The 1,153,433-nt window shown below is 48.1% G+C and overlaps 5 protein-coding genes and 1 non-coding gene across 6 annotated transcripts; 4 read left to right on the top strand and 2 right to left on the bottom strand.

Moving 5' to 3' along the window:
- Positions 1-109,839: 109,839 nt before the first annotated feature.
- On the top strand, positions 109,840-111,134 carry LOC125946106 (uncharacterized). Its single transcript, XM_049668595.1, has one exon. The coding sequence runs from the start codon at positions 110,107-110,109 to the stop codon at positions 111,025-111,027; it is 921 nt and encodes a 306-aa protein (XP_049524552.1). The 5' UTR covers positions 109,840-110,106; the 3' UTR covers positions 111,028-111,134.
- Positions 111,135-128,411: 17,277 nt separating this feature from the next.
- On the bottom strand, positions 128,412-132,930 carry LOC119456569 (uncharacterized). The gene is made up of 2 exons (XM_037718399.1): positions 132,865-132,930; positions 128,412-129,647 (listed from the first exon to the last, which is right to left on the bottom strand). Exons 1-2 carry the CDS (start codon positions 132,928-132,930, stop codon positions 128,412-128,414), a joined length of 1,302 nt encoding a protein of 433 aa, XP_037574327.1.
- Positions 132,931-213,846: 80,916 nt separating this feature from the next.
- On the top strand, positions 213,847-214,557 carry LOC125946274 (putative protein TPRXL). The gene has a single exon (XM_049668969.1). The coding sequence runs from the start codon at positions 213,847-213,849 to the stop codon at positions 214,555-214,557; it is 711 nt and encodes a 236-aa protein (XP_049524926.1).
- A 36,778-nt stretch (positions 214,558-251,335) lies between these two features.
- Positions 251,336-945,428, bottom strand: LOC119455318 (collagen alpha-1(I) chain). The gene is made up of 44 exons (XM_037716715.2): positions 945,299-945,428; positions 881,173-881,355; positions 844,733-844,782; positions 840,777-840,854; positions 826,819-826,863; positions 778,851-778,919; positions 778,630-778,728; positions 774,918-774,962; positions 766,134-766,187; positions 756,929-756,982; positions 750,368-750,421; positions 717,585-717,638; positions 709,674-709,727; positions 693,048-693,092; positions 644,705-644,758; positions 632,166-632,210; positions 631,414-631,467; positions 568,212-568,310; positions 532,355-532,399; positions 522,445-522,543; positions 520,770-520,877; positions 484,799-484,852; positions 471,774-471,881; positions 465,206-465,250; positions 451,957-452,010; positions 449,956-450,054; positions 432,459-432,620; positions 418,731-418,928; positions 408,258-408,311; positions 401,628-401,789; positions 395,864-395,971; positions 390,147-390,254; positions 376,370-376,423; positions 369,744-369,851; positions 360,724-360,939; positions 324,916-325,023; positions 322,818-322,925; positions 320,021-320,236; positions 319,272-319,325; positions 301,867-302,066; positions 298,416-298,737; positions 290,674-290,745; positions 269,810-270,046; positions 251,336-251,668 (listed from the first exon to the last, which is right to left on the bottom strand). The coding sequence occupies exons 1-44, from the start codon at positions 945,426-945,428 to the stop codon at positions 251,522-251,524; spliced, it is 4,512 nt and encodes a 1,503-aa protein (XP_037572643.2). The 3' UTR covers positions 251,336-251,521.
- Trnas-gga (transfer RNA serine (anticodon GGA)) lies at positions 688,029-688,103 on the top strand. The gene has a single exon. It is a non-coding gene; the product is annotated as a tRNA-Ser (tRNA).
- On the top strand, positions 734,917-736,807 carry LOC125946202 (uncharacterized). Its single transcript, XM_049668701.1, is given in 2 exon segments — positions 734,917-736,099; positions 736,101-736,807. Coding segments are annotated over 2 exon segments (1,323 nt in total). The 5' UTR covers positions 734,917-735,059; the 3' UTR covers positions 736,384-736,807.
- Positions 945,429-1,153,433: the final 208,005 nt, after the last annotated feature.

The following is a 1,153,433-nucleotide window of genomic DNA, read 5'->3' as shown; positions in this document are numbered from 1 at the left end:
GTTTTTTACGCAGCTTTTTGGATTCTGCTATGGATTGCTCTGCGGCGACGCTACCTTATCGCCGACACTGCCTCTTGCCGCGACACGTTGATGCTGTTGATGGTACGCCTATGGACTGCCCTGTCACAGCGGTTGGTGACAGCCCTGGCATGCTGCGTGGCTTTCCAGATGGCCTCCCACGTGCTGCACTTGTAACTGACGACATCCTAGCACGGAAAATCATCGAGAACCTGTGGTCCGCAACGTCAAAAGCGGACCCTATAAAGGTCTTCGCAACGGCTCCCTACATCAGTGGGCAGAACAGCGCCACTACCGAAATGTTGCTAAATCGGTGCCTCTTTTTACGCAGCTTTTTGGATTTTGCTATAGATTGCTCTGCGGCGACGTTGCCTTATCGTCCACACTGCCTCTTCCGCGACATGTGGATGCTGTCGATGGTGCGCCTATGGACTGCCCTGTCACAGCGGTTGGTGATAGCCCTGGCATGCTGCGTGGCTTTCCGGATGGCCTCCCACGTGCTGCACTTGTAACTGACGACATTCTGGCACGGCCAATCATCGATAACCTGTGGTCCGCAACGTCAAAAGCGGACCCTATAAAGGTCTTCGCAAAGGCTCCCTACATCAGTGGGCAGAACAGCGGCAACACCGAAATGTTGCTAAATCGGTGCCTCTTTTTACGCAGCTTTTTGGATTTTGCTATAGATTGCTCTGCGGCGACGTTGCCTTATCGTCCACACTGCCTCTTCCGCGACATGTGGATGCTGTCGATGGTGCGCCTATGGACTGCCCTGTCACAGCGGTTGGTGATAGCCCTGGCATGCTGCGTGGCTTTCCGGATGGCCTCCCACGTGCTGCACTTGTAACTGACGACATTCTGGCACGGCCAATCATCGATAACCTGTGGTCCGCAACGTCAAAAGCGGACCCTATAAAGGTCTTCGCAAAGGCTCCCTACATCAGTGGGCAGAACAGCGCCACTACCGAAATGTTGCTAAATCGGTGCCTCTTTTTACGCAGCTTTTTGGATTTTGCTATGGATTGCTCTGCGGCGACGTTGCCTTATCGTCCACACTGCCTCTTCCGCGACATGTGGATGCTGTCGATGGTGCGCCTATGGACTGCCCTGTCACAGCGGTTGGTGACAGCCCTGGCATGCTGCGTGGCTTTCCGGATGGCCTCCCACGTGCTGCACTTGTAACTGACGACATTCTGGCACGGCCAATCATCGATAACCTGTGGTCCGCAACGTCAAAAGCGGACCCTATAAAGGTCTTCGCAAAGGCTCCCTACATCAGTGGGCAGAACAGCGGAAACACCGAAATGTTGCTAAATCAGCTGCCCGTTTTTTACGCAGCTTTTTCGATTCTGCTATGGATTGCTCTGCGGTGACGCTGCCTTATCGTCGACACTGCCTTTTGCGCGAAACGTGGATGCTGTCGATGGTGCGCCTATGGACTGCCCTGTCACAGTGGTTGGTGATAGCCCTGGCATGCTGCGTGGCTTTCCCGATGGCCTCCCACGTGTTGCACTTGTAACTGACGACATCCTCGCGCGGCCAATCACCGAGAACCTGTGGTCCGCAACGTCAACAGCGGACGCTATAAAGGTCTTCGCAACGGCTCCCTACATGAATGGCCAGAAGAGCGGCAACACCGAAATGTTGCTAAATCGCTGCCTGTTTTTACGCAGCTTTTTGGATTCTGCTATGGATTGCTCTGCGGCTGACGCTACTTTATCGCCGACACTGCCTCTTGCTCGACACGTTGATGCTGTTGATGGTACGCCTATGGACTGCCCTGTCACAGCGGTTGGTGACAGCCCTGGCATGCTGCGTGGCTTTCCCGATGGCCTCCCACGTGTTGCACTTGTAACTGACGACATCCTTGCGCGGCCAATCATCGAGAACCTGTGGTCCGCAACGTCAAAAGCGGACCCTATAAAGGTCTTCGCAACGGCTCCCTACATCAGTGGGCAGAACAGCGGAAACACCGAAATGTTGCTAAATCGGTGCCTCTTTTTACGCAGCTTTTTGGATTCTGCTATGGATTGCTCTGCGGCGAGGCTACCTTATCGCCGACACTGCCTCTTGCGCGACACGTTGATGCTGTTGATGGTACGCCTATGGACTGCCCTGTCACAGCTGTTGGTCACAGCCCTGGCATGCTGCGTTGCTTTCCACATGGCATCCCACGTGTTGCACTTGTAACTGACGACATCCTAGCACGGAAAATCATCGAGAACCTGTGGTCCGCAACGTCAAAAGCGGACCCTATAAAGGTCTTCGCAACGGCTCCCTACATCAGTGGGCAGAACAGCGGAAACACCGAAATGTTGCTAAATCGGTGCCTCTTTTTATGCAGCTTTTTGGATTTTGCTATAGATTGCTCTGCGGCGACGTTGCCTTATCGTCCACACTGCCTCTTCCGCGACATGTGGATGCTGTCGGTGGTGCGCCTATGGACTGCCCTGTCACACCGGTTGGTGATAGCCCTGGCATGCTGCGTGGCTTTCCGGATGGTCTCCCACGTGCTGCACTTGTAACTGACGACATTCTGGCACGGCCAATCATCGATAACCTGTGGTCTGCAACGTCAAAATCGGAACGTATAAAGGTCTTCGCAAAGGCTCCCTACATCAGTGGGCAGAACAGCGCCACTGCCGAAATGTTGCTAAATCGGTGCCTCTTTTTACGCAGCTTTTTGGATTCTGCTATGGATTGCTCTGCGGCGACGCTACCTTATCGCCGACACTGCCTCTTGCGCGACACGTTGATGCTGTTGATGGTACGCCTATGGACTGCCCTGTCACAGCGGTTGGTGACAGCCCTGGCATGCTGCGTTGCTTTCCACATGGCATCCCACGTGTTGCACTTGTAACTGACGACACCCTAACGCGGATAATCATCGAGAACCTGTGGTCCGCAACGTCAAAAGCGGACACTATAAAGGTCTTCGCAAAGGCTCCCTACATCAGTGGGCAGAAAAGCGGCACCACCGAAATGTTGCTAAATCGGTGCCTCTTTTTACGCAGCTTTTTGGATTTTGCTATGGAGTGCTCTGCGGCGACGCTACCTTATCGCCGACACTGCCTCTTAAGCGACACGTTGATGCTGTTGATGGTACGCTTATGGACTGCCCTGTCACAGCGGTTGGTGACAGCCCTGGCATGCTGCGTGGCTTTCCGGATGGCCTCCCACGTGCTGCACTTGTAGTTGACGACATTCTGGCACGGCCAATCATCGATAACCTGTGGTCCGCAACGTGAAAAGCGGACCCTATAAAGGTCTTCGCAAAGGCTCCCTACATCAGTGGGCAGAACAGCGGAAACACCGAAATGTTGCTAAATCACTGGTTGTTTTTTACGCAGCTTTTTCGATTCTGCTATGGATTGCTCTGCGGCGACGCTACCTTATCGCCGACACTGCCTCTTGCACGACACGTTGATGCTGTTTATGGTACGCCTATGGACTGCCCTGTCAAAGCGGTTGGTGACAGCCCTGGCATGCTGCGTGGCTTTCCCGATGGCCTCCCACGTGTTGCACTTTTAACTGACGACATCCTCGCGCGGCCAATCACCGAGAACCTGTGGTCCGCAACGTCAACAGCGAACGCTATAAAGGTCTTCGCAACGGCTCCCTACATGAATGGCCAGAAGAGCGGCCACACCAAAATGTTGCTAAATCGCTGCCTTTTTTTACGCAGCTTTTTGGATTCTGCTATGGATTGCTCTGCGGCGACGCTACTTTATCGCCTACACTCCCTCTTGCTCGACACGTTGATGCTGTTGATGGTACGCCTATGGACTGCCCTGTCACAGCGGTTGGTGACAGCCCTGGCATGCTGCGTTGCTTTCCAGATGGCATCCCACGTGTTGCACTTGTAACTGACGACATCCTAGCACGGAAAATCATCGAGAACCTGTGGTCCGCAACGTCAAAAGCGGACCCTATAAAGTCTTCGCAACGGCTCCCTTCATCAGTGGGCAGAACAGCGGAAACACCGAAATGTTGCTAAATCGGTGCCTCTTTTTACGCAGCATTTTGGATTTTGCTATAGATTGCTCTGCGGCGACGTTGCCTTGTCGTCCACACTGCCTCTTCCGCGACATGTGGATGCTGTCGATGGTGCGCCTATGGACTGCCCTGTCACAGCGGTTGGTGATAGCCCTGGCATGCTGCGTGGCTTTCCGGATGGCCTCCCACGTGCTGCACTTGTAACTGACGACATTCTGGCACGGCCAATCATCGATAACCTGTGGTCCGCAACGTCAAAAGCGCTGTTCACATTGTCATTGCAATTCAGGGGGCGGCTTGAGGTACAATTTTCCTGATTAACAAGCGAGATTGAGCAAGCGTCGACCGCACGGTGCATCAGCAGCCTTGTATCAGCGGGACGGCGACAGTAGGCGTGGGTGCGCAAGGCGATTTCCATTTCGAATGAACTATGCAGCGCTGTTAACTTGGGTGACCCTCGCCGCAAGAAGGTCGCTGACATGCCGGGCGGTCGACCCTAGCGCGATATTGTGAAAATTGCGAGGGTGTACATAGAAGAAAAGCATCGCCGGAATCGCACTTTGCCTTCACGTGAATAACCAGCCCCGACACATTCAAGCTTGAGCACGGTTCAGAGACCCGTTCAAAACTCGGAGTTTCTTTCTGGACATGTTGAGAGAAAATCAACAACAGAGAACCGGACTGTGTTCACAATGTGCAAATGTTGTTTGCTTCAATTTGCTGCAATGTATGATCGCCACTTTGTGTTCACCAGGCAAACCATCAGAGAGCCCTCATCATCCAGATTATGTGCCAACCTTGTTCGCGCACAAAAAGGACGAGAAGAATCTGGTTGCTGCTCGACTCCAGCGCGCAGCATCCCGATCTCTTGCTAGTGTTCATGGGTTTATTGAAGCGGAACCAATGGACAGTTGTGAGTTATTTACAGGCTTGTACTTTATCACCCTGAATGTTTTCTTTAATTATTGGCTACTGAGCTCTAGCCACATGTTAATAGGTAATGTCATCTTTCTCCCCAGCATCACAATCAGAAGTGTCGGACCATGATTACAGCGACGTCAATGACATTTCCCAAATCAGTGACAATCATGCTGGTAAGGTGCTTGATGCTTGGCCAAGGTGCTCAGTGTCGGTCATAGTGGCATGCCTGTTTTCTTTTTTCTATATTCATTATTTCAGATTCCCTGACACCGCCACTGCAACTACCATTCGGAGATCCTCATGCTAACCCTGAAGGTAAAACAAATTACTACGCGCTCCATTTCGTTTAACCATCAACTTTCTGTGCAGGCTTGCAAGATACACAAGCACTGGGGTGGGACGCAGATGTGCCAGCTAATGTTGCACCATGTCAGGATGGTGGACCATTAGTAACAGTGCCTTGCTACATTTGCAGTAAGTATGCATAGCTGCACATATGTGCTGCACTTTTTTTTTTGCAAGTGATAACTATGTTTTACAAATTCTTGTTTTAGAGTCGAGGTATCAAGAACTTGAGAAGAGAGTTGGTGCTCTGGAGAAGCAAAATGAAAAGTTGATGCGAGACAACAAGATCATGAGGGAAAGCCTGCGCGACTGTGAAGAACGAGCTGAAACAGCAGTGCAAAATGCCAACAAGGGGCGCTTCTCGGCACAATGCATCACTGAACAGTGTGTGAGCATCTACACGGGGCTCAAAACCATTGCGCTGTTTTCATTCTTTGTTTCATTGTTCCATAATTTACCTATGTACATTCCTAACACGTGCACTTAACACGATGTTGTATTGATTGTACTAATGAAACTCAGGCTTTCTCTTCTGAACATTGACTTGTGTCACAGGTTCGGCCTGTCAGAAGGTGCGCTAGGTAGTATAATGACCAAGAACATACCTCTGATCGCTTCCGAGTCAAGACGTTTTATTATCTGGCCCTCCCGAGAAGATGCATACAGAACAATGCCAATGACTGTACGCAGGAAGTACCCAAACTGCATCGCCATTAATGACTGCACAGAGATACGAATTCAAAGACCATTTGGCTTTTCATCAAGGTCTAAGACTTACTCTCACTACAAAAGCTCGAACACAATTAAGTTTTTAATTGGCATTACTCCATGTGGAGCAGTCAGCTTCATAAGTAAATGCTGGGGTGGGCGTGCGTCTGATAAAGAAATCATTTTAGAGTCAGGTTTTCTTCAGAAACTGCAACATGGTGACATAGTTTTGGCTGACCGAGGCTTTTTAATCAAGGAGGAAGTTGCTCGTCGAGGAGCCAAACTTGTAGTGCCAGCACTAACAAGAGGCAAAGAGCAACTGTCGGCCAAAGAGGTGGAAGACGCACGTCACATCTCAGAAGTCCGAATTCACGTAGAGCGCGCTATTGGCCGCATGAAAACATTTCACATCCTCCGCGATCGAATTCCCATTAATATGCTGCCGTATGCCACGGACATCACTGTGATTTGTGCTGCACTCACCAACATGAAACCTCGACTCACCTAAACTTAGCTGCCCACGCCAAACTTGGTTAAGCAGGCTACACTAGCTCTTCATTAGAGATACCAAACATTCTGAAAAAGTCTTTCAGTAAAAGTTCATTTGGGCCTAGTTGGTACATAATTCTGAACTTAAACTTACAGCGCGAACACCTAAGATGAACCCCAAAAGGAAGAGACGATACACACTGGGGCCGACTAAAAAACTTATTTCTTCATTCCAGAATGATGCTGGACTTTCATAGGGTGATTTTTTAGTCTATTGGAATATTAACTTCAAGTTACTTATTGTTTTTAATGACGAACCGTATTTACAACGGAATGGTATTTGCACTGGGTCATGTGTTGCTCCCGTTCTTGTGGCTATTTTTCTGTCTGGTGTGGTTTATGCAATTCCAATCTCATGTGGTAAGACGTATGTTGGCCAGACAGGGCGTTGCGTCAATGAGCAACTCTCGGAACATGAGCAAAACGTAAAAAATGCAGAGGAGCGCACCTTGTTGCGCATATCAACTCTCGCATCAATTGTGAGATGCGACTCGATGGGACGTCGATTCCTGGCAAAAACAAGAATGAGCATGCACGGCTTGCCTTATAAGCCTACCACATAAAAAGACAAGGCGATAATTACATCAGTGATACATCTTTGTCCCTGCACTCATCTGAATTTGACTTTTTACGTTTGCATATGTGATAATTTGGCAGATAACTGTAACGTTGTTAGCGCCAGTGTGTGTCATATATTCCTTTTGTAGTTCGTCTTAGGTGTTTGCGCTGTAAGTTTAAGTTCTTAAAAAGTGTTGCCATTGTGTTGTTTTTTGCTGCATTAGTAAATGTGTTGAGCTATCGTGATGAAAACTGCTCTGAATTTCTGTTCAGACGAGCCTTGTGAATGCCTGTCTGCCACTCAATGTGTAAATAAATAACTTCACCCATTGTATACGTGTTTTCGGTTAATCAGGTTTTCATCGAATCAGAAACATGATTCGATGAAAAGCTATGCATCTAGACTTGTGCCTATGAAGTACCCCATTCATAAAGCGTGTTAGTGCAAATTCACTGTTCCGTTCATAATGTTGTAGAAATCAAACTATTGGTAAAAAAATTCAAATAAATTGTGGGGTTTTACATGCCAAAACCACAATATGATTCAGAGTTTATTGGGAGGCTCGGGGTTAATTTTGACCACCCGGGGCTTACATTACAGAGTAGTACAGATAGAGTGTAGTAGCGTAGAATCGAATAGTGATGACATCCAATTGAATATTCATTTGCAATACAGCCCTAGAATTCCACACTTTATTTGAAACACATATTCACAAAGTTCACAAAGGATCATTACTATCACTTTCAAGCGGCAAGAAAATACAATTGGGCAAACAAGTCTTGCATACAGCAGCGACTAGAGCCTTCTATCTATTTTGTAACTGTAGGTTCAAATGCAGCAGTGACTACAGTATTGAAGGTGGTATTTTATCACCAGCTTTTAAATAAAAGACATAAAAATTAAACAATGTTGAACAGTACACACAGAGTTAAATATGCAATGAAACTGATAAACCAGTGATCACAGCATGGGCCATAGCAGCAAAAGCAGGCAAACATCAGTGTTGAATACTGTAACCGAAAGAAAATTTACACAACACTTGCATCTGTTATTCATGTACAAGTACGTGTACAAAAATTGCACTTCTGTAGCTGCCGTAGTCCCCATCTTCAGTTACGACAAGATGAAGATAGCAACTGACTGCTGCAGTGCAGCATAGTAAAAACATTACACAATGAAGCCTAACACAGTAAGAGAAACAGGTAAAATTGCAAATAAAAACACACAAGTGCCTATTGTCAATGAAACTGCAACGCAAAATAAATTTAAGTATACCACCTACATAATGATGACTAGTACCTCGTAATTCTTTACAATACAATGGTTAGAACAAGAAAAATGACCCCTCGCTGTTCCAACGTGTCTTTCCTAAGGGGTTGTCTTGTCGGTGCTGATTATGAAGAAATATTTGGTATTTCGAATATGCACCATTCGATTTGAGTACTGAATTGACTGGAACGCTTGACTAGAACACTTGTTATTCGAAGTTTTCGCATAGTCGCAACACTTGCATCTGTTATTCATGTAAACGTGTACACAAATAGCACTTCTGAAGCTGCCGTAGTCCCCACCTTCAGTTATGACAAGATAAAGATAGCAACTGACTGCTGCAGTGGAGCATTGTAAAAACATTACACAATGAAGCCTAACACAGTAAGAGAAACAGGTAAAATTGCAAATAAAAACACACAAGTGCCTATTGTCAATGAAACTGCAACGCAAAATAAATTTAAGTATACCACCTACATAATGATGACTAGTATCTCGTAATTATTTACAATACAATGGTTAAAACAAGAAAAATGACCCCTCGCTGTTCCAACGTGTCTTTCCTAAGGGGTTGTCTTGTCGGTGCTGATTATGAAAAAATATTTGGTATTTCGAATATGCACCATTCGATTCGAGTACTGAATTGACTAGAACGCTTGACTAGAACACTTGTTATTCGAAGTTTTCGCATAGTCGCAACACTTGCATCTGTTATTCATGTAAACGTGTACACAAATAGCACTTCTGAAGCTGCCGTAGTCCCCACCTTCAGTTATGACAAGATAAAGATAGCAACTGACTGCTGCAGTGGAGCATTGTAAAAACATTACACAATGAAGCCTAACACAGTAAGAGAAACAGGTAAAATTGCAAATAAAAACACACAAGTGCCTATTGTCAATGAAACTGCAACGCAAAATAAATTTAAGTATACCACCTACATAATGATGACTAGTATCTCGTAATTCTTTACAATACAATGGTTAAAACAAGAAAAATGACCCCTCGCTGTTCCAACGTGTCTTTCCTAAGGGGTTATCTTGTCGGTGCTGAATATGAAAAAATATTTGGTATTTCGAATATGCACCATTCGATTCGAGTACTGAATTGACTAGAACGCTTGTTATTCGAAGTTTTCGCATAGTCGCAACACTTGCATCTGTTATTCATGTAAACGTGTACAAAAATAGCACTTCTAAAGCTGCCATAGTCCCTACCTTCAGTTATGACAAGATGAAGATAGCAACTGACTGCTGCAGTGCATCATAGTAAAAACATTACACAATGAAGCCTAACACAGTAAGAGAAACAGGTAAAATTGCAAATAAAAACACACAAGTGTCTATTGTCAATGAAACTGCAACGCAAAATAAATTTAAGTATACCACCTACATAATGATGACTAGTATCTCGTAATTCTTTACAATACAATGGTTAAAACAAGAATAATGACCCCTCGCTGTTCCAACGTGTCTTTCCTAAGGGGTTATCTTGTCGGTGCTGATTATGAAAAAATATTCGGTATTTCGAACATGCACCATTCGATTCGAGTACCGAATTGACTAGAACGCTTGACTAGAACACTTGTTATTCGAAGTTTTCACATAGTCACAAACCCCTGGAGTGCCATGAGTACAAAGTACTAAAAGTGAGAAAAAAAGCTCTAAAAAATGAAGAAATGATATAGTCATTCTCCAAAAATTCGTGGCACCAAACTCTTCAAAATAGAGCAGGAAGTACATGCTCAACCCATATTATACGTGCCTTCTCCAAAAGAGGTTTGAAAAATCTGGGGTTGTAACTGACATTAATTAGTGCAAACTGGTGGGGCAGCCAAACAACAAAATGGTAAGTCTGTTTTCTACAGACATGCAGTTGAGTCTGAATTTGAGTGTAATATGGGTGCTGCTCTGAGAGATTCCCTGCAGCAGTCAAATATGAGGCCTCCATGACTTTGTGGTGAGGCTCCTTGAGGGACCATGGACACTTTACTTCTAAGAGGCCCACACCATGGCAGCTGCAATGCCACAACCCATCAGGGGTTGCACCAAGGAAGGGAGCCTGAAAAAAATAAGGGGTAATAGCAATTATGGAGCACTACTACTTTCAGCACTAAAAAGAAAAAAAACATGTACAGAGCCTTGTACAATACCAAGCAATAGTACTCCAGAGACCATGGCATCAGCGAAGAATTAGTTTCACCTAGCACAGCGGCAACCTGGAATTGCCTGAATAGAGTGCATTAGTCAGATAAGTGCACGCAATCTGTGGCACCTGATGCCAGCCTGCATGCCTATGTTGCGACAAAAGCATTTCTTTGGCATCTGTTGTCCTCTCCTGTGCTTGCAAATACGCTTGTTTCATGCTGTCTGTTTTTACATGCTAATTAATTACTAGAAAATATATAATATGTCAACCAGCTTCAATGCATACATTATTTTTAGAGTACACATTGCAGTGTTTTGATTGGAAAGTCAGGCTCATGGGGTTTGCATAACAACCGATACCTTGGTGAGTTGGTCATTGCACAATTCGTTCCTGAAGAAAACTTGGTTGTGAGTCGGCGCTCATTTGTAAAATACATATGTCCTTTGCTCGCACAGCAATCTGACGATGAATTATGGGGTTTGCTTTCCTCACAAAGTGACACCAGCAACACCACTTACCCAAAATGTTGGCAATATTCAACATTAATTACTAAATCGTAGGGTTTTGTAACCTATTGTATGGTCATTGTGTGAGCGATGTCACAGAATTATACCTGCATGTTTGAAGTGAATGCAAGGCTGAACCTGAATAAATTGTAACACCCATGTTTAGCTTACCACAATGAATTATTTGTAGGTGTGCAAATAGTTAATCATGCGATCAAATCAAATACACACCAATTGGTCCCAGAAGTACACTAATTAGTTTTTGAATTATGAACATGTTTTGTCACCATAAGAAGTATTTTCGCATCCTACTAAGCATTCACAACATCTGCACATTTTTGTTGTTACACTGCTTTTTATGAAGCATGCTTTGTTAAAAGCAGTAAACAGAGACTGGATGTCGTCTGCGGTGATGGTACAGTTAAAAAAGAAGCACTGTTGGTATGGTCGCTGTAGATTGTGCAAATAGTGCATCAAATAAAACATTACCAAGTAATATTCACTGCTCAATGACATGTTCTCACAGAAATTTGACTGTAAATTATTAATGTGCAGCCTGAAGAGTCTGGTTCTGCGAACAACGTGGCGTACTCTACCTGATTATTTCTGCTATGAATAGGACAAAAGTTATCACATTCTTGCTTCAGTTCTATATTTGAGAGTATGTAGTTGAGAGTGTGCAGTATTACGAAAAATATTCAGTTTGCAAAAAGTGATTACTCAAATTTAGGACAGAATTAAATAGACAATATTTGATTCATTGTTCGACAGCTCGGAACATTCGCATAAACCTACAAAAAATGTATGAAAATGGAATGAAAATCATACGTCGGGGTCTATCACAAAGCCAATGTCGTGGAGCTCAAAGTTGCGGTGTTGTGACTTCATGTAGTCAAAGTAATGCCCTTTAGCCGTTCGTTCATTATCCTGACCCCACTTGATGGATTCAACATTTAGAAGGGGTCGGCGCTCAAGAATGCTGTCCAGGAACCTTTGAACATTTGTAGATGCCTTGAATGTTCGGATCTGCATTAAGATAAGCCATTTCATTTCCATCAGTTATGTACATACAAAAACAGGTTGGAACATTTGTCAAACTGACTTGCCCTGTGCATTGTAGTTCCAGTCAGCCTTCCATATCTGGCTTCATACCACAAGGGAGATTTCGTTGATACCCTTGTACCCTTCTCGATTCTTTCAATCTCTGTGAGGGGAATAAACATATCTTCCAGATATCTCTCCTTCGTGCTTCGGGATTTTTTAGCATTCCTGGGTGAGTTGATCAAAAACGATGTAGTGCATCATGTACAGACATACTCAAAACAATGCATAATTATTTTTTTATACAAGACATGCTTCGTCTGTCAGCTTTTAATATATAGCAGCTAGTTATAACTTCCTTTGCTCAGTCACTAAGAGGTGAACATGCCATTATGTAGTGATTACTTGTATCTAATTATTGGTATGCACTACTCAGACTTAAGTACACTTTCTGCCCAGTGCACAATCTGGGGCTGTGTCATGACTGGTGGTTTCACCAAGGTTGGCTGTCTTTAGAGTAGCAGTGATAAATGAATGTCGAGTGATATGTGTGGATAACACATTGTTACGTGTAAATGAAATAAGAGTTTAACCTTAGCACAGTTAAAAAAACACAATGAAACAAGCCAAAGCTTGTTTTCTGAACATAACCCATGCTACTAACCCATGCTATTCAGAGTGCTCAGGCAGTAATAAATATAAACACACGTAGAAACAGGAATTTCCTTACCTTAAAAATGTATACATTTCCTCGTCCTCTGAGGCAGAGTCCGTGTCCTCTGGATCAAGTTTAGGAATGCTTCGGAGGACTACGGCACTGGAACTTGCTTTCTGCAGTCTTTCAAACATCTCCTTGTCACTGGAGTTGAAGGATTCGCATGTGTACTTTGGTTCAGCAGCAAGATTGCCAGGCTGTTTACCTGGTCTGCTTAAATTAAGTTCATCCAAAGGAACCATGGTGCCCTGCAGTTGCAACAAACAAATGCTTACAGAAAAGTTTGAGGACTACATTTAGGTGCATGAGAAAACCAAGATATATCAATATAAACGCACATAAAGAAAGAACAAGTGCACATTACCTTCTTGGAGGTGGCCGCTTTCCAAGCACATGGCTGCGATGTACACGACATGTCCATCTGTTCACGAGCTGTTGATTAGAGGGCAAAAAGTGTAGCAGCAACGTGACTGCACACCTCACCCAGCCTGCAAGGCAGCGGCATAGTGCTCACCAGTTGTTTTTCACACAAGCACTGCTTACGGCAATCAGGTTACATACCCTGCTTTGCATTGGCAGTGGCCAGCCAGCACTTGTCCCGTCAGTTTGTCAATACATAACCACACATCGTGGCCTTTCACTGACGCAGTTTGCGACGGCATCACTTCCGCACGTGTAAAAGAAATCTTGCCACCTTGTGGCCTCCACATGCGGCATTTTCGGACAAGTCCTGCAGACAACCAGTACGCAACTTTTATACTTCCAAACAAGACAAAGATTCACAACAAGATGGAGGCTGAAGTGATCAATCATCGAACACTGTTTGTCAACAGACATAGGTATCAACCAGGGTTCATCTCTTAAGATTTGGGCTTCTTAGCAAAGCATCTGAAGCAGTGCAAGCTCAGGTGGCAAATGATGCACATTGCATACTGTGCTGTGTGCATCCTGTCATCTTTTTCCTGGGCTTATGTTTGTTAATTCTTAACCAACATTAAGGAACATCAGCAAAGCAACTGGGTTGCTTTCAAGAACTGAAACATGACTTCGTAGTGGTTGCACACCACTTTGATGAAAAGCCAGACAAACCAACCATAGACAAACTAACCATTCTCTACCGAGTGTTACCAACACTTCCACCTACGACAGAAAGTACAAAATTTGCGACTTGTTTCATAGAGGGTCATTTGCGGGCGAGTGGAATTACTCAAGCTGAGATGTTGCTAATAACTTAAAAAGACGTGTTCAAGTAAATGGTAACACCTCAGTCTAAAGGCACTTTCGTTCGCGAATGGCTCACTTCCGTAGATTGCGCAAGACGACCAATCGATATTAATACATTCAGTCCCGATAGCACTCGATCACGACTGAAGATCCGTCGTGCGACTGGGGTTTTAGCTTAGGTTAAAGAGATCGAAACATGCTCAAGATGAGCAGATACATCTAAACGAGACAAGGTGAAAATCACATTAAATATGACTTTCTTGGACGATTAAGCGTGACGCTGCCGCCTAGCTCCTTTGAAATGCACCCATAGACGACATCGATACCGCGCCACATACCTTAACACAGAGGTTCAAAGTACGCGAAGCTTGCTCTGATAGCGGACGAGGTTATGGAAATCTGAATGACGCATTTTGCATCACAACAAACGCGCGAACATCTTGCATAGCACAAATGCCACCCTGTCATTTGTACGTGCAGTCGAGAAGGACGCATTTTTCATTTGATAACCAGCGTTGGTATCGGGCTGCAGTCGCATCGCACGCGTCTTGCACATCACGCTATCGTAAAAAAAGGGAACACCACCAAAATGCTGCTCGGTCTGTTCCGCATGCAGACAAGCGCACGTTTTTACTTCACACGCGTGCGCGCACTAACACTCGATCACCCCCACATCAGTCAGTCACATCGAACACTCACCTGACTCAAAGTAGTTGTAGGCTTCCAAAGATTTGTAGTTCTCAATGCTTTCGGGCGTGAACTGGCTCGGTGAAAAGAGCAGATAAATGACCACGTTTGTCATCTTCACCGGTGGGCACAGTCGCTTTGCATCGGCATCTTTGATCCAATCGCTCTCTGGTATGCCGTAAGGATCAGGGCATTGGACACCGTAAACAAATAACTTCTCGCTGTATCGCTTCTGATCGGAGGCACTAAGGCTCCTGAGGTATTCGCTCGAGGGAAACATGAACAGCGCTTGCGAGTCGAGCCTTACGACGCCGTCCTGACTAGGCGTAGTACACAACTGCCGCATCGCGCGATCGCGCCGAGTCCCGTCCCATCAGCCAACGCGCCGCGACGTCGCAATAAGGCCCAAAATATTTTGACGGTGCCTACCACTGTTTACAAACATGGCGTAGGTCTATAGTATTTATGCCGAACGTTAGCTGCCGCGAGAATCGAAAAAAAGAAAGTGAAATTAAGTTAACAGACATTGATTTATTTTTTAAACTCTTTGCCGCGAAAACTAAAACGTTTTGCGTAGAAATGAACTTAAACCTTGCGACTCATTTTTCCTGCCTTACCTAGCGACAGGCCAATGACGCGCCAGATGCATGCGTCATCCGCCAGACACTCCCCGAAGCCAGCGAGGACGGCTGCGCGGGCGTTTGAGCGCTCAAGCGCGGCGACCCGTCTGTCTCCCCCCTTTTCTTTTTTTTAATGTAACCTGGTTTATTGGGCTCTCGATGTATTCTTGCGTTCCTTCTGCGCTGGGGCAAGACAACACTCCACTATTGGATTACGGCACGGGACCGATACTTAAGACGTAGTTAGCGAAAAACAGCTCGGCCATCCTGGCGCAGTTCATTTGAGTTAATGAATCGTGCTGGGACATGTTTCCTACGCTTCCTTGTGGATTATTGTAACTTATTTCGGTTTTTTAGGCACACTGGCCGCACAGGGCCCCGTGTCGCGATTAGCGAGAACTCGGCCGTGTTGCGTAGTCAAGTGCATCTTGCTAGGAGAAGTTCGTGCCGCTTTTTCTGACGCCAGACATTACTGAAAAGTAATTTCGTTACTTTCTGGGGTACTTTTGAGGCATGCTTGCCGCACAGCGCGCTGTGACGCAGTTAGCGATAAGCAGCTCGGTCGTGGTGATAAAGTTAGTTTGGCGTGTAATGAATCTTAGAGGGACAAGTCTGTGACGTTTTTTGTGGCTCCGCAACAACATATACCTTCTTTCGGTACTCGTGCCTGTCGTAAACGTGCACTGGGCGATTGCCAAGAGTGATAACATGGGAGTGTGTTGTTGGCGCCTGCAGAAAGCGCGAAAGATAACGCCGAGGAACATATCAGCAACTTGTAATTTGAAAATTCCGTCTTCTAACGGACTGAAAACATGCTTTGCACCCACGCATTTGCCTTGAGTGCCTGTTGCGTCCGTCTCTGTGTATGTAGCCTACCGTCGCGTCGCCCGAGGCCAAGTTTTGGAAACGCGAAATCGCCCGTATATTTGTGCAGCTAAAGTGCAGGAAATAATGCCCGGAAATGGGGGACTGCTTGGAAATGAGATGTTTTCTTATTTTATGGTATTGTTTGGGATGAGTCGTGTATTTTCTACGCCATGTATGTAAAAGCGAAATGCTTTTCTTTGTAATGCCGCCCATTCACCGCTTTCGCACGTTTCACCTCTACACGCAGTATTCCTATATCTAAATTACAAATGACACATGCTTGTAACATGCTGTTTCATGCTTGTAAATGTAACATGCTTGTAATTTTCTTTTTTTCAGCTGATGCCGTCCGGTAGAGCTTCATACCGCAACCACTGCTTACCTGGGGTCACAACGTTGGACGAACGCACAAAAAGCGCGGAACGAGCTTTTATATAGAGCAAAATAAATATTTCCTCATTCCACAAGGAGTCTTGCGTCTACTTTGTGAAATTTCACGTGGCACAGATTCGATGGGACTTGACAAGATCGTTCGCAATCATTTTTAACAAATAAGCGATTCCGCACGAAGACCGTGCGCGGTCGGGCAAAACAAAACAAAAAAAAAAAGAAGCGCAGCCAGCTTGCTAGCTAGCGTTCAAAATGCGCGCGCCCAACACCGAAACCGGACCGCTTATCTATGCCGACCGCTTGACGCGCTGCTGTCAATAGGTGACTAAAGTCCCTATATGAGAAAAGTACCGCCATCTACTCTTTCCTCCGTCGTCTCCTCTCCTAAAGCGCGCGCTTTTTTCATTATCTTTTAGCTTGCGAAAGCAAGTCGACGGTGGCGGCCATAGAAAGTCCACGTTGAAACTTTCAGGCCGGGCGCGAGCCGCCGCCGCCGCCTGCAACTGCGGCTGCGCAGAGGACTTTCAACTAGGCTCTGAGGCGGAAAAAAAAAAACAAAATATAAAGAAGTCAAAGCGTGCGCTATCATCGTCCAATCGGAGATACAGGAGAGAGCGAAGCGGCGTTGATCAAAGGATGGCGGTACTGTTCTTATGGAAAGCGCTGTGTCGACGCGCGTGGCACCAGCGAAGTCTAAGTGGAGTGCGCTGCTGCCACGCAATGACGTCACTTAAAAGAATGCAGTTTAATAGAAGACATGAAATGCTAATATTATCGTTTTGTTGTCAAATACACTACGTCTACATATATAGAGTATTTGATTTAATGCCGCGTTTTAAAATCGAAAATGACTGTCGGCGCCTACACATGCGTGCACTCAGCGGGGGGGGGATCGCCCCAGACGGACTTTTGATCGCTGTGGTTACTTGTGGCCGTGTGTTGTGTACTCTGCAGTATCAGTGAGTGCGAATAACGTTTCCCTTACGAAGTTAGTAGTGACGCTTCGAAGGAACTGCACTGCATCCACAAAACGGCACCACATGTCGCCTGCTATGGATTGGCGGTTTCGAAGAGTCGTGGTGACACTGCGCCGCGGACTTCATGGTGCCGACAGAGATAATTCGTGTGTTGCAGCATGTGTCGTAGAATGTTGCTAGTTTTAGTTGTGACTGCGTCTTCTGATAAAGCCGGATGCCTGTTCGGCCTTAAGTCGACACCACGTTACGGTGGCTAGATGGGTAACCACGTCGAGACACTGCTCACGAGCTCGAAAACGCAGAATTGATGCGCGCCGCCGTTGACGATCGATGTAGGGTGCATAGACATTTCCAATTATCACTTTGCAATATAAGGGCGCCTTTTGTCGATAAACAAATTGCATTCGCGCATTTCGCATCTCTTTGCGCATGCAGAAGCCTAGTAAGTCTGGCTAGTCATGTCTAATGACGCGAAAGTCTGAACGTGAAACGTGAATCTAACAGAAAGGCATGTCCCCGCCTGAACGCAGTCAGCAAGTTTCTGTGACGAGTTTTAATAGACTTACACGTGGCTGGGCATTGAACAGTGTGTGTGATGCCTCTGCTTCTGTCTGGCTAGTGCCCATCCCGCTTTCATGAACCAATTGAAAGGTCCAATGTATTGGTTGCTGTAGTGAGACAGCAATTCCATAATAGCAGTCAAAATTACCTGTGGAAGTAATAGTAATGCGATGGGGTTTTGTGGTGATTGTCATTATGTAGCGTATGCGTGGGAATGCAATCATTTCCACCCTGTGCATGCGTGTAGATAAATGGTTTATCTTCCGACATTATGGGACAGCACTTAGCTGGTGTTGTAATTATCTTCAGTTGATCTCTTACTGCGCAGGCTATACCAAAACCTCTCTACCTTTATGTGCTTTTTTTGCAATTGTCTTCGCTCTGCAAGGAAAGCCAAGCTTCTCAAACTAAGGTATAGAAGGCTTGTGCGACTTCTGCTGAACTTGAAGCAATCAGCAAGAGTCAAACACATGTGTTAGAGTTGGTGCATGTACCCTTAGTGGTCCATGCACCCTTAGGGGCTCGTTTCTTATTGAAAACACTACCATAGCATTTTTTCTTTCTTTCTGTTTTTAACATTGTATGCCTTAATACCATTGTTATAATATAGATGTACGTCTGCAAATTTAAGAAATGTTGTTCAATGAAGGCACATCTAAGAAATGTGGGGTCCCTGAAATAATTCCTAATGCATTTTCGTACATTATTCCCAGTGGGCTCCTGAGTATCGCTATTATTTTTCAGCGTTCTCTCAAAACAGGAAGTCCTCCCCCTTTTTTAATCTGGTAAAAATGTGCTTTTGAAACTATATAAAGTGACTTATCTTCTTTACACCTTAGTCTAGTAAAATGTTAGAATACATAGTTTATAAGCATACTGTTGAATTGGTTGAATCACATAATGCCTATCTAAGTTTTAACAAGGCATTTTCCATGGCTTTAGTACCATCTTGCCATTTATGGAATTCACTCATGGCCTCACTCATGCTTTTGACATCAGAATCCAGTTGAACACTGAACAGTTCCAGTTGAACTACTGTGGAACTACTGAACAAGCTGAGCATTTTTCTTAATACTCTATATTACTTGACTGCATTTCTGACTTTCTCATGAATTGTTTGCAGTTTGTTAGTTTCAACTCGTTTGGTTCTGCCACACTAGGCGCCATCAGGTGTTTTTTAGGCGTCTGTGCTTGCCAACTATCATTTTTACATTACATAAGTGACCTTCCCAGTAACACAGACAGTAGCGTTTGATTGTATGCTGGCGATTGTTTTCGATATCACGAAATTAATTTTGCTTTTGACTGTTAATGGCTGAATTATTCATTTTCCCAATTTTGTACCTTGTGTGAGGTTTGCAGGCAGTGAATGATTTCAACAAGCTTGTGATATAGTCCTTCATAAAACATACATCACCGATTATTTCTATCTATTCAAATAGCAGACTAACTTTAGACAGGGTTTTTCAATACGAGTGCTTAGGCTTCATCTTGTCTTATCATTTATCCTTGTCCAAGCATGTTGATAATATTATTTGTGCTAAAGCTTTTTAAGAACTTCTACAGCTGCAGCGAACGCTAAAATCATCTACCAATAATGTTAAATTTCTCATATAAATTGGGCTAATATGACCTTTTCTAGAATAGGGTGGAGTTGTATGCACGAACTACCAACATTACCAAACTGGAAGCCGTCCAGAAGAATGACATTTGCCTTGTTTACAGACAGCTCAATCGTTACTTTCTACACCCAGTCACATTTTCTTTGAATTATCAATGTCTGTTAAACTTGCACTATCGGGGTTTGAAAGCCAGTATTGTTTGTTATGCTTCAGTAGCTTTGAAAGGTTAAATGAAAGCTATGTTTAGACCACCACTACAAGAAAAGAGATAAACGTTGAGGCTATGTTTGTCAGCTTTTATTTGTTTGCTTTGCATGAAATATAAATAATTGCATTGCAAGGCCAACTAGTTTGAAAGTGAGTGCTCATTAAACATGCCATGCTGCGAAGAAAGATATAAAAAAATTATAGTGCCATTCCACTGAGAACTTGTGCTGTCAAATTGAGAAACACAAAAGAAAGTTTTATGTGTAAAGCTGTCTTTCGCAACATAATAAAAAATTGAATTCAATTAATTTCCTTGGTGCAGGCACAACGTGACACCCGAAACAAATGCCGAGGTGCAGACACGATGCAGGCATTTTGTTTTGACCGCCTGAAGAGTGCCGTTCATGTCATTTTGAGAGGTCGTAAACTGCAGGTATGGTCGGCTACTGAGGCATAAGCACACCTCGCGTTACTTAGGTACAGCAGACATGTGTAAGCATGGTTTCAGTGATGCTTACGTCCATGTGCTTCATTGTCTGCTGCATTGCACCAGCACGCTTGCACCATGTTTCGCCACCATCTCTAGGGAACGTGCAGAAAAATTGTGAACCAGCCCTGCACCTTTTGTGATTCTTTTGAAATTAATGGCATGGTTCATAGGGCACCATTACTGAACCTCGTGAACTGGTTCCGATGGTGCGAATCGAACAGACCTAGTGTCATGGCTACTCGGGACAGTGCATGCACATTGGATACAAAGTTTGGGTTATTGCACAGCAGCAAACATGGATTGTGTCCTGTGATAACATTATGTAACACATTTTAATTATACTTCAAGAATATATAATCACTATTAAAGTACAAAAAGAAAAGTATAAGGTACACATGGCCCTTCTAGTCATCTTAAATGGCCACTCAATATGTTCGATATTCAGCATTGTTTACCAGCGACCACAAGTGCAAATGCAAATACACAGTGCAAATGCAGCATTGTGTTTATAGCAGATTAAGTGAGCATCAAGACGTTGCTTAGTGAAAACGTCCTTTTACACTTCTTACCTGCAATGTGGTCAGTGTGGGTGCAGGCCTATGTTCGAAAAAACAAAAAGTCTGCGCTGCAGTAAGCGTGTAGGCATGCCTGGCTCTCCATTGAAGCGTACCTTATAAAATATAATGCAGACATGAGGATCAGTAGAATGTCAGTCATGATTAATAGCCTTCACTTCATTTGCTTGATTGTTTTTCACATTGCTTCATGCGTGTGTATTGTTCTTGTATATATACTTGAATAAAAAATTCAGTTGCAAGTCAGTGCTCATGTTGTGTTTTCACTGACCTTCATACGTTGTGCACTGTTTCTAGGCTTTCAAAAATGCACCAACTCGCCCCGCTCTCAATTCTCCTGGCCTCAGTATGGAAGTTTAAAGTCACGCAATACAGAAAAAACACAATGTAGCGTATCATTGGATACAGGGCCATTGCGGTATCTACGGAAATGACTGTACAGATAAGGCCGCCCGATCTGCTCATGATGGTCTCCACTGTGCTGCTATACCTCTATCCAGAACTCACGCAGCTGCAAGGCTTAGTTCACATGCACGTGAATTTGCACTTGCACAGTGGAATTCGACGGAATTTACCAACGCTCGCCTCCACAGCTTGTATCAGAATCTACTGCTCCATCTTCCGTCAGGAATATCGATCTGGAGCTGAGGAGACGCTTCTGTGCCACTTGTGGCTTGGCAGGGCCTTCACGAATGCTTACTCATTTCGGATCGGAATGGCCAACAGCACTACATGCAATAACTGTAGCTGCGAGGAAGCTATTGCCCACCTTCCCGGTGAGTGTCCTCGCTTCAGTGCGCCCAGGAAAGAACTTTCAAGAGCGTTAGATAGACCTGGCAAACGCCCTTTGTCGGAGGAAAGGATCCCAGACACTGTACCCGAGACCGTCCTCAGCACAGAAGGCTTTGAAAGCATTGTTGTGCTTCTTACGGTCCTGGAGACAGACTTTAAGCAGTGCCATATTCTTTGTTTGTGCTTTCCCCCTTTCTTTGTAACACCTCTTTTCTATTATCTTTTATTTTCCTTACCCCCTTTCCCCAGGACAGGGTAGCCAGCCGGTCAGAACTGGCCAACCTACCTGTCTTTCCACCTATTCTTCGTTCCTTCCTTCCTTTTTATTGCGATAGCAATTATATGGACACTTCAACCGGATTTCTGCCGTCGCCGTCGCCGTGAGGTTCCGTATAGATTCCAAGGGCGATAAAATCGTCGCCGCGCGCCGTATGCGCGAGCGAAAGCGCGCGGGGGACGCGCGCTATCACGGAGGGCGAACGCACGACGGAAAGCAAACGCGACCGTCCCGCGAAAGGCCCGTTGGGGTATGGGAGGGAGGGAGGCGGGGCGGCGCTGTGCTCCGGCGCCAAAGGCGTATCTTACCTCTCAATCTCCCACGCGAAAGCAAGAAACGGGAAGATGGGGGGAGAGGGGGCAGCTTATCCTCTGCCAACAACTCCTCTGCCCGGCGGTCGCCCGCACCGTCTCTTATCTCCACACGGCTCTGACCTTTGTTTGGGCTGTGCATTTGCCGCTCAGTTTCCGTTGAAGCGATAGACCGCGCGAACTTGCGCTTGCTGCCAGCGTTTTGACAGTCGTTGGCTGCGGTCATTCAGTGAGATCTATTCATGTTTGCTTGTGCGCGCTGACACCACGATTGTTAATTCAGTTAGTAAGCCAATCTGTCCAAGTTTATGCAGCCGATAAAACTACTATCCCTACTCCGAATAGCGCTCTACTAATTTGCTATCGCAATCGATGCTTCGCCTTTCGGGCGAAACTGTGACATTTTTTAAAGTCATTTGGTAAAATGACAATCCAATAAACATGAAAAGTGTTTGTATTACAATAACAACGCTTTTACATATTGAAGCATGTAGTTTACACCTGTTGCCACAAGAAGGTTTGAAAGAGATGCACAGAGTGTTACAGTGTACAGTGCAAGGTTGAATGGTCCTGTCTCAGCCATGAAAACTGCAATATCATCATAGGCATGCAGGTGTCTTGCACTGCAAATCAGACACACCTTCTCGAGGGCTTTCATATTCCAATATCTCTCAGCCTCTTGCATTCATAACATGGTTATAAATTCCTTACCTGATTTCCCATCTAAGTTCCTGCATTTCATTCTGCCGTGTATACCAAATTTTTTAAAGCTCCTTTATTGGAATGAAAAGAGTTACATTCATTTTGTCTCAAGGTGTTTTCTAATGTGCCAAGATTAAAGATTCTGCCTTGTTTTCAAAACTTATCCAATGGCAAAAACATTCTCAGCCATAAAGGGTGCTCATTCAGACATGAGGCACCATGTCCCACGAAACATCAACCAGTTTTATTTTTAGATAAAAGCTCATCAGTTCTTGCTTGCCAAGCTACATCCCTACACCACTAAGCGCCACATGGTCTTCCAGAAAAGAAGGTTCCACAACTATTTAAATACACACATTAAACATTTTTTTCTCAAGACCTATGTTTCTTTTTTTTCAGTTGCAAAATGTAAAGTAGGTAGCGTGCAGCTTTAGTGCATCTGCTGTTGACAGAGCTGAGCTGACATGAAGGTGAAAAGACATACCTACACATATCAACACAATGTAAAGATATGACTTTTTAAATACATTTTGCACTGGAAAGGTGAGTTAAAGGCCGGCAGGATTCTCTGGTAATGTGGCACACACAATACAGCTAGGATACAATGCAGATTACTTTGCATTTACTCATATGCTTTTTTGGTTTTTCGTGGAATAAAAGAAAGCTGCAGCATAAGTCTGCATGCCCTAGTGTTATTTGTAAAATATATCATAAAAACTGATGTAACTACAATTCAGTGCTCCACCAAAGGAACCATCAGCCAGCTAAGTCATTTTTGTGAGATAAAGCTTCTCGGCTTGGTCTGTACATATGTTAGCTTTGAAAATGTCCTTCCACACAAACTTGTTACAGGAACTGTGGTCAAGAAGGCAACAGAAATTTTTGGAAACAGATTTGTCCAGCCCAGTCAGTATTTTTTTATGGTGCTGGCTTTCTTGATGCTAGTTTGAGAATTAAAAAGTTACATCTCAGCATGTAAGCTGTCAAATTACGTGTATTTCAAAAGAGCTAGACATAAAAAGCCATTTCATTATTCCCCACATAAAGGTCCAAAATGCTCTACATGAAAACTATGAGATGAAATTGTGTAAATCCCATGCAGCGTGGGAATTGATGTTATGCAAGGTACTTTGCAGGCTATGCAGGCTACTCTGCAGGCTATCCAAAGGTGGAGCATTGCTGTCGGGTGTTTCCAAATCAACACTCGTGTTAAACTTGCTTTTGAATCACTGTTCATACGGAGGCGACCAACAACCGGTGGGTGTGCTGCTGTTGGGACACCCGGATCTTTTCATGTGAACCACCTGGTTTTAGCGCTGATAGTGTGAGATTTGGAATGACAATGCAACGACCACGATGGCATCACGAACACAACCACATGTCTAGTGGCATAAGCAAGGTAATATACAACGTGGGCCAGTGGTTTGGCATACAAACATGACAAGAGTAAACACCCGCATTATTCAAATCTTTCAATACTATGACAAAAACTTTATGTTTTGTTGCACGTAAACATAAAAAATCACGTACTAACATAAGCATGCAAATATACACAATAAAAGCTCATCGCAGCATAAGCAAAATTGTATTACTTATATGCGATCATATTTTATTGCGGAAGCCATGAAAGCAGAAATGGCTGATAACACTTCGTTAAGGCTGAAGCAGATGTCTCGTTTTGTCCATTTCCTTCTTGGTGGAGTTTAATTTGCTGGTCATTGACGCCTGTACATATTGACATATAATTCCTTCCAGTCACGGCAAAAGCTTATGTCATTATGATTATGGCATACAATTTTTCAGTTCCAAGTCTTGCTGCTCTTTTTTTCGCATAGCTTCCTTCTGTTGCTGCAATAATATAAAGTTAATATGTGCTGGGCCAATGTGTAGACATTTCTGAACTCTTGCACGTCATCTATATGTTTAGTTCTCCCATTTCTGCCCAGAATGATACAGTTGATTTGATTTCCAAGGTTGCTTTTACATTGCTTGAAATTAAGCTTGGAAGGCACCATTCTTCGCTCTTTTTCTGTCCTTCCTTGATTAGGCAACAAGTGAGAATACTGCTTCAGATGGCACAATGGTTGCTTTATTTTGTTCTCCAAAATAATATCAGTTGCTGGTGCTACGAACTCAGCAACAACCTGGTCCAGATGCCAGCAGTTCTTTCTTCACCCTTTCTTCACCTCTTCTTCACCTTGGTCACAGATGTTTGACAAAGCAAATAATTGGCAGAGAATTTGCAGCTCATGCACTTCCGCTTGCTCATGCACCAGCTTCAATGCATGCAGTTTTACAATGCTTGCAGCAGTTTGCCCAGGTAACGTATTCCAGTGTCAACAAAACTTGTGTTTCCTTATCAGCATCACTCCGTTCTCTGGCGTTTGGTCGGATGAAGTTCTGAAAGGGAATAATCTGCCTAATCATTGCTCGGATAGAAGACAGAGGGTGTCTATAAGTGTCTTTTCAGATTCATTTGTTTTAGAGTCGTTAGAGCATGTATAGCTTTCTTGGTTGATATGGCCAAGCACCCAGGATCTTAGCCTCTGTAAAAGGTCAACTTCTGGTACACTCCAGAAGGGCTGACACTGGACGTCAGAGTGGGTGCACTGCCAGAGGAGCTGCTGGTTGGTCTTTTCGCGGTTACCGTGGTCACATTTAATAAAGAAGGACTGTGAATTTGTGAAGGCTACACCGAGTCGTAGGTGGCAGTGTATTGTAGCATCAGGAGAGGTTTGACATCGTAATCGCAGCAGCAGGGATAGATCAAGCCTGCACAAATTATGGTTGAATACTCTGGAGTCTTCCGAAGAGCCAGCATGATGTCATTAGCAATTCATTAAAGTTCTCTGACTGTGTCCAGTCTAGATAGCGGGATCGTGTGGGATGATATGCACTGAAGAGGTTTTTATTTACAAGTTTTTGTGCAGCATGCCATATATGTATCCCCCTGTTGTATTGACCAGGACAAAGACCATTTATTTGTATTTGCAGGTGCTTTGTAATAGGGAGGCCCGTCCTTGGAAATTTAGTAGCCACACGACACATGACTTGTGTTGCAATTAAAAAAGACGTGTTCTCGGACCAAATACCTGAGCTGGGCGCACCCCACGAAGGAATGAGAAAATAACTTTTGTGGTAGTGTATTTCGCACGCGTGTATGTGTATGTTTGTGTGCTGTTTCTTTTTTTCTCACTTCCTTGCCATGTCACATTGACCAGCAAATTTGTGAAGGCCTGCGAAGCCGTACGGAGAGCTCACGACATCAGGAAAGCCTTTGGCCTACCGGTACCTACGTGGGCGGAGCCACCGACTTAGCCTAGGGGCTTTTGCCCCCGGGTCCTAGTTTCTCTGGACCAAAATAAAATTCTTGCTGTGCCATGCCATGTGGCAGCTGGGACTTCTCCATATGCAATTAAATTGCCTCTCTCGAGAGAGCGGGACTGGAGCTAAATGTCAAATATGTCACAGCCACGGACAATCCACTGTAGTCATAGCTCATATACATCCACACGTGGGCAAGGGTCTTGTACGCGTTTCATAATGGTTGACAAATTTTCTTTAATTAGTTTCACCGCAATACAGACTTGTTATGCGGTGAAACATATTTGTCGTGCAGTGAAGTATATCGATTGAGATTGAAAGGGCGCACTGTTCAACTGTCACGGGGCCTATAGTAAGAGTTCCTTCATTACACACGCGCGTACACGTCGTCTCCGGTCATAGAACGAGCACTGAGCCATCTAATAAGTGTACCGGCAGCCATTGAGAGGTGTTTCTTGCGTGGTTGTGGTGTTTTAAGCCTTACATTGTTTCGGCCTCATGATTCCTCTGTGTTCGCGCCCTCTTTACACACCCAGGCCTTTTTACACACCAACTTGCGGACAACAATAAAACTGACTAATAAACCCAGGTATTTGCTGTAATGCATAATTGTTGTCTGCAAATTGGCTTTACTGTGTTCAAAATGCACGATAAACATGCATTTTGAATGTGGCTTCGGTTATATGTGAAAAAGGCAGGAACTGCTTTCTGGTGATGTTCTTGGTCGGAGCGAAGGCTGCATAAATATAGCCGATTTTGTAATAGCTTCACGATATCTCTGTGCCGAAGTTATTTGATAGCGCAGTACCGAACATACAAAATGAACTATATAGGAACATCTTTTGCGCACTCAACATCTACCATTTTGACGGGGCGTTTACACCCGCGAATTTGAGCTGGGAGTTGTGTTTTGTGGCTGCCCTATTTACATGTCCGACACTTAAGGGATGTTCGCTAGTATAGGAAATAAAGGTGGCAGTCAAGAACTACTCTGCTTTCTTTCTCCGCGATCATATGTCAGTGTTCTGGTGGTCTATGTTTTAGGTATACTCAGAGTTGTCAGTTTATAGTTCTTTGAAGAGAGAGAGAGTGAAATTAGTCAAGAGGAAACAGGCCAACCTAGAGGCAGTAAGGGTAAAAGCAGACCAATTCAGGCTGGTGCTCGCAAACAAATATGCAGCTTTAGAACAGGAAGATGAAGATAACATAGAGATAATGAACGAAACCGTAACTAGGCTGATCTCAGAAGCAGCAATTGAAGTGGGAGGTAAGGCACCAAAGAAACCTGTAGGGAAGCTCTCCCAAGAAACAAAGGACCTAATAAAAAAACGACAAAACATGAAAGTGTCCAACTCAAGAGATCAGATAGAATTCGCTGAACTGTCAAAACTGATCAACAAGAAGAAAGTAAGGGATATTCGAAATTATAACGTGGAAAAAATTGAGGAAGCCGTAAAATATGGACGCAGCATGAAATCAGTAAGAAGAAAACTAGGCATAGGACAAGGCAAGATGTATGCACTGAAAGATAAGCATGGTAATATCATCAGCAATTTCGATGACATAGTAAAAGCAGCAGAAGAATTCTATACTGACCTGTACAGTAGCCAAAACAGCCAAGCTTCTTCCATTCGAAATAGTGATGAACCGGATACAGAAGCTCTTTCTATAACTAGCGATGAAGTTAGAAGGGCCTTGAAAGACATGACCAGGGGAAAAGCGCCTGGAGAAGATGGAATAACAGTAGATTTAATCAAAGATGGAGGAGATATCATGCTTGAAAAGCTTGCGGCCCTTTATACGAAATGTCTCACAACTTCAACTGTACCAGAGAGCTGGAAGAACGCCAACATTATACTTATCCATAAGAAGGGAGACGTTAAAGAATTGAAGAATTACAGACCCATTAGCTTGCTTTCAGTATTGTATAAAATATTCACCAAGATAATTTCCAATAGAATCAGGACAACACTTGACTTCAGTCAACCAAGAGAACAGGCTGGCTTCAGGAAGGGATATTCTACGATGGACCATATCCATGCCATCAATCAGGTAATCGAGAAATCTGCGGAGTACAATCAACCTCTCTATATGGCTTTCATAGATTATGAAAAGGCATTCGATTCAGTAGAGATATCAGCAGTCATAGAGGCATTGCGTAATCAAGGAGTGGAGGAGGCATACGTGAATATCTTGGCAAATATCTACAAGGATTCCACAGCTACCTTGGTTCTCCACAAGAAAAGTAGAAAGATACCTATCAAGAAAGGGGTCAGGCAAGGAGACACAATCTCTCCAATGCTATTCACTGCATGCTTAGAAGAAGTATTCAAGCTCTTAGACTGGGAAGAATTAGGAGTGAGGATCGATGGCGAATATCTCAGCAACCTTCGGTTTGCAGATGACATTGTCCTATTGAGCAACAATGGAGAGGAATTACAACAAATGATTGAGGACCTTCATCGAGAAAGTGCAAGAATTGGGTTGAAGATGAATATGCAGAAGACAAAGATAATGCTCAATAGCCTGGCAAGCGAACAAGAATTCAGGATCGCCAGTCAGCCTCTAGAATCTGTAAAGGAATATGTTTATCTAGGTCAATTACTCACAGGGGACCCTGATCATGACAAAGAAATTTACAGAAGAATAAAATTAGGTTGGAGTGCATACGGCAGGCATTGCCAAATCCTGACTGGGAGCTTACCACTGTCGTTGAAAAGAAAAGTGTACAATCATTGCATTCTACCGGTGCTAACATACGGGGCAGAAACTTGGAGGTTAACAAAGAAGCTCGAGAACAAGTTAAGGACCGCACAAAGAGCAATGGAACGAAAAATCTTAGGAGTAACGTTAAGAGACAGGAAGAGAGCGGTGTGGATCAGAGAACAAACGGGGGTAGACGATATTCTAGTTGACATTAAGCGGAAGAAATGGAGCTGGGCAGGCCATGTAATGCGTAGGATGGATAACCGGTGGACCATTAGGGTTACAGAATGGATACCAAGAGAAGGGAAGCGCAGTCGAGGACGGCAGAAAGTCAGGTGGGATGATGAGGTTAGGAAATTCGCAGGCGCAAGTTGGAATACGCTAGCGCAAGACAGGGGTAATTGGAGATCGCAGGGAGAGGCCTTCGTCCTGCAGTGGACATAAATATAGGCTGATGATGATGATGATGATGATGATAGTTCTTTGCCTAGCTGTCATCGAAAGCTTCATAGTTCGCCTTTGTGGAATATGAAATCGACGATAGATTTAATTGCAGCGTGAAACAATGACTCAATACAAACGAGTGATTCATGCATATGGAACGAAAAATGTTAGGCCTAACGTTGAGACAGGAAGAGAGCGGTGTGGATCAGAGAACCAACGGGAATAGCCGATATTCTAGTTGTCATTAGGCGGAAAAAATGGAGCTGGGCAGGCCATGTAAAGCGTAGGATGGATAACCGGTGCACCATTATAGTTACAGATTGGATACCAAGTGAAGGGAGGCGCAGTCGAAGACGCCAGAAAACTAGGCGGGGTGATAAAGTTAGGAAAATTGCAGGCGTAAGTTGGAATCAGCTAGCGCAAGACAGGGTTAATTGGAATTCACATGGAGAGGCCTTCATCTTGCAGTGGACATAAATATAGACTGATGATGATGATTCATGCATGTCCACTTTTCCAACCCAGCGAGCCCACAAAGGCAACCCTGTCGGATTAGCTTATTCTTAGTTGAGATTTAACCATTGTAATTGGTGAAATGTTTTCTTTCATACTCATTTTAACGACTCTGAGATTCCCCTTCTACTTATGGCTTAACCAATGATATAGCTATTCGGTCAGCGCAATTGGTCAGCACGATTGGTCAGGCCATATATAACGTATTACCACTTAGCCAGAAATCAATTGTTGTTTTAAATTACACCTTACTGTACCAGATTTTGTGTAGAGCAAGTTATTACAAACATAGAAAGACTTCTAAATGCATCCCTTTAACAATTTTGTAATTTTTAAAATCAATACAATACTTTAACGAAATACAACACCGCACAATTAAGTGATCGACAGTGACTGAACAAGAGAAGCCTTTGCCTGGAGTCAACGTTTGGGCGAAGGGACTTGCCTTCATTACGCCAACAACTGATTTCCACATAGCTCATCACTCCCAAGGGTCGAGGAGGATAAGCTGGTACGTAAGAGTAAAATGAAGGATATAGGTAGAGGAATGAGAAGTGTTGGAAGGCAAGGATTAGCTTGGGATAGTAAAAGTGGTTTGGTAAAGGTTCTCCCAAGTAGAGCCACAAAAAAAAATAACAGAACTGGAAAGCAACCATTGCATGCAAGTAGGCATCAACCAATTGCGGCAGCCCTTTAGGAAAACCTTCTAAGGTAAGGCTTGCCCTGTCGCCTCTGTGGATAGCTGAAAGTATGTCAGAATTGTTGCCCGTAATGTCCTGGCATTGGCGCACCGACGGGGGAGATTTCGGGGGTTGTAACCCCCCCCCCCCTCCTTGAGGACGAGTTAACCCCCCCTTTTGTTTAACCCCTCTTCTTCCCTTGCGCCTTTGAGTACTACAACTAAGATGTAAGACGCACAATCGTCTGCACACTCGCAAAAAGAGAATTTTTTGACAATTTCCTGTGAGGAAATTGAAATTAGTGCTGTTTAGATGGTATTGACAAACTAAGGCAAACTGTCAACCCCCCCTGGCAGAGATCTTGGGAGCGCTACTGTGTCCTGGCCATGAACAAATATAACCTGGAGGTTCCACTGTTCCACTTGCCTTTTGTATTTACTATGATATAATGTTACCTGAAAACACATCTGCCTTGATGGACAGCTAGCTTTTACAATCACAAAGCCTTTGCTCACCTTTTATGAGCTTTTTGTCTATGAGTAACTGTTATAAGATTTGCTATGTGCAAAATTCACTTATCTTTTGATGGTGTTTACTTGTGCAACATCTCCCGATATTACACAGCGTCTAATAGTTAAAACAATAGCAGTTATAGTGGACCAAGTATGACTATAGCAAGATAAATTGTGGCAAGATAAATGTATCAACGACCATCATCTTGCACTCATTTCTCTCCTTCCAAGTTTAAAAAGGCAAAAAACGAAAGACCCATGCTCACTAATAAAAATGTGTTGCTTTTAGTGTATATTTATAACTAAACCCGTCTTCTAAACATACTAATATGACTATAGACATTACATCATGGAGCCCTTCTGGTTGCCTGAAATTTCCGAGAACCATATCAATACGAGTGCCCTTTCCTCGAAGTAGCACTTTGTGAACAGAATTGTGGAAATTAATAGGCCAGTGCTGATGCTAGTAAGCTAATAAATTTATCAAGAAGACATTGCTACCTGATTTATGTGAAGCCAGTCTGCAACTTCTTTTTATAAATTCAGATGTATAAAAAGGGGTAACATTATGAACCTGATGATAAAGGAATCATTCTAGAGAGAACCTGGTTAATATTTGTTTTATGGTCCGAACAGGAGGCAGAAATTTCAACGATGTCACTTGCCATTGTTAATGATGTGTGGGCATGTCCTACATACATTATTCTTAATCTGCAACTGGCACCAATAAGTCTTTCTTCAAACATTAAATATAAAACATGCAGGTGGCTGTGTTAAGAGTTGTTCATTATTGCCTTTCATTGAAAGCTATGACCTAAACTCTTACAGTATTTTGTATAAGCATGTGAGTTTGCGTCGAGTTGAATTATTAGATGAACTATTCTACCAAACGCTTTTTATTATATTCAACTAAATTATTCATTGTTTCTTTGCAAAAGTTACCCAAGATTTTCACTGCATGCCTTGCATTCTTAGACTTTTGTCCTTGCTGTCTAGTTTTGGAATTGCTGGCATGCATTATTTCAGGGGTGCTTTCTAGCATGATTCGTAGACTTGGTTTTCCTTCAATTGGACAAACAATACTTACCAGACGTGCAGCTTGTGTTTTCCTACTTAATTCTGAAATGAAATCCTTGTACACTTTGTGTGGGGTGTTTAACCCTTTCCATGCCTTCAACGAGCTGAGTTCATCCATGTCTTTTTGGTAAAAATGGCCAAGGTCGAGCTCAGCTTACAAGCAGTACTTTAGAAGCGTTTGATGGGGGGCTAGTTGGTAAGACATTTAGGAAAATTATAACTGCGCTAAAACGAGACACCAGAACGAAGTGGATAGGACGATCGCAGACTAACAACTGGTTTATTGGAAAAGTACACCACCCTTTTTGATACAAACTAAGCGCATGCGCAATGACAAACATCACAAGTTCCAAGACTTCTATCTACTAAAAATGAAATCGTGCTCTTTGCTGGAAAGATACACGGATGAGTCGCTGACGCACTTATCAGGCCCGTGTCTAGCTATCCAAGATGCCTCCAAGATCTCTCTTGCTCTTTGGCTCTTGGCTCGCCCTAACACCTTGGCACTGCTGAAGATGGGCTTGCATCCCTGCACGCATGCGCCACAATGAACTGGTAGATGCCTCCCACTCCCGTCTCCTAATGAATTAGCATGCTCCATCAAACGCATGTTAATACACCTTCCAGTCTGCCCCACTCAAACCATTCCACAGGTCAGGGGGAACTCGTAGACCACTCCCGTTGTACAGGGTACATACGCACGTCTGTGCTTAACATCAGATCTTCCATTGTTTACTTTGCTCGCGTTGGACATGGCGCACAAACGCGATAACTTGCAAGGCGCTGAAAAAACCAAATCGACCCCGTATCTTCCCGCCATTAAAAATGCCATGCGATACCTTGTGTAGGTACGGCATCACTTCAACCTTCCGCCTTTCACTCTTCTCCGATTCTTTTCCCTCAATTGCCCTTGCGTTATCGTCAGCGGCCGTGGTACGATGGCATACGACCCTCAAAAGTGATTCTGCTACAGCCTGAAGCAGCGTCTGCGGGAAACCTGCATTTCGGAGACGACTCACTTGTGAACAAAAACTACCTTTGATTTTGTGGTGACATGACTTGTTCAAAGGTGACCTTAAGCATGACACTGCTATTCCCCTCTTCACAAGCTTCGAGTGAGAGGAATCAAAAGGCAATAGGGCCCTGTTCGTGCGTGGTGAGTACGACCAGCACAGGTGTTTGCTGTCATTGAAAACCAACTTTAAATCTAAAAACTGCAGTGAAGCATTGTCAGGCATTTCAAATGTAAAATTCAACTTTGTTGCTGTGGCATTAAAGTACTGAAGAATACGCCTCGCTATCTCTTCGAGGTCATCGTTAGAGTCAGTTTTTACAAGTATTTAAATGTCATCTACGTATCTACAGACACGAACAATTTAATCGTCGGTAAGCACCCGAGACAACGAACAATCTACATCAGCTAAATATATCTCGGCGAGCACTGGCGCCACACAAGAGCCTATGTATATGCCTCGTTTTTGTACATAAAAGTTCTCCCCCGCAGGGGCGTCTGCGTCAGCAGGCGTTTGGTGTGTTGCGACACCACGGACCCGAGCACACGAGGGTTGGACCCTCCCACGTTTAACCGTGCGTGGCTTAGCCGTGTCCGGGGAAAAATGGATCCTGGGGGTTGAGCCGATGCTGAGTGCTTGGACCTTTATGGCCCCTCGGCGGAGGCAACACACCCCTTTGGCCTCGGCTTCACGTAGACGGCACTCCCGGACTGACCCATCCGGGAGAAATCGGTAGTTGCCTTTTCCTATCCTCCTCTCGAACCTTCGTCTTTCTCTCTTACTTTTAATCTTTCCTATCTTCTCCTCTCTTCTATATTCCTTCCGATCTTCTTGGCAGCGAGGGTTAACCCTGTGTGAGTAGCCTGCCTAGGTTATTTCATATTCGGTTATAGTGGTGACGTAGAGCTGGCGTCTGCAGTGCCTATGTTTACAGGCACTGCAGCGCCCCCTAGTAGGACTCCATGGTGGGTGGCTGGCGTTTCTGGCGAAACATGAATATTTTATGGCTAATTCTTTTCCCACGCTTTCTGATCGCCCCCAAAAGAGGGGGCGCACCGAAGAAGTTTTTAAATTTTTTGGCCGACAAGTTGAAAACTTTCCACGCTACCACGTGGTACACAGTGAGAAAACTGAAAAGACCGTGAGAGTGATCTCACCCTTTATCGTTGCAAAGACTGTGACAGAGACTATAGGACCAGGTTACAAGGCGAGGAGGATGGCCAGCGGTGACCTCCTCCTGGAACTCCGCGATAAGAAACAGCATGATAAACTACAGAATCTAGTGTCGTTTGGAGACTTTCCTGTGACTGTGACCCCGCACCGCACAATGAACACCACCCGCGGTGTTATTTCTGATGACGACCTGTTGGAGCTCACCGAAGATGAACTTTTGGAAGGATTCAAAGAGCAAAATGTTTTGACTGTAAAACGAATCAAGATGAGGCGCGATGGCAAGGAGCTAAAGACAAAACATATAATCCTTACTTTTGGTTCTAGTGTTCTACCCGAGACCATTGAAGCCGGATACATTAAATTACGTGTCAGGCCATACGTGCCAAACCCTCTTCGATGCTTCAAATGCCAAAGATTCGGCCACAGTTCGCAGAACTGCCGAGGCCGTCAGACTTGTGCGAAATGCAGTGCAACTGAGCATCTCTCTGAATCATGCGAAAACTCTCTCCACTGTGTGAACTGTGATGGGGAGCACGCCGCATACTCGCGGTCGTGCCCATCCTGGAAAAAAGAAAAAGAAATTGTAACAATTAAAGTAAAGGAAAATCTAACGTTCAAGGAGGCACGCAGGCGGGTATCCTACCTGCCAAAGAAAACCTTTGCCGAAGTGGCGCGTCAGGGGGCAGCGTCGCAACGGCTTCCGGCGGCTGTCCGGCCCACACACAGTGAGCCGGCAGTGACGCCATCCGCCCCCCCCCCCCCCCCCTCCGGCGGCTGCAGCTCGCGCTGCTCCGCCAACTCACAAGAAGGGGCCATCGACCTCCGGGCTGGTGGCCTCAAGGGCCTCGAAACGAGGCCATCCCGTCAAAACAACCGCTCGCAAGAGCGCGTGTCCAGCGCCTCGCAAGAGGCGATGGACACAACAACCTGCCAGACAGCGCCGCAAGCGCCAAAGGAGCCGCGAGAATCTCGCGATCGCTCCAAAAAAGAAAAAGCCCGCATCACAGGGCCCGACAAGGGCTCTGTAAGTTAAATTAGTCTCTTTTTTAAACACACAGCACAAAAAAACACTCCCAACATGAATACACAAATAATACTCTGGAACGTCAGAGGACTCCTACACAACCTCGATGACGTCAAAGAAATCCTACACAGGTTTAATCCTAAGGTGCTGTGTGTTCAAGAGACACACCTTAAATCTACACAATAAAACTTTCTCCGGCAATACGCCATTTTTCGTAAAGACCGCGATGACACAGCCGCGTCTTCCGGTGGTGTGGCTATTGTAGTCGATAAAGGTATTGCCTGCCGGGAATTAAAACTTCGTACGCCCCTAGAGGCAGTTGCTGTCCGAGGGGTGTTGTTTGACAAGCTGATCACTATCAGCTCTATATACATCCCTCCTAATTATCAACTACATAAAACTGAATTTCAAAACTACATAAATGAACTTCCGGAGCCATACATAGTTCTCGGAGATTTCAACGCACATAACACCTTGTGGGGAGACTCGTGTTGTGATGGAAGAGGTCGCCTAATTGAAAACTTTGTTTTTTCTTCAGGAGCATGTTTACTTAATAAGAAAGAGCCAACGTACTACAGCGTGGCGCATAATTCACAAATTTGTGCGGGTTTCGCAGCAAGTATTGTGGAATAACAGAGCCAAAGCCTAAAGTAGTGACCATGGACCTCGTGATTTTGACGAGAGCTAGCTTGTTGCGGTTGTGTGAAGAGCTCGACGTAGAGGCCATAGATTTGAGTATCGTGTCGAGTACACTCATTCTGTACCTGCAGTGGTCCGTTCTGCAGAACCCCTTTGGGAGCGACCACTTTCCAATTATACTAAGCTTAACAAAACAAGATGGTTGCTCGCCACATGTTCCCCGATGGAAGGTTAACTCTGCTAACTGGCAACTTTTTAAAGAAATAACATATTTAGGCCGGGATGACATTGCCTCTCTTAACATAGACGATGCTGTGGCGTATATAACAGGTTTTATCACTGACACTGCAGAAAGGTGCATACAACAAACTAATGGACTAGCTAATAAGCGTCGCCTGCCTTGGTGGAACGAGGAATGCCAAAAAGCACGTAAAAAGCAAAACAAGGCCTGGGGATTGTTTCGCAACTCCCCAACAGCCGAAAACTTGATTAATTTTAAACAAGCAAAATCGCAGGGCAGGAGAACGCGCAGACGTGCTAAAAGAGAGAGCTGGGAAAAGTGCATCTCCAGCATAAACTCGTATACCGATGAAACGAAAGTCTGGAATAGGGTAAATAAATTAATAGGTCGGGAGTCACATCCCCTACCCTTAGTAAATAGCCAAGGTGATAGCCTGGAAGACCAGGTGGATAGTCTAGGCAAACACTTCGAATATGTATCGAGTGAATCGCACTATACACAATCTTTCCTGAAGTTCAAAGAACGCGAAGAGCGGCAGCCCCTTAATTGCAAAGGTTCATCAAATGAGGCTTACAACCAACCATTCAGCTTAGCCGAACTTAAAGCATCTCTCGCTTGTTGCAACAACTCGGCTCCAGGTGGCGACCGTATCATCTACGAAATGATTAGGTACTTACACCCCGAAACACTGACAACACTCCTATCTCTCTTTAATGCCATAACAAGCTGCCTGTGCAAGTTGTATGAAAAAATGATAAACCGGCGCCTAATCTGTTTCCTAGAAAATGACAAAATACTAGACCCCTTCCAGTGTGGCTTCCGAGAAGGTAGGTCAACAATAGACCACCTTGTTCGCATCGAGGCAAACATCAGAGATGCGTTTATACATAAACAGTTTTTACTTTCGGTCTTTCTAGATCTAGAGAAAGCGTACGACACGACATGGCGCTTCGAGATTCTACGAGATCTTTCCGCGATGGGGGTTCGTGGAAATATGTTAAACACAGTCGAAAGCTACTTGTCTAACCGGACGTTTCGCGTAAGAGTGGGCAATGTTTTATCTACAACATTCACCCAGGAGGCTGGCGTGCCACAAGGGGGTGTGCTTAGTTGCACACTCTTTACTGTAAAAATGAACTCCCTGTATACAGTTATTCCACGCAGCATGTGTTATTCTGTGTATGTCGATGATGTACAGATAGGTTTCAAATCATGCAACATTGCTATCTGCGAACGACAGGTACAGCTTGGATTAAACAAACTGTCTAAATGGGCTGATGTAAATGGATTTAAAATAAATGCAAAGAAAAGTACGTGCATACTTTTCTCAAACAAAAGAGGCATGACATCAGTGCCAAATCTCACGATTAATAAAGAGGAACTATCCGTGAGCAGTGAACATAAATTCCTGGGAATAATTCTAGACTCGAAGCTTACCTTTATCCCCCATCTTAAATATTTGAAGGCAAGGTGTCTGAAGACGATGAACCTTTTAAAAATTTTGTCGCGCGCAACATGGGGTAGTGACCGAAAATGCCTACTGAACTTGTACAACAGTCTTGTCCGCTCACGCCTTGATTACGGAGCTATAATTTATAATTCCGCAACGCCAAGTGCATTAAAAATTCTAGACCCCGTTCACCATCTGGGCATCCGCATCGCGACCGGTGCTTTCCGAACAAGTCCGATCCACAGCCTCTACGTAGAGCCGAATCAGTGGTCACTTGATCTGCAGCGTTGATATAATTGTTTTACATATAAGGATATTTATTGGACGACACTTGAAACAGCGCAAGGGCGACAGTCCAAAAAGCGCAGCACGGACTCTCTTCACGAGCGGCGCTCGAGAGCCAAAGTAAACGACCCACTAGAAGGTACTGGAGAAGGAGACCCACTTCAAGGCGCTGGAGCAGACGACCCACTTCAGGGTTCCAATGCTTCGCTACAATTACCCCGGGTGTGAAAAGGGAGCCGCCCGGCGACTCAACAGGTTGTCACCATGAGTGGGTCATGGTATACCTTGAGGCGCTCCACATTGACGATGTCGCGCCCTCGACGGCGCATGTCCGCAGATGGTTCCACGGGTTCGATGAGGTAATTTACTGGGGACGTGCGTTCGACGACACGATAGGGGCCTTTCGTATTTGGGCATTAGTTTCGAAGAGAGTCCAGTTGCGGTGTTAGGGACTGAGAGCCACACGAGCGCCCCAGGGAAAAACGTGGTCGCAGAAGTGGTGGTGTCACCCCGAATGCTCTTCTGCCGCTCTTGTTCATTAATGGTAAAGGTCCGGGCAAGGTCGCGACACTATTGAGCATTTCTGGATGTGGCAGATATAGGTGTATACTCAGACGTGTCTGGCTTGTATAGAAGGATCGTGTCGATCGTGTGCGACGGGTGGCGGCCGTTCAATAAGAACGGTGAGACGCCAGTAGTACTCTGAGGGGCGGTATTGTAGGCGTAGGTGACGAAGGGCAGAATGGCATCCCAATTTGTGTGGTCGGCGGCGATGTACATTGAGAGCATGTCGCCGAGCGTACGGTTAAATCGCTCTGTGAGACCGTTTGTCTGTGGGTGCTAAGCAGTAGTTTTTCGGTGAAAGACGTGACACTCTTTGAGAATGGCTTCGACGACTTCCGACAAGAAGACACGGCCTCGATTACGGAGTAGCTCCTGGGGTGGACCGTGACGCAGTATGAATCGGTGGAGCGGGAAGGAGGCAACATATCGTGCTGTAGCCGCTGGAAGGGCAGCGGTTTCGGCGTATCGCGTGAGATGGTGAACAGCGACGTTGGCCCAGCGGTTACTAGCCGACGTCAGAGGAAGAGGTCCGTATAAATCGATGCCAACGCGCCTAAACGGCCGGTTAGGACAAGGTAAAGGTTGTAGACCTGCTGGCGAGAGGTTCGGCGAAGATTTCCGGCGCTGACAATCGATGCAGGAGCGAACAAATTTCTGCACGTACCGGTACATTCCCCGCCAAAAGTACCGTTGTCGAATTCGGTGGTAAGTTTTGTATACCCCAGAGTGTGCACACTGCGGATCAGAGTGGAACGATTCGCATATTTTAGAACGGAGACTGCGTGTAACCAGTAACCACCAGTAACCACTGGCGGCCGTCGGCGCTGTAATTGCGTCGGTGAAGTAGCTCGTCGCGAATGGCGAAATGGTGCGCTTGACGACGCAATGCGCGAGTGGGTGGTGTTGCCGACGGATCAGTGAGCAAGTCTATCAGCGAGACAATCCATTGGTCCTTGCGCTGTTCTGTAGCGATGGTGTGAAGGTCAATGGAAGAAACGTCCAGCTGAGTTCCTGAGCAGCGGGCGTTGTCGTCGGGTAAGGGGGAGCGTGAGAGGGCGTCTGCGTCGGCATGTTGGCGACCGTTGCGGTAGAGCACGCGGATGTCGTAGTCCTGCAGACGAAGTGAACAACGGGCGAGACGGCCTGAGGGATCTTTCAATGACGACAGCCAGCATAGTGCATGGTGGTCGGTAACGACATCGAACGGGCGGCCATACAAATAAGGGCGAAACTTCGTAAGGGCCCAGATGATCGCCAGGCATTCTTTTTCGGAGACGGTGTAGTTGGCCTCGGCTTTAGTAAGCGTACGACTTGCATACGCCACGACATATTCAGGGAACCCTGGCTTGCGCTGCGCAAGGAGCCAAGGCCAACACCGCTGGCGTCCGTGTGTACCTCTGTAGGCGCCGTAGGGTCGTAGTGGCGTAGTATGGGCAGAGACGTCAACAAACGACGGAGCTTTGCGAACGCGTCCTCGCACACTGACGACCATGAGTCGAGGGGCCCCTTAGTGCTAAGGAGTTTCGTCAGTGGCGATATAATAGTGGCGAAGTTTCGGATGAAACGTCGAAAGTAGGAACACAGTCCTACGAAACTGCGCAGTTCTGTGACAGACGTAGGTCTAGGGAACTCGGCTACGGCCCGAAGCTTGGCTGGATCTGGGAGAATTCCATCCTTGGACACGACGTAGCCCAGTATTGTCAGCTGCCATGCTGCAAATCGGCACTTCTTTAGGTTCAACTGTAGGCCGGCGTTGCTCAAACGCGTCAAAACATGCCGGAGGCGTTGAAGATGCGTGGAGAAGTCCGGAGCGAAAACGACGACGTCGTCGAGGTAGCACAAGCACGTGTGCCATTTCAGGTTGCGCAAGACGGTATCCATCATGCGCTCGAAGGTCGCGGGCGCATTACACAGTCCGAACGGCATGACGTTGAATTCGTACAAGCCGTCGGGCGTGACGAAGGCTGTCTTCGGTCGAGCGTCCTCAGCGATAGGAACTTGCCAGTACCCTGAGCGCAAGTCGAGCGATGAAAAGAATTCAGCTCCTTGGAGGCTGTCAATCGCGTCGTCTATTCGTGGCAGCGGATAGACGTCCTTGCGGGTTATCTTGTTGAGCCGTCGGTAGTCCACACAGAACCGTACGGAACCGTCCTTCTTTGCAACTAGAACGACCGGAGACGCCCAGGGACTGTTTCATGGTCGAATAACATCCCGTCGAAGCATGTCGTCGACTTGCTCGTTAATTACACGACGCTCGGCAGGACATACGCGATATGGACGTTGCCGTAGTGGCGGTTGGGAGCCAGTGTCGATGCCATGCGTGACAGTGGACGTGCGGCCCAGGGAAGTTTGCGCGACATCGAAAGATGGGCGAAATTCTTCCAACAGGCACAGAAGCTGTGAACGCTGGACCGGCGTAAGGTTTTCATCGATGGAGGAGCCAAATACATCTTCGGGCGACTAATCAGACTGCGAAACAGCACTAAGTGTGAAGGAGCTGGGCCAGTGCGTGCCATCGGGTGCGTCCACAACTTGTGTGTCTTCGATGGGTTCCACTCTGCCGAGACATTCCCCTCGCAGCAACGTGACAGTATATGGGGATGGATTGCTAACAAAAATAGCGCTGTCACCGTGAGTGATTTGCACTGTCCCAAAGGGCACCAACAATCCTTTCTTAGTGCGGACGCGGTCAGATGGCGAAAGGAGTGCAATTGTGTCGCAGAGACCATCGCAGTACGCCGACACAGCCACTGACGCGTTCAGAGGCACTTGGGTATCGTCTGTGACGAGTATCTTATTCGAAAGCGATGGTCTGTCTGCCGGCGTCATCTCTGAGAACGGCGAGAGTTCTATTTCGGCGGGTGTGCAATGAATGGCGGCGTTGTGGCGGGAAAGAAAATCCCATCACAGGATGATGTCGTGCGAGCATGCAGGAATGATGATGAATTCGACAGCATACATGACGTCCCGAATGACGACGCGAGCTGTGCATACTGCTGTTGGGTGAATACTTTGGGCGCTAGCCGTACGAAGGGCTAGCCCCGAAAGTTGCGTCGTCACTTTTCGTAGTACACGGCTAAGTTTGGCGTCCATAACGGATACGGCGGCTCCAGTGTCTATAAGGGCAGATGCGCGAACACCGTCTACAAACACGTCTATTATGTTCGATGGTCTCTGCTGAGGGCTTTCACAGTTCGATAGCGTCGCAGCCCTTGCCTCGTGGACTGCGACGACTAGTTTTCCCGATCTCGTGCGACCTGACGTGGCCGCATCGGCGCCAATGAGCGACGTCGTGGAGACGGTGAACGGTGGGTAGGTGGAGCTGGGCGTAACGTCGGTGACACAGGCGGCAGTGGTTCGTAATTAGGGCGGCTGGACTGGCCCATGACGGGTGATGCGACTCGAGGCCGCTGCACGCGATTGCAAAAACGTGCAACGTGGCCGGCGTAACCGCACGCAAAGCATATGGGACGGTTGTCGAAAGTGCGCCAACGGTTTGCCGGAGAGGGTCCCACCCATGGCTCAGGATGCGATGGACGTAGCGGCTGCTGATATGCCTGCATGGGGGGCTGCAGGGTTCCAACGCTTCGCTACATACATATTTTCTTAGAGTACACGCGAACATTGAACATCCCTCTTATTCAACCATAAACGACATGACCACTGCCACACTCTTCCAAAATCGACCGGCATCGAGAAAACCGTTCTCTTTGCGTGTGCGGAATCTCAGTGAGGAAATGGGTGTTCCGTTGCTTGAACACTGTCTTATGGCTCCAGCGAAACTGTTACCGCCGTGGCAGTGGCAGCTCATAGAGTGTGACACATCATTCGTGGAGGTCACTAAGCACGCACCAGAGGCACATATCAAAATGCATTTCCTTGAACTCCAGTCCAAGTACACATGCACAGAGTTTTATACAGACGCTTCTAAGTCACGTGACGGGGTGTCGTATGCAGCTGTCGGCCCATCCTTCTCGGAATCCGGTGTACTCCATCCGGAAGCAAGTATCATTACGGCTGAGGCCTATGCACTATTGTCAGCTGTGAGGCATATAAGGAAATCTAAACTTCAAAAATCAATCATATTTACAGACTCCCTAAGTGTCGTAAACGCTTTAAAGTCACCTTGTAAACAGAAAAATCCTGTGCTCATTGAGCTCTATTCCGTACTGTGTAGAGCGTATGTATCTAACCAGCATATCATTATATGCTGGGTGCCTGGCCATAGAAGCATTGAGGGTAATGTGCTAGCTGACCGAATGGCTACGTCAATAACATCGCACGCTACTAATCCTACAGCTGCTGTTTCTGCAACAGATTTGAAACATTTCTTCCGTAAGAAATTGCGAAGCCATTGGCAACGTCTGTGGGATGCACAAACAAATAATAAGCTTCACTTGATTAAGCCACAGTTAGGTTTCTGGCCCTCCGCAACGAGAACACGGTGAACTGATGTCATGTTCTGTCGTCTCAGAATAGGTCATACATTTGGCACCCATAGTTTTTTGTTGACCGGGGATGAACCACCAACCTGTGGTAGATGTGGTGAGAGGCTAACCGTCCTCCACGTTCTCCTGGAGTGTCGGGATGCCGAAGCAGATAGAAAAAAACATTTCCCTTTAGCTTACCGCTATAATATCCCTCTGCATCCCAGTATGTTTCTTGGTGAGGAACCGCTGTTTAGCACTAAAGCAGTCCTCGCTCTCTTGAATGACGTGGTACTGCATGTTATAAGCCCAATAAATTCATAGCGCATCCTCCCTCCAGAGGATGCTGCTGTGATAGTAGTTTTGTATAAGCACATGCCTCCAGGCCCTTGTGGTTCAAGGGCTCTTTTTAGGCAGTAGTGCTTCTTTCCAACTACTACACCTTACATATTTTAAATATCGTGTCATTACTTCTCAGTGCATTCTTCATTTAATAGTACACCTCATTAGTCATTGCCATGATTTTAGTGCATGTATATTTTACGCATTTTACAGCGATTATTTTTAGGCCCCTTTACAGCCACACTTCATCTACTTCTCAGAATTCATCGCTCCACTGCGCACTCACAAACACTGGCATGACGCTCTTTGGCCATAACTGGCCCTTGCGCCATAAAACACCACACATCATCATCATACATAAAAGTTCTCCTGGAAACTCACAATCGTAGAAGTGAGGTAGGTCTCCAGCAGTTCCAGGAATCCCCCTACCGAGACACCACTCGAGTATTGGAACGCCACCGCACCAGCACATTCAATACAATTACGAACTGCCCTGAAAAGGTCCTCATGGGGAATCGAGTAGAAAAGCTCCTCAATGTCAATCGAGAAGCCGGAATTCGCTCCTGGTGCACTATCTTGGAGCAGTCCCACCAGTCGGTCTGAACTCGCGATCTTGTATGGGTCCTCCGGGGTCAGCCCCGAAAGCTGCCCCTGCAGGTACCGGCTGACAGTAGCCTGCCATGTTCCACGCTCCATGACAACGGCTCGGAAAGGACAATCCACCTTATGGCTTTTTGCACTGAAGAATACGGTGAGCGCATGAACTTTGTTGTTCTTCACCTCCCTCTTTATCCGGTCGAGTTTTAAATCTTCCAGCAACGCCACTGCTTTCTTTTTTGCTCCTTGCGGTTTTTCATCCGAAATCCGGAAATTCTTCCTAACTTCCAAGGGCCTTGTCACCAAAGAGCCCCTGGGGCATGACTACGAAGCTTCCAACCTTGTCCGCCAACATGAGTGCATGGCCTGAGTCCTTCATATATCCTGCTATTCTTCGCATCATGCGGGTGCCGTCCTTCTTCTCGTAGCCGCTCCGCACGGCCTCTACGCATTCCTGACGACACCGCTCCCTATCTTCAGTATGCACTTTGTCCGCGATGCTGTGGGCAGTTGCCAGAAGTTCGTGCTTGGTAATTGGTGCTTCGACGCTGTACTTCGGTCCCCTGCTCAGCATTTTTTCAACTTCGGGAGGCAGCACCGTTTCACTCAGACGGATTACCGGCACCTCACCAACCTTTCTCTTGGGCGTTCCTTGCAAGCCCTGTCTTCCTTTGCAGAAGAGGAACTCGCTTGTTGAACCTGCCAGACCTTGGTATTCCTTTAGTGCTCTGTACCCCGAAGTACCACAGCCTTTCCAGCTGAAGCATAGGAAGCGCAGCCACTCCTTCAGCAAACGGACATGTCTCCAGTACTCGCTCCTGAGAATCTTTGCCAATCTTTTCCAGTGTCCATCCGAACACCCCATAAAGCCAAAAAACCACATCACACATGGCGGTCGTACACCTTTTCTAAGGCAAAATCCAAGAAGTCTTGCATCACACATCTTCGCGGCAATGAGGCTTACGCACACGCTACATTGCTTTTCCAAGGGAAGGGAACATATAGCAGGGCCCCATGTAGGAGAAATGAACTCGAGAAGCGTTTGATGGGGGGCTAGTTGGTAAGACATTTAGGAAAATTATAACTGCGCTAAAACGAACAGGGCCCTATTGCCTTTTGATTCCTCTCACTCGAAGCTTGTGAAGAGGGGCATAGCAGTGCCATGCTTAAGGTCATCTTTGAACAAGTCATGTCACCACAAAATCAAAGGTAGTTTTTGTTCACAAGTGAGTCGTCTCCGAAATGCAGGTTTCCCGCAGACGCTGCTTCAGGCTGTAGCAGAATCACTTTTGAGGGTCGTATGCCATCGTACCACGGCCGCTGACGATAACGCAAGGGCAATTGAGGGAAAAGAATCGGAGAAGAGTGAAAGGCGGAAGGTTGAATTGATGCCGTACCTACACAAGGTATCGCATGGCATTAAAAAGGTGTCGGGAAGATACGGGGTCGATTTGGTTTTTTCAGCGCCTTGCAAGTTATCGCGTTTGTGCGCCATGTCCAACGCGAGCAAACTAAACAATGGAAAATGTGATGTTAAGCACAGACGCGCGTATGTACCCTGTACAACGGGAGTGGTCTACGAGTTCCCCCTGACCTGTGGAATGGTTTGTGTGGGGCAGACTGGAAGGTGTATTAACATGCGTTTGATGGAGCATGCTAATTCATTAGGAGACGGGAGTGGGAGGCATCTACCAGTTCATTGTGGCGCATGCGTGCAGGGATGCAAGGCCATCTTCAGCAGTGCCAAGGTGTTAGGACGAGCCAAGAGCCAAAGAGCAAGAGAGATCTTGGAGGCATCTTGGATAGCTAGACACGGGCCTGATAAGTGCGTCAGCGACTCATCCGTGTATCTTTCCAGCAAAGAGCGCGATTTCATTTTTAGTAGATAGAAGTCTTGGAACTTGTGATGTTTGTCATTGCGCATGCGCTTAGTTTGTATCAAAAAGGGTGGTGTACTTTTCCAATAAACCAGTTGTTAGTCTGCGATCGTCCTGTCCACTTCGTTCTCGTGTCTCGTTTTAGCGCCGTTATAATTTTCCTAAAAGCAGTACTTTGCAGTTTCTAGTGATCCCATGGATAAGCCAAGATTTGTCTCAGTGCTTAATCAGGCTTTTGATTGATGGCAACGCATAATCCATGGGACAGCGGAAGCAGAAGCAAATTCTTTCCGAGAAGGTAAAAGATGTTCGCAACTGGGGTTCTAAAAATACTTTGGTCACCCTTTTGGTCAGAATCAAAAAAACATTCTGGGGTTTCACGTGCCGAAACCAGGTTATAGTTATGAGGCACACCAAAGTACGGTACTCCGGGTTAATTTTGACCATCTTCAATGTGCACCAAATGCGCAGTACACTGGCGTTCTTCCATTTCACCCCCATCGAAGGTCAGAGCTTGGGGTAATAGCGTGGCATGGAAGGGGTTAAAAAGGCGCTAGGTAGCACATACGGCACGAGTGTGCTGAACTGGGCTACTTAGTGCATGTTTAAAACGGAATCTAACAACGCTGAAGATGGGTGGAGAGAAGACAGACAGCACTGTGTTTACTGCTTTGACTTTACTCCATCTTTAAAGGGGCAAAGCCTTAGAACGCCATAAATAATGTAATATAATAGCTTTTCTAGAGCCAGTTTCGTCTTCCAGGAGGATACTATCTCCTGATGTCACGACACTGTATATGGTCACGTGGGAGCAGCATATTGCGATGTTACAACACTCACTCCAGCTCATTCGGTCACCCGCTATACTGTTACATTGGCCTTCACGAGTAGCAGCACACGAGTCGACCGAGCTAGTTGGAGGCCCCGAGAGCATGTCAAAACATTGAAATGTCCGGCTCCCATGTGACCACATACTGTGTTAAGACATGACGACACAGTGTCCTTCTAGAAAACAAAACCGAAACCGGCTCCAGAAAAGCTATTATATTAAATTACTTACGGCACTCCGAGGCTTGTCATTTATTCTAGAGCTTTCACAAAAAAAAGAATAATTCAAAAAATCATGCCTGTACCTCGTTAATAGGAACTTTGCAGAAGATGTCCTACCTAAAATGTATTGGGTGCTTTGAATATGCATGTATAGTCTGAGGAAGTGTTGTAAATGCCAAAGAAAAGTGGAAGAGAGATGGATAGCCCCGGGACACAGTTTTGTTGGTACAGTACTTTATTTGAAAAATCTGAGGGAGCTAAACAACATTTTCTCGGTGCAAATATTAGCTTACCTAGCTGTAAATGGCAGAGGAGTTGTTGAAGCTTGAAGCAGCATCGACTCTGTCATGGGCACTCAAACAGTTGGCCTTCCTTCTCTGGACCTAGAGAATTTTACCTAGAGGGGTAAATATTGTCGCTTCCAGCATGAACGAAAGGACATACTATACATTATGCACAACATATGGCACCTGTAAACAATAAATTTGCACACCATCATGACATATAGGAATGCCTGCTGGTGCATAGACATACATGGCTGCCTTATATGATACTGTAACGAATGATACAAGGACTTCTGAGATAACTATTTATTGGGGGCGAACTTGTGCCCGGCAAGTAAATAAATTAAATAGCTGCAGCGTTCCAAGCAGGAGATCAAGAAGCCTTCTTTTCCTCGAGCGACGCTTCACTTCCTCTTCTTTTTGGCGACGGTCACATATATCCCCGTGCGTGCGGCGAATGCACGTGCCATTACGTCTTCGTCTTTGTTCTTCTACTACGCCGCTGTCCTCTTCGAGGGCGCACGAACCTGCGCGCGTTATTTAAAGACGGTTTTTGTCTTGTGTCATTATTCCCCCTCCAAGAACGCATCGTCCCGATGCGTAAAGTGGCGAAACTGTTGACAAGCTGTTGTCCACACTAAAGTGGTACATGGCACTGAGTAGAGGTGTTTGGTAGAACATTCACTGCCTGTCATAATATGGCTTCATTTTGACCACATGCACAGTTTCTGTGCGACGTCGGCATCGTGATGAGGTCACTTGTCCTTCCGGCGTAACTTCGTAGTTTAATGGACTAATGCGGCGAAGTACTCGGTAAGGGCCGAAATAACGGCGCAGAAGCTTTTCGGACAGGCCGCGCGTCCGTACGGGAGTCCACACCCATACTCTGTCACCTGGTGCATACTCGACTTTTCTTCGCCGCAAGTTGTACCGGTCGGCGTCAATGCGCTGTCTTTGTTGAATGCGGTGTCGCGCCAGCTGACTGCTTCTTCGGCCCTCTGTATAAATTCGCTGATTTCAGGGTTTTGTTCTGCACTGTCGTTTACTGGGAGCATTGCATCTAAGGGTGTGGTAACTGTTCGGCCAAAAACAAGCTGAAATGGCGTCACTTGAGTGGTCTCTTGCAATGCGGTATTGTAAGCGAATGTTGCATATGGTAGTATCTTGTCCCATGTACGGTGCTCTAAGTCTACGTAAATTGACAACATATCGGTCAGCGTCCTGTTCAGTCGCTCGGTCAACCCATTTGTTTGAGGGTGATAGGCAGTTGTTTTCCTGTGGCTGGTATGAGTTAGTTGCATAATGCACTGCGTCAAATCCGCTGTGAACGCAGTTCCTCGGTCCGTGATAATAACTGCAGGGGCACCATGTCGTAGTACCACGTTGGTGACAAAGAATTCAGCCACTTCAATGGCTGTCGCACTGATTAGAGAGGCTGTCTCGGCATATCGGGTTAGGTAATCAGTCGCTACTACAATCCATCGTTTCCCTGATGACGATGTAGGAAATGGACCAAGCAAGTCCATTCCTACTTGTTCGAACGGGGCTTCTGGGGGTTCTATTGGTTGAAGGAGGCCTGCGGGTTTTAATGGAGGCGTTTTGCGTCTTTGGCAATCCCGACACGTTCTCACATAATGCTGCACCGAACTCAATAGCTTTGGCCAGTAGTACTTAGCATGAATTCGAGCGTATGTTCTACTCACTCCTAGGTGTCCTGCGGATGGGTCATCGTGACAGGCTTCCAAGATTTCGGATTGCAAGGATGAAGGAACGACGAGTAAGAATTTCTCTGTGCTGTGCTCAAAATTTCTTTTGTAGAGGACGTTATTTCTCATCACATACGATGATAATCCCCGTTTGAAACCTCGCGGAACATGGACGGGGTGTCCTTCCAGGTGCCTGATGAGTAGAAGCATCTCGGCGTCAGACTGTTGATGTTTGGCCATCTCAGACGTGGTTACGGCTCCAAGAAACGGAAAGTTGTGTCCATCTTCCACAGGAGCAGACTCGACCGGAGCACGTGACAAGCAATCAGTATCACTGTGATTGCGACCAGATCTATACACGACCGTTATGTCGTATTCCTGCAGCCTCAGACTCCATCTAGCAAGTCGCCCAGAAGGATCCTTCAGGTTTGCAAGCCAGCACAACGAATGATGGTCGCTGATTGCTCGGAACGGCCTACCGTATAAGTATGGTCGGAATTTTCCTATGGCCCATATTACTGCGAGACATTCCTTTTCCGTTGCAGAGTAGCTAGTTTCAGCCTTCGAAAGAGTGCGGCTAGCGTATGCAATCACTCTCTCCTCTCCATTTTGCCACTGAACGAGGACGGCACCAAGCCCGAAATTGCTTGCGTCCGTGTGGATGTCTGTTTCCGCTTCTTCATTAAAGTGCGCAAGAACCGGGTGGTCTTGAAGTCGGCGTCGTAGCTCATTGAATGCATCTTGTTGTTCACTTAGCCAAATGAAAGGTACATCTTCTTTAGTCAATCGCGTTAACGGCTCGGCAATCTTCGAAAAATTTTTGACGAAAAGTCTATAATAGGCACAAAGTCCTAAAAATCGCCTGACGGCCTTTTTATCCGTTGGTCTAGGAAACTTTTCTACTGCTGCGGTCTTCTCAGGGTCAGGACGGATGCCTTCAGAACTAATCACATGGCCGAGGAAAAGGCGCTCATGGAAGCCGAAGTGACATTTTTGTGGCTTTATCGTCAGCCCTGCTGAACTAATAGCGTTGAGCACAGTCCGCAGTCGTTCCACATGCTGATCAAAGGTGGTAGAAAAAATCACGACATCATCAAGATAAACAAGACAGGACTGCCACTTTAACCCGGATAGCACAGTGTCCATCATCCGCTGAAATGTGGCAGGTGCGGAACAGAGGCCGAACGGAAGTACCTTGAATTCGTATAACTCGTCTGGTGTGACGAACGCTGTCTTCTCACGATCTCTTTCGTCCACTTCTATCTGCCAGTATCCACTTTTGAGGTCGAGAGAGGAAAAGAATTTCGCATCCCGTAGTCTATCAAGGGTGTCGTCGATCCGCGGAAGTGGACAAACATCCCGCTTTGTGACGACGTTCAACTTCCGGTAATCCACGCAGAAACGCAAGGTCTGATCCTTTTTCTTTACTAGCACCACGGGCGAAGCCCACGGGCTTGTCGACGGTTGAATTATGTCGTCTCTCAGCATTTCTTCAACTTGGTTTCTGATGACCTCTCTCTCTTTCGGTGCCACTCGGTAGGGATGCTGGCAAATAGGCCTGACAGCTTCGTCGACAATGATACGGTGTTTGGCGATGGATGTTCTCTGGACTTTGGATGACGTTGAGAAACACGTGGCGAATTCTCGTACAAGGCTTTCTATTTGCTGCTTCTGGATCGGTGATAGTGCTGCTTCGATCTTGATGGATGCGAGTATGGAGTCTACGTTGTCAGACTTGAGTGGTGCAGCCTCAGAAGGGTTCAAATCCATAATCTGGACATAATCATTAAGGCGGGCAATGACAGTTCCCTTCGCAATATGCTGGACTTCATTTCCAAAGTTAGTGACAAAGACATTAGAACACCCACCACGCAGCCGAACAAGACCTCTGGCCATACAGATCTCTTTTTCGAGTAAGAGGCCAATGTTACTGTCTGCTATTCCTTCATAGTCGGTGAACACGTTGCTTCTTACGGCGACAGCTATGCTGGATCTTGGGGGTATCGTGACGTCGTCGTCTATAATCTGGAGCGCATCGAATTGTTCTTCACACTCGAACGTAGCGATGGCGTGCTTCGTTGAGAACGACACACAAGATTCCTGCAAGTTGATTACTGCACCGTTCGCCTGCAAAAAGTCCATTCCAATAATTAAATCCCTCGAGCATTCTGACAGGACAATGAAAGTAGCGACGTATGTGAAGCCACGTATTCCAATTCTAGAAGTGCACCTGCCCATCGGGTCGATAAGGTGTCTCCGGCTGTTCGAATTTGCGGTCCTCTCCAAGGAGTCAGCACTTTCTTCAGTCTTCTGGCAAGTTCTTTACTCATAACTGAATGGTCTGCGCCTGTGTCTATTAAAACAGTAATTTCGTAGCCGTCTACCACCACACACAAATCGGAAGTAACGTCGCTGTTCCCGCAACTGCTCTCGAGTCTGTCGTTACATTTCGTAGTCAGCGCTGGTGGACAGGCGTGAGCTCGTTGGGTCCGAGTTGGCGTGGCTCGGGGCTGCTTTCTTCAACTCGAATGGGGCTGGAAATCATACCCCGCACCTCCACCAGAATTGTAACGAATGATACAAGGACTTCTGAGATAACTATTTATTGGGGGCGAACTTGTGCCCGGCAAGTAAATAAATTAAATAGCTGCAGCGTTCCAAGCAGGAGATCAAGAAGCCTTCTTTTCCTCGAGCGACGCTTCACTTCTTCTTTTTGGCGACGGTCACATATATCCCCGTGCGTGCGGCGAATGCACGTGCCATTACGCCTTCGTCTTTGTTCTTCTAATACGCCGCTGTCCTCTTCGAGGGCGCACGAACCTGCGCGCGTTATTTAAAGACGGTTTTTGTCTTGTGTCAATACTTATCACATAAGCGCATGGAACCACCTGAAAATACACTCTGCAGCCATCTGGCCTTGCTAAGGTATGCACTATTGCAACAGCAATGCACATGTTGGCAAACTGTATGACATAATCTAAGCAAATAAAAGCTGAGCTGGCTATTGCTTTCTGTCAAAATAACCTGACTCGGTGCGACGCCAGTGGAAGTTATATCTTTGTGTTTCAACCCAAAATACACCCCGTTTACACACTGCACTTCAGCCCACATTAAATATCACACTACTGCAGTAAAATTTTTTCCCCATTGTTGGGTCAGCGCTATGGAAGTTTAACTAATTAACAACCTTTTTGCAAAGGCAAAACTGCACACGTTCAGCTTATCCAAGCCACGCATCCCGATTTGCTCACAAGGAACAAATTTTGTTCCACTTATTTCAGGCTTAAAGGTCGAGATTGCACAATTATGCAATTTTGGAGCTGTTTATAATGGTTTGAGTGATGTGCGGTTAGGCAGTTTTATTTTAACCGTGTGTTAAAAAGAAATCCTTCTTTTTTGGCACAAAATGTCATTTTCACTCTTGGATTCAGGGGTGGGTGGGTGGGTAAACTTTATTGATTCACGAGAGAATCATGTGAGGGAGGGCGGGGGGGAGGGGAGAAAAGGAAGCAGGACGACGATGGGCCCTCGGGCCGCTCTAGATGGCCGGGCACATTTGTGCTTCGGCGACCCCTCTGGCCCAGCCCAGTGTCCGAAGCTGTAACTCCGGTTGCCAGCTGCGCAGAGCAGGCTCCCATCGCTCCTGGTGTTCTGACCCTCGCCACGGGGGCTTTGGCTTGTTCGGGCAATTTAGAAAGATGTGGTCAAAGTCGGCTCTGGTGCTAGGACACAAGTGGCAGTGAGGAGAGGTTTCACCCATTGGTAATAATGGACAGAAGAAAAGGAATCGTAACTGTGGCCGTTTGAAGTCTGCGCCGTAAAGCCTGGTCACTTCTAGGAAGGGATTTATGTGGTGGGGGTAGATTAGGTGGGACTTTCTGTAAAACAGGGTGAGGTCATGGTAGCTGAGGAGTCGATCTCTGGCACTGCGAGACGAAGGCGGGTCGCTCTCAGCCCGGTTGACGAGTGCTCGGGCCTGGGTGTGAGCGGCCATGTTGCCTGGGTGTTTGTTGTGTGCAGGGACCCCAAGGAGGGTAATTCAGATTTGTCGCTGGATTTCGGTGCTTTTGGAGCTAGGACTGTTGCTTCTGCCATGCATTTGTTAGCTGTGACAAGATCACTACTCAAGTAAGAATTTCTTGCAGCGTTTTTTAGACTGAGTTTCTTAGCTTCGTCATTATCAATGGGCATCCACTCATCATGTGAATAAACCCAGCTCAGTGACTTACTTATTAAAGTCCCTGTTGGCATAGCACATATATACAATGGCTTCTTGTCTAATTTGGCCAATCGAACCTCAAGCTTCGCTTAAGCGCAGCAGATGTCCAATTCAAGGTATTCACAAGCCGCTACGTCACTCTAGTTGATCCAGATAAAGTGTTATGAATCTGGTGGTCTAGTTTGTTCAACTCCTGTCGCATCAATTCCATATGTAAGCAAATTCCGTTAAACTTACCAATAATTAGTGACATAGATGAAAGTTCTCTATCACTTTTCTTCGTGATTTCTTTGATGTCAACGTGCAAGAACTTTCGCATAACTCTCAGCTGCTCAATGGCCTGCATTTCAGTCTTTTCTGTCACTAGGGCACTCGTGAGTCCACAGCCAAGGATGCTACATAATTCATTTGTAAAAATCAGTAATCGTCATGGTTCCTCTATCTTTAATACTGCTGCTTTAATACACTGGCTGCTCGAAGGGCAAAGCTTCTGAAATTCAGATGGGAACACCTCAGCGCAGCGTTCCAGCCTTACAAACCTTGGAGGGGCCGTCAGGCTGAAGGCCTAGAATATCGGCAGGCACACAGATGGTGATTTCAAGAGCTAGGCCTACACGATCGGATGAGACTCACTATCCCTGCCTTGCGAGCTATGGAGCAGTCATCATTGTGATGCCAAGATATGTCTGCATTATATGTGCTGTTCACTTTGAGGGCTAGGCCAACAGGATGAATTTCAATGAAGGAATTCATCGCCCAAGACTTGCAAGCTTCGAAGTTGTCATTGCAGTTGTCCTTCACATCAATAGGCAGGCCATCAGCTCCTCTGAGGGCTGGGCCGACAGGTTCTGTCATTCATCTGCGGGGGTATCCCAGCCTTGCGAGCTCGTCATGCTGAAGGCCAAGGTCAGAGAGGAGCTGAAGCAAGCAGAAGGTGCTCCCGCCTCACAAACCTGAAGATAACGCCTGCAGCTGCAGTAGGAGTCCTGGGTATTACGGCACCAAATGTAAGGAACCGAGACAGATGCTATGGCTATCCCCAATCTTTCTCCATTAATGGAACTCTAATGAGAACCATGATGATAGGCGAGATGTTACCTTCTTTTGCAACAGGCACCAAGGCAAGAAAACGGGAAAATTAAGGAACCTAGCTATTATGTACCTTTTAAGTAAGGGACCTATCTCTGTGGACCATTGACCTCAGAAGAGACTGATTGCTGGGGACCACGAAGTCCCGGAAAAGATTAGGGAATAGTTGGAACATGGAGGAAAGCCACGTAGGAAGGAGGTCGCCCAGCGACATGTGCTGAAGACATTTCATCAGTTTTTGGAACAAAGCTGCCGAGACTTCACTGGACCATGGCAACCAGTCAAGGCCTGGCCAACACATAGCTACAAGAGTACGCTTTGAAACTTCACCAGGCCACAGAGTTCTAACACAATGCCTGTAAGCACCTGTTTCTGTGGCCAGAACACAAGCTAGCTTAGGGTCTGAACTTACAGACAGCTGCCGGGCCAGGACACCTCCTCCGGGTGTTCCTGTTTAATGTTTAAATACCTCTCCAGAAACCTCGAAACGCTTGTCTCGTGCAAAGAAATAACTTAGTTTACGAGAAAATTGGATCTGAAGGGTCCAAATACCTTTATTGCAATTTAAATCACCTGCCACGCCAACCGAGGAGTGGTGACGTTGCATACGCCATTACTGCCCTTTGCTGGCGTTGGTGAGTGAAACGACGCCTGACAGATGGCGGTACGGTGCGCCGCTGCAGCTGATTTTGGTAAAGCGGCGTAGACCGTTCGGGCATTCCGCGACGTCGCATGGAAGTGGAATTCTCTGCTACTTGGAGTTAGTGCGAGGTTTGCGAGTCGGAAAAACAAGTGCAACACTACACGATAACCGAAAAACTGAAACGCGAAAGTGCGGGCGGCGCAGAGTAAAGCGAACACGAAACCTTTTGACCACCCGCGTCGTTGTCAACGTTGTAATGTCAGTTAGTTCTTTTTTGTAAAAGTGTAATAGAACTGGTGAAGTAGTATTTTCTTTCTTCTTATGGGTTCCAGATATGGCCCCCGTTTCTTTGGCCAAGTGTGGACATTACATTTGTGATGTCTTGGACCCTTCGGTCAAGCCTGTAGCTGCTGGGTTGAGCACATCGCCGCTTTCCTCATCTCACCTTGCCAGTCATGCAACGGCGAACTACTTTCTTTGGCTGAACCATGTTTTTCTAATTTGCTTTGTCTTGTACTACTACTTTATTTGTTGTAGTCTGCTGTTAATTTACTTCAGTGTTCAGACCTTTACAGCCCCTCGGTGGAGGCAACACACCTCTTTGGCCTCTGATTCACGTAGGCGGCACACCCGGACTGGCCCACCCGGGGGAAATCGGTGGTCGCCTTTTCCTGTCCCCCTCTCCAAGCTTTTGCTTTCCCATCTCCTTCCTTTTGCTCTCCTATCATCTGTTCTCTTCCGTCACTTCCTAATTTTCACAGGCGGCTTGGGTTAACCTTGTGTATGTGCCCTCTCTTGGGTATCTTATCTTGGGTTATAGCAGCAATGCACGGATGGCGCCTGCAGCCTTCCACGTTAAGGGCTGCAGCGTCCCCTAGTTGGGCTCCGTGGTGGGTGGCCGCCATTGCCGCCGAAATATACCAAACAATTATGGGAACACCTGCATTTCCCCGTTTACTTGATCGTCACTCTCACCAGAGGGGACGCCCCGATGAACTACTTAACCTCTTCAAACCAAAAGAAATCTTCCCCCGATTCCAAGTAGTGCACAGTGAAAAAACTGGAAAACCAGCTAGAACTGTATCCCCTTTTCTTGTTGCGAAAGGCTTGACTGACGCCCTTGGCCCAGGTTATAAAGTCACCAAAATGGCGAGCGGGGACCTTCTGCTTGAGATCCGCAATAAAGAGCAGCAAAATAAACTCAACAAGCTTGTGGCATTTGGAGACATTCCTGTCACTGTTTCACCTCATCGTTCTATGAATACAGCACGCGGTGTAGTATCTGATGCAGATCTCATCAACTTGTCTGAAACTGAACTATTGGAAGGCTGGAAAGAGCAAAACGTAACCAATGTACAGCGTATCATTATCAGACGAGACAATTTATTTATTTTATTTATTTTATTTATCAATACTGCAATCCCCAGTGGGGATTTTAGCAGGGTGGGAAACAATACATATGTAAAGAACACTATAGCATAGGCAACGAACACAATACAAATCAGGTCAACAGAGCTTGAAACATAGCAGTAACACAGCAAGATAACAAATTTTTACTCAATACTTGAAACAAATGCCGAAAGTGATGATTTTAAAACTTGGTCATTGGTTAGGTTGGTTAGAAATTCCTACAAAACACCTAATTCGGACCTTTGCCACTTGCGATCTGCCACGAACCATAGAAACTGCATATACAAAGATAGCTGTGAGGCCATACATACCTATTCCCAGAAGATGTTTCCAATGTCAACGATTTGGCCACGGCTCGCAAAGCTGCCGTGGTAGACTCACATGTGCGAAATGTGGAACCCAAGGACATTCCTCAGACAACTGTGAAGCGACACCTCACTGTGTAAACTGTGACGGTGAGCATCCAGCTTACTCCCGATCTTGTCCCAACTGGAAAAAAGAAAAGGAAATTATCACTCTAAAAGTGCGTGAGAATATATCTTTCAAGGAAGCACGTCAAAGGTGCTCACCATTCCACAGCACAACCTATGCCGAGGCGACGCGTCAGTGGGCAGCGTCGCACCGGCCTCCCCCACCTGCCCGGCCCGCCCATAGCGGGCTGTGGCGGGCTGTGGCGCCCTCCGCCCCTGTGGTGGCTGCAGTCAAGTCTGCTCCACCCACCCAGACAGAGAGACCGGCTATCTCAGGGACGTCGGGTCTCAAGACCACGCCCCACTAGGCGAGCTCTGAAAGACGAACTAGCAGCCCGCACGTACGGGCATCCAGTGCCTCCCAGGGGGCAATGGACACAACACCGGCACCCTTGGTGCCCAAAAGCCGGCGTGGCTCTCTTGAGCGCGCTAAAATAAACAAAAAACCGATAACAGGGCCAAACGACGGTCCTGTTACTTAAGACACTACACAACTGAACACAGAACACTCCTCTCTTCAACAAGATGGCGGTACAAATGATTCACTGGAATGCCCGTGGATTCTAAACAACTTAGACGACATTACTGAAATAATACAAGAATTTAATCCTAGGCTGTTCTGTGTTCAGGAAACACACTTAAAAACATCTAATACAAATTTCCTGACACACTATACATTATTTCGCAAAGATCGCGATGATGGCCACACCGCGTCTGGCGGCGTGGCCATTATAGCTCTGAGGTCTGTTGCTTGCCAACACCTCCACCTTCAAACAAATCTAGAGGCAGTAGCAGTTAGGGCAATACTGTTTGACAGGTTGGTGACAGTCTGTTCACTGTGCGTACCACCCGAACATCGTTTGGCGCTTACGGAACTTCAAGCGCTTGTCAATCAGCTCCCTGAGCCATTCATTTTAACAGGTGACCTGAACGCCCATAATACGCTGTGGGGCGACTCGCGCTGCGATGCAAGAGGGCGCACTGTAGAAGACTTACTTTTATGTTCTGGTGCGGTTCTGCCGAATAAAAAAGAACCCACCTTCTATAGCGCCACACATAAGTCATATTCATCAATCGACCTAACCATAGCCTCTCCAACTCTGATGTCATACCTCGATTGGAACGTCATTAAAAATCCTTACGGAAGTGACCACTTCCCTATTGTTTTAAATATAACAAAACAAGCTAGCTGCCCTCCACAGGTTCCCCGATGGAAAACCGACTCGTCGAACTGGGAACTGTTTAAAAAGGTTACGTACTTGCAGTGGGATAGTTTAGTTTCTTTTAATATAGACGATGCTGAGGCATATTTGACAAGTTTTATAATTGACGCCGCTGAAAAATGCATCAAACAAACTAACGAACTTGCTAATAAGCGTCGTATACCTTGGTGGAACGACGAATGTAGAGAGGCAAGAAAAAAACTAAATAAGGCTTGGGGCCTGCTTCGCGACTCTCCAACTGCGGAGAATCTCGTTAATTTGAAGCAGACAAAATCACAGGGTAGGAGAACACGCCGACGTGCTAAGCGAGACATTTGGGGAAAATACATATGTAGCAAATTTCTTGCAGCAAGGAAATTTGCAGAAGAATAAAATTGGGATGGAGTGCATACGGCAGGCATTGCCAAATCCTGACTAGGAGCTTAACAATGTCGTTGAAAAGAAAAGTGTACAATCATTGCATTCTACCGGTGCTAACATATGGGACAGAAACTTGGAGGTTAACAAAGACGCTCGAGAACAAATTAAGGACCGCACAAACAGCGATGGAACGAAAAATCTTAGGAGTAACGTGAAGAGACTGGAAGAGAGCGGTGTGGATGAGAGAACAAACGGGGATAGCCGATATTCTAGTTGACATTAAGCGGAAGAAATGGAGCTGGGCCGGCCATGTAATGCGTAGGATGGATAACCGGTGGACCATTAGGGTTACAGAATGGATACCAAGAGAAGGGAAGCGCAGTCGAGGACGGCAGAAAACCAGGTGGGATGATGAAGTTTGAAAATTTGCAGGTGCAAGTTGGAATACGCTAGCGCAAGACAGGGGTAATTGGAGATCGCAGGGAGAGGCCTTCGTCCTGCAGTGGACTTAAATATAGGCTGATGATGATGATGATGACATATGTAGGATCAACTCTTACAAGGATGAGAACATGCAAGGTTTGGAACAGGGTGAACAAATTAAATGGCCAGTAAACACAACCACTTCCCTTAGTAAACACTCAAGGCGACAGCATGAGAGATCAAGGCGATTTCCTGGGCGAACATTTTCAAAGTATTTCTAGTACATCACACTATGGGCCAACTTTTCTAAAGTTCAAGGAACGCGCATAGCGGGAATGCCTCGAACGAAAAAGCACAACAGATGAACCTTACAACAGTCCGTTTAGTCTCGCTGAACTCAAGGCCTCTCTCAGTTCTTGCACCAACTCCGCACCAGGTGGTGACCGCATAATATATGAAATGATCAAGAAGCTGCACTCAAAAACACTAAACACGCTTCTGTCTCTTTACAATACCAAGTGGGTATCCTCATGGAAAGAAGCCATTATCATCCCCATTTATAAACAAGGCAAGGACCCCGCATCAGCCAGCAGCTATAGGCCAATAGCACTAACAAGCTGTATGTGCAAGTTATATGAAAAAATAGTGAACCGGCGTCTAATATATTTCCTGGAAAGCAACCATCTACTTGACCCCTTGCAATGTGGTTTCAGGAAAGGTAGGTCAACAATAGACCACCTCATTCGCATTGAGGCAAACATCAGAGACGCTTATATACACAAACAATTCTTTCTCTCTGTATTTCTCGACTTGGAGAAAGCCTATGACACAACATGGAGATTCTGAATCCTCCAAGACCTATCTGCAATGGGTGTACGCGGCAACATGATAGAAAACTACTTGTCTAACCGCACGTTCCGCGTAAGAGTGGGCAATGCCCTGTCCAGAAGTTTCACTCAAGAGACTGGTGTGCCACAAGGGGGAGTGCTTAGTTGCACCCTCTTCATCGTGAAAATGAATTCCCTTCATAAAGTCATTCCATCCTCTATGTTTTATTCAATGTATGTCGATGATGTGCAGATAGGATTTAAGTCTTGTAACCTTGCAATATGCGAGCGTCAGGTTCAGCTCGGACTGAAAAAAGAGTCAAATTGGGCAAATGAAAATGGTTTTAAGCTAAACCCTATCAAAAGCTCCTGTGTACTTTTCTCTAGAAAGAGAGGCCTAATACAAGATCCAGATATTATGCTGCAAGGACAACACATACCAATCAACACTGAACAGAAATTTTTAAGCATTATACTCGACACAAAGCTAACCTTCATTCCTCATATCAAGTACCTCAAAGCTAAGTGCCTGAAAACAATGAACATCCTGAAAATACTGTCACACACAACATGGGGTAGCGACAGGAAATGCCTCATGAACCTGTACAGGAGCCTTGTACGATCGCGGCTAGACTATGGCGCAGTACTGTATAACTCTGCTACCCCCAGTTCTCTCAGGATGCTGGACCCTGTGCATCATCTTGGTATCCGCCTCGCCACCGGTGCCTTCAGGACAAGCCCTATTCAAAGCCTCTATGTTGAATCGAACGAATGGTCCCTTGATCTAGCACGATCATATTCTACTTTTAATTACTTTCTGAAAGTACACACTGATAAAGACCATCCTTGTTATCCTATACATCAACAATATGACCTCTGCAACACTTTTTCATAACAAGCCTGCAGCCAGAGAGCCATTCTCGCTCCGTGTGAGGAGGATGAGCGAATATATGGACGTTCTGTTTCTTGAAAACCGCCTAATGGCTCCTGCTAAGCCGTTACCGCCGTGGTTGTGGCACATCATTGACTGCGACATGTCATTTGTGGATGTAACGAAGCACGCTCCAGCGGCTCACATTCATGTGCCTTTTCTAGAATTACAATTTAAATACTCGTGTCCAGAATATTACACAGATACGTCTAAATCGCATGCCGGCATATCTTATGCAGCCGTCGGCCCAACCTATTCGGAGACCGATGTTCTCCACCCTCACACAAGCATCTTTACAGCAGAGGCGCATGCACTATGGTCCGCTGCGAAACACATCAAGCAGTTAAAACTACATAAGGCGGTCATATACACAGACTCATTAAGCGTCGTTAAAACATTGACGCCATGCTGCAAGCACAAAAATACAGTAATTGCAGAACGTTTCTCTCTCCTGTGTACTATTTATGCTTCTTGCCAACATGTAACGGTATTCTGGGTGCCTGGACACAGAGGTATCGAAGGTAACGTGCTAGCAGACCGAATGGCACTTCCTTAGATACAAAATCTTGCAACATCTCCATAGCTGTTCCATTTGTTGACCTAAAGCCATATTTACGGAACAAACTCAGAACCTACTGGCAACATAAGTGGGACGCTGAAGTCCTTAATAAGTTCCACGTGGTTAAGCCATATTTAGGGTATTGGCCATCACTGACCAACTCAAGACGAAGTGATGTCCTATTCTGTCATCTCAGAATAGGGCACACTTATGATACACACAGTTTTTTGCTGACTGGCGGTGACCCTCCAATGTGTAGTAGATGTGGGGACACCCTCAGTATTCAGCATGTCTTCCTGGAATGTCGCGAAGCACAAGCCGAGAGGAAAAGACACTTCCCTTTAGCATATAGGCAGTGTATACCACATCACCTGGCACTGTTTCTAGGCAGAAAACCGCTATTCGACATGAAATCCGTCTTAGCGTTCTTAAATTACGTCCATACGCTGAACGTATTCTGCCCAAGAAATTCGTAGCACGGCCTCCTGCGTGAGGCCGCTGTTGCGATGTCAACCTTTGTTTATAGCACATGCCTCGGCCCCCTTGTACTCAAGGTACCTGGTGAGGCTGTTGTGCTACTCGTTGTCAACCATCACTTTTTCATTTTTAAATACATGTTAAGTTATCACAACCTTCTTCCACCTTTCAACTCATAGCATACGCCACTTCAGTCACCATCATTATTTTAGTACCTATATGCTTTACGCCATTTACAGCGACAGTTTTTAGGCCCCTTTACAGCCATGTCACATCTACCATGAGAAACTCATTCCTTGCGGCATAACTGCTCATCGATTACATTACGACTTGTCATGGCGCTCTTTGGCCATACCTGGCCATTGCGCCGTAAAAAACCCCACATCATCATCAATTTACTCTAGGCTTCTTGTGTCTATACTATTTACTTTCCCTTCTATGTGTGCATTAAATGTTTTGTTGCACGTATGCAAATGGCTTTATGTTGTTTTGGGTGCTCTGAGGTTTTGCTTAAGTAACCCATTCCAAATATAAAGAACCTGCATCACAGCTACTGATTATGGGTAGCCATGTGAAAAGCAGTGAACATGTGTTTGGTTAAAAAATCACTCCACATGGTCAGATGATCTGCTGAGATATTCAGGCCTGCCAACCTTTAAATTAGGAAAACAGAACAGTGGAAGCTAAAAAATACTTACATTCAGTGAAAATACTATACATCATTCGATTACTCGATATGCTCACTGTTTATTAAGTAAGACTTGCACATTTTCTTCTGTAATGGTGCTGTGAACAGCCATGCAGCCCAATATTGTCGCAGCAGCAATGGGCCTGTGCCGTAGACAGGCAGAAATGTTGAAGTTTATTAATAAAATATTCACGTAACATTCGTCAAGGACTCAGTTGTCATATACATTGGTTCTATCAGTGGATGTCGCAGCAGTGCGGGAAGGTCCGCATAATCAATGGGTTAAAAAAGTGGGTTATAAAAAATCGCTGAGCGATTCTTGTACTCTTGTCTTTTTTAAAATTGATTTTGTCCAAAGTACACACGAATGAAAAATCATCAAATATTTCGGCCAATATGACAAGCATAAATGAAAGGCAAAGTGACAAGACGAGGAGGAGATAACAAAGCAAGAAAGTGATTGCACTTGGTTCAAAACCTGACAACAGCTTCAAAGCATAGTCAGAAGGTTGGCCCAGTATGCTAGACAGTAGATGTATGTTGGAAAGGGTTTGAGGGCATTGTGGTCAGCTCCATGCTTGATGTATAATACTATCTGCAATGTGTGTGCCAACAATTGACCTGTGAAAAGCTGTTTCCTGTGTAAGCATGGTTGTATATGTAAAGATCAAGAACCAAAGTTTTAGTAACTGCTTCTGTGACTGACTTGACAGATGAGCACGCTTACATATTCGTACAAGTAAATCAGGATGTGTCGATAGTGTACTGAGTAGGTGTATGTTAACAGGCTAGGATTTTCTTTGTTTTCAGTTATTATTCAATTCTTTATTTTACTTGTTGCACCATGTAGACCAATAAAAGGACAAGCCCAAAAGGTGAGAACAGGAAAACAGTTCTGTAGGGGAGTCAAGACGGCGATACTTATTAAAAATAAAACTAATCGCTTTTCTTTGTACGCTCTCCAATTTTGCTATGTACTGTTTACGGAAGGGTTCGGGTTCCACACAAGAGTTTAAATGTGGTTTGTAATGAGAGCCAATCCTGAATGCTGATAATCATAACAATGCTATCACATTACAGGCACTCAATGTGGATCTAGCTTTACTTCTTCCTCTGAGTTTAGCGTCGGTGTCTCATCACGCAGACACAGCGGGGACTCTCCTATACAGCTGTACAACGGACAGGGAAAACATGTGAATTTACAGGACAAAGGACTCCTGCCAGATAGACTTGGCGGAAGGTCTCTGCACTTGCGTGATGGGAGTATTTAATAGCTCATGCAATTCAGAGATGTTCAAGCATTAAACACGTTTAATACTTCTTTGTACACACGCCTCTGCTCATAATGCTTCCGTCACAAGTCACAAAACATTGCATTAGCCTGCAAGTCATTATTTCATTCACGTAATTTACCATGAAGCCTTGTGAATGTGCATACAATCAGAAAGGTTAAATAATTATACAAGTTGGAAATCAAAATGAAGCAGCTCCCATGCATTGTGGGAATCAATGTTATGGGAAACATTTTGCGTGGCTACCCAGCAATGTTATGGTTAACGTGAAGCGATACCAGGCAGACCAACATGTTTGTGTACAATGAACAACAATGTGTGTAACGAAAGCAACAAGACGGCAGTGACCACTATCGTGTGACACTGATGGCATGATTCGACGTGAGCTTACGACATGCTGATGGTTTGATTCTACACATGTACTGGACGACCATACGCAAGAGAAGCATGAATTGTGAAGTCCTCAGTGACTGTGTGTTACACAATCGTACGTAGCTATGGCTTCATGGGTTTCTCAGCTGAAAGCAGTTCTTTAAAAACCCACATGGGTTTCTCGGAAAGAAAGCTTAGTAGTAGAAAAAAATTTCTCCTGGTCTGGGGATCGAACCTGGGACATAGTGCTAAATCAGGTTGATGACAATATTCCTTTTGTGAACGCTCCTTCACCTAGCGGGCTTCCACAGAAATGATTTGCCAATACCTGAGCTTAGGAGCAGGCAAATGGTAGACGGCCCTGTCTTTGACAGCCTCGATGCAGTGCGATAGCGTACAAGAGTTTATTAAAATAGACGGAAGCCTTATATTGCCACGCGCTTGTGCCACTTGCTCCCAGAAGAAGACGAGGACAGTCTTGTGCACGAGCTAGCGCCTTGGTCTTTTGTCGGTGCTGCGCTGCCCCTTTGGCGACTCGGACTTACCTTAACGGCCTCCTTTAGAAGTCGCCTCTTTATTAAACGTGACATTTTTCTGGTGGAGGTGCTGGGTATTCTTGACCCATGCAACAGACCCCTCCTAGCAGCAGGAACGCTAGATCGCTACCGGTGCTCACGCCAGTACATCGCGCCAGCCGGAGAATCCAGGGATTGGCCCCCGAGTTTGAGCCGCTACCTGAGAGGACAACGACAACGTCGGCAGGTATGGATGCTACATCCGCTACTACGTCGACAAACCCTGCGACGGCTACTCCGGTACCTCCTCATTACACGCTGCAAAAACCGCGTGGGCCAAGTCCCTTCCATGGCGACCTTCAAGAAGACGTGGAAGACTGGCTGGCGGACTTCGAGCGCGTAGCAGAGTTCAACGGATGGGCCGACGAGGCGAAGCTCAAAAACGTTTATTTCTGTCTTTTGGATGGTGCTCGCACGTGGTTCCAGAACCGCGAAGGCATTCTGACATCATGGCGTGAGTTCTGTCGCAGGCTCTTGGACACCTATGCCAGCTCCGATCGTCGAGAGCGAGCAGAATGGGCCCTCCAGACTCGCATTCAGAAACCCAACGAGAGTGTGGCTATGTACGTGGAAGACATGGTGGGTCTCTTTAGGCGAGCTGACCCTACCATGTCGGAAGACAAGAAGCTGCGTCACTTGATGCGCGGAGTGAAAGAGCAGCTTTTTGGTGGACTCGTTCGTAGTCAGCCCAAAACGGTTGCGGAGTTTCTCACTGACGCCGTCGCCATGGAGAAGGCCCTGCACCAGCGCTCGCACCAATACGATCGGCAAGTGAATCTCTCCTCTGCTACCAGTGGCCTAGGAGCTCTCACGACCGACGTCGAGTCGCTTCGCGAGATTATCCGAGCGGTAGTCCGCGACGAGCTGCGACAGCTGCATCAGACGCAACAGCCTTCAGCCAACTTCACCGCTAGCGTCGTGCGTGACGAAGTGCAGCATGCGCTCGGCGCACCACGTTACGAAGCAGCACTTCAAGCCGCTCCACCAGTTGAGGCCTTCACAACATCAAGTGAACCTCGACGGGCAACATACGCTGACGTTTTAAGATGCACCGCCCCGTCGCCGGTGACGCCTCCTACCATGAGCGACTACCAGCGTGCGGCTTATGCCGACGCATTCAGGCCCCCTATCCCTGCACCAGCGCCCCTACCTGCCGTCACCCCATATGCGACGCTTTAGTCAGCGCAGGCGGTTCCTTATTTTGGAGAGGCTCGGCCATCCGTGCGTAAATCGGACATTTGGCGCATGCCTGACCGTCGACCGCTCTGTTACCACTGTGGTGAGGCGGGACATTTATACCGAGAGTGCCAGTACCGCCGCCTTGGACTCCAGGGGTTACCTGTCAATTCACCCCGACCCCGTTTCGGACAACGGCCACCCGAGATTGAAGATTTTCTCGCCCGACAGCGTGCGCCACCGTCATCAAGGCGCCAGTCGCGATCGCCGTCACCACGGCCATCCTATTCGGGAGGTGCAAGGCGGATGTCGCAAGGACGATCTCCGAGCCCTCGCCTGGAAAACTAACGTCAGCGACCTTTCGAGGCGAGGCCGCTGATACTGGACGTGCCGAAGACCTCCAATCGAAGCGACCTCAGACCGACGGAGACTTGACGACGCCAGTATCTCAGACTGGAGACTTCTCCATGAACATACCTGTGCTGATCGACGGTCGAAATGTTACTGCCTTAATCGACACTGGCGCTGACTATTCGATTATCAGCGGAAAACTGTCAAGCCATTTAAAGAAAGTCATTACGCCGTGGACAGGGACGCACGTACGGACAGCTGGCGGACATGTCGTCAAACCGCTTGGTGTGTGCACTTCTCGGGTGCAAATTCAATATTCTACATTTCCGATCAGCTCCCTTGTTCTCCGAGAATGCTTCCGTGAATCGACATAGACTTTCCGTGAACTCGGCATAGACTTTATTCGAGAGTATGGCACCATCATCGACTTCCGCCGACGCTGTATCTCTTTCTCTACAAAGAAAGCGACGACACGAGATGCCAGCCGCCGCACAGCCGCTCTTGGAATTTCTGACGACAGCGTCACGATGCCACCTCGTGCTAGTGTAATGATTGCGGCAACGTCCGAGGGCATACGTGAAGGCGAAGTCCTCGCAGAGTGTAACGTCTCCCTTCTACTTACGCTCGCAATTAGCGTGGCTCGAGGAATCATTGACGTTAGGGATGGCCAAGCTGACGTCTTGATCACCAATTTCACAAATGAGCACCGACACCTCTTCCGGGGCACTGCCGTCGCTTACGCTGAAGCCTGGGAGGACGTCATTGAGTGTTTCGCGTGTGGAGAAAGCGACAGCGATGAATAATGCCTCCCAGATATCGACATCAATAACGAGCTGTCGGAGGAAAATAAGGCGGCACTGCGGGAACTCTTGCGTGAATTCAAGGAATGCTTTGCTCGATCGTCGAAAGTCAGTCAGACACCCATCACGCAGCATAGGATAATTACTTACGAGGATGCACGTCCTATTCACCAGCAGCCATATCGTGTTTCGCAGTAAGAACGAGAAGCAATTCAACGACAAGTCAAGGAAATGATTGACGATGGCGTCATCCAGCCTTCAAACAGTCCGTGGTCGTAACCGGTTGTCCTGGTAAAGAAGAAGGACGGCACTCTCCGCTTCTGTGTTGATTACAGAAAACTCAACAACGTCACAAAGAAGGACGTTTATCCGTTGCCGCGCATAGATGACTCTCTTGACCGGCTACGGCGAGCCAAGTATTTTTCCTCCCTTGACTTGAAAAGTGGGTACTGGCAAATAGAGGTAGACGAGCGTGACCGGGAGAAAACAGCCTTTGTCACTCCGGATGGACTTTACGAGTTCCGAGTACTTCCGTTCGGGTTGTGCTCTGCTCCGGCAGCCTTCCAACGGTTGATGGACACGGTGCTCGCTGACCTAAAATGGCAAACCTGTCTCGTCTAACTGGATGATCTGGTCGAATTTTCAGGCAGCTTCTCCGGACATCTTAAGCGACTGCGGCAAGTGCTCGAGGCAATCCGATCGGCTAACCTCACGTTAAAGCCTCAGAAATGTCACTTCGGTTATGAAGAATTGAAGTTTCTTGATCATGTCGTGAGCGCGGAAGGCGTCCGTCCCGACCCCGAGAAAACTGCCGCTGTAGCTGCTTTTGCGACTCCTACAGACAAGAAAAGCGTTCGACGCTTCCTGGGATTGTGCGCATACTACCGGCGCTTTATACGCAATTTCTCTAAAATTGCTGCACCACTTACTCGTATCACTAGAGACGACACGCCGTTCATCTGGAGCTCTGAACAAGAAGCAGCTTTCGCCGAGCTTCGACATCGCCTGGCATCACCCCCGGTTCTTGGACATTTCGACGAGGACGCCAAAACAGAAATTCATACCGACGCCAGTAACGTCGGTCTGGGTGCGGTGCTCGTACAGCGGCAGGAGAACGACGAAAGGGTCATAGCTTACGCCAGTCGCACCCTATCACGACCCGAGTCCAATTACACTATCCACGGAGAAAGAGTGTCTTGCCGTCGTATGGGCACTTGCCAAGTTTAGACCTTACCTCTATGGCCGCCCATTCAAGGTCGTGACGGATCATCACTCCTTATGCTGGCTGGCAAACCTAAGAGACCCTTCTGGACGACTGGCACAGTGGAGCCTGCGCCTGCAGGAATACGACGTGACCATCGTGTACAAGTGCGGCCGCACACACGACGATGCCGACACATTGTCGCGCGCACCTGTTGAATCTGCCGATCAACACATCGAAGACGACAGCGCTTTTCTTGGCGCCATAAGCGGGACAGACGTATCGACACGGCAGCGAGCAGACTGTGAATTGCGCGCCATAATTGAACATCTAGAAGGCCGCAACGTCACTCTGCCCCCGCAAATTGCTCGCGGTTTGTCGTCGTTTTGTTTACGGCAGGGCATCCTATGCAAGAAGAATTCTGCTGCCAGCAACAACACCTATCTTTTGGTCGTACTCGCAGAGCTTCGGATTGAAATCCTGTTTGCATGCCACGACGAGCCTGCTTCTGGCCACTTGGGTTTCACTCGAACCCTTGCCAGGGTACGAAAATCATACTACTGGCCGAAACTCGCCACTTGTGTTAAACGATACGTCCAAGCCTGCCGTGAATGCCAACGCCGAAAGTCGCCGAATGTGAAGCCTGCGGTATTGCTGAATCCTATCGAACCGCCTCGAGGGCCCTTCGATCAAGTCGGCATGGACCTCCTGGGCCCGTTTCCGTTGTCTACTTCCGGAAACAAGTGGATAATTATCGCCACGGACTATTTAACCCGCTATGCTGAAACAAAGGCTCTTCCTAAAGGCACAGCTTCTGAGGTTGCACAGTTTTTCGTACAGAACATCGTACTACGTCATGGCGCCCCATCCTGTGTCATCACGGATCGAGGAGCGGCGTTTACGGCAAGGCTGCTTGAAGAAGTTTTTCAGCTGAGTTACACCACGCACCGAAAGACGACTGCCTATCACCCTCAAGCAAATGGCTTGACTGAAAGGCTTAACAAAACAATGACCGACATGCTGTCGATGTACATAGACGTGCAGCATAAGACGTGGGACGAAGTGCTACCATACGTCACGTTTGCGTACAACACCGCTACGCAAGAGACCACACGCTTCACGCCTTTTGCTCTTGTTTACGGTCGTGAAGTGCAGGCGATGTTAGAGCCATGTTACCATGTGACACTTCTGACAATCTTGATGAAGACACTGAGCGTTTCGTGCAACGTGCCGAGGAAGCACGCCAACTGGCTCGCGTGAACATCAGGAAACAACAGTGTATTGACGCGCGACACTACAACCTTCGCCACCGACAAGTTGAGTACCAACCGGGTGACCAAGTGCTAGTTTGGACCCCCGTCCGCCGTAAAGGCTTTTCGGAAATACTTCTCAGTCGGTACTTCGGCCCTTACAAAGTGCTTCGGCGAGTGAGTGACCTCAATTACGAAGTCCTTCCTGACGGCACCCAGCCAGCACGACGCCGACAACCGCGGCCCGAGATTGTGCACGTAGTGCGGTTAAAACCATATCGCACACCACAATAGTCGTGGTTTCCGGACCATTACGTTTCTCCTGGGACAAGTCTTTCTGCCCGTCCATGTTTTGTTTAGCATCGAGTCGATGCTCTTCTGGGAGGAGGGGTAATGCCACGCGCTTGTGCCACTTGCTCCCAGAAGAAGACGAGGACAGTCTTGTGCACGAGCTAGCGCCTTGGTCTTTTGCCGGTGCTGCGCTGCCCCTTTGGCGACTCGGGCTTACCTTAACGGCCTCTTTTAGAAGTCGCCTCTTCATTAAACGTGACAATATGTCTTATGTTTCAAGGCAGTTTCAAGGCAGTTTCAAAACCACGTCGTCGACACCAAATGGTCCTCTTAGGATAAGAGGCGATAATGCGTACAAAACCGCGATTAAGGCTAGAAGAATGATTAAGCAAGTGAACTGAAGTGATATGGGTACACAGAGGGGTGAATTAAAGGGGTTTAGTTGGATTATAGGATTCAAAGGAAAGGTGATGATGAGATAGAGTGGGCTAAGATAATGAAGAGTAAATTCAGAGTAGTGAATTCAGAGTGAATGAAGTTGACTCAAGTGGTGATAGGGTGAATCAAGAGTGATGAAAATTGGAAATTTGGAGTAATAGAGCAAACCAAGTGTGATGGAAGTAAAACTGAGATGGGGGGACAGAATGGATGAAAGTGAAGCAAGAAGTGATAGGGTGAATCAAAAGAATGAATCAAGCGTGAGTTAAGAGTGAATCAAGGGGTTATGAAGTGGGGGAGTGACTTGCAAAAAATATATGTGAGATTTTAGGGTGCAAGTGAGAGTGACTCAGCAAGAGAAGTGCTGAGTCGCGGTTCGAGTTTGGTGAATCATAATAAGGGTTACTTGCAAAAAACATGATGACTTGCATGAATGATGGTAAATTGTGGTTTCAGGTGATGATATATCAGGAAAAAAAGTGCTCAGTCACGGTCCGAGTTTGCTGAATAAAGGATGACTTCCAAAAATGACTGCAAAATATAGGTTCAGAGTGACGATGACTCGGCCAAAAAAAAGAAGTGACGAGTCACAGTTTTAGTTTGGTGAAATAAGGACTTCAGTTAGCGGCGCAAGGGCTTTTGCCTTCAAGTCGTCTTAGTTGTAGCAGAAGGGACCCCTAGTAATTTGGGGCAACTTGACTGCTTTAAGGCCACATGCTATTAAAATGAAAGAAATTCTGGGTTTTACATGCCAAAACCGCAATCGGATTATGGGGCACGCCGTAGAGCATTTTTACATTTAACCCCCATCAAAACGCGGCTGGGATTATCCCTGCAGTTCAAAGGATGCTTCACATTTGCCAACATGGCTGTAAGCAGTCCTGGTTAACAGTCTCAGGGCTAATCTTGCACACATTTGTAAATATTGACACGTATAAATGTTTATCTTTCACCGGTGGCCGCTTTCCACCGGCTAACAAATGTTAAACGTTATCGCTCGGCGCAGGACGCGCCTGTGTCGGAGATTTCTAGAACGTTATCGATGCTTCTTTCCGTTGCCTGTTTTCACCGACGCTTATGTTATCTGATTGTGTGACCGACGCGAATTGTCTAGAACTTCCTGGAAGACACGCGGGCATCAGGGATTAATCTAGAACCTTCGATGACTCAGGTATAAAAGCCGACGCGTTTCGCCGCTGATCAGATTTTCGACGATCGCCGACTGTGTTCGCCGCTATCGTTGTGCTTTGAGTGTAGCTTGCTTTTGTAGGCACAGGTTCGCCCAATAAACAACCAGTTTCGTCATAGACAGTTTTACGACCGTTTACTTCAGCGTCATTACTGCCTGACAATATACAACCTGACGGGACGGTTGCTAAGGCAGCTTAACGGTAAAGCACATGCACGCACAATGTTGAAGATGTGGGTCCGACTCCAAGCTGTGGCACTTCAATTTCACTTATTATTTATACTTTAAAATTAAACACAAATACTTTCTCTTATGCTCTCTGGCTTCACGGTCCATTTGCTTTTCATGCGGTTGTAACTAATAAAGAATTGAGCTCGATAGATCCCCTTATTGTTCTTGCTTCTTTTGACTAGCAGGGAAAGGGGCACCGTACCCTACTGCTCACAATATCAGAAATGTTGCACATTGTTTTGGGGCACAAACACAAACATACGAAGGAAGTACACATACAAAGTGTCAACTACCAACTTATTTGTCGATTCAAAGGATGGAACATAGGGAGCAAATTTTGTGCACATGCAAGATACTGATATTGTGACAGTGCTGGTTTATTTACTAATGCTACAAGTTGGCCTCAAACAAGTGCACCTCTGTGAAATATAAGGTAATTAAAGTATTACTAAAACATGTATCTTTCTGATAAAATATGCCTCCATGAGCTCACGCACTGCCCAAGATCATAACACACAAGAAGCACGGCCTGCTAATGCCGGCCTTGCAAAGTGTGCTAGGACCCGCACCATCAAACTAATTTGATTTGTTTCAGGGCTCCCCTAATATCGCCTTTCAAACACTAGTTCCTCTGACACACATAGGACTTGCCACAGCTGAAAGGTATCACGTAGGTAACCCCCACAGCACAACACACAAAGTGCTTGGCGTGGTTCTTCATGCATCCTTGTCTCTCAGTACTTGTGGTACAAAGACACAATGAGGCTAATCTGTTGGGTGTGGGAGAAACGACTGGAGCGCCATATCTAGCAGCCAAGTTCTTCAATTTGTGACTAATTCTGTGCACACATGGCACAAACTCAGGTCTAGAGATGTATGTTCCTTTTACGTCTGATTGGCGAGTCCCAGTCAAGCTGTTCTTCACCTTTCAAAGAACAAATTTGGTCGCAGCATGCATGAAAAATTGAGTGAAGCTGACTTGTAAATGCCTGTTCATTTGATGAAATCACATCATTACCCACAACAAGGCAATTGACCAATAAACCATTGTATGCTATTGACACGTATACATGTTTATCTTTCACCGGTGGCCGTTTCCACCGGCTAACAAATGTTAAACGTTATCGCTCGGCGCAGGACGCGCCTGTATCAGAAGTTTCTAGAACGTTATCGATGCTTCTTTCCGTTGCCTGTTTTCACCGACGCTTATGTTATCTGATTGTATGACCGACGCGAATTGTCTAGAACTTTCTGGAAGACCCGCGGGCATCAGGGATTAATCTAGAACCTTCAATGACTCAGGTATAAAAGCCAACGCGTTTCGCAGCTGATCAGATTTTCGACGATCGCCGACTGTGTTCGCCGCTATCGTTGTGCTTTGAGTGTAGCTTGCTTTCGTGGGCACAGGTTCGCCCAATAAACAACCAGTTTCGTCATACACAGTTTTATGACTCTTTTCTTTACCGTCACTACTACGTGACATCTGTTGGAGGTGCTAGTGCGTTCATGCAGCGAACGGCCCCGCAAAACCGCGATCCAAGCCCGAAACCGGAGGACAACGCCAGCGTCGCCAAGGACCATCGAGGAAGCCGTAGGCAGCAAGGACTTCTCCCGGAGTACGGACGTCTTCCCGAGAAGACCACGGCAATCAAGGCCAAGTCAACGACCCCAATGGCGGCCCCAGCGTCCCCAATCCTGCTCCAACAACCTCGAGAGCCACCGACCTTCCGTGGACCATCGGCTGTAGACCCTGAAACCTGGCTGGAGACATACGAGTGGACCGCGACGTTCAACAAATGGATTGACGACGACAAGCTGGGCCATGTCTATTTTTCGTTGGATGACGCTGCTCAGACCTGGTTTGAGAACAGAGGTAATGGTAACGTGGGACCTTTTTCGTGAGAACTTCGTGAGGACTTCGTGAGGACCTTCACGAGCATCGTACGAAATGAAAGGGCAGAGGTTCTCTTAGAAACCAGAGTGCAATTGCCGAACGAGAGCATCGCGATCTTCACGGAGGAGATGACTCGCCTCTTCCGCCACGCCGACCCCGACATGTCTGAAGATAAGAAAGTTCGGTTCTTGATGCGGCGTTTTAAAGAGCAAATATTCGCCGGATTGATGCGCAACCCGCCCAAAACTATTGCCGAATTTCTTTCCGAGGCCACAACAATCGAGAAGAAGCTTTAAATGCGCGCCAGGCAATACAACTGCCGTGCCCTGACCAACTACGCCGATGCTCAAGCACTAGGCGCCGACGACCTGCGCGAGACCATGAGAGCAGTCGTTCGCGAGGAGCTGCAGAAGCTCTTTCCCGGGTCGCAGCCTCAAGTGGAATCTATCGCCGACGTCGTCAAAGAAGTTCAGCGCTCACTTGGAGTTCCCGATGTGCAGCCGCAATCGCCGCAACCCCAGCCGGAAGCGCTGACCTACGCCGCCGTTGCCCGTCGTCAAGGCACCCCTTCACGCTCGCGCCATGGCCCCGTAACGCCGCAGTTCCGTCGTCCACCGCCGCCGCCGCCGCCAGCACGCCTGCCCGTCGCCCAGCGTAGCTACCGAAGAACGACGGACATTTGACGACGCCTTGGATCGACTCTACAACGCAAAGTATTTTTCGTCGATGGACCTCAAAACCGGCTACTGGCAAACCGAAGTCGACGAGAGGGACCGGGAGAAGATGGCCTTTATAACACCAGACGGACTGTTCGAGTTCAAGGTCATGCCGTTTGGTCTTTGCTCGGCACCTGCGACTTTACAACGCGTCATGGATACAGTACTGGCCGGCTTGAAGTGGCAGACTTGCCTCGTCTATTTGGACGACGTCGTTGTGTTTGCCTCAAGCTTCGAAGAACACCTGCGGCGCCTTGAAACAGTTCTTCAAGCAATCAAAACGTCAGGACTCACGTTAAAGCCAGAAAAGTGCCGCTTCGCATATGAGGAGCTCTTCTTTTGGGCCACGTCATCAACAAGTCTGGAGTGCGCCCCGACCCTCAGAAAACTGCGGCCATCTCCAACTTTCCTCCGCCCGCTGACAAGAAGGCAGTGCGTAGATTTCTTGGACTGTGCGCCTATTACAAGCGCTTCGTGAAGAATTTTTCACGGATCGCTGAGCCACTGACGTACCTCACGAAGGCCGACGTCGAGTTCAAGTGGAAGACGCCGCAAGTCGAAGCATTTGAAGAACTGAAGCGACGCCTGCAATCGCCGCCAATACTTGCGCATTTCGACGAAAACGCCGATACCGAAGTCCACACCGACGCAAGCAGCGTAGGACTCGGCGCCGCGCTTGTGCAGAGGACTGACGGACTAGAAAGGGTTGTAAGTTACGCTAGCCGGTCGCTATCGAAGGCGGAAGCAAATTATTCCACAACAGAAAAGGAGTGCCTCGCCGTCATCTGGGCTACATCAAAGTTTCGCCTCTACCTCTATGGCAGGCCCTTTAAAGTTGTCAGCGACCGCCACGCCTTGGGTTGGCTAGCTAACTTGAAGAATCCTTCAGGTCGCCTCGCACGATGGAGTGTGAGACTTGAAGCATTCGACATCACCGTCGTTTAGAAGCCCGGGCGAAAGCACTCAGACGCCGACTGCTTGTCTCACGCCCCCGTCGAACCACCGCCACAGGACGACCAGGACGACGACACTTTCTTAGGACCCATCAGTGCCGATGAATTCGCCGAACAACAGCGAGCCGACCCGGAACTAAGGAGCCTTGTAGACTACCTGGAAGGCAAGACCGTCATTGTGGCGAAGGTGTTCAGGCGAGGATTGGCGCCGTTTTTCTTGCAAAACGACATTCTCCTAAGGAAGAACTTCTCGCCTTTCCGAGCCAACTACCTCCTCGTGGTACCCTCAGCATTGCGTCCAGAGGTTCTGCAAGCTCTCCACGACGACCGAACGGCTGGACACCTCGGTTTTTCCCGCACGCTCGCGAGGATACAAGAAAAATACTACTGGCCTCGCCTCTCTGCCGACGTCGCCCATTACGTAAGGACATGCCGAGACTGTCAGCGACGCAAAACACCGCCGACAAGGCCAGCTGGACTTCTACAGCCGATCGAACCACCTCGCCGACCATTCCAGCAGATCGGGATGGACTTACTGGGGCCTTTTCCGACGTCGACGTCCGGGAATAAATGGATCGTCGTAGCTACGGACTACCTCACCCCCTACGCCGAAACAAAAGCCTTGCCCAAAGGTAGTGATGCCGAGGTAGCCCGATTCTTCGTTGAGAACATCCTCCTGCGTCACGGTGCTCCAGAAGTCCTTATCACCGACAGAGGTACGGCCTTCACGGCTGAACTAACTCCAGCCATCCTGCGCTACAGCCAGACAAGCCATCGCCGGACCACCGCCTACCACCCGCAGACGAATGGCCTCACCGAGCACCTAAATAAGACCATCGCCGACATGTTGGCAATGTACGTCGACGTTGAACACAAGACGTGGGATGCCATCCTTCCGTACGTGACCTTCGCAAACAACACGGCCGTGCAAGACACGACGCACATGTCGCCGTTCAACCTGGTCTACGGAAGGAACCCGGCAACGACGCTTGACGCCATGCTACCTGATGTCTCCGACGAAGAAAATCTCGACGTTGCCACCTATTTGCAGCGTGCCGAAGAAAGTCGACAGATCGCCCGCCTGCGCATAAAGAACCAGCAGAGACCCGACAGCCGACACTACAATCTTCGACGACGCTACGTCGAGTACCAGCCTGGAGACCGTGTTTGGGTCTGGACTCGGATACGCCGACGAGGACTTAGCGAGAAACTCTTACGTCGCTATTTCGGACCACATAAGATCATCCGACGTATTGGCGCATTGGAGTATGAGGTCGTGCCAGACGGTATTTCGCAATCACAGCGGCGCCGCGCACGACCTGAAGTCATCCACGTGGTGCGTCTTAAGCCTTTCTACGCCCGCTGACGTACTTAGATCCTTTGTTGCTTTGTTATTTTTGTCCCTTTCTGTACGCGTGGTTTTGTTTTCGCTTTCTTGTTTGTAGCATCGGGACGATTGTTTTTAAAGGGAGGGTATTGACACGTATACATGTTTATCTTTCACCGGTGGCCGCTTTCCACCGGCTAACAAATGTATGGCATCAGGAGGTAATTGTTCAGTGACATCAAACTCTTCAAGGCCTTGCAATGGCGATACATTTGTAATGCCGTACAAGGGCCCATTTATAGCTGGGTGAATGCTTTAAGTGTGAATGCTTTAAGGTGGCTCTTGTGTGCTGCACTTGTCCTCTCGATACAGTCATCCAAATTATGCCGCATCTGCAATTGTCTGTGCTGAGCTAAGCAGTAATGGCAGACTGTGCCGCTGCTAAAGCAGCACTGGAGACCTGCCAATCGGTGCATTGAGAGGTTATCTCCCGAGAATACCACAGTAACAACATTAAAGTGCAGACTGCCAGTGCCCCCTCCATTCTTTTGTATTAAATTTAGGTTCTGCACGAGTGGCAGTAGCACTTAGGCCAGGCCATGTCGTAGCATGACACGGTACTCCACAACTAGAAGCAAGTGAATGGCACTGAGTTTTGACCGATGCCGAGGATGTAGATTCAAAATAGAAAAGTTAACTGGTAAAATTTTGTGCCGTCCAGCAGCACCACCAAGAGGGTTTACAAGCTCCAGCTCATCAGTGTACAAAAGCAGAAATATAGTGCCATGACTGGCATCCTGTGCAAGCTGACGGTACTGACTGAATGCATTGCCATCAGCAAAGTCATAGAGCACATCTTGCGATTTTGACACGGACTGTGAAATGCATTCTAGCAAGTCCTCACATTTCAGGAAATTTGTTAACAGTTTAGAGATAGAAATATACCATGTAAAGTCTAACTGCCAGTCTGCAGTGGCATCTGAGTAGCTTCAGTGTAAATAAAGTGCTCCGAAATGTATTTTTTTCTCATGTGAGTACTTGTCAAGTCGGAAAATATATTGACAACAATATCCGCAGCATTCAGTTGGCATGCCAGGTTTTCTATTGTGTACGGTGCCACATTTTTTCCTCTAGGAGCTTTGCAGTTTTTTTGAACATCCCTTCTATGACATCATAAATGAGGGCTTTCACAACGGTGAAATTTTCATCTGTGGTACTCAACGGTAGCTTGAAATTTTCCATGATTCTGATGTAGAACATCGCTATCTGCTTCCCTGATTGTCGCAATGAAGTCAAATTTCGAAGCAGTGTCATCACTGTTTGTATCTGATGAAGTTGAGGCATCAGTTACCGATGCATTTTCTCCAGTTGCTTCACCACAGCTGAAGTCAGGTGTACGCTCATCGGCGCTAACGCTTGCGGTCTTTGTGTGAAAGCGATACACGTGCTTCTTGTAGGCGAAGTAATGGCGAAATGATGCCGCGCAATTCTCTATTCCACATAATACGCAGAAATACGGCTAACAACTGGGGACGTCTTCTGAAACATTCCACTTCAGTGATATTTCGCTTCTCGCCTTCAGGCGGAAAGTAAAAACGCTCGTATAGTGAATTGGATGCACGTTTAAGAACCTCGAAAATACATTATAGAATTTCTTTCTATGCTAAACTATAATGTACGATACAGATTGTTCAATGGTTCTTTTTGTCTCACAACATCTATACGCATGTATGCTGGGACAGTGTCTCCTATATTTTTAGAAAAATATAGGAGGCGCTGGCTGGGAGTGACATTGTCGACGCAGAACCGGCAACTAGGAGAGCGCTTTTCAACCGGGTCGTACCATTTGCAAGGTAAGTAATCGTGCTTGCTAACTACGCTCGCATTGTGCGTGCTCCTCTTGTGTGCACAGTGTGTGAACGTAGGAAATGGTACTCCCACGACAACAGTAATACCTGTGCTGATGCTTGCTGAGTGCCGGTTGGCTGAATTTAGTTATGCAAGTTTGTTGCCTCAATGCAAAATTGAAAATCTTGATAAGCGTCTTCTTCCGATGAGAAATATTACGTTCGGAAATAATCGTGATCATGTGCGCCTGTGTGTGAGATCCCCCTTTTCTGCTGAAGTTGCATAATAGCGACCCATGTGCTTCTTCACCATTTCTTACTGCAATCCTGTTTCCTCGCTTATAAATGCTTCGACGTCGTAAATAATCTCTGCTTATGAGGTTTTCGGTTTACGAGCAGTTTATGAGAAAAAAATCACAGCTTGCTACTAGTACAGCTTACTTTTTAAGACAAGGCGTGTTGACATAACTTATACGCAACTAAACATGACGGGAAAGCTGCTTATGAAAGAAAAAAATGAATTGTTATGTAAAGAAACATTTGTTTGTGATGTGCTGCTCCTGCGTGTCTTGAAAATTTTACTGAGATGAAGGGGCCCTATTATCATGTGCACTGTTGCCACCCTGCACTAGTGCAAACATTGTTTTCGTGACTATTTTTAGGTGCTGCTCGCATGTGTTCACCATGTGACAGCTTTAATGGGCTACTGCTATAAGTCAACACATAACGGAGGGGACTCCTTGGCTATGGCCGCCATGGTGCAACGTATAATCTGGATGGTCGAGTCAGGTATGTATGAAGTGTACGTGTTCCAAATAGTAGGATCTCAGTATCATTCGTCGACGTATTACTCAACACAGTTTACTAAATTGACTAAATATTTATGCAACTTGCTGCTTATTTGTGTTCATAGCTGTTTTGCACACATTATCACGTTCTATAAGAAAACTAGACCCAACATGTTGTAATGAGTATTTTTTCTTTCAACAATCGCTTGGCTGCGATTAACATTTCATTTTTGCTAAGTACACGGTGTGTTCATTACTTTTCATTTTGGTTTCATTGTTTTGAAACTGGTTTTCATGCTGTAACTTTAATTTCCGATTTTCATCTGTTTATGTTACACGCTCGTGCAGTATCTGCGTATGTAAGAATTCAAAGTGTAGTGGGCCAAATTTGCCACAGGTCTAATCGCACTGCATGCTTAGCATTGTTTAACATATTTACAATTATTTGTCTTGTTCCCAGAATAAATACCACTGGCAAATGCACATTTGACGAGCTTGGAGCTTCTTGAAATGATACATGAAGGCCAGTATTCACTGTGATGCAGCTGCTAGACCAGTGAGGTGTTTTCTAGTAAGCTTGCTATTTCATTTTATATTCATGGCAAGCTATTCCAATGCATGCAAGTAGGCATTGTAGCAGTTGCGAGTCTGTCCAGTTACATTGTTTTTCACTTTACGTCAATACAGCATAGACCACAGAGTTAGCTGGTAGATAGTTCAGTGTGTTGATACTGTCTCATTAAAGAAGCACACTACTTCACACATAGTGGTTAAATGTCTGCTTGCTCTTATGGCATTTGCTGGTTATTGCAATATTGCTCATCAAATGCATTTCATGTCAACATGACCACACAGAACATTCTGATTGACACTAGTGTAATTTTAATAGTGATAATCAACCAGCCAAGGCTTAATTCTACAGCTCTCAAGAATGATTTCTAATACTTCGGGTTCCTTTCCATGTGTTCTGTTTCATCCTGTGTTTCATCAGCACAGTGGGCAGTCCTTTAAAATTATTCATTCGACTTGGCGCTGTTCAGGTAGAAAATGATAACCAGCAAGTCCAAATTATAATGCTATCGGTAAGACTTCTATTACTGGGCAGATGAATACAAAGTGCTATATGTAATTGTAAAAGTATTTTTGACAAAAATACCGGTGTCTAGAACAAGCACCATATGAACTGCAACTCTTATAGTGTTAAGTTGGGTAGGCAAGTATCTATGCTAAGTATACTTGCGCATATACTTTCTACATATTAGCTAGTATTTTAGCTGCATGAAAGAGCGTATGTTGTGACTGCTGAAGTCAAATTTATAATTGATGTGCCTGCCTGTTTTTGTTGTGCACTTACACTTACTGCTGTGGTGTCTTAAGCATTGTAGCCATGTGACAACTGAAGTATTGCAACAATGTGTAAGCTATCTTGCACCTACTATTGCTACATTATGCCAACAGATACCTATCACCATATTTGTGCATTTTCTGACAACCAGCTGTGTTGGCTATGTGCAATTTGTAGTATCCTTATGAGTTTGCCGGTCAGTTCACGTAACTTTTGATGACAGAATTTACAGAGAGGGAAGGGAAACTGTACAACATGAATGCTGTTAAAAAGGGACTTTTTATTTTGATGGAAGGATTCAAAATAACAATAAAACTGGATGTGTGCTTATATCTTGCGCAAGTCCTATCGGAGGGAAGGCAGAAGTTGTAATACAAAGGCATAAAATCACGATAAACAGTATTTTCATTAAAAAAGGTGGATATGCACAGACTAATTTTGTTGGCTTGTCATCAAGAACCCTTTCTTGATGCTTTTTCATGCATTGATAACGGGGCAGGCTTACACGTATCGTTTATGCGGCATGCCTCACTGATTTCTCTTGGCACTTTTTCCCCGTTTGTGAAAACCGATGAACAATCTTAATCCGACCTGAAGCCCTATCATGACAATGCACGGCCATGTTGAGCGAGCATACTGGCCTTTCGAGTGAAATGTGATTATTTATTTGGCACGTATTAAGATAACAGCCAGTCTGTCCTGTATACATTTGACCACCTGTGAAAGGAATACAGCACACTGCCACGCACACTAGACAAATTTGGTGGTATCATTAACCAAGCAAACCTCGCTTGCCTGCTCCCCTTTCTCAATTCACTTGTGGACTGTTGTGCATAGCAGCCCACAGGCGAAGTGAGCAAGGCACCCAGGCAAGGGAGGCTTGCTTAGTTAGAGATACCACCAAATTTGTCTTGTGTCCGTCAGGGCTAGTGTGGTCTATTCCTTTGATCATCTGTATATTCGGTCAAATGTACGTGGGGAAGACTGGACGGCTGGTGCCTCAACATGCATCCAGGAGAACACGTTAATGCAATGCATTGTCATGATAGGGCTTTAGGCCGGATTAAGATTGTTAATCTGTTTTCACAAATGGGGAAAGAGTGCCAAGAGAAATCAGTGAGGCATACCACACAAACGAGATGTGTGAGCCAGCCCTGTTATCAATGCATGAAAAAGCACCCTTTCTTGATGACAAGGGAACGAAATTAGTCTGTGCTTATCCACGTTTTTAATGAAAATACTGTTTATCGTGATTTTATGCCTTTGTATTCCAACTTCTGCCTTCCCTCTGATAGGACTTGCGCAAGATATAAGCACACATCCAGTTTTATTGTTGTTTTGAATCCTTCCATCAAAATAAAAAGTCCCTTTTTAACAGCATTCATGTCGTACAGTTTCCCTTCCCTCTGTAAATTCTGTCATCAAAAGTTACGTGAACTGACCGGCAAACTCATAAGGACACTACAAATTGCACCTAGCCAACACAGCTGGTTCTCAGAAAATGCACAAGTATGGTGATAGGTATCTGTTGGCATAGTGTAGCAATAGTAGGTGCAAGCTAGCTTACACATTGTTGCAATACTTCAGTTGTCACATGGCTACAATGCTTAAGACACCACAGCAGTAAGTGTAAGTGCACAACGAAAACAGGCAGGCACATCAATCATAAATTTGACTTCAGCAGTCACAACATACGCTGTTTTATGTAGCTAAAATACTAGCTAATATGTAGAAAGCATATACGCAAGTATACTTAGCATTCGTGACTTCCTTTAGCGCAACTCATTTGGTTCCTTGCGGGTTCCTTGCCATACATTGCAAATCTTGCGGCTGCAAACCACTACTTGACAGATGCATCATTATAGGACGTAGCCACAATCAAGTGACGCGTGAGATTATTGAGGCTGATGCCATTTTGAAATGTGAAAAGCTGTGCGTAAGCACACCCTCTTTAGCTTTATCAAGCAAGGAACGTGAATTTCTAAGATTATCAACACTGGTTCAATGAACTGCAATCGCATGCTTATATTTATTTTTATTTTTTATTTTTATTTTTATTTTTGTTTGCTATGTCACGAGTGCTTTGAGCGGGCTATATAATGTGCAATAGGGTCATGAAATAAAACCAGTTGGAAGTTCGCGCTCACCCTGTCACCTGTCCCTTTTTCCCTTCATACTCAAACTGAGTTGCGCTAAAGGAAGTCACGAATACGATGCACCAACTTGCCCAATCCGCAGTACTTCTGATACTTAGCATAGATACTTGCCTACCCAACTTAACACTATAAGAGTTGCAGTGCATATGGTGCTTGTTCTAGATACCGGTATTTTTGTCAAAAATACTTTTACAATTACATATAGCACTTTGTATTCATCTGCCCAGTAATAGAAGTCTTACCGATAGCATTATAATTTGGACTTGCTGGTTAACATTTCCTACCTGAACAGCGCCAAGTAGAATGAATAATTTTAAAGGACTGCCCACTGTGCTGATGAAACACAGGATGAAACAGAACACATGGAAAGGAACCCAAAGTATTAGAAATAATTCTTGAGAGCTGTAGAATTAAGCCTTGGCTGGTTGATTATCACTATTAAAATTACACTAGTGTCAATCAGAATGTTCTGTGTGGTCATGTTGAAATCAAATGCATTTGATGAGCCACATTGCAATAATCTGCAAATGCCATAAGAGCAAGCAAACATTTAGGCACTATGTGTGACGTAGTGTGCTTCTTTAATGAGACAGTATCACTACACTGAACTATCTACCAGCTAACTCTGTGGTCTATGCTGTATTGACGTAAAGTGAAAAACAATGTAACTGGATAGACTCGCAACTGCTACAATGCCTACTTGCATGCATTGGAATAGCTTGCCATGAATATAAAATGAAATAGCAAGCTTACTAGAAAACACCTCACTGGTCTAGCAGCTGCATCACAGTGTATACTGGCCTTCATGCATCATTTCAAGAAGTTCCAAGCTCGTCGAATGTACATTTGCCACTGGCATTTATTCTGGGAACAAGACAAGTAATTGTAAATATGTTAAACAATGCTAAGCATGCAGTGCACTTAGACCTGTGACAAATTTGGCCCACTACACTTTGAATTCTTACATACGCAGATACTGCACGAGCGTGTAGCATAAACAGATGATAATCGGAAATTAAAGTTACAGCATGAAAAACAATTTCAAAACAATGAAACCAAAATAAAAAGTAATGAACACACCGTGTACTTAGCAAAAATGAAATGTTAATCGCAGCCATGTGATTGTTGAAAAAAAAATTACTCATCACAACATGTTGGGTCTAGTTTTCTTATATAACATGATAACGTGTGCAAAACAGCTATGAACACAAATAAGCAGCAAGTTGCATAAATATTTAGTCAATTTAGTAAGCTGTGTTGAGCAATACGTCGACTAACTTATCGACGATTGATACCGAGATCCTACTATTTGGAACACGTACACTTCATGCATACCTGACTCGACCATCCAGATTACACGTTGCACCACGGCAGCCATAGCCAAGGAGTCCCCTTCGTAATGTGGTCACGGCCTCGCCACTACAAAATAAGTTATGTGTTGACTTATAGCAGTAGCCCATTAAAGCTGTCACATGGTGAACACATGCGAGGAGCACCTAAAAATAGTCACGAAAACAATGTTTGCACTAGTGCAGGGTGGCAACAGTGCACATGATAATAAGGCCCCTTCATCTCAGTAAAATTTTCAACACACGCAGGAGCAGCACATCACAAACAAATGTTTATTTACATTACAATTCATTTCTTTTTTCTTTCATAAGCAACTTTCCCATCATGTTTAGTTGCGTATAAGTTAAGTCAACACACCTTGTCTTAAAAAGTAAGCTGTACTAGTAGCAAGCTGTGATTTCTTTCTCATAAACTGCTCGTAAACCGAAAACCTCATAAGCAGAGATTATTTACGACGTCGAAGCATTTATAGGCGAGGTAACGGGATTGCAGTAAGAATCGGTGAAGAAGCACATGGGTCGCTTTATGCAACTTCAGCAGAAAAGGGGGAGCTCACGCACAGGCGCACATGATGATCATGATTATTTCCGAACGTAATATTTCTGATCGGAAGAAGACGCTTATCAAGATTTTCAATTTCGCATTGAGGCAATAAACTCGCATAACGAAATTCTGCCAACCGGCGCTCAGCAAGAATCAGCACAGGTCGTGGTTGTCGTGGGAGTACCATTTCCTACGTTCACGCATTCTGTGCACACATGGGGAGCACGCACAATATGCGTGTAGTTAGCAAGCACGATTACTTACCTTTCAAACGGTACGACGCGGTCGAAAAGCGCTCTCCAAGTTGCCGGTACTGCATCGACGATGTTAGTCCCAGCCAGCGCCTCCTCTATTTTTCTAAAAATAAAGGAGGCGCTGTCGCAGCATACATGCTTCACTCTTCACTCTTCGGCTTCACTGTCTCGAGTGAAGCCGAACAGGACGGTCGTGGCCGAGTGGAGCTCAGCGCAGCAGGAGCAGTGAATAAGTTCAATCTTTGTTTATTCTTATTTGGTGGATAGAAGTTTTAGGGTACCCGAGCTATCTATATATATTGTTTTTCATGCTTTTTTAGTTTCTTGGTTAGTTTGGTAGGACGTTAGTAGGTAGCGAATAGTTCAATTTTTAAAATTTTTTTGGAGAAGCGGGTTGTGGCGCACGTGTTGCATGGTGAAAGCAGTGTAAAGCGGCAGTTTTAAACAGCGTTAGGGAAGCTAGCGGAGGTAGCCGGATAGCGAGTTTGCCGTACGGCTTACCGTGGGGCTTTGTTCAGGTATTTTATTGGGCTTTCTCGTTAGGTGGACGGGTGGACAATGGTGCGGCAGGCTAGGAAGGACAGGGGTGATGACGAGCTGGTGCAGTGCGAGGAGTGCAAACGTTGGTGTTATTTGGACGAGACGCACTTCGCCAGTTTAGCCGACGCTGAGGAGGCTAGCTTCGCGTGCAGGTCGTGTGAAGGATTTAAGGGAGCTGTGCGGTGGATGGAAGGGGAATGGGCAGCCAGTGTCGAAGAGCTCAAAGGGGAGCTGAAGGTGCAGCGAGAGCGGCGAATTGAGCTCGAAACTCGGATCGGCGAGTTGCTTCACAGGGAGGGGGCGGAGGCCGTCCTGGTAAAGCGAATAGCTGGCGAGCTACAAGAAGACGGGGAAAAGCGGGCCGTGCTGGAAGAGCGGGTGGAGGCGCTAATGGTACAGGCGGCGCGTAATCCCGGGTCAGCTCAGGCGGGCGGCGGGGACAGCGCGGAGACTCAGGCAGAGGCATGCCATGAGAGCAGGGAGGGACGCCTAGGGGCCGTTGAACAGCAGGCGAGAGCCGGCGGCAACACGGCGGTTCCACAACTCTACAGCGAGGTAGTGCGGCAGTCTTCGGGTGGGAAGGGACGAACGGCAGGGAGCACATCGTCACGTGTCAGTGGCGCACGGCGGGTGGAGAAGCAGCTAGCGCGAACTGGAGGACGATAATCGCAGGCGGGAGGCAAACGTGTAGAGCGAAGGGTCCTAGTGGTGGGGGACTCCAACGTAGCTAGGGTTAAGGAGGGTGTCCTTACAAAAGTGAAGGCAGACGGGCGGGTGAGGGTGGAGGCCCAGTCAGGGAAGTGCATGGTTGACGCAATGGCAAAAGCTCAGAAGGTGGTATCGGACAACCTCGAGCATGAACATCGGGTCGTTATCCATGCTGGTCTCAACGATGTGCTGAAGGGAAGGAGCCAGAACCTAAACGGACAGTTAGAGGTTGGGTTGCGTAAACTCAGAGAAACCTCTGCGAATGTGCATGTGACCATATGCACAATCCCACATGTCCGGGGCCAAGCTAGTTGGATGGAATGGAGGGTGCTTGAGGCTAACCGGGTCATTAGGGGTCTGAGCAGACCACTTGGGTACGGCATAATGGAGGTAAACCGGGAAGTGTACGAGTCTGGCTCCCACCCTTTTGCACAGGATGGCATTCATTACAGTGGTGCCACGGGCGGGAGCGTAGGTAGTAGGATAGGGCGCCAAGCTACGGCTTTTTTGGGGGGACCCAGAGCCCTAAGACCACCAGTGTAGACGAAGACGGACCCAGAGAGGCTCCAAGATTCAAGAAACGTAGAATCGGTAGAAGAAATAGATGTAAGCACCAGGGGCAAGGTCATTCTGACATAGGGTACATTAACATGCAAGGTAGCAGGAATAGGCTGAAGTGGGCGGAGATAGACGAGCAACTAAGGCAAGAAAAGCTGATGGTATACGGGTTGGTGGAGACACATCTTAGGGACATGGAGCAACCTCCCTGTAATCCTGACTATGCATGGGAATATTGCAATAGAACAGAGGGCAGCAGAAAAGGGGGTGGAATTGGTGCATTCATTCATAAAAGTATGAACTGGCAAAGGGTCAAACAGGAATGTAAGGAGAGCATTTATGGCTAAAAGGGAAAGTTGCAGGAGAGCAGACACTCCTTGGCTTTGTATACCTGTGGACAGGAGCAAATGCCAAAGAGGAAAACAAAATAATGCTGGAATGCATATCAAGTGACATTAATGAGCTAGGAGAAGGGTGCGAGATTATTATACTAGGAGATATGAACGTACACATAGAAGACATGGACAGGTACACAGACTCAACAGGCAACATGATGCCGGATATGTGTGAAATGCATGACTTAGTTGTATGCAACAGTACTGAGAAGTGTGAAGGGCACATAACATGGGAGGTAGGGAGCCTGCAGTCGACGATAGATTATGCACTAATGTCACATAGGATGCACAATAGGCTAAATGTAATGAGCATAGATGAATATGGCTCCAGAAGTCTAGGTAGTGATCACAAACGTATTAAGGTGAGTTTTAGAAGGGAAATGAAAGTAGGTAGGAGGCAAGATGAACAACCAGGTGGGATATTTTACTCGGAAAAGCAGCTTCAAATAGCAACCCAGCAAATTGAGGAAGTAATTTCAGAGGATACAAAAACAGAATGGACATATGCAAATTTAACAGGACTATTTGAGCTAGAGCTTACTAAGGTACGAGTCAGGACAAAAGGGAACAGAAGAGGTAAACCCAAGAGCTGGTGGGATGAGGAGGTTAAGAATGCCATAGAGAAACGTCAGGAAGCATCCAGGAAACACCGATATTCAAAGCAGAGGGGTGAACCAGAAGCTGATGTAGGCCGAAAATGGAATAACTGCTTAAACTGTAGAAGGGAAGCATCCAATTTGATCAATGAGAAGATCAGAAGAAAGGGGAGCCAATGGTTGTCAGAAGTAAACAAAAAGGATAGAAAAGCAGCGAAGAAATTTTGGAAACATCTCAACTCCTTGAGTAATAAGACTAGCCTAGAGCAGAGGTTTATAGTTACAGCTCAAGGTGTTCGACTAGAGGGAGATGAGGCAATGGAACATATAAGAACAATGATGACAGAAAAATTTAAAGAACGAAACATAGCATGTGCTCAATCAAGTGAGGATGGACTAGTCAGTGCAGTGGCTCCACTGGCACAAAGCGAGTGGGAAAGGGCAGAGAAGAGGGTTCCTAGTAGTACGTCGACAGGTCCTGATGGCATCCCAATTATGTTGATAAAGACATTGGGCCCAAAATCTAAGAAAGCATTAAGAGAGGCAGTCAGCAAAATGATAATGGACGGTAAAGCCCCCGACGGGTGGAGACTGAGCAGGATGAGCATGATATATAAGGGAAAGGGGGACAAAGCCAACATAAAAAACTACCGCCCATAACAGTGACGTCAGTGGTTTACAGGGTGGTGATGCAGATTATAAAGGACAGACTGCAGGCATGGGTGGAGAGCGAGGAGGTGCTGGGGGAACTACAAAATGGGTTCCGAAAACAAAGAAGATTAGAAAATCTGTTCTCATTGACACAGTGTATTGAAATAGCAGAAAAGGAACACAGGCCCCTATGGCTTGCCTTTCTGGATATCAAGGGAGCCTATGACAGTGTAATCCAAAAGGATTTGTGGGACATACTGGGCACTCTAGAGGTGGAAGATGGAGTAAGAAATCTTTTAAAGATATCTATAAAAGTAACAAGGTGCTTATAAAATGGGAAAACAAGGTATCTGGGCCTATAGAGATACAGCAGGGGCTTAGGCAGGGGTGCCCTCTGTCACCTCTGTTGTTCATGCTGTATTTACAAGGATTAGAGAAAAAATTAGAGAGGAGCGGACTTCGCTTCAACCTTTCCTATTTCAAGCAAGGAGAATGGATTAAACAGTCATTACCAGGACTGATGTATGCGGATGACATTGTACTTATGGCTGACAGCAAGGAAGACTTGCAGAGATTAATGGACATCTGTGGTAAAGAGGGAGATAGCTTAGGTTTGAAGTTTAGTAAAGAAAAATCGGCAGTCATGACTTTTAATGATAATCAGGGCAGCGAGCATAGGATACAAGAGGTTACGCTGGAGGTGGTGAATGAGTACAAATATCTTGGAGTGTGGATAAACAATGGGGCTGAGTACCTAACGGAACATGAAAAATATGTGACGGCTAAAGGTAGCAGAAATGCAGCTGTTATGAAAAATAGGGCACTGTGGAATTACAATAGGTACGAAGTGGTGAGAGGGATTTGGAAAGGGGTGATGGTCCCTAGTTTGACTTTCGGCAATGCGGTCCTGTGCATGAGATCAGAGGTTCGAGCAAGGTTGGAAGTTAAGCAGCGAGGGGTAGGTAGACTGGCTCTGGGAGCACACGGAAATACAACAAATCAGGGGGTACAGGGTGACATGGGATTGACGTCATTCGAGGGCAGGGAAGCCAGCAGCAAGATAGAATTTGAGGAGCGATTGAGAGAAATGGCAGAAAAGCGGTGGGCAGGGAGAGTTTTCAGTTATTTGTACATGAGGAATGTTGATACAAAATGGAGGAAGCTGACCAGAAAACTGTCAATCAAATATTTGGACTGCAGGAGGGGTGCAAACCAGGAAACAGTGGTTAAGAAAAAGGTTAAGGAAACAGAGAGGGGTCTGTGGAAAACAGGGATGCAGACGAAATCAGCACTGGGAACATACCGAACCTTCAAGCAAGAAATTGCCAAAGAAAATATCTACGATAGTTCTAGGGGAAGCTCTTTGTTGTTTGAAGCCAGGACGGGAGTATTGCGGACTAAGATGTACCGAGTCAAGTACCAAGGTATAGACACGTTGTGCTGTGCGTGTGGAGAAGAAGAGGAAACGGCTGAACACCTCATACTTTTCTGTAAAGGGCTTAACCCTACAGTGCAAGACAACGGGGCTGATTTTTCAAAGCATTGGGGTTTAGGGACAGTGAAGGCAAAATAGACTTTAAGCGGGTAGAAATAACCAAACAGAGGTTATCTGATTGGTGGATAAAATCAAGGCAGGGGTGAAATTTCACCCACCACAAAAGGAGGCCAATAGGGCCCTAACCCAATCACCTCTCTGCAACTAGTTCAATAAATGTTTTTCACCACCACCACCCAACTTTCCACAACCAGGCACAAAGGCAACGCACTACCCGGCACGAAAATCGTTGGTCCACATTTGCCTGGCGCGCCACGCATAAGGCGAGTTTGCAGCAAGACACAAGCTATCTTCTCGCACTATTATTGAAGCTAACTACGTCACATTTCATTACCGCAAACACAAAAACACACGATCAAACGCATCGTAGAAGCAGCGAAGCAGCTCGCACATCCAACAAGCACGTTGTAGACGGAGGAATGACAACGGCGCCACCTGCACACTAGTGAGGCTTTGGTGGCCTCCGTGATACATGAATATTAACTAGCCGTGTTGCGCCCAACTATGTTGCGAGACAAAAAGGTTTAGCGTAGAAATAAATTCTGTAATGTATTTTCGAGGTTCTTAAACGTGCATCCAATGCACTATACGAGCGTTTTTACTTTCTGCCTAAAGGCGGCCGTCACGTCCTCGAGCCCAGCGGCGCCCAGCGGTAGGGTGGCTAGCGTCGCAACGCCGTAGCCACGGGACCACGTTAAAACACTGTAAATAAACCGTTCAAAATTATGCATGTTTATATTAAAAGGTCTGTGTGCATTGCCTGTACCTGTCATACCACTTAATACGTTTAGGTTTGTCTTTACCAGCAAATGTTTAACTTGACAGAAAACTGATTTGCATTGCGGCACAATTGGGGGGTCGCATTTCGTGCCTATATAAGATCGTACGCAATTCACACAGGATGTAAAAAAAAAAGGCGAACCGTGTCGTCATATGCGAACGTGTGCGTGTTGGTTCTGCCAGTGCTCTATGAATTGTTGTGGCATTGAATTTGTTCATAATTACGTCTGTGTGCAAAATGTCTTAGTATGCTTGTTAATGTGATAATGTGTATTATATAAACCGAACAGTGTGACTATGTGCGTGTGTTGTTCATGCTCAAGGGCTCTATGAATTCAATGCGTATGTGTACAGTGAATACTGCTCTAAGTGTATGTGACCATTGTGTGAGCTCTATTAATTAAGTGATATATTATAATCTCTGAGAAATAATAGAATGTTATATAAAAATGTGTGTTATAATAATACGTTCACACATGTTTCGCTTGTGGGAAAAATCTTTTTGTACATACAATTTTTTTTTAATCTTTTATTGCCTGTAGCCTCCGAGACCATTGCTCAGTGCGTGCGAATCTCGAAGCCTTGTATTGGCGCCCCTAGTAGCTTCAATCCTAGTTGTTAAGCCCATAGTAGTGTTGCTGGCTTCACTTGCCTGGAGTCGGCCATGTTGGTTTTGGAAAGGGAGTAACAGTTGCTCCCAGCCATGAGGGAGGAAAGTTCCTCCCATTTAAAGACGAACATAGGGGACATCGCCGTTCCTCCTTTAAAGGAGCAAGGTTCAGTCCTTTTTTTTTTAGAGTGTACTTCACATGTGAATAACTCATAAGAGATTGTGAAAGACATGCGAATGTGTCCGACCTTTGAATTTACAGCACTGTATTTGAAATTTCACTGGCATTATTAACACTAAAGCCCATCCCTAATTAATCTGAATATAAGGAGTGCTTACACAGTATAAACAAAGTAATCAAGCCATGACAATAGGCACAAGCACATCTGGCAAGCAACTAAAGAGAGAAACATACATTCAGTTGCATTCTTCACGTCATGTACAAACACATTTCCCGTATACTTGGCCTCTCCGAAATAAACTCAATGTGCTTGGGCTTATTATTTATTTCACAGTCATATTTCCTCACACTTGCAGGTAATTATTAATTGGTCCACATTGTCAGCTGGCCCTCAGGGGCACTCGTATATGTCCCTTACACTTACTGGCATTCAGTTGTACTTGCATTTACACTGGCCTAAACTCAGTGACTTCCCATTGTTCTGAAATCAGCAGAAATTAGTGAGAGGCTCTCGAATTTGTGTCTATCTCTAGTGATATTACAGCTCGTGTAAGTGCTTCAATGTTTTCCGCATGCGAGCAATATTGTAAACAGTTGTATCTTTCTGAGCCCCACACCACTTTTGAGCTGGCAAAATATTGACACGTATACATGTTTATCCTTCACCGGTGGCTTCTTTCCACCAGCTAACAAATGTTAAACGTTATCGCTCGGCGCAGGACGCGCCTGTGTCGGAAGTTTCTAGAACGTTATCGATGCTTCTTTCCGTTGCCTGTTTTCACCGACGCTTATGTTATCTGATTGTGTGACTGACGCGAATTGTCTAGAACTTTCTGGAAGACACGCGGGCATCAGGGATTAATCTAGAACCTTCGATGACTCAGGTATAAAAGCCGACGCGTTTCGCCGCTGATCAGATTTTCGACGACCGCCGACTCTGTTCGCCGCTTTCGTTGTGCTTTGAGTGTAGCTTGCTTTTGTGGGCACAGGTTCGCCCAATAAAGAATCAGTTTCGTCATACACAGTTTTACGACTGTTTACTTCAGCGTCACTACTACGTGACATCTGGTGGAGGTGCTTTTGTGCCCATGCAGCGGACGCCCCCGAGAAGCCGTGATCCAAGCCCGAACCCCGAAGGGAGTACCAACGTTGTCCCCGAGCAGCGAGCTAGCCTCAGGCTACAAAACCAACCTCCGGAGTACGGACTTCTTCCCGAGAAGACCAAGAGGACAAAAGTCACGACCTCGGCAGCAGCTACCATGACAGCCCCTGCGCCAACATCTGCAATCGTAATGCAACAACCCAAGGAGCCGCCGACTTTCCGCGGTTCGCCATGTGAAGACCCCGAAAGCTGGCTGGAGGCATACGACCGGGTCGCTACGTTCAACAAGTGGGACTGCGACGACAAGCTGCGCCATGTTTACTTCTCGCTTGAAGACGGCGCCAGGACCTGGTTCGAGAATAGGGAGCGTGCACTAACAACCTGGGACCTCTTCCGAGCCGCATTCCTGGACACCTTCACTAGCGTCGTCCGTAAAGAAAGAGCTGCAGCCTTGCTGGAAAACCATGTACAGCTTCCGAATGAGAGCATCGGTATGTACACTGAAGAACTGACTCGATTATTCCGGCACGCCGACCCCGCTATGCCAGAAGACAAGAAAGTTCGCATGCTCATGCGGGGAGTTAAGCAGGAGCTATTCGCCGGACTTGTGCGGAATCCACCAACGACAGCCCAAGACTTTCTCTCCGAGGCTACGACGATCGAGAAAGCACTGGACATGCGCAACCGGCAATACAATCGCCGTTCGACGCCACAGTACGCCGAAGTCCAAGGACTCTCTCACGACCTACGAGACACCATCAGGGCGATAGTACGCGAAGAGCTGCAGAAGTTGCTACCATCGTCGCAGCCTCAAGTTGCTTCCATCGCCGATATCGTGCGGGAGGAAATCCAGCAATCGCTAGGACTTCCCGAATCACCGCAACCCCAGCCGGAATCGATGACCTACGCCGCCGTCGCCCGTCGTCAAGGCCCCCCTCCGCGCTCACGCCAGGGCCCCGTAACGCCGCAGTTCCGTCGTCCACCGCCGCCGCCGCCAGCACGCCCGCCCGTCGCCCAGCGCAGCTACCAAAGGAAGACAGACATTTGGCGCGCCCCCGACCACCGCCCGCTCTGCTATCACTGCGGGGAAGCCGGCCATGTCTACCGCCGATGCCCATACCAATAGATGGGCCTACGAGGGTTCGCCGTCAACGCGCCCCGTCCACAGCTTGGCGAGCGACCACGCGACATCGCTGACTACCTCGCCGGAGCCCAGTGGCAACCACGACGACCCTCACGCTCGCCGTCACCAGGACGTTACCTGTCGCTGCAGCGCCGACCATACACTGGCCCAGCCCAGGGCCGGTCCATAAGCCCCTATCCGGGAAACTAAAGACAGCAACCGATGGAGGTGCGGTTGCTGTACGACGCAATTCCGAAGATCCTCCGCCGCCGACGAAGAAGATTCGCGAATCTTCACGACGAATTATTAGCACGCCGCCTGGTAAGAGCCTAGACGACAACACTTCGCCGCCGAAAGAAGACCTGCCGACGCGACGTAGCAGCAGCGGAGCAAGCCGACGCAGCCGTGATCCGACGCCACGGTTTAACCGCAACGCCAGACGACGGTCTACCGAATTAGACGTGCTAATCGATGGTCATAACGTCACCGCTCTCGTCGACACTGGAGCCGACTATTCCGTCTTCAGTGGCTTGTTCGCCGCCAAGTTGAAGAAGGTGAAAACAGCCTGGCAAGGAGCCGATATCCGGACAGCTGGAGGCCACCTAATAACGCCGACTGGAATCTGCACAGCGCGAGTCACGGTAAACAACCGCACTTACCCGGCGAGCTTCGTAATCCTGCAGCACTGCTCCAGGGATGTCATCCTAGGCATGGACTTTCTAAATCAACACGGTGCAGTCATCGACTTAAGGTCCAAGTCGATAACGCTTTCAACGAACAACGCGATACCACCGGATACAAGCATAAGTTACCATGCCTTGAATGTGCTTGAAGAACAAGTCACCGTTCCGCCACGCTCCAGCGTGATGATATCCGTCGGTACCGAAGTGCCTGCAGACATGGAAGGCGCCATCGAGGGCGATCATCACTTACTGCTCAACCGTGAAATTTGCGTCGCTAGAGGCTTAGCTGAGCTACGTGCAGGGAAAGCAAGGGTGATGCTCACCAACTTCAGCCCCGAATATAAGCACGTTAACAAAGGCACCACAGTCACCTACATCGACGAAATAGCACAAGCCAGCAGTGTTTTCGCCTTCACGGATTCCAGTGCACCTGCAACGACGACTATTGTACCTGAACCAACTTTCGACGTCAATCAGAACCTTCCCAGGCATAAGAAAGAACAACTAAAAGCTCTGCTCCTCCAATACAAGGACTGCTTCTCGTCGTCGTCAAAAGTTCGACAAACCCCTGTTGCCAAGCACCGCATCATAACCGACGAAAATGTCCGCCCACACCGTCAGAGCCCGTACCGAGTTTCGGCGTGTGAACGCGAGGCCATAAGGCAACAAGTCGACGAAATGCTACGCGACGACATCATCCAGCCGTCCAAGAGTCCGTGGGCGTCCCCCGTGGTGTTAGTGAAGAAGAAGGATGGAACCCTACGTTTCTGCGTCGATTATCGTCGCCTCAACAAGATCACGAAGAAGGACGTATACCCCCTCCCACGGATTGACGACGCCTTGGATCGACTCTACAACGCAAAGTATTTTTCGTCGATGGACCTCAAAACCGGCTACTGGCAAATCGAAGTCGACGAGAGGGACCGGGAAAAGACTGCCTTTATAACACCAGACGGACTGTTCGAGTTCAAGGTCATGCCGTTCGAGTTCAAGGTCAAGCCGACGCGTTTCGCCGCTGATCAGATTTTCGACGACCGCCGACTCTGTTCGCCGCTTTCGTTGTGCTTTGAGTGGAGCTTGCTTTTGTGGGCACAGGTTCGCCCAATAAAGAATCAGTTTCGTCATACACAGTTTTACGACTGTTTATTTCAGCGTCACTGCTACGTGACAATATGAGCTTTTTCTTCGTGTGCTTCATCATAAGCATATATTTCCGCACTGCAATGAACAGCCATTTTTGGCTTGATTTTCACTTACCGGTGCGGTGGTCCACTCTAACGTACCAATGTAGAGCCCGGAGTTGTGCTTTCTTTGGTGGCGTCCTTATTAGTGTTTAATTCCCACTTTAAGCCTGTATAGAAAAAAATTCAGTTAAGCGAGAATAAAAAGAAAATGCAGAAATTTGATAACTTGAGAAGCGTAAGCTCGTAAGAAAGGTCTTATAAAGACCTATTTTGGGGCTAGCTTCATAGTCGCAAATCAACACAACATAGCAATCACCACACAAAAGCAAAATGTCCAACTTGTAATGTTCTTTTGCTTCTTTCAGAGTTTTTTTAGCTATGCATGCAGCGCTTTTGTCTCACAACATTATGGAACGACGCAAGTACTGAAAACCAGAGGTTTTCTATAAAACTTCGCGGTCTTCTATAAAACTTCGCGGTCTGCTATAAAACTTGAAATTGCTACAATCGACGTGACATGTCGCGTTGTTGAAATTTTGCCAGTTGCGTAGAACTTCGCCCCTTCTACAAGTGACGAGTGTACGGCTTATCTCCATGAGATAATGTGGCAAATCCTGCGGCTAGTGCAAACCGTCACTTCGGAGCTCCTGCGTCGTCGGAGTTAATTGATTATGGTCGCGTCACGCAAGCTTCGAGCTAAATCAGCCTTTGAATTTTAGTGAACTCGATGCGCATTGAACAGGAAAGCCAGAAATCTACGCAAATCGACACGCTACACAGAGGAAAGTGCGTAACACAGCAGAAATTTTTTTTTAAAACATAACCGTCGTTTGACAAACTGGAACTACGAAACGCAATGAATTAATCACGCAAAGCCCACGAAAGGAATTTAAAAAAAGGCACATTTCATGGTTAGAACGCTACACGCGATTGTCAGCGCCGCTATAAAACGCAAGCCCTAACGAAAATTCGCCCATGAAGTTTCAACAAATGGACACCTGACGACGCAAGAAAAAAAATCGCCTGCAATCATACAATTGGGGGAAACCTAAACGGAGCTACGCCTGCAGTTATAACTACTTCACACACCAAAACTTCCAATGCGCGTGTTCGCATTTAGTACTACACGTTCAGATATTTAAATCACCGGCATTCGTTATCTGCTGGCTCATAATAATGCAATGGTAGTAATTAAGCATTTAGTAAGCGTAGCGTATAGGAAGTAAAAATCGACCTACCAAATAGGCACAGGTTCGCAGCTCTACAGCACGCACTCCTGGGCCCGTCGATCCAGCGCACATGGCGGCCCGCCGCCGCTGATCGCCGGTGTGGCCGTTGTACTCGCACGAGTTGTCGAAGTTGCACTGCTTTTTTTGCAATTTCCGGTAACAACGGTGGATTTGAACATCACTGACATCACCGAGAGCATTCACCGAGGTGGCCAGATCACTTCACAACACGGCGCATAACGTCGCCGGTACAAAGATACGACGATAATTACCGCTGAAAACAATCGCCTCGTATACGCCGGAATACGCCATGTTCTCGCTCCTTCCCGGTCCGGTCGGCACAGCCTTTCCTCCTCCTGCGCCACGAAAGCAACGTGGAGGCGTCGACTTGTTTCTCTTCGTTCTCTCCTTTTGCCTTTCGCTTTACTTTCTCCCTCAAAGCATTACCCTCACTGCTCCTTACAGCTTTTGCTTTGTAACGCTCTCTCAAACGCTTCGGCGCGCTTTTTGCGCGCCAAATTTGCAAGGCTGCATATAAGCGTTGCGTCCGCTCGGGGCCGCATATAGCGGGCCTAGCCTGCCGCCGCAGCCATTGTCACGCATAATATTGCTTGAAAGTCCCTTTATATGCAGTACTTTACGCTGGAACGAAAATATACCGCATATGTGCCGGATATTATACGGTACTTGACTAAGAGTGTATATATACCAAGTGAACGAGCCTCGAGAGTTACGCGGTTTGTATTTATTTTTGGTACCGCGGCATCGGCCAACAGACACACTCCGCTTCCCGAGAGCCCAGTTAAGGATTTCGCCTTAATAAAGAAACAGCAGAGCGCGGAATGCAGTTTTGTAAAGCAAATCGAATGCATGAAATAAAAGAAAGGAAACGATAGTAAGCGTTAGCATGAGCTAGCCATATCTGCTACGTTCTCTTGGTAATTATCGCGGTCTCCAGCTTATTTTCTTCTGCAGCACGTTCACGTTGCTCATTCTACGCATAACTAAATGAAGCAAGCGCGCGGAATGCGTCACTCAAACAGCTGCGTAAGCGCGGCCCAAGCGAGCTAGAAGGAAATAGACAAAATACCCGTATTCACAGCCGGCAAACGCGTTCTCTGTGCGGGGAGTCACTGCGGTATTACCTTGCGGTGACGTGGTACTTAATATATCCCAAATTATGGCGATGGTGGCTAATAGCAACCAAAATATCAGGCTCGTAGCAGACGCCCGCCGCCTTGGCGCGGCTTCCGCAGCGGAGAAAGCCCATGGGTCCGGTACAGCAGCGGCGCGGCGCGGGAGTTCACACAAAAAGGTCCTCTCTCCTTCAATGCATTCGCGCGGCGCTTTGGACACTCTCCCATATTCTTGGTCACTCTACCTTGAGCGCAGATAAGGGCGCCGCTTAATCTATTTAAAGAAAGCACTCTAGAAATAAACTGTTCTTTTCTTACTGGCTTATATGCTGTCCGGGCGTCAGTTATTACACTTATCGAGGAGCGGTGGAAGACCTATTAGAGCGATATTGAAAAGGAGAGGGAATAACACTGCGCCCTGTGGTGTGCCGCGCCCACCCATTAGAAAGGGGCTTGTGGCTTGGTCCCCGACCTTTAGGATGGTTTTTCTATCTGCGAGGAAATCTCTGATATAGTAATACGTCCTGCTCCCACAGCCCAGCGCGTTTAGCCTCTGTAAGATTGCTGTATGCTTGACGTTATCGAACGCCACTTTAAAACCTAAGGTGAGGAGAGCAGTGGGGGAGTTGCGTGACGCTGGTACAATCACCTCCTCTTTCAGCTGAAGTAGGATGTCTTGAGTTGAGAGGTGGAGACGCAATCCTATCATCGTTCTTGGAAGTTTCCCCGAGTCCTCCAGGAATGGTTGTAGCCGGTTGAGAACGATGTGCGCTAGGAGATTTCCTACACACGTAGTGAGGGAGCTCGGTCGTAGGTTCTCAGTGGCTGGTGGCTTGCCTGGCATCGGTATCAGAAGAACATCGGCCATTTTCCAGTCTTCGGGAAGGTTTCCTTCCCTCCATACTTTGTTAAGATGAGCGGTAAGCTCTAGTAGCGAGGGGTTGTCAAGATTGACAAGCGCCTTATTGGTGATTTGGTCCATTTCCGGGGCTGTGTGGCGTCTCCAGCCCGTTATCGCCACTGTTACTTCATGTAGATGACTGTCCTCATCTAGGAGCTCGTTAGGGGTCCTGGTGAAGGGTGGCGGAGGCTCCGATGGCTGTGTGGGGAAGTACCGGGCTTTGAGAGTCAAAAGGAGGTCCGCCTCGTTTCCTGGAAATTGGTGGATTACTCTGGACATATTGTGGTGGGATTCCGTTTTGCTGCGGGCCGGGTTGGTTAGGTACCTCAATAACTTCCACGCCTTGGAAGTACTCAGTCTTCTTATCAAGCTGTCGCAGAGGGATAGTTAATTTTCTCGACATAACGTCGTAGCGTATTCTGCAGCCTCTTGCGAGGTTGCGGGTTCGGCTCTCGCCGGGGACAAGATCTTTTCGTCCACTTTCATTTCCCTTTTTTCATTATTTTCTACATTCCTATTTCAACTACACTTAATTTCCCCGATGCTTTCCTTGGCTTCGTTGTCTGTTGGCTTTGTGTGATTATGACTAATAAAATCAAGCCCCTCGGTTCCCATTATTCTTTCGTATTGCATTACGAGGGTGTCGAATCTGGCAGCCATGATGTCATTAGGTAGCATACGAGGGTTTATTAGCCACGTGTCTGCTCTCCCAAGATCGCGTGTATCGTGACGCCATCGGGCTAAAAAGGATGTTCCACATCCGCCCACCATGGTTCTGAGTGGCGCTGGCTAACACTCCTAGGGCTAGATCTAGGAAACATAAATACCCAAGTTATTGGACGAATTGATGGCCGTTGCCGTAGCACAATTGGTAATGCAACGCACCCGTAATGCGGAGGTTGCGGGTTCGGCTCCCGCCGGCGACAAGTTATCTTTTCGTCCACTTTCATTTCCCTTTTCTTCATTATTTTCTACATTCCAATTTCAACTACACTTAATTTCCCCGATGCTTTCCTTGTCTGTTGGCTTTATGTGGTTATGACTAATAAAATCAAGCCCCTCGGTTCCCATTCTTCTTGCGTGAGTAGTGCGATTCGGCTCTTGAGCTTGCGATTTAATCTTTGTATTTTCCAACGCTTCAGCGGGCTACGCCGGGCTTCCCACATGTGGAGCAAGCGAGCGTCGATGCATGGAGTGGTGGTGGATGCTTCAAGCGTTTTGGTGTGCGCCTTCACATCCTGGTGAAGATGAGTGACCCAGTCCTTAACTCACTGAAGCTGTTGGCTCTGGCCAACAGCTTTGACATTGGCAGGAGGTGGCTGGTTTGGTGTACCTCGTAGATCATGCTCGTGGCTTATTACTGCGTAGTCCACAAAATGATGGTTGCCGAATCTCGAGTCTGAGCATTCTCTGGTTTTACATCGCAGTTGCTTGATTCCTACCATAACCGACAGATTTAATTTTCAAGCAATTTAATTTTGAAGAATCGCAAGCGGCAATGGTGCTAACCACGCCGACGAGCAAACTCGAGACATCGAACGCAAGCGATAACGGCGGACTGCGGGCATACCGCCAGTGACGTCGTTGTCTCCGTCGCAGCAGAACGTGTGTGTAATTTCATAATTGACAAATATTTTAAGGAACCCTCGGGATTAACCGAGTGATAAACACAGGGGCCGGACGTTTCAGCGTCGCTGGTTAACCATCTCTACGGAGTAAAAGGCCCAACGCATTTTTTTTTTTTTGGTCAGGCCAAGCACGGCAAGTGTCCAGCTCATTTTCTCTTTGCCCTCAAGCAGTGGAGTTGGGCGTGAGGTAGCCGGTGATGCACTTCGGGCGGAAAGCTGGTTCTTAGAAACGGTATTTAGGCACAAAGCAAGACAGAATAAGAAAAGTCGTGAGTGTAGAGCGCGAACGTTAAACTTGGACAAGTCAAGTGAAAATGACAAGCGCTTGTCCTTTTACGTGTCTTGTCCACGTTAACCTTCGCGCTGCACAGACAGACAGACAAAGAACTTTATTAAGGCCCTGAGGAGCCAGCCATTGGAGCCCCAGAGAGGCCCCTGGCTAGCTGTTGGCTAATCCCATGTTGGAGCAGGGAGGCCATGCCTCTCTGCTCTCTCACAGGCCCTCGATCTGGACAGCCTTTTACTGGTCTTCCTGTTTAGTGCTCGTGATGGCCTTCTCCCAGTCCTCGCTGTTGTGGAAGTCGTTTAACACAGGGCATTGCCAGAGCATGTGGGCAAAAGTACAGAATTTTTCGCCGCAATCCGGACAATGAGGATCTATCTCTGTGTGGTCTACTCAGGAAGCCTCTCATCGTGCACACACACAATTATTAAGCAGTATCTTGTCCAGTTAGCCATCCTTCTAAGAATATCTGCATGGTCTAGAGAGCAAGGGCCAGTTTGTCTCGGTAAAGCTAAAATCAATGAAAAAGAATGGGAGCTTCAGGATCCTTGTTTTTCATGTTGGTTAGGACATGCATGAGTGACGTACAGCAGGACCAGGAAGTGTCAGGTGGACGATAAGAAAGGCCGAACATTAAGCGCAACGTTGTGCAAGAGAACGCAACATGGATGACAGCATGTTTTTTTATAGCGATGAGGACGCCACCTACTCTACGATCCCGACCAAATACATTGAAGTTCAAGTTAGACGGAAAAAAGGTTATTATTAGTGATGCCATTATGTAGCCACGTTTTATTTAGAACTACAATGTCGGCAGTTGTCGTAGATACGGCTGCCGACATACTTTGGAATCAAAGATCGGATATTATTAAGCAGGATGTTAAACTGCCAAAGTGAGAGTGCTCACCGTTGGGCCAGAAGAAGAGAGAAAAAAATTGTCAGCCCTTCCACTGGGGTGGAGATGGAAGACCAGCGAAGCTGTACTATGGAGGGAATTATTTATTTCCAATTATGACTATTAAGATGTCATGGTGTAATTGGTTATTTGAAACATTAAATAATGAGAAATATGTGTTATTCGGTGGTTTTCATTTATTTAGTGACCACAGGGACCATGGCCTTATGGTCGCTACGGTACACCGCCATAGGGTGTACGGCAAAGTTTGCACGTTCTTCATAAACACGTCACCAACGCCGCGTGCGTTCGGTGCGAACGCGGGCAAAACGCCGCCGCCGTCGACAACAGTTGTGCGCGTTGTTTGTGTGACCCCACACAACGGCTGTTAAAACCACGGCCGCTGGATAAAAAAGGCACCTTTTTTTATGCAGCGGCCGTGTCAAAATGCTGGCTACGTGACGAACGGCTAAACACTGTTGTCGACACTTTTTGGGGAGACGCGGGCGAGAGCCCAAAGAGAGTCGGCGCCAGAGGAGAGCCTAAATGCAACGTCTGCTGTGACCATCTTTTAAAACAGCGTTGCATGTAGGCTCCCTTGGCAGGGCGTGTGCGTGCCCGCTCTCCCCCTACTCACATGGGAGCGTTATCATTTATGCGCAACCCAATATATAACAAATAACCGAAGCCACAGCAAATATCTTTCTGTGGACCTACTATCAATCCAAAAGTAAACACTGCTACATTCCGGTGTTCCCTGTCTCTGAAGTCGAACATATTGAATTTGAACTCCCAAAACAGATGGTCAACGTATAGCCTTAGGACCGTGTTTAAGCCGTCACAGCCCGCGCTTTCATCTCCTTATGTACGTGACTCGACATACACATAAGCCACGAGGGGATATCCGAATTCATTTGTAAACTTAGTGTATCATCCTTTTCTGGCTGCGAGAAGATTATTAGTAAGTTACACAAAAACACTACCCCAATCTGAAGTCAAATTCTCAGTCTAATATTCACTCAATATTTCTGGACAGGTCAGGTACCAGTCTAGAAAAAAAAAAGATTGTGCGCCAATCCACGCTGTGAAGATGGTTGGCCCGCGAAGCTGTGCCTGATCTTCACAGCGTGAAAGTACCTGATCGGATACACCAATGTGACGTAGCGTTGAACGATTCAGCAATGCACTACATGAAATTATTGACAGCAAGACAAGTAAATGTATTCGCGCGGCTCTTCGCGCGTCCTAACTGTGCGTGGCTTGCTTGGGTAGGAGCTGCTGCGTCCTACCTTGCCTGAGCACGACGCCTTTGTGCATATTGACGCTGCTGTTCCCGTCGGCGCTCATCGTGTTCAGGCTTCGGGAGACTACCTTCCCACAGTGCTATCACAACATAAAAGAAATTAGTTGCTTGGCGGGTTCCTCTTTTGCATATGAAACTGTAGTGACGTCCCTTTCGGCTTCGTATGCTACAGTTTAAGCTTATGCAACCGTAATCTTTACCGGGAAACACATTGTTCGAACGCGCCTTATGATCTATCGTGTGATTCTGACACTTGTTTTGTGGGTTTCCTAATTGAAACGAATACTGGGGTGTATATTGCATGCGCTATTTCAATGGAGATAGGCACTTTTCGCTTCAATTCGCGGATTAGTTTTCTGTCGTCTGTGCTGTAGACGGAGCCGAAGTTATCACGAGGTCCGAGGTTAATCAAGGTTTACCTCAGCTCTACAGGTTCTCTGTGGAATAAGATGAACCTCGTTTCTAATTCAGTCAGTCGCACATCCCCGACTAATTATTATCCAATTTCTCTTACCTTCATCCCGTCTAAGATAGAGCAAATAATAGCCTCCAATTCCATGGATCCCTTAGACAAAACATTACGGCATAACTTATCGCGATGACTATCGATGGGAATGCGAATCGCATGCGAGAGAGAGAGAGAACGGAGGAAGGGAAGGTATGGACGTTAACCACACTTCGTCCAGTTTGCTGCCCTGCACTTGGGGAGGCAGATGGGGGAGTGAAAGAGAGAGAGAAGACACGAGTCTTAAGCGCACTTTCACATGCACTAAGGCAGGTGCAGCCCATCTAAAGTCGGGCACTCAAGTCTGTCGCCTTCAGATACTGCAGAAGAGCTCGAATGGCTTTCTGGGCTGATGAGCTGTGAGGCCAGGCTCACAAGACTTGCTTCTGTGAATGGCCTCTCGTGCAGTCTATTCGAGGCACACTAGATAGTTTTGCGTTGTTTCTAGAAGCGAGAACAGTGGCACAGAAGATGTTCGATGGACTCCTCGATGTTCGATGGTCTCCTCACAGTTGCACATGGGTGAGTCCACCATTTCAGTACGATAGCTGCAGGAGTTAGTGAAGGCTACTCCTACCCACAGCAGACACAGCAGTATTTTGTCAAGTCGTGAAAGGGTCGCTGGTATAACCCTTTTCAGTGATGCGTCGAATCTGTACAATCGATGGTTAGAGTTCTGCGGAGTATGCCAGTAAGTCAATGTGATGATATGCTCGAGGTTCCGAAGCTCTCTTGCCGCGTCTACTCTCGATAAAGGTATACGCAATGTCGGTGCGCCAGCCTGGGCGCGTGGGGCAGCGTCATCGGGAGGTGACTACCAACGATGCCGCAATGTCCCGACAGCCATTGAAAGATAATGTTAGGTCTGTAGCCAAGCCAGCAGTTGGGCGAAGAACGAGTTTATTGCAGTTGGGCAAGTCACATATATACAAAAGCAAACGTGACGTAACAGATCACGAGGTTACGGGTCTTCGGTGACGACTGCAGATTCAGCCGTGCTACTTCTCCCTTTTACTGGGATACAAATTAATTACGTCTTTCAGATTGCGGGTATCGACAGGGCTTGTGGCGAGTCATCATGCTTCGGCGTGGTCTTCTCTGGAGCCTTCTTCGGGAGCCTTTGCTGGACTATCCTCGTGATGGGTCGTTAAGTCCCGCAGGTGTTCTCTTGTGCGTCTGATTTCTCGACCATCTTCCGTTCTCAGGATCGATGAACGGGGCGTGTTGGCTGGCCTCAAAAGAATAGCAGGCCACCAGGTTCGCTGGAGGGTGTCGTATGTAGTGACTGGCTGACCTGGAGAGAATGGTGGTAGGTGCCTTGTTCCGCGGTTATAGTAGACCTACTGGAGTTGATGGAGTCTGCTGCGAACGGCTTTGCTTGATACTGCTTCTTGTGGGTGGTGGGCACAAGCAGCAAGGTTTGCCGTCCCATGAGCACAGGTGTCTTTAGAATATCACCTCTGGGGGTGTTGCGCCATTTGAGCAACGCAATATGAAAGTCAACTAGGTTATGTAAACATTTCTTTAGAAGCTTTTTTAGCCTCTTGTACTGCTCTTTCCATCACACTATTAGAGCGGGGATTATACGGACTTGACGTAACATGAGCAACGACGAGCTGCTGCAGGAAGTCTCTGAAAAGCTGGCTGCTGAACGGTGGGTCGTTATGAATGCAGAGCTCAAGCGGTAAGCCATGTGTGGAGAACAGTTCGGCGCACCATGACGTCAGAGCCCTAGCAGTGCTCTGACGGAGTTTGCGGATCTCAAAAAAGAAAGAATAAAAGTTCACAATTTGTGGGGATGCGCGACTCTCACGCGTCCCCTGATGTTGTTTTCCCCGCATGTCTCCTGTAGTCCGGCTTCTCCGCGTGGCTAGGCCCGGCAGCGGTCGTGGTGGTTGCGGCGCATTGCGGGAGATGGCGCGAGTGTCACGATGCTAACGCCACCGAACGGCAGGGTGACTTGGGAGAAAAAGGTCGAAGGCTTGGGATCGGCGGCCAACACGCACGAACGCTTCGCGCGTGCGCCGGCCCGCTTCGCGCGACTGTCGCGCGAGGCTAAGAGCAGGACACCGGTATGGACGAACAGGGATCGTTCGAGCGCGCCACCGTTCGCGTGACCGTACACGTGAATGACTAGGCGATGGTGTCATAGCATGAGGCGAACGTATTCGCTCGCTATCGGGTCGCGGTAAGTCGGACTTCCTTGATTTGTCGCGCGCCCGTGTGAATGTTCTATTGGTTGTAATTCGGCTAGTGTGCATTAGTGTATGAAAGGTGCAATAAAAGCCCTTTTGATTGTTTGGACTACTGTGTTGTCATTCCTTTGTCCCAAGAGCAGGTGTGAGACCCCTCAAATTATGGCAAATTCACGAGCCTCATGGAAGAACAGGTCCATGCCAACGAATTCCCAGGGCAGCTTTGGGATGCCATGACAGTAAAGGGGCATTTTCTCGTTTCGCGACTGGTATTTCTGGCAGACAGCGCAATTTTTGCAAAACTGCTCTATCCCATGTGACATATTTGGCCAATAGGTACATGACGTCTCTTGCGCGTGCCTTCATCTTTTCCGCTCCCGGGTGCGCACCGCGAAGCAGCAGCATAATTTCTCGTTTTTTTAAGATGGTACGAGAACCTTGTTGCTGTGAAAAACAAGACCGTCCTGCGTGTGCAGCTCTTCTTTGTAGGAGCAGTATGGACCCACATTTTCGGGTACCTCGCTTTTTTTGGCCAGCTTGTTTCGGCGTAATCTCGAAGCTTGACGAGAGCAGGATCTTCATTGGTGGCCGCAAGAAGATTCCTCAGGCGCTTTTGCGAAGCTGAAATGTATTCAAGCACATTTACTTGAAATTGCTCAGTTTCTTCTTGCGTGAGTTGCTTGTTAGGGAACCTAGATAAGGCGTCAGCCGAAAAATTATCTTTCCCTGGCTTGTAGATCAGGTTAATAGGATATCGCTGCACCCGCCGTGGTGGCTCAGTGGCTATGGTGTTGGGCTGCTGAGCACGAGGTCGCGGGATCGAATCCCGGCCACGGCGGCCGCATTTCGATGGGGGCGAAATGCGAAAACACCCGTGTACTTAGGTTTAGGTGCACGTTAAAGTGACTGGTGTTGTCATCCAGGTGGTCCAAATTTCCGGAGTCCCCCACTACGGCGTGCCTCATAATCAGATCGTGGTGTTGGCACGTAAAACCCCATAATGAGGATATCGCTGCAAAGTCAAACGCATCCGCTGCAGGCGAAGTGGACACTGATATAGTGGTTTGCTGAATATCGGCACCAAGGGGCGGTGATCAGTTTCGACAGTTACACTTTCCTGGCCGAAGATGTAATCGTGAAACTTTATGCAGCCATGCACAATTCCAATGTTTCTTTCTCAATTTGTGCGTAGCGTTGTTGCGCCTCTGTTAGTGAGCGTGACGAGAAGGCGGTGGGGCGGCCGTCTTGAATAAGCACTGCACCAATTCCCATTTGGCTCGCATCGACCGAAAGGGTAACCGGCTTAGTTGCATCGAAGAAAGAAAGGATTCGTAAGCTGCGCGCCGAATAGCGTTTGCGGGAACGAGCTCAGCAAGTAGGTCAATCCTTCACAAGTTACATCGAAGACATCCTGGACTTATGCAAGAAAGTCAACGCGACCATGTCGGAGTCTGATAAGATCAGGAATGTTATGAAAGCCATAGAAGCAGATGCCTTCAACATGCTGCTTGCCAGAAATCCTCGCACTGTGGCAGAGATAATTACACTGTGCCAAAGTTATGAGGAGCTACGCAGGCAGCGGTCGTTTACCCTTCACTCTACATCGCGCGACGAACACCTCGCTGGCTTGACGGCCCTTTCTGATCAGTCAGCGTTCATGGCGGAAATGACGGCTTTCGTGCGCGAGGAAATTGCAGGCCAGCTCTCCTTGATGGCCTTTGCACAACCGCCACCGGTACAAGAGCCAACGTCAAGTTTTCAGCCCCCAATACGCCGCGCCATCGCGCACGAACTCAACGAGATTTTGCCTGAGTGCCATCAACATGTTCGTGCGGCCGCACCGCTCCGCTACGCTGAAGTCGTCGCCAGGCGCCAACAGATCCCTCCGGCTGCACCACTCAGCTACGCGGAAGTCGTCGCCAGGCCCCACCCTTCCCTCAAGCTGGGCCTCTCACTTACGCCGACGTCTTGACTGTGACTCGACCACAGTCCGCCATGCAACCATATCACCAGCCGCCCCTTACAACGCGTCCTCCTACATGGACGGGGCCCTCCACAGAGAATCGGTGGCGTACATCTCACAACCGGCCTATCTGTTTTGCGTGCGGCCACGCGGGTCACGTTGCAGGCTACTGTAATCGCGTGCAGTCACCTAGCGCTACAACATATGCGCCAAGTCGTATGGTTGATTCTCCCCGCCCATATTACGACGACCCTTCGGCATCATCACCGACGTTCCGCCCGACCCCCAATACCCGCCGCTCACCTTCTCCACGCCGACGCTCGCTATCACCGATGCGGCCCCGTCCCGCAGCTTGGGAAGAGGAAAACTAATCGTCGCAGTCCAAGAGGCAAGGGCTGCGACGCCGGCGAAACGCTAAAGTCCTCAGGGTAGCCTGCCGAATGTGATTGACGTGTTTGTTGATGGTGTTCACACATCTGCACTCGTAGACACCGGAGCCGCCGTGTCAGTTATGGACGCAAAACTTAGTCGCTTGATTCGGAAAGTCACGATGCCCGTTACTGGACTGTCCCTCCGCACAGCCGGCGCACAGCGTATTCACCTGTTAGCGGCGTGCACAGCTCGTGTTGTCATTGAGGAAGTTGTGTACGCTATTGAATTTATTGTAATTTCGTCGTGCTCCCATGACGTTATCCTCGGCTGGGATTTTCTCTCCCGCCACAATGCCGTCATTCATTGCGCACGGGCCGAACTATAATTGTCGCCGCTCTCAGATTTGACGATCGCCGACAATGCTTCTCTTCCGAACAAACTGCTCGTCAGACACGACACCACCGTTCCTCCCAACTCGTCAGTGGTTGTCTCTATGTGCTGCAGCAGCCTCTCCGACGCTGTCGCACTACTTTCTCCATCTGGCCGCTTTTCCACTCGAAAAGGTCTACTGCTACCTTTTCCGACGGTGAACATCACACAGGGCTCGAGTGCTATATTTATTTGTAACCCGTTCCCGTACCTTGTGCTGCTACTCAGAGGACAATGTCTGGGCAGGGTCGAAGCTATCGAAGACGTACAAATTACGGCCGTTCCCGAAGACACATACCGTGCCCGTTACAGTACGCTCGGCTCGATTTCTACGGCTGACCGTATAATATATATATATATATATATATATATATATTGAAATGAGGTTTATGGTAACAGGCGTAGATGTTTATGGTGTAGGCGTAGATGGTAACACGTCGGGCAGCGCTCTGAACCGTAACTTCGGCGTCGTCTTTTGTGTAGCGATCGCGATGTTGCTGCTGTTGGTGGTGTGCATCATCGTCAGAGCATGGTGTACGTCTTATTCATCACAGTCATCCCCGGGACAAAAAGCAGCCATCCTGGTGACCCACGGTAGACTTTAAAGCGATCAACGTGAACAATTTCACGTCCACGATGACGGAGCTCAGAGGGGGGTGCCAGTGGTTCGATTAAGTAATTCACCGTAGACGTGCGCTGGACAATACCATAAGGTCCATCGATGCGGGGAAGAAGTTTTGAAGAGAGGCCAGGAACATTCGAAGGTACTGACAGCCAGACGAGGTCGCCGGGAGGGAAGACAGGTTGCACACAGTGAGCGTCATGGAGCCTTTTCTGGCGCTGTTGCTGAGCGGTGGTGAAGTGGCGTGCTAACTTGCGACACTCCTCGGCATGACGTGCTGCAGTCGAAACGGGCACACACTCAGAAGCATCGGGCTGGTAGGGTAGCAGTTCGTCCACGGTGTGGGATGGGTAAATTGGAGGACGCTTACGCTTCGCCTTTAAGAGTAGAACGCGAAAGCGTTATCGGGACCCGTTGGCATCGCAACGCGCGCATGTAGGTCTGGTAGACATGCTGGAAAATGGGTTGGTGTTTGAGTTTCCTCGTAGCAGAATTAGATTTTCTCGTACATTCAAATTACAATCCGACGCCTATTGGTAAACAGTCCGACGGCGAATCCGAATCCGAATTGTAAAGTCGTACTTAACCATTTTCCTGACGGGTTTCACTGTGAGAAATTGAATTTTTGGTCACCAAAACCTTGCACCACGTGGAGGGCCTGCGCGGTCAGAGTGGTTGGGGATGATTATCTCCGCCACCCACATCGCACGCCGGTTGCCGACGCAGGATTTTCTGCGACACGGGGCCCTAACGCTGTCGCATTAAGATTGGAGGACGCATAAGCTTCGTTTTTAAGAGTGGAACGCCATATCATTCAAAGATCCCTGACTGCTTCTCACGCTTCCTGACAACTGCAGCTTAATTAAGCAACCGTAACGGTTACCGGGAAACACTGGCAGCGAACGCTATGCACGAAGGCGAGCTTTCTGGTAGAAACGCGGCCTCTTGCGTAGGAAATCCCGGAGATATTGCACAGCCGCGCCAAAAAATTGCATAATTTTCAGGTTTCCGTTTTAGATGCGAGAGAATCTTATGCTCGGGGTAGTGTGCGTTCTGCGGCGTCCGCACCCATACTGTGCATGCGCAACTCTCCCTCATTATCCTCTCCTACGCAGGTGTGCGCACTCCTCCTCCCCTCTCCCCCTCTCCGCCACAGGTGCGGCGCAGCAAATCATTGCATATAACTCTCTCTCTCACTCACACCCTCTCTCTCTAAGGGTACGCCGGTAGGCGGCGCAAGTGTCGCGGCGCAGTATAAAGCGCGCGTCCGCTGTGCTTCCGTCATTATCTCTCTGTGCAACGATGGGCGAAACGCCATGAACAACGTCAACGTCGGCGCTAGTTGCAGCGGCAGCGCCACCGCCGCGGAGCAGAGGAAGGCTCGGGAAGCCGAACGTAAACGTCAGCGTCGGCAAGCGGACCCCGAACTTCGGGCCAGGGAAGCCGAACGTAAACGTCAACGTCGGCAGGAAACTCGGCACGCCGAAGTGAAACGTCAGCGTTATCAAGCCAACCCCGAACGCCGGCAGCGTCGAGCGGCAGCTCCCGATCCCGAAGCTACGAGGCAATGCGAGTCTGCGGCCAGAGCAGCAACACGTTCGAGGCCATTACAACGCCCGGGCTTAGACGGTGCTGACGCGCGGTTCAAGCGCGACTTCCTCGATCGGAGCTTCGGGCACAGCGGCAACGTGTGCGACCGGCTTTGGTTCGACAACAACCTGAGCAAGGCCGGGAGCGTCCAGAACGAACGTCAGCGTAACGCGGCCGTCGGCGTGCTTCGACGCCAGTTCAGCAACAACACCGGCGACTTCCTGCAGTTCGCGGTGTGCTCCGCGTGCAAGGAGGCTCTAACGTCGGGAAAGGTTCCGGTGATGAGCGTGAGCAACGGCTACCGATACCCACCGAAACCCGAGCCCTTCCCCGCGCTGAACCCGGTCGAAGAACGGATCATCGCACCGCGACTCCCGTTCATGAGCATTTATCGACTAACGCACGGCAACGGACAGTACGGAATCAAGGGGCAAGTCGTGAACGTTCCGATCGAAGGGCAGGAACTCGTGCAATGCCTACCCAGGAACGTTCCCGACGACGCGGTGATCGACGTACACATCAAACGAAGATTCGTAAGCAAGGCTTCGTATAGGCGCGGTCTCGTCAAGAAGAGCAGCGTGCACGCGTGGCTGCGACACTTAGAGCAAAGTCCTCTCTGCCGGCACCTTAACATCCAGATCGACTAAATCAACTCTGCAGCAAGACCCATTGACGCTACACTTCACCGACCACAAAGCACCGTCTTCAAGATACCGCGCGCACCGAGGCTACGAATCACGTACGATCTCTAAATAAAGGCGCAACAACCCCGTACAAACGTCTCCTGTCTTCTCAATAAATTCTCTCACTCTAACTTTCATTGGGTTTTGCCAAATGAAACGAAACGGAATATCGATGCCCACCCCCCGCGATGCTTTCGCATCCCACCATGGTTGCCCGTAGGGTGAGATGATGTGATTTTTTTTTCGTAGTTTTAATATTTCTGTCTGAGAAGATTTAACATAAAAGGCATACTTACATCACTTTCGTGATCTGATGTTAAGCTCACACAAACTTCATTTTCTGCTACAGTGCTGTCTGGAGTAGCTACAGCGTAAGTGGCAGCCTGTAAACAAAGCATACCAGCAATCATCATTGAAGCGTCACACAGGCAGTAGACATAATCATGTGTAGAGGAGCATGCCTGCACTCTCACATCTGGTTCCTTATCGGTTCCTTATGTCTGTTCCATCGGTATGTTCACAATGATACGTCACACTTTCTGCCACTTCACACACCTGAACGCACGTCAAGCCGCCTTCATAACAAATTTAGCTTCAAGCGCGTTTTTGGCAAAACTAAAACGTTTAAATCATCTGTTTTTCCACGTGCCATCACCCTGTGGAATAGCCTTCCCGATGATATCGCTATGTTATCTAACCGGGATGCGTTTCGTCAAAAATTACACGCTCTGTATGACTAATTACTGTATAATGATGTGTCACTGTTGCACTGTTAGTGTTTCTGTTATTCTCGCACTGTAGGACCTCTTTTCAAGTGTCTTGGCAGGATTTCATTTTAGTTCTACTTGTATTCGTTTGTTCATTGCTTTCACACCTGATATGTACTTAGGTTATTTGTTTTACTGCTTTTTCCTTTCATTGTATTTTCTGATTGTAACCCCCCTTACTCAATGTCCTTTAATGGACCTGTAAGGTACGAGAAATAAATAAATAAATGAATAAATAGAATGTACGTGTGACTAGTGCAGTTCCAATGTAAAGGGAAACCTGCAGAAGAAAGTGACAGCTAAGTTGCACTTGAAGCAACAAATGAAAAAGCCTAGGTTTCCCTGACCACTCACATGTGGTTCATAAACTGTGCCTGAGTTGTCAAATATGTCTTCACTGCAGTAAGCCTATGCAAGGTGAAACCATATGAATGGGTGTACTTCTAAAACAGGCACCACGTTCAGAAGCCTAGACTGACTGTGTGAGCACTTACATCTTCATTCCCCAGAGCAGTGCTGACCGATGTAGTTTCGCTGCTTGCTGCAACCTGTTGAAGTTAAGTTACCCTTAAATATGACAATACAAGTAGGCGAGGAGGCAACGCCGGAGGCAAATCAACCATCGGAAATCGTCCCCATTGGGACAGCGTCCCCATTGGCCGAATATGACGGCACTTGCACGGGCCAATACCAAGGGATGAAAATGACGACACTTGAGCTGCCTCGTTGATTGGCCGAAAATGACGGGACCCCGAGGGACCTCAATGGACTTTGAGGAATTTCGAGAGACTCCGAGAGACCTAAAGGGTTAAAAGAGCGACAAATCGAGGAGAGGGACATATTCCTCTTCTTGCCACGGGCCGCAGTGTCCGATTTGCTGCCGGCCGTCGATTACTGTATGACTGTTCATTACTTTGTATATTTTCACTGTAAATAATGTAAATAAACCCTCCAGTTTCTCCCAAGTCCGCCTCAACATCCGTCAACTCCCGCAACCAACGCCTGCCAGACTGAATACCCTGTTAAGACGTATAAGTAACAGGCCGCGCTCACATTTTTATGCAGCACTGAACACACTTCGCGTCTTAGGATTGCGCTGCTCGAGACAGAGGGAAAAGATAGAACCGCCCTGGACATTCGAGGACATCACATGCGACTTAAGTATACCACGATTGCAGTCAAAGAGCTGCATTCCATCTGCAGAAGCCAAGTCACTAGTCCTGGAACATTTGCACACGACTTACCCGAACCACCTACAAGTATACACAGATCGCTGTGTCAAAGTAGACGAAGACCGCTGTCCAGCTGCATTCTGTATTCCCTCTCTGAGATATACATTGTCTGGCCGTCTGGACTGTATGGCCTCGTCGACAGTTGTGGAAGACGTAGAAATAGCTTCTGCTCTGCGTAAACTAAAGGCTCTGCCTTCGCAGAATGTGGTTGTCCTTACGGACTCAAAGGCAGCGTTACAACAACTATACCGCGGTCTGCCATCCATAAAGATCCCCCGCTATTCACTAGCCCTTACGAAAGAACTCAAGAACAAAGGCTTAACGGTAAAGTTTCAGTGGATTCCCTTCCACATTGGTATTACTGGCAACGAAAAAGCGGATGCGCTTGCATACGCAGCGCTCTATCATTTTCCCAAACTCAAGGCTCCAAAGAGTAATCAAGTGAAAAAATCGGACATTCTAAATCACTTTGCGTCGCTTTGGGTTCCACCACATATGCCCTGCGTAACCAAGAGATTTCATCGACAGGAAATCTCACTTTTATATCGAATCAGGACAGTATCTGCTAGTACACCGGCCTGGTTATTTAAGACGGGACGAATCAATACTCCCAACTGTACGGTATGTGACGAGACAGGAGATATTGAACACTTTCTGTGGTCGTGCCCGCAATTCCAAGTTGAAAGGGACGCTTTCCTGGATAAACTACAAAAAAAAGGACGTTCCGCATGCGTGCCTGCAACACTTTGTATTTCCCGAGGAGTCAGTTATAGCCCGCACAGAAACTTCACATCTCCTTATGGAATGCTTAAGAGAGAGTGGTTTGATGGACATATGGTGAAACCATTCAGCGATATTGTAAGAGACGCTCAGGCGGAGCAATTCCCGGCCTTCATCGCCAGGCTAAACCCGCCTGCTGCTACAATCCACCACCACCACATCGAGAGAGATGTGTTCGTGTGTGATTGTGCGCGCACGACAGCGTGCAGGTTAATTTAGTTAGTAAGCGAATGTTTAGAGCAGTTTATGCAGCTGATAAAACGACTAACCTTAGTTTGCACAGCTGTCTAATAAATTTCTGTCGCAATCAGTTATTCGCCTGTCTGGCGAAATTGACCATATTGTTAATGTTATTATTACTTATTACGCTTCCTCCAGGCGCAATGCACATACAAGTTTCGAATACAGGCGCAGTTCTGTCTTATTGCGACTGAGTGCCGATAATTTTTTTCGAGCAAATGCGGCACAGCGTGTCGTTTACAAAAAGCAGCTTGGTGTCGGCCACTGCGGATACTGTGGCATAGACATGTTGTAAATCCGGTTTTCTATTGGATGGCGCAGATCAGCATGCAGAAAGAGAATTTCGGGTGGTGGGTCGATTCCTTGTTCGAAAAATGGATATATTCTCTCGCGCAAAAGTGTATCCAAAGTACAAGTGCCCAAAAATGGTGATATTAGGTAGTGTGTGCTCTTTCCCGTCTCTTGTTTTTTTCTTCCTGTTTATTTTGGGCAGCGTCTCAATACATTAACATAACATCACTGTCTCGTTCGACGGAAGCACCTAAGCATTATTGCAGTAGGTAGAGTCATCTGCGTTCAGCGTTCTTGGAAGTAGTCCCCTTCCGAGGTGATCAAAAAGCACAGTGCTACTTCATCTTTCTTTTCCTTTTATTAAACGTGCGACATTTAACGGTAGTGCGCGAAGGCGAGTACAAGCTTTTGCGCTGTAGTCGTTTTTTGTTGAAAGTTCCACACGTGGCTCCAATCTCGGGCGGCCGAGACATGGACTGTCAGGGTATGGTCATTTATCGGACAACGCCAGGGCTAATACTTTGTTTTCTCGCCAAAAAACCGTCCCACCCCCCCAGTACGTCAAATAACAGTCACAACCTTACCACAAACAAGAAAAATTGGCTTTGTGCTTTTGAAAGCGGATAGTGACAGTCTATCAACTCTCTGTCTTTGTATCTTAGCACTTGCTTTCTTTCTAGCCCATGCTGCGCCAGAAAAAAGTCGGCAGAAAAATTTTTTTCTGGTTACAATAAGCATTCTCAATATGAAGCTGTTAAAATTTTCGATAGTATTCGTCTTTTCCCGCAATGCAACGTGTGTGGCGGCGTTGTGTAGAGCTTCGGGGAAAAAACCGTCAAATACGATATTCAGGAACTGATTGATGCACTCTCGTTAAATGCTAAAATCTTTTTGAGTGCCATGACACCATTTACACACCCTTACGTTGTCATTTCGTTGGCACATAAAAATTTGTGCTCTCCAAATCAATGTTCAAGGATGAGAACTTCAGGATCTGAGAACTTCAACTACAAAGGAAGCTTTAGCAAAATTTTGATGGCTGTGTGTGATTCTGCATACAAATTCCTCTATGTGGAAGTTGGTGGCTCTGGTGGAGAAAGTGACGGGGGCGTCTTCGGAAGGAGTACGCTTTGCAAAGCCCTTGAGACGGGAAAGCTGGGTATTCCTCAACCCACTGCAATTCCAGGAGGACATGTTGCCCCTTATGTGATTCTTGGGGATGAAGCATTTCCCTTGAAAGAATACCTCATGCGACCTTATCCAAAGCGTTACATAAAAACAGACAGTGAGAGAATTTATAATTACCGTCATGCTCGGGCAAGGCGTGTAATTGAGAATGCGTTCGGCATACTAACTAGTCGCTGGCGCATATTCAGAAGGCAGTTTAAGGCCACTGACGAGAATGTCAACAGATACGTACTTGCATGTGTGGCACTGCATAAATTCCTGCTAACTGAAAAAGAGGACAAAGACAAATACTGTCCTTCCAGGCTAGTGGACACAGAATCTTGGACTGGGGAGGTAATTGACGGCGAGTGGCGACAGGATGGTAAAACAGTGCCAGTGTTTAGACAAGCGTCAAAGTTAGGCTCAAACAGACCTTCCCGCACAGCGCAAAAAGTTCGTCAGACATTTAAGAACTATTTCATGGGACCGGGACAAGTGGAGTGGCAGTTGGATTATATACACAGGAATGCTCCAAGGCAATGAGCACATGCTGAAGAGTGGTAGCATGCCCTACTGTATGTAAATAAACATTCACTCGCATTTAAACTTCTTTAATTTCAAGCAACGCCATGTGACAAGCGTGCATGAGCCTATCTTGCTGGACAGGCGTCAATTCCTTGGCTGATTCCGCCATAAAATAAAAAAAGAGTTGCATCTATGCACGGGTTGTTTCTGTGCTGTGGCGCTGACAGGCTCCCGTCACCTGCTTCATGTCCTCCTCATTAGCATCCTTTGTCTTGTGCCTGCAATAAAGATTTCATTTCACATTCTTGGACGTTTCTAGTCACTGTCTCATGATTTGCGTGTAGTAATTGCGAACAAAATCCATGCCAAAGGTTTCGTTTAAGTGCCCGTCTGGATCAGCTTCACTGTCAGAGGCTATTGAAGGTTGTTTTGAGACTTCAATCTAAATGAAACAGTATCATCGAATAGCCTCCATCATACTTTTTTGATTTATGGTGCGCAGACGTCCTCTTCGAAGCAGATGTTGAGGGTGGTGGTTCAGCTTGCCCTACACTTTCGGGCGGCGTTCCCACATGGGTATGGGCAGCACTGTTGCTACTTGTGGGAGGAACTGAAAGATTGCTGAAGAGGACATACATTTTTCAGTCGTACTCCCAAAGAAAGGAGTGGCACATCAATGTTGTCACATTATTCATTTTCTTGCTGTAGCTGTATAGCTCGTAATGATGTAATAATAAACACTGCAGGCTATTGGAGGCAGTCACTGTTATTAAAAGCCTCATACTATTTACAGTAGCGACAAAACTGAATCTAAAGTTTTTAGTCCATGATTACTTTGTCAAACCCACTATCAAATATGCCAAAGTCCATCCAATGACTACTCTGTAGTCTATAAATTTGCTTCCAGTGGGGTAGACTTGGGTGAAAATTACAGATACCTTTCTAATAGTGACCGATGTGTACTAAAATGAAGCACCGAAGAATACACATTAACATATAGTTTTCATGGGTTAACATCAAAACTGTTAATGCAATGCCAAGACAGCAGCAACATTTTTTTAGAAACCATGAAATACATTAACACATATTGAAGGAAGGCCAGCAACAGTGAAACATGGGAATGAATTGTTGATGTTCGTACCTTTCCCAGTCATCACCAAAATCTTGGTCTGATTCCCTTCAGATAAAAAAAACGGTTTATTATACCGGTACAGTTCAATGAAAAGACAAAAAAAAACGAACACACAATGCCAATATCTTTGGTAACTAGTCTAGCCTTGCATCAGCTGAATAATTATGTTGAATGCAATCTATTTACCTGTGCAGGAAAAACATGTTTTAGCACCATTCTCGATTTTATGCATTGCCACCACTGCACTTGCTATTGCTTTTGGCTACCATTTTGCAGGCAATTAAAAGTGAAAATACTGAAACAAATTCATGAATTGGACAGAAAAGTAATGCTAACACAATGCTTACCAAAGCATAGAGCACCAGTGACGCATTTTAACACAAAAGAAAGCTCAGTTAGTCTGTATAGCTTTGTCAAAAAAGAAAAGAGGATCTAAGGCATGCAGACACGGACATGGCGTCTGTGTGGTGTTCTCTAGTGCCATTGTTTGCATGCCTTGCCTTGTTTTATGATGCATATTTCATATTTCGTTTCTCATATTTCAATCTTTCCCCCAATGCAAAAGCAATCAATGAACAATAATAAACAATACCTGGCAGTGCATTCAGCAATTGCAGTGTCATTGACTCATGATGGAACACTCCTGAAATTGCGAGTACATTTCTGTTAGCTGTTTAGCATTCTTTTGCAAGCAAACAGAATGAAACATCAGAACATATAATTTACAGCATAACGTAACCATTACTTACATGTCAGCACTATCTGCTCAAGGTCCAAATTTTAAATGACCCTGCAAAAATAACAGCGCCAGTAACTTTGTTATCGCACAACCACAAACTTAGAGTTGCATTTATACTAAAAGCATGCCTGTCGAGAACTGTAAAGCGTAAGTTGGCTATACGCGAGCTACAGACAGGTCGTTGGAATGCACGATTTACTGACGTCCCGAGGCGCTCCTTGGCCATGAGGCTGTCCATGACAGCAAAAAAGCGCCAAGTAACCTTGGGGATGTCCGATGCCCCTGCTCCTGACTTTTTGGCGCCATCGTAAATCTTTTTTAATCTTCTCCACCGATCTTTCAGGTGCTGGAATTTTTTGGCAGCAAGTTCTCCTAAATGAAACAGTACAAATAATAAGCATTGTGGTGGCTTGAGCCAAAACAATTCAGTAAATCACCGCTGACGAAGACACCAAACTTGTTCCATGTGTGATAATAACAAAACTTGGAAGCACATGGATGACAGATCGTTATGCAACAATCGATGCAACATGAGCTCCACAGCGCGATAAAATCAAACAATAATTCGTAATTTCTTAACTTGTTAGCGGTTTATTCCGAACTGGTAGCTTAATGAATCACTCACCTGAAATGCCGAGTTCTTTCCCAATCAAGGCCCACCTATTTTCTTTCATCTGCACATCTTTGAAGCAGGCTTCCCTGTTATCGTACAGGAACCTGTGAGGTCTCACGAGTTCGATTAGCAGTTCAGCATTAAAACGTCCCTCGCGGTTCTCGTTGTCCGACATAGTGGCACCGCACAAGCTCGCTCAACAACACGGCGTGCCAGACGTGTCAAACGCGGCTGGTGAACACAGTTGTGGATTCGGATAAGACAGGGACTTTTGCGCAGCCAATTTTTGGGCAGCACCCCTGTTGCCAGCTTTTGCTTTGTAAAATCGCCATATTTAGAGGCCGGCTTCCCAATTTGTGATTGGTCCGTTTTCTAGGGGCGGGGCTACGTCCCCGTGCCGGCGACGGAAACGTAAAGCACTACTCTGCGTCGCCGTCAACCCGTTTTGGAGGAGAAAACGACTCGGAAACCCTCTCCCCTGACGAAAAACGGTGCCGTGACGGTGACGCGATGGAGCGTTTGACGGCTGTGTGAACGAGCCCTAAGAGTGTACCAAAGTATAGTGTGGAAAGGCACAAATGTGTGACTAAGATGACTGATGGGTCATGGCATTAGTAACTTGACATACTTGCACTCAAGTCACGATTAACGACAACAATATGACGTGTGGTCATATGACGACGGCCAGAAATCCCTCTGAGGCTGTGGGTGTGACGATAAAAACGTGTTGAATGCAAATCTTGATCTCAACATGTCGAACTTACCCATATATTATGAAGAACTGAGAGCACAGGTAATGATAAGAGAGCATAGTAATGATGAGAGCATAGTAATAATAACTTCTGGGGTTTTGCACCTAAAAATCACAATATGGCTATGAGAGACGCCGCTGTGGAGGGCTCCGTTAATTTCGACGACCTGTGGTTCTTGAACGTGCACCTAAATCTATGTACACGGGTGTTTTATGCATTTCGCCTCCATCTAAATGTAAGCCGCTGTGGCCGGGAATCGAAACCGCGTCCTCGAGCTTAGCAGTACAACCTAACAAAGATACTAAACTATAGCACGGCGTGTATAGGTAAAGGGTACGCGAGAAATATACACGGCAAAAAACAAGACAAGCCAAAATAAATGAAACGCTAACAGTGCAACATTGTATACGTATGCCTCATGTCATAATTACGAGCAAGCGTCAGAAAACGAGCATGATGAATTGCGTATGTGCAACTCGTATTTCGCCTTCTTGTGTTTGCAAGAGCGCAAACACTAAGCGAATTTTAACATGAAAGTAGCTTTAGGAATATTTATTGCGTATGCTCGTTGGTTCGTACACAGCAAATATACTTACTGATCAATAACTACGTACTTTTAGTTGTGTAATGAAAGAGGCAACGAATCACCAGAACATAAATTTTTATTTTTTTGGCTGTTATTGAAGGTAACTATTTTAGGGATATGTAGAATCAATAGCGATATTTGTAGTGCATCAAAGACAGTAATTTTCAAGACAATTTTCCACTCAATATAATGCAAGCACAAACATCGTCACGCGCCATGAATGCTTGTTAGTTTACGTAAAAAATCGCACGTTACGCAAATAACTATGGTGTAATGAGAAGTTACATGTTGGTAATTTCAGAGAGGATTCACGGATTATTAAAACAAGGCTATTACAGTAATAACGTTTGCATAACAAATTAGTAAATGGCTAAGCCAGTAGTAGCTATCAATTCATTTCAATGTAGAAAAAATATATATATTTGTTTAGCTATACTGGGCGGATAGAATAGCTTTTCGTTCGATTGTCTGAATTTTAAAAAGCTTCGCTCACGGTGAACCTTAAGTTACATCATGCGCGAAGTTTTTATTGAAGAGATAGCGTACAGCAAGAATTGTTCGTGTAATTGTACGCAATCTTTGAAGCGAAATAAGCCAACAATAATGCGGCGTTAGGGCCGTCTTTGCTTTTTCTCTTGCTTCCCTTACACCTGCTCACTATTTTCTGCTCATAATAAAATATTGTCGTGGCTAAAAAATATTCGAAGAAATACATATGCATAAAGCTGTAAACCACTACTGACCGTGAGCGAAAAGCGCGTAATGGTGAGCGAAGCGGTCACTGCACGCACGAAAGTATTTCACTTGACTGCGCGAGTAATTTTCCTTTTTCGTTACTCTTATTCTTGCAAGCATGGTGCTATTGCCCGCGTACCCATGCGAATAGCGTTTCTTTTTTTACGTTCTTTCCTTGCGCGGGCTCATTTAGCGCGTTTCTACGCACCCACAGTTACCATAATACCGTTCCCGAACTCTAGCACCGGAGCTAGGCTGCGCTGATGAGTTTGATACGCTAGTTTCTGCATTATCTTGCTGCCCAAGCACAAAGAAACGCTCAAAGATGGGTAAGCTCTATGCAGCACCACACTGTTAAAGTTAAATAGAGTTTAAGTGCTTTGCGTGAAAAACGAACGCAAAAAACTACAGCGCGTAGCAGACGACCCTCGCTTCCCGCGCGCTTCGCGAGCGCGAAAAGCCCACGGGTCCGGAGCAGCAGCGGGCGGCAGTTCAGAGAAAAAGGCCCTCGCCGGAGCCGGTAGGGAACCTACATGCAACGCTCTTTTAAAACAGCGCTTGCATGTAGGCTCCCTAGATAAAGCTAGGGAGCCTACATGCAAGCGCCGTTTTAGGGTGGTGACAACACCAAAATTTCGACTGCTATTTACCGCCAAATTTGGTGGGAAGCCATTTTTTCCCCAGTCTTTCTGCCTTTTAGGGGCGAAGCTCCTTAGGGTGTGAGTCTGTCCCTCCTCTGTAGTATGCAGTAGTAGTAGTCGTCATCGTCGTAGTAGGTAGCCACGTCTCCTTTTATGAAAGAAAGAAAATTCCGAAAGATGTGTCCATAGCGCGGAATCGAACCAGGGACCCCTCGCTTCCGAACGCGCGGCGCTAACCACTACGCCACGAAGCGCACATGGACACACGCACCACGATGACAATAAATAACCAACATTAACAAAAGACTGCGCGTTTCTAACGCGTTTGTGCTAGCGCGTTACGGCCCGTGTAAGAAGCTGGTGTAAGACGCTGTGGCCTCTCCGCCTTACCCCCGTATTCATAAACGCTCCTCGACTGGAACTTGACTTGCCACCGCCTTGGGCAGCGCGTTCGAAACGCGTTGAAGGCGGTGGCAAGTCAAGTCGAGGAGCGTTTATGAATACGGGGGTTATACTCTCTCAGCAGTCATGTGATGGCGTCGGCAAACGCGGTGCACGTTCCGGCATGTGTAAACGGCTGCGTAAGACGCTCTGGCCTCTCCCCCTTACCAGAGAGTATACTCTGCACGTTTCTAACGCGTTTGTGCTAGCGTCCCCTTAAGCGGGAGATGGTGCAATTATAATGAAGGGCGCTGTTATAAAATAGGAATGACGTTACATATGGCGCGTGTCATTGGTGGAAGTCAATCGTTCGATTTAGTGCGGCGAGACTGGGCGAATTACACGAAAGATTCACGGTTTACCGATGATTCCCTCCGGAGCTTCGCCCACTCATTATCATTCACCCCGTGGATATGCGGTGTTTTTTTTTTTTTTGTCACGCTCTGATGTACTCATGTTGGCACGTGATCTTTTAAATTTCTTTAATTTAGTTTTTCGCCAGTGCGCACAAGAAACCTGCATACATCTTTCATATACTAGTTGCCTTTTCCTTTTATTTGAATACATCAAACTTACTTTTCTATTGCATGTCGTGTGACACATATAAAGCAAGAAGTTATAAGGCACGATGGCGTGCTAGTGGTAGGATTATCTCACGCCAAGAATGTGAACTGCATTAATCATTGTCGTTGCCTTCCAGTTGTACATAATATATAAAGGGTACTTTTCGAAGTGTGCTGTAATAAATACTGCCCTTACTAATCCGTTTAACTAAAACGTAAACGTGCCATGTACGGCGCTCAGACGCGCCGTTTGTCTCTGGCTGCTGAGGCCAAAGTTTATTAAAACAAGTTAATTAATCTCACGTCACCAAGGGTTGCGGGAAGTGTGGTCTGTCGGCTGATCTTTCGCCATTTTTATCCCCACAGTTAACCCGCCAATTTAGCTGGCGGCGGCAAGTACCCTTATAAAGGCTGTCACCACCCTAAAACGGCGTTGCATGTAGGCTCCCTAGATAAGGCTGGGGTGCCTACATGCAACGCCGTTTTAGGGTGGTGACAACACTAAAATTTTGACTGCTATTTACCGCCAAATTTGGTGGGAAGCCATTTTTGTCCCCAGTCTTTCTGCCTTTTTTTGTCACGCTCTGATGTACTCATGTTGGCACGTGATCTATTAAATTCCTTTAATTTAGTTTTCCGTCAGTGTGCACAAGAAACCTGCATACATCTTTAACATACTAGTTGCCTTTTCCTTTTGTATTGTTACGCGAACGAAGAATTAAGTACAGGAGACTATTTACAAGTATATTTACAAAAGATAGCTGCAGCGCTGGCCAGATCAGCCGATAGCTCGAGAGCCCAGAGCAGTTCGTCTTCTTCGTCTAGGCGCCCGCGCGCATCGTCCAGACCAAACACGTAATATGCATGTAGCAATATGAACACAGCAAACTTACTTTTCTATTGCATGTCGTGTGACACATATAAAGCAAGAAGTTCGTGCTCGTGGTAGTATTATCTCACGCCAAGAATGTGAACTGCATTAAGCATTGTCGTTGCCTTCCAGTTGTACATAATATATAAAAGGTGCTTTTCGAAGTGTGCTGTAACAATGTCTCCTAAAAAAAACTATGCCTGGGACGTCACTTGCTTTGGCATTGGAGGTACGCTGCCGCGCGTTGCGAGCGGGCGCCGAGGGTTGGCGCTAGCAACTGTACTGCCGGAGTGACGCTGTCGGCAACGCTGTGTCGGCGCAGCTGGCTATAGCTACGCGTTGTGCAGGCGGGTGCTTGCACGCTCGTGGCGTGCATTGGAGGTATGGCGTAGAGCGCGCACCTGCTGCGTGACAAAATTTTTCTTCGAAGGAAGACCAGCTCTGGGCCGTCCGGCAGAAGATGCCGGCCGAGTCCAAGTCCTAGCTTTTTTTATAAGCGTTCGGCCGTCTTTCGACAATGCCGTGTAACGAGTTTTGAAGTTTTGAGCATGACAGTCACTTGGCGGATTTTCGAAGAAGAGTTAAAATTTTGTCATGATTAGTTCGTGGTAAAAAAAAAAAATGCGTGGCGAAGAGAGCTACGCTCAAAATTTAACTCGTCTTTAACTCGTGTACAGCGTCGCGTGGCTAGCGCGTTGGAGATGCGTTTGAAGAACGCTGGCATTCTTTCTGCCGATGGTCAACCGCGCATGCTGTGTTTGCGGCTGCCGAATAGTTTCGCCAGAAGCTCGCTTATGGGCACAAGTTCGTCCAAATAAAGCTACTGCTTTACCAAGTCACCTTCTCTCTTTACCTACTGACAAAGACCGTCACTTCAACGCGACAATGTGTAGCATGAATGTCGTCTGGTGAAGCAAAGGTCACGGTAGGCAAGGGCGGGCGTGCGTCGTCTGCTCGCGTTACCATGGCACGGCGACGCGCCGCCGCCGCCGCCGCAGGTGTGTTGCAAGCGTTCGCCGCGAGAGGCTCTAGGGGTTCTACTATGGGGAGAGGAGGAAAACGGAAAGGGTTGGGCGCCGCGTCTCCGGCTCACGTCCCAGGCATAGTTTTTAGGGGCGAAGCTCCTTAGGGTGTGGGTCTGTCCCTCCTCTGCAGTATGTAGTAGTAGTAGTTAGCCACGTCTACATTTATGAAAAAAAAAATTCAGAAAGTTGTGTCCGTACCGCGGAATCGAACCAGGGACCCCTCGCTTCCGAACGCGCGGCGCTAACCACTACGCCACGAAAATTTTTTTAAACTATCTATTGCCATTTCACAAACACAAACAAATATTATCAGATACACCCCCATGTACATATTCTAAATACACCAGCTACAACTCGGTCGGTGTATGTGGCTTAAAAATGTTTCACAGAAGCCAATTGATCCAATACAGGTAGCCATTCTGGGGGTTCACATTGGGCTCTGAACAAGTCTCGGGCACGGAGGAAGATTATTTAGGAGTAGAAACTCCCGTCAGCGCGGGCGCTCGCGTGCGACCAGATAACGTCACATTATTATGCGCCGACGGGGGCGCATGCAGTGGCGGCGCCTTGCGGCACGTCATGCAAGCAGCAGCCCTGCGGATCGGTGGTGCCGCTCGGGCGCGTTCTCTTCGGCGGCGCCCGTGTCTCCCGCGCTCAAAGTAGACGACACAGGCGTTCGGCGTTCGCTTCAGCGTGCACGCCGTAGCGTTGTTTTTGTGGGCCTTTAAGTCAAACAGTAACTGTTCTTGTCGATGTCTGTTCGAGGGCCGTAATACTAATAGCGCTGATACGTGCAGTGTACCCTTGTTCGGAAATTGCTAGCCTAAGATGGCATGCAGGTGGGATGCGTGAGTGCCCTCAGTAGAAGTTGTGAGGCGCGCGGCCGAACGGGAGCAACGCGCGCGGCCGCGAACGAGAGAAACACACGTGACCGGTTGCCTTGGCAACCAAGACGGCGGTAATTTCTTTCTCGGCCGCCAGGTGCCGCCAGCATGATAGTGGCTCCGCGGGCTTGTGACATTATCTGGTCGCCGCAACTGGCGGAGTTTCCACTCCTAAAGGTTTCTTGCTCCGTGGTCTCGGGTGTAGATAACACTCTCAACAAAATAGTGTCTTGCTGAGTGAATTTGTATATGAGCATGCCTAACATCCATCCTACGCTATGCATACAAAGCAACATTAGCATATCACTCGGCACTTCCCCTGTATCCGCACATGGAAGAAACCGGAGTCCAAAAGAGCTTAATGACAATTCTTTTTTAAGAGTTCTTTGCAAGACATCCCACAGGAATACGGCATCATCGCAGTCTAGAAAAATATGTTCTATTGTTTCCGGTTTCCTGCAGATTAAACAATTTACTGACCAAGGTACAAACAGACCTTTACTTTGTAACCATGGCTTGACAGGGAGAGTGTCGGTATGTATTTGAAAAAAGAATGTTTTAACTGAGTGCCTGATCGGCATTTTTTAACACGCTTTAACACATCGCGTTCAGGACCTAGCTTGTAGACAGCTCGATAGACAGGTGTTGGTAAGAATACATCAAGAATATCACAATACAAACGCTTTTTCGTAACGTCAGACAAGTATTCATATGAAAACCTTGCCTTGAGCAAGCGTATAGACATCAGTACAAAACACAGCTATGGCGTCCGCACACGCTAGCACCCTAATTTCACTGCTCAAAAATGTATAGCCTCGAATACGCGGTGTTGCAAGTAAACCTAAACAAAAGGGTTCCAGGTAAATCGCAAAAAGAAGGGGAGAGAAAGGACATCCTTGTTTCACGCTTGACCGCACAGGAATTGAATCACTTAATTCTTTGTTAATCACTAATTTGGCTGTACAATCATGATAGACCATTTTCACACCTTCAGTAATCACAGATCCAACATTTACATGCTCCAGCAGTAAAAACAAAACTTCATGTACAATTTTATCGAACGCTTTATGTAAGTCTAACTGAATCATGGTCACGCGGTCATGCATTGCGTCACAACATTCCAGAATACTTCTAGCTATGTGTATGTTTGTAAAAATTGTTCTACCTTTAATACCACACGTTTGATGCGGGCCAACAAGGGGCTGAATAACACTTTGGAGCCGTCTAGCTAACACCTTCATGTATATTTTGTAATCTGTATTGATCAAACTGATGGGACGGTAAGACTCAACTGAAAGTAACTTTGCAGGGTCATCAGTTTTGGGGATGAGTACTACATGCGCTGTCCTAAAAGAGAGGGGTGCTTGCTTTTTTTCATAACATTCAGTGATCACTCGATGTAAAGCCATTGCCATTTCTGTCTTAAGAAACTTGTATATGGCTGCACCCAATCCATCCGGCCCGGGTGACTTGCCGTTACTTAATTCATCTATGGCCGCTTCAATTTCTCCCACGGTAATTTCAGATTCCAATGACTCTCTAACCGTGTCTTGTAATCTTGGCATAAGGGACAGAAAGTCAACTCGGAAGCGCTTGGGCTCATCAATTTTTTGGCCAAGAAGCTCTGTGTAAAATTCAACGAATGCAAGTGTTATCTCTTTGCTTTCTTGGGTAATTTTGTTACGATATCGAATTTCATTTATCGTTTATTTTCTGCATGCTTCATTTCTTCACTAAGCACACGCTTAGTGGGCGTTTCGCCCAGCCACAATAGAGACGTTTAGCTTGTCCGGTAATCGGGTAAACGCGGGCGGTCCGGGCGTTGGGGCGTGTTAGCGGAACCGTAAACGTGAGCGGCCTGTATGGTGCTGCCTCCTGGTGGCGCAGAGCTCAAACAGACAAAAACAGCTAATATTGCAGTAACCAAGTGGTTTCTACTACGCTGCTGGTGTAAATTTTCTGCAGCAACACGATTACGTCACTGCCGAAAATTTACACTAGCAGCGAAGTAGAATACACTTGGTTACTGCAATATTAGCTGTTTTTTGTCTGTTTGATTTTTCCACCACCAGGTGGTAGCACCATACAGGCCGCTCACGTTTACGGTTCCGGCAAAACGCCCCAACGCCCGGACCGCCCGCGTTTAAGCGATTACCGGACAAGCTAATACTCTCTAATCTTTCAGTACGCGCCCTTATCATTGCGCCGCGGTACTTTTCATCGATAAACTCGAGCTTTGCTTTCACCTCTTTTATTTCTTTTTTAAACGCTCCAGGCACTTCATTTTCTACGCCTAACATATACTCCAGCTCACTGCGTAACTGTTTCTCTTGTTGCCTTTCCTTGTGACGTAATACACACGCTCTATCAAATGCAGCAATTTTAATATCACATTTAACCTGTTCCCACACTGCTATGAAGCTGTTAGTTTCAGTAGGCAGGGCATTTGAAATACATGCTTTGGCTCTTGTGACAAAGACTTCATCTTGTAGCAGTTTCTCATTAAACTTCCATAGGAACTAGTTAAACTTCACAACCTTTCGTTTTTCGCCAATGGTAACCGTGACCAAACAATGGTCACTAAAACTAAGGTGTTGTGTTTCATAAGAGGAGCATAGTGGTACAAACTTCGCCGGTATGTATATTCTATCTAGCCTCGCATGGGAGTCACCTTGAAAATGTGTATATCGTGCTTGGCCATCTCGTCTCATGACATAACCAATGTCCTCAAGCTCTCTCTCAATCACTATTGCACTCAAAAGCTCAGCGCTTCTATCGCGCACATTGAGACCCGTTGTTTTGCCCTCAGCTCTACAGACGCAATTAAAGTCCCCTAGAACCACAATATTTCGTTCTGTTTTCAAAAACCCTTCAGCATACCTGAAAAAAATTTCACGTCAATGCATTTTGTTTGGTGCGTAAATGCACACAGCACGCCACTGTATTCCAGAAAAAACAAAATCACATGCAACCAGTCTCCCACTATCGCAGGCGGACACTTTTTCAACAACTGCGATGCTATTGCGAATAAAAATGACGCAGCCTCCTGACCGTCCAACAGCATGGCAAACACATATATTGTATCTAGAGCGAAAAATTTGAACCATTTGTTCTGTTTGCTCCTCACTTTCAATTTTTGTTTCTTGTACAGCCAGAAGGTCAACGTCATTTTCCAAAAGAGTGCGACTAATCTGACATTGCCTCCGGCGCGAACACAGTCCTCTCACATTCAATGTCGCAACGCGAAGGCTAGATTTAAAGTTAGTCGCCATTTCATGGAGGTTCCTTGGCCAGGCGTCCTACTCACATCGCAACAGGGGGTTTCTTGGGGTCCTCGTTGAAGGCCTCTGGAACGTCACCTCCGCTAGTGCGGAGGCGTTGTAGGGTTCACCCTACGGTCAGGCGGCAACTTTGGCTTCGGTTGAACCGAAGACCGCCGCCCAGTCGACGCCTTCGTTGGAGGCTCGCCGGTGCCTGACGCACTCGCTTTCCCTGTGTTGTCGGAGTCTTTGTAAGGCCGCTTTGCAGCGACGCTTCCGGTCGTGAGCATCTCGGCGTCCGTTACCTCCTGGTCGGCGTCTTGCGCTACTGACAATGACGTGTTTGCGGCCTTCGTTTCTGCGTCATCTGTTGTAGTCTCTGGCATCGTTTCCGATGCTGCAGCCGAGGGCTCTGCCCCACCATTCGCTTCCTGAACAACTCCTGAAGAAGCTTCAGGGGGCGTTGCAGCAGTCTTCGCGCCGTCGTTGTATTCCCTGCTAGCTTCTTCAGCGTCTGCGGCGTCCATCAGGTGTTCTGACACAACGTCGCTACGGAGTGGGCCTGTAACGCTGGCATAAGAACGCACGCACTGGGAGTCATCGTGGCCGAAGCGCCGACAGATCCCACATCGTGGAACGCGGCACTCTCGTCGGATGTGTCCGGTGCCACGGCAACGGAGGCAGAGCGGCGCTCTGCCAGGAACGAAGACGAGCGCCATGTCTTCGGCAACACGCAGCTGGTGAGGAAGGTCATCCACTGTAACGCCCACCTTTAATTTCAGCGTCACCGAGCGGGTTGTTGATCCTTTGTCGATGCATCCCCTGACCTTCCACTTGTCTCTGCTGATTTCCGTAACTTTTCCAAACGGCGCCAAAGCCACTCGCACGTCATCGTCTGGTACGCCATGAAGCAGCCAGTAAAGCTTCAGTCGGACACCTTGATCGCGTGGGTCGATGACCATGCAGCGGTGATCTTTAACGTTGAACGCATCTGCCGCTAATATCTTCTTCTTGCCTTCCTCATCCTTAAACGTCACTGCCCACAGGTGATTCATTTGGTATGCCCCGAGGGCAACCACTTCCGGCAGCAGTGAGAGACGCGCAAGGCTGTCTCGGACATGCTCGACTCGATATGGCGTGGCTTTTACATCACCATGCAAAAACACCGTGTTTAAAACAGACGCACCTGTGGGCAGATGAGGCAGAACAACCTGGTAATCTTCAGCCGGCTTTTCAGTACACCTGATACCGCGGCCCACACGGGCCGCTGAAACCTCCCCTACAAGGGAGCAGATGATGACACGTCCGAACGCTGCGAACGCCGAACGCCACTGGACACACTGGAAGCGCACATGGACACACGCACCACGATGACAATAAATACCCAACATTAACGAAAGACTGCGCGTTTCTAACGCGTTTGTGCTAGCGCGTTACGGCCCGTGTAAGAAGCTGGTGTAAGACGCTGTGGCCTCTCCGCCTTACCCCCGTATTCATAAACGCTCCTCGACTTGAACTTGACTTGCCACCGCCTTGGGCAGCGCGTTCGAAACGCGTTGAAGGCGGTGGCAAGTCAAGTCGAGGAGCGTTTATGAATACGGGGGTTATACTCTCTCAGCAGTCATGTGATGGCGTCGGCAAACGCGGTGCACGTTCCGGCATGTGTAAACGGCTGCGTAAGACGCTCTGGCCTCTCCCCCTTACCAGAGAGTATACTCTGCACGTTTCTAACGCGTTTGTGCTAGCGTCCCCTTAAGCGGGAGATGGTGCAATTATAATGAAGGGCGCTGTTATAAAATAGGAATGACGTTACATATGGCGCGTGTCATTGGTGGAAGTCAATCGTTCGATTTAGTGCGGCGAGACTGGGCGAATTACACGAAAGATTCGCGGTTTACCGATGATTCCCTCCGGATCTTCGCCCACTCATCATCATTCACCCCGTGGATATGCGGTGATATTTTTTAGGAGGCATTGGCTGTTATAAAGACTGTCCTTACTAATCTGTGTAACTAAAACGTAGACGTGCGTGTACGGCGCTCAGACGCACCGTTTGTCTCTGGCTGCTGAGGCGAAAGTTTATTAAAAGAAGTTAATTAATTTCACATCACCAAGGGTTGCGGGAAGTGTGGTCTGTCGGCTGATCTTTCGCCATTTTTGTCCCCACAATTACCCCGCCAATTTAGCTGGCGGCGGCAAGTACCCTTACAAAGGCTGTCACCACCCTAAAACGGCGTTGCATGTAGGCACCCTAGACAAGGTGCGTGCCTAGCGCCATCTAGATTATATAAACACAACTGCTGAATACCACAATTTTCATGACTAGTGGGGAGGAATGTGACATCGCATTAGTGATGTCGAGCGATGACGTGCCAGCGAAGCAGTGAAGCATGCGCCGTTATCGTATCGGCCACCTTGAGTAGAGTGACCTAGAATATGGGAGAGTGTCCAAAGCGCCGGCTCCTAGGGAGCCTACATGCAACGCCGTTTTAGGGTGGTGACAGCCTTAGTAAGGGCACATGCCGCCGCCAGCTAATTTGGGGGGTTAAATCTGGGGCACAAAATGGCGAAAGACCAGCCGACAGACCACATTTCCCGGAACCCTTGGTGACGTGAAATTAATTAACTTCTTTTAATAAACTTTGGCCTCAGCAGCCACAAACAGATGGCGAGTCTGAGTGCCGTCCACGGCACGTCGACGCTTTAGTTAAACAGACTAGTAAGGACAGTCTTTATTACCGCGCACTTCGAAAAGCACTCTTTTTATATCATGTACAACTGGAAGGCGACGACAATGCTTAATGCAGTTCACATTAATGGCGTGAGATAATGCTACCACGAGCACGCCATCGTGCCTTATAACTTGTTGCTTTACATGTGTCGCACGAGATGCAATAGAAAAGTAAGTGTGATGTGTTAAAATAAAAGGAAAATGCAACTAGTATAATAAAGATGTATGCAGGTTTCTTGAGCGCATTGGCGCGAAATTAAAAAAAGAAATTGAATAGATCCCGTGTCAACATGAGTACACCAGAGCGTGACAAAAAACGGCAGAAAGACTGGGGACCAAGATGGCTACCCACCCAAATTTGGCGGCAAATAGCGGTCAAAAACTTTGTGTTGTCACCACCCTAAAACAGCGTTGCATGTAGGCTCCCTAGTAAGGACAGTATTTATTACAGGGCACTTCGAAAAGCACTTTTTATATATCATGTACAACTAGAAGGCGACGACAATGCTTAATGCAGTTCACATTCATGGCGTGAGATAATGCTACCACGAGCACGCCATCGCGCCTTATAACTTGTTGCTTTACATGTGTCGCACGAGATGCAATGGAAAAGTAAGTGTGATGTCTTCAAATAAAACGAAAATGCAACTAGTATATTAAAGATGCATGCAAGTTTCTTGTGCGCATTGGCGCGAAACCAAATTAATGAAATTTAATAGATCGCATGCCAACACGAGTACATCAGAGCGCGACAAAAAAGGCAGAAAGACGGGGGACCAAAATGGCTACCCACCCAAATTTGGCGGCAAATAGCGGTCAAAAACTTTGTGTTGTCACCACCCTAAAACAGCGTTGCATGTGGGCTCCCTAGTAAGGATAGTACTTATTACAGGGCACTTCGAAAAGCACTCTTTATATATCATGTACAACTAGAAGGCGACGACAATGCTTAATGCAGTTCACATTCATGGCGTGAGATAATGCTACCACGAGCACGCCATCGTGCCTTATAACTTGTTGCTTTACATGTGTCGCACGAGATGCAATAGAAAAGTAAGTGTGATGTCTTCAAATAAAACGAAAATGCAACTAGTATATTAAAGATGCATGCAGGTTTCTTGTGCGCATTGGCGCGAAACCAAATTAATGAAATTTAATAGATCGCATGCCAACACGAGTACATCAGAGCGTGACGAAAAAGGCAGAAAGACTGGGGACCAAAATGGCTACCCACCAAATTTGGCGGTAAATAGCGGTTAAAATTTTGGTGTTGTCACCACCCTAAAACGGCGTTGCATGTCAGCTCCCTAGCCTTATCATGTCAGCTGGCGCATGCACATGTATATATGGTCATCACGGACTAATAAATCAGAGAGTTGTTCGAGGTACAGGCTAGTGCGGTTCACTTCGGCGTTTCTCCGACGCCCGCGGCATAGTCGGGCAGGGCACGACGGCGGATACAACAGTTGGCGACGAGGATGAATCATCCCGGACCTGCTACGCATGGTAGGGAGCTACAAGAATGCTTTTAAGCTTTGCCGATGAGCCGTTGTGCAGCCGCGGACACCGGATCCTGCCCGGACGCAATTAGAGTTGCAACTGTGCCACGTCCGGCTGTGCAGTGCATTTCGTCAACGAGGGCTGAAGTGACCGAAAGCGGAAGCAATGAGCTTACATCACCTACAGTGCCTAGAGTATATTCTAGGCACTGTACATCAACTGCCCGAGTTCCTGCCGACGCCCGGGAAGCCCGCCATTCCTTGGACGCAGCGGCACCGCCTGTTTAAAGAATTATCTCCTGGCGTCTGCGAGCGACGCTCACCCACCTGCGCGTCGTAAAGCTTTGCTACTGCTCTGTTTGGGTACTGAAGGCCAACACTTGTACTACGCATTGCCGGAGAAGAAACCGTCGACACCGCATGCAAACGAAAAGGATAAAGACGGCACAAGTGAATAGTACGATGCAACAGTGGCTACGTTGGACGCTTACATCACTTCTAAAACGAACATCGTTGTTGAGCGGCATAGGTTCGGACAGCGCGTCTAACTGCCTGGGGAGACCGCAGCAGCGCTCGTCACGGCGTTGCGCGTGCTGGCATTGAGTTGTGACTTCAGTGAGCAAGTTGACGATTTCATTCGTGACCAACCTGCAGCGAAAACGAGAAACCATGTTCTTCGGGAACGCCTACTTCTCTTAAACGCCTACTCTTGAACGTGCGCTGGCTATTGCGAACAATATCGAGGAAGCTACGAAATACTTGCTTGAGCTGCAGTCATCGGCTGCGAGAATTCAAAAGGTGGAAAAACGTCAGATTCCATGCCGTGCAAAATCCCTATTACCGCTACCGCAGCAGCACAAGTCTTGTTTTCGTTGCGGTTCTTCGCAGCATCTTGCAAATTACAAGAATTGCAAGGCGAAGAATAACATGTGCAGCAAATGCGGAAAACGAGGACATTTTCAGCGTGTCTCTAAGAGCGGCATGCCAGGCGAGCGGGCCCTCGTGGTCCGAGAAGTCGAGTACATTCGACGACCTCAACATCTTGCTTCTCGTGCAGCCGAGCCAAGCAGGAATACACATCCAAGTCCTCGTGCAAGCTGTACCCATACGTTTACTCGTGGATACGGGCTTTGCTGTCTCGATTCTGTCTACCGTCACGTATTCAAGGTTGAAATGCTTTTCCATGAGGCCGACATCAGCGGCACTTCGCGATTTTTCTAGGCGCAGGATAAGCAAATAGGGGTGTTTGATAGCGCCAGTCGTCTTCCAGGGTCGACTTGCCGATATACTTTTCTACGTCGTCAACGACGCCACTGACATCCTCGGCATCGACGCCATCGAAGCACTGCGGCTGCACATCAACGGTAGGTCATGGCAAGGTAACCACATTACGCAAGCACCACAAGACCTTGATCCGGAAATGTTCCAGAAGGATTACAGGAATATTGTTGCTGATGCTCTTTCAAGAATGCCCCTCCCAGGTCATGTGGACGAAGAAGAGAGAGAGGAGAGTGTTTGTGCTATCTCAACTTGTGTTACTGATGCGGAGTTTGTCGTTCAAACAATGCAGGACCCTCGGCTTCAACAGGTCATAAAGTGGGCAACGTCGGGACGGCCTGCAGTGAATATGTTGCCTTCCGAGGCAGTTCCGTTATACCGGGTGCGGAGTGCGCTCTCAGTCATTGGAGACCTCCTGCTTCGTGGAGACAAATTCGTCGTACCTTCATCCCTCGTAGCACGGCTCCTTGACGCACTCCACGAGTCCCATCCGGAGATAACAAGGACAAAGCAGCGACTACGTGAGCAATACTGGTGGCCTGCTATGTGCAAGCAGGTAGAATGATTGATTGCATCTTGCGGGGTATGCCAATCAGTTGGCAAGTCTGCGAAACCGGTGACACCACCCCTGCAGCCAGTTCAATTTCCATCGGCACCATGGCAGAAGCTAAGAATCGATATCGTGGGCCCTTTTTGCAATGTGCCGGCGGATTGCCGTTTTGCCATTACGGCCATTGATTATTTCATCAAGTGGCCAGAGGTTTGTTTCTCTGCGAAAGTGACTACCGCAACAGTCATTTCCTTTCTGCGAAGCATCTTCAGCAGGGAGGGATATCCTGACGAGATTCTGAGTGACCACGGTCCTCAATTTACACCCTGTGAGTTTGACAGTTTTCTTAAGGAACGCAGCATCGCCCATGTCTATTCGGAAGTCTACCATCCGCAAGCCAACGGTCAAATAGAAAGGTTTAATTGGGTGCTAAAAGAGTACGTTCAAGTCTGCACACGAGAACTTCGGCCTTTGAAGGAAGCTACCACCGACTACCCCGGAGTCTACCGCTTCACCCCGTATGCCACCACAGGAGTGAACCCTTCCGTCCTTCTTCACGGCCGTCATCCAAGAACAAAACTTGATATTGTAGGAGGGCCCGTTAAACAGCTTTTACAAGACCAGCACGCAGCGATGAAAGCCGTCCGCAGCAGTGTAGCACAAAAGCAACAAGCAAGTATGTCCTACACTGACCATCGATGAGCTGCGAAGTTTTCTCCGTTAACAACGGGTCAATCTGTTCGAATCAGGTTGCCAGGTCATGTGCCTAGGGCGCTTTGAGCTAGTCAAGCCCATTCACCATTGTTGACAAATGTGGCCAAGACACCCACGAGCTTAATGATGGGCGCACTTGGAATCGGGATGGGCTGGTACCCTGTCCTCGACCAATCACACCACCTACAGTTGCAATAAGCTGTTGACCTGAAGCATTAACAAAACGTTTGGCGAGCCACAGGAGGAAAACCATGATCCACCTCAACAGCCATCTGTTCGGACGCCTGATGAAGGGGAAGTTCCGGAACTGAGGCGTTCGACAAGGCAAAGACGACCGCCAACGTGGTTTAAGGACTATCCAAAACATTGAGTGCTTATAGTATATCCAGTTGTTAATTTGTTAAGTAACTCTTTTGTGGGTGGGGTGGGGGGGAATGTGCTATTCAGCAGTTGTGTTTATATAACCTAGATGGCGCTAGGCACGCGCCCTATCACGTCAGCTGACGCATGTACCAGTATATCACGGACTAATAAATCAGAGAGTTGTTCGAGGTACGGGCTCGTGTGGTTCACTTCGGTGTTTCTCCGACGCCCATGGCGTAGTCGGGTAGGGCACGACCGCGGATACAACAGAAACCATAACGGTGCACTGGTCGTCGCTGACGGTAGAGCGTCTCGAAACCAGTGGTTCAGCTGGGGAAGGCGTAGGCACTAAATTTGAGGGTTCGGGTAGAGCAAACGAGGCACTCGCACCACCTGGTGATTTCGCGGGTGTTGGGTCACAATCCTTTCGTACGTGGTCCCAATGGCGTCGATGTGTGTTTCCGTCTGACGTCTGGACCTCGTACATAACGTGACCCCGGCGCCGCAGCACACGATCCGCCAACTAATTTGGACCTGGGCGAAAATTCCTTATATAAACAGAGCCACTACACTGAAAACTTTGTGGTGGTAACTGCCGCATGCATTCCGCATGCACCGTGTCGGAGTGCAGTCTTGCCAGGCTTAACCTCAAGTTCCTTCCAAACCTGAGCTCTGCAGCCTGTCTCCGAGTGGGGTGTGGAATGTTTGAACAAAAACCAAGAGACTACACGCTAGCGTTCCCCGGCTCTGCTTCTTAAGTGCACATTTCAACTCGCGAACCATGCGTCCTGCTCTGGAATTACTAGATGGGTGGTAAGGGGCAGTATACATGTATTGAATGCCATTTAGCTTGAGGAACAGCTGCTTTCTTGGCTTGTAAGTACTGCACCGTTGTCGGACACAATATAGTGCGGCAGCGCGTAAGTTGCCAACATCTTACGTAGTCGTTCGATCACGACAGACGAGCGCGCCGACGTCATTATTTCCACCTCCGCCTAGTTTGAGAGGGCGTCAACAACCACCAAAAACATGACACCATCAATGGGCCCTGCCAAGACGAGATGGATTCTGCTCCTCGGCCGCTCCGGTTTTGTCCAAAAGTGGGTAGGCGCCCTGGGGTGCCATTTTGTAGAAATGACTTTCTATGTCACAATGCCTTTTTGCGCGACGTCACCGCTTTTGGAAATGGTGTGTACGTTTGCACGACGTTTTTTTGAATAGTCCAATCAAGGCTCCCTCCGTTGGGCGGATGTTTCTTTCGTGTTCTCTTTTTCCAGGGCTTTATAGCAAATTTCTTTTGTGAAAAAATATTTTAAAATATAGAAGACCAGCGAAACTATACTATGGTGGGAATTATGCATTTCCAATTATGAATATAATTCCCACTGGACAGAACACGTTTTCTAGCCGTCTTGGACCAGCCAAAATGAACTAGAACCTCTACAACTATTCAAGACGGCTACAAAACGTCTTTCTATGTAGGTCTTGAGGACGTCTTGCGAAAGACGCCTGGAAGGCGTCTTGTTAAGCTGTTCTAGGCTATCACCTTGCTAAGACGACTAGAAAACGTTTTGTAGAAATGTCTCGAAGATATCTGTGCGGATCCTTATCCAGATATAGGTAAAAAATATGCATTTAGGTTCTTTCCGCTGCTTTATACGGCTGTTGGATATCTAGCACCCATACTGGCCACACAGCTTGCACTTAAAAAACATGTACATGCCCTGCATTTCCTTTGGTCTGTCATTTTCCATCCTGTAAGGATGGAAAATGTCATTTCCATTAGCTGCACATGTGCTGTTGCGCTGTATGTCCAGTCGTAGCGTCTATACGTATTTCACGAAGAAAAAAAAACATGAAGCAAACGTAAAAAATTGTGCGACATTGAAGTAAGCATACAAACAAGACCTAAGGCCTTTAAGCACGTTAATTGAGAAAACAGAAAAAGTCAAAAATAAATCCAAGAGTTGTGCGTGCCTAAACTATGAAGCAGACCGTAGGTGGAGACTCCGGCTGAATTTTGACCACCTGGGATCTTTAAGATACTCATCATTCTAAGTACACGATCGTTGTTGGGTTTCGCTCCTATCGTACCCGCGATCTCGAGCTCAGCAGCGCGATGCTATAGTCACTTATCTACCGTGGCGGGTAACAGCAAAATGTCTGCCTACGCTAAGTAGCGGCGCAAATTTAGTGTGAGCGTTAGTTTAAGATAGATGAATAGGTGATTCCAATCATATATTTTTGTGGCAGAAGATCGCGCGCAGTAACTCGGGTTTCTACCGGTTTTCTTCAGGCTGTCACAATCGGTGTTTTTCGCACGGTGCTAGTTCAAGCTCCACGCCAACGCGGTATTTGGCAGTTTTTCGCTCCTACCGAAATCTGCACCACAATTCCGCTGTCAGCTGTTCAATCAAGTAGTAAAAAACTATAGTACCGCAAGTGCATCAATTCCTTATAACGCTTTTCACCGTCCTGTACTCCTAAGTTGTGAAGCTGACTCGATCACTTCATCGCTCTTTCAAATTAAGTACCTATATACGCTCAAAAGCTATAGCTAGAATTGGCGCTATAAATAATGATGTGCACATTATGGGAAGAGCCGCATATCATGTATTTCATCTAGACGTGTTCGGTTTGCCCAATTGTTTGCAACCAGAGCGATTTTAGAAGTGAACCACATATTATAGTAAGCGTTTACAAAAATTTTAATATTGCAACGTGTATTTGCGACGTATTTGATATGTTTTCGATGACCTTCATTTGTATATTTATTGGAATATTTTTCACAATAGAAGCGCGAACTTAACAAACTTGTAAGACTGCACGAAGACCGATATTGCAGTTACCAGTACTGAGCACGGTTGGTCAGCAGCTCAGTACAGCCATATACAGCCGATGGATGGTGGGGGGGGGGGGGATATTATGCAAATGTATACCTAGACTGGAGCGCTTAAAGCGGGCAAAGTTGCTTTAGACATAAGTTTGCAGTCCACGTGCACTTACCACAACGTTTACAAGAGCTTTGCAAAAAAAAAAAACAATCACATTCAATAATTAGCGGTATCTTTCAGAGACGCGTATACTGAATCTATTTTGTCTGCTTTGGATGTGTTATTAGGCGTAGTTTACAAAATTGCGATGACGTTTAGTATTGCTATGTCGCAGAGTTGTTAACTTGATACTTCGCATTTTTCGAGACTCTTTCGAAAGACTGCGCCGACATTAAATCAGCATCTGCGTCCAGCATATATTGATTTAAATTTTTTTATTTTAAATGTAAAAAAACGTCATCGAAATCGGTGTATCGATTGCCCAGAATGTCGATTTCACCATTCCTATGTATCCGCAGCTAACGCTGCAAGCATCGCGCATTTCAGTGCGCGCGCTCTGCTCGAGCGCGTTTCCGGAGTTTCTCCGTGTTAACGAAAGGCTAACGGCGCCGCGACTGGCAGACATGGAAGGAGGATGAGATTGGAATTTTCTACCTTCCGCCATGCCAGGCGGCCCTGGCGGCATAGTGCCTGTTCAACTCTCTCTCGACGCCTCCAACTATCACGTGACCGAAAGCCATGCGAGAGGTCGTTCGTTGGTTGCGTGAGCTCAACCTCGCTTTGTCGTTATCTCTCCCGACCTGCCCTTCCAATCTTTCCCCCTTTCACATCTTTCACGGCGGGAAGCGGCGCCGGTTGCTTGGGTAAGGCGGTTCGGGCCTTTGTTTTCGATTTAGAACACTCGCAGAGCGTGCTCTCCATTTTGTGTTTTCGATGCGTTAACCAAGGACCCTTGTTGACCCTCGGAGTACGCGGCGTCGCTTCTTTGACTCGAAAACCGGATCCTGCCTCATCGATACCGACAAAAAAATTGAGCACGGCACGAAAGTGCCTTATTTCTGAGAATTCTTACCCCAAAATGCCCTTTGTATGGGCATGTCACGTTTGCGCGACGCGCCCGAAAGGTATACTGTGCTTCCCGCGGTGTTAAATTAAACGTTTATGCATGTTTATCACAGATAAAATAATGCTTGCTTTTTCCAGATTCAGAATAACTATTTCATGACGCGTTGTCGTGTTTTTCTCGATGATCCTGATAACGTGCATGGTATAGTGCTACACTGAAAAATTTAATTCCTAATTATGTTGCAGTCATCCATGGTCCGTGGAATGCGTTCGGGGCAGTTAGTGTTCCTGTGTAGGCGAAATGCTAAAACACCCGTGTACTTAGATTTAGGTGCACGCTAAGGAATTCCAGGTGGTCCAAATTATTCCGGAATCCCCAGCTTTGGCGTGCCTCATAATCAAATCGTGGTTTAAGCGTGTAAAACCCTACAATTTAATTTTTAAACGTTAAGGAGAGTTAATTACTCATGACAGGCTTATCACAGCTGCTGTACGCATGCCGAAACTGTAGGGCTTCAACTAGTGTCGCTCGTTTTGCGATATAGAACTACGCTTCTTGCAGTTCCAGTGGCCCACCATCCCTGCATTGTTGGCGATCACGAACGCGATCAGGCAAACTTGCGTAGCCGACATAATTTGTTTGGCATGTTTATTGTTACTCAATTCCTGGGTGGCGCGGTAGCGCCGTTCAAAAAATATTCCCACCTCGAATCTTGGTCCCCATCGTTCTCACGTAAAATCGCGCGCTTGCTGTAACATGTTACTGCGCTTGCTTGCAACGTGTTACATTTCAACTCGTATTGTACTGGTTGCGTGTGACCCACCTGTTTAATTCTTTTCATTTGCATGTAGTGACGGTGATGTAACGGTGTACTGCGGATTCGGTCGAGCTACAGTCACTCACGCTTGGTACTGATTGCGGGCTGGCACTCCTAAAATATTGCGGTCTTTGTGGGCGCCTGCTCATGGATGCAGACTCGGGAACACGCCGCTTTGCTCATAATTTTCTTTCGCGCTATCCATTTGACTTAGAAGTTGTGGATGGCTTAAGTTAATTCACATCGGCGTTCGTACCGCAATCATGGATCTGAATATGCTAAATCTCGCGGGCTGAAAACGAAACTTTAGGTGAACTCGTAATTAATATTAATGAAAATGTGGGGCTTTACGTGCCAGAAGCGCGATATGATTATGAGGTATGCCTTAGTAGGGGACTTCGGATGAATTTTGACCACCTGTGGCTCTCTAACGTGCACCCAATGCGCAGCACACGGGAACTTTTGTATTTCGCCCCCATTCTAATGCGGCCGCCGCAGACGGGATTTTCGCAGCTACAGCACGCCCCATATCTTGTGTCCTTGTTGGTTTCTCTGGTTAAAGAAATATCGCCAGGCCATCTACGCAGTTCCACGTACGCTGTTGTGTTTTTCTTCTTTCGGGGGTTTTACGTGCCAAAACCACTTCTGATTATGAGGCACGCCGTAGCGAACGGCTCCCGATTAATCTTGACCACCTGGAGTTCTTTAACGTGCACTACAACGCAAGCACAGCGGCGTTTTTGCATTTTCGCCTCCATCGAGATGCGGCCGCCGCGGCCGGGATTCGATCCCGTGATCTCGTGCTCAGCAGCGCAACGTCAAAACGTCCAGCAGTACGTTTTGTAGCCGTTTTCAAAACGTTCCCAAGATGTGTTGCAAGACGTCTTCTAGCCTTCTCTAAGACGTCTACAAGACGTCTTGTAAGACGCCTGATATCCCTAGTTTGGCGGTGCATTAGACGGCCTTAGAGAACCCGCCGTGGTTGCTCAGTGGCTATGGTGTTGGGCTGCTGAGCACGAGGTCGCGGGATCGAATCCCGGCCACGGCGGCCGCATTTCGATGGGGGCGAAATGCGAAAACACCCGTGTACTTAGATTTAGGTGCACGTTAAAGAACCCCAGGTGGTCCAAATTTCCGGAGTCCCCCACTACGGCGTGCCTCATAATCAGAACTGGTTTTGGCACGTAAAACCCCATAATTTAATTTTTTTAGACGGCTACAAGACGTTTTAAGACGTCCGACAAAATCTTGGTAAGGTGTCTTGAAGAAGTTTGTAATATCTTCCCAATACGTCTCCAAGACGTCTTGTAAACGTTTAAAATGGCTTTCAGGATTTCTTGCTCATCTTGTCAAGACGTCTTGAAGACGGCTTATAGACCAATGTGTGTACTGTGGGTAAGATGTGATGTTGTAATTGGTTATTTGAACTATTAAAGAATGAGAAATATATATGATCCAGTGGTTTGCATTTATTTAGTGACCACAGGACCATGGCCTTGTGGTCGCTACGGTACGCCGCCATAGGGTGTACGGCAAAGGCTGGCACGTTCTTCATAAACACGTCGCCAACGCCGTGCGCGTTCGGTGCGAATGCGGGCAAAACGCCGCCGCAGTCGACAACAGTTGTGTGCGTTGTTTGCGTGACCGCACACAACCTCTGTCAAAACGCTGGCTACGTGACGAACGGCTAAACATCGTTGTCGACACTCTTTGGGGAGAGGCGGGCGAGAGCCCAGAGAGGCCGCAGCAGGGCTAGAGAGGCCACATGCAACGCTGTTTTAAAACATCGTTGCATTACAGTGCATAGAATATGCATAAGCATATTCTAGGCACTGTAGTTGCATGTAGGCTACCTAGGCAGGGCTGCGCGCATGCGTCGCAGTCACGGAGCAAGAAACCTTTAGGAGTGGAAACTCCGCCAGTTGCTGCGACCAGAAAATGTCACAAGCCCGCGGATCTACTATCATGCTGGCGGCCGAGAAATAAATTATCGCTGTCTTGGTTGCGAAGACAACCGGTCACGTGTGTTGCTCCCGTTCGGCCGCGCGCCTCACAAGTTCTACTGAGGGCACTCACGCGTCCCACCTGCGTCCCATCTTAGGCTAGCAAATTCCAAATAAGGCTACACTGCACGTATCAGCGCTGTTAGTATTACGGCCCCTGAACAGACACCGACAAGAACAGTTGCTGTTTGACTTGAAGGCCGACATAAACAACGTTACGGCGTGCACGCTGAAGCGAACGCCGAACGCCCGTGTCGTCTGCATGGCATCTGCGTTGAGCGGGAGACGCGGGTATAAATATATATATATATATATATATATATATATATATATATATATATATATATAGTGAACAACACGGGTGCCGCCGAAGAGAACGCGCGCGAGCTGCCCGCCGGGCTTTTTTTTTTCGCTGTTGCTTGCATGACGTGCCGCCAGGCGCCGCCACTTCATGCGCCCCCGTCGGCGCATACTAATGTGACGTTCTCTGGTCGCACGCGCTCGCCCGTGCTGACGGGAGTGTCTACTCCTAAAATATTTTCCTCCGTGACCGCAGTGGGAGAGCGGGCAGTAGTAGTAGTGGTGGTGATTTTATTGAAGAAGAAAATGACGCTTATTTCTGCTGCCCAATAGAGAGCACGGCGCAGCGTCAGGAAAAGGGGAAAAGGGAGATAAAGATGTTGAAAGGAAGAGAAGAGAAGAAGAAGCAGCAAGAGTCTCATCCGATCATGGAGGAGGCTGGTGATGGAGGCGGTGGCCTGCTGGGGGCGAGCGCTTAGCGATGGGCGGCGATCCCGTTCAATTCTACAAACTCCAAAAGGCTATGGAGAGCTCAGAGGTGGGGAGGCCACGGGAACAGGAGGTCGCTGGTTGTCGCAGCAGGTAGACCTTGTTGCGTGTAGGCAGTGGTGACCCTTGAGTGGTCCTGTGCCAGCGCTGGGCAAGCACAGAGAAGGTGCTCGAGGGTCTCGGGGTCGCCGCAACGTTCGCAGGCCGGTGAGGTGGAGCGCCCCTTGGCGTGCACCCGCGCCGCCGTCCAGACATAGCCCGTGGGCAGTCGAAGCAACGTTGCGCGTTCCCTCCTGGTCTGGGACCGTTGCCGTTTGCCACTCTGGCATCCGAGTGGACGGTTGTGAGCAGGTTTTTTTTCAGGCGCCGCCTTGAAAAATCCGAGGAAGCGACTGCTCGTGTGAGCGGCACTTCAGGATGGTGGGCGGTTTTGGCGAGGGTGTCCGCTGCCTCATTACCGGCTATTCCCACATGGGAAGGCAGCCAGTGAAATGAGATGGATGACCCCCGCGCAACCAATGCCGAGAACTTCGAGTTGAGCAGGGCCCCCGTAAGCCCTGATCGGCGGTGGTTGATTAGGCTCTGGAGCGCTGGCTTCGAGTCGCACAGCACAGCCACTGGTTGCCCAGGAGGGTCCTCGGCCAGGACATTGGCGGCTAGGTGGAGCCCCGCTAGTTCTGCCACGGTGGAGCTCGCGGCGAAGGGGATCCAACATTGTCTGTTGACCGCCCTAGCCGTGATGGTGCAGGCTACAGCGGCCGATCCGTTGGCCAGGACTGATTCATCTGTGTAGACCAGCAGACTTCCTTCTAGATCCTCGCGGAGTTTGCAGGCTGCAGCCTGTTGCAGTGCTGCAGCTGGTGTCTGTCGTTTATTCGTTCCATTGAGAGAGAGGTGGACGTCCGCTGGTCGATGGTGTGGTGGAGGCAGCGCGATTGTCACAGGGGGGGGGGGGGGGGTCCGTGATCACCTCTCGTACAGCAGGCAGAGACCTGCCATCCGTGAGTACGGCTGGCTGCGGAGTCTAGCCAGCAGGTCTCCGCCATCTGGAGCACGATGAAGGCAGTCAATGTGCCCCAGGGCGCATTCGAGCATCCTCAGCGAGAGTGGCCATTCACCAGCCTCTGCCAGTGTTGCAGCGACCGGTGACTGCTTTTCGAGCCCTAGGATGCTCCTAATAGCACCTCTGTGCAGACCCTCCAGCTGCTCTTTCCTGGCCGGTGTGAGGTTGACCGATGGCAGGGCATACAAGAGCACGGACGTTGCTGCGGCCTGGTTCCGCCGCAGCGCCCACTTTGTGTTGCAGCCACGGCCATGTTGCTGCAGCTTGCTGACAGCTCCCTGCACGCGGCGCACCTTGGTAGTGGCGGCTTTGGCTGCAGGAATCCACGTGAGCCGGTGGTCAATGGCGAGCCACAGGTAAGTGAACATTTGCTTCCAAGGTAGGGCAAGGCCAGCAATCCTGAGCTGCTTTGTCAGAGCTCGAGATGAGGCCAGTGGATGAATCAGCATGGCCTCGGTCTTGGCTGTGGAGACGGTGAGGCCTATACTACCAAGGAATCGGGCACGCACACGCAGTCTAGGGTGCCTCGATGCCCTCCTCGCCCACCACTCCCCTTCCACTGGGAACTCGCGTTTGCTTTCCGCCGTGCGTTCGCTCCCCGTGAAAGCGCGCGTCCCTCGCCCTCGCATGCTTTCACTCGCACATAAGTCGCGTTTTATTGCGATAGCAATTATATGGACACTCCAAAGCAGATTTCTGCCGTCGGCGTCGCCGTCGCCGTTGCCGTCGCCGTCGCCGTGAGGTTCCGTATGACGTCAATGGAGATGAAATCGTCGCCGCGCGCCGCCGAACGCTGTATGTGCGAGTGAAAGGGCGCGAGGGACGCGCGCTTTCACGGGGAGTGAACGCACGGCGGAGAACAAACGCGCGTTCTGTGCCGTGCTCCCTTAAGGGCTGCAGAAGTAGGCGTCTCTTTCCTCCTTTACAATCACCATATATGTAGAGCAAACGCGCCTTCTTCTGACGCACGAAAGGCCGCGGGGGGGGGGGCAGGGAAGGGAGGCGACGTTTAGCTGCGGCACCAAGTGCCTATTTATATCAGAGGCTCCGGCAGCAGTCACCAACGCTGCACGCATATTGTGCGAACGCGGGCAAAACGCCGACGGCGTCGACAACAGTGCTGTGTGTTGCCGGTGCTGCTGCATGTCCAAGTTTGTACAGCGGATAAAACTACTATCCTTACTCCGTATAGCTCTCTACTAAGTTGCTATCGCAATTGATGCTTCGCCTTTCGGGTGAAACTGCGACAACTTTTGTTCTCCGCCGTGCCTTCGATCACCGTGAAAGCGAGCGTCCTTCGCCCTCGCACGCTTTCACTCGCACATACAGCATACTGCCAATGAATTTTTTTTTTCTATTGCCGGACGCGACGATCGAAAGGTGAGCCCTTAACAGGTTCGCCGTAATAAAAGCGCACGTCCATTCTTCGTAAAGCAAATTTGCTTTATAACGTTACAACGTGAGAGCGACCTTTGCATAAAGAAAATCAAACGCAAGTACTCCTATTTTTGAAGCCGTAGCCACATATTTGTCGAATCTACATCCAATCCATGCCGTTAGCAGCTGACTCCAATCCATGCCGTCAGTAGCTGACTGTCACATCACCGAGCGTTTACGCTGGTCCGTAATGTTCCGCAAGTGATTGCGATCCACGACGGTGTACTTTCGTCTCAGAAGAATTTCAGACGCTGCTAGCGGGAGACGTGAGATACAAGAGTGAGGTGAGTAACTATTGCTTGTGTAGTGCTTGCATTGTTGTGTGGTTTTCGCTGCATGTATTGAATGACCTTTGATTCAGGTTCAAGTTTAATGCTTCATTAGTGGTACATATATGCAGTAGAAGTTATACAGAAAGAGGTCCCACAGTTAGAAACTGCAGCGGGACCTCTTGTTCATAGATACGTAATATTATATAAACGAATGAATGAATAAAGCCTTTATTTTAAGGAAGGGGACGGCTCTAGATCGCTCTTGGGGAAAGAAATGTGGGAAAGAAATGTAAATAAAAATGCGTCAATTGCGGTTATGAACAAATAACGGTTTACACAATTACTACAGTGTTAAAGCAATAAAACCTATGGCAATACATCACAACATAAAAATGTACATAATAAGCAACCTAAAAATACACCAAAGAAGAGATGCAGTTTAATATAAGCTCTCAGTGAACATAGGTAGGACAATAATATAGGTAAGGGTATCACGTGAGCAGGTAAGTTATTCCACATTTTCACACTAGCAAAACCAACAGTTAGTTGGCCATAATTGCTGCGTGATTTTGGAAGTAAAAGGTTATTTTGTAAAGAGAGCCTGGTAGTGTTAGGATTAGCAAGACTATTCCTGCCAATGATATAGTGTAATTGTGGGTCCTTAAGTAGGCGGTAAATCACGATGCTGTGGTTGTACCAGATAATTTTATTTATTGTGAGGAGACTTAACTCAGGTAAATCGTTTTTTAGGAAGAGTGAACAAGAATTATTCACAGGAATGTGGAACATAGTGGATGGAGAACTGTCAAGGCACCGCCACGACTGAACAATAGCTTCGTCAAAGTGATCGCAGCGACGGCAACCCTTCCTCGGTCAGGCGCCCTTGCACTGACGGTTCCACTCCGAGAAAGTAAAGTTCCTAGGTTTTCTGCAAGCGAAAAAGTATCTAGGGATTTTGCGAAAAAAGAATCTGCTACAACGGTAAGTGGGAGTAGCGACTTGAACTGTTTTTATGTTAACGGTATAAAGAAATAAAACATAAAGTAATGAAATCGAAGTGAGCATTTTATGCGGGTGCTAAGCTTAGACAAAATGTTTGCCTCTAACTTTCTTATTGTGTTGCGGCCAGGCTGAAGTTCCCCAAATTTAGAAAGCAACAAAAATGTCGGCGAAAGGCCCGCGGGTGTCAACTGAGCAGACTGCTATCTTGCTGCAGTTCATCGAGCAGCATCCATACCTCGCAAGAGCTTTCACAGAGCTCTCGGCACGCATGACTGCTGCTCGAAAAAACGAGCTTTGGCAGGAGTTAGCGGCACTCTTAAATGAACAGGGGCCAGCAATGAAAACCCCTAGTCGCCGGCGCAACCCGTGGACCAAGCTGGACCACAAGGCGAAAAAAGAGACTGCCAGGGCGGCGAGCGAGAAGAGGTGAGCTCCCTAATAATCCTGACAGTAACGTCGTTTCACGTTGTTGTTGTCGTGTTAGCAGGGCTACGGGAGGTGGTAAAGCGGGCGGAATTCACGGCCGCGTCCTCGACGTCCTCGGCAGCACGGGCGCCGTTCTTGTCTCCGCCCCCCAGTTCTTCGCGATAGCGAGGTGCGTACAGTTGGATGTAAAAAGTATTGTTTGTGTTAGCTCACAAATTATCCGCATAACAGATAACAGAAAGCAAAATGTTGTCATCCATTTTTAAAATTTTTTGTGCGAGCAATAGTATAGTTTATGTACTGTGAGCAGTAACTTGTGTAAATGATGTGCATTGCACACAGTGCTCACAATGTGTAAACACTATTCTGACAGCAGGGCAACAAATTTGTTGGGTCCCAAAAGTGTGTACTTTCTAATTGTATAGTTTACTTATGTTAAATAAACTTTCAAAACTATTTCAAACTAACGCCGTTGGCTCAGAGGAAGCAGCAGGGACCAGCGCTTCCCTCACGGAGACGCCAGCAACCAGCGTCTTCGTGATGTCGAGCCCTGCTGCTGTTGCTGGGCCGAGTGGCCTTGCACGTAAGGCAGTTAACTAGCTTTCGTAATAGCATTTTTTGTAGTTGCTTTATGGTTTTGTTATGAAGCATTCCACTGAGCATGTGTTGTCACGTTCGTGTCTAGAATAAGTTATTGCACTTACTTATGGAGGAGAAATGCAAGCCAGGAAATGGCAAGATCTAGTTGCCAGTATCGTTCAGCGTAAGTCATAGATACTGGCTGTAAGGTATTCTGCTACGAGAGATTCCTTGTGCTTCTTATAGATTACTGTTACCAGCAACTTTCTGTGGCATCTTTTTGCTCTAAGGACGCGGCTGTTTTGTGTATCGTTGTAGCTATGTAGCTACAATGATGACTTATTTAAGTATCCGGCTAGTTTTGTGGGTTGGATAACAGTAAGTGAGCAATCTTTGCCTTTGTCTTGCGTGAAGACCCACCGGCTACGCAGGTGCGCTCCCCTCCCCCATCCCCCAGCAGCCCTGGCTACCATGGACTGCCAGCTTCGCAGGCGCCCCGCAGACAGGCGACGCAGCAGGAGCTGGAGGACGCCGTCTGCAGGGCGACTTCAGAGTATGTCCGGCAGGGGCAGTCAGCCGAGGCGAGGGAAATAGATCAGGCAAGCTACCACCAGCAGCCGCTCCAGCAAAACCAGCAAGTATGTGTAAGGGCACATACTCGTATGTATTTTACTGCTCATTGTATTCAAGTGCATATGACCTCTGTATTATTTGTATCGATCAGTAAACAAACATACAATTTACATGTAGTGATGTAATGACCATTTCTTGTACACATTCACATCATGTAATAGCTGGCAATATGCAGGCCCTTATGTGTATAAAAGAAAGAAATCGCGTCAAATTCAAGGAAGCAGGTACAGCCATGCAAGACATGTTATTGAAATGGGACGGCACAATTTTATTGGTCCAGAATATATTTTTGGTGTCTCAATATAGAGCGCCAATAGCATTATTACAGTAACTACAAAGCCTGCGAATGCGGACAAATACAACAACATAGCAAATGCTTGTTATAAGTTTCTGTAGTAAAATAATTTTACTTTTTTTGCAAACAGCACCATGGCCAGCACAGCACCATGGCAAATGGCCAGCCTGCGGCAGCTCAGAGAACAGATGGTTGAAGAGGTGCGCAGTTTACGCGAAGTACAGCAGCAGCGTCTCGAGCAGGAGCGCCGCTCACACGAGACTACCCAATGCCTTCTTCAACAGCTGCTGGCTGCACTTGCTTATGGCGCCAGCCAAGCCCCTCGCCCCTCTCCGCACCCTCATTAAAAGTAAAGCATAGGCAAGGAATTTTCCATCACATTTTTCTATTCGCTTTAGATAATTTGCTGACATTGTAAGGATGATATGAAGCCCAAATAGTTTGCTACAAATAATCGCTTATGTCACCCTTCAATGCAACCACGAATAGCATAGCAGAACAAGAGCGTGACTTTGTGCTTGAAGTGATACTGCAGCATAGGAATGTCCGCTCCATCAGGCGCACCTGCACAAGTGCCAGTAAGCCTGGTGGTGTGGGCGTTCCGACTGTGGCACTGAATTTTAAGGCGAAAGCCTTTAATGGCTCGGCAATAGCTGCTGACACGCGCGTGGCACCAGCGAAGTCCAAGTGGAGAGCGCTGTTGCCACGCACGGAAGTGACGTCAGATTTGTGGCCACGTGATCGTGACGTTGTTTAAACAAGTATGGCGCGTTCCGGTTTATAATTTTGCGCGCGATGCAGTGCATGTTGCTGGAGCTGCTTCAATTTTATGGTTTCTTAGTGTAATGTGTGCTAGAATATTCTTCTATCTAGTTGCGTTGGAAGAGCTGGATCGTGTCCGAGCTTGCGATCACGAGTGACACAAGGGCGCAACCCTGGAGCAGCTCGTTTCTTTACGCCTTGCAGTGCGTTTATGGTTGGTATCGCGTGGTCTTGTGCATTCCGTTTTTCAGTACTGTTGCTCTTGTTTGTTGAATTTGCTCTTGTGAATTAGGCGCATGTGTGCTCCCAGCTAGGCAGCACTTTTTTGTCTGATGGTGTAAAGGTTTAAACTCGTTTTAAACGCTTGTTGCTGCCGTTGCCGCTTAGGTTGGCATCGATCGGGAAACAATTTCGTTTCCTTCTTCGTGAGACTTACTTGTACGTTGCAGACAATGCGCGAGTAAGTGAGCTGTTGCATACTTCTTTATGGCACTCGATGTAGCGTTTACCTCTACTGTTGCTTGCCTTGCATGTTCTGTTTCCCTGTTTATCTCGGATTTTGGTTGCTAGCGAATCACGACTTGCTTGAGCAAGTCCCGCCACAGTTCAAAAAGCACATGTTGAGTAGCCCGAATGTAAGCGATAAAGACAAATGTTGGGGAACGTGGCCCAGCCGCTGATAGTTCTACTCGGGCCCAATTTTGCTGTAAAGTTTAGCTGCCTTGAAGACCAAGAAATTTTCTTAGATTTATTCCAGCTAGCTTGTTAAGCTGCTATCTAGCATTACTTCTTTTGGTGCTATGCGAGGTACTATGCTTGTAGAAATATACCTCGCATCTTGTATGCAAACACGACGTAGGTTTATTGCAGGAACCTGCACTATGTTGTAGATGTAATATGCATGCAAATATGACCGGTGTAGGTTTGCAGGCCCATGTCACTCTCAAGCAAATGGCAAGCTTCCATTGTATGAATCTTCCTGCACTTTGCTGCACTTCACAGGGCTTGTTTGGTTATTCCCTTGATCTGTACAATAAAATGCTGATAAGTCTTGAGCCTTACCCTGATCCTCTTGTCTAACAAAAACGTTTTAGGCATTGCATTAGGACATCTATCTGAGTGACAATGTGACAATTTTTGCCTCTATAACCTTTCTTTTCTCCCATCTTTATCAGTAAAGTTGTCAACCACTCGTAACTTTGTTCAGAGTGCCGTGCAGTGACAGAATTTCTCTCGGAAAAGGAAAGCCCGTGAAGAAAAATTTTGAGACTCGATAGGACTTCCTCTTGGGCAAGTTGGTGAAGTCTGCTAAACAATGTTCTTGTGTGCAAAAATATATTTACATAGGAAGAACGCATGCACACGAAAGTGCAAACTACCAACTGATTTAATGATTCAAAGGATGGAACATACGGTGCAAATTTTGTGCACACACAAGACATGAATGTTGTGACAGTGCTAGTTTGTCTTCTAATGCTACAAATCGGCCTTAAACAAGTGCATCTCTGGGGAATATAAGGTAATTGAAGTGGTTACTAACATGTGCAGGATCTTTCTGATAACGTATGCCTTCATGAGCTCATGTGCTGGTTTGGTGCTGCTTGTGCCCAGGATCATAATGTGCGAAAGCACGGCTCACGTGAGCAGGCCTTGAAACGTACGTGGCACCACCCAGTTTATTTCAAATAAATTGTTTGAATGAATGCTCCCTCAGATAGTCATTTAAGCATTGGCCCGTTTAGCCCACATAGAACTTGCCACAGCTGAGAGGTATCTCATAGACCACAGCACAGTGCACGAAATGGTTGGCATGATTTTTCATACACCCTTGTATCATGGTACGAGAACACATTTGGGCTAATTTGACGGGCATAAAAAAACAACTGGGACATTGTACCTAGCAGGCACGATCTGAAATATGTGGCTAAATTTGTGCACATATTGTCACGTGCCTTGTGAGAGAACGGGCGACGTGACGTTTATTGAGGGTAGCGGCTCCTGGAAAACACGGTGCTGGGAGCTGGCTATCGAGCGGGCGGAGAAGCACGCGCACTTCTTCTTGTCCGTGCCTGCCTTTTAGCACTGTATCCACTACTGCTGGTGGCAATATGGCAACCTCAGGTCTTGTGGCGTCTGTTCCTGTTACATCTGATTGGCAAGTCCTTGTCAAGCTGCTCTTCAGCTTTCAAAGAATGGATCCGGCCATGGAATGCATGATCTATAGGGTAAACCTGCTTTTAAAAGGCTGTCCATCTGATGATCTGCCTCATTTTGTTCATCAGTGATAAATTGACAGCTGTTACTGTAGCACCCACTTACTACAGATAGTTCAAGGTGATCCCTTTTTGGTCACTTTACCTGCAGAAATTTGGATTTGCATTTTCTTAGGCCGAGGGAACAAATGTCTTCACTTTTCTTAGTTTTGAGATTGCACAAAAATAAGCGTGTGTCAATTCATTAAGAGTAGCCCACAAAAATAATTTGCCTTCATAATAGCATATACGTTCCTGACACTGCCAGGGCAGCGCGTCGGAGCAAGAACTATCAGTGCCTCGCGTAGCAAGTTGAGTCAACACTGGCATGGACGAACTGTTCTGCCAGCATTGTGCTAGCACTGAACCTGCATGCGCGCTCCTGCTTATAGGAACAGAAATGGAGCGAAAAGCCAATAGCAAAATTATTCGCTTTCACGTATGACAAATGTTGTATGCCGCTGCACACATTCTCGGCATGAAAGAAGAAGTCTCTCTTTTTTTCTTTTTTTGCTGAACAATGCCACATTCGAAGCAATGGAAACACTCAAAAAGTGTTTTTTTAGGATGTTGCCACACCGCACATGAAGTTATGCTTTGACATAGCAATTCAATAGTCTGCTAGCATGACTCAGCTTGGTGTTCGAGTAGCTCGCTCATTCGTGGCACTGCTTTGACGCTTTAGCGAGCCTTCAATTTTCGCTAACATTCGCACTCTCAAAGTGATTAGCCGCTTCTCGAGCTAATGCACACAGGTGATGATGAAGCTGGATCTGCTATTGCGGCCACAGTTTGAAAAAAGCGAAATGGAGAACTAAGATTTAGGGGCGCGTTAGGGTAGACATAAATCCAGATTTTTGTGATAGGGCCGCCTCACGGTGGACTTCTGGCGCATTAGTATTATGCATTGCAGCACTATCGCAAGTTCATGACAGGAATCACGCTATCCAAACGTAATTGAAAAATACAAATGGAATTAACTCGTCTCGAGTTCCAAATCAGAGTGAATGAGTCTAATTATCCAGACACCGTCGAGGCGCATACCTTCACCGGATGCTGAAATAACAGGAGCCTGCCCTGGCCACCAGTGTGATAGCGGAGAGGCAATGAAGCCTATGAAGCATCGGCAGGGGAATCGAGTGAGGCATCAGATCGGACGGAGCAACTATCTAAAGAAGACATGTATTTCATGTTAATCTTAATTTATTACACATTTTTTTCGCCCTAGCATGACGAAGAGGACATCTTAACCAAGCCTCTATATGGACAGGCAGAATAATGACACTGTTGGTTGCTAGCGCGGGCGAAGAGCAATGAGACCGTGAGCGATGAGTTCCAAAGAAAGACTAAACTTTTTTATTCTCTCACGAGACACTGGGAGGCGCGTGCACCAACAGACTTGCCTTTCAGGTGCACAACATGGTGTTCAAGAGTGGTGCTATAAACTAGCCATTTAAACGCGCGCCAATTATAGCGGCGCGGCAGATGGAGTTCACTACATCACTTCCTCCCCAGTGAGCTGCTGAACGTTACAGGTCCAGTACAACGGGAACAGTGGCTCGCGTCCCACTGCGTTTGTGCTGCACTGTTGTTCGGGAGGAAGTTGCAGTTGGTTCTTTCGTTGCTCTGACAAGAGTCGCGACAGCCGCGGGACCTTCAGAGTTCTTCATATGAGCCGGTTTCACGCGGTCAGTAGAGACTACCTCACGTCGACCACGAATGTCCACAGTAAATTGCTTGTTTGTACGATGGAGGAATTTGAAAGGGCCGTCGTACGGTGGTTGAAGAGGTCGCTGCACTGCGTCATGCTGCACAAACACATGGGAGCAGGATAACAGCTCTGGGTGCATGTGGAAGGGTCGCGGCGCTGGCTGACGCTGTGGTGTGGCGCGAAGCTTGCCCATGATGTCGCGCAGCCAGCTGGCGTAGTCGCCAGTAGCTACAGGGCTTTCATCTCCACAGCATGTAAAAAATTCGCCAGGCAATCGCAGTGCTGTTCCATACACCAGCTCGGCGCCAATGAAAGCCAATGTTGGCTTTCAGCGTTGTGCAGATACTAAGAAGGACGAGCGGCAGTGCTTCGGTCCAACTGTGCACTTCCGTCGCCATGAGAGCCGCTTTCAACTGGTGGTGGAAGCACTCTACCATACCGTTGCTCTGAGGATGGCAGGCAGTAGTTCTGATGCAAGAGGTGCCGATCAGTAGTGTTATGCTGGCGAAAAGAGCCGACTCGAACTGCCTGCCACGGTCAGTCGTAACTGTGGACGGCGCGCCGAAGTGAGCCACCCAGTGGTACAAAAAAAGCATGGGCAGTTGTGTCAGCGGTGATGTCTGCAATAGGCACAGCTTCAACCCAACGTGTAAATCTGTCCACGCAAGTGAGTAATAAAAGTGGCAGCGTTACGACAATGTCCCAGTGTACATGCTCAAATCGTTCATCTGGCGCTGGGAACCTCGCCAATGGCGTCATGGTGTGGCACTGGACATTGGAGCGCTGGCAGGCGATGCACTATCGTGTCCACTGCCGGACGTCTCGATTTATATATGGCCAGACGTACCTTGCCGTCACTAGTTTTTGTGTCGCCGGAACACCCGGATGCGCCAGCTTGTGCAGCGACTGGAAGACGGTACGACGAAGGCCAGAAGGAACAAAAGGACAAGGGTTGTCCCTTGATAAGTCACAGCACACTCGGTCTTTTGAGCTGGACACATGTAGCCATTTCAACTTCAGCGTGGTTGTTGTTGTCAGCAACTGACCGAGTTCTTGATCTGCTTGCTGAGCTGCCACCAGCTGAGTCAAATCAGTTCCCTTGGAAAGGCTAAGGGCGTTGACATGACTTCGTGACAGGGCATCTGCGACCACATTGTTGACGCCGCTTACGTACCTGGTCTGTAGTGAACTCGGATATGTAAGACATCTGACGTAGCTCACGGGCTGTGTGCGTTCCTCTGTCCGATGTCGGGAGACTTGGGGCGTACGTCATAGGCTTGTGGTCTGTAAGCACAAAGAAATCCACGCCTTCCAGATAGTGACAAAAATGCCGGATTGCGGCATAGATGGCAAGCAGCTCTCAGCCGAAAGTGCTGTAGTGCTCTTCTGCAGGGGTCAGCTTTCTCGAGAAGAAAGATGTCGGGCGCCAGATTCCGTTGCTCAGCTGCTGTAGTAGTGCGCTGATGGCTGTGTCTGAGGCATCGACCATGATGCACTGCGGTATGCCTGGTTGCGGATACACGAGCAAATCAGCATTTGCCAAAGCCTCCTTGACTTGATGAAAAGCGTTGCATGCTTCGTCAGTCCAAGTGAGGGTTCCCGCTGTGCTCGCCGCAGTTGCTAGTAGTCTGTAGAGGGTGCAAGATAGCCGCGCACTGAGGTACAAAATAGCGATAGAAGTTCACCAGTCCTAGAAACTCGCGGAGCTGCCGCTTAGTGTTAGGCTTCGGGAATTCTCGCATAGATTTTACCTTTTTCGGGTGGGGCGAATTCCGGCACTCGATAAGGTATGGCCCAGGAAGGTGAACTCCGGCACGCCAAGCTGGCATTTTGCTGCAATGACAACGATGCCATGTGCAGAGAGACGTCAAAAAATGGTTCGCAGGTGTTCCTCGTGTTCAGATGGAGTGGCGCTAGCGATAAGCAGATCGTATGGAGACGTATGGATAACGCTCACCTCTGCGCCTGTGTCCACAAGGAAACAGACACCACAACTACGTTCGGTGATGAACACTGAGGGGCGACTTTCCTTCGATATTGTCGCATTGGTCGCTCTCAATGCTGGCCTCTGACATTTCCCGGATAGTCACAGGGCGCAACACATTTGCGTGCAGCATCGCTATGCTTCCTCTGGTACCAGCACCAACGGAGTCGCAGCTGCTGTGGCAGTGCACTGCGCTGCTCCAAAGGGCGCGAGGTGCGTGCCTGCAAAGCCGCCAATGTTTCGGTGAGGCGCACGATCTCTTCGCGAAGCTCGAGGAATTAGTTGGAAGAGGGGGCGGAAGCACTGGCCACTTGCACGTTAGCGACGGAGGCGGAGGGGTTTGCTGCTGCCATGATGGTGTCAGCGATGGTGGCCATCTTGCCGAGATCCTTTTCAGCCGCCGTAGCAAGCACCACGCGCACGTTGCCGGGGAGACTCTGAAGAAATATCTCGCACAGCGACGTGCTGTTAAGATCTATAACGCTTCCCACAAGACGCTGCATGTGGCGCAGTAGTTGAGATGGTGTGCGGTCGCCAAGGATCATGTCGTTCAGGAGCTGCCGTAAATGTTCGGGTTCGGATAGTGTGAGGCGTCGAATGAGTGTCGCCTTCGAAGTTTGGTAGGTGTTCTCCGCAGGTGGGGCGAGAAGCAAATCACGGACCTCGCTGGCTGTAGTTGGTGGCAAGCTACTCATGATGTGATGGTAGCGCATGAGGTCGGCTGTGATGCGCCGGGCGGCGAATTGCGCCTCGACTTGAATAAACCAGCGCTCGGGGTCAGTGGCCAAAAGGGGGCAGCTTCAATTCGACTGCAGACACGGTAGGCGCGTCTGTGTCGCTGTGCGTTTTCATGTTGGGTCACCACTGTTGATTGCTAGTGCGGGTGAAGAGCAATGAGACCGTCAGCGATGAGTTCCAAACAAAGACTAAACTTTTTTGTTCTCTCACGAGACAACAGACTTGCCTTTCAGGTGCATAACATGGTGTTCAAGAGTGGCGCTTTAAACTAGCCGTTTAAGCGTGTGCCAGTTATAGCGTCGCGTGGATGTCACGAATGACTACCACCAGCGATGTCATTAGGAATGCGAACATGCTATCACCGAAAACATACTCGCCGTTGAATTGAGGACCGACTACTTAACAAGAACCACAACGCAGAATGGGAAGCATAAGCGTCAGCGCCCATCTTTCAAAAAGATTCATTCTTTTATTGAACACGCCAATACCATGCTGTGCCCCGACTGTTTTCAAAGCCATGAACTGCGCTGTCCGACAGGGTGCCTATTTGCCATCTGTCCCATAGTTGCGCTTCTGCTGCGACATGTCAGGAATGTATACTTGCAATTATTTTCAGCAATTGGGGCACACTTAGCTATAACGTTCATGTTTAGTGCACTAGTGAGTATTTACCCTAGGTACATTTACAGCAAATCAGGTGTCTGTGCTATGCATTTAGCTGAAAAGTTTCTATTTTTTTAAACTGATTCTGAACAGTATGCACAATTGTCCAGCAGGTCACTTCCTTCGGCCTCCTCAGCCATTCTTATCTTCCAAACTGAAGTAGCCTGTATCAAGCTGAGCCATCATTCTTTTGACCAGATGATTAAAACGGACAATTAACTCGGAGAAAGCATAGGGTAAATTAATTGTGATTATTTGGAATTTATAAATAATACGAAAAAGGGAAATGAAAGTGGACGAAAACACAACTTCCTGTAGGTGGGAGCTGAATCCACATCTTTAGGCATGGGGTGCTTTACCAATTCAGCTACTGTGGCTCTCGCTTTAAGTATTTGTGTGTAGAATAGCAGCCCTGGGAGTTAGCCAGTACCACTCACAGCCATGGCAGTAGACGTAGAAGATTCTTTTAACTGCAGGTGTCATGTAAAACATGAGCAGGCAACTGCTCGAGGGCCCCAACTTCAGCTGCCTTGATGCCCTAAAATAGCATACAATGGTTTATTGGCCATTTTCCTTGTTGGGGGTAATGATGTGATTTCATCAAATGATTAGGCATTTAAAAGTCAGCTTCACTCAATTTTTCATGCATGCTGTGACCAAATCCGTTCTTTGAAAGGTGAAGAGCAGCTTGACTTGGATTCGCCATTCAGACGTAAAAGGAACATACATCACTAGACCTGAGTTTGTGCCATGTGTGCACAGAATTAGCCACAAATTGAAGAACTTCGCTGCTAGATATGGCGCTCCAGTCATTTCTCCCACACCCAACAGATTAGCCTCATTGTGTCTTAGTACCACAAGTACTGAGAGACAAGGATGCACGAAGAACCATGCCAAGCACTTTGTGTGTTGTGCTGTGGAGGTTACCTATGTGATACCTTTCAGCTGTGGCAAGTCCTATGTGTGTCAGAAGGACTAGTGTTTGAAAGGCCATATTAGGGGAGCCCTCAAACAAATCAAATTAATTTGATGGTGTAGGTCTTAGCACACTTTGCAAGGCCTGCTAATGTGAACCGTGCTTCTTGTGTGTTATGATCTTGGGCAGTGCGTGAGCTCACGGAGGCATATTTTATCAGAAAGATACTACACGTGTTAGTAATACTTTACTTACCTTATATTTCACAGAGGCTCACTTGTTTAAGGCCAATTTGTAGCATTACGAGACAAACTAGCACTGTCACAATATCAGTGTCTTGCATGTGCACAAAATTTACTCCCTATGTTCCATCCTTTGAATCAACAAATCAGTTGGTAGTTGACATTTTGTATGTGTCCTTCATTTGTATGTTTGTGTTTGTGCCCCAAAACAATGTGTAACATTTCTGATATTGTGAGCAGTAGGGTACTGTGGCCCTTTCCATGCTAGTCAAAAGAAGCGAGAACAATAAGGGGATCCATCGAGCTCAATTCTTTATTAGTTACAACCGCATGAAAAGAAAATGGACAATGAAGCCAGAGAGCATAGGAGAAAGTAGTTGTGTTTAATTTTAATGTATAAATAATAAGTAAAATTGAAGTGCCACAGCTTGGAGTCGGACCCACATCTTCCACATTGTGCGTGCATGTGCTTTACCATTAAGCTACCTTAGCAACCGTCCTGTCAACTTTCTTGTATATTTGCATATGTGTACAAGATTAGCCCTGGGAGTGTTAACCAGGACTGCTTACAGCCATGTTGGCAAATGTGGAACAACCTTTTAACTGCAGGGATAATCCCAGCCGCATTTCGATGGGGGTGAAATGTAAAAATGCTCTACTGCGTGCCCCATAATCCGATTGTGGTTTTGGCATGTAAAACCCAGATTTTATTTCATTTTAATAGCATCTGGCCTTAGAAGCAGTCAAGTTGCCCAAAATTAAAAGGGGTCCCTTCTGCTACAACTAAGACGACTTGAAGGCAAAAGCCCTTGCACCGCTAACTGAAGTGCTTATTTCACCAAACTAAAACTGTGACTCGGCGCTTCTTTTTTTGTGCCGAGTCATCGTCACTCTGAACCTATATTTTGCATTCATTTTTGCAAGTCATCCTTTATTCAGCAAACTCGGACCGTGACTCAGTACTTTTTTCGCTGAGATATCTTCACTCTGAAACCACAATTTACCATCATTCATGCAAGTAATTTTTTTTGCAAGTCACCCTTCCTATGATTCACCAAACTCGAACCGCGACTCGGCACTTTTCTTGCTGAGTCACTCTCACTTGCACCCTAAAATCTCACATATATTTTTTGCAAGTCACTCCCGCACTTCATAACCCCTTGATTCACTCTTAACTCACGCTTGATTCATTCTTTTGATGCACCCTATCACTGCTTGGTTCACTTTCATTCATTCTGTCCCCCCATCTCGGTTTTACTTCCATAACACTTGGTTTGCTCTATTACTCCAAATTTCCAATTTTCATCACCCTTGATTCACGATATCACCACTTGAGTCACCTTCATTCACTTTGAATTCACTCTCATTTACTCTTCATTATCTTAGCCCCCTTTATCTCATCATTACCTTTCCTTTGACTCCTATCACCCGACTAAACCCCTTTAATTCACCCCTCTGTATACCCATTATCACTTCACTTCAATTGCTTAATAATTCTTCTAGCCTTAATCGCGGTTTTGTGCGCATTATCGCCTCTTATCCTACGAGGACCATTTTGTGTCGATGACATGGTTTTGAAACTGCCTTGAAACGGAGACCTCATCATGAGACATATAAAGCTTTCGTCTTAATAAACTCCTGTACGCCATCCCACTGCATCGAGGCTGTCAAAGTCAGGGCTGTCTACCATTTGCCTGCTCCTAAGCTCACGTATTGGCAAATCATTTCTGTGGAAGCCCGCAAGGTGAAGGAGCGTTCACAAAAGGAATATTGTCATCAACCTGACTTTAGCACAATGTCCCAGGTTCGATCCCCAGACCAGGAGATATTTTTTTCTACTACGAAGCTTTCTTTCCGAGAAACCCATATGGGTTTCTGAAGAACTGCTCTTAGCTGAGAAACCCATGAAGCCATAGGTACGTACGATTGTGTAACACAGTCACTGAGGACTTCACAATCCAGGCTTCTCTTGCGTATGCTCGTCCAGTACATGTGTAGAACCAAACCATGAGCATGTCGTAAGCTCACGTCGAATCATGCCATCAGTGTCACACGATAGTGGTCACTGCTGTCTTGTCGCTGTCGTTACACACATTGTTGTTCATTGTACACAGACATGTTGGTCCGCCTGGTAACGCTTCACGTTAACCATAACAATGCATGGGAGCTGCTTCATTTTGATTTCCAACTTGTATAATTGTTTAACCTTTCTGTTTAAATGCACATTCACAAGGCTTCATGGTAAATTACGTGACTGCAATAATGACTTGCGGGCTAATGCAATGTTTTGTGACGGAAGCATTATGAGCAGATGCGTATGTACAAAGAAGTATTAAACGTGTTTAATGCTTGAACATCTCTGAATTGCATGAGCTATTAAATGCCCCCATCACGCAAGTGCAGAGACCTTCCGCTAAGTCTATCTGGCAGGAGTCCTCTGTCCTGTAAATGCTCATGTTTTCCCTGTCCGTCGCACAGCTGCATGAGAGAACCCCCGCTGCGTCTACTTGATGAGACACCGACGCTAAACTCAGAGGAAGAAGTAAAGCTAGATCCACATTGAGTGCCTGTAATGTGATAGCATTGTTATGGTTATCAGCATTCAGGATTGGCTCTCATTACAAACCACATTTAAACTCTTGCGCGGAACCCGAACCCTTCAGTAAACAGTACATAGCAAAATTGGAGAGTGTACAAAGAAAAGCGATTAGATTTATTTTTAATAAGTATCGCTGTCTTGACTCCCCTACAGAACTAATAAGGCAAGCTGAACTTCCCGCTATACAAAATCGAGCCCGACTACTTCGTCTTAAGTTTCTTTTCCTTCTTCTTAATGGCAGTATGAAAATCAATGGGAGTGACTTCTTACTACAGACAGATACACGTAGTTCTCGAACAAAACACACCAAGCACTTAACAGAATACAGATTTCACAACGACATATTCAGGTAGTCATTTTTTCCACATGCAATCCTTGCATGGAACATGTTGCCTGATGACGTCACCTGCACATCATTCGAAACTTTTATCGCCAAGTTATCAAACAATGCTTTGTAGCGACGATCTGCATGTAGTTGCGCTGTGTCGTACAATGGCATTCTGAGTCAATTCGCAGTGTCTTGTTTTCTGCCCTGATATATATATATATATATATATATATATATATATATATATATATATATATATTGCTGCTTATGACTTTCCCAGTTCCTGCTGATTCTTGTCTCTTGCTCAATGAACATCCAATATATTTACATTTTCTTTCTTTTAAAATGGGGAATGTTGGTCTTCAAGCAGGCCTCGATGTGGCGTTACAGAAGGCTATCCGAAAGGCAGGTCTGGTTACCGGCGAGCGCGAGCTAGAGCGTCAACAACAACCACACTCATCGTCGTCTTCTTTCCCCAGACATCGAAGCGCGGTCAATCGCCTTCAGTACACTTTGTTCTTCTTTTGTGTGCGAAACCTTCCAACATGGCGTTTACTACTTTCCGCCCTCCTTTTATAGCATTTGTATAAGGAATATACAGTGCATATGTACTGCCTTGTTCACCTAAACTTATCTATGTCCGCGCCTACTTGAACTGTGTTCTCTTAAATATGTATCCTGCCCCTTTCCTGCAACAGCCTCAAATGTGAGGCTAGCAGTATGTTCAAATAAAAAAGACAAAGCACATACTTTCTGATTAGCTTATCCTGTCCATTTCTCATTCTATAAAGCTTCGTCAATATTTTTTCTTGTAGGTTTTATCTTCAACATTAGGTACACCGGGTTTTTCAACTCGTGGTCAAAATATATTTACACAAGAAGTAAAGTTCGTGCTAGTTAGTGCTGACTAGGCCAAATTTCAGTTTTTAATGTTGTATGTTTTCTTGCTTTTTATTGCGATAGCAATTATATGGACACTCAAAAGCAGATTTCTGCCGTCGGCGTCGCCGTCGCCGTTGCCGTCGCCGTCGCCGTCGCCGTGAGGTTCCGTATGACGTCAATGGAGATGAAATCGTCGCCGCACGCCGCCGAACGCTGTATGTGCGAGTGAAAGGGCGCGAGGGACGCGCTCTTTCACGGGGAGTGAACGCACGGCGGAGAACAAACGCGCGTTCTGCGCCGTGCTTCCTTAAGGGCTGCAGAAGTAGGCGTCTCTTTCCTCCTTTACAATCACCATATATGTAGAGCAAACGCGCCTTCTTCCCACGCGCGAGAGGCCGTGGGGAAGGGGAAGGGGGGAGGGGGAGGGAAGGGAGGCGACGTTTAGCTGCGGCACCAAGTGCCTATTCATATCAGAGGCTCCGGCAACAGTCACAAACGCCGCAGGCATTTTGAGCGAACGCGGGCAAAACGCCGACGGCGTCGACAACAGTTCTGCGCGTTGCCGGTGCTGCTGCATGTCCAAGTTTATACAGCTGATAAAGCTAATATCATTACTCCGTGTAGCTCTCTACAAATTTGCTATCGTAATTGATGCTTCGCCTTTCAGGTGAAACTGCGACAACTTTTTTTGTTCTACTTAGCACTTACGATACCCCGGTGGACATTTACACACAAATCCATACAACTATGTGTATTACAGATTTTCAACCTTAAAATGCAATAAAATACTACTGTTGAAGACAGAAAACACTAAAATTTGGTAAGAAATACTGAAAATTGTTTTTTGCGCAAGACTTGCATTGTTTATTTAAAAACAATTGGTTGGCTTTGGGCAAGGCTCTAAGAAGTATTGCATAGTTATGTTCACTAAAGTCAGTTTCCCCATGCTACAGTCGTGTTACGCGGTGAAGCATATGAAAAGTGAAAAGGGGCCTTTGTCACAGGACGTGTGTGTTCCTTACACGCGCGCACCGGCCATCTCCTGTCGCATTACGAATACCGAGACATGTAATAACTGTACTGGCAGCCATTCAAAGCTGTCTTTGTGGCGATTTAAGTTCCATGTTCTGGGGGTGAAAAGTGCGGCCCTAGCTATAAGAAAGTAATATTTTGTTTATCAAGCTGAAGTTCTTGCTGTTCATGTTTTTTGATGTGTTAATTATTTCTAGAATATTAGCTACATCCTTGCAAGGTGGTCGAAACAAATGCTCAAATCGCCACAGCCACGTCCGAAGTAGCTCAGAAGGCCTGCTACTACACTTAATAGATGTCTTGGTGCTTTTACTGGCAGGTGACGGGGGGTGTGCGCGTGTATAATTAAGGAACACCTATTATACGTCGTGTGACAGTGGCCCCTTTCCACTCTTAATATGCTTCACAGTTTAACACAACTGTATTGCAGTGAAGCTGACTTTAGGAAACCGAATTATGCAATGCTTTTTGGACGCTTACCTGAATTCAGTCTAGAGGCACTATGAAAAGGCATGCTGCTCTATGTTTGCAGCAAACATAAGCTGTGTCACAGAAAAACAAACGTTTGTGGTATTTATTCGCAAAATATTCATGTAACGTCAGCCAAAATTTCCCCAGCGGTTGCACTGCTGCCAGTAAGTCCAAATAACTGAGCAGGTCAGGATAGTCCAGCTCTAAAAATTGCCCAATGACTATATTTGCATTCTATTGAGATCAGTTTTGCCCTTAATAGGATTCAAAGAAAAAATCCTAAAATTATTGGTGTCAATACAACAGTCGTAAGCAACCGCTATAAATCTTACATTTTGTAATAAAATTGCAAAATTTGGCAGGTATGTATTGCCACGGGGATAAGAGTAGCAAAAAGGGATAGGGAAATTATATTTACAAGATATATACTGAGAGAGACGGCTGCAGGCAAGATGGCAGAACAACATGAGCACTGCCGAGATCGTCGTCTTAACCGTCTTTCTGACGCATTCTTTGATGCTCGGCACAGCGCGTAACAGTATTATGACATCAAAGCAGAAAACATTAATTTTGTAATGAAAAACAGTCATGTATGCATTTACGTTTTCACCATTTGTACTTGTCCTTTTATTGGTCTACATTGTGCAACAAGTAAAATAAAGAATTGAATAATAACTGAAAACAAAGAAAATCCTAGCCTGTTAACATACACCTACTTAGTACACTATCGACACATCCTAATTTACTTGTACGAATACATAAGCGTGCTCATCTGTCAAGTCAGGCACAGAAGCGGTTAACTAAAACTTCAGTTCTTGAGCTGCAACATATACAACCATGCTTACACAGGAAACGGCTTTCAGGAGGCCAATTGTTGGCACACACATTGCAGATAGTATTATACATCAAGCATGGAGCTGACCACAATGCCCTCAAACTCTTTCCAACATACATCTACTGTCTAGCTTCCTGGGCCAACCTTCTGGTTATGCTTTGAAGCTGCTGTCAGGTTTTGAACCAAGCGCAATCGCTTTTTTGCTTTGTTATCTCCTCATCGTCTAGTCACTTTGCCTTTCATTTGTTTGTCATATTGACAGAAATATTTGATGATTTTTCATTCGTGTGTTGTTCGGACAAAATCAATTTTAAAGAAGACAAGAGCACAAGAGTCGCTAAGTGATTTTTTATAACCCAATTTTTTAACCCATTGATTATGCGGACCTTCCCGCACTGCTGCGACATCAGCTGATAGAACCAATGTATATGGCAACTGAGTCCTTGACGAATGTTACACGAATATTTCATTAATAAACTTCAACATTTCTCCCTGTCTACGGCAGAGAACCATTGCTGCTGTGACAATATTGGGCTGCATGGCTGTTCACAGCACCATTACAGAACAAAATCTGCAAGTCTTACTTAATAAACAGTGAGCATATTGAGTAATCGAATAATGTATAGTATTTTCACTAAATTTAAGTATTTTTTAGCTTCCACTGTCGTGTTTTCTTAATTTAAAGGTTGGCAGGCCTAAAAATCTCAACAGACCATCTAACCATGTGGAGGGATTTTTTAACCAAGCACATGTTCACTGCTTTTATCTGCTTTTCACATGGCTACTCATAATCAGTAGCTGAAGTTTATGCACATGGCTACCAATAAGCAGTAGCTGTGATGCAGGTTCTTTATATTTGGAATGGGCTACTTATGCAAAACCTCAGAGCACCCAAAACAACATAAAGCCATTTGCATACGCGGAACAAAATATTTAATGCACACATAGAAGGGAAAGTACATAGTATAGACTTAAGCAGCTTAGAGTAAGATGGCATCTTGACTTGACGTAAATTAACAGCAGACTACAACAAATAAAGTGGTAGTACAAGACAAAGCAAATTAGAAAAACATAGTTCAGCCAAAGAAAGTAGTTCACCGTTGCATGACTGGCAAGGTGAGATGAGGAAAGCAGCGATGTGCTCAACCCAGCAGCTACAGGCTTGACCGAAGGGTCCAAGACATCACAAATGTAATGTCCACACTTGGCCAAAGAAACGGGGGCCATATCTGGAACCTTAAACAGGAACACCCGGAGGAGGTGTCCTGGCCCGGCAGCTGTCTGTAAGTTCAGACCCTAAGCTAGCTTGTGTTCTGGCCACAGAAACAGGTGCTTACAGGCATTGTGTTAGAACTCTGTGGCCTGGTGAAGTTTCAAAGCGTACTCTTGTAGCTATGTGTTGGCCAGGCCTTGACTGGTTGCCATGGTCCAGTGAAGTCTCGGCAGCTTTGTTCCAAAAACTGATGAAATGTCTTCAGCACATGTCGCTGGGCGACCTCCTTCCTACGTGGCTTTCCTCCATGTTCCAACTGTCCCCTTAATCTTTTCCGGGACTTCGTGGTCCCCAGCGATCAGTCTCTTCTGAGGTCAATGGTCCACAGTGATAGGTCCCTTACTTAAAAGGTACATAATAGCTAGGTTCCTTAATTTTCCCGTTTTCTTGCCTTGGTGCCTGTTGCAAAAGAAGGTAACATCTCTCGCCTATCATCATGGTTCCCATTAGAGTTCCATTAAAGGAGGAAGATTGGGATAGCCATAGCATCTGTCTTGATTCCTTACATTTGGTGCCGTAATACCCAGGACTCCTACTACAGCGGCAGGCGTCATCCTCAGGTTGGAGGAGGCGGGAGCACATTCTGCTTGCTTCAGCTACTGTCTGACCTTGCCCTTCAGCATGACGAGCTCGCAAGGCTGGGATGCCCCCGGAGATGAATGGCACAACCTGTCGGCCCAGCCCTGATGGCCTGCCTATCGATGTGAAGGACAACCGCAATGACCACTTCGAAGCTTGCAAGGCTTGGACAATGAATTCCTTCTTTGACATCCATCCTGTTGGCCTAGCCCTCAAAGTGAACAGCACATATAATGCAGACTTATCTTGTCATCACAATGATGACTGCTCCATAACTTGCAAGGCAGGGATAGTGAGTCTCGTCCGAAGCCTGATCGTGTAGGCCTAGCCCTTGAAATCACCGTTTGTGTGCCTGCCGATATTCTAGTCCTTCAGCCTGACGGCCACTCCAAGGTTTGCGATGCTGGAACGCTGCGCTGAGGTGTTCCCATTTGAATTTCGGAAGCTTTGCCCTTTGAGCAGCCAGTGCTGTCACAGCAGTATTACACATGAGAGGAACCATGACGATTACTGATTTTTGCAAATGAACTATGTAGCATCCTTGGCTGTGGAATCACGGGTGCCCTAGGGACAGAAAAGACTGAAATGCAGGACATTGAGCAGCTGAGAGTTATGTGAATGTTCTTGCATGCTGACATCAAAGAAGTCACGAAGAAAAGTGATAAATAACATTCATCTATGTCGCTAATTGTTGGTAAGTTTAAATGAGTTGGCTTACATATGGAATTAATGCGACAGGAGTTGAACGAACTAGACCACCAGATTCATAACACTATTTATTTAGTCAACTAGAGTGACGTAGAGGCTTGTGAATACCTTGAATTGGACATTTGCTGCGCTTAAGCGAAGCTTGAGGTTTGATTGGCCAAATTAGACAAGAAACCACTGTATATATGTGCTATGCCAACAGGGACTTTAATAAGTAAGTCACTGAGCTGGGTTTATTCACATGATGAGTGGATGCCCATTGATAATGACGAAGCTAAGAAACTCAGTCTAAAAAACGCTGCAAGAAATTCTTACTTGAGTAGTGATATTGTCACAGCAAACAGATGCATGGCAGAGGCAACAGTCCTAGCTCCAAAAGCCCTGAAATCCAGAGACAAATCTCAATAATTGTGCTACAAGAGCCCTTTTACAACGTGGAATTTTGTTCTCTGTCAGTTGGTCTGCTGTGCTGTGTCGATCAGTGGGTACTGTCTCTGCCCTGAAGACACCCACAGCTGTCCTTTAACTGGGACTGATAATCCATCTATCGGACACCACTGCTAAAGAGGTGTTACACATGTGTCACGAAGACAAAAAAGCGAAATGAAGGTGGAAAAAATGAAGTTCACGGAAAAACGAGACAAGGATTGTTCGAGATAAGGTGCAGCATTCAGGATTAGCCACCAGAAGCAGAATGATAAAGTCAAAGGAGAGTTTGCATTTTAGTGTGCGATCAAACGGACAGACATCATACCGAATGCGTCAAGAAGGGCACAAGGATGAAGCAAAGTCACCTGGCAGCTTGGAAAGGCAGAATCATGCACTCGAATGCAGAAATATTGCGGGAAATAACTCAAACCCCATGAATGCAACTCGAATCAACTCCCCCTCCTAATCGCCTTATCACCCTCCTTGGGGTCCCTGCACACAGCGAACACCCAGGCAACATGGCCGCTCACACCCAGGCCCGAGCACTCGTCAACCGGGCTGAGAGCGACCCGCCTTCGTCTCGCAGTGCCAGAGATCGACTCCTCAGCTACCATGACCTCACCCTGTTTTACAGAAAGTCCCACCTAATCTACCCCCACCACATAAATCCCTTCCTAGAAGTGACCAGGCTTTACGGCGCAGACTTCAAACGGCCACAGTTACTACCCCTTTTCTTCTGTCCATTATTACCCACGGTGAAACCTCTCCTCACTGCCACTTGTGTCCTAGCACTTTGACCACATCTTTCTAAATTGCCCGAACAAGCCCAAGCCCCTGTGGCGAGGGTCAGAACACCAGGAGCAATAGGAGCCTGCTCTGCGCTGCTCGCAACCGGAGTTACAGCTTCGGACACTGGGCTGGGCCAGAGGGGTCGCCAAAGCAGAAATGTGCCCGGCCATCTAAAGTGGCCCGAGGGCCCATCGTCGTCCTGCTTCCTTTTCTCCCCTCCCCCCCTCACATGATTCTCTCATGAATCAGTAAAGTTTACCCATCCACCCACCCCTCAATGCAAGAAAAGAGTGAAATTTATATTTTGTGCCAAAAAAAAGAAGGATTTCTTTTTAACCCTTTAAGGCCCAGTGATTCCAAATGGAATCATCAATTTTGTAGCTCAGTGGGCAACCCCGGGTTAAAAGAAAAAGGTTGTTCTTACGCTAGAACTCGTATTTAGCCCTTGCTCGACATATGCTGGCAAGGTGGTAGACTCAAAGAAGTTCAGTCACCTCTGAACGAAAAAAATAAAAGAATCGCTTGCACTGTTCCTGCCATTAGCTGAGATCCCCTCTTCTTTTCACCATGCAGAGGTACGACAATTATTTTATTTTTGTCTCGAACATTTCGATTTGAACTATTAGGTGCTATGCGATCCCTTCGCAGTAAATTTATTCGGCAAAGAGTATTTGCGGGTACCGGAGATCTTTGCGAATCTTGACGATTCCAAATGGAATCATTGGGACGTAGCGGCCCCGATTACTCACGCGATACATTTTCGATTAACGTTACTCACTGACTAAATCGCGTGTTTGTTTGCGCGCAAACGGCGTTTCCATGCCGTACTTGGCCATGTTTTGGGCGCGTGTTACCTGATGGATCATTATCGCGTCAGGAGCCTGTATTATTGGTGGAGCCTTGCTCAGCTTTATGTGACTTTATGCTGTTGATATGAGCTTATGCCGTGTAGATAAACTTTTTGGGGGGCAATTTCTTTCGGAAGAGATGGCGACAATCAGCGCATGCGAGTTTTATTCGAAAAAGAAAAGTCGCGAAGCTTTTGCTGATCCCTCGAGGTGACATTGATTCGTCCGATGAAAAAGAAGTCATTGCGCAAACTATAAAAAATAAAGAATGTGCTCTTACTCCCACATTCGGTGCAAGAAGTGTGGCACACACCTCTGCCTCAACAATAAAAAGAATTGCTTCAAAGAATTTCATCTAAAATAGACTTTTCACGTATTGCTTGAAACGACGCATTTCAAGTCCACCAAGTCCCACTGATTCCAATTGGAATCATTTAATAAGTTTTGATTGAAAAGTGTGACCACAATTTTTTTAATTTTTTTAACTACCCCGATCATGCACATCTCAAATTCCAAAGACCAATTTTTTACAATGAACAGAATTAATTTGGGCCTGAAAGGGTTAACACAAGGTTAAAATAAAACTGCCTAACCGCACATTACTCAAACCATTATAAACAGCTCCAAAATTGCATAACTGTGCAATCTCGACCTTAAAGCCTGAAATAAGTGGAACAAAATTTGTTCCTCGTGAGCAAATCGAGATGTGTGGCTTGGATAAGCTGAACGTGTGCAGTTTTGGCTTTGCAAAAAGGTTGTTAATTAGTTAAACTTCTATAGCGGTGACCCAACAATGGGGGGGGGGGAATGTTTAGTGCAGTAGTGTGATAGTTAATGTGGGCAAAAGTGCAGTGTGTAAACGGGGTGTATTTTGGGTTGAAACACCAAGATATAAATTCCACTGGCGTTGCACCGAGTCAGGTTATTTTGACAGAAAGCAATAGCCTCCCCTTTTATTTGCTTAGATTTTGTCATACAGTTTGTCATCATGTGCATTGCTGTTGCAATAGTGCATTCCTCAGCAAGGCCAGATGGCTGCAGAGTGTATTTTCAGGTGGTCCCATGCGTTTATGTGATAAGTATCATATATATAAGGCAGCCATGTATGTATATGCACCAGCAGGCATTCCTCTATGTCATGATGGTGTGCAAATTTATTGTTTACAGGTACCATGTGTTGTGCATAATGTATAGTATGTCCTTTCGTTCATGCTGGACAGCGACAATATTTACCCCATCTAGGTCTTTGTCCAGGGAAGGAAGGCCTACTGCTTGAGTGCCCATGACAGAGTCGATGCTGCTTCAAGCTTCAACAACTCCTCTGCCAATTAAAGCTATGTAAGCTAATATTTGCACCGAGAAAATGTTACTTAGCTCCCTCAGATTTTTCAAATAAAGTACTTTACCAACAAAACTGTGTCCCGGGGCTATCCATCTCTCTTCCACTTTTCTTTGGCATTTACAACACTTCCTCAGACTATACATGCATATTCAAAGCACCCAATACATTTTAGGTAGGACATCTTCTGCAAAGTTCCTATTAACGAGGTACAGGCATGATTTTTTGAATTATTCTTTTTTTGTGAAAGCTCTAGAATAAATGACAAGCCTCGGAGTGCCGTAAGTAATTTAATATAATAGCGTTTCTGGAGCCGGTTTCGGTTTTGTTTTCTAGAAGGACACTGTGTCGTGATGTCATGACACAGTATGTGGTCACATGGGAGCCGGACATTCCAATGTTTTGACATGCTCTCGGGGCCTCCAACTAGCTCGGTCGACTCGTGTGCTGCTACTCGTGAAGGCCAATGTAACAGTATAGCGGGTGACCGAATGAGCTGGAGTGAGTGTTGTAACATCGCAATATGCTGCTCCCACGTGACCATATACAGTGTCGTGACATCAGGAGATAGTATCCTCCTGGAAGACGAAACTGGCTCTAGAAAAGCTATTATATTACATTATTTATGGCGTTCTAAGGCTTTGCCCCTTTAAAGATGGAGTAAAGTCAAAGCAGTAAACACAGTGCTGTCTGTCTTCTCTCCACCCATCTTCAGCGTTGTTAGATTCCGTTTTAAACATGCACTAAGTAGCCCAGTTCAGCACACTCGTGCCGTATGTGCTACCTAGCACCTTTTTAACCCCTTCCATGCCACGCTATTACCCCAAATTCTGACATTCGATGGGGGTGAAATGCAAAAACACCTGTGTACTGCGCATTTGGTGCACACTGAAGAAACCCAGATGGTCAAAATTAACCCAGAGTACCCTACTTTGGTGGGCCTCATAATTGTAACCTGGTTTTGGCACGTAAAACCCCAGAATTTTTTTTTTGATTCTGACCAAAAGGGTGACCAAAGTATTTTTAGAACCCCAGTTGCCAACATGTTTTACCTCCTCGGAAAGAATTTCCTTCTGCTTCCGCTGTCCCATGGATTATGCGTTGCCATCAATCAAAAGCCTGATTAAGCACTGAGGCAAATCTTGGCTTATCCATGGCATTGCTAGAAAATGCAAAGTACTGCTTATAAGCTGAGCTCGTCTTGGGCTATTTTTACCAAAAAGCCATGGATGAACTCAGCTCGTTGAAGGCACGGAAAGGGTTAAACACCCCACACAAAGTGTACAAGGATTTCATTTCAGCATTAAGTAGGAGAACACAAGTTGCACGTCTGGTAAGTATTGTTTGTACAATTGAGGGAAAACCAAGTCTACTAATCTTGCTAGAAAGCACTCCTGAAATAATGTATGCCAGCAATTCCAAAACTAGACAGCAAGGACAAAAGTCTAAGAATGCAAGGCATGCAGTGAAAAATCTTGGGTAGCTTTTGCAAAGAAACAATGAATAATTTAGTAGAATATAATAAAAAAGCCTTTGGTAGACTATTTCATTTAATAATTCAACTCAACGCAAAGTCACATGCTTAGACAAAATACTGTTGAGAGTTTAGGTCATAGCTTTCAATGAAAGGCAATAATGAACAAGTCTTAACACAGCCACGTACCTGCATGTTTTATCTTTAATGTTTGGAGATAGATGGTGCCAGTTGCAGATTAAGATAATGTATGTAGGACATGCCCACACATCAGGACATGCCCAGACATCATTAAAAATTGGCAAGTGACATCGTTGAAATTTCTGGCTCCTGTTCGGACCATCAAACAAATATGAATCAGGTTCTCTCTAGAATGACACCTTTATCATCAGGTTCATAATGTTACCCTTTTTTATACATCTAAATTTATAAAAAGGAGTTGCAGACTGGCTTCACACAAATCAGGTAACAATGTCTTCTTGATAAATTTATTAGCTTACTAGCATCAACACTGGCCTAATAATTTCCAAAATTCTGTTCATTAAGTACTACTTCGAACATATACAAAGGAAAGGGCACTCATATTGATATAGTTCTCGAAAATTTCAGGCAACCAGAAGGGCTCCATGATGTAATGTCTTTAGTCATATTAGTATGTTTAGAAGATGTATTTAGTTATAAATATACACTAAAAGCAACACATTTTTATTAGTGAGCATGGTTCTTTCTTTTTTTGTCTTTTTCAACTTGGAAGGAGAGAAATGAGTGCAAGAATGATGGTCGTTGATACACTTATCTTGCCACAACATACTGATTATTAAAAATAGAGTTGCCATGAAACCTTGAAACGGAATAACTTTTTAAAGTGAACATTAGCAAAGCTGCACAACCATAAGTTTTTAAGTCTGTTCAAATGCATATATTTAAAAAACCACAAGCTTAAAATATCAAAACGCACCACAACTAATTTAGCCGTCATATATATATCACTCGTAGGTGCTAGCGTGGCAGAGTTAAGTCATCAGAAATGATCTTACAAAAGAACCTTTGTTGTAGAAAAAGAAAGGAAGGGTTTGAGTTCATGACTTCGTTTATGAGCCAGGTGTTCCATCTACTATACTGCAGCAGTTTCATTCTTTTCTTTCCAATGCAGGCACAATCCAATAATAAGTGTAACCCAGTGTATTTGACCATATTTTAATGTTTCATCAATTGAAATGTTGAACTCTCTCGTTGAGCACTTAAATTTGAAATGAAAGTATGAATGGAAAAAGTGAAATATCTTCATGTGGCTAGTTTCGTCAGTTGCTACAGTCATCCTTAGTCCACTATAACTGCTATTGTCTTAAATATTAGATGCTGTGTAATATCGGGAGATGTTGCACAAGTAAACACGATCAAGAGATAAGTGAATTTTGCACATAACAAATCTTAGAACAGTTACTCATCGACAAAAAGCTCATAAAATTGACATAGTGGTTAAAAAGCCTGAGGATGTTAAGGTGAGCAAAGGCTTTGTGAGTGTAAAAGCTGTCTATCAAGGCAGATGTGTTTTCAGGTAACATTATATCATAGTAAATACAAAAGGCAAGTGGAACAGTAGAACCTCGAGATTATATTTGTTTATGGCCAGGACATTACGGGCAACAGTTATGACATACTTTCAGCTATTCACGGAGATGACAGGGCAAGCCTTAATTTTACCTTAGAAGGTTTTCCTAAAGGGCTGCCACAATAGGTTGATGCCTACTTGCATGCAATGGTTCATTTCCAGTTCTGTTCTTTTTTTTGGCTCTACTTGGGAGAACCTTTAGCACACCTCTTTTGCTATCCCAAGCTAATCCTTGCCTTCAAGCACTTCATATTCCTCTACCTGTATCCTTCACTTTACTCTTACATACCAGCTTATCCTCCTCGACCCTTGGGAGTGATGAGCTATGTGGAAATGAGTTGTTAGCCTAATGAATGCAAGTCCCTTTCCCAAACATTGACTCCAGGCAAAGGCTTCTCTTGTTCAGTCACTGTCGATCACTTAATTGTGCGGTGTTGTATTTCGTTAAAGTATTGTACTGATTTTAAAAAATTACAAAATTGTTAAAGGGATGCATTTACAAGTCTTTCTAGGTTTGTAATCACTTGCTCTACACAAAATCTTGTACAGTAAGGTGTAATTTAAAACCACAATTGATTTCTGGCTACGTGGTAATACGTTATAAATGGCCTGACCAATTGTGCTGACCGAATAGCTATATCACTGGTTAAGCCATAAGTAGAAGGGGCATCTCAGAGTAGTTAAAATGAGTATGAAAGAAAACATTTGACCAATTACATTGGTTCATTATCCACTAAGAATAAGTTATTCCGACAGGGCTGCCTTTGTGGGCTCGCTGGGTTGGAAAAGTGGAGATGCATGAATCATCATCATCAGCCTATATTTATGTCCCCTGCAAGATGAAGGCCTCTCCATGTGAACTCCAATTAACCCTATCTTGCGCTAGCTGACTTCAACTTGCGCCTGCTAATTTCATAACTTCATCACCCCACCTAGTTTTCTGCCGTCCTCGACTGCGCTTCCCTTCTCTTGGTATCCATTCTGTGACTCTAATGGTCCACCGGTTATCCATCCTACGCATTACATGGCCTACCCAGCTCCTTTTTCCCGCCTAAATGACAACTAGAATATCGGCTGTTCCCGTTTGATCTCTGATTCGCACCGCTCTCTTCCTGTCTCAACGTTAGGCCTAACATTTTTCGTTCCATATGCATGAATCGCTCGTTTGTATTCAGTCATTGTTTCACGCTGCAATTAAATAAATCGTCGATTTCATATTCCACAAAGGCGAACTATGAAGCTTTCGGTGATAGCTAGGCAAAGAACTATAAACTGACAACTCTGAGTATACCTAAAACATAGCTAGACCATCAGAACACTGACATGATCGCGGAAAAAGAAAGGAGAATAGTTCTTGACTGCCACCTTTATTTCCTATACTATCGAACATGCCTTAATTGTGTCGACATGTAAAATAAGCAGCCACAAAACACAACTCGCAGCTGAATTTCGCGGGTGTAAACACCCCGTCAAAATGGTAGATGTTGAGTGCATTTTGTATGTTTGGTACTGCGCTATCAAAAACCTGCGGCACAGAGATATCGTGAAGCTATTACAAAATCGGCTATATTTATGCAGCCTTCGCTCCGACCAAGAACATAACCAGAAAGCAGTTCCTGCCTTTTTCACATATAACCGTCCCCGCAGGGGCGTCTGCGTCAGCAGGCGTTTGGTGTGTTGCGACACCACGGACCCGAGCACATGAGGGTTGGACCCTCCCGCGTGTAGCCTTGCGCGGCTGAGCCGTGTCTGGGGAAAGGGGGATCCTGGGGGTTGAGCCGATGCCGGGTGTTCGGACCTTTATGGCGCCCCGGCAGAGGCAACACACCCCTTTGTCCTCGGCTTCACATAGACGGCACCCCCGGACTGACCCACCCGGGGGAAATCGGTAGTTGCCTTTTCCTATCCTCCTCTTCAATCTTCGTCTTTTTCTCTCACTTTCAATCTTTCCTGTCTCCTTCTTACTTCTTATATTATGATTTTCCAGGCAGCTAGGGTTAACCTTGTGTGAGATAGCCAACCTTGGTTATATCATATTTGGTTATAGTGGTTGTGTACAGCTGGCGTTGGCAGGTCTTGTTCATAACAACCCTGTCGCGTCCCCTTGTTGGTCTCCGCGGTGGGCGGCTGGCACCGCTGCCGAAGTCACTTTAATTTGTATGGCTTCCTCATACCCCAAACTCCCTGATCGCCCTCTCATAAAAAGAGGGCGCACCGATGAATCCTTCAACTTCTTCGCAAAGGCCACCGAAATTTTTCCACGTTTCCACGTGATTCACTGTGAAAACACCGACAAAAAAGCGACAAACATTTCACCCTTCTTAGTGTCAAAATGTCTCACAGAGGTCATTGGAAGTGGCTACAAAGCCACCAAGATGGCAAGTGGTGACCTTCTGATTGAGGTAAAAGACAAAATGCAGTATGAGAAACTCACAAACCTGGTTGCATTTGGCGATAAAACCATATCTGTCAGCGCACACCGAACAATGAACACCGTCAAAGGTGTGGTTTCAGACAACGACCTCATGGATTTGACTGACGAAGAACTCCTCAATGGATGGAAAGAAGAAAACGTTATAAATGTACAACGCATAAAAATCAGGCGCGACAACAAAGAACTACCAACCAAACACATAGTACTTACTTTTGGCTCTAGCACACTCCCAGATGCAATAGAAACAGGCTACCTTAAACCGCGTGTAAGACCTTACATTCCAAATCCACGACGTTGCTACAAGTGTCAGAGGTTTGGCCATGCTTCTCAACGCTGCCGAAGACAACTAACTTGTGCGAAATGCGCTGCAAAAGATCACTCTGCTGATGAATGTACTGCTGAGGCCCATTGCGCAAACTGCGATGGCAGCCACCCTGCATATTCCAGATCTTGCGCAGCCTGGAAGAAAGAAAAAGAGATAATTACGGTCAAAGTCAAAGAGAATATCACTTTCCGGGAAGCACGACAGCGTCTTTCGCCTTCATTTTCAACGAAAACTTCTTTTGCCGAAGTGGTGCAACAGGGGGCAGCATCACGACGGACCCCGGCGGTCGCCCAAGGTACGCGCAGCGTACTGAGGCGACTGCCACCCGCCCCCATGGTGGGAGCAGCTAAGGCTGCCCAGCCCCTCTCGAAATCGGCCACACCAGAGGCTTCCACTAGCGCTGGCAGCAGCCATCGCAGCTCAGAGGCTAAGGAGGACCCATCGGCCTCCGGGCTGGTGAGGCCACAGCCTTCGTCCCTCGAGGCGAAGGCTACACGACGTACACATCGCTCGTTAGAGCGAGTGTCCAGCGCTTCGGAAGAGGCTTTGGACACTACTCCAAACAAGGTGGTGCAGTCAGCACCTAAAGAGCGGCCAAATTCTTTGGACCGCTCTAGAAAAGACAGAACCAAAATTACAGGGCCGCAAACGGCTCTGTAGGCTAAAACACGTTCTTCTTCGTACACACAGCACCAATTTACCTTCACTATGGACACGCAAATTATGCAGTGGAACGTCAGAGGCCTTCTTAGGAACCTCGACAATATCCAAGAACTCCTTTACCAACACAATCCAAAAGTGCTGTGTGTACAGGAAACACACTTAAAATCAAAACATACAAACTTTCTCCGACAGTATGTCACGTTTCGTAAAGATCGCGATGATGCTCTCGCATCATCAGGCGGTGTTGCCATCATAATACACAAAAGCATAGCATGCTAACGTTTGCAGCTACAAACGCCCCTTGAAGCAGTGGCAGTTCGACTTGTTCTTCTAAACAAACTCATCACCATTTGCTCGCTTTGCATACCCCCACATTACCACTTACACAAACATGAATTTCAGTCCTTTATAGACGAATTGCCAGAACCTTATCTTGTTCTTGGCGATTTCAATGCGCACAGCAGTCTGTGGGGCGACTCTCGTATCGATGCACGAGGTCGTCTTGTTGAACAATTTCTTTTCTCGTCTGGTGCGTGCCTCCTGAATAAAAAGGAACCTACATTTTACTGTATTGCAAACTTAAATAAATTTTCTGAACTTAAATGGGAAGTTACCAAAAATCCTTACGGGAGCGATCACTTCCCAATACTACTGAGAACAACCAAAGAAAATGAGTCCTCACCACAAGCCCCTCGATGGAAGGTTGATACAGCCGATTGGGAGAAATTTCGAACTCTTACTAGTAGTACCTCCTGGGCTGACATGTCTTCGTTAGGAATTGATGCTGCTGAGGAGTATTTCACTACCTTTATAATTGATGCCGCTTCTAAATGCATATCCCAAATGAGTAGTGTGGCATGCAAACGCCGTGTCCCATGGTGGAACGACGAATGTAGGAGCGCTCGTAGGAAACAGAACAAAGCGTGGGGACTGCTACGTGAGTATCCTACTGCGGAGAATCTTGTCAATTTTAAGAAGGTAAAGTCCCAAGGCAGGAGAACGCGCCGACAGGTCAGAAGAGAGAGATGGCAGAAGTTTTTATCAGGTATAAACTCGTATACAGATGAATCCAAAGTCTGGAACAGGGTAAATAAGGTAAGAGGACGACAAACATATTCACTCCCTTTGGTAAGCACACAGGGCGACAGCTTATAAGACCAAGCGAACTTCCTGGGCGCACATTTTGAACATGTGTCCAGCTCATCGCACTACTCGGAAACATTTAAACGATACAAAGCCAGAATAGAAGGACAGAAGCTGGAACGAAAATGCAAAAAAACACGAGGCATATAATCAACCATTAAGATTAGCTGAGCTACAGGCATCACTAAACTGCTGCAATAATTCTGCACCAGGTGCTGACCGTGTCATATATGAAATGCTGAAGCACCTTCCCCATGAAACACAGAAAACCCTCCTTTCCCTCTACAACGCTGTATGGTCTTCCGGCGAGATACCGTCTGCCTGGAAAGGGGCCATTATAATTCCTATCCTGAAACAGGGCAAGGATCCATCGTCTGTTTCGAGTTACCGGCCTATAGCACTAACTAGCTGTCTCTGCAAAGTCTTCGAAAAAAATGATAAACCGCCGTCTACTACATTTCCTAGAATCAAACAAACTGCTTGACCCATACCAGTGCGGTTTTCGCGAGGGTCGATCCACCACTGACCATTTGATACGTATTGAGGCGCAGATACGCGAAGCTTTTATTCACAAACAGTTCTTTCTGTCTGTATTTCTAGACATGGAAAAGGCCTATGACACCACATGGCGGTTTGGAATATTGAGAGACCTCTCCCACTTTGGTATACGTGGTAATATGTTAAATGTGATTGAGAGTTATCTGCTGAATCGCACATTCCGTGTTCGAGTTGGCGATGCTTTATCGCGACCTTTTGTGCAGGAAACCGGAGTGCCGCAGGGTGGCGTGCTCAGTTGCACTCTCTTTATTATAAAAATGAATTCCTTGCGTCTATGCATCCCATGCAACATGTTTTATTCAACGTACGTCGATGATGTACAGATTGGATTTAAATCGTGCAACCTTGCCATCTGTGAGCGGCAGGTTCAGCTTGGTCTGAACAAGGTGGCTAAATGGGCAGACGAGAATGGGTTCTGCCTAAATCCACAAAAGAGCACCTGCGTCCTTTTTTCTCGTAAGAGAGGACTGTACCCCGACCTGCAAGGACAGAGTGTACCTGTAAAAACGGAACATAAATTCTTAGGCATAATTCTTGACACAAAGCTGACATTCATACCACACCTAAAATATCTAAAAAACAAGTGCATGAAAACAATGAATATTTTAAAAGTGTTGTCACACACTACATGGGGTAGCGACAAAAAATGTCTGTTAAACTTGTATAAAAGCCTCATACGAACACGCCTAGACTACGGGGCCATAATTTATCAGTCAGCCACCCCAACCGCGTTGAAGATGCTGGACCCCATCCACCATCTAGGTATTCGCTTGTCTACAGGTGCCTTCAGGACAAGCCCTGTAGAAAGCCTTTACGTGGAATCCAATGAGTGGTCCCTCCACTTGCAGAGGACCTACACAGCTTTCATGTATTTCCTTAGAGTGAACGCAAACCGTGAACATACCTCTTATTCCACCGTAAATGATTTGTCCAGCTCCCACCTCTTTCATAACCGCCCTGCAGTAAGAGAGCCCTTCTCGTTGCGTGTGAGAAGTCTGGCTGAGGAAATGGATGTCCAACTTTTCGAACATCGTCTAATGACACCCACTATACAGGTCGCACCGTGGCAGTGGCAGATTGTAGAGTGTGATTTGTCCTTTTTACATGTTACGAAGCACGCCCCCGTTGCACACATTCGAATGCACTTCCTTGAACTGCAGCATAAATACTCCTGTCCGAAATTTTACACCGATGCATCAAAGTCTCATGCTGGCGTCTCTTATGCAGCGGTTGGCCCATCATTTTCAGATGCCGACGCCCTGCACCCACAAACGAGCATTTTTACAGCAGAGGCTTATGCAATACTGTCGGCTCTTAAACACATCAAGGACTCGAAAATACCCAAAGCAATCATCTACACAGACTCGCTGAGCGTAGTAAAAGCTTTAAAATCTCTAAAAAGGCACAAAAATCCAGTAATAGTATCGCTTTATTCATTCATATGTAGTAATTGTGCGTCTGGGCAGCATGTTGTGGTGTGCTGGGTGCCAGGACACCGAGACATCGAGGGAAATGTACTGGCAGACCAGCTCGCCACATCCATCGAGGCAAAAGCTGGCAACACATCTATGCCCGTCCCTGTTCCCGATATGAAGCCATATCTACGCAAGAGACTTCGAGTCCACTGGCAACGTTTGTGGGACGGCCCGACTCATAACAAGCTCCATTTAATTAAGCCCCATTTAGGAAACTGGCCATTGACCAAGAAATCTAGAAGAAATGATGTCCTATTCTTTAGGCTCAGAATAGGACACACTTACAGCACGCATAATTACCTGTTGTCTGGAGGCGAACCCCCAACCTGTACTAGATGCGGGGAAGCACTTACTGTACTTCACATCCTAGTACAGTGTCGACAAATAGAACCTGAAAGAAAAAAGCACTTTGTTCAAGCCTATAAAGAGAATATACCCCTTCACCCAGCGATGTTTTTACATAATGACCCGATATTTCCGCACGATTCAGTTTTAGCCTTTTTAAACGACCTCGACATTTTGCAAGTTTTTCACCCGAGAGATTCGTAGTGGCATCCTCTTTCAGAGGACGCCGCTGCGACAGCATATTTGAAATGCGCTCTCCTCCAGGCCCTTGCTTCTAAGGGTCCCTGTGAGGCAGTAGTGCCTTGTATCTCTTGCAACTTTTTATACTATATTTTATTCATTGCGCCCCTATCACGTCATTGTCATGATCTTAGTATTTTTGTATTTTACGCACCTTTAGTGCGCAGGATTTTAGGCCCCTTTACAGCCACCCTACACCTATCCACTGTCATTGATCATACCATTGCTCACTCAGTACACCACGTCTTGGCGCTCTTTGGCCATAGCTGGCCCTTGCGCCACAAAACAACATATATCATCATCACATATAACCGAAGCCACATTCAAAATGCATGTTTATATCGTGCATTTTGAACACAGTAAAGCCAATTTGCAGACAACATTTATGCATTTCAGCAAATAGCTGGGTTTATTAGTCAGTTTTATTGTTGTCCGCGCGTGGGTGTGTTAAAAAGAAGGCCTGGGTGTGTAAAGATCGAGGGCGCGAACACAAGAGGATTCATGAGGCGCCGAAACAATGTAAGGCTTGAAACACCACAACCACGCAAGAAACACCTCTGAATGGCTGCCGGTACACTTATTAGATGGCTCAGTGCGCGTACTATGACCGGAGACAACGTGTACACGCGTGTGTAATGAAGGAACTCTTACTATAGGCCCCGTGACAATTGAACAGTGCGCCCTTTCAATCTCAATCGGTATGCTTCACTGCACGGCAAATATGTCTCACCGCATAACAGGTCTGTATTGCGGTGAAGCTAATTAAAGAAAATTTGTCGACCATTATGAAACGCGTACAAGACCCTTGCCCACGTGTGGATGTATATGAGCTATGACTACAGTGGATTGTCCGTGGCTGTGACATATTTCACATTTAGCTCCACTCCCTCTCTCGAGAGAGAGGAAGCTTAATTGCATCTGGAGAAGTCCCAGCCACAGGCTTCGCAAATTTGCTGCTCAGTGTGAGATGGCAAGGAAGTGAAAAAACGAAGAAACAGCACACAAACGTACACATACATGCGTGCGAAATGCACTACCACAAAAGTTATTTTCTCATTCCTTCGTGGGGTGCGCACAGCTCAGGTATTTGGTCCGAGAACACGTCTTTTTTAATTGCAACACAAGTCATGTGTGGTGTGGCTACTAAATTTCCAAGGACAGGCCTCCCTATTACAAAGCATCTGCAAATGCAAATAAATGGTCTTTGTCCTTGTCAATACAACAGGGGGATACATATATGACATGCTGGACAAAAAATTCTAAATAAAACGCTCTTGAGCACATGGCCATTAACGAGACATTTAGCATTTTTAAAAGTGTGTTTTACTGCAATATCAATGTGGTTTTGCTTTCAGTGAAATCACAAGAATTGAAACACCATAGAGAAAAAAGAGAAAAAAAGGGAAAGGAAAGACACGGAGGTTAACCAGACATTATCTCCGGTTGGCTACCCTGTATCGGGGGAGGGGAAACACCATATATATGTACGTGCACGGAGGCAGCTGCAAGCAAAGCTTTAACTCTGAACTGGTTAATGTGGCGATATAGCCAGGTCGAGGTAGCCTTTTCTTGAATCTACTGTGTGTGGAATGCAATCACAATTGTTGACAGATAAATCGTCACAATTGCCATCTTCAGAGAGACCTAATCGCGACCTACGTAGCTATGTATGCTAAAGTGCTTAGAGGAAATATTTGACATTCTACTATCTCGCTTGTCCACCATCTCATTTGCTTGCAAGTGAAGAGCTCTCAGGCTACATTTTCAAGAACCATTGTTACTCCCCAGCCGTCCCTTCAAAAAGATGTTTGCACCTGCTGCAAGATCACCATCTCCCTTCCGTGGTGTATGCAAAAGCCTCAGATGTCATCAGGCCCAGCTGTCATCAACAGTTTTAATGGAGCTTACTCTACCCCTTTTACACAAAGTGTATGTAAAGCTCTCATTCACATTTACATAGATGGTTTGGTCGCGTCCACTGATTTAACGGTCACTGTCATTGTTGTGGCTCGATCAAAGCTAAATTCCAAATGTTGCATATGACCACGTCTACAAGGTGGGAACATCCCGCCCTTCATGCCACTATTGCATATATTGAACGGAAACCCCCCATGTAAATGGACAGAGTTCCGTAATTCTAAAACGGCTGTTGAAAGCCTGCAAGGTGACACTGCACCATGGGAATTATGAACAGTTTATCTCAAACAAACCAGAAATCTAGGATCACAATAATTGGAAAAGGATGTGATGTTATTATCCAGTGGATGCCTGGTCATTGCAGCGTTTTTGGCAAGCATCTTACTGATGAAGCTGCCATATCATCCCACACGATCCCGCTTTCTAGAATGGACACACTCAGAGAACTTCAATGAATTTCTAATGACATCATGCTGGCTCTTTGGAATACTCCAGAGTATTCAACCATCATTTGTGCAGGCTTGATCTATCACTGCAGCTGCGATTACGATGTCAAACCTCTCCTGGTGTTACAATACACTGCTGTGCCACCTACGACTCGGTGTAGCCTTCACAAATTCACTGTCCTTCTTTATTAAATGTGACCACTGTAAACGCGAAAAGACCATCCAGCAGCTCCTCTGGCAGTGCACCCACTCTGACGTCCAGTGTCAGCCCTTCTGGAGTGTACCAGACGTTGACCTTTTACAGAGGCTAAGATCCTGGGTGCTTGGCCATATCAACCAAGAAAGCTCTACGTGCTCTAACGACTCTAAAATAAATCAATCTGAAAAGACACTTATAGACACCCTCTGTCTTCTATCCGAGCAATGATTAGGCAGATTATTCTCTTGCAGAACTATATCCGACCAAACGCCAGAGAAAGGAGTGATGCTGATATGGACACACAAGTTTTGTTGGCACTGGAATACGTTACTTGGGCAAACTGCTGCAAGCATTGTAAAACTGCATGCATTGAAGCTGGTGCATGAGCAAGCGGAAGTGCATGAGCTGCAAATTCTCTGCCAATTATTTGCTTTGTCAAACATCTGTGACCAAGGTGAAGAAAGGGCGAAGAAAGGACTGCTGGCATCTGGACAAGGTTCTTGCTAAGTTCGTAGCACCAGCAACTGCTATTACTTTGGAGAACAAAATAAAGCAAACATTGCGCCACCTGAAGCAGTATTCTCACTTGTTGCCTAATCAGGGAAGGACAGAAAAAGAGCAAAGAATGCTGCCTTCCAAGCTTAATTCCAAGCAATGTAAAAGCAACCTTGGAAATGAAATCGACTGCATCATTCTGGGCAGAAAGGGGAGAACTAAACATATAGATGACGTGCAAGAGTTCAGAAATGTCTACACATTGGCCCAGCACGTATTAACTTTATATTATTCCTGCAACTGAAGGAAGCTATGCCAAAAAAAAGAGCAACAAGACTTGGAGCTGAAAAACTGCATGCAATAATTATAATGACATCAGCTTTTGCCATGACTGGCAGGAATTATATGTGAATATGTACAAGCGTCAATGACCAGCAAATTAAACTCCACCAAGAAGGAAATGGATTAAACGAGACATCTGCTTCAGCTTTAACAAAGTGTTATCAGGCATTTCTGCTTTCATGGCTTCCGCAATAAAATATGATCGCATAAGTAATACAATTTTGCTTATGCTGCGATGTGCTTTTTATTGTGTATATTTGCATGCTTATGTTAGTACGTGATTTTTTACGTCGTTTTATAGGTGCAACAAAGCATTAAATTTTTTGTTATAGTTAGTATTAAAAGATTTGAATAATGCGGGTTGTTACTCTTGTCATGTTTTTATTCCAAACCAGTGGCCCAAGTTTTATATTACCTAGCTTATGCCACTAGACATGTGGTTGTGTTGGTGATGCCATCGTGGTCGTTGCATTGTCATCCAAATCTCACACTATCTGCGCTAAAACCAGGTGGTTCACATGAAAAGATCCGGGTGTCCCAACAGCAGCACACCCAGCGGTTGTTGGTCGCCTCCGTATGAACAGCAATTCAAAAGCAAGTTTCACACGAGTGTTGATTTCGAAACACCCGACAGCAATGCTCCACCTTTGCATAGCCTGCAAAGTAGCCTGCAAAGTAGCCTGCATAGCCTGCAAAGTACCTTGCATAACATCAATTCCCACACTGCATGGGATTTACACAATTTTATCTCATAGTTTTCATGTAGAGCCTTTTGGACCTTTATGTGGGGAATAATGAAATGGCTGTTTCTGTCTAGCTCCTCTGAAATACATGTTATTTTACAGCTTGCACGCTGAGATGTAACTTCTTAAGTCTCAAACTAGCATCAAGAAAGCCAGCACCATAAAAAAATACTGGGGTGGACAAATCAGTTTCCAAAAATTTCTGTTGCCTTCTTGACCACAGTTCCTGTAACAAGTTTGTGTGAAAGGACATTTCCAAAGCTAACATATGCACAGACCAAGCCGAGAAGCCTTATCTCACAAGAATGGCTTAGCTGGCTGATGGTGCCTTTGGTGGAACACTGAATTGTAATTAAATAAGTTTTGATGATATTGTTACGGGGAGTATTTAATTAACCGTGAACGGCTAGCGCTTGCCTAGTCAAGACTGCACAGAGCGCACAGGTTCCAGCAGGTTTTCAGTCCGACAAGAGAGAGCCTCTGACCCAGCCCCACTACAATGCCTTTGTCTTTGCCATTGCTCGTGACATTATCCCCGGCCGATGAAGCACCGTCCCGGTGCTTGTTGTGATCAAAATGGATTATCACAGTTGTAAAGTTTGAGGCGGGAAACATGTACGATGTCACTTCGCGGTGCGGCAGTCGATGAGGTGGATGCCATGGGAGATATCTAATAGGTGACAGGAGTCACCTGGCGCAGCACGCGATAGGGTCCGACGTACCGCGACATTAACTTTTCACACAGGCCGACGCGACGAGATGGGAGCCAGAGAAGGATGAGAGAGCCCGCTGGAAAATCAGTATCCCGGTGTCGACGATCGTAGATGGCCTTTTGTGCGGTCTGCGATGACGTGAGCCGAGCGCGGGCTACTGTGCGCGCGACGAGCGCACGCGTGATGACATCTTGCGCATAGGAAGTCGTGGACGTGGAGGCCGGATCAGAGGGGAGCAAGGTGTCAAAGGGTAGTAAGGGATGGCGTCCAAAGAGAAGATAGAAGGGTGAGTAGCCGGCAGTTTCATGACGCGATGAGTTGTATGCAAATGTGACGAACGGGAGCGCAACGTCCCAATCATGGTGGTCATCGGAAACGTACATGGAAAGCATGTCGGTCAGTGTACGGTTTAAGCGTTCGGTGAGTCCATTAGTTTGAGGGTGATATGAGGTCGTGAAGTTGTGATGAGTAGCACATGATCGAAGTAGATCGTCAACCACGCGAGACAGGAAGCAGCGACTGCGATCTGTGAGTAGGTGACGTGGAGCACCATGTTGGAGGATGACGTCGTACAGTAGGAAGTCGGCTACGTCTGTGGCGCAGCTGGTTGGCAACGCTCGAGTAATTGCAAATCGAGTGGTATAATCCATAGCGACTGCAATCCATTTGTTGCCTTTCGTGGAAATTGGAAAGGGACCCAGCAAGTCCAGACCCACTCGATGAAATGGCTCGGCTGGAACGTCAATTGGCTGAAGGAGACCAGCGGGTAGAGTCGCAGGTTTCTTCCGACGCTGACACAGGTCACAAGATGTTACGTAGCGGCGAACGGACCGATAAAGGCCCTTCCAGAAAAAGCGTCGTCGTATGCGATCATAAGTTCTGGAGACGCCTAAGTGCCCGGAAGTGGGGGCGTCATGAAACTGGATGAGGACATCCCTGCGCAGACGATGCGGGACAACGAGCAGGAGTTCTGCGCCGTCGGGGTGCATGTTGCGGCGGTAAAGAACGTTATCCTGAAGCAAGAACATGTTGAGGGAAGGGTCGAGGGTGCCGGATTGCAGACGGTCAATAAGAGAGAGCAAAGATGGATCTCGACGCTGTTCGGCGGCCACATGGGTGAAGTCTGTTATCGCCAAGACATAGGTGTCGGGGTCCGTTTCAGTGGAGTCGGATGGTTCAACGGGATGGCGGGAGAGGCAATCGGCGTCATTGTGTAACTTGCCAGATTTGTACACTACCGAGAACGTGTACTCCTGTAATCGTAATGCCCAACGGCCGAGCCTCCCTGTGGGGTCTTTGAGTGTTGAAAGCCAGCAGAGCGCATGGTGATCTGTTATGACCACGAACGGCCGTCCATATAGGTACGGACGGAATTTCGCGACAGCCCAGACGAGAGCTAAGCACTCCCGCTCAGTGATTGTGTAATTCTTCTCCGACTGTGACAGAAGACGACTAGCATACGCTATCACACGGTTGGCTCCGTTCTGTGTTTGGGCGAGGATAGCACCAATGCCATGGCCGCTTGCGTCAGTGCGAAGTTCTGCTCTAGCAGCCGGGTCAAAATGAGCTAGCACAGGTGGTGTAGTGAGGGCAGAAATCAACGACGCAAAGGAAGACGCTTGGTCCGCGCCCCAAGAAAAGGCCGCATCCTTCTTGAGTAGGTCCATGAGCGGTCGAGCAATGTCCGCGAAGTTCAGAACAAAGCGGCGAAAGTAGGAGCAGAGCCCAAGAAAGCTGCGTACTTCTTGAGTGGACCGTGGAACTGGGAACTCGCGGACGGCACGGACCTTGTCAGGGTCTGGTTGGACACCAGTAGCGTCGACTAAGTGTCCAAGTAATTTGATCTGGCGACGCCCAAAGGTACACTTAGACGAGTTGAGCTGGAGGCCAGCCCGGCGAAAGATGTCGAGAATGGCCGACAGACGAGGGAGGTGGCTGTCAAAGCTGGGCGAGAAAACGATGACGTCGTCCAGATAACAAAGACAGGTCGACCATTTCAGACCGCGTAGAAGAGTGTCCATCATGCGTTCAAAAGTTGCAGGAGCATTACACAACCCAAAAGGCATAACCTTAAATTGGTAGAGGCCGTCGGGTGTGATGAATGCGGTCTTCTCGCGGTCGCGGTCATCGACGGCAATTTGCCAATATCCCGAGCGGAGATCTAGCGACGAGAAATATTTGGCACCATGGAGGCAGTCGAGCGCATCATCAATTCGTGGGAGAGGATACACATCCTTCGTCGTTACCCGATTGAGATGGCGATAATCGACGCAGAACCGCCAGCTGTTGTCCTTCTTTTTCACAAGCACTACAGGGGATGCCCAAGGGCTAGAGGAAGGCTCTATAACATCTTGATCAAGCATTTTCTCTACCTCCTTTTGGATGACTTCGCGCTCAGAGTGAAATACTCGGTAAGGGTGCTTGTGAAGGGGGCTGGCGTCTCCAGTGTCGATGCGGTGGGCCACTACATGTGTACGTCCTAGTGGACTGTTCGCAACATCAAATACGTCCAGGTACGAAAATAGGACACCACGGAGTGCTGCACTTTGGGAAGGTAGGAGGTCGGGGGATATCATTTTGTCCAGAAGTGCCTGGGTTGGCGCCGGTATGACAGGTTGCGTCGTGGTCTCAGCGTCAGCAGCGAATGCAGAAACAATACATTCTTCCACAGGTGACAGTTCGGCTAGTGAAATTCCTTGAGGAAGAACATGGGTCGAATTAGAAAAGTTGAGGACTGGAAGCACCGTTTTGTTGTTGGCAATAAGCACTACGGTATGGGGAAGTGCGATGTTGCGCGAAAGGATCAGATCTGTGAGGGGAGCGACCACATATTCACCATCAGGGACTGGGGGAAACGGTGACATAAGGACGTAGGTAGCAGCCTGCGCGGGTAGTCGTAGAAACTCCAGGGAACGTAGGCGAGCGTTACTTGATGCGGTGTCATCAGGACACAATGGCAGTTCGAGCCGCAAAATGCCAGAAGAACAATCGATGAGGGCAGAGTGGGCGCTCAAGAAGTCAATGCCAAGAATGACATCATTTGGGCAAGCGTCGAGAACAGCGAAGAGAACTGAAGTGTGGTGGCCGGCAACAGTAACGCGGGCAGTGCACATGCCAAGAACAGGTGTTCGGGTGCCGTCAGCTACTCGCACAGTAGGAGAGACGGCAGGTGTCAGCACTTTGCGTAGGCGGCGTCGGAGCGTAGAACTCATAACAGATATGTGGGCGCCAGTATCGATGAGAGCAGTAACGGGCACGCCGTCGACGAGAACACTGAGCAAATTGCGTCTTGAAGTAGGGGTCGATAGAGGTTTTGCGGTCCTTGTCGTCAATGCAGCCTCACCTCCCGGAGCTGCACTGGCTAGTTCCCCGGGTGGTGTCCAGAGGAAGCCGGAGAAGGAGAGCGACGGCGTTGAGGGGAGCGCGACTGGCGACTCTGAGGTGACGGCGATCGGCTGGACCAGTGTCCTTGTGCGGCAATATCGGCGTAGGTCGATTCTGAGCGCGAAGAAAGACGGTGAGGATCACGGGCCGGGAGTTGGTCGTCAAGAAAAGATGTGCTGTAGTACGGGCCACGATCTTGGCGGCGGTCACCGGGGAAACTTGGTCGGTAATTCCGACGATTGCGGCAGTGGCGTGAAATGTGGCCGACGCGAGAGCAAGAAAAACAGATTGGTCGATCGTCAGGCGTCCTCCACTCAGAAGGGTTGCGGTAGCGGGGTGTGAACCGGGGAGCGGAAGCGGCAGCAGCAACAATTGGGGCGTTGTGGTGTTCAGTGGGAGGACCGGAAGCGCACATGGGTGGAGGGGCGTAACTGGGGCTTGTGGAAATACGACACCCATATTGGCAACCTCCTGACGTATGACGGCCTGAATGAGAGAGATTGTCGCCAAATGGTCGTGAGCAGGTGCCTGATAAGCGGCTGGAGCCATGGCTTCGAGCTCCTGGCGAACAATCCTGGCCAAGTTGTTAGGCGGCGAGAACGGACGGGGCGTCACGGGATCATCGCACGAGGATGTCGCAGCTGTATTCGGGAGTCTGTTAAAGCGCTGAGTAATCCGCCTGCTTTTGGCTTGTTCAAACCGCCGGCATTCAGTGATAATGGAGTCAACCGTGGTGCAGTTCTTACACATGAGGATGTTGAAGGCATCGTCAGCTATGCCTTTCAACACATGGCCAACCTTGTCCGTCTCTGGCATGTCTTTGTCAATGGTACGGCACAAGGCTAGTACGTCTTGAATGTATGCGACGTACGACTCCGTGGACGTCTGAGCTCTGGCCGCCAGCTCGTGCCGGGCTGTCATTTGGCGCGCGGCCGATCGGCCAAACAGTGCACGCATCTTCTCCTTGCATAGATCCCAACTTGTAAGTTCTTCTTCGTGCGTGTTAAACCACACCCGAGCCGTGCCCCGTAGGTAGAAAATGACGTTGGCAAGCATTAGAGTCTCATCCCACCTGTGGTGCTTGCTGACGCGCTCGTACAATAGGAGCCAATCGTCGACGTCTTTGTTGTCCGTGCCGCAAAACGTGCCGGGGTCGAGGGGCTGCGAAAGGACCACGGTCGGCGGCGCCGCAGGCGCGGGCTGCGATGACTGCGTACTGTCTTCGGCCATGGAGGCGGGAGAAACGTGGCGTCCGCTCCGAAGATCCAGGGCCGGGAGGAATAGAGCCCGCAACCTCCACCAAAAAGATGTTACGGGGAGTATTTAATTAACCGTGAACGGCTAGCGCTTGCCTAGTCAAAAGTGCACAGAGCGCACAGGTTCCAGCAGGTTTTCAGTCCGACAAGAGAGAGCCTCTGACCCAGCCCCACTACAATGCCTTTGTCTTTGCCATTGCTCGTGACAATATTATACAAATCACACTAGGGCATGCAGACTTATGCTGCAGCTTTCTTTTATGCCACGAAACACCAAAAAAGCATACGAGTAAATGCAAAGTAATCTGCATTGTATCCTAGCTGTATTGTGTGTGCCACATTACCAGAGAATCCTGCCGACCTTTAATTCACCTTTCCAGTGCAACATGTCTTTCAAAAGCCATATGTTTACATTGTGTTGATATGTGTAGGTATGTCTTTTCACCTTCATGTCAGCTCAGCTCTGTCAACAGCAGATGCACTAAAGCTGCACGTTACCTATTGCATTTTGCAACTGAAAAAAAAGAAACATAGGTCTTGAGAAAAAAATGTTTAATGTGTGTATTTAAATAGTTGTGGAACCTTCTTTTCTGGAAAACCATGTCGTGCTTAGTGGTGTAAAGATGTAGCTTGGCAAGCAAGAACTGATGAGCTTTTATTTAAAAATAAAACTGATTGATGTTTCGTGGGACATGGTGCCTCATGTCTCAATGAGCACCCTTTATGGCTGAGAATATTTTTGCCATTGGATCAGCTTTGATAAGGCAGAATCTTTAATCTTGGCACATTAGAAAAGACCTTGAGACAAAATGAATGTAACACTTTTCATTCAAAGAAAGGAGGTTAAAAATTCGGTATAAACAGCAGAATGAAATGCAGGAACTTAGATGGGAAATCAGGTAAGAAATTTACAAACATGTTATGAATGCAAGAGGCTGACAGTTAATAGAATAAGAAAGCCCTGGAGAAGGTGTCTCCGACTTGCAGTGCAAGACCCCTGCATGCCTATGATGATATTGCAGTATTCATGGCTGAGACAGGACTGTTCAACGTACTGTAACACTCTGACTCTAACACTCTAACGGACTGTAACACTCTGTGCATCTCTTTCAAATCTTCCTGTGCCAACAGGTGTAAACTGCATGCTTCAAACAGTAAAAGCTTTGTTATTGTAATACAGACAGTTTTCATGTTTATTGGATTCTCATTTTAACAAATGACTTTAAAAAAGCAAGGAAGAAAGAATAGATGGAAAGACAGGTAGGTTAGCCAGTTCTGACCGGGTGGCTACCCTGTGCTGGGGAAAGGGGGTAAGAAGAATAAAAGATAATAGAAAAGAGATGTTACAAATAAGGGGGGGGGGGGGAAGAAAAGCAAAAAAAATCAAGGAATATGGCACTGCTTAAAGTCTGTCTCTAAGGCCGTAAGAAGCAAAACAATGCTTTCAAAGCCTTCTGTGCTGAGGACGGTCTCGGCCAGTGTCTCAGGATCCTCTCCTCCGACAAAGGGCGTTTGTCAGGTCTAACGCTCTTGAAAGTTCTTTCCTGGCCGCACTGAAGCGAGGACACTCACAGGGAAGGTGGGCAATAGCTTCCTCGCAGCTACAGTTATCGCATGTAGTGCTGTTGGCCATTCCGATCCGAAATGAGTAAGCATTCGTGAAGGCCCTGCCAAGCCACAAGTGGCACAGAAGCGTCTCCTCTGCTCCAGATATTCCTGATAGAAGATGGAGCAGTAGATTCTGATCCAAACTGTGGAGGCGAGCGTTGGTAAATTCCGTCGAATTCCACTGTGCAAGTGCAAGTTCACGTGCGTGTGAACGAAGCCTTGCAGCTCGATCAGTTCTGGATAGAGGTATAATAGACTTCAGACTCTGCCCAGGTGGCGCTGCAGAAAAACCCGCCACCAGCGCCCCCATCGCACCCTTGGCGCAAACTGAGTAGTGCAAAGAGAGCTGTCCGCAAGCGAAGCTGCATAGGCCACAATGGTGGAGGCCCCTCTTTCGGTTGTGTTGAGGCATGGTTTCTTAAATATCAAGGACCTGGAAAGCTTCTTCCGCCCATCCACGCTTCGGAAAGGGAGCAGAGCGAAGTACGTGTACAATGTAAAAGAACTTTCAGGTGTTATTTCGGCGTGCTGCAACTCGAAAGTACAGCGAGCATCGTACGACGTCGACGTCAAGCACTCCGACGTCCGTTCTCTAGCACCTAAATGTGTTAAATTTGGGTACGTACATAATGTGAAAGCGATGAAGTACATATATGATTAAGTCAGTTAGCTATGTAGCTTAATTACGGTCAGTGGAACAAAGCTCGCTTTATCAGGGGCGAATGGCCCTGGCGACCTTCGCCTTTTCAGTTGCGTTCTCGCTTCAGCTCTCGCTTCCTGGGAGTTCGAGCGTGTTATCGCGCATCTTCGAATGTTTTCTTCTCGGTTGTCTTCCGTTTGTATTTACTGCAAATGGAGATACGTGCATGTCCGCTTTCGCGGGATACAAACGAAGGCAAAACAAACCAGCAGACGCTTAAAACAACACACGCGCAGAAATTAATGTAAAGAAACACGACATTGTTTTTTTCTAAACACGTGCGTTACTTCGCAATTACTCGTCCAGTGCTCCCACAGCAACTTTGTTGCTCAGATTACAAAAAAAAAAAGAAAAACGCTGTCAAGAGGGCTCAGTGCATTGCGAAACGTGCTCGTTGTATCGAAAAAGCCGAAACTAGAAATAAACTCGCGATACCACAATGCCCTAGAACATGATTTTGAATTCATAAAGGAACCAAAATGTTTGGTTAAACTGACCTGCCAAATCGCTCCGTTCCACTTGCTGAGTAAAGTGGAGGCGGACGTGTGTAAACAGGTAGAAACATCGATGGCACATACGCAGGACGGTTCACAACTTTGTTTATTCTGTTGCCAACGAAGAGGCGGCTGCAGATTCCTCAGTTTTCGCTTGGTTGGCATAGTCCCCCGTCAGGGCTACGCAACACAATTACAGCAGAACAACATTATCACACTTTCTCATGTGAGCGGCTGTGTTGTGGAGAATGCGAGTAATTCGCTTACCCAACACGCCAACGGCCCGTATCTAGCGCTCTCTCCTTTCTCCTTCATACGACCGCGATGGAAATCGGTAAAACTGAACGTTGTTATTCAGTCCTTCACGTTCATGGCAATTTACAACGCAACAGGAACGTCGATTGCGGCGTTTCTTCGTAGCGCGCGGAGCTGTCGCGGTTGCTGTCGTGCTCGCCATCGCCATAGAAGGAGTGAGCCAACAAGAACTTTACGGCAGTTCGGCGGCACGTCCGACTAGCGGAGAAATTCATAGCTCTCATTCTGGCTGTTAAATGCGCAAAACATTCGCAATATGAACCAAAATTAAGTTAAATTGTTGTTTCGCACTCGCTAGCTGCTTAGGCAACTTAGCAAGGGAGTCGGACTTTGCACTACTCAATTATTACCTCTTCGCACCGACAGGTGGCGCTACGCGTCTTGCAAAACTCCCGAGTCTGACGTCTATAGCAGAGTGGAGACCATCATGAGCAGATCGGGCGGCCGTATCTGCACAGTCATTTCCGTAGATAGCGCAATGGCCCTGTATCCAATGATACGCTACATTGTGTTTTTTCTCTATTGCATGACTTTAAACTTCCATACTGAGGCTAGGAGAATTGAGATCGGGGCGAGTTGTTGCATTATTGAAAGACTAGAAACAGTGCACAAAGTATGAAGGTCAGTGAAAACACAACATGAGCACTGACTTGCAACTGAATTTTTTATTCAATTATATATACAAGAACAATATGCACACATCAAGCAATGTGAAAAAAAATCAAGCAAATGAAGTGAAGGCTATTAATCATGATTGACATTCTACTGATCCTCATGTCTGCATTATTTTTTATAAGGTACGCTTCAATGGAGTGCTTTGCATGCCTACACGCTTACTCCAGTGCAGACTCTGTTTTTTCGAAGATAGGCCTGCACCCACACTGACCACATTGCAGGCAAGAAGTGTAAAGGGACGTTTTCACTAAGCAACGTCTTAATGCTCACTTATTCTGGTATAAACACAATGCTGCATTTGCACTGTGTATTTGCATTTGCACTTGTGGTTGCTGGTAAACAATGCTGAACATGGAACAAATTGAGTGGCCATTTAAGGTATCTAGAAGGGCCATGTGTATCTTATGCATTTCTTTTTGTACTTTAATAGTGATTACATATTCTTGAAGTATAATTAAAATGTGTTACATAATGGTGTCACAGGTCACAATCCATGTTTGCTGCTGTGCAAAAGCCCAAACTTTGTATCCAATGTGCATGCATTGTCCCAAGTAGCCATGACACTAGGTCTGCTCGATTCGCACCATCTGAACCAGTTCACGAGTTACAGTAAGGGTGCCCTATGAACCATGCCATTAATTTCAAAAGAATCACAAAAGGTGCAGGGCTGGTTCACAATTTTTCTGCACGTTCCCTACAGACGGTGGCAAAACATAGTGCAGGCGTGCTGGTGCAAAGCAGCAGACAATGAAGCACACGAACGTAAGCACCACTGAAACCATGCTTACACATGTCTGCTGTACCTAAGCAACGCGAGGTGTGCTTACGCCTCAGTAGCCGACCATACTGCAGTCTAGGACCTCTCAGAATGACGTAAATGGCACTCTTCAGGCGGGCAAACATAATGCCTGCATTGTGTCTACACCTCGGCATTTGTTTAGAGCGTCGCGTTGTGCCTGTACCGATGAAATTAATTGAGCTGCACAATTTTTATAACTTCTTGTGCCCCGCTGTGAACTGGTTCATAGTGGTGCAGGTGAATCAAACGGACCAATTGTGATGGCTTACGTCACAACAGTAAATATGTGCAGGAAGGTCTGCAATGAAGACTTGCTTGCATACAATAATTATGATGCAATTAATTTGCAATCTGAATTCAATTTTTAATTATGTTGAGAAAGACAGTTTTACACATAGAACTCTCTTTTGTCTTTCGCGATTTGACAGCACAAATTCTCAGTCAAATGGCACTATAATTTTTTTTAAATCTTTCTTCGCAGCCCCCCATGGCATCTTTAATGAGCGCTCACTTTCAAACTAGTTGGCCTTGCAATGCAATTATAAATATTTCATGCAAAGCAAACAAATAAAAGCTGACAAACATAGCCTCAACATTTATCTCTTTTCTTGTATTGGTCTAAACGTAGCTTTCATTTAACCTTTGAAAGCTAGTGAAGCCCATAACAAACAAGACCGGCATTCAAACCCCGATAGTGCAAGTTTAACAGACATTGATAATTCAAGAAAAATGTGACTGGATGGGGAAAGTAACGGTCGAGCTGTCTGTAAACAAGGCAAATGGCATTCTTCTGGACGGCTTCCAGTTTGTTAATGTTGGTAGCTTGTGCACATTCCATGTACAACTCCACCATATTCTCGAAAAGGTCATATTAGCCCAATTTATATGAGAAGTTTAACATTGTTGGTAGATGATTTTAGCATTCGCTGCAGCAATAGTAGTTCATGAAAAGCTTTAACACAAATAATATCAACATGCTTTGACAAGGATAAATGATAAGGCAAGATGAAGCCTAAGCACTTCTATTGAAAAACCCTGTCTAAATTTAGCCTGTTATTTGAATATATAGAAATAATTGGTGATGTATGTTTTACGAAGGACTATATCACAATTTTGTTGAAATCATTCACTGCCTGCCAAGCCTCACACAAGGCACAAAATTGGGAAAATGAATAATTCTGGCATTGACAGTCATAAGCAGAATTAATTTCGGGATATAGAAAACAATCGCCAGCATACAATCAAATGCTACTTTCTGTGTTACTGGGAAGGTCACTTATGTAAAGTAAAAATTGTAAGTGGCAAGCACAGACGCCTAAAGAACACCTGATGGCGCCTAGTATGGCAGAATCAAACGAGTTGAAACTAACAAACTGCAAACAATTTAAGAGAAAGTTAGAAATGCAGTTAAGTAATATAGAGTTTTAAGGATAATGCTCAGCTTGTTCAGCAGTTAGAACAAATAACGGGAAAAAATAACAAAAATGGCATCTAACTGGATTCTAATGTCAAAAGCACAAGTGAGGCCGTGAGTGAATTCCATAAACGGCAAGATGGTACTAAATCCATGCAAAATGCCATGTTAGGTCTGTTCGATTCGCCTGCACCACTGTGAACCAGTTCACAGCGGTTCACGCAAAGTTAAGAAATTGTGGTGCAGGCACAGTGCGACACTCGAAACAAATGCCAAGGTGCAGAGGCGGTGCAGGCGTTATGTCCGAATAACGTGCACAGAGTGCGTAAGTTTGAGAGGTCCTGAACTGCAGATATGATCGAATACTTGGGCACAAATACACACACCACACTTGCATAGATCCCGCAGGGGCGTCTGCGTAAGCAGGCGTTTGGTGTGTTGCGACACCACGGACCCGAGCACACGAGGTTTGGACCCTCCCACGTGTAGCCGTGCGCGGCTTAGCCGTGTCTGGGGAAAGGGGGATCCTGGGGGTTGAGCCGATGCCGAGTGTTCGGACCTTTACGGCCCCCGGCGGAGGCAACACACCTCTTTGGCCTCTGCTTCACATAGACGGCGCCTCCAGACTGACCCACCTGGAGGAAATCGGCAGTCGCCTTTTCCTGTCCTCCTCTCCAATCTTCGTCTTTATCTCTCACCTTTTCAGCTTTCCTGTCCTCTTTTCACTTCTTCTTACTTCCGAATTTCCAGGCGGCAAGGGTTAACCGTGTGTAACATATCCACTCTTGGCAGTGGCGTAGCCAGAAATTTTGTTCGGGGGGGGGGGGGGGGCTCAGGTTGCAGCGCGGCCTCCTCCTTATAGAATTTGTCGGGGGATCAAATGCATGAATAATAACTGCATTGCCAATTTCATTGTATATTAGATGCTGCAAACGAATTATTGAACGCTATGCACTGTCCATTAAAATATGTATGTTTTCATAACAGAATATATTCGTATGCCCCAAAAATTGTGGCATAAATAACTGATATCAATGCTTCCGTGTTTTTTTTGTCTAATTAATAAGTAAAGAAAACATCTCATGAACTTTACAACTATTGACCGTTTTCGCGGAGCAGTTTGTTTTAGAGAAACGAGATGGCGCTCACAGCGGCGCGCCATACCTCTCCTCAGCGACCGCGCACGAATACGAAACCATTACCGATTCTACCTTGCTTCTGTGCGATCAGCTGTAGGAAATGCAACTGAGTTTTCGCTAACACACTGTGCTCCAATTATGCTAGATTGAATTATGTGGATTGAAGACGCGTGCAGTAGTTGGCTGCAAAAATAGTGACTGTTATGTTAAGGAATAGAATGAATCTGTGTGGCGAAGTTCGCGGACCGCTGCTGCAACTGTCCCAACGTGTTACCGGCACTTCGTGATGTACAGGTTTCCTTGAGGATACAGAAATTTGCTCATCCACCAGCCTTGTATCGCTAACCTTTAAAGAAAGGGTTTCACCCCCAGAACGTCGGCAACAGTGAGTACCACTCGTTAAACAATGACAAAGGGAGTAGCGCCGCTTCCTGTCATAGTAAGTTTCGCGCACGTTATCTATACACATCTGTCGAAATGGCAGGAAAACTTACGCCCACTCTATCGCCGACGTATCAAGAATAAGTGAATGGACGCACACTTGAATATATGCGCACTGTATACACACAATAAATGACGGACTACACCTATGGCGCACCAATGGTCGAAGCTGAATGTTTCGTGACGGTCCACAAGAGTAAGCAAGTTACTAGCTGTAATATATATTTGCTACAAGGTATTACAATGTACAAAATTGCTACGTTTCAAGCCTTGTGCGCAGCAAGAACAAATCTATCGGATTCGGAACTGAGCACACCCGCGAGCGATTAGGCAGAAAATAATCAGATAGTGGCCGCACCAAGGAACTTCACTGAGTCAGAAACTGACAAGCCACTTCTTCAAAATATTTGCCGAATAAAGAACAAAGAGCAAAACACACTAATCCTGACTGAATTCATAATCGCAAAGCTTGGAATGCATATTTAGCCCCGCTTTTAGAAGAAGCACCATATACGCTGCTTATGCCATTGGGACATAGCTTAATCAGCTCCGAAAGAGCTTATGCATGTTCTCTCAAGCTGTGATCAAAGCTTTGTGTCGTCCACCTAGTCACCGCCTACGATATCTCCGAAAACAGAGGTTTTCTAAGCCGCGTCGGCGTCATACACTTCCATTGTAAACAAGGAGGCAACTGAGGTAGTTGAGGAAGGCAATGGACGCGTCATCACGTGATCAAATATGGCAGCGCCCACGGGATCGCCGCGAAAAGGGTCAATATCAGTTCGAAACCAGCCAAGCAGTGCGTGCAGCTTATATGAAAAACGTAAAGGCCATGAAATGAATAAGTTGAGGACAAATATTTCGATGAATCTTTGTCATTCAAGAACCTTGTTTACATTTTTCTACATATGCAACGGCCAGGAAGAAACCTCAATGACGCTATCCCTCGTTGCAATCGATTGCGCAGGAGCAGCTGTAATTCGCCGTGTATTGTAATTACACCGAGATAATACTCGCAGCAGTGAGTACAAATAAAAAGTGGGAGTTCTGCAAAGTATATTTTAGAAATGCGAAGATAGAATGGAATATACAAATGCGAAGATACAACTCGCTAAAGGGCAAAAAAAGAGTCACTGGAAACAAACTTCACTGCTTGTATACACAAAACCTCGCAGAAAGATATTTAAAAATACGTATGAGTCTCCAATAAATCTACGTATTTAAGCAAACGTTAGTGTATATAATGCGTCAAATACGACAAATAAACATGTTGCTCAGTCACAGATAGTAAACTTTGAGCACAAAAAGACAGATGATCCTGGCAAAAACATAACTATGATCGCAGAAATCGTGATATGTATTTGGGCCATGCAGCGGTCGCGACAGTGCCATGTGGGTAGAGTAATAGAGGAATAATGCATAAATCAGTACGAAAATGTGTAATTTAACTGCGTGCACAACGCCAACAATTATTCTGCACCCAAAATTAAAGGAGGGTATTCCTTCGTTTCAAAAAAGAAATAAAAGCAGGTAGCTGAAAAGGAAAGAAAAGGACAAACGAAGGCCACAGATGATGCGGTAAGTTGAACTACCCAATATCCGAGTGTTTTTGGCGAACGCCGCGTGGGCCGGGCTTTCAAAGAGCAAGGTCGGTCAAAATTGGTTATTGGTATCCTCGTAATTTTTGTATCCGCGTGATAATTGTGATCATGATGTCAATCGCTAGAATAAACGGCGAAAATTTCTGAGGTTTTAAACGTTATAATTAAGAACTTATGGACCTGAAGGAACAGTGCTTTTTACTTGCATTGATTTTTGCTTCTTCGCTATCTAAACGACAAACTCCTCGCGGCGGGAAAGTTGAGCGAAACGGTCACGTTGATGCCGACGTCTCTGTGGGTGTATAGAAGCGCGAGCCTAACCATGCGTTCCACAGACATTGTTGAGCGCAAGTAGTTTTTTAGTAAACTCTTGTTAAAAAATATTCTCTCTGCGCTGGCAGTGGTCACTGGAAGGGTGACTAGAAGGTGCAGCAGTATTTACACATTTACATAGAACCTGCTGTCGCAGTGAGAGATGGGCATCTATTCCGGTGCTAAAACCTAAAACACTCCCTTGATGTCGTTGGCATACTTGTTTAGGTACCTTGCAGAAACAGTAGGCTGTTCGATTCCAGCGTCGATGTCCGTCGTTTCGTCAGGAAGTATGGAGAAGCAGCCTGCTTTTGAATCTAAGCTTTCTTTGATAATGTCACCACAAATTTCTATAATTTGGTTTTGAGCGTCTGGACTTAAATACGAGGCAATACTGGGGCAACTTTCCAAATGGTTCTTCAGATATGTATCTCCACAATCAGCTCGCATGCGAAGAAGCACTCTGAAAATGCCTGTATTTTCAGCAGGGGCATTGCTTAAATCCATAGGGCCCCTGTCCCTGTGGCCCCGGACAGCCAGACCTTGTCGCCCGCAAAAAAAAAAAAAAAACCCTCAATAATAGGCCGTTCACTTTTTTCTGTTTTCTCATATTTTACTTTGCCTGCCCTGGTCCAGCTGATCAATCACATTGGGCACGCTTCCTGAAAATGTTTGGAGAAAATTATCAGCTGCTAGCTGACAGTCACGGTGATATTTAGTATTTTCGTGTGTGGGGGAGATTGCGAGCGCGCGCTTCCATTTATGGAACGGCTTGGACACGAGCGTTCCAGTGCGCGCATGTTGGCCCAAGTTTATAAGAACATTAACCCCATGAAGTTTTAGAATTGAAAATCTTTTAAAGCATGCCTTTGGAAATGTCAGCGCACCTTTCGCGTCAAAAGTTTATGAGAACTTTATACCCATAAAGTTTCGTAATTGAAACCCATGCGCTCCGTATATTCCGCGGCCGCTGCGAGATGCCGCAACGCGCCCGCTCGCTATCGAAAAGCCGTTGAAAGTTTGTGCTCGGATGGGGCTCCTTGCGTTACGTGACTCCAGGTGCAAGGGCGTTGTCACGAAATCCAGCCCGAGTTCGCAATGTTCGCGCCGAAATGTCTTTTCGAGCGTGAAAAGGACATTGTAGACAAAATCCAGAATGATTGCCGGCGTCGGTGGTAGTTTTTGTCGGTGGTGCATGCCAGCACGAAAAAATTTCGGGCGGGGGGGGGGGGGGGAGGCTGAAGCCCCATCAGCCCCCCCCCCCCCCCCCCTGGCTACGCGCCTGACTCTTGGGTATATACATTAGGTTATAGTGGCTGTGTACTGCTGGCGCTGGCAGGCCATGTATATGCAGAATCTTGCCGCGTCCCCTTGTTGGGCTCCGTGGTGGGCGGCTGGCACAGCTGCCGAAATTTATATAATTTTATGGCTTTAAGCTCCTTCCCAAAACTCCCTGATCGCCCTCTTTTGAAGAGAGGGCGCACCGATGAATCTTTCACCTTTTTTTTTGCCAAGAGCAAGGAAATCTTTCCACGGTTCCATGTGATCCATACTGAAATTCCCCAAAAGACTGTAAGAACGCTATCACCCTTTATTGTCGCAAAGTGCCTCACCGACACTCTGGGCCCCGGATACAAAATCACAAAAATGGCCAGTGGCGACCTTCTCCTTGAAATTCGTGACAAAGTATAATATGAGAAGCTGACAAATTTCGTTTCATTTGGTGACATCCAAATTTCGGTAACTCCACATCGTTCCCTCAACAGCACACGAGGTGTAGTTTCGGAACAAGACCTCTTAGAATTGACTGAGACAGAGCTCCTAGAGGGCTGGAAGGAACAACATGTCCCGAATGTGCAGCGAATTAAGATCCGACGCGACGACAAAGAAATTCCTACGAAACACCTCATTCTCACTTTCTGCACCACCACACTCCCCGAACAGATCGAAACAGGCTACATGAAAATGTCAGACCATACATACCAAACCCACGACGCTGTTTTAAGTGCCAAAGATTCGGTCACGGCTCTCAGAGCTGTCGAGGCCGTACTACCTGTGCAAAGTGCGCGTCGCATGACCACCCCGCGGACAACGGCAACGACCCACTCCACTGTGCAAACTGCGACGGTGAGCACCCTGCTTATTCTCGCTCCTGTCCTTCATGGAAGAAGGAAAAAGAAATAATCACTCTAAAAGTAAAAGAAAACATTTCGTTCAAAGAAGCGCGCAAACGCCTCTCTATTGTACAGGGACCGACATTCTCCGAAGTGGCACGGCAGGGGGCGGCGCCACAACGGTTCTCGGCGACCGTCAGGGCCACGCAGAGTGGGCCGGCGGTAGTGCCACCCGCCCCCACTGGGGGATCAGCTAGTGCTGTTCCACCACCCAGCAAGAACAGCCAGCAGCCCTCCGGGCCTGCGGCATCTAGGACTTCTAGGGCCTCTGCTCGTGCAGAGAAGCCCGAATCCCCCGCGAGCGTACGCCGCGAGCGGGCATCCAGCGCCTCGGCGGAGGCAATGGATACATCACCAAGTGCTATCGGCGTCTCAGACGCCGAAGGACCGGCGCAGCTCTCAGGAGCGCGCCAAGAAAGACAAACCCCTCATCACGGGGTCCGGAAAGGGCCCTGTGGGCTAACATAACTTTCCTCTCTTAAACACACAGCACAAAACACATTCATCATGGATACACAACTACTACAATGGAATGTGAGAGGACTTCTTCATAACCTCGACGATATTAGAGAACTCCTACATAAACATAATCCAAAGTTGCTGTGTGTTCAAGAGACACATCTGAAACCCACAAATACAAACTTTCTTCGTCACTACACCATCTACCGTAAAGACCGTGACGTGGCGAACGCCTCGTCTGGGGGTGTAGAAATAGTTGCCAACAAGTTTCTAGCTTGTCAATATGTCGCCCTTCAGACGCCCCTTGAGGCATTGTCAGTTCGGGCACTCCTTTTCAGTAAGTTGGTAACGGTATGCTCCATTTATATACCCCCGAATCATCATCTCGAGAAAAAAGACTTCCATAACCTCATTGATCAGCTTCCCGAACCCTACATATTCGTGGGAGATTTTAACGCTCATAACACGATGTGGCGAGACTCACGATGCGATGCGAGAGGTAGATTCATAGAAAACTTCCTCGTGAACTCCGGTGCATGCCTCTTCAATAAAAAGGAGCCAACCTATTATAACCTCCATCACAATTCATACTCATCAATAGACATGGCGATTGTTTCTGCTTCCCTTTTTTCCACTTAGAATGGAGTGTAATTAAAAACCCATTCGGAAGTGATCACTTTCCAGTCACACTAAACTCAGTTACCCAACATAACCCCCCCCCCCCCACCCCCGCATGTCCCTAGGTGGAGACTAGCGTCCGCCGATTGGAAATTTTATAAGGAATCGACATTTAAATCACGCGATTTTATCAATGAATTTAGCATAGACGACGCAGTAGCGTATTTTACCGCTTTTATTATTGACGCAGCAGAGAAATGCATTCCACAAACAAGCGGCAGCTCGTTCGAAAGACGAGTGCCTTGGTGGAATGAAGACTGCAAGCAGGCACGCAAAAAACAAAATAAAGCATGGGGCATGCTCCGTCGATCGCCAACAGCTGAAAACCTCATAGAGTTTAAACACATTAAATCAGAGGGAAGGCGAACGCGACGGCAAGCCAAGAGGGTAAGCTGGGAAAGGTTCCTTTCAGGCATTAATTCCTATACCCAAGAGGCAAAAGTATGGAACGGGATACGAAGTCTTAAGGGGCAACAAAGCCATCCATTACCCCTGGTAAATGACGAAGGGAACAGCCTAGAAGACCAAGCTGATGCGCTTGGGGAATACTTCGAACGGGTGTCTAGCTCTGTGCATTATTCCCAATCATTCATCAGTTACAAAGAAATAGAAGAACATAAGGCACTTGACCGCAGATGCAAACAAAACGAACCATACAACAGTCCCTTCGACATCGCAGAACTGAAAGCTGCTTTGAACGCATGCAAAAGCTCCGCACCGGGAGCTGACAGGATCATGTACGACATGCTCAAGTACTTACACACTGACACACAAATTACGCTCCTCGCACTTTTCAACACAATTTGGGCCACCGGATACCTTCCAGCTAGGTGGAAGGAAGCTATCGTTGTCCCAATTTTGAAGCAGAAGAAAGACCCATCCTTGGTATCAAGTTACCGCCCAATAGCACTGACCAGCTGCCTATGTAAGCTGTTCGAAAAGATGATCAATCGCCGTCTGTTGCACTTTCTTGAATCCAAAAAGTTGCTCGACCCACATCAGTGTGGTTTCAGGGAAGGGCGGTCGACAACAGACCACCTCGTACGCGTCGAGGCTAACATTCGTGACGCATTTGCGCACCAACAGTACTTTTTGTCGGTGTTCCTCGACATGGAAAAAGCATACGACACCACTTGGCGCTACGGAATTCTGCGGGATCTGTCAGGAATGGGTATCCGTGGGAACATGTTAAACGTCATTGAAAGTTACTTAACAAATCGGACATTCCGTGTTCGAATTGGTAATGCTTTGTCCAGGTTATTTATCCAGGAAACCGGGGTGCCGCAGGGTGGTGTAATCAGTTGTACCCTCTTTATTATAAAAATGAACTCCTTGCGCTCATCTATTCCGCAAAGTATTTTTTATTCTGCTTATGTCGATGATGTGCAAATCGGATTTAAATTGTGTAACCTCGCCGTCTGCGAACGACATGTTCAGCTTTGCCTAAACAAAGTGTCCAAATGGGCTAACGAAAATGTGTTTAAGTTAAATCCCCAGAAAAGCTCCTGTGTGCTCTTTACAAGAAAGAGGGGCCTCGTGCCTGAGCCCACTATCGAACTCCTTGGCCAACGCCTACCTCTAAACGCAGAGCACAAGTTTTTAGGTGTGATACTGGACACTAAACTATCCTTCCTTCCCCACATTAGGTACCGCAAAGTTAAATGCCTAAACACAATGAACATTCTCAAAATACTGTCACACACAACATGGGGCAGCGACAGAAAGTGCTTGTTGAACCTATACAAGAGCCTAGTACGTTCACGCTTAGATTATGGTGCCGTGGTGTATCACTCTGCTGCGCCAACCGCATTAAGAATGCTGGATCCGATTCATCATTTAGGCATCCGATTGGCCACGGGCGCCTTCAGGACAAGTCCTGTACAAAGTCTCTACGTGGAATCGAACGAATGGTCTCTTAATTTACAGAGGTCATACTCTAGTTTCACTTATTTTCTGAAAGTGCATTCGAACCCTGAACACCTATGTTACACGACCATAAACAATACCACATCTGCCACACTGTTTCGCAATCGACTTACAGCAAGAGAGCCCTTTTCGCTGCGTGTCAGAAAGCTAAGTAGTGAAATGGGCGTCCCATTGCTTGAACATCGCCTAATGCCACCAGCAAAGCTGCTACCTCCGTGGCAGTGGCGGGTGGTAGAATGTGACACATCTTTTATCGAGGTTACAAAACATGCTCCACAGACACATTCACATGCACTTTTTAGAACTTCAGTCAAAGTACTGTTGCCCTGAATTTTACACGGATGCGGCAAAGTCACATGCCGGCGTATCCTACGCAGCTTTGGGTCCTTCCTTCTCTGAGTCCGGCATTCTGCACCCTCAGACAAGTATTTTTACAGCAGAAGCCTATGCAGTACTGACTGCAGTAAAACACATCAAGGAATCCGAACTACAAAATACAATAATATTCACAGACTCCTTAAGTGTTGTAAAAGCTTTACTGTCTTTAAAAAAGCACAAGAATCCTGTTTTTATTGAGCTTTATTCATTATTGTGCACTCTTTATTCATCCAATAAACATGTGATAGTACGCTGGGTTCCTGGGCATAGGGAAATAGAAGGTAATATGCTTGCCGACAAAATGGCTACATCAGTTGCATCGGATGCTGTTAATTGTACCATGACTGTCTCAGCTGGAGATCTTAAACCTTTTGTACGCAAGAAGCTAAAAAACCATTGGCAACGTTTGTGGGAAGCTGAAACTAATAATAAGCTCTTCGTAATAAAACCACAGTTAGGCGTGTGTACATCCACAACGAAAACACGGCACATCGATGTCCTGTTCTGTCGACTCAGAATAGGGCACACGTATGGTACCCAAAATTATCTGCTGACTGGTGATGAGCCTCCAACCTGTGGCAAATGTGGCGAGAGGCTCACCGTCCTTCATGTTTTGCTTGAATGCCAGGAAGCAGAACTTCTACGTAGAAAGTATTTTTCTTCAGCTTCCAGAGAGCATATTCCTCGCCATCCGGCAATGTTCCTTGGACCAGAGCCGTTTTTCGATAGCAAATCAGTTTTAAACTTTTTAAATGATTTTGCTCTATTGAAAGTGATAGGCACGAGACATTCGTAGCGCATCCTTTTTCAAGAGGCTGCTGCTGCGATAGGACCGCTTTGTAACGCCCATGCTTCCATGCCCTTGCGTTTCAAGGGCCTTGGAAATGCAGTAGTGCTACAAACGACATATTGTAGTTCATTTTATCCCCCCTTGTCAATGTATTTATTGTTTTAAAGTACATTCATTGGTCATTTCCATAATTTTATTACATGTGTTTACGGACTTTACTGCCACTGTTTTAGGCCCCTCTACAGCCATGTCACAACCAACTACATAATTAATTACTTCATTGTTAATTCATTAACTGTGGCCTGGCGCTCTTTGGCCATACTTGGCCCTTGCGCCACAAAACACCAAATTCATCATCATCATCATCACTTGCATAAATACATCAGATGTGCATAAGCGGGGTTTTAATGGCGCTCATGCCCGTGTGCTGTGTGGTTTGCTGCGCTGCTGCCGCGCGCCTGTACGCCTGCACCAAGGCGGCACCGACAATGGAGTGGGTGCAGCAAAATCGTGAACCAGCCCTGCACCTTTTGAAACGAACGGCGTGGTTCAGCGGTCGCCATTGCTTCACCGCTGAAACGAATGGCAGCGTGCAGCACCTCGTGCACTGGTTCAGATGGTGCAGGCGAATCGAATGTACCTGTTAAAACTTAGATAGGCATTATGTGATTCAACGAATTCAACAATATGCTTATAAACTATGTATTCTAACATTTCACTAGACTAAGGTGTAAAGAAGATCAATCTATATATACTTACAAAAGCACGCTCTTACCTTTAAAAAGGGGGAGGACTTTCGTTTGTTTTCAAGATGAAGGAACAATACCTGTTGTGAGAGAACACTGAAAAATAATAGCAATGCTGAGGAGCCCACTGGGAATAATGTACGAAAATGCATTAGGAATTACGTCAGGGACCCCACATTTCTTAGATGTGCCTTCATTGAACAACATTTCCTAAATTTGCAGAAGTACTTCAATATTCTAACCATGTTATTAAGGCATACAACATTAAAAACAGAAAGAAAAAAATGCTATGGTAGTGTTTTCAATAAGAAATGAGCCCCTAAGGGTGCATGCACCAGTAAAACTCTACACATGTGCTTGAATCCTGCTGATTGCTTCAAGTTCAGCTGAAGTCGCACAAGCCTTCTACACCTTAGTTAGAGAAGCTTGGCTTTCCTTGCAGAGCGAAGACAATTGCAAAAAGAAGGCACATAAAAGTAGAGAGGTTTTGTTATAGCCTGTACAGTAAGAGATCCACTGAAGATAATTACAACACCAGCTAGCTGCTGTCCCATAATCTCGGGAGATAAGCCATTTATCTACACACATGCACAGGGTGGAAATGATTGCATTCCCATGCATACGCTACATAATGACAGTCACCACAAAACCCCATCGCATTACTATTACTTCCACAGGTAATTTTCACTGCTGCTATGGAATTGCTGTCTCACTACAGCAACCAATACATTGGACATTTCAATTGGTTCATGAAAGCGGGATGGGCACTTGCCAGACTGAAGCAGAGGCATTACACACACTGTTCAATGCCCAGCCTCGTGTAAGTCACTTAAAACTCGTCACAGACACTTGCTGACTGCCTTCAGGCGGGGACATGCCTTTCTGTTAGATTCACGTTTCACGTTCAGACTTTCGCGTCATTAGACATGACTATAGCCAGACTGACTAGGCTTCTGCGTGCGCAAAGGGATGCGAAATGCGTGAATGCGATTTGTTTATCGACAAAAGGCACTCCTATCTTGCAAAGTGATAATTGGAAATATCTATGCACCCTACATCGATCGTCCAACGGCGGCGCGCATCAATTCTGCGTTTTCGAGCTCGTGAGCGGTGTCTCGACGTGGTTAGCCATCTAGCCACCGTAACGTGGTGTCGAAGGTTAAACAGGCATCCGGCTATATTGGAAAACGAAGTCACAACTAAAACTAGCAACAGTCTACGACACATGCTACAACACACGAATTATCTCTGTCGGCACCATGCAGTCGGCGGCGCAGTGTCACCACACGACTCTTCGAAACCGCCAATCCATAGCAGGCGACATGTGGTGCCGTTTTGTGGATGCAATGCAGTTCCTTCGAAGCTTCACTATTATCTTCGTAAGGGAAACGTTATTCGCACTCACTGATACTACACACTACACACCACACGGCCACAAGTAGACACAGCGCCGAAAAGACCGTCTCGTGCGCTCCCCTCCCCCGCTGCGTGCACGCATGTGTGGGCGCCCACAGTCATTTTCGATTTTAAAACGCGGCATTAAATCAAATGCTCTATATATTTAGACGAAGTATATTTAACAACAAAACGATAATACTAGCATATCATGTCTTCTGTTAAACTGCTTTCTTTTTGGTGACGTCATTGCGTGGCAGCAGCGCTCTCCACTTGGACTTCGCTGGTGCCACGCGCGTGTCACCAGCGCCGGCCTTAATGCCTCATGCTCGCGGTCGCGTCCGTCCGTGCGCTGGAATCGTGCCAAATGTGGCCTCTCCTCCGCGCAGCGGCGCAACCTCCTCCCGTCCTTAGCAACCGGCGCGCGGTTAGGGGGCGCAGCTGTGCATAGCAACCGTGACGTCACACAGTAGTGGTAGAACGAGCACGCGCGCGTCGGCGGTGGCAACTGCACCGCCGCTCCTTCGCCAGACGTCTCGTTGCAGTCGAGTGAGTAAGAAGCATGGCTCCGAAGCGGCCCAGTGATTCCGCGCCAAGCGGTTCGGGGAAGCGGCAGCGGACGCCGGATTCCCCCAACACCAAACGCCAGAAGAACAAGGAGCGAAGGCGCATGCGACGACTGAACATGTCACCAGATGCGAAAGCAAGGGAGCCGATCAATGGGCCAATCGACCACGGCGAAACTGCACGAAAACAACGAAAACATCGGCTGCAGGTTAGCTGCACGGCTACCGCCGGGAGACGACGGGCTCGGCTGTGCTCGCATCGCAGCTGACGGCGCCGCTATTATCAGCGTATGTTTCTTCTTTGTGTATAATTATTTCGAAGGGTGATAACAACAATAAGAAAATATTGCGGCTTGTGATTTCATTTCGAAGCGCCGTCCGTTTTAGCTTTGAAGGGAACCAGAAAAGGCCTAGCGACGATATCGGCGCCGTCGAGCGATCAGCGGCGGTGAAGCTGCCGCACAAATGAGTGCCGGTCTCATCCTCTCTACGTACGGCAAGGAAATCTCGCCGTTCGCGAGCAAAAACCGCTGTCGAACGGCGACCCACGAATGGCAAGCGGCGTGCGACGAGTTACCGTGCCGGTAACGTGGACTCGGCGCTTCTCGGCTACCCGCTGTTGCTGCGGTGCCAGCCCGTGTGTTGCGCGCACGTCTGGAAAGGCCAACACTATCGCACTCTGTTCGCGCAGCTAATCAGACCGCTAAGCTCGACTGTGTTGGAACGCGAGAGATTTGGCACTTGCGTTGCGGGCTGTAATTACCGATTCGCAAGGGCGCACAAACGAGCAACACGACGAGGAAGAGAGCAGAAAGCGCATGTACCTGCTAGCAGACGAACTGGAAGTCGTAGGTTCTTGTTCAACCAATGGACATCGTTTCCGCAGTTGACATCACCAGATTCCCCCTGCTGTCATCGTGACGACCGCTGGGGATACCGGAAAGGCGAGGGGAGGAGGACGGCATTGTTTTTTTTTTTTTTCTTCTTTTTCTTTCTTTTTTTTTTTTTTTTTTTTTTTTGTGGTGCTCCCGCAGCGCGTAGCGCTGCAGCGTTTGGCATCGTTGATCGTTACGGCATTCTGAACTCGATGCGCGTGTTTACTTGAAATGTTCAAAAAATATCTGAGGTGGTTTAGGGGCCCTTTAATATAATGTCAGAAGCAACCTATGAAGACATACAAAAAAAATGATGAAAATTCCTTGCCTATGCTCCTTCATTTCATTTGTATTGGGTATTTTTTTTTTGTATTTTTTCATCATGGCATACAGAGTGTGAATGTCTATGTTTGTTTTCTTGTGGAACTTTTTCTTTGCGACATATTTTGTGATCATTCAGTGATGTTTGACAGGTTAGCCCTTAATGTGTAGTTTGTGTGTAATAATTATGCAGCAGTTTCTCTTTCTGAGTGTGAAAGTGGCTTTTTTTCTGTATGTAACTCCACGACAGCATGTTCCTCTCACATGCAGCACCTATACATTTGGCTATGATAAATATTATGTCGGCGCGTGATTTATGCACCTGTATTTTTTTTTACTGGTACACTTTAAACCGGATGCTAACTTTTTTGTAACTGTGGAGTACACAATAGTTTTTTTTTAAAAAAGCGCATGACGTTACTTGTCATACTTTATGAAGCATTTATCTGTGATTTTTAGATGCAAGCACAAGGTGATTTATTGCGACATGTCTGCGTGAAATGTTGGATATGTCTGTGATATGTCTATACGCATGCAGTGATAATTTTCGCAGTTCTTAAATGCAAAGAATATTGAAAGTGATGTGTGCATATGCACGTTTGAATATAAAAAAAGGGCCGTAGACTGAAGTTTGAAATAAACAAAGCTGCAGTTTTATGTACATGTCACTACTACATTTGCAGTGCCATCTTGAACTGTAAAAATTTTAGTGTAAAACATTCCAGCTATTCCCTTCTATTTACAAGCGAGGGCACTTTGTTGAAATCTATCACCCGCTCATGCGTGAACACGCTTCAGGGGAGCCACAGCGTTTGACATGTTGCATGACCAGTTGACAGCATTTTCGTCACTAGGAGGAAACTGTGCGGTTGTTGCGAGAGAAAATGGCGGAGAACGTAGAAGGTGTGCGTGTAACAGCACGTTCGATGGAGCGGAAGGTGTGATGTGCACTGTGCATTTTGGCTTTTGTGAGCTTCACTGCCCAAGTAGAAAGCGAGCAGACGAACGCTAATGTCGTTCATTGCATAAGGGGAGCGGTCAGGGCTACACAACAAAACTTCAGTCTACATCCGTGGCACACAGTGCAGCTAGACGACGACAGGAGCAGCAGCAAGCAAATCATGGGAAACACACTGTTAAAAGCCACTTCATTTTAGTTTGCATGCAATCTCGCCACTAAATAGTCAGTTTGTTATTATAAATGTAACCTATATACATAAGCCTTGACTACACGACTCGCACATTTCTCTACATGTCACGAATGCTATGCATTACGTAGACATCCTAACCGAGTATGGAAAATGTGTCAGCAATTTCACAGCATTATATGTACAATGCTACAATGCAGATGCATTGCAGATGCAGATGCTACAATGCAGATGCTACAATGCAGATGCTCGGTGGCGTTGCCGCCACCGAGCATCTGCTTGTAAAAGAGGCAAGGTGGCAACTGGGCAAAGTTACGGCATCATTCAACAAAGGTGGGGTTCAGTGCAGACCCTAGAGTCGCAAGTAAAAGCGCGAGTTAGGCATGTTTGGTATCTGTTAGACCACCACATATTGCTGGCCCTACAACAGCGTGTATGCACCTAGCGATGCTGTAACGTCGCAACTGCCGCCGTACACCCCTTAAGGGGTGCAAGTGTTCGGCACGGGTTGTGCCGAACATGCTGACTACACGGTCTCGGACAGCCCGCCCTCTAAGGTAATTTAATCGAGACCCCCTGTTTCGTGGCAGACCGTGCAGAATGGGGTCGCCGTTGTTATGAAGCTCGCTACTACTGCTGCTGCATCGTCGTCTTTGTCGCCCTCAGACAGCCGAAGTAGACTGTACTACATTGGGGGAGTGGGGCCAGCGGACGCCTTGGTAAGCGCCGAGGGTGAAGCAAAAAAACGCGAAAATTGTGGCGGCGCTGGCGTCGCCTTATTCTGAATCTCTGGCCAATAAACGTTGGCTCCGGCTGTTTCGGCAGCGCTAATGGGCTGAGGCGAGCTCGCGGGCTGAGTAGCTGTCGTCTGCTCGACGCACCGTCGTTGTTGCGTCGTTTGCATTCTTTCCGCCGTTGTTTTTGCATTTTATTGACAAAATATTGGTGGGAATAACACCAGCGTTGCCGCCACCGAGCATCTGCTTGTAAAAGAGGCAAGGTGGCAACTGGGCAAAGTTACGGCATCATTCAACAAAGGTGGGGTTCAGTGCAGACCCTAGAGTCGCAAGTAAAAGCGCGAGTTAGGCATGTCCGCCCCGACACAAACTGTTAACCAAATTACAAGTGCATTACTCAGTGCCTGCCAGAAGCTGAAGAACTTTTTTACATTTATTTATATACAATACCTACAGCGCCATCTAGGGCATTATTGTAGGGGGCAACATCAGAAATAAATAACAAGAGACGTATACTATAAGTTAGGCAAATGATGCAGCATATAAAGCATCTAAAATACCTATGCAGTATTTGAGTAAAAAGCAAAAACAAAAACTATTACACAAAGATGAACAAGCATGTATGAAATACCTAAGCACTATGGGAGTGCAAAGCAAAACCAAGAATTAATATACAAATATGAACAAACATGTCACGCCCACACAAAAGAAGATCTCAGTATATATATATATATATATATATATATATATAGTGATCTCGGCTAACATCGTTGGGAATAATAAAAAAAAGGAATAAAACATACAAGGACAAGCAACATTTCACTCATTAACAGGTGGTTCTGTAACGCCGTTAGAAAGGATGTGTGAGGGGCAGTAGCAATTTGCGCAGGTAAACCGTTCCAATCATGCACTGTTCGTTGAAAAAAGCTATACTTGAAGGCGTTTATTCTGCAACTGTATTCGCGTGCCTTTAGTGGGTAGCAGTGCTGGCGGAAATGTAGCTGGGCTCCTTTATGTATTTCTCTTTTCGAGTGCCAGTGTTATTGTTAAGAACATTATAAAAGAAAGAGAGTCGATATATTTTCGCCTCTTTTCAAGTAACGGCCATCCCAACTTTTCGCGCAAACCAGAAGAGCTCTTTTGAAAATTATAGTCGCCAGATACGAATCTGGCAGCCCGTTTTTGGATGCTCTCCAGTTCTTCAAAATTCAGCTTTGTATGCGGGTCCCAGGAAGCGCAAGCGCACTCAAGTATAGGACGAACGCTCGAAATATATACACTTATTGGTACTACGAATGACACAATAGTAGCGCTAATGTGTGTTCATTTATTCTGCTTCTGGCAGGCACTGGGTACAGCAGAAGTACTAATACGTGCTGCTTTTGTCTGCTCTTGGCAGGCACTTGCTAGCATGCTTGTAACTTAACACTTAACAATGTCGGTGGCAGCATTAATTGTTTGAATTTTTCCTACTCCAGACACTTACTCATGTGCTTGTAATTTAGTTAAAAGTTTGCGTTGCGGCGGACATAGCGTTCTATTCGCTAATGAAGTGTGATTGCGACAAAAAATGCTTTGCCTCACCGAGGAAGTATTCACTGGGATTCTCGATACGCCCTGCTTGGAACCGCCGGCACAGCCACGTCGTCCACCAGACGAACGAGTCGTGGTCCGACCCCGGTCGCATTGGATCCACAGCCAGGGACCTCATGTCCGCGTTGCAGATCTGGGAAAAATGTGAATGCAGAAAGTCCCCGTTGGCAAGTGCACCGCAACTGTCAAAAGAATGATCAGTGCTAGTGACGTATACTTACGAACTTGCAGTTTAGGGCGTAGTATCCCTTGCGGCACATGAATGCAGCCTTGCGCTCACCCTTTGGTGCGATAATGTCAATGAGGCTGCCGTCCACGCATCCGATGACGCCGGGAATAGCACCGCGCCGAAGGAAACCCTCCTACACAGCTGCCTTTTCCTCGGACGTCTTGGGAAAATAGACCCACTTGTTGCGGGCCCCTCAGTTCGCGACAGCCTCTGCCACGCGTCGCACGCACTCGCTCACGGTCGACTGTGACACCCGGATCGTCTCCTCGCTCCCTACGGACGCTTGGAAGCTCCCGGTAGCAAAGAAGCGCAGCGCGCACAACACCTTCCGGACTCGCTCCGAAGCAGCAGCAACAGCCGAAAGGAGCGCGGCTCGACTCTTGAAGGGTCGACACGTTTCTCTCTGCTCCTGAGTCGTCAAGGTTAAGCCTCACCATGTCCGCTTGTGTCCTGCTCCCAAGTCAGCGCTCTTGAGCGTAGCCCTTTTTAGGGCTCCCGAGGGAGTAGGCACTTCGGCATGCCTTGGCCTTGATGGCTCTCCAGTCAAGCGAAGGACTGTCGCCGCGCTACCTGAGATCCGGGACGATCCGGAACGCCGCGGCACCACCTTCCCAGCGCGGTCGACGCGGCCGCCCTGAGCGCGACGCCATGGCGGCCCCTCATAAGAGCGCAGAGGACGACCACGTCGCCCCATCTCCCCCAGCCGGGGCCGGCATGGGCACACCTCTGGTTGTGCCTTTTCTCCTGTTGGCGCCTCTATCACGACGCCCGCTTCCTTCCGCGAGCGGCCCGGTGGAGAACGCGGCGGAGATGCCACACCCGGAGCCGAGCACGGACCAGTCAAGCTCGGACACGAGCCTCTCCGACACGAGCTGCTCCGACTCCTGCTCGTCATCCACCGAGCTTCCCGCCGACAGTGGGTCTTCGTCCCGTGGAGTCCACAACAGCGGCACCCTCGGGGATGACACGAGCGAAGGCTCCACCTTGAGCAGCTCGGCCAGCAGCAGCCGCTCAAGCTCCCCCGACGCGGGGGAATTATCGCGCGCGGAGCCGCAGGTGTTGCGGACGCCGCGTAGGGGCCAACGCGAGCGGATGCCTGCAACGTCGGCTCCGGCAAACGGTACGTGCTGCTTCTACCCAATCTTTCCTACGGCCAGTAATCTGCTCGAGAAGCGACATAAGTGCCTAAGGAAGACAGGGAAACCGCCCATTCCGGGTGAAATCCGACCTTTTTTGTGCTGAGAACGATTATCGGACCGAGACGCTCAGCTGCCCAGTTAAGCCTCACCCGGACTCTACCTCTCCGCCGGCACCGCCGGCAACGCCAGCCATTATGATGGAAGTAACGGTTGAAGGCCACACCGTAACCGCACAAGAGCTCCAGTCAGACGATTGGACACCAGTGCTGTATAAAGCCTACGCCTCCCGACCAGCCAGTTCGCCGAAGCCACCTCACCACTCCGGCAACGCTACCTCCGAGGCAGCTAACCCGAACGCCAGGAACGCGGCGGACGACGCAACAGCCGCCACCCGCAGCGGCAAGACGCCGGCCCGCCTACCACCTGCGACCAAGGAGACGCGCCTCACAGCGCAGCGTAGCAACCATCTGCCACCACTCCCACCCAACGCTATTCGAGTGGTCGTTCGCCCGCGAGGTGAACTACGGCTTCTAGACGTCCCAACACCTCGACTTACGAAAGCAGTGCAGACCCAGCTCCGAATCCCTCTACCAGACGACTTCTGCCTGCGCACCCACCCGACCAACAATACTTTCACCATGGCAACAACACACTCCCCAACAGCCGAGACTCTCAAGACGCTAACCTCCCTCGCAATTGGAGACCAAACCTACCCTTGCACGGCTTACGTGGCACCCCCACCGGGGGCTACCAGAGGAGTCATCACAAACGCCTATGACGACGAGACCCCAACGCAACTCAACCAAGACTTGGTCAGAAGAAATCCGGAGTACACCATACTAGCAGCCCGACGCATGGGAAAGACGCACTCCATCCTAATCACCTTCGACGCAAACGCAGTCCCGCACTCCATCAAATACATGAGAGCCATCCACCGCTGCACCCTATACCGCGGCAGTCCGGATGCCTGTACCAATTGCAGACAGCCGGGTCACCGTCACGACGTATGCCCAAGCCCCAAGACCAATCTTTGCCCCCGCTGTGGAACACAGCATTCGCAACAAGACCCTCCTTGTACGCCCAAATGCATTCTGTGTGAGGGCCCTCATCTTACCGGCACGGGATCGTGCAAGGGACGAAACCTTCACCAGCCAAGGAAACAGCCAAGCCACCCAGATACGCAGCAGCAGGAATCGGTCCCACCCAGGGACAGTTTTCCCCAATTGTCATCCGGACCCACCCAGCCCAACCAACACAAGCAAGCCTGGACAGAGCCATTGAAACAAGCCTGGAACACGCCCCTTTCTTATCACAAGCACACGACATCCATGACAGTGAATCCCAGTTTACAACACACCCTGGCGAAATCCCAGGAGGAGGCAGCGGCAGCCAAAGCAGAAGCTACAGCAGCCCGAGCAGAAGCCGCCGCTCTTCGACAATGCATCGCCAAACTGGAAGCCCAGATAAGTGCTCTTGCCACTGGATCTCCCATTTCACCTACCCCCGCTCCAACCGCACCTCAACCTCCTCCCCTTAACCCACCCAACGACCATACCTTGCCCAGCCACTCCAACCCTACTTCCTCTCCTGATTCGCTAGCAATGGAGGCTGACACGGAACTCTCTACAAATTCAACCACATGCACAACGCCACCTCCCTCCACCCCCCTCTCACTAGACGACATTCCAACCCTGCTTGAGTCCTTTGCTGCTCGCTTTGAGGCAAAATTGCAGGACGCTGTCACTCACATCAACCAGGAATGTGCAACCCTCAAAGACGCGGTTATTAACATAACACAAGACAATGCTGCTCTTAATCACCGATTCGACGTGCTAACCCAAGGGTTTTCTGACCGCTATAGCGATCTTGAGTCCCGGCTCAATTCTTACGCAACCCGCCTCACAAAGCTGGACTCCACCCCAAGTAGACGTAAGAAGCCTAAAGCAGCTGAAGGACAGGACAACCCTATCCCTACCACAGCTCACGACTTCCACCCCCCAGTTATCACGACTCCCAACCCCCCAATCGACTCTCATGCATGATGGCAGCTCCAAACCGTAATCTTACACTCTGGCAGTGGAACTGCCGGGGCTTTGGCCAGAAGCGTCATGTGGTCCACCAACTGCTGTCCTGCGCTACAGGACCCGACATCATTGCCCTGCAGGAGCCCTCCAACCCACTCACCCTCCCCGGCTATACTCCTATTCTACCCACATCCCCCCCGCCCACTCGGGTAGCGTTTCTAGTTAGCCGCTCAATCACCACCATCTCCCATTCCCTAGCGATTCAAGACATTGATCACCTTCTAATTGAGCTTGTGCCACAACACGCTCGAGCGAATAGTATCTTCGTCTTGAATGTATACAGCCACCCTAAATGCCTACAAAGCAACTTCGAACGCCTTTTTACTCTTGCGAAGCGCATAGCAAACAAGTGCCCCTTGCTCGTCGTAGGAGACTTTAACGCCCCGCATACGGCCTGGGGTTACCAGCACGACACACCGAAAGGACGTCGGGTTTGGTTAGCAGCGCAACAGACCGGTCTCTCCCTTCTTACCGACCCTACCTCTCCTACACGCACGGGAAACAGTGTCTGTAAAGACACTACACCAGACCTTACATTCGCACATCGCCTCCCTCACGCCACATGGTGCAACACACAAGAGAATCTGGGTAGTGATCATAGCATCATCGAAATTCTCTTAAATGCTCAACTACCCCGCAGACCTCCCAGAGGCTCCACTTTCACGAAGTGGGACTCTTTCCGATCATGTAGAGCAGCCCGCACCGTCGTCCCCATCACGGACATCACCGACTGGTCCAAACAATTAGAAAGTGATGTCCGATCCGTAACTCGTCCCCTACTAGAGGACTGCCCAAGCGACACAGTTGACTCCCGCCTCCTGCATTTATGGGAAGCTAAAGCAGGCCTAGAACGGCGCTGGCAAAGGCAGCGCTGGAACCGAACACTTAGACGCCGCCTCGCCCGTCTCAACAAAGAGATAGAGACGCACGCGGCGACTCTTTCACGACAAAACTGGGAATCACTATGCAACAAGCTAGATGGCAATATGAGTCTACCTCAGACCTGGAACCTCTTTAGGCACTTGATAGACTCCACTCAATCTAAGACCACACAAAGACACAACCTCACCAAACTCATACATACTTCCGATACACCTCCACCGGAATTCCTCCAAGAACTTCGAAATCAGTACTTCCCCACATACCCTCCTGTAACACACCCCGACTATACAGGCCCCGCTAACGACCTCCTTGACCAACCCATTACAGAAGCAGAAGTTCAGGCTGAACTCCAGAGACTTAACACGTCCTTAGCCCCCGGCCCAGACGGGGTACACAACAAGGCGCTCCGGAATATCGACGCCCAATCCATTGCCGCCCTTACCGAATACTTTAACGGGTGCTGGCAAAAGGGCACCCTCCCACCGCAATGGAAAGAAGCCAAAGTCGTGTTCTTACCCAAACCTGGGAAACCTCTGCTCACCTCTAACCTCAGACCGATCTCCCTCACTTCACTTCTTCTGTCGGCAAACTCATGGAGCATGTACTCCAGACCAGGCTCAGCAAGTACCTAGAAGGCAACAATCTCATTGTTGGCAACAATCTCAGTCCTGGGCTTTCCACACAGGACGTCTTCCTACAGCTAAAACAACACATTCTAGATTCCCAAACCTACGACACCAAAGCTATCCTAGGTGTGGATCTCACGAAGGCATTCGATAACGTTACACACTCAGCTATCCTACAGAACCTCACAACCCTGGCAGTGGGCGCCAGGATGTACAACTACATCCGAGACTTCCTCAGCCACCGCACAGCTACACTTACCTTCGGCGACCACCGCCTCCCAGGCATAACACTGGAAGCACGAGGTACGCCCCAGGGAGCCGTCCTCTCCCCTATTCTATTCAACATAGCACTTCTTCACTTACCCCAACAACTAGCTCAAATTCTCGACATTCATTTCAGCCTTTACGCCGACGATATCACTGTCTGGGCAAACCACGGCAGTGACGCCGAAATAGAACAACATCTACAATTGGCACTAAACACCATCGACACATATGTACAGGAGCGCGGCCTGACATGCTCCCCTTCCAAATCAGAGCTCTTTCTCTACCGCCCCAAGCAACACGATTAAGTCATTCCTTCCATCTCCCTTACGCTAGGTACCCATCCTATCCCACTAGTATAAAAATTCCGCGTGCTAGGACTAGTTCAACACTCCCACGGCGCGCACGGAGAAGTCATAGAGACTCTCCAAACACACGCTCAACAGACCACCCGACTTATTCGCCGCATAGCGAACCGCCGGGCTGGCCTACGTGAGCGAAACACACTTCGCCTTACTCAGGCTTACATCATAAGCCGCACCACATATGCCCTTCCATACCTACCCCTCCGACAGAAGGAGACAGACCGGGTAAACGCGCTCCTACGGAGTTGCACGAAAATGGCTCTACGCCTTCCCCCCAGCACATCCACCGACCGACTCCTCAAACTCGGTGTCCACAACACCTTTGAGGAACTCACAGAAGCCACCTTTACGGCACAAATATCCCGTCTATCTAGCTCAGCCGCTGGCCGCGCTCTATTATCCCAATTAATCCTAACCGCAATTACACACCCTACCGAGGGTGTCCCCCTTTCTTCTATCCTCCGCGCTAACCTCAACATACCTCCCATCCCCAAGAACATGCACCCTGAGCGAGATGGGAACCGCAGAATAGCAAGGGCTCGGGCCCTCCACAGACAGTACAGCGAGGACCATGATGTGGTCTACGTGGACGCAGCAGAGTATACGTCAGGCTCCCGTATGGCCCTGGCGGTAGCCGACAATCAGGCAAAGCTTCTAACCTCCAGCTCAATCATCACCAATTCCACTACAGAGGCAGAAGAGGCAGCCATCGCGCTTGCTCTCATCTCTACATCTGCCACCAAAATTATCACTGACTCCAAATCTGCCATTGTCAACTATGCCAACGGCTACATATCCCGCACCGCTGCTCGCTTACTACGCTTCTGGCAGCCCCGGCACCCCATAACCCTCATCTGGACGCCAGCACATGCCGGCCTCCCTGGCAATGAGGAGGCTCATTCCCTAGCCCGAGGTCTTACATTCCGGGCAGGAGGAGTCGAGCCCCCTCTACGAGCCAGGGAGCGCCTGCTTTCTTTCAGTGATATCCTTTCGTACTACCGGGACGAACGAAGGGAATACACACCCCCAGCCCCATCCCTCACCATCGCGCAGGCCGCACACTGGCGTCGACTACAAACTCGGACTGCCCCATACCCCTTGCTGCTACATGCACGATACCCAGACCAATCCCCCTCCTCATGCAACCTTTGCAGTAAACCAGGAGACTTCCTACACACCCTCCTCACATGCCCCACCTTCCCTCATCCCCCATCACAGACCGTGGCGGAGTCTTACTGGGAGACTCTTTTGACCTGCACTTCCCCTCAAGACCAGTGCTGGATCATCTCCAGTGCTATGAGAAGGATTGCGCTCCAAGGGCTCGCCTTCGCTTTGTAAGGGTGCGTCCTCACAGTAAGGGAGCACCCAAGTGCCATGTAGGGGTCTTCGCCCCCACCATCAATGGCAAAAAAAAGTTTCTACCACCACCACCCCCGACGCGGGAGAGACCAGCTCCCAGCATTCCCCGGAGCCCCAGTCGCTGGCGGACGGCACCGCCGAGACGCTGCTGCTCGCGGGTGATGACGTCGGCGAGGACCACGTCACTGTGCCGAGCTGCGTCACTCCTGCGCATGAGCAGGATGCTCCTCCTCAACCGCCGCTCGCTTCGCCGGGAGCAGTAGCAGACGGTGGCGGTGAGGACGGTGGGGCGAGGGAGGACACAATCTACGCGCCCGCAAACGAGGTCCCCTCTCCACGGGCAGTCTCCCTCTCCCCTGAGCTGCTGCTGGCTTCGCCGGCTCCGGTGGCAGACGACGGCCACGTGGGCGACGGGGCCCAGGAGAGCAGCAGCGCCAAACTCGTCCAACCACCGTGCGTCCAACCGGTCTCCTCTCCGCAAACCCTCTCCCCTCTACCGCCTCTCGTCTCTCTCGGTGACGCGCCCAGCCAGGAGAACAAGAAAAAAAAAAGGGAAAGAAGAAAGGCGCCCACCGCGATCGTGAGCAGCCTGCGCGTTTGGCGCTGAGCCGTGCTCCCTCAAGGGCTGCAGAAGATAGCGCCAACCTTTCCCTTTCCCTCAAGAACCACTTATCATCATCAGCCTGCGCTGAGCCGTGCTCCCTCAAGGGCTGCAGAAGATAGCGCCAACCTTTCCCTTTCCCTCAAGAACCACTTACCAGCCTGCTGCTTCCGGCGAGGCCGGGCCGCGGCGAACGGAACCTTCTGGGCCCCCGGCCGGTAACGGAGAACAGAGCGACCCCACGGCGGGACCAGGAGGGGAAACGCGTCCACGCTTCGTCCCTTTCGTGGCCCCTCTCGAACAACGAGCCGCTGACGACGACCTCCCCCAGTGGGAGTACACTGCGCTGTACAGGCCGGTGGCTCGGAGGTCGCATTTCCTGGCGGCATCGGGCGACGCCATCGCGGCGTTCCTTTCCGGAGTGCCCGGAGCGCATCGGGTCCGCCCCAACCTCCGGAGGAACGTCGTGGCAGTGGACACGCTCCCGGGCGAGGACTTCACGGCTCTGCTGGCGGTCCGCGTCATCTGTGATGTGCGCGTGAGGGCAAAGGCCCTCTTCTTGAACACGTGCACAGGCACACTTTTTGACGTGGACCCCACCTTCGATGGAGATACCATCTACGAGGGCCTCGAGTCGTCGGTTCCGGTGGTGGCGGTCACAAGGAGCGGCGACGTCGTGACGCTGCGATTCGCCGGCAGCAGTGTCCCCGAGGAAGTCCTGCTATTTCGCCGGCGGCGCGCCGTGCGACCGCGGCTGCCGCGACCACTGCAGTGTGGCCGATGCGGCTCTTCGGCCACGCGACTGTGACATGCTCGCGCGACCTCCGCTGCTTGCAGTGTGCCGGCCGGCACCCAACGAGCGCCTGCACTGTGGAGAGACGTCGGTGCCTCCACTGCGGGGGCCCGCACGCCGCAACGGAGCCGCGCTGTCCCCAGTGGCAGCTAGAAAGGAGGGTTGCTGCCGCTCTCACCAACTCCAAGCCGCGCATCACGCGCAAACAAGCGCTGGAGCTTGCGCGGGGCAGCGGCGTTACGGCAGCACCCTCACCCAAGCAACATCCCGTTACCCAGCGGGCGACGAAGCGTGGGCCACCTTCGTCGCGCCTGCAGCCGGGGCTGTCATATTCCGCGGCCCTCACGGGCGGAACTCAAGCAGGCAGCAGTACCAGAGGCGACGCGGGCGAACCGCCCGCCACCGACGACAACCCGGCGCAGCCCCCCGGAGCTTCGCCACTGGCCACAACCGAGCTAGTGGAGACGGCGCTCGCCTCGGCACTTCGCTCCCTCCTCGACTTGGTACCCGCCGACTCGCCGGCGCGTCACATGTGTGTGGCGGCGCTGGCAATGCATGACGCCCTGGTTCAGCATGGCTAGTACGCCCAGGGAACAGCGGCCGCGCATCGTTCAGTGGAACGTACGTTAGATGCGCTGCCGTCATCCTGAGCTCGCGGGTGGGGCTCTCCTCAGCGAGTACGACGTGCTTGCCCTGCAAGAAACGTACGTGCGCGCGGAGGAGCTCAACCTGCCGGGCTTTGTGGCGTACCACAGTGCCACTAGCTGCCAGCAGGCGTCATGCACGGCCAGCCCGTGTGTCGACCCCTCCCACCCAGCCGGCCGATCGCGTGCCTCTCTCTACGTGCGCGCTGGCCTTGCCCAGGCCGTGGTGAACGTGGACGACCTACCTTGCGCGAATGTGGAGTGCGTGGCGGTGACCGTGCGCGTCGGCGCCACCGACACATGTGTTGCCAGCGTCTACGTGCGGTCCGGTCGGCGCTGGGACACTGAGTTCGTGTGCCGCCTGTCTGACCGTGTTGGGGGGGACCTCGTGGTGTGCGGAGACTTCAACTCACATCACACGGCATGGGGCTCTAACCGCATCGACCGTAGTGGCCGTGGTCTGTTAGACAGTGTGCTCCGTGCTGGACTGCTCATCGCAAACACCGGAGCGGTAACCTTCGTGCGACGTGGCTGTGCGGGGAGTGCAATCGACCTCTCGCTGGTGTCGGAACGGTGCCACTTCGCCTGGCGCTGCAACCCCGACACGGGGGGTTCGGACCACTTCCCGATCTTCCTCGTGCCTCGCGCCACCGCCGATCTCCCGACGAGATCCTACAGTGTTGTGAATTGGCCGCGTTTCCGGGAACTGTGTGCTGCAGTGCCAGTCTCGGAGGGCGGCCTTTTTCGGCACATCGCCGAGTGTGCGCGAGCGGCCACGACCCGCTGTGTGGTGCCGGCTGGAACGCCTGTGCCAGACATCAAGCAGCTGAACCTGCGAGCTGCGCGCCGCAGGGCACAGCGCAGGGCCGTGCGCACCGGCAGGCGGGAGCACTGGACTGTTTACATGGACGCAGTCTGCCGTCGCCATGCGAGGCAGCGCCGCAGTGCGAGCTGGTCAAGCCTGTGCTGCTCGCTTGACGATCCGCGCGCGCGCTCGCGCCCGTGGCGCATCCTGGGTGCGGTCCTGCGGCCCCGTGTGCCACGCTGCCCCGCACTCTCCATCGCGGTGGCACGCGGCATCACCAACGCGCAGCTCGCAGAGCTGCTTGCGGCCACCTTCTGCCGTCCGCCCGCGGCGTCGACGAGGCCGATGGGCATCCTCCAGCCACATCACCACCCCCGGCGCGAGCTCATAGCCCCCCAGCGCTATTTCCCGACGGCCGGCACCCTGGATAAGACCACCGCGCTGTGCGCGGCTGACTTCACCATCGGTGAGCTGCGCACGGTGCTGGCGTCACGGAGGCGTCGCTCGGCTCCCGGTTCCGACGGCATCACTTACCAGATGCTGCGGAATTTCGACAGCGACCAGCTCCACCACCTGCTAGACGCCTTCAATGCTGTCTGGAGATCGGGCGTCATCTCGAAGGAGTGGAGCGAGGCGGTGGTTGTGCCGTTGCTCAAAAACGGCAAGCCACCACGCGACCCCGCCTCGTACCGACCGGTGTCGCTGACGTCTGCCGCGGGAAAGGGGCTCGAGACCATGGCTCTCCGGCGCCTCGAGTGGATAGCAGCGGTGCTCGACATCTTGGCGGCAAAGCGGAGTGGGTTCCGCCGTCTCCGTGCCACTGCCGACTCCCTGGCTGACGTCGTCACGACGCTCGAGGAGGCCAAGCACCGCGGCGACGCAAGCTACCTCGTCCTCCTCGACGTCATGAGCGCCTTCGATCGGCTGCCGCACGCCACGATTATCGACGCTCTGTGTGCCATGAGGGTCTTCGGGAGGTTACTCGCATATGTGGGGGCGTTCCTCAGTGGCCGTACGATGCGTGTGCGCGTGGGGGGAGTGCTCAGTCAGCCGCGCGCCGTCTCGACTGGTGTGCCGCAGGGCAGTGTACTGAGCCCTTTCCTCTTCAACCTCGCGCTCGCACGCATCAGTGACTACATCCCTCAGCTGCCGAAGTACGAGGTCCGTGTCGCGGTGTACGCGGACGACATCGCGCTGTTCGCCAGTGGCCCCACCGGCAGGGGCAGGGTAGTGCGCGGGTGTGTGCAGTCCGCACTCGACGCAGTTGACGCGTACGTCCGCGGCATCGGCCTCACTCTGTCGGCAGCAAAGACCGAGGCGATGCTCGTCCATTCAGGCTACGGGGCCCACCGAGCAGCTCCGTGTCTCTCCCTTCGCGGTGAGAGCCTCCCGTGGCGGAAGAAAGTGCGCTACCTCGGCCTCATCGTGGACCATCGGCTCAAGTGGCAGCCGGCTGTGGCTGCCCTGCGCAAGGGGACCAAACGGGTGGCGAGTGCCGCACGCACCCTCATGGCCCGCGGTCAGGGCTGCTCCCCCACCTTGGCACTGCGACTCTACAACTCGGTGGCCTCGGCGAGGGTACTGTACGGCCTGCCGCTCGTTGACCTCAGCCCAGCGAAGTGGGAGGCACTGGACACGGACCACCGAGCCATCGTCCGACAACTCCTGTGCCTCCCACACACGTCACCAGTGGGCGCCACCCTCGCCGAGGCTGGCGAGATCCCCGTCCTTCTGCGCGCGGTGGGGAGGGCGCTCGGCCACGTAGAGCGACTACACCAATCGCCACACGGGCGGCAGCTGGTGGACCGGCATAGGCGTATCTACCGGGGGGGCAGGGGGGGCACTTGCCCCCCCACTGTCAAAAGTGAGGGGGCACAGTAGGCCATTTGCCCCCCCACTTTTTAAAACGGGCACTTTCGGATGAATGCCAGAAAGTCCAACAAAACTACAGCTGACGCTAAATTTGTTTTCTTAATCTAGTGGCCACGTAAGGAATGCTTTTCTTTACTAAGTATCGCTCGCTTGGGCAGCGAGGATTGTCTCTTATGCCTCCTCATGACGCTCTAGCGGTCGACGCGCAGGATTCTCCATGCACGCTTGCATTGCGAAGAGGCCTGGCGCTGGACGTTCCCGCCCTAAAAAATGTACACTTGCGCTACTTGCATCACGCCTACTTTTTGGGACCGCCTAACCGTACTTGAAAACAAATTAGGCTTGTTATATTTAAGCTGCGGGCGAAGGGAGAGGTCCGGATAAAGTATTACAGTCAGCCGCGCCCAACGATTGGTGTGCAACGGCATGAAATCGCTGGATTATCAAATGCTGGAACTATTGCATCTCCCTCCAGAGATAGTCTACATAGCGTTGCAGTCTCAGTATCTTATCACCATCAAAAATCTAATCAAACCAATTAAAGGTATAACTATCGAATTTCATTGTGTAATCACGACTTGTATATATATATATATATATATATATATTGCCACCTGGTGTTTTGAGCCAGCAAACGATCAGCATTGCGTGCCCAGCAAGAACGGCGAAGAAGACGACGAAGTCGAAGATCCCGCGCCAGCTGGAGAACCATCTTTTCGTGTCTGGCATTCTTCGGGTCTGGCTGCTAGTACTGTTGATTGATCTTGCCTTAGCGCGTGACAAACTGGTGGAGGTGCTGGGTAATCTCATCTATGCACCAAACCCCTCCGAGCAGCAGGAGCTCCAGTCCTGTACCGGTGGTTACGCCTGTACACCGCGCCAGCAGAAGGATCCGTGGACAAGCCCCTGAGTTTGGACTCCTCCCAGAGACAATGGCAGCTCCGACCACCCCAACCGGTATGGAAGGCACTACGCCGATTCATTGCACGCTACTTAGTCCGCGAACGCCGAATCCTTTCCACGGTGCCATGCATGAGGATGTTGAAGATTGGCTGGTGCACTATGAACGTGTTGCCTCGTACAACAAGTGGAACGATGCAGACAAACTGAAAAACGTATATTTCAGCCTTAACGATGGCGCACGTGTTTGGTATGAGAACCGTGCAGATGCCCTAACTTCTTGGGAAGAATTCAAACGCCGTCTTTTTGAGACGTATGCGAGCCCTGATCGCCGAGAACGAGCTGAGCGTGATCTCCAGTCCCGTATACAAATGCCGAATGAAGGTGTCGCAATGTACGTCGAGGACATGACACGTCTCTTTCGACGAGCCGACCCCAGCATGTCGGAAGAAAAGAAGGTGCGGTACCTGATGCGCGGAGTGAAAGAGCAGCTGTTCGGCGGTCTCGTGCGCAGTCCTCCAAAGACTGTGTCAGAATTTCTTTCCGAGGCCGTCACCATGCAACAGACTCTTCGGCAGCGGGCACCATCATACGAACGCCAAGTGAACGCTGCCTCACCTACGGACTTCTTCGGAGCTCTCGGGGGCCACGTCGATTTCTTTCGAGAGCTCATCCGGTCCGTTATCCGCGAAGAACTGCAGAAACTGTCGGTACCCTCACAGCCGACGCTCAGCTCTTTGTCCAGCGTTGTCCGTGACGAAGTGCATCATGCGTTAAGAGAACCACCCTTCAGCACAGACGCTCAACCGCTAAGAACTGACAGCACCCGTATGTCATATTCGCAAGCTTTGCGGCAACCTGCCCCACCTTCCTTCCCGCTTCGGACCGCGTCTCCGGCCATACTACAGTCCGACCAAGCGACCTCTTATTACCACGACCACCGACAGGCCCCAAGGAAATCAGACGTGTGGCGGGCACCTGATCGCCGTCCGCTTTGCTTTCACTGTGGTGAAGCTGGGCATGTCTACCGACAGTGCTCTTATCGAGAGCTCGGATTACGCGGATTCTCGGCAAACTCGCCGCGACCTAGGTTCGGCCAGCGTCCTCCTGCGATTGAAGAATACGTTGCCCAGCAGCGCGGATCCTCATCAGCTCGACACCAGTCACGCTCCCCTTCGCCGCGGCGATTTTCTCCGACTCGCCGTACGTATTCGAGCGTGGTGCAGGGTCGGTCGCCCAGTCCGCGCCGGGAAAACTAACCACAGCGGCCTTCGGGGGTGAGGCCGCTCTGTCTGGACGTAGTCAAGGACCCCTGCTGACCCGTACGCGACCCGACGATACATCGACGACGACAGTACCTGCTGATTACAGACGACGAATTTCCTTGGACATTCCTGTATTGCTCGACGGTCGTGACGTGACTGCTTTAGTGGACACTGGAGCAGATTATTCGATAATCAGCGAAAAACTGGCCACCCTTCTGAAGAAAGTGACGACGCCTTGGAATCAAACGCCAGTTCGTACAGCTGGCGGGCACATCGTCACACCACTCGGCATGTGCACGGCACGAATACAGATTCGCGGCTCTACGTTTGTTGCCAGCTTGAGCATTCTCCCTCAGTGTTCTCGTGACCTAATCATCGGCATGGACTTTCTCAGGGAGCACGGAGCTATCATCGACATTCGACAACGCCTCGTCACTTTCTCGACAAAGAGCGCCGCTACGACGACCAACACCATCCACGCTCGAGCACCTCTTCGTGTCATCGACGACGCTGTCACGTTACCACCGCGTGCAAGTATCGTGGTTCAAGTGGCATGTGACAGACTCTTACACGGTGAAGCGGTCGCAGAAAGCAATCACTCTCTCCTGCTTTCTCAAGGTGTTTGCGTAGCAAGAAGCCTTATTGATCTCCATGATGGTCACTGTGACGTTCTTGTCACGAACTTCAGCTACGAACACCGCCACCTTTTCCCTGGTACTGTCATCGCCTACGCCGACCCGATCGCCGACGTCACTGAATGTTTTGCTTCCCAGGCAATCGTCACTACTAAAGCACCTCTAAGCAACGTCGACATTAGTGCAACGCTTTCTGAAGACAACAAACAACCCCTGCGTGACCTGTTGCTCGAATTCCACTCTTGCTTTGCACGGTCGTCGAAGATCCGTCAAACGTCGATTACTAAACACCGTATCATCACCTATGACGACGCGCACCCCATACGGCAGCAGCCTTATCGTGTTTCCCCGACCGAACGACATGCCATTCAAACGCAGGTGAAGGAAATGCTTCAAGACGGCGTAATACAGCCTTCATGCAGTCCCTGGTCGTCGCCTGTCGTGCTTGTTAAAAAGAAAGATGGCACGCTTCGGTTTTGTGTTGACTACCGGAAGCTAAACAACGTCACAAAGAAAGACGTATACCCGTTGCCTCGTGTCGACGATTCTCTGGACAGGCTTAGGCGCGCGAAGTATTTCTCCTCTATCGATCTGAAAAGTGGCTACTGGCAAATTGAAGTAGATGAGCGGGACCGCGAGAAAACTGCCTTTGTGACTCCGGACGGCCTTTACGAATTTAGAGTACTTCCTTTCGGCCTCTGTTCCGCTCCAGCCACATTCCAGCGAATGATGGATACCGTTCTCGCTGACCTCAAATGGAAAAGCTGCCTCGTCTATCTCGATGATGTCGTTGTCTTTTCGGAAACTTTTGACGAGCACCTTCGACGCCTTCGGAACGTACTCGAAGCCATTCGATCGGCTGACCTTACCCTCAAGCCAGAGAAATGCCATTTCGGTTACGAGGAACTGAAGTTTCTCGGTCACGTCGTGAGCGCGGCAGGTGTTCGGCCCGATCCCGAGAAGACTGCTGCCGTAGCTGCTTTTCCAGCTCCAACCGACAAGAAAAGTGTCAGACGATTTTTGGGCTTGTGCGCATATTATCGACGCTTCATTGAAAATTTTTCGAAGATTGCAGAGCCGCTATTTCGCCTTACGCGTCACGACTCGCCATTCCTCTGGACTGATGAACAACAGACCGCCTTTGCCGAGCTACAACGTCGATTGTCTTCTCCTCCCGTGCTCGGTCATTTCGATGAGGACGCTGACACAGAAGTACGCACTGACGCCAGCAATATTGGTCTCGGAGCTATCCTGGTGCAAAGGCAAGACGGGACTGAACGAGTTATAGCTTACGCGAGCCGCACTCTGTCACGCGCCGAGTCCAATTATTCCACCACAGAGAAGGAGTGCCTCGCGGTCATTTGGGCTACTACAAAGTTTAGGCCGTATCTCTACGGGAGGCCATTTAAGGTTGTGACCGATCATCACGCTTTGTGCTGGTTGGCCAACCTCCGAGACCCTTCTGGACGATTGGCACGTTGGAGTCTGCGACTCCAGGAATTTAACTTCACCATCGTCTACAAGTCTGGCAGAAAACATGAAGATGCTGACACGCTCTCACGAGCACCTGTTGAATCCCAGAATCCTGACGAGGAAGATGACAGCGCCTTCCTGGGAGCCCTCAGCCGTCCGGATCTGCTCGCTAAACAGCGATCGGACGCTGAGTTAAGGCCCATCATCGATCACTTAGAAGGCGACATCGCGTCCATTCCTCGCCCTATTTCGCGACGGTTGTCGTCATTTTGCCTACGAGAGGGCATCTTATACAAAAGAAACACAGGTGCCGGCGACAAACCACATCTTCTAGTAGTGCCTCAAGACCTTCGCGACGACATCCTATTAGCCTGCCACGACGAGCCGACATCTGGTCACTTGGGCTACTCAAGGACTCTGGACAGGGTACGACAACTGTACTACTGGCCTAGACTGACTGCTTGCGTCAAACGCTACGTGAAAGGATGTCGTGAATGCCAGCGCCGCAAGTCACCACCCTTCAAGCCTGCAGGCCTTCTACAACCCATCGACCCCCCGCGTACGCCGTTTGATCAAGTTGGAATGGACCTTCTTGGCCCATTTCCCTTGTCTTCCTCCGGCAATAAGTGGATCATTGTCGCAACCGATTACTTGACGCGTTACGCTGAGACGAAGGCACTACCACGCGGGACAGCATCTGAGGTTGCCCAGTTTTTTATGCATCACATTGTGCTTCGGCATGGCGCACCGTCATTCATCATCACTGACCGAGGGACGGCGTTTACGGCGAAGCTTCTGGACGACATCTTTAAGTTGAGTTACACGAGTCATCGAAAGGCCACTGCATACCACCCTCAGACTAACGGCTTGACAGAAAGACTAAACAGAACACTGGCAGACATGATCTCTATGTACGTGGATGTGCAGCACAAAACGTGGGACGAAATCCTGCCGTACGTAACGTTTGCGTACAACACTGCCACGCAGGAAACTACACGATTCACGCCGTTTCGCCTCGTTTATGGTCGAGATGTTCAAACTATGCTCGACGCCATGATTCCGTATGACGACATCGATCAGCCCGACCAGTTAGCCCCTGACGTCGAGGAGTACATTCAGCGAGCCGAGGAAGCACGTCAACTGGCCCGTGTGCACATAAGACAGCAGCAGTGTACAGATGCAATAAGGTACAATCTCCACCATCGACAAGTTACCTATGAGCCCGGTGACCAAGTTTGGGTTTGGACCCCCATTAGACGGCGAGGCCTCAGCGAGAAACTCCTGAGCAAGTACTTCGGACCGTACAGAGTATTAAGGCGTGTCAGTGACGTGAACTATGAAGTGATTCCAGACGGAGACCTATCATCACCCAAGCGCCGATTACCACGCCCAGAGATTGTACATGTCGTCCGCCTCAAGCCGTATTTCACACAGTGATGTTCATACAGTGTAGTGGTGAACAAACTTTTTTTTTCTTTTTTTGCTGTAGTCGCGACGTCCTCCGAAGAACTGCGAAGCGATTGTTTTTTTGTTCCCGACCACAGAACGCATTTTTCGCCTCGTGTTCATGTCCGTATGTGGGCTAGCGCGTTTCCATTTTTTTTTTGTGTGTGTGTCTTACCTAATTTATGTACTTTCCGTGTACGTCTTGTGGTTGAGCATCGAGTCGATGCTTCATTGGGAGGGGGAATAATGCCACCTGGTGTTTTGAGCCAGCAAACGATCAGCATTGCGTGCCCAGCAAGAACGGCGAAGAAGACGACGAAGTCGAAGATCCCGCGCCAGCTGGAGAACCATCTTTTCGTGTCTGGCATTCTTCGGGTCTGGCTGCTAGTACTGTTGATTGATCTTGCCTTAGCGCGTGACAATATATATATATATATATATATATATATATATATCTTCGTGAAAATAACCTTTGTCGAACGCGCAAAGCCATTTCAATACCAATAGAACACTGAAATGAATTTTCTCTAAAGGCCTGTGTGACTTCTGATTTTATCTGTTTCATTTTCAGGCCGTTTTTAAATAAGAGCTACACTAGTACTTGTTTCTGTACAGGAGCAATAACAGCAGATATTTCATATTTTGAAAAAAAGGGAACCCACTTTTTGGTGACGTGTACCCAAAAAGGTTGCTTACGTGCTCGAAAAACAGTTACTGAATATTGGCTTTCTCCCAATTTTTCTGCGCTATACACGGCATTTAGTTCTTTTCCCCCGGTATCCTCGGTAAACTATTCGGGGCACGGTGCTTATATCTATTCGAAGTAGGAAGCAATGTTCTGGGTGGCGAGCGATTTATCTTTATTCTGTTTAGGTTCTTTACAGCCTTTGCAGAAAGTTACTGATTGAAGTGTTCCAGAGTGCCATACTGCCGCTAGTCGAAATGTTTCCCAGACTCCCAAAACAACTACACAAGATATTGACTTGAAATTCCGTGAAAATAGGGATAATTTCAAGTGCAATGCATGGCGAAACTTTCATTTTCCTGTTTTAAATGCAAGTGTTGCAGATAATTGCTAAACCATCGTTCTCTCCATGTGTTTTCGTGCATGATACTAGATGCGGAGTTTGTTTCTCCGGTGTCCCCGGTGAGCTAAACAAGGCATCTTGTTTATATCTGGGGAAAATTACGGGCATAGCATGGGCAATATGTAGGGAATGTCCCAAATGAGTGGGTTAAATTCGCCTTTTTCCAGTAGAATAGAATGCTTCACTGTCGTAGATTTAACTACAAGTGAGGTCAAATTTTGCGAACTTAAGGGGAACAATTCGCCAATTTTACCGTGGGATGTGCGATGGTAAAATGCGTGTATATGCGATGGTAAATGCATGTTGATCAAATGCAGTTAAAAAAACTGTAAGCAAGTATTCGAAAGTATCACACTGCTTTGATTAGTTAGGTTTCCCAATATCCCAAGAGAACTCTGCGTTTAAGATATTTTATACTTTGGCAGAAGAGGTAGCATTTTCAGCAGATTGTGTCGCGAAGTTGTAACGTTTCTGGCTTATTTAGGAGCGTTACGAATAATTATTGAACCCTAATTTTTTTTCTCGCTACTTTTTCATGCGTGATATGTTGGGTTTACCTTGTGTCCTCACTGAACTAAAGGAAGCAGCTTCTATATGTTTTGTGGCTCAGAGGACCAGGTAATGTTTGATGTCTAGGTAAAGTTCAAAATAGATGGGTAATTGGGGCTTTCGCAATAAATTACGTATGCAGCGCTCTAGAGTGTTATAAGCCTGTCTAAGGGGCAGAATGGAGCCCACAGCCCTCACAGAACTATAAATGCCACCAAGACCAAATTTATCGAAAATTTGGGGTACGCTAGCTATGAAAACTCTCTGAGCGAAGTTAAATGAGGTTGGATCAAACACGGTCTTTGTAAAAAAAAAATTCTTATTCAAGTGCCAGAGCGTGTGATATGGTCGCTTCCAGCTGTGCTTCCCAGTGTTCCGATATAGTTGTAGATTACAACGTGGAAAAAGGAGGGAGGGTCATGGTAAGTGCAATGTGCGACAAAATTTTCGCGTTCCTGGTTCAGTTAGAATTGCATTGCAAATAATTACTAAGCCGTCGTATTTCCCCCTATTTTCATGCGTCATAAGGCGTTCCTAGTTGGTTCCATCGATGGCCTCGGTGAACTAAACAAGACACTTTGTGTATATTTGGCGAGAATATAGGGCGCGGTATGGGCGCTAAGTAAGTAAACTACATAGTTATGATTTGTGCAGTAAATTACGGAAGCACGCGATCCGGAGCTCTATGAATGTGTGTTACGAACAAAACAGAATTGATCCTGCTGCGCTGGGTGAACTCTGAACTCAATCGATATATCAAAGCTAGCAAAATTTGAATGGGGGGGGGGGGGGGAGTAGGGAGATAAATGGTAAATGTTATGGCGAAGTTAGATTTGTTAAGGAATTACTGGCTTTTTGAGAATTTCTACCAAGAAGTGCTTTGAAGCATTACATACGGGCAAGGTTTCAAATACCACAGTCATATACGGGCAAAATTTTAAACTATAAGGTATAATCGCAGGTAAGTGAAACTTTTATTGAAACTGATCGAAAGAAACAGCTTCGCTGAAAATTTTGTTGTAATTCTGCAAGGTCGCACACGTCTGCTGCCTTTTCTGTGAATATTGCAAGTCATTTATGTGGATTGTACTTCGTTGCGTATAACCTTTACAATACGATTACCTTAACTAGCGATACATTCGTGCTGTAGACTTAAACATCAGGTACAGTTTTTTGTTTAATTGGTAAAATTGCCTCCAGCAAATGTGCATTTTTTATGTGCGCTGCATGACCCACCGTGGTTTCTTAGTGGCGGTTGGGCTGCTAAGGGCAAGGTCGCGGGATCAAATCCCGGCCATGGTGGCCACATTTCGATGGGGGCGAAATTCGAAAACACCCGCGTACTTAGATTTAGGTGCGCGTTAAAAAACCCGAGGTGGTCCAAATTATTCCGGAGTCCCCCACTACGGCGTTTCTCATAATCAGATCGTGGTTTTGGCACGTAAAGCGCCATAATTAATTACGTGCGTTGCACTACTGCTCCTGGGCAGGATCAGGGACCTCTGGGCACCCACTGCGTTCTGTCCCTGTATCATAAATTTTATAGTGTGTAAAGAAGTAAATGCAAATTGAAATAAGTTTTCGGGCATCCATGGTTTGCCATGTGTGATTGATAAATAGGTCTGTGTTAGTTTAACATAACAATAACTGACAGGAGTATTTCCAGGCGTTTTCGCTTAGTACAATAGTAATTCGATATATATATATATATATATATATATATATATATATATATATATATATATATATATGAGTATTTCCAGGCGTTTTCGCTTAGTACAATGGTAATTCGATATATATGAATACTCATATATATATATGAGTATTTCCAGGCGTTTTCGCTTAGTACAATAGTAATTCGATATATATATATATATATATATATATACAATAGAGGGAGCGAGTCAGATCGATTGCGGTTTGCCCCCCCCCCCACTCGAGAAATAGTTGGTACGCCACTGTGGACCGGTTTCTCTCCCTGCCCAACTCCGGCATGGGGCGCCGCGTCACCGAGTTCGCCAGCCTTGTCGGCCCGGGACCGTCGTGTGCGTGGCTACCGCCCCCTCCGCATCGCCGCCGCCGGCTAGACATCCGCACCACCGTGCCTGGCGTCAGAGGGAAGCGCAACACCGCCGCCTGCGCTCTGCGACAGGAGACGGCCGCGGTGATCGAGGAGCAGCTCTCCGGCCGCGTGCTTGTGTACACCGACGGCTCTGTGCTCCGAGACGGCGCGGCTTCGGCGGCCTGCGTTGCCCCCGAACTCTCGGCACAGAGCCAGTGCCGTGTCCTGCGCGCGGTGTCGTCAACGCATGCGGAGCTGGCCGCCATTGACCTGGCTGCCGAGCTGCTGCTCGAACTTCCTGTCCGGCGAGCGGCCGTCCTGACGGACTCACGGGCGGCGCTGTGCATGCTGGCCAGGGAGGATCACGGTCCCACGCTCATCCGCCGGCTCCAGTGCAAGCTTGACGGCGTTTGCGAGCGGGGATGCGACCTCGTCTTCCAGTGGGTACCTTCTCACGTTGGCCTGCAGGGAAACGAGGAAGCAGACCGGCTCGCAAAGGTGGCCCATTCCTCGCCGGTCCCGCTGTCGCGGTTCGTGACACGGTTCGACATCGCCCGCCACTCCGTGGCCGGCTATCTGAGCACGCAGCACCCGGACCCTCGCGTCGCCGGCGGCGTGCCCCCCAAGTTTCTGCCCCGCAGGGGCCTGAGCCGGCGAGACCGCGATCTCATCCTGCGACTCCGCATCGGCTGCGGCCGGACGGCCGAAAGGTGCATCGGCTGTCGGGGGAGGGCTCACCGTCCTGTGATGGGTGCGCCGACATTGAGACGGTTGAGCACGCCCTCCTTCAGTGCCCCGCACGTGCATCGGAGCGCGGCGCACTTGTTACGACATACCGTCGCCTCGGGCTGCCCGCGGATACTACGCAGCAGCTCCTGTTCCCGGCCACCCCTCCATTGCCAGGCACGCCTTCTCGGCGTTACTTGTTTATCTGGAGGAAGCCAACCTGCGCGCTCGGCTGTGAGTCGTGCCGCCTTCACCTCCTGGCCTTGCCGCTCGGTTTTTCTTTTTTTTTTCCCTCTCTTTCATTTTTTTTTCTTTTATTATTACCCCCCCTCCCCCCCACTTTCTCTCTACCCTGTCACTATATCTCCCTCACCCCCTTCCCTGTACAGCGCTGTTGAGGTGCCCTCCCCCGAGAGGCAGTTACGGCGCTGTACTTTTCTCATATCTACAAAGAATCACTCACGCACACACACAACACCTTCCGCTCCACCGACACTCCCGTCGCGCGCTCCGCTTCTAGTTCCCCCGCCAGCTCCTCCCACAACAACCGCACCGTTTCCTTCGAGAGGCGAAAATGCTGTCGAAAATGGTCATCCGGCATTTCAGACGCGTTCTCCGTGCCCACGTCGGTGACGGCGAAGAGCCACCGCCATAGCAATGAGCGGGGCAGCTATTTTTTATGCGTTCTGAAATGACCCTGCCTCCGCCGGTGCTAAAAAGTATGACTTTTGCTCCGCATAATGAGTGCGTCAAAGTCGTTTTGACGTAGCGGGTCTTGGCGGGTTCCTGACGCCGCGTGATTGACAGAAAACATGGGCATGGGCCGGTCATTTTCGACCAATGGCAGCTGGGTAATGACGTCAAAAGTCATAGGCAAAAGTAATGGAATTGCTACAAAATCGCACCCCTGGGTTCACTTCGCCTGTTTTCTTGACACGCCGTGCAGTGCCGCACAAATTCTCCAATCTGCGCGTCCATCCGAGGCCACCAAACATAGGATCTCGCGATAGCCTTCATGGCCGATACTCCCGGGTGATTTGCGCGCAACAGGACGAGCACACGCTTTCGCAACGACCACGTGGTTTCCCCAGACCACGCAATCTCTGTGCACAGACAGTTCATGGTGTCTTACTCGTGTGCACTGAAATGAGGTTTATTGGAACTGGCGTAGATGTAGATCCTTCGGACGTACTGGCACGGAACGGTCGGCTAAACAGTTACGTCGGGCAGCGCTCTGAACCGTAACTTTGGCGTCGTCTTTCGCGGAGCGATCACGATGCTGCAGCTGTTGGTGGTGTGCATCATCTTCAGAGCATGTTGTACTTCTTCATCACAGCACCATATTCTTGGGGAACCCGCTCTTTCGGCCAGCCGTCAACGATCCATTTCATCACCTTTGATTGCTGGAAGTCTTGCGACGTGCACGATTTAATATCACCGGCAGTGACTGATAGGTACTCTACGGCTTCCAAGAGTAAGACATCGCCTGGAACCTCGGCCTCTGGATAAAATCGCGGAGCCGGCAATCTGCTCAGACAGTCCGCGTTAGCAGTGTCCTGCGTTTTGCGGTACTCGAGTTGATACCCATACGCCGACAGCATTAAACTCCTACGCAGCATTGGAGGTGACAGAACTTCGGGAATTTGTTTTTCCCTCCGGAATACTCCTAGGAGCAGTTTATGGTCGGCGAAAATGACAAATTTTCGCCCGGATAATTGTTGGTGTAAATGACGAACACGAACATTATCGGTCAATTTGAGCGTAATTCCGTTCAGCCTTCGTGAGTGTCCTCGATTCGTAGGCAATCGGCGGCTCGTTTATTCAGTTGTTACAGTGAGCCAATACTGCACCTGACAGGACAATATCAAGAGAGCACTTTCATTAAAATGGACCATCAAGGACTCTGAAGTTAACAACTTCATTATGCCTTCGAACGCCCTTTGGTGCTCCTCATACCACTTCCAGTTGGCATTTTTATCAAGCAAACGGTAAAGCTTCTCGGCTGTTTCAGACCTACCCTGCAAGAACCTATTGTAAAAGTTTATCATACCTAAAACTGCCTGTAGCTTTTCTTGTTTGTTGGGGCTGGGGCTTTGTGGATGGCCTCTATCTTGGTTTCGACCGGATAGATGCCCTTTTGGTCGATGTGATGGCCCAAGAACTCCAGGTTTTGCTTGAAAAACTCGCATTTATTTGCCTCCACCCTGAGTCAAGCTTTGGATAGATGGCTAAATACGTCGATGAGCACGCGTTCATGTTCCTCTTCTGTCTCGCTGACCACCAGAATGTCGTCTAGATATACGGATACTTGGGGAAGTCCGGCTAGCATTGTGTCCATGGCTCTTTGGAACAGACCAGGTGCCACAGATACCCCGTATGCCATTTGTAAAGGCCTTGGACCGTGTTTATTGTGAGCAGTTCAGCGCTCTTAGCGTCGATAAAAAGTTGCTGATACGCCTGTGCCAGGTCTAACTTCGAGAAAATACGCTCTTTTCTAAGCTGAACAAAAAGCTCCTTGCTGGTCGATAGGGGATACGCGTTATTCCTCACAGCCAGGTTGACGGTGCTTCGATAATCTCCGCAAATCCTGAACGAGCCATTTTTTCGCACCACAACAATGGGAGTAGCCCATTGTTGTGAGTAGCCCACTGAATATTGCGTTGGCTCCAAGATTCCCAGTGCCATGAGCCTGTTCATTTCGGTTCACAACAGCATCCTTCCAGGCAAACGGTACACTTCGTCATTTAAGGAAATGTGGTGAAGCATCGTCCTTCAGCTCGATGTTAATAGGCGGTAACGCCGCGCCAGGCAGAGACTCGCTTAAAAGTTCTGGGAACCTGGCAGCGAAAACTTGTTGACCATTACGGATGTGATGAAGGCCCGTTACTTCTAACTGCAATGCCCCGAACCAATGTCGGCCAAGCAATGTGTTCCCGTCATTCTTGACGACCAGTAACGGAAACTTGCAATTTCTGCCCTTTAACTTTACTGGCACCACAATTTTCCCTAAAACTTGGAGACTTTGCTTGGTCCAGGTGACGAGCCGAGTGTGGTTCTTGCAGCTTCACATGCATTGCCACTAATTGTTTTTTAATCTCTCTGATAATGGACCGCGCTGCTCCGGAATCCATTTCCATTTTCACCTGCTCGCCGGCAATCTCGGCATCAACAACGTACCTCGGAACTTGACTAATGCAAAACAAGTGAACATGTATTCCCCTCCCGCAGAGACAGCAGTTTCATCCAGCTAATCTTGTTCTGGCGCCTGGGTAACCCGACAGGCTTTTGCTATGTACCCCTTCCGCGAGTAGCTGAAACATACTGCGTTCTTGAACCGACAACGCATCCTCCTGTGGTTGCCAAAACATCGAAAACAGCTGATTGATTGATGTGTGGTGCTTAATGGCGCAAGGGCCAAGTATGGCCAAAGAGCGCCATGACAAATGGCAATGAATTGTTCATGTATTATAAATGAAGTGATTAAATTGAGTTACAAGTGTAAATGTAGTTTGGCTGTAAAGAGGCCTAAAAACGGGTCGCTGTAAACTGCGTAAAATATAATGACAATGATTTATAACAAAATAAAAAGTGCATAAAAGTTTCACTACGATAAACTGATGTAATAAAGACATACAATAACTACTGTCTCCACAGGGCTCTTGAAGTAGAGAGCTCAGAGGCATGTTCTATAAAGGCTAATGTCACTGCAGCTACAGCCTCGAAGGCGAGGATTTGCTACATATGACCCGGCCAAATTATTTCTAAGACGTTCACTTCATCTAAAAAGCTAAAAACTGTTTCCAGGTTAAAAAGCGGTTCGTTACTAAGAAAAAATGCTGGGTGAAGTGGAATTTGCTGGCGATACGCAGAACGGAAGTACTTTTTACGCTCAGCTTCTAATTCTCTGCACTGGACTAGGACATGGAGCACTGTAAGGGTGTCGCCACACCTTCGACATGATGGAGGATCACTTCCAGTCAATAGGTAAGAGTGGGTGCCGAAGGTGTGACCTATTCTTAATCGACAAAGGAGCACTTCTTTGTATCGTGCTGTTTTTTCGGATATCCAGTGCCCTAATTTAGGTTTGATCAAGTGCAGTTTATTGGCTACCTGTGTATCCCACTCTTTCTGCCAGTGCTTCTTCAGCTTATGCCGTAAGTATGGTTTAATGTCTGTGGCCGGAATGGGTATGTTTATGTCAGTGTCGCTAAAAGCTACCGAGGTGGCGTTCTCGTCAGCATCTTCGTTGCCTTTTATACCACTGTGTCCAGGTACCCAGCATAGGATGATTACTTGTTTGCCCATATAAGCTGAGCATAGCAATGCATAGAGTTCGTTAAAGACAGTGTTTTTATGTTTTCGTAAACTCATTAGGGCTCGGACTACACTCAGAGAGTCCGTGAACACAACAGCCCTTGTGAGAGTCGTTTCAGTTATGTGTTTTACTGCAGAGAGGATCGCGTATGCTTCAGCCGTAAAAATACTGGTATGTGGGTTAAGTGTACCGGATATTAAAAGCGATGGTCCTACAGCTGCGTAAGCAACACCGACAGGAGACTTTGAAGCGTCTGTGTAAAACTCAGCACAGGAATATTTCTCCTGAAGCTCAAGGAAATGTGAGTGTATATGTGCCTCAGGTGCTTGTTTTGAAATTTCTACGAAAGAGATGTCACATTCGATAGTCTGCCACTCCCAAGGCGGTGGAAGCCGAGTAGGAGCCATTAGCACATTCTCTAGAACAGGGACGTCTGTTTCTTCGGACAGTGCTTTCAACCGGAGGGACAGAGGAGGCCTAGTGGCTGGGCGGTTATGGAACAGCCTGGTCGTGGACAAATCGCGAGCAATTGAATGGCACGGATGATCTACATCTGATTTCACCTTCAAGGCATAGGAGAGAAGCTTAAATATATCCTTTGGAAGTGTAGAGACCATTCATTACATTCAACGTACAGGCTCTGTACAGGAATTGTCCTGAAGGCGCCTGTAGCAAGGCGGATACCCAAGTGGTGGATAGTATCTAACATTTTCAAAGCACTAGGTGTAGCAGAATTATAGACTATGGCTCCGTAGTCAAGGCGTGATCGTATTAGACTTTTATACAAGCTTAGGAGGCATCTCCTGTCGGCTCCCCAGGATGTCCGTGACAACAGCTTCAACAGGTTCATAGTCTTGAGGCACTTCGCTTTAAGGTACTTCAGATGGGAAATAAAGGTTAGTTTATTGTCTAAGATGATACCTAAGAATTTATGCTCGGAGCTTACAGATAGACGTTCCCCATGAAGGTCTATAGCGGGATCTGGTAGTACACCTCTCTTGTTGGAGAAGAGTACGCATGTACTTTTATGCGGGTTTAGCTTGAAACCATTCTCATCCGCCCATTTAGACAATTTATTTAAGGCAGGCTGTACTTGTCGCTCGCAGGTACTAAGATTACATGATTTGAAACCCATTTGGATGTCATCCACATATACAGAATAAAACATTGTACGTGGTATGACAGTTTGGAGCGAGTTCATTTTGACAATAAATAAAGTACAGCTCAGCACACCACCTTCCGGTACACCAGCCTCCTGCGTGAATTGTCGAGACAGAACGTTACCAACTCTAACACGGAACGTACGATCAGAGAGGTAGCTCTGAATCACATTTAACAAATTGCCTCGGACTCCCATTCCAGCCAGGTCACGGAGAATTCCAAAACGCCAAGTTGTGTCGTATGCCTTCTCCATGTCTAAAAATACTGATAGGAAAAACTGTTTGTGTACAAAGGCATCACGGATATTGGTCTCGATGCGGACGAGGTGATCTATTGTGGATCTACCTTCCCTGAAACCGCATTGTAAGGGATCGAGTATTTTGTTGCTTTCAAGAAAATGGACGAGGCGCCGGTTAATCATTTTTTCAAAGAGTTTGCATATACAACTTGTCAGAGCTATTGGCCTATAGTTACTGGCCGAGGAAGGGTCCTTGCCTTCTTTGAGAATAGGAATTACGATTGCTTCTTTCCAGGCGAACGGAATGTAGCCGGCAGACAACATGGAGTTAAAGAGTGACAGTAGTGTTCTGTGGGTTTCAGGGTGTAAGTGTTTTATCATTTTGTAAAGTATTCGGTCACTTCCCGGAGCAGACTTGTTACAACAATTGAGTGAAGCCTGAAATTCTGCCATGCTAAATGGACGATTGTATGCTTCATTGGCTGTGCCTTTCCGACCCAGAGGTTGTCGCTCTGCTTGTCGCTGGTATCTTAGAAATGTATCTGTGTAATGGGATGTACTGGAAATGTGCTCGAAATGTGCTCCTAGACAATCAGCCTGGTCCTCAAGTGTGTCTCCTTGTGTGTTTACTAAAGGTAGAGGATGGGTTTCGCGGCCTTTTATTTTCTTAACCCTGTTCCAGACTTTCCTTTCGTCTGTATAAGAATTAATGCTGCAGATGTATTTCTGCCAGCTTTCCCTTTTGGCACGGCGGCGCGTTCTTCTACCTTCCGACTTTATTTTCTTGAAGATGATAAGGTGTTCTGTAGTCGGCGAGTCACGGAGGTTATTCCAAGCCTTATTTTGTTTCTTTCGCGCTTCCCTACATTCATCGTTCCACCAGGGAACACGTCGTTTAGAAAGCGATCCATTTGTTTGCGGGATACACATTGACGCTGCGTCCACAATAAATGCTGTTAAATATGCCACTGCATCGTCAATACTTTGCATGCTAATGTTATCCCAGGTCAAATGTGTAAGGTCTCGGTATCGCTGCCAGTCCGCGGAGTCGACTTTACACTGGGGCACATGTGGTGAGCATTCGTCTTGTTTTGTTAATCGTAAGATAATTGGAAAATGGTCACTCCCGTATGGATTGTTAACCACCTTCCATTCCAAGTAGGGCACGACTGTGCTTGACGCAATGCTTAAATCTATGCATGAAAATGTCTTGTTTGCGATGCTGTAAAAGGTTGGTTGTTTCTTATTTAGCAAACATGCACCTGTAGATAACAGGAAATTTTCTATCAGGCGCCCTCTGGCATCACATCGAGAGTCGCCCCACAACGTATTATGTGCATTTAGGTCTCCAACGACAATGTACGGTTCCGGAAGTTGTGCAATAAAGCTTTCAAATTATGTTCTGGAGAGTTGATAGCTTGGCGGAATGTATAAAGAAGTAATTGAAAGCAGCTTACCAAAAAGCACTGCTCTGACTGCAACTGCCTCAAGAGGCGTTTGAAGCTCTAAATGCTGGCAGGGTACACCCTTATCGACTATTATGGCGACACCGCCAGATGAGGCGAGAGTGTCGTTTCGGTCTTTGCGGTAAATGGCATATTGCCGCAGAAAGTTTGTGTGTGTAGAATTGAGGTTTGTCTCTTGCACACAGAGAACCCGTGGATTGAACTTGTGTAGGAGCTCCTTTATGTCGTCCAGATTGTGGAGTAGACCTCTAACGTTCCAATGTATTATTTGTGTAGCCATACTGGAGGCGTATATTGCTGTGTGTCAAGAGCTAGACCGAATAGGCTCACGAGGCCTTTCCAGGCCCCGTGATACGTGATTTTTCTTTTTTCCCGGCGGGCTCTGTGGAGCTACGCCGTTCCTTCGGCGTTTGAGACACCGCAGGAGTGTTGGTTGCTTCCATCGCCTCTTCAGAGGCGCTGGATGCCGCCCGCTCGGCGAGCACACTGGGGAGTTTTTCGGGCCTGTCTGCACGAGCAGTGGCCCTGGGACCTGCAGGCCCGGAAGTCTGCTGGCCCTTCTTGGTTGGGGGCGGAGCAGCGCTTGCTGCTCCTGCCAGGGGGGCTGATGGCGTGACCGTTGTCACACTCCGTGTGACTCGGGCGGCCGCCGAAAGATGTGGTGCAGCCCCCCGGCGCGCCGCATCAGAGTAGGACGGATTAGACTGATTGAAAGAAGAAAAACGCTTGCGCGCTTCTGGAAAGGAGATGTTTAGTTTCACTTTGAGTTCTATTATGTCCTTTTCTTTCTTCCATGTCGGGCATGTTCGTGAGTAGGCGGGGTGGTCTCCGTCACAGTTGGCACAGTGGTTTGTGGAAGTGCACACTTCTGAGGAATGGCCTTTAGATGCACATTTTGCACAGGTAGATCGCCCTCGGCAACTTTGCGACCCATGCCCAAAACGCTGACACCTGAAGCATCGGCGCGGATTTGGTATGTACGGTCGTACACGCAGTTTACAGTAGCCGGTTTCAATCGTCTCAGGGAGGTTGCTTGTACCAAAGGTAATGATAACATGTTTGGTTGGGATTTCCTTATTGTCGCGCCTTATCTTGATTCTTTGGACCTTAACCACATTTTGTTCTTGCCATCCTTCCAACAACTCACTCTCACTAAGTTCAAGCAGGTCGTCATCAGAGATGACGCCGCGCACAGTGTTCATTGACCGGTGTGGGCCCACGGAGACAGGAATATCCCCAAACGCCACGAGTTTTGACAGCTTGTTGTACTGGAGATTGTCACGGACTTCTAGAAGAAGGTCTCCACTTCCCATCTTAGTTACTTTGTAACCTGTGCCAATTGCTTCTGTAAGAGATTTTGCGACCACAAATGGGGATATCGTACGGACAGTCTTTGTTTCACTTTGGCTATGTATCACATGGTACTTGGGAAATGTTTCTATTGGTTTCATGCGGAAGTTGAAGGTTTCGTCGGTGCGCCCCCTTTTCAGGGAGCGATCAGGCAGTGGGGGAAAAGGGTTTGCCATATAAAACTGGAAAATTCGGCGGCGATGGTAGCCACCCACTACCGAGCCCAACAAGGGGACGCTACAAGGTTGGAATACCTGTAGACGCCAGCTATGCATCGCCGCTATAACCTAATATAAAATACCCAAGGTTGGATAGCTACACCAGGTTAACCCTTGCCGCCCAGAAATTCGCAAGTGAGAAGAAGTGACTAGAAGACAGGAAAGATGGAAAAGTGAGCGAGAAAGATAAAAGATTGAAGAGGGGGACAGGAAAAGGCGACTGCCGATTTCCTCCAGGTGGGTCAGTCTGGAGGTGCCGTCTATGTGAAGCAGAGGCCGAAGAGGTGTGTTGCCTCCGCCGGGGGGCCTTAAAGGTCCGAACACCCGGCATCGGCTCAACCTCCAGGATCCCCCTTTCCCCAGACACGGCTAAGCCACGCACGTCTACACGTGGGAGGGTCCAACCCCCGTGTGCTCGGGTCCGTGGTGTCGCAACCCACCAAACGCCTGCTTGCGCAGACGCCCCTGCGGGGGATCGAAAACAGCGCCGCTCAAACTGCTGAGCAGCCCCCCCCCCCCCACCCGCGACATGGTTGCCTTCGCTTTGTTCCGTACTTCCCTTCATGGCTTGCTTGCCCAACTTCGCGGTCACTTCGTGCTGGTCTCGTGTCGCGTTGAACTTATCGCTTTCTCATGCTTATATAGCAGTAGTTTCTGGCGTCACTGCTTGCTCGTATGCGGCTTCGAACGTCAGTTCTTTTTTTGCCAACAGCCATTGCTGAAGCACCCCATCAGTGATTCCAAAAACCAACCAGTCACGGAGCATTTCAATAAGCGGGAGCTTGTCCTCGCCGAACCCACAGTTCCCGGCTAATCTGCGCAAAACGGCGACATAGCCAGAAACAGATTCCCCAATATCCTTGTCCCGTTTCGAGAACACATACCTCCAATAGAGTGCGGATGGCCTTGGCGGGATCTGTTTCTTCACGGTGCCTATGATAACCTTGTAGTCGACATTCGGTGGTCGCAGAGGCTTGACGAGCGTCGCTTTCAGAGAGTACACTTCCGGTGCGCAACAGCTAAGCAACACAGCCCTCTTGTCCGTACTCGATTTGTTGACGGCACAGGGCAATACGATGCGCTCGACGTATTCTTCCCATGTCGCACCACCGTTAACATCAAACTATGCAATGCGGCCGCTCCCCGCCATTCCGTCAATTGCACCGGCCCGCACAGGCAATACCGTGCTTCGCCGCCACTGTAATAACTGACGCCCGGACAGCAGATAAGCCAGTAAGAACAGTTTATTTCGAGAGTGCTTTCTTTAAATAGATGAAGCGGCGCCCTTATCTACGCTCAAGGTTACCGATACGATAACGGTGCGTGCTTCACTGCTTCGTTGGTATGTCATCGCACGACGTCACTAATGCGATATCATAATAACATCCCGAGGATCCGGCATGTCCTATATGTTCATATTGTAAAACTTGAACTGCGCTAGAAACAGGGACAAAGAAGGACGAAAAAGACAACACGTCCTTTGTCCACCTTTCGTCCTCCTTTTTCCCTGTTTCTAGCGCAGTTAAACTTTTTACAATATCAATTTCAACCAGCTAGCCCAACTTGGTGCACTAATGTCCTATATGCCGACATTACCATCTGGTCGTCCATAGGGTCAATCGGGGCAATGGAGAGCCGCTTGCAGGAAGCGGCAGACGTGGTGAGCGACTATGCTAAGTCATGTGGCCTCAGCTGCGACTCTCAAAAGTCGGAGCTACTCCTGGGCCGGTATTTTGTGGCGATGCCTTTCCGAAGCTAATACCTTTTCGCGCTTGGTCAGTGGCTAGAGCGACGGTCCGCTCACGTTATCAACGGGATCAGCCGGCCGTGAGCAGTGGATGATAAGACTAGCATAGAATAAAGCATAACGCATAACGATTGCATACTTTGCTAAAATTGCCGACGTCAACGGTCCGCCAGACTTAGCTACTCTTTTGCCAGGCGTTTCTGCCATTCTGCCAGGCGTTTGGGAGCACTCTCGATGTGAACCCCCATCAGAACAACGAGAAAGGCTTCTGGATGTACTTGATTCTTTTCGAGATTGTTTCGCTACAACGACGAAAGTTAACCAGACGCCGCTTGCTCAGCATCGTATCATTACCGAACCTACCGAAAAGCCCGTTCGACAACATGCCTATAGGGTATCGCAAAAGGAACAAGACGCTATACGTCACCAAGTTCAGCAGATGCTTAAAGATGACGTCATCCAATTGCCAGTTGTGTTAGTAAAAGATAAAGTTGTTACTTTGCGATTTTGCGTGAATTATCGAAAATTAAATAAGATCACGAAGAAAGACGTTTATCCCCGGCCCCGAATAGATGGCTCCTTGGATCGTATACGCAGCGCTCGCAACTTTTTTTCCATGGATTTACGCAGTGGCTACTGGCAAATCGCAGTTGACGCGCGTCATCGTGAAAAGACCGCTTTTATAACTCCTGACGGCCTCTACCAGTTCAAGGTGCTTCCTTTCGGGTTATGCTCAGCGCCAGCTACTTTTCAAAGAATGATGAACACGGTTCTCTCTGGGCTGAAATGGCAATCGTGTCTCGTTTACCTCGACGACGTGGTGGTATTTTCGGACACGTTTGCACAACACGTCCAGCGCCTTCACAGTTCTTCAGGCAAATCGAACAGCTGGACTTTCTCTAGAACCCGAAAAATGTCATTTTGGGTACGAAGAACTGAAGTTTCTAGGTCACATTGTGAGCCATGCCGGCATCCGCCCAGACCCCGAGAAAACGAGCGCCGTCGCCACATTTTTCGTGCCAACAAATAAGCGCGATCTACGCCGATTTCTGGGACTCTGTGGGTAGTACAGACGCTTTGTCAAAATTTTTTCTAAAATCGCTGAACCCCTCAACGAACTTACGAAGGAAGGCATCCCGTTTGTTTGGGGTCAAGATCAGGGCCTCGCATTCGATTCCCTCCGAAACCTTCTCCAGGCCCCACCTGTACTCGGTCACTTTGACGAAAACGCTGACACGGAGTTGCACACAGACGCCAGCAACGTCGGCCTTGGAGCTGTATTGATTCAGTGGCAAAATGACGTAGAGCGTGTGATTGCCTATGCGAGCCGAACGATATCCGCTGCCGAGAAAAACTACTCTGTCACAGAAAAAGAATGCTTAGCCGTTGTCTGGGCCATAACAAGGTTTCGGCCATACTTGTACGGTCGCCCATTCAGAGTAGTCAGCGACCACCATTCGCTTTGCTGGCTCGCGAATCTCAAAGATCCCTCAGGCCGCCTGGCGCGATGGAGCCTTCGACTGCAAGAATTTGACGTCACCATCGTTCACAAGTCAGGAAGCAAACACACCGACGCTGGCTGTCTCTCACGTGCACCAGTCGGAAGTGCCCCCGCTGACCTTGAAGAAGACGACAGTTTTCTTTCTGCCGCATCAGTAACAGACATGGCTCAACAACAGCGCGACGACTTGGAGCTCAGCCCTCTCATTGACTACCTGGAAGGGCGCACGTCAAGTCTTCCTTGAAGATTCCCACACGCGCTAGCCTCTTTTGGTTTCCTGGATGGCTTCCTTTATAAGAAGAACTTTGACCATACGCAAGCTACATACCTGCTAGTTGCGTCGACCTCGCTTCGTGACGATATTTTACGTGCCTGTCACGACGAACCATCGTCCAGACACCAGGGGTACACACGCACGTTGGAACGAATTCGCCGCTCTTACTACTGGCCACGTCTCGCAAAGAATGTGAAGCAGTACGTTCGCACATGTCGCGACTGCCAACGACGTAAGACTCCACCTGTGCGGCCAGCACGACTGCTACAACCAGTAGCAATACCGCAGAGGCCATTTCATCAGATTGGTATGGACTTGCTGGGATCCTTCCCCACGTCTTCGTCCGACAATCGATGGATTGTGGTCGCTACCGATTACTTAACACGGTACTGTGAAACAAAGGCAGTCCCAAAAGCTACCGCCGCAGACATCGCCCATTTTTTTTCATGCACAGCATTGTCCTCCGTCAGGGAGCGCCAGCTGTCGTCATTACTGATCGTGGGACAGCTTTCACCGCGGAGGTGCTACAGGAAGTCTTGAGGCAAAGTGGCACAGCACATCGCAAAACGACGGCTTATCACCCCCAAACAAATGGACTGACTGAACGCCTCAACAAGACAATCGCGGATATGCTGTCAATGTATGTGGCCGTTGACCACAAGAACCGGGTCCCTACAAAATTGTACGACTCGTAGGTTACTCAGTGACTTAACCTACGAGGTTCTCCAAGAAGGCACCCCAAGAAACGCCCGTCGGATTCCTCAAACTGAAGAGGTTCATGTTTCTAGAATAAAACCACATTTTTCGCGCCATGACTCGACCGTCGAGTGACTATACTACATTGACGACTTAGCGTCGTTCTTTTTGTTTTTTGTTAGTTTTTGTTGTGTCCTGTGTTTCTTTACTTTTGTTCCTTCTTTCACAGCAGCATATTGTTATTTCGTGTTACGACACATTTCTTTCGTTTATATTGTAACCCTCATTTTTGATATATTTTTACCCTCATTACAGCATCGAGACGATGCTTCTTTAGGAAAGGGGGTAATGGTACATGCCGGCATATATGAGCCATCTGCTGTGGCACGTACACGCTTGGGGGTTGGAAGAAGAAGAGAACGTTCTTATTTTTGGTTTGGTTCCGGTAAAGACGTGGGCTTCTGGCTCTCCCTGTTGTTTCGCCCGCGACAATATCATCAATCAAAAGCCACCAACGAGATCAGTAATGATCATCTGGGCGTCAGCTCATCACGGCATTCCTGGCAACGAAGTCGCCAACAAGGTGGCTAGAGATTTGACCCACCGAGCCAACGCCGAGGAATGTGAACCAAGCGCATGCAACCTCTAGTCTCGTACCAAGACATCATACAACACTGCAAGCTAAGCCGCAGAACACACGGACCCCCACACAAGTCACTACCTAGAGAGCACGACCGATTCCTCCTAGCTCTACAGGTTAATACATTCCCCCACACAACCAGTAATCACCTCATAGCCCCTGCACAATTCCCTCCGCAATGCCGCTTCTGCGCAGAGCCCGGGTCCCCAAGGCACATATTAGGGGTTGCAGACAGGCAACACTAAATCCTCCGAATCATTATCACACCAACGAGCTTTGGGAGAGAGCCTTGGCCAGCTCCGACCTTGAGGATCAGCAATGGCTGATTTGGAGCCCCAGGACGTGGTCCGAGCTCAAGGTATTCTGGAATGAGGACGCCTCTCCAAGCTTCATTTAACTAATAAAGATTCTTATTCTCTCTTGACCAGACAGCCTCTATTCCAGCCTTCCCCATGAACAACACAGCTATGCGTTACCTGTCGTCGAAGCCCGACGAATTAAGCGCATCAGAAAGCCTGGCCTGCCATATAGGCCTTGCTGCGGACGAAAGTGCAGGTTCACCCGTCACCCCAAAAATCTTCGCCATGGTGCGGAAAACATGACAAGTTCCACATGGCGGCAGGACAAACCTGTCACTGTCTTGCGCAATAGGTACCTCCGCCGTCCTGAGCGGTTCATGCGGCCGTCAAGTCTACATCAATGGCTAAGTCGCGTACGAGCACGAAAGGCTCCACCGCGAGGCAGCCTACTGGAGAATTTTTCTTAGTTCAGTAAAAAGCGTGAGCAGGCCTTTGACACTCCTGTCACGCGCACAGTGGTTGTGCATTCGGTTTTGCCACTACCACAGCGCAATAGTGAAACTCACCAACATTTCTTCCGAACCACGATGGTGCAATTATCTAGGGAAAGACAAGATGTTAAGCTTGTTGATGTTGTATAGCTTATGAGAGGACTCACAAAGAAAGGATGAGGCAACTAAAAGCGCTTTTAACAAACTGTTTATTACGAGAAAGGGTGTTTCCTAAGACGCACATTATCAAGCACGCGCGTAAATTAGTACGACCATTGCGCAGTAGCCACCCACCAGGGCCACCTTTATCGACAACATTGTTTACTGCCTTGACCAACAAAGCAGGCCAGCACACCAATCTAGCATTGTCGGAAACACCTGCACCTGAATAATCCGAAATCATGGCAGGGTGTGAAGACAAATGACAGGGCCACGAAAGAACGAAAAAGAAGATGAAGAACCGTCTGCTTAGTAGCTCCTGCCTATGTAATAGAGAGAGAGAGAGAAAAAAGGTAAAGGAAAGGCAGGGAGGTTAACCAGAGATTATCTCCGGTTGGCTACCCTGTACCGGAGGAGGGGTAAAGGGATTCGACAGGAGAGAGCGAAATAAAAATAAGTATAAAAAAGGGGGGGGGGGAGAAAAAAAAAGAAAATCGCGCGCGCGCGCGCACGCACGCACGCACGCACGCACGCACACACACACACACACACACACACACACCACACACACACACACACACACACACACACACACAAAACAGAAATGTTTCTAAGGGCATTGTCACGCAGTCTGCGAAGGCGTGACAATGAGTACCTGCCTATGTAATAGCGCCTGCCTTCACCGTAGCACCTGTCTTTCTGTACGATCATTCCTTTCGTTCGCTCTGCACTCTGGCAATTTTCGCTCGAGAAAATCACGTCCCACAGGACGAAGAAACCGAAGTCTAGGCATTAGTAGGCACCGTCTCTTATCTCATAAATTTACATATATTTCACATAAGCAGGCTAACACAATGTACTACATATCCAGGCATCCTACGTATGAAAATTGTAATTTATTGGCGTTGTCCGTTCTTTCATCGTAAGTTCTAACTCAGGCTCAATATTGTTACGCGAAGAACGACGTCGACGTCAACGCCATTTTGGGCGGAGAATGTCCCAGGATCACGGAGACTAGGAACCGTAACGTACGTTGTGGTAGGCGCCGCAGGTGTAGGTGGCGACGGGGTGTAACCATCGGAAGCCATGGCTGAGAAGACGACGGTGCGGCCGCTTCGGGGCTCCGTGGCGAGGACGGGGAACGTTCCACCTCCACCACGATGTTACGCGAAGAACGAGTGAGTAAGACGGGCAACTATTTACAGGTTGTATTTACAACAGCGGTTGCAGCGCTGACCGGTTAGGTTCACAGCGCGAGCCCAGCTCGTTCTTCCTCTTCTTTTCTCGAGTGATGGCGCCCGCGCGCCTCGGTCAAACAATCAAATACCACACGCGTGTAGCAATATATTCAATGGACACTAGGTACCCAGAAGAACTTTCTGTGGGCCAACTGGTGCATAATTGCCAATTGTTTAAGGCGCAAGCAAGAGACACGACACAAAGGGAAGGTCAGACACAGGACAGGCGCCTGTCCTGTGTTTGACCTTCCATTTGTGCCCTGTCTCTTTCTTGCGCCTGAAAAAAATTTGTCAACGAGGTACTCACTTAGCTTCAATCAGATTCAACCAGTGTCATCATCGCATGTAGCTTCGTGGGGCGAAGATGTAGTTGGGTTCATACAGGCTCCGATTCACGTGCATTCCGACTGACCTAGACTCACTGACACCTACTTATCGCGACTAAATCAGTTAGTGTACTCCACTCAGACTCAGAGCACCTAGAACTCACTCAGACCGACGTCAGGCTGAGTGATTTCTCCTACCGATGGCTGGACTTCCCAGCGTCCCGGCACGCACAGGCACGCACAGCCAGACCAGGCCTGTATCTTTCTTGGCACCGGGATTCCATAGGTCGCAATGGCACTCAGTTTTCTAATAGCAATTTATGGGCTCATCGGTGAAAAATAAATTTATTCCGTATTGCTCATATTGAGGTGATGCACAATAATTGCATGCATGAAGCATGGCGAGCATTCTTCTGTCAATGACCACTGCGTCTTCGGGATGCACGTACTTTGGCAGCATTGAGAAATAGACATTGAGCATGGCAATCCATGGTGAAATACTCGTGCCGCTAGTAGAAGCAGGCTGGTCCAATTTCTAGGCCAAACTCCTGGTTCTTGAATCCAATGTCCCTTGGAGCAACGTCTACAATTGGGAGGCGCTGTGGCTTGTCGGACTTGTACTGCAGCAGCGTATAGCTCCACTTGTCAGAACGATCCTGTAAGAAAGAAAAGTGTGTTGGTAACATCTCGCAACTGCAGTGCGTTTGCAGTGCGCAATAATACAGCAGTTGGAGAATTTCTACATTAAGTCACTAGAAATGATGGCCCCCACCGAGTTTAGCACTATCTAAATTATGGCCCCTAGAAGCTATGCACAATTAAATATCAGAGGTAAATCTGCTGAGGATCATCTACAGAAAATGTGATATGCATTCAATTTTTTATAGCTAGTATGACAAGGAAGTCTAGCACGGCTGTGGACGACACGAAGGACGCCGACAGGAAGACACAGCAGCGTAGGTTTAACCAGGCGCACCAGGAACGGCGTCGAGCCCGAGCCCCACTTCAGTAACGCTGGCGATCCAGCTGCGGAGCTCTACACGACGCACTTCTTCCTCCTTACATCTTCCCCCCTAGCTGAAGACGGAGCCGCAGAGGCGGCCTAAGGCGTCGTGACGACGATGGGCTCGTGATACGGCTTGAGCCGATCGACGTGGACAGTTTCGCGGCCTCGGCGACGCAGGTTCGTAGGGGGCGTCAGAGGTTCGATGATGTAGTTCACCGGAGAAGTTTGCTGCAGAACCCGGTAGGGTCTATGGTATCGGGATACAAACTTGGAGGAGATACCTGGTGTCGAAGTAGGAGGCACCCACAACCAAACGAGAGCGTCATGCGAAAACTGTGTGTGGGGGCTCCCGTCGTCATGACGAAATTTCTGCAGCGCTTGTTCTTGCGTTGTAAGGGAGCGAGCTAGTTGTCGACATTCTTCTGCATACCGGGCGGCTTCGGAAACCGGTGTACCCTCTGATAACTCGGGATCGTAAGGAAGAATAGTGTCAATGGGAAATGACGGTTCTCGGCCATATAGAAGAAAGGGAGAAAAGCCCGTCGTTGCCTGGGGTGCCGTATTGTAGACGTACATGACATAGGGAAGGATGAGGTCCCAGTTGGTGTGGTTGGAGGCGACATACATCGAAAGCATGTCGCCAAGAGTTCGGTTAAAGCGTTCTGTCAATCCATTTGTTTGCGGGTGATATGCGGTGGTACAGCGATGAATAATGCGGCATTCAGCGAGAAGTTCTTGAAGGACATCGGCGAGAAAGACGCGGCCGCGGTCGCTCAGTAGTTCGCGGGGAGCGCCGTGACGTAGAACGAAGCGTTGAAGCAGGAAGGAGACAACGTTACGAGCCGTCGCGGCTGGTAGAGCGGCCGTTTCGGCATACCTCGGGAGGTGGTCTATAGCTACAATGACTACAATGAATTCGTGGAGGTTTGCTGGGTCTCCTGTAATCCTGGAATTGCGCAGCCGGATTCTCCCTGCCATCATGACCTCCGCAAGCGCCACGAGCGTACCACCACCTGCTCCCCAGGCCTCCGTATGCCCCGGCACACTCCGTCAGCGGGACCCTCCCATCTTTAGCGGTGCTGATGACCACGACGTTGGTGACTGGCTATCATCATACGAACGCGTCAGTCTTAACAACAAATGGGATGACACCACGAAATTGACCACCGTCCCTTTTTACCTCACCGGAATTGCCCACTTGTGGTTTCGCAACCACGAAAGCGAAGTCCCAAGCTGGACTGTGTTCAAGACAAAGTTCAGCGAGGTATTCGGCTGTCCTGCTGTTCAAAATCTTCATGCCGAACAGCGTCTGCAGTCGCGCTCTCAGCAGCCTGGTGAGACCTTTACGAGCTACATCGAAGATGTCATCGCTCTCTGCAAACGCGTCGATGCATCCATGACTGATGGCACTAAAATCAAGCATATACTGAAGGGCATCGACGAGGACGCGTTTCAGATGCTGATTTCAATGAGCCCCTCGACTGTTGCCCAAGTTATTGAACTCTGTCAAAGCTATGACGAGCTCCGCCGTCAACGCCTCCTCACCCGCCGTCCTGTTCCACATCAGGAATCGTTGCCCGGCTTGACCTCTCCTTTTGACGATTCCAACTTCCTCTCGCAGATCAAGGCATTCGTCCGGGAAGAAGTTGCTCGCCAGCTCTCCCTTATCTCCAACCCGCCGGAGTCCAGTTCGTCCCTTAATCCGACCCTACGACACGTCATAGAAGAACAAGTGTCCGAGGTCCTTCCTCTGGAGCGGGCTCTTCAACTCACCGCGCCACTGACTTACGCCGACGCCGTCGCACGACCACGCCCACCGACGTTCCGGGCTCCGCCTCCGATGCCTAGCCCTGTTTTTACCTCCCCGCCACCACGATCTCCAGTCCATAGAGCAATTAATCCCTGGCACACAGCTGACAATCGGCCCATCTGCTATTCGTGTGGTAACCAGGCGCACCATGAACAGCATCGAGACCGAGCCCCACTTCAGTAGCGCTGGCGATCCGGCTGCAGAGCTCTACGCGACGCACTTCTTCCTTACACTAGACATTTTGGGAAAGGTCAGTTATTTTATTAGTAATTCGATATCAACTTCCGGTTCGAATGCGAGCGCACGTCTATTCCTGGCACTCCGACTCTCTTCGACTGTTACGCGAGCTGTTCGCGTTTTCATCTCCTGCTGTCGCACATCCTCTTCTTCGCTGTTGCATCGGCCACGCGTCGAGACAAGCTTCGGAAAGGTGCGTTGCTTTTTTACGGCCGCTTTATCGCACCAGTGGGTGGCCTTGCTAAGCCTAATGCATGACCACGGCGGCATTGATGGCCGAGCCCGGGTCATTGATCTGTTGACCATAAAAACAACAACCGAGACAATCACCTTTGACAGCGCCAGCCCAAAACTTGACCAACGAAGCGGCTACGCAGCGTCCCGAAGGTGTTCCAGGAGCATCTACCATTGGACGCATATATATATATATATATATATATATATATATATATATATATATATATATCAGAAGCACAACTTCGCGGTTATCTAGGGTTTATTATTTTCCCAACAGTTTCGGTCGGTGGACCGACCTTTTTCAAGGGATACAGGAAAATCTTGCAACAGTCTTTTTATATCTTTAGGTAGAGAAAGAAGGCGCCAAAAAAGGTGAGAGAGGAGAGATAGAGAGATATTTAGATAAAAAGATAAAAGATTAAAGATAATCGCATATTCACAACCTTATATAAAAAGCCAACAGACCGCCACCAATATCTTCATTTCAAAAGTAGCCATCCACAACATTGCAAGAAAGCCATCCCGTATTCACAGGCCCACCGATACCGCCGCATCTGCTCTGACGAGAAAGACTTCCAATGTCATGCAAAGGAACTCAGAACGGCCCTGGTGGCGAAGCACTACCCGGAACGTATTGTTGATGATGCTATAAGCCGAGCACAAGCCTTAGACAGAAATGAAATTTTGACGGGCTCAAAGCCCCGCCATCCGAAAAACCAAACCAACCTTATCCTCACCTACTCATCTACATTACCGCACGTGAACAACATCCTAGCCAAACACTTTAATATCATTCAGCAGAGCACACGTTTGTCTTCAATTTTCACAGAGCCACCCCGAGTTGTCTATCGCCGGGGAAGAAATCTAAGAGATATCCTCGTCAGAGCTAGGACAACCACGGTTCAAAACATAGAATCAGGCTGCAGACCTTGTGGTAAACCCCGCTGCAAGGTCTGTAAGCACATGACTTCAACCTGTCTTGCTAAGGCTACTTCCTCTGATTTCGCATTCAAAATTAAGGAACCTCTAAATTGTGACAGCAGCAATGTGATCTACATGCTCCATTGTGAAGTCTGCGACCAACAGTATATAGGCCAGACTGGAACCGCGTTCAGACTCCGTCTAAATAACCACAGAGCTCACACCCGCGCACTACCACATCTCCCATTCTCAAAACATATCAGTCTGCCTGAGCATTCATTTGATAAAATACGTGTCACTCTTCTCCAGTCAGGCTTCCGCTCTTCTCGTGAACGGGAACAAAGAGAGTCATATTTTATCCACAAATTTAGAACAATCACGCACGGCATAAATGAACACATGGGAAACCTCTCGTTTCTTTGTCCATAAGTTAAATTAGCTAAAATCAGAACTTAATCCCCGCATAGGCAAGCCGAACACGTGTGTGATGTCGAAAGAATGCCCACTGCCCCAGTGGGGGAGCGGACCGAAGCACCCACATTATTTTGCCTTGCTTTTTAATTTCATGCTTATTTTGCCACGCTGTGACTATTATATTTGCAGGTTATTTCTTCTTGTTTCGTGTTTCTCGTGTTTTGCCCTTGCTTTTCAATTTCAATTTCATGCTGATTTCGCCACGCTGTTACTGTCATATTTGCAGGCTGCTTCTTCTTCTTTCGTGTTTCTCGTGTTTTGCCCTTGCTTTTCAATTTCATGCTGATTTCGCCACGCTGTTACTACATTTGCAGGTTATTTCTTCTTCTTTCGTGTTTCTCGTCTTTCGCCCTTTACGTTGTCTGGCACGACCAGGTCTTGGTGTCTTTCCTTTAACTCTCCCTCTTTTTTTTTTTTTCTCTTTGCATGCTCAACTTAACATGACAGGCGTGTCCGTCAATTGTGCATGTGTAAGACGCTTAACAGCTTAACAGCTTAACAGCGACCTTGCCCTTTGCTTCGTCTGGCACGACCAGGTCTTGGTGTCGTTCCTTTAACTCTCCCTGCTTTTTTTTTTTTCTTCAACTTAACATGACAGGCGTGGCCGTCAATTGTGCATGTGAAACACGCTTAACAGCGACCTTGCCCTCTGCTTTGTCTGGCACGACCAGGTCTTGGGGTCTTTCCTTTAACTCTCGGTCCTTTTTTTTTTTTTCCTTCAACTGAACATGACAGGCGTGTCCGTCAATTGTGCATGTGAAACACGCTTAACAGCGACCTTGCCCTCTGCTTTGTCTGGCACGACCAGGTCTTGGGGTCTTTCCTTTAACTCTCCATCCCTTTTTTTTTTTTTTTTGCATGCTCAACTTTGTGAAAGTGTTCTTTATATTTTATGTTATTATTCGGGAAGAGTCGGGTATTTTATCCGCAATGTATGCAAATGCGAATTGCGTTTGTTTATAATGCCACCCATTCACCACTTTCGCACATTTCGCCTTTACACGCAGTATTCCTATAAGGTCTTAATACCAAAATGACACATGCCTGTAGTTTTGTTCAGCTGATGACGTCCAGTGGAGCATCGTACGGGAACTACTGCTGCGCACCTGGTGCCACAACGTTGGATGAATACACAAAAAGCCCGAATCGAGCATTTATATAGAGCAAAGTAAACATTCCAGGCACCTTGTGTCTACTTCATGAAACTGCACGTGGCACAGATTCGATGGAGGCTTGTAAAGATCGCTCGCAATCATTTTTCTAAATAATAAAAGGATTCCGCATCAAGACCGCGCGCGGTTCAGCAGTAGAAGCGAAAAAAATGCAGCGCCTATCAACGCAGCATGCGTAACACATACCAGCTAGCGTTCAAAACGCCCGCACCCAAAGTCGAAACCGGAAGTGTGGTTCAGGTATAATGCATGGTGCGCTACAGTCAACTCGGCCGCTGTGCCCTAAGGAATGTCAGCTCTTGTTGAATGTCTTTGTCAATGGTTCTAGTGCAATCGCTGGTGCCCGCGTGGCTTCCCGAAAGTGCAAGTGGCGTCGCGCCGCATACAATCAGAAAAGATTTGGTGACAACAGCAAATGGATAGAACTATCGCTAACATTCGAGAAACTTCTGATACATGCATGCGCGTTTTGCACCGAGCGATAACGTTTAACTCTCCTTAGCCGATGAAAAGCGGTCACCCGCGAAAGATAAAAAATTAGACTGTCACTGCCCACCTCTTAAACGCATCGTTCCGATGCTACCAACACAACACGAGAGCGAAAAACAAAAGCACGCTTCGAAGAGGAAAAAAAAAGAAACAAAGTTGCAAAGTTCGTTAGCGCTGGTATAACGGCTTCAGGTTGTGAGCGGCGCCGATGTGATTGCTAAAAGCCGTCTGGCCCGACCTCACAGTCCAGCGGCCAATCCGTCGGGTGATTTAGTAGCATAGGCGGAAAGTTTTCATTTTAGGGGCGAAGCTCCTTAGGGTGTGGGTCTGTCCCTCCTCTGTAGTATGTAGTAGTAGTAGTAGTCGTCGTCGTCGTAGTAGGTAGGCACCTCTACTTTTATGAAAAAAAAATTTCGAAAGCTGTGTCTGTAGCGCGGAATGGAACCACGGACCCCTCGCTTCCGAACGCGCGGCGCTAACCACTACGCCACGAAGCGCACATGGACACACGCACCACGATGACAAAAATATCCAACATTAACGAATGACTGCGCGTTTCTAACGCGTTTGTGCTAGCGCGTTACGGCCCGTGTAAGAAGCTGGTGTAAGACGCTGTGGCCTCTCCGCCTTACCCCCGTATTCATAAACGCTCCTCGACTTGAACTTGACTTGCCACCGCCTTGGGCAGCGCGTTCGAAACGCGTTGAAGGCGGTGGCAAGTCAAGTTCAAGTCGAGGAGCGGCTGCCCAAGGCAGTGGCAAGTCAAGTTCAAGTCGAGGAGCGTTTACGAATACGGGGGTTATACTCTCTCAGCAGTCATGTGATGGCGTCGGCAAACGCGGTGCACGTTCCGGCATGTGTAAACGGCTGCGTAAGACGCTGTCTTACGCGTAAGACGCGTAAGAGCTTTCCGAATCCCACCGATGTACGCTTATATGTATATTTTTCAACGTGTTTTATTCACGTGTAAACGTCAATGAAGGCGAGAAACGTCAGGCGAACGTCAAGAAGCGGCGAGGCGACCAGCAGCCAAAATCCGGGCAAGCGCAAGTTCGGGGCGCGTGGTTAGCACCAACACAGTGGCTTGCTTGCTGACTGCTTCGTCGTCGTCTTGTCTTCTTCATTACATTGGCCCCCGGGAAATAGCGTAGCCATCCTGGCGACTTAAGGCGTTGACAGTATAGAGGGGTCATAATAGGGCTTGAGGCGACTCACGTGAACGATTTCTCGACCGCGACGACGTAAATCTTGGGACGGTGTCAAAGGCTCAACGTCCTAATTGACTGGAGATGTCCCAGCGAGGATGCGGTAGGGCCCATGATATCGGGCCAATAATTTAGACGAAAGACCAGGCGTACTCGGAGGAATCCAAAGCCAAACTAGGGAACCGGTCACGAAAGTAGTGAGAGATCGGTCGGTGTCGTGCCTGAGCTTCTGGTGACCTTGGCCCTCGGTTGTCAATGAACGGGCCAATTGGCGACAATCTTCGGCGTACTTGGCGACATCAGAAATTGCAGTGTACTCAGATGAGTCACGTGTGTAGGGAAGCATAGTGTCCGGCGTGCATGATGGCTCACGTCCGTACAAGAGAAAGAACGGCGAGAATCGTGTAGTCGCGTGCGTAGCAGTTTTGTACGCATATGTGACGAATGGTAGGACGGTGTCCCAATTGGTCTGGTCTGACGCCGTGTACATCGTAAGCATATCCCCCAGAGTGTGATTAAATCGCTCAGTGAGGCCATTAGTTTGCGGATGATATGCACTTGTCATGAGATGAACGATGTTACACTGAACGAGCAAGGCTTCAATAGCACCAGACAGGAAAACACGTCCCCTGTCGCTTAAAAGTTCACGGGGAGCACCGTGGTGCAGTACGAAGTTGCGTAAGATGAAAAACGCAACGTCTCTTGCTGTGGCTGTGGGCAAAGCTGCAGTCTCGGCGTAACGCGTGAGGTGGTCCACGCCGACAATTATCCACCTATTCCCAGAGGTGGTCGAGGGAAGTGGGCCGTATAAGTCGATACCGACGCGGTCGAATGGACGGGCCGGGCAAGGGAGAAGCTGAAGTGTACCGGCCGGGCGTTGAGGTGGAGTCTTGCGCCGCTGACAGGCAGTGCAAGCACGTATGTACTTGCACGCAAATGCATACATGCCGCGCCAGTAGATTCGCTGCCGCAGGCGATTGTAGGTTGTAAGAACTCCGGTATGAGCGCTTTGTGGGTCAGAGTGGAACGCAGCGCATATGTCGGTGCGCATGTGGCGAGGTACAACTAGAAGCCACCTCCGGCCATCAGACGCGTAATTCCGGCGATAAAGGAGATCGTCGCGAATAGTGAAATGGGCGGCTTGGCGACGTAGCGTTCTTGAGGCGGGATAAGTGGATGGGTCAGTGAGAAAGTCAAGGCGTTGACAAATCCACGCATCCTTGCGTTGCTCCGACGACATGTCTGCAAAGTCAATAGGCGACAAGGGAGCCGAAGAGGCTCACGGAGAAGCCGTGTCAGACGCTAGCGGCGAGCGGGACAGTGCATCGGCGTCCGAGTGTTTGCGGCCGGATCGGTAAACAACACGGATGTCGTAATCTTGCAGGCGAAGCGCCCAACGACCGAGGCGTCCCGAGGGATCTTTCAGCGATGAGAGCCAGCATAGAGCATGATGATGATGGTCTGTGACGACGTCGAAAGGGCGGCCATAAAGGTACGGACGAAACTTAGCCAAAGCCCAAATTATGGCGAGGCACTCTTTCTCGGTGACAGAATAATTACGCTCGGCTTTCTTGAGCGTTCGACTCGCGTAGGCAACGACGTATTCTTGGTATCCTGGTGTTTTTTGAGCCAATACCTCACCAAGGCCAACACCGCTGGCGTCAGTATGGAGCTCCGTAGGCGCATTAGGGTCAAAGTGACGAAGTATTGGTGGCGACGTTAGTAAGCGCCGTAGCGTTCGAAAAGATTCGTCGCATTCCGTTGACCGAGCAGACAGGCCGTTGGTTGAGGCGCGATGATGGTAGCAAAGTCGCGCACAAATCGACGAAAATACGAGCACAGCCCAATGAAACTTCTATGTGTTTTCAAGGAATTGGGCTTGGGATATTCGGCTATGGCACGGAGCTTCGCGGGATCCGGAAGAAATCCCTCCTTACAGACGACGTGGCCTAGTATCGTCAACTGGCGTGCAGCAAAGTGGCACTTCTTTATGTTAAGTTGAAGGCCAGCAGAGGTGAGGCACTTGAGAATCGCACGAAGACTAACAAGTTGAGTTGGAAAATCGCGAGAAAAAACGACGATGTCGTCAAGGTAGCAGAGGCAGGTATTCCACCTGCAGCCACGAAGGATGTTATCCATTATCCGTTCGAAAGTAGCTGGGGCGTTGCACAATACGAACGGCATGACGTTAAACTCATACAGTCCGTCAGTAGTGACAAAAGCCGTCTTAGGTCGGTCAGGGTCGGCCATTGGAACTTGCCAGTAACCCGAGCGCAAATCCAGTGACGAGAAATATTCGGCCCCTTGCAAACAATCGAGAGCATCATCGATGCGGGGCAACGGGTATACATCCTTCCGAGTTATCTTATTGAGGCGGCGGTAGTCAACACAGAATCTGATAGATCCATCCTTTTTGCGCACAAGTACAACAGGAGCACTGTTGGAGCAACAGGGGCACTGGGACGGCTGAATGACACCACGCGTAAGCGCATCATCCACTTGTTCATTGATAATACGCCGTTCTGCCGCTGAAACTCGGTATGGTCGTTGGCGTAAGGGCGCATGGGAACCAGTGTCAATGTGGTGTGTGACGCCTGTTGTCCGACCTAAAGATGGTTGAGCGCAATCGAAGGAGGAGCGGAAGTCTGGAAGAAGGGCCAGGAGTTCGCTGCGTTGTGTTGACGATAGATCGGCAGCAATAGAAGGGTGGAAACTGTCTGGACCCGAAGGTTTGGAACAGGTGATGTCATGGCATTCATTTGAAGATGAGGTTGGTCCTCTGCAAACTCGAGGGAGCGCAGGAGATCAGCACCTTGAATGTGACCCAACGATTCCCCACGAAGTAATGTAACGGAAGATGGGAGCCAGTTTGAAACTAACATAGTAGTAGCACCCAATTCAACCGTAAGTACAGCAAACGGCAGTCGTAGGCCGCGACGGCGGGGAAGTACCTCCGACGGGGCAAACAGAACAGTTCCGTCAGGGGCGGCCGTACAGGACTTAGGGACAAGGGTCGACGTTTCAGGGGCAATATCTGTGTCCGCAGCAACGACAAGTTTGTGAGCGTCGGGATGATTATCCACCGAAAGAGAGTTTTGCAATGGCGTAAGGGCCACTTCTGCACGGGAGCAGTCTATGACGGCGCGATGACGTGAAAGGAAGTCCCATCTGAGAATAACGTCGTGGGAGCATGACGGCAGCACGAAAAACTCGATGACATAAAGTTCACTTTGAATAGCGACACGTGCGATGCAAACATCTGAAGGCGCAATGCACTGTGAGCTGGCAGTACGGAGCATTAGTCCCGAGAGCGACGTGGTCATTTTTTGATCTTGCGGCAGAGGTTTTCGCAGATAACCGGAACAGCGGCCCCCGTGTCAATAAGCGCTAAAGCGGCGGTTCCTTCAACGTCGACGTCGATAATGTTTTGCGGCGAACTAGATGGAGGCCTTGGGCAGTTCGACGCGCATGCAGCTCTTGCCTCCGGAACTGCAGCGATCAGTTTCCCTCCACCGTAGGAGGTCGGCGGTGCATGGGTGATATAGAGCGTCGTCGCGGAGACAGGGACCGGCGGTTAGCAGAGGCTGGTTGATCGTCAGGGACGTACCTTGGTGGCGACATACGAAGGAACAGGCCTGCCCATGACGTCAAATGGCGAAGGTGGACATCGGCGACAGTGGCGGGCGACGTGTCCAGCGACACCACAGGCGAAGCAGATGGGCCTATTGCCTGGCGTTCGCCACGCGTCGGGACGGCGGAGGAACGGAGCCGAAGGTCTCGCGGAGGCGAGCGGCGCAGCATTCGCGGTCGTCGGCCAGGCATGGGTCGGCATCGCAGGTCTAGCATACGGCGCAGGATGTTGAGGGGGCCGAGCCGCGACGGAAGCGTAGGTAAGTGGCGCAGTGACGGGTGGTTGGTGAATCATAGGCGGGAGGGCCTCAGCAACCTGGGTCCGAATGACGTGTTAAAGGTCCGGAGCCAAAGACTGTGAAGGCTCGTGCGTGAGAGGTAGCAATGAAAGCTGACGCGCTACCTCTTCCCGGATAAAATCCTTGGTGGTACATAGCAGCGGCTGTTGATCGGCAGAGTGGGCAGCTAGCTGCAAGCTCGATAGTGTGTCTGGCGTCATGAGGGCTTGGCGGTGTTGCGTCCCGAATCGGCCGGGCGCATTCTTTGATTGTTTCCCATCGAGGCAGGCCCTTTCATGAGCGTCGTCCAGACGGTGACAGTGCCAGACACCGACGAGACGGGCAAACAAGCGCCCCAACTCGGCAGTGCCCATTCTTTGGGTGCTTCCCCCGATGCCACCCCTTTCATCAGCGTCGTCCAGACGCTCACTTAGAAGCGACCGACCACAACCGCCACCCTTCGTCAGACGCCGGGATTAGTGCAAAGGCCATTCTCCCGACCCTGGCAAGATGACCGTCGGAGGGCAAGAAACAGGTCACCGACTTTCGTGGAAGGAGTGTCAACCCCCTGTTTCCGGATTGCCTCGTCCTTGCTTCGAAGGTGCAATATTAGAGGCGGAGTTCAGCGACCAAGACGGCCTTTCTGATTGGCCGCATCAAGGTCATCTGATTCCCTAGTCGGGTCAACTAGGGAAGACCGATGTTTTATAAGGAGACACCTTGCGTGCAGTGGTGTGTCCTGACGAGTTCTGACATGTGCTCAGACATGTAGTGAGCTGAGACTTTCAAAGTGCTCTTCCATGGAGTGGGCTTCCATATTTGGAGCCACTGTAAATAGTGTAAAATAAACCCTTTTTTTTCTCTCGCTCTTACTCCCGGACGTACTCATCCCTTTGGCTGAAGGATCACCGGCCTAAACGCTACCCGAGTCTCAACAAACTGGCAGCAGCGGCGGAATAGTCTCCGACCCACAACAGCGGGCGTTCGTGCGCTGCCTACGCAACTCGTCAAAGCTTTGACACAAGGAGACGAGTGCCGCGATCGTGGTGAGACTTCTCGCGAGCAGCATCTGAAAAGCGTCGTCCTCGATATATATATATATATATATATATATATATATATATATATATATATATATATATAACCTTTACTAACAGTTACACTGGAAACTTCGTGTGACCTCGAAAGATTGTTCATTGAAGTGACTAGCTTTATGAGTATTTGCAAGACCTCAGAGTAGGATACAATTCAGTTTCACAGCCTGAGTTCCCTCGCACCGCCAAGAGACTGGCGTCTCTTGATTGAGACATGCAACAAGCCGATTCAGTTAAACAGGTTAAGGAGTTTATTTGTTTTGTGCGCATTAGATCGCACAAATATAGACATCTATAAAAAAGCAATGTAACGACTTGTAAAAGATTTAATCCAAAAGATACAATCAAGGAATATTTTAATGACGAAAGGTCAGTTATTGAGAAGACATCACATACACGACATGAAACGACATACAAAAATTTCTGAACACAACTTATGACTAGAAATATTAGCATAAGTATTATGTGATTTCGTAACACCATAGTTTCATTACATGTCAAAGCATGCATTATGCCACTGGTTTCGTTATTTTCCGGAGGCAGAACAAAGGATTATAGTGTAAAAATTATCAGGCGCCCAAATAAATAACATATTAACAAATAAATAAATAAGACAGCCATATCTCAAAAGCGCGAAAGGACTCGATAGCAAATTTAGGAAGAGCGTAGATTGTGTTATTGAAAGGCAAATGCAGCATACGACAAATAAAAATTAATAAGGAATATGCACAGATAGACTAGGGAGTTTTACAAATAGCGCAACCACGCCTCTTTTCTTACCCAAATTCCCTCACTCTGCTTGCGCTGTTATGTACCCCATTTTCGTTCCTTTGTATAACGTTTTGCGCTGTTATCTAAGCCAGGTGGTTTGTTTTAACTTGTAAGTTGGTGCCTTTCTCTCTCCTATTAAAGATATTAGTTCGTTGTCTGATGCGATGATTTCACCATCATTGAAAAAGTGTTCGTTCGTGCACTTAATCTGGAAATGAAGTCGTCGGCAATCTTAATCAAATTGATTTTGCGGGAGAGTTCTTTGTGGGTGTGAAAAAATTGCCAGATGGTTCAAACGGGCTTGACCAGTCGTCGACCACAAGTACATTTTCAGTCGCCGAAGGCAAGAAAATGACCTCTGGGATGTGGTCGACGAGACCGGTATGGCCAACGCAATTTTTTTAGCTTGGCCATTTCCGGCAAAAGGTTTCGCAGGTGTTCACCCTTGCCTCCCGTAAACATGTGCACGACGTCCCCAAATTTTTACGAGCCTAGCTTGCAAGGGATTGGGCCATTTTATCTAATTTTTTCAACTGCGAGTATGAAATCCGCCGTAAACCTCCATGATCGCCTCCTCTCGCCCTCTATAGTAGTGTACAACTTTAAAGGCAGCGACATTTACCCCTCAAAGGCGGATGCACACGAGCATCCACCAATGGGCGTGCACTCTAGACTGACGTCATGAGCCGGACGGCTGGTGACCCTACCGACGGAGGACATGGCAGCCCGCGCTTCGAGCTGGGCCGAGTCGCGTCAACGGGACTATTTCTTTAGTCACGGTGGCAATCGGCTGCTGCGCTTCAGTGGTCAGGGCGGGGCGCCTCTCCTGTCTTCTTAAGTTATAACAGACTTTTTTTACATAGTTGCGACACGCGAAAGTACGCTGCGCGGGAAAATTCGCAGTGGAGCGCGATCGGAATCGCACTGAACGCGATTGCTTCTCGGTTGGATTAAAAAGAAATATATTTGCTTTCAAGTTGGGGGTGCGGCTCTTACACGGATTTCTACGGGAAAAATCTTCCTTCGTGTAATTGTCTTATATGCATGGCTATCACTAATACTGCTTCGCCTTTCCGGTGAAACTGCAGCCTCTTTTTTTTTCTGAGTCCTAGTAAAAGCTCTGCTGCGCATGACTGCTATTGATTCTGATTTCGAGTAAATCCGGCTTGGCCTCACTTCGGTTACTTAGTTATTTATATATATTTATGACCTCTGCATGCATGTTGCGATGTTTCCATCCCCAATAAATGTTGTAAATTACTATAATTTGTTTTTTCACGAGTCGCTAGCATGACCTACTGGAAAGAGAAGCAATGCTGAGAGACATATATCATTCACGTGCATTTCACACACCATTGATAAAGGACTCTGCCAAAGGGGTCACTGAAGTCTGCAGGTCTTTTTCAGTGTCAAAAAAGTGCGCAAAGCAATTTGTAGCGAGTTTAACATACAGCAACATATTCATTCTCTAGACATAGGCTATCCATATCATTAGAAATAATTGTTAGTTGGCCACCTCTTCCTCTTTCAAAATATCATAAGTTTTGTCCTGTGTACACATTGAATTATAACGTGTCTGAGCATGGTGTTCACACTGGAAATTAAAATAACATCTTGAAGCGAAAAATTACGGATGAGGGAGCCGCTGTTGGTGCTTCTAATGCGCTTGTTTTCCTATTGACAGGATTTTGAGAAATAAAGCGAAAGTATGAATAAAAGCCGTGTGCGTCCGCGTCAACAATGATGCAGTTAGCGACAGTGACGTTGTCCCTAGGGCATTTAAGCGAGGGTTATCGTCCTTTTCCCTCAAAACGACGTCCTCGTAAAGAAGAACATAGCATTTTAAGAATAGCAAGAAGAATAGCATTTTAAGAGAAAATGTAGGGGCACCTCAAAAGAAACCATAAACGGTTTGGGTAACAGGACTCTGGTACTGACAATTTTGCGGTAGCGGGGGGGGGGGGGGGGGGGGAGCAGAGCCCCGCCTCCCTCCGGCAAAGTCCGGAGGGGGCTCGAGCCCCGGAGCCCTTCTGTGGTCGGCGCCTATGTCTAGTAGGGTCCGAAATAGCGGCGCAAAAGCTTCTAAGTGCTCGTCGGCGTATCCGGTCCCAAACACAGCCGCCGGGGTGGTATTCCACGTAGCGATGTCGAAGGTTGTAGTGTCGCCTGTTCGTACTTTGCTGGCTTTTGACGCGCAGGCGGGCGAGTTGTGCTGCTTCGGCGCGCTGCAGATAGATGGCGAAGTCGAGATTCTTTTTGTTGGTGACGTGTGGCAGCATGGCGTCGAGCGTCGTCGCCGAGTTCCTTCCGTAAACTAGCTAGGACGGAGTCATATTCCTTGTTTCTTGCACTGCCGTGTAGCAAGCGAAAGTTAGGTACTGAAGGACGCTCTCTCACGTCTTCTGGTCGACGTCGGCGTACACTGCTAACATGTCGCTCGGGCTCTTGTTCCGCCGCTCCTCGAGACCATTAGTCCGCGGGCGGTACGCGGTGATCCTCCAATGCTTACAATTAGGCTGTACTGCCGCATCGCTTGCGTGAGCTCCGCTGTAAAAGCCGTTCCTCTGTCGGTGATCAGGACTTCTGGGGCACCACGTTGCAGCAGTATGTTCTCGACGAAGAATTTAGACACCTCCACCGCACTACCACTCAGGAAGGCTTTTGTTTCTTTAGTCGGTGGCCACGATGTTCCATTTTTTCCGGATGTGGACGTCGAAAAGGGCCACAACAAGTCCATCCCGATCTGCTAAACGGTCGGCATGGGGGTTCGATTGTCTCTAGCAATCCCGCTGGCCTAGTCGGGGGTAACTAGTCACTGGTATTCTCCACAGGTCTTGACGTAATGGGCGACGTCGGCGTTCAAGTGTGACCAGTCATACTTCTCTTGTATTCACGATGACGTACGGGAGAATCCGAGGTGCCCAGCGGTGGGATCGTCATGTAGGGGGCACAGAACATCTGGACGCGGTGCTGAGGGGATAAGAAGGTAGTTGGCGCGGACTGGTGAGACGTTCTTCTTTACGAGGACGTCGTTTTGAGGGAAAAGGACGATAACCCTCGCTTAAATGCCCTAGGGACAACGTCACTGTCGCCTTCTCAACGAGGCTTTTTAGATCCGGGTCAGCTCGTAGCTGTTAAGCGAAGTCTTTCGCACTTATATTTTCTAGGAAAACGTCGTCATCCTCGTGGCCATGCGACGGCGGGTCGATGGGAGTGTGTTACAGGCAGTTGGTATCGGAGTGCTTCCGTCCGGTTCTCTAAACGACGGCGATGTGAAATTCCTGGAGTCCATCGTGCGAGGCGTCCTAAAGCGTACTTTAAATTTACTATCCGACACAAGGCCTGGTGGTTGCTTATGACTTTGAATAGGTAAGGGCGGAATTTCTTGGTAGCCCAAATGATGGCGAGGCATTCTTTTTCCGTCATAGAACAATAGCTTCGCGCTTTCGATAGCGAACTCATTACCGAAAATATGATCTCTGGGACGGGCGCGTCGGCTTTTATACATGACTCGTCGAAGGTTCCAGTGCAATGACTGGAGCCCGCGTGGCTTCCAGAAAGTACAACACAATTCGCGTCCCGCCTATAATCAGATTAGAAAAGCTTTGGTGGCAACAGAAAACGGATAGAACTATCGATAACACTCTAGAAACAACGGATACATGCACTGGCGTCCTGCGCCGAGCGATAACGTTTCACATTTCTTAGCCGGTGAATAGCGGTCACCCGAGAAAGATAAACAAGGATACGTGTCAATAAGATCACAGTCGTTCCGCCATTCTCATGACAGACCTTGGCACGCATGTTTCATAGCGAATTGGGACGAGGCTGAAGCACAGGACGTCTGACCAGTATATATGGTAAATAAAAAATACGTTCTGTCGGTATAATGTTTGAATGCTAATCGTATTACCATCGGCAGTGGTCGAGAGATGGGTTCTGCCGTGCTTTTATTAATCACAACCGCAAGAAGGCAAGCATAGGAAAGCGAAGGAAAGCATAGGGGTATTCGTAGTTTAATTAGAAGCGTAGAAATGATAAGCTAAAGGAACATTAAAGTGGACGATGAAGAAAACAAAGATATTTGAGTATGAACCCTACGACGTTATCACACTCATATTGCAAACACTAAAATCTACAACCTATAAATACAATAAAGTCATCTACATACCTTAACATGTTTATAGATTTGTTTGGTTCCTATAGGTATTGTTTCTTTTATAGCAAGGCGGCTACTGTGATCCGTGATGTGGTATGCTGAAGGTATACTCTAGTTCGGCTTGGCGAAGGAAATGAATAAGCACCATTGCTTATGTAGCGATTGCGTGTCTTGCCATCGTCGTGTGTTTTTTTTTTTTTTTTTTTTTGCACTTAACTTCCTGTGCGTAAACAACGCCGTTAGTCTCAAGTTTCATAATGAGCACGCCTTTGCACTTTATAGATTATGTAGGATGAAATTGAGATGCCCCCCCCCCCCCCCCTTCTCGCGCCAGCATTGCCAAACTCTACGGTTGGTGAGGTGCGTGCAACTTTATCTTTCCTCGTGCTGCGCCAGCAAGTTCACATCCTGCCATTCTTTCACGGGGTTTTACTAGGATGATGCAGTTTTCCCACGATGCCTGTAGATGGATACAACACCAATTTTTATCGGGTCTGGCAGCATTATGATTACTATCTAGACTCCATTGGAACATTAGAAGTCAAAGCTGAAGTAGGTATACATCTTGTGGTTCCGCACACGTTTTATATGTTTTTTTCCACAAACATGCAACATTTGGGAATCGAACCCACGACCTCTCGGTCCGCGACGATAGATCGCCGAGCGTTTAACCCATTGCGCCACAAACGCATTTGCAGAGAGCTACACAGACGCGCCTTATATATCTAACACTCCTCCGTGTACCCGCGCTCTTGCTCGGGGCGGTGCCGCCGCCTACGAGCAGAAAAGAGAAGTACTGCATTATGACACTAACGCGCACCGACAGTGAACGCTTCGGTGGTCTTAGCACTACGACGCCTCGATGCCAGCATTCGAAGGGACGCTGGCATCAAGAAGCACTACCAACTACTAGGTGGCGTTCACCGTACTCAGCACAGCGGAGCGTGGCCTCCGCAATTAGCTCTGAAAATGTTCCTGAAGTTGATCGCGGAGGCTGCAATTACGACGCGCGGTACGCGCTGATTTGACTCGGTGACGATTCAGTTACGTGCTTTGTCTTGCGCGTTGTATTAGTGTGTCAGTTACGTGCTTCGTCTTTCGCGTTGTTATAGTTTTTTTTCCTGTTTCTCCTCGTTTTTACGAGCACAGCACGAACCACAAGTTGAATATTAGACTCATTTAACCAGTTGAGAAATACTTTACTCGCTTTGTATTATTCTTCTTTCCAGCTTTTTGTACCCGTTACCTCTTATCATGCCAGTAGTTCTCAGGATACAAAAATAAAGATGGGGGGGCAGGCCGCAATATACGTACTTTGCACCCATCGAAGAACGCCGTGAAGGTGAATGCCGGGTTTGTGTCTCCGTGGGGCTCCGGCGCCCGAAGTTCGAGATCGTTGTGCGCCATCAGACGGAGGGCGCGCCGGTGTGACTGTTTGCTGGCATCCCAAAAGGCCACAGAATTGCGACAATGGTATGTGAAGTTTTGCGCGGCCCCAGAACTCAGCATTTGAAGAAAAGTCAGCTGGACGCGGTCTATCTTGTAGCTCATCTGCACAAAACAAACGTAAATGAATTGTTACTGCTCTCGGCTAACTAAACTTTGTTAGGCCATTGGTTAAAATGAGCAATGAACTTACATGTGCTAAAAATACCCTCGTTGAATGCGATCATTAATTTCCAGCAAAAAAAAAAATATTGGTGTCATGTAAGCCACACTGTAAATCGATTCGCGCATGTGTGGGTGCTTCACACATATGTTGATAATAGATCGCGCAATAAGAAAGGAGAAAAAAGTGCGGCAGTCGAGGAGCGCGTGGCACGGGAGTAGTTCGTCGTCTTGCTGAAAGAAAAACGGCATCGTAAGACACACTGCTCTCGGCTCTTCGGGCGTATTGTGCTTCACCGTACTTGAAGCCTGGTCAACCGAACAACGAGGTCATCGAACTTTACAACATATGCACCCTTTACGGGTATAAGGGTGTGATTTGTAGACCAATTTGCACCCGCAACGATCCTTACGAGTGTAATTTAGCTTACAGTACAGGAACTTACATATCATCAGAACTTTCATCAGCGTTGTTATATGTAATTTGATTTTCAAATTCAAATTTATTTACCAGACAATAAGCTGGAAGGTTCACTGGGCTAAAAGCCATGAAACCGGCTTGACAGGGCCCAGGTGACCGTTTCATGGCAGCAGCTGTACAAGGTGCGCAGGTTGAGATGGTAGACACGCCGTGACAAAGGTAAAGTGAATAACAAGCAGAGTATACAACATATACAGAAATCACACAAATGCACTTAAAATTACAATGCACAAAGAAATGCATATGAAAATTTACAAGTCACAATATATTTACCAGTCACACAAATGTACAAAAAGAAAATATGAATAATATAGTCAGCGCTTATGTGCGGTCATCGATTGTGATCTATTCATGTTTGCTTATGCGCGCTGACTTCACGTTTGTTAATTCAGTTAGTAAGCGAATGCGTCCAAGTTTATGCAGCCGATAAAGCTACTTTCCTTAGTCCGTATAGTTCTCTGCTAGTAAATTTGCTATCCCAATTGATGCTTCGCCTTTCGGGTGAAACTGTGACTTTTTCGGTGAGACGCCCTTTGATTACAGCGAAGCTGTATATGGCTAGCTGATTCGTCCGTCCGTCGCCTGTACGTTCTTCCTGACGCTCTTCCTGACGATCAGACTTCCAATCCAGATCGCAAGGTATTTCTTGGCCATGTGCATGTGCATTTCACACCTAAATATGTTGTAACTGCTATCGAATACAAGCGCTTACCGAATTTACTTATTCACTATGTATTTTCTTTTACTTTACCTCGTTGATGGTTAACCCGCGAAGCTGAAACGTGCGGCCCCGGTGTTTATCACCGGGATAATCCCGACAGTACATTAAAGTCTTTCGCAATTATTGGTTCGTCTTTGTTTCTTATGAGGTTACACACACGTTCGGCTGCGATGGAGAAAACGGCGTCACTGACGGTATGCCTGCAGTCCGCCGTTGTCGCATTGCCGCTTGCGATTCTTCAAAATTAAATTGCTTCAAAATGAAAAATGTACGTCACGTAAGACAATGAATGGCTCATATCCCCTTAAGCAATGGTTCATACCCCCGTAAACGCGGCATCCCCAGTACGTCGACAGAAGAGAGAGAAAGAAAAACGTTTATTCTTGAAACAGTGTCCCGAGCGAGGCCCGGTATCACCCTGAGGTGGGAAGGTTCCTTAGTCCAGGAACCATCTGGCTTCGGCTGCCCTCTTGGCCCTGGCGACGAGTTGTCGTTGGTCTTCCAGGTCCCAGAGGGTGAGCTTGGCATCCCACGTTTCGAATAGCTGGTCATCGTTTGCTTGTGGTGCTCGGTTAGCGTCCATTTCCGGCTGCATTTCGCTATCTTCATGCCACGGGCATTCCAAGAGCAAGTGTGCCAGGGTGTCGGGAACGTTGCAGAGTGGGCAGAGGTAGCTGTGGAGCAACGGGTAGAGGCGGTGCATTATAGTTCCGTGAGTGCAAGTATTACTTTGTAGGCGTCTGAGGACCACGCTTTCTTCTTTGCCAAGGTTTGGGTGCGGTGGAGGGTACACGCGGCACTCGAGCCTGTATTGTTGCAATATCGCCGAATAGTTTTTGGGTACGGCTTCCACCTCTTCTACCGCGGGTCGGAGGGCGTGTGGGGCGAGGGGAGCCCGGCTGACGTGCTCGCGGGCAGCGGTGTGGGCCGCTTCGTTCCCCTCTAGTCCCTCGTGTCGAGGTACCCACGTTACGCAGGTGTACAGGAACGGAGTGCTACGTCGTTGTAGTATCTTGAGTGCATCAGCCGAGATGCGGCCCCTCGAGAAATTTCTACAGGCGGCCTGAGAGTCGGTGAAAATGACTGCTACGTCTGTGCATGTGGTGGTGGCGAGAGCGATTGACGCTTCTTCCGCCGTTTCCGGGTTGAGTGCCTTGACGGTTGCCGATGCTAACTCGCGGCCTCGGGAGTCTACGACGCTGAGAGCGTCCGGGTTTCGATGCCGATACTTGGCCGCGTCGGTGTAGCGGGCGTCTGGGTCTTGATTGAATCTTCGTTTGATGGCGTTGGCTCTAGCTTGCCTTCTACTCTTGTGGTATATGGGATGCATGTTGCGCTGGATGGGTGCAATGCAGAGGAACTCTCGAACGTCCGATGGGATTCGTTCTTTCTTGTCCGTGTCTGCGACTTACGTCTCACTGTAGTTCAGGTGTCGGAGTATTGATCTCCGGTGTAAGCTTGAGTCGTTCCAGTTGGCTGTTCTTGTCCGCTTCAGCGAGCTCTTGCCACGTGTTGTGGACGCCCATCTTAAGGAGACGTGTAGTAGAAGCCATGGGGGGGGGAGTCCCAGGCCGACTTTGATTTCCTTCCTTATCATTATGTTGATCTTTTCGATTTCTGCGTTCTTTAAAGCCAGTAGTATGTGATGCGGCTGTGAGCAGTGCTTGTATTATTCTGAGCCTGTCTTGCTCCTTGAGGCCGCTTCTTTGGCTTGAGATCCTCTTGACGAGGTGCGTGAGTTGCGAAAGGGTGCGTTGTAGTCTTGGTATGCTGGCCGCTCCGGATCCGTCCTTGTGAATAAGGAGTCCCAGTATTCGTAGCGTATCGACTTTCGGGATTGGCGTCCCGTTGAGGGTGACGCAGGTGACGGGCTCTTCGTAGCTGGGTGGCCTGCCTCTCGTTCTTGCTTTCAGGACGAGATGCTCAGATTTCTCGGGGGCGCAGCGGAGGCCACAGTTTTGGAGATAGCTTTCGATGCTGTTTACGGCTTCTTGTAGGGCGCTTTCTTGCCTTCCAATGTTCTCCGCTCTGGTCCAGAGCGTGTTGTCATCAGCGTACATCGCGAGATGCAGATCTGGTATGGTCTCGAGGAGTTTGGGTAATTTGATCATAGCCAGCTAAGTGAAATAATGAGGAATGATGAGTGGCAACGAAGCCATCTGTAGAAGGTAACAACGAACGCGGGAGCAGTGGCACAAGCGCGTTCGTGCGGTGGCGCCGAGGGGCGCCAACGAGCCAGCTGTGGAAGAAGGCGACGATGCTCGAGCCATTGCTGATGATGATATTTTCTGCGTACAGGCGCCGGACGGACGAATCAGCTAGCCATATACAGCTTCGCTGTAATAAAGAGGTATCAAAGGGCGTCTCACCAAAAAAGTCAGTTTCACCCGAAAGGCGAAGCATCAATTGCGATAGCAAATTTACTAGTAGAGAACTATACGTACTAAGGATAGTGGTTTTATCGGCTGCATAAACTTGGACGCATTCGCTTACTAACTGAATTAACAAACATGAAGTGAGCGCGCATAAGCAAACATGAATAGATCACACTCGATGACCGCACACAAGCGCTGTCAAAACGCTGGCATGAGCAAGCGCGCCAACAGCAGCGGGCAAAGGTTCGTGCGGTTCATCGCTTCAACGGAAACTGAGCGGCAAAAGCATAGCGCATACAAAGGTAGGGCCCGTGTTGCAGATCGCTTTCAAGATGCGGTGCGCGCGACCGCCCGCCGCCGCGCAAAGTACAAGTACGCAGTTGCTCGCAGAACAGACGCCGCACCCCTCCCGCCCGCTCTGCCTTCCCGCTTTCCTCCTTTCGCCTGCGAGATTTCAGTTCCCCGTGTGCCTGGTCGCAAGATACGCACTTGGTGCCGCAGCTAAACGTCACCTCCCCTCCCTCCATTTCATCCCCCCCCCCGGCCTTTCGCACGACGGAAGTCGAATTTGCTCTCCGGCGTTCGTTCGCTCTCACTGAAAGGGCGCGTCTCTCGCGCGCTTTCACTTTCACATACAGCATACGGCGCACGGCAACAATTTTATCGCGCTTGAACTTTATACGGGGCCTCACGGTGACGACGATGACGGCGACCGCGATGGCAGAAATGCGCTCGGAGTGTCCATATAATTCCTATCGCAATAAAATAACGGCAGAAGTTATCTCTCGCTGACTATCGATGGTAATGCGATTAGCATTCGAACAATGTAACGACACCGTGTGTTCCTGAATTAACGTTTATTTAAAATCTGTAGTGATAATTCGGGTACATACATTGCTTCGGTATCGTCCCACTTTGTTATGGCATTTGCTTGAGAGGGTCTGTCATAAGAATGGGGGTACGGCTATGATTGTACTGAGGGCGATGTACTGACCGCGATGAAGTGACGCGGAGAGAATGACGTCGACGGAAGGCCAAATGTTATGTAACGGCGCCAGCGTGACAATCACGACATGAGGACAATGTGTTGCCGACGAGTGTATGACGACGATGGTATGACGAAATCAGGAAGACACAGCTGGAATGACAACATCGCGCGAGCGAAACGGCATGGCAACGACGGCATGGCAACAACGGTATGACAATGGATGCATGAGAGCGATTGTCTGACGAATGATGAAGAAGGATTGGAGTCGATCGACGATCGACGCATCTGTTATGACGATGACGGCAGGATGACAGTGGGATAGCGTTACTGAAGCGATGACGATGCAAAAATAACAGCGTGACAACGACGGCACAACAACTGCGTGAAAACGATGGCGTTACTAGATCGGATGACAAATTTAGAATGACGGCAATGGAACAACCGTGACGGCATCCCGACGCCGCTATGACGACTGCATGGTGAAGATTGCATGGTGACGACACAATGGCATGACGATGGTACGAAAACAATGAGATGAGAACGGGCGTTTACCACCAATGGCGTGACCGCAATGGAGTGACGAGAGTCGGATGACGAAGCTGGGGAGACGACGATGGCACGACCCTAGACAGCGTGACAATGGCTGCATGACTGCAGATCGATGATAGCGGCAGTCTGACGACGACGCAACTTCGATGATGGCATGACAGCGGCGGCCTAAGTACGATTGTATGATGCGAGCACGACTACGATAGTTTGCCGAAGAATTAACGTCGATGGAACGACGAAGCCGGCATGACGACGAGGAGTGACTACAGTGAGCTGACGTTACTGAAGTTATGAGGAAGGTAAAACGACCGCGCAACGACGATGGCACGACGACACTGATTTGACGAAGACTGTTTGACGACGATGGTGTGATGATGACGGCACGAGGAGCGTCGGACGACGATAGACGACGGCGTCCCAACGAAGGTATGACGACGAATGCGTGACGACTGCATGACGACGATAGCATGGCCACGGGATGAGGCCAAGACGAGTGTGGGGACGAATGTGCCATGTATGACGACGATGGCGCGGCCACTACAGCATCACGACAGTCGGATGGCAAAGCTGAAGTGATGACGAGGAAACCATCACAATTGCATTGCGACGGTGGTGTGACCATGGCGACGTTGATGACGTGACGACGACGGCATGACAAAGCCGCAGTGAGGACGATGGAACTACCACGACGGCATCACGATCCCGAACCTAGTGACCCGAGACAACTTGTGCCACTGCGTAGAGGGCGCGACGAGGACGGCAGATTGAATAATAAGAATGACGTCAATGAAACCACCACGACGGCATCGCGAGAATGAGCTATTGTTGAGATACACGCCGTTAATCCTCACTCCTAAGCCTTCACACTATAAAAATGGCACGCCATCCCGGCTCTGCGGATGTGGATGTCCAGTGAAGGTGTTGCAAAACCACCACTACAATGCTGAGGGAGGTATGCAATGCGTTTTACTGGTGGCTCGGGTGCTTGTTTTCAGCTTATTCTTCGTTGAAACGTATGCTGTTCTGTGTGTTCTATGGTTGATTTCAATGAATGTGTACACTGTTCACTTTGCTAAGTGCTTGTAGCCTCTGCATTACGAGGGGGATGAGCCATTGCATTTTACAGCGAAGCTCTTTATGACTAAGATCCTGGGATGTTTTTGGCGTCCGTCGACAGAAAACTACTATCACACAATGGCTCATACCCCCGTAAGCCCTCAATCTCATACCTCCGTAGACTAGCAAAAAATGCAGTGGCTTATACCCCCGTGAGGCAGGCAGAATCTACAAGCACACATCAAACTGAAGCGAACAGTGCATACATTCTTTGGAAGCGCGCATACAACATACAGAAGAGCATACGTTTCAATAAAGAACAAGTTCAAAACAAGACTCTGAACCTTACAACTGATGATAAGGCACTCGTGATAGCAACGCGAAGCACATAGCGGTCCCCGCATGCGTTTCCCGATAATGATTACTGTTGCGCAAGCTCTCCCGGCAACGCCAGCTTTCGGGGTGGGGTGTGATGTCTCTAGCATTTCGTATATAAAATAACCAGGCCAGCAACTAATTTCAATGTTGTTCCAGCCCCGCTATGGGCGGCGGCGTGCTGTCAAAATTAATATTACTCCCTTTCATACCATTACTCTAAAGTAGCACTATTACCATGGGTCTTAAGCCATAAAGCATTCAATGCGCCCCTCAGCAGTGGTGGTGGTGATGGTTTTCAACAACTTCGCTGGACATTCCCTTTCCCAGGGACGGGATGGCGAGTTTTCGTGTTTGGTTAGGGGCGTATGAGCCATTGCTGATGAAAGCAATTTTTGTTCACGGACAGGACACGAAAAATGCCGACCACCGACAGGTTAACAGCTTCGCTGTAATAGCTTGAATACTTCATCTAAGCATGTAGACAATTGGGGAGATTGTGTGTCCTTGCCTGAATCCTTTCCTCATAAGTCGTTTTAAACTTTCCTTGACGGGAACGAAGGCAACTGTGGGATCGTTGTATTTATTTCCCGAGATATTTACGTGTGCCTCCTGAACTCATTCATTTCTCTATGCCTCCATGACGGCTGGTATCTCTACTAAATCAAACGCCTTTACGTAATCTATGACAGCCATATAAAGAGGTTGATTGTACTTCACAGATTTCCAAATTACTTGATTGGTGAGATGGATGTGGTTCCTTGTAGAATGTCCCTTCCTGAAGCCAGCTTGTTCTTTTGGTTGACTGAAGTCAAGTGTTGCTCTGATTCTATACTCAGAATATTGGGGATGTGAATACAGCAGAACGCTGGAACCACACACACCCTTCAAAAAGTAAAGGCGGCCGAAGGAAACGGTGCCAGGATGATACGGAGAGGGGCAGGAAGCAGAGATGGCCTAACTGAAGGAGAGACCATCAGCCTGGTCCACGCATTCGCAATCAGCCCATCACATACGCCCTTCCGTATCAGGCCTTGACGAACCAAGAGAAAATACAGGCAAACACGATAATCAGAAAAGCCTTCAAAGCCGCCCTTGGTCTTCCCGAATGCGCTAGCACAGAAATATTCGAGGGACTAGGCCTGCACAACACTTTTGACGCGTACGCAGTCGGGACGTTATATGCTCAGAAAGAACGACTTTGTTCTTCAACTCAGGGCTGGGAAGTATTGGCGAGGTTAGGCTTTACACTGAGGGCCCAGTATTGCGGAGAGGAGACGGCACAGAACGACCGCAATGTTCGATCTCACATCGCGGTGGCGCCAATTCCTAAGAACAAGTACCCCAAGTACCATCCCGGACGACGCAGAGCAAGGGCAAAGACCCTTCACAAACGTTTTGGCATCGGACCGGGAGTGTATTACATGGATGCTAGTCGAACCAGCTCCGACACGTTTACCGTAATCTCTACGTGTCAGAACAACGTTACAACGGCATCCTTGAAAACCTCCTCGGCATGCGTGGCAGAGGCTGCAGCCATCACCTTCGCCCATTCAGGACGCCGAGCGCCAAACCAATTCGGCTGTCAGGTTATCCGACTCACAAGCAGCTTGCCGCCTGTTTCTAAATGGGACGGCACCCCAGTCAATAATCAAAATCTTGGGCAATCGACTAGAAGGGCACCACACTATCATATGGTGTCCAGCACACGAGGGACTGGCAGGGAACGCGAAGGCAGACCGTATTGCTCGAAGATTAAACGTCCGAGCAACGGCAGGGCCCAGCGACGACCTTCCACCGAATCCTCGTGACATCCTTTTACAGCAAAGGCAGCAGCGGAGACGTTTTGGACATCCTCACTCGAATTTGAACAGCCAACAGGAGAGGGACTGGCGTCGTATTTAGACGAGTGCAAGTGGTGCACACAAATACCCACACTAAAACACATCACATGGGAGTGTCCCAAGAGGCCTCCGCACATAGACAGCCCAATAATACTGAAACATCCACTCATGAAGAATAGGCAGTGGGAGGCATGGCTTGTGGACGAGGGCCGGGAGAGCCAATTGACTCTTCTGGACCAAGCCCAGCGAGCTACTCGTGCCAGTGGAGCCCTGGAATAGGGGCCTCAACCAGCGTGCCTTCTTTTATTTATTTATTTTCAATAAAGTTTTTACTCACTCACTCTATAGATAGATAGATATTGTTACGGAGCAATCCATACATGGATCAGACGACGATGAAGACGCTAGCTCTCGGCCCGGATCGGACGTCCCTTGCCCTAGCCTCCTCTGTATATATTCTGTAAATACATCCTTCGCCTCCATCTCGCTTCCGTCACACTTTGGTGGAGGTGCGGGTTACGTCTCGCCTCACAACGGAACTTCGCAGCGGCCGTCATTTCGGACATCTGTCTGCAATGGCGGAAGACACAGCGTCTACATCAGCGCCCGCCACTTCAACGGTCGTGCTTGTGCAACACCGGGATCCTGGCACGTTCTACGGTTCCGGTGACGCGGACGTTGAAGACTGGCGGGCGCAGTACGAATGCGTGAGTAAAAACAACCGATGGGACCCTACCATGATGTTGGCAAACATAATCTTCTACCTGACAGGCACTGCGAAGGTATGATTTGATAATCACGAAGCAGAGATTGGGAGCTGGGACACCTGCAAAGAAAAACTCCGAGAATTGTTTGGGAAGCCCCTTGGCCGGAAGATCGCCGCGACAAAGACGCTCGCGTCACGTGCGCAGACGGCTACTGAATCTTACGTCGCGTACATAGAAGACGTATTAGCGCTATGCCGAAAGGCCGACGCCAAGATGCCGGAGGACGAAAAGGTTGGGCATATCTTGAAAGGGATCGCCGACGACGCCTTCAACCTTTTAATGTGTAGAAATTGTTCTACAGTCGACGCCATTATAAAGGAGTGCCGGCGCTTTGAGCAGGCTAAAAGCCGGCGCATTGGCCACTCGTTTGCCCGGCTTCCCAACACGGCGGCAACGTCCTCTTGCGAAGACCGCACGGCTGCACAACCGTCGGTTCCACCAGATCAGCTGACCCGTATTGTACGCCGCGAACTTCAGGCCATGACCCCTGCTCCAGTTCACGCCTGTGACTCGAGCTCGATTACGGCTTCATTCGTTCAAGCCATTGTCCGGCAGGAGCTCGCCAACATGGGTATTCACTCTGTGTGCATCGTTGCCAGCCCAACACAAACTTCGTGGCGTCCGCCCTCTTCTTATCAAGAGCAGCGTACGCTACTCGATATCGCGACCCTGCTGCGTGGCGAACCCCTGACGATCGACCGATATGTTTTACTTGTCACCGCATCGGCCACGTCGCTCGTTATTGCGCCACCCGCTGGTCCTCGGCGCCTCGAACGCTGTCTACACCTTACCGCCGTCCCGAGAGCACCCGCATTCCGCCTTCAACCCAGACCTATTTCCCCAACGACGGTGTTTCCCCCAGGATAAGTAGCCGCTCGCCGTCGCCGCGTGGTCACCAGTCACGCTCGCCTCCAGGCCGTCGCCCGTCGTCGCGCTCACCACAGACTCGCCGCCAGTCGTCCCCCTTCAACCCTGCTCGCGCCTATCAGGAAAACTAAACAATGCAGCGCCCGGAGGTGACGCTGCATTGACGACTGCCACCACAAATCCTCTTCTGACACTGCTGACAAGACGAAGCTTGTTAGATGTTGATGTTGACGGCGTAACTATTTCTGCACTCATCGATACTGGCGCGCACATCTCTGTAATGAGTGCAGATTTTCGTCGACGCCTTCATAAAGTGCTCACGCCTGCCGCCTCCCGCATCCTCCGCGTCGCTGATGGAGGGACTCCTGCCGTTCTTGGGATGTGCACCGCCCGCGTCTGCATTGCTGGTCATCCCACTTCCGTCGAATTTGCCGTCATCGAGAAGTGCCCCCATGACCTTATTCTCGGCTTAAATTTTTTGTCCACTCATTCTGCCCTCATTGATTGTGCGACCGGTGCTCTTCAGCTTGAGCTGCCCCATCCTTCCGACAGTCCAGCTGACATAATGCCACGCTTATGCTCTCGCCACCACGTTCGTTTGCCGCCTCAAGCTGCTACATAGGTTACTTTGACGTCTTCACATGGCATTCCCGATGGTGACTACGTCTTGTCTCCGATCATCGACGTCCTGTTAGCCCGCGATGTCGCCCTGGCTCACACCATTGTTTCCGTTGCTGACAATACGGTGGTCGTGCCGCTTCTCAACGTCAGCCTGTTGACTCAGGTTATCCCGCAAGGCATGTCGCTGGCCACCATTTCCACGCTTGACCCCTGCAAGATTGCCACTTTGGATGCCGATGTTTCGCCACCTTCTTGCTCGGCTAACTTCGCGCCTTCGTCTCTCGACGACATTAACAAGATGATTGCTTCCGATCTGACCCAGGCGCAAGCCCAAGGTCTCTACCGGGTCCTGGCGTCCTATCGTGACATCTTTGATTTTGACGGCCGTCCTCTAGGCCAAACATCTGTCGTGGCTCATCGAATCAACACTGGTGACGCCACTCCTATACGCCGACATCCATATCGCGTATCGCATCACGAACGTCAAGTCATCCAGAACGAGGTCGACAAAATGATTACGAAAGACGTCATAGAACCTTCATCTAGCCCGTGGGCCTCCCCTGTCGTCCTCGTGAAAAAGAGAAAAAGAAGGACGGCAGCTGGCGTTTCTGCGTTGATTATCGGAATTTGAACAAAGTCACTCATAAAGACGTCTACCCTTTGCCTCGTATCGATGACGCCCTCGACTGCCTTCATGGAGCCCAATATTTTTCTTCCATCGACCTTCGGTCTGGCTATTGGCAGATTTCAGTCGACCCTATGGACCGCGAAAAAACTGCCTTTGTTACTCCCGATGGCCTATACCAATTCAAGGTCATGCCGTTCGGCCTGTGTAATGCCCCAGCAACTTTCGAACGTATGATGGACTAGCTGCTGCGGTGATATAAGTGGTCCATCTGTCTATGCTATTTAGACGATGTGATTGTCTACTCGCCTACGTTTGAGAGCCACCTCACCCGTTTATCGGCCGTTCTTGCCGTCTTCCGAAGAGGCTAAAAGCCGGCGCTTCAAGCCGGCCGCTTCAACTGAACTCCGCCAAGTGCCGTTTCGGGCGGCGCGAGATAACTATGCTCCGTCACCTTGTCAGTGCTGCCGGTGTTCAACCAGACCCCGACAAGGTGCGAGCAGTGCAACAATTTCCCGTGCCGCGTTCAGTTAAAGACGTCCGCAGTTTTGTAGGATTATGTTCCTACTTTCGTCGCCTTGTCCGGAACTTCGCGGACATCGCCCGGGCTCTTACGGAACTCTTGAAGAAGGACGTTCCTTTCGTGTGGAGACCCGAACAAGCAGCTTCGTTTTCTGCCCTCGTCCGCCTACTCACTACATCACCAATACTGGCCCATTTCGACCCCTCGTCGCCTACAGAACTTCGCACTGATGCTAGTGGTCATGGAATTGGGGCTGTCCTTGGCCAAACACAGCACGGCAAGGAACGTGTCATCGCCTACGCCAGTCGCCTTCTGTCCTCGTCTGAACGAAACTTTTCCATCACTGAACGCGAGTGCCTGGCTTTAGTGTGGGCTGTCACCAAATTCAGACCTTACTTGTTTGGCCGAACTTTTTCTGTAATTACAGACCATCATGCTCTATGCTGGCTTTCGTCACTGAAGGATCCGTCTGGACGTCTCGGCCGCTGGGCATTGGCTTCAAGAATAGTCGTTTGATGTGCACTACAAATCTGGACGATTGCACCAGGACGCTGATTGCTTGTCCCGTCACCCTGTCGATGCTCCCGACCTTATTGAACCTGACTCCGACGCCTGCGTACTGTCCATCCTTGCTTTGGATGATATCCCCACCGAACAGCGACGAGACACGTCCTTACGGCTTATCATCGACCGTCTTACCTCTCCATCACCAGACCATTCTGTTCGCCTGTTTGAGCTACACGACAACGTTCTGTATCGTCGTAATCTCAGCTCAGATGGCCCAGAGCTTCTGCTTGTCCTACCTCGCCATCTTCGCTCCAGTGTTCTTCATCAGCTTCATGACGTACCTACTGCCGGTCACCTAGGTGTCTCGCGTACTTACGCCCGCATCCGACGCCGGTTTTTCTGGCCTGGCATGTACCGTTCTGTGCTCCGCTACGTCGCTGCTTGTGAACGTTGCCAACGCCGCAAGCGCCCTTCAGCACTGCCTGCAGGCCAGCTACAACCTATTGACATCCCGACAGAGCCATTCTTCCGCGTCGGCCTTGACCTTCTAGGCCCTTTCCCTACGTCCATCTCGGGGAACAAATGGGTTGCGGTCGCGACAGACTACGCCACGCGCTTCGCAATCACCAGGGCTTTACCGACAAGCTGTTCTACAGACGTCGCTGACTTTCTCCTACACGACGTAATTCTACATCATGGCGCCCCTCGGCAGCTCCTCACCGATCGCCGGAGGTACTTCCTATCAAGAGTGGTAGATGACATCCTTCGTGCTTGCTCCACTGAACGTAAGCTCACCACCGCTTATCATCCGCAGACGAATGGATTGACCGAGCGCCTGAACCGAACGCTAACCGAGATGCTGGCCATGTATGTTTCACCAGATCACCGTGACTGGGACTGCACGTTACCCTTTGTTACTATTGCGTACAATTCCTCGCGGCATGACACCGCCGGATATTCACCGTTTTATCTGCTGTTTGGCCGACATCCTGCGTTGCCCTTCGAGACTCTCCTTCCTTCGGCTCCTCACTCGCCGACTGAATACGCCAGTGACGTCGCAGCTAGAGCCCGTGCAGCTCGTCAACTTGCCCACGATCGACCTTCTGCTTCGCAAGCAGCCCAGAAGTCCCGTTACGATAGCCGACACAGAAGCGTGCACTTCACGCCTGGCTCTCTGGTGCTCCTATGGTCGCCATGCCGCCGCATTGGCCTATCAGAGAAGCTCCTCTCACGTTACACCGGGCCCTACAAGGTCCTTCGTCAACTCGGTGACGTAAATTACGCAATTGTACTCCTGGATCCCGCTTCTCCGACCTCATCGCTGCCAACTGAAGTCGTTCATGTTTCCCGGTTGAAGCCATACTGCTCTTCCAGCTCCTCGTCTTCATAGCCAGCGCCAGGACGGCGCTTCAGCCGCCGGAGAGTGATGTTACGGAGCAATCCATACATGCATGGATCAACGCAATTCTTGGCAGCGCGCCAAAGACGACGATGAAGACGCTAGCTCTTGGCCCGGATCGGACGTCCCTTGCCCTAGCCTCCTCTGTATATATTCTGTAAATACATCCTTCGCCTCCATCTCGCTTCCGTCACAATATATGGAAAGATAGATAGATAGATAGATCAAACGAATGCTGTTCAGTATGTTGTATGCGTGATTCCAAAGACTGTATGCACTTTTCGCTTTACTTAGCTGTGTGCTTGAAGCCTGCTTCACCTCCACCGTGAATCGGGGCGGTATTAACGCGATAGCGTTAAGGGTCCCGTGTCGCAGAAAATCCGGCGTCGGTGTTGGCGTCGGCTTTGGCGCCCGCGTCCGAGAAAATCATCCCCAACCATGCAGGCCCTCTAAATATATTTAGGTATGCCACACCGTTCTATCATTAATGATGCTCATACCTTGTCTTGCATTCTTGGCAAAGCTATTCCTCGGAATTTTGAGAATGACAATCCACAAACAATTGTCATGAAACAAAACACATAGAGCGCATGCCTTTTATGTTAAATCTTCTCAGACTGAAGTATTAAAAGTACGAAACAAAAACGGAAACCTGAAAATTGTGCAATCTTTTTGGGCACGGCTGTGCAATATCTCCAGGTGACTTTCTTCAACGCTTGCCTCCATGGCGTCTAAGCCTGATTCTGAAGGTTGGACGCTTGTGAATCGGCGGAAGAACACGCCGTTCGACAAGCCTACAGCCACCACTAGCTTCACTTCCCGGCTTCAGGGCCACAAGATCATCTTGCGACCGCAAGGAGGCTTTGTCCTGACCACCCTGCGACCGGCCCAACTCATGTTTGCGGTGAATGCTGCTGCTTCCCTCACCGACAACGAATACAAGGAAACGCAAGTCGAAATACAGGAACACAAGAACCTGGCTGTCTTTGTGTCCACACGGAACTCTGTAGCCGAAAAACTCGCCCAGCTCACTACTCTCACCATTCAAGGCACCTCCCACCAAGTCTCCATCTATCTGGCACCCCCAGACAATTCCTGTCGTGGAGTTGTACACGGAATCGAAGCCCACACGACCTCAGCAGAATTAATGGCCAACCTGGAGGCCCCGGGTTTCACGATATTGTCTGCCCGCATGATAGGAAAGACGGAAACATCTCTGATAACTTTTCATGGCACTAGAATACCATACACCGTGCTCTATTACAGGGCAATATACCGGTGTAAGCCACACTATCCCCGTGCGCAACAATCCACAATCTGTCTTAAACTCGGCCACAGGGCTGATGTTTGCCCGATGCCACAGCATCTTCGCTGCCCCATCTGCGCTGTCGCTATGCCGGTGCGCAATGCCCCTCACCCATGTGCCCCGAATTGCGCCAACTGCAACGGCGCTCACCATGCTACAGATCCGGCCTGCCCAAGTATACAGGCAGCAAACAAAGCTGCTTATCAAGCTACTCGACTCCGGCATGCACCGCGCCCACCACCACCACAGTTTACACCAGGCGTGGCCGCTTCCAGATCCAACACACCTCAGCGTCGTTCGCCCAGCCGCTCTAGAAGCAGGACTCCTGACTAATCTCGCCGACGATCGAAATCCAGAACTCAGAGAAGCCATAAGTCGCGCAGCAAGTCGCGACCTCCACCTTCCAGTGCCAACCCTCCGAGAACTGCGGGTCAGAGGCTCCTGTCGGAGACCACAGTGCCTCCGCCTCGTGTAAGTTGGTCGGCCGCTTCAAACACCCCTCTTTCATCCCCTGCGTATTTGCAACATCTAGCTACTCCACCTAACCCCCCAACACCATCATTGCCTAACCCCACCCCTGTAACTCCGTCTTCACAGCCAGCCCCCATGGATATACCAGAGCCTACTGACACTGATCCTATGCCTAGCTTAGCGTCTCGCGTCACCCGGCTTGAGCAGCGCCTTGACACTCTCACCACATTACTCGAACAGACTGTGCATCCGGCCTCTACGGACGATCGACTTACACGCCTTGAAGTCGCCGTTGCCAAATTGACAGACACTGTAGGCGAAGTCGTAGCACGCCGACCGAAACGGGCGCGCCGCCTTCCTTTAGCGGGATGCAGCTCAACGTCATCCCGTCAAGTTAGCCCAAGTCACAGTGATGGCGAAATGTAACGTGCAGGTACCTGCCACACCAAGCGCCTGTTCGGAACTCACGGTGTGGGAGTGGAACTGCCGTAGCTTCAGAAAGAAGCGTGGAAGCCTCATACAGTATCTTCAAACACACATTTCTCCACCAGACGTCATATTTCTTCAGGAACCTCGCACCCTTCCTAGTCTACCTGGATATGTAGTATATGCTTCACATAAAGATCCCAATCGGGACCACCTCGTGGCCACGCTAGTGAGGCGGGTGCATGCGGTGGTCGACTTTACATTGGATAACCAAGACATTCCACATGTCCTGCTTGAGTTTCTTCCCAGCAGCACTCGCAAGCGCAACACACAACCTCTCCGCCTACGTAATGTCTATATACGCCCCAAAGAACGCCATGCGCGTTTCGACACATTGTTTCAAGTAGCGCAGTGTAAGGGTAGAGCTACACTTATCGCGGGTGATTTCAACGCCCCTCATACCACTTGGGGATATCCTCATGACACACCCAAAGGCCGCAAGCTCCACACTTTGATCCAGCAGCACAACCTCACGCTACTTACTGACCCATCGTACCAACTCGTCTTGGCACAAGCGTTTCTCGGGACACATGCCCAGATCTTACCCTTTATCATGGTCGTCATGCCTGCACCTGGCACAACTTCGACGAGTATTTAGGTAGTGACCACTCAATCATTGCTACCCGAATTAATACAAAAGACTTCGTGGGGGAGGCACGCCAGATCCGACTAACAGACTGGCCTGCCTTCCGCGCAGCCTCTGGCACCACGTCCGCAACCGACACGCTTACCGATTGGGTGCAGACACTGCAAACACGGCTAGATGTTCACACGCGCACCCTCACCACAACGCCTGATGCACCAGACATAGATGCCCACCTCGTCCACTTATGGGACGCGCGCCGTAGCTTAACCAAACGGTGGCGCCGCCAGCGTCATAACAGGAAGCTGAGGCTGCGCATCGCACAGCTCTCTGCTGAGGCTGTTCGTTACGCTGAGAGCCTTACCAGCCATAACTGGCACTCACTTTGTGATAAACTTAATAGCAATCTCAGTACTGCGCGTACCTGGTCTCTGCTACGCCATCTCATAGAGCCCGGCCAAGCAAAATCAGAGAAATCCAGAAGCATTAGAAAACTTCTCCACACAACTAACATTCCAGACACCGAATGCCTTGCACAGTTAAGACGGCGTTATCTCCCACCACCAGACGCGCCACGCTACGCGGACTACACGGGTCCTCCCAACACACTGGCTTATCTTAACGCGCCTATAACTGTCACTGAGCTTCGCGCAGTGCTCACCGACATTCGCCGTAGCACATCCCCTGGTCCCGACCGAATCCGGTATTCGTTACTTTATAACCTCTCTGATTCTGACACCAATCAACTTACGACTTACTTGAATGAGGTATGGGGATCCGGTACCTTACCAAAAGAGTGGAAAGAGGCCACAGTAGTTCTCATCCCCAAGCCAGGAAAACCCCTCTCCTTAGAGAACATGCGCCCGATTTCTCTCACCTCGTGCCTTGGCAAAGTGCTCGAGAAAATTGTGCAGCTCCGCTTGCATAAATTTCTTTCTGACACCTGCGCGCTTCCCGACACCCTTTATGGTTATCGTGGTGGCATATCAACACAGGACATAATGCTCCGCCTGAAACACGATGTCATAGACTTACCAAGTTCTGCACAATACCGCGCCGTGTTAGCCATAGACCTCAAGGCGGCGTTCGATAACCTCTCCCACAATTTGATTCTTGAACAGTTAGGAGCTACTGGCTGCGGCGCGAAGGTGTATACTATATCCGAAACTTTCTTCGTGACCGATCTGCCAGCCTTGTCACCGGTGATCTCCACTCCCCTACTGAACCTGTCTCAAACCGCGGCACTCCGCAAGGCTCCGTGCTATCACCGCTCCTATTCAACCTTGCCATGCGAGGTCTCCCTCCCCTCCTCGATCAGATCTCGGATGTTCGTCATGCTCTTTACGCAGACGACATCACTGTCTGGGTTACGATAGGCTCCCTCGGATACATTGAAACCCAGTTGCAGGAAGCAGCTACCACCATAGAGCAATACGTCCGGCGTGGAGGTCTCACATGTTCCCCTGCCAAGTCGGAGGTACTCGTTGTCACAAAACACGCTCGCGGACAGAAAGATCGACTTGTCTCTTAACATCACATTAGATGCGAAACCTGTTCCACGTAAATCGTCTATAAAGGTGCTTGGTTCACTTTACAAGCCAACGCCAAAGCAACACATACCCTTCGCCAACTTACCACCCAATGTAACCAAATCAAGCATATGCTTCGGCGGGTGTCTAACCGCCGACATGGCTTCAAAGAGGCTGATGCCTTACACCTTGTACAGGCTTTGATACACTCACGCCTACTATACCACCTACCTTATCACAACCTAACTTGCACTGAACGCGCACGTATGTCTACCCTACTACGGAAAGCGCAGAAACTTGCACTTGGTCTTCCTATACACACGGCTACCCTTAACCTGGAGCGACTTGGGGTGACTAACACATTAGAGGAACTTATAGAAGCCCACCAGGCCGCCCAGCTGACGCGCTTGAATTCTACACCTCAGGGACGGAATCTTCTTAGTTCACTTGGTTACCCACCCAGCCCTAGTGTCCTTGCATCGACGGGCCTTTCCTCAGCAGCGCGTGCCAAGCTCACGGTATCTCCTATTCCTCGCCATATGCACCCTACTCGCCATACTGCCCGCCGGGATCATCGGTCGCGTTACTTGCGACGCGAATATCCCGTGGCCTGCAGCGCTGTTCGTGTGCTCTTCACTGACGCCAGCCCAGCGGATGAACGCGGGGGAGTCACGGTAGTAGTGGACTCTGATCTCATGACCGTATTCGCAGCCTCGGAACGAACATTAACCGACGTCTCCCTCCTGGAAGAACGCGCGATTGCCAGGGCAATCCTTTCCACCTCTTCTCTCCCTCCTTCTACCCCAAATCATATTCTCACAGACTCCCAGGCAGCTTGTCGGCGTTTTCTTTTCAACACTTTACATCCTACTACCACGTCCATAATGGAGTCCTTCCTATCGTCCACCTCGCATACCTTTCGGTTGGTCTGGGTGCCTGGGCACGCAGCGATCCCCGGTAATGAGCGCGCTCATGCGCTGGCCCGAGAACTCTCGCACCGAGCCGCTGGGGATCGCTCTGCCTTCATCCGACCGCAACCTTTCTCGTACGCATCCCAACTTGCTGAGATACGACTAACTCGGCAACACTACCCCCCACCTCATCCTTCCCTTACTCGCCGACAGGCTGTCTGTTGGCGGCAACTACAGACGAATACTTTCCCGACGCCCCTTTTCTATTCCTACCTCTACCCCTCCCGTGGTCCAGCTCAATGCCCGCACTGCGGTGACCGCCCCACCCTACTGCATATGGTCTGGCTTTGCCAAGACATTCCCCACGTCCCTCCCGTTTCAAACCCCACCCTCACCTCCTGGGAGGAGCGGCTGATCGACGCGACGGCGACTGGCCAGCAATGGCTGGTCGACCGTGCCGAGGCGGTGGCTGCTACCTATGGGGCCCCGGACTAAGCGCTCCACCTTCGAGGCACAACTGATCACGATATTTTAATAAAGTTTATTCTCTCTCCAGGATAGCCCCACGCAAGAGGCCGCGTTTCTACCAGAAAGCACGTCTTGTTGCATAGCGTTCGTCGCCAGTGTTTCCTGGTAACCATTACGGTTGGCTAAGCTGCAGTCGTCGGGAAACGTTAGAAGCAGTCAGGGATCTTTGAATGCTATCGCGTTCCAATCTTAAAAGCGAAGCTTAAGCATCCTCCCAATTTTTTACTACCTACGGGATCGGCCCACATTTTTGCTATCGGACGCGCACACGAAAAATTTCAACCAAATAGACGCTAACAGCTTCACTGTAAAATATTACACAGTTCACAGCTTGAATACCTGTCTGCGGGTGTGTGGCGAAAACGACACGGTGAACCCCCACGCAGTATGACGGCGATGGTGACGACGTTGTTACTCGGCGCGCAGCTACTGCAGTGAGTCCTCAGCAGCATTACGTTCTTTCCTCGCGGTTGTGGAGAATACAGGCGCAGAAACGCTACCGAATTGATTGCGTCTCATGTGAGGCACTTCTCAAAGCAAACTACGAAGCAGGAGCCAAAAGTACCTGCGGCATATTGATTAGAGGCAACTGTGCTTGGGGACCACCGCTCAAACAGAGACAAATTTCGTTGTTAATTAAGGTGGTGATTTGGTTGTACGAAGCAAAGAATAATTCGCATCAGTCAAACCTGGATATAATGAATTGTCACGTATAACAAACAGCTGTAAGACCCCCTTGAGATTTTTTGTATAAGATTTTTATATGATGTATAGAATTGTTGATATATCCAACTATTTCGCGATCCCCTTTGAGTTCGATATATCCGGGTTCTACTGTACAAATAATTGGATGCCCGACGTGCCGATTGGTGACATTTGGAAAAACATTCAGCTGCAGAAGTGTGCAGCTACGCGAGTTAACATACTGCTATACAATGACTGAATGAACAAGTTCGAATGAGTGACGAAGACAGCTTTCCTTCAGCCATCGTGTCTTGATGTTACACACATTGTATGCCAGACTCTTGTCTCTAACACAATATATAAAAATAGCACACCTGATATCCGCCTTCCATTTCGCTGAACCAAGTCTGTTTGCTGCGCCCCACGTAGTGGGCTTTCTTGGGAACCTGAAAAATAAGGTGGTAACATGAGATGCAGTTGACCAAGTTTGTGTCACTCTTCAGTATATTTTAACCAACGGCACAGCGCGGCTCAAGACTGCATGCAAAGACTGCATGCACTTGATTTTTCGGGTGTAGCTTTTTGCCCATTGTAGCTCTTAGTACATGCCATACCATGCAGGAATAGCTTATACCTGATTAAAACATGGAATGTGGCAGTCTTTCCTAATTTTTGATGGGAGCTCTGATTAGCCGGCACGCAAATAGCAACAAGGTGTAGCAAATTCAATAATTTACAGATACCAGAAAACAATTTCAAATGGAAGGTTGAATAGGGATTTGATTACAAATACAAAAGGCAATGCCAACTAGACAAATATCGGAGCACCATAGGCGGCAGACATTCACGATTCCTTAGGTAATTCCAATGAGCATTTCTTTCTGCAAAGAAACAGTAAGGAAAGATAACTCAATATAACTTGTTATTGTTGATACTTGGTGAAGTCACTGTGGCGCAATTAAAACTAGCAGAATAAACAGGGACCGGGTGCCGTGAGCGCTCCACTTACAACTAAATTATTGGAGCTCCCCAGCCAAGTATAAAGTTGGGCAATAATGCGCATGCAACCATGTATGCAACCAAAAAAACAAAAAACAAAACACCATGAACTAAACCCTGCGCAAAAATACACCGTAGACGCCTCGGCTAACGCTGGCCATGCCTATTTTCTTCTGATATAACAAGCCTAAAAAAGATTGCATTCAGTGGTTTTATTGCTTCTGCCCAATATCCGCGGTTAAGAAAACCATGCCCCGTCTGGTTTGGCCTTTATAGGCGTTCCCACATGAAAACGGTATCAGCTAAACCTCGCCAGCTACGCATGGTAAATACGGTCTGGCGTGCTTCTTCTAGCTACGGCGCTTTCTATTATGGCATAAAATGTGGAGGAACCAACCAGCGAGTGTACACCATGCCAAATAAAAGCTACTGGTACGCCGTGCAGGTCAGAAGGTCGCGAATCGGAAGAGGAAAGGCATAGCCACCGTCTGCCTAGAATCCGCCCTCCTGTGCTTGTGCGACGCATTTGACAAACATTTGACGAGGTTCCTTGCAGCCGGCTATACACTCTCGGCATTGGAAGTGGTCTCGAAGGTCCTCCTGAAGAAGGTGAAGTAGGCTTATTTTCTAAGATAATTCAGTCTACAGAGGAATGGGTGAAAATTTTACAAAGTATATTCTTCGTGGGTTCTGTTGTGACAAAGAAACCTTTGTTAGTCAGCGCTGTGTCTCTGTCCTTTTTCGCTGTCTTAAAATTCCCAGTATGTTGTATCAACGCGCCAAAGCTTCCACTTTAGCACCATCTAATGCTTTCTTATGCCCTTACGCTTCCATGGGCCCTTATTCTTTCCATGGGTACATTATCTGTTGGCTCCATATGGTTAGAAGGTAACTTGTACGATAACAAGCATAATTGTTCTCTTTTTTATTATTATCAGAAAAAGGTGTTGCCTGGATCACGCTTTCTGTATACCTTCAACATTCCTAAAAAAGAAACAGTCCCGTGAAAGAATGCATTTTAATTTCTGCTGTGGCAACGCTCTTTGCAGAGGCAAACGATTCTTTATTACCAGTGAGGCGTGGGCTTTTGTAGCATCTAATGGCTTTTGTATGGACATAAATACTTAGAAATGTCTGACTTCATGTTTTCATGCTATTCATTTTACACAATGCTATATTTTTAGATAACGTTTGTTTTTGCCACTGATCACAAGTCACCTGGCACGTATTAGCACTGACAAAGTCTGTTAAAGGGAAGCTGAAGAGATTTAGAATGGGAAGATTTACGGGGTTGTGGAAGGCTAACACAGTATAATTCAGCTCCTGCAGTTATTTTCTCGATTATGCGCGTAGCAGCGGTGCAATCGCCGTATAGTTTTCGTTGAAGCTCCGCCGCCTTCGCGCGCCGAAAGACAGGGCGCGAGGATAACGACAATATGATACGATAAGGTCACGTGAGGGCTCTATTCAAATCACGCTCCTCGCCGATACCTAAGATGACGTCACGATCGACTTGACCATCCGAGCCCGTTAAACGAGCCGCAGCGTGTCCCGCAGACGCTGCGGCTCGCAGACACAGACCATTTGTAAAATGGATTCAAGCGGCACATTAGGCTAGATATGTCCCGTTTTCTACAGAGCATTAACTTCTATTCTGCGGTTTCTTTCAGACGTTTTCATTGTTTTGGATAAATGGTAAAACACCTAAGGTTTGGCAGGTGTTGCACTCTTGTAAACAAGAAGGCGAAACCCTGCTGTACATTTGGTAATACATGAAGTTATACAATCGGTGTTAGACTTCTTTGTAAAACATATTGGTAATGCATTAAGTTGTACAATAGGGACTAGACTTTTTGCAAGTCATAACGAGCCACAATGGCAAATACACGTGTGGCACCACGCATGACCGCTTAACGTAGAGTGGAGCGCACTAGGCGGCCGCACCTATAGTCAGCGAGATGGCTGCGCCTTGACGTGTGCAATCACTAACGCACTAGCCACACCTTTAGAGGCAGCCGTGGCTTCACGGAAGCGTGCTCGTCTTCGCCCGGGTTCGATTCCCACTCTAACCGAAATATACCAAATTTGAATTTCAAAGCCACTAATTTACTTTGTGTACAGGAACCTCCCTGAGAAATATGACGTCAATCCGAGAATTTCGTGTGGCATTGGCCACTTTTCGTGAGAGTGAAGTTTCGCCAAGGTCACCGCCAACATAGATACCTAAGGTTTAGCCTTAGGTTAACTATCTCTTGTGTGCTACGCTCTGCAAACTCTCCTTCATTGAGGACGTATGATAGCGACATCTTTAATCTCCATTGCACGCCGCCGCGATTTTCTACCAGCAACCATAAGCTAAGCAACGGGAAGCGGACCAATCGCAGACGTCGGCCCGACTCTCCTAAGCTGATTATCTACTTTCACTGCGCTAGCCCGGACCTATCCAACGCCCTCGCCACTTCTGCATGCTCCTAGCCTCTTGACAGCCAATGGGCCACCCCCTTTCGTAAAGAGAATGATGTCGCGGGCCATGCTCAAAGCAAAAAAGCACGACACATGTGCGAAGAACTGGTGGGCGAACTTTCCCCTCACGATGGCTATCATGTAAATCTGCTGCGATGGATTTGTTTGAGCACGCGAATTCGCTGCCAGAAGCTGCCCGTCAGCGCCACGCAGAGAAGCTCTTCGCCTGCAGCCCTTATGCTTTCCTCTCGAACGGCTCGAAGAAAGTCGCAGTTTTGTCAGAAAAGCGAAGCAATGATAGCAAATTATTGGACAGTCTATGCAGTAAGGTTAGCAATTTTATTAGTTTTATAATGTCATGTAAACATTCGCGTTATGACTAAATTAACAAACATGGTGCCACGCGCGTGCAGGAAAACATCTGACACGATGACACTTGTGTGATGAAGTGCGGCAACCGCCTTCGTGCTGCCACTTGCTTCAACAGGCGAGCGAGCACACGTCTTTCGAACACACTGCAGAAAACGTCCAAGATAGGACGCGCCCAACCGCGCGCCACGCCCAGCCGGGGATGCGCTACCTTGCCACCCCCCTTGCGCGCGCGCGAGACGCCGGCGCATCAAGCCCTTTTCGGCTCACCTTCCCATGCTTCCCCTAGCACCTACAGCGTACAGCACGCGGCTGCGATCTTATCGCATTAAGACTTTATACGGAACCTCGCGGCGACGGCAACGCGGAAAATCGCCTGGAGTGTCCACATAATTGCTATTGGAATAAAACGATCGGGAATGTTGGCTGAACGAGCGATTCGGTTACATGTACCTGTATGTTAACCTCGTCAAACCCCATGGTAGCCAAGTGGCTTTGGCATGTCATGTTGATCGCTAATCAAGGACGAAGACAAAAAAAGAAAAACACGAAACAACGACACGGGCTTCGTGTATTTCTTTCTTTGTCTTCGTTCTTGATTAGCGGTCAACATGACATGCAGTAAACACCAACTAGGCCAAACTAAAGTTCTGGAGTGGCTATGAGGCTTTGCTTAGCTAAACACGAGGTTTCTGTTTCAAATGCCGGCCGTTGCGGCCGCATATCGATGCTGGCGCCTGTGTACTATCCACTGGGTGCATGTGCCCATGCGGTCAAAATATATGCGTACTCTCCCACTATAGCGTACCTCATAATCGGATTGTTGTTTTCTACACTATTTTAACGCCTGACTCACACACTACGTGAGCAATGAAATTGTACTGCTCGCTAAAGCGATCAGCCTTGCCATGAACGGACATGTTCGACATGTTGTTGAGCTCACTCAGCAAGGACAGTGCAGAGAACTGACACCTACGGTCGCAATCAAGAAGCTTGATCGATACCGAAGGGTCCCTGACTCAGCAAAGATACGATCGGAAATACCAGTGTATCAGCACTCTATCCGGATCCTGCGCCACCGCGATCGATATTGCCCGTGTAATAGGGGCGTGGATCGATGCAGCAGCAGATTTGAATATTTGTTCACCACAGCAGCAAACCACTGTTCGCATTGTTCAAACTAATATAATAAATATATGAAGTAGAGAGCTGCCTCCGAGTCAGCTGGTGAATTTATCACGTAACGCCAACGTATACGCATTTGTGTGGATGCCTGCCTCCTGTGTTCTCACTCTAAGTCAAGCCTACTACCACTCAAGAAAATCTGCACACCATTCATGTCTTGCAAAAAAAGTTCTTACGTATAATTGAAAATGTCGCTAGTTCCTTTCATACACATGAAAATATAGGGTTAAGCCAATCGCAACAATATACGATTACCGACAGTGTAGAGCATATAAACGAGAGTCAGAAACTGGATTGGCTTTTCTTAAGAAACTTGCCAAGTTACAAAACAGTAACAGTAGATATGCAACACGCAAAGAGAAATCCTGGAAAGTACCAACAGTGAGAACATCATATGGACAACAGACGCTTCAAAATAAGCTACGAAGATTACAAACAGCGAAGCGATTCAATTGGAGAACACGACCTTCAAAGCTATTCGTAGTTATTTCAACTTAAACTGGATAAAGCTCCTTGAATGTTTTTTTCTGTTTTTTTTTTCTGAGCAAATAGTGTTGCTCCTATGGTGCTTTCTTTCTTTTTCTGTTTTTCTTGTTTTGGGAAACAGTATGTTCGCTTTGTTTTCGTTCTTGCTATGCGTCAAGCAGAAATATGTTTGTATAATAATGTATACATGGTGCTTTTTTCTTTTGCATCTTTGTAGACTAATATTTGTCTGTATGGAAATATGTCATTGTATTTTATGTATTTCCGTAAGAGTGTATAAGATTATTGCCTTTTTTGCACACAACTTCTTGTTATTTGTGTAATTTGTGTAAATTTGTGTAATTTCTGAAATGTTATACGCTGATTGTGCCCAAGTCATTGCCGTGAACGACAATGCGGGGGCGTGCGGCTTTGTGAAGCTGTCGAAATGACAGCTTTTTCCGCACGCTCCTTCGTGTAATTACGCTGTACTGGGGTGCTATAACCTAACGCTATTCCAAACTTTTCTATTCCAATTTTGCAATCAGCACACCACGATTGGTCAAAACATTTTCGGGCCACTCCAACTTCGCCTGTCTGTCACGTGACATTCACAAAAACCGCAATAGCTCCCCATCTAATATAACGTGCACACACTGATTATGCATGATTAAACCGCACAAAAGAAAAATAATTATTCCTGATTCGACGCCTTTTCACCATTAGCCCACTGCTATTGGTCCAATGTTTTCGGGCTGCGCCCACTTCACCTGTCTGTCAAGCGACCTAACAAAACCGCGAAAACTCACAGCGTCAAAGTGATGTGTACGCGAAAAAATTCATTAATATGCCGAAGAAAAAATGAAAATCTTTCTGAACAGCCAGAGACTGCCCCGTTCCGAAAGGAATAGAAGATGGCAGCCCGCCGATCGGTCAGGCCCTCGCTACTCGTATCTGCCGGTGAGCATGTATTTATTTGCGCATGATAAACCTTTTTGCGTGGCACTAAAACGTTATCGCGCCCTTTCGGTACGCACACGACATCGCTCTGCCAACTCTTCCTGGCTGAGGATCCGTTTTAGCGGCAATCTTATCTTTCCGTTGCACATCGCCATGCTTTTGGACCAGCCACCGCAAGCTAAGTAAGGCGAGGCGGACCAATCGGAGAAGCCGGCACGACCCTCTTCATATGCGGTTATCTATTTTCACTGTGCTCGCTCGGCCCCATCAAAACCCTCTCCACTAGAGCGTGCTTCGCCTCTTCTCAGCCAATTAGATAACAAACACCTCTCAGTGCAGGCAATGTTATTCGTTTTGAAAGCGAAGAAAGGTGACCTCCTATGAACGAGGAGAGTGTTTGATTGGGTTGTTCTGACAACGCTGCGGGACACCGCCCGATGCTTTCGTTGGTGGTTACGTAAATTTGACGTCAGGAGATTAGAATAAAAACTGTTCGGAAAGCTTTACGTTGTAGAGCCCCTGATGCGAAAAAAAGTCACAGGCCTGCGCGGTACACGTAGCACAGTCACAGCGTAAGCTGCTGGAGCGGCTCAATAGTAGCTCCAATTTGGGCACAACGCACAACAGGGTCTTCGCGCCAATCTCTTGCCTCGTTTTGACGAGAACGATCGGCACCATCCGCCCGGCGTCGACGGCGAGCTGGGACTTGTAATGCTCTCGGAGCAGCAGTCTGTTTAGCCCAATGATGCCTGGTGTAGCCGCGCACGTAGCTCTACGATTCGCTTCTTCAGCAGCGGTTCGTACCTTGCGAGGAGACGCCATAACCTGTACCGAAGAGGTATCCAGAATACGTGGCGCACACCTCACATCGGAATCGCGTTGATTGCGCGCCTCGTCTTAACCGCATCTAGTCGTCTGCGCCTGCGCACGCTGCGTTTGCAGGCGCCTTACCTAGATGGTGCCAACATACTGGCGGAGGCTTAGATCGTCTGCGCCTGCGTTTATAAAGTATTTTTCCTCCACCCCATAGCAAGCGCTTGCGTGGCTCAGTGGTAGAGTATAGGGCTCCCATGCAGCGGATGTGGGTTGGATCCCGGCGGGAACCGGGTACTTTTTTTGCATTTCCGGCGATAGCGGTTATGATCCACAACGGCGGCTGTAGTGACTGCGGACACCATCGCGAAACAAAACGGCTATTGGAATGAGCCCATAACACCTTACGTTGCAATAAAGATAATTGTCAATTATTATCATCGAGCTTCAAAACAGCAGAAGTCGCTGAGTTGGAGTACGAGTGCTACTCCGCGACGTAGCCCAATCTTGAAAGCGTTCTGCGGTGAGTACAGGCGCGCCGAGGGCTGATGGTTTCGTGTTCTCGCAGTTCGCGTTGAAGCGAGAGCCAGCACGAAGCTCTCGATTCGCGTGGTGCTGCTGCCTCTCCTCCTCACGCGTGCGTTTTGGCAGTGAGTGTCGGCGGTCATCGATTGAAATGTGTTCATGTTTGTCTCTTTGAGCGTGACACCATACTTGTTAGAATTTGGTTGCTAAGCGAATGTTTACAAGTTCAAAGGCGCACAAAACTACTATTCTTACTTTGTGAGCTTTCTAATAATTTGTCATTCGATGCCTTTCGGGCAAAACGTGCGACATGTTCTTCACAAAATGAAGAACTAACCTGGTTGGGTGAAGGCAGCACGCAGGATGCACCTGTGGCCATGCGGCACTGGACCTGAACCGCGTCCCTGGCGTTCCCTTCGTTCGGATCGATCCAGTAGACGCCGTCTGGTAGCTCTGGGTGCAAGGCGGCCAAGTCCCGGCAGGTCCGGGCAGGTGCGTCTTTCTGGCCCGTGGGGTGGCGAAGCCTGTCGTAGTCGTCCACCAGGCGTCGGTAGTAGCCAAACACGATGCGTTGCTTCTCCTCAAGTGGAACAGTGGCATCGAACAATTTGGCTGGTTCGTCTCCCGCGAGTGGATCTGGTCCTTTCACCTGGCCCTGCCTGCGCGCATGCGCCGTTCATGTTTCTCGACATTGCCTCCTTTACTAGATGCCTGCCACATGAGCGAAAAACCAGCTGCCAGACCCTTTCCTGCTCTCCAGTAGTGTCGGTCGCGAACGACATATGTGACTGACGCAATCGGTGGGCGCTACCTCCCGTGGCTTCCGAAATATTCATGACTCGTGCATGTCGATCTCGAACGCCATTACCCTCGGTCATAGCTCAGCAGATGTTTGCAGGCATTATAGGCGACAGCTATTCTAGAGCCAGACAACCAGCCTTTAAAAAGCGCACCCAAAGGATTGTGCCGACCGTGGTTTGACCGCGGTACCGACCACGTAAATACCGGGCGCTGGGTCACCAGCCGTCAGTACCGCCCGCTGCCAGGGATGATGATGGATGGATGGATGCTAGGAGCGCCACCAAGCTCTTGTTATTATAATGTCCTACCTATCTTCAAAAAACGATAATAAAAATAAAAGATAAAAACCGCTAAGAATTTCTTTGAGCAAACTTTCTGGACCCCTATGGGAACATTGTTTTTGAACGCGTCTGTTGTTTGCCGTTTCCCTACTTTTCTTCCACTAATCTTCCAATCGCTTCGTACTAATATCTATTGCGGACATGTTTACTTTCCCCTTGCCATCCCTTCAAGGAGGCTAATGATGCCTAAATTGATCGCTGGGCAGATATATTCACATTCTATTAAACAATGCTCCATCGTTTCCCTAGCTTTAGCGCAGCAAGCACATGCTTCTTCTTCCTTGCTGTATCTGGCTTTATAAGTGCATGTTCGAAGGCATTCTGATCTCGCTTCGAAAAGTAAAGAGCTTCCCGTTGAGTTTTCATAAATTGTTTCTTTCCTGATTTTGTTTTTTTCCTATTAAGTACTGCTCATAACAGGTTTATTTTACATTGCCGCCGCCCATAGGATTATCTCTGGCTCTCTGACTTCCCGCTTGGCGTTCTTTGTTACCATGTTGCCCACCGTACCGATCGCATACTTGCTGGTAAGCTTCTTAAGCCCAGACCACACGTACCCTTGCGGACGCGCGCAAGCTCGCGTCCGCACGCCCACGCATGCGCAGACGGTGCGGCACGGCTCGTACGCGTCGAAACGCGGGGCGATCTCGTGAACAGCGCCTCTTTGTTATCGCGCGCTTGGGCTGGCTCGCGTCGGCGCGCCTGGCTACGCAGCGACCGGCGCGGCATATTCAACTCTCAGTGTTGTTGTTGTAGCCTCAGTGAAGCAGATTTATACGATGCAAGAAAGTGCTTCTTCTTCACTGTTTGTGCTAATCTAACAGCTCTAAAAATATAACAATTACGTTTATACATATCCAAGCATTTTAAAACACTGTCAATAACAAAGTACGAAGTGGCGTTTGTCAAGGCGTCAACGAGTGAGGCCAGTGAGCGCAAGCTGTCGCACGTATTTGTGGATGCAAACCGCCATTCCTTGCTATAGGCGCGGCAGGCGCAAGGCGCGTAGACGCGAGCTTGCGCGCGTCCGCAAGCGTACGTGTGGTCCGGGCTTTAGTTCTTTTCCTCTACTGTGAATCAATGCTTTTCCTGTACAAATATTTGAACACTGAGAGGAAGATATCACGAAGCTGGAATGAAGACAATGGAAGGCTCTCGACTACATTACGACCAGGAACATATACCTGGTGGCACTAGCAGGTAGGACGGACAGACGGACAGACAGACAGACAGACAGACAGACGACGACAGACGACGGACGGACGGACGGACGGACGGACGGACGGACGGACGGACGGACGGACGGACGGACGGACGGACGGACGGACGGACGGACGGACGGACGGACGGACGGACGGACGGACAGACAGACAGACAGACAGACAGACAGACAGACAGACAGACAGACAGACAGACAGACAGACAGACAGACAGACAGACAGACAGACAGACAGACAGACAGACAGACAGACAGACAGACAGACAGACAGACAGACAGACAGACACAGACAGACAGACAGACAGACAGACAGACAGACAGACAGACAGACAGACAGACAGACAGACAGACAGACAGACAGACAGACAGACAGACAGACAGACAGACAGACAGACAGACGGACGGACGGACGGACGGACGGACGGACGGACGGACGGACGGACGGACGGACGGACGGACGGACGGACGGACGGACGGACGGACGGACGGACGGACGGACGGACGGACGGACGGACGGACGGACGGACGGACGGACGGACGGACGGACAGACAGACAGACTCAAAGTGGCTGAAGTAGGGAAATAATGCAAGTCGCATTATTATGCATCCTCCGTTTGGCACCCGAATAAGCAGGGAGAAATTAGTTCTATTGAGTCAATTTAGAGGAAAGCTGTTAGATTTATTTACTGTAGCTTTAGCCAGCATTTTTTACCAAAAGCTGCTATTTTGGAGCAACACCTCCAACGTCGGTCCGGACGGCGGCACATCGAATGTTTGGAGATTCTGTACTCGTTGAAGAACTCACTTTGTCACTTCTCAGATCCCTGCCTGTTAATGCCTTCTCGCCAAACATCAACTAGAGGTTTGCATGCCTCAAACATCCGACCATTCAATCAACACACTAGTACTTTCAAAAACAGCTTTATCACGGGCATGGTTGAATGTTGGAATTTGTTGCCTTGTGAAGTCAGATTATTACATTTGAGTTTTATGTTCATAGTTGACGTATAGTTCTTTTACATTTTTGTTCTATTTTTGTGTTCCTGTCTGCTCACATCGCGGTTAATTTTTGCACATCCACTCCTGCTATAGCCAGTACAGGCTGCAGTATGCACAAATAAATAAATAAATCCGAGAAACTCCCATTCAAAGCAACTATTTGCTTTCTAAACAATAAAAATATTTCATCCTATTTAAAATAGTTGTAAGACACCGTGTTATACGCCTTTCTGAAATCTAGAAATAGACATTCCATGTGACTTCTGTTATCGAGACAATGTTGTACCAGGTGCCCTTAGTTCTGCCAGTTGTATGCTGCCAAGAAGTGCTCCTGTTTGAAATGCTGGCTGGAGAAATCCCTTATACAAGTCCCAGTGCCAAGCAAGAACCGACAACCATAACTTGCCAAAAATCATACATTCACTCACCCCATAATGGCATGCAGCGCTGCAGCGTCATAGCCGAAGGGCTCCCCAGGCCTCCCCGGAGGTCCGGGTGGTCCCGGGTTGCCGGATGATCCCGGCTTGCCAGCTTCTCCCTGTGGTCCTCTTGGACCCGGGGCGCCCATAGGGCCTGGGGGTCCCTGAGATCCGTCCCTTCCTGCTGGTCCTTTTGGTCCAGGAGCACCCTGTTGGTCCGAAAGTAAACACCTTGAACACGATGCATTTAGGTTGTCAACACGAAATTGTTGCTTCTCGCTGGGTCAGGTTTCATTTTTACGCTGAGAAAAAATGATGAGGCTACAATACTAATGAAATTGCTCTGGAATCATCATCGTCATCTGCCGCCTATTTTCATTGCGATAGCAATTATATGGACAATCCGAGCACGTTTTTGCCGTCGCAGTCGTAGTGATGTTCCGTATAAAGTCCAACGGCGATAAAGTCGTCGCCGCGCGACGTGCGTTGTTTGTGCGAGTGAAAGCGTGCGAGGGTGAGCCGGCAGCTGCAGCTTAATCTCTCGCACGCGAGAGAAGAAGGCGGCCCGAAGCGCACGGTCTTCGTTCACGCGCGAGGAACGGGGAGGAGGCGACGGAGACGGACGTATAGCTGTCTGCTAATTTGCTTTCGCAAGAGGCCTTCGGCCCACTGCAGGTTGAAGGCCTATGATCTCCAGTTACCCATTTCTTGCGTTAACCAACCCATTTCTTGTTAACCAACCGCAGGATCCGGGGACTGCCTCCTGAAGAGACCGCAGCGTTTCATACCACCTCAACCGGTATAGAAAGCGCAATGACGAACCGGTACACACTTCATAACGCACGGGTTCCAAAGTCATTCCATGGCGATGTCTTCCAAGACGTCGAAGACTGGATGACCGACTTCGAGCGCGTGGCCGAATACAACAAATTGGATGACGCAACTAAACATAGAAGTGTCTACTGGAGGACGGCGCGCTCACATGATTTCAAAACCGTGAGGAGCAACTGACGCGGTGGCGTGAGTTCTGCGGTCAGCTACTAAACACCTACGCCAGTGGTGATCGCCGCGAACGAGCCGAGCGAGCAATTCAGGTCCGCGCCCAGCTTCCCAACGAAAGTGTTTTCGCGTTCGTCGAAGATATGACGCGCCTCTTCAGACGAGCAGACTGAGGAATGACCGAGGACAAGAAGCTGCGTCACCTGATGCGAGTAGTGAAGGAGCAGCTTTTCGCTGGTCTTGTGAGGAGCCCTACGAAGACTGTCGCCGAATTTTTATTCGGCGACAGTATCGGAGGGCCCCTCACAGCGCTCGAACCTTTAGGAGCGGCAAGTGAACGCGACTACAGACATTTTCACGGCCATCGGAATCAACAATGGCAACCTCTTCAGCTGTGCGCGAAGAAATCCTGAAGGTTTACGGCACACCACAATCCACGGTGAGCTCCATTGCGAGTGTTATAAAAGATAAAGTGCACCAAGGTCCACCAAGGTCCACCGTTCCTTTTGCTAACACCGCGCCTGCCCCTTCTGTACATCACCGTGCGACCTCCGCAGAAGTCTTGATACACCCTGCTTCGTCACCTCCGCTGTTCAGGCCGCTCATCCGGTTGCACTTCCACCAGCCCAACCCGTACATCGAGGAACGACGCACGCCTCCACCGTTTCCCCGAGGCCGCACCTTCGGTTATGCTTCCGCAGGAGCAGCCGGTACGTTACGCCGACTCTCGCCGCATGTCTCCTCGTCGGATGTTTTGCGCACACCGGACCGCCATCCTCTGTGCTTCCACTGCGGTGAGGCAGATCATTTGTGCCGCCAGTGCCCATACCGACGCCTCAGCTTGCGGGGCTTTTCTGCCTACTCGCCCCCGCCCCGACTTGGCCAACGAGCTCGGGACATTGAAGACTATCTTGCTCAACAGCGCATGCCACCGTCTACCGGGCAGCAGTCGCGCTAGCCATCGCCAAGGCAATTTTCACCACCGGCCGAGCGATATTCGAGCGCAAAGTCGCCAAGTCCTCGACGGGAAAGCCAACTACGGCGACCTTTGGGGGCAAGGCCCCTGGCAGTCGACGCGCTGAAGACCTCCAATCGACGCGAACAAGGAAAGGTACTGATCCAACGTCAACTGCAGCTGAACGGAATGACCGGCTTTCGCTCGACATACGGGTGATCGACGGTTACGTGTTTAGCATGTTAGTTGTTACCGGAGCGGACTATTCTATCTTAAAGGGACACAAAAGGTAAATATTATATCAACGTGGACTGTTAAAATATCATACCAGGAACCTGGAAATGCTTTTTTGTGGCACGAAAAGACTTATTTTAAGAGAAAATTGCGTCTGAAGCATCCGCGTACTTCTAACGCAATTCAAATCGCCCGCCCGAGCGAGGAGTGGTGACGTCATGGCCATGTAGTGACGTTGTGCCGCCGGTGAGTAAAACGGCGCCCGCAGACGGCGCTACGGCTTTTTTTGCGGAAAGCGCAAACGCGCGGCCAGCAACAGAGCCAAGACAGAGCCGACGGCAGTGCGAAAGCGGCAGTATGGTGGCTGGCCACCATAGCGGAAGGTAAAGCGCGCGCCGAATTGTGGACACGGTGATCGTCGACGCTCGTCTCAATGGACCAACTACTTGACGACCCTGACAACGACACATTGGCTCGCGATGCTGGGCTCGATTTTAGCGATTTAAGCGCCGATGAGCGTGACATGCTGCTGAGGGCTCGCGCCTACTACGACGGCGGCCTCAACGCCGGCTCTTCCGAGCGCAAAAGCAGCGAAGACGTCTGGCGACGAAGCTGGTCACCGTCTGGACGAGCCGTCGCGACTCTTAAGCTGCTAGCAAATTCAAGTGCGAGTTTAGCGAGCCAGCAACACCAGCGCAGCACTACGCGATAACGAAACTTCTGAAACTCCAAAGCGCGCGAGGAGCAGAGTCGAGCGAAAACGAAACCTTTCGACCGCCCGCGTCGTTGTCAAGTGTAACGCCAAAAAGGTATTTTTAGGGGCGAAGCTCCTTAAAGCGGCACCCGTTCGTCCCTCGTCGTAGTAGTAGTGTGTAACCAGTCTGAGAAAAATGAGAAAAAAATTCCGAAGTTGTGTCCGTAGCGCGGAATCGAACCAGGGAGCCCTCGCTTCCGAGCGCACGGCGTTAGCCCACTACGCCACGAAGCACACATAGACACAAGCACCACGATGGCAATAAATACCCAACATTAACGAAAGGCCGCGTTTCTAGCGCGTTTGCATCCACAAATACGCGCGACAGCGCGCGCTCACTGGCCTCACTTGTTTACACCTTGGCAGACGCCACTTCGTATTTCGTTGTTGGCAGAGCTTTAAGATGCTTTAATATCTATAAACGTAATTGTTATCTTTTTGAAGCTGTTAGATTAGCACAAAAAGTGAAGAAGAAGCACTTTCTTGCATGGTATAATTCTGCTTAACTGAGAGTTGAATGTATCGCGCTGTCGCTGCGTAGCCAGGCGCGCTGACGCGAGGCAGCCCAGGCGCGCGATAACTGAGAGGAGCTGATCACCGAGATCGCGCCGCGTTTCGACGCGTACGAGCCGTGCCGCACCGTCTGCGCATGCGTGGGCGCGCGGACGCGAGCTTGCGCGCGTTTGCAAGCGTACGTGTGGTCTGGGCTTAACGCGTTTGTGCTAGCGCGTTACGGCCCGTGTAAGAAGCTGGTGTAAGACGCTGTGGCCTCTCCGCCTTACCTTCAACGCGTTTCGAACGCGCTGCCCAAGGCGGTGGCAAGTCAAGTTCAAGTCGAGGAGCGTTTTTGAATACGGGGGGTATACTCTCTCAGCAGTCATGTGATGGCGTCGGCAAACGCGGTGCACGTTCCGGCATGTGTAAATGGCTGCGTAAGACGCTGTGGCCGCTCCCCCTTACTAGAGAGTACTGCACGTCTCTAACGCGTTTGTGCTAGCGTCCCCTTAAGCGGGAGATCCGATGATTCCCTCCGGAGCTTCGCCCACTCATCATCATTCACCCCGTGGATATGCTGTGATTTTTTTCTAAGAATCTTATAGAAGTAGACTAGTAGCATTTTGTTACGTTTTATAATCCAACGCAACCATCTTTTTAATACGAGTGGTTAAGTACTAGCGATATATTTTTTGAGGAGTGCCTTGTCATCGGCTTAGTACCGGAATGTCCCTGGGGAATCTCTTATCACGTCCTGCATTTACCGCAATTTCTCGATTACTAAAGCTCTGTTCGCGATTATATTGACTCCTTAGACGTTCTAGAGCATCGCTCTATCACTATAGCTTGACTTTTTACAGTTAAACCTGCTTATAACGAACCTTCATATAACGAATTCCTGGATATAACGAAGTTTTTCGATTCTCCGCCGTTACTCCATAGAAGCACATGTATTTGAGACCTCTACGTAACGAAGTGGCAGCGGGAGACCCTCTCGATATAACGAATTTCCCCCTCCGACCACCTAGAGATTTCGCCCCAAATTTTGTCATTTTTGCGCGAGCAGCGACCGGAAGCACCTTCTCCGCCGCGATGGAATGCGAAGCGAGCGCACGTGTGCGTGCGTGCGTGTGCGAGGCGGCCCTGAATCCCTCGACCCGGCTAGAGTGACCTAGAATATGGGAGAGTGTCCCAAGCGCCGGCTCCGGCGAGGGCCTTTTTCTGTGAACTGCCGCGCCGCGCCGCTGCTGCTCCGGACCCGTGGGCTTTCGCGCTGGCGAAGCGCGCGGGAAGCGAGGGTCGTCTGCTACGCGCTGTAGTTTTTATTGCGATAGCAATTATATGGACACTTCAACCGGATTTCTGCCGTCGGCGTCGCCGTAGCCGTCGCCGTCGTCGTCGCCGTCGCCGTCGTCGTCGCCGTCGCCATCGCCGTCGCCGTCGCCGTGAGGTTCCGTATAGATAAAATCTTCACCGCGCGCCGTATGCCCGAGCGGAAGCGTGCGGGGACGCGTTCTATCACGGAGAGCGAACGCACTCAATCTCCCACGCGCAAGCAACGAAGCGGGAAGCCAGCGCCGGAGGGAGCGGGGGGGGGGGGGGGGCACTTCCACTTTGCCAACAACCGCGCTCGTCGCTCGACCGCACCGTCTCTTATCTCTCCCACGCGCAAGCAAGGAAGCGGGAAGCCAGCGGCGTAGGGAGCGGGGGGGGGGGGGGGGGGGGGGGGCATTTCTACTCTGCCAACAACCGCGCTCGTCGCTCGCCGCACCGTCTCTTATCTCCACACGGCTCTGACCTTTATGCACTGTGCATTCGCCGCTCAGTTTCTGTTGAAGCGATAGACCGCACGTACCTTCGCCCGCTGCAGCGTATGGGCTTGCTGCCAGCGTTTTGACAGTCGTTGTCTGCAGTAATTCAGGGTGATCTATTCATGTTTGTTTGTGCGCGCTCACACCACGCTTGTTCATTCAGTTAGTGATAGTCGGGCCACATTTTCCAACGCACGCTACACATGTAATGCTGCCCGGATCGGCAGTGCAGCGCTACAGGTGTGTCCCTTCGCACGCGCGCTGCCCACGGGAAGCGCTTCTCATCAACACCACCGTTTCACACGCGCCTTCTCGTCGTCATCGAGTCTCTCTTCATGTCGGTCTACTTACGCCACAGCACACCTGCTTACTTAATCAGCTCATGTTTACTACAATTCATATTGCTACCAAAGCCGCTCACCTTACTTCGTATGACATTGCTGTGTTGCTATCGCATTCATTGCTTCGCCCTTAGGGCGAAACTGTGACATTTTTTGCGTTCATTTTCCACGCAAAGCCCTTAAACTCTATTTAACTTCAACAGTGTGGTAACTTCAACATCTTTGAGCGTTTCTTTGTGCTTGGGCAGCAAGATAATGCAACAACTAACGTATCAAACTCATCAGCGCGGCCTAGCTCCGGTGCTAGAGTTCGGGAACGGTATTATGGTAACTGTGCGTGTGTAGATACGCGTTAAATGAGTCCGTGCAAGGAAAGAACGTAAAAAAAGAAACGTTATTCATATGGGTACACGGGCAATAGCACCATGCTTGCAAGAATAAGAGTAAGGAAAAAAGTAAATTACTCGCACAGTCAAGTGAAATACTTACGTGCGTGCAGTGACCGCTTCGCTCACCATTACGCGCTTTTCGCTCACGGACAGTAGTGGTTTACAGCTATATGCATTTGTATTTATTCGAATATTTTTAGCCACGACAATATTTTACTATGAACAGAGCAGAGAGAGAAGGTGTAAGGGAAGTAAGATAAAGTGCAAAGACGGCCCTAACGCCGCAATAGTGTTGGCTTATTTCGCTTCAGAGATTGCGTACAGGAGCAATTCTTGCTGTACGCTATCTCTTCAATACAAACTTCGCGCATTATGTACCTTAAGGTCCACCGTGAGCGAAGCTTTTTTCAAATTCAGACATGCGAAAGAAAAGCCATTCGATCCAGCCAATATAGCTAAACAAATATATATTTTTTTCTACATTGAAATGAATAGATAGCTACTACTGGCCTAGCCATTTACTCATTTGTTATGTAAAAGTTATTACTGCAATAGCCTTGTTTTAATAATCCGCGAATCCTCTCTGAAATTACCAACATGTAACTTCTCATTTTATCATAGTTATTGCGTAACATGTGATTTTTTACGTAAACTAACAAGCATTCATGGCGCGTGACGATGTTTGTGCTTCCACTATATTGAGTAGAAAATCATCTTGCAAATTACTGTATTTTATGCACTCCAAATACCGCTTTTGATTCTACATATCCCTAAAATAGTTACCTTCAATAACAGCAAAAAATGAAAAGTTTATGTTCTGGTGATTTGTTGCCTCTTTCATTACGTAACTACAAGTACATAGTTATTGATCAGTAAGTATATTTGCTGTGTACGAGCGAGCGAATTACTTTCATGTTAAAATTCGCTTAGTGTTTGCGCTCTTGCAACACAAGAAGGCGAAAACGAGTTGCACATACGTAATTAATCCATCATGTTCGTTTACTGAAGCTTGCTCGTAATTATAAAATGAGGCATACGTATACAATGTTGCACTGTTAGAGTTTCATTTATTTTGGTTTGTCTTGTTTTTTGCCGCGTATATTTTTCGCGTACCATTTACCTATACACGCCGTGCTATAGCTTAGTGGCTTTGGTAGGTTGTACTGCTAAGCTCGAGGACGCGGGTTCGATTCCCGGCCACGGCGGCTTACATTTCGATGGAGGCGAAGTGCATAAAACACCCGTCTACATAGATTTCGGTGAACGTTAAAGAACCCCAGGTGGTCGAAATTAACGGAGTCCTCCACTGCGGCGTCTCTCATAGCCATATTGTGATTTTGGGGTGTAAAACCCCAGAAATTATCATTACTATTTTGACCCTTTACCTGTGCCCTCAGTTCTTCATGATATATTGGTTAGTTCGACACGTTGAGATCGAGATTGGCATTCAACACGTTTTTATCGTCACACCCACAGCATCAGTGCGATTTCTGGCCGCCGTCATATGGCTCCACGTCATATTGTTATCGTTAATCGTGACGTGAGTGCAAGTATGTCTAGTTACTAATGCCATGACCCATCAGTCATCTTAGTCACACAGTTGTGCCTTTCCACACTATCATCATCATCATCATCATCAGCCTATATTTATGTCCACTGCAGGACGAAGGCCTCTCCCTGCGATCTCCAATTACCCCTGTCTTGCGCTAGCGTATTCCAACTTGCGCCTGCGAATTTCCTAACCTCATCATCCCACCTGACTTTCTGCCGTCCTCGACTGCGCTTCCCTTCTCTTGGTATCCATTCTGTAACCACTGTATCCACTATACTTTAGTATATATACCAAGTGAACGAGCCGCGAGAGTTAAGCGGTTTTTATTTATTTTTGGTACCGCGGCATTGGCCAACAGACACATTCCGCTTCCCAAGAGCCCAGTTAAGGATTTCGCCTTAATAAAGAAACATCAGAGCGCGGGATGCAGTCTTGTAAAGCAAATCGAATGCATGAAATAAAAGAAAGGAAACGATACGGTGTACAAGCGTTAGCATGAGCTATAGCCATATCTGCTACGGTCTCTTGGATATTATCGCGGTCTCTAGCTTATTTTCTTCTGCAGCACGTTCATGTTGCTCATTCCACGCATAACTAAATGAAGTAAGCGCGCGGAATGTGTTACTTAAACAGCCGCGTAAGCGCGGACCAAGCGAGCTAGAAGGAAATAGATAAAATACCCGTATTCACAGCCGGCAAACGCGTTCTCTGTGCGGTGAGTCACTGCGGTATTACCTTGCGGTGACGTGGTACTTAATATAACCCAAATTATCGTGATGTTGGCTAATAGCAACCAAAATATCAGGCTCGTAGCAGACGCCCGCCGCCTTGGCGCTGCTTTCGCAGCGGCGAAAGCCCACGGGTCCGGTACAGCAGCGCCGCGGCGCGGTAGTTCACACAAAAAGGTCCTCGCTCCTCCCATGCATTCGCGCGGCGCTTTGGACACTCTCCCATATTCTAGGTCACTCTAACCCGGCGATCTTGCCGCCGCGGGCGTGACCTTTCCCCCTCCCTTCATTCAAATCTGATCCTGCCGCTTGCTGCAGCTGGCCTAGCCCGCCAAGCCGGCCCTCTTTCCTTTTCCAGCTGATCTTGCCGACGCGCTGGTACACGCTGTGGCACATCAGACTCGATGAGCGCGGACACGCGCTGTAAAACGCTGGCGGCGTGTGGAAGCGCCGCTGGAGAAGCCAGCGAAGTGACCTTCGTGCTGTTGTCTATCGCTATCGAGGTAAACAGCGACACCACGTCGAAAGAAACCATCACCTCGTCGTCGTCTAGTGTGACGTCACGAACTTTTTCAATAAAGTCGTAGGAGTTGTTCACATGCGTGGAGCCCTTTCCGATGAGTCGAGAGAGGATCTGGTGCAGGTATCCGGAATAATTTGTAGAGAGGGGAGCGGGTGTAGTCAATGATTGGATGGAGGGGACATTAGGCTTGTGAACTTTCGGCAAGCCATAAAGCGCAGGTGCAGCACCGTTATGGCAGGGAAGCTTATAATACAGAGACTTGTGTTCGGGAGCTACGGAGCAAAACACGTCCGCCAGGAGAGCCTGAAAGTCCCTCTGTACCTTCAAGGTCGGGTCCCGAGTGAGCCGCACGTAAGTGTCCTGGTCGTCAAGCAGAGACAATATCTTGCTTTTGTAGACAGCCGTGTCAATTAGTACCGTTGAATTCCCCTTGTCAGCGGGAAGAACCACGATTCCAGTGTTCGTCTGAAGTCGCTTGACAGCCTTCCGTTCGTCAGCAGAAAGAGGAGAAACGAACTTGCGCCGGTGCAGCCCAGAAAGGACACCAATAGCGCGGGTGCGAGCCTCGTCACGGCGGGGCTGGTCAACTTGGTTAACGGCGCACTCCACAGCACATACAACCTTTTTGACGTCCGGGGCAGGTGCAACATTGAAATTCAGACCTAGCTCCATGACGGAGGCCTCGACAGGGTCGACTCTGTGCGAGGAAAGGTTGTACATCGTAGTTCTTCGGCTGTTCCGCTGGTATGGCCTGGCAATATCCGAAAGTCTGTTAAGTTTGACACTATGCACCAACTCGAACTGACGGGCGCGTACATTGGCTTGAAAACTGGCGTGTAACTGGATGCTTGCAAAATGGTCCGGGTAGTTGTCCTCCAGGCGGCGTCGCGCAAAAAACGCCTCGTTTTCAAGTTTTCTGATGGCGTCACGGCAGTCCAGTATTCTCGCCTGTAGCAACAGTCTCTCTGTCTTGGCGACAACGCTGTAGCCAAACTTGGAAGGTACTGTCCTTTTGAGGTGCAAAGAGCGCGGGATGAGGCCCCGTGCTTTGCAGGCTAGGTTGAACTCCAGGTGTCCACGAAACGCAGCACTGCGGGTTGTGAGGGAAACATAACGGCGAATTTCGGTGACTACAGATTGGCCATACGCCCGGCGAAGGTTGATGAAGTCGAGGGTTCGACGGAAGCCCCGTCAGGCCGGGATGAAACATGAAACAATAAAACGACAGAACACCGACCAAAAGAAAAGCTAAAAAATTACAAATTGAATAAAAGACGTTTCAGCTTCGCTACGGAAGCCTTGTTCACAATGGGGTGAAGGAAAATTCGTGGAAGCTAATGTATTCTTCAGCACGTGACGCAAACAGCGCGTGCACGACGGAAGGAGGGTTCCCTCACTTAGATTGAGCGTGTGACGTGTTTCTTGTATTTCCAACGACTCCAGATAGAGCCGTGATTTCAAGTTTCTTTCTTGGGCGATAATTCTTGACTTTTCCCAGCCAATCTTGTGGCCCGTTGCATCTGTATGCTCGGCAAGGGCATTCGAAACTGTTCGTTTCTTTTCAACATCGTTCTGATGCTGCCTCAGTCTCTGTCCAAAGTTGCCCGATTCACCGATGTTTGCGTAGTCGCAATCTGCGCCGGGTATCTTGTAGACCACGCCAGGAAACAATTCTCTCGGAAGCTTGTCCTTACCGCCCACGAGTGCGTGCCTCAGGTTACACACAGGCACGTGTCACTTGACGTGACCATGACGTCACAAGATATATATATTGTAGTGAAGAGGAATACCCGGCGCTGTATAGCCACATCGCCAGTCGTCCGGGAGGCGCGAGCTCGAGATTGCCTGAGCTGTTCTGCTTGAGACACGCTGCCTGCTGTTCTCTTGTCCTGTATTCATATTATATTCTCCATCCTGGCGACTCATGGTGAACATGGAATCCTTGGGTCGTAATACGGCTTCAGGCGTTGTACGTGGACGGTTTCACGCCCACGACAGCGTTGGTCCGTAGGTGGCGTGACAGGCTCGACAATATAGTTCACAGGCGATGTCTGTGCTACAGCACGGTAGGGTCCTCGATATTTGGAAACACGCTTGGATGAGAGTCCAGCAGGAATGGCAGGAACCCAAAGCCACACAAGGGAGTCCGGAAGAAAGTGACAATGCTGGTGATCATCGTCACGTCGAGATTTTTGTTGCCATTGGTCGACGGCTGTAAAAGAACGGGCGAGCTGAAGACATTCCTCTGCGCGGCAGGCAGCTTCAGAGATTGGCGTACATTCGGTTGAGTCGGGTCTGTACGGAAGAATGGTGTCGAGGGTAGTCGAAGGTTCGCGGCCATATAAGAGGAAGAATGGGGAGAAGTTTGTGGTCGCCTATGGTGCAGTGTTGTAGGCGAACGTGATGAATGGCAAAATGAGGTCCCAATCAGTGTGATCAGAGGCGACGTATTTGGAGAGCATGTCGCCAAGGGTGCGGTTAAATCTTTCCGTCAAACCATTAGTTTGAGGATGGTAGGCGGTGGTGATGGGATGAACGATGCGACATTCAGCAAGGAGCGCGTTTACGACTTCAGAGAGGAAGACACGTCCTCTATTACTCAAAAGTTCGCGAAGTGCACCATGACGGAGAAAAGACATTTTCAAGAGGAAGGATGCTATTTCACGAGCGGTGGCAGCAGGCAGAGCGGCTGTTTCTGCGTAGCGCGTCAAATCGTCGACGGCGACGACTATCCAGCGGTTTCCGGAAGCCGTGCCCGGAAGGGGTCCATACAGGTCAATGCCAATGCGATCGAAGGGCCTGGCCGGACACGAGATTGGCTGGAGCGGACCAGAGTCATTCTGAGCAGGAACTTTGCGGCGGTGGCACTGAGGGCACGACCGAATGTACTTGCACACAAAGGTCTACATGCCACGCCAATAAAACCTGGAGCGAAGCCGGGTGTACGTCTTGAAGACACCCGCATGTGCACACTGCGGGTCAGTCTTGAAGGCAGAACATATTTCACCACAAAGATGTCGAGGTATGACCAGCAACCACTTGAGGACGTCAGAGGCGCAATTCCGGCGATAGAGAAGTCCATCCCGAATTTCGAAGTGAGATGCTTGATGGCGCAAAGCTCGAGAAGGTGGAGGAACAGTCGAAGGGTTTGAAAGGAAGCGGATAACAGCACTAATCCAGGCATCCTTGCGTTGCTCCGAAGCCATGTCGCAGCCTGCTGGGAACGAAAGCACCTGGTCAACGGCAGAGAGGCAGCTATCGCTTTCGGTTGACACAGGCGAACTGGAAAGCGCGTCGGCATCGGTGTGGCGGCGGCTAGACCTGTAGAAAACGCGCACGTCGAAATCTTGCAACCGCAAAGCCCAGCGAGCTAATCGACCTGAGGGGTCCTTCAACGTGGACAGCCAACAAAGTGCATGGTGATCTGTAATCACGTCAAAGGGGCGGCCATAAAGGTAGGGTCGAAATTTACCAAGTGCCCAGATTATGGCCAAACACTCCTTCTCCGTAACGGAATAATTCTTCTCGGCTTTGGTGAGGGTGCGGCTTGCGTATGCAACGACGTACTCGTCGAATCCAGATTTGCGCTGCGCGAGCACAGCGCCGAGTCCAACACCGCTGGCGTCGGTGTGTACTTCGGTGGGAGCTGTCGGGTCGAAGTGACGCAGTATAGGCGGCGAGGTCAGTAGACGACTTAACTCTTGGAAGGCATCGTCACAAGCGGACGACCAGGCGTAATCATTCGAGTCGCTCCGTAGAAGCTGATTCAAGCGAGCGGTGATGGACGCAAAATTCCGAATGAAGTGGCGAAAGTAAGAATACAGGCCAAGGAAGCTGCGAAGTTCTCGTACGGAGGAAGGTTTGGGAAAATCAGCAACTGCACGGAGCTTCGCGGCGTCAGGAAGAATACCGTGTTTAGATACCACGTGGCGAAGGATGGTAAGCTGACTTGCGCCAAAGTGGCATTTCTTCAGGTTAAGCTGAAGGCCGGCGGAAGTTAGGCACCGTAACACTTCCTCCAGCCTACAGAGATGGGTGGGAAAATCGGGCGAAAAAAACCCCACGTCATCTAAGTAGCACAGGCACATTTTCCACTTGAGATCACGCAAAAGGTTGTCCATCATATGCTCAATTGTTGCGGGGGCGTTGCAAAGCCCAAAAGGCATAACATGAAATTCATATAGGCCATCCGGTGTTACAAAGGCCGGTTTAGGTTGGTCTTCGGGTGCCATGGGGACTTGCCAATAGCCGCTGCGTAAGTCTATAGAAGAGAAGAACTCCGCGCCTTGGAGACAGTCAAGGGCGTCGTCAATTCTCGGAAGAGGGTAAACATCTTTACGAGTTATTTTGTTAAGACGACGGTAATCGACACAGAATCGAATCGACCCATCCTTCTTCTTAACAAGAACAACGGGAGATGCCCAGGGACTATCCGAAAGCGGAATGACGCCGCGCTTGAGTATGTCAGCTACTTGGTCATCGATAACACGGCGCTCTGTCGCGGATACACGATATGGTATTTGTCGCAGTGGCGCACTAGTACCTGTGTCGATGCGATGACAAACAGTTGACGTGCGGCCCAAGGGAACATGCTGGCAGTCGAAAGACGAACGGAACTTGTCGAGAAGATGTAGAAGCTGGGCGCGTTGGGAAACAGTCAACGTGTCGGCGATGGGGCCATGTAAAACATCAGGCGAAGTCGGCTCCTGCACGGCGTTACAGGTCACTCCGGCGACCTCATGAGTGGCGATGGAACCAGTTGGCATGTCAATGATGGCAGCAGGGTCGACACACTGGACGCGGCCAACGCACTCCCCACGAAGCAACGTGAGAGGACAGGACCATCGGTTGGCGACGAGCAGTCTGCTGACGCCGGCATGAACGTCCAAAAGAGCGAAAGGCAGCGGGGAACATTTGCGACGAGCGAAAATGGCAGATGACGTAAAAAGTGGGCTGGCACCATCAACAATGTTGCATGACACTGTGGCAAGGGCAGATGAGTGCGGTGGAATTGTAACGTCTTCGGCAACAAATACTTTATCTTCAGGTTCACAAGCGTCAAGGAGTGGGGCATGACACAGCGTTTAAAATTCCACTTCAGCACGAGAACAGTCGATGACGGCCTTATTAGCGGAAAGGAAGTCCCAGCCCAAAATAAGATCGTGGGAACAAGAACACAACACCAAAAATTCGACGATGTAGAGGAGGCCGTTGATCACAACGCGAGCAGTACACGCAGCTGCAGGCGTGATGCAGTCGGCGCTTGCAGTACCAAGTAATACGGCAAAGTTTGGCACTAATAACTGAAACTGCGGCACCAGTGTCAACGAGAGCGAGCGCAGCGACGCCGTCCACATATACGTCAATAACATTAGTCGGAGAAGAGAGAGGCCTTGGTCTGTTCGTGGGTGACGCAGTTCTTGCCTCAGGAACTGCGACGATTAGTTTTTTCGTTCAGGCGTAGGACGACGACGCATCGGCGAAAGCGAGCGGCGTCGAGGTGATGGCCAACGGCGGTCAACAAGAGGGCGGTGGTCGGAACAGGAAGACATCGGGCCAGGGTTCTGAGACGGGGAGGATGACGGGTATGGGGAAACGTACGTGGTTCGGTGTCGAAGCGACGGCGGTAGGATGGTGCGCGGCGACGGCAAAATCGTGCAATGTGGCCAGGTAGACCACACTCAAAACATATTGGCCGGTTGTCAGGAGTGCGCCATTGTCCACTGCTGTGTGGGTACCACGGCTGAACGAATTGAGGAGCTGGACGCAGTGGCACGGCTGATGGGAATGGCGCAAAGGCCTGAGGTGGCGGCCATGCGAGAGCCTCGGCATTGCTGAGAGGTGCAGTCACCTCGGGAAAAGCAACGGGAGTTGGCACCGGTGGAGTCTCGCGGGCAGAAGGGAGAGCGGCGCAAACTTGATCGTGGAGGACACGGCGAAGGTTGGCCAGCAAAGGTGAGGGTGGTGGCGTGGTTGAGGACAGCAGCGAAAGCTGACGAGCGACCTCAGCACGGACGAACTCTTTTATCTGGAAAAACAGGGAGTCTATTTCAGGAGCCGCGGCCACGCTCGCGAGGATTTCATCGGACACAGGTGGGCGCCGTGTGAGAAGACGCTGTCTGCAGAGCTCGTCGAAACTCTGGCAAAGCTCAATGACCTGAGAAACAGTGCCTGGGTTTTTGGACAGCAGCATATGAAAGGCATCGTCGGAAATGCCCTTCATGGTGGGACGTACCTTGTCCGCCTCCGCCATCGTCGGGTTGACACGCCGGCAGAGGTCGACGATGTCCTCAATGTAGCTGGTGAACGTTTCACCAGTTTGCTGGGATCGGCTTCGTAGGCGTTGTTCAGCGCGAAGCTTGCGCACGCCAGGGCAACCGAAAACGTCCGCGATGCTGGTTTTGAAGCTAGCCCACGTGCGGAGATCGGCTTCGTGGCTTTTGAACCAGAGCTTGGTGACGCCCGATAAATAGAAGATCGCGTTGCTGAGCTTGAAGGGATCGTCCCATTTGTTGGTGTTGCTGGCGCGTTCGTACGATTCCAGCAAATCTTCAACGTCTTTCTCATCGGTGCCGCTGAAGATGTCAGGATCCCGCTGACGCTGGGCACCGGCACATATGATGGCTGGAGTAACTGGTGGGGATGTCGGGCTGGGGTCGTCAGGCATGACGGACGGAAGAGTTCGGGTGCGGGGTCGTCAGGCATGACGGACGGAAGAGTTCGGGTGCGTAATTCCAGGTTGGGGGAAAACCGCAAAACCTCCACCAGAATCTAATATGAATACAGGACAAGAGAACAGCTGGCAGCGTGTCTCAAAAAGAACAGCTCAGGCAATCTCGAGCTCGCGCCTCCCGGACGACTGGCGATGTGGCTGCAGCGCATATATATATAGCTTAAGACGCCAACAAACAACGACACCAAGGACAACACAGGGGAAATTACTAGTACTAAGTGAAATAATGCAATCATAAAAAATCATGGAAATGAACATAGATGAAAAAACAACTTGCCGCAGGCGGGGGACGATCCCACGTCATCGTATTACGCATGCGCTGCTCTTGCCAATTGAGCTACCGTGGTGTCGTTTTCCCAACCAATTTTGTCATGTCTAGTAAGACCGGCGGAGAAGTTGTAAATCTATGGGTGGTTACCTAGTCCCGTTAGTTATATCCGGTCTATTTAATTTCCTTAATGAGCTCAATAGCAGGGCAAGAGTGCTAAAATTCGCGCTGCGCCCGCGCTCGAGTTAGAAGATGGCGGTTACGGCTATTTAGTATTTCACTACGTTTTCTAGGCATTAGCGCTACGCAGAGTGAGTGAAGTAAAAATTCACAGGCCTGCGCGGCACGCACAGCACAGTCACAGCGTAAGCTGGTGGAGCGGCTCAAGAGTAGCTCCAATTTGGGCACCACGCATTACAGGGCCTTCGCGGCAGTCTCTTCGCCTCGTTTTGACAAGAACGATCTGAACTGTCTGCCCGGCGTCGACGGCGAGCTGCGGCTTGTAATGCTTTCTGCACAGCAGTCTGCTGAGCCCGATCAAGCCTTAGAACTGCAACTTACATATCGGACATGTCGCTTTTGCAGGCACCTTAACTAGATGGCGCCACCACACTGGCGGACGCTCGGCAGCTCGGGAGCGCGTTGATTGCGCGCCTCGTCTGAATCGCATATATCGTCGTCTGCGCCTGCAGACGCTGCGTTTGCAGGCATCTTACCTAGATGGCGCCACCATACTGGCAGAGGCTCAAGTCGTCTCCCCCTGCGTGCTTGCCTTATATATGGGTATTTTCCGCTCCCGATAGCAAGCGCTTGCGTGGCTCAGTGGTAGAGTATCCGGCTTCCATGCAGTGGGCGCGGGTTTATTGCCGGCGGGAATCGGGTACTTTTTAGCGTTTCCGGCGATAGCGGTTACGCGGCGGACGCCGGCGGCGGCATCATCGCGACCCGAAACGGCTATCGGAATGAGCCCATGAGAGCTTACGCTGTAAAATAGGCGAAACTGCAGACAAGCGGCCATACTTTTTACCGTTTATCAGGTGACGCCCATGAATCGATTAAATACTCAATGAATACTCAGTATCAAGGCAAGTGAACGAACAATAAGTGACTTGCTTTCGTACTGAATTCACAGACAATAAATAATTAACACGCAATATACAATTGGAAGTTTGGCGCACCGCATCTCCGGTTTCTTCTTTCTTTCTGTCCCTCATTATGCCTTGCGCTCTTGTCAAGAAAATGTTATTTATTCGAAACAAACTTGTCTTTTCTGTCAGCTTCGTGGGCAGCTTTGTTGGCACTCATTTTGACAATGTAATTCCCTCTCAGTAGGCACACGGAAGTGTTCTCGTATTTGACAATTGAATGGCGGTGGGATACTGTTATCTCACAACAACTATGCGTTGGGGCTGTGACAGAGCTGACAGGAGAGATTGCTGAGCAGTCTTTAAACCGAACATTGAAATCCATCAGTTAAGTAACTGCTGATTCGCCTTACACACGTTAACTGAAAAGTATAACTTCTGCCAAGATATGCGACGTACTGGAATCGTTGTACGAAACCTGCAAAGAATGATCTCAACGGATCGTATTGTTTATAAATCCACTACACTGTCGCGGTATGCAACTCACCGGTGCTCCAGGGGGCCCAGGGTTTCCGATAGGTCCCTTGATCCCCGGTGGTCCCTGTGCTCAAGCATGATAGAAACAATGTAAAGTTGCGTTAAATAAATTCTATGTATGGTTTTTACAACTAGAAATTGTATACCTGTTTGTACCTTATAAAAAGAATACAATATTACTTAGTTCTTTTCTAACATCCTCAATGTCTGTTTTTCCCACGGGCCCTTCATTATTAACATTCCTGCCATAGCATAAAAAATCTTACGAATGTTAGAGGTTATGGTGTAAGTAACCAGATCTCTTCTATGCTCTAAAACCAAATTGCCTTTTTTGCTATCTTTAAGCCAGATTCGCTAAAACAAAGGATAGCGTAGCCGCCATGGTGGCCTTTAGGTTACAGAAGATTCAGCAGTTTTTGGCAAAAAATAGTGCTGAGATTAGATGTACATCATCCGAGCAAAGGTAGGGTCTACTGCAAAATCTATAACAGGTCATGGAACCTTTTGTACTTAGAGGTTATTACTGATGTCGTTTCTTTCCAAAGAGGATTCTTTAACATAACTTTTCAAGTACACACATCCTAGAGTGGACGCACAACAGTAAAAGCGGTGCTCTTGTCCGAGATACTTATACAAGGTACTCACGGAAGCGGGGATCGCCGAGCAACGTAACAATGCGCGAATCGGGAGAACCGCCTTCCGATCACAGGTAGCATAGGATTAACAAGATCTACTGACGCGTGTACGCATAAGGCTCACCGCTGATCCCGGCAAGCCCTGTAGCCCGACCAGCCCCCGGTGACCTTTGGATCCCCTTTCTCCAGCAGCGCCTCGGTCGCCCTTGAAACCCTGTGGGCCAGGCGCCCCCTGTGGCCCTCTCTGGCCCTGTGGGCCGCGAACACCGGGCGGACCGGCTTCGCCACGTTCGCCACGTTCTCCAGTTGCACCCGTTGGGCCTGGACTGCCCGGCGGACCCTGCATACCACATACAACTAGCCTGTATTCACTTGTTTCCCGTAAATGAGCGGAAACAATTACATTATGTGTATCAATAACTTGTGCTCTCTTAAAGCCTACGCTCACGTGTACTTACAAAGTCGAAGTCAGTCACCTTTGTTTCCAACATCAGACTTGCACGACAGTGATGTCGAGATGTCGAAATAATGTATAATACCGCAAAAATAATGCCAATAGCGGCGACTGAACATAAAGGCCCGTACCGATAAGAGGTGAACGAATAGATGCTGGCGAAAAAAAAAGTATGTGGCAAGAACACAAACTACGCGGGATACACGAGGAGCCCAAAAAATGTTAAAAGGCATGCGGAGAAATTTTGCGCGGTGCTTTAAATGAATAAAATGGAGCGTGCACACTTCGATGATATTTTTTTTTCCAATAAGCTCTGTTACTTTACATTGTGCCTTCTTTTTATCTACAGAACGTTTGTCAACGATGAAAATTCCTCCACCAGTTGACAGTGATGAGAAAGAGCACATTATTATGGTTTTATGCATTGTATATTGCTTTACATCATTGTCGGTTCAAGACCCAAACAAATTTTTATTGTTTTTTTGCACCCTGTGATATTAAATTATTCCTGGTATATCTCGATTACTTGACCTTAGGGCTTAACACATAGATGGAATGCGGAAAGCGCATTGCAGTTGTGTGCGCTGTACATCCAGCTACGCAATAAGGTGTGTATATTAGCTTCTCAGCTGGCTCTCGGTTGCGCAAATTCTTTCATTCCTAAAAGAAAACTTGATGCGCTTGAGTAGCTTTTCTTATTATTGCGATAGCAATTATATGGACACTTCAACCGGATTTCTGCCGTCGGCGTCGCCGTCGCCTTGAGGTTCCCTATAGATAAAATCTTCGCCGCGCGCCGTATGCCCGAGCGGAAGCGTGCGGGGACGCGCGCTGTCACGGAGAGCTAACGCACTCATCTCCCACGCGCAAGCAAGGAAGCGGGAAGCCAGCGCCGGAGGGAGCGGCGGGGGGGGGGGGGGGGGGGGGGCGCACTTCTACTCTGCCAACAACCGCGCTCGTCACTCCGCCCGCACCGTCTCTTATCTCCCCACGGCTCTGACCTTTATGCGCCGTGCATTTGCCGCTCAGTTTCCGTTGAAGCGATAGACCGCACGTACCTTCGCCCGCTGCGGCGTATGCTTGCTGCCAGCGTTTTCACAGTCGTTGTCTGCAGTCATTCAGTGTGATCTATTCGTGTTTGTTTGTGCGCGCTCACAGCACGCTTGTTCATTCAGTTAGTAATAGTCGGGCCACATTTTCCAACGCACGCTACACATGCAATGCTGCCCGGATCGGCAGTGCAGCGCTACAGGTGTGTCCCTTCGCATGCGCTGCCCACGGTAAGCGCTTCTCATCAACACCACCGTTTCACACGCGCCTTCTCGTGGTCATCGAGTCTCTCTTCATGTCGGTCTACTTACGCCGCAGCACACCTGCTTACTTAATCAGCTCATGTTTACTACAATTCATATTGCTACCAAAGCCGCTCACCTTACTTCGTATGACATTGCTGTGTTGCTATCGCATTCATTGCTTCGCCCTTAGGGCGAAACTGTGACATTTTTTTAAAGGGCAGATCATGTCTTTCAACCTGGAAAATTGAATGGAGTCAGAGAGAAAAAGAGGTAGCTCAGAGACTTAACGTTTAACAAAACACAAGGGACAAAGAGACAACAGGACGATGTGAGCGCTCTCTCACCACTGAAATTTTATTGACATCTACCCACAACATATGCTGAAACAGAAGCGAAAATGTAAAGAAAAGCAAACAACAAAACATCGCATAGAGCAGCTAAAACTGAGACACAACGTAGCGAAAGGGCAGGAAAATCATACGTGAAACACTCTGAACGGGCCCGCCCTGCCTATAACGATTTATCAATGTAATTATATTTTGTATGGTGTAAAGTGAGCGATTCTTGGCTTACGTATGCACTTTTATTATTTTAACAAAAAAATGCGTGTATTAGCTCACGGTCATAAATTTTTTTTTCTATTTTCAACAAACTTGTGCCCTCGATATCGACGCAGTGGATGTCACAACAATTCAATCTTCCCATGTATATGGATGCGGATGTAAGCTAAACCACAATGTGGAGAAGTGGCCTTGGTTGCGAGAGAAAAGAAGAACGCGGCGATAAGAAAACAGTTCACTGAACCAAGTGAATTTGGGCACGATTTGAGTAAGGTGAAGACTGGTTGTGACAAGAAAGCATTAGGAATTCCAGGAGGGTCCTTCTAGTTCAGCGGCACTGCAAGGTCAAAATGCAATATCCCTCTGCTCAAGATAGGAGTGTTTAAGGGGAATGCTTTACTGAGATACGCCGGTACCCTGACAACTTACGTGGTAGAAAATACACCCAACTAGGGTACTATTATCTGTTTTTACAGATAAATTGTCGACGGCGCTGTGAAACAAGCTCTCGTGCTGCCTTATTTCTTGAGAACTACATTCGAAGAACAGGGCGTTCAGCTCGCACCATACTTGGGTCGAACGATCACACAAAAGTGTGACAGAGCTGGGTACCTGCAAACCTTGGATGCCCGGTGGCCCTGGTTGTCCCGGTGGCCCAACGGGTCCTTTGTCGCCAGGCCGTCCTTGGAGACCTGAAGGACCTTCCTTGCCTGGTTGGCCCTGCACAATTACACCGCAAAGCACTACACTGGAAACCTAGCATGTGACATCTCATGTCACTGTTCAACGATCCGCGAGAGGTTTTGCGACTCTTCTGTTTACACAGGTCTGCCGGCGCCAGCGATGTTTCGTGATGAGTCGCTCTAGTGTGACACATTAGAGTGCTCATGATATACCACAGCTATCCACAGCTATCCGCAAGATAGGGGTGTGAGGTATTACCTTAGCATCGGGCATTCCTAGATTTTTGCATATTTGCGTGTTTCATTGAATTCAAGGAAGTGCTCAGGTCAGAGGGGCCCATCAGGTTGGCTCGCTGGCTGTGTCGCTACATTATTCCCTAACCGCCAACTATTCACCATGCAAGTGTTTATCGAGGCTGTCATCCTGATGTATTTTCATTGGCTTATCCTCCTCACTCCATCGTGCACGCTACCTGTGTACACACTGTCCCCTCTCGTCAATGATGATCCTGCACCGATTGCGACGCACTTCTCCGCCGCCAACGTCAACGCTTCTACTTGGCTGCCAGTACCGTCTTCCTTGTCCTTGGTCCTTGATCAAGGACCATGGGCTTCGACATCATCATTCACAGCAGGTATAAAACGATCGCATCTGTGAGCCTTGCATTGTGGGCTCGGCAAACTAGGTGGCTTTGCCGTTGAGTATCCACTAACCTGCTACTATTTGCCACGCAGGTTGACTGATCAAACAGAGTTTTTGCAAAACTATCAAGCAATTACATCTGTAAAATTGCCGAATGAATAGTTGTCAGTGCATTACTGTTGTACGTTCCCTGCTGCAGCTGTAGGACGATGTCGAGATGCACCCTGGACCCGGTACGGCGGTTGTGTGAGCAGATCTAAGAAAACTATCTGCAGGGCAGTTCAAACTTCTTTAAGAAGTACTAGATGAGAGAAATGAGCCCCTAGATTCGAGAAATGAGCAACAGCGGCCTGTGTGCACTCAGTAAACGTTGAAGTAGCGTTGAAATAAGCAGTAAGCAAATCGACCCTTTAGGTAGCACCTGGGAACTGTGCAAACCGACACCGGCCAAACGGTCCACCAAGTCTGTAATCATGCAGCACACTTTGATGACGTCAAAAACCACTCAATAATGATACTAACCCTATTCAATATATTGATCTCTCCGAAGAACTGGTCATTCGACAGTAATCTGTCCATTTGAATTTTACTTTAGGACAGGTGAAAGAAATTAGGCGAGCTCATCGCCTAGGATACTACATTCCTGGTGGTAACCGGCCCATTATTGTCAAGCATTGCTTCTTCCAAACAATAAGGATATTGCCATATTCATAGCGGCATTCAAAGCGATGTTGTCAAATAACAAAAATATTCAAGGCACTACCTACAGAATACGCGATAATGTTTCTAAGCAAGTGCTAAACGCGTGCTAGTATCTCTCGTGTGTGATTCGCTCTTGCGCATAGTAAAGCTGTACCCTTTTCAGTTCAATATAAAACAGTGTTCATAGACTCGAAGCACTATATTTTGCTGCATCGTCGCAATCCGTAAAAGAGCAATCATAGCTATGACACAGTCATCCACGAACATCTCGCCGCGCTGCACTTGCCCTTCGAGCCATTTTGCCTACTCCATTTTTGCTAACGTAACTTTAACTGAGGACCGGCATGATGCTTCCGCCGTGTGTACCTTTTACAACACCTTCAGATAGATATGCAGTTTCGCGAGAATTATAACGCATCGCTTTCTAACCCACAGTTAAGCAAAATATATCCGCCTCAACAGCAACGAAAGAAGCGTCCAGAAATCGTGAGACCATCTTGCTCGCTCCTCCTCCTTTCGCTTCATGCCAGCGTTGCCAGTGCTCTCCGATCGCCATTGCGAAACACTGGTCTGTCATTGTACCGAATATAGCACTCATCATTACAAACATTCAGCTGCAGTTATTGAGATTTCCTGAGATCAAAGTGTACACGGCACATTTCCTTTCGTTTGCATTGCTTACCGGAGGACCCTGTTCTCCTGTACTTCCTGGTGGGCCCTGGAGTCCGGGAGGGCCCTGCGGACCCGTTTGGCCGTCACTGCCTCTTTTTCCTTCCTGGCCTTTTTCGCCCTGCGAATTCCACCGAGACACAATCACCACACAATACTCAATAGGCCTCCTGAGCCGGAGTGTGGCGCCACCTGCTGGCATGAGGCATGAAATCTAGTAGAACGCAGCCAACCTGCCTCAGTTGGCTGCGTAGCTAACGCAGGCAAACACATATTTCCCCTATTCCTGGCACTTATTGCGTGTTTTTCTCGTGTGTAGCTAGCAACTTGTCTTCCATATTCACAATACCTCTACAACACCGTTCTTGAATAGTTCCACGCCTCAATCGCCAGACCTATGCGGAAAGCGCAAGCGAGCGCCGAAGCGCAGTGCCTTGAGACGCAATGTCGTCACTGACGCTACTGTTGTGTCGTGAATCGCCACGAACAAGAACTGCATCAAAAGGTTGAGTTTTAACGCTTTCAAGTCCATTCGCACATAGCTGAGAGGAGAGGCCGCAGTATACGGCCCTGGGCCGTTGAACGCACGAGAAAAGCAACACATATGACCCCGACGGCCGCTCGCAGTAGAAGCTTGAGGCATGCGATCAGCAAGTTGGTGACACGTGGCACCAATCAGCGCAATTTTTGAACGTTAACACACACAACAAAAAGAATACAATAGAAAGAAGAAGGAGAGATGGGTTGAAATTGCGCCGATAGCTATATCCCGTTATTTTTTAGACTTCCTCATATGAGTGTCACATATGACGTTGAAATGGCGATGATTTTTTGGTTGCCACCCACAGATGTGTTTTATACCAATTTCGAACCTTTACATTACCGAGGAGTGCATGTCGCCTGCCACTCACAGCGCCCGCATCCGTTCTGCGATAACCGAGAGGAAAACTACTTGAGATTGAAGACTGGTGTCTATAGAATGACGGAAGGTATGTTGGAGGACGTTGGACAAGCAGGAGTTCACAATGCCCGTTTCAAAACTGAAGCGCTTCGCTTGAAAGCCGCTGTCTACTCGAATCAACTTTCAATGTTCCTCGCCGAGTCTATCCGCAGGAAAAGAAATGCCCGATGCAGTTACAGCAGCGATATGGAATGTAAGGGATACACAAAAGCGCGACAATGTCGCAGTGTTCTGAAACATGCATCAGATGTCCAATTGTTTCAAGCAGATTCGCCAACGAATGGGCGTGCAGTTAGTTTTTTCAGCCCAACACAAGCTCTCAGCTTTAACGAAAAGGTATCTGCAAGGTCAAACATAGGACCCGGTACGGTAAATGCCCACAATCGGTTGTGCACAAAATGTCTCTTTCTTCGAGGCTTACTATGTGAGGCACACAGGCACATGCCCTAATGAGTGGTTGCGTGAACAGGCATGCGCAAGGGCAAATGTTTTTTTTTTTTTTTTGGCACAGCATACGAGCACATGTGGCTGCACTACTTCGTTGGAAAAAACCTTAGTTATTCGCAAACACAAGGATGATCATACTGGTATAATACTTGAAGTGGCACAAATGACGCAGGAACAGAGCGCATGCGCGAGAAAGCCATTCATTCCGCTATCACAAAAATGCTCAAGTTTTGGGGAGATAGCACGTACGACCGACGTCTGTCACGCAACTTTGATATCAAATATCAACTCTATCATACAAATTTCGTCAACATTACGCGTGCATAAATCAACGTTTCGTCAGATTTAAAATTGTGAGCCATTCCACTCTGTGAAGGTGGATGACTAGCTAAGCTCTTTAGCACACGACACAGAGGTGACAAAGGATGGGGACGCCGCGTATAGTCCGGAATCCCGAGGAGCAACGCGCCTACGAAGAGCGACGGCAGGAAAAGAGAGGAGTATGCATGCAATCGTCGCCAGGAGTGCACACCACACGCGGCCTCCCTAGTACGGCGACAGAAGAGAAGTGAAATTCAAAATGGAGAACGGCACCATGTCTTAAACACACGCTTGACGGTGTCGCCGACCTGGGAGAGCGGCAGGAAACTAGACACGCAAGCGTTTGGAACGCCGCTAAAGAGAGGCCGGTGCGAACGTAGACATGGACGACACGGGTCGGCCTTTTAGGCTAAGATCCGATTGTTACCCTTGTTTCTGGGACCTCTTTGGATCCCAGTTGTGACAGGGGTAGGGCGCGTTACAGGTCCCGGGTTCAAGGGCGCGTTACAGGTCCCGGAGCCCAGCACCCCGAGTCCGCAGGGGTATGTGTCCTTGCCCTTAGACCCTTTCTACACAGTCACCAGGATCAGCCGACATTTTTGCACACGAACACCAAAAATGCACGCAAGCCTATCCATAAACAGCTTGGCTGTAAAATATCATACCATCCTATAACATACCATATAACACATTACGTATCTCGATCTCGAAAACTTCGGTAGATAGCACCTGTCCTGTATACGTATGCCCTCGCGTAACCTTTCGCACTGAACACCCACGTAGCAAGTGTGGGCTGCCGAATACCAGCGCCGCGCTGAGGAGCCGGACGGGGAACGGGTAGGCAGGTCTGAGGGACCGCGGGCTAATATTAGCCCCGAGTGGCGCCTTCTCGTGGGAGACGTCAATAGGGGGGACTCCGATGTCGCGCCGCGCGTGCGCGCGCAACTTGGCGGTAACTTGAAGCTGTGGGCCGACTGGCTCTGCTCGAGTATTTGATATCTGAATCGGCAGGTTCATAGAACAGTCTCTACGGAATGTCCCAGGACACTATGCCCTGCGAAATCGAGCGGAGTCGCAGTCATCACGCCGCCTAGGGTGGATTGCTCCTGGCGTTGTCTACTAGTCATCAGGGTGTACACGTGCGTGTATGGCGGTGGTTTCGCGTCATTGCAGTTCCGTTGTTGTGGCGCACTCATAATGATTTCTCAGCGCTTTTATGACAGCGAATTGCAGCACTTGGCCATCTACTGTGTGTGCGTTGGAATGCTGTGCTTCGCTGTACAGCGCATGCTGCGTGTTCTGTCCCCGGCTGCGTTGGCCAGACAAGCAAATTTTCTTTCTGCCAGGGCATTCAGCATACTACGAAAGACGTTTGATGCCATTCTCAGGAAACTACGTTGTCGGTGTGGCGCGTTAACGCATGCACTCCTTCAGCGTCATTGCAGCACAATGCGGTCTGGAATATCTGATACAAGGGTGAACAAAATTAGTGGGCGAAACTAAGTTATGTAGTCTTGTGCTGCAAGGCTGACCTTCGCAAGAAAATATTCTTTCAACTTCATTACTTTCATCGTACCACAGCTCGCCTCTGCATGTTAGTCGCTTTGGCGTAACCCATTCTTTCTTTGCTCCTTCCATGGGTAGCGAACACATTGCACACAGCGAATACATTGCCTGTTTGTAGGAGAGATTAAACCCTTTAATGATTCCCTCTAGCGCCTTTTCCATCCTTACCGTCCACCATAAAAAGCAGCGGAGATAAAAGGCACCCATGTCTGAGTCCCTTGTAGATATCAACTTTCTCATCGCGCCTCATCCATTCCCATTCAACGCAAGTTGTATTTTATAGCTGTATAGAGTCGTTACCTAAGCCTTCCCCCTTCCAAAATATCCCACAGGATGTGGCGGTCTACGTTGTCACACGGTCCGGTAATGTCTAAAAAGGCCACATATGACGGTCTAGTTCATTTCCTGGATGTTTCGATACAGTGAGTAAGAACAAATAGGTTATCATCCAGACGTGTACCAATTCTGAAGCCATCCTCAGCTCCTCCCAACATGCCCTCATGCTCTGCCCATGCTTGCAGTTCTAATTTATTCGCCCGCATTGCTGAGCTGTATATTACCGATGTAATGCTCAATGGTCTGTGTGAGTTAATTTTATATATACATTAAGGTCATTCTGCTTTGTCGCCAACTGTCTGGCATTCGAATGGTATCTTGTAAGCTTTTTATTGCGATAGCAATTATATGGACACTTCAACCAGAATTCTGCCGTCGGCGTCGCCGTCGCCGTCGGCGTGAGGTTCCCTATAAATAAAATCTTCGCCGCGCGCCGTATGCCCGAGCGGAAGCGTGCGGGGACGCGCGCTATCACGGAGAGCGAACGCACTCATCTCCCACGCGCAAGCAAGGAAGCAGGAAGCCAGCGCCGGAGGGAGCGGGGGGGGGGGGGGGGGGGGGGGTGGTGCACTTGCCAACAACCGCGCTCGTCGCTCGTCCGCACCGTCTCTTATCTCCACAAGGCTCTGACCTTTATGCGCCGTGCATTTGCCGCTCAGTTTCCGTTGAAGCGATAGACCGCACGTACCTTCGCCCGCTGCGGCGTATGCTTGCTGCCAGCGTTTTCACAGTCGTTGTCTGCAGTCATTCAGTGTGATCTATTCGTGTTTGTTTGTGCGCGCTCACAGCACGCTTGTTCATTCAGTTAGTAATAGTCGGGCCACATTTTCCAACGCACGCTACACATGCAATGCTGCCCGGATCGGCAGTGCAGCGCTACAGGTGTGTCTCTTCGCGCGCGCTGCCCACGGGAAGCGCTTCTCATCAACACCACCGTTTCACACGCGCCTTCTCGTGGTCATCGAGTCTCTCTTCATGTCGGTCGACTTACACCGCAGCACACCTGCTTACTTAATCAGCTCATGTTTACTACAATTCATATTGCTACCAAAGCCGCTCACCTTACTTCGTATGACATTGCTGTGTTGCTATCGCATTCATTGCTTCGCCCTTAGGGCGAAACTGTGACATTTTTTTCTCACGTATTTCTGATAACCAACGTTCACTTCCAGCTTTTATCTTTGCTTGAACCAATATTTGAACTATTGAATTTTTCTCCCGGTAAATTTCCCATTTTCTGTGAAGTCAACTTGCGGCAACTGTGCTTTTTTGGCTGCCTATGCTATTGTGATGCTTTCTGTCGTTCATCGATTGCTTTCCGTGTCTCCCTGTGCCACCAGCTATCCGGTTTTCTTTTTACTTTCCAGCAAACCTGTTACTTAAGCTATTTCCTTATTTCTCTCGTCATTACACTTAGAAGCTCAGTATATTCCCACTCTTCACGTGGCCATTTGCGAGGTTCTTTCTCGACTCTTCTGACTATAACTGTTAGTTCAGCGCTCAATTTTGGACTGGCCATTCTTCGCTCCTTGCTCTCTTTCCCAACTGCATATCCAATTTTCAAAATGATGCGCTTATGGTCTGTCCCGATGCTTACCCTTCCTCATCATTGACCATTTCTCTCAACTCATCAGATACTCCTTCTGTCAACTGATTGTAATCTATGGTCGATTGCCCATTTCCGACCTCCCACGTCATCTGGCCATCATAATTAGGCCATGTTGCTCAATGAGATCTAGCATTAGGAGGAGGAGGAGGAGGAGGATAGAAAGAGAAGGCAGGGATGTTAACCAGAAATGCGTCTGGTTGGCTACCCTACTCTGGGGGACGGGAAAGAGGGAATAGAAAGATGAGATAGAGAGAGGAGGGGGGGGGGAGGAAGGACACGGTGAAGATCTAGCATTAACTCCCCGTTTTTGTCGGTATAACCATCTAGATCCTGTATATGGGTATTCATGTCACCTAATAGGATAATTTGGGCTTCATTCCCGAACCCCTTAATATCAGCCCTTAGGGATTTCACTAATCTCGCCCCGTATTCAGCTCGTTTTTGAGATCTTCGACCCGTTTCACAAGCTCACCCTGGACATCTTCTATTTTCTTTAGTCTAGGATCGACGTCGCATTGTCTGTCGATCGACTCGATTTCCTCTCGATTATCATCCTTCCCCGCGTATACCTTGAGCGACACCCCGACCGCTGCACGCTTTACCGTTTTTCTTAATTAATGATGCACTGACTGAGCTTTCTTTAATGCTGACACTGAGAATTCTAAAGAATGTACCTACAAACAGAGGCCGATACGCATAGATCCTGAATCCTTAAAATGCCACAAATTATTTTTCTGCACTGTCTTAAACGCTATAAATGCTGAACAGACTTAAGGTATGACGCAGGGCCACACGTGTTCAAACACGTGCCCAGGCTCTGACTGTGTTACAAAAGCAATATTCCTGATACATATTGTTACGGCTCAACTGAGATTTGCGCCAGTGAAGACGATTTGACGTGTGGCGGTGGAATCGGTCTCGACAGCCATCTTGTTTATATATCATTGGCGTATTTTTATTTATTGTAAATACGTCTTTATCTGTGACTTCCGCATCGTAACAAATTGGTGGAGGTGCGGGGTAACCACGAGAGACGACAACAGAGCTTCGCAGTGGTCTTCAACTCGGACTGGACAACATGATGGACGAAACAGGACCCGAAATTGCGCGGCCCACATCAACGCCTACAACTCCGACAGTTGTCCTGGCTCTGCTCCGACGATCATTCTGGCTAAATTGGTGTTCTGCCTACAGGCACGGCGAAGGTGTGATCTGGCAACCACGAGGAAGAGCTTAGCGACTGGGACACTTGCAAACAGAATCTAGGGACTTGTTCGGCCGTCCCGCTGCGCGCAAGAGCGCTGCTAAGTAAGAACTAGCGAACCACGTCCAAATGTCCACAGAATCATACTTCTCTTACATCCAGGACGTGCTGACTCTGTGCCGTAAGGCTGACTGCGAAATGGCTGAGTCAGATAAGGTTGGTCATGTACTGAAGGATATCGCTGACTCAATCAAGGATATCAATCGACTCATCTGCAAAATTGTCAGACAGTACAGGCCGTCATAAAAGAGTGTCAATGCTTCGAGCAGGCCAAGAGCCGCCGCATTGCAATGCCGTTCGCACGTCTGCCGAACACAGCTGCGACATCCTCTTGGGACGACAGGCGAGGAATGCAGCGACCGTCATCATCAAACGACCTGACTAGTGCGGCGAGAACTTCAAGCCATGGCTCTGGCAGACCCTTTTTCCCGCTCCAGTGATCCGAACAACTTTGTGCAGGCAACAGTCCGCGCAGAACTCGCTAACCTTGGAGTTCATTCTGTATGCGCCATTGCCCCTTCACAGCTACCCAATGCTCCTTTACCATCCACTGGTCAGCGGTATCCTGAACCTTTCCGAAATCTGGCCGAGTGGCGCACCACAGACGACCGGCCAATTTGTTTTGCCTGCCAGCGTATGGGTCACTTTGCTCGCCATTGTAACAAACGCACTTTCTCCTCCCCTCGACGACCGCCATTCGCCGGTTATTATCACCCCGAACAGAGCCAGCGTCGTTACCAGCCTCCATTTGAACGATAACAATCAAACGAAGACGCTCGGGCCGCTTGGAACAGTTCCTCGTCGTCATTCCGTCGTCACCAGTTCCGTTCGCCACCAGCTCGTCGACCATCGTGCTTATCGCCGCAGGCTCGTCGTCCACCATCCCCGATGCAGGCCCCGACACGTGTCTCCGGAAAACTAAGCGATGCAGCTCCCGGAGGTGACGCTGCATTGACGGCTCGACCGCAAAACCCTCTGCACTTTGCCGACCAAACGGAACTGGATGGACGTTGTAGTCTATGGCGTCAGTGTCCCCACACTCATTGACACTAACGCGCACATATACGTGATCAGTGCCCAGTTTCGCCTACGCATGAACAAAGTTATCACACCCGCTGCATCACGCACCCTCGGCGTCGACGACGGAGGAACACCTATCGTACTGCTCGCATTGGCATCGCTAGGCGCCTGACCACTGTGTTTGCTGTTTTGAAACAATGGCCCTACGACCTTATACTCGGCTTAGACTTTTTGTCGTCCTATTCAGCCCGCTTTGGCTGCGCGTCTAGTGTCATTCAGCTTGAGCTACCCCACGGCTGCTATAGTCCACCAGTCACACAACCACGGTTATTGTCTGCCGAAGACGTCCGCCTGTCCCCTCAAGCCAGTACGTACGTCACTCTCGTGTCGTTTCCATCTGTTCCTGACGGCGTCTATGTGCTATGTCCCACCGTTGACATATTGTTTGAAAAGAACTTGGTCATTCCCCATAACGTGCTCACCCTTACAGGCAATCAGACTTCGCTCCCTGTCCTGAATTTTAACTGTTCGCATCAAATTGTTCCCAGAGGCACGTCCTTGGGCGACGTTTCGCTTGTCAACGATTGCGATATATTGGCTTTTGGGGCAACAGTTGCGTCGCCCTCTTAAGGAATCTCCGATTCACCTACCCTAGTAACAGCCGAACTTAGCCAGATCATTGCAACTGACCTTCCTGCACAAGCTGCTGACCTCCGCCGTCACTTGGAAACTTACAGCGGCATTTTTTACTTTGATGTCCGCCCTTTACCCCAGACATCGATGGTCACTCACTAAATACACTAATAAAAGACGAGCGAAGCTGTACTATGGTGGGAATTATGTATTTCCAATTATGACTATTAAGATGTCATGGTGTAATTGGCTATTTGAACTAGTAAAGAATGAGAAATATATATGATCTGGTGTTTTCATTTATTTAGTGACCACAGGGACCATGGCCTTATGGTCGCTATGGTACACCGCCATAGGGTGTACGGCAAAGGTTGGCACGTTGTTCATAAACACGTCACCAACGCCACGCGCGTTCGGTTCGAACGCGAGCAAAACACCGCCGCCATCGACAACAGTTCTGCGCGTTGTTTGAGTGACCGCACACAACCGCTGTCAAAACTCTGGCTACATGACGGAACGGCTAAACGCCGTTGTCGACACTGTTAGGGGAGAGGCAGGCGAGAGCCCAGAGAGAGTCGGCGGCAGAGGCCGGCAGGGTTGCGCGCATGCGCCGCAGTGGGAGAGCGGGCACGCACACGCACAGTCTAGGTGCCTCGATGCCCTCCTCGCCCACCGCTCCCCTTCCACTGGGAAGTCGCGTTTGCTCTCCGCCGTGCGGTGAGCAAACGCTACTGAGCGAGTGAGCAAACGCGAAGCATGAGAGAGGGATAGGAAATTCGAGAGTGAAAGGGGAAACGAGCGGAACAACGTTATCTTAAAAAAAGGAAGAAAAAAAAGTGTTATAGCGAAAGGGGGAGGGTAAAAAAATCGCGCCGCTTTTCCTTTTTTTTCTTTTTTTCGCCACCGTAGTACCGTCATCCTTCCGCTAGGGCCTAACTGAAGTGCACCTTGGCGCTAACGTCGACTGAACGTCTGCTATAGGAGAACCAATGGGAGGTATAGGAAGATTCACCCCCCTGCCTCGCCCTAGCGCACTTTCACTCGCACATAATTCACGTTTGCTCTCCGCCGTGCGTTCGCTCCCCGTGAAAGCGCGCGTCCATTGCCCCCGCGCGCTTTCACTCGCACATACAGCATACGGCCAATGAGAGCTTTTTTCTATTGCCGGACGTGACCATCGAAGACTGAGTCCTTAATAGCTTCGCTGTAATACACTAATACCCCAATAATACAGTTGTGACCATGCCATTTCCAACCTACTATAACTTCCAACCTACTACTAGGCTAAAAAGACAACGGCCCACACCATTGCATGTGTTGAAACAGGTGGCACCATATGACCCTCTGACTATTCAACAAAACCAAATATACCCGATACAAGCACGTACACACGAAAGAAAGCAACATTTTAAAAAGAACTATACAGCAGCGCCGCGACAAGGAGAGGAAGAGGTAGGCAGGATGGACCGAGCGCGGGCTATAAACCGAACATGAATGGGCAGCCAGGTTGGAGCGAGTGCGGGATCCTCAGCGCCATGCGGAGAAAACAGATGAGAAACAGGCAGCCAGGTAGGAGGCGCTGCGGAGACGGACGAGGAATGGGCCGCCTGGTTGTAGCAAGAGCGAGCAACTGAACACCATTGCCGCGCAGAGGAGACGCACGAGGAACGGGCCATTGCTGCGAAGGCGGGACAGCAAGCGCTGGCAGACCCCGTGACTACCCGCACTGTCAACCGATGCGCAGACAAGCACTTCGAGCGACATTTTCAGAACGACTGTTTCGGTACGTCGTGCAGTGTGTGTGATGTGTCCCCGGTGCAAGCAGAGTTCGTGCTTCTCCTAGCGCCTGAGTTTTCTGACGAGAACGTGCGCCATCTCGTGTTGTGTGCAGCGTGCCGGGGTAGCCTGGACAACGGCGAGATACCGAGCCTGTCCCGGTCCAACGGTCTTACGTACCCACCGAAACGTGGCACAGCTGCCTTCTCTCAACGCTATCGGCTGGAGACTGGTGTCCCAGTGCATCACTTTCATGCTCATCTGCTTCCTCATGCACGGTGTATAGAGTTTGGCTTAGTGGGACAAGCTGTAAACGTTCCGAGAGATGGGCAAAGTTATGGTGTTAGAAGTATATAAGGTGTACGAACAGCGCCTCCGGGAAGGGAGAACTTAGGTCTGCGTTTTGTGCAGAGGGCCCAAGATGGCGCAACAGTACCAGTGGCCGAGGCGAGATATCATGCATAGTCGCAACGGGGTCGCGAACGCCGCTCGAAATAAATAAAAAAGTCAGCCTTCACGCAATAACGAGCGCAAAAACATAAAAATGGCGAACAAATACGACATTTTGACGATACCGTCATAGATATCGGTTGAATATGTTCAGTTCACCACCTAGAAGGTTGGCGATAGGAGGATGCCTTCGCATTCGGACATGTGAAATTGTTCACCTCCACCAGATGTCACGTAGTAGTGACGCTGAAGTAAACAGTCGTAAAACTGTTTATGACGAAACTTATCCTTTATAGGGCGAACCTGTGCCCACAAGAAGCAAGCTACACTCGAAGCACAACGAAAGCGGCAACGCAGTCGGCGATCGTCGAAAATCCCAAAGTGGTTAAACGCGTCGGCTTTTATACATGAGTCATCGAAGGTTCCAGATTAATCCCTGGTACCCGCGTGCCTTCGAGAAAGTTCTAGACTATTCGCGTCGCTCATACAATGAGACTTACATGAGCGTCGGTGACAAGAGAGAATGGATAGAAGCATCGATAACGTTCGGGAAACTACCGATACATGCAGGCGCGTCCTGTGCCTAGCGATAGCGTTTAACAGCCGGTGAAAGGATAAACATGTATACGTGTCACTATTAACATATGACAGTGACGTCGCGTTGATACATTACAGAAGTTAGTTCTGTTTGTTGAACTAATGCTCACCGAGTTAGACAAATATAACATATTAGCCGTAGTCTAAGAGCAGCAAGACGTACTGTCGATTGCCGACTCAAACATTCGAAGCAATTAGCCGTCGTTGATTGCGGATAAAAAATGGGTGATGAATACAAGCTGTGTTAACGCTAGCTTGTCGCGCATAAAACAGTGAATTTTAGCGACGTGCCAGCAGCAACATTTTAGGCACCGATCACGCTTTAGGGCATGAAAAACCATCCTGGTTTGGCACCGCAAGAAGGGGAGACATACTTACAGTGGTGGGTATGTATTTCCGATTGTTCTCTGTTGACATCCGAGTGATATTTTTCGCTATCTGTCAGTGGCGTAGCCAGAAATATTGTTCGGGGGGAGGGGGGGGGGGGGGGGGCTCAGGTTGCAGCGCGGCCTCCTCCTTATAAAATTTGTAGAGGGATCAAATGCATGAATAACAACTGCATTGCCAATTCCATTGTATATTAGATGCTGCAAACGAATTATTGAAAGCTATGCACTGTCCATTAAAATATGTATGTTGTCATAAAAGAATAAATTCATATGCCCCAAAAATTGTGGCAGAAATAACTGATATCAATGCTTCCGCGTTTTAACACGAAAGTGTTTTTTGCCGGGGTCCACCAAGACTTCACTGACGTATTTCCGTCACGGAAATACGTCACACGAACATACACGAACATAATACAAAGAAAGAAACCAGAAGAAAAAGTTCCACGAACATGCAAAATTTGGAAATCGAACCCACGACCTCTCGGTCCGCGACGATAGATCGCCGAGCGTTTAACACATTGCGCCACAAACGCATTTGCAGAGAGCTACACAGACGCGCCTTATATATCTAAAGCCCCAACCAGACGTACGCGTTGGAACGCGTCCGCAGGCGCCGTGCGCCTGAGAGAGATTGTGGTTGTGAAGAGGACGAGGCAGAAAATAGCGCCACTTCCTCCTCACAACCACAATCTCTCTCAGGCGCACGGCGCCTGCGGACGCGTTCCAACGCGTACGTCTGGTTGGGGCTTAACACTCCTCCGTGTACCCGCGCTCTTGCTCGGGGCGGTGCCGCCGCCTACGAGCAGAAAAGAGAAGTACTGCATTATGACACTAACGCGCACCGACAGTGAACGCTTCGGTGGTCTCAGAACTACGACGCCTCGATGCCAGCATTCGAAGGGACGCTGGCATCAAGAAGCACTACCAACGCGTTCTCGCAGAAGCACTACTAGGTGGCGTTCACCGTACTCAGCACAGCGGAGCGTGGCCTCCGCAATTAGCTCTGAAAATGTTTCTGAAGTTGATCGCGGAGGCTGCAATTACGACGCGCTGTACGCGCTGATTTGACTCGGTGACGATTCAGTTACGTGCTTTGTCTTGCGCGTTGTATTAGTGTGTCAGTTACGTGCTTCGTCTTTCGCGTTGTGCTAGCGTGTGCAGCGTAGTGCAGCTTCCATATGCACGACGGTTGCTCATGGTCATCGACGTTGGTAGTCGTGATGGAGGAGACGTGCCACCAGGCGTCAGCGTGGGTGCATCAACGCCTAAGGGCGCTTTAGCCACAAAACACCAATAGACATTATATATCAATGTGCAATAAACATTACACTACTTCTGTGAAGACACGTTTCACTTTCGTGTTCTATACCGATTCCTATATAAGAGGGATCAACCACATTTTTTTTGTCTAATTAATAAGTAACGAAAACATCACATGAACTTTAGAACTATTTACCCTATTCGGGGAGCAGTTTGCTTTAGAGAAACGAGATGGCGCTCACGGCGGTGCGCCATACCTCTCCTCAGCGACCGCGCACGAATACGAAACCATTACCGCTTCTACCTTGCTTCTGTGCGATCAGTTGTCGGAAATGCAACTGAGTTTTAGCTAACACACTGTGCTCCAATCATGCTAGATTGAATAATGTGGATTGAAGACGTGTGCAGAAGTTGGCTGCAAAAATAGTGACTGGCATGTTAATGAATATAATGAATCTGTGTGGCGAAGTTCGCTGACTGCTGCTGCAACAGTCCGAACGTGTTACCGGCACTTCGTGATGTACGGCCTTCCTCGAGGATACAGAAATTTGCTCATCCGCCAGCCTTGTATCGCTAACCTTCAAAGAAAGGGCTTCATCCCCATAACGTCGGCAAGAATGAGTACCACTCGTTAAACAATGACAAAGGGAGTAGCACCGCTTCCTGTCATATTATGTTTCGCGCACGTTATCTATACACATCTGTCCAAATGGCAGGAAAACTTACGCCCACTCTATCGCCGACGTATCAAGAATAAGTGAATGGACTTACACTTGATTATATGCGCACTGTATACACAAAATAAATGACAGACTACACCTATAGCGCACTAATGGTCGAAGGTGAATGTTTCGTGATAGACCACAAAAGTAAACAAGATACTAACTGTAATATATATTTGCTACAAGGTATTACAATGTACAAAACAGCTACGTTTGAAGCCTTGTGCGCAGCAAGAACAAATCTATCGGATCCGGAACTGAGAACACCCGCGAGTGATTAGGCAGAAAATAATCAGATAGGAACTTCACTGAGTCAGAAACTGACAAGCCACTGCTTCAAAATATTTGCCCAATAAAGAACAAAGAGCAAAACACACTAATCCTGACTGAATATATAATCGGACAGCTTGGAATTCATATTTAGCCCCGCTTCTAGAACAAGCACCATATACGCTGCTTATGCCATTGGGACATAGCTTAATCAGCTCCGAAAGCGCTTTTGCATGTTCTCCGAAGCTGTGATCAAAGCTTCGTGTCGTCCATCTAGTCACCGTCTATGATATCTCCGAAAACAGATGTTTTCTAAGCCGCACCGGCGTCATACACTTCCATTGTAAACAAGGAGGCAACGGAGGCAGTTGAGGCAAGCAATGGACGCGTCACCACGTGATCAAATATGGCAGCACCCACGGGATTGCCGCGAAAAGGGTCAATAGACAGTTTTAGTATTGCGGAAATGGCACCACGCTAAACGCAATAAAATAGCGGGTCAGACTGCGCATGCTCAGAACGCTATTTCAGTTTTGCGGGTAGCGTGCATCCGCTATTTTTCAAATATAGCGGATACGCTAAACGCTCGCTAAGTTTCTAGCGTTGCAAACATGGTGGCACCCTCGGCCCGAGTGCTTGACATGGAGGCTCGTTTCAAGGCTTGGCGTGGATCCACACGGCTAGTTTGGTTGTCGAGCTGCTCAGTTTGCTGCTTTGACTACTCGCAGCTAGATGGTTTTGCGCTTAGCGGCGCATCGTTGTCTTACGCTATACTAAAACTCTATCGAACAGCGTTCCGCAAAGATTTAGCGTGCGTTACACGCTAACGCTAACGCAAGCATTTTCCGCAATACTAAAAGTCTCTAATATCAGTTCGAAACCAGCAAAGCAGTGCATGCAGCTTATATGAAAAGCGTAAAGGCCATGAAATGAATAAGTTGAGGACAAACATTTTGATGAATCTTTGTCATTCAATAACCTTGTTTACATTTTTATACATATGCAACGGCCAGGAAGAAACCTCAATGACGCTATCCCTCGTTGCAATCGATTGCGCAGGAGCAGCTGTAACTCGTCGTGTATTGTAATTACACCGAGATAATACTCGCAGCAGTGAGTACCAATAAAAAGTGGGAGTTCTGCAAAGTATGTATTAGAAATTGCGAAGATAGAATGGAATATACAAATGCGAAGATACAACTCGCTAAAGGGCAAAAAAAGAGTCGCTGGAAACTAAGTTCACTGCTTGTATACACAAAACCTCGCAATAAGATATTTAAAAATACGTATGAGTCTCCAATAAATCTACGTATTTAAGCAAACGTCAGTGTATATAATGCGTCAAATAAGACAAATAAACATGTTGCTCAGTCACAGATAGTAACTTTGCGCACAGAAAGACAGATGATCTAGGCAAGAACATAACTATGATCGCAGAAATAGTGATATGTACTTGGGCCATGCAGCGGTCGCGACAGCGCCATGTGGGTAGAATAATAGAGGAATAATGCATAAATCAGTACGAAAATGTTTAATTTAACTGCCTGCACAACGCCAACAATTATTCTGCACCCAAAATTAAAGGAGGGTATTCCTTCGTTTCAAAAAAGAAATAAAAGCAGGTAGCTGAAAATGAAAGAAAAGGACAAGCGAAGGCCACAGATGATGCGGCAAGTTGAACTACCCAATATCCGAGTGTATTTTTGGCGAACGCCGCGTGGGCCGGGCTTTCAATGAGCAAGGTCGGTCAAAATTGGTTATTGGTATACTCGTAATTTTTGTATTCGCGTGATAATTGTGATCATGATGCTAACTGCTAGAATAAACGGCGAAAATTTCTGCGGTTTTAAAAGCTAATGAACGGTCATACGTTTTAATAATTAAGAACTTATGGACCTGAAGGAACAGTGCTTTTTACTTGCATTGATTTTTGCTGCTTCGCTATCTAAAGGACAAACTTCTCTCGGCGGGAAAGTTGAGCGAAGCGGTCAATGACTTCGGACACGTTGATGCCGACGTCTCTGTGGCTGTATAGAAGCGCCAGCCTAACCATGCGTTCCACAGACATTGTAGAGCGCAAGTAGTTTTTTAGTAAACTCTTGTTAAAAAAATATTCTCTCTGTGCTGGCAGTGGTCACTGGAAGGGTGACTAGAAGCTGCAGCAGTATTTACACATTTACATAGAACCTGCTGTCGCAATGAGAGACGGGCATCTATTCCGGTGCTAAAACCTAAAACAATCCCTTCATGTCGTTGGCATACTTGTTTAGGTACCTTGCAGAAACAGTAGGCTGTTCGATTCCAGCGATGTCCGTCGTTTCGTCAGGAAGTGTGGAGAAGCAACCTGCTTTTGAATATAGGCTTTCTTTGATAATGTCCCCACAAATTTCTATAATTTGGTTTTGTTTGTGCGTCTGGGCTTAAATACGAGGCATTACTGGGCCAACTTTCCAAATGGTTCTTCAGATATGTACCGCCACAATCAGCTGGCATACGAAGAAGCACTCTGAAAATGCCTGTATTTTCAGCAGGAGCATTGCTTATATCCATAGGGCCCCTGTCCCTGTGGCCACGGAGAGCCAGACCTTGTCGCCCGCAAAAAAAAAAAAAAAAAAAAAAAATCGCAATAATGGGCCATTTACTTTTCTTTGTTTTGTCATATTTTACTTTGCCTGCCCTAGTCCAGCTGATCAATCCCATTGGGCACGCTTCCTGAAAATGTTTGGAGAAAATTATCAGCTGCTAGCTGACAGTCACGGTGATATTTAGTATTTTCGCGTGTGTGGGAGATTGCGAGCGCGCGCTTCCATTTATGGAACGGCTTGGACACGAGCGTTTTGGTGCGCGCATGTTGGCCCAAGTTTATAAGAACATTAACCCCATAAAGTTCTATAATTGAAAATCTTTTAAAGCATGCCTTTGGAAATGTCAGCGCACCTTTCGCGTCAAAAGTTTATAAAGAACTTTATACCCAAAAAGTTTCGTAATTGAAATCCATGCGCTCCGTATATTCCGCGGCCGCTGCGAGATGCCGCAATGCGCCCGCTCGCTATCGAAAAGCGGATGAAAGTTTGTGCTCGGATGGGGCTCCTTGCGTTACGTGACTCCAGGTGCAAGGGCGTTGTCACGAAATCCAGCCCGAGTTCGCAATGTTCGTGCCGAAATGTCTTTTCGAGCGTGAAAAAGACATTGTAGACAAAATCCAGAATGATTGCCGGCGTCGGTGGTAGTTTTAGTTGGTGGTGCATGCCCGCACGAAAAAATTTCGGGGGGGGGGGGGGGGGCTGAAGCCCCATCAGCCCCCCCCCCCCCCCCCCTGGCTACGCGCCTGCTGTCTGTGTCTTATAGTCGCCCAGAGACAGCATTATTACTTGGTCCTTTAAGGAACACGTCCATTTGGATGTGTGGAGTTTTACGAGCGTAGTCAGTCCACTGCGGTGGTACAGTGGTTACGGTGCTCGGCTTCTAACCGAAGGTCGCTGTTTCAATCCCCGCCGCGGCGGTTGCATTTCGATATAGGTGAAATGCTAGAGGCCCGTGTACACTGCGATGTCAGTGCACGTTAAAGAACACCAGATTGTCGAAGTTTCCGGAGCCCTCCTATGGCGTGCCTCATAATCATATCGTGGTTTTAGCACGTAAAACCCAAAATATTCTCATTGTTACAAGCGTAGCTCTCGCACGGGGAAAAAGTTTTCCAGTCTGACACGGCTATGTTTGGTGGCAGGAGGGTGCGAACGGTCCGCAGGCGCCTTTCTCTTTTTCAGTCTTTGTCAAATGAGCAGGGCAGTCGGGAAACTTCGTCGGCACGGCGTCTTTTGCCAGAACCGCCTTTCGCGGTGCACTCACAACAACGTGTCCTCTGTAGACTGCTTCCGACGTCTTCGTCACGCACCTCGGCTTGAAGTGCTTCTCGCACACGTAGTCAGTCGACTGCAGCACGCGGTCCTTGCGCGGAATCGCATGGCGCCATATCTTCAGGCGGTCCGTTTCTCGGGGTGCAGCAAAAAGCGACACTTTTTCAGTGCACATCTCGTAGCCACATTTGTACCATGGCAAAAAAAAAAAAAAACGCTTCTTGCCCATTTCACGGCTTGCTCACACGAAGAGCACAGCTTGTCATCGCACTCAAAGAATGAAAACAAGGGCGCAACGTGGCGATAACTGCTTCGACTAGACGGCGAACGCTCGTCCACAAATGCGCAATAGGGGCCGGCTCGCCCGGATGTCGGCCACGCGACCGCTCCTGCCATCTCGCGGCGTGATGGAGCGGAGGTACCGAAGTTCGACGCAGCGAGTGCACGGCGGCGGCGCTCCGTCGTTCTACCTGTACTTCTAACACCGTGGGCAAAATGATCGAGTGTCTCAATCGCAATGTCTCGGACGACGCAGACATATTTGTCAATCTAACAAAGATGAAGACCCTGAAGTCCATGTACGTCTCAGATGTGGTGCACAAGGGAGACTTGAACGCCTGGCTCCACTACCTCTGCCAGACGCCTTTTCCTTTTCCTCTTGCGCCGATCGTTGCTCTGATCGACCGGAACCTACCAAGGTTACTCGCAAACAGGGCAGTGCTTATTAAAATCGTCCAGTTAATGAGTGCCAGCCTATCGGACCTACCGCACCAAGAAAGCTGTTCGAAGTTCGAATATGTAGGTTCGTCAAACCTACATATCGTTGTGGGCGGAAACATGTACAATGTTTAGCGGCCATGGATGACCAGCAGTCCCGGGAAGAACTGACGACGAACACGCCGAAGAGCGGTCGCTTCCCCATATCTACCTTGGCAAGGCGCGGCGCATCTGCCTGGACGTGAGCCCGATGGTCTTCGACTCGCCATCAGCAAAATCCGTCGCTTGAACCGTCACGGCATCGTGCCATGCCATGTCTTGTTGATGGTAACAAAAGTTCTGCGGCTCCGCTTCAAAGCTTCGTCGACGATTGTCTGCAATCAGACTTTGCCTTCCCCCAAGGAAACCCTAACTCCATCTATTACTGGGCGCAACGCAAGCGAGACATGTTCGCCATGGTTCGACAAATCGGAAAGCCATGTCTTCCTGATCCTGAGTGTGTCGGAGCTGCCGGACGAGTGTCTACTGACAGTCATCGAGAGGAGCCCGTGGAGGTGCACCGCCACGCGTTCACCGATATGCCGACAAGGCGGAACTCCTCACAAATTATCTTGTGTCGGACCCCATGAAAAATGACTCTACTTTGACAATCTGGTGCGACCCATCGCACAGCACGAAGACCTTCCCCTTTGGGAAGCACCCAGTCATGCATTACTTCAAGCGAATCGAGTTTCAGCAGAAGGGGCGCATCCAAGCGCACATGCTCAACTTGCTCAACAAGGCATCTGAAAAGAAGATCCGCCACAACATGCCCAATGAGACGCCCTAGTGGACTCACTCAAGTGCTTCGATAGTGATCTGCTCAAGCGGTAGCGATGCCAAATTCACCAGCACAGTTTCACACACTACACGTGTGACAAGAAGGTGTGCCGATTCCGCGTGCCACTTTGGCCCTTGAGCAAGACGCCCACCCTGAAGCGCAGTGGTAACCCATCGAGCTCGAGGTGCTGCGCGCCAAGTCCAACGACATACATCGGCGCCTCGAGGAGGTTGACTCACAACGGCATCCACCCTGAGGAAGTCTATTTGAGCGTTTAGATAGGCATACGGACTTCTCATCATGCTGCTGCGGTGCTTTTAACCCGAGAGACCGTTGCACCACGTGGAAGGAATAAGAGCAATTCGATTAAAATTCCATTCAACTGAACGACCGTATTTCTAACATGGGAGCCGCGCCAAAAGCTTGTGAACGCCTTCAACCCCTGGATTGTCTTCGCATTACAATCCAGAGCGGACATTCAGCTCATTGCGGACGCGTACTTGTGCGCCACGTACATGGTGGAATACGTGAACTAGGAGAACCACGGTTTTACAACCTGCACAACGCACTCGCAGACATGCAGCAGCCTGACGTCGCGCTCTACGGGCTGGTGGTGGCCCAGTAAACCACAAATGTACAGCCTCCCGCATTTTTAGCTATTTCGAGCGAGAACATTATAATATGGTCGTACGTCGTCCAGAAGGCAACATCGCATTAGACGACTCTTGCACAGGAGAGTGCTTAGTGCACTTGAGAATACTTCTGCCGGCCTCGCCTATTATCGTCGCTGAAAGGCGCTAAAATGACGCGTGATGGACGCTCGCGCGATATAACTAAAAATGCGGGAGGCTGTACATAAGACGTACTCGTAAGGTTGATATGTCTGAGACAAAAAAAAAACTACGTTTTATGAACATCTAAGGGATGTCCCATTTGTGCTGAATACTTAAACTTCGCCGGATTTTAATAAAGTTGTTTCCATCCAACCATGTGGCAGTTCAAAAGACGTCCTTTTGCATCCTATTCTGTTTGTCTAATGTACATCAAAGACGTGTTAACCAAGGACGTACTTTGGACAAAGCATCGTGTTCGTAACAGAGCGCATCTGAAAGAGTTTGCCTCGAATTGGCAAGCTTGTGGTACTATATATGTTTTGCCAATGCTTTCTAATTACTGTTGCAGTAAAGATTGCTAATAAATTTGACAATTTCGTTGTTGAAATTGCTATCTAAGGCTGGCTCCGTCATGCCGCTACGAGATCTGCATCGGAAAAGGTAAATAGGAGTATTGACTCTTGGTAATTTATGCAGAAAGCTATGTTTATTAACCTACCAGTGACATATTATTGCAGAAGTTGGACATCTGGTGTTTGGGAAGTTTTACTGAGTCTTTGGTGCAGTTTGAGCCGGAACTACATGCACACGAATGTTTGACAGTACACTTTGTGTGGTAGCATAAGGGAGTACAAAAGAGAAAAATAATTTCAGCTGTGCTAGTAAGTTACCCATTCACAACAGAAAAAGAAGCCGCTCTCACCGTGAGAAAAGGCTCGGCCACGCAGAAAAGGCACAATGACAAGACTGGCGGCAACACCGCCTCATGGAATTTTACAGTATGCAAAATTAGCCAAACCAGACTTTCTTTTTGGTTGGTTTTGGTTGGTTTGGAAGGCGCTTTCCTGTGCCCTGTGGTTTGTGTGTGTGCTTGTGTATTCCCAGGGAGAAGGCCACAACGAGGTTAATGCTGGGATATCGTGCTCGAATGTGTCATCGGCCATAATTTCAAGAAAAAACCCTGAGCTCTCGACAGACCACCGACGCTTCGGGCAACCTGACAGCTGGTCACCCTCAGGTCGGATCTTCCGGCGGGGGAGGAGTCTGTTGAGTCCCGAATCGGCCGGGCGCATTCTTTGATTGTCTCCCATCGAGGCAGGCCCTTTCATGAGCGTCGCCCAGGGGCGACGGTGCCCGATACCGACGAGATGGGCAAACAAGCGCCCCAACTCGGCAGTGCGCATTCTTTGGGTGCTTCCCCCGATTCCACCCCCTTCATCAGCGGCCGTCTACCTGGCGACGCTGGCCCGACATCGGCAGTGACGTTCGGACAAAGGCAATGACCGGTGGAAGGAGTGTCAACCCCCTGTTTCCAGATTGTCTCGTCCTTGCTTCGAAGGTGAAACATTTGAGGCGGAGTTCGGTGAACAATACGACCCCTGTGATTGGCCGCATCAAGGTCATCTGATTCCCTAATCGGGTAAACTAGGGAAGACGAATGTTTTATAAGGAGACACCTTGCGTGCAGTGGTGTGCCCTGACGTGCTCTGATATCGGCTCAGACATGTAGTGAGCTGAGACTTTCAAAGTGCTCCCGCATGGAGTGTGCTTCCATATTTGGAGCCACTGTAAATATGTAAATAAACCCCTTTTCTCTCTCGCTTTACTCCCGGACGTACTCATCCCTCTGGCTGAAGGATCACCGGCCTAAACGCTACCCGAGTCTCAACACTGGAAAGCTTGTGCGAGCTGCTTCGTAAAGATTTGGCCCCTGAACGGTCAGTCATAGGTGAGCGAGCGAAGTTTCATCGTCGAGGTCAGAAGGAACATGAAACGACACTACAGTACGTGGCGGAGTTACGGACATTGGCGCAAACATGCGAGTTTGGTGCATTTTTTGACGAGTCGCTTCGAGACAGATTTGTGTGCCATTTGGACAGAGTCGACATTCAAAGTCACTTGTTTTCGGGAGACAAGAACCTAACGTTTAAACGAGCCGTTGACCGCGCAACAGATTAGAAAGCTACGCTCGCTAACGCTACAGCTGCTCATTCGAAGCCTGAAAGCAGGTTCGGGGTGCCCACCAGGGCAACAACAAAATGCTTCCGCTGTAACTCAAATCACACTACCAATTCGTGTCCGCACGTCAATGCGACTTATTTTTTCTGCAACAAGAAAGGGCGCTCTCAGAAAGCCTGCCTAAGGCGGCAAGGAAAATTGCAGCCGAAGCGAAAGCGAACAGTACAGAACGTTGGGGTGTTACAACCGTCAGAACCGCCCCTGCAAAGTGTTGCAACGAAAGAGGTAGAGAAAGGAGACCCCATCATGCTCAGCTTAATTGTCGAGGGTGTTCCCTTGCAAATGGAGCCTGATACGGGAGCCGCTGTTTCGGTAATGTCCGTGGGTCAGTTCCGCTCACTTTTTCCGACAGTACCTCTTAAGGAAACTAAGTTGACGCTGAGGACTTTTACTAGTGAACCCGTGAAGTCATGCGGTGTTTGTTTTCTTAGAGCTGAGCACAACGATCAGTGCCAGTACTTGCCGCTATACGTGCTTCCCCAGAGCGGTCCAGCCCTGTTCGGGCGCAACTGGCTCGATTGGAGTCAAGTTCGCGGACTGCAACAGCTACTGTGTGAGACATCATTAAGCGCTCAACGAATTCCCGAGCTACAGACCTTGCTTGACTGCTATAAGGACATCTTCAAGAACGAGATAGGCACCATCCGACGTGAGAAGGCAAGTCTTGTTTTCAAAGACGGAAAGACGCCAAAATTTTTTGAAGTTCAAAGCGTTCCATTTTCTCTAAACAGTACTGTTGAGCAAGAGTTGTCTAGACAAGAACAGATGGGCATATTCAAACCGGTAACGAGTAGCGAGTACGCCACTCCAGTGGTGTCAGTTTTGAAGCGGGACGGGTCAATAAGTGTATGCGGTGATTACAAGCTGACACTGAACCCCATAACAGAATAGAACATTACCCGTTACCCAAGCTCGACGAGCTGTTTGGGGCCCTCGCTGGCGGACAGCAATTTTTAAAATTTATCTTAACATGGCGTACTAGCAAGTAGAAATGGATGGAGAGTCAAAACGGTGCCTTACGCTTAACACCCACAAGGGTCTTTACGCCGTGAATCATCTATCCTTCCGAATTGCTTCGGCACCGGCAATATTGCAGAAAATAATAGATAATCTCCTGAAGGGGCTCAACTTCGTGTTTTACTACATTGCCGATATCCTAATTACGGGTCGCTCAAAGGAAGAACACTTGAAGAACCTTGACGCAGTTCTCAAAAGGCTGTCAGAACGTGGAATTCGCGTCAAGCCATCGAAGTTCTATCTGTTTTTCGATTCAATTTAGCCCGACGACTGTTCCACTTCGAACACCGAGCACAATACGTTTTTTCCCCAGTGTATTCTTTTTCTAAACTTCCTTCGCCCATTTTGTGCAAACCACCGAATTCCTGGCAGTTCCCCCAAGGCGGGTATGTGTCACTTGTGCAGAGGAACAACAACAACGACAACGATAGGACCAGAGTGCACATTTAGTGAGCAGTGTTGATCTATATGGAAGTGAAGAAGGAGGTGTAAAGACATTTCCGGCACACTCGCGCATCCCTAGAGATATGGTGATTTTTTGATATCTCAATTAAACCACCAATTAGCAGTCACCGCCTGTCTTGTTTTGTTCTTCTCGTGTTTTAATTCTTTTTGCGGTGCTTTAAAAAGGAGCGATAAAATAGTTATTTAATCTTGGAATGAAAAGTTTGTAAGGGGGTTTATTTACAAGCAGGGACTATACGTAACAACAGCCTTGGTCCAAGAGCGTCGGTCACTGTCTCGCGCTCTCCGGGCGGCTGGGCTTCGTCATCCTCACTCAATGGCTGCGGACTCTCTTCCCCATTACATTGGCCCCGGCGACGAAGAGGAGCCATCCTGGCGACTCAAGGTGAGGCAAGCACCAGAGGGTCGTAGTAGGGCTTTAAGCAGCCCACGTGGACTGTTTCACGACCACGGCAGCGTCTGTCGGTGGGAGGTGTCACAGGCTCGACGACGTAGCTCACCGGCGATGTGCATTCAACGATCCGGTAGGGACCATGATACTTCGCGACAAACTTGCGGGAGAGACCAGGGGTGGGGCACGGGATTGAAAGCCACACGAACGAGCCAACAGGGAAGGTAGGGGTAGGTTCAGCCGGGTCAAGGCGCTCTTTTTGAAGACCCTGGCTCACGGATGTAAATGAGCGTGCGAGTTGGCGGCACTCTTCGGCACATTGAGCAAGTTCTGAGACTGGGCGGTGTTCGGATGCATCCGGGCGGTACTGAAGTATAGTGTCCAGTGTGGAAGATGGCTCACGTCCGTATAGTAAAAAAAAGGCGAAAATCCAGTGGTGGCTTGCGTGGCTGTGTTGTATGTATATGTCACAAAAGGAAGCACCAAGTCCCAATTAGAATGCTCGGACGCTATGTACATGGATAGCATATTACCGAGTGTTCGGTTAAAGCGCTCCGTCAAGCCATTAGTTTGCGGATGATAACTTGTAGTGGCGCGATGAATGACATTGCACTCACTGAGAAGCTCTTGGATGACTTGAGAAAGAAACACACGCCCTCGGTCACTAAGCAGCTTACGTGGCGCACCATGGCGAAGAACGAAGCGGCGCAAGACGAACAAGGCAACATTGCGAGCTGAAGCTGTTGCAAGAGCGGCGGTTTCGGCATATCGAGTGAGATGGTCGACGGCCACAATAATCCACCGATTGCCCGCAGGGGTGGAAGGAAGGGGTCCGTACAGGTCTATGCCGATTCTATCAAACGGGCGAGCGGGACACGACAAAGGTTGTAATGGGCCAGGTGTGTGACAAGTTGTTTTCCGGCGTTGACACTCAATGCAGGAACGAATGTACTTGCGGACGTATGTGTACATTCCACGCTAGTAGAATCGCTGGCGAAGTCTATCATACGTTTTCAAAACGCCAGCATGCGCGTTTTGTGGGTCTGCGTGAAAGTCCGTGCACAGATCGGAGCGCAAATGGCGAGGTATAACAAGAAGCCACTTTCGACCATCGGGCTGGTAGTTGCGGCGGTACAACATGTCGTCCCGGAGCGCATAATGAGGTACTTGGCGACGAAGGGCACGAGAGAGCGGTGGGGCTGGTGTCGTCGAAGGCACAGAAAGAACGTCGATCAGCGAGGCGATCCAGGGATCCTTGCGCTGTTCGGAAGGCATGTCAGTGATATTGGAAGTTGCGGAAAGGGAAACAGGCGCAACGTCAGAAGACACCGGCGAGCGGGAAAGTGCGTCGGCGTCGGCATGCTTGCGTCCGGAGCGGTAAAGAACGCGAATATCGAATTCTTGCAAACGAAGCGCCCAACGTCCAAGTCGACCCGACGGATCCTTCAGTGAAGCCAGCCAACAGAGCGAATGATGATCGGTGACGACATCAAACGAATTGCCATACAAGGGCGAAATTTCTGCAACGCCCAAACAATTGCCAAACATTCCTTCTCGGTAACCGAGTAGTTGGACTCTGCCTTGGTAAGGGCACGACTCGCATAGGCAACTACGTACTCAGAGAAGCCCAGCTTACGTTGGGCAAGGACAGCGCCAAGGCCGATCCCACTAGCATCCGTGTGTACCTCGGTCGGAGCGGCAGGGTCGAAGTGACGTAGGATGGGCGGTGAAGTCAAGAGACGGCGTAATGTTGCGAAAGCCTCATCACACGCCGGCGACCAACCAGACAGCTATCGCCGGTGAGCAGCTTCGTCAGTGGTGCTATTATAGAAGCGAAGTTCTGCACAAAGCGGCGAAAGTATGAGCATAGACCAAGGAAGCTGCGAAGCGCTTTCACGGTGGTAGGCTTCGGGAATTCAGCAACAGCACGAAGTTTCTGCGGATCGGGAAGGACGCCGTCCTTAGAGACTACGTGGCCCAGGATGGTGAGTTTGCGAGCTCCGAATCGGCACTTCTTGATGTTAAGCTGAAGGCCTGCGCACGTCAAACAGCTCAGTACCTCGTGAAGTCGACGGAGGTGACTGTCGAAATCAGGGGAGAAAACGACGACGTCGTCCAGGTAGCACAGGCACGTCTTCCATTTCAACCCACGCAAGACACTGTCCATCATCCTTTCGAATGTAGCTGGGGCATTACATAGGCCGAAGGGCATAACATTGAATTCGTACAGCCCATCGGGAGTTACGAAGGCAGTTTTCGGGCGATCGGATGTTGCCATAGGGACCTGCCAATAACCGGACCGTAAGTCTAGTGATGAAAAGAATTCGGCTCCTTGCAAGCAGTCGAAGGCATCATCGATGCGTGGCAGGGGATACACATCTTTTCGCGTAACTTTGTTCAATCGGCGGTAGTCGACGCAGAAGCGGATTGAGCCATCTTTTTTCTTCACAAGAACAACAGGCGACGACCAGGGGCTGCAGGACGGCTGAATGATGCCGCGCTGAAACATGTCGTCGACTTGTTCGGCGATCACATGACGCTCAGCAGGGGATACGCGGTAAGGGCGCTGGCGCAGAGGCGCTTGTGAGCTGGTGTTAATCGGATGGAGAACAGTATGCGTGCGGCCTAATGACGTCTTCTGGCAATCAAACGAGCCTCGAAACTGGTTGAGGAGTGCAAGAAGTTTCGCGCGGTGCACCTCTGCAAGTTCTTCGTCGATGGCGGAGCCGAACATACTTAAAGGCGGTCGATCAGGCGTACTAGCAGAAGGCGTCAAGGCACTAAGGTGGAAGTTGTCCACGTCGTCAAGGCAGAAGATAGAGGATACGTCGAACGCCTGAATTCTGCCGATACATTCTCCACGGAGTAAGGTTGAGGGAACCGGCAACGGATTCGTAACAAATAAGGATGTGGCACCGTTGGTCATGTCGAGAACGGCAAAAGGCAACGTGAGATTACTGCGGTGTTGAACGGTCTCGGAGGGTGAAAAGAGAACTGCAGACTCACGAACAGCGGCACAGGACACGGGGACAAGGACTGTACTACTGGGTGGTATGTTCGTATCCTCAGCGACAAACAACTTTTCCATTGTAGGTGCAGACGACGCGGAACACAACGCAGAGAACGCCACCTCGGCACGAGCACAGTCAATAACAGCATGATGGCGAGAAAGAAAATCCCAACCAAGGATGACATCATGCGAACAGGCTGGTAGCACAAGAAACTCAATGGGATAAACAACTTCTTGAATTATGACGCGGGCTGTGCAGGCGGCTAACGGCTGAATATGGTGTGCGGTCGCGGTACGGAGGGATAATCCCGTTGACGTCGTCGTAACCTTCCGAAGCAAGCGGCAAAGTTTACATCAGTCAAGGCCGCAATCGAGTCGTTCTGTTCCAGAGGGCGTCGAGTTTGGGCGCGTTGCTTGCGCAATTCGTCGAAACTCTGGCACAAGCTGACAACATCTGCGACGGTTTGGGGGTCTTTGGCCAATAACATTTGAAACGCGTCATCGGCAATTCCTTTCAGGATTTGCTTGATCTTATCCGACTCGTGCATCGACCGGTTGATACGCTTACACAAGTCGACGACGTCTTCAATATAAGTGGTGAAGTTCTCACCGGGTTGTTGAGCGCGTTCACGATGTCGCTGTTCTGCGCGGAGCTTGCGTACTGCGGGGCGGCCGAAGATTTCCGAAAAAGTGGTCTTGAACGAGGCCCAGTTATGAATCTCCGCTTCGTGATTGCGGAACCAGAGACTGGCGACGCCAGTGAAGTAAAATATGACATTGGTCAGCCTAGTCGCATCGTCCCATTTGTTGACTGCGCTCACCCTCTGGTAAGTTGCCAACCAGTCCTCGACGTCTTGGTCGTCAGTCCCGCTGAATATCGGCGGGTGACGCTGAGGCAGCACACCGGGACAGACGGTGGGTTGAGTCTGAGAAGGACCTTGGGTGGTGGTTTCTTCATCCATCGTTGGCGCTGGAGGCAGGGTACGGCTACGTAGTTCCAGGTTGGGAGACTAGGAGATACCCAGCACCTTTCCACCAAACTGTAAGGGGGTTTATTTAAAAGCTGGGACAATACGTAACAACAGCCTTGGTCCAAGAGCGTCGGTCACTGTCTCGCGCTCTCCGGGCGGCTGGGCTTCGTCATCCTCACTCAATGGCTGCGGACTCTCTTCCCCACTACAAGTTGTACGTTTTTTCTTCATATAAACTCTTTCAGGTCCTATGTACGCAATTGTTTACGCCAAGACACTGCATCAGCTGCAAAAGCATTCATGAAGGTAAATACATTTAGAATGCGTCGCATACAACTTGAAACACTTCTGATAGGAATTCTGCTGTAAGTTTGAATGACAAGTGCAAAACCTCATAGTCAAACAAATGGGAAGGCAGGCAGACGGTTGCGTACTTTTGCTCGGTGTGAGTACTTCACTGTATTTCGCGGATTCACTCTTTCAGTGTTTTCCTAATGTGTTGCACAGTTATAATTTGAAAGGGGCTGGATGGGTGCTTTTCAAGCCTTCTAAACATGAAATAACTAATACTCCATGCAAAAACTCTCCACCGAGAGTTTTTGCATTCACATTCTATACACTTGACAAAACTCACTGAAGAATAGAAAATTCTTAATCTGAGGTTAACAAAGAAGCTCGAGGACAAATTAAAGACCGCTCCAAGAGCGATGGAACGAAAAATGTGAGGCCGAACGAAAATGTAATGCCTAGGATGGATAACCGGTGGAGCAGTAGAGTTACAGAATGGATACCAAGAGAAGGGAATCGCAGTCGCGAACGGCAGAAAACTAGGTGGGGTGATGAACTTAGGAAATTTGCAGGCGCAAGTTGGAATCAGCTAACGCTAGATAGGGGTAATTGGAGGTCGCAGGAAGAGGCCTTCGTCCTGCAATGGACATAAATATAGGCTGATGATGATGATCATGATGAATCTGTTCTAGAGCTCTAGGCTTTGTATTATTCTGAAGATGTAAGAAATGTGGTAAAATTAGTTTTCAAGGAGCAGAATCATTTGACACTTAAAAGGTTAGGCGCCAATTACCTTCTGTGTACGGCTAATAAGTCTAGCATATTGTGAATTTTGCAGAGTAAGAAGTAGAGATGGGTCGCTCAGGAGCGAGCCGGATCTTGTGAGCGGCTCTTTTTAAAGAGCGAGTGAGCGGCGGTTCAGTAAAAATGACCGGCGGTTCTTTTGGAGAAAGGGAGCCGGTTCTCTCGCGTTCAGAGAGCCGTGCCGATGCGTTCCGTCAGAGCCGTGTCTTCTGCTGGGTGCGACTCCGCGCCATCTATTAGCGGTACGAGAAAGCAACTGCCCTCCGACCCTTCCTCGCAAGAGTCGCCTTCACCCCCTCACCTTCGGCTGAAGAACGAAAGAACCTCCGCTCACTTACTGAACCTCGGCTCCCTCGCTCTTCAAAAGAGCGGCTCAAAAGATCCGGCTCGCTCCTGAGCGCTCAGGAGCGAGCCGCTCTTTTCGCCACGGCTCCCTCGATCTTCAAAAGATCCGGCTCACTTTCTGTGCCCGCGCAATCACTCCGGGAGCGCCGTTCAGCCTCCTCTCCTGACCTCCTCGCAGGTCGCCCGCTAGGGGCGCTGCTACCCCAGAATAGTTAAAGCCCCTTGATGTTAGAAAGCAGCGACACTCTCCCCCGCGCGCGCGCTTCCCTCCTCAATTCTCCTCGGATTTCTCCCCCTCACCGGGCCGGCGCGGCGCTGAACCCTCCAGTGGCTCGCTGCAGCCGCATTAGAATCAATGCGCGCGCTAGTTTATTCGGCCTTTTGAAGCGTTGTATGGGAATTTATCCCTTGTGAAACTGTCATGACGAAATTACGTTTCCGATAGAACGTCGTGACATTTTTAGGGGCGAAGCTCCTTATAGCGGCACCCGTTCCGTCCCCGTCGTAGTAGTAGTGTGTAACCAGTCTGAGAAAAATGAGAAAAAAATTCCGAAGTTGTGTCCGTAGCGCGGAATCGAACCAGGGACCCCTCGCTTCCGAGCGCGCGGCGTTAGCCCACTACGCCACGAAGCGGACATGGACAAACGCACCACGATGGCTATAAATACCCAACATTAACGAAAGGCCGCGTTTCTAGCGCGTTTCTAACGCGTTTGTGCTAGCGCGTTACGGCCCGTGTAAGCAGCTGGTGTAAGACGCTGTGGCCTCTCCACCTTACCTTCAACGCGTTTCGAACGCGCTGCCCAAAGCGGTGGCAAGTCAAGTTCAAGTCGAGGAGCGTTTATGAATACGGGGGGTATACTCTCTCAGCAGTCATGTGATGGCGTCGGCAAACGCGGTGCACGTTCCGGCATGTGTAAATGGCTGCGTAAGACGCTGTGGCCGCTCCCCCTTACTAGAGAGTACTGCACGTTTCTAACGCGTTTGTGCTAACGTCCCCTTAAGCAGGAGATCCGATGATTCCCTCCGGAGCTTCGCCCACTCATCATCATTCACCTCGTGGATCTGCTGTCATTTTTTTTTGGACGCTTCGATAAATACAAGCGGAAGCGCTCCGAAAAAATGAGTACCAAGCAGTGGCTGAGCTGTTTACCTCTACGTCGCCACTTGGGTTGTCCGTAACGCGGAGGTGTATTGGGTGCATACAATATAAGCAGCGTAGAGTATAAACGAGAATTTGGTTCACAATCTTCGCTCTTAAAAGGCTCAGAGAAGGTAACCAAGAAGAAATGTGATAGTTTACTTAAAGTGAATTCACCAAAATGAGTGGGCCAAAAGCCTTTGTACCAATGCCACTGTGCGAAATACGTGCTGTGTTTGCGAAACAGCCAACATAGAACTTTACACACGCGCCTGTATTCCGTCACTATGAAACGACGAGAAATTACATTCCATCACCTCTGGGAGTAACCTAAGTCTCTCTCTCAAAAAAAAAAAGGCTGATTGCTTACACGGAAACTGCTAAGACTGGCACTTGATAATTAACTTACAGACTTCAAGATGTCAAGTTTATCAGAATTGAGGGAGATTATCAGAAGCACGTGGCTTGTACTTAATGAGCATGTGCGAATAGTACATAATACATAATACCACTTATCTACCTATATATTGCGGTTCATGCCTTCGCAACATAAAGTACATAAAGAAAAAAATGCTCGCAGTATTGAAACTTTGCAAAGATACAATAAGCACGCAATAAGAGTAAAATAGTTCCTTGGCTTCACAAGTATCAGGCGCAAGGATCACACGCACACACACACGCGCGCGCACACACATACATGCACACACATACACGCACACACGCACGCACATACACAAACACGCACACACACACGCACACAACTACAAAGTATGAGTTAGTCATTAACTCACAAATTACATACATTTGAAAACTAACGCACGCGCGAAAAGACAAAAAGCTTCGTCACGGCTCGAAGAGTCAACGAAAATTTCCGCCGACTCACTTAAAAAAAAAGGTATATGCACAGTTATCGGTGCTCTCTATTAGAACTGAACGAAGAGTCCGGCTATGCGAAGAGCATTAAAATCTCCATACAACTTCATCCACAAATATGAGGAAAGCTGCAACATTCACCTCGCAAAGAACGGCGTGCTTAGAAGGGGCGAAATCCCTTCTCCCGATGTTATGGAGCCACTGCTTCCGACGCACGACATTCCGTTCACCTCGGGGGATATAAAATAAGGCTTGCCCTTTCTCTGGCCTGCTGCTGCATTGAAACGCGCAGCAGCAAGGCATTTTCACGGAGAACGAATCTCAGATTCCTACGAAAGGATGGAAAAACTTGGGAAACACACGTTCGGAGCGGCAGCGCGACCACCACTTGGACTGCTCATGGCGAGCGGGAGAAACTAAAGGCGCGCGAAAGCAAGTTTCGCGCCGTTTTCGTGACGTCAGGGTCACCTGACGGGGTAGTCTCGAGCGCCACAGCCATTTAGCGTGGCGGATGCGCTGCCTCCGCGAAACAGGGGGAGAAAAAGAGGAGGTTGACCGCGCCGGCGAGGGTGTTGCGGCGTAGATCAAAGCGTGTCGCTACTTTCTAACATCAAGGGGTTTTAAGAATAGTTCGCTAGCCGCAGTGCATGGTTAAAGGCGGGAAAAATTGCGTGTGCGCGTCTCTATTAGTGTAAAATCGAGACAATATTAATTTGCCTCGCCTGCCGACGGTTCACTGGTTTGCTGGGAGATCACCTATTTGCAGCAGTCCACGGCTGGGAAAGAAACTTGCCTTCTGCCTTGGATTGACGCGGTGAGCTGCGGCAGGGTATTGAAGGACTGTGGCTATGGTGACACTGTCGGTTCCGTATTGAGGACGTCTAGCAACAGCGCAAATGAGAGCCTTCTGGCCGAAAAGAAGACATTGTGGTCACGAGTGAGTTGTGCTACTTTAAGTGGTTTGATAGGGCGCTAGCCTTTGCGAGTTGATACCCAGTAGTATGGCGTGTTGTTGTGGACCTGGATGCACCTCGTACAGTAAGAGAAAGGTTCCGGGCATCTCATTTCATGAAATTCCGAGCGATGAAGAACTTCCAGAGAAGTGGCTCCAAGTTTGAATGTGTCAAACGTGGAATGCGTCAGATGCTTGCTGTGAGAGATGCACTTTCGATTTGTTCTGACTAGAAAGCTCTCGTCTGACGACAATGAATCTTTTTTTGAGTGGTTGAGGAGGTCAGCTGGAAGCAACGATCAGACAGACTCACGGGCAGTTTTGTGCGGAACAGAAAAGTCTCTGAAGACAGGCATTGCGTCAACATCGACAAACAGCAACGTGATGGACACGGAAGATGGCACATGCTCGTCGCTACGCCGGCAACTGAGCGTAAGCACTACGCCAGAACCATCCAAAAAATTTCCCAAAGAGGCAACAGCAGCGCTGTTCAACCACATTACCCGCCGCAAAGAAACGCTTCGTTCGCCAGAATGTGCATGCAGCACTAGCGATGGTTTGCGGGATACCTATCGAGAGTTGTTAAGGTGTTAATGAGCGGTTGTCTTGCAAAGAATGCCTCAGTTTGGTTGACAAAGCCCAAGCCCTCGGCACCGTCAGATTCTCTGATTAGGCTTCAAGGCAGAAGCCGTCTGCTGTATCGGTCAGACGAACTCGTAGTTGTGCTGAAGTCTTTGCACAAGTAGGTTGAAGTAGTGCTCGCTAAGCTAAGAAATTTTAAGCAGCCGCTGAGGGAGACTGCCGTGAATGCTGCTCAAGTTCTGCGAGAGCGTGAACTATTGAATTGTTCAGTGCCTGAACATCACGATAAGCTGTTTGAGATCATGGTAACAAAGTTATTCCGCCCTCTATTCACTAATTGTGCGCTGAAGCTAACGGACAAGAACTACATCGCAAAACTTTTTTCACAGAAGCCCCTGTCACGAAAGCTCCACAAACTTTACATCCAAATGATGGCAATAAATGTTTTTGTTGTGCAGTTATTAGATCCGACATTATTTTTTTCCACATTGGCATACAAAACATATGTAAGCATGTATGTAAACATATATAAGCAGAAGGAAAATGAAGCTTCATACTAGTACAGATAACAGCTGTGGTTTTCCTTTTATCGTTCTTTTCTTTTTGAAGAAGCAATGCGCTGGCGGCCTGTACGCTTCTGTGTCGGCGTTAAACGTCCGCAGATGTTGTAAAACAATAGAATCGGCACCGGTAAAAAAAATAGCGTGAGATATAGTTATGCTACAGCGCACGCCGCCGTAGAGCGTCCTGTATTTCTATTCTGGGGTAGCACCGCCAACTGGTGGTGAGTGATGGCACTAGGCGCGACGACCGGTTCCCTGCGTTCTCGGCGCCGATGGGCAGGCATGAAGTATATAGGAGGCTATGATCCGGCTCGCTCCTGAGCGCGCCGCTCTAGTAGCCACGGCTCCCTCGCTCTTCAAGAGATCCGGCTCGCTCCTGAGCGCTCAGGAGCGCGCCGCTCTTTTGAAGAGCGAGGGAGCTGTGGTTCAGTAAGTGAGCGGCGGTTCTTTCGGAGAGAGGAAGCCGGCTGGGCTCTCTCTCGTTCATTGAGCGTGAGGAACCGTTTCTAGAAAACACTCAGGAACGAGCCGGATCTTTTGAGCCGCTCTTTTGAAGAGCGATTCAGCCGTGGTTCACTAAGTGAGCGGCGTTTCTTTCGGAGTGAGGAAGCCGGTTCGCTCTCCTTGAATGATCCGTGCCAAACCGTTCTGTCAGAGCTGGGTCTTCTGCTGGGTTTCGAGGTTTCGATTTCTGACCGACGAATGGTGGCCGGTGTGGGCATACTCGCGCTACTGGTACTCGCTCGCAGTGGTGTGCGCAGCAGTCCCTTTGGTTTCTTTGTGCGTCCTATGGTGGGTGGCACCCGATGCCACCGAGGGGAGAAGTAAAGAAGTCTTAATTGGTAAAGGCTGGTACCATTCGTTGCCTGCTGCTGTTCGAACGATGTCTCACGACTCTCACCAATCGCACATCGTGCGCTGGTCCAATAACACTTCGAAGATGGTCTTCCGTGGCATAAAGACAACAGGTGAACGTACAGTTTACGTCCTGGTGTTCATTTGTGCTAATTAGTGTAGTCATGAAAATGTCACCTATGGCATCCACTTCAGTGCATTTTCTGAGCGTGTGTCATTAGCACGTCATTAAAACGAGGCCAATGATCTGTTGAGTTGTAATAGAACTTCATTCCTTTTTGTTTTGTCTTGGCGTATGATGGTATGATCGCCAGTATCGCGCGTGCACTCAAGCGAAAAAAAAAAAACGAAAGTAACGTGCGGCAGTTTTGTGGATCTTTCGTGTGATTTTTGTATACTACTTCAAGAAATGATTTCTACATTCATTTTGCATGGCGTTACAGCTTACTCATATTATAGTGAACGTACGTATGTGAATAAATTAATAAAGTTGAAACATAATGTACAATCATTTTGTGTTTTTATTTTGACAAAGGTTGATTTTAAAGTAGCACAAAAACAGACAAGCTTCTGTAATGACAATCAAGTTACATATTTTTTTTCTGAAAGAAGTACGTCGCATTCTGCCTGTCACAGTATCATAACCATTTTTTCCCCAATATCAGAAAAGAAAGTTTTATTACAACTAAAAATTCACGCTTTTAATATATGTAAAAATAATCTCTAAACATAGCGAAAATACCAATAACACGGCTATTAAATTGTGCATATATTGTTTTTTTCAAAGCCAGATAACTATAGAATATGCATACACTTACATAGCTTACACGTTTAAGTGAACCGGTGAGCCGCTCAAATGAACCGGTTCATTTCAGTGAGCGGAGCCGTTCCGAGCCGCTCACTGAAGTGAGCCGTTTTGCCCATCTCTAGTAAGAAGGCTATTATAGTACATTGTGTTTTATTCTAGCCAAAGGATTCAGTAAACTGAAAATATTTTTCCGCTGCCATTTAGGCCATCAGTGGCAATGTCTTTCGCGATTTCGGTAATTATTGTTTGCACGTTTTACATGTTTTGTTGCTTTTCTCTTCACAGCAATATGCAAGAATTTGCAGATCTGTCTGCTTTATCTTCTTCCACTTTACGAGCTACACTTGTTTTGGAATGCCTACAAGCGTGCCGGGAGTTTTCTAACACAAAAAGAAAACAATACCAATAAATTGTTACAGAGAGCCTGTAAAGGCGAAAGCCTTTTCGAAGGAAAGAGCAGGCTTCGTCGTCGGGGACGGACAAGCCTTGATACCAAGAGACAATGCGTCAGCTCGTCTTCAGGGTTTCATTTCTTCTTTTTCTTTTCGTGTCCATGCACGCAATTTCGCGTGCCACGCGGCTGCCTCCAAACCTCGTTCTCGTCCGCTTCTATGCGCCGCACACTGTAGCAGACGACGCTACCACTATACTTGAAACAGGCGTTTCAACAGAGCCTTCGCAATACAGAGGGGCATGAAGCACGACAAAGTAACGCAACTGCTTTTTTTTTTTTCAGTGCTACGAAGTTGCGACGCCGCGGAGAAATTGTTTTTTAGTGCCTATGTTTTTTTGCACCAAGTGATTGTTCGGCAACAGCTTGCCAGTTTTGTAATAATCGGCACCGTTTTGGAATAATCAGCAGTGAAAAGGTTGCTTGATAAACACTCACTTGAGGACCACGCGGTCCTGCTTGTCCCGCGGGTCCTTGCAGTCCCGGCAGTCCAGGCAGACCGCGGTCACCCTGAGTGCCTTGTGGTCCTGGGCTCCCTGGATGGCCGGTTGGACCTTCAGCACCAGCTTCACCTTTGGCACCAGGGAAACCAAGAGGGCCGGGGGGGCCAGCTGGCCCCGGAGCCCCAACCCTGCCAGCGTCACCGGTAGCGCCCTGAGGAAAAGGGTTCTCATAACCTGCACTTTCGCAGGCTGGAATTTACAGAAGTGAACAATGCGACATTTCCAGCATCAAGGTGCAAAGTGCCTTAGTGGTGCTCAAATCATTTACTACCCTGATGAACGAACATTTTATACGCTAGAGGCGTCGTGTCCGCATCTGAGTAACGCTTCAGACACTTCCTAGATCTTAAATGCGAACAAAAATGTTTCAGAGTGGCTGATAAACGGTCATTGAGCTTTTACCATGTACAAGTACCCGCGATATCTTCATGAAACCCTATGAAATGTTCTTAAACTGAAAAATAAGGCGGACGTTGCGATAGACTACGCAGCGAAAAGTAAGAGATCTCCTGTTGTTAGTGATTTCTTTTGTAGCAAAACATGTCGTGCAAGCTATTGGCATTGATAAAAAAAGTCAACATTTACTTTAGCATACGCTAAAGAGGATGAACGCGAATGCCTGCGCATTCACGGGACATTCATTATAAAATTCGGCAGACTACTTACGTGTCGGAATGCGAAAGCATCATATCGTTAGTAGACTTTGGAACGTCATCAACGAGCTCATTTTATACACTCATGACGTGGCACCCCGCACCGCCACGTGCACCGCCCAATGACGCACGCACTAGGCCACACCTTTAGTCAGCCAGATGGCTGCGACGTGACGTATGCAATCACGCGCACGCTAGGCACACCTTTATAGTAAACCAGAACCGTGGTTTAAATTGCTTTCGGAAACACTTCCTGATAAAACCTGGTTGAACTCGAGGGGCTGTTTCGTGCCGTGGTCCACAAACTGTCGACTCTGTCCACGTGCTGAAACCATACACCACTCTTTTATAGACTGTACGAATGCTATATTTTTCTGGGACATTCTCTAACGGACGCTGTCCTGCCGTTTAAGATTACTGGTGGTTCTCCCTATGACATGTTTGTAGTACTGGGTTTATACAGCTTATGAGAGCTAGACTGTCTGATCGCCAAGCCGAAGGCCCGCGATCTACAAGATAATTCTTGCATGAAAGTGCAGCTTACTTAAGAAGTGCGTACGCTGCGCATGAACCTCCGCCTGATTGGATGCACTTATTGGACGCATGTGTGTGTTTGCCCGAGCTATGTCCGTACTGTAATATATATTCACTTCTGTTGTCCATGTAATATAGCAATTTTCCATGTAATAAAAAAAGAGCAGCCGTGACTTCACGCAAGCGTGCTCGTCTCGCACCCTAGAGGCCCGGGCTCGATTCCCACCCACACCAAAATGTATCAAAAAGCCAGTAATTTACTCTGTTTACAGCAACCTCCCTGAGAAAGCTTACGCCAATACGAGCTTTTTTTGGGGTGTTTTTACTCCTTGTGGCGTAAGCGCAGTTTCGCCATGGGCACCGCCAACATAGACACCGAAGGCTTCGGTGTCTATGTTCCGACAATGCAACACAGCTTGTTCATTTGTGCCCCAAATGCATCGGTATTGCACCCCGCTACAAGTTTCGGGGATGTTCAAGAGGCCGGAAAGAAACACGCAAAAGCTACTACTTCGATATATTCCCACGAGGAGTATTTAAACGGCAGTAGCTGGTTGGTACTTGTCAAGCGACACAGCATAAAAACACAAGCTTCCGCCTAGCTCGAGCATGCACTCATGCCCACATCGTTTTTGTCTTCATCGCTCAACCATAACAATACAACAGTGCACGAAAACCAGGACGGATAGGAAGAAAGACACGCCCCACCAGCGCTTACTCGCACCTCTTGCTTGGCGTGTGTGCCATTCTTCCTATTCATGCTGCTTTTTGAGCGCTGTCACATATAGGAGTGATGAATTACAAACTCCACGAAATCACACTTTTATTGCCGGAAATGTTGCGTAATGGAAGAAACTTAATTACAGTTTTGAGCGTGCTCTACAGCTTTTTCAATTAAAGTTATACCAAAAGGGGCATGCCAAATTTGTATAATTAAACTTAGCTTTGTTAGCTGAGCTTAGCACTACAAGCTGAGCTAAGCATGAGCTAAGTAATTATTAATTTGACTGAGATAGCTAAATGAACGTCGCGAAGTGAGCTGAAATTAGTTTTTAGGTAGCTAATCGCACTTCAGAAAATAGGGTGAGCTGCACGATCGATTAAAAATAAGAATAGCGCGAGAAACAGGGACAGACGAATAAAGTCTGAAGAAACGAAGGAAGAACGAAGAAAGTTCTTCGCTGGCCCCTCTATCTGTCGCTGTTCTTAATTTGAACGTGAACAACCAACATGCCTAAGTCTCAACCCTTCACAGCTACACAATCGGCTATCAACAATGCAGATGATATACCATTTATTGTAATGTTTAGTGCAAATTATGTGAAATAGGCGGTGCGGTGTTAATTACGCAGATATTTTCAGTAACATTTACCTCATTTGTAAATGAAGGTATTTGGTGGATGATGTGTGCGCACACATTTTTTTGTTTTTTTTTTTTTGTTTCTGAATTAGGCAAAGCACATAATACTACAGGATACTCTTCAGACCTAGCACTAATTTCATTTACAGGAAAAATAAAAGCTCTATAGACAAGGCAAACATATCTGGCGCTGCATTCGTAGATATATCGACAGCACTTGATTAATCAATACATGACATTTTATTTAACAAATTGATCGCGGAAGGCATTACTCGTCCCTCCTTATCTTTCAACTCTCTCTATCAGGTCGACAAAAGGCAGTTTATATTCACCCTGCATTATCAGATTTCTTGCTAATACAGAAAGGTGTGCCACGATGATTCATTCTTGGACTTCTTTTATTTTTAATTGATAATATTGATCTTTCAAATTGTCTTAACAAGACTGATCCGTATTTATATGCAGAAGATACCACAATGTTAGCTACTGACCGTTCACTGTCAGTTCTAACAGGCAAACATAACTGTGACATCAATAACGTATTGAACTGGTGTCGTCCTAATGGCTTTACAATTAATCCTAAAACAACATTAATAATATTATGCTCCAGTCACAAACTTATTTCGTTGAATCTTGTATGCACCCTTGGCAATAATTTTATTTACGCTGTCGATGGGTCTTCATTTCTTGGAGTAATACTGGATTCTAACCTCAAATACAGAAGTCACATTGCGTACATTCAATGAAAATTGATGTATGGTATAAGAGTATTGCTGAAAGCACGTCATTATTTTACCACGTCCACCTTGCTTAAATTAGGCTTCGCCTTCATTCATAGCCATTTTCATTACTGCATAGCATCATAGGGGAACACCTATTCAACACACCTAACGCCTCTACTATACAAACTGAGCCAAGCTATTAGAATTCTCACATTCAATACATACCATTCTAATGGTTCACATCTACTCCAAAGCTTCAAGACGCCCTCTATACAACAATTATACAAGTTTAGCATCATAATTATCGTGTTCAAGTCTATAAACCTATTTACTTTATCCAGTATTTTATTGGGTAATCGTGTCGTTAATAATAACCAAACCAGATGTGCCTCTGATAGGAATTTTTTATTGCCTTCAAGATAGGGGAAATAGGGCAGGCATACTGCTTATTTTACAGCCTTACAATTGCGGAATCTCCTCCCATCACACAATGGACAATCTTCCATTTAGAAATTTCAAAAAGCAGTTGTTATCATTACTAATAAATGCCTAGTACTTTGAATTCTTATCATGTATTTGTTGCTTTATATTGTAAAAGATTGGTTATGTTTTTCCTTCATCGAATAGTTTGACTATATGTATTTTCGTACGTAGTGCTACTTGACTCAATATTGACTACTTGGAGAAATCACGTTTTATCAATTTTAGCTATAAAAATGCTCATAGTTTATGGTTTCATTTAATGAAAATGGTCTCGTTCTGTGTTTAACATTTTGTAACTCTGAGGAGGGTTACAATAAATTGTAATAACGCGTGGGTTAGTCGTGAAATAATACACATCAAACGTAAATCAGAGTGATTGAGAAAGAAAAACGTCAGGGCGAAGACTGCCATATAACTGCAAAGTAATGTGGTAACTCATGTACAACAGGTTAAGCGTCATTATTTCAATTCTCCACTTCCTGAATTCCTATAAAGAGATCCGGCAAAATTCTGGCGTTATTTCGGGTAGACAAAAGAAAGTGTTGAATAAATTACAATAAACTATCAGCCATTAAGTAATGCTGCTAATTTAACGCACATATTTCACGTGTAATTTCATAGTCTTCTTTCTCAGAAGGACATCTATGCCACGCGGAACGGATTTTCCAAGCTAGGTCGCGGGATCGAATCCCGGCCATGGCGGCCCAATTTAGATGGGAGCGGAATGCGAAAACACCCGTGTACTTTATTTAGGTGCACGTTAAAGGTGGTCGAAATTATTCCACTACGGCGTGCCTCATAATCAGATGGTGGTTTTGGCACCCCATCATTTGATTTAATTTTCCAATTTCCAAGCTCGATATACCACTGATAACAACGGGCTTGTGTCTATGCTACGTAAATTAAACGACAAAAAGAGCACGGGAACAGATGGACTTGCAAATGCATTCTCGAAACGCTTTGCGGCACAGATTCCAGAAAACATGTTATGAGCTTTTCAGTTTTCCATAAACACTAGTGATCGCCCAGCAGATTGGAAACGCCATACAATACAAAATACAAAATACATCAGAAAGGTGATAACTAAAATTAACAATTAGAGGCCCGTCTCGATTACTTCTTCTATTTAGAAACTTATGGAGAACGTCAAGGCTGGTAATGTTAGGCCTTCTTTGCCTAAAACAAACAAAACGTTTTGTTATAATTTAATATGGTATCACAAAGGAAAAATATACAACAGCTCAGCTACTTTTACACGATTTTTTGAAGCTGCTACATCCCTCACGGCAAATAGATTATTTTTTTAGAGACTTTAGTAAAACGATCGACTAGGGCCTTAGTAATAGAGACCTTAGTATGACCTTAGACACCGTAGTAAAACAAACTCGGATTCAGTGATCTTCTTTGTTATTTAGTGAAGTGGTTGGAAATGTATTTGAAAAAATAGAAATGAATTCGCTGTGGTGGATGAATAAGTTTCCGATATTCTTCGTGTCTCTCTTGGTGGGCGGAAGTGTATTGTACTAGGTACTTTGCTGTTTTAGTGCATGTAAATCAGACCTAGTGTTCGATTTTGTGTGTAAAATCTATTTTCAGATTACTGTATTGGAATATCAAGAAATATTGTGAAAGTGACCATGCTGTTTTACGCACCAGTTCTTAAAGTTTGACAAGTGGTGTTGAACAAGGGACATGGAAGTCAACATTATAATATAACCCGTAAAGTACAGCTTAGTGTTTATGCCAATACAATTTGCAATCAATAAATGTCATAGGTAACTATAGGCGGATACAACTTTAGAAGGCAGCGGCATTTGCCCCTCAAAGGCTGATGCACACGAGCCTCCACCAATGAGCACGCACTCTACACTGACGTCATGAGTCAGAAGGTCGGTGATCCCGCCGACAGAGAACATGGCAGCCTAGAAATGGGTCGAGTTGCTTCAGCGGGACTATTTTTTTTTAGCCGTGGAGGCAATCGGCTGCCTCGCTTCGGTGATATGGCAGGGCCTGTCCTGCCTTTTTATACTCGACTATAAACACAAATATTTAGGCGTTACACTATCGTCATATTCTTCCTCGGCAGCTCACGCTTCTGACATTTGTGCATCAGCTTTTAGGAGGTTATGTTGTTCAAGGAGGAAATTAGGCTCCAAAAAGGTGAGATAATTGATATACAATACCTACGTCAGGTGTAATTAAAATGTGCTTCTATGATTTCGAATACCCAAACTAAACAGGATATACAAAAGCTAGAGATCTGACAATGGAAAGATAGGTTAATTTATGAGAAATATAAAATGATTGACTGCCATACTAAGCCATGACATTCCAACATTACAAATGCGTTGAAAATATGCTCGTATATAGTATTTGGATAATATTTAGAAGCTAAACTAGACATGGTATACCTTCCTATGTCCAATCCTGAAGTACCCGAAGGACTCGACACGCATGTGATCATGCGCTGAAACTGATATTTCCGAAAACAAATACATTTAAACAATTTTTTCCACGGACGATTTTCGACTGGGACGCCCTTCGTAACACTGCTTTCGAGGCTACTAATTTTTGCAAGGCACTTGAACACATGTTGGCAAATTAGTCTGCGTTTTGTTTGAATTTATAATTTTACAAGGGTAGAAATATAACTGTTTTTTAGTTTCAATATTCATTTCTGTTAATTTTTGTTTATGAAAGCTTCATATCTGGTACCCGCATTTCGTTGTATTTATTGTAGAATATTCCCCTCCTGCTAGGGCCAATCTGGCATGCAGTATTGTCATATAAATGGGTAAACAAGTTTGAAATTTACTTTTACTGTGAAGAACGAGCAATATGATGTTTCTTACTTGAAAATTCAGAATAGTACATTGATGGGATAGTGGGTGCGGCATTTTTTGCAAAGGGGAGCACTACACCTGCACAGAAAGAAGCAAAGAACACCAACAAGGAAGGCTCACTTGCAACAGCTGCAAGTGGGTGTCTTTCCTGTTCATGTTCTCTGCTTCTTTCTGCGCCGCTTTAGTGTTCGCCTTTGCACAACACTTGTAATCGTTTACAATACCTACCTTTCTTGAACCACAATAGCGGCGATTACGATTTTGCATGGACGGTATAGAGTGAGTTACACACATAATATTTTAGCGTCGTATAGTGATACTGGAGTATTGAACACTGCCAAAAATGGAAGTTAAGAATCTAAGGCTTTATTTGATGGACCTGAGTTGAGAACACAAAGCAACGCTCGAATGACAACGACAGTAGCAAGCATGGTCATTCAATCTAAACGGACAGGTGAAGTGCGTTTGGAATTTAGAAGTGACTACTTCCCACGTATGTGAATCAGGAATCAGTTTCTGATAAATCCTAGTTTCTTCGCCGCCTATGGTTACTATTTCAAATAGAGGACTGCGTTCCGTACTTCGCATTGCGAACTTTCCAGCGCAATTATCCATTTCCGTTTGTGCTTCGGACTTATATGCAAATGCAGTTTTTCAAGGCCTTATTCGTGTACTTTTTTTTTCACGAGTTTACATTTTATAGCGATCGTTGACGCTCGCATATATTTCAACGCGTATATTACACTACTATTCGTGACGACCGCATCAGACACGCCTTCTGTGGCGTAAAATTGGCAACAACACCGAAGGAATTTCTAACACTCGAGTCGTATCTTGCCCCCCAGCAATAACTTTGACAGTCAGGTGAAAACGAACACAGTAAACTGTAAAGAAATTACACCTGACCTTACAGAGCTTTCACTTTCGTGATATGCGACACGTTATCGTGTTGCATGTAACTTCAGGCTTGAGGATCACTGCGCATGCGCGGCCTACGCCACTGGCTACCACGCCGGTTACAGAGAAGAGCAGCCCAAACCGGACACTTTGATCCGAATTTTGACAATTATCCCTCGTGAGAGCAACGAACAAATGGTAACAGCACCGAAGGCTTCTTTCCGTCTTACGCTGTGGGCAAAGTTTTAGAGATGTTTTTGCCGTTGTTAATAATTTATGGTGAGTGTTTTGACTTTGGTAGACAGACGGTACTGAGCATGGAAAGTGTTTTCACATTCAAATAACAGATGACGCCGCAGCAATAGGGTTAGTGATGCGTTGGCAATGCAGAACGCTCTAAAAGCATAATTTTCACTGCATCACTTATTTATTTATACATTCCAGAAGGGTACGCGATGAGAGTAGTGCCATGCTTGATCTCTTCACATATCGACCACAGTTTATTCGACAGGTGGTGCGTGCGCAATAGGCCAAACATGCCATGTGTTATGGTAATGTATCACCTATAACGCACCACGCAACTCTAAAACGAGTTATGATTGCTGCGCGATGTTTCTGTTACTGTTTTTACATTTGTCTCAAGCCTGAAAAAATGATTTCAAATACGTGGAACTTAATAAATATGGTACTTGAATCGATATCAAGAATAAAAAACGTAAATGGAAACACCAGCACGGCTAAAATATAAAAATTATATTTCAAGTAGGTTCCTTGTCGCGCTGCGACAGTAGTTCGAGGTAAGCTATTAACGTAGATGGAGCGAGACAACGCGTACACGTGATAGATAGCGGTGGATGATAAGAATTGAATGTAATGGAGCGAAAGGAACCGCTACATTATAGCGGCCCTGGTCTGCCTTCTTGTTCAATGCCGCCAGTGCTGTATTCATCACAGATCATTTCGCCGGTACGGGCAATGCCATGATTATTGCTATGTTTTATCAACATATTTCACGATTGATTTGCAGTTTGCCTATAGATATATTGTTACTGTTAGTTATTTTTTGCACGGTGCTGTTCTCGCAGTCGCTGAACTTGATGCCTTGAAAAGCCATGCAGCTTTCACGTACTTTCGTTATCTCCCCGCCATTCGTATTACTGAAGTAATACCGGAGAACACTCAGCCGCGATGATGGGAAATTTTCTTAAACATGTATGTTCACGCCTAGCTTAAGTAAATATTGAATATTCCCTGGATATCACTTCGTCCAAAGAACTCGGGAGCTCGTATTTTATTGTTTATGAGCATGCACAATTAGATTATTTCTCCAGCTTCTATTGACAAATTATTGGATGCGTCTTGTGTTGATGGTTTTCTCACATAAAAGAAACTTATTCGTATAGTTGCGTGCTCATTTCATGGCAAAATGGAAAAGCGAGTCGGACACTATGCCCAAGATGTACCTTGATACCCGGTATTCCAGCTGGTCCTTGTCCACCTGGGCTGCCTGGCTCACCCGGCCTGCCAGGTTCGCCAGGTCGACCAGGTGCTCCTACGAAACCCGCATCACCCTGCGGAAGAAACGCCATTCTAGCAAACAGCTTGCATAAGGCGCACTATCTGAACCCACCCGTGGCGACGAATTCCTACTAGGGCTGATTAGAACAGCTTGCGTACTAATATACGCGCAAAATACCCCCAGGCAGTCAAAATATTTTCGAAGCCCCCTACAATGGAATGTGGTGATTTGGGACGTTACATCCTGTACTATTTAATTTTATTGACCAGGTAGATTGTCATGTTGTGACGGTGAAGGCTGAGACATTGCCAAAGATATCACTGATTCATTAGCGAGTTCTAGTTTGTCCATAAACTTCTTAACGTTTGCGGAATGCCGGCTTCTTGGAGCAACGGGCATCGTACGGCAGAAACAGCGATGAACAACATCTGGTGACGCAATGTATAAACCAATACACCTGTGACCTAAATATTCTACCTCAATGAGTGTGTAGAGCCACTGGTAGTGACATAATGGTTAACGCGAAATATTTTATTATTTTTTCGTCGATAACCGTGACGCGACACACATTTCTTTTCAAAAGCATTGTAGTTGGGCAAAACGCCACACGATGGTGCTCCCCGCTTGGTACTGCTGCACAGGGCTCCGGTAACCCAGTAAACAGGAAGCATTAAGAAGTTAACCGACAAACTAAAATTCCCTAGTAAGAGAACTCTGTCTACTTCCGTACTAAATGAACTCTACTTTCTTAAACCATAGCGGAGTGGCCAGCATAATCGTTGATTATCAAAATCTAATGTACGGGTAAGATGCGTCCGCTGCTTATACATGAATCGTCTAACATTGCCTCCTTGTTTCACGGGCTTGCGTATGTACTAGAATGTACACTATTGTTCTCTTCGCGCACGCAATTTGCTTAGATAAAGAGTCTTTCTTTGTAAAATCGGCGACGACATTTTAGGATTTTCTTATACAGGAAGGTACGGTTTGCGCGGGCCGATAACTTTGTAGCACCGGTTAGCCGGTGTCAAGCGGTCACCGTAAAAAACATAGAAAATGTACAGGTGTCAATGTACACCGGGATTATGTAAAGGCTACGCGAATAATACGTTTTGTCTGTCATCCTATCGTAGGTTTAACAAGCACAGAGGCAAAAATTCGGAAACATTCAGCCGTTATTGATTGTGCTTTAGGTATTATCAAGAGATATTCATAGTCAAGCCAGCAGCAGGCTTCAGAGGGACAACTATATTTTTTTTACTTCTTCACGGTTTCCATAGATAAGGCATTGCGGACGAATCCACATATATTTAGGTAGACTGAACGTTGAGATCAATTATGAATCGCCATAAAATGCCATGAACAGTTGCACAGGAGGCCAAATCAGAATAGACTGCCGAGCAAAGCAAGTCGGTGATAAGTGGAGGTGGGTGCTCACTGTACTTTTAAGGAATCCATCGTCAACTTGCTAACTGCGCAGAATAACAAAGTTAATAAGGAAATCTCTTTTCATGCTTTCTACAACCTTCATTAAACCTATTACCATTTTTTGTGCACTTCTTAAACCCGTCATATGATAAACTTATTGTGAAGGGTATTTAGGGCGGCATGTTTCAAATCTTCCAAAGATCACTGGGAAGATTTGCACGGTGCCAGTGTTGCCGCATCGTCGACGTGCGACAGAGCTTGTACGAGTTGCACCAACGTCCCACAGGCAAACTCCATGTTGACTATTGTGGTTGCCGCCGGTGATACTGATCCTTCTGGTTCAGCTCAAACATTTGAATGGGGAGGAAGGATGCGACGAGCTATCGCCCCTGTCTGATCGGCCGCACGAACTCTGACTCCGGCCGCACAACAATTCATCCGTGCACAGATATCTAATTCACTTCGCACTGTCCACCCACTAGTTTCTGTGAAGACACCACTCTCCCCATTGAGAGTACCCGCCGCAATTAACACATTCCTAGCGCACTTACGCTGCCGCGATCACATGGTCCATCTCTCCTGCATATTCCATACCACCGCCAATGGACTCCTTGCAGTTCAAGGCAGTGATCCCAGCTTCTTAGTCCCGCCGGCACACGATGCACACCGGACGCCCATTTGCTTCACCTGTGGCCCTTCCGGTCACGTTGTGCCGCTTCGGTCAAAGCCACTTGTCCTATGGCGCCTTCGACCCGTCCCGCTATTCGCCGCAACGTGACCCAACAAGCTGCAACCCATCATTTACCGCCGAGACCCTTTGACCCCACCGACGCTCAGACAGTCACCGTTTTCCTTCTCCTCGTGACGCTCGCTAATGCCTATGCATCATCGTCGACCTAGTGACGAGGAAATCTGATTAGTGCAGTTCCTGGGGCAAGAAACGCAAGTTTCTCGAACTTTGCAAGACCTCACCTTTTTTTTAAATGTAGGTGATGTTCATGTTGAGGGAGCATCTGCACAAGCCCTTGTCGATAACGGGGCCACCGTTTCCGTCATGCATGAAAACCTTTGTGCTAAGCTAAAAAAAAGCACTGTCTCAGTCTGGCATGGCACTCTGCACTGCTAGCGTATGTAGCACCGCTGTTGTTATCCAAGATGTCCTGTACATCATGACTTTTTCGTGTTGCCATCGTGCTCTCTCATACCTCCTCCTGGGCTGAGACTTTCTGTGATGTCATTGATGCCATCATAGATTGTTGTCGCACACAAGTGGTCTTTTCCTCGTCATGCGATTCCCCGTCAGCTGGGCCCGGCCTCGGTGTTAACAAAGTTATGGTTGATGCCAGAACTAACATACCACCGTAAATATTTGTACTCGGAAGCCTGCCATCTGATGCCATGCCAGACGCCCCTGTAGCTTTTACGCCATCTGACATGCTTGCTCAACGCAGGCAGTCTTCCTTTTGTCCGCCATCGTCACTGTTACGTCGACATCAACCGTGATACTCTTATGTAATCTGCAGCGGTGCCTAATCATTGTACTCCGTGACGAGACCTTAGGATTCTTTCAGCCTGTCGACTGTACTGAAGATATTTACGCTCTGAATGGCGGCTCCCACTTCTATCTTCACTTGAATATATTGGTCTTTTCCACTTTCCCTTCAGCTGTTTTCAGCTATGCCATCGCCTCTGGTCTTTCCCCGTCTCCTTCTGCCCAACTTCTTTTCCTGCTTAACAAGTTTGTTTCTTCACTTGACTGCAAATAACAGTCTTTGGTTTTTAGTACGACAAATGTCTCTTATGCCATGATGAAGATCATGATTTATTGACATTCTCTTTGAAACGGTGGCAGTCACAGGAGCCTAGCCTGCTTGAGTTAACCACGTACGCTAAACATGCTTTTCATTCTAGCATTTTTGTATACATCCCCATAAATCTTTTTCTGTTCCTCAAAATTTCTCTATCTGCCTTGTACCGCAACCTGTAACGTCTGTAACGGTTCCTGTAATGTATGTAACGGTTCATGTCGTATCAATTTTTTCCCTACCTTTTTTTCCACAAGTACTCTAAAGGTCGACATAGGCACCATAGGCACTAGTTCAGATGGCCCCTTGCGGCAGCGCCAACATCACGTTTCCGCGGAAAAGCGCCGAGTTGTCACGAAACGAGTGGATGACATGGTGCAGCGTGGGGTCTTTTAGCCTTCTCAAAGTCCTTGGTCCCAAATACGAGGGCCAGGTCTCCAAAGAACTGTGATTATATTGCGAAAAAAAGAAGGCTTCATTCTATTTTACGATTGTCGGTGCTTAAACAAGATTACTAGAAAATACCTTTACCCAATGCCTCGGATTGACGATGCTCTCGACGGCCCTCAAGGTGCACAATACTTCTCATACTTAGATCTGCTTTCCGGCTATTGGCCGTTTCCCACTGTCGAATTTGACCACCCGAAGACAACCTTCGTCACTAACGAGGGCTGTACAAGTTTGACTTCAAGGCTTTTGGGATCAGCAATGAACCCGCTATTAGTGAGGGCAGGATCGATGCCATCCTTCATGATCACAAGTGAAATACATGTTTATGCTACCTAGAAAGCCCAGTCATGTTGTCAAACCGTTTTCTAACACACCTCGTCTGTTTGCGTGAGATCGTGACCTGTCCTACTTTAGCTTGCGTAAAGCTGAACCACAAGAAGTAGCCTTTAGCGGCCCGAAAGTTAACTATCTTGGGCAACGTTCCCTCCAAAGACGGCACCTTCCCCGATACCGAAAGATTCGCGCCGTCGCAGAGCGTCCCAAGCCCACTTCCATCAAGGTCTTCCAAAGTTTCTAAGCCAGTGCTCGTATTTCCGTCGTTCTGCGGGCAATTTCCCGCTTATAATGACAGCTTTGATGAACATGCTTTCCTAAAAAAAATATTCACGCGTGGTTATGAGCTTGCAATGCAGCCCTTGCACAGTTGCGCCGCTTGCTGATCCCTGTCAATTCCTTGACGCTATGACTCGACTGCGCCCTCGAAGTTCCCGCCGGCGCCAGTGGTGTCAGGCTTGGTGGGCTTTCCACCCAAGAAAAAGTTACCTATGATGAATACGTCATCGGTTATGAGATCCGTAGCAGAGTTTAATTACTCTGTGACGGATAGGGACGTGAACCTTCATGTTCGTTGGACACCTTACTGCTCTGAAATTCTTACGCCTCTGGGCGATACACAATTTCAAGAGTCGGCGCTACGCTCAAGATTGCCGTTAGCTGGCTCGTTAGCTGAGCAGCAAGGAGGAGGGGCGTCAGCAGACACCACGTGACAGTCCACAACCACTTTCAGTGCTTTCAGTGCTGTGATCTCGTATTTCTATGAACGCCTTTAAAGCTAAAGATTCCTGCTAAGCATCGTGCCGAATAATGCCAAGCTGGAAAAAGCAATTCTAGTGTTCCGTTCCGACGGTCGCAGAGAGGCATACATTTTTGATAGTATTTGATGACTTCTACTAATGATGCAGTAGTCTATGCATGATGGTCTTGTTCAATAAACTAAGGTCCTGAGGGATGTGAACAAGACCCGCATGGACAGAAACAAGAACATTAAGCAACACTCTGGTGACATTGAGCAGTACACACCAAAAAAAGAATGTGAGAAAAAAGCACGTTTCTAAAGCATACGGAGAAAGCTGCCTGTTAGTTACTTAGGCCTTAGATGAAAGGATTGCGTGCGAGGAGGAACCTACAGATGTAGATATTGTGAGTGCTACAGAAGCCTGACTTTCATGTTCATCATCTCTGCATGTCATCATCCATTGTACATGTTTGTCATCTGTATAAATCATCATCAGGAGCAAAGCTTCATCTTCATGTGACAGAACGAGCTCGGCTGGAACGTCTTCACTGGAGTTCTGCTCTAGTGAGGACGTGTGCCACCAAAACACAACCAGCCATGCTCGCTCCAACGAATATGGGTACGCCCGATGCTGCCGCTCCATTGCAGCCTTCACCCACCGTCGTGGCCATCAACAGCCGCTAGCATGGCCCAGAAGTCTTTGCTGGTCTACGAGGGGATGACGTCGAAGACTGACTCCAAAACTACGACCTCGTAAGCAAGTTCAACAAGTGGGCCAGTTCACAGAAGTTTACGCAACAACTTCGGCAGATTTTTGGCACTCCCGCTGTTCGCGCTGAGGTCGCCAAGAAGAAGTTGGGTGAGCTCATCCAACTCCCTGGAGAATCATGCACCTCATACAGAGAGCATGTGCTTGAATTGTGCAAGCGTGTGAATGCCACCATTTCCCAGAGCGGCCGAATACGCCACATTAATAAAGGCATTAATAAACACCGTCGCCTTCAACGCCCTTGCTACGCAAACTCATGCTACCATCCAGGATGTGTTCACTACTTGCCAGCGACTTGAGAAACTCCAGTCATTCCGGCTTTGCACTGATACCTCGGACATTCGTCTTCCTTGGGCCATGGACTTGCCTACGCTGATCCGCGATATCTTTCGTGAAGAGCTTCATGGGCGGTGAATCACCACCGTGAAGCTCTTCACGAACGATGTCGCGGATGAGCATGCGCAAGTCCATGGCTGAAGAGAGACGAATGTCCGCGGTATTGGTGCAAAGCCGAAATGACTGGAGTTTTTCAAGTCGCTGGCAAGTAGTGATCACATCATGGCCAGTCTCTTCCTGCGCTCCGAAAAATACCTTTCCTTCTTAACCGACCGGCTTGCGCGACATCATTAAGCAAGAGATCACGCCCGCTTCGCGTCTGCCGTGCTCCGACGGCCCCCGCATTCGTCAGGTACCAACGTATGCCGACGTGACAGCGCTCTTTTGAGTCACTACCGCCCCTCTTTCTACACCAGGAGACCACACTCCAGTGCTTTGGTTGTCACCGCCAGTGCGTGACAGCGCTACAAAACCGCTGCGTGTCCTGCCCAACCCATTTGCTATTACTGTGACAATATTGTTAACCGTGTGTCTACCAAACAGGCAACCATCATTATCGTACAGTTCTGCTCAAGGACAAGAAAAGCTGAGTTTTCATCCAAAGCGTGCAGGACACTACTCCCTGCAATTATAAACAAAATGAATAACCAACGAAACTGTTTTCACGAAAAACTTTGAGTCACTTGTGTTGTTGCCGGCAGGATTACCTTGGGGCCAGTCTCTCCACGTGGTCCTTTAGGTCCAGGAAGTCCATGTGCACCCTGTGAAAAAAATAGTATAATAAGGCACCCACTAATAGCAAGAAACGACACATGGGAAACCACAGCCGTGATGTTGCTTCAGCCTTCGACCCATCTTTTATGGCAGAACTTGTGTGCAAGAAGCGCCATAAGCTCGTGTAGCTTTGGGTGACACCGGAACAGGTGGCTGTGAACAGGTGGCTAAGAAGGCTGTGTAGCCATGAAAATCAGCTGTGTCACACAAGCAAGACATAACCTAATCGCGTGCTCTTGCAAGGAGCAGGTTCTTTTTGTTGACAATTTTCATCCAGGATTAAACTTGCCGTTTTTATTTTGTCATCGCTGCTTTCTGTTACAAAATATTTCCCTGTCCATGCTCCGATTACTCAATTCAAATATAAACTAACTAAACACTGTTTCAGCAAACTACAGCAAACTGAAGAGAATTGGTCATTTGTTTCGTGATAATATAAACGGAGTGTAAAATTGCTACATGCCACAACTGAGAGTTACCTCGATGTGTGATTAGACATGTTTCCCACGTGATGCCAAACGAAGCATAAACGAAAAGAATACAACGAACAGAAAGGCGTCCAGTACAGACAACTACTTAAATTGACGAGAACTGCGGCGGAATTCACTAAGCAAACCTACACAAAAATTTAGGCGTAAGCAAAATTTTACGAAAAAGCATATGCACAAAGCTAAAGTTGTTCGCAAGATCAACAAGCTTGCAATGCCCGCCGCTGTAAAGACGAGCGCTTCGGTCGAAAGGAAAGCGAATATGTAAGGGTAGCGCAGGTGCGAACTTTAGTACTTCTGCCAATAGTATAAGCGTAAGTCGATTTACAAAACCTAAACAGCCGTCGCAGATGACCACTTAAGTTGAAATTTCTACGATAGGGGTGTAGCAGGTCTTACGAACACCATTATGTCTATCTGCGCCGCTCGAGCTGAGGAAGGTAAGCGTTGGAACGCGCTGTTGCAGCTGATTGGCCAAAGGCCACCACTGATAGCCGAGGATGCCGCCTGCTTATATCTTTGTGGTGCGCTCTCATTTGCCATCTCAACGTGCCTTGAGCTGTTTCAGTGCATAATTGTATTGTGCGTGCGCTGCTTGGATGCATTAGCATTAATGCTGAGCGGCGAACTTCTCCCTAATGCCTGATTGGCTGGTGTGATTTTATGCGCACAATATCTTGAATGTTCATGTTCCTCATGACACTCTATTGGGTGTTAGCAAATAGAACGTCAATTTTGCGATTGATGCGGTTTGAGCACTTCTACCGCATTTTGTTTTCTACTTTGAGCTTTCTTTTGCTCGTAGGGCTGCAGATGATTATTTTTTCCAGCGCTATGAGGCTATAATTCCCCATGCGAGATGAAACAATGAAAAAACGCGTAAACATTTCTAATTATCAAAACTCGTTGCGTTGCACAATTCGCTGTCGTCTTCGGGGCTGTTAGCTTCAACCTTGTATTATATAGCTCGTAGTTTTAACTCAGCACTAAGTCGAAGCGACTTAGTGTCTGTGCGCACGGTGTTGCTGATTATGTGACCTACGGTGTGAACCAACGTATAAGAATGGTATGAAGAATGGCGGTCCGGTCTATGATATGAAGCGGGACGTAAATACGATGATCTAAACAAAAAGAAATGGCGAATAAAATCACTACCACCATTGATACGAAAATCATGTGAATTGCTTGAACAAGAATGATGCTGTGAAATAATGTACACCTCACGAACCAAGCGAACAATTGTCGCATGAGTCAACACACACGCGCGCGCACGCACGCACGCACGCACGCACATATTTATATTTATATAACCACACGGACGACAAAGAAAAGTGACAGCTGACGACAGCTATCGTCGTCTTATGATTGGCCGAAGATGCTTATTTTAAGCCCCAGGCTAACATTAGTCCTGGGCGAAATGACGTCCATCACGTCTTTCAGTCGCTTCGTGCGATGTTCTTTCTATAGTTTTCTCCTCTCACTTAAGAAATCCTTCATAGGCGTTTGTGAATCCAGTGCAATAATTTTCTTCCAGCCGGTAACAGTCTTACCGCGCCTGCTGCGCAGTAGTCAGGTCAGCATGACGACATGAAAAAGCCGGCCCCATTGGCCTGATATCACGAAGTGAACAATACAGAGTCTTTTTAGCTCAGCGGATTTGCAGGCCAGTGGAACGAGCGGGCGAGCGGAGACGGCAGCGAAACGTCGCGCGAAAGGAAGATATTTAGCTCAGCGATCCCTCGCTCGGTTGAGCTGTGTAGCTGAGCTACGGTGGCTAGATGAGTAGGTGTGCCGACCGGCGCGTCTGGAGCGTAGTTCACCTCTTCTTTGCGTCATGACGCAAAATTGGCGCTGCGGTCAGTAGAACGGTTCCCCAGTGCGCGTCGTCTGCTACAGAGGGCTGGCGGCGAGCAAAAAAATAAAGCCCGTATTGGAATAGTTGTATGTCGTCTGTTCGTGTCAGTTTCAAAGGTGAAGAGCTCCGCGTCTCTCGTACTGTTTGCAAGTTCCTAAGCGATGTGGAATTTTCAGGTCGGAAAAATGACCAGGTGAGATTAGCGGCAGCACTGCTCCACCAAAGAAGACCACCAAGGAGACTTACTGCTTCGCTCCGAACTGCAAGTCGGGCTTCAGGCTCTAAATTTGTGACAAATACAGCGGAAATGTTCGCCCCGGGCTGCTCAGTAGCTTGCTCAGTATCAGCGACGTTAATGAGCAAGCCGAGGACACCGAAATGCGTACGTCGATGAGCTCCTCGACATTGGAAATTTGCAAGCCGCACATGAGGTGCTCAACGCCTGCGACATCGAGCACCGCTGCGCTGCTACAGGGAAAAGTGACTCTAGGCTTTTATTCTATATAGCAGGCTATGTAGCAAGAAAGTTCCTGCAAAGAACTAAGTGTTGCGATTGCTCAAGGACATTACTGAATTCAACAGAATGAGTAGGTCAGAACTGTTGCAAAAACTGGTAGCATCGCTCGAAGACGCCTTCAAGCTGTGCTTCAGTTTAAATGAGTTACGAAGGAACAGTATCGCCGACTTAATTTGCATCCTTTCTGCAGCTGAATCCTCCGAATTTGATCGGCTGTGAGCGGCACAAGAAAGAGCTCACAAACGATGCTGTGAAGTTCTATTCAATTACACGCCTTTACTTTCTTGTCAAGGGCAAGAACACGGCGCGCGAAAGAACCAGGGAGAAGAGGAATCACCTGAAGCGGAGGCGTGTGCTGTGAATAATGTTATAAATGTGGTGGACCAACGTTGCAACCTTGCTGGTATACGTGCTTGGCTATTTATGTTGGTGCGTCTCCTGACTGAAGTTATGAGAGCGCTTCTTGTATTTTAAATATATTCATGAATCTAGCCAATGACGTATTGCTTTATTTTATTGCAACCAAACAGTGAACCATATGCACTTAATTACCAACACAATTCGTCTCGTAACAATTTAAATACCGTAACTGGGGCAGCAATAAACACAATAGCTGGATTTATCGAAATTGAAACATTAGAACTCACTAAATATTACGTAAACACGTTTCCATATACCGTATAAAACCACTGCAGTATTGTTTTATGCATGGAAAAAATGCAGCTACGTATTTAATGCAAGCGCCGCGTTTATACCAATAAATGTGACCAATCGCCAAGCTAGATTAATAGTTACCAATAATTACTCCCTCCTAGAATTGAGCATATCGTGTCTTCTTAGACAACAGTAACAAATTCCCCATTCTGACTTTGCCTACACTGCTCAAAACGGCATTGTATAGCGCGTACTTCACAGCTAGAGCAGAGGCAGCGATACTATCAAACACGCTGCTCGTCTGCACAGCGTAGCCGATGTTCCGCGCAGCTCAGCCGTTATACTGTCCGCAGCGCCACTTCTGCGTCATGATGCGGAGAAGTGGTGTACTACGCTCGGTCGGCACACCCATGGAGGAAGGAAAAAAAACTAGGAGGGAGCGTCACGTGACAATCTTGAAGCCTAGTCATAAAAAATTTAGAGGAATGGGATGATGGGAAATAGGCCCTCACGTGATAGGCAAGCGGTAGATTTTACTCGGCTCGTTTCGGTGGCTTCGGTTTCGTCTGCTGCGGGGGTTTCTGAATATGCGCACATACTCGGCGTGGCAAACGCGCGCCGAGGTTAGTGAAGGAATTCTAGTGTGTGAAGCAGTTGAGTCTCGCCGCCTAATTAGCAGACAGGCGCCAAGGCTGTTGCGTACGAAGGCGTCGGTTAATCGGCATTGCGCCGAACAACCCGGGAGGACCACCTCAAGGACGACTGGTTGCGTTTCGGTCTGGTTTCAGGGAAACGAGGGAACCTTTCGCCCTGCAAACGTGTGAAGGCAACCAAGCCGCCCTTCCGACGACGATTCGTTGCGTTTGACGACGTCTTCTGGGAAACAATGATGCATTTCGCCCCCGCAAAATGTGCACGCGATTAAGCGAGCGTACGGGGTCCGAAGCGACTGTCCCTACGGGAAAAAAATGCGTCCCGTCTTGTGCGCAAGGATGGACTGGCGAGCCGGAGACTCCGAACATATTTAGGGCCGTGCCGGCCCGTAGCGCAGTCGACACTGTTCGAGATCTGCTCAAAGTCTTCGGCCTCTTAGCAGACCGGCGAGAACTCCCGTCAGCAGTAGGCGCACCTGCGTGATGAAGTGTTTTGTTCCAGGATGCCCTAATCGAACAGAAAATCGGCGCGATGGCCTGTCCTTCCATAGGTAAGCACAATGAACGTTTCTTTTATTTATGAAAATGGAACTGCAATATTCGCGATCATTAGTGACTACGTGTTTTCGAGCCGCGAGCGCTGGCAATTCCACTAACCGCGGTGGTAAGCGCAAGTGACGCCTTGAAAACTATCTGTCTTCATGAGTCAGACGCCCCAGTCTTGCTCCACGTTTCAAGGCATCGCATTTGAAGCGAAGAACGACGCGCGCAGTAGCAGAAAACCACCACCCGCATACGGGCCTCCAAGCCAGTGACGGCAGGCGCCATTAAAAGTTACCACGTACCAAACAATCACGAATGTTCCGGCAACCTTGTGGGCCTTTTCCGCCCCATAAGGCACCGCGCACGGGGCCCCTGAGAGAGGGAGGGGTGGCTTCAGAGGAGGTTGGCTTGCCAAGGCTAGCGGAATCACGTGACGCTCCCTCCTAGTATTTTTTACCTCCATGGGCACACCTACCCATCTAGCCACCATAGATGAGCATAGGTGAGCGTTTTGCTGCGCCACCTGTCGAACAAGGTTGGAGTTTGCGTCAGCTCGCGGCCAAACGCTCGATTCAGGTTCTCGGCGCACTTCAAATTGTCGCCAAGCGGCATCGTTGCTGAAACCTTTCGCAGGATACAGAGGCCCTCTTCAGTTGTGAAACACCTCCGGGGCTTTTTTCGCCGGCAGGCGAGCCAGCGCCGCGTTTGAAGACGACGCCAACGACATGCCCCTGTTCTTGCAGGTGGTCGCCATGTTTTTTGTTTCGTAAGAACGCTGGTCCGCTGCGTGCGCTCCGCTGGGGAGAGGAAGCCAGTGGAGCGAAGGGTCCGCTCCGTAAAGACGCTGGCCGCCCCAGCGTACCGCACATGCGCAGTGGCAACTGCGCTCGCCCGCTGGGCCCGCGGGCCCGTAAACCTGTTGAGCTATAACTCTCTAATGTGAAGCGTGGCCGACGCTAAGCGCAGTCACAACTCTCTAATGTGAAGCGTGGCCGACGCTAAGCGCAGTCACTAAAGCGCGTCGTATCAGCAAGATCAGCATTTGAGTCGCTCGAATTATGCTGCCGTGTGCGCTCTCCTGGCGGCGCACAGTTCGATCACTTAATTCAGTGCGTTTGGACAAAGATACGACATTTGTATGTAATTAACGGTGTAAGGGCATATCTTATGGATTGTACTGCAGGACACGAACTTCACATCAAGGCCGTGGAGCGTGAAGCATACGGCTGACAACTCAATAATTATTTCATTTATGTGTAACTTCCATATTTGCCTTTCATGTTTTCATAAAACTAGGAAGCTGTACATTAAACTAATTCTGTTTATCATGTATGATAATTTGTTTTAAATAATTTGACGCTTCCTCAATCTTCCTTTCAGTATTTGAACAAGTTTTCAGTTTCGCGCAATTTTTAAGCCGTTTAAGCAATTTTAAGCCCCTTGTTCAGCTTGCGTTGCTGGCGCAACGTCTCCCGGGAAATCCAGGAATTCGGACGCGGCGTCTTCCTCTCATTCTTTGGAACTAACTGTTGCACACAGTTCGAAATATTATCTGTAAATAAAATCCAGTGCCACAGATTAAATGCAAGTGTTTCAATTACAAACTCGTCATCTGCACGAGAAAAATTTGTGTAATACTGAATCTTATCGTTTTTACTGCGAGGGGAACATTGCAGCAACAATACATCTTCTTGGTGATCTGAAACGCCGTCTGTGGCCATACATTAGACATCATCTTGTATATTTCCACTTAGAAAAAGATAGAACGAGAACTGCGTTTGAATCGTTGTGGATTCTAGTGAAATCCTTAACTACCTGTAATAAGTGGAAATTAATAGCAATATCAATCATTTCACTATCAATATTTGACGTGACGTGAATGAGCTCAAGTCAACATTCGGCAGGTTAAAATCACCGTTTAAGATTAGATTATCAGCTTGTCTTTAGGACCCGCCGTGGTTGCTGAGTGGCTATGGTGTTGGGCTGCTGAGCACGAGATCGCGGGATCGAATCCCAGCCACAGCGGCCGCATTTCGATGGGGGTAAAATACGAAAACACCTGTGTACTTATATTTAGGTACACGTTAAAGAACCCCAGGTGGTCCAAATTTCTAGAGTCCCCAAGTACGGCGTGCCTCATAATCAGAACGTGGTTTTGGCACGTAAAACCCCGTAATTTAATTTTAATTTTAAAACCCACAAGCCGAGTTCGTGTGAAGAAAAGATGATGCAGGCTGCTTCCAGTAGCGACTGCGGGATGGCTGGTTTGATAGAAGCCGACCGCTGCTGTCCTTATAGTCACTCTCCTCCAAGCTTTCCAGGTCGACCGAAAGGAGCTTGAGTAGACCGTTTAGTCTCGAAGAATCAGCACCATTGTCCGCGGTAGCACTATCGACTTATGCAGCGCTACGACGTCTCGGGGTGCCGCCCTAAGGATGATGTCGCAGGCATGGACGAAAATGACGACCTTTTCACATCCAATGACTCCAGGCCTCGGATGTTGATGAGTACATGATCTTAGAGTTGTCGGAGGGCTCTTGTGTCACCAGATGAACGAACAGGAGTCGGCTGTCATAACCTTGCGAAGTATTCCTGCTCCTAACGCGTCCTGTCCCCGAAGCGCTTCTGCAGCATGTCCATGGCGTCCTTATAGCACCCTTCCGTAGTTGGAAGACCCGCGACCGCTGAAGCAGCGTCTCCTTTGAGAAATAGTCGCAAATAATGAAACTTCTCAGTGGCGGTAAGAGTCGCATTGCTGTGAACAATCCGGTCAAGTTGCTCCCAAAACTCCACTCATTTACAAACATCTCCAGAGAAGGGAATTATCGTGGGTTTTTGTAGGTTGGCTCCCGTCTTTTCCGATTGTAAAGTAATGGTATGGGTAGCCGACGTCGAACTCTCGGCTGCGTGCGCAGTCGCACTTGAAATGCTGTCCCGCCTGCTCATCAGCTCGGCAAGAGTACGTGTCACGTTGTCCTCACATTGCAAGACTTTCGTACTTGGCTTGGAAATCCTCGTCCGTGATTAGGCTCTCTAGTTCCACATTTATCCTGTTTGGTTGGTCATTATTTGCCTTCAGTCTCTCGTAGATGTAGTCGAGCTGCTGATGCGTTGCGGAGTCGCTACAAAGAAGGGCACTTGCCTCGTTGATGATCCGACTGTTCAAGGATCGTCGTGAAGTCCGCTTCACCTTGAGCTTCTCCATTTTCATGCAGGCAACTCGTAGCCATGGGTTGGTCGATCGCTTTGGTGTGCCACGTACAATTGTCTCAGACAATGGCGCACAGCTCACGAGTAAGGAATTTGCCACATTTGCAGCCAAAAAACAACATTACGCATCTGTGCACGGCACCCTTTCATCCACAGTCAAACGGAGCTGCTGAAAGAGCGGTGCGAACGATAAAGGAGGGCATTCGGAAAATAACGGGAGGCGATCTTGACGAAAAAAATGGTACGGCTACTGTTCAACTATAGAAGAACGCCTCTTAAGACTGGGAAATCGCCTTCAGAAATGCTCCTCGGGTATCAAATAAGATCGCGTCTAGACACCTGCTTCCTTGTGAATATTAAAGGTACAACTTACGAGAGCGACGACTGGACACTGCCGCCAGACAGCAGTGTGTACGTCCGCAATTACGGACAGGGGGAGAAGTGGATCCCTGGTCGGATCAAACTGTAGAGACTGCCACTGCCATCGTCAAGCGGCACGTCGACCAAGTACGCCGCCGCTCGGATTCATCACCAAGGTATCCGGTCAACGATACGGCTGCTGGTGGTCCAGGGACCAACCAGACGCCAAGTCCAAGTGCGGCCGCCAATGGAACCACTCCCTTGGAAGCAGCCGCCCCAGATAATTCTTCAGCTACTGCCCAAACTCCGGAAAGCAACATTGAACCTCGCAACCCTCCTCTCCTAACTACCGCAGGTTCGGCCGAAGATTCACAGCAAGTCCTGCGTCGGTCAACAAGGCAGCGCAAGCCCGTACAGCGGTTCCATTTTTTGAGGAGAGGGCAGTGTTGTGTCTGCGTCATACCGAGTTCTGCGCATGCGCAATACGTGTCATTTTCTTCTCCCCGCTCCCTCCTTCTCCCCACTTCGGGGATAAAAGCAATCCTACGCCCCAAATAAAACGCTTTGTATGTTCGAGCCACGGTGTAAAAAGGAACATGATCCGACGGCGGCGCGAGGCGCGGCCACTTAGTGCACGGCCGGGCTCGACTGGCGCGCGCGCTCGCTTCTTACGGCCTTCGCATCGGCACTAGTTCATGCCTATCGCCGCTGCTTGGAGGGGGGCGCTGCGACCCCACCCTGCTGAAAGCCCCTTGATGTTAGAAAGTATGTTAGAAAGAAAGTAGAAAGTAACCTCCTCTTTTTCTCCCCCTCTTTCGCGGAGGCAGCGCATCCGCCACGCTGAATGGCTGCGGCGCTCGAGACTACCCCGTCAGGTGACCCTGACGTCACGAAAACGGCGCGAAACTTGCTTTCGCGCGCCTTTAGTTTCTCCCGCTCGCCATGAGCAGTCCAAGTGGTGGTCGCCCTGCCGCTCCGAACGTGTGTTTCCCAAGTTTTTCCATCCTTTCGTAGGAATCTGAGATTCGTTCTCCGTGAAAATGCCTTGCTGCTTTCAATGCAGCAGCAGGCCAGAGAAAGGGCAAGCCTTATTTTATATCCCCCGAGGTGAACGGAATGTCGTGCGTCGGAAGCAGTGGCTCCATAACATCGGGAGAAGGGATTTCGCCCCTTCTAAGCACGCCGTTCTTTGCGAGGTGAATGTTGCAGCTTTCCTCATATTTGTGGATGAAGTTGTATGGAGATTTTAATGCTCTTCGCATAGCCGGACTCTTCGTTCAGTTCTAATAGAGAGCACCGATAACTGTGCATATACTTTTTTTTTTAAGTGAGTCGGCGGAAATTTTCGTTGACTCTTCGAGCCGTGACAAAGCTTTTTGTGTTTTCGCGCGTGCGTTAGTTTTCAAATGTATGTAATTTGTGAGTTAATGCCTGTAACTCATACTTTGTAGTTGTGTACGTGTGTGTGTGCGTGTTTGTGTATGTGCGTGCGTGTGTGTGTGCGTGTGATCCTTGCGCCTGATACTTGTGAAGCCAAGGAACTATTTTACTCTTATTGCGTGCTTATTGTATCTTTGCAAAGTTTCAATACTGCGAGCATTTTTTTCTTTATGTACTTTATGTTGCGAATGCATGAACCGCAATATATAGGTAGATAAGTGGTATTATGTATTATTCGCGACTGCACAGCGGGCACGCCGGCGCCAGCGCGTCTACCACGGCTACGACGTCACTCCTCTGGAATGCGCAGACCGGCGGCGGTGAGTCGCGGCGGCGGCGGCGGAGTGCGCGAGAGGTGCCGGCTGCGGTGGCTCCGGTGCGCAAGCCGTGTGACATCACTGGTCCTTGCGCATGCGCAGCACGGCTCTTGATGTGCCGCGCGAAACGGGCTTGGCTAGGCCAGTGTAGCTAACGCTACAAAAATTGCATATCTTTGGGTATGGGTGTTTAAATGCTGACGGAGGTCGTAAATTATCCACTGTTGCGCCGCTTCTCCAAGGCCTCCTGAACACGTGCTGCCCCTAGCGGCGGCGCTCACTTCCGGTCACACGAAGTGGCCGCTCTCTCGCCCCAGCGCGGGCGCGCCGTCGGAACACCTATCTTCTTACACCGTGGTTCGAGCTGTCTGTGCCTCGTAACTGCTCCGGCCCGCGTGCCGTGGCTATGCTACAAGTACTGTGTAAGCCTCACCCGTTCTTCTAACCTCACTAAGGCTAACAATATCCCAGGCAATACCTGATAATTCTTCAAATAGCCCTGCTAAGAAGGTTGCCAGGCTCAGTTTCCATTGGCGGCCTGTCCGGACCCAGAGATTCTTAGCAGCCTCTGCCGCGTAGCAGGTCTGAACGCCGCCTTGGTCAGGTGCTCCGCAGCCGCTGGGGACTGAGGGCCATGGGTAAATTGCAGGAATCATTTTGGAGGTAGTGGCCGAATACTGCACCAGGGAGGCCAATTCCTGTTGTGGTGGAGGGGTGACTTTGTTGAAGCTTAGTGGGCCTTCCTAATTTGGTTGCACCTTGAGTAGTATAGCCCTACTAGCGCTCGGTAATTGTTTTTTTTTTTTTTTTGCTGGTGTCAGGTGCCACTCCATGCCTGAAATTAGTGGACTGGTGGATGATTCGGACTTACGAACGTCAGCGTATTAAAAAATATTTAAAAATCGTACAGAACCTTACACGTCTAGGTATACAACACTGTCATGCTCTAACTTCACTGCAGGATGACCCTAAATAAATGGTCATTGAACTATCATATGCGGCACAAACGCCAGGAACTGTCTGTTCGTATTCTACGTCCGTTATTAGCGCACATAATAGTGCCACTGAGAGCCTCGTCACGGAAGTACTATCACACTCCCTCTCACTTTGCGGTCAAAACTCTTGCGTGCGACCCACGAAAAAAAAAAAAAAAAACGCGTTAAAACCTTCAAGCAGATTCGTGCTTATTTATAAGTACTTCCACGCACTAAATGAAACTCAAATGCTGCCGTCTTCTAAATACTCGTGTGAGACACGCACAGCCTTACACATAGCCTTACATAATACGTCGAAGAGAAAAGAAATCTGCACAGTATACCATTACTAGAAGCGATCCGCGCAGCCCGTTTCTAAGGCGCAGTTCTCTCCACGTGCGTCTGGCAACAACCATCCAGTGATTTCTAAAAATCAGCTGAAGTAGACTGCAGAATAACCAGTATCTAACCTGATACAGTGTTATTTTTTAAAACTCGCGAAATCCGAAAATAAAGTCTTAGTTTAACGGAAACTCACGCGAACTGAACTATCTACATATCTCTGCGAAGAAAAACCACTGACGCTATCCTTTCTCGAGCGTTGAACTGTCACGTTTTCCTGAAAGCCAACATCAAATTAACTCGAAATTTATCTTTTACAGAACGTTCCTAAATTTACAGAACGTTCCTAAAACTCAAAATTTTTCCAATGTATCCTCAGAGAAATGAATGATAATGAATGCGACTTACCAAACGTGCCTCGAAAGAAATGAGTAGTATATACCGCAAAAGCAATCTTGGCAATGCCGCACGGTTGGTAATAGCATATTTTCTTGTGAGCAGACCATGCAGGTTCTTAGCAGACGCCGGGTGGCAGTCGCTATGATCTCAGCATGCCACCTTGCCTCGCAGGCCACGCTAGAAGCTGCGCATTCTAGTCAGGAATCGCTTCTGGCGAGCGGTAATGGCGGCTTTTTTTATGTTCCGGTATCAAACACGGCTATGTTTGTGACATTTACGTGCCACTTCTGCTCATATTTCAAGCGTCAAGTTTGGGACTTCAATATATACAGTATTTTAAGGTAGGCTTTTCCCGCCGGCCAGTAGTTTGTTGCGGGTGGCATTTAACAAAAGCTATTCTTGGCACACAAATATTTTTCTTTCGGTGACACCGCTGGGCTGGTTTCTTCGTAAGCTGCAGATAAAATATGTGGCCATGCAGTGCTGTTTGGACGTTCACATGGAATAAGATTTATACTGTTGTATTCTTATAGAATTGCCAAGTAACGTACTGCCACAAGGAACATATGCTACGAAAGTAAATATTTGTAACAAAAGGCATGTAGGAATATATTGCACACATTTCAGGATATATGGGTGAGAACAGTCGCATTATTTTTAAGGGGCACTCTAATTTAGAAAGGGCTGAGGTTCGACCTGGCTCATGTAATAGTTAGGTATTTACATTTCTTGAGCCAAAACACCAAAGCACAAACTTGAAACATGCCAAGTGCTAACAACCATTCGTTTATCGCAAACCGTTAAACAAGCACACACACGTGCACAGCTGTTGCTGTGTGACAGAATAATGCTCTGACAAACTCTCGCAGGAACGTCAGCGCACCTGGCAACAAATGTTCAGGAGATACTTGTGCAAGGTGTTGCTAAGACCAGAAGAAAGCTGCTATTGAATGACATCATTACTGCTCATCTCCATGTGCGAAATCGTGACATGAGCACTACATACATAATCAGAAAGCTAGTTGTCAAAGTTGTTATTTACATAATATTGGACGGTGATTATTCAAGCATTTCGGCCTGTTGAAGCAATATACGACCAAATTTCGCTATTTGCGAAGCTGTTAGGTTTCAGTATGTCGGGATTTTTTGGTATGTGCTTATCCAAAAACAAATGGCTGCTGGAAAAGGGCTTCGTGCGAGTTTCCGCATAGAGGAATTATGTTTCCTGGTATATTCGAATTACAGTCTGGTGCTATGATGTCTGCAGGTCGCCTATAAGTCACGCTCTACGAATTTTGTAACGCATTTAATTTACTTTGAGAAACTGAATTATTTCAATAATCGGAGAGCCTAAAACAATGAGGATGTATGTGCACACGTGCGTGCGCACGTGACGAACGTGTCTGTGCTTGATAGGTGGGCGTTGCATGTGTCACACAACATGTGCTGCGACCGTAATCGACATTAAGCCAAACACTGACCAAAGACCGCGTCGCCACCACGGCCGCTCAGGCTGACCTCATGTGGCAGCTGGAAAAGGGCTCCCGCGTATATTCGAATAATCATTCGAAGCTATCATATCTGCAGCTTGTGTGTAAGTCATATTTAACGCATTAGCGCATTTTCTGACGCAATTAACTTTTAAAAATTCATTTAGTTCAATAACGCTTGGCGGCGGGCCTGGAAATCCGCGCGTCGCTGGTGGTGGTTGTGTGACGTAGGCTTCGCTGCACATCCTCTTTCCCAGGGTGCAATGGCCTCTTTTTGTTTCTTATTCACTAAAAAAAGTTACCTTAATGAAGTTATGAATGGTTTTGTATCCTTCCTGTGCGTATTTCTTAATTCAGGCTAAAAACCTCGCAGACAGCAGTAAACAGCTGGTAAGTGAAGCAGCAGCACTCCAAGTGAACAGGGCATCTCGCGTATTTGCCGTCATATTAGTGCGCACAGCATCCAACCTGTTGTCCCGTCTCGCCTGGTGGCCCCTGTGGTCCGGCGTCTCCCTGTTGGCCCTTGGCACCTGGTGCTCCCATCGCTCCCTTAGCACCTGCCACGCCAGGGGCACCCTGCAAGTGGTTACCATTCTTTGGCTTGTACACGTGAAGAGAGCATTATTTTATAGGCAGCTTATTTTATGTTAGCTGCCTGTTACTTTCATGTAATCCGGGGTCACCGATGTCAGCCAGTTAATGCCAGTTAACCTCACGGGGATCCCAAAGTGCCTTACCATTTTCTAATTAAAATAGTAAAAACGCTATGACTGACTGAGCCAACACTGCAGATTATACAAGAAGTAGCATGGACGCGGAAGAACTTGAGTCAAACCAGCGAAACAGAGCGAAAAGCAGAAATGGAAACAGTACTGAGAAAACATACTCCAGACAGTACCACCCATTCACATTTTATACTTGATCACTTTTCCCAAGCCGTGTTGGTTGTTTTTAAGTACGTATATGTGTTGCGTCATTTTGCGCAACGCCATCGGCTGAAAGACAGCGCAAGCATTTAGTCTGTTCTACGCCTTGACGCTCCAGAAACCACGTTATCCTACTCAATTCTTTACTCCTTGTACTTACAATGTACTTGTGATTACCTCCTCGTGAATATGAAACAGCTGATGAAAAAAAAATAGGACTGGACTGTGCTCTCTTTACATGGTAAAGGATGGTCGCTGTGAGCAGGAATGGGCTGCAAGAAGCGCAAAAGAGAACACGCGTCATCCTTCATTCTTGAGCGGAGTACCCATTAAGTTGCCTTCGGCAAACCACAGGAAGCAAAAGGCGTATCTGTGTTCCTCCCGTATTGATATTTGCAGTAACGCCTTTTGTTTATCGGCGATTACCGCAATGGGATGTGTCCTGAAGCGCAGGAGTATTTTTCCAAGGTCTTGTTACAGGTTGTCCCCCTTTTAAAGACACTCGTTGAGAGACCTACTACATTTTTCATGCGATTACGCGTCAAAAACCACCCGAACTTTCGTGGTCAACACCTGTTTTCTGATTACTTCTTTGTGTGACAAGTAATACACCTTGCCTTGCTCAGGAGGGAGGTCGTCAACAATTTTGGCGTGACCAGTTCGTACGTACTCACGTATGGTGTCAATTGTATATCCGCAGCAGACCTTTCTGCCTCGTTAGTCGATGAAGAAGCTTCTGCAGCCTTGTGACAACAACCTTTTTGTTGTCCGAAAGCTCAAATCCGTCCTTCCAAGGTAGAGCCACTTCATACATTGCTTTGCTATATGTGACGGTGCTCTCAAAATATTGCATCGCCTTGCTGACCTCATCGGTTCTGTCCCCTTCATCAGAAATAACAAGGTGATCAAGTTCCCAAAATGTCCGTAAGAACTCGTCAGACTTGAGTATACTTGAGTTTTCAAAACGCAAACCATCATGCCCGTTGTTGCTGGCAGTGATGTCAAACAGGTGGTGCGTCCTTGAAAATTCCAACCAAGCTCAGAATTGAAAGCAATGAGCGATTCATTGCCTTCACAACGTACAACGTTGCCCGTCAAGCCTCTCCAAATTTGATCAGATCCGATCAGCACGCTGATTCCGTATTTCGTGATGACTGATGTATGTGCCAGTTCATCCGATACGTCGCTTGCCAGTTTCTTAAATGAAGCAACAAAAGACACTTCCATTTTAGTTTCTTCGATGTCTTGGCATATATACGCAATATCAATGGCGCTTAGCACAACCTCAATGTCAGAAAATTGACTTCGTAAGCGCAGCTCCACTATTCGTCGGTTTTCTTCCACCTGGTCTGAGGCGCTGGCGAATGTGTTGAGAGCTATCTTTATACATCCAACACACTTGAGGCCCAGGTGTCTTGAGAATTCATCGGTAATAAAAGTGCGCTGACTCCCGCCATCGAAGACACCTAGCACGTAGTGGCAAGTGTTGTCGCTTACCGCCTAGGCTCGAAATGTTTGCAGGAAGACGCAAGTGGATGCGTCGTTGCTTCGTCGTCGTCTCCCTACCCATGCGCAAACTGTCGTACTTGCTCTGTCATTCTTGAGCCCTTGGTGCGAAATCTGAGGGATCCTTTGTGGGTCGCACATACGTGAGGCATGGTGACCTTTGCACCTCGATCAAGAGATCCTCCGTTTGCAGTCGCGCGCCCTATGGCCTTTGGTTGTGCATCGGAAGCACCGTTTATCATTTGATAGCACTTCCGTCTTCTGCGTCAGGGGCATATCCGCAGGGCACGCTACTGTGGAGTGCTGTCTTGATGAGCAGAACACACACGTCTCTTTGCATGGTTAAAACCCACAAGCCGACCCGCCGTGGTTGCTCAGTGGCTATGGTGTTGGGCTGCTGAGCACGAGGTAGCGGAATCGAATCCCGGCTACGGCGGCCGCACTTCGATGGGAGCGAAATGCGAAAACACCCGTGTACTTACACTTAGGTTCACGTTAAAGAACCCCAGGTATTCGAAATTTCTAGAGTCCCCAAGTACGGCGTGCCTCATAATCAGAACGTGGTTTTGGCACGTAAAACCCCGTAATTTAATTTTAATTTTAAAACCCACAAGCCGAGTTCGTGTGAAGAAAAGATGATGCAGGCTGCTTCCAGTAGCGACTGCGGGATGGCTGGTTTGATACAAGCCGACCGCTGCTGTCCTTATAGTCACTCTCCTCCAAGCTTTCCAGGTCGACCGAAAGGAGCTTGAGTAGACCGTTTAGTCTCGAAGAATCAGCACCATTGTCCGCGGTAGCACTATCGACTTATGCAGCGCATGCACGATGGTAGTTAACTACGACGTCTCGGGGTGCCGCCCTAAGGATAATGTCGCAGGCATGGACGAAAATGACGACCTTTTCACATCCAATGACTCCAGGCCTCGGATGTTGATGAGTACATGATCTTAGAGTTGTCGGAGGGCTCTTGTGTCACCAGATGAACGAACAGGAGTCGGCTGTCATAACCTTGCGAAGTATTCCTGCTCCTAGCGCGTCCTGTCCCCGAAGCGCTTCTGCAGCATGTCCATGGCGTCCTTATAGCACCCTTCCGTAGTTGGAAGACCCGCGACCGCTGAAGCAGCGTCTCCTTTGAGAAATAGTCGCAAATAATGAAACTTCTCAGTGGCGGTAAGAGTCGCATTGCTGTGAACAATCCGGTCAAGTTGCTCCCAAAACTCCACTCATTTACAAACATCTCCAGAGAAGGGAATTATCGTGGGTTTTTGTAGGTTGGCTCCCGTCTTTTCCGATTGTAAAGTAATGGTATGGGTAGCCGACGTCGAACTCTCGGCTGCGTGCGCAGTCGCACTTGAAATGCTGCCCCGCCTGCTCATCAGCTCGGCAAGAGTACGTGTAACATTGTCCTCATATTGCAAGACTTTCGCACTTGGCTTGGAAATCCTCGTCCGTGATTAGGCTCTCTAGTTCCACATTTATCCTGTTTGGTTGGTCATTATTTGCCTTCAGTCTCTCGTAGATGTAGTCGAGCTGCTGATGCGTTGCGGAGTCGCTACAAAGAAGGGCACTTGCCTCGTTGATGATCCGACTGTTCAAGGATCGTCGTGAAGTCCGCTTCACCTTGAGCTTCTCCATTTTCATGCAGGCAACTCGTAGCCATGGGTTGGTCGATCCCGGGTAGTTCGGCACCACAATTTGTGAAATTATGGCGTACAGCACCCGCAGAATAACTCGATTCCGTCGAGTAGCACTGACCATTTGGCGAGTTGGTACAGATGCATGGCTTCAGAACGGCGCAACAAGGAGGACGATTTCGCCGATATAATTGATAAAGGCTTTTAATAGGACTGATTCGTGCCGTGAAGACCCTGCTAACCGGTGAGAGTCTTCGTCTCGTGCTCACCGGTGCTTCTTCTCGTTCTTCTCTTCTTGGTCTGCCGGCACTTCCAGTGAAAACAACACCGTCTTCGTCATTCCTTCATGGTCGTGCCATCGTCGTTGTCTGGATGTCGTCATACCGTCGCCGTCACGTCATCGCCATCCCGCAGTACTCATGTCGTCATCGTCGAGCGAGCGTCGTTATATCTCATTTTTTTTGTCGTCATGCCATCGTCGTCATATCGCCTTTTCCTTCGATTGATGCCACTCGTGTTTTGAATCTCAACATCGACGCGCGTCGTCATACAGTCGTCTTCATGCCGTCATGCACTCGGGCGAAAATTAGCAAAGCAAATTGAGCCGATACCGGAGACTGTGTATGTCACGTAGAGTCAAATCAATCGAAGTTTCAGAATGGCCAGCATAGATTTCCGTTCAGCAAAGAGTGTGTCACTACACAGCTTGAATGTTATTCGCACTGCTGTCGACAAGGATTGTGAGATGAATTGCAAGAAATGTTTTTAATATTATATTTTTCTGTTCAAACTGCTGCGTCTTGCGTTTGGAACAGGTTTTATGTTAGCCCCTCATGTATATTGTGCGTAAATTACATTTTATTGTTGTTTACTTATTCAATTGCTACTGCCAGTCTTTCTTTTTGCCTCTAAGCGCCTCTAAGGTATTCGTGAAAAAAAAATTATAAATAGGTTGCTAAATGTTGGCCTGTTGGGTTTCGCTCTTTCACTTGTTTGCTGTCATTGCGAGATAACATGCGCAACTCTAATAACATTCGAACAGCAGAACTTCGTTACTTCACGTTTGAAACTGATGAAGCATTTGAGCACACTTGCGATTGTAAACTGTTACGTATAATTTATGCATTTTGATATGTCCGCAGGTCAATTCGTGTATTTAATGGGAAGGTTCTTTTAATTTCATAGGCTTCGTAGTATTTATCTAGCATAAAACGTTTAGGGGGGAAAATGTCGCAGTTTCGCCCGAAAGGCGAAGCATCAATTGGGATAGCAAATTAGTAGAGAGCTATAAGGAGTAGGGATAGTATATTTATCGGCTGCATAAACTTGACACATTGGCGTACTAACTGAATTTAAAAGCGTGGTGTCAGTGCGCACAAGCAAACATGAATAGATCACACTCGATGACCGCAGACAACCACTGTCAGAACGCTGGCATGAACAAGCCCGGCCACCGCAGCGAGCGAAGGTTTGTGCGGTCTATCGCTTAAACGGAAACTGAGCGGCGTAAGCACAGCGCATACAAAGGTCAGAGCCGTGTGGAGACCGCTTGCAAGATACGGTGCGCGCGACAACACCGACAGCCCGTACCGGCGCAGAGTACAAGAACGCATTTGTTAGCAGAGTAGAAGTCGCCCCCCCCCCCCCTCTCTCCCGCGCTACCTTCCCGCTTTGCTCCTTTCGCATGGGAGATTGCGTCGCCAGTTCCCCTTACGCTCGGGTGCAAGATACGCATTTGGTGCCGCAAAACAGCGTCGCCCCGCCCTCCCTCCCTCCCATACCCCCACGGCCTTTCGCTCGACGTAAGTCCCGTTTGCTTTCCGCCGTGCGTTCGCTCTCCGTGACACCGAGCGTCCCCCGCACACCCTCACGCCTTCACTCGCACATACGGGGCGCCGCGACGATTTTATCGCCCTTGAACTTTATACGGAACCTCACGGCGACGGCGACGATGACGGCGACGCCGATCGCAGAAACCCGCTTGAAGTGTCCATATAATTGCGCAATAAAAACTGAAAGCGCTTTTGTATGAGAGATATGAGAGATATCATTTTCGTGCGAACAGGACGGCGACCGCGTAATTGTACATGTGGCACAAATTTGTGGATATCTCACTCACCGTAGGACCAGGAAATCCCGGTGGCCCCGGCTGTCCCGTCAGACCCCGGTCTCCTTGCAAACCTGGAGCTCCGGTTACACCAGCTGGACCCGGGGTTCCAGGCTCACCCTGCAATTGGTGTAGGGCACGTCACTATTTGTCGCTCCAACTTGGGTGGCCCCTCATTTAGAGGCCGTCATGTTAGCACACCAGTAAGCGATAGCATTACTGATAGCAGTCTTTTGGTAAACATTTTTTAAAAGTAATTAAAAGGCTGTGCTTGCATTTTAAGGCATTACAAAATTATAGACCCATTAGCTTGCTTTCAGTATTGTATAAAATATTCACCAAGATAATTTCCAATAGAAACAGGGCAACATTGCCTTCAGCCAACCAAGAGAACATGCCGGCCTCAGGAAGCGATATTCTACGATGGATCATATCCATGTCATCAATCGGGTAATACAGAAATCTGCGGAGTACAATCAACCTCTCTATAAGGATTTCATAGATTATGAGAAAGCATTTGATTCAGTATACATACCAGCAATCATATAGAGGCATTGCGTAATCATGGAGTACAAGAAGCATATGTGGATATCTTGACAAGGATTGCACAACAACCTTGGTTCTCCACAAGAAAAGCAGAAAGATACCTATCAAGAAAAGGGTCAGGCAAGGAGGCACAATCTCTCGAATGCTATTCACTGCATGCTTAGAAGAAGTATTCAAGCTCTTAGACTGGGAAGGCGTAGGAGTGAGGATCAACGGCGAATATCTCAGCAACCTTCGGTTTGCCGAAGACATTGTCCTATGCAGCAACAATGGGGACAAATTACAGCAAATGATTGAGGACCTTATCCGAGAAAGTGTAAGAGTGGGGTTGGTGATGAATATGCAGAAGACAAAGGTAAGGTTCAATAGCCTGGCAAGGGAACAAGAATTCAGGATCGCTAGTCAGCCTCTAGAGTCTGTAAAGGAGTACGCTTACCTAGGTCAATTACTCACAGGGGACTCTGATCATGAGAAAGAAATTTATAGAATAAAATTGGGCCGCAGTGCATACGGCAGGCATTACGAAATCCTGAATGGGAGATTACCACGGTCGTTGAAAAGAAAAGTTGTACGATCATTGCATTATACCGGTGATAACATATAGGGCAGAAACTTGGAGGTTAACAAAGAAGCTCGAGTACAAGTTAAGGACCGCACAAAGAGCGATGGAACGAAAAATCTTAGGAGTAACGTTAAGAGACAGGAAGAGAGCGGTGTGGATCAGAAAACAAACGGGGATAGACGATATTCTATTTGACATTAAGCGGGAAAAATGGAGCTGGGCAGGCCATGTAAGGCGTAGGATGGATAAACGGTGGACCATTAGAGTTACAGAATGGATACCAAGAGAAGGGAAGCGCAGTCGAGGACGGCAGAAAACTAGGTGGGGTGATGAAGTTAGGAAATTTGCAGGCGCAAGTTGGAATCAGCTAGCGCAAGACAAGGGTAATTGGAGATCACAGGGAGAGGCGTTCGTCCCGCAGTGGACATAGATATAGGCTGATGATGATGATGGCTTGCACTTTGCCAGCAGTAAGAATTGTAAGTTCTGTTCGCTGTTGCCTCCGTTCTGAGTATAAGCTCTGAGGTACTTGCTGTAGCCGCTAAACACCCAAGCGCGTCGAGTGAATAAAATCATACATTACGTACACGGCTTTGTTAGCCGCGCTTGTACTGTACCCTCCCTTTTTTTTCCTGTCGTCGTCTTTAAGCATTGATTAAAAAAATACAACTCGCCTTGCTTTCCACTTGATCTTATTACGGTGTCGGTGCCTGGCACTGTCGTTTATTCGGCGCCACCACGGCACACGGCCAGGCAAGGTCCGGCGCTGCCGGTGCGGTTGAGAGTGGCATTACAGATGACAAATTGTAGAACTAACAAGAAACTTGCTAGGGTTGTGGCTTGGAATAATTGGTTCCACAATAAGCACTGGATCAGTGCCGTGGAGAACTTCGTTTAAAGTGCGTCTTGTGCCAGCATAAAAAGTAATAATTTTTACAGATTTTTTTAGGCTAAAGTTATTACTTGGGGTCAATTCGTGTCTATTATTCACTTCTTGCGTCTGTGCCGTGCAAGGTGCTCGCGTTCTATAAGCGATTTATTTATTTGTATATTTATTTATTTATATATTTATTTATTTAGCCGACCGAGTGAATGGGTGTTGTCTCTGTTCTCTCCGTTACAATTTATTTATTTGAAGATGCTTCATGCCCATGCAGCAGTGGGTACAATCCAGAAAACGAAAAAGAGAAAAAATAATGCAAAAAAATGTACATACAAGACACGCAGTGAACACGGTGATAAATACAGATATTGTTCATAAACCTGCGTGTAAATGTAAACACAAGAATACAGACCTAAATAAAAAGGACTGCTGCAGCTTCCAGAGACGTTAGCTGGTTGCATGTTAAAAACAACAACAATATCATGGTCTAACATACGAGCAATGCTGACAGTCAAGTGAAAATACTTTTACGATGTGATCAAACGACTGCGTGGAACTATCGGTAACCACATTTGGTAATCTGTTCCATAATAAAATAGCTTTGGAAAGCAAGGATTACTTTTTATTATTATGGGGTTTACGTGCCAAAACCACGATCTGATTATGAGACACGCCGTAGTGGAGGACTCCGGAAATTTGGATCACCTGGGGATCTTTAACGTGCGCCTAAATCTAAGTACATGGGTGTTCTCGCATTTCGCCCCCATCGATATGCGGCCGCCGTGGCCGGGATTCGATCCCGCGACCTCGTGCTCAGCAGCCCAAAAGCAAGGATTACTGGTGTAAATAAAGATGATGAAAAGACTGTCTTGTTGTAAGGTAATTATTCAAGGCGTCTAAATGGCTTCGCATTATAACCTAAAATGACCATGATGAAGTTGATACAAAAGAGAAAAACCTAGACGTCATTTTGCGCTGAGAGAATTTTTGCAAGTTTGCCTTATCACGAAGAACAAATGCGCTACGCGACCCAAATAAGGGAAATAAATAAATCGCTGAGCTAAATCTTGTACCCTCGCTATTTTGTTATTTAAGTGTTGTTGGTGAGGTCACCAGATAGTTCGGTCTTATCAGAGCCCTGCGCCTTTTAACTTTCTCTGTAGTTGATGTTTTGACGCACTCTCCTCTTAAACAATTAAACCTATTAGCGCGTTACTAAAGAGCTGATCTAGGCCGGGCTCCAAGCTTAAATTACTCGGGAGCGGAACACCCAAGTACTCAAGTCAACTAGTGTTGCAATGCGGACTTGTTAAAATGGCATCGTGGAGTGCTATTCTAACGCTTGCAGACGAGGATGCAAAAAGCCAAGTCACAGGCACGGCGCTTTGTCTGTCATTCATGTGCCTTTTGGATTCTCGTCTGTATATAGTACTCCGAGACCCAAGTACACTTCACTCGCTCAGCTTTTTGGACGGTTTCACAGCGAAGCTGTTCACCTCTAGTTGGTCGGGATCGCTCATACAAAATTGTGGGCCGATCCCGGAGGCTGTGAAAAGAAGCGGGAAGCGCACTGTGTGCTGCTTCTCGAAGAATCACTACATGAAGTCATCAGGTAACATCATCACTTCATGAAGACGTCACAGCGTGACGTCACGTTTGACGTGATGACATCAGATAACGTCATCAGGCGATATCGTCACGTGACGATGCCGTTATTCTCGTATATTCCAATTACAATCCGAAGCTATCATGTCAGCAGCTTGTAAGTCGCAGTTTAGAATGTTAGAACGCACTGCGCTATTGAACTAATTGGATTAGATCACCTTAGCTTTAAAATTATCATCAAAGGAGAATGGGGATGTATGCTGCACTTCGCACGTGTGCGTGCGCGCGTGACGTACGTCGCTTGTGGAGCTTGTCTAACGTCGTGGGTCTAACATCGTCTAATGTCGGCAACAGCTTCGATGTACATCCACTTTCACAGGGTGGAATGGAGGCGGCTTTGAGCTTCGATGTGAATGCAGTGCCTCGTTGAATGTAATTTGCTCATCATGTTTGATTATGCTAGCATACGAAGCAAAATCTTCAGCAAAGAATCGTATTTTGTAAGATTGTTGCGCTGAAAGGTTAAATCATTAATTATTTACAAGTTTAGAACAAATCTTACAAATTGCAATTAAATTAAAGCTTACCGATTGTGGGTGTTAAGGAAACTCGCCTGTAGTGATTGAATCACTACGGATACCCGGATTTACGAATCAAAATTATCCTCGCAGACCGCAAGTCTTCAGGTATTACAGAAGATTCTAATCAGATTATGTAAAACTTCCATAAATATTTAGCAGCCCTCACCACATATCTATGAAAATGACGTTTGGTATTCCATCAGGAGCAGGTGATCTTTTAAAACAAGTTTGCGCAAAAGGCAAAGAGTGCTGTTGGATCAGGTTACGAAGCGGATGCTATGGCAAGTGCTACGCCGTCCTCGCACCACATGACTGCTAAAATGCGCTAAATTTTAGAAAAAAAAATGGACGAACAAGAAACTCCCTAATGCGAAGTGTTTTTATTTCGCGATATAATGGCTCGCGCGAACAATCTGTCTGGTGCGGCAGGTTGCAAACGCAGTGAATTGTGGCGCGACTGCCTCACTAATCTGCAGATCGCGAGAGGCAGCGCGTGGGCGCGATTCACAGCAGCCGCCACCGGCAAATCTAGCAGACGCCGTGCGTTACTCTGGCACCATCTCGTAGCCAACGTCGCCGCACTACGCTTTTCTTCTCACGCTTTCGCCACATCTACCTCCGCTTTCCGCCTCAAGCCTGTTTCACGTGATGCGATTTTCATTAAACCGGAAGTGTGATTTCCCTCGCATGCGACGGAAATCGCAGTCGCAGGGCCGACCCCCCGCTATTCGGCTGCGACCAACCGGTTGGTCGCACGTTGCACCGGTCGCAGTGATCGCTGCGATGTTTAGTCGAAATTGCGCCGAGAGCTATTTCGCGGGCTGTTTTGAGAAATGGCGTTGGTTGCTGAACACATTTATAATACTTTTTTATCTATAAACGTTGGCTCAACAAGCCTTGAACAGTGCAAATAATTGAGTGGAGCCGCGGATTGCGCGAGCGGTATGTACCAGCAGCACTGACACGTGAACAAGGCTGACAAAAATTCATAGGTCACATTCGGTTCTGTGATTTCTATCCGTTTATTGACACTATACGTTGCTAATCGCTTTTTGCGGTGGCTTTAGGTTCTGATAGTACGTACTTTTGCGTACCTTTCAGTTATTCACATGCGCTCCGAGTTGGTAAATACTACGAGCTGTCCCTCAAGAAAATCCATGGCCTTCGATTGTCCCAATTTTCTGGTTGTACAAGCTACTCGCGATATACGTAAACGCCACAGTTGCAGCGCGGTATGCTTTTGCGGATGGAACAATTTAAAGAATATGCAACTACGGACAAATGCTACGATCAAATCGTCACGCTATACGCGCGACAATTTAGTTGCAGAAAGTTGGTTTCGGCTTTCACGCTCAGTTTTCCGAATTAATTATCTCGTTTCAAAGTTACTTCAGCTGCGAGACGCGACTGCTTATCAAACTCGCTAAGCGAACGGGCACTAAATCGCAATGATCGGATCGTAATGAATTTTCTACACTAGCACGGGGAAAAGGTCATACGCACACATGAACACGGGAAGCACCTGCCCCGTGGTGAACTATAATGTGTCGTCTTGTTTAGTTTGTTTGCTTAGTGCCACTTCTGCGAAGACGTACGTACCTTTTCTCCCGGCTCTCCGTGCGGTCCTGGAGATCCCACAGGTCCCTGAGGACCCTGGTCTCCTGTTCGGCCCGGTGGTCCCTCCGTACCCGGAGAGCCTTGCTCACCCCGCGTGCCCTTTGCACCCGGTTGGCCAGTGTCACCACGTCGACCGGGTAGACCCTGAACACCAGCGATGTGTCAGTGTGGCGAGGCGCGTAGCCACACCACAGTGCTTCCTTTCAGTCTTCACAAGAGACGAAACAAGTTACGGATATGTGTGCACAAAGCCGGCTTTGAGGAAATCAATCCTTAAGCGGCGAAACATGTTTATCCTTATAGTTGTGTTCAACTAGTAAAAGCGAAAAAAAGTACATGTGGCAGTATAACCGGGAGATTAAAGAGAGCGAGATCAGCAGCAGCGATATTTCTTAAGTTGGCCTATTTGTGTTTTGTTAGGCCTTTCTACTTAACGCGCCGGTCCTCGAAACGTGCACGCAGGATATCGTCTTATCTTTGTTAAGATCAACTAAAAAGCTGCTGGCGGGTGCTTTGCTTACCATACACCTGTACATGTATTTTATTGACCTCAGTTTTATAAAAATATGCGGGCATCTAGGGTTTCTTTAAAGCAGCAACTGAGTTTTTTCGGTACATCGGAAGAGTGGTTATACAAAATGGAGAACAACTTGAATGTCTTATAAAACTCCTAAATTTCGTAACGCTGGCAAATCAATCCAGCAGCAGCCCGCAAGGCATATGAAAGTTCATAAAATAGAAAAATTGTCATTCATCGGATTGAAACACGAAACAACACAGGCCGCGGTAAGGCCTGTGTTGTCTCGGGTTTCGAATCTCCGACTAAGACGAATCTTTCTTCACCTGTGAAATTTTTGTTCTCAGAAACCCCTAAGGGTTTCCTGTGTAACTTCCTTCTGCAAGCTGACAGTTTTTTCCTTTCTTCTCGCGGGCTTCTACAGAACTGATTTGTCATTATCAATGTCCCAGTGCTTCGAGTTGATTAATATTTCACCCTCACTCTGCGATATGCTAGTCTCCTGGTTCGCTCAGTTTGTAGAGCGACCGTTTCAGTATAGCATTGGTTCCTAGTTTTGAATCCCCGACCAAGACGAAATTTTCTTCAACTTGGAAGTTTCTTTCTGAGAAATCCACATGAGTTTTTATTGTAGCTTCACGCTCAGTGGGGTGATTATTAATGTTGCTTGAATTTGTAATGCTGTGGCTCCCGTCTTTCGAGTAGCCATGGAATGATGAGTAGTAGTCGAACAAGGAATATCGCTTTAAGCCAACGCTTTACAAGGGGGGACTTGTCTTTGTGGCCATGATGAAGGCAAGTCCCCTTGTCGAAACAATGGCTGAAAGTGATCTTCCTTGTTCGACTACTCATCATTGCAAGTGTCTATCTTTCGTTGAACTTGTCTTTTGTTTCGAGCAAGCGTGCGGCAACGGCCGTGAGTATTTCATCCTGCTTTGCGTACAAACAAATATATGAGATAAATATGAAGGTGAACTGCCATGGATACAGTTTTTAAATGCATCCTTCTTTCTTGGCAGTAGAGACCACCTTCTTCTTTATTTCGCTTTTGTAGTAGACATTATTCCATTTTACATTTTAAGGTGGACATTATTCACTGGACAAGTGTATGAAACAATACAATGCTTGAAAACCTTTGCTGGACGGAATAAAAAAAAAAGAAAACACAACCCACTTGTTCGACCGCGCAGAACCACCGTCCGATTTTCAGCGTAGGTGTTCGTTTCGAGCAATTGCGTTAGGAATTTCAATTGTTTGTAATTGAAATTACCACTTATGGCTCATGATATGGACCCCATTTGTTTAAGCTAAACATGATATCCTTCGTAGCAGCGCACAGGGAAAGCATGCATGCCACGTAATTAAACCACACAGAATACACCTTCAAGGCGCATCAGCTATAACGGGCGTTCTTAACTTCATAACTTAATAATAAGTTAATAGCGTTCTCCGTTCACTGAGCATGCGCATTTCTTGTGCGCTTTCTAGAATGCCTGCAAATAAGGAGGAGATGGGTATTCAATAATTATTTGCGAATTGAAACAGAATTGTTAAACTTTCACAGCACAAGTAATTATGTCTCAATAGCAGGCGGACGTTTTCGAAATATTGGCATCAGGTTAAGTCAGCGACTTTATAAGCTGCAATTTTCAGTTCACATCGCACAAGAACAGCAGGGGCAACAGGAGGACATTAGATGAAGACAATAAAATACACCAAACACTACAGCAAAACAGTTTTTTTACGTTCAAGTTACGTTTAACGTCCCTGTTGTTCTAATGCCAACATCACACATATCTTAGTAACATCAAACGCTGCAACGCCTTTTGATGGCTCAGGAAAAGGACCGAGAAGGTCTAAAGCAACACGGAAGAATGGTTCGGTCGGGATGGAGAGTGGTTGAAGTATACCAGCAGGGGGTGCAGAAGGACGTTTCCGACGTTGGCATTTATCGCAGGAGGTCACGTAACGTCGAACAGTCCGGGCGAGACCGCGCCAAAAGAAGTGGCGCCGGACACGGTAGAACGTGCCGGATACTCCAAGGTGACCAGCAGTTGGTTCGTCGTGAAGCTCATGCAGGACCGTTGAACGCAGATGTTTAGGCACAACGAGAAGCAGCTCAAGGCCTTCGGACTGGACGTTACGACGGTAAAGTGTGCCATTCACGAGGACGAACATGCGCAGTGAGGCGTCGTTAGGTGCCGATTCCAGCCAGTCAATGAGCGATCGCAAAGAAGCATCACGCCGTTGTTCGTCACAAATCTGGAGAAACTAAGACATGGGCATAACGCAGGGGCTAGGTTCGATTTCCGATCCGTCTGGTTGGTCAACAGGGTAGCGGGACAAGCAGTCCGCGTCCAGATGGAGGCGGTCAGACTTGTAGGTAACTGAGTAAGAGTACTCCTGAAGGCGCAGCGCGTAACGACCATTCGTCCAGTAGGGTCCTTCAGTGAGGAAAGCCAACAAAGAGCGTGATGATCTGTGACAACACGAAAAGGGCGGCCATACAAGTAAGGGCGGAATTTCGAAACCACCCAGACAAGGGCAAGACATTCATGTTCCGTAATCGAGCAATTGCGTTCAGATTTCGAAAGGAGACGACTTGCGTACGCAATAACACGATAAATGCCGCGTTGGTTTTGGGCTAAAACTGCACCAATGCCGTGACCACTAGCGTCTGTGCGCACTTCTGTGGGAGCAGCTGGGTCAAAAGGGGCAAGAATAGGTGGAGTCGTTAGGGTAGCGATGAGCTCAGAGAAGGTGTTAGCTTGTAGAGGACCCCAACAAAACGGGACGTCATGCTTGAGAAGATCAGTGAGTGGACGTGCGAGCGCCGTAAAGTTTTTCACGAAACGGCGAAAGTAGGAGCACAGCCCCACGAAACTACGAACGTCATGGACAGACCGTGGAAGGGGTACATTCGCTGGGTCTGGTCGGACACCGGAAGCGTCAACGAGGTGGCCCAGCACAGTAATTTGACGAAGAGCGAAGTGGCACTTCGAGGAATTGAGCTGGAGGTCAGCTCGTCGGAAAATTGCTAGAATGGTCGAAAGCCGCTCAAGGTGTGTTGCGAAAGTGGGAGAGAAAATTATTACGTCGTCCAGGTAACATAAACACGTCGACCATTTAAATCCTTGAAGCAGTGTGTCCATCATTCTCTCAAAGGTGGCTGGTGCGTTGCAGAGACCGAAAGGCATGACCTTGAATTGGTAAAGGCCGTCAGGGGTCACGAAGGCGGTCTTCTCGCGATCCAGGTCGTCTACAGTGATTTGCCAGTAGCCAGATCGAAGGTCCAGGGATGAAAGAATGTGGCACCATGGAGGCAGTCGAGGGCGTCGTCGATACGTGGACGAGGGTACACGTCCTTCTTGGTGATTTTGTTGAGGTGCCGATAATCAATGCAGAAACGCCAGGAGCCGTCTTTCTTCTTTACTAATACGACGGGGGAGGCCCAAGGACTAGAGGATGGTTCGATGATGTCCTTCGCAAGCATTTTCGCCACTTCTTTTTGAATAACATCGCGCTCTGATGCGGACACACGGTAAGGTCGACGGTGAACGGGCAAAGAGTCGCCAGTGTTGATTCGGTGGGTGACAATCTTAGTATGACCCAGGGGTCGATCACGAATGTCGAAAATGTCGCTGTATGAGGCCAAAACGCGGCAGAGAGCGTCGGCCTGGTCAGGCGAAAGGTCTGATCCAATCATTTTGCGAAAAATGTATTCGTCAGAAGAAATAGGTGACCGGGAAACTTCAGCTTCTTCAGGAGCAGTTATGGCTACAACCTTGTCGTCATGGTCTCTTATAGCGGTGAGGTGAGCAAGCGACATCTTGTGGGGCAACACTTGGGGTGTCAGACCAAAGTTTAGTAGCGGGAGGAACACACAGTTATCAGCTAATGTCGCGATGGTATGTGGCACAGTAACATTGCGCGTCAGGCGTACGTTAGTAATCGGAGTGACGATATAGTCGCCGTCAGGAACAGGTGGGGTCGATGACAAACACACGTACGTGATGGCTCGAGGCGGTAGGCGAACAAAAGCGGTGGGGCTTAAGCGGCGAACGGGCGTTTCGCAGGCATCTGATACAAGAGGAAGATCGAGACAGAGTGTTTCAGAGGAACAATCAATTAAGGCCGAGTGTGCCGAAAGAAAGTCAAGGCCAAGGATAAGGTCATGGGGGCAGTGAGCAAGGACGGCAAAAAGTACGACAGTGTGACGACCGGCAATGCTAACACGGGCGGTGCACATTCCGATCACTTGAACAGCAGCACCATCGGCAACACGTATTGTCTGTGTCGTAGACGGCGTCATGGCGGCGGCGTAAAGGGGCGCTCATAATAGACAAGTGTGCACCAGTGTCGATGAGGGCGGTCACAGGAACATTGTCGACTTTGACTTCTAGAAGGCTATGGTGAGTGAGGAGAGTCAGCAGAGGATTTGCAGGGGACGACGGCATTGCAGCTTCACCTCCATAGGCTGCACTATCTAGTTTTCCGGCGGCGAGCGTCCAGAGAAGGACGGCGAGGAAAAGAGGCGGGGCTGCTGAGAACGGGATTGGCGGTGTTGCGGCGACGGGAAGCGGGAGAAGCGGCGAACAGGAGCAGTGGCGTCAGAGGGAAGAGGCTCGTGGGAGGACGACGAGTAGTAAGTAGGGCAACCAGCGGCTGGACGTCTAAAAGGAGTAGAGTGCATGGAGCTCTGGCGAGATGCGTAGGTCCAACGGCGACGGCAATAACGAGCAATGTGCCCGGCCTGATGACAGGAGAAGCAGATGGGCTGATCGTCGGGCGTTCTCCATTCCGCAGAGTTGCGGAAGGAGACAGGAGAGGTGTAGGATCGTCGAGCAGGTCCACAGGAATAAGGCTGAGCGTCAGGACGAGTCAGTGGGCACGCTGATGTAAGGCCGAGATTGGCAAACTCCTGCCTTACTACAGCTTGAATGAGGGACACTGATGGCTGCGTTGGGTCACTGGCGTGGGATGTAAACACGGGTGGTGGAATAGGTGCAGGACAGGCAGCTTCAATCTCGCGACGAACAATACGCTTAATGTGGTCACATGTTGGCGGCAGGTGAACGGCATCACACGATGAACTTGCAGCCGTATTGGGCAGCCGGGTGAATCTCTGGGTTATACGGCGGCTCTTGGCATGTTCAAACCGCCGACACTCTTTGATGATTGTGTCGACGGTATCAACGTTGGTATACACCAGCAGGTTAAAGGCATCGTCGGCGATACCTTTGAGCACATGAGAAACCCTCTCGGACTCAGGCATGTGCTCGTCAACCTGGCGGCAAAGAGCGATAACGTCCTGTATGTAAGAGACGTATCACTCGGAGGATGTCTGCGCACGAGTCGCAATTCATTCCGCGCAGCATGCTGCCGGCCAGTGCTGTCACCGAAAAGGTCGCGTATCTTCTCTTTGAAAGAGTCCCAGCTTGTAATGTCCTCCTTGTGCGTCTCGAACCACACCCGTGGTGGTCCATCGAGGTAACAAAGCACGTTGGCGAACATAAGGGTCGGGTCCCACCTGTAGCTGGCGCTGATCCGTTCGTAAAGGTTGAGCCATTTGTCGACGTGAACCCCATCCTGGCCAGAAAAGACGCCAGGATCACGCGCAGGAGGCAGAACGATGTAGGTGGGAGCCACGGGAGGGGCAGCGGGTGAAGACGTTGTGCCTGCACCGACTGACATGGTCGGAAGCGTGATGAAGCGGCCGTTACGGAGCTCCGTGATGGAAACAGGGAACTACCCAGCACCTCCACCACAAAGATGTTGCGTAAAACGAAACCAGCCGGGACTATTTACACTGTATTTACACTACACAGACACAGTAGCCAAGATGGTGGACAGCCACCAGCACCCGACAGAACCGTCTTCTTTGTCGTCTGCCCCTGGAAGAATGTGTCTCTCGAAGCAATATTAATCTTTAGGTCAAATAACTCTTTTTGATATAAAACAATGAGTACAAGCGGTTACATCCTTACGACCTAGGAATATATACGGCAATAAGGTTAATCTAAGAAAAAATCAAACTTAAAGAGTAAGACCCGCTTTTTCGTACATCGCTGTGAGATTACCAGAGGTCTACGTACCACAAGTCCCGGTGGTCCAGCGTGTCCCTTGGATCCTTTTTCTCCAGGAAGTCCCTGAAATAATAATTTTAAAAATCTGTTCTCTCGCTGTACACTCAATCTCGCCATTGGCATTATTGGGTGCATAGATGGAGGAGGAGGGGATTTTGAACAGGCAGAGCGTATTGAAACACTGCATACAACTTGCTGAATGTCTGCATGCATGGTTCGCTTTGCGACATTTACGTGAATGAAATGCCCAAACAATTCCGACAGAAACAATGTCCCAATAAACGTGGATGTTCATGAGATTAGCATTAAAGAATGTAGCGACGCATCATGTTGCCACCGCAGTCACACGAAGTGGCAATGCCCCTGCCAAGCACAATGTGCAGTGATGCTCTGACACAGTATGTAATCACTGCACCCGCTTTGAAACTCCAAAGTACCATGAGCATCCTGGCCGCAACTTTGTTGCAATGGCTCTCCATCAAGCGGCCGCACTCGAAGTGTCTGTTGCGGATGGGGCTCTATCCCTTCATTACAATTAGGGCTAAATACCAAGTGTGTCATATTGGCACATTATTTCAGGGGACTGGCGCAGAATCGGCACATACCACTTGTCCAGTGCCGAAGTCGAGCACTGCCTCAGTGGCACATGGCCAGTTATTCGAGTGGTGCATGTTGTCTGGTCGGCATGCCAGCCGCCGACATTTAGCTATAGTGGAAGAAGACAGCAGCTTTGGTGGATGGGCGAAATAGGTTAGATACATACCGCAAAATGGGGAAGTTCCCGAACATCGCAATTAATCTCTTGTCACAACTCACTATGTTTTCTTGCAACTGTATTTACGAAGCAATTCTGGCTGCCTGCTTTGGCTGAAAGTGTTGCCTTGGGGTATTTAGTGTACAGTGGTGTCCGTTTTAAGCACTCCTATTTAAAGCGTTTTTTCCCCTCTTGCAGGCAATATAGCTGCTTTTCCTACATATATCAAGAATATTTTGTAGCTGATTGCGTAGAAAACTTGCCTTCCCGTGAGCAAATCTCTTGGGAACTTTTTGGCTCAGCCTAAAATGCTGCTACGGCTGCTTTTCCGAATAGTAATTTTAGGCTATTGTAAACAGCGCTCGAGTGGAGATTGATTCATATTCATGCAATCGCCATACGTACCGACTGCGCAGCAATGTTATCTTACCTGAACACCCGCGACAATTCCCTACAAATAACGGCACCTGATTCCAGCGAAAAAGATGGTTTTTGACATAACAGGCTGTGCACACACTGTAATTATATCTAATGCTAGTAGGTCAAAACTTCCTTCCTCATAGAAGTAAAATAGCAGCAATCATAAGTGGTCTTGGATCTTGAATGTAAGCCAAGGTAACGCAGGAAGCGTCGATTTCTTTCTTAGTTTTGTCGGTAAGTTCGTCCAATTCGAAATTTACATGAGCGACACTAAATCCTACGCATTTACTACTGCATAAGTCTGCACAAACTTTCTGTTCGTGCTAAGTTTCCTTTAATTCGAAGATCGAAGAGGAATTGCTTAGTGTACGCACTACCGAGACTACCAAGAGTGCCGCTACATTAACAAAAGTGACCACAGTTTCGGTGAACCGCCAACGAACACGGCCGTCCATTTGACCGATCTACATCAGTTTACACGGAGCATATAATCAGTGCACTCATTCATACTGCAAACACAGAATATTGTACATGCTTCTGGAAGCAATAAAGCTACTTCTCAAGCTGGCCTATGTCCTTACGTGCAAATTGCAACTAATGCGCTTGATATGTAATCTCATGACAGAGGAGCAAGTTGCTATTCAATATAGGGTCAACCATACGTCACATTGGCTTCATTGTGCTCTTTATGGACCAGCTCAAGAGGCATAATTCTCTTACAACCAAAAGCGTGTCATGTGCTTCCTTAAATTAGGGTGACTGACTGGGCTAGTTAGTTATTGCTACTCGTAATACACAACGCGAGAAGAAACGAGGGGACGAACAGCAGACACGAACAAGCGCTTGCCTGCCATTCGTCCCCGCGTTTCTTCTCGCGCTGTGTACTACCAGCTCCCCTGAAGCCCAGCAAAAATTGGTAGATCACTCTTCAGAGTAACTAGTCATGACATGAAAGCGAGACGTTTATTTTAAGAAGCAGTGACAGCTTAATTGTACATTTACCAATACAGGTCGATTTATTGCTTCGCTCGAAGCGCGAAGCAATGACAGCGATACCACGCGAGGCCTACTATATTGGGGGAGTTGGTCCACCAGCGCGGGCCCTCCGGTTAGGCTTTTTTTACTGAAAAGTTGGTGGCGCTACCGTCGCCTTCACCTGAATCAGCGGCCTCGCGTGTCGGCCGGACGCATGCCGCATCGCAGACCCTGCCGTAGCTGCATGGAGCTTTTCACGGAGCTTCAATCTGGTGCATACATTTTTGATACTCGGTGGTGGAAACAGTAATTTTATTCCCCACCTACCTGTAGTCAAAAAAGTGGAAAAAAAAGCGACGGAAGTGATGCAAGCGGTGCAGCAACAACGGTGGCTCGAGCAGACGAGAGCTACGCAGCCCTGAGTTCGACTCAATCATTGGGCGCTGCCGAAACAGCCAGAGCTTCAGGATAAGGCGACGGAAGCGCCGCCATAATTTTAACATTCTTTGCATCCCCCTAGGCGCTCGCCTAGTCATCCGCTGGACCAACTCCCCCATTCTAGTGCACTCTAGCCGCAGCCCGGAGGTTACCAGGTGTCATACGTTTGCCTGCCGCGACGGTGCGTGCATATGCAGCAAGCCTTAAAACCCCTGAAACGAAGTTTCAGGGGAAACTCCTCCGCCTTCACTCCTCCTCGTTTCTGCTCTCTTTTGCGCACCCTCCTCGACCGTGGCGCCGCCTACAACGCTTCAGCGTAGCAGACGATCTTTCGCAGAGTGAATGCACGTATAGCAACGCGGTGCACTTTAGGGGTTCGCGTTGGCGTTCTAGCTCCGAGTAACTTCGTGTACAACATAAGATTTCTTTACTAAAGCTTATATATACACTAATTCAGTGACGGCAGCTTCTTTTTTCGGTTCTGATAACTGTTTTATTGCGATAGCAATTATATGGACACTCAAAGCGGATTTCTGCCGTTGGCGTAGCCGTCGCCGTGATTGATTGATTGAAAACTTTATTATTCCACCGAGATGGGGTGCCCGCCTCTTCATCTACACGTAGGTAAGGGGGGGAGGACGAAGCAGTCCCCGCGCGTTGAGGACGGTGAGTCTTCACGGCCTCAATGGCCAGGCGGATTGCTCGACTCTGGAGCAAGGCCTCCCAGGCTTCTCTACTGTCAATGTTTTCCTTGGCCCCTGGGGAACCAGCACACTCCCATATTACATGGTCTAACGTACCTTTCTCCTTACAAATTTTGCAGAGGGCGTCGTTATAGTCCCTCGTCTGAGTTAAGTAGATCCAATATGGTGATGTATAATTGTTTGCCTGGAGGCGCCGCCAAATGCGAGCGTCCTCCAGAGAGAGAGACCGATGGGGAGGCGGAGAGATTTTTCTTTCGGCTTTGTAATGATCTACAATTTCCCTGTACGTGATGATGCTACCTTTGATCCCTGGAACTGGCTGCTCTAGAGTTGCCCGGTGGTAGAGTGCTCGGGCGAGCTCGTGAGCGGCTTCGTTACCTGCGACTTCTTCATGGGCCGGAACCCAAACAAAAGTTATGTCCCTAATAGGAGGGTTTTTGAGTATAATTTTGAGGGCCTCTTCCGAGATTCGCCCTTTGCTAAAATTTCGGACAGCTAATTTGCTATCGCATAATATAACTCCCGCTTTTGTACCCGCACAAGCAAGCGCCACTGCCACCTCCTCGGCTGTACAGGCGTCCCCCGTGCACGTGGAGCACGCTATCTGAACGCACCCGTCGCCATCTACCACCGTCGATACCGCAGCCACGTCTCTGCCGCAAGCGGCGTCCACGTACGCTACTTTATGCGCCGGCGTGTTTTTAAGTTTATTTACTAGAGCTTTAGCCCTGTGAGCTCTCCTCTCTTTGTTGTAGATAGGGTGCATATTTTTAGGTAGGGGAGCAATTCGGAAGCGTTTACGCACGTCCAACGGTATGTCCTTCTTGCCAGTCGGGGCACCCCTGTCACATTGGATTCCTACCCATTCCATGATTATTCTCCCTGTTTTGGACTGGCCTAATCTTTCCAACTGAGATACTCGTACTGCCTCAGTGAGCTCAACTAGCGTGTTGTGAACCCACATTTTGAGAAGAAGGTCTGTCGAGGTCGAGTCTGGGAGTCCTAGGGCTCTCTTAACGCTCTTCCTAATGATCGCATCTATTTTGTCTTTTTCTTCTTGTTTAAAAACAAGATACGGTGTGGCATACGCTATTCGACTAGTAATAAAGGCTTGCATGAGCCTGAGGAGGCTGTTCTCTTTGAGGCCCCTGCCTTTGAGTGCAACTCTCCTAAAGATCCCCGTGATTTGCGCCGCGTATCCTTCTAACTTTTTCATTGTCGTGAGGTTGTATCCATTTCTCTGGATATACATGCCCAGAATTCTGATTTCTTCCACCTTGGGAACCTCCTTTCCGTTTATGGATACATTGATTGGTCTGCTGCTCCCAGCATGTCTCCTTTGATGTTTTGGCTCAATGATTAATAGCTCCGATTTCTGTGGCGAGCACGACAAGCCTCTGCGGGCCGCATACTCTTCCACCATATTTGCCGCTATCTGTAGTTTAAGTTCGATGGCTGCGTCACTCCCACTGTTAACCCAGATGTTGATATTATCCGCGTACTTGCTAAATTTTATCGATTTAATCTTATTGAGTTCCGCCGGGAGACCCCTCATCACTATGTTGAATAGGAAGGGTGATAGCACCGACCCTTGAGGAGTCCCCTTGCTCCCCAGTGTGATGGGAGGGGACTTTACATCCAGAAATTTTATATTCGCCTCCCTCTGTGACAGAAAGTCTTTGACGTATGTATATGCCCTATGACCCACACCTACCTCTTCGAGGCCTGCCAAGATAGCCTTGTGGCTAACGTTGTCAAATGCCTTGGTGAGGTCGAGGCCTAGGATCGCCCTGGTGTCAGTTGAGTCATATCGGTCTAGGATATCATTCTTAAGTCTGAGCATGACATCTTGTGTACTGAGCCCCGGCCTGAATCCAACCATTTCATGCGGTCAGTGATCGTTCTCCTCCATGTACCTGGTCAGTCTCGTCTGAGTAACATGCTCCATCAATTTGCCTACACACGAGGTGAGGGAAATTGGTCGCATGTTCTTCAAGCTGGGTACTTTGCCTGGCTTTGGAATAAAGAATACGTCCGCTTGTTTCCATGTCTTTGGGAGTTCTCCTGTGTCCCACACCTGGTTCATGTATTTGGTTAGTGCGATGATAGACTCATCGTCTAGATTCCTGAGAGCTGTGTTCGTTATCCCATCCGGATCCGGGGCCGATCTCTTTCTGAGGTTATTAATCTCTGCTCTAACCTCTGTCCAGGTGATGGGGGCATCGAAATCTGGGTTGGGAGGTCCCTCGTAGTCCTTAAACACCTCGCTCTCTGTTTTTCCAAGATATGTCTCCTGGAGCTCGCTAATGAGCTCGTCATCTGTACCAACGAAACCATGCCTCGCTTTCACCTGGTTTGTACTAGCCTGCATTTTTGATTTACTAGGGTCGATGAGATGTCTGAGAAGGCTCCAGGTTTTGGAGAGACTCATATTGGCTTGCATCTCATCGCACTTGCTGTACCAATTCTGCTCGTTGAGCTTAATCACATATGTTTCGATTTCTTTATTGAGTCTGGCTAATTCGCGCCTGATATTCCTGTTCAGGAGTAGAGGAGTAGAGTAGAGGAGGCATACGTGAATATCTTAGCAAATATCTACAAGGATTCCACAACTACCTTGGTTCTCCACAAGAAAAGTAGAAAGATACCTATCAAGAAAGGGGTCAGGCAAGGAGAAACAATCTCTCCAATGCTATTCACTGCATGCTTAGAATAAGTATTCACGCTCTTAGACTGGGAAGGATTAGGAGTGAGGATCGACGGCGAATATCTCAGCAACCTTCTGTTTGCAGATGACATTCTCCTATTGAGCAACAATGAAGATGAATTACAACAAATGATTGAGGACCTTCATCGAGAAAGTGCAAGAATTGGGTTGAAGATGAATATGCAGAAGACAAAGATGATGTTCAATAGCCTGGCAAGGGAACAAGGATTCAGGATCGCCAGTCAGCCTCTAGAGTCTGTAAAGGAATATGTTTATCTAGGTCAATTACTCACAGGGGACCCTGATCATGAGAAAGAAATTTACAGAAGAATAAAATTGGGTTGGAGTGCATACGGCAGGCATTGCTAAATCCTGACTGGGAGCTTACCACTGTCGTTGAAAAGAAAAGTGTACAATCATTGCATTCTACCGGTGCTAACATATGGGGCAGAAACTTGGAGGTTAACAAAGAAGCTCGAGAACAAGTTAAGGACCGCACAAAGAGCGATGGAACGAAAAATCTTATGAGTAACGTTAAGAGACAGGAAGAGAGCGGTGTGGATCAGAGAACAAACGGGGGTAGACGATATTCTAGTTGACATTAAGCGGAAGAAATGGAGCTGGGCAGGCCATGTAATGCGTAGGATGGATAACCGGTGGACCATTAGGGCTACAGAATGGATACCAAGAGAAGGGAAGCGCAGTCGAGTACGGCAGAAAGTCAGGTGGGATGATGAGGTTAGGAAATTCGCAGGCGCAAGTTGGAATACGCTAGCGCAAGACAGGGGTAATTGGAGATCGCAGGGAGAGGACTTCGTCCTGCAGTGGACATAAATATAGGCTGATGATGATGATGATGATGATGATTCCTGTTCCATCTTTGTCCCTTGAGTCTTTTCTCCAGGTTACTCTTTCTGCTCCACATGTTCAGCAGTTTGCTGTCTAGCGCTGGGGGTGCGTCCTCATCCTCTATAGTTGTAGTCGCTTGCCCTATGTGCGTTTTAAGGTGTGTCCACTCGTCGATATTGTAGATATCGTCCGGCAGTGAGGCCTGCTTTCTTATTTCTCTGAATTTATCCCACTCCGTTAATTTCGGCTGTTTGATGAGGCGAGTCTTGACGCCTTTTCCTAGCGTGAGCGAAATAATAAAGTGGTCGCTGCCTAGATTTTGACCTGTGCTTCTCCACGTTACTGTTCCCGCCATATGGGTTATCGTGAGGTCGGGTGCAGTGTCCCTGGTTATACTGTTGCCTGTGCGCGTATAGGGACGCATAGGCGGGGGAGACCGACCCGCTGGCGAGCTGGCAAAAGAAAATTGAAACGTGGCTGACAAAAATGGACAAGGAGAACGAAACTATGAAAACAGGACAGCTACAGAATGGAGGAACAATTGCGCTATTACAGGCACAAGTCAACCAACAGTCTTGCAAGATAGACGCCCTGAGTGCATCGATGGATACCTTAGGCACGACAATAGCTAGGCTGTGCGATAAAATCGGGGCAATAGAAGCGATTCTTAATAGAAATGGATAAACGTTCGGATAAGAAAAATGCCTCCACATTCTGGCAGTGGAATTGTAGGGGGTACCAAAGGAAGAGAGCTTTGCTGCAACAATACCTCGAGCTACAACAGGAGGGCACCCGTAGCCATAGTCTTGCAGGAAACGGGTAAGGTTGCCAAAGCTTTGACAGCGGCAAGGGGCATAAATGCCGAGTCGCCGCCTTCGTAAAGCGAAACATTGCAACCATAGTCCATGATGTCTCCCCAAGCGAAGTAGAGGCTATCACAGGAAAGAAAAATAGAGATATTCCTGCTGAATGTGTACAGCACACCCAGGCAGAAGAAAATTAAATTCATTACTTTATTCCGCAAAGCACTCAAAGCCGCAGCTGGGAGACCGCTCATCATTATGGGAGACTTCAACGCGGCTCACGAGGAATGGGGATATACCTACAGAGACCCCAAAGGTAGGCGAATTTGGGAGGATCTACAAGGGCTTACTCTACATACTGACCGTCGCCGTGAGGTTCCGTATGACGTAAATGGCGATGAAATCGTCACCGCGAGCCGTATGCCATATGTGCGAGTGAAAGCGCGCGAGCGACGCGCACTTTCACGGGGAGCGAACGCACGGCGAAGAGCAAACGCGCGTTCTGCGCCGTGCTCCCTGAAGGGCTGCAGAATTAAGCGTCTCTTTCCTCCTTTGCAATCACCATTTAGATGAAGAGCAAACGCGACTTCTTCCGCCATGCGAAAGGCCATGGAGGGAAGGGAGGGAGGGGAGGCGACGTTTAGCTGCGGCACCAAATGCGTAATTATATAGAAACGTTGCGAGGTGAGAAGGTGGTAAAGACTTCAGACGCTGCTCGACTAGTGCCCCGTTCTGGTCTTGTCGAAAACCACCGAGCCGCCCCCAGAGGCACCGGCAACAGTCACCAACGCCGCGCGCTTTCGGTGCGAACGCGGGCAAAACGCCGATGGCGTCGACAACAGTTCTGCGCGTTGCTGGTGCTGCTGCATGTACAAGTTTATAATGCTAATAAAACTACTTTCCTAACTCCGTATAGCACTCTACTAATTTGCTGTCGCAATTGATGCTTCGCCTTTCGGGTGAAACTGCGTCATTTTTTAACTATCTAAACGAGCGCTAACGCCGTGCCATGACGATTCCGAATGTATCGCGTGCGCTACTTTTGTCAAGCACGTGTCGCAAGATCTTGTTGCGAATGGTTGTGAATAATAGCACAACTAAAATAGCACAACATTCTGGCCTGCAGCAAACCCTCAGTAACCTCAATTATCCGTGCCGTCCTTGCCGCTGAAATTCGCGGCGCGTATCAGTTATGACGCTCAAAGGCTGGCAGAGGGCACGAACGCACCAGCCTTAGTGTCCTACAGCAAGTGCGTCACAGAGACATAGTGGCTGTACGAACGAATAGTTGAACGAACAAGCAAGCGAACCACTAGACGAGCGTGCGAACGATTAAACGAACGACGACTAAGCCAGCCAGCGAACGAGCGGGTGACCGCAGGTTTTCTTTGCGAGTGCTCTACCGTCACATCGTAACCTTCACACACATTAAAGCTCATGCGAATGAGCACATAACGTCTAAAAGACATATGATGCGGTCGTTCAGCGACGAACGCACCCCGTAACTCTGTTTTGGGAGATCACGCATGCTTTTGATCAATGCCTTTGTATCGCAAATCCACCGGGCGACAGCCAACGACGAACACGAACAAAAGAGGCAAACAAAGCTATTCGCTCTAAAGAAGGCTAGTAAGTAACAACAAAAGGCAGAGCTGCTTTCCTAAGATGAGTTTTCACGCTCGAGCTATGCGATGGCGTCTATAATTTATGGAAAATGTCCAGTCAGTCCTAGAAAGGCGTGCATGTATTGTAGACTATAGATTTGTTTGGTGGGAAATGCATTTCAGCTATTCTTCCTTTGTACTCTTTGTCCTGGGAACACTCTCCCAAGGAAGACAACGTAACATATTTTAACATAAATAAAACGCATTGCTGATTCAACCAAATAAGCAGTCTCCTTCGGTATCCTCAGGTGCCACAAGATACTTTTTATTCGTTTTTTTTTTGGTTGTCTGTCAACCAACTTCAGACGCTTTATAAATTGCCCTTTGTTGTAACTGAAGGTATCGTTAATCGAGAAGGAGTTGCTGTCGCCGATTACCCCTGCCAAAACTCGTCGCAGACTGACGCCGGTGGTCAAGTTATACGATGGTTATGGTTCTGTGCAGACGTGCCGAAAGGAACCTAGAGGCAGCTGTAAGGTTGTATGAGGCCTGGAAAGGACTTGGCGATGGGCGTTTTTAGACATACTATGAAGTAATAAATAAATAATAAAAATAAATGATGCTATTAGATATTAAATGGGAAATAAATAATTAATAAAGAAAGAATCGAACTCGTGATGATTCTAGAAGTTTATCGTCAGCAAGTGACACTAACCAAGCCACTGTTCGAAATCTTCCGCCGTTAAAGTCATTTTCACTAATTATTTGTACTTGGTTTTTTGGAGAGTTACATATGATTAGTCTACGAGAAAGTCCAAAAAGGGGGTGCATGCTGCTGACATTTTTCCGGGCGATACATCGCTACGTTTCTATCTTCTTAGCAGTGGTCGGCCAAGAGACATCACATTACGGAAGAGATACTGTGATGGTCACCCGCATAATTGTGAAGTGTCAGACTGCGCCAAAATATAGGTATCCTGTTTATTTTCTAGTAACGACTGCTGCACTGCTTGACGTTTCCTTCTGCATCGATCATCTTCCTACTCGTCTATGAGCTTTGCTCGGCAGCGGCACTAAATAGAGTAACAAGCTCAGCCAACTATCCGTGATATTACGTTCAATACTTCAATGTTCTGTTTGATAATATTGTATTTCTCTTTATGTCTCATTTATCTCATTCCGTGAAACCTTATTTTTAGTGTTTGTTTTTGGGAAGCAAGGCACTTACCCTGGCGCCGTCATTACCCGGTGGTCCAGCTTCACCGCGCACACCCTGCGGTCCTGGAAGCCCAGCTCGGCCCCTCTCTCCAGGAAATCCTCTCTCTCCACGCTCGCCGTGAGGCCCCGGTGGTCCCGGTGATCCAGCTGTGCCCGGCTGGCCCTCCTTCCCATCTGGACCAGGGCTGCCGGGGAGACCCGGGAGACCCTGCGAAGCGCAGGAACAAGATGCATCGACTAAATTGGAAACCAAGAAAAACTATGCAGCATGCCTCAAGACAGTCAACGTCGACACAACAAAAGGTGAGGCAGGAAAGTACTCTTACAAGGGGGCCAGGTGGCTGAGACGCTTACGCATTTTTACGTTATTTTGTTTATTTCACCACATCTGTACACAATGAAAGTGGTGAGGATAATAGAGAAAAAAAAAATCTTAGAAGTTTTATTAGCTATATGACACCCAGGTGACAAAGACCGCAATATAATAGGGTAGAACTCACACAACAAGTATTAGAATATGCACATGATTAATATTTTTGATTAGGAAATACAGAAACAAGCACCAGAAGCCGCCTTCGAAACTTCATAAGTTTATTGGAGTAGAGATGCAATCTGTCATTTTTAGTTTAAACCTGTTTTATATGCTCGGTAGAAAACAGTGCAACAGTTGCACACCATGCCTAATATTTAGCCATAGAATAAAGTTAATGTTATGCATTGTGGGAGGTGAGGTTCATAGTTAAATGTGCATAATTGCGAATGTGGTGATCAGTTCTAATTATATCACATGTAAATGGGGCTGTGAACAGGTGGTTCGCATCAAGTGTCGAAATTATGCAGCTTTATATTGGCCTTCTGGTTGTTGTGGTTTGCCGACGAACCAGAACAACTAATGCTGTGGTTGGTTGGCCGCGAGCGGCTGCTGACAAGAATAAGTAGCTAACATATATAACGAACACTCCTTTAACTTGCTCTATGAGATATTGACTTCCCTGATCATATGCTTACGTGTGCTTTCGAGGTGCTATTGAAAGAAGCCATGCTGCCGAAAAGGTGTAAATGTAAGATGCGAAACTATCATGAGCAAAACTGTCGCTCAGCATCCGGAGAGAAATAGCAGGCGCGTTTTCATTGGGAGAATGAATGCGAGCCAACCTTCGGCTACGCAATACGTCAAACTGCTGCCTTTATTTGTAGGCAAAAGGTGGAACAGGTATAGGCGCACCTTTTGTGGTATTTTGTGCACTTTATGGAGGCTTAAAAAGGGGGTGCACGAATAATGAAATTTCCAAGTGGAATGGAACATGATTGATCTAGAAAAACATCGCTGGCATATCAAAGGGAATCGAGCATAAGTTCTCATTTTTGAAGAAAGGCACGTACAAAGTTGTAGAAAAGCTGCTGGGTGATATTGTCACGTAGTAGTGACGCTGAAGTGAACAGTCGTAAAACTGTGTATGACGAAACGAACTTTTTAGTGGGCGAACCTGTGCCCCCAAAAGAAAAGCTACACTCAAAGCACAACGATAGCGGTGAATACAGCCGGCGATCGTCGAAATCTCATCTGCGGCGAAACGCGTCAGCTTTTATACGTGAGTCATCGAAGGTTCCAGATTAATCCCTGGTGCCCCCGTGTCTTCCAGAAAGTTATAGACAATTCGCGTCGCTCATACAATCAGATCACATGAGTGTCGGTGACCACAGACTGCGGATAGAAGCATCGATAACGTTCGAGAAGCTTCCGATGCAGGCGCGACCTGCGCCGAGCGATAACGTTTAACATTGGTTAGCCGGCGGAAAGCAACCACCGGTGAAAGATAAACATGTATACGTGTCAATATCTACTAGATTTTATCCGCGCATGTAAAGCCGTCGAGTGAACTGAGAAGCTGTATATTATAAACAGTTGTTTTAGACACCGAAACTAGAAGTATGGCTGGCGAAGGAAGCACGAAACTTCTAAAGGAGGGCTACAAGCTGGCTTCGTTCTGGAGACGCTTGGTTGTCGACGGAATGGTGGAAAGCGTCGAGAAGCGACTTGTCTACCACGGAGTCGCCGAAGTGGAAGCAGCAGGAACGTCGAAAATTCAAAGTCTGTAGACGGGCTGAACGCGACTGATGCGTTGAACATCAAATAAACTTAGGGGCCATGTAAATACTTTGGTTACGAGCATCTTCGTGAGTGCAGTGTGAGGAGTAGGGAAAGCAAAGGGTGGCACAGTACATATGCGGCGCATAAGTAAGTCAGAGTTCTCAAGAAGCACATTATCAACAAAAATAGCGGCACATGACACAGGCACAAAACGGAATAACACGGAGGAATAGCAATGTCGTCAGATAAAAGCAGTCTATCACAACGAGGACCGGTGTCGACAAGCTCTACGTCGCGAAGCACAATAAGTTCGAGTTGGGCGCGGCAACAGTCGCTACCGGCGGTGTGCTTAGCAACGAAGTCCCAGCCTAAAATGATATCATGGGAACACGAACAGAGCATGAGGAACTCAATGAAGTCCTTTAATGACGAGTCGAGCAGCACAGGCAGCCAGAGGAGTTATGTTTGCGCGCTCGCCGTTCCAAGAAACAGGTCCGACGAAGGCGTCAGAAATTCGCGAAAACCGACATATTTTCGCACTCTTGACGTAGACGGCGACTCCTGTATTGACAAGTGCAAGGGCGATGACTCCTTCTACAGACATTCCAATGACGAAGACTGGAGGACTTGTGCTTTGTGATGGGGACGCAGTTCGTGCCTTGGGAACTGCGGCCATAGGTTTTCCTACTCAGTTGACTCGGTACGGCGACGCATAGGAGAAAGCGAGCACCGACGTGGAAGTGGCGAGCAACGGGGCATATACAGCTTTAAGGGTGATGATGAGTGTTAATTGGTAGGTAGGTAGGTACAACTTTATTCGACAATAGGTGTCGAATAAAGCGAATTAATACGATGATTTAACGGCACCCCCTTTGAAACGGGATGGTGACAAATTGTCACCTAGCCTCCTTGAGTTACTGAGTTATGCTATACATCCTGTTTGTTTTAGCGCCAGTATGCCCTACGGCTAAAATTAAATAAAAATATGTAGCTTTGTTTCCTGGATGAAGTCCAGGAACGGCCGATATAAAGGTCCGTGGGTCAACGCGTTAGGTCAGGTGGTCGACCTGGGTGGTAGCGAAGACCGCGCAGCTGTCGGATGCTGGCCTGGCGCCCGACAGTACTTCAGAAATTCAGCAGTTTATACATGAGAGCTTCAACTTCTGTTCCCACTGTGACGCAATGCCCTGTCATGCACGCGCGCACTCAGTTGGTTGTAACGCCCCCTTTGATAGTATGTATATAAGAGTGTGTTTCGTTTAATAAAGGCCCCTTTTGACTCACCTGACCTCGTGCAAACCATATGATGTCAGAAGTGGTCGGACTGCGGGTGATGTACGAAGCCGGTGCAAGAAAAGCGGACGGGTAGCAAGCGAACGAGGGCGGCTCGAAGGTTGCGAACTAGTACGAGCATGGAGAACAGGGAACGGGGGACACCGCCATAGGGTGTACGGCAACGGTAGGCACGTTCTTCATAAACACGACGTCTAAACACATCCGATGTGTTGTAGTTGGTACCGTCGGTTCCTTAACACACGTCAACCCGAAGCGCTCGAGCATAAACCAAGTGAACCACTTTCCATCCGGGCGTGCAATGTCAACTTTGAAGTCACCCGTCACTACGATAGACGCTTTGTCGTCGAACATAACCCATTAAAAGAAGTCTATCATGAATGCTTCAATGTCTCTCTTAGGGGTCGTGGGTGAAACGTACAAGACTGCGACCGCCAGACCATCGCGCACCTTGACGGCACAGGCGTCGGCGCAAGCGGAGACGGTGGCATCGTTCGCCACCGGCATCTCGTATCGCTCGACTACACCAATGAAATCGTTCCGCGCGTAGACGGCAACACCTCTGGAACGGGAGTCGACGGTCTTATTGCAGGCGAGTCCGGTATAGCCATCCACTTGTAAGAGCACGTCCGTCCACGTCTCCGACAAGCACAATAGTTGCAGCCTGGGGCGCGATCGGAGACCTTTGTTCGTTTCGCGTTCTGTTCAGTTGCTCCAGCGTCACAAAGTGGCAGTATGCTAAATTTGTGACAGTGGGAGGGAGAGAGCAGCCAACCGCCAAGCGGCGAACTCCCCGGACGACAAACGTCCGGGGAGTTCGTCGTTTTGGTGACGCCAAAATGACGACACGCTCCCGGAGGTCATTTTGATTACGAGTACGTCGTCTGCTAGGAGCAGAACTCGACGAGAGATGGGAAGTTCGAGTGATCCTCCACTCTGTATGAGACCGGGTTCGCATGGCACGTCTCGTGGATTGGATCCAAACGGCGGCTGCGGCTACGGAATGGTTTACCACTTGCCGATTGGCTGCTCTCTCCATCCCGTTCTCAAAAAACGTCGCAGCAACCGAACAGAACGCGAAACGAACAAAGATCTCCAATCGTGCCCCTGATCAGCACGGCCGTCGTGAGGCACAGGGACCGTGCGTTCAGCACGGCCAGGCCAAAGTCGTGTGGTCCGTCGCCGACGCAGACATTTTCTACCGTCTGCAGGTGGTGCACGTAGAGCCGCCTGTCCACATGGCCTTTTCCATGGTGGAACGTAAAGTCCCCCTTCACTTTGGTCAGATGCATCCTCTCCAAGTCCGTGCACCTACTGAAAGCGACATAGACGAGCTTTTGATGGTGATTCTTATGGTATACTCGTAGACGATGGAGGAGTTAGCACTTGTGTACAGTGACTACACTCGCTTGCACGACGGGAAACTGCTTGCGACGAACGCAAGCACCGTCTTGCGGTCAAGTATCACCGTGCACGTTCGCTGTTCAATGGGCACCCAATCTGACATGATGCGCACTCCGCGCCTATTTACACGCCGCTTGAACGAGTGGCTTGGCTTTCAGATGCACCAGACCGCCATTGTTTCGGTCAAAGTTTAACTACAAGCGCACCATGTCATTTGTGTTGCCCTCTTTATACTCTATTTCATGAAGCATCCCGACCGCACCGTTCACCAGGCCATGCTTGATGTCAGTGTTAGTCGTGAGCATGTAGGGTTTGCCCCTGACTAGCCGAATCACACGGGGCAAGTTGTCCGTCTCCATTTGCGTCATGGCGGCCACCTTAACTTGAGCACGTTTGCTTTCCTGACTCGACTTGTAGTCGACGTACGAATCGCACACCAGTTCGTCGTGGACTCCCTGCAGGCCTTCATCGGAGTTGTACGCGTCCACCTCCTTGAGTAGAAAATGCGCACCGCCCCGAGTGCAGCGAGAGCCTGCCCGATCCACCGACACAAACAGACTCTGGATTAGCTCGATCTCTTGCGGTTCCAATGCCCGGCCGTCTCCGATCTTCGTTAGAATAGCGGAGAACACGGCGTCCTTATGGCGTACCCCTTGACACTGAGGAAAGTAGAAGTTGTGCCACTTTACCTCCGAGCTAAAGATCTTGTTGTGACCGCGAGCACGCTTCAAGACTTCACGGGCTAGCACCGGTGGCATCTCAGCCTACTTTTGTTGTTTTGCTCCTCATTTTGGGAGCACCGCTCCGCTAGGCCCCCTCAAGCGTATTCTAGTAAACTCTAACCACAGCCGCCCTGGCCGTTCCGAAAGCAGCGACGACAGCCGGTAGTGGCCGCGTGCACACCTGCTGCACTCTTTTTCGGAGAACGAATCTGCTCGCTTCGCGCCCAATGTTGGAGCACACATGCCCAAGCCGCTGTTGCACAGCGTGGCGCAATGTCGGTCAATTTGTGGTGCTTGGCGCAATTTGAAGAAGGAATTTGCAATTGTAGCAAAATGGCGCTATTGGTGCAGGAGTCCCATTCCTGAACTTTACTAAAAAGATGATTTGCTTTTAGACGCAGTACACAAGCAGCAGCGAACAAGGAACAGCAATGACTGACAAGCAACGCATTGTTTTTCAAGTGCGCCAACTTTTGCAGCGACTCTGCTGTAGCCGATTTCCCCTAGTACTTAAGGAACTTGTCTGAATAAACTTGCCCTGACCCAGCAGCCCTCTGTTGACCGGCGTCCTGCGCTGCCACAGAAGAGCGGCGCTGGTACCGTCGCAATTGCTTTTTTGCGTACATTTTCCCTTCTCGCAATCTGGTACCGCCTCATCCTTCAAGATTTCAATCTCTCACAAACAGAATCTTTTTTTTTCGTAAAACTTCATATGACAATCGTAAAATATTAGAATGAGCTCAAATTTGTAAATTTATCCCGGCCAATGGGAACGGTCGAATTGTTCGCCCATTTTGTCGCACCACCTCGCTGGACTTCGCCCCTTATGCTGTGCCTTCGCTTCCGCATAATACACCATCACGAGGCAATCGGAAAGCAACAGTAGACGCCGTTACCACGAAAGTCGCCGGGCTTTGGCTGCTTGCAACAATTAGCTGACGCTCCGTGACGACGATCAGGTTGGGCTGCTTGCAGAGATTGCCCCTTCACAGGCACATTGCCAAATGACAGCCGCTCAGGAAATGCGTAGGCTTCGATAGATAATGACAGCGACGTCGAGTTACATGCACAGGGAGCTTTGACGGCTTCGCAAAGCTGACGCACTGCAATTCATGGATTGCGGTTTAGAATTCGATATCTTCCTAATTGTGAAATGCTGCAACACGAAAGAATTTCCACCTATCATTTAGTGGACCGTAGCGAACCGTATTTGCAGCATTGCTCTCTTGCGATAAGCACACGTTGTCGAGGACCACTGAATGGAATGCTTTTTTTTTCTCTTTTTTTTCTTGCTCTGAAAGCGCGAATCAAGTTTTCGGACGCAGATGAGGCAGTTGTTAGGGCAATGATGAGCATGCCGATCTCTCCGGGCTGCGCCGAAACAGGCATGCTGCAGCACAACCCACATAAAGTAAGCGTTGACACGAAGGTAATACGTATTTAGCTGTTCAGCGGGCTTATGTCCTATGTATCCTAACGTGAAACATAACAAAACCAACAAGAAGCGTCGGACGTACTTCTAGAAAAATTTCCTGGATCCGTCTAACGTACCTGGAAAGAAAGGTGGAAGGAGACGTTGAACGTGCCTTTAGCCACAGCCTATCGGTAATTCAATATATCCCCTTAACATCAGTTAACACACAGACACCAAGTTGTCGCGTTCCTTTTACCGATAATCTATAAAACAAACATTTGCTTACTTTGTCCTTATGTAACCGTTAACAGCCGCAAAACCTCTGACGAAATCACCATGGGACTGGCAAGTGTCAGCCTAATCTTCGACGTACTCCTACTGACTGGCGCAGCAAGGGTAAGGACCTTTTTGTTTGATTAGCGGGAAAGCTGTATGGATTCCGCAAACGATCACTGCACATGACGACGTCGAGGCTCCCGAAAGGGTCGTCGTACTCGTACGGGATCTGTCGGAGACGAGAGTCGGTGCGGTCAAAGGTATCCGCCGATAGCATACTGATCTCATCGATGATCACACACTTGACGTTCGTGAAAGTGGTGCGGAACATGTTCAGATCACTGTCCCGAAGCCCTCCGTCGTTGTAGCGCATCAACTTGAACACCGCGTTTACGGTCATCCCTCCGAGTGCCACCGCCACCTTCCCCGTGCCGGCGCAGACGACGTAGGCGTTGTACGAGCAGGAGGCGTCCGCACTGTCGTTGTAGTACCGGTTATAGATGTCCATGATCAACCGCAGGACGTACGTCTTTCCGCACCCGGCGGGGCCCGGAAGGGTGTGCCACTCCCACAGCGGCTTGGACCCGGGTGTCGTGGCACGGTGCATAATCTCTCTGAGCATTTCGTGTTGCTCTACGTTGGTTCTCCTCATGAAGTCGTATAAATTCAATGGTACCGAGGACGTCGTCGCGCTGGCGCACGGCGGCACACAGGGTACCCTCGTTACGCATCGCAGTGACGTACTGCGCGTCTTCGACGATATCCATGTCCTCGTCGGCGGGCAAGTCGGTGGGCACGCGCACTTCGTGTACACGGGACTCTCCAGTCTCCTTCCTCATTGATTATGCTCCACGCCACTTCCATAATGGCTTAACGGTGCATCCCGCAACTATATTCCTTCTGTCACTACAGGATACTCGGGAAATGTTCGTCATACATGATGTCAAAGTTATTCTGATCAAGCACGTCCACCTCTCGCCGGAACGTATGGAAGAAAATAACTTGCTCTTTCTTATAATCCAATTGCTATTTCGGCGGGTAGTGGCGAAACCTGGGGCGCTATAAAGTAAAATGATTCCAAACTGTTTTGATTCCAATTTCTGCACTCAGGCTCCACGATTGGTCAAAACATTTTCGCGCCACTCTCAACTTCGCCTGTCTCTCACACGACGTCACGAAAACCGCAATAGCTCCCCATCTGATATAACGTGTACACACTGGTTATACATGAATAAACAGCACAAAAGAAAAATAATAATTCCTGATTCCACGCCTTTTCACCATTAGCCCTCTGCTATTGGTCCAATGATTTCTGCCTACGCCCACTTCGCCTGTCTGTCACGCGACCTCACAAAACCGCAACACCTCACCACGTCAAAGTGACGGGTATGAACAAACCGAACAAAACTGAAAATTTTTTTGAATAGCCACAGACTGCCCCGTTCCGAAAGGAATAGAAGATGGCTGCCCGCCGATCGCTCAGACCCTCGCTACACGCACCTGCCGGTGAACATGTATTTATTTGCGCATGATAAACCTTTTTGCGTGACAGTAAAACGTTATCGAGCCCTTTCGGCATGCATACTACATCGCTCTAGCAACTCTTCCTCGCTGAGGATCCGGTTTAGCGGCATTCTTATCCTTCCGTTGCACGCCGCCGTGATTTTCTACCAGCCACTACAAGCTAAGTAGGAGGAGCGGACTAATCGGAGAAGCCAGCACCCCGCTCTTCATGCGGTTATCTATTTTCACTGTGCTGGCTCAGCCCCATCGAAACCCTCCCCACTAAAGCGTGCTCCTCACTTTTTGTCAGCCAATTAGGTAAGAAAAACCGCTGAGTGTAGACAATGTTATTGGTTTTAAAAGCGAACAAAGGTGACCTCCTATAAACGAGGAGAGTGTTTGGGTTGTTCAGACAACGCTGCGGGTCACCGCCCGATGCTAGCGTCGGTGGTTACGTAAATTTGACGTCAGGAGTTTGGAATAAAAACAGTTTGGAATCATTTTACGTTATAGCGCCTCTGGTAACGACTGATTATTGCCTGGCGACGCACTGTCTACTATGGCTGTTGTACTTCGCCACAAAGTCAGCCAGGCATACATTATCAAGTTCGGCTGGACGGTCTTCGCACTTCTGTACAATATTATAGTTCCACACTTAAGTCGAATTTGTGTGTGAACCTTCCTCCGTCATGCGCTCTTTCGTTTTCCTCACGCGGATGCGCTCTTCGGGAAGGAACGTCGGGATGTAAACAAACCGCCGCTTCCTGACGCAACATGTTGGCGCTGAGTACCTTCAGCACGTCTCAGTGCTCCATCGCGGGGTTCTCTTCCATGATCTTGAGCGCTGCCCTGTGGAGAAAAGACAGTCCTCTCTCGGCTTTATTCACACTGCAAAAGCGTTTATTAGGCACCAGCCTTTTGGGCCGATCGTTATTTCAGGGTCCGAGCTCTCAGCACGAGCGTCGTTTCCCGAGGAAAATGGAGGCGGGATCGACACACTAGAAAGGGCTCGATAGTATTACCCAATATGGCGTTCGTATCCTTCGCTACAATCAACCCCGGGAGCGAAAAGGGAGCCGTCAGGAGATCTAACTGCTCGTCACTATGAGTGGGTCATAGTAGGTCTTGAGGTGCTCGACGTTGACAACGTCGCGTCCACATCGGCGCGTGTCCGTAGAAGGTTCAACTGCTTCGATCACGTAGTTGACCGGAATGCGCGTTCGACGATACGGTAGGGGCCACACAAGCGCTCCAGGAAGGAAGGCGGGTGAAGGAGTGGTGTCACCGTGTGTGCTCTTCTGGCGCTCTTGGTCATTGGATGTAGAGACGCGTGCGATATCGTGGCACTCTTCAGCTTGTCTTGCCGTGTCAGAAATGGGTGCACATTCAGATGCATCCGGCTGGTACAGTAGAATTGTGTCGATGGTGTGCGACGGGTGCCGACCGTACACTAAGAAACAAGGTGCAAAGCCAATGGTGCTCTGAGTAGCAGTGTTATAAGCGTAAGTTACAAAGGCGAGAATGGCGTCCCAAATAGTGGTCGGAGGCGACGTACATAGCAAGCATGTCCCCGAGCGTACGGTTGAAGCGTTCTGTAAGGCCATTGGTTTGGGGGTGGTACGCCGCGGTGAGGTGAAATGAACTTTATTTGGTCCTGAAGAACCCCGATAAGACACACCACGAAGAGGGGTCCGCCGCGGTTGCTCGCCGCGCCCACGCCGGTACTGGAAGACCGTGGCCCTCCGCCCGTTCGCAGGCCTCCTGGACTGCCGAGAGTTGGAGTGAGAGTTCGCCGCTTTTAAGGGCCCTCTCCCAGTCCTGCTGTGTGGTGAACTTGGCGCCACGTAACGCCGGGCACTGCCAGAGCATGTGAGCGAGTGTGCACTTATTCTCCCTGCAGCTAGGGCATACTGGATCTATGCCTTCAGCAAAGTGACTAAACGTGCTACGAGACGGGAACGAACCTGCCTGCAGCATCCGGAGAGCGGACGACTGCGGTCTAGTGAGCTTGAAATGCGGGAGGGAGTACCTCCGCCTTGACAGCTGATAGTGAGACGTAACTTCGTGAAAGGTGCCAAGTGGATCCTTGAAGCTCTCCGCGAACCCGCCTGCGGACCCGCCCGGACCGCCGCGGCACGTGATTACTCGCGCACGGTTATAGGTAAGTTCGTTGACGTTGGAAACTGACGGATGAACCCCTAAGCCCATGTGGGCCGGGAACCAGGTAATTGTGTGAAATCCTACCACACCCCTCGAACTGAGGATAGTGGCAGCCTCCCTGGAGACCACCCCCGAGGCGAAGGCCCGGACGGCAGTTAGTGAATATCTCAGGACGCGAAGGATCCTTCATCGCTAGAGCTATTGCTACCTGCTTTGCTACGGAGGTATTGTATTGCGGATGTGTGCGTTGCTGCTGTTGCCTGGTGGTAACCCCTTGGCCTCTTCAAGCTGTATGTTTACAGTTTTCTTGCCAGAGTGGCCTGTACTTTGCGCCTGTACTCTGTGCATGTTGTAAGTAAACTTGACTTGACTTTTACTATGTATTTTCTGTTGTCTTTGTGTTTTTCTTAAGAAATGTAATTACATATGATGTTCTGATATACGTAATTTATTATTTCATTTGTTTATTTTATTGGTATTATGAAATGGTGAAAAACATTTCATTGCTTTATAGTTACGATATTATGTATTATATTTATTGGCAATTTTTCGTTCTAGTCCCAACTGCCTTGTAAACGGTTCATTGGCCCAGTCAATTAGCCGTTCATAACAGCTTTTAGCCAATAAATCTCTCCAGAATACGTTCTTTCTGGGAGATAAAAGTGATTCGATTTACTGCTCCCTTTTTCAGCGACTTCCAAGCGACCTTGAGCCAAAAGCCAGTGCCGTTATCCGGGCACTCAAACGAGAACATCCGGGCATCGTTGCGAGAACAAAAAGTGATCATCCGGCAACCAGTCAAAAGTAAAAAAAAAAGAAATGCGGTCTCTGGCCCCCAACCCTTTGTAAAGGAGCGCATTACATACGCTAGTTACTGCCCAAACAAGTCACAAAAACTATTGCTGCCGAGTTCTTTCTAATGTTTTTTTTTCATAATGTCACTGAAGCTTTTACTTCTAGTACGCTGAAGTTTTATTTATGATTTCCAATAGCGACGTTCAAAAGGCAGATACAGGGCACCAAACACTTGATTGTCATCTTTTGGCGCTGAGACAGGTTTGCCTTTGCTGTCTTCAACGCCAGCGTACTGCGAGTTCCGCGGCGTGGGTTTTGAGTCCCCTACTACGAGAGATGGCGCCACGCTGCGTGACCCGGCCCGCAACGTCCGGCGCGCCGCGGTGTGGTGTGGTGGGATGTGCTCTTGCAAACATGCACACCCGTTTTAAGACTGTGGCTAGTATCATCTCTAACCAATGTGCTTTGGTGGTAGCCATTTCATGCTTACTTGTATTCTCGATTACGGGAGAGCCAGCATTTTTTTTTTGAAGGCCACCGTGTTGGAAAACAGTAAAGAGAACCAAAATGCGCTGAAGGTGCAAGCTTCCGAATGTGGCATAGAAAATCATCACGTCGTCAAGATAACCGAGACAAGGGCTCCACTCGCCGCCTTGCAAACTGGAGTCCATCATGCGTTCAAATACGGCAGGGATGTAGAAAAGTCAAAAAGAAGTCGCTTTCTAGAGGTATAGTTGTCAAGTGTAACAAAGCATATTTTCGCACTGTCTCGTTTGTTCAGGGCAATTTGAATGTACCCAGAACGAACGTCAATAAAAATATAACTGACGCCATGTATTCAGTAAAGTGCGTGGCTAATTCCAAAAAGGGGTTATACGTCCACCTTGGTTATCCGGTTAGGAATGCGGTAAACTGCACAAAACCTCGAGCTGTTGCATTTCCCTTAGACCAGAACAAAGTGTGAAAAGTGATGCAACTGGATATAGGCTATATAAAATTTCGCAACCGTCTTAGCCACCCAAGTTTGAGTGATGCGACGCTCACAAGCTGACATGCGATGAGGTCTCCTCTCCTCTAAATAGAAGACGCATCACCAAAACGGTGATGCGGTGGCTCACCACATATGTTTGGTGAACGGACGATTTCTGAAGTTGATTATGTCGTAAGTCATGAGGACGCGATGCAGGGCGTCGGCGTAGGCACGTTGAAGGCTTAGAGTGAGTATGTAAGTGACTCGGAAACTGAAGACAAGCTCAGTGGTCAAAGCAGGTACCGCAAAATAGTCCAGAGAAGGGCCAGTGATGTGCCTTGAACGACATCGCAAGAAGGCGTCAGATATTCCATGAAAAGATCAGCAGGGCCTTGACAGATTCGGTGGAAATTATTAATTCTGTATCCCTCGGACAGCAATTCTCCGTCTACCATGATTTACTAGCGCTCTTTATTTTTTCCGTAAAAGTATAACTGGTGGCGCATTATCGTCATAGCGGAGAGGTGTACGGCAGCAACTGCCCTTGCAGCGACGTACTATGACGTATATTTTAGCGAGCGAATACACACAGGTAATATTGCAGCGAGTTACCATATTCCACTTAACTGTTCGTGTTAAGCGTTCGTAGCGACATAACAGTTAACGAGCACTGGTTTTCAGGTTTTCCTTGCACAAGAACACTGTCGCTGCGCAAAGGATTTAACGTATTGTAGTTGGACAAAGTGACAAAAGATGGCACTATTACCTTTGCCACTGACTGCAACAGCTCCCTTAACACGGTAATCCGTAAACAGTAGAGAGTTTAGGGGCAAGCTGAACCTCTACATCATTGGTGATGGTCACTGTCGAACGCTACGCACATGCCAGAGTACGGAGGTCTGGTTCTCCATATAGCGTGATATCAAGGACGAATATTTCGTTAGATTTCACGCTTCACTCTGGAAATACAGCCAAGAAGTCCTAGGTGGGGACGTCTAGGCGGTGCTCACACCGTGACGTTCCGTCCCACTCCTTTCCGCAGTGCCTTATTTCTGCACCCTTGCTACCTCACCATCGTGAGGGCCCTTATGAGACCGGCGTTTTCTCACCTGGAAGCCTCTTGGGCCCATGGGTCCTGGCAGACCACGCTCTCCTGCCTCTCCTGGCCGGCCGGGGGGTCCTGTGGGTCCCGTGGGCCCTTCCTTACCTACGTCACCACGTGGGCCTGCACTGCCTTGTGGACCTGGACGGCCTTCGGCGCCGGTCTCGCCCTGCGTAGTACCAAGGCACCCAAGCTCAACGCACTGTTTGCCGTGTGATTTACAAATGTGTGGTGGTGGTGGTGAATTGCAGCAACAGACTTACAAATGTGCTATTCACTGTTATCATCTTCCCTGTTATCATCAAGAAATGTATGCCGTCAATATGGCAGTGTTCCACATATTTCTGTGAGCGCACATAATTGATCTGACCGGAACGAGCACAGGTTAAGTAAGCAGAGGGCGCGAGAAATTTTAGACGTCGTTGACGATACCAGTTATGCTAAGAATTTTTTTGTCAGGACCACTTTAAAGGTATTGGTGGCCAAGAAGTTGGGTTTCACTAAGCATCACCCAAGTAGCTACTGTATGAGGAATAATGTAGTTCAAGCACTGACCTTCCTTTTATTGCGATAGACATTACACGCTCCCTCGAGGCGTGCTCATGCGGTCGAGGCTACCGCCATCTTCATGCTTTTCGGCACATGCACATTAAGCGCACCCTGGTTTAGAGGGCCTCCAGAGACACGAAGTGCGTGTGGCTGAAAAACGACAACTCGAAGTACACGTGGTACCCTGATCAACCTCGGTAATGGAGAATTACCGCCGCTGCCATGAGCATTGTGTACAGGCCCACCATAGGCGCACTAGGCTGTGTATGCACTGGTTTCAGCAGTCGAGCCAACTTTATCTAATGCATCACTGTACTCCTAAGTACGCCCACAATTTTCCGTCGTTGACCATTAAGGTGTGACGTCACAGGCGGCGCTTAGAACGCCAGCGCTGTAACGTTCCTGGTAGCTGCCATGGTGACGTTCCTTCTGCCCAGCAGGCGTTGCCGTGTCCCGCCTGCAGTTAGGACGCGATCCCAGACGCTCCAGTGCAACGCTACACTTCCCCATCGCTGTCAGTACTTCGCCCTTGGGGAGAAACAACCTAATTTTGTCCTATATCTCCGAAAGTCACTATTGCATTCACAAAAGTCAAACGCCTAAGATTATAGATATGTATATTTCGCATTCCTTTACTATTTGATTTCCCCAAATTATCCTATTTCCAAAGTGTTTAATTCTTGTATTGCAGAACTGATATCTTAAAGTGTGGACACTATAATTAGGCCAATGAGAACTATTCCTCTACATAGGCTATTAAAAATATTTACACGTACTTCTTTGTCTGTTTTCTGGAGACCGCATCTTACCAGCTAACAATTTAACGTTATCGCTCAGCGCAGCATCCGCCTGCATGATTTGGAACACACTCGAAAGTTATCATTGATTCTATCCGTTCTTTATGTTCTCGTCAAACCTTGCGCAATCTGATTGGATGCGCAACGTATGCGAACACTAGTGATTACGCTGGAACCTTCGATAAGGCATGTATAAAAGCCGATGCGCTTCACCCACACATCAAATTTTAACGATCGCGGGGTGTTCTCACTGCTCTTGTTGCGCTTTAGTGTCACTTGTTTTGTCGGCACAGTTTCGCGCAATAAAGAGTTAGCTTCGTGAATTGCAGTTGTGCCACCGTCTTATTCTTCAACGTCACTGCAACGTGACCATATAAAATCATTCTGTTTTACCGAGACAGCTTCATTTAATGGATTTAAATTCGAACTTCAATTCTTGATGAGACCTATTCAGCATCTGTTTCATACTCAATTGCCTATGTTGTAATTAGACACGAGCGAAAATGCTCTATACTGTTGCATAAAGACGTAAAAAAATCGGCTGGTGCCGATGTGTTGCCCAACAACTTTATTCGACGCAACTCCGAACTTACATTTCAATACCTGTACATTATTTTATTGCGATAGCAATTATATGGACAGTCCAATCGCATTTATGCCATCGCCGTCACCGTGTGGTTCTGTGTAAAGTCCAACGGTGATAAAATCGTCGCCGCGCGCCGTACTCTGTTTGTGCGAGTGAAAGCGTATAAGGGTGAGCCGCCAATAGCGGCTCAATATAGCGCACCCGCGGGGAAAAGGGAGGCGGGAAGCACACGGTCTCTCGCGCGCGAGGCACGGGGGTGAGGCGATGGAGAGGGGGGGGGGGGGGGTGCGTTATGCGCCGTCGGCTGCTGTTCACAGCGCGGCCGCGCGCCCGTATCTTGAAAGCGACCTGCGACGTGGGGGAAGTGCCCGCCCACGCGGGCCTCTTCTTCAAATCGATCTGCGATGGAGAGAAAGTGCATTCGCCGAGTGCCGGTATTCGTATGCGCTTTGAAGCGAGACGAGAAACAGCGAGAAGGTCAATTTGCCCGCTGCTGCTGGCGCGCTTTCTCACTCCGCCGCTTTCACAGCGACTTTTCGCAGTAGTCGAGCGACATGTGTTCATGTTTACCTGTGTGTGCGTGACACCCTGCTTGTCTATTTAGTTGGTAATTGAATGTTTGCAACATTACACGGCCCATTAATATACTACCCTTGCTTCCTATAGCTCTCTACTAATTTTCTATCGCAATCGATGCCTCGCCTCCCGGCGAAACTGCGACTTTTTGTATTCAATCCCTTAAACAGAGCTCACAACCTAAAGATTGGCTAATGGCTCAAGTAATACCAGCATTTAAAGCAGGTGACAAACTTGATCCAGGCAATTAAAGACTGATTTGGTTAATAATCTATTGTGGTAAGCTCATGAAGCATATTATCGCTACTCGTATATCTAACAGCCTGGAGGCAAATACTTTTTGGTGATTACTACCATGGTTTTCGTTGGAATATTTGACAACTCACTTGTCTGCCACACACAAGTTTTGCCAGTGCTATAGACGATCGCCCGCAAATTGATGCAATATTTATTGACCTATCAAAAAAGGTGTTGACGGTGTAGCGCATGCTACTTTAATTGAAACGCTTAAAATGCTTCAACTACCGGAAGATCTAGTGCATTGGATTCAGTCCTCTTTTGTAAATCTTGAGCAGCTTGTGGAAATTCATGATGTGAAATATAAAAACTTGCATGTTTTGTCTGGTGTGCCACAGGGGTCCGTGTTGGCACCCGTGTTGTTTCACATCTATGTAAATATTATTGACAAAGATTTGCATCCAAATATCAAGGTGAAATTGTTTCCACGTGATTTTACCATTTATTCTGATAAGAGTTCTTCATGCGAGGACACACTTAGTAACGTTCTACTCGCGAACAGGTGCTCTAAAGAAGGAATGCAGATAAACTTTCCCAAATCAGTTTCTGTGAGATTTGCAACCAAACAAGAACCATTAGTTTATGTTTATCACATAGGAGACCGGAACCTTAAATCTGCTACCTCTGTTAAATACTTACGCCTAACATTTAAAAACAGTCTCATATGGGACAGCCATATTGGCAACATATGCAACAAAACATTTAAAAGACTGTTTTTTACGTAAAATATAACAGAAGTCGCCTTCAACTGTCAAGCTGCGAGCTTGTCGCTGCTTCGTGCGCGCAGACTTAGAGTATACTTCCATAGTATGGCACCCACACTTAATTAGGTAAACTGCTAATCTGGAGGGAATACAGTGCTTGGCTTCACGGTTTATCTTCTCAGATTACAGAACATCATCTGTTTCTGTTGTGTTACGCAAGATCCGCTCTACATACGTGGTCAATTCGCTAAGCTCAAATTGTTTCACTTGATGTTCCATAAGCAAACAGGTTTCATTAATGCCACATATATTTCTCAAGCTCCTCACAGGTCACCGCGTAGTTTTCATTTCATAGTCGTAGCAGTAGCAGTCGTTAACAACTTTGTTTCGGAAAGCCGTCGGTTTCCTACGAGGATGTGGCTGTCAGGCCGTGCCTGGTCGCCACCTCCTCAGCGCGTTTGATGTCCCGGAGCTGGGCGTCCAGGCTTGTAGTCTTTAGGGTTCTGTCTCAGGCTTCACTGGACGGTGACTGTCCTAGGAGGTCTAGTAGGGGAGGGTCCTCGGATGATGTGGTCCAGATTGGCGGTCTGTGTCTTGCAGAGAGTGCATGTTGATGTGAGGAGGGTTCGGTAGATGTGTCTATAGTTGTACGTGCAAGCGAGTGAGTGGGTTTGAAGTCGTCGCCAAGTTATTTGTAGTGCTTTGTTTTGTTACAGGTGCGGGGGTTGTTTGGTTTGCCTTGTTAATTTGTAGTGCTGCGTGATTTAGTAAAAGGTGAGGAGTGGTTCATCTGCATTTCCGTCGTGGTCCGGGCTCAGGCACAGCACTCGGTGTACGAGTTCTCGAGCGTGTTGGTGGGTGGCTCCGTTACCCGGGCTTCGTGCGTGGGCTGGGACCCATATCAGCTGGATGGTAGTGGGATCTTCGTCATCACTGCTGATGTCGATCATGCCTGAGGCGTTGCGTGCCCCTCGCTCGGGCAGTTGTCGGAGGATGCGTGCCGTGGTCGGGGAGATGGTGCCGCCGGCAAAACAGATGATGGCAGTTTTGGAGTCACTGATGACCGTTTGTAATCCGCCCACTGCGGCAAGGGCTTCTTCGGTGTCGGCAGGGTCTTGTGTGCGTATGAAGCCGGCTCATATCGTAGTGGGGTGCTTCTCAACTGGTGTGTGTTTAACCGATACGTTAATCGCATACGCGTGTCTGGGGGCTGCGCATCATGCCATGTCTACGTGAGCGCCCTTCGTATCCGTGTCAGGAGCTCTGTGAAGGCTCCTGATCCATCTTCACCTCGGCAGCACCTGCTATCAGCCGTGCAAGGAAGTCCGGGTCGCGTTACAGCACCACGGCATTACACAAGTATGGTCGCCAACCGCATTCGTGGCAGTGAGCCACCAAATGACCTTTCCGATCTCTGTCTTTCATCGTCCTCACCAGCTTAGCGTCAATGGTGTTGCGCTGCTAAGCACGTGATTATGGGATCAAATGAAGGCCGTGCGGTCACGCTTCTATAGGGGCGGGATGCAAAAACGCCCGTGTCTCATGCATTTGGGGCACGTTAAAAATCCCCTGCGGTTCAGAATTAATCCTGAGTACACCCCAACGGCGTGCTTCACAATCAAATAATTGTTTTGGTACTGCGGAACCACCAAGCGGAGTTAAGAACACTATGGCTTTACATTTTGTGCGTCCCTTCACTTGATCTACTCCACTTGCTCGCCTTCGCCTCACTCAGCCGTCCCGCACTACTCGCTCATGTGTGAACCAGCGACTCGCCAGAAGAAGAAAATTTTGCCACAGATAGTCAACACCTGCGGACAAGTTGCCATGGTCACTTCGAGAGGTGGTCAGACGGAGGTGCTGATAATGGGAGCCGGTTTGATCATTGTGACAGCGACTGTGTCTTCACGCCCATTGCGCAGGATTGTGAAATGATGTGCAGAACGTTTGATGACTGACAAAGGAGAATCATACCGTGTCAACACGGGAAAAAACGTTTGAAGATGTTTGCAGGTTTGAGGGTACGACAACGTCGTGTTGATTCTTGTGAGCAGAGTTTCGCGATGGACTCAAGTTTTGCATGAAAATCCGTAGACGATGGACGAAAGAAGATGGATGTGAAACATTCGGCCTAGATACTGGGTTGACGAGGTCACCCAGCAAGTGGAGGGTGCAGCCGTTAACCATCTCAGCTACAGAACAGGCAAGTTCTGGTTAGACAGTTGATCGAAGTCCTAGCAGTACGATCGGAAGGTGCGATAGCCAATCCTCAGCGTGAGGCGGAGCGGCGAGTGCTGCTTTCAAGTGACGATGTAGTCACTCTACGATGCCGTTTGATGCAGCATGGTAAGCAGTTGTGTGAATGCGCGCACAACCCAGAAGGGATGTTGCTGATGTGAAAAGTGCCGACTCAAACTGTCTGCCTCGATCAGTGGTCACCGCTGAAGGCACACCAAAACGGCTAATCTAGGTAGACAGAAAAGTATGATCAACTGTCTCCGCCGTTATGTCAGGCATTGGGGCTGCTGTGAAGACAAGGAAAGGTTGATAGGACTTGTCGTGGCCTTGATGCTAACATGATTGTGAGCATCCGCTGCCCTGTTAAGGCTACCTTTGACGTAGCGTATGTCTGTGGTGATTCCGGCAATGAAAGCAAGATGCCAGAGCTCTCTAGAAGCATGGGTGGTACTGCAGGAACGTAAAGCCGAAACAAGTGGTTTGTGGCCGGTAAGAATCATAAATAGTCGCCCTTCAAGATAGTACCTGAAATGCTTCACTGCAAGGTAGGCCGCGAGGAGCTCCCGTCCAAAAGTACTGTATCGGCGCTCAGGGTCACGTAACTTTCGGGAAAAGAAGGAGGTGCGCGCCCATGCACTATTAATTCACTGATGAAGGTCGGCTCCCACGGCTTCCGAAGAAGCGTCAACCATAATGGAGCGGTCGGTGAAGGGTGATGCAGGACGGCGGCTTCGGCAAGTTTGCTCTTAACGGAGGCGAAAGCTCGATCAACGACCATGTCCCAAGGAAGTGTAGTAGACTCAGCTTTCGAAGTGGAAAGGAGTGCTTCAAGATGCTGCAACAACTTAGAGCATGCAGGGATGAAGCGGAGATAAAAATTGATAATTTCCGAGAAAACGTCGCAAACTACGGGGGGGGGGGGGGGGGGGGGGGGTTTAGTTGCGAGTAGTCGATCATGGCCTCGACCTTGTCAGACAGCGGAGTGATGTCATTATTGGCGATGTGATGTCCCAGAAAATCATCTCCGGAACCCTAAACTAACATTTATGAACATTGATGACGAAATCGTAATCACGAAGTCGAGTGAAAAGTTGACGTAGATGTGCTTTTGAGGGTTTCAGCCTCCTTGCTGGCGACAAGAAGATAATTTACGTAGGCAAAACAAAACGGTAAGCCTCGGGTGACTTCGTATATAGAACGCTGAAAATTTCGAGCTGCGTTGCGCAAAACGAAAGGCATGCGTAAATACTCAAAAAGGCCAAATGGGATAGTTATAGCTGTTTTTGGGATGTCGGTTGGCTCAACGGCCACACTCTTCTCGTGATAAGCTTTCACGAGATAGATTTTCGAATATATTGTTTGTAGCGTTCCTAGTAAACGCAACTAAAGGAAACACATAGCTTAATACGGACGGATGGTTTCCGACATTTTATTCTAACTGAAACTGCCCTCCTTGTCCTCCTCTTCCTTCGTCCCCTTTGTTCTTCCTCTTCTTTCATGGCCTAAATGCGGCATGCTTCACCCTCCCTGGCTCTCTTTGTTCACACCTACGGGTGTGCTACTTGAAAACATTTCCGATGGCGGCACACTCTCCTTTACCAGAGGCTCCCAGATACCATATTGTCTTCAGGATGCCGTGCTGTGAGGCCGTCTTTACCACAGGAAAGGGTCTGTGAAATTTTACATTTGAAGTCCCAACGCCTTTTCTTATTAGGACCTTGTCATCAACTTCTATGTGTGGCATTTCATTGTTGCGTCTTCTGTCAAAGTTTCTCTTCATGAGTTGTTTGTAAATATCCTCCGCCTGCGCGCTTTTCTTTGTTTCGGTAAGTTGAAGCTTGCGAAGGATACCCAGCTCGCGATCCACAGGAAGTGTCGGCGTGACTCCTGAGGCAGCAAAAAGTGGGCTGCACACCAAGCCACTGATGCATGACCGGTTATGGTGCCTCACAGCAGCCTGTAGGCAGCATTTCCACCCACCTGCACACTTTGGGCACATCCTTATAAATTGCTTCACATCTCGGATGGCACACTCCGCAAGGCCGTTTGCGGCGGGCTGGTAGGGCGAGCAAAATTTTATAGTCATGCCATGATCTCCAGTCAACTTCGTTAGTTTAGCACTACAGAAGGCAGGTCCATTGTCACACACTATGGTCTTCGCGTGTCTAAAACATTCGCCTTGAAGAAGAGCAATGATGCTGCGGGCGTCTTCCTTTCCTGCCTCAGCCGTAATCATTCTGGTGCATTCGTCTATGCAAAGTAGAAACGCCCGCGTTTTCTTGACACCTTCACCTGCTTTCTTTAGCTCTGCAAAATCCAAGTGAACGACTTCAAAGGGCACTCGCGAATGCTGCGGGATTATCATGACGTCTGTCGCCTGTCTGTACTTCACTTTGTTTACTTGACATGTGTGACATGTCCGTACATAGTTGCTAATGTCTTCTTTCATACTTGGCCATGTGCGCCAAAACCCAACCTGACTCTGGAGTGTCGTGGTAAACGTGAAGGATCTTTGGAACCATTGTCGGTGGCACGTGGTACATTCCATCGATATCTTTCATTTCTTCTGTGCCTTCCCACAGCTTCACGTAATTAATCTGTTCCGGCTGTTGGCTTGTTTCGGAGACGAGCAATCTGGACAAGGCATCTGCATCGGTCCAGGGCGGCGCGAAACGATGAGGTCAAATTGTTGCAGGTAGTTAACCCACCTTGCAATGCGTCCTCGTGGTTGTGCCATATCAAGAAGGTGATGGTCAGTGAAAGGTGTAGATTTCGCTCCTTCTAGGTATGTTCGGAAATATTGAACAGCTTTCAAGACGGCCAGTGCTTCCTTTTCGGTGGTGGTGTAGTTCAGTTCTGCAGGCTTCAATGTATAGCTGTAGTATTCCACCACATGATGTCTTTGGTGGTCAGGTTCGTTTGAGAGTTTCTGATAGAGCACTTCCCCAGTTGCACAATGCGATGCATCAGTGTTCAACACAAATCGTAGACAGAAGTCAGGAATGCGGAGAATAGGGTCGGATGACGGTAGGCACTTTCACACTCGTCACTCCACAGGAATGGTACGTCTTTTTGGATTAGTCGTGTGAGGCACCGGGTCTTGACTGCATTGTCTCTTATAAAGGCCCTAACGTGTCCAGAGAGGCCCAGGAAGACACGAAGGAAATGTACGTCGTAAGGCTTCAGCAACTTAGAAATTCTTTCAACAGATTCCTGCTTTGTGCTTTTGGTACAGCCGTCAAATGCCCTGCTTTGAAATACCACTTTTTCTTGGAAGAATACACTTTTCTTAAAGTTTACTTTGAGATGTGCGAGGCAGAGGGCATGGAGAACTAGGGAAATGTGACTTTTGTGATCTTCTTTTGTCTTCGAGAAAACGATTATGTCGTCTATATAAACATTGCAAAAGGTACCCAAGTATGGTTTCAAGATGTCATTCATGATCTTTTGAAACCACGCTGGGGAATTCTACCATCCGAAAGGCAGTCGATTATATTCGAACAAGTCGAATGGCGTAACAAATGTGGTGTACTTTTTGGTTTCGGTCACGGGAATCTGCCAAAAGCCTTTGCAGTGGTCAATCCGTGAAAACCAGTGGCAACCACCAGTTTCATCAATAACAGCATCAATTTTTGGCATCGGGAAAGGTAATTATTCTGTTTGGCGGTTTAGAATCCTATAATCGTTACAGACACGAAAAGTCCCATCGTCTTTATGAGCGATTGTTATAAGTGAAGCAAACGGTGAAACTGATGGTCGGATGATGTCGGCGTCTAACATTGCTTGCAGCTCCTTTTTCAACCAAGCCTTTTTTCTCTCTTGACATATTGTATGGGGCTTTCCGAACCACAGTTTTGTCTGCGAGTTCAAAGGGAACTGCATGTGACTTCATTGGCGAAGGATAGTTTTCTATGCATACGAGCTCTGAATACTTTGCTCTGATGTCTTCTTCACAGTGAACTAACCTTAGAGGGCTTGGTGTCTCTCCGCTTTTGTACGTTTAGCATTTTCTTCAACCAAAACCCTGTCATCCAAATAAAGGTTTATCTTAAAGCTTTTTCATGTCAGGGCGAGATAACAGGAAGTCATAGGTGACGTCAGCTATTGCCATCACGTCGCTCTTTACGCAATGGCCTTGAAATTCAATCACCACAGATGCCCACTCATTGTGGGAGCTTACTTCCCCATCGTAACCCTGGACACGTAGGGTCCTCCCACTGTGGAGGCGGCTGCTGTCTATTCTTTTCTGGTTGATGACGAGTGCGTTCATCTCAAAATCCGTCAATCTTGACAGGGACATGAAGTAGGTTACAAGATGCCAAGTACACAGTTTCGTGGCAGTCTTTCCCGAGAGGCCGATCGTCTTTACCCAGTTCTGTGTGGGGTTCACCGACAGTCAGAACGCTTAGAGTGCTACCAGGACTACTTGAGCAGCAATTCAAGTACTTCAAAACGTTGTTCTGAAGGCTTCCTGAGAATTTGAGGGATCGTATATGCTTTCAAAAGATGAAACGCCTACAGTGACAGCACACTAAGAAGGAACAAAGACAGGACAAGGCGCTATCCTGTCTTGAAGAAACAAAGACAGGAAGCGCCTTGTCCTGTCTTTGTTCCTTCTTAGTGTGCTGTCACTGTTGGCGCTTCATCTTTTCAAAGCTATGCACCAACTAGCCCCACAACGTGTTTTAATCGTATATGCGACTGAGGTTCTACGAGCGCAATGCTGTCCAGGAGTAATTCTTCTCCGCAAGGACTTTCCTGTGCTGGCTACACGGGTACATTTTTCAGACACCGCATATGGTCGTCTATTGTATCGGGGGCTTTCAGCTGGACCTGCTTTCGAATACTGAGCGAGAGTGCCAGCGTTACCAAAGCTATAACTGCGAGTGATGAGAGTTCAGGTTTTGCCATGCGCTACAGACGACGCTTCTCAAGGCAGTACTCTAGTAGGGAGCCACGCGTGTCTGAAGCGTAGCGCCAACTCCCATCTCTCCAATGGATTGCATTGGAACGCCACCAGGAAGCTGTTTTGACTCCTCCCAATATGCTGGCTTTTGATCCAGGAACAGCAAATCGCACCCTTTTCTGGCCGTGACACCAAGTAACGTCGCATGTTCTGTACTTTCTCTCCGTAGGATACCCACCCGTTATTGTCAGAAGCATACTCATAATTCCATAACCAATATTGCGGGTCTTCGGAGCCATTTTCAAAAACATCAGGTTAAACCATATCCGGCGCTCGTTTTCCTTTCCTCAGAGACTCGGCTAGTGCTGCCATAAGCTGACTTTGTTGCATCATCTGTCGCTGTTGCCCTTCAAAAACTTGCAAAACGTGGCTCACCTTCTCCGTTGACATATCCTGTGTCAGTGAACCACGTCGCATGGGTGCCAAAACAAGCTCTTCTATTGTCGCCAGCTGCAGGTTCACCTTGACGGATTCTGTCAGCAAAAGTTCCTCATGACATATGGGCGCTTCTTTGAGCACTGCGTCGACTAGGCCAGAGGAGCTGACGTGGCGCGGAAGACATGTTGACGGGTGATCTTGCACTTGGTAGCCAGTGAAGATAGTGCGCTGCGACGAGGTCTGGTCGACGAAGAATGTAACCCACATCCTGTCGGGCTGCGCGAAATTATGTAGCGTTCCTAGTAAACGCAACTAAAGGAAACACATAGCTTAATACTGACGGATGGTTTCCGCCATTTTATTGGTAGAGGTAGAGGTAGAGCCTTGGTGTTACTGGCACATATCCACTCTGGGGGATTGGCCAAGAACCGGGTAGTTTGAAATAACAATGAGAAAGGAGATGTATAAAATAATGCAAACATAAATGTGGGAATTATTCATTCTCAGATGCCATTTTCCTCCTCCTCGTCCTCTTCCTTCGTCCGCTTTGTTCTTCGTCTTATTTCGTGGCCTAAATCCGGCATGCTTCATTGTTGTGCCGGTTAAAAAGGCAGAACAGTCGTGAATATTGATAGCGGGTATCGGTCGGGAACAGCGACCTAATTGAGTTTGCGATAATAACCACAGGGCCGCCAATCATTGTTCTTCTGAGGTATACCATGTGTAGTGACGACAGCCAGGAGCTTGATGACGGGCGAATGATGATTAGTTGCAAAATATGCTCGAATTCATTGCGAGGAACTCGAAGTTTATCGGAACGAGTTGGAGAGGGTGGCAGTGAACGAGCGGGTCTGTGGTAACAATTTAATGGGTCACAGTGTATTTTGGGCTTTTATACAACGGAGACTGTGTAGTGATCTCCGGAAACTCGTTGAGTAGAGCTGTACACGGTGAAGCAGGCAGTTTGACGAAAGTAGGGTTGAGGGCAGTAGCGTGCGACACAAACCCGCTGACTGACAGACCCGTGATGTTATCCACCACGCGGCTCATGTCCACGAGCAGATGAAAATGTATAAAGAAATCAGCTCCTGAGATGGCATAGCGGACGTCTTCTATCCAAAATAGCCATTGCGACCTTCTGTTGAGACTGAGATCGAGGGTCAGTGACTTCTGTCCGCAAGTTGCGATGACGAAAGAGTTGATAGCTTGTAGGGGCGTTGACTTTGCCTGGAGACGCCGGTCAGCTTTGGACGCAGGAATTATGCTGACCTCCGCACCAGTGTCTACGAATGAGCGCAGTCCTGTGGTTCGGTGAGGTACATAGAAACGGCGGCTTGACGTATGGCCATGATCGCTCACTGCTGTTACTGGCGAGCGGCCTGAGCGTTTCCCGTGCGCCACGAACAGGGTGACACACACCGATGAGCCGCGGCGCGGAAACGCCGGTGGTAGTAGCACAGGCTGTGCGATGAAAAACTGCGCTCAGGTTGTTGAAACGGCCGTTGCATAGAAGGCTGCATGAGAGGATGATGAGTTGGACAGGTCGGTTATTGAAGATGCGAGTGTTGCGCAATGCCTGACGCAATTCGGCGACTTGAGATGCGAGCGCGTTTACTGTTTCCCGAAGGGAATCCACCTCAGGAATTAGAGAGTACGGACAGCATTTATACCTGCTGTAGCGACGTTCATCCTATCGTCCGCCTGTTCGGCGAACTCCGACACGGACTTATGCTGAGCTGTGACGAGAGCCATGCGCACGTTGGATGGAAGACGCTGTAGAAACAACTCAGGTAATACGGCCGTGTCCAAGGAGTCTAGTTGGTCAACAATGAGGCGTTGCAGGGGACGCAGAAACTGGCTTGGGCGTCTGTCACCGAGCTCTTCGTTGTTCAGGATCTGCTGAATACGCCGATGCGCAGGTGGGACGAGATGGCGAAGAAGAATGTCTTTGATTGTCGTTTATGGAGTTTCGTGACGTGGCTGTACGAGGATGCCACCTATCTCGGCCGTGGCCTATAGCGGCAATGCTTAAAGCAAGAGTTGATACTTGCGAACTTCCGACGTGACGCGATGACTACGGCATTTGTTCTCAGCTTGTATGAACCATAACGTGGGATCAGCAAGCCATAGCTGCGGTAGTGTAATGGTGGCTGTAGCTCCTATAACACCCGTAGAAGGTACCTGACCGTTTGTAGTGGTAGCAGGAGCGGGGTTGGTGTCGTCTAGAGTTTCACGTTGATCCATTGAAGGTCGCGTTCGTAGTCCGGGTCGCCAGTAACAGTGAAACCAACAAGCACACTTAAGAACAGTGGGGATTTATATTGTACGTCCCTTCCCTCGATCTACTCCATAGTTTGACTTCCTCTTCTTGACGTCACTCAGCCGTCCCCCACTACACGATCATGTCTAAGCCGGCGACGCTCCAGAAGAAGTAGTTTGCCAGAGCACGTAAAACCCCAGAATTGGATTCAATGTTCCCTAAGAACACTCGGTGACATCTAGCGCCGACGTGAAGCCTGCGCGTGACCTCCGAAATGATTGGCGTGCGGGCGAACGCCGAGATGAGCGGCCAACCGCACTTCTGTCCGCACACGCTGCGCCATCAGGTGGCGCCGTGGCCTCCGAGACCAGAAGTGTGGCGCGCCGGTGCCTGCGAACGCTCAGTCGCTTGTCGCACACTCAGTGGCCCATACTCAGTGAGAGAAGTTGGCGAGACGTTCATTCAAGAGCGGCACATACGCAGTGGCGCAGCTCAGTAAAGCATCGGCGTGAAAGGCGTTCATTGAGAAGCGCCGAATACCCAGAACATTTGTAGTGCAGCCTGCAAATGCGTCGGGTCCTTGAGGAACTCTTGTGACGCGGGTTCGATTCCGCTCAACATCGAAGCAATTTAAGGGATATGTTCCGTGAATCTAGGGTAGCAAATTCCCAGTTTCACGTACTCAGTGATCCAAGTTCTCATCAAAGAGGTTCCTTGAAGACCAAGTGGTGCATACCCAGTACTTCAAGTCGGGGTCGTAGAGTGTCACAGCGGTAACTAAAGATCCACAGTCACCCGTGTCGGCGTGAAAGAGCTTCGTTGAAGAGTATGTATTCATTGGCGCATACTCAGTGTTGGTCCGATGGTTGGTCTCGAACGCTGCTACCTAAGCACAGCAGCCCGATGCGCTAACCATTCGACCACAAACTACCCAGTGATCGAGATAGATAGATAGATTTATAGATAGCCCCCGAAAAGTGCATAAAGTACCCAAGGAACACATCAAAACAAATTATTTTCTCCACACGGTAATTTCAGAACTAACCGGCGCATTATTGAAATTGTTCGAGAGTTTAAATGCCTTGGCACTGTTTTATGCGATCAACTTTTTTTTTCCTTCTTTAGGTAATGTGCTATCTCATACTCGCAAGTTGTCAAGCAGCTTGAGCACTAAGCTTGTGCTCATGACCCCGACGCCGTCGTGGTGGTTTCGTTGTCGCCATTCCAACTTCTGACTCTCGTCATGCCGTCGTCGTGATGCCCTCTACTGTGGCTCAATGTTTTCCAATGTCTTGGGCCGCTAGGCTCGTGATGTCACCGGGGTCGCTACATGATCATCATTACAGCTTTGTTGTCCGACACGAGTCATGCCATCGTGTTCAGGCTGTCATTGTCCTGCAGTATTGATGCATCCGTTGTCACAGCCCCGCCGCGAGATGAAATCCCGGCCGCATTTCGATGGAGGCGAAATGCAAGAACGCCCGTGTGCTTGCGTTGTAGTGCACGTTAAAGAATCCCACCCAGGTGGTCAAAATTAATACGGAACTCTCCACTACGGCGTGCCTCATAATGAGAACTGGTTTTGGCACGTAAAACCCCAGATAAAAGAAAGAAGGTTCCGTCGTCGTTACTCCAGCTTCGTCTTCTGACTTTCGTCACGCCATCGTCTTTATACAAGTTTCGTGATGCAGTCTTCGTTACTACACTCGTCGTCAACCAGTTGTCGTCAGTTGTCCGTTGCCTGTGATGCCGTTTCATCACCGTCATCCCACTCTCCTCGTGCCGTCGTCATCGTACCGCATTCGTCGTTTCACCGACGCGAACCCTTCTTCTATTCAAGTTTTAGGTTAGTAATGCTAATCGCATGCTTAGGTACCTGCGCCGTAACTTTTCAATGCCCCTTCTTCTCTGAAACTCCTCTTTTACAAAACTTTCGTTCGTTCCGAACTGAATTATGCATCAGCTGTGTGGAATCCATTTACTGAATGTCTTACTAGTCATCTTGGAGCTGTACTTCTTTGTAGCACACGTTTTATTTTCTCTAACTACTCCCGTCTTTCCAGCGTTTCATCTATGAAAACAGCGTTACGGCTTCCATTGCTTTCTTCACGCACCAAAAAAAAAAAAAAAATTGCATGTCTCGCCTTATTGCGTACGATTTATTACCATAACCCTCGTATGAAGCAAGAGTTACTTTCGCATCCTTCGTCCATATCATCTCGTATCGACCATCGTCTTAAAGTGTTTGGAGCTCACCGCCATAGTAACCAGCACATTCATTCTTTCATTCTTCAAACTTGCAACTGTAGGAACCACTTGCCCACCTCCTCTATTACAGATCCAAGTAACGTTAAAACTGGGCTGGAAGCGCATGTTTTCTGACGTTTGCATTTGTGTATTTGTTTGTATTTATTTTTCTCACTTCCTTTGGTAACGGCCGACGGGCCCTGAAGGCCTTGTTAGTGTATTCCAGTCTTTGGAAGTTCGGTGAGGAAAATAACACTTGTTTGCTGTACATCAGTGTTTTATTCCCGCTGTCAATGAGTGTTCATTTCTAACAGTAATACTAGATTCTAATCTCATATATAGAAATCACATTCTGTGCATTCAATAAAAATTGACGTGTGGCATAAAAGTAACGGTGAGAGCACGTTCTTGTTTTACATCTCCCCGCAAGTTTCTTGATACTTTCTATACATAAATTAACCCATTTTATTGTTGTACTTATCTTGTTCAAGTCTATCAATCAGTTGATTTTATACTTACAGTATTGGGTAATCCTCTCGTAAATAATAGCCCATCCAGATATGCCTCTAATGGAATTTTTTTTTCTTTGCCTTCAATACACTCGAACTAAAGAAAGCATACTGCTTGTTTACAGCGTTAACATTGCGCAATCGTCTTCTATCCCACATTAAGCATTCTTCCTGATTAGGAATTTTTAAAAACGAGTTGCTGCCATTTGTGTTCAATGCCTAATACTTCGAATTTTTATCATGTATTTTTGCTCTATATTGCAAGGAATGATGTCCTACTGTTTCGTTCCTTCTAGTTTTTGACAATCTGTTTTTTCAAAATATTGCGGTTGTACTCCACATGTATTATTTACATAACTTACTGACAGGAGCTCCACATGCAGCGTTATGCTCTAAGACCTCTCCTGTAACTTGATCAATGTATTTTTTTTAAATTGTGATATAAAAAGCACGGATTGATTGATTGATTGAAAAGGAGTTGTTGGCTACGTCAACTCCTTGCCATCAGGAGTAATCGGCAGAAAATGGGAACATTTGTATCTTGTCTGTTGTGTAGCTCCGTTAGAGAAATTTTATTAGGAACATGCGATTTTAAATTAAAGGTAGCAGTTTATATCTGTGGAAATTTGTGTCATTCATTTGTGTTCGAAATTGTAATGAAAAAAGCACGCGGATTTCTTCTGTATTCCATCAGATTTGTCAATCTATATTTTAGTGTATGGATCCAAGGTTATGGATGCGTAGTTAATCGTTCGTGAAATAATTAATTTATAGGCGAGGACTCATACGGAGGGAAGCTTAGATTGTCCTCCGACGAAAAAAATGGTTTGCTTTTAGTGCTTCTTGCTCTTATAGTATCGATGTGTTTCGTCCAGTTATTATCACTTGCAACCCAGAGGCCAATATAGTAGTGATATGTCCTTTCCTTACCATTGACACTATTTGTACCATAACAAAACTTGAAAGCATGTTTCCTGCGAGTGATGCACATGAGCAGTGTTTTTTTTTCCTAGAACATTTGACGTTTTTCATGAGCCGCAATAGCGGAAAGCTCTTTAGGATGAATGATTTAAATATTTTCTTTTTTTTCACCTGGTTTTATACAAGTACGACGACATGCAACATTGGTGCAACGCGTACTTGCATGGTATTATGAGCTTCCCAATCATCGACATCTGACTGCGATATGAAGGCGGTGAAATAGGATTTTGCCACTTATCCTTGCTTATTGCGAAACGTGTCCAATTCAGCGCTCTTTTATCTCGTCTCGGAGATTGTGATGCCATTTGATTTCTTGGGTGTACGAACCTCAAAGATGATCGGAAGGTTGGCGTGACCAACTTAAGCTGTTCGAGTACAGTAGTAAGTTCACCACTGAAAAGCCACGTCTCGCATACCTGATCTCCCTTGGCGCCTGGAAGTCCTGGCAAACCCGATAAGCCTTGTGTTCCTTGAATACCCTGCTCGCCTGGTTTTCCATCAGCACCGGGCAAGCCCTGCAGACGCAGAACAATGTAAAAGTCAGGGTTTCTTATCATAATATTACCCGAGCTTCAAGGCAACTTTCCCGGAAACGTCCTTTCGAAGGTTGGATTTCTTTTCAATTTGTCACGAATTTTCCAAGAAAAGGTGTCATAGTCTGTGACTATGTCCCATCCTGCGGATAGGGTTCTTTGTCCGTTAAAGACGCTAGTTGTCGCTGTGCCGAAAAAGATTTACTCCTTCAAAATGAAAATGTCGTGACATCTTTATTTTGAAGGCGCTAATCTGGGTGGTAGTGTTTAGAATGCCATGGTCACGTTTTATTTATCTATTAAAATGTAATGCCTTGTGAATGGTACACGAATTTATATAAAAGTTACACGTCTTAATCATAATAATGCTAGTGCTCAAGAACTAATTCTTGTGTACATGCTTGCGAAACTGTCAGTCACTCCACTTCGTGTTTACCGTACTTATTCAAGATTATTCAAGAGTTCTGGATCATTAACATGACAGTATTACATTTCGTGTTTTCAGAAGGGTCAAAGAGAGAATACCGAGCAGACAACTACATAACGTAGGAAGCTGCTATGAAATGGCTTCAACGCGATAGCGTTAAGGGCCCCGTGTCGCAGACAATCCGGCGTAGGCGTCGGCTTTGTAGCCCGCGGCCGAGAAAATCATCGCCAACCACGCAGGCCTTCCAAATATATTTAGGTATGCCAGACCATTCTATCATTAACGTTGCTCATACCTTGTCTTGCATTCTTGGCAAAGCCATTCCTCGGAATTTTGAGAATGACAATCCGCAAACAAATGTCATGAAACAAAACACCCACAGCGCATGCCTTTTATGGTAAATCTTCTCAGACTGAAATATTAAAAGTACGAAACAAAAACGAAAACCTGAAAATTATGCAATTTTTTGGCGCGGCTGTGCAATATCTTCGGGATCGCCCCACGCAAGAGACCGCGTTTCTACCAGAAAGCTCGCCTTTGTGCATTGCGTTCACCGCCAGTGTTTTGCGGTAACCATTACGGTTGCTTAAGCTGCAGTTGTTCGGAAGCGTAAGAAGCTGTCAGGGATATTTGAATGCTATCGCGTTCCACTCTTAAAAGCGAAGCTTAAACGTCCTCCCAATTTTCGTCTCAGTTTTCTGTACCAATTTATTTAAAAAAAACAAATAAGTAGCAGTCTTTCACGAGTGCGGTTATGGTTGTCTGGCACTGGTCACGATGCGTGGGTCGCTATTTCCACAAGCTACACAGTCAAATACGCATGAAACGTCATTTCATTGCTGTTCTTGGTACTGCGAGATAAACTCCTGGATAAACACTTTCGTATTTCTTTTCTATTCGTATGTGGCACAGTGTTACCCTTCTTTAGATTGCCCACGCTAGGTAGAAACCATTCATTCCTGCCAAGCAAGGTATAGTACACAAGTGTTAATTGTCGCAATGCAATGTTGCCTGCCGCTGGCTTTGACTCACAGCTTTTACAGGCTGAGAACGTCAACTTAGGACTTTCTAGCTTAATTGTTGAAGGTACTGCAATTATTATGCACAACGGACATGAAACTCTTTTCAAAGCTTTTTCCAAAGGTACTTGAAAAGGATTTGCAGATTTTGCAGTAGCAGCGACAGCGTTATTCTAAGTCGATGATTTCTAATCGATAATATTTGTAGAGAAAACTCGGTCTGACTGTTGGAACAGTACTTCAATATTAAAGAAATTTGATGAGTCTCGCATGCGAGAGAAAGACACAAGCTTTTTCGGAGAACAAAGAGGAGTGCTCGGCTGCACACCGTGAATGAAATCTATAGCATGGAGGTGCAACAGCTATCAACTGACGTTTCGAAAATGCCGGGTGACGCCCCTGGCCCATGACCAGAAATGCCTAAAAAGTTCTGCTCACCCTCTCGCCAGGTAGACCATCCTTGCCCGATAGACCAGGAAGTCCCGGAGGGCCCTGGGCAGAGGAAAATAACGTCATCGTGAGATGTACACAGCGAGCGAAGTTTTGACAAGTTTTTCGATTCACAGGACAGCGCTTATCCTACATATTTGCGCGTACACTTGCCAAAAGCTATACTAAAGAATACAGAGTACCACTTGCGCATTAAAAATAACACGAACATCCATACAACTGAAAGAGGGCCAGCACGAAACTGGAAAAGAGCGTGTGCAGGCGTTAAGATTTATGTATTCGCATGAAGCAAACCACCCGTATTACTCTTACTCTCATGAATTGTGTGCAGTGGCATTCTAAACGTACTCACGCCCGCCTGCGGGCAGTTGGAAATGAAATTACCGGGTGGACTGCACAATAAAATTACCCCAGCGGCTCGGTCTGCCTGCATGATAGGCGCATTCTACTACAAGAACTGACATTTGCTTATAAAGCGCCTATACTGTTAAACATTCAGCAGAGAAACCCGAAAATTGAGAAAATATTCCCAATAAAGTACAATCTCTTAAACCTTTCATCGTTAACTAAATTTATAGCATTTATTTCGCTTCATAATGACAAACCAGAGCACAAACACATGGATATAGAAAAGAGGACAATACTTCGCTTGACTTGCAACAAACTCAGCGGAAAAGAAACCAAAACAAAAAACACAAGACAACTCGTGGGATACGTGCTGAAATATGCGAAACTCATAAGCCAAGGTAACCCCATCCAGCTAAACCAAGCCAAGATAACCGCGCCAACAGAACTAGAAGGATACAATCACTGAAGGCATGGACTATCATAACTGCGCAATTCAATGGCAGCTTTTTTAGGTATAGAAACTATCTCCTTCCAGCTGAACGAGGGCCTGCTGGCCCGTATATCTCTGGCCCATAAAACGTCTCTCAGTATGCAAAGCCTTCACAACTTTGAAGGTATCTTTACCTGCACCACCAGCGAACCAGCGAAGTGTCCTGATCTGTCTTCTGGCAAATCACCTAGCTTTATGTCTTTGGGAACCTCCCAAGTAAAACTTGCCCCCCCCCCCCCCCCCCCCCTCCGAGAAATGAAGGCGCGCGGGAAGAAAAGTTGTGAGTGGATACTTTGAATTCAAAGGATGAGAAAGGACATGGATATAATTCCGAAGCCAACCAGACGTAACCGAAAGGAAGGCAAGGAGATGCGGGCATAGATGGGAGAACTTTGGCGCTGCGATCGCGTCGCCACATTGGAAATGACGGTGCTAAATGAGCTGCTTTCACTTGTCCATACCTCCGTGGCGTACTGGTTTCAATATCGGACGTTTATGCTAGAGGTCCCATGTTGGACTTGAGCCGTCAAACAGCTTCTCGAAAACTATCTGTTTACAAGGACACGAAGCCGTCTAGAGCCAGAAGGTTTAGGCAAAACCCAATCATTCCCATGCGGGTTGAACCGCCCTTCGTTGCAGCTCTCGTAGACACTAGCGCCAGAATTGCATATAGTTCGTTGTATGTGATTCACGGGACCAAGTAGACGCGCAGTGCGTTTGACAGCGAAACTTACAAAGCGAAAAAGACGCATCATCACGCTATGCTCAATCGGCCCTCCAGTAGAGCTAGGGCAGCATTCCTCCTTCCATTGCTGGTTTCAGCGCTGCGCTAACACTAGCGTTCTAGCTTCGAAACTGTGAGCACATCGTCGCCTGAGCGGAATGGACATTAAACTGGACTAAATGTTGCTGAGTGCAGGAAAACACGAGGACGAGTGAAGGCACAAACTCACGGATTGCTTCGCTCTAGTCGGCACGCTAACCGTGCCGTATTCTGATTCTTGCCGTATTCACTGGCAGGCAGGCAATTCATATGGCGAAAAACGTTTTGAAGAATATAATCAGTTGCACGGCATTTACTTCTCCATCTCACGAAAGCTTCACTGCTCCTATTTCAACATATGTGCTGGATCTGTATATTTTTAAGCTTGGACCAACATTTATGTCCGCCAGCATTATTCGGCATCCCTTGTAAGTGGTACTATTTCTAATCGAATCTCGAGTCTGTTACGTTAGAATAATTTACATTACAATAATTTCCTCTACAAATTTTTTATCTGAATGGGGGACTTCAATGCACCTAACGTTTTGTGGGCTTCTTTATCAGTAACTGGTCATAGCGTCTCTTTTTCTAGAGAGTTTCTTGAAGTTTCACTGTTCCTTGGACTGAAACAAATCCTATCTAATCGTGCTATAGAGTCCGCCATACTAGATTTGATTTTACCAAGTGCACCGCTCTTTAGAAGTAACTTTTAGTGTGACGTACCAGACGGTATTTCCTATGACAAAGCTGGTGTTGCTACTTTTAATTCATCTTACCGTTTCAAGGCACCCCTACGGATATACCAATTTTTACTATTATAATCATGCAATTCATACAACCATACCTGATACATTAAGCAATTCATTTGAGAAATTCTCCCGAATATGCACTACCAGTGAGATCAGTGATATAGTATCGTATTTTGAAAACATTGTTCAAACGTGCATAGAGCGCTATGTGCCACTAAAAATAAAAAAATAAAAACCTTGACCTTCCTAGATGACACAGGAAATACAGCACTTAAAGGGTCGAGTAGCCAGAGCACGACGGAAGCACCACAAAAATGCCGAAACAAATCCCCAATTTTGCTTTATGAAGGAAGAACTTGTGCAAAAAATTGATGCAGCTAAGAACTTCTATGTCAATTCACTCTACCTAATTTGATTAAAAATAACCCACGAGAATTTTGGAGCTTTAGTTCGCCTAAGCAAAATACCACTCACACATTTCTATTAGATGATTCCGAAATAAGTGATCCTAGTGCTATTGCTACAACATTCAACGATACTTTCAGTTAGTATTTACAGAGAACCATGGCGAAATTCCTCCTCGCTCCACGGCTACGAGCACGTCCTGTGCAATTAACAATGTCAGAATATCTAAGCAAGGAGCCGTGAACCTCATTCAATATCTTGACACCAAAAAAAGGCTCTAGTCCAGACAATGTACACAATGTGTTCCTTCATCGTTATGCGCTTTGGACGTGTCAATACATCACATTAATTTTCCAGAAATCCGTGTCTACTTGTACAGTTCCTTGTTCATGGGTGGCGATATGGGCTTGTTGGTCGGTCATCTTGGAATGGTAATTTGGTAGCGCATAAAAACGCGGACACGAGAAGAAACGAAGATTGTTTTCGTCTTCGTTTCTTCTCGTGTCCCTGTTTTTATGCGCTTCCAAATTACTTGTTCATTGAAACGGGATAGAGTTGTTCCATTGTACAAATCTGGACAGAAATAATTGTTTCTAAAACAAAATTAGAGATCCATTTCTTCAACTTCTAATGAAAGCAAACGCCTTGAACAAACAATTTATAACCGCATTCTGCAGCGCTCACCATGAATTTCGTAATGATTTTACCACAGTCACTCAACTGAATTTACAGAAAACTTCTTTTTTGCTCTTCATTGAGGTTATTCAGTAGATGCACTGTTCATTGATTTCTCCAAGGCATTTGATATTGTAACACATTCTAAACTATTGCATAAACTAAGCTTTATCTTTAGTAACCCTCTTCATGTTGACCGGATTCGTAGTTTTTGTTACGATTGTTCACACTATGTTTCCTTAATTAAGTCAACTCCCCTGAGGCATCAGTATCTTCCGGACAACCCCAAGGTTCTATTTTAGGGCCTTTGCTTTTTTTGCTTTATATTACCGACATTCCAAACTCTGTTTCGGCAAAAATTAGGCTTTAAGATGACGACTGCATTCTGTACAATGTCATTTCTACACCTAATGATCATAACATTCTGAATAACTTTTCCAGCGAAGCTGTTAAGGGCTCACTCTTCGATGGTCGCATCCGGCGCTAGAAAAAAAAATCTCATTGGCCGTATGCTCTATGTGCAAGTGAAAGCACGCGAGGGCGGGGGACGCGCGCTTTCACGGGGAGCATGGCGGAGAGCAAACGCGACTTCCCAGTGGAAGAGGAGTGGTGTGCGAGGAGGGCGCGCTCGCACCGAACGCGCGCGCTTTTGGGGACGTGTTTATCAAGAACGTGCCAACCTTTGCCGTACACCCTGTGGCGGTATATTGTAGCGACCAATCGTGGTCACAGCGACTGTGGTCACTAAAGAAATGAAAACCACCGGATCATATATATTTCTCATTCTTTAATAGTTCAAATAACCAATTATACCATCACATCTTATTAGTCATAATTGGAAATACATAATTCCCACCACAGTACAGCTTCGCTGGTCTTCCATCTCCACCCCATTGGAAGGGCTGACAGTTTCTTTTACAAGTTCTTGTGAATAGTGCGAACTCTGGCAAATGAACATTAACTTAAAAAAAAACATTCGTCATGTCCTTTGACAAGCATGTTAACTGCTCATATTTCAATTACTTCTATAACTCTGCTTTTCAGCAGCGCGCCTCTGAATATAATTACTTAGGCCTCGTTTTTACTCCAAGGTTACCTTGGTCAGACTGACTTGCAACAAAGCACTAAAGAAACTTGGCTACCTGACCCTAACACTACGTGTTGCCCCGAAATAAACTAAACTCATTGCATACAAAACGCTTGCAAAACTTATTCTTGAATATGCGGCTGCCATATGGAACCCCAAAACAATTTAACGGACATTAACAAAATTGAATCTGTTCAGAAAAAGGCGGTTCATTTCATATACCACCGCTATGAGAATGTTTTCACCATGTTCTCATCTGCATATGGTTGGTTTAACCCCTCTTTCCCACCAACGTCACATTAATTATCTGAAACTTCTACACTCTCTGGTTTACCTCCGCATTATACCTCCCGTAACACATATCTGACACGTGCAAAGACCCTAAACAAGAGAAACAGCAATCAGTTAAACTTATTAGTCTTTTTCTCTTGCACTAACACAATATGTCTATCCTCCCATACATTTTTCGATTTGCACGCCTCAAAACTCCTGCGTCCTCTTTAACGCTTTCCGTACCACGCCCATTGGGCATGGTTAGCCCTCTATCAGTGGTTTGAAACGCCGCTTTCGAGACCTTCCGTGCCGCTCACGGATATACTGCGTTATCGGACGTGAAATAGGAGAACTATATTTTAGTTTTCTAAGTAATTCGCTTTTTTTCCCGTCAAGCGGTGATTTTTAAGCGCGCTCCGAAGTTTCGCGATCGTCAAAGCAGAACGGAAAAATGTCCGGCTCCGGAAACGACGTGGGCGCTTCGGGAGATCGCAAAATATTGCGATTCCGCTGCCTCTGTGGCTGATCTTATCGATACATCAAATAGCAGCGAGTCAGAGGACGCTGACTTTTCGTCGGACTTTGAGTCTGAAAGCGACGACGACGCAAACCAACCCGGAACATCGGCGGCCGCAGCGCGGCATGCCCAACTGTAGTCCTTGCAGTTAAATTTTTGTAGCCAAATATCTGTTCAATGAAATTTTGATTTTTTCGGAGATAGTGCCTAATAGACGGTAATACATTTTCTATATCTCATAATGTTCGTAACGTTTTTTTTTCTTAGTAGATACAAGCGTGTCCTTAAAAACTTTGTTCGATTTTATCGCACAATCTTGAATTTAACAATTTATATCTTTTTTATGACATACATCTCGTTAATAAAACTTTCATGCGTGGAAAATGCATTCATTTTGCTTTCTTTTTTCTTTTACATTAAGTATTGAGTGCAGTAGTTCCTTTAGAAAAAGAACATCTGCGGTAACAGAAAGAAATCACCGCATATCCACGACGTGAATGATGATGAGTGGGCGAAGCACCTGGGGATCATTCGGGTAAACCAGAGCTAAGGACGAGAGAGAAAGAGAGCGCGCTTCGGGAACGTACGTTCTTGTGCACCGCAGCGCCCCTAGCTACGAACGAGAGGGAGAGAGAGAGCGCGCGTCGGCAACGAGAGAGAAAGAGAGTACGCATCGGGAATGAACGCCCTTGTGAACCTCAGCGCCCCTAGCTACGGATGAGAGAGAGCGCGCGCGTCGGGAACGAGAGAGAAAGAGAGCGCGCATCGGGAACGAACGCACTTGTGCACCGCAGCGCCCCTTGCTACGGACGAGAGAAGTGAGAGAGCGCGCATCGGGAACGAGAGAGAGAGAGCACAGCTGCGCCTCTAGCGGGAGCGGCGAGTACTAGCGTGACTACGACGGCGCGACCAACGTTTATAGATACTTTTTCAAAAGTATCTATAAACGTTGGGCGCGACGGGGGACAAGGCTCGACCCTAAGGAGCTTCGCCCCTAAAACACGTAATTTCCCCATGGTAGGGAAAGAGCTAAGGAGGCAAAGCAAACCAGTAAGGTATGTGCTTGGAGTAGCAGGAGGAAAGCTAAGAAACCAGCGAATACACATACAATAATTACTATACTCGCGGACAACTTTTTGTGGCAATGAAGTGAAAGCTAAGGGCGCGTGGATGCTGCACATGTGTTACCGCGCCAATTAGTCCGGCAGCGTTTGAAGTGCTTTTGGTTGCTCTGAACAGACGCTGAATTGACGCAGCTTCCACGTGTGACGGTTTCGCGTTTCCCCAGACGCGGAAGCGAAAAGCCGCAATGTAAGTAAACTTTTGCACTCAGTGGTGTGTTCTGTCGTATGTAACTGTTGTTAATAAGCTGTTTATGTTTTCTCTTCCCCAGCCTAAACCAACGTGGATTAAAACGCGGGATTCTTTTCAGAAGCGCTCTCAGTTGTGCGCGCTTTGCCTCCGTAGCTTTCCCTTCATTGCCACAGAAAGCTGTCCCCGAGTATAGAGGGAACTCTGGCGTTAGTGCCTATATGAGAGCTGCAATTCAGCCAGCATTATGGGGGATGTGCCTAACGGTGAATCACACTGGTCGATCTGGAGCACGTTTTCTTGTTTCGTGGCAAAGAAATTGAATTCCATTAGTCGATCTATAAAGCAAGTTTGCACTTTTTTTTTTCACTGGTCGACTGGAATCGACCAGTTCCGCGACGGAGTGCTCCTCGTTGATCTGTCGAGCAGAGACGGATTTCACCGGAACTCCGACGACGCGTTGGCGTCACTTCCGGATTGGTCGGGTTTCTTGACTGTTTTCAGCTCTTTTTTGAGGCAAATATCGTAAATGCCGCCCTGCTAGGGTGTACTGGATAGGGGAAGTGGGTGCAGCGCGGGCTTCCGCTGAGGCTTTTTTTTTATTGAAAAATTGGTGGCGCCAGCGTCACCTAAATGAGTGGCCCCGAGCGCCAGCCGGACGTTGGTCGCGTTGAAGACCCTACCGCACCTGCATGGCTTCACTCTGCTGCATCAAGTTTTACGGCGAAAGCCTTTAATAGCTCATGCTCGCTGTCGCGTTTATCCGTGCGCTGGAATCGTGCCAACTATAAAACCCCTTGATATTAGAAAGTAGCGACAGGCTTTGATCTACGCCGCAACACCCTCGCCGGCGCGGTCAACCTCCTCTTTTTCATCCCTCTTTCGCGGAAGCAGCGAATCCGCCACGCTGAATGGCTGCGGCGCGCGATACTACCACCTCATGTGACCCCGACGTCACGAAAACGGCGCAAAACTTGCTTTCGCGCGCCTTCAGTTCCTCCCGCCCGCCATGCGCTGTTCAAGTGGTGGTCGCCCAGCCGCTTCGTACGTGTGTTTCCCCAGTTTTTCCATCCTTCCGCAGGAATCTGAGCGTCGTTCTCCGTGAAAATGCCTTGCTGCTGCGCCTTTCAATGCAGTAGCAGGTCAGAGAAAGGGCCAGCCTTATTTTCTATTCCCCGAGGTGAACGGAATGTCGTGCGCCGGAAGCAGCGACTCCATAACATCGGGAGAAGGGATTTCGCCCCTTCTAAGCACGCCGTTCTTTGCGAGGTGAGTGTTACAGCTTTCCTCATATTTGTAGGTGAAGTTGCATGGAGGTTCTAATGCTCTATAGCCGGACTCTTCGTTCAGTTCAATACGGAGCACCGATAACTGTGCATATAGTCTTTTTTTTTTAATTGAGTGGGTGAAATTTTCGCTGACTCTTCGAGCCGTGACAAAGCTTTTTGTGTTATCGCGCGTGCGCTAGTTTTCAAATGTATGTAATTTGTGAGTTAATGACTAACTCATACTTTGTAGTTGTGTGCGTGTGTGTGTGCGTGTTTGTGTATGTGCGTGCGTGTGTGCGTGTATGTGTGTGCATGTATGTGTGTGCGCGCGCGTGTGTGTGTGCGTGTGATCCTTGCGCCTGATACTTGTGAAGCCAAGGAACTATTTTACTCTTATTGGGTGCTTATTGTATCTTTGCAAAGTTTCAATACTGCGAGCATTTTTTTCTTTATGTACTTTATGTTGCGAAAGCATGAACCGCAATATATAGGTAGATAAGTGGTATTATGTATTATGTATTATTCGCACATGCTCATTAAGTACAAGCCACGTGCTTCTGATAATCTCCCTCAATTCTGATAAACTTGACATCTTGAAGTCTGTAAGTTAATTATCAAGTGCCAGTCTTAGCAGTTTCCGTGTAAGCAATCAGCCTTTTTTTTTTTGAGAGAGAGACTTAGGTTACTCCCAGAGGTGATGGAATGTAATTTCTCGTCGTTTCATAGTGACGGAATACAGGCGCGTGTGTAAAGTTCTATGTTGGCTGTTTCGCAAACACAGCACGTATTTCGCACAGTGGCATTGGTACAAAGGCTTTTGGCCCACTCATTTTGGCGAAGTTAATGCCTGTAACTCCTATTTTGTAGTTATGTGCGTGTGTGTGCGCACGTGTGTGTCGGCGTGTTAGTGTGTGTGCGTGCGTGTATGCGTGTGCATGTATGTGTGTGCGCGCGCGCGTGTGTGTGTGATCCTTGCGCCTGAAGCCAAGGAACATTGTTACTCTTATTGCATGCTTATTGTATCTTTGCAAAGTTTCAATACGGCGAGCATTTTTTGTTCACGGACACTTTATGTTGCGAACATGATCCGCAATATATAGGTACATAAGTGGTGTTTCCTTTTAGTTACATGTATAATACAAATGTGCATTCTGGTGCCCTCTTCCCTTTCCAGGAGTGCAAACAAATTCAAATGAGAGAAATTTGCTTGTTACCATCCGTATACTCAGAGATCACTGTCATGTTTCAGCTCAATTTTAAGAACGATCAGTTTGAGCCAAAAGTATTGGAAGCCTATGGAAAGACAAAATTGGAGCCCAACGCAGTTCCTACTTTGTTCTCGCATCGGCCGCCGCCAAAGGAATAAAAACCCCCGCGAAAGTAAAAATAAGTCAATTAACAACCGCTCAATGATATATTGGCAGCCGCCGTGAAGTAAATAGAGCATACGCACGGAAGCGAAGTTACGTGTCTGGCATCTATTGTTCGCGGATGCTCATAAAGTACAAGCCCCGTTCTTTTCATAATCTCCCTGAATTCTGATAAACTCTGCATTTTGAATTCCGTTTTCAAGTGCCATATTCTTAGAAGTTTCCGTGTGAGCAATCAGATTTTTTTCTTCTTTCTTCTTTTTTTGAGATTTAGGGTAGTCCCAGAGGTGATGGAATACAATTTCTCGTCGTTTCATCGTGACGAAAGTACAGGTGCGTGCGTTGAATTCTATATTGGCTGTTTCGCAAACAAAGCATGTATTTTTCTCACTGGCATTGGTACAAAGGCTCTTGGCCCACTCATTTCGGCGAATTCACTTTAAAAAAACTGTCACATTTCTTCTTGGGGACCTTCTTTGAGCTTTTTAAGAGCCACGATTATGAAACAAATTCTCGTGTATATTCTACGCTGCTTACATTAAATGCGTTCAATACACCTCCGCCTTACGGAAAGCCCAAGTAGGGACGGAGAGGCAAACCGCTCAGCCACTGCTTGGTACTAATTTTTTCGAAGCGCTTCCAGCTTTTTTTACCGAAGCGTCTTCAAAAAAAATTGTCACGACGTTCTATCGGAAGCGTACTACCATGACAATTTTTCAAGGGATGAATTCCCATATAACGCTTCAAAGTGCCGAATAAACAAGCGCGCACATTGGTGCCAATGCGGCTACAGCGAGACAAAGGGCATTTCAGCGTGCCGTGCGCACCACGCGGGCCCGAGGAAGGGAGAAATCTGAGCAGAATAGAGGAGGAAAGCACGCGCGCAGAGGAGAGTGTCGCTACTTTCAAGATCAAGGGGCTTTAGCCAACTGTGGCCTCTCCTCCGCGCAGTGGCGCAAACTCCTCCCCACCTTAGCAACTCGCACGCCGGTAGGGGACGCAGCTGCGCATAGCAACCGTGACGTCACACAGTAGCGGTAGAACGAGCACGCGTGCGTCGCCGGTGGCAGCTGCACCGCCGCTCCTTCGCCAGACGTCTCGTTGCAGTCGAGTGAGTGAGACGCCTGGCTCCGAAGCGGCTCAATGATTCCGTGCCCAGCGGTTCGGGGAAGCGGCAGCGGACGCCGGATTCCCCCAACACCCAACACCAGAAGAACAAGGAGCGAATGCGCATGCGACGACTGAACATGTCACCAGATGCGAAAGCAAGGGAGCCAGAACGGAAACGCCAACGGCGACTGATTAGATCGCCGGGTACCATAGGCAGGGAAACACAACGAAAGCGGCAGCAGCGACAGTGCAATGAATGTATGAACGTGACCGTGAATAAAGACACATAGAATGTATAGAGAGTTCCTCGATTACTACAAGCACCTTTGGGTAATTCAAAGGGATTAAAGCATCGTCACCCACACGCTCACGTGGTTCCCCGCTCACATGGGATCCATCATGGGAGGCCCCACAAACCTCAACGAGCTGGCCCACTCCAAGGCGCGAGGTCTCGCTTTCCGCGACCACGGAGAACTACCCGGCCGGCCCGCTGTGGTGGAGAACAGAGATGAACCGACAACATATAACGAAATTACGCAGCACTTTCATCTCGGCAGGAGAGACTTTCCCCTTCCTCACAAGAAGTTAAATAGAGCGCAGGCATTGACCTTCAGATTATTGCAAACAGGCTCGTATCCCAGCCCGGCGTTATTACACAAGCTTTATCCCGACACTTATGCCAGTGGTTCTTGCAGGCACTGCAATGAATTCGCTAGCCTAGACCACATGCTCTGGCGTTGCCCCTCGTTGCGAGGCACGGAACAAATCAATGAGGACAACTGGTTCTCCGCTATCAGGAGCCCCGGTGCCGATGCGCAACTATGGGCTGTCCAGAGGGCCCACGATGCGGCGGTCGGGCATGGCCTGACTGTCCCAACGTGGGAGCGGCCCACTGCGCGCTGAGTCGCGTACCTCAGGACTTTTATTAAAGTTTTACATCCATCCATCCATCCATCGGCGAACACTGTGGCCATTCCACTGGGGCGCCATATGCAGTCGGTTGATCAACCACAAGGCTTTCGCCAAGCACACCTTAGAATTTCCAAAGTGTCTTCGGTAATTTTTATGCTCGGCGGCGGAAACAGTGATTTTATTCCCCACCGAGCTGTAGCGAATAAAATGGAGAAAGAGTTGGCGAAAACGACGCAAACGACGGTGCATCGAGCAACTAACTACTCAGCCCGTGAGCTTGCCTCAGCCGCAACAGCTGGAACTTCAGCATAAGCGCCGCTGCAATTTAAGCGTTTTTTTGCTTCACCTTCGGCGCTTGCCAAGGCTGAGCCCACTCCTCCATTCTAGTACCCTCTAGAGCTGCTGAAGGGGCAAATGAAGAAGTTGCGATATGGCTGGCGGATGATATGGCGATAGCCCAACTTACGCTGCGGAGCGTTTTTATTTTTTGCTGGTCGATCTGGATTGAGTCGCCTCGTGCCGGATTTTGTTGATCTCTCGTGTATTCAACACCCCGCTCTAGATCGACCAGTAGAATTAACCATAAATTTCGTCCTTCTGGTTTTAAACGTCTCTTCAACCTTGTAAATTCGTCATTTTCAACGAAGCGCTGTGTAATGAATAATTAAATAACATTATTAAACTCATCCCCCGGCAGGCTTCGAGCACAGAACCTCTAGCACAGCAGCCCGACACTGAAACCATTACGCCACGGATGCAAGCATCGACAAGCGGCATAGAACGCCCTTATGAATTTGTTGCAGGCAAGCTAGCGTCTTGAGACGCTTGGCGCGTTTCAATTTGGACACCTCGACAGGTCCACCCGCTATTTGCAGCGATTTGCGAGTTCGCAGAGTTGTGCGTTGTCAACAAACGTTCATTTTCGTAGCTACTCGCACAGTAGGCATTGTGTTGTTCTTTTACAGCTCCGCTGGTAGCCCAGATTCACAGAGTGGAATGGCTGTGATCTTTAAATACAGTTTTACAGCGAAGATATTTATGCTGACCCTGTGCCATCGTTGTCGGAGTTCGCTAAAAAAGGGGCAACGTGACCTAGTGGGAGAGGACAGGCAAAGAAGAGCTAAACAGGGGGAAAGGGGTTGGGAGTGACTCCTCACAGTGACCCCAGTGAAAATACCGTGGAAGGGTGCAGATGAAAAGGAGAACGGGGAGGGGGGTTGAAGTTAGTCGCACCGTCCAATACTTGCATCGGAGAGGGAGAGCGTGAGGCGCGGTGTAAGAAGAAAGTAGGTAAACGGAGGAGTGGGGTGTGAGAGGAGATTGCGTTAGCGTTGGTTCTGTTTTGGTCAAGGACTCCTGTCTGGGAACGTCGTAGAAAAAAAAAAGCGTGAGGAACTCGCTAGGAATGCCGTCGCCCGGGGACGCCGACGCGTCCCATGCCCCGCAAGTAACGCCGTTCGGGCCACCCAAGCGGTGGCGAATGCACAGCTTCGCTGTTCGAGCATGTTCACAGAGTGGAAGGGGCCGTAATGTTTTTTTCACAGAAATGGAATGATCTGCCTGGTGCCATCCATTTCTTACAACACAAAGAATTTTGGGACGCCATTGAGTACTGTCTTTAACCATGTTCTCACGTATGCTTCTTTTGTATTCTGCTTCATGTTTGCCCCATATTGTATTCACCCATTCCTGAAATAGCTCTTTTAGGCTGCAGTAACTGTACATAAAAATAAATAATTAAATAAACAAAGAAATAAATAAATAATCTTCGCTGCGACCTCAATGTAGGTTGTTTTTGATTACGAACACCCACACTATTTTTATTTACACTGCAAATGCTTTAAAGCAGCAGGAGAACATTACCAGCAGCAAGGTCAATTGTACGTAACCATATCTGGAATCGCAGTAATCTCTTTATTGCGATGAAAAAAAATTATTGTAAACCAATAAATTGCTTACTCGAACACCCTGGAGACCTGGTACGCCTGGCCTTCCAGCGTCACCCTGGAATGACAAAAAAAAAAACACAATGAAAGCGTCAGAAATTACACTCCAGACGAGACACTGTCATCTAGGTCTCTTTTGCTTGGTAGGCGGTTGTTTTTTTTTTTTTTTGATGCGAACGTCTCATGTTCATACATCAAGCTGCACACTTCATGCATATTGCTGTAACACATTCGTTGGCATTTCAGAGAAAATGATTCACAGGGACAACAAAAGGGATTCCCAATGACCAATGAAATGATGTCTTAGAGCCAAGGTTAAGACAGGTGGTCTTCGTCAAAATCTTGATTGACGAAGTCAGTATCCTTGTCAAAACCTTGTCTCCAGTGACATCCGTTGTTCGACCGCTATTGATTGGTGCAATTAGCATCATTCCACAAGCTGTGTGAAGGTGGCGTATAGAAATCACTGAAGTATAGGACTTGCATAATCATTGCATGCAAACTTTTGCGCGTGTACAGCAACCGTTCATTGCCACATTGTCGTCGTAATCTAACATCACTTTACATGGACTAAGGACTGCACGAAAAGTTCATGATGTTAGCCATTGAAAAAAGGAAGAGAGTGTAGCAGCACCATTCTCCCGCTCCCTTCACTAAAGAGGACACAGTTGACCTCGTATACGAGCCGGACTGCCGTACGACAAGGCACAATTGTCTTGCAATTTTTGTGCAACCCTTTTTTACACTTTGTCGAAATGGTGTTCGACGGTCAGACGAAACGAAGGATCATTATTAAATTTCTTCTGAACTTGGGCAAAAATGGTGCAGAAATTCAATTGTCGGAATTAACAGCGTCCGAGTTGGCCCTTGGTTACGGGATGAACCTGAGAACCCCAAGTGCAGTGCAAGGCCAAGATCTATTCCTCGTGCAAAGATGAAAACATTGATCGTGTACGTTTTCATGTATTCAGTGAACACCGAATTACTGTCAGAATGGTATCAGAAGCATTTGGTTTCGTAAAGTTGTCTCTTCACTGGATTGGCGACTAAAAATTTCAGAATGAAAAAAAATAGCTAAGCCTAGTTAGCGCTGAAACGTGTTATACCTGATAAAAGATTTAGCGAAAAGAATGTTACACTGATTGCAAAACTATAGTGATGAAGTTTGCCAGAGGGTCCCCCAACGGCCAGGAAACGTGGTGATACAAATGCGACATTGACCTGAAGTCAAAAACCAAGGAGGATAAACGGAAGTTAAGGCAAGGCTGAAAAAAGGGATAACACCAACGCAACAATCAGTAATGCTAATTATTTCTTTGGCTGCCTCTAATCGTGTGCCGCGAATTTCTACCTGAAGGTAAAACTATCACTCCAGTAGTAGGGCATATTGTTGGGTAAGTCGTTTCATAGATTCTGCAAAATGTTTAAAGTGCGCGAAGAAGACGGGACCAGAACAGAAACATAGACGCACACACAAAGCGCAGCTAGCTTCGCGTGTGCGTCTGTTTCCGCTCCCGCGCAGTTTTCGCGCAGTCATTTTGAAATATCAATCCAGCTTTCGTCGAGGAGGTCCTGAAGCATCAGAAAACTTGTGCGCGCCGTTATAATGTCTCTTCGAGATATCTGCAGTCATCATTAGCCTATATTTATGTACACTGCAGGACGAAGGCCTCTTCCTGCGATCTCCAATTACCCCTGTCTCGTGCTAGCTGAACCCAATTTGCACCTGCAAATTTCATTACTTCATGCCCCCCCCCCCCCCTCCCCTAGTTTTCTGCCGTCTTCGACTGCGCTTCCCTTCTCTAGGTATCATTTCTGTAACTCTAATTGTCCACCGGTTACCCATCCTACGAATTACATGGCCTGCCCAGATCCATTTTTTAATCTTAATGTCAATTAGAATTTCGCCTATCCCCGTTAGCTCTCTCATCGACACCGCTCTATTCCTGTCTCTTAACGTTAGGCTTAACATATTTCGTTCCATTGCTCTTTGTGCGCTCCTTAACTTGTTCTCAAGCTTCCTTGTTAACCTCCAAGCGTCTACCCCATATGTTAGCACCGGTAGAATGCAATGATTGTACACTTTTCTTTTGAACGACAGTGGAAAGCAAACAGTCAGGATTTGGCGATGCCTGCCGGATGCACTCCAACCCAATTTTATTCTTCTGTAAGTTTCCTTCTCATGATCAAGGTCCCCTGATATTAATTGACCTTGATAAATATACTGATATACAGGCTATACAGGCTGACTGGCGCTCCAGAATTCTTGTTTCCTTGCCAGGCTGTCGAAAACTATCTTAGTCTTCTGCATATTAATCTTCAACCACACTCTTACACTTGATCGCTTAAGGTCCTCCATCCTATGTTGTAATTCGTCCCCATTGTTGCTGAATATGACAGTGTTATCTGCAAACCGGAGATTGCTTAGATAGTCGCCGTTGATTGTCACTCCTAAGGCTTTCCAGTCTGAGAGTTTGAATACTTCTTCTAAGTATGCAGTGAATAGCTTTGAAGAGATTGTGTCTCCTTGCCTGATCGCTTTCTTGATAGGTAACTTTCTACTTTTCTTGTGGAGAACCAAGGTAGCTCTGCAATCTTTACAGATATTTCCCAAGATATTCTCGTATGCCTACTGTAATCCTTGATTACACATTGCCTCTGTGACTGCTGGTATCTCTACAGAATCAAATGCCTTTTCATAATCTATGAAAGCAGTATAGAGAAGTTTGTCGTACTACGCAAATTACTCTATCACCTATGACACGGATATGGTCCATTGTAGAATATCCCTTCCTGAAGCCAGCGTGTTCTCTTAGTTGATTGAAGTCAAGTGTTACCCTGATTCTATTTGAAACTATCTTGGTGAATATTTTATACAGTACTGAAAGCAAGCTGATGGACCTATAATTTGTCAGTTCTCTAACATCTCCATTCTTATGGATTAGTATAACGTTGGCATTCTTTCAGTCCTCTGGTGCACTTGAAGACATGAGGCTTTGCGTGTAAAGGGCCGCAAGCTTTTCAAGCATGATATCTCCTCCGTTTGTTAATAACTATACTGTTATTCTGCGCTCTGTAATAATATCGCATGAATTTTTGGCACGCAATTTTATCACTGTGCGGGAATGCCCTTCTCCTCGCCGGATTTAGCCCTCTTGGCGCCTTTTTTTGTTCGCTAACTGCAACGATACGTCCCAGGTGAAGTTTCCGCGATGTAACGAGAATTGAAAAAGAAACGACATCGCTACTGAAGCGTTTTACAAGAGACCACATCCAAGCATTGCTTCCAGCACTGAATAGGTCGAACCAGTCCATGGCGGCTAAAGGTGAATATTTTGAAGGTCATCTCACTGATGTACTTCAAATTTGTAAAGCGATTTTTTTAAACGCACCCTACGGTGTTTTGGAACAGACCTGATATTCTCGTTCTCGCGTTATAAAGGTTTCTTTTTTTGTGATCCCTTCCTCTAGAGAGCCTTGACCTGAAGGCCACACAATAAGCAAGGTGGCACACTCTCGTGTCTATAACGCACCCCTTTACACCCATAAAGAAGAGTGTTCAGGTGAACTGCCATTTGAACGAGAGATATTTTGGTGTTGCACCCTTTTTTCTCAATGACTGTTTTGCCAAAATACACACTACGTTTTATTTTAACAGCCATACAATTTATTCTAGCATTACCATCGCTTTTCGGATGTCCGCCGAATGGCGAAGTTTTTTTCGGATACATTGGTTATGAGTGACGAAAAAAAAAAAGCCACACCACCTGTATTCGAACTTTCGACCGCCAGATACTCAGTCGAAGGTGATACCTCTCCACCACTCTGCCGACACAACCACAAGGATAATACAGCGCCTTAAGAGGACAGTAGTGCCTCTAGCTTCACTGATAGGCTGACGCCACGCTCTTCGGCGATTCACTTTATCTACGAAACAGCACGAAGGTGACACTGTGTAGCGAATCTAGCAATAAGATGTTAAAAGCAGAAAAGAGAGAAGAGGACGAAGTAGTTGTGGCTTGGCACATTACGATCGGGGCGCACCACCTCCACAATAAGTGCTGTATAGGTATAAGAATGCTCCGTATGCACCTGCGAATGTTTATTCCAACCGATACTGCAAGGAACAGCGAAAGACTTACTGCGCTTGATATTTCGTCCGCTGCGGTGCTACACCAAAAACAACCAGCATGAAAAGAACTATGACTGCCCGACGCACTATGATTATCTGACGATTGGCAACTGATGAATAAAACAAGACCGAATTGAAACAACGTAAACAAAGCCAGTGGTAAAAAGCAAAATGAAGGGTAGGAAATCGTGTGTATTGCCCCTTAACCACTGGAGTGCCAGGTACACGGGCGAACACCAGTACGTGCGCGAACAGACTTGGCGCAAATCACTGAGAAAAGGACGTTTGCGCCTTCTTATTTGCTTGAAATGGTGACGCCCCCGCGCACCCTTATATTCTCAAAGAGTATGTTTCGCACAAAACACAGTTTTAGGACCATAAAATGAATGAAGGGGTGCACTAATAGTGTTCTGCTAACAAATGCACCCATTTTAAACCATTTCAGACAAAGTAACGGTGCAGCAATACTGTTTCAACATACAATACACCCTCCAGGGAGTAATTTTTCTGAGTATGCAGATACAAGCACTTCTGTCTGTCCTTCGTGTTTCAACGCTCTAAGAGTACAGGGCTAGTTGGTTTGATACAGGAACTGTGCGCAGGTCCTTCAAATTCGTCCATGTACTCGTCACACTAGCGCTATGGCCCCATGTAACCAGCGCTCTATTTTCTCACTGATGAAAACTTTCAATTTGAATTATTAGGAGCCTCTGATTGGCGTATGAGAAAATTAACAAGCCTCTTACACCATATTATAGAAGGCTTGGTCATTGCTGGAAGAATTTATTTCAGAAGACTTACTTATTCGAGAAGTCGGCCTGTCGTATTCAACGCTTTCGTCATTGGGGAAATAGAGCGCTGGGACATAAAGAAATAAGTTTACGCACAAGGACTTGTACCTGTCTTCACCCGGCCACTTTCCCAACGAATGAACACGAAATAGATAAAATGCCCATAATATTTTAACATTTTTCTCCGCTTCTTTTATAATGCGCATTTAGCAATTGTAGGCGCTAATTATGCGACGCTGATGGAGAAAAAACCAAACACCACTGCAAGTTGTTGAGGTGCTCATACAGCTTGCTACAGCTTTTGTAAATGAGCAACATTTATACGTAGAAGCCCATCACAAAGCCATGGCTAGCCACCCGGTTGTAGCGTTTCGTCTTCACTAACTATAAGGGTGTCATTGCGAAGCCGCAGTGATAAAAGTTCTGGGTGAACTTTGTTTTTTATTTGTGCCGGTATAGGGAGTTAAATAATTACTAGGGGTCCCTTATGCTACAACTAAGACGACATCAAGGAGCAAGCCCGAGCGCCGCAAACTTAATGACACGACGACAACTTTTTACGCTCTGTGAAATTTCTTTTGACATTTTATTTATTTCCTTTATTTACACTACGCTCATCACTATGAATCCACATTTTGCGAAGTCATTTTTGCAAGTCATCCTTATTTCAGCCAACTATGACCGTGGCTCAGCACTTTTTTTTGCTGAGCCATATTCACTCCGAAGTCATATTCTGCAAAGTCATTTTTGCAAGTCATCCTTTTTTCACCAAACTTGGACCAAGACTGAGCCTTCTTTTTTGATGAGTGATTCTCATTTGGACCCTCAAATCTCACCTATATATTTTTACAAGTCACTACCCCACTCCATAACCCCTTGATTCACTCTTAACTCACACTTAATTTACTCTTGATTCACCCTGTCACTGCTTCGTTCACCTTCATTCACTCTATCATCTCGGTTTTACTTGAATCGCACTTGCTTTGCTCTATTACTCCAAATTTCTAATGTTCATTCCTCTTGATTCACCTTCATTCACTCTCTCACTGTCATTTACTGTTCATTACCTTAGCTCAGTCTATCTCATCATTACCTTTCGTTTGACTTCTACCACCCAACTAATATTCTTTATTTCCCCATCAATTCACTCTAAACTCACCTCATTCACCTGTCTATACACCCACTATCACTTATAAGTATCTATAAGTTTATTTTCCAGGTTCAACAGGAGGATTTTCTGGCAAAAAGCTGCCTGCGCAGCTTGACTGTGTCCAGAAAACCCCTACAAGCAGTAGCACAGGAGTGGTACAGGAAATCTTCAACAAAGTTCAGTTCCCTTGCTTCGTCATTCTTCCACCCTTAATCGCGGTTTTGTCCGTATTATCGCCTCTTATCCTAAGACGACCATTTCGTGTCGACGACGCAGTTTTGAAACGGCCATGAAACATATAAAGCGACATGAGACATATAAAGCTTTCACCTCAATGATTGGCTTGTATTGGCACTGTATTAGTTCTCACTACTCACGAGCACGTGACTTAGATAGACTTTAGATAGAGTTATTGTCAACATTTCATAAAGACAACGTGAACAACAGCCGAGACTAGCCAAAACGCTTTTGGCGAAGTCTCTTGAATGGATGAACAGCTGTCACTCACTGTGGAGCCCTTGGGTCCCTGTGGGCCCTGAGAACCCCTGTCTCCTTGGGATCCCTTGGGGCCAGCTAGCCCATCAGCTCCCGGAAGGCCGCGTAGCCCTGGAGGACCCTGCGCAAGCACACACCGGACATGTATTTCACCAGTGCTCAATCACGTAACCGTAATTAAACAATCTACATATTACACTCTACATTCCAAATGAATCCAGTGCATTAACATCTAATAATAATAACAATAATAATAACTTTTATTTTTTGCCATCAACGTGATGGGGGAGGTAAGGGAAAAAAAGCTGAAACAGACAGCTTGACGAGTTCCCGCCTCCCCCCCCCCCCCCAAAGAAAAAGAAAACACATTCCATAAAGGCAGACAGTTCAGCTATCGACGAGAAGTGATAACACATTTCTGATTGTACAAAAAAAAAATACCTATCACTACAAGCATCTTTGTGGCATATGAACATACACATTCCCAAACGAGTGAACATGCAACTGTAATAGTTGCTTTATATATACATGTCACTGCTGGAAGACATGTAAACACCCACACACACAACAACGGCTCACTAACATATACATAAGGGTTTGTTGCGAACATTCATCACTGAAAAAAAAAAGAAGTTCAGCAAACACGTGAAAGACAAACAGAAATCTCTGATATGCATCCCAATTTACACAAACGATAGATAATGTTCGGGGAAATACTCCTAAAGAAGAAAAAAAAAACAATTTTAAATGCTGTTTTGATGTACTTTCTAGCTGCATACCGTGTCTGTGACAAAGATTCAATAATTCTGGCAGTTTTATTTCCATCATTTGTTGTCCATAGGTGGTTCTACACGTCTCTACGTTCCAAATTTCCCTACTACGTGTATCATATAAAGGGTTTTTCTTTGACAAAGAAGCTAAAGCTGAGAGAAAGTTTATGTTTTCTTTTACATCGTTTATATATGTTAAACACAGGCGATATGGATACATCTGAGTAATTTTCATAATTTTCAACTTTTCAAACAAAGGCAGAGATGGGTGATCTCGAGGAACACCGAGAACATGTCGCAACATTCTTTTATGAACTGTAAGAATTTTCCGTAAATTTGTAACTGTGGTAGTTCCCCAAACTAAATGTGCATAACTAATATGAGAGTGAAATAATGTATTGTAAAGAATAACCTTGACCTGCACAGGCAGCAACTCTTTATTAATGCACGTAACTCCTACGACACTTGAAATCTTAGAAACAACATGTCCCACGTGGTCATCCCATGTTAAGTTCTCATTGAACACAACGCCAAGAGTTTTGAATACAGGGAGTATTTCTACTTTTGAGTCGCCTAACAAAAGATCTGTATTTATAAAAACGCTCTTATTTCTCGGACGGAAAAGTATGGCTTTTGTCTTGGCCGTGTTTATTTTTAATGCATTGGCACTTGACCACTCATGCAAACGCGATAGCGAGCTATTTGCTTCAGAAATTAAATCATTCGGACATGCAGCTGAGAGAAGCATAGGTGTGTCATCGGCATAAATGATATGTTTAATGTTCGGATTAAGACATATAATGTCATTGAAATAGATATTAAATAAAAGTGGTCCAAGGATACTTCCCTGAGGTACTCCTGATGTTATTGTTCTTTTGTCTGAAGAAAAACCATTGAGATAGACATATTGCTGTCGATTTTCTAAATAAGATATTGATAGTCGTAGTGCATCACCACGGATTCCATATGCATCTAATTTTTTGAGTAAGATCGAATGGTTAAGTAAATCAAACGCTTTTGTGAAGTCTACAAAAACGCCCAGGGCTACTTCTTTTTTTTTCAAAGGCGTTTAAAATAAATTCTTTCTGCACCAGCAAAGCCTGTTCCGTCGACCTGTGTTTACGGAAGGCAAACTGTGACCGGGAGGTCTTTGAGGAGACAGCCCGCTTATACCTATACTTTGTCAGCCTATTTTTACTTTCTTTTTTCTTGGCTTTGTATGGACGTTCACTGCCACTCACACCTCACCAATGGGGTGAGGTGTGAGTGGCAGTGTACGTACGCCAGCCACCACTTGTCCACGCAGTGGGCAGAGCGCCCACTGCGTGGACATGTGTGGACACTGCGTGGACATGTGTGGACACTGCGTGATGTGCATGTGCGCATATTGTGCGCACATGCACATCACGGGCGCACGCACGTGTGCGGAAGTGTAGCATAAGTCATCATTCTCCTAGGCCCCCCGCCAAACGCAAGTGCGTTATTGAACTTAATTGAATTTCTTAAAGCAAATCCTTCTTCGTGCTAAAACCAGTTCTGATTATGAGGCACGCCGTAGTGGACAGCTCCGGATTAATTTTGACCACCTAGGGTGCTTTAACGCACACTACAACTCAAGCACACGGTCGTTTTTTCATTTCGCCTCCGTCGAAATGCGGCCGCTACGGCCGGGATTCGATCCCGCGATCTCGTGCTCAGCAGCGCAACGCCTTAGCTGACTGAACCACCGCGGCGGTTCCCCAAAGTAAATTGCATGAGAAAATACGTAGAGTACAACTTACACACAAGCTCCAGACATGATAGCTTCGGATTGTATTTCGAATATACGAGAATAGCGGCATCGTCACGTAATGATATCGTCTCGTCTGATGTGTTCATGTTAACCCGTGTGCGCGTGGCATCTTGCTTGGTAATTTAGTTAGAGAATGCTTGCAATGTTATACGTCCAATGAGGTCATCATCACATAATGACGTTATGTGATGACGCCATCACGTCAAACGTGATGTCACGCGATGCTGCCTTCATCAAGTGATGATACCACCTGATGACATCATGTGATGCCTCTTGGAGAACCAGCACACTGTGTGCTTCACGCTTCTTTTGAGAGCGTCTGCTCTGCCCTTTTCTTTTACAGCTTAAGCTGCTATGGGCTCTGTCTAATGGCTGTTCTGGTTCGCGATGGTGTCAGCCGCCCCCGCCGTTGGACGACCTCAGCCTCCGCCAATAAGGTGGCGCCATCTAGGTAAGGCGCCTGCAAGCGCAGCGTGCGCAGGCGCTGACGACGAGATGCGGTTAAGACGAGGCGCGCAATCAACGCGATTCCGATGTGAGGTGTGCGCCACGTATTCTGGATACCTCTTCGGTACACGTTATGGCGTCTCTTCGGAAGGTACGAACCGCTGCTGAAGATTCGAATCGTAGGGCTATATGTATACGTGCGCGGCTACAACCAGGCATCATCGGGCTCAGCAGATTGCTGTGCAGAGAGCATTACAAGCCGCAGCACGCCGTCGACGCCAGGTGGACAGTTCAGATCGTTCTCGTCAAAACGAGGCGAAGAGACTTTGTCGTGAAGACTCTGGTGTGCGTGGTGCCGAAATTGGAGCTACTCTTGAGCCGCTCCACCAGTTTACGCTGTGACTGCGTTGCGTGTGCCGCGCAGGCATGTGACTTTTTCGTCACGGAGTCACCGAAGCGCTCTTTGATTTGCGAAACAAATCTTTCCCATGTTGTCAATGTGTCCTCGTTGTTATTGGACCACAGTATCCGTAAGAAAGAGCACAAAGTTAGAAAGCTGAGAAGCTCTATTCCACCTGTTGTAGGCGCTCACCCATTTGTAATAGATGAGCAATTCTTCGACGTCTTCAAACGGTTTTCGGGCGAAGGGACGTGCATCTCTTAGTGGTCAGACGAAAATGGCAGGGGCTGGGACAGGCCTTTGCTCTTCCGCGTCGCAGGGCATCTCTAACTATCCCTAAAAATCAGTTTGAGATCTGAAAAAAAAACGTGGGCAGCATGCACTAGTGGTGCAAGGCTGGAGTTAACAGAGGAGCCGGTGATGGACCTAGCTTCTTCCAGGTTTTACTAGGCTTCGCTAAGTTTTGCTAGGAAGTACTAAGTGCTGCTAGGTACCGTATTCCTAATCGGCTTGCCGCCGACGCGCAGATTCTCGCTTGGCCGCGCGACGCGCTTCAAGATGAGCGGCTTCTTCTTCCGGGGTCCGGATCTTCTTTGGTCGTCCCATGTCAAGGCTACATGTACTCACCACCGAGTCAACGAGAGTTCTGCCTCTGTCACGGCGGCTTCGAGCTTTATCTCCCCGGTGCCGTCATGGCCAAGCTGCCCCTTCACACTTGCCAGGACGTGGCTGGTCCAAACTTGCCGGGCCGCCGCCAGAGGCAGCTGCTGCAGTTACGGACACCGCGCACGTTCGGCGCGAACGCGGGGAAACCGGTAAACGGGGACGGCGTCGGCAGCAGCTCTGCGCGTTGCCTCGTTGGCGCTGCTACAATTTCTCTCTTTCTCTCACTCTCATTTTCTCTTTCGCTCTCCTTCCCTCTCCTTAACGTCCCATGGCAAGACAACATGTGCATGGCACGGAGAGGAGGCGAAGCACACGCTGCTCCGCGAGGTGGTTGCTAGGCAACGCGCGGTGATGTCATCGTTCAGCGAGGTTTTTTGTACACGCGTTAGGGACCGACGGTCAGTTTAAACAGTTCCGCTTTTAAAACCAGATCGAGTGTGCGTGGTCAATGTGGTCGTTTATTTTAATGGAACAGCGAAGTTGTGGTATAACAATCATAAGGCCCAACTTGGCAGCTGGGATACTTTTAAGCAAAATCTCCGTGTCCTGCTGCCTTCAGTAGAAAGACTTCGAGGACATTAAAATACTTGCTCTAAGTTGCCGCTGAGTGGTCCTTCGAGTTTTGCACTGCAGGTAATGTACTCTAGCGATACGTGCTGCCCCAGCCAGCAAGCAGACCGAGGAAACAGCAGCGGCCGTCCGTACCTGCTCCGTCGAGGCGTGCTGGTGACGTGACGTCGCGGCGATGCCCTCTCCGCTCACGCAACACCTGGCACGCTATCACCACAGCACGTGTTCCGTTTCGCCTGCTCTGCTCCGTCAAGGTGCGCTTGTGACGTGGCCTTGCCGCCAACGGGAATTTAGTTGCCGTTTCGCTGCTACAGACGCCGCCTCCTTTTACGCTCAATGCGCCATTTGATGATTCGCATCAAAAATCTCTGTGACGAAACAGCTGTCAACCCCAGCCCAAACGTCCAGGGAGTCAGACCTCTCGTACATATAGGATATGCTGGCGCTGTAACGTGTTGCTGACAGCAACATGCCATAGTTTGACAAGGTTGAGCATTTCCTGAAAGGGATATCGGACGACGCATTCACTCTGCTCATGTGCAGAAAATGTGCTAACGTTGATGCCATGATAGAGGAGTGCCAGCGTTTCGAGCAGGCCAAGAGCCGCCGTCTTGAACAACCATTGGGCCGGCTTGCCTACACCGCGGCGACGTCTTCGTGTGAAGAGCGCCCACCATCTCACTTTCCACCACCTTCGGCCAAATGGACGATGATTGTCCGTCATGAAATCAAAGTGATGGTTCCAGCTAGCCTTTTTAGCAACTCCAACGCCGGCGAACGCTTGACTGTACATGTGCAAGGTGTGAACTGTGAACTTCTCTCTTCCTTCTCCTCTTTCAATCCCTTCTCCCCCTTCCCCAGTGCAGGGTAGCCTACCGGGCTCAGCCTGGTTAACCTCCCTGCCTTTCCCTTATGACTTCTTTCTCTCCAACGCCGGCGACTCGAAACACGCCAGCATTTTCAATCGTCGAAGCGATCCTGCGAAACAAACTCACAAATCTCGGGATTCACGCTGCTTGCGCCGTGATCAGTCATATACACGTCCGCTTCTGTGGCCTCGACATTGTTCCTTCGTTTTCAACGGTTCACTCCGTTATCTCGGAACCACGCTGATTGGAGAACTGAAGACGATCTGCCTGTCTTCTTTAATTGCCATAGTGTCGGTCACGTCACTCGTTACTGTAACAACCACTGGTCGTTCCCGCAACGCACTGCATGCTCGCCGCCCTTTTGAACCACTATATGCGACACACCCATATAGTCTTGACACTGCCACGAAATGGCCCAGCCGCTCACCCTCACCGACAGGTCATCAGTCGCGTTCGCAACCTTTCCACCGTCCATGTAATTTATAGTTCGTTCAGAACAGTGAGAAACATAGCGTAACATTACCATATACTGATTTCGATTGCCACAGAGCCCTTTCTAAAAAAATGTTTTACGAGGGTGTACTTAATCCGACAATAGACACAAGAAGAACAACCCAGACAACAGACACGTGTGTGTGGTCTGCGTTCTTCTGTGTGTGTCCGGTGTCTGATGCGCTACGCCTTTTGCCTACATCATGTTATGCCAACAAGCCCAACGTGCAACTTTAGTATTTGATCCACATGCATTTAACTTCGCGCACAATACCGTTCCTGTTGTTTTTGCTAAATTTGACCTTGCTGGCATGTCTAGTTAAATATCGCGAAGCTCATAAAACACCCTGATAAGGTTCCCAAGCACTTGCATACCTAATTTATTGCAAAGCCTCCATTTACCCTACACTCTGCGGAAATCGCCTGCACATCACCCATTACATATTAGCCCGATTTTCGGCAAATATAAATAAGGTGTTAGGATTGCTGCTCGGCTAGTTGCTACATCTTATTCCGTAGTGTTGCGCTCTTTACTGTCCTGATCCTTTTATTTTATTGCGATAGCCATTATAATGACACTCAAAGAGGATTTCTGCCGTCGCCGTCGCCGTTAGGTTCCGTGTGACGTCAACGGCGATGAAATCGTCGCCGCGCGCCGCACGCTGTATGTGCAAGTGAAAGGGTGCGAGGGACGCGTGCTTTCACGGGGAGCGAACGCACGGCGGAGAACAAACTCGCGTTCTGCGCTGTGCTCCCTGAAGGGCTGCTGAATTAAGCGTCTCTTTCCTCCTTTACAATAACCATATATATATATATATAGAGAGAGAGAGAGAGCAAACGCGACTTCTTCCGTCGCGCGAAAGGCCGTGGGGGGACGGGAAGGAGGGTGGGAAAGAGGGAGGGGAGGCGACGTTTAGCTGCGGCACCAAATGCGTATTTATATAAAAACGTTGCGACGCGAGAAGGTGGTAAAGACTTCCGACGCTGCTCGACGAGTTTCCCGTTCTGATCTCGTCGAAAACCTCCCAGCCGCCCTCAGAGGCACTGGCAACAGTCACCAACGCCGCGCGCGTTTGGTGCGAACGCGGGACGTTGGTGACTGTCGGCGACGGCATCGACAACAGTTTTGAGCGTTGCTGGTGCTGCTGCATGTCCAAGTTTATACAGCTGATAAAACTACTATAGCTCCGTATAGCTACTATAACTACGTATAGCTCCCTACTAAGTTGCTATCGCAATTGATGCTTCGCCTTTCAGGTGAAACTGCGACATTTTTTAAAGAGCGAAGCTGTTTAATTCACCCGTAAATTGGGGTGCGTAGCCGTGGTAGCCATGGCAACCCAGAAGAGGAGGTGGAAGAGACCGCGTGCGCGGTCTCTACCTCGACAGCCTTGCCGACCCCTGCCTCTCTTCTCTCCGCGGCGCGCTTAGCCAGGAGAAAAAAAAAGTCGAAAGCTTACACCTGTCCACGCAAAGCTCAACACACAGTGCAGCTGGCCGATTGATATCGAGCGACTAGCCTCCAACGCGTTCGGCGTCGGCAACCATTAGCGTTCTTGGCACTGCGCCAACCTCGGTTAGCCTACCTGCGTTTGTGGCATTCCAGGAACGCTGTCGCTCGTAGGCGCCGACGCGTTCAACGCTAGTCACGCCAAATGTCGCCAACGCCTTCGGCGTCGCCAAGCGACAGCGTTCTTGGCACTGTACCAAACTTGGTTAGCCTGCCTGCGTTTGTGGCATGCCAGGAACGCTGTCGCTCGTAGGCGCCCACGCGTCCAGCGCTAGTCACGCGAAATGTCGCAAAAAGGAAGGTACCTCCGCAAATGATCGCTCGAGAATCAACCTTCAACCTTCCTAGATACGTAGTTAGGTTGAACCAAGCTAAGACCTAGCAGCAACCAAGTTCATAACTAGCAGTAGCAGAGCTTAACAGTAGCATAACTAGCAGTAGCAGAGCTTAGGCACAGCTTCGCTGTGCCTAAGCTCTGCGCGACCGAGTGCAAAGTTGCCTGCTTTCTTTTTTTTTTTTTTTTCGTCCTTGCTTGCGTCTTAACACTACGGAATAAATAAGGCGCCTTGTCTTGTTTACCGAAGACACGGGAAAGTCGAAGCATAGAGAAAGAAATTCAACAAGAGGGGACACTCGGCAAAAACTGGCAACAGGAAACACGTCGCCATACGTCACGCTATACTTTTGACACCGAACGTTAGCTGCCGCGAGCATCGAAAAAAAAGAAAATTAAGTTAACAGGCATTGATTTATTTTTAAAATTCTTTGCCGCGAAAATTAAAACGTTTTGCGTATAAATGAACTTAAGCTTTGCGACTTATTTTCCTTGCCTTACCTAGCCACAGGTCGATGACGCGCCAGTTACAAGCGTCATCCGCACTCCCCCGAAGCCAGCGAGGATGGCTGCGCGCGCGTTTGAGCGCTCGCGCGCGGCGACCCGTCTGTCTCATTCTTTTTTTCTTTTTCAAATGTAACCTGGTTTATTGGGCTCTCGGCGTATTCTTGCGTTCCTTCTGCACTGGGACAAGACACCACTGCACTATTGGACTACGGCAAGGTGAGAAATCTTGTTTCACAGTCTACGACGCAATTAGGCTTACGGCACGGGACCGAGACTTAAGACGCAGTTAGCGAAAAATAGCTCAGCCATCCTGGCGCAGTTAATTTGAGTAAATGAATCGTGCTGAGACATGTTTCCGACGCTTCCTAGGGGACTATTGTAACTTATTTCGGTTTTCGAGCCACACTGGCCGCACAGGGCGCCGTGTCGCAGTTAGCGAGAACTCAGCCGTGGTGTGTAGTCTAGTGCATCTTGCTAGGAGAAGTTTGTGCCGCTTTCTCTGGCGCCAGACATTACTGAAAAGTAATTTCGTTACTTTCTGGGGTACTTTTGAGGCACGCTGGCCGCACAGCGCGCTGTGACGCAGTTAGCGATAAGCAGCTCGGCCGTGGTGATAAAGTTATTTTGGCGTGTAATGAATCTTAGAGGGACAAGTCTGTGAAGTTTTTTGTGGCTCCGCAACATATACCTTCTTTCGGTACTCACGCCTGTTGAAAACGCGATGGGCGATTGCCAAGAGTGATAACATGGGGTGTGCTGCTGGCGCCGGCAGAACGCGCGAAAGATAACGCGGACGAACATATCAGAAACTTGTAATTCGAAAATTACGTCTTCTAAAGGACTGAAAAAAGGCATTGCACCCACGCATTTGTCTTGAGTGCCTGTTGCGTCCGTCTCTGTGTATGTCGCGTACCGTCGCGTCGCCCGAGGCCAAGTTTTGGAAACGCGAAGTCGCTCGTGTATTTGTGCTGCCTAAGTGCAGGAAATAATGCCCGGAAATTGGGGAACGCTTGGAAATCGGATGTTTTCATATATGTTTGGGATGAGTCGGGTATTTTCTACGCCATGTATGTAAAAGCGAATTGCTTTTGTTTGTAATGCCGCCCATTCACCGCTTTCGCACGTTTCGCCTCGCAGTATTCCTATGTCTAAATACCAAAATGACTCATGCTTGTAACATGCTGTTACGTGCTTGCAAATGTAACATGCTTGTAATTTACTTTTTTTCAGCTGGTACCGTACGGTGGAGCTTCATACAGGAACTACTGCCTTACCTGCTGGTGTCGCAACGTTGGATGAACGCACAAAAAGCGCGGAACGAGCTTTTATATAGAGCAAAATAAATATTTCCTCATTGCACAAAAGGTCTTGCGTCCACTTTGTGAAATTGCACGTGGCACAGATTCGATGGGACTTTACGAGATCGTTCGCAATCATTTTTACTAAATAATAAACCGATTCTGCACGGAGAGCAAAAAAAAAAAAAAAGGAAAGGGGGGGGGGGCGCAGCCGGCGTGCTAGCTTGCGTTCAAAATACGCGCGCCCAAAACCGAAACCGGAAGTGATGCAAGTGATCGACACCGACCGCTTGGCACGCTGCAGTCAATTCGGCCGCTGGGCCCTATGGGAGTGTCCCCTCTTGTTGAATTCCTTTCTCTATGGTCGAAGTATGAACGCCTTATGACACATCAAAAGAGACAAAAGCTGGAGGTGACCCTAATGTTTCATATAGGTGTCTGGTGGCGGCACTCGCACCTTGGCATTGGTGTGCCCTGGTGTATTCCTTGGGTTAATTTTGTGTTTTCCTTGCGTTAACTTCGTGTTATTAAAATGCTGGTGAATGCTGGTGAATTCTTGGTGTAAACGATGTAAGCTACACTACACTGCACTACACTAGGCCCGGCGTCCTCGTCGTCTACTTCCATGGCGAACGGAACGGGTGGGAAACCACGACGCACATGGAGCCAAACCTTCCTGATGCGGTGAGCTTTGGTGTTCGGCAGTTAGACTTTCCTTATTTGTTTGTATTATTCCTGTCATTAAATTATCTCCATTTCTAACTAAACTTATGCTCTGATTTCATAACTATCATCATCGTTAAGTAAAACCGTCGATTTCGTGCAATTTTTATTTTCAATGATTTATATTGAATTTAGAAACATTATTTGAATTAGCACAAACTTCAAGTCGCTGCTTAAGGAACAAAGAGCGTCACTCGCTGCTCGTGAAATTTAAAAAAAAACGCAGAAAAACGACAGTTGACTACTTATTTTGAACACCTCTATTTGAACTAGGAACGTGAAAGTTTTGTCCCGAATTACATTAACATAACACTTATTCTCGCTGAATTTGAAGTTGCTTTCTCGTTGTTACTATAGTACTGAGAAAAATTGTGAAAAAAATCAGTGTGGCAGTACAGTTAGACGCTTGAAAAAGTAACTTTCAAGGAAGGCCTTAATTGACCTACACAGATTCAACATATACATTTTGCAACACGCAACTTGCTGCCTACTCTAACAAAATATGAACACCGTGCCTAGCATCGTTCACTGAGGAGACGGGAGAAAAGAAACTGCGCACCACGTATTAGGTAGGAAATTTCGAACAAGACAAGTCTTGAGTAATTATTATGAAAGGACATAATATTACTTGAAACCCCCTGTATAGTGGTTTCTATAAATATGAAATATCTGCCATATTCGGACAGGAAAGTGGCGTAATGTTTTGACCGTTTGATATAACTACATGGGCTTAACAATATTCCTATAACCCCTCCCTAATTGCCACATAAGCTTAAAAGTTTCCCTGTTTATTGCCGTTTACAATCGCCATAATTTCCCTACATATAAGGCTTCTAAGTTGCATATTTTTTTTCTGAGAGCTGTAAGAACTCGCATATATCGTTCTTGAGCAGTTCTAGCCGCATTGTCTTCGTTTCTTCTCGTGTCCGTGTTTTTCTAAATTACCATTGCATGATGACAGACCAACAAGCCCACATCGCCACCCTCGTCGTTGTAAAATAAATGAAAGGAGAAGTGTTTTGTGATATCCAGACGGTAGTGCGGTAGCCCGCTAGGGCTCATTGCTAGAGCGGGCTTCCTGAGAACGCAATGCTACAGGAAATGTGTGATTAGCGCTGTTTGTGATCCACGAGAATAGTGCGTATAGCAAGGGACGAATATAGAAGAGCGATACGCGTTCATACAGACATGCATGCTCGTCGCAAATTTTATACGCGGTTATCAGATCATACCGAGTAACGATTTTGGCCGAGTTTCTACTCTGGTTATGAATGTTTGTATGTAGTGCATGGAAATTGCACAGACGCTATAGAGGAATTATTATGCATGCAACAGTACCTACCGAAAAGCAAATGAAGCCCTTGCGCTTTAATTACAGACAAGTGACATAAATGGTCGCGGACATATTTAGGGCGTGTAGGTTGGAAACGTTTGGACTCTCTTGGTTGGCCGCTGGGGTCCTCGGTGCACAATGAATTTGTGTACAACTGCGAAGCTTCCTTTTCATGCTTGATATAAATTATTTCTGACGGATCGTTGCTACTCCCCGTCCATCAAGGTACTTTGACTATTTGCACAACTTATATCCCTCACTTTGTGAAGTTTACTGAACACCTATTAAGCAGCTTAGATTATGGAGCGCCTTGTGCCTTTTTCGCTTTGTTCTCGTTCTCAAGAAATATTGCATACCTTATGTACTCGGTCGTAACCACCGACCTCTAGCACACTTTGTTGTGCCTCGAAGGCAAACGAGCTTCTAGAAACGTGTTATAAGGTACGTCATAAGCGTTTTTGTTTCTGCCAAAGTGTCAGAAGAACAATTTACTTGCAAAAATACAATAAAAACAGGACATGAAATCTGCTTTGAGTCGTTTCTTATTATTATATTATTCTAATCTACCGAACGTTACATCCTTCTATCTGTATAACAATGAATGTTTCCCAGACTCTCGATATTGCAATTTCCTGTACATTTAGCTTCTTTCCTCTCTGTCTTCAACAATTGGGCTAAACGATTATGTGGCTGCGCTAAACAGTTGTGGTGAGCCACAGGGCGCTTACCAGGCTGCTGAGGAGATACGAAACTAAATACATGGCGAAAATAAATAACTTGTTGAGATATTATACAAAGCAGAAATTGTGAAAAAAATGACACACTGCTGCAGGCTGCAGCAGTCCTCCAGTACAAGCGCGACAGGGAATTCTTGAAACTTTGCGCCTCGCGTCGAGTGGCATACCGCAGAGACGACAGGTGTTGCGGTTCAGTTCGTGACCCAGCTGTCTTAGACATTCACAGTGTGCTGCACAATGTTTGTTGGTTCACAATATGAGCAAGGACGATTGCTACTGCAGGATCGCACAGGGACCGATCAATTAGCCGCGTCGCATATTGCTGGCATGTGAAGACACCACTGACGCCCATACGCTTGCTGTTTTTTCGCAATAAGTCTTGAGCGTTGTAAGCATCCTCGAGTGTCGATAAGACTACAACCTCCGTCCCGCCCCTAAACTGCGTGGTAGACATTTAGCGGAGTCCAATGGGGGGCGCGGCCTTCGATAGGCAAAATTCGATGACTATAAGTGCACTGTGTGAGTGCGAAGCAAGTTTAACACTGTGCAATTCACAGATGACCAGACTTGCGCTTTCTGTTCGTCCTCACCCTTTCTCCTGGAGGTCCTTGGGTTCCTTGAGGTCCACTCGCGCCTGTCTTGCCCTGCAATGATGTCAGACACCACCGCTGTTAGAACAATAACGAAGGAAAACACCTGGAAAAACAATTCCACGAAAGGAGAACTTCTCCAAGTCAAAAGTGTCAGATCATAGGAAACAAAAAGTGGAGGTATGCGAATATTTCAAGTTTTGAATACAAATCGAATCAGCTGTGCTATTTGACTCGTACTCAATTTGAGAATTCACCATTTCAAGTTGCCGAAAGTTCATCGAGTTCGAATACTGAGATACCACCATATTTTTATCACTTTACACGAAGAAAGGCTGACGCAAGTTAAAATTGAATTTTTTTCATTTCCAAAACAAGTTTTGTGGTTCATAGGGCTAAAATCTGCGGTCTGCAGCTTGACAGAGGTCCGGGCACCATATTTTAAGGCAGGGCTTGACTTAGACGTGCATGTCAAACCGTTAAAGAAAAACATACGAAGCAGAAATAGCACTTCATGAGAATAAGAATACACAATACTAGATATGTTGCTAAAATGAAAAAGAAAATAGTTTATATACAGAAGAAAAAAAATAGAACATAATGAAAAAAAGCGAAAAATAGCATACATATATATATTTTTTATTTTATTTATCACATACTGCAGACCCTTGGGTCCAAGCAGGTGGGTAGTTTAAAAAAAAACAGTCATATTACAAAAAGCGACAATACAAACTGTTTGAAGATTAACGCAATAACATAGATAATAAAACACAAAAGAGCAACAATAGAATCTGTTTCAAGATTAGTGCAAGAAGATATAACACAACTGAATGCAAAACAACAACGGAATCTGTTCCTACATTTTTGCAAAAATAGTGCTACAATAACAGATGTGAAATGGTGCAACAGTGATACTTCGGTTTGGTAGGAGAGACTAAGATGTCTGGATTAATTCGTTCCAATCTAAGACCGTGCGTGGAAAAAAGGAATACTTATAAGTGTCAGTTCTAGCAACATAGGGTGTTAAAGAGTTGGGCTGATGGTGCCTTGTAGGTCTGGTTAGTAGGGGTGATAGATACGGTGACGGATCTATAGCAAGTCCGTGATTAAGAAGCAGTGAGAGGAAGTCGATCCGGAACTGTTTTCGGCGCGTTTTAAGAAGAGGAATGTCATTGGCTATCATTATATCGGATGGAGAGTCAGTTCGTGAGAATTTGTTATAAATAAATCGGACTGCTTTCCTCTGTATTCTTTCAAGACACTTAATGTTTATTTGAGTATACGGGTCCCAAACTACACTGGCGTACTCCAATTTAGGTCTGATTAAGGAATAATAGCAAAGTAGTTTAACATTGCTTGGGGTGGTTTGAAGTTTATGTTTTAGGAAGCAAAGCTTTCGAAAGGCCGATGAACAAATATTGTTAAAATATGCTGGTGTATTTAATATGCTGCTTAACTTGAAAACAAAGAGCTCATGTGGTCCGGACGAAATTCCTAACGTATTTCTCAAGCGATATGCTGAAATTCTTGCCAAATTTCTTGTGATTTTATTCCGTGTCTCACTCATTACAGCACAATTGCCAAATGACTGGAAGACTGCCCGGGTTGTCCCTGTGTTTAAGAAAGGCGACCGGTTACTTATGCAGAATTATCGACCAATATCACTAACCTCCCAATGCTGTAAACTTGTAGAACATATAATTGCTAATTGTATACACAAATGTTTGGAAAATAATGCTGCATTAACCGAGTACCAACACGGCTTTCGAAAAGGATATTCTACGGTAACCCAACTTATAACGGTAGTTCACTCGTTCGCTTTATCTCTTGATCGTAACGGCCAAATAGACGTAATATTTCTTGACTTTAGTAAAGCTTTTGATAAGGTCCCGCATGATAAACTAATTTTAAAGCTTAAAATCCTTGGCATCCCTGAAATCTTTATCAACTGGATTTCCGCATACCTGACTAACAGGAAGCAACACACTGACATTGGAGGACAACTTTCTGGCAGTCTTCCAGTCACGTCAGGGGTTCCACAGGGTAGTGTCCTGGGCCCCCTGCTCTTCTTGGCTTATATTAATGATATTGTAAATGTAATAACTCCTGGTGTGCAAATCCGGCTGTTTGCAGATGACTGCGTCTTGTTCAAAGAAGTTTTTGGTTCCGATGATCAAATTGAGCTGAATAACAACCTGAGTAACATTTTGAAGTGGTGCAAAGATTGGGGGATGGTTGTTAACACCGACAAAACTGTATTCCTCCCTATAACACGTAAAATAAAACACCTCTGTCTTTTACTTACAGACTTGGCCCATCGTCATTGAAAAAAGTTGACAATTACAAATACTTAGGTGTTACATTAACAAGTAATTTATCCTGGAATATACATGTTAACAATATATATATATATATATATATATATATATACATACATACATATATGAATACACATATGCGTACACACATACATATAATACATCAAGAAAATATATTAATCTCTAAAACCCTACAACGTGAAGTACAAGTAGGCACAGGAGGATTTAGTTTCCGTTAAAAAAGAATTGTTAATGTATGTAGCTCAACGTCCAAGTAGTCATATTGTCACGTTGTAGTGACGGTGAAGAGAACAGTCGTAAAACTGTGTATGACGAAACTGATTCTTTATTCGGCGAACCTGTGCCCACAAAAGCAATCTACACTCGAAGCACAACGATAGCGGCGAACACAGACGCCGATCGTCGAAATATGATCAGCGGAGAAGCACGTCGGCTGTTAAACATGAATAATCGAAAGTTCCAGAGTAATCCCTGGTGCCCGCGTGTCTTCCAGAACGTTCTACACAATTCGCGTCGCTCGTACACAATCAGATTACATAAGCGTCGGTGACCACAGACGATTGGATAGAAGCATCGATAACGTTCGAGAAGCTTCCGATACACGCAGGCTAATCCTGCGCCGAGCGATAACGTTTAACATTTGTTAGCCGGTGAAAAGTGGTCACCGGTGAAAGATAAACAAGCACGTAAGTACATGTGTCAATATCTATGATTCAAAAGCAGAGTTGACGTAGTAATGCCAGTGTGGGCTTCGCTATATCTTTGTATTTATTGAGGATTAACGGAACATAATATTTCAAAGACAGTAGCATGTAAAAAGTACGGAAACGTGGTATTACCCAAAAGTCAGGATGACGTGTACGGACATTGCTATATTGCTGAAGCAGTGCTACTGTGGTAATGAAGTTTTTAAAAGTGGGTGAAGACACATAGAATGAACGCAAAACCCAAAATTCATGATGTTGTACAACTTAAAATATTATTCTGTTGAAGCTAAATAATCAATACTTGCGATATTACGAGCAATTTGTTTGGTAATCAAGTAGAGACTCTTGCGAATGAATCTCCTGCATCAGTGCGGATGTTGCGGAGGTGAACCAGCTTCTGAGCTAACACAAGGAGCTGGTAAATAAGCATGTCTAGCCTTAAGCTGCCTCTGAAATTACTGTCTCGGCTTCAATAATTTTAACATTTCAGTGGTTTTAAGTGCAATAACCACCATCTGATACTGAGACACGCCGTAGTGGGCAGCTCCGCATCACTTTGGATCACCTCGGATACTTTAACGTGCGCCCAATGCACGAGCGCTTCTGCTTTCCGCACCCATAGGAATCGAACCCATCATCTCAAGCCCAGCGTCGTAGCCAGTGGGCTACCGCGGCGGGTTCAAAACAACGTGGGGTGCGGTAATAATTAATTTACCTCCTTCAATAAGCACCAATCTATTGCGTGTCTGCTGAAATGTTTGTATTTTCCTTTTTGGCATTGTCCTAGTGCACCAGTTATACGATTACGTTTTTTTCATTCACGGGCCGAAATCCAGTTACAACGCCTTGAGGTATAAGAAATAGCCAAAAAAAGCCTTATGTTGATGAATGCTCGCCACAGAAACCTAATGCTTCATTTTGTTTCAAAATTGTAAGTATTCAATATTTAATTGGATAGCTAAAAATTGTTTTTATCAAATATTACTAGTCAATTCAACTGAAAATTATGTTATTTAACACCTCTACAAAAAACATAAATGCGCAGCTTGCACTGGAGGCGCAATGCTAAAGAGACAACGAAGTTGATGGGCACCTAGCTAGTCCTGGCTTTTGGGCTAGGCTAAGCAGTACCAAGTCATCCCCAGCATTTCCCGCAATTTATTTATCATTGATCGATTATCGATTAGCGATTGATTGGCTATCGCTTGGCAATCGCAAGGTATTGGCCACGTATTTGGGCTAAGCTAAGCACTATCAATTTATCCCCAGCATTTCCCGCAATTTATTGATTATTGATCGAGTATCCATTAGCTACTGATTGGCTATCGATGACTGACAGAGCTTAAGTAGTCCCAACCATGCTTAGCTAGACTTAGCCAGGCTCAGGGGTATGCGCCATTGTGCTTGGAGCCTTTCAGCACAACCGTCAGGACCGGCCCATATTTTCTGTTTGCGAATCACGGTCTAACGGCCGGCTTAAACAGCTCAGTTGTTAAAAAGACATACTGCAGCGCCGATAACTTGTTCATCAAAGAAGTACAGCTGCGGTGGGGAGAAACCTAAATATAAAGCTTTCAGAGAATATTCAAGAGAAGGTCATGTTGCTGCGCGAGTTGGTGCTTATTTATTGACATATAGGAGTGAAGGGCTCAATTACAGACACACAGAAGAAAACACAGGCACTACTAACAACTTTATTCGAAAAAAGAAGCCGGCCTCGGCTGCGAGGTACGGCATTCCGGAGAAGAAGGAAGCTAACGTAAGAATTATCTCCTTTTCATTTTCTCATTGGTCTAGTCGAGTCCGTCATGCGGTGGTCGGTCGTATGTCAAAGTCAAGTTACTAAATTTGTATTATTCTCCCTTTGGCTTTTGTTGCAAAATATTATTGAGTCTGTCTAACTTGAAGCGGTTTCTCCGTTTTAAGAATGGCTATGTACCTATATAAATATCATGCTGAAATAAACAGAAAACGATCACAAAGCGGTGACATAATGCTTAACTGACTTCATTTGAGTGAAATGTGACTGATTCCATGGGAAGCTGCGATGACTCTGGCAGGGGCTTCAAGTCAACTATTGTTGCACTTCGCTAACGGCACTTGGGGCTTCGCTTTACAGTGCGTATACTTTTTTTTTTTTTTTTGAATGTGAAGAAGGCAGCATTGAACACGACCCGAATGCTGGGAGAAAGCTCCTAGCTGCGCGTGGCGGAGAATCGAACCTGGCCACGCGCAGTGACCTGCGCGTGGCCAGGTCACTGCTTCAAAGAGGGCATTCCCACAAGGTGAGATCCCTGAAACTTGGCGAAACAGCGACATGTTTTGAAGAATGGCCGAGGCCCTTGATCGGCGTCGCCGCTGCCATCGCGGTATCCACTGCGATCTGCCGCACAACAAGCCATGTCGAAGAAGGCAGCTAGACATCAATGTGGCAACAGACCGCGTTCCTGGCAGCCACGGTGTGTTTGCGCTATTCACTGCAACGCGTCCCTGCGCTTTCTTCCCGCGAGATGTCGTGCGGCAGCACTGGTACGTAAAGCCCCTATATAAAAAAGTAGCGTCACGCTTTGAAGAATGCCGCCGCCTCCTCGCACACCCTGTCCGAGGCCGACGCCGCGTTGGTATTGGCCTAATGGCATCACGTGGACCGCCGAGCCGCCGGACGCTGGCTGCATTTGTTTACGATCAGGCTCCGTCGCCATTTTCGCTTGGTAAGCGTCTACCGACTGGCGAGGAGCGCACGTTGGTACCGTTGCTCTTCCTTGTTGTTTAAGTTTGAGAATGCGTTAAACTAAGTTTTGTGGCAAGTGCGACGTCGTTTCAAGACATTTTCCATAACCATGGCTTGCTGCGCCTTTGGATGCCAAAATACTTCTAGCAAAGGCAAGCGACTCTTCTCGATACCGTCCGGTAAGCGCGACGGGTTAAGAAGAAAGACGTGGATTCATTGAATTGGCAGGAAGAACTTCAGACCAACACCCTCCGCACGACTATGCGAGGTAAGTTGCGAGTACGTGTACTTTGGTGTATTTGGACGTGCATTCGGCGCGCTTAATCGTTTTGTACGCCTACAGGCTTGCATGCGCGGGCACGCGAGCCTTCGCGCGTGCTTAGAAGATTGGCAAGCGCGCATGTTGACGGCTTTGTATCTTGTAATGCCCTATCGAACCTTCAAAGCAACGGTTGTTTGTGCCCTCTGCCAGCCTTTTTGCGTCATAGCTGATACGCGTCGCGAATTCACATGGTATGGACGGTGCGGATTATTTAGGTTACCGAGGGCTTGCTGGAGGCCAAGATGTTGACATTCGATCACAAACTTATTATTTACACCAATTCGCAGCCAGATCTTGCGACACGCGCTTGACAAATGTTACGTACCTGATTGTAGCGCACGCGATACATTCGGAGTCGTCATCGTTTAGGCACTTAAAAGAAGTTTTCAAAACAGGAATAAACGAAAACCTGCCGTCACTGAATTTATATAACCCTCCTTACAGAAATTCTATGCTGTACACGAAGTTACTCGAAGCTAGAAAGCAAACGCAAACGCTCAAACGCACCGCCTAGCTAAGCGCGCATTCACTCTGCGAAAGGTCGTCTGCTACGCTCGAGCGGTGTAGGCGGCGCCACGGTCGAGGAGCGAGCGCGAAAGAGAGGAGAATCGAGGAGGAGGGAAGGTGGAGGAGGAGAGTGTCGCTACTTTTTTATATAGGGGTTTTACTGGTACGCACGACTTCTCCACTTCACGTGCGTCGACTGTTACGCGGCACCCAGAACCGCACGCCTGAGGTGTAGTGGTTTATGAGGTCCTTCGTGTGGACAGCCTGGGCTGCTTACAAAGAACAAGCTTACACGGCTCCCCTGAAAGTAGGCTTCACGTTTAAACACAAATGCATTGCTGGGAAGATATTTTTACAGGAGCAATTTAAGCCATCTTATGTCACAATGTGAAGGCCTTAGGGCCTTTTCTTATCATTTTATTAATTGCTTGCTGTTGCCCCGAGGTGCACGCGTGTCCAAAATTTAGAAAGGCTCGGTTTTCAACATTTCCCTCAATGTTACCTAGAACCAAAGTACAGCGAAGCACAATCAGGATCGGAGGACGCTTAAGCTTCGCCTTTAAGAGTGGAACGCGATAGCATTCAAAGATCCCTGGCTGCTTATGAGGCTTCTTTTCTCGTATATTCAAATTACAATCCGACGCTATCATGTCAGTAGCTTGTGATTAAGTCGTACTTTACGATTTTAGGTCATCTTATGCTCGGGGCAGGGTGCGTTCTGCGGCGTCCGCATCCATGCTGCGCATGCGCAACTCTCCCTCATTGTCCTCTCCTACACAGGTGTGCGCTCTGCTCTCCCCCTCTCCGTCACAGGTGCGGCACAGCAAATTATTGCATATATATATCTCTCTCTCTCTCTCAATAAGAGTGCGCCGGTAGGCGGCGCAAGTGTCGCGGCGCAGTATAAAGCGCGCGTTCGCTGTGCTTCCGTCATTCTCTCTCTGTGCAACGATGTGCGAAACGCCATGAACAACGTCAACGTCGGCGCTAGTTTCAGCTGCAGCGCCACCGCCGCGGAGCCATAGAGAAAGAAATTCAACAAGAGGGGACACTCGGCAAAAACTGGCAACAGGAAACACGTCACCATACGTCACGCTATACTTTGGACACCGAACGTTAGCTGCCGCGAGCATCGAAAAAAATGTCACAGTTTCGCCCTAAGGGCGAAGCAATGAATGCGATAGCAACACAGCAATGTCATACGAAGTAAGGTGAGCGGCTTTGGTAGCAACAACACGCAGAACTGTTGTCGACGCCATCGGCGTTTTGCCCGCGTTAGCTCAAAATGCGTGCGGCGTTGGTGACTGTTGCTGGAGCCTCTGATATAAATAGGCACTTGGTGCCGCAGCTAAACGTCGCCTCCCTTCCCTCCCCCTCCCCCACGGCCTCTCGCGCGTCTGAAGAAGGCGCGTTTGCTCTACATATATGGTGATTGTAAAGGAGAAAAGAGACGCCTACTTCTGCAGCCCTTAAGCGAGCACGGCGCAGAACGCGCGTTTGTTCTCCGCCGTGCGTTCACTCCCCGTGAAAGACGCGCCCCTCGCGCCCTTTCACTCGCACATACAGCGTTCGGCGCGCGGCGACGAAGGAAGGAAGGAAATCAACTTTATTAAAGGTCCTGCAGGCCACGAGAGCTTTGGGGCTCTCATGGAGCGGGCGTCTCCCACGACGGAACCGGGAGGTTGAGCTTCCTGGCGGCGTCGTGGACCTGCTGGACGGCCCAGAGTTGGGGAGCGAGTTCTTCGCTCCGGATTGCTTCTTCAAACTTGCGCTTGTCCGGTTCGGAGTTTATGTGAGCTTGCAAGCACGGCCAGAGTAAATGATAGACGTTAAGGGATGTATTACAATTGGTGCAATAAGACTTGTCGTAGAGCTCAGGCATGTAGTGGTGTAGTCTGTTTTGCGTGGGGTATGTGTCTGTTTGTAGCATTCTGAGAGTAACCGCTTGAGCTCGAGTGAGCATGCGGTGTGGCGTGCTAAACTCTCTACGTTGTAGGTAGTAGTGTTTAGTGATTTCATTGTATGTAGTGGGGGCGTCCTTGTTCTCCGAGTGGTCGGGTGAAGCCGCGCGGTCTGTAAGCGCGCGCGCAGCCTCGTGTGCCGCCTCGTTAAGGTTGGGGACGTCGCCGATCTTTGGTCCTAAGTGTGCCGGGAACCAGTATATGACGTGGTGCTTAATCTCTTTCTTTGTGACAATTCTTAGAGCCTGTGCGCAGACCGTGCCCTTTTGAAAAGCTCTAATTGCGGCTATGGAGTCACTGTAGATGTAAGAAATATTGTCATTGGTCAGCGCAACGGCGATCGCAACCTGTTCAGCCTGTTCAGGCTTCCTTGCGATTACCGTGGCTGCATGTCTTGTGGATCCGCAGCCGTCCACCATCGCCACTGCGAAAGCTTTGTTTCCCGCGTATGCCGCCGCGTCCACAAAAGCTGAGCTTTCGCGGTTTGCCAAGGCTTGGTTAAGGAGGAATTGTCCTCTCGCTTGTCGTCTGCCCCTGTTGTTTTCGGGGTGTACGTTTCTGGGTATAGGTCGGACCGTGATCTTAGCGCGGATGTCCCGTGGGAGGTCCGCAAAGTCTTTTTCTATGTTTCCTTGAGCAAAGCCCAGCTTCGCTAGGATCGTGCGCCCCGGAGGCGTCGTCGAAAGCCTAGCAAGCTGGGCGCGCTGCTGGGCCTCGGCAATTTCTTCCAGGGTGTTGTGCATACCCAGGTGCCCCAGCTTCTCGTTGCTGGTGCTGGTCGGAATGCCGAGGGCTTGCTTGGTGACCTTTCTGATTTGCGCATTGAGTCTGTCTTTTTCGGATCTTGACCAATTGAGCATTGCCGCAACGTATGCGAAGTGACAGGTGACGAACGCGTGTATGAGTTTGACGAGGTTATGTTCCTTGAGGCCCCTGTGTCTATTGGCAATTCTTCTGATGAGCCCGATAGCGTTGTTAGTCTTGGTGATGAGCTTCTGAACCGTAGAGGCATTGACGTCTTTAGTCTCTACTATCATACCCAAGACTCTGATTTTGTCGACGCACGGGATGGCGTGTCCCGAGTTGGTTCGTACGGTAATTTCCTGATTGTAATCGAAGTCTGTTGAATATGGCCTTCGGCCCTTCTGCGTGGGTCTGCGTACAAGCAGCTCCGACTTGGTAGGCGAGCATCTGAGTCCTGTGGGAATTAGAAATTCTTCTACGGTGTTCACTGCTTCTTGCAAGATGTACTGCACCATACCAGGGGTTCCTTTGGAGACCCACAAAGTGATGTCGTCTGCGTATATGGTGTGCTCGAGCCCATGGATCTGTCCGAGTTTCTCGGCAAGTCCCGCCATGGCAAGGTTGAAAAGCATAGGGGAGATGACCGAGCCTTGGGGGGTGCCCTTGCTCCCCAACGAGAGTGTCTCCGTGGAGAGGTCGGCAAATCGGAGCGTAGCCGTCCTATTATCCAAGAATGACTTGACGTACGCGTGGAATCTAGCTCCGAGGTTGAGTTCGGAAATGGTGTCCACAATGTATTGGTGAGATAGGTTATCAAACGCTTTCTCGAGATCCAACCCGAGAATGGCCTTGGCGTTTCTAATGGGGTCATCAATGATTTGGTGCTTGATTAAAATCATGGTGTCTTGAGTTGATAGACCGGGTCTAAATCCTATGAGGGTGTGTGGTAACAGTCCCTTGTTTTCAAGGAATCTGGAGATTCTGTTGTGAACGGCGTGTTCCGCCGCCTTACCCACGCACGACGTGAGCGATATGGGTCTAAGGTTCTCGACGCCCGAGGGCTTGTTGGGCTTTGGGATGAGAACCGTAGTGGCGTGCTTCCATTCCGGCGGGACCATGCCTGAATCCCAGACCTGATTGATTCGATCCGCTAGGAACCGGATGGAGTCTTCGTCCAAGTTACGAAGGGCCTTGTTACTAATACTGTCGGGACCTGGCGCCGATGTGCCGTTAAGGTTTTGAAGGACGGTCCTGATTTCTTCCAGGTTGAAGGGTTCGTCGAGGTCGGGGTTGTCCGCTCCCGTGTACGGGGAACCGGGTGCTTCGGCATCGCTTTCGTGGCTGCTCGAGAGTGGCATGTATCTTTCGGCAAGTCTTGCCATAAATTCCTGCTCGTTGGAGTTTTTGAGGTCGCGTTTCGCTATCTTGTCGGCCGCCTTGGTCTGGGAGCTCTTGGTTTGACCCTTGTTAAGGAGGTGTTTGAGCAGGTTCCAGGTTTTGCCCGATGTCATGCTGCCATCGGCCCTTGCACATACTTCGTCCCATTGTTGGTTGGAGAGTACCGCACAGTGATTCTCAATGTCCTTGTTCAGCAGTGCGATCTTTTTCCTGAGTCTTCTATTGAGTCTCTGAGTACGCCATCTCTGCAATATGGATCTTTTTGCTTCCAGCATGTGAGCGAGCTTAGCATCCATCCCGATTGTCTGGACGTCCGTTTCGATTTCTTTGGTCGCCTTGAGGGCGTCCTCCTTGAGTTCGCGCGTCCACTGTTCTAGTGTAGCGGGCTTTTCGGTACGTTCCTTTCGTACCTGTCTAAACGCATCCCAATCCGTGTATCTCCACTTTCGGAGTGGTTTCGAGGCGATTGCTATTGACGTTTCTACAATGTAATGGTCGCTGCCGAGGTCCTCACCGGTATTATGCCAGGTGGCCCTCTCGACGTTGAGGACGAACGTAAGGTCTGGGGTGGTGTCCCTCGAAACCGAGTTGCCCATCCTGGTGGGGTAGAGCGCCGACGTGATCAGGGTGAGGCCCATCTCTTCCGCATCAGTGGCAAGATTTCTGCCTTTGGCGCTGGTGACGCCATATCCCCATTCTACGTTTGGGGCGTTGAAATCTCCGGCAGTAATCAGCGGGTTGTCTCCGGCTTTGTCCCTGGCCTTCTTCAAAATTCGTCTGAAACTTTGCGTTTTGTGGTTCGGGCTACTGTATGTGTTGAGTGCTAGTATGCTCTTGGCCTTTTTGCCTTTGGGAAACACTTCGATGAGCAAGTGCTCACATTTGCTGTCCGGATTACTTCTGTCAATCTCGGCCCATGCGAGCCTGTTACTAACAAACGTCGCTACACCGCTGCAGGCTTTTGTGGGTGGAACAGCAATTGCTTCATATCCCGGAAGGGTGGGTGTGTCGGTGTTGGTCTCTTGAATGAGTATGATGTCCGGCTTGTCTGTAGTGTGTCTGATGTGTTGTTGCAGGACCGATTTCTTGCTGCGAAAACCGCGACAATTCCATTGCCAGATTATTAGCTTCCCTTGATTGCTAATTTGCGCTTGGTGCCTTTCGGCTGGTTCTCGCTTATTTGCCTTCTCCATTTTTGCTTTCCACTTTGGTTGCGGACTTTACCGCCGTTTTGGGTGTAACGATATCGCTTGTTGCACTGTTCCTTCTGACCATGGGGTAGGCGGGGGGGTTGACAGGTGCCGTGGAGTGAGTAAAGACGGTTCTGTCGAGAGCCTCGATCCTGGCGCCGAAGCCCTTCTCCATCACTTCTACCCTGCTCGTTAGGCCGTCGACCGCCTCTACTAGCCTGTCGTGACCCTTCTTGAGCGACTCGACATCGAATTGGAGTTGACCTAGGGTACCAAGGATCTTGTCCAATTTACCGTCTATGTCATTGGCAGGCGTGTCACCTTCCGTGGTCTTGGCCTTGCGTTTCTTGGTGGCTGGTGTGCCCGCGGGTGGGGTTTGACTAGCCGTTTCTGATTCCGCTACGCTGGGGGGAGTCGGACTGGGTGAAGTGTCCATGTGCGTATCCTGTGTCTGTGCGCTTGGTTTGCTGGTTTGCGTTTTAAGCAATCTATTCTCGTTAGCCAGTTCTGTCATTGTGCGTCTGAGTTGAGCGTTCTCGTGCTCGAGTGCTTTGATTCTTTCTAAGATGTCTTTGTGTACATTATTCTCTGGCCGTGCTTGCAAGCTCACCTGAGATTGGTCCCTCAGCGGCCCGCGGTTTGTGGGCAGCGTCCCCGCCGTTGCGGAGGCCTGGCATCCCGTTGTCGCCTTGACTCGCTGGGCCCAGCTGTTGGCTCCGACCGGGGGTGCGAAGCGCACCCCCGAGGTGGAGCGGTCTCGGCTCCCGGGTGTGCGGGAGCGGCTCCTGCGACCTCTGCTGGCCGATCGGGATCCCGAGCTCCCTCTGGATCTGGAGCGTCCTCTGTGCTCACGCTGTCCGTCTGGCAACTGCGCCGCATCTGCGCCGTTGTGCCTTAAGAGACTAGTCGCCTTATCTCGAATTTTCTTGGCCGCAATGGCTGCCTGCTTGTTCTCGATTCTTCGCTTGCGTACCACGTACGGGACCTGGTATCTGTTCTTGCATTCCTTGCTGGCCGTGGGGTGTTTCTCGCCGCACAACGCGCAAGAGACCTCTTCGCAAATGTGATCAGCTCCGGGGTCTGCAATGCCGCAGCCCCTGCAAGTCTGCTTTTCAGGTGCGGGGCATACGTCTGCTCGGTGCCCCAGTTTTCCGCAAGCCTGACATATTGCGATCTGCTTCCTGTAGAGCGAGCACTCTACCCATGCACACCCGTACATCACGTGGTTGGGAACTTTATATCCTTCGAAGACCACAATCACCGTCCCGGTTTCCTTAATGCGCTTCGCCGCCAGTGCGAGTGGGTTTCTCGGGTTGACGACAGACCTGGTTATCGTTTCTTGCGTGTGGTGGAGCGGAATGTTGCGAATGACTCCCTTGCACGTGTCGTCCGGTGCAGTCTGGTAGGAGGATGCCTCGTACGTCTGTCCGGCGATGGTGATGCTCTGAATTTTCAAATATCCGTGGACATTCTCGGGTAGCGGGGAACTCACGACCATGATGTTCTGTTTGAGGTTGGGGCAAATCGTGTCCCCATCGCACTGCGTCGTTTCGAGTCCGGCTGCTTCTTGAATGGCCTGCACAATTTCCACGTGTCCGGTTTTGGCGATGTTCAGTCCGCCGCGGATGCGAATTACTACTTTGGTCTCGTTTTGCGGGAGTAAGGGCATCCTACTTGCCTTGATGATTTCTTTACGGGCCGACACGGGCTTGGATGCTTTCGTTGTGGCGCCGTAGGCTGCCACGTTGGTGGCGACGTTGAGGTTAGGCTTGGTCGTTCTTCGTGGGGCGATGTCGCACCACCCGTTGCTGACGGAAACCTCCGATGGGGCGATTTCTCGGCCGGTGACTTCGTAAGGCATTGTAGTGCGGTTGGCAAGACTTGGGTAGAAGTCTCTGTGCCGGCGGGAGCCCCACCGTTTGTTCAAGCGGCGAACTCGTCGGCGGGTACGGCGTTAGGGTTAGCGAGGCCCTACTCGACGTTAGGGTTAGCCGACGTGGCGGCCGCCCCGGGCACAAAAGTTCTCGCGAAAGTACACAAAAAGAACTCACAGGGTCGAAAATGGTCTTGAAATGAAGCATATATCTTCATAAACGTGATGCCGCGGTGCGGTGGCACTGGTTTCGCAAACGTCGCACTCAATTTGAGCAAAAAGCGGGAGCTCGACGCGACGCGTCCGTCCAGCTCGGCGCCATCCGCGTTCCCCCGCGGCGACGATTTCATCTCCAAATGACGTCATACGGAACCTCACGGCGACGGCGACGGCGACGGCGACGCCGACGGCAGAAATCTGCTTTTGAGTGTCCATATAATTGCTATCGCAATAAAAAAAGAAAGTGAACTTAAGTTAACAGGCATTGATTTATTTTTTTTAATTACTTGCCGCGAAAACTAAAAGTTGTCGCAGTTTCACCTGAAAGGCGAAGCATGAATTGCGATAGCAAATTTGTAGAGAGCTATACGGAGTAATGATAGTAGCTTTACCAGCTGTATAAACTTGGACATGCAGCAGCACCGGCAACACGCAGAACTGTTGTCGACGCCGTCGGCGTTTTGCCCACGTTCGCACAAAATGCGTGCGGCATTGGTGACTGTTGCCGGAGCCTCTGATATAAATAGGTACTTGGTGCCGCAGCTAAACGTCCCCTCCCTCCCCCCCCCCCCCCCCCACGGCCTTTCGTGCGTCAGAAGAAGGTCCGTTTGCTCTACATATATGGTGATTGTAAAGGAGGAAAGAGACGCCTACTTCTGCAGCCCTTCAGGGAGCACGGCACAGAACGCGCGTTTGTTCTCCGCCGTGCGTTCACTCCCCGGGAAAGCGCGCGTCCCTCGCGCCCTTTCACTCGCACATACAGCGTTCGGCGGCGCGAGGCGACGATTTCATCTCCATTGACGTCATACGGAACCTCACGGCGACGGCGACGGCAACGGCGACGGCGACGCCGACGGCAGAAATCTGCTTTGGAGTGTCCATATAATTGCTATCGCAATAAAACGTTTTGCGTATCAATGAACTTAAGCTTTGCGACTTATTTTCCTTGCCTTACCTAGCCACAGGTCAATGACGCGCCAGATACATGCGTCATCCGCCAGACACTCCACCGAAGCCAGCGAGGATGGCTGCGCGCGCGTTTGAGCGCTCGCGCGCGGCGACCCGTCTGTCTGCTTCTTTTTTTTCTTTTTATTGCGATAGCAATTATATGGACACTCAAAAGCAGATTTCTGCCGTCGGCGTCGCCGTCGCCGTCGGCGTCGCCGTCGCCGTCGCCGTCGCCGTCGCCGTCGCCGTGAGGTTCCGTATGACGTCAATGGAGATGAAATCGTGGCCGCGCGCCGCCGAACGCTGTATGTGCGAGTGAAAGGGCGCGAGGGACGCGCTCTTTCACGGGGAGTGAACGCACGGCGGAGAACAAACGCGCGTTCTGCGCCGTGCTTCCTTAAGGGCTGCAGAAGTAGGCGTCTCTTTCCTCCTTTACAATCACCATATATGTAGAGCAAACGCGCCTTCTTCCGATGCGCGAGAGGCCGTGGGGGAGGGGGGGAAGGGGGAGGGAAGGGAGGCGACGTTTAGCTGCGGCACCAAGTGCCTATTTATATCAGAGGCTCCGGCAACAGTCACCAACGCCGCACGCATTTTGAGCGAACGCGGGCAAAATGCCGACGGCGTTGACAACAGTTCGGCGCGTTGCCGGTGCTGCTGCATGTCCAAGTTTATACAGCTGATAAAGCTAATATCATTACTCCGTATATCTCTCTACAAATTTGCTATCGCAATTGATGCTTCACCTTTCAGGTGAAACTGCGACAACTTTTTAACTGTAACCTGGTTTATTGGGCTCTCGGCGTATTATTGCGATAGCAATTATATGGACACTCAAAAGCAGATTTCTGCCGTCGGCGTCGCCGTCGCCGTCGGCGTCGCCGTCGCCGTCGCCGTCGCCGTCGCCGTGAGGTTCCGTATGACGTCATTTGGAGATGAAATCGTCGCCGCGCGCCGAACGCTGTATGTGCGAGTGAAAGGGCGCGAGGGGCGCGTCTTTCACGGGGAGTGAACGCACGGCGGAGAACAAACGCGCGTTCTGCGCCGTGCTCGCTTAAGGGCTGCAGAAGTAGGCGTCTCTTTTCTCCTTTACAATCACCATATATGTAGAGCAAACGCGCCTATATGGATGTGGATACCGACTTAAGATACCAACGCACTTAAGATACCGACGTAGGCATATCAGCTGTGTCTTACCTCAAATGCATCGGCATACAGATGGTTGGGATATACCCACAAGGTCGCCTGCAACAGTTTGCATGGCACCCGTTCCGTAAAATCGCAGTCCAATGAGGACCTTCAACAGAGCAGGTAGCGGCGCTCCTCTGTTGTCAGTGTTACAATGCAGTTGCAGCTCTGCCAGTATGGCGGTAACAGCTTGCTTGTAAAAACGATTCCGGGCTAGAAACTCCACTTCGTTGTAGTGTTCCAGTGGATAGTGCCTGTCAATCACATGCCGGACTGGAGTCAACGGCGGAGGCTTGTACGCAGTCCCGTAAAGAAGTTCATTTGCACGTCTAAGAAACCTTGCATAGCTTTCGAAGCTATCGTCTTCGGATAAATATCGCAAGGCCGTCACTACCCCGTTACTAGATTACCAAGAGGTAATCTAGTAACGTTGGCTACCGCGGCGTCGGCTGCGCACGGCACCTATCCAAGCCGAGCATACCGCGTGCAAAGTCCTGCGCAGAAGCGTGCGTTCAGGTAGAGGAGCGCAGTTAGGAAGCATGAAGGTAGCATACCGGCTCCCTAAGCGCTAGGAAGCACCAAGGAGGCCGTAACTTAGTGCCCCTTAGTACGGGACGTTCTAGAATTGATGCCAGGTCGCCTTACAGCGTGTAAGACGTCCTTAGTAAGGAAAGGAGTGTTTCAGAATCCGGGCCTTAGACCTCTCGTTGTAACGCTGAGGAGCAGTGTGGCGATAGTGACATTCTTCCATGCATCCCGGCCGGCGCCGCCGCGGCGTTTAGTGAGAATGGAACGTGCTGTACTTGCTTTCTTATGCGACAAAAATGCAGGTGCTGCGCTGTGGAGGTCGCGTGCTGGGCTGTGATAGCGTAAACCTCAATATCGTCCGCAGCCTGAGCTTGGAGCTGGCGTCTCAACAGCGTGCTGGCCACGTATGCAGAAGGATCACGTAAACGCGTGCCAGCAAAATGGCTCCAAACTGTGCACTCAGCGTTGAAGATACCCAGACCCGAAAGAAGCGTCGCGCGGAACAGGAGCGTCTTCGCTAGCAGCGAAACGTGGTGCATTCCACGAATGTGTGCATACAATGTATAAATACGAATATAATATTTAATTGAATTACGTACAACCACATAATTCAACTTCTGTCACGCTGCTATGTGTCATGTGAGCCAATAATAATGCTCAACCCTCTCCGAGATTATGAAAAATGACGCACAACAACGGCTCAAGCAAACACGTGTGTTCTGTGTGTTTTGTGGGCTACGCAGAAAAACAGCAGTGTTACACGAATGGTAAGGCTTAACATCAACTCACCACTCTCGTATTAGAATAAACGCTGAAGAAATTACACATTCAGCGCCAACATCACCGGTAATTATCGTCAGTTAAAGCAAGCAGCATACAAAGCTTCCCTTACATCGATTCCCACAGGGCGTGGCATCGGCATGTTTTATTCTCTCCGTAATATGACTCACGACGGAAAAAGCACCGTCCATGTGTGCCAACGGGACCATCAGGAAGGCCTGGTTGCTTAGTAGCTTTGGCAATGCGCTGGTAAGCACGAAGTCGCCGAATCAAATCCCAGCCGCAGCGCCCGCATTTCGATGGGAGGGAAATGAAAAAAACGCGCGTGTACGTGTATTGAGTGCGCGTTAAATAACCGAAAGTTGTCGAAAACGGCGTACAACATAATTATACCGTACTTTTGACACACAATACTCCAGAACTAATACAGAAGATACTGCCACATCCTGACTGGGAGGTTACCACTGTCGTTGAAAAGTGTACAATCCTTGCATTCTACCAGTGCCAATATATGGGATATGGGGCAGAAACTTGGAGGTTAACAAAGAAGCTCGAGAACGAGTTAAGGACCACACAAAGAGCGATAGAACGAAAAATGTTAGGCCTAACGTTAAGAGATAGGAAGCAAGCGTTGTTGATCAGAGAGCAAACGGGGATAGCCGATATTATAGTTGACATTAAGCAAAAAAGTGGAGCTGGGCAGGCCATGTAATGCGTAGGATGGATAACCGGTGGACCATTAGAGTTACAGAATGGACACCAAGAGAAGGGAAGCGCAGTCGAGGACGGCCGAAAACTAGGTTGTGTGACGAAGTGAGGAAATTCGCAGGCGCAAGTTGGAATCAGCTAGCGCAAGACAGGGGTAAATGGAGATCACAGGGAGAGAGGCCTTCGTCCAGCAGTGGACATAAATATAGGTTGATGATGATGATGATGACGACTCCAGAATGTAATTTAGTTTTGGTGGACCTTTAGCTATGCTCTATGAACGATTTCAGTTATGGCAGAACACATTGCAGATCGCACGGGGACTGTCTCATAGGTGACATTGGTCACTAGACGTAGGACGCGGTGGGGGCGCTTGTAGAACGGATGGAGTTTTTCTGAGAGCTCCACTCGGCGGCAAAAGAACCACAGTAGCACAAGGGATCCTGGTGAACCATCATGGTGCCGGTGATGGTACACGGACTTTCGATGTTCTTAGGATGCCAGCAGACGAGCTCGGGCAAGTTGCTGCGCGTGGTCAGCAGGGGGAATGACGTCGCAGGCGTAGTTGCTTCTCGATGGTAAAGGAAGTGAAGCGTCCAAGGGCAATGCAGGGTCCCGCCCGAACAGCAGGAAAATGGACATTAACCTGAAGTCTCGTGGCGTGAAATATAAGCGAACGTGCTGAAGCGTATATCAATGTCCCAGTCGCGGTGGTCTGGTGAAACGTACTTAAAAAGCATGTCGGTGATGGGCCAATTTCGTTACTCAATCAGACCGTTGATGTGAGGATGGTACGAGCTAGTGAGCTTGCGCTTGCAAGGTGACTTGGGAGAGGAAAGTACGGCTCATGAGCAGCTGCCGAGCGATACCGTGTGCTAAAATGGTGTCGTAGAGCACAAAATCCGCGACGTGAGTTGCACTGCTGGTACGAAGTTCGCGGGTAAAGGCGTAGCGCGCTACCTGATGCGTAGCCACAGCGGTGCACGTGTTGATCTGGACGATGGAAAGCACCGAGATCTATACCCCCTCAAATGAATGACTCGGTTAGGATATCGAGGGGCTGAAGATACCCGGCAGGTGGCGTCGTGTTTTTTTTTTTTCGAGGTTGACAACGTTCGTAAGCTGCAATGTATTGCCGTACCGAGGGAGTGACGGCGGGCCAGTAGAAACGACGGCAGACACGGTCGTAGGTGCGAGCCACTCCAAGGTGTCCTGCAGTTGGCGCGTCATGAAGCTTTTGGGAAACGGCTGAGCGAAGATGTCGAGGGAAGACAAAAAAGTTGTCGCAGTTTCACCTGAAAGGCGAAGCATGAATTGCGATAGCAAATTTGTAGAGAGCTATACGGAGTAATGATAGTAGCTTTACCAGCTGTATAAACTTGGACATGCAGCAGCACCGGCAACACGCAGAACTGTTGTCGACGCCGTCGGCGTTTTGCCCACGTTCGCACAAAATGCGTGCGGCGTTGGTGACTGTTGCCGGAGCCTCTGATATAAATAGGTACTTGGTGCCGCAGCTAAACGTCCCCTCCCTCCCCCCCCCCCCCCCCACGGCCTTTCGTGCGTCAGAAGAAGGCGCGTTTGCTCTACATATATGGTGATTGTAAAGGAGGAAAGAGACGCCTACTTCTGCAGCCCTTCAGGGAGCACGGCACAGAACGCGCGTTTGTTCTCCGCCGTGCGTTCACTCCCCGGGAAAGCGCGCGTCCCTCGCGCCCTTTCACTCGCACATACAGCGTTCGGCGGCGCGAGGCGACGATTTCATCTCCATTGACGTCATACGGAACCTCACGGCGACGGCGACGGCAACGGCGACGGCGACGCCGACGGCAGAAATCTGCTTTGGAGTGTCCATATAATTGCTATCGCAATAAAAGAAGGGAACCACCACCTCCGTGAAACCGTGAAATTAAACGGTGTGTGAAGAAGAAGACGCGCCTCCATCCAGCGGCATTGCCAACGCCGGGCCCGCTCAGCTCGCGCTGTTGGTCGCTGGTGTTTTATTGCGATAGCAATTATATGGACACTCAAAAGCAGATTTCTGCCGTCGCCGTCGCCGTCGCCGTGAGGTTCCGTATGACGTCATTTGGAGAAGAAATCGTTCGCCGCGCGCCGAACGCTGTATGTGCGAGTGAAAGGGCGCGAGGGGCGCGTCTTTCACAGGGGGTGAACGCACGGCGGAGAACAAACGCGCGTTCTGCGCCGTGCTCGCTTAAGGGCTGCAGAAGTAGGCGTCTCTGTTCTCCTTCACAATCACCATGTATGTAGAGCAAACGCGCCTTCTTCCAACGAGCGAGAGGCCGTGGGGGAGGGGGAGGGAAGGGAGGCGACGTTTAGCTGCGGCACGCAGTGCCTATTTATATCAGAGGCTCCGGCAACAGTCACCAACGCCGCACGCATTTTGAGCGAACGCGGGCAAAACGCCGATGGCGTCGACAACAGTTCTGCGTGTTGTTGCTACCAAAGCCGCTCACCTTACTTCGTATGACATTGCTGTGTTGCTATCGCATTCATTGCTTCGCCCTTAGGGCGAAACTGTGACATTTTTGTTGCGATAGCAATTATATGGACACTCAAGAGAGAGAAGAGACTTTATTTGTACCCGTCCACTAGATGACGGGGTAGAGGCTTCAGCCTAAACCCACACTCATCCTCCCTAACCGTCGACCGGGATCCCTTGGGACGCGGCGGCGGTCAGGGCGAGACCGATGACTTGCCGTTGTGCATTTTCTTCTTCGTTGAGTAGCAAGGACTCCCAGGATTCTCTGCATCTATCTGGCTCACCAAAGTTAGGACAGGTCCAAGCCATGTGGACTAAGTCCGCTATACGATTACAATGCGTACACCGAGGGCTATACACCGAGGGATGCCATTTGCTCAACAGTTGTGGGTTCGGAAATACCCCTGTTTGCAGTTTCCTCCACATAACTTCCTCGCTTTTGGTAAGGTTCTTATCCGCTCTCGGGTAAGTCTTACGCCCCAGCTTATAATGGTTAAGAATTTCTTGAAAAGTGCTCAGATCGTCAGCGGTCTGTAGGGGTTCCTCGCTTGGGGGTGTTGTCGAGACAGCGCTGGAATCCCGGAAAGTGAGACCTCGGGCCAGCGCGTGCGCCTTCTCGTTCCCTCGCAAACCCTGATGAGCCGGTGTCCAGATTAGCGAAACCTGCTCCGCCGGGGGCTGTCCGACGGCTAATATGTGTACAGCTGCGGCGGAAATCCTGCCCGCATCAAAATTTCTGATTGCAGATTTGGAATCACTAACAATAACTCTCACATTATTTTGAGTCAAAGCCAGCGCAATGGCGACTTCTTCCGCCTCCGTTGCTCCTAAATGTCTGACGCTGCAGCACGAGATAGGGCCTCCGTTTTCGCGTGTAATTACGGCCGCGTATACTTTGCCTTGCTTGTATTCGGCCGCGTCCGTGTATATCACATCCTGCCTGCCTTCCAGCCTTTTCTGCAGCGCCTCAGCTCTGTCCCTTCGCCTGCTCTCGTGATGCACCGGGTGCATATTCTTGGGCAACGGGAGTATTCTCAGCTTGTCCCTGACTCGCGGTGGGACTTTGCCTGTCTGCTTGGAACATGCCTGGGGCTCGAACCCCAGCCGCTCCAGGATCCTTCTACCAGTCTGAGTGCGTAGCAGTCTCTGATATTGAGATACTGTCGCCCCTTCAATGAGCTCGTCTAGGGTGTTGGACACCCCTAAACTTAAGATTTTGTTCGTTGATGTGTTCGGGGGAAGACCGAGAGCCGTCTTGATCCCCTTCCTAATAATGATCTCGACCTTGTCTTTCTCTGCTTTGGTGAATTTCAGGTAGGGGGCTACGTATACGACCCTGCTAATTACGAAAGATTGCACTAACCTTAGGAGGTTCGCTTCCTTCATACCCGCGTGTTTGTTTGCTATTCGCTTGAGTAATCGGCACGTCTGGCTGGTACTAGCTTCCAGTCGTTGGATCGTCTCTGCGTTTTTGCCGTTTGCTTGAATCCGCAAACCCAAGACCTTGATACTGTCGACTGTGCGAATAATGTTACCGTTTACCCTCAGCTCAATGCCGTGCCCCGGGTCCTGTCCCCTTCCCCGTCGCCGCGTCTGTGATGTTAGGAAAAGGACCTCCGACTTCTCCGCCGAGCACCTGAGGCCAATCGGCTCTAGATATTCCTCGATAGCTTTGATTGCCCTCTGCAGCGTCTCTTCGATGTGCCCGTCACTGCCTCTGTTCATCCATAGCGTCAGATCGTCCGCGTATAGCGTATGGTTCAGTCCTTCTATGCTTGCCAGCTTCCCGGGGAGACCCATCATCACGACGTTAAACAAGGTGGGCGACAGAACTGATCCCTGCGGCGTACCCTTGCTTCCCAGTTTAATACCTTCCAATGACTGCCCTCCCAAGCTGATCGTTGCCGTTCTATTCGTAAGAAAATCCTTTACATAATTGTAAGTCTTCGTGCCCACATTGAGAGCTCCGAGACTCTCCAATATGGCCGAATGCTTCACATTATCGAATGCTTTAGAAACATCTAATCCTACGACTACCCTGGTGTCTACTGTTTTGTTGTCTATCACCTGTTCTTTGAGCTGGAGCATGACGTCGCATGCCGATAGATGAGACCTAAAACCAATCATGGTGTCGGGGTACAGTCCCTGATCTTCCAGAAACCTATTCAGCCTGCTCTGAATAACATGTTCCATTAATTTGCCCACGCACGAAGTAAGTGAAATGGGCCTTAGATGTTCAAAACTAGGTTTCTTTCCAGGCTTTGGAATGAAGACGAGGTTGGCATCCTTCCACGCCGGCGGAAGCTGCCCTCTGTCCCAACAGTCCTGCATGTACGCTGTCAGATTTCTGATCGACACATCGTCCAGATTTCTGAGCATCTTATTATTTATCCTATCCGGCCCTGCAGCCGTCTTAGTCCTCAGACGGTTTATCTCGGCCCTGACCTCACCTACCGTGATCGGGCTGTCAAGATCTGGGTTCCCTAAACCCGAATACTCGGGCAGGGACCCAGACCCCACACAGCTGAGATATCTATCCCTGACCTCAGCGATGAGCTCATCGGTCGTTCCTTCATATTTGTAAACGAGCTTTTGTAGCTGCTGCCTAGCCTCTAGCTTGGATTTGTCCGGGTCTAGCAAGTGCCGCAGCAGATGCCAGGTCCTTGCACTACCAATTTTGTGGTCCATTTGCTCACAAATGCTGCTCCAGTTCTGCTTGGTGAGGGTCAAAGCGTATTCTTCTATCTCCTTATTCAACGCAGCCAACTGCCTGCGGAGATTTCTATCGCCTCTTTTCTGCTCGAGCCTCAAGTTGAGCTCGTGCTTTTTGCGCCACAGGTTTATCATGTGTCTGTCAACCACTCAAAAGCAGATTTCTGCCGTCGGCGTCGCCGTCGCCGTCGCCGTGAGGTTCCGTATGACGTCATTTGGAGAAGAAATCGTCGCCGCGCGCCGAACGCTGTATGTGCGAGTGAAAGGGCGCGAGGGGCGCGTCTTTCACGGGGAGTGAACGCACGGTGGAGAACAAACGCGCGTTCTGCGCCGTGCTCGCTTAAGGGCTGCAGAAGTAGGCGTCTCTGTTCTCCTTCACAATCCTCATGTATGTAGAGCAAACGCGCCTTCTTCCGACGAGCGAGAGGCCGTGGGGGAGGGGGAGGGAAGGGAGGCGACGTTTAGCTGCGGCACCAAGTGCCTATTTATATCAGAGGCTCCGGCAACAGTCACCAACGCCGCACGCATTTTGAGCGAACGCGGGCAAAACGCCGATGGCGTCGACAACAGTTCTGCGTGCTGCCGATGCTGCTGCACGTCCAAGTTCATACAGCTGATAAAGCTAATATCATTACTCCGTATAGCTCTCTACAAGTTTGCTATCGCAATTGATGCTTCGCCTTTCAGGTGAAACTGCGACAACTTTTTTTGGAGACGGTGCTCCACGCTGCCTCGCCATTCTTGGAACTCGTAGCTTCCTTGAAGGACACCGCCAATAAACCTCTTCTCAATTGGTGCAGGTGCTGGATTTCCCCTGCCGCTTGCACCCTGGAGCTTCGAACCCGAACGCTTCCGCCCATCATGACCGACAACACCGACCCGCCGGCGCCTGCGCCCCAGCCCCGTCATCTGCACCGGGGTTCTCGGCAACGTGATGCGAAGGTCTTCAGCGGTACAGATGAAACAGACCTGGAGGACTGGTTTACGTCGTATGAACGGGTGAGCGCGCATAACAAGTTGGACGACGTCGCGAAGTTGACCAACGTCATATTTTATCTTACTGGCGTTGCCGAACTCTGGTTTCATAACCACGAAGTCGACATCCTGACATGGTCAACTTTCAAGACGTCTTTCACTCAAGTCTTTGGTCGACCTGCTGCGCGCAAACTACACGCTAAACAGCGCTTGCGAGCCATGCACAGCAGACTGGTGAAAATTTCACCAGCTACATTGAAGACGTCGTCGACCTTTGTAAACGTGTCAATGCCGCCATGCCCGAAGCTGATAAAGTTCACAAAATCCTCAAATGCACCGATGACGGCGCATTCCAGATACTTTTGGCCAGGAATCCGCGCACCGTTTCTGAAGTAGTCACGTTATGCCAGAGCTACAAAGAACTGAAGAGGCAGCTGAAGACCTGAAGAGCGATTGGGAAGAAGACGCGCCTCCGTCCAGCGGAATCGCCAACGCTGGGCCCGCTCTGCTCGCTCTGCTCGCTCTGCTCGCGCTGTTGGTCGCTGGTGTTTTTGGAGACGGTGCTCCAAGCTGCCTCGCCGTTCTTGGAACTCGTAGCGTCCTTGAAGCACACCGCCATTATACCTCTGCTCAGGTGGTACAAAACGTCGTCCTGGAGAGCGAACCACCGTAAGGACGGATCATTAGACGCAGATTTGACTCGATTGAGAGACGGCAAGGTGGCGGTATGGCATTGCTCGATAATGATAAGAAAGAAATTAAAAGGTAAAATCTGTGCGATAACACGAAGGCAAGTGCCTTGCTATTTGAGGCTCCAGCTGGTTGCCTAGGACACATACATACCGAAGAAAATATCCGCAACTAGATGAGGCATGTGTATGCTGAAGCAAAAATTCGGAGACCGCTCAGCACATTCTAATGGTATGCGAAGGAATGCACCCAGTGAGACCCGTTGATAACGTACACGTTCCAGAAGCGCTTGGATATAAAGTGGACGGAATCATCAAGCGATCAGCAGTCGAGTCAAGCAAGGTATGTTTAGAGCATCGGCAGAAAAAAAGAAAGGCAGGTATTGGGACGACCGCATCCGTTACAGGCTTAGGTAGCGGTTGAAGGGATACACAAGTTTTGAGGAAGAGAAAAATGATTAAAGAGATGTATAGACAAATGCTAGAATGAAAAGCATGTATAGCACACCTGAGTAACTCAGGCAGGCTCGCTGACTATTTGTCACCGCCCTGTATCAAAGGGGATACCAATAAATCATCATCATCATGTCCATGTCACAACATTTGGAGATGCAGAAAACGTTGGCGGAAGCGTCTGTGTCATCGACGTCTCGCTTCTCTACATTACCATGTAAATGCAGGAAATGCAGTCGGCGTTGATGTGCTAGCGCCTGGACATGTAGAACACCAAATATGAATACTCCTGCCGCTGCAAAATGAATCGTCTCAGCCTACCTGCGGTTTTTTTTTTTTTAAGAACGGAAGCCGTCATAGACCGTGATGGTTGGTGGCAATGGAAAAGGTTCGGCCATATAGGTAGGGACGGAATTTCGCAATCACCCAGAGAAGAGCCAGACACTCTCATTCTTTAAGCGGCGGAAGTAAAAGCAAAGGCCCACAAACCTGTGGATATGTTTTGCTGAATGTAGCATGGGAAAGTGTTTGACGGCGCGAGTTGTTCTCGCATAATGTCAGATTCCAGAAGCATCGACGAGATGTCCAATCGCACTTATCTGACGGTGGCCAAAGTAAAACATTCGTGATTTGAGCTGCAGGCCTGCCTTGCGAAAGACACCAAGAATGGTTGAGAGGCGCTTAAGGTGTGCGCTGAATGTAAGCTAAAACACAATACTGCCATCCAGGTAGCACACACAAGCCGACCACTTGAACCCTTGAAATAAACAGTCCATCATGCGCTCAAAGGTGACCGGAGCGTTACATGCGCCAAAAGCATAGCCTAAAATTGAGGAAGACCGTCAGGCGTTATAAAAGCTGTCTTTCAGAAGTGAGATCATTCGCAGGAATTTGCAAATACACGGGGGTGGTCGATGGACGAAAAGTACTGGGCACCATAGACACTATCAAGGTCGTCGTCCATACTAGGTAGGGCGCACATCGTTTTTTGCGATGCAATTGACGTGGCGATAGTCAACGCTAAATATCTAGGTGCCGTATTCTTTCTCTTTAACATGAGAGGAACTTGACGATGGCTCAATGATGTCTCTTGCTAGCACCGTGTCCTCCTCTGCTTTTACGACTTGGCTCTCTGACGCTCAAACTTGGAAAGGTCATCGTTGTATTGGTTGAGCATCTCCGGTGTGCATACAATGTTTTAAAGGGATGCCTGGTCCAAGGGACAGTCATTTCTTTTGAAAATATCACTAAATAAAGCAATAAGAAACAGAGAGCTTCAGCTGCGCCCGGTCTGGAGCAATCATTTTTGCAATATCATCATCAGGGCAACTGGCAGACTCGAAAGGCTTATAGGAGACGTCGACGGCAAAGTCTGAACTGAGTAATCTACTAATGCACTGATTGTGGCCAAGGATATTTCTTGTGTTACTACTTCTTTTGTGATGTGAATATTTACCACAGGAAGGCACGGATGGTTGGCGGTAACAGTTAGTATGGTATGGGGGACGGTGACGTTGTGTGTGAGAACCACGGCAGGGATGTGAGAACCCTGACCAGCGATGTAATCACGATCCGGAACAGGGGACGAAAGCGACAGTTCAATTTACGTCAGAACGTTTGTTGGTACATGAACAAAATCAGTCGGACTGAGGCCGGTTTTGGATGGAGCAGGAAGATCGGAGAGGAGAGGCAGGTAGACACGGAGAGCCTTGCGGAACATTTGCGTAGCGCACAATGATCGGAAGAAAGTAAATGCCAAGTATCATGTAATGGGGGCAAGCAGGGTGAAAAGGACGACAGTATGGCGAACAGTGTGGCCTACGCCGACCGCTCACGACAACCGCGCTGCCGTCAACCACGTCAACCCCGCGGCCGTTGGCGATGCGTACAACCGGAGTAATGCCAGGTGCGAGAATTTTCTTCACATGATAGCGAAGGCGGCTAATCATATTATAGATGTGTGTCCCGGTTTTGATGAGTGTTGTGACAGGTGTCCCCTTCGCTTGACCGTCTAGTAGGCTGAACATTGGAGGATTGAGGCATTGGAGGCTGAACAGTGGAGGATTTTGTGGCAAAAATAACATTGCAGCGCACCTCTAGATGTCCCATCATCTAGTTTTCAGGCTCGCTGGGAACGTCGGAGAAGTTGAGCGGCAAAGTTGTGGTGCACTTGGCTATCGATGTTGTGGCTTAGGTGAGCGAGCGTAACGCCAGTCAGCAGTAGAAACGTCGGAAGCGTCGTGGAGGTAGCGGGGTGAAGCACTTCGGGCTGATTTGGAAGGAAGGGTATTTCGGGCGCGAACGTCCAGATCGGCTGTTCATCAGGTGTACGCCATTCAGATGGATTCTGATAACGAAAAGTAAAGAGCAGGTTCGTTGTTTCTTGCTTTATTTCTTCATTTGAACACAAAATATTCAAACGGAATATTTCGTCAGCCTGCCAAAGAAATGATGCTTTTGAGCGGGACTGGGCAGTGCTTTGGCCTGAATGACACAGTTTTATGCTATAAGAACGAAGGAAAGAGTAGAGAAAAAAGCAGGTACAATAGGAAAATTAATGCTTTGCCAATAACCTGAAGTGCGCGAAAGCATCAGTGCTTTTATGCGGACCACTGTATAATTTCTCTCAGCACGGCACAGTACAAGCACACGATTCCTTTCTGTTTTCCGCATTCTTCCCTTTCCGTTATCTTCCATCGCTCGGATAATTTCTAATTGTTGCTCCTGCACAAGCAATAGCGTAAGCAATAGCATTTTCAAGCAGGCAAAATATCATGTGTACAGCGCAACCCTCTATTCCATGATATATAGTAGTTAAATGTTTTGGAAAAAAAAAACTGTCACCAAAAATAAACGGCAAGAACACAATATTCTAGTCTGTATTATACATTAGCTGAATGACGATACGTTCACAATTTCTGGTATTTTATTGAAGTAGAATGTATAGCCGCCGAAATCTATAACTAGCGTGCCCGAGCGGCGACTTTCTGTGCGCGAGCACTTTAAATTAGGTACAAAACTTACAAATTACTATGCTGTGTTCACGAGCTTTATGAGCATTAGTTAACCTAGACCGTATCGCAAGTTCGTTCCATCGTAACACACTGAACAGCAGAAAAAAAAACGCATTTACATAAGCTAGCTAAAGATTTGGCCGGCTATACATGAAATTCTCTCGTTCTTTTACCATAGCTCGTAAACGCTTTAGCCCGAACGAATGTCTCAGTCTTGCACAAAATACGGGTTTTTTACGTTTTTCCTTTAAATGATTCATCGAAAAAATGCTGCACAAGTACTACCGACGGAAAAGTTCTTTAATATCAAATATTCCATGTTCTGCCATCAGCTCATGTGCACTGTGACCAACAGCGCTGTTGTTTGTTCCGTATGTTATGCGATTTGTTTTCTTTTTGTATTAATCTATTTAACACGTTTAGCTCATATGGCGAAGCTATTTCGTAGATCGTAATGCCATACTTTAATACAGTTTCATCCAGAGCCTTATAGGTGAGTTTACTTAACCTAAGATCACATACTGATCTGATTGTGTACATAAGTGCCGCATACTGCTCGAAGTCTTTAAGCTGCATATTGAATGTGATGTACAAAAGAGAAAGAATAATCGAAAATAACGCCAAGGTACTTTATTTTGGCAGAAGCACCCATTCCAACACTCACAATGCAAGTCCAGGTGCACTTTTTTCTACGGGCTGTGAATGACCCCTTGTTCTTTCTTTGTTCACGAATATATAGTTGTCCGCAAACCATGTCATTATTTTGTAGATATCTTCTTGTAATAAAGTGAAACTTTCATTTAAAGTTTCCTGGGGTATTATTAAAGCAATAATACCATTCGCAAATTGGTATAGCTGAGGGCAACGATACGTGGGCTAAATCGCTGACTTACACATTAAAAAGCAGTGGGCCTAGGACGAATCCTTGTGGGACTTCATGCTTTATTTGAATGAAGTCGCTGTCTGTACTTTGAATTCGAAAGACCTGACGTCCATTTTTGAAATATTTTAAAACCACTATACATGGCCCACGGAATCCTATTTCAGCTAATTTTCCACGGAATACTTCATGATCCAACGTATCGAAAGCCTTTTTCAGGTCTATGGAAAGCCCAATTACCGTCTTATTTTAACGCGATTGCGTCCCGTGCCAAGAAAATATGGCGTCGGCAACCGGCGTGTGATCGCGGGTGGCGGAGAAAATCATCCAACCACATCGACTGCGCACGCCCTCCACGTGGTGCAAGGTTTTGGTGAACAAAAATTGAATTTCTGGGAGTGAAATATGGTAAAAAATATGACAGGAAAAATGGTAAAGTACGACTTTACCATTGGGCGGCAGTTTCGCCGTCGGATTATTTACAAATCGGCGTCGGATCATAATTTTAATGTACGAGAAAACCTAATTCTGCTACGAGGAAAATCAAACATTTCTACCAGACCTGCGCGCTTCGGGCAATAGCAAACAATTATAACAATAATAAAAAAGGTGCTAGGGCCTTCTTATTTTAATATAAGACCACATATATCGCCCCTGGAAAAACTACTTTCCAGCAATGCATTTCAGTTTAAAAGTGAAGCCGACTTTAAAGGGATAGGTGTAGGCTTGGTCTTTGTAAGCTGGCTTTCCCACGTCGTGTTGCAGTGAATGAAGCCTACTTGCCGTATGCGAACGATGCGATGCGAACGGGTCCTGATAACGCTGTCGCGTTGTACTCTTAAAGGCGAAGCTTAAGCGTCCTCAATGTTTTTATTTATTTCACTGTCTTTCAAAGTCTTCTAGTAGTGTGATTGTGCTTCTCTTACAACAAACCCAAACTGTGAGATCGACAACAGATGTAACTTTCGCAAAAGGTTGTGCATATTCTTTTCGAAAACACGCGAAAATGCGGGCAAGGTTGCTATAGGTCTATAGTTCTCGTACTGTTGCCTTTTCTCGTTGTTGTGAATTGGTCTAATTAGGGATATTTTCATTGCGTTGAGAATCTGAACCGTCATAAGTTCTTCTGATTAAATGTATAGTTAGCACACTCTTTAAACATGTAAAATTTGATAGTATCTTGCGAAATCTAATTCCTTCGTATCCTGGCATTCTAGTAATGAAAAATGACCACAATAATAATACATTCGTGCCATAATACATCCCATACACCGAGATCTCTTACTCCACTCAAATATGCAGAGCTGACGTTTGGTTTGATTGCTATGTCATATGAATTTTCTCGACGTTTCTTGACAGTATTCGCAAAGCAGTTAATAAATTCGTTAGCTACTTCATCCATTTGTCTTCTTGGAAAATTATTGCTTATGACTTGGTCTATGCTGCGTTTTGTTTTTCTGCCCGTTAGTAAATTTACTACGTTCCATGACTTTCTAAAATTAAATTTGCACTCATTAAGCTTCCTACTACAGTCTTTATTACTTTCTTTCCTTAGTGTAGCCGTTAGTTTATTTCTTGTTTGCCTAAATGCTTCTCTCAGCTGTACATCTGACTGATTGGCGTCACTTCGGTGCCATGGCTTTTCTTTATGATCCATGGTTTTCCGACTTTATTTTTTATAGAAATTACGTTTCGTAATATATCATAAAATTATTTCAACGTGACAATTAGCTTCTCGTATGCTTGTAAATGGTTGATTGTTGAAACTTTTTTTTATTAATTTATCAATCTTCTCATTATCGAAGATATCAAACTTTTGTTTAGTTTGTCCACGTAACCTGGTTACTTCTTCATGAACATTGTAAGAGCAATGAAGTAATGGTCAGCATCTTTTTCTTTTGCAATACTTCTTACTGGTTGCATGCTAGAAACACGCGTTAGTAGTCGTCTATACATGACGTCGTAAGTTTATTACCCAAAAATTGTTCTCGTCTAAATCGGTAATGTTATTTTCTGATCCATAACGTGAAATGACAGTCAAATAAGCCCTGATGTACTCTTTAGTAGGACAACAGATTGTCCATCGATCTATGTTGAGGTCACCTACCACAATTATGCTGTCTCTTTTCTCTAGTGTCGTTAAAAGATGAACCAATTCGCCCAAAAATGCGCCTATATTTATGTCTGGTGGCGTATAGATCACGCAGATTATAAATTATGCAGGTGCACTTTCGATTGATAAATGTAGCACCTCTGCGTCTTTGATTATTATGGACTGTCGTTCACATGGCCAATTCTTTCTAACGTATGTTATAGCGCCTCCTCCTTTTCTGCCGTGGCACAATACAGCCATTTGTTCAAATTTTTTATTTGATATAATTTAACAGTGTTTTCATCTTCGTTAACTTCGGTCAGAATAATCACATCTAATGCATTTTTGTGTGGCTGTAAAGCTATAATAGGTTTCAATTTTTAGGTATGCTTTAATGTTAATATGAATCAGGTTAAGGCATGCAGATTTTTTTTCCTCGCAGATTTATTTCCGCCGATAAGTTATCCAGTCCTTAATTGAGCTAGATTCTACTTCCATGTCTATGTCATTTTGGTTAAACTCGCTTCATTTTCAATTCTGATAACACCAGCTCCTTGTTTTCGTACAAATATTTTCTCACTCTTCACCCACACGAACTTGTATGATTTTTTTGTCGCGGCATTCTTTGCAATTTACAACTTCTTCGCATATGACGTCAGGTTTGCATTATTGAAGATTATGAGACTTTAGCTGAAGCCTTTTGGCTTCTGCTAATTATGGCTTCAGCTAATTATGAACACCATTTGAGCCATGCTCAAATGGTGTTCATAATTGCATATGACATGTATTTATGCCTGAAGAATAAATGCCTTTTATTTGCTTCTTTATTTTATATTTTTAATGCCGCTCGGTGATCTTTTTCTCTCTCGGGCCGGGTTTGGGCTGAGCTCGGGCCTAAGGTAAGGGGGTGGCGGACCGGGCTGGGCAGGTAACGTAGACTAATTCCGGGCCCGGGCCGGGCCCGGGTCTCGCCATAAAACCTTTGGTCGGGCTCGGGCGGGCAGCCCAACGTAATAAGGGGCCCGGGCCGGGCTCGGGCTGAAAAAATCGGCCCGTGCAGTGCTATAGACCATGCCTCTTAAGGACGAAACGTTTTCTTCGCCTGTACCTGCATCCTCGGCCACCCAGTACGTTGCCCTTACCCATCCACATGGCCCCAGCATATTCTCCGCCCTGGATGGTATTGACGTAGAATGATGGCTGAACATATACGAACGTGTCAACAAGGAGAACATGTAGAAGCTGACTATAATGCTAGCCAATGTTATTTTCTAGCTGCACGAAACCACGCGCGTTTGGCTGTAAATGCATGCGAATGAGCTCAGTAGCTGGGAGGTGTTCAAACAGAAGCTGTCCGACCTTTTTGGCAATCCATCTGGTCGATAGCTAGCCGCCAAAAAGCAGCTCGCTAACCGCACCCAAACTGAGACTGAGTCATACGTTTCTTACGTCAAATATGTCCTCATCCATTGCCTCAGAATCGAGAGTTCTAAGGCAGTCTGACAAAGTAGAACATAAACTCAAAGACCTTGTGTGGGACGCATTCGATCGCCAGGTTTTCAACCACATCTCAGCTGTTGATGCCATCATAAAGCAATGCCACCGCACCGAGTTAGTGAAGGACCGCCATTTCACCGATGGTTAGTTTACACGTATATTGGCACGACATCCTGCTGCCAAGCCAGCTCACTATTCAAATGCGGCAACGTGACTCGTGTTGTGCATCGAGAGCTCGACACTGCGTTTCCCGCCTCGCCCCAACAGACCTGCTCTCTAAATCGCCTTGACACCAGTACGACTGACTCCTCCTATGACCATGCCCTACCCCACCTTTTCCTTTGTTTGCACTTTGTTTCATTGTTTGATTTTGCTGACTCTAGTGAAATGAAAACTCTGATTGTCTTGTGTGCAAGAAGGCTCTTTCCTCCGGTGGAATTATATGTGGTCTACGCCGCAATAACTACCATATTGGCAAATGCGCAGGAGTAGCTAAGACTGCCTACAAAAGCATGAGCAGTTGTCAAGTTGAATTGTGGACGTGTCAGAATTGCAAATTAGCCGAACTCAGACCCGCAAGACAGCGCATGACCAGCAAAAGAACGATAATGGAAAGGGAGCGACGAAAGAGCCTTCACTGAACGATGTCATGGCTTCAATTGAATCACTGTCGCCGAAGTTCAGCAAAATGTTAGAACGCCCAGGAAAATAGGAGAGAACCGCCAATACAAAATGCTGAAACATAATGACACACTGTTTAAATTGGAGGAACAACACAAAGATATTGTACGTATGGATAGCTCACTCGTCTTCACAGTATGACACGCTACTGAAGGCGATGCAAGCACAAAGGAAAAGATTAAAATTCTGCAAACAACCGTGAACTTAGCGCGTCAGAAAGTCTGGCAGAAAGTCATCAGGAAGTCTGGCCGAAGAGGTCATACAGATGAAGCTAACGATTGAAAGTTTACAAGTTTATTCTCGGAGAAGTAGCATTGAAACCCACGGAATACCTCAGTCAAACAACAAAAACCTGAGAGATGTGTTGAATAATTGTGCTGACAAATTCTGTCTGACTAAGCCAATGGATGGGCAGCTAGAGGCCATTCACAGAATTAGAGTTCGGATAGGGGCAACTCCACCTATACTGGTCAGATTCTCTAACAGATCAAATAGAGATGCATGGCTGCAAAGCATGCGCCGCCCCAGCCGCTCGTCCCACTCAACCGTATTCTAGTACACTCTAGCTGAAGCGCAGCCACGACCGGTCGGGAGCGCAGTGCATTGATGGAGTAAATGGAGAAAGAAAGCTTCTCATTCCTGCATGGTGCAGCGTAATACGTTGTTGCTAGGCTGTTGCTAGACCATCCGTTGTTGTTGCTGATACGTTGTTGCTAGACCATCCATGATTGCACATGCGTGCAATCATGGATGGACGCAATGCCATATTTCAGCCGCGTGATGAATTATCTTATCTTACTAGTCATCGTTTTACCAATTCGCCTTTGAAGAATCAGCAAGTCGCGAACGCGCTTACACAGCGCTGAAAGAATTAATTACATTGATTTAGGTAAGAAATACGATGGCATCCTTTGGTTTGAAGCAACTTCGGTCTTTATGGACTTTTACATTCTGTTCAAACAGCGCAAAATAGGATGGAAGAAGAAAAGGGAAGTACACAGGAGTAGAACTGCTAGTTTCCAGCTGCGCCGGGGCAACATGTTTTTCAGAGTCGTAGTGCGACAGGATAACTCTCTGCACGTTACAAGCACACCACCAGAAAGTCCGAGCCCGGCCCGGGCCCGGGTCAAAAAGCACATGCCGTGCCCGAGCCCGGCCCGAGCCCGTGAAAAAACTGGCATACCCGGCCCGGCCCGGCCCACGGACCAGTCCGGACCCGGGCTTTCGAGTTAGCCCGAGCCCGTGCAGTGCTCTAGCATGGTCACAAGCTGGATGTGACCTCAACTGTGGAGCTCCGTTGCAATGAAGACGGGCACTGACGGTAAACAGTGCGAGAAAACACGGGGACGAAAAGCAACCAAACACAACAAGTGCTGACTTCCACCTGAAAATATTTATTGACAGGTATGCGAATATATACACATGCGCGGGAAAGTATACATGAAACCAATTTGCAACAAGAAAGAAAAGGAACCAACAAAGACCAAAAAGCGATAAAGTGAAAGCTTAGACTATCACCGACGCGCATCGTTTCATCTTTCAAGTATAGTATAAGTTATTTTCTACATAAGCCAACCGACAGTTTCCTCACGCCGACGCATTGCTCCCTAGCCATCCGCGCTGCCTCGCTGGTTGCACGCGTTTGCTCATCTTTACCTGCACAAACTACTGGGGCTCGCTGGGATTGGGGGGTGCATCCACAAGTGCTGGCATGCAGAGCAAGAAAGCCTTCTTTTCTATTTGGGACTATATAAGAATGCTCCCGCAAGCGTTCTTTGAGGCATCTGCCCATCGGGCCCACGTACCACGCACAACAGGACAAGGGAATTCTGTGCCATCAGTATTAATCACCAACTAGCCCAGGTAGCCACCTTTCGAAGACGGATACCCGGCATTTTCAGCAAATATTAAGCGTATGGAGCAATAATATAAGATGTATTTGCAAAGATACAGAACGTTGACGGAGAGCCCATTCAGACTGTGTTGACGGTTCGACGTCTTCTGAGCTATCGTCGTTCACCTCTGCGTAACAATATTCTAGTTGGATTGTCATAGCTAGCAAGTACTGGAGGCCATCTAGTGCGTAGAACGAGTAGCCGGTGCCCTCATAGAGTAACAGAGTGATGCCAACGGTAACACAGTCATAGAATGAAGGGTGTGAAATAAGGACACTTGAAGACACAGCGTGGGATGGGTGAAATAAAAATCAGTGCCAACTGGAGAAACCTTCGTCTATCAGCGTATACAAAACAGGATGCTTATTTCTACAAAACAAAGCACGCCTCTGTGTTGGCAATCCCAATGAGCATTTAAAGCAAGGATACACCGGGCTCACCCGTTTTCCAGAGGGACCGGGAGGTCCGGCGATGCCCCTTGGACCCATCGGTCCCATCTCTCCTTTCGTACCTTGTTCACCTTTGTGGCCTGCTGAGCCGGGAATACCCTGGAAGCAACAATAAATAGTGAGCTTGGATGCATTAGGTAGCTTAGAAGACCTACTGGCCACGTGCATACTCCTAATATCGCATTCTATACGTGACGCTCGTGGTAGTGCCAGCTAACAGGTCTTGGTGATAGTTACGTAAACACTGGTAAATAAAGGAAGGACAGCAGTAGCTCAACTTAGAGGTTTCATGAAGATCTTCTGGGCTAAGCCGCGGTGGCTCAGTCAGCTAGGGCGTTGCGCTGCTGAGCACGAGATTGCGGGATCGAATAGCGGCCGCGTTTCCAATTGCGGCGCGTTATGTCTTGCAAGAAGTCGAGCCATGATTGCATAACTTATTGCATTATCAATGTGTCTTACAAAGAAGTGTAATCCCGCTTGTATAACTTCACGTACACCAAAGGTGCAGCAGGATTTCGCCTTCGTGTGTTAGAAGTCTAACACATGTCGAACTTTTTTTCTGCGCTCATCTACGCAACATATTAAACCAACTAGCCCAACAACTAACTTCTTGAGACTGCAGCGCGCACACGAAGACAAAAAGGCGAAGGTGACAGACATGTCTGTCACCTTCGCCTTTTTGTCACCTTCGCCTTTTTGCTTTGACATGAAACAAGGTATGGTTTGTACTATGTAACCGATTTAGGAGTAGGGGTCAAAAGATGGCTTGATTCATCTTATGTAAGATTGGTAGAAACGGCGAGATGCGTTTTCAGCAAATGAGCACTAGGCTTCACTAGCGATCTTTCGAGGCACCGAGAAACTTGTACGGGTTTCCTTTGTCGCTTCGTGCTACAATCTGGGTAGGTGACAGTATTTCCCTTTCATTATGAGAAACTGTGACTGCCAGTCGAAACGAGTAAATGACTCTGTGGTACGTCTTCTTTTTTTCAACAACAGGCTTGGTGAACAGTGAGTTATTGTTGCGAGGTGAACAAGACACGGGTGGTAATACAGGAAGCATCAAACAAAGCACAGCTAGAGCGACCAGACTACCGCACAAGAAAAGCGAATCTACTGCAGCGCCTAGCGCAGAGAGAAGAGAGGAATATGCGACAGAGAAACGCTCGACGACAACGCCATGCGAGGCGACGAGCATCACAGATAATGAAGTGAATCGGGGACCATCGAAGTCCGCCTTGCGGTTATGTTGAGCACATGCGGCATTCTTGACGGCCTTCCTCTGCGCTTTGCCTCTGCACTGCGCAGTGTTGCCTCGCTAAGGCACAGGCATCTCGTTAACCGGCATCCCGACGGGCGTCTTAGAAAAATATAGGATCATGTTCGACAGATTTTGTAAACACATTAGTGGCAGCTGAAACTAAATAGTAAAGTTTTAAAATGTGCTCATCATTACCTTTTTCTGCACTGATGGCAGGCTGAAACTGAAAGTGTACTTTGAAAGAAAAATTTAAATAACAATTCCTTCCTGCTGATTTCGTCGATATTAGCGGAAATGTGGTCTCAAAAGACCAATTATTGGCTTCTCAAAATTCTTAACATAAAAACACACACAGAGAGAAAAGTTAAATATTGTACAGTTTGAAAATGGCAGGTTCTTGCTCACCGCTGTGCCCTTCATTCCTGGCAATCCATTGCTGCCTGGAAGGCCAGGTGGGCCCCGGGATCCTGGAAAACCAGACTGTCCAGGAGGTCCGGTGTCACCCTGCGAATTCGTCGTGCGTTGTGTAAAGCGGCCACGCAAACGTTTTTACTGACTTCAATTTCGTACTGAAATTTGATGTGAAGACGCCTATACTTAAGTGCACATAAATAGCGATCCAGTCAGAACAAGGCCTAGTATGTAGAGTACTCGGCAAATACATAAGTACGGCAATGTCACACGCGTTAGTGACATTCGACCGGCGTGCTTTGACCCAAATTAAGCCGAAGCGTCACGCTCCATAAAAGGCCGCGCTGTAATCACAGCACTTACATTTGTTTACCTGGGAGTAAGCAAGAAGATTTGCCTTCCGAATCTGCTGTAGCAGCTGAGCGAGACCTAGAATGATGCCATCCGACAACATTATCCTACAACAGTACAATCGCTGCAATAGTTTTATTGCTTCATTTACATAAGACGCTTGTGCAGAAGCCATCGAAAATCATTGTCACAAGCAAACGAAACTGATACTGTTTTGCACCACTGTATTCAATTTTGTGTTATTTTCTTGTCTAATTGAAGAGTTGTGGTCTTGCGTTGTTGCATGCGGGCTTTCCCCTCGCAGTTCCTAGCAGGCATTACCGCGTGACGCGTGGCTGTGCATAACCATCGCCGCGAACGTTTCTATCGCTGTGGTCGTGCATTATTTAATAATTTGTCTCAGTATTGCAGAAGAAAGCCTTAGGCAAGGGATATGGTTAAACATGAATACACAAAGCGAATACACAGAAATGCATGTAATAAAACACATAATACAGAAATCATTTCAACATCAAACTTAGTTGCGAGACCCAGTAGTAAAATTATTGCTTAGAGAAATGGTGCGAAGACGTCTGACAGAAATTAAAAAGCACATGTTAATATCACATGCCATTACGCCTGAAAAAGATCAGGTCAATCAGCATGGAAAAAGAAAAACATGGTCGGGCATACAACAACATCGGCGGCCACTACATACCATATATGTGGTTGAAGGGAAAAAAATTAACCGTATTTGTGAGGCTGAAACCTCAGTGACTTTTTTAGAACGATATCGAAGTCATAGCCGTGTTACGTAACACGCCACACAAGGTACATACGTATCTTCTGCCGTAGGGTTGAGCTAACTACTGTGGATGTGACCTACTCACGGACAATGGCAATGAAGGGATGGAGGTAGAGCACCTCTGAGAAAAATGTCACATTAACCTTACATTGTGGGTGAAAAAACACAAGCCCCAAATTTAGAACAGCAAAGCAAACAAGATACATCTCCGGGTGATTATTATGACTTATTTTCGTGCATACATATATTAGTGAACGTAGAGATATACCTGACATTTTAGTCATGTTCAGAATGTTGCAGCTTCGTTATGCAAGACCGCTAACCTTGGGTCATAGCCTTTTGAACACGCACTGCCATCGTATTTTATTCGCACCACATAGCCCACCCACCATCTATATAATTTGCGCATTTAAAGAATGTACCATAACGAGACCGTAATAGCAACCAGTGGGGAAAGTAAACGCGCGCTGGTAAAAAAAAAATCACAGCATATCCACGGGGTGAATGATGATGAGTGGGCGAAGCTCCGGAGGGAATCATCGGATCTCCCGCTTAAGGGGACGCTAGCACAAACGCGTTAGAGACGTGCAGTACTCTCTAGTAAGGGGGAGCGGCCACAGCGTCTTACGCAGCCATTTACACATGCCGGAACGTGCACCGCGTTTGCCGACGCCATCACATGACTGCTGAGAGAGTATACCCCCCGTATTCATAAACGCTCCTCGACTTGAACTTGACTTGCCACCGCCTTGGGCAGCGCGTTCGAAACGCGTTGAAGGTAAGGCGGAGAGGCCACAGCGTCTTACACCAGCTTCTTACACGGGCCGTAACGCGCTAGCACAAACGCGTTAGAAATGCGCTAGAAACGCGGCCTTTCGTTAAGGCTCGTTCACACCGGAGGCGGAGCGGCAAAGCGGCCAAGCGGCCAAGCGGCGAAGCGGGGAAAACCTCCTCTCCAGGCGGCGAAAACGGGCGGAAAACGAGGCGGCTAGTCCGATCGCCCCCGGACCGATATTTTGCCGCCCGCCCAAGCTCGCCGCTTTGCCGCAGCCAATCAGAACGCCAGACGACGGTGGCGCTGGTGTATCTCGGCGCGAGATCTGGGCACGGGCGGTCGACCGGTGCCACGAGATGGCGACACGTCCCCCGCGAAAGCGCTCGATGCTCCGCCTCCTCGGCGGCGCGGGCAGCCAGGCAAGCCGTCTGGTCTGAACAGGCCCGCGCGGTCGCCGCCTCGCCGCTTTGAAAAGCCCGCTTGGCCGCTTTGCCGCTCCGCCTCCGGTGTGAACGAGCCTTTAATGTTGGGTATTTATTGCCATCGTGGTGCTTGTGCCTATGTGTGCTTCGTGGCGTAGTGGGCTAACGCCGCGTGCTCGGAAGCGAGGGGTCCCTGGTTCGATTCCGCGCTACGGACACAACTTCGGAATTTTTTTTCTCATTTTTCTCAGACTGGTTACACACTACTACTACGACGAGGGACGAACGGGTGCCGCTTTAAGGAGCTTCGCCCCTACAAGGCTTTTAATGATAGGTGGGAAGGTTAGTCACAGCTGATGTGTGGGAAGCGTGCCACATAAACTCGACTCGCCAATACGCAAAGTGCGCTTTTTAGCGAGAAACCCACACCAAACCCAGGGGAAGTCGGCAAACAAATTTTGGTTAAAAAAAGTTAATTACGCCTGTACCATGTACCGAGTCGTGAAATGGTGTCAAGTTAAGTCACGAAACATTTTGGTGAAGCACCGCGTGTTCTTCGTAAAGAGCAAGTGACCTAAAGCCTGCTCTGGAAACTGCTTCACCTTCACCATCCCTGCTGCCTGGAAGACTGCCAACGTTATCCTAATCCCAAAGCCTGGCAAGTCATCTAGTCTCAACAACCTAAGGCCAAATCTCCCTCACTTCATGCGTAGGCAAAGTGATGGAACACCCCTTCTTAGCACGCATCATCACCCACCTCGAAGACAACTCTATCTATCCCCACACCATCATTGGATTTCTCCTTCACCTTTCTACTCAAGACGCTATGTTGCAGCTCAAACATCAAGTACTAAACGACCGTTCCCGTAACACGAAAGCAATCCTGAGACTTGACCTCACTCAAGCCTTTGACAGCATTTCCCATGAAGCTATCCTTGACCAGGTCTCCCACCTCCACCTCGGAGAGCGATCCTACAATTACATCCGTGACTTCCTCTGCAATCGCACGGCCACCCTCTCGACCGGAGAGTTACGATCAGACCAGCTTCCCCTTGGCAGCAAAGGCACCCTGCAAGGTTCAGTTATCTCTTTTTAACTTAGTCATGATTGGCCTTGCCCAGCAACTACAACGAGTCGACAATATCAATCATACCATCTACGCCGATGACATCACCATCTGGGCGTACCAAGGCAGTGATGGTCAAGTGCAGTCAGCCCTCCAAACGGCGATTGACACGGTTGAAGCCTATCTCCAAGGAACCGGACTGCGCTGTTCGCCGGCTAAATCGCAGCTTCTTCTCTACAAGCCCATTCAGCGGGGACGCCCTCCCAAACACCAATCTGATCACCGACCCTGTGTCCCTAGTATCCGGGTCCTCGGTCTCACCATCTCTACCAACGGCTCCAATGCCTTGGCTCTCAACAAGATCTGCGCCCAATCTCAAAACGCCCTACGCCTTCTCAAACGCATCTCCAACCGACGAGGGGGACTCAAAGAAGAAAGCCTTCTCCGCCTCGCGCAGTCCTTTCTCATATGCCACATTACCTACGTTGCTGCGTACCTCAACTGGTACCGGGCTGAGCAAAACAAGCGCGACACCCTCATACGAGGGGGGGGGGGGGGGGTCTACAAGCAAGCACTTGGCCTCCTGCATTACACCAGTACTGAACTCTTCAAGCAACTAGGAGTTCACAACACCCTTGCCGAACTCATTGAAGCACAACAACGCTCTTAGCTTGAACGGCTCACCCTTACTGAAACCGGACGCATTATTCTATCCATGCTTGGCTTCACTTACCATCAGCAACAGGGCCCCAAACTATCGATCCCGACTGACATCCGTAGCTGGATCCACACAGACCCTATCCCTAGAAATATGCACCCTGAATATAACAGGGCACGGCGCCAAGCTCGGACCGGAACTATTATAAAAGCCTTTGCTCATGTACTTGGCATTACATTTGTTGATGCAGCCCAATATTCCCATGGCACACAATTTGTGGCCGTCGCCACACGCGATAGAGTCCTACACCACGACTCCAGCGTGACTACTCCCAGTGCCGAAACGGCTGAAGAAGTGGCCGCCGCCCTGGACACTCTAGATCCCACCTGTCACACCATCGTGTGTGACTCTCACTCAGCCGTCACTAACTTCAGCAAAGGCCGAATTTCTCCTCAAGCCTTTCGTACCCTCCGCCAGGCACCACATTTTAAAGAAAGCATGATCTCCCTGACATGGATCCACCCACACCTCCCCAACCTCAACGAGGTCACCCACTCCATTGCGCGAGGCCTAGTAAACTGCGCCGGAGACACCGGAGACGAGTTGTACACCAGGGACAATCTGACTACTTATAACGATCTCGTCAAGGCATTTTACCTTAGTCGCAGAACCTTTCCCCCACCTCACCGCAAGTTCAGCCGGGCGCAGGCTACCACCCTGCGTCTGCTAGATAGATAGATAGATAGATACTCTCAAAGTGGCAAATGTTTGCCAAGAAATGCTTCGCATGTAAAATTAATTAGAAGAATTTGTAAATAAGCATTGCTATAACGAATAAGTAATTTTTCCAATCTAGGCTTCCGCATATGCTGTGGGAGTGTCCAGCAAAGTACAGACACATTAACCCAACGACTCTCTCCTCGAGGTTGCGTGAGGCTCTGCGGAGCTCCGCCCTCGACGACCAAACCTGGGCGACCCAGCACGCCCGTGAGGCGGCGGCGAGGCAAGCCCTCGACGTCCCCTGATGGGAGGCTTAGGCCCGGCCATCATAAAGTGCTGGTTCCACAATAAAAGTTTATTCCTCCTCCTTCTAAACAAACAGCGAGAACACTTCTGCAGATTACATTCACCCAGTACACTATGTGGATAGGAGACGCGCGAGAGCTCAGGCAATCCTCAAACAGATCACTCGACAGGGACTACACGCCCTATTCCTGGACGTCGCTAGATACGACAGCGGAGACGCGTTCGTCCTATCGGTATATAGTGGATGCAAAAGGCAATCCGGTCAATGCGGCCTCTGTGCGCACTAATTATGCTCACGAGGTGGAGGAGGCGGCTATCGCCCTGGCCATACACAGCGCACATCTCACCTCTTCGTCTTCTTGGACTCCCGTACAGCCGTTAGGTCCTTTTCGGGGGCGCGCGTATCGAAACGGGCGAATAGAATTGCGATCAACAAGCTCACTAATTTCGGTCAAATTGGTACGCAAGCATATTTCCACATTTCATGGTTCCCGGCACACCTAGGGGACTCGATCCAACCGCACGGCTGCAACCCCAACGAACGGGCTCACCGGCAGGCGCGCGATTGCATGACCCGCGCAGCCGTCAACGGCCATCCTCGTAACAAGGCTTGCATCCAGAAAGACCCATTGTGCACCTTTCACGAAATCGTCTCACAGTACCGCTTGGAAAGGAGGTGGTTCCCTTCTCCTCACCCAAAACTAAATAAACCACAAGCTAGCACGCTCAGAATGCTACAAACCCGCACGTACCCTACTCCGCGGTCTCTTAGCAGGATAGACCCACACTTCCGGCAGTCGTGCCCCAAATGCGGAGCCGATTCATGCTCTTTTGATCATATTCTCTGGCTGCGCCCAGCCTAGAAAATTCCAGAGGGCCCACGACATCGCAATGGGATTTCGCCTCCCGGTGCCATCGTGGGCGGAGCCACCGACTTGACCTGAGGGAGCCCTTGGCTCCCCCTGGCCAGTTTCTCAGGACCAATAAAAGTTCTTGGCACCGTCACCTCTGCAAATACACTTGAAGCATCTTGCGTTTTCTAAAATGTGTTTATTGAAACCCGAACGTAACGAGGAGTATTGCGTTTTGGTCTCGGCCGGTTACTGCTTTTTTCTCCTACCACACGGGCTAACGTGTAAATATGAATTAAAGCGGTGAGGTGCACAAGCACTGTGCGATTCAAAGGATTTGCCCGACCAGGAGGGTAAGGTGGGCTGTTTGGTTGCTGGATCTTGCATTCATGTTTGCAGCGCGGATTCGCAAAAAACTTACACAGAAGAAAACAACTAGAGCTCGTCCATTCTACTTGTTTCGTTCTGTGTAAGTATTTTCAAATCCGCGCGGCAAACATGAACGCGATACCCGCCCATTTTGCCATTTTAATGTGTATTTCAAACACTACTTTCTGTTTTGAGGACCAGTATTGTGACAGTTCCTAAGCAGCTTCATATAAGAAATGCAATAGACATGTCGCCTACCAATATGCTGTTGTCGAAATAGGTTGCACGTTCCGGCTTCCACACAGAAGCCTTTCTCGCAGTCAGCGGCCAATGCTTCCGTGTGGCAGCCGAAACATCTATGTCCCTTCGACAACAGCATTTTGGTTGGCAATCTGTTTATCACGTTCCCAATGTGGATCTACTTCCCTACCAGACGACACCTAGCCTAATTACTGATTTTGCTTAAGAGCTGTTAACACTCGCCACGGGGCTGAAGCCACTGGCCATGGTGCTGGTAAAGGCAGAAGACATGCGGCGCTTGTCGCCTGCTTAGCCATAGCACCCACTGACTTGAGTCCTACCGCTGCAAAGCTAGATCAAGTGCTGCTAGGCAAACGCCCCGTTGCATTCGGTGGAGGCGCTGGGTTTCTCTTCAACATCCTGGAACTCCGCAGCCGGACGCTACCACCAGCTCAAGCGATGCAAAATCCGGGACCGCCCTAGACTGTTCCTCCCATACTCACGGCCATTATCTGCCCTGGCTTCATCCGGCAGGGCGATCCTGCTATTTAGCGGAACTGAAGAGCTCGACATCAAGGACTGGCTGGCCGCTTACGACCCTGTAAGCGCGATAATAAGTGGGAAGACCGCGCAAAGCTCACTAATGTAATCTTTTACTTGACGGACGTGGCGAAACTATGGTTCCGAAATCATGAATCCAGTCTCCACCACCTGGTCAGCTTTCACGGCAACTTCGACTGAGGTCTTCAGCCATCCCGCCATTCGTCGCCTTCGTGCTAAACAGCGCTTGCGTGTTCGAGCTCAACGCAAGGACGAGAACTTTATCAGATGCACTGAAGAAATGCTCTCGCTCTTCAAGCGCGTCAACTCATCTATGGATGGAGCTGACATGATCAAGCGCGTCATGAAAGGCATCGATGACCACGCCTTCCCGATGCTCGTCGCCAAGAGTCCCCAGACGGTTGCCAAGGTACTTCAGCTCTGCCAGCAGTATGACGAGCTGCGCAAGCAGCGTGTCTCAACATGTACTGCTGTTCAGGAGGACACTGCAGATCTCACTCCCTTGGATTTAATCCGCGACGCTGCCGATATTTCTGCTTTAATGCCACAGAGAAAGCAGTTCATCTGCCAGCAAGTCGCGCGTCAACTCTCTCCGGCGACTTGCACAGCTGAAACGGTGACATCCTTGGTTCTTTCGCTTCGTCAACAACGTCACACGCAAGTTGCCGAGGCGCTGCCATGTGCCCCTCCTCTGCAGCCCGTTGTTGGACCGCTGACTTACACTCACGCTGTCGCCCGGCCATATACCCCTCTAGCTGACACCTACCAGACCACCAGCACTTTCCATGTGCCGCCACCACCTTCCGCTTCCCGTCCCCTACTCGGCCGCAGGAGCCCATGTCGTCAACCCCTGGCGAATTCCTCATAACCGGTCAATATGCTATTCCTGTGGTTTCCCGGGACACGTAGCATGATTCTACTGCCGTCGGAACTTCCCTTTCCATGAAAGCGGCGGCGCTCTCAAGCTACATACATGTTTTACTTCCGCGTCATGTCTCATCTAACTTTCCTCCGGGCTCATCTTCCAGTCACCGCCCCTGCAATTCACGCTAGTCGCGCTCCCCACGGCGCCCATTCATTTCCCCAATGGTTCGCCGACTCAGCACAGCCGGAGTCGCAGTCCCAGACGCAAGAACTGCATTTACGCCGAACATTTCCAGACCTAAATTTTTCTCCTATGAACGAAGTTGAGCTGTCCACAGACGGCGTGACCGTACACGCACTTATCGACACAGGAGCCGCCGTTTGTGTTATTAGTGAAAATCTTTGCCGCAATTTCAACCAAGGGACCATCCCACTTACCTATCTATCTCTGCTTATGAAAACCTCGCATTGCACTCAGCATCGTGCACAGCCCGGGTCGTCATTCAACGCGTTATGTTGTTGAATTTGTCGTCCTATCCGGTTCCTCGTGCGACGTCATTCTTGGATGGAATTTTCGATCAGTCACTAAAGCTCTTTTCGACTGCACTCGTGCCAAGTTTACGTTATGAGAGCCTTCCTTTGACCCTGACGACAGCCATTCTGGTATAGTTGTTGCCGCCTCTGACATCGACATCGAACTTTTATCAGCCGCTCTATGTGACCCCATTGCTATGTGACCCCATTGTGTCCCCCATTGCAACACTAATAAATAATGAATAACTTGACATTGTTGAATATTTGCAGAAGATTTAAGAAAGAAGAGGGAGCGAACAAGAGTGAAGGAAAAATAGTTATGTTTGAAGAGTAGCCATTCTAACAGAAATGAGGCGGGCACAAAAATCAGAAGGCCGGATAACGCAGGCACTCACAGAGTGGTCCCCAGTCCTGTTTTCTCTCCGTTATCCTGCAGAAACTTGCCCTACGTCAAGTTCATTTGAAATATTTTTTTTTCTATCTTATTTTTGCACTAGATAACGATGCGGAACACCTTACTGTTTCTTTGCTATTTTTTCCTATAAACGTTGGCGATATTCATTAATGTTAGTCGTAGGAGATTGCACACGGTGCTTAATGAATCATTTCGCCCTCAAAACATTTTCCCCATTTAAGTTCGTCATTGTTGAAGCGAAAGTTATCGAGCATCTGTAGTACATGTACACCTTTAAATAACTTGAAGCCACGTAAATACTCACTTGAAAAACTAAGAATATGGCAGACCTTTCTGGCCCTTTCCTGCTCATTTTCTTCTGCCCTTATGTTTTATTCTCTGGTCGCGTGGAATAATAATGAGCTCATTAATAATGAGCTTATTCGCAGAAGCCCAGCTTACCTTTTAAATTTCTGTTAAGGTGACATAATGATTTATTTATTTATTTATTTATTGAATGAAAGAATGAATGATTGATGAATGGACGGATGGAAGGGTGGGTGGGTGGGTGGGTGGGTGGGGAGGTGGAAGGATGGATGCATGAATGGATGGATGGGATAATTGAGTGATTAGCCGATGGATCGATAGATTCATTTATTCATTCGCTCATTATTTACATGATGTGTAATAAATAAGCCTCACTAGAAAGTCGCCCATATGCTATGACATACGAATTCGGGAAGGTTGTCTAAAAATTTACTTTACCAACATTTTGTAATTGCAATTTTATGGCGGCGACAGTGGTCCCATTGCTTGCCCGTTGGACTGTGGTAGCCGCAGTCGGGGATCCCATCTACACCTTCGGTAGCAATAGCAGAATGCGAAAGACATTGACACCATAAATTGTGGTTCTAGTCATGTCTTTGGTACATGGAGCATGCAATGGCAGTGCTATGCTGCTCAGGACAAGCGCGCACAGAAAGAACCAATGTTAGATGAGGCCACGAACCTGAGTGCCCTTCTCCCCTGTTGCTCCGTCCTTGCCAGGTGGACCCTGAAAAAGAAAGAAGGCTCAAGCTAAGTGGCATGCATGGCATACTGCAATATGAATATTTCTATGTGTAATACAACTGTGCTTCGCTTGTTCGTTGCGCAGCTTTCAGTGAAATTACCGCGCATAGTACGAGTTGCAGCAATGCAAGCGCAATATTGCATATTGAGGCTTTTTTAAAAAGTCTAAAGGGGTGTCATCTTTTGTCTGTTGGATCACTCTTGCTACAGGTCAAACCACGGCCGAAACCTCCAAATATATATTTCGTTCAGCGGGGACGTGTTGTGCGACTGCGGAATTATCATCAATGTACCGAGTATGCTGGCTCTCCAACACTATATATATATTGCGAGACAACGTTTAGGCGGTCACTCTCTTCTTTATTCTCTCAAGCGAGAGCCCCACCACCAGGCCCGGAATGGTGATGATGAGTATGTACAGATGAGAATATGACGCGTATGAATAATGCTCACACTAATTTCCCCGCGCGCGCAAGCGGCCAGCCAGGCCGTGACTTAGCCAGGAGGGAAACGCCGAACGAATCGTTTGAGACGCGAAACGTGAACGATCTCCGAACCACGACAACGATGGTCCGAAGAGACCTCGACGGGAGTAACACGATAGTTCACTGGGGATGTTTGTTCATTAATAATGTAGGGGCCAAGGAAGCGGGATTCAAACTTCTCACACAAACCGGGTGTACGAATGGGCGTCCCAAGGAGCACTTCATCTCCAGCACGAAAGGAGACGTCTCGACGAGAGATGTCCTAACGTTGCTTGCGGTCTAGTTGACTGACTTCTGTATTGAATCGAGCACGGTCACGACATTAGTGAAGTCGCGAGACGAACTTTTCGGGTATACTGGCCGAGGTGTTAGTTGGGGCAGTTAAGAAAGTGGCGTCGATGGCGAACGTCGGCGAACGGCCGTAAACGAGGTAGAAGGGTGAGTACCCCTTCTGTGCGATTCGCTGGATAGCAGTGTTGTGAGCAAACGTCACAAAAGGTAAAAGTTTGTCCCAGTTGTCGTGGCTTGGCCCGATATACATGGATATCATATCTGTTAGCGTGCGATGAAATCGCTCTGTTAAGCCATTTGTTTGAGGGTGGTCCGCGGATGTCGTCTTATGAACTGTGCCACAAGCTCTGAGTACTTCTTCGATCATTGTTGACATGAAAGTCTTGCCGCGATCGCTCAATAGTTCACGAGGTGCACCATGACGCAGCACAATGGCATCCAAAAAGAAGTTGGCAACGTCTGAGGCCGAACTAGAGCGTAAAGGCGCCGTCTCTGCGTACCGTGTGAGGTGGTCGACAGCTGTCACGATCCAACGATAACCTGGTGGCGTTATGGGCAGAGGTCCGACCAAGTCTATGCCAACGATGGCAAAAGGTGTCTCGGGACATGGGATGGGCTGTAAAAGGCCAGCAGGAGGTCAAGTTGGTCGTTTCCGCTGTTGACAGTGAACGCAAGAAGCGACGTACTTAGCCACAAAGGTAGACATGCCTGGCCAAAAGAAACGGCTCCTAACCGCGGTGGCACGTTTTGTGGAAACCCAAGTGGCCCGCAGATGGGTCGTCGTGAAAGGCTTCAAGGATTTGTGTGTGCAGCGAACGTGGAAGAACGGGTACCCAGTGGTGTCCGTCAGCGTTGTAAATGTAGCGGTGCAGCACATCATTCTCGAGCTTAAATAGTCGCAGTTGTAGACGTAATCGGGCATTCGGTGCAGAAATAGTACCGCACAGCCGTTCAATGATGCTGCTGCAGCAGGGGTCAGAACGTTGACACGAGGCGAACTGAGTGCCGCGATTAGAAGATGTCGTGTCAGTAACAGCTAGCGGTAATAACGTAAGGGGAGACATAGTCTCATCAAGTGGCGCGGAATGGAGAGACGTGCTCGAAGATAATAGTGGAAGCGGGCAGCGAGACAGAGCGTCGGCATCTTGATGTATTTCCCAGACTTGTACACAACGTCAAAATCGTACTCTTGTAATCGGACCACCCAGCGACCAAGGCGTCCAGACAAATTTTTCAGTGACGACAACCAGCATAAGGCGTGATGGTCGGTTATGACAGTGAAGTGACGTCCATAAAGATGTGGTCGAAATTTTAGTATGGCCCAAACTACTGCGAGGCATTCCTGTTCTGTGATCGAGTGGTTCTGTTCGGCAGCCGTTAATGTGCGACTGGCATAAGCAACAACTCGCTCTCGTGCAGTGGTATCACGCTGTAGAAGGACAGCACCAATCCCATGGCCACTAGCGTCGGTGTGCAAACAAGTTGGTGCGTTCTCATCGAAGTGACACAGGACGGGGTCGGATGTCAAGGCTTGCTTGAGGGCTTGGAAAGAACGTTCGCAGTCGTTTGTCCAAGTGAGAGCAGTGCCCGACATCAGCAACTTGTGCAGCGGAAACGCCATGGCAGCAAAATGACTGATGAAGCGGCGGAAGTAAGAAGCCAGGCCCAAGAAACTTCTCAACTGCGTTTGATTTTCTGGGCGAGGAAAGCGAATCACGGCAGCAACCTTGTCAGGATCTGGTGGAACGCCATCTTTTCTGATAAGGTGGCCCAATACTTTGATGTTCTTTCGGGCAAAATGACATTTCTTTGTGTTGAGTTGGAGTCCAGCGTTAGAAATGCATGTTAAAACATCGTCCAAACGCTCAAGGTGCTGACGAAAAGTTGTAGAAAAAATAACGATGTCATCTAAATAACACAGACAGGTCTTCCACTTAAGGCCGCGTAAAACTGTGTCGATCATGCGTTCAAATGTTGCAGGAGCATTACATAAACCGAAGGGCATCACGTTCAACTCGTAAAGTCCAAAGGCAGTCTTGTCCTTGTCCGCTTCATGCATGGGTATTTGCCAGTACCCGGATCGAAGGTCGAGACTTGAGAAATATTCAGCGCCCTGGAGGGAGTCAATGGCATCGTCGATTCTTGGCATCGGATATACGTCTTTGCGCATGATCTTATTAAGTGCTCGATAATCGACGCAAAATCGTACAGAGCCGTCTTTCTTCCGGACCAGCACAACAGGAGACGACCAAGATCTGGACGATGGCCGAATGATGTCTCTGTTAAGCATGTCATCAACGTTGTCCGCAATGATTTTTCGTTCTGCGGAAGACACGCGATACGGGCGACGGCGTACAATCGAACTGCCTTCGGTTTCGATGCGATGCACAGCAACGGAAGTGCGTCCCAGAAGCTTGGTGTTATCGTCAAATAAGGCGCTGTTTCTGCAGTTGGGCCAAAAGGTCTTCTTTCTGTGCAGCAGTCAGATCGGGATTTATCGCGGCCGTTAAAGCAGTGGACGCAGCATGATCGTCGGTTGTGGTAGACAAAGCTGGTGATTCGGTGTGAAGGGGTACTAGTGAAAGAGGTTCGGTGTCCGTAATGCAGGTGACAGCGGTGCCCAGCGAGATCACTACTGGCGAAGAAGTAGGGTTATGCACAGCGATCAACGCTCTACCGTCTTGAAACCGCACCAGGCTAGGAGCAATGCTAAGCCCACCAGATATGCAGTGACCGCTCGGTGCAAGGAACACATCACCATTTAAAATCGCGTCGGAAGTCAGTGGTAGAACATGCTCACTGCCCGGGGGAATGAAAGAGTCAGTACACGCGACGAAGCGCAGGCTGTGAACATCGACAGTGTCCGTCATATGAATAGTTCGCTGACGGCAAGATATGAAAGCTGACGCTGAGGACAGAAAGTCCCATCCCAAAATCATGGCGTAGGTACACGAAGATAGCACGGCAAACTGAATGTGGTGAAGGATGCCATCAATGAAAACACGCGCAGTGCAAACACCGGAGGGCTGAACAAGAACTGCATTAGCACAACGAAGGGGAGGGCCATTATATGGTGTCTTCACTTTTCTTTTCGCAATGGAGAACACAAGTCAGTACTAATAACCGAAAGCGATGCACGCGTGTCAACCAAGGCTTCCGTCCGTATACCTTCAACAAACACCACAAGTACATTTGACGGGCGCTCCGGAGGAATTTCAAGTTGTCCAAAGGATGCAGCTTTCCCTCCTGAAGCTGCACTATCTAGTTTTCCGGGCGGTGATCGGAGGAGGAAGTAGCCGGTCGAAGAGGGGAAAAGGAGCGCCGCATCGGTGATGGAGAGCGACGACGCGGGAAGCGCAATGAACCGGCAGCGTTGAATTCCTGCGGAGATGGGGAACGTCGAGGATAGTAATTGTAGTACGAACGCCGACGTTGTGGTACAGGCTCAGAAAACTCATCCCTTTCAAAACCGTCATAGCCACGCCTTTCATCTTGCTGACGGCGTCGGCAAAACCTTCAAATGTGGCCACGGATGCCGCAGTAGTAGCAAACAGGCCGAGGTGGGCTCCACGTGTTGTAAGATTCAAGAGGTGGTGGTCGCGCAGTGATGGAATTCAGGGACCCGTGTATTGCAGGCGCCTGCTGTGGTGGCTGCTGCAAGGGTGGCACCAGGGAGGCAACCTGAGCATAAGTTGGCGCAGGTGCCTGGTGTGATGGCTGCTGCAAGGGTGGCACCAGGGAGGCAACCTGAGCATAAGTTGGCGCAGGTGCCTGGTGTGGTGGCCGCTGCAAGGGTGGCACCAGGGAGGCAACCTGAGCATAAGTTGGCGTAGGGATGGGTTGCGGGTTCGGGGTTAGCGGGCACGTCACAGCAGCTATTTCTTCCCTCACGATATGGCGTAGGCCGCCACCAGGAGGTCTCATATGAACTTCCGGAGAGGTCGACGAAGCTTGGGCGTGCAGTTCCTCACGGATTATGGAGCGAATCAGAGCAAGTAGCTCGCTATCGTTGGACGCCCTGAAATCATACGTGTCAGGGTATAAGCGGATCATAGTAAGCTCATCCAGGCGCTGACACGTACTGATGATGTCTGCGACGGTAGTGGGGTTCAGCACGACAAGAGCATTGAATGCCACAGTCGCAATACCCTTGAGCAGGTGGCGTACACGGTCACTCTCCGCCATCGAGCTGTTCACGCGGCGGCAGAGGGCGGCGGCCCGAGCGGAGCTCCAGGGGTGTAGCGTAGGTGAAGCTGAAGTGAGACCGAGGCGAGAGGACCGAGGGACCGGACAGCACACGCTACCACTTGCGAGACAACGTTTAGGCGGTCACTCTCTTCTTTATTGTCTCAAGCGAGAGCCCCACCACCAGGCCCGGAATGGTGATGATGAGTATGTACAAATGAGAATATGAAGCGTATCAACAATGCTCACAATATATATATATATATATATATATATATATATTGTGGGCGTTTATTACGCACATCTTCCTCATCTGTATGTTATCATCGTCATCCTCACACTTTTACCTATGCTCCTCTTCGCCTGTATATGTGATCATCATCATCACCGCTGTGCTGCGCTGGTTCGCTGACGAGCTCCCGGGCCTAATAAACGTCGTCCCAACCGAGACATCACAAGTGGTGGAGTGTTCTCTTCGGTCCTACATCCTCTGGCCGTCCGGTATGCCTCCTGGAGCTTCGTTCTGGTCGCCGCTTGCGCCAACCGTCAGCTAGCATGCCGCAGGACATGCAGCCTGGCGCCCGTATTGCCACCATTCCGACATCGCAAGTGCCTCCTTCCTTTATCATCAACAGACCCCAGCGTGACCCCCATCTCTTCGCTGGTCTTCGCGGAGAGGATGTCGAAGACTGGCTGCACGATTATGAGCGAGTCAGTTCCGCTAATCACTGGGATGATTTTAATAAACTCCGCCATGTCTCCTTCTATCTGTCTGGTGTGGCGAAGACGTGGTTCTTTAACCACGAGACCGACTTGATCAACTGGACTCTCTTCAAGCACCAGCTTCGTGTAGTGTTCGGCGCACCGGCCGTTCGGTCCACTCTCGCCAAGAAAAGTCTCGATGCTCGCAAACAACACCTGGGCGAGTCGTACACCTCGTACATCGAGGACGTCCTTGCACGCTGCCGACGTGTGAATTCTTCAATGTCGGAGTCGGACAGGGTACGTCACCTTCTAAAAGGCATTAGAACTCTTGCCTTCAATGCCCTCGCAACTAAGAATCCCGCTACCGTCGCTGACGTCGTCAACACTTGTCAGCGCCTCGATGAGCTCGAGTCTGTCCGCCTACAGCCCGACATTGACGGCGCCCATTCTACGGTGGACCACGATCTACGAACACTGATTCGCGCGCTCATACGCGAAGAGTTGCAATCTATGGGGTTACCCTCACCTTCGTCGTGTCCCAGCCAACCTTTTGGTGGGTCATTGCGTGACGTTATCAGGGAAGAACTGGCGTCCTTGACCTGCGCTGTGCCAGTACGAGCTCCTGTCCCTCACGCATTACCCACAACCGCACGACCGACATACGCGCAAGTTGCTGCCAAGCCTCTCTGCCACGTCACTTCTCCGTTGCCGCTACCAACTTACGCGTCGGTTGCTACTGCGCCCACGGTTCACTTCCCGTCGTCACCGCCAGAGCTTTCAGCGGCCCATCTGACCTAACTTTCACACGGTACACCGAACACCCCCTACTACCCCCCTTGGCGTTCGTCTCGTCCTATATGCTATTATTGCGGCTATCGCGGCCACATATCACGTTTTTGCCGCGAGCGCCAGCAAGACGAGCGTCGGTGCTACGATATGTGTGAGCGCGATTTTTATAGTGGGGCCTCTTACCAAGGGCGGCGTTACTCTGCACCATCGCACCGCTCTCCATCTCCGCCTGCATCACCTGAAGCACGTGGCTCTGGCCGTTCAGCCAGACGCCATTCCCCATCGTCCTTCCGCCGCTCATCGTCACCACTTCGGCCTGCCTCACTTATCTCTACCGGTCGCGCGGAAAACTAAGCGATGCAGTTTCCGGAGGAAAAACTGCATAGACACACAAGGCTGAAATTCCTCCAGCGCGCCCATCCAATATGCTTCGTGTGTATGTAGAAGGAGTGACCGTGGATGCTTTAGTGGATACTGGTGCCGCTTTGTTATGAATGCTCATTTGTGTTCCCGTCTAAAGAAAGTTATGACGCCTTACGAAGGTCCCACGCTGGTTGCAGCCGAAGGGAACTCTATTCGACCTTCTGCCTTCTGTACTGCGCGTGTACTTATTGATGACATTCTCCATCACATACAGTTTGCTGTGCTATACCCGTGCTCTCACCAGCTGATTTTGGGATGGGATTTTCTATCTTCTGCTTCTGCTGCTATTTGTTGTGGGCAGCGTGTGGTACACCTTACCGACACCGAACACTTGCTTGGCGAAGAAATCCCACACGCCGTTTCACCTGACCGCTGCGGTAGATACGGAACTACTCCCAAGACAAAACCAACTTGTTACCCTCCTATCCAACGACATTGACCATGGTGACGTCTTGGTGTTCCCTTCTTCCCGTTGCCTTACTAAAGGCATAGCATTTACATCGGGAGTTGTTCGATTCCACAATGGATCTGCACTGGTCACTGCTACTAACGGAACGCCAGAAAAAATTCTACTTCCGCAAGGCACAGCCGTTGCATGCGTCGCCGATCTGGAGCCTGTCTGCGTCTTGCCACTTACACCAGTCTTTTCTGGGGACCCATCTTCTGGTGTTTCTTCTTCGGCCGCCGCCCTTACAGCAGTCATCAGCACCGACTTGAAACCCGCGCAGACACAACAGCTGCTGGCTTTGTTGAAAAAGCACACTAATTCTTTTGATGTCTATTCGTCGACGTTGTGCCAAACAACCGTTGCAGAGCATCGCATTCTGACAGACGACACATCTATCGTGCGGCACCGCCCATACCGTGTGTCTCTAGCCGAGCGGAAAATCATCGAAGACAACGTCGCCGACATGCTGGAACGCAAGGTCATTCGCCCCTGGGCTAGTTCTTGGTCGTCTCCTGTTGTCTTTGTCCGCAAAAAAGATGGCTCCGTGCGCTTTTGCGTCGATTACCGGGCGCTCAATAAGGTAACTCGAAAAGACGTCTACCCTATGCCCCGCATTGACGACGCCCTTGATTCCCTCCAAAGTGCGGAATACTTTTCCAGCCTCGATTTGTGTTCCGGTTACTGGCAAATCCCCTTGCACGAAGACGATAAAGAAAAAACGGCGTTCGCAACCCCTGATGGACTGTACGAGTTCAACGTAATGCCTTTCGGGCTCTGCAATGCGCCCGCGACTTTTGAGCGCATGATTGACACCGTGCTGCGTGGCCTGAAATGGAAGACCTGCCTTTGTTATCTGGACGACATTGTCATTTTTTCATCGACATTTAATCAGCACCTGCAACGCTTGGGTGAAGTTCTGACGTGCCTCGCCCGCGCTGGTCTTCAGCTGAACACCAAGAAATGCCGTTTCGCCAGCAAAGCCATTAAGATACTGGGTCATGTCGTGAGCAGGGATGGCATTCAGCCGGACCCTGACAAGACTGCTGCAGTTCTTCGCTTTCCTCGTCCTGACAGACCCAAAGACTTGCGCAGTTTCCTTGGCCTAGCCTCTTATTTCCGTCGCTTTATCCAGACTTTGCCTTCATCGCAGCTCCATTACACAAGCTACTAGCCTGCGGTGGCCCCTTTCTGTGGTCCCAGGAATGCGAATTAGTGTTTGCACGCTTTAAGGACGCCCTCACCTCTGCACCTGTGCTTTGCCATTCTGATGGGGCCGCACCGACTCTCCTACACACAGACGCTAGCGGCCACGGTATAGGTGCTGTTCTTCTGCAACGCGACAACTCTTCGCGGGAGAGAGTCATTGCATACGCCAGCCGTGAACTCAGCGCTTCCGAAAAGAACTATACGATCACTGAGCAACAGTGCCTGGCTATTGTTTCGTCGATACAGAAGTTTCGCCCTTATCTCCACGGCCGTCATTTCACCATCGTTACGGACCACCACGCTCTATGCTGGCTTTCCACGCTCAAGAACTTGTCTGGACGCCTGGGTCGCTGGATTTTACGCCTCCAAGAGTATGATTTCGAAATCATATACAAGTCCGGAAAGAAACACCAAGACGCCGACGCTCTTTCTCGCTGCCCGCTTCCCACGGCCCCGCTCGACGCCTCTGCAATGGCTTCGCACGTCACCAGTTCGACCGACACTGCTACGGTTCCCTACCTGGCCTCAATGTACCAACTGCATTTCCTCAGCTGGCTCACCCGTACGGTCAACGCTTCATTGATCACCTCTCTGGGGCTTCTCGTCCACCTAATGCGCGCCTCCGTCGCCAGCTCGCGCACTTTAAGCTGGACGATGGCGTGCTCTATCGCCGTATTTACCATCCTGACGGGCAACGCTGGGTGCCAGTTCTACCACGCTCTCTCCGACTTCGTGTCCTCAACGCCTTTCACGATGATTTGACAGCTGGCCACCTTGTGTTCCATAAAACCTATGACCGCATTCGAAGTCGTTTCTATTGGTGCTCCTCCTGTACTGCTCAGTGACCGTGGAAAGGCGTTCCTTTCCCAACTGCTAAACGAAGTTCTTCGAGCCTCCGGCACTGTCCACAAGACAGTTTCTAGCTATCACCCCCAGACTAACGGCCTGACCGATCGGTTTCATCGCACCCTTGTAGGGATGGTCGATTAAATGTTTTAATCGATTAACGATTAATCGTTCGTCGCTTTAGCGTATCATCGATTAATCGATTTCGATGCGGGGTTTTTCGTCGATTAATCGATTAATCGACTTTTTTTTCGGGCGCTTTAAAAAGGCTGAAACACTGTTATCTATTCACGTAAGTACCTATTTTAACGCTTGAAAGGTGGAACCAGGATAAGACATAGACGCGTGTAAATTTTGATAAAGAGTAATGTTTAATTTGTTAGAGGTCAACTATAATTGCCACTAGTGACTAGTGAAGGAATAAGCAATATACAGAGTGTTCATATTGACACGTGTACTTGTTTATCTTTCCCCGGTGACCGCTTTTCACCGGCTAACAAATGTTAAGGTGGTGGTCCGGTGCCACCAGCCCCCCGTTTCGAGTACTTTTGGAGCAACCGTGGTGGCTCTTCTACTTAGGATATAAAGTTGTCGTATATGCCATAAAAAAGCCTAATTCTTGTAGATTACAACTATTTATATTATAAAGAAATTGAATAATGTGATTTAGAAATAAATGTTCAAGATCAAGCATGATATACATGGCTTTTGCGAAATGTGTCTCAGTTGTGACCATATTTAGAAGAAACTACCGCATTTACTGCATTGCGGCTTTCTCTGTAGCTTTAGGACATATTTATCTATTTCCTAGACGCAGCAAAATAATGTTGAATTTTTACTTTTTAGATAATTTGCTTTTGAAGATTGCCAAGTATCGCAACTTCTGTTGTAAACAGCCCGGCCACTACATGCTCTAGAAAGCTAAATTGCACAAAGTTGTACATGTCTCGCCAATAATAGCGCTGACGCAACCTTGTGTAAGTTTTGAGGACGCCGGCATGAGCGCTTAGGGGATCAGCGTGAAAAGATGCGCAGATGTCAGAGCGCATATGACGAGGTATAGCAAGGAGCCATTTCCGACCATCCGGCATATAGTTGCGGCGATATAGAATGTTGTCTCGCACGGAAAAGTGGGTGGTTTGGCGACGCAGTGCTCGTGTCGAACGGACATCAGACGGAGCGGCAAGGTAGTCAAGTAACATTGCAAGTGTTGGGTCCTTGCGCTGCTCTGTGTGCATGTCGGTGATGGTCAATGGTGACAGGGTGGACGCGGAGTCTGACAAAGACGCCAAGTCAGGCGTCAGTGGGGAGCGGGAGAGCGCATCAGCGTCGGAGTGCTTGCGACCGGAGCGGTACATGACGCGGATGTCGCAAGCGAAGCGCCCAACGTCCTAAGCGTCCCGACGGGTCTTTCAAGGAAGAAAGCCAACAAAGGGCATGGTGGTTTGTAACTACGGCGAAAGAACGGCCATAAAGGTATGGCCGAAACTTGCTTAGTGCCCAGATGATCGCCAGGCACTCCTTTTCTGTCACTGAGTAATTCAATTCTGCTTTCTTTAGAGTACGGCGAGCAAAAGCGACGACGTATTCATTATAGCCAGCTTTCCGTTGCGCTAAGACCGCACCAAGGCCAACTCCGCTGGCGTGAGTGTGCACTTGCGTAGGAGCAACAGGGTCGTAATGGCGAAGAATCGGTGGTGAGGTCAACAAGTGGCGCAACGGCTGAAATGCCGCATCACATTCAGGTGACCACACTGCTATGCCGTTACTGTCGGAAAGTAAACTTGTCAAGGGCGCCATGATGGATGCGAAGTTGCGCACGAAGTGACGAAAATACGAACATAAGCCAATAAAACTTCTGAGGGTTTTGATAGACGTGGGCGTAGGGAAGTCAGCAACGGCGCGGAGCTTGTCTGGGTCCGTGAGGACGCCGTCCTTTGAGACTACGTGACCCAAGATGGTTAACTTGCTTGCAGCAAAACGGCACTTTTTGAGGTTGAGCTGTAGGCCGGCAGAGGCGAGACAGGTCAGAATGTCATGCAGGCGAGTGAGGTGTTTCGGAAAATCGGTTGAGAAGACGACGATGTCGTCGAGGTAACATAGACATGTCTTCCATTTGTGGCCGCGAAGGATGGTATCGATCATACGCTCAAAAGTAGCAGGCGCGTTGCACAACCCGAAGGGCATGACGTTAAACTCGTAGAGGCCATCGGGTGTAACGAATGCGGTTTTCGGACGGTCAGGTTCGGCCATTGGAACTTGCCAGTAACCGGAGCGCAGATCCAAGGAAGTGAAATATTCTGCGCCTTGCAAGCAGTCGAGAGCTTCATCGATTCGAGGCAGTGGATAAACGTCTTTTTCTTGTTATCTTGTTTAGGCGTCTGTAGTCGACACAAAAACGAATGGAGCCATCTGTTTTTCTTACCAACACGACAGGTGAAGACCAAGGACTTTGAGAAGGACGGATGACTTCACGTTTGAGCATGTCGTCCACTTGTTCTGTAATTACTGGTCGCTCTTTGGCCGATACACGATACGGGCGCTGTCGCAAGGGGGAGTGGGAACCGGTGTCCATGGTGTGAGAAACACCGGTGGCACGGCCCAATGACGGCTGATGGCAGTCGAAAGAAGAAAGAAACTTGTGAAGGAGAGCGAGAAGTTGGCGGCGGTGAGATGGGGAAAGAGCATGGTCGATGGCGTTGTCAAAACACACTGAAGACGATGAGTCTGAGACAGAAGCGATGGCGTCAACGTAACAACGGTGGGAGTAGGTAGGAACATCGAGATCGTCAACGTAGTCGACCGCCTGCAAGTATCCTAGTGTCTCTCCACGCAGTAGGCTGATCGGGTACTGGTAGTAGTTGGTGAGCAGCATAACAGTTGACCCAGATGTTATAGTAAGCACGGCAAACCGAAGAACGATGCCCTTGCGCTGAGCAAACACATCGGACGGCGTGAACACTACAGTGGCGTCAGAGTCGGCAGCAGACGACAGGACAACAGCCATCGACGACTCAGGGGGTATGGTTGTGTCGGCATCAACAATTAGTTTATCGGCAACGCGAGGAGAGCCGGCCAGCAATGATTCACATAGTGGTAAAAGCGAAACTTCTGCACGCGAACAGTCAATGACAGCATGATGACGTGACAGAAAATCCCAACCAAGGATGAGGTCGTGAGAGCACGATGGTAGCACGAAACACTCGATTATGTACAGAACTTCGTTGATGACAGCACGGGCCGTGCATACAGCCGAAGGGTGAATTCGCTGCGCGCTGGCAGTGGTGAGCACCAGGCCAGAGAGAACTGTAGTCACTTTTCGGAGTTTGCGACGAAGGTTCTCGTGAATGACGGAAACGGCGGCTCCGGTATCGACTAGCGCAACTGCGGTACTCCCTCTACAAAAACGGTAATAACATTTGGCGGCGAAGATGGAGGTCTTGAGAACGTCGACGTATTAGCAGTTCTTGCCTCAGGAACTGCACCAGTCAGTTTCCCGATTCAGTGGGAGCTCGACGACGCAGGGGCGAAATCGAACGTCGACGAGGGGAAGGGGAGCGACGAGTTTCTGATCGGCGATCAGTTTCAAGACGTCTCGGTGAAAATGGAGACGCGGTGGCGTATTCTGGTGCGTAGGTGGGCGTTTCAAATGTGGTAGGCGGGTTGTTGGGGCGCGGCGGCGACAGAAGCGCGCCACATGGCCAGCAATGCCGCAGGCGAAGCAGATAGGCCGGTTGTCTTCAGTGCGCCACGTCGAGGTTGGACGAAAAAACTGCGGTGACGGTCGGGCAACTGGAAATGAAGCCGGATGCATGGGCGATGAAAAGGAAGCTGGCGGCGGAGGAGGCCGTGCAACCACGGCTGCGTAACTGAGCGGCAGCGACGTAGGGTGAGTGGGAAAGTCGGCATATGGCAGCGGCACACTCATAGGATTAGGTGGGGAGGTTGTAGGAGCTGCAGGAAGCGCTCCCGATATCTGATTGCGGATGGCTTGCTGTAGCGTTGGAGTCAAAGCTGCCGAAGGTGAGTCGCTGTGAGGCAGCGGCGATAGCTGCCTGGCCACCTCGTCACGAATAAAATCTTTTATATGTTGCGATAGGGTCGAGTTGGGCAGAAGGTCGGCAGAAACCGCAATGCTCGAGATGGAATCGGCGAGCTGAATGTTTTGGCGAGCGATGGAACGTTGGCGGCGCAGCTCGTCAAAGCTCTGACATAGGTTAGTAAGGACGGATACGCTCGTTGGGCTTTTTGCCAGCAGCATCTGGAATGCGCCGTCCTCTATGCCCTTGAGGATATGCTTAATCTTGTCATCCTCTGACATGGTGGGATTTACCCGCTTGCACAAATCGAGAACATCCTCGATGTAGCTGGTGAATGTGTCTCCAGGCTGCTGTTCGCGCTGGCGCAGACGCTGTTCAGCGCGTAGCTTACCCACAGCGGGGCGATCAAACACTTCGGCAAAAAGGGTCTTTAATGCTGACCAGCTGGAAAAGTCTGATTCGTGGTTGAAGAACCACAGTTTGGCTACGTCGGCGAGGTAGAAGGACACATAGGACAGCTTAGCTTGGTCGTCCCATTTGTTATGGGCACTTACACGTTCGTACGATGAGATCCAGGCTTCCACGTCGTGTTCGGCGGTCCCACTGAAAATGAGTGGATCGCGATGAAGAGGGACGCTGGCGCAGACGACAGTGGCAGCCGGTGGTGCAGGCGACGAAGTGGCTGCATCAGGCATAATGCAGGGCGATCGTGTTGGTGTTGGCAGCGTTCGAGTGCGGAGCTCCAGGACGAGGCGAAGGATCTCAGCAACCTCCACCAAATGCGACGAGGTTTATTTTCGTCGATAACGTTGTAAGAACGCTAGGTACAGGTAGGCACTGCAAGGGCTGTTTGTAGCACGGGGTTCTCTCGTGATCACGGCACGGTCCTTCGTCTTCCTCTTCAGTCGGCACATACCCAGGGGCGCCTCTGCTTCATTACAATATATATATATATATATATATATATATATATATAGTTAGATAGGTATAGATAGATAGATAGATAGATAGATAGATGCGGGAAAGGGACCGCCAAACTTTTTGGAAATAATACATCTTTCACGCATTGTACGCCCGCCGAAGGCCACTCTGGTGCTGTAAGGCCACCTTGAGTGCAGGTCTCAATCCGGCCTAGACCAATGCACTCCTCGCCATTTTGATGATGCATGAAGCTTGTTTTGACGTTTCTCCGCGCCGCTTGAGTCAGACCACTGTAACTACTCAACGAATTCAAACAGACGGCTCTCGCATTATTCGCCGTCCCCCGTACCATTTGCCACCTTCGGAGTGAAAAGTTATAGAAGAACAAGTGAACGACATGCTCACACGCAACATTATAAGGTCTTCGGAAAGCCCTTGGTCTTCTCCTGTTGTACTTGTTAAATAAAAAATATGGTTGTGAGCGCTTTTGCATCGATTATAGGGCGCTAAACAAAATTACGCGTAAGGATGTGTATCCAATGCCTGGTATGGACGACGCTCTGGATACCTTACAAGGTGCCGAGTATTTTTCTAGCCTAGACTTGCGCTCTGGATATTGGCAGATTCTGATGCATGAGCCGGATGAAGAAAAGAATGCGTTTGCTACACCTGATGAGCTTTTCGAGTTTAACGTGATGCCTTGTGGACTGTGCAATGCACCAGCTGCGTTTGAACGTATTTGTTATGATGTGCGCTTAGTTGTCATCGACAGAGCATCAAGCAGTTGCGAATTTACGGCGCCGCGCAAGCTTTGTGTGCAATGAAGACGACGACGACGACTTGCCACGTGGCTTTGGCGCGAGCGCGCTGAGCGTCGCAAAAAAAAAGGAATGTGAAGAAGAAGAAGTCCGGAAGAGAGACGTCAGCGGGGTTGGTTCGAGAATGGCTGATGGGGCGCGGAGGTGTACGCCCATAGGGCCAGAAGGACCCGAGCGTACAAGACCTTCACCCAACAGCATCGATGTTCTCTCGATGGCCTGGTGTCTCCCGGGCGCGACTTAAGTAGGGACCGTTCGAGGAAGGCTGCTGGGGTGTGGAGGTACGGGCTTGACGGGCTCCTGGACCCGGGCTCACAGAGGCCTCCACCCAGACGGAAAGCGCTTTCCCGGCGACCTGTGGCGTCTCCCTTGGTTTGTGGATACAGGGCGGCGTTGCGACGACCATACAGCTGCACGGCTCGGCCATCCTCGAGCGTCTGTGAGTGTCGCTCCTATACCTTCGTCATCCAGACCATTTCCAGCAGGAACTTAACACCGGTGAACTTTCTTTCACGATTTTAATGAGCATAACCCGGACAGTATAGCCTTCGTGTCGATTGCGTTCAGCTTAAGAGTGTTGTGTTGAACCTCGCTCTGTTTGATGCGTGCACAGGGTTGCACTTAAAGTAGTTACTATAACATCAGCCAACTCACGTTGAGTTTCAATGACTCAATGTTATGTCCCTGCTCTGTATTGTTTGATGTTGTTGTTTTTGATATAAAGTGTAGTTTTTGTGTTTGTTAATCTGCAGCTGGCTTTGTTTATTTCTGCCCCGAGGCATCACCTCAGCCGGTTAAATGAGATTCGAACAAAATTCCTTACATTATGATAGAAACCATGGCTTAAAATGGAAGAGCTGCCTTTGTTACTTGGACGACATTGTCATCTTTTCGTCGAGTTTCTCCGAGCACCTACAACGTCTAGACCAAATTCTCACGTGTCTAGCAAAGGCTGGTCTCCAACTGAATACTTAAAAGTCTCGCTTTGCAAGCCGAAGCATTAAAGTAATGGGCCACGTAATAAGTAAGCATGGCATATCGCCTCATCCCGATAAAATTGCTACAGTGCTGCAATTTCCGCCGCCAACCACACTGAAAGAACTCGGCAGCTTTATAGAACTAGCGTCATACTTCCGGAGCTTTATCTGTGACTTCGGCGCCATCGTCGCTCCTCTGCACAAACGTCTGACTTCGAGCGCGTCTTTTCTGTGGTCGGACGACTGTGAAGCCGCCTTCCAGACCCTCAAACGATACCTCACGTGAGGGCCCGTGCTCCGTCGCTTTGTTGCTACCGCCCCTACTATTCTAGACACTAATGCAAGTGGGCATGGAATTGGCGCTGTCCTGCTACAGCGGAATCAATTCTGAAGAGCCAAAAACAATTATGGGGTTTTACGTGCCAAAACCAGTTCTGATTATGAGGCACGCCGTAGGGGGGACTCCGGAAATTTGGACCACCTGCGGTTCTTTAACGCTAAATCTAAGTACACGGGTGTTTTCGCATTTCGCCCCCATCGAAATGCGGCCGCCGTGGCCGGGATTCGATCCCGCGACCTCGTGCTCAGTGAAGAGCCAGTCGTGACTTATGCAAGTAGTACTCGTTCTTCTGCTGAGCGCAACTATACCATCACAGAACACGAATTCCTCGGCATCGTATGGTCAATACAAACAATTCTACCCTTTCTATACGGCCGCCATTTCACAATTGTGACCGACCACCATGCCCTCTGTTGGTTTTCGTCCCTGAAAAACTTGTCTGGACGTCTTGGTCGTTGAGTACTGCGCTTGCAGGAATATGACTTCACTGTCACGTATAGGTCCGCCAAACAACATCAAGATGCCGATGCTTTGTCGCGCTGCCCGCTGTCTCCAAACGCCCATGCTTCACCATACGTCTGCACGTCACCATCTAGCCACAGGTCTAAGCACACGCCCAGTAGCCCGGTGCAGTCAGTTGCCTCAGTTGACTTTCTTCCGTCTACTGACCTCGTCTAGCTCCAACGTACTGATCCATGCTGCCGTACGCTAATCGACCGACTCACTGGCTTAGCACGACCCCCCAAGAGTCTGTTAAGACGGCAACTTTCACGTTTTAAGCTTCAAGGTGGAGCGTTATTTCCATTATTCTACTATCCTTCCGGTAACCGATGGGTCTCAGTTATACGTCGCTCACTTCGACTCCAAGTATTAGAAGTATTTCACGACGACGCGACGCGACGGCTGGCCACTTGGGCTCTCACAAGACCTACGAGAGCACGAAAACGAGCTGTTTCTGGCCGGGACTTTCCACCTCTGTCGCCAGATACGTTGGCTCCTCCGCATCATGCCAACACAGAAAACGCTCAACATCCCTTGCAGCCTGTCCTCTGCAGTCTCTCCCGCTCACGCCCGCTGGTCACCGCTGGATCGTTACCGCATTGGACCATCTAACACGCTACACTGAGACAGCAACTCTTCGCTCTGGTACTGCTTCCGAAGTCAGAGTTTTTCATGCACGGTGTTGTTCTGCGCCACGCCACACCTCGTTTCCTCCTGAGTGACCGTGGCAAGAGGTTCCTTTCGCATGTGCTTCGTGAAGTCCTCCAGGCATCTGACACCGCCCATAAGACCACGTCAGCATACCATCCGCCACAAATGGTCTTACAGAGCGTTTTCATCGAAATTTGTCTGACATGATGTATATGTATATATATTCGACCCGATCACACCAACTGGGACACCATTCTACCTTTCGCGACGTTTGCTTACAATACTGTCGTCCAACGTTGAACTAATAACATTCCCTTCCTTGTGTAAGGTCGTGCGCCGCCTTTCGTCTTGGACACTACACTCCTTTAAGCACCTGCTGCTTCATATGCGTCCCTTCCAGATGGATTTGCTGCTTGCATCACCCGCTCCCTTGATAATGCCCGCGCCAGCTCCGCTACCATCCACGACAAAAGGAAAATTCGCTATGATGCGACGCGTCGCGTTGCATTGTTTCACCCAGGCGAGAAGTTCCTTTGTGGACACCAGTTTTTGTGGTCCTGTGAAAAATTTCCTCTGATATTTTGACCCCTACAGCGTTTTGCAAAGAATTTCAGCCGTTAACTACAACGTCACTTCTGTCAGCTCAGCTACCCTTTCTAGCTTGCGGTCTCGCCGACCGCTTTCCTGAAGGAAGGGGGGGAGGTAATGTCAGCGCGATTTGTGCATATCGTCGTCGTCATCTGTACATACGACTCATTATCTTGTGTGAGCGCTATTTGTGCATATTGTGACAGAGCGATGAAGAAGACGTTTTGAGATGACTTGAAGAAGACGACACTCTGCAGTTGGCGAGCTAAGTATGATCTTGTCAGCCGTTGCCATTCTTGTAAATACAGTGTAAATATTTCTTACTTCTTTTCCCCGTAACATTTTTGGTGGAGGTGCGGGCTCAAGCGCAAGACGGATTTACGCAGCGGGCGCTCTTTGGCTGCATCTACCATGCCCGCTCAAGGCGAGGATGCTTCGGGCTCGTCGGCCCCCCTGCCAACCCTCATTCTGGCACAACCGCGCAACCCCGGCACCTTTTCCGGCACTGACAACGCGGATGTTGAAGATTGGCTTCAACTTTATGAGCGGGTGAGCACGAGCAACCACTGGAACCAGACCGACATGCTGGCTAATTTGATATTCTATCTCGCGGGAAGAGCACGCGTCTGGTTTCAGATCCACGAGGAGGAACTTACCACCTGGGACATTTGTAAACAGAAACTCACGGATTTCTTTGGCAAGCCTGTTGGACGTGAGCGCGCCGCTCAAAAAGACCTCGCTTTGCGTGTCCAGACATGCACTGAGTCCTACCTCACATACATTCAGGACGTCCTCGCTCTGTGCCGCAAAGTGGATCCGAGAATGTCCGAATCTGATAAAGTCGCACGTCATTAAGGGCATAGCAGATGATGCCTTTCACCTCCTCGTACTTAAGAATTCTTCTACTGTACAAGCCATCATTACCGAATGCCGGCGGTTTGAAGAAGCCAAGAGCCGCCGCATTGCCCACCCATTTCCCCACCTCCCCAACACGGCTGCTACGTCCAGCTGCGAAGACCTCCACAGTCTGCCCACGACCGATCGCTCTGACGACATCGTCCACATCATCCGGCGTGAAATCGAAGCCGCATCTCCTCTCGCAACCCCAACCCTTGGCTCCGACAATCGCCAGGCCACCGTTTCCCTGATCTAGACCGTCGTACGCCAGGAATTGGCCAACGTTGGCTTGACCAACGCCTGCTCCATTAATCGGCCTGACTACGGTTCGTCCACCTCTGCCATGCGCCCTCGCAACGTGAATGCCCCTCTGCGGTATCGCAACCCGGCTGAATAGCGCACTCCAGGCGACAGACCAATATGCTTCACTTGTGGCCGTATCGGCCATATTTCACGTCACTGCCGCTCTTCGTGGAATTCGACCCATTGGCCCTATCTCCCATCCGACCTTCCGCCTCATGCGGCTTCTCGCTTCCCTACGCACACGTAACGAGTAACTCCTGGCGACACTTCTCGGCCCACCCGCTCTAGCCGCTCTCCTTCGCCACATCGCCGCTTCTCCCGCTCGCGCCCATCGCGTCGGTCACCACCCCCCAGCTCCTTCCAGCGCACGCTTTCGAAAAACTAAGGGGTGCAGCACCTGGAGGTGATGCTGCTATACCGACCCGAAGCCAAAATCATCTTCTGACCTTACCCACACATCGGAACCTCATCAAAGTGAACGTGGATGGTGTACCTGTTACGGCTGTGATTGACACTGGCGCGCCCGTATCTGTGATGAGTGCTCAGCTTCGCCATCGTCTCAAGAAAGTCCTTATTCCTGCCCCGTCGCCTGTGCTCCAAGTCATCGACGGGGGAACGCATTCCGTTATTGGAATGTCTCCAGCTCGTGTGAGTGTCGCCGATCATCATACTTCTGTTTTATTCTATGTCCTAGAACACTGCCCTCACGACCTAATCCTGGGACTTGACTTTCTCTCAACCCATTCCGCCTTAATAGACTATTCTGCTGGTGTTGTGAAACTCGCTCTACCTGTTGCTATTGATTCCCCCGATAGTGCTCCGATCCCGCTATATTCCAAAGAGCATATTCACCTCCCTCACCTTGCCGTTACCTACCTAGGTGTTTCACCCGTTCCGCCCATTCCAGACGGTGACTACATCGTATCCCCTAATCCAGATGTCCTAGCTGCTCTCGCATAACGTCGCATTTCCTCACACCGTCATTACCATTACGGAAAACACCTCCTGTCTTCCGCTAGTGAACTTTGGACTTTGTGCACAAGTTCTCCCGCGCGGCATATCAGTTGTACAAATCACGCCGGCTCGGGACTACCACATTTCGGGTTTAAATGCTGACGACTCCTCGTGTGCAACTCTTGCTGTGACTCCTGCCCCTTCAGACTTGAATGCCCTAATGAAAATGATCGCGCCCGACCTTCCGCCCCAGTGTGCCAATGAACTACGTTGCCCCTTTGCCTCGTACTGGGACTTATTCGACCTTGGAAACAGTCCTCTCGGACAAACATCTGTTGTCAAACATCGCATTAACACCGGGGATGCGAGCCCAATTCATCGGCGACCCTACAGCGTCTCTCCTACTGAGCGAGACATCATCCTACACGAAGTTGATAAGATGCTTTCTCGTAAAATCATTGAACCTTCTTGCAGCCCATGGGCATCCCCTGTTGTACTAGTTAAGAAAAAGGACCACACTTGGCGATTTTGCGTAGATTATCAGCACTTAAACAAGGTAACGAAGAATGACGTTCTCCACTACCACGCATTGACGATGCCCTGGATTGCCTCCATGGAGCAAAATATTTTTGGTCCTCTGGGTACTGACAAATTGCCGTCGATGACATGGACATTGAGAAAACGGCGTTTATTACTCCCGACGGCCTTTATCAGTTCACAGTGGTGCCTTTCGGGTTATGTAATGCTCCGGCCACATTTTAACGAATGATGGACGCCCTCCTACACAGTTTCAAGTGGTCCATCTGCATCTGTTACTTGGACGATGTGATCGTTTTTTCTCCGACTTTTGAGACGCACCTCGAACGCCTATCGACCGTCCTATCTGTTTTTCGTCACTACAGCTCAAATCGTCCAAATGCCACTTAGGTCGTCGTTAAATTTCTGTGCTCAGACATCTCGTCGATTCTTCTGGTGTACGTCCTGATCAAGATAAAATCCAGACAGTGAAAGACTTTCCTATGTCAACGTCCGCCAAGGACGTTCGCAGCTTCTTGGGCCTCTGCTCCTAATTTCATCGGTTTGTCCGCAATTTTGCGGACGTTGCACGCTCTCTTACTCAGCTCCTCAAGAAAGACACTGCCTTCATTTGGGGCCGTGAGTAAGCTAATGCTTTCACTGAGCTGATCCGGCTGCTTACTTCCCCTCCCATTCTCGCTCACTTTGATGCATCAGCTCCAACAGAAGTCCATACCGATGCCAGCGGCCACGTTATTGGAGCTATCCTGGCCCAGAAACAACATGGTGTTATTGCTTACGCCAGCCGCCTACCTTCCCCTGCTGAGCGCAAATATTATATCACTAAGCGCGAGTGTCTGGCTCTCGTTTTGGCAGTTGAAAAATTCCGCCCCTATTTGTACGGCCGGCAATTCACAGTCATCACGGACCACCACGCTCTGTGTTGGCTTTCTTTTCTGAAAGATCCTTCTGGGTGCCTCGGCCGCAGGGCTCTGCCCCTTCACCAATAAAACTACTCAGTTGTACTCAGTTACACCAAGATGCGGACTGCTTGTCGCGCCATCCTGTCGACCCACTTGTCGTTTCTATGGCCGGTATTCCTGTCACCGTTTTCTCTTTGAGTGCTTTTCAAGATATCGGAGCGGAACAACGCCGGGACGACTTCTTAAAAGATTTTATTCACCGGCTGACTTCAACGATGCCCGACCCTTCCCTTCGAATGTTTGAACTCCACGATGGCATATTGTACCGCTGGAACAAGCGCCCTGACGGCCCTGACCGACTCTTAGTTGTCCCTTCGCATCTGCGCCGGACTGTTTTCGTCCAGCTTCATGATGCGCCGACTGCCGGTCACCTTGGCGTGTCACGGACTTACGACCGCGTCCGTCGGCGCTTTTTTTGGCCTCGTCTTTACCGTGACGTCTGCCGTTATATCGCTGCGTGTGACCTTTGTCAACGACGAAAAAAGCCGACCACACTACCTGCTGGCCGCCTTCAACCACTTGACTTGCCATCAGAATCATTCTTTCCTTTCCCTGTAACAATATCATCGTCGTCATTTGTACATACGACTCGTCACCTTCGGCTCGTGTGGTGCTTCGGGCGGCTCTGTCTCGGGCGGCTACTCTGGCATAAAGACATCGCATCGGTCGACATCTCACAATATAGCTGGTAAGCTGCCGCAATGACCCAGCGATTTCCTGCCGATGTCAAGGGAAGGGGCCCTTGCAAATCAATGCCGACGCGTCCGAATGGCCGGATAGGGCAAGGTAAAGGTTACAGACCAGCTGGCGAGAGGCGGGGTGAAGATTTCCGGCGCTGGCAATCGGGAGAAGAGCGAACGAACTTGTGAACGTAACTATACATCCCTCACCAGGAATACTGCTTCTGAAGGCGCTCGTAAGTCTTAAAAATTCGGTAGTGCACACAGTGTGGATCAACGTGAAAAGCTGCGCATACTCCGGAACGCAGACTGCTAGGTACCACTAGCAACCACTGGCGCCTGTCGGGGTTATAATTGCATTCCGTGAAGCAGGTTGTCGCGAATGGCAAAATGACATGCTTGGCGACGCAACGTGTGAGTGCTTGATTGTGCCGACGAAACAGAAAGCAAGTCTTTGGGAGGCAATCCAATGGTCCTTGCGCTGCTCAGAAGCGACGGTGTTAAGGTCGAGCGAACAAAATTGGCTGTGGCTTAACTCAGTTATGCCTGGCTGAGCGTAGCGAGAGGTACGCTTAATGTTATTGCTTAGCTTGGTGTTTCATTTCGTCCTTGATCCGCGGCCCTGGCACAAGATGCCAAACTAGAAAACGAACCATCCTTATCTGAATGCACTCGCCTGGCCGCTTCGTACTTACGACGCTTCTCGAGGCGTGCAGCTCCTTCTTCCTCCGTCTCCAGGGATCCCTGCCTCCTCTTGGATTTGTTCCGACTACGAAGCCTGGCTTCTTTCAGTCTCTCCGACTGACTTTCCATATCTGCCGATAAATCCCACCGAGCCGCCCCATTTATATATACGATGGAACGCTGGTGGTTGCTAGGCAACGGCTCAGCTCGCGGTTTCACGGGCTCCTCCTCGGATGTCATGCCAGATAGCGTGGCGAGCGGCGCTGTCAGCTGCGGCGGTTGTTAGGCAACGGCTCAGCTCGCGGTGCGGCCACCGAACACGGCGCAACGGCAAGAATACGGCCAATGTAGCTCTCGTTACAAAACAATAAACTGGGATAGTGAGGGGCAGGCATAGGCAGGCAAGGGAGAGCGCGAGAGGGCGTCGGTGTCAGAATGCTGGCGTCCGCTGCAGTACAGCACGCAGATATTGTAGTCCTACAGGTGAAGTGCCCATCGAGCAAGATGGCCCGAGGGATCTTTCAACGACGACAGCCAACGTAGTGCATGGCGGTCCGCGACTACGTCAAATGGGCTGTCATATATAAGACCGGAAGTTAGTAAGAGCCAAGATGATGGGCAAGGATTCTTTTTTTTTGTCACAGGGTAATTTGTGTCACCTTTCGTTAGCGTACGACTTGCATAAGCGACGTATTCAGGAATCCATTGTTTGCGTTCGGCAAGAACAGCGGCGAGGCCTACGCCACAGGCATCTGTGTGCACCTCAGTAGGAGCTGTCGGGTCGTAGTGGCACCAAATTGGCGGAGGCGTTAGCAGATGACGGAGATTTCTTAAGGCCTCGTCGCACTGGGATGACCACGAAGTGAGGGGCCCGTTGCTTATGAGCAGCTTCTTCAGGGGTGATATGGCGGTGGCGAAATTGCAAATAAAGCGTCTGAAGTAAGAACACAGACCTATGAAACTACGCAATTCTTTGACGGCAGTAGGCTTAGGGAATTCGACAACGGCCCGAAGTTTGGCTGAATCGGGGAGTATCTCATCCTTGGATACGACGTAACCGAGGATTGTGAGCTGCCGAGCTGCAAGTCGGCACTTTAGGTTTAGTTGTAGTCCAGCGTTTGTTAGGCACGTCAAAACACAGCGGAGGCGTTGAAGGTGTGTTGTAAAGTCCGGCGGAAAAACAACAACGGCTGTGTTCTAATACTCGCCTAAGACGGCAAAGTAGACCGCTAATTGGACAGCGGCCATTTTAAGTCTCGTTCCAATTCTCAAGAAGGCGTCAAAGTAGACAGTTTCGCGATGACAGCATCGAAGCCAGAAACGATGCAGGCTACTCTTTTGTCCAAACAAGATGGCGGCTGAACAGGATGTATGGAAAGGTCGTCTGCGCACAAGAAAACGTAGACGTGCTTTCCTACGCCATTAATGTAAGTGACATCGTGTTTTTTTTTATAGCTTCGCAGGCGCAAAGACTTAAAATAAACAAATAATGCGTGCTTTTTTCAACTTTTTCTTGTCGCCGCGAGGTTGCATCTCGACGTAGACGCGTCTATTCGATACGTCATCCAGACGGCTCCAAACGCGTTCCATTACGTGGCCTCAAAGCTGTCTCGGCTGTCTCCTTAGCTGTCTACGTAGACAGTCTCCGATACTGGCCAGAATTGTAACACACCCAACGTCGTAAAAATAGCACAGCCATGTGTGCCACTTCAAGCCGCGCAGAACTGTGATCATCATGCACTCAAAAGTTGCGGGCGCATTACAAAGTCAAAAATGCCTAACGTTAAGTAAAGCTCTTTTTTGGGCTAGATGGTGTATTCTATAACACATAACGAGGCAGCGCTAAATAACACAGATGAAGAAAAGGATGCACAGAGGACGGGCGAAAGCTTACAACTGTATTTTCAGAACAGGAAAGTGAGCCTATATGAATACACATCAGGACAACACGTCCCATATAAATCTGATAAATAGTCTCCATGTTAGCCCTATCAGAGACCCACCCCCTTAAGCTTGTCTACCAAATGAATCGCGTCATTCATATGCGCGGATACGCAAACAAATCTAACGCGTTAGGCTCGAAAACAAACATGAAGGTTTGATACAACGACACAATGTGTGTCCACTAAACCAAACCATTTAAAAATTGCAGCTCCTCTACAAGTAAATTCACAGAAGGCATGCTTACGCATTTGTCATATTCTTAGCGATAAATTCAGCTTCAATGACCTCTCTTTCCAGTTTGTCCTTCGATCTGGACAGGAAGACTGTTTCTTCGAAAATTGGCTTGCAACCACGACAGCGCCTGCAATGAATATCGAGGTGGCCACAACTTTTGCTGCGCGTAAAGCCAAGCTGTGCTCTCGGGTACTTTCATTAACACAGCGTCCCGTCGGCCCTATGTGTACTCTTCCATAGCACAGGGGGATATTCTAAACACCTGAAGCACAATCTGTGAAGCGCTTGGCGTGTTGTTTATTACACACACTGCGCCTTTCATTGTGCATCATTGCGTGCACTTTAGGCAACTTGCATGGAGTGGTAAATGCCGTTCTAACCCCAAACTGATTGCTAACTTTCTTAACATTGTGTGAAACACGGTGAATGTAGGGCTTTACATGAAGTGGCTTGTTCTCAGCTGCAAGCTGCTTTGTTTTATTGCGATAGCAATTATATGGACACTCAAAAGCAGATTTCTGCCGTCGGCGTCGCCGTCGTCGTCGCCGTCGCCGTGAGGTTCCGTATGACGTCAATGGAGATGAAATCGTCGCCGCGCGCCGCCGAACGCTGTATGTGCGAGTGAAAGGGCGCGAGGGGCGCGCGCTTTCACGGGGAGTGAACGCACGGCGGAGAACCAACGCGCGTTCAGCGCCGTGCTCCCTTAAGGGCTGCAGAAGTAGGCGTCTCTTTCCTCCTTTACAATCACCAAATATGTAGAGCAAACGCGCCTTCTGCCGACGCACGAAAGGCCGTGGGGGAGGGGGGGAGGGGGAGGGAAGGGAGGCGACGTTTAGCTGCGGCACCAAGTGCCTATTTATATCAGAGGCTCCGGCAACAGTCACCAACGCCGCACGCATTTTGAGCGAACGCGGGCAAAACGCCCACGGCGTCGACAACAGTTCTGCGTGTTGCCGGTGCTGCTGCATGTCCAAGTTTATACAGCTGATAAAGCTAATATCATTACTCCGTATAGCTCTCTACAAATTTGCTATTGCAATTGATGCTTCGCCTTTCAGGTGAAACTGCGACAACTTTTTTTTTTGTCATTGCCTTTCAGGCTCTGCGATACACGCCCACATGAACTTAAAGGTAGAGGTGAAGGGGGCTCCTGTGAAGGGTATACTAGAGGTGAAGAGTCTACTGTGCTGTGAACGAGTACATTGAACACAGGGGAGAAGTTGCGAATGTGAGTACCGAACGATGAACGAATGTGAGTACCGAACTGAATGATGCAGATGTGAGTACCGAACATTTCAGAGATTTTGGACTTCTACTTGAACTTCACTGCTATAAGCCATGACGAGCAATACTGTGTTCAAAAGAAAGGAATATGTATAGGGTCGTTGGTTGCCCCAGTGCTCGGTGACAATTACCTTGCTTCTGTTGACCGTCGGCTTGACGCATCGCTTTCGCACCTACGTGTGTGGCGTGTACTTAGAAACGTAGGTGATTACTTAATGTTCGTTCATGCCTCTAACATTAACAATTTTGACTATAATGTTTTAGTTATAATCGACAAACTTTCCCGAGCTTCTGGGGGTCTCAACTTCACTCATGAGAAGCTAGTGAACAGCAGCCTGAAATTCCTTGATTTGCAGCTGTATTTTAATCCTGGACATGTGTGCTGGATGTACAGACCAAGAACAAGAAAGGCTCTGTTACCGTATAGAAGCGCTCATTCGAAGATTACAAAAAGGGCCATCGTGATGCTTTGTTGTCGCTCCGTACTGGAAAAATCGTGCCCGCATAAGGTAGATGAACGCCTTGTAGAGCAGATTAAGCACCTTAATAATGCTAGCTACCCTTCACCTCTACTTTTACGTTCTTGCAGCTTGGAGCTGCGAAAAAAACCACTTCATGTAATGCCCTAGATTCACCGTGTTTCACACAATGTTAAATAAAAAATTGTCGCAGTTTCACCCGACAGGCGAAGCATCAATTGCGATAGCAAATTGGTAGAGAGCTATTCGGAGTAGGGATAGTAGAGTAGTTTTATCGGCCGCATAAACTTGGACACATTCGCTTTCTAACTGAATTGACAAGCGTGGTGTCATCGCGCACAAGCAAACATGAATAGATCACACTGAATGATCGCAGACAACGACTGTCAAAACGCTGGCGCGGCCGCTGCAGCGGGCGAAGAATCGTGCGGTCTATCGCTTCAACGGAAACTGAGCGGCGAATGGACAGCGCATAAAGGTCAGAGCAGTGTGGAGACACGGCCGGGCTCGACTGGCGCGCGCGCTCGCTCGCTTCTTAAAGGCTCTGTTATACTCCGACGTTCTCGGCGCGCGGGCGGGCGGCGGTTGCGGTCGGATACGTCACGTCGGCGACACCGCGCCAGGCGCAAGTCCGGCTCTCTACAGTGCAACCACTTCCGACGTGGCGCAGCGGCCGCAGCTGGAGAAGCGCATGCGCAGTTAATTCGCAGAACGTCGCGCCATCTCTCGTGAACCCGCGAAACAATTCCATTCGCCACTCGGACCTGTGCCTGTGGAGTGTCTCCCTCGTTTCGTGCGGATACAGTGCCTAGAATATATATTCTAGGCACTGTAGTGCGGATTTCGCGCGCGTTTTCCTGTGAAGCGGCCATTTTGTACTGGCGGTGAGTAGCTGCAACGACGAGAGAGGGCGCTCGGTGCTGACGTGTTCGGCGCGGTCGGCGCGAAATGCAGGCGGCTCTATTCGGAGCCGGACGACGTCCAAGCGCGTCAGGAGCCGCCGGTCACGTCGGCGGTCAGGAGCCGTCGGACTGTAGAGGGTGGTGCACGCTTCAGCCGACGTAACGTCGCCGTGCCGCGCGCGCGCGCGCACGCTACGTCGCAGTATATCTGCCCCTTAAGAAGCGAGTGCGCGCCAGTCGAGCCCGGCCGTGGTGGAGATAAAGAGACGGTGCGGGCGACGGCCACCACAGCCAGTGCAAGCGTATTTGTTGGCACAGTATAAGCTGCTGCCCCCGTCCCTCCCGCGCTGCCTCCCCGCTTTTTATTGCGATAGCAATTATATGGACACTTCAATCGGATTTCTGCCGTCGTCGTCGCCGTGAGGTTCCCTATAGATAAAATCTGCGCCGCGCGCCGTATGCCCGAGCGGAAGCGTGCGGGGACGCGCGCTATCACGGATAGCGAAGGCACTCATCTCCCACGCGCAAGCAAGGAAGCAGGAAGCCAGCGCCGGAGGGAGCGTGGGGAGGGAGGGGGGGAGGCGCACTTTTACTCTGCCAACAACCGCGCTCGTCGCTCGCTCGCCCGCACCGTCTCTTATCTCCACACGGCTCTGACCTTTATGCGCCGTGCATTCGCCGCTCAGTTTCCGTTGAAGCTATAGACCGCACATACCTTCGCCCGCGGCGGCGTATGCGCTCGCTGCCAGCGTTTTGACAGTCGTTGTCTCCAGTCATTCAGTGTGATCTATTCATGTTTGTTTGTGCACGCTCACACCACGCTTGTTCATTCAGTTAGTAATAGTCGGGCCACATTTTACAACGCACGCTACACATGCAAAGCTGCCCAGATCGGCAGTGCAGCACTACAGGTGTGTCCCTTCGCACGCGCTGTCCACGGGAAGCGCTTCTCATCAACACCAGCGTTTCACACGCGCCTTCTCGTGGTCATCGAGTCACTCTTCATGTCGGTCTACTTACGCCGCAGCACACCTGCTTACTTAATCAGCTCATGTTTACTACAATTCATATTGCTACCAAAGCCGCTCACCTTACTTCGTATGACATTGCTGTGTTGTTATCGCATTCATTGCTTCGCCCTTAGGGCGAAACTGTGACATTTTTTTTTGCTTTCGCGTGGGAGATTGCGTTGCCAGTTCTCCTTGCGCTGGGTTGCAAGATAAGCATTTGGTGCCGTAGCACAGCGTCGCCCCGCCTCCCTCCCCTCCATACCTCCACGGCCTTTTGGGCGACAATCGTGTTTACTTTTAGCCGTGCGTTGGCTCTCCGTGATAGCGCGCGTCCCCCACGCGCTTTTACTTGCGCATACGGCGCGCGGCGACGATTTTATCGCCCTTGGAATCTATACGGAACCTCACGGCGATGGCGACGGCAGAAATCCCGTTGAAGTGTCCATATAATTGCCATCGCAATAAAAAGTTGCCAACCCGTTTGGGGTAAAACGGTTTTTAACGCTCCATGCAAGTGGATAAAGTGCGCGCAATGATGCACAAAGAAAGGCGCAGTGTGTGTAACAAACAGCACGCCAAACGCTTCACAGATTGTGCTTCAGGTGTTTACAATATCCCCCTATCCTGTGGAAGAGTAGGCATAGGTCAGACGGGGGGACGCTTTGTTAGTGAAAGGGCCCAGCGTTTCAGCGTAATGCGTTACATTTATTTGCGTATCCGTGCATATTATTGACGCGATTCATTTGGTAGACAAGCTTACGGGGGTGGCTCTCGTATAGGGCTATCATGGAAACTCTTTATCAGAGTTATATAGGACGTGTTGACCTGAAGTATATTTATATAGGCTCACTTTCCTGTTCTGAAAATACAGCTAGAAGCTGGCGCCCATCCTGTGTACATCCCTTTCTTCACCCGTGTTTTTAGCGCTGCCTCGTTATGTGTGCGCACGTTAAATTCGTATAAGCCGTCGGGTGCTACAAAAGACACGTCTTTGCCCGATCGGCGTCTGCCATGGGTGCTTGCCAATACCCTGAGTGCAGCTCTAAAGGTGAAAAGAATTCTGCACCTTGTAGACTGTCAATGGCGTCGTCTATGCACGGGAGAATGTAAACGTCCTTGTGTGTGATCTTGTTAAGGCGCCGGTAGTCGACACAGAACCGCACAGAACCATATTTCTTCGTAACGAGGACGACAGGGGATGCCCATGGACTGTTGGAAGGTCCTATCACCTCGCGGCGAAGCATGTCGTCCACTTGTTCGTTGATTACACGACGCTCTGCAGGAGATACACGATACGGGCGTTGCCGCAATGGCGGTTTCGAGCCAGTCTAGGTCTGTCCGGTCGAGGAAAGACTGTACTGTGTAGGGAAGATTGCCCTACATCGAAAGAAGAGCGAAATTCTTCTAAGAGGCACAAAAGTTGAGATCTCTGGACCGGTGTAAGGTCGTTGGCAGTAGAACAATCAAACACATCACTGGACGCTTCCTCACAGGTAGAAATAGCGGTGAGCGCACTGGAACTAGCACAGCAATGGTCATCAGGGGACGTCTATAACGTGCAAGTCTTCGATCGCTTGTACATGGCCGAGACATTCCCCTCGGAGCAGCATCACAGAGTATGGAAACGGGTTGCAAACTAAAATGATGCTGTACCCCGTTCGATGTCCACTGTCGCAAAAGCTAGCAGCAGGCCTGTCCTGGTGAGGAAGCGGTCAGATGGAGACAGTAGTGCAACAGCATCGGAGAGGCCGCTGCAGTACATGGGCACGACCGTTGACGTGTTGGGAGGAACGTGGGTGTCGTCTTGGACAAGTAGCTTCCTCGACAACGAAGTATCGTCAGTGAGCGGTAAATATAACAGCGGCGAGAGTTCCATTTCGGCCCTTGCGCAATGAATAACGGCATTGTGGCGCGAGAGGAAATCCCAGCCGAGGATAACGTCCTGAGAACACGAGGTGAGGGTGATCGATTCTATGGCGTATAGAACGTCGTCAATAACAACACGAGCAGTGCATGCAAGTCGCTAAGGGGTGGATATGCTGAGCACTGACAGTGCGGAGGGACCGTCCAGAGGAGGGTGTCGTGACTGTCCGAAGTAGGCGGCAAAGCTTAGCGTCCATAACACATACGGCGGCTCCTTTGTCCATGAGTGCAGATGCGCGAACACCTTCAACAAACACTTTGATCACGTTTGAATGAGCGCGTTAAGGACTTTCACGTTTTAACGGCGCTGGAGCCCTTGCCTCTTGGGCTGCGACGATCAGTTTCCCCCGTCCCGAGTTACGGGACGGGGTCATATCGGCGACACTGAGCGATGGCGTGGACACGGTGAACGGCGAACAGTCGGTGTCGGACGCAATGTCGGTGACATATCCGAAGGGGAGTCGTACTATGGATGGTAGAACTGGTTTCTCATGGCTGATGTGGCGCTGGGCAGCTGAACGCAATTACAATAACGAGTGACGTGACCGGCATAGCCGCACGCAAAGCATACGGGCTGGTTGTCGGAAGTATGCCACTGGTTCGCTGGGGCGGGTCCCATTCATGCAAGAGGTCGCGTTGTACAGGATGGCTGCAGATACCGCTGCATGGCGGGCGGCGGTCGACGTCTAGCCGTGAAGTCGACATAGCTAGCGTAGCTGAGTGGTGCACCGTCGGGACCTGGTGGGGCGCCGCGACGACGTCAGCGTAGCTTAGTGGCGCGGCCGCAGGAAGATGTTGATGCTGGTCTGGCAAGACCTCGGCGATTTTCTGCTCGATGACGTGGCGAAGCGTGGGCGTAACCATTCGTTGCGGGCTGCTACACATGCGGCGGAAGAGCGAATGTTATCAAGGGGAGCTCGTGTGCAACTGCCTCCCGAACGAACAGTTTCATTTCTGTAAGCAGTGCTGACTGGTCGGAGACGGCGCCCAAACCAGCAATGTGTTCATCGAGCGATGAAGGGCGGTAAACGAGCGCTGCCTTCGTAGCTCCTCGTAGCTTTGGCATAGAGTGACGATGTCAGTCACGGACGGAGGATTTTTCGCAAGTACCATGTTAAGCGCATCAACGTCGATCCCTTTCGTGACATTTCTTGTTTTGTCAGATTCCGATATCGTCGCGTACTTTTTTGCACAAGTTCAGAACATCTTCAATGTAGCTGGTAAATGATTCAACCGGCTGCTCTGCACGTTCTCGCAAAAGCGATTCCGCTCGCAGCTTGCGCACCGCATGCAGGGCGACCAAACACCGCCACTAAAGAAGTCTTGAACGAGGACCATGTCGGAAAACCGGTCTCATGGCTGCTGTACCAAAGACTGGCTAGAGCACGTGCACGGCATTTCGCACGGAAATTGAAGAAAGCCGCCGCGATAATCGAACGACGGCACTCGGTAACTAATCGGCGCTAACGTGTCGGCTGAGCAAGCGCACTTAATATTATCCTGTTCGGAACTGTAACCGACATCACTACACGGTGCTTGCGCGGAGTCATGGCCGGGCATATCGAGGATAGAGAGCAAGGAGAGGAAAGGTAAGGATGTCAACCAGACGAGCGTCCAGTTTGCTACCCTACGCTAGGGGTAAGAAAAAGGGGGCACAGAAACAGGAAAACAGGGAGAGAGTGAGTACTGAGTACACGTGGGACGATGTACAGGGACACTATAAGCGGTCTCTTAAACCGGTGCTCTTCAAGTACTGTACTAATGCACGAATCGCTTTTTGTGCCAGTGACGGGTGTAGACACGGTCCGAGTATCTTTGACTCAGAGGACAGTCTCGAGTCCAGTCGGTATAAAGTTGTCCTGAGAGAGAGGCGTTGTACGTCGTAGCGAGGACAGGTACACAATAGGTGCTCGATGGTTCCATCGCACCAACAGGATTCGCACATTGGGCTCTCGGCCATTCCCATACGATATGAGTAAGCGTTCGTGAACGCCACTCCCAGCCACATGCGGCACAGCAAGGTTGTTTCGCCACGGGAAAGGCTAGATGGCATTTGTAGCCGTAGCAAGTGGTCCAATTTATACAATCGGCAATTGAACGCGCCTGAACTCCAGAAACCTTGTGACTTTTTGCGTGAAAGATGATGAAGTTCTTGGCAGTGTCCGTCCTCGCCAAAGGTATTTAACGTGTCTGGGTGTCTTCGTGGGCAGACCAGGCAATGTCAGCAATGTCGTTGCCGACAATGCCACATTGAGCAGGAATCCACTTGAAGTCTATACTGTGCCCCGTTTCCAGAGCATGGTGGCGTACTTCCCTGATGTCGGATACCCTCTGCTCGTAAGTTCTGTGATGTAAGACAGACTTGATACTGTGAAGGGTTTCCTCACAATCACAACATATGACCCATTTCTGTGCCGGCTCTTCGGTGACTTAGGTCACAGCTGCATGGAGGGCTGCAAGTTCTGCCGACGTAGATGTAGTCAAATGTGACAATTTGAATTTAACTGCAACCTGCTTGGCTGGAACGACGAATGCGGCAGTTGAGCTTGTAGTTGCGGTTGAACCGGCGGTATATATATGTATGCAGTGATGATATGTCTGGTGCAGTAATAGGAGCGCCAGTTGCTTCAGAGCCGGCGATGGATGATTGGCCTTCTTAGTGACTCCTGGAATAGTAATATTCACTTGAGGCTGTCGCAGTTTCCACAGGGGAGATGAAGGCTTCGCCACCGGTGTATAAGATGACGGTATACACTCTTGATTGGCGCTAATCACTTTTGAAAAGGTCGCTTTAGGTCTCTCGGCTGGTAGGGAAGCTAGGTGATGGTCGGGGAACCTTGACAGATGACGAATGTGCGCGCTGAGGGAGTCGACAGCTACGTGTGTCTGGATCGTATGGTCTCTCGCGATGGCTATTCTTGCTGTGGTTGAGGCGCACCGAGGCAGCCCTACACACGTGTGTAGAACTTGACCTTATATACTCTCCACAGCGCGAATGTTCGTCTTGCATGTATTTGACAAAACTGGCAGACTGTAACGGAGAAGTCGCAGGAACAGTACCCTGTACAGCTGCAGCATAGAATGGACTGGTCTACCCCAGTTTTTCCCGCAGAGAAATTTGAAGACCTGAGCATTAGCAAATAACTTGTTCTTCAGATAGACGCTGTGAGGGGTACACGAGAGGTTGCGGTTTATGATGACACCCAGAAAGCGATGCGTCTGTGAATAGTACACAGCTTGACCGTTGACCGAAACGGAATACAATGACAATTGTTTGCGCATAAAGCCAACCAATGGGAACTTTTCAGTAGACACACTGAGGCCTTCTTTTCGTAATAAGACGCCGTCATGGTTGCCGCCCTCTGAAGCCTGGCCCGCACCTGAGGGCGAGTCACTGCAGAGGCCCAGATGGGAGTATCAAGGCTATCGTCAAAACTCCGCACCTTTTATTTGGCAGCAGCAGCCGCAACAGCAGCTCGATAAAGCACGTGCAAACCAGTCCACGGCATTTCGCACGGAAATTGAAGAAAGCAGCGGCGATCATCGAGAGACGGCGCTCGCTAACTAATCGGCGCTAACGTGACGGCTGAGCAATCGCACTTATTATCGTGTTGGGAACTGTAATCCACATCACTATATGGTGCTTGGGCGGAGGCATTGCCCGCAGTTTAAAGGCTACCGTCAAAAATATGCTGCTTTTTTGGCAGCAGCAGCCGAAACAACATCTCGATCAAGCACGTGCAAACCAGTCCGTGGCATTTCGCACGGAAATTGGAGGAAGCAGCGGCGACCATCGAACGTCGGCGCTCGCTAAGTAATCGGCGCTAACGTGTTGGCTGAGCAATTGCATTGGTCGCATATCCTGTTGTGTTGTGACCAATATCACGACGTCTTCTCATTCTTCGGAAAACGCGCAATAGCAGCAGCCCATTGAGTCGGGCTAAGCTTTATTCTGCATAAACCTCCTTTTTTATGCATTGGGAGGCTTGATTAACTACAGACGTGTCATGTTAAGGAGTATTTGCGGTTGACCACTACAGATAAGGTTTTATGGGATACATATTAAGAGTGGTACGGCTAATATGGGGTGGTACTAACACATAGAAACTATTAGTAGGAGCGAGTAGGACAGAAACCTCCCTCCTACAACGACTTTGCTTCCACGTCGCGCAAGATGTACCGCCTAGACTTGAACTAACCCTCCCAGCATTCTATCCTACTCCAAGAAGGTTTTTAGTAGTAATAAACTAACTGCAATTACCCATTTGACCACACAAAACGCAAAGTTTCGGATAGTGAAGTTCTTGGCAGTGTGAAGAACTTGGATAGTGAAGTTCTTATTTTGCACCTTGGCAGGTGCAAAATATCGCGCTTGATAAACAAAGCTCTGAAAGAGCTCGCAAAAGTGGGTGGCTGCTTGGGCAGGATGATTCTGTAGACGAGGCCTTTTTAGTGCGCAAGTCGCAGGAAGGAGGAGACGGCAGCCGCTCGCTAGAAGTGACGCACCGCATGCCCTCTGCGAGGGGGCACCACCCGCGGCACACTCTCAGATTTTCGTCATATCCCCTAACAACCAGATGCATGCGTCGGTGGCTAGGGCACTACTTGAAGGCTGCTAATAAGTAAATGAGAAAAGTACCAGCCACCCAAGTTTGCCGAAACTGCCTCGATAGCATGCACTACTCACGTATCGCCTATTAATCGCGTCGAACTTTAGGCAATAAATGCAACACGCGGTCAATGTCCACCTGGAAGATGAGCAGCCAAGTTTGGCTATGGCGCACTCACCGGCACCCCGTTCTCTCCAGGGACGCCCGGCTTGCCTGGCTCGCCACGTGGTCCCTGGAACCCCTGGCTTCCCTTGGATCCTGGGCCGCCTGCGTCACCCTGAAAATGGAAGACGGGGCGCTTGTCTAAACAAATACACACGAGCACAAATGGTATATAATGCAATAATATGCGTACAATAAAATTGCTTTGAATAAATTAGCCATAGGAACCTTTTCAGCGAATAAACATGTAAGCTTTAGGAGGAGACTTCACAATGGCGTGATACTACAATCAAAATGGAAATTGTTAGTGATCCCAAATAGTGCGCACTTGTATTTTTCTACGGCTTTTATTGATACTCTAACCATATATTAGATCATTTCCCTTCTATTACAACCCTGTTAAATAACCATTGTCAATTAGAACCTAGAGCAACAAGACCTTGTGGAATTTTCAATTTCGTTCCTCTAAGAGAGTACGTATGAAAAAAAAAAAAAACTATGTGTAAAGGAGGTGGATTTTGCGATAACACGTAACACAGACTGGTTTCTCGCGATGACAGCCAATTGTATGCACAGATCCAAAGTAAAAACTACATAGGAATGATTTAAACTGTCAACTATCACAATTGTGTACTTGATAAATTGTCTCGGAATTACAAAGTTTACATGACTTCTACGAGAGAAAGCATACTTGTGTCTTTTTGAGTGTAAACTAGTACGCGCCACGCATTTTCTGTTCTTCAAATAGGCATCATATTGTACTGTGGTTGTGATACATATCGTGTACTGCTTATAATTCACAGAAAACGGACAAGTGACGTTGCGCAATCACAAAAGAGAAACTAAGTAGCGCATTCCTCGTGATCAAAATTCATATTAAATCGAGGTAAAAAAACGAGACCCCAGGACTACAGCTAGGCAGTCACAGTGGCATGCTTGCGGTCGCCATCATATGCCTTTTTGACCATGCATAATCACTTTGGTATGTATAGTACAGTAACTAGGATGGTAGTGAGCGAAGCAGCTCGTGATAGAAAACAGTGTTGCAAAAATGATCTTGTGCCCTGCGTTGAATACAATGAAATCATGGTAACCGATTAGTCACAACAATGCCCATAAATACTCTGTTTTTCCCTCCTCTATTTCTTATTGGAATCGATTACCGGAAAGTGCTGTCAACTGTGAGACCGTGCAATCATTTACTGATCACATTCAGGATTTAGAATTTGTATGAATGATAAAACTCATGTGGTATTTGTTTCTGGAAAAGAGAAATCCAGCTGTTAATTCTTGTCTATATTACCTTTTGTTCCTTTGTCTTAACAATGTCGTGAGTGTTTTGTTCCCTTTATATATTTATGCCTGTCTGTGTGACCATGCTGTATGCAATACTCGAGTGTATTCTGTTGTACCACTCCTGCTTGGACCGCCAAGGTCTGCAGTATATTGAAATAAATAAATAAATATAGACACCATTAGGACATGGCAAATGCTCCAATGTATAAAAAGCGCTCCGGATAAATTATATTGACACGCGTCCTTATTTATCCTTTATCGGGGGACTGCATTTCAACCGCTCTGAGCTGTGCCAAATATTTCACAGTGAGTTTGCCCAACAAGTCCCGATAAGTTCTGGCGTTACATGGGCACGAATAGATTGGAAGTTAGAAGAAATCAGTCTTAACGAAAATGAACTAACGGGTTCTTATGAGATTGCAGTGAGCAGGTACTTTCATTCTGTCTTCTCGCCTGTTGAAAATGACACGGCGTCTGTGTCTTCGGATTCTACAAGCGTTTTTTAGGACAGCTTTATTTCCAAATAGGTTGTGTGATCGCCCCTCCAGAAAGTAAACATGAATTCGTCGGGCAGCCCTGATAACACGTCTAATGCTTTCATGCGGCACTACGCTGAGCCCTTCTCTTCCATTCTCACAGTTATCTTTCGTTCTTCTTTGAAAGCACGAGCCTTACCGTCTGACTGGCTGCTGGCTCGAGTTTTTGCAATCCACAAGAAAGGAGACCGATTGATCTAAGAAAATAATCAACCACTTTCTTTAGCTTCACCTTGCTGCAAATCCGAGTTTCAACATGGATTGCGCAAACATTTGTCAGCAGTCACAGTGCTGGTGTCTGCTGTTCATGAAATTGCCTTAGTTCTCGACGCGGGTGGTCAGATTGATCTAATTTTTCTCGATTTAAGAAAAGCTTTCGACTGCGTAGCCACACAGCAAATTCTGAAAGAAACTAGATGGTTTGGGCTACCTGCAACTAATTAGATAAAATGTTATTTATCGCACAGTTTGTTGCAGCACATGGCTGTTCTTCCAACTCGTTACCAGTTTCATCCGGTGTTACTCAGGGAAGGTTTTTGGCCCCATTATTTATTTTTTATGTAGACTAATGCAATAGCAACAGCTATTAATTCTGACTTCCGTATCCGCTTATTCGCTGATGACTGTTTACTTTTCAGAGAAGTGCACTGATCAATTAAGTTTAAATCACAGCCGCCTTGCAGGTTTAAGTGAATGGTGCACATCATTGTCTATGACGTTGAACTCTGAAAAAGCAGTGCTGCTTTGTGTGTCGAAGAAAAAGAAACTTATCATTTTCTTTTACTCTACTGTGATAGCCTGTTAGGGAAGTACTTGAACATAAGTACTTAGATATCACATTTCCAACGACACTTATGGTCAAAGCACATAACAAACATAGGCTCATCAGCCTCTTCCAGTCTAGGCTTTCTTAAGCACAAGTCGAGGTTGACGCTTGCTGCTGTAAAAGTCTTCGCATACAAGTCTTATGCTTTACTAAATCTGGAGTATGCCAGTGTCGTATGGGACCCTTTCTACAAGAAAGACATACAAGGACTTTAAACTGTTCAACGGTGTGTGGTTAATTTCTCTTTTATAAGTATAAAATAACCAAGTCAGCTTCTCCTATGAAGCTCCGAAATAGCATTCCTAAGTTGACATTGCGAAGGAAGGTGGCTAGGTTAAAATAATGTCATTCGATTTGTCATAGATCTTTCAATATTCATGGCCACACGTGTGCTGAACCGTTCAAGATGTGCACTCTATGTAATCGTCACGCGCACTATCTTCTCTCGTACAAGTCCCGCACCTGTCTATTCAGAAACTAATTCTTTCGCGTACAAAAAGCCAGTGGAGCACCTGTCTATTCAGAAACTCATTCTTTCGCGTACAAAAAGCCAGTGGAACTCTTTGTCCAGCGATATTTTCCAGCGATAGCCCAGCATTTTCGGGAAGTGTGCGCGAACTTTTCATCTTATTACTCATGATGATGATAATTTCTTTTCGCGAGTCTCGAAGTTATGGCCGTCACTGCGCGTTGCATAGCACAGCTTGCAACACCGACACCGCGTTCCAATGCCGACACCGCGTTCCAGGAAACCCGCTCCGTGAATTCATCTCTCTCTCGCTCTCATAGCGCGCAAAACCTCTTCACCTCGCAGAGCACGAGTGTACGAATGCGCCAGCTGTGGATGAAGACGAAGACGCTCGAACGCAACGATATGGTTCGCATAAATGCATGCTCTGCAGGCGTGGCTGTATAGCCTAGTGGTTACGACGCTCGCTTTGGGACCGGAGGCACGCGGGCTCGATTCCCGCCTCGGCAAGAAAGGTTCTTTTCTTTCTTGGCAGTTTCTTGCTACGCACCACAAATTATGGCTGGCTTAAACAGCTTCGCTGTTAAATACGCTGACATCGCTCAGCCATGTCATCGCTCAGTGCAAGACGGGCTTGCATGATTAGGAATTTAGTCTAATGTAATCGTTGACCTTATCTGTTGTGTGTCTTCTCTCGGAACCATGTGTGATGAGATTATATGCCCGGCACAAATAGTGTGGTATTTTCTGGAAAGTATGCAAGCACCAGCTATTACGCTGGAGCCTTCGACGGGTGATGTATAAAAGCCAACGCACTTTACCCGCTAATCAGATTTTCGACGATCGCCAACTGCGCTCTCTGCTATCGTTGTGCTTTGGGTGCCACTTGATTTTAGTGGCACCCAAAACTTTGTTTACCTTAAAGGCCCCATTGCAGGGTGACACGCGCGCATAAGGTGGATAATAAATTTGAAACATGGGCGAAAATAGCTTCGGCAAAATCTCTAATGGCGGGTGGCAGGCCGTTCCAGTCTTTCGCTGCTCGAATAAAAAAAACGATGCTTCATAAATGGTGGTCCGGGCTCGTGCGCGTGAAACTTAAAGCAGATGGCCTGTGCGATGAGATATGTACGAGTATGAAGGGGCCGTGAAGTACGGTAGATGATTAGGGAACTGTAGAAAAATAAACGGAAGAGAGAGGGTGGCAGCCTACCGGCAGAAAGCAAGCGTTGACAAACCTAATGCCGCTTTCAATGATGCAATGCTCATATCATATGAATATAGAGAATGAATAAACCTAGTAGCAAGACTTCGTATTGACTCGAGTGGATTTATGATGTAAGTTGGTTGCGGGTGCCAGATTGGAGATGCATACTCAAGTTTCGATCCTACAAATGATTTGTAAGTCAAAGCATTTTGCGGATGATGACGCGGATGTGGCCTAAGAAACCCTAGTGACTGAAATCCCAAGTGAAATCCCAAGCAGCTGAAATGATGTTAGGAGTGTGCAAACGCCAGGACAGATCACAAGACAGAGTGTCACACCGAGGTATTGGAATGATTGAACTGATTGTTTTCCAACATTAGCGATTGAATAGGTAAATCCGAGGCGGTTTTAGCAGCGAGAGAAGGATGGAAGTTCAGATTTGTTAGGATTTATGAATGGTTGCGCCATTCTTATTACAAGAATGGTTGCGAGTACAAGAATGGTTGCGAATGGTTGCGCCACAAAGTACAAGAATGTTTGCGCCATTCATGTGCTTTGTTAAGGTCGTTCTGGGTGGATGTGTTGGCAACGGTGCGGTAGATTACAGAATCATTCGCAAGCATAGAAATGTTACATGATACATGCACTGGTACATCAATAATATCAATTAAATAATGTCACAGTTTCGCCCTAAGGGCGAAGCAATGAATGCGATAGCAACACAGCAATGTCATACGAAGTAAGGTGAGCGGCTTTGGTAGCAATATGAATTGTAGTAAACATGAGCTGATTAAGTAAGCAGGTGTGCTGCGGCGTAAGTAGACCGACATGAAGAGAGACTCGATGACCACGAGAAGGCGCGTGTGAAACGGTGGTGTTGATGAGAAGCGCTTCCCGTGGGCAGCGCGTGCGAAGGGACACACCTGTAGCGCTGCACTGCCGATCCGGTAAGCATTGCATGTGTAGCGTGCGTTGGAAAATGTGGCCCGAATATTACAAACTGAATGAACAAGCGTGGTGTGAGCGCGTACAAACAAACACGAATAGATCACACTGAATGACTGCAGACAACGACTGTCAAAACGCTGGCAGCAAGCATACGCCGCAGCGGGCGAAGGTACGGGCGGTCTATCGCTGCAACGGAAACTGAGCGGCGAATGCACGGCGCATAAAGGTCAGAGCCGTGTGGAGATAAGAGACGGTGTGGACGAGCGACGAGCGTGGTTGTCCCCCCCCCCCCCCCCACTCCCTCCGGCGCTGGCTTCCTGCTTCCTTGCTTGCGCGTGGGAGATGAGTGCGTTCGCTATCCGTGATAGCGCGCGTCCCCGCACGCTTCCGCTCGGGCATACGGCGCGCGGCGCAGATTTTATCTATAGGGAACCTCACGGCGACGACGACGGCCACGCCGACGGCAGAAATCCGGTTGAAGTGTCCATATAATTGCTATCGCAATAAAAAAGAAGCGGTCCTAGCATGGACCACTGCCGGACGCCTGACGGTATTATTGTTAGAATAATGGTTATAAACGAAGACAAACTGAGAACGGTTAGCCCAGAATGATGCTATCCACTTTATTACAATGGGGTGTACGTTTAATAGAGATAATTTTAGAAAAAAAAAACGCTTATGAGGAACGGTGTCAAATGCGTTTGCGAAATCTGGGAATACGGAAGCAGTCAAGGTTAACATGAAGGTCACGAAGGAAGATGGCCAACTGCATTTAGCAGTACCCTTTGCGAAACCAAAGGTGGAAACATTGGTGAAAAAGACAGATTAAGTCTAAGAAATTCGTGATATGCGAGCATATGAGGTGTTCCATGATATTGCAAGGGACTCTGGTTAGTGAAATAAGACGGTAATATAATGGGGTGTCTTTGTTGCTTGATTTGAAGACTGGGACGACCTTGCCGACTTTTCAGTCAGATGGTATGATGCATGTTGAGATTTACTGCTACAACAACAAAGTTAGGTACGCAGCAAAGGACATGTTTATATTTTTAAAGTTTGCAGTAAATATCATCCACACCTGGGGACGGGCGATGTAAATTTAATGTTATCAATGATCGATGTGATGCCGTCTGCTGAGTATATAATTGGTTACATACGCGCCGTGGTGACATACGCCGTGACATGAGCCATGGTGACATACGCGCAGTTTTATTAGTAGATGTAGGAATGTTTGGAGATGAAGCCTCATTTTAAATACGGAGAAATGGTTGCGTTAGAAAGGTTAGCACACTCAATTTGGCTGACCACTTCGTCATGTGCTGATCATGTGCGCCTCTTGATGGTTTATTATTTGCGAAAATTGTCGAGGGCTGTTTGTAAGCATTTTAGGGAGTTCATCTTGAAAAAAAAATCACCGCCCCATGCACTCCGTGAAGATGGTCGAAGAGCCAAGTTGTGTTAGTTACACCGAGTGTTACGAGTGTTACATGTGCATGTGTTTCACGTGATGCAATTGCGTGAATACAAGTAAACACGCAGTACCAGCAACTTATATTACATTGAAACGTTGCGAGGCCAGAAGAGACAGCGACTTCTGACGCTACTCGACAACTGTCCAATTCTATGGTCGAAACCTGGCGAGCTGCCGCCAGAGACATCGGCTACAGTCACGGACACCACGCGCGTTCGGCGCGAACGCGAGGAGACGAGGACGGCGTTGGCATCAGCTCTGCTCGTTGCCTCATTGGTGCTGCTACATATTTGGTCTCAGTGTGTGTGTGTTTGTGTGTGCGTGTGTGTGTCTGTGTGCGCGTGTGTTTTCGTGTGAGGTTTCTCTCTGTGTTTTGCCGTGTTTTCTTTTTCGCGTGCACGTTGCGCTGACCATTTTTTGCACGCCAGTAATGAGAGCAAGCGTCGAGCCCATTCACGAGCCTACACTCGCTTGGCAGCGTCGTCGGCTACTTCGGTAGGCAGCTTCGGTAGGCAGCTTCGGTAGGCAACCCTGGGCAGACCACGCACTACTCGTGGTCTTCCCAGGGTTGTAGCTGGGGTGGAATGTGCGGAACCACTAATCCAAAGCTCCGTATATACAACCAACGCTAACGCGAACTGCTCTCACACCCCACTCCTCAGTTGACCTACTTTTTTCCTACACCGCCATAGGTTGGTCACCCAACCCCTTGCCCATGTTGAGCTCTTCCTTTCCTTTAATCTCCCGCTAGGTCACGTGACCGCTTTTTAGCGAAGCCCGACAACGGCAGCACAGGGTCCGCATAAACAGCTTCACTGTAAAACGTTCGGCAGCATGTTACACTCATGTAACACGAGAAGGCAAAAGCCTGCTGCATACTTGAAAATGGGCCGCCTCGCATCGTCACGCTGCTGTTTCCGCAGTTCGGCTTCTTCGGCTCATTTTCGGCGCTTAGCTGCGGTTTCGCGCGCTCGTACAGCGGGGTCAGACTCGCACCAACGACGTTTCTGTTTGGCTTTACGTTGCATCCTCTAAGCAGGGGAAAGCAGCACTCGTGGTCGAACACTTTACTCCCGCTGCTTCGCACGTCGCACTTCGTTTCTTGCTTGGCGAGCCTCCACGGCCGTAACCTACTTCAAAGGCCTACCACGCAATCCGCTAGGCCCCGGGCGAGCGTCTTCCATCGCCGTCTCTCTCGTTTTGCAGTCGACTGTCGCCACAACCGCCGCCGCCGCCACCGCAGCCACCGCGTGACGTCAGCGACGCAACACCAGTTTTAACAGCGGAGCTTTTAGGGGTGAAGCACCTGAGAGCCGAGCCTTGTCCCTCGTCTTCCGTTGTCCCTACGTAGCTCTGGTTTGCATGGAGACCGCTAGCGGCGCTGCGGTGCACAGGGTGCACGCCTTAGTCTCAGAAATGGTCTACGAACAACTAGACCAAATGATAATAGACGGAAATGGAAAAAATAGCCTGGGAAGCGATCATAGACGTTTAGCATTAAAGTTTGGGCGAGATACCAGCGCAGAACATGAACCAATAGCCTCAGAGTTTTTAAAAATGAATGACGAGCAAATAACAGAGATCGCAAACAACATAGAGAAGAAAATTCAGCCTTTTCCTACAGCAGTCTGGGAATATAAGGACTGGTGGAGGTTATGCAGCATGAAATAAGGCGGACACGGCAAAACAATTGTTGGATTGGAAAGAGGAAACCACGTAAGTGGTGGAACAAGGAAATTAAACAAGCTATAGAAGAGCGTAAAGAGGCATCTGGGGTTCATCGAGAAGCCAAAAATTTGGGATTACAAGAAGAAGAGGTGCTCCTTAGATTGAATACATACCGAGAAAAGAAAAGGGTTGCGAGTGAGCTCGTGCAAGAGAAAATTAAATCGCAAGTGAACGTTGGGTGCATAACATTCACAAAAGAGACAAAGGCGCCCCAAAAAGATTCTGGAACCATATAAAAGCACTCCGAGCTCCAACTAGAAACTCGCAAACGGCTATAAGGGATGAAGACGGTAACATCTATGAAGGCGATGATGCGCTGCGGTACATCACAGACGTTATCAGGCATAACTTCGGCACGAGAAAAAGCGTAGTTCAGACAACAGATCCAGCAACAACAGAGAGGCCTGAGAGATGAAAATTTAGCATAGAAAGCTTTTATTGGAAAAAGGCAGCAGAAAATGTCCCTAACAACAAGGCAGCAGGACCCGATGAAATCCCAATACAGCTAATCAAAAACCTCGGTCCAAAAAGCAAGGCACTGCTGACTAATGCCATAGAGCAAGTGATTGATCTCTCAGGCCTCTCTGTTGTTGCTGGATCTGTTGTCTGAACTACACTTTTTAACCCTAATCTATAAGTCTTTATCCACAGGCACTCTACCAAATGACTGGAAGACCGCTAAAATTATCCCTGTACACAAGTCAGGGAATAAAAATGAGCCCTCTTGAGCCCTCTAACTTTCGGCCAATCTCTCTCACAAGTACCGTGTGTAAACTACTTGAGCACATCATCCTTAAGCACATAAACGCTTAACTCGATCAAAACCACATTTTAACTCCGGTTCAGCATGGTTTCTGTCAGGGTTCATCCACAGTCACTCAACTAGTCGAATTAATACATGATGTCTCCAGAGGCATAGACAATCAAAACCAAACAGTCCTTATCTTCCTTGATTTTTCAAAAGCATTCGATCGCGTTTCACATCAGAAACTAATGTTAAAATTTGAGCACACTTTCGGAAAGTGTCCCATTAGCGATTGGATAAAGGACTACTTAACTAACCGGACACAATTCGTACAGATTAACCATACAAATTCTAAGCTAACTCAGGTTACCTCTGGTGTGCCCCAAGGCACCGTATTAGCACCTGCATTATTTCTAGTTTATATTAACGACTTGCCCTCTGACATTCAGGTCAACATAAGACTCTTTGCTGACGACTGTATACTGTATAAAGAAATTACTTCACCAGATGACCATGTAATCCTAAACAATGCTCTAAAATCAGTCTATGCGTGGTGTACAAAGTGGCAAATGACACTTAATGCTAAAAAATCAGTTCATTTGCGAATAACAAGAAAACACCATGTACAGGAGTTCCCTTACACCATAAACGACGCCCCCTTAACAGCAGTCACAGAGCACAAGTATCTCGGTGTAACACTAACGTCTGACCTTAGATGGATCTCTCATGTTAATCATATTACTTCAACGGCCCTAAGCCTAAGCCGACGTCAAGCCCCACGAGAAACTAAATTACTAGCTTATAATACACTTATCAGGTCAACCTTAGAATACGCTATCTTAGCTTGGTTTCCATCGACTAACAAATTAATTAATATGCTAGAGGGAGTACAAAGAAAAGCAATTGGATTCATCTTCAATAAATATCGACTTACCGATTCTCCGAGTGCTCTGCTAAAAACTGCCGGAATACTCACAATCCAAAACCAAGCGACACTAGCTCGATTGAAGTTACTGCACCAGATAATTCATAACAAGGTAAATGTTAACAGCTCCAAGTACGTTACCATCGCAAACACTAGAATAACAAGGCTTAAGCATTCGTACACCCAACAGGAATATCGTTTTAAAACTGACTGTTTTAAATACTCTTTTTTTCCGCTAGCCATAAGGCAGTGGAATGGTTTACCTTCCAATATCACCAATAGCTTGTCAAATACACATTTTTTGTCACTTCTTGAAAATTACTTGCTAGACTATCAGTTATGAAATGTAACTGTTGCACACCTTCTTCTCTGTTGTTACTAGTGAATTGCTAACCCTCTTCTTAAGGTTGTAAACGCCTTTGTAAAATACTGCTGGACTGTATAGATATACATATTACCCCTCTTTATACTTCTCAGTTTGATGTTGCTACCTACTATATTTGTTATACTGAGATTTTGTGTTTGTATTTTGTATTTTTCTACATTACTACTATGACTTCATTATGTTTATTGTTTGACCTTGTGCCCTACCTGCAATAATCCCTTATGGGATTGGCAGTATTTCTAAATAATAATAATAATAATAATTAGAACAAAGAATATTCCCGTTGGATGGCGTGAAAGCAAGATGAATCTCATCTACAAAGGCAAAGGAGATAAGGATAAGACGAGCTCGTACAGGCCAGTTACAGTAACGTCGGTGATATATAGAATGGAAATGCAAGCCATAAAATTAGAACTGTCTAAGTGGGTGGAGGAAAACGGTGTATTGGGGGAACTACAGAATGGGTTCAGGCCAGGCAGACGCTTAGAAGACAATATGTTTGTACTAACTCAGTGCATAGACATTTCAGTAGCTCAGAAAAGACCTTTATTTATAGCATTTCTAGATATTAAAGGAGCTTATCACAACGTAGACAGGGAATTGTTGTGGGATATTCTTCAATACGAAGGCATAGATGACGATTTCGTAGAGCTGCTGAGGGAGATATATCGAGACAACCAAGTACAAGTGGCATGGGAAGGCCGAAAAGGAAATGAAATGGTGGGAATTCACCAAGGATTGAAGCAAGGATGCCCTCTGTCACCATTGTTGTTCACGCTTTACGTCAAGGGCATAGAAACACGACTGGAAAACAGCGAATTAGGTTTTGATTTATCCTACATGCGTAATCGACAAATGATGCAACAGAAGGTCCCTGGACTGATGTACGCAGACGACATTGTGCTACTAGCGGACAACAAAAAAGATTTACAGATACTTGCGAATATCTGTGGGAACGCAGCGACAAATCTAGGCCTTAAGTTTAGCACAGAGAAATCAGGGATCATGATCTTTAATGAACACACGAGTAACTTCGTGGTGTCAATTCAACAGCAAGTAATACCCATAGTGAAGCAATATAAGTACCTCGGCGTACACATAAACGAAGGAAAGAATTACTCAAGCAACCACCAAGATAATCTGAAAATAAAGGGGAAGCGGAATGCAGCAATAATGAAACACAGAGCACTGTGGGGCCACAATAAGTATGAGGTGGTGCGTGGAATCTGGAAAGGAGTAATGGTGCCAGTGCTAACATTCGCAAATGCCATTATATGATTAAAATCGGATATATTGGCGGGTTTTGAAGTTAAGCAAAGATCAGTAGGCCGGTTGGCTTTGGGAGCACACGGTAATACGACAAATGAGGCAGTGCATGGTGACATGGGTTGGGCCTCTTTTGAAGTTAGAGAAGCACAAAGCAAAATTAGTTTTGAAGAAAGGCTCAGGAACATGGATGAAAATAAATGGGCGGCTAAAGTGCACAAGTATCTCTACATGAAAAGCGTGGACACAGAATGGAGGAAGAGGTCAAGGAAGTTGACAACCAAGTACAGGATAATCGAAACTGTAAATAGACAACCAGGGGTCATCAGAAAGAAAGTGAGAGAAATAGAGACCGTGAATTGGATGCAAAGAATGGAAACAAAAAGGATAATGGAGATTTACAAGAATGAGAAGAAAGAAATGAGAAGGGAAAATCTGTACGATAACACAAATGGCAGTGCCTTGCTATTTGAGGCTCGAGCCGGTTGCCTAAGGACGAAAACATATCGGAACAAATATTCGGAACTAGATGAGACATGTGTATGCTGCAGTAAAGATCCAGAGACCACTCAGCACATCCTAATGGAATGCGACGGGATCCACCCAGCGAGAACCGTAGGTAACGTGCAACTCTCAGAAGCGCTTGGGTTTAAAGTGGAAGGAAAGATAAACAGATCAGCCATAGAGATCAGCAAGAGACGATTAGAGTACTGGTGGAAAAAAAGCAGGGAAAAAATGGATACAACCTGATCTCTTAAAATCATAGGCAGCGGTACAAGGTGAATTTTTGAAAAAGAAAAATAATGAGAGGTATACAAAAATGCCAGATAAAGAACATGTATAGTATACCTGATTAAATCAAGCAGGCTAGGTGACTATTTGTCGCCGCCCCGTTTCAAAGGGGATGCCAATAAATCATCATCATCATCATCATCAGCTATATAAGCGCTGTATATACTGTACACATGTACAGTATATATATATATATATATATATATATATATATATATAGTATATGTACGCGAAGCTCCGGCTTCCGGAAGCCGGAAGTCGGAATCAGAAGCCGGAACCGGAAGCCGGCTTCCGGCGCTTCCGGCGTTTTGCCGCCGCTTCCCGCGCTCTCGCCGCCTCTAGGTCCGCTTGCCGGCGTCGCCGTGCTGCTGCACTGATCACAAGGCAGTCTTAATGAAGGGCAAACGAAGTGCGCACCTCAATACCATATACGACCAATAAAACAACATTCTATATACTGTACATATACTGTACATTTGCATGTTTGAGTGGGCAATATACAGGGAATTCACGGTTACCCGAATGATCCCCTGGTGCTTCGCCCACCCATCATCATTCACTTCGTGGATACGCGGTGACTTTTTTAAGCCGAGCGTAACGTGCCAGCAGAAATTCTAGGCTGATCCTGGCGTTTGTTCAGAAAGGGTCCAAGAGCTATTGCACATGCCCCTGTGAACTAGTGAAGCTGAGCTTGGCTAAGTCTAGCAAGCATGGTTGGGACTACTTAAGCTTAGTCAGTCATCAATAGCCAATCGATAGCCAATCAATAGTGACACGTGTACATGTTTGTCTTTCCCCGATGACCGCTTTTCACCGGCTGACAAATGTTAAATGTTATCGCTAGGCACAGGACGCGCCTGCATGTATCGGAAGTTTCTCGAACGTTATCGATGCTTCTATCCGTTGTCTGTTGTCACCGACGCTTATGTAATCTGATTGTATGAGCGACGCGAACTGTCTAGTACTTTTTGGAAGACACGCGGGCACCAGGGATTAATCGGGAACCTTCGATTACTCATGTACAAAAGCCGACGCGTTTCGCTGCTGATCAGATTTCGACGATCTGCGACTGTGTTCGCCGCTATCCTTGTGCTTCGAGTGCAACTTTCTCTTGTGGGCACAGGTTCGCCCAATAAAAAGTCCGTTTCGTAATGCATAGCTTTGCGACTGCTTTCTTCAACGTCATTACTACGTGACATCTGGTGGAGGTGCTTTTATGTCCTTGTACCGGACCCCCCCTCCCCCCCACCCCCCCGACCAGCCATGAGACAAGCCCACACCGTGCAGAAGACGTCGACGCCTACCCCGATCAGCGAGCTAGCCACAGGCTACTAAACTTGCCGTCGGAGTACGAACCCTTACCCGACAAGACCAGGAGGACAAAAGTCATGACCTCGACAGCAGCTACCATGACAGCCCCTGTGCCAACATCTGCGGTCGTGATGTAACAACCCAGGGAGCCACCGACTTTCTTTGGTTCGCCATGTGAAGACGCCGAAAGCTGGCTGGAGGCATACGACCAGGTCGCTACGTTCAAGAGGTGGGACTGCAACAAAAAGCTGCGTCACGCCTACTTCTATCTTGAAGACGGCGCCAGAACCTGGTTCGACAATAGAGAGCGTACACTAACAACCTGGGACCTTTTTCGAGCTGTATTTCTTGACACCTTTAAGAGCGTCGTCTGTAAAGAAAGAGCTGAAGCCTTGTTGCAGAACCATGTACAGCTCCCGAATGAGAGCATCAGTATTTACACTGAGGAAATGACTCGATTGATCCGGCACGCCGACCCCGCTATGCCCGAAGACAAGAAAGTTTGCTTGCTCATGCGGTGAGTTAAGCAGGAGCTATTCACCGGAATGATACGGAATCCACCAACGACAGTCCAAGACTTTCTCTCGGAGGCTACGACGATCGAGAAAGCATTGGACATGCGCAACCGGCAATACAATCGTCGTTCCATGCCACACAACGACGAAGTCCAAGGACTTTCCTCCGACGACCAGCGAGAGACCATCAAGGCGATCGTGCGTGAAGAGCTGCAATAGTTGCTGCCTTCGTCCCAGCCTCAAGTTTCTTCCATCGCCTATATCGTGTGGGAGGAAATCCAGCAATCGCTCGGACATGCCGAACCACCGCAGCCTCAGCCGGAATTAATGAGCTACGCCGCTGCTGCACGCAAGGCTATTGGTCCTCGACGCCAGCGCCAGGACCCTACGCCACCGCCATTCCTTCGGCAGCCACCAGCACCACCGCCGCCACCAACGCCTTCGCCCCCACTTGTCGGTCAGCACTACGGCCCGAGGAAGACAGACCTTTGGCCAGCCCCCGATCACCGTCCACTCTGCTACCACTGTGGAGAGGCCGGCTACACCTACCGCCGCTGCCACTACCGCGCGATGGGACTGCGGGGATTCGCCGTCAACGCGCCGCGTCCAGTGCGAGGTGAACGACCGCGCGACATCGCCGACTACATCGCCGGAGCCCAGTGGCAACCACGACGACCCTCACGCTCACCGTTACTAGGCCGCTACATCTCGCCGCATCGCCGTCAGTACACCGGCCCCACCCGGGGCCGATCTCCCAGCCCTAAAACCTAAAAGCCTAAAGCAGCAACTGATGGAGGTGTGGTTGCTGTACGACGCAATGCCGAAGAGCCTCCGCTGACGACGACGATTCGCGAATCATCACGACGAGATATCAGCACGCCGCCTGACAAGAGCCCTGACAACACTTCGCCACCGAAAGAAGACCTGCCGACGCAACGTACCTGCAGCGGAGAAAGCCGACGCAGCCGTGAACCGAGGCCACGACTTAACCGCAACACCAAACGACGGTCGACCGACCTGGACGTACTAATCGATGGTCATAGCGTCACCGCTCTCGTCGACACTGGAGCCGACTATTCCGTCTTCAGTGGCCCGTTCGCCATCAAGTTGAAGAAGGAGAAAACGGTCTGGCAAGACCCGATATCCGGGTCTTGCCCACCTAATAACGCCGGCTGGAATCTGCACAGCGTGAGTCACGGTTAACAAACGCACTAACCCGGCGAGCTTCGTAATCATGCAGCAATGTTCCAGGGATGTCATCCTAGGCATGGACTTTCTAAACCAACACGGTGAAGTCATCGACTTAAGGTCCAAGTCGACAACGCTTTCAATGCACAAAGTGATACCACCAGATACAAACATCAGTTACCATGCCGTCAATATGCCTGAAGAACAAGTCACCTTTCCGCCTCGCTCCAGCGTAATGATTTCCGCCGGTACCGAAGTGCCTGCAGACATGGAGGGCGTGATCGAGGGCGATCATCACTTACTGCTCGACCGTGAAAATTGCGTCGCTACAGGCATAGCTAAGCTACGTGAAGGGAAAGCAAGAGTGATGCTCATGAACTTCAGCCACGAATATAAGCACATTAACAAAGGCACCACGGTGGCCTACATCGACGAAATAGTACAAGCCACCAGTGCTTTCGCCTTCACGGATTCTAGCGCAGCTGCAACGATGACTGTAGTACCTCAACCAGCTTTCGACGTCAATCAGAACCTTCCCAGGCATAAGAAAGAACAGCTAAAAGCCCTTCTCCTGCAATACAAGCACTACTTCTCGTTGTCGTAAAAAATTCGACAAAGCACTGTCGCCAAGCACCGCATCATAACCGACGGATATGTCCAACCACTCCGCAAGAGCCCCTACCAAATTTCGGTGCGCGAACGCGTGGCCATAAGGCAACAAGTCGACGAAATGCTACGTGACGACATCATCCAGCCATCCAAGAGTCCGTGGGCGTCCCCCGTGGTGTTAGTGAAGAAGAAGGATGGAACGCTACGTTTCTGCGTCGATGATCGTCGCCTCAACAAAATCACGAAGGACGTGTACCCTCTCCCACGGATAGATGATGCCTCGGATCGACTCACAATGCAAAGAATTTTTCGTCAATGGACCTCAAAACCGGCTACTGGCAAATCGAAGTGGACGAGAGGGACCGGGAGAAGACTGGCTTTAATACACCAGACGGACTGTTTCCGTTCAAGGTCATGCCGTTTGGTCTTTGCTAGGCACGTGCGACTTTCCAACGCGTCATAGATACAATACTAGCAGGCTTGAAGTGGCAGACTTGCCTCGTCTACTTGGACGACGTCGTTGTGTTCGCCTCAAGTTTCCAAGAACACCCCCGGTGCCTTGAAACAGTTGTTCAAGCAATTAAGACCTGCGGACTTACGTTGAAGTCACAAAAGGGCCACTTCGCATACGAGGAGCTCATGTTTTTGGGCCACGTCTTCAACAAGTCTGGAGTGCGCCCTCACCCACAGAAAACAGCAGCCATCACTGACTTTCCTCCGCCCAACGTCAAGAAGGCAGTACGTATGTTTCTTGGACTGTGTGCCTATTACAGGCACTTTGTCAAGCACTTTTCAAGGATCGCAGAGCCATTGACGTACCTTACGGAGGCCGACATCCAGATCAAGTAGGAAACGCCGCAAGTCGAGGCATTTGAAGAACTGAAGTGGCGTCTGCAATCGTCGCCACTACTTGCACATTTCGACGAAAACGCCGATACTGAAGTCCACGCCGACGCAAGCAGCGTAGGACTCGGCGCCGTGCTTATGCAGAGGACTGACGGACTGGAAAGGGTTGTAAGTTACACTAGCCAGTCGCTGTCGAACCCGGAAGCAAATTATTCCACAACAGAAAAGGAGTGCGTCGCCATCATCTGGACTACATCAAAGTTTCGCCCCTACCTCTACGGCAGGCCCCTCAAAGTTGTGAGCGACCACCACGCCTTGTGTTGGCTGGCTAATTTGAAGGATCCTTCAGGTCCCCACGCACGATGCAGTCTAAGACTTCAGGAATTCGACATCACTGTCGTCTAGAAGTCCGGGCGAAAGCAGTCTGACGCCGACTGCTTGTCTCGCGCCCCCATCGAACCCCCGCCACAGGACGACCAGGATGACAACGCTTTCTTGGGACCCATCAGAGGCCGACGAATTCGCCGAACAACAACGAGCCGACCCGGAACTAAGGAGCCTTGTAGACTACCTGGAAGGCAAGACCATCGTTGTGCCGAAAGTGTTCAGGCTAGGATTGGCGTCGTTTTTTCTTGCAAAACGACATTCTCCTAAAGAAGAACTTCTCGCCACTCCGAGCCAACTACCTCCTCGTGGTACCTTCAGCATTGCGCCCAGAGGTTCTGTAAGCTCTCCATGACGACCCAACGGCTGGACACCTCGGTTTTTCCCGCACGCTCACGAGGATACATGAAAAACGCTACTGGCCTCGCCTCACTGCCGACGTCGCCCATTACGTAAATACATGCCGACACTGTCAGCGTCGCAAAACACCGCCGACAAGGCCAGGCGGACTTCCACAGCTGATCGAGCCACCTCGCCGACAGTTCCAGGAGACCAGGATAGACTTCCTGGGGCCTTTCCCGATGTCGATGTCCGGGAATAAATGGATCGTCGTAGCTGAGGACTACCTCACCCGCTACGCCGAAACAAAAGCCTTGCCCAAAGGCAGCGCCGCCGAGGTAGCCAGATTCTTCGTTTAGAACATTCTCCGGCGTCACAGTGCCCCAGAAGTCCTCATCACCGACAGAGGGACGGCCTTTAAGGTAAAACTAACTCAAGCCATCCTGCGATACAGCCAGACAAGCCATCGCAGGACCACCGCCTACCACCCGCCGACAAATGGGCTCACCGAGCGCCTAAATAAAACCATTGCCGACATGCAAGAAACGACGCACATGGCGCCGTTCAATCGGGTCTACGAAAGGAACCCGTTGACGGCGCTTGACGCCATGCTACCGGACGTCACCGACGAAGAAAATCTCGACGTTGCTACCTACTTGCAGCGTGTCGAAGAAGCTCGACAGCTCGCCCGCCTGCGCAACAAGAACCAGCAGAGGACCGATAGCCGACACTACAATCTTTGGCGACGCTACGTCGAGTACCAGCCCGGCGATCATATTTGGGGCTGGACTACGATACGCCAACGAGGACTTAGCGAGAAACTGTTACGTCGCTATTTCGGAAGATCATCCGACGTATTGGTGCACTGGAATATGAGGTCGTGCCAGACGGCATTTCGCAATCGCAGCGGCACCGCGCACGACCTGGGGCGGTATTCTTTAAAAGTCTACCTAGTGCACTGTCCATTTCGGCGACCGCTGGTTCGCTGCTGCTTGACGTGCAGGAACAAGACTGGCTGGCACCTTCCTGCACATCAAGTAGCAGCGAATCAACGGTCGCCGAAATGGACAGTCCACTAGGTAGACTCTTACAGAATACCGCCCCTGAAGTCATCGATGCGGTGCGTCTTAAGCCTTCCTACGCCCGCTGGCGAACTAAGGTACTTTGTTTCTTTGGCATTGTTTTCTTTTTCTTTTCTTTTTTCTTTTGTACGTGCGGTTTTGTTTTCGCATTCGTGTTTGTAGCATTGGGACGATGCTTTTTAATGGGAGGGTATTGACACGTGTACATGTTTATCTTTTACCGGTGACCACTTTTCACCGGCTGACAAATGTTAAGCGTTATCGCTAGGCACAGGACGCGCCTGCATGTATCGGAAGTTTTTTGTAACGTTATCGATTGTCTGTTATCACCGACGCTTATGTAATCTGATTGTATGAGCGACGCGAATTGTATACTACTGTCTAGAAGACACGCGGGCACCAGGGATTATTCTGGAACATCCCATGACTCACATATAAAAGCTGACGCGTTTCGCCGCTGATCACATTTCGACGATCGCCGACTGTGTTCGCCGCTATCGTTGTGCTTCGAGTGCAACTTGCTTTTATGGGCACAGGTTGGCCCAATAAAAAGTCCGTTTCGACATTCACAGTTTTGCGACTGTTTTCTTCAACGTGACAATATCTAATCAATAATCGATCAATAAATTCCGGAAAAACCTGGGGATGACTTGGTAACGCTTAGCTTAGCCCAAATACGTGGCCAATACCTTGCGATAGCCAATACATAGCTAATCAATAGCTAATAAATAATCGATCAATAATCAATTGTAGTGGGGAAGAGAGTCAGCAGCCATTGAGAGAGAATGACGAAGTTCAGCAGCCCGGAGAGCGCGAGACAGCGACCGACGCTCTTGAACCAAGGCTGTTGCGTAGTCCTAACTGTTTTGCAATTAAACCCCCTCACAGTTTGGTGGAGGTGCTGGGTATTCTACCAGTCTCCCAACCTGGAACTACGAAGCCGTACCTTACCTCCAACGTCAGCGACGCCGGAAGAAACCAACACGCAAGGCTCCTCCCAGACTCAAGCCACCGTCTGTCCCGGCGTGCTGCCTCAGCGTCACCCACCGATATTCAGCGGGACTGACGATCAAGACGTCGAGGACTGGTTGACAAGTTACCAGAGGGTGAGCGCAGTCAATAAATGGGACGATGCAACTAGGCTGACCAATGTAATCTTTTACTTGACCGGCGTCACCAGTCTCTGGTTCCGGAACCACGAGGCGGAGATTAATAACTGGGCGTCGTTCAAGACAACATTTTCGGAAATCTTCGGCCGCCCCGCGGTACGCAAACTCCGCGCAGAATAGCGACTTCGTGAACGCGCTCAACAACCCGGTGAGAACTTCACAAGCTATATTGAAGATGTCGTCGACTTGTGTAAGCGGATAAACCCGTCGATGCACGAGTCAGACAAGATCAAGCATATCCTCAAAGGAATAACTGATGACGCATTTCAAATGCTATTGGCAAAAGACCCAGAAACCGTCGCCGATGTTGTCAGCTTGTGCCAGAGTTTCGACGAATTGAGCAAGCAACGCGCCCAAACTCGCCGCCCTCTGGAACAGAACGACTCGATCGCGGCGTTGACTTTGGGCGACCAGAATGCACTGTTGCTTCAGATCAAGCAGTTCGTACGTGAGGAGGTCGCCCGACAGCTCTCCATTTTATCGAGCACGCCCGAGCCAGCCCTGGTTCCACATCTGGCCCCAGTGATACGCCAAGTTATAAAGGGAGAGGTCACTGACGCTTTGCCTTTCACTCGTCCGCCAGCTCCTGAGCCTGCGCCCTTGTCGTATGCGCAAGTCGTCGCTGCCGGGCCGCCTTGTCAACCGACCTATTCTGCCGCGTCGGCACCTGTTCGGCCCCCACCAGTTCCGTTCAGCCGACCAGTCCCCACAAATCCATGGCGCACTGCAGACAATCGCCCTATCTGTTATTCTTGCGGCTATGCTGGACATGTGGCACGCTTCTGTCGCCGTCGCCCTCCTGTTCCAATAGATGTCATGCGACCGTCTGCTTACGATCCTGGGCGCTTTGGCGGCGCAGCGCAGCCCCAACAATCCTCTTCGCCCGAGCGCATGCCCTCAGCTACCCGCCGATCTCCATCCCCCCGACGTCGCTCTCTGTCACCTATGCGCCGTCGACCCTGCCCTTCTGACGCGGAAAACTAAACGTCGCAGTTCCCGAGGCACGAACTGCGTCGTCGTCGAAAAATTCAAGTCCTCGAATTTCTCCAGCGAACCTCATCGACGTTATTGTGGATGGCTTTCGTATCCTTGCGCTTGTGGACACTGGTGCTGCCGTTTCAGTGATTGATATAAAACTTTGCCGCTTGCTTCGGAAGGTTACGACGACGTCAACGGGATTATCCCTCCGTACCGCCAGCGCACACCATATTCAACCGTTAGCCGCCTGCACAGCCCGCGTCATAATTCAAGATATTGTTTATCCCATTGAGTTTCTTGTGCTACCAGCCTGTTCGCATGATGTCATCCTCGGTTGGGATTTTCTTTCTCGCCATCATGCTGTTATTGACTGTGCTCGTGCCGAGGTGGCGTTCTCTGCATTGTGTTCCGCGTCGTCTGCACCTACAATGGAAAAGTTCTTTGTCGCCGAGGATACCAACATACCACCAAGTAGTACAGCCCTTGTCCCTGTGTCCTGTGCCGCTGTTCGTGAGTCTACAGTTCTCTTGACACCTTCCGATACCGTTCAACACCGTAGGAATCTCACCTTGCCTTTTGCCGTTCTCGACATGACCAATGGCGCCATATCCTTATTTGTTACGAATCCATTGCCGGTTCCCTCAACCTTACTCCGTGGGGAGTGTATCGGCACAATTCAGGCATTCGACGTATCCTCCATCTTCTGCCTTCACGACGTGGACACCTTGCACCTTAGTGCCCTGACACCTTCTGCTAGTACCCCTGATCCACCACCTTTGGGTATGTTCGACTCCGCCATCGACGACGAACTTGCAGAGGCGCAGAGCGAGAAACTTCTTGCACTCCTCCGCCAGTTTCAAAGCTCGTTTGATTTCCAGAAGACGTCATTAGGCCGCACGCATACTGTTCTCACAGTATGCTCAGAGGCTCACAAGCGCCTCTGCGCCAGCGCCCTTACCGCGTATCCCCTGCTGAGCGTCATGTTATCGCCGAACAAGTCGACGACATGCTTCAGCGCGGCATCATTCAGCCGTCCTGCAGCCCCTGGTCGTCGCCTGTTGTTCATGTCAAGAAAAAGGACGGCTCAATCCGCTTCTGCGTCGATTACCGCCGATTGAACAAAGTTACGCGAAACGATGTGTATCCCCTGCCACGCATCGATGGTGCCCTGGACTGTTTGCAAGAAGTCGAATTCCTTTCATCACTAGACTTACGGTCCGGTTATTGGCAGGTCCCTATGACACCTTCCGATCGGCCGAAAACTGCCTTCGTAACTCCCGATGGGCTGTACGAATTCAATGTTATGCCCTTCGGCCTATGTAATGCCCCGGCCACATTCGAAAGGATGATGGACAGTGTCTTGCGTGGGTTGAAATAGAAGACATGCCTCTGCTACCTGGATGACGTCGTCGTTTTCTCCCCTGATTTCGACAGTCACCTCTATGGGCTTTACGAAGTACTGAGCTGTTTGACGCGCGCAGGCCTTCAGCTTAACATCAAGAAGTGCCGATTCGGAGCTCGCAAACTCACCATCCTGGGCCACGTAGTCTCTAAGGACGGCGTCCTTCCCAATCCGCAGAAACTTCGTGCTGTTGCTGAATTCCCGAAGCCTACCAGCGTGAAAGCGCTTCGCAGCTTCCTAGGTCTATGCTCATACTTTCGCCGCTTTGTGAATAACTTCGCTTCTATAATAGCACCACTGACGAAGCTGCTCACCGGCGATAGCTGTCTGTCTGGTTGGTCGCCGGCGTGTGATGAGGCTTTCGCAACGTTACGTCGTCTCTTGACTTCACCGCCCATTCTACGTCACTTCGACCCTACCGCTCCGACCGAGGTACACACGGATGCTAGTGGGATCGGCCTTGGCGCTGTCCTTGCCCAACGTAAGCTGGGCTTCTCTGAGTACGTAGTTGCCTATGCGAGTCGTGCCCTTACCAAGGCAGAGTGCAACTACTCGGTTACCGAGAAGGAATGTTTGGCAATTGTTTGGGCGTTGCAGAAATTTCGCCCTTACTTGTATGGCCATTCGTTTGATGTCGTCACTGATCATCATTCACTCTGTTGGCTGGCTTCACTGAAGGATCCGTCGGGTCGACTTGGACGCTGGGTGCTCTGTTTCCAAGAATTCGATATTCGCGTCATTTACCGCTCAGGACGCAAGCACACTGACGCCGACGCACTTTCCCGCTCGCCCCTGCCTTCCGATGTCGAGCCTGTTGCCCTTTCCGCAACTTCCTGCGCTAACATCACTATCACAGACATGCCTTCAGAACAGCGCAAGGATCCCTGGATCGCCGCGCTGATCGACGTTCTCTCTATGCCTTCGACGACACCAGCCCCACCGCTCTCTCGTGCCCTTCGTCGCCAAGTACCTCATTATGCGCTCCGGGACGACATGTTGTACCGCCGCAACTACCAGCCCGATGGTCGAAAGTGGCTTCTTGTTATACCTCGCCATTTGCGCTCCGATCTGTGCACGCACTTTCACGCAGATCCACAAAACGCGCATGCTGGCGTTTTGAAAACGTATGATAGACTTCACCAGCGATTCTACTGGCGTGGAATGTACACATACGTCCGCAAGTACATTCGTTCCTGCGTTGAGTGTCAACGCCGGAAAACAACTTGTCACATGCCTGGCCCATTACAACCTTTGCCGTGTCCCGCTCGCCCGTTTGATAGAATCGGCATAGACCTGTACGGGCCCCTGCCTTCCACCCCTGCGGGCAATCGGTGGATTATTGTGGCCGTCGACCATCTCACTCGATATGCCGAAACCGCCGCTCTTCCAACAGCTTCAGCTCGCGATGTTGCCTTATTCATCTTGCGCAGCTTCGTTCTTCGCCATGGCGCGCCACGCGAGCTGCTTAGCGACCGAGGGCGTGTGTTTCTTTCTCAAGTCGTCCAAGAGCTTCTCAGTGAGTGCAATATCATTCATCGCACCACTGCAAGTTATCATCCACAGACTAATGGCTTGACGGAGCGCTTTAACCGAACACTCGGTGATATGCTCTCCATGTACATAGCCTCCGACCATTCTAATTGGGACTTGGTGCTTCCTTTTGTGCCATATGCCTATAATTCAGCCACGCAAGCCACCACTGGATTTTCCCCTTTCTTTTTACTATACGGACGTGCGCCATCTTCCACACTGGATACTATACTTCCATACCACCCAGATGCCTCCGAATACCGCCCTGCCTCAGAACTTGCTCAATGTGCCGAAGAGTGCCGCCAACTCGCACGCTCATTTACATCCGTGACGCAAGGTCTTCAAAAAGAGCGTCTTGACCCGGCTAAACCTACGCCTACCTTCCCTGTTGGTTCGTTCGTGTGGCTCTCAATTCCATGCCCCACCCCTGGTCTCTCCCGAAAGTTTGCAGTGAAATATCACGGTCCCTACCGGATCGTAGAATGCACATCGCCGGTGAACTACGTCGTCGAGCCTGTGACACCCCCCACCGACAGACGCTGCCGTGGTCGTGAAACACTCCACCTGAGCCGCTTAAAGCCCTACTACGACCCTCTGGTGCTTGCATCACCTTGAGCCGCCAGGATGGCTCCTCTTCGCCGCCGGAGCCAATGTAGTGGGGAAGAGAGTCAGCAGCCATTGAGAGAGAATGACAAAGTCCAGCAGCCCGGAGAGCGCGAGACAGCGACCGACGCTCTTGAACGAAGGGTGTTGCGTAGTCCTAACTGTTTTGCAATTAAACCCCCTCACAAATAAATTTCGGAAAATGCTGGAGATGACTTGGTAGTCGTTAGCCCAACCCAAAAGCCAGGACTAGCTGGGGGCCCATCAGCTCCGCTGTTTCTTTAGTATTGCGCCTCCAGTGCAAGTTACGCGAATTTTTTTTTTCTCTCTGCGCGCGCTATGCGTTCCCCTCTCCACCGACCGCTCGCTCGGACAAGGTCGCGTGGTTTTTCTGTACCACTCGACCAGACGCCGCGTTTCTTTTCAAGGCCATCACGCAACGAGCCACTTAAGGTTTTCGTCTTAATAGAATCACGTGTGCAGTTATAGGATTCTAATCAGCGCCCCTTCGCACAATAGCCAAATGATAAATCCACGAGGTCTAAGATGGAGTCGTGTCGTGAGTGAATAAGCACCCTCGTGGCATTCGTGGTAGCTAGTTCTTTGAATCCGCATTTGACATGGCACCACCTTTGGGATCGGTACCTGCGGCATAGAAAGGAGAAGCACACTAAGCAAGCACTGAACTAACAGTTGTTATATCAGCGCAATTCCTATCTTCTGCTCTTCTTTTTAGTCAAACTCCCTGCTTTCCCTTCCTCGCTTCTCTCTCTTCTCTTTGTCGCCATCCCATTACAACCACTTAGCACCAGTACTCAACACCAACAGATTCGCCTAATTTACATTCTGTTACCTGAGAGGCTGCTCCCGGTTGTAACGGCACAGCATGTAGCTGACCAGACTTTTTATTCGGGCTTGGTGTGTAATGACCAAAGCGTTCAATAGAGAGTAACAATACGCAGCCGTTTGTGTGTTTGTGTTCTTGTTCCTCTACGTATATGTAGAACTTTCACTGCACGCCTCAGATACTGGTGTTTATTCGCCATCCTTCGCCATAAAATTAGACCTCATGCCATTGTATATTCGATGTCATATTATCGTAGTCATCAAGCCATCCTTTCCCTTATGAATCCATCGTTACTGTTGTACCTTCGCCCTGCCATTGTCGCCACGAACACGCTTGCGCCGCGCACACATTTGCGTTTTACCTCTTCCATACAGAAATAAGTAGCGTCAGGTGCCCTTTTCTTGATGCAACTCCAGCGCCACAAAGGTATCTCCTGGATTTTGCACCTGTCGCGCGCGTGCACTTCCGGGCAGCGAGTGCCAATAATCAAGAAGCGCGGTGAGCATTTCGTCAGGCACCAACAAATGGAGCTGCGTAGATATGCAGCGAATGGCTTCGAAGGAGATTTTACACCTCGAATTGGGATAGTGTCGACACCCAGTGATGAGACATTGTGAACGCCTTGCCAAAAGGCGAGGAACCACGGGTGCTGATATTTTATCTATATATTCTTTTTAATGTAGGCAGCATACATAAAGTTAATCAGATATGCGAAAAAAAGAGGCAAAAAAGAAAAGACAAGACACACATGCGGTCACCACATGACGTGATAGAATGATAGCGTATGATAGTTGTCCAGGTATCGTTTTCGTGATTCCCTTAATTTCATATATTGAATGTACTACATCATATATATAGTGTACCTGGTGACGAACATGGTGACGCTCTCATTCGGTTTCTGGATGCGCGACTCGATTAGTTAGTGGGCAGAATCGCGACGTTCGTTGTTTGCGAAGGTGGTGGAAAGTTGCTGTCGAAACTCATTCCAGGAAGTCAGTGCGGCTTCCCGGTTCTCGTACCACATACGAGCGCTGTCAGCCAGAGCGAAGTAGACGCGTGCGAGTTTTTCTTCTTCAGTCCACCGATTCGCCTTGGCGACACGCTCGTATTGCGCGAGCCAATCTTCGACGTCCTCGTAAACATCACCATGGAATGTCTCGGGAGCCTAAAGATGCTGCAGAGTCACCTGAGCAGGTCCTGCGGTTGCCATCTCGTTAGGTAAAGGTGCGGTTGGTGGGGAGTTCTCCAATAAGATTACCTCCGGGCTGAGGCCCTGCAGTCGGCGACTGTAGCGGTGGATAGGAGTGTCCACTGTAGAAACTGATTGCGGGTTTGAACAGGGCGTTGCACTCCGCACAGGAGTTCCGGGCATCAGGCACCTCCACCAGTGTCGCAAGATGCGAAGAACAGCACACAGAACGACGGTGGTGCGACAGCAAACACAAGCTCTATATTCAAGGCCCAACAATAATTGTCCGCGCCACCTTTATTGTCTTCGGAGAAAGATGCTTGCGCTCGTGTCCCTCACTTCGTTGTCTTCTTTAGTCGTGACAATATGGTGATTCTAAAGGAGGAAAGAGACGCTTCATTCTGCAGCCCTTCAGGGAGCACGGCGCAGAACGTGCGTTTGTTCTCCGCCGCGCGTTCGCTCCCCGTGAAAGCACGCGTCCCTCGCGCCCTTTCACTCGCACATGCAGCGTCCGGCGCCCGGCGACGATTTCATCGCCGTTGACGTGCAGTGCTCCCTTATGGGCTGCAGAATTAATATAGCTGCAGAATTAAGCGTCTCTTCCTTATGTATAATAAACACCTCCGTGATACGGAACCTCACGGCGACGACGACGGCAACGCTGACGGCAGAAATCCTCTTTGAGTGTCTATATAATTGCTGTCGCAATAAAAAGACTTAATAGGAGTCGTTGTTGATGACAGTTCCGCCGACAATGCAATATTTACCGAGTCATGGCTTACTACTGATATAGACACGCAATAACTTTTGTCCAGTGACGTCTTCAACGCCTCCAGAATTGACAGGGAGGTGGGGGGGGGGGGGTGTTCTCTTACTGGTTACATCTCATCTGTCTTCCTGCGCTATACTAATCAACAACGAACAAGACATTCTTTGCATTAAAGTGTCTTTTCGTTTTTGTTCAAATATTATTACCGCGTGCTACCGTGCGCTCGACTGCGATAAATCTTTCACGAAAGACCTACACCACTTGTTTTTGTATTTATTTGCTACATTTTCTAAAAGTAACTTCATCCTCTGCGGTGATTTTAACATTCCTGCCATTAACTGGGATAAAATAACAGCTTCTTCTCAGCTATCTAAAGAATTTCTTGATCTTGTTCTAGCATTTAACTTCACACAAATGGTGTCTACGCCGACTCGTGGTGCCAATATTCTTGATTTAGTTTTGGTTTCCAACCCCCGATGCTGTTCAATCGTTAATGTGTATTGATGGCCTAAGTGATCACAAGATGGTGCTATTTGACTTGACCTTTCAGGTACCTTCAACAAAATATATCCACGACTACAACAAAGCAGACTTCTCGAAAATAAATCAGGATTTAGATGCCTTTTTTGTGTCGTTTGAGCAGTCAGCTTCCTCGCGAAGTGTAGAGAGCAGTTGCCTACTTTATAAACAGAAGATATTGTCTCTTGTCGAGAAATATGTGCCACTTGTACGTATTTGGGGCGATGTGTCGATAAACCATGGTTCACCAACACCCTTAGGAAGCTCGTAAACAAAAAGAAGCGCTTTTTGTCGGGCAGCTAAACTCTCGGACTGCAATTCCAAATGGAAAAAGTATTTCGCATACCTGTGCCAGTACAATAATTTGTTGAAGCAATGAAAAAAGAAATTTTTTTCATATTGACTTTCTTGGTATCCTTAGTGATAACGCACAGAAATTTTGGAAACTTCTGCCTACGAACCACAGTTCTTCTCAAAATATAACTTTGTCATATCCTGATGGATCACCTGTCCCTACCGATCATTGATCCGATGTTATAAATTCTTATTTCTCTTCTGTTTTCACTCAGGAACCTGCCTTAATTAGGTACCAGTACCTTTCCTGACTGCAACTTTTCCTATATGCCTTCAATGGACGTCACATTTGAGGGCATTTTGGCACTGATCGATAATATAAAGGTTTCCAGTGCTCCCGGTCCCGATAACATTCCCGCTAAAGTAATGAAAAGCACTTAGGTGCTTACTAGTAAATTTTTACAAATCATCTTTACGCAGTCCATAACTACCAGTACCATTAATAACGACTGTAAGTTAAGCAAGGTTGTCCCGGTTTTCAAAAGCGGCGACAAAACTGATCCCTCGAATTATCGCAAGATATCACTCACCTGTATTTCCTGCAAACTTCTTGAACACATAATCTATTCTCATGTTGCCTCTCATCTTCCCCCTTTCCTCTTCAGTAACCAGCATGGTTTCCGACCAGGTCATTCATGTGAAACTCAACTCTTTAAGTTCACTACTGACCTCAATTTAAACCTTGATTCTCTCTTTCAAACAGACATAATTTACCTAGATTTTCCGTGTACCTCACGAACGACTAACGATCAAAGTAAACAGCTTATGTCTCCATCCCCTAATCACGCCCTGGATCCGATGCTTCCTAATTGGCCGATCACAGTTTACAGTGATTGGGCACCGTCACTCCTCAATCACCGAAGTGTTATCTCGAGTACCCCAATGTTCAGTCCTTGGACCCATTTTGTTTTTAATATCATTTATGACCTCCCTTCAGGTATTTCGTCCTCCATCCGGCTCTTTGCCGATGACTGCGTGCTGTACCGCCGTATGAACTCATACAATGATCAGTTGATTTTACACCGTGACCTCACTACAATTGAACAATGGTGCACAGAGTGGGTCATGCAGCTAAACGTCAAAAAATGTAAGTTCATGCACGTATCGCAGAAACACTCTCTCATGTCATTCTCTTACTCTTTGCATTCCCTTCCTATTGAGCTGGTTCAATCATACAGGTACCTTGGTGTCATCACCACTAGCAAGCTTATGTGGTCAGAACATATCCAAAACATGGTTACTGCCACTAATCGATCCCTGGGACTGATAAGACGGTAACTATCATCATCACCTCATGCGATCCGTCAACTAGCATATGACACATTTATCCGTACCAAACTGGAATTCACGTCGGCAATTTGGAATCCCCATCAAGCGTAACTTGTTGAGCTACTTGAAGCCATCCAAAACCGCGCTGCCCGGTTCATTACATCCCAGTACGACTATCGGCTAAGTGTCAGAAACATCAAATCATCCCTCCTCATCCAATCATTAGGACATCGCCGAAAAAATATCACGCTTATGCCTCTTTCAAAAACTTTATTACAATTTCCCACATTTACGCGACCCGCTTCTTTTGCCACCCAACCGTATTTCACGCCGTTTCTCAAACAACCTCGGTCTTCAACGTCTTCACGGCTCTAAAAAATCCTTCAACAACTGTTTCTTGTCAGTAGCTATTGCAGAATGGAATAGTTTACCTGACCACGTAGTAATCAAACGTAACCCTATCAAGTTTCGAAACATACTGACCATCTTTCTGAGTATTGCTGCTTAACGTATTTGACTTATTTTTTGTGTATCGCACTTTTTTTAGTGCATTGGTTATTAGTTTGTGCGTTTGAGTGACATTGCATTACCCCTTCTTTGTCCTTCCGAATCTTATTGTTACCGTTTTTACTTTAGTCACGACTGTTTCAGCGTTTCTTTTTCTTATGTACGCTCCCCCCTTATGTAATACCCCAACAGGGGCCTTTAAGGGTCAATAAATGATAATGATGATGATGATGATGCTGTGGGCAAGCTTGCATAACAAGCCTTGCTACCCCTTCTTATAATCACACCCAGTAATATCCATTGAACTAGCGGGCCATATTTTCATGCCTACTGCAAATATGATCCTCAAATTATGGCTTGAGCAGTGGCATAAATAACCAGAGGAGGGGGCGCACACTGGGCACGTGCCTAGGATGTTTGTGACACATCTGAATTTGTCATACAGCTTTGCGCGGTTTGCTTTTTGGTAGGTTACACAAATATTGCTTCCGAGTTCTTTCTAATGTTTCTTTACAATATCACTCAAGCTGCAACTTCTAGTACGCTCAAGTTTTATTTGTGATTTCCAACAGCAACGTTCAAAAGGACGATACAGGAGACCTTAGGCCGCACATCTGCAACCGACCACTTCGATGCGACCAGAATAAATATATAAGTAGCTTGAGAATACGGCTTTTGCAAAACCATCGCAAACATGGTAGGAATCTCGCGAATGCTGTAAATGTACACATCCCATTTGTTAACTTTAGATGCACTAAAAGATACAGTTAAGAAAACTGCGATATCTGTGTTCTTTTTTTTTACCTGCAATAGTTGCCTTTTTTTTTTACTTGCGGCTCTAAATCAATATTATGCCCACTCCACACAGCTCAGTCTATATAATTATTTTTTTTCCTCTCTTAAATGCAACTACCCGCCGTGGCGGAGTAGTGGCTACGGCATTCCGCTACTTAGCCCGAGGACCCGGGATGGAATCCCGGCCCGGGGCGGCCGCATTTCGATTGGGGTGAAATGCAAAAAGCGGTCACTAGTATTATTTTAGGCCAAGCTTTATGATGTCGTTTACCATGAAGTATTAGCTACACCATCATTGTTTTCTTTAACTCCGTCAGCAATTTGGCCATTATCGACGCCTTTCTTACTGTTTTAGTTTTTATTAGTTATTACTGTGAGCACGAGTTAAGTCGTTGGCTCGGTTTGAGCGGTGAATTAAATTTTATGCCTAAGTGTCAAATGACTCATTGAGCGAAATGCCGCTCCACTGACGTGAAACCTGGGGAGGTGGTGCACCGCTAATGGGCTCATACTGCCTTAAGCAATGGCTCATAACCCTGTAAACACAGCCTCCCCGCTACAACGACAGAAGTGAACTGCTACGTTGGAATGATGAGCGGCAACGCAGTCATCCGTGGAATACGACGACGAACGCGGGAGCAGTGGCGTGCCGAGCGCAGCACGAGCCGCTTGCTCATCGTGACTACGACAGGAGACGCCGACAGCCCGGGCGCATAAGGTGCTTCGCACCTAAAACTACATGCTCCACTGTTGACAGTTAAAGGACTGCAGATATGAGTACTTCATATTGTAATCAGCTTCAAGTACAGCATAAGCCTAGCATACAGAATTCGGTCTCATAAGTTTGACGGGTTTCTTTGAAGGCGGTTTAACGCCTTATCATGTCATCACCCATCATTCTTCTAGAACCACATTTGGGTTATTATTGGTCACTTGTGTACGCCGAATGTAGTCTTTATACTTTTCTTAACTCCCCTGGGTATGTTTCCTTTACTTTGGTGGCTGATTTCTTTTGTTTTAGATAAGCCAAAGAGGCAGAATTCTCTTCAGGAATTATATTTGTTAATAACATCAGAAATTGAACGCACATCATACCACCCCTGCCCCTCATCCATCCATACACAAGCTCTCTCTCTCCTAGAGGAGGGGATGCGTTTTCCAAGTGTGCCAACAATTACCAATATTGTATTTTTAGCAGAAGTTTTGTAACATTGCTGCTGGATTGAGGCCTAACGGCCGCTATATTTTTTCTAAATATAAAAATTTAAGTTGGTTTGGCAGTTGACTATTGCAGTCGTTTAGATGTTTCACATGCATTTCAGTAGAAATATTAGGTGCTAAGGCTTCTTTTTAGTGCAATGACCTTTTTCCTTGACTGTCTTTACAATATTTCCTCGTGTTAATTTCGGCCCACAATATTTTTTCAGGCACCCGTTATATATAACTCAAGAAGGCAGCTGCAAGGATACAATGGTGTCAAGGAGCCACCTCAGCACGACTCCACATGGTGCAGAGGAGAGCGCTCCAAAGCATCAAAATGCGGTGCCATGCAATTTGGACGAGAAAACTAAAATGTGGGTATACAGGGTGTAACTCTATACCCAGTACTGTATTTATTACACCATGTAACTAAATGGCACGCAAAAGACAGTATGTCACACCGGGATAAAAATTCTGACATCCTCTTGGCAGTCACCTTGATGTAGTCATTTTTGTAGCATCTCTGATGGCCAAGTCAAGACAAAGTATGCTCTCTGGAGACATATACTTAGGATCAAGTGTTGTTAAAAAGTAGCAAAAATGGTTTGAGAAACAGCTTATTGGTTTTGCTACAAGTGACTACTTTTTGTCTAGCCTCTCAACAGATATATCCACGTGACAAAATATTGCCGCGACGCTTTCTGTGCCCAACCACGCTGACGACAAAGACGACGACCTCGAGCTTGCAAGCGAGGTGCTAGAGAAGAAGAAGTTTGAACTGAGCGCTTTGTCCTCATTGCCTCAATTAAAAACCGCTCTTCGCTCTTGTCTCCAGTGAGCCGTGACACTGGTGGAAGTGCTGGGTATCGCATCCTCGCCTAATGATTGGGACGACTCCTGCGAGTAGCCCTGCATCCAGCCCTTCAAGACATCATCCACGCGTCGAGACACCTGTGCACCGCGCAAGCCGCCGCCTGCAAGGTCTGTGCCCGGAATTCGGTCTCTTGCAAGGAAGTTTGTCAGCGACCGCACCGACTCAGGAAATGGCGCTTGCAAGTACAACACAGGTGACTGTTCAGAATAGAGCACTGCACGGGCTCGGGCTTACCCAAAAGCCCCGGCCCGGCCCGGCCCACGGGCCGGGCCGGGCCGGGTAGAGGAGTTTTTTCACGGGCTCGGGCCGGGCTCGGGCACGGCGTGTGCTTTTTGACCCGGGCCCGGGCCGGGCTCGGGTTTTTTGACGCGGGCCCGGGTCGGGCTCGGGCTTTCTGCGAGTTATTCTCGGGCTTCTCAACTCTGAAGAACATGTATTTTTTGGTCTCGGGCCGGGTTCGGGCCGGGTTCGAGTCGGGCTCGGGCCGGGCTCGGGCTTAAGGTAAAGGGGTGGCGGGCCGGGCCGGGCGGGTAACGTAGATTATTTCCGGGCCCGGGCCGGGCCCGGGTCTCGCCATAAAAGTTTTTATCGGGCTCGGGCGGGCCGCCCAATGTAAAAACGGGCCCGGGCCGGGCCCGGGCCGCAAAAATCGGCCCGTGCAGTGCTCTAGTTCAGAACAATCTAGTCCCCAAAAGCTTCCGCGGTGACACGTATGAAGACGCCGAAGACTGGCTGGACCAGTACGAACGCGTGGCTAGGGTCAATCATTGGCGTTCGGACCAGAAGCTTTCCAATGTGTACTTCGATCTTGAAGGTAGCGCAAGGACGTAGTTTCAAAACCGTGAGGCACATTTGACAACGTGGGACGAATTTTGCCGTCGCCTAATTGATACCTTCAGAAGCACTGATCGCCGAGATAATGCACAACGCCTCCTCGAGTTGCGCATTCAGAAACCCAACGAAAGTGTCTCCATGTTTGCCGAGGATATGTCTCGTTTATTTCGCCGCGCGGATCCCAACATGCCTGATTCGAAGAAGCTGAGCCATCTCATGCGCGGCGTCAAAGAACAGCTATTCGCTGGTCTCGTGCGAAACCCGCCTACAATAGTGGAAGAATTTATTAAGGAAGCCACAGCAATTGAGCGGGCGCTCCAGCAGCGTAGCCGGCAATACGAACGCCTAACTAACGATGCACCTGCAGGAGCCGCAGTTCTGGCAGTGACCGACGAGACCTCGCTGCGTCAACTGATCAGAGACATTGTGCGCGAGAAGATTGCGAAGCAAACTGCGACACCGAACGAGTTTACTGTTTCTTCGGTCGCTGAAGTTGTCCGCCAAGAAATCCGGCAAGCATTTGCATCTCCTGAGCCACTCCCTGAACCGTGTCCCGAGCCGCGCTTCGAGCCACGCTACGAGCCACGCTACGAGCCACGCTTCGAGCCACGCTACGAGCCACGTGCATATAGCTACGCAGACGCTGTCCGTCGCCCTCTTTCTACCGTGCCAGTACAGCACTACCACCAGCGGCCACCTACTGCTTCCTGGATACAGAGAGAGCATTTCAGGCGACCCCAGCTTCGCAGGACCGACGTATGGCGCACTGCTGATCGCCGACCATTGTGTTTTCACTGTGACGAACCAGGGCACATTTATCGTTTTTGCCCTCATCGCCAGGATGGCATCCAGGAAATGTCACCTGCTACTCCGCGACAGTTTCCAGAGAGAAATCCACGCTTCGACGACAGTATCACTCGGGAACAAGGCAGCTCAGCTAATCTCCGGTCGCGCTCGCCGTCTCCGTTACGCTATTCTTCGCCGGACCGTCGCAGTTTCGCCGACGTGGTAAGAGGCCGCTCTCCAAGCCCAAGGCGGGGAAACTGAAATCAGCGACCTCCGGGGGGAAGGTTGCAAGTCGTCGAACCGCCGAAAATCCCCCATTATTACTGAGCAAGGAGCAGAGCAACCCGGAGAAACGGAACACCGACGAATTTGTGAGTGCCGACCTACTCTTAACGATTGATGGACACGACGTGACAGCTTTGGTTGATACTGGCGCAGACTTTTCGATAATGAGTGAGCAGTTGGCAGACTGGCTTAAGAAAGTCAAAACGCAATGACGGGCCCTCATATTCGAAATGCCGGGGGCCAGATAATGACACCTACAGGAAAATGTACTGCACGACTCCAGATAGGAAATACAGCTTTTATCGCCTCTTTTATGATTTTAAAAGAGTGCTGCAGATCACTCATCGCTGGAATGGACTTCTTGCGGGAGTACGGCGCCGTGGTTAACATACGGGTGGCGAGATAACCTTATCGAACAGTATAGACACGCGTCACGACGACGAGCGCCAACGTACATCGTTACGTGTCGCCGACGACGACGTCTACATACCACCACTATCATGCAGTCTCCGTCAGTTGCGGAGAACAGTTTAACAAGGACGGTGTAGCCGAACAATTAACTGCACTTCTGTTCCATCAAGGTGTTGCTATCGCTCGGGGTATCGTCAGCCTAATCGGTGGTCGCACAGAGGTACTACTGACAAATTTTACTAATGAACGCCGGCACATCAGTAAAGGCACCGCTGTGGCATACTTTGACGAAATTGACCACGTTCAATACTGCTTTGCTGTCAAAGAGGAATCAACCACCGATACGATGCCACATGCACCCGTCGTTGACGTTGACCCAGGTTTAGCGCCGCAACAGAAACAAGTCTCAGGGAACTGCTTGACCAATTTAAGGACTGCTTCTCTACAACGTCCCGAGTGCGTCAAACACCACTGACGAAACACCGCATTATTACGGAGGAAACAGCAATACCCATCCGGCAGCATCCGTATCGCGTGGCTGAGAAAGAGCGTGAAGCAATACAGCAGCAAGTCAAGAAAATGCTAGAAGATGATGTCATCCAGCGTCAAAAAGTCCTTGGGCGTCACCCGTGGTACTCGTTAAGAAGAAGGATGGTAGCCTGCGGTTTTGTATCGATTATGGCAAGCTCAATCGGATTACGAAAAAAGACGTGTATCCCTTACCACGCATCGACGATTCCCTCGACAGGCTACGGCATGCTCGGTACTTCTCGTCAATGGACTTAAAGAGTGGGTACTCGCAAATAGAGGTCGATGAACGGGATCGCGAAAAGACTGCTTTTGTGACGCCTGATGGGCTCTATGAATTCAAAGTTCTCCCTTTTGGTTTGTGCTCCGCCCCAGCCACGTTCCAAAGGCTAATGGATACCGTTCTCTCAGACCTTAAGTGGAAGACTTGCTTAGTGTACCTAGACGATGTGATTAATTCTGCCACATTTGATGAACATCTCAGACGGCTACGGTTAGTTCTTCAAGCCATACGGTCCACTGTGCTTACTTTAAAACCTGAAAAGTGTCTCTTTGGCTATGAAGAACTGCAGTTTTTGGGCCACGTTGTAAGCCACATCGGTGTCAGACCTGATCCTGAGAAAATCACTGCTGTCGCAAAGTTTTCAAGGCCTACGGACAAGAAGGCAGTCAGACGCTTCCTGGGCCTATGCGCATATTACCGGCGATTTATTGCGGGTTTTGCACGCATCGCCTCACCGCTGACTTGCCTAACCAGAGAAGATGTCGCGTTTGTGTGGGGCGAGGAGCAGGAGGCGGCATTTAACGAGTTGCAGCACCGTCTACAAACTACACCTGTTCTTGCCCACTTTGACGTGGATGCGCCCACAATGATCCACACCGACGACAGCAACGTGGGTCTAGGCGCCGTCCTTGTTCAGCGGCAAGACGGCGCTGAGCGAGTCATCGCTTACGCGAGTAGAACACTGTCACGTGCCGAATCGAACTACTCCACCACAGAGAAGGAATGCTTGGCTGTAGTATGGGCAGTTACCAAGTTCCGCCCGTACATATACGGCCGCCCATTTCAAGTCATAAGTGACCACCATTCTCTCTGTTGGTTGACCAACATGAAAGATCCATCTGCACGTTTGGCACGCTGGGCCCTACGGCTTCAAGAGTACGACATGACAGTGGTCTATAAATCGGGACGGCAGCACTTAGATGCTGACTGCCTTTCCAGATCGCCGATCGAGTCGTCAGGCGGAGATGATGAAGAATCCACAGGCTTTTTAGGAGTTGTTGATGCGGCCACCATCTCTCAACAACAACACGAGGACCAGGAGCTCGCTTCTGTAATTGATTTCTTAGAAGGCCGCACCACAAACAAGCCTGAATTGTTCTCAAGGGACCTGTCATCATTCTGCATACGTAACAGTGTTCTTTTTAGAAAGAACTTCTCTTCAACAGGGAACAGATATCTACTAGTCGTCCCTAAAACTCTCCGCAATGAAATATTGCAGGCCTGTCACGATGAAGCTACCTCAGGCCACCTAGGGTACACTAGAACATTAGCGCGGATCAAAGAAAAGTACTACTGGCCACGGCTTGCAGCACAGGTGAAGCACTACGTTCGAACGTGCCTTGACTGCCAGCGACGAAAAGTACCACCTGCGAAACCTGCCGGACTATTACATCCTGTTCCAGTGCCGGAAACGCCGTTTGCACAAATTGGGATGGATCTTTAGGGCCCATTCCCAATATCTGCCGCCGGAAATAAGTGGATCATAGTTGCGACAGACTACCTTACGCGTTATTCAGAAATCAAGGCACTTCCGAGCAGCACAGCAGCCGAGGCCGCACAGTTCTTCATTGAAAACGTCGTCCTGAGGCACGGTGCTCCAGCGGTCATCGTAACCGACAGGGGAACCACGTTCACGGCTGAACTTTTGCAAACTGTACTAACGCTCAGTGGCACGGCACATAGAAGGATGACAGCCTATCACCCACAAAGCAAAGGACTTACGGAGCGCCTCAACAAGACTCTCGCAGACATGCTGTGCATGTATGTCGATGTGGACCAAAAGAACTGGGACCAAATATTACCCTACGTCACGTTTGCTTATAACACAGCTCGGCAAGAAACAACAAAAATGACATCATTCAGTCTCCTCCACGGTCGAGAAGTGACTACAATGCTGGATGCTATGCTGCCTCATGATTCCAGCGATTCCGAGACTGACGCCGCAGATTTTACAGCGCGCGCCGAAGAAGCAAGACAGCTCGCGCGCGTTCGCATAACTGGCCAGCAAGAGCGAGATGCTCGACGTTACAATCAACACCATCGATGCGTCGTCTACCATCCCGGCCAAAGAGTCTGGGTTTGGACTCCAGTACGCCGCCGGGGCCTCACGGAGAAACTTCTACGCCGATACTTCGGACCATACAAGGTTCTACGACGCCTTAGCGACGTCAACTATGAAGTTGTTCCTGACAGCCCATCCTGCTCGAGGCGCCGTATGAACCTGCCTGAGATTGTGCACAGTGGTGCGCATGAAATCTTATTTTTCTGAATGACATGGGTACTCTCTGGTTTGCTGATCACCGGGTGCTACCCGCCGAGCATCGGGTCTATGCTCCTTATGGAGGAGGCAAATGCCGCGACGCTATCTGTGCTCAACCACGCTGACGACAAAGACGACGACCTCGAGCTTGCAAGCGAGGTGCTAGAGAAGAAGTTTGAACTGAGCGCTTTGTCTCATTGCCTCAATTAAATACCGCTCTTCGCTCTTGTCTCCAGTGAGCCGTGACAATATAGTGGTACAAGGAGATTGCGAATGAGATTGCAGATTCGCTTAGTGAAGTTATACTTACAATGATCATGGTGCCTGTGTTGGCTATACAAAGCAAATGCTCATGTTTGGTTTTCTGCTGACATAATTTAACACCAGGCAAATACAAGGGAGCAAATAGAAACTACTGTCATTCTGAATTTTAAATGATTATATAAAGCAGGCACATTTTCATGTCTTCCTTTTCATATATTTTTACGCCAAATTTCAGACGTATAGCTTCCCTCCTAGGGTTCAAGAAAGGGATGAGCATTAGGGCAGAGCATTTCAGGTTTAAGGCATAATGTTTTCGTACGTCCTCATGGGACCAGTTCATTAATAGCGCTCGCACCTCAGGAAGCAGGAGCAAGGCCTTTGATCGTCCCATACACCGCGTTGCACACCCTGCGTGTTAATTAGAAGCCACATTGTCACTTTCAATTGAAAAATTATTTAGACACATGTAAAATTGGGGTATCTCCTTCTATGACACACTCAACCGTGTGCTTTTGGGAGGTATTTGAGATTTTGATGAGGTTTGCTGGTTAACCTAAATCTACGTGCCAGCCAAGTTTGCAAGTGGAAGTAGGGATGTGTTCAATGCAAAGAACTGTGAGAACATCAGCTTGGAACACTTGTTGGGCAATTCGTGGATGTGAACATACAGTCAAGGAAAATAAAAACCGCTAAGATTGATGGCTTCTGCAGGCAAAAGTTTTATAAGGCAAAATAAAATTCGAGCACTTTTGTACACAGTAAATTTATGGACTTAGGATAGAGTGCAAAGTGAGGTGAGAAAGAATGCAAGGGGTATTCTCAGTAGGTTAGAGAGCAGTGGTGCCTATGTTATCATCCAATTCTTTGCCGAGTTTTATGCTCTCCAACTAGCATGGCTGTCAACATAAGTCATGTACTCGTGACTTGTTAATCTTACATTTCCGTTATCCAACCAAAAACACACTTGTTGAGCCTTTTAGAAATCTTTAATGACCACTGGAAGAGCTGATTATGCCATTATAAAGTATAGCTCTGTGCCCACTAAACACTTCCTGTTTTCCGTTGAAGCTGTCCAAGGTATACAATTTCTTCTCGTAGTATCCCATGAAAGAGGAGTAAACAAGCTGAAGGAATAAATTGGAGTGCCTGTTTTATGCTCTTGTTTAAAAAATAAAGAAGAGGTGTCTAATACACAATTTGAAATCCGGTGCTGTGCGTGACACATTCCCCATTATGACCGTAGTTGAAATAGCCAAGAGATAAACGTTATTAACATTCGTAAAACGTCAGTGGCTATGGAATGAAGCTCCAATTTCTCTGTACCTCAATACTTAAATTTCCTAGTGTGACAATGTAAAATTAGTTAATATTCGCACAAAGGGCAGCATGGTTTCGAATGGGATGCATGGTGCCATTTGCATCACCAAAATTCATTGTGATTGTCATACATGATTGTCATGCAACACTAGTGTCATCAACCAACACCATTCACCAGAAATATGCAAATCGGTCAGTGCAGTGCTGTGGACACTAAGACGACAAAGTGACAATGTTACCAAAACAAACTGCATTGAGCATTTAAGACAATACAAAGAGAGTGTGAGAAAGGTATTCTTTGTTGCGTGATAAATGTCAGCAGAGGATCAGTTTTCTTGCTTGTCAAAGAAAATAAATTGCACAATATACAACCTAAGAACTGATTTGCCAGTGCGCACCCATCTTTTGACAACAGTTATGACGTGGCTTCAGCCACTGTATAAGTCTGCCCAGTCACAAATATACCTCTTTTAAGGGGGCGACAAGATTCCCTTGCCATAATTTTTTAAATGTGATGCATTTCTTGGCGTACATTTGCCACTTTGACAGTATCTATCTATCTATCTATCTATCTATCTATCTATCTATCTATCTATCTATCTATTATCTATCTATCTATCTATCTATCTATCTATCTATCTAGCCGCCTACGTCCTGGTGCTCTTGTGGTCGTATCGTTAACTTCGTATTTACGAAAACTAGCACACTATGACAAGAATGTATTGCGAACATAAATGGTAGGTCCTGACATGAATATCATGACATGTGTGTCTTGTAGGTCATGAAACAGCTGCCGACGTCTTGGTGCTCTCAAGGTCGTTTCGTTAACTTCGTAGGTACCAAAATTGGCATAGTATGACAACAATGTACGGCGAACATAAATGATAGATCAGAACATGAATGTCATGACATGCGTGTCATGTAGGTGATAAAACAGCCGCCTAGAATGACAGTGACCCAGCAAAAAAACAGAAACACTCAAACACACTGAAATTGCTTCAGATGTGGTTACTAAGTTAAGGAAACACTAACGAATGATGCTAGCAGTCATAGTCATGAGCGTGACTCAGCAAAAATTACAATGACTTAGCAAAAAAAGATTAAAACTAAATAACCACTGAAATGGGTTCTGACGAGGGTACTAAGTGAAGGAAGCACTAAAAGATGATGCTAGAAGTCATAGTCATGAGCATGACTCAGCGAAAACGACAATGACTCAGCAAAAACAGATTAACGCTCAAAAGCCACTCAAATGGGTTCTGACGTGGGTACTAAGTGAAGAAAACCCTAAAGGATAATGGCAGAAGTCATAGTCATGAGCATGACTCAGCAAAATGACTGACTTAGCAAAAAAAAGATTAAAAATCAAGAACCACTGAAATGGGTTCTCACGTGGGTACTAAGTAAAGGAAACACTAAAGGGTGATGGTAGAAGTCATAGTCATGACCATGACTGAGCTAAAATGCGGGTCATGTAGGTCATGAAAGAGCCGCCTGCGTCTTGGTGCTTTCATGGTCATTTCGTGAACTTGTGTGGGAAACGGCTCGATCTCACAGTCCATAACAGCAGGCTCCAGTCTCGGCTGGCCGAGCCCAAGGGCGTCCAGCCGCAGCTCGCGCCTCCCTCGCACCACAGCTCGCGTGTCCTCTGTCTTCTTCGTCCACAGTTGCCTCTGATGCCACTAATCACGTCAGCGTTTCCACACTTGGTAGGCTCCCCACAGACTGCTTCGCATAACATCGATTCCCACAGGGCGTGGGATCTGCCGGCTTTATTGCTTTAGTGTACTTTTACACTTTTACCACTTCAGCAGGCAAAAAAGTGTGGTTTCAGGTAGTTGGTTCATTTAGCAAGCATAGGCATAGCCACATGCAAAACCATGGGCATACATGGGATATGTAAAACAGGATGGTGTCCTTCCCGATTTATGATTCACCTATTTGTTTGTTTTTGTGGACTGCCCTGCCTGTGCTAATGCTTCAGTAGCCTTTGATTCAAGAATTGATCACATCCTTTTTTGTTTCACATCTGAAGCCATGCCACAGTCCAGTAATAATGCATTTTGAACTGGTCACTATAAATGGTCATCTAATTATGCCAGCTGCTCTTGAGAGGTGCAGCTATCATACCGTAATACGGAGCGAAAAGCTACCAAATAAGGTAAGAAATGTGATGCGCAAGATTTTAATGCTATTGCAATTTTATACTCATATTGCCACAGACAAGCTAATATGTTAAATTTAATTTTAGTATTGTGCGGTCAAGGTATAACTTAAAAATGAGAGTGGGTCCACAATCCAAATAATTATATTACTGAAGGCAACAGAATACGAAAAGTAGGTTCAGAAGAATAGTAAACGCGGATAGTTAGTACTGGTTTATATATAACAACAGTGGAAATAATAGGGAGTGAGAAAGGCACAACAGGAACACGGCACTGACTATCAGCTGACGAATTTATTTTTGTGGCTGTCCACTTTTATATTTGACATGCTACTTCATGGTACAGGTTTGTTGTGAAGCAAAAAGAAGGAAGTCACAAAATAATGTGAAAAAATACATTCAAACAAGCAAGAAACCACTTGGTCACACAGCTGTCTTCATTTCAGCAGAAGCATATTTAAATAACTTTGGGCAACGTAGAGCTGTATGTCCCAACTTGATTTTTTTATTAAGAATGCATAATTTCTCCTGTCACCAGGTCACGATGGTAGTACAGGACCTGCACCTTCCTGATCCGTGGCTGGCATATAAAGGTCCAGCAGTGCTCAGCCAACTGCGAGCACATTGCTGCCTTGATATTGTTTACTAAGGCACTTATTAAAACGCCGCCGTCTGCCTGATGTAGATACACCTGCAGGTGACAGGGATGTCATAGATGGCGGAGGATGTGCATGTAACAAACATGGTGGCAAACCTTCTTGTACAATGTCTTTGTGAAGTGCCTTCACTGTGAACGTCCCTCTAAACATCTGCAAAATGCGAGCCAAGTCATTCCGTGCTGGGAACATTAATAACCCTTTGTTGGTCAGTGGGACATATATGCCCCACCTGAAACCAAAGGCGAAAGTTGCCCCAAGTGCACGGTGGGTCATACATAGCCCCACAGAAACAGGTAGAGCCATCTCTTGGAAGATAAAGCAAATATAATTTTAAGTTACTATTTGAATTAGTATAGGGCACTAATAGATCGAGTTGTCTTGCTTTTTCTCATGTTTTTCGGGTGTCGTCGCTCTTGAAGCGCGTGCATTTCCTTGCTCAAGCGCCACGAATAAGTTGACCGGTAAGTGCAAAAAATTTTTTCTTGCACTCCAGTGATGTTGATAGATCAATTGCAGACATCTTTGGCATGAGAGTGAGTCATTGATTTCAGCTGCCAGATGATAACAATGTTATTACCCGTAAAAGGCAGACAGTGGTGTTGATGGCTTCTATTATTTTTTGAAGAAAGTCACGCAAGCTACAGAAAGGACTTAACCCTTTGTCAGGCGCGAGAAATGTACTCATGGTTTCAGCTCTATCTTTTCGCAACTGAATACCACATGCAAGAACAGCAAAAAGAAAAGAAATATTATTTCATGTACAAGGCAAAGCCGTGTGCGGGGAGGGGAGCCTACCAAGTGTGGGAACGCTGACGTGATTAGTGGCATCAGAGCCAACTGTGGACAAAGAAGACCAGGGACGCGCGAGCTGTTGTGCGAGGGACGCGCGAGCTGCGGCTGGACGCCCTTGGGCTCGGCCGGCCGAGACTGGAGCCTCCTGTTGTGGACTGCGGGATCGAGCCGTTTCCCACACAAGTTAACGAAACGACCATGAGAGCACCAAGACGCAGGCGGCTCTTTCATGACCTACATGACACGCATTTTGGCTCAGTCATGGCCATGACTATGACTTCTACCACCCTTTAGTATTTTCTTCACTTAGTACCCACGTCAGAACCCATTTTAGTGGTTTTTGAGTGTTAATCTGTTTTTTCTGAGTCATTGTCGTTTTTGCTGAGTCATGCTCATGACTATAATTTCTAGCATCATTTTCTAGTGCTTCCTTCACTTAGTACCCACGTCAAAATCCATTTCAGTGGTTATTTAGTGTTAATCTTTTTTTTGCTGAGTCGTCATTTTTGCTAAGTTATGCTCATGACTATGACTTCTACCATTATCCCTTAGTGTTCCCTCATCTAGTACTCACGTCAGAACCCAGCTGAATGGTTTTTGAGTGTTAATATTTTTTCACTCAGACATTGTTATTTTTGCTGAGTCATGCTCATGACTATGACTACTAGCAGCATTCTTAAGTGTTTCCTTCACTTAGTACGCACGTCCTAACCCATTTCAGTGTGTTTGAGTGTTAAAGGAGTGTGCTGGTCTGGCTGTTGGTACATCAATAGGACGGGAACAAACAGCGCTTGGACGAGACGAAGTCAGTAGACAGACAAGGCGCTGAACTAGCAACCACTGGTTTATTGCTGGGAAAGCAATATATACAGTACACAGGTTCATCGCAGAAGGCCAGAAAAACGCGGTTTCTGCGCCGGGAAGGGAATGAAATCATCACATCACGCGCGTCGTCTTAACAGGTTATCATGTTTTTAACAAGTAGTTAATCTCGCAGCTATGCTGAGAAACAGCGCGTACGCATGCAGGAGTATCCGTGTGATTTAATACAAAACGCTTCCCAAATCTCGTGGGCTCTTTCATCTTTATACCTACCTAGTATTGTGCAATCTTTAAAGAGAGGTTTTCACCCGCATTCATGAAAGGGTCTGTACCCAGCCATTTAGCCCAGCAATGCAAAGAATGCGTCTGCAAACCTCTCTTTGAAGATAGATAGATAGATAGATAGATAGATAGATAGATAGATAGATAGATAGATAGATAGATAGATAGATAGATAGATAGATAGATAGATAGATAGATAGATAGATAGATAGATAGATAGATAGATACCGTCAAAGTGGCAAATGTTCGCCAAGAAATGCTTCGCATTTAAAAGAAGGCTAGTGAAGGCACAATGAAGGTACAATGGTGTTGTGCATTCATGACATGTCTAATTATTTGAAGATAGTCGTGGCAAGGTAGCGAAGGGATTCGGTACCTTGCGAACCAGTATCGTTCTTAGCAAGCACGAAAACATTGCCCAACAAAGCAGACCACCATGTTCTTTGCATGCACATGTGACTTTGTCAGTTAGATTCCTTTCTCCTGCAGGTGTATCTACATTGGGCAGGACAGAAGGTATTTTAACAAGTGCCGCAATGAAAACCCATGCAATATTGGGACAGCAGTGCACTCGCCTTTGGCAGTGCACTGATGTACCTGGAGATGGTGCATGCGCTTTAGCCTACATCGCGACCAAGTAGCACACAGCATTATGAAAGCACTCATCAGAAAAAAAAAAGATAGATGTATTAGCCAGCCTCCATTGTCATCATTAACACCAAAATGACGCTGCTAGAATGAATATAAATGTGTGAAGTGGTGTTATTTGCTGGTGTGGCTTTTTCCTTTCCTTTGCTTCCTTGCATTCCTCATTTGTGTTTGGCTACGAACATCTGCCATGAAGTATAGCATGTCAGCTAAAAAAAGGGGCTGCGTCACAAATATGTTTACCTCTTTGAAATTATTGCTACCTGATTAGTCTATTACATACCAATGGCAGAATAAAGCAACGAAACATCTTAAATTGTGGCGAAGTGCACGGAAGGTAGTTCAAATCATGACATATGCGGGAAAGTAATGTAACGGAAAGAATATTGTTTTACAAGCGACAATCCCGACTTCCCAGATAAGATCATTAGAATATGTATCTGTACGAAATAAAAAAAAACTATCACGTAATGTTTTGAGAAAAAAATTGTACAGTAGGCAACAAGAATACCAATACAGTTGTGCAATGGGTCAGCGCACTGTGGCAATAGCTGTCTACGAAATACAGTGCGTGAGAAAGCGCGATGGCATGATCCCGACAGCACCAGGAAATTACTTGCATGAGGACGCCAAGAGTGAAGTCGAGCTTTCTGCCAAAAGACTACCAGCTTTGGATCCAACCGAATGGGAGCTATGATACGCCACTGTGCTGCCTTGACACCGAGAGGAGGTAGTGTTGGACAACCACGGCAAGATGCGCGTTTAGAAAAAAAAGGGGTGTGCAGCCCATGCATGAATAACTATGTGAAATATTTATAACCAAAATTATACGTGCGGCTTCACAAGAAAATATACATTGTTGGTTTTTCATTGTTGCTGAGTGTATTGACGTCGTTCATTCCTTGCTCGTGCAGTCAGGTGAAGTCGAAACCATTCCGGGTCCTGAGAATGCCGCGATACTCGCTGAACTACAAAAAAAAAAAGATCAGCTGGCCAATCGTAATTAATTTCGGAAGTAAAAGACCTCAAAAAACAACTTCTTACGACAGATCAGACTATCGCCCACTTGAGCCAGCGAAAGAACGATGTAGAAAAACATTGTCAGAGCCTTACCTTGCTTCGCACAGACATCATTGACAACATATGGACCAACACTACCCAGACAGCTCAACATGTTTGTGACCTCGAGGCGCGTCTTGACGATGCCGAAAATAGATCACGGCAAAACAACTAAATTATTTATGGCCTTCCCGACTCTGACAATTCAGAAAGTTACGCCCAATCCGAGGTAGTGGTCATACGGCATTGTAAGGACCGCTTATGTTTTACCTTAGAACCAAAACAGATAGAACGGGCCTTTCGTCTTGGCTGCCACTCTACCGGGCGCAATCGCCCCATTATCGTTAAGTTTTGTTTTACTGCGATAGCAATTATATGGACACTCAAAGAGGATTTCTGCCGTCGGCGTCGCCGTCGCCTTGAGGTTCCGTATGACGTCAACGGCGATGAAATCGTCGCCGCGCGCCGGACGCTGTATGTGCGAGTGAAAGGGCGCGAGGGATGCACGCTTTCACGGGGAGCGAACGCACGGCGGAGAACAAACGCGCGTTCTGCGCCGTGCTCCCTGAAGGGCTGCAGAATTAAGCGTCTCTTTCCTCGCGACTTTTAGAAGCGAGAGCATCTTATGCTCGGGGCAGTGTCCGTTCTGCGGCGTCCGCACCCATACTGCCCATGCGCAACTTTCCCTCGTTCTCCTCTCCTGCGCGGGTGTGCGCTCTCCTACTCCCCTCTCCCCCTCTCCGCCACAGGTGCGGCGCATCAAATCACTGCATATAACCACGGTGGATGAATATTTAGGTGTTGACATTGCGCGCGAGCGAGCGTCCAGATTATGTTCGGCCGCGCACGGGCGCACCGAGTATCTCTGCGGCGAGCAGATAGATGGCGCCGCGGCCAGCGGTCCCAGCTTAGCGGCGCCGGCGGCTTGGCATTCCTCTGCCTCCGCTAAATTTTCGTTCATAGTGGTGCCAGTAAAACTCAAAGCGCGAAGGAAATTCGTTGTTTCAGATTAAGGTGATAAGTGTACCAGGCTTATAGTGAATTCCACTGGCGGATCTGGAGCGGTGTGCCGAATCCACGACGGAGCAAGAAAATCCGTCGCGGAGCGACCCGATCCCGATCGACCAGTGAAAAATAAACACGCTCCGGCAGGGATTGCAGCGGAAGTTGTCGCACGCATCCGGTTACCCATGTTGCCAATCTCGCATTAGACCACGTTGGGGGTTCTAGGCACAGCGGCAACTTCTTCGACGTAGCCGACGATTTTGGGGCGTTTGTGCGGAGGCTCTGCAAACATTTCATTAAATAAAATTTCGTACAGTACGTACGACTCATCCTCATCGCTGCTGCTGCTGCTTTCTGAAGAGGAACTGTGCGAACTGTTCGCTGTCGCTCAAAGCAACGAGCAATCCGGCAGGGTCGAACGACGCCGTTTCAGAACTGTAAACAAGGCCACAGGGTTACCAGACAGCGCTTGAAAAAGCGCTGCAAGCAACCGACGTACCCGATTGTTCCGGAAGTGACGGCGCCTAGTCGCTGGAGTTCCGGCGAAATCCGGCTCTATAATGGCGAATTCCATTGGGAGAACAGGAGCACTCAAAAGCACGCTGAAAGTGCTCGTTCCACAGGCGACGTGTTTCAGTGGTCGAACAGGAGTGGGAGCGCCGTCATCCAGTGGTAGAACAAGAGCAGTTTCGCTGCGCCGAGAGCAGCTGGGAGCAGTCCGGACTGCTCTCGCTTGAAAAGCGGAGTACGGAGGAAGTCACGTGGCTTAAACCATCATATCCTCCTCATTTCTTTTTATTTTGCTTCAGCCAGCGCGCGCGGCGGCAATGGCGGCAGCCTAGCGTGGTTTGTGTTTTGACACCGCTGATTTTGACGTCGGTGATACGAGCGAGATTCCCAGCGATTTAGCGACAGATCCTGGCATTTCTAGTCCGCCTTGCTTCTCGTCGGATGCGCGGGGGACAGCGGCAGCAAAGCGTCTTCGCCTTGCTGAAGTGCTTGAGACGCTCGACGGTGACAGCAGCGAAAGCTGCTAGAGCTCAACTTGAGATGATCTTCGCAGGCGGAAACGTTGTGGGATGCGTCGGCGCTGCACAAAAGTATGTAGTACGTGGCCGCAAACGGTGACAGCGTTAAGCCCGACAGATTACAAGACGATCAGGCGTGTTCTGCCGCTCTCCTGCAGAGAATGGTGGGACGTCGATTGCTTTAGTCACATGATACATTTCTCCTCACAAGTCCCCCTCCCAACTGCTCTCCGAATGCACGCCGTATTCCAGTGGCGGGTAGAGTGTGCCTGCTCTCGCTGCGCTGTCACCCGACTCCGCACTGCGCGGCGCCCTGCTCCTCTTCTCCCAATGGAATTCGCCATAAGACGGATCAACGCGGAGCGCTCTGTCGCGGAGCAAGTTGCCCCAAATCGCCCAGTGGAACATGCGATCTTGCTCTGGATCCGCCAGTGGAATTCAAATTCTCGGCCACGGAGCAAAAAAACTTGCTCCAGATCCGCCAGTGGAATTTACTATTAATGCTTTGCTAACATGAATGTATATTGTGCAGAGCGTGAATGACGTGAACACGGATCGATCGGGCAGCACTCAACGCCCACTCACATTCCGCTCGCGCGCACATTTTGTTGCGGCCGATCTAGTCATGCATACAAGTATAAAAAAATTAAAGCGTAAGCCCGCGTGCTACCCCTCGATCAGAAGAAAATAGTGACTGCACCGGAAAATTCAAACTCAGAAAACCGTTCAAGCATCGTCACGCGAATTCAGTGTGGGCGCGATAGAATTTAAGAAATGAAACGGCGCAAGCTTGTGATATTGACCCTTTTCGCGGCGATCCCGTGGGCGCTGCCATGTTTGATCACGTGGTGACGCGTCCATTGCTTGCCTCAACTGCCTCCGTTGCCTCCTTGTTTACAATGGAAGTGTATGACGCCGGCGCGGCTTTCGGAGATATCGTAGACGGTGACTAGGTGGACGACACGAAGCTTTGATCACAGCTTCAGAGAACATGCAAAAGCGCTTTCGGAGCTGATTAAGCTATGTCCAAACGGCGCAAGCAGCGTATATGGTGCTTGTTCTAAAAGCGGGCCTAAATATGTATTCCAAGCTGTCCAAGCTTTCCGATTATGAATTCAGTCGGGATTAGTGTATTTTGCTCTTTGTTCTTTATTCGGCAAATATTTTTAAGCAGTGGCTTGTCAGTTTCTGACTCAGTGAAGTTCCTCAGTGTGGCCACTATCTGATTATTTTCTGCCTAATCACTCGTACACGTGGGTGTGCTCAGTTCCGATAGATTTGTTCTTGCTGCGCACAAGGCTTAAAACGTAGCTGTTTTGTACATTGTAATACCTTGTAGCAAATATATATTACAGCTAGTAACTCACTTACTCTTGTGGACTGTCACGAAACATTCAGCTTCGACCATTCGTGCGCTATCGATGTAGTACCGTCACTTGTTGTGCCTATGTAGTGCGCATATATTCAAGTGTGCGCCCATTCACTTATTCTTGATACGTCGGCGATAGAGTGGGCGTAAGTTTTCCTGCCATTTGGGACAGATGTGCATAGATAACGTACGCGAAACTTACTATAACAGGAAGCGGCGCTACTCACTCCCTTTGTCATTGTTTAACGAGTGGTACTCACTCTTTCCGACCTTCTGGGGATGAAGTTCTTTCTTTGAAGGTTAGCGATACAAGGCTGGCGGATGAGCAAATTTCTGTATCCTCGAGGAAAGCCGTACATCGCGAAATGCCGGTAACACGTTCGGACAGCTGCAGCAGCGGTCTGCGAACTTGGCCACACAGATTCATTCTATTCCTTAACATGCCAGTCACTATTTTTGCAGCCAACTACTGCACACGTCTACTGCACTGTCTTCAATCCACATGATTCAATCTAGCATGATTGAAACACAGTGTGTTAGCGAAAACTCAGTTGCATTTCCGACAGCTGACCGCACAGCAGCAAGGTAGAAGCGGTAATAGTTTCGTATTCGTGCGCGGTCGCTGAGGAGAAGCATGGCGCACCACCGTGAGCGCCATCTCGTTTCTCTAAAACAAACTGCTCCGCGAAAAGGGTCAATACAATGCACTAGAGCAAAGTGGGTGTTCATGGCTAGAACCTATGATGAGAAAGCACATAGCTATGTAAAGAAATCTTTCAAAAGATAATTATCAGGCGGGACGAAGGCAGGCGTTTTATCTTGTGTTACAATATCACTAATACAGTTTACTTGTGAAAATCTTTTTTATTTCAATTCCACTTAACATAGACTGTGTATATTATTCCTTTGGCTTTCGTCGTTTGGGGAGCGAGTGACTCTTGCAGGATCTAAGACGTGACTTTGTTTTTTTTTTCTTAAATTGCATATGAGAATGTGCCAATGTAAGCGTATTTGACAATGCATGCTACAGCCTGTCCACAAATACACTTACACCCACCACACAATAATCTCGTAGACTTTTTATTTTTTATTTTGCAAAGACAGAATAATAAAAAAATTGTGCATGAAGCAGCTCGATAATTTTAATAGAGGATAGCCTTCCCAGAAGCTTACGCTCTCATACACTCCCACAATGCAAAAATGTTGAATAAGAACATGCAAGCGTGTAATATACACCGCACGCGCATTGTAAAAAACATTCAGTATCCAGGATGGCAAAAATTTGAAAATCAGGCACACATCTGCACAGAAAACAGTATTATACAGGGTGCACAAAGATTTAAAAACAAGTAAATGTCACGTAGCTGAACAGAACCAAGGTAATGTTGTTTTCCGTTCCTTGGAGATACTGAGATTATTTTTTACATTCGGCCTAATTACATGATTAGTCTTAATTAATTAATCAACTTCTCAAATATTATAGTTATATTAAAAGTAGCAAAGAGAAAATTGGAGAGCAACATTAAAGACTCCCGATACAGCTTTCTATCACTCAATACACGCTACGTAGAAGTATTTTTCCGAGCGTGAAAGAAGCCCACGAATACACGCAAAGTGCCCCGAGGCAATTTTGAGTCTATTCGCGGGTTTCTTTCACGCTCGGAAAGCACTTTTATGTATCACGTCTTGAGCACCAGAAAGCTGTATCGGGATTGTTTCATGTTGCTGTGCAATTCTCTCGTTCACACTTTTTTATATGAGTATAGCATTATAAAAGTTGATTAATCAGTTATGACAATAATTATGTAATAAGGCGGAATGCAAAAAATAATCTGAGTATTTACAAGAGACGACAGACAACATTGCCTTGCTTCTGTCCAGCTATGTGACATTTTCATATTTTTAAATCTTGGTGCATGATAGTTAAGACACCTAGTATATATCTTATACAAGCAGCAAAATTTGCAGAGACTGTTTTTGTGGCACACAGGAGGTTCTCTCTTCCACAGCGGGTTTCGAGGTTTATTTGACCGTGTGAGGTTCTTTGGACAGTTCGGAAATAAGGTGGGAACTGTATTTGCAGACAGAACAGGGCTCTTTGGCGCGTCAAGTAGCACCATTTTATCGAGCTCCGCGTAATATGCCGTCGATATCATATCCTCTGAAAAATGCTTGGTGTAGAAATGGTCAATAGGCATTAGAGTTCAGTCTGCCCTCAGATTTACACGGCGCCACTGCTCTAGAGGACCGCTGTCGGACGGCGCTTTGAATAGAGGCACACGCTCCGCACAGGTTCGGTATCCAGAATTGCAGTTCGTGACTTGACGAAGCACTTTCTACCCATTTCAAACTCTCAGAAGGCCGCTTCCACCTTGGTCGAGGGCCCGTGGTGACAATACACAAGCACAAGATGATGAAAGGCGCGTGAACAAAAAGTGTGCCTTCAAAACAGCACGGCCGCACATGCAGCACAAAGCGCACAAAGACAGCGACGCACGCGCTTTCCCGCCGAGGCTGGGACCGCATACCGCAGCGCCCTCTACGACGGCGCCGAACCAGCTGCAACCAAGCCGAAGATAATCTGGACGCGAGCGAGCGGCGCTTTCGCGCGCGTTGGGGGGAGAGTGTCAGCACCTCTCCTTATTCTTACACCGTGCATATAACTCTCTCTCCCTCTCTCTCTCTCTCTAAGAATACGCCGGTAGGCGGCGCCAGTGTCGCGGCGCAGTATAAAGCGCGCGTTCGCTGTGCTTTCGTCATTCCACGGCCGCTGGATAAAAAAAAAGTTGTCGCAGTTTCACCCGAAAGGCGAAGCATCAATTGCGATAGCACCTTAGTAGAGAGCTATACGGAGTAAGGATAGTAGTTTTATCCGCTGTTCAAACTTGGACATGCAGCAGCACCGGCAACACACAGCACTGTTGTCGACGCCGTCGGCGTTTTGCCCGCGTTCGCACAAAATGCGTGCGGCGTTGGTGACTGTTGCCGGAGCCTCTGATATAAATAGGCACTTGGTGCCGCAGCTAAACGTCGCCTCCCTTCCCTGCCCCCCCCTCCCACGGCCTTTCGTGCGTCAGAAGAAGGCGCGTTTGCTCTACATATATGGTGATCGTAAAGGAGGAAAGAGACGCCTACTTCTGCAGCCCTTAAGGGAGCACGGCACAGAACGCGCGTTTGTTCTCCGCCGTGCGTTCACTCCCCGTGAAAGCGCGCGTCCCTCGCGCCCTTTCACTCGCACATACAGCGTTCGGCGGCGCGCGGCGACGATTTCATCTGCATTGACGTCATACGGAACCTCACGGCGACGGCGACGGCGACGCCGACGGCAGAAATCTGCTTTGGAGTGTCCATATAATTGCTATCGCAATAAAAGGTGCGGCCTGCCGCGTCGGGCGCGTTGCAATGCGAACGAATGTGACAGCCGTAGTTGCATTGTCGGCCGCTTGGCTGGGCCGAACGGCGCTAGTCATCGGCGATGGAATGCGCCGTCGGCTGGCACGCGCGACGGCGTTCCAAGCGCGTTCCTGACGCATTTGCTATGATGATGCCAGACAGCAGCGCCCGACGTGTGGCGCCGCGGCGGATCACGCCGTTTTCGATGCACGCGGCCTGTGCAATGGGAGCGAATGTGACAGCCGTAGTTGCATTGTCGGCCGCTTGGCTGGGCCGAACGGCGCTAGTCATCGGCGATGAAATGCGCCGTCGGCTGGCACGCGCGACGGCGTTCCAAGCGCGTTCCTGACGCATTTGCTATGATGATGCCAGACAGCAGCCCCCGACGTGTGGCGCCGCGGCGGATCACGCCGTTTTCGATGCACGCGGCCTGTGCAATGGGAGCGAATGTGACAGCCGTAGTTGCATTGTCGGCCGCTTGGCTGGGCCGAACGGCGCTAGTCATCGGCGATGAAATGCGCCGTCGGCTGGCACGCGCGACGGCGTTCCAAGCGCGTTCCTGACGCATTTGCTATGCCGATGCCAGACAGCAGCGCCCGACGTGTGGCGCCGCGGCGGATCACGCCGTTTTCGATGCACGCGGCAGGCCACACCTTTTTTTTATCCAGCGGCCGTAGTCATTCTCTCTCTGTGCAACGCTGTGCGAAACGCCATGAACAACGGCAACGTCGGCGCTAGTTGCAGTGGCAGCGCCACCGCCGCGGAGCAGAGGAAGGCTCGGGAAGCCGAGGTTGTTGCGTTCGGAGCTTCGGACACAGCTGCAACGTGTGCGACCGGCTTTGGTTCGACAACAACCTGAGCAAGGTCGCGAGCGTCCAGAACGAACGTCAGCGTCAGGGCAAGTCGTGAACGTTCCTATCGAAATGCAGGAACTCGTGCAATGCCTACCCAGGAACGTTCCAGACGATGGGGCGATCGACGTACACATCAAACGAAAACAACCCCGTACAAACGTCTCCTCTCTTCTCAATACATTCTCTCACTCTAACTTTCAATGGGTTGTGTTGCCAAGTGAAACGAAACGGAATCTCGATGCGCACCTCCGCGATGCTTTCGCATCCCACCATGGTTGCCCGTAGGGTGAGATGATGTGATTTTTTTCCGTCGCGCGAAAGGACGTGGGAGGACGGAAGGGAGGGAGGAGGGGAGGGCGGAAGGGGAGGCGACGTTTAGCTGTGGCACCAAATGCGTATTTATACAAAAACGTTGCGAGGCGAGAAGGTGGGAAAGACTTCCGACGCTGCTCGACGAGTTTCCCATTCTGATCTCGTCGAAAACCTCCGAGCCGCCCCCAGAGGCCCTAGCAACAGTCACAAACGCCGTGCGCGTTCGGTGCGAACGCGGACAAAACGGCGACGGCGTCGACAACAGTTCTGCGCGTTGCTGGTGCTGCTGCATATCCAAGTTTATACAGCTGATAAAACTACTATCCTTACTCCGTATAGATCTCTACTAAGTTGCTATCGCAATTGATGCTTCGCCTTTCGGGTGAAACTGCGACATTTTTTTATAAAACGAAAGAAGCCTACCTTTATAATGCACGAAAGCTAAAAGGAACAAATTACAGCATTGCACCGGACTATTCCCGTTCTGTCAGAGACGCGCGTAGGCATTTGAATGCTTTCGCCAAAACAAAGTCAGCCCATTTTTCCCTACGTTTCAAAACCCTGTTAATTGGTTCGAAAAAAATGTACTTACGACGAGGTCTAGCAAATGGTAAAGGAAAGTTACATAGCAATTTATCCACCCAGAAAAAGAACAAAGCACATCCCTGCAAGGTTTCCCGAGCTAATCTCACATCCTCTGTAATCTTTGCTAATATACACAGCTTCCTACCGAAGCGAGAACTCATGTCCAACAGGGTTTTTTCATCTGCTAGTTATGTACTCAAATTAATAGAAACAGAAACATGGCTACATGGCGATATCAGCGACGCCGAAGTTCTTGCTGATTTGCCTAATTTCAATGCATGCGGGGGTGGAGTACTTGTGCCAGTGAATCAGCAGCTACCATCTTCAATATTTCATATCGATTCTGATATCGAGATGTTCTGGGTAGTTTGCCGCGCTGCACCGCGAACCGTACATTTAGGCGTCTGTGTTCCCGTAAGGATGCTTACAATAGTGTTAAATTTGCTGGAAAAGTCGGGGCAGCCCGACTTTCCCCGCAAATTTAACAATGGTATAAGCATCCTTACGGGAACACATCAGAATGCCGACATAGTTCTGTTTGGCGATTTGAATTATCCTAATTTAGACTGGCGTAACTATTTAACTTTAACAAGCAACCCAGAAGCAACCAGATTTATTATAGTTTGTCTTAACTTTAACCTCTCGCAGCTAATATCTGAACCAACGCATGTTACGCAGAACTCGGCAAACATTTTAGATTTTATACTAACCAACAATCATGGCAGCATGTCATCTATAACATATCTCAGGGAGATTAGGGACCACAAGGTTGTCTATGCAACTTTAACTTCGTTCCGCTAACACGTGAAATTTATTTAAAAAAAAAACGTTCGTCTTTACGGCAAGGCCAATTACGAAACAATTAATAGTGAACTAATCAGGTTTTTTCCTACATTCGAAACAGCTTTTTCAAAGCATTCTGTACAAGAAAATTGGTTTCTTTTCAAGAACAAAGTACGTGAATTAATTGAGAAATATATACTGGTATGTAGCTTCCGCGCTATTAAAGACAAGCCATGGTGCTATCAATCGCTAAACCAACTAGAGAATAAGAAAAACGTTATTTCCGAGCAGAAAAACAACGACAGAGCGCAAGTATGTGGAGCAAATACTATTCAGCGGAAACCGAATACCTCGCCGCAATACGCAATGCTAACTACAACTTTTTTTCACAATAATATTTCTAACATGTTATCACGTAGTACGCAACCGTTTTGGCGCGTGGTGAACCCGGAACGCAAACATACAATTACACTTGCTGACGAACAGACTCAGGTTGTAGGTGACGCAGAAAGCGCAAACGCATTCAACATCGCTTTGCAAGTGCAACATCGCTTCCCTGATAACTTGTAGGGCTCCGTGTTTTCGGATAAATCCGAAAAAATCCGATAAACACTCGCCGGTAAAATTTTTAACAATTTGGATTTATCCGATAAACTCCGATTTTAACGGGGAATATCAGCCTGTTCTATTATATACCGAAAGGGCATGTTCTAAGCAGTCATTGATACATCGGCCGGTTTGGCCGATATAAACTTTACCTCACGTCAACAGTATCTCGTAGACCACACCCATCGCACATTTAACAAAGGGCTTGTCGCGCATAGAGCGAGAGACGTAAGACCGCTCAACGACTGTCGCAGACCTTTGTGAACCTGTCGCTGAAATATGTATATAGACAGTTCAGAGGAACCTTTTCGATGCACTCCAGTACACCAGTGAATCGTTTTGGTAGTGTTCAAATTGTGAATCTAAATGTGAAGCATGAGTTACCCCGCGCGTTCGAAACCTATGCGCCGATTTTTAAGTGAGTGTTCCTTGAAACTCACGACATGAGCGAACTAATGGGGGATTTTGTGAACTATCAGAGCTAATTAATCAGTAACATTGCTGAACCTCTGTCACTTTGGAGACTTCACACAATCCAATGGTCAGTGCTTTCTCGCTGCGGGCTGAGTCTTCTAGCGCAAACGTTGAAAGGACATTTTCAAAGCTGATACTCATCAATAGAAAGGAACGTGCTTCCATCACTGGCAGCAACCTCGTAAAGTATGCTTGTGTCTATTACAAGCTTTAAGCTTGTAATACGCACAAACGTAGGTGTTTTGTATTCAAATATTTGTACTTGTGTGTATATGTGTTTGTGCATTCACACCTTCCAGCCAACAAAAATACGCTTCGTGTGTTCTGACGTTTTCGTGTTCAGATATCATTTCACCTAAGATTTTGGAGTATTGAGAATAATGCAAAAATTCACTCCGGATTTCGGAGAATTGGAGAATTGAGGATTTACGAGAAATAAACCCTGTTAAACACCGAATTTGTGCCAGGAAATAAACTCCGAAAAACACCCTCCGAATTTCAAGAAAAGTTAACTCCGAAAACACGGAGCCCTACTTATAGGTGTGACTTGCCTTCTTCCTTGCAAATAACTACCACCAGAGAACTAACTATGCCCGAGATTGTATTTTCCACAAATGGTCTATTATCTCAAATGGAACATCTCAAGATCACATCCTCAGCTGGCTTCGATGAAATTAATTCGAAGTTTTTACTAAATACCAAGGACATTTCTGCAAACTACCTGTGTCTTTTGTATTGTCAGTCTCTTTCGACAGGTCAAATACCTGATGATTGGAAAAAGGGAAAGGTCATTCCCATCCATAAATCAGGTAATACACAGTCAGCATTGAACTATCGTCCAATATCATAACAAGTATACCGTGTAAAATCATGGAACATGTCATTTATTCACAAATCATGAACTTCCTAGAGTCGAACAATTTAATTCTTCACAGCATGGTTTTCGCCAAGGTTTTACCTGTGAAACTCAGCTTCATGATTTACATGTAAATTTCGACCATAATCAACAAACTGATGCCGTCTTGGATTTTGCGAAGGCTTTTGATAAAGTGTCTCATCAGCTTCTTTTAATTAAACTTTCTGGTTCACCCTCTTGTTCATAACTGGATTGAAGCTTTTCTGAGCAATCGTTCCCAATCTGTCTTTGTTAATGACCACATCTCTAACGCTCTCCCAGCAACGTCCGGTGTCCCCCAGGGGTCAGTACTGCGGCCCCTGTTGTTCCTAATATACATAAGTGACTTGCCTTTACATGTGACATGTCAGATCCGTATTTTTGCGGATGACTGCGTCACTTATCGTACTATCACTAATCCTTCTGAGCAGCAAGGTCTTCAAAATGATATTAACTGTATTCAAGCATGGTGTGACCAGTGGCTCATGACACACAACCCCACTAAATGTAAATCAGTATCTTTTTTGCCTCGTCGTAACCCCCATCTTTTTCTTACGCTCTCGGTGACCTTAATGTTGAGAGTGTCGAAACATATAAGTACTTAGGAGTAACATTGTCATGTGATCTAACATGGTGCGCACATATCACTAACATAGTATCGTCTGCTAATAAATCACTCAGCTTTCTGAAACATCATTTACGTCACGCTCCTGCACATTTAAAGTTGCTGACTTACAAATCCATCATCAGACAAAAACTTCAGTACACCGCTGCCATCTGGAGCCTGCATCAGGTGTACCTTATAAATACACTTGAAGCACTGCAAAATCGAGCAGCCCGATTTATCAATTCATTCTATTCGTATCACACCAGTGTATCATACTTAAAAGTAGAATCATCTTTAATCCCTCTCGCGCACCACCGCCGCATCGCATCTCTAACCCTGTTCCATAAGTTTCATTACAGCACCCGTGACCGTCCAAGTTTTATCATCCCACCAGCCCGCATATCTTTTCGTGCCGGCCATGCCCTTAGAGTCACCCGGTCACGCAGCCGCACTGCTACATTCTCCGCGTCCTTTTTCCCACGCGCAACATCCGATTGGAATGACAGCATTGCCGCTATCACCTGCCCAACACTACTTCTTCAAAATGTTACGGACTACCTGTCGCGGAATTAACATGTGGTTACCTTTGTCAATTTTTTTCCCTTTGTATATTCACCCCTTATGTAGCAGCCCCCAGAGGAATCCTTAAGGTAATAAAATGAAAGGAAATGCAACCACATTTCAAAATATACTGTATTATCAGTCAGGGGCATCCATACGCTACATAGAAGGAGGGGCAGGAAAAAGAAGAAAGGAAAGGCAGGGAAGTTAACCAGACGCACATCTGGTTTGCTACCCTACGTGGGGGAAGGAGTTTAAAGGGGTGAAAAGAAAGAAAAGAGAGAGAGGGAAGAAAGCACTCTCAGTGGGAGCACGTGCGGTTGTCTAACACTTCACAATCAGTCACTGAAGCCGTTGTTAAACGAGCTCCTGTCTTATAATATGGCATGAAAAAACGTTTCCTGCACAAATTACTTTACAAGCGTCATGTTTAGCAGCTCATCTGGTAACCTACGGTTTATAAGTACACGAATTTTGTGCTTGAAATGCGTTTTCTGGCCAGTAATGTGGTGCATCTTTCTTTTCAATCGTAGTGCCCATACTTTGCGAATTTGCGCATGTTTGTTGTTTGTTTGACTTTTCATTGTATACTTAGATTTTTTAAATGTTGCCAATTGAAAATAAAGAATATTTCTTACTGCATTAGCGATGAAATGTTCGAGAAATGTTAATGTATTGGAAGATCCTTGTAAAGTTCATGAACATCTCTGTAATCGGATTTTGTGTGTTTGTATTGTATCAGCATGTTTCTAGAAATTTTACTCAGCTTGTTTTGTGACTGTTTGATCAATAAAAATGTTGATCTTTTAAGAAAAGGATGTTTCATTCGAGTGACTCGGCGACTAAACATCAAATCCAATTCACCAAGTATAAGTGCAGGAGCTGCTTATGACGGAATCAAATATCCCTGACATGTAAGTGTCGCGAGTCGCTTCTGATATGACGATGACACTACATCGCGAGTGCTTTCACACAATTGGGAGGAGTACCAGCACTCAGTTCTGAAGGTGTACAATCACTCGGTTAGGAGGAGTACAAGCACTCTGAGGGAGGAGAAGCACTCGGTTTGGGAGAGTACTTATACTCATGTGGGGTGGTGTACAAGCACTCTGTTAGGAGGAGTACAAGCACTCTGTTAGGAGGAGTACAAGCACTCTGTTTGGGGAAGTAGAAGCGCTCGGTCCGGGGAGGGAGGAGGAGGAGGAGAGAAAGAGAAGGCAGGGATGTTAACCAGAAATGCGTCTGGTTGGCTACCCTACTCTGGGGGACGGGAAAGAGGGAATAGAAAGATGAGATAGAGAGAGGAGGGGGGGGGAGACGGTGAGCTCACGCACGCACGCGGAGGGCCTGAGCAATTCAAAGGCGTTCACATAGGCCAGTCGTCCTGAAGTAAGACAACAGTGCCTTCACAGCTTTTTGGGCTGACGAGCTATGGGGACGGTCTTCAAGGAGCACCTGCACGGACAACGGTCGATCGTCAAGTCGTCGCAATGCGTTCGATAAAGTTTCTCTTTCCGACTGAAATCAATCACAGTGACACAATAAATGTTCTATGTTCTCTTCGCTGCCGCAGACGTCGCACGTGGCACTTTCGGTCATTCCAATCAAAGCACAGTACGCCTTCGTCGGTCCGGGGGAGTACTAATACTCTTTTGGGGTGGAGTATTCGCACTCTGGAAAAGTTCTAGCACTTTGTTTAGGAAGAGTACTCCTCAACTCTGTACGGGAGAGTTGCTGTATCCCTCCGAGATGGAGGCGTTTTACTCTGGAAAAGGGAGTGAAATATAGGACAAGCAGATACTCCCTCAAAGAAAGTTCCTGGAACTCTGTTTTTATTGTGGTGTAGTATGAGGGATAACGCGCCGCGCTCCTCATAGGTTTGGCTGTCGGCGCTGATTAAAAACAGCGCGTGGGAGCCCTCCTGGCCACTTCTGTAAGTACTCTCCGAACGACGGAAGTTTCTTACTGTCAAAATAATAATCTTGGGCAAACAGAGAGCGCAGAATAGTTTACAGTGCTATCTCCTTACCGAATACGTACAGTGAACGCCCATTGCGCGCGTTCGACGCGATGGAGTCTCCCGAACCAGCTTCTTGCGTGAAAGGTAAGCAGTCGCTGAGAGCAGACTATGTGAAATATGCTCTTATAGTGTGCTGTCCGTATAACCAAATGGAGCATTACAGAATGAAGCTTGAATACACCAATCGCACGGACTTGCAGTGACTGTCTGCGCGTCTGCATGCATGTCCGCGCACAATGTTTCGCTTTCGCTGCGTGCGCTTTTTCGCACCGTGCCGTGAACTTTAGGCCGCAGCATATGAACATGTGACAGTACACAAGCAACCATTGTGGCGTAAATGTTATAAGAGCTGTTCAAACATAATTTTGTTATTACTAGGGGCTTCGATGCTGTACGGCGACTCGTGATGTCCCATCGCGACGATTCAATATTTTTTTTTCTTATAAACTCTTGGACGTTTCAGTATCGTTATTTCTCAAGTTGCGTCGCACTGTATGTTTATCGGGCTTGTGATCGAGGAATTTCCCGCAGCTTCCTTTTGTTAATCCAGTACATTCACGGTTTGGTGCTAACAAACATGAGCATATGTCATGCCTTTTAACAGCGAAGCTGTTTAAGCCAGCCTTATTTAGTGGTTCGTATCAAGAAACTATCATCATCAGCAATGAAGTAGACATAAAAGAAGATAAACTTTCTTGGCGAGGCGGTGTTCGAACCCGCGTACCCAGGGTCCCAAGGCAAGCGTCGTAACCACTAGGCAATACAGCCACGCTTGGAGAATATGCATTTGTGCGTACCGTATGATTGCTTTGGAGTGTGGTCATCTTCGTCCACAGCTGGCGCGTTCGCACGCGCTCGTGCCAATGCTCTGCGAGATGAAGAGGTTTTGCGCGTTATGCTCGGGCGAGAGATAAGGAAAATGAGAGCGAGAGAGAGAGAGAGAGACGTATTCATGGAGTGGGTCTGCTGGAACGCGTTGTCGGCATCGGTAACGCGGTGTCGGTGTTGCAAGCTGCGTTATGGAACGCGCAGTGACGGCCGTAAGTCCGTGAGAAAGAGAGAGAAAGACACGCATTCACGGAGCGGGTCTGCTGGAACGCGGTGTCGGCATGAGAACGCGGTGTCGGTGTTGCAAGCTGCGCTAAGCAACGCGCAATGATGGCCGTAAGTCCGAGACGCGCGAAAAGACATGATCATCATCATGAGTAATAAGATAAAATGTACGCACGCACTTCTGGGAAATCGCCCAGATTCGCTGCTTCAAGCCTTGCGCGGCCGAGCACAAGGTTAAGCGTTTTTTTTTAAATGTGCTTCTTACCGTTCCCTTTCCGTTCTGGTGACCTTGCTGGTGTCTAGAATCAACAAGTTCATAAACCAAATCTTCATGACATTAGCCAGGCACCGCTTGCGGGCGAGCTTGTAAGTGCGCGCTTTCTGCTACTCACCGAACATCGCACCCCCAACCCCGTAGCAGAAATCTTCCTCGCGGAAGTGCTTGCTACACACCCGTGTTGTAGCCGATGGCTGCTTGCCGATTCTAAGTTTCGCAACCCAAGCTACACGGAGCTTCTTGGCCTGCGGGCACGTGACACCGGGATTCGTTGCGTACGCGTCCGCCACTGCGGTACCGAGCCTACCATGTCGGACGCCTTCGAACGCAGCCACTACCTGTTATAGTGCTTTCAAGTGTTGTCAAGCCGACACCCGAAGTGGGAAAGCATCCCCACTTAATCAGAATCATAGTGCAGGTGGGCCTTTCAGCAGGCTTCGGCGCTTGTGAACCAGACGACGCGGCCGCTGTGTCCACGTGATCCCTCATACCACGGCACGCCGACGGTGGCACCAGCTTTTCCAGTGGTTGAGCTCGCCCCTAATATAACGGAGCTTGTTCTGATACATGATGTTATTTCAGTGCGCGATATCTTGTAATTGAAAAGTGCCACATGACGCGAGCTTTAACTACAGTTTATGGCGCAACAGAGTGCTTCATTTGGGTTGTAAACATAACAGCGGCCCAATGACGTCTTTGGCAGCCACCAACATTTCCTAGTCTTTTGCAGATTTTAGGGTTTCGCGGCCTTGCAGATTTTAGGGTTTCGAGCACGAATAAGCGACCCTTTCCTTTTTTTCTTTTTTTTTGTTAATGCCGTAGTGGCGCACAAAGGAATCGAGAGCCATCGGAGGAAAAAAAAAAGAACCACTTATTTGCCGGACACATTGCTGCATGAGGTGGCATTGTGTAGCCAATAGTAGCCCACGTTCAGCGCCAGACCGTAGGGGCATCTGCGTTATGCCTATGTTGCCAGCATTCCTGTAGCAACATAATTACTGAAATATTGTTCGTGCCTGTTTCATAAAAATAAACTGCTCAAGAGTGCAGGATTGGTTACTTATTTTGCTCCCCCTGTGTCTGGCTTTTAAAATAATGAATCATTGCGGCTAGGCTGGACTGAACTCACCTTTATTCCTGGCGACCCCGGGAATCCTGGTGGGCCTGGGCGCCCGACAGCACCCTGAAGGATTGCACGTGCACGTTAATCGCAAAATTAATCACACAGATCACAAAAATAATTCATTGCCTGGACGTTGGCTGTTATAGTGTCATTGGATGATGCGTAATTACACGCGTTTGCATCCATACATGAGACGTATGCAACGAATAAATTAGGCATAGGGCCTGATTTCACAATGCGTCAGTATTACGATCACCTAATGATTGTCTCACTAAAGCTTAGAACGAAAGAAAGTTGAACCAGTTGGTTCATGTTTGAAGAAGCGGTGTTTATAAGTTTCCTTCTTCTTGCATCCGTGCTTGCATTTCTAAAATGGCTCACTGTAGCGTTAGCTATGATTTTGCTAGATTTAGCACATTGGCGAATTAAAAAGCGTGGATGCAGAAAAGACGCAAAAAGAAAATCAGTGTAGACTTTGAATTTTCCCGACAGTGCCCGCGAGCTAGTTTAGCGGTTAACTCTAATAACTTCCAGTGGGCATCATCGCAATGCATTTTTCATCAACAACTCTGTCATATCGGTAAAATGCAATAAGGTAATGTTTTAGTGCTTTTTTTTCATCTTGCTTTGGTGAATATAAGGGGCCAACATAATTTCTTTTAGTCTTTCCGCAGAGCTCTCAATGCAAAAGTAAAAGCACCTCAAAAGCATTGCCCCGCACCGAATGGCTTCTTGGCGCTCAGAAGGCGAAAGCTTACCGTTGGTCCTGGTGGCCCAGGCAGACCATCAATTCCTCGTATTCCCTGCATTAGATACGCAACCATTAGGCAACTTGCGATAGTTGAAAGACAGGTTCCATGAGCATGGCTTTCCAGAAGCGAAGAAACTAATAGTTTTGCATGACGCTTTCTTATATTTACAGAGACTTCGAGGTTACTTTACATGTTTTACGTACAACTAAATTTCGCAATCAACGGCGAAGAGAAAAATTCGCGCAGTATTAAAACGCGTTATTTTCCTATATTTCGATCAGCAATGTGCGCCGTGCATTACCGAGAAAACGCTTGCGGCTCGCAGGACGGATCACTATGGAAGGTATTTTTCTTGAAGCAAAGTAGAAACCGAATCAGTGGAAGATAAATAAGGAGAGAGATAGAGAAGCGCCAGCTTTTTACTACAAGACAGTTAACGAAAGCCAAACCCCCAACGTGCCGTGGAGAGAATGCGTGACCTGGAAACGCAACATCATGCCATCTGTCTCTCGAAAAAGCCCGTTTCTGAAGGAAGCAACCTAACAGATGTATCGCTCACCCGAGCTGACCCTTTATTTCTGATAATACCCTCGCGGTTTGATCTCTGTCCTTGCATCTGCTCTTAGTTGGCTCAAAATCAAGCAAACATAGGTAGGCTTTGCAATGCACGCCGTCTGCTTGACCAGTGCAGTTAGCCCCCATCTGGTCAGTATTGACGCGTCTCGTTTGCGCAACGCAGCACTGGCCGCTGCTCAGGAGAATTTCACAGACAACGCCCGTGGCGCAACGCCTGAAACATTTTGCATGCCTGGCACTGCTGATCGCGAGAAATTCGGGGGCACAACATGTTGCCAGCGGACAGCTAGACTCCCATATCTGGTAACCAGCTAGCTTAATGTTATGGCTAACCATGTGCATATAAGGCACCGCCTTTGATATTCTAGTGTCAATTTCTTTCACAGATGTGCTCCCCTTTTCGGCACTGATCTGTAGCTTCTGTAACAGGGGCTCAACCACAGCATGCAAAACCGAGCTACGGTAGCCAGATTTCATAAGTTATTCAACTGGTTGCCAAACATACCTGCATTAACATGCGTGTATGCCATGCGCACCGCGGACAATGCACAGCAATGCCACGCTTAACAAAGTATAAGTAAGCTATGGTTGTACGTAAGAGCACAGAGAAGCTGATTCCACGCCAACTGTCCCAACCGTGGCGCTCGACCAATATTCATTTCCATCAAAAATTATAGAAAAAAGTGCGGGTCCATAAGCATTAGTTTCACAGTAGTTTCCCAATATATTTTGAGCGGAAAAAAGACTTTTTGGGCACGTGAGGGTCATTTACGAAACGGCGGAAAACAAGGTGCGAAACAAAATATGCCAGAAATTGACCATCGGGCGCATTCTTTGAAAATTTGCGTTTTTGCATTGTCTGAACATACAACACATTTATGTTCTTTAGCTCTTAACACCGCAGTAAAAATGCGCAAGTTATGGTGTCTTGCGGAAAACTTACAGCAAAAGTAGTCAGAGAAGCAAAACCTGGAATTATTTTTATAGAACTGTTCCTAAAACGTGCTAAACTTTATTTTCGCCGCTGTGCTGCGCACAGGCTCTAAAATAAAGCCGTGAATATTGCACTACGCTTATTTTGACCTATTTTCGATATCGGTAACACACTAAGGTGGACCATGAAGAAATACTCGTAAGAGCGCATATAATTTAGAAGCATAACTACTTTCGCAAAGGAAATTTTAATGGAAGTAATTTGCATTATCGCCGAAGAAAGAAAATGGTGAATTTGAGTCTCCGGAATGGAATATTTTGGTTCGCACTTCGACTTGATCTCATCACATATTGGCGGGAAATTCAAACCAGGTTGGTGCAGATGGTGGCGTGTGCGAAAGAAAGCTGTGATCACCCAAATTTCGTAAGAATTTTAATTCTGAAGATATGCCTACCTAAGGTGTATCGACATTGCGCACTTCCGTCCTACTGGAAGTATACGTAGGCCTACGCGTGAAGGGGTAAAGCGGGCCACGAATCACTTTCGCATGAGCGGCAACTGGCAGCGCCACTTGCACAACACAGGTTCAGTCACCGTGAAATCAGCGAAAAAAGACGAACGCATTTAGTGAATCTTATTGATAGGCAGCTGTATTGAGCATATTTCACTAGTTCCGTGATATTGTTACGTGGAGGCAAACACAACAGGAAAACGTATTTACGGTATATTTAAAAGGCGATCAAGTGTTCAACCTTATGGTCTAGAGCACGCGCCAGATCATCAGCGTCTTCTTCATCGACACTCCTCTTGAAGAATAGTACCATGACATGACCCCCGGCTGCTCAAGCACCGTCAAGGTGCTTGCTATGGTGCGGGCGAGTGGCAAGGTTTAAGGCGGGATACGTGGACAACCTTAGTAGGTGGTGAAACAGTTGGAAAGGAAGACTCGAGCGGGCCAATCTTATACGTGACGTCTGTTACACGGCGTATGACACGGTAGGGTCCGGAGTACCGCGAAAGCAATTTTTCGGAGAGTCCAACACGCTGAGTCGGAGTCCATAGGAGCACAAGGGCACCCGGAGTATAGATAAAGTCGCGATGACGGGAGTCATAGCGGTGCTTCTGGTGGCCTTGTGATGTAGTAAGGCAATGGCGAGCAATTTGGCATGCCTCATCATCTCGGGAAATGGCATCGCGAGCGTACTCAATTGGCAAATGAACGGCATCAGGGATGATAGGGTCACGGCCAAACAGAAGATAAAAGGGTAAAAAACCAGCAGTATCATGACGGGAGGAATTGTAGGTGAATGTAACGAAGGGCAATGCAACATCTGAATCTTGATGATCGGAGGAGACATACAAAAAAAAAAAAAGCATATCAGCTAGCGTCCGGTTGAAGCGCTCAGTCAAGCCGTTGGTTTGCGGGTTGTAAGCCGTCGTAAATTTGTGTTTTGTTGCGCAGGAGCGAATCAAGTCATCGATATATAACTCTGGAGGGAAAGTGGCAACCACGGTCGGTGAGGAGTTTACGAGGGGCTTCGTGATGTAAGATGACATCATGTAGCAGGAAATCAGCGACGTCCGTAGCACAACTGGTAGGGAGAGCGCGTGTAATTGCGTATCGGGTGGTGTGATCCGTAGCAACGGCAATCCATTTCTTTCCACAAGTAGAGGCAGGAAATGAACCAAGGAGGTCAAGGCCAGTTCGGAAGAAGGGGTCAGATGGGACGTCAAGGGGCTGAAGGAGGCCAGCAGTAGGTGGTTTCTTTAGACGTTGGCAGGGTTCACAAGCAGTTACGTAGCGACGAACAGAGCGGCAAAGACCGGGCCAAAAGAAACGACGCCAAACGTGGTAATAGGTCCGGGAAACTCCAAGGTGACGAGTGGTCGAGGCGTCATGTAGCTGGCCGAGAACGCTCAAACGCAGATGCGTAGGAACGACGAGCAACAGTTCGCGTCCATCTGGGTGGACCTTGTAGCAATGATATCGCGAAGGACATACATCCTCTCGTCGAAGTGCGATTGTTTGCGGACGATATTGTGTTATTTTGTCGCAAAAAAGCCTGCAAGACCAGGTCCTGTTGAATGACTCTTTGAAAGTGGTATATGACTGGTGTGTAAAGTGCAACATGCAGATCAATTATCAAAAGTCTACATTTATGAATGTGTTAAAGAAGAAGACGCCATTTGTGTTCCCGTACATAATTAACACAGAAATAAAACGTTCTAGTAATAAAATATTTAGGAATTACGATTTCTCATGACATGAACTGGAGTGATCATGTACAAAATATATGAGGACCAGCCCAACGAAAACTTGGATTCCGATGGCGAAAACTAAAAGATGCACAACCGGATGTCAAACTAAAAGCATATTGTAGACGACATGGACCACGAGAAGACAGCGTTTGTAACTCCGGATGGCCTATACCAATTCAAAGTCCTGCCTTTCGGCTTGTGTAATGCCCCAGCCACGTTCGAACGTGTGATGGACGCACTTCTGCATGGACTCAAGTGGTCCATCTGTCTTTGTTACCTAGATGACGTCATCGTTTTCGCTCCTACGTTTGTCACACACCTCGAGCGCCTTTCATTACTTCTTTCTGTTTTTTGAAATGCTGACCTCCAGCTTAATTCGTCAGAGTGTCACTTCGGTCACCGCCAAATCACTATCTTTGGCCATCTTATTGACTCATCTAGTGTGCGCCCAGGCCCAAAAAAAGTGCGGGCTGTGAAGAATTTCCCCGTACCGACCAGCGCCAAGGATGTACGGAGCTTTGTGGGCCTGTGTTCTTACTTCCGCTGCTTTGTTCACAACTTTGCGGAAGTCGCCCGACCTCTTACTGCGCTTCTGAAAGCTTATGCTTCATTTTCCTGGGGCCCTGAGCAAGCGACCGTCTTTTCAAAGCTCATCTCCCTGTTGACATCTTCACCTACTTTGGCGCACTTCGACGCGTCTGTGCCTACTGAATTCCGCACTGACGCCAGTGGTCATGGAATCGATGCCATATTGTCTCAGCGTCAGCGAGGGAATGACCGTGTGCTTGCATACGCAAGTCGCTTGCTTTCTGCTGCTGAACGCAACTATTCTATCACCGAGCGAGAGTGCCTTGCACTTGTCTGGGCCGTCGGAAAATTTCGTTCATACTTATACGGTCGGCAATTTAGAGTCACTACAGACCACCACGCGCTGTGCTGACTCTCTTCCGTGAAGGACCCTACAGGACGCCTCGGTCACTGGGCATTCAGGAGTACCCGTACACCGTGGCCTACAAGTCGGGTCGTTTACACCAAGATGCCGACTGTCTGTCACGTCATCCTGTCGACCCTCCGGATATTTTTGCGACCGACACTCCTGTTCCTTCGCTCTCTGCATTCGCTGACCTCGCCACTGAGCAGCGCCGTGACCCCTACATGCCTGACGTCATGGACAAGCTCGCGTCTGCGCCGTCCAACCCCTCCCTTCGAATGTTTCTCCCCCAGGACGGCAAGCTGTATCGGCGCAGCATGCACCCTAGTGGTCCCGAGGTGCTGTTTGTCGTTCCCCGCCATCTGCGTGCCACCATTCTCTCTCAGTTACACGATGTACCCACGGCTGGTCACGTTGGCGTCTCTCGCACGTACGATCGTGTACGATCTATACCGATCCGTCAACCGCTACGTCGCATCTTGCGAGTTATGTCAGCGCCGCAAAAAGCCACCTCTACTCCCTGCTGGTCGCCTTCAACCTATCGACGTGCCATCCGAACCGTTCTTTCGCGTTGGATGAGACCTGCTTGAACCTTTTCCTATATCTGCATCCGGCAAAAAGTGGATTGCTGTCGCTGCCGACTATGGAACTCTGTACACGATCACCAAAGCTCTTCAGACATCCTGCGCCACCAACGTTGGTGAGTTTCTTTTGCACGACATCAGCCTTCATCACGGCGCTCCTCGTCAACTTCTTACAGACCGCGTCCGGTATTTCCTCTCCCGAGTTGTGGACGACCTACTCCGTTCCTGCGCCACCAAGCTCAAGCTCACTACTGCCTACAATCCGCAGCCGAACGGGCTTACTGAGCGCCTTAATCGCACCATCACAGACATGGTATCAATATAGGTTTCCGATGACCACCGTGACTGGGACAATGCTCTCCCCTTCGTCACTTTCACGTACAATTCGTCGCGTCACGACACAGCGGGTTACTCACCATTTTATCTATTGTACGGCCGCGACCCCGCATTGCCTTTCGACACCGTCCTGCCCATCGCTCAGGATTCTACGTCGGAATACGCCCGAGACGTCATTGCCACAGCCGAACAGGCACGTCAAGTTGCTCATCGTCGCCTTTCTATTTCCCAGAACAAGCAGAAGAGCACGTATGACAGTCGCCACCATGACGCTAATTTCCTTCCCGGCGACCTTGTCCTTCTATGGTCTCCTAGGCGCCGCGTTGGCCTATCAGAAAAGCTAATGTCGTGCTACGCTGGTCCGTACCGGGTCCTCCGCCAGGTCACAGCCGTAACATACGAACGTACGACTCCCGCTTGCTCTGCCCAGTCTCCCCGTGACGTCGTGCATGTAGGCCGCCTCCACCAGCTCGTGCCTTTCTTCTTCCACCTTGTTCCCAGCGTTGTAACAATATAAACCAATGGTAAAACCAACTCTGGAATACGCAGGTATAATTTGGGATCCAAATCAGAAATATCTCATTGACAAGCTTGAGCGTGTTCAGAGAATGGCAGTGAGGTTTGTATTTTCCTGTTACCGAAGAACGCAGTCCGTAACAGAACTTGTTGCACGTGCAGAGCTAACAACTTTGGCTGTTCGTAGAAAAATTGCTTGGCTCAAGTATATTTACGAGCTCTATCACAATGCATTCAATTTGAATTCCGGCTTATACTTGCAGCCGCCCGGTAGACGGTCATCACGTACTAACCATCTCTTTACAGTTATGTCCTACGTGCCAAGACTTGACGTCTATAAATATTCGGTTCTGCCTAAAACAATTATTGAATGGAATAACCTTGACTGACGCATATTCGATAATACTTGTTCATTATAAACTTTTAAAAAAGAGCTGGAACTGTGCTGTATTGATTGAATGTACTCTTCGCACCCTGCAACAGCCCGGAAGGGCTAACAGTATTCGAAAATAAAAATAAAATAAAATAATATTGTGCCAGCTTAAGCACGAAAAGGCGAAGGGAAGGATTGGGCACTGCGGAATCTAGCTTCTGAATAAGCTCACTTAAAATGGGATCACGGCGCTGTTCATCACGGATGTGTCTTAAAGCGGAGAGCGAGAGTACACATGATCGGAGGCTTCAGGAGGATCCACTGGATTTCGGGTCAAACAGTCAGCGTCCCGGTACAATCAGCCAGATTTATAAGAAACAGAGTAAGTGTATTCTTGGGGGCCGCAGCGCCCAGCGACCAAGACGCCCAGTGGGATCCTTAAGAGACGAAAGCCAGAAATGTGCGTGGTGATCGGTAGTGACGGTCAAATGCTGGCCATGTATGTAGGCAGAATTTGCCCACCGCCCAAACGAGAGCAAGACACTCATTTTCCTTAGTAGAGTAGTTCTATTCGGCTAGGGAACGGAGACGGTTGGCATAAGCGATAACACGGGAATGCCCATTCTGATGCTGGACTAAAACAGCGCCGATTCCGTAGCCGCTGGCATCGATGCGGAGTTCTCTTGGAGCGGAGCCGTCGAAAGGAGCCAGAACAGGTGGTGTAGTGAGCGACGTGATGAGGGTAGAGAAGGCGGCAGCCTGCGCAGCACCCCCCCCCCCCCCAAAAAAAAAAAAAAGAAAAAAAAAACGAGACGGCTTTCTTAAGTTTGTGAGAGGGCGTGCGCTTTCCGCGAAATTCTTCACAAAACGACGAAAGTAGGAGCGCAGTCCCAGAAAGCTTCGAACTTCCTTTGTGCAAGTTGGAACGGGGTACTGCTGCACAGCTCGAACTTTGTCAAGGTCGGGGTGAATACCAGTTGAGTCTACGAGATGACCGAGCATGATGAGTTGCTGACGTCCGAAGTGGCAATTAGATGAATTAGGTTGCAGGCCGGCTTTGCGAAACACAGAGAGGACAGAAGAAAGTCGGTCGAGATGCGTTTCAAATGTTGGTGAAAATACAATGAGGTCATCAAAATAACACAGGCAAATGGACAATTTAAAACCGTGTAAGAGGGTGTCCATCATGTGTTCGAAGGTGGCTAGGGTGTTGCATAAGCCGAAGGGCATGACTTTAAACTGATAAAGGCTGCTAGGGGTAAGAAAAGCGGTCTTCTCACGGTCCATGTCATCAACGGCGATCTGCCGGTACCCTGACCGAAGGTCGATTGAAGCAAAATACTTGGCACCGTGAAGGCAATCCAGGGCGTCGTCTATGCGTGGGAGTGGGTACACGTCTTTTTTGGTGATCTAGCCCACGCAAAATCTACTACTGTTATCTTTCTTTTTAACAAGAACCACAGGAGAAGCCGAAGGGCTGCAGGACGGGTCGGTTATATCTTTGGCGAGCATCTTGTCGACCTTCTTTTGAATGATGCGGTGCTCCGCTGGAGATACGCGGTATGGCGGTCGGTGGATCGAATGGGCATCGCAAGTGTTTATGCGGTGCTTGACAGCGCAGGTTTCACCCAGAGGATGGTCAGAAAGGTCAAAGACGTCCCTATAAGAGAAGAGGATGCGAAGGCGATCGTCAGCGTGATGGGGTGAATGGTCTGGAGCGATCATTTTGTTCAGGTCGGGAGGAGACAGATCTGGTGAAGAACACGCGATAGCGGTGGTGTGCGAGCGGCCAGCATCAGGTGGAGACAAGGCCGAGATAACGTAGTCGTAGGAGGGCATCAACGTAGCGAGTGAAATGCCCTGGGGGAGCACTTGTGAGCACAGTCTGAAATTGACCACAGGAAGACAAGTAAGAATGTCCCGTTGAGTTATAACCTTGTGAGGAAAACCAAGACTGTGCGTCAACAGAACGTCGCTTATGGGAGCGAGCACATAGTCACCAACGGGTGGAGGGGGCGTCACAGCAACACAGGTCACAGCTTGCAACGGCATGCGGACGTGCTCAGCAGAACAGAGCCGACTCGTGATTGGTCCGGGTTGATCAATTGCACTTGTTAATTGTTAAGCTGTACAGTACCAGCGGAACAATCGATGAGGGCGGAGTGGGCGGACAAAAAGTCAAGACCGAGGATGACGTCATTGGAACAGCAGGCGATTACGGCGAACAAAAAAGAAGTTTGACGGCCAGCAAAACTGACACGTGTGGTACAGAGGCCAGCTACGGGAGACGTACTATACCGTCGGCCACACGTACAACACATGATGGGGCAGGGGTCATAACTTTCTTTAACTGATAGTGGAGGTGAGAGCTCATAACAGAAATATGGGCTCCGGTGTCAAAGCTCTAACAGGTAGATCATCCACTTCAACGTCGATGAGTTTCTGATTGGTAGGGAGCGTCAACAGAGGAATCGAAGGGCAGGTCCGAATAGCAGAGTCACCGCCAGGAGCTGCAGCTGTCAGTTTCCCGAAGGGAAACGCCGGGAGTAATATGGGGACGGAGAACGGCTAGGTGGATGTGACCGAGAAGGTCGGCGTCGTGGTGAGGGCGAGTGGCTCTAATGGGCTGCGTTAGTAGAGGTCTCGGCAGATGTTTCTTGGTCAGGTTGCCTTGGTACCAGGTGCTCACTTCGGGGTGGATAGCGGAGGCTGGAGAAGCTGAGTCGAGAAGACGAGGGCCAAGGACTTCGGCAATATCGTGAAATCTGTCCAACACGTTCACATCGGAAACAAAGTGGCTTGTCGTCAGGCGTCATCCACGCATTCGGATCGCTGAATGATGAATGATGAATGAACACTGTATTCATGGCAAACATCTCTGTATATTATTACGAAACCACACTTCGGTCACAGCTCGACAATGGGCCTATCCAAGGCAGTGAAGCTTTCGCTATCAACCAGGGTTAACCAAAGCTAAACCAAAGCAATTGTTTTTCCCAGTGCTGCTTCTGAACACGCAGCACTGGAGCTTTTTGATGTCAAGCCTGAAAAAAAAAAAAAACAATAAATACAACTGTTTATTATGGTGGCTATTCTGGTACTTAAGCCTTTAATATTGGTATATATTTAATTGTGTTTGTTACCGCGCTTATATAAAATATACAAAGAATACAATACGAAAAAAAAAAGAACCTGGAGCCATATGCTGTGGAATTTTACGCAGAAAATTCAGTTGCTTTGTATTTGCCGCTGACATGTTATGAGCCGAAGCGCGAACCAACATATTGCAACGGTGGAACTCAAATTCGATTTTTTTTTTTCTCGGTGGAAACGCAAATTACTTCGAATAAATGTTCCCTGTTATGCTTCACAATCGTACCAGCGTTAGCGTTTCTGCGTTTTTTTTTTCACACAATCAACGTCTAAACATGGGCCAAAATTGAGTTTTTGCCAAAGTGACGTTTGTATTTTAGAGCCTGGGGGCAGCACATTGGTGAAAATAAAATTTTAGAAGATAGTACGTTTTAAGGACAGTTCTATAAAAGTAATTATAGGCTTTGTTCCAAGACCGTTCTTTGTAAAATTTTCCCAAGAACGCTCTAATTTGTGCATTTTTAACTCGGTGCTAAAGATTGAAAAACGCTAAATTATTTTGTGAAACTGTTTTATAATGAAAGCGCAATGCTCTGACAACGCAAAAAGGGAAAGTTTGAAGGAATGCGGGGAAGCTGTCAATTTTCCGCAAATCTTGTTTTTGCACCTAGATTTCCACCGTTTCTTCAAAATGAAATGGCCCTCACGGGCACAAAGAGTTTTTTTTTCCTCCGCTCAAAATATTTTGGGAAAATACCGTGAAAGTAATGCTATACACGTTTAATATCGTTGAGTAATTTTTTGAGAGATATGGATATTGCTCGAGCGCCACGGTTAGGACAGTTGGCGGGGAGTGACTCCAGATCAATTTCCGAGGGAATGGACATTTTCAGAAACATGCAGCGCCACGCATTCCCATGGTGGCGTCTTTTGGTGAGAGGGTACGCCGGGCAGCTGCCGTGAAGGCGAGTGTGAAGGCGTCACAGTAATGTTCCGTTTTTCTTCAAAGCTTTAACTCATCTTTGGTGGCTGTCGGTTGCGAACTACTAGTGTGCATACTGCGGAACCTTCGGCAATTATTTTAAGTTTATTTTACTGCCTGAAGCATTCCGCCGGCAAATAAAGGAAAGATGACAGGTGAACGTGCTGTGTATCACAATAAATATTCGATAGGCAACCAGAGCAACAACAAAATCGTCACCGCATAAGACCACATGTTTAATGTGGTGAAGCGCATTATTGTAAAAGTAGAGCCCCCTCCCTCGTTCTGGCGGCCCACACACCTGATCGTCATGAGAACCTCGGGTGCACTCCTGGGGCTTTCGAGTGCAGGTATTGTTTTTATTTTGGCACGTTAAATGATGCCACCAGAATAAATATTTGTATTAAGGTAAAACTTAGATCAGCCACTGTGGAACGCATACGATCGTAGAAAACAGATATCGCGCTTGTCGCAGCTCCATTCTTGGTCAAATCTGGCGAGAAGTTCAAATTCTCTAGCCTAGATCATTCATTATAACACTTGGCGTTGTTACTTGCCTAGTTTGTAACAAAGAAACTGCGTACTTGTCTTCGTCTGCATCTCTCAGATGTAGATTGTCGCCCTGTTTTAGACATTTTTTAGACATATAAAACTTACTACAATTACGTACCTGGTTTGTGAAAAACAAAACTATGAATTAGCCTTCGTCTGCGATCGTCGCAGTGAGCAATGTCTGAAACAGGCCTGCAATGTCACTTCCGCCGTCTGCAACATGGCAGCAAATAATGTGCAAACGAACACAAGTTCGCAGTTCGTGACAAACTATGCAAGCAAGAACGCCAATTGCTCCATTAAACGATCCCGGCCAACAAATACGATCCTTCTGCAATATTTGAGCAAGAATGCAGCTGGGGTAAGCGCAAGATATTCTTTATAAGATTTAAAAAAAAAAAAAAAACGTGCCTTGCCGATAGTGCTCGCAGTAACAAACAGCGTAACAATGGTTGATTTATTGATTTTTCGAGCTTTGAGGCACGATTAGCGAATATGTGTGCATATGTGAAAAATTCAGCCTCCTTGTACAGCGCTTGAGATGACATCGATAAAACGCTGGACGTTCCTTGCGCCTGTCACAACGGCCATGCAAACTCATGGCTGCACTAGACAATAGCGGAGCCGGTGCACGTGATACAAAAGTCCATTGTTGGAGGCGTTTCCGATTAGAAAGCTTGTGTTAGTGATGCATCGATTAGGTTGTTTTCTTCAGAAATGTGCTTTTTCGAGCTATGTTTCTACGTCAGCACTCCGCGTGCCTCTCCTTTTTCTGCTCATAAACACTTGGCTCCTTTTTTCTGTTCCCCTGCTTCACTTTGCCCCAGGAAGAATATGTTCAGTAGGCCTAAGCAGCAACTTGTGCAGGAAAAAGCTCTTCCGGAATATCTGGTCGTAGTCACGAATATGCGAGTTCTGTGTATTAGGTTTCAGAATAAAATCAAGCAAAGCTACGTTCTTTTAATTTTAACAATGGGTCAGTTGCCAAAACATGACTGAAAACGTATGTTGACTTTATCTCGTTGCACGATACTTAAGCGTGCGGTTTTTAATAAAAGATCGTTTGCATGTTCAGCATACACATTTGTTAGCTTCCTGTCGCGTTGCGTATATCGGGCATGAACCCACACAAACTGGTCAATCCTTTTGCGAGCCTTAGGAAATAAGGAAACATGAGATTATGTCAGATTATAATTTAGCACCTTCAATGTGCTTCTGTGTAACTGGCCTGGCGTATATGTTTAGGAGTAGGAAACGTCAACATATTTCACTACTTGAACCAGATAGGTGTAATGCCCTCCTAATTTCACTAGCGATAAACCTTTGTTATAAGCGTGTTGATAAGATCAACAAATGAGAGATGACATGTTTTTTTACGTAGACGACAAATTACCGATGCCAAGACTTACCGGTGGCCCCGGGGGCCCGTCTCTGCCTCGCTCCCCTCGTGGTCCGGCTGGGCCCTGGACGACAAATGTCAGGGACGGTTAACGAAATTGTTCCTGTAGTAACTAGAACGCGTGCAATCTATACGTAAGCAGAGCGGCAAAGGAAAGCACCATCTTTCTGCCAGCCTACAAAGAAAAGATTTAATATACCAAAAATTACCTGTATACAGTGACAAAGCGCGAAACAACTTTTATTGTTCTCCTTCCGGAACATCCATACAAAACCATCTTTATTATGGTATACGAGCATGAAACTTTGCGTACGCTCGCTTAGATATGTCCAGTGCTTCGATATAAACACACACAGATATGACTAATTATGACGTGCACTGTAAACTTTTTTACGCCCTTAAGCGTATAGGTTAGTCTAATGAATAACACCTTACTTTTAGAGCTGTACAAAAGTTTATAGCGCACGACAAGGAAGCCCAAACTAGATCTGTGATGAGCAAAAGCATTGTTGAAAACAGTAATAATTCGGACAGCCTTCGGCGCTCACAAATATCTGGCAAGGGAATGTGAGAGTGATAGCTTTGATAATTTATTGCACTTTTCGTCTCGTCTGTCGCACCTATCATATATAGTCGCCAGAAAAATCTACTACACAAGGTAAACTTCCCAGGTCCCCACCAACGATTCCATCTTACCTCTGAAATGGGAAGGTGTTAGCAATGGGACAAACTAACACCCTTAATACACCGATAGAGGTGTTAAAATGTTTTGTGTGTAGAAATATGTGTATATGTTCCAAATACTACTGAAGCTTCGTGTTATGTTACTTTAAGCGGCTTAAAGAAGCTAGGTAAACTTAAAAATGAAAGATCAGACGAAATATTCGATAAGGCAAAGCTAATACTTTTTGTGTTCCCCACCAAAAAGAAAAATTGTCGCAGTTTCACCCGAAACGCGAAGCATCAATTGCGATAGCAAATTCGTAGAGAGCTGTACGGAGTAAGGATAGTAGTTTTATCAGCTGTACAAACTTCGACATGCAGCAGCACCAGCAACGCGCAGAACTGTTGTCGACGCCGTCGGCGTTTTGCCCGCGTTCGCACCGAACGAGCGCGGCTTTGGTGACTGTCGCCTCTGGGGGCGGCTTCGACGACATGGGACCATCGCCGAGCAGCGTCGGAAATCTTACCATCTTCTCGCCTCGCAACATTTTCTATATAAATACGCATTTGGTGCCGCAGCTAAACGTCGCTTCCCCTCCCTCCCGTCCCCCCCCCCCCCGGCCTTTCGCGCGACGGAAGAAGTCGCGTTTGCTCTCTATACATGGTGATTGTAAAGGAGGAAAGAGACGCTTAATTCTGCAGCCCTTCAGGGAGCACGGCGCAGAATGTGCGTTTGCTCTCCGACGTTCGTTCGCTTCCCGTGAAAGCACGCGTCTCTCGCGTACTTTCACTCGCACTTACAGCGTCCGCAACGCGGTGACGATTTCATCGCCGTTGACGTCATACGGAACCTCATGGCGACGGCGACGACGACGCCGACGGCAGAAATCCGCTTTGGAGTATCCATATAATTGCTATCGCAATAAAAGGAAAAAAATGTATCATAGTCAAAATACCGAGCAACGTACAGCGGTCGCTTATCCCCCTTTGTCTGACCCGAAAGTATTACCATTACTTTTGCACGCGCACGATGGCCAACCACCAAGCAACTTGCGCCATCGCCGCAATGCTAAACGCCCGGTCAGCTTAGGCCGACCCGACGCCGACAAGAGGACGCCAAGACAGCGGCGCCGAAAATCTAGTCAGCAGACTGTCGTTGGAAGGTTTTCTGCCAATTTAGGCGCACAACGCCGCCGACGTGACAGATGAAAGTGAGTCGTCATACTATGACAGGATTTTGGCACACCGAGGCCTGCAAAACCAGTCTGCAGACTGTAGTTATTCCAGCATTCGTGAAATCGGCCGCAGAGTGATGACATTGCACGGTCAATGCGGATGCCTCAGCAGCTGCGCTTTGACATTTACTTAATCGCACTCAATACGAATGGAAACATATATTTACGAAGTTGAAATGCAGGCGTTGAGCCTAAAAAAATACCGCTTCGGTTCAGGATCGGGTTAACTGCGCTTCGATTTCTTTACGGTTCAGTTCCGCTTCGGAGAAATAAAATTTATTACGGTTAGCATACCGGTTCGCAACACTAAACTGGTTCGCAATCAGGTTTGGAGCAGCCAATTTTGTCCTAACCCCCATGGCGATATGCTGCATAATACTGTTGACATGACTGCAAGGCGCATGCGCAAGTTTTGTCAAGACGAGATAGAAATTTACGAATGAACGTCTTAGGGGCAGCGCAAAACGATTAAGACAAAAAGCAGGAAACAGGCAGGACAGCGCTGAACTCGCTACCAATTTTATTAGAAAGCACACACATACTACCACCTATACCAACGTGCTCTCCCATCGATGGCGTCATTATGAATAAAGGACAAAGACCTCTAATCTAATGTTACTCTGAAGCGCTATAAAAATGAAAATTCCCTGTCATGCTAAGTCAATGAAGGCATGCTTACACAATGGCTCAATGCGTTCCTTTTTTCTTGATATGGTAGGCCTCAATAATCTCCGACGTGGTCTAATCGCTACGTGATCGCTATTAGTGAAGCACGCAGCTGAACTGGTCGATGTCCCTCCTCGAGGACATCGTCTTTCCGGCTCTCCTTGTTTACCTAATTTATCTAGTTTTAGTGACAATCGCTGAATTAGGAGTGTCACCAGAAATTATTCCGCGGAGCCCCTTAAACAACTTTTCGGCCGCGGAACACGACCGACTTTCGGAGTGCAAGTCTCGTCGCCGAGGAGTTGCCTCCCATTGCATGCATATCCCCATTCCCGCACAGAACGCCACTTGTGTGAGTCGTCACAATCTGTTTGTAGGGTGCGCCGATTGAAGGAGTAGTTATTTGAAGAATCGTGAAAACTATTGAGTTGTTGCGTAATAAGTTCGCGCGGTTGAAGTGGTAAACGTTATTTTTTTTGGTTCAGGTTCCAGTTCCGGTTCAGGCAAGTTCCAAAAATATCGGTTTGGGTTCAGGTTCACTTTCGCCAAAAAGTGCGGTTTTGATACGGTTATCGGTTCGGTCTAGGTTCGACACTGTGGCTGAAATACACGATTCTCAGGCCTTACCAGCCATCGGCGTCGGCCTAGAGCCGCTGTCGACTTTGTTCACCGGAGGGCATACCTGCAGCCGAGGGGTTTGTGCACTTTAGTTAAGAGACACGCACTACGTGTGTATCTCAACTATTAAAAGCCCAGACGCGCTAGTTCGATACGGCGCTGGTTTTCGTCTTCCGAGTTCAGTTTAATTCATTTCTGGCCAGTGCAACGCGTGAATAACATTAAACTTAAATACATTCGTATAAACAATGAAAATAAGGAAATACTTCCCTAACATAAATGAGGTGTATTAGAGCGATACATGAATAATGTTTACTTATAGGAATATTAGTTGAACAGAGATATACTACATAACAATTTAATAAGTACGACATTTGAAATGTATGTATTGGTAAAATTGGGCGCAATAAAATTATGTTCAGGATAAGAAATCTCTTAAACTCTTTCCTAGTCATCATCATCAGTCCATATTTATGTCCACTGCAGGATTCCTGTGATATCCAATAGGTGACTCGTAAAACGAGCAATCGCAGGGAATTGTGGGGCGCGCGTCGTCTGCTAGCAGCTTCCGGTTCGACGGACGACGCGGCGGCATGCCCGGCGCACGTGTTTTAACATAACAGCGTTAAGGGCCCGTGTCGAAAAAAATCCGGCGTCGGCGACCGGCGTGCGATGTCGACTCGGTGGCGGAGAAAATAATCCCCAACTACCCCAACCACCTCGACCGCGCAGGCCCTCCACGTGGTGCAAGGTTTTGGTGAACAAAAACTGTCAGAAAAATGGTAAAGTACGGCTTTACCATTCGGCGTCGGATTCGCCGTCGGACTGTTCACGAATCGGCGTCGGATTGTAATTTGAATGTACGAGAAAACCTAATTCTGCTACGAGCAAACTCAAACACAAATGCATTTTCCACCATTTCTACCAGACCTACAGCCGTGCGTTCGAGTATATTACTTGCGAAAATAATATCCAGATGGCGCTCGCATCCTAGGCAGGTCAAATTGGGACTTCGCCTGCTAATTCGTTTTGGACACGCGCGCGTGTCGAGGCCATAGCAAACAATTAATGAAATAATAAAAAAGTGCTAAGGCCTTCACATTTTAATATAAGACCACGTATATTGCCCCCGGAGAAACGTCTTTCCAGCAATGCATTTCTGTTTAAAAGTGAAGCCGACTTTAAGGGGATTGGTGTAAGCTTGGGCTTTGTAAGCTGGATTTCCCAAGTTCAGTGTTGCATTGAATGAAGCCTACTTGCCGTATGCGAACGATGCGATGCGAACGAGTCCCGATAACGCTATCGCGTTCTACTCTTAAAGAGAAAGATTAAGCGTCCTCCAATTTTTTTTCTACGCGGTCTCAACTCTCAGTCGTGCGAAGCTTTCCGTCCGCCTTGCCGATCAGCAACTTCGTAATGCAGCTGATTTCTAGGTTTCAGTTCACTCCGGGCGCGACGATGACGAGCCAAGAAAGGCAAGGAGACGCTTTTATTCGTAAACGAACTCTGGTTTTTGTTTCGGCAGCCTTTTTTGTTTCTGCCAGGTTTAGCTCTACGACAGTTGCCGCTGCTTGGAGGCACCGTAACTGACTGCTCTGCCTGCGGGTCACTCAGACAGATGAAAAAGCTATCTTTATCCGATAATTTATCAAGCGTATAGAAGCATTACTTAGAAAATCGGGTTCTGAGGCGATGGCTATAGCAGCCTGGTAAATACTGCCCTGTGATCGTCGCTGCAACCTATATCGTTAGTAACGGTGCAGCTAGCGTAATTAGAAAATGAAGTGCTGAAAATATTTGAAAACTGCGCGCTGTCAACGGCATTTCTTGGTGGAAACTCGAGGTTCATTTGAAATGGTACGACTTAGAAGTCTTTGCTTTTTTGTGAACAAGATGTGAAAATGGCCGTATGGCCAATATATTACGGCTGCGCATTACCTCTATCTGGTTCAAGGAACTCATGTGGGCTAGTTGGTTACGAGTGTTATGTATGTATCTCGCTGCATCCCGTTTAGATTTGCGCCGTAAAGCCATGTTTCATATCTCTACACGCACATGCCTGTACTGAAATACTTATTGTTGCTTGAGTCAATGTTAGAGAAAGAAATATCTTGGGGAATCATTCCGTATCGGCCGTTACACAGCTCGTCGCCGCCTGATAAGTGGCACTGTACGTTCAGTTCAGTTCAGTTTATTACCTTAAAAGTCCATCGTAAGGGGTGGATTTTTATCAAATCGCACAAACATCGTAGTAAATAATCATTTAGCAAAATAGTCTGTAACAAGTTCTGTAAACCAAGATGGGTAGGCGGTAGTAGCGATGTTGGGGGGAAGGCCATTCCAGTATGTCGCGATTCGGAAGAAAAGGGAGGCAGTGAAGGTGGTTGTCGGAGCACGTGGGCGCGCTACTTGAAGTGAATGGCTGGTGCGGTGAGATATGCGTGTTGCTGCTCTGGTGTAAGGTGCTTGATTAAGGGAAGAAAAGAACAACTTGTGGTACAGGGAAAGACTGGAAATGCGACGTCGACATGAAAGCCTTGATAGGCCGGATTCTGATTTCAGAAATAAAAGGCTCACGTCAAATCAGTATGAGGTATGAATGAATCTAACAGCACAATTTTAAACTGATTCTAATACGTCGATGAGATACGTTCATTTTCTCTTTGTTCACTGATGGTTCAGTGAACAGCTGAATCAGCAAGCGATGCTGCAAGGCAATAGTTACATGACTTTACCTTTAACGCCTGAATTTGAGCAACCAACGGTTTAACAGCCGACCATGCTTTTGCTAGGCGCCTGCAACCGGGTAATCTCCGAGTGTGACAAAGCCGGAGTGCAAGCGCATCAATAGGCCTCAACGGCGAAGCGGTGGCGGCGGCTGCGCTTCCTCGAACCGGAAACAGCGAGCAGACGGCGCATCCCAGAATCCCTTGGTCTTTTACGGGTCACCTATTGCTCCTGTTTTGCGCTAGCTGATTCCCAACTTGCGCCTGCAAATTTCGTAACTTAATCACCCCACCTAGTTTTCTGACGCCCTCGACTGCGCTTCCCTTCTCTTGGTATCCATTCTGTAAGTCTAATGGTCCACCGGTTATCCATACTACGCATTACATGGCCTGCCCAGCTCCATTTCTTCCGCTTAATGTTAACTAGAATATCGGCTATCCCTGTTTATTCTTTGATCCACACCGCCCTCTTCCTGTCTCTTAACGTTATTCCTAAAATTTGTCGTTCCATCGCCCTTTGTGCGGTCCATAACTTGTTCTCGAGCTTCTTTGTTAGCCTCCAAGTTTCTGCCCCATATGTTAGCACCGGTAGAATGCAATAATCCTACACATTTATTTTCAACGACAGTGGTATAGCGCCCAGTCAGGATTTGGCAATGCCTGCCGTAAACACTTGAACCAAATTTTATTCTGTAAATTTCTTTCTTATGATCAGGGTCCCCTGTGAGTATTTGACCTAGATAAACGTACTTCTTTACAGACTCTAGAGGCTGACTCGCGATCCTGAGTTTTTGTTCCCTTGCAAGGCTATTGAACATTATGCTTGTCTTCTGCACATTAATCTTCAACCCCAATCTTACACCTTCTCGGTTAAGGTCCTCAATCATTTGCTGTAATTCATCCCCATTGTTGCTGAATAGAACAATCTCATCTGCAAACCGAAAGTTTCTGAGATATTCGCCGTTGATCCTCATTCCTAAGCCTTCCCAGTCTAAGAGCTTGAATACTTCTTCTAAGTATGCAGTGAATAGCATCGGAGAGATGCTCCTTGCCTGACCCCTTTCTTGATAGGTATCTTTCCACTTTTCTTGTGGAGAGCCAAGGTTGCTGTGCAATCCTTGTCGATATTTGGCAAGATATTCACGTATGCCTCCTGTCACTACTTGATTACGCAATGCCTCTATGACTGCTGGTATTTCTACTGAATCAAGTGATCTTTCATAATCTGTGAAAGCCATATAGAGAGGTTGATTGCACTCCGCAGATTTCTTTATTACCTGATTGTTAACATGGCTATGATCCATCGTACAATATCCCTTCCTGAAGCCAGCCTCTTCTCTTGTTTGGTTGAAGTCAAGTGTTGCCCTGATTCCATTGGCAATTACCTTGGTAAATATTTTATAGAATACTGAAAGCAAACTAATGGGTCTAAAATTCTTCACTTCTTTAACGTCTCTATTGAAACTCATGGGAGCGGACAAAACGAGAAAGAAGAAGATGGCGGGCTCCAAAAGCGCGCGCGCTAAGAAAGCAATAAAAAGGAAAGAAAAGGAATATTGATTTCGTTCGCATCGAACGCAGCTGTCTGGTCTCGTTTATGCGACATGGTGCCGTGACCAGGATTTAGCGGCTACTCCTCTTTCGACTGGCCACGGACTACCAGAACGATGGACTGGCCACAAAAGACGGACGAAGAGGAGGCCCAGGAGTGAACCAACGGCAGCGAGACGAGACATCGACGGCAAGGAGCGTCACGGACACAGAGGGTGACCAAGCTTTGGATGACGTCTCGCCGCTAGAATCTGTAAGCGACCAGCAGTTTCCTCAGTTGTTCAAGATGAACAGAGAAGTGATTTTGAAGAAACGAAAAACCCAGAGGATGCAAATAACAAACCTAGTGAGCGAAGCTCAGAAGAAACTGGAGGAGAATCACGATCCTACAGCGATGTCGCTGATAGCCAGCCAGATTAAAGGTATTGCAGACTCGCTAATGAAAGCGGACGAGCAGATGGAGCATTTCATAACACCCGAAACAGCTGACTCAGAGTTTGCGAAAACCAATGAGCACGAGGTAAAGATAATAAGTGCTTTGCACAACATCAACGCGCACCTTTCTCGGTAAGAATTACGGCAAACAGCGAGGGAGCAACCCAATTTTAATGGCGAAGCTAGACAATCACAGCAAGCAGCAATAGTGAAGCTACCAAAGCTAGAAATAATGAAGTTTGACGGCAATAAAATCAAATGGCAGAGATTTTGGCGGCAATTTGAAACAGCTGTAACCATGGCAACGCTATTGAGCTACTCAAGCAGAGGTACGGAAAAGATGACGTGCTGGTAGGAATGCACATGAAAGAACTGACTAACTTGAATACAGTAGCAAGCTGCAACGACCTTGACGGTTTAAGAAAGCTGTCACAAAAGGTGCAAGTGCACATACATGGATTGGAATTCTTAGGATTGAAAAGCGAGTCCTATGCATCGATGTTCCTTCCGATCCTGGAAAGAGCTTTGCCAGTGGATATGTACATTGGATTCCAGTTAAAACAAAAAGAAGTGATCAGTGGATCTTCATCACGAGATCAGAATGTGGCTTTGCATCAAGAAGATATTCTTAGGCGCTTGATGAAATACATCGAAGACCAAGTAGAGTGCAGAGAGGAATTGTCGACAGAAAGGAGAGAAAGCTACAGCAACAGAACTGAGAGTAAGCAGCATACAAGAACTGTCAATTTTCAAAGTACAGCTGCAAAGTTTTGCATATTTTGCGAGAATACTACTCATTATACTGATGATTGTAGGAAAACGATGCCTTATGAAGACAAGAAAATGAAGCTCAAAGAGGCAAACAGATGTTTCTGCTGTACGAGGCCTCGCAATACTTCTAAAATATGTAAGGCAAACATTAGTTGCAAGATATGTCAAAAATGGCATGCGACGTCTGTGTGCCGATGCAAGGAACTGACAGCACACTGTACAACATCTACTCTGGGTGAAAGTGAAAATCAGGAAGAGTAAAGATCTACTTGCCAGTTTATGAACATCTCATCAAGTGTGTTTCTACAGACTGCAGTTGCATTCACAGAAGGTAGAAGGCAGTCATGTTATTGTCGTGTTCTGCTGGATACTGGCAGCCAAAGATCATTCATACTGAAAAGCCTGTCTGAGAAACTTGGCTGTAAAGTTAAAGGAAATGAAAGACTCACGTTAGGCTCATTCAGAGGAGGCCAAGTTGAAAGAGTCATGAATTCGGTTGAAGTTAAACTGAAAAGTGCCTACAGTAGTGAAGAAGTGTTATTGTTATTGGAATTATTATTACTGGAGGTAGACATAATTTCAAAAGACAGATTACCGTTCCTGCCGATATCACTGCAAAAGATGTATGAAGAAGACGGATTCAAGCTGGCTGACGGTTTATGTAGAAGCACATCATGCATGGAACTCAGAATACTTATTGGATCACACCAGTATTGACATGTAATGACAGGTGGAATCTGAAGACTAGAAGAAAGGTTGACAGTTGCAGAAACCATATTCGGCTGGACAGTACAAGGTCAAGCTAGGACATCAGCAACAATAATGCAGAAGTCAACCGTAATGGTACTTAACGTCAACGTGGATAACTGCGACATACAGACAGAACTCAGCCACTTCTGGGATATTGAAAATCTAGGCATAAAGTGCCCTGAGAAAGAAACCAGGAGAGAAGACGAAGTGATTCAGCACTTCAAGATGCACTTAAAATTTGAAGAGAAGCGATATTCTGTCAGACTTCTATGGAAAGATAACGTGAAACTGATGAGACCCAAAGGTCTTAAAAGTGGATTATTATACAACGAAAGACATCCTATTGTGCTACCAAAGTGGACGGCTGGTAAAAAGCAGATGGTACGCCATATTCATCAACGCACGCTGCATGGAGAAATGAGCGTCACATTATCACAGCTTCGAACTAAGTACTGGGTAATACAAGGAAGACAGCTGGTGAAGAAAATTCATGGATGTCGAAAGTGTCAACGATTTGACGCCAGACCACTGCACCAAGAAACAGCCCCACGTCCTGCTGACAGAGCCAACAAGCGACAACCATTTGAAGTGATCGGTGTGGAATTCGCGGGTCCGTTACTTATAAACGACGCGATGAAAGGCACTACAACACAGTATGTTGCAATATTTGTATGTTCTACTTCACGAGCTGTACATCTCGAAGTTGTGGACAACACGACAACAGAAGCATTCTTACATGCATTCCGAAGATTTACAGCGAGACGAGGGCTATGTAGCATCATTTACAGTGACAACGCAAGGACGTTCAAAAAGGCCAACAGAGACATCAATCGTATGATTAAAGAACTACAGGAATGAGTCTCCAAAAGAACAAGCCAAGGAGATCAAATCAAATGGACGTACATCGCATAACAAGCTCCTTGGTGGGGAGGCTTTTATGAAAGGATGGTACGAAGCATGAAATCAACAATGAGGAAAGTTATCGGAAAAAGACTGTTATCAAGAGAAGAGATGCAAATACTAACAACTGAAGTTGAAGTTGTCCTTAATAACAGACCGTTGAGCTATGTATACAGCGAACCGGATGAGCCTCTACCTATTGTGCCGGCTGATATAATAGGTGGAAAGCATAGGATCAAAGACAGTACCGAAGGTGAAAAAAATATCCGCATAGAAGAAATGTAGAAAAATAAGCAAAAACTTACGAAAGATTGGCGGAAAAGATGGAGCAAGGAATATCTGAATGAACTGAGAGAGCAGTGTAACGCAAGAAAGCAAGAAATTACAGTGAACCAAGGAGATATCGTTTTGATTGGTGCACGCACTCCTAGATCCTTCTGGAGCCTGGCTAAGGTCATTGAAGTATATTCTGGAGTCGACGGGAAGCCGCGCTCCTATCTCTTAAAAACCAATGGAAGACTCGTTCGGCGACCTGTACAACGTCTTTACACACTTAAAGGTTGCTTCCACTAATGAGAAAAAAACTTTTCGCGGCCGGAAGCTATTGAAACTCATGGGAGCGGACAAGACGAGAAAGAAGAAGATGGCGGGCTCCAAAGGCGCGCGCGCTAAGAAAGTAATAAAAAGAAAAGAAAAAGAAGAATCTTGATTTCGTTCGCATCGAACGCAGCTGTCTCGTCTCGTTTCTGCGAGTCTCCCTTGGCAATGTAAGTGACTTAAGTAAATGGGCATGCAGTGTTCTAGCCTCTGTAATCCATGGTTTGTGCGTGAGAAAGGTATTTACCATTGGTCTCTGTTCCTAATATTATATTGGCTTTCATAACGTTTTCTGACATAACATAACATTAGAAAATGTTTATTCTTAATTTTCAAACTGTGTTTATATTTCATAATAAGATTAGAATGGAAAACGTGTGGTTCAGGATGCACGTTCAGCGTGGCAAAGAGCTGAACAGTAGGCCCTAGCCTACTTGATTTATTCAGATATTTTCTCTTTCTCACTCTCTCTCTGTTCTTTTTCTAACCCCTATTTCCCTACACCTGTGCAGGGTAGCCAACCGGATTCTAACATCTGGTTAACCTCCCTGCCTTCCTTTCCATCTCTATCTGTCTCTCTCTCAGGTTTCGCTGCACATACCGCTATCAAGTCTTTTGCAGATATTGTCTCGGTCTTACCTTTCATATTTAAAACTAGGAGTGTGCGAATACCGAATACTAGACTTCGAATCGAATATGGAATCGAATCAAGAAAGAAAGTTGAATGTCGAATCGAATATCCAAAAATACAACACGAACTTTTATGCTTCCGAATTTTGTGCCAGAAACAGTGCTGTACATTTTAAGGAAGCTAATCACATTACAAGAATCTTACTAGTTATCAGTAACTGAGGTACCTATGAGACGAGATGTATAGTATGCTCTACTCTTATACAGGGGAACACCAAATTAGTATGCCAGCACTGATAACACTGCACTTAGTATATGTAGGTCTGGAAAGTATTACAGCGTAAGCTGTTACGGGCTCATTCCAATAGCCGTTTCGGGTCACCATGATGCCGCCGCCGGCGGCCGCGTAACCGCTATCGCCGGAAACGCGAAAAAAGTACCCGATTCGCGCAGGGATCGAACCCGCGCCCACTGCGTGGGAGCCGGATACTCTACCACTGAGCCACGCAAGCGATTGCTATCAGGGCGCGGAAAATACCCTAAGGCAAACGCAGGATGAGACGACCCGAGCTAGTATGGTGGTGCCATCTAGGTAAGATTCCTGCCAACGCAGCGTCCGCAGGCGCAGACGACGATATGCGATTCAGACGAGGCGAGCAACCAACGCGCTCCCGAGCTGCCGAGCCTCCGCCAGTTAGGTGGCGCCATCTAGTTAAGGTGCCTGCAAACGCGGCGCACCCGACATGTAAGTTGAAGTTGCAATGCTTGATCAAACTCAGCAGACTGCTGTGGAGACAGCATTACAAGCCGCAGCTCGCCGTCGACGCCGGGCGGACAGTTCAGATCGTTCTCGTCAAAACGAGGCGAACAAACTGCCGCGACGACCCTGTGGTGCGTGGTGCCCAAATTGGAGCTACTCTTGAGCCGCTCCGCCAGCTTACGTTGTGACGGTACTGCGTGTGCCGCGCAGGCCTGTGACTTAATTTTTATCGGTAGAATTTCTGCCACACACTTTTTGCCAACTAAAGTATACTACTGCTACAAGTACTAGTACTTTTATCGAATAGAAGTGCCTTTTCCCTCTGAACCTGAAAAAACTTCGGAGCCCTTCTACTACTATGAAGATGGAAGCCAGCGAAGCTGTGACTGGTGGTTCTGCTGTAGTGAATATTGCTATAGTGAACATATATATTATCATGATTGATTATATTGAGCTTCTTCGGCATGTTCATCAAAGAGCAAGGACACCGGCATCTTGCTTTCGCATGGCGCGGTGGCCAAGTAGTGCGTTTTTGCGCCAAGTCCGCCCCATCGTCATACAATAGTGTCACGTAGTAGTGACGCTGAAGAAAACAGTCTTAAAACTGTGTACGACGAAACTGGTTGTTTATTGGGCGAACCTGTGCCCACAAAATCAAGGTACACTCAAAGCACAACGATAGCGGCGAACACAGTCGGCGATCGTCGAAAATCTGATCAGCGGCGAAACGCGTCGGCTTTTATACCTGAGTCATCGAAGGTTCTAGATTAATCCCTGATGCCCGCGTGTCTTCCAGAAAGTTCTAGACAATTCGCGTCAGTCATGCAATCAGATAACAGAAGCATCGGTGAAAACAGGCAATGGAAAGAAGCATCGATAACGTTCTAGAAACTTCCGATACAGGCGCGTCCTGCGCCGAGCGATAACGTTTAACATTTGTTAGCCGGTGGAAGGCGGCCACCGGTGAAAGATAAACATGTATACGTGTCAATACCCTCCCCTTAAAAAGCATCGTCCCGATGCTACAAACAAATGTGAAAGCGTAAACAAAACCACGCGTAATAAAGAAAGAAAAAAAAATAAAGTAACAAAGTACCTAAGTTCGTCAGCGGGCGTAGAAAGGCTTAAGACGCACCACATGGATGACTTCGGGTCGTGCGCGGCGCCGCTGTGATTGCGAAATGCCGTCTGGCACGACCTCATAGTCCAGTGCGCCAATACGTCGGATGATCTTATATGGTCCGAAATAGCGACGTAAGAGTTTCTCGCTAAGTCCTCGTCGGCGTATCGCAGTCCAGACCCAAACACGGTCTCCGGGCTGGTACTCGACGTAGCGTCGTCGAAGATTGTAGACTCGGCTGTCGGTTCTCTGCTGGTTCTTGATGCGCAGGCGGGCGAGCTGTCGACCTTCTTCGGCACGCTGCAAATAGGTGGCAACGTCGAGATTTTCTTCGTCAGCGACGTCCGGTAGCATAGCGTCAAGCGTCGTTGCCGGGTTCCTTCCGTAGACCAGGTTGAACGGCGCCATGTGCGTCGTTTCTTGCACGGCCGTGTTGTATGCGAAGGTCACGTACGGAAGGATGGCATCCCACGTCTTGTGTTCGACGTCGACGTACATAGCCAGCATGTCGGCGATGGTCTTATTTAGGCGCTCGGTGAGGCCATTCGTCTGCGGGTGGTAGGCGGTGGTGCGGCGATGGCTTGTCTGGCTGTATCGCAGGATGGCTTGAGTTAGTTCAGCCGTGAAGGCCGTACCTCTGTCGGTGATGAGGACTTCCGGGGCACCGTGACGCAGGAGGATGTTCTCAACGAAGAATCGGGCTACCTCGTCGGCACTGCCTTTGGGCAAGGCTTTTGTTTCGGCGTAGCGGGTGAGGTAGTCCGTAGCTACGATGATCCATTTATTCCCGGACGTCGACGTCGGAAAAGGCCCCAGTAAGTCCATCCCGATCTGCTGGAACGGTCGGCGAGGTGGCTCGATCGGCTGTAGAAGCCCGGCTGGTCTTGTCGGCGGTGTTTTGCGTCGCTGACAGTCTCGGCATGTCCTTACGTAATGGGCGACGTCAGCAGAGAGGCGAGGCCAGTAGTATTTTTCTTGTATCCTCGCGAGAGTGCGGGAAAAACCGAGATGTCCAGCCGTTGGGTCGTCATGGAGAGCTTGCAGAACCTCTGGACGCAATGCTGAGGGTACCACGAAAAGGTAGTTGGCTCGGAGAGGCGAGAAGTTCTTCTTTAGGAGAATGTCGTTTTGCAAGAAGAACGACGCCAATCCTCGCCTGAACGCCTTCGGCACAATGACGGTCTTGCCTTCCAGGTAGTCTACAAGGCTCCTTAGTTCCGGGTCGGCTCGCTGTTGTTCGGCGAATTCGTCGGCACTGATGGGTCCCAAGAAAGTGTCGTCATCCTGGTCGTCTTGTGGCGGCGGTTCGACGGGGGCGCGAGACAAACAATCGGCGTCAGCGTGCTTTCGCCCGGATTTGTAAACGACGGTGATGTCGAATGCTTGAAGTCTCAGGCTCCATCGTGCGAGGCGACCTGAAGGATCCTTCAAGTTAGCTAGCCAACACAAGGCGTGGTGGTCGCTTACAACTTTAAAGGGCCTGCCATAGAGGTAGGGGCGAAACTTTGACGTAGCACAGATGATGGCGAGGCACTCCTTTTCTGTTGTGGAATAATTTGCTTCCGCCTTCGATAGCGACCGGCTAGCGTAACTTACAACCCTTTCTAGTCCGTCAGTCCTCTGCACAAGCACGGCGCCGAGTTCTACGCTGCTTGCGTCGGTGTGGACTTCGGTATCGGCATTTTCGTCGAAATGCGCAAGTATTGGCGGCGATTGCAGGCGTCGCTTCAGTTCTTCAAATGCTTCGACTTGCGGCGTCTCCCACTTGAACTCGACGTCGGCCTTCGTGAGATACGTCAGTGGCTCAGCGATTCGTGAAAAATTCTTGACGAAGCGCCTGTAATAGGCGCACAGTCCAAGATATCTACGCACTGCCTTCTTGTCAGCGGGCGGAGGAAAGTTGGAGATGGCCGCAGTTTTCTGAGGGTCGGGGCGCACTCCAGAGTTGTTGATGACGTGGCCCAAAAACAAGAGCTCCTCATATGCGAAGCGGCACTTTTCTGGCTTCAAGGTGAGTCCGGAGGTCTTGATTGCTTGAAGAACTGTTTCAAGGCGCCGGAGGTGTTCCTCGAAGCTTGAGGCAAACACAACGACGTCGTCCAAATAGACGAGGCAAGTCTGCCACTTCAAGCCCGCCAGTACTGTATCCATGACACGTTGGAAAGTGGCAGGCGCCGAGCAAAGACCAAACGGCATGACCTTGAACTCGAACAATCCGTCTGGTGTTATAAACGCAGTCTTCTCCCGGTCCCTCTCGTCGACTTCGATTTGCCAGTAGCCGGTTTTGAGGTCCATCGACGAAAAATACTTTGCGTTGTAGAGTCGATCCAAGGCGTCGTCAATCCGTGGGAGGGGGTATACGTCCTTCTTCGTGATTTTGTTGAGGCGACGATAATCGACGCAGAAACGTAGGGTTCCATCCTTCTTCTTCACTAACACCACGGGGGACGCCCACGGACTCTTGGACGGCTGGATAATGTCGTCGCGTAGCATTTCGTCGACTTGTTGCCTTATGGCCTCGCGTTCGCGCGCCGAAACTCGGTACGGGCTCTGACGGAGTGGCCGGACATTTTCGTCGGTGATGATGCGGTGCTTGGCGACAGGGGTTTGTCGAACTTTTGACGACGACGAGAAGCAGTCCTTGTATTGCAGGAGCAGAGCTTTTAGTTGTTCTTTCTTATGCCTGGGAAGGTTTTGATTGACGTCGAAAGTTGGCTCAGGTATTATAGTCGTCGTTGCAGGTGCACTGGAATCCGTGAAGGCGAAAGCACTGCTGGCTTGTACTATTTCGTCGATGTAGGCGACCGTGGTGCCTTTGTTAATGTGCTTGTATTCAGGGCTGAAGTTCGTGAGCATCACCCTTGCTTTCCCTGCACGTAGCTCAGCTATGCCTCTAGCGACGCAAATTTCACGGTCGAGCAGTAGGTGATGATCGCCCTCGATGATGCCCTCCATGTCTGCAGGCACTTCGGTACCGACGGAAATCATTACGCTGGAGCGAGGCGGAACGGTGACTTGTTCTTCAAGCACATTCAAAGCATGGTAACTTATGCTTGTATCCGGTGGTAGCGCGTTGTTCGTTGAAAGTGTTATCGACTTGGATCTTAAGTCGATGACTGCACCGTATTGGTTTAGAAAGTCCATGCCTAGGATGACATCCCTGGAGCAGTGCTGCAGGATTACGAAGCTCCCCGGGTAAGTGTGGTTGTTTAAAGTGACTCGCGCTGTGCAGATTCCAGTCGGCGTTATTAGGTGGCCTCCAGCTGTCCGGATATCGGGTCCTTGCCAGGCTGTTTTCACCTTCTTCAACTTGGCGGCGAACGGGCCACTGAAGACGGAATAGTCGGCTCCAGTGTCGACGAGAGCGGTGACGTTATGGCCATCGATGAGCACGTCTAGATCGGTAGACCGGCGTCTGGCGTTGCGGTTAATTCGTGGCGTCGGATCACGGCTGCGTCGGCTTGCTCTGCTGCTGCTACGTCGCGTCGGCAGGTCTTCTTTCTGCGGCGAAGTGCTGTCAAGGCTGTTGCTAGGCGGCATGCTGATATCTCGTCGTGATGATTCGCGAATCGTCGTCGTCGTCGGCGGCGGAGGATCTTCGGCATTGCGTCGTCCAGCAACCGCACCTCCATCGGTTGCTGCCTTTAGTTTCCCGGGTAAGGGCTCGGAGATCGGCCCCGGGTGGGACCGGTGTACTGACGGCGATGCGGCGAGATGTAGCGGCCCGGTGACGGCGAGCGTGAGGGTCGTCGTGGTTGCCACTGGGCTCCGGCGAGGTAGTCGGCGATGTCACGTGGTCTCTCGCCAAGCTGTGGACGCGGCGCGTTGACGGCGAACCCTCGTAGGCCCATCTCGCGGTATGGGCATCGGCGGTAGACATGGCCGGCTTCCCCACAGTGATAGCAGAGCGGGCGGTGGTCGGGGGCGCGCCAAATGTCCGTCTTCCTCTGGTAGCTGCGCTGGGCGACGGGCGGGCGTGCTGGCGGCGGCGGCAGTGGACGACGGAACTGCGGCGTTACGGGGCCCTGGCGCGAGCGCGGAGGGGGGCCTTGACGACGGGCGACGGCGGCGTAGGTCAGCGCTTCCGGCTGGGGTTGCGGCGATTGTGGCTGCACATCGGGAACTCCAAGTGAGCGCTGAACTTCGTCTTTGACGACGTCGGCGATAGATGCCACGTGAGGCTGCGACCTGGGAAAGAGCTTATGCAGCTCCTCGCGAATGACCGCTCTGATGGTTTCGCGCAGGTCGTCGGCGCCTAGCGCTTGAGCGTCGGCGTAGTTGGTCAGGGCACGGCGGTTGTATTGCCTGACGCGCATTTCAAGCGTCTTCTCGATCGTTGTAGCCTCGGAAAGAAATTCGGCGACAGTCTTGGGCGGGTTGCGCATCAATCCGGCGAATAGTTGGTCTTTGACACCCCGCATCAAGAACCGAACTTTCTTTTCTTCAGACATGTCGGGGTCGGCGTGGCGGAAGAGGCGAGTCATCTCCTCCGTGAAGATCGCGATGTTCTCGTTCGGCAATTGCACTCTGGTTTCTAAGAGAACCTCTGCCCTCTCCTTTCGTACGACACTCGTGAAGGTCCTCACGAAGTTTTCACGAAAGAGGTCCCACGTAGCCAGGGTGGTCTCTCTGTTCTCAAACCAGGTCCGAGCAGCGTCATCCAACGAAAAATAGACATGGCGTAGCTTGTCGTCGTCGCTCCATTTGTTGAACGTCGCGGTCCGCTCGTATGTCTCCAGCCAGGTTTCAGGGTCTTCAGCCGATGATCCACGGAAGGTCGGGGGCTCCCGAGGTTGTTGCAGCAGGATGGGGGACGCTGGGGCTGCCATTGAGGTCGTTGACTTGGCCTTGATCGCTGTGGTCTTCTCGGGAAGAAGTCCGTACTCCGGTAGAAGTCCTTGCTGCCTACGGCTAGCTCGCTGGTCCTTGGTGACGTTGGCGTTGTCCTCCGGTTTCGGGCTTGGATCGCGGCTTTGCGGGGGCGTTCGCTGCATGAACGCACTAGCACCTCCACCAGATGTCACGTAGTAGTGACGCTGAAGAAAACAGTCTTAAAACTGTGTACGACGAAACTGGTTGTTTATTGGGCGAACCTGTGCCCACAAAATCAAGGTACACTCAAAGCACAACGATAGCGGCGAACACAGTCGGTGATCGTCGAAAATCTGATCAGCGGCGAAACGCGTCGGCTTTTATACCTGAGTCATCGAAGGTTCTAGATTAATCCCTGATGCCCGCGTGTCTTCCAGAAAGTTCTAGACAATTCGCGTCAGTCATGCAATCAGATAACAGAAGCATCGGTGAAAACAGGCAATGGAAAGAAGCATCGATAACGTTCTAGAAACTTCCGATACAGGCGCGTCCTGCGCCGAGCGATAACGTTTAACATTTGTTAGCCGGTGGAAGGCGGCCACCGGTGAAAGATAAACATGTATACGTGTCAATAGCATATGAGCAACAGCGTTCAAAGCCGCTGCACACTACACGGCAGCGTCTGGATCCTGTGAGATCTCTCCCGCTCCTGCTCTCGGCCGCTCATACCCACATGTCCAACGCGGGTATGAGCCACACGTGATTTCTTTCTTACCTTCCTTCTCTTTCTTTATTTCTTTCCTTCCTTCTCTCTTTCTTGTGCCTGGCTCATACCCACAACCACAATCTCTCCCTGGCTCATACCCGCATATCCAATGCGGGTATGCACCACACGCGATTTTATTTTCGTTAATTGTGACGCAACTGACGAGCATGTGATGCTATTGATGTCATGACCTATCAGTCATGTTAGTCATCCGTTTTTACACCTTTGCTTGGGCACAAGTGGCAGGAAACCACCACGCACATGGAGCCAAACTACCACGCACATGGAGCCAAAATACTCATGATGATAGTATTTTTCTACACGCGGTCGTGATCTCCTGGAACCTAGCCCTTAAGAGCTTCGCTGTAAAAGACCGTTGTGCGCCTACGAACGGCGTTCGGAACGAGGGTCCACCGTGCGGTATTTCGCAAAGACGGCGGCCTTGAATATGCGGTGGCCATCCAGTGCACTCGCGTTCGTTGGCAAGGCGGTTTGCCGGCTTTCTGAGCACCGCGCAACCGCTGTGAATGGATGTGCATTGACACGGTATTAAACTGTAACTTAGTCACCGACACCCGACAACGCTTCTCTGATTAGGCCTAACGGACTAGGCAGTGTGGCCAATATGGTGTGGCCGTGACGCAAATTTGCCACCGGCTGATGTGATAACAGGCCGCAAACGATCGCGGAAAGCTTGTCGCTAATGTGTTCCTATGGGTGGCTCATCAGTGGTCTTTCGCAATATCACACTTACAGGTTAGATTCACGGCCGTTGAAACGGCGTTCGGCTCCGCGGTATACCAGCCATCAACTACCGCGAGTGCGCGTGCCAAGTTCGTCTATGTGTTCGCATGTTGGTAGAACGCTCCAACCTGCGCGAATCTGCGTGCGTAAACAATGAACTAGCATGCTTTCCGATGGCTAATCGGACCCATCTTCACACATGCTTTGCACCCGCGCTGCTTTTGTTGTTTCTTTAGTTCGGGTAGCGTTAATCGTTTCGATTGGTCCGGTCGACCTGCTCGTACCTTGTAACGATAGAGATCGCGCGCCAAAAAATGTTGTGTACGTCAAGGCACCGACCATGCCCGGGTCATTCACCGAAAGTACCGATATCCGCAAATTAGAATATTTGAGAAATGGAGTATTAGATATTCGATTCCAGAATTGAATTATTTATACGTTCTCCATTGTGAGGGCTGGGCGTGATGGCTGAGGCGTGAAGGCTGAGGCGAGAATAACAGGGTAACGAACTATTTATTAGAGAGCATAGTGGAGCGCGCCAAAAACCGTGACCGTCCGTTGCGGCGGTCGTAGCGAACGAGAGTGACCCCTCCCTCGCTTGGGCTTGGTGTTGAGTCGGCGTAACAGCGCTGTAGGTGGCGCTAGTGATGAGATAGGCGGCACATGCGGGCGCTCACATCCCACCCCAGTCTGACTGATCACGTCTCGTGGTCAATTGCTTCTGCACACTGTCACACGCACGATAGCACACCCACACACATGCGCGGAAACGCTGCAACTTCACTCGAGCACAAAGTCGTCGAGGTGGCTCGGTAGACATCGAATGCGTTGGGGCCGTTGAGGCTGTTGCTGCTCTGTAGAGGCGACAACATTTGCTGCTGAGGCAGGCGTGGTCTCTGCATTGACGACGGGCTGTTGCTCGAACACTGCAGAAACTGGTGGTACATAAGGCTTAAGCTGGGACACGTGCACCGTTCGTGGTTGATTAACCAGACGAGATGTCAAGCATGACACACGTAAAGCCCTAAATGTGGATGGTGTAAGCTGCTCGATGAGGCGGTAAACACCATTGAAGCGAGGTGCCATTTTCTCATTGGCAACCGGAGCCTGTCGTCTCACCCAGACCATATCACCGACGGTAAAGGTGTGAGAACGGTGGCTGCGGTCATAGCGCTCTTTGCGTGCACCTTGGGCTGCTTCCGAATTGGCGGCTGCTTCGGAGCGCTGCACTGTTGTGTCGAGGATGCGCTCGGCAAGAGCGGAGTGCTGGAACGGACGATGTTGTTGGAGTGGAATCTTCGGTACGTAGCCATAGAGAAGCTGAAATGGCGTAAAGTTCGTGCTGGCATTCATGGACGCGTTTACTGCAAATGCTGCCTCTTGAAGTTTGGTAGGCCATGACAGTGGTTCCATTGCACAGATCTTGCGGAGAGCTGCCAGGAGAGTTCCATTGCTTCTCTCGACTAAGCCATTGCCCTCAGGTCGATAGGCAGTTGTGAAATGGAGCTCCACGGAATGAAGACTCATGAAGCGCTTGAACTCATTGGATTCGAAGGCTGAGCCATGGTCCGAGAGGCAGTGGTCTGGCGTGCCGTAAGTGTAGAACACATTGTGCAAATACTTGATAACGTAGACGTGGACGAAACTGCTGCGGTAACGATATAGCGGGTGGCAAAATCAACGACGTTGAGAATGTAGCGCTTTGAGTTGATGGGTGGCATGGTTACATGGTCAATTGCTATGCTGGAAAATGGAATGTCCGTGGTAGGCATTCTGCCAAGAAGACCTACACTGCGTGAGGTAGGGCGATTGAACTGTTGGCAGCACTGGCAGGATGACACATATCTCTCCACTGATCGGTCCATGTCAGGCCACCAATAACGATCCTGGACCTTGAGCAGCGTACGCTTTGTGTCAAAGTGTCCTGCACCATCGTGTAATGCTTGTAGAATGGCAGGGCGCAGTTTGGACGGAGCTACGACTGCATACGTTCCCGATGACAGTCGGTGGTATAAGATGTCATCTAGCTTGGTGAACTCGGCTGGGTCCTCTTCATTGGCTAGGCATGAAAGAATCGCAGCGCACTCGGAATCTTCTTGCTGCATCGTAGCCAGCGACTGCGAAGACTGTGTGACAGCACCTGCCAAACGGGACAAGTGGTCGGCTACAACATTTTGGCGTCCTGGCTGATGTCGCACGGTGAAATCGAACTCTACTAAGTCCATGAGCATAGAAGTGAACCGACGAGATGGCCACACGTTGGACGGTAAGCAGGCAACAGTCCAGTTGTCTGTGACCAGAGAGAATTTTCTGCCTAGGAGGTATTGGCGGAACTTCACGGTTATTGCCCAGTGAACGGCGATACACTCCCATACATTGCTATGCAGTTTGCGTTCCTCCAACGTAAGTCCCCGGCTGGCGTAGGCAATGACACATTCTCTGGTGTCTTGGATTTGCGATAACACTGCTCCAATGGCTTCGTGCGAAGCGTCTGTGGTTAGCGTTGTGGCTGCCATGGGGTCGAAGTGCTTAAAAGGGGAGGCTGGGTGAGGGCGGCCCGGATAGTCTGAAAGGCCGGCTCACATTCAGTGCTCTAAACAAATGTGGGCGCCTTGATAAGAGCCTGCAAAGGGGCGACCACTTTCGCAAAGCCCTTAATAAAACGACGATAGAAGCTTGCTGTTTGCACCCAGGACAGCACTTGTTTCTGGTTTCGCGGAACTGGGATGCGACACATGGCTGTAGCTTTATCAGGATCTGGGAGCTGGCCTTGACTGGAAATAATAAAGCCCAGAAACCTAACTGAGGGTTGGCCAAAAGAGCATTGACCTGCAGCAATTGCAACACCTCCCGCAGGATGCTTGCAAACGTGGAAAATGACTCAGCATAAACGAGGACATCATCAAGATAGGCACGGACTCCACATCTCTCAGGCCTAGGCTGCAGATCTTGGAACACTATTTGCATAATTCTCTGGAAAGTGGAAGGAGCGTTTTTCAGTCCAAATGGCATGCGCGTCCACATGTATGTGCCGTGATGAGTAATGAATGCTGTCTTCTCGTAGTCTTGTGGGCGTAAACTCACTTGCCAGTAGGCACATTTCAGGTCCAGGGTAGCAAAGTATGCGCAACCTGATATGTCCTGAATGATGTCATCTACCAAGGGCAACGGGTGCACTACTGTGATGGTGCGTTCATTCAAAGGTTTATAGTTCACACACAAGCGCTTTTTTTCTCCACGGGTCACCACCACAACCGGAAAGGCCCACGGGACAGAATCCGGGAGTATTATACCTTGGTGGAGCAACTTCTTTCCAGGAACTGCCTGTCCTCTGTAGCGTACCGGTATGGGCTCCGACTGTACGGTAAAGCATTAGGTAGCAGGTCAATGCGGTGCTGCATACCAGTGAAGTGGCCAAGATCATCATCATGGCGAGCAAAAACGGCATTGTGCTCGGCCAATATACCTTTTATAACTGACCGCTGCGTGAGGGTGAGCTGGCTGCCAACGCGAGCCGGTGGAATGTCAGGATGAATGTGCACGAGCGCCGTGTCGGAAGCGAGGAAGGTTGACACTAGAGGAGCGCTACTTGAGGGCAACGTTTGGGCTGCTAACGCTTGCCATGGTGGCTGCTCTGGCAACGGCAACGGATCACGTTGTAGGCAGTCTTTGGAACTGGGCCTGGTTTCAGGAAAAAGGACGGACCTTGTTGGGATCACAGCATTTGCCATTCTTGGGACTAGCTTTTGGTTTGCGGTAATGGTGATATTCGTGGCTGTATGCTGCAACTGCGCGGCTTCGGAGGCTCAAAGATGAGACGTGCCTGCGCTGCCGAGAACCAATCCTCACCAAGAATGAGGGGGAGTACATTATCTTCCAAAACAGCAGCTTCAACAACTCCTGTGGCTGGGCCGATGGATATCTTCAAAAATGCAGCACCAACAGGTAGCACTGTACTTCCTCCTACCACCACGAGTGGAGGCTCGGTCCATGGGATGATCATGCTTGCAGGCACACGAGCTTTAGAGATTAATGTCAACTTGGACCCAGAGTCAGGAAACGCTTCACACTCACCGACTCCACTGAGAGTTGCGTTGAAGAAGGGGCATTGCTGTTGTGAGCCGTCAAGCGGAACGGGTGCACTGTGCAGTGCTGGGGGCTGCTGTGTCTTGGGCATGGTTGGAGGCGCTGGTGATGATAAGCGGCTGGTGCGTGTAGGGCACTTGGATGCCAGATGACCCAAGGCATGACATTGGTAGCAGACAGCTTGAGACAGGTCTTGACCGCTACGAAAAGCTGGAGCGCCATACTGTGCCGAAATAGCTGCATAAGTAGCTTCTTGTTGCTCGGCGGGCAGCTCTGAAATGCGCTTTTTTGGTGTGGCCCCTCGGGAGGACTGTGGTGTCGATTGTTCTGAGCGAGGCTGCTGGTGCTCTGCGGGCTTAGCGGCACGAAAGGGTTGCGACGGCGGCAAAACCGAACCGGCAAATGGTGACGGGCTTGCTTTGGCGTGCATATGTTGCGCCCTCTTGTCGAGGCTGGTGCAAGTAGAAATAAACTCAGCTACCGTGGGCGGCCGGTTGGCTGCTATGGCGGCGAGGATGTGTTGTTCCCGTAAACCATGCAGCAGGTAGTCAATCTTTTTAGCCTCAGAGAGGTTAATGGGGCAACGCTCAATGATCTTCAACTTGGCAAAGGCATATTGGTGCAAGCTTGCGGATGGGGCCTGGGTTACCCTCATGACCTGCTCTTGCCACTCAATGAGAGACAATTCTGTACAAAATGTGTCCTTCAGGGCGACACTCCACGTGGCCCAGGTGCTGTACTGGTTGCTGAACGCGAGATGCCAGTCTCGCGCCGTGCCTTTCAGCTTGCTAGCTGCGATCAGGCGTGTGGTGGAGTCGTCCCACGAGGCGAGCTGCTGTACTTGTCGTACGTCGTCAAGTCATGTATTGACACTGTGGCTGTGCAAACCAGCGAATTGCGGGATGGACGATGACAGGTCTGGCAGTGTCGTCACCGTTGTTGCAGGCCGAGGTAGCTGCTGGAACAGCATGGCGAGGCTCTGTAGTGTGGCTGGGTCCAGCGTCAAAGGCGCCGCAGCGGTCGAGGCGGAGTCATTCGTTTCAACCGAGGGGGTAGCTTCACGCTGCTGCTGAATGTCTGCTTGCAAACGCTGAAAGAGCTCCTCTTTCGAACCTGTGATGTCCAGCTGTAGACGGGCCAATTCTTCGCGTATAAGGTCGACGCCGAGGCGCGACATGGTCACCGGGTCGAGATTCTGCCACACAATTCCCGGCATGGCGTTGCGCCGAGCCGGCTACACGCTGACGTTTACACACGAAACACACTCTTACTCAGTGAGTCCACCAGCAAGCGCACGCAGGCGCGCACATGGAAGCGAGCGGACGGCGGGAAATGTTCTGGCGGTGACAAAGACAGGAATGGCGGAACGTCTGTCACGGTGCGAAGGCGAAGGCTGGCTTGTTTACTGATGCGCTGGCATTCTTGCGTGGCTGAGTGGCTGCGCAAAGACTCGGGCGTCGACTGCGCCAGATGTGAGGGCTGGGCGTGATGGCTGAGGCGTGAAGGCTGAGGCGAGAATAACAGGGTAACGAACTATTTATTAGAGAGCATAGTGGAGCGCGCCAAAAACCGTGACTAGAGTGACCTAGAATATGGGAGAGTGTCCAAAGCGCGGCGCGAATACATGGGAGGAGCGAGGACCTTTTTGTGTGAACTCTCGCGCCGCGGCGCTGCTGTACCGGACCCGTGGGCTTTCTGCGCTGCGGAGGCCGCGCCAAGGCGGCGGGCGTCTGCTACGAGCCTGATATTTTGGTTCCTATTAGCCAACATCGCAATAATTTGGGATATATTAAGTACCACGTCACCGAAACGTAATGCCACAGTGACTCACCGCACAGAGAACGCGTTTGCTGGCTGTGAATACGGGTATTTTGTATATTTCCTTCTAGCTCGCTAGGTCCGCGCTTACGCGGCTGTTTGAGTAACGCATTCCGCGCGCTTACTTCATTTAGTTATGCGTGAATGAGCAACGTGAACGTGCTGCAGAAGAAAATAAGCTGGAAATCGCGATCACAACCAAGAGAACGTGGAAGATATGGTTAGCTCATGCTAACGCTTTTACACCCTATTGTTCCCTTTCTTTTATTTTTTTTTTTCGTGCATTCGGTTTGTTTTATAAGACTGCCTCCTGCGCTCTGCTGTTTCTTTATTAAGGCGAAATCCTTAACAGGCTCTTGGGAAGCGTAATGTGTCCGTCGGTGGGGCCGCGGTACCAAAAATAAATACAAACCGCGTAACTCTCGCGTCTCGTTCACTTGGTATATATTCCAAAGTATAGCGTGGAAAGGCACAAATGTGTGACTAAGATGACTGATGGGTCATGGAATTAGTAACTTGACATACTTGCATTCACGTCGCGATTAACGACAACAATATCACGTGTGGTGCAAACCCGCATTTTTCGGCCAGAAATCCCTCTGATGATGTGGGTGTGACGATAAGAACGTGTTGAATGCCAATCTCGATCCCAGCGTGTCGAACTTGCTCATATATCATGAAGAACTAAGAGCACAGGTAAAGGGTAATGATAGTAATGATAATTTCTGGGGTTTTACATCCATAAATCAAAATATGGCTATGAGAAACGCCGTATTCGAGGGCTCCGGTAATTTCGACCGCCTGGGGTTCTTTAACGTGCACCTATATCTATGTACACGGGTGTTTTATGCATTTCGCCTCCATCAAAATGTAAGCCGCCGTGGCCGCGAATCGAACCCGTGTCCTTGAGTTCAGCAGTCCAACCTACCAAAACCACTAAGCTACCACGGCGTACGTGAGGTAAAGGGTACGTGAGGAATTTGCGAGGCAAAAAACAAGACAAACTAAAATAGATGAAACGCTAACAGTGCAACATTGTGTACGTACACCTCATTTCATAATTACGAGCGAACGTCAGAAAATGAACATGACGCTTTACGGATGTGCAACTCGTCCTTCGTCTTCCTGTGTTGCAAGAGCGCAAACACTAAGCGAATTTTAACATGAAAGTAACTTTAGCAATATTTATTGCGTATGCTCGCTGGTTCGTACACAGCTTACTGATAAATACATATGGTTCGTACATACTTACTGATAAATGTTTACGTACTTGTAGTTACGTAATAAAACAGGCAACTAATCACCAGAACATAAACTTCTCATGTTTTACTGATTGAAGGTAACTATTTTAGGGATATGTAGAATCAATAGCGATATTTGTAGTGCATCAAAGATTACAATATTCAAAGACGATTTTCCACTCAATATAATGCAAGTAGAAACATCATCACGCTCCATGAATGCTTGTTATTTTGTGTAAAAAATCACACGTTAAGCAATAACGATTATATATCATGAGAAATTATGTTGGTAATTTCAGAGAGGATTCACGGATTAATAAAACAAGGATATTGCTGCAATAACGTTTGCATAAGAAATGAGTGAATAACTAGGCCAGTAGTAGCTATCTATTCATTTCAATGTAGAAAAATATATTGTTACGCGCGAAGGAGACCGTTTATCACCCTTACGGATGAAGGGGGCCGTTTATTGTAGGTCGCGAAGGTGAGCGCAAGAGCGGTCAGCTGGTTGATCAACTCAACGTCGTCCTCTTCTCTTTCAACCCGGGACCGCAAGCACGTTCACCGGTCATCGTTCTTCTCACTCACGCGTGCGTGCAACATTCCTCTCGTCGCAGACGAAGCCCGCCGGGCGAGTCAATCCAGTTGCCTTGACGTGAACAATTTCAAGCGGGCGACATGGACCACTTGGGTCTTGGCAGCTCTTCTACCACTCGCTGTGAGGCGAGCTATGGTATAAGTGACTTCTGTGAGTCTGTGAAGAATAACAAATGGTCCATCGTAGGTGGCCAAAAGCTTTTGGCATAACCCGCGTTTCCGTACAGGAGTCCACAGCCACACTAAATCACCAGGGCGATAGGTCACTGGACGGTGGCGAATGTCGTAGCGTGCTTTTGATCTGTCCTGCGATGCCAAAGTGCGTAAACGAGCAATCCGGCGCGCTTCTTCGGCAAGGCAGAGGGTCTCGGCGACAGTGAGATTTTCGTGAGTACAGAAAGGGAAAATAGTGTCGATCGTGTACCGGGATGGCCGTGCGTACAGCAGGAAGAAAGGGCTATAGCCGGTAGTCTCGTGCTTGGCGGTGTTGAACGCGTACGTGATAAAAGGCAGTACGTCATCCCAGTTCTTGTGGTCGGATGAAACATACATAGAGAGCATGTTTATAATTGTTCGGTTGGTGCGCTCCGTAAGGCCATTCGTTTGTGGATGGTATGGTGTCGAGTGACGCAAGTGGCATTCACACAAACGGAGCAGCTCCTCCACGACATCTGCTGTGAATTGTCGCCCACGGTCGCTGATGATTACGCGAGGCGGACCATGTCGCAGGATGACATACTGCAGCAGGAACGTTGCAACGTCAGTGGCAGTTGCTGAGGGCACGGCCGCCGTCTCGCAGTAGCGTGTGAGGTAGTCGACGCAAACAATTATCCACCGATTTCCTTTGGCTGATTTCGGAAAAGGTCCCACGAAGTCAATGCCCACTTGTTGGCAAGGCGTGCTTGGAGGTGGGATCGGCTGCAGGAGACCAGCTGGAGCATTAGATGGACGTTTGTGGCGCTGACACTGCATGCAGCTGGCCACATACGTCTCAACAGACTGTCGCATCCCAGGCCAATAAAAACGTTCCTGAATCCGGTAGAGCGTCCTCGCCGAGCCTAAATGGCCAGACGTAGGGTAATCGTGCATAGCACTCAGAATCGCCATGCGAAGACTCTCCGGCACCACTAGAAGAAAACGTGCGCCAGTGCTGGAAAAGTTCTTCTTATATAGGAGTCCATCACGTACACAGAAATTGTTTGCTGTAGTAGAGGCGGTCGTAGCGGTGAAGAGAGGTGTTAATTTAGCGTCTTTTCGTTGTTCGGCTTTGAAACAGTCGAGGTCTGGAAAACTCGGCGATACAGACGCCACAAGGTGATCGAAGTCGTCGGCGTCACAGTCCGTAGTGCTAAGTGGCATACGCGAGAGGCAGTCCGCGTCAGCGTGTCGTCGACCACTCTTATAAGAGACGCTGAAGCTATATTCTTGTAGTCGGAGCGCCCAGCGTGCAAGGCGGCCGCAAGGGTCACGAAGATTTACAAGCCAACACAATGAGTGGTGGTCGGTGACAACTGTGAAGGGGCGTCCATACAGGTAAGAACGAAACCGTTGAACCGCAAATATCACCGCGAGGCATTCTTGTTCTGTAACAGTGTAATTCTGCTCGGGCCTACTTAATGAGCGACTTGCATATGCGATCACGTTTTCGCGGTCACCGTGGCGTTGAACTAGGACGGCGCCAATACCTATGCCACTGGCATCCGTATGGAGTTCCGTCGGAGCTGAAGGACTGAAGTGTTGAAGAACAGGTCGTGACGTCAGCAGAAACTTCAACTGACGAAAAGAAGAATCGCACTCCGGAGTCCACTCAAAGGGGATGTCCTTTCGTAGTAGACATGTCAGCGGATACGCGACGTCGGCAAACTTAGGGATAAAGCGGCGGAAGTAGGAACAAAGCCCCAGAAAACTGCGGAGCTCCTTGACAGAGCGTGGTGCACTAAACGCTTCAACGGCGGCTGTCTTCTGGGGATCAGGGCGGATGCCATCCTTATCGACGAGGTGCCCAAGCACAAGGGTTTGGCGGTCTCCAAAGTGGCATTTCTTTGAGTTTAAAACTAGGCCAGCGTTTCTGATGCAGTTCAGGACGATATCCAGACGCGAGTTGTGTTCGCTGAAGGTGCGGCCAAAGATGACGACGTCGTCGAGGTAGCACATGCAGATGTTCCACTTCAACCCGCGCAGAATAGTGTCCATAAATCTCTCGAAAGTTGCCGGAGCGTTGCACAGTCCAAATGGCATCACATTAAATTCAAAGAGCCCGTCAGACGTTACAAAGGCAGTCTTTTCCTTGTCTTCAGGGTGCATCGGAATTTGCCAATAGCCGGATCGTAAGTCTACTGAGGAAAAGTAAGAGGCAGAATGAAGGCAGTCGATTGCGTCATCAATACGTGGGAGTGGGTACACGTCCATTTTTGTTACAGCATTCAATCGGCGATAGTCGACGCAAAATCTCCAAGATCCATCTTTCTTTTTAACAAGAATCACTGGAGCTGCCCACGGACTCGCTGACTCTTGTATGACTCCTTTTTTCATCATTTCATGCACTTGGTCGTTGATAATCTGGCGCTCTGATGGTGAAACGCGATATGGCTTTTGTCTAATTGGATTTGCTGAACCCGTGTTGATGGTATGGCGGGTTCGTGACGCGGGGATTACAGGTATTTTGTCCTTCTGCGCAAAGTCGAATACCGAGACGTGCTTCGAAAGCACACCCACTAACGTTCGGCGTTTACTCGTGCTGAGAGATTTATTTATCATGGACAAAAGGGCCGTTTCCGAACTGTGGCCATCAGGACTTTGCGGTACTTCTGTAAGTTCAGCCACAGATAAAGACGCGTGTTCCCGGACGAAGGCTAATTTCAAGCCATCTGGTAGTATCACGGGCTCCGCAGAACAGTTTACGATCCACAAGCCAGCGCGTCCGCCTTCGATCGACACCACACAATGTGGAACCAACACATTCTTCTTCAGACAGTTCATGTGCATCGGTTCTACGGTAGCATCGAAGCTGTCAGAATCGGCGCCGCAACAGACAACGGGAACACAAACGGTAGATGATGCAGGTACGACCGTATCGCCACAAACACACAGTGTTGTTTCGTGATCTACAGGGTTTTCCAGGAAGGCTGACGTCATCCTACCACTTATGAATACCTTCCCTGTGCGGCAGTCAACAGTGGCACCACACTCCCGCAAGAAGTCCATGCCAAGAATAACATCATGGGTCGACCGAGGAATAATCACAAACTCTGTCGTAATAACATGGCCTCCCAAAAACACGTCAGCACTACACACACCAATAGGTCGCAACGGCTCGCCACTCACTCCACAGAACCTTGAAGCTTCGTCCCATCTGAACATAACTTTTCGCCCTAACACGTCTTTAAAAGAGACACTCATAACAGAAATTGTTGCGCCTGTGTCCACCAGAGCCATCACAGGCACATTATCCACAAAAACGCGCACTTTGTTTTTCAGCATCAACACAGGAGGTATTTCTGTCAGTAGCACATCTCCAGCGACCTCACCTCCATCGGCCGCGCTAGCTAGTTTTCCGGTGACGAAGGGGACGTGGTGCGACGCAGTGGTGAGGGAGAACGGGAAGCACGAGGACGCGGTGGGGGCGTCAAACTCCTGTCAGATGCCGGGGAGCGATTCCGGGAGCTGCGCGGCCAATACTCGTCGCCAGACGATGTGTGTGCTGGCCACGGAACACCATGGGGTCGTTCGGAGGGCCGTGAAAACTCTGAGGGCTGGCCATACCACGTGGTCATACGCTGGTTGCAAAACCGAGAGATATGACCCGGGACACCGCAAGAGTAACATACCGGGGGAGGTCGAAACCTTGGTTGTTCGTCGATGAACCGAACATTGTCATTTTCCCTTGTGTAGTGGGCTGGTTCATGGCGTGTGTCATGACGATACATCGGGCGTCGAGAAGGCGTGTGCTGAGCGCGTCGGTCATAGCGCGGAGTCGGAGAGCGTGTTGTCATCCGAGACTGTGGGGCCGCGCTGTACTCTACGGCCGCTGCACTAACCATTGGTTGCCAAGGGGCCGAATGTGGCACAGTCATAGCCTCACGCGACGTGTACATGTCATGGTGGTTAGCTGTTGGACGCGACATCTCTTCGCGGCGGGAAAGTTCCTCGCGGACAATCTGTCGGATGGTCGAAGGAAGGTCGAGGCAAGGGCTCGTGTCCACACTGGCAACCGTCGTAACGTTTGCCAACCGACCAAACTTTGGCGTAATCCGACGCATCTTCAGCGTTTCAAAGGTTCTGCAATGTCGAATGACGTCGGACACGGAACTTAGGCTTTCTTTACCGATGAGAAAATTGTACACGTCCTCAGCCACTCCCTTCAGCAAATGTCCTACTTTATCTTCTTCGGACATGCGGGCACTGACCACCTTGCACAGCTTTAAAACTTCTTCAATGTACGTGGTGCATGTCTCACCTGGTAGTTGTGCCCGTTGCGACAGTGTCTGCTCAGCACGCTTCTTTTTGGCGACTGAGTCCCCAAAACACGCCTTGAGCTCTTCAACAAAAAGTTCCCACGTCGTAAGCGTGTCCTCGTGGTTCTCGTACCACACGAGTGCGGTGATGATTTATTTGATGATGATGATTTATTGGCATCCCCTTTGAAACGGGGTGGCGACGAATAGTCACCTAGCCTGCTTGATTTAATCAGGTATACTACACATGTTCTTTATCTCGCATTTTTGTATACCTTTTTCAAAAATTTAGCTTGTACCGCTGCCTATGATTTTAAGAGATCAGGTCGTATCCATCTTTTCCCTGCTTTTTTTCCACCAGTACTCTAATCGTCTCTTGCTGATCTCTACGGCTGATCTGTTTATGTTTCCTTCCACTTTAAACCCAAGCGCTTCTGGGAGTTGCACGTTACCTACGGTTCTCGCTGGGTGGATCCCGTCGCATTCCATTAGGATGTGCTGAGTGGTCTCTGGATCTTTACTGCAGCATACACATGTCTCATCTAGTTCCGAATATTTGTTCCGATATGTTTTCGTCCTTAGGCAACCGGCTCGAGCCTCAAATAGCAAGGCACTGCCCTTTGTGTTATCGTACAGATTTTCCCTTCTAATTTCTTTCTTCTCATTCTTGTAAATCTCCATTGTCCTTTTCGTTTCCATTCTTTGCATCCAATTCACGGTCTCTATTTCTCTCACTTTCTTTCTGATGACCCCTGGTTGTCTATTTACAGTTTCGATTATCCTGTACTTGGTTGCCAACTTCCTTGACCTCTTCCTCCATTCTGTGTCCACGCTTTTCATGTAGAGATACTTGTGCACTTTAGCCGCCCATTTATTTTCATCCATGTTCCAGAGCCTTTCTTCAAAACTAATTTTGCTTTGTGCTTCTCTGACTTCAAAAGAGGCCCAACTCATGTCTCCATGCACTGCCTCATTTGTCGTATTACCGTGTGCTCCCAAAGCCAACCGGCCTACTGATCTTTGGTTAACTTCTAAACCCGCCAATATATCCGATTTTAAGCATATAATGGCATTTGCGAATGTTAGCGCTGGCACCATTACTCCTTTCCAGATTCCACGCACCACCTCATACTTATTGTGGCCCCACAGTGCTCTGTGTTTCATTAATGCTGCATTCCGCTTCCCCTTTATTTTCAGATTATCTTGGTGGTTGCTTGAGTAATTCTTTCCTTCGTTTATGTGTACGCCGAGGTACTTATATTGCTTCACTATGGGTATTACTTGCTGTTGAATTGACACCACGAAGTTACTCGTGTGTTCATTAAAGATCATAATCCCTGATTTCTCTGTGCTAAACTTAAGGCCTAGATTTGTCGCTGCGTTCCCACAGATATTCGCAAGTATCTGTAAATCTTTTTTATTGTCCGCTAGTAGCACAATGTCGTCTGCGTACATCAATCCAGGGATCTTCTGTTGCACCATTTGTCCATTACGCATGTAGGATAAATCAAAACCTAATTCGCTGTTTTCCAGTCGTCTTTCTATGCCCTTGACGTAAAGCGTGAACAACAATGGTGACAGAGGGCATCCTTGCTTCAATCCTTGGTGAATTCCCACCATTTCATTTCCTTTTCGACCTTCCCATGCCACTTGTACTTGGTTGTCTCGATATATCTCCCTCAGCAGCTCCACGAAATCGTCATCTATGCCTTCGTATTGAAGAATATCCCACAACAATTCCCTGTCTACGTTGTCATAAGCTCCTTTAATATCTAGAAATGCTACCCATAAAGGTCTTTTCTGAGCTACTGAAATCTCTATGCACTGAGTTAGTACAAACATATTGTCTTCTAAGCGTCTGCCTGGCCTGAACCCATTCTGTAGTTCCCCCAATACACCGTTTTCCTCCACCCACTTCGACAGTTCTACTTTTATGGCTTGCATTGCCATTCTATATATCACCGACGTTACTGTAACTGGCCTGTACGAGCTCGTCTTATCCTTATCTCCTTTGCCTTTGTAGATGAGATTCATCTTGCTTTCACGCCAGCCAACGGGAATATTCTTTGTTCTAATCACTTGCTCTATGGCATTAGTCAGCAGTGCCTTGCTTTTTGGACCGAGGTTTTTGATTAGCTGTATTGGGATTTCATCGGGTCCTGCTGCCGTGTTGTTAGGGACATTTTCTGCTGCCTTTTTCCAATAGAAGCTTTCTATGCTGAATTTTGATCTCTCAAGCCTCTCTGTTGTTGCTGGATCTGTTGTCTGAACTACACTTTTTCTCGTACCGAAGTTATGCCTGATAACGTCTGTGATGTACCGCAGCGCATCATCGCCTTCATAGATGTTACCGTCTTCATCCCTTATAGCCGTTTGCGAGTTTCTAGTTGGAGCTCCGAGGGCTTTTATATGGTTCCAGAATCTTTTTGGGGCGCCTTTGTCTCTTTTGTGAATGTTATGCACCCAACGTTCACTTGCGCATTTAATTTTCTCTTGCACGAGCTCACTCGCAACCCTTTTCTTTTCTCTGTATGTATTCCATCTAAGGAGCACCTCTTCTTCTTGTAATCCCAACTTTTTGGCTTCTCGATGAACCCCAGATGCCTCTTTACGCTCTTCTATAGCTTGTTTAATTTCCTTGTTCCACCACTTACGTGGTTTCCTCTTTCCAATCCAACAGTTGTATTGCCGTGTCCGCCTTATTTCATGCTGCATAACCTCCACCAGTTCCTTATATTCCCAGACTGCTGTAGGAAAAGCCTCAATTTTCTTCTCTATCTTGTTTGCGATCTCTGTTATTTGCTCGTCATTCATTTTTAAAAACTCTGAGGCTATTGGTTCATGTTCTGCGCTGGTATCTCTCCCAAACTTTAATGCTAAACGTCTATGATCGCTTCCCAGGCTATTTTTTCCATTTTCGTCTATTATCATTTCTTCCAGTTGTTCGTAGACCATTTCTGAGACTAAGGCGTAGTCGATACATGACTGCCTGTTTCCGCATTGCCACGTTACCTGTCCATGACACTTATTTTCCCTGTTAACTACTATAAGGTTCTGTTCATCACACAAATCCAGCACTAGAGAGCCGTTGTAATCAGTATATCCGTCTAAATCGTCCATGTGCGCGTTCATATCTCCCACTAATATCACCTGGCCCGAGTTACTGAACTCATTAATATCGCTTCTAATGCAATCGACCAATTCCTTATTTTTTTCCCTGCTATCACTACCTGTCCATAGGTAAGCTACTCCCAGCCACGTCTTTTTACCTTGCCATGTACCACTAATCCATAAATGCTCTTTACATGTCTCGTTTACCCTTCGCCACTTCAGACCTCGCCTAATTAGTACGCCTACGCCTCCGCCTTTCCTTGACCCGGTCATTCTGTTGCACCCTTCCCATACAAAGTTGTCAATAACAGGCGGCTGCTCCAAATCTCGTAGATGCGTTTCGGTCAAGGCGTACACGCTTATCGCTTCATCGGTCAGGGAGAACACCACGGTGTGAGCTGAGACGGTGTCGGTCAGGGAGAACACCACGTTGGTGAGCTGAGCGGTTGAATCCCACCCGTTGGACTTGCTCACCCGTTTGTAATGGACGAGCCACTCGTCGGCATCTTCTCCCGCTTTTCCTCCGAATGTGGGTGGAACTCGGTAGTATTGCAGTGGAGTGCTAGGCGCTGCCCTCGGAGCGGCTCCTTCTTCAGGCATGTCGAAGACGGTCACGGCAGATGGCGGGAGGCCGGCAAGTCGACGGCTTCGACGAAGCTGCAGCAGTGACGGTTCCGTTGTTGTGAGCGCGTACCCAGCACTTCCACCACTCTGTTACGCGCGAAGGAGACCGTTTATCACCCTTACGGATGAAGGGGGCCGTTTATTGTAGGTCGCGAAGGTGAGCGCAAGAGCGGTCAGCTGGTTGATCAACTCAACGTCGTCCTCTTCTCTTTCAACCCGGGACCGCAAGCACGTTCACCGGTCATCGTTCTTCTCACTCACGCGTGCGTGCAACAATATATTTGTTCACCTTCTTTATGTTTAATAACCTATTGGCTGCAATGGCTTTTCTTTTGAATGTCTGAATTTGAAAGCAGCTTCGCTCACGGTGAACCTTAAGGTACATCGTGCGCGAAGTTTGTATTGAAGAGTTAGCGTACAGCAAGAATTGTTCGTGTACGCTATCTCTGAAGCGAAATAGGCCAACAATTGCGGCGTTAGGGCCGTCTCCGCTCCTTCTCTTGTTTCCCTTACACATTCTCATGGCGCTCTGTTCATATTAAAGTATTGTCGAGGCTAAAAAAATTATGAATAAATACATATGCATATGGCTTTTAACCACTACTGACCGTGAGCGAAATGCGCGTAGTGGTGAGCGAAGCGGTCACTGCACGCACGTAAGTATTTCATTTGACTGCGCGAGTAATTTACTTTTTTCGTTACTCTTATTCTTGCAAGCATGGTGCTATTGCCCGCGTACCAGTGCGAATAACGTTTCTTTTTTTTTACGTTCTTTCCTTGCACGGGCTCGTTTAGCGCTTTTCTACGCACGCACAGTTACCGTAATACCGTGCCTGAACTCTAGCACCGGAGCTAGGCCGCGCTGATGAGTTTGATACGTTAGTTTTTGCATTATCTTGCTGCCCAAGCAAAAAGAAACGCTCAAAGATGGGTAAGCTCCACGCAGCACCACACTGTTGAAGTTAAATAGAGTTTAAGTGCTTTGCGTGAAAAACTAACGCAAAAAACTACAGCGCGTAGCAGACGACCCTCGCTTCCCGCGCGCTTCGCGAGCGCGAAAAGCCCACGGGCCCAGAGCAGCAGCGGCGCGGCGCGGCAGTTCACAGAAAAAGGACCTCGCCGGAGCCGGCGCTTTGGACACTCTCCCATATTCTAGGTCACTCTACCGTGACCGTCCGTTGCGGCGGTCGTAGCGGACGAGAGTGACCCCTCCCTCGCTTGGGCTTGGTGTTGAGTCGGCGTAACAGCGCTGTAGGTGGCGCTAGTGATGAGATAGGCGGCACATGCGGGCGCTCACACCATTCGAGTAAAAGCAGACCAATTCAGGCTGGGGCTGGCAAACAAGTACGCAGCTTTAAAACAGGAAGAGGAGGATAACACAGAGGTGATGAATGAAACCGCAACTAGGCTGATTTCAGAAGCAGCAATTGAAGTGGGAGATAGGACAAAGGACCTAATAAAACAACGACAGAGCATGAAAATGCCAACTCAAGAGATCAGATAGAATTAATTGAACATTCAAAACTGATGAACAAAAACAGAGTAAGGAATATTCGAAATTATAACCTGGGAAACATTGAGGAAACAGTAAGAAATGGACCCAACATGAAATCAGTGAGATGAAAACTTGGCATAGGAGAAGGCAAGATGTGTGCACTGAAAGATAAGCATGGTAATATCATCAGCAATTTCGATGGTATATTAAAAGCAGCAGAAGAATTCGATACTGAGCTCTACAGTACCCGGAACAGCCACGTTGCCTTCATTCGAAGTAGTGATGAACAGGATACTGAGGCTTCTTCTGTAACTAGCGATGAAGTTAGAAGGGCTTTGCGAGACATGACCCGGGAAAAAGTTTGAAGTTTGAAGTTTATTTTGCTTCCATTACAGAAACAAGGAGCAGGAGCAAAAGGCTACAAAGGCCTGACAAAGGGCTCCCGCTCCTGTTGACACTCAGCGTCAGCGGTACAAATGACAATACGAAATACTTCACACATGTTCATATCAAATTAAATGTCACATAAGCAGTATACAGATCACATGATGTATGGCATGTAGCTTAAATCAAATTAATCCGGATAAGTAGCCCGGAATACAAAAGAAATATGCGCATTAAACAGTAGTTAAATACAGATGATTAAGAATCTGTAGAATAAGTTTCCTGTGACTTCAGTAAAAAATAACATAGGAGACGAAAGTGAATTGCATAATTCAGTTGTAAAAAAAATAAAAAAAAGCAGGAGAGGATCGAATAACAGTCAATTTAATCAAAGACGGAGGTGACATCATGCTTGAAAAGCTTGCCACCCTTTATACGCAATGCCTCACGACTTCATGTGTACCAGAGAACTGGAAGAATGCCTAAATGCTACTAATCCATAAGAAGGCAGGCGTTAGAGAACTGAAAAATTCTGGGCCCATTAGCTCGCTTTCAGTATTGTATAGAATATTTACCAAGATAATTTCCAATAGAATCAGGAGAACACTTGACTTCAATCACCCAAGAGAACAGGCTGGCTTCAGGAAGTGATATTCTGCAGTGGATCACATCCATGTCATCAATCACGTAATAGAGAAATCTGCGGAGTACAATAAACCTTCTAGATGGCTTTCATAGATTATAAAAAGTCATCTGATTCAGTAGAGATACCATCTGTCATAGAGACATTGCGTAATGACGGAGTACAGGACGCATACGTGAATATTGACACGTATACATGTTTATCTTTCACCGGTGGCCGCTTTCCACCGGCTAACAAATGTTAAACGTTATCGCTCGGCGCAGGACGCGCCTGTATCGGAAGTTTCTAGAACGTTATCGATGCTTCTTTCCATTGCCTGTTTTCACCGACGCTTATGTTATCTGATTGCATGACTGACGCGAATTGTCTAGAACTTTCTGGAAGACACGCGGGCATCAGGGATTAATCTAGAACCTTCGATGACTCAGGTATAAAAGCCGACGCGTTTCGCCGCTGATCAGATTTTCGACGATCGCCGACTGTGTTCGCCGCTATCGTTGTGCTTTCAGTGTAGCTTGCTTTTGTGGGCACAGGTTCGCCCAATAAACAACCAGTTTCGTCATACACAGTTTTGCGACTGTTTTATTTCCCGTCACTACTACGTGACATCTGGTGGAGGTGCTTTTGCGTTCATGCACCGAACGCCCCCGCAAAGCCGTGACCCAAGCCCGAAACCGGAGGACGAGACCAACGTCGCCAAGGACCAGCGAGCTAGCCGTAGGCAGCAAGGACTTGTGCCGGAGTTCGGACTTCTTCCCGAAAAGACCACCGCAATCAAGGCCAAGTCAACGACCAGAATGGCAGCCCCAGCGTCCCCCATCCTGCTGCAACAACCTCGGGAGCCCCCGACCTTCCGTGGATCATCGGCTGAAGACCCTGAAACCTGGCTGGAGACATACGAGCGGACCGCGACGTTCAACAAATGGAGCGACGACGACAAGCTACGCCATGTCTATTTTTCGTTGGATGACGCTGCTCGGACCTGGTTTGAGAACAGAGAGACCACCCTGGTTACGTGGGACCTTTTTCGTGAAAACTTCGTGAGGACCTTCACGAGTGTCGTACGAAAGGAGAGGGCAGAGGTTCTCTTAGAAACCAGACTGCAATTGCCGAACGAGAACATCGCGATCTTCACGGAGGAGATGACTCGTCTCTTCCGCCACGCCGACGCCGACATGTCTGAAGAAAAGAAAGTTCGGTTCTTGATGCGGGGTGTCAAAGACCAACTATTCGCCGGATTGATGCGCAACCCGCCCAAGACTGTCGCCGAATTTCTTTCCGAGGCTACAACGATCGAGAAGACGCTTGAAATGCGCGTCAGGCAATACAACCGCCGTGCCCTGACCAACTACGCCGACGCTCAAGCGCTAGGCGCCGATGACCTGCGCGAGACCATCAGAGCGGTCGTTCGCGAGGAGCTGCATAAGCTCTTTCCCAGGTCGCAGCCTCACGTGGCAACTATCGCCGACGTCATCAAAGACGAAGTTCAGCGCTCACTTGGAGTTCCCGATGTGCAGCCACAATCCCCGAAAACCCAGCCTGAAGCGCTGACATACGCCGCCGTCGCCCGTCGTCAAGGCCCCCCTCCGCGCTCGCGCCAGGGCCCCGTAACGCCGCAGTTCCATCGTCCACCGCCACCGCCAGCACGCCCGCCCGTCGCCCAGCGCAGCTACCAGAGGAAGACGGACATTTGGTGCGCCCCCGACCACCGCCCGCTCTGCTATCACTGCGGGGAAGCCGGCCATGTCTACCGCCGATGCCCATATCGAGAGATGGGCCTACGAGGGTTCCCCGTCAACGCGCCGCGTCCCGATCCAGGTGAACGACCGCGCGACATCGCCGACTACCTCGCCGGAGCCCAGTGGCAATCACGACGATCCTCACGCTCGCCGTCACCAGGCCGCTACATCTCGCCGCATCGCCGTCAGTACAACGGTCCCACCCGGGGCCGATCTCCTAGCCCTTATCCGGGAAACTAAAGGCAGCAACCGATGGAGGTGCTGTTGCTGTACGACGCAATGCTGAAGATACTCCGCCGCCGACGAACTAAATTCGCGAATCATCATGACGAGATATCAGCACGCCGCCTAGCAACAGCCTTGACAACACTTCGCCGCCGAAAGAAGACCTTCCGACGCGACGTAGCAGCAGCAGAGCAAGCCGACGCAGCCGGGATCCGACGCCACGAATTAACCGCAACGCCAGACGCCGGTCTACCCATCTAGACGTACTCATCGATGGCCATAACGTCACCGCTCTCGTCGACACTGGAGCCGACTATTCCGTCTTCAGTGGCCCGTTCGCCGCCAAGTTGAAGAAGGTGAAAACAGCCTGGCAAGGACCCGATATCCGGACAGCGGGAGGCCACCTAATAACGCCGGCTGGAATCTGCACAGCGCGAGTCACGGTAAACAACCGCACTTACCCGGCGAGCTTCGTAATCCTGCAGCACTGCTCCAGGGATGTCACCCTAGGCATGGACTTTCTAAATCAACACGGTGCAGTCATCGACTCAGGGCTCTGTTATACTCCGACGTAACGTCGACGCGCGCGCACGCTGGGCACAGCGACGCTACGCTAGCAAAACGCGAGCACTCTATACTCTGACGCGCGGCGCGACCGACGCGACCAGCGTCCGTCGGCGCGGCCCGGCGGCAGCCGGCGCGAAATGCAGCATGCTGCATTTCGCGCCGATGACGTTACCCAGACTGCACCGCGTCCGTGTTTCTTTCCACGCGGCGCTCGCTTTCCGCGCGGCGCTCTGCTCTACTGAGCATGCGCTGTTTTGGCTGCGGCCGCTACGTCGGGCCGCGTCGCGTTGGACTATAGGGGAGGCGGATTTGCGCCTGGCGTGGCCTCGCCGACGTGACGCGACGAAACGAACCCCGGCGCGCGCGCGCGTTGTGAACGTCGGAGTATAACAGAGCCTTTAAGGTCCAAATCGATAACGCTTTCAACGCACAACGCGATACCACCGGATACAAGCATAAGTTACCATGCCTTGAATGTGCTTGAAGAACAAGTCACCGTTCCGCCTCGCTCCAGCGTAATGATTTCCGTCGGTACCGAAGTGCCTGCAGACATGGAGGGCGTCATCGAGGGCGATCATCACTTACTGCTCGACCGTGAAATTTGCGTCGCTAGAGGCATAGCTGAGCTACGTGCAGGAAAAGCAAGGGTGATGCTCACGAACTTCATCCCGGAATACAAGCACATTAACAAAGGCACCACGGTCGCCTACATCGACGAAATAGTACAAGCCAGCAGTGCGTTCGCCTTCACGGATTCCAGTGCACCTGCAACGACGACTATAGTACCTGAACCAACTTACAACGTCAATCAGAACCTTCCCAGGCACAAGAAAGAACAAATAAAGGCTCTGCTCCTGCAATACGAGGACTGCTTCTCGTCGTCGTCAAAAGTTCGACAAACCCCTGTCGCCAAGCACCGCATCATAACCGACGAAAATGTCCGGCCACTCCGTCAGAGCCCGTACCGAGTTTCGGCGCGCGAACGCGAGGCCATAAGGCAACAAGTCGACGAAATGCTACGCGACGACATCATCCAGCCGTCCAAGAGTCCGTGGGCGTCCCCCGTGGTGTTAGTGAAGAAGAAGGATGGAACCCTACGTTTCTGCGTCGTTTATCGTCGCCTCAACAAAATCACGAAGAAGGACGTATACCCCCTCCCACGGATTGACGACGCCTTGGATCGACTCTACAACGCAAAGTATTTTTCGTCGATGGACCTCAAAACCGGCTACTGGCAAATCGAAGTCGACGAGAGGGACCGGGAGAAGACTGCGTTTATAACACCAGACGGACTGTTCAAGTTCAAGTTCATGCCGTTTGGTCTTTGCTCGGCGCCTGCCACTTTAACACGTTAACACTTGTTTCGACGCATTGTTGACATTGCTTCACAAGAGATGTCATGTCCACTCCTATAATGGGCCACCAGACACAATCTCTTCCTCGAGCAAGTTTCTGTTATGCCAAAGTGTCCTTCATGTAAGAGTCGTAGGACCTCCTTTTGGCAAGAGGCAGGGAAAACTCGAGCACCTCAGAGGAGTAATTCGTTCTCCAAATAGAGCTGGTGTCAATGATCGTAGAAGGTTTTAGGTCACCTGGAAAATCTCGCCAGCAGGGCCATTCTTTCTTGCTCAAGCAGCGAAGTTGGGCCCAAACAAGGTCTGTTTGCTGAGATGCCTTTAACCATTGAAGACAGTGTTCTTTTATGTAAATAGACGTTTCCCAAGAGCATACGAAAGCTTCCACATTTTCTTCCAACCCTGTGTCTTCTGTTTTTTCTTTTCTTTTGTAGAGGCCCTCTGGAAAGAGTCTGCGGCTAGAAGGGTTTTGCCTGGAATGTATGCAATCTCGCAATGGTATCGTATCATTCTCATCCTTAGCCTCTACAATCTGGGCATCAGGTCGTCAAGACTCTTCGAAGTCAACATGGGAACCAACAGCTAATGGTCCGTCTCCAGCTTGAACAGCTTGACGACAAGGCAATCACTGAACTAATCACATGCCCAGACTAAAGCAAGAGCCTCTTTCTGGATTTGAGCGTGACGCTTCTCGGTCTCTGTGAGTAATATTGAGGCATAAGCGATGACAGAGAACTTGCCATTCGGCTTCTGCCGGATTAACGCCCCAAGTCGGAAGGACGATGCATCTCCAGTGACGATTGTTTCTCTTGATGGATCGTAAACTCCAAGGACAGGGCGAGACGAGAGCACCGACTTACATCTTTTGAACGCCTGCCGTTGTGGACCATCCCAAGCAAACTCTTGCTTCTTTCACAACAAAAGATGTAGTGGTTGCAGGACTTCAGAGACTGGCAACAAATCTGACGAGGTAAGTTGCCATTCCGAAAATTCTCGATAGCTCGGTCCTGCTTTAGGGCTCTCCCTTTTCAAAATGGCTTCAACCTTTCTTTCTTCGGGTCGTTTTTGGTCTTGATATAGCCAGTACACAAGGAACGTGAGGCGTTGCAATTGCTACATTTGGGTGGATGTCTCAGTTTCCCTTTAATTACTTATCTCCACCTAGCGGATTTCCGCTGAACTATAACATCAAACACTTGCCTTTGCTTCGAGTTGTCGACAAATTCGACTTCGCCCTGCCATCTGCTAGCCGCCTGGTTAGCTCAGATGGTAGAGCGGCTGCCCCGGAAAGGCGGTGGTCCCGGGTTCGATTCCCGGACCAGGACGAATTTTTCTTCAGCTGCGAGGCTTTCTTTCGAGGAACCCGGTTGGGTTTCTATTGTATCAATTGCTACATTTGGGTGGATGTCTCAGTTTCTCTTTAAGGACATTAAACAAGCATTCGCTTTCGTTCAATGTTACTGCAGCCTTGACGAGTAGCTGAAGCACATTTCTGAGTGTTTCGAACGAGCATGAGCACAATGAGGATATGACAGGAATAAACTTTATTCAGCCATAACCGTTGGACAAATAAAGTTTATTCCTATCCTATCATTGTGCTCATGCTCGTTCGAAGCGCAGATAAGGATGTCGTCCGTGTGACAGACAACCCTGTTGACGTCCTGTAAAATGCATGCTATCTGTTTCTGGAAGTGTTCAGAAGCGGAAGCAATTCCAAGCGTTAACCGGTTGCTATAGAAGCGCCCAAAAGGGCAGGTGAATACGGTCAGCTATTTAGAATCTTCACAAAGCGGAATTTGCCAAAATCCAGAGTTTGTGTCTAGTTTGGAGAACACTTTAGCCCCCTGAAGGAATCCGAGAGTTTGCTCCACGTAAGGCATATGAGGCCATTCTCTCAGAACGTGGTGGTTCAGTTCTGTGAAGTCCACACAGATTCTCACATCTCCGGAGGGCATTGGGACTACTACCATTGGTGCACACAACTCAGTCGGCTCATCAAAAGGTGATATGACGCCAATTTTCTGCGTTCATTGTAGTTCCAACTTTGTCTTTTTGTATAAAGGAATCGGGATGCGTCTCGGACATCTGAGCGCGAAAGCTTTCGCTCCTGCTTGCAGCGCAATGCGGTGTTCTTTGTGCTGCTCACCTAGTCCCTGGAACAAGGCTGGAAATTCTTCTTTCGTTTTCACTTTCTCAGCCATGGCGTTTACAAACGTCGACATCCGGAGTTCTTTGATCGCTGGCTTGCCATTGGAGTTCGGACCTTATATAAGACGTAGACATCCTGAGTATCATGCAGCTACGGTAGATGAGCTCGAGTTGTGCTACACCTACGGCTAGAAGAAGCTTTCCATCGGGACCATGTAGCTGGCCAGGAGGAGGTGAGAAAAAAGGTGTCCTTGAGCGTCTGAAATATTTGCTTTGTGAGGACGGTTTCGTCGGCGGCAGTGTCAATTCTTAAATGTACTGGCTGGCCTTGAACCAAGATTGTTGCATCTCACGTTCCAGCATCCGACGTCTTGATTGCTCCGCGGAATCCTGCTTCTAAATTGACTTGTTGGGTTTCGACACGATCAAGGCGCCGCGGTATGCATACGGAGGCGTAGAGACCCTTTTTCCGGCAATTCCTTCAGACTTGCGAGCGTGCCGGGGAGAGAGTGCGATGGTGACGCAATTGACCGCACAAACGGCATAGTTTCTGCAAGCTGTTTTTACCAGAAGATGAAGGTGGCTTGTTTGCTCCGCGTGAATAGCTACCGCATCTGTCCTGTTTCGAAGTACGTCAACTGGTTTGAGGGCCGGACGCAGCTAGATGGCACTTCCTTATGGAGCTCGGCTTGTTGCTGATAGACGCTCTCGATCTGACGGACGGACTCAAGAGCCTCTTCAAGATTGAAGTCCTCGTCGAGCTGTACGCTGGCGAATAGCTGCTTATATTTTATTCGAACTCCCAGGTGATCGCGCACGAACTCTTCTCGAAAAGCGCCCAACTCACTAACTTTCGACAGGGTGTGAAGCGCAGTAACGAAATCTTTGCCCGACTGACCATCTTGCTGCACTCTAGTGTTGAATCTGGCTCGTTCAAAGACTACATTGCGTCGCGGGATGCAGTATTTGTCAAAATGCTCCACAAATGCGTCGACTTTCTCGGAGTTCTCTTCAGAGACAGCAAAGGTGGCGTAGATTTGCTCGGCTTGCTCGCCCATGGCGCGTCTACCTGATGTTCGTCGGGCTCAAAGCACAACCCTGAAGAGGTTCGGAAACGTTCAAATTTTCATTTCCGCTTCGGCCACCTTGTTCGGCGGCGAAAAGTGGAAGTCGTCTGGCGGTTGAATTAAGAACAATGCCACAGCCTCAAACTTAGGTGGTCGCATTGCTTGAGTTTCGAGATGCGCGTATAGCGAGCAGCTCACCGGTGTTTTCTTGCTGGCGCCGTCCTTCGCACGGAGGCTGACTAGGAGCCGATTTCAGCTGGTGGCACCTGTTCTTCTGACACCATGTTGTAGCCAGGAGGGAAGAGCGAGACGACCAGGCGAGGAATCACATAAACACAGGTTGAAGAGCCCCGGACGTGTTCTAGCTCAGGAAGAAGAAAGTCACGCGCTGCCGGTCACTGACCACGCACCGTCACGGTGAACTATGCCCCCCTGCTTTCACTAGATGGCAGCATCTAAAACACTTTGTATCCCAACGCTTTGGCAAGGTGGACACTCCCAGCGAATACCACTGTGCCAATATCTTGGCATCTCAGGCAGTCAGCTCGGGCTCAAATAATGAGGCTCTCGCCTTTGTGTTATCATACAGATTTTCCCTCGTTATTTCTTTCTTGCCATTTTATGGCGATAGCAATTACATGGACACTCAAGGTGCATTTTTTGCCGTCGGAGTCAGCGTCGGTGTTGCCGTAATTAACCGTATAAAGTGCAAGGCCGATAACACCGTAACCGCGCGCCGTATGCTGTATGTGCGAGTGAAAGCACGCGAGAGGAGCCAACGATCGCTGCTCAATCCGGTGCGCGCTAGGGATGAAAGCGGAGTGCAAACTTCCCGTCTTCCTTCGCATGAACGGCCGTGGGGGGATGGCAGGGAGGGATGGGGCCTCCAGCAGCAACTGCGTATTTCGCGACCGGGCGCGAAGGGATTTGACGATCGAGGCTTAATCTCGCCCGCGACAGGAAGGAAAGTGGGGAGGCAGTGCTGGAGGGAGAGGGGCTTCCACCTCGTTAGCAACCGTGTACTTCTCGCGACCGCGTGTGGTCGTGCGCGCCGTACCTTGAAAGCCATCTGCAGACAGCTCATACCTTTGTGCGTGTTGTATTTATGGCGCTCAGCTTGCGCTGAAGCGATAGACAGCATGAAGGTGACTTCGCTCGCTGCTGCCGCCACGCTTGCTCAAGCCAGCGTTTTGACAGTGATCGTCCACGGTCAATGAGTCTGATGTGTTCATGTTTTCCTGTAGGCGCTGACACCATGCTTGTTAAATCAGTTAGTAAGCGAATCTTTCGAAGTTCATACGGCCGACAAAACTACTATCACTACTTCGTGTAGCTGTCTACTAATTTGCTATTGCAATCGATGCTTCGCCTTTCCTGCGAAACTGCGACTTTTTTATAAATGCCTAAGGTCATTTTTTCCACACTATGCGCCCAGTTTGATGTCTATTTACACTTTAATTAGCCGGTAGTTGGTTGTCATCTTTCTTGACCCCTGCCTCGAGGTATTTCCTTCGATTAGCTATACACCCAGGTATTTACACGACTTGGCTAGTGGTGAGAGATCTAGTTTCACATAATACCATTACTTGTTTCTCCGTCAAGGACCCATTTCTCAGTACAAAAATAAAGCCCGAATTATGTCGGCTTTTTGCCACACACCTATTCGGAAGCCTCTGTCAATACGTTGCATTGTACGCTTGTAGCACTATGTCGTCCGCATGAGCCGATGGATGCTCTGCCACATCAGCCACCAGCTACATGTATTAAATAAGCTGAAACGTAATTTAACATCTTGCAGTCGTCTTTCAGTTAGCTTAAACCGTGACGGACAATAAAACGAGAGGGCATCCTTGCTTCAGTGTTGACTTAATTTCTACAAGCTCCAGGCATTGCTGGCCTTCTTATGCAATTTATAGGCGGTTTTCTCTTTATAATCGCCTGAGCAGCTTTACGAAATCTGTATCGATGCTCTCCTCTTCAAGAATATTACGTGCATATATATGCTGTGTCCGCGTCGTCCTAAGCTACCTTAAAATGATGCAACCTCAGGCATTCAACCTAAGTCCCGAACCTGACTTGAGTTGACAGTGTTCTAACTCGGATGGGTTGTTTCATTCTGTTGTGAAAAAAGCAGCACTTTTGAGGCGCTCTCGTTAATTTTTATATTCCTGCACTTTTTCTTCGCCAATAATTGCAAAAAAAAATATGTTTGAGGCGTTGGCCTCAACTGAATCCTTTTTCAGTTTCCCCACAATTTCATTTGTTTCTTTCTCCCCCGCATTTTGACAGTTGAATATTTATGGCTTCTTTTCTCATGAAATGTATCACATACCTTAATGTACAAATTCGAACAATTTCGTGTTATTCTGATCTGCTTCGCCTTTATAAATTTGATGCACCCTGTTTTTACGCCATGCAAATGGAATTCTCTAGGTCTTATTTATTGCTTTAGCGTGCTTTCCAGGTGTGCCTTGCTCTTGGGTTGCAGCTATCGTATGAAATGAACTTGAATTAAATTCGGTCATGCTACCGTGTTATTAGGAACACTTAGAAATGATGTTAACGCTGCGCCGCGTGATAGTGGAGTGACCGAAATGAATCCCTAATGCGTTGGTACGCGTAGCTAAGACTCGGCGTTATTGATACTTATGAAAATGTGGGTTTCAGTGTTGAACTTTTAGTCCATAACAGCCCTTTGCCGTGTCACTCTTGCACGTTTACGATTTTCTGTCATGAGGAAGATTATTTCACCTCTCATATTATTAGCAAGCATTTCTATTTTTAGATATTTCGTACACTTAATGCGGTCCCATCTCACCGAGCAGTTGGGATAAAAATACACAGCCTCAGTTTCTGCCGAGGTGTACTGCGTGTGACAAGCTATGCCCTTTCACAGGTTAGAAATACGAGGTTATTGATAACGGCGACATCTGACGACGAAACCTCTGCAATGTAAACAAATTACGTATGATTTACTGCAAAATGTGGCAACAGTGCCCAATGCGGGTGTCAAATTTGACTGAGACGAATTTCAGGATACTTCAAAATAACTCACGATAGGTCCTGGTAGCCCTTGTCTTCCTGGCGCTCCATTTGACCCCTGAGATAAAAATGAGAATAACAAAAGAGCAGTGAAAGCTGTCGCCACAAGGTACTCCGTGTTCAACGATGTATAGCAAAGCATTCTCAAAGACATAATGTAGAGCTTTAACACCCATTTCACTACTATCATCATCACAATAGTTATTTGTAATTATATTTATTTAAAAATACTACGAGCCAATGATTTTGCGCAAGCAGGAGGGGATACAATAGCCATATTGTCAAATAGGCGTGTTCTGTCAAACTAAATGACCGAAGAACAACAATGTGCATTATGACAAAAATTAAAGGAACCACAATATCTGATGTTTCGCTATATATATATATATATATATATATATATATTGTAAGGTAGAAGAAGAAGAGAAACAGGGAAGGAGAAAAAGAAGTTACAATAAACAAGGATGGCTGCCTTGTCATACTGATTATCTCAGTTTTACTACAAATTTGGCGCAGTCAAGGACAGGATAGGAACCTGGGTTGTGCCCCTCATCCGCGTCGTTTTACCGAGGACCATGTGCTTGGACGTTACCGAAATCTGCGCGGACGACGACAGGCGTGCGAGCGTGGCAAGCTTTTTCCACGGAAGATGGTTCGCTGTTACGGGTGAGCACTGATCCCTTCTTCAGAACGCTCACAAACACGACGTTTTGCTATTGGTGGTAGTACGTAACTGTGTACGACCAGCATGAGTGAACAAGACCGGAAATATGAGAGTGCGAAAGACATTTTTCATCATATAATGGAATTCGAGCAGAGAAACCGTGAACACCCGCAACAAATACTAGAGCTCGTGACGAAAAGCGTCCTCCAGCATTCTCGGAGGCCGTCGTTGGAAACGGTAAAACCGGATGTTTATGACGATTCGTCATCTGGCTGTGTTTCTATGAGTACGCGTGCGACCAGAATGGTTGGCGACAAGACCTCGACAAGGTTATGAATATGCGCTTGTACCTACAAGGCATAGCGAAAACCTGGCATGACTTGAGAATCACGGAAAGAGGGAACCGGCCGTGGGCTGAGTGGAGAGACAGTTTTTTGACGTCTTTCTCCGAGAGTAAGATCCAGAGTTGGGATAGCGCTATAGCCTTCAAATATAGTTCCGGCCCTCTGGTAAATTAATTTTTTGAGAAGAGAAGGCTGCTACATGTTGCTGACTCCACGTTATTGGACTCGTCGTATATACCTCTGATTATATTAGGACTTCCTAAGAACATGCAACACGATGTCCAACTATGAACTCCGCATACTGTGGATTACTTGCTTAAGACTATGAAAGCTTTATGCACTCTGCAGCATGAAGAGAATGCCTAAAACGGCTACAGTACTTCATCTACTGAAGATCCCGGATTGCAGTGTAAAACTGATTGCACTGCACTGATTGCACTGTAAAACTGCAAAACTGTGACGGGAGGTCACCCTTTCTCATTTGAAGAGACCATCTTCCTTGCCGATCGTGCCAAGCTTGTGTACATTTCTGTGCAAGCAAATGGGAAGGACGTCAAGGCTTTAGTAGATAGTGGAGCTTCAATAACAGTTGTAAACAAGGGCGAAATTCCAGACCTAAGCATCGTGGAAGATTGTCCTGTGACGGTGTATGGTTACGACGGCAGGAAACAGTCGTATAATGAGTGGGCGGAAGTGTTAATCACATGCAAAGGAAATAGCATCTTAACTAAGGCTCTCGTACTCGATGGAGTAAAATATCAGTTGCTCTTGTCTGGCCCAGTCATGCAACAACTGCGACTTAACCTCTACTGGGATGGGAACCGCGAGATGACCACCAAATGTCTTCGGTTTCACTTGCTGAGCTTCAACGGAAGCCTACGGAAGCAGCGGACGTAATCAAGTTGTTTCCAGAGCTAATATGCGTCGGGGGCTATCCAAAGGCCACATCAAAGTTTGAAGTACCGTTTGAACTTCGCGACAAGACAGTAGTGAAACGCAAGGCCTACTGAAGACTGTTGGGTATATGAACAATGGACAATTAGAGATTGCAGCTGTGAGCAACATCCTTCCTTATCACCCCAGGAGGGGTGAGACTTAAAAGAGGGGGAGTGTAAGGTAGAAGAAGAAGAGAAAGAAGTTACAATAAACAAGGATGGCTGCCTTGCCATACTTATTACCTCAGTTTTATTATATATATATATATATATATATATATATATATATATATTGTGAGGGGGTTTATTTATACAGCAGTTAGGGCTACGCAACAGCCTTGTCTCAAGAGCGTCGGTCGCTGTCTCGCGCTCTCCGGGCTGCTGGACTTCGTCCTCCTCTCTCAATGGCTGCGGACTCTCTTCCCCACTACATTGGCCCCGGCGGCGAAGAGGAGCCATCCTGGTGACTCAAGGTGATGCAAGCACCAGAGGGTCGTAGTAGGGCTTTAAGCGGCTCACGTGGACTGTTTCACGACCACGGCAGCGTCTGTCGGTGGGGGGTGTCACAGGCTCGACGACGTAGTTCACCGGCGATGTGCATTCAACGATCCGGTAGGGACCGTCATATTTCGCTGCAAACTTGCGGGAGAGACCAGGGGTGGGGCATGGAATTGAAAGCCACACGAACAAGCCAACAGGGAAGGTAGGGGTAGGTTCAGCCGAGTCAAGGCGCTCTTTTTGAAGACCTTGTGTCACTGACGTAAATGAGCGTGCGAGTTGGCGGCACTCTTCGGCGCATTGAGCAAGTTCTGAGGCTGGGCGGTATTCGGATGCATCCGGGCGGTATGGAAGTATAGTATCCGGTGTGGAAGATGGCTCACGTCCGTATAGTAAAAAGAAAGGGGAAAATCCAGTGATGGCTTGCGTGGCTGTGTTGTAGGCATATGTCACAAACGGAAGCACCAAGTCCCAATTAGAATGGTCGGAGGCTATGTACATGGAGAGCATATCACCGAGTGTTCGGTTAAAGCGTTCCGTCAAGCCATTAGTCTGCGGATGATAACTTGTAGTGGTGCGATGAATGATATTGCACTCACTAAGAAGCTCTTGGACGACTTGAGAAAGAAACACACGCCCTCGGTCGCTAAGCAGCTCGCGTGGCGCACCGTGGCGAAGAACGAAGCTGTGCAACATGAATAAGGCAACATCACGAGCTGAAGCTGTTGGAAGAGCGGCGGTTTCGGCATATCGAGTGAGATGGTCGACGGCCACAATAATCCACCGATTGCCCGCAGGGGTGGAAGGAAGGGGTCCGTACAGGTCGATGCCGATCCTATCAAACGGGCGAGCGGGACACGGCAAAGGTTGTAATGGGCCAGGTGTGTGACAAGTTGTTTTCCGGCGTTGACACTCAATGCAGGAACGAATGTACTTGTGGACGTATGTGTACATTCCACGCCAGTAGAATCACTGGCGCAGTGTATCATACGTTTTCAAAACGCCAGCATGCGCGTTTTGTGGGCCTGCGTGAAAGTGCGTGCACAGGTCGGAGCGCAAATGGCGAGGTATAACAAGAAGCCACTTTCGACCATCGGGCTGGTAGTTGCGGCGATACAACATGGCGTCCCGGAGCGCATAATGAGGTACTTGGCGACGAAGGGCACGAGAGAGCTGTGGGGCTGGTGTCGTCGAAGGCATAGAGAGAACGTCGATCAGTGAGGCGATCCAGGGATCCTTGCGCTGTTCTGAAGGCATGTCAGTGATATCGGTGTTAGCACAGGAAGTCGCGGAAAGGGAAAGAGGCACGACGTCACAAGGCAGGGGCGAGCGGGAAAGTGCGTCAGCGTCGGCGTGCTTGCGTCCTGAGCGGTAAATGACGCGAATATCGAATTCTTGTAGACGAAGCGCCCAGCGTCCAAGTCGACCTGACGGATCCTTCAGTGAAGCCAGCCAACAGAGCGAATGATGATCGGTGATGACATCAAACGAATGGCCATACAAGTATGGGCGGAATTTCTGCAACGCCCAAACAATTGCCAAACATTCCTTCTCGGTAACCGAGTACTTCGACTCTGCCTTGGTAAGGGCACGACTCGCATAGGCAACAACGTACTCAGAGAAGCCCGGCTTACGTTGGGCAAGGACAGCGCCAAGGCCGATCCCACTAGCATCCGTGTGTACCTCGGTCGGAGCGGTAGGGTCGAAGTGACGTAGGATGGGCGGTGAAGTCAAGAGACGACGTAGTGTTGCGAAAGCCTCATCACACGCCGGCGACCAACCAGACAGATAGCTATCCTCGCTGAGCAGCTTCGTCAGTGGTGCTATTATAGAAGCGAAGTTCTGCACAAAGCGGCGAAAGTAGGAGCATAGACCAAGGAAGCTGCGAAGCGCTTTCACGGTGGTAGGCTTCGGGAATTCAGCAACAGCACGAAGTTTCTGCGGATCGGGAAGGACGCCGTCCTTAGAGACTACGTGGCCCAGGATGGTGAGTTTGCGAGCTCCGAATCGGCACTTCTTGATGTTAAGCTGAAGGCCTGCGCGCGTCAAACAGCTCGGTACATCGTGAAGCCGACGGAGATGACTGTCGAAATCAGGGGAGAAAACGACGACGTCATCCAGGTAGCACAGGCACGTCTTCCATTTCAACCCACGCAAGACACTGTCCATCATCCTTTCGAATGTGGCTGGGGCATTACATAGGCCGAAGGGCATAACATTGAATTCGTACAGCCCATCGGGAGTTACGAAGGCAGTTTTCGGGCGATCGGATGGTGCCATAGGGACCTGCCAGTAACCGGACCGTAAGTCTAGTGATGAAAAGAATTCGGCTCCCTGCAAGCAGTCCAGGTGGGGAGTGGGGATGCCATGCATCATCGATGCGTGGCAGGGGATACACATCTTTTCGAGTAACTTTGTTCAATCGGCGGTAGTCGACGCAGAAGCGGATTGAGCCGTCTTTTTTCTTGACAAGAACAACAGGCGACGACCAGGGGCTGCAAGACAGCTGAATGATGCCACGCTTAAGCATGTCGTCAACTTGTTCGGCGATCACATGACGCTCAGCAGGGGATACGCGGTAAGGGCGCTGGCGCAGAGGCGCTTGTGAGCCGGTGTCAATCGGATGGAGAACAGCATGCGTGCGGCCTAATGACGTCTTCTGGCAATCAAACGAGCCTCGAAACTGGTGGAGGAGTGCAAGGAGTTTCTCGCGGTGCACCTCTGCAAGTTCGTCGTCGATGGCGGAGCCGAACATACTTAAAGGTGCTCGATCAGGCGTACTAGCAGCAGGTGTCAGGGCACTAAGCTGCAAGTTGTCCATGTCGTCAAGGCAGAAGATGGACGATACGTCGAACGCCTGAATTCTGCCGATACACTCTCCACGGAGTAAGGTTGAGGGAACCGGCAACGGATTCATAACAAAGAAGGATGTGGCGCCGTAGGTCATGTCGAGAACGGCAAAAGGCAACGTGAGATTCCTGCGGTGTTGAATGGTCTCGGAGGGTGTAAAGAGAACTGTAGACTCACGAACAGCGGCACAGGACACGGGGACAAGGACTGCACTACTGGTTGGTATGGTCGTATCCTCGGCGACAAACAACTTTTTCATTGTAGGTGCAGAGGACGCGGAACACAACGGTGAGAACGCCACCTCGGCACGAGCACAGTCAATAACAGCATGATGGCGAGAAAGAAAATCCCAACCGAGGATGACATCATGCGAACAGGCTGGTAGCACAAGAAACTCAATGGGATAAACAACATCTTGAATTATGACGCGGGCTGTGCAGGCGGCTAACGGCTGAATATGGTGTGCGCTGGCGGTACAGAGGGATAATCCCCTTGACGTCGTCGTAACCTTCCGAAGCAAGTGGCAAAGTTTTACATCAATCACTGAAACGGCAGCACCAGTGTCCACAAGCGCAAGGGTACGAAAGCCATCCACAATAACGTCAATGAGGTTCGCTGGAGAAATTCGAGGACTTGAATTTTTCGACGACGACGCAGTTCGTGCCTCGGGAACTGCGACGTTTAGTTTTCCGCGTCAGAAGGGCAGGGTCAACGGCGCATAGGTGACAGAGAGCGACGTCGGGGGGATGGAGATCGGCGGGTAGCTGAGGGCATGCGCTCGGGCGAAGAGGATTGTTGGGGCTGCGCTGCGCCGCCAAAGCGCCCAGGATCGTAAGCAGACGGTCGCATGACATCTATTGGAACAGGAGGGCGACGGCGACAGAAGCGTGCCACATGTCCTGCATAGCCGCAAGAATAACAGATAGGGCGATTGTCCGCAGTGCGCCATGGATTTGTGGGGACTGGTCGGCTGAACGGAACTGGTGGGGGCCGAACGGGTGCCGACGCGGAGGAATAGGTCGGTTGACGAGGCGGCCCGGCAGCGACGACTTGCGCATACGACAAGGGCGCAGGCTCCGAAGGTGGCGGATGAGCGAAAGGCAAAGCGTCAGTGACTTCTCCTTGTATAACTTGGCGTATGACTGGGGCCAGATGTTGAGCCTGGGCGGGCTCGGGCGTGCTCGATAAAATGGAAAGCTGTCGGGCGACCTCCTCACGTACAAACTGCTTGATCTGAAGCAACAGTGCATTCTGGTCGCCCAAAGTCAACGCCGCGATCGAGTCGTTCTGTTCCAGAGGGCGGCGAGTTTGGGCGCGTTGCTTGCGAAATTCGTCAAAACTCTGGCACAAACTGACGACATCGGCGACGGTTTGTGGGTCTTTTGCCAATAGCATTTGAAATGCGTCATCAGCTATTCCTTTGAGGATTTGCTTGATCTTGTCCGACTCGTGCATCGACGGGTTTAAACGCTTACACAAGTCGACGACGTCTTCAATATAGCTGGTGAAGTTCTCACCGGGTTGTTGAGCACGTTCACGAAGTCGCTGTTCTGCGCGGAGTTTGCGTACCGCGGGGCGGCCGAAGATTTCCGAAAACGTTGTTTTGAACGAGGCCCAGTTAATAATCTCCGCTTCGTGGTTCCGGAACCAGAGACTGGCGACGCCGGTCAAGTAAAAGATTACATTGGTCAGCCTAGTCGCATCGTCCCATTTGTTGACTGCGCTTACCCTCTGATAAGTTGTCAGCCAGTCCTCGACGTCTTGATCATCAGTCCCGCTGAATATCGGTGGGTGACGCTGAGGCAGCACGCCGGGACAGACGGTGGCTTGAGTCTGAGAGGAGCCTTGCGTGGTGGTTTCTTCCGCCATCGCTGACGCTGGAGCTAAGGTACGGCTTCGTAGTTACAGGTTGGGAGACTGGGATCGATACCCGGCACCTTTCCACCAAACTGTGAGGGGGTTTATTTATACAGCAGTTATGGCTACGCAACAGCCTTGTCTCAAGAGCGTCGGTCGCTGTCTCGCGCTCTCCGGGCTGCTGGACTTCGTCCTCCTCTCTCAATGGCTGCGGACTCTCTTCCCCACTACAATATATATATATATATATATATATATATATATATATTGCAACGTGATTTATTCATGTGTAAACGTCAAGGAAGGCGAGAAACGTCAGGCGAACGTCAAGAAGCGGCGAAGCGACCAGCAGCCAAAATCCGGGAAAAGCGCAAGCTCGGGGCGCGTGGTTAGCACCAACACTGTGGCTTGCTTGCTGACTGCTTCGTCGTCGTCTTGTCTTCTTCATTACATTGGCCCCCGGGAAATAGCGTAGCCACCCTGGCGACTTAAGGCGTTGAGCGTATAGAGGGGTCATAATAGGGCTTGAGGCGACTCATGGGAACGATTTCTCGACCGCGACGACGTAAATCTTGGGACGGTGTCAAATGCTCAACGTCATAATTGACTGGAGATGTCCGAGCGAGGATGCGGTATGGCCCATGATATCGGGCCAATAATTTAGACGAAAGGCCAGGCGTACTCGGAGGAATCCAAAGCCAAACTAGGGAACCGGTCGCGAAAGTAGTGAGAGATCGGTCTGTGTCGTGCCTGAGCTTCTGGTGACCTTGGTCCTCGGTTGTCGATGAACGGGCCAATTGGCGACAATCTTCGGCGTACTTGGCGACATCAGAAATTGCAGTGTACTCAGATGAGTCAGGTGTGTAGGGAAGCATAGTGTCCAGCGTACATGATGGTTCACGTCCGTACAAGAGAAAGAACGGCGAGAATCCTGTAGTCGCGTGCGTAGCAGTGTTGTACGCATATGTGACGAATGGAAGGACGGTGTCCCAATTGGTCTGGTCTGACGCCGTGTACATCGTAAGCATATCCCCTAGAGTTCGATTAAATCGCTCAGTGAGGCCATTAGTTTGCGGATGATATGCACTTGTCATGCGATGAACTATGTTACACTGAGCGAGCAAGGCTTCAATAGCACCAGACAGGAAAACACGTCCCCTGTCGCTTAACAGTTCACGGGGAGCACCGTGGCGCAGTACGAAGTTGTGTAAGATGAAAAACGCAACGTCTCTTGCTGTGGCGGTGGGCAAAGCTGGAGTCTCGGCGTAACGCGTGAGGTGGTCCACGCCGACAATTATCCACCTATTCCCAGAGGGGGTCGAGGGAAGCGGGCCGTATAAGTCGATACCGACGCGGTCGAATGGACGGGCCGGGCAAGGGAGAGGCTGAAGTGTACCGGCCGGGCGTTGAGGTGGAGTCTTGCGCCGCTGACAGGCAGTGCAAGCACGTATTTACTTGCACACAAATGCATACATGCCGCGCCAGTAGATTCGCTGCCGTAGGCGATTGTAGGTTTGAGAACTCCGGTGTGAGCGCTTTGTGGGTCAGAGTGGAACGCAGCGCATATGTCGGTGCGCATGTGGCGAGGTACAACTAGAAGCCACCTCCGGCCATCAAACGCGTAATTCCGGTGATAAAGGAGATCGTCGCGAATAGTGAAATGGGCGGCTTGGCGACGTAGCGTTCTTGAGGCGGGATAAGTGGATGGGTCAGTGAGAAAGTCAAGGCGTTGACAAATCCACGCATCCTTGCGTTGCTCCGACGACATGTCTGCAAAGTCAATAGGCGACAAGGGAGCCGAAGAGGCTCACGGAGAAGCCGTGTCAGACGCTAGCGGCGAGCGGGACAGTGCATCAGTGTCCGAGTGTTTGCGGCCGGATCGGTAAACAACACGGATGTCGTAATCTTGCAGGCGAAGCGCCCAACGACCGAGGTGTCCCGAGGGATCTTTCAGCGACGAGAGCCAGCATAGAGCATGATGATCCGTGATGACGTCGAAAGGGCGACCATAAAGGTATGGGCGAAACTTAGCCAAAGCCCAAATTATGGCGAGGCACTCTTTCTCGGTGACAGAATAATTACATTCGGCTTTCTTGAGCATTCGACTCGTGTAGGCAACGACGTATTCTTGATATCCTGGTGTTTTTTGAGCCAATACCGCACCAAGGCCAACACCGCTGGCGTCAGTATGGATCTCCGTAGGCGCATTAGGGTCAAAGTGACGAAGTATTGGTGGCGACGTTAGTAAGCGCCGTAGCGTTCGAAAAGATTCGTCGCATTCCGTTGACCAAGCAGACAGGCCGTTAGAGGCGGTCAGAAGGTTTGTAAGAGGCGCGATGATGGTAGCAAAGTCGCGCACAAATCGACGAAAATACGAGCACAGCCCAATGAAACTTCTAAGTGTTTTCAAGGAATTGGGCTTGGGATATTCGGCTACGGCACGGAGCTTCGCGGGATCCGGAAGAACTCCCTCCTTGCAGACGACGTGGCCTAGTATCGTCAACTGGCGTGCAGCAAAGTGGCACTTCTTTATGTTAAGTTGAAGGCCAGCAGAGGTGAGGCACGTGAGAATCGCATGAAGACGAACAAGGTGAGCTGGAAAATCGCGAGAAAAAACGACGATGTCGTCAAGGTAGCAGAGGCAGGTATTCCACCTGTAGCCACGAAGGATGTTATCCATCATCCGTTCGAAAGTAGCTGGGGCGTTGCACAATCCGAACGGCATGACGTTAAACTCATACAGTCCGTCAGGAGTGACGAAAGCCGTCTTAGGTCGGTCAGGGTCGGCCATTGGAACTTGCCAGTAACCCGAGCGCAAATCCAGTGACGAGAAATATTCTGCCCCTTGCAAACAATCGAGAGCATCATCGATGCGGAGCAACGGGTATACATATTTCCGAGTTATCTTATTCAGGCGGCGGTAGTCAACACAGAATCGGATAGGTCCATCCTTTTTGCGCACAAGTACAACAGTAGAGGACCAGGGGCTCTGGGATGGCTGAATAACGCCACGCGTAAGCATATTGCTACACGCGTGTGGTATTTGATTGTTTGACCGAGGCGCGCGGGCGCCATCACTCGAGAAAAGAAGAGGAAGAACGAGCTGGGCTCGCGCTGTGAACCTAACCGGTCAGCGCTGCAACCGCTGTTGTAAATACATCCTGTAAATAGTTGCCCGTCTTACTGACTCGTTCTTCGCGTAACATCGTGGTGGAGGTGGAACGTTCCCCGTCCTCGCCACGGAGCTCCGAAGCGGCCGCACCGTCGTCTTCTCAGCCATGGCTTCCGATGAAAACACCCCGTCGCCACCTACACCTGCGGCGCCTACCACAACGTACGTTACGGTTCCTAGTCTCCGTGATCCTGGGACATTCTCCGCCCAAAATGGCGCTGACGTCGACGACTGGCTCAGCATGTATGAGCGTGTTAGCCGAAGGCACCACTGGGACCCTACCATCAAGCTTGCCAATGTGATATATTATCTGGACGGCACACCGCTTGTCTGGTTTCGCACCAATGAGGTTGAGATATCCAGCTGGGACACTTTCAAAGAGAGGCTTCGCGACCTCTTTGGCAACCCGTCAGGTCGCCAACAGGCTGCGCGAAAGGAGCTTGCTACCCGTGTCCAGTCGTCGACCGAATCGTATGTCGCCTATATACAGGAAGTGCTCGCGCTTTGCCGGAAAGCCGACGAGCACATGACTGAGGTTGACAAGGTGGGCCATATCCTAAAAGGCATCGCGGACGACGCCTTCAACTTGCTCGTCTATAACGACGTCTCTACTGTCGACGCCATCGTCAAAGAATGCCGCCGCTTCGAGGTAGCCACCTCGCCGTCCGTACTCTACTTCTGATGCCCCTGACAGCCGCTCCTCCGGGCGATCGCCGTCGCCTCAACGCCGTCGCTCCCCGTCACCCCAACCTCGCCGCTTTTCCTCGCCAAACCGCCGGACGGAAAACTAGGCCATGCAGCTCTTGGAGGTAGTGCTGCATCCCGTCCGTCCTGTACAAATCCTCCGCTGATGCTCCTCACGAACGCGAACCTAATTGACGTAGACGTGGATGGTGTTCCATTCAAGGCATTGGTTGATACTGGAGCCCAAGTGTCCATAATGAGCGCTAATCTTTGTCGTCGCCTCAAAAAAGTTCTAACGCCTGCCATCACTCGGGCCTTACGCATCGCCAATGGCGCCACTGTTGCCGTCAGTGGTATGTGCACTGCGCGCGTAGGAATTGCTGGCCGCCACGTTCCAGTCCTGTTCACCGTGCTGACCAGTTGCCCTCACGACCTCATCTTCGGGCTCGACGTTCTGACGACGCATTCTGCCCTCATCGACTGTTCCACCGGTACGCTGTGCCTCGAGCTTCCTCTTGTTTCCGACGTTCGCCCCGAACCACCGAACACCCTCTGCACTACAGCGTTTGTTCGGTTACCTCCAAAAGCCCTAACCTTCGTCGAATTGGCCTCAACGGCACCCGTGCCTGATGGCGACTATGTCGTTGCACCTATTCGTGACGTCCTCCTGGCGCGCGACGTCTCTGTGCCACACTCCGTCGTTACCCTTGCCGCTAATCGGATGTGTCTCCCCGTCATCAATTTTGGCTTGACGAAGCAAGTGTTACCTGAAGGCATAGTGGTGGCCACGCTCCGGTCTGTGACAGACGACCACGTCACTGCTTTTGCAGCCGACGCGTCTCCCGATCCTCCTGATTACCCACAGGATGCCTTGAACCTCGACTGCCCATTACGTCCCATGGTCGCTCCGGACCTCGCCCCTGACCAAGCAGCCGCCCTATATCGCCTTTTGTTGTCCTACCGCGACATATTTGACACTGAAAATCGCCCACTTGGTCAGACGTCCCTTGTTCAGCATCGCATAAACACTGGTGATGCTGTTCCCATTCACCGCCGCCCGTATCGTGTGTCCACGGCAGAGCGGCAAGTTATTCAGCAGGAAGTAAACAAGATGCTCGCCAAAGGCATTGTTGAGCCATCGTCGAGTACTTGGGCGTCGCCGGTCGTGCTCGTCAAAAAGAAAGATGACACGGCGCGTTTCTGCGTTGATTACCGCCACCTAAACCGAATCACTAAGAAGGACGTTTACCCTTTACCACGAATTGACGACGCTCTTGATTGTCTTCACGGTGCCAAATACTTTTCGTCCATTGACCTTCGATCTGGTTATTGGCAGATTTCCGTCGATGAGCAAGATCAAGAAAAGACCGCTTTCATCACTCCAGATGGCCTCTACCAATTTAACGTTATGCCGTTCGGTTTATGCAATGCCCCCGCCACGTTCGAACGGATGATGGACTCTCTGCTTCAAGGTTTCAAATGGTCAACTTGCCTTTGTTACCTCGACGACGTCCTTGTGTTTTCTCCTACATTTGAGACGCACCTTGAGTGCGTTGCAGCGATCCTTGACGTCTTCCGCAAGGCTGGGCTCCAATTAAACTCATCGAAGTGCCACTTCGGGCGCCGACAGATTACAGTGCTCGGCCATCTCGTCGATGCTTCCGGAGTACAACCCGACCCAGAGAAGGTTCGAGCAGTAACGGCTTTCCCTGTACCTCAGTCTGTCAAAGACGTCCGGAGTTTTGTGGGGCTCTGCTCTTATTTCAGACGGTTTGTGAAAGATTTCGCAGCAATCGCTAGACCACTCACAGAACTTATGAAGAAAGACGTGCCTTTTACGTGGGCTTCCGCTCAGGCTGCCGCATTTTCACGCCTTATCACGATTCTGACTAATCCACCGATCTTGGCCCACTTTGACCCGTCCGCACCAACAGAGGTCCGAACCGATGCCAGTGGCTATGGGATCGGCGCCGTCTTAGCGCAACGCCAACACGGACACGACCGCGTGATAGCCTACGCTAGCCGACTCCTGACAACTGCAGAGCGCAACTATTCGATTACCGAGCGCGAATGTCTTGCTCTCGTCTGGGCTGTTTCAAAGTTCCGCCCATATTTATATGGAAAGCCCTTCTCAGTAATCACAGACCACCATGCGCTGTGTTGGCTTTCGTCGCTCAAGGATCCTACTGGCCGGCTCGGTCGTTGGGCTCTCCGACTACAAGAATATCCCTACACAGTGACGTACAAGTCGGGACGCCAACACCAGGACGCAGATTGCCTCTCTCGCTACCCAGTCGAAGACCCGACCTCTACGTCTGAGCCTGACACCGACGCCTGCGTTCTCTCTGTTTTTCCTCTGGTCCATGTCGCCGACGAGCAGCGCCGTGACCCGTCCTTGCGTGTCATCATTGACCGCCTGGAATCTCCACTTGCCGACAGTTCCCTTCGCTTATTCACACTTCAAGATGGCGTACTCTACCGCCACAACGTTCACCCCGACGGCCCAGCATTACTCCTTGTGATCCCTAAACACCTTCGCTCGGCTGTTCTCCACGAACTTCACGACCTCCCCACTGCCGGTCACCTCGGTGTGTCACGTACCTACGACCGGATCCGCCGACGCTTCCCGCGGAGCCATTCTTTCGGGTTGGTTTAGATTTACTTGGTCCCTTTCCTTTTTCTACCTCTGGGAATAGGTGGATCGCTGTGGCCACAGATTACGCCACGCGCTACGCCATCACCCGAGCGCTCCCTACAAGCTGCGCCACAGATGTTGCCGATTTTCTTTTACGCGACGTGATTTTATTACATGGAGCTCCGCGACAACTTCTCACAGACCGTGGCCGGACATTCCTGTCAAAAGTTATCGCGGACATCCTGCAGTCCTGTGCCACGAGGCACAAGCTATCCACGTCATACCATCCGCAAACTAATGGCCTCACGGAGCGTCTTAATCGCACTCTCACAGACATGCTCGCGAAGTATGTCTCTTCAGACCACACAGACTGGGACCTCACTCTGCCGTTTGTCACCTTTGCCTATAATTATTCGCGCCACGACACAGCCGGCTATTCCCCATTTTTCCTCCTGTTCGGCCGAGAACCAGCACTGCCCCTCGACACAACTCTCCCTGTTAACGCGGCACCCACCAGTGAATATGCACTTGATGCCGTCGCCCGCGCTGCTCACGCAAGGGAAATTGCCCGTGACCGCCTTTTGAACTCCCAAGAGAGTCAAAGGCGTTTGTACGACCAGCGACATCGAGACGTGCACTTCCCGCCTGGTTCTTTGGTGCTTTTATGGTCTCCGTCGCGTCAGGTCGGCCTGTCAGAAAAACTGCTGTCGCGTTACACAGGCCCCTACCGAGTGCTTCGTGCCGTGACTCCCGTCACATACGAGATCGCCCCTGACGCCCCATCTGCTTCCCAGTTCAGCGATATCGTGCACGTTACACGACTGAAGCAGTATCACCCTCCCAGTGATGACATTTAGACGCTCCGGGACGTCGCTTCTGCCGCCGGGGGATTATGCTACACGCGTGTGGTATTTGATTGTTTGACCGAGGCGCGCGGGCGCCATCACTCGAGAAAAGAAGAGGAAGAACGAGCTGGGCTCGCGCTGTGAACCTAACCGGTCAGCGCTGCAACCGCTGTTGTAAATACATCCTGTAAATAGTTGCCCGTCTTACTGACTCGTTCTTCGCGTAACAATATCATCCACTTGTTTATTGATAATACGCCGTTCTGCCGCTGAAACTCGGTATGGTTCCGTCTGGTCTGCAGTGTGGTCAGAGGATTTGGCAGGCGGGTCGTCGATGCAGCATCACCTCTGGGAGCTGCATCGTCTAGTTTTCCCGAGGGAGTCGTTCAATCGGCGACATAGGGCGGCGGAATTGGGGCGAGCGAGATGATTGGCGACGCGACAACAGCGAACGGGACTGGTGACCACCTGGGGATGGTGAACGACGATACGCCATGGAGGGAGCGTCGTCACCGGTGGTTAGGGGAGGCTTGTGGTAGGGTTGAAATCGGCCATTATCCATGCCGGGGCGACGGTTGTTTCCATAGGGAGCCTGATACCAATACCACCGGCTTTTACAATGGCGGGCCGCGTCTCCAATACGACGGCAGTTATAGCAAATGAGATGGTCATCAGCAGTCATCCACTCCGCTGGGTTGCAAGTATAGAACGGCGGCCTTTAACCTTGGGCGTGCGAAAGTGAGGGCTGGCGGTCGATTGGCTGGGAAGCACCTGCGGCGCACACATAGTCCAGGCCAGCATTGGAGAGCTCCTCACGAACGATAGCTTGGACTGGTGGCACCATCTGGGAGCTATGGTCACAGGTACGGCCGCACGTAGAAGCAGGAGAAATAGCGTCAAGTTCACGTCGGATGATCTTCTTCACGTATTCCACGGTGAGCGGCGCCAATGGCTCAGGTACGTCTTCGCAGGACCACGTTGCTGCCGTGTTCGGAAGTCGAGTGAAATTATGGGCAATGCGTCGACTTTTGTCGGTCTCAAAGCGCTCGCACTCTTGGAAGATGGTATTGATGGTGTCGCAGTCCTTTCAGATTAGCAGATTGAAGACATCATCTGCTATGCCCTTTAACACGTGGCCTACTTTCTCATACTCCGTCATGCCGTCGTCGGCTTTGCGGTAAAGGGAAAGCACGTTCTTTATATAAATCAGGTATGACTCTGTCTCTGTCTGTGCACGAGATGCCAGCTCCTTCTTTGCTACTGCCTTTCTACCTGCAGACTTGCCGAACAGGGAACGCATCTTTTCCTCCCAATTTCGTCTTCATTATTCTCAAACCACACCTTCGCGGTTCCTTTGAGGTAAAATAATAGGTTTGCCAACATGATCATCTCATCCAAGTGATTATTCTTATTTATTCTTATTTGCACGCTCGTACAGGAGTAGCCAGTCCTCGATGTCGACGTTTTCAGTCGCGCAGAATGTGCATGGGTCTTTTAGCTCAGCCAGGATGACCGTTATTGTTGCAGCAGCCTCGTTGGGCGCCGACCCCTCTTCCGCCATCGTGGATAAAGCCAAGCGTCAGCCGCTGTGGAGCTCCGTTGTATCGTGTGGGTACCCCGCACCTCTCATGCCACGGGTATGAGAGTTGCCAAAAGAGATAGGAAATTATATTTACAAGATATATACAGAGAGAAACGGCTGCAGGCAAGATGGCCGAACAACAACACGAGCGCTACCCAGATCGTCGTCTTCACTGTCTTTCTGGCACATTCTTCCATGCTCGGCATAGCGCGTAACAATATTTTAATGAATTTTGTGTATGCCTGAACTGTTAATTTGTGAATTATCACTTGCGTTGAACCACATTCTCAGTACTGTTACCTTATATGTACCAAACCCCGCAACTTAATGCCCTCAGCCAGAGTACCATTAGGGGTAACTTAAATAAATAAATAAATAAATAAATAAATAAATAAATAAATAAATAAATAAATAAATAAATAAATAAATAAATAAATAATGACGCTCACAATAGAGGCCGACAACATGTGTTTTGGTTTTTTAAGAGATCGTAATATTGCAATGTGGTTATCTAAGGTTTGTCACTTGAAAATTCATTTGTGAATTCTCGAGCCCGCTGGTGTAAACACTTACTTTTTCACCTGGAAGACCCTGGTCGCCTTTAGCACCGTCGAGGCCTGGAAAACCCTAGAAGAAAATGAAGGTTTAAGACAATGTACACAATTGTAACAAGCCGAGCATTCGCTGAGCATATGTGTTCAGTGTGGCACTTTGATTCATTAATGGGGTTAAAATTTCCAAATCAAGACTGGTATTCTCGGAGATTTGGTCCTTATTGGTACATAGACCGGAATGGAACCTCGTGATCAGGACGCGGTAGCCACCGCAGCATGTTTTAAGGTAGGTGATTTTTAAAAGTTATACTTCCTCGGTGACTCGCCGCGGGGGCGGCTATGGCGTAGCGCTGCTAAGCCCAAAGGTTGCGGAATCGAATCCCGCCGGCAATTTTGGTGGGGGCGGAAACGCCCGTGCACAGGGAACGTGGCAAGAAACCGCTGGTGGTCAAAATTATTCATCAGATCACAATAAGATCGTCGTATTGCACGTAACAACCCAGAATGTAATTTTCTTTTTATAACACTGCTCTACGATAGAAAGCGTTATTACTACTGTAGACGAAAAATGCCTTTTTATAGCCACAAGTACAGTCTTATATGGTAAAACTTAAAGTACACTGACCAGTCATTATTGATCTGCAAAAAGCTTATGAAATTATCGCCTGCATTTTTATTACAGCGGCACTGTAGCAATCATCCGCAAATAAGCGCAGTTCAACCGATGTTCTGTATTTCGTGGTGATGTCGCTATTACAAATAAGGAACAGCGCCGGTCAAAGGCGGACGTACCTTTATGGCGTAACTAGTAAAGTAGAATACCGCTCATCAGTTGTCCAATTATGATGGCTTGGACAACTGCTACTTCCTAATAAAAAAAAAAAGACCTGGATACATCGCATGATTTGGGTCTAATCACAGTTTTGGAAGTTATGATTTTCGCAACATATTGTGTATCGAAGAGAATAGTGCTATTTTGCATGAAACGACGTTATGTTAAGAAAGTAACTTGAACGCCAATACACTTCTCCCCAAAGTTCAGGAATTAATATCTCGAAACAGGTGCAACCCTGAGAATTTGTTCCAAGTGGATCTTCCTTGCGAACTCCACGGCTAGAATTTGTAAATTGCAATATCGGCCATAAGGTAATGAGCTAAAACATAAGTAGTGAATGTTTGTTAATTTGTCGATTATGCGTTTCCATTTTTTGTGCAAGCATTGTCCGCCTCTTCTAATAGACCAGCTCAATAATTAGAACTATGCTGCCTGCCACAGGCAACCTTTAAATATTTATTCAAAGTGTAGCCTGTACATAAATGACAAGCAAGGACAGCTAGGTAGACCTGAGCTGCTGCGCTCGCGTCTAACGCCCGCGCGCGGATAGAGGGAAGGGAAATAAAAGTATTGGGATGGATTATGCTGAGTAGAAGTGGTGAGTGCTAATGTAAATTGAAGAGAGGCCCTATTAAAAGCGCTCGTCTGTTTCCGATTCATGCGAGAACTTTACCAGCGATTTAGTTATTCACATTTCAGTTGTAGATGCAGGCCATAGGCCGAGAATAGCATCCTCCGACAGTGGTTGCCTACCAACGTTTGCTAGCGAATTATTCAACGTCTGTAGGTCCGGTATATATGCTGGGCCCTCACATAATGCGTTTTCCAGCATTTCAGGCGTCTGACAGTGTTGAAAATCAGGGCTGTTCGAAGGGGTGCGTAGCAGCAGGTGAAAGCAATGCCCAGACGAATCGAGCGTAGCAATATCGCTTTGCACCGCGTGACTTTTGGGGACCAAAGTAATTTACCACCGTGGTGACAGGCGATTTCACAGGTTCACAACAACTGCATACATCAATTGGGCAAGCCCGTGCTTCCACTATGGGACTCTTGGTTGTGGTGCAGCGTGGCAAGCCGAGGCACATCCTCAGTATACCTGAAGGCTCTTAAGTGTGCGCAGACACGATGACCCCACGTTAGATAGCACAGCCGTTGTGTAACGTACTTAATAGAGGCTGCTGGTGGGCTAGTTGGTGAGCCGTTATGTTGATGAAACAGCCCACTTGAAATTGGCACGTTCACGTACACACGAAAAAAAAAGACAGAGGCGCTGGACTCCAATTACAGATTTACTGCTCAAAGACCCGCCTTATGTAATATAGCTGACAAGCGCATGTGCTCTGACAGCAGAGAGGCCTAAAGCAAAAAAAAAAGTACAAAACAACAAATAGACAAACATGACATCTTTTTAGATTCTCACTCGAGATAGAATAAAAGCCCATGGTTAGTAGTTTGCCGTAGCCCACAAAACGCCTGATACACTTGGAGCAGACTTCGCTCAGGAGGGCGCCACCTGATATAACAAAATGGAACGTGTATGAAGCTTCTCAGCTTAGTCCTGGGCGCAGTAACATGTTTTGCCCAAGAAAGATCGTGGTTTACTATAGCTCCGAGAAGTCTGTGGTGGGTGACAAGGGGAAGCGCGGTTCTGTTGCCAACGATGGGGCACTGTGACATTAATTTGCAAGTGAATACCAACAGAGCCCACTTATTTGTGGAGCGCTGCAAGCTCCTATGGCGCTAGTACTTCGCCGCGTTGAAGCCTTGCACGCACTTCAGGACGTGTGACCACAGATGACCACAAATGTCATCCCCATTAGTGCGGGTGTGCGTTGTATCAAGTAGCTCGTCAGTAAGGCCCGTCAGTATAACAGTGAGCAATATTGGGCCAAGGATACCGCCCTGTGGTACGCCCGTGCGAACGTCATGTATATCGGTCTCGCAATCTGGAGTGGACATGGTGCGGCCACTGTGACAGCTGTATAGGCATGCATACATCCGGCCGCCAACACCGAGATCCCCAAGCCTTAAGAATTGAATGGCGTTAGACGCTGTGCGTAGGCACCTTTAAAACCCAGAAACATTGCACATACCACGAGTCGGCGTCTTTTCTCCTATTGGACAGAGAATACCAGCTCAATCACACCATCGATAGACGACAGGCCTCTTCCAAATCTGCAGATAAAACCAAGAAATCCACCACTTTTCTCGTGTAGCCCTTTCAGCCTGCTCAATATCATCCGCTCCACCGATTTGGAGTGATCAACACCTTCCAGGAGCTCAAAAAAAGCTCATCTAACAAATCAATTCAAGATTAGCCCAAACACGATCGGGCCAACAACTCCTGACTCGAATACACATCCAACACGATTCCCATATACAGGAAAGGGTCAGAGTGCCAGAACAATGGAGATGCGCCATCCGAGTTCAACCTCTTCCAACTAAGATGGATAGAGGATATCATAGTGAACGCCGCCAAGCTAGGACGGAAGCCTTGAAACGTCACTATGACAACAAACACGGAGTTTACTACGTGGATCTCACTGGGCGAAGACACGGAGCATGGTATACGGCAGCAGTCATACACCAGGGAACATAGGTGGATGGTCTCACTTTTCGTTCACCAGGTACAACACAAGCAGAGGAGGTCGCGATCGCCCCAGCTGCCTCGGACTCTAATTCTAAATATATGATGACGATTCCCATGGGGTGTGCCGTCATTACGAGGCTGGTTGGGTTACCCTCCAGGTCGAACGAATACTACGAAACTGCAGAAGGGATGTAGATCCAACACACAGCTGTATAGTTTCGACTCCTGGCCATCAGGGCTTTCTAGGGAATGAAGCTGCTAATGCGGCAGCCCGAGCACTCACTTACCGGACGTCCCCTTTGACCTCTGAATGCCTGGAACAAGATGACGCAATTCTCTTAACTTTCAAAGACATTGCTACCTATTATAAGGATAGCAATCGCCGATACCCAGCCCCAGCTAAATGGCTGCGGAAAGCGAACGAACACGTTCTACTTCACTTATATACCAACACAATGCTGTCCCCGGCCGTAATGAAACATTTTGATCCTACGATCAGTGGCAGGTGCCAACACTGTGGAAAGGTGGATGACACATATCACTTAGTGAGGGCCTGGCAGCAAAACTCAGCTCTGTCCCCCCGCCCCCAAACTACCAGAGAGGACTGGGAGGCGGCCCTGCTGAATTGCTCCGACCTTCAGGCCCGAAAGGGATTCGTCAAGAGGGCCAAGCAGGCGGCTTCGACCAATCGGGTCCCGAACTTCGGAGTATGTAGGGCTCCTGCGTGAGTCCACACCTCTCTTTCTTGTTTAATAAATGCTTTCCACCACGACCAACACCACACGTTTCCCGACCCAGCTTGCCAAGGCTACTGTACCATAGTGTGGAAGAGCATGGGGGCTTTTCGAAGGCTTCAGCAGAGCCACAAGAGGACTGCAGTTCCACTTGTCAGGCTCTGTCCCTGAGTCCCACAGTGAGTTTAAAGCGACAGGAGAAATTCTCGAGCTCCCACACCAAGATGACAAATCACAGATGACAAATCAATTCCATCTGTTTCTGGTGATAATGAAATCACCGGCGGGAAGCAGATATCGCAGCATAGAGCTCGCGCATAGGAAAAAGCGCATCAAGATGGCCGTTAATATAAAGATGGTCGGAAGGCCAATTGTGATGGCGATGTAAACGGCTGGAAGTACAAGTAATTTGCACAAGTCTTCACTGACTTCGACTGCACGCCGGCCTTGCCATATGACCACAGCACTGAACGGGTGGAGGCGATCAGAGGCTTCGCAGGTTTTGCTAAATTCTACAGATAGGGTTTCTCGGTTCCAGAGATCCATAGAATGCCCTCCAGCATGGTCTGTCGAGCTTTTGAAAGTGCTTAAGGCATGACGTTGAGCCAGGAGAGATGCAGATGCGTCTAAAGGTGATTTGGTTTATCTGTATTTTGGTTCTGCGCGACACCGTATCAAGCGAAGTCGCTCGTACTGGCCATGAATAGGTAACTTAGGTGCGCTGAGATGCTTTGTTGTGTTGCGTAAAGATGATGCGATGACATCTTCAATATTCAAAAGGTGATTAGAGGGTTTGACAGGTGGCGTTCTCAGATTCGTCGAATGATGTCCAATGGATGCAACGCACAGTGTGCGGAGCGGGGGGATGTAACCATTTCAACTGAATATATGTTGGTGGATGGTCACTTCCATGTGTATCGAGATCGGTACACCAACGTGTAGCCGACAGCAGGCTCTTAGAATCAAACACAATAGTCAAATCAAATGCTGCAGTAAGCTCCTCAAAAGGGTTCCTCAAATGAGCTCCTCACCATCAAGCTATGAATAAGGGCCAAGTTTCTGCCGCGAGCGTTCGTCGAAGAAGAGCCCCACACGGGATGGTGGGCATTAAAGTCGCCGATGACAACGTGAGAACCTCGACAAGTTTTGCAGTATGAAAAGCAAATAAGAACTGTGTACGCGCGATGTTGAATGTATATATCCACCAATCGGCTAAGAATGTGCGCGGCTTGTACTTGAGCGCAATGCAAATGTGCTAGTTGGAAGCATGTGACGCATCGTCTTTACGTGGGTACGTTAAAGTCCGACGAACAAAAGCGAGCCCTGTACTTAAATTGTGTTAATTCCTTGACCACAGTGGCATGTATGCATGTATGCCCTGTAAGGGGATCATGTTGGGTTCATATTTTTCAGTCATGAGATGCTACTACTGGAACATCCATGTGGACATAGAGAGATATGGTCTTGTGTGGCATTTTGTCATTAACTGTGACGTGGCTTGGGAGGAAAGGACGACCCTCTGAGACCGAGCTCTCGGCCTCACGACCTATGCACTTAGGAGCGACGCTTTGCACCTTCGGCACTACCGTGTTTTATTCCTTAGATCACATGTTCACCTGTACATAACTACCTAAATGTACTTTATATTGAAGAATCGTTATTTTTAACTATAAAGCGTTATAGCGTCTAATCGTCCTATGTTATGGCAAGAAGTAAAGAAGCCGTTGGAAGTTAGTGAAGAATACTTTCGCGCTTAGGGAAGCTGACTATGTCCTCTTGAGGATACAAGGAGCAGGGGAGTGGAACGTTTAGTGCCTCATTCCTTGCAAGCGGCTGTCCATTCAATGTGACAGTTTTCTCCCAAAAATCATTAAGGTTGCCTTAATGGTGGGAAGTTGAGAAGTGACCTACCTGAAAAGTACGAACAGTGGCTAATGGACAATATATTCTATAAGTCGCTTTTATAGTAGCCGGAAATATGCCATCAAATTATTGTATTAACGTTAAGTTATTTCATTCCGAGATTATGCCGCATGGCAACCCTGGAGAAAAAAAAGTCACAGGCCTGCGCGGCACACGCAGGACAGTCACAGCGTAAGCTCGTGGAGCGGCTTAAGAGTAGCAATTTCGACACCACGCACAACACGGTCTTCGCGGCAAAGTCTTTTCGCCTCGTTTTGACGAGAGCGATCTCAACTGTCCGCCCGGCGTCGACGGCGAGCTGCTGTTTGTAATGCTCTCTGCACAGCAGTTTGCTGAGCCCGATGATGCTTGGTTGTAGCCGCGCACGTAGCTCTACGATTCGCTTCTTCAGCAGCGGTTCGTACCTTGCGAGGAGACGCCATAACGTGTACTTGGCACACATCATATCACATCAAAATCGCGTTTATTGCGTGCCTCTTTTGAACCGCATCTCGTCGTCTGCGCCTGTATAAAGGCTTTTGCAGGCGCCTTAACTAGATGGCCACCATACCGGCTTAGGCTCAGGCCGTCTGCGCCTGCGCGCCTGCCTAGAGCGCGTTTATAGGGCCTTTTTCTGCCGCTGATAGCAAACGCTTGCGTGGATCAGTGGTAACGTATCCGACTTCCACGCAGCGGGCCTGGGCTCGATGCCGGCGGAGACGGGGTACTTTTTTTCGCATTTCGGGTTATAGCGGTTACGCGGCGGCGGCGGACAACAACGCGAACCGAAACAGCAATCAGACTAAGCCCATAACAGCTTACGCTGTAATAGCGCAGCTTGCACTGGAAGCGCAATGTAAAGGGACAGCGGCGCTGATGAGCACCTAGCTAGTCCTGGCTTTTGGGCTAGGCTAAGCACTACCAAGTCATCCCCAACATTTTCCGGAATTCATTGAATATTGATCAATTAGCTATTCATTGGCTTTCGATTGGCTATCGCAAGGTATTGGCCACGTATTTGGGCTAGGCTAAGCACTACTTTTTCTTTATAACACTGTAAGCCCTCGCGGACTGTCACCAAGTCATCCTTAGCATTTCCTGAAATTTACTGATGATTTGTCGACTATTGATTGGCTATTTACCGGCTATTGATTGGCTATCGCAAGTATTGGCCACGTATTTGGGCTAGGGTAAGCATTGCCAAGTCATCCCCAGCATTATTCGGAATTTATTGATTATTGATTGATTACCAATTAGCTATTGATTGGCTATCGATGACTGTCTAAGCTTAAGTAGTCCCAACCATGCTTAGCTGCACTTAGCCAGGCTCAGCTTCGCTAGTTCACAGGGGTATGTGCCATTGGGCTTGGGCCCTTTCTGCAAAACCGCCAGGATCGGCCCACATTTTTTGTTCGCTAATCATGGACTAACGGCCGGCAGAAACAGCTCCGCTGTTAATAAAAAAAAACTGCAGCATCAATTCCTGCTAGTGGGCCAAAATGCTGTGTTACCAAAACTTGAAGTATTGAAAAAAAAAAGAACTTTCTGCCAGAAAGGCACAGTGTAGCCCTAAAACGGCGTGGTGGGTTCTTGGTTAGTTTGGCCATGAAGAGTTGTGTAGCGTGCATCCAGTACAGAAAACCACACTTGTCCATTATCGGACTGCGTACCCCCCCCCCCTCGTCGAGAATCGGACCGAGAGCTTCAGGCACGCCTGAACTATTGCACAAGCGAGGCCGCCGAATGCTTTTCCATGCTTTCCACATTTGTGCAAGCGAGAAAAATGTTCCACGTGTGGTTCGCCTGTCTGACTCCAAGCACTGTTATATGTCATCTTGCACACGTGGTGCAAGTGGTTAATTTACTCACCCTGTGACCTTTAGCACCTGGAAGCCCCGGCATGCCGGGAAGTCCTCTTTGACCCTGCATATATAGGAGACAGCATCGATTCAAGCTTCATACCGGAAGAATTAGCTAACAAATGGCATCTACTGTTTAATGAAGAAGACATAAGCCTGCCTTAACGTGCGTATTCACTGCAGGCTATTAGCTACATTTTTTGCATGAGTGGTTATATTACAAAACCAATGCCCAGAATTTATTTCCTAACTACCGGGTCATTTTTTTTTCAGTTCATACAATATTTTTTTTAAATATCGCAGTTTCGCCGGAAAATCGAAGCCTCAATTGCGATAGCAAATTAGTAGAGACCTATATGGAGTAGGGATAATAGTTTTGTTGGCTGCATAAACTTGACACATTCGCTTACTAACTGAATTAATACAAGCGTGATGTCAGCGCGCACAAGCAAACATGAATAGACTCATGACCGCAGAAAACAACTATCAAAACGCGAGTGTGGGGAAGCGCGGCCGCCGCAGCGACCAAAGGTTCGTGCGGTCTGTCGCTTCAACTGAAACTTAGCGGCGTAAGCACAGCGCATACAAAGGTCAGAGCCATGTTGACACCACGGTGTTGACACTGCGCGCGCGCGAGCGTCCAGATTATGTTCGGCAGCGCGCGGGCGCACCGAGTAGCTCGGCTGCGAGCCGATAGATGGCGCCGCGATCAGGGGTCCCTGCTTAGCGGCGCCGGCGGCTTGACATTGCTCTGCTTCCACAAAATTTTCGTTCACAGTGGAGTGAATAAAACGTAAATCTGGAAGGAAAACCGTTATTTCAGATTAAACGATAAGTATACCAGGCTTAATGCTTCACTAGCATGGAGGTTCGTTGTGCAGAACCTGAATGACGTGAGCACGAATCGATCAGGCAGCACTCAAAGCCCACTCAAGTTACACTCGCGCGCACAATTTGTTTTGTCTGGTCTAGCCGTGCATCCAAGCATTAAAAAATAAAAGCGTTAGCCCACGTGCTACTCCTCGATCAGAAGAAAATAGTGACTGCACAGGAAAATGTTGTATTTCATGCTTATCGCTACTTCCATTCACACTCAGAAAACCGTTCAAGCACCGTTGCGCGAATTCAGTGTGGCCGCGGTATAACTATGAAACGGCGCAAGCTTGCGATTTGCAAGTCACTAGCACAAAGAGGCTGTTCATGGCTAGAACTTGAGATGAGAATGCACATCAGCTATGTAAAAACGATTTCAAATCAGAATTTTTTAGGCGGGACGAAGGCAGTCGTCTTATCTTCGATTACAGCATCACTAATACAGTTTACTGATGAAAACCTGAGCAAATGCCTTTTTTTATTTCAATTCTACTTAACATAGACCGTGTATATTACTCATTTAGCTTTCGTCCATAGAGGACTGAGTGGCTCTTGCAAGATAAAAAAAAAAAAAAAACAGGTGACTTTCTTTTTTCTGAAGTTGCATACGAGAATATGCCAATGTAAGCGTGTTTGACAATGCATGCTACAGCCTGTCCACAAATACACTTACACCTACGACACAATAATCCCATATACATTTTTTCGCAAAGACACAATACGAAAACAAATTGTGCATGAAGCAGCTCGATAAATTTGATAGGGTATAAACATCCCAGACTCTTACGCTCTCATACACTCCTACAATGGGAAAATGTCGAATAAAAACATGCAAGCGTAAAAAAAAAATCTGCAGCTAGGATGGAACAAATTTGAAAATCAGGCACACATCTGCACAGAACACAGCAGTATTATACAGGGTGCACAAAGATTTGAAAATTGCGAATGCCACGCAGATGGACAGAACCATAGTAATGTTGTTGCCGTCCCTTAGAGATACTCAGATTATTTGTTACATTCCGCCTAATTACATAAGTATAATATAATTAGATTACAAGTGTCAATGAGAAAATTGCAGAGACACATGAAAGACTACCGATACAGCTTTCTATTGCTCATTACGCGCTACGTAGAAGTGTTTTTCCGAGCGTGAAAAAAGCCCACGAATACACGCAAAGTGCCTCGAGCAGCCAGTCACGCGGCAATTTTGCGTGTATTCGCGGGTTTCTTTCACGCTCGGAAAACACTTTTATGTATCACATATTGAGCAACAGAAATTTGTATCGGGAGTTTTCCATGCTGCTGTACAATTCTCTCGATCACACTTTTTTATCTAATTATAGCATTAGAAAAGTTTATTAATCAGTTATGAAAATAATTATGTATTTAGCCGGAATGCAAAAAAATAATCTGAGTATCTGCAGGCCACGGCAGACAACATTACCTTGATTCTCTCGAGCTACGTGACATTTGCATATTTTTAAATCTAGGTGCATGATAGTTAAGCCACCCAATATATATCTGGTACATGCAGCAAAATTTGCACAAACTGCTGTGGCACACCGAAGGTTTTCTCTTCCGCAGCGGCTTTCGAGGTTTATTTTACAGTGTGAGGTTGTTTGGACAGTTCGGAAATAAGGTGGGAACCCTTTTATCTAGCTCCGTGTAATATGCCGTCGATATCGCATCCTCTGAAAAATGGTTGGCGCAGTCATGGTCGGTAGGCATGAGAGTTCGGTCTGCCCTCAGATTTACCCGGCGCCACTGCTCTAGACGACCGCTGTCAGACGGCGCTTTGAATAAAGGCACACGCTCCGCAAACGACCGGCATCCAGAATTTCAGTTCAGAACGAAGCACTTACTACCCATTTCAAACGCCCCTCAGAAGGCCGCTGCCACCTTTGTCGAGGGCCCGTGGCAACAATACCCAAGCTCAAGCTCATACAACGCACGCGAACAAAAAGAGTGCCTTCAAAACAGCGCGGCTGCACATGCAAGCAGCAAGACGAACAGCGGCAGCACGCGCCTTGCCGCCGAGGCTGGTGATGATGATGATGATGATGATTTATTGGCATCCCCTTTGAAACGGGGTGGCGACAAATAGTCACCTAGCCTGCTTGATTTAATGAGGTATACTACACATGTTCTTTATCTAGCATTTTTGTATACCTCTCATTATCTTTCTTTTTCAAAAATTTAGCTTGTACCGCTGCCTATGATTTTAAGAGATCAGGTCGTATCCATCTTTTCCCTGCTATTTTTCCACCAGTACTCTAATCGTCTCTTGCTGATCTCTACGGCTGATCTGTTTATGTTTCCTTCCACTTTAAACCCAAGCGCTTCTGAGAGTTGCACGTTACCTACGGTTCTCGCTGGGTGGATCCCGTCGCATTCCATTAGGATGTGCTGAGTGGTCTCTGGATCTTTACTGCAGCATACACATGTCTCATCTAGTTCCGAATAATTGTTCCGATATGTTTTCGTCCTTAGGCAACCGGCTCGAGCCTCAAATAGCAAGGCACTGCCCTTTGTGTTATCGTACAGATTTTCCCGTCTAATTTCTTTCTTCTCATTCTTGTAAATCTCCATTGTCCTTTTCGTTTCCATTCTTTGCATCCAATTTACGGTCTCTATTTCTCTCACTTTCTTTCTGATGACCCCTGGTTGTCTATTTACAGTTTCGATTATCCTGTACTTGGTTGCCAACTTCCTTGACCTCTTCCTCCATTCTGTGTCCACGCTTTTCATGTAGAGATACTTGTGCACTTTAGCCGCCCATTTATTTTCATCCATGTTCCTGAGCCTTTCTTCAAAACTAATTTTGCTTTGTGCTTCTCTGACTTCAAAAGAGGCCCAACCCATGTCTCCATGCACTGCCTCATTTGTCGTATTACCGTGTGCTCCCAAAGCCAACCGGCCTACTGATCTTTGGTTAACTTCCAAACCCGCCAATATATCCGATTTTAAGCATATAATGGCATTTGCGAATGTTAGCGCTGGCACCATTACTCCTTTCCAGATTCCACGCACCACCTCATACTTATTGTGGCCCCACAGTGCTCTGTGTTTCATTAATGCTGCATTCCGCTTCCCCTTTATTTTCAGATTATCTTGGTGGATGCTTGAGTAATTCTTTCCTTCGTTTATGTGTACGCCGAGGTACTTATATTGCTTCACTATGGGTATTACTTGCTGTTGAATTGACACCACGAAGTTACTCGTGTGTTCAATAAAGATCATAATCCCTGATTTCTCTGTGCTAAACTTAAGGCCTAGATTTGTCGCTGCGTTCCCACAGATATTCGCAAGTATCTGTAAATCTTTTTTATTGTCCGCTAGTAGCACAATGTCGTCTGCGTACATCAATCCAGGGACCTTCTGTTGCACCATTTGTCCATTACGCATGTAGGATAAATCAAAACCTAATTCGCTGTTTTCCAGTCGTCTTTCTATGTCCTTGACGTAAAGCGTGAACAACAATGGTGACAGAGGGCATCCTTGCTTCAATCCTTGGTGAATTCCCACCATTTCATTTCCTTTTCGGCCTTCCCATGCCACTTGTACTTGGTTGTCTCGATATATCTCCCTCAGCAGCTCCACGAAATCGTCATCCATGCCTTCGTATTGAAGAATATCCCACAACAATTCCCTGTCTACGTTGTCATAAGCTCCTTTAATATCTAGAAATGCTACCCATAAAGGTCTTTTCTGAGCTACTGAAATCTCTATGCACTGAGTTAGTACAAACATATTGTCTTCTAAGCGTCTGCCTGGCCTGAACCCATTCTGTAGTTCCCCCAATACACCGTTTTCCTCCACCCACTTCGACAGTTCTAATTTTATGGCTTGCATTGCCATTCTATATATCACCGACGTTACTGTAACTGGCCTGTACGAGCTCGTCTTATCCTTATCTCCTTTGCCTTTGTAGATGAGATTCATCTTGCTTTCACGCCATCCAACGGGAATATTCTTTGTTCTAATCACTTGCTCTATGGCATTAGTCAGCAGTGCCTTGCTTTTTGGACCGAGGTTTTTGATTAGCTGTATTGGGATTTCATCGGGTCCTGCTGCCGTGTTGTTAGGGACATTTTCTGTTGCCTTTTTCCAATAAAAGCTTTCTATGCTGAATTTTGATCTCTCAAGCCTCTCTGTTGTTGCTGGATCTGTTGTCTGAACTACGCTTTTTCTCGTACCGAAGTTATGCCTGATAACGTCTGTGATGTACCGCAGCGCATCATCGCCTTCATAGATGTTACCGTCTTCATCCCTTATAGCCGTTTGCGAGTTTCTAGTTGGAGCTCCGAGTGCTTTTATATGGTTCCAGAATCTTTTTGGGGCGCCTTTGTCTCTTTTGTGAATGTTATGCACCCAACGTTCACTTGCGCATTTAATTTTCTCTTGCACGAGCTCACTCGCAACCCTTTTCTTTTCTCTGTATGTATTCCATCTAAGGAGCACCTCTTCTTCTTGTAATCCCAACTTTTTGGCTTCTCGATGAGCCCTAGATGCCTCTTTACGCTCTTCTATAGTTTGTTTAATTTCCTTGTTCCACCACTTACGTGGTTTCCTCTTTCCAATCCAACAATTGTATTGCCGTGTCCGCCTTATTTCATGCTGCATAACCTCCACCAGTTCCTTATATTCCCAGACTGCTGTAGGAAAAGCCTCAATTTTCTTCTCTATGTTGTTTGCGATCTCTGTTATTTGCTCGTCATTCATTTTTAAAAACTCTGAGGCTATTGGTTCATGTTCTGCGCTGGTATATCTCCCAAACTTTAATGCTAAACGTCTATGATCGCTTCCCAGGCTATTTTTTCCATTTTCATCTATTATCATTTGGTCCAGTTGTTCGTAGACCATTTCTGAGACTAAGGCGTAGTCAATACATGACTGCCTGTTTCCGCATTGCCACGTTACCTGTCCATGACACTTATTCTCCCTGTTAACTACTATAAGGTTCTGTTCATCACACAAATCCAGCACTAGAGAGCCGTTGTAATCAGTATATCCATCTAAATCGTCAATGTGCGCGTTCATATCTTACACTAATATCACCTGGCCCGAGTTACTGAACTGATTAATATCGCTTCTAATGCAATCGACCAATTCCTTATTTTTTCCCTGCTATCACTACCTGTCCATAGGTAAGCTACTCCCAGCCACGTCTTTTTACCTTGCCATGTACCACTAATCCATAAATGCTCTTTACATGTCTCGTTTACCCTTCGCCACTTCAGACCTCGCCTAATTAGTACGCCTACGCCTCCGCCTTTCCTTGACCCGGTCATTCTGTTGCACCCTTCCCATACAAAGTTGTCAATAACAGGCGGCTGCTCCAAATCTCGTAGATGCGTTTCGGTCAAGGCGTACACGCTAATCGCTTCATCATTCAGTTGCGTTTGAATTTCCAGCCATTTTTCCTGCTTACGACCACCCTGCATGTTAATGTAGCAAATTTTACCTTCTCTATTCTTATCCTTTCTGCGTCTTTTCCTGACTCCTGGTCGCCTAATTCTGCCCTTTACTGGTGTTTCGCTATGTTCAATACTCAATCCTGCTTCCTGATTGCCTGGGGCCCGCCTAAAAAAGCTACAGCTCGTGCCGCGAATCGACTTCCGACCGGTGTTGCTACACTTTCACTAAAATGTATCCCGTCACGCACAAAAGCGCCTTCGCGGCCTGCTCGGTGCACTTCTCGGTTGATGTCAATGACCGTAAAATTCATTGCTTTAGCTAGAGTCCAAATTTCCCTGTTTACTGCAAGAACTGCCCTTTCAATTTTATAACCCTGCCTTTCAACCTCTGGCACCGTGCACACCGCGATTTGTACTTCTTTTGAAACATTCCGCAGGTCGGTGACTCCTTTGGCTATTTGCTTTGTGATTCCTGCTCCTCGTCCGTTCAGTACGTCAATCACTCCGCCCATTATCACCACTAGGTGTCTCTCCTCCATTGTGTCCCACATGCGTTCCTTGGCCTTCGCTATCACCTCTCTAATCGGCTTTCCGGGAAGCGCGCTAACCTGGACTCGTTCGTCTGCCCCTACCCTCTCTGCTATCGCCGGTTCTACTTTACACATGTTGGAATCCCCAACAAAGACAACTCGACGCTTTCCTTCCCCTTCACCGCCGAAAGCTGCCCCCGAAGTCACAATGCCCTCCCCTCCTTTCTTATCCGTGCCCTTGGCGTTGTTTTCTTCCCCGGCCGCGTCAGTGGTATCCCCTTCGTGACTATCACTGACGTTTCCGCCATTGCTTCCCGGCGTGGCGGGTTCGGCTGTCTCTGCACTCGCATCGGAGCCAGCTCCGTTCGCGGTGCTCGCCTCGATGCGTTCATCATTGCTTTGCAGAATGGTGGAGCTCAGCTGGATTTCTGCGTTAGCTAGCTTTTCTTCTGCCTCCTTCCTCTGCTTCTGCTCGATTTTAAGTTCCTTTTCTAGCTTTCCAACCCGTGTAGCTAACTTATCCTTGTCTTGCTCTAGGCGGTCTAGCCGCGACCCTAGCACACACATCCTACAGATAAAATCTGCACCATTCGCTTCGCGTGCTGACTTAAACCGCGTTTCTTCCAGCGCGTAGGAACGCTCGCACTCAGAACAACGCACGCGTGGGTTCCCCCTAGTACCAACCATCATCTCGTACTAACAAGGCGTAGATGTGGAAAAAAAATTTCTTTACCTACTTTTATCTAAGCGAGAAGACCAAGAAAGTGAGAAAGCCTTAAAATAATTTATAAAGATTGCTTGGCTAAGCTAACCCTCCTAAAAAAACCAAAAAGTGAAATATAAAATAACAAAACTTAGCTCTTTGGCACGCTGCTCCTGCTGCGCTGAAATGGCACCTCGACTCGACACGTCCGCTCCCGTCGGCTTCACTCGTGAGAGTGAAGCCGTAGAGGGCGCTGCCGAATGCTGGGACCGCATTCGGCAGCGCCCTCTACGACGGCGCCGACCGAGCTGTAACCGAACCGAACATAATCTGGACGCGAGCGGGCGGTGCTTTCGCGCGCGTTGTGGGGAGAGTGTCAGCACCTCTCTTGCTTATTCTTACACCGTGGCCGCAGCACAGCGTCGCCCCCCTCCCTCTAATTCCCTCCCATACCCCCACGGCCTTTCGGGCGACGGCAGTTGCGCTTGATGTCCGCGGTGCGTTCGCTCTCCGCGAAGGCGCGCGTCCCCCGCGCGCTTTCACTCGGACATACGGCGCGCGGCGACGATTTTATCGCCCTTGAAGTTTATATGGAACCTCACGGCGACGGTGACGACCACGGCGACTACGACGGCAGAAATCCACTTGAAGTGTCCATATGATTGATATCGCAATAAAAAGATAGGCTGTGGCAGCACTTGCACTTGATTACTCTAAGCGGTGGAAATTACTACCTGGAGAAATCGAAAAGAATAGTCGACTAATTAACAAAATCTAATTAACTTTATAATTAGTTTTTTGATGGCACATATTGCAATTTACAAATTTTAGCAGGTGCGTTTGCAAGGCATATCCTCTTCGAAGGATTTCTAAAGATTGCACGTGTTTCGAGATATACGCCGTGAAAGCTGCGGTAAAAGCACACTATTCCTTCACTTTTTTTAACGAGCCGCCATTTTAAGCATTGAATCGCCTAAGCAATTGGAACGCTCATTTATTTCGTGGCGCACTTTAGGAATAAATATCGCGGAATAGGGGCGGTATTCTGTAAGAGTCCAACTAGTGGACTGTCCATTTCGGCTGTCGCTGATTGGCTGCTGCTTCACGTGCACGCCGGAGACTGGCTGGCACCTTCCTGCGCGTGAAGCAGCAGCCAATCAGCGACAGCCGAAATGGACAGTCCACTAGTTGGACTCTTACGGAATACCGCCCCTGGTGTTGTCCTAAAAATTTGATCGAAGTGACTTGCGAACTCACCGTCTACAATTTATCAATTGTAAAGTCATAATTTATAAAGTTTATTAGGGATTTTTTATTATTTTGTGAATTATGCAATTCTATTTGCTTTTCAAGTAATGTTAGTCTCGTCGTGTGAGCCAGTTGAAAGACTACAATACTGCTACCAGCCATAGGTGATTTTTAAGAATTTTGTATTACCTTCCAAAAAGACACGGTACGTAGCTTTCATCATGTCTGCCTTGCTGGTATACTGAGTAGCGCCCGAAGAGCGTGCATAATAACGACCACAAATGGCGAAACTTCCAAATTTTATTTCGAAAGCCGTACACAGTTCTTGCGGACATCATTGTGCGTAGCCACCACGCATGACATCCTGTCAACGATTTCGCGAGTCATGACTTTTCAAAAAGCCAGTTCAGGTAGAAGTACGAAAGCAGCACTCACAGATTTGTGTCTTCAATTTGTTAAGCTTGTGTTGTTAAGGCATGCGAGGTTCGAGTTAAGGTCATATATACCTCTCTTTTCTGCCCCTCATGAGGGACTCGAACTGCATGCAGTCCGTAAGTATAGAACTCAGCGATTGAAACGCCATACTGGGAGCTCGTGGCAACCGGCACGTTTTGCGCAACCAGTGGGCGCTGATGAATTTTTGTATCGAAAGAAAGCAAGAGTCATTATCGGATGCATTGTGAGTGCGTTCGCCCCCTCAGCAATCACCCAGCGCTCGTTAATGGACCATGCGGCCCGTAACGTGATACTCGGGCCATGCGGCCCGAGTATCGCGCAAGGTAGATATACCTGGTAGCGAAGCTTCCATAGAAGCCCATACGTTCAGAACATGGTTGCTTACCGGCGGTTCATGGGGCTTAGCGCCATCTGTGTGAGGAGGGAACACTTCCGGCGGAAGAAAAAATAATTTGACGTCATATCCGTCAAAAACAGAAGTGACGTCATTTTGTTCTCATAGGCGCGAAATTTGTTTTCGGAGGCCTGCCATTAGAGCTGTATATTCAAATTCCCCGCCATTCGACTTAATGGGCGTTCCGAGTTTTCAGCGCGAAAAGCGATGCCGGAAAAAATCAGCCGTACGGGTGTAAAAATCGCATCGCTGCACAGAACATACTTTCTTAGGAGGCCGACGAACACTTTGGGCGTAGATCGCGTTGAGTGCTCGTCCTTTCGTCGGACGCCAAGCCCGTCGGCCAGCGCTGTTGCGCGAAAACAACTAAAGTAAACAAGTATCTGACGGTCGCTACTATTACTTTTGACTGCACAGGTTAAGAAACAATAAAACTACCCGCGTCACCTAATTCAGACAAACGTCGACATGCAACACAACACATGTGAGGGGGGCGTATTGTAACAGGTGAACTTTACGAGCGCGCCTTTCCACGCACTCCACGAGTTGCATGGCATTGCAAGTGATAGCGGCGTCAACGCCCACCGCTATCGATGGGTGCTCTCACGGTTGGCCCTGAAAAAAGGTATATATTGATAATGATCTAGTAAAATACAGTTGTATCTTTTCTCGCCATGCATATATAAAATGAATTAGGAATTTTATTTTCGTTGAATGAATCTAACTGCGTCTCGCTTTAATTTAAAAACGCTTTTTTTCTTTCCCAGTGTTTATTCCCCCCAAACATAGTCGCGCTTCAATCGCTGCTCCCATAACCACCCTTGCTGATGTCGGTGACAATTGGTTCTGAACCGCTTTTCGCCCGAAGCTTCGCGACCTATGTGGATCGACCTTGTATCGCGTTTCGATTGCTAAGAGCTTACTTCTGGGTAGACGACAGCAGACGACAGCCATCGTGTTCCTATGATTGGCCGGAGTTGCTTATTCTAAACCCCATACTAACATCAGTCTTGGGCGAAATGACGTCACTCAGGTCTTTCAATCGCTTCGTGCGATGTTCTTTCTATTGTTTCCTCCTTTCACTTACACTCCCCAAAGAAACCTTTCATAGGCGTTTGTGAATCCAGCGCAAGAATTTTCGTCCAGCCGGCAACAGTCTTAGGGTGCTTCGCGCCTGCTGCGCAGTAGTCAGGTCAACGTGACGACATGAAATAGCTGGTCACAGTGGCCTGTTAACGCGAAATAAACAATGTGAAGCGTGCACAACGCTAAGCGCAGTCATTAAAACACGTCGTATCAGAAGGATCAGCATGACGTCGCTCGAATTATGCTGCCTTGTGTGCTCTCGCTGTGATGCACAGTTCTATCACTTCATTCAGTGCGTTTGGACAAAGCTACGACATTCGTGTGTAATTAGCGGTGTAAGTGCATATCGTATAGACTGTACTGAAGGACTGAACGAATTTCACATCAAGGCCGTGGTGCTTTAAGCATACGGCTGACAACTCAATATTTATTTCATTTTCGTGAAACTTCCACATTTACGTTCAGCCATAGCGCACGTATCCGCAACTTCTCAGACTTCGACTGTGCCTCAGTGGTTCTGGCTTCACATGTTTTAATTACCCGCACGAAAAGTTTAAAAATACTTATCGAGAAAACGGTCAGGCAAGGAGACAATCTCTCCAATTATATTGTTACGATGGGGTGCGTTTATATAAAGATGAATCGATTAAAATGGGAAAAGGGTTGCCGCGCCGACACCTAGCCGCTCCAAAGACAAGCGCACTTCGTTCTCTTCTTCCACCAACCTTACTGTCGCTTTAGCGTAACACTCCTCCCTTCACAGACAAAGCCCGCTGGGCGAGTAACTGTTACGTCTACTCTCAGTCATGAGGATGACAGCGTTTCAGGCGGGCGACGTGAACAAGCTGCGCCTTCTTAGACCGGTAGCCATTATACACGAGACGAGCGATGGAATAAGTCACATAACTTAGGCGATCAGTGATCACGAAAGGCCCGGTGTAACGAGCCAGAAACTTCTGGCACAGGCCGCGTTTGCGAACTGGTGTCCAAAGCCATGCTATGTCCCCTTTGTCATACGACACATTATTATGTCGTGAATCGTAGCTGACCTTGGAGCGGTCCTGGGACGCCAACGTACGGAGATGAGCTATGCGGTGTGCTTCCTCAGCGCGGCAGAGAGTCTGGGGATAGAAGAGTCCGCATGAGGAGTAAAAGGTAGAATGGTGTCAATGAAGCTGCGGGGTGGTAGATAGATTGGGCTGTAGTCGGTAGTTTGATGCTTTGCAGTGTTGTAGGCGTATGTGATAAAAGGCAAGATGTCATCCCAATTTTTAGATGCGAGAGCATCTTATGCTCGGGGCAATGTCCGTTCTGCGGCGTCCGCACCCATACTGCGCATGCGCAACTCTCCCTCATTCTCCTCTCCTACGCAGGTGTGCGCTCTCCTCCTCCCCTCTCCCCCTCTCCGCCACAGGTGCGGCACAGCAAATCATTGCATATAACTCTCTCTCTCACTCTCTCCCTCTCTCACTAAGGGTACGCCGGTAGGCGGCGCAAGTGTCGCGGCGCAGTATAAAGCGCGCGTTCGCTGTGCTTCCGTCATTCTCTCTCTGTGCAACTATGTGCGAAACGCCATGAACAACGGCAACGTCGGCGCTAGTTGCAGCGGCAGCGCCACCGCCGCGGAGCAGAGGAAGGCTCGGGAAGCCGAACGTAAACGTCAGCGTCGGCAAACGGACCCCGAACTTCGGGCCCGGGAAGCCGAACGTAAACGTCAACGTCGGCAGGAAACTTCTACGGAAGCAACACGGGCACGGCACGCTGAAGTGGAACGTCATTCCACTTCAGCGTGCCGCTTGTCTCACTCTAACTTTCATTGGGTTGTGTTGCCAAGTGAAACGAAACGGAAACTCGATACGCACCCCCCGCGATGCTTTCGCATCCCACCATGGTTGCCCGTAGGGTGAGATTATGTGATTTTTGTGCTTTGAATTGACGTACTCCATCGAAAGCATGTCGGTCAAAGTTCTGTTAGTGCGCTCGACGAGACCATTTGTCTGCGGGTGATACGGGGTCGAGTGGCAAAACTGGCAAGCACAGAGACGCAACCGTTCTTCGACTACGCCGGCCACGAACCGGCGACCACGATCGCTCACAATAACACGAGCGGGTCCATGACGCAGTATACCGGAGGACAGGAGGAAGCTCGAAACATCAAGAGCCGTGGCCGTTGGCATCGCTGCGGTTTTAGTATAACGCGTCAGGTGGTCGACGCAGACTATAATTCAACGGTTGTCGTTTGGTGAGCGCTGGAATGGGCCGAGCAGACCCGCTCCAACCATTTCGAAAGGAGATGATGGTGGCGCCACAGGGGGAAGGACTCCGACCGACGCAGTATTAGGGCGCTTGAATTGCTGGCACTGGCCACATACTTTTCTATATCCCGTCGCATACTAGTCCAGTAGAATCTGCCCTGAATGCGGTGGTAAGTTCTGGTGAAACCCAGGTATCCAGCGGTCGAGTCGTCGTGCATAGCACGGAGTACGTTGGTTCTCAAATTCTTAGGAACCACTAAAAGGAGGCGGGCACCCTCAGCCGCGTAATTCTTCTGTAGAGCAGGCCATCATGGATGACAAAGCCATTGGTACCTGTCGGCTGAGCAGCTGAGGCGAAGAGGCCATCCAGGCTGTGGTCTTTACGCTGCTCTTCCCGGAAGGTAGCCAGATCGGGAAAAAGAATGTCGTCGATGGCGGCCAGAAACTCATCGAAATTGTCAGCGTCACATTCACTGGTCGCTAGAGGGAGCCTCGAAAGACAGTCGGCGTCCGCATGATGTCGGCCACTCTTGAAATGGACTGCAAAGTAAAATTCCTGCCAACGTAGCGCTTATCGAGCAAAGTGGCCAGACGGGTCGCGGAAACCAACCAACCAACACAGTGAAAGGTGGTCAGTAACGATTGTAAAGCGGCGCCCGTAAATATACGCGCGGAACTTCTGGACTGCAAAAACTATAGCGAGGCCCTCTTCCTCAGTGACGTTGCAATTCTGTTCGGCCTTGCTAAACGAACGGCTGGCGTAGGCAATGGCATGCTCGGCGTCACCAAAACGCTGGACGAGGATGGCGCTGATGCCGATTCAACTCGCGTCGGTGTGCAATTCTGTTGTGGCACAGGGGCCGAAATGACAAAGTATGGGTCCGGAAAAGAGCGGGAACTTCAGTTGACGAAACGAGGAATCGCAATCTGCTGTCCAGGAGAAAGGACTATCTATCCTTGCGCAGCAATGAAGTCAGAGGGTAGGCCGTATCGGCAAAGTTGGGTACAAAACGTCTGAAGTGCGAGCAAAGACTCAAGAAGCTCCTCAGCTCACGTTGTGACTGCGGTTGCTTAAAGCCGCTAACTGCAGCGACCTTCTGTGGGTCTGGTCCCACCACATGCCTGTTCACTAGAGGTCCAAGTACTAGCGCCTCTCGTTGGCCAAAGTGACATTTCTTTGAGTTGAAGGTAAGGGCAGCTTGTTCAAGGCATGTCAATACAACATCCAGTCGATGGTTGTGCTCTGCAAAGGTGCGGCCAAAAATGACGACGTCGTCAAGATAACACAAACAAATCTCCCATTTCAGGCCGTGCAGTACCGTGTCCATAAACCTTTCAAATATTGCAGGCGCGTTGCACAAACCAAACGGCATCACGTTGAATTCAAACAAGCCGTCTAGGGTCAAAAAAGCGGTTTTCTCTTTGTCCATTGAATGCATGGGTATCTGCCAGTAGCCCGATCGGAGGTCCACAGATGAAAAGTAGGATGCGGAATGAAGGCAGTCGATAACGTCGTCGATCCGGGGAAGTGAATACACATCCTTTTTCGTCACAGAATTGAGACGCCGATAGTCGACACAAAATCTCCAGGCACCATCTTTCTTTTTCACGAGGATGACCAGCGCAGCCCTAGAGCTGCGCTGGTCATCCACTTCAAAAGAGGCAATTCGTATACCGATGGGTAGCACAACAGACTGGGAGGCTAAATTTGACACCCATAGTGTAGTTGTTCCGCAGGCCACAGAGAGGACGCATCGAGGTACGAGCACACTTTTCTTTACAACCATCGAAGGCACAGGCTCAACAATTGCATCAAATGCATCGGCGTCGACATCGCAAGCAGCAACTCGTACTCTGGATAAGGAACGTGCGGGTAAGACAGCATCTTCAATGATGGCGAGAGTGCGTGACCATGTAGCAGGTTGGTCAGCAAGAGGAGAGAGGAAAAGCTCGCCGGTACCGCAGTCAACAGTGGCACCGCACTGTTGTAGGAAATCGAGGCCAAGAATTACGTCGTGAGTGGATTTAGCAAGCACTGCGAATTCGGCTTGATACACGTTATCGGAGAAGTAAACGTTCGCGGTGCACACACCAACAGGTCGGAGCAACTCGCCGCTCACAGCGCGAAATGTATTAGAGGTGTCCCAGCGAAACATCACTTTACGGCCTAGTCGGGTTTTGAAATGTTGGCTGATAACAGAGACACTCGCTCCTGTGTCCACTAAGGCCAAAGTAGTAGCATTGTCCACTAAAACACGAATCTTATTATGACACATGGCGACTGGCGGAGGCATAGGGGCATGTAGCTGAAGATGATGGTGACCGCACCTCCATTGGCCGCGCCGCCTAGTTTCCCGGCGGCGGTGACGTGAAACGTCGTCGCGGAGATGGAGACCTGCGCTGGCGTGAAGGCGGCGGCGTAAAGCTCCGCACAGAAGCTGGTGAGTCGCTACGGTAATTCGCCTGGTGGAGCGTCCTTCTATCAGAATCAGAGGGCCAACCTGTCTCGTCACCGTGCCGGTTGCCCCGCCGATAAAATACGCAGTCGTTCATAGGCCGGTGGTGACAGGCGACAGGGGTGAGGACAAAATCGGGCGGCGTGGCCGCGAATGCCCGTTGGAAGCAGATGGGGCGTTCACGGGACGCACTGAAATTGTCAGTAGGAGTATAACTGGCATGGCCGTCCCACTCTTGAGAAACTGCAGGCGGTCTGCATGAGTAACCGTTGTGATCTGGTAACTGGGATGCGCGTTCATAGTAGGGTTTGGCACTCCTGGACGAGGCGCGAAGTTGTAGGCATCTACGGAGGTGGCGGTAATGGACGTGTCACCGAAGTCGCCGGAAGAGAAAGGCTCTCGAACCCAATGAGTCGAGGGGGAAACCGCCTGGCGTCGGTCAAGCTCTTCGCGCACCACTTGCTGAATCACTGAGGCGAGGTTCAATGAAGCTGTGACCACGTCAACACTGGTGACGTGTCACGTTGGCTGCAGGCGGCCGAACTTCGGTGTAATACGTCGAGCTTTGAGTGCTACAAATGTGCGGCAGTGCAGAACGACGTCCTTTACGGACTCCAGACGGTCTTTTCCTATGAGAAACTGGTACGCGTCCTCAGAGATCCCTTTTAGCAGAGGACGAACTTTGTCCTCTTCTGGCATCTGAGGGTCCAGGGTCTTGCACAACTTAAGCACTTCCTCGATGTACGTAGTGCAAGTTTCACCGGGGACTTGAGCTCGCTGCAGTAGCGCTTCCTCTGCACGCTTCTTTTTAGCTGTCGGATCTCCGAAACACTTGTTGATTTCGTCTACGAACTTCTCCCGAGTTGTCAAGCTTTCTTCGTGGTTTTCAAGCCACACAGACGCGGTTTCCTTGAGGAAGAAGGCGACGTTGTTAAGCTGGGCGGTGGCATTCCAGCCGTCGAACCGACTTGCTCGTTGGTAGAAGCTGAGCCATCCGTGCACGTCTTCGCCTTCTTTTCCAGCGAAGGTGCGTGGCTCGATGTAGGGCTGCCATGGAACGCTTGTAGAAGGTGGCGGATTCTCGCCGTCAGAAGCCATCTCTGGTGGCAGACCGGCAATTCGGCGACTTCGACGAAGCTCCGCGGATTGCGCCTCTCCGGTCCGTTCATTGTCGTTCTTCGGGGGCACCGTTGTTTTACCCCGCACCTTCACCAAAACTGTTAGGATTGGGTGCGTTTATTTAAAGATGAATCGATGAAACGGAGAAAAGGGTTGCCGCGCCGACACCGAGCCGCTCTAAAGACAAGCGCACTTCGTTCTCTTCTTCCACAGACCTTGCTGTCGCTTTAGCGGAACAATCATAATTGCATGCTTAGAAGAAGTATGTAAGTTGGGAAGGATCAAAGGCGATGATCAACAGCGAATATGTCAACAACCTTCAGCCTGCCGATGACATTGTCCTGTTCAGCACGAAGGCCTCTCCCTGCTATCTCCAATTAACCCCTGTCACGCGCTAGCTGATTCCAACTTGCGCCAACAAATTTCCTAACTTCATCACTCCACCAAGTTTCGTGGCGTCTTCAACTACACTTCCCTTCTATTGGTATCGATTCTGTAGCGCTAATGGTCCACCGGGTATACATCCTACGCATTACATGGCCTACCCAGCTCCATTTTTTCCGCTTAATGTCAACTAGAATATCAGCTATCCCCGTTTGTACTCTGATTCACACCGCTCTCTTCCTGTCTCTTAACGTTAGGCCTAATATTTTTGGTTCCATCGCTCTTTGTGTGGTCCTTAACTTGTTCTCGAGCTTCTTTGTTAACCTCAAAGTTTCCGCCCTATATGTTAGCACCTGTAGAATGCAATGATTGTGCACGTTTCTTTTCAACTGTGGGCTTGGCAGCAGCGCTTCGGGAACGATGCTTCAAAACCCGTTCTGCTTCTCGGTGCAGGTTCTCGCTGCCCTGGTCACAGTATGGTCACCGCACCTGGCTTATGCATCTGACGGATTTCACTGCCACAATCTTGGTGACAACGTCATCAGGGTATCAGTGGATGGTGACATGTGCGAGATCAGCGAGAACATCACGCCTTTCATCCTGACATCTGCGCTTGCGCCTTCTTCTGTGACGTCTCATCACGTGGGACTTCCAGCGGCTTTAAAACGAGTCGCAGTGCAAGTTACCTCCTGTGGGCTTGGCAGCAGCGCTTCGGGAACGATGCTTCAAAACCCGTTCTGCTTCTCGGTGCAGGTTCTCGCTGCCCTGGTCACAGTATGGTCACCGCACCTGGCTTATGCATCTGACGGATTTCACTGCCACAATCTTGGTGACAACGTCATCAGGGTATCAGTGGATGGTGACATGTGCGAGATCAGCGAGAACATCACGCCTTTCATCCTGACATCTGCGCTTGCGCCTTCTTCTGTGACGTCTCATCACGTGGGACTTCCAGCGGCTTTAAAACGAGTCGCAGTGCAAGTTACCTCCTGTGGGCTTGGCAGCAGCGCTTCGGGAACGATGCTTCAAAACCCGTTCTGCTTCTCGGTGCAGGTTAGTTCTTACTTACCTACGAAGTGCTATCGTAGTGACAACCGTTTCCTGATGCTGCTGCCGTGCCCACTGCTGTTGTCTGATATGCTTCCTTTTGTATTGAATCTTTTATCATGTGGCGATATTGAGGCAAACCCAGGTCCAACTGAGAAGGAGCTTTTGATGAAGCTACTTGATGGGCAGAATAACATGATGGCCACTATGAATAGCCTATTATCGAATCAAAATAGAATGGAATTAGATATAACAGATATGAAGGAAAGACTAAGCGGTTTAGAGGCTAACTCGTCTGTTCTGCAATCTTTGGAACAAGAATTTAAAAATATGAAGTCATCCGTCGCTACTTTGCAAACACAGGTGTCATATTTACAGAATAAGTTAGATGACCAAGAAAACAGAGGTAGACGAAACAACCTGATCGTTTACGGGATACAGGAAGATGACAACGAAACATCGGATAGCCTAACGAATATGCTAGAAAACGATATTTTCAAGGATAAGCTGGGACTCAGTGTTAGTGGCATAGAGAGGTGTCACAGACTAGGCAAAAAGAGCGGAAAAAAACCGCCCAGTGATAATTAAATTCTTGGATTATCGTGAGAAACTAACCATTCTCAGATCTTGTTCAAAGTTAAAAGGAACAAAGCTTTCCATAACAGAAGACTTTTCATTCAGAGTGCGTCAAATAAGAAAGAAATTATGGCTAAGTGCGAAACAGGAAAAAGAAAATAATGCTAAGGTGAAGTTGTTCTTTGATAAGTTAAGCGTGGACGGCGTAATGTTTGGATGGGACGAAGCCAAAGATAAGCGCTTTAAACTTACTAAAAAGAAATGAATTCACAAGATAAGCAGTAGGCCCTTCACAATTCTTAACATGAATTGTCGCAGTGTCGTGAATAAGACTGTCCAGCTCGAAAGCATGCTTTTTTCGCTAGACCCCGACGTGGCCGTACTAACCGAAACTTGGTTAAGCGATGATGTATTTGACAGTGAATTCGTACCAAAGAATTATAAAGTGTTACGTAGGGACCGGGATAGAAGAGGGGGAGGTATTGCTGTACTGTATAAATCTTCCATTATGCTGCAGACAATGCCTGATGTTCCCGATGTAGAAAGCGTATTTTGTAAATTATACGTGAATAATTTTAGATATATCATTGCAGCTTTGTACAGACCTCCTAACTCCACTGTTGATAACTTGGAGCGCTTGTCAACTTATATGCATTCATATGTAACGCGAGAAGATAAATTAATACTAACCGGAGATTTCAACCTGCCAAATATCAATTGGGAAGCTTTTTCTTCGTATCCAATTCAGAGTGCAGAAAGTGTTATGACTGATATAGCTTTTACCTTTGATCTACTACAAATTGTGAAGGAGTTCACAAGAATTCAAAATGATTCAAGGTCCATTCTTGATTTGTTTTTTGTAAGTGGCGCCATAAAAGACTGCGTCTCATGTAAAGTAACATCCGGTATTTCTGACCACAAAGCAGTTGTCCTGACGTTGAAAAGTGCTTTAGTCAATCGAACCAATAAGGTTCAATATTTTCCAAATTTTTCAAGAGCACAGGATGACTGTATAATAGATGTGCTAGCTTTTAACTACGATCACTTTCAGGGCCTTGCTTGTGGCGTAAACGACCTCTGGCTTTTTTTCAAAGGCCTCATTCTTGATTGTGTGGAACGTTTCGTTCCTAAAATCGTGAAGAAGTCCGAGCGCCGTAACCCATGGATTACGCGGGAGACGTTACAGATGAGGCGGAAACTTAAGCGATTAAAAAAGAAACGCGCCAAAATAAAGGACGGCGAAGAACTGAAAGCCGATATTGATAACTTGTCCGAAAAACTCCACGAAAAGATTGTCAACGATAAAGAGTATTATCACAGCACATTACTACCAGACTTTATCAGATCATCTCCCGAGAAATTCTGGAGGGTTGTGACGCCGGCCTCTTCATCTTCCGACACCTTTTTTATAAACGGTGAAAGTGTGCGGGATAAGAAAACAGTGTGCTCTGCTTTCAATAACCATTTTAAGAGTGCTTTCACAAGTGATGACGGCTGTTTGCCATGCTTTTCTGCTGAGCTGCCTTCCCTTCCCGAAATTGTTGTTTCAGAACAGGGCATTCTAAATTTATTGTTAAAGCTTGACATTAAAAAATCTCCAGGGCCAGATGATATTCCGAACTGTTTTCTAAAGCGTTATGCTGAATGGTGTGCCAAATACCTGTACATTCTATTTGCGAGGTCAATCAACGAAGGATCATTACCGGAAGACTGGAAAATTGCTAGAATAAAACCTTTACATAAGTCAGGGGATAAATCTTGCATCAAAAATTACAGACCGATTTCATTAACTTCAACATCTTGTAAGCTCTTAGAACATATAATTCATAAACATATAACTGGTTTTCTAGACGAACATAACGTTTTTACAAACATGCAGCATGGTTTTAGAAGTAGCCTTTCGACGACTACTCAACTAGTTGAAATCATACATGACTTTGCTAGCACTGTAAACAAAGGGAAACAAACAGACGCGATATTCATGGATTTCAGCAAGGCGTTTGATAGGGTGTCTCATGTTAAATTGCTTCATAAGCTAGGAGCTGTGTTTAAAAATGATAAAATATTAGCATGGATTAAAGCCTACCTTACAAACCGCCATCAGTTTGTTACTGTAAATAAAACAACCTCTGATATTGCTGCTGTCAATTCCGGCGTCCCACAGGGATCCGTTCTTGGCCCCCTTTTCTTTTTGATATATATAAATGATATTGTCACTAACCTCTCTGTTAAAATCAGGCTTTATGCTGACGACTGCGTTCTGTACAATGAAATAACAACGGAAGAAGACCAACTCAGGTTACACAGGGACTTTAATAAGGTAGTTCAGTGGTGTAAACAATGGCAAATGTGCATTAATTTCGAAAAAACAGTATATATGCGGATAACTTTAAAAAAGAAGCCACTGCTATATCGCTATGGCACAGACAACGCTTTTTTGTCAGAGGTAACGCAATATAAGTATCTTGGCTTGTACATAACAAAGGATCTTTCCTGGTCAAAGCACCTTGACACAGTAATAGCAAACTGTCGCCGCAAATTGTTTTTTCTAAGACGCGTATTAAGATCCTCCACACCAGCAGTACGTCTATTGGCATACAAAACACTCGTCCGCCCCGTTTTAGAATATGCTGTAGTTATATGGGACCCGTTCACTAAAAGCGATATTGAAAAGCTAGAAAGCTTCCAGAAAAAAGCAGTCCGATTCATCTACAATACATATGGGCGTAGTTCTGTTACTAACCTTTTATCTCGGAGCGGCTTGCCTTCTATAAGTGCTAGAAATCGTGTATGTCGTTTAAAATTCTTTTACCAAATAATAAATGGTCATTACAACATCGACACGTCTCACATTATCGCCTATACAACAGGTTATGCTACAAGACAGCGACACTCACTATCTGTAACTCCATTTACAACACGTGTAAACTGCTTCAAGTATTCATTTTTTCCTAGAACAATAGTAGATTGGAATAAGCTGGCCGATAAAACTGTAACACAGGACTCATTATCACTTTTCGAAACATATCTTTAATAAAAATCATTTTGCAGTTGCTGAAATTGTTAGTGATAGCACTGCTTCACTGTTTGATTAGAAAATCGCTGAAGTAACGTTTCTCTTTCCGTCTTTTTTTTTTCCCCTTTTATCTGTTCGCTTGTGTGAAGCGCTTGTTTTTGCGCTTATTCTTGCGCTTGTTTTTGCGCTTATGTGAAGCGCTTGTGTGAAGAAACTTTTGAGTGCAGTTCCCAATTTTTGTACTTATTTTCTTTTGTATGTAAAATTTCGTGTACCACGCTGCTAAGATCTTGCTTAAGATCGCAGTATTTATAAATAAAAAAAATAAATAAACGACAGTGGTAAGCTCCCAGTCAGGATTTGGCAATACCTGCCAAATCCTTTCTTTCTATCAATTTCTTTCTCATGATCAGGGTCCCCTGTGAGTAGTTGACCTAGATAAACATACTCCTTTACAGATTGTAGAGGCTGACTTGCGATCCTGAATTCTTGTTCCCTTGCCAGATTATTTAGCACTATCTTTGACTTCTGCACATTAATCTTCAATCCCACTATTACACTTTCACGGTTAAGGTCCTCAATGATTTGGTGTTCTTGGTGTTCCTATGAGGCTGGTAAAATTACGGCAACGTTGGCACTGAGCATCGTGCGGATGCTGACTGATTAGCCTTGACTTCTTTGCTACTTGGGCTATGGCAGACAGTGTAGTTAAGGGCTCCAGGCCCTGACATCGCCAACGTATGATTTATTACGGGTCTCCAAAACTGATTTGTACGCCCCTTTGTGCATTTTGCCTCTGTCTGAAACCTGCAAGAACAAACTCTTGACCTGGAGCGACGCATCATCCTTTTGCATCGCTGAAGCGGTGAACACTGATACGATGTCAAAGTGTGATAGGCAGCGAAGCTTGCAGGTGTGGATGTTACGTAGAGAAGTTTTCTGTCATAATTTGCTAGTATTGATAGTCTCGGCTTCTTTATGTATTTCTTTTTAGGCATACTTTAATAGCTCTCCGTGCCCTCGACAGTGATCCTATACGGAGGGAGAGCGCATTCCATCGTTGGTTGGCACTTGACAACGTCGTCGACCAGCCCCTTGGACAGCTCGGGCTGGCGAGGGAGCTGATAATGAGCCTATTCGCGGCATTAGAACCGCAGCTGCAACCGTGTGCCGCGCGGACGCATACTGTCCCGGTGAACTTATAGGTGCAGTGCCCTTTGCCTAGAGGCCATACGAACTATATACTATGGAGCTTCTTTTTAATTTTCTAATTAGTATCAAAATAAAGACATTTAGTAGCTTTGTAATAGGGTGGTGATGCATACAGGCGGGGTGAGCCTGGCAGACTAGGCCGTCAATTGCTCCGACTGAGTGTCTCTTTATACGCCACATAAGTTACCATGTCTCCATCAGTCCTGTATCTCACAGAAATGTGAGCAGAATGTGTAACACTTTCAAGGCAATTCTTTTGACGGCGGTGCGGTGAACGGGTGAGCGCGGTTGAGCTTGTCGGCGCTGTAGCAGACGCCCGGAAAAGGAAGCTGTCAAATAAAGGTGTGCAATCATTTGCCGTAAGAATATAGCCTCGACTACATGTGCATGATGTGCGATCATGCTATGAGTTGAACGCACTTCTTTCATTTCTTGTGGTTTAATCCAAGCTTTGCTTCCTCCTGGCTATCATACGACACCGTAAGTTAAATGCGCTGCCACCTCGGTTGACCCTTATCTCAGCGTAAGAAAGTTTTCGCTCAGAAATTCCGTACGAACAGCGCAGCCTAATGAATTCCGCCTCTGAAGTTCAGGATCGTTTACCCAATATTTGTAAAGTTATGAAGACGGTGCCACTTTCTCGTATGTCGAACACGCTTGCCGCCAGTATTCATAACTCACCTTGATTTTGTTAGATTCACGTGACCTGTCGGTCACTTCTAACAACACGATGAGGCACATATGTTTCGAATGAATAAAATGCAACTCATATAAAAGAGAGCTTAAAACAGAATAAAATGAATGGGCTCAAAATGCAGTGACGTTAGACACCATCTTTTGAGGTTATATTTGCCTAGGTGCCTCACTGAAATGTGGAATGAAGGGACCTCTGTTTCGTACGAAGTAATAGCACGCTCAGTGTGAGCTACACTGCGGGAGCGCGTGGCCAAGCGCACTGTAAGGTGCCGATCGTACAGTGTCGCCGATCGGGACGTGTTATCAGGGGAGGCTTTGGCTGTTCCTGCGAGTGCACATCGCCTCCACTTCCTTGCGTTCACCCTCGCCTTCCTTTATTTGGAGAGCCAATCTAGATATTACCGGTCTTGTGAAGCTCGCCTTGTCGAGCACGAAGTTTGGGCGTCAAGCCACGGCGGCAGTTATCATTTTCGAAGCGCGATACCAGCTTCGAAAATGATAACTGTCGAGCTTCACAAGACCGGTGATATCAAGACTGGCTCTCCAAATAAAGGAAGGCGAGGGCGAAAGCAAGCTAGTGGAGGCGATGTGCACTCGCAGGAACAGCCAAAACCTGGTTGTGCCACTGTACAACCTTACAGTACGCTTGGCCACGCGCTCCCGCGGTGTAGCTCATACTGAGCGCGATAGTACATGACAATACTTTTTTCTACGAGTCAGCGCCTATAATGTTGTGCTGTAGCACACGACGGCGCAGAATCAATCTTCTGACCATTGCGGCTACATTTCCGCGTGGTAAGCAAGGGTGGAAGAGCGGGCATGTTGGTAATGTTGCATCTTTGATTAGCAGCACGATGGATCCACGTAGGAAGTGAAAGAAAGGAAAGAGCACTCATTCCTGTGCCCTTCTATCACTTCTTACGTCGGCCGTCGGGCTGCTAACCGAATACTATGTGTCGGAAGGTTGCAAACACACTTCGCATACTCAAACTTGGGTGCTAACTAGCTAACACTCGGTAGAGCCAAAGTTCTTGGTAGCCCCCCAAATTGACATTTCATATATCGTATGCAGCTTGTGGACGTTAAACACCACCAATAAATCGTGCTATTATGGCCCATTTCAACATCATTGCTGCGCTCTGCAGTTATGAACAGATTGGCACAATGTCGAGGAAATGTGCATTTAATCGCGTTCAACAACCAAGAAGTAAACACCATTCATTGGTTATGTCTACACTTGCCAATTCAGGGCATTATAAGAACGATAGGCCTGAGCGCGTTATGCTTTGTAAAACTTCATGGGGGGAAATTGCAAAAATCCTGTAATCGCTAGGAAGAGGAGGAATAAAATTTTATTAGAGAACAAGCATTTTATGAAGGCCGGGCCTAAGCTTCCCATGAGGGGACGTCGAGGGCTTGCCTCGCCGCCGCCTCACGGGCGTGCTGGGTCGCCCAGGTAAGGTCGTCGAGGGCGGAGCTCTGCAGAGCCTCACGCAACCTCGACGAGAGGGTCGTTGGGTTAATGTTTCTGTACTTTGCTGGACACTCCCACAGCATATGCGGAAGCCTAGATGAGAAAAATTACTTATTAGTTATAGCAATGCTTATTTACCAATTCTTCTAATTAATTTTAAATGCGCAGCATTTCTTGGCGAACATTTGCCACTTTGAGAGTATGTATCTATCTATGTATATATCTAGCCGCCTACATCTTGGTGCTCTCATGGTCGTTTCGTTAACTTGGGCCGCGATTTTGTAGCAAGGCATTATGACTTATTCTACTCTAATCTTATCATCCACCGCTCACGGCCGGCTGATCCCGTTGGTAATGCGAGCGGACCGTCGCTCCGACCACTGACAAAGCGCGATAAGCACGAAAAGGCATTACGACATTAAAGGCATCGCTACAAAATACCGGCCTTGGTATCTACCGAAATCAACATAGTATGCCAAGACTGTAAGACGAACATAAATGATAGGTCATGACATGAATATCATGACATGTGTGTTATGTAGGTCATGAAACAGCCACCTGCATCAAAATTTGCATAATATGACAAGAATGTGTGAAGAACATAAATGATAGGTCATGACACGCGTGTCATGTAGGTCATGAAACAGCCGCCTACATCTTGGTGCACTCATGGTCGTTTCGTTAACTTGGTAGGCTCCCCACATACTGCTTCGCATAACATGGATTCCCACAGGGCGTGGGATCTGCCGGCATTTTTTTAGTTGTTTCTGAGTGAGTCAGTACCACACGTTCAAATATTGCAACCGATGGGCAAGTTTTGGCGAATGGTTGGAAAAGTGATTTAGGCACCTTGAATTGAAGAACGGTCAGGTAGCACACAGGACAGATTCTCACAGTTTCTATCCTCTCTTTGAAAATGAAAATCCCGGCACGTTAAACACAAATGTGGCACTATTGTTCCATTATAATCCATAATTGGGCCCTAATGTAGAAACGATGACACCCACAGAGCGTCATCATTTGATATCAACTAAGAAAGTGATACACAGGTTTCATGTGCTGCGCGTTGTCTCCCTTCCGTTCGCGCTTGCCCGGTTAACTCACAAACCGTAAACAAAACCTTGCATGATACACGCCTCTAAAAAGAACGCACGAAGCTACCGAGAAAAGTGATTCGTTGCATAGCATAGTCCAGACCTCAGCATCATAAGACGCCAGAGGAGTACAATGTGACTACACATCTTTAGTCCCTTGGAGTTCTATTTACATTTCAGTTTTCTTGTTTTTAAAGTACCATTCTCTTCCACCACCACAGTGGGCATGGCAGACCGAGCTTCGGCATGATGTCCAAGCTTTTCTTCTGTATCTCGCAGGCTTTTCTGCTGAGCTTAGCCGGAGCGCCCAGCGTTGCTTCATCAATTTTCTGGCCATTTCAAGATACCGCCGGAAGAATCTTGCTCGTGGACAGCGGGAACAGTGACGCAGTGCCTCGTTTTCGAGGACATCATCTGCGACGCACCCTCAGCGCCACCTCGGGACCAAGTGATGTCATCATGCCTGACTATAAAAGAACAGCTGCAGCTCTCCGAGTTCAGTGGGCATGGCAGACCGAGCTTCGGCATGATGTCTAAGCCTTTCTTCTGTATCGCGCAGGTTAATTAATTAGTTCATACTTTACTACGCTTATAATTGATTGCCGCGGTATATTGGTCGTGCCATACCCACAACAGTGCGTTATCATAGTGCACAATGTGTATTGTGTGTGCCAGCTTCTTTGCGGGGACGTAGAATTGAACCCTGGCCCTCAGACAGCAGAACTTCTGAAACAACTGTTGGAAGGGCAACACAAGCTTACCGCTGAAGTGGTGCCACTTAGGGCTCAGCAAGCACAATGGAAAAGTCAATGTCAGATATAGCGTTAGGTTTCAACGAAATCGGTAAACAAGGTGCTCGCGTTGCAACCCTTAAAATATTTGTTAATCTTCTGCATAAAACAATTATTAACCTAGAGGACCGGAGCAGGCGATCAAATTTGATTGTTTTCGGGCAGTGCCGAAACTGATAACGATCTGAAGCAAAACGTCTTGAGGGATATCTTTTCACAGAAACTTAATGATACCTGCAACTCGGTAGGGAGAATTCATCGGTTGGGCAAACCTGGCAAAAATAGGCCAGTTATAATATACTTTCAAGATTATAACGAGAAACAGCAAGTGTCGAAAAACGCCTACAAGCTTAAAGGATCGAAAACGTCAGTTCAAAGCGATTTTTCTCTGGACACGCCCAGAAAGCGGAAACTTTTGTGGGAGAGTGCGAAAAGGGAAAAGAACTGGGGAAGAAAGAACTTTATCAATGATAAGATACGAGTGAATGGACAATTGTTTATGTGGGACGAAAACACTAACTCTAGAATAGAATTAAATACTCGTCAAACCTCATCCACACCTCAATGAATTAGTTCGACTACTAAGAATCTACGGCTTTTAAACATAAACGTGCGCATCGTAGTGAACAAACGTGCCCAGCTTGAGGCTATTCTTTTATGTTACGATCCACATATTGTTATGATTACTGAGACTTGGCTGCGCGATGACATTGATAGCACAAGCGTTTTTCCACCAAGTTATCAGTTATCAAGTATTTCGACGTGACAGGCCTTCCAGAGGAGGCGGTGTAGCTGTACTAGTCAAACATAGCATACCTGCTTTTCTACTTCGGCAGATTGAAAAGCACGAAAGTATCAGCCTAAACCTTCGCTATTGGGGGCGATCCTTTTGATTATTCGCTGTTTATTGCGCACCTGAGTTTCTAAATAACCTGTATGAGCATATGTCGGCTTTTTCTCAGGATAAAATACTTCTCGTTGGTGACTTCAATCTGCCTGGTGTTAACTGGGATTATGCTCAGTTAACAGCGAGTTACGATCAGAATGTGGATTACTTGATTGAGATTATGCCAACTAATGACTTGCAACAAATTGTGACACAGCCGACGCACTTACATGAAGATAGTGAAACTATGCTTGATCTTATTTTTATTAGTCGCTCTATTGAAAATTTTGTCACCTCTGTAGAAAAAGGTATTTCGCACCATGAACTCGTCTACTTTTCATGTCCCATGGAACGTTACGATACTGCCCTAGATAAAACAGCGATTGTGAAGGACTTTTCCCGTGCCAGAGATGAAAGGTTTTTGGACTACTTAAATCACTGGCTGAGCGAATTTGATGGGAACGACGTCATGGTGCTCTGGAGTCAGTTCAAAGAAATGTGCCATTTCTGTCTCGATAATTTTATTCCAAACAAAGTTAAAAAGAAGTCCCAACGTAATCCGTGGATTACACGAAATGTACTGCAACTTAAGCGAAAACTCAAAAGACTAAAGAGACGGCATGCCCTTTGCACTGAAATCCAGAACACCCAAGAGGCCTTGAATCAGGCTGTGTGCAAAGCTAAGCAACGGTATTTTCAATATGCCCTGCCTGGCTTTATGCGCAGTTCACCAGAAAAATTCTGGAACCATCTAACCAGGAATAAGAGACCCATTGATTGCATTGTGCACAAAGGCGTAAATGTTACTGAGAAGCGATGTATAGCGGAACATTTCAATCAATTTATTCACAGCGTATTTTCAAGTGTCTCGATCGATGTACCCTTCAGCCGTACCCCTTGTTATGTTGACCCTGTTATGGTATACCGACACTTGGTGTGGTTTCTATGCTGCTAAACTATGCTTAGCGGCATAGAAACTATGTTTCTATGCTGCTAAAAGGACCGGATGGCATCCCAAACTCCTTTTATTTATTTATTTATTTATTTATTTATTTATTTATTTATTTATTTATTTATTTATTTATTTATTTATTTATTTATTTATTCATACTGCAGGCCAACATACTGGCCCATGCAGGAGGGGCAATACAGTTGACAAGAAATGACAAAAAATAGACAAAAATAGGAAAATTTAAACAGTGCATGAAAAGGATGCAGCCCATGTCCACGTTATAAAATCAAAATGTAATATGCAGCTACAAGAAAAAGAACCGCACATTTGAATTTATACGTGAATGAAAAAAAAAAGAAGCTGTGCCAACAACAATCGGCACTTGACATAACTAAATACACAAAATTTCACATAAATAAACGAGAAAATAGGTACAAATACTGCTTATGGTTGTAATAATTTATGTGACAAATAGTTTTCTAACTCATTTGTGAAGTTCGCTGATTGTAGTACATCAACAGGGAGGGAATTCCATTCATTAATAGTACGCGGATAAAAACTATTCATGTGAGATTTTGTTTTAGCAAATAATGGCGTAAGGGAAAGGTTGTGTCTATGTCTTGTTGTTCGAGCATTAAGAGGCGTTACATAAGGAGGCAATTGAAGCCCGATTTTTCCATTTATGATGCTATGTAAAAACTGGAGACGACTAACTTACGCCTGTGTTCTAGTGAACTGATTTTATTTCTAAGCATTAGTAGGGACGGGGAATCCTCTCTTTTATATTTTCCAAAGATAAATCTAACGGCCTTCCTTTGTACACGTTCCAAACTCATGATGTCCTTCTTGGTATGAGGATCCCATACAACCGCCGCGTATTCAAGTTTCGATCGCACGAATGTGTTATATGCTAAAATTTTGGTGTTTACCGGTTCCTTTTTAAGTTTTCTTTTCAAGAACCATAATTTGCGCAAAGCTGCTGAACATGTAAGGGAAATATGGTCTGACCAGGAGAATCTGCTAGTGAATGTGACGCCTAAGTATTTGTATTTTTCAACATCAGTTATTTTTGTATCGTTTAGAACATAAGAAAATATACTAGGTTCCTTTTTCCGTGTTACTCGCAGCAAGACTGTTTTATGTACATTTATTTCCATGCCCCAAAGTTTACACCAATCGGAAATTGCAATAACCGACTTCTGCAAGCATGCGTGATCGTTCCGTGAAGCTATTTTTTAAATATGACACAGTCATCTGCAAATAAATTAACATGCACATCATCGGGGATTTCGTCTATTATATCATTAATATAGATCAAAAATAAAAGGGGTCCTAATACGCTGCCTTGCGGTACGCCCGAAGTTACCTGACGGACACTTGAGGAACATTTATTAATTTCTACGAACCGCTGCCTATGTCGGAGATAGGCCTGGATCCATGATATAATATTTGAAGGAAGACCAATGCACTCAAGCTTGTGGATTAATTTTCCATGGGGTACCTTATCGAACGCTTTACTAAAATCAAAAAAGAGCATGTCAACTTGTCCGGACGAGTCAAGTACTTCAGAGATTTTGTGAACAACTGACACAAGCTGAGTTGAAGTCTCTAATCCCTTTCTGAACCCATGCTGAAGTGGAGATAGGATATTGTGATCTGTCAAATACTGACGAATAAAGCCTGCGACAATGTGCTCGAACAATTTGCTGCATGTGCTTGTAATAGAAACAGGACGATAATTTGACACTGTAAGGCGATCACCCTTTTTATGAATTGGGACAACTCTTGCCTTACGCCAGTCTGATGGTATCTCTGCTAAATGTAAGGATAATTTGAAAAAAATCTGTTAAGAATACACATATCTGTTCTGCATACCTTCGTAAAAATGGATTCGGAAGCTGACATACTTTCTTTTTGCGCCGCTATGCAGAGATAATTGCACGTTTTCTAGTGGGCATTGTTAGTGTATCTTCCGCCAGCCTTCCCAAAGGTTGGCGATCGGCTCGGGTTGTACCGGTGCTTCTTAAAGAATTCTTAAGTGACAACAGCATCCTCACACCGGTACAGCATGGCTTTAGGAAGTGATTTTCCACCGTCACTCAGTTGGCTTTAGTCATCCACAGCTTTGCTAGCGTTCTTGATAAACCTGGTCAGATTGATGTTATATTCCTGGATTACAGAAAAGCATTTGATCTTGCTTGTCACCATAAACTAATTGAGAAGCTCGAAATCATAAAACTACCGCCATACTTAATTAGCTGGATATTTGCATACTTAACCAAGCGCACACATTTCGCCAGCATAAGCGTCTACCCTTCAGATGAAGCACCAGTTACTTCCGGTGTTCCTCAAGGCAGCGTGCTTGGTCCCTTGTTATTTTTATTATATATTAATGATATTATAGAAGTAATCGCTCACCCATTCAATTAAGATTGTTTGCTGGTGATTGTGTTTTATTTAATATAATTGCCACGAAGATCAAGTCCTCTTAAATTCTACCCTTCAGAGCATTCATTCCTGGTGCCAGCAGTGGAACATGCAGCTCAACACTAATAAAACAGTTTCTATGAGAATTACATAAAAAGCACCCTTTACCGTTTACTTATGATCTTGCATCTCAACCCTTATCCGAAGTCGAGGAATATAGGTACCTGGGGGTTATCCTGGGGATCTTTCCTGGAACAAGCATATCTCTACTACACGTGCTTCAGCTTTAGGAAAACTTGGTCTGCTCAGGCACAAATTAAAAATGGCACCTCCGGAAACCAAACTGTTGGCTTACAACTGTAATATAAGGTCTACACTAGAATATGCGCCAATTGTTTGGCACGAAACGCAACATCGATGCATTAGAAAAAATTCTGCAAAAAGCTGTACGCTTTATATTTTCTAAATACCGTCGAACTGACTCTCCCTCAAACTTAATGAAAATGAATAATATACAAACACTAAAACTGTGAAGGAAAACTCAAAAGGATTAAGTTCCTCTATCTGCTTCAGAACAATGAGCTAACTCTTAATCCGCAACAATACTTACAACCACTAGCAGGGCGATTACCAAGGCATCGGCATGCCGAGTCAATACCTCCGTATTTTGCCAGGACCAGCAACTTTAAATATTCCTTGTTTCCTCGCACTATAACCGAATGGAACCACTTGCCCACATCGCTTCTTATTAATACTGAAAGCATTGTATGTGTTGACAGCTGAACATGTGGCAGTTGAAAAATGTTTGCTTCTTTTTTTATCTTGTTTTGGTGCAGTGTTTCTGAAATTGTTATTTTTTATTTTCCTGCAATCATTCCATTGTAATTAATTCTTGTTATTTTTGTTTTGCTACTCTTGCATTTCCTTGATGTTTTTTTTCCCTGTACTTCTGACCCTCCTGCAAGGGCCCCTATAAGGTCTCCAGTATTTTCTAAATAAATAAATATATAAACTGCAAACAATTGCTACTTTCTTGACATAAGAGATTCGTAGCTAAGCGTGCAACGGAAAAAGCTTGGTTATAGAGTCAGATGTCTGGCGGCTGCCTTGTCAAGAGGATCGTTGATGATTACGGACAAGGACTGCATCACATGCGCGTGGCTGAAAAACTGATAATTCACTGCAGTGTGATTGAGCAGTTGGCAGCCAGGACTAACGACAGAGTTTAAAATGGTCCGACCTCGAGCTAGCTTATGCTGATTCATAGCTAAAAACAGCGCGAAAAAAAAACCAGGACAAGGAAGACGACAGATGACGAATCAGCGATAGTCAGCACTCGTCCTGTGTCGTCTTTCTTGTCGTGGTTTTATTTCATGCTGTTTGTTTATCTATGACGACATAGAGAGAGATAATTTATTTGAAAGAAGGCAGAGGAGGCCAGCCTGAGCTAGCCTGCTTACTCTGCATAGGGGAACGGGGGCATAAAGGTGTGATGACGATGAAATAACTTAGAAATAGGGATGGCAATGGTGAAATGGTGAAAGCAAGTTCAACATTCTGTTGATAAACATTCAGACATGTAATTCATAAATTTGCATAACAGCGAGAAGCCCAGAACACCAGCGAGCCCTGCGCATTTCTTTCTCTTTCCTCCTTCATCATGATGACATTTTATGATGACAGAGATTTATGATGACTTACCATAGGCCCTGGTGGTCCAGGTGCTCCGGGCCGTCCATCTTCGCCCCCGTCACCCTGTTTGCATAGAAACAACACAAAACGGTATGACCGATTCGAAAAAATAAAAGTGGGAGTTTAATACTTGAGATGCTAGTAAATTTAGTTTGTGTAATTGTATGTAATTCTAATGATCACTCTTTATCGGCATATATAAAAAAGGAACTCGATAGTCACTATCAATAAGAAATAACTTTTTCGTTTACTATACAATGCTGTTTCCGGAGTTGGCGAATATCAGTATCGGGAATATTGATAGTACCTTGTGGTGCTGGCAACTAGCCCCAACTGCCGCCATAACACTGCATGAGAACACTGCACACTTCTGTTTAAAAATGGCTGTGGCTCAGCTTAGCTAACCCTGGATATGCAAAATGAAAGCTTGGTTTAGCCTGGTTAAGTCTTGGTTTCACTTGGTTAACCTTTGGTCAGCTTAACCAACGTTGTGGTCCCGCTTCAGGAGTTTTGCGAGCCGAAGGGCTCGCTCATCGCGCGCTTCGCATTCCGGACCCTCTCCAGTGAAGCAGCTCGCCGGGCGATATTCGGGGAGTGGCCAGACGCCGCTTGCTGACGACGGCTCAAAGCCTCCCGTTCCCGTGCAACGCTCACAGAAGACGGCCCGCTCTCATCCACGGCCAAGCTCGCACTGACTAAGCGACCGTGGCGCTCCTGTTATGTCCACCCCGCATTCAGCATTTTCCCTGTGTTTTCTGGCGTTTCGTCACAAGAAGTCGTGCAGCGTCGACGCTGAGGGAGGCGCCAAGGCGAAACGCAGTGCTCAAGACACACCAGATGTCGCTTCCGGCACCGATTACGCCTAGAGACGCAACGGCAAGAGACGCCGGTAAAAACGCTGAATGTGTGTTGGGGGCATTAGCCAGGCGCGCGGCGAGTCATGTGGTCAGGCGGTGACACAGCTGCGGAGAGTGCATGCGCCAAGCCGGCTGCGGAGCTCGGCACGGCGAGTCACGCGATGCGTTGCCAAGGCTACGGCACAGCTGCGGTCAAATGAAGGCCAAATTGCTGGCAACGGCTAAGCTGGGCTCCACGTCCTTAGTAAAGCTTTCGCTTTAAATTGGAGCGGAAAAGTATTCATTTCTTCAATAGCGAAGTGTCTTACGTAATCATTTCCCAGTTGAGAATGATATTATGGTAGGACTCTAAATTTTATACTCGAAGAAGGTCCTCTAACATAAAAAGTTGCACGTTTTATTTTACGTGGCAGTTTAGTTACGTGGCAGAACTTCAAAATGGCGTCTAGGTTGAAGCCATGCAAACTACACTAATTATCAAGCACAATATTTCAAATAAGGCTCATTGAAACTTTAGTTCAGGGTCACTTCGTAAAATTGCTTCCTGAATTTTATTCTTGGTGAGCTGAAAATGGTAAAGCAGAAACGAAACACAAGCATGCAATTCAGCCAGTCAAGCCCAACTTATTGCAAAAATTCTCCTGGCACTCTTTACACAAGAAACCGTACCATGGAGCGTACCGTACGATTGTTTTACCGGCGAGGAAGGCTTTTCCAGAAGCAAGTTTACTGCTGCTACTAATACGCCCAATACCTTTATACCGTCTGTTCTTGGCAGGACCAAGATAGCAGTGGAATACGTAACAACACAAACGATTGTGAGAGAAAAGCGCTCCTGGGTCTGCTGCCGCATCAAGCAAAGACACAAACACGGCACTAATCTATTCGAATGTGAGTTTGTGCTGGCCTCTGGCAGGTGAAGCAAATAAATCCAGTAAAGTAAGAAATTTTATTCCTAAGACGAAACTTATCTCTAATTTATCGCTTATACATATCAGAAAGGCGAGTCAAGAGCGGTCGACATCGCAGAAAAACAAGGTTTGCAAGAGCGAATTAGTGTGCAATGGGGTTCTTTGTATGTACTGCACTACCTTCGGGATCGTGCCATATGTTTAGGCAGCACTATCTCAGCAATCGGGACACATTTCTCGCCCAGCTACGTTTCTAGGCGCGCATCTAGGTTTAACTTCGGCCTTTTTGGGATGATTACAATTACTGCGCCGCGCATAGCTCCCTTTTAAGTAGTTGCGTCTTTTTTGTTCCAAGCTTCGTTTTGATGCCTGTTTTCTTGTGCTACTAGCACTAAAAAATCTCAAATCGCCAGTGGTCAGAAGGTGGTAGCCAGATACCCAGATCCCATGAGACCTAAATCGATCTCATGTCCCTGAAGAAGACGTTGTCTCAAAAGTGCCGAACAGTTGTCACCGAGCCCCCAAGTACACGCACTCACACACAGAAATGAGAGGGCGCACAAAATACATGTTTACACAGAAAGCCTTTCTTGCACACGTGGCGGTAAGCAGTGTATGAACAAGCAGAGTATTACGTTTAGAATTTTCGGAACAATTAACTCGAAGCTAGGGTCCTTGCCAGAAATCCTACAAAGTGAACAAGACTTGAATACCGCGCGCTTGCAAGTTAGCACTTTCAAAGTGTTCCCGAACGTTTATTTAAGAGATATAACGAGTGAACTAGATTACTAAAATGGTTATTGATGAATAATATCTGTTGTATGGGTTGATTACGTTGCTGCTTTTGCTGGTTCAAGTCTAGAGTGTACCATTAGCGTGACGTGGAAATAAAGTCCTATTTGGAGGGAGCAAGAAAGGACAGACCGAGCGCTATATGGAAGAGTCCCGGGAATACAACACCTGCGCATTCGTGCCGCAGTTTCGTTAAAAAGTCACAGAATTGTGGCGAACAGTTGGAACTCGTTTCCGAAGAGATAAACAGGTGTAACGGTACGGCAGAGCGAGTGGTAAGCTCGCTCTGTTCTTTTTTACTTCCCCCCAATAAGTGTTTCCAAGTCGCGCTATATGTACCCCCTATCTGTCGCATCCTTATCGCAAACATTTTCGCTTCCGGTTTCACTAGAGCCGTTATTTAGCGCACAATGAATAATATCCCTTGACTTCTAATTACCCATTTCAAATAGATCTATAGATTGCGACATATTGCTTAAAACGTTTTTAAGTTTAGACGAATAGGCTCCAAATAATGAATAACTTTTTCAGGAAGCGCAGCAAGAGGAAGCGGACCAGGAAAAGCCCTTATGGAGAAACAAGGAATGAAATAGATTTGATACTCTCTGCCGATCCCAGCATATAACAGGATCTAGAAGTGTTACATAGGGCAAAGTGCAGTGACCATAGGTAAGTGAGGTCTAGGATTTCTCTCAATTTGAAGAGAGAAAGAATAAAATTAGTCAAGAAGTAAGAGGCTAACCTAGACGCAGTAAGGGTAAAAGCAGACCAATTCAGGTTGGGTGCTTGCAAACGAATATGCAGCTTTAGAACTCCGCGGTAGCTCAATGGTGAGAGCATCGCACGCGTAATGCGAAGACGTGGGTTCATTCCCCACCTGCGGACAGTTGTTTTTTCATCCGTTTTCATTTTCAATAATTTATCACTTCTTTATTTCAATTATTAAGTACAAGTAATTTCCCCTATGTTGTTCTTGGTGTCAATGTTAGTTGGCTTCTTATGATATGAATGATAAAAATCGGGCCCCTCGGTTCCCTTTTTTCTCAGCTTTAGAACTGGAAGATGAAGACAACGTAGAGGTAATGAATGAAACCGTAACTAAGCTGTTCTCAGAAGCAGCAATTGAAGTAGGAGGTAAGGCACCAAGGCAACCAGTAGGTAAGCTCTCCTAACTAACAAAGGAACAGGTAAACAAACGACAAAATATGAAAGTGTCAAACTCGAGAGACCAGATAGAATTCGCTGAACTATCAAAACGAATGCCCAAGAAGAAAGTAAGGGATATTCGAAATTAGAACGTGGACGAAATTTAGGAAGCAGTAAAATATGGACGCAGCATGCAATCAGTGAGAAGAAAACTTGGCATAGCACAAGGCAAGATATATGCACTGAAAGATAAGCAGGGTAATATCATGAGCAGTATCGATGACATAGTAAAAGCAGCGGAAGAATTCTATACTGACAGTTCCCAGACGAGCCAAGCTAATTTCATTCGAAGTAGTGGTGAACAGGATACAGGGGCTCCTTCTATAACTAGCGATAAAGTTAGAAGGGCCTTGCAAGACATGACCAGGGCGAAATCTGCTGGAGAAGATGGAATAACAGTCGATTTAATCAACAATGGAGGAGACATCATGCTTGAAAATCTTGCGGCCATTTATACTCAATGCCTCACGACTTCAAGTGTACCGGAGAGCTGGAAGAACACGAACATTACACTAATCCATAAGAAGGGAGATGTTAAAGAATTGAAGAATTATAGGCCCATTAGCTTGCTTTCAGAATTGTACAAATTATTCACCAAGATAATTTCCAATAGAATCAGGGCAACGCTTGACTTCAGCCAACCAAGAGAACAGGCTGGCTTCTGGAAGGGATATTCTATGATGGATCATATCCATGTCATCAATCAGGTAATCAGATGGCTTTCATAGATTATGAAATGACATTTGATTAAGTAGAGATACCAGCAGCCATAGAGGCACTGCGTAATCAAGTACAAGAGGCATACGTGAATATCTTGACAAATATCTACAAGGATTCCACAGCTATACCTTGGTTCTCCACAGGTAAAATAGAAAGTTACCTATCAAGAAAGGGGTCAAACAAGGAGATCCAATCTCTTCAATGCTATCAACTGCAGGCTCAGAAGAATTATTCAAGCCCTTAGACTGGGAAGGCTTAGGAGTGAGGATCAATGGCGAATATGTCATCAACATTCGGTTTGCAGATGGCATTGTCCTATTCATCAACAATGGGGACGAATTACAACATATGATTGAGGACCTTGACCGAGAAAGTGTAAGAGTGGGGTTGAAGATTAATATGGAGAAGACAAAGGTAATGTTCAATAGCGTGGCAAGGGAACAAGAATTCAGGATCGGCAGTCAGCCTCAAGAGTCTGTAAAGGAGTACGTTTATCTAGGACAATTACTCACAGGGGACACTGATCACGAGAAAGCAATTTACAGAAGAATAAAATTGGGTTGTAGTGCATACGGCAGGCATTGCCAAATCGTGACTGGGAGCTTACCATTGTCGTTGAAAAGAAAAGTGTACAATGATTGCATTCTACAGGTATTACCATTTGGGGCTGAAACTTCGATGTTAACAAAAAAGCTCGAGAACAAGTTAAGGACCACACAAAGAGCGATGGAACGAAAAAGTTAGGCCAAAAGTTAAGAGACGGGAAGAGAGCGGTGTGGATCAGAGAGCAAACGGGGATAGCCGATATTGTAGCTGACATTAAGAGAAAGAAATGGAGCTGCGCAGGCCATGTAATGCGAAGGATGTAATGCGAGAACCGGTGGACCATAAGAGTTACAGAATGGATACCAAGCGAAGGGAAGCGCAGTCTAGGACGGCAGAAAACTAGATGGGATGATGAAGTTAGGAAAATTGCAGACGCATGTTGGAATCAGCTAGCGCAAGACGGGGGTAATTGGAGATCGCCGGGAGAGGCCTTCGTCCTGAATTTAGCATAAATATAGGCCGATGATGATGATGATGATGATGATGATGATGATGATGATGATGATAGGACAGGTAAGTAGGCATTTTCACTGTGTTGCCATCGTTTTCTTTGTCGTTCCATTTCGTTCTATTTAATCTCAGCCTTTTGATATTTCTCATAGGCACCTCTCACGACCCTCCGTTACCTTGTGTTGTGTCAGCCAGCTCTCCAGCGAGTTTTAACTCCTCCTTCCCTCATGACAGCAGCTGTTAGTTTTATGCTTGCGACTTGGCTTTCTTCTTATGGCAACTATTTCGTTAGAGCATGCTTTATCTGCTATACAGATCCCGCCATCTGTCCATCAAGGTGTCTTTCTTTTCACTGTAATAAACACTGTTTTGTTACTTTCATTTATAGTTACGCTGACCACATTCTGCTCCATCGTACCATGGGCCGTCCTGGACATTTTACATTGTCTTGTTGTCCAGAAAGCTTTGGGCCCTTAGACTTCCAGAATGCGGTTTGCTACTTTTTTGTCATTGGCTTGATCTTGTTCATGAAGAACTGTAAAATTTTACTTTTACTTCTGCGGACCTCTCGTTATTGGGACTCCGTGATCCTGCCGTGCGGACCTTATCTTGGAAAGGTTCAGTGACAGGGACAGAACCCGCCGTGCACTGTCTTCGCCGCTGTTAGCGTTGAAGCGAGAGGCAGCACAAGGTCAACTCGTTCGTTGCTGCTGCAACGATTTCACCCATGCGTTTTAACAGCGAGTTTCCGCGGTCATCGAGTGAGATGTGTTCATGTTTGCTTGTGCTTGCGTTTCATCATCCTACTATCCTTACTTCGTATAGCTCTGGATGTCGCAATCGAAGCTGCGCGTTTCCGGTGAAACTATGACATTTTTTTGCTCAAAAAAAGAATGCAACAAATTCAAGTAACAGGAGTATACATTTTCTCACTTTATAGTTCAAAACCACAGCTGTAATTAGACTTTAGAACAAGGCGAATGCTCGCCCGCATATTTGTTTAGGAAATGCATTGTAAAACAACTTACATCTTTGCCTGGAATTCCTGGGAGCCCTCTTTCACCTTGAGGCCCTGGTGGACCCTATTTTGAAGCGAAAACAAGATGAAATTATTAACATAATATATGCAGTGTCAGTATTAACGCGAGAACATGGTATTTCTTTAATGTGCAATCCGCTCATTGTCTTGCGCTGTAGACGGCTGAACATGACAACGACGGCCATCATCGTCATTGTCGAAGTGTCGAAGTGTCGTTATCAAACCACCAGCCCTACTGTAACGAAAGATCTTAGCCCATCACCGTACTCGTGTCTCTGTGGAACCTGGGCGGAATGATAAAACTTTTTTTAATGGACATATCAATAACATAGGACGATGCACTTTAATATACAGTTACTTACAAAACAAACATAATAAATCAGAGTGTCACTAGTGAAAGCAGACAACGCTTGGTGCGTACGTGTCTTGCGCCTTGGCGCCGTGAAAACAACAAAGATCGGCGCCGAGCTCGTGCTCGCGAGAGGGGCTCGAGCAATAAATAAGAAGGGTCAGGCAGTCCCTTCCTGATCTCCACTGTGTCTGAATGCGTCTTACGCCACCCCGGAACCCATAGAACCGACGGCCACAACGGCACGTCACATTTGGCGCCAAACGGCTCGGGGTGAGCTATGAAAACGTTTATTCCTTTTTGATGTGGGGTCGTCGCTCGCTGCGCGTTCCTTTGGTCGAACCACTGACTTCAGGAGAGCGTCGGCTCCGTAAATCCAACATGGCGACCGCCCAGTGTTCCATCGATGTGTTCGAACAGTTGGATGACGCCGCCCGGGTGGAAGCCTACAGGACCGCTGTGTCCGAAGCAGGTGCCCTAAGAACCGAAGTGGATCAGCTCCGGCGTGAATTGGAAGGACTGAAAATAATGTTTCCGCATGGACACGACACCGCCAAAGAAGTCGACGCACCAAAGCCACCTCATGACCCGCAGTTGCAGGCAAGTCACGACTTCTTTAGCAACTCACTCGCTCCAATTGTGGAACGCATCGAGCGCTTGGAGTCGAAAACGCGTGAGGACTCGGACGCCGAATCCTGCTAGAGTACGGAGACGAGCGCTGCGTCGATAAATCTTCAACGCTGCTCGGGAAACCAACGCTGGCAAAGCTAAAGACGAAGCTACTTTATGCATCTTAACAGCTCGGGTGAAGATGCTCGCGACCGACTTTCAAGTTTCGCGGCTAGCTCCTTGCCGCATCTTGGGAAAGATGTCACCGCCTGGTTTCCTCAAGTTGATTTTTGGTTCAGAACCTTCAGCGTTCATGAAGAGGTCGCGATACCCTTCATTATCTCTAGACTCCCTGCTAAGGATTTCACATGGATGCGCCACCACGCAAAGATGGCCAATATCACTACTTGGGCTGATGTGAAGGCAGCGTTCCGTCGCCGTTACTACATAGATTGTGATGTAACCTCTAAGCAGCGAATGTTCGGAGCTACACAACGAGCTGGAGAGTCGTGTACAGACTTTGCTTACCGCAAGTTGGACCTCATGGAACAATGTAATTATCCAGTATTGCAAAAGGAGAAGTGTCAGGTCATCATGGCTACACTTTCAGACAAGGCCAAGAAACACTTTTTTTGACAAGAATTTTGAGAAACTAAATGACATGATAGACTCTTTTTTGCGCTTTGACCAGATCAGCAATTCCGAGGAAAACGTTAAAGTTCTGGTTGCGGTTGAACCTCCCACACCGCATACCGCGGAACGTTTTGGTAAAGCGTTCGTCTCGGAAGTCTATGCGGAATCGTCAGCGCAAGGAGAGCATAGAGTCAAGCGGGTCCTCAAAATATAAGCTACCACAGAAAAACCTACCTCAAAGGGAACATGAAGTGAAGCCGCCTCCGAGGAATCCGACTTATTATTCACCACGTGTTTTTAACAGATCTCAAGAGAACACCTCCAGGATTCGTAAACTATGCTTGAACTGCTCTAGAAGCGGACATTTTGTCACACAGTGTTGCCTGCCACTAACTGCAGAATTTTTGAGGTGGCAGGAGCAATTTCAGTCCGCTAGCCCAAAAGAGCAGGGAAACGAACAACTGGTGACGCAAATGCCCGCGAGCAGTCATCAGTGATTGAGCAGGTTTCTTGTTCTACAGAAGCGGGTATTTTTTCCGTTCCTGACATCATCAACGGAAAAACGTTTAAAGGCATCTTGGACTCATGTGCTGTGAAAATTATGATTACAGCACCACTGGTTGAGAGACTCAAGCTAATTATTGGGCCTTCGTCGCTGCGTTTGGTAGGAGCAAGCGGCCATCACTTAGAAAACTTGGGTCAAGTCAAAACTATTGTAACAGTCCACGGCCAAACATTGCAGCATGAGTTTGTCGTGGTTAAGCGGTTACCTCATGTTGGAGTGCTTCTAGGCGACGACTTCCTACGGGCCTCAAGAGCCATCATCGACTGGGGTTCACAAAGCTTTGCCGTGTCTGTTTCTCAGATGTTACAAAAGATCCACCTCATTAGGGAGCATACACTACCTGCTTTATCGCGGAAGTTAGTTCCAGTGGACTGGCATCGCATGTCTAGAGATAAAGATTGTGTGATGGACATTACAGGGACAAAGCTCTTGTACGACCGCTATTCGGTCATTGTGGAGCCCATGGTTGCAGATGCATCCGAAAAAATAGTCAAGGTTTTGCTTACGAACTGTTCACCCTAAGCCATCGTGCTTCCATCTCAGATGACAGTTGGAGTCGTAGAAGAAGCAGGGTGAATAGAGGACATTGAACTCTCTGTGGAAGACTGTCAACAGATCCTCCAAGTTTCATGCCTGCCTTCTCCTGATGATCTTGATGAACCACCAGCCTATGCAGTTGTTGACCCGCAGCATTGCTCAATCCAAATTGTTGACGTAAACTCTAACGTTGGCACAACGTTATCCTCAAGTGAGCTGCAGGTCGTGAAGGAGTTGTTGGCGCAGCACGCTGCTTGCTTCGCACAATCAAGTACGGATGTGGGCTCATGCAAAGTTGAGCAACATTGTATTCCAACTGGGGATGCAAAGACTATCTCCCAACGACCTCGCAGATTGTCTCCTGTGCAACGTGACCTCGTGAAGGGTCTGATCAAGGACCTCATCGATGCCAACATAGTCCGGCCTTCTCTTAGTCCTTGGGCTTCACCGCTGGTCCTAGTAGCGAAGAAAGACGGGACAACACGCATGTGCGTCGATTATCGACGGCTCAACACAGTGACTGAGGATATTGTTTACCCTTTTCCAAGGATTGAAGATGCCCTGCAGGGGCTCACCGGAAGCAAGTACCTTTCTGTCATGGACTTCGTATCCGGTTTTTATCAGATAGCCATGCATCCAGATGACATACAGAAGACGGCTTTCGTTACACCTTGGGGTCTACGAAATCCTACGGATGCCGTTTGGCCTCAAAGGTGCTCCTTTCACGTGTCAACGAGCCGTCGACACAATCATTGACGGAATTAAGTATGACAATGCTCTTGTCTACATGGATGATTGCGTAGTCTTCAGTCAGACATTTGAAGGCCATGTTTCGCACCTCAGAGACATCTTTTCAAGGTTCCAGAAAGCAGCTTTGAAGTTCAAACCACAGAAGTGTTTCTTCTTCTGCACTGCTATTAATTACCTTGGGCATGTTGTCACAAAAGATGGTGTAAGTCCTGACCCATCGAAACTGGCAGCTGTTCAGATTTTCCGGCCTCCTCGAACCGTACAGGAACTCCAGTCATTCATGGGGCTTACGTCATACTTCAGGAAGTTTATCGTTAACTGCAGCGTTACCGCTGCACCTCTACGATCCCTCCTAAAGAAGAATTCTGCTTTTTTCCTGGGAAGAGGATCAGCAAGCGGCCTTTGAGACATTAAAGTGCGCTTTGTGTTAGCCGCCTGCCCTCAAACTATTGTCGGAGAGAACGGATTTTAGGGTGCAAGTACACACAGACGCATCTCGTCTCGGCTTAGGAGGTCTGTTGCTGCAAGAAGATGAAGAGCGACGATAACGCCCAGTGTTATACCTGAGCAGGGCACTTAAAGGCACAGAGATCAATTATTCTTCGACGGAGCTGGAAGCCCTTGCTGTGAAATGGGCATTAGAACAGTTGCGACCACACTTGATAGGCCGCAAATTTCAAGTTGTCAGTGACCACCACGCCCTTTGCTGGAATTTGCGCTACAAGGAAGGTAACCAACGTCTCCTCCGTTGGTCGCTGATTTTGCAGGAGCTCGAGTTTGACGTCACCTACAAATCGGGAATCCTGCACAGCGCACCAGATTGTCTCTCAAGGACACCTCCCATTGTTCCAGAGAAAGGCCAAATCCTTGCTGTATCCTATCCACCATTGCGATACTGTGGCAACATGGGTGAAGAACAGCGTCAGGACGCATTTTGCACTAAAGTTCTGGATCTGCTTAATGATGCATTGGGCACAAAGAAGCAACAGAAACGGGCCCAAAAGAAATGTTTGATGCACAATGAGGTACTACTGTACAGGAGAGATGAAGGTCCGGTCAGCAGTCGATTTCTCCTCTGCCTTCCTTCTCAGCGACAGGCTGAGGCACTTCGAGAAATGCATGAAGGAAGGTACGGTGACCACATGGGCATCAGAAGAACATTTGAAGCGCTGAGGTCCAAGTACTACTGGCCAAAGCTCTATACGGATGTCAAACGTTATGTGAGTCACTGCGACCTTTGTCAGAGGATGAAGATGTCGACATCGCTGCCTTATGGATTACTACAACCGATAGAAGTGCACAGCCCTTTTCATACAGTTGGGATGGACATCGTAGGGCCATTCAATAACTCCAGAGGACATAAATATATCATTGTAGCCATTGACTACCTCACAAAGTTTGTTGAGGCAAAACCCTTGAGGAATATAGAAGCAACGACAGTTCAAAAGTTCATTGAGCGCAGAATTGTCTTGAAGCACGGATGCCCAGCCACGGTTATAACAGACCGCGGTACTCAAATGATGGCACGATCTACTGAAGCTTACCTCAAACATCGTGGCATCACACATGCTGCCACTACCGCATATCATCCTGCAGCAAATGGCTTGTGCGAAAGGGCTAACAAGACTATCAAGCAGATGATTGCCATGACTACCGCCGGGGGAGAAAAGTGGGCTGATGTACTCCCAGATGTTGTATTTTGCTACAACACCGGGTACCAGGACACAGTTCGCCAAACTCTATTCTTCTTAGTTTATGGTAGAGATCCAGTGCTTCCACTAGACGTTGTTTACAGCCGCCGAGAACTTGAAGATCTGAAAGAAGATTCCAGTTATGGCGCGGCAGTGAGCGAAAGTCTGAAAAAAGCTAGATAACTTGCGGCCGCGTACATCAGACTGGAACAAGAAAAATAGAAGGACTACTTCAACAAGCACCACAAGGACGTTGTGTTCGAAAGAGGACAACTAGTGCTTCTTAAGGCTCCACCCTCCGGTGTTAAATCGACCACATGGTACAACGGCCCTCACTAGGTAGTGAACAGACTGTCTCCGGTGAACTACGAGATCGAACTTGCCGATAACATGGGAACGGACATTGTCCATGTGGAGAAATTGAAGCCCTACCTGAGCCCAATTGCCGAGATGGAACAACCTCGTGCATCGGACTAAGCCATACATGTGTCTGACGCCGTATGGATGCAGTGAAGTGTGTGGTGCAGTATAGTTCCAGTGATTACATTTATTTACGTGTGTAAAAATGGGACGACAAAGCTAGCCCTTGTAAATAGTTACTGTTGTGTGATTGCTCTTTAAGTTTGCTTATGTTTTACATAGTTCCTGTTGTACCATTGCGAATGTTATGTGTTGTGTTTTTAGTGTTGTAAACAGTCGGGACGACTTGTTTCAAAACCCGGCCATGTCACGAGCGAAAGCAGACGACGCTTGGTGCGTACGTGCCTTGCGCCTTGGCGCCGAGAAAACAACAAAGATCGGCGCCGAGCTCGCGCTCGCGAGAGGGGCTCGAACAATAAAGAAGGGTCAGGCAGTCCCTTCCTTGTCTCCACTGTGTCTGGATGCGTCTTACGCCACCCCGGAACCCATAGAAACCGACGGCCACAACGGCACGTCACACAGAGCCATTTCCCTGTTCAGAAAATGGGGGTAAGCGAAGCTTGTGGCAAGACGACGTTGTCGCAGGCGTTTCGCTTCATTTGTCGTAAACTCAGGATCGGCGGCTCTTCGCTGACGTTTCGCCTGTGCTTCGCAAGCCCTCACGCTATAATTGTCACATCGGCGACGGAGCCGTTGCTCAAACGCAGCTTCGGCGGAACGCACCACGCGCGGCGTTCCCATCCGGACGCCGAAACCTATCTGAGGCAAGGCAAGCCCGGTGGAGAGTGCGCCAACCCCATGTCCTTCCCTTTCCCTCCCTGCGACACACCAAACGACCCTGATTGGTCGCGCGCGTCACGTGATCCGGCACCGGCGCAGCTTTCCCCGCACCTGCTCTACTCTAGGAGCAGCCGGGTTTTCTTTCTTTCCTTCCTTCTTTATTTCTTTCTTGTCCCTGATTCATACCGCATATCCAATGCGGGTATGCGCCACACGCCACACGCCAGACGTCTCCAGCGAACCTATCGCCGCTATTCTTGGCGGCAGTATTCTCCACTTGGCGGCAGTATTCTCCACTCCATTTATTTAAGCTTCGCTCGAATAAATGTGGCAGAAATCATATCACGATAACTATCGATGTTAATGCGAAATATCAATCAAGCAATATAGCGACCGACCATAGTGAATCGACAGCGTGATGACAATGCCATCACGACAACGCTGTGACAACGGCGTACGTGACGAGAGTGGGATGTCGAAGTTACAAATATACCGCGAATGACAACTAATGCATGACGACGACGACATGACAACAGCACCAGGGACGAGTGCATTATGACAATGGCGTGTGTTTCACGAAACCTGTATGATGACGACAGCGCGGCAGTAACGGCATGATGAGAGTCGGATGCAGTGACGGCATCGCCACGAGGACTTTAGGACGACAGCCTGGCGATGGAGGCATGGTAGCGACTGTGTGACGATGGTCACATGGTGGCATAATCACGACCGAGTGACGACAGTATCAATGGGGAAGAAAGATTGGCGTGCATGTGGCGGTATGACAATGGGATGGCGTTACTGAAGAAATAACAATGATAAAACGACAGAGTGAAGACGACTGCGTGGCACGATGAATGACGACGATGCAACGACACGATGGCACCCTTACGCACACCTAGTGACCTAAGCTATTCAACAACTGCTGGGTCGGAGCGTCACGAGAGTAACATCTGGAATGACGACCACTGAACGAGCCAGACATCATCACTGTGGTGGTGCGACAACAAATGCATTGCGACTGCACGACGACAAAGGCGTGACGACGACGGCATGGCGAGTGTTGAAGTTGCAATTACGGCGACATCTTGCGACACATAACTTGGGCCACTGGGTCCAAGTAGAAGGCGTGACGATAGTAAGGTGCTGGAATGACGACAACAGAGTGACCACGACGACACCGCCACGAGGAGCCTAATGGTCTAAGCTGGTAGACAACTAGGGTCGGCGTAGGAGGATAGATTAAAACGGCTCAAGTACTCAAAGAATGCTACTCGCATTACAAGAAACGCGCTATGCACATGCCATACTGGAGAACAAAGAGACGAAATGTTACTTCAGGCAATTAATTAGACGCAAGCTATAGTAGCACTTCAACTGCATGTTGCGTTTCCTAGTTCTACGCTCATCTTGTGTTGCGCTGTGCATTGAGTGTCATGGCTTCTGTGCTTAACATGTTTGAAACATGTTAAGCACAGAAGCCATGTTATATGGATCAAACTAAAATAAGCACTCGACTGCGGTTCAAAGAAACAAACAGCTCATTGACATTTTGTAGTCACTACGCGTGCCGTGATCACATCAAGAGAAACGCGAGATAAGTGGCGCACAGTACGGTTGTATATCTGACGTTGGCTGTGGAAACCACTTCTAAATGTACTTATAACGATCGCCTCCTCGTAACAGTATCGCTACAAGCGCTGTAGAAAAAAGATTGACAAGCACTTAAGTATGCTTACGTCATTTGAATGCGAAAGCATAATGAACTCTCTAAGTTATCACCATTAAAGGCCTGCTTGCGTTCCGTTCTTCGCTTTCCTTTCTCTGCTTTCATTATTAACCCGACCAGAAGCATTCAGAGCTCATCGCCAAGTAGCTACGAGTTCATTTTGTGATTGCTTAATTATACCACCATGACACACGCGCGATTGATGTAAATAAACTGCAGTTATTTTTCTCCGCATTCATATATCTCCTCTTAAGCACTCACTTCCTCCAAGTCCAACGGTAGGTCAAACACCTAACTATAATCCACCTTATTTCACTGTAATCAACCATGCTCCACTTTAACAACCCTCATTCCCTTTACTTGACCTTAATTAACTTTACTCCACACTAAGTCACCTTACTTTAACCTCACAGCTAGATCGCTACGGCGTGACCTGTGTAATGACGCACGCACTACGTACACCATTTCTGGATTTAAGTTTCTGGGTGGAATCAAGAAGAGCTCTTTTCAGTAAATATGTAGGTAAATGAGTGCACTCCGTTACCGTGTGGAGTGACACTTTGTGCTCCTGATTTTATAATCTGGCTCAGCACATCTACCGCGAGCGTCTCGCTATAGGAGCCTGAAAGCAGCACAGGGTAGCAAGAATGAACCTCTGCCAGCACAAGGTGACCTTAGGAGTTACATAATTCATCATTGTACGCATATTGCGTTCACGGCAGTCCTGATTTTAAGCTAAGCAGTCTATAAATAATACGCTGCTACGTATATTACTAGAGTATTAGCGTGTAGAGCAGGAAAAATGCAGCGAAACATAGGAAGCGTTGATAGATTGTTTCTTGTTGTAGTAGCATTTGACCATTTCACGTTGCTGCACGTTAGCGTGGTTGACTTTACCATTGAGAAACCAAGTGATAATTTACCACCATTTCTCTCCTTTTGTCCTATCCCACGCGCTGATAGCCTTTTTAGCAACAACGTGTACCAACAAGCCCAAGTTACCAATCATTTACGGCATATAGACCATCATACGAATTAATGAAAGGTTCAACTGCAGGATCCAAGCAGGTAAACGTTTTTTTTCAGCGAATGTCTGAGAAGCAAAGGTGCTGATGGAAGCATAAGTCATACCTGTGGACCTGTTTCGCCTAGTTCTCCACGCAGTCCTTGAAATCCTTGTGGGCCCTAATGGGAGAATGCATGGACATAACTGGTTAATAACCCTCAGGCATGTGCAGAACAAAGTGAATGGAGAACGCTGAACGAACGAGAATGCCATATGCACAGCAATGTATTAGATAATAACCCCGTTCCCTAACAATTTGCTACTTTCAGCAGCACCAACGTAAGATCAACAAGGGTAGCGATGATTCACTTTTGATGCAGCGTGCAGCATGTGTGTGGTCTTTTGACTCGTGCCTTCTTGTCCATGTTATATTTCGCGCTGCATCAAACGTTTTCCTCGTGAAATAGAAAAAAGAAAACGATCGGCAATTCACTACGGCGCGTCATGTTTGCATTGTGTGCCAGCCATGGAAGAGACATCACAAGCAAGCAACCTACTTGCTTGTCAGTTCCAACATTATTCTGGCATACTAGAGCCCAAACCACCCACTGTGGTTGCTTAGTGGCTATGTGGCGTTGGACTGCTAAGCACGGGGTCGCGGGATCGAATCCCGGCCACGGCGGCCGCATTTCCATAGGGGTGAAATGCGAAAACACCCGTGTACTTAGATTTAGGTGCACGTTAAAGAACCCCAGGTGGTCCGAATTATTCCGGCGTCCCCCACTACGGCGTGCCCCATAATGAGATCGTGGTTGTGGCCCGTAAAACCTCATAATAATTTTTAAGCCCAAACCAACATTCGTTCAAATGGTGGTAGGAAGACGTAATCGTTTATTTTTATTTCCTTAATTCATCCTTACTGTAGAAACACTACCGATTTGAAGCTCAGAGTAATGCACACCGAAGGAACGGCATAACTGCTGCTATAGAATCACCATTGTATTCTAATTATTCGTCTGTTTGCGTTTCGTCAGTGGTCCGAGCGCTGCTACACCTACGTTGTCATAATGATCGGCCGGTTGTGAGCGGTGTATACGAAATGAATAGAACCGAGTAAAAGGAATCGCTACTCCAAGACTCACACGCTCTAGCATATCCACAAACAGACACGTACGCATGCGCCATACAGAACGCGAGGCAAGTCGCTCAGCCACGGCACAAAAAATGTAAACTGAGTTGCACATAGAGCATGACTATCATGCCGTGAAGCATGTTTAAGCATAGCAGCGTTTACAGTCTCAGATCGTACCTCTGAATGTCGAGCCTACACTTGCTTGAAGTATAGGCTCAGCGCTGAGCTTATACCAGCGCCGAGTCTCTACTCAGCGCTCGTAATTCAAACGAGCGCTGAAGTTCGTGCAGCCTTGTTCAGAAATACTTGGAAAAGCTTAAGCGCTGTGAGCTTGAGTTTGTCCACTTGCTTGTCCCCATCTGTCACTGCGCTTCAACATTCTTTCGTAACTCAGGTCTTATGCACGCCGCCGGAATATGAAGGGTTCGGGGTGGAAACTGAATACCTTTCTATACTTTTTGATGGATACGAAAAGTCAGCGCAAACACAAGGTACAAAGAAAGAAATGCACAACACGAGTGCATTTACTTCTTTGTCCCTTGTGTTTGTGCTGAATTTTCGCATCGATGAATCCATCATTCCAACTAGGCCAATTAGCACTCTTGATTCACTTTTCCATACAACTCTTTAGAGTTGAAAAATATGCAGTCCCACATCTGACCACCAAATAGGTACTCGACATGGAAGCGGCAGCATAACGTGGCAGTACACCGGTGCTGTCTTATGGGTGTCAGTAGGTGTGCTTACTCGCAGTGTTCCACGAAAAGTTTCGTGTCCGGGGTGTTACCAATGGCGTTGCCGCACATGGGGATTGCTTCCTACTTCATCTGTACCTTAACATCATTAAACCGCTACATGTCCATATACCAAAGTCGTCGTAGGTGGGGGTTAACAGCACACTTTCTTCACTGAGCTGCGGTCAGAATATCGATAGTTGAAATGCGTGGATTTCATTATTCTTCAGTGGAAAACGATTGAAAGTAAGTCTATTCGGAAACGAACACGTGGGTGAGTAAACCCCTTCTATTGGGGAGGCAGTTCTCAGATATGTAAATGTCATGCGAGCGATCGAAGGTGCATACATTTAGCAAGCTATTGACACGAGCTCGCAGTTCGTCGCAGAATTCAAGAAGTTCGGGACAGACATCACTGGCCAACATATGTAGCATTCGGGGACGTAGATATAAGCGTTCTCGTCGGCACATACCAAATGTCCGCTATTTTAAAAGCTGAAATCATTCACTCAGAAAGAAAGGCCAAGCCTATTGCCATGTAATCTGTGCCTCTTGCGGACCTAGTTGGTTCCTTATTAAGGACTGATATTTATTCCGGAAGACGGGCAACACACATAACAGAGTCAAAACCTGAAGAACGCTTGAGCACAATTTACTGACTGTACTCTCTGAGCTGAAGATTAACGCGCGAGAGAGTTCCAACTTCCTCCGCTAATTTTTGGAACTCGAGAGCATGTCAGTAGCTGACGCCAGTGACATTAATGGCGCGTTCAACAGGTCCAACATGGGCATCTAATACCATCCCCAAAGTGTTCTTTCAATAGTAGCTGTGTTCCAATGGGCGAGCAAAAACAGGAGCCCTGTGATCCAATGGAAGGACAGGGCCAGTTTGGCGACGCCGAGTGCAGTCGAGAGCAGTTCTAGCTGCTTTCGCGCGAAAAGCGGAGTGCGAAGGAAGTCGCGTTAAGCAAATACGTCATATCCTTTTATTTTGGCTCTTTTCATCGTTTTCGTTCACTGTGCGGCAGCAATGGCGAGTAATAACCACCGCAATAGGTAACAACAATTTAGTCGCTTGATACACCTTCGCCCTGCCACTTGCTCTCGGAGAGCTTGGAACGTTTCAATGGGGGAGCAAGCCATCGCACTCGCTACTGCTCTGCTCCTCTCTGCTCTTTCTCTTCGTTCCTATTTCGCCAATGGAGTGCTACATAAGAGCAAGCTAAGCCCATTCATGTAGCCAGTCAAGCAAAAGTCTGTCTTTGTGGGACCCAGGAGGACCGCGTCTGCTGTTGAGGTCTAAAAGTGTTCGAGTATCTTCCTCGGGGCAGTTCATGCGTAAGTAAAAAGGGCTGACACGTCTGTTCACATCTAGAACGGGACCAGAAGTACTATAACAGACCGGCAATTAGCGGTAAAAACAATGAGACAATCATAAACGAATGTGTAGATTTCCGACCAGCATAACCTCGCACTTAGGAGCCCGTCAACATGTGCCACTGAAACTTAACAGCTCGAGATGTGCGAGCCTATGCATACGTGTTGTTTTTGAATATAAAGTTCGCCCTGAAGTTTTAGTGAAGCTTATCATATTGCTTTCTTTAGGATGCATAAACGCATAATTGAGCAAGAAAGACACCACCACGCTTACTGTTTTCAATGCTCCAGGGTGGGGCGGCTGGTTGTAGCACCAAGGGTTCCGAATAAGGAAGGTCCTCGAAAAAGCTGATCTGACTTTCATAGAGGGCCCAACGGTGCTCATGGACGATAAGTGGTCGTGAACTTGAGGAGCCCAACGAGCGTTGAGTCCTACATTGGAGCTCCGGGCGTACTGACGCCAACCAATTCGAAGCGATGCTGCTGAGTATATACCTATAAGTGGACTTGACGAGAAAGATATTTTCGACAACTTCAGTCGGATCACTTCTTTAGGAAATAATAATAAATAATACGTTTCACATAAGAGGTCCCTACAACGAGCCAAAACGGAAACGTCTTTATCGTAGACGCCGAGCAAACGTTTAACCAGACTTGATATCTGAGAAAGTGTTGATTTTGGTCCTGGGAGCCAGTGTGGCGCTTCTAGAAAGATTTCGAAAAATAAACGTAGTTCAAAATGCTTTAAAGTTAGCCCATTGCCAATGAGCAGCACGGCCTGTTGATGGCTAAGTGAAACGAAGTTTCACTGCTACTAAATTGGTTAAACATGAGTGATACTTAATGATAAAGAAATTTAGGCAATATCCCAGTGTGCTTTATTGTTTTATCATGAGCCTATTTCTTATCTCCACTGCCGGACGAAGGCCTCTCCGTGCGATCTCCTGTACCCCTGTCTTACGCTAGCTGATTCCAACTTGCGCCTGCAAATTTCCTAACTTCATCACCCCACATAGTTTCCTGCCATTGCACGTCCCTTCCCTTAGCACCCATTCTGTAACTCTAATGGTTAACCGGCTTTCTACTCCACGCATTACAAGGCCTGTATAGCTCGATTTTTTTCTCTTAATGCCAACTACATTATAAGCTATCCCCGTTTTCTCTGTGATCTACACTGCTCTCTTCCTGTCTCTTAGGGTTACGCCTAACATTTTTCGTTTCATTGCTCTTTGCGTTGTCCTCAACTTGTTCTCGGGCTTCTTTTTTAACCTCCAAGTTTCTGCTCCATATATTTGCACTGGTAAAATGCAATGATCGCACGCTTTTCTTTTCAACGGCAGTGGTATAGCGCCCAATGAGAATTTGGAAATTCCTGCCGCGTGCACCTTCCTTCTCATGATCAGGGTCAGCTATGGGTAATTGACCTACATAAACGTACTCCTGTACAGACTCGAGATGCTGACTAGCAAACCTGAATCCTTGTGGCTTTGCTTTTAATAAAAGCTTTTAAATAAACCCTAAACACGCCTCTGCGCATGGCAGTCCAAGCACATGGCCGCAAGTGCCGCATCCTAATCTTGCATGTCAGAGACCCGGAGGTTCTCAACGTTGTTTGTCACTTCCGGCGAGCGGTAGTCGTCTATCTTTTCCCTAGCTTTTTGCTGACACATGCAGCAGTATTTCAAAAATAGTTTCCAGGCTTAAACTAGGCTTTATGTGTGGACTCTACCCACCTGGCTGAAATCCCCTATACTTTAGCTTTAGGGCCAACAAAATGTCGTGCTATAAAATTGTGGTTATGCGCTATGATTTATAAAGCGCCGTCTAAAGAGCGTTCTACTGCAATAGCTTTTTAGGGGCGAAGCTCCTTAGGGTGTGGGTCGTTCCCTCCTCTGTAGTAGTAGTAGTAAGTAGCCACCTCTAGTTTATGAATTGCTCAATAGATGGCGTTGTGTGTCCCTACGTGAAAGAGACGCCGAAGCGTGTCGTCAGGCTGCTACCTCTAGTTTATGAATTGCTCAATAGATGGCGTTGTGTGTATATGTCCTTAGGGTGTGGGTTGTTCCCTCCTCTGTAGTAGTAGTAGTATGTAGCCACCTCTAGTTTATGAATTGCTCAATAGATGGCGTTGTGTGTATATTTCTTTGGAAATAATATCACTAATTATAAGAAAAGGTGCTCGCTCTTGGCGCGCTTTCTCTTTCGCTCGGAGTCGCCGGATGGAAGACAAGGCGGCGGAGCGACGAGCGTGCAAGGCGGCGGCAGCGCGCGCTCGCAGACAGAATCCGGCCGTGCGAGAACGAGAGGCCGAAGCGTGTCGTCAGGCTGCTCGGCGACGCCGGGAAAACCCCGCAGTGCTAGAACGCGAGGCGGAAGTGGCTCGGCAGCGTCGCGAAGATCCAGCCGTTCGAGAACGGGAGGCCGAAGCGGCATGGCAGCGTCGCGAAGATCGAGCAGACGTGAAGCAGACAGAAAAGGCGCAAGATCTGAAACTACTACCAACGATACAGAGCCACACAGGCGAATACGCTGCCATTGATTTGGATGGGGTCATCATCATGACCGTCTACCTTGCGCCCAATCTCTCCAATGGGGACGTCAAGGCATTCATCGACGAGGCAATGCGCAAGTACGACAGGAACAGACCGTTTCTACTCGTCGGCGATTTCAACGTCGACGTTGCAGACAGAAGTAAGGACTGGTTGATGCAACACATGGCAATCAGATATGGACTCGGATGCATATCGTTAGACCACCCGAAACCAACCACCATCAGGGGAACTTACATCGATGTAGTGTTTGCCAGCTTTATGTTAACACCCATACAAGAACCACTTTCCCTGCATTTCACCGATCACAAAGCGGTGATAATGAAGGGACCACGTAAACCAACAGTACAATAAAAGTTTGATGTTTAATATACACACGGTGTTCCACACTCTTTATATGATGCACTGGGCGAATTTCACGGAAGAGTTTCACGGTTTACCGATGATTCCCTCCGGAGCTTCGCCCCACTCATCATCATTCACCCCGTGGATATGCTGTGATTTTTTTTTAAGATGGTTCAGTATCACTGAAAAGACATAAAACGTAGACTCGCCGTGGTAGTGGTGGTGAAAAACTTTTAATAGTGGTACAAAAACTACGGGGAGTTATGCTCGAGACGAGCCTGAAGAGGTCGCCCCTTTCAAACACGAGGTGGAGTCCCTAGTACAGGACCCCAGTGGCGGTAGCCGCCGCCTGGGCGCGCTCAACTAAGGCCTTTTGGGCCCGTAGGTCTGAGCAGACAAGCAGGGCTGCCTCCCTGCCCTCCGTGTTAGGATTGGGTATGGGGGGCAAGCAGGGTTGCAAGAGCAAGCTTACACAATGTGTTAGAGGTTCGAGGACTTCTCCGCACAGTGCGGGCAAGCTCCAGTAAAGGCCGGATCGAAATGTTTGAGAGCCGCCGGACACTGCATAGTGTTGGTTAAGAGGCGGAGCTGGAGGCGCTCCTCCTTCTTTTTGAGGCCTCTATACGGGCGGGGGTAGAGTTCGTGGCCGGATTGATAGTAGGTTGTAATTTCTGTATACGAGTAGATTGAGTTGGGGGTGGACTTCTGATCGGCGGGGTAACAGAAGAAAGGAGCCCGGTGAGGAAGCGCGCGGGCAGCACCATCCGCTGCCTTATTTCTCTCTAATCCCATGTGAGCAGGAGCCCAAACGACGTATCGGGAGTCGGGGTCCCCGGTTCGGCCGCTAGATTGAAAGACACGATAGGCCAGGAATGAAATCTGACCCTGTTCATAGTTCCGACAGGCCCCTCGCGAGTCGGTAATGATGGTTTGTGAGCGAGAATGGGATGCAGCCAACGCGATGGGGACTTCCTCCGCATATGTTATGTCTCTAGCGCGAAAGCTAAGGCTAGTAACTGTTTTGCCTTCGTGGACCACCACGGCCGTAAACCATCCCCCATTGTGTGGGCCGGTGGCATCCACGTAGAAAACGCCGGGTTTGGAGTCATAATGGCGCTCCAGGGCCTCCGACCGAGCCAGGTGTATGCCATCATGGTGTGTGCGTTCCATGTTCTGGGGAAGATGGCGCACGTGTAGGGTATAGCGCCATTCTTGTCGCGTACGTACGCGCTCTTCCATCTGTCTGAGAGTTTGGAGGTGTAGTCGGGCAAGGAGGCGGCGACCCGACAGTGCCTGAGGAAGACGTGTCATTTGGTTGCTAAGATGAGCTTCCTTGAGCTCCCGATTCGTATTCACCATCCCCAGGCCCAGAAGGCGCTGGTTAGAGGTGCTGACCGGAGGAGCTAGGGACCGCCTAACTATCATTCGGAGGATGACCTCAAGGCCGTCTTCCTCATGCTTTCGGAGATGTAGGTATGGAGTCGAATACAAGGTTCGACTAGTCTAGAATGCATTGCAAGCCGCAAGGCATCTTTGCGTCTGATGCTCCCGCGCTTGTTGAAAACCCGGCGGACCATTCGGCCCACCTGGTCCCCCACCTTCCGCAGCTTCCCTAGTGTTGTGTCGGACCGGCGTAGTGGTGATAGTGTTGCGCTAATCAGCCCGAGGGCCCGGGATCGAATCTCGGTCGCGGTGACCGCATTTTAATGATGTAAAAATGCAAAATGGAAAATGGAAAAGCACCTATCTACCATGCACTGGGTGTAAGTGAAAAAATCCTTGATATTCAGAAATTATTACCAAATCCCCCACTACGGCGTGCCTCATAATCAAATGGTGATTTCGGCAGGTAACCCCCAAAATTTTATTAGGCTTAAATAAAATGTAGCGAGGCCCTATTGCAAGCTTTCCCTCCGTCCAGTTCAGGGCGTCCGTGACCTTTTTTGCTGTCAGGCGCATTTTCTTTTCCGCATGCTGAATTTGAGGTGGGCCGCTCATAAAAACACAACACAAAGTGGAGAAGTGCTAACTCGCAGCTGACTTGTTGCGCATTGTGCGTCCTATATGCTGTAATTGCATAGTGCCGTTGCTAGCTAGCCTGCAGGTGCCACTCATGCGACGATTACACTGGTCTTCAGCTTTGTGAGGACCAGCGTCCAAGAGAAGACCGAGAGACTTGTCGGGCAAGACTTCTGGGCTTTGTTTGAATTTTCGGGTGTTTCTGCTGCCAACATAGTTGGCAGCAGAAACACCCATCGCATACGTGATCATAACCACGTGCGTTTAAGTTTGGAATGCCCGCACTTAGTTAAAAAACGTCAAGATGCGGGCCGACAGACGCAAACACACTAAGCGATACATGTTGGATAAATAGGAGTGCCTCAGAAAGGCTGACCGTTCTTAAAGGCGGCATTGTCATTCTTGGCGTGTCATTTTGAAATGCTTAGAAGACTCAAGTCATGTGGTCGCAATTTACACCAGTTTGCCAAAGTTTTATCTCTGACTTAGTAAAGGCTACTTTCTTTGAAGTATTTTTTTAATGAAAAAGCTGTTCAGGCTACTTAGCGCATCTATGCTGTGGTGTAAGCCTAAACTACAGAATATTGCATTGAGATTAGCTCAAAGGCAGGCTACCACATGCAACACATTACTACGTGAATCGTACTGTGTGTAATTGGAATCAGAGAATGCATACATGCGGGCACGTTTCGACAGCGCAGAAAAATTTTTAGGCAAGCACTGAGCAGTTACGGTATAAATAGAACCACTTACTGGAGGTCCTTGGGGCCCTGGTATGCCACGTGGTCCCACAGGTCCCTGCGATTCATTGGTGAGGTGGTAAAAGAGTGTTTCAACCATTTTACTGCGTCACTCTCTCACATGTGTACACTATATCATCGGCGTAAACGTTCTTTTTATGCTATGGGCTAGGCATGCGCGATATAACGATTGAATTTTCCTTATGCGATTGAAGCCTTAATCGCAACAAATTTTTCACTCGGTTAAGCACACATGACTATACTCAGGCAAGCGCTAGCAATGAGGCTCCCGCTTTTCTTGCTCTACAGCACTGAAGAGAACCAGTTGCGTTTGCGCTCACACATGCGCGGCTGCACCTGCAGCAAAAGTTCCATCAGAACGTTGCCGCACCTGAAACAGCCCGCACGCAATGATAAAGAGCGTTCTTGAACTCAAGGAGTCTTTGCGTCACACCATAGAGGGCCAAAGCAGTAGGAAGCCTCCATGCCTCAGTGATGTGGAGTGGGACATTATTGTAGAAGCGGCGGTATCGCTTGAAACCTCTCCTTGGCGTGATGGAGCTCCTTGGGGGGGAAAGGTAAAATTGTGGGACTCCGTACGTTTTGATCCCGGCTTTAAAGCTACCCAAAGAAATCGATGACAAGGAATGACTGCGATCCGGCGTTTTTCTGCCGCGTCAAGCCGATGCTGGTAGACTCCGTTGAAGAGAAATTTCTTCCGTGTCAAGATTACGAAGTTCACTAGCTGGCTAATTGTCTCGATCCAAGGTTCAAGTGCCTGAATTGCCCCGAGAAAGATCACCGGGAGAACGTGTTGCAACAGCTTTCGACATCCTAGCCAATAAATCCTCGGTCAAACTTATCCCATGTACCCCGAGGAAAAAACGGAAATGCTCGCTCTCAGCGGGAAACGACGGAGGAAAGGCGCCAAGCCAGGTGTTGTCATGTCACTCGATGCCGCAAGTATCTGACCACGACATCGATTCCTTGCATTGGTGGCAGGCGGAGTCCTGCCTTCTAGCACCTGTCGCAATGAAGTTAATCTGCACTTAGGCAACGTCAACGCCATGCGAGCGCGTCTTATCTGCCGCTGGGATGAGTGCTAATAACCAAAGGAACACTCTACTACCAGCAAACGTTATCAATCTTCTTTGCCCCAGTAGCTGGAACTGTGATTGAAGCTCACTAAGATTGGCACAACTGAATGCTTATTTGAGCATAATATAACTGAAGTAATAACAAAGTCAATTGTAAATTCAAATAGCCCGGTTTTCCCTTTCTTCAAAGTGTATGTATCGTGCCAAATCACCGGCCTTTATTTTTTCCGCCTATGTAGATCAATTCAGAAAAACTCATAATCGCATATATTAACCGAATAATTGTTGATGATAATGTCGGCTAAAAGTTAAAATGACACCTAACCCTAATATAAAGCCTACATTTGCTAGCCATGAAGTGTTGTACCTGCCAAAAATATGTCTTGAAATTCGCCTCACCGGGAGATAACTATCGCCTGCGCTGATTAGTGCTATGTGCCAACAAGATTCTCGATTGTTTGATTCCCTCTTGGGTATTCGACGTACTTCTTGTTATTTAAAATAAACGTTAGGTTAATTTTCACTTGCAGCCGCCATTCGTGCCCCGAGTGTTGCGTTGGTCTGTACTGGCAAAGTTTGAATTTCGTAATGCAGGCATGAAACTCGGCTTCTCTGCAACGACACAATACTTGGCGAAAATTATTTGGTGTTGGTGAAATGGATAGCTACGAGGCAGGTCGGCCCCTTTATCGTAAATTGGCAACGTCGACTGCTGCTTGAGCCGGCCTATTTCATGGTGAATTCCAATGGCAGAGTTGGAGTAGCTGAACAAGCAGCTCTTTCAGGCGTAGAGCAACGCTTCCGAATCCGCCATTGTAACACCAACCCCGCCACCGGAGTACACAACATGCCCGAGGAAGTTCTCTGCCAGATTCAGAGTTACCCAGGATAGCCTGCGCTGCTCGCTGCTGGCGTCATCTGCCTGCCACCCTGTGAGCACCCACCGTCCAGGTTCCTTTAGTGCCACCGGCTGCTTCCTAATGCGTTCGAGTCGGCCACCTCTCATCTCCCTCACTCTCCATTCCCTTTTTCTAACGACGCTGTGCCATGCTCCCTCAAAGATTGGAGAAATAGGTATAATTTCTTCCTGGAGACGACTATATACATATACTTGACTGCCTGCGCTTGGTCCTGCGTTTCGATGTACTGCAGAACAAGTTTGTCGATAGAACCGACAGCTTTGGGTCTTATTGCGGGCAGTAGAAACATCCTGTCTAGTTTCCGCTTGCGAGGGAGGGCTTGCGCCTCTCTGTCAGCATCTGATTCGTCGCACGCATCAGAACTTGATGAATCCGAGTTGTAGCTGTCACTATCGAACGTCAAAGGCAATACAGCGCACTGCGGCGAGTCGTCCATGGTGTCCTACCGCCACCAAGAAAGCGACGACCACCACGGCGCAACAGAGCGGATGAGCAAGAAACGAACGAAAATGCTCGCGCGATATTGGCGGAATAGCTTCTACTGCTGCACGGAGTGATTGCCACTGGAAATCTCTGCTCGATCTGCTATTGGAATGCGCAACTCGCACTTTCACTCTGTCATAGGTACGCACTTACTGCGAAAAGAGCTGAAAGCATTGCTGCGACATTGTTGTACAGTGTCAGTGATAACGGAGCTGCGGCGTTGAGGAAAAAGCTTAGACGACCTGTACGTACAAAAAACAACTGTCACAGCCTTAAATTTCCTGCCTACAACGCTCGCGCAGGCTGCTAAGAATACTGGCACCAGAATCGACAGCTTTGCGTGGTGGACGCCCACACAAGCATCCGCAACAAAAAGACGAAGAAGTGTTTCTAAAACGTTCATTCATTTATTTTTTCAATAATTTTAACATCGTGCAGCCAGGACGATTTTACGAAGCTATTTGTGTATCTTGGTAATAGAGAGGTTTAGCTTGTCAGGTAACCGGGAAAACGCGAGCGGACCGGGCGTTTGGGCGTTTTGCCGGAACCGTAAACGTGAGGGGCCTGTATGGTGCTACCATCTGGTGGCGCAGAAATCAAACAGACAAAAAACAGCTAATATTGCAGTAACCATGTGCATTCTACTTCTCTGCTGGTGTAAATGTTCGACAGTGGCGTAATCGTGTTGCCGCCGAAAATTTACACGAGCAGAGAAGTAGAATGCACATGGTTACTGCAATATTAGCTGTTTTTTGTCTGTTTGATTTCTGCGCCACCAGATGGTAGCGCCATACAGGCCGCTCACGTTTACGGTTCCGGCCAAACGCCCCAACGCCCGGTCCGCTCTCGTTTTCCCGGTTACCGGACAAGCTAAACCTCTCTAATGTCATAAAAGTGCACCAAAAAACATAGCAAGTTCTGTGACCATTTCAGGCTCTATGACAGTGCTACGTGAGGGAGGCCGGAAGGCAGGGAAGACCAGGTATTTCTAGCATTCTCTCTTATGTGAGACCGCATAAAACCCTCTGCCTCACCATTGCGAACATGTGTGCATGGTGCGTGCGTTATTGACATCAATAATGTAGGTTACGTGGCGTTTAATTCTGTTACAGTCTTGCTACCCTCACGTGCCGCGTTGTTACATTTTGCTGATATGTAATACACAGTACCTAAGAAACAAAATGGGTCTTTTCAGTGGCGGTTTGGATTCAGAGATTTATCTTACCACAGAGGCTTGCATAAACTGGAAAGCATCAGGAGCTGGTCCTTTATCTCCACCGAGTGGTCCTTGTTGCAGAGATAGCTGGTGAAACCACTGCGAAAGCTGCAACGGCAGACCATGTTTACTCGAAAGCAAAGGCGATAACAGATGTCATCGCAATGTCGGAGTCCTGACACCCAAGTTCCGCTGCTAATGAGGTTCCCCGATGAGTGATGTATACTCACATCTGCAGGTGGTCCCGGGGGCCCAGGGCTGCCAGGGAACCCATGCCCACCAGGTTCACCAGGAGAGCCCTGCGACAGAAGAGGCGGGGTTGCGGAATAATGCTAAGCATGGCACAGATGATGACAATGACCTCCTGCTCTCGTTGCCTACCGTCACTGAATTGGCCAGTCGTGTGGTGTCGGCATGCCGCCGAGCGGGCTGTCTATAATGCAGCAGAGGTGTCGAGGGAGAAACACAAATTGTGCAGATCCCAAGCATTGTGGTAATCGACGTTATGTGAAGCATTTTGGATGCAGCTGGCTAGGCAGCATTGCTTGGCGTTTGGCAAAGCTCTACCAGGTTGGCCTACGTGTATGCGTGAATACAGTTTTTGTGTGGGACGCGAGTGAAGCGAATTTGAATTAACGCGAGAGTGCGTGACGACAGCAGAAGGATGCTGACGACAATGGAGCGATTTCTACGAACGACCGAATTCGTGCGAACGAGCGGTATGGAGGTGCGAGATGGGTACGAAATGCAGAAATTAAGTGCTCACGGACGGCAGTGGCTGGTGTTACTTGGAGAACACAAACGGGCGGCTTGACGGCAAAACTTTAGCACAACCTGTGTTCTTTTATAGTCATTCGGACGAGTGGCGTGTTGCACTCCTCACCTTGGCTGAGCTTTGATGACGCTACCATAGAGGACTTCGGTGAAGCACTGTCACAGTACGCGACTATGTGCGCCAGGAAAAAGCATGCCTCGATGTTTGATTAAGCGGCCTGGTAACGACGACAATGGCCGTAAAAGTTCGGTACGAGCTACCGGAAGAACACAGAGGGCGCGCGTTGTTGTCTGGCGATTCTAAATCAATGCTCGTGGTAAACTTGCTTTCTGATCGCGATTTGAACGGATGCGACCGTCACTCGGTGTTCTGCGACTGAGCTGCTGTGATCTTCTTACGCGTGCCACCTGGCTCGAGCGCAGGTAGCCCACGAGAATCGGAGGCGATTTGAATTACGAAGCTGGAATGAGGATGCAATTACCATACGGCATCACGAACACAAGCACATAGCCATCGGTTCAAGTAAGTAGACAACTTCGTTCATTGGGTAGGCATAAGTTCTTGTCATGATAATAATGTCATGCCGTGTCATCCTGCATGGATCACATCAAGTCATTATTGTCAGGATATTCATGGGAACCATGTCTTGACTGACATTCCTGCCAATCATGTTATGAAATACATGTCATTCAGGTCACGCATGCATTTCATGACAATGATATCTAACTGCACCCAGTTAAAGAAATGCATGTGATGTCATGCAATTCAATATTGCTGTGTCACCGCTTCATGGCGTTGATGTCATAACATGCATATCATGTCATGCGTGTCATGACATGGTTGTCATTCATGTCAGGCCCATCTTTAACGAGACATTGTCACGAGAGGAAACGGCAAAGCCATCAGACCGGAGCAAACGGCTGTTTATTATTCCGCCACAGTAACCACTAACTTCTTCATCCGCGTTATCTAGTCCTAATATAGAGCGCCGCATTATCCTCTCCCCGCAAGAAGGGTATCGCCTCGGCACAAAAGAATGGGGTTGAGCTTAGCCAGAGGAGTGACAGTGGCGTGTAGAGCAGCAGAAAATAGAAAAGAAAGAAATAAAGTAAGTAAACAAACAAATACAAGAAACAATTTGCCCGAGGGCATGCAGAACACCAACAAATTTGTGAGGCTGAGGCAACTTCGTTGTTCACTTCGCTTAGGCAGCGCAGAACTCGGTAAGGCCCACACTAATGGAGTAGTAATTTTTCAGAGCATCCTCGTTGATGAACACACAGACAAGGTCACCGGCACTGTTTGTTACGCCTCTGTAGCGGTTGTTATACGAACGAGCATCATGGCTTTACTGAGACCAACTACGGAGTCACGCAATGCGTCGTGTCTCTTCAGCACGTTGAACGCGGGCTTCGTGTCGTCACTTACAAACACGCTACTTTTCGCTATGCAGCTGCTGTTATCGCTCATCTGATCCTTGCTAACCGGTGTGAGTGCTCCTTCGGACACGTCGCCGGGCTGTCGATTGCTGTGCTACCACTTTGCTCTGGCCAATATCCACCCAACAACCGTCAACGTATCAGCTTCAACCCGCCGCTGTCTGCCTTTCTGTCGCCGCTTCCGCTGAGCGTGGCCCTGGATAGTGGATGGACAGTGCCATCGTCGGCAACGTCAGCTACGCTGCCAACTATAAATAAGCTGAAACTGTCTGCCGCGCTTCGCGGGCTAGGTGGCTGATTCGTGGTGTCCCCTACAATCCCGCTACTTTTTGCAATGCAGGTTGGTGTATCACAATCCCTCTTCAATAAGAAGAGTAGTAATCACTTCTTGCTGCATCTACCAAGCGCACACTGCTGCTGTGCGACCGTTGTTGAGTGTGCCCATGTTGTTCACTTGTTGTTATTTTTATTATCGGGAGACTTTGAGTCCAACCCCGGCCCTGATCCTATTTTCATTGAACTACAAAAACTTTCCGCGGGTCAATCAACGCTGATAAGCGAAGTGCATGGTCTAAAGATTCTGGTTTTGGAGAGGAAGGAACCACCGTTTCTTCCATGTATGAGGCAGGACAATCACTCCATTCATGGCCTGAACTTCGTCAATCTGCCCTCCGTTCCGCTTGCGTTTAGTCTGCGTGCTGACGCCGGCAAGGCGGATCGTGTCGCGAAATTTGGTGTACGCTGAATCTGCACGAGCGGATCACGCGCGTACTGCGATTGGACGACGCGACGCCTGTTAACAGCTGGAGACCGTGTGGCGGAGCAGTGTTGCTAGAGGTTGGCAACTATCGCCAACAGCAGACGACACTAGCATATTTTTGTCGTTGTGAGTTCAAGTTCCCACGTCACGATGAAAACGCGGCTCTTAAGCCCCAACCACAGGCACGCTTCGCCACGCGTCGGCACGCGCCAATGCGTCAAATGCGTCAGTCGCGAACGGGGTGACGCGTGCCGACGCGCGGAGATTTTGCCAGCTGCCGATGCTAGAAAATCAGCGACGCGAGCCGACGCGACGCCGGTGTCCACCAATCAGAGGCTGCAAACCGTCGCCGGCGTCCACCAATCAGAGCCCGCGGAGCCTCTGGCTGCTACGCCTGATGATGGCCGCCGATGCGAAGGCGCCGACGCCAACGATCTTCCGAGTGCTTCGGACGCACGACGCCCGCGACAGTGTTTCTTAAAGACAGAGTTGGGATACTAGGCCGACAACGACACGACCGACGACCGGGGGGGGGGGGGGGGGGGGGGGAGGTGGAAGTGTGACGAGAATTCGTGCCGCGTTCGAACGACGCCGCCGAACCCAACCTGCAGGCCTGCTGGGTTCCGCCGATCTCAATGCGATCGTCTGCTAAAACATCCAACCGAATCACGATTGCGGCAACGCCTGTGCTTTTTGTATGTATATTTTCTTGTGCTCGAAACGAATGGAAACATGTTTTCCAAGTGCGAAGTCTGAATAATCACCACTCGTCTACCGCCGATGTTGTTTACATTACGCGTAGGCCCAGCGCATCCGTCGAGCTCGACCGGCGGTGAACGAGCCCAGCTGAGAAACTCTGCCGAAGGAAATGAAAGTTCAGTTACGTTTTGCGCTACTGTGATTTGAAATATGACACTCCTGACTTCGTGTGGTGTGTGGTGTGGCGTAAATGAACCGTGTGGAACATCAGGTGGTGAACCGCGGCGTGTTTCGTGTGTGAATTATGTGGTCTCAGGTGACTCGGGTGTAACAGGCGAGCTCTTCGCTGCTTCAAGCGGCAATGATTACTTGCGAAAGCGGAAGACACTAGTAGCCGAACCATGGGAAGTACGCGTACATCTTCAGCCATGCCGTCCGTTTAGCTGAGAGTGCACTCTTCTATTCGGCATGTGAAATCTAGTTCAGTACAAGTTCACAGTACTCTTTAACTCAATTCTTTCAAATGCAGGTGTGTTATGGGCTAGTTGGGGATAAATCGCTCGTGCAGTGCTCAAGGACGCTGACACACTGAAGGAAACGTGACACAGCACTGTCATGTTTGAGTCTTTCTGTTCTTGTACTTGAGCACTTGAAAAAAAATGATCTGGGGTGCTATGCAGGATGCCCCGAGTTTGGCGAAACTCGGGATCTTCACGAGCTCTGGCGACGCCCCAAGATCAAAGAACAAATGGTAACAAGACGACGTTTGTCCATCGGCACACCTCCAATTTTATTGGTTTATGTTGATTCACTCTGGGTGGCTATTATCCCTTGGGCGTTGCCATATGGGCGGTCGACAAAGTGGGGCTCACGTGATCATACGGTCGGTGCATGGTCGTGCCTTCTTTCACTTGTTTGTCGTTCCACCGAGTGCAATACAGGCACAAGCAAGTTATAAAATAAATTCATTTAGTACAATAATATTAGTCACATTAACGTGGGTTGTAAGCACTTTAATGTTTCCACGATGTACACGGAATGTGTATTAGACTAATTTCTATTTAAATACGTTTCGCGTTATGCCACGAGGGGACGCTCGCCCCCCTCTTTTTTTTCTGGATTCGATTGGCACGGCTCGATACGTGCTTGCTCTAGCATTTCCGAGCACCGATTGGTGTGCGCTTGCTTTTCTCACTGGGTTTCCAACAGATCGCTCGTTGCTCCTTTGCTCTAGATTGGATTGGTGCGGCTCGCTACGTGCTTGCGCTCCCATTTCCGAGCAGAGATTGGTGTGCGCCTGGTTTTCACACTGGGCTTTTAACAGATCGCTCGTTGCTCGCGCTAAAGAAAAGCTGCGAGTAGCGCGCGCATCCAGCTACAAGACGAAGTGAGCGTCGGCTAGCGCATAAGTGGTTTGCCGCGCGCTTACCGTGTAAGCACACAGGAATGCCGGAAAGCACAAATACAAGGGTCAGAAAACTACGCTTTATTTTCTTTTACTTTGCGATACACCTCCATACTGGCAAGCGTCGAGCGATGGCTTCTAACAACCGCAGGAAAGAGTCTTTGTAGTGGCTAGCCCGAGCGATCCGTGGCTTCTAACAAACGCACGAAAGGGTATTTGCAGCGCACGTGGATGTTGACTGCCACCACATGCATCCCAGGTGGGACTCCAGCATCGGTGCAGTTACCCTGTACCCATCGCTGACGAGGGAGCGCTTCACTTTTTGACAATAACTTTCTTTTTTTTTGCGTGTGAACGCCCGTGATGGGGTCCACAAAGTTCACGCTTTGGTTGACTGTCTACCAATGCGGATTGAGGCATAGCCCCGTTAGCATCCACTAAATTTGGGATACATTTGTATGCGGCCAATTCGTCACTATGAATAATGGTCCCCGGTTGAACATTGGCTGCAATAATGGCGCCTAGCGTCGCCGCCTTTCGTCGGTATACTTTGAAAGTCGCAACACCCCTCTGGTCGCGCAGAACATGCCGAAGACCCATGGGCCCCCAACTTTAACACCGCCGTAATTTTGGCGGCTGGCGGAAAGTCGTCGCCCGTCATTAGGCGGCCTCGATTGTATACTTTTGCTCGCCGCGAAGAAGGCACTCATCAATTTGCGCTATCTACCCGGGGTACCAAGTGGAGGTCGCGCCAGCAGCTCGTCCCTCGCGACCTTACGGGGGTAGTTCGTCCTGTCGGCGATGGTGCGCTCCTATAGAGGAAACAAGTCACCGGTCATCTCCTTCAACAGCCATATGTCTACGCTTTTGCTCACGCAGTACGTGAGCCAAATCATTTGCCGCCTGGAGAGGTGGTCGTTCGGATGGCCGAGGCGGTACGTGTTGGCGAAGTAACGTCCTTCGCCTCTCTGACCGTGCAGTGCAGCTTTACCGTGTAACTGCGAAAACTGATTTCGGCACCTGTTGCATCGGAAGGCAGCCCGGCTTCCATTCTGAGTCTTCCAATATAATGTGACCACTTCGCCTACGCAGGTTGGTTGGCCCGGGTTGAACCCCAGGTGCTCGTAGGTGCTCCAGTACTCCGATGACGACGCCGGAGCTGGCCTGGGGCTAGGGCGCGGTGGACGAGCAGCGCTTGAAACAGGAGAGAGCCGAAGCGATCGCACGAACTTTTCCTCCGCAGCCTAGTCACATCAGTCTGTGCTCGGAAAGCATAATATGCCCGCCACGCAGTCTCCGCAGACAAGGGCGTTCGCCTAACTCGTCACACAGCCAGCGCACTGACGTTTTGGAAAGGCAAAAAAGACGCTGAAACTCTACGTCGGTCATGTAGCTGAACGGGTCCAGATGGTCATATTGACGCTTGCCGCCGCTGGATGCGATGACACAGGCTGCTGCTGCCGCCGCCATGCTCCCGAGTTTAACTCGAGAGGGGTTTCGCGATGTACGAGTTTGGCCCGAGTTCGCGTGTCAATCAAAACCATAGGTCACGCCCCGAGCGAGGCATGTAACTCTTGTGCGCGCCCACCACGGTTGTGCCACGCCCAACTTATTTTTCGACAACAGCGACGTGGTGCGGAACTGAGAGGAATTAACAATCTTGACCGGCGAAATAAAACACGCACAACGCACTGTCATCGGTGATGTACTCAGCACCACTATAAAAAAAAAAAGCGTCGACTTTCGCTGCCTTATGCATATGTCTTCTTGGGCTGTGATGACCCCACAACACGGTTCATTGCCTGCGTTGTGGCTACGTAGCGCACAGCAAATAATTATCCGCACGTCACTGTAGCTGCTTGCAAGGCGTCGATGCGCCGTGGTGGACGACGATCTTGAGCAGTGCGTAGTGTTTTCCAACGGCAACGTATCGCAGCTGTCATTTGAGATGGCTGCTCTGTCAATGATATAGTGCAGCAAACACGGTCAGCGGTCAGCGCAAACACACCCAGTGCAATGGCATTTTGTCATCACAAGCACGGCACACTAAACAATTGCAACACCTTCCTGCGTTCGAAGTCTAATTTCCGAACTGCACACAACAGCCCTCACCCACCAAAATGCGATTGCTGCGCTGTCGTTACGATATCCATCTGCGATCGCTGTTAGCTCAGCAGCAGAGGCAATCGGCAAGCACATTGGAGTGAACAACACACTCAAATTCTGCGCACATGCGCACGGAGGCACCTTCAGTGGGCAAGCGGTGACAAGCGACGAACTGTGTCGCTGGGCAGCACGCTCGTGTTCGCAATGCATCGCGGAGACTTCGCGCACGCAGATAAACTGGTGCATTTTCATTGGGCTGCGTCACTACGGACCCAGAATACCGCACAGCCATTTTGCAGCGACAGCCGTTGCTCCCGTCTCTATGGCTAAAGTGTCGTTTCAGTTGGTAAATCGGCGGCCTTAATAGCCACCGCAGTGAAGCACCTGCGGTGAACAGCCATGCCGCAGCGCTGCGTTGCCATTCCCCTATTAGACAGTGAATGGGCAGATCGTTGTCATGACTGACTTTATCGAACATAGCACTGCAGCGCCCCTGGCGACTGCTCACCGCATGAACTCCCTCGTGCGTGTGACCCTCTAGAATGTATCCGCTTGTAAGCTTTCGCCTCACTGTCGCCACTCGCGGCAAAAAAGTACAAAATTTAATAATTCATTATATGTCCGTTTGTCATCACAAATTTACAGCATTCAAAACAAAAAACCGATACTTTAAGAAGTAAAATGTTGGTTATTTTATTTGTTGTATTTCAAAGTATTCGATTGAGGGAAAGTATAGGTGCAAGAATGCACCGCATGTGCCCTGTTCGCATTCGACGGAGGATAGAAAGATAATGCCCGAAAAAGGAGGCACGCCCTTGACGCGCCCGAGAAAGGCGTGGCAAGCGGCTCACGGCAAGTGTGCAGACAGACAGCGGGACAGTGACGGTATTGCTAAATTGCGATAATACGTTGATAACAATACGCGGCGCTGGCGCGTTTTGTTGCGCAGTCCTCTGTGCTTGAAGCCCGGCAGCACTGTGCCGCGCAGGGTGCGCTCATGTTGTCATACGCGGCTTTATCTCGACATTTCTTTTTGCCTGCTGTTATTGCACGTTCCTTGCTATCTTCGTTCACTGACTGCCATCGGGCAAACTCGGGTAAAACTCGGGTGAACGAGAAACTCGGCGCATCCTGCATAGCACCCCTGTTTGCAATATGTGCACCGTGTGCAATGCATAGTCCTGAGGACCTGCATCATACAAGACTTATGCATGCTGCTGCCAGGATTGCTTCGATGCCTGCTTGACAAGCAGCATGTACTGAGTCAGTGAAACTGTAATTGGCTTTGGATATTTTTTTTTTGTTTATGAAAAGAGCAGACGGTGTGAGTGCATTGCAGGGAAGGGGTAAAGGTGTCATCAGTGCTTTGTGCAGTCGGTATGCTTAAGCTGCCCAAATCTCTTCAGCTCGCACTAAAATGCATCTCGCTGTGATACTATAACTGTAGTCAGGAAAAAGATTAACTCAAAACCAAGTTCCTAGTGTATCTTTGCAGAATGTGTTTAATTAACTAGTTAACACTTGCACTGCAACATTATGCCAATACGCAGCGCAGCATATGCGCTTGAAATAAATACATTTTGTAAAGGTGGACAACTGGGCCTACAATAACAAACTTTGTGTTCGCACTGAAAAAAGTGCTGCCATGCATATCAGCCACACCAAAACCACTGTGCACCCAATCTACTTCCTCGGTGGCACCCCCATGACGACCGTTCGGTCCCTTCCCAGCCTGGGTGTAATATTTAGCCCTTCTCTCAACTTTTCCGCACAAGTCACTAGGCTCATCATATTCTACGATTTGTGACCTGTCTCTCTCTTCCCTGGGGACCTGAGGTTTTCAGACTCTATACTTCTCTCATACCGCCACAGCTTGAGTACTGTTCATCAGTATAGTCCCCGTACTAAACTCACCTTGCTGAAAAACTTGAGCTTGTTCAGCGCCGGGCAACACGCACCCTCTACTCCCATCTCTACGGTCGTCGCAAGCTCATGCCAGCCTACAAGGATCACCTCAAAGCACTTAAGTGGCGCACCCTGCAATACCAGTGGAACATTGCACTTGTGCGTCTATTCTGCAGGGTGCTGTGTGGCTCTCTGGAAACACTTATATTTCTTCTTCTGTCCGTCTGAACATCAGGGCAGCCTGAGCCCCATCACACCTGTACGGTCCAACACCGCAACTAGATGCTTATACAGAGCTTTCTCTCCACCCCCTTGGCCATTACGACTCCCCTGCCTTGCTACCGTACTGAACCGGCACTCCTGTGCATTGTGCACTGTCGACTTCCGAGTTGTTGCCCTGTATGTGCGTGTGACGTCCTCTGGCAGTAAGCAAGCGTGTGTGTGTGTGTGTGTGTGGTGTGTGTGTGTGTGTGTGGTGTGTGTGTGTGGTGTGTGTGTGTGTGTGTGTGTGTGTGTGTGTGTGTGTGTGTGTGTGTGTGTGTGTGTGTGTGTGTGTGTGTGTGTGTTGTGTGTGTTGTGTGTGTTGGCACAGTGTTTATGCTATCAGTCAATGAAGACCTTGTTTTCAAGTGTTTGAAGAGCCTCAAACCTTCCCTTTCTTGTGGTGTTGATGGTATTCCTTCCACACTGCTTAAGACGTATAGAAGCATCCCTGCTGTGCCAAGTATCTTCCATAGTTCCCTAAACTCTAGCATATTTTCTTGCACTTGGAAGGAAGCATGGATATTTCCCGTGCACAAAACGGGTGCTAGGTGTGCAGTTACTACCTACCGGCCTATATCTATCTGCTGCATGGAGTCAAAAGTGTATGAATCGGTATTGTACTCCCTCATTTCTCTTAGTGCTAAGAACATTTTAATTGATGGACAGCATGGCTTTGTATGCGGACGACTTAAGTATATTTAGGTCTGTCAACAGTGTTCACGACTCCATTGACCTCCAAAAAGACATTTTCTCACTCTCAACTGGTGCAGAAACAATAATGCTACTCTTAAATGCTGCCAAAACTATGATGTTAAGTTACACGCACAAAACACACCTTTTACAATTTTCATAGGCCCTGCGGGATGCTTCACTGCCCAGGGTCGATGACATCAAAGATCTTGGTGTGTACTTCGACAAAACACTAAGCTTCTGTTCACACAATAAATATGCACAACGTGCCCTTCACGCTCTTGGAATTGTATGTCGTACATTGCATGATGACCACTCACCTGTTCTGTTTCTGAAATCGTATGCTGATGTGTGCCTTCCACTACTAGAGTATGTCTCTGTAGATTGAGGTGCAACGTGCAAATCTAATTCTGACCTCACTGAACGCGTCCAGAATAAATTGATATCTGTCTTCAAGCATCAATTTTGCCATTGTGGCGACCATAGTCCGGCCCTCTCAAATGTACCTCAACTCACACATTTAGACTCTCTTAAACCTCACCCCTTCGATTAATAAAGTTGTTACTCAGTAACTAAAGACTTAATAAATCAGACATTTCGTTCCTGTATAAAGTGGTCCATGGCATTACAATTTCCCAAAGCTGCGCAGTTTTTTGTGCTGCAACAGTATACCAGGTAACATTCCGCATTCTCTGCCGGGCCTTGTTCCATTAAAGACTCTCCTATATATGACTCGACTCCAAAAAACATAATAAGAATTGTGCCTGCATTGACATATTTCAGCGTTCATTTCCTATGTATTGTATATATGTAGTTAGTCATGTTGTATGATTAATTGCAGTTTACGCTTCCTTGTTTTCTTTTTCCCTATTTGTTTCTCTATCTCGCATTGTTTTGTCTTCCACATTTGTGTTCTCTGTACATTTTGTCTCAGATATTGCTTTTTACGTGCACCAGTATGAAGGCCCTCTAGCTGTTCCTGGGCCCTATAATAAACATTTGATTGATTGATTATTGTTATTGAATTATGAAAATGATTTTTAAATATGTACTACTATATTAGTTTAGTTCAGTAGCTTTGATGCAATATTGTGATATATATTGCAATATTGTGACAGTTGTTTAAACCATCAATTCAGTGTAATAAAACGCTGTTAATCATATGCATTGTGCCATTAATTTCTTCTGAGGTTTAATAACGGTTGGCCACCATGTCCAGTGTTGTGCAATAAAATAATATGGCACAGCAATTGTTACATGCCTCACAGAACAAATTCAATGTCTTTCTCAAAACGTCATTGCAGGCTGAAAACAATAAACAAACTGGTATTTCTTTTTTGTGTTTAGTGACTTGCAGTGCTTAATTTTTAAAAATAACCTGTTTACATATATTTTTTCATATTATGCAAACGAGCTGCCCCATACATTTGAATAAGTGCTTCCATAGTATGACTTGCCAAAGGGCAATGAATGACACCTATTAGAACCCTCCGATTCTCCGTTTTTAGTATTTCAGGGAATGTTATTTCATGAATGTCGAGAAAGACTTCACATGTTGAAACCAGTTACAGAAAACATTCCCAGCAATACACTCAATGTGAAGGCCTCCCGATGCGGTGTTGATGCTTCAAAACAACCTAGAAAAATTCAATGTTCCATGGGAAAGATTAGACAGAAACAAGAATCAGGAGACAAGCTACGAAATTGGTAAATTTTAGGTGTTCTAAATGCCTCTTTGTGAGTGCCACAAGTGCTTCAATTCTTTTCTTTTTTTTTTTTTTTGCTGATTTTCTCAGTACCCACTTACGCGTTTCTTTCATGTACCAACAAGCGTAATTATATTAATACAGTTTTTGCAATGATACTTTGCAAACCTAATTCTTACGTAGTTGGCTGTGCAACGAACTACAAAAAAAAAGAGATCGTACGAGAGCTATTGATGTGACATGCCGTGCTCGTGCAGATCGTGCAAAGCGATCTTGCAGACGACAACGCGAACGCAATCGCTGATGTCGATAGCTTGTTCAGTTACGTTACTTCAAGGAAACCGTTGCGGCAGGCGTACATTCATTATTCAAACGTGTTTTTTATATCTAAAATAGCATATAGATCATTAACTTATTGTTCCAAGCTAAGTTTACAGCAGGCTGTTTTAGGCCGCACTTGGACGGTTGGAGACGGAGTGGTCAAGCAACAGTGCACCGCAGCCGAGGAGCGAGCGTCGGTGCGCGTCAGAGCGTGTATCCTGTGGTTGCGCGCCCTTTTCCTTCCGCCGACGCGAAGCGACGCGTTCGCTTGTCGGCGCCCGCCGACGCGTGGCGAAGCGTGCCTGTGGTTGGGGTTTTAGGCTGTCGCAATCGGCTCTGCGGCCGCATGCGTTTCATTAGCGTAGTTCTAAGCACGTTCTAAGCACAACACTGTCGTCGTACCCGCGCCACCTTTAAACAATTTATTGCAATCGTATCACGTCGCTAATGGGACGTATTCTCGATGCTCACTTTCAGAGCGCGCTGAATTGGCTGGTTGAGCAAAACTTTTCGAATCACGCAACGCACCACCTACTACGTCACACGAAAGTGCTAGTATCACCGAAAGTGGTTCATCTGAGAATGCCCATATATCCCCATATCTCGTTCTCTAGACTCGGTTGTATTTGGCGCGATAGCACACTTTCGGTAGTTATGCTAAGGACCGCTTGCGAGAATATGTAATGCACACACGTACGCACAACTGTCGCGGAATACAGCAGTGCAGATCAACTCACCGCTTTTTACCACTAAGCACGCGTCTGAAGCTTCCATACAGTTTGCAGATTTGCTTGCATTTGCTTGTTCATGACTTTTTTTTACCCGGCTCATTTTCTGAGTGTGCTTAAAATATTTGATACATGAAATGCCTCTTTCCTTTTTTTACGTAACATAAAGCCAGCAAAAACAAACTGCGACTTAAAACCAAGCCTTTTAGAAATTTAATGCCTGTAAACTAACTGGCTGGGATGGTGGCACAACTGTCAAGCTTAGTTCCACTTATGCTGCCGCCCGACTATGACCAATATGCTCATGAATGTTTGGGTCGTTCATATTTCAAGTGATAAGGGATGATTGCATACGTGCGACATCTTCCTTTGCGTCTGCCTATGACATAAGTACGTGCAGCGGGTTGAGCTGTGTAATTATTGGTGTAGCTGAAGAGATGTATCGTATACAGCTTCCGCGCACAATCTGATGGGACCACAATCTGATCAGCTATCAGTTCGGTGGTAGCTTTCCATTAATTTGTGTGTTGAAGAAGGAGATTTCACTTGCTCACTTGAACCAAAGGCCCTCGTTGAAATGAGCCTAGAGCCCATGACACCGAATGCACTCGCCATGCATGACTGAAGAGCAAGACTGGAAACGATGATGATGAGTGGGAAAACACGGGGAATGCGGGAGACGAAAACTCAAGACGATGAACAACACGAGAACCAGATAAGAGCAGGAGCCAACGTTTTGACAAGTGGACTTGTCTGTTTCAAGGCGACATAGTATGTATAGGTACGGTTCTTCTAAATGGGGAGAGAGGGTAAGGCGGGAGGGCGGAAAATGAGCGAGGGTGTGGGATTGAAAAGAAAGATAATGCGCTATTGAACACCGGTAGAGGAATTTTAGGCAGCGTCGTGTGTTAGCCGGTAGACGTATCCTTGTAGGTTCCTCTTTTAGTGGAAGGGGGCTGGACGACGGATAGGGGGCCGATAGGTGCTCCGCTGGAGGTCAGTGAGCTGTCGTGTCTCGAAAGTGCTCTTTCGAGACAGCATAATTCACTATCGAATCATGAATGTGAGATGAATTCCACTGATGATCAGTGGAATTCATCTCACTAGTGTACAAAGCATACAGTGCCGGTGCGTTCAGTATTTCGATGCTAGTATACTAAGCGCAAACATTTGAGTTGTTTACATAACATAATCAAAAGGACCATTTGGCCACTATAATAAGCCTGGCAAAGGCTAAATATAAAGCTGCTGCCTCAGGCACTATCATTTGTCTAACGGATGCATTCTCACATGCAGCAGATACAGTCCATAAATAGGTTTACATACACGTATGAAATGTTTAACTACACCATGCGATAAAAGTAAAATAAGAGCAGCTGAGTACTGTATACAACACCTTAGATGAGGTCTGGTTGGTACGACCTGTCTTCTGCGGTTTTATTAAATACAAACATACACGTTAACGCAAGGTATGCATAAATTTCCTGTTTGTGTGTTGCGGTGTAGGTCAATTGTACAGCACAACTTATACAATAAAGGTATAAGAGCGTATTGTATTTTAAGCATGAAGTGCTTTTAGCTCCTGTTGTCGGCGACCTTCAAATGACCTTGAGTCCAAAGTCAGAACCGTTTTCCGGGCGCTCTGTCGAGAATATCCGGGCATCGTTGCGAGAACCAAAAGAGATCATCAGGGCAACCAGTCAAAAGTAAAGAAAATGTGGTCTCCAGCCCCTAACCCTTTGTACAGGACCGTTGTGCCTCGTTGGGGCTGGTACAATTTCTTTATCTCGCTCTCATTTTCTCTTTCCCTCTTCCGAGCATGCGCGATGCTCTCCTTCCTTCTCCTAAACGCCCCATGTCAAGGCAACATGTGCACGGAAGGGAGGCGAGGCACACGCCGCTTCGCGAGGTGGTTGCTAGGCACCGCAGTGACTTCATAGCTCGGCGAGGTTTTGTGACAGCAGGCGCCACTTTTTTACGGTTAGCTAGAACAGCTTCGCTGTTAAAAAGGAGCTGAGGCGCCTCTTTCCATAACCGGGAAAGAGGCGCGCAGGTGAAAGCGATTCGGGTATTGATCACAACTGAGAGCTGGGCGTGTTGGTGTGGTTCCATATCAACAAAAAGCTAGCGCGAAAAAGACGTACACGAGAAAATTAATGCCAAACAGTCCGTTATTGAGGAGAACCGTGACCCATGAAAATTAAAGGTCAGCTGGAATGCCACTTTTGGCGGCAGCGGCGGTAGACAGGTCGTCTGAATTCTTACTGCACTTACAGCTGATCAACATTGCTTGCCTGCTTCCTGGAGACGCATCGCTCTGCGCTGTCCCACCTGCCGCATCTGTCTGCAAGGCCGTGAAGCTATTCTTTCACTACGACTGAAAAGCTGATCAGGTCAGCCCGAACGCCCACTGCATCACCTGATGCAAGCGACCATGTGGCCAGCACAAGGCTGAACATTTGGCGGCAGCGGCGGTAGACACGTCGTCTGAATTCTTCTTACTGTACTTACAGGTTAGTTACCTTTTCTTGTGATCTGTGTATCTCTGCCGCTGCTGCCATAGGTATTGCATTACGTGATTTTAATTGGTGAGAGTATTGCTATGTCGCGGTGTTGTGTATGTAGAATGGAGCTCCCGGAAAATGGGCTTTTCGTAACCTGTACATAGTATAAGTTTAGGTTTCACTTCGGTGAATGTTCGGGAGTTACAGAGTAGCTGCTTGGCTCTAGACGCGACGGCGCCAGAAAAAATTGGAAACGTGACACTTGTAAAGGAGGCAATGACAAAAACGAAACTGCTGTAGAAAGTTCCAGGTACGAAAAAGAGTTACGTATGCGCATGTATGCAATTGAAACGAAGCTCGATTCCCTACTTAGCTTACCCGGAAAAGTTCTGCCAATTCAGGAGTCAGTTCTGGTGATCTCAGATAAGTTTGACCAGTTTGAAACGCGACTACTTGGCAAAGAAAAATCAACTAAAGAACTGGAAAAACGTGTTGGAATCTTTGAGAACACTAGCCTTAAAGAAATAGATCAGCTCAGACTATTTGTTGATAAATTAGAATGGCACAGCCGTCGCCTAAACATGAAGATTCATGGCATTCAAGAAACAGAAAACGATAACTTGATCGAAAGGATAAATAGTATTGCAGATACGATTCGCCAACCGCATATAACGATGTATGAAGTCACCGCACTGTACACAGGCTTGCAGCGAAGCCGCGAAAGACGCGTGGGATCATAATTCACTTTGCAAGACAGGAACAGCGTGATTCCTGGCTTAGAAACAAAAAAGAGTTAAAGAAAGAAAATGGCAATTTATACATCTCCGAGAATATGACTCCACTTTCCGGTGAACTTGTGTTTACAACTAAAGATTGGGCAAGGGGCGCTTGATATGCGTTTATCTGCCATGCCAATGGTAAGGTGTTGGTGCAAAAGAAAAATGGTGAACGTGCAGTGGTTATCCGAAGTGAGCGCGTTTGGGACGACTTGAAGTAAACTGTAAAGCGCCTCTTATGTTTTCTTGCGCTTTTTAAGCACTATAATTACCGAGGATGACTCTACCCGATGTCTGTACTTTCGGTTCATCTGCGCAGATGCAAGCATGATGGGACTCAGCCATAATTTCTGCTCTTATCATGATTATGACTCTTTTAATGCATATTATGGTGATATAACTTTAAAAATGAATATCCGTGTTTCACTTGAACGCACGGAGTATGAGAAATAAGCAAGAAAGCTGCAAGAGGCGCTTGAGAAATTTTTTTTATGTTTCTCAGAAACGTGGCTTAGAGAAAGGGATAGTCCTACACAAATTGATGGATATACGCATGACGGACTTATAAGAAACTGCTGTTGCGATGGTGCTCTTGCCATGTATGCCAAAAGGTAAATCCAGTATGAAGTATTACACGCAGATACCGTCAATGAATGAAAATGTAGAATGTCTTGTTATTCATACAAAAGCGGGCACTTCTGTGCTATCTATATATAGGCCGCCCAGCGGCAGCAAGACATTTTCCTAATTTTACAGAAGATCTCTTAAATTGTTTAAGTAGCAGTGGTGCTATGCTTTTAATTACTGGGGATGTAAGTATTAACATGCTTGGAATCGACGTAAGCACAAGGTAATTCAAGAATATAATTCAATCATATTTTCGACCAGCCACCGCAAGCTAAGTAAGGCGAAGCGGACCAATCGGGGAAGCCGGCACCGCCCTCTTCATGTGGTTATCTATTTTCACTGTGCTGGCTCGGCCCCATCAAAACCGTCTCCACTAGAGCGTGCTCCTCGCCTCTTCTCAGCCTATTAGATAAAAAAAAACCGCTGAGTGTAGACAATGTTATTGGTTTTGAAAGCGAACAAAGGTGACCTCCTATAAACGAAGAGAGTGTTTGATTGGGTTGTTCAGACAACGCTGCGGGTCACCGCCCGATGCTTGCGCCGGTGGTTACATAAATTTGACGTCAGTAGTTAGGAATCAAAACAGTTTGGAATCATTTTACGTTATAGCGCCCCAAGTGTCCATAATGAGCGCCAACCCTACGTCGTCGCCTCAAAAATGTTCTTACGCCCGCCATCACTCGAGCCGTACGCGTCGCCAATGGCGCCACTGTTGCCGTCAGTGGTATGTGCACTGCTCGCATAGGAATTGCTGGCTGCCAAGTTCCAGTCATGTTGACTTTCTGACAACGCATTCTGCCCTCATCGACTGTTCCGCCGGTACGCTGCGCCTCGAGCTTCCTCTTCTTTCAGACGTTCGTCCCGAACAACCCAACACCCTCTGCACTACAGCGTTTGTTCGCTTATCTCCAAAAGCCTTAACCTTCGTCGAATGTCGAATTGGTCTCAACGCCAATCGTCCCTGATGGCGACTATGTCGTCGCACCTATTCTTGATGTCCTCCTGGCGCGCGACATGTCTGTGCCACACTCCGTCGTAACCCTTGCCGCTAATCGGATGTGCCTCACGGTTATCAATTTTGGCTTGACGAAGCAAGTGTTACCTGAAGGGCGAAGTGGTGGCCACGTTCCGGTCAGTGACAGACGATCACGTCACCGGTTTTGCAGCCGATGCGTCTCCAGATCCTCCTGATTACCCGCAGGATGCCATGAGCCTCGACGGCGCATTACGTCCCATGGTTGCTCCGGACCTCACATCTGACCAAGCAGCTTCCCTATATCACCTTTTGCTATCCTACCGCGACATTTTTGACACTGACAATCGACCACTGGGTCAGACGTCCCTTGTTAAGCATCAGATAAACACTGGCGATGCTGTTCCCGTTCATCACCGACCGTATCGCGTGTCCACGGCAGAGCGGCAAGTTATTCAGCAGGAAGTAAACAAGATGCTCGCCAAAGGCATTGTTGAGCCCTCGTCGAGTCCTTGGGCGTCGCCGGTCGTGCTCGTCAAATAGAAAGATGGCACGTGGCGTTTCTGCATTAATTACCGCCACCTAAACCGAATCACTGAAAAGGACGTTTACCCTTTGCCACGAATTGACGACCCTCTTGATTGTCTTCATGGTGCCAAACACTTTCCGTCCATAGAGCTTCGATCTGGTTATTGGCAGATTTCCGTAGTTGAGGAAGCCCAAGAAAAAACCGCTTTCGTCACTACAGATCATCATCATCATCAGCCTATATTTTATGTCCACTGCAGGACGAAGGCCTCTCCCTGCGATCTCCAATTACCCCTGTCTTGCGCTAGCGTATTCCAACTTGCGCCTGCGAATTTCCTAACTTCATCATCCCATCTGGTTTTCTGCCGACCTCGACTGCGCTTCCCTTCTCTTGGTATCCATTCTGTAACCCTAATGGTCCACCGGTTATCCATCCTACGCATTACATGGCCTGCCCAGCTCCATTTCTTCCGCTTAATGTCAACTAGAATATCGTCTACCCCCGTTTGTTCTCTGATCCACACCGCTCTCTTCCTGTCTCTTAACGTTACTCCTAAGATTTTTCGTTCCATTGCTCTTTGTGCGGTCCTTAACTTGTTCTCGAGCTTCTTTGTTAACCTCCAAGTTTCTGCCCCGTATGTTAGCACCGGTAGAATGCAATGATTGTACACTTTTCTTTTCAACGACAGTGGTAAGCTCCCAGTCAGGATTTGGCAATGCCTGCCGTATGCACTCCAACCTAATTTTATTCTTCTGTAAATTTCTTTCTCATGATCAGGGTCCCCTGTGAGTAATTGACCTAGATAAACATATTCCTTTACAGATTCTAGAGGCTGACTGGCGATCCTGAATTCTTGTTCGCTTGCCAGGCTATTGAACATTATCTTTGTCTTCTGCATATTCATCTTCAACCCAATTCTACAGATGGCATCTACCGATTCAAGGTTATGCTGTTCGGTCTATGCAATACCCCAGACACGTTCGAAAGGATGATGGACTCTCTGCTTCAAGGTTTCAAATGGTCAACATGCCTTTGTTTCCTTGACGAGGTCTTTGTGTTTTCTCCTACATTTGACACGCACCTTAAGCGCGTCGCAGCTATCCTTGAGGTCTTCCACAAGGCTGGGCTCCAATTAAACTCATCGAAGGGCAACTTCGGGCGCCGACAGGTAACAGTGCTAGGCCATCTCGTCGACGCTTCCCGCGTACAGCCCGACCCGGAGAAGGTTCGAGCAGTAACGGCTTTTCCTGTACCTCAGTGTGTCAAAGACGTCCGGAGTTTTGCGGGGCTCTGTTCTTATTTCAGGCGCTTCGTGAAAGTTTTCGCAGTAATCGCTCGACCGCTCACTGAACTTCTGAAGATAGACGTACCTTTTACGAGGGGTTCCACTGAGGCTGCCGCGTTTTCGCGCCTTATCACGATTCTCACCAAACCACCTGTCTTGGCCCACTTTGACCCGTCTGCCCTTACAGAGGTCCGAACCGATACCAGTGGCACGGCCGCTGGATAAACAAAAAAAAAAAAGGTGCGGCCTGCCCTGTGCATCGAACACGGTGTGACCTGCCGCTGCCCCACACGTCGGGGTCTGTTGTGTGGCATCGGCATAGCAAGTTCGTCAGGAACGCGCTTGGGACACCGTCGCGCGTGCAAGCTGACGCGTTCCATCGCCGATAGTTAGCGCCGTTCGGCCTAAAGTCCCTAGATATTTTTTTGCTTTCTTTAAAAAAAAATTGTCGCAGTTTCACCTGAAAGGCGAAGCATCAATTGCGATACCAAATTTGTAGAGAGCTATACGGAGTAATGATAGTAGCTTTATCAGCTGTATAAATTTGGACATGCAGCAGCACCGGCAACACACAGAACTGTTGTCGACGCCGTCGGCGTTTTGCCCGCGTTCGCACAAAATGCGTGCGGCGTTGGTGACTGTTGCCGGAGCCTCTGATATAAATAGGCACCTGGTGCCGCAGCTACACGTCGCCTCCCTTCCCTCCCCCTCCCCCCTACGGCCTTTCGTGCGTCAGAAGAAGGCGCGTTTGCTCTACATATATGGTGATTGTAAAGGAGGAAAGAGACGCCTACTTCTGCAGCCCTTAAAGGAGCACGGCACAGAACGCGCGTTTGTTCTCCGCCGTTCGGTCACTCCCCGTGAAAGCGCGCGTCCCTCGCGCTCTTTCACTCGCACATACAGCGTTCGGCGGCGCGCGGCGACTATTTCATCTCCATTGACGTCATACGGAACCTCACGGCGACGGCGACGGCGACGGCGACAGTGACGGCGACGGCGACGCCGACGGCAGAAATCTGCTTTGGAGTGTCCATATAATTGCTATCGCAATAAAAGAGCAGAAAATCTAGGGACTTTAGTTCGGCCCAGCCAAGCGACCAGTGGCCGTGCCAGTGGTTATGAGATCGGCGCTGTCTTAGCGCTACGCCACCATGAACACGACCGTATTATAGCCTATGTTAGCCGGCTCCTGACAACTGCGGAGCGCTACTATTCGATGACCGAGCGCGAATGTGTTGCTCTCGTCTGGGCTATTTCAAAGTTCCGCCCATATTTATATGGCAAGCCCTTCTCAGACCATCCTGAACTCTGTTGGCTTTCGTCGCTGAAGGATCCTACTGGCCGGCTTGGTCGTTGGGCCCTCCGACTACAAGAATATCACTACACAGTGGCTTACAAGCCGGGACGCCAACATCAGGACGCAGACTGCCTCTCTCGCTACCAAGTCGAAGACCCGACATCTACATCTGATACTGACACCGACGCCTGCGCTCCCTGTTTTAACGCGAAAGCGTTAAGGACCCCGTGTAGCAGAAAATCCGGCGTCGGCGTTGGTGCCCGCGGTCGAGAAAATCATCCCCAACAACGCAGGCCCTCCAAATATATTTAGGTATATATGCCACACCATTCTATCATTTATGTTGCTCATACCTTGTCTTGCATTCTTGGCAAAGCTATTCTTCAAAATTTTGAGAATGAAAATCTACAAACAAATGTCATGAAACAAAACACCCACAGCGCATGCCTTTTATGTTAAATCTTCTCAGAGTGAAATATTAAAGGTACGAAACAAAAACGAAAACCTGAAAATTATGCTTTTTTTTTTGCGCGGCTGTGCAATATCTTCGGGATCACCCTACTCAAGAGGCCGCTTTTCTACCAGAAAGCTCGCCTTCGTGCATAGCGTTTGCCGCTAGTGTTTCCCGGTAACCATTACGGTTGCTTAAGCTGCAGTTGTCGGGAAGCATAAGAAGCAGTCAGGGATCTTTGAATGCCACCGCGTTCCACTCTTAAACGCGAAGCTTAAGCGTCCTCCCAATTTTTTCCACTACTCCATGTCGCCGACGAGTAGCACCATGACCTGTCCCTGTGTATCATCATTGACCGCCTGGACTAGTCACTTGCCGACAGTTCCCTTCGCTCATTCATACTTCACCATGGCGTATTGTACCACCACAACATTCACCCCGACGGCCCAGCATTACTCCTTGTACCAGCATTACTCCCAGCTAAACACCTTCGCTCGGCTGTTCTCCACGAACTTCACGACCTCCCCACTGCCGGTCACCTCGGTGTGTCACGTACCTACGACCGGATCAGCTGACGCTTCTATTGGCCAGGGCTTGCTCGCAGCGTTCAAAGATACGTAGCAGCGTGTGAGAAATTCCAGCGACGCAAGACACCATCGACGCTCCCTGCCGGGTTCCCTCAACCACTCGATATTCCCGCGGACCCATTCCTTCGGCTTGGTTTGGACTTACTTGGCCCTTTTCCTCTTTCTACCTCTGAGGACAGATGGATTGCTGTAGCCACGGATTATGCCAAACGCTACGCGATCACCCGAGCGCTTCCTACAAGCTGCGCCACAGATGTCGCCGAGTTTCTTTTACGCGACATGATTTTATTAGATGGAGATCCACGACAACTTCTCACAGACCGTGGCCGCACATTCTTTTCAAAAGTTATCGCAGGCATCCTACAGTCTTTTGCGACAAAGCGCAAGCTACCCCGTCATACCACCCGCAAACGAATGGCCACACGGAGCGTCTCAATCGCACTCTCACTGACATGCTCGCGAAGTCTGTCTCTTCAGACCACACGGACTAGGACCTCGCTCTACCATTTGTCACGTTTGCTTATGCCGTATTTACTTGCATAATTTGCGCATTTTTTTCGGGATTTTGGAGCTCCGAAAAGCGGGTGCACAAATTACGCGGAGATTTCGCGAACACATCCGAAATAACGTGCAATATATAGCTGCAGCACAGACGCAGAGAACGAGGGGAAATGTCCCTCGCACGCCTTCGATGCAGAAAATAGTCCGTGTCGTGTCGCGTGCATGCATTCTCACGGCGGAAGAAAAGGGGAAATAGAGGGAGGCAAACGCTCGAGCAGTAGCGACAACCCGTGAACAGGCTCGCGTGTTCGGGTTTCGGAGTTATTATTTTTGATTTTATTTTTTTTTATTTACAAAATACTGCAGCCCCAAACTAGGGCCCATGCAGCAGGGGTATCTAAAGGCTTACAAAAGCAAAAAAAAAACATCGAACAAAATTCAGTATGGAGAGGAAAAAAATAATATATACATAAACGTACGTTACACATCAATGAGCACCCTATGGCCGTGAAAACAATTATCAAGATTGCAACTTTAGGGAAAACAGTCCTATGGTTCACGACAAGGAAGAAAGAAAGAAACAAAGAAAAAAAAGCAAGAAGAAAACAAAAGAAAGCGCGTCACATTATGACGTTAATGCGTCGAATAAGTTACTGTGCTGTAGCATAGATAGCGGCAAAGCGTTCCAGTCTGTAATGGTTTGCAGAAAAAATGAAAATTTGAATGTATTAGTACGTTTTCTAAATGGTGTTAGCGATTCAGCGTGACGATTTCGAGTCAGTCGTGACATCAGAGGTTGGATGTACGGAGCAGGGTCTAATGCGAGAGGGTTGTTTTTCAAGTGAAAAAGAAACTTTAGTCTCAGAATTTTGCGACGGAGCTTAAGTTCCTGGATATTATTTTGTTGCATCATAAGAGTTGGGGAGTCCGTCATGCGGTATTTAGCAAAGATAAACCGAATGGATTTACGTTGAATCATTTCTAGAGCATCAATGTTTTTCTTAGTGTGTGGGTCCCAAATAATACATGCATATTCGAGGGCAGGTCTAATGATTGAATTATAGGCCAACAGCTTGACGGATGGAGGGGCTTGTCGAAGTTTATATCTGAGGAAGCATAGCTTGCGGAAGGCGGATGAGCATATGTTCGATACGTGGTTATTCCAACTGAGATTCTTTGTTATTGTTACGCCAAGGTACCTATATTCGCTGCCTTCTTTGAGTAGGTGAGATGATAGCATATATGGAGACGAGAAGTAATTTTTCTTTTTGGTTACATTCATGTGCACTGTTTTTTCAGAGTTTAGCTTCATACCCCATTCGTTGCACCATTGATAAACGTTACTCACGCATTTGTTTAGAAGCACCTGATCGTCTACGCTATCAATTTTCTTAAACATAACACAATCGTCAGCGAATAGCCTTATTTCGACAGGTTGAGGGATAACATTAACAATGTCATTAATATATATTAAAAAAAGCAATGGTCCTAAAACACTTCCCTGAGGAACACCTGATGTAACCGGAAGTTTGGATGAGCAGTAACCGTTTATATTAACGAACTGTGTGCGCTTAGATAAGTAAGCGGAAACCCAATCCACAATAAAACATGGAAGGCTGATATGTTTAAGTTTGAAAATGAGTTTATCATGAGGAACTAAATCAAAGGCTTTCTTGAAGTCCAAAAAAATAACATCAATTTGCCCGGATTTATCTAGAATAGATGCGAAAGTATGTATGACTGCGACCAATTGAGTAACAGTGTAAAAACCCTTCCTAAAACCATGTTGAAAGGGGTTAGTATATTCATATTGTTTAGAAAGTCAGTGATATAGTTGGCTACGATATGCTCAAGAATTTTACAACAGGACGAAGTGAGAGATATGGGGCGATAATTTGAGACCAGTGACTTATCCCCTGTTTTGAATACTGGCACGATTCGCGCTGTTTTCCAATCGCTGGGAATGCTAGATGAACGTAGGGAAGCACGGAAGATGATTGCAAGAAAACTGGCAACCATCTCGGCATTTCGACGCAGACACGCATTTGGGATATTATCAGGGCCTGGTGAAGTTTTAGTTTTTAAATTGAGAAGCATAGACACCACGCCTACGATGTCGGAGTCAGGATGACATGACGTGGTATTGACACATGCGCCATCGCAAGCCTTTGGAAAAACGCTCTGAAAGTAAACATTGAAATGCCAAGCGATGCGTTGCTTATCTGTAACGAGGGTGTCATTATGCATTATTTGATTAATGCCCTCTTTTTTCCGACACAATTGGGACCAAAATTTTTCAGGGGTGGTCTGGATAAAGTTTGGCAGCGTATGTTGAAAATAGGTCTGCTTTGCACGGCTTACAGCTTGGTTGAGTAGTGTCTGATTCGTTCGGATAATGCTGTGGGAGGCCCCGCGCCGTCTTAACCGTTTTAGTTTTCTTTTCTTGTGCAAAATGTCGCGCGTTATCCATGGGTTCTTTTTCTCTGTCTTTTTCGTTTTATTTGGCACAAAGTTATCTATGCAGTATAAACATAACTGTTTAAATTTCTCCCATAGTTCTGAGACATCAGGCCCACCAAAACTGCTGAGGTTAAGATCAAGGTAGTCTAAAATACTTTGATCTTCAGCACGAAAAAAGTTTTTAACAGTCACTGTTTTTGTAGGAGCACTATTACGTGCTTTTAGAGGGCATGAGAACTTCACCATATAGTGATCTGAAAGACCTGGTTCGACTGACACAGAAAAAGTTTCCATACATCGGCTTACAAAAACAAGATCCAATATTGAGGACGAACTGCCTTGAATGCGAGTAAGTTGCTTAACCACTTGCTGCAGGTTCCTACATAACATTAAGTCTAGTACACTCTGAACATGCACGCTATGCTCACGAGAAGCAAAAAGATTGTCCCAATCAACACCAGGAAGGTTGAAATCACCAGCAATAATTATTTTCTCCTGTGCGAAATTCGACATGTGTTCGTATAGATCATGCAAAAACAGCGGAGGTGTATCGGGAGGACGGTACACTGCGAATAGTAATAAAGAAAAGCCACAGAATGACAACTTAAAAGAAATATTTCATGATTGTCGATTTGTCTTAGAAGAGTTGCTGTAATGCTATGTTTAACCAAGACGGCGACGCCACCCCCTCTTGTATGCCTATCCCGCCGAAAAACTTGGTACGAAGGAGGAAAGATGCTGTTGTCATGAATGTCATCACGGAGCCAAGTTTCCGTGATCACGACGACATGAGGGCTGTATCCCAGAATGATGGTTTCAAGCTGATCACTTTTATTCACAACACTGCGCGCGTTTATATTTAACAGACGCAGCTCTTCAACACATGAAGTTTGCTGTCAATTTTTGCTGGAGGTTCTTTGACGACTAACCAGCTCTGCCCTATAATTCGCGTCATCATCCCATGCGTATAGGTCATTGTCTATGCGCAGTTTATCATGCAGAAGAGTGACTTTCTTGCCCTGTTGCTTTTCCATTTTGGCGCTTTGCCATAACAGCTTGCGTTTTCTTAGTGTGTCCGCCGAATAATCATTCTGAATGGAAATTGATGTTCCCTTGAGCTTTCGCGCGTTTCTTAAGCTTCCTGTTTTTCGTTGTAATTTTGAAAGAATACAATCACTGGTCTTTTCTTTCCTGTCTTTCCAATGCGATGTATTCTTGCGACAGAGCAGCATGTTACGTTGAGTCTCTTACAAAAAAGATCTTCAATCACTTTTGTGCGAAGGGCCGTCTAATTTTCACCCCTGTCTTCTTGTATGCCAAAGATAATCAGATTCGAGCGTCTGCTCCTGTCTTCAAGATCTACTACTTTGGCTTGAAGCAACTTTACTGTCTCTTCTAGGCTCGCGAAACGCGCCTTTCCAAATCGCTGAAACGCTCATTAAGGTCAGAAATCATTCTTCCTGATAATAAGATAGCCGGTGATAATAATAAGATAAGATAGCCGCTAAAACGGATCCTCAGCAAGGAAGAATTGGCAGAGCGATGTCTTATGCATGCCGAAATGGCTCGATAACGTTTTACTGCCACGCAAAAATGTTTATCATGCGCATATAAATACATGCTCAGCGGCAGGTGCGAGTAGCGAGGGCAAGAGCGATCGGCGGGCAGCCATCTTCTATTCCTTTCGGAACGGGGCAGTCTGTGGATATTCAGAAAATTTTTTAGTTTTGTTCGGCATATTAATGCACTTTTTACGCGTACACGTCGCTTTGACGTGGTGTGTTCTCACGGTTTTCTGAGGTCGCGTGCCAGACAGGCGAAGTGGGCGTAGCCAGAAAACATTGGACCAATAGCAGAGGGCTAATGGTGAAAAGGCGTCGAATCAGGAATAATCATTTTTCTTTTGTCCGGTTTAATCATGCATAAGTGTGTGCACGTTATATCAGAGGGGGAGCTATCGCGTTTTTCGTGACGTCGCGTGACAGACAGGCGAAGTTGGGAGTGGCCCGAAAATGTTTTGACCAATCGTTGAGGCTGATTGCAGAAATTGGAATCAAAACAGTTTGGAATCATTTTACGTTATAGCGCCGCATTGGGCTGCAGTGTCAACCAATGCCTTCAACGGAACTTCATCTGCGTTTACTTCAATTAGGTTCGTGTTCGTGAGGAGCGTCAACGGAAGATTTGGACATGACGAACGTAATGCAGTACCTCCAAGAGTTGTGTGGCCTAGTTTTCCGTGCGGCGGGTTGGCGAGGAAAAGCGGCGAGGTTGGGGTGACGGGGAGCGACGGCGTTGAGGTGACGGCGATCGCACGGAGGAGCGGCAGTCAGGGGCATCAGAAGTAGGGTAGAGAAGGCGAGGTGAATAACGGCGAGAGTCGGCGTATGGGCGAGGAGCGGGGAATGAGCTCCAGTATAGCGGCATCCAGGGGGTGGGGCAGTGGCGGGATACATAACCAACTCGGTGGCAGCGGAAGCATATCGGTTTGTCGTCTGGGGTTCGCCATTCAGCAGGATTGCGTGGTCTGGCAGCAAAATACCGGTCATTGTAGGTTTCGGCCATGGGAATGGGTGCAGAATCAGGTCGGGAGACAGACCGGGCGGTAGGGATGCGAAGGTTTGCCATTTCTTGCCGCACAACCGCTTGAATAACTGAAATAGTGGGGACCGCTTGGTTAAAGGTACCGTCAAGGGGTCGAGGGCAAAGTGATGCCGGACTTGCTGCTTTAATCTCTCGGCGAACGATACACACGACGTTCCCTTGAAATCGTCGTGAGGCGGTAAGAGCGGAGCAAGAGGACGTGTCAGGTGTGTTTGGGAGCCGGGAAAACTGTGGGACGACGCGGCGGCTTTTGGCTACCTCGAAGCCGCGGCATTCTTTGACGATGGCGTCGACAGTAGAAACGTCGTTATAGACAAGCAAATTGAAGGCATCGTCCGCAATTCCTTTTAGGATATGGCCCACCTTGTCAACCTCGGTCATGTGATCGTCGACTTTGCGGCAAAGCGCGAGCACTTCCTGTATGTAGGAGACATACGATTCGGTCAGGGACTGGGCACGGGTGGCAAGCTCTTTTCGCGCAGCCTGTTGGCGACCTGACGGGTTGCCAAATAGGTCGCGAAGCCTCTCTTTGAAAATGTCCCAGCTGGAGAGGTCGGCCTCATGGGAGTGAAACCAAGCACGCGGTGTCCCGTCCAGATAAAAGATCGCTTTGGCGAGCATGATGGTAGGGCCCCAGTGGTGGCTTTGGCTAACACGCTCATACATGCTGAGCGAGTCGGCGACGTCAATGCCATTTTGGGTGGAGAATCTCCCAGGATCACGGAGACTGGTAACCGTCACGTACGTTGTGGTTGCGCCGCAGGTGTAGGTGGCGACGGGGTGGATCCATCGGAAGACATGACTGAGAAGATGACAGTGCGGCCGCTTCGAAGCTCCGTGGCGAGGACGGGGAATGTTCCACCACCACCACAATGTTACGCAAAGTACGACTCAGTTAGATGAGCAACTATTTACGGATTATATTTATAACAGCGCTTGCAGCGCTGCCCCGTAGCATTCACAGCGCGAGCCCAGTTCGTTCTTTCTCCTCTTTCCTCGAGTGATGGCGGCCGCGCGCCTCGTTCAAACACCCAAATACAGTATGCGTGTACCAATATTATTCATTATTTTATTCTAGACTAATATTGTATATTAGTATGGGGCACCACATATACGCAGAATTACAATAAACTTCTTATATTACAAAAGAGAGTGCTGAAATTTTTCGAGAATTATCGAGGAAGGCCGCAACACTTGAGAACAGAGCCTTTGTTTATAAAACATGACCTATACGCTAAAGGGCTCCCAAACTTATTATTATAATTTATTGCATTATGTAAAAGCTAATAAACTTTCTGATGTTCACGGGTCACAATCGTGAAATCATTATCCACTACGTAGGAAAGCTATTCGAGTTAAGTGGACGAGAACCAATTATGGCAGACATGTAACATATCAACTCTCGGCCTTGTTGAATCGTCTAAGAACTACGGAGTGCAATATGCTTACTAAGCAATCTTGCAAGGTCTTGTTATTTGAAAATGAAATCGAATATAACTAACTATTTTAACTTTCTAATATATATTTATTGCGTGCTGTAATTACTACGTTGTTAATTTTTGTTGCTTGCTACCTGTGATATTTTGTATAACTTCTTCAAGCTGTTTAAGGATCTAACATTCGTACAATTTTACTTAGTATCGATTTCGTCCTGGTTATCATGTTGACAGTTTGTGATTTATTTTTATGCTTATATTGAGTGTATGTAATATAGTGACAATATTTCACATGTCACGAAGCAGTGATTAATTTAAGTTCTAGCATTTATTTATCACGTAATCTGTTAGTTGACAATGCTGTTTTCTTTGTTACAGTATCTTAAAACGACGTTGTTGTATTTATTTTGTGCTACATGTAAGCTTTCGTTGTTGCCAAACACTTTCAACGGAGCAGGAGCTTCTGTCAGGCGTCGATGTTTTTTGGCTCCTGTCACCGTTTCTGTAAAGATACAGAAGAAATAACGACTTTAGCTTTCCTTTAAGGAATCTAATGTCCTACACCGACGATAGATTGGTAGCAATGCACTTACAGCTAGATGTAAGAGCCCCGAAAAAATACTTTATGGACATACTTTGCGGGCACAAGTAAGTTTAAGGAACCTTAATCGGCACTGACTGTCGGCAGAACAAACGAGAGGTTATAACCTAAAGTGCGCCTTAGGTAGGTTATGCTGGTACTAGAAACAAATTGACACGAACCATAGAATGGGTGGGTCTATAAAGTAACGACAAATTTTCTTTTAGCTGACTTTTCCTGCATTCGTAACGTAACCATGGCTAGCCAGTGAGGCAAATCTTTTTACAGCGTAAGCTGTTATGGACTCATTTCAACAGCCGTTTTGGGTCGCGATGATGCCGGCGTCCGTCGCGTAACCGCTATCGCCGGAAACGCGAAAAAAAGTACCCGATTCCCTTCGGGATTCAACCCGCGCCCGCTGCCTGGGAGACGGATACTCTACCAGGGAGCCACGCGAGCGCTTGCTATCGGGTCGCGGAAAATGCCCATATATAAGGCAAGCACGCAAGGGGAGACGACTCGAGCCTCCGCCTGTATGGTGGCGCCATCTAGGTAAGATGCCTGCAAACGCAGCGTCCGCAGGCGCCGACGATGATATGCCATTCAGACGAGGCGCGCAATCAACGCGCTCTCGAGCTGCCGAGCCTCCACCAGTATGATGGCGCCATCAAGGTGGCGCGCCCGACATGTAAATTGCAGTTCTAAGGCTTGATCGGTCTCAGCAGACTGCTGTGCAGAGACCATTACAAGCCGCAGCTCGCCGTCGACGCCGGGCGGTCAGTTCAGATCGTTCGCGTCAAAACGAGGTGAACACACTGCCGCGAAGGCACTGTTGTGCGTGGTGCCAAATTGGAACTTCTCTTGAGCTGCTCCACCAGCATACGCTGTGAGTCTGTTGCGTGTGCCGCGCAGGCGTGTAACTTTTTTTCATGCGATTGTGCTGGCTGCTAGCAGAGAATAATATAAGACCATACCTTTGTTCTTGCTCATTTTTACATGCATATTGCTTTTACAGCGAAGCTGTAGATGACTACCCCGGCAAATTTTGTGCGTCCGTGCGTGTACACCGTCACGTCGGCAAAGAAAAATTTTCGTCTCCAAAGCTAGTGAAACTAAGTTTCCGCGTAACAGAATTATGTTTTCTCGTATGTTCAAATTACAATCCGATGCTATCATATCTGCAGGTTATGCGCAAGTGGTACTTGACAAATTTTGTGATGCACTTTTCTTTGAGAAATTTATTTACTTCAATAATGCACTTACGCCAGGCGGAGGGTCTACTTAGAATGAGGATATATGCTGCACTCCGGCACACCTCCGTGCGCGCGTGACGAACGTGTGCACACGATGTATCTGTTCCTGATCAGTCGGCGCTCTGTGCGTTGCATCGGTCGCGTCGAGTGTGCTGCGACCGTAATCGACATCAAGGAAAGACTGTTAAAAGATACAGTGACGTTCACTTCGCGGGTTATGCGCAAGCGTTTGGACTCCGCGAACGTGCACCACGGAGTCGAAGCACCAACGGAAAGGATGCGATCGAGGTCGTGGACGCTACATTGATCTCGACGGTGCGACGCTTTGCGGCGGTGGCGCTTGTGTAACGTCCGCTACAGCTTTGCTGTACATCCTCTTTCATAGGAAGGAATAGAGGCGGGAATTTCTTATCAGAAGATGCAAATTTGTACGCAATCAAAGGGAAGCATCCAGTTCTTATCTATAAGATTTCATCTAAGATGTCACTGGTACGAACATCACGAACAGCATCTGTGCTTGGGCACCAGCAAAAACCAGGCAGTTAGCGTGCTAGGGTATGCAAGACGGCTTGCATCCCAAAACATAAAGCGTTTTACTTGTTGCAATCTATAAATTCCTCTTCATGCCGATGTCCGTATTAGAAAAATAAAGGCTGGCAGAAATTTGCATTCATGACATTACTGCTCTCAGCACTGTCCACATTTCAAGATAGCCCTGTATGTCTTGACGTAGTACCTTTTAAGATGTTCCCTAAATTCCCCTCACCGATAGAAGTATTTTCCAATGTGGAGTAACCACTTTTCAAAGAAACCGTACCTGTACGAAGCAGAAAAGGCCGCTGTGATAGGGATTCTCTATCGGTAACATAAGAAAACGCGATCGGCATGCATAGTTCACTTCCTAGTACGCGCGCATCGAGCAAAACGATCACTTTTTACGCCTAGCACAGCTGCGACACATGGTGCATGTATATCACGATTTGTATGCTGTGAACTCACTTCGTAACAGCAAGCACACCAGAGCTCGGGCGTCGCAGGCACCATGGCGTATCGCAGCCGGTGAAATGGCTCACACGCATAGCACACGAGGAATAACAGCGATAACGAGGCAATGAGACTTATCTCTGCTCGTTTTATCATCAGTCCTGAAAGCTGTGAGGAACGGGCGTTCACCACTTCGCGGCAACAAACCGCATACACAGAACAAGTCGCGTACACTGGCTGCGCCGATCGGACACTTTTCGCTTCACCACGCGAAGAACACGTGTCGGGCTTAGAATGCCCGTGTTCTCGTTTGCAATGCACACGGCACAAGAATTGCGATGTTCGCACAACCCACTTGCTGCGCCCCGTCCGTTTGCACGCACTGAGATCGGGAAGGGTTCACCGGCATGCTGCTTTCGATGACTGTGGGCGCTGGATCACAAGAACGAGAAAGATTAACTGTTTCTGACGCGCCTGTAGCTTAGGCATCGCGTCCCCGTTTCGCTTCGAGAAAATGCATTGTTTTCCGTGAAGACGTCACAACCCATACGTCTCGGACAGGCCAACGAGAGAAAAGCAGGTACCCGCAGTGGTTGCTCAGTGGCTGTGATGTTGGGCTGCTCAGCACGAGGTAGCGGGATCGAATCCCGGCCACGGGGGCCACATTTTCGATGGGGGCGAAATGCGAAAACACCCGTGTGCTTAGATTTAGGTGCACGTTAAAGAACGCCAGGTGGTCGAAATTATTCCAGAGTCCCCCACTACCGCGTGCCTCATAATCAGATCGTTATTTTGCCACGCGAAACCCCATAATTTAATTAATTTTAATTTTCAGAGACAAGCAGGCATGTGGATCGAAAGTCGCGAACGTTTTTCAAAGCGTCCGTCCAACCATCCGGAAGGCGAAGAACTTTGGTAGATTGCAGAGCGGAGGGCGGATTGAGCGAGTTCAGGACATTAAGGACGAACAATGGGAACATTTCCATTCCTCCCTTAATAGGGCGAGCGTCATTCATTTATTAATGTATGTATGTATGTATGTATGTATGTATGTATGTATGTATGTATGTATGTATGTATGTATGCATGCATGCATGCATGCATGCATGTATGTATGTATGTATCTATGTATGTATGTATGTATGTATATATGTATGTATGCATGCATGCATGCATGTATGTATGTATGTATGTATCTATGTATGTATGTATGTATGTATGTATGCATGCATGTATGTATGTATGCGCTTCCAGTTGTCGATTAATTAGCCCTCGCGCTGTGTGTGATTTTCGAGACTCCTGGTTAGCTCGGATGTTAGAGAGACCACCCCGAAAACGCGTTAGTCCTGGTTTCAAATCCCTGACCAGGGGTGCAATGCAGGATGCCCCGAGTTTGGCGAAACTCGGGATCTTCACGAGCTCTGGCGACGCCCCAAGATGAAAGAACTAATGGTAACAAGACAAAGTTTGTCCATCGGCACACCTCCAGTTTCATTGGTTTATCTAGATTCACTCTGGGTGGCCATCATCCCTTGGGCGTTGCCATATGGGCGGTCGACAAACTGGGGCTCACGTGATCATACGTTCGGTGCATGGTCGTGCATTCTTTCACTTGTTTGTCGTTCCACCGAGTGCATTAGAGGCGCAAGCAAGTTATCAAATAAATGCATTTAGTACAATGATATTAGTCACATTACCGTAGGCTATAGTTGTTTTAAAGTTTACAAGTTGTACACGGAATGTGTATTAGACTAATTTGTAGTTTAATCGTTTCGCGTTATACCACGAGGGCACGCTCGCCCTCCTCCTTCTTCCTCTGGATTGGATTGGCGCGGCTCGCTACGTGCTTGCGCTAGCATTTCCGAGCACAGATTGGTGTGCGCTTGGTTTCCGCACTGGGCTTTGAACAGATCGATCGTTGCTCTTTCTCTTTCCTCTGGATTGAATTGGTGCGGCTCGCTACGTGCTTGCGCTCCCATTTCCGAGCACAGATTGGTGTGCGCCTGATTTTTACACTGGGCTTTCAACAGATCCCTCGTTGCTCGCGCTAAAGTAAGGCTGCGAGACGAAGGGAGCGTCGGCTAGCGCAGAAGTGGTTTGCCACGCGCTTACCGTGTAAGCACTCAGGAATGTCGGAAAACACTCATGCAAGGATAAAAAAAAACTATGCTTTATTTTCTTTTACATTGTGACGCACCTTCATACTGGCTAGCGCCGTGCGATGGCTTCTAACAAACGCAAGAAAGGGTCTTTGCAGCGCACGTGGCCGTTGAGTGCCGCCACATCCATCCCAGGTGGGACTCCAGCATCAGTGCAGTTACTCTGTACCCACTGCTGACGAGGTGGCGCTTCACTTTTTGACAATAACTTTCTATTTTTTGCGTGTGAACGCCCGGGTTGGTTTCCACTAAGTGCACGCTGTGGTTAACTGCCTCCCAATGCAGATTGAGGCGTAGCCCCGTTAGCATCCACTGAATTTGGGATACAGTTGTATGCGGCCAATTCGTCACTATGAATGTCCCCGGTTGAACATTGGCTGCAATAATGGCGCCTAGCGTCGCCGCCTTTCGTCGGTCGACCTTGAAAAGTAGCAGCACCCCTCAGGTCGCGCAGACCATACCGAAGACCCATGGGCCACCATTTTTAACACCACCGTAATTTTGGCGGCTCGGCGGAACGTTGTCGCCCGTCATTAGGCAGCCTCGATTGCACTTTTGCTCGCCGCGAAGAAGGCACTCGTCAATTTGCGCTGTCTTCCCGGGGCCACCGAGTGGAGCTCGCGCCAGCAGCTCGTCCCTCGCGACCTTACGGGGGTAGCTCCTCCAGTCGGCGATGGCGTGCTCCGATAGAGGAAACAAGGCCACGGTCTCTTTCAACATCCATATGTCTACGCTTTTGCTCACGCAGTACGTGAGCCAAATCATTTGCCGCCTGGAGAGGTGGTCGTTCGAACGGCCGAGGCGGTCCGTGTTGGCGCAGTAACTTCCTTCGCCTCTCTGCCCGTGCAGTGCAGCGGTACCGTGTACCTGCGAAAACTGATTTCGGCACCTGTTGCACTGGAAGGCAGCCCGGCGTCCATTCTAAATCTTGTAATATAATGTGACTACTTCGCCTGCGCAGGTTGGTTGGTCCAGGTTGAGCCCCAGGTGCTCGCAGGCGCTCCAGTACTCCAATGACGACGCCGGACCTGGCCTGGGGCTGGGGCGCGGTGGACGAGCTTGCTTGAAACAGGAGAGAGCCGAAGCGATCGCACGAACTATTCCTCCGCAGCCTAGTCACACCAGTCTGCGCAGGGAAAGCATCATTTGCCCGCCACCCTATTTCCGCAGACGACGGCCTTCGCCTAACTCGTCACACAGCCCGCGCACTCACGTTTTGGAAAGGCAAAAATGACGCTGAAACTACGTCGGACATGTAGGTGAACGGGTACAGACGGTCATACTGACGCTTGCTGCCGCTGGATGCCATTACACATGCTGCTGCTGCCGCCACCATGTTCCCGAGTTCAACTCGAGGGGGGTTTCGCGATTTACGAGTTTGGCCCGAGTTCGCGTGTCAATCAAAACTATACGTCACGCCCTGCGCGAGGCATGTAACTCTTGTGCGCGCGCCCGCCACGGTTGGGCCACGCCCAACTTATTTTCCGGCAACAGTGACGTGGTGCGGAACTGAGGGGCATCAACAATCTTGACCGCCGACAGAAAATACGCACAGCAGACTGTCATCGGTGATGTACTGAGAACCACTATCAAAAACAAAGCGGCGACTTTCACTGGCTTATGCATCTATCTTCTTAGGCTGTGATGGCCCCACAACATGGTTCATTGTCTGCATTGTAGTGACGTAGCGCACAGCAAATAATTATCGGAACGACACTGTAGCTGCTTGCAAGGCGTCGATGAGCCATGGTGGATGACGATGCTGAGCAGAGCGTAGTGTTTTCCAACGTCAAGGTATCGCAGCTTTTGTTTGAGATGGCTGCTCTGTCATCGGTGATGTATCGGATCCGCAGTGTCGCAAACACGGTCAGCGCCGAGAAAGGCTCGCTTTTTTAAACCCAGTGCGATGGCATTTCTTCATCACAAGCATGGCACACTAAATAGTAGCAACCCCTTCCTGCGTTCGAAGTTTAATTTCCTAACTGCACACAGGAGCCATCACCCGCCAAAATGCGATTGCTGCGCTGTCGTTACTATATCCATCTGCGATCGCTGTTAGCTCAGCAGCAGAGGCAATCGGCAAGCACATTGGAGAGAACAACACACTCAACTCTGCGTATACATGCGAATGGAGGCACCTTCACTGGGCAACCGATGACAAGCGATGAATTGTGTCACTGGGCAGCGCGCTCTTCTTTTCAATGCATCGCGGAGGCTTCCCGCACGCAGATAAACGGGCGCATTTTCACTGTGCTGTGTCACTGCGGACCCTAGAATACCGCACAGCCATTTTGCAGTGACAACCGTTGCTTCCGTCGTTTCAGTTGGTAAAGCGATATCTAAAGCGCCTCAGTGAAGGTAAAGCGCCTCAATGAAGCACCTGCGGTGAACAACCATGCCGTAGCGCTGCGTTGCCATTCCCCTAATAGTCAGGAAATGGAAAGATCATTGTAATGACTGACTTTATCAAGGATTAGAGTGCCTCGATGCGCGCGGGCATCAAGGCACCCTATCAAGGATAGCACTGCAGCGCCTCTGGCGACTGCTCACCGTATGAACTCCCTCGTGCGTGCGACCCTCTACAATGGATCCGCTTGTAAGCTTTCGCCTCACTGTCGCCACTCGCGGCAAAAAAGTGCAAAATTTAATAGTTCGCTCGATCTCTGTTTGTCATCAAACATTTATAGCATACCAAACGAAAAACAGATACTTCAAGAAATAAAGTGTTTCTTATTTTATTTGTTGTATTTTAACGTAATCGATTCAGGGAAAGTGTAGGTGCAACAATGCACCGCATGTGCCCTGTTCGCATTCGACGGAGGATAGAAAGATAATGCTCGAAAGAGGAGGCACGCCCTTTACGCGCCCTAGAAAGGCGTGGCAAGTGGCTCACGGCAAGTGTGCAGATAGACAGCGGTACAGTCACGGTATTGCTAAATGGTGATAATACGTTGATAACAATACGCGGCGCTGGCGCGTTTTGCTGCGCAGTCATCTGTGCTTGAAGCACGGAATCACTGTGCCGCACAGGGTGCGCTCATGTTGTCATAAGCGGCTTTATCTCGACATTTCTTTTTGCCTGCTGTTCTTGCACGTTCCTTGCTATCTCCGTTCAGTGACTGCCATCGAGCAAACTCGGGTGAAACTCGTGCGAACGAGAAACTCGGCGCATCCTGCATAGCACCCCAGGGGTGCTATGCAGGACGCGCCGAGTTCGGCGAAACTCGGGATCTTCACGAGCTCTGGCGACGCCCCAAGATGAAAGAACGAATGGTATCAAGACAAAGTTTGTCTGTCGACACGCCTCCAGTTTCATTGGTTTATCTAAATCGCTCTGGGTGGCTATCATCCCTTGGGCGTTGCCATATGGGCGGACGACAAACTGGGGCTCACGTGGTGATACGGTCGGTGCATGGTCGTGCATTCTTTCACTTGTTTGTCGTTCCACTGAGTGCATTACAGGCACAAGCAAGTTATTAAATAAATGCATTCAGTCCAATATTATTAGTAACGTTAACGTGGGTAATAAGCATTTTAAAGATTACAAGGTGTATGTTGCCTTGTTGCACTGAATGTGTATTAGACTAATTCGTAGTTTAATACGTTTCGTGTTATACCACGAGGGGACGCTCGCCCTCCTTTTTTTTCCTCTGGATCGGATTGGCGCGGCTCGCTACGTGCTTGCGCTAGCATTTTCCAAGAACAGATAGGTGTGCGCCTGGTTTTCACACAAGGCTTTAAACAGATCGCTCGTTGGTCGTGCCAAAGTAAGGCTGCGAGACGAAGTGAGCGTCGGCTCGCGCAGGAGTGGTTTGCCGCGCGCTTACCGTGTAAGCACTCAGGAATGCCGGAAAGCACTTATACAATGTTCAGAAAAATACGCGCTATTTTCTTTTACTTTATGATGCACCTTCATACTGGATAGCGCCGAGCGATGGCTTCTAACAACCGCAGCAAAGAAAGAACATGCCGAAGACCCATGGGCCACCATCTTTAGCACCGCCGTAATTTTGGCGGCTCGGCGGAACGTTGTCGCCCGTCATTAAGTTGCCTCCATTGTACGTTTGCTGGGTAACCCGAGCGATCCATGGCTTCTAACAAACGCAAGAAAGGGTATTTGCAGCGCACGTGGCCGTTGAGTGCCGCCACATCCATCTCAGGTGAGACTCCAGCATCGGTGCAGTTGCCCTGTACCCACCGCTGACAAGGTGGCGCTTCGCTTTTTTTTTTTTTTTACAATAACTTTCTATTCTTTGCGTGTGAACGATCGTGATGGGGTCCACAAAGTTCACGCTGTGGTTGACTCTCTCCTAATGCAGATTAATGCATAGCCCCATTCATCATCATCATCATGATCAGCCTATATTTTATGTCCACTGCAGGACGAAGGCCTCTCCCTGCGATCTCCAATTACCCCTGTCTTGCGCTAGCTGATTCCAACTTGCGCCTGCGAATTTTTTACCTTCATCACGCCACCTTGTTTTCTGTCGTCCTCGAGTGCGCTTCCCTTGTCTTGGTATCCATTCGGTAGCTCTAATGGTCCACCGGTTATCCATCCTACGCATTACATGGCCTGGCCAGCTCCACCTTTACCTCTTAATGTCAACTAGAATATCGGCTATTCCCGTTTGTTCTCCGATCCACACCGCTCCCTTCCTGTCTCTTAACGTTAGGCCTACCATTTTTCGTTCTATTGCTCTTTGTGGGTTCCTTAACTGTTCTGGAGCTTCTTTGTTAACCTCCGAGTTTCTTCGTCACACTTTAGCACCAGTAGAATGATTGTACTCTTTTCTTTTCAACGACAGTGGCAATCGCCCAGTCAGGATTTGGTAATGCCTGTCTTATGCACTCCAGCCCAATTTTATTCTTCTGTAAATTTCTTTCTCATGATCAGGGTACCCTGTGAGTAATTGAGCTAGATAAACGTACTCCGGCCTTTACACACTCTAGAGCCAGACTGATGATCCTGAATTCGTGTTTCATTTTCAGGTTATTTATCATTATCTTTGTCTTCTGCATATTAATCTTCAACCCGATTCTCATACTTTCTCGGTTAAGGACCTCAATCATTTGCTGTAATTCGTCCCCATTGTTGCTGAATAGGACAATGTCATCTACAAAACGAAGGTTGTTGAGATATTCGCCGTTGATCCTCACTCCTAAGCCTTCCCAGTCTAAGAGCTTGAATACTTCTAAGCATGCAGTGAATAGCATTGGAGAGATTGTGTCTCCTTGCCTGAGACCTTTCTTGATAGGTAACTTTCTACTTTTCTTGTGGAGAACCAAAGTAGCTGTAGAATGCTTGTAGATGTTTGCTAAGATATTCACGTATGCCTCTTGTACTCCTTTATTACGCAATGCCTCTATGACTGTTGGTACCTCTACTGAATGAAATGCGTATCGTAATCTACGAAAGCCACATAGAGAGGTTGATTGTACTCCACAGATTTCTCTATTACTTAATTTATGACATGAATATGATCCATCGTAGAATATTCCTTCCTGAAGCCAACATGTTCTCTTGGTTGGCTGAAGTCAAGTGTTGCCCTGATTCTATTGGAAATTATCTTGGTGAATATTTTATACAATACTGAAAGCAAGCTAATGGGTCTATATTTCTTCAATTCTTTAACGTCTCCCTTCTTATGGATTGGTGTCGTGGTGGCGTGGAGGCGTGGAGCGTAGAGGCGCTCCACGCTCCACGTGGTGCCGTGGAGCGTGGTGGCGTGGGCGTGGATGTGGTGGGCTGGAGCAGAGATAGAATACCCGGCTTCGAATCTGAAGATCGTAAGTTCGAATCCTGCTCCAGTCCATTACATTTTCAGGCATGGAGTGGTGCCTGACATCGGCAAGAAAAAAATATATTGCCGAGAGCTAGTGGGGCTATACTAGTTCAGGTGCAACCTAACTAGAAAGGCCCACTAAGCTTCATCAAAGTCACTCCCTCAACAGAACAGGAACTGGCCTTCCTGGTGCAGTATTCGGCCACTACCTCCCTCATGACTCCGATAGCCCCATTAGCATCCACTAAATTTAGATACAGTTGTATGCGGCCAATTCGTCACTATGAATAATGGTCCCCGGTTGAACATTGGCTGCAATAATGGCGCCTAGCGTCGCCGCCTTTCGTCGGTCGGCCTTGAAAAGTCACGGCACCCCTTTGGTTGCGGTGAACATACCGAAGACCCATGGGCCACCATTTTTAGCACAGCCGTAATTTTGGCGGCTCGGCGGAACGTTGTCGCCCGTCATTAGGCGGCCTCGATTGTACTTTTGCTCGCCGCGAAGAAGGCACTCGCCAATTTGCGCTATCTTCCGGGGGCCACTGAGTGGAGGTCGCGCCAGCAGCTCGTCCCTCGCAACCTCACGGGTGTAGTTCCTCCAGTTGGCGATAGCGTGTCCCGATAGAGGAAACAAGTCGCCGGTCATCTCCTTCAGCAGCCATATGTCCATGCTTTTGCTCACGTAGTACGTGAGCCAAATAATTTGCCGCCTGGAGAGGTGGTCCTTCGGACGGCGGAGGCAGTCCGTGTTGGCGAAGTAACTACCTTCACCTCTCTGCCCGTGCCGTGCAGCGGCACCGTGTAACTGCGAAAACTGCTTTCGGCACCTGTTTCACCGGAAGGCAGCCCGGCGTCCTTTCTGAGTCTTCCTATATAATGTGACCACTTCGCCTTCGCAGCTTGGTTGGTCCGGGTTGAACCCCAGGTGCTCGCAGATGCCCCAGTACTTCGATGACGCCACCGGACCTGGCCTGGAGCTGGGGCGCGGTGGACGAACAGAGCTTGAAGCCGGAGGGAGCCGAAGCGATCACGCGAACTTTTCCTCCGCAGACTAGTCACACCAGTCTGCGCTCGGAAAGCACAGGCGAAGACGAGGGCCTTCGCCTAACTCGTCACACAGCCAGCGCACTGACGTTTTGGAAAGGCAAAAATGACGCTGAAACTATACGTCGGTGACGTACGTGAACGGGCCCAGACGGTCATATTGACGCTTGGTGCCGCTGGATGCGATGACACAGGCTGCTGCGGCCGCCGCCATGTTCCTGAGTTCAACTCGAGGGGGCTCTCCTCATGTACGAGTTTCGCACGAGTACACCTGCCAATCAAAACCATAGGTCACGCGCCACGCGAGGCATGCAACTTGTGCACGCCCACCACGTTTGGGCAACGCCCAACTTATTTTTCGGCAACAGCGACGTGGTGCGGAACGGAGAGGCATCAATAATCTTGACCGCCGACAGAAAACACGCTCAACGCACTGTTATCGGTGATGTACTGAGCACCACTATCAAAAACAAAGCATCGACTTTCGCTGGCTTATGCATATATCTTCTTGCGCTGTCATGGCCCCACAACACTGTTTCATTGCTTGCATTGTGGCGAGCACGCCACTGTTACTGCTTGCAAGGCGTCGATGCGCCGTCGTGGACGACGATGCGGAGCAGTGCGTAGTGTTTTCCAACGACAACGCATCGCAGCTGTCGTTTGAGATGGCTGTTCTGTCATCGCTGATGTATGAGAGCCGCAGTGTCGCAAACACGGTCAGCGTCGAGAAACGCTTGCTTTTCTAGACCCAGTGCGATGGCATTTTTTCATCACAAGCACGGCACACTAAACAGTTGCAATACCTTCCTGCGTTCGAAGTCTAATTTCCTAACTCCACACAAGAGCACTCACCCGCCAAAATGCGACTGCTGCGCTGTCGTTGCGATATGCATCCGCGATCGCTGTTAGCTCAGCTGCAGCAGAGGCAATCGCAGAAGCACATTGGAGTGAACAAAACACTAAAATTCTGCGTACATGCGCACGGAGGCACCTGCACTGGGCAAGCGATAACAAGCAATGTATTGTGTCGCTGAGCAGCACTCTCTTCATCGCAACGCATCGCGGAGGCTTCGCGCACGCAGATAAACTGGCGCATTTTCACGGTGCTGCGTCACAATGGACCCTAGAATACCGCACAGCCATTTTGAAGCTACAGGCTACAGCCGTTGCTCACGTCTCTATGGCTAGTGTCGTTTCAGTTAGTAAAGCGGCGGCCTTAATTGCCGCCTCAAGGAAGCACCTGTGGTGAACAGTCATGCCTCAGCGCTGCGTTGCCATTCCCCTAATAGACAGGGAATGGCCAGATCATTGTCATGACTGACTTAATCGAACATAGCGCTGCAGCGCCCCTGGCGACTGCTCACCGTGTGAACTCCCTCGTGCGTGCGACCCTCTAGAATATTGCTACACGCGTGTGGTATTTGACTGTTTGACCGAGGCGCGCGGGCGCCATCACTCGAAAAAAGAAGAGGAAGAACGAGCTGGGCTCGCGCTGTGAACCTAACCGGTCAGCGCTGCAACCGCTGTTGTAAATACATCCTGTAAATAGTTGCCCGTCTTACTGACTCGTTGTTCGCGTAACATCGTGGTGGAGGTGGAACGTTCCCCGTCCTCGCCACGGAGCTCCGAAGCGGCCGCACCGTCGTCTTCTCAGCCATGGCTTCCGATGGAAATACCCCGTCGCCACCTACACCTGCGGCGCCTACCACAACGTACGTTACGGTTCCTAGTCTCCGTGATCCTGGGACATTCTCCGCCCAAAATGGCGTTGACGTCGACGACTGGCTCAGCATGTATGAGCGTGTTAGCCGAAGCCACCACTGGGACCCCACCATCATGCTTGCCAATGTGATATATTATCTGGACGGGACACCGCTTGTCTGGTTTCGCACCAATGAGGTTGAGATATCCAGCTGGGACACTTTCAAAGAGCGGCTTCGCGACCTCTTTGGCAACCCGTCAGGTCGCCAACAGGCTGCGCGAAAGGAGCTTGCTACCCGTGTCCAGTCGTCGACAGAATCATATGTCGCCTACATACAGGAAGTGCTCGCGCTTTGCCGGACAGCCGACGAGCACATGACCGAGGTTGACAAGGTGGGCCATATCCTAAAAGGCATCGCGGACGACGCCTTCAACTTGCTCGTCTATAACGACGTCTCTACTGTCGACGCCATCGTCAAAGAATGCCGCCGCTTCGAGGTAGCCAAAAGCCGCCGCGTCGTCCCACAGTTTTCCCGGCTCCCAAACACCCCTGCCACGTCCTCTTGCTGCGCTCTTCCTGCCACACGACGTTTTCAAGAGAACGTCACTCGCATCGTTCGCCGTGAGATTGAAGCGGCGAGTCCGGCCCCCCTTCATCCACGACCCCTCGACGGTACCTCTGACCCAGCGGCCCCTACTATTTCCGTCATACAAGCAGTTGTGCGGCAAGAAATTGCCAACCTTGGCATCCCTACCGCCTGTTCTGTCTCCCGACCTGATTCGGCATCCATTCCCATGGCCACGTCCTTCAACGACCAGTATTTCGCTCCCCGACCACGCAATCCTGCTGAATGGCGTACCCCCGACGACAAACCGACCTGCTTCCGCTGCCACCGAGTTGGTCAGGTATCCCGCCACTGCCGCAGCACCTGGATGCCGCCGTACTGGAGCTCATTCCCTGCTCCTCGCCCATACGCCGACGCTCGCCGTTTCTCACCTCGCCGTCCGTACTCTACTTCTGATGCCCCTGACAGCCGCTCCTCCGGGCGATCGCCGTCGCCTCAACGCCGTCGCTCCCCGTCACCCCAACCTCGCCGCTTTTCCTCGCCAAACCGCCGGACGGAAAACTAGGCCATGCAGCTCTTGGAGGTAGTGCTGCATCCCGTCCGTCCTGTACAAATCCTCCGCTGACGCTCCTCACGAATGCGAACCTAATTGACGTAGACGTGGATGGTGTACCATTCAAGGCATTGGTTGATACTGGAGCCCAAGTGTCCATAATGAGCGCTAATCTTTGTCGTCGCCTCAAAAAAGTTCTTACGCCTGCCATCACTCGGGCCGTACGCGTCGCCAATGGCGCCACTGTTGCCGTCAGTGGTATGTGCACTGCGCGCGTAGGAATTGCTGGCCGCCACGTTCCAGTCCTGTTCACCGTGCTGACCAGTTGCCCTCACGACCTCATCTTCGGGCTCGACTTTCTGACGACGCATTCTGCCCTCATCGACTGTTCCACCGGTACGCTGTGCCTCGAGCTTCCTCTTGTTTCCGACGTTCGCCCCGAACCACCGAACACCCTCTGCACTACAGCGTTTGTTCGGTTACCTCCAAAAGCCCTAACCTTCGTCGAATTGGCCTCAACGGCACCCGTGCCTGATGGCGACTATGTCGTTGCACCTATCGTGACGTCCTCCTGGCGCGCGACGTCTCTGTGCCACACTCCGTCGTTACCCTTGCCGCTAATCGGATGTGTCTCCCCGTCATCAATTTTGGCTTGACGAAGCAAGTGTTACCTGAAGGCATAGTGGTGGCCACGCTCCGGTCTGTGACAGACGACCACGTCACTGCTTTTGCAGCCGACGCGTCTCCAGATCCTCCTGATTACCCACAGGATGCCTTGAACCTCGACGGCCCATTACGTCCCATGGTCGCTCCGGACCTTGGCCCTGACCAAGCAGCCGCCCTATATCGCCTTTTGTTGTCCTACCGCGACATATTTGACACTGAAAATCGCCCACTTGGTCAGACGTCCCTTGTTCAGCATCGCATAAACACTGGTGATGCTGTTCCCATTCACCGCCGCCCGTATCGTGTGTCCACGGCAGAGCGGCAAGTTATTCAGCAGGAAGTAAACAAGATGCTCGCCAAAGGCATTGTTGAGCCATCGTCGAGTACTTGGGCGTCGCCGGTCGTGCTCGTCAAAAAGAAAGATGACACGTGGCGTTTCTGCGTTGATTACCGCCACCTAAACCGAATCACTAAGAAGGACGTTTACCCTTTACCACGAATTGACGACGCTCTTGATTGTCTTCACGGTGCCAAATACTTTTCGTCCATTGACCTTCGATCTGGTTATTGGCAGATTTCCGTCGATGAGCAAGATCAAGAAAAGACCGCTTTCGTCACTCCAGATGGCCTCTACCAATTTAAGGTTATGCCGTTCGGTTTATGCAATGCCCCCGCCACGTTCGAACGGATGATGGACTCTCTGCTTCAAGGTTTCAAATGGTCCACTTGCCTTTGTTACCTCGACGACGTCCTTGTGTTTTCTCCTACATTTGAGACGCACCTTGAGCGCGTTGCAGCCATCCTTGACGTCTTCCGCAAGGCTGGGCTCCAATTAAACTCATCGAAGTGTCACTTCGGACGCCGACAGATTACAGTGCTCGGCCATCTCGTCGATGCTTCCGGAGTACAACCCGACCCGGAGAAGGTTCGAGCAGTAACGGCTTTCCCTGTACCTCAGTCTGTCAAAGACGTCCGGAGTTTTGTGGGGCTCTGTTCTTATTTCAGACGGTTCGTGAAAGATTTCGCAGCTATCGCTCAACCACTCACTGAACTTATGAAGAAAGACGTGCCTTTTACGTGGGGTTCCCCTCAGGCTGCCGCATTTTCACGCCTTATCACGATTCTGACTAATCCACCGATCTTGGCCCACTTTGACCCGTCCGCACCAACAGAGGTCCGAACCGATGCCAGTGGTTATGGGATCGGCGCCGTCTTAGCGCAACGCCAACACGGACACGACCGCGTTATAGCCTACGCTAGCCGACTCCTGACAACTGCAGAGCGCAACTATTCGATTACCGAGCGCGAATATCTTGCTCTTGTCTGGGCTGTTTCAAAGTTCCGCCCATATTTATATGGCAAGCCCTTCTCAGTAATCACAGACCATCATGCGCTGTGTTGGCTTTCGTCGCTCAAGAATCCTACTGGCCGGCTCGGTCGTTGGGCTCTCCGACTACAAGAATATCCATACACAGTGACGTACAAGTCGGGACGCCAACACCAGGACGCAGATTGCCTCTCTCGTTACCCAGTCGAAGACCCGACCTCTACGTCTGAGCCTGACACCGACGCCTGCGTTCTCTCTGTTTTTCCTCTGGTCCATGTCGCCGACGAGCAGCGCCGTGACCCGTCCTTGCGTGTCATCATTGACCGCCTGGAATCTCCACTTGCCGACAGTTCCCTTCGCTTATTCACACTTCAAGATGGCGTACTCTACCGCCACAACGTTCACCCCGACGGCCCAGCATTACTCCTTGTGATCCCTAAACACCTTCGCTCGGCTGTTCTCCACGAACTTCACGACCTCCCCACTGCCGGTCACCTCGGTGTGTCACGTACCTACGACCGGATCCGCCGACGCTTCTTTTGGCCTGGGCTTGCTCGCTCCGTTCGAAGATACGTAGCTGCGTGTGATAAATGCCAGCGACGCAAGACACCATCGACGCTACCTGCTGGGTACCTACAACCAATCGACATTCCCGCGGAGCCATTCTTTCGGGTTGGTTTAGATTTACTTGGCCCCTTTCCTCTTTCTACCTCTGGGACCAGGTGGATCGCTGTGGCCACAGATTACGCCACGCGCTACGCCATCACCCGAGCGCTCCCTACATGCTGCGCCACAGATGTTGCCGATTTTCTTTTACGCGACGTGATTTTATTACATGGAGCTCCGCGACAACTTCTCACAGACCGTGGCCGGACATTCCTGTCAAAAGTTATCGCGGACATCCTGCAGTCCTGTGCCACGAGGCACAAGCTATCCACGTCATACCATCCGCAAACCAATGGCCTCACGGAGCGTCTTAATCGCACTCTCACAGACATGCTCGCGAAGTATGTCTCTTCAGACCACACAGACTGGGACCTCACTCTGCCGTTTGTCACCTTTGCCTATAATTCCTCGCGCCACGACACAGCCGGCTATTCCCCATTTTTCCTCCTGTTCGGCCGAGAACCAGCACTGCCCCTCGACACAACTCTCCCTGTTCACGCGGCACCCACCAGTGAATATGCACTTGAAGCCGTCGCCCGCGCTGCTCACGCAAGGGAAATTGCCCGTGACCGCCTTTTGAACTCCCAAGAGAGTCAAAGGCGTTTGTACGACCAGCGACACCGAGACGTGCACTTCCCGCCTGGTTCTTTGGTGCTTCTATGGTCTCCGTCGCGTCAGGTCGGCCTGTCAGAAAAACTGCTGTCGCGTTACACAGGCCCCTACCGAGTGCTTTGTGCCGTGACTCCCGTCACATACGAGATCGCCCCTGACGCTCCATCTGCTTCCCAGTTCAGCGATATCGTGCACGTTACACGACTGAAGCAGTATCACCCTTCCAGTGATGACATTTAGACGCTCCGGGACGTCGCTTCTGCCGCCGGGGGATTATGCTACACGCGTGTGGTATTTGACTGTTTGACCGAGGCGCGCGGGCGCCATCACTCGAAAAAAGAAGAGGAAGAACGAGCTGGGCTCGCGCTGTGAACCTAACCGGTCAGCGCTGCAACCGCTGTTGTAAATACATCCTGTAAATAGTTGCCCGTCTTACTGACTCGTTGTTCGCGTAACAATATTTCCGGTAGTAAGCTTTCACCTCACTGTCGCCACTCGCGGCAAAAAAGCGCAAAATTTAATTATTCGCTCGATCACCGTTTGTCATCACAAATTTATAGCATTCAAAACGAAAAACTGAAACTTTAAGAAATAAAATGTTGGTTATTTTATTTGTTGTATTTTAAAGCATTCGATTGAGGGAAAGTGTAGGTGCAAGAATGCACCGCATGTGCCCCGTTCGCATTCGAAGGAGCATAGACAGATAATGCCCGAAAGAGGAGGCACGCCCTTGACGCGCCCGAGAAAGGCGTGGCAAGCGGCTCACGACAAGTGTGCAGATAGACAGCGGGACAGTGACGGTATTGCTAAATTGCGATAATACGTTGATAACAATACGCAGCGCTGGCGCCTTTTGTTGCGCAGTGCTCTGCGCTTGAAGCGCGGAAGCAATGTGCCGCGCAGGGTGCGCTCATGTTGTCATAAGCGGCTTTATCTCGACATTTCTTTTAGCCTGCTGTTTTGGCACGTTCCTTGCTATCTCCGTTAACCGACTTCCATCGAGCAAACTCGGGTAAAACTCGTGCGAACAAGAAACTCGGCGCATCCTGCATAGCACCCCAGGACGATTTTTTCCTCATCTCTTTTCAAGAAACCCGTAAAGGTTTCCATTCTAGCGTCGTGCTACTGTTCGGCTGGCAGATAATAATCCCTTTCATGGAACCTCCTTACGGCAGTCTGGTGAACAGGTCGGCCATATGTGTAAATAGCGCATAAGCAGGGTGGCCGATTGGGCTAGCTGGTGATTCATCTTATTAGGTGAACAGCGATAGCCTCCGTCCTTGGACACTGTTCGGTTGCTTTTTTTTACCTGTCTCAATCCCGGCCTCGTAACCATCCTTCCGCCCCCCCCCCCCCCCACTTACACCCCTGCAAACACTATTTGCAGAAAAATACTCCTCCGCCATATTGCGAATCCATCAGTAGAACAGAACAAGGGGGATATGAGTGTTGTATTGACTTGTGTAGGCAACTTACACGTTCTCCGGGACGTCCAGGCGTTCCGTGATCACCAGGCGGGCCCTGCACCGGTTTGTAAAAGGGTTTGTCAGGCTTGCAGCTACCATTTTACCACAGCAACGATGCATGGGTGCAGGAAATACGCCTATTGGGTCTCAGCTTTAAATATCAATGATTTATAAGAACAGTGAAATGTAGTATACTGCGAAACTATTATTCTTGATAGGGAAGCACGCATGTCATCAAGCGCGATCGATCAAGCGCGAACATTGCACTGTTGGGCGCTTTTTGGCACTTGTTTTCTTCGCTCCCTCAGTATAATTTCCTTTTTCATCATTAATATACACAACTTCAGTGGCATGATTGATATTCAACACTTCCTTATTATCATAAAGAAAGGGAAAAACTTGTTAACGCTCAATTCTGGTCACTTGTAGAAATAACTATAGATTGTTATTCGACTCATAACCTAATTAGTCAAGTAATTACTGAACAAGTTTCAGGTTTGCTGAATTATTCACCCTTGAAAACTCTTTCCAGCATAATAAAAATACTGTAATTTTGTAGTTTTGTGTACTTGAATTGGAATTTTCAGGTACCGAGCCTCGTGGCGGATATGATAAGCAGGTCACTAAATTACAAAGGTACAGCTTGCGCTACAATCGCTTTGCCATGTGTCCCACGTAACTTGTACCAAAATTTCAAAATATGCAAGTTCTTTGCCGTCGCTTCGAGCAAGTGCAGACTATCGTTTTTATTTCGCCGAATGCGTTTGCGCGTTTGCGTACACGCGCGCAGGACACGGGTGAGACGTTCACCAGCTATATAAAAGACGTTCTCGATTTGTGCAGGCGCGTGAACGCTGCCACGACGGAAGCGCGAAAGATCAAGCACGTCATGAAAGGAATCGATGATGACGCGTTCCAGATGCTTCTGGACAAGGACCCGCGCACAGATGGCGACGTTATCAGCTTGTGCCAGAGCTTTCATGAATTACGTAAGCAGCGAGCTCTGACAATGCGACATCACACACGAAATGTGGCGTCACTCTGCAGCCTGACCACCGGCCCCGAACAATCCTCCCTGATAACCCAAATCACGGCCTTCGTCCGTGAAGAAGTCGCACGACAGCGATCTCTGGTGTCCATCCCTCAGCAGTCTGCCAGCACTTTGTCGTCTCCTCTCCGTAACGTGATCCATGAAGAGGTCGCGAAAGCGCTGCCGGCTGTCCACCAGCAGGATGCCGCGGCTACACCGGTCACTTATGCTACGGTTGCTGAAATGGCCCCTCGCAGTGTGCTCGTACGGCGTTTCCAGCAACCTGTGCACCGCCCTCCTCCTCCCGTCACCTGGGCCACCACCGCCATCGCTAACCCGTGAATTACGCCCGACAATCGCCTATGCATGTAAGTATCCCGGTCATGTAGACGACGCAGTTCCCGAGGCAAGAACTGCACAAGTGTCGACATGCCAAAATCCTCCTCCTTTACCTGCCAATGTCATTGAAGTGTTTGTCGAAGATGTCGCTGCAGTCGCCCTCGTCGACACCGGTGCCGCTATTTCAGTTATGGATGCCAGGTTTTGCCGCTCGCTGCGTAAAGTGACGGCCTCTCTGCCTGGATTGTCGCTTCGAACGGCAAATGCTCAACCTATACGCCCTACCGCAGTTTGTACAAGTGTGACCATACCGGCTGTTTTCTACACGATTGAGTTCATAGTTTTTTCATCGTGCTCCCACGCCGTTATTGTAGGATTGGATTTTCTCTCACACCACAATCCCACCATCAACTGCGATCGGGCTGAGATTGCACTTTCCCAACTTGCGACCTGGCTTCGGTCGATGCTCATTCTGCCACTAAACTTGTCGTGAAAGAAGACACCTCGTGCTCTTCAGCATTCGTACCAGTCTAGTGTATATCCGACGGGGCGGTTTTCTTCATGCCCTTTCATCACTTTGTTACCCGAAAAGCATTTCATTTGCCCTTTGCAGCTCTTGACCTCGCCGCCGGTGTCAGTACGATGTCCATCATCTTTCATCGCCACTATCACTGCTCCGCCGCGAATGCCTTGGTTACGTCGACTTTGTGACCAACAATGGTTGTGACCAACAACACAAGAAGCGCAATCCCGCACTTTGCCTTTCCCCGCTAAATGAGGTTTTCTCGTGAACCTTCTCTCGCAAAAAGCATATTCGATACAGGTACCACTTGAAAGCACTTTTGTCGACACTACATGCACCAAACGACCTCCACCAGAACAATCCGTGCTGATAAGTACAACATATAACAATGCCATATGGTGCGCGATACGTGTGCAGCAGCCACTGACTGAAACAATCCAAACCTCAGCCCGAAGCAAAGAACTTAACGTTTGGTAGCCAGTATCATGAAAATATATCAACCTCTGTCAACTGTTCTTCGATCAAGCCTTGGCGGTTCTTGCTACTTATGCCTTCTGTGGTAACATTATAACGGCTGGTTTCGAGCACTCTGGCGGGATCTGACTCGCTATTGTAATAAAGCGCGTTGCTGCGTAACAGTATGATATCCAACTGAGAATGAAGAGTTTCCCACCATTACAACCCACGCGCTCGAGGGTTGGACGGATTTCGACACACCCGTTTTGCCCCCTTACATTTCTTGAAAATTTAAAAAATGGAGGCATTTGCTAGCAGAACACCCCTACTACACCTTTTAATTAATTGCCCGCTGCAGTGGATACGCCTTCCAGAGCTTAAGGGTGCTTGGGCATTTCAACATTTCAAGCAAGTGTATTTTCCATAAGTGTATTTTCTAGTGGTCTGCGCCTACTAGTTCAACACGTCATTCGGTCAGAGTTGGCTAAGCATGCCTGCTATTTCATGTACATTGCGTCTGCGGTGGTCTTATTCCTACCTTCTATTTCGATTTTCACAGCTTAAGAATTCGTATGCGACTCACCCAGGAAATCTGTCCGTCGGTCTGTCCCCGTTCGTAACGCGTGACACAATGCGCTCCATAAAGGAAAACGGAATAAAATCTAAATGAAAAATTTGAAAGTAAGAAGGGTGAAGATGGCGAGATTCGAACCTACGACCCCCACTCTCACAAATCGAGTGTCTTACCCACTGGGCTTAACAACCACGCTCGCAGATGGTGAATATATCTGAACCATATGTATGTGTTGTACCAGCGTTACAAAACAAATGTAAAAACAGAGCAGTTTCAACTGTATGAAGGCTTTGTTGAAAGATTTGAGGACGGTGGAATAAAAGCCATCTCAAGGACTACACGTAGAGGCGATGTAGAGCCTCGTAGACATTAAGAAAATTTCGGTTTTGCCAAACTTTACTCCCAAACATGCCACATCCCCGACGCATGTCGGTCGTCGCGGTATACGCCTTCGATTAGGGCGTTCCTTCAGAGACCTACAGTGCTGCCAACCCTACAGAAATTTCCCTAGATCTAGATCTTGTTTAGGAGGAACTAGAGAAAAATTGTGTAAGGTAAAAACTATTGTCTGCAAAAGCTTGCAGTGCAACATCATTTAAGCTTGAGCGCAGCGTCTTTAATACAAAAATTTATAAAAACTAACTTGGCAATAAATTTAAACTATATTTTCGAAGTCTGTCTGCATAGCAAAGAAGTTCATATCTAAGAAAATTATACTGGCAATGTCAAGAACTGTTTCCTTAAAGTAACTAGGAAAATCTAGGGAATTTATATAACTGATTTGAGAGAAAACTGGCTTCAGATGTTGGCACCACAGCCGACCGAAATGCCACCGATCTCTGAGCGTTCATCCATTTCAGGTCACCCAACACAGACAGATAAGCAGTCAATGAGGTGATAAGGAGGATAAGGAGTGACAAGGGGTTATATGGGTCTCAACACGGTTGATAATGTTTCGATGTGGATGGATAGGGCGCTAAAGAGCTATAAGTGTTTATAATAGTATTGTAGCGGCAGCAGCATCGGTGTCGCATGAGAATTACGTAGACGCTCGCGTCTGCACGAGGTACGAGTGGCTGGCGCGCACCGGCACAGGCTAGTGTTCCAAAAAACCTTAAAAATGCTACGCTAAGAGATCGGTTGTCGGTTTTTCCTCTCCCGCGAGAGCCCGCGACTTTACCGGTCTACGTGGTCACTCGTCGCCACAGTTTGGAGACCTTGGACGTGATACTGCCATACGCTCCTGTGGTAGAGACGACCATGGACCAGACCAATGCTACGAGAGCCGAAGGCCAGAACTCTTCCGACGAACGCGATGAGCCCTCCTGTTCGGCCATCGCCATCCGCGTCCCACGTCAGTGGGACCAGCATCCCTCGGCGTGGTTTCTTCAGGCCGAATTGCAATTTCAAGTCGCTGGTATCCGTTCTCAAGCCTCAAAGTTTCATTACGCTGTTGCAGCGCTCTCGCTCACCGCCATTGACGAAGTAGCAGATTTGTTGAACCAATTGTCAGTAGGAGATTGTCTACCTCCACCTATGACGATCTCAAGGCAGCCCTGCTACAGCACACAGCAGCTTCACAGCGTTCTCGCATCCAGCAGCATCTGTCCGCTGAAGAAATCGGCGACCGACGCCCTAGTCAACTTCTTCGCCGAATGAGGCGAATAAGCTCGCAAACAACGAAATAAGCACGGAATAAGCTCGGAAACAACGCAAGATCCATCGACGACGCGCTGTTGCGCGAATTGTTTTTGCAACGACTCCCAGCTAACGTGCAAATGGTTTTAGCAACAGCCTCTACCATGGATCTTACCGGACTGGCCGCTTTGGCTGACAAAGTCATGATAGTAGCACCCCAACCATCGCAGCCATGACATCGTCTCTGGGTGACAATACAACCGCCCTGCGAACCCTTCCCTGCTCTTCGGCAGTGCAATCTGCGCTCGACGCCTTGTGTGAGCGCCTGGAACGCAGCATCTGTGGAGTGGAACATCGCCGCACGTCAACTCGTCGCCCACGCAGCTGTAGTTCCAGCAAATCAAGGCGCAGGAGCAACCGCAATGAAACATCAACTAGAACGTCTGGAGTTTGCTATACCACCGCCGTTTTCGAAACGACGCTCGTCACTGTCGGCGTCCCTGCGCTTGGCAGGGAAATAGACCGGCCAACCTCTAATGGCGACGAGTGGTCCGGCCCAACACACAACTCGCCTTTTCTACGTGACGGACAGAGTTACGGGACAAGGGTTCTTAGTCGACACAGGAGCTGACGTCAGCATTCTCCCCGCCCACCCCTCCGACCGAAAAGGGACACCTGTGTCATTTTTGCAAGCCGTCAACGGCACCAGGTTTCCAGTTTTCTTGTCACGCTCCGTCATGATAAACCTTGGCCTTCGACGAGCGTTCAGCTGGATTTTCCTGGTTGCAGACGTCCGTCGTGCAGTCATTGGAGCAGACTTCTTGCACAACTACGGACCCCTTGTCGACGTCCAACGACGCCGTCTCATCGACTCCGTGACCCAGCTATCCGTTCCCGGCGTCCCATCATCAGGCACATCGCCGATCGTGCCGATTTCTGCCATGTTAGATGAACTTTTCGCGGCGCTCCTACGCGAGTTTCCCACCTTGACGCGCCTGCCTGACTGGACGCAACCGGTGCAACATGACGTGTGCCATCACATCGGCACCTCCGGCCCACCAGTCTATTTCCGATCTCGGCGTTTGTCCCCGGAGAAACTGAAGATCGCTCGCGCGGAGTTTGAACATATGTTGCAACTTGGCATAATCCGCCCTTCCTCCAGTAATTGGGCATCACCACTTCACATGGTGCCTAAGAAGACGGGAGACTGGCGCCCTTGAGGTGATTACCGGGCACTAAACAACGTTACAGTTCCTGATCGATATCCTCTGCCGAACATTCAGGACTTCATGGTAGAATTGCACGGTGCGACGATCTTTTCTAAGATCGATCTCGTTTGCGCCTATCATCAACAACCGGTCGCTGAAGAAGACATTCCCAAGACCGCCATCACCACCCCCTTCGGTCTTTTTGAATTTCTCCGCATGCCCTTCGGCTTACGGAACGCGGGCCAATCCTTTCAGCGTTTCATCGATTCTGTCACCCGAGGCTTTCCTTTCGTTCTGGACGACCTTCTCGTCGCAAGCTCTTCCGCAGAAGAACATCTTTACCACTTGCGGTTGTCGTTTTCACCCCTTGCGAGTAACGGAACTGTCATCAACGCCGCCAAGAGCGAATTCGGTCAACCGGAACTCGAGTTCCTCGGTCATGTCGTCAACGCTAACGGCATTCGACCACTGCCGTCCAAGATTCGCGTCATCGAAGACCTTCCCCGACCGACCACACTCACCAAGGTTCGCCAATTTCTCGGATTCGTCAATTTCTACCGCCGATTCATTCCCGATTGTGCACGACTTATGGCTCCGTTAAACGCTGTTCTGGTAAACAACCGTAAACAAGTGTTTTAGTGGACTGAAGAGGCCACCGACGCTTTCACAAGAGTCAAGTCTGCCCTCGCCGACACCACGCTGCTTTGACACCCAAAGCTATACGCACCCACTGCCATCATGACCGACGCTTCAAACACCGCCGTTGGTGCCGTTCTGCAGAAATTCATCGACGATGCGTAGCATCCACTCGCCTTTTATTCGATAGCGATTATATGGACACTCCAAAGCGGATTTCTGCCGTCGGGGTCGTCGTCGCCGTCGCTGTGAGGTTCCGTGTGACGTCAATGGCGATGAAATCGTTGCCGCGCTCCGGATGCTCTATGTGCGAGTGAAAGGGCGCGAGGGACACGCGCTTTCACGAGGAACGAACGCACGTCGGAGATCAAACGCGCGTTCAGCGCCGTGCTCCCTGAAGGGCTGCAGAATTAAGCGTCACCTTCTTCCTTTACAATCACCATATATGGAGAGCTTTTATTGCGATAGCAATTATATGGACACTCAAAAGCAGATTTCTGCCGTCGGCGTCGCCGTCGCCGTAGCCGTCGCCGTGAGGTTCCGTATGACGTCATTTGGAGAAGAAATCGTCGCCGCGCGCCGAACGCTGTATGTGCGAGTGAAAGGGCGCGAGGGGCGCGTCTTTCACGGGGAGTGAACGCACGGCGGAGAACAAACGCGCGTTATGCGCCGTGCTCGCTTAAGGGCTGCAGAAATAGGCGTCTCTTTTCTCCTTTACAACCACCATATATGTAGAGCAAACGCACCTTCTTCCGACGCGCGAGAAGCCGTGGGGGAGGGGGAGGGAAGGGAGGCGACGTTTAGCTGCGGCACCAAGTGCCTATTTATATCACAGGCTCCGGCAACAGTCACCAACGCCGCACGCATTTTGAGCGAACGCGGGCAAAACGCCGATGGCGTCGACAACAGTTCTGCGTGTTGCCGATGCTGCTGCATGTCCAAGTTTATACAGCTGATAAAGCTAATATCATTACTCCGTATAGCTCTCTACAAATTTGCTATCGCAATTGATGCTTCGCCTTTCAGGTGAAACTGCGACCACTTTTATTTTTCTCCAAGAAACTGAGGCTGACGCAGTCCCGCTACAGGGTCTTTGCGGATGAATTATTCGCCGTTTACCTGACTATCAGACATTTTCGACATTGCCTAGAAGGCTGTGCATTTACTGTCTTGACAGACCACAAGCCCCTTGTGCACGCAACGAACCGTTCGGCGTCCTGTTACTCGCCCCGCGAGAGTCGACACCTTTCCTACATCCCCGAATTTACAACAACGTTCCGACACATCAAGGACACCGACAACATTCCAGCCGACGTTCAAAGTCGTGTCAATGCCGTTTCCACGTTGACGTCGGAGCCTTTCATCATCGATATCGACTTACTCGCCAATCAACAGCGTGACGACACCGAATTTCGTACACTCCGGAATTCGTCAACGTTCTTGAAATTGGAGGACGTGGTGGTGACTCCAGATGGTACGTCCGTCGTCTGCGACACTTCTACCGACAAGCCTAGACCATACATTCCGGCATCCCTTCGCAGGCGTCTATTCGAAACTAACCTAGCTGTCGCATCCTGGCATACGCGCGACACAGAAGCTCCTTTCGAGTCGTTTCGTTTGGCCTCGGCTAAACACGCAAGTTCACAATTGGGTTCGCTGCTGTTTGTCGGGTCAACGCTCCAAGATCCAGCGTCACCCCATTCCGCCTGCGAAGACTTTTCTTCCACCGGATGCTCGTTTTGACACCGTACACCTGGACTTCTTGGGCCCTCTCACACCTTCGAAATGTTACGGCTACCTGCTGACATGCATCTACCGCTATACACGGTGGCCAGAAGCTACACCTATATCTGACATCTCAGCGGCCACTGTTGCAGCAGCTTTCGTGTCTACATGGATTGGGAGGTTCGGCTGCCCATGCACGATAGTCAGCGATCGCAGTGGGCAGTTTGACTCGGCACTCTTCAACGAGCTACTCAAACTACTCGGAACGACACGTTTTCGCATGACTGCTTACCATCCGCAGTCCAATGGACTTGTTGAACGTTTTCACAAGTATCTCAAAGCATCCCTTATGTCGCATGAATCGCCGGAGAAGTGGGTTCTACATTTTTCTCTCGTCTTGCTTGGCATCAGAGTCGCACTCCAGAGCGACGTAGGTTGCTCCTGTGCTGAGCTAGTCTAAGACACTCATCTACGCCATCCATGCGATTTCTTTGTCGCCACCAGCAAAACACCTATGCCATCACCTGCCGACTACGCTGCCGAACTGCAAGCATTCTTCAGCCAGATGCGTCCCGTGCCTAAACGTTCGCAAGAAGCAAGGTTTCCGTACGTTTCTCCCGCACTCACCTCTGCTACCCACGTTTTAGTGCGTAACTGTGCCGTGCAGAATCCTTTTCAGCCGCACTACTCCGGGCCATATTGTGTTCTCGAGCGTCGTCCGACTTTTGTCGTGAACGTCAACGGCCGATCGGACACAATTGCCCTGGAACGTCTCAAACCCTACTACATTGAACCACCCGCGCCATCGGCCCCACCAATGTGCGACGCAACCCTGCTGCATCCATCGACGCCGCCTCCCTCTGTGACACCTATGACCAACGCCAAGACACGCCGCGTTACGTGGACTTTCATCGTTCGTCGAACTTTCCTCCTCTCAAGGGGGGGAGGGGGGATCCCTCTGTAGCGTCAGCAGCATCGGCGTCGCATGAAAATTACGTAGACGCTCGCGTTTGCACGAGGCACGAGCGGCTGGCACGCACCGGCACAGGCTAGCGTTCCAAAACAGATTACAAATGCTACGCTAAGAGATCGTGTGTCGGTTTTTCCTATCTAGCGAGAGCCCGCGACTTCACCGGTCTACGTGGTCACTCTTGGCCACAGTATGAACAATTATGATAAGGACCGATAAGGGTTCGTAAGGGTTAGATCAAGTCCGATAAGTTTTAGAAGGAAAGATAAGGGTTGATAAGGATCTGATTGATTGCGATAAGCTTGATAACAACCGATAAGGCAGTATGGTTTTCACTTGGGCTTGTTGGTTTTCCATGAGACCGTGTATCATTGCGCTTAAAATGACATGGACAAAAGAGGGAACACGTATAACACACACGAAGCGCAAACTATCAACAGATTTATTGCGAGAAGACGTGACCTTTTTATACCTTGCCACAGGCAGTACAGTGCATGACACCAAGGACGGAACCACACCGACACAAAAAATCAACACGCGCGTGACGTGCTATTCAAAAACGCTATTTCCTTAGCTGATAGGGTGATAGATGCCATGCTAATACACTTATATTTTAAAGTTGTGATGCAGTGGGCCTCAATAATGAGTCGTGTCATCTCATTGTTCGACTTTTCAATGATCATGCACGCTTTGAACATTGGTCTACAGCCGCATTCATCACAATGAAGTGCCAGCCACCCTCCCGTCTTGTGCTGGAGCTATGTGCTGGAGCTATGAACCACGAGCAAACAAACCCCTCCTCCCGTTCAAATCAGCCCATTCAAAACTAATAAAAAGGGCACTCGCCAATCTCTGCCTTAAGAACGCCCTGGAAAAGTCTTGCCCACACATGACGAGCCGAAGTTTGAGCCAGCAAACTTCACGCCTTTTAGAAGCAGGTTACCCGAGGCATCTGTTAGTGTCCGTAGCGGAGAAGCAACTTAAGAATATCAGGGCATCTGGCTCCACCGTGGTCCCCACCTCCCAAGAGATGGAGAAAGAAAAGAGAAAGTACACTGTAATCCCATACATCCATAAAGTGTCGCACAACATCAAGAAGATCGGCCAAAAAGCTAACGTTCGAGTCGTGTTTTCCGCGCCGAATAAGCTTGGAAAAATTTGCAAAATTACTAACCCGAACAAGAGAGAAAAGAAAGCATGGGGCAAGAATCACCAAAACTAATGGGTGAAATGCAGTGTCGGCGTAGTATATAAGATACCTTTATCATGTAAGCGTTTTTATGTTGGACAAACGGGCCGTTGCATCAACGACCGGCTCCGCGAGCATGCTAACAACGTAAATAACAAGACGGGAGGGTGGCTGGCACTTCATTGTGATGAATGCGGCTGTAGACCAATGTTCAAAGAGTGCATGATCATTGAAACGTCGAACAATGAGATGACACGACTCATTATTGAGGCCCACTGCAGCACAACTTTAAAAGATAAGTGTATTAGCATGGCATCTATCACCCTATCAGCTAAGGAAATAGCGTTTTTGAATAGCACGTCACGCGCGTGTTGATTTTTTGTGTCTGTGTGGTTCCGTCCTTGGTGTCATGCGCTGTACTGCCTGTGGCAAGGTATAAAAAGGTCACGTCTTCTCGCAATAAATCTGTTGATACATTGCGCTTCGTGTGTGTTATACGTGTTCCCTCTTTTGTCCATGTCATTTTGCGCGCAATGATACACGGTCTTAAGGAAAACCGATAAGGGTTGAGAAGGGTTCACAAGGGTAGCGTCGAGACCGATAAGGTTAATAATGACTGATAAGGGATGATAACAGTTTATGCTGGTAGGATGAAGTTTGATATGATTGATAATGACGCCGGGCTCCGTAGAGATGAGCAAGTTGCACAATGCTTACGCATACTTAGAGGTCTAACTCCAGTGGAGTTTCTGCTTAATGTTCTACCATTGGATTCGCATAGGTTGTCGCCGCTCGGTGTTGTATAGATTAGCTGCCAATCGTCAGCAAATCATAGCGGGTCAGCCAATCATAGTCCTTCAGGTGCATGTTCTTTGTGGTGTAGAATCAGGACAGGCGCATTATTACGCGCAGTAGGTCACACGCTGTTTAATGCCGTATCGGTTAGAATAAACATTCGCAGCTGCGTACGGAGAAATATTCTGCCGCTAAAAACACATTTATTGTGGAGGTGGCACACCCGGGTCGAAGTAGAAAGACAAACTTACTTTGTTCCGTCCTCTCGTTCCTGCCTGTCACATATTACTTCTAGCTCCGCTTAAATTGTTTCACCTTCGTGCTTATTTACAGATAAGCTGAAGCGCAGAAGAGCGTGGCGCCAGCTCATCAGAAGAGGCGCTACTGCACTCCTAAGGTGCTATATTATTCTTCCCTGTAGTTATGCCGGAGGAATGGTCCAGCGGTTAGATTTCTGACTCCCAATCTGTACGGAAGTCCGAAAGATTAGGGTGGGGATAAAAGGCATCGCTGAAAAAATAAAACGCAATGTGCACTTTGAGTACGCGTATATTGCGGCAAAGGGTGCAATTTAAAAAAACAAATCTGCCTTTAGAGTTGGCGTATTAGTTGGCCCAAGCACCCTTTTCTATGGGTGTAAGGGGGTCCGAAACAGACACGAGAAAGCACCCTTAAAGGTACAATTTTCCTTATTGTTTATTCAGTTGTTTCAAAATATTTAGTAGTTAGGATTTCTTATATGGCAGCTCCGGTAAATTCTCGAGGTCAGGGAATCCCGATTTAATTTCTACTACGTATTCTTTTCGCACTATGGTCATATGTGTCAAATGGTACGACTGAAAGGTATTGAAAATGTCTGTTAATAATTTTTGTGCATGCTCTGGAATGGTACCCGCGAATATAAAATTTCTTGGTTGGTTGTTGGTTGTGGACGCAGGCCACAACCAAAAGCCGTTTATTAGGCCGCCTTGTAGCGCCTTCCGCTCCTTTTCCGACAAGCTTTACCTGCTTGATGAGGTAAAGCTTGTCGGACTGCAAGCATTCCTTACCGGTATCATGCCTTTCTCAGGCATGCCACTGGCTGGTCGCACTCATGATTACCTTATGCCAGCAAAGCATTCCGGAAAGCGGCACGCAGGCAACTAAGGCCCTCCCACTTTCGAATGGGCTGAATCGTATCTGAGAATGTTTATAACGCGGTTTTAGAGCGCGAAAGCTCAATCCCGTTGCAATACACTCCCAATGCATAACTCGTTACCGTCGACAGTCATCGGGAAGTGGATTCTGCTATCTTTTTTAGGCTTTTTTAATCAGCACGAGCAGTGCGTATAAACCGTTCACACCTAACTTCACCTTCTCACTAGCGTCGCTGCTGCACTAGCGTTGCTGCATAAGTCCGACATGTCTATCTCTACACCAGCATTGACGCCACGGGGAAGGACACGGGTCTTATATGTGCCTGAGGTCCCAGTCTCTTCAGCCCAATTCCAATAATAAATCCGGTGTTTCAACATAGCCTTATTATGCACAAAGTATATGCATATTAGCAGGTATGGCATGTTAGCAGGTAGTTCCTGGAATTCAAGCACAACTATCTTAGAACGAGTCGTTACCAGCTTCTGCGCTGCGCCAGCGCACCAGTCTTGTAGACTTCATTGGTAGGCTTGAAATGCGAAGGAAAATAACAAGGATGACCGTGCAGACACGGACAAGCGCTACCTACAAAGGGCCGTATGTCTAATGATAAATGTTCTCTTTAGGCGCGAACAGCCCTGAGGACACAGTCGTCGCGTACAAAAACGACATGTTGCGCTGTGCGCTCACTGTATCTATTTCCTTAGTTTTATTGCCGCCTGGCTATGAATAAGCAACCAGCCTATGCTGTCACGTGAAAAATTCGTGTACAACATAGTTTGACAGTATTATACGTGGGTTTGTTTAGCGAAATCACTCACTTTGAAAGATGGCTGAATTAAAATATATTTAGAGCCTCAGGATAAAAAGTCAGCTGCAAATGACATCGCCTGACTCAGCCTGTTTAGAATGCACAAAATTGACCAGTGTAATGCTGTCCTATCTAGAGTGCACACGATCGGGTTGCGAAGATTGCATATGCTATGTTTTGATATTACACTGGCTCACGGTCCACCTTTATATTTGTTCTCCTGCTTAGTCTGTTTGTGAGACTAACATCCTCTGTATTTCTTTAGCAGATTTCCCATATGCTGCATGTTATTGTAAGTATCGTTGCTGGCTGTTTTGTACAAAGGACTAACTGTCGGCCTTTGTCAATCTTCCTCTACGATGAGCAGCTTTTACTTACAGCTGCCTTGACGAGTGTGATGATGAAATAAAGGTTTTTATTATTTTCATTATTATTATATGGCCCCTGAGCGTAAAGCGATGCCGCGATGTTTCTTGGCATAGCTATTAGGCATCTGAGCAGTCTTAAGCCCTTTATATGTGTTAGTCTGCCTTCATTCTGCTCAAGCTGCCTATGCACGAAATTGACCAGTGTCATACTCTCCTGTCTGGAGTGTACACGATCAAGTTGCGAAAACTGCATATGTTAGGTTTTGATATTACATTGGCTCTCGGTCCACCGTTAAATGTTCAGTGGAGGCCATCTTTTGTTATAAACAATGCTCGCGTAGAGAAGCGACATCAAGATTATGTATTTGTTTCCTTTTTAAAATGTTAACCTTTGGCGTGATAACTTTCCTTAGTTCCCGACCAAAAGAGCATTCGCCAAACCCTTAGAGTCAACCTATGGATGTACATGAAGCAAACGTGCTTTGCTCCAGCATGGGCCTTCAAGCTGGAGAGGTCCTGTTATTGCTCGGTGCAGCAAAAGTAGCAATCAAAAATTGAAATTTATTTCTCACCCTTGGGCCGGGAAAGGTCAGCACAGGATACTCCGGATATGGTAGTGGCTCAGGTGATGCCGCTCCATGCGTAGGTTCCTGTCCAAAGTGATGGATGATCGAAAATATGCCATTGTTAAACATACGCCTTGTGATAAAAATAACTTCGGATGGTAGTATTTATTCATCATAATCATCATCATAATCAGCCTATATTTATGTCCACTGCAGGACGAATGCCTCTCCCTGCGATCTCCATTACCCCTGTCTTGCGCTAGCGTATTCCAACTTGCACCTGCGAATTTCCTAGCTTCATCATCCCACCTGGTTTTCTGCCGTCCTCGACTGCGCTTCCCTTCTCTTGGTATCCATTCTCTAGCCCTAATGGTCCACCGGTTATCCATCCTACGCATTACATGGCCTGCCCAGCTCCATTTATTCCGCTTAATGTCAACTGCAATATCGTCTGTCCCCGTTTGTTCTCTGATCCACACCACTCTCTTCCTGTCTCTTAACGTTACTCCTAAGATTTTTCATTGCATCGCTCTTTGTGCGGTCCTTCACTTGTTCTCGAGCTTCTTTGTTAACCTCCAAGTTTCTGCCCCATATGTTAGCACCGGTAGAATGCAATGATTGTACAGTTTTCTTTTCAACGACAGTGGTAAGCCCCCGGTCAGGATTTGGCAATGCCTGCCGTATGCACTCCAACCCAATTTTATTCTTCCGTAAATTTCTTTCCTATGATCAGGGTCCGCTGTGAGTAATTGACCTAGATAAACTTATTCCTTTACAGACTCTAGATGCTGGCTGGCGATCCCGAATTCTTGTTCCCTTGCCAGGCTATTGAACATTATCTTTGTCTTCTGCATATTCATCTTCAACCCAATTCTTACACTTTCTCGATTAAGGTCCTCAATGATTTGTTGTAATTCGTCTATATTGTTGCTGAATAGGACAATGTCATCTGCAAACCGAAGGTTGCTGAGATATTCGCCGTCGATCCTCACTCCTAAGCCTTCCCAGTCTAAGAGCTTGAATACTTCTTCTAAGCATGCACTGAATAGCATTTGAGAGATTGTGTCTCCTTGCCTGACCCCTTTCTTGATAAGTAACTTTCTACTTTTCTTGTGGAGAACCAAGGTAGCTGTGGAATCCTTGTAGATATTTGCTAAGATATTCACGTATGCCTCCTGTACTCCTTGATTACGCAATGCCTCTATGACTGCTGGTATCTCTACTGAATCAAATGCCTTTTCATAATCTATGAAAGCCATATACAGAGGTTGATTGTACTCCGCAGATTTCTCGATTACCTGATTGATGACATGGATATGATCCATCGTAGAATATCCCTACCTGCAGCCAGCCTGCGAACCTCTTGGTTGGCTGAAATCAAGTGTTGCCCTGATTCTATTGGAAATTATCTTGGTGAATATTTTAAACAACGCTGAAAGCAAGCTAATGGGTCTGTAATTCTTCAATTCTTTAACGTCTCCCTTCTTATAGATAAGTACAATGTTGGCGTTCTTCCAGCTCTCTGGTACACTTGAAATTGTGAGGCATTGCGCATAAAGGGCCGCAAGCTTTTCAAGCATGATATCTCCTCCATCTTTGATTAAATCTACTGTTATTCCATCTTCTCCAGCCGCTTTTACCCTGCTCATGTCTTTCAAGGCCCTTCTAACTTCATCGCTAGTTATAGAAGGAGCTTCTGTATCCGGTTCATCACTATTTCGAATGAAAGTAGCTTGGCGGTTTTGGGAATTGTACAGGTCAGTATAGAATTCTTCCGCTGCTTTTACTATGTCATCCAAATTGCTGATGAGATTACCATGCTTATCTTTCAGTGCATACATCTTGCCTTGTCCTATGCCAAGCTTTCTTCTTACTGATTTCATGCTGCGTCCATATTTTACGGCTTCCTCAATCTTTCCCACGTTATAATTTCAAATATCCGTTACTTTCCTCTTGTTGATCAGTTTTCACAGTTCAGCGAATTCTATCTGATCTCTTGAGTTCGAAACTCATGTTTTGTCGTTTCTTTATTAGGTCCTTTGTTTCTTGGGAGAGCTTCGTTACTGGTTGCCTTGGTGCCTTACCTCCCACTTCAATGGCTGCTTCTGAGATCATCCTAGTTACGGTTTCGTTCATTACCTCTATGTTATCTTCATCTTCTTGTTCTAAAGCTGCATATTTGTTTGCGAGCACCAGCCTCAATTGGTCTGCTTTCACCCTTACTTGCGTCTAGGTTGGCCTGTTTCCTCTTGACTAATTTCACTCTTTCTCTCTTCAAGTTGAGAGAAATCCTAGACCTCACTAACCTATGGTGAATGCACTTTACCTTACCTAACACTTCTACATTCTGCACTATGCTCGGATCGGCAGAGAGTATGAAATCTATTTCATTCCTTGTTTCTCCATTAGGGCTTTTCCAGGTCAACTTCCTGTGCGGCGCTTCCTGAAGAATGTATTCATTATTCGCAGCCTATTCCTTTCCACGAATTCTACCAAAATCTCTCCTCTTGCATTCCTAGAATCGATGCCGTAGTTGCCAATTGCTTGCTCGCCAACGTGCTTTTCCCCCACTTTTGCATTGAAGTCGCCCATTACTACAGTATACTGAGTTTGCACCTTTCTCATTGCAAATTCGACATCTTCATAAAACTGTTCTATTTCTTCATCATCCCACCTGGTTTTCTGCCGTCCTCGACTGCGCTTCCCTTCTCTTGGCATCCATTCTGTAACCCTAATGGTCCACCGCTTGCTGCCAATTGCTTGCTCACCAACCTGCTTTTTGCCCACTTTTGCATTGAAGTCGCCCATGACTACAGTATACTGAGTTTGCACCTTTCTCATTGCAAATTCGACATCTTCATAAAACTGTTCTATTTCTTCATCATCGTGACTGGAAGTCGGGGCGTAGGCTTGTACTACCTTCATTTTGTACCTCCTATTCAGCTTTATTACGATGACTGCTACCCTCGCACTAATGCTGTAGAATTCATCAATATTACCCGCTATGTTGTTATGGACTAGAAATCCTACCTCGGATTCTCTCTTGTCTGGAAGACCTCTAGCAGAGGACGTGGCCGTTAGTCAGCACTGTGTAAGCCTCACCAGTTCTTTCAACCTCACTAAGGCCAATAATATACCAGGCAATGCCTGATAATTCCTCAAATAGTCCTGCTAAGCTAGCCTCACTCGAGAGGGTACGCGTGTATTTATTACTGATCTTTATTTAGGTGTGATGGCAACTTGGCACACAACCTACGGTAGTCTTTTTCGCCATCAAGTTGTTTAATAAATAATGAAGCCATCCCCTCCTTTTGCATTGATTCCAGCATTATGACAATAAAGTTCGGCAGGTGTTACACACTTGTAACACAAGAAGGCGAAAGCCTTCTTGCGTTACAGTTAGTCTAACCCAGTTATACTTGGTATAACCCAGTTATACCAAGTCTAACCCAGTTATACAATCTGGGTTAGACTTCTTTGTAAGACATATTGCTCATACATTAAGATGGGGGCTAGACTTCTTTCAAGACATAAGGAGCCTCAATGGGAAGTAAGGCCACACGTGAACACTTAACCTAGTATCCAACGTGCAGCACGTTAGTGCACGCACAGGCCACACGATTAGTAAGCGAGATGGCTGCTACGTGACGTGTGCAATAACGCAGGCACTGGGCACACATTTAGTAAGCCTGGAAAGTGGAGCAAACGCAGCTTTAGCGAAGCGTGCTCGTCTCGCACCCCGGGTTCGATTCCAACCCAGACCGAAGTTTACGAAATTTTCATTTCAAAGCCGCTAGTTTATTTTGTTTACAGGAACCTCCCTGAGAAATGACATCTTAATACGAGCATTTTCTGTGGCGTGATACATTTTTCGTCACAGCGCAGTTTCGCCAAGGGCACCTCCAACCTAAGCCTTCAAAACTGCTAGAAACGGTGCCATGTGTCGAGTGATGATAACTTACAGGAGACTCAGGTTGCTCCGGGGCTGGCACTGTGACTTCCCGACCACCACCTGAAAAATTGTAGTTGCACAAGTCAAATTAGGGAGTTCAAAAATTCCCGACCTCGTCTATGTTGCCACTGAAATAAAATGCAAAGTATCGCATCGCCACCTCTCCCGTCTTCTGCATCGGTCATACATGCAAGCGTGCGCATTTAGGCTGGTTCATTGATGACTTCAGAAGTAGCCTTCCACATGCAGAAAATTGGCGATGCACGCGCAAATTACCTGTGTTATTCAATCATTCAAAATGATGATTTCGTCTTGATGAGCAGATACACTACATACGCCTCTTGAAAAAAACTAGCATTTGGTTGTTAGCCAATGCCTACGTCTTGTCTATCCACCTTGGGCGCTGCTGCTTTGAGCTCGACAAATGACGTAATCTACGACGAGCGGAGGCGACTACAGGAGACCACCTGCATCCGCTGTGTTCACGCGTTGCTTTTACATGTGCGTGCGCGCGCGTTCCACGCTGTGTCGTTTTCTTCCGCATGTCACCTATAGTTTTCGCGTGCACGCTTTCTTTGCGATTGCTGGCTTGCATAATAAAGAGCGTGCCAATTATGTCCAGCGGGAAGATAGAACATCAGTCCCCTTGTTTTATTCACCAGCTTACGCAGTACAAGAAAAATACATGTTAGTCCCCGTGGTGGCGTAATGGCTTCCCGCGAAACAGAAAACCTCTTAAAAACGTCTTGAAACGGATACAAACGACCATAGACGTCTTGGTATACGACAAGACTGCATATAGAATGTCTTCTAAACATAGCCTAAGGGCCTGAAATATACTAGTATATGTTCTATCTGCGGTAACAACTCACTGTTAGTGTTACCAGAGTGTATTTTGTTAAACTTATTCAGAATGTCTAACTGAAGAACCTTTTTAGATGTTTTTGTCTGGAAGTGCATAAAAGCCACAGGCCTGCGCGGCACACGCAGCACATTCACAGCGTAAGCTGGTTGAGCGGCGCAAGAGTAGCCCTAATTTCGGCACCACGCACAACAGGCTCTTCGCGGCGAAGTGTCTGCGCCTCGATTTTCACGAGAACGATCTGAACTGCCCGCCCGGTGTCGACGGAGAGCTGCGGCTTGTAATGCTCTCTGCACAGCAGTCTGCTGAGCCCGATGATGCCTGGTTGTAGCCGCGCACGTAGCTCTACGATTCGCTTCTTCAGCAGCGGTTCGTAGCTTGCGAGGAGACGTCATAACGTGTACCGAAGAGGTACCCAGAATGCGTGGCGCAGATCTAACATCGGGATAGTGTTGATTGCGCGCCTCGTCTGAATCGCATCTTGTTGTCGGCGCGTGCGCGCGCGGCGGTTGCAGGCACTTTAACTAGATGGCGCCACCGTACTGGCGGAGGCTCGGGTCGTCTGCGCCTGCGCGCCGCGCGTTTAAATGGAATATTTCTGCTGCGTGATAGCGAGCGCTTGCGGGGCTCAGTGGTAAAGTATCCGACTCCCACGCAGTGGGCCTGGGCTCGATCCCGGTGCAGAGCGGGTACTTTTTTCGCATTTCCAGCGATACCGGTTACGGCCAAACGCCGGCGGCGGCATAATCGCGAACCGAAACGGCTATTGGAATGAGCCCGTAACAGCTTATGCTGTAAAATGCCAAACGGTATGTTAGTTTCCGGTTACCGTCGGTGGTAACCAACAAAAGACACCACAGATAAACGAACTCATAAGAAGCAACATAACAAGCTGGCTTCATTGTAAAACGCTTTCACACCAGACCTTCAACAATCAAGGGTTTATTATCGCATTCAACCCAGCGCGCACAAACGACGCCTTATTCCATGCTCGCGCAGCAGGCAGGGGCTGACAGCAGGAGCGACACGCCGGTGTCAAAGTGATTGCAGCGGTGTCACAGAGCAGCCAGCGCGGTGCAATCACTTTGGCGGTAGTCAAGAAGCCAGGCTCTAAATTTGTCAGGCATCTCTTTCCTTCCTGGCAACACTGGGAGGCAGGAAGTTTGAAAAAAAAATGTCGCAGTTTCACCCGACCGGCTAAGCATGAATTCCGATAGCAAATTAGTACAGAGCTATACGGAGTAAGGATAGTAGTTTTATCAGCTGTGTAAACATGGACTTGTAGCAGCACCAGCAACACGTCGAACTGTTGACGATGCCGTGGGCGTTTTGCCCGCGTTCACACCGAACGCGCGCGGCGTTGGTGACTGCTGCCGGTGCCTCTGGGGGTGGCTCGCAAGTTTTAGACGAGATCAGAACAGGACACTCGTCGAGCAGCGTCGGAAGGCTTTACCACATTCTCGCCTCGCAACGCTTTTTATATAAATACGCATTTGGTGCCGCAGCTTTATTTTACAGCGTAAGCTGTTCATAGGCTCATTCCAATAGCTTTTTCGTTTCGCGATGGTGTCGGCCCTCGATGGCGTGCGCCGCCATAATTGCTATCGCCGGAAATGCGAAAAAAGTACCCGGTTCCCACCAGGATCGAACCCGCACCCCCTGCGTGGGAGCCAGATACTCTACCACTGAGCCACGCAAGCGCTTGCTATCGGGCAACGGAAAAATGCCCTATAAATGCTCCCTAGGCAGACGCGCAGGCGCAGACGACCCGAGCCTCCCCCAGTATGGTGGCGCCATCTAGGTAAGGCACCTGCACCGCAGCGTGCGCAGGCGCCGACGACGAAATGCGATTCAGACGAAGCGCGCAGTCAAAAAAAAAAAAAACGCGATCCCCAGCCTCCGCCAGCAATGTGGCGACATCTAGTTAAGGTGCCTGCAAACGTAGCGTGCCCGGCAAGTAAGTTGGAGTTGTAAGGCTTGATCGGGCTCAGCAAACTGCTGTGCAGATAGCATTACAAGCCGCAGCTCGCTATCGAAGCCAGGCGGACAGTTCATATCGCTCGCGTCAAAAAGAGGCGAAGAGATTGCCGCGAAGACCATGTTGTGTGTGGTGCCCGAATTGGAGCTACTCTTGAGCCGCTCTACCAGCTTACGCTGTGACTGTGCTGCCTGTGCCGCGCAGGCCTGTGACTTTTTTATACGAGGGTCCTGTTTGTTTATAGTCTTTATGGATAACGTAGCATTAAAAACCGAAGGGAGTGCATCCAGAGAGGGCACGCTGCTCATAATCATGAGCCAGACTGTACCCACCCTATGTTGTGTCCTTTTGTTCTGCGCGCGCGCATGTGTCACTATACAGCTTGTAGCGCTCCCACCGCAATGCTTACTTGTTTTATACAATGTCTAATACAATCATCTGCTGATGTGAAAATTGCACTGGCGCTTTGTAATAAATAAGCTGCAGATAGTGTAGTACGCGCTTCATCTGGCAGTGCAATCACGATTGCTTGCCAATAATTAAAGAATAACTTTGGTTCACCTCACTTCTAATTGCATATCTGTCTTTTAACTGACTTGGTGTGCTCTTATTTTGTTCTTTTGACTGAACTGCTGGACATCTTGTCTCGTGGCGCTAGCTGGATTGCGGGACCTCACCATTATGATCAAGGTAAGCCACTATACTTTACCCTCTCTGATCTTCACATTGCTTGTATATGGGTTAACACCAGGGAGCACTTCACGGTAAAATATTAAGCATTTAGCAAACGGCCATTTTTAAAATTTTTTTGCACTGATCAGCTGCCACTATTATTCTCAGTTTCTCAGCACCAGTGTACACAGTTTACTTCTACTACTACTTAGTTTCCCTAAGTCTTGCAAAGCTTAACTCTAAGAAGTGAATACTATGTAAGAGCTCACAGATTAACTCTGTTGTGTGATCATTTACATACATAAGTAAAATTTTGCTTCAACAGTGTACGTTGCACCTTCTTCCTCAATGCACAAATGTGTTCAAGCCAGTATGTGATGATTTCTGTATTGTAAAAGATTTTCTTTGTGATTTAGTTTTACAGAAATTTACTGTACAGCATTAGCAAGCAGTAAAATTTCAGATCATTGTGTCCGCTGCAGGATGTATGCTTTGCTGCTGTGATTGATGAGCCGAGGCTTCCATACAAGAACAAACTTCAATTTGGCTCTACCACCATAGGCACTAGGTTGTTGCCTGCCGAATTGATCATCTCAGGTAGCTTGCACACAGTTATTTAACCTTACTCTGAGAGGATCACACAATGATGTCTGGGGGCGCATGCGTCTGAGAAACAGATTGTGTTGTCATATGTGCGGGTAGAACAGGCATGATGCTGCGGGTTCCAGCAGTGTACAGAGCTGCTCTGAAAACATTTGTCATAACTCTAATTTTACCTGTGCTGTTTTTGGTCATCTATTTCAATGATATCAATCAGAGGTCAGCTGCTAGTCAGTGCTGATGCGCAAAATTACCTGAGGCTATAAATGCAATGATGAACTTGCAACCTGTACAAATCACTTAGCACTTTCTGACGCAACGACTATGTTAACACTTCTAAGACAGCGGGTAATGCTCCCGTTTGATTACATAATGAGATACTTTCAATTTCGTATGAGGTATCATCCAAGGTGACGCGTTATTGGTGTGAGGTATTGCCCTAAGCCAAGTAGGGTCTCATGAAGATATATCAAGAAACGTGATTAACCCAACCCCTTAAGCATTGCATTGTGATTATCACCAGTCCTTTCTATGTTACCTCCTTAACTCGTACTGTCATGTTTAAGTATGAAAAAAAAGGCGACAGCTACGTAGTGCAAAACGCCAAACAGCAATCGGTGTATTATAAAATGCGATTTACCTTTTTAATTAAGATAGCAGATCATTTACCAGCAGCAAAGGTGGCCATGCATATCTTGAATATGATTGCTGCCGGAGCCAGAGCAGGCCAGTCCCTGTAGGAGAGCACTGGCCTGCTCAGGTTCCGGCAGCAATCATCTTCAAGACTTGTTTGACAAGTTGATAAGTTTTAGCCACGAAACACCATATATTAATCTGAAGGCACTTCTCTATCTGACTCTGCTCTGCATTTTAATAACTATGTGTCATGAAACATACTCGTAATTTTAAGCATCATCACATACATACCTTAAGATTCCAGTACTTTAAACAAAGGATACCTTAAATTTATTTTTAATGCGAGTCAAAGTTATTCCTCGGCACATAGTGGTAATTGAAGTTCCGATTCGCACAATCTCATTTCCTGTTTCGCTTTTTATTGCGATAGCAATTATATGGACACTCCAAAGCAGATTTCTGCCGTCGGCGTCGCCGTCGCCGTTGCCGTGAGGTTCCGTATGACGTCAATAGAGATGAAATCGTCGCCGCGCGCCGCCGAACGCTGTATTTGCGAGTGAAAGGGCGCGAGGGACGCGCGCTTTCACGGGGAGTGAACGCACGGCGGAGAACAAACGCGCGTTCTGCGCCGTGCTTCCTTAAGGGCTGCAGAAGTAGGCGTCTCTTTCCTCCTTTACAATCACCATATATGTAGAGCAAACGCGCCTTCTTCCGACGCGCGAGAGGCCGTGGGGGAGGGGGGAAGGGGGAGGGAAGGGAGGCGACGTTTAGCTGCGGCACCAAGTGCCTATTTATATCAGAGGCTCCGGCAACAGTCACCAACGCCGCACGCATTTTGTGCGAACGCGTGCAAAACGCCGACGGCGTCGACAACAGATCTGCGTGTTGCCGGTGCTGCTGCATGTCCAAGTTTATACAGCTGATAAAGCTACTATCATTACTCCGTATAGCTCTCTGCAAATTTGCTATCGCAATTGATGCTTCGCCTTCCAGGTGAAACTGCGACAACTTTTTAACCGTGAAGCTGTTTAAGCCAGCCGTAATTTGTGGTGCGTAGCAAGAAAACTACGAAGAAAGAAAATAAACTTTCTTGCCGAAGTGGGATTCGAACCCGCGTACCCCCGGCCCCAAAGAGAGCGTCGCAACCACAAGGCTATACAGCCACGCTTGCAGAACATGCATTTATGCGAACCATATGGTTGCGTTCGTGCGTCGTCGTCTTCGTCCACAGCTGGCGCGTTCGTAGGCTCCTGATCTGCGAGGTGAGGAGGTTTTGCGCGCTGTGAGAGCGAGAGAGAGAGGCATTCACGGAGCAGGTCTCCTGGAACGCGGTGTCGTCATTGGAACGCGGTGTCGGTGTAGCAAGCTGCGCTATGCAACGCGCAGCGACGCCGTGAGTCCGGTACACGCTAAAAGAAATTATCATCATCACGAGTAAAAAGATGAAAAGTTCGCGCGCAATTCCGGAAAAATGCTGGGCTGCGATCGCCCAGCTTCGCTGTTTCAAGGGTTGCGCGGCCGAGTGCAAGGTTAAGCGTTTTTTTTTTTTTTTTCTCTGTGCAGGTTTTTGCTTGCTTGTGTCTACAAGAACCTTCAAGCGTGAGCTGGGACGGAAATCATTTGTGGGCAGCCAGTGCTCTCTTACAAAGGCTGCCCTGCTCTGGCTCCGGCAGCAATCATCTTCAAGATATATGCATGGCCACCTTTGCTGCTATTTGTCACTCTTGTTAATTAATTACACGTTCTGCATCTTTTCTCGATCATTTATTAGGTAATAAAGTTTGACTTCGTCACATGGTGTGAAGTAGATGTCTTGCAGCTTGCCAACATGTTCTATGCACTGCACTGCATGAAAATCTCATCGTGCAGTGTGTGTAAAAAATAAAAAGCGTATTCTAATTTATGTTTCAGTTCTGGTAACATGCAATATGCAAGGAATTCACTAATGGATGGTATGCCGAAGAACTGCCCATTATTTCTGCGTGATGCTCATCATCATCATCATTTATTTTCCCTTAAGGACCCCTGTCGGGGTATTACATAAGGGGGGGGGGGGGGGTTACAGGAGGTAAGAATAGGAATATAGACATGGTTACAATTTCCTACAGCCTGTGGATTTCATTTGAGAACACAACTAAAAAGAAAAAAAGGAACACACACAAAAAAGGAAAAACTTCGCGGCACACCGAATACAATGCAAAAGCAAGAAAAGAAGAAAAAAGAAAAAAAGAAAAAAAAGAAAAAGCGAAAGAAGGAAAACACAGTACGGTCATTATAAGGTTAGAGTTTGAGGTAATCAGTGAGCAGCTGTTTAAAGATAATGTGGTTACGCTCGCTGACAATTCTATCTGGTAATCTGTTCCACTCTGCGATAGTGCTAGGAAAAAACGATTGATTAAAGGAAGATGTTGAACCATGCAAGCGCTGGATACTACAAGAGTTAAAAAGGCGACGAGATGTACGGGTTGGTGGAATAAGAAGCTTTCCATGCAGATGTGGGAAGTTATAATATATTCGATGGAAAAGGCACAGCTTTGCAATTTTCCGACGCAACAACAATGGTTCGAGTCCTAAGGATGATTTAATCTTACTGATACTTTCTTGGCGGCTATACCTGGAAGTGATGAATCTAGCGGCACGATTTTGTATTGATTCTAAAGTGTTGATCAAGTAAGCTTGGTGCGGGTTCCAAATAGCTGAGGCGTATTCAAGTTTACTTCGAATGAAAGTTTCATAGGCTAGTTTTCGTGTCGATGGGGGGCACAGGGCCAGGTTGCGTCTGACGTAACCAAGTGATTTAGTAGTGTCGGTAGCCAATTTTGTGATGTGGCCGGTCCAGGTCAACTTGCTGTTAATGGTGATACCGAGATAACGATATGATTGAACGGTGGATAGGGTTGTCGAATTTAGAGAATACTGGTATTCCTTGTTAGAGTGCTTACGGGAGATCCGCATAACTTTACATTTGGAGATGTTAAGTTTCATAAGAGAATTGGAACACCAGGTTTCTATTAAATGTAAGTCTTGTTGAAGTATTGCATGGTCGGTTTGGTCCTTGATGCGACGATAAAGTACGCAGTCGTCTGCGAAAAGGCTCATAGAGGATGAAATGCCGTTAGGAAGGTCGTTTATGAAGATGAGAAAGAGAAGGGGACCGAGGACAGACCCTTGTGGTACGCCGGAGATCACGCTAGAAGTGCCAGAGCAATGATTTCCGACAGCTGTGTACTGGAGGCGATTTGTTAGGAAGCAATGAATCCATGACAGTGCGAGAGGGTCGAGATTGAGGCATGAAAGTTTGGCCAAAAGTCGCTGATGGGGAACACAGTCGAATGCTTTGGCAAAGTCTAGGTAGATGACGTCAGTCTGAATTGATGAGTCTAAGTTCAGGTGAAGATCAGTAACAAATTCAAAAAGCTGTGTATCGCATGACAAACCAGGCCGGAAACCGTGTTGATTGTGAAAAAAGAAGGAATGATCCCCAAGATGACATGCTATTTGTGAATATATTATATGTTCTAGGAGTTTACAGGCAATGCTTGTTAGAGAAATGGGACGATAGTTAGAAGGATCAGAGCGGCTGCCTGACTTATATACAGGTACCACTTTACTGATTTTCCAGTCATTTGGAAGTGAGCTATCGGTAATGGACTGGGTAAAAATTATTTGTAATATTTGACTGGAAATTTCTTTCGTACCTTTTAGTATCTTAGCAGAGATGTTATCTGGCCCGGGGGCACTATAAATTTTCAGGTTTTCAATTAGCTTCATAATGCCTTGAGAATTAATGATAATAGGAAGCATGCGGGGGAAACAGTAGCTGGGCAAATCAACGTCCTTTAGTGCAGACTCACGAGTGAAAACAGAAGAAATGAGTTGATTACGTCTGACCGCTGATCAAGTGGCACATTTGTACCGTCAGGGTAAGTCAAAGAAATGTTATTGGAGCGATTGTTTGGTTTCAGAATATTCCAAAATTTTTTTGGGCTGACACGAATAATGTTCTGCAAGTCGTGGTGGAAGAATTTCTTTTTGGATTGTTTCACAGTGTTGGTGTATTCACGAAGGCATGTAAAGTACTTGTCCCACTTTAAACAAGATTTCGAGCGTTTCGCATCACGAAAAAGACGTTCTTTCTTACCCAACAGCCTCCTTAATGTATTAGAAAACCAGGGCTTTCCTAAATCACCGCGAATGCGAACAAGGGGCACATGTCTCTCAACAAGTGATAGTAACGTATTCTTAAATAGCATCCAGTTTTCATCTACTGTACGAGAAGGAGCAGTCTGACGAAAGTATTGTCATATGCTCTGCAAGCATATGACAATACTTAACAAGGGGCACCCACAAAGTTAGTTACACAAGCGCATTTTCGCCGTCACTGTCGTCGTCGCCGTCGTCGTCGTCGTGGGGTTCCGTATAAGGTCCAACAGCGACAAAACCGTCGCCGCGCGCCATGCGCTCTAGAGATGGGCAAAAGTGAGCGGCTCGGAACGGCTCAGCTCACTGAAATGAACCGGTTCATTTGAACGGCTCACCGGTTCACTTAAACGTGTAACCTGTGTCATGCATATTCTATAGTTATGTGGCTTTGAAAAAAAAAACGATATATGCATAATTTAATAACCGTGTTATTGGTATTTTGGCTTTGTTTAAGAATACTTTTACATATATTAAAAGCGTGACTTTTTAGTTGCAATGAAGCTTTCTTTTCTGATATTGGGGATAAAATGCTTATGATACTGTGACAGGCAGAATGCGACGTACTTTTTTCAAAAAAAAAAAAATGTAACTTCATCGTCATTACAGAAGCTTGTCCGTTTTTGTGGTACTTTAAAAATCAACTTTTGTCAAACTAAGAACACAAAATGATTGTACATTATGTTTCAACTTTATTCATTTATTCACATACGTACGTTCACTATAAAATGAGTGAGCTGTAACGCCATGCAAAATAAATGTAGAAATCATTTCGTGAAGTACAATACAAAAATCATACGAAAAATCCACAAAACTGCCGCACGTACCTTTAGTTTTTTTTTTTTTTTTCTCTTGAGTGCACGCGCGATACTGGCGATCATACCATCATACACCAGGACAAAACAAAATGAAAAAAAAAAGAAATTAGGTTCTATTACAACACAACAGATCATTGGCCTCGTTTTATTGACGTGCTAATGATACACGCTCAGAAAATGCACTGAAGTGGATTTTCACTACACTAATTAGCACAAATGAAGGCCAGGACGTAAACTGTAGGTTCATCTCTTGTCTTTAAAGGGCCCCTAAACCACCCAGAGGTCGAAATTTAGTTGTGATGTTGCAGTTGTGCACGAGTCTACAACGAACAAGAACCCGCGAGAATTTTTCGAAATGGTGCCGTAATAGCGGAGTTACACGCGTTTGATGATCAAAAAACGGCCCTCGCTCGTTTCGCTCTTTCCTTCGCTACTCTCCTCATCGGCTGGTCTCCCCTCCTCGCCGAGTACTTCTCGAAAGGTCACGTGACATACGTCATCACCAAATCGCTTCTCGAAACACTGCATACTTTCGGTCACGTCCACGCAAGCGGCACATATACCGACGGCGAACTGTCCGCCAGTGCCGTAGAACGTCTGCCGCGCGAGAGGTGTCCAAAGTAGACGGCGCCCCGCCCGCTGCACCACCAATGGCCCAATCGACGACCGCGAACCTGCGCGCCTCCGCCACCGGCAACGAAAACAGCTGCAGCCGGGAGGCGACGGGCTCGGCTGTGCTCGCATCGGAGCCGACGGCGCCGCTGATATCAGCGTATTTTTCTTCTTTGTGTACAAGTATTGCGAAGAGCGATAACAACGATAAGAAAATATTGCGGCTTGTGAGCGTCGGTATTTCATTTCAAAGTACCGTCCGTTTTAGCTTTGAAGGGAACCAGAAAAGGCCTAGCGACGATATCGGCGCCGTCGAGCGATCAGCGGCGGTGAATCTGCCGCACAAATGAGTCCCGGTCTCGTCCTCTCTACGTACGGCAAGGAAATCTCGCCATTCGCGAGCAAAAACCGCTGTCGAACGGCAGCCCGCCAATGGCAAGCGGCGTGCGACGAGTTACCGTGCCGGTAACGTGGACGTGAACTCAAGCGCTTCTCGGCTACCCGCTGTTGCTGCGGTGCCGGCCCGTGTTATGCGAAGCGTACCGCTATAGACCCTGTGTTGCGCGCACGTCTGGAAAGGCCAACACTGTCGCACTCTGTTCGCGTAGCTAATCAGACCGCTAAGCACGACTGTGTTGGAACGCGAGCGATTTGGCACTTGCGTTGCGGGCTGTAATTACCGATTCGCAAGGGCGCACAAACGAGCAGCACGACGAGGAAGAGCAGAAAGCACGCGTAGCTGCTAGCAGACTAACCGGAAGTCGTAGGTTCTTGTTCAACCAATGGACATCGTTTCCGCAGTTGACATCACCAGATTCCCCCTGTTGACATCGTGACGACCGCTGGGGATACCGGAAAGGCGAGGGGAGGAGACGGCATTGTTTTTTTGGTTTTTGTTTTTTGTTTTTTGTGGCGCTCCCGCAGCGCGTAGCGCTGCAGACTTTGGCATCATTGATCGTGACGGCCTTCTCAACTCGATGCGCGTTTACTTGAAATGGTCAAAAAATATCTGAGGTGATTTAGGGGCCCTTTAAAGACACGGAAGGACCAGAGCACGACGTGCGATCGGTGATAGTCGTGCGACATCGTTCGAACAGCAGCAGGCAACGAACGGTACTATCCTTTGCCAATTAAGACTTCATTACTTCTCCCCCCGGTGGCATCGGGTGCCACACCATAAGACGCTCAAAAAACAAAGGGGACTGCTGCGCACACCACACACTGCGAGCGAGTGCCAGTAGCGCGAGTCAGCCCACACCGGACACCATTCGTCGGTCAGAAATCGAAACCTCGAAACCCAGCAGAAGACCCAGCTCTGACGGAACGGTTCGGCACGGATAATTCAAGGAGAGCGAACCGGCTTCCTCACTCGGAAAGAAACGCCACTCACTTACTGAACCACGGCTCCCTCGGTCTTTAAAAGAGCGGCCCGCTCCGCTCAGGAGCGAACCGGCTCTTTTGGAGAGCGAGGGAGCCGTGGCGAAAAGAGCGGCTGGCTCCTGAGCGCTCAGGAGCGAGCCGGATCTTTTGAGCCGCTGTTCTGAAGAGCGAGGGCGCGGCGGTTCTTTCGTTCTTCAGTCGAAGGCGAGGGGCTGAAGGCGACTCTTGCGAGGAAGGGAGGCAGGGTAGTTGCTTTCTCGTACCGCTAATACATGGCGCGGAAGTCGCACCCAGCAGGAGACGGCTCTGACGGAACGCATCGGCACGGCTCTCAGCGGACGAAGACTCGCGCGGTCTATCGCTTCAACGGAAACTGAGCGGCGAATGCACAGCGCATACAAAGGTCAGAACTGTGTGGAGATAAGAGACGGTGCGGGCGACCACCACCTCCAGGCGAAGTGCAGAGGAGTTGTGCAGAGGAGAAGCTACCCCCCTCCCTCCCACGCTGCCTTCCCGCTTTCTTGATTTCGCGTGGGAGATTGAGTGGCCACTTCTCTTTGCGCCTGGTTGCAAGATAAGCATTTTGTGAAGCAGCACAGCGTCGCCCCACCTCCCTCCCTCCCTCCCTCCCTCCCTCCCTCCCATACCCCCACGGCCCTTCGCACCACGGTCGCGCTTGCTTTCCGCCGTGCGTTCGCTCTCCGTGATAGCGCGCGTCCCCCGCGAGCTTTCACTCGCGCATACGGCGCGCCCTTGAACTTTATACGGAACCTCACGGCGATGGCGACGCCGACGGCATCAATCCGGTTGAAGTGCCCATATAATTGCTATCGCAATAAAATAAGTGTTTGCGTCTTGTTGCGCTTTGTTGGCTGCATTGCACTTGCGTTGTTGGCACGAGTTTACCCTTGTTATGTTTTTCCCCTTTCCCTTGCTTCACTCTGGCAAATATAAGGTGTGCTATCTTTGTCAATTATACTAGTTGTTAGTCAGCGCTTGTGTGTACATGTCTCCATGTGTACACATCCGACATGTGTACACGTCGTCTGTTTGTGCTGTTACTCGAAGTTTCAAAATGTACCAACTCGCCCAAAACGAAGTATTGATGAACAGACTAGTGGGCAAGTTGGTGCTGCATAACGTGTGCGCAAAAGGGCATGCACGACAACTTCACTCATGGCATGGGCACAGGAAAGACTGGCTTTCCTGTGATTCGTACTCAGAGATGCAGTATATTTTAGAGGAAAGCTGTTCTTGCTATATTTATTTGCTACATGTGTACTTTGAATGTTCGTGACATAATGTTTTTCTTCTAAACATGCAATTTTATAGCGCTTTTGTCATGTGGCATAAAAGTATAGCCTTCGCCAATTATGGCGAACCGTTTACGAAATGTTCTCCTTGCAACATGTACAATTGGAAACGCCAATTGGTTTTGCACATGATTATATGCTAGAGCATTGTCTATGGCTAAAACTATTTTCGGTAATTTTCTCCAGGTAACGAAACCAGGGCGGCTGTTTAAAGGGCTATCTCGTGATTCCTTATCGTGAAGGTAAAGCATCAATTTTAGACGAGACAGATAGAGATCAAACTTTCTTTTGTTAAGCCCCTTGTCCGAAGCCCCATGCCCTTCACGAAGCTGAACGTACGTAGTATGAAGTTGAACGAGATGAATCGACGTTGTCGCAATCTACTGTTACCTGATTCGGGTTGCACTCTGATCTTTTTATATTTTTTTTTCCATAGTAGCTGGTTATGGGTCGGTCAACTACTTTTCCAATGTCGGTGGTTTGTTGATTAGTGCATTGAGTCCTGGGCCGTCCCAATGTGTTCGCAGTGTATTGGGGTGTTGTGACAGTGCGCGAAGCCAGTGTAGTAGATAAAGAGAGCGGTGCGGTGAAGACAACATCGAGAGCAAGAAGCCGACGACGAAGAAGCGACGCGCGTGAAATCTGACGCGCCGTCAAAACAAAATACTAAGCAGAAAGCGACCATTAAGGGCCGCACACGATGGCTGACGTAGGAGAAAAGGAAGGATGAAGAAGAGATGTGGGAGAGACCCTAGAACGGCGCGGTGGTGTTCGGACGTCAGCGTCCGCCGGGAGCGGGAGTAAGCCGTCGGGCCCGTGCTCCTAACGGCAGAACCTGGTCTGCCTAGCCTCCGGAGCTAGGACACGGTCCCACGGCGTAACTGTAGTGAGCTGTCGGGCCACGGGCTCGAGCTTCCAGAATACTACAGGCAGAACCCGGACTTCCTAACCTCCTGAGCCAGCAGAAGGTCCCTTCTCGTGACAACCTGTAGTTCGCTCAAGGAGCGACCAGTGCCTTCCTTCGACGACGGCTCGGCGTTCTTCACCGACGCGACCGAACTGTTGGTGAGCCGCACCCCGCTCTCATTCTATTGTGCTTGTGTAGTCGGACACGCCCAACAACTGGAATATTAGAATTGCGGTAACTTTAGTTAATGAGATCCGTGTTTGTCATAAGCAGTGTAGAGTGCTCTTCATTTTTTCCCTTTGTTTATGTGTGTGATGTTTCCGCTATATTTATCTAAATATACATTCTTCTTTCACTTCTGAGATCAAACGCTATCATCCTTCATTTGAATAGAAAACGTGGATAGCGATATTACTTTAAGTCGCATTCCATAAACGAACCGTGACATGGGGAAGCCCGGACACTCGCAACACTGATGTGGGCCGTAATAAAATGGAGAAAGTGTTAAGTAGGAAGGGAATAGGCCTGAGTCTGACGCCTTATGACCATCTTTATCCTTCCTATGGTTCGTGGAGGACTGCGAGAGGGGTCTGTTGTTCGTTCCAGTCGCCAAGATTTAGTGGCCTTCTAGTCTGTGTAGTTGCAGTTCTCTCGTCGTGGGTGGCTTTGTCCACATTACAGGGGACAGAGCTACCCATGATGTGCCACGATGCGGACAACCAACCCGTTGCTCTTTGCCACGCAGGTGTTCGTGCCTATTGTCACCCACGAGTTGCTGTCTTTTCGGATAACTCCTGCTACCAACACGTCATTGGAATGTGCGTTGGTGCCCCAAAGAGACGAAGCCAGCACGTGCTCAGCTTGTTCGTGATATTGTGCCTGCGTGAAACATATGGACTACGCAGCCTCCTCTGTGTCGGTGCCAACAATCGCCAAACGGATGCTGCATCCGGCATGCAAAATTTCATCAGCGTCGATTTTCGCACTCCTTCCAAGTATATCACAGCAGCCACTCTGGACAGGGTTCTGTGGGTTCAGTTGCTGTACCACAATGCATACAGCTAACCCGCTGCTCTTCGCCGCGCTGGTTGATAACAAGTATATTCTTTTTTTTTTGCCCAGAAGTCTAGCAATTCTCTTCTGGTGCAACTGCTGAGCCCTGGCACTGTGTCGCTATTTTCGTTAATGTGTTTTTGGCATCCGCTCTTTGCTTCTCTTCGAGTATAACCCCAGTCCCGTTGGTGCTGACCTAGTACTAATGCATGTTCGAGAACTAACATCCGTCGAAAAGTAGTGTACGCGAAGATTTATCTAAGGCTGTGGAGAACTTCCGCAAGCAGCTTCTTTGCGAAAGGCAAATCTGCTTAATTTTTATTGCGGTAAAAAACATTGCAAATAGGAAGTAAATGCTATATATTTGACTATTCATGCTAGACTGTCAAAAAGATAGCATAGAAATCGCATTATCTTACGAATGTAAAAAGAACTCGGCCATCACCCCGCTCTTTTTTAGTAATATTCACTATCAACGCAGCTTTCTTCCAAAACGAGCGCGTATCAAACATTGTGCCATAATCCGCCATTGACTTACTAATACTTTGAGAAACACGACTTACAAATGAAATTATTCACACTGGTCGATGCTCCCAACTTCGACGTTTATCCACGCGGTGGGATAGACGCACGCGGCTTGGGTGTTACCCTGAACCAAGAACTTCCACGCGGGCAAGTTATCTGCGACAGCAACCAGGAAATACTTTAGTTGAAATATCAGTGTTCCAAAACAGCCGTGCTGGATGTTTGTTACAAGGCACCCTCACCATCAACCGAATTTTTTTTAATCTCTTAAAGAACATACCAAATGAAATGACTTCAGTTCACCCCAATGCTGTTATCTTCCTTCTTGGGGACATTCACTTTCACGGCATCAACTGGCACAATGGAACTCCTTTACTAAAAAATCAAACTGAATCGGGTGCCCCTATAAATTAGGTCTTTATAAGTTATAGTTTATCTGTTTAAATTACAATCTAACAACCAGTACTCAAGCGAACCCGTGTCTCGCGTACATCTGCCAAAATATTAAATCTTATACAAACCAGCCATCCTCCAAACTTATCATTCCTTACGTATCCCCACGAGATTAGTGAGCACAAATTTGTTCATGCTGGTTTCACTTTCGCTTTCCCGCACGCCAAGTGCACAAGAAGACAATTTGTTTAATGACAAATGTAACTATGAGGCTACAAATATTGAATTAAGCAGATCTTTTTTTTTTAGTTTTGGTGATGAATTTTCTAAACATTCTATTTATGGCTACTCTAGAATGTTTAAAAACAAACCTTGTGAACTAAAAATCAATTTATTCTCAGTGATAGGGGGTTTATTGGCGTCTAATCCCAGTCACGTTAGGTCCAGCGCAAAGAGCACCCGAGTAGTTCCAGCCAAACGACAGCGCGAGGAAGACCAGCGACACCGATCCTCTTGTCTTTCTCTTCCTCACTTCAGGAGTCATGCGACCACAGCGACGCTTGTGCTACCTTTGTCATTATTAGCTCCACGAGAGAAGACTAGCCATCCTGGCGACTCACGGTGACGACACGATAGAGGGATCATGATACGGTTTAAGCCGGCTGACGTGCACGGTCTCGCGACCACGACGACGCAGATCGTCAGACAGCGTCAGAGGTTCGACCACATAGTTTACAGCAGATGTACAGGCGATGATCCGGTAGAGTCCATGGTATTGAGCCAGCAGCTTAGACGAAAGACCGGGAACATGAGGCGGAATCCACAACCAAACGAGGGAGCCGACACGGAAAGTGGTAGGGCTCAGGTCGGTGCCATGTCGATTCCGCTGGTGAGCTTGACCTTCCGTCGCGAAGGTACGGGCAAGTTGGCGGCATTCTTCAGCGTACTTGGCTACTTCTGATATGGGCCGATATTCAGAGGCGTCAGGTTGGTATGGTAATACTGTATCGAGCGTGTACGAGGGTTCTCGTCCATACAACAAAAGGATTGGCGAAAAACCTGTGGTCGTTTGAGTCCCGGTATTGTAAGCGTAGGTTACAAAGGGGAGCACCATGTCTTAGTTGGAGTGGTCAGACGCGACGTATGTAGTGAGCATGTCGCCAAGAGTGCCATTGAAGCGCTCAGTTAATGCGTTGGTTAGAGGATAGTACGCGGTTGATGTACGGTAGACCACGTGGGACTCGGCAAGCAGGGCTTCAGCCACTTGGGGAAGAACGGCACGTCCTCTGTCACTGAGGAGTTCTCGAGGACCGCCATGTCGAAGCACTAAATTGCGCAGGATGAAGGAAGCAACCCCGCGTGCTGTAGTGGCAGGAAGGGCGGCAGTCTCAGCATATCGGGTGAGATGGTCAACACCAAAGATTATCCATCGGCTTCCAGACGTAGTGCAAGGGAGTGGGCCATAAATGTCGATGCCGACCCGATCGAAAGGTCGCGCAGGGCAAGGTAGAGGCTGAAAAAAGCCGGTCGAGCGTTGCGGAGGATCTTGCGTTGTTGGCATGCTTCGCAAGCACGGATAAACTTGAGGACAAAGCTGTACATACCACGCCAGTAGAAGCGTTGGCGCAACCTTGCGTAAGTCTTCAGCATGCCTGCGTGAGCACTCTGTGGGTCAGCAGAAAAGCAGCGCAGATGTCGGAGCGCATGTCACGAGGTATTACGAGAACCCACTTGCGACCATCCGGAATATAGTTTCGGCGGTAGAGCAGGTTGTCTCGCACGGTAAAATGAGAAGCTTGACGGTGGAGCGCGCGGGAGGGCGGATTGGCGGTGGAATCTGAGAGAAGCTCGACAAGGGCAACAATCCACGGATCCTTCCGTTGGTCCGAATGCGTCGCCTCGACGTTGAGCGCTGAGATAGCGGTGTACTGTGCCGAGAGAGATCGTGTGGTAGAGGAGAGCGAGAAAGGGCGTCGTCGTCGGAGTGCTTGCGGCCAGACCTGTACACCACTTGGATATCATACTCTTGCAGCCGGAGGGCCCACCATTCGAGGCACTCCGAGGGATCTTTCAAAATCGACAACCAGCAAAGAGCGTGGTGATCCGTGACGACGTAAAACGGGCGGCCATAAAGGTAGGGTCGGAACTTGGCAAGAGCCCGGGTATAGCCAGGCACTCTTTTTCAGTGGTTGAATAGTTGGTCTCGGCCTTTGTGAGGGTTCGGCTCGCGTAGGCGACAACATACTCGTTATAGCGAGGCTTCCGTTGGGCGAGCACTGCAGCAAGGCCGATGCCGCTTGCATCAGTGTGTACGTCCGTAGGAGCCAGGGGATCGTAGTGCCGGAGAATCGGAGGAGATGTGAGCAGCTGGCGTAGCGTCTGGAATGCGTCATCGCATTCAGGAGACCGGTTAGACATGTCGGTGCCAACGGTGAGAAGTCGCGTCAAAGGTGCGATAATGGTCGCGAAATTGCGCACAAAGCAACGAAAATAAGAACAAAGGCCAATGAAGCTCCGCAGGGCCTTCAGTGAGGTCGGCTTAGGGAAGTCGGCGACACCTCGAAGTTTCGCAGGATCAGGGAGGACGCCATCTTTGGACACAACGTGGCCCAAGATGCTCAAGGTGCGAGCTGCAAAGCGTCACTTTTTGATATTCAGCTGAAGACTAGCGTTCTTAAGACATGTAAAGACAAGGAGGAGACATGAGAGGTGCTTCTGGAAGTCTGAAGAAAACACGACGATGTCATCAAGGTAGCATAGACAAATGTTCCATTTGAGACCACGAATTATGTTATCTATCATGCGCTCGAAAGTTGCGGGCACATTGCACAGCCCGAATTAATTGACGTTCAATTCATATAGCCCATCAGGGGTGACAAACGCTGTCTTCGGTTGATCGCATGTGGCCATGGGAACCTGCCAGTAGCCAGATCGTAGGTCCAATGACGAGAACTACTCTGCGCCTTGTAAACAATCGAGTGCATCGTCAATTCGGGGTAAAGGGTAGACGTCCTTTCGTGTGACTTTGTTTAGTCGGCGGTAATCGACACAGAAACGAATAAAATCATCTTTTTTTTTTCGCACCAGCACAACTCGAGAAGACCACGGACTCTGGTACGGTTGAACGACGCCACGCTAGAGCCTGTCATTCACTTGGTCGTTGATTATACGACGCTCCGCTGCTGAAACGCGATAGGGGCGTTGTCTGAGGGGAGAGTGGGACCCGGTGTCGATGTGATGGAAAAAACTGTTCGTACGACTCAAGGCGTGTTCCGTACTGTTGAACGAAGAAAGGAAAGTATCTAGGAGAGACAGGAGTTGCTCGCGGTGCTCGAGGGAAAGGTTGGCGTCAACGCACGAATCAAAGACTTCGGTAGCAAATCGGGAGCTTTTCGGAAACGGTGTCATGGCGTCGATCGAAAGACCAGAAGAGAGCCAGGCACGTCCAAACACTCAGACATGTCAATAGGCTCGACACAGCCGAGGCACTGGTCGTGAAGCAGAGTCAGCGGGTATGCGAACGGGTTGTCCACTAGCATAACTGTTGTACCAGCGGCTGCGTAAAGAACGGCAAATGGAAGTGGTAGAGGTTTTCGGTGAAGAAAAACAGGTAAAGGCGTGAACAGTACGGGGCGTCGGGCGCAGATGGACACGACAAAGCGGCTGTTGTTGAAGTGCTTGGCAGCAGATCAGTATCGGTGGCGACAATATTTCAGGGGGCGAGAGAGGCGGCCGGCAGAGTGGTGTTTATGAGAGATAAAGATACATAGATTGCATCCCATGATGCAATCCCAGGATTGCATCATGGAATGGGAAAGTACGTTCTGAATAACGAACCTAGCGGTGCATGCGACTGAAGGTTCGATGGGCTCCGTGGTGGCAGTACGAAGTACAAGGCCGGAAAGTGAAGTGGTGACCTTTCTAATCTTACGGCAAAGAGTGTAACGTATGACGGAAACTGCAGCGCTCGTGTCGACGCGTGCGAATGTAGCGGCTCCTTCAACCTGTATTTCTATAATGTTTTGTGGCGATAGCAGAGGTCTTCGGCATATTGACAAGCGTGCAGCTCTTGCCTCCGAAGTTGCAGCATTTAGTTTCCCTCGTTAGAAGGCAGGCGACGACGCATCGGCGATATCGAACGGTGATGGTGAACGACGGCTGCTGAAGTTCTGACGACCCGTTCAGAAGTTCGGCGATGGGTTCGAATCAGCATTCTGGTGGGCTGCAGGTACATTTGGCTCATTGATGACGTCCGGACGCGGCAGGCGGCGGCGACAAAAGTGCGTCACATGTCCCGCGATACCGCAGGAGAAGCATATCGGCCGATTGTCCCGCGTGTGCCATGGATCTTGCGGCCGGAAGTACTGAGGGGGCATTTGAGGGACAGGGAGAAGCGCTGGTCGCGGTGGCGGCACCGAATAGGGGAGTGTCGTTGGTCTAGGACGCGACACGACTTCAGCGTACGTCCACGGTGCAGAAATCTGAGCGTGCTGGTGTACTGGTGGAAGGGCCTCTGCAACCTGCTCGCGAATTGCCTGATGTATGGCCAAGGACAAAGGTTGGACAGGCTCCCGGATGACAGGGAGCAGCGAGAGCTGGCGTCCGGGCCATCTCTTCACGAATGAAGGCTTTCATCTGCGGCAGCAGAGACCCGTCATCAGCCTGTCCGCGAGCAGTCACCAAACAGGAAAGGGAGGCCACGTGAGGAACAGTTTGGCGGGCGAGCGCTCGTTGCCGGCGTAATTCATCGAAGCTTTGGCATTATGTGACCACGGCTGCAACAGTGCTAGGATTCTTGGCCATGAGCATTTGAAAAGCGTAATCATCAATGTCAATGAGGATTTCTTTAATCTTATCTCCCTCAGTCATCCTTCGGCTCACGCGGTTGCAGAGATCGATAACGTTCTCAATGTAACTAGTGAAAGTCTCCCCCGGCGGCGGCACTCGTTGGCGAAGGCGCTGTTCGGCGCGAAGCTATCGCACGGCAGGACGGCCATATACCTCCACGAATGCAGTCTTAAAGTCATTCCATGTCGCAATAGTTGCTTCATGGTTGCGGAACCAGAGGTGGTAGACATCCGCAAGATAAAAAATAACGTTGGTAAGCTTTGTCCGATCGTTCCATTTGTTGTGGTTGCTCACCCGTTCGCACGACGAATGCCATTCGTCGACGTATCAGCGGTGCCACTGAACACAGCCGGGTCTCGTTCACGAACGGCACCGCAGGTGACTGGCCCAGTTGACGAAGTGGGTCGTTCACCGGCGTCGTCTGGCATGGTCGTGGGGGTAGCGGCGGGCAGTGTGCGGCTCCGGAGTTCCAGGGCGAGTCGCAAGGATACCCCGCACCTCCACCAAATGATATGGGGTTTATTGGCGTTTAATTCCAGTCACGTTAGGTCCAGCGCAACGAGCATCTGAGCAGTTCCAGCCAAGTGCCAGCGCGAGGAAACCAGCGACACCGATCATTTTGTCTTTGTCTTCATCACTTCAAGAGCCGTCTGACCATGGCAACGCTTGTGCTATCTTCGTCATTACACCAGGATTATCATTCACTCTAATCGACGAAAACAATGGTTTACCTGGTCCTTGGGACGCCTAGAATATAACAACAAGCGCTCTCTTCGAGGCCGCTAAAATTAGGGCCAATTCACTTGCATGGGTAAAATTTTTCGCCGCTGAAAGTCCGTACTTGACTGCAATTCGCGATGCCAAACGAACACTCTTTCACTATGACCTGCCAAAAATTTTAGTTACTTACGCCACAAAATTCTGGCAGGTGATAAGCACCTGAAAAACACGCAGCTTTACTCTTACTAACGAGCTGCGTGAATCAGCCACGAGTGTGAGCTGCGCTAACGTATTCAACAGCGCGTCTTCATGCGTGTTCACTAGTAAAATGGGGATACTTCCTCCTCCGCCCACAACAAATATACAATGAAACATGTCAGCCACTACATCCACAAGAAGTGGCCCTAATCTGTGATAGAAAACGATAAATGTCGTAATCAGCTGGCAAGAACAGCTATAACTCCAAACAACTAAAAATCCCGAAACATCTTTTTGCAGCGCTTCTGTGCTTATTATTTTGACAGGTGAGAAAATCAGGTGCGAAAAAATTCAAAGCCCTTCCCCTGTCGAGAAAAGGGGGGTAAGCGAAGCTTGTGGCAAGACGACGCTGTCGCAAGCGCTCCGCTTCGTTTGCCCTAAACTCATGGCCGGCGGCTCAAACGCAGCGTGGTCCTTGGCGGAGCGCACCACGCGAGCGTTCCCATCCGGTAGCCGAAACTGGTATGAGGCGAGAGAAGCCCGGCGGAGCGCACGCCAACCCCCTTTCCTTCCCTTTCCCTCCCCGCGATCCACCAAACGACCCTAATTGGTCGCACGCACCACGTGATCCGGCGCCTGCGCAGCTTTCCCCGCACATGCTCTACTATGCGAGCAGTCTTGTTTTCTTCCTTTCCTTCCTTCCTTCTTTCTTTCTTTCCTTCTTTCTTACGTTCTTGTCCCTGACTCATACCCGCATATTCAATGCGAGTATGCGCCACACTTGATTTCTTTTTTTTCCCTTCTCTTTCTTTCCTTCTCTCTTCTTTCTTTTCTTTCTTTTTCTCTTTCCTTGCTTCTTCCTTGTCCCTGGCTCATACCCGCATATCCAATGCAGGTATGCGCCACACGTTTTTTATTGTCGTTAATCGTAACGTACCTGACAAGCATGTGATGCTATCGAAGTCATGACCTGTCAGTCATGTTAGTCATACATTCGTGCCCTTCCATGCCAATTTTGGTATATACCAAGTGCACGAGATGCGATTTTTCGACAGGTTTTCGATAGGGTTTTAGCGCCACACCACCACCCCCACCGCCACCGCCGACACTTGCGAGGAAATACAAGCTTCGCTTGAAAATTCTACTCCAAGTTACCACCCCATCTCATTGACAAGCTTTCGTTGCAAAGTGATGAAGCATGTAATCAACTTCGCATATCGTGAACCTTCTTGACACCAAGAACTTTTTCCATCATTCGCAGCACGGTTTCGGAGTGGCCGTTCTCGCGAGACCCAGCTTGCAATCTTTCATGACATTCATGCTAATCTTGGAAGTAACGTACAAAGTAACACCACATTTTTTTAGCAAGCGAAAGCGTTTGATAACATATCTCATCAGCATCTATTACTGAAACACTCTCATTCACATCTGCGTACTTATATCCTAAAATGGCTCGAGCAATTTCTAACTAACCACTCGCAAATATCTCTCAGTTAACAACCACGCTTCTAACATTGCATCCGTCACATCAGGCGTACCAGTTTCCCTTCATTTATTTACATTGACGACTTACCCTTACGCGTGTCGTGCCATATCCATATGTTTACCGATGACTGTGTTGTTTACCGCGCTGTCAATAACGTCACTGACAAAACAGTTCTTCCATTTGACCTTAACATGAATGGTGCGATCTTTGGCAAATGATACTCAACTCTAATAAATTAAAACTTGTCATCGCCCGCTTCGCATTTCTCAGCGAATCAGAAACGTCTCCATGGAATTAGAAGAATCTTAAAATTATTTAGGTACCACCGTGTCTAATGGCCTGAACTGGAGCGCGCATGTTACCAATATCATTTCATCAGCTGAAAAACCATTAGGATTTCTAAAAAGCCACTTCGCCTTCACACCATTGCATGTAAAACTGTTAGCCTATAAACCGCTAGTAAGAACGAAACTTGAATACGCATCTTGCATCTCAGATTCGCATCAAGCATATTTCACCAACGACCTTGAGGCAGTTCCAAATCGCACCACCGGGTACATACATTTCTCATACATTTACGACGTCAGCATGCCATACCTCAAAAGGAATCTTCCTTATCGATTCTATCCTGTTGTCGCTGCATCGCCACAGGCTCTACGATTCAATGCTTAATCAACCACCATACATTGTCCCTCCATCACGCTGGTTACAACGCATTGGTCATCCCTGCAACCACACTCGCGCACAAATAGATACAATAGACAGTCTTAGCAAAGCACCACTTAAGTTCCGCTACGTTCAGATTTCACGCACAAAGACACTGCAGGGAACTGCGTATAGTTCGCATTTCATAAGCGCATCTAGGCCGAGACGCGAGCGAGCTGCTCTCAGCTCGGCTAGAAAACGACCAAGTAGACGCGCTCTCATGCAGATCTTCGTTTCGCTGCCGGCACCAGCACCGTGCACTATTAACGCAAAAGCGTTAAGGGCCCCATGTCGCAGAAAATCCGGTGTCGGCGTCGGCGTCGGCGTTAAGCATCGGCGTCTGGCGCAAATAATCGTGCCGAACCACATCATCCCGAACCACCCCGACCACAAAGGCCCTCCGCATGGCGCAAGGCGTCAGTGAACAAAAGTAGAATTTCTCAAAGTAAAATCCGTCAGAAAAATCGTAAAGTACCGCAACCTACAGACGTGACAGTGCCGGATTGTAATTTGAATATACTAGAAAAAAGCCTGATGAGCAGCCAGGGATCTTTGAATGCTATCGTGTTCCACTCTTAAAAGCGAAGCATAAGCGTCCTCCAATTCTGATGGTGTTTCGCTGTACTTTGGTTCTAGGCAATATTGAGGGGAATGTTGAAAACCGAGCCTTTCTAAATTTGGGACACGCGTGCGCCTCTGGGCAACAGCAAACAATTAATAAAATCATAAAAAAGTCCTGGGGCCTTCACATGCCGATACAAGACGGCTTAAATTGCTCCTGTAAAAATGTCTGCCCAGCAATTCACTTGTGTTTAAAAGTGAAGCCGACTTTAAGGGGATCAGTGTAAGCTTAGTCTTTGTAAGCTGGCTTTCCCACCTTGTATGTTGCAGTGAAGTCTACTCATTAAGAAAAATGTGATGCCACCGGAGCCCGATAACGCTATGGCGTTCTACTCTTAAAAGCGAAGCTTAAGCGTCCTTCAAATTTTAGTTCCAGTCAAGTGATTGTGCGAAAACTGCTAGCATACCCAACGGAGCGGAACGTAGACGTTCAGGCTAAAATGTTCTATTTTGAGACTCCGTTTTCTATGGGAGAGGCTGGAATGCCCTTCCTGATCAAGTCGCGGCCGTCACCTGCCCGTCACAATTTCGTCAAGATGCAATAACGTTTTTACCAGCGAAGCTGTTTAAGCCCGCCGTAATTTGTGGTGCGTATACCAAGGGACTACCAAGAAAGAATATAAAATAAACTTGTTGCCGAGGCGGGATTCGAAGCCGCGTACAGCCGTCTCCCAAAGCGAGCGTCGTAACCACTAGGCCATACAGCCGCGCTTGCAGAACGTGCATTTATGCGAACCATATGATTGCGTTCGAGCGTCGTCATCTTCGTCCATAGCTGGCGCGTTCGTACGCTCGTACTCTGCGAGCTGAAGAGGTTTTGCGCTGAGAGCGAGCGAGAGAGAGACGCATTCACGGAGCGGGTCTCTTGGAACGCGGAGGGGGCGCTGCGAGCCGTCAAAGAGAGCGGACGCGTTTCACGTCGGCTTCGCCGAATGGATGTCGTATTGCCAAACGTTTGGTCTGCACCGCCCGAAACCAGTTGGACTGCATCCGTGAAGATACCAGGAACCCGTGAACAGCATTCTTATCCAGGTGGGCCAATTTTTGGCAGTTCTACGGGACTTTATTCTTCGACCACGAGAACGCCGTAGACGCGGAGGCAGCGGACGCGGCACCAGACGCGGCCGCCATGGCTCTCGTACCGGGCCACGACCCAGACACCATGCGAGAAATGGAGCTTTCGACCACGGAGACGCCAGTTTTTGATAAAACTACGGAGTATACCAACCAGAAGAAATTAGAACAGTGGGAACGAGCAACCTCGAGACGCGCCCGTTGCGAACAACAAAGAAGCCCTAACCACGGTGCTGGCAGTGACGGCGACGCCACCGCTTCGGCGCTGGGCAAGCAAGCTCAAAGTAAACGCTGGAAGCCACAAGTTATGCCCAGATTTGGAGCGGGAGAAGCTGTGATTATCATCAAGCCAAAGTGAACTCTTAACCTCGCACAATTTAGGGGCAGCAACCAGATCGGGGAAGCCATGTACACTGCCGCCGGCATTCCGCGGGCGTCGCAGGCGCTCGCTATTTGGCCGGCCTGGGACCAGAATATAATTATAATTGGCATCAAGAATGCCCAACTTATTCGTCAGGCCCTCGCGATCGGACAGCTTGAACTCGGAGGACAGGCCCGAGCTGTTCAAGCCTACCTCAAGACATCGGACAACACAAGCCGTGGTGTCATTCAAGTGGACCCTAAAGCCACTGAAGCGGATATTACTCAGGCCATTTACTCACCGGAGGCTCCTGTAGTAGGAGTCTGAAAATTAGGAAAGACCAACGTAGCAGAGATCACGTTTGAGGGCCGGAAGGTGCCCTTCAACGTTTATTACTGGGGAGAAGCTGTGCAGGTTCGTCTCTATCGCAAGACGACACCAGCCTGTCCACGCTGCGGCACGATTGGACATCGGCCCGATGTTTGCCCTAATCCGCAGACCGGCCGATGCCGGGCTTGTGGTGAGACAAATCTACAAGAAGACCACGAGTGTCTACCCAGCTGCCTCATTTGCGGGGGCCCTCATCTCACGGGGTCCATCCGGTGCAACCAAAAATATAGGAGAGGAGGTGCTGGAATTGGAGCCGGGCGGAAACCCGTCAATGGAAAAGCCAATCAACAACATCAATCCAAGAACTCTGTAACGAGCCAAGCCCCTGACTTGCAAGCTCGGGCGCCGGGGGAGACCCCTTCGCCTCGACCGTATGGGAGAGCCTTCAGCGGGGGCCCTGGGGGAGGTGGTCGTCCAGCAGACAAGAATGATGGGCCCGAGCAAGACCCCAGACGCGGAAACAAAACGAGCAGCAACAAGGTGAGCTGGGCAGATGTGGTTGCCTCCCCTCCCCTCACATTGGCTGATGAGAAACTTAGGGCTGAGAATGAAAGGCTCAGGCTAGAAATACAAAAACTTTGAGAGAAGACCGCAGCGAACGCTCGAGAGAACTATATACCACCGCAGGTACCTTCCGCGCAAGCGATGGAGGAGGACAACTCTCCTCCGCCGCCGTCAGGTAGTGCGACTAAGCTGCCCTCACGTACGTCAGAAATCGGGCGAGGAGCGTCGGGCGACGGCGTAGCGTTGGCAGCTGTACCTTCGATAGCGGAGTGTACGGCGCACGCAGACGCGGACGCAATTACAAAGAAATTCAGTGCATGGATGGAAAATATGGAAAAGCGAATGCAGGAGCAATGCCTCCTTTACTAGATGCCTGTCGCGTCGCTCGCTTTCCCATTGGAGCGGAAGTTCCCGTAGTTCAGGGTGGTCGCGGAGAGACGGCGCTCGATGCCGACCCTACTTCCTGTTGCGGAGGAAGTGACGATTACGAGGCTGGCACGCGCTCGACCAGTGCCTTTACGAGAGACCGCGGGTCCTGCCTCCGGGATTGCAACAGACGCCGCTGTAATCTCAGAGGCAGGGTGTCGTGGTTCAGGTTCCGCAGCTAGCGCTCGCAGCAGACCCCAGTGGAGGAGAGGAAAGAGGAGAGGGGCAGGAACCAGCTTCTCGGCTCACACCGCAGACATCTTCTAAAGGAGGCATTGGCAGGAGGAAATCGCAAAAATGGAATCGCGCATGTTACCAAGCCTACAGGCTAGCGTAGAAAGAATTGAAGAGACGCTAAGCAAAAAATTGAGCAGAACTTGCAAGGAATGGCAGAGCGGACAATACATACAATGCTGGAGCCACATCTGTCAAAACTCCAAGTTTATGAAATTAGGATTGACCGTAAGTTAGAGGAATTCGCTGAATGCTCGAGCACGAAAACACCCAGATTTACAGGCAAAATGGGTACCAGGCAGATTACATGTGATGACACGCTTGACCTGAGTACAGAAAAACATGGAGTCGGCAACATGGCTCGTCAAACTAAGCTGACAATATTAGAATGGAACTGCTGGAGTTTTAAACGTAAGCGGGAATCCTTGCAACAGTATGTGGACTCTCTAGACGAGAGGCCGGATGTAATCGCGTTACAAGACGTTAATGTGGAAGCTAAACTCAGGTCGTACACTACGCATCAAACTAACAATTCGACCTGCATACTTGTACATAAGGATAGTACGGCTTCAACAATAGACGTAGAACTCAATGCTGACATAGAACATAAGTTTATTTGTATTCTCTCTAACGCTCGATCCAGTAAAGGAGCGTACATACTAAATATATACAGCCGGCCCAAACACAGGACAGCAGTTTTTGACGAAATCTTTCAGAAAGCGACGCAGGCAGCAAAGTCCGCACCTCTCATTATAGTCGGGGATTTTAATGCGTACAGCTTTCTCTGGGGTTACAACAACGAGAACCTAAAAGGCAGAAAATTGGCAGCAGCAATATCGGATATGGCTCTTACTATTCTGACGGACCCGCAGCATCCTACGAGAATAGGCAATAGCGTGTCAAGAGACACATGCCCCGATTTAACGCTAGTAAAGAATGTTAAAAAATGCGAATGCCAAAACACGCACGAAGCCTTAGGCAGTGACCACTATACACTTCGTATCTGCCTAGACCACAACAACCATCGCAAACACAGGGGACAAGCCTGGCTTGCGGATTGGTCGCTCTTTCGAGACTCCAAGGATCCTCAACTCAATTCGCCTATAGAAGAATATGAGAAGTGGGCTGAATCGCTGCTAGCTTCCAGGGAGAAAGTCACGAGAACGCTGCAGACCTCAGAGGATGTCCCGGCAGTCGACAATCACCTGCTCCACCTTTGGGAGGCCAGGAGAGGCCTCACCAGAAGATGGAAGACGCAAAAACTAAATCACAAGCTTAAAATCAAAATCGCTGAAATAACACAACAAGCAGAGGAATACGCGTGGCCCTTGGCCAAGAACAACCGTCTAATCAAGTGCGACTAACTGAGAGGCGGCCTTGGCGCCAAGTCCACGTAGAACCTCCTGCGATGCCTGATCGAGCCCAGCAAGACGAGGGGAGAGCAACAGCGGAACCTGAAGAGAGCACTCCACGGCTATGCAGGTACGGATGAGCAGCTGGTGACAGCCCTCGCGAGCAAATACCTCTGTACGACCAAAGATGACGAACCTGTGTTACATTACCAAGGCAAGGATAATCCGGAACTCGACAGAGACTTCGATGAAGAAGAAATACAGGCGGCGTTACTAAGCATGAGAAGAGGTACAGCGCCAGGACATGACAAAATCACGGTAGGCTTGCTTGCCAACATGAACAAGAAGATGCTAAGCCACCTGACGGATTACATCAATGAGTGCTGGAGAACTGGCAAACTCCCCCTGGCGTGGAAATCGGCAGACGTCAGCTTTATCCCTAAGCCGGGCAAAGAGGTAAGCATTAACAACCTCCGTCCGATTTCGCTCACTTCATGTGCCGGCAAGCTGATGGAGAAAGCAGTGCATGCCAGGCTTTCAGCGTATTTGGAGGAAAACGATTTGATGCCCCACACCATGTTTGGCTTTCGGGAGCGCCTATCCACGCTAGGCGTACTGTTGCAGTTCAAGATGGAAGTTATTGACCCACCCAGCCAACGCAATAGTACAGCCATCTCAGCCCTGGATCTCAAGGGTGCTTTCGATAATGTGAATCACTCAAAGATACTGGACAACCTGCGGAAGACACAATGTGGAAGAAGGACTTTTGAATACGTCAGAGACTTTCTACAAGACAGACGAGCTGATGTAAGGATTAGAGATTTTAGGTCCGAACCAATCAATCCCTATGGGTACTAGGGGTACGCCACAAGGAGCAGTCCTCTCTCCTCTGCTCTTCAACATCGCCCTTATGAATTTGCCGGAACAACTCGATCTCATAGAGGGAATTCGGTACGCCCTCTATGCAGACGACATCACTATTTGGGTGACCAAGGGCAGTCTGGGGCAGATGGAAGAGGCTCTTCAAGAGGCTGCTTCGATGGTTCAAAGATATGTCGAGGAGTGCGGACTGCACTGCTCTCCGGAAAAATCGGCTCTATTCATCATGCGCAGACGACAATATGAAGCTCCGGTAGAAATCAGGGTTCACGACGCCGCAATCTTTGAAGTGGAGACATTGCGTATCCTGGGACTACTGCTTAACAACAAGGGTGCCGACTCAGAAATGATTGCTAAGCCCTGTACGACATGCGAACAAGTAATACGTATGATCACTCGTATCAGCTATAAGACGAGAGGGATGATGGAAAACGACACTCTTCGGTTCGTCTAAGCCTTTATACTCAGCCTAATCGTGTGCGTGGCTCCGTACCTTCGGATGAGGAAGTGCGATTTAAATCATTTCGATGTCATCCCACCGCTGCCACCATGTGTGCGCGTCGGGGTCTGGCAATGAACAACTTTATTGTAAGAAAGAACATGGATATATATACAAAGTAGTGCCGCAATGGGTCATGCGCAGTGCATGCATATAAGCGTGACGTTGCACTTATTCCGCTTTGCTACAAGAACAGCATATAAGAAGGCGCTGGGACTGTCAGTCAAGACATCTACGGAGCGCTTGCTGCAGTTGGGGGTGCACAACACATCAGATGAGCTAATTGAGGCCCACCTATTAAGTCAATATGCCAGATTGGCAGGAACGAAGATGGGGCGCAAGGTGCTGGAGGACTTGAACATCAGCTGCCCTTACCACACGGCAGCAAGGCAAGACATCCCGAAAAAGTGGAGGAGCAAGTTTGCGACACTGCCCCTCCCGAAAAACATGCACCCTGAACATCATCAAGCAAGGAGGAGGGTGAGAGCCGAGAAGATGGACGGGATCTATTCTAAAATAGAGGGAGCCTTCTTCGTGGATGCTGCGGGTCCTGGAGGAGGGGTCTCGACAACTTAGGTTGTGCATCAAGGGAAGACGGTCAGTGTACTCTCTGTTCGGCACGGGTAAATTGCAGAGTAGGAAGAGGTGGCGATTGCTATGGCAGCTTCGCATCCTAATTCCGAATACATCATTACGGATTCGCAAACTGCATATAGAAATTACATGCGGGGCAGAATTGCGCCGCTAGCTTGCAAGATTCTGAAACAATCTGGGGTCTTCGCTCCGCGCAAACAGCTGATTTGGGTGCCAGGTCATCAGGGAGCAGAGGGAAATTAGCGTGCACACGCCGCCACCCCAGCTTTCCTCCCCCGGGGTCCCTCCTCCTCCCTCCCGGTAGAATCGGTACTCCCATTGCCATTAGTAACATATGCAGATGTATTGCAGCACTTGCACCTATCGCGACGAAAATACCCGGGCCCTGCCAAGGGATTAGATAAATCAGAAGAATGTCATCTACGGAGATTACAAACCATGTCATTTAGCAATCCAGTAAAGCTACATGCTATCGAGTAACAATCATTTTCAGCCGAATGTAAATTCTGCGGGCAGAAAGCAGATTTGTACCTTATGCTATGTGCCTGTCAGGCTAATAGTGCCTTAGAAACCATACAACAGCCAACGTGGGAGGGATGGGAGGCAGCCCTGTCCAGCTCAACCCTCGAGGACCAGCAAGCCCTCGTGAAAAGAGCCAGGGTGGCGGCCTTAGCCAACGGAATCCCGGAATAAGGATCCGACCACCCTTCCCCTAACTCCCCTCTCCTTTTCCTGTCAATAAAATGTTTTCATCATCATCATCTTGGAACGCGGTGTGGGCGTTGGATTTGGAACGTGGTGTCGGTGTTGCAAGTGGCACTATGCAACGCACAGTAACGACCGTAAGTCCAACACGCTCAAAAAGAAATTATCATCATCATGAGCAATAGGATGAAAAGTTCGCGCGCACTTCCGGAAAATGCTGGGCTACGATCGCCCAGCTTTGCTGCTTGAAGCGTTGCGCGGCCGAGTGCAAGGTTAGGCGTTTTTTTTAATATTTGAAGCTGTTGTAACGCATATTTTTATATGTTTTATACCCACCCCTTATGCACCACCCGGGCTAATAAGCTTTAATGGGGATAAAATGAAATTAAACGAAAAACGGGCTGGTTTTGGATTCAGTCGCTGAGAGAGCGTGTGCTCTTCCTGTGCAACAGCGCCCAGGTATCCACTGGTAAGTTATCTGGATACGTGGGCGTTCTCTGAAGTACTACTAGAGTACGTCGTGGCTGTACTTCAGGAGAGTTCTAGCCATGAAGGCTCTACAGGGCGTAGATAGGACAGAGCTTGCCCTTGCTCTGTCTACATTCTTGTTTAACCTTCGCGCTGTAAGGAAAACCTTCATGCTAAGGAAAACCCTAAGAACACAAAGTAATCTTGTTGAGCCCCATGTGCGCAACCTTTGCGAAAGCCCCAAGGCATGTCCAAAAGTTAAGAGACAAAAAATAGGCAATGATGAGCATACTTGCCTCTTCAAGCACAGAATCATGATTTCAGAACGTTGGAGAGGTTCACAGGAACCCACGTTCATACGGAAAGGCCAGACAGCGTGCTGCCTCAGTGAATCCAGTCAAAGCGCTTTGTGTGCCTTGTACCCCCTTTGCCCGCCGTTTCCTTGCGCAACAAACCCAGTGCCTAAGCGAAACACTTAAAGAACACTTGCTGTGAGACAATCAAGCTGTGCACCACAAGGTTTGTTTACATACCTCATTTCGAAGGAACTGCTGCTGTTTCCCGGACTGATGAGAAATCATTTAGGGAAATCGTAAAAGCTCAGAGAATGTGGGACGAAAAGCATAGATGTGAGCACAGGAAAACTTTGAAAAGAAGCCCAGGATAAGCTCAGAAGAAACAGAAATGGTGGCCTTGACATTGCGACATAGCCCAGTTTTGCGACAGTTACTTATTTTACAAGTACTGCCAGCCTTGTTACCAGGCCTTAGGCAGGAGCGGGCGTTTGAAACAAAACACGAGTATGAAATATGATCAAACAATATAGCAGACACTGAACAAGAATCTGCATAACAAACAACACAAGAAAAACCTTGTAACAATCTTGATTTGACGGGTAGAGTCGCGGGAAGAATGCTATGGTTTATTCACAAAGTGTAGAAAGAAAAGATGAAACTGCTGGACAATCAACAGTTGTGGCGGGTAATGCGTTCCATTCGGAAATTGTACGCGGGAAAAAAAGAATTTTTAAATGCATTGGTCCTGCAGGAAAAATCTCTAACCTTTTTGTTGTGATAAGAGCGTGTGCAGCGGTGGCTAGCTGGTAGAATATATAATGTTTTATCTATTCCTAATTGATTATTATAGAGTAAGAAGAAAAATTTCATTCTGTCCCGGTAGCTTCTTATTGCGAGGTTTTCCAGTTCTGCAGCTTCTAGAAGAGATGATGGGGATGTGCGCCAGCTGCACGAATTGAAAATAAACCTAGCTGATTTTCTTTGGACTTTCTCAATTTTAGTGATGTCGGTTTTTGTGTGCGGACCCCAACCATCGTAGCGTATTCTAGAATGGGTCGGATGGATGTTTTATATGCTAAAAGTTTTATTTCAGGTGAAGCGTTTCCTATTGATCGCCTTAAGAAGCCCAGTTTCTTCATTGCTTTATTATTAATGTATGTTACATGTTCATTCCACTTAAGATCTGATGTTATTACTACTCCCAAGTATTTGTATGTAGACACGACAGATTAAGACAGGTTGTTAATGCTATAAGTAAATGTTAAGGGATTTTTTTGCGAGTAATGGTCATTGCAACAGTCTTTTTGAGGTTGATAGTCATCTGCCATTTCGATCACCATGTTTGTATTAGAGACAGCGAGGTGTTTAAAGCTTCCTGATCATTTGAATTCCGTATTTCATTGTATAAAATGGAGTCATCTGCAAAACGCTTTATCTTGACGGGTATGTCACAGATGACGTCGTTGATAAAGACAAGAAAGAAGAGCGGCCCTAACCCTGATCCCTGTGGAATACCCGAGTCTACAGTTGCGGGTGTCGAAGCTGCATCGTTGACTTGAACACATTGTTTCTGTAACGAAAGGTATACTTTAATCCAGTTAACTAAGGTTTCGTTCTTTGAAATGGGTTTTAGTTTAAGCAGTAATTTGGAGTGAGAGACGCGGTCAAATGCTTTTTCAAAATCGAGAAATATTAAGTCAATTTCGCTTTGTCTATCTAAAGCTGTCGCTAAGTCGTGAACTGTTTCGGTAGAAAATCGTCGCCGGAAACCATGTTGCCTTGCGTCAATGATTGCGTTGTCGTTAAGAAAGGTGGAAATGTGTTTGAAAATTATGTGTTCGAGGCTTTTTGAGCATGTGCAGAGTAAAGATATTGGCCTGTAGGATGTGAGGATAGACGGATTTGCCGTTCTTGTTATGGCGATGAGTTTCGCATACTTCCAGTCGGTTGGTACTTCCGCGCATGACAGTGATTTCTCGAATATTAAGGTTAAATACTTTGCACACCATTCGGCCTACCGGGAAAGAAACGCAATCGGTATTCCATCAGCCCCGGGCGATTTTTTAGCGTCGAGGTTAAGCATAAGTGTTAACACACCTTCCTCACTAATTCTGATATCACCAATCGGCAGAATGTGTTCATGGCTATAGAGAACTGTGGGCTGATACCGTCGTCACGCGTAAACACTGAGCAGAAGTATGGGTTGAGCGCATCTGCGGTATCGGCACTGTCGGTTAATTAAGAAGGTATCACCGATACAATGTTTCGGTGCAGCTTTCTTTTTTGGCGATAAGTGCTGCCAGAAATTTCCTGGGGATGAGACAAGGAAATTTTTAGTGTTATTTTTTGAAAGTATTCTTTTTCTTTTTTAGGAGCGAAGCTCCTTATAGCGGCACCCGTTCCGTCCCCGTCGTCGTAGTAGTAGTGTGAAAATGAGAAAAAAAAATTCCGAAGTTGTGTCCGTAGCGCGGAATCGAACCAGGGACCCCTCGCTTCCGAGCGCGCGGCGTTAGCCCACTACGCCACGAAGCGCACATAGACACACGCACCACGATGGCAATAAATACCCAACATTAACGAAAGGCCGCGTTCTAGCGCGTTTCTAACGCGTTTGTGCTAGCGCGTTACGGCCCGTGTAAGAAGCTGGTGTAAGACGCTGTGGCCTCTCCACCTTACCTTCAACGCGTTTCGAACGCGCTGCCCAAGGCGGTGGCAAGTCAAGTTCAAGTCGAGGAGCGTTTATGAATACGGGGGGTATACTCTCTCAGCAGTCATGTGATGGCGTCGGCAAACGCGGTGCACGTTCCGGCATGTGTAAATGGCTGCGTAAGACGCTGTGGCCGCTCCCCCTTACTAGAGAGTACTGCACGTTTCTAACGCGTTTGTGCTAGCGTCCCCTTAAGCGGGAGATCCGATGATTCCCTCCGGAGCTTCGCCCACTCATCATCATTCACCCCGCGGATATGCTGTGATTTTTTTTATTTTATCAGCTAATAATGTACACAAGCGAAGAAGCCATCGCTTGCGGGAACGGTTGGGCGTTGCTTAAGTTGTTTTCTTGCCTTTTTTAGCTTCTGTTCTATTCGTAGTATTTCTTTTGTTACCCAAGGAATAGGCGTCCGCAGCACTTTTTGCTGCGCTGGTACAAAATCACGAATACACTTCAGAACCAGGCACTTGAAGTAGCCCCATATATCATCAATAGTTACAGCAGATTTGGCGCAGTGGACGGGATCCTGTGTTCTGTACCACACGCGCTTCATTTTCTCGAAGACTATGTGCAAGGAAGTCGCTGGAATGTGCGCGGACGGCGACGGGCCAGCGAGCGTTGCAAGTTGCTCCCGTGGACGACGGTCGGCAGTTTTGGGCGAGAGTATCTGGGTAGTATGAACAAGATTACGTGGGCACACGCTCGTTTGCGTTGTGCCGCCGATACGAGAAGGAAACGCGCTAGTGAGTCACACCCTTAGCACACTCTATCGCGTGTGTAACGTCGCGTATCAACAAGGTCGTTGTACAAACGAGAGTGCGGCCCTTTCCCCGCGGCTTGTTCTGCCATAAGACGACGTACGTATGCAGCACTCGCAGGAGTACTTTCTGTTGGGCTAGTTGGCGATGCGCAGTTATTGGAAGTGGAGGAATAAGCTTTATTTAGAGAAATGAGCAGACGGTAAAAATAGTCCGAGGTGGGCGGTGTCCTTAGTCCAGGATGCCGTGGGCCTGAGCTTGACCCTGCTCACCAGGCGGGAAGAGGGACGCAAATTGCCACAAACGAAGGAGACAGGAAGACTGCCGCTACGAGTAAGTTTGTAGCGAATAGTTACAACTTTGAACCAAACAGGTTGTAACGGCTTATACAACGGAATGCAAAAAAGCAGTCGTCATGCCATCACCATCATACGTCGCCGTCGTCGACTTCTTGATGCTGTTACGACGCACATGTTCGTTTTACTGAAACACTTTTTTTCGCCTACACAAAGCCATGGTCCACCTGTTTGCGCTTTTAGGAACCTTAAGATGTGCTCGTTAGCTAGCTACTTTAAAAATTATTCGCATAACGTTGAATCCTACACTGTGCGGGATCTGCATAATCTATTTACATTTAGGCTCTGCTCTGCTCATTTGCGCAAGCTGCACTCACCTGTACAGACAGGACAACACTGTCCCGAAGGTACATACTGGTCACCGCACTCGAGCCTCGGACACTGCTCTGTATCGCAGACGCTGTTGCCAAGTAGGCACTTGCATGTGGTGCACGGGTCGGGCAGCCACTCATCCCCATCGGCGTATGTAGCCCCATCGAACATGCACGAAGTGCTGCTGCCTGCACCCAGAAATTGGCAAATGTTGCGGCGTGCAATCAAGAACACTCGCGGTCATCCGAGCTGGCACAACAGAACCCCGAAAATCCGCAATCACGAATGCTTACACACACAGGCATAAATATACACCGTTAGCATCAACTTCATAAAACCCTAGTCAAATCAAAACTCGAGTACAGGTGCTAACTTTGGGACCCAAGCAAGGCAATACTAACCAATATTGTCGAGTCTATTCAGAACCGAGCAGCTCACTTCATTTTTTATAGCGTAAGCTGCTATGGGCTCATTCCAATGGCCGTTTAGGGTCGCGATCATGCCGCCGCCGCCCGTAGCCGCTATCGCATGCGAAAAAAAGTACCCGCTCTCCGCCGGGATCGAATCCAGGCCCGCTGCGTGGGAGGCTGATACTCTACCACTGAGTCACGCAAGCGCTTGCTATCCGAGAACGGGAAAATGTACTACAAACGCGCCCTATGCAGGCGCGCAGGCGCAGACGACGAGATGCGATTCAGACGCGGAACGCAAACAACGCGGTCCCAAGTCTCCGCGGATATGGTGGCTCCATTTAGTTAAGGCGCCGGCAAACACAACCTTTCAGACACTGTCAATTTTGCTGCCGCCTTAACTAGATGGCGCTAACATACCGACGGACGGAAAATCATACCCAGCGGTACAAGGTAAATTTTTGAAAAAGAAAAATAATGAGAGGTATGCAAAAATGCTAGCTACCGAACATGTATAGTATACCTGATTAAATCAAGCAGGCTAGGTGACTATTTGTCGCCGCCCCGTTTCAAAGGGGATGCCAATAAATCATCATCATCATCACGCTCGGGATGATGCTGATTGCGCTAGTTTGGGCGCGTTGCAATGGGAGCGAATGTGACAGCCGTAGTTGCATTGTCGGCTGCTTGGCTGGGCCGAACGGCGCTAGCCATCGGCGATGGAACGCGTCGGCTTGCACGCGCGACGGCGTCCCAAGCAGGCCGCGTCGGGCGCGTTGCAATGGGAGTGAATGCGACAGCCGTAGTTGCATTGTCGGCCGCTTGGCTGGGCCGAACGGCACTAGCCACCGGCGATGGAACGCATCGGCTTGCACGCGCGACGGCGTCCCAAGCGCGTTGCTGACGCATTCACTCAAATTACTAGGTAGTACTACAGTGGCTAGAATGGGGAAGAGTGTTGAACGCGTCTGCTCGCGCGTGCCCCTTTGCGAGGAAACCACCAGGTGGCGCTGACACACGCTTACACGTCGGCCGCGACGGCGGCTAAGCAGCCACAGTGCAAGGGCGCTGCGTGGAATGCGATCGTCCACGTGCAGCTTAATATTGTCACGAGAGGAAAAGGCAGGCAGTCAGTTCCGAGCGAACGGCTGTTTACTGTTTTTGGCCGCAGCAGCCAACAACACTTCTTCGTCCTCGTTCTCTAGCGTTACTAACGCGTGGCATTACCCCTCCCTCCAAAAAAAAAGAGGCATTGTCTCGATGTCGCTGCACGAAAGAACAGTGAAAGTTAAGCCACGAAAGTGGGTGACGGGTTAAATACCACAGGGAGAAAATAAAAGAAATGAAAAAGACAACGGACGTGAGCACAGGCACCGCACCACAAAGTTTGTGAACTGGCATCAGCGCGAGTGGTAGGGCTTCATCCTGGAGACGGGAACAATGTCGGAGGAGCGTGGTCTACGCGATTGGTGCGATGATTCTGCTGGGACAACTTCGTAGTTGACTTGACTTATGCGATGAAGAACTATGTAGGGCCCAAAGTAACGGCGCAATAATTTTTCTGAGCGGCCTCGTAGACGTATAGGGGTCCAAATCCACACGAGATCTCCTGGCTTGTATGTTACGACTCGGTGGCGTATGTTGTATCGGCGAGCGTCTTGACTTTGCCGAGATAGAATTCGTTGCCGTGCAAGGTGCCGCGCTGCTTCAGCACGCTGAACAAAAGCGTCCGTATCTGGGGCGGTCGTATCAGACGAAGTTGGTAGAAGCATCACGTCGAGCATAGTGACGACGTCGCGTCCGTAGACCAGACGAAAAGGAGGAAACCCGGTGGTTTCTTGAAGCGCAGTGTTATACGCAAATGTCACATACGGGAGCAGCTCGTCCCAATTCTTGTGATCCGTGGCGACATACATGGAAAGCATATCTGCAATCGTTTTGTTGAGACGCTCAGTTAACCCATTGGTCTGTGGGTGATACGCAGTTGCCGTACGGTGCGTTGTACCACTCAGCTGCAGAATATCTCTGACCAACTGCGCAGTGAAGGCCGTACCACGGTCTGTGATGACGACAGATGGAGCACCATGTCGCAGGACGATATTTTTGACGAAGAAGTTGGCCACATCCGAAGCAGTAGCTCGTTGAACTGGCTTGGGTTTCGCAATATCTGGTCAAGTAATCGGTGGCGACAACAATCCAGCGGTTGTCAGCTGAAGACTTGGGAAACGGGCCGAGTAAATCCATCCCGACCTGTTCAAAAGGTGAGCAAGGAGGTCGTACAGGCTGAAGCAGACCGGCTGGTTTCATTGGTGGAACTTTGCGACGTTGGCAATCACGACAAGTTCGGACGTACTGCTTCACGCTTTTTGTGAGTTTTCGCCAGTAGTACTTCTTCTTGATCCTTGCCAGAGTACGCGTGAAACCAAGATGCCCGGACGTGGGTTCGTCGTGGCATGCACGTAAAATGTCGTCGCGGAGAGAAGCGGGAACAACGAGTAGAAAAACGGTTTCCGTGGGATGAAAGTGCCGCTTGTAGAGGATGTCGCTGCGTAGGCAGAAAGAGGACACGTGACGCGCGAACTGCCGCGGGGGTTGTTGGCGGCGTCGTTCAAGGTATTCAATCAGGGGTTGCAGCTCTGAATCCTGGCGTTGCTGTTGAGCGAGGTTTGGATATGGAAGACTACAAAGAAAACCGCAGTCCTCGTCAGTATCTGTTGGTGCGGGTTCGACGGGGGCGCGGGAGAGACAATCGGCGTCAGTGAGTTTCTGACCAGACTTATAGACAATTGTCATGTCAAATTCCTGTAGCCGAAGGCTCCATCTTGCGAGACGTCCCGAAGGATCCTTGAGATTCGCCAGCCAACAGAGAGAGTGGTGATCGCTGACGACTCGGAAGGCGCGTCCGTACAAGTATGGTCTGAACTTCTGGATAGCCCACACGACCGCCAGACATTCTTTTTCAGTTGCTGAGTAGTTTTTTTCAGCAGCAGACAACGTGCGGCTGGCATAGGCAATAACGCGCTCAACACCAGCTTGAAATTGAACGAGTGTGGCTCCGAGACCAACGTTGCTAGCATCAGTATGCACTTCTGCGTCGGCCTCTGTGTCAAAATGACCAAGGATCGGTGGTGTCTGTAGACGTCGTTGAAGGTCGTGGAAAGCGTCGGATTGAGCCGGGCCCCAAATAAATGTCGCGTCGTTCTTGATGAGTCGTTGCAAAGGTTCGGCAATCTCAGAAAAATTTGGCACAAAACGGCGGTAATAAGCACAAAGCCCTAGAAATCGGCGTACGTCGTGCTTTGTCCTCGGTATCGGGAACAAACGAACTGCCGTGGCTTTGTCAGGGTCAGGGCGAATACCGGTGTTGCTGACAATATGACCCAGAAATTTAAGCTCCTCGTAACCGAAGTGACATTTTTCGGGCTTCAGAGACAGGCCGGCGGTGCGGATGGCCTGAAGAACAGCCTCAAGCCTCTCGATGTGCTGCTCAAACGTGGTTGAAAAAACAACTACATCGTCTAAGTAGACTAAACACGAGTGCCACTTGAGGTCAGATAAAACTGTGTCCATCATGCGTTGAAATGTGGCCGGAGCGGAACACAGTCCAAAAGGGAGGACCGTAAATTCATAGAGGCCGTCCGGTGTTATAAACGCCGTTTTTTCCCGGTCCCGTTCGTCAACTTCAATCTGCCAGTACCCGCTACGTAGATCCATTGAAGAAAGTAACGGGCATGCCGCAGACGATCCAAGGAGTCGTCAATCCGAGGAAGTGGATAAACGTCCTTTTTGGTGATCTTGTTCAGTTTGCGATAATCTACACAGAATCGTAGTGAACCGTCTTTCTTCTTAACTAGTACAACAGGTGATGCCCAAGGACTTGTCGATGGTTGAATGACATCAACATCCAGCATTTGCTTAACTTGATGACGAATAGCATCCTGTTCTCTCTGTGACACGCGGTAAGCGTGTTGGCGAACAGGTTGGACGGTCGGTTCAGTGATGATTCTGTGCTTGGTTAGAGGAGTCTGCTTGACCTTCGAGGTGGTGGCAAAACAGTCGTTAAATGATGATAGTAGGTTGAGGAGCCTCTCCTGTTGGGGTTGTTTCAGCTGTGGATTGACGTTGATGTGACTGGTCAAGTCCACATCGCTGTTTTCCTGCATCGAGATTGTCGTTACCGAAGCACATGCGTTGGACTCGTCCACTGTTTCAAAGTAGGCAATGGTGGTATGCTTCGCAAAGTGCTTGTATTCGCCGCTGAAGTTAGTAACTAGGATCGTGGTTTGCCTATTTTGGAGCTCTACGAGACCTCGTGCGACGCCGACTTCTCGATCCAGCAAAATGGTGAGGTTACCTTCGGCGATGCCCATATCTAGGTGGTCTTGAGGGCACTCAACAAGGACGAAGATGCTACTTCGAGGCGGTAACGTTACGCAGTCATCGACCACGCGTAAAGCCGCGCGATGATGTTCATCCTTAACACCAGAATCCGAAGAAACATTCTTCGAAAAAGTCACGAACAAGTCACGTAGATTAATGATCGCCCGGGGACTGTACTGCGGTGGAAGACCTTGGAGGCGACGGCTGCTTCGATGGATTTCTGCAGTCTCTGAGGTACTGGCGTTGGTAGCTTCTGGTTCAGGACCAGCAGGCATAGGGCGTATGTGTACCCAGCACCTCCACCAGTTTGTCGCGAGAGGAAAAGGCAGGCAGTCAGTTCCGAGCGAACGGCTGTTTACTGTTTTTGGCCGCAGCAGCCAACAACACTTCTTCGTCCTCGTTCTCTAGCGTTACTAACGCGTGGCAATATGCAATAACAACAAAAAAGAAAGCTTCGTAATATACTCTCCCGTGCATGGCGGTAAATGGCGATAGAGTAGCTATGCTAGCCCTTTCGTAATTGAAAAGCGCCAAGGTAACAATCCGATTGAGCACGCGTCGATGGTAGAATTTTTGTAGCTTGCTTTAACCGATTTACTCCCGCTGACACCTTATTGAACGTAAAGCAAGAAAATTCTCAGTGGGAACTTGGAAGTACGCATTTTATTTTCGACACACTGCTTGTGGAAATAATGCATTTTTGAAGAGTAGCTGAGAACCCATTTAAACAAACCATTCTCAGTCATCGCTGGTGCTTGGCTACACGACGCACCTGAACTGGTGCTTTTTTAGGGGCGAAGCTCCTTAGGGTATGGGTCTGTCCCTCCTCTGTAGTATGTAGTAGTAGTAGCAGTCGTCGTCGTCGTAGTAGGTAGCCACGTCTACTTTTATGAAAAAAAATTCCGAAAGTTGTGTCCGTAGCGCGGAATTGAACCAGGGACCCCTCGCTTCCGAGCGCGCGGCGCTAACCACTACGCCATGAAGCGCACATGGACACAGGCACCACGATGACAATAAATACCCAACATTAACGAAAGACTGCGCGTTTCTAACGCGTTTGTGCTAGCGCGTTACGGCCCGTGTAAGAAGCTGGTGTAAGACGCTGTGGCCTCTCCGCCTTATCGCCGTATTCATAAACGCTCCTCGACTTGAACTTGACTTGCCACCGCCTTGGGCAGCGCGTTCGAAACGCGTTGAAGGCGGTGGCAAGTCAAGTTCAAGTCGAGGAGCGTTTATGAATCTCTCAGCAGTCATGTGATGGCGTCGGTAAACGCGGTGCACGTTCCGGCATGTGTAAACGGCTGCGTAAGACGCTGTGGCCTCTCCCCCTTAATAGAGAGTACTGCACGTTTCTAACGCGTTTGTGCTAGCGTCCCCTTAAGCGGGAGATGGTGCAATTATAATGAAGGGCGCTGTTATAAAATAGGAATGACGTCACATATGGCGCGTGTCATTGGTGGAAGTCTATCGTTCGATTTAGTGCGGCGAGACTGGGCGAATTACACGGAAGATTCACGGTTTACCGATGATTCCCTCCGGAGCTTCGCCCACTCATCATCATTCACCCCGTGGATATGCGGTGTTTTTTTTTTTTTCATGAGAACAAAAACTACTTTGTTTAAATAGTTCACAAGCAGTTCAAACAGAACGTTGTCAGCCTCTGCTAAGTGACGCGCCTGAGCTTCAGGTGCTTCTTCTTTTCACGGCAAGATTTTCTCTCTTTGTTGAGTGCCTTCGTGTAGAAGTGCAAACGCGTGACCAGGAAGAATTTTTTAACCTGGTTGGTTAGGCTGGGGCCATGCTGTGCACATCCTAGTATGACGTCGCTTTTTTTTTTTTTTGCAGGCAGGAGACAAGCTCTTCCAATCTGTCACTATGCAGCTCGTTATACCTGAACCACATCGTAAAAGTGGTTTCAAGGGCGTCTACATATGAGAACAGCTTCTCCGAAGGGTATAGGAGGTCTCCATTGTCGCAGAACTTGGTGAACATCGCCAGCTGTTCATTGGCTTCGTCGGCGGAAACAAGGAGCTCGTCAAAGCATTCCTTGCGAGCGGCGTTCCTCCCGACGCGAGCGACGCTCCTGCCGACGCGAGCGACGCTCCTGCCGACGCGAGCAGCGTTGCTGCCGACGCGAGCAGCGTCGATTGACGCGTTTCGATCTGGGACGCAGGAGGGTATAAATATTGGCCCACCGCTTGTGCTGCCAGAGTCAGACGAACGCCGTAGGCACGCTTGCTGTTTCCGCTGTTGCCGAGTTCGCTTGCTTTAGGGGCACAAGTTCGCCCAATAAATTCTATTTTAAGTTTACCGTCGACGCAGTGTTACTTTCTGTTGGAGCCTGCGACTACAGGAGTTCGACGTCACCGTCGTGTATAAGTCAGGCGGAAAGCACACAGACGCTGACTGCCTTTCGAGAGCCCCTGTTGAATCCGCCCCGCCCTGCGACGATGACGACGATGCCTTCCTTGGGCCTATAAGCTCTAACACCTTCGCACAAGATCAACGCGCCGATCCTGATCTACGCTGTGTCGTTGAATGCCTCGAAGGCAAGACCGATTCGGCGCCAAAGGCATTCAGGCGCGCGCCTTCGTCGCTGTGCCTGCGCGACAACGGGCTTGTGAAGGAAAACTTCGCGCCGTACAAAGCGGCCTACCTACTCGTCGTGCCTGTCAAGCTACGGCAAGAGATTTTAGAAGCGTCTCACGATGACTCGACAGCAGGGTATATGAGATTCACTCGAACTCTGAGAAGAGTCCAAGCAAAGTACTACTGGCCCGGCCTGAACGCAGACGTCGCACGCTACGTGAAAACCTGCCGAGATTGCCAACGTCGGAAAACACCGCCTCCTGCAACCAATCGAGCCCCCACGGAAGCCATTCCAGTAGATAGGGATAGATCTGCTTGGCCCCTTCCCGACGTCTACTTGCGGGAACAGGTGAATAGTGGTAGCAACGGACTACCTTACGCACTATGCCGAGACAATGGCGTTACCATCGGGAAATGCAATCGACGTCGCCAAATTCTTCGTAAAGAACATCGTGCTCCGTCATGGTGCACCCGAGGTCCTTATTACCGACAGAGGTACGGCATTCACAGCAGAACTCATGCAACAGATTCTGCACTTGAGCCACACGAGCCATCGGCACACTACAGCGTACCACCTGCAGACAAACGGCTTCACGGAGCGTTTAAATAAAACCCTCGCCGACATGCTCGCCATGTATGTCGACGTCGGGCACAAGACTTGGGACGAAATCCTTCCGTACGTGACGTTCGCGTACAACACCGCGCCACAGGAAACAACGCAGATGACGCCATTCGAGCTTGTCTTCGGTCGCCAAGGCGCCACCATGCTGGATGCGGTGTTGCCTCACGTCGAAGACAACATCCATGCAGACGTTGCCGGATTCCTTCAACGCGCCGAGGAAGCTCGCCCGAAAGAAAACGCCGCGATGAGCGGAGCGAGCGGACGCATCTCACCTCGGCTCCGTGTTTTTTGAACTGCGAAGGCGGATTTTTGACCCGGCAGGGCCTGATTCCACTCCAAAACGGTCAGTGAAGGTGTTCGACACCTGTTCGCACCATTTTCGGCGACTTCCTGTGGGTTTTCACGCCCCCGAAGAGACTTCTGTTCCCGAGCCGGGCGCGGCCACGCTAGGGCTACAGCAGAGCTAGCGTTCTGGAGCAACGCCGAGGCGGCCGCCGGCGTTTCCAAGACCTCTCCAGCCTCCAAGGAACCGTCTAGCAGGATGGTATACTGTATCGAAGGCGAAGATATTTCACCGGAAGACTTCGCAAACGATCCCCGATGGAATAGAGCTATTATTGCCCGGAAAATGGCCTACCCAACTCTCCGCTCGGCGCTGACGGCGACCAGCTCCAACACGCTCACTCAACAACCAGCCGACCTGGCCACGCCGGCTCAGCACAAACAAGGCAAGACATCTTCTCCTAAGCTTCGACGGCGTGCTCCTCTACCTCAACGGCCCGCCACGGACCTCAAGATCATTTTTTGTCCGGGCGGTAGCCTCGATCTCCGACAGTGCAACGGCGGAATGCTACTACCACTCGTCTGTAACATGGTTCATGTCAACTACAATGAGGCGCGGCTGCACGATCGCCTCAGGATCAACCCGTATAACAATTCCTTCACAATCAGCACGCCAGCGGAGGATCGGGCCCAACGCTACGTGCAAACGCAAGTTCTCAAAATCCACGACAAGCAATTCCCGGTCCGTGATTACATCGCCGCGCCGGACGACGCCATCCGAGGCATCATCTACAATGCGATATACGATCAGTCGCAAGAAGAAATCTTTGAAGACCTCTCGGCTCTCAACCAAAGCAAGTCTTTCACCATTGCTGACTCTCGCCCACTCGGTCGAACCAAGTCTATCCTGGTTACCTTCGTCCAGACCAAGACCATTCCGAAACAGTTGAACTTTTACGGGGCTGTGTACGCCTGCCACCCCTTCAAAGCAAAGGTGGATGCGTGCTACAACTGTTGGAAACCCGGCCACCGGGCGGACGTCTGCCCACAGCCAGTCACCAACCGCTGCCATCGGTTCGGGGAGCCCTACCCGCCCACGGATCCTCCCACCTGTGAGTCCAAGTGCATACTGTGTAACGGACTCCACTTCACCAGTTCAAAGGAGTGCAAAGTGCGCTTCGAACGAGCTGGAAACCCACGCTCTAACCCCCCGGCCACTGGCAAGACGGCCGCCCAGCAGGACAGCACACCACCTCCGAACTCCAGTCGGCCGGCGGTCATCCCGCCGCCCGTTCCGATCAAGTTCCAGGGAGCGCGCCGGCTCCAGGACCGGTTCCAGATCCACTTCAAGAAAGGGCCGCCACAGGAGTCGGTCCTCCTCCTTTCCGCCCCTCCCTGGTCAGAGGACCCAGCCCACCGAACAACAGGTGAGCTGAAAGCCGCGATCACCCTCGCTCGCTCGTGAAAACGCAGCGCTCACAGCACAGCTCCATCAACAAAGCCTCGAGATCTCGGAGCTCAAACAACAGCTTCAAATCATTCTCAAAAAACTTCCCCCACAACAGCATGACTCCTCTGCATGCCCCATCCAAAACGCTAGCACACCTAAACAGACCCCCCTACCCTCTCCTTCCACCAACTCCTCGCGCACGGACTCACCTGCTCACAACCCCCTCACGAAGCGTAAGGCACAAGCAGACGCTGACAATCCCACCCCATGTGGACACCGAGCCGCTGACTGCCTTAACTGCAGCCATAGAAACCAATCAGGCTAGTCTCGCCTCACTGCAAAAGGACAACGTAATCTGGATGACCAACATCGTCAACCGGTTGACAGCGCTCGAGCAGCGCCAGGGTGCACAAGAGGCTACCACGGCTCAAATGCAGACCCAGGTTAATGGGCTTCTACCCCCCAAAATTACAGGATCGGCACCAGCCGAACACCCCTCCCCAGCCCAACATGGCTGCACACCATAACGAGATACATGTGTGGCAGTGGAATTGTAGGAGACAACACGAAACAACTTACAACTCCACCTACAAACCCTTGTGAATCCCAACACTCCCACCATCATCGCCTTACAAGAAACACAAATTAAGACGAAACTCTGTAACTACACCACGCATGAACCGGAAGGAAAGACGCCGCCACGGGTTGCCATACTGGTCCATCGTAACCTAACGGCTACGGACCACCCCCTCGAAGTGAACGGTATAGACAGCCATCTTGTCGAGCTTCTCCCGAGTACACGCAAAGGCGGCAGCCTATTCGTTCTCAATATATACAGCCCACCCAAAGGCCCCGCAGCCCCTCTCCTAACAGCTCTTCGAAAGGACCTTTCCATCAGCAGCAGACACGCCCTTATAGTGGTCGGTGACTTCAACCCCAACCACATGAGTTGGGGCTACAAGAAGAACTGCAGAAAGGGCACCACGCTTTGGACATTCATTCATAATGAGGGCCTATCCCTCATCAATGATCTAGACCACCCAACTAGAATAGGCAACAGTGCCCAACTTAACACCAGTCCAGACCTCACTTTCACTAAGAACATAGCACACACTCACTGGACCAACACATACAACTCCTTCGGGAGCAACCACTACGTCATAAATACAGAAATCCAGCTCAGCACACTGGCTCGATCTACTCGGCGCCCGATAGAAATTGTAAACTGGGATAAATTCCGCCAAATTCGAACTTCAGCTCCCGACACCATTGATGACATTGACACATGGACTCAAAGCCTCTCCCAGGACGTGGCATTAGCTACCTCCAGAATCCCAGACACCACTGACACAGACATCGCAGACAGCCGCCTGCTTCACATGTGGGAGGCCCACGCCAGCCTTCAAAAACGATGGTTAGCCAACAAACATAATAGAACACTCAGACTACGCATCGCAACATTGGCTAAAGAGATTGAAGCCCATGCGGGGCAGCTGGCCCGCCAGCAATGGGGCCAGCTATGCGACCGCATGAACGACAATCTCGGCCTAAAGGACACATGGACATTTCTCCGCTGTCTACTGGACCCAGGTCACACCAAGACCAACCAGCGGAAAAATGTCAGCCGAATTCTACAGAAACTCCCCCTACAAGATGAGGCCCTTGTCGAAGCCCTCAAAGAACAATACCTCTTCTCCACTTCTCGCACACCACTCCCTGAATTCCGCGGCAACCCGTACCCCAAATTGGACGTACACATCTCGCCATGGGAAATACGGGCAGCCATGCACAAGCTCAGAACAACATCAGCTCCAGGAGCAGACAAAATCACAACAAGATGCTCCGGAACCTGGATGAGCACTCCATGCAGGCCATCACAGACCTCTTCAACGAGTGCTGGCAAAATGGAATGCTCCCAGTGCAATGGTCGCATGCTAAAATCACATTCATCCCTAAACCAGGGAAACCTTTGGATATCAAAAATCTCCGACCGATCTCTCTGACCTCCTGCTTAGGGAAACTTTTCGAACATGTAGTCCTGGGCCGCTTGCAGGAACACATGCACGAACAAGACCTATTCCCCCACACTATGATTGGATTCCGCAACCATCTGTGCACCCAAGACGTAATGTTACAGCTTTCGGAAGAGGCACTACACCCCAGGAACGCTAAGCGCACCAGGGCCATATTGGCTCTAGATCTCACCAAGGCTTTCGACAACGTTCACCATTCGGCCATTATGAACGCTCTCTCAAATCTTAACGTAGGGGAACGCACGCACTTCTACGTAGCGGCCTTGCTCCGCAACCGAACGGCAGAAATTACATTTGGTTCACTCACCTCACCAACCTTCCAACTTGGCAGCAGAGGTACACCTCAGGGCTCAGTCCTCTCTCCATTGCTTTTCAACATTACACTCATACCCATGGCAAAAGCCCTCACAATTATCCCCCACCTCTCCCATTCATTTTATGCCGATGACATTACACTTTGGACATCCACTGGTAATGTGGGCGAAATGGAGGAAACCCTCCAGGCGGGGGCGGACATCGTCGCGGCGCACGCCGCGGCGGTGGGCCTCGCCTGCTCACCGACTAAATCAGAACTACTGCTCTTACACCCTCCAAGGTGTCGCACAGGCACGGGTCCTCCGCCCAATATTCGAATAAACATCGACGATCAACAAGTTCCCGAGGTTAATAAAGTGCGTATACTGGGCATCATTATTCAGAACAATGGCAAGAATACTGCCACTATTACTAAGCTCACCAACACAGTCCACCAGACCATGAGACTGATCCGACGAATTGCGAACCGCCACCAAGGGATGCGGGAACACGACCTCCGACGCCTTATACAAGCCTTCGTAATCAGTAGAGTGGTATACTCCCTACCATACCTGTTTCTTTCCAAGGCGGAGGAAGAAAAAAATAAATGCACTTATCAGGCAAGCCTATAAAACGGCCCTCAATCTCCCCAGGTATACGTCGAATGCCCGTCTCCTCCTTATGGGGGTTCACAATACCCTAGATGAGCTTATCGAAGCCCATCGTACAGCACAACTTGAATGCCTATCATCCACCACTACGGGGCGGCACATTCTCTCCGCCCTAGGCCTCAATTACACGCTCCCTCAGACCCACGCACTCAACCCCGGAAGCAATTCAGTCCCACTTAACAATTCATCCACTCCCCAAGAACGTCCACCCAGTCCACCACCAAGCTCGGCGAAAAGCCAGAGCCACGGCGCTACACCAACACTATCACGCGAATAACAATGCAGTCTATATGGACGCCGCAGAATATGCCACTCACCAAGCCTATGCCCTGAGCGTGGTTTCCAACACACTCCACCCAATAGTTTCTGGTTCGACCAAAGCTCCATCTTCCCTAGAGGCGGAGGAAGCCGCAATCGCCTTGGCAATCTCCTCAACCACTGCCACACTAATATTTAGTGATTCAAAAACAGCAATCCGGAATTTTGCACGAGGCCGTATTCACACACCTGCTTTCAAAATTCTCAATTCTATTCAACCCCCGACCAGATTAATTCAACTCCTATGGGTACCTGCTCATGCGGGCTACCCTGGGAATGAAGCAGCCCGCAACATAGCTCGAGCGCACGTCAACCGAGTAGGGCCAGCTACAGACCCAGGCAGTGCACGCGAACGCATGGTTACCTACAACGAAATTTCTCTCCACTATAGGGAGCAACGGCTGCAGTATCCTACCCCCCACAAATACCTCTCTAAACTCGAGCAGGTGGCCTGGCGCCAGCTCCAATCCCGTACCTTTCTATCCCCAGCTCACCTTGCCCTTATCCACCCCGGCCTTTTCTCCCCTGAATGCACCCTGTGCGGTGCACCCAGAGCAGACTTTCACCATATCCAGTACATTTGCTCGGAGCTCCAGCCACCTTCCGAATGGCAACTCACCGACATAGAGCGATGGGAGGTCGCGGTGTCCAGCTCGGACCCGGCCGCACAAAAGCAGCTGGTGGGCTGGGCTCTAAGAGTCGCTGAGAGCCATAAGCTCCCGGCCACGCTACGCGATATCGAGCCAACCCATCAATAGGCTGTAAACATAAGGCTCAAGAATTAATAAATGTTTTAACCACCAGCTCGCCCGAATGCGTATTAAAGAGAAGCAAAACATCGACGCCCGACTCTACAACCTACGACGACGAGACCAAGAGCACGCACTTGGTGACCGCGTTAAGGCTGTTTCACATGGTGCGATTTTGCACTGCGATTATCGCAGCTGCGATTTTCGCAGATGCGAAATTCGCAACGGCCATTTCACATGGTGCGATGTCAACAATGCGATTATGCGACGCCCAGGGTTGCTTGCTGCCAGATTTTGTCGCACACGCCGCATAAATTCGTTTAATGTAATGAAAAAGACGTGCGCGTTATAATATAATTGACCTCTCTTTATTAGGATCAAATAATACGTGCGTTTTGTAATTTAAAAACGCTTCAAAGTTTTGTTTGTATTGGAGTGCGCAACAGCGGTTTGTGAAGTTCAATACGAGGAGAAATGGCGGACGTAAACAGCTGTTCGCAGGTCGTCGTTCAGCGTTGTGTGCTGTCTCGTGTGTGTTTTATGCCTGTGTCGTTCTACCTGCGGTTAAACAAATTACAAGAGGACCTATCAACAAGCCCCTATAGCTGTTGTCATCGCATATGCAGTATTCGGGATTCGGCGGAGTCGTCATGTCAACGCAGAGACCCTCGCGCTACCCGTGATTAACGTCAGCTTCTGAAAAATGGATGTGTGTGTGTATTGCTCGTGATTGCGCATTAGTGGTTCCTGCTCCTAGCAATATTCTTGCACAAAACTTAGCAGCAAGCACCAACCCAAAAGCTCACGTCTGCCCCTGAACAAAGCCGCAAATGATCTGTGTGTAATTACTGAACGTGCAATGGAGTTTGTGTTGTGAACGTTTATCTTAGTGCCAGCCTGGCTCGTCCGTCTCGGCGCCTGTGCTGTAATTATTCATACAAGTGCTCTCTGAATATTTCGAAAGGAGTAAAAGCCGACACCACATTTTTTTTAGGAGCTGCAGTCACTTGTGTACGTAGAATCGTATCATGCTGGCAGACATGGGCGTCGTCTATTTTCTCGTCCTGTTTCTTGCGCTGTTAGTGTGCTGTGAATCTGTATCAAGAAGCTTAAGTTAATATGCTGCATTACGTAGCGCAGCCGCGTAGCCACACGGCTAACATTAAAATACCTTGTTAGGAGTACGTTTGTTTGTTTAATAACAAAATCGAACGCTAAAATTTTGTATTCATGGTGGCAAGTGTAAGGTAAGAAGCTATCGAAACTATCCGCTAATGGCATGCGTGTGCTTCTAGCTGCTTCAGCACGTTATCCCTGATAACACCTGATATCCCTGATAATAATAACCCTGATACCCTGATATCCCTGAATACTCTTGATAACCAAAAACATATGCAACTGGAGCAGGTGCTATGATTCCTTTCCTGGAAATGAAAGCCAGCATCCCAGTCTGTTAAGCTAGTCATGTTCTTAACCTATATTAGACCAATGTTAGAGCATGCTAACTGGAGCCATTTCAAACTGGGTTATTTGAAAATAAGAAAGTGCAAGGAAAGTGTCAAGGTACAGTCTAATCTGGTATTCCCGAACCTATTGTTATAGCAAAACTTTATGCCTCCCTGAAGTGCCTGCATTAACCCAATGCTGAAAACAGGGGAAGCTGATTCCCTTTCTTGCTATTGAAAAGCTGCTAGTATCTCAATAACAGACCACTTATGTTCTGAGAGAAAGTGAGGGGCACTGACAATATCTCTAATCTTTTGTATGAGCCTTCACCTTGAACGAAAATGGAATAAAAATATTTACCTTTGCAAGCCTCAGAATCCAAACATTCTCAAAATTTTGAGGAGCCACAATAAATTTTTGAGATACAGACAATAAAAAGTGTGCCTAAGTACAAGTGCACACTGAACACACTTGAGTGGTTGAGTGGCCAGCTGCGAATGCAAAAGCGTCCATAGCTACTACCTCGAGGTAACTGCTAGGTTGCACGTGTGTTTCTCCTATAGCCCATGTACCTGGCAAGGGGAGTGGTTATACGTAGTCCTGTCCTTTTTTTTTTCAATAGGTGGTGGCTAGCTGATTTCATCTATTTATGTATTTATCGTTTGTGTGCATCTTATGTGCATGTGTTTGTGTCATGTTCTGATTGTTATACGTGCAGTGATGCAAGAATCTTTTTTTTAATATATTGCACTACAGTCATTTATTAAACTTTGTGTTGAAATGTACAAAATGTGGCCACCCAGTAATGGTTAGGACAGACAGCAGGATTGTCAAAAAATATGATGCAGATCCAATGCACTTGCTTGAATCAACATGAGGCGAAGCTTTCACGCAACGGTCAGTTGAACTCTAGAAAACTAACTGCAGTGTTTACAGTTGTCCTTATTTCACCCGATGCAACACATACTCATAGACAATGTTTGCTTATTCACCGCACAGGTCACATAATGTAATGTATACATAGCACGGTGAACTCACTCAAATGTCGGCTCACTAAGACTTCGAACTAACCGTGAGTCTGAGTTCGTTTCAGCCTGACTGAGTCGAATTTTGGTGAATACGAGTAATAGCAAGCTCAGTTGAGTAAACTTTGAGTGAATATTGTCATGTGGTAGTCGGGGAAAGCTGATCCAAGTATAATTTTAGTGAATATGAGTCAAAGCAAGCTCGGCAAGTAGATTTTTGGTGAATATGACTCAGTGCAAGCTCACCTGAGTAGAATTTTGATGAATATAAGTCGGAGCAAGCTTGGCTAAGTAGATATTTGGTGAATATGACTCGGTGCAAGCTTGCCTGAGTAGCATCTTTGTGAATATTAGTCAGATCAAGCTCGGCCAAATACAATTTTGGTGAATATGAGTCGGAGCAAGCTCGGATAAGTAGAATTTTGGTGAATATGACTGAGCAAGCTCGATTGAGTAATGATGGGATATGGTTATACGAGTTTATGCAGTAATACATGTAAGTGCAGACTCATTAGCAACATTGCCTCCATCTCTTGTTCCGAACCATGTTACAACCAGCATAAACAAAAGTAATTCGATGCATTGAAGTAAGCGAAATGTGCAATTACCTTTTAATGTGAGGGTTAATACAGATGCAGTAAGGATACAAAGTCTGCAACACACTGAATGTTTATTGGTTTTTTTATTCAGGAGAAAAATAATGCATCAGAAAAATTAGAAAAAAACTGTTTAAATATTGCTTCGAAAATAAATTGGCAATACTGCTTATTCCCAGTCAAAGCGTGAAATATGCTATTGCAGAACATTCATTACGATATCCAGTTTGCACGTTCGCTTTGCGTCTCGCAGCGGAAGTAACAGAACCTTGAAATGAGATAATTCATTGGGGAAAATGCGCATGAAAGCCCTAACCAACCAACTGCAACTAAATGGTCGCGCGTATAGCGTGACCAAGCATTTGGTCACGCTATACGCGCGACCACAGCATTTGTCCGTAGTTGCATATTCTTTAAATTGTTCCGTCCGTAAAAGCATACGGCGATAAAACTGTGGCGTTTTCGTATATCGCGAGTTGTCTCCAGAACCAGAAAATTGGGACGACATCCGAAGGCCATGCCTTCCCGTGAGGGACACCTCGTAGTATTTACCAACTCGCAGCGCGTGTGAATAACGGAAAATCACGCAAAAGTACGTACTATCAGCACCCGAAGCTAACCTAAAAAACAGCGTCGCCAGATTAGCAACGTAGCGTGTCAACAAACTCGTAGAAATCACAGAACCGAATCTGACCTACGAGTTGTTATCTGCACTATTCGCGTGTCGGTGCTGATGTTACGTACCGATTGCGTAATCCAAGGCTCCACTCAATTAGTTGCACTGTTCGAGGCTCGTTGATCCAATATTTATAGACAAAAAAGTATCCTAAACGTTGCGTTGAGCGACCGCCGCCATTTTCCAAAACAGACCGCGAAATACCTCTCGGCGCAATTTCGACGGAAAAATCGCAGCGATTGCTGCGACGTTGCGACTCTGCGACCAACCGGTTGGTCGCAGCCGAAAATCGCAGAAACGGCCCTGCGACTGCGATTTTCGTCGCATGCGACGGAAATCGCACTTCCGGTGCGATAATCGCAGTGCAAAATCGCACCATGTGAAACGGCCTTTATGGTGTGGACACCGATTCGTCGCCGCGGGCTTAGTGAGAAGCTCCTGCGCCACTACTTCGGGCCCTACAAGATAACTGGACGACTTGGACCACTAGTCTACGAGGTTGTGCCCGATGGAGTGACACAGTCACAGCGCGACGTCGCGCGCGACCTGAGATGGTCCACGTCGCGCGCCTCAAAAAGTTCTTTGAGCGTTAGCGGACTAACGGACATTTTTGTTGTTTTAAATGCAGAGCATTTCTTTAACTCGCATGTAGCGTGCGCCGTCCGTCCGCAACAGATCGAGCACAGGTGCGCCCTCTACCCACTCCTCCTCTCCCGCATCACGCTTGCAGCACATGTGCAGCGCGCGAAGCGTCGTAGTTGAGTCGCGCTCCGGCGCTGCAAGCACCGTAGCAATAAAGTCCCTATATAAGAAAAGTACCGCCATCCTTTGACAAATGCCGCTTCGCTCTCTCCTGTGTTATCCTGTATCTCCGATTGGACGATGATAGCGCGCGCTTTTCACTTCTTTATATTTTCTTTTTTTCCGCCTTAGAGCCATGTTGAAAGTCCTCTGCGCAGCCGCAGTCGCCGGCGGCGGCGGCGGCGCGCGCGCGGCCTGAAAGCTTCAACGTGGACTTTCTAGGTGCGCCACCGTCGACTTGGCTTTCGCAAGCAAAAAGTAAAGAAAGAGCAAGCGCTTTAGGAGAGGAGGCGGCGGAGGAAACAGTAGATGGCGGTACTTTTCTTATATAGGGATTTTACGTAGCAACAGCAGGTGCTGGCGTGATAGCGCGCCCTCTCTCCACCACCTCTCCCTCTAACGCGCGCGCTAGGAATATAAAGCGGGTTGGCGCGGGCTGCACTCGTCAACTCCTGCGCTCTCTTGCGTTCGTCGGCGGTCGCAGTTGAGAAGCGATGGAAGCAAGACCTTCAACTAGTACCTCGACGCAATCCAACATCAGCGCCGAAGCACCAGTTCAAGACATCGCAGTGCTGCCAACAAAATAATAACAACTTTACGTTACCTACTTACGATTCTCTCTTCTCTCTCAACCCAGACCACCGCCACCACCACACCAACACCAACCCCACTATGCTCTGAACCCCACTATGCTCTGAATTTTCACGTGTCCCTCGCGCGGGGGCATGCGACGGAGCGTTTTTTTTTTTTTCATGTTTGATTACATGCTTACAAGTTCATTGTTTTGTTTAGCATCGGGGCGATGCTTTTTCAAGGTGGTGATAATACCACGTGCGTTAATTCGGCTTCCAGCGACGCAGACGACGCGAGCGGCGTCGCTTGACGCGTTTCGATCTGGGACGCAGGAGGGTATAAATACGTGTCCACCGCTTGTGCTGCCAGAGTCCGACGAACGCCTTAGGCGCGCTTGCTGTTTTCGCTGTTGCCGAGTTCACTTGCTTTAGGGGCACAAGTTCGCCGAATAAATTCCATTTTATGTTTACCGTTGACGCAGTGTTACTTTCTGTCTGCCTGCGTGCCAGGAAGCTCACCGTCACCTACGTGACAATATAGACGTGCTGAAGCGGAAAAAAATTTGCCGCGTATCTGCGTGCTTCGCTGCAAATGTCGTCGAAAGACGATAGTCTTCTGCCGGCCGTACTACATGAGTGCTGGTCTGATCCGCGGCCACCCGTGATGCTGTTCTCGTACCATTTCCGTCCTGGCATGAAGGTTTGTTTGAACAGATTTCATTTTACCGCATTATTTCATCAAGCGGCCATTTATGTTTTGCCCTGCCTCAGACAGCGCTTCCTTTATGTTGAATCGGCCGCATCTGGCTGGCATTGATAAAATTGAGGAGGCGGTGCGTGAGACATGGACGCCATCTGGCAATACATCGGGAAACATGAGCTTGTGCAGGGGGTTTCCTTCCTCCATGGCAGAGGGCGCTCGTCGGCGCGCAGTCGGGGAACGTCGTTCGTCGGCACGCATAGCATGGCATTTTCAGCGCAGCTTAAGAAACTAGGGTCTTTAGAGTTACGTATCTATGTATTTTCTATTAAAGGAACACACCTCCTAATACTTACCTAGTGATGTTGCGCCTCAGATATGCGTAATATTTACTTTGTGATAGATAACGTTCACAAGTATGAACAGCCGTACCAGTTTAAGTAGTGTGGGCGGTAAGCAAGTGGTCCAACTTTGGCCGGGTGGCTGAATCGGGTGACAGACAGACAAACAGACAGACAGACAGACAGACAGACCAAATTTTCAGCGTTTAAGTTCCCCAAGAAAGACTATCGTCTTCAAAACAACGGACGCTTCTTCCCACAGGTCAGAGCGCACGGCGTCACTGAAACAACCGAGCCGGCGCGACTCGCATCGGGCGACGTGTAAACGTCAGCGCGCCCCCTCGCGGCTCTCTGCCGGCGGCTTCAATGCGGCCCCATAGGCGCTGCCTGCCGCTCGGCACACTTCCTCATTCTAGCCACTGTAGTAGTACTGTCGAAACGCTCGTCTAGCTTACGCTGTGACAGTGCTGCGTGTGCCGCGCAGGCCTGGCATTTTTTTTTTTTTGGGGGGGGGGGGGGTTTCTCGTCACTCCAGTGTATCAAGAATGAGAAGACTTTGACTCATTCGAATTACCTTCTCGCCGCAAACTACTGCGACACTCCCTTTTCCACACGGTATGTATATTCCACTAACCTAGCCTTAAAGACCACCCGTCTCATTGTCCATCCTACATCAACTACATCCATCCCCCCACCGTTTGTTTATACAAAATTTGCAATCCCACCAAACCGCACCAAAGTCTACTTTCATTCTTTTATACCAAGAAATGCACTCGACGGGAATAGGCTTACCACCTCCATGGCGGCCCTCTCCGACACCACTAAATTCAAAGGGGTTATCACCAATTACGACCACTCCCCTCTGTGATGCCTTTGGGCCCTGAGAGTATAGTAAGTAAACAAATAAATAAATAAATAAATAAATAAAGGAAGGAAGTGTAACGAATTTACTAATCAGTGGCAGCAACAGCAGAAACCGTGGAGAGAGGACGACGTCCAGTACCGTCTTGCAGTTGCTGTGCGGCCACTTTAATTAAATCCCTTATCACGCACAGTAACGAAGTGGTGCAAGGTGCGGAGAAGCCAGGCACCCAACGTTGGAATCGCTACCACCTGGATCTCGTCGGAGTCGTCGAATCGCGACACTGTCGCACTCATCAGGAGACAAACGCCAGGATACCGAAGCTCCGAGATCAGCGTCGTCTTCACAATAGTACAAGTAGCTGTGGTGTTTCGCCGGGGCTGCCGGCGAAGGTGACTATCACTGGCAGAACTACTACACATTGCTGGGCAAACTTAACGACTGTGACTCCAACGCTCAACTACCAAATATTGTGTTCTGGACACTGCTATGATGTATTACAACCAATAGGACACCTTTACGACTTCGGTACCAGTAAGTTTTGTTACCAGCCTTGTTGAGCTTAAAAAAGTGCTTTGGTGATTCTATTACCGAGAAGTAAGCCAAATAAACTCTGACACAAAGGTCTGTTTGCAACGTGCTGCGCGAGACAGATTGTCCATGCCAGGCAGTATATCGCGAAATGAAAACACATATAAACCTTAGCTGAAATTTCGCATTAGGGAGAGTGGTCATCATCATCATCAGCCTATATTTATGTCCACTGCAGGACGAAGGCCTCCACCTGCGATCTCCAATTACCTCTGTCTTGCGCTAGCGTATTCCAACTTGCGCCTGCGAATTTCCTAACCTCATCATCCCACCTGACTTTCTGCCGTCCTCGACTGCGCTTCCCTTCTCTTGGTATCCATTCTGTAACCCAATGGTCCACCGGTTATCCATCCTACGCATTACATGGCCTGCCCAGCTCCATTTCTTCCGCTTAATGTCAACTAGAATATCGTCTACCCCCGTTTGTTCTCTGATCCCCACCGCTCTCTTCCTGTCTCTTAACGTTACTCCTAAGATTTTTCGTTCCATCGCTGTTTGTGCGGTCCTTAACTTGTTCTCGAGCTTCTTTGTTAACCTCCAAGTTTCTGCCCCATATGTTAGCACCGGTAGAATGCAATGATTGTACACTTTTCTTTTCAACGACAGTGGTAAGCTCCCAGTCACGATTTCGCAATGCCTGCCGTATGCACTCCAACCCAATTTTATTCTTCTATAAATTTCTTTCTCATGATCAGGGTCCCCTGTGAGTAATTGAACTAGATAAACATATTCCTTTACAGACTCTAGAGGCTGACTGGCGATCCTGAATTCTTGTTCCCTTGCCAGGCTATTGAACATTATCTTTGTCTTCTGCATATTCATCTTCAACCCAATTCTTGCACTTTCTCAATTAAGGTCCTCAATCATTTGTTGTAATTCCTCTCCACTGTTGCTCAATAGGACATTGTCATCTGCAAACCGAAGGTTGCTGAGATATTCGCCGTCGATCCTCACTCCTAATCCTTCCCAGTCTAAGAGCTTGAATACTTCTTCTAAGCATGCAGTGAATAGCATTGGAGAGATTGTGTCTCCTTGCCTGACCCCTTTCTGGATAGGTATCTTTCTACTTTTCTTGTGGAGAACCAAGGTAGCTGTGGAATCCTTGTAGATATTTGCTAAGATATTCACGTATGCCTCCTCTACTCCTTGATTACGCAATGCCTCTATGACTGCTGGTATCTCTACTGAATCGAATGCCTTTTCATAATCTATGAAAGCCATATAGAGAGGTTGATTGTACTCCGCAGATTTCTCGATTACCTGATTGATGGCACGGATATGGTCCATCGTAGAATATCCCTTCCTGAAGCCAGCCTGGCTGGTTGGCTGAAGTCAAGTGTTGTCCTGATTCTATTGGAAGTTATCTTGGTGAATATTTTATACAATACTGAAAGCAAGCTAATGGGTCTGTAATTCTTCAATTCTTTAAGGTCTCCCTTCTTATGGATAAGTATAATGTTGGCGCTCTTCCAGCTCTCTGGTACACTTGAAGTTGTGAGGCATTGCGTATAAAGAGCCGCAAGCTTTTCAAGCATGATATCTCCTCCATCTTTGATTAAATCTACTGTTATTCCATCTTCTCCAGGTGCTTTTCCCCGGGTCATGTCTTTCAAGGCCGTTCTAACTTCATCGTTAGTTATAGAAGGAGCTTCTGTATCCGGTTCATCACTATTTCGAATGAAAGTAGCTTGGCTGATTTGGCTACTGTAGAGGTCAGTATAGAATTCTTCTGCTGCTTTTACTATGTCATCGAAATTGCTGATGATATTACCATGCTTATCTTTCAGTGCATACATCTTGCCTTGTCCTATGCCTAGTTTTCTTCTTACTGATTTCATGCTGCGTCCATATTTTACGGCTTCCTCAATTTTTCCCGCGTTATAATTTCGAATATCCCTTACTTTCTTCTTGTTGATCAGTTTTGACAGTTCAGCGAATTCTATCTGATCTCTTGAGTTGGACACTTTCATGTTTTGTCGTTTCTTTATTAGGTCCTTTGTTTCTTGAGAGAGCTTCCCTACAGGTTGATTTGGTGCCTTACCTCCCACTTCAATTGCTGCTTCTGAGATCAGCCTAGTTACGGTTTCATTCATTAGCTCTATGTTATCTTCATCTTCCTGTTCTAAAGCTGCATATTTGTTTGCGAGCACCAGCCTGAATTGGTCTGCTTTCACCCTTACTGCGCCTAGGTTGGCCAGTTTCCTCTTGACTAATTTCACTCTTTCTCTCTTCAAATTGAGATAAATCCTAGACCTCACTATCCTATGGTCACTGCACTTTACGTTACCTAACACTTCTACATTCTGCACTATGCTTGGATCGGCAGAGAGTATGAAATCTATTTCATTCCTTGTTTCTCCATTAGGGCTTTTCCAGGTCCACTTCCTGTTGGTGCGCTTCCTGAAGAATGTATTCATTATTCGGAGCCTATTCTTTTCCGCGAATTCCACCAACATCTCTCCTCTTGCATTCCTAGAATCGATGCCGTAGTTTCCAATTGCTTGCTCGCCAACCTGCTTTTTGCCCACTTTTGCATTGAAGTCGCCCATGATTACAGTATACTGAGTTTGCACCTTTCTCATTGCTAATTCTACATCTTCATAAAACTGTTCTATCTCTTCATCATCGTGACTGGAAGTTGGGGCGTAGGCTTGTACTACCTTCATTTTGTACCTCCTATTCAGCTTTATTATGACGACTGCTACCCTCTCACTAATGCTGTAAAATTCATCAATGTTGCCCGCTATGTTATTATGGACTAGAAATCCTACCCCGGATTCTCTCTTATCTGGAAGACCTCTGTAGCAGAGGACGTGGCCGTTAGTCAGCACTGTGTAAGCTTCGCCAGTTCTTCTAACCTCACTAAGGCCAATAATATCCCAGGCAATGCCTGATAATTCCTCAAATAGTCCTGCTAAGCTAGCCTCACTCGAGAGGGTGTGCGTGTTGAACGTTGCCAGGTTCAGTTTCCATTGGCGGCCTGTCCGGACCCAGAGATTATTAGCACCCTCTGCCACGTCGCAGGTCTGACTGCCGCCTTGGTCAGGTGCTCCGCAGCCACTGGGGACTGAGGGCCATGGGTTAATTGTCGGAGTCATCAGGGAGGTAGTGGCCGAATACTGCACCAGGGAGGCCAATTCCTGTTCTGGTGAGGGAGTGACTTTGATGAAGCTTAGTGGGCCTGCCTAGTTCGGTTGCACCTGAACTAGTATAGCCCCACTAGCTCTCGGCAATATGTATTTTTTTTCTTTGCCGGTGTCAGGCACCACTCCATGCCTGAAAATGTAGTGGAATGAAGCAGGATTCGAACTTACGACCTTCAGATTTGAGGTCGGGTGTTCTACCTCTACTCCACGCCACCACCGGAGAGTGGTAATCATCAGTGGATATTTTTAATAGTTTTCAATCGCCAGGAAGGTCCCAACTAAGTAGGCTTTACAAGATAAAATATAACTGTAGCTTTGGGACTAAAATTGTAAATTGTTTTCTCGAAGGTGGTGACATATTACCGCATAGGAAAAGAGTTTTACCACTTCATGATCGCCAAAGAGGACCTGGCATTGGTGTCCGACTTTACACACCCTCGCTGTTCGTTTGATTCGCTGAAGATACGACACACAATAATCAATTGGCCCGTTTGCCTAACGTGCGGACAGTTACGGGCGCTAATGTGAGTCTATGTTCAGACCTGTCCTCCGCGATACCGCTGACAGTACGTGAGAATCTACTACGGTGTCCGAAGAACAGGCGTCGCGGTAATAACGATACTGGATGCAGAAAACCCGGGCGAGCGCCTTTTTCATGAAAACCATCTCTTAATGCTGCAAACGTGGATGACTACAGCAATGCTGTGATCTGAACCCACGAACCGACAGCGCTTCAACAACGAGCAGTTCCGCACCACTGATGCAACGCAGTGGTTACGTTCCACTTATCCAACAAAGACTGGATACAGCAGTTATGACGATTAGGGTAGCTATGCCATGTCTGCTGACGTGCTGACGTCCGCGAAGACTTTGAGCAGCACCGAGTAGTCCGGCATCCCTCTGGGTGCTACAGAGGCGGTGTCCGAGGCTACATTTTGAGGTTGTTCAACAACGACACGTTGTTTCGGGAGGAGCGGCCAGTGTTGTACAAGTCAAACCGTCCACCATTTCCTACTGCAACATAACATTCACCTTCTAACCGTCGATTTCACCACGGCAACTTCAAGGATGCCGTCAGCGGCCTCTGATCACACTTTACCGCCACCACGGTCGCCATGTCGCGGCGTCCGTCGCCTGGCATCACACCACCCAGCTAGCCCCACAGGAAAACTAGACGGTATGGCCGGTGGGGGTGAGGTCGCTGTACAGTGTTCGCTGACAGCATATTTGCCAGTGTATATAATAAAAAATTCCCCGGAACGCACCTCACGATGACTGTCGAGGGTTGTGCATTGTACATTGAATCAATACAACGACACAACGTACTGCCGTCGTCAACGTACTGCCATCGAGTTATGTATGAGGCGTGTACTGCATCGGGACTTCTCTTTCGCGCTTCCCTAAGAACCTAACCACTGCCTACCACCCGCAAACCATTAGTTTGCGGATGGTAGGCAGTGCTTAGCTTCTGACGGATGGAACACGAACGAAAAATGTCGTTGACGACTTTCTACAGAAATGAGCGACCACGGTCGGTCAGCAGCTGTCGAGGGGCGCTACAGAAATTCGCAACGTCAGTGGAGAGGAGAAATTCCGCAACGTCAGTGGCACAGCTTGTCGGCAGTGCCTGTGTGATAGCGTATCTTGTCGCGTACTCTGTAGCTATGGCAATCCTCTTGTTCCCAGTCAGAGATCCACATCCTGGTGCAGTCTGCCAGATTTGTAAGTGACGTCAAAGCTGTATTTTTGCAGTTTTAGTGCCCAGCGACCAAGTCGTCCAGTCGGATCTTTGAGGGAAGACAACCAGCAAAGCGCATGGTGGTCTGTGGTGACCGAAAAGGTGCGACCGAACAAGTATGGTCGAAACATTCCAACAGCCCTTACTAGTGCGAGGCACTCGCGCTCAGAGATCGAAAATTTGCACCCTGAAGAGGAAAGAAGGTGACTGGCATAGGCGATGACGCGGTCTCGTCCTTGTTGCTGCTGGGCGAAAACAGCGCCGATGCCATGTCCACTGGCGTCGGTGCGAAGTTCAATGGGGGCTGACGGGTCAAAATGGGCCAAGATGGGTGGTGACGTAAGTAAAGTCGTGAACGTGTGAAACGCAGTGGCCTGTTCAGGACCACAAGAAAATGACGTTTCCTTCTTCAAGAGTTGCGTGAGTGGACGGGCAATATCGACGATGTTCTTGACAAAACGTCGAAAATAGTAGCACAATCTGACAAAGCTACCGACTTCTTTAGTGGAACGTGGCATAGGGAAGTCTTTGACAACGAAAATTTTTTCCGGGTCAGGTTGCACGCCTTCAGCACTTACAAGGTGGCCAAACACAGTGATTTCGCGGCGGCCAAAACGGCATTTGGCAGAGTTGAGCTGAAGGCCTGCTCCCTGAAAACTTCAAGAACTGCCGACAAGCGGCTAAGGTGGCTTTCAAATGTCGGTGAGAACACGATGACATCGTCAAGGTAACGGAGGCAGGTTACCTTTCTTTCAAATATGACTGTGGCATTACACAGTCCAAAGTGCATTACCTTAATCTGGTAAAGTCAATCGGTCGTAACAAAAGCGGTCTTTTCACTGTCTTGATCATCGACGGATATCTGCCAGTATCCTGACCTCAGCTCTATAAAAGAGAAGTAGGCAGAGCCGTGTAGACAGTCGAGAGCGTCATCGATCCGCGGCAGATGGTAGACAACCTTGCGCATTACATTGTTTAAGTGGCGGTATTCTACACAGAAGCGTCAGCTTCCATCTTTCTTCTTAACTTGGACGACCGGTGATGCCCATGGACTGCATGAAGGTTCAATGACGTCCGTGGTGAGCATCTTGTTGACTTCATACTGTATCACTTCTCGCTCGGCATAGGACACGGAATAAGGACGTCGTCTGATTGGGCTGGCGTCTCCAGTATTGATCTAATGAATGACCACAGATGTCTGTCCCAAAGGACGGTCACTAAAGTCAAAGTTGTCACGGTAGGACTTCAATATGCGCCGCATATCGGCTGTCTGTGTAGGAAGGAGGTCAGACGCTATCATCTTGTCAATATCACCATCGAAGAGATTGTGCGAGCAAGAGGAAGGGGCAGAGGACAAAGAAGCGTCGGTGACGAATGCAGAAACGGCACACTCATCGATAGAAGAGATGTGGGCTAGAGTCCTGCCGCCTGAGATAAGTTGCGTGCACTAGCTAAAGTTCAATTTTGATAGAGACGTTCGATTATCCGTAACTCTAATAAGGGCGTGAGGAAGAGCGACGTTTTTGGCTCATAAGACATAACGATCGGGTTTACGATGTAATCGCCATCGGGATTGGGAGAAGAAGACCGCAAGTTCGCATATATAACGGCTTTAGGAGGTAGAAGAACGTAATCCACTGAGCAAAAGCGAAATTGACGTGTAATAGGAGCGTCATGGTAACACGGTAGGTTCCACAGTCAATAAGGGCAGAATGGAGAGACAGAATATCCATACAGAGGATAACTTCATGGGAGAATTTCTTCAGCACGGAAAGTAGTGCGCTTGTGGATTGGTCAGCAACAGTTATTCGAGCGGAGCACATCCCTAGCACGGGAAACGTTCCGCTATCGGCGACACGAATGAGCGGTACTGTGGGTGGTGTTAAGACCTTGTTAAGGCGGCGATGAAGCTCCGAATTCATCACTAATATCTGAGCCCCAGTATGCACTACAGCAACAACATGTGCGTCATCCAGTTTAACGTCTATCAGGTTCCATTTGGTCTGCAGCGTGGTCAGAGGATTTGGCAGGCGAGTCGTCAATACAGCATCGCCTCTGGGAGCTGCATCGTCTAGTTTTCCCGAGGGAGTCGTTCAATTGGCGACATAGGGCGGCGGAATTGGGGCGAGCGAGATGATTGGCGACGCGACAACAGCGAACTGGACTGGTGACCACGTGGGGATGGTGAACGACGATACGCCATGGAGGGAGCGTCGTCACTGGTGGTTTGGGGATGCTCGCGGTAGGGCTGAAATCGGCCATGATCCATGTCGGGACGACGGTTGTATCCATAGGGCGTCTGATACCAATACCACCGGCTGTTACAATGGCGGGCCAGGTGACCGATATGACAGCAGTTGAAGCAAATGGGACGGTCATCAGCAGTCCTCCACTCGGCTAGATTGCGAGTATGGAACGGCGGCCTTAGCCCTTCGGCGTGCGAAAGTGAGGGACGGCGGTAAATCGGCTGGGAAGAAGCTGCGGCGCACACACAGTCCAAGCGAGCATTGGAGAGCTCCTGATGAATGATAGCTTGGACTTGTGACACCATCTGGGCGCTGTGGTCACAGGTACGGTGGCACGTACAATCAGGAGCTACACCGTCAAGTTCACGTCGGATGATCTTCTTCACGTGTTGTATGGTGAACGGCGCCGACGGCTCAGGTACGTCTTCGCACGACCACGTTGCTGCCGTGTTCGGAAGTCGAGCGAAATGATGGGCAATGCGTCAACTTTTGACGGCCTCAAAGCGCTTGCACTCTTGGATGATGACATCGACGGTGTCGCAGTCTTTGCAGATTAGCTGATTGAAGGCTTCATCTGCTATACCATTTAACACGTCGCCCACGTTCTCAGACTCCGTCATGCCGTCGTCGGCTTTGCGGCAAAGGGCAGGCACGTCCTGTGTGTAAGTTAGGTAGGCCTATCGTGCTGTCTGCGCACGAGATGCCAGCTCGTTCTTTGCTGTTGCCTTTCTACCTGCAGACTTACCGAACAGGGAACACATCTTTTCCTTGCATGCATCCCAGCATGCATCCCGCATCCCAGCAATTTCGTCTTCGTTATTCTCAAACCACACCTTCGCTGGTCCTTTGAGGTAAAATAATATGTTTGCCAACATGACCGTCTCATCCCAGTGATTGTTCTTACTCGCGCGCTCGTACAGTGGTAGCCAGTCCTCGATGTCGACGTTGTCAGTCCCGCAGAATATGCCTGGGTTTTTTAGCTGAGCCAGGCCGACCGTTGTCGATGCAGCCGCCTCGGTTGTCGCCGACCCCTCTTCCGCCATCGTGGAGAAAGCCAAGCGTCGGCCACTGCGGACCGTGTACCGTGTGGGTACCCAGCTCCTCCCACAAAAATACCACGGGTATGAGAGTAGCTAAAAGGGATAGGAAATTGCATTTACAAAATATATACAGAGAGAGACTGCTGCAGGCAAGATGGCAGAACAACACGAGCGCTACTCTGATCGTCTTCACCGTCTTTCTGGTGCATTCTTCCATGTCTGGCAGGATGCGTGCTTCAGTGCGCGGGAATAGCGCGTAACAATATCATTCGCCTAGCGAAGCAGTTTTCATTTTCGCGCCGCTCCCGTGCTCCGTATTCTTAACCTTTTTACCCCTTCGGCCCCACACGGCAGCTGTCGAAACCGGTAGTCGTATATACTGCTACTCACTGAAAGTAAACACATCTTCGCTGTCACCAACAATATGAGCATCGGGAACAGTTACACGAACAACCACACGCAATCGCCGACTGTGAACAGTCGATAAAGAACGACAGCAAAGTAAGCACATATGTATCTACAAATAGCTATGCGAGTGCTGTGCGCAAACGTGGTGGTGCTGTATAGTAGTTAGAGTGTTTGGTTGTCACGAGATGTACTTGGGTTCGATTGCCAGTGTTTCCATGTTTGTGGAATGTGTCTTGTCAAGTTCCTATAATGTGGTTCTATACTGTGCGTATGAAACCACGCTCGAAATGACTATGGGTGGACTTATCTTTAATAAAGTAATTATTTTCTTGTGACAGCAATTATATGGACACCCCAAAGCGGATTTCAGCCGTCGGCGGGGAGTGAACGCTCCATGGCATCTTCGTAGCCGGCTGCGTCTACTAAGAGCACGTCTTTAGAATTTTCAAACCTTTTTCCTATTGCTTTAGCTCTTTCTTTTTTTCGTTGTGCGAAGGTTGCATGTGTTTGCGTAACGGAGGGATATATAGGTGTCTCCTTATATTAGCTGATATATATGTGTTTCGATGTCAGTTGTGGTTCCATAATCGATGCGCATTGATTTTAGAATATGTCTACAGGTTTCAATTTTCACGGCTAGATCGAAACTAAAGTCAGCTGGTGTCAGTGTTACGAAAGATTATTGCATTTCGACTCGTACATCTCGGGAAAAGCTGTCAGAATTCGGAAAGGCTAACAGTAAACACTACTCCGTTAAATACAATAAGCTTTACATGAACAATAAATGTTATATTTACGTGTCGTCCACGGATAGTGTTTGCGAAGTTAATGCTCGTGTGGTTCCATTCTTTCACAACCGTGAAAGGGCCTCCCATGGTGATTGTTCCTCTCCGTCATAACAATCACCGAAAACCATTCCTTCTTCTGGCGAAATGTCACTTCTTTTTTGGAACCTACGTAGAGTTGTCAACAGGCGTGACAATCTATCACCATTTATTGGGACGTGCAATGCTGATGTCATCATACTAACGGAAACCTGGTTATCTTCAAAGATATGCAACGCTGAAATGTTTAAATGTGAAAAGGAATAGCATTTTTACCGATGTGACCGCAGTGATAGAGCAGGAGGTGGCGTCCTATCGCTGTGTCTGATAGCTTCCGCTCCTTTGAGATTCCTATCGTTAACACTTTAGAATTAGTAGGCACGTGTATTCGCATCAGTCACCGTGACATGATCTTTTGTGCCTGTTAGCGCTCATCAACCGCATCTTCATCTTATTCTGAGCTTTATGACCTATTGAACAGCAGAACTCAGGTACCCTCACTCACCGATATTTTTATTGGGTGATATTAAATCTACGTAAAATAATGCGGTGTGGCATGTATCCAATACTCTCTGTTACTTCTGGTTTAGAAGAGGATTTTGTGAATATAAGTTATGACTTTATCTTTACACGACTAATAACTGAGCCAACCCGAACGACGTCTACAAGTGCCAACATACTTGACCTCGTCCTCACTAATTTCCCCGATGTTGTTACCTCCCTCAACATGTTACCTGGCCTAAGTGACCATTTTTTCATAAACGTTATGCTAGAGGGCAACATCAAGCGAGTTCCAAAAAAAGGAAATATACGCGGGATTATTCTAAAGCTGATTTCTTTTCGATTAACGAAGAATGTACACATTTTATTGATGACTACATGCCTAATTTTTCTGAACGAACCATTGAGTATACTTGGTCTTGTTTAAAAATAAAGTGAAGTAGCTGATTAATAAATTTGTGGTCATTGCGTATTAGTCCTTGCGGACATCGTTCGGCGTGGTTCAATACTTTTTAAAACGCCTTCTCATAAAAAAAGCGCACGTTTCGCAAAGCCAAGCGATCGAAAAAATATGAGTTGTGGTATAAGTACCACCTCGCATTTTTATTATTTAAAAATGCAGCATGTGAAGCGAAGGATTATCTTTTTTTTCAATAAAGGTCTCCCATTATAACTTATAGAAAATTCGAAAACGTTTTGGGACATAATAGGTGGTTCAAAAGACAGCAAGATCTCATTAAACAATAATTACGGTTTCCATATTCCACTTTCTCAATACTGTTCAATGTTAAACGAAACGTTCGCCATGTCTTTTTCCAAAGTGTCAGCTGTTTTCCAAGTGTCATCTGCGTATTGTAGAATGGATTACCCACCAATGGATCCTGTGCTCACAGATTCTTTTGGTGTGTGGCATTTAATGAAAAACCTTATTGTTTTCGTCATGCTTAACGGATGGTAACGCCACAAAATTTGTGACGAACACTGCAATGTGCACCTCGATTATATTAACAGAACGTTTTTCACAGTCAATCACTTCTGGCCAGTTACCTGGCGATTGGAAGGTCGGCAAGGTGGTACCGCTTTTCAAGCCGGGTGATGTCAATTCACCATTTAATTACAGACCTATATCATTAACTAGGATTCCTTGCAAACTGATACAACATGTTATTTACTCATGTTTAGTTAATTTCCTCGAGTCAAATGCATTCTTTACAACTAAACAGCGTGGGTTTCCTAAATCATTTTCGTGTGAGACGCAACTAATTTGCTTGACCAATGAGCTTTTCGCTGCTCTCGACAATGGGTGTTTTGTCGACTGTATAATCTTGGATTTTGAGAAAGCGTTTGACCTTGTCGCTCACCCTCTACTTATTAAATTAAACATCGATCCTAACAATTCTGCTTGGATTGAAAATTTTCTTTCTAATAGAACGCAAAGCTTCCTGTCGAAGTACGCTTCCGCAACCGTTCCAACAGCCCAGTGAGAACTTCACCAACTACATAGAAGACGTAGCCGACCTTTTCAAGCGTGTCAATGCCTCAATGACCGAATCCGATAAGATACGTCATACCTTGAAGGGCATCGAAGGCAACGCCTTTCAAATGCTCTTATCGAAAAACCCGCAGACTGTCGTCGAAGTTGCTGACCTTTGTCAGAATTATGACGAACTCCGCAGACAACGTCTTTTGTCCCGGCGTTCTTCCACGCAGAATGCTTCTGTTTCAAGCTGAACCACACTTCCCGACCACGGCCCCTGCTCTGCGAGATCACAGAGTACATTCGTGCCGATGTCGCCGGCCAGCTGTCTCTACTAGCTGCCGTTCCAAGCCATCCTTGACTCCACGCTTCCTTGTTAATTAAACCGCGTTAATATATATATATATATATATATATATATATATATATATTGTAGGGAAGCAGAGGGATGATGCAGGGGGCATTTTTACCAGCGCTGTCTAGTGGGTCAGTCTCTCCAGTGCATCGCTCGGACTACGCCGCTCGCGCTCGCGGTTCCCTGAACTGATCCAACGGTTGCCCCTAACGATTGCGTGCAATAAACCTTTACAAGTGGTGGAGAGTGCTACGCTCGAACGCATCATGGAGCTTTGATCCCGCACCCTCCCTTCAACCATGTCTCAGGATGCACCTCAGCCGACGTCCCAGCAAACGCCTCCTGCACCCTCCATCGTGTGCTCTGGTCTACCTCCCCACAAGGATCCTCCTGTTTTCAGCGGCACAGACGACAACAACGTGGCGGACTGGCTGTCCACGTACGAGCGAGTAAGCGTAATAAATGGGACGATGCCGCGAAACTAAGCAACGTGCTCTTTTACCTCGCCGGCGTGGCAAGCCTCTGGTACAACAACCACGAGACGGAAATTCCTACATGGTCCACGTTCAGGACCTCGTTAATAGCGGTGTTTGGTCGTCCTGATGCGCGCGAGGTGCGAGCAGAATCCCGCTTGTGAAACGAGCCCAACAGCCGGTAGAGTCCTTCACTAGCTACATCGAAGATATCCTGGACTTGTGTAAGCGCCTGGACGCGACTATTTCGGAATCAGACAGAATCAGAAACGTTATGAAAGGAATCGAGGACGCCGCTTTCAACATGCTGCTCGCTAAGAACCCACAATCCATCACAGAGATTGTTACGTTATGCCAAAGTTACGAGGAGCTACGCAGGCAGCGCTCATTGACTCGTCGGTCTTCCTCACGCGACGAAAACATCGCTGGTTTGGCTACCACTTTCAACCAGACCGCACTGCTTGCGGAAATGAAAGCATTCATTTGGGAGGAAGTAGCACGCCAACTCTCCTTGGTTCCCTTTGCTCAGACGCCGCATGTGCCACAGCCCGCTTCGACTATCGTGCCTCCACTCCGCCATGCCATCGAGCAAGAAATCGACGAGGTCTTGCCAGACCAACGCTACCATGATACTGCGCCTGTGCCACTGAGCTAAACCAAGGTCGTGGCACCACTCCAACAGGCCCCGGAACCAGCACCGCCCAGCTACGCTGAAGTCGTGGCGAGGCCCCACCCACTCTCTGCTCATGTGCCCCTCACTTACGTCGACGTCGTGGCTAGGCCACCAGTGCAGCCCGCTATACAGTCCTATCAACAGCCGCTCCATACAAGGCGTGCTCCGACGTGGATGGGACCAGCCACAGCGAACCGGTGGCTTCCATCTGACAACCGGCCTATATGCTTTGCCTACGGCTACGCCGGTCACGTGGCCCGTTTTTGTAATCGTGTGCAGCCGCCAAGCGTCGCATCATCTATGACAAACCGATCGCCCCGTCCATATTACGACGCACCTTGCGGTGTGTCACCGACATACCGCCCACCGCCGAACACCAGCTGTTCCCCACCTCCACGCCGGTGCTTGTTATCGCCGATGAGGCCTCGTGCCGTCCTTCGGTATGAGGAAAACTAACAATCGCAGTCCAAGAGGCAAGGGCTGAGACAACGTCGAAGTGCACAAGTCCTCATTCCAGCCCATCCAATGCGATTGGCGTGTTTGTCGACGGTGTCAGCGCGTCTGCACTCGTGGACACAGGAGCAGCCGTATGTGTTATGGACACTACACTTTGCCGCTTACTTCGAAAAGTCATGACGCCCCTGTCCGGACTATCCCTTCGCACAGCCAGTGCTCAGCATATTCGACCCTTGGCGTCTTGCACTGCTCTTGTAGAAATTTAGGACGTTGTATACGCCATAGAATTCTTCATCATTTCCTCCTGGTCTCACGATGTCATCCTCGGCTGGGATTTTCTCTCGCGCCAGAATGCCGTTATCGATTGCGCACGGGCCGAAATAGAACTATCGCCGCTGCTAGATTTGACGCCCACTGACGCTCCGCCGCTTTCCAGGAAACTTATCGTCAAAGCCGACACTCAGGTTGTTCCCAACGCCTCAATGATCTATGTCCATGCACTGCAGTGGCCTCTCGGACGCCATTGCATTGCTTTCGCCGTCTGGCCGTTTCCTCGCAAGGAAGGGCCTGTTGCTACCTTTCGCGACCGTGAACATCATCAAGGGCACTAGCACAATTTTTGTTTGCAACCCGTGCCCATACCCTGTTATGCTGCTCCGAGGAGAATGTGTTGGTACCGTTGAAGCCATCGACGACGTGCAAGCTATCTACGTACCCGACTACCCGAATTGCGCAACCTACCGTACGCTCAGTGCTGTTTCTACATCTGCCGCATTGCCCAGAGATGTATTTGGTGCCTCCATCGCTGGAGCCCTTACCGCGGGCTAGCGTTCCCAGCTGCTGTCCCTCTTGGAAGAATTTCCTTCGTCTTTCGACGTGGAGCAAGCTTCCCTGGGTCGGACTTCAACTGTAACGCACCACATCAACACTGGCTCTCAACCACCATTGAGACAACGCCCGTATGGCGTTTTTGCCAGCAAACGTCATGTGATTAACGAGCAAGTCGACGACATGCTTTGGCGCAAAGTCATACGACCCTCGAGAAGTCCTTGGGCTTCCCCTGTCGTCCTTGTTACAAAGAAGGACGGATCCTTAAGGTTTTACGTCGATTATCGCCGGCTTAACAAGATAACTCTCAAGGACGTCTATCCGCTGTCACGCATAGACGACGCAATTGACTTCCTGCAAGGAGCCGAGTTCTTTTCATCTCTGGATTTGCGATCCGGGCATTGGCAAGTGCCTATGGAATAAGTCGATCGGCCAAAATCAGCCTTTATCACGCCCGACGGCTAGCACGAGTTTAACGTCATGCCTTTTTGTACTCTGTAATGCGCCCACGACATTCGAGCGCATGATGGGCACAGTTCTGCGAGGCTTAAAGTGGTACACATGTTTGTGCTATCTTGACGACATTGTTGTTTTCGCGCCCGACTTCACCACGCACCTCGAACGCCTCCGGTGTGTTTTGACGTGCTTATTGAACGGCGCCCTACAATTAAACATAAAGAAGTGCCGATTTGCTGCACGGCAACTCACGATACTTGGCTATGTCGTATCCAAGGACGGAATTCTGCCCGACCCCGACAAACTTCACGCCGTTACCGAATTCTCCAAGCCAACGTCCATCAAAGAATTGCGCAGTTTCATCGGTCTATGCTCTTACTTCGGACGCTTCATTCGGAATTGCGCCGCCATCGTATCGCCCCTCACGAAGCTCCAAGGGAGCAACGGGCTCCTCACCTCGTGGTCATCAGAGTGCGACGAGGCTTTCACGAGTCTTCGTCGTTTGCTGCCTCCCCCCCCCCCCCCCTAATTTTGCGCCACTACGACCCGACGGCCACTACAGAGGTACACACAGATGCCAGCGGCGTTGGCCTTGGCGCTGTCCTCGCGCAACGCAAGCAAGGGTTCCCCGAGTATCTCGTTGCTTATGCCAGCCGAACGCCCAGAATAATTACACCATGACCGAAAAGGAATGTCTCGCGATCATCTGGGCTCTTACTAAGTTGCGGCCATATTTGTATGGCCGCCCATTTGATGTCATCACGGAACACCACGCACAAAGTTGGCTGGCGTCATTGAAAGATCCGTCCGGCCGTCTTACACGTTGGGCACTTCGCCTGCAATACTACGAGATCCGCGTACTCTAACACAGCGGGCGACACCACTCGGATGCCGATGCTATCTCGCGCTCTCCCTAGGCTGACAATATATCTCAGTTGACTGTGTCTTCAATCGACCTTCACACCATCGCTTCCGAGCAGCGCAAGGACCCCTGGATTGCGTCGATAATAGGCTGGCTCTCTGATCCATAGACCAGGTCAACAACTCGCGCGTTTCGCCGTCAAGCTCACCATTTCGCCATTCGCGACGACCTGAGGACCTGATGGCGAAATGATGACCTGCTTCACCAGCGCAATTACAGCTCCGACGACCGCCAGTGATTGTTAGTAGTGACTCGCAGCCTGCGTTCCGAAATATGCGCAGCTTTCCACGCCGATCCCCAGTGTGCCCACTCTGGCGTTTTCAAGACTTACCAGCGCCTTCAACAGCGGTACTACTGGTGAGGGATGTACAGCTACGTTCGAAAGTTCGTACGCTCTTGTCCCGATTTCCAGCGCCGGAAATCTTCACGCCGCCTCTCGCCAGCTGGGCTGCAACCTTTACCTTGCCCCTTCCGGCCCTTTGGGTACGTCGGTATAGATTTGTACGGGCCCCTTCCCATGACATCGCTGGAAACCGCTGGGCCATTGTGGCAGTTGACCACCTTACGCGATACGCTGAAACTACGGCGCTTCCGGCAGCTACAGCGCGCGACGTTGCCTCCTTCCTGCTTCGTCGATTCATCCTACGTCATGGGCCACCCCAGGAGCTGCTCGGTGACCGCGGACGTGTCTTCCTCTCCGAAGTAGTTGAAGCTATTCTCAAAGAGTGCCACGTTGTTCATCGCAGAACAACGGCGTACCATCCTCAAACCAATTGACTCACGGAACGATTCAACCGTACACTCGGCGAAATGCTCTCAATGTACGTCTCCTCCGACCACACGAACTGGGACACCATTCTGCCCTTTGTCACCTACGCGCACAATACCGCTACGCAGAGCACTACTGCTTTTTCGCCATATATCTTATTGTACGGCCGGCAATCATCGGACACCATCGGTACAATGCTAACATACCGCCCCGACGCATCAGAATGTGCGCCCATTTCTGATACGGTGAGACATGCCGAAGAGTGCCGCGACTTCGCCCGGGCCTTTCCCTCCAATGAACAAGAGCGCCAGAAGAACACTTGCGGTGACACCACCTCTGCGCCCACCTTTCTTCCTGGAGCGCTTGTGTGGCTCTCACTTCCTTCCGCTCCACCTGGTCTGTCTTCCATGTTAATGCCCAAGTATAAAGGTCCCTGTCGTGCCGTCGCGGACGCGATGTTGTCAACATCGAGCGCCTCAAGCCGCATTATGATCCACTAATAGTAACGAACTGTTAGGTCGCCGGACGGCTCCCTTTTTCGTTCCCGGGCTAATTGTAGTGAAGAAGAGGGACGATGCAGTGGGGCATCTCTACCAGCGCTGTCTAGTGGGTCAGTCTCTCCAGTGCATCGCTCGGACTACGCCGTTCGCGCTCGCGCTTTCCTGAACTGATACAACGGTCGGCCCTAACACATGCGTGCAATAAACGCCTTCACAATATATATATTGTAATGAAGAAAAAAAACGCACCAATAGGCTCGAGCACTCGGACCGCGAGCGAGGAAGAAGAAGCAGAAGTAAACTAGGCGATCTGGCGGAAGGCCGATTGTCTCTCTGCTTCTCTTAATTACAATGGCGCAGTCGACGAAAGCCCCGTCTTAAGGCGCTCCAGCCTTCAGCACCGTGCTGCGGAGGCCTTTCGTCCTCCGGCATCTCGCCGTGCGGGGTCTGTCTGGCGAGGGAACGCCGTCAACGCTTCCCTTGGCATGGCTGCCGTACCTAGGCCTACTTTGATCCCCGAGCTGCCAAGGCATGCTGTTCACGCTGCCTTGGACATGGATTCTGGACATGGACATGGACAGCGTTCCCATGCCCTGGATCTCTGGCCCACTACACCATTCACAACTACGCCAGCAAGGGATGCCATTCACGCTCCCCAGCCCGTGTTCCGGCTACAGTCAGTACCGCGACTACCACCAGCTTTGGCTCAACGGATGCCGTGCACGCTCCCTTGGCGACTGGTCTGGCTGGCCCGAGTACTGCGGCCGCTGCCGCCGCCTCAGGGTGCGTGGATTCTGCCCCTGGCTCAACGGGTGGCTCAGCCGGTAGCTTGTCCGACGCCATGCGAGCCATCTCGCTGTTGTCACATCAGCTGTACTACTTAGTTTCAGCCACTTCCGGTTTCCCTCTAGTAGCCTTTCCATCACCTGCTGAATCGGAACTACCTGAGTTCCACCGATTTCCGAGTGACCCTATTCTGTGGGTGCAAGCGGCCAACGCGCTTGGGGCACGCCATGCCTGGCCCGACAACACGACTTTGAGGTGCCGCCAAGGCGTGGGAAAACTACGCCGGCTGCAAGCAGTGGTCCTTGCCTGAATGAAGTGCAGCTCTGATCGCTGCTTTCGCCCCGCTCATGTGTGCGTGCGACGAGCCCGTCCAGCACTGGTCTGTGGCCGGAGCTCCTGAGGAGCACCACCTTGACGCGTCAATATGGTTCCCAGCAACGCCTGGACTGAGAGGTCCGCAGGCTGCCCCACCGCAGACACCGGCTCCACCCCAGATGGTGGAAAGCGCATGGCGACCACCACTCCTCGGTCGACCTGGGCGGCGCATCACAAACCGACACCACCGGCTCCACCACAAGCTCTGAACACGCAGCAAGTCACCGCTGCTACTTTCACGTGGCAGTCTACGCCAGCTGAGCTGCTGCGACGAAAACCCTGCGGAGCTAGGAATCCGCAGCATCTCGCCGCTGTAGCTGCACCCGGAAAGGTTTTAGCAGGTCGCCTCGCCATATACCCCGCTGTAGACCCAGAATTCGAGCCATTTTTACCACCACTGGTCTCGGACTCTGGTCGACTTCCGACCTCAGGCCATCACTTCCAGAGACCAAGACCACTGTCGGTCCACTGCAGTCAGTGGAACGGCTGCCGAACTCTTCAACGACGGGGCGCATGTAGGCGCCCGACCTGTCCGCGGATCGACAGGGGCGCCCTACAGGATCGACATGTAGGCGCCCGACAGGCACTCGGCCTGTCCGCGGATCGTAGCAGGGACGTGATTCCTGACTCGTCGGAGCCACATCGCTGCATGTCCACGCAGTCATTCAGCGTCCGAAGTCTTTACCACCTTCTCGCCTCGCAACGTTTTTCTATAATTACGCATTTGGTGCCGCAGCTAAACGTCGCCTCCCCTCCCTGCCGTCCCCCCTCGGCCTTTTAAGTGACGGAAGAAGTCGCGTTTGCTCTCTCTCTCTCTCTCTGTATGTATATATATATTGAAAGGGGGATTTATTGAGACTCGTCCGAGGGATCGCAAGTGGCTTTGTAGGCACAGTCCTAGCTGCTGGCATCCGTAGCTCGAGCTCGGGTCTCACGCCGAAGCGATGGCAATGCCCACAGCGCCTACATGCATATTCCCCACTACAAAGGTAAGCCATCCTGGCGACCTAAGGTGATGACACGATGAGAGGGTCGTGGTACGGCTTCAGGTGGCTGATGTGAACCATCTCGCGGCCACGGCGGCGCTTTTCCGAAGACGGTGTCACCGGTTCGACCACGTAGTTGACAGGAGAAGTACATTCGACGATCCGGTACGGACCCTGATATTTTGGAGCAAGCTTTGGGCTAAGGCCTGGAGATTGGAATGGCAGCCAAAGCCAAACGTGAGAATCCACGGCGAAGGACTGTGTTGGCTGATCGTGGTCGCGGCGATCTTTTTGGATGCCTTGGGTATCCGACGTGAATGAGCGAGCCAGTTGACGGCACCCTTCAGCACGTCGAGCAACTTCTGAAAGCAGGGTGAATTCAGAGGCGTCCGGGTTATACGGAAGTACGGTGTCAAGGGTAGAGGATGGTTCACGTCCATAAAGAAGAAAAAATGTGGTTGATCCCTCTTATATAGGAATCGGTATAGAACACGAAAGTGAAACGTGTCTTCACAGAAGTAGTGTAATGTTTATTGCACATTGATATATAATGTCTATTGGTGTTTTGTGGCTAAAGCGCCCTTAGGCGTTGATGCACCCACGCTGACGCCTGGTGGCACGTCTCCTCCATCACGACTACCAACGTCGATGACCATGAGCAACCGTCGTGCATATGGAAGCTGCACTACGCTGCACACGCTAGCACAACGCGAAAGACGAAGCACGTAACTGACACACTAATACAACGCGCAAGACAAAGCACGTAACTGAATCGTCACCGAGTCAAATCAGCGCGTACAGCGCGTCGTAATTGCAGCCTCCGCGATCAACTTCAGAAACATTTTCAGAGCTAATTGCGGAGGCCACGCTCCGCTGTGCTGAGTACGGTGAACGCCACCTAGGTGGCGTTGGTAGTGCTTCTTGATGCCAGCGTCCCTTCGAATGCTGGCATCGAGGCGTCGTAGTGCTGAGACCACCGAAGCGTTCACTGTCGGTGCGCGTTAGTGTCATAATGCAGTACTTCTCTTTTCTGCTCGTAGGCGGCGGCACCGCCCCGAGCAAGAGCGCGGGTACACGGAGGAGTGTTAGATATATAAGGCGCGTCTGTGTAGCTCTCTGCAAATGCGTTTGTGGCGCAATGGGTTAAATGCTCGGCGATCTATCGTCGCTTACCGAGAGGTCGTGGGTTCGATTTCCAAATTTTGCATGTTTGTGGAACTTTTTCTTCTGGTTTCTTTCTTTGTATTATGTTCGTGTACATTGTAAGCTGACGTATTTCCGTGACGGAAATACGTCAGTGAAGTCTTGGTGGACCCCGGCATAAAACACTTTCGTGTTAAAAATTGTGAGAAGCCTGTGGCAGCCTGAGTGGCGGTATTGTACGCGTAAGTCACAAAAGGGAGGACGTCGTCCCAATTGGAATGATCCGACGCAACGTACATTGTGAGCATGTCACCAAGAGTGTGGTTGAACCGTTCCGTTAGACCGTTAGTCTGTGGGTAATACGCCGTAGTGGTGCGGTGAATAGTGCGGCACGCTGCCAGTAGCTCATTAATAACGTCCGACAAGAAGACGCGGCCTCGGTCGCTGAGCAGCTCTCGCGGTGCGCCGTGCCGTATAATGAAATGCCGTAAGAGGAACGCTGCGACATCGCGAGCAGCAGCCGAAGCAAGAGCAGCAGTTTCGGCGTATCTTGTTAGGTGGTCTACTGCGACAATTATCCAACGATTTCCGTGAGCAGTGCATGGAAGGGGCCCATAAAGGTCGATCCCGACTCGGTCAAAAGGACGTGCAGGACACGGTAAAGGTTGCAGTGGGCCTGTCGTATGAGGAGTTGTCTTGCGTCGCTGACAGGCTGCACATGACCGAATGTATTTGCGCACATAAGAATACATGCCTCTCCAGTAGTACCGCTGGCGGAGCCGCTCGTACGTTTTCAGGATGCCAGCATGTGCTTGTTGTGGGTCGGCGTGGAAATAAGTGCATATGTCGGAACGCAAATGGCGAGGGATGACGAGCAGCCATTTGCGACCGTCTGGCTGATAGTTCCGGCGGTACAAGATGGCTTTCCGCAGCACAAAAAGGGGTGCTTGGCGGCGAAGGACTCGAGGGCATGTATCCGTTGAAGAAGTAGTTAGAATGTCAATGAGAGACGCAATCCACGGATCCTTTCTCTGTTCAGAAGGCATGTCAGAAACAGTAAGCGCAGCAACCGGGCAGTCCGTGGATGCGGGTTGCGTGTCGTCGGATCGCACGGGTGACCGGGAGAGGGCATCCGCGTCAGAATGTTGACGCCCGCAGCGATAGATGACGCGAATGTCAAATTCCTGGAGTCGAAGAGCCCAACGTCCAAGACGCCCCGACGGGTCTTTCAGTGACGCAAGCCAGCACAGCGCGTGGTGGTCTGTCACAACGTCAAAGGGATGGCCATACAAGTAAGGGCGAAATTTGCTTAAAGCCCAAACTATAGCCAAACACACTTTTTCTGTTACAGAGTAATTGGTTTCTGCCTTTGTGAGGGCACGACTAGCGTAAGCAGCAACATATTCCGGGAAGCCAGGCTTGCGTTGCGCAAGGACGGCTCCAAGACCAACGCCGCTGGCGTCCGTGTGAACTTCGGTCGGAGCACTGGGGTCGTAGTGACGGAGAATGGGCGGTGAGGTAAGTAGACGACGCAGAGTGATGAAGGCTTGTTCACATGCCGGAGTCCAATCACGAAGGTCACCAGGCCCAGCCAGGAGCTTCGTCAGAGGTGCGACGATGCAGGCGAAATTGCGCACAAAGCGACGAAAATAAGAGCAGAGACCGACAAAACTTCTGAGCTCTTTCACTGTAGTCGGCCGCGGAAATTCTGCGACAGCGCGAAGCTTGCCAGGGTCGGGGCGGACGCCGTCTTTGGAAACGACGTGACCAAGTATGGTCAACTGGCGGGCTGCGAACCGGCACTTTTTCAAGTTAAGTTGAAGGCCGGCGGTGGCAAGGCAAGTCAGAACTTCGCGTAGACGAGTGAGCTGAGTGGTGAAATCAGGGGAGAAAACTACTACGTCGTCTAAGTAACACAAACACGTCTTCCATTTGAGGTCTCGCAAAAGATTGTCCATCATTCTTTCGAATGTCGCAGGTGCATTGCATAGGCCGAATGGCATCACCGTAAATTCATACAGGCCGTCAGGCGTAATGAAAGCTGTCTTCGAGCGGTCGGACTCATCCATCGGGACTTGCCAATAACCCGATCGCAAGTCCAAAGAAGAAAAGAATTCGGCACCATGTAGACAATCCAGGGCGTCATCTATACGCGGTAGAGGGTAGACATCTTTTCGTGTAATCTTGTTAAGGCGACGATAGTCCACACAGAAACGAATCGAGCCATCTTTTTTCTTAACCAGTACCACGGGAGACGACCAAGGACTACATGAAGGTCTGATAACGCCACGTTCAAGCATGTCCGCAACTTGCTCAGTAATGACACGACGCTCGGTGGATGACACGCGGTACGGTCGCTGGCGTAATGGTGCGTGTCGCCCCGTATCAATGTGGTGAGAAACGGTACTTGTGCGGCCTAATGACGCTTGCTACAAGTCAAAAGAGACGTGAAAGTCAGTTAAAAGGGTAAGTAGGTGCTCAAGTTGTGTCGGGTCGAGGTCATCGGCAATAGAGCGACAAAAAACATCTGGTGAGATCCGGTCAGATGGCACATGGGGCGTCAGTGCTGTTACGTTAGTTGTAGCCTGGTCGTCGGCAGCACGGAAAGACACAATAACGTCATCGTCCACAGTCTGGATGGTGCCAATAGTCTCGCCACAGCGCAAAGCCAAAACGTGCGAATTTGGGTTAGAAACCAGTATTTCCGCAGCACCATGGTGAGCCGTAAGGAGGGCGAAAGGCAACGATATAGGGTGGCGGCGACTGAAGATGGCAGCGGGTTTGAACAAGACCGTCGCGTCGGCAAGCGATGTGCATGAAAGAGGGACAAATACAGCACTGTGTGGAGGAAGGTCAGTATCTGAAGCTACACAGATCCTGCTAACATCAGGAACTTGCAAGTCGTGACTTGGCAAATCGCACAGAACGGAGAACTGAACCTCAGCACGTGCACAGTCAATGACGGCATGATGGCGCGACAGAAAATCCCAGCCGAGAATCACATCGTGGGAGCAACAGGTTAGCACAAAGAATTCAATCGAGTACAAAATGTCTCGAATCAGCACCCTGGCAGTGCACATAGCGACGGGCTGAACTTGTTGAGCGTGGCTGTTCGAAGCGATATTACCGAAGGCGTCATGGTCACTTTACGTAATAAACGACAAAGCTTTTCGCTAATCACGGATATGGCGGCACCTGTATCGACGAGCGCAAAAGATTTGATGCCATCCACTGACACTTCAATAACGTTAGCGGGGGAGAAGCGAGGACTTCGATTTTCCGACGACGACGCAGTTCGTGCCTCAGGAACTGCGGAAATCAGTTTTCCGCCTCAGTACTGGCGCTGGGCCGACGACGCATAGGTGAGAGGGAGCGGCGGCGAGGGGAAGGCGAGCGACGAGCACCAAAGGGCTGGTACTCCGGAGATGGTACGTCATCAGCAACGTAGACTTCCGGTGGCGGCTGTTGTGGCATACGAAATGGTCGGAATCCGTAGTTGGGGGCTTGCGTGGTGCCCATGAAGGCCGGGAAACGCCGGCGGCAGAAGCGCGCTACATGTCCCGGGGTGCCGCAGGCGTAGCATATGGGGCGGTTATCAGCAGTGCGCCAAGGATTTGTATCCTGCTGTTGTGCACCGAAGAAGTGAGCCGCCGGCTGCCGAGGCAAAGGCGCAGGAGAGAACAGCGGCGGGCGAGGCGCTGAAGGCGGAGGAGAGAACACCGGTAGGCGAGGAGCTCGTGCAGCCGCCTCAGCATACGTCAGAGGTGCGGCCACGGGAGCCGGCTGAGACGAAGATGGAAGAGCTTCGGTCACTTGCTCTTGAATCTTCTGCCGGATCGCTGGAGCCAAAGAGTGAGAAGGCTTCTGGATGGTCGGCAAAATGGAGAGCTGTCGCGCAACCTCCTCCCGCACAAATTATTTTATCTGAGTCAGCAAAGTTGTCTGGTTGTCGCCAATAACCAATGCTGCTATCGAATCTTCCGTGGGTGGTGGGCGTCGAGCTAAGATGCGTTGTTTCCGTAGCTCGTCAAAACTTTGGCACAAGTTGATGACGTCAGCGACAGTACGCGGATCCTTCGCTAACAACATTTGAAAGGCGTCCTCATCAATGCCTTTCATAATGTGTTTTATCTTGTCCTGTTCAGCCATTGACGAATTCACCCGCCTACACAGGTCAATGACATCTTCGATATAGCTGGTGAACGTTTCACCGTGAAGTTGCGCGCGCCCACGTAGACGTTGTTCAGCGCGAAGCTTGCGCACAGCGGGACGCCCGAACACTTCTGCAAAACTGGTCTTGAATGCAGTCCATGTGGTGAAATCGTGTTCGTGGTTTCGGAACCAGAGGTTCGCGACGCCGGTAAGGGAAAACAACACGTTATGCAACTTGCTGGCGTCGTCCCACTTATTGTGCCGGCTTACCAGCTCGTACGATGACAACCAATCCTCCACGTCATGATCATCGGTGCCGCTAAAGACGGCAGGATCGCGCTGGCGCAACACACCAGAAACGATGACCGCTGGAGGCTGAGGTGTATCTTCCTGGGCGGTGTCGTCAGGCATGGTCGTAGCAGTGGGTAGCGTCCGGCTTCGGAGTTCCAGTTTTCGAGGTTACCCAGCACTTCCACCAAATGAAAGGGGGATTTATTGAGACTCGTCCGAGGGATCGCAAGTGGCTTTGTAGGCACAGTCCTAGCTGTTGGCAACCGTAGCTCGAGCTCGGGTCTCGCGCCGAAGCGATGGCAATGCCCACGGCGCCTACATGCATATTCCCCACTACAATATATATATATATATATATATATATATATATATATATATATATATATATGGTGATTGTAAACGAGGAAAGAGACGCTTAATTCTGCAGCCCTTCAGGGAGCACTGCGCTGAACGCGCGTTTGCTCTCCGACGTGCGTTCGCTGTTCGCTCCTCGTGAAAGCGCGCGTCCCTCGCACCCTTTCACTCGCACATACAGCGTCCGGAGCACGGCGACGATTTCATCGACGTTGACACAATACGGAACCTCACGTTGACGAAGACGACGACGCCGACGGCAGAAATTCGCTTTGGAGTGTCCATATAATTGCTGTCGCAATAAAATACGCACCTAGGCTCGAACGCTCGGACCGCGAGCGAGGAAGAAGAAGTAAACGAGGCGTTCTGGCGGAAGGCCGATTGTTTGTCTGCTTCTCTTCCTCTTCATTACAATAGCCGCGTTTACATGAATGTGACAGAATGCGACAGTATCGCATCACATTTCCTAGCGCATCACGAGTAATGCGATGCGCCAGCGTTTACATGTAGCGCATCACCCCTGGTGCGCTGGTGGCGGCACACGCACATCGAACGCGAAGCAGCGCTTCCAGACGCTTCCGGCGTCACGCCACGATGCAGCTCGGCGAACGCCCAGCATATCCACTGCAAATTGCATTTCCTATAATTCCGAATGCCATGCGATCGCGTTTACATGCACTGCGAAAGTCGCCTTACGCGTCTCAATCCACCCCGGCCTGGCGCATTAATGTGACGCGCTTTCCTAGCGCATTAGCCCCGTTTACATGGATGCGATGTGCTAGCAAGTTGATGTGATGCGATGCGATGCGCCAGTTGTCGCATTCATGTAAACGCGGCTAATATATTGTAAGCACTATTAACGTACTTCGTCCTTTTCATTTGTACATAACCATCATCACCTTCCCTGTTCTTCTACTTCTTCGCGCATGAGCTGGGGCGTTTGCTTTTTGGAATAAAAAGCGCTTGACAGCTCGGTCGGTCTCGGTCTTATAAAGTGGTGGAGGTACGTCAAGACCCCGACGTCCTCTCGCGTTCCCGTCCTCCCTGGAGCTACGTTCCGGTCGCCGCCTGCGCCCGGTTACCCCTACTATGATGGACACTTCCAACCCCGGCTCTTCCGGCGCCTCTAACCCTACCGCGCAAACGACTCCGCCTGCGGTTCCCTCTTGGACTGTGACGTGCCCTCAACGCGATCCCCCTGTCTTTGCGGGACGCCGCGGTGATGACGTCGACGATTGGATCGACAACTACGACCGCGTGAGTTCTTGCAATAAGTGGACCGATACCCAGAAATTGAGGCACGTCGCATTCTACTTGACCGGTGTTGCACAGACGTGGTATTACAATCATGAATCCGACATCGCGGATTGGTCGACGTTTACCGCCAAGCTGCGGCAAGTCTTCGCTTCCTCGTCTAGCCGTGCAGAAGTCGCCAAGCAGAAGCTGGGCACGCGCCTCCAACTTCCGCAAGAGTCGTACACCTCATACATAGAGGATGTCTTGGCTCTGTGCCGCCGTGCGAACCCTAGCATGACGGAAGCCGAACGCGTGCGACACATATTAAAAGGCATTGGGTCTGTCGCGTTCAACGCCTTAATCGTGCAAAATCCGGCTTCTGTCCAAGACATCACTGCCACATGTCAGCGCCTGGACGAGATGCGGTCTCTTCGTCTTCAACATGACAGTAGCGATCCTCAGGTTCCCCATTCTTCAGATCTCCGTGCTCTCATCCGCACCATCATCCGCGAGGAGCTTCAAATATTAGACCTGAGGCGTTCACCTACTGCCTGTGCCCCAACCCCCACCTTCGACTTGCGCGAGGTCATAAAGCAGGAGTTGACAGCGATGACTACGCCCACGACGCATCTTGCTCCGGTAGCTCGCCCCTCACCTACCTACGCGGATGTTGCTTCGCTCCCCACCCCTACCGTGACCTCCGTGCCTCCTGACGTTACCTATGACCATTTGGCCTCGATGGGAACTAGAGCACTTGATGCGCCATCCTACCCTCAGTGGCGTCCACCTCGTCCGGTTTGTTTTTACTGTGGTATACGCGGCCATATATCTCGCTTCTGCCGCCGTCGCCAGCAGGATGAAAGACGAGGCTATGCTGAACACGAGAGAGACCGCACTCGCCGACCAGACTCCTACTATCCCGGTTCGTACTCGTTCCCTCAGCGGCGTTCACCGTCTCCTCCAGTTGTTCCCAATCTGCCTCATGGTTCCCGCTCGGCCAGACGTCGCTCTCCTTTGCCTTACCGGCGCTCTACATCGCCGCTTCGTCCCACTTCCCATCTTGCCGACCAGCACTCGGAAAACTAACTGTTGCAGTTTTTGGAGGGGAAACTGCTTCCTATCGGTCTTCAACAATTCCTCCTGTTCGCCCGGCCAACATGCTTTATGTAACTGTTGAAGGTGTTCCCGCGTCTGCTCTCATCGATACCGGTGCCGCCGTTTCTGTTCTTCGTAGTGATCTGTGTTCACGGCTCCGGAAAGTAAAAACGCCTTATCTTGGACCTATTTTGCGTGGTGCTAATAATGCATTCATACACCCCGATGGACAGTGTACTGCTCGTGTTTTTATCGACGGCATTCGCCACCACATTGAGTTTATCGTGCTTCCAACGTGTATCCATGAACTTATCTTGGGTTGGGACTTCCTACATTCTGCTTCAGCCGTCATTTCATGTAGAGAGGAAGTTGTCCACATCGCGGATACAGCGCTTGCACCTGTTACAGATTCTTCACCTTCATGCGTGAACTTGGCCATTGATGAAGACTACGTGCTGCGTCCTGGTCATGAAGACGTTGTATCCGTAACATCCCGGCAGATCACCGACGGAGACGCTCTAGTCGCCCCTTCTTCCCGCTGTACTTCTCGTGGAATCCTCATTGCCGCCTGTCTCGTCCGGTTTTCACGTGGCCGCGCCCTTCTGTCTGCCTGCAACACGACCCCAGATCCTGTGATGCTGCCCAAAGGGATGACTGTGGCAACCCCCGCCGACACTCAACCTATCTCTATAGTCACGCTTTGCCCTTCTTCATCGCCAGCACCTACCTCGGGTTTGGATGATTCCTTCCCTCCCCCAGCCGTTCGTGGTTCTGACCTAACCGCCGCGCAGTCCGAAGCCTTACTGGCGGTCTTAGCGAAGCACAAAGCCTGTTTCGATAGCTGTTCCCCTGTGTTGAGCCAAACTTCTGTGGCTTCACACCGCATCGAAACCGATGGTTCCGCTATCATACGACGACGCCCCTATCGTGTCTCGCCGTCCGAACGGAGGGTTATTGAACAACAGGTTGCTGACATGCTTGCGCGGAAGATAATTAGACCTTCATATAGTTCTTGGGCTTCTCCCGTGGTTCTGGTAAAGAAAAAGGATGGCTCCGTTCGCTTTTGCGTCGACTATCGAGCGCTCAATAAGATCACACGCAAGGACGTATATCCAATACCTCGAATCGACGATGCTTTGGACACACTGCAAGGGGCTGAATATTTCTCCAGCCTTGATCTTCGATCAGGCTATTGGCAAATTCCGATGAACGAGACTGACAAAGAAAAGACCGCATTCGCTACACCAGACGGACTTTATGAATTTAACGTGATGCCTTTTGGTCTTTGTAACGCTCCCGCCACATTTGAGCGCATGATAGATAGCGTACTTCGTGGACTAAAATGGAAGACCTGCCTCTGTTATCTGGACGATATTGTCATCTTTTCGTCTAACTTCAGCCAACATCTTCATCGATTAGACGAAGTTCTCAAGTGCCTTGCAAATGCTGGTCTCCAGATCAATACAAAAAAAATGCAAATTGCAAGCAAGACTATAAAAGTATTGGGCCACGTCGTCTCAAAAGATGGCATCCAGCCAGACCCCGAAAAGATTAGTACTGTTCTCCACTTTCCTCGGCCCCAGCAGCAGAAAGATCTACGTAGTTTCCTCGGCTTGGCTTCATATTTTCGTCGATTTATACGCAACTTTGCTGCCATAGCAGCTCCTCTACACAAGCTACTGGTTACCGGTGCCTCTTTCACATGGACTAACGAATGCGAATCAGCTTTTCAAGCTCTTAAGCAACATCTTACTTCCGCACCAGTGCTTCGCCACTTCGATGATCGAGCCCCCACCATACTCCATACCGACGCCAGCGCACAAGGTATTGGCGCAGTACTTCTGCAACGTAATGCAGCCTCTAAAGAGCAAGTCATCGCATATGCCAGCCGAACACTTTCTCCAGCTGAGCGGAACTACACCATTACAGAGCAAGAGTGCCTGGCTATCGTCTGGTCGATTCAGAAATTTCGCCCATACCTTTACGGCCGCCACTTCACCATCGTCACCGACCATCATGCTCTGTGTTGGCTGTCATCAATGAAAAACATGTCAGGACGCTTAGGACGCTGGATACTCCGCTTGCAGGAATATGACTTTGCAATAACGTACAAGTCTGGAAAAAGTCATCATGATGCAGACGCATTGTCTCGCTGCCCACTCTCGCTCTCTCCCGGTAACGCGCCGTCGCCTTCCCCACCACGTCGTTCCGATGCTACGCCTGCCTCACACCAGCTCTCGATAACGCCCCTGGACCTAGCCACGCTTTCATCACGCTCTGATCTCGTCTTGCTTCAGCGGGCCGACTCCTACTGTCGAACTCTCATGGATCGCCTTAGTGGATTCGTCGAACCACCCAACAGCCGCTTGCGACGCCAACTTCGACAATTTCGCCTGCAAAGTGGCGTGCTACACCGCTACGTTTATCACCCAACAGGTCACCGGTGGGTCCCAGTTCTACCTCGCTGCCTTCGCCGGCGCGTATTAGAGGCACTTCACGACGACGCATCGGCTGGCCACTTAGGCTTCCACAAGACTTACGACCGCATCAAGAGCCGCTGCTTCTGGCCTGGCCTATCCACAACGGTGGCCAAATATATTGCCTCCTGTGCGTCATGTCAGCACCGAAAACGCTCGACTTCCCCTCCTGCCGGTTTACTACAACCTCTGCCTTGCCCGGACGCACCTTTTGAATTTGTTGGCATTGATTTATATGGTCCCTTGCCTTTGACACCCTCTGGTCACCGTTGGATTGTCAGTTCGGTCGACCATTTAACCAGATATGCCGAGACTGCCCCTCTGCGAGCCGGTACCGCGTCTGAGGTTGCTGACTTTTTCTTGTGCTCCATCGTGTTTCGCCACGGGGCTCCTCGCGTTCTTCTGACTGACCGTGGCAAGGCGTTTATTTCCCAAGTTCTCGAGGAAGTTCTTCGGGCCACTGATACCGTGCACAAATCTACTTCTACCTATCATCCGCAGACCAATGGCCTCACTGAGCGCTTCCACCGTACGCTGTCTGACATGATTTCCATGTACATCCGGCCTGACCACACTAACTGGGATAAAATTCTACCTTTTGTGACATTCGCCTATAATACTGCTATTCAACGGACTACCGGTTACAGCCCTTTCTTCCTTGTATACGGAAGATCTCCTTCCACCATATTTGACAGAGAATTCTTTTTAGCACCTTCTTCGCCTACCGCGTCCCTTCCAGAAGATTTTGCTGCCAGAGTTCCACATTGCCGTCAAATCGCCCGGCAAAGCACGGAAGCTACCCAAGCTGAACGCAAACGTCGCTGCGACAACAAACGCCGTGACCTCCGTTTTCACCCTGGAGACCAAGTCCTGCTTTGGACTCCAGCCCGAACTCCAGGCCTCTGTGAGAAGTTCCTTCAACGCTATATTGGCCTATACACCGTTGTGCAGCAAACACCTGCAGTGAACTATCTCGTGCGCCCAGTACACTCCGTCACTGACCGGCGCCGCCGGAATGCCGAAATTGTTCACGTCTCGCGGATGAAGCCCTTCACTCCCCGTTTAGATAATCTGTAATCTGCGGCCAGGCTGGCCGCTTCCATGACGGGGGGAAGTTAGTGTAAGCACTATTAACGTACTTCGTCCTTTTCATTTGTACATAGCCATCATTACCATCCCTGTTCTTCTACTTCTTCGCGCATGAGCTGGGGCGTTTGCTTTTATTGCGATAGCAATTATATGGACACTCAAAAGCAGATTTCTGCCGTCGCCGTCGCCGTTGCCGTCGCCGTGAGGTTCCGTATGACGTAATTTGGAGAAGAAATCGTCGCCGCGCGCCGAACGCTGTATGTGCGAGTGAAAGGGCGCTAGGGGCGCGTCTTTCACGGGGAATGAACGCACGGCGGAGAACAAACGCGCATTCTGCGCCGTGCTCGCTTAAGGGCTGCAGAAGTAGGCGTCTCTGTTCTCCTTCACAATCACCATGTATGTAGAGCAAACGAACGCTGTATGTGCGAGTGAAAGGGCGCGAGGGACGCGCTCTTTCACGGGGAGTGAACGCATGGCGGAGAACAAACGCGCGTTTTTATATCAGAGGCTCCGGCAACAGTCACCAACGCCGCACGCATTTTGAGCGAACGCGGGCAAAACGCCGATGGCGTCGACAACAGTTCTGCGTGTTGCCGATGCTGCTGCATGTCCAAGTTTATACAGCTGATAAAGCTAATATAGACTCTGTATAGCTCTCTACAAGTTTGCTATCGCAATTGATGCTTCGCCTTTCAGGTGAAACTGCGACAACTTTTTTGGAATAAAAAGCGCTTGACAGCTCGGTCGGTCTCGGTCTTATAATATATATATATATATATATATATATATATATTATGTTCCATATATATATATGGAACATTGAAAACCGCCGCCGTGGCTTAGTCAGCTAAGGCGTTGCGCTGCTGAGCACGAGATCGCGGGATCGAATCCCGGCCGCGGCGGCCGCATTTCGATGTAGGCGGAGTGCAAAAGCGCCCGTGTGCTTGCGTTGTAGTGCACGTTAAAGAATCCCAGGTGGTGAAAATTAATCCGGAGCCCTCGACTACGGCGTGCCTCATAAGCAGAATTGGTTTTGGCACATAAAATCCCAGAAAGACGCAGAAAAAAAAAAAGACCAACGTTGTGGCTTATCTTTTCACGGACGTGTCGGCCGCGGACCGGCCGAAAGTCAGTATGTCATAACTTTCGTCTTTTCTTTTTATTGCGATAGCAATTATATGGACACTCCAAAGCAGATTTCTGCCGTCAGCGTCGCCGTCGCTGCCACCGTCGCCGTGAGGTTCCGTATGACGTCAATAGAGATGAAATCGTCGCCGCGCGCCGCCGAACGCTGTATGTGCGAGTGAAAGGGTGCGAGGGACGCGCGCTTTCACGGGGAGTGAACGCATGGCGGAGAACAAACGGGCGTTCTGTGCCGTGCTCCCTTAAGGGCTGCAGAAGTAGGCGTCTCTTTCCTCCTTTACAATCACCATATCTGTAGAGCAAACGCGCCTTCTTCTGACGCACCAAAGGCCGTGGGGGGGAGGGGGAGGGAAGGGAGGCGACATTTAGCTGCGGCACCAAGTGCCTATTTATATCAGAGGCTCCGGCAACACTCACGAACGCCGCACGCATTTTGTGCGAACGTGGGCAAAACGCCGACGGCGTCGACAACAGTTCTGCGTGTTGCCGGTGCTGCTGCATGTCCAAGTTTATACAGCTGATAAAGCTACTATCATTACTCCTTATAGCTCTCTACAAATATGCTATCGCAATTGATGCTTCGCCTTTCAGGTGAAACTGCGACAACTTTTTTGAATGTGAAGCCTTCGGGTCTGGCGCTTCGAAACCCTTCGTTTTGTATGCGTATATATATATATATATATATATATATATATACTGCACCAGTCAGTTTCCCACTTCAGTGGGAGCTCGACGACGCAGGGGTGAAATCGAATGCCGACGAGGGGAAGGGGAACGACGAGTTTCTGATCGGCGATCAGTTTCAATTTGGCGCTGAGCCGTGCTCCCTCAAGGGCTGCAGAAGATAGCGCCAACCTTTCCCTTTCCCTCAAGAACCACTTATCATCAGTTTCAAGACGTCTCGGGGAAAACGGAGACGCGGCGGCGTATTGTGGTGCGTAGGTGGGCGTTTCAAAGGTGGTAGGCGTTGTTGGGGCGCGGTGGCGACAGAAGCGCGCCACATGGCCAGCAATGCCGCAGGCGAAGCAGATAGGCCGGTTGTCTTCAATGCGCCACGTCGAGGTTGGACGAAAAAACTGCGGGGACGGTCGGGCAACAGGAAATGAAGCCGGATGCATGGGCGATGAAAAGGAAGCTGCCGGCGGAGGAGGCCGTGCAACCACGGCTGCGTAACTGAGCGGCAGCGACGTCGAGTGATTGGGAAAGTCAGTATAGGGCAGCGGCACACTCATAGGATTGGGTGGAGAGGTAGTAGGAGCTGCAACCTCTCTATATATATATATATATATATATATATATCTGATTCCGGATGGCTTGCTGTAGCGTTGGACTCAAAGCTACCGATGGTGCTTCGCTGTGAAGCAGCAGCGATTAGCTGCCTGGCCACCTCTTCACGAATAAAATCTTTTATATGTTGCGATAGGGTCGAGTTGGGCAGAAGGTCGGCAGAAACCGCAATGCTCGAGACGGAATCGGCATGCTGAATGTTCTGGTGGGGGATGGAACGTTGGCGGCGCAGCTCGTCAAAGCTCGGATATAGGTTAATAAGGACGGAGACGCTCGTTGGGCTTTTTGCCAGCAGCATCTGGAATGCGCCGTCCTCTATGACCTTGAGGATATGCTTGATCTTGTCATCCTCTGACATGATGGCATTTACCCGCTTGCACAAATCGAGAACATCCTCGATATAGCTGGTGAATGTCTCTCCAGGCTGCTGTGCGCGCTGGCGTAGACGCTATTCAGCGCGTAGCTTACGCACAGCGGGGCGATCAAAGACTTCGGCACAAAGTGTCTTAAGTGCTGACCAGCTTGAAAAGTCTGATTCGTGGTTGAAGAACCACAGTTTGGCTAAATCAGCGAAGTAGAAAGACATGTGGGATGCCTTAGACTGGTCGTCCCATTTGTTATGGGCCCTTACATGTTCGTACGATGAGAGCCAGTCTTCCACGTCGTGTTCGGCGGTCCCACTGAAAGTGGGTGGGTTGCGATGAAGAGGGACGCCGGCGCAGACGACAGTGGCAGCAGGTGGTGCAGGCAACGAAGTGGCTGGATCAGGCATAGTGCCGGGCGATAGTGTTAGTGTTGGCAGGGTTCGAGTGCGGAGCTCCAGGACGAGGCGAAGGATTTCAGCAACCTCCACCAAATGCGTCGAGGTTTATTGTCGTCGATAACGTTGCAACAACGCTACGCAAAAGGTAGGCACTGCAAGGGCTGTTCGTAGCACGGGGCTCACTCGCGATCACGGCACAGTACTTCGTCTTCCTCTGCAGTCGGCACATACATAGGGGCGGCCTTTGCTTCATTACAATATATATATATATATATATATATATATATATATATATATGTGTGTGTGTGTGTGTGTGTGTTTGTGTGTATGTGTGTTTGTGTGTTTGTTTCTGTGTGTGTACACAGCCGGAAATTTTGTTCGCGACTTTGTATGTGCAAACTTTCTATTTACAGAAGACCTGAGGCTCGACACTTGCAAGCCGAGGCGCACCGCACCCACGATGGCACCGTTAGGCCCAGCCCTTCAGCGACATCATGGGCCCTCTGGACAGCGCGTAGCTGATCTTGAAACGATGAACTCTGTAGCATCTTCTTCTAATGGAGCCATTCTTCTTTAGGGTTGGTGAGAGTCGCAGGGCATCCCGCAAGCACGCGTCTGATCCCAATGATGCCATTGCATGCATGACAATCTTTCTTGATCACCCTTTCTGGATAAATGCCAAGAGTAATATTAGTGCCAGCCGGCTTTTAATGTCCGATGGGCTTCTAGTGGCGCGCGCCTTTGACAGTGTCTGGTGACAAAACGAAGAAGCAGCCAATTTACCTTGCTGATCATACAATGTCACAGCGAACATGAATGGTGAACGCTGCATGTTTACTGCATAAGCAGCGCATCTACACTGCAACCAGCATGTCGCCGCCACCGTTGGCAAATGCATTTCCTTTTGACTATGCAGTTTCTATTGCAGGCAAAATAATGGGCACTAGTGTAAAGGGACGCGTAATGTTCATTTTATTAAAAGCCATCTCTATGGTCAAACGTTTAGCAAAAGCGACAGGTCCTATAAAAGTACAGCTCCACTGCAGTGCACGGCTACCAACGGCACACAGCAAAGTGGCTCAGCCGTGCGCGCATCGCAGCCGGCGGCGTCGCAAATATGAGCATGCTTTCTGCTTTGTGTTAATTATTGTGAGTAGACTGTAAAGCGGCAACAATGGTCACAAGACATTGTGGCTTGGGAGCGTCGGCGGTCTGTTCTGAAGCGCCGTTATACGGAATCGAAGAAAACCGGAAAAAGCCGAGCGGCGATATCGCGTCGGCGAGCAATCAGTAGCGGTGAGGCGACGCCAAAGCATCGCCGGTCCTCTGTCGCTGAATGATCACGCTACTGATCATGATCATGCTGATGCTGAGCAAGCGCTTGCGTGGCTCCGTGGTAGAGTATCTGGTACCGGGTACTTTTTTCGCATTTCCGGCGACAGCGGTTACGTTCGCCGGACGACGTCGGCAGCGGCGGCGGCAGCGGCGGCGGACACCGTCGCGAACAGAAACGGCTATTGGAATGAGCCCATAACAGCTTACGCTGTAAAAAAGCGCACGGTAAGGCCAAGGGAGCAGCGGAGGAAGAAGAGGTCAGAAGTAAACCGGGCGTTCTGGCGGAAGGCCGATTGTCTGTGTGCTTCTCCTCATTACAATATATATATATATATATATATATATATATATATATTCTGAGACCAGGTTTAGGCAGTCAGACTCTCATAACAACACACTCAGTTTAGGCGACACGCGCTTCGCGACAGGCCACTGACCGCTGCGCCACTCCTGCTGTCATAACGCGGAGAAGCAGTGAACTACACCACTCGGCACACCTAATCATCTAGCCACCATAGGTCTACTACGTGGCACTGCCACACTGACTCCAGAAGATACACAGAGACGGAAATTTTATTGACAAGATAACAGAAAGGTCAACCTGAGCTGGTGCGCTCTAGCTTGCTACTCTGCACTGGTGAAGAGGGAAGCAGATTGAAAGTATTAGGACGGAGGATGATGAAAAGTGGTCATTGCTTATTACGTTAAACAGTGGCCCTACCAGAGCAACTCCTCTAGTTTCATGTGATGCAGGAACTTACAGAACAGAGGAAGTGTTAGGCCTTGGGCCGAGAAAAGCGTCCTCAGACACTGGTTGCCTGCAAACGCCGCTTAGGGAATCATCCAGTGTCTGTCACTCAAGCATATGTGGTGGGCAATCACATAATAGTATACCAGTGTTTCAGGCGTCTGAGAGTAAAAAAAAAATGTTAACAGGCCATCTGAGTTGAAACTACTGGTGTTGTGGGCAAAACAGTGTTGTGCCGAAACGTTCTTTATTCCGATTTTCGATCCCGCTTCAGCGATAAAGTTTCAGTTCCTGTTCAACTCCGGAGCAAGAAAAGAACGGCTGAAACAGATTCTAAATGATTCAAGTTCATTTGCATAAGCGAAAAATAACAATAAAAAGGAGAATAAATTTATTTTGTACAAAAAATCGACGGTGCAAAGCAGCACGGTAAGATGACGCATGTGGCTTTTCATGTTGCACGTGGTTAGTCACACGTGGTTCTAAACATCATGCCGGTGTCGCGCCTGCAACTTGATGCTTGTGGCGATTTTCTTGTGGTCAATGTTTCGCTGTCACTTTCCACGTAGTCTCGATACGAAAAGAATTGCAGTTCGGCCCAGAGAAGGCCATGGTGACAAGGATGACGTAATGTAAGGTAATTTCTACTGTTGTATCAGCAGGATTTATCCCACATACAATACGGTGCCTTATTCTTTTAACTACAGTGTGGAGTTCCACAGTGTTTAAAACCAGATATAGTAGGAGTTTTGCTTCAGAATCTGTTGAAGAATTTACAGCTTTATGGAAGCTGTGTTCATTAAGTGCTACATTTGCAAACGTGATGCAAAAACTTTGCTTTTAACGCCGACAGAGCAATATAACGAGGTCTAAGGCACTGTATTATGATTCTAGAGGGAAGAATAGTGGTGACAGGTGTTTGAACCGATAATTAAGGCAAAGTTGCTAAATCCGTGTAAAAATGCTATCCCAGTTTTTCAATCGCACATGCCAAAATAGTTTACTGAAAATCAAGGAAGCCGGTAAATATTATGCGCGATTATATTAAGAAATATGGGTACTTTTTAGACACCTGTCACCCTAAATTATGACTGACTCTAACGGAGACATCCTTTTGTCGAAAAATTGGCTCCAGTAACGTGCCTCATTCTACTATACTGTTCATCGTTATATGCCAAGTATGGCGAGTTGATATGCCTTACTTGGGATTTAAAAAAAGATCGCCATACGACAACGCTGACAATTTAGTAACAATTCAGCCATGTGTCTGTGTCCTTCTTCGTCTGGTGTCCCGTACTGTTTTCGTGTTTTCAGAGCCCCAAGAGGTATGCTTGCTGACACTACTCTGCTTATATTGTGAGATACAAGCTAGAGCGTCCGGTGGCGCATATCCTGCTCGCCTATAAGAATGGCCTTGCGAAATACTGGAAATCGACGAAATTCAAGGAAGCCGTTGAATATTGTGCTTTCTTTCATTAACACACCTCTGTTCTGTAGAGATTCCTACGAGCCGATACTATATGCACAATGTTTAGATCTCTTTAGATATGCACAATGTTTACATATCTACACAATGTAGATATTCACTTGCATTATTTGTTAATCAACATTCAATTCTACAAAAGCTGGTGTAGATTGTAGAATAACACCGAAGGATGCGAAAAAGAACGACGTCCCTACAGAAGGGCGCTGATTACGCGTCATACGATATGGACGCTATCAGTTCCAGAGCTCATATGAAATTAATTGAATGAATGTGGTCACGAACTTTACATCAAAGCAAAGGCGCAACTGAAGGTGTCATTGAAAAACTTACTGCCAAGAGATCCGGGTATATTTTGCTGGAATCCGGACCAGTGACCAAAGTTTTCTTAAGAAGGTTAATAACTGGCACGACTCCTACAGCTTTGAGGCTGGCACTCTTTTCCAAACGGAAGACTTCTTGTAATATGGACCAGACATATGTAGAGATCACTGTTTGAGGTGCAACAACGGGATGCGAGTCGACGTCCTCCATTTCGTATGGGAGTACACAGCCTTTACCCAGCACCGACGCGAGCCATGCCGGAAGGTTCACGCAATGAAGGAGGTCAAGAAGGGAGCCACAGCACAGAAGGGGCATCTTGGACACCCGCAAAATCTTTCTGCGTGACGTCTTTGTCCACGCAATTTTAATCTGCTTTATCCTAGTTTATCTTCTCTGGCCACAACAACATTTTACGGGAAAAGGTAGAGGAAACGCAAAAGAAAGCATAAACGATTTGGGTAACCGGACTCTGCTAATGCCATTTTAAGAGTGGGAAGGGGCGGCTTCGGCATCGCTGAAGGGGGGGGGGGGGTCGCAGAGCCCCTCCCCCCCCCCCGGAAAACTTCGGAGGGGACTCAAGCCCCGGAGCGCCCCCGTAGTCGGTGCCTATGCTTAGAGGGCAGGTATCACGTCCGTTAGTTATAAATAAAACACCTGTAATAGCAGTTTCAGTTCGCGTTGTTGTCCGCCGTCGCCACCGCGTAACCGCTATCGCCCGAAATGTGCAAAAAAATGTCGCAGTTTTGCCAGAAAGGCGAAGCATCAATTGCGATAGCAAGTTGGTAGAGAGCTATTCGGAGTAGGGATAGTAGAGTAGTTTTATAGGCCGCATAAACTTGGACACATTCGCTTTCTAACTGAATTGACAAGCGTGGTGTCATCGCGCACAAGCAAACATGAATAGATCACACTGAATGACCGCAGACAACGACTGTCAAAACGCTGGCGCGGCCGCTGCAGCAGGCGAAGAATCGTGCGGTCTATCGCTTCAACGGAAACTGAGCGGCGAATGGACAGCGCATAAAGGTCAGAGCCGTGTGGAGACACGACCGGGCTCGACTGGCGCGCGCGCTCGCTCGCTCGAGCCCGGCCGTGGTGGAGATAAAGAGACGGTGTGGGCGACGGCCACCACGGCCAGTGCAAGCGTATTTGTTGGCAGAGTAGAAGCTGCTCCCTCCGTCCCTCCCGCGCTGCCTCCCCACTTTTTTTTTTTTTTTTTTGCTTTCGCGTGGGAGATTGCGTTGCCAGTTCTCCTTGCGCAGGGTTGCAAGATAAGCATTTGGTGCCGTAGCCCAGCGTCGCCCCGCCTCCCTCCCCCCCATACCCCCACGGCCTTTTGGGCGACAATCGCGTTTGCTTTCCGCCGTGCGTTGGCTCTCCGTGATAGCGCGCGTCCCCCGCGCGCTTTTACTCGCGCATACGGCGCGCGGCGACGATTTTATCGCCCTTGGAATTTATACGGAACCTCACGACGACGGCGACGGCAGAAATCCCGTTGAAGTGTCCATAGAATTGCTATCGCAATAAAAGTACCCGGTCTCCGACGGGATCTAACCCAGGCCCGCTGCGTGCGAGTCGGATAATTTACCACTGAGCCACGCAACTTTTTTTTTTTAACTGAGCCACGCAAGCGCTCGCTAACAGCGTCAGAAAAAGGCCCTATAAACGCGCCCTAGGCATGCGCGCAGGCGCATACGACCCGACCCTCGGCCAGTATATTGGCGCCATCTAGTTCCTGCAAAAGCCGCATGCACAGGCGCAGACGACGAGATGCGATTTCAACTAGTTTTATTTCCAGCACATCTCCGAAATATATCTATTTCCAAAAAATGCGCACAAAGACAAAGCGCAGCACGTGCCACAAGCAACCTCATTGCACTATCTAAAAACGAACATTCACTTTTGTAGAGGGAAACAGAAGGCACGCTGATGCAACCCTTCCTCCTTATGTGATAAGCCTCGAGCAGTTCGCGTGCTAACACTCTGCTTCTTCCTATCACGCGCGTGTCATCAAACCGTGGAGCACAGCCATGCGAGGCGCAATGGAATGGCAGGTGTGAACTCACATCATTTTTAATCGATAAAACATGCTCCCTTAAGCGGTTATTAACACAGTGGCCTGTTTGGCCAATATACGACTTGCCACAGCTCAACGGAATTTTGTATACGACGCCCACCATGCAACGCAGTACCGGCTTACTGGCGTGCTTCTTTCCGCACGAAAGCTTGGCCTTTTGATAAGAAATTCGGGCGCAAAGCTTACACAACTTGTTCGGGGCCGAGAAAACCACTGGAACCACTGCTCGAGGCGTATCACATAAGGAGGAAGGGTTGCATCAGCGTGCCTTCTGTTTCCCTCTACAAACGTGAATGTTCGTTTTTAGATTGTGCAGTGAGGTTGCTTGTGGCACGTGCTGCGCTTTGTCTTTGTGCGCATTTTTTGGCATTATGTATATTTGAGTGATGTGCTGCGCCCTATCATGTCTCCCGTTGGTTTCCCTTCTCCTTTTTCCTCGCGCCACAATTAATTTGTTTTGCGATGCACCAACTCGCCCAACGCACTACCTTGCTAAAGAACCGAACCAAACTACTTTCTCTGCAGGAATGTTTCGCGACAAACCGCGGCGACTGTCTTGTAGGCTGATCGTTAACAGTAGAGATACGTCTGTAGAGAACGCAATCATCCACGCACAGAGGAATGGACGATGAAATTTCAGCAGGAAAATTAGAATAATGATTAGGAACAGAAGCGGTCCAAGAACAGAGCCCAGAGGAACTCCGGTGATAACGTTAGTAGAGGCAGAAGGATAACTTTTGATGACGGTGTACTGTGAACGATTGGTTGAAAAGCAGTGAATCCATGAAAATATCAGCACGTCCAGTGAAAGGTAAGAAAGTTTAGTCATGAGATGCTGGTCGGGAAAGCGGTCAAAAGCCTTAGAAAAATCAAGGTAAATGACGTCAGTTTGAATGGATGAGTGTAGTAAGTGGAGGTCAGTCGTGAATACAAAAATCGAGATTCGCACAGAAAGCCAGACTGAAATTCAGGTTTGTTTGAGAAGAAAAAATAATTATTATCCAGGTGCTTTGCCAAGTGGGAGTAAATTATATGTTCAATAAGTTTGGATGCAATGCATGTTAACAATATAGCACGATAATTTGACGGATCGGAACGGCTTCCTGCCTTGAAGATTGGTACAACTCTGCTTACTTTCCACTGGGACGAGGTTTGGCCACTGGAAATAGGCTGGGTGAAAATGGTTTGTTGTACGCGACTGGATATTACTTTTGTGCCTTTAAGGATTTTAGCAGATATGTTGTCAGGCCCAGGGGCACTGGATATCTTTAAATTACCAATCATTTTACGGATTGCTTCTGCCGAGATACTGACTGGCGGCATCTGAGGGACATTTGAGCTGAGCGGTATAGAAATATTAGCAGCTGGTTCATGGGTGACAACGGACGTGAAGTTCGCATTCAAAACGTCAGAACGAAGCTCCTTCGGAACGACAGTCCCATCCTGATATAATAAAATGATGTTATGTGAGCCACTACGGTTGGGAGTTAACAAAGTCCACATCTTTTTTGGATTATTTTGGAGGATGCCAAGTAAGTCCTCACCCGCCGCGGTGGCTCAGTCAGCTAAGGCGTTGCGCTGCTCAGCACGAGATCGCGGGATCGAATCCCGGCCGTGGCGGCCGCATTTCGATGGAGGCGAAATGGAAAAACGCCTGTCAGCTTGCGTTGTAGTGCACGTTAAAGAACCCAAGATGGTCAAAATTAACCCGGAGCCCTCCACTACGGCGTGCCTCATAATCAGAACTGGTTTTGGCGCGTAAAACCCAAGAAAGAAGAAGTAAGTCCTTGTTCAAGAAATGCCCTTTCGTGCTCCTCAGCCATTTCGTATAATTATGCAGGCACTCCAAGTACTTTTCCCCTTTTAGTGGTGAATAGGAGCTCTTGGCTTCCCTGAACAACCGCTTTTTCTTATTACATAATTTTCTTAATGAATTTGTAAGCCACGGTTTCCCGGCATCACTGCGAATGCAAACGAGGGGTATATAGGATTCTATTTGATAATTTTTTTATACACAGCGCAGTTTTCATCAATAGACCTATTAGGAGCTGGTTGTTCAAAGTTGAACTACGATTGTATTACTAACATGTCTCCCCCTCGACAAGATACGTTGAGATGGTACTAATTCTGCTGCTACTTCGAAAATCTCGGGAAGAAGCCATGTAATTATGAATGACGAAGCAAAATTGAGCCACAAGTGCAGGCAATGCATGGATGAAAAGCTCCAGGAATGGTGACCAGCCTAAACTAAAAACTATTATTTTCTTTCCCGTTTGACCTCGGAGTGAAAAAAAAGATCGTAAAGTTCCTGTGTAGTTCCGGTTCAAGCAAAAAATAACCCCTGTTTGTTTTGGTTTGCGGTTTTTGGTTCTGCTGCGGTTGGATAACCAGAGCAAAAATTAATATTACCTGCTTGATGTCAGATTTTTTAAAAATAACTTGGTGAAATCAATTGAAGGTGTTTTCTTTCGCCTAATTTATATATTGGATGTTCCCCTCAATGCAACTTTTTTTCTTTTACCTGAACGGTCTTTGGGAGCGAAAGCAATTCTGGAGGTAGGAAGACGCTATCACGGTCATCCTGGTGTCGACGCCGAATGAAATGACGTTGCAGCATACACGGTACCCCGAACCTTAGTGACCGTCATAAACAATATCGACAGCGACGAAATAAGCAGGCGCTGTAGTAAAGGGTGGGAAGAGCTGGTACGCATGCTAAATATACAAGGGTACAGGCCGAGTAAATGTCACGTAAGTGAGAACCCACCGTCATCCGTCTGGTTGTTCTCGGTGACGTAGTCGTAGTCGATCTGAGGCCTGGCCGCAGCGTCGGCTGTGCCGGCCACGACGCACAACAGCAGCTGCAGCAGCCCGAGCGGTGCGAGCCCGGCGGCCATGTCGTGGTCGGCGGGTTCGCGGATGGTGGAGCGCCAGCCGCAGACCGCCACTTTTGAGCAGCCCTTCCCTGCGGAGGAGGAAGAGCGCGCGGCTCTCTCTCTCTCTCTCGCCGCCGCCCGAGGATTATTTGACTCACGTTCGCGATTGGCCTGCTTCGGTTGCTACTTCCAGTTGCATACCGCCGACATGAAAAGTCTCAGGGACGGGCGCTCCTGTGGAGTACTGTGGTGCAGCTTTCTTAAAGAATTACATTCGATTGGCGGCTTGTCGAGTACCCAGAGCGAAAGGAGTTCAGCAAGGCGCAGGAACGATCACTGGTTGGCGACGCCAACTTCGAGTTCCCACACCTGAAGATACCGGTGACGTTAGCAGCCAGCTTGGGGTGTATTGAAGAGGAAGCAATTGTGCGGCGACATAGTATCTATGCAAGAATATTTCAAATTCGTGAAATGTATTAGAGGCACGCTGCCGTGGTTTGCCTCTTTTAGTGGTTCCCCTGCCGTGTGATTTTTGACCTTGTATTGCAATTTTTTTTCATGCTTCAAAGCATCCATAAAGATTGTGCGAAAACTGCCACAAATAAAACAAAAAACCTTACCAAAATTACGTTGAATTTCCAGTGCAGTAATCCTGGTGGGCAGTGAAGTTGAATGTTTTTTTTCGTCAATTACCCATGTTTCTTTTCTCCTCTTTTGTTCGTTCAACAGCAATAGACTAATTAAGGGTAACTATGTCTCTGTGATTTTCTATGTACTGTTTCAGGTGTAGGGCTTCTCTAAATGACAGGTAATTTGAGAATTTGCGCAAGAATAACACAGTCCAAAGTTGGGCCAAAACTCGTCAGGCGAGGGTGGTACAATGTCGAAATATACTGGCACTCGCATAAGGTTCAAAGAGAAATAAAATATATAATGACGTTTTGAGACCGCTACGAATCCCTCGTTCACAGTGAACAAGGGACCCGTAGCGGTCACGAAACGTCATTAGATATTTTATTTCCTTTGGAACCTTAGGCGAGTGCCAGTCTATTTTGACAATGTATAGCATATACAACAAGTTTTCATCAACAAAAAGCACAAACAGAATTCAAAATCAAAGAAAATTGAAGCTGTCCATCAATGAGGTGTCCGTCCGTCCGTCCGTCCGTCCGTCCGTCCGTCTGTGACTCTGTGAAGGTGGATGACCTGCGAAGCTGTGTGTGTGGTGTATGACCGTTGCTCCCGTGAAACGTTTCAAGTTTGCGGGATCGGGTCCACATGGACGGTTCGCATTTCTTTCCGCCTTGCGGTCCTGGCAGGCAGCACGCTTACGCTTGGCGTCCGCGTCCTGTACAACGTCGGTGTTCTCCTTCCGCCGCCGCTACACCCATTTCATTTTCTCCGCGAAACGCCGATTAATTTCAGTGGGTGTTACACGGTATCGCTACGCTTTTGAGCGATATACGTTTCAGCCGACGCCGTAATGTGGCGCTACGCTCCGGAGCGATGTAAAACGGTGCTACACGTAAACTTCACATACAAAGGCACACACAAGGTTGTAGAAGAGAGACAAGCTTTATTTCATTTTAGAGTCCGGCTACCCAAACGCGCCGCGCGTACTAGCGCGACACATGCGTGGTCGCCGGGGGTGAAGTCACGTCACGGTGTACGAAAACCCCGGAGATTTCAATGGCCGCCACATGGTCACACCACCACGCTTTAGAGCGATGCAACTTTCAGCCGGCGCCGCAAGGTGGCGCGACGCTCCGGAGTGATGTGCGCTAACGCACAAGGTAGATAGATAGATAGATAGATAGATAGATAGATAGATAGATAGATAGATAGATAGATAGATAGATAGATAGATAGATAGATAGATAGATTTTATTGATAGAAAAGACAGAGAGGTCAACCTGAGCTACTGTGCTCTAGTCTGCTAATTTGTACTGGGGAACAGGGAAGTGGAGTGTAAGTGCTGGGATGGATGATGATGATAAGAGGAGTGGTGAGGTGCTTATGTACATTACGCGGTGGACCTACTAGAGCCGCTCGTCTAGCTTAGTGTCTTGCAGAAACGTAAACAGTGCTTTAGTTTCCCGCATTGAAGCTACAGTGTCAGGCCATGGGCCGAGGATAGCGTCCTCCGACAGAGGTTGCCTGCCAACGCTGGCTATGGAACCTTCCAACGTCCTTCGCTCCATCATATATGCTGGGCAATTACACAGTATGTGTTCCAGCGTTTCAGGCGTCTGGCAGTGTTCACAATCAGGGCTGTTCGACTGGCCGATGAGGTTTGCTTAGCGACAGGTGAAAACAACGCCCAGCCGAATACTGTGCAGCAATGATGCTTTGCTCCGCGTAACCTTCGGTTGGCAAACTGAATTTACCGTCTGAGTCAATCATATGTAGGCATCTGTGGATGTTGTCAGCATGGGTTCTGTAAGCCTTCGTAAGGTCGTGCATGAGTGCCTGAATCACTGAGTTGGTGTCAGGTCGCGAGTATGCAATCCGTACTTCATTTTTATTTTATTTATTTACAAGGTTTCTGCTAGCCTTAGAATAAGGCTGTAAGCAGGAGTGGGCAGTGAGACAATGTCTTTCTGGTTGAACAGAATACATTATAGCACACTGTAATGTTAAACAAAAGTGTTGAGAAAAAAAAGAAAAACACTGAACACACAATTGGGAACATATTTAGAGAAATACAAATAAATTACACAATGCAGAACATATACTGAAAGATGTGCCAAAGTCAGAACAGCAAAAGGATTAGAACAAATACGATGACCAAAAAAAAAAAAAGAGAAGGTTGTTACAATTGTTTCAGCTGTGCTACAAAAGAAGGCACTGTTGCTGCATCCACAACATCACTCGGGAGACCATTCCACTCACTTACAGTTCGCGGAAAAAAAGAATGCTTGTAGGTGTTAGTCCTGCAAGAAAATTCCTTTAATTTTTTTGAATGATACGCCCGCGTGGGTCGTCGCGTAACTTTTTCGATGTATGCACTGGAGGCAATGCCAAGCTTATCATGATAGAGCAAGTACATGGATTTTAATCTTTCGCATTGTCGTCGTAGTTGCAAGGATTCCAACTTCGCTGTTTGAAGAAGAGCACTAACTGAAGTATGGCGACTGTACGAGCGAAAGATAAAACGAGCGGATTTTCTCTGTACGTTCTCAAGTTTATCAATATTTTTCTTAGTGTACGGATCCCAAACCACGGAGGCATATTCCAAAAGTGGAGGATATAGGTTTCATAAGCCAGTAATTTTATTTCTTGAGTCGTCTGGCGTAGAGACCTTCTTAGGTATCCTAGTTTTTTCATGGCTTTCTTTTATATAAAAGTGATGTGGTCATTCCACCGGAGGTCTGAAGTGATTATTACACCTAGGTATTTATAATAATTTACAGCAGTAAGACAGCGACCGTTAATCGAGTACGGAAAAGTCAGTGGCACCTTCTTTCTTGATATTGTCATACGAACTGTTTTTTCTGTATTGATGCTCATTTGCCATTTTTCGCACCAAATATGCAGTTTGTCTAGAGCACTACTTAATAATTTCTGGTCATTAGGATTATTTACCTCATGGTAAAGGATACAATCATCTGCGAACAACTTGATCTGTACAGGTATTTCATTTACGATGTCATTGATGAATAATAAAAAGAATAATGGCCCTAGAACGGACCCTTGCCGAATACCGGATTTCACTGGTGCCGGGCATGAACACGAGTTTGCGATTGATACACATTGGCTCCTAGACGATAAGTATGCCTCTATCCATGACAACAAGGAATTATTTTTTAGTATATGTTTTAATTTTAACAAAAGCTTTTGATGTGAGACAAGATCAAATTACTTCTCGAAGTCCACAAAGATAATATCTATTTGACTGTGTTTATCTAAAGATAAAGCAAAATCATGTATCGTCTCAAGGAGTTGGGTAACCGTCGACATACCCTTACGGAAACCGTGTTGTCGCCGATCAAGCACGTCATTTTGCTGCAGAAAATTTGACACATGCTTAAAAATAATGTGTTCTAACATCTTTCAACAGCCACATAGTAAAGATATTGGTCTGTATGAAGTAATTAGTGAAGGGTTTTCAGCTTTAGGGATAGGGACCACTTTCGCGCGCTTCCAATCTGTAGGGAGTTCTGCAGTGGATAATGATTTTTTGAATATAAGTGACAGGTACTTCGAACACCATTCGGCATACCTTACTAGAAATGTGTTTGGTATACAATCACTTCCAGGTGTTTTTTTTTACGTCAGTAATAAGAAGCAGTGACAAAACGCCTTCTTGAGTTATCGTTATGTCAGTAATTTGAGGGACGTCCTCAGAAATTACAAAATCGGGTTGTTTGCCATCGTCGACCGTATAGACAGAACAAAAGAACTTGTTAAATGATGACGCAAGTAGTGATTCATCGGTGACTAATTCACCGTCAATTAGGATTTTGTACGCCTGTCGCTTCTTAGGTGACAAGTGTCGCCAGAACTTCACGGGAGACGAAAGCAGAAAGTTGTTCAAAGATGTATTAAAATAGTAGTCTTTAGCCTTTTTTATAGTTTCATTCAACTGTAGACGCATATCGGAAAGTTTCGATACATAAGCCGGTGATGAGTTCTGGCGCAGCTTCTTGCGCACTTTCTTTAGCTTTCTCCGCGTGCGCACTACTTCTCTTGTCATCCATGGCCGAACAGAATGTACTCTGATAATCTTTGTGGGAACGTAATTTGTAACGCATTTCATTACAAGATTTCTGAAGAAAACACACAAACCATCAACAGAGCAAGTGCGTGACTCGTACAAACTATTGAATTCAGAAAATGATATATCTAACAAGTCAAGAATGGCGACGTCACTAGCACGTGTAAAGTTTGGCACCATGCGTTCTTCTTTCACTTTTTCCATTATGCGCAATGGAATGCTTAAAGATAACATTCGGCGGTCAGATACACCATCAAACACGTGCAAAGTCGGATTTCGACGAAGGATGCTGCCGCTCACAAGAAAAAGATCCAAAATAGATTGTGTGTTGCTTTGAACACGGGTGGCTTGTTTTACTAGCTGTGTTAAGTCATGGAAGAGGACAATGTCGACCAAAGGCTCAGCAGCACTAGAAAGTGGCTCTGGGAAGTCATTGTCCCATTTAAGGTGAGGAACATTAATATCGCCAGCTAAGAGTACATTACATGAATTTGTATTACAGGTACAAAGAAAATCATTCAATTCATCGAAAAAGGCTCTATCGGCTTCCGGAGGGCGATAAAATGCACCCACAACCAGATGCAGTTCCTCAAGATACATTTTTATAATGACACACTCAATTCCAACTATGTCAGGCAGCCTGGCCACATTTAGGTAGCTTTTAAACATAATAGCTACGCTACCGCCACGGGAAGGTCTGTCTTTCCGATAGATGCTATACCCTGGAGGTGTTATTTCATCATCGTTAATCTCTGAATGTAGCCAGGTTTCGGTGATTACAATGACATGTGGTGTATGCGCAAGTATGATACTTTATAAGTCATCAAGTGTGTTAATAATACTGCGGGCATTAAACTGAATACATCGAAGTAATTTGCCTGGCTCTGCTTCGGTTCACTGCTGCGATTTCTTAACGACATTCCCCTGAACTGGCATTCTTTCTTTGCGGTCTGCATCCCAAACGAATAGAGTACCATCAACTCGAATTTTGTCATAGGTTAATTTCACTTTTTCGCCTGCCCTTCGATTTTCCGCCGTGCTTTCCCAAAGATTTCTTCTTTTATGCCGTGCCGCTTCTGAAAAGTCCTCGGAAATCGAGATACCTGTACCTTTAAGTTTAAAGCCGTTTTTTCGTACAGCTACCTTATCGCGACGATCAATAAGTTTCACGATTATTGGGCAAGGCTTACTTGGCTGTTTGCGGCCAATTCTGTGAATCCTTTCTGCAGATGATATTTGGGTGCCTAAGACGTCAGAAAATACGCCTTTGAGTACGCTTCCACTGAGCTCGTCGGAACTTTCGTTAATTTTTTCCGGGATACCAAAAACAATCAAGTTATTTCTCCTACTTCTATCTTCAAGGTCTTCCAGTTTGCTTTCTAAGCTTCCGACCCTTTTTTACAGCTTATATGTCACTTGCCTTCATTTCAGTTATAGCAGAAGCGACTTCTTCTACTTTCTTTAACTTCAACTCAATACCATCCAGCCTTTTCTGAATGATTTTCTGACCTTCTAAGAGTTCCGCAAGCAACTGTTGAACGTCTGGGCCAGGATTAGGCTCGACGTCGCCACACAACATAAGCAAAGAGAGAAGCAATTTGCGTCCAACAGAGCAGATTATGCATAAGGTGCGTGGGCATGTCAGCTGTACAAAGAACGGGTCATCGCATTTGACGGATGAAACATCGTCACTAACCTGCATGAAGAAAACAAACGGATTTGACATGATGCCGACGTGAGGCCAGCCGACATGCCCACTGAAAAAATTCGTTGGATGCTGTGCATTTATGTCCTGGGCTGGTGACGTCAATGTAGCCGCACGTGACAGCTCCCAGCACGGTTTGAAGTAGGCTTGTGCGCAGTCTTCAAAATGTCCCATGGGTTCAGCGAGGATGAGCGTGCGATTCATTCCTCTGGCCGCCGCTGTCGATCCAAAGGCAAGCAACTGCATGAAGAAAACAAACGGATTTGACATGATGCGGACGTGAGGACAGCCGACATGCCCACTCTCAGAGGAAGATAGTGGGCATCTCATGACATGATGCCGACGTGAGGCCAGCCGACATGCCCCAATCAGAGGAAGAGAATGCCGATCTTGCCCCACTGTCAGCGAGTTCATTGCCAGTCACACCACAATGACTAGGTACCCATTTAAAATTCATCACGTGAAAAGGCTCGGCACTGTGATGAAGCTCACTGTTTTTTAGCACGAGCAGATGATATGGTTCTTTAAAAAGCATTTTAGCGCCTGTAGCGCTGACTTGGCATCGCATAACACCGTCCATTTATGAGGTGTCTGCGTCCTCATAAAACGCCTCCCGTATTGCCGCAAGTTGCGCGGCTGTAGATGTTGATTTGTGGCCCAATTGAAATCGCCGACTAATTCCAATTTGCGGAATAATAAATGCTGCCACTGTGGCAGATGGTGTGGCCGAACCATCGGTATATACTTGTACAGTCCCACTATACAATGTAAATATATGAGACATGGTGAGCTGCTTCAAGCCACTGGAAGAAACGAGAGATTTCTTCGTAATTCCATGTATTTGAAGCCTCACTAGTGGTCTCGGGGGTGTCTCAGTCAAGGAGGTGTCTCGGGGGTGTTGGTGGCCTGGAACCTTGCAGGTATAATGCTTGCGTGGCATGCAATTGCTTTAGAAAAAACAAAATCAAGGTTGGTTCTTGAAGTGTTGACAGAGAATGGTGTGAGTGTCTGGCCCGCATGGCGAAGGTAGGTTCGCACAGGTTCAGAAGACCTGTATACGTCGATTGATCCAACCCGTGCTTCCGCTATTGTGCCCTTGGTTCACGTGCAGCGTCGCAAGCCAAGGCATGTCCGCAGTTCTTGTGCCTGAAGGCTCTCCAGCATGCCCATACAAGATGACCCCATGTTAGATAGCACAGGCATACTGCAGCGTATGTAGCCCGCAAAAAGGGCCTGGTACACTTGAAGCAAACTTGGTTCAGAGGGGCCCCATTTAGGTCCAAATAGAACACGAAGAACGTGTATGAAGTTTGTCAGTTTAGCCATACAAGCGCAGTAACATGTTTTGTCCAAGAAATATTGCTGTCTATCATCACACCAAGACATCTGTGGTGGCTGACTAAAGGGAGCGCCGTTCCGTCGACAACGATTGGATTTTGTGACATTGATTTGCTCGTGAATACCAGCACTGCACACTCAGTTGCTGAGAGTTGCTGGCCTCTACAACGCAAGTACTTCGCCGTGATGGTAGCCGCACGTTGAAGCCTTGCACGCACTTGTGTACGTGTGACCCTAGATGACGAGATACAGATATCATCCGCGTACGTGCTGATATTCGTTGTGTCAGGTAGCTCGTCTGCAAGGCCCACCAGTATGACATTCAACAATATAGGGCTAAAGGCGCCGCCCTGTGGAACACCACTGCGAACGTCATGCCTATCAGTCTCGCCATCCGTAGTGGACATGAAAATGGTGCGGCTACTGTTGATAGCTGTACAGCCACACATGCATCCGGCCACCAACTCCGATATCTTCAAGAGCCTGAAGAATCGAATGGTCCAAGACGTCGTCGTAGGTACCTTTAATATCCCGAAATTTTTCACATACCAGACGAAGGCGTCTTTTCTCTTGTTGGACAGAAAATACTAGGTCGATCACACAGTCAATAGACGATCGGCCTCTTCAGAAACCGTTGATAAAATCAGGAAACCGAGAACTAACTAGTAACTAGAAAGTCGAGAACTAACTAGTATTAAATCAGAAAATGAGCGATATCGCAAGGAGAATGAACAGCTGTGGAGAGAACTGAAAGACTCTAAGAAAGAAATTGTGGAGCTTAAACAATACTCCAGAAACATGAACCTAGAAATACAGAGACTGCCGCAAGTCCAAAATGAAGACCTAAAGAAAACAATAGAAAATATTGTTGACTGTTTGGGTATTGAAGTCAACGCTCGTGACATCGATGTCGCACATCGCGTGCCATCGAAAGACAAAAAGAAGCCAAATATCGTAGTTAAATTTCTCACGCGAAATGCCCGAGACAAGTTGCTGGCGGCAGCAAAGAAAACAAAGTTAAGCACAAATCAACTGGGTTTCAGAGAGGATGAGCCAGTGTACGTCAACGAACACCTTTGTCTTGAGAACAAAGTACTCCTGAGCAAAGCCCGGCTCGCAAGGCGAGAGAAAAATTGGAAATTCGTGTGGGTGACGCAGGGTAAAATTCTAATGAGAAAAACAGAAAAATCTCCTGTCCTGCACATCACCTGCGCTGCTGACCTGGAGAAAGTTATTTAGGTTTATACAGCCGTCAATATAGCACCTCTTTCTATCGCTATGTTTGCGCTGTTCTTTAAATACAAGAATAACAGCATACCCATGAATTTCGCTTACAATACACGTTGGAAGAAAAGCGTGCTTAACATAACTGCAGCCCGCATTGTGATTTATGTTTTTTTCGTGTGTTTTTCTTGTACAATTAGTAAACTTATTGTTATTTACGTTTTATTGCGTTTACTGATTACATTTTTGCGCTTTGTGATACGCTGTTCGTGCTATTGCTACTTTTTCCAAAGGTTGGATGATATTTTGTTTGCATGTACAAACTGTGCTACTCCATTTATATGTACTGCGTGCCCAAGTCTGCACTCTACATATGTCCGAGTCTGCTTTCTATATATTCAAAAGCGCTGCATCTTTGCTCTCTATATGCATGTAGCCTTTAATGTAGATTGCTTGCACTGGTCAGTGCTAACGATTTTGTGCTTAGAGAAGCTTTGTTTTGTACGTATTGATAACCTGTTTTTATTAATGTCAATATGAGTGCGAAGTACGTAAGCCCGACCACACTAAATTCTCTTGTAACAGTGCAGTGTAATCAACCTTTAACATTTCTCCACATAAACATGCAGTCAGCCTGCTCGAAGGAAGAAGATCTGCTTGTTTTTATTGAAAAATTTAGTTTCGAGTTTTCAGTTATTATGCTGACGGAAACTTGGTACCGTACTGATGCAGATGTAATACAGATTGAGGAATATAGTTTCATCAGTGTTAACAGGGAGAAAAGAAGAGGAGGTGGCGTCTGCCTGTACGTTAAAAATGGTATTGGTTACGAGTGTATCACCGATTGGTCAGTCTGTTCAACGGACATCGAAATACTTTCCGTAAGGTGCGGGAAATTAGTATTCGCTGTAGTGTACAGGCCACCGGACGGAAATATAAACAGTTTCTTAAAATTTTTAGAAAAGTATTTCTCATTTATTAACGAGCTACAATACACATTAGTCATGGGTGGTGACTTAAATGTCGACATGTTAGAGAACACAAATAAGCGATCCGAGTTATCTGCTCTTTTAGCTTCAAATTACCTTTCTAATGTGATTTCAACCCCGACCAGAATTACGCCGACAAGTGCAACACTCATAGATTTGTTTTTAACAAACGCTCCGCCTGACGAGATACATTCTGGTGTTCTTGATATGACAATCAGCGATCACTTACCTATATACCTTGTTTTGGCTCGGAATCGCAAACATAAGGTCAAAGCTTTGCCACAGGTTAAATTTCAACAAATAAATCCACGTTCACTTTTATCTTTCCGAGAAGAAATTAGCTCTGTAATCTGGGAAGATGTGTTGTCCTTATCCTCGCCCGATCTAGCATACAACCGTTTTATGGAGATCGTGTGCTCAGTTTATCAGAAACACTTTCCTTATAAAACTATTAAAAACTTAAGCGTGCCCGTAAGCCATGGATAAATGCCTCCATACTCAAAATGATTAAAGAAAAAAATAGGCTTTTTAATGTCTTTCTAATACGGCGCGACTCAGTTGCTTTCACCACTTTCAAGAAGTATCGAAATAACTTGAACAAAATTCAGAGGCAAGCGAGACATAATTATTATTTCACAATGTTTGATGGCGTGATAAACGTGAAAGAAATGTGGAATAAGCTTAACGCTGTAATATCTGCAAGGCAACACGCGAATGTTATTGATGAACTCGAAATAGGCAACGAATTATACAAAGGTAAAGAATTGGCTGACAAATTCAATAAGCACTTCACTACACTAGTTGAAAGCACACATGATGACGACGCTCTCACCTACCTACCCCCTCCCATACAGAATTCCCTATTCGCCACACCAACTAATGAATACGAGGTAATAAATGTGTTTAGATGCTTTAAGGTGAGCAAGAGTGAGGACATAGATGGTTTAAAACTACAACCCATAAATTTTGTTATCGACCTACTCAGTCCATACTTAACACACATATATAATCTCTCCTTAAGTACCGGTACCTTTCCACAGCGTATGAAGACTGCCAAGATAACTGTAATACATAAGAAAGGTGAAAAAAATAATTTGAGTAACTATAGGCCGATTTCTATATTACCAATATTCTCAAAGGGACTAGAGAAAATTTTATTTACTAGATTGTCAAAATTTTTTGAAGAACACTCAGTTATAACGCCTTCACAGTATGGATTTAGACCTGGTCTTTCGACACAAAGCGCGTTACTATATCAAAAAGAACTCATCCTAAACAATATCGAGGCAAAAAGAATAACTTTAGGAATTTACGTAGATTTTTCAAAGGCCTTCGATACCATAAATCATATAACGTTACTACAAAAACTGAGTTGCTACGGAATTCGTGGTGTTGTACTAGAATTTATTAAAAGCTACTTGACCAATCGATACCGAAGTGTGTCCATAAACAAAGAACTGTCGGAGCTAGAAAAAATTAGATATGGTGTACCTCAGGGCAGCATACTCGGTCCACTTCTGTTTATTATTTTCATAAATGATATTGTAAGTATAGATACCTCAGCACAATACGTAATTTATGCAGACGATACGAGTTTATTTTTTACAGGAACGAATGCCGACACCATCATAGCATCAGCAAATGACACATTAAACAGACTACACACTTGGACAGTAAAGAATTCACTCTGTATTAACTGTGCTAAAACAAAAGCTGTTCTTTTTCGGGCCAAATCTACATCATGCAAAACGCTTAATTCCCTAAGTATAAATAATCTTAGAATAGAAATTTCGTCATCTGCAAAGACACTGGGAGTTGTGTTTCACGAGTATATGTCTTGGGAACACCACACAGACTACATAAGAAATAAACTGAGTAAAACCGTAGGTATCCTGCGAAAATGTCAGCGCATACTGCCAGTGCCACAAAAGCTTATGCTATATAACGCTCTTTTCTCTCCTCATTTGCGTTACTGCCATCTAGTTTGGGCTACCGGTACGAAGAACTCCTTGCACAACTTAATCACATTGCAAAAAAATGCCTTGCGTTGCATTGCAGGTTTGCCGTACACTGCGCACACGTCCGAATTATTTGCTAAGTTCAATGTTTTAAAAGTTACAACCCTATACGAATATCACCTCTTGACAGCTTTTAGGTCCGAATTAATTCAGAAAGGCAGCCACATTCGCACTTTAGCAAATTTAACTCTTAATCCCTCCTCACGCTTAACCAGACACACCAACCATTGGTATATCCCCCGGCCGCGAACAAATTATGGACTGCAACTATTGCAGTATTGTCTTCCGAGCACACTAAATAAGTTTAAACTAACAGATGAAAGTTTACGCACGTTATCAAAAAACGCTATTTTAATTATGATATCCCGAACTCTTTGTGCTTAAAACATGAAAACTATTTTGCATTAGTTTGTATGAGCCTGAAAAAAAAAAATTGCTTTGAAATTGTTCTCCGGGTGCTTGTTTCCGTTGCTGTCGTTGTAAACAGGGGGTGGCGGGGCTAGTCAAGCTGCTAAAGAGCAGCTTTTTTCCCGCTATCCTCACCATTTATGTACATTTTTTTTTCTGTATTGGTGTGCCAAAAAATGGTGAAATAAAGCCAATATCAAATATCAAATCCATCACTTCTCTCGAGTAGCCATTTCAGTCTGTTCAGTACCAGACACTCCATCACTTCACCAATACAGCTTGCCAAGGCCATCAGCCGATAATGTGAAAGATCATGCGGGCATTGCCGGGTTTCAGCAGAGCCACAAGACGACTGCACTTCCAGTTGTCAGGCACAGTCGCCGAGTCCCACGTAGAGTTGTACAGCAACAGGAGAACTTCTAGAGCTTCCACGCCAAGATGACAAATCGCGGAGTATGTGATTCCATCTGGTCTTGGACAAGATAACCGGTGGGAAGCAGATATCGCAGCGTCGAGCTCGTGCATAGTGAAAGCGCATTCAGACGGTGATCTCTAGATGGCGGAAACGTCAATAGTGGTTGCGTTGGTAAACAGCTAGAGGCACTCACAAGTAATTTGCCGAAGTTTTCAGTGACCTCAACTTTGCGCCGGCCTTGCCATGAGGCCACGGGTGCAGCTGTTGTGGACGCGATTGAAGGCTTCGCACTATTTTCCAAATTCTAGAAAGAGAAGGACCAAATCACCATCAGACGTCGCTGCATCTCGACGGGCTCAACGTCATGCCCTGTGCCACCTTGACAAACTCGACAAACAACGTCGGAGATTATTCTGTGGATCTCTGGTCCAGAGACAGCAAGCTCTTAGCAACAAACGCAATGTCAAGACAACTGCTATAGTAAGAGCCTCGAAGGTATGTAGGCGAGCCATGATTGATCAGCATCAAGCCTTGACTAAGCATGAAGTCAGCCAAGTCTCTACGGTGGGCGTTTGCCGAGTTGAGCCCCACATGGGATGGTGAGCATTAAAGTCGCCGGTGATTATGTGGAGACCTGGACAAGTTGGCAGTATGGACAGCAAATATGAACAGTCCATGCTGGAGGTATATATCCTCAAATTACTGAGAATGTGCGCTGCTTGTACTTCAGCGCTATGCAAAGGTACTCGCTGGAAACATCTGGCGGAATGTGTTCACGAAGGTACGTTAGATTCCGACGAGCAAAAGTGAGCACTTTGCTTAAGTTGTGTTCATTCTTTGACCTCAGTGGCACATATCCAGATATGCGCAGTATGGACTCTATGTTTGGTTCACATATTACAGCCAGTGGAAACTGGTACTTGAACAGCCATTCTCGACAGTCTGCGAGGCGACCTCGTAGGCCTCTGGCATTCCACTGCATTATTGCAGATCTTTGTAATTGGTTTTCAAATAATAGCGCTATGATGCCTTATTCTAGACCCGCCACGACCGATTCCAAAGCATCTAGAACATGCAGTGGGGTCTTAGCAACCGGCGTCTGTAGCCCACAGAGAAGTGAGCGCGTCGTAGTTATAAGGTGTTTCAGCATACTTTGTACATTTTCATTTTCTTCCTTGTCATTCTCAACCACCTTTGTACGCACATCACCCAACGCAATAATGCCTGACTGTTCGGATGGGGGGCGACGGCCATTCAATGTCAGAGTCAGCCGGCGGGAGCGTCCTTTTATGCTGCGTATTTGTTCCACGTACTGCTGCCGATGAAGGTATAGCGGGCTCGCGTCTTGATCGCAGAAGCAAACTTGGCAAGCGAGGAGTTCGGCAAGCGAACGATGGTCTATCTGTTCGGGAAATACTATTATCTTGCCGTCGTCTACGTCGCGATCGGCGCCTGCGGCAGCGTATCGATGTAGCAGCCTGCCTGTGAGTGGAGTTGTCCCGCACCATCTTTCGAAGCATTTCGTCCTTGATTTTCTGGCAGTCTTTTGATGTCGCTTCATGTGGACCTCCGCAGTTTGGACAGTAGCCTCGCAGCTATCATTTTGATGAACCCCTCCACACCGTTGGCATGTTACGTCGCCCTTGCAAATTGCGCTTGTGTGTCCTATTTTGAAACACTATCGACACTGCACCGGTTTTGGCACGTCATGGCACACACGGTGTCTTCCGTGGGCATTCATTGCAGACGGCGCCACGCTCCCCCATTATAAAGGGAGGGTACGTATCCAACTTTTACGTATAGTCAGGTAATGTTTCAGAGTCAAACACTAGCTTAACACACCGGGATTGACCGAAGCGGTGAATGTTCACTATTCGTGCAGTAGAGTTCAAAAGTCTCCCGAGGTCAGTAGTGTCTGTGATTTCTTTGTCCACGTCAGAGATAACGCCCGTTGAGGTTCCTTTTCCATACACAATAAAGGAGCGCATTGGAATGTTTCCTTCAGCGTGGCTGCTTTAGCGTATCCAGAATTTACTTGTTGCTCACGTCAACCGAGAGGATGTTCCTCCGCGCGTCAATTCTGACCTCGCTGACTTGACCTGGAGCAACTCGTTCAAAATGCTCTGTTAAGCTTTGCCTGTTCAGGGTGTTAAGGTCGTAAGTTGCTGTGGTAGGAACGTAAGCAACAGTGAAGGATTGCTTACCAGTGTCCTGCCTGGGCAAAAATTCACTGTCTCTTGATGTCCTCCTGAGCTTTCTCTTCAAGCGATGAACCGCGGCAAGTGTGAAATTGTTGTTCGATTCCATTTCTTCAACCGTTGAGCTGGGATAGTGGAAGGACCAGTGCGGTCCGTTGTCTTCGATGCAGCCAGTGGTGGACGGCCAGGGTCAAACGTTCGCTTGGAGTTTCTATCCCCCTTCCCGGAGGACGCCATCGCTCCCTTAGCACAACCTCTGATCTCGAAAAACGTCCGGGACACAAGAGAACACAGAACAAACAGACAAACAAAGAAAAAGCACACAGAACCTTCGCACGATATAGGAAATACTATGACGTTTTTTAGTAAAGACGGATACGCCAATCGCAGCGCGCCTACTAGCGCTGACGCACTAACGTGGCCTTGGCGGCCACGTTAGTGCTACGTCGCATAATGACGAAGCAAACATCAGATCTTGCGAAAAGCGCGGTGTGGTGCACAAGTTTTTTACAACCCCGAAGTTTAAAAACGCCGCCACCCCGATCCGACGTTGGCGACGTTTTTTCTCTCTCGCCCACATCAAGCAGGAGCTTGATGTGGGCGAGTTGGTGTAACATACTTGAAGAAAAAAACAGTGCAAAAAAGACAAGGACGAAAAGAAGACAGGTATGACAGACGGGCGCTAACTTCCAGCTAAATTTTATTTGAAGAAACAAAGTTTATATACATGAAAAAATGTATTGCACCGCAGTAACTTCCTGAACTCCCTATCGCAACAAAAAGGCCATCTTTTTGTCGGCAATTGCCACTGACGGGCGGCTAATGCCCTTGGCCCTCGCAATGTAAAAAGCTTTTAATATCTCCCTTTCTAGTCTATCTCTGGAACGTGCCAGAAACTTGGTGTCATAATGGTTCGGACGGCATTTGTGTTCAGTAAATTAGAACGTTCAGCTAAATGACCTCCCGCATTGTTTTTTTACGTCCCAGTTGTGGTTTCGCGCCCTTTCATTGTAACAATGCCCCAAACGTTTGCCCATTAAATACCTGCTTGCAGCTTAGTGGAATCTCATAGTCAACATTTATAGTACAGCGCGTGTATTGCACTACCTGATTCCTAGAGCATGGGTTAGGTTTTGCTTTGGTCACCATCGGGCATATCTTGACCAGTTTACATGGCGCCCTAAAAGACAGCAAGAAAACATCAAGAAAAACAACCCGAAGCGTTGGCCGCACGTTTGATTGGGCTACGTGTCTGTTTACTTTGTCAGCACTCCTGGACGCCGCAGTGGCTCAATGGCTATGGCGTCGCGCTGCTAAGCACGATGTCGGCCGCATTTCGATGGGACAAAATGGAAGAACGGCCGCGTACGGTGCACTGCGAGTACGGTAAAGAACGCCACGCTTTAGAGATTAATTCACTGCCCCCCATTACGCACGCCTAAAATAATAATCGGCAGTTAAAACCCAAGAATTTTGACGCCTGGATCATACACTACGGGAGCAATAACATTGAACCGCTTGATCAGGACGCACGGCCATGCCATGCGGACATTTGGTTGCGCACACTGAGCACTGAGGGTGCAGACATTTGACATCTACGATCGTGATCCTGAAGCTTGATCATGACTGAATGGATGCGGATCGAGCAAATACGATCAAGCCCTTGTGACAGGGGATCAATCGTTGCATCGGGAGGTTTAAATGCTTGTTCGCTGCAGTGCAAACCACTGGTCACAAGTTCACACTATTCAACAGCAAAAGATAAGCAGAGCTTCCTACATGTCGTATGCTCTTTTCATCTCGTGAACACGAAAGTGACCGCATTTGTCTCGGCGTTTCCCTCCCGTGTTCACGCTCTAAATTCAAATCATCCAGCATGAAAGCAGCAGGACGCTGGCAAGGCAGCGGCGGCTTAGTTCGAGTGGTCGGGAAAAGTGCAAGTGAACGCCGCAGATTTTGTCGGCGTTTTACGGCTGCCGTTTGTCCCGGTGCATTTCCAACCACCAGATTCGTCGCCGCTAATAGCCTAATCTCACTGCATTATTTCATGCGATATATACATACAACCTCGCAACAACTCACCAGCATGACTGAACCGGCTCGGCGGACGTGCACAAAAAAATTAAAGTAAGAAAGTGTTACACGGTTGTAAAACGTGAAGGCCTGCCAGCTGTGGAAGAAGACAACGAAGATGAAGGCGCGAGCAGTGGCACGAGCGGGTCTATGTGACCACGTGACGTGTGCAATCATTCACGCACTAGGCACACCTTTGGTAAGCCACAACCGTGGAACAGCCGTGGCTTTAGGTGGCGCATATGACCACTCAATATACCACCTAAATATCTAGCAGTTCCATTGCACGCCCGAAAGTTATGTACACACTACTCGAGAGAACGCGTTCCAGCCCTCCAGCGCTACACAAATACCTTTGTCCCGCTCCGTCTATCAATATTTCAAAGAGCAGAAGCCTGCAACATGCTTTTGGCAAGCAAAGTTTTCTTTGTCTTTCAGGTTCTTCACGGCGCAAGTCTTTACATTCAACGTTTTCACAGGATTTTTAACAACGGAGCTGTTTAAGCCAGCCGTAATGTGTGCCGCCTGCCACTGCATTGCCTAGCAACCACTTCGCGGAGCGTCGCGCACTATGCTCGGGAGAGAGAAAGTGCACGCGTCGCGCGCTCTGCTCCGGAGAGAGAAAGAGAAAATGAGAGCGAGAGAAACAAATGGTAGCAGCACCAACGAGGCAACGCGCAGAAGATCCTGCTGACGTCATCCGCGCTTCTTCGTTGCCCCTCATTATCGCCAAACGCTCGCGGTGTCCGTGACTGCAGCAGGCGTTTCTGGCGGCGGCTCGGCCGAGCTCCCACATGCGCCGTTACGTCGTTCCGGCATGTCGTCTGCTGCGCGCCGCCCGTACACTGTGCATAGCTTTCGCCCCTACGTGTGCTTGGACTGCAAGTGCTTCGCGAGGCGTTCCCCGATGCCACGGACCACGAGGAAATGCTTATACACTTCGTATAACTTAGCAGTGCTTGGCATTATTTCGTATAACCTAGCATCACTTAGTATAGCCAGGACCAGCTAGGAACCGATCAGCTCCGCTGTGTCTGTAGCCTTGCGCCACTAGTGCAAGCTGCCCCGACTTTTTTTCAACATTTAATTGGTCCTCCAGTTTTGAACCTATGAGACGTGATCAAATTTTTCGACTAGTGGGTGCTGGAGGGTGAGGAGTGGTGCATTTGTATGTGCGACAGTTTGTCTTGCGCTTTCTCTTGTCTCGGGATAAGTCTCATCTGTTATTACGAGCCTTCTTGAAGGATAACCTGGTTCATGTCCTGCCAAAATTGGTGGTGTCTTCAAATTTATTTCTAGACCATGTTAATGGGGGTTTACGTGTTAGGTTTATTTTTCTATTTCTTTTTGGGTTGTTCGTTTTTCTAATGATTATTTGTTGCGTCGGCGGGAACAACATCTATATTAAATCTTTACAAAGATTTAATATCGACGTCACGAGACAAAGCTTTAGTATCAATGTTGTTGCCGCCGCCGTTTTATCGTTCAGTAGACATCACATTACCAGGCCATGCTGTACTTGCAAAAGTGCGCAAAATGCCAGTTCCCCCTCCTACAAAAACTTTTTTTTTACAAATTACACACTGAAACCTTGCCCGTTAGAACATGGCTTCAGAAAAAGAAAAATTTTGTTATGTCAATTAACTGTCGCCTTTGTGACGTGCCTGACCATTGAATGCTGTTTTATTGATTGTAATAACACCATATTATTTTGGGATGTTACCCATACAAATTTACTAAAATATTTTGATCTAAATTATCACAGTATCCGATATTTTGTTGCTCCATCTGATGATGTACCATTCGATATGTGTTTACTGGTAGGCCTGCATAGCCTATGGAAAACTCGAATGCAAGACCGAAATGCAGAAAAAAATATTTCCTCAAGATGGCATCTCGCTCAAATGATTACGCGTTTAAAGGGCATTTACGACCACGAAGAATGTCAGCTGGACTGGTATCCATTTTTGATTAGGTGTTTAACTTCACCTTTCAAGTTTTTGTCGTGATGGAAGGTGTTGCTTTGTGGGACGTTTTTTTAAATAGACTTCTCGTTGACTTGTGATTACTTATGACCACCTGGTGCTCATATTATTGTAAATAGTTCCTGTGCACACTTCATTTCACTCATTGTAATAAATAGCACGGCAAAAAAACAAAAGAAAAAGCAGCCGTGGCTTCAGGGAAGCGTGCGCGTCTCGCAACGCGGGCTCGATTCCCACCCAGGCCGAAATTTACCAAATTTTCTTTTCAAAGCCACTAATTCACTTTGTTTACAGAAACCTCCCTGACAAATGTGACGTCAATCCAAGCATTTTTAGACGTGTTTTTACTCTTTGCGGGGTCGGCCATTTTTCGTCACCGCCAAGAGCACCGCCACCTAAAGCAACACTCGTGGTAGACGAAGCTGTCCGCGGGTGCCAACGCGCGTGCGGCGCGCTTTTTGCTCACCAAACACTCCCGCGTGTACCCGAAGATTACATGACATGACCGACTCGTCGTGATTCTAGGTCTATAATTCAGTTTGACAAACTCGCGGAAATTGTTGAAAAGAAAGAGCGCCTATGACTCTGGATGGTGGTCTCTTGCCACATGGATCTTGAAATCTTATGAGAATCACGTGCTCACATTAGACATGACTTGCTATACTTGACGATTTTGTGGCGCATTCATTCCGTGATTGCTTTGTGCCGACTGCTCGTGGTAGATACACAGATAGAAAGTTACTACTCTACCGGCCATAATTTTATTCGCAAACACCTTCAGATGTCTGAATTTTGGTATTGCGTTATATATCGCCTCATCTCAGCAAGGCCGTAACCAACCTCTGAACTTGTATGACTGACGGACAAGGTTCGCGAGGTAATTATACCATAAGAATTCTTTAGGAACTTCATTCAGTTTATGGTATCCATGTGCGTGAGTATGTATGTATGTATGTATGTATGTATGTATGTATGTATGTATGTATGTATGTATGTATGTATGTATGTATGTATGTATGTATGTATGTATGTATGTATGTATGTATGTATGTATGTATGTATGTAAGTAGGTAGGCAGGTAGGTAGGTAGACATGTATGTATATATGCGTGCATGTATATACAGGGTGTTTCAGCGAACACTTTCATAATTTATTTAAGGTTGCCTGTGACAGATCGCCCAATTCTAGTTAATGAGCTAGTCTACAAGAAGAGGCGGACATTACTTGTACAAGAAATTGAAATGCATAATCGAATAATTAACAAAATGCACTAATTGGGTTTTTAAGAAATTACCTGATGGCCCATATTGCAATTTACAAATTGTAGCCGTGGAGTTAGCAAGGCGGATCGATTTGTAAATAATTGTCACGATGACACCATTTTCGAGATATCAATTCCCGAACTTTGTGGAGAAATGCATTGGCGTTCCAGTTAATTTTGTACTTCAATGCATAAACCGACGTTTTGTTAAGAAACTAGACCAGGCAGACCAACATGATAGCGTCCCGAAAAGATACGCCGATATCCTGACTCATTACAGACTGGGCAGGAGGATCTACCCACCCCCGCACCCCAAGCTAACAAGAGAAGAGGCAGTGATCTTCCGCTAACTACAGACCGGCACATTAGCGCACGGCACCCTGCTACACGCCATGTATCCTACGAGCTATACTCACAAATGCGCCTTCTACTCGGCGCCCAATACCCTCTACCACATGGTATGGGAATGTCAACAAAACCCATCGACAACACCCATCACCGGACCAACCGTCGACCAGTGGGAGGCCCAGCTGACAAGCCCGAGCCCTGAAGAGCAGCATCGCCTGGTGAGCAGGGCCAAGCTATCAGCCCAGGCCCACGGCATCCTGGACAAGGGACGCCGCCCACCTCGGACGATTTTAGCGTCTGCTCATTTCTCTAAATAAAGTTTATTCCTCCTCCTCAGCGACCGTCATTATTTAATTAGATTGTTTAAATCGTTCGATGTCAATAAACAGGAATAATGTTCGGTAGTATGGAGTAGCATTGGCATTACCTTCAGTACAAAATAGATAAAGTGCCACGCAGATTTGTTAATTTACTTTTAGATTGGTACATGAACCATTCCTATTAATAATGAGATGCTTGATCTGAACAGGTACACCGCGACAATATTGAATTGGAGACATAAAGCTCGGGACTTGGTATTGTTACGGAAGTGCATTCATGGGCTTAATGAATGTTCGCTTCTTGCTTCACACTATTTGTTTCTAGTTTTCCAAAGGGCCATTTCGGTGGAATCATGTGCTTAGAAGAACAAATTTTGTAACCTGAGTCGAATAATTTGTTTGCAATGCGTATTTAGCGCCATAAATAACAATAACAATGCTGACACTTTTACAATGCATACATCTCTTTTTAAATATACTATTGAACATACGCATTGTATATGTATGTATGTGTATTTTGTAATGTATTTGTAATGTATGTAAATTTGTATGTATGTATGTATGTATGTACATATTTGTACTGTATTTTTGTTCATGATCTCTTTCTCTGTCTTATCGTGTATTTTTTTCTTCATTGTTCACCAAATGAGAAGGCTTATTGTATGCTGTTCTTGGGTACGTAAATTAATTATTCAATTCAATAAACCTCTTTGACGGCACCTCGGATAACTTGGTAAATATCACGGGATATCTGCCGCTTTTCATAATACAGAGACCGTGGCTCCACTGACCCTCGCTTTCCATGCGATGAACTAACCTGGGCCACAGATAACGTGGGTGATGATGATAATAATGATTTATTGACATCCCCTTTGAAACAGGGTGGTGACAAATAGTCACTTAGCCAACTTGAGTTATATATATATATATATATATATATATATATATACATGTGTTATATATTGAGTTATATACAGGGTGTTTCAGTGAACACTTTCAAAAATTCTTAAAGGTTGCCTGTGGCAGATGGCAGAATTCTAGCTCAAGAGCTGGTCTGCTCGAAGAGGCGGACATCACTTGCACAGGAAATTGAAGTGCATAATCGAAGAATAACAAAAATTCACAAATTAATATTTTAACTAATTACCTGATGGCCCATACTGCAATTTACAAATTGTAGCCGTGGAGTTCGCAAGGTGGATCCACTTGGAACGAATTCTCGGGATGACACCAGTTTCGAAATATTAATTCGCGAACTTCTCGAAGAAATGCATTGGCGTTGCAGTTAGTTTCTAAACAAAACGGCGCTTTATGCATTGAAACACGAAATTAACTGGAACGCCAATGCATTTCTCCGCAAATTTCGGGAATTAATATCTCGAAACTGGTGTCATCCTGAGAATTAATTCCAAGCGGAACCACCTTGCGAACTCCACGGCTACAATTTGTAAATTGCTATATGGGCCGTCAGCTAATTAGTTAAAAACATAATTAGTGAATTTTTGTTGATTAGTCGATTATGCATTTCAATTTTTTTTGCAAATAATGTCCGCCTCTTCGAGTGGACCAGCTCATTAACTAGAATTGGGCTATCTACCGCAGGCAACCTTAAATAAATTTTGAAAGTGTTCGCTGAAACACCCTGTATATGCTATACATGCGTTTCATTCTGGCATTTTCGTGTACATCTCTTTAATCTTTTTTCTCTTCCTCTAGACTTCTCTATCTACCTTGAAGCGCTACCTATGCGTGTAACGGATACAGTCGCATCAATCACTTTCCAACTTTTTTTTTCAACCAATACTCTAAACGTCTCTTGCTTATCTCGGCCGCTGACCGGTTGATGCTTCCATCCACTTTAGGTTCAAACGCTTCTGGAATGTGTACGTTACCTATGGGTCTCGCTTTCGGTCCAGTGTCAAGATGTAACAGACAGGTCAAGTGCAGATTTTAACAGCAAAGTATTCCGCAACACGTGATGATTTATAACAGACAAGAAACATCCAGAAATACTCCTAATTAATCAATGCAAGTAAGTTAGAGATGCTGGTTATCAAGAAAAAAGAATTCGCTATACTGCTTGAAACTACGTGCGGTTTTAACCTCTAGGGGTAAAATATTCCAAATTATTGTGCCACTGAATTCAATTACTCTTTTCCCGTATACATTGTAACACTATCTTAAGTTGAGGTTACCTTTTAAAGCATGTCTAGTACTGCGAGTTGGCAGTGAAAAGACGTTTCGAGGAATAGGGAAGTTAGTGCACAAAATATTATTATCTGAAATTGAGATATTATGATAACATGATGCCTTAACCGATTGGAAAATGTCATTAAATGTTTCACTTGTGTAGTTTCAAGTGCTCATTAATTTCAGGACGCTTTTCTGTGGTTTTTGTAAACGTTGTATGTCATGTAAGTCACGCCCCATGATTCTAAACAATAACTAATATGACTATGGCAAAACGCATAGTACAGGGATTTGAGTACTTTATGAGTGAATTATTGCTTTGCTTTAATTAGGGAGTAACAGCTGTATGCGACCTTCTTGCATGTATTATGAATATCTGCTTCCGAATGTACAGTGTTCGTCCGAAAAGTAATGCCAGTGATTATATTGTGAAGCGACTGTACGTCGCAGCGCGCTAAGACCGGTTGGGATTGGTGGAGGGGGATGTTAGCTTACGCACGCGTGGTCGCTCTATCGTCTGCTACCATCTGGAGAGTAAGGACAGGCTTTTCTGTGAACCTCATTTTCATTTCCCGTGCAAGCCACAATGCAGCGCTCCTTGAAAGAAAGGGTTGCCTTCAACATTTCTGTGAAACTAAGCAAGTCCGTAGTGTAAATATTTCCTATGATAAAGACGGCCTTTGATGATAATTGTTTATCAGAACGTCGTCTGCCAGTGGCGATTGAAAACTCCCATGAAAGGACATCATTTCGGTACAGCTAACAAAGTCAAAGAAGCTTGCACCAAGGCTCTAAAAGACATTCCGGACGAGGCCTCACGTGACGCCTTCGATGCCTGGAAATCTCGCTCGAAGCGACGTATCCGTGCAGGAGGAGCCTAGTTTGAAACCTTTTAATGTGTTGTACTGATCTGATCAATAACTTTTTTTTATTACACTCACTGATTTTACTTTTCGGACATACCCTGTATATGTTGGTCAACTATGACGCGCAGATATTAAAATTAATCAACTTCTTGGATGGGGTTATTATTTAACCTAATATTTATTTGACTGGTGTCAACATTGTTTCACCTCTATCAAAACACTACATATTTTGTCTTATTGCTATTTAAGGTTAACAAAGAAACAGTGACAGCGCTTCTAGTTCACTGTCTCTGTTTCTCTTTCTTTTTGATGACTCCTGATTATCTGTTTACACTTTCAGTTAGCCTCTACTTGGTTGCCAGCTTTCTTTACATCTTCCATCATTCTGTGTCCCTGATTTTCAGGCACAGATACTTGGGCATTTTAGCCACCCATTAATGTCGATCTATGTTTCTTAGTCTTTTTGAAAACTAATATTGCTCTGCGCTTCTCTGACTTCACTAGAGGCCCAACCCATGTCACGCTGCACTGCCTCATTTGTGGTTTTACCGTGGGCTCCCAAAGCCAACCGGTCTACCGATCTTTGGTTTGCTTTCAACCCCGACAAGATATCCGATTTTATCCACAGAGTGGCATTTGCCAACATTAGCGTTGGCACCATTACTCCTTTCGAGATTCCACGAGCCACCTTATATTTATTGTGGCCCCAAAATGATCTATCTTTCATAATTGCTGCATTCCGCTTCCCCTTTACTTTCAGATCATCTTGGAGGGTGCTTGAGTAAGTCTTTCCTTCATTTATGTATACGCCAAGGTAAGTTTATTGCTTGTCTACGCATAGGCGGGAAGTTTTCATTTTCCCGGGGGGGCTGGAGCCCGACCAGCTTTCCGAAACCTACCCATATATATATATATATATATATATATATATATATATATATATATATATATACTCTGCTAAGAATTTTCTGTTTCTAGCTTTATGGCGAAAGCAATCAAATCGACACTTCAGGCACATTGTCGCGGTTATCGTCGCCGTGATGTTCCGCACTAAATCCAAAAGCCATATACATGAGCGGCCAAAACCCTGTGGGTGCGGGATAAAGCACGTAACAGGGAGCCGAAAAGGTTGGCGGCTTGATGGGCATTATTTCCCACGTGATCAATATTCGAGTTAGTTGTAGGTCACGTAATCAAACGCGAATGGGACGGAGAGAGCACGCGTCTTCTCCTCTAGCCCTGCCGTAGCTGTGAATGACTGTGCGCGGCTGACGCTTATGGGGCCCGCGTGCCATATCTAATTGTTGGTAATCGTTGGTGGATGCAATGATAAAGGGCAACCAGGGATGGCTGCTAACTTCATGCCTGCTGTCTTCCTTGCCGGGCTGTCTTTCTGCGCCCCTAGTGTTGCAGAGTTAAGAGACAGAGGTCATCGCAGATCATTCACAGAGGCCGTCAGTTATAGACATAAAAATAGACAGATAATGATGATGAATCTAATTTTCGGAGTTGCGGTGAATCACACGGCTGCACGAACCGTTTGCCTCCGCTGCCGGCGTTCTTCACAATGCTTGCTTTGTAAAAGCGAGTGCTCGAGGTCATTCAGTGAGGTATTTACAGGTTTACGTGGTCCATGCTTATATGTCCACTATGACCACTATGCTTACTATTTTAACTTTAGGTGAATGTTTACTACAATTTATATGGCCACTATAACTCGTGTAAGGGCCACACTTTTCCGTCGCGATTTTGACGAGCATTTCATGGGGCCGGGCCATGTGACCTCATTTTTCCAACTATGCGTATGAAATCCGCCGTAAACCTCCGCGATCGCCTCCTCTCGACATCCAGTAGCGACGCGGGAAAGTACGCTGCGCGCGACAATTCGCTGTTGAGCCCGATCAGAATGAACGCACGGGACGTGATTGCTTCTCAGTTGGATGTCTTTTTTTTTAATATTGGCTGTCAAGTTATGGGTGCGGAGCTTACACGGGTGCGATCCTTACACGGATTTACACGGTAAGAATCTTCCTTCGTGTAATTGTCTTCTACTTCGCTATCACTAATACTGCTTCGCCTTCCCGGCCAAACTGCACTCTTTTTTTATTTTTTTAGTACTTTGAGTCCGAGTATAAGCGCTGCTTCGCACGACTTCTAGACTTCTATTTATTCTCATTTTGAGTGAATCCAGCTTGGCATCATTTCGGTTACTGAGTGAATTCTATATACAATTAAGGTGTTTCAGCGAACAGTTTCCAAAATTTTTAAAGGTGGCCTGTGGCAGATAGTACAATTCTAGTTCATGAGCTCGTCTACTCGAAGAGGTGAGCATTACTTCTGCAAAAAAATGAAATGAATAATCGACTAATTAACATAATTAACCAATTAGGTTTTTAGCTAATTACCTTATGGCCCATGTTGAAATTTACAAATTCTAGCCGTGGAGTGCGGATCCACTTTGAACTAATTCTCAGGCAAACACCAGTGTCGAGATATTCATTCTCTAACTTTGCGGAGAAATACATTAGTGTGCCAGTCACTTTCTCAACAAAACGTTGTTTTATGCATCAAAGCACAAAAGTATGAAAAGAACAAATTATGGGATTTTACGTGCCGAAACCACGATCTGATTATGAGGCACGCCGTAGTGGAGGACTCTGGAATAATTTAGACCACCTGGGGTTCTTTAAGGTGCACCTAAATCTAAGTATACGGGTGTTCTAGCATTTCGCCCCATCGAAATGCAGCCGCCGTGGCCGTGATTTGATCCCGCCACCTCATGCTTACCAGTCCAACACCATAGCCACTAAACAACCATGGCGGGTAAGCGCAAAAGTAACTGGAACACCAATGCATTTATTTATTTTTATTTATTTAAAAGTACCTTACAGGCCCCTAGAGGCATTGTGTAAGGGGGAGACTACAATCAAGGGTAACTTAAACAATAGGTAAAATACACATGAGAATACATATACAAAAATATCGTGTAAGAAATGCGTTAATATACAGTATTAAAGTGTTTCAGTATGTATAAGGAACAAACCGAACGTTTTGGAAGTGACAGCTCTTTCAACAACAAAATTTCACACAGAAAAACATAATCAATAAAATTTCAGAGAGAGCAAGACATAGTTAGACTATAAGAAAACAATATTTACCCGCGTGTTGCACATTAAAACGGGAAAGATAAAAAATAATATATAGTAGGTTATGTGGAATTGTTAAGTAAAAAATGCGCGTGTTTATGATAGAAGCCGAAGTTATACTGATACCTCTCCCCCTAAAAACAATGGGCGTTTAAGGAAAGTATCGAATTCAAAGGCGGGTACAGATCTGTAAGCATTAGGCGGCGGGGGGGGGGGGTCGGCTACGGATCTCCGGGGAGGGCTCAGCCCCCCCAGGGAAATTCGGAGGGCGCTCGACCCCAGAGCCCCCACCCACCCCCCGCCCCCCCCCCCGTATTCGGGCGCCTATGTGTCTAGCCTATGTGTGCGGTAGGACTTGTCTGTTGGGGAGTGGGGTCCTAAAACCCGCCACCTAGAGAGGCATTGCGTAATACGTAGATATTTAAAAACATATAATCAACTAATTAAGCACCAATGCGAAGATAGATTGCTAATCACATTAAAATTGTCAATCATGTCTAAAGGATGGGTGCGCCAAGAATTATTTTCTTGATGAGGACGATACATTCGACGCGAAAATATTGCCGTCAAGTCGCTATACACAACCTTGGCAACTGAAGTCGCGATGAGCGCCGAGTAAGTTTCCTAGTCAGGTACCACTCCGACCCGACAGGTACTTCTCTTCAACACGTACTTCACGTTTGACCGCAAGTTTCTCAGATTTCTTAAACCGCCGCTGAAGCTTCCATAATGCTCCATGAAGCTCTTCTATGATGGACGCACATTCAATTCAATTCAATTCTCTTTATTTACCAGAAAGTATTCTGGCTGGACTCCTGGGCTAAAAGCTGCAAGAATGCAGCTTGAATACAGCTGCAAGAAAACATCCCATTGCTTCCTTCAAGCCTGCACGAAATTTCCGCGCTGTGTCACCGTCTGCTGTTGCATAAGCCACAAAGAGCCTGTTTGTTTCTTCACGGAAGATTAGAGCCAGTTAAAGCAGACATACTGTGGGGGAACACATGGATGGCTGGCTCCCGTTTCTCGACAAGCAAAATGACGCGAATGAGCCAACGCCGTAGCAGCCCACTCCGGGCGCTTCAAGCACGTCGATTCAATGCTAACTGCCTTTCCCAAACACGCTGCGGTTCCTGCGCCACTCTATTCTGCCGAAAGGTTCGCCACACAAAAAGTTAAATACATGGTCGAGATCGACAATAACAGTGTGATGGGCGCCAACACATGCGCGCTGGAAACTTATAGCGTACTGAAAAAAAGAACGCCAAACGAGCACCCTTGGTGTTTCTTTGCTTCCCTTTCTTTCTTTTTTTCATGCGCAATAGGCTGCATGTGCATGTTGTTATGAATTTCACAGTGACATTAGGATGTACCAACTCACCCAGCAACAAATTCTGACCGACAACGGAGTTAATTTTTTTTTTCGAACTGTCACCCGGCTGCTCTACGAAGTCCGCTAAGCGCCATGTCAGTCGGCCAACACCGTTGGTTCCTTTGTAGATGTAGAAACGAGCCACATTTGCATTCATGTCACGTGCCAAGAAATAAAACAAATGGCCCACTCTGGGCAAAGGCACCGACTTTTTCGCCGATTACACGCAATAATATCCTACAAAAAGGTGTGGCGATGGGCTCGATTATTGCTCTCACAGAAGAGACTACTGAAATAACATGTTTTTGAACATCTTTTGTTTTGTTTTTCTTGCACCATTTGTGCCTGTCATAATATTATTGCAATAATGAGGTCTGAAACTATGAGGAAGGACTAAATCTTGCATATTTACTACATGTTCGTAAATACTTCGTGAGGTTTCGTTAGCATTACTGACAGTGGGAAGGAACACAGATTTGTAAGCTGTGCGTGTTTGCGAGGTCAATCATACGAACAGTACTGCTACGATGTGAAAAAAGAACACGTCACTCCTAATGATGCAGTCGTGTTAGGAGATTCATTCAAAATGACATTAGCACGTTATATTGACAGTGAAGAATCTTGAATTACAAAACTTTGAGGTTTTTTTACTGTTAATTTTTTTTCTGGCCATCAGTTTGCTAAATGAAGTGTTAGGTACGTGACTATATTTCCTGGAAGAACATCATTATTGAAAAATGGAACAGGGCCTCTCTGCACAACTTCTTATCCCCAAGACAATTCGTCACAGGCTCAGAGAGGGTGACGCAAATCTTCCATGTGAATCTACATTTGTCGAGCTCTAACAGCAATGCTAAGAGTGCGTGTTGGTGCTCTTAACAAAAATCCGGAATATTCCGGATTTCCTGATGAGGCCGTATGTTCTGCGAATATTTTACTAAAGAATATGTTGTGCAGTTATAGCATAACATCGTGTTCCTTATTTTCCAGAAGCACTTCTCAGCATTACTTCTGGAAATTTGGCGAACATGTCTCAGATTTGTGGCACGTTAGTCGTGAGTAATATTTTCTGAACTTTCATTCAAAGGAATGGGTTGCTATGATGGAAGGACTGCTTTCACCAGCAAACACTCCTTTTCTGCTTCAGTGATATATTACGAGTAGCATTCTTTGAGAACATCACCCTATTTACAGTATTATCTAGCCTTTTGATCATAGTCAGTGACCGAAGTTGTCTGCTATCTTGACCCGTTAGGTAAGCCGCGGCTGCCATATTGCCAAGCAGACAACACGGACCACTTGTTATACGACCGAAAGTGCACAAGCTACCATTTATCTGCTGAACACTGAGCCAGGCGCTCTAGTGGTAAATGTAAGGCTATTTGGTTTACCTTACGCCATTCAAATATTGCGTAATATACTGCATAAATTTTTTGACATCAAATTCCCACATAACTGATTACAGCGCCGCGTCAAAACAGCCGTTCTTGATGAGAAAACGATCGTCCAATCGGGAAGCATGATGTAACGCTCATTGCGGCAAATTACTTCGAGCGTTCGTGCAGCCACAACGTTATTTTACACGCTGAGTTTATCGGTATGCTGTTCTTATATATGTAATTTTAATGGTCCATTTTATTGAAGTGATGTATGGTCATAATCAACCTATTTTATGGCCACTGCAGGACCAAGGAGACCTCTGTATTGCAACAAGAGTTCTGCGGAAGCCTACCTAGTGGCGAAGGGATATGAAAGAGAATAACTGCAACTGTAGCACGCAGCTACAAACAAATCTGTGTGATAAATCCGTGTGGGTTTCCTTTAAAGCTGCGTGCCACCGTTCGGTGGAAGACAGTTTTCGCCTTTGATGGGGAAACTGTATTACATACACTGACTGCAGTTTCTTCATAAAAATTTTATAATTTTATCAAATCACTTATCTGCCGTTTTCGACTGCACATTTTTTTCGTTCCGATTCTGTAACTCTATTTCACCAACGGTTATCTGTCCCACGCAATATGCGTTCTGCCCAACTCTATTTCTTCACAAACATGCGCACTGCCAACAGAATACATTAAAAGCATCCGCACACTCTTACATACCAGCCATCGTCACAAGAGCTTCTGCCATGTGAATACACTGCAGGAAAACAACCATCCAGGATAGTCATGTGACAATGATTAAGAGGATGGGCGTTCGGAAAAGTTTCAGTAGGTAGCGCTCATTAGCAGGTCCTCTATTGCTCAATACTCTGTGGGTTTTGTGCCTTTTCCATTTACGCATACAAGCCCATTCACCAAGTTCTCTATCCTATTTCTATTTTTTTTAGCGTGAGCTACACTGGCTGAGATTGAGCAGTTTCGCGTGGCTCCTGGAGAGCCGTGTTGCGCACAAGGTAAATATACCTCGTAGCGAAGCTTCCATAGAAGCCCATACGTTCAAAACATGGTTGCTTACCGGCGGTTCATGGGGCTTAGCGCCATCTGTGTGAGGAGGGAACACTTCCGGCGGAAGAAAAAATAATTTGACGTCATATCCGTCAAAAATAGAAGTGACGTCATTTTGCTCTCATAGGCGCGAAATTTGTTTTCGGAGGCCTGCCATTACAGCTGTATATTCAAATGCCCCGCCATTCGACTTCATGGGCATTCCGAGTTTTCAGCGCGAAAAGCGATGCCGGAAAAGATCAGCCGTACGGGTGTCGAAATCACGTCGCTGCACAGAACATACTTTCTTTGGAGGTCGACGAATGCTTTGGGCGATTGCGTAGAGTGCTCGTCCTTTCGTCGGACGCCAAGCCCGTCGGCCAGCGCTGTTGCACGAAAACAACTAAAGTAAACAAGTATCTGACGGTCGGAACTCACTACTTTTGACTGCACAGGTTAAGAGACAATAAAACTACCCGCGTCACCTAATTAAGACAAACGTCGACATGTAACACAACACATATGAGGGGGGCGGGGCGTATTGTAACAGGTTAACGTTACGAGCGCGCCTTTCCACGCACTCCAAAGTTGCATGGCATTGCAAGTGATAGCGGCGTCAACGCCCGCCGCTATCGATGGGCGCTCTCACGGTGGGCCCTGAAAACAGGTATATATTGATAATGATTTTGTAAAATACAGTTGTATCTTTTCTCGCCATGCATATATAAAATGAATTAGGAATTTTATTTTCGTTGAATGAATCTAACTGCGTCTCGCTTTAATTTAAAAACGCTTTTTTTTCTTTCCCAGTGTTTATTCCCTCCAAACATAGTCGCGCTTCAATCGAGGCTCCCATAACCACCCTTGCTGATGTCGGGACATTTCGTTCTGAACCGCTTTTCGCCCGAAGCTTCGCGACCTATGTGGATCGACCTTGTTGCGCATGCACTAGGAGCAGTGACGTCACACGGCGCACAGCTGACGCGCCGGGCGTTTGCGCTGGGCGTTTGCCAGTGTGGTATAGCCATGGAAAAGGAGAGCGAAATTGCAGCTCAGCGGCGCACAAGAGCGGAGAAGATTAACTCATCGCATCCCGAAGTAGTTGCCTGGCAATTAGCGGTTGAGCGTAGGAAGAACGAACACAAGAAGGCTAAACGTGCTGCGGAGGCACCGGAGGAAAAGGAGGAACGTCTAGCAAAGCGGCGTCGCCAGGAGGCTGAGCGACGTGCCCGACCATCTCAGCAGCAGCAGCAACAAGACGCTGTCGATGGTGTCAAGGCTCGCCGATTGACTGACTATACGGTGAAAAGACTGTGGCACATGAAAGACTGGACGCCGGTAAGTAATGCCATGGGTCAAACATTGTGTTTAGCGGCGCCGCCTGAGTGGGGTGAAACCGTGGCACGGTTTGTACAACGTGCAAGAAATTTCTGGTTAAGCAGAAGATGCCCGCCCCGTCTTTAGCGTTACCAATGGCTATCGTTACCCGCCCATGCCACCAGGCCTACCGGTTCTGAACGATGTGGCCGACTTAGCTCACGCTACGTATATCCTGGCATAGCCGAGCTAAGCCGCTGCTAATTTGCTTTTCGACTTTATCCCGACCAAGCTTGGCTAACCTTCTTTGCTCTCAGTCTACACATTTCCCTTCTAGGCTCTCCAATTACGCTTATAATTTTTCGTTGCGTTGATTGTTGCGCTGTCCTTACGCACTTCTCATGATTTATTATACTCCAAATTTCTGTTGCATATGCCAGCACCAGTAGGATGCTTTTCTTGTCTACTTTCCATTCAAGGATAGGGGTAAGCTGACGGTCATGATATGGTAATACCGGCCTTGTGCAATTCCATAAATTTTTATTAACCGGTACATTTCGTTTTTGTGATCAGGGTCTCCTGTGACTGATTGAATCAAATAGAGGCAATTTAGCATAAATTCTAGGGGCCGACTGTGAGTGACGAAGTCTGGATAGCTTGCCAGGCCATTAACAATTATCTTATTTTTGTGCATACTCTCAAAGTGATTACATTTCACAAAAAAAAACTTCTCGACTCGATGTTTACTAGCGTTATTATTTAGTAGCATCATGTGATGCGTACGCACACCATATCTTCAAGGACGCTGGGATGATGCAGTCTTCTCCCGTTTTTTCTCATCGTGATTTTCGTTTTTGCGTTCTCAAAGCCGCTAAAATTTCCATTTGATTTTCCATTAGAGTTCTAGCAAAGTTATCTTGTGCCATGTAGAATTCTGTATTCTAGTGCTGTTTAACACGTTAACATTATTGTCCTGTGCGCTGTCAGGACCGTGCGCGCTATTTCATTTTTCCACCTACCATCCGACGGGACAAATTACGTAGTTAATAAATTTTCATGGCTGAGGAGGGAGGGGCTAAACTAATTATTTAAATTATATTTTGGGGTTTAACAGGCTAAAACGACAATCTAATTATGAGGCACGTCTTAGCGCCAAAGGGCCTCGGAGGCAGGCTCTAGATTATTTTGGATCCCCTGTTTTCCATTAATGCGTTACACTAGCGTTTTTTTATTCCTTCAGCTTTGAACAGCGGTCAAATTAGCCGACATCAAACCCGCCACCTAGATCTCAGCAGTGCAACGCTAAATGCATTTGGCTACCACGGCTGGTGAGTGGTTTAGTAAAATTGTGTGGCTTTCATGTAAACAAGGAGGCACACAGGTCGGGCTATTGGGTAATACAGCTGAACGCTTCTGGAAGCGACGAGCATGCTCGCCGATGTTTACTTTTCCAATACGCTTTTCTTCGGCCACCATGTTCTAAGAAGGTTCTGCATATCATACTAGGATTATATCACGTGCGTGTTCTGGTGCCACACTGATTGTTGTTTAATGCCCATCTCGCAATCTCGGTACCGAAACCCTCTCCTTTACGCAGTTCGCTAGCTGATAATGTTTGATTTCTGTGGAAGGGGTGGACGTGGAATACGTGGCCGGCTTGAAGCAACACCACCTAGATAGCACAAGGCTTGTTCACTCTCATCCATGACATCATACTACCTGGCGCGAAATTTCCATTTCCAAGGCTGACGTGACGATAGCGGTGATGTCAAAAGCGCTGTTGTTTACTCGGGAGCATCCCCGTTAGATTGAATGGCAGCTGGGCCATAGATAAAGGAATTCAACAACAGCGGACACTCCCCCCAGCGGCCGAACTGACTGCAGCGCGCCAAGCGGTCGGCATCAATCACTTCCGTTTTATGTTTTGGGCGCGCGCATTTTGAACGCCAGCTAGCACGCCAGAGGCGCTTTTTTTTTTTTTCGAGCGACCGCGCACGGTCTATTTGCGGAATCGGTTTATTATTCAGTGCGAACCATCTTCTCAAGTTCCATCGAATCTGTGCCAAGTGCAATTTCACAAATTATACGCAAGACCCCTTGTGAACTGAGGGAATATTTATTTCGATCTATATAAAAGCTCGTTCCGCGCTTTTTGTGCGTTCATCCAACGTTGTGACTCCAGCTAGGTAAGCAGTAGTTGCCGTATGAAGCTCCACCGGACGGCATCAGCTGAAAAAAAGTAAATTACAAGCATGTTACATTTACAAGCATGTAACAGCATGTTACAAGCATGTGTCATTTTGGTATTTAGACAAAGGAATACTGCTTGTAGAGGGGAAACGTGCGAAAGCGGTGAATGGGCGGCATTAAACAAAAGCAATTTGCTTTTATATACATGGTGTAGGAAATACCCGACTCATCCCAAACAACACCACAAAATATGAAAACATCTGATTTCCAAACATTCCCCATTCCCGGGAATTATTTCGTGCACTTTAGCCGCACAAATACACAGGCGACTTCGCGCTTCCAAAACTTGGCCTCGAATGACGCGACGGTACGCTACATACACAGATACGAACGCAACAGAGCCTCCCAGCCGGACCATGCTAGACGTTCGCAGAATGCCTTCTACTTGCACTCAAGACAAATGCGTGGGTGCAAAGCCTGTTTTCAGTCCTTTAGAAGACGGAATTTTCGAATTTCTACTTTCCGGTATGTTCCGCGGCGTTATCTTTTGTGCGTTCTGCCGTCGCCAGCAACAAACTCCCATGTTATCACTCTTGGTAACCGCCCATCGCGTTTTCGACAGGCGTGAGTACCGAAAGAAGGTATAGGTTGTTACGGGGCCACAAAAAAGGTCACAAACTTGTCCCTCTAAGATTCATTACACGCCAAACTAACCTTGTCATCACGGCCGAGCTGCTTATCGCTAACTGCGTCACAGCGCCCTGTGCGGCCAGTGTGCCTCAACAGAACCGAAATCCCCTAGGAAGCGTCGGCAACATGTCCCAGCACGATTCATTAACTCAACTTAACTGCGCCAGGACGGCAGAGCTGTTTTTCGTTAACTGCGCCTTTAGTCTTGGTCCCGTGCCGTAAGCCAAATTGCGTCGTAGACTGTGAAACAAAATTTCTCACCTTGCCGTAGTCCTAGAGTGCAGTGGTGTCTTGTCCCAGTGCAGAAGGAACGCTAGAATACGGCTGTAGCCCAAGAAACCAGGCTACATTATTAAAAAAAAAGTAACAGTTTCGCCCTAAGGGCGAAGCAATGAATGCGATAGCAACACAGCAATGTCATACGAGGTAAGGTGAGCGGCTTTGGTAGCAATATGAATTGTAGTAAACATGAGCTGATTAAGTAAGCAGGTGTGCTGCGGCGTAAGTAGACCGACATGAAGAGAGACTCGACAACCACGAGAAGGCGCGTGTGAAACGGTGGTGTTGATGAGAAGCGCTTCCCGTGGGCAGCGCGTGCGAAGGGCGATGCCCACCTGTAGCGCTGCACTGCCGATCCGGGCAGCTTTGCATGTGTAGCGTGCGTTGGAAAATGTGGCCCGACTATTACTAACTGAATGAACAAGCGTGGTGTGAGCGCGCACAAACAAACATGAATAGATCACACTGAATGACTGCAGACGACTGTCAAAACGCTGGCAGCAAGCGCATACGCCGCAGCGGGCGAAGGTACGTGCGGTCTATCGCTTCAACGGAAACTGAGCGGCGAATGGACAGCGCATAGAAAGGTCAGAGCCGTGTGGAGATAAGAGACGGTGCGGCGGAGCGACGAGCGCGGTTGTTGGCAGAGTAGAAGTGCGCCCGCCCCCCCAACTCCCTCCGGCGCTGGCTTCCGGCTTCCTTGCTTGCGCGTGGGAGATTGAGTGCGTTCGCTCTCCGGGATAGCGCGCGTCCCCGCACGCTTCCGCTCGGGCATACGGCGCGCGGCGAAGATTTTATCTATACGGAACCTCACGGCGACGCAGACGGCAGAAATCCGGTTGAAGTGTCCATATAATTTCTATCGCAATAATAAAAAAAGGAGACAGACGGGTCGCCGCGGGCGAGCGCTCAAACGCGCGCGCAGCTGTCCTCGCTTGCTTCGGTGGAGTGGCTGGCGGATGACGCATGCATCTGGCGCGTAATTGGCCTGTCTCTAGGTAATGCAAGAAAAATAAGACGCAAAGGTTCAATTCATTTATACGCAAAACGTTTTAGTTTTCGCGGCCAATATATATAATAAAAAAAATGAACAATGTCTGTTAACTTAATTTCACTTTCTTTTTTTTTTTATGTTGATGCTCGCGGCAGCATAACGTTTGGCATCAACACTATAGCGTGACGTATTTCTTGTTCCAAGTTTTTGCCGAGTGTGCCCTCTTGTTGGATTTCTTTTGCTATGGTTGGGCCAGGTAGCTTGACGTCATGGATAGGAGTGCACAGACCTTGTGCTATCTCGGTGGTGTTGTCTAAAGGCACTGGTGCGATTTCCCACACCACCGCTCATTATATCACTTAGAAGTCTTGGCCTAATATAGTGAAATTTGCGTTCTACAAAGACAAACAACAGATTTTAAAACGGGGAAAAAGATTCAAAGGCTCGCTGTTCCCCGTACGAGATTTTTCATCGCAGAAGCGGTTAGTCAGAACAAAGCTCTTGGAATACGCTAAATAAAAAAAAAATGTCGCAGTTTCACCCGAAAGGCGAAACATCAATTGCGATACAAATTAGTAGAGAGCTATACGGAGTAAGGATAGTAGATTTATCAGCTGTATAAACTTGGACATGCAGCAGCACCAGCAACGCGCAGAACTGTTGTCGACGCCGTCAGCGTTTTGCCCGCTTGCGCACAGAACGCGCGCGGCGTTGGTGACTGTTGTCGGTGCCTCTGGGCGCAGCTCGGAGGTTTTCGACGAGATCAATACGGGACACTCGTCGAGCAGCGCCGGATGTCTTTACCACGTTCTCGCCTCGCAACGTTTTTATATAACTATGCACTTGGTGCCGCAGCTAAACGTCGCCTCCCCTCACTCCCTCCAGTCCCCCCGCGTCCTTTCGCGCGATGGAAGGAGTCGCGTTTGCTGACCGCCGTGCGTTCGCTCCCCGTGAAAGCGCGCGTCTCACGCGCGTTTTCACTCGCACATACAGCATACGGCACGCGGCGACAATTTCATCGCCGTTGGACTCTATACGGAACCTGACGGCGATGGCAGAAATCCGCTTGGAGTGTCCATATAACGCAATAAAAAACGGCCTTCAAACTTAACGTTCACCAGGTTGCACATTGACAACATTGTTTACTGTTATTATCCTACTTGCGACACAGTAATACAATCTTCTAGATAGCTAAAACCCAGATCAAGATCACATGTTGTCGATAACCCCACTGAGTCGCCTAACGAAAACGCCTCATGTACTTTCTTATCAGTATCATTTACGAACATAGCAGCCTTTTGCCAAAACGCGCACAGCTTTGTTCGTACCTAGATAATTAACAGCTCCTGCGATGTTCTGCTCGCAGAACGTGGTTACATCGAGGTATTTGTGATGATGAAGTTCTATCTGATTGCAGCCACTTTAACATATGTAGGAAACACGGGATTGGTAAAAGAGGGGTTGGAGTTTTAATTGCCGTTAATAAACATGTTAATTCTTTGTTAATGGGCTTGTGATTATATTGACTGCAATTACATCCCGCTCATCCAACACCGTTTTCGGCATCTGTTATCGCCCACCCAATTCTCCCATGGAACTTACCCAAAGGCTACACGTCAATATAACGGCCGTTAGGACTAAATACCCGAAATCAGATATATTTTTGTTGGGTGATTTCAATTTTCCCCACATTGACTGAACTAACGTGTCTTCCCGATCAGGTACTTCTTATGAATTCCTACCCTCGGCAACAACATTTTAGATGTCATTTTAACGTCACCCCGAAAGAATTGGTCCTATTTTATGTCAAGGTGGGTTCAGTGATCATAGCGTCCTCAATGTAACAATTGAAAATCCACAATTCTCACGTCGCTCTACTCCTAAGCATATACTAAATCTCAGCATATACTAAATTGCAAGAGAGCTGACATAGAGGCCATCAACAGTGCCATGCAACATTTTTGTGACGAAGTTCTTTCGTTTTCTTTGAGATGAGTTCATGAAAACTGGGCACTATTCAAAGGCAAAGTACTTCAACTCACGCACGATTATATACCTTCGAGCTCTATTCGTGTTAACGTAACAAAATCATGGTTCCCCATGTCTCTCCGCTCACTCAGAAATATAAAGCGCCGTCTGTAAAAAACTTCCAAGAACTAGGGCTGACCACTTTCAGAATTAAGCACGACATAAAGCCTCTGAAAAAGACACCGCATATCCACGAAGTAAATGATGATGAGTGGGCGAAGCACCGGGGGATCATTCGGGCAAAACGCTGGAAGCGTGAACTGGAAGCCGGAGCTTCGCGTACATATACTATATATATATATATATATATATATATATATATATATATATATACTGTACATGTGTACAGTATATACAGCGCTTCTATAGCCCTTGTGCACCGCAGCGCCCCTAGCGGTCTCCATGCAAACCAGAGCTACGAAATACGAGGGACAAGGCTCGGCCCTAAGGTTCTTCGCCCCTAAAAGAGTATTTGAATGCTGTAGGCAGGGCTAAAACCAAGTTTTTATCACACGACCTTCAATCTTGCCAAATTCTGGAGTACTATCTCACCCTAAAAAAAGTCAGGTGACATCTCACTTTCTGACGACGCCGGAAATGTCATCCCGCATAAACAATTTCCAACTGCTTTCAATGATTACTTTACATCTGTGTTTACAAAGGAAAACTAGTTGAACATGCCTTCTCCTTCGCTACGCGTACATGAGCCGAATAAATGTATGATCTGAGGGAATCGCGTCATTAATCAACAAATTAAATAAATCTCGCAGTTTCGGCCTCAAGGCGAAGCATCAATTGCGATAGCAAATTAGTAGAGAGCTATTCGGAGTAGGGATAGTAGGTTTATCGACTGCATAAACTTGGACACATTCGCTTACTAACTGAATTAACAAGCGTGGTGTCAGCGCGCACAAGCAAACATGAATAGATCACACTGAATGACCGCAGACAACGACTGTCAAAACGCTGGCAGCAAGCGCAGCCACCGCAGCGGGCGAACGTTCGTGCGGTCTATCGCTTCAACGGAAACTGAGCGGCGAGTGCACGACGCATACGAAGGTCAGAGCCATGTTGAGATCGCTTTTAAGAGACGGTGCGGGCGACCGTCACAGCGGGGCAAAGTACAAACGAACGTGTTGGCAGAGTAGAAGCTGCCGCCCCCCCCCCTCCCTCCCGCGCTGCCTTCCCGCTTTCTGGCTTTCGCGTGGGAGACTGTGTGGGCAGTTCCCCTTGCGGCATGTTGCAAGATAAGCATTTGGTGCCGCAGCACAGCGTCCCCCCCCCCCCCCATCCCTCCCTCCCATACCCCCATGGTCTTTCGCGGGACGCTCGCGTTTGCTTTCCGCCATGTGTTCGCTCTCCGTCATAGCACGCGTCCCCGGCGAGTTTTCACTCGCGCATACGGCGCGCGGCGACGATTTTATCGCCCCTGGACTTTATACGGAACCTCATGGCGACGGCGACGACGACGGTGACGCCGATGGCAGAAATGTGATTGAAGTGTCCATATAATTGCTATCGCAATAAAATCAGGCAAGTTTGCACTCGGTCGCGCAAAGCTTGGCACTGCGGAGCTTAAAGGCTGCTACTGCTAGGTATAAACTTGGTTACTGCTAGGTCTTAACTTGGTTTAACTTAACTACGCATGTAGGAAGGTATGTTAAGTAATTTACCAAGAATGCTGGTTAGCGAAATCGGGCGATAGTTACACACCTTGCTTTTATATCCAGATTTGTGAATTGGAATTTAACATCGTTGGCCATAGCTGGCACTTGCGCCATAAAACAACATATATCATCATCATCATCAAAGTATTCTCGAGCGATCATTTTCGGAGGTACCTTCCCGTTCGCGACATTTCGCGTGACTAGCGCTGGATGCGCGGGTGCCTACGAGCGACAGCGCTCCTAGCATGCCACAAACGCAGGCAGGCTAACCAAGTTCGGCACAGTGCCAAGAGCGCTGTCGCTTGCCGACGCCGAACGCGTTGCCGGCTAGATGCTCGATATCAATCGGCCAGCTTCGCTGTGTCTTGAGCTTCGCGCGGCCTAGTGCAAGATCTAGCCTTTTTTTTCTCCTGGCTCAGCGCGCCGCCGATAGAAGAGAGCAAGTGTCGGGAAGGCAGGAAGCTGGCGAGGAGGAGACCACGTGCGCATGCACGCGGTTTCCTCCTCCTCCGGGTTGCCATGGCTACCACGGCTACGCACCACAAATTACGGCTGGCTTAACCAGCTTCGCTGTTAAAATATCCACTTCATCCGGGGCGGACGGCATAAACTCATAAATTCTTAAATTAACAGTACTCCCATCGAGTGTAATCATTTCTCACATTTGCAGCAGTCCTTAACTACAGGAGAAATTCCATATGATTGGAAAGTAATTCCAATTCGCAAATCTGGATATCAAAGCAAGGTGTGTAACTATCGCCCGATTTCGCTAACCAGCATTCTTCTTAAATTACTTAACACATCATCGTTTCAAACATAACCAGCCATTTGTAATCTAATAATTTCTTTTTTGAAAACCAACATGGGTTCAGGAAAAGAGTCTCATGCGAAACACGACTAATAGAATTTACTAATGATCTATTCCGTAACGCTGATGATAAATTTCAGACCGACTGCATGTTCATATATTTTTCAAAAGCATTGGACCGTGTCGTCCATTGTCGCCTTATAGAAAAGCTCTCGTCACTAAACATAGACTCTGTTTCCTGGCTCCGATACTTTTTGTCATTTCGCAAACAATTCACGGTCATCGGCAACACTTCATCCCCCGTTACTGACGTTACGTCCGGTGTTCCGGCAGGGAGCGTCTTGGGTCCGCTCTTATTCCTACTATTCATTACCAATTTGCCACCCCAAATAGCATCAAAAATCAGATTGTTCGCTGATGAGTGTGTGTTGTGCAGAAAAATGTATTCAGGCAGTGACCCTAATGCGCTTCAACATGACCTTGACCGCACATCGCATTGGTGTGAGATATAGCAAATTCGTTTGAACATTAACAAATGTAAAACCATGACATTTCGCCCCAATCTTTTAAGTTCCCTCTTTACTTATTACCTTAACAAATATGCGCTTTTAGCCACAAATTGCTGCAAATATATTGGCATTCACTTCACACCGAACCTATCGTGGTCCGTGCACATAGAAATAATAACCGCAGAAGCATCGCCAACATTACGCTCTCTCAAACATAATCTTCACAGCACACCTGCAACTACTCGCAAGCTCGCCTACCAAACTTTTCTACGCCCTCAGCAAGAATATGCATCTGCCATCTGGTCACCTCACCAGGACTATCTCATCAAATCCCTCGAAGCTGTCCAGAATCGTGCTGCACGCTTCATTGCCAATGACTATAACAAACTATCTTGCACAAAAATAAAACAATCACTTTCACTTCTATACATACAGTCTCGTAGAACTATTGCTCTAATCAGCTTACTGCAGAAAATATATACAGTCACCGTCAAACTACACTGCTTCTTGTAAGACAATATCGCTCCTCGAACCATTTAAATAATCGCGCATGCTTGCAACGTCCGTCTGGCCGAACGCACGCGTTTAACAATTCTGCTTTGCCTCGTGTGATTAAAATTTGGAACGGGCTTCCTGATTCTATGGTTAACATACGTGACCCGATAATTTTCAGAAATTAGCTAACTTCGTTCTTTTCTTAATAGACTTCTTGTATATTGATTTCTTTATCACGTGAATTATTCCTACCTTCCTTCTGCAATGGAACTATTTTTCATTGTGAAGACGTTTTCTGCCGTATTTTATTATTCTATATAGTGCATTTCTTATCTTTTCCTTTTGTATATATTTATGCCTACGCATACACATTTATGTCCTGGCGAATTTCGTCGATGGTTCTTTCGCCGTCTTTAATATTTATTCCGGAGGCAGTTTCCCTATTCAAAAGTCATGAATGTTACTATGCCTTGTACCATTTACTTGTATTATTTATTGCTATACCACCCCTGACCCTCACGCACTGTTCCAGACCCTGGAACCCCTGAGGTATATGTAGAAATAATAAATAAATAAATAAACGTCCGTATAATAATTCTTACAAGTTATTTCAATCTGACGGACCCTATTAGCCTATTTCATAACTGCTTTTAGCAGCCAAAGCAGAGGCACTCCTGCAAGATCTGCCACTGTGATGGACCGCGTATTACCACCCCTAGCGCCACTTCTAAATATGCAAGTCGCACAGCCGGCAAGTAAACTGTGTACAGCAAGACTGCCTGTGCCACTTCTCCAAAAGCAACTCTCAAGGACGTGATGCATACAGAGGGTGTGAAAGCGGAGTCGACGTTTCCCGGCGACCCGGAAGGACGCCGAGCAGCCGTGGCCCCAGCTTGGCCTTTTGAAGCGAGCAAGCGGCCGTTGGCCCGACGCTGCGTCGACGCCGACCGCCATGCGGCTGCCATCGCTTACTGTCTGCGTGTATCCGGAGAATTATGTGTGCCACGAGTGGCAAGCAGAGCTTTTTTATGTTGTTGTCGTGTGCGTGCAGGGACATTGCGATCGGCGAAGCATCTCCCGTTCCAGCACAATGCGAGCAACAGAGGCACTCATCAGTTCGAGGCTCCGGCTTTAATTGTTTAGACGTATCACAGGGTCACGTCTGGCCTTGAAGCATCATCCAAGACCTCAGAAGCGTTCAGAGCCAATGAACTTTGCCAATTCACGTTGTCGTATCATATCCTGCAGGCGTATTTATGTAGTACCCAAGTTGACGTTCAGTGGCTTATTTCCTTTGACAGTCTTGATTTCGTTTAATGCTTCAAACGCGTATAAAGAACACGTGAACATTACAAAATCCATATTATTTAAATTTCGTATGCACACTATCACAAAGCAGACTATTACATGATGGCAAAACCACATCATATGAGTTCATTTGCTTATGTTGCGGTGCCGCAAACGTCAAAATGACCTCAGTCATTCTGAGAAAAACCACGTCGCAAAGAGTTTAACACAAAAAATTTGGACACCTTAACTGCAGCGAAATTTCGCAAATATACTGTGAGAATACATTTGTATCTTTGCCTTTAAATGGGTCTTGAAAGGTTTTAAATTATAATGCCAGTGGGTCTGGCAGCAGCATCGGAAATATGCGCTACAAATTTGCCTACTTCTTACAGATTGCTGCAAGTACCTGTTTCCACTATCTTCAATGTTGTGCTCCTTCGGATCGCGAGCTGGTCGGTCGGCCCCACCGGATGGTCGACGCTTGCTCAGAAAGCTTCACGTGTTCGTAGCCAACGAGGGAACTAAGCGCAAACGTGTCAGCCTGCGGTGACTGCTTGCTTCCCTGCTGGCCAGCGCAAACTTGGCGGTACTGCGCATGTTCCGGCACCTCAGCGACATCTACGTGCTCGCAACAGGATAAAGGACGGACGCCTCTGGGGTTCCACTTCAGTGGGTCTGGCAGCAGCATCGCAAACATGCGCTACAAATTTGCCTACTTCTTCTTACAGGTATGCAATTGGTATATGGTTGTAAATGCTATAGAAATGATGATCGTTTCTTGTTGCTGCTGCCGGACCCTCCCACGTTTCTTTCCCCGAAAAGAGCTACCTCTCTTGTGCGCATTTTGAAAAGACTGTTGATTCTTCCAGGCGACACAGAAACCAATCCGGGTCCCACAACCGAAACAATGTTGGCCGAAGGGCTATCAGGACAGGCTCGTATAAGCAAAGAATATCAGCACTATAAAGTTGCCTCTTTCGATGATCGTCTATCTAAACTAGAGTCACTTGTCGCCAACACTACGGATGTCGTTGAGCGTGTGCAGGAACTAGAAAATACTGTTTGTGGTCTCTCAGATACGATCCAAAAGCTGGAGCGTAAGAACGACGGCCTTGAAAATCGGTCGCGACAGAATAACTTGGTTATTCACGGATTATCTGAAACACTGAACGAGACGCCTGAGGCCCTTCTTACTTCAGTACTACGCATGCTGACTTCAAAGCTTGACGTCACGTGTGATAACATCGAGCGTTGTCACAGACTTGGGCGAAAACGGACAGGGAAAGATAGATCTGCCATCATCAAACCGTTGGATTTTCGAACTAAATTAAATATCTTAAATAACGCACGCAAACTGAAAGGTTCAAAAATTTCCATCAGTGAAGACTTTTCGGCACGCGTGCGGCAGGTGCGCAGATCCCTATGGCAGAATTCTGTGGAACTCAGAAAAGTCGTAAAGGAAGTACGCTTGCAACAAGAGCACCTGATTATCGACAGTGTTCGGTACGAGTGGAGCGACGTCAGAAAGTGCGTTGTTAAGGCATCTGATAATATCGCTCCCAGGAATTCCAACTGACTTCCACATAAAAGGAAACTGGCACTTGGTTAATAAATATGTTTGTTTCAACTGGCTTGTAGAATGTCACAAACCATCAATATTATGTGTTACTGAGACTTGGTTGAATGACTCCATTTCTGCGAGTCAATTTTTGCCGCCGGGTTACTCAGTATTGAGAAATGACCGGACTGTTGGTCGTGGTGGTGGCCTGGCGCTCTTTATTTCTAAAGATATTAAATACGTCTTGCTACCGGAGCTTCTCGACAGCGAATCGGTTTGGTGCAAGATTGACTTTGGTGGCTTTACTATTGTGGTTGGCGATGTATACCAACCGCCAAATGATGTCATTTCATTCCACGCTGTTACGGATTATATTGCAGTAAACAGGCTGGTGCTCGCAAACAAATATGCAGCATTAGAAAAGGAAGATAAAGACAACATAGAGGTAATGAATGAAACCGTAACTAGGTTGATCTCAGAAGCAGCAATAGAAGTGGAGGTAAGGCACCAAGCAAAAGAGTACGTAAGCTCTCCCAAGAAACAGAGGGCCTTTTACAGAAACGGCAAAACATGAAAAAGACCAACTCAAGAGATCAGATAGAATTCGCTGAACTGTCAAAACTGATCAACAAGAAGAAAGTAAGAGATATACGAAATTATAACATGGGAAAGATTGAGGAAGCCGTAAAATACGGACGCAGCATTAAATCAGTAAGAAGAAAGCTTGTAATAGGACAAGGCAAGATGTATGCACTGAAAGATAAGCATGATAATATCATCAACAATTTCGATGACAAACTAAAAGCAGCGGAAAAATTCTATACTGACCTGTGCAGTGCCCAAAACATCCAAGCTACTTTCATTCAAAATAGTGATGAACCGGATACAGAGGCTCCTTCTATAACTAGCGATGAAGTTAGAAGGGCCTTGAAAGACATGACCAGGGAAAAGCTGCTGGAGAAGATGGAATAACAGTAGATTTAATCAAAGATGAAGGAGATATCATGCTTGAAAAGCCTGCGGCCCTTTATACGCAATGCCTCACAGCTTCAAGTGTACCAGAGAGCTGGAAGAACGCCAACATTATACTAATCCGTAAGAAGGCAGACGTTAAAGAATTGAAGAATTATAGACCCATTAGCTTGCTTTCAGTATTGTATAAAATATTCACCAAGATAATTTCCAATAGAATCAGGACAACACTTGACTTCAGCCAACCAGCCAGGCTGGATTCAGGAAGGGATATTCTACGATGGACCATATCCGTGCCATCAATCAGGTAATCGAGAAATCTGCGGAGTACAATCAACCTCTCTATATGGCTTTCATAGATTATGAAAAGGCATTCGATTCAGTAGAGATACCAGCAGTCATAGAGGCATTGCGTAATCAAGGAGTAGAGGAGGCATACGTGAATATCTTAGCAAATATCTACAAGGATTCCACAGCTACCTTGGTTCTCCACAAGAAAAGTAGAAAGATACCTATCAAGAAAGGGGTCAGGCAAGGAGACACAATCTCTCCAATGCTATTCGCTGCATGCTTAGAAGTATTCAAGCTCTTAGACTGGGAAGGATTAGGAGTGAGGATCGATGGCGAATATCTCAGCAACCTTCGGTTTGCAGATGACATTGCCCTATTGAGCAACAATGGAGAGGAATTACAACAAATGATTGAGGACCTTAATCGAGAAAGTGTAAGAATTGGATTGAAGATGAATATACAGAAGACAAAGATAATGTTCAATAGCCTGGCAAGGAAACAAGAATTCAGGATCGCCAGTCATCCTCTAGAGTCTGTAAAGGAGTACGTTTATGTAGGTCAATTACTCATAGGGGATCCTGATCACGAGAAAGAAATTTACAGAAGAATAAAATCGGGTTGGAGTGCATATGGCAGGCATTGCCAAATTGTGACTCGGAGCTTACCACTGTCGTTGAAAAGTGTACAATCATTGGATTCTACCGGTGCTAACAAATGGGAACGAAACTTGGAGACTAACAAAGAAGCTCGAGAACAAGTTAAGAACCGCACAAAGGGCGCTGGAACGAAAAATCTTAGGACTAACGTTAAGAGACAGGAAGAGGGCGGTGTGGATCAGAGAACAAATGGGGATAGCCGATATTATAGTTGACATTAAGCGGAAGAAATGGAGCTGGGCAGGCCATGTAATGCGTAGCATGGATAACCAGTGGACCATTAGGGTTATTTATTTATTTATTCATTTATTTAAAATACCTTACAGGCCCATTTAAGGGCATAGGGTAAGGAGGGACACAAAGTAAGTGTTTCAACAGGAGTAAACAATATAAATGTTAATACAGGCCGTCACAAGATGGGTAAAGCAAAGTTCAAAGAAATTTGTCTTGGCTAAGCTTTAGACAGCGTAAACACATTAATATACTCTTAAACATAAAAAATACAGAAATACAAGTATGAAAAAGAGGGAAGAAAAGCAGGTCAATAACATTCTTATACAATGTTTCTACAGGAAACTTTGCAATTCTTCGCGAAAGGCTTCCTGATTTGTTAAGCACACAATGTTATCAGGAAGACTGTTCCACACGGTTATGACACGCGGCAGTGCTGATACGTTAAATGACAGTGTATTGCCAAATATGCGCATATATAAATATGACGTGCGTGCTGGTACTTCAAGGTGCAACACATGAGGTCGATTACTATGAACGTATCTATGGAAAAGGCAAAGAAGACTAATCGTGCAACGAGTTTCAAGTGGCTGAAGCGCAATATCTGCTTTAATCTTAGTTACGCTGCAGGTTCTGTCGTAGTTACTTGTGATGAAGCGCGATGCTCTGTTTTGAATTGATTCTAGCATATCAACTAAATAATTTTGATGTGATGACCATGCTGATGACGCAAATTCTAATTGGGGGTGAACAAAAGTCTTATATGCTAATTTACGAACTATAGCAGGGGATTTACGCAAGTTCCGTCGGAGATAACCCAGAGTTTTTGAAGCTTTTGCACAGATAGCTGTTATGTGTGTATTCCAGGAAAGATTAGTTGTAAGTTCAATGCCAAGGTACTTATAGGACAATGTAAGAGGTACGGCGGTGTTATTTGGGACGTAATAAAAGCTAAAATTTGAATGTTTTCGCGAGAAGGACATAACTTTACATTTGTCTGAGTTCAGGGTCATCTGCCATGTACTGCACCAGAAACTCACAAGGTTCAGGTCATTCTGCAATAATAAATGGTCATCAGGTGTTATTATCGTACGGTATAATATGCAATCATCTGCGAAAAGCCTTAACTGCGATGATATATTTTGTGGAAGGTCATTAATGAAAATTAAGAAAAGAAGAGGACCAAGGACACTGCCTTGTGGTACACCAGAAGTAACGTCAGAAATAAGCGATGATTGGTTATTAACAACAGTGAACTGCTGCCGCAAAAAGAGAAAGTTTCGGAGCCAAGATAAAGTTAATGAATCAAGTCGGAGCACGGATAATTTTGAGATGAGGCGACAGTGAGCGACACGATCAAATGCTTTCGAAAAATCTAAGAATACACAGTCAGTCTGTTGTTTGTTATTCATGCTGGAATGTAATTCTGTTGTAAATTCGAGCAACTGGGTTTCACAAGATAAGCCTTTTCTGAATCCATGCTGGTTAAAATAAAAAAAGTTGTTTTATTCTAAATAGCAGTAGATATGCGATGCTATGATATGTTCCAGTAGTTTACAGCAGATGCATGTTAATGAGATGGGACGGTAATTTCGTGGAGAGTACTTGTTATCACCTTTGAGTACAGGGATAACCTTCGCAATTTTCCAGTCCAGGGGTAGTTCGCCAGATGTTAAGGATTGCCTAAAAATATTACACAAAATTTGGCTTGAAATTGTTACGATATTTTTTTAGTATTTTTGAGTTGATATTGTCTATACCGGAGGATGTGGATAATTTCAGATTATTTATCAAGGATGTAATGCCATCTGATGTAATATCTATTGGTTCCATAAAAGGATATTCAAAGTCGGGAATTAAGGGAACAGTGGAACAGTCTTCCTGTGTAAACACAGATGTGAAAAAATTGTTAAACGCTACTGGACAATCAGCGTCCGACAAAGGGCTTTGACTATCATCATGTAGCACAATATTGCAGACAGTGTTACCTGGTGATAACTTGCCAGAATTTTCAGGGGTTATTTATTAGAAGAGATGGCAGGTCACGTGAGAAATATTTGTCTTCTGCTGAGCATAGCTGTTTGCAGTAAGATTTTAGAAAATCACTGTATGCCGCCCAAGAAGAGGCTTGATTGTCCCTTCTGGCCGCCCGATACAGACATTTCTTTTTGTTTCTCAATGTTCGACGGTGCTTTGTAAACCAAGGATTAGACCTGTCACTTGCTATAACGATTTTGGGCACGTAATTTTCTACCAGTGCTGTTAATTTTTGTTTAAAAAGTTCCCAGCTGTCGTTTACCGATCTTGAATTAAAGAATGGCAGAAATTCTTCACTAAGAAAGATAGCCAATTCAGCATTAATATTTTTATAGTCGGCCCTATTGTAATCTCTAATGCTTTTAGTCTGAACCCGATAGAAAGATTGGGGAATATTTATGCCTAATTGAAGAAGTTTGTGATCGCTCAAGCCATCAATGTAAGCAATAGGCCCGGCGGTATCAGGTGCCGTAGTTAATACTAAATCTAAGATGTTGGGACCGCGGGTGTGTTGATCGACTATCTGGGTTAGATTGTAATCTAGTGTTAAGCTTATAAATTCAGCAGAGGAGCGGCAGGATGATGACAGATTTGGCCAATCAACAAGTGGAAAATTAAAGTCGCCCAGGAGATAAACAACAGCCGTGGAACATTGTTGAGTAGCACATGTAATGCTTTCACGCAGTACATCGAGAAACGAGTGGTCCGTGTCGGGCGGCCGATAACATGTATCCACAAGAACACGGGTAGAGGCTGTTGCGCATGCGACCCAAACTATTTCAGCAGGGGAATTTGTTTCTACGAGAAAGAAAGAGATGCAGGTTTTTATAGCAATCAGGACACCACCACCCCTCTTCCCACTACGGTCATGCCTGTAAATGTTATATTTGTTACTGTTGGGAAGAAGTTCTTCATTAGTGATGTCGGTGCGCAACCAAGTCTCAGTTAAAGCTACAATATTCGGGATCGCCATCTTCCAAATAGGCACTCAGTGCAGCGCGCTTGTTTAGTAGGCTGCGAATGTTCGTGTAAGATAACGACAGCGGTGACGTTAAGGAAGATTGCGATTTCTTAGCTATACCAGCAGATGTTGCCTTTTTTACCTACGGGATTGGCAGCACAACTGCGTCAGTAGCGCGGTCGTAAACATAAGTGGTGTCATTAGTACGAACCTTATCAAATGTAAGTTTGAAAGGCTGTTTTCTTGTTTTGACAAATTCAATTAATTTGTTTCTAGCTTGCCCTGTGGATAAAGAAAAATCTTCACGTATCGAATACTCAGTACCTATTAGCTTGTGCGCAAGTGCGAGGATATTCTGCTTGTCTTTAAAAAGGGCTAATCGTGCTATGATGGGCCTACGTTTCTCAGAAGAAAAGCGTCCCAATCTATGCACGCGCTCAAACTGCGCGTTCGCCATATTAAGGCCAAGCTGGTCAGAGCAAAAATTTATTATTTTTTGTTCAGATGCAGCCCAGTTTTCACCTTGCTCATCCCCAATACCGAAAAACAGTGAATTACATCGTCGCATTCTGTTTTCTGTCTCATCACATCTTGAAGTGAGGGAGTGAAGTTGGTCACTTAAGCTACGTAACTCGTTATTTGGCTCCGAGTTTTGAGCACTATCTAGAGATGAAACCGTGTTTTCGAGTGCATGTATTCTTCCAGCTAAGCAATTTACTCTGATATCTGTGGCTTCTTGCCGTTCCTTGACACCTTTCAGCTCATTTAGGATGGTTGACTCTCCCGCTTCAAGTCTGCGTACAGTCTCAAGAACGGAAGCAAACGTTTGCGCGATGGCATTAGTGTCAGGGCCCGGGTTTTGTTCAACATCCCCAGAAAGTAGAATCAACCAGCTACTTATGGAAGAACATACGCTCGACAAGAGCGATGACACCAGGCACAATTTATCTGAAAGCACTTCGGGGCACGACACCGCAATGAGGCAATAGTTATCAGTCTTAATACATGAAGCGCCAAGGCGGTAACTGACCTGTAATTATAGCAGCGGCAAGTGCCCCGTTTCGACGTAGGTGTCGTGCCCAAAGCGAGCAGTGACCAGACGCTGCTTATATTTCTTGTCGGCCACTGTGATGATAGCGGTGCAGGATCCAGGTTGCCAGCCCATTCCATGGAAGCGTTCTTTTTCTAGCGGGTTGAACGGGGATTCAGGCGGCGATAAGAGTAGAGCACTTGAAGGCGGCAACCAACATTAAGTGGACGAAGCACGGACGCCACATAAAATGGCAGCCTGTAAATATAGCAGCAGTAAGGGCCCCATTTCGACGTAGGTGTCGTGCCCAAAGCGAGCCGTGACCAGACGCTGCTTATATCCCTTGTCGGCCACTGCGATGATAGCGGTGCAGGATCCAGGTTGCCAGGCCATTCCATGGAAGCGTTCCTTTTCTAGCGGGTTGAACGGGGATTCAGGCGGCGATAAGAGTAGAGCACTTGAAGGCGGCAACCAACATCCAGTGGACGAAGCCAGGACGCCACATAAAATGGCAGCCTGTAAATATAGCAGCGGTAAGTGCCCCATTTCGACGTAGGCGTCGTGCCCAAAGCGAGCCGTGACCAGACGCTGCTTATATCCCTTGTGGGCCACTGCGATGATAGCGGTGCAGGATCCAGGTTGCCAGCCCATTCCATGGAAGCGTTCCTTTTCTAGCGGTATGACAAAGAAGTCTGGCACAGCTGTGGACGACACGAAGGACGCCGACAGGAAGACACAACTGCGTAGGCTTAGCCAGGCGCACCAGGAACAGCGTCGAGCCCGTGCCCCACTTCAGTAGCGCTGGCAATCCGGCTGCGGAGCTCTGCACGGCGTACTTCTTCTTCCTTACATCTTCCCCCCTCGCTGAAGACGGAGCCGCACAGGAGGCCTAAGGCGTCGTAAGGACGAAGGGCTCGTGATACGGCTTGAGCCGATCGACATGGACAGTTTCGCGGCTTCGGCGACGCAGGTCCGTAGGGGGCGTCAGAGGTTCGATGACGTAGTTCACCGGAGAAGTTTGCTGTAGAACCCGGTAGGGTCCATGGTATCGGGATACAAACTTGGAGGAGACACCTGGTGTCGAAGTAGGAGGCACCCACAACCAAACGAGAGCGTCAGGCGAAAACTGGTTGTGGGGGCGCCCGTCGTCATGACGAAATTTCTGTAGCGCTTAATCTTGCGTTGTTAGAGAGCGAGCTAGTTGCCGACATTCTTCTGCATACCGGGCGGCTTCGGAAACCGGTGTACCCTCTGATAAGTCGGGACGGTAAGGAAGAATAGTGTCAATCGGAAATGACGGTTCTCGGCCGTATAGAAGAAAGAAGGGAGAAAAGCCCGTCGTTGCCTGGGGTGCCGTATTGTAGGCGTACGTGACATAGGGAAGGATGAGGTCCCAGTTTGTGTGGTTGGAGGCGACAGACATCGAAAGCATGTCGCCAAGAGTTCGGTTAAACCGCTCTGTCAATCCATTTGTTTGCGGGTGATATGCGGTGGTACAGCGATGAATAATGCGGCATTCAGTGAGAAGTTCTTGAATGACATCGGCGAGAAAGACGCGACCTCGGTCGCTCAGGAGATCGCGGGGGGCGCCGTGACGGAGAACGAAGCGTTGAAGCAGGAAGGAGGCAACGTCACGAGCTGTCGCGGCTGGTAGAGCGGCCGTTTCTGCATACCTCGTGAGGTGGTCTATGGCTACAATGACCCAGCGATTGCCAGCAGCTGTGTATGGCAGAGGCCCGTATAGGTCTATTCCAACGCGGTCAAAGGGTCGCGAAGGGCACGGTAAAGGTTGCATTGGTCCAGAAGAGCGGCAAGGATCAGGCTTGCGGCGTTGACATTCTGTGCAAGAGCGAATGTACTTTTGCACAAATGTGTACATACCGCGCCAATAAAACCTATGACGTAGTCTGGTGTAGGTCTTGAAGAGACCAGCGTGTGCACACTGAGGGTCGGCGTGGAAAGCGGCGCATACATCAGTGCGGAGCTGCCGGGGTATGACAAGCAGCCATTTGCGGCCGTCGGAACTGTAGTTACGGCGATAGACGATTCCGTCGCGGATGGCGAAGTGCGAAGCTTGTCGGCGGAGCGCTCGGGATGGTGGGCGTGCAGGTGAATCGGAGATGTAATCTATCAAAGATGAAATCCAGGAGTCCTTGCGCTGCTCCAAAGCCATGTCGACAGAAGCGAATGGGGGAACTGGGTCATCTAGAACGGAGACACTGACAATTTCGGCGTGGACAGGCGAGCGCGAAAGAGCATCGGCATCGGCGTGCTTCTTGCCGGAGCGGTAGACAACACGGATGTCGTACTCTTGGAGCCTCAGTGCCCACCGGGCAAGGCGGCCGCAGGGATCCTTGAGGGACGACAACCAGCAAAGTGCGTGGTGATCGGTAACGACATCGAAGGACCGGCCGTACAGGTATGGGCGAAACTTTGTAATGGCCCAGATGATCGCTAGGCATTCTTTTTCAGTGACTGAATAATTCGCCTCAGCTTTGGTGAGAGTGCGGCTCGCGTAAGCAACAACATATTCCTGGTAGCCGGGCTTTCGCTGGGCGAGCACAGCGCCAAGACCAACGCCGCTAGCATCCGTATGGATTTCCGTGGGAGCAGTGGGATCGAAATGGCGCAGTATCGGTGGTGTTGTAAGCAGGCGCCGTAGCGTCGCGAAGGCCTCGTCGCAAGGCGGTGACCATGCGGAAAGATTGGGGTCTCCCCGAAGAAGCGGTGCCATAATCGGTCCCATAAGCGGTCCCATAAGAAGTCAGCGGTGCCATAATCGAAGCGAAATTTCGAATGAAGCGGCGGAAGTACGAGCAGAGGCCAATGAAACTACGCAAGTCTTTTAGAGTCGTCGGCCTTGGGAATTCTTTAACAGCACGGAGCTTTGTGGCATCGGGGAGAACGCCATCCTTCGATACGACATGTCCGAGAATTGTCAGCTTTCGTGCCCCAAAGTGACATTTTTTCAGGTTGAGTTGGAGGCCAGCGTCACTGAGACAGCGTAAAACCTGCTGCAAGCGATGAAGGTGAGTAGGAAAATCTGGTGCAAACACTACTACATCATCCAAATAACACAAGCACGTGTTCCATTTGAGGCCTCGAAGAATAGTATCCATCATCCGCTCAAAAGTGGCGGGCGCGTTGCAAAGGCCGAATGGCATCACACGAAATTCGTATAAGCCATCTGGTGTGATGAAAGCAGTTTTAGGCTTATCGTCTGCAGCCATAGGCACTTGCCAATAACCAGAGCGTAGATCGAGGGAGGAAAAGAACTCTGCGCCTTGTAAGCAGTCTAAGGCGTCATCGATCCGCGGCAATGGATAAACATCCTTTCGAGTTATTTTGTTTAGGCGACGGTAATCCGCGCAAAAGCGGATCGAGCCATCCTTCTTTTTAACCAAAACAACTGGCGATGCCCATGGACTGTCGGACGGTTCAATGACACCACGCTGCAGCATTTCACCTACTTGCTCATCAATGACGCGTCGTTCTGTCGACGATACGCGGTATGGTCGCTGCCGTAGCGGTGAGTGAGCACCAGTGTCAATCCGGTGACATACAGTCGTCGTTCGACCCAAAGAAGTGCTAAGGCTGTCAAAAGCAGGGCGAAATTTCTCGAGGAGACGGAGAAGGTCATGGCGTAGCTTGGAGTTTAAGGCGCTGTCGATGACGTGGCTGAAAACGTCTTCAGGCGATGTGGCAGGTGCGGGACTACCGGAGAGGGTGTTGACTTCGGACGATCCAAAAAGTTCCAACGTGGTAATGGTGTCGTAAGGCTCCACAGTGCCGAGAGATTCACCGCGAAGCAACGTAATCGGGAATGGGAAGTGGTTGTATACAGGAAGGTGAGTCGCGCCTGCTTGAAGGCCAAGCAGCGCGGTTGGCAGTGGTGAGATGTGGCGACGAACGAAAGCAGTGGAAGGTGTGAAGAGTACGGTAGAGTCGCAGGCAACGGAACAGGACACAGGTGCCAGAACGGATGCGTGTGGAGGTATCTGGAGGTCGTCAGTGAGGGACAACTTGGTGCGGGAAAGCGAAACGTCGTCAGATATGGCATTTCCAAGCGAAGAGAAGGCGACTTCTGCACGGGAGCAATCAATAACAGCTTGGTGACGGGAGAGAAAATCCCAACCTAAAATATCGTGGGAACAGTGGGGAAGAACGACGAACTCGACGAAGTAGAGCACTCCTTGAATTTCAAGTCTGGCGGTGCACGCAGCCACTGGCTGGACGTGCTGTGCTGTGGCCGTGCGGAGTAATGGACCGAAGAAAGGCGTCGTGACTTTTCGTATTGAGCGGCATAGTTTTTCGGCAATCACAGATATGGCGGCACCTGTGTCAATGAGGGCAAGCACAGAGACACCTTCAACAGCGACATCAATAACGTTGGGCGGCGAAAGAAGAGGGCTTGAGCGTTGCGACGATGACGCAGTTCTTGCCTCGGGAACTGCGCCACTTAGTTTTCCGTGTCAGCGGTAGAGGGACGTCGACGCATCGGGGAGAGCGAGCGACGACGAGGAGAAGGAGAACGGCGGTCAGAAACTGGGCGATGGCTTGGGCGGGGAAGGGGTAAATCGCGGTCTGGAGCGTAAGACAATGGATGGTCGTACGCTGCTGTGCGTGGGTCGTCACGTGGATGAAGTGGACGGCGGCGGCACAGGCGTGCAACGTGTCCGGCAATACCACACGAATAGCAGATGGGCCGATTGTCCGCCGTGCGCCAAGGATTTACTCGATGCACCGGAGGTCGTGAGGGCGTGGAGGTAAAAACAGGGCTAGGCATCGGAGGCGGAGCCCGGAACGTCGGTGGGCGTGGTCGTGCGACGGCGTCGGCGTAAGTCAACGGGGTGGTGAGTTGAGGCGCCCGCTCCAGAGGAAGAACTTCGGACACTTGTTCTTCTATAACGTGTCGTAGGGTCGGACTAAGGGACGAACTTGACTCCGGCGGGTTGTTGGAGATAAGGGAGAGCTGACGAGCAACTTCTTCCCGGACGAATGCCTTGATCTGCGAGAGGAGGGTGGAATCTGGAAAAGGGGAGGTCAAGCCGGACAACGATTCCTGATGGAGATTAGAGCGGCGGGTGAGGAGGCGTTGACGGCGTAGCTCGTCATAGCTTTGGCATAGTTCAATGACTTGGGCAACAGTAGAGGGGCTCTTTGAAATGAGCATCTGAAACGCGTCCTCGTCGATGCCCTTCAGTATTTGTTTGATTTTATTGCCCTCAGGCATGGATGCATCGACGCGTTTGCAGAGATCGATGACATCTTCAATGTAGCTGGTAAAGGTCTCACCAGGCTGCTGAGCGCGCGACTGCAGACGCTGTTCGGCACGAAGCTTTTGAACAGCAGGACGGCCGAAGACCTCGCTGAACTTCGTCTTGAACACGGTCCAGCTTGAGACTTCGCTTTCGTGGTTTCGAAACCACAAGTGGGCAATTCCGGTGAGGTAAAATGGGACGGTGGTCAATTTCGTGATGTCATCCCATTTGTTGTTGCGACTCACGCGTTCGTATGATGACAGCCAGTCATCAACGTCGTGGTCATCACTGCCGCTAAAGATGGGAGGGTCCCGCTGACGGAGTGTGCCGGGGCATACGGAGGACTGGGGAGCAGCTGGTGGTAAGCTCGTGGCGCTTGCGGAGGTCATGGTAGCAGGGAGAATCCGGCTGCGCAATTCCAGGATGACAGAAGACCCAGCAAACCTCCACCAAATATGACAAAGAAGTCTGGCACAGCTGTGGACGACACGAAGGACGCCGACAGGAAGACACAACTGCGTAGGCTTAGCCAGGCGCACCAGGAACAGCGTCGAGCCCGTGCCCCACTTCAGTAGCGCTGGCAATCCGGCTGCGGAGCTCTGCACGGCGTACTTCTTCTTCCTTACAGCGGGTTGAACGGGGATTCAGGCGGCGACAAGAGTACAGCACTTGAAGGCGGCAACCAACATTAAGTGGACGAAGCACGGACGCCACATAAAATGGCAGCCTGTAAATATAGCAGCGGTAAGTGCCCCATTTCGACGTAGGTGTCGTGCTCAAAGCGAGCCGTGACCAGACGCTGCTTATATCCCTTGTGGGCCACTGCGATGATAGCGGTGCAGGATCCAGGTTGCCAGCCCATTCCATGGAAGCGTTCCTTTTCTAGCGGGTTGAAAGGGGATACAGGCGGTGATAAGAGTAGAGCACTTGAAGGCGGCAACCAACATCCAGTGGACGAAGCACGGACGCCACATAAAATGGCAGCCTGTAAATATAGCAGCGGTAAGTGCCCCATTTCGACGTTAGGTGCCGTGCCCAAAGCGAGCCGTGACCAGACGCTGCTTATATTCCTTGTCGGCCACTGCGATGATAGCGGTGCAGGATCCAGGTTGCCAGCCCATTCCATGGAAGCGTTCTTTTTCTAGCGGGTTGAACGGGGATTCAGGCGGCGATAAGAGTAGAGCACTTGAAGGCGGCAACCAACATCCGGTGGACGAAGCACGGACGCCACATAAAATGGCAGCCTGTAAATATAGCAGCGGTAAGTGCCCCATTTCGACGTAGGTGTCGTGCCCAAAGCGAGCCGTGACCAGACGCTGCTTATATTCCTTGTCGGCCACTGCGATGATAGCGGTGCAGGATCCAGGTTGCCAGCCCATTCCATGGAAGCGTTCCTTTTCTAGCGGGTTGAACGGGGATTCAGGCGGCGATAAGAGTAGAGCACTTGAAGGCGGCAACCAACATCCAGTGGACGAAGCACGGACGCCACATAAAATGGCAGCCTGTAAATATAGCAGCGGTAAGTGCCCCATTTCGACGTAGGTGTCCGTGCCCAAAGCGAGCCGTGACCAGACGCTGCTTATATTCCTTGTCGGCCACTGCGATGATAGCGGTGCAGGATCCAGGTTGCCAGCCCATTCCATGGAAGCGTTCCTTTTCTAGCGGGTTGAACGGGGATTCAGGCGGCGATAAGAGTAGAGCACTTGAAGGCGGCAACCAACATCCAGGTGGACGAAGCACGGACGCCACATAAAATGGCAGCCTGTAAATATAGCAGCGGTAAGTGCCCCATTTCGACGTAGGTGTCGTGCCCAAAGCGAGCCGTGACCAGACGCTGCTTATATTCCTTGTCGGCCACTGCGATGATAGCGGTGCAGGATCCAGGTTGCCAGCCCATTCCATGGAAGCGTTCTTTTTCTAGCGGGTTGAACGGGGATTCAGGCGGCGATAAGAGTAGAGCACTTGAAGGCGGCAACCAACATCCGGTGGACGAAGCACGGACGCCACATAAAATGGCAGCCTGTAAATATAGCAGCGGTAAGTGCCCCATTTCGACGTAGGTGTCGTGCCCAAAGCGAGCCGTGACCAGACGCTGCTTATATTCCTTGTCGGCCACTGCGATGATAGCGGTGCAGGATCCAGGTTGCCAGCCCATTCCATGGAAGCGTTCCTTTTCTAGCGGGTTGAACGGGGATTCAGGCGGCGATAAGAGTAGAGCACTTGAAGGCGGCAACCAACATCCAGTGGACGAAGCACGGACGCCACATAAAATGGCAGCCTGTAAATATAGCAGCGGTAAGTGCCCCATTTCGACGTAGGTGTCGTGCCCAAAGCGAGCCGTGACCAGACGCTGCTTATATTCCTTGTCGGCCACTGCGATGATAGCGGTGCAGGATCCAGGTTGCCAGCCCATTCCATGGAAGCGTTCCTTTTCTAGCGGGTTGAACGGGGATTCAGGCGGCGATAAGAGTAGAGCACTTGAAGGCGGCAACCAACATTAAGTGGACGAAGCACGGACGCCACATAAAATGGCAGCCTGTAAATATAGCAGCGGTAAGTGCCCCATTTCGACGTAGGTGTCGTGCCCAAAGCGAGCCGTGACCAGACGCTGCTTATATTCCTTGTCGGCCACTGCGATGATAGCGGTGCAGGATCCAGGTTGCCAGCCCATTCCATGGAAGCGTTCCTTTTCTAGCGGGTTGAACGGGGATTCAGGCGGCGACAAGAGTAGAGCACTTGAAGGCGGCAACCAACATTAAGTGGACGAAGCACGGACGCCACATAAAATGGCAGCCTGTAAATATAGCAGCGGTAAGTGCCCCATTTCGACGTAGGTGTCGTGCCCAAAGCGAGCCGTGACCAGACGCTGCTTATATTCCTTGTCGGCCACTGCGATGATAGCGGTACAGGATCCAGGTTGCCAGCCCATTCCATGGAAGCGTTCCTTTTCTAGCGGGTTGAACGGGGATTCAGGCGGCGACAAGAGTAGAGCACTTGAAGGCGGCAACCAACATTAAGTGGACGAAGCACGGACGCCACATAAAATGGCAGCCTGTAAATATAGCAGCGGTAAGTGCCCCATTTCGACGTAGGTGTCGTGCCCAAAGCGAGCCGTGACCAGACGCTGCTTATATTCCTTGTCGGCCACTGCGATGATAGCGGTGCAGGATCCAGGTTGCCAGCCCATTCCATGGAAGCGTTCCTTTTCTAGCGGGTTGAACGGGGATTCAGGCGGCGACAAGAGTAGAGCACTTGAAGGCGGCAACCAACATTAAGTGGACGAAGCACGGACGCCACATAAAATGGCAGCCTGTAAATATAGCAGCGGTAAGTGCCCCATTTCGACGTAGGTGTCGTGCCCAAAGCGAGCCGTGACCAGACGCTGCTTATATTCCTTGTCGGCCACTGCGATGATAGCGGTACAGGATCCAGGTTGCCAGCCCATTCCATGGAAGCGTTCCTTATCTAGCGGGTTGAACGGGGATTCAGGCGGCGATAAGAGAAGAGCACTTGAAGGCGGCAACCAACATCCAGTGGACGAAGCCAGGACACCACATAAAATGGCAGCCTGTAAATATAGCAGTAGTAAGTGCCCCATTTCGACGTAGGTGTCGTGCCCAAAGCGAGCCGTGACCAGACGCTGCTTATATTCCTTGTCGGCCACTGCGATGATAGCGGTGCAGGATCCAGGTTGCCAGCCCATTCCATGGAAGCGTTCCTTTTCTAGCGGGTTGAACGGGAATTCAGGCGGCGACAAGAGTAGAGCACTTGAAGGCGGCAACCAACATCCAGTGGACGAAGCACGGACGCCACATAAAATGGCAGCCTGTAAATATAGCAGCGGTAAGTGCCCCATTTCGACGTAGGTGCCGTGCCCAAAGCGAGCCGTGACCAGACGCTGCTTATATTCCTTGTCGGCCACTGCGATGATAGCGGTGCAGGATCCAGGTTGCCAGCCCATTCCATGGAAGCGTTCTTTTTCTAGCGGGTTGAACGGGGATTCAGGCGGCGATAAGAGTAGAGCACTTGAAGGCGGCAACCAACATCCGGTGGACGAAGCACGGACGCCACATAAAATGGCAGCCTGTAAATATAGCAGCGGTAAGTGCCCCATTTCGACGTAGGTGCCATGCCCAAAGCGAGCCGTGACCAGACGCTGCTTATATTCCTTGTCGGCCACTGCGATGATAGCGGTGCAGGATCCAGGTTGCCAGCCCATTCCATGGAAGCGTTCTTTTTCTAGCGGGTTGAACGGGGATTCAGGCGGCGATAAGAGTAGAGCACTTGAAGGCGGCAACCAACATCCGGTGGACGAAGCACGGACGCCACATAAAATGGCAGCCTGTAAATATAGCAGCGGTAAGTGCCCCATTTCGACGTAGGTGCCGTGCCCAAAGCGAGCCGTGACCAGACGCTGCTTATATTCCTTGTCGGCCACGGCGATGATAGCGGTGCAGGATCCAGGTTGCCAGCCCATTCCATGGAAGCGTTCCTTTTCTAGCGGGTTGAACGGGGATTCAGGCGGCGACAAGAGTAGAGCACTTGAAGGCGGCAACCAACATTAAGTGGACGAAGCACGGACGCCACATAAAATGGCAGCCTGTAAATATAGCAGCGGTAAGTGCCCCATTTCGACGTAGGTGCCGTGCCCAAAGCGAGCCGTGACCAGACGCTGCTTATATTCCTTGTCGGCCACTGCGATGATAGCGGTGCAGGATCCAGGTTGCCAGCCCATTCCATGGAAGCGTTCCTTTTCTAGCGGGTTGAACGGGGATTCAGGCGGCGATAAGAGTAGAGCACTTGAAGGCGGCAACCAACATCCGGTGGACGAAGCACGGACGCCACATAAAATGGCAGCCTGTAAATATAGCAGCGGTAAGTGCCCCATTTCGACGTAGGTGTCGTGCCCAAAGCGAGCCGTGACCAGACGCTGCTTATATTCCTTGTCGGCCACTGCGATGATAGCGGTGCAGGATCCAGGTTGCCAGCCCATTCCATGGAAGCGTTCCTTTTCTAGCGGGTTGAACGGGGATTCAGGCGGCGACAATAGTAGAGCACTTGAAGGCGGCAACCAACATTAAGTGGACGAAGCACGGACGCCACATAAAATGGCAGCCTGTAAATATAGCAGCGGTAAGTGTCCCATTTCGACCTAGGTGTCGTGCCCAAAGCGAGCCGTGACCAGACGCTGCTTATATTCCTTGTCGGCCACTGCGATGATAGCGGTACAGGATCCAGGTTGCCAGCCCATTCCATGGAAGCGTTCCTTTTCTAGCGGGTTGAACGGGGATTCAGGCGGCGACAAGAGTAGAGCACTTGAAGGCGGCAACCAACATTAAGTGGACGAAGCACGGACGCCACATAAAATGGCAGCCTGTAAATATATATCAGCGGTAAGTGCCCCATTTCGACGTAGGTGTCGTGCCCAAAGCGAGCCGTGACCAGACGCTGCTTATATTCCTTGTCGGCCACTGCGATGATAGCGGTACAGGATCCAGGTTGCCAGCCCATTCCATGGAAGCGTTCCTTTTCTAGCGGGTTGAACGGGGATTCAGGCGGCGACAAGAGTAGAGCACTTGAAGGCGGCAACCAACATTAAGTGGACGAAGCACGGACGCCACATAAAATGGCAGCCTGTAAATATAGCAGCGGTAAGTGCCCCATTTCGACGTAGGTGTCGTGCCCAAAGCGAGCCGTGACCAGACGCTGCTTATATTCCTTGTCGGCCACTGCGATGATAGCGGTGCAGGATCCAGGTTGCCAGCCCATTCCATGGAAGCGTTCCTTTTCTAGCGGGTTGAACGGGGATTCAGGCGGCGACAAGAGTAGAGCACTTGAAGGCGGCAACCAACATTAAGTGGACGAAGCACGGACGCCACATAAAATGGCAGCCTGTAAATATAGCAGCGGTAAGTGCCCCATTTCGACGTAGGTGTCGTGCCCAAAGCGAGCCGTGACCAGACGCTGCTTATATTCCTTGTCGGCCACTGCGATGATAGCGGTACAGGATCCAGGTTGCCAGCCCATTCCATGGAAGCGTTCCTTTTCTAGCGGGTTGAACGGGGATTCAGGCGGCGATAAGAGAAGAGCACTTGAAGGCGGCAACCAACATCCAGTGGACGAAGCCAGGACACCACATAAAATGGCAGCCTGTAAATATAGCAGCAGTAAGTGCCCCATTTCGACGTAGGTGTCGTGCCCCAGAATGGATACCAAAGAATGGTTACAGAATGGATACCAAGAGAAGGGAAGCACAGTCGAGGTTGGCAGTAAACCAGATGGAATGATGAAGTTAGTAAAATTGCAGGCGCAAGTTCGAATACGCTAGCGCAAGACAGGGGTAATTGGAGATCGCAGGGAGAGGCCTTCATCCTGCAGTGGACATAAAATATAGGCTGATGATGATGATGATGAAACAGGCTACAATAAGCCAATTAATAATTTTCTGCGTTTTTAATGCCCGTTACATTGACTGGCGTTCCCTGTCTTCTACTGGACGTGATAGAGCCATCTGCTACGCTCTAATCAATCTTGTTGTGTCAAATGATTTAACACAGGTCGTTAGCTCGTGGACCCGAGAATCTGCTATTTTGGATTTGGCCTTCCTGAGTGATGGGCTCCAGTATAGCGAATGTGACGTTGTCGAGGGCATCTCCGATCACAAGGCGGTAATCGTCCATCTTGATGTTGCTCTAGAGCCCAATAAACCAACATGCAGTACTGTCCATGACTTTTCTCGAGCTGACGACAATTCTATCGGCGCCACGCTCGCATCACACTTTGATGAGTTTATGTTTTCGATTGATGCCTTAGGTGTTGCCTTGTTAGTTGAAATGTTTCACAACACTGTCAAAGAGTGCATAGCTAATTGGTACCCAAAAAGTATGTAAAGCGAAACCCGAAGCAACCATCGTATACTAGAGAGATTATTAGCTGATTCGCCGGATAAAGCGCTTTCGCCGTAGCTCTCGCACTCAGAATTTCCGAGAAACCTCTATGATAACATCACTGTAAACAATTCTTAAGACTAAAATGCAACATGCTAGAGACTACTATTATAACAACACTCTGACGACATTCCTAAAAGATCCATCAAAATTCTGGAAAACAGTTGTTCCTCCTGTGTCCAACTCAGCTTCTATAGTCGTTAATTGACAGTCGTGTACTAATGCTGTCATCAACTCTGAAGCGTTCAATACATATTTTAAATTTGTTTTTGTTGAAGATAACGCCATTATCCCTACTTTGCATTGTGGTAGTGCTTCAGCATGTTTTCCAAAACTTCAGATAACGTTCAGCGAAGTTCACAGCCTCTTGTTAAATATTGATACCAGTAAAAGTGGAGGACCAGATAACATCCAAAACATGTTCTTAAAGAGATTCTCGGAATACTGCGCGCGGTATCTCAGTATTGTTTTTCAAAAATCTGTCGAATCACAAACTGTTCCTCGTGTCTCGAAGGTAGCTCAAGTTGTACGAATACACAAATCTGGCAATAGGCAAACAATTTCCAGTTATAGAATAATCTCCTTATTATCTACTTGTTGTAAACTACTAGAACACATAATTCATAAGCATAGTATAGAATACTTCAAGAATAACAACATTCTTTCACATCATCAGCATGGTTTAAATCAGGTTTCTCCACGGTTACGCAACTAATTGAATTCACTCACGACGTGGCCACTAGACTTAATAATCTTGGACAGATTGACGCCATTTTTGTTGACTACTCCAAGGCGTTTGACAAGGTATGTCACGCTAAGTTACTTATGAAACTTGACACTATTTTCAGTGGTATACACGGTAATCACTTGCTTGGCTGGATAAGAGACTACTTGCATCTGCCGTCCCAGTTTGTCTCATTTAATCAGAAGCACTCATCTTCACTCGGTATTTCCTCCGGCGTCCCACAGGGCTCCCTATTAGGACCACTTTTATTCATGATTTACATTAATGATGTCCAGAGCGTTGTTACTAACACTGCTGTTAAGCTCCGTTTGTATGCAGACGACTGTGTCTTGCGCTCTAACATTACCAGTGTGAATGCCCAGGAAATGCTGAATAACACGTTCAATGCCTTATGCAATTGGAGCAAGACGTGGCAAATGGAAATTAACTTCGATAAAACGGTATCTACGACTTTTTCGAACAAAAAGGAACCCTTGAAATTTGCCTATAGTAATGGTGAGAAGATTTTGACTTATGTCACCGAGTTCAAATATCTTGGAGTAACTTTTTCTTCCAACTTCAAATGGCAGAAACACGAGGACTTCATTTGTTCCAGGGCACTAAAGCGACTTGGATATTTAAAAAGGACACTAAAAACAGCAACCAAGGAAAGCAAACTCGCAGCTTACGAATCCCTCGTGAGGCCTGCTCTAGAGTATGCATATGTTGTCTGGTCACCTCACTGCGTATCTGATATATCAAAGCTTGAGGCCGTGCAGAAGAAAGCTGTCAGATTTATTTGTAATCGGTACGATCGCAATTTCTCCCCTTCTCTGCATGCTGGTCTGTTATCGCTTGAGCCGTTGGCACATAGGCGCACGTGTGAAAGGATTATTATGGTGCACAAAATTGTACATGCTTCTGTCATTGTCGACGTACCTGTGACATTTGTTGGCTCCTCGGCACGTGTAACACGAAAAGCCAATCCTTTGAATATTGTTCCCTTTCAATCTCACTTAAATAGCTTCAAATTTTCTTTCTTGCCATTTACAATTGAATTGTGGAATAACCTACATACTCATTTCCGAGAATTGCCACCTGTGCGTTTTGTAGACGAAGTTCGTTTACATGTGACATGTTGATTGTATGTTGTCTTGATATACTTACCCACTCCTGCGATGTCTCAAATATGAGACAGCAGTATTTGTAAATAAATAAAATAATACGCTACTGTGTCGTAGAGGCTGCTATGAATATGAGCGAAATATTACTGCATTCCATGCAGCAGGGAATTTATGATTTGCTCACTGTTCCGCAATGTCGTCATGCAGCGTCATTGAAAGCAGCTCGACGCACCAACGCTATTGGCTGATTTTCTGATCGCGAGAGCGCTCTCATTATTACATAATTGCTAGTTTTGAGATAAATGAGAAATCTATGTTGCTGCGATCTCAGAATAGAGCAAAATATCTGCATCTTTCCAGTACGCGTAGCAGCGTCAGCCGCGCATGCCATGGCCTTCGAGATGGCAGCGGTGTGCTGCGCAGCGTAGTCTACCACGGCCGCCCCGTGGTGCCAAGCCGAACTAATTTGCTGCTACGGTGCTTGGATAGCACCGCGTCCATAGAGATAATATAACGAACTCTAGAGGAAAAGCTCCCCGTAGCGTCCAAGCATTTAAATCGGTTACCATGAGGACGCCGCCATATTGCTACGCTGTGTAGGCCCGCAGGCGCAGACCATGAGACGCCTCACACGAGAAGCGCAATCGATCTCGAGCCTTCATCGGTATGGTGACGCCTTCTAGTTCACGCACCGTAAATTTTACATAGAGATTTTAACGCGATAGGCTTAAGGGCACCGTGTCGCGTCGGTCTCTGCGTCGGCGTCCACGGCCAAGAAAATCATTCCGAACCACCCCGACCACGCAGGCCCTCCGCGAGGCGCAAATGCGTTGGTGAACTAATTGAATTTTTAAAAGTAAAGTGCATCAGGAAAATCGCAAAGTACAACTTAACCACAACCTACAGGTATAGATGGCGTGTTGGGATGGTGCAGAGGTCGAACACCGGGCTTCTATTCTGAAGGTCGTAAGCTCGAACCCTCCTCCACTCCACTACATTTTCAGGCATAGTGTGGCGCCTGACACCGGCAAACAAAAAATCTATTGCCGTGAGCTAGTGGGGCTATACAAGTCCTGGTTCAACCAAATTAGGAAGGCCCACTAAGTTTCAACAAAGTCAATTCCTCACCTTAACAGGAATTGGCCTCCCTGGCGCAGTATTCCACCACTACCTCACACATTACTCCTGCAATTAACTCATGGCCCTCAGTCCCCAGCGGCTGCGTAGCACCTGACGAAGGCCTGATCAGACCTGCGACGCGGCAGAGGCTGCTAAATATCGGGGGCCGGACAGGCCGCCAATGGAAACTGAACCTGGCAACGTTCAACACGCGCACCCTCTCGAGTGAGGCTAACTTATGAGGGCCATTTGAGGAATTATCAGGCATTGCCTGGGATATTATCGGCCTTAGAAGAACTGGTGAGGCTTATACAGTGGTTATTATGATGATATGTGTATTTTATTGGCGCAAAGACAGTGCTGACTAACGGCCACGTCCTTTGCTACAGAGGTATTCCAGATAAGAGAGAATTCGGGGTAGGATTTCTAGTCGATCGGGACATAGCGGGCAACATTGATGAATTCTGCACCATTAATGAGAAGGTAGCAGTCGTCGTAATAAAGCTGAATAGGAGGTATAGAATCAAGGTAGTACAAGCCTACGCTCCAAACGCCAGTCACGATGATGAAGAAACAGAACAGTTTTATGAAGATATTGAATTAGGGATGAGAAAGATGCAAACTCAATATGTTGTAGTCATGGGTGACTTGAATGCAAAAGTGGGGGAAAAACAGGCTGGTGAGTGAGTGACTGAATAAACTTTATTGTAAAATAAATTATTCAGCTGGCCTCATGCGAGGCTTATCTATGGTTGGGGCCTCAATTTCAGGGTTCCGCTGGCTTCCGCAAGCCTGTTAACTCTTTTGACAGGAGGATCTGGTCCTCTATGTCCGAGCTAGCCAGCAGTGCCTCCCACTGATCTCTATTTGGAACGGACTCTAGCACTCTAGTTCGAATAGACTCCTAGCACTCTATTGATGTTCTTGCGGATCAGGAGATTGAGCTTAGTTTTTTCATGACCCTGCCAGCAGTGCATGGCAGCAACGTAGGTAACGTTGATCGTTAAATAAGCGTGAAACAACCTTAGTAAATGGTACTCCCTGAGGTCACTTCGAGAGTTGGAGACTAGTAATAAGCCGAACCATGCTTTAAGTTTTAGCTTTGAGCTTGTTTATGGTCTGCCCATTAGTGACATTAGCCTCTATAAGCATGCCAAGAACTCTGATGACATCTAGCCTAGGGATGAGATAACCAGAGCTGGTGCGAAGCTTTATATTGACGTCCGAAAGGGGACTCAGCCCTTGGGTTTGACACCCCTTCTCTTGGATCTATAGAGCAAAAGTTACGACTTGCTCGGAGAGAGTAGGAGTCCGGTTCCACTAAGGAAAACCTCGGTGTGATCCACAGCCCCTTGGAGTGCCTCCTCTACTCTGCCCTCGCTGCCGCCCGTACACCGGATTGTGATATCGTCGGCGTAAAGGGTATGACTTATGCCTTCGACTTGATAAAGCCTTTTTGAGAGCCCACAGAAAGCAATGTTGAATAAAAGTGGTGAGACCACCGACCCTTATGGCGTAGCTTTGGAGCAAAGAATGAGTGGTTCTCATTTGAGATAATAATAAAAATAATAGTAATAAAAAGAAGGGAGACGTAAAAGAATTAAAAAGACGTAAAAGACGTAAAAGAAAAAGGAGGCTCCTAACTTGGTTCTCCGCAAGAAAAGTACAAATTTACTATCAAGAAAGGGGTCAGACAAGTAGACACGATCTCTCCAATGCTATTCACTGCATGCTTAGAAGTATTCCAGCTGTTATAGTGGTAAGGCTTAGGAGTGAGGATCAACGGTGAATATCTCAGCAACCTTCGGTTTGCAGATGACATGGTCCTATTCAGCAACAATGGGGATGAATTACAAGAAATTATTGTGGACCTTAACCGACAAAGTGTAAGAGTGGGGTTAAAGATTAATATGCAGAAGAGAAAGAGAATGTTCAATAGCCGGGCAAGGGAACAAGAATTCAGAATCGCCAGTCAGCCTCTACAGTCTGTAAAGGGGTAGTTTATCTAGGTCAACTACTCACAGGAGAGCCTGATCATGAGAAGGAAATTTACAGAACAATAAAATTGGGCTGGAGTGCATACGCCAGACATTGCCAAATCTTGACTTGGGGTTTACCACTTTCGTTAAGAAGAAAACTGTACAATCATTGCATTCTGCCGGTGCTAAAATATGGGGCTCTTTGTGCGTGACCGCACAAAGAGCGATGGAGGAAAAATGTTAGACCTAACGTTAAGAGACAGGAAGAGGGCGGTGTGGATCAGAGAGCAAACAGGTATAGCCAATTTTCGAATTGACATTAAGAAAAGAAATGGAGCCGGGCAGGCCATGTAATGCGTAGGATGGATAACCAGTGGACCATTAGAGTTACAGAATGGATACCAAGAGAATGGAAGAGCAGTCGAGGAGGGCAAAAAGCTAGGTGGGATAAAGTTAGGAACTTTGCAAGTTGGAATCAGCTTGCGCAAGACAGGGGTAATTGGAGATCGCAGGAAGAGGCCTTCCTCCTGCAGTGAACATAAATATATGCTGATGATGATCATGAATCACTCGTCTCATCATTAAAGATCATATTTCCCGAATTCCATGTGCTACACTTAAGGCCTATATTTGTTGCTGCATTGCCACAGATACTCGAAAGTGCCTAAATCTCTTGCAATGCCCGCTAGTAGCGCTATGTCGTCCACATACATCAGTCCAGGGACCTTCTGTTGTACTATTTGTCCATTGCGCATGTAGGATGAATCAAACCCTAATTCACTGTTTTTCAATGGTCTTTCTATGTCCTTAACATAATGCGCGAACAACAATGGAGAGAGAGGACATGCTTGGTTCAGTCCTTCGTGAATCCCCACAACTTCATTACATTTTCGACCTTCCCATGCAACTTGTACTCGGTTTCCTCAGCAGCTCCATGAAATCGTCATCTATGCCATCGTGTTTAAGAATATGCCATAGCAATTGCCTGTCTACTTACCCCATAGGCTCCTTTAATGTTTCCACGAGGCGCTGCAGCAGCGAACGATGATGACAGGACTGACGAAGACGACGATCGCCGATAGTCGCGCGCACGGGTTTCATTTTGTCTGCCTGTCTTTTGCCCGTAGTATGTACCTTGTAAATATTGTCACGAGCTCTCATAACAGCGGGCAGAAACAGCGCGAATGACCACGGGGACTGTCGGTAGAGAAGGAAGACGACGTTCGGCTGGTTGCTTTTGTGCCGGGCTTGCAACACGCCAACCGTTACGATTTATCTGCCCTGCAGATTTAAATAAACGCTTCTCGGCGTAAAATTTCGTGGAGCTGTGCTGGGTACCTCCCACGACCGACAACGGAATCATCCGTACAAGACCTTCGGAGAAGCCGCCGTCTTGCCGGACTTTTGCATCGGCCACCGTCATGCCTGGAGAGGAAGATGCTCCCAGTACTGCATCGGCAGGACCAGCTCCGATTCAACACTACCGAGAGCCACGCACGTTCTCCGCAAAGGCAGGAGAAGATGTCGATGAGTGGCTCACCCATTATGAAAGGGTAAGCCAGTACAATCATTGGAATGCCGTATCCCAACTGAAGAACGTTGTTTTCTTTTTGACTGGTACAGCGATGGTGTGGTATGACAACCATGCGGACGCGCTAACTTCCTGGGCCTGTTTCGTTGACGAGATTAAGAAGTGTTTTGGCTATTCGGATGCCAAGAAGAAACGAGCGGAATCAACGTTAGCTCAGAGGGCTCAGGTCCCCGGAGAGACTTGCACCACATTCATCGAGGAAATTCTAAAACTGTGTAAGACCGTAAACCCCCGAATGTCAGAAGAGGATAAGGTTACCTTTTGAAGGGAATCGCGGAAGATGTGTACAACTTCCTCATTGGGAAAGATAACTTGGAAACAGTATCAGATGTGCTACGGCACTGCCGTACCTTCGAAACACTGAAGACTCGTCGAATGGCCCCGAAATTTGGACGGCTAGCTAATGTGACGACTGTAGCCAGTGTGGACACGAATCCTCCAATAGACTTATCGTCCACCATTCGGCAGATTGTCCGTGAGGAACTCCTTCGACACGAAGAACAAGCACGGTATGTGGCCCCACGTTACAGCTCCTGCGCTTTCCGAGACGCCATGTGTGCAACCCCCTCGACTCATTGGCAGCACTCAGTAAACGCCGCGGACTTTGGCAGCTATAGAGATGTTCCACATCATGTCCTGAACCAGCCGTCCTATAACGATTCTTTTGAACAAAGCCTTGATCAGCGCCCACGCAACGGTCGCTCACGACGACCAGCCACTGCCTATCACTCGCAACGACAGTATATTGGTTACTCTCAACGCACGGCCACGGCTGAACAGTGTCATCAGCATCCCGATGTTCGCTCTATGCCTGTGTGCTACAGCTGTGGCACACCAGGTCACATAGCTAGATACTGCACCCAACGTCGACCATCGATCTATGGGCAATCGATGCCATCTGCGTGGCACAGTGGTCGTATCATGGACACTGTACTGCGTGGCTTGAAATGGGAAGTTTGCATGTGCTGCCTGGACGACGTTGTGATCTTCGGCCGAACATTTAGTGAGCATAACAAGCGTCTGGAGTTGGTGCCGAACTGCTTGGAGAAGGCTGGCCTGGTCCTCAATTCAAAGAAGTGTCATTTTGGGGAGCGACAAGCTATTGTGCTGGGACATCAGGTCGATAAAGAAGGCATCCGAGAGAGACAGTCAGCATCAGCGTGCCGTCTTCCTTCTCTACCGACAGTCCCCGTTGTCATTCGCGCTGTTTCTGCCCTCTGTTATGAGAGCTCGTGACATTGTCGTGTCATTGTCTAGCCTTTTTCAAGTATCAAGACGGATTTACGCAGTGGAAGCTCCTTGGCTGCATTTACAATGTCAAGGAGGGGGTGAGAATTCTTCGGGCAGGTCGCCAACCGTGCCTCAACCAACCGCCGCCAACCACCCCGTCATGTTCACACAACCGCGTCATCCAGGTATCTTTTCTGGCTCTGACAACAGCGACGTCGAAGATTGGCTTCACCTGTACGAACGGGTGAGCACTAGCAACAACTGGGACCCGACTCTGATGCTAGCAAATATATTTTACCTGATGGGCACGGCACAAGTGTGGTTTCTGAACCACGAATCGGAAATTACGAGCTGGGATGTATGTAAGCAGAAGCTCATTGATCTGTTCGGCAAGCCATAGCCTCCGATATTTTTTCATACCCGCCGAGTGGCGAGCGGAGCAAGGCGCTCCGCCCGTACCTTCTAGTTCATGCGCTCGCCACCACGCCGCGCTGCCAACCCATACCCAGTTTTGAAGAAAGGCTCAGGAACATGGATGAAAATAAATGGGCAGCTAAAGTGCACAAGTATCTCTACATGAAAAGCGTGGACACAGAATGGAGGAAGAGGTCAAGGAAGTTGGCAACCAAGTACAGGATAATCGAAACTGTAAATAGACAACCAGGGGTCATCAGAAAGAAAGTGAGAGAAATAGAGACCGTGAATTGGATGCAAAGAATGGAAACGAAAAGGACAATGGAGATTTACAAGAATGAGAAGAAAGAAATTAGAAGGGAAAATCTGTACGATAACACAAAGGGCAGTGCCTTGCTATTTGAGGCTCGAGCCGGTTGCCTAAGGACGAAAACATATCGGAACAAATATTCGGAATTAGATGAGACATGTGTATGCTGCAGTAAAGATCCAGAGACCACTCAGCACATCCTAATGGAATGTGACGGGATCCACCCAGCGAGAACCGTAGGTAACGTGCAACTCCCAGAAGCGCTTGGGTTTAAAGTGGAAGGGAACATAAACAGATCAGCCGTAGAGATCAGCAAGAGACGATTAGAGTACTGGTGGAAAAAAAGTAGGGAAAAGATGGATGCGACCTGATCTCTTAAAATCATAGGCAGCGGTACAAGGTAAATTTTTGAAAAAGAAAAATAATGATAGGTATACAAAAATGCAAGATAAAGAACATGTATAGTATACCTGATTAAATCAAGCAGGCTAGGTGACTATTTGTCGCCGCCCCGTTTCAAAGAGGATGCCAATAAATCATCATCATCATCATCATCATTCCCAGAGCAGACGACGCGACTACGCTGTTGCGCGCGTGCTTGTGGAGAGAAACTTGCGCTCGTATTAGAGATGGAGCTGTGAAATAAGTGCGCAGGTTGCACTGGTCTTTGTTCATGATGTACAGAGGTGATGGGAAGAAATGCAAACAGTGCGGCGCGATGTTTTCAGCCTGCTGTGACCCTGGTGGGAATAAAAAGATGCTAGAATAGTTTTATTCTAGTGGCTTCTAGTTATCATGCAGGCTACAACCACTCGAAAAGAAATGCGAAACATCAGAGAATGTAGGTGCCGCACTGTTCGCGTTTTTTTTTTTTCCATCCCCACAGTACATTGAAAGCAAGCAACACGACACATATTGTGAAAACTGGACCTTTCACTTAGGCCCCCAGCTGTGAGATCAGGCTCACAGTTTCAGGGTCTTTCGTGACAGTGGCTTTATTGCGAACACTTTGGCGATGTCTTGTTTGTCTGTCGCTTTCAGAGCGAAATTGGTGAATATTGGGCGAAAGAACTTCGTAAGCAACAATTTGAGCAAATTCTCTTGGTGCCCTGGCTTCGAACGCATCAAAGCTTTGTGCTCGCGGAGGATTTCGGTAGCAATGTTCACAGCCTCCTTTAGAGGGTGATGCATACACCTTCTTCTTGCTAGAGAACTTCGACGAACTTCTGTAGTGCGTAGAGAACATCTAGAAGTTGTGCGGACGGGTAAAGAAATCCATCGCGGTCTTGGTGTTTAATGAGCGAGTCCGATCGTGTCGAGGCATTTGGCTTTGTTAAGAGCGCGAAGCACTCCTCACATTCGAAGTTTTGTCGTACGGCTCTTGCGAGGTAGCCACCAACCATAGCCAATACGGCCACATCTGGAGTGGGAAGTAGAGGCTTACCTCGGTTTAGTCGCTCTATGAGCTCTCTACGTGCATCTGCAGGGAATTCCTCGCTGGCTTGCTCCCTTGTGTTTTTCTGTTGCGGTCGCGTTGACAAACAATCACTCTCTTCTGCTGCCATTATGTTGCTTGTACTATACGCCGATGCGATACCGGTCTTGAGGGTTTTCTCAATGCCTGTGAGTACGGCGCGGACGTCCGTTTGGCCATTTGATCCTGCTGATTTCCTCAGCTAGCCAAAGAACGACTCGATTGGGTCCGATGACAATTTCCATGTCAAAACGAAGTGAAAAGACATCTCTTCAAGAAGATATCTAATGCACGCAACGTTCGAACGAGTTGTGATCACAAGACCCTTATAAGTCTATTTGGTTAGGAAGTTCTTTGCCAGGCACTGACTTTTGATATCGGTCAGGTAGTCGAGGAAGCTTGTCTCCAGCCAGATTAGCCGTTCATCGCCTGCAGACTCAAACTGCTTGCAGTCTGCATTCTTCTGATGTATGTGCTGGGTACAATTACTCAAGTCCATGAGCACGAAGCAGTGGTGCACGGTGTCCATAAATTGCACCGTCGGTCCGACACCCGCGAAGCTTACGTCGCACGTGTGGCACGCCTGCCCTTGCAAGAGCTTCATTGCAGCTGTCACGGGAGTAGAAAAAACTTGCACTGCTCTCTGCACGTTCATTTTTTTCATATTCGTAGGGAATACGTGATTTCTCGTCAAAAATCGTACTGGCTTTACAAGGCTTCCTTGCTGCATTCTGTAGAGGCTCTTCAAGTGGTTCGCTGATATTTCGCCGCCTTTTCCGATGTCACGGGACAAAAACTGTGATCGCACGTTTTTGATCAGGTGGCACTGATCTAATGCAAGAAAGAGCTTTCGATTCGGTTTTCAAGGGTGGTCGATGCAATGCTTGAGGCTTCCGTTGCACAGAAGTTGCATAGCGAAGACATTGATCTTGCGGTTGTCTGTGACAATGCACATGACGAAAAATCCTATTTCTTCAACTTCACAACGGGTCTCATGAGCATGTGCAGCTCACGGCCAGTGCAGTTTCTCGCGAAAAAGTACGCCACGGATATTTTGAACGAAACTGAAAGGCCGTTAAGGACGAAACACAAGAGTGAGTTGGCCAGCACAGGCTCATTTGTTGTTTCTTTGGGGAAGTTGACACCATAGTCCACTTCGCCGATGAAGGCATCTCTTTGCTTGTGATACAGTAGCCGTTGTTTGGTGCGCATTTCGTCTACAATTAAAGAGCATGCCCTCGCTTGCAACGAGGGATGAGAAGCGAGTTCTCCAGACAGCCTTTGCTTCACGAGTTCGGTCATGCCAACTTCTCCACGTGATGATCCCATAAAGCACTCGAGGGTACTTCGGCAGGGAAGCCGAAGAATACCTGTGCTCCTTACGTGTTCGTATGCACGAGTCGAGAGGTTACGCAAAACCACAGCATGGCGCACTGTCACCTCAGACCACGTTGGTTTCTTCGCAAAATTCTGAACTTGTTCCATTAATATTGAAGCAGCCAAGTCTTTCTCTTTCGCTTTCTCCACAACTTGCAGGAATGCAGACACATAGCATTCTTCCTTGAGGTTTTGCAGTTCCTGTTTGTACTTGTCGACGGTGTTCTTGAGTCGCTTAATTCGCGCGTTCAAGTCTCGCTCCTTACGTCTCCACTTTCGTTTGTCCATTGCCGAAACTAAGCATAATGACGACACCTGCACAGCTCTGTCCACCTGCATGGTCGCAGTGATGCAGCGCTCGCTTGCGCCGTTTTCCAGAGGTAGCGGTTCAGTTGCGGAGCAATCCATCAGTGATAACCCTTGAGAAGCGACGTCGACGGACGGCAAGTCATTGAGAGGAAGCGAAGGAGACTCCAGTTGGCTCTCAACTCCTCTTCGTTTCGGCGGTGGTGTGTTCACTGGCACAGCTGCCTCACGTTTTCTCACAGATACGTCGCTTCTCTCTCTATTTTTCGGAGGCTGCAAGTACGCAGGATACTCTTCGACAATGCTGGGAACAGCGTCTTTCTTGAGGTTGCGAATTTTGCAGCCCTCCTTGAAGTCGGAGGAACCGAAGTGTCGGTTGCATACAGTCGAGTAACACGACGTCATATTCGGTGTCCAGTCGTCCCGAGAAATAACCTTTAGCCATTTCGCTCGCAGTTCCGGATCGCTTGGTATCTCGTGGAACGATATGCCCGGCGTCTGTTGTTTCGAAGACTTGCAGCGTGGTACGCAGCAGTACGGCATCTTGTCGGGCGCAGGGCACCCGAACTGATTCCACACTGCGGATAGAAAATCAAATTGGTATGTCGAAAGAAATGCAGCATAAAATATGCACCGTAAATCACGGTTTTTATAGTAGCAAACAATATAGGTTGTGACGGCGCTAGCAACTCACATGTGGTTCCGTAAAATCTAGTAAACAAATGGTCGCTTCATTCAGTGACACTGAACCTTAGCGCTCAAAACGCTGTTTCAACAATAAACGTTCATGTAATTAATTTATTGTACAATGCTCAAGGAATTAAAAACGATGATTTAAGGCTATGTATTAAACGTACTTCCACTTCCAGCGTCCTGAATTTGTGCTACGATGGCATAGTGCTGCCTCTTACACTTACATCAGAGCCCACGTTAACATTAGCGCTCAGATTTGCAGCAATATGACGTTCTTATCACATGAAATTGCACATACCATTTGTTGTTTTTGAATGTTTACAAGCCGCGTTTTATTTTGCGAGCACTTCACACACTGATTGCGAGTTATCTCATGCTTCCCTGATAGTTCAAACAAAAAAGCTTATGTGTTGCTTCCGCAAGACACACAAGCTTACTTGCGGCCAACACGATGGACACGGGATAACCTTTGCTTGTAGAGCCACTTTGGTAGGTACTTCGAGGTGCCTCAACACGTGGTAGCGTAGCGAACTATGCTTGGTACGCTCCGCAGCATGTACAGGAAAGTATGGGGTGTGAGTGCCTCTTGCGGAGAAGACAGGCGTAAATCGAGGAGGAAGGGGGAGGGCAGCGGACGGCCTCCGCCGCTCCACTGCGCGGGCATGAAAAAATATAGGAGGCTATGGGCAAGGCCATTCCGAACTCAGACTTGCATCGAGTCGTATGTGACGTACATAAGGACGTGCTCGCGCTTTGTCGCAAAGTCAGTGACAAGATGCCAGACGCGGAAAAGGTTGCGCATATCCTTAAAGATATCCGAAGAAAAAACTGCTAAGGCTAACGAATTCAACGATTTTTTTCGGTCAGTGTTCACTATAGATAATATTATTCCTGCAATTATAACGCAAGAATACACGAAAATCGATAAACTAGGCATTACGGACGCTGGTATTTTCAATCTACTGCTTCAACTTGACCCCAAGAAAGGTAGTGGCGCCGATGGTATACCCAATACTTTCCTCAGAAGATATGCAGAGTGGTGTAGTAAATATATTGGCCGAATTTTCGGAAATAACTCACGACTTCACAATTACCTCATGATTGGAAAATTGCAAAGGTAATTGCGATCCACAAAGGAGGTGACACAAGATTACCTTCAGATTTCAGACCCATTTCACTAACTAGTACTTCATGTAAACTTCTCGAACACATAATCTTAAAGCATATGACAGTATTCCTCGAGCGCATCAATTTTTTCACTCCCAGCCAACATGGTTTTCGCAGTGGTTTGTCGACGGTAACTCAACTAACAGAACTGGTCCACGATCTTGCTGTTACAGTTAATAACCGCGGTCAAACTGATTTGATTCTACTCGATTTATCGAAGGCTTTTGACTGTGTGTGTCACAGAAAATTATTAGCTAAAGTTGAAAATGTTTTTGGTATAGGAGACATTTCTGCTTGGATAAAAGGCTTCTTAAGTAACCGCTTGCAATTTGTGGTTTACGAAAGACGCTTTCCAACACAGTCGCAGTAACATCCGGAGTTCCTCAATGGTCTGTTCTGGGACCGTTGCTTTTCCTACTCTATATTAACGATATCACAGCTAACATCAAGTGCAATATAAAGCTATTCGCGGACGACTGCATCATTTACAGAAAATTAATCATTACAATGATCATATTGAACTGAATGTTTCTCTAGCCGACATAGGTAATTGGTGCTCTAAATGGCAGATGAAAATCAACGTACAAAAATCCGCGATCATGACTGTAACCAGGAAAGCGGCATCATCCGACTTTACATACGCAATTAACGGCACTCCACTTAACAAGATTGAAGAACATAAATATTTAGGCGTTACATTAACCTCAAAGCTCAAGTGGGACAAACATATCAGTAACATAATCTCAAAGGCGCTGCGCAAACTATTTTTCTTAAAACTAAGCCTGGCGCTCGCAACCACGTCAACGAAACTGCTAGCCTACACATCATTTGTAAGGCCCGTTCTCGAATACGCTAACACAGTCTGGTTTCCACATACACTGACTAACATAAGCAAGCTAGAATCAGTACAAAGAAAAGCTGTGAAGTTCATCCATAACAAATATAAACGTACAGACTTGCCAACAAATCTTTTAAACCAGTCCGACTTGCGAACACTATCCACAAGAGCGAAACACGCTCGCTTAAAATTCTTGTTTCAACTGCTAAAAATAACGATATGATAGATACCTCCAAATACATTTCATTTTCCCAGGCTCGACCTACACGCAATAAGCATGCGCACACATTGACAGAATACGTGTGTAAAAATGACACGTTTAAGTATTCTTTCTTCCCGCTCGCAATAGCAGAATGGAATTAACTTGACGCTTCTATCACCAACATCGAATCATTATCTGAATTTATCTCACTGATAGAAAAACCTGCTTGTGCGTAAGAGTACCTGTGCATGTAGAGGCATCGGCACAGATTTCTTTGTTCAGTAGGAAATTTCAGTAAACCTGCTCATTTAGGACAGTTTATTTGTTTGTCATACTGATTTTCAACGTTCGATGGTTAAATTTAGGTTCTGTTTCATTATTTGCCCCTTGTGATACCTGTGCTATCGTTATATTCCTTGGTCATCTTTCGTAAAGCTTCATGTCCTTTGTTTTTGTTTTTTTTTCTTTTTTTTTCTTTTCTTCCTTATTATTATTCCGTTTGATCTTAAAATCGAAGTATTGTTAGAATGTATAACTTACACTGCATTTATCGTTTTTGTATAACCTGCATTTTGTTTGACTTGCACTGTACAGAAGAATTATTGTACTGCCCAACTGCCACGCTCTCGAAGGAGAGCAGCAGTATTGAAAATAAATATCGCGTATGACGCGTTTAAGCTCCTGGTTTTTAAGAACTCGTCCGGAGTGCAAGACGTCATCAATGGATGCCGACGCTTTGAAGAAGCACAAATTCCTCGCATTACTCCGAACTTTACCCATCTTCCGAACACGGCTGCAACGTCTGCCTGCGGGGACATCCGACTCCCACCCGTTTCACCTGTTCCTGCTGCATCCGACTGTAGAGGTCGCTACTATTGTGTTGAGGAGTGGCGCCCCCTCCTAGCTGTGAAGCGTTTGGGCTAAGCAGAATAAAGATTGTTTGGGCTCAGTGTCGACCGGCTGTCTCATTATGGGCTCCTCAAGCGCTCTAGCTATGGCTTGGGTACCGTCCCCGGTGAAATGATAACACTACATGGTGTCAGAAGTGGGGTGGCCTCGGAAAAACAAGCTGCCGTTGCACATCTAGTATTCCTCGGTGATTGGTGAACTTTCTGTTTGTGACGTCGTACTGCTCAAAGGTGTCTGTTTGGTGATTCCATCGTCACTTCGGTCTACAGTCTTTGCACTACTACACGAGGGACATCAAGGCGTTAACCGAAGCAAAGCCCTTGCGCGAGATTCAGTATGGTGGCCTGGAATCTCTAATGACATTACCTGTCTGGTCACCAACTGTGAGAAATGCGCTGTCACTCGAGTTAACTTCGCTGAGCCACTTATACGGACAGCTCTCCCGGATCGTCCATGGCAACTTCTCGGCATGGACCTATTTCACTTCCGTGCATAAACTATCCTCCTGGTGGTTGATTACTACTCGAGGTACCCAGTAATATATATGCACTAATGCATGCAAAAACGGAACATTTTTGCAGGCTGCACACTCACTCACATTCGTACTCACGCCCAGTCATGCTCACTAACACTGATTCACACTTATAGTCAATTCACATTTACTATCACACATTCACTCATAGTTGTGTCCGCTCCCACTCACTCACGCACATGCATCCACTCAGGCTCGCCAACAATCACCCCCGTTAATACTTCGATCCACTCAAAATCACCGTCGCTGAATTTCGTTCGTACTCTCAAACTAGCACACATTATTATTCATCTTATTCAGTTCCAGTCAAACTCAACGGCACTCACTCCTGTGAAATGATTGGGGAGCAAGTACGAGTCAGAGTACTTGTGAGTGAGTACACAAACCTATGTATAGCACTGTAATTAGAAATAGTAGAAATTACCTCCACGCTCTCTTCCACAAGGTCACTGTCGTTGACTAGAAGTGTGCCCAGAAATGAGTGTAGCCGCCAATAAAAAGGCCACTCAACACCTTTGGATCCGGTTGATGTGCCGCAGCGCCTGAGTTTCCTAAAGGAAAGTTTCCTTTAGTGCACAAAGCTCTTCACAGCATGCAAATTAAATGTGCTTGTAATATAATTACCAGCCTTATAAGGGTGAAAGAAATTGTATGCAGTGCTATTTATTACACAAATAACAAATTCACGAAGACTGGCATTGCTTTCGAAATTTACATATCGCCCGCCTCTTTGAGACTCTACAGAGAAGGTGCAGGAAAGAAGAGAGCACTGCGATGCTATTGAACATTCGGCGGACTGAGAATGTGCACAATGTCAATATAGGTCAATAGGACTTTATCTAGTGCAAGTTGATGGGGTCTGCTAAACATCGTTTTGGGTTTTGGGTGACATAAAGAGACCTATGAAGGAATAATGCACATTAAGCTCATTATTGGCGCTTTTTGTGTATGTCCTTCCTTCGTAAGTCTATTTTTGGGCCCATAAACAATGTTTACAATGCGAAATGCTTATTGTGAACTCGGAAGGAACGCAGAGTGTGTGAGGTCTCGGTTGCCTGACCTTTTTAAGCAGTCAAATAGATGTAAGGAAGAGATCGATGAACATGCGGAAACACCGAAGATAACATTGGCACGCGTTCCCGCAGTGTAAGTCGCTTGACTGTTCTCTAACCAGCTTGAATTTCAAAACAATAGAAATTCCGTGGCCTGAATGTGCGAGGACATGCATTATCACATTTCTACTAAGGCCGAATAGAAGACGCCTTGTGTGTGTTTCGACCCACTCAAGTTGCATGTCGGATCAATATGTTCACTGAATACCGGTGTTCGCAATCGAGCCCGATCCGGACTGAAATGCCCGACCGCGATTGACGCTCTCACATAGCTTTCGCAAAGGAGCCAATCGGTCTCGACCGCGAAGAAGGTGCGCGTGTGATACACTGATAATAGGGCGGTCACACGGCTCACTTTTGATCGCGATCAAGCCCGATCCGGATCGAAATTCTTGATTGCGATCGGCTCCCTCGCACAGCAGACGCAAATGTGTCAATCACGACTGAGAAATTCGATTCGGATGGGGCTTGGTCGCGATCAAAAGTGCGCCGTGTGACATCCGTATAAGATTAGGCCCAAATGCACCAGCAGACACCGTGCGCGAGCGCTTATTTTGCACGCTATAGAGCTTACGCATCGGATTTAGCCTGCACATACACACAAACACAGTAGCTACGCACTGTCACAACGTGATTAGTGAAGAGTTCGTACTCACCGGTATTGCTTGATAAAGTTCTCAAGCTTATGGCGGAGCTGCTTCGCTGTGAACGGCACTTCGCCGGCAGGCAGGTGAGCGTTAAGGCGTCGCGTCATTTCATCGTATATGCGTGCATTTCGCGTGTTAGACCACAGCGCGGCAAGATTGTCTTCTCAAATGCGTAATAACGACTCTGTTGTTGAGACAAATCGAATCCCGGCCGCAGCGGCCGCATTTCGATGGAGGCGAAATGCAAGAACGCCCGTGTGCTTGCGTGGTAATGCACGTTAAAAGAACCCAAGGTGGTCAAAATTAATCCGAAGCCCTCCACTACAACACGCCTCATAATCAGAACTGGTTTTGGAACGTAAAAGCCCAGAAGGAAGAACCAGTTGACACGCCTTTTCGAAGACTTTTCCGCCGTCATCTTCGCTGGAACCGCGCCGCCATCATCCATGGGTGCCGCGATTTTGTACATACAAAATCGCGGCACCTGGGTAGGAAACTGGGTAGTGTGTGTGTCAGTGCCCCCTCTATCGCGCTGACAGTTAGTCGAGTCTTCTATCTGAACAGATAGTGTCCGTAATATGTTAGTGCCCCCTCTATCGAGCTGACATCTAGTGAAGTCCTTTATCTAAACAGATTGTGTTAGTAATGAGGTTTTTCATGTGACCATATACTAAGTACCAATGACTGGCTGTTTGAGAACCCTTTTTTGTGACCGCCTTTCATTTGTCTGCGCATGCCCCCTCCTGTATATATATACACATGATGTGGCAATGGCCATAAATTATTATTGGAAGTAAGCGCAGTGTTTGTTGTCTCTATCAGTCCTTGTCTTTTCGCACTGTACGTCGTTTTTTTACTATGGTCACACGTCAACCGGCTGACACACGGCGCTACCTCACATTCCTCCACCGTCATTCAGTAGCACATCTTTCTTTACAATTCTACACCCTCGCCGCTAACACACCCTCGGTCGCTGCCTCGCTCACTCGCTTTACCCTCTCTCCCCTTTAGAAGAACCGTCCCTATATATACTGTGCCGATGAGCCAATATGTCGCCTTGAAAAAGACCAGTCAACTTGTCGAAACGTTGGCTCCTTCCCATGTGGCTCCTCCTCGTGTCCTTGTTTCTGGATAGCATTTGTAGACATTGTTACGGGGAAAAAGGCGCTTGACAATATATTTACAAGATATATACAACGGGTAGAAGACAGCCATGCAATATCCGGCCCGTGCGCGCGACTACTGGCGACCGTCGTCTTCATCAGTCCTGTCATCATCGTTCGTTACTGCAGCACCTCGTAGCATAACCCCCGGTGTCGAAGGCGCTACGCCGGCGGCGCATTTTGCTTTCCGCGGATGATTGCACACGCGAGAGAGAAAAAAAGGAGGACGAGGAAGATGGCGCGACTTTTTTTTCGACGACGATGACAACGACGCTCGAACGCAATCATATGGTTCGTATGAATGCATGCTCTCGAAGCGTGGCTGTATGGCCTACTGGTTAGAAAAAAGGGGCTGTTTCGTGCCGTGGTCTACAAACTGCTGTTTGTGTCCACATGCTGAAACGATTGATCACTGTTTTGTCGATTGTAGGGATGCCGTGTTCTTCTGGGACATTCTCCAAAGAACACTTAAAAATGATTTAGACGTCACGCCATACACAATTCGTGTCTTGCCTTTTAAAGATCCTTTAACCCACCATATGACATGTTCAGAGTACTTGGTCTACATAGTCTTTGGCGCAGTAGAATGTGTGACAGGCACGCTGAACCACCGCGAAGCACTCGGTCGTTCTGTCGGGAATCTGCTGCCTACGTTCGTAGTGTGTACGCTGCTCAAGAAACAGCGCCGGACTGGATGCCTTTATTGGACGCTTGCACATGCTTCCCTGACTTTTGAATATGTACCTGCAGCGCCTTGTTTCTTGTGTTACTGACGCTGCTGCTCCCATGTAATACAGAAAAAAAAGTGATTGTATGGCCTAGTTGCTATGACGCTCGCTTTGGGATCGGCGGTACGTGGGTTCGAACACGTCTTGGTTAGAAACTTTTATTTTTTTTCTTAGTATCACCCTTTTCTTTTTTCCTCTTTGTTTGGCAGCGTGGTCGGTTGTGCCCCGATGTCGCGGCGGAAGCCGCGCTGCCGGGCACCAACGCGAAGCGGTGAACTTTGGGGTGTTTCGGAGCGCAGCGTAGCAACACCCCAACAAAATAAGTACTGCTCCAGTCAGGTAGACTGCCCCCTCCCAGATAGTGATATTACATTTGGATCATCGAAACAGTGATGCCTTTATTGAGGAATACCATCTATCCCTCAACAGCAGCCACAGTTGTGCCTAGTCACCTCCAGCCCAGCGTGTTCTCCGTTCCAACGCCAACGCCGGCAGCGTTGAAATTCCGCCGGTGCCATCCTCCTCGGCCTCCTTCTTTTTCTCTCTCTTGTGTACAATCATCCGCGGAAAGCAAAATACGCGTCCCGGCGCTTGGTAGGTTCGAGTGATATGAGTGACGTGAACGATCAGCCGCCCCTTTGGCCGATATTGGCCTAACCGGTGCCAACTCTGGACACAATTAGCACAGGCGCCTGGCAACGTGGATATTCAGCCACTTCACCACTCCTTAGCAGGCCAGCGCCGGAACCGGATATAAACGCCGACCATCGACTAACCCAGTCAGGCACGACACCGTTACAAGGATGGCCTACTCACGTCCGCTGATTTTGCTTTTTATTTACTTGAATGGCGCTGCTTCTTCTAAGACCAGCAACTACTGCTTCTTTGAGGTGTCGAGACCGAAGCATTTCGTTGCTGTATTTAAACGAATGCTAGCGCTTTCGGGGATTGTTTTTTCCTCTTTATCTGTATTTTTCCTTGTACTTTCTGGGGATATTTAATCAAACCCGGGCCCAATGTCCAAGACGGAGGCGGATTCCTTTCTCGTTATATTGGAAACAATACGCAGGCTAGAGGCAGCTCATGTCACTACAACAGAAAAAAAAGTCACATGTCTGCGCGAAACACGCAGCACTGTCACAGCGTAAGATTGTGGACCGTCTAAAGAGTAGCTCCAATTTCTGCACCACGCACAACAGGGTCTTCGCGGCGTTTTGACGAGAACGATCGGAACTGTCTGCCCGGCGTCAACGGCAAGCTGCGGCTTGTAGTGCTCTCTGCACAGCAGTCTGCTGAGCCCGATGATGCCTGATTGTAGCCGCGCACGTAGCTCTACGATTTGCTTCTTGAGCAGCAATTGGTACTTTGCTTCTTGAGCAGCAATACCTTGCGAAGAGACGCCATAACGTGTACCTAAGAGGTATCCAGAATATGTGGCGCACATTCCTTGACCCATAGCACGGTACGTTGTTGTTGTTGATGATGATGATTAATATTTCATCATCATCATCATCAGCCTATATTTATGTCCACTGCAGGACGAAGGCCTCTCCCTGCGATCTCCAATTACCCCTGTCTTGCGCTAGCGTATTCCAACTTGCGCCTGCGAATTTCCTAACCTCATCATCCCACCTGACTTTCTGCCGTCCTCGACTGCGCTTCCCTTCTCTTGGTATACATTCTGTAACCCTAATGGTCCACCGGTTATCCATCCTACGCATTACATGGCCTGCCCAGCTCCATTTCTTCCGCTTAATGTCAACTAGAATATCGTCTACCCCCGTTTGTTCTCTGATCCACACCGCTCTCTTCCTGTCTCTTAACGTTAGTCCTAAGATTTTTCGTTCCATTGCTCTTTGTGCGGTCCTTAACTTGTTCTCGAGCTTCTTTGTTAACCTCCAAGTTTCTGCCCCGTATGTTAGCACCGGTAGAATGCAATGATTGTACACTTTTCTTTTCAACGACTGTGGTAAGCTCCCAGTCAGGATTTGGCAATGCTTGCCGTATGCACTCCAACCTAATTTTATTCTTCTGTAAATTTCTTTCTCATGATCAGGGTCCCCTGTGAGTAATTGACCTAGATAAACATATTCCTTTACAGATTCTAGAGGCTGACTGGCGATCCTGAATTCTTGTTCGCTTGCCAGGCTATTGAACATTATCAGGCTCATCACAAATAGTCACCTAGCCTGTTTGAGTAAACCAGGTCTAGTTACATGCAGCATGCAATCGCTCTATGCAACTCACATGTCGGGCACGCTGCGTTTGCAGGCACCTTAAATAGATGGCGCCAGCGTACTGGCGGAGGCTCGGGCAGCTCGGGATCGCGTTCATTGCGCGCCTCGTCTGAATCGCATCTCGTCGTCTGCGCCTGCGCGCTTTGTTTGCAGGCACGCCGGCACCTGCCAAAGCTGCGAGCTTTTCATGCTCACGCTATTTCAAGCCTATGAAAATGAGCTTTATTGTTTTGCGCTTTGTTACAGAACTTTGTGTTACGCGATGTTCTGTAATATTCCTACATTTATGTGAACTCATCGTGCATGACTGACCATCATCCTGCTGTTTTGCCAACTGTAACCGGGTCGCAATCTTGTCAAGCTGCTCAAGCTTTTAGTCCCGTACTCCTGCTATCCAAAGGAAATAAAGCTGACTTCGGGCACAGCAGACTGCTGTGCAGAGAGCATTACAAGGCGCAGCTCGCCATTGACGCCGGGCGGACAGTTCAGATCGTTCTCGTCAAAACGAGGCGAAGAGATTTTGCCGCGAAGACCCTGTTGTGCGTAGTGCGGAAATTGATACTCTTGAGCCGCTCCACCAGCTTACGCTGTGACTGTGCTGAATGTGCCGTGCAGGCCTGTGACATTTCTCTGCAATAGAATTGAGACCTTCGCTTGAATTCCCAGGTGGCCAGGGCTCGGGCTCCGATTCATTGCGTAACTTTTCTGAGCTGATCGAAAAAAATTCCTCATGGCGCGATGATAGCGAAAATAGAATGAGACGCCCAAGCTTGCTGTTATTTGGCATAGAAGATGACGCTCGGGAAGACTGGGCAGCATTGGAGGGGAAAGTAATTTCGTTCTACTCAGAGAAACTTGGTATCGCTGTGTAAAGGGGTGTAATGAACAGTTGAGATGGTAGCGTCTGTTCGTCACCGAGAAGTCAGGTGACGCAGAACAGGAGCAGCTGGTTGTCCGAGCGGCTCACACTCGTGATAAGCAATGGCGATCCGGCTGGCCCACTGGTTGCACTGCAAGCATCAAACAGACGATGTGGCTGGCCTAGTCCATGCACTCTTCTTCTTCACTACAGCTGTAACAACCATACAGTTTAACAGAGTTTGATTATGTAATTTCGGAGGTGAAAAGTGCAGACCTATCATTGCAAAGCTGACATTTTGAAAAGGTAAAGGACGCATCTTGGCTTCTGCGCACAAACTAAAAGGTTCTGGTTTCTATGGTATGGTATGGTATGCCTTATCTGATGGCGCATACCCACTGCGGGGGATTGGCCAAGATTTGGATGGAATTAGGCAATCTTTTTAATACTAAAATCGGTAAAGCTAACTGGAGAAAATGAACAAAAATAAAATATTTAAGAATTCAAGAAAATCTATTTGAAGCACTTATAAATTCCTTCACGGCTGAGCAAATCCCTGTGGCACTTTCCAAGACAGGAGGCTCCTAACTTGGTTCTCCGCAAGAAAAGTACAAATTTACTATCAAGAAAGGGGTCAGACAAGTAGACACGATCTCTCCAATGCTATTCACTGCATGCTTAGAAGTATTCAAGCTGTTATAGTGGTAAGGCTTAGGAGTGAGGATCAACGGTGAATATCTCAGCAACCTTCGGTTTGCAGATGACATGGTCCTATTCAGCAACAATGGGGATGAATTACAAGAAATTATTGTGGACCTTAACCGACAAAGTGTAAGAGTGGGGTTAAAGATTAATATGCAGAAGAGAAAGAGAATGTTCAATAGCCGGGCAAGGGAACAAGACTTCAGAATCGCCAGTCAGCCTCTACAGTCTGTAAAGGGGTAGTTTATCTAGGTCAACTACTCACAGGAGACCCTGATCATGAGAAGGAAATTTACAGAACAATAAAATTGGGCAGGAGTGCATACGGCAGACATTGCCAAATCTTGACTTGGGGTTTACCACTTTCGTTAAGAAGAAAACTGTACAATCATTGCATTCTGCCGGTGCTAAAATATGGGGCTCTTTGTGCGTCACCGCACAAAGAGCGATGGAGGAAAAATGTTAGACCTAACGTTAAGAGACAGGAAGAGGGCGGTGTGGATCAGAGAACAAACGGGGGTAGACGATATTCTAGTTGACATTAAGAAAAGAAATGGAGCCGGGCAGGCCATGTAATGCGTAGGATGGATAACCAGTGGACCATTAGAGTTACAGAATGGATACCAAGAGAATGGAAGAGCAGTCGAGGAGGGCAAAAAGCTAGGTGGGATAAAGTTAGGAACTTTGCAAGTTGGAATCAGCTTGCGCAAGACAGGGGTAATTGGAGATCGCAGGAAGAGGCCTTCCTCCTGCAGTGAACATAAATATATGCTGATGATGATCATGAATCACTCGTCTCATCATTAAAGATCATATTTCCCGAATTCCATGTGCTACACTTAAGGCCTATATTTGTTGCTGCATTGCCACAGATACTCGAAAGTGCCTAAATCTCTTGCAATGCCCGCTAGTAGCGCTATGTCGTCCACATACATCAGTCCAGGGACCTTCTGTTGTACTATTTGTCCATTGCGCATGTAGGATAAATCAAACCCTAATTCACTGTTTTTCAATGGTCTTTCTATGTCCTTAACATAATGCGCGAACAACAATGGAGAGAGAGGACATGCTTGGTTCAGTCCTTCGTGAATCCCCACAACTTCATTACATTTTCGACCTTCCCATGCAACTTGTACTCGGTTTCCTCAGCAGCTCCATGAAATCGTCATCTATGCCATCGTGTTTAAGAATATGCCAAAGCAATTGCCTGTCTACTTACCCCATAGGCTCCTTTAATGTTTCCACGAGGCGCTGCAGCAGCGAACGATGATGACAGGACTGACGAAGACGACGATCGCCGATAGTCGCGCGCACGGGTTTCATTTTGTCTGCCTGTCTTTTGCCCGTAGTATGTACCTTGTAAATATTGTCACGAGCTCTCATAACAGCGGGCAGAAACAGCGCGAATGACCACGGGGACTGTCAGTAGAGAAGGAAGACGACGTTCGGCAGGTTGCTTTTGTGCCGGGCTTGCAACACGCCAACCGTTACGATTTATCTGCCCTGCAGATTTAAATAAACGCTTCTCGGCGTAAAATTTCGTGGAGCTGTGCTGGGTACCTCCCACGACCGACAACGGAATCATCCGTACAAGACCTTCGGAGAAGCCGCCGCCTTGCCGGACTTTTGCCATCGGCCACCGTCATGCCTAGAGAGGAAGATGCTCCCAGTACTGCATCGGCAGGACCAGCTCCGATTCAACACTACCGAGAGCCACGCACGTTCTCCGCAAAGGCAGGAGAAGATGTCGATGAGTGGCTCACCCATTATGAAAGGGTAAGCCAGTACAATCATTGGAACGCCGTATCCCAACTGAAGAACGTTGTTTTCTTTTTGAGTGGCACAGCGATGGTGTGGTATGACAACCATGCGGACGCGCTAACTTCCTGGGCCTGTTTCGTTGACGAGATTAAGAAGTGTTTTGGCTATTTGGCTATTTGGCTAAACAAGCTGCCGTTGCACATCTAGTATTCCTCGGTGATTGGTGAACTTTCTGTTTGTGACGTCGTACTGCTCAAAGGTGTCTGTTTGGTGATTCCATCGTCACTTCGGTCTACAGTCTTTGCACTACTACACGAGGGACATCAAGGCGTTAACCGAAGCAAAGCCCTTGCGCGAGATTCAGTATGGTGGCCTGGAATCTCTAATGACATTACCTGTCTGGTCACCAACTGTGAGAAATGCGCTGTCACTCGAGTTAACTTCGCTGAGCCACTTATACGGACAGCTCTCCCGGATCGTCCATGGCAACTTCTCGGCATGGACCTATTTCACTTCCGTGCATAAACTATCCTCCTGGTGGTTGATTACTACTCGAGGTACCCAGTAATATATATGCACTAATGCATGCAAAAACGGAACATTTTTGCAGGCTGCACACTCACTCACATTCGTACTCACGCCCAGTCATGCTCACTAACACTGATTCACACTTATAGTCAATTCACATTTACTATCACACATTCACTCATAGTTGTGTCCGCTCCCACTCACTCACGCACATGCATCCACTCAGGCTCGCCAACAATCACCCCCGTTAATACTTCGATCCACTCAAAATCACCGTCGCTGAATTTCGTTCGTACTCTCAAACTAGCACACATTATTATTCATCTTATTCAGTTCCAGTCAAACTCAACGGCACTCACTCCTGTGAAATGATTGGGGAGCAAGTACGAGTCAGAGTACTTGTGAGTGAGTACACAAACCTATGTATAGCACTGTAATTAGAAATAGTAGAAATTACCTCCACGCTCTCTTCCACAAGGTCACTGTCGTTGACTAGAAGTGTGCCCAGAAATGAGTGTAGCCGCCAATAAAAAGGCCACTCAACACCTTTGGATCCGGTTGATGTGCCGCAGCGCCTGAGTTTCCTAAAGGAAAGTTTCCTTTAGTGCACAAAGCTCTTCACAGCATGCAAATGAAATGTGCTTGTAATATAATTACCAGCCTTATAAGGGTGAAAGAAATTGTATGCAGTGCTATTTATTACACAAATAACAAATTCACGAAGACTGGCATTGCTTTCGAAATTTACATATCGCCCGCCTCTTTGAGACTCTACAGAGAAGGTGCAAGAAAGAAGAGAGCATTGCGATGCTATTGAACATTCGGCGGACTGAGAATGTGCACAATGTCAATATAGGTCAATAGGACTTTATCTAGTGCAAGTTGATGGGGTCTGCTAAACATCGTTTTGGGTTTTGGGTGACATAAAGAGACCTATGAAGGAATAATGCACATTAAGCTCATTATTGGCGCTTTTTGTGTATGTCCTTCCTTCGTAAGTATATTTTTGGGCCCATAAACAATGTTTACAATGCGAAATGCTTATTGTGAACTCGGAAGGAACGCAGAGTGTGTGAGGTCTCGGTTGCCTGACCTTTTTAAGCAGTCAAATAGATGTAAGGAAGAGATCGATGAACATGCGGAAACACCGAAGATAACATTGGCACGCGTTTCCGCAGTGTAAGTCGCTTGACTGTTCTCTAACCAGCTTGAATTTCAAAACAATAGAAATTCCGTGGCCTGAATGTGCGAGGACATGCATTATCACATTTATACTAAGGCCGAATAGAAGACGCCTTGTGTGTGTTTCGACCCACTCAAGTTGCATGTCGGATCAATATGTTCACTGAATACCGGTGTTCGCAATCGAGCCCGATCCGGACTGAAATGCCCGACCGCGATTGACGCTCTCACATAGCTTTCGCAAAGGAGCCAATCGGTCTCGACCGCGAAGAAGGTGTGCGTGTGATACACTGATAATAGGGCGGTCACACGGCTCACTTTTGATCGCGATCAAGCCCGATCCGGATCGAAATTCTTGATTGCGATCGGCTCCCTCGCACAGCAGACGCAAATGTGTCAATCACGACTGAGAAATTCGATTCGGATGGGGCTTGGTCGCGATCAAAAGTGCGCCGTGTGACATCCGTATAAGGTTAGGCCCAACTGCACCAGCAGACGCCGTGCGCGAGCGCTTATTTTGCACGCTATAGAGTTTACGCATCGGATTTAGCCTCCACATACACACAAACACAGTAGCTACGCACTGTCACAACGTGATTAGTGAAGATTTCGTACTCACCGGTATTGCTTGATTATGTTCTCAAGCTTCTGGCGGAGCTGCTTCGCTGTGAACGGCACTTCGCCGGCAGGCAGGTGAGCGTTGAGGCGTCGCGTCATTTAATCGTATATGCGTGCATTTCGCGTGTTAGACCACAGCGCGGCAAGATTGTCTTCCCAAATGCGTAATAACGACTCTGTTGTTGAGACAGATCGAATCCCGGCCGCGGCGGCCGCATTTCGATGGAGGCGAAATGCAAGAACGCCCGTGTGCTTGCGTGGTAGTGGACGTTAAACGAACCCCAGGTGGTCAAAATTATTCCGAAGCCCTCCACTACAACACGCCTCATAATCACAACTGGTTTTGGCACGTAAAACTCCAGAAGGAAGAAGCAGTTGACACGCCGTTTGGAAGACTTTTCCGCCGTCATCTTCGCTGGAGCCGCGCCGCCTTCATCCATGGGCGCCGCCATTTTGTCTGTTTGCTTCGTTAACCTGAGCTAACTAAGGTGGCCAAGTTCAGTGTTCAGTGACCATGGTTAGTGGAATAACCGCAGTTAGGCTTTCCATCTAACTGGGTGTAGCTGTGGTTGGCCGGAACTGAGGTGCTTAACTGTGGTTAGCACGCCCGTGTAACTAGGGTATTTGTTGGCTTCTTATGATGTGATATATATATATATATATATATATATATATATATATTAAAGAGCACCATCTCTGTCGCTACTTCTACTCTATCTTGCAGAGAGCCGATAGTTCACTGACTTGCAGGAGAGAATACCCCCCCCCCCCCCTCCGTGCCCCTGTTGTCCACGCCCCTTGAACGAAAACGTGAAACTATGGTAACACGATAGTGGTTGCTTGGGCTAGTTGGCACTTCATGGTAAAAAAACGACGTACAGCGCAAATGCACAAGGACTCATAGAGACAACACTGCGCGTATTTCCAACAATATTTTATTACCGTTGCCACATCATGTGTCTATATAAACGGAAGGGGGCATGCGCAGAGAAATGAAAGGCGGTCACAAAAAAAGGGTTCTCGAACAGCCAGTCATTGGTACTTAGTATATGGTCACATGAAAAAACTAATTACTAACACAATCTGTTTACATAAAGGACTTCACTAGATGTCAGCTCGATAGAGAGGACACTAATGTATTACTGACACTATCTGTTCAGATAGAAGACTTCACTAGCTGTCAGCGCAATAGAGGGGGCACTGACACACACACTACCCAGTTTCCTAGTGAAATCGGCTTCTATTATCTCTCGTGTGAGCTGTGAGCTATGCCTCGCTAAAACCTCCATATCTTCAAAGAGGGGCTCGGAGCCTACGCAGTCGCAATCTCGGCAATGGGACCCAAGTGGCCTTGAACAGTGTTATGCACGTTATTGTGGTGCTCCCTTAGGTGATCATTTAAGCACCTGCCGCTCTGTCCAATATATTTACTGCCGCAAAATAGGGGAATCTGGTAAACCATATTAGTTGCGCATGTAACAAAGCGTTTTTTTTTTTTTTTTGTGCGTGACAAAGCAACAACTCTGATGTGATTTAAGCGCATTGACATGTTTAAAAAAGCCTTGCCAGCTTTTCCGGGGCACAGAAAACTACATTGATGGGGAGTGTGCAGGAATCAATGCAGTTTTCTCAGCCCTAGAAAAGCTGGCAAGGCTTTGTAAACCTGTCAATGCGCCTAAATCACATTAGAGTTGTTGCTTTGTCACGCACAAAAAAAAAACGCTTTGTTGCATGCGCAACTAATGTGGTTTACCAGATTCCCCTGTTTTGCGGCAGTAAATATATTGGACTGACCGGCAGGTGCTTAAATGATCGCCTAGGGGAGCACCACAATAACGTGCATAATAGTGTTCAAGGTCACTTGGGTATCCATTGCCGAGATTGCGACTGCGTAGGCTGCGAGCCCCTCTTTGAAGATACGGAGGTTTTAACTAGACACAGCTCACGCGAAAGGTAATAGAAGCCGATATCATTAGGAAACTGGGTAGTGTGTGTGTCAGTGCCCCTGTATCGCGCTGACAGCTAGTGAAGTCTTCTATCTGAACAGATAGTGTCAGTAATATGTTAGTGCCCCCTCTATCGAGCTGACATCTAGTGAAGCCCTTTATCTAAACAGATTGTGTTAGTAATGAGGTTTCTCATGTGACCATATACTAAGTACCAATGACTGGCTGTTCGAGAACCCTTTTTTGTGACCGCCTTTCATTTGTCTGCGCATGCCCCCTCCTGTATATATACACACGATGTGGCAATGGCCATAAATTATTATTGGAAGTAAGCGCAGTGTTTGTCATCTCTATCAGTCCTTGTCCTTTCGCACTATACGTCGTTTTTTTACTATGGTCACACGTCAACCGACTGACACACGGCGCTACCTCACATTCCTCCACCGTCATTCAGTAGCACATCTTTCTTTACAATTCTACACCCTCGCCGCTAACACACCCTCGGTCGATGCCTCGCTCACTCGCTTTACCCTCTCTCCCCTTTAGAAGAACCGTCCCTATATATACTGCGCCTATGAGCGAATATGTCGCCTTGAAAAAGACCAGTCAACTTGTCGAAACGTTGGCTCCGTCCCATGTGGCTCCTCCTCGTGTCCTTGTTTCTGGATAGCATTTGTAGACATTGTTACGGGGGAAAAGGCGCTTGACAATATATTTACAAGATATATACAACGGGTAGAAGACAGCCATGCAACATCCGGCCCGTGCGCGCGACTACTGGCGACCGTCGTCTTCATCAGTCTTGTCATCATCGTTCGTTACTGCAGCATCTCGTAGCATAACCCCCGGTGTCGAAGGCGCTACGCCGGCGGCGCATTTTGCTTTCCGCGCATGATTGCACACGCGAGAGAGAAAAAAAGAAGGACGAGGAAGATGGCGCGACTTTTTTTTTCGACGACGACGACGACGACGCTACGGTGGCTAGATGGGTAGGTGTGCCGACCGGTGCCTCTGGAGCGTAGTTCACCGCTTCTCCGCGTCATGACGCGAAATTGGCGCTGCCGCTGCGGTCAGCAGAACGGTTCCGCAGCGCGCGTCGTCTGCTACAGGGGGCTGGCAGACTGGCGGCGAGCAAAAAAAAATAAAGCCCGTATTGGAATAGTTGTTCGTCGTCTGTTCGTGTCAGTTTCAAAGGTGAAGAGCTCCGCATCTCTCGTACTGTTTGTAAGTTCCTAAGCGATGTGGAATGTTCGAGGTCGGAAAAATGACCGGCGAGATTAGCGGCGGCGTTGCTCCACCAATCACGACCACCAAGGAGACCTACTGCTTCGCTCGGAACTGCAAGTCGGGCTCTAAATTTGTGACAAAGAGAGCGGAATTGTTCCACTGTCTGACAGGGGAAATGTTCACCCCGAGCTGCTCAGTAGCTTGCTCAGTATCGGTACGGTGGCTAGATTGTATCGGCGACGTTAATGAGCAAGCGGTACACCGAAAAGCGTACGTCCATGAGCTCCTCGACATTGGAAATTTTCAAGCCGCACATGAGGTGCTCAGCGCCTGCGACATCGAGCACCGCTGCGCTGCTACAGGGAAAAGAAAAGTGATTCTAGGCTGATATTCTATATATCAGGCTATGTAGCAAGGAAGTTCCTGCAAAGAACCATGCAAGTGCTCCGATTGTTCAGGGACATTACTAAATTCAACAGAATGAGTAGGTCAGGGCTGTTGCTTCCTTCTGAAGCACTAAAGAAACTGGTAGCATCGCTCGAAGACGCCTTCAAGGTGCGCTTCATTTTAAATGAGTTACGAAGGAACAGTATCGCCGAATAGCAGCTTGCTGGGCTAGTTGGTTCATTGCAACTCGTGTAACAGCGCGAAAAATAACAAGGAAGGGACGACAATAGAGACAGAGTGAAAAGAGCGCTGACTTCCAACTGTTTATTCTACTGACGATGCTAGGCATATGTACATATACGAAGCGTCAGCGAGAAAGGAAATTCAAGAGGATAAGGAAAGAAACTTCAATCAGCATGAATGGCACAAGGTGATAACAACATGGACCCAATCACCAACCATCTAAAAATCGTAGTTCTTCCTTAGTCAGTGTTAGTGATGGCATACTCACACACATTTCTCCCGCACGAGCAATCTTAACTGCCTCAATTATTTCTCTGACGCGCTGGTCTTTGTGTCGAAATACAATCCCGCTTTTCTTGAACTCAGGCTTGCATGGCTTGGTATGACGACACGTAGTTTTATCACCGCATTGACGGCAGTGTAACCCAAGCTGACCCTGATTACCGTCACTTACATTCTTACTGTGCTCTCTTAGTCTGGTGTTTACGCATCTGCCAGTCTGTCCAATGTATTCGCGTCCGCAAGCCAACGGCACGCGATATACGACACCCTCGTCACAAGAGATAAAACGATCCTGGTGCTGAACCTTGCATGATTTCTTCTCTTTGATATTGCACGGGTTTGTTTTCTTGCAAAGGATTGAAAGTTTTAGCGGAGCTGAAAACACAACATCAACGCCTACGCGTTTCCCAATCTTCTTTAGATTGTGGGAAGTTTGGTGGATGTACGGAATGACGGCTATTTTCCTGCGCACGTCCGAACCTGCCACATCTTTCTTCTGAGATTGCCGAACTGCTCTCATTTTTTGCAACAAGCCCTCAGCCACAGACACCACCAAGGGTTCTGGGTATCCCGCGTCAGACAGCCGTCTATGTTGAAGTGCTAGGCTTTCTTGGAGCATATGTTCACAAGACTTTGTTAGCGCATTAGTAAAGCAGTACTTAACAATGCTACGCTTCACGAGCTTTGAGAGGGCAGATACAGCCGGCAATAAAGCTTTTTTTGCTCTCGGTTCATAACCCCAACATACGTGATCATTAAAAAACTTTAGTCGTAGCTCTAAAAATCTAATAGAATTCTTCTCAGGCAGTTCATGCGTCAAAATTAAGGGGTTTAAGTTGCGCTTGAAAATATCAAGCACGTTTTCAACTGAGTCATAAAAATCCGCATTGGCGTTGTCAATGATGATTAAAAAGTGGTCCACAAATCTAAAAACTTTGATTACACTAGTCATATCGAGACATGTGTCAATCTTCCTGTCGTGCATAGCTAAAAACAGGTCGCTGAGGACAGGGGCTATACATGACCCAATGCAAATTCCGCGTTTTTGCAGGTAAATACCTTTCTCCCAAGTGGCAAAGGTAGATCTCAGATACACCTCAAGCAATTCCAAAAAACCACTAACAGATACTCCACAACTGTTTTGAAATGAAACGGCACCTAACTTGTCAATAACCTGCTCAACACACGATATTAGTGCATCTTGTGGTAAAGAGTAGAAAAGGTCTTTTATATCTATAGAAAAGGCAGACACATTTGCATTTTTATGCTGCAGCAAGTATTCAGCAACCTGTGTAGAGTTCTTTACTAGGAATGGGTCTTCAATTTTAAGCATGGTCAGCTTATCTTGCAGGAAAACAGCTAAACATTTTTGCCATGTTCCCTTCTCTGAAATAATAACACGAAGGGGACAGCTATCTTTATGAGTCTTTGCCGAAAAAAACATATCTAAGCATGGTTTTTTCATTTCCTGGATTTGCTTTACAAGTGAAAGGATTGCTAAGCGTTTGCACAGTTACATTGCTACTGCCTTAGCTTTTTTAGGGCGCACTTGGTCCACCCTATTGAAATTGCAGTTGCATTGCCCAAGGAGTGGAAGTTCTTGAACGCTCAGTGAGGTCTGGTCGCTCAGTGCCGTTGAGAGCAGCGTCTGAATTTTTGTGCAATAACCGCCTTTGTGTTCTCTCGTCTGATAAACACGGTGGTTTCGCTGTTTTTCCAAATGACGTGTTCCGAGCGAAAGCAGCCGAAGCTACCAACTGCAATTTCAATAGGGTGGACCAAGTGCGCCCTCAAAAAGCTAAGGCAGTAGCAATGAAACTGTGCAAACGCTTAGGAATCCTTTCACTTGTAAAGCAAATCCAGGAAATGAAAAAACCATGCTTAGATATGTTTTTTTCGGCAAAGACTCATAAAGATAGCTGTCCCCTTCGTGTTATTATTTCAGAGAAGGGAACATGGCAAAAATGTTTAGCTGTTTTCCTTGCAAGATAAGCTGACCATGCTTAAAATTGAAGACCCATTCCTAGTAAAGAACTCTACACAGGTTGCTGAATACTTGCTGCAGCATAAAAATGCAAATGTGTCTGCCTTTTCTATAGATATAAAAGACCTTTTCTACTCTTTACCACAAGATGCACTAATATCGTGTGTTGAGCAGGCTATTGACAAGTTAGGTGCCGTTTCATTTCAAAACAGTTGTGGAGTATCTGTTAGTGGTTTTTTGGAATTGCTTGAGGTGTATCTGAGATCTACCTTTGCCACTTGGGACAAAGGTATTTACCTGCAAAAACGCGGAATTTGCATTGGGTCATGTATAGCCCCTGTCCTCAGCGACCTGTTTTTAGCTATGCACGACAGGAAGATTGACACATGTCTCGATGGGACTAGTGTAATCAAAGTTTTTAGATTTGTGGACGACTTTTTAATCATCATTGACAACGCCAATGCGGATTTTTATGACTCAGTTGAAAACGTGCTTGATATTTTCAAGCGCAACTTAAACCCCTTAATTTTGACGCATGAACTGCCTGAGAAGAATTCTATTAGATTTTTAGAGCTACGACTAAAGTTTTTTAATGATCACGTATGTTGGGGTTATGAACCGAGAGCAAAAAAAGCTTTATTGCCGGCTGTATCTGCCCTCTCAAAGCTCGTGAAGCGTAGCATTGTTAAGTACTGCTTTACTAATGCGCTAACAAAGTCTTGTGAACATATGCTCCAAGAAAGCCTAGCACTTCAACATAGACGGCTGTCTGACGCGGGATACCCAGAACCCTTGGTGGTGTCTGTGGCTGAGGGCTTGTTGCAAAAAATGAGAGCAGTTCGGCAATCTCAGAAGAAAGATGTGGCAGGTTCGGACGTGCGCAGGAAAATAGCCGTCATTCCGTACATCCACCAAACTTCCCACAATCTAAAGAAGATTGGGAAACGCGTAGGCGTTGATGTTGTGTTTTCAGCTCCGCTAAAACTTTCAATCCTTTGCAAGAAAACAAACCCGTGCAATATCAAAGAGAAGAAATCATGCAAGGTTCAGCACCAGGATCGTTTTATCTCTTGTGACGAGGGTGTCGTATATCGCGTGCCGTTGGCTTGCGGACGCGAATACATTGGACAGACTGGCAGATGCGTAAACACCAGACTAAGAGAGCACAGTAAGAATGTAAGTGACGGTAATCAGGGTCAGCTTGGGTTACACTGCCGTCAATTCGGTGATAAAACTACGTGTCGTCATACCAAGCCATGCAAGCCTGAGTTCAAGAAAAGCGGGATTGTATTTCTACACAAAGACCAGCGCGTCAGAGAAATAATTGAGGCAGTTAAGATTGCTCGTGCGGGAGAAATGTGTGTGAGTATGCCATCACTAACACTGACTAAGGAAGAACTACGATTTTTAGATGGTTGGTGATTGGGTCCATGTTGTTATCACCTTGTGCCATTCATGCTGATTGAAGTTTCTTTCCTTATCCTCTTGAATTTCCTTTCTCGCTGACGCTTCGTATATGTACATATGCCTAGCATCGTCAGTAGAATAAACAGTTGGAAGTCAGCGCTCTTTTCACTCTGTCTCTATTGTCGTCCCTTCCTTGTTATTTTTCGCGCTGTTACACGAGTATCGCCGACTTTGCATCCTTTCTGCAGCTGAATCCTCCAAATTTGATCGGCTGTAAGCGGCACAGGAAAGAGCTCACAAACGATGTTATGAAGTTCTATTTAATAATACGCGTTTACTTTCTTGTCAAGGGCAATAACATGGCGCGCGAAAGCAACAGGGAGAAGAAGAATCACCTGAAGTGGAGGCGTGTGCTTTGAATAATGTTATGATGTGGTGGACCAACGTTGCGGCCTTGCTGGCGCTAGGCTATTTATGTTGGTGCGTTTGCTGACTCAAGTTACGAGAGCGTTTCTTGTATTTTAAATATATTCACGAATTTAGCCCAAGACGTATTACTCTATTTTATTACAATGAAACAGTGAACCATATGCACTTACCAACACAATTCTTCTCGCACCAATTTAGATACCGTAACTGACGCAGCAATAATACCAATAGCTGGATTTCTCGAAATTGAAACATTAGAACTCGCCAAATATCATGTAAACACGGTTCCACATACCGTATAAAACCATTGCAGTATTGTTTTATGCATGGAAAAACTGCATTTACGTCTTTAATGCAATGGGCTGGAGCGCCGCGTTTATATCAATAAATGTGACCGATTGCCAAGCTAGAAAATTTACTTCAGCATTTCGTTTTTTCTGACTAGACGACAACAACAAGTTCCTCATTCTGGCTTGGCCTACACTGCTCAGAACGGTATTATAACGCGCACTTCAAAGATACAATCAGAGGCAAGCGATACTATCAGACACGCGCCTCGTCTACACAGCGCAGCCGCCGTTGCGCGCCGCTGAACCGTTCTACTGTCCGCAGCGCCAATTTTGCGTCATGATGCGGAGAAGTAGTGAACTACGCTCGGTCGGCACACCTACCCATCTAGCCACCGTAACGACGCTCGAACGCAATAGTATGGTTCGTATGAATGCATGCTCTCGAAGCGTGGCTGTATGGCCTACTGGTTAAAAAAAGGGGCTGTTTCGTGCCGTGGTCTACAAACTGCTGTTTGTGTCCACATGCTGAAACGATTGATCACTGTTTTGTCGATTGTAGGGATGCCGTGTTCTTCTGGGACATTCTCCAAAGAACACTTAAAAAGGATTTAGACATCACGCCGTACACAATTCGTTTCTTGCCTTTTAAAGATCCTTTAACCCACCATATGACATGTTCAGAGTACTTGGTCTACATAGTCTTTGGCGCAGTAGAATGTGTGACAGGCACGCTGAACCACCGCGAAGCACTCGGTCGTTCTGTCAGGAATCTGCTGCCTACGTTCGTAGTGTGTACGCTGCTCAAGAAACAGCGCCGGACTGGATGCCTTTATTGGACGCTTGCACATGCTTGCCTGACTTTTGAATATGTACCTGCAGCGCCTTGTTTCTTGTGTTACTGACGCTGCTGCTCCCATGTAATACAGAAAAAAAAGTGATTGTATGGCCTAGTTGCTTTGACGCTCGCTTTGGGATCGGCGGTACGTGGTTTCGAACCCGTCTTGGTTAGAAACTTTAATTTTTTTTCTTAGTATCACCCTTTTCTTTTTTCCTCTTTGTTTGGCTGCGTGGTCGGTTGTGCCCCGATGCCGCGGCGGAAGCCGCGCTGCCGGGCACCAACGCGAAGCGGTGGTCGTTGGGGTGTTGCGGAGCGCATCGTAGCAACAGCCCAACAAAATAAGTACTGCTCCAGTCAGGTAGACTGGAGCAGTACTTGTAAACCCGGGACCAATGTACAAGACGGAGGCGGATTCCTTTGTCGTTATATTGGAAACAATACGCAGGCTAGAGGCAGCTCATGTCACTACAACAGAAAAAAGAGTCACATGTCTGCGCGACACACGCAGCACAGTCGCAGCGTAAGATTGTGGACCGTCTCAAGAGTAGCTCCAATTTCTGCACCACGCACAACAGGGTCTTCGCGGCGTTTTGACGAGAACGATCGGAACTGTCTGCCCGGCGTCGACGGCAAGCTGCGGCTTGTAATGCTCTCTGCACAGCAGTCTGCTGAGCCCGATGATGCCTGGTTGTAGCTGCGCACGTAGCTCTACGATTTGCTTCTTGAGCAGCAATTCGTACTTTGCTTCTTGAGCAGCAATACCTTGCGAAGAGACGCCATAACGTGTACCGAAGAGGTATCCAGAATATGTGGCGCACATCTCACATTCCTCGACCCATGGCACGGTACGTTGTTGTTGATGATGATGATTATTATTATGTATTGGAATCTTAAAACAGGCTGATCACAAATAGTCACCTAGCCTGTTTGAGTAAACCAGGTCCAGTTACATGCAGCATGCAATCGCTATATGCAACTCACATGTGGGGCACGCTGCGTTTGGAGGCACCTTAACTAGATGGCGCCATCATCCTGGCGGAGGCTCGGGCAGCTCGGGATCGCGTTGATTGCGCGCCTCGTCTGAATCGCATCTCGTCGTCTGCGCCTGCGCGCGCTGTGTTTGTAGGCACGCCGGCACCTGCAATTGCAGCGAGCTTTTCATGTTCATGCTATTTCAAGCCTATGAAGATGAGCTTTATTGTTTTGCGCTTTGTTACAGAACTTTGTGTTACGCGATGTTCTGTAATATTCGTACATTTATGTGAACTCATCGTGCATTACTGACCGTCATCCTGCTGTTCTGCCAACCGTAACCGGGTCGCAACCTTATCAAGCTGCTCAAGCTTTTAGTCCCGTACTCCTCCTATCCAAAGGAAATAAAGCTGACTTCGGGCACAGCAGACTGCTGTGCAGAGAGCATTACAAGGCGCAGCTCGCCATCGACGCCGGGCGGACAGTTCAGATCGTTCTCGTCAAAACGAGGCGAAGAGACTTTGCCGCGAAGACCCTGTTGTGCGTAGTGCAGAAATTGATACTCTTGAGCCGCTCCAACAGCTTACGCTGTGACTTTGCTGAATGCGCCGCGCAGGCCTGTGATATTTCTCTGCAATAGAATTGAGACCTTCGCTTGAATTCCCAGGTGGCCAGGGCTCGGGCTCCGATTCATTGCGTAACTTTTCTGAGCTGATCGAAAAAATTCCTCATGGTGCGATGATAGCGAAAATAGAATGAGACGCCCAAGCTTGCTGTTATTTGGCATAGAAGATGACGCTCGAGAAGACTGGGCAGCATTGGAGGGAAAAGTAATTTCGTTCTGCTCAGAGAAACTTGGTATCGCTGTGTAAAGGGGTGTATTGAACAGTTGAGATGGTAGCGTCTGTTCGTCACCGAGAAGTCAGGTGACGCAGAACAGGAACAGCTGGTTGTCCGAGCGGCTCACACTCGTGATAAGCAATGGCGATCCGGCTGGCCCACTGGTTGCACTGCAGGCATCGAACAGACGATGTGGCTGGCCTAGGCCAAGCGCTCTTCTTCTCCACTACAGCTGTAACAACCACACAGTTTAACAGAGTTTGATTATGTAAGTTCGGAGGTTAGAAGTGCAGACCTATCATTGCAAAGCTATCATTTTGAAAAGGTAAAGGACGCATCTTGGCTTCTGCGCACAAACTAAAAGCTTCTGGTTTCTATGTTCGTGAGGATTTTTCCTTTTCTACACAAGCCAGAAAATTGATCGAGCACGCGAAGACGCTAAATAAACCGTTCAAACTGCCCGTTGACGGACTGCTAATTGCTGACAAAACTTACGCATATAACGGAACAAAGCATTCATTAGTGGAAATCCCCAGTAGCTAGACCATGATACAAGTGAAGCGCCGCAAACTCACCCCATTGCTGCATGGTTAACATTATCGTTCACAAATATTAGAAGCATTATGTCGAAACGTGAACTCGTCTCATCTTATCTTGTAGACTGTGATTGCAGTATTCTTGCTCTCGCTGAAACATGGCCTTACCCCCACTTTGCCGATAGCGAAATTCTTCCCAGTGTATCTAGCTATAATATTTATCGCCGCCATCACACAGATAGGTAGCGGTGGCCTTCGGGCTATTAAAAAGACCATCACGTCATACCTTATTGAAACATCTTCAAATGTGGAAATAGCCTGGGCCGTATGTCTCTGCCGTTCTGCAACAGTTTTGACAAGTGTTCGCTACCGCCCCCAGATTATAGTGCTTGCTTCATTTATGAACTGCGCTGCAGCATCGCTAAAGCCACACAGCATGTCCAACCGAATTCACATACCTTATTGGTGGCTTTATTTTCCCTCTCATTCATTGGCCACACTTGTCATCGTCCTGCAGTTTTTCGTCAGGTTTCATCAGCCTGACATTAGATCTGGTCTAGATCATTAACCAACCTACCCGTCTTAGATGTTGTACTAACTAACGCCCTGGAGACAATTTTTTTTATTTACAGATACTTTACAGATACTGCAATCCCCAAAGGGTTATTAGCAGGGTGGAAGTACAATATATGAGCGTACAAATGCAGGCAACAAAACAAAGCAATACGGAGTGCATTGGCCATACAAACACCATCGGTTTGAATAAACGTGGCAAAAAGAAATGAACGAGGTCACATTTGAGCTTGTAGCCCAATCAACAGATGTTAGCAGCAAATAAAGACAATGAAGGCTGAGTAACTTCTATATTACTCAAATTATTCCATTCAATCACACTCCTAGGAAAAAAAGGAATATTTAAAACAACTATTTTTTTACGCGGAATGGTCTCACTGTTAGTTGATGCCTTTGTCTTGTGGCATACCCGGAAGAAAATGTAATTATATCAGAGAAGTTAATGTTGTAATGTCCATTCACAAGCTGATATAAGAATTTTAGTCGGGGAACTCGATCGCGCTCTGTTAGTGCAGGCAAGTTGGCTTGTTTTAGGAGTTCTGTTACTGAGGTACGGTAGAATTTATTGTAAATGAAGCGAACTGCCTTTCGGTGCGCCCGTTTGAGCTTTTTGATGTTAGTTTGCGTAAACGGATCCCAGATAATAGCTGCATAATCTAGTACTGGGCGTATAATTGTTTTATACGCTAATAAGCGAACGGGACACGTGGACAGCTTTAATGCTCTCTTAAGAAAAATAAACAATTTACGATAGGCATTAGTGGTTACTTTATCGATGTGCCGATTCCATTTGAGGTTGTTAGTTATCCACAGGTCAAGGTACTTGTATTCTGTTACTTCAGATACAAAAATATTGTTAGCCGACTAATTCAAACTAAGCTTGTTCTTTTTGTGAGTAATGCATATAAAAACAGTTTTCTCAAAGTTCACTGACATCTGCCAATCTTCACACCAGGCAACTACCATCTGAAATGGATCATTTAGTAAAACTGGATCCGAGGGGTTGTCTATTACTGAATATAAAGCACAGCCGTCTGCATATAATTTGATTTTAACAGGAAGACCATTTACAAGATCGTTTATATACAACAGGAAGAGGAGCGGCCCAAGAAACGAGCCCTGGGGAACGCCAGAGTCAAGGGAGAGATAATTAGAGTCGTGATTCTTAAAAGTAACGAATTGTTTACGTGCACTAAGGTAATCTGAAATCCAGTTATTCAGCCTATGATTTTTAAGAATTTAGTTTAATTTATGGAGTAGTTTATGATGAGAGACTTCAGCAAAAGCTCTAGAAAAATCCATAAATATGGCGTCTGTCTGTTTAGCGTTGTTTATATTATTTGCGAACTCATGCACTGCTTGTACCAATTGGGTTATTGTTGAATAGCCTTTTCGGAATCCATGCTGATGGGTTGTTAGAAAGTTATGTTTCCCAAGGAATTCCAAAATGTGTTTGTGAATGATGTGTTCCAGAAGTTTGCATGCAGTTGAAGTTAATGAAATAGGGCAGTAGTTCTGAATGTGCTGCTTGTTCCCGGTTTTGTGGAGTGGCTTAAATATGACGGTCTTCCAGTCGCTCGGCACTTGGCCCAATTGCAAGGATTTCAAAAACAAAACATGTAAATATTTGGACACCCATTCCACATAGCGTTTAAGAAAACCATTGGGAATGTTATCTGGGGCAGAAGATTTTCTTATATCTAGATTATGTATCTTATTAAAAATGCCCTGTTCAGTTGTCTTAACATCAGGTATAGGAGGCAGGACTGCGTCGTAGTATGCTAAAATGTCATTATCTCGAGTAAAGACCGATTTAAAGTGCGCATTAAATAGGTTTGCAATTTCTTGTTATCATGAGTCAACTTACCATTTACGTCAAACACATCACACTCTTTCGATTTAGGACTAATGCTCCTCCAAAATTTCTCAAGAGCCGATGCGATGTAACTTGGCAATAAGTCGCCACAATAGCGCTGCCAGGCACGTAGCCAGGGGAGGGGGGGTGCTGATGGTGCTTCAGCACCCCCCCCCCCCCCCCCGAAATTTTTTCGTGCTGTCGTGCACCGTCGACCAAAACAACCACCGGCGCCGGGAATCATTCTGGATTTTGTCTCCAATGTCTTTTTGACGCTCGAAAAGACATTTTGGCGCCAATATTGCGAACTCGGGCTGGATTTCGTGGCAACGCCCATGCACCTGGAGTCGCATAACGTCAGGAGCCCCAGCCGAGCACAAAGTTTCAAGGGCTTTTCGATAGCGAGCGGGCGCGTCGCGGCATCTTGCAGCGGCCCCGGAATCTATACGGAGCGCATTGATTTGAATTCCGAAACTTCATGGGTATGAAGTTCTCATAAACTTTTGACGCGAAAGGTGCACTGACACTTCCAAAGGCGTGCTTTCGATTTTTAATTCTGGAGCTTTGTGGGTTTCATGTTGTTATAAGCTTGGGCCAACATGCGCGCACTCAAACGCGCGTATCCAAGTCGTTCCAGAAATGGAAGCACGCGCTCGCAATCTTCCACACACACGAAAATATTAAATATCACCGTGACTGTCAGCTGCCAGCTGGCATCTGATAATTTTCTTCAAACATTTTCAGGAAGCACGCCCAATGTGATCGATCAGCTGGACCAAGGCAGGCAAAAGAAAAATAAGAGAAAACATAAGAAAGTTCACGGCCTATTAAATTTGAGACAGTTCTTTTTTGCGGGTGGCAAGGTCTGGCTCTCTGTGGCGATAGGACACTGGTCCTATGGATTTAAGCAAAGCCCCCGCTGAAAATACTGGTATTTCCAGAGCGCTTCTTCGCATGCGAGCTGATTGAGGAGATACATATCTGAAGAACCATTTGGAAAGTTGCCCTAGTAATGCCCCGTATTTAAACCAGATGTACAAAACCAAATTTTAGGAATTTGTGGTGAAATTATCAAAGAAAGCCTAGATGCAAAAGTGAACACTGCAGGCTGCTTCTCCGTACTTGCTGACGAAACGACGGATATTGCTGGATTCGAACAGCTTACTGTTTGTGCAAAGTACCTAAAGAAAGATGTCAACGATATCGAATGAAGGAAGGAAGGAAGGAAAGAAATTAAGAGGTGAAAGGCAGAGAGGTTAACCAGGTTGAGTGTCCGGTTGGCTACTCTGCACACGGGGATGGGGTAAGGGCTGAAAAAAATAGAAAACAAGAGAAGATTAAAAAGAAAAGAAAAAGAAATGTATCAGTCCACACATTCTATAGTTTTTACTTAGTCCTGTTTCTTTTAAAAAGCGTACTAGCGCTTTTAAAGCAGTTCGTTCCGACTTCGGCTGGGACCAGGGACCAAGAATTCTGGCTTCCGTGAGGGGACGGCTGTCTACCTTGTCGAGCGTGGTGCTGAGCAAACGATATCGAAGAAGTGTGTTTAGGTTTTAGCACAGGAATAGATGCCCTCTCTCATTGCGACTGGAGGTTCTATGTAAATGTGTACAAACTGTTGCAGATTCTAGTCACCTCTTCCAGCGCAGAGATAATATTTACAAAAATGAGATTACTAAAAAATCACTTGCGCTCTACAGTGTCTGAGGAACGCATGGTTATGCTGGCGCTTCCATACGCCTACAGAGACGTCGCCATCAACGTGTCCGAAGTTACTAAACGCTTCGCTAAACTTCCCCGCCGAGTGAAGTTTATCGTTTAGATAGCGAAGCAGCAAAAATAAATGCATGTAAAAATATCTGTTCCTTCACGTTCCTATAATTATAATAATAATTATAATATTTAAAATAATTATTATTTTATAATAATTATGAAACGTATGACTGTTCATTACCTTTTAAAACCACTGAAATTTTCACCGTTTATTGTAACAGCATGGTTATTAAAGTTATCATGCTATTACAAAAATTACGGGGAGATCAATAACCAATTTTGACCGACCTTGCTCATTGAAAGCCCGGCACACGTGGTGTTTCCCAAAAACGCACTCGGATGTTGGGTAAATCAACTTGCAGCATCATCTGTGGCTTTCGTTTGTCCTTTTCTTTCCTGTTTAGGTACATGCTTTTACTTCTTTTTTAAAACGAAGCAATACCCTTCTTTTATTTTGGGTGCAGAATAATCGTTGCCGCTGTGCAGGCAGTTAAAATACGCATTTTCGTATTGATTTCTGCATTATTTTTCTATTATTCTAGACACATGGTGCTGTCGCGACCGCAGCATGGCCCAAATGCATATCATGAATTCTGATATCATAGTTTTGTTCCTGCCTGGATCGCGTCTGTCTTTATACTCGTATGCATGAAGTTTACTATCTGTGACTGCGCAACCTCAATGTTTCGCATTATATACAGTGACGTTTCCTTAGATACGTAGATTTATTGCAGATTTATTGGTATATTTAAATATCTTGTTGCGAGGTTTTGTGTATACAAGCAGTGAACTTGGTTTCCAGCGACATTTTCTTGCCCTTTATCTTCGCATTTGTATATTCATTCTATCTTCGCATTTCTAATGTATATTTTGCGGAACTCCTGCTTTTTATACGTATTAACTGTTGCGACTATAATTTTGGTGCAATTAGAATATACGACCGCTAACAGCTGCTCCTGCGCAATCCATTGCAACGAAGGACAGCGTCATTGAGGTTTTTCACTGGCCCTTGCATATGTAGAAAAATGTAAGCAAGGTTTTTGAATGACAAAGATTGATCAAAATATTTGTCCTCAACTTGTTCATTTTATGGCCTTTACGTTTTTCATATCAGCTGCATGTACTGCTTTGGTCGTTTCGAACTGATATAGTTCTAAAGTTCGCGTGATATGTTCTTTACTTATTAAATAGACAAAGAAAAACGCGGAAGCATTGATATCAGCTATTTCTGCCACAGTTTTTGAGACATACGAACATATTGTTTTAGGAAAAAGCACATATTTTACTTGTCTTCACAGTGCGTAGCGTTCAATAATTCGTTTGCAGCATCTAATATACAATGGCATTGGCAATGGCAATGCAGTTATTATTCATGTATTTGATGCCTCGACAACTTCTATAAGGAGGAGGCCGCGCTGCAACTTGAGCCCCCCACCGGACAAAATTTCTGGCTAAGCCAATGAGCGCTGCCTATCGCTACTGACTTGGTCCTTAAGCTTTGAAGTTAATTCACTGACTTCGTTACCATTGCAATGCAAATTTTTCTTTTTCATTGTTTTCTTTAATTGTTTTAGCTGTCTTATCAACTGGAGCGCTTCACGAGAAATCCAGGGGTTTTTATGTTTCTTATTTTTTGTAATTCGTAGTACGAAATAGTTAATACAGCGTTTTATAATATTTTTAATCCTGATCCAAAGCTCTTTTACATCGTATCTGCTGTTTTCAAACTGATTAAAATGAAACGCGAGAGTATCAATAATTGAAACGTCATCTGCCCGAGAGAAATTGGGGAAAGATAAACGTTGCAATCTTTTGTCAAGTGCAGTATTGCTTAGGGCTAGTAGCACGGCTTGGGGGTATAAAATTCCTGGAAATACCTCCCAGCCTTATTCCAGCATCAATGGATCCGCTGACAAAGAATAAGTCCAAAACAGACTTAGAAGGTCCCTGAATTCTGGTGCAGTCTTGCACAACTTGAAGCAGATCATGCGTAAAGCAAATGTTTAGCATGGCTTCTCCAACAAGATCGTGTTTTCTGAGCGTAAATGTTGGCGAGTGTATGTTAGGCAGATTAAAATCTCCTGAAAGGATAATTCAGTCATTAGTCTTTAGCTTTGCTCGCAAGTATTTATCTAGTTCTTCAAACATGGAAACTGGAGTGTTCGGTGGTCTGTATATAGCACCTATAATGTACCTGATGCCATTGTAATACGCTTTACAAAAGATATCTTCAACATCGGGTATATTCGGCATTCGCAGGATGTTAAGTGACGACTTGAAAAGGATACTGACGCCTCCACCTCTACTGTCTCGATCTTTCCTAAAAGCACTGTATCCACATGGGACAAGCTTGCTATCATATATTGAGTCATTTAGCCAGGCCTCTGTTAGAATTGTGACGGCAGGGTCATGTGAAAGGATAAGAGCCTCCAACTCCGCGACCTTGTTAATTACGCTCCTACAATTAATATTTATTATCTTTACAGAACGGATGTTAGGGTTCTGGTGTCAGTCAGTCCTTGCCTTGGTGATCTGAAATCGTACATTTTTCTCTTCATCCCAACAGAACAAGATATTATTGATGCTCAACTTATCATAAACGAGTTTTACTTTCGTGCCATTTGCTTTCTCTCCTCCCGCGCTCTTCCATAACTTCTGCCTTATGTCGTGAAGCCGTTTGGAAATGTCTTCAGATAAGGATATATGTGTGCCCTTTAGTTTATGCGTCGATTTAAATATGGCCATTTTTTCGCGATAGTCGCGAATTTTTTAAATACCAGGACGTGACCTGCTTGTTTCTTTTTTTCCTATTTTATGGCATCTTTCAATGCGAACAACCTTCCTGCCGAAATGTTTCACAAAAATGTCTTCTTGTACTTTTTTAATTATTTCATCGTTTGACTCAGTATTTTGCTCGTCAAAACCATATATAACTAAATTGTTTCTGCGACCCCTTTTCTCTATGTCATCCATCTGGCCGCGAAGCGCCAACACCTGAGATTCAAGTTTCGAGACTATTGATTCCATATTCTGAACCTTCCAGGCTAGACCATTCAATTTTTGTAACTGCTCATCAACACCATCAATACGTTCATTTATTCCGGTAAGCTTTTTTTTCTATTTCCTTCTGCGCACACTCAATACCCTCAACAGTCGAACTGATAATTTTTTGACCTTGCAATAATTCGGATAACATTTCCAGCTCAGAAGGTCCAGGATAGGCCTCGATGTCACCACAAGATAACAGATAATTGTTGGCCGGCAAAACACAATTTAAAAACCTTTTGACGCACAGTGGGCAAGGCAACAGCACCAGGAAATGGCTGTCGCTTCGGTAACAACTCGTAGGCAAATAGCCACTAACCTGGATAGCGAAGCAAAGCGGCTTTTTAAGCATGTTGCCGCCAATGTTGTTGCCAAGCCCACTGATGAAGAGCTCGCTCAATGGGTTTCTTATAGCCGGAGAATGGACCACGTGACGTGACGTAATCGTCATCGGCAATAGAGCGGGCAACGTGACGTGAAGTTCATCGGGACCACCGCAGATGACGATAAGTGCCGATGTTGCCGTGTCGTGCCCAGGAGCGTAGTCCACGTGTGTCACCACCGGGGAACCGTCATGCGACGTTTGCAGGATTCGGAGGAAAACCTGGATAGCGAATGAAAGCGGGTTTCCAAGCATGTTGCCGCCAGCGCTGTTGCCAAGCCCACACTAGAACAAGGAACAATAGAACAAGTGACATGCTCAGATGGTTTCAGTGACCACAGATTACTCCACGTGTCCATCAGTATCCCATTAGCATTTACATGTGTCTCAAGAAAGACAATTCATGACTACAACAAGGGCAATCATGAAGTACTCAACAAAGAGCTAGAATCATTTTAAACATCAATTTCTACCATCGTTCCACGCCAAGCCTATTAATGATAACTGGGTCATTTTCAGAGATAACTTATGCGCATTGGTTGACCAGAACATTCCTCTAATCGCAATATTTGAAGATAAAACGAACCGTGGTTCACTAAGTACCTTCACCTACTTAGAAACAAAAAGAAACCTTCATACAGAACCGCAAAACGAACTGGCACCACTTTAGCTTGGGAAAGGTGTCTTAATTGTCTAAATTCCTACCGCTCCGCTTTAAGTTTAGCCAAAAATAAATGCAGACCTTCCTTCTCTACTCAAGTCTAATCCTATAAAGTGCTGGCAAGTTCTATCTCCTGAACGCCATACTAATGTCATTCCATTGCACAATGAAAACAAATAAATGCAGACCCAAGACCTTCCTTCACTACTCAAGTCTAATCCTATAAAGTGCTGGCAAGTTCTATCTCCAGAACGCCATACTAATGTCATTCCATTGCTCAATGAAAACAACACCCCCATCCCTAACAGAGAGTGCGCACATGGTTTCAATAACGGCTTTTCATCCATATTCACGAAACAAAGTGTCATTAATTTGCCCATTGCTACAGACCTAGATTACCGGTACATGGAATCTATTGACATGTATCTATTGTATTGCATCTATTGACATGGCATCTATTGTATGTATGGTATTGCTCGGCTGGGAAATAATTTGAAAGTTTCGTCTTGAGCAACATTAATTCTAAATTACTAAAGAACGCAGTCCCAGTATCTATCAGGTTTTTATTCCATATTTTCCATCAATCTTTAATGACCGCCCAGATTCCCGAAGACTGGAAAATCGCTAAAGTCATACCCACCTTCAAAGACGACAACAAAAGCTTGGCTGAGAACTACCGACCGATATCGCTGACGTGCATATGTTTAAAATGATGGAACACATTATTGCATCTCATGTTTACCATCACCTAGAATCTAAACACTTCTTTTTTTTCATGCTTAGCATGGTTTCAGGAGAGGTTTGTCATGCGAAAAGCAATTGCTTCAATTTACGACAGATCTACATTTTAACATGGACCTTCAAACTGACTGCGTCTTTCTAGATTTTTCTAAAGCATTTGACCGCGTTGCCCATTGTCGCCAGTTTTTGAAACTATCATCATTAAAACTTGATTCATTAGCTTTATCCTGACTTCGAAATTTTCAAACAGGCAGCAGTTTACTTTCGCTAACAGCTTCTCCTCGCCCCTTTCCGATGTTTCTTCCGGTGTACCACGACGAAGCGTTCTTGGTCCCGCACTCTTTCTAATCTACATTAATGACCTACGGAATGGCTTATCATAATGCATGCGCATATTCGCTGACGACTGCATTATCTATCATCCGATTAACAGCTCTGATGGCCACCAGATCCTCCAAAATAATCTTAACCAAATCGCTAATTGGTGTGACTCTTAATTCACCTAAATGTAAAGTGATGTCCTGCAGCCGCAAATGATCAAACTCAGACTGTTCTTACTGGATTAAAGATGGCGCATTATCTCGGGCTTCATCATTAAAATATCTAGGCCCGTAAATATTTCAGCAAACCTCTCCTGGGCTGCTCACATTACCACAGTTTGTGGCAGTGCTTCTCGATCACTGGGTTACCTGTGCCGGAACCTTCGAAACACACCTACACTTATCCGCAAACTGGCATTTCAAACTTTCGTTCGCCCATGGCTTGAGTTCGCCGCTCCGGTCTGGTCTCCACACCAATATAACTTAATTAACATGCTGGAATCAATCCAAAATAGAGCCGCATGGTTCATTTCCCGGAATTATGACTACCTTCCTAGCGTAACTCAAATAAACCTTGATATTTCACTTCAGCCTCTAAGTAATCGCCGTGACATAGCCCTTTCGTCATTATTTCATAAATACGCCAACCACACTAACAAACGCTGACTACGCCTAGAAACTTCATCGCACACGCATTCAACTCGTCTGCAATTCCACGCGCGATTTGTCTCTAGAACAGCCTCCCCGATAAGATAGTTGCCAAAATTGACCGCGATAAATTCTAGCACTCACTCCACTCGCTTATCCCTTGTTAATCATACTCACTGTTTAGTCTTCTTTTCCAACTTTTTTCGTTCATTCTTGTACATTTGTTTACAAATTTATCGAGATGTTTTTATTGCTCTAATGCATGTCAAAATTTTTCAAATTTTTAAGCTGTCCACCTGGCTGCAGTTGGTGTTTTTGGACCTTGATATTGTTGCGAGTTTGCCACTTTATTTGTAAGTTTGCTAAGTTCTATGCTCCCCATTACTGACTGCCGCATGTGGGTACATTGTAAAGTATTTTTCAAATAATAATAATGATAATATTAATAATAATAATAATAATAATAATAATAATAATAATAATAATAATAATAATAATACCATAAAAGGAGGATCTAGGATCGCGGTGTGGACGTATCGAAAGTTTGTATCTCGTAGGTCACGGCTGTCACTTGACGCATGGCACGGTACAGGCCTGAATATGGCGAAATGAGCTTCTCACAAAGACCAACTCGCCGTGCTGGTTTACAAAGAAGCACGATGTCACCAGGGTGAAAGTAGGCATCGCGGTGCCTCGTTGCTTTTCCTGGGAAGTGGTCAGACGCAGGCGTGCAATCTCACGTGCCTCTGCAGCTCGAGATATATCATCACGGGCAGATTCTGACGTTGTATCCAGAACGGCTAGGGGGACCGTGTCAAACGGTAGTATAGGGCCTTGTCCATACGATAGAAGAAATGGAGAGAAAACAGCAGCATCACAGCGGAACGTATTGTTGGCGAATGTGATGAACGGCAGAGCGGTATCCCAGTCACGGTGGTTGGTAAAGACGTACATAGCGAGCATTTGTGTGATAGTTCTATTGAGCCGCTCTGTGAGGCGGTTGTAAACTTGTGCTTTGCAGCGCAGTTGTGCAAGACTTCCCGGACAACCTGTGAGAGAAAGTAGCGGCCCCGGTAAGTAAGGAGTTGTCGGGGAGCGCCATGTTGAAGTAGCACAGCTTCGAGAAGGAAGTGAGCGACGTCGGTTGCACAACTAGTAGGGAGAGCCCGCGTGATCGCGTACGGGGTGGTGCAGCCCGTAGCAACTGCTATCCACTTGTTCTCCCTAAGCGATAGAGGTAAAGGACCAAGGTGATCGACCAACCCGAAAGAATGGCTCAGATGGTATTTCAATGGGCTGAAGACGGCCAGCTGGTAGGGCTGCTGGTTTTTTGTGGTGCTGACAAGATTTACAGGTGGCGACGTAATGGCAAACGGAACGGTAAATACCGGGCCAAACGAAACGACGCCGAACAAGGTCATATGTCTTTGAGACTCCCAGATGGGCAATGGTAGGAACGTCATGCAACTGTGCGAGTACAGTCTCACGGATATGCTTGGGAACAACCAGCAGCAGTTCAGGGCCATCAGGGTGCATGTTGTAACGGTACAATATGTGATCTTGCAGCAAAAACATACGCAAAGAGGGGGAACTTGTCAGGTCGGTCTGGCTAAGAAAGATGTCTCTCAGGTAGGGGTCACGTCGTTGCTCATCCGCGATGTGGCCAAATGCGGTAAGCGCGAGGATGCAGGTTGACTCGCAGGTTTCAGAAAGATCTGACGCAACACGCAGTCAGCGTCCTCATGGGATAGACCTGTCTTATACACCACTGTGTAAGGGTACTCTTGGAGCCATAGAGCCTACCGACCAAGACGTCCAGCTAGATCTTTTAAGGACGAAAGCCAGCATAGGGCGTGGTGAATGGTGATAACCTTGAAAGGCCGTCCATAAAGGTAGGGGCGAAATTTACCCGCTGCCCAAACGAGTGCATTCGCATTCGGTGAACGTGTAATTGCGTTCGGCTGGTGACAGAAGACGGCTAGCGTACGCAATGACACGGTCGCGACCAAGCTGCCATTTTGCCAAAACAGCGCCGATACTCTGGCCGCTAGCATCGGTGCGAACTTCCGTTGCAGCGGACACGTCAAAGTGGCCGAGAATCGGTGGCGAGGTGAGTCGCATCGTCAGCTCAGCTAATGCAATAGCTTGATCCGGACCCCAGACAAAAGTGGCATCTTTCTTAAGAAGTTACGTTAGAGGGCGTGCGATGTCAGCAAAATTTCGCGCGAGTCTGTGAAAGTAGGAGCAGAGGCCTACAAAGCTTCGAACGTCGTTTGCGCAGGTCGCCACAAGGAAATCCTTGACTGCGAGAACTTTCTCCGGATCGGGACGAACCCCGGAAGAGGTGTCCGTGCACAGTAAGTTGCCGGCGGCCAAAGTGTAACTTCGTCGAATGGAGCTCAAGACTCGCCTTGCGGAACACTGAAAGTACTGTCGAGAGAGGCTCGAGGTGCGTGTCAAAAGTCGGCGAAAGGACAATGACATCATCGAGGTAGCGCAAGCAGATTTACCACTTTAAGCCGTGAAGGAGGGCGCCCATCATTCGTTCGAATGTCGCGGGAGCATTGCATAGCCCGAATGGCATCACATTAAACTGATAGAGCCCATCAGGTGTAATAAAGGCCGTCTTTTCACGATCCGTGTCGTCAAATGCAATATGCCAATACCCGGAACTAAGGTCTATCGAAGAAAAATACTTGGAACCACTAAGACAGTCAAGAGCGTCATCTATCCGAGGTAAGGCGTACACGTGCTTTTTTGTTACTTGGTTAAGATTCCGGTAGTCGACACAGAAGCCCCAGCAGTTGTCCTTCTTTCTAACGAGCACGACAGGAGATGCCCATGGGCTCGAAGAAGGTTCGATGATATCACAGGCAAGAATTTTGCCAACTTCCTTCTGTATAACTTGGTGCTCAGTGGAGGAGGCACGATAGGGATGTCGGTGTATGGGTTTGGCATCGTCGGTGTCAATCCGATGCTTGAGAACTATTGTTTGGCTCAGTGGTCGGCCATTGAGATCACAAATGTCTTGGTATGATATGAACAGGCAGCGATGCGCGTCCATGTGTGCGGCGGGATGCGGTGCAGGATCAGTTAAGACGAAAACATGACAGTTGCAGGCATGAGCTAGGGTTGCAAGAGAGATACCCTGGAGTATCACTTGAGGCATAGACCAAAATTCACCATAGGGAGACATGCGGCATTGCCCTTTGTACTGATGACCGAGTGCGGGAACATGGCATTCTGCGAACAGAGGACGGTAGCGTTGGGCGACACGATGTAATCGCCGTCGTCCACAGGGGAATCAGGAGAGACGTTGATGTACGTCATGGCTAGACGTGGTAGGTGAATTTATACGGCGGAAAACAGCCGACTCGGCGCCGGATCAGAAGGCTCAGTGGCATGAGGTAAGGCAAGCTGGACAACACCTGTAGATCAGTCAATAAGAGCCGAATGTGAAGAGAGAAAATCAAGTCCTAAGATGACTGCATGTGGGCACTACTTCAAGACGTAAACAAAACTAAAGTGTGGCATGCGGCAACAGTGACACGGGCGGTACACAACCCAGAAACAGCCGGAGTCACACTATCGCCGACGCGGACTACAGCGGTCGGAGCGGCGGTAAGAACTTTCTTCAGACGAGTACGGAGGTTTGAGTTCATGACCGATATGTGGGCCCGGTATCAATGAGTGCAATGGCAGGTGTACCGTCCGCGTCTACGTTGATGAGGTTGTGATGTCCAGGTATAGTGTGAGCGGAGGAATTTCGAGTTGGGTTGTCGTGCCAGGCTCACCTCTCGGAGTTGCGCCCGTCAGTTTTCCGATGAGCAGCGGGAATATGAGGGAGAAGGAGAGCGACGGCGTAGTGGTGAGTGGGGCAGGGATCGGGATGGTGAAGGGGAGCGGTTTGATCGTGCTGACCATGATGGTGGAGCGCTGTCGTCTTCACTGTGTACCGGCACTCGGGAACAACCACCTGGACATCGGATGTTTCGATAGCTCGGCCAAGACTGCGAATTCCTGGCACGGCGACAATGACGGGAAATGTGTCCATTTTGTCCACAACAGAAACAGATGGGCCTGTCACTGGAAGTGCGTCATTCTGCGCTATTCTGATAACGAGGGCGAACCTATGGGTTTCTGGATAGCTCAGGTGCTGCGGGTGGGCGGTAGTCGGGTTCATTGACCGGGCAAAGCGTCTCTAATCCTGCGTTGGCTACTTCTTGACGCACAACGGTCTGGATAAGGGAAATGGTTGCATGGGACTCGTCGGGGGTACGCACCTGAAGGGAAACTGGGCAGGCAGCTTCAGTCTCGCGGCGAATGATGCGCACAATATCGTCGGTGTAGTGTTATCCGTTCACCGGGGACGGTACTCAAGCCATAGCCTGAGCGCTTGAAGAGCCCGTAATGAGACCGGCGGTCGACACTGAACCCAAACAACTGTCTTTATTCTGCTTAGCCCAAACGCTTCACAGCTAGGAGGGGGCGCCACTCCCTACACAATAGGAACGACCTCTGCACCTCCCCCTTTTTCGAACATTTGACAGTCATAAGTTCAGACGTTCCGGCGGAACAGCACGTCGGCCACTACGCGTGCGCACAACACCATCGCGCAACCAACACCACCATCACTATCAACACCAACACGATCACCAGCCTGTCCCAAGTCACTCGTCGTTACAGTGGTACTTGGAGGACCTTGAGTCGGGTGGGCTACTTGCGGCTGTGGCTCGGTTTCTTCTGATGAAGCTTGGGGTGGCGGTGATGCTGGAACAAAGGGGACAAGGTGACACCTGCTGCGCTGCAAGATACCGCCTTGTCCTGTTTCTACTATGTAGCTCCTGGGTCTGTGTGCTGGGCTTAACACAGTTCTTTTACGTTTTGTGGCCGCACCCAGACTTGCTGTCCTACTGGGAGTGGCATTTGATGCCTGGCCCGATGACGCTAATTGTAACTCCTTTCCTGTTCTCTTTTGTAGGATGCGTTTCCCAATGCTATTGTGTCTTTCGGTGGCACATTTGGGTGTAGCAACTCTTCCTTCCTGGGGACTTTGGTCCTTATCCGACGACCCATCAATGGCTGAGCCGGGCTAAAACCATTGACGCCCGCGGTATCCCTGTAGCATAGGAGAGCCATGCGGGGGTCTTCTACCTTGGCGAAGAGGTTTTTGGCCATCCTGACCATCCTCTCTACTTCCCCATTCGACTGGGCGTAGCGGGGACTGCTTGTCGTATGGACGAAGCAATACGAGGAAGCGAAGGCTGCAAAATCTGGTGACGACAATGGCGGGCCATTGTCAGACCGAATCTCCTCGGGTATCCTGTGGTGGGCGAATATGCTCTTTCGCACGTCGACGACAGCTTGCGCGGTTGTGCTCCTCAAGGTTATTATTTATTAACCCAACTAAATCGGTTTTTATGTCAATCTCTAGAAAAAAGAATATTCTAAATTTTTCATACAGTTTCAACGGTCATGAACTTGCTCGAGTTAAACAATATAAATACCTAGGTCTTATATTTTCACCCGACTTGCGTTGGAATCTTCACGTAAATGAGCTTTGTGCAAAAGCTAACAAAGTATTGTGGGGTCTGAGACGTAACCTGCATTGTGCCTCCCCTGAAATTAAAATTTTAGCTTACAAAACCTTGCTAAGACCCATAATTGAGTACGCAAAAATAGTATGGGATCCCTACACCCAAAGTAGCGGTCTAAAACTACAGAAGGTCCAGCGCCTTACTTCTAAGTTCATATTTAACCAATACCGCCGTTCCCACTCTCCAAATGAATTATGTAAACTTGCAGAGCTCCCACCTCTACAAAAACGTACCGAGTTTGAAAGGCTTAAATTCCTGTTCCTAGTCATTCATAACCATGTCAAAATAAGATACGACAAGTACTTCCAAATCAAGACACAGGAAACATCACGGCACAGACACAGTATGTATATACCTCCTCCCACAGTGCACAATGACGGCTTCAAATATAGTTTTTTTTTTCCCAGGGCAATTCAGCAATGCAACTCTTTGCCCGATTCAATTGTTCAAATAAAATCAGTTAATGCATTCTTGGAAGCATTACATTGCCTTATGTACCCTGATGCACCTTGATGTTCTGTACTAATATTGTGATATAATAAGTGAAAATGTGCTCTGTAATTATATTGTTAATGTGTTTCACATCAGCAGTGCTGCTTCATCTTTTTTTTCTTTCTTTTTTATGCATTGGTCAAGTACACTAATGTACTTGTCAGTTTATGTATGTTAAATCCACTCCTGTAATAAATAAATAAATAAATAAAATTTTACTTTAATCGCAGACTTTAAAAAAATGACCAAGGGCTCCTGGACTAAAGGCATGCAGCTTTGCTTGGCTAGGCACACAGCAATGCGAGCAAGCTGCCTCATAGTTAGCACAGGGACAAACAATGCCAGTATAAATTATTATTTATTAATATAACGCAAGAATACGGTAACACATGAACTTTAGTAACTTATGATTCAATTAAACATTTCGATAGACACATTTCACATCATTAGAGACAACATATTCCAAGGATAAACAATAAAATAGCTACGTATAGCACATTCACTTGCATCAGACATGCACCTAGACTGTACAGAGTGAAATACATCTCCCTAAAGGTGCACATACTTCATTATACATTTTTGCACAAATGCATCAGAGCGTACGAATTTGAGTGAACACGAACACGAAAATATTGAGCTGTATTAAATATTCAAAGGAAGTATCAACATAATGAAATATGGCATAGAATGTCCACATATGTGTAAACAGTAGATAGCACATTTGTAGTATCGGAAGAGCAGAAATGTTTTTTTTTTTTTCAAACAATGTTGCAGTCGGGATTCTATATGCCTGTGATATAGCAGTATTTTAAGCGTCACAGAAAGTGAAAAACTGCCATCAGGCACAGGAAGCGAAAGCGAAAAACTCAGCCACCTGACTCTAGCAAGAAGCTTCACCGAGTGGATGACGATTTTCCCATTCGTGAAATTTTGTCCACCTTGCAGGCTTCCGCATAACTGATTTGGCCGAAAATACTTTGCATTGAAAACTTTCATTTGTTTTCAAATGTGTGTACTAGAAGCAGTAGTTGCCATAACTGGACAGAACTCTCCCTTCTGACGTGTATCATGCTGCATGGAACATGTCAGAGCACAGTTGGTTGGTCTGCTGGTTTTCAAGTAGATATGCTGCTGATCCAGCAACTCGTTTGCAGTGGTGCACTTTGACTTTACATGTATACGCCATTGTCTTTTCCTATCATACGCAGGTGCCAGGAGCTTATGAGGCACATGATGATGCTGAAGTGGTTGCATCGTGTGATCCAACCAATGCTGACCAGGAAGATCTTCTTCTTCTTCTTTCTGGGGTTTTACGTGCCAAAACCGGTTCTGATTATGAGGCACATCGTATGGAGGACTCCGGATCAATTTGGCCACCTGGGGTCCTTTAACGTGCACTACAACGCAAGCACACGGGCGTTTTTGCATTTCGCCTCCATCGAAATGCGGCCGCCGGGGCCGGGATTCGATCCCGCGACCTCGTTTTCAGCAGCGCAACGCCTTAGCTGACTGAGCCACCCCGGCGGGTACTGACCAGGAAGAATCCTTCTCCACAGGATGCCTGGAAGAGAGCTCTGCTCCCACAAATGAGAATTGTGGAGCAGCAGAGAATGCCGCAAGTCCCGCTGCCAGCTGCCCACGAAGCAGCAGGAAGTGAAAGCGGCCGTCTTCTGTGCTGCGAGATTTGATGGCGCTGTTCAGCCGCACATAAGAGCGAGCCGCAGCAAATGCAAAAGATTCCCTTCAGCTGCGCAAGGAGCTTGTGGAACTCCAGAAGGAGGCCATTGACATCAACAATAATATAGCAGAAATGGTGAAAACCTATTTTGCTTCAAGGCAAAATAAAGGTTGAATGCCAGGGAACCAAAATTATTTTTGGTTTGCTTTCCTCAAACTCGTTCGTAAAAGTACTCATTTTGGTTGTCCCATACATCCACTTGTACTCGTTTGTACTTAATGTTTATACCATACCTATCACTATTTTCTTTGAAAAGGTGAGGCAACGTTTCACTGTTGAAGGTATTTATTTCCGTAAGCAAGCCAGAAGATAATCTTGCTTTCAATATAAAAAGCACACCATGTGCAAATCAGCCACTTAGAAACCCAAGTCCACCTCTCGAAACGCCAGCCAGCCTTTATGAGGCACTTTATCCCTGTTTATACAAATTTTATCCACAGTGTGTGCTTCCATCTGCCAGTGCGTTTGACTTTGAATATAAAAACGCAGTCATTCACTCCAGCCTTCTGTAGCCTACCAATCATACACAACACAAAAAGTACCAAGAGTGCAGTCAAAAGTGCAACTGCCACAAAGCACCCTGCACTGCTTCTTGCCACTTTTGTACACAGCACTAAAACTGATACACAAGACAGTATAAGAAAACCAAAGGAGACAATACATTTACACTGCATGCTAAATAATGTTCATAACACACTGCAAAGTAAGGAGTAATGTTTATGATTGTCATGTATAAGAAAACTTTGCTCATCGAGCACGGCACTGAAAGCGAGACCTTCCTTGTAGTAGACATGCAAATTCTTGCACAATTCTCACAAAGTGTGGAAATGCAATTTGTGCAGCACATAGCATGTACATGAAGTGCTTGTGAATGCTTCATGCTGGTGCATGAGGCATTGTGTGGCGAGTCAAAACACGTCGGTGGCCCTCCATGCTGCAATGTGATTCGCAAGTGCCTCTCTCAATTCCACTCCTAGTGGCTCATTACGGCTGCCTGTACATACTGGCTGAGCCCGCCTTGCATCTTCACTACGCGCAACTTCAATCCAGCTTGCATCACAGTGATCGGTTAGCTGCTCACAAATGTTGTTCAGAACACAGCAAGCACGTATGATGCAGTTTACGTTGACGATATCACATTCCAGGCCCTTCTGCATGATTCGGAAGCATGCTTTCAGTCGACCCGAAGGCGTTTTCCACAATACGTCTAGCACTTGACAGTTTGTAATTGAAAACATGTGATACTGAGCCAGTAGGACCTGACCTTAGGAAAGGTTTCATCAAATGAGGCTGCAGAGGGAATTCCTGGTCAGCCAAGAGAAAAGGCCCAACCGATACCCCTTCAATTAATTTGCCAATCAATCTGAGAAAATTGCCGCTCAGTACACTAGGCAAGCGTGACCGCTCGAACACTGCCGCATCACGTATTCGACCCGGTGACCCAACGTTCGTGTACATAAAACTGTAGTGGTGATCAACTACAGCGAGAAGAATGGTACTGCACCACCCCTTATAGTTGAAGTAGTCGGCGGCGTGTTCTTTCGGAGGGCAGACTTCAATATGACAGCCATCCAGGGCGCCAATTCCTTGAGGAAACCCTGCAACAGCGGTGCACTGACGCAGGTGCTCTGCCAGCCCTTCTGCTGAAGGGAAACGCACGTACCGCGGTTCTAGGCGCCGCAGAACACTGCAGAACTCACGGATATTATGGTAACCGACGAACGGCTGACGCCATAGAGATTAGCCACGGTTCTGTCTTTGGCGGATTTAGCCAGCAGATGCAACCCAATCGCCACGCACTTCTCCAGAGGGTTGACTCGGCGCATGTTCGTGTCTTTCCGTGCCATAGATTTCCACACACTCACAATATATCGCAACGTGCACAAATTGAGTAGAAATGTTTCCCTGAATACAATCTCGGGAAAGTGTGGGAGCGTTTCTTCATACCACGATTGCGCCCGCGGGTGCGACCACACATGCCGCTCACGGGAACAAAGCCGAACAGCCACGAGTTGACGACACTGCGTTTCAGCGTTCTCTTTCCTGTTCAAGTACCTCAATGTCTTATAGTACACAGAGCACTTCCATCTGTTTAGCGTGCAGCGCTGTTCGTTCAGCGGCAAACATAATGAAAAAGTCGTCGAGGTCTTCGTCCCCGTCACACGATACAGGCTTGCTCAATGAGATCGCACAGTTCGCGCTTCGCGTCAACAGATCAAAGCTGGCAGAAGAACGTAAACTTTATTATCAAATCAATAAGATTTGAGTCCGGCGTATTTTAGTGGGTCTGGGCACCCCCCGCGGACGCGGTTCCGAGACCTTGTCTCGAAGCGGCTTCCTCGGCTCGCTGGACTGCCCAGAGTTGTATTGTCAGGTTCGAGCTGTGCAAGTGCGGTCTTCCAACGCGAGCGGAGGCTGGCGGTGGAAGAGACGGAGGTGTCGGCACTGCCCGAATTGTTTGTTATGTCTTGACATTCCCATAACATGTGATTAAGTGTGGCAACCTCGCCACAGGATGTGCATCTGTTTGTAGTGTACATGTCTGGATACATGGCGTGCATTAGTCTTGGGTTTATGTAAGAATCAATTTGTAATTGCCTGTAGTGTGTCGTGATGTCGTGGAACATGGTCAAAAGATCCTCCCACGCCCAGACGTTTGCAGTACCCCGCGGGGGCTCTTCCTCCGATGATGCTCGGTCAGTGAGGCCTCGAGCAAGCGGTGAGGCGCTTCGTTGGGGGTGCTCAGTCCAGTGTGTGACGGGATCCATAGCAAGTGCCTTCGGTTATCGACGTCGGCCTATCCCTAGTGTATGGGATGTCGCTTGAGTATGTGATACGCCTCTTGCGGTATGCGCCCATTTGCAAAATTGCGAATTGCCGTTTGCGAATCGCAGATCCAGTATGTAGCCTTGGTTTGTGTGAGGGCCAGTGCTATGGTCGCTTCCTCTGCCGCTTCGGCATATGCCGTGTTCACGGTAACGCTCGTAAGGTGTTTACCTCGGTGGCTAGTAACTGCCGCCACGAAACTCTTCCAGTCTCGATGACGGGCTGCGTCGGTGAAGACTGCCTCCTTGTCGTTGGTGTCACTTTGGTTCATGTGTTGTGCCCTGGCTTTACGTCTCCCCGTGTGGTGTTGGGGGTGCATGTTGCGAGGCAATGGGGGCACGTATAGTTGCTCGCGCGCGGTTCTTGGAATTTCCACTTTGATGCCGTGCTGCGTGTGGTATGTGATACCGAGCTTTTCGAGCACGTGCCTGCCCGGGCGGGTCTTGGATAGGCGCTCGAGTTGGGACATTTGTTGTGCCTCCACGAGTTCCTCGAGCGTGTTGTGCAAGCCTAGTTCTAGGAGCTTGGTGGTGCTCACTCCGGGCGCAAGTCCCAACGCACATTTGTACGCCTTACGTATGAGGGCGTTGAGCTTGTTTCTTTCCGCAACCATCCAGTTGTGAAACGCTGCCGTGTACGTTATTTGAGAAATAACGAAGGCTTCTATAAGTCGTATGACGTTGCCTTCGCGCATGCCCGCGTGTTTGTTGGTGATGCGTCGGATGAGCAGCATCGTGCTGGTGGCCTTTGCTCTTATCTTGCGAAGTGCTTCGCCATTGCCACCCTTGTGTTCAATCATCATTCCTAGCACCCAAATCTTGTCTACCATCGGGATGGGTAGGCCGTTTGATGCCGTTAGTTGGATCTCTTCATTTTCCGGGGGGGTGTAGCCTTTAGGTGGGCGCCCCTTTCTGACCGGTCTATATAGCAGCAGTTCGGATTTTTCGGCCGAGCAGGTGAGTCCCGCGCCCACCAGGTAGTTTTCCACGCACTGGGTGGCCTGCTGTAAACGTTGCTCGATCGCTCCATTCGCTGCCCGCTGTCGTCCAGATCGTAATATCATCCGCGTATAGCGTGTAGTGCAGTCCTTTGATTTGCAACAATCGGTCAGGTAACCCCAGCAGTACGAGGTTGAAGAGCATCGGCGAGATGACCGAGCCCTGTGGGGTGCCCGAGCTCCCGATGGTGATTTGATCTGAGTCTAGTTGTCCCACTCGCATGCGAGCTGTTCTTCCCGTGAGGAAGTCTCGGATGTAGTTGTACGTTCGCAGTCCGAGATTTAGCTTGTCTATTTGTCGTAATATGGCATCGTGGCGAACGCTATCGAAGGCCTTCTTCAGGTCCAGCCTGAGGATGGCTCTCGTAGAGCGCCCCGGATTGTCTATGAGTTGGTGTTTTAGCTGCAGAAGGGCGTCTTGCGTGGAGAGATGTCTTCTGAACCCAATCATGGTGTGGGGAAATAATTCGTTGTCCTCGAGGATCGTGATCGCTTCCGTGAGTCTATTGAGAAACGCGTGTTCCATCAACTTGCCCACGCAGGACGTGAAGGAGATGGGGCGCAGGTTCTCCAGCTGTAATTTCTTGCCGGGTTTTGGTATCAGTATGATCTTTGCTTCTTTCCATTGCTGTGGTAGCTTGCTGTGCGCCCAACACTCGTTAATGTATTTTGTGAGTTTCTCAATTGATCCGCAATCGAGATTGCGTAGTGCCCTATTGGATATTCGATCGGGGCCAGGGGCCGACTTGGTGTTGAGTTTGACGAGGGCCGCCTGGATTTCGGCAACGGAGAATTCCGCGTCCAGGGTGGCGTTGCTCTACCCCCTGTAGTCCGGATGTATTAGCGGTGGCGTTTGAGATATGTAAAGGAGTTCCGCATCCCGTAAGAATTGTTGTTCCGTTCCCCCGTAAGCGTGTATGATTTAGTATGTGCCTTGCATGTGTGTGGTCTTGGTGTTGGCGGGATCTATCAGGTACCGCAGCATCTGCCACGTGCCACGCGTGGTGAGTTGACTGTCCATCTCCGCGCATTTCTCTGCCCATTGTTGTCGTTGCAGGGTAAGCGCGTGCTTTTCTATTTTTTTGTTGAGCTGCGCTATCCGTTTACGCAGTCTCCTATTGTGTCTCTGTTGTTTCCATCGGCGCTGCAGGTGGGTCTTGGCTTCCCACATGTGCAGTAACCGGGAGTCGATTGTATCGAGCCCAGCTTTTGACGGGATCGTTTGCGTCACGCGCTCGATGTCCCGCCGCAGTTGGTCGGTCCATTGGTCTATGTCTTTGATGTCTGCCACCTGTTGCTTGTCACGATGTTTGCGTAGTTGATTCCAGTTAGTGATCTTCATTTGGCGACCGGCATTGTCTTCCTGCGGGCCGTCTTCTGCCGTTATGCAAATGATGCAGTGATCGCTTCCCAAGTCTTGCATGGTGTTTTCCCAAGTGACTTGGCGTGTGTTGCACGTAAAAGTAAGGTCCGGCGTCGTGTCGGTGCTGACGCTGTTGTCCTGCCTTGTTGGTGCCGCGGGGTCGGTGACGAGCTCGAGTCCTGCGTATGGCACCATTGCCCACAGATGCGTGCCTTTGGGCTGATCGTGATCGTAACCCTATGCTGTGTGCACCGCGTTAAATCCCCCCCCCCCCCCAATAAAAAGCTGTTGCCCTTGGGCGATGTCGATTGCCCGTTTGAAGAGAACGTGGAAGCGGTGCTGGTGGCATCTGTGGCTGCTGTAGACGTTGAGTACGAAGATGCTGTTGCGCGTCTTGCGTGGTGGAATTAGTTCAGCGAGGACGTTTTCAATGTCTCTGACTTTAGTGTCGTGTTCGGTAGCTGTGGGAGCTCGCTTGACCAGCGTGGTGACGTTTGGTTTCTCCGCCTTGCCTGTTATAGACTGGTACCCCGTGAGTTTGGCGGGGCCGTTCGTTTCTTGCAATATGATGACGTCTGTGCGTTCGGGGATCGTTTTCAGGTATTGGTGAAAGTGCGCTCGTTTTTTTTTTTTTTGTACCTTTTGCAGTTCCACTGCCATATTGTGTGTTTTTGTTTAGATGATGTCGGGCCATGTTTATATTCTTTATTTTATTTTTATTTATTAATACTGTCAACCCTCATAGAGGGTCATAACAGAGAGGACAATACAATTACATACATGAAATATGGACATTGTCAGTGTACGCAAAGTCTCTTAACACTTGTCAATTCACAGTGAATAAGATGTTGTTACATGTGTTGCGCCGCTTCCCTATGCGACGGTTAGATCGTGCTGTTCGCGGCTTCTAATCTGGACAGTCTGAGGTGAACGCTCTCCAAGCTCTGCTGGATGGTTGCAGAGCTTGGAGCGATGGAGTGGTGGACGCGATGATGGTTTTGTCGAGATTGCGTAAGCGAGCTTCGAGTGCATCTATTCGCGCGTCGCGTATCGCTGCGCGCGTGCGCTTGCGTCGTGTTGCTTCTGTAAGGGTGGGAGTGGGTCTGCCTTTAGTATCGGGGAATTCGACCTCGTCGTCCTCTATTGGTTCCTCTTGCGTTTCCTGCGTGGTCTCTGTGGGAGCGGGTCTGCGTTTAGTGTCGGGGCATACGACCTCGTCGTCCTCTATGAGTTCTTCTTGTGTTTCCTGCATGGCCTCTGTATCAGTACCGCTTTTCATGGCATGCTGGAGTTCTTCTATGAGTTCGTCTTTTGCACGAATCTGTGTCTGCATGTGTTCTATTTGCTTCTGCAGCGCTTGTATCGCCTGTGTTAATTTATCTATCTCCGTGTCTGTCTTAGCGGGTGTTTTGTCGCCAGCCTTCGCGGTTGGTGCTCGTTTTCCCGCGACCGCATGTGCTCAGCTCACCTTCTCGGTGGTCTCGGTGTCTCGTTGTGGTTCTTTTGGGGGTGCGGCTGCGCATCCGGCGTTGCTGCCGGGGATCCGGGATGTCGCTCCGGGACCGGGAGTGGCCTCGGCTGCAGGTCCTGGATCTCGAGCGGGGCTTTGGCGGCCCTGTGTCGTTCCCATTGCCTCTTTGTCACGACGTAGGGGGTCTTGTATCGTGCGCGGCAGTTGCGATCCGCCGTCATGTGTGTTCCCCCGCACAGCTTGCAACCGGGGGAGCACTGGTGGTCGGGGCCTTGGTTAATGGCATCACAACCACGGCACACTTTGTCCTAAGGATTGGGACACACGTCCATGCGGTGACCGAATCTTCCGCAACAGTGACACATGTCGATTTGCTTACGATACAGGGTGCAGCGAAGGAGGGCACCACCGTACCTGACGTAGGAGGGCACTCGCGGTCCTTCAAAGGCCACTATGACCGTCTTGGTATTACTGAGCCGTTTGGCTGTCAGGGCGTGCGGTTTGCATCCATGAATAATGTTGGTGTGAATGGACTTCCTCCTCCAACGGGATTCCCCTGATTATTCCCTTCACCGTGTAGTCGGGGGTCGTCTCGTAGGCACTGACCTCGTAGCGGCTGTCACCCATGGTGATGGCTTCTCATTGTCTATACTTCGCGGCATGAGTAGCGTGGGGTGCACTCACGACAATGATGTTTTGGCGGTTGTTGGAACACACGGTGCCCTCCCCTGCTTCTTGCGCCGGCACGTTGGCCGCCCGGTAAATGGCCGATGCGAGGCGCACGGTTCCGGTGGTGGCAAAGTCGAGGCCTCCTCTTGGTCGTATCACGATCTTGAAATCACTTCGTGGGAGTAGTGACATTTTGCTGTTCCTGATGACTTGCTGCTTGACGTTGCGCTGTTGTTGACGCGAACACTTTCGGTTGCCGTTCGCTCCCGCACCGGTGTGGGAGGGGGCTCCGTTCTGGGTGTTGCTCTGCGCGGTCTCGCGGTTAGAATGGGTCTTGTATCTGATTGTGCACCAACCGTTGCCCTCAAGAAACTTTTCGGGGGAGATGTCCTACCCGTTCACTTGGACTTGCATCATTGTGACCCCTCGGGTGGCTGGTGACGTCCATCGTGTGCAATACTACGGTAAGGGTTAGCGTGGTGCCGGTCGGGCGCGGGTCAAAACCTCTCTAATTCGGAAGGAAGCCGTTTCCCACCTTGAATATGGTGCCAGTAGAATCTTCGTGACTTCCTGCGTACGCTGGTGTTAAATTTATGGAGTGAATGACTGATAATCACTGCGAAATTCTTCGGAAAACGGAGCCGACGTGAGATGCGGCCGCTCCCTTCGGCGACTTCTCAAGCTGGCAGAAACGACAAATAAAAAACGAAGCAATACCGTACACAGTGGCGCAAAAACACAAAAGCAACGAACCAATAACAGGGATCACAGCTAATCACAGCGCACTCGGTCACAGCGCACTCAGCAAAAATCCCAATCGAGCAATGGATTCTCTTGGCTTTTGTACCAACCGCGAACTAGACGTGGCCAGGCGTTGGCTGACTGGCTCTAGCTGCTGCCAAACACCGCAAAAGCAATTGAATCAATATGCTCAGACAGTGCAGATGCTAACACAACTGGTATATTTTAAAGAAAAAACATTTTTTGTCAAAATAATTAGAAAGAACAGCTAAACAATTATTTTTTCACTCGCAGTACTGAGTATCACGTGACCTGCTTAACAGCTCTAACTGAGGACAGGTTTTCCCGTGTAACATATGTCAACTGTAGTTGACGGTAACCATAGTTCAGTCCGGTTAACATGAGGTGCGTCTTAACTGCGGTTAGCACGCCCGTGCAACTAGGGTAAAACAGTGACACCAAGGACAACATAGGGGAAATTACTTGTACTTACTAATTGAATTAAAAAATGATAAATTAATGAAAATGAAAATGGATCAAAAAACAACTGGCCGCAGGTGGGTAACGATCCACGTCTTCGCATTACGCGTGCGATACTCTCACCATTGAGCTACCGCGGCGCCGTTTTCCCATCCACTTTCTGGAGTATTTATGTCTTACAACTAGAATTAGAATTAACCCTGGGAGTGTTAGCCAGCGCCACCACTCACAAACCTAGCTGGCGTATGTGGAACATCCTTTCTGCCGCAAGCGTCACGAGTATGTGATTTTTTTTTTGGTGAAGGCAACTGGTCAATAAATCCACATATGCTTCCTGAAGCCATCAATGTAGCGATTCGAGCCCTGGTTATGTAATAAACGAGAAGAAAGGGAACCGAGGGGCCCGATTTTTATTAATCATATCATAAGAAGCCAACAAACAGTGACACCAAAGATAACATAGGAGAAATTACTCGTACTTACTTAAAGCGCCTCGGCATGCGTTGCCCGTCAAGGAAGAAGTTGGCATTCGACCGCGCGGCAGGTGCGGAGCGAGAATAAAAAATCAGTTCGAAAACTCAACGCTGTCAGGGCTGGATCTTTCTCGTGTTAGCTCCGACAGTTAATGGTGACCCGATAAAGAACACGCAACCCCAACCATCCCGCGTGGATCCCGCCGGCTCTTCCACCCAGCCTACCGGTCCTGACGCCCAAGAAGACGCCAGACCTAGCAGTGCTGCGGTGGTTGTGATCCAACACGTCAACCTGCCACCATTTTGGCCAAACAACCCCTGCACATGGTTACTGCAGGTCGAGGCGCACTTCCGTCTACGACAAATCACCAGCCAACAAACCAGGTACTGGCATCTGGTGTCCTCCTTACCTCCGGACGTAGCCGAAGACTTCGCAGATATTTTAGCTTCGCCGCACCCGAGCCATCCCTACGACATGTTGAAGCAAGCTATCATTTCCCGCAAGTCCGAGTCTGAACACAGTGGACTGCAACAGCTCATCACGGCCACAGAGCTCGGTGACCGTCACCCATCCCAGCTCCTGCGACGCCTGCGCCAGCTCATTGGCGGGTCCTCCACCCCTCAAGAGCAGAAGCTGTTGCGTGAGTTGTTCCTCCAGAGCTTACCGCAGAGCATGGTCCCGGTTCTCGTCGCTGCAGGAGATGTCCCAGTAGACACGCTCGCTGAAATGGCTGATCGAGTGGCAGACTACTCGCGGGCACATAGCCTCAACGCCGTGACCACGTCGCCACCGGCCACCGCTGCAGACTCCGCGCTCGCGAGCATCGAGAACCGTTTGGACGCCCTTGTCAGATGTCTCGATGACTTCGTACCTGCGCATCGCCGATCGGCGTCCAGGTTCCAGTTCAACAGTCGCTCCTCGACGTCTCCACGCTCTCCGGGACTTCAGACAACCGACGCGCCACGGGACGGCTCGTCCTCGACCATGTGCTCGTACCACCGCCGATTTGGCGCCTCTGCTCGCAAGTGCACTCACCCGTGCTCCTGGTCGGGAAATGCGGCGACCGGCCACTGACGGCGGCAAGTGGTACTGGTCGAAAGTCATGCCGCCTTTTCTATGTTTCCGATAAAATCACTGGCGCTTGCTTCCTCGTCGACACCGTAGCCCAGGTTAGCGTCATACCCGCCTCCTGTGCAGATCGCCGTCGCAACGAACAGACCTGCCCACTCCAAGCGATCAACAACTCCGCCATTCCCACATACGGCCAACGCTCTCTTACACTTGACCTAGGACTACGCCGTACGTTCCGCTGGATTTTCATCCTCGCTGACGTCTCGCAAGCTATTCTTGGAGCTGACTTCCTCAGTTTTTTCAACCTTGCTGTGGACATGCACGCTCATAGCCTCATCGATCTCAACAAGCGCCTATCCATCAACGGTATACTCTGCACTTCCTCGTCAACGAGACTTCGAGCCCTCACACCCGCTTCGCCGTATGCAAAAATACTCGCTAACTTCCCCAACATCATGAAGCCGCACACCAGAGAGTCCCCGGTGAAGCATTCCGTCACTGACGACATTGTGACCACTGGACCTCCCGTTTTTACATGGCTTCGTAGACTATCAGGAGAATGCCTCACCATCGCCCGCCGTGAGTTTGAGCACATGCTTGAACTTGGCATTGTGCAGCCTCCCTCCAGCAACTGGGCATCGCCACTCCACATGATGCCGAAGAAAGATCCTGGCGACTGGAGACCATGTGGGAATTACCGCGTTATCAATGTCCACACCTTACCAGACCGCTACCCACTTCCTCACATACAGGATTTCACATTGAATTTGGCTGGGTGCACGATCTTCGCTAAGATTGACTTAGTGACGGCTTACCATCATGTTCCTGTAGAACACGCTGACATTCCAAAGACGGCCATCACCACCCCATTTGGTATGTTCGAATATGTAAGGATGCCTTCTGGACTGCGCAACGCAGCACAGACTTTTCAGCGCACTATGAACGAGGTCACGCGAGGTCTCGATTTCGTATTTGCCTACCTTGATGACCTCCTGGTCGCAAGCTCATCGGGCCCTGAGCATGAAGACCACCTGCGCACCCTGTTTTACCGTCTGGATGATTACGGCCTGGTCATTAATCCCAATAAGTGCGTCTTCGGCGCCGCTACAATCGAGTTCTTAGGCCACCTTGTCACTCTACAGGGTATCCAACCGCTCGCCAGCAAAGTGAAAGCTATTCAAGACTTTCCACCCCCGACATAAATGAAACGACTCCGAGAATTCCTGGGCCTACTAAACTTCCATCGCCGCTTTCTTCCTAAGTGTGCCACTTTCCTAAAGCCCTTGACCAACCTACTAGCCATAAAAAAAGACCCGGCTGCGCCAATGGAATGGACCGACGACGCCGCATCTGCCTTCGCCACTGCCAAAAAGGCTCTGACAGACGCCACAATGCTCATACATCCCGTTCCTGATGCCCCAATTCATCTCATCACCGATGCATGGAGTGAAGCAGTTGGCGCTGTTCTGGAGCAGCACGCATCAGGTTTTAGCGCCTTGGTTTTTTCTTGCAAAAACTCAAACCACCGGAAGTAAAATACAGTACATTTGCCCGAGAACTCCTTGCGGTGTACCTCGACATCAAACCTTTCCACCATTTACTGAAGGGCCGGGACATTTACGTCGTTACAGACCACAAGCCCCTGATGTTTGCCTTCCATCGCAATCACGGCAATTACACTGCAAGGGAGATCCGTTAACTACGCTTTATCTCCGAGTTCACCGTGGATCTCAGACACGTCCATGGGCCAGAAAATGCCGCCACTGATTCACTCTCACGCACCGATGCCTTGTCGACCCAGCCACCACTAGACATGGAAGAGCTAGCAGCTGCCCGGAGCAATGATCCTGAGCTGCATAATCTTCGCTCTTCATCCACGTCTCTATCTTTCACGGAGTGCCTGCTTCCATTTTCTACCGCATTAATAACGTGCGAAACGTCTACTGGTGTTCCTCGGCCCTTCGTGCCTACAGCTTTTCGCCGTGCAATTTTTGATCAATTGCACAGCATGAGCCATCCGGGTATTCGTGCGACCCAGAAGCTAGTCACATCTCGTTTCCTTTGGCCAAGCATCAATGCTGACGTCCACTGCTGGGCGCGAACCTGCCTTCAGTGCCAGCGTGTTAAAATTCACCGTCATACGGTCGCGGCACCATCTCCCTTTTGGCCTCCCGACGCAAGATTTTCTCACGTCCATCTCGACATCGTCGGCCCTCTTTTACCATCACAAGGGGCCTGTTACCTACCTACATGTGTGCATCGCTTCACCAGATGGCCGGAAGCGTTTCCCATTTCCGACATTACAGCACCGAAAGTGGCTAAGGCTTTCACAAACGGCTGGGTATCACGCTTTGGATGCCCTTCTGTCGTCACCACCGATCGCGGTCGTCAATTTCAATCGGCCCTTTTCACCGCACTTACTCTTGGGTATTCGACACATCCACACGACTGCCTACCATCCTCCTGCGAATAGCATGGCTTTATCGACAACTGAAAGCTGCCCTCACTGCTCACCAGCCAAAAGAACGTTGGCTTGATCACCTCCCCTTCGTACTTCTGGACATCCGATCAGTATTGAAGACGGATCTCGGCTGCTCATCAGCCGAACTAGTCTATGGCGTGTCCCTGCATCTTCCAGGGGAATTCTTTCAGCCGCCGTCACCCCCTTCCACTCATGATGCATCCACGTACATTCGAGAGCTGCGCACCACGTTTCACGACCTTGCTCCTGTAATTCCTGCCGACTGACACCCCCAGTCTGTCTTCGTCAGCCAGGATCTGCATGACTGCAGTCACGTTCTTGTTCAGCGTGACCAAATACGGCCACCACTCACACCGGCATATGATGGCCCATTTCGCGTACTCCATCGTACACCTAAGACGTTCACGCTGGATATCAACGGCCGTGAAGACGTCGTTGCTGCCGATCGACTAAAACCTGCATGCATTGCCGCTCTCGTGTCCGCGGAGCTTCCATCTCCAGTCTGGATGCCCACATCCACACACGTTCACTGCGCGACTCCTATGGCTCACGCTCTAAGGGGGGGGGGGGGGGGGGGGGGAACCTGTAGCGCCTCAGCATGCACGCCCGTCAAGGAAGAAGAAGTTGGCATTCGACCGCACGGCAGGTGCAGAGCGAGAATAAAAAATCAGTTCGAAAACTCAACGCTGTCAGGGCTGGATCTTTCTCGTGTTAGCTCCGACATGCAAATTGAATTAAAGAAAATGCTAAATTAATGAAAATGGATGAAAAAAACAACTGGCCGCAGGTGGGGAACGAACCCACGTCTTCGCATTACGCGTGCGATGCTCTCATCACTGAGGTACCGCAGCGCCGTTTTCCCATCCACTTTCTGGGGTATTTATGGCTTACAACTAGAATTAGAATTAACCCTGGGAGTGTTAGCCAGCGCCACCACTCGCAAACCTAACTGGCGGATGTGGAACATCCTTTCTGCCGCAGGCGTCACGAGTACGTGATCTTTTTGGGTGAAGGCAACTGGTCAATAAACCCACATATGCTACCTGAAGGCATCAATGTTGCCGGATTGGAGCTCTCGTTATCTAATACACAAGAAGAAAGGGAACCGAGGGGCCCGATTTTTATTAATCATAACATAAGAAGCCAACAAACAGTGACACCAAGGACAACATAGGGGAAATTACTTGTACTTACTAATTGAATTAAAGAAAATGATAAATTAATGAAAATTGATGAAAAAATAGCTGGCCGCAGGTGGGAAACGAACCCACGTCTTCGTATTAAGCGTGCGATGCTCTCGCCATTGAGCTACCGCGGCGTTGCTTTCCCTCGAAATACTTTCTGTGGTATTTATTTCTTACAACTAGAATTAGAATTAAACCTGGGAGTGTTTGCCAGCGCCACTACTCACAAACCTAGCTGGCGGATGTGGAACATCCTTTCTGCCGCATGCGTCACGCGTACGTGATCTTTTTGGGTGAAGGCAACTGGTCAATAAACCCACATAAGCTACCTGAAGGCATCAATGTTTCCATGTAATGGATAGAATCGAATTTGAAATAGTTGAGCGTGAGAACTAACTTAAGGAGTTACAGGTAAACTTCAGCGGCGTGCACTTGATGATTGACTGCAAGGGACTTAGATACGGGTTCAATTCCTTCAATCATGGGTATGTTAGTTTAAAGGGCAGGAACACCTAAAGAGACTAGAATAGGCGGTCGGAAAGGATTTGATTGGCGTTATTGGAGTCGATTTATAGAAGAAAGTGGGGCGTGTCTTGAACAAAAGATCGGAAGGTGGTCGGGATGTTTGAAAGATGGCAATTTAAGAATTTATATAGTGACTCGGTAGGTGTGTTATTATTAGACATTATAGGCCGACCTGGTATTTCTGCTGTAAAAAATTCTTATACGAGAAGCTTATATATGTTAGGAAGAAAACAAAAGCGGTTTGCTTGTTTGTTCTTCGGCATCATGATGTGATCTTAAAACTGTGTGATTATTTCCTTGGACATGAGCTCCGCCATTGTAGTTTGCTCAAGGTTGCTGTAGTTTGAAGTTGGGTTAGAGTCGAGTTTCCTGTAATGGGTGTGATTTCTCAGCAGAGTGAACGCCTCATTTTTGTACGTTTGTATAGGCCAGATTACAATACTGCCAGGGGCTCCGGAAGCATATCTGCGTGTGTGGGCGACGTCTGGAGGCTCATGTCATATCGTGTAGCTCACCTCTCCCTCTCTATCTATCTCTGTCTCTCTCTCTCTCTCTCTATACATATATATATATATATATATATACATACATATCAGTTCAGATGGTAGCGTCTGTTCGTAACCGATAAGTCAGGTGACGCAGAGCTTGAACAGCTGGTTGCCCCAACGGCTCCCACTCGTGCTGAGTGGTTGCACTGCAGGCATTGAACAGACGTTCTTGCTGGCCTTGTCCTTGTGCTCTTCTTCTTCATTACAATATATATATATATATATATATATATATATATATATATTGTACTGGAGATTATCGCTACCGGCACGGTGAAGTGTGAAAGAGGAAGTCGACGAACTAAGAGTGCGCGCTCGATCGGTGCCAGCTGAGACTGCTCCGTCTTGTACTACAGTCAGACGCCCTGTGGACTTGCAAGAACATCCCGTGACATTTGGTAGAAGTGCTGGGTTTACGTCTTCCCCGACCTGGAGCTCCGCAGCCGTACGTTGCCATCTGCGGCCACAATGACCGACGACGCTGGCCCTTCGCAATCCGCTCCCGCCCCCCCCCCCCCCCCCGGCTGTTGTGTGTTCTGGTGCGGTACGTCAGCGCGCCCCTGCCATCTTCAGCGGCACCGACAATAAAGACGTGGAGGACTGGCTTGCAGAGTATGACCGCGTTAGCGCGCATAACAAGTGGTCTGATCGCGACAAGCTGACCAACGCCATCTTTTATCTGACTGATGTGGCAAATCTGTGGTTTAGAAACCACGAAGCCGAATTTACAACCTGGTCAGCTTTCACCGAGACCCTCACTTCGGTCTTCGGCCGTCCCGCTGTGCGCAGACTCCGTGCTGAACACCGTTTGCGTGGTCGCGCTCAACAAAGCGGTGAAACCTTCACGAGCTACATTGAGGACGTCATCGACCTCTGTAAGCGCGTGAATGCGTCCATGACCGAAGCCGATAAGATAAGGCATATTATGAAAGGCATAGACGACGATGCCTTCCATATGCTCGTGGCCAAGAACCCTACGACAGTTGCACAAGTAATTGAGCTCTGTCAAAGCTTCGACGAGCTGCGCAAGCAGCCCCTTTCCACCCGTCGCACCAGTGTCCAATCCGCGGACCTCTCGGCCTTGGAGCCTGGATGCCTTAGCGCTGATCACTCTGGCTTGCTGCCGCAGATTCAACAATACATTCGGGAAGAAGTGGCTCGCCAGCTATCTCTTGTAGCGTGTGTTGCTGAACCTGCTTCCATGCTAGAACTATCGCTCCGTCGTGTGATCCAAGCACAAGTTTCTGAGGCGCTCCCACCTCCCTCTCCACCGCCGCCTGTGACTGCGCCTCTGACTTACGCTGCCGCTCTCAGCCGACCTCCTCCGCGTCCGATGCCTACTACCTCCCGACCCGCCGCTAGTTTCTACTCGTCGCCACTTCCGGTACGCCCGGTCCACGTGCCCATATCGCCTTCCGGACCTTCTCTTAACCCTTGGCCTACTCCGGACAACCGCCCTATCTGTTTCGCATGCGGTATTCCGGGACCTGTTGCGCGTTTCTGTCGCCGCCGTGGACTTTATTTTCTTCGTGACGCGCCGAACCTCGGCTACCTTCCCCAAGAGCCTTCGCATCGTTCTATCCCTGATCCCTCGGACTCGTATTCTCGTCGCGCCGCCTTCAACTATCGTCGGTCTCCTTCCCCTCGCCGCCGTCGCCTTTCACCCATGCTTCGCCGTTCCAGCTCTGGTCAGGAGGAAAACTGACAGCCGCAGTTCCCGAGGCAAGAACTGCGCCATCGTCGAAATTTTCAAGGCCTCATCTTTCTCCTCCTAACGAAATCGCAGTATTTGTTGAAAGCGTCGCGACAACAGCTCTTGTCGATACGGGGGCTGCCGTTTCTGTCATAAGTGAAGACCTCTGCCGCAAACTCAAGAAAGTAACGATTCCTGTACCAGATATTTCCCTACGCACGGCAAGCTCGCAGCAAGTCAAGCCTTCGGCCGCATGTACCGCTCGTGTTATGATTCAGGATGAACTATATTTTGTAGAATTCGTTGTTCTATGCCGTGCTTCGCATGACGTTATTCTGGGTCGGGACTTCCTTTCCGCACATCATGCTGTTGTCGACTGCGCTCGTGCGCAACTGGCTTTGTCTCCGTTCCGTGACGCTACCGTCGACCTCCCGAACCGTTCTCCTAAAGTGATCGTCACCGCTGAAGTCATCATCGCTTCTTTTTCTGCCGCCTTGGTGCCCGTCTCTTGTGACTCTGCCCCCGCCACGACAGCTCTTTTTACACCATCTGAAGATTGTGCGCGTCGACGGAACCTTCTACTCCCGTTTGCAGTCGTCAAACTCACCGATGGTTCCACTGCCATTTATGCGTGCAATCCATTTCCACGTCCTTCAACTCTCTTACACGGTGAATGTGTGGGGCGTCTAGACACTGTTGACGTCATTAGTCCATTTGACCTACCTTCCGATAGGTCGCCACTGCCTATCGGTGCCATCACTTCTGCTACCGCACCAGCCTCGCGTTTCCCCGATGTTTTCTTGCATACCATCAACGACGCGCTTACGCCCACTCAACGCAGTGAAGTTGTTGAACTTCTTGAACGTTTTCGTGCTTCTTTCGACCTCGGGCAACCTTCCTTGGGGCGCACGACAGCGGTTGCTCACCGTATTGACACCGGTCACCATGCTCCGCTGCGCCAACGTCCATACCGTGTTTCCGCAGCCGAACGCCGTGTCATTGACGAACACGTTGACGACATGCTGAAACGAGGTGTGATTCAGCCCTCCCACAGTCCTTGGGCGTCTCCGGTGGCGCTGGTGCGGAAAAAGGATGGCTCAATCAGGTTTTGCGTCGATTACCGCCGACTCAACAAGATTACCCGCAAGGATGTTTATCCCCTACCACGCATCGACGACGCCCTGGATTGCCAACAGGGAGCTGAGTTCTTCTCTTGACTGGATCTGCGCTCCGGGTACTGGCAAGTGCCGATGGTTGAAGCCGACCGTCCAAAAACGGCTTTTGTAACTCCTGATGGATTACACGAGTTCAATGTAATGCCTTTCGGCCTTTGCAACGCGCCTGCAACTTTCGAAAGAATGATGGACGCTATTCTCAGGGGTCTTAAATGGCACACTTGCCTTTGCTACTTAGACGACATTGTGGTCTTTTCTACCGATTTCGATACGCATCTCGCCCGCCTTGAGCAACTTCTTGTCTGTCTCACGTCAGCTGGGTTGCAACTCAATTTGAAAAAATGTCATTTTGGTGCCCGTAAGCTTTCGATCCTAGGCCACGTCGTCTCCAAAGAGGGAATTCTGCCTGATCCTGCCAAACTTCGCGCCGTTGCTGAGTACCCCAAGCCCACTACTCTAAAGGAACTACGGAGCTTCATCGGTTTGTCTTCCTATTTCCGGCGTTTCATCCGTAATTTTGCCTCGATCATCGCTCCCTTGACGCAGCTTCTTAATGGCACGTCAGACCTGTCGGCTTGGAACTCGGAGTGTGACGAATCATCTATGAGGCTCCGCCGGCTCCTCACGTCCCCTCCAGTACTGCGCCACTTCGACCCCAATGCGCCTACTGAGATACATACGGATGCTAGCGGTGTCGGCCTTGGCGCCATCCTCGCCCAACGCAAAGATGGCTTTGACGAGTACGTTGTCGCATATGCCAGCCGCACCCTAACGAAGGCAGAATCAAACTATTCTGTGACGGAAAAAGAATGTTTGGCGATTGTTTGAGCAATCAGCAAATTTCGTACTTATCTTTACGGCCGTCAGTTTGACATTGTCACTGATCACCATGCCTTATGCTGGTTATCGTCCTTGAAAGATCCCAGTGGCCGCCTCGCTCGTTGGGCCTTACGGCTTCAAGAGTATGACATACGTGTCATTTATCGCTCTGGACGCAAACATTCAGATGCCGACGCCCTATCCCGTTCTCCGCTACCTCCTGCCTCTGTTTGCTCCTTACCTCCCACCTGCGATTTGTCAGCTCTTAGCTTCAACGACATGCCGGTCGAGCAGCGTAAAGATCCCTGGATCTCTCTACTGCTGGACTTCCTGTCTCACCGCTCACCTGCGTCTGTCTCACGCGCCGTGCCTCGTCAAGCACACCACTTTGCCATCCGCGACGACCTTTTGTATCGACGGAATTACCTCACCGACGGCCGTCGATGGCTGCTCGTTATTCCCCGTCACCTGCGCTCACACATCTGCGCCGCTTTCCACGATGACCCCCAATGTGGCCACGCCGGCGTCTTCAAAACGTATTCCCGTCTTCGTCTTCGATTCTACTGGCGAGGCATGTACAGATTCGTTCGCCAGTACGTCCGTTCATGTGCAACGTGTCAACGCCGCAAGACCCCTCCTCAGAGTTCTGCAGGTCCCCTGCAACCTTTACCCTGCCCTGCTCGACTATTCGACCGTGTTGGAATTGATCTTTACGGTCCCCTTCCAAGCACTCCGGACGGTAACCGGTGGATCACTGTTGCCGTATACCACCTCACACGGTACGCCGAAACATCTGCGCTGCCGGCGTCCACCGCGAAAGACGTCGCTTGCTTCCTTCTTCGCCACCTCATTCTGCGACACGGTGGTGGTGGTGGTGGTTAAACTTTATTTCCAAAAAGGGCCCTGAAGGACACCAGACTGTTCGTCAAGGTGTAGAGGGCACCTCCCACGTCGGGGCGGGGAGCCCTAGGCTCTCCACCGCTTCGCGGGCCTTCTGGACAGCCCAGAGTTGGTCTTGCAGCTCGCGGCTTCTAAGAGCGCCGTTCAACTTGTTCTTGTCCTCCAGATAGGAGGCCTGCGTCGCGCATCCCCACAACATGTGTCCCAAGTTCACATGTCCACCACACTGTGCACAATTGTAAGTTCCGTCGTAGTCTGGGTCGATTCGGCTCATACGCCAAGGATTGGGGTACGAGTTCGTCTGTAGCAAGCGGAGAGTCACTGACTGTGCCCTGTTAAGTTCCTTGTTTGGAAGGGAGAATTCTCTACGTCCTAAATAAAAGTGCTTGATGAGCTCATTATATGTCTGAAGCTGGTCCTTAAAGGCCTAAGGCGGAGACGAGGGGGTCTGCAGGGGAGCGCGGCTGGCAAGTCCTCGCGCGGCCCTATGAGCGGATTCGTTAAGGTTCCGCTGTCCTCCCACGAAATCGTCCATATGGGCTGGGAACAAGACTATAGAGTGGAGACTAATGCATCTACCTTCCAGTAACCTTGAAACCTTCGCATCCACTACTCCTCTAGCAAAGGCGCAAGTAGCTGCCCTAGAATCACTATAGATTACCGAGCGCTCTGGAACTAGCATAGCGAGTGCAATGGCCATTTGTTCGGCCACCTCTAGATTCTTGGTATAAACAGAGAGTGCGTTGAAGACTCTTTCGTGGGCGTCTATTACGGCTACGGAAAAAGCTTCGCGACTGGCCACCTGAGCGGCGTCTACGAAGGCAGCTTCTGTGGAATCCGTAGCAGCCTCGGCAAGAAGAGCCTTCGCGCGGGCGAGCCTTCTCCCTTGGTTAAAGACCGGGTGGACGTTCCTGGGAAAAGGACGAACCACAATCGCGTCCCTGATTTCTTTACTAAGATGTCTGACGTTATCCTTTTCAAGTTCAGTAAACATGCCCATAGTGACCAGGATGTTTCTGCCAGCTCTGGTGCCTGACAACCGGACGACCTGTGCTATGCACTGAGCCTCAGCGATTTCAGCTAGAGTATTGTGAACTCCTAGTTTCGAAAAAAGCTCGGTGGATGCGTTCATCGGTAGCCCCAGGGCTACCTTGAAGACTCGACGAATTGTGGTATTGAGTCGTTTCTCTTCTGTTTTTTTCCAATCGAGCATAGCCGCAACATAAGTAATATGACATAGGACGAAAGCGTGTATGAGCCTAATGGCACATTCCTCGCTCATACCTTTATTTCTATTGACAATGCGTCGAAACATTCCTAGAGCATTCTCCACTTTGCCAATTATCTTTTGCATCATCAGTCCATTGTATCCGTTACCCTCAATAGTCAGTCCTAGGACTCTGATCGACCGAACTTCAGGAATGCGGTTACCATTCATGTCAAATAGCACGATATGACGTCGACTATCTTGCTCCCAGCCCTTGGGTTTTCGTCCTGGCTTAGAAGGACAGTAAAAGAGCAATTCCGATTTCCTCGACGAGCATTTGAGCTGGAGAGAGGCAGAGTTCCGTGGTCCTAATAGCCTCCTGCATTCGAGCCTCCAACTCTCCGTCGCTGCCTCCAGCGCTCCATAGTGTAACATCATCGGCATAAATGGTGTGTTCAACCCCTTCAATGTCCAACAATGCTTTGGCCAGCTTGGCCATCACCAGATTGAACAGGAAGGGAGACAATACCGAGCCCTGTGGAGTGCCCCTGTCACCCAGCTCATAAAGTTGTGATTTTAAGTCGCCAATGTGCAAGGAAGCGGTTCTGCCGCTCAGAAAAGATTGGATATAGTGGAAAAAACGTTCACCAAGATTAAGATCCGAAATGGCCTGGAGAATTGCCGTGTGGCGTACAGTGTCGAAAGCCTTCTCTACATCAAGACCGAGTAGGACTCTTGTATCGCGAGTGACCCTTTCTATGAGCCTTTTCTTAATTCTAAGCATGGCATCCTGGGTCGAAAGTCCTGGCCTGAATCCGATCATGGTGTATGGAAAAAGTTCATTCGCTTCCGCATGGTTCGAGAGCCGGTTGAGCACGACATGTTCCGCGACCTTACCGAGGCATGACGTCAGAGAGATCGGTCTAAGGTTTGCAAGCCCAAGAGGTTTGCCCGGCTTGGGAATCAGTATCGTACGTGCGTGTTTCCATTCTTTCGGAACGCGGCCCTCTTTCCAGATTCTGTTGATTTGCCTGGTTAGGTAACTGACTGACAAAATTATCTTCGAGGTTGCGCAGAACTCTGTTTGAGATCCCATCGGGGCCTGTAGCAGATTTACTGTTAAGTTCCCGAATCGCAAGGCGAATTTCACCCTCCGAGAAATCTCCGTCAAGGTCGTAATTGGGAGATCCCGAGTATCCGACCGTAAGGGGGTTGAGCGATTGCGTGCTCTTCAGCGGGAGGTACTGTCTAGCTAGGTCATCCAACAGCTTGTCATCCGCCATTTCTTTTCTCGCATTGTGAATTATTTTACATAGCAGCGACCGTTGAGCGGGTTTGGACTTGCAGCCGCTCTCATCCAAGAGATGCTTGAGGAAGCCCCAGCCGCCGCCTTTGCGGATTCTGCCATCCACGGAGTTGCACACTTCGTGCCACTGCTGTTTGCATAGAACTCTGCAGTATTCCTCGATTTCTTTGTTCAATATTGCTATTTTCTTCCGAAGCCTCCTGTTCAACCGTTGACCTTTCCATCGTGCTAATATCGATTGCTTGGCCTGGAGGAAGTTAGCGAGCCTGGAATCCATCTTATCCGTTTGGACGTCCGTGACAATAACCCTCTCCGACGCCCTGATGTCAGATACGAGTTGCTCAACCCAGCTTTCGAGCGGGGGTTCCGCTGCAGCTGGCGGTGAGCCTTGGGGGGTTCTCAATTTACGGAATTTGTCCCAATCAATCAGCTTATATTCCCTTAGCTTTGTAGCGGCTATCTCGAGTTTGATTGTTATTATGTAATGGTCACTGCCGAGATCAATGTTGGTATTCTCCCAAATGGACTCACCAATCCCCACTTGTTTTGCCACTGTTGCAGGTTGGTGTTATTTTATTGCGATAGCAATTATATGGACATTTCAACCGGATTTCTGCCGTTGGCGTCACCGTCGCCGTCGCCGTTGCCATCGCCGTGAGGTTCCCTATAGATAAAATCTTCGCCGCGCGCCGTATGCCCGAGCGGAAGCGTGCGGGGACGCGCGCTATCACGGAGAGCGAACGGACTCAATCTCCCACGCGCAAGCAAGGTAGCAGGAAGCCAGCGCCGGAGGGAGCGGGGAGGGGGGGGGGGTGGCGCACTTCTACTCTGCCAACAACCGCGCTCGTTGCTCGCCCGCACCGTCTCTTATCTCCACACCGCTCTGACCTTTATGCGCCGTGCATTCGCCGCTCAGTTTCCGTTGAAGCGATAGACCGCACGTACCTTCCCCCGCTGCGGCGTATGCGCTTGCTGCCAGCGTTTTGACAGTCGTTGTCTGCAGTCATTCATGTTTGTTTGTGCGTGCTCACACCACGCTTGTTCATTCAGTTAGTAATAGTCAGGCCACATTTTCCAACGCACGCTACACATGCAATGCTGCCCGGATCGGCAGTGCAGCGCTACAGGTGGGCATCGCCCTTCGCACGCGCTGCCCACGGGAAGCGCTTCTCATCAACACCACCGTTTCACACGCGCCTTCTCGTGGTTGTCGAGTCTCTCTTCATGTCGGTCTACTTACGCCGCAGCACACCTGCTTACTTAATCAGCTCATGTTTACTACAATTCATATTGCTACCAAAGCCGCTCACCTTACTTCGTATGACATTGCTGTGTTGCTATCGCATTCATTGCTTCACCCTTAGGGCGAAACTGAGACATTTTTTTCTTCGACCTTGCTCTTAAGGTTCTGGCGTTCCCTGCTGCTGCTGTGCCTCTAGTTAATTATTGTCCGCTGTTACTATGAATGAATGTTTGCAGTGCAATGGAGACATACGGCCCGAAGAAATACCCCTTGTGTGTATAATTTGTAAATATTCATACCATGTTGGTAAATGGTCTGGAATCACTGGGTCTGCGTTTCGCAGTAAAAGCGATTCCTTGAAAAATTCTTGGAAGTGTGCAACATGTCAAACAAATGAAAAAAGGGGCGGTGCGTCATCGAATCTGTCTGAAACCCAAAGACGTGAATGTAAGCTGAACTAACTAAATGCAAACATATTATCACTTCTTCCACTTGTTGCCAAAGTGGACGCCTTGTCTTAGGCTGTCAAGGACCCCAGTAACATTGAGGCATCTATTCAATTGCTTTCTGACAAGTATGACGAAATACTTGAGAAGACTGACAGTCAGGGTACTGAAATTGCGGCCTTGAGGAAGCGTGTTGAATGTCTGGAGTCTGAAACTTCTTCAAATGCCCAAGAAGTGAAAGCTCAGTTAAACGAATTGGAGCAGTACAGCCGCCGTCACAACATCGAGATTCACGGTATGCCCAAAGAAGAGAATGAAAACCTTCTTGATAAGATGAACTGTCTGGCACGTATGGTTGAGCTTCCCGAGCTATCAGATTCTGACCTTCATTTTCTTCATCGGCTGCATTCACGTGCTGGTAAAATGCCTGTGGTGATAGCTCGCTTTCAATCTGTCATGTTGAAAGAACGGTGGATGCAAAGTCGCTCACGTCTTCGGGAGAAAGCACCAGGCTTGCGCATTTTCGATAACTTAACTGCGATGAACAAAAGGCTTTTATGGCTAGCGCAAACTAAGGGAAAAGAAATGAAGCACTGCTTCGTGTGGCAAAAGAATGGCCATGTTATTGTACGAAAGAATAGTGGCGAGAGTGTCATTCGAATTTGCCAGGAAAGTGATCTCGCAAACATGGTTTAATGTTACCGCTACACGTACTGTTTTGACAAGCTTTATTCCTTCCCATGGCAGTTTCATTCTTTAAGTCTTCTTATCTCGATGCTGTTTCTTTTCGTGATTTTGCTGTTGAGCAGCGGTCAGACAGGTGCGGTCAATTGGTGGGCAGGTGACCCAAATAGTCCAGGGACATGAGTCGGTGGTGTTGTATTGGTAAATGGCTGGAATTTGGGGTATAACTGAATGTTAGGCCGAAGGTAAATCGAAACAGAAGCAGCACCAATCATTTTGATGTGTCATAGAAAAAAAAAAGATGAGGGCATCGAAAGGCGTGGTCAGGGGGGTGAGCCGAGTGATGATGATGATGATCATGATGATGACAAGTATGAAGATGGAATGCAGACATTCCGCCAATAGTGTCCCTGGAGCAATGCTCCACCTTAGTCAGCGTAACCAAGGTCACTAAATAGCGAAAGCTGAATACAGAGATGAAAGAGAAAACAAAACAAATATATGAGAGTGAGAGTGAAAGAAAAGGGATGCATGCATTACAAAGTAAAATAATCAAGAAGAAGCCGAGAAGGTGAAAGAGGAAATGAAGCGATAAAGACGGATTAACAGTGCTCTCTTCCCTTGGCTAATGAAAAGTGAAGTATAGTGTGCAGGTGTGAGAGAAAAGTCGCTGTTATCTTTAATTAAACGAGCAATATCGGAAGTTAAAGTGCAATGATTAAAGTAATGAAGTAGGTCGGTGCAGGTAACTCCGCAGGCGCAGTCACTGTGATGAGAGAGATTAAAGCGGCAAAAATGGAAAGGTAGGCGGGCGTGAGAGGTAAGGAATTGAGCGAGAGGTTTACGAGACGGGGAGAAGCTGGATATCTTTAAGTCATTGAGAACCGAGTGGCCAGGCAACACTCCACTGGGCGTCCGAGTACGCACGCATTTTAGTTTTGATAGAGGAGTACACAGGAATGGTTGTGGTTACATGGAGAATAGGGATGGTCGATTAATTATTTTATTCGATTGATGATAATTCGTTCATCGTTTTACCCTTTAATTGATTAATCGCTTTCGATGCAGGGTTTTTCATCGATTATTCGATTAATCGAAATGTTTGCCGGGCAATTTCAAAAAGGACTTAAAGCAGTTATCTATTGTAGGGCCCTGTTTTAATGTTTGAGAGGTGGAACCAAGTTTGAAACACAAGTGTATAAACGTTTGATAAACATAATCTTTACCTTGGTAAAGACTAACTATAGTTTGCACTAGGGCATTTTGACAAGATAAACAATATTAGTTATAAAATGGCACTTAATCCAGAATAAAAAAATTCGTCGGCCCTACCAATTCGTGAAGATGGTTAACCAGCGAACCTGAAAAGTGCGGCCCCAGTATTTATCACTGGGTTAATCCCTAAGGTTCATTAAATCATTTCTCAAATATGAGGTTACATACACGTACGGCTGCGACGGAGAGAACGTCACTGACCTTACGCCTGCAAGTTCGCCGTTGTCGCTTGCGTTCGATATCTCGAGTTTGCTCAGTGGCGTGGTTAGCGGAATCCGCCCGCCACTGCCGCTTGAGATTCTTCGAAATTAAATTGCTTCAAAAATTACATCTGTCCGTCACGTAAGACAATGAATGGCTCATTCCCCCTCAAGCAATGGCTCATAGCGCCGTAAACGCGGCCTCCCCATTACGACAACAGAAGAGAAGTGAAATTCTACGCAGGAATGATTAGCGGCTACGCAGCCAGCCATGGAAGCAGACGAACGCGGGAGCAGTGGCACGAGCGCAACCCGAGGGTCGCCAACGAGCCAGCTGCGGAAGAAGACGACGACGCTCGAGCCAACGCTGATGATGATAGTTTTGTGTACACAGGTGATTTCGCCTATCTCCATATACGATTTCGCCTATAGTAGGATACAAATTTAAAAACAGCAGTTGGTAATGAAGGCAGACGGACCACGCGGGGTTGTGTTATGCCGCCAGCCAATCACAGAAGCAAACAAAATCGGCGTCATGCGACAATTTCAAAATGGCGTTATAGTTAATACGACTGTACTTGTCGTACTTGTACTTTCCACTATAATTGTTGAGTGAAAACGTATAAAATTAAGCGTTTATAATTTTATTTTTGTAGTTACCGCCTTCTTTCGGTAACAGGGACACTTCGAAGTACGAACTATTTGCAGCCTCGCGGAGGAACAGTGGCTGGCGGTTATGAGGGCGTGGGCGGGGCTTCCCTGCAGACTTGTATCCGACTATAGACATTTAAAGTTTTGCTTTAAGAAGGTACATTGCACTGGTGAATCCCAGTACAGCACAGTTAAAGAACAATTAAGAAAAATGGCAAAAGTGAAAGGTGAAGTAGTAGTAAGTGGCTTTTAAATAAGAAAGAGAAGGCAAACGTGCAGTACTGTAACTGTCTCTCGCTAGGAGGTCACCTCCATGAAAGGTGAAGTCCAACTGAAATATTAATATTTGATTTGAAAACACATACACAAGAAAGGGAAAGCGAGGAGCAAGGCTGGCAACCACCACCGGAAGGGGCACAACGCCTGCCTACTGTTCAGAAAGCAGGACACAGAAACATCGAAATGCAAGATTGGAAGAAGGGGAGGAAAGAGGAAAGAAAGAGCCAGATAACAAATCTCAAAGAATCAAGTAGAACACACTGTACAGTTCACAGTTTTTAACACAGGTCACAGCAGGTCACTGCAGGTCACACTACTAAAAAACGTTAAATAGAAGAACCAGTCTCTAAGTTAAAAACGTGAACTTAAATTAGTTAAGTCCAGAAAAGTAAGGAGAGCGCGATGAGCTCGTCGAGATATGCAAGAAATTGCAATGTACACAGCGGAAAAGAAAGTCAGTGGTTTAGGATTTTAAACCACATAATCTTTTCTACAGAGCGAAGGAATGTCAATTGGCTGGCATGTTTGAGTGAAACCGACACCTACTTTGAGTGGCACGCAACCAGATGCGAAAATATGGCACTCCATCGCTATGTCAAACACATGGTCTAAGCCTTCGCGCATGCTGTGAAACATTTTTAGTGGACTGGGAGTGACACTACGACCAACGACTGGGTTGCTATAGTGTGCCTTGAATTGCGAGGGCATTTCAAGCCTCCGGCTTCGCGCGGCGTGGTGGCGTGTGCGGTGGGGTCGGGAAGAGAGGGCTCGGCTCGGCATCACTCTGGACTCGGAAAGACAGTCGACAGTCGACAGACACTACAGTGCGCCGCCATTCCAGTAAGATTTCAAAATTCTCGTGCCACTCCTGTCGAACTCTCGAAAACGATTAATCGAACAGGCCTAATCGATTAAGTCGATTAAATGAAAGGTGGACATCGATGAAGATTATTCGTTTTGCGGGATACTTTTAATCGATTAATCGTTCATCGATATTACCAACCATAATGGAGAAACAGAGAATAGAGTGTTTAGACGGGGCGGCTGACGAGCAAGAGAAGAGCAGGAGGGCTAGACGCAACTTGATAGTTCGTCTGCTCCAAGTTCGGAGGGTTGCCGCGACGGAGGGAGCGGAGGTTTTAGAAGAGGCGCTCGGCCAGTGAGTAAACACTGCACGTACGGGATGGTGGCGCCATCTCTTCATTGTTCTTGTAACAGTGCCTTGCGGCCGTTTCTTCCGCGTCACCGCAGATGGCGCTGCCCTTACACGAGGTGTGCGCCGTGTCGGTTTCGACTAGAGTGTACTAGATAATGGTGGAGTGGGCCGAACGGCGCTCTCCCGCTGAGGCGCCGCGTGTGGAAAAATTTTGCGAGGGCGCTGCGAGCGAACTGGATTGGGGCGGAGACGCGCTGCGCGGCATATTCAACGCACTTTCGCTGCGGGCGCCGAGGCCGATTGCGCATAGTACGCTCTTAAAATAGTGCTTTATTTCAACTGCAAATTTATGTTTACACCATCTTGCCAAACATATATATTTGAGGCATGGATTATACAACGCGTCGTCTTCAGTTTTGCTGTCGTTGTCAAGCGCGTCGTCTGCTAGCGAGCGCGCGTTCGCTACGCGGACGCTGGCGGCGCCCAGTTTTTCTCGCAGAACGTCTGTGTAGTACATTTGTTTTTATGTTTTAGTTGCTTTGGTGCGCTCATGACTCTTGACGGCGGGTACCAAATGTAGTTTCAGTCAAGTGAACCATTGTTTTTAACACTGTCTTCTAAAAGCAACTGGCATCTCTGCAACATGAAGCTACGTACGAAAATTTTATTATTGATAGCGTGTCATTTTACGCGCGCTTCTTGTCGGTGGATATTGATCAGGAACAATGATCGAAGAAAGCAATAATAAAGTGAAATAAACCAGGTTTATTAGCTGCGTGGCGCGAAGAATGACCGATGTATTTCTACGTAATTAAATCAAAGGGTACATTGAGAATGGTACAAATGGTACAGTGAGAACTCCCGACCGTGCACGTTTGCATACGAAACACACCTATTAGTGAATACTGCACATAAAACTCTCATTCGCAGAAATATTATTCATAGCAGGCAATTAAAACTATATATATATATATATATATATATATATATATATATATATATATATATATATATGAAATTGTTATTGATATGCTGTACGACGCCGAACAGTCGTTTCCGTACGAATGTAACGCATAACCGCACTACTGCAGTCTCAAAGGTGAGAGACCGATGCAAGTGCGGACTGCTAATCCGAATGATTGTGCTGCCGGAGAGTTGTGGCTGTTGCGCAGAGGCGCAGTTCCTGAGAAAATTAACGCAGGGGTGTTAATAAGTCCGGCTAATAAGCTGCTAATAAGCCCTGCTAATAAGTGTAATAAGCTGTCATTCAATATAAATGCCCCGTTTTGGGGCAGCCTGTAAATCTGCTAACTTGATTCAGGCAAGGAAAACTTCTTTTTGACAGTCTCACCATCTTTGCAACCCATTAAAACTGGGTGCCCCATGTGGTACCACACTTATCTTCTTGAACGAACGCAGCAGATCTAAACATATCTGTACGTGTATGTGAGGCATGCCGTTTCTCTAATTGCTTCATTATTGTCGTTATGATAGTGCGTCGAATAACTGAAAGCAGCCGTTTATAATTTACAAGCTGCTTAGTTGAGCGGACAGACATTTGGGAATGGCATTACGTTTATGTATGAAATATAGGATAAACGTAACATGTTTTTCTCGGAAATCAGACTCGAGAATAATTTATTTTGTTTACACTCCTAGCAAAAAGACGAAGAACGCAGCCAGCTGTCTTTTTTTTTTAGTTCAAACAAATTTGTGGGTTTTACGTGGCAAAACCACGATATGAGTATGAGGCACCCGGTTTAGATTTCCCCACCTGGGGCTTTTTAACGTGCACCTAAATAGAAGTACACGAGTGTTTTCCATTTGTTCCCATCGAATTCCGCGACGGATTGAACCCGCGAGCTCCAGTTTAGCAGCGCAACACCGTATATCCACTATACCGGGTGTTCGAAATTAAGGTTTAGGGGATTTTTAAAAATCTCCTGTGGCAGTTAGCACAATTCTCATTGATGAGCTGGGTTATTCGAAGAGGCGGACATTAGTAGCACGAGAATCGAAACACCTATTCAACTTATTAACAAAATTGATTAACAAACTTCTTAGTTAATTACTTTACGACACATATTGCAATTTACGAATTGTAGCCGGTGAGGTTGCAAAACGCATCCACTTGAAATGAATTTCCAGAATGACACCAGAATGACACCGACCGCGATAAATGACCCCGTACCCATTACTCCGCATTCTGTTACGCGAGTAAGGCGGAAACTTGAATAGAATGTTGCGCTGCAGTTTTTTTTTTTTTTCAATAACAATGCTTCCCGTAAATCTGAGTACCCGCCGCGGGGGCTCAGTTAGCTAAGGCGTTGCGCTGCTGAGGACGAGTTCGCGGAATCGAATCCCGGCCGCGGCGGCCGCATTTCGATGGAGGCGAAATGCAAGAAGCCCGTTTGCTTGCGTTGTAGTGGACGTTAATGAACCCCAGGTGGTCAAAATTAATCCGGAGCCCTGCACTACGGCGTGCCTTATAATCAGAACTGGTTTTGGCACGTAAAAAACCCCAAAAGAAGAAAGAAATCTGAGTACGAGGTGCCGGATGGGGCAGATATGCTTTACTTGTTTGATGCGGCAAGCAGGAAGGTTACATATGTTTCTCCGTTTGCGTTCCGCAAGACCTACTGATGGAAAACTATATGCGGAACAATACACACGAGAGATACATGCTGCATGAAGAACGAGAAAAATATTTGTTCTCCAAAGGGAACCGTACAATAACATAGTAGAATGAAAGCCGACACTGCGGCCGCAATGCACGGGCAATCACCGAGCGGCATTAAAAAATAAAATGAAGAGAAAGAAAAGCATTTGTTCTTAAGACATATATACATGTCATATTCGATTATGAACACCATTTGAGAGGTCTGAACGCAAATACCAGCGCGCGAAGTAGTGCGATTGACCCTGCCGAGCAGTATCGCCAGCAGTTTCCAACGGCGCGACCTTGATGCGGCCCAATCCAGTTCGATCGCAGCGCCGCCACAGTATTTTTCCACGTCGGGCGCCTCACTGCAAAGCATGCGCCGCCCCAGCCGCTCGTCCCACTCGACCATATTCTAGTACACTCTAGTTTCGACCGGCGGCGGCGGCGTCGTCGTAGCGGCGCCAGGTTAGAGTGACCTAGAAATAGGAGAGTGTTCAAAGCGTCGCCTCCGGCGAAGGCCTTTTTCTGTGAACTGCCGCGCCGCGCCGCTGCTGCTCCGGACCCGTGGGCTTTTCGCGCTCGCGAAGCGCGCGGGAAGCGAGGGTCGTCTGCGACGTGCTGTAGGTTTTTGCGTTCAGTTTCCTCGCAAAGCACTTAAAGTCTATTTAACTTCAACAGTGTGGTGCTGCATGGAGCTTATCCATGTTTGAGCGTTGTCTTTGTGCTTGGGCAGCAAGACAATGGAAAATCTAACATGTCAAACTCATCAGCGCGGACTAGCTCCGGTGCTAGGGTTCGGGAACGGTAATGCGGTAACTGCGCGTGCGTAGAAACGCGCTAAATGAGCCCGCGCAAGGGAAGAACGTAAGAAACGGTATTCGGATGGGTACGCGGGCAAAAGCACCATGCTTGCAAGAATAAGAGTAACGAAAAAAGTAAATTACTCGCGTAGTCAAGTGACATACTTTCGCGCGTGCAGTGACCGCTTCGTTCACCACTACGCGCTTTTCAGTAGTGGTTTACAGCCATATGCATATGTATTTATTCATTAATTTTTTAGCCTCGATAATACTTTATCATGAACAGAGCGCAGTGAGAACGTGTAAGGGAAACATAAGGAGCAGAGATGGCCCTAACGCTGGAATATTGTTGGCCTATTTCACTTCAGAGATAGCGTACAGTTCGTGTACGCTATCTCTTCAATACAAACTTCGTGCACGATGTACCTTAAGGTTCACCGTGAGTGAAGCTTCTTTCAAATTCAGACATTCGAAAAAAAAAGCCATTCCAGCCAATAGGCAAACAAACATAAAAAAGGTGATCAAATATATATTTTTATACATTGAAATGAGTAGATAGCTACTACTGGCCTAGCCATTTACTCATTTGTTATGCAACAGTTATTGCTGCAATAGCCTTGTTTTGATAATCCGTGAATCCTCTCTGAAATTACCAACATGTAACTTCTCATGATATTATAGTTATTGCTTAACGTGTGATTTTTTTACGTAAACTAGCAAACATTCATGGCGCGTGACGATGTTTGTGCTTGCATTATATTGAGTGAAAAATCGTCTTGAAAATTACTGTCTTTGATGCACTACAAGTATCGCTATAGATTCTACATATCCCTATAAATAGTTACCTTCAATCCGTAAACCATGAAAAGTTTATGTTCTGGTGATTAGTTGCATCTTTCATTATGTACGTACAAGTACGTAATTATTAATCAGTAAGTATATTTGCTTTGTATGAACCAGCGAGCATACGCAATAAATATTCCTAAAGTTACTTTCGTGTTAAAATTCGCTTAGTGTTCGCGCTCTTGCTACACAAGAAGGCGAAAGACGAGTTGCACATCCGTAATACATCACGTTCTTTTTCTGACGTTCAAACGTAATTATGAAATTAGGCGTACGTACACAATGTTGCACTGTTAGCGTTTCATGTATTTTGGTTTGTCTTGTTTTTTGGTTTGTCTTGTTTCGCGCGCGCACTCTTTACCTACACCACGTCGTGGTAGCTTAGTGGCTTTGTTGGACTGCTAAGTTCGAGGACGCGGATTTGATTCCCGGCCACGGCGGCGTACATTTCGATGGAGGCGAAAGGCATAAAACACCCGTGTATATATATATATATATATATATATATATATATATATATATATATTATAACGACGTGGGATCGACGAGGACGCGGAGCAGCACCAACAAAGACACTTTATCAGTCGCAAAGAAAAACCAACAACGCTCCACGCTTAACCTAAAAGCCCGCGCTGCTTCAACCTTGTCCCCACTGGCACATACCCGCGGCAGTATAGTTGTTCCATTGGCTCCCCCCATAGAAAAGAAATCATCGTCCCGATGACAGAGGCTTGGCAAACTGCGATATAGAAAAAGAACTGTGCAGTCTTGTCAGTCTTCATAGTACGGCTTCATACGAAGCACGTGAACGACTTCGGGTAAATGCCGTCGGCGCTTTGAACAGTGAGAGCCATCCGGAACGACTTCGTAGGTGACGTCACTGATGCGTCGAAGGACTATGTAGGGCCCGAAGTATCTGCGCAGGAGCTTTTCAGAGAGCCCACGCCGACGAATAGGTGTCCAGACCCACACTTTGTCGCCGATGTTGTATGTTACGGGTCTGTGCCGAAGATTGTAGCGTCTGGCGTCACATTCCTGTTGTTCGTGGATTCGCCAACGCGCAAGCTGCCTAGCTGCTTCTGCTCGCTGTGTGATCTCTTCAGCACCCGTCTCGTTGTCATCAAATTCATGAGGGAGCATTGCGTCTAATGTTGTCGTAACCTCACGGCCGTACACGAGGCTGAAGGGTGTCTGGTGAGTGGTCTCTTGACGAGCCGTATTGTACGCGAAGGTGACATAGGGTAAAACCTCGTCCCAGTTCTTGTGCTCTACATCGACGTACATGCTTATCATGTCAGCCAGTGTCCTGTTGAGTCGTTCTGTCAGCCCGTTTGTTTGAGGGTGATAGGCCGTGGTCTTCCGGTGCGCGGTACCACTTAAACGTAGAACGATGTCCAAAAACTTGGCCATGAACGCAGTACCTCTGTCCATGATGACTACTGCCGGAGCGCCATGTCTTAAAACGATGGATTGAAGAAAAAATTGCGCCGCTTCATCTGCTGTTCCCCGTCGCAGAGCACTTGTCTCGGCATATCTAGTGAGATAATCCGTGGCGACGATTATCCACCTGTTGCCGGTAGTAGACGTTGGGAAGGGGCCCAGAAAATCCATGCCTACTTGTGCAAATGGTGTGGCAGGTACTTGAACAGGGTGCAGAAGGCCGGCTGGCTTGACGGAAGGCGGTTTGCGGCGCTGGCAATCCAGACATGTCTGAACATAATGCTTAACGACTGCAGCAAGTCTCGGCCAGTAGTAATTCTGCCGAATCCGTGCCAATGTGCGAGTGTAGCCCAAGTGCCCAGCGGTCGGCTCGTTGTGGCAGGCGTGTAAGATTTCACGTCGAAGCGATGAGGGAACAACGAGTAAGTAGTTGCTGCCGCTAGGAGAGAAGTTCTTCTTGTAGAGTACGCTGCGGCGCAAGCAGTATGACGCCAGCCCTCTTGTAAATAGCCTCGGCACGCTGTTGGTTCGTCCTTCCAGGTAATCAATCAGCGGCAGCAATTCAATGTCATCCCGTTGCTGGCGTGAAAGATCGGCAGTGTCCACGAGTCCCAGAAAGATTGTGTCGTCATCGTCTTGTGCTGCCGTCTCAACAGGAGACCGAGAAAGGCAGTCGGCGTCTGCGTGCCGTTTTCCTGACTTGTATGCGACAGTAAAGTCGAACTCTTGGAGTCGAAGACTCCAACGTGCGAGCCGGCCGGAAGGATCTTTCAAATTAATGAGCCAGCAGAGCGAATGGTGATCGCTAATAACGGTGAAAGACCGACCGTACAAATATGGACGAAATTTCAGAACTGCCCATACCATTGCGAGGCATTCTTTTTCAGTGGTGGAGTAGTTAGCCTCCGCTCGGGACAGTGTCCTGCTGGCGTAAGCAATCACCTTCTCGCTGTCGTCCTGCCATTGTACGAGCACCGCCCCTAGACCGACATTACTAGCGTCTGTGTGCAATATCGTCGGGGCGTCTTCATCGAAGTGTGCAAGCACGGGAGGCGCTTGCATACGTTGCCGGAGCTCGTGAAATGCCCGCTGCTGGTCTTCGCCCCAAGTGAAAGGTATATCTTCTCTGGTGAGCTGTGTTAACGGCCACGCGATGCGTGAGAAATTCGCAATAAATCGCCGGTAATATGCACATAGTCCCAGAAAACGTCGCACGGCCTTTTTGTCGGATGGGGTCGGGAAATTAGCGACGGCAGCAATTTTATCCGGATCAGGTCGGACTCCTTGGTTACTGACGACGTGTCCGAGGAACTGGAGCTCTTGAAAACCAAAATGGCACTTTTCAGGCTTTAACGTGAGACCGGCAGATCGTATTGCTTCAAAAACAGTTTTCAGCCTTCGTAGGTGTTCGTCGAACGTTGCCGAAAAGACAATCACGTCATCCAGGTACACCAGGCATGTTTGCCATTTAAGTCCAGAGAGCACAGTGTCCATTAGACGCTGAAATGTTGCTGGCGCTGAACACAAACCGAAGGGGAGTACCTGAAATTCTTAAAGTCCGTCAGGCGTCACAAAGGCGGTTTTCTCACGGTCTCTCTCATCCACTTCGATCTGCCAATAACCGCTTTTCAAGTCCATTGAGGAAAAGTAGCACGCGTTTCGCAACCTGTCCAAGGAATCATCAATACGTGGCAGTGGATAAACGTCCTTCTTTGTGACCTGATTGAGCTTCCGATAGTCTACGCAGAAGCGCAGGCTACCGTCCTTCTTTTTCACTAAAACTACAGTTCACACAAAAAGGTCCTCGCTCCTCCCATGCATTCGCTCGGCGCTTTGGGCGCCGCGCGAATGCATGGGAGGAGCGAGGACCTTTTCTTCTGAATTCCCGCGCCGCGGCGCTGCTGTTCCGGACCCGTGGGTTTTCTCCGCTGCGGAGGCCGCGCCAAGGCGGTGGGCGTCTGCTACGAGCCTGATATTTTGGTTGCTATTAGGCAACATCGCGATAATTTGGGATATATTAAGTACAACGTCACCGCAAGGTAATACCGCAGTGACTGACCGCACAGAGAACGCGCTTGCCGGCTGTGAATACGGGTATTTTATCTATATCCTTCTAGCTCGCTTGGTCCGCGCTTACTCGGCTGTTTGAGTAACGCATTCCGCACGCTTACTTCATTTAGTTATGCGTGGAATGAGCAACGTGAACGTGCTGCAGAAGAAAATAAGCTGGAGACCGCGATAATAACCAAGAGAACGTAGCAGATATGGCTAACTAATGCTAACGCTTTTGAACCTTATAACCGTTTCCTTTCTTTTATTTCATGCATTCGATTTGCTTCACAAGACTGCATCCAGTGCTCTGGTGTTTCTTTATTAAGGCGAAATCCTTAACTGCGCTCTTGGGAAGCTGAATGTGTCTGTTGGCCGATGCCGCGGTACCAAAAATAAATACAAAACGCGTAACTCTCGCGGCTCGTTCACTTGGTATACCAAAGTATAGTGTGGAAAGGCACAAATGTGTGACTAAGATGGCTGATGGGTCATCCAGGCATTAGTAACTTCATATACTCGCACTCACGTCACGATTAACGATAACAATATTACGTGTAGTCGTATGACGACGGCCAGAAATCCCTCTGATGCTGTGGGTGTGACGATAAAAACGTGTTGAATGCCAATCTCGATCTGAACGTGTCGAACTTACTCAATATATCATGAAGAATGGAGAGCATAGGTAAAGGGTAATAATAGTAATGATAATTTCTGGGGTTTTACACCCAAAAATCACAATATGGCAATGAGAGACGCCGCATGGAGGGCTCCGTTAATTTCGACCACCTGGGGTTCTTTAACGTGCACCTAAATCTATGTACACGGGTGTTTTGTGCATTTAGCCTCCATCGAAATGTAAGCCGCCGTGGCCGGGAATCGAACCCCCGTCCTCGAGCTTAGCAGTACAACCTACCAAAGCCACTAAGCTATAGCACGGCGTGTATAGGTAAAGGGTACGCGAGAAATATACGCGGGAAAAAACAAGACAAGCCAAAATAAATGAAACGCTAACAGTGCAACATTGTATACGTATGCCTCATTTCATAATTACGAGCAAGCGATGCGTCAGAAAACGAACATGACGGATTACGTATGTGCAACTCGTCTTTCGCCTTCTTGTGTTGCAAGAGCGCAAACACTAAGTGAATTTTAACATGAAAGTAACTTTAGGAATATTTATTGCGTATGCTCGCTGGTTCGCACACAGCAAATATACTTACTGATCAATAACTACGTACTTGTAGTTACGTAATGAAAGAGGTAACAAATCACCAGAACATAAAACTTTTCATTTTTTGCTGTTATTGAAGGTAACTATTTTAGGGATATGTAGATCCACTGTGAAATTTGTAGTGCATCAGACAGTAATGTTCAAGACGATTTTCCCCTCAATATAATTGCAAGCACAAACATCGTCACGCGCGCCATGAATGCTTGTTAGTTTACGTGAAAAAGCACACGTTACGCAATAAGTATGGTATAATGAGAAGTTACATGTTGGTAATTTCAGAGAGGATTCACGGATTATTAAAACAATGCTATTCCAGTAATAACTTTTGCATAAGAAATTAGTAAATGGCTAGGCCAGTAGTAGCTATCTATTCATTTCAATGTAGAAAAAATATATTTGTTTAGCTGTATTGGCTGCATCGAATGGCTTTTCTTTCGAATGTCTGAATTTGAAAAAAGCTTCGCTCACGGTGAACCTTAAGGTACATCATGCGCGAAATTTGTATTGAAGAGATAGCGTACAGCAAGAATTGTTCGTGTACGCAATCTCTGAACCGAAATTAGCCAACAATATTGCGGCGTTAGGGCCGTCTTTGCTCTTTCTCTTGCTTCCCTTACACCTTCTCACTCTGCTATGTTCATAATCAAATATTGTCGTGGCTAAAAAATATTCGAATAAATACATATGCATATAGCTGTAAACCACTACTGACCGTGAGCGAAAAGCGCGTAATGGTGAGCGAAGCGGTCACTGCACGCACGTAAGTTTTTCACTTGACTGCGCGAGTAATTTACTTTTTTCGTTACGCTTATTCTTGCAAGCAAGGTGCTATTGCCCGCGTACCCATGCGAATAACGTTTCTTTATTTACGTTCTTTCTTTGCGCGGGCTCATTTAGCGCGTTTCTACGCACGCGCAGTTACCGTAATACCGTTCCCGAACTCACCGGAGCTAGGCCGCGCTGATGAGTTTGATACGTTAGTTTTTGCATTATCTTGCTGCCCAAGCACAAAGAAACGCTCAAAGATGGGTAATCTCCATGCAGCACTACACTGTTCAAGTTAAATAGACTTTAAGTGCTTTGCGTGGAAATTGAACGCAAAAAACTACAGCGCGTTGCAGACGACCCTCGCTTCCCGCGCGCTTCGCGAGCGCTAAGAGCCCACGGGTCCGGAGCAGCAGCGGCGCGGCGCGGCAGTTCACAGAAAAAGGCCCTCGCCGGAGCCGGCGCTTTGGACACTCTCCCATGTTCTAGGTCACTCTAACTCTAGCCAGGTATTTCATCGGCGGCGGCGCACTGCCATTTTTCGTTGGCGGCGGCGGCGCCGGCGGCGTGGGAACCGAAGCCACAAATTTAAAGAGCTGTTTCGTTACATCCTTCATTGCTAAACTGATTAAAATTCTGGGCTTTTCATAATACGGGCGGAGAGGACCGAATACAGAGGCGTTGAAAGTGAGAGAAACACAAAACGGTTGAATAATCTTTTGCTTTTAGCCGACACGTTTGGAAAAATATTGAGCACATATCTGAAGGCGCGTAAAGTATGTTTGTATATTTCATCTCCCACGAATATGCCGAACCTTGCTTATTTTTTGCGTCGTAATTGTTTTCTTTTTTGCTATGCCTCGCTTTATATGAGATATTGTTCCATTGAGTGAATTCGTCTAGAATTGCTAAGCCAGCACCGACGGACGTGACACTCTCTAGATATTGTCACAGTGCGTAAGGTGGAAAGAAGAAGACATGGTTGGTGCCCTGGGAGACGACAAAGAAGATTCTGGGTTTTCGCTTCCTTGCGTAGCCATTAAAACCCGTCTGTAAAACCAGTACGTTTCTTCCTTCCCGTAACATTATTGGTGGAGGTGCTGGGTACTCACTTGCGCAAGACGGAGCTCCGCAGCGGACGTAACCTGGCTGCCATGTCATCCGAAGGGGAGTCTTCAACCGCGGCCCCGTCGACGCCACCGACGGTCATCCTAACCCAGCCCCGCGACCCTGGCATGTTTTCTGGGATTGACAACGTTGACGTCGATGACTGGTTGGCAAATTACGAACGGGTCTGCGCCAGCAACAGGTGGGATAACACGCTTATGCTGGCCAACGTAATATACTACCTCAAAAAAACGGCACGAGTCTGGTTCGAGACACATGAAGAAGAGATTACCTGTTGGGAGCAATGCAAACAGAAGCTTCGTGATTTGTTCGGCAAGCCCATCGGCCGCCAACGTGCTGCTCAGAAGGACCTTGGGACCCGTGCACAGACGTCCACTGAATCTTACGTGGCGTACATCCAGGACGTTTTGGCTCTTTGCCGCAAGGTGGATAAGAACATGACAGAGGCAGACAAGGTCAGTCACGTTTTAAAAGGCATAGCGGACGACGCGTTTAACCTTCTCGTGTATAAGAACATCAACACAGTCAATGAGATCATTAACGAATGTCGCCGCTTTGAAGAAGCGAAAAGTCGCCGCATAGTTCAGCAGTTCACGCGCCTACCCAACACCGCTGCTTCATCGACGTGTGAAGACCTTTGTCTTCCGCGTGAGCCCACTCCCTCCGAGAACGTCGTACGTATAGTCCGGCGAGAAATTGAAGCAGCGTCTCCTGCCACACAAGTGACGCAGTGCTTTGACGATTCCCGGCCGCTCGTGTCCCTCATACAATCGGTCGTTCGCCAAGAACTTTCCAATGTGGGTCTGCAATCCATCTGCTCCGCCAACCGTCCTGACTTCGCTTCGTCTGCGGCCTCTGCCCCTGTTTACCGGAACCAGAGCGGTCCTTACCCGAGCTATCGCAACCCGGCCGAATGGCGCACACATGATGACCAACCCATCTGCTTCTATTGTGGACGTGTGGGCCACATCTCTCGCCATTGCCGAAGTTCCTGGCCGGCCCTCTCTCGACCAAGCTTTCCCGCCTACCGCCGCTCCCCACTGAATCCTCGCCCGCCTGCGCCCCCAACCGAGTTCGACGATGCACCTGACAACGCCCGAGTCACTGCGACTAACCGCTCATCGTCACCGCACAGTAGCCGCTCCCGTTCACCCCAGCTGCGTCGTTCCCCGTCCCCTGCTTACCGTCGCCGCTCTCCGACGGGAAACTGACTGGAGCAGCTCCGGGAGGTGACGCTGCTCTAGCACCCCGGCCTGAAATTCCTCTGTTGACCCTGCCTACTGATCGGAACCTTTTGGACGTGGATGTGGATGGTTTGCCTGTTACAGCACTCATCGACACTGGAGCGCAAGTTTCCATCATGAGTGCTGACCTTCGAACGCGCCTTAAGAAAGTCCTTACTCCTGCTCCGACTCGACTGCTACAGGTCGCCGACGGTGGAACTCCGGCTGTGCTCGGAATGTGTGCTGCACGTGTCAGTGTCGCCGGACGCCACACGTCCGTTTTGTTTAGTGTGCTCGAACGCTGCCCCCACGATGTGATCCTCGGCCTCGACTTTTTGACCACCCATTCTGCTCTGATTGACTGTTCAGCCGGTGTTGTCCAACTTGACCTACCCCTTTCCATTGACCTTCCTGCTCAAGCCCCAACTCAGCTTTGTTCTGCGGATTTTATTCGTCTTCTTCCCCAAGCAGCAACCTGCATCACCGTTTTCGCCTCTCCACCTGTTCCAGACGGAGACTATGGCCTCACTCCCGCGACTTCAGTCCTGCTTTCCCACAATGTCTCCTTCCCACACACCGTCATTTCTGTAGCGGCCAATCAGACCTGTCTTCCCATCCTCAATTTCGGCCAGTGCCCTCAGGTACTTCCTCGAGGGATGTCACTTGCCACGTTGTCACCGTCCCACGAGTGCTATATTTCAGCACTATCTCTTGCGACATCTTCGACCAGTGCTCGTTCTGCGCCTTCTGCATCTGCCCCGGCCGACGACATTGCCAAGATGATTGCGCCGGACCTCGACCCCCAATCCGCCGCAGAGCTCCATGACCTCCTCGAGTCCTTCGCCGACATTTTCGACCTGAACGATCGCTCTTTGGGTCAAACTACGGTTGTGAAGCATCGTATAAATACCGGCGATGCGGCACCTGTTCGCCGACGCCCATACCGGGTGTCGCCCTCTGAGCGACAAGTTATCCACAGCGAAGTTGACAAAATGCTTGCCAAAGGGATTATTGAACACTCTTCCAGTCCGTGGGCTTCCCCTGTTGTGCTCGTCAAAAAGAAGGACAACAGCTGGCGATTCTGCGTGGACTATCGTCATCTAAACCAGATCACCAAGAAAGATGTATACCCGCTTCCACGGATCGACGATGCTCTGGACTGTCTTCACGGTGCCACTTATTTTTCATCAATAGACCTTCGCTCCGGATATTGGCAAATTGCCGTGGATGAAATGGACCGTGAGAAGACCGCATTCGTTACACCTGACGGCCTCTATCAGTTTAGGGTAATGCCTTTCGGCTTGTGCAATGCCCCGGCGACCTTTGAACGTATGATGGACATGCTCTTGCGTGGATTGAAATGGTCCATCTGCTTGTGTTACTTGGATGACGTCATCGTATTCTCTCCAACTTTTGCGGCCCATCTTGAACGACTTTCATCTGTGCTTTCCGTTTTTCGCGCCGCTGGCCTGCAGCTCAACTCGTCCAAGTGCCATTTCGGTCACCGCCAAATAACCATGCTCGGACATCTCGTCGATTCGTCAAGCATTCGCCCCGATCCCGCTAAAGTTCGTGCAGTGCAGAATTTCCCTGTACCGACCTCTGCCAAAGATGTTCGCAGCTTTATCGGTCTTTGTTCTTACTTCCGCCGGTTTGTGCAAAATTTCGCGCATGTTGCTCGTCCCCTGACTGACCTCCTCAAGAAAGATGTTCCTTTCTGCTGGGGCTCTGAACAAGCGACTTCTTTCTCGCGCCTCATCACGCTACTCACCACACCACCTGTTCTCGCCCATTTTGACGCTTCTGCTCCGACAGAAATTCGCACTGACGCCAGTGGATACGGCATCGGCGCAATTTTAGCCCAACGCCAACGTGGGCACAACCGCGTTATCGCCTACGCCAGCCGCCTCCTCTCCCCGTCTGAGCGCAATTATTCGATTACTGAGCGGGAATGTCTCGCCCTCGTTTGGGCTGTGGGCAAGTTCCGACCTTACATATATGGTCGACCATTTACGGTTATAACCGATCACCACGCCCTTTGTTGGCTTTCTTCCCTCAAGGATCCCACCGGACGCCTCGGTCGCTGGGCCCTACGCCTTCAGGAATACACATACACTGTAGTCTACAAGTCGGGTCGTTTACATCAGGACGCCGACTGCCTGTCTCGTCACCCCGTCGACGCACCGAACGATTTAGTGGATGCCGCACCGATCTGCGTCCTCTCGCTTTCCGCCTTGAAAGACATAGGGGCTGAACAGCGACGCGATGAATCGTTACGGCAGCTTATCGAACGCCTGCTCTCTGACCCGTCTGACCCATCCCTTCACATGTTCGTACTACAAAATGACACCCTGTATCGCCGCAACATGCACCCAGACGGGCCCGAGCTGCTAATCGTCAATCCGTCTCATCTTCAGCAGACTGTACTCCAGCAACTGCACGACGTTCCCACTGCTGGACACCTTGGCGTCTCTCGGACCTATGACCGAATTCGGCGACGATTTTTCTGGCCCCGTCTCAACCGCTCCGTCCGTCGCTATGTCGCCGCGTGTGAGTCGTGTCAACGCCGAAAACGACCTGCTGTACATCCCGCTGGTCTGCTGCAGCCTCTGGATATACCGACCGACCCTTTTTTTCGCGTTGGCGTTGATCTTCTCGGACCATTCCCTATATCAAACGACGGAAATAAGTGGATTGCCGTCGCTACGGACTATACCACCCGCTATGCCATTACAAGAGCCCTTCCCACCAGTTGCGCTACAGACGTCGCTGACTTCTTGCTTCACGACGTTATCTTACACCACGGCGCACCTCGTCAACTTCTCACCGATCGCGGGCGATACTTTCTTGCCAAAGTCATCGACGACTTACTTTGATCCTGTGCTACTAAACACAAGCTTACTACAGCCTACCATCCTCAAACTAACGGTCTTACTGAACGCCTGAACCGGACAATAACTGACATGCTCGCGATGTATGTTTCCTCCGATCATCGCGACTGGGACACTGCTTTACCATTTGTCACGTTTGCGTACAATTCCTCGCGCCACGACACAGCTGGTTATTCGCCCTTTTACCTTCTATATGGCCGTGAACCGACCTTGCCTTTCGAGACTCTTCTTTCGACCACACTCTACTCGCCGACGGAGTACGCTCGTGATGTTATAACCGCAGCGACCCAGGCACGCCAGATTGCCCGTCTTCATCTCTCTGCTTCCCAAACACGTCAGAAGTGCCGTTACGATCAGTGCCACCGCGATGTCGAATACGAACCAGGTGATCTTGTGCTAGTTTGGTCTCCATCTCGACGTGTCGGCCTTTCGGAGAAACTCCTTTCGCGATACTACGGCCCTTATCGCATCCTCCGCCAGGTGACGCCTGTCACATATGAAGTGTCTCCTCTGGATGCTACCGTGCCTTCACCTCTATCTGACGTCGTCCACGTCAGCCGCCTCAAACCGTTCCTTTCTGGAACCAGTGAGTCGCACTAGTAAGGTGCTTCTTCTGACGGGGGTAATGTCACAGTGCGTAAGGTGGAAAGAAGAAGACATGGTTGGTGCCCTGGGAGACGACAAAGAAGATTCTGGGTTTTCGCTTCTCTGCGTAGCCATTAAAACCCGTCTGTAAAACCAGTACGTTTCTTCCTTCCCGTAACAATATGTTACTCTTGCCTCCACTTGTCCTTATACGTCTCCACTTATACGTCTTAACAGGGCTTTGCCGGGCGTAGACTCACTCAATCGTAGTAGCTGGATCATGAGAGTCTGGGAAGCCTGAAGTCGCAGAGGGCGTGACTCTGCTTCGTAGAGCACTTTCTTGTTCGACGCTGGCTGAGGGACTCCAAGGCAAAGTCGAATACCTTTTCTGTGGACGGCTTCTAAGCGCTCGTATTGGCTATCTGAAGGTGACATTAGGGGTAGCTGGTATAGGATCTGACTGGTAACCAACGCTGTATCGACGTCGGGTGGTTGCCCCAGCGTATCCCAGCAACTCGCTTGAGCACATGTAGCCTCTGTGACGATGACGCCACAACGTGGTCAACAGCGCGGCGCCAGAGTAGCCTGTGCTCCAAGGTAACGCCAAGAAATCGGACGTTGGTGACTTGTCGAATGTGGTATCCGACCATATTCAGCTTCAAACGTGTAGATTTCCTTTTAACTCCAGGAAATAGTACGAATGATGATTTCTCTGCTGATAGTGATAGTCCAAGATTTGACAAGTGGCCATGCATGGCATTTACTGCTCCCTGGGCTATTCGAGCGAGGCGCCGGTGCTGGTAGCCGGAGACCCATATGTAGATATCATCGGGATATATAAATATCTTCACTGGTGTTCGATGGTTTAGTACTCTTGGGAGGCTAGCCATGCCGATGTTAAACAATAAGGGAGATAAAACACTCCCCTGTGGTACGCCGCGAAATATACCTATTTCATCGCTCAAAGTGTTGCCAAGACGGACTCTGATGCGGCGATCATTGAGAAACGTATATATGAAGTGCAAGAGATGACCCGTGACGCCCATAACTTGTAATTGGCTGATGATGGCTGTTGGAGACACGTATTCGTAAGCCTTGGAAACATCCATAAAAACAGCAAGTGTCGACAGGCCATCCGCACTGTAATGTTCTATGTGGCTTAGCAGGTCTAGCACATTGTCTTGAGCGCTTAGATGCTGGCGAAACCCAGTCATGCACGGCGGTACTTTTCAACCCTGCTCGACATACCAAGTGCTTCTTGTGCACGCCATCTTCTCCATTAGCTTCGCTGCACAGGAGGTCAGTGATACCGGTCTGTATGAGTGCAGAACCGCAGGATTCTTTCCAGGCTTCAGAACCGGTACCATCCATGCTACCTTCCATAAATGTGGGATATTCCATCTGGCCCACACTTGGTTAAAAAATGCCAGCAAGTCACGTCGTTGCTCAATCGGTAGGTTCGTCAGCATCTGATTACTGATACGGTCAGGTCCCACCGCGCAGCGACGTCGGAGGCTGCTCATAGCTAGTTCCAACTCTCTCAGTGTAAAAGAAGCATCCATCAGGGACGACAATAGCGGGTTGGTTGTGCCGGCTGACCTTCCAGAAGAGTATACTTGGGCAAATGCATTCCTATCTGTTCATGTTGATATGATAACGAAGTTTCATGCATCCAAGTGCAACTCACGTACCTGCATGCGAAAATTACAGAAAAGAGTCGTTACTAAGCAAGCTCCTCGTTAAAGACGCCCCCCGTAGATATAACCTCTGAATAGCATCCTCTTTACAATTATTCAACAGTTCTATACACACGCGACGTCGCTCCGAAAGAAAAACCCAACTTGTATACGCACAACGCCACAATAAAGTGCCGCAACTTTTTTTCACGTGGTAGTACATCTAGTACTACGGTCTACACGACACTTGCAGTTTTAAAAACGAACAGCTAGGTAAGTACCACGCTTACAATTTCTTATTTACAAAATTAATTAATTAATATCTTATTTACAAAAAAGACGCCCTACCCATCCTGGTAGGGCTTCGACACCTTTTGTGCATATGCAAAACTTACATTTTTTTAATGCATATGGCAATTTACGCTTTCGTATTTGCATCACATCGTGAGTATGACGTTTGTCGTAATAACGTACAATACTACAGTATACGCTTGGTATCGCAGGCTCGTTGCATATTTGCCACGCCAACGCCAGAAAACAAAACATGGAGACGAAACCAGGCGCCAGTAATGCCTATAAAAGCAATAATGAAGTTATTTTAACTATATTATGAGAACTATATTTTTATAAGCGTTCACGAAAACCTTTCTGTTTTTTTACGAATGCATCACACTGCCCGATGAACATCCACGAGGAATACATGCTTCTTCAATGATACGTATGCTTTACTCATGGAAGTGTTCTCATTACCTACGAAGGGATAATTCCCTTTCGACAATTACAGCTCTTAAAAATTGCAGCAGCTAACAAACAACAAAGTTCGCCTGCCCAGTAAAGGAAAATTGCAATGCCTTCGAATGCACTGTGGGTGTGCATTCGATTATATTAGATTATATGAGTTTTTCATTGCTTTGTTCACGCAAAAAAAATGTCTAAAATGAGCAAGGAACTGGCAACTGCTCTTGAGGACTCTAAGAAGGAAATTAAGGCAGAATTTAAGGCTTTTAAGGACTCCTTTGAACGCGATATTCGCAATGAACTGAGATAAATCAAGTCCAGCCTTACTTTCATTAGTCAAAGCTACGAGGAAATGAAAGCTGACCTCAAGACAACCATAGACGAGAATAAATCACTAAAAACCGATAATGTCAGCTTGAAACAACAGTGCGAGTCGCTTGCTGCCAGGGCAAATTAAAGTGCATGAACAGCGATTAGTGCAGTGCGAGCCGTATTCGCGGAATGCGAATCTCGAAATAAAAGGCATACCCGTAGATGCCAATTAAAGCCGGGAGGAAATTATGTTAAAGCTTGGTGATAAGATCGGCGAAGTTATCTCGCCTGCTGACAGCGATGTGGTGCACAGAACTGCCGTACCAGGCAATTCTTCCTGCAAAAACATTATCGCACAATTCACCTCTCGACGGAAGCGTGACGCCGTTCTCGAGAAGGCGAGGAAGGTCCGGCTATATTCCAAAGATTTCGGATTTTAGACGCATAGCTCAGTTTTTATCAACCAGCATTTGTGCCCTGAACGCGGGCGACTACTTGGCAAAGGAACCGGCAAAAAAAAGGAAGACCAATTGTAAGTTTGTCTGGGAGCGCGATGGCCAGATTTATGCGCGTAAGTTTGAAAACGGTACGTTGCTGAAAATTCATACCATTGATGACATTGCTAAGATGACCTCCGACTCGTGAATTCTGATAACTTGACCTACTGACCTGTCTTTTTGCTTCATTATGGCTTGTCACCACTTCTTTACCTCCTCAGCAATAAATGAACTAGCCTGCAAACAGGCACAAAATTACATGAAAATTTTTCATATGAATTGTCGCTCTATAAATAACAATAGTGAAGAAATACAAGCATTGTTTGAAGATCTCATGTTTTCTTTCGATGTCATCATGTTTACGGAAACAAGGTACCATGATGAATCCAGTTATCTACATCTTAAGGGCTACAACCACTTTGTCCTTAATAGGTGCGGTCGCAGAGGTGGTGGTGTATCAATACAGGTTCTGAAGAAGCTAAGGGTAGCAGTAGACCACAACTTCACAAACTTCACTCCAGACTACGAGATTGTAACTGTTGAGGGCGGAAAGTGTTTGTTCAGTGTGGATTACCGCCCACCTACTGGGAATTTGGATGAATTACTGCCTGTTTTAGAAAGTCCTTTAGACCATGCATCAAGGAATGAAAATACTTTATTCCTTGCCGGCGATATCAATGTTGATATTATCAGTGCAACTGCGCCAAGAGAAGAACTTTTGACATTGCTCGATAGTTACGGTTTTTCCAGCCATGTTCATGTACCAACGCGCATCACCTGCTCGACTGCAACGTCAATTGACCTCATCATCAATAACGTGGCTCAAGTGCTGGAACAATTCTGTCTGACGTAAGCGACCACCTGCCCGTGTTTGCGTTTGTTCCTGCGCATAGCTCTTATCATATCACAGAAGGGCCATTGCCATGTTATAGGCGAATCGACACCACTGCTCTTGACCGTACCTTGGCGGCGATGTGCGAAATGACGTGGGATAATGTACTTTCCTTAAAGGATGCAAACGATTCATATGATGCTTTAATAATTAAAATCAAGGCAATTTATGATAAGTGCTTCCCTCTAGTACATCCACCTAAACATAGAGCTAAGAAGCCTTGGATCTCAAGGAAATTACTGTATAAAATAAAAAAGAAGCAAAAATTGTAGGGACAGTTTTTGAATTCTCGGGATCTCGCTAAACTGGAAAAGTATAAAAAATTCCGCAATCAACTGACCAAGGAACTACGTACCGCAAAGCTTGAAGATTTCACTAATGTTTTTTCGAGTTTGCCGAACGACAGAGAATGCAACTGTTGGTATCAACTACAAAAATGTTTTGAATTTCGGCAGTAAGACTTGCATTGATAGTATAACGAAGGATGGAAGAGTCATTACTAATGAAGACCTTTCGAATCACTTCAATGATTTTTTATCAACATTACAAGCGCCCTTTGCTGTACTGTCACTGGTCAGATAGAATATGATTATCATACACACAAGTGTTTCAGAATTTTTGTTCTTGCAACCAGTAACAGAACAGGAAATAATAACCGTTTTCACAAACCTGAAAACTAGTAAAGCAGACGACAAAGATGGTTTTCAAATCAAACCTTTGAGTTTGTGATTAATATACTAGCGCCAGTGTCGGCAAGCATATACAACCTAACTCTTTCCTCCGGAATTTTTCTTAAACAAATGCAAATTGCCAACGTTGTTGCTATCCACAAGGGTGGTGCCACAACAGACTTAGCCAATTATAGACCGATTTCGGTTGTTCCTGTGCTATCCAATGGTTTAGAGATAATTCAATATGTTAGATTAACTAAATGCTTAGTAAAATACCTCGTGCTGCCCAACTGCCAGTATGGTTTCAGGCAAAAGAGGTCAACAGAAATCGCATTAATTAAGCAAAAAGAGCTAATAATAAATGATTTTGAAGTAAGACAAATTGTGGTTGGAATTTATATCGATTTCTCGAAAGCATTTGATGTAATCAATCATAGTCTATTACTACATAAGCTAAGCCATTATGGAATTAGAGGAGTATGCCTGTCGTTAATAGAATCGGATCTGAAACACCGTATGCAAATGGTAGTTATTAATCACAGGTCATCTAGCTTAGAACGTATTTTAAGCCCTTTATTGTTCAATATCTATAATACTGACATATTTTTTGCACCCTTGCCTGTCACTTTAATAGCTTACGCCGATGATCTCACGATGCTACTAGCTGGTAAAGATGAACGTGATTTATCGAGGCAAGGAAATCAGTTTCTTGAATACTTACACGTGTAGTCTGAAAACAATTGTTTAAAAGTAAATGCCAAGAAAAACAATGTTATAATATTCTGTCCAAAGAATAAAACTATCCAAACAAATTTCGACCTCATGTTAGGCAGCAGTAAGATCGAAATCGTGCCAGTTGTCAATTGCCTTGGTGTGGTGTTCACCGAAACTCTAAGCTGGGACGTACATATAGATAATGTGCGAAGGAAAGTGAACCTTATTAACGGTGTTCTGTGCCGGCATAGATACACTCTGCCAATGAAAGTAAAGGTTCTCATCTATAATGCGTATTTACTTCCGATTATTAGTTATTGCCTAACTGTTTGGGTACAACAACAAAACAAAATACACAGAAGCTTGTAGTTGCCCAAAAACGGGCAATCAGGTTAATTGCAAATCTACCATGGAATTCCCATACTTACCCGTACTTTAAACAGTATGGTATTCTCAGGATTCATGTTTTGTATCCGTTGAAATTATGGTGTATGTACAAAAATGCAATTATAACAAATAACAAACCTTTACTAACAGCGTTGAACCTCCATCATTATACTCCCGCGTACAATGTCAGACATCACTTGCCTTGGCGTCTACCGTTTTGCCCCACCTTATATCACAAACAGTCCTTATCATACAATGTCTCTCATTATCTGAACATACTTGCTGAAAATAATGCATGTTTAGAAGATACATCCCGAAATCAGCTATCATCCATGCTTTTGGACTTTCAAACAACTCCACTTACAATGTAAATAGGCATCAATTATTATATTGTAAGATATTTCAGACTGACATTATGTACTTCGGTTTTTCTCTTTTCTTTTCTATCTCTTGTTTTTGTAGTGTATGAACGCGCTATATATTGCTTTTCCGTAGAGAAATGTTGCATGTAAATCTTGTATGTGCTCACCCATTGCTGTTCATGTGTACCTGGGGCACTGGGTGCTCCCTCAAGCTGCCTTTAGCAGCTTTTTGCCCAGTGTCCCCTCTTCCGTGTACTGCTTTGTACTGCGTGAAAGAGAAATAAACTTTCTATTCTATTCTATTTAGAGGCGTGAAAAAAGTTAAAAACAACTGGTGAACATGACAGTACATCAATTTCATTACTCAACAGTTCATTGAGTAGCCTAGGCAGTCTCGAACATAGCCTTTGCTTGCCGTAATGTGTACGTGAGTGAGGTGTGTACCAGTATTCTGGAAATCTGGTTGTGTAGATAGCTTTACGCTTGTTGAGTTGTGCTATTGACTATATAAGGCCTATATTGATTTCGTGTTCCTTGTTACAGGCTATTGCCAGACGGTATTTCATAAGATTTGTAATTGTTAAAGTTTTAAGCTCTTGAAATAAGGAGGCAGATGGGAAGTCGTACGGCTTGTTACATATAGCACGTACTGTTTTCTTTTGTAGTACGTACAACTTCTTAATGTTAGTTGCAGAAGTCATACCCCATACAAGGCAACCAGTGGCGTAGCCAGAAATTTTGTTCGGGGGGAGGGGGGGGGGGGCTCAGGTTGCAGCGCGGCCTCCTCCTTATAGAATTTGTCGAGGGATCCAATACATGAATAATAACTGCAATGCCATTACCAATGTCATTGTATATTAGATGCTGCTGTAATGAAGCAAAGGCGCCCCTGAGTATGTGCCGGCTGAAGAGGAAGATGAAGGACCGTGCCGTGATCGCGAGAGAGCCCCGTGCTACGAACAGCCCTTGCAGTGCCTACCTGTACCTAGCGTTCTTGCAACGTTATCGACGACAATAAACATCGGCCCATTTGGTGGAGGTTGCTGAGATCCTTCGCCTTGTCCTGGAGCTCCGCACTCGAACCCTGCCAACACCAACACGATCGCCCGGCACTATGCCTGATCCAGCCACTTCGTTCACTGCTCCACCGGCTGCCACTGTCGTCTGCGCCGGCGTCCCTCTTCATCGCGACCCACCCATTTTCAGTGGGACCGCCGAACACGACGTGGAAGACTGGCTCTCATCGTACGATCGTGTAAGTGCCCATAACAAATGGGACGACCAGTCTAAGCTGTCCCATGTGTCTTTCTACCTCGCCGACGTAGCCAAACTGTGGTTCTTCAACCACGAATCAGACTTTTCAAGCTGGTCAGCCTTTAAGACCCTTTTTGCCGAAGTGTTTGATCGCCCCGCTGTGCGTAAGCTACGCGCTGAACAGCGTCTGTGCCAGCGCGCACAGCAGCCTGGAGAGACATTCACCAGCTACATCGAGTATGTTCTCGATTTGTGCAAGCGGGTAAATCCCACCATGTCAGAGGATGACAGGATCAAGCATATCCTGAAGGGCATACAGGACGGCGCATTCCAGATGTTGCTGGCAAAAAGCCCAACGAGCGTGTCCATCCTTACTAACCGATGTCAGAGCTTTGGCGAGCTGTGCCGCCAACGTTCCATCGCCCGCCAAAACATCCAGTACGCCGATTCCATCTCGAGCATTGCGGTTTCTGCCGACCTTCTGCCCAACTCGACTCTATCGCAACATATTGACGCGTGCTCTATGTAGAAATTTAGACTACGATGACGATATGTGCTTTAACGTGCTCCGTGTAGTGGGACAGGGGGAACTTGAAGACAAAGAAGACGTCTGTTGTTCTGGTGGTCTTTTTGAACAAGCTGTTCTGCTGCCGTCTTGCTCCGCCGTTGTTGTCTCTTGTTCGCGTTGAATCGCGACACTGGTGGAGGTGCTGGGTACACAACCCTGCCTGATGCCCCGGACTCCTCCTGGGAGCCGTTCATCCAGCCCATCTGCAATTACAACTCCTGTGCATCGCTTCAGTCGGCGGTTGCTAGGCCTTTCCCCCGAGCTCAACCCCCTACAAGAACGCTCGTCCGAGCCCTGTCTACCTCTGCCAATGGCAACCGCCAGCCTGCCACAGGTTCCACTAGTTCCACAAGACAGCTCTACTCACAGTCCGTCCCAGGTAACCCTTCTGCAACCACTGATTCCCGATCGCTTTCATGGGGGCGCACATGAAGATGTTGAAGACTGGCTTGACCAGTATGAACGTGTAGCCAAGGTCAATGGGTGGACTGCTCAACAAAAGCTCTCCCACACGTATTTCGCCCTTGACGGTAGTGCTCGCACGTGATTTGAAAACCGCGAAGCCAGTTTTGCTACATGGAATGATTTCCAACACCAGCTGATTGAAACATTTGCGAGTGTCGATCGACGGGACCGTGCCCAGCAACTAATTGAGCTGCGCTTTCAGAAAGGCAACGAAACTGTAGCAATGTTTGCCGAGGACATGGCCCGCCTGTGTCGTAGAGCTGACCCTCACATGCCTGAGGAAAAGAAATTACGCTACCTTATGCGTGGCATAAAAGAAGAACTGTTCGCCGGACTTGTGCGCAATCCACCGAGTACCGTGGCGGATTTTATAAAGGAAGCCACTGGTATTGAACGCGCACTCCATCTAAGGTGCAGGCAGTACGATCGCTTGCCCACCAGCACTCCTACCAACGCCGCCGCAATGACCGTTAGCAATCAGAACTCCCTTCGTGATCTAATTAGGGAGATTCTTCGCGAAGAACTTCAGAAGCTCGGGATACCGGCAGTTAGCACACCCATGGCGTCAGTCGCTGAAGTCGTACGTGAGGAAATTAGGCAAGCATTATCCGCAGGCGATCCTGGTTACGAGCAGCGTCCTCTAAGTTATGCCGACGCTGTCCGACGTCAACCAGCTGTTATGCCCATGCGGTCGCAACATCAGCCGCCGAGACCCACACCTTGGTCATCACCACCAGAGGAACCTCTCAGACACCCACCTGTTGCGCCGATCCCGTCCTACCGCCAGCCGTCATCCGCTGCATTTTGGTCACCGCCACAAGACGAGGCTTCGAGGCGCCCGCAAATTCGAAAAACGGACGCATGGCGCACGGTTGATAGGCGCCCCCTCTGTTATCACTGCGGAGGCATCGGCCATATTTCCCGCCATTGCTGGTACCGCGACGCCTCCTTTCGACCTCTTCAGTCCTGGTCTGACGGTCGACGCACCAGTGACGACTACATGCCACGCCGCGACGACGCTGCTTTTCAAGGTCCTCCGGTGGCGCGCACTCTGAACGATGACTCTCCGCCTAACCACCAGACCGATTTTGGCCGACGGTCACGCTCTCCGTCCCCTGCTCATTCATCTTCACTGAATGGACGTGCCTTTGCTGACCTCCGGGGAAGGAGGTCGCCCAGCCCACGCCGGGGAAACTAACGGCGGCGACCTCTGGGGGTAAGGTTGCGGGCCGGCAGCAAGACGATGAAAAACCCCCAATAATCCCGCCGCAAGACGCCGTCAAACCGACACACTCTGATACCGACGAAATTGTGAGCGCAGATCTTATTGTTTCCGTTGACGGACAGCAAGTGCGAGCGCTAGTCGACACTGGTGCCGATTATTCGATAATAAGTGAAAGCCTAGCCGTTCGCCTTAAGAAAGTAAAAATGCCCTGGATGGGACCCCACATAAGGACTGCGGGTGGCCAACTGCTCACGCCTGCTGGAAGCTGTACGGCGAGAATCACCATAGGAGGTTCTTCCTTCGTGGCAACTTTCGTCGTTCTTCCGACTTGCTGTAAAGATTTAATCATAGGCATGGATTTTTTACGGGAATACGGCGCCATAATCAACATCCCGAATCGCTTGGTTACGTTTCACAAGAGCCCTGATTTATTTCCCTGCTTAAAGCCGCAACGCAACTCCTTTCGTCTAACCGAAAACGACGTGGTCGTCCCACCTAGGTCATGTATCCTTGTTTCGGTGGCATGTGACGTACCATTTGATTGTGAAGGAGTTGCAGACCAAGTAACCCCCATGTTATTTACTCACGGTATCTCCGTTGCACGAGGCATCGTAAATATCACAGATGGGCGCACGAACCTGTTATTAACAAATTTTAGCGCCGAGCGACGGCACCTACCAAAGGGCACGGCTGTGGCTTACTTTGACGATGTCGCTGATGTTCGTGGGTGCTTTTCAGTACTAGAAGAAGCGCATGCGCAAGACCCAGCACCTGTACTTGACGTAAACTCTACTTTACCGCAGCACGAGCGAGAACGACTTCTTGTGCTACTGGCCGAGTTCCACGACTGCTTTGCGTCGACGTCAAGAGTCGGTCGGACGCCCCTAACCAAGCACCGCATAATCACGGAGGACCAAGTGAGACCGATTCACCAAAACCCTTATCGTGTGGCCCCAAAAGAACGTGAAGCGATACAACAGCAGGTCAACCAAATGATTCAAGACGATGTGATTCAGCCTTCCAAGAGCCCCTGGGCATCGCCTGTAGTTTTGGTCAAGAAGAAGGACGGCAGCCTGCGTTTTTGTGTGGATTATCGAAAGCTAAATCAGGTTACAAAAAAAGACGTGTATCCGCTTCCCCGCATAGACGATTCACTTGATAGGCTTCGAAACGCTCGTTATTTCTCTTCCATGGACTTAAAGAGCGGGTATTGGCAAATTGAAGTAGACCCGAGAGACCGCGAGAAAACCGCTTTTGTCACGCCAGATGGACTATACGAATTTAAGGTCTTGCCTTTCGGCTTGTGCTCTGCACCTGCTACTTTTCAACGGCTTATGGATACCGTGCTTTCGGGGATGAAGTGGAAAACCTGCTTAGTTTATCTCGACGACGTCATAGTGTTTTCCGCAACGTTTGAAGAGCACCTTGAACGGCTTGAAGCGGTTCTGCAGTCTATACGGTCCGCCGGCCTCACCCTAAAGCCGGAGAAATGCCACTTTTGCTTTGCGGAGCTAGAGTTTCTTGGCCATGTCGTCAGTCACGCGGGAGTCCGCCCGGATCCTAAAAAAATTGCCGCTGTCGCACAGTTTCCTGTTCCTTCTGATAAAAAGGCTGTCAGACGCTTTCTGGGCCTCTGCGCCTATTATCGACGGTTTATTGCAAACTTTGCTCGCATTGCGTCGCCGTTAACTCGCCTCACGAGAGATGACGTTGCGTTTGTATGGGGCGACGAAGAGCAAGCTGCATTTAACAATTTGCGGAACCGTTTACAAACGCCCCCTGTGCTGGCCCACTTTGACGAGACAGCTCCGACAATGCTTCACACTGATGCCAGCAATGTTGGTCTCGGAGCTGTTCTTGTGCAGTGCCAGGAGGACACAGAAAGAGTGATCGCCTATGCAAGCAGAACGCTCTCACGCGCAGAAGAAAATTACTCTACAACCGAGAAAGAATGCCTCGCCGTGGTATGGGCAGTTACAAAATTTCGCCCTTATTTGTATGGTCGCCACTTCAAAGTTATCAGCGACCATCATTCACTCTGCTGGCTCACAAATCTGAAAGATCCTTCCGGGCGATTAGCACGTTGGAGCCTGAGACTGCAAGAGTTTGATATGACGGTCCTGCACAAGTCGGGGAAACGGCATACCGACGCTGACTGCCTGTCTCGGTCACCCATAGAATCAGCTCCTTCGACCGATGAAGAGGAAACAGCATTCCTCGGCCTTCTCGACACGTCTACCATTGCACAACAACAACGTGACGACCCTGAGTTGCTTGGTCTGATTAATTTCTTGGACGGACGAACTCAGACAGCACCTAAAGCTTTCGCAAGGGGATTACCATCGTTTTGTTTAAGGAACAAAGTTCTATACAAAATGAACTTTTCATCGAGCGGATCAAGCTATTTGCTCGTCGTTCCTACTGGTCTTCGTAGGGAAGTACTGGAAGCATGCCACAACGAGGTCACTTCTGGGCATCTAGGATACACGCGAACACTGAACAGAGTGCGACAAAGATATTATTGGCCAGGACTACCCGTTGCCGTGAAACATCACGTTCGGACCTGCTTAGATTGTCAGCGGCGCAAGTCACCTCCAACGAAACCAGCCGGTTTGCTACAACCCGTCCAAGTACCGCAAACGCCATTTAACCAGATCGGAATGGACCTCTTGGGTCCACTTCCTACCTCTACTACTGGTAACCGCTGGGTTATTGTAGCAACTGACTATCTTACTCGCTACGCCGAAACAAAAGCTATCCAGAGAGGCACAGCAGCAGAGGTGGCCCGATTTTTCATAGAGAATGTTGTGCTGAGACATGGCGCACCAACCATCGTCATAACAGACCGAGGCACCGCATTCACAGCCGCGCTTTTAGATCACGTCCTGATGCTCAGTGGCACAACTCATCGAAAGACAACAGCCTACCATCCACAAACAAATGGACTAACAGAGCGTCTGAACAAAACACTCGAAGACATGCTTTCCATGTACGTGAATATAGAGCACAAAGATTGGGACGAGATTCTGCCTTATATCACGTTTGCTTATAACACGGCTAAACAAGAAACTACACGGATGACTCCATTCAGCCTTGTCCACGGACGCGAAGTAAGGACGATGCTCGACGCCATGCTACCACACGAACCTGACGACATTGACATAGATGCCGAAGCGTTTACACAACGTGCAGAAGAAGCCAGGCAGCTCGCACGCGTGCGAATACACCTGCAGCAAGAATACGATGCAGGTCGCTATAATGCCCGTCATAGGCCTGTAACGTACGACACCGGTGACAGAGTATGGGTCTGGACGCCTATACGAAAACGGGGACTATCCGAGAAGCTGCTGAGGCGATATTTCGGACCCTATAAAGTGCTCCGTCGGCTAAGTGACGTCACATACGAGGTCGTTCCAGATAGCCCTTACTGCACAAGGCGCCGCCAACACCGTTCTGAACTTGTGCACGTAGTGCGCATGAAGCCCTACGTCAGCGAGTGACTGTACGAGGGACTTTAGTTCTCACCAAGCGAACTTATTGTTTAGCATCGGGCCGATGCTCTTTTCGAGGGAGAGCAAATGACGCGTGCTCTATGTAGAAATTTAGACTACGATGACGATATGTGCTTTAACGTGCTCCGTGTAGTGGGACAGGGGGAACTTGAAGACAAAGAAGACGTCTGTTGTTCTGGTGGTCTTTTTGAACAAGCTGTTCTGCTGCCGTCTTGCTCCGCCGTTGTTGTCTCTTGTTCGCGTTGAATCGCGACAATATAAAAGATTTTATTCGTGACGAGGTGGCCAGGCAGCTATCGCTGCTGCCTCACAGCGACTCACCTTCGGCAGCTTTGAGTCCAACGCTACAGCAAGCCATCCGCAATCAGATATCGGAAGCGCTTCCTGCAGCTCCTACAACCTCCCCACCTATGAGTGTGCCGCTGCCATATACCGACTTTCCCAATCACCCTACGTCGCTGCCGCTCAGTTACGCAGCCGTGGTTGCACGATCCCCTCCGCCGCCAGCTGCCTTTTCATCGCCCACGCATCCGGCTTCATTTCCAGTTGCCCGACCGTCACCGCAGTTTTTTCGTCCAACCACTTCAAACGAATTATTGAACGCTACGCACTGTGAATACAAGTAAAATATGTATGGCTTTCATAAAAAAATATGTTCGTATGTCCCCAAAATTGTAGCACAAATAACTGATATCAATGCTTCCGCGTTCTTTTTTTCTATTTATTAGGTACAGAAAATATCACGCGAACTTTAGAATTATATCAGTTCAAAACCAGCAACGTAGTGCATGTAGCTGATATGAAAAACGTAAAGGCCATGAAAATAACAAGTTGAGGACAAATACTTTGATGAATCTATGCCATTCATGAACCTTGTTTGCATTTTTGTACATATGCAACGGTCAGGGAAAAACCTCAATGACACTGTCCTTCGTTGCAATGGATTGCGCAGGAGCCGCTGTTACCGGTCGTGTATTGTGAGTAATTGCATCGAAATTATAGTCGCAACAGTGAGTACATATAAAACGCAGGAGTTATTCAAAATATACATTAGAAATGCGAAGATAGAATGGAATATACAAATGCGAATATATACAAGACCTTGCAACAAGATATTTAAATGTACGTATAAGTCACCAATAAATCTACGTATCTAAGCAAACGTCACTGTATATAATGCGTCAAACAAGACAAACATTTTTCTCAGTCACAGTTAGTAAACTTTACGCATAGAAAGACGGACGATCCTGGCAAGAACAATACTATGATTGCAGAAATCGTGATATGTACTTGGGCCATGCTGCCGTCGCGACAGCACCATATGGCTAGACTAATAGAGGAAGGTGCAGAAATCAGTACGAAAATGTGCATTTTAGCTGCCTGCACAGTGGCAACAATTATTCCGCACTCAAAAAGAACTAAAAGCAGGAACCCAAAAAGGCACGAAAAGGACAAACGAAAGCCACAGATAAAGCGGCAAGTTGAACTACCCAATATCCGAGTGTGTTTGTTGGGAAACGCTGCAGTGGGCCAGGCTTTCAATGAGCAAGGTCGGTCAAAATTGGTTATTGATGTCCTCGCAATTTTCGTATTCGCCTGATAATTTTGATCATGATGCTAACTATTAGAATAAACGACGAAAATTTCTGCGGTTTTAAAAGCTAATGAACAGTCATACGTTTTCATAATTACGAGTTTTATGGACCGAGAAGGAACATAGCTTTTTACCTGCATTGATTTTTTCTGCTTCGCTATCTAAAGGAGAAACTTCACTCGGCGGGGAGGTTGCCGACGTCTCTGTGGGCGTATAGAAGCGCCAGCCTAACCATGCGTTTCTCAGAAATTGTAGAGTGAGTGAGTGAGTGAATAAACTTTATTGTAAAATAAGTTATTCAGCTGGCCTCATGCGAGGCTTATCTATGGTCGGGGCCCCTATTTCAGGGCTCCGCTGGCTTCCGCAAGCCTGTTAGCTCTTCTGACCAGGAGGATCTGGTCCTCTAGGTCTGAGCTGGCCAGCAGTGCCTCCCACTGATCTCTATTTGGATTTGGTATGTGAGGTTCGATGTTGTGTGATGTACACTCCCATGTTATGTGGTACATGGTTGGTGTTGACCCGCACCATGGGCACATGTCTCTAAAGGCTGAGGGGTGTATCTTGTGTAGATTGTGTAAGCTGACGAAGGTGCCTGTCTGTAGCCTACGCAGATCGGTGGCCTCTTCAGTCTTTAGTTTCCTGTGGGGCGGTGGGTAGAGCATACGATTCCCTCTATAGTAACTTAATATAGTCGAGTAATCGGGATCGATGGGCGTTAGGTCCTCTACAGCGGATGTGTTGAGGGCCCGGTAGTTAGCGTATCCTCGGGCTGCTCTATCCGCATGTAGATTCCCTGTGATCCCTTCGTGTCCCGGTACCCATGTAATCGTTTGGATAAATTCTTTTTGGCATTCTTCTTTGAGTTTGGTGAGAATTCGGTGTGCGTTCGTACCAACCCTTCCTCTTTGGAAATTCCTGCATGCTGTTTGCGAATCTGTTAGGATTGTCAGCGATTTCATTGATTTCCTTCCCTCTTGGATAGCGAGTGCGATGGCGACTTCTTCCGCTTCCGTGATGGAGCTGGGGGATATCGACCCGCTGGAGGTTATTGTTCCTCTGCAGTCAGTCACCACTGCTACTGCTTTCTTAGCGTTGCCTGTGTAGAGTGCGGCGTCGGTAAATCGTGCTGCATTCATAAAGCCGAATTTCCTTTCGATGTATTGGGCCCTTGCCTGCCTCCTGCCGGGGTGGAGGTTCGGGTCCATGTTTTTGGGAAGCGGGGTTACCTGGTACCAGCTTCTGATGGTGCGCGGTATTTCTTGTGTTTGTTTGTGGGCTTGGAGTTGGGCATTGTAACCAAGTCTCTCAAGCACGCTCCTGCCTGTGGGTGTTTGGAGGAGCCGGTTTTTCTGCGAATTGAGTTGAGCTTCGGCTAGTTCTTCAAAGGTGTTATGAAGTCCTAGGGCCAGAAGTTTCTCATTTGGAGTGTTCTTTGGTAGGCGTAGGGCAGTAGAGAGCAAGAAGTTGTTTAGTAATCTCATGTTAAAAAATATTCTCTCTGAGCTGACAGTGGTCACTGGGTGACTAGAATCTGTAGCAGTTTGTACACATTTAAATAGAACCTCCAGTCGCAATGAGAGAGGGCATCTATTCCGGTGCTAAAACCTCAATACACTTCTTCGATGTCGTTGACACCCTTGATTAGGTACCTTGCACAAACAGTAAGCTGTTCGATTCCAACAATATACGTCGTTTCGTCAGCAAGTACGGAGAAGTAGCTGCAGCGTTTAATTTCGCATCTAGGTTTTCTTTGATAATTTCACCACAAATTTCTATAAGTTGGTTTTGTACATCTGGGCATAAATACGAGGCATTACTGAGGCAACATTCCAAATGGTCTTCAGATATGCTTCTCCACAATCAGCTTGCATGCGAAGAAGCGCTTTGAAAATACCAGTATTTCCAACCGGGGCTTTGCTTTAATTCATAGGACCACTGTCCCTATTGGTACGGAGAGTCAGACTTGGTAGCCTGAAAAAAAGAACTGTCTCAATAATAGGCCACTAACTTTCTTCTGTTTTCTCTTATTTTACTTTGCCTGGCCTGGTTTAGCTGATCGATCACATTGGGCGCGCTTCCTGAAAATGTTTGGAGAAATTTATTAGCTGACAGTCACGGTGATATTTAGCATTTTCGTGTATGGAATATTCCGAGCGCGTGCTTCCATCTCTGGAACGGCGTGGATACGAGGGCTCCAGTGTGTGCTTGTTGGTCCAAGTTTATAAGAACATTAAACCCGTTAAACCCGAACAGCGCTGTGTGCGTGTCGCTCTCTCGTGTCCGTGTCTTTTTTGCGCTGTGTTTTTGCCAGTAAAGTTCCAGAATTGAAAATCTAAAGCAGGCCTTTGGAAATGTCAGTGCACCTTTCGCATCAAAAGTTTATGGGATCGGTATACTCACGAAGTTTCGGAATTGAAATCCATGCGCTCCGTAGATTCCACGGCCGCTGCGAGATGCCGCGACGCGCCCGCTCGCTTTCGAAAAGCCCTTGAAACTTTGTGCTCGGATGGGGCTCCTTGCGTTATGCGACTCCAAGCGCAGAAGCGTTGCCACGAAATCCAGCCCGATTTCGCAATGTTCGTGCCGAAATGTCGTTTCCAGCGTGAAAAAGACATTGTAGACAAAATCCAGAATGATCCCGGCGCCGGTGGTTGTTTTGGTCGGCGCTGGGGAAAAATTTCGGGAGGGGCTGAAGCGCCATCAGCCCCCCCCCCCCTCCCCTTCCTAGCTATGCCCCTGAAGGCAACAGTAGTTTAAGTGGCTCATGAATAAGGAATTATATATCAACCGTTTAATGGAACGGGGGAGACAGTCCAGTGGGTCGATCAAACCAGCAATTTAGGACAGTTTGCCTGCAACGAAATCTGTATGGTTATTCCAGGTCATGTGTTGGTCAGAGTGTACACCTAGAGATTTTACAGATTCAGCGACTTCAATCGTAGAGAAATTAATCCTGAGGTCTTCTTGCAAAGTGGTCTGCATATTTTTAGCCCGAAATAGCACACCTTTAGTTTTTGAGGAATTAATACATAGGCCATTTTCTACTGACCACTTATATAATTTCTCCAGTACAATATTAGCCCTTGAAACTAAACCATTTGGATTTTTAGACGAAAGAAATAACGTGGTATCATCAGCATATATTATAAAATGTGAGTCTCCATCAATGTTCACTAAATCATTAACATAAGTATTATAGAGAAGGGGCCCTAAAATACGGCCCTGTGGAACACCAATATTAACTGAACGCGTTTGAGATGCCTTATTGTTTATTTGTACAAACTGTTTTCTGTGATTTAGGTAAGACTTAATGAGGTCAAGGGCACTGCCACGAATGCCATAATATGTCATTTTGGAAAACAAGAGCTCATGGTTAATAGAATCAAAAGCTTTCGAGAAATCTATAAAGACCCCCAGAGTAAGCAGACCTTTTTCAACATTATTTAAGATAAATTCTTTCTGTTCTAGTAGAGCGAGCTGAGTGGATCTATACTTGCGAAAAGCGTACTGCTGGTTCGTTAACAAATTATGTTTATCCAAGAAGTTAATTATCCTGCAAGTTATAATCTTTTCTATGCCTTTAAAAAACACTAAGGGAACCGACACCGGCCTATAATTTGACATGGTTCTATCACCCTTTTTAAATATTGCGGTTACTTTCGCCGGCTGCATTTCGCGTGGGAATACTCCTGACGAGAGGCAGATATTATAAATATGGACTAATGCTGGCGCAATTATGTCCAGGACAAACTTAACAGGTTTAATTTGAATATTGTCAGCATCACAGGCATGACTGTTATTAAGCTCGGAAAAAAGTGAGGCGACTTCTGATTTAGTTGTAAGGTTAATGAAGATCGAGTCTGGGCAAGTGGCAGTAATAAAGTGGCAGGCGTTGGCACCCACGGGTTGATGGGGCAAGCAGACAGAATAATCATTGAAACAATCAGGCAACAAGTCACCGCTCAATTCAGCGCCGTCATGCACGATTCGTAGCGCAGTGGCGGGAGTGGGTACTCGATTCATCAATAAATTAAGCTTATGCCATAGCTTTCGACTATCGTTGTTGCCTAGCGCGAATTATTTGTGGTATAACGCAAGGTTAGCAGTACGTAAGTCTTTGTTCGGGCCATCACGAAAACGTTTTAATGCTTTAAGATCGGCTGGATCTCGTGACTTAAGGAATTGATTAAATAATCTTCCCTTCTTTTTAATATTTTCAAATAAATCCTTCGTAACCCAAGGCTTGCGCATCTTTGAAGGCCCTGCGCGGTGTGAACGCGAAGGGAAATGTTTCAAATAGGCGGCGATAAATATTTGCAAAAGTGTGTTGTAAGCCACATCAGCACAAAAAGCAGTGTACACAGTACTCCAGTCAAACTGACTTAATTCATCACGAAAGCAGACTAGCCTATCAGGCGTGATTCTTTGGAACGGAATGTCATTTACAGGTGTTATTTTAGCTTTTCTTTTTAATCTGAATAAATAGGCATGTGATCGCTAAGTCTATATGATAGAACACCACGATTAATCTCGTTCAAGCCATAATTAGTGATAAATGATCAAAGCATGTAGACGTGTGAAGTGTAATTCTGGTGGGAGCATTAATGATATTTAAACAGCCATTCGACTGTTATAATATTCAATGTTACGAGTCATGCTGGAATGGTCTAACATGTTGATATTGAAATCCTCACCGAGTACAATTCTGTATTGCGATTCAGCAACGTAGTTTAACAATTTTTCCGGGAATGCAAAAAAGAATTGTACATTACCACGAGGGGGGCGATATACAACAGAGCACACGGTGCGAGCATGTAAAACAGGCAAGATTTCATAATCATCGGTCACACAAGAAAAATGAGTGACACATTCTACATGGCAATTTTCCCGTACAAGCATGCTGACTCCACCACCTCGACTTCCCATTCTAGACCGCGTGAAGCGCTGATACTTCTGCAAACACCAGGGTATGGCATGGCGGCCATATCAGGTTTCAGACAACATAATAAAGTGAAATTCAAAGTTAATTCTGCTGAAAAGTACATCGAGTTCATCCTGTTTGTTTTTTGCAGATTGGCAGTTTATATGAATACAAGTGATGAATCCACCGTGATGGGAGCGAATGAAATCCTGAATTGTCACTGGAAGGCTAACCTGAATGAATAAGTGATGCTGTCATCATAAGCAAAGTGCTACCTACTCGGGTTACTCAACAAGCTTCGCAGGGTCCGCAGTACAGCTAATCAGGCATGGATTCTCATCCTGTTTCTTTTGTACGAACACTTTCCCGTTTCGGTGCTCTTAGATCTTGCCGTTGAGTGCGGGAGTCGGGGGACGTCGAGGACGGACTTTGGGAAATGGAGGTTTATTTACATTATTTACAGTGCTAATATACAAAGTAATGAACAGTCATACAGTGATCGACGGTCGGCAGCAAATCGGACGCTGCGGCCCGTGGCCAGAAGAGGAATGTCCCTCTCCTCGATTTGTCGCTCTTTTAACCCTTTCGGTCTCTCGGAGTCTCTTGGAATTCCTCGAAGTCCATTGACGTCCCCTCGGGGTCCCGTCATTTTCGGCCAATCGTCGAGCCAGCTCAAGTGTCGCCATTTTCCTCCCCTGGTACTGGCCCGTCCAAGTGCCGTCATATTCGGCCAACGGGGACGCTCCGAGTGCTCCATTGTCCGATGGTTGTTTTGCCTCCGGCGTTGCCTCCTCGCTTGGAAGCGCTCAGCTGAAGGAGACGGGATGTTCTCGGAACGACCCTCCAGAGCTGCAAAACCACTTTGCTCTGGAGCAAGACCTCCTACCTGGAACCGTGCCTGTCTCCCGTTGCACTTTCGGGAAGAGTCAAGCAGGATGAGAGGCAATAGCTTGGCGTGAGGCGCATAAGGGGGGGTGTCGCCAACCTGTCTGACGGGTCCGGTAACGTGGTGGATGCGCCTCGGCGCACCATAATTGGAATGCGACGGCCTTTTGAGGTGGTGGGGAAACTTGAGTGATTCCGGGAAAGGGTCCTTATGCAACAGTGCCAAGCAAAACTGAACTTGTTTGCGCCTACCCATTATTTTGTGGCTTTCAAGAGCATTCTGTTCTGCGCAGTGAGGTTTTCTGTTATAAAAAGTCCAGGATGGGCAGTAGTAGTAGTAGTAGATAAACTTTATTACAAAGATAGTCTTGTCTTGCCCCGAAGAGGCATCGTTACTGGTCGTGGCCCCTAGTCCAGGGCTCCGCTGGCTCTTGCCCTCTTCTCTGCTCTCTGTATCAGCTTGAGCTGGTCGTCGAGGGCTGAGCTGGACAGCAGTGCCTCCCAATGCTCGCTCGTGGTGTTCGTGTCGTGGTGTTCTATGTTGTGTAGCGTGCACTCCCACGTAATGTGGTATAGGGTTGGTGTGGCCCCGCACCACGGGCATTCGTCCCTGTAGGCTGTGGGGTGCATGCGATGTAATATGTGTAGGTTCGTGCAAGTGCTTGTCTGGAGCCTACGCCAGGCAGTGGCATCCTCCGTCTTTTGTATTCGATGGGGTTGTGGATATGGCAAGCGACTCCCTCTGTGGAAGTTCAGGATTGCTGAATACTCGGGTTCAACTGGGTCAGAGTCATCAGCAATCGGCGTGATGAGCGCTCGGTTATGTGCAAATTCTCGATCTCCTCTGTCGGCATACAGGTTACCCGTGATGGCAGCGTGGCCGAGTATCCAAATGATGAATTGGATGGTGTTGTCATCAGTGTCCTCCTTGGGTATTTGGGCTAGGACTTGTGCCGCAGGTCTTGCAATTCTTCCCTGTAGGAAGTTGCGGCAGGCCTGCTGGGAATCCGTGAGAATCTTCAGTGGTTTGTTTGAGTGTTGGCCTTCGCGGATGGCTAACGCGATGGCCAGCTCTTTGGCTTCCGTGATCGTGCAGGGGCGGGTCGATGCACTGGAGGTGACCTGGCCTCAGTGGTCGCAGATCACTGCCACTGCGCCCTTATTCTTCGTTCCGTACATAGCGGGGTCCGTAAAACGGGCCGTGGTATGGAACCTGAAGTACTTGGCCCTCGCTTTCCTCCTTCCGGAGCGTAGGTTAGGGTCCATGTTGCGTGGTACTTGAGCAATGTGATACCTGTGCTGGACGTGACGAGGTATCGTGTAGGTTTCTTGGGTTCGTATTGTTGTGGATTTCAAGCCCAAGGTTTGTAGGACCTGCCGGCCCATGTGAGTCCGCGCAAGTCTCTGTTGTTGTGAGACGTGAAGGGCTTCTGTGAGTTCGCTGAGGGTGTTGTGTAACCCAAGCGCAAATAATTTCTCAGTCGATGTACTCATCGGCAGGCGGAGAGCGGTCCTGAAAGCCATCCTCAACAGCGTGCCGGCCTGTTTCGTCTCGGATTGTGTGAGATGGTAGTAGGGCAGGCTGTATGTGATTCTGCTCACCACCAGGCTTTTGACCAGTCTGAGGGTGTCCCCTTCCTTCATGCCTCTACTCTTGCATGTTACACGGGATATCATGCGTGATATTGCCTTGACACTGGTTTTGAGGGGCCTAAGGGTGTCGGTAGCACGCTGGTTAGACTGCAGCCACATGCCCAGCACCCTGAGCAATGACTTCTCAGGTATGAGGCCCCCATTGAGGTGTACCTCGAGTTTTCGTGGTGGGTCTGTGGGGACTGTGTGGTTACCCCGGCATCGTCAGACTCGTATGAGTTCAGATTTCTCGGGCGAGCATTGTAGTCCCCGTTGGCTGACGTAATCTTGGATGAGGTCAGCTGAAGTTTGCAGCCGTTCTTCTTTTTCAATAAGGGACCCTGTTGTGGCCCAGAGTGCTATGTTGTCTGCGTAGAAGGCGTGGCGGAGGCCTTCTACGTCTTGCATTTTTCTTGCGAGGCCGATCATGGCGACATTGAAGAGCATGGGTGAGATGACTGCTCTTTGTGGTGTGCCCTTGTTGGGAGGGTGGTATACTGAAGCCTGGATCTCCCCAATCTTCAGCTCTGCCGTGCGGTGGCTTAAGAAGCTCTGAACGTACTTGTACGCTCGCTCGCCGCAGTTGGTGTTGGCGAGCCCTTCTAGGATTCCTTGGTGGCTGACGTTGTCGAAAGCTCCTTTGATATCGATTGCTAGGAGGGCATGTTCGCCGCTGCGGGGAACGTTTCTGAGGACTTCTTCCTTGATTTGGAGTAAAACTTCTTGTGTGGACAAGCCTGCGCGGAAACCAAACATGGTGTCTGGCAGGTGCTTGTTGTCTTCTAAGTGTCTCTGGTTTCTTGTGTAAGATTTTCTCGTACACCTTGCCGAGGCAGTATGTGAGCGAGATGGGTCTGAAATTTTCAATTGCCAATTTCTTTCCCGGTTTGAGGATCATGATTATGCGAGCGTGTTTCCACATCGCCGGCACCGTACCTTGTTCCCAGAGTTGGTTGAGAAAGGCTGTGAGCGCGGAGATGGCCTTGTCGCTAAGGTTTCTGATCGTGGTGTTCGTGATGCGGTCCGTCCCCGCCGCTGTGTTACGGGCGGTGGCTGCGATGACCACTCTCATCTCGTTTTATGTTATAGGTTCGTCAAAAGGTGGGTTGGGTTGTCCCATGTATGGTGTCTTACATGGTTGCGTAGAAGATGGATCTCCATAGCACTTGGTCTTGATGGCGTCGATGAGGTCTTGTTGGCTGCCAGGGTAGGTGTGTTGTAACCTCTCCAGGACCTTGGTGTAGGTGTGTTGTAACCCTCCTTTGGTTTTGGTGGGGTCCAGGATGGCTTTGAGTATGTGCCACGTCTTGGCGGTACCCAGGGTGCCACCGAAGGAGTCGCAGAATCTATACCAGCTCGCCGAGGCGAGTTGCATGGCATATTTTTCTGCTTCCGCTGTTATTTGTGCTATGCGTGTCTTCAGTTTCGTGTTGTACTTCTGTGCTTTCCAACGGTGGGTGAGGCCTCGTTTGGCGTCCCACAGGTGTAGTAGGTGGGGATCCACCTCTGGCGTCTCTTCCGTTCTGGCAATTTCATTTTTGTGGTGTTGTTTCTGTCGACGGAGGTTGTCGCACCAGTCTTCCAGGTTCGTGATTGTCTGTGTCATGTTCTTGGGCTTCCCTGATTTTTCGCCAGTCAGTGATTTTGGCTGTGCCGATCTGCCTGCGTAGGCGTCTGGTCTGTAGCATTAAGTTCAGTATGTAGTGATCGCTGCCTAAGTTTTTGAGTGTGTTGAGCCATTCAGCTCGCGTGGTTTGTGTGACGAAGGTGAGGTCGGGAGTGGTGTCAGGAAATGCAGAAGCCCTACAATGTTCACTGCCTGCGTGTGTTCTTAGGACTGGCAGGACATTTTAGGGCGTTCATTAAAGACATTGCGGCGATATCCAGGTGTCTTACAAGGCTCACTCAAAAGGAAGTTCCCTTTGTGGGGAGCGACGAGTGCGACCGTGCATACGAAGAACTGGTGCGCGCAATATCTTCAGATCCGATCCTGATATTACCCGATTTCGCCAAACCCTTCGAGCTCTGCACTGACGCGTCTAATTATGGCACAGGAGCAGTATTATACCAACGAGATTCCAGCCAAGACAGAAGCAACCAGTTAAAGGTGATTGGCTATTACTCCTACACCTTTTCAAAAGCGGAAGTAAATTACACGACCACGGAAAAAGAGGCCTTAGCAGTAGTGCTGGCGTTACGATACTTCAGGAGTTATTTGGAAGGCCGCAGGTTCAAGCTTTTCACGGACAATCAGGCTTTGACGTATCTTCTGAACCTTACACAACCGAAGGGAAGAGTGACAAGATGGATTAGCGAGATCGAGCAGTTCACTTTTGATGTTAGCCACAGACCTGGTGAAAGCTACCTGACGCGGACACGTTATCAAGATTGCACATACCGCCAATAAACAACGATCAAGGGGCACACGTCGCAAGTGTATGGGAAGACACTGAAGAACTGAAATTAATCGACGGAAAGTTTGTTGTCCCTAAAAGCTGCATGTCCAAAATATTGCGGCTCTATCATGACAGTCATCAATCAGGGGGGCATGATGGCTTTTGGGTGAACCTACTGGAAGATTCAGAAACGTTTTACCTGGAAGAAGATGAAAGCCGATATAAAGAATTACGTCAAGACCTGTCATCAATGTCAAACTATCAAAGCCAAGTTCCACCTAAAAGGAAACCAGATGGTCATTCATTTGTATTCACATGTCCCCTTCGAAGTCGTTCACCTCGATTTCGTTGAAATCAAAAACAAAGGGGAGGGTGTGCGCAGGACTCAGTCTTATATAGTGGCTGTTGACCCTTGCACGCGTATGGCTGCGGCGAAACCCGGAACAGAAGATGCTAACAGTGTTATTGCACTGATGGAAAGAGAGCATTTAAACTCACCAAGGTGATTGCTTGTGATAATGGACCTGCATTCCACAGCGAGAGGCTCCGTCGGTGGGCAGCAGAAAAGGATATCACTTTGAGATTTTCAGCACCATACCACCCGGAAAGAAATGCCCTAGCGGAACGCCTCTTACGTGACTTGAAGACCTTCATACGCAGAATTTCGTGGAGGATGGAAGTGTGCTCTTGAGGCAGCGGTTAGGCATCACAATCAATCTCACACAGCTGGACTTGGCTGTAGCCCTCAGTTTGCTGCCTTTAAGAAGACGACGTGGTTACCAGCAGGTTACGAACTTGGCATAGTAGGGAAGATCGATATTCTAGAACGCAAGAAGACGTCAGTGGAATAGTATATGTATAAACGTACAATGAAGAAATACTACGGCTCGCGCCATGCAACTCACATGTCCAACGTACAGGCCGGAGACATGGTGCTAGTGCGAAAAGGTCTTGATCGTTCTAAGAATGCTTTCACAGGCCCTTATGTTGTCCTCAAAACGGTGAAGCAGCAAGTATACTCAAGTCGGTGCACTTTGAAGGACCAACAGGCAAGACAGAAGTTGCCACTGTAGGTAACCTAGTGCCTTACCATCCGCGGAAGGATGGCAATAAGAGACCCGGAGGCGTGCTGTCCTTCTTGGACAAAAGCCTGTGAACCGAAGTGACAGTATTTTCAGTCAGAGGAGCTAATTCCAATTTTGATGCTAGAGTGTTGATTTTATCCCTTAGATTTTCATTATTTTCATGTTTAATGCCATGAATTTCCAGGTTTAGTTTACGACTGTGATATTCAAGGTCATTGACTGCGGCAGACACAGCAAGTAGTTCTTCATTCGTGTCTAGCTTCTCAAGTTTGGTCACTCTGCCCCCGAGAGCCTTGATGTCACTGTCGTGTCTGGCAACGGCCTCAAGAATACTGTCATACTTGCTAAATAGCAGCTGTACCGACACCTTTATGTCACTGACAGTTTGCGTCAAGGGCAGAAGTTCATCAAGTTTCCTGTTAATTTCGATGAGTGTGGAAGCTATCGTTTCATTATTTTCCTTCGGTGCTGAAGCACTTGCTTTGTTTTTTCGACATGAAGGGCATCGCCATGACTTATACTCATCACGCTTCGACTTGAACGTATTCTCAGAGACGCCGGAGTAGGCGCCACCAACATGATAGCAGATTGAGCAGTCAGTGCATGCCAAATAGGGTTCACCCTCATTTATAACATCATTGCATTTGCCGCAGGCGCGATTACCCTTAGGATTCATGATGTTCGCTATCGTTCGCAAAACTGAAATGACAGTTACACAGAACATGAGTGAAAATAGGCAGCGGGCTAAAGCAAAGGCAGCGGCAGCAGCAGCAAAACAGCAAAAATATAAGCAGTTATGTTTGCAAATGTTTCACAAACCTGCAAAAGTATTACAGAAACGGCGTCAGTCGGATGCGTGCACTCCGCCGCTGCTGCTGCCGAATGAGCCGAAGACCAGACAGCCAAAAAAATGAAATTATGAGGTTTTACGTGGCAAAACCACGATCTGATTATGAGGCACGCCGTGGTGGGGGACTCCGGAAATTTAGACCACCTGGGGTTCTTTAACATTCACCTAAATATAAGTACACGGGTGTTTCCGCATTTCGCCCCCATCGAAATGCGGCCGCCGTGGCCGGGATTCGATCCCGCGTCCTCGGGCTCAGCAGACCAACACCATAGCCACTGAGCAACCACGGCGGGTGAAGGCCAGACAGCACTCCGTATTTAAAGCATCAGAGGGCACCTCGGCGGCGTTGCTTAGAAAGCCAAGCACGAGGACGGTATGGCGATCTGGAGCAAGCCAGAAAATCCAATCGGGGGCAGATTATCAATTCTGGGCTGTAGCGCTGAATTTCCAGTGACCATTCGAGCGTATCTTCAGCGCAATGCAGCGGGCATGCGCGAAGCGAAGGCACCACAGAAAAATCTGCAAAAGTATTGCATAAACGGCGTCAGTCGGATGCGTGCACTCCGCCCCTGCTGCTCGAAACTGTAAATAGACAACCAGGAGTCATCAGAAAGAGAGTGAGAGAAATAGAGACCGTGAATTGGATGCAAATAATGGAAGGAAAATGGACATTGGAGTTATACAAGAATGAGAAGAAAGAAATTCGAAGGGAAAATCTGTAGGATAACACAAAGGGCAGTGCCTTGCTATTTGAGGCTCGAGCCGGTTGCCTAAGGACCGAAACATACCGGAGCAAATATTCGGAACTAGATGAGGCATGTCTATGCTGCAGCAAAGATCCAGAGACCACTCATCACCATAGGTAGGTTGGCAGTGTGGGAGAAAACTCACTCACACTCTCTCACCATAATTTTTCCAGGCCCCGCACTCACTCACCTTCACGCTCACCTGCAATCACACTCACTGGCACTCACTCGCACTCGCACTCACCTGCACTCACACACACTGGCACTCACTCGCACTAGCACTCACCTGCACTCACACTCACTTGCACTCACACTCACCTGCACTCACACTCACTGGCACTCACTCGCACTCACCTGTACTCACACACACTGACAGTCACTCACACTCGCACTCACCTCCACTCACACTCACAGGCACTCGCTCACACTCGCACTCACCTCCTCTCACACTCACTGGCACTCACTCTCACTCGCACTCAAACGCACTGGCACTCACACTCACCTCCACTCACACTCACTGGCATTCACTCGCATTCCCACTCACACTCACTGGCACTCACTCGCTCTCACCTGCACTCACACACACTGACAGTCACTCACACTCGCACTCACCTCCACTCACACTCACAGGCACTCGCTCACACTCGCACTCACCTCCTCTCACACTCACTGGCACTCACTCTCACTCGCACTCAAACTCACTGGCACTCACACTCACCTCCACTCACACTCACTGGCATTCACTCGCATTCCCACTCACATTCACTGGCACTCACTCGCTCTCACCTCCATTCACTCGGACTCACCTCCTCTAACACTCACTGCCACTCACCTCCACACACCTCCACTCACACTCACTTCCACCCACCGCCACTCACACTCACTGGCACTCACTCGCGCTCCCCTCCACTCACTGGCACTCACCTCCACTCACACTTACCGGCACTCACTCGTACTCATCTCCACTCACTGGCACTCACACTTACTGGCACTCGCTCGCACTCACCTCCGCTCACTGGCACTCATTTCCACTCACACTCACTGGCACTCACTCGCACTCGCATCCACTCACTAGCTCTCACCTCCACTCACACTCACTGGCACTCACTCGCACTCGCATCCACTCACTGGCACTCACACTCACTGACTCTCACTCGCACTCACCTCCACTCACACTCACTGGCACACACTCGCACTCACCTCCCCTCACTGGCACTCACTCACTCGTACGCGCACTCACGCCTTTGAAATAAATGCGAGTATGAGTGAGTGCACTCATGAGTGTGCCGATCTATATCGCTCACCATTCGTGTATATTCATAACCAAGCTTTCAATTTAGCACCTGTTACATCGGGAGTGCGCCAAGGGTGTGCTTTGGGCCCAGCCCTTACAAAGTTTCGAATGTTGTTGAAAACTCATTGCTCAACGTTAACAAATGACACGGAAAGCACACAGAGGCTTTGTTGAAACATTATTGAGGAAGTTGTTTTCAGGTGTTGATAATTGGCCCGCAACACTTTGAACGAAACATCATTGGTCATTTCAATTTCAGAAGTCATGGGTGGACTGTTGAAACCATGTTGAATGCCAAAATTGAAAGCCGATTGAAGAACTGTCGAAGATATGTTGAGTGTCAATATTGAAAGCCCGTTGAAACATTGTTGAAATACGTTGAATGCCAATATTGAAACCCCGTTGAAATGATGTTGGAGCTGTGTTAAACGTCAATATTGAAACCCCATTGAAATAGTATTGGAGCAGTATTGAACATCAATATTGAAACCCTCTTGAAATATTGGAGCAGTGTTGAACATCAATATTGAAACCCCATTTAAATATTATTGGAGCAGTGTTGAACGTCACTATTGAAATCACTTGAGAGCCCACTGAAATATGCCGTTTGTTGAGTAGTGTTGAAAACTGCACTAGACTTATCTTAAAATACCACTGAGGCACATTTAGTCTCATAGCATTACCATTGATTCCACGTTTATATGGTCCTTTCATTCTAGAGTACAGGGGCAAAGTTAAATCCAGGCATTTCTGTATTGCAGACCTGGGTCACTCAGGGATTAAAACCACACTTTTAGATATAGCCTGTAATAAACTATATTCTAGGGCTGCTTGCAGAACCATTAGGCCAGTTTTTGAATTGGCCTAACACGCAAAGTCAATACTCCTTCACGAAATCAACAGCTCAAAATTGATGTGGACAAAAAGCATCTTTTCTAAATGAAGTGTTCATTGTAGCCAAACATTTGTTAACTGTACAGCCATGTGTGCCTTGAGATCAATAACTTCCTAATACAATCTACAAACTATCAGCAGCTTGATAGAATAACGAAACTGAATACCGAGAGATGCAAAGTTTGCGTGGCCCTAAAGTAAAGCACATTTCTCAAAATTGAAACAAATAGAAAATAAATAAATACACAAGCAGACTAGCATGACAGTAAATAACATTAAAATGTACTTTCTTTCTCTATTGGGTAGCCAGTGACATAGTAATCATGGCACAATTTGCATGAGTCCACTAAGACACCCTTATTTATTGGTTAAATGGTGTGCCAATTTTACTAAACATTATCTACCTCTGAAACGACATGGCAGTTACAATAAGTTGTGCCATGACATCAGTTTATTGTGCTGCATTGCTTGTTGCACGATCTAGTTGCTGTTTCAGCCATGATTACTACAGGTTCCTGGGCAGGTCATTACATACCTAGCGATTTATTCATTTTGACTACTTAAGATTTCTATCTGATAGGCGATGGCTATTAGTTACCTGCTGGAAGACTTAAATGGAACTGACATGAGGAAAGGTTTTTTAAAGTTTTGACCAGCGCCACAAAAAAAATTAGAATGAAAGAATTTGCAATAAATCTGATTTCATGCGTACATGAAAGAGAGCGCATCGTTCCCTTACCCGACAGCTGTTGTTGCAATCTGAATTTAAGCAAACTTTTACCTCTTAATCCTTACTGTTTTGGAATAGCAAAATAAACCATTAATACAAGCTTGTGTTGATATGTCGTTTTTCTTAAACAGAACCACTCTGATAATAGCACAGGTTCCACTTTCAGGGGTACGTATGAAACCAAATTTTCCGTAAAATTTCTCACTGTGCCTACTTTAACTTTATCAAACAAATATGAAATGGTGTGCCGTCATGGAACAGTCTTGGCATAAAATTACCTGAGATACGTATGAAATAAAATAGTCAAGAAACACTCTGTTTTGTGGAAATATATTAAAAATTTACCTAAAAATGTACTAAAATACAAAGCACAGCACTTGTGCGATTAATTATTAATCACAACACACTACCTGTGTCTGAACAGTCCAACCTGGGCTTTTCAGGTGACTAGAAACATCATTATAATAAAAAAATGTTGAGGGCTGAAAGAGCACACTGGAACTGCCCACCGACTTGGGCTCTTCTGGCTTCTTCAGGTCCCTTGTGAGAATTGAGGCCAGAGCATTCTTAATGTAGGCCATGTTTGTCTCAGAAACTTGCGACAGGTAAAGCCTTTAAAAAAGGAAAAACAGCATGATGTTTAGGATCAGTATTCCACATGCAAGAGTGCAACATACCGTATGCCCTGTTATGATGAAACTGTTTCATTTGTTTTGTTTATTCCAAGTTTTCGCGAGTTTATTTCCAGACAATGACCAGCTTTCAAAGTGGAATGGCGCCGGAGGACTCCACTTAGTACAATATGCAGAAGGCGAACAGGAAAAGCCCACTGTGGCAGAATAACTTCATGAATATCCTTGGTGTGAAAAATGTGCACTTTGCTTGCCTAGGAACCAAATGGTGGAAAAGATTTCATACTGGTCGTGAATTTAGACTACTGGCAACTAAAACTTTCTCTCAACTTTCATAATCAAAATGTGCAGCACTTCATTGCACTTTTCCTTGCAGAAGTGCAATGAAGCGGTTATGCGACCAGAACTGAGTATGGCATATTTAAATTTGTTTTACAAGCTCATATGCTACTGGAGTGCACTTCTCGCATTATGATGGCCGTTCTTATGCCTCTCTATTTTAAAGAAAATACTGCTTATACCAAGGATTTACTGGAGTTGCGCGCCAACCTGGTTACACTAACACAGGCAGAACATGACAGCTATATGAAGAAATGCTCAGTCTTGCTAGAGAAATATGCAAGTGCACTGGCTCTGCTAATCCTTTGAGGGTCACTGCCATGCATGTACAGTGGTGGAAACAAATCGTGTGGTCACGGCCATATATATGAGGCGGCGACAGAGCGTATGATTAAGCATGCCTTTTCAGAATCAAGTGTCCCCTAGCATCACGTTAGATTCTGTAACCTTCTGTGACTTCTACAAAAATCCTAATTGTGCTGTCGCCCCTTGGCTTGTTCCAAAACTGATCTTTCTCTTTACTCTATGGTGCCCATTACTGCAGTAGTTTGGGAGTAATCACCTAGTTTAAGGCTTTGCGAATGGCATTACATATAAAAATGTGATCATGAAAGTTTGTCCTGCATGCTACAATAAACATGGTGTAAAATTGCAGACACTAAGAGACTTTTGTCACTTTGTGACCTAAAAAATTATTTGGCCATTTTTTTCTTGAAACGTTACTCTGAAGGAAAACCCAGAATAAAAAATATAGCGCTTAAATTGGGCGACGTATTTCCAGAAAATATGTGATCCTCAAAGGGTTAAACATGAACACCTACAGTGCCCATTCAATTTTTCGATAAACATAAACCCATTGTACTTGATCACTGGTTTATAATAACGCTGAAAACAGGCAAGTGCGTCCTTGAAGAAAGCAGGAGACACTTCCAACAATTTCCGAGTGGGAGCTGTGGACTGTGAGAAGCTTTATACAGTAGCTGCCAAGGGCCTATTCAGTGCTGCTCATTTTATTTGAACGTGGGGAAAAGTCAAATATATGCATGTTTTTGCTATATCTTAGAATACAATATGAAAAATTGCATGTTAATAAATAGGTTGAGTACCTAGTAAGAATGGACATCGCTAAACATACCTATGTTGACAACGAAGCAGGCAACTGTTCCTATTGTTACTTTGACCGGAACAACCAAAGAATTATGCCACGTAACTTAAGCTCCCTCTTCTCCAAGGCTACTGTCTGCCACCACATAGATCTCCTTCAAGACAGGAGCAACTTTAAGTGAATGTGGTCTGTTGAAATAGGTGAAACCACTGTTTTTTGCGTCACAGAACCTGGAGGGCCATTTCGATTGCTGAAATTTGGTGGAAGTGCTGTCCCTCAAGTTGATCAGTAACTGCACTTGAGAATAGCTTCTCCACAATTCCACTATTATAACAACACTTTCACGCTACTTAAGTACACCCTCTATGCCACAAGATTAGTAGCGTGCTTCACAGATTGGTACCACATATTGGTAGTTGCATCATTGAAACTATTCATTGCAATGACAGTCAAGTAGTGCAACTAATGCGCAAATACAGCTAACTTTGTCTGTTGGAGTCACCCGTAACTTCTGGCAGTTAAGGCTGATTTTAAGATTTAGCATTTTAGTATGGAGGCGTTAGGCACTTGAGATCGAATGAACACTCATTCCAAATAGTAGGCTATTGTAGCACGCAGTTGCAGACACAGGCTACTTGAAAATCATTTGTTGTGCTAATAGCAAGCTGGTAATTTCAAGTACAAAATGTGAATGCAAAAATGCAACGGGAAAATATGTACGGTACTTGCCTATAACGCCGTTGACCCTGATAAGGCCAAGAGTGTCTTTTTTCCTATTGGTAGTGTTGTTTCTGAGGTTTGAGTGCCCCATGAGGTTCTCCTCTGTGAACACATGGTGACTCATGGCCCTTGCAAACTTGCCTGGTCCACCATGGCAGGCCATGGTAAGCTCTGCCAGGATCATCTGAATGCGCACTTCTCCAACCTATGTGAAACGGCACGTTTAGGTAAATGTTAGTGAGGTAGTTTAAGGCTTTTAAGCACATTTCCACAACAGCGGCACTCCAAATAAATCACGGCAATACTGCCAGCTCCAGACCTAAAATGCTAATTTTACTTGACTAGTGTCATAGCTTGTTATGCTGTTAGGATGCCATGTGCTTCAGAAAAACAAGGATTAATCCAGTACAAAATACAATAATAAGTAAACCAAAGCATCGAAAAACTTTAATGCAAGTAGCATTCTTAGGATACTTCACATACTTTCGGGCGTCTGGCTCCAACTATTTTCCAGCCAATTTTGTCACTTGGCGGTCAATGGTCTAGTGGGGAGAGCCTCGGGCTGCTATGTTGAGGGAAGTGGGTTAATAACCAACCGGTGGACCAGCTTGGATCACTAGGTTACAGTGTACCCTTCTAGTACACTGTACCTAGGTATTGTAGCGCCCATCGACGCAGCCAAGCTGGGACGCTAAGGTCAGCGCTCTCGGCCGGCGCCTTGGGGCCGGCTGTGACTGACGAGAAAAATAAAGTTGGGCGGCGCGTGCCAGCGGCGCAAGCACGGCACGCGCTAGTCCGTTCTAAAAGCCTGCTCAGCTGGTCCTCTTGGTCGGGCGCTCCGCGGCGACCCCTCGGTTTCTTACATTGGTGACCCGGACGTGATCCGCAGAGTATCAAGGGCCGATTCAGCATCACCTGTTACCCAGCCCTGCCCACGGCCATGGACCAGCTGGAAGAAGAGTGGCGCCCACCGACGCTCGACGACCCTTGGCGTTTGCAACTGTGGCCCTACCGTCCGCACAGCCCTATCGTGTGGTTCGCGCAGGTAGACGCACAGCTATACGTAAATGGCGTGTCGTCGCAGCTCTGGCGGTACCTACTCCTCAAGCGAGAAATTCCCGCCGACGTCTTCTCTCGTCTTGACCTTCCGTCATCAGACCAGAACATGTACGAGGGCCTCAAGACCGCCTTCTTTCAACATTTTGGCGTACCAGTTCCCGATCACTTACACAGCACGGTACAGTTTCCTTCAACGCCTGAGGCTTCTGAAGAAGTGGCTCTACCTACGTCATCCTCTTCGTCATCGGCGCCTGTTGAGAGTTGCGCCACTGATCGCAAATCTTCCGTCGAACCTACACCGAAAGAGCCACTGTGGGGAGACACTACAACTGCGCCTCCCACGTCTAGTTCGTTCCCCGACAACGAACAATCTCCCGCCACACTGCCCGCACCATCAACTACACAACTGGTGAGCCCGCTAGTCCTCAGCAACGACCACCTTGCATCCACGCCCGAGCATACCAGAGTCGGCATGCACTCCACCCCCACCCGAGTTACATGGCGTCCCCATGTCCAAGCCGTGGAGAGCCGTGCCTTGACGGCTGACGAGACGCATATCAGTACGCCTGTTCCGCACGAGATCCTGTGGCAACACTGCGGTGAGACAGGTCTGCCAGCTATCACGTGCACTGAACTTTCTAGCTACGCCAGTGTCTTTCTCGTGGAGCCCTTGTCGCATGCCCCCTCTCGCAGCGCACGTTCAGTGTCTCGGCTTCAGCGCCCCAACGACACGGCCTTGACGTTTGGCCACAAGGATGCCTCCTCGGCTTGCGGTGCTCGGCGTCGGAGAACTCTTGCCCAGCGCGGCCGGCAGCCCCGCTGCTTCGCTGGTTTTCGTCGCTGCGTCCACCCGATTTTACACAGGTGCCAGGCCGGACGCTGCTACCGCGCACTTCGAAAGCGCCCGCCCTCAACAATGAACCTATGTTCACGGGTCCGACTGACATTCACACGTTGGCACCACGCTAAGTTCGATAGAGCAAACCGAGTCCCGTCGTCGCGGGCTTGTCACCATGGTCATAGCATCAGCGGGGGCCGGATTCTATGTTGCCGTCGGCGCCGACGCACCCCACCACCGTCTTCATCGCTTGGACAGCCCAAACTGGTACGATGTCATCGTGGCAGCCACGTTCCCCACACCTCTCTGGGGTCGACCGTCCATGCACACCGACCATGCAACATCTGCAGCTTAGAGCGCGAATGGCGTCGCGCCTGCCCCCTCCGCGATGCAGGGATCATCAGGTCCATGTTCCTCAAGCTGCCGCCACCAAAACCTCGTCCACTGCTGCACTCCCAGGCCAGACCACCGTAGTGCATCGCGCACATTTCGCCGCCCCGTCTGGGCGGGGGGCCCTGTAGCGCCCATCGACGCAGCCAAGCTGGGACGCTAAGGTCAGCGCTCTCGGCCGGCGCCTTGGGGCCGGCTGCGACTGTCGAGAAAAATAAAGTTGGGCGGCGCGTGCCAGCGGCGCAAGCACGGCACGCGCTAGTCGGTTCTAAAAGCCTGCTGAGCTGGTCCTCTTGGTCGGGCGCTCCGCGGCGACCCCTCGGTTTCTTACAGTATATCACTCAGGGTATCTGCCACTCTTCAATGAACCTCTTTCACGCTATCTTGGGCAACTGCTGCTTGTGTTGGCAAGCAGCATTAGCAGCTCAAACAGGAAGATAACTGTTCATGTTAATGCGATTACCACTACACATCAGATTCGCTTGCTGTGTCCCAGACCTACTCAGCTGAATGTGTACATAATCCACAAAGGCAGGGTATGCCAACTGCCCACCTTATCAATTAAATGAATCGACTCGCAAAGCAAAGGCTGTGCAAAATCACAGGGGAGACACTTAATGCTATTTTTACTAAATCTTAAGAATACCCTGGGCACAATTTTTTAAGAGATAATGAATACTACCGCTTAGAGATGCACTAAAGAGAAATTAAAATAATTCTATGGTTTTACATGTCAAAACCACAATCTGATTATGAGACACAGCGTAGTGGGGAAGTCCAGATTTTTTGTGACCACCAGGGTTGCAGGGTACATGGGTGGTTTCGCATTTCACCTCCATCAAAATTAGGTAATTTCATCCTGCGACCTCATGTTTAGGAGCACAATGCCAAAACCACTAAGCAACCATGCCGAGTGAGCACTAAAGAAAAAAATAATTTAGATGTATTTGTAAATGACCTTCCTGTTATACAAGAGGATTCACTCGCACCGTGACAAGAGGCTGATTAGACTGTAAAAGACGCAAGACAAAAGATTGGTGGCACTGCCACCTTGAAGTTTCCACACCACCTTGCTGTGACGTCATGGATTTTGCTAGTGTCTGCTCGAGCGTAGGTAATTTTTTTACAAATAAAGGTGTTCTTCATTGTATTCCAAAAGAGTCTAAGACCGAAATTAAAATGCATCACGAACTTTTACTGAACGAAAACGACCCAAGTTCCTAAAACCACTTGAAATCAATGTCACAATGAGGTATCAGCTCTGGGGTATTGGGGCTATACGCAGAAAATGGAACATTGAGCTTCAATTCCGCATTTAATAATCAACCTACTGCCAAAAAATCAATAGAAGTAGAGATTTAAAAGGATGCTTTTTCAGTTTAAATTGATTTAGGGTGTCTTTAGTGCCTCCTTAAAACAAAACAAGGAATACACTTGGCTCAATATAGGATGACATGCATCACTTATTCTCATTAAGGTGGAATTGTCGGTATAGCAGAGGGCATGCACTGGCTGACCCAGAGGGGAGCCCTCTCACCTCTCCCCCGCCCTCTAATTTCGAATAGTTTTATGAGCAGCAATTTGGTCTCTGCATTTTAAGAGACAATGCCAAAAAGATTCATGCCGAGCTCGTTACGGTATGTATTGACCGACACTGCACACCATCCAGGTCACCATCAATCTCTTTGGAATTTTGTCCCTTGAAATTCTGAAAGCCTGGATCAACACTGCTGTTTTTGGTTTGCGGTGAATTGCATTACTGCATTGGGCATATTTTTGTTCTGTTAAAACAGGAAAGACGTGCACTAATGTTGACGCCTAATGTGTACACCTGTTTCAAGTTTATGGTACCGATAATATCAAGTTTCTGAACCCACTCTCGTATATCAGGCATACACTCTGAAAAGGCACATTCTACGTCTAAATTGTTCACAAGTGATACCGAAATTTTCTCCCTGTCCCGGTGCATTTGCACGGTCTCTGAGCTGAGAGATCAAAATCATGGCTGCTACTGAAGGCGGCACTGTGCACCAACTGATCAATGGAGGAAATGCTTGCGGTTGCATCAGCAATGTTTTTCCTCGGCTTCCGGCAATATACATTCTCACGGCATCAGTGCGTTTGATCATGGTGACGCTAGACGATGAATGGCCAAACAATTCACCTTTCGCATTCCGGCTGTGGCGGCTTCAGGCTCATTTTGATTCTTAAAACAGATGTCAGCATTAAAATGTGAAGCCACGATAAGTCAAAAGCGATAATCAAAACATCTACATGGACCATTAGGCTGACATAAATGGATGGATATAAATGACTGATTGAAAACATTAAAGCGTGGCTGCTCTTGCTACTGGCAGTGTGAGGTGGGCAAATAATTAATTTTTAATTCCTTTCCTAAAATTTAAAATTAATTTTGCTCATCTACTGAACTGTTGTGGCCACATCTTAAAGGCAGCACCTTCATATAAAACTAGTATTGCATTTTTTACTCCCCGTCTAACTGCTGCTACTAAAGTTTGCTTACTCTCAAAATATTACACAGAACTGCTCCACCAACTAACCACTGTTCCAAGCTTGTGTCAAAGAGTCATTTTGTTCACAATGATGCGCTCCCCTTTCACTCTCTCTCCTCTTTATAATGTGGGAATTCAGAGCAAAAATAACTTATTGACATAGCTGTCTGCTTCTATAGTCATAAAAAGCCTTTCTAACTTATGTAGTGAGAAATACAGGCGCCAGCTGAAGACGAAGAATAAGACGTTTGTTGTTAGTGCTCGCACTCGCTCCGTTTTGGCCGTTGCCTGTTTCGGCGCATTCATATAAACGCCGAGCTTATCTACCATTAAACGCGTACTATCACTTATGACATTTATGTTGTCGATAACGCCTACATGCCGCTGGAAGCACGGTGGCCGGACATGGCAAATATGCCCAAGCATCTCGTTCCTTTACTGATTTTCGAACTTAGTTAAATCAATCACTTACTGAAGTGCCAAAGGTACTTCAGTAAGTGCCTTTGGCACTTCACGCGATAACATTATTTTGAATGTTTTATCCCACTAAAGCAGAACATATAATCCCACAGAATCTGCCTTTCCCGTTAATATAGAGCGCCTACGCGAAGCCGTTTGCGCGAAGCACTCGATGCCGTCGAAGGGAGATCATGGGTAAAAAAAGGTTGACCGCGCGCGTACCGGCGGAACACAAACCACACATAACCTGATGATTTCACAGCATTCGCTGGCACCACTCCTTTTTTATCTTACCTATCACATAGAATCGCATATACACCCTTGCAATCCTTTATTATTATGGCGCCACGGCGCATGTCTACCGCTCGGCGTGTCAGCGGACTGAAGCGAACAGCGCACCAGAATACATTCTAACGGCAAAACGCCCCACGCATATTTTCGCCGATCCCGACACGCCATGTAGTAGATGCACGTCAATGGACGGCGTCGCGCGAACGAAATATACTTGATTACAGTACAGTTCAGCTGATTTAACGTCGCATTGTTTCCACCAAAACGGCAGAGCACGAGCGCTCAGTAATAAGGCTAATTTCAATCGGTGCTGGAACACCGTACCAAAAATCGTGGCGCGCACAACATGCCCTGTTTTTGCTGGCTCCACATAGCTGCTTTACGAGGGCACAAGCGTGATGTGAAGTTAAATCAGGACAAAACTCCATGTTCAATATCACAAATTTAGTGCTGCACAACGAATTCTCGCAACGGGAGGATAGTACTATTAATGAAAACGAGCAAAGAGGCGCATGGAAGACAAGCACGGGCGCTGTACGCACTTTCGCGCTATTCTTCATCGCATCCCAATGAATGAGCAAGGGGAATCCGAAACACTCACTCACCTTCGATGTCGCTGAGTCGGAGACAATCATGGGGATCTTCGAGGCAACGAGTAGGGGATAAAGAGCTAGCAACAAATTGTAATATACCAAAGACACCACCGCGGGGCAATCAAAGGACGCAAAAAACGCAGCAAACTCATATCACCAGAGGCCGGATCTTTAGGCATTAAAAAAACGCGTTTTAGGGGCCAAAATAACGTTTGAGGCCTCCAACGTCGTAAATATATGCACAACAATTTTTACATAAATACAAATAATGTCAAACGAAAACGTGCGCGGCCTATATATATATATATATATATATACGATAGGACAACAAGAAATGTTATTGTCTACGATGGCACAAAGGCGCCAACAGTTGAACAGAGCCGTGCAATTGTCCCATAAAACTGCTGGACCAGTGACGATCAATTACTTCCATTCAATAAGCGCACTGCTCATATTCATGTTCAATGGCCACTGTACTCGAGCGTCGCATATATTGAAACAGGCATGAAAAAGAATACTTGAAAGCTGGGAATACTGATTAAAAAAACCGATAATTTATGTCTGCCTGACGCAATTAAATTAAGACACAACAAAAACAAACAAGTAACAAATGCAAGAGAGACTACGATTCAATAAGAAATTAGCATGTTCTTACAAGAGGACTGTTAGGTACAACTCTTCGCAATTTTCTCATATACAATGACATTATCCGAATTGTACAGTCCAGACGTCCCAACACTGCCAAATACACTTCCGACCATTTGAAGTGCACATGTTTGAAGAAATATGTATGGAGAGCACGCGGAACGTATATAGTCTAAGAATCACTGTGAAGATTGTGGAAGCAATTGCAAACTAGCACCATCACCAGATTTTTGGATTCAAAATCGTGCCTCTTCTCACTGAGAATGATCTCGTACGCTGAGAAGGAACGCCAGACGGCGGTAAACACCTTAAAAAGTAAATTACAAGCAAAACAAAAGCCGCGTGCACATCACATTTTTTTTTCTTCTTTTGCTCTTCACTCTCCTTTCCCCTGACGGCTCTCCGCGGTTTCGCATGCGCCAACCGCTCGCGCAATGTCAGCGAGGCGGCGTTTGCTGGCCGGCGCGTCCCATTTCAATGCTGCTAGCAGTTGTTTTCCGGGAGTTGGTTGAACTAAAAGGACTAGGTTGAACCCCATAGAGTTGCGAACAGTCAATGTTGCCCGGAAACATGAACAACGGTCTCTAACTGCACTCGAAAGCGAAACTTGCGGCTAAATAGTGTTCACATAGGCGCCGATATTGAAAATAGGCATTTATAGGCATTTAGGCACAAACGCCAAAATAGGCATTTATAGGCACTATAAAAACACTATAAAAGCCCTTCTTAACCTCTTATTCATGCTCATATATCAAAGTGGGGCGGTAAGAGCGCAAGGAACAAAAAAGGCGTTTGCCTCAAATCCGATCTCTACATATCACACAACCCGCACGCCATACGCCGCACGCACCAACTCCCGGTCCCGGAATGAGCCAAAAAGTCAGCAGTGCCAACGCGCATTCCCACAAAAACGTGCATACAAATACACGCTTTCATAGACATCAATTGTTATTTTTATTAACAAATATTTTAATATAAGGGTATTTCTTTACAATTTTTGTGGTTTGCATGAGTATGAAAGTTTTCTGCTTATGGCTTCTTTGGGGAACTATTTTCTTTATCGCGGTTATGCGGTGCACAGGCTGGCCACGCACGGAACGCGCGGGAAATGGTGCTAAATTCAAACGTGGCAAATGTCGCGCCCTGTGTGCGCGCACAGTTTTCATCGTTTGGATTAAAAAGAAATACTTTTTTTTACGTGAGTCAACCGGCACCAAATGAACTATTGACCAGAAACGCACACAATTGTCGCTGTTCGTGCTTGTTAGTTTTACATCATGACAAACGGTAGACAGCATGTCATCCCATTCTTTAAGCATTTGTACCTGTGCTTCTGCGCTACGATTTGTCACCGGCAAAGTATAACAGCGTAGATTGTGCTTGGTGTCCCAGTAGTTTCCCAGCACATTGGCCAGCACCCCGTCTGTTTTACAGAATAGACCTAGGCCTTCATGTAAAATATGGGCATCACATCGCAGATATTACCCAAAGTTCTTGTTTCATTCTATTTTGCGCTAAGGGCTAATAACTAAACCAAACGCACTCTTTGAAAACATATTTATTTATTATGCTTACACACTACTCTTCCCACCACCTTGCCCATATTCAACATGGAGGCAATGCCGTTTTCTAACGGAGACAGGGCATTGACCGCTTACAATAGACGCTGATGGGAATCTGAGATGTGTCCAATCATCGGTCATTGGTAACTAGTTGCAGGGACGTTGGTCCTGTGCTCCAACTTTGTGTGTACATACAGACATACATAGTGTTCATTTTTAACTTTTACGGAATTTTCAGAAATCGCCTGTGGCATGTAGCATAATTCTTATCATTGAGCTGGGTTATTCGAGGAGGCGGACATTATTAGAAAGAGAAATATAAACATATATTCAACTAACTCACAAAAAGTCACTAATTAACTTCTTATTTAATTACTTTACGACACATGTTGTGATTTACGAATTGTAGCCGGTGAGCTTGTCGGTCATATCCACTTTGAATACTTTCCAGAATCACACCAGTTTGCAGATAGGCGCCATCAAACTCGCCCTAAAAATGCACAGTTGTTCCTCTTTCTTTTTTCACCAAGATGCTGTTTTATACATTCAAGCACAAAAGTAACTGGAACGACCACGTATTTCGTCCCACACTTTTGAAATAATATCTCGAAACTGGTGTTATCCTGGAAATTCATTTCAGGTGGATGCGTCTTGCAAACTCACCGGCTACAATTCATGAATTGCAAATGTGTCGTAAAGTAATTAACTAAGAAGTTCATTAGTCAATTTTTGTTAATTATTAGAATATGAGTTTCAATTTCTTGTGTCACTAATGTCTGTCTCTTCGAATAACCAAGCTCAGCGATAAGAATTATGCTACCTGCCACAGGCGATTTTTTTTTAAATTTCGTAAAGCCTAATTTTGAACACCCAGTATATACAGGGCGTCTCAACTTTCTAGCACCGAGACTTAAATATATGCAAATGCCACGTAGCTGGACAGAATTAACTAAGGTAATTTTGTTTTCCGTCGCTTACAGATACTCCAATTATTTTTTGAATTGGATAAATAATTAGATAATTAGTATTAAATAATAATTCAGCTTCTGAGGTATAAGATGAAAAGTGTCAATCAGAAAATTATAAAGCAACAACAAAAAAACTCCCGATACAGCTTTCTGTTGTCCAATACGTGCTACATAAACGTGTTTTTCCGAGCATAAAAGAAGCCCGCGGATACACGCATAGTGCCTCGAGCGGCTAGTTGTGCGGCAATTTTGCGTGTATTCGCGGGCTTTTTTCGCGCTCGGAATAAAAAGAAAAAGAAGAAAAATCACTTTTATGTTGCACGTATTAAGCAACAGAAAGCTGTATTCGGCAATTTTGAGTGGCACGAGCATCTAGTGACACTTGTTATTTGCGCAGCACTTCCGGTTCACCTCATGAGATGATCTGGAGGTGAAAATAAATCAGAAAAAAAATAGTACAGTACAAAATTCGCGAATTTCATTATAGATATGATATCAGAGCATAAGTTTAGTTACAAGTTGAGTTACTGAAGTGTCTGTAATAATTAGAAATAATTAGCTGAGACCACCGGGACGCAATCCAAGTAAATCAGAAAAATATAAAAAGGATGGTGCAGTACAGAATTCAAGGGTTTTATTACATATATGATATCGAAGCATAATTTTTGTTACAAGCTGAGTTGCTGAAGTGTCTGGGATAACTATAACTAATTAGCTTAGACGAGATCAAAAATAAATCAAGAAAAAAAAGCAGCACATGCAGTGCAAAATTCATGGGTTACATTATAGGCATGATATCAAAACATAAGCTTAGTTACAAGTTAAGTTACTGAAGTGTCTGGAATAATTAGGATTAATAAGAAATCACTGATTACCGCTGACCAAAGCACAGAACACCAACGCCGAGATGCGAGTGCCAATAAGAGACACCTAAGTCAAAGTTTAAGGTTGCCTGCTGTTTTAAGCATGAAATGCTTTTACCTCCCGTTGTCGGCAACCTCCAAGTGACCTAGAGCTAAAAGCCAAAGCCGTCACCTGGGCACTTAAAACGAGCACACGCCGGCAAGTTGACAATGAAATTTAGTCACCAGTAGGCACGAGTACAACTGTGTTATGAACGTAGAGTTCACAATAACGTACCCTACATGCAATACATCGTACTTGATATAAACGAAACAGATGATCAAACAAAATGGTAAATGGTGTCTGCTTCACACTGGCTTTGCCACACATCAAAATCCACTCCGACAATTCAGTTGCGAGAACAAAACGAGATCAACCGGGCAACCAGTCAAACCTTGAAAAATGCGGTCTCTAGCCCCCCAACCCTTTGACTACATACGCATGTTGCTCTCCAAACAAATTACAAGAACAAATATTGCTTCCGAGTTCTTCCCAAATCACGCGCCTCAACCTCACTAGAACAGGCAGAGCAACACTTCGAAGGTTGTAATACCCCGTGGCGACAACCAACAATCAAGAAGTACTCCGCAAGTCCCTACACGAGCAAATAATGGTGGCGCCTGTTCCACGTAACATGCACCCGTAATATCACTTGGGCAGGAGAAAAGCACGAGCCATAACAATAGAAAGGAGATACGGCACTCTCTCCACTGCTCTGCTGGACATATGCGGCCATGTACCCGAATGGAGAGAGCATGGTAATTAGCGTGGCTGGACACAGAGAGCAAGAACTGGTATCCGCCTCCGTTCATACGCAGAACGTCGCCGCAGCCGAAGAGGCCGCTATTGCCCTCATTCATTGCTCTTTTTATCCCCTCCCCCCTTCCCCAGTGTAGAGTAGCAGGCCAGAGCAAACTGACGCTCAAACCGACCTCTCTGCCTTTCTTCAAATAAACCTCTCTCTCTCTTGCCCTCGCCATCTCGGCATCGAGACAAAACGAAGAACTATATATTCTTACAGACTGTCAGTCAGCATGTCGAGCCTACGCGAACGGCCATCTACATAAAATCGCATGCGATATTCTACATCGCCTCAACGAAATGCCCCGCACCACGATAATTTTGACACCGGGACATGAAGGCGTCAGCGGAAACCATCGTGCACACACGATATAGCCCGAGGTCACTGCAACCGGGCACTGCAAGAGACGCCAGAAGACCCAAGTCCCGACACACTACAAACTTACTACGATATATTGCAGCACTACCGCCTTTCGAGAAGAAC

This window comes from Dermacentor silvarum, chromosome 6, assembly GCF_013339745.2.
Source record: "Dermacentor silvarum isolate Dsil-2018 chromosome 6, BIME_Dsil_1.4, whole genome shotgun sequence".
NCBI classification, from domain to species: domain Eukaryota; kingdom Metazoa; phylum Arthropoda; class Arachnida; order Ixodida; family Ixodidae; genus Dermacentor; species Dermacentor silvarum.
The sequence above is the reverse complement of the archived record's forward strand: the minus strand, read 5'-3'. Positions and strand labels throughout refer to the sequence as shown.

Coding starts and splice junctions, on each gene's coding strand:
- LOC125946106 (XM_049668595.1), top strand. CDS start 110,107: ATGAACAACGTCAACGTCGGCGCTAGTTGCAGCGGCAGCGCCACCGCC.
- LOC119456569 (XM_037718399.1), bottom strand. CDS start 132,930: ATGCGTAGTACAAGTGTTGGCCTTCAGTACCCAAACAGAGCAGTAGCA. Junction 129,648..132,864: donor CAAAGCTTTACGACGCGCAG/GTGGGTGAGCGT, acceptor GTGCGCTTCCAG/TGTGTCCAGTGGCGTTCGGC.
- LOC125946274 (XM_049668969.1), top strand. CDS start 213,847: ATGGCTCTCCAGTCAAGCGAAGGACTGTCGCCGCGCTACCTGAGATCC.
- LOC119455318 (XM_037716715.2), bottom strand. CDS start 945,428: ATGGCCGCCGGGCTCGCACCGCTCGGGCTGCTGCAGCTGCTGTTGTGC. Junction 778,729..778,850: donor CCCCGGGACCACCTGCAGAT/GTGAGTATACAT, acceptor CTGCCGTTGCAG/CTTTCGCAGTGGTTTCACCA. Junction 522,544..532,354: donor CAGGGGAGAAGGGCACTCAG/GTTCGTGGCCTC, acceptor ACGAATTCGCAG/GGTGACACCGGACCTCCTGG.